The sequence below is a fragment of the Bubalus bubalis genome, chromosome 10 (assembly GCF_019923935.1).
Source record: "Bubalus bubalis isolate 160015118507 breed Murrah chromosome 10, NDDB_SH_1, whole genome shotgun sequence".
In the NCBI taxonomy this organism is placed as follows: domain Eukaryota; kingdom Metazoa; phylum Chordata; class Mammalia; order Artiodactyla; family Bovidae; genus Bubalus; species Bubalus bubalis.
The window spans coordinates 37,304,595-38,417,049 of record NC_059166.1 but is presented as its reverse complement, the minus strand read 5'-3'; the positions used below and the strand labels follow the sequence as shown (position 1 = coordinate 38,417,049).

At 37.2% G+C, this 1,112,455-nt stretch overlaps 2 protein-coding genes, 1 non-coding gene and 2 pseudogenes across 10 annotated transcripts; 2 read left to right on the top strand and 3 right to left on the bottom strand.

Annotated features, from left to right (window-relative positions):
* Positions 1-47,667: 47,667 nt before the first annotated feature.
* Positions 47,668-236,942, bottom strand: THEMIS (thymocyte selection associated). Of its 2 annotated transcripts, none has more exons than XM_006058845.4 (6): positions 236,707-236,942; positions 198,596-198,754; positions 175,374-175,832; positions 152,063-153,111; positions 59,341-59,476; positions 47,668-48,006 (listed from the first exon to the last, which is right to left on the bottom strand). In XM_006058845.4, exons 1-6 carry the CDS (start codon positions 236,795-236,797, stop codon positions 47,975-47,977), a joined length of 1,926 nt encoding a protein of 641 aa, XP_006058907.3. In that variant the 5' UTR covers positions 236,798-236,942; the 3' UTR covers positions 47,668-47,974. The 2 variants fall into 2 exon arrangements, with proteins under 2 accessions (XP_006058907.3, XP_006058908.2); XM_006058846.4 differs by lacking the exon at positions 47,668-48,006 and adding an exon at positions 54,870-57,096.
* An 80,614-nt stretch (positions 236,943-317,556) lies between these two features.
* On the bottom strand, positions 317,557-940,686 carry PTPRK (protein tyrosine phosphatase receptor type K). Of its 7 annotated transcripts, XM_045161947.1 has the most exons (33): positions 940,351-940,686; positions 795,784-795,906; positions 709,301-709,572; positions 611,367-611,448; positions 608,741-608,856; positions 586,545-586,719; positions 553,084-553,377; positions 443,357-443,659; positions 435,460-435,569; positions 434,034-434,235; positions 431,190-431,295; positions 423,618-423,891; positions 420,870-420,906; positions 363,267-363,405; positions 354,373-354,533; positions 352,594-352,629; positions 350,490-350,501; positions 347,994-348,178; positions 346,206-346,293; positions 345,016-345,092; positions 344,788-344,805; positions 342,275-342,311; positions 340,210-340,307; positions 339,671-339,787; positions 332,923-333,077; positions 330,722-330,857; positions 330,357-330,506; positions 329,303-329,476; positions 326,013-326,144; positions 325,745-325,870; positions 322,866-323,029; positions 322,209-322,344; positions 317,557-319,054 (listed from the first exon to the last, which is right to left on the bottom strand). In XM_045161947.1, the coding sequence occupies exons 1-33, from the start codon at positions 940,445-940,447 to the stop codon at positions 319,001-319,003; spliced, it is 4,386 nt and encodes a 1,461-aa protein (XP_045017882.1). In that variant the 5' UTR covers positions 940,448-940,686; the 3' UTR covers positions 317,557-319,000. The 7 variants fall into 7 exon arrangements, with proteins under 7 accessions (XP_045017882.1, XP_045017876.1, XP_045017877.1 ...); XM_045161941.1 differs by lacking the exons at positions 350,490-350,501; positions 352,594-352,629; XM_045161942.1 differs by lacking the exons at positions 350,490-350,501; positions 352,594-352,629 and having other exon boundaries at positions 363,267-363,402.
* LOC112587689 lies at positions 649,340-649,447 on the top strand. Its single transcript, XR_003112188.1, has one exon. It is a non-coding gene; the product is annotated as a U6 spliceosomal RNA (small nuclear RNA).
* An 85,137-nt stretch (positions 940,687-1,025,823) lies between the features above and the next one.
* LOC112587673 lies at positions 1,025,824-1,025,916 on the bottom strand (annotated as a pseudogene).
* Positions 1,025,917-1,077,316: 51,400 nt separating this feature from the next.
* LOC112582582 lies at positions 1,077,317-1,077,404 on the top strand (annotated as a pseudogene).
* Positions 1,077,405-1,112,455: the final 35,051 nt, after the last annotated feature.

Sequence of the window (1,112,455 nt, the reverse complement as noted above, 5' to 3'; positions counted from 1 at the left end):
TATTTGGTTATTAGTCACTTATCAGATACATGGTTGCAAATATTTTTTTCCCATTATGTACACCATCTTCTCACTTTGCTGATTGCTTCTGTTTTTTAGTTTGATGTTGTCTTGTTTGTTTATTTTGGGATTTGTTTCCTGTGCTTTTTGTATCATTTCAAAATAGTATTGACAAAACTCATAACGGTGTGCTTTGTTCCTATATTTTTTTTTAGAATTTTCTTCAAGGAGTTTCATGTTTTCAAGTACTGCATTTAAGTCTTTGATTCATTTTGAGTTAATTTTTATAAGTGTGTAAGATATGGGTCCAGTTTCATCCTTTCACTTATATTTATTCAATTATCGCAATACTATTTATTGAAGACATTGTCTTTTCTGCATTGAGTGTTCTTGGCTCCCTTGTCTGATCTTAGTTGAGTGACTATGCTTGGGTCTCTGAAGTGTAGGGATGGGCTTCAGCCTCATGTCCGTATTTTAGGATTCTCTCACTGCTGTCTTGTTCCTAAATAGATGTTAGCTGTTCTTGTGACAGAACTGCCTGTGTCCCCCTCTTGGTGATCTCACTCTTCAGTAGTTCCATTTCTATGTAAAAGATATCTCCCAAGTGACTCTAACTCCCACTCTGCCAAGAGGACAAAACCATATTTTTCCCCTTAGGACAGATTAGAAGATGAAACTTAAAGCTTCTCTATGATCCAGTACAGTTTGTAATGTACTTTTTTGTTGACTTGATAGCTTAGTGGTAGGGAGGGAAGAGAACTAGCATTTATTTACCTTTGATTACTTGTTAGGCTTTTTAAAATTATTATTTCATGTAATTTTACGATTATTCTATTATCACTATTTAAAAGATTCTTATCACTATTTTAAAGATTATAAAAACAGGGCCAAAAAAGATTTAGGCATATGGCTCGGTGCTTACATATGGATAGAAATTATGGTTGTGTCTAAAATGTAGAGCTTTGTGTAGCATACATGGAAAAGTCTTATCCTTCAGTCAGTACTGCTCTTGTATTGTCTAATGTATTTCAGGAATAAAACTTGAAAATTAAAAAAAAACTTTTACATTTAATTTAACATATACATTTTTACTTAACCTACAAAACAGTAACAAAAATTTTAAGCCTGTGTCATGCAATCAAAAATTTTCAGCATGCCAAAATTAGTAAAACATGACCAATATTGAGAGAAAGAGCAACAAATAAAAACAACACAGAATTGAAAATATATTAGAATTATCAAATAAGAACTGAAATTAAGAGAAATAAATTTTATTGAGTGTATAAAACCAGTCTAAGAAACTCAACAAAAAATAAAGACTATAACTGCCAATACACATTATAATCAAATTATAAATATCAAATTCAATCATAAAGAGAAAATTTTAAAATCAACCACTACTAAAAAGTCACTGGAAACAGTAAAAACAAGAGAGCAGCATCTGTAAATCACTTAAAAAAAAAAGAACCTGCTTCTATACTTACCAAAAAAGTTTTTCAAAAAATGAAAGCTACATAAAGACTTTTTAAAGCATACAAATTCTAAATCAATACATCATAGATACTCAGTACATGGAATTATTAATGGATGTTCTTCAAGTAGAATAAAGATGATACCAGAAGACTATCAGACACAATAACTACATGTATAAGTATATGAGATGTTTTTTCTTAATATTATTTAAGTCTCTAAGAGATTATTGACTTAAAAATAACAATTTCAATATCGCAGCATTTAAAACATGTGAAAGTAGAATCTATAACAATAAATGCATAAAAGGGAGAAATAGAAGTATGTCTATCATCCAGTCAAAGATTATAATACTTAAAGGAACAAGAAAGAATGCCCCATTTTGCCACATGGACCTGGGAATTCTAGCCAGGGTAATTAGGAAACAAATAAATAGATAAATAGTATCCAAATTGGAAAGGAAAAAATAAAATTATCTCCATTCTTTGATGATATAGTCTCATATGTGGAATAAGAGAAAGAATCCACAGATTTCCACAAAATAGCTGATAGAACTAATAAACAAGTTCAGCAAAGTCACAGGATATAAAATCAAGACACAAAAATGAGTTATATTTCTGTGCAGTTACAATAAGTAATCTGAAAAGAAAATTATTTACAATACTATCAAAAAGAAGAAAATATTATTGTGCTCAGTCACTTAGTCAAGTCTGACTCTTCGTGGCCCCATGGACTGTAGCCTGCCAGCCTTCTGTCCATGGAATTTTCCAGACAAGAATACTGGAGTAGGTGGCCTTTTCCACTCCAGGGGATCTTCCCAACCCAGGGATCAAACCCATGTCTCTTATATCTCCTCCCTTGGCAGGCAGGTTCTTTACCACAATACAACCTAAAGTAAACTGAAAGAAACTAAAGACATGTATACTGAAAACAATAAAAAGTGCCTGAAATAAAGAAGAGGCAAATAAATGGAAAAATACCTCTATTCATGAATTGGAAGACTTACTATTGTGAAGATGTCAAAACTATCCAAAATGATCTATAAAATCCCAATGGTGTTTAGTGCAAAAACAGAAAAATCCATCCTAAAATTCACTTGGAATCTGAAAGGACCTTGATTATCCAAAACAATTCAACAAAAGAACCAAGTTAGAGCCCTTATACTTCCTGGTTTCAAGCCTTATTATAAAGCTATAATAATCAAAACAGCATGACACTAATATAAAAGACAAATGGATGAATGGAACAAAATAAAAACCCCCAAATGAACACTTACATTTATGGTCAAATGATCTTCAGCAAGATTTCCAAGATTATTCAATGGGAAAAAGACACTATTTTCAAACCCTTGTACATGGAAAATTGGATACCCACATGCAAAGGAATAAAGGTGGATCCTCATACCATTTACAAAAAATAACTCAAAATGGAGCAATATCTAAAAGTAAGAGCTTAAAATAAAACTCTTAGAAGAAAACATTTGGCAAAACTTCATGACATTGTATTTTGCAATGATTTATTGGCTATGTGAGCTATTTTTAGTCACAACACTTCTGATACCAAATGTGTTGGGTTTTTTCCTCATACCAATCAATTCTTCAACTGGGTATTCTATAATGTAATTCAATTTTGACACTAACTACCCAGAGTTAACTTAAGACTCCACTAGTTTAAGAGCTCGGTCCCACAAAACTTCTCAGATCAGATGCCAGTCATAACATCAGGCCCCTAGGTTACTCACTCTTCTGTTTAACTTGATTATGAAGTTGGAGGTGTTTCCACAATCTACCTCTTTCAGGCCCAATAATTAGTTAGACTGGCTTGCAGAATTTGGGAAGGTACTTTATTTACTATTATAGGTTCGTTATAAAGAGTAAAATGGAAAGATACACAAAAGGCAGGGTGAGGGAAGTAGAGTTGCCATGTCCATTCTGTGCACATACGTTTCCCAGTACTTCTATGTTTTCACTGAGCTGGGAACTCATTTAGGACTTCTTGGGGGGATTTGAGTGCATAGAATTTATTGATGAAATTACTGTCCATTAGCAGTTAATTTAATCTCCCACCCTTGGAGGTTGTGGATAGGACTGAAAGTTCTCAGTTTCCAATCAGAACTTGGTCTTTCTGGTAACCATCCCCATCCTAAAGCTATCGAAGTCTCCAAGAAACATTGTATTAGAATGAAAGAGAATCTTATCATGTATCACTTAAGAAATTCCAAGGATTTTAGTGTCTTTATTTCAGAAACCAAGAATAAAGCCCAAGAATCTTCCTATGACATCATACTATGACATGAAACATAGAAACAAAATAAAAAATACTCAAATCAAACTCCTAGAGATAAAAACTACCATGTATGAGATGACAAATATACAACCAATTAGATAAACAACTGGTGATATCAACAACCACTAAGTGCTGAAAGAAGATTAGTAAACTTGAAGACATAACAAAAGAACTTACAAGAACAAAGAAAAAAATAATTAAAAAATGAACAAGACATCAGTGAGCTGTGGGTGAACTCCAATTACCATAAAATATATGTGATATTAGTCCCAGAAGAAGGGGCAAGATAAAATTATTTTAGAAATAGTGGCTGAAAGTTTTCTAAAGTGAACGTCGACATTCTAGGAATCTAGACTGGAATGGGTGAATTTAATTCAGATGACGATTACATCTACTCCTGTGGGCAGGAATCCCTTAGAAGAAATGGAGTAGCCATAATGGTCAACAAAAGAGTCCGAAATGCAGTACTTGGATGCAATCTCAAAAACGACAGAATGATCTCTGTTTGTTTCCAAGGCAAACCATTCATTATCACGGTAATCCAAGCCTATGCGCCAACCAGTAATGCTAAAGAAGCTGAAGTTGAACGGTTCTCTGAAGACCTACAAGACCTTTTAGAACTAACACCCAAAAAAGATGTCCTTTTCATTATAGGAGATTGGAATGCAAGAGTAGGAAGTCAAGAAACACCTGGAATAACAGGCAAATTTGGCCTTTGAATATGGAATGAAGCAGGGCAAAGGCTAATAGAGTTTTGCCGAGAGAACACACTGGTCATAGCAAACACCCTCTTCCAACAACACAAGAGAAGACTCTGCACATGGACATCACCAGATGGTTAACACTGAAATCAGATTGATTATATTCTTTGCAGCCAAAGATGGAGAAGCTCTATACAGTCAGCAAAAACAAGACTGGGAGCTGACTGTGGCTCAGATCATGAACTCCTTATTGCCAAATTCAGACTTAAATTGAATAAAGTGGGGAATGACCTAAATCAAATTCCTTATGTTTACACAGTGGAAGTGAGAAATAGATTTAAGGGACTAGATCTGATAGACAGAGTGCCTGATGAACTATGGACGGAGGTTCATGACATTGTACAGGACACAGGGATCAAGACCATCCCCATGGAAAAGAAACGCAAAGAAGCAAAATGGCTGCCTGGGGAGGCCTTTCAAATAGCTGTGAAAAGAAGGGAAGCAAAAAGCAAAGGAGAAAAGGAAAGATATAAATATCTGAATGCAGAGTTCCAAAGAATAGCAAGGAGAGATAAGAAAGGCTTCCTCAGCCGTCAATGCCAAGAAATAGAGGAAAACAACAGAGTGGGAAAGACTAGATATCTCTTCAAGAAAATTAGAGACACCAAGGGAACATTTCATGCAAAGATGGGCTCGATAAAGGACAGAAATAGTATGGACCTAACAGAAGCAGAAGATATTAAGAAGAGGTGGCAAGAATACACAGAAGAACCGTACAAAGATCTTCACAACCAAGATAATCACGATAGTGTGATCACTAACCTAGAGACAGACATCCTGGAATGTGAAGCCAAGAGGGCCTTAGAAAGCATCACTATGAACAAAGCTAGTGGAGGTGATGGAATTCCAGTGGAGCTATTTCAAATGCTGAAAGATGATGCTGTGAAAGTGCTGCACTCAATATGCCAGCAAATTTGGAAAACTCAGCAGTGGCCACAGGACTGGAAAAGGTCAGTTTTCATTCCAATCCCAAAGAAAGGCAATGCCAAAAATGCTCAAACTCCCGCATAATTGCACTCATCTCACATACTAGTAAAGTAATGCTCAAAATCCTCCAAGCCAGGCTTCAGCAGTACATGATCTGTGAACTTCCAGATGTTGAAGCTGGTTTTAGAAAAGGCAGAGGAACCAGAGATCAAATTGCTAACATCTGCTGGATCATGGAAAAAGCAAGAGAGTTCCAGAAAAACATCTATTTCTGCTTTATTGACTACGCCAAAGCCTTTGACTGTATGGTTCACAATAAACAGTGGAAAATTCTGAAAGAGATGGGCATACCAGACCATCTGACCTGCCTCTTGAGAAACCGATATGCAGGTCAGGAAGCAACAATTAGAACTGGACATGGAACAACAGACTGGTTCCAAATAGGAAAAGGAGTACGTCAAGGCTGTATATTGTCACCCTGCTTATTTAACTTCTCTGCAGAGTACATCATGAGAAACGCTAGGCTGGAGGAAGCACAAGCTGGAATCAAGGTTGCCAGGAGAAATATCAATAACCTCAGATATGCAAAGGACACCACCCTTATGGCAGAAAGTGAAGAGGAACTAAAAAGCCTCTTGATGAAGGTGAAAGTGGAGAGTGAAAGAGTTGGCTTAAAGCTCAACATTCAGAAAGCTAAGATCATGGCATCTGGTCTCATCACTTCATGGGAAATAGATGGGGAAAGAGTGGTAACAGTGTCAGACTTTATTTTTTGCAGCTCCAAAATCACTGCAGCTGGTGACTGCAGCCATGAAATTAAAAGACGCTTACTCCTTGGAAGGAAAGTTATGACCAGCATAGATAGCATATTAAAAAGCAGAGATATTACCTTGCCAACAAAGGTCCGTCTAGTCAAGGCTATAGTTTTTCCAGTGGTCATGTATGGATGTGAGAGTTGGACTGTGAAAAAAGCTGAGAGCCAAAGAATTGATGCTTTTGTACTATGGTGTTGGAGAAGACTCTTGAGAGTCCCTTGGACTGCAAGGAGATCCAGTCCATCCTAAAGGAGATCAGTCCTGGGTGTTCATTGGAAGGACTGATGCTGAAGCTGAAACTCCAATACTTTGGCCACCTCATGTGAAGAGTTGAGTCACTGAAAAAAACCCTGATGCTGGGAGAGATTGGGGGCAGGAGGAGAAGGCGATGACAGAGGATAAGATGGCTGGATGGCATCACCGACTTGATGAACATGAGTTTGAGTGAACTCCAGGTGTTGGTGATGGACAGGGAGGCCTGGCGTGCTGCGATTCATGGGGTTGCAAAGAGTCGGACACGACTGACCAACTGAACTGAACTGAACTGATAACTCATACATCCAACAAGATGAATGAACTCCATTTAAAATAACCGTGAAGAAAACTACACCAAGGCATATCATAATTTAAAAATCCAAAACCAGTGATTAAGGTAAAACCTTAATATCAGAGAGGCTTAAAAACATATTATGTAAAAAACAAAGATAAGCTGATTTCTTCTCATACACACACACATACACACAATGCAAGTAACATAGTGCAATACCTTTAAATAAAAAAATAACAAACTAGCGTAAATAAATAAATAATAACCAAAAATATTTTTTAAAGAAATAAAATAAAGGATCATTCAAACATATCCAAGCTAAAGAATTGGTCACCTGCAGAGCCACAGAACTGGAAATGTTAAAGGATGCTTAGGCAGAAGAAACAGCAAATCTTATGGAAACATAGATCTGCAGAAAGGAGAGAAGAACACAATAAATAGCAGTTGCATGGACAAACACACACGACTTTTTTCCTTAAAATGTAAAACCCTGAAAAGATAACCAGCTATTTGAACTAAAATGGTGAAAATGTACCATGAGGTTCATAACTCATACACAAGGTGAATATATTATGCCTAGAAGGGGAAAGTGGACATATATTAAGATGCTTATACTATACATGCCATGGTATAAAAATCACTGGGAAGCTGACTGGGATAAGTTAATTATGTATGTTATAACCCTGAAGCAATCACCAAAAGTATGAATCCAAGTCATTGATAATAAGCGATATATTTATTGAGCCTAAGACTCAATATTAGTCAAGATGTAAATTCTCCTAAATTTGAAACATAGATTCAGTCGATGCAGCCCACATTTGTCTCAAAACAAGCTTCTTGCAAATGTGGATGAGCCATGTTTACATTGCTCAAAATTTATATGGATTACAAAATTTATATGGAAAGGCAAAGGAACTCAAATAGTTAAAACAAATGCCCCCTGCGCCCCCCTAAAAAGAATGAAGTTGGAAGACTAGTTGATTTCAAGACATTATAAAGTCAGAGTAATCAAGACAGTATAGTATTAATGAAAGGATAGGTCAATGGAACAGGACAGAGAACTGAGAAACAGACGATACAAACACTGTCAGTTTATTTTTGACAAAGGTGCAAAGGCAGTTCAATTGGAATATTTTTAAGAAATGTTGCTTAGAGTAAATGGATATCCATATGCAAAAATGTAAATCCTGGGTTATGCCTCACAGTTTGTATAAAAATTAGCTCAAAATGGATTACTGACATACATATAAACTGCACAACTAAAACTTTCAGAAGAAAACACAGGGAAAAAATCTCCATGATCTTGATTTTAATGATGTTTTGAGATATAACACTGAAAGCACAACCTAAAAAAAAAAAAAAAAAAGCACATGTATGTAGATAGGTAGACAGAGATTTATCAAAATCAAATTTCTTGCTCAGCAAAAGACACTGTTAAGAGAATAAAAAGGAAAGTCACTAACAGAAAGTATCTGCAAATAACATAGCTACTGTAGGTCTTATATCTAGAATGCATAAGGAATTCGTAAAACTTAAGATTTAGAAAACAATACATCCAATTAAAAATGGGTAAAAGGGCTTCCCTGAGGGCTCAGGTGGTAAAGAATCTGCTTGCCAATGCAGGAGACCTGGGTTCAATCCATGGATCCAGAAGATCCCTGAAGAAGGAAATTGCAACCCACTCCAGTGTCGGGAGCCGTGTTAGGCATTAGTGACACAATGCAGGCACGGTCCCCAGCCCCCTCTCCTCATTCCGCAGGCACGGATCCCGGGATGAAGGAGTTAGGCCTTGTAATTCTGACTTGTCTTTTCCTCTCCTCAGCTGAGTTGACTGAAAAGGAATGTTAAGGTGCTTACTGTTCTTAAGAGGAGCATGAGAAGGCACAAAGCCTTCTGCAGTTGTGTTCAGAAAATAATTCATAAAGTTAATTATTGACATTTGTTCAAGGACTTTTACAAAAGAGTGTTCCAGGATGAGCACATAGGCCGTAGCTTGAGGCCATGGGAGGGATTGATATCTGAAGCCTATTTGTGAGGACAATGTTTATGGCAAAGGCGTTTACTGAATTTAGGGCTTTGAAATAATTAGAACAGTTAGAAGTTAAAGATTTAAGGAATGTTGTAAAGTTAGCATATTTTACTATAGCTTATAGAAGTTAGGAATTTTTAGAGACACTATAGCTAGAAGCCTTTTTAAGAGATAGTGAGCTCAGGATGTTAGGGGCAAACAAGACTTAGGAAGAGAAGTAGTAAACCGAGGAATGTAGCATAAGTTACAATGTAATCACAAGTTAACTATAGGACACATTAGAAGAGGTAGATAATAGATGATAAGGCTGATTCGGAGAGAATCACTGAAGCAGGAACTCTGTTTGAAGAGCAACAATGATTTATGGAGATAATAAATCTGGGAGAGGGGAAACGGAAAATGTTAAACCTCTGGCCTAATGTTTTTTGTAAAAGTATAAAAGACAATCTTAAACTTGGAATAAACAGGCAGTCCATAGAAAACTGAAAGGCTGTCTCATTGGCCAACACCGTCATCTCTTCAGGTTGAATCCCTGGCTCCTGGAGTTGGACTCCGGCACTCCAGTATTCTTGCCTGGAGGATTCCATGGACAGAGGAACCTGGGAGACCCTGGGGTCGCAAAGAGTCAGACATGATTGAGCGATTAACACACACAAAGGGTTTGAACAGATACCTCATCTGTTCAAACAAATCAAAAAGATATATGATTGACAAATAAACACATGAAAAGATGTTCAATATAATTCGTCACTAGGAAAATGTAAGTTAAAACCACAACAAAATACCAAAGCACACCTATTTCAATGGTTAATATTGAGGGGAAAAAAGCTGATATTAATAAATGCTGGCCAGATGGGCAGCAACAGAAACTCTCAGTTATTGCTAATGGACATGCAAAACAGTAGAGCTTTGTTGGAAAATAGTTTGTCTATTTCTTATAAAGTTAAACATAGGCTTACATATGACTCAAGTGATTTTTTTTTTTATCTAGATACTTCCCCAAGTGATTTGAAAATTTACTTAAAAAAAAAAAATCTTTCCTGTACATCAATTGTTATTGCTGTTGTTCAGTCGCTCAGTCATGTTCAACTCTTTGTGACTCCATGGACTGCAGCATGCCGGGCTTCCTTGTCCTTCACCATCTTCCAGAGCTTGCTCAAACTCATGTCCATTGAGTCAGTGATGCCAACCAACCATCTCATCTTCTGTCATCTCCTTCTTCTCCTGCCCTCAATCTTTCCCAGCACCAGGGTCTTTTCTAATGAGTTGGCTCTTTGCATCAGGTGGCCAAAATACTGGCATTTCAGCTTCAGTGTCAGGCCTTCTAATAATATTGAGGATTGATTTCCTTTAGGATCGACTGGTTTGATCTCCTTGCAGTCCAAGGGACTCGGAAGAGTCTTTTCCAACACCACAGTTCAAAAGCATCAATTCCTTGGTGTTCAGCCTTCTTTATGGTCCAACTTTCATATCCATACATGACTACTGAAAAAACCATAGCTTCGACTATACGGATCTTTGTACATCAATAGTAACTTTAATAGTTGCTAAAATAAAACTGGGCTTCACTGGTGACTCAGATAGTAAAGAGTCTGCCTGTGGTGTAGAAGACCCAGGTTTGATCCCTGGGTCAGAAAAATCCCCTGGAGTAGGGAAGGGCTACCCACTCCATTATTCGTGCCTGGAGAATCCCAAGGACAGAGCAGCCTGACACACAGGTGGGCTATGTCCATGGGGGTCACAAAGAGTCAGACACGACTGAGTAACTAACACATACACACAGTCAAAATAAACTAAAAATGGAAAACAATCCAGAAGTTGTTGCACAGGTGAATGGATAAACTAGAGTGCATAGTTTATCATAATGGAACTCTAGTCGATCATAAAAAGGAACAGATAATTGATTCAGGAAACAAAAAAGGGTCAAGTGCATTTGTTAAACAACAAAAATTCAAGAGCAACATGGGGTGTGATACTCTTCATAGGAAATTATGGAAAAGACAAAAATATGGGATGAAAACCACATCTGTCATTGCCGGTAACTGGATCTGGAGTAAAGGTTGAGTACCAAAGGGTAGTAGGAAGGGGTAAATATTTCCGTGACAGAATTGTTGTATGTGATACTACGGTGCTGGGGACACACGTGTGTGTGCTCAGCCATGTCTAACTCTTTGTAATCCTCTGGACTGTAGCCCACCAGGCTCCTCTGTCCATGGGATTTTCCAGGTAAGAATACTGAAGTGGGCTGCTGTGCCCTCCTCCAAGGGGTCTTCCCGACCCAAGGATCAAACCTGAATTTCCTGTGTCTCCTGAACTGCAGGCAGATTCTTTATCACTTGAGCCATTGGGGAATGTGCTAGGGATATGACTCTATGCATTTGTCAACATCCATAGATCTGTATGTGAGAAACAGTGGATTTCCCTGTGTGCAAATTCTATAACATTTTGATAGGATATACTATCAGATCAGATCAGTCACTCAGTCCTGTCCGACTCTTTGTGACCCCATGAATGGCAGCATGCCAGGCCTCCCTGTCCATCACCAACTCCCGGAGTTCACTGAGATTCACGTCCATCAAGTCAGTGATGCCATCCAGCCATCTCATCCTCTGTCATCCCCTTCTCCTCCTGCCCCCAATCCCTCCCAGCATCAGAGTCTTTTCCAATGAGTCAACTCTTCGCATGAGGTGGCCAAAGTACTGGAGTTTCAGCTTTAGCATCATTCCTTCCAAAGAAATCCCAGAGCTGATCTCCTTCAGAATGGACTGGTTGGATCTCCTTGCAGTCCAAGGGACTCTCAAGAGTCTTCTCCAACACCACTGTTCAAAAGCATCAATTCTTTGGCATTCAGCCTTCTTCACAGTCCAACTCTCATATCCATACATGACCACAGGAAAAACCATAGCCTTGACTAGACGGACCTTTGTTGGCAAAGTAATGTCTCTGCTTTTGAATATGCTATCTAGGTTGGTCATAAGTTTCCTTCCAAGGAGTAAGCGTCTTTTAATTTCATGGCTGCAGTCACCATCTGCAGTGATTTTGGAGCCCCCAAAAGTAAAGTCTGTCACTGTTTCCCCATCTATTTCCCATGAAGTGGTGGGACCAGATGCCATGATCTTCGTTTTCTAAATGTTGAGCTTTAAGCCAACTTTTTCACTCTCCACTTTCACTTTCATCAAGAAGCTTTTGAGTTCCTCTTGACTTACTGCCATAAGGGTGGTGTCATCTGCATATCTGAGGTTATTGATATTTCTCCCGGCAATCTTGATTCCAGCTTGTGTTTCTTCCAGTCCAGCGTTTCTCATGATTTACTCTGCATATAAGTTAAATAAACAGGGTGACAATATACAGCCTTGACGAACTCCTTTTCCTATTTGGAACCAGTCTGTTGTTCCATGTCCAGTTCTAACTGTTGCTTTCTGACCTGCATACAAATTTCTCAAGAGGCAGGTCAGGTGGTCTGATATTCCTAACTCTTTTAGAATTTTCCACAGTTTATTGTGATCCACACAGTCAAAGTCTTTGGCATAGTCAATAAAGCAGAAATAGATGTTTTTCTGGAACTCTCTTGCTTTTTCTATGATCCAGAGGATGTTGGCAATTTGATCTCTGGTTCCTCTGCCTTTTCTAAAACCAGCTTGAACATCAGGAAGTTCACGGTTCACATATTGCTGGAGCCTGGCTTGGAGAATTTTGAGCATTACTTTCCTAGCGTGTGAGATGAGTGCAATTGTGCGGTAGTTTGAGCATTCTTTGCCATTGCCTTTCTTTGGGATTGGAATGAAAACTGACCTTTTCCAGTCCTGTGGCCACTGCTGAGTTCTCCAAATTTGCTGGCATATTGAGTGCAGCACTTTCATAGCATCATCTTTCAGGATTTGGCATAGCTCCACTGGAATTCCATCACCTCCACTAGCTTTGTTCATAGTGATGCTTTCTAAGGCCCACTAGACTTCACATTCCAGGATGTCTGGCTCTAGGTCAGTGATCACACCATCGTGATTATCTGGATCGTGAAGATCTTTTTTGTACAATTCTTCTGTGTATTCTTGCCATCTCTTCTTAATATCTTCTGCTTCTGTTAGGTCCATAGCATTTCTGTCCTTTATCGAGCTCATCTTACATAAAATGTTCCTTTGGTATCTCTGATTTTCTTGAAGAGATCTCTAGTCTTTCCCATTCTCTTGTTTTCCTCTATTTCTTTGCATTGATTGCTGAAGAAGGCTTTCTTATCTCTTCTTGTTATTCTTTGGAACTCTGCATTCAGATGTTTATATCTTTCCTTTTCTCCTTTGCTTTTCGCTTCTCTTCTTTTCACAGCTGTTTGTAAGGCCTCCTCAGACAGCCATTTTGCTTTTTTCATTTCTTTTCCATGGGGATGGTCTTGATCCCTGTCTCCTGTACAATGTCATGAACCTCATTCCATAGTTCATCAGGCACTCTATCAGATCTAGGCCCTTAAATCTATTTCTCACTTCCACTGTATAATCACAAGGGATTTGATTTAGGTCATACCTGAATGGTCTAGAGGTTTTCCCTACTTTCTTCAATTTAAGTCTGAATTTGGCAATAAGGAGTTCATGGTCTGAGCCACAGTCCGCTCCTGGTCTTGTTTTTGCTGACTGTATAGAGCTTCTCCATCTTTGGCTGCAAAGAATATAATCAAGCTGATTTCGGTGTTGACCATCTGGTGATGTCCATGTATAGAGTCTTCTCTTGTGTTGTTGGAAGAGGGTGTTTGTTATAACCAGTGCATTTTCTTGGCAAAACTCTATTAGTCTTCGCCCTGCTTCATTCCGTATTCCAAGGCCAAATTTGCCTGTTACCCCAGGTGTTTCTTGACTTCCTCCTTTTGCATTCCAGTCCCCTATAATGAAAAGGACATCTTTTTGGGTGTTAGTTCTAAAAGGTCTTGTAGGATGTACTATAAGAAGATGAAATGTGGACTCTAACAAATCTATCTGTATGTCACAAACACTGAAAATGTGAGATTGAAAAGAGATTGTCTGAATAACTTTGTAAAACAATATTTTGCCTAAATGAGTAAAACTATAGAAAATAAGGCCTCCCCTGGGATACATATGACAAAAATGCTGAGGTCTTCAGTCAAGAGTTCACAATGTGAAAATCCTTCAAATTCTTTGGAGGAGACTGTGTGAATATCATTGGAGTCTAACACTAGGAGAATGTAGAAAAAAAAATGAAAGCACAGTGGAGTGTCTCACCAATTGCTAGTTGTCAAGAAATGATTGTTGATTTAGTAGACAGCTTTGATCATATAAGATTAGTGACATTAGCAAAAGACTTTTAAACTCGATGATAAACAACTCATATACATCAGATCTCTATTTCGGGAGGTCATTCTAAAATTTTGGAAAGTTCCACCACCTCAAAAGTATACAGTAAGTAATTTATTAAAATTTGCCAAAAATGAAAAGAAAGCCTATAGAAGTTTGAAGGATTGTGTTAATAGAAGATGAAATTGTACATAGAATAATTTTGAAAAAAGTAATCAGTATGTCTCCGGTTCTAAATAGGCCAGAGAGAAATGTCATACGCTTATAAACTGATCATTAAGGAAATAAGATTACATCAGAATATCCTAGCTTAATGATACTAGCCTGTGGGTTCAATTGTTTACTTGCCCAGGTTTTGTGTGCATGGGATTTGACTTCCTTTGGAGAGTCCTCTGCGGGGATAAAATTTCCCATCTTAAGAGCATGAATGTTTGCCTATCATAAATATATAAATCAGTCCTGTGTTTAAAATAAAGTTTTATTTTGTTTTGTTTGGCTGATTAATATGAACCAAGTACGTAAGTGCCATCAATGTTGGGCATAAAAACAAAGTAAACTTTTTGTTCATGAAAAGGAACAGCAGATCCTGGGCAAGGACTGAGGAAATTTTACCTGAGGACAAGGTCACTTCCTCTGTGGTCAAGGCCATTCCATCCATGGCTTCTTAAATGGTTCCATCTGTTCAATTTTCCAGTAATGGAATAAAAATTTATTGAGTGTCTATGAGCCAGGTATTGTGTAAGGGTCTAGGAACAAAAAATTGAAAAAGACATAGCTTGTTTGATGGTGGTGCTATGTCCAGTTGAAGAAAGTAGATAAATGAACAAGGCTCATGTTGTAAATGCTTACATACTTGTGAGTTTGGAGTCTTCTGAGAACAGAGTAAAAGCATTTTAGTAGGAAAGGAAAGGCAAGAACGAATTCCCAATTTTTAGCTACACAAACTTGAAAGGAAGGGGTCCTTGCTGAGGGTGCTGCTCTTGCCTAGGGTGGGATGCTAATGTCATGTGGTACAGAGGGAAGGAAAGGTGAGAGACTTCCAGAGAGATAGAGAGAAATCTCACACAAAGAAAAATGATCTATATCCATACGCAGCTAAGTACTCATGTAGTGGAAAATAAGCAGTTTCTGAGCCTAGCTCTTTTTTAAAATTGAAGTATAGTTGATTCACAATGTTTTGTTAATTATTTCTGTATAGCAATGTGATTCATTTATACATACACACACACACATATATATATATATTCTTTTGCATTTTGGTTTATCATTGAATATTGAATATGGTTCTTTCTGTGCTATACAGTAGGACCTTGTTGTTTATCCGTGCTATATGTAAAAGTGTGCATCTGCTAACTTCAAACTCCCGCTCCATCTCTCCCCCAAACACTTCCTTCCCCTTAGGCAACCACCAGTTTCTTCTCTATGTCTGTGATTCTGCTTCTATTTCATAGCTAGGTTCATTTGTGTGATACTTTAGATACCATGTATAAGTGATATTGTATGATATTTGGTTTTTTCTCATTTAACTTGGTATGATAATCTCTGGGTACATCCATGTTGCTTTAAATAGAATTATTTCATTCTTTTGTATGACTGAGTAGTATCCTATAGTATATATGTACCAAATCTTCTTTATCCATTCCTCTGTCAATTGACATTTGAGTTGTTTCCATGCATTGACTATTGTGAATAGTGCTTCTATGAACAGAGGGGTGCATATATCTTTTTGAATTGTAGCTTTGGCCCAGGAGCAGAACTGCTGGATTATATAGTGATTCTATTTTCAGTGTCCCGAGGAACCTCCATATTATTTTCCACACTGGATAAGCCTAGCTCTTAATCCCATTAAGGAGAAATGATCTGTTGTACATTAAATATTCATTTAATTTTCTATATATGCCACTATGAGGTAATTCAAGAGAGGGTTGCTTCAATATTGTGTTGAGTGGTGGGGGTTTTATAATATTCAAAAACAGAAATCACGGATAGAAAAGTCATTAATGGCATTTTTACTTCTAGTAAAAACATATAATATACGTATATATGTACATGGGTCTGCATTTATAGCTGTCATGTTTCAATGATTTTACTTAAATAAGTGGTGTGATTTGCTTCAACATTGACATACTAAAATGCATTTTTATTTTATATTTCTTTTGATTTCTTTTCCATGTTTCCTGAGTCTAGAGAGTAATTATCTCTCTATATAAAACATTTTTGCACTTTACTTTTTAAAAGGATTTATTTACTTATTTATTTTACTTTTCGGCTGTGATGGGTCTTCGTTGCTGGCATGTGGGCTTTCTGTAGTTGCAGCCGGTGGTGGCTACTCTTCATTGTTGTGTGCGGGCTTCTCAGTGTAGTGACTACCCTTCATTGTTGTGTGCGGGCTTCTCAGTGTAGTGACTACTCTTGTTGGGGAGCACAGGCTCTAGGTCTGCAGGCTTCAACAGTTGTAGCACATGAGCTCAGTGGTTAGGTTCCTGGGTTCTAAACCAGGGGCTCAGCTGTTGTGGGGCATGGGCTTAGCTGCTCCCTGGCATGTGGAATCTTCCTGGACCAGGGATCGAACTGGTGCCCTATACATTGCAAGGCTGATTCTTGGTCCAGGCTTCCATTGGATTACCAGGGAAGCTCCCTGTACTTTAAATATGACCTTAGTTTTCCAAAAGTATAATGACCTCATGTTTCAAAGGAAAAAATGTGCATACAACTCAGAATTGTATATTTTTATCATGTTGGAAAATGATGTCACTAAAGGCAATGCTTCTCATGATATTTCATTTGTTAGGAAACTACTCATTTATCAGGCTTAATTAGTAGTTTTCACAGTCATGTGACTTGACTTATAAGAGCAAATATCTGACTATTTCAATATCATTTCTTTAATAGTGTGTCCAACATTTTAAAATCCAGGAATTGCAGGTAGAGTCCTTTTCAAGGTGCATGCGTCTCTCTGATCCTTCTTCTGTCCTCACTTCTCTCTAACCTAGCCAGGAAAGGTTCTCTGATTTTAAAGGCTCATGTGGTTAGACTTGACCCACAAGAATAAGTCAGTATAATATACCCATCTGAATGTCTGTATACTTAATTCCATCTGCAACCTTAATTTCTGTATAATTTGAGGTGATATATCCACAGGTTTTATAGATTAGGGTGTGGCCCTCTTCCTGGACCCTAAAGCACAACCTCAGGTGTCTTGCTCAGGAGGCTACAAATATAAAAATGCCACCAATGACTTAAGGTATCTTTGATATTGAAATAGGTTTTTCATCAGAGAATTCTGATGCAGACCTTCTCTGCAAACTTCCCAAATGACTGGCCACAGTTGTCAGAGAAGAATAAGGGCCTCTTCTCTTCCACATTACAAAAATTACATGTTACTTCTTGTGGCGATCAAACCCAGAACTCTCCTAACAAGAAAATCAAGGAGATGTAGTTCCCATGCCAGTTTAAGGGATAAAGATGATGAATCAACAACATGCAACACATTTGTACAGTCCATGTATTTGTCAGTTCAACATATTTAACATCCTCCTATCCTTTCAAATACCTATAAAAACAGCTTCATGATCAAACATGATGGCAGCAACCCTCTTACAAAAGAATTGGGTTATTCCACTCTCCAGATGGTGGGAAATCCAAGTTTTGTCATTCAGTTTCTGTACCTGTCTATGGCTGGTTAAAGATCGCTCCCCTTCCAGTTCATTAAAATTCCTCCTTTGACATTCTGTGACACAACGACTAGTATTTCAGGTCAAACTTCCAAGAAATAATAGGAGATGGAACAGGGGAGAAACCAATTAAAATACAAAAATATATAAATAATCTAACAAGGAAAAATATGCCTAGTTTGTATAGTAGCATTATTGAAACTAGTCATGGGAAAGTTAAAATTTGCTTTTTCCATACTCATTCAAATTCTGGTCTTGGTTGTATAACTGGGGGAATATCTCAACCTTGTATTCTTGAAGTGTCTCTACTATAGTAGTATTGGCTTGCAGAACTCTCCTATTAATTATTGCCATTAGTTTAAAAAATACTAAAATGGTACCTGGAAAACAGACACATTTTTCCTCATTCCTTGTAGCAGCAATCTTAACTCCCCTTGATAATGAATATCAGTCACCTAGGAAATACAACAATACACCTTTTTTTTTGGTGATTAAGAAATATAAGAGTCCAAAATGACTGAATAGCAGTACTTCTTTTGGTTCAATAGAGCTTGAGGCCTACAACATTTAAATCAACAGAGCACAAAACTGAAGGCATGAGAAGAGAAAAATGTATGTGTGTAGCCCATTAGAGGAGACGTTAAGTGCTTAAGTTAAAAGTTAATCGCTTCCATTCTCTATCATTTGATTCACAGGCTGAGAATTCTGATGAGAGAAAAGTCACCGCTTAATAAAATTGATTTATATTATATTATGTGCTGCCTAGGATATCACCTTGGAGATAAGGTTTAAACAGGATATAAGCTCTTTTACAGTTATATCATGTTTGTTTCTTCTGGTGAAGACAGTGAATCCCTTGGATATTTACCAGTAAAAAAAAACACCTTTATCAGAAACAATGCAAAGTGAACTGTTATACCAATAATTAAGGCATTACACAAAACTACAAAGATGGTATTGGCAGAAGATTTTAACTGGGGAAAGCAAATGCACTTAACAGAATATGGTTCTATTTTCAATGAGTATAAACTCTTGCACCTTCTATGATGGAAGGAAGCTACTGCAATTCACCAGCTAGCAGGAAGCCTGGTGATACTATGAGGGTGTAGTACCCTGTTGGGGGCTTATAAATGTCTGTTTATTTTCTGGTTTAGCATTCAGCAGACCACCTTACCTGCCTCCTGAGAAATCTCTATGAAGGTCAAGAAGCAACAGTTAGAACCGGACATGGAACAACACACTGGTTCCAAAATGGGAAAGGAGTATGTCAAGGCTGTAAATTGTCACCCTGCTTATTTAACTTCTAAGTAGAGTACACCATGCGAAATGCTGGGCTGGATGAAGCACAATCTAGAACCAAAATTGCTGGGAGAAATATCAATAACCTCAAATACACAGATGATACCACCCTTATGGCAGAAAGTGAAGAGGATCTAAAGAGCCTCTTGATGAAAGGGAAAGAGCAGAATGAAAAACCTGGCTTAGAGCTCAACATTAAAAAAACTAAGATCATGGCATCTGTTCCCATCACTTCATGGCAAATAGATGGGGGAAACAATGGAAATAGTGACAGACTTTATTTTCTTGGGCTCCGAAACCACTGCCGATGATGATTGCAGCCATGAAATTAAAAGATGTGTGCTCCTTGGAAGAAAAGCTATCACCAACCTAGACAGCATATCAAGAAGCACAGATATTGCTTTGCTGACAAGTGTCCATATAGTCAGTGTTATGGTTTTTCCAGCAGTCATGTATGGATGTGAGCACTATGAAGAAAGCTGAGCACCGAAGAATTGATGCTTTTGAACTGTGGTATTGGAGAAGACTCTTGAGAGTCCCTTGGACTGATAGGAGATCCAACCATTCCATCTTAAAGGAAATCAGTCCTGAATATTCATTGGAAAGACTGATGCTGAAGCTGAAACCCCAATACTTTGGCTATCTGATGCAAAGAACCAACTCATTGGAAAAATACCCTAATGCTGGGAAAGACTGAAGGCAGGCTGAGCCAGGGATGACAAAGGATGAGATGGTTGGATGGCATAACTGACTCGCTGGACTTGATTTTGAGCAAGTTCTAGGAGTTGGTGAAGGACAGGGAGGCCTGGCATGCTGCAATCCATTGGGTTGCAAAGAGTCGGATACGACTCAGCAAATGAACTGAACTGATTCAGCAGAAGTAATATTCAGATCAGCTTTGGTTAGAGGAAAATTAAGTTGCTGAAATATTTGCATGATATCCCCCAAGTCATCTTCACCACTGATGTCCTTTTTAAGTCTCTGACTACTGACATTGAGGTAGTGTATATCTGTACCTATGGCCATCTAAGCAAAGTGAAGAAGCAGATGCATTATTTAAAGTTCTTCTCACTGGAATATTCCTCCGCTTCCATTTTCCATCAGGTCTGTACTTGAAGATTATGGGAGTCTATTTCCAGTTTTTGCCAGTATAACATGCAAAACTAACAGGTACGCAGCCAATGTGGAGAGATTTTTTCCCTTCCTCTTTCTACATCATCTGAAATGAGAGACTTTCCATGAGTTCAGAAGTGTGAACTGGAAGCAAAATAGCCATGTGGCAAGAATAGATGTTTCTAACTTCTTTCCCATGGTGACTTCCCATTATGACTAAATGACTTTAGAGGAAAAAGAGACAAATTATGATTATCACTAGAGTGACCCAGGTATATTTGCCAACAAGATGTACACATTCAATTTCATAGGAAAAATTTTCCCACTTCTTCTCACCTCATAACTAGCCATCTCCACTAATTCATCACTGACATTTCAATAGTGTGCCTCATTCAAACAACCTTGTTTCAAATAAGATTGAATTAAAAGTAATTCTGGTATTAATTTGCTGTGATTGCTCAGACTGATCATTTAATATATATATATATAAATCAGTTCATAGTCCCTTCTTGTATATGTATGTGTGTTTATATATTCCATATATATATATATATATATATAAAATCTGAAGGTAAATAAAGGATATAAAATAAATATAGTAAAACTTCCTGGACTGTGAATATTGTTTAATATATACCATGGTTTATACTGTTTTAATGTACATTCAATAATACCATATTCACTTTTTGCTACTATAAAGTGTTGCAAAAAATCATCTTTCATGTTTCATTTCTGTATACCAACAACAAAAGATCAGAAAGAGATATTAACAAAACAATCCCATTTACCATCACATTAAAAAGAGTAAAATACCAAGGAGGTTAAGGGCTTCCCTGGTGGCTCAATGGTAAAGAATCCACCTGCAATTCAGGAGGTACAGGAGACTTGGGTTTGATCTCTGGGTTGGGAAGATTCCCTGGAGGAGGGCATGACAACCCACTCCAGTATTCTTGCCTGAAAAATCCCATGGATGGGGTGCCAGACAACTACCATCCATGGGGTTGCAAAGAGTTCAACACAATTGAAGCGACTTAGCACACACACGTGTAGGGAGCAAAAGACTCATACTCTGAAAACTAGAAAACGTTGATTAAAGAAACTGAAGATGACACAAGCAGATGGAAAGATATATGGTGTTCTTAGATTAGAAGAGTCAATATTGTCAAAATGACAATACTATCCAAGGCAATCTAAAGATCCAAAGCAGTACCTGTGAAAATACTCAAGGCATTTTCCCACAGAACTAGAATAAATCCTAAAACATGTATGGAACCAAAAAAGACCTCAAATAACCAAAACAACCTTGAGAAAGAAGAACAATGTTGCCCCATTTTCAAAATACATGACAAAGCTACGGTTGTCAAAACAGTATGGCACTGGCCCCAAAACAGATACAGAGTTCATGAAACAGACTAGAACATCCACAAATAAATCCACACTCATATGTCACTTAATTTATGATAAAAGAGGCAAGAATATACAGTGGGGAAAGACAGATTCTTCAAAAAATGGTGTTTGAAAAACTGAAGGGCTACATGCAAAAGAATAAAACTCCACAAAAGTGTACACTATGTAACTATGTCAAAAATAAAAAGAAAGTTTATAATAGTTTGAATAGTTATGTTAACAGCACATGAAACTTTTTCTTAATAACTTCAGAGAGAATAAATACTCTGTCTTGTATTCCTAATAAGACCAGAGAAATGTAACAGTACTCCTATTAATCTATCTTCAAAGGCTTGATTCATCAGAATGACCCCAGCCCCTAAGCCCAAACAGTTAATGATTCAAGCCCTTAAACCCAAACAGTTGATTTCTCCAGTACAGATTTTATTGAGTAATCTGGCTTCTTCATTAGATTCCTCTGCAGGGCCATATGCCATGTGTTGAAAGCATGAATAAAGAAGATGTGGTACATATATACAAAGGAATATTACTTAGCATAATATTAGTAACAAAATTAGGTCATTTGTAGAGATGCAGTTGGACCTAGAGTCTGTCATACAGAGTAAAGTAAGTCAGAAAGAGAAAAACAAATATCATATATAAATGAAAATATGTGGAACCTAGAAAAATGGTACATATGAAACCATTTCCAGGGCAGGAATAGAGATGCAGATGTAGGAAATGGATATATGGACACGGGGGCAGGATGTGATAAATTGGGAGGTTGGGATTGACATATATATACTACCATGTATAAAATAGATAGCTAATGGGAACTTGCTATAAAGCACAGGGAGCTCAGCTTGGTGCTCTCTTATGATCACATGTGTGGGATGGAGTGGGGTGGGATGGAGATCTAAGAAGGAGGGGATATATGGACACATACAGCTGATTCACTTCATTGTATAGCAGAGACTAACATAGCATTGAAAAGCAATTATACTCCAATAAAAATAAAGTAGGAAAAAACCCCAACAAAACAAAGGAAGCAGGCGTTGTGCTAGACACTAGGACCATAATATTGAAAAAGACATTGTTCCTGATACTTGGAGCTCAGTCTGTAGAAATACTGATAAGTGGATAAATGACCATAGCTTATACAATGAAAGCTATCGTAAGTACAGAGTACCATGACAATGTAGAGGGCAACACAGCTGGAAAGGAGAGTCAGAGAGTATTTCTTATATTACAGTCATATGGTTTTGAAAGGACCCCATTCCTCACTTAGATGCTACTCTTCCCTAGGACAGGGAAATAATAGCATGTAGTGTGGGATGGGAGGAGAGAAAGAGGGAAGAGGGAAGATAAAGTAAAAGTCTTCTGGACAAATTACAGAGATATCAACCACAAGGAAAAAATGTCATATATCCATGTCTGGTTGACGATTTATATAGTTGAAAAATCTGTTTATAATTATTTGAGTCTAGGTCTTAATTCCATTAAATTTGTAAACAGTATGTTTTTGCATGTTTAATATTCACTTAAATATCATGAGGAAGTAACTCAAGGAAAAGTTGTTATAATACTTTGTTAGGTGATTAATAGTTTATCCTGGTGGAGAATGACATCATTAATGTGAAAACCATTCATGGTTTTTTTTATTCTTGCTTTAAAAACATACAGGTGAGTATAGACTTGTAACTGCTTTATTTAGGTTACTCCCCTTATAGGAATAATGTGATTGACCATTTACATATTAAAATTCATATTTCTTTAATATTAATTTACTTCAATTTCTCTTTCATGTTTCATTGGAGCATCCTGATATATTTTCATTAGTATATAGGTATGTTATACTTTCTGTAATTTTCAATTACTGGTTATATGATAGGTGTCATAAAGCATTTGATGTTAAAAGTGGGTCAGTCAGTCAGTTCAGTCATTGAGTCACGTCCGAGTCTTTGTGGCCCATTGGACTGCAGCATGCCAGGCCTCCCCGTCCATCACTAACTCTTGGAGATGACTCAACTCATGTCCATTGAGTGTTCGTGATGCCATCCAACCATCTCATCCTCTGTCGTCCCCTTCTTCTCCTGCCTTCAATCTTTTTCAGCATCAGGGTCTTTTCAAATGAGTCAGTTCTTCACATCAGGTGGCAAAAGTATTGGAGTTTCAGCTTCAGTATCAGTCCTTCCAATGAATATTCAGGACTGATTTCCTTTAGGATGAATTGGTTGGATCTCCTTGTTGTCCAAGGGACTCTCAAGAGTCTTCTCCAACACCACAGTTCAAAAGCATCAATTCTTTGGTGCTCAACTTTCTTTATGGTCCAGCTCTCACATCCATACATGACTACTGGAAAAACCATAGCTATGACTATTTGGATCTTCATTGGCAAAGTAATGTCTCTGCTTTTAATATGCCGTCTAGGTTGGTCATAGCTTTTCTTCCAAGGAGTAAGTGTCTTTAAATTTCATGGCTGCAGTCACCATCTGGAGTGATTTTGGAGCTCCAAAAAATAAAGTCTGCCATTGTTTCCACTGTTTCCCTATCTATTTGCCATGAAGTGATGGGACCAGTTGCCATGATCTTAGTTTTCTGAATGTTGAGCTTTTAAGTCAACTTTTTCACTCACCTCTTTCACTTTCATTGAGGCTCTTTAGTTCTTCTTCACTTTCTGCCATAAGGGTGGTGTCATCTGTAGGTGGTGTATCTGAGGTTATTGATATTTCTCCCAGCAATCTTGATTCCAGCTTGTGCTTCATCCACCCCAGTGTTTCTAATGATGTAGTCTACACAGAAGTTAAATAAGCAAGGTGACAATATACAGCCTTGACATACGCATTTCCCAAATTGGAACCAATGGTTCAAGTCTGATATAATTCTTTTTATAAAAGAAAAAAATAAGGTAGGAAGAAGTGTCCAAATTTTGTGGCTTTGACTTTGTGTAAGCATTTGTGAGGAAAGTGAAAAATAGCTAGGTGTTTCAGTCTGTAAACCTAGTGATCCTTGGTCTGCTCTGGCAAAATATTTGTATAAATTATTGCCAGGTATATAACAGACTAACTTTTCTTATTTAAAGAAAAGTTGCGACATTAGAAGAAATGACTAAAATTTTCAAAATTTTGGCATTTGTTAAATTCAAATTCCTACAAAAGAGAGGGATTTAAGCTGAATGTAGCCAATCTGTAAGCAGAGTTATAAGAGACTACCCCTCTTCTCCAGGAAGCACTCTCTGCCTTGAATTCATAATACACAGTGACCAAAACCCAGGTAATTTGGGACCTTTCCATGCATTCATTTTCAGAAGGAAAGTTTTAAATTAGACATGCTCTTTCTATTGCATATCATTTAGTAGGAACAGAGAAAAAGTGGTTTTTTTTTTTTTTTTCCATTTATCAGTAATTCTAACATGAAGAGTTCACCTGGATCAGATTGGCAGGACCACACAGCACTTAAAACTCTAAACACTGGTTAACCAGCAGGTACAAGGATTTAGATTGGCTTCGTTCGAAGAAGGAATTGGCAAGACTGTTAGACTTGTGGGGAAAGTACAGATGCCTCTATGAGAGTGATAGGAATACAGCTGGCAACCAAGACCACTAACTTTTCTCCATGTTCACTTTCTCCCTTCTCTTCCAGTAATACAACTCAATATTTTTTATAGATAATACTCACTGCATCGTTTGTCCTTCCATACACATACTTTGAACAAAGCCTCTATTTTTCAGCATCTCTGTTGACTAGATACAGCCCAGTGACGTGCCGAGTGGAATACGAGCAGATTCTACCTACACATGAGCAGACTCATGTGTAGAATTTTCAAACGTATCTTTCAAGATTTTAGGAACTTATCCTTCATTCCTGTCAACTGGAATGTAAACGTAAAATGAACGAAAGTCATCTTGTATCAGATGGATGGATTCTAGACTAAAGAGGTGAAGAGCAGATAAAAGAAACCTCATTTTTATTGCAAATATTACATACTGTGCACTCTGCCCCACCACCTAAAAAAACATGAGGACTATCTTACACCAACAATACCGACTGCTATGCTTTTCTTCCTTGGAACTTACTCTGAAACCATTCTGTATAATAAGCATACTATTGAATAGCACTTCACTTAACATCTTATTCTAAAATAGTATTAATTTGATCTTTATTTGATTCTAACAGGGTGTTTTCTTAAAATACATAACTGCCATTAAGTTTAAGATGTATGATTTAAACTGATTATCTCTAACATTTAACTGAGAGAAAAACTGTGCTGAATAAACACTAAGTTGAGAAAAGTTATATATTATTACTAGCACAAATATATGCTTTCATATAACAAAGTTACACATACATATACAAGAGAGTACTGTCCTCTAAAAATGTAGTCTACATGCTTGTGGCAGAATGTAGTCTGGAACGTGTGTCTGATTGACAGACGTCAATCAGAAATTAGTCAGCAAAACAGTAACCACTCTCGTTGCAGGCAGAAATATTAACACAACTTTGGTGACTGAAGTTAGGCCGAGAGGAGAAACCCCACGACCAAGGAGCAGTGGCTGCACAGGCACAGGAGGGCCAAGAGGAGCTACTCCACGTTAAAGGTCAGAAGGGGTGGCAGTGAGGAGAAACCCCTCGTCCAAGGTAAGAGAAACCCAAGTAAGACGATAGGTGTTGCGATGGCATCAGAGGGCAGACCCACTGAAACCATAATCACAGAAAGCTAGTCAATCTAATCACATGGACCACAGCCTTGTCTAACTCAATGAAACTAAGCCATGCCGTGTGGGGCCACCCAAGGGGGTGGGTCATAGTGGAGAGGTCTGACAGAATGTGGTCCAGTGGAGAAGAGAATGGCAAACCACTTCAGTATTCTTGCCTTGACAACCCCATGAACGGTATGAAAAGGCAAAATGATAGGATACTGAAAGACGAACTACCTAGGTCGGTAGGGGCCCAATATGCTATGGAAGATCAGTGGAGAAATAACTCCAGAAGGAATGAAGGGATGGAGCCAAAGCAAAAACAATACCCAGTTGTGGATGTGACTGGTGATGGAAGCAAGATCCAATGCTGTAAGAGCAATACTGCATCGATCAGATCAGTCGCTCAGTCATGTCCGACTCTTTGAGACCCCATGAATCGCAGCACACCAGGCCTCCGTGTCCATCACCAACTCCCGGAGTTCACTCAGACTCACATCCATCGAGTCAGTGATGCCATCCAGGCATCTCATCCTCTGTCATCCCCTTCTCCTCTTGCCCACAATCCCTCCCAGCATCAGTCTTTTCCAATGAGTCAACTCTTCCCATGAGGTGGCCAAAGTACTGGAGTTTCAGCTTCAACATCATTCCTTCCAAAGAAATCCCAGGGCTGATCTCCTTCAGAATGGACTGGTTGGATCTCCTTGCAGTCCAAGGGACTCTCAAGAGTCTTCTCCAACACCACAGTTCAAGAGCATCAATTCTTTGGCACTCAGACTTCTTCACAGTCCAACTCTCACATCCATACATGACCACAGGAAAAACCATAGCCTTGACTAGATGAACCTTTGTTGGCAAAGTAATGTCTCTGCTTTTGAATATGCTATCTAGGTTGGTCATAACTTTCCTTCCAAGGAGTAAGCGTCTTTTAATTTCATGGCTGCAGTCACCATCTGCAGTGATTTTGGAGCCCCCAAAAATAAAGTCTGACACTGTTCCTACTGTTTCCCCATCTATTTCCCATGAAATGATGAGACCAGATGCCATGATCTTAGTTGTCTGAATGTTGAGCTTTAAGCCAACTTTTTTACTCTCCTCTTTCACTTTCATCAAGAGGCTTTTGAGTTTCTCTTCACTTTCTGTCATAAGGGTGGTGTCATTTGCATATCTGAGGTTATTGATATTTCTCCAGGCAATCTTGATTCAAGCTTGTGTTTCTTCCAGTCCAGTGTTTCTCCTGATGTACTCTGCATATAAGTTAAACAGGGTGACAATATACAGCCTTGACGAACTCCTTTTCCTATTTGGAACCAGTCTGTTGTTCCATGTCCAGTTCTAACTGTTGCTTCCTGACCTGCATACAGATTTCTCAGGAGGCAGATCAGGTGGTCTGGTATTCCCAACTCTTGAAGAATTTTCCACAGTTTATTGTGATACATACAGTCAAAGGCTTCGGCATAGTCAATAAAGCAGAAATAGATGCTTTTCTGGAACTCTCTTGCTTTTTCCATGATCCAGAGGATGTTGGCAATTTGATCTCTGCTTCCTCTGCCTTTTCTAAAACCAGCTTGAACATCTGGAAGTTCAGGGTTCACATATTGCTGAAGCCTGGCTTGGAGAATTTTGAGCATTACTTTACTAGCGTGTGAGATGAGTGCAATTGTGCGGTAGTTTGAGCATTCTTTGGCATTGCCTTTCTTTGGGATTGGAATGAAAACTGACCTTTTCCAGTCCTGTGGCCACTGCTGAGTTTTCCAAATTTGCTGGCATATTGAGTGCGGCACTTTCACAGCATCATCTTTCAGGATTTGAAATAGCTCCACTGGAATTCCATCACCTCCACTAGCTTTGTTCATAGTGATGCTTTCTAAAGTCCACTTGACTTCACATTCCAGGATGTCTGGCTCTAGGTCAGTGATCACACCATCGTGATTATCTGGGTGGTGAAGATCTTTTTTGTACAGTTCTTCTGTGTATTCTTGCCATCTCTTCTTAATATCTTCTGCTTCTGTTAGGACCATATCATTTCTGTCCTGTTTCGAGCCCATCTTTGCATGAAATGTTCCTTTGGTATCTCTGATTTTCTTGAAGAGATCCCTAGTCTTTCCCATTCTGTTGTTTTCCTCTATTTCTTTGCATTGATCACTGAAGAAGGCTTTCTTATCTCTTCTTGCTATTCTTTGGAACTCTGCATTCAGATATTTACATAGGAACCTAGAATGTTAGGTCCACGAATCAAGGCAAATTGGAAGTGGTCAAACAGGAGATGGCAAGAATGAACGTCGACATTCTAGGAATCAGCAAACTAAAATGGACTGGAATGGGTGAATTTAAATAGATGACCATTATATCTACTATGGTGGGCAGGAATCCCTTAGAAGAAATGGAGTAGCCATCACAGTCAACTAAAGAGTCTGAAATGCAGTACTTGGATGCAATCTCACAAACGACAGAACATCTCTGTTCATTTCTAAGGCAAACCATTCAATATCACAGTAATCCAAGCCTATGCCTCAACCAGTAACACTGAAGAAGCTGAAGTTGAATGGTTCTATGAAGACCTACAAGACCTTTTAGAACTAACACCCCCAAAAGATGTCTTTTTCATTATAGGGGACTGGAATGCAAAAGGAGGAAGTCAAGAAACACCTAGAGCAACAGGCAAATTTGGCCTTGGAATCAATCCAGAATGAAGCAGGGCAAAGGGTAATAGAGTTTTGCCAAGAGAACTCACTGGTCATAGCAAACACCCTCTTCCAACAACACAACAGAAGACTCTACACGTGGACATCACCAGATGGTCAACACTGAAATCAGATTGATTATATTCTTTGCAGCCAAAGATGGAGAAGCTCTATACAGTCAGCAAAAACAAGACTGGGAGTTGACTGTGGCTCAGATCATGAACTTCTTATTGCCAAATTCAGACTTAAATTGAAGAAAGTAGGGAAAACTACTAGACCATTAAGGTATGACCTAAATCAAACCCCTTATGATTATACAGTTGAAGTGAGAAATAGATTTAAGGGACTAGATCTGATAGAGTGCCTGATGAACTATGGAATGAGGTTCATGACATTGTACAGGAGACAGGGATCAAGACCATCCCCATGAAAAGAAATGAAAAAAGCAAAATGGCTGTCTGGGGAGGCCTTTCAAATAGCTGTGAAAAGAAGAGAAGCAAAAAGCAAAGGAGAAAAGGAAAGATATAAGCATCTGAATGCAGAGTTCCAAAGAATAGCAAGAAGAGATAAGAAAGCCTTCCTCAGTGATCAATGCAAAGAAATAGAGGAAAACAACAGAATGGGAAAGACTAGGGATCTCTTCAAGAAAATCAGAGATACCAAGGGAACATTTCATGCAAAGATGGGCTCAGTAAAGGACAGAAATGGTATGGACCTAACAGAAGCAGAAGATATTAAGAAGAGGTGGCAAGAATACACAGAAGAACTGTACATCACTATGAACAAAGCTGGTGGAGGTGATGGAATTCCAGTGGAGCTATTCCAAATGCTGAAAGATGATGCTGTGAAAGTGCCGCACTCAATATGCCAGCAAATTTGGAAAACTCAGCAGTGGCCACAGGACTGGAAAAGGTCAGTTTTCATTCCAATCCCAAAGAAAGGCAATGCCAAAGAATGCTCAAACTACCAAACAATTGCACTCGTCTCACACGCTAGTAAAGTAATGCTCAAAATTCTGCAAGTCAGGCTTCAGCAGTATGTGAACCCTGAACTTCCAGATGCTCAAGCTGGTTTTAGAAAAGGCAGAGGAAGCAGAGATCAAATTGCCAACATCCTCTGGATCATGGAAAAAGCAAGAGAGTTCCAGAAAACATCTATTTCTGCTTTATTGACTATGCCAAAGCCTTTGACTGTGTGGATCACAATAAACTGGAAAATTCTTCAAGAGTTGGGAATACCAGACCACCTGGCCTGCCTTTTGAGAAACCTATTTGCAGGTCAGGAAGCAACAATTAGAACTGGACATGGAACAACAGACTGGTTCCAATTAGGAAAAGGACTATGTCAAGACTATATATGGTCACCCTGTTTATTTAACTTATATGTAGATTACATCATAAGAAACACTGGGCTGGAAGAAGCACAAGCTGGAATCAAGATTGCCGGGAGAAATATCAATAACCTCAGATATGCAGATGACACCACACTTATCGCAGAAAGTGAAGAGGAACTCAAAAGCCTCTTGATGAAAGTGAAAGAGGAGAGTGAAAAAGTTGGCTTAAAACTCAACGTTCAGAAAACGAAGATCATGGCATCTGGTCCCATCAATTCTTGGGAAATAGATGGGGAAACAGTGGAAACAGTGTCAGACTTTATTTTTGGGGGCTCCAAAATCACTGCAGATGGTGATTGCAGCCATGAAATTAAAAACCATGAAATTAAAGATGCTTACTCCTTGCTTTTGAACTGTGGTGTTGGAGAAGACTCTTGAAAGTCCCTTGGACTGCAAGGAGATCCAACCAGTCCATTCTAAAGGAGATCAGTCCTGGGTGTTCTTTGGAAGGAATAATGCTAAAGCTGAAATTCCAGTACTTTGGCCACCACATGCGAAGAGTTGACTCATTGGAAAAGACTCTGATGCTGGGAGGGATTGGGGGCAGGAGGAGAAGAGGATGACAGAGGATGAGATGGCTGGATGGCATCACTGACTAGATGGATGTGAGTTTGAGTGAACTCCGGGAGTTGGTGATGGACAGGGAGGCTTGGCGTGCTGCAATTCATGGGGTCTCAAAGAGTCGGACACGACTGAGCGAATGAACTGAACTGAACTGAGGTGACTGAAGAATTATTTTTAGGGCTGGAGGAACACAGCTCATGGAAAACTGTCACTTATTCCAGGAAATCACGAGGGTGAAAATATATAGTTCTATATTTTTAATATTCTCAGATACTTTCAGTTTTGAAGCAGGTTTTTCATAGGATAATTCCCAGTCTGTTATGCAACCTGCCTGAATATCTGCCTACATCTGTTAGAGAAGAATAAAGGCTGCTACTTCTTCTCTTCTTGAATTTTAACTATATTGGGGTATAAAAGGGCAATATATTGTTTTAAAAATAGGTAAGATATTTGGTATGCTGAACTTTACATTGTTCTAAGAATTGAGATTCCTATAATGAAAGTGTAGTATTGTCATAATAATTTTATTATAGTGTGATGTATCATGCTCAATTCTCTTCAACAAAGTATTGATGAATACTCATCTAGTCCTTTCTTTAGAAGCTAAATTAAAGATAAAACTACAACACCTTGAAGGATGGAGATGGAGGGATTTAGTTAACCGAAATTTCAAATTTATGAAAACTCTCTGTGTAGATATAACTGTGGAAGCAGTTTTTGCAGAGTTGATCAGAAACAATTTTGTGGTTCTTAAAATTGAACATTTGTTGGCCAAATGTAAGACTTATTGTAGAAAGCAGACATGGTTTAAATTTTATTATGGAAAACACAGGTTTATTACACTTTTATAAGCCAGTTTATTTTTTAGATGTTATTACATTAAATGCTGTATTTTTCCTCAGTTCTCATTCTAACAGAAAAACTAACGCATAAGTATATACTGCAACTCTGATTCTAGCCATTATGAATATGATACACTTTGAAAGCTCTTCAGTCCATTCCAGATGCATATCTAACACCGGGTGTGTGCTTGCTCAGTTGCTCAGCCATTTTTTACTCTGCAACTCCGCGGACTATAGCCCACCAGGATCCTCCCAATATTGCCTAAGCTTTTTCCTGCATTTTAAGCATGAAAGGCTTTACATATATTTAACAACCACAGAGTTCCTCCCTCATTTATAAGACTGTAAAATTACATGCATAAATAAAATCGATTTTTGGAGTGATTTTACTGTTGCTTAAATATTAATAAGATCCTTCCTCTTAGGTAGGTGTGAATGCACAGGCATCTTCCAGCAATTTTGTTGGCTTAGTGAAGAACTCATGGATTGAACAAGCATATGGCTTGTTCCTGAAAGTTGCTGGCGATATTTTAAATGATGAGTAATATTAGAGTCTTACTACTTCAAATCATCATTTCTACTTGATGTTAAAACACACTTTCAGTCTCGTATTTTTCCTCCAGAAATGCCATTAAATTTTCTATTTTATTAATATAATAATCACTGAGGAAACAAAGCCTGAAAATATTATATTGTGTTTATAAATTAAAATAATGTGTGAAAAAGAAGTCATGGACCCTCCCTCCCAAAGCAAAAAAATTGCAAGGACGTTTTCTAAAAGCTAACTTACTACCAATTTCTGCCTATAACTCTTAAAAATGTAATGGAAAGTAAATATCTTCATATCTGCATATTTGAACCACAGAACTACACATAATCAGAACACTCCTGAATAAAAGCAACTAGCAGTATGATATGACAAAGGAGGCAATGCATAAGAGCAAAACGAGGTTAACTAGACCATCACTGCCTAACATTCTGTATATAAACAGAACATAAAACCGCTTGTTAACATATAATACCAGAAATGTGTGCCATCAAAACTGAGTGTTCCAATTAAAAGAAGCAAATACATTTAAACAAGTAAATAAAATACAACAAAAGACTGAGTATTAATAAGTGACATAATCTAAAGCCATCAACTACCCAGAGTGAGAACAATGTATGTTAAGCATAGTGAATCCCTACATTCTTGCCTTTAGGACAGGCTCCTCTGTCCATGGGATCTTCTAGGCAAGAATATTGGAGTGGGTTGCCATGCCCTTCTCCAGGGGATCTTCTCAACCCAGAGATTGAACCTGTGTCTCTTATGTTTCCTTCACTGACAGGCTGGTTCTTTACCACTAATATCACCTGGGAAGCTTATTCTATAGGTTCTACAAATTCTCTGATTTTTACCTTATATAGTATGGCTAGACAAAGCATTATAAGTTCAGTCATAGATATAAGCCATTACAATGCATGATCAAAAAAGGAAGTGTGACTTCTAGATATTTCATCCAATGTTTCTGCAACAACACTTAACCAGACACCTTTACGGCTCTCCCATAACTGGCCTGACCTCTCTACGTGTCCTTTGCAACATGTCCTTTGACCGACCTGGAGGTAATATGTAGCCTCTCTATTCCTTTCCTGGGTTGCATTATTTCTGTTTTCTTCAGTGCTTTTGAACATTAAAAAAAAAAAAATTAAACATGAAAGCCTGCCAGATTAATGGAAACAATAATTTAAACTGCCTTACCAGAATTTTGCCTTTCCAGTTCTGTGGATTTCAAACATAACCAAAAATTCTTTCCCCAACTTCTAGTGTTCTGAACCTGCTTTAGCCCTTCTCCAGCTCCTATATTATGTTGAGAAAGAAACACTTTATAATAGAAAATTTGACAGTTACCCTTTCAGCCTAGCTCGATAATAAAAGTGTCTTGCTGAACCAAGTCATACCATAATTGAATCATTTGTACTCTTAACAGTAAAAATATCTAAATTAATGAGGGCATGGAAGGAGGCAGTTTATGCATTTTTAATTATGTTGAGAATAACTGTTTAGATATTATAACTAAGTTCTAGGTTTGAAAGGCATAAACTATCTCTTACCTTTTAGGACATGAAGACAAAAGATTGAGTGGAGAGTCAGAAGCATTTTATAAATAACTTGGACGTTCCAAATTTAGGTTTTTATAAGCTCCAATTTTACTGACAGCATGAATAAGATATTGTATTTGGAAAACAAAAAAATGGCTTAATTTATAAATTAGGCAACCAACACCATCTAGTGGTCATCCCTATGATGAACCATTCTCTTTATTTCCAATGTTAGAATTCAGTCACATGCCAAATTTTTTATCAGATATTTAAAATTAGGTTAAAGTAAAATAAACACAGAAAACAATATAAACTGAAATCTAAGCATTAGTTCTAAAGTTTACATAATATAAAAATGAAATGTACAATGTTATTCACAACTCTTCGGTTTATGAAAAATAGGATTTAATATGTTGAGCCTTAAACAGTGTTCAACTGCTTTACCCATAAGAAGGACAAAATTTCCCTATACACAAGATACAGGACTTAATTTTACCCACTTTATCCTTAAAAGTTAAATTGATATTTAAATTGATATTTAATTGATAGAACTGGCATAGATTTTGAACCAATATTTATTTTACTCAAATGTTTGAAATCAGATAAGAAAAACAGATTTTAGTCCTTGAATACACATATCATGGCAGTGAGGGCTGGTATACATGTAAAGAAATAATAGCTAATTGTTACTTGGGACAAAATAAAGCTTGCTTGTGTTTTTCTAAATTTTTCATGGCAAGTTTACAAATGAATAAACAAGAGTTGAATACAGACTAAAAAAAAAAACCTCGAAAATAGACAATTCCTTGGAGAAAATATTTGCAAATGATACAACTGACAAGGGCTTAATTTCCAAAACATACAAACAGATAATGCAGCTCAATATAAAAAATAATTGGCAGCAGATCTAAATAGACATTTCTTCAGAGAAGACATACAGATGGCTAAAAGGCACATGAAAAGATGCTCAACATTGCTAACTATTAGAGAAAAGCAAATTAAAACTACATAGAGGTATCACCTCATACCAGTCAGAATGGCTTTCTTCAAAAAGTCTACAAATAATAAATCCTGGAGAGAGTATTGAAAAAGGGAACCCACCTACGCTGTTGGTGGGAATGTAAGTTAGTGCTGCCACTATGGAGAACAGAATGGAGGTTCCTCAAAAACTAAAAGTAGAGTTACCGTATGATCCAGCAATCCCACTCCTGGGCATATATCCAGATAAAACTCTAATTTGAAAAGATACATACACCCCAAAATTCATTGTGAAACTACTTACAATAGCCAAGACAAGGGAACAGCCTGTGTCCATTAACAGATGAATGAGTAAAGAAGATGCAATACAATGGAATAGTAGTCATAAAAAGAATGAATAAGGTTATTTGCAGCAACGTGGATGGACCTAGAGATTATCATACTAAGTGAAGTTAGACAAAGAAAGACAAATACCATATGATATCACTTACATGAATCTAAAAAAATGATATAAATGTACTTATTTACAAAATAGAAATAGACTCACAGACATAGAAAATAAGCTTATGGTTACCAAAGAGGAAATGAGGGGAGGGATAAATTAGGAGCTTGGAATTAAGAGATAAATACTACTATAAATAAAATATATAAGCAATTAAGTCCTATCGTATATCACAGGGAACCATATTTAAAGTGGAGTAATAATTGATAATGGAAAGGAATCTGAAAAAATATATATACATATATATATATATATACACACAGACAGACATACGTACATACATACATATATGAATCACTTTGATGGCTCCTCTGTCCATGGGATTCTCCAGGCAAGAATACCAGAGTGGGTTGCCATTTTCTCCTCCAGGGGATATTCCCAACCCAGGGATTGAACCCTCATATCTTATGTTTCCTGCATTTGCAGGCGGGTCTTTACCACTAGCACCACCTGGGAAGTCCCTGGAAACCAACTATAATTCAATCTTAAAAAAGAAAATAGATTATTTCTAGTGGCATAATTCAAATGCTCAAAAATATTATTTCAAATAAAACAATAATATAATGTACAGTATGGATAGTGAAAACATCAACAATATTGCAATCTGAAAAAAAGAGGAAATAAATGGGGGAAAGAGATTGCTAAGTTATGCTCACATCAAGTGCCAGACACTGGGTGGTGCTCCATGAGCCTCTGTCATCAGACTTCATCTCCATGATAATTCAAGAGACAGATGTCATTTGCTGCCCCCTCCACCCTATTTTATGAATAAAGAGATGAAGTCCCATTTCTTTGATCACTCAACCAGTACATGACAAATCTAGGTTTGAATTCAGGTTAACTTGACTCCAAAATCAATGCTCTCAGTGCTTATCAAATCATTTATATATATATATATGTGCTAAATTTATACCCTGCCCAAAAAGCATTACATATGGTATTAGCATTTTATTTAAGTCTTCTAAATGTTTTGTAAGCCCTGGAAAAAATGGCTCCAGGGTCTGTCTTGAAAGATACCCCACTGGTCAAGTCTCACTTTTATTCATCAGTGAACAAAGTCTTTCATTTCACGCATTCATTTAACTATTATGTCCTCATGAGACTAGATAAAGTTTAAAAAAACAATCTATGTTGAAGACAGCATAGTAAACTGAATTTATACAGCATTAAATATTTATTCATTCAAAAATCATGTATTACATACGTGCAGTGTGCCAGTCCAAACACAAAGACAAATGACACAAACTGCCTGAATACCAGGAACTCGGTGAAAATACATGCAAACAAATATTCACAACACTGAATTCTGTCTTATGAACAATAGTAGTAGAGGAGAAGTGGGGATGGTGGTGTCTGCTTGAGTGAATCTTTCAGCATTCACAGAGGAAATGTTTGAACACTGCCATTCACTTGAGTTTATTGAGGTGCGATGGAAGATCATGCCAGTTAGGAAAAGGAGTCCATGTAAAGGCAAGAAAGAGATGGAAAGCAGTAGAGGGGCATGAGACACATTTAGAAAGAAATAATCAAGGGTAATGACCCCCCCTATGGCCTTAGAATAATGGGAAATATGCATCATCACCAGATTGCAGGAGAGTCTGGTGTGAGGAGAAGCTATTGATTCTTGCACATTAACTGGTCTAACCTGACAGGTTTTTCAAGAGGCAGGTCACATGGTCTGGTATTCCCATCTCTTTCAGAATTTTCCACAGTTTATTGTGATCCACACAGTCAAAAGCTTTGGCATAGTCAATAAAGCAGAAAGAAATGTTTTTCTGGAACTCTCTTGCTTTTTCCATGATCCAGCAGATGTTGGCAATTTGATCTCTGGTTCCTCTGCCTTTTCTAAAACCAGCTTGAACATCTGGAAGTTCATAGTTCACGTATTGCTGAAGCCTGGCTTGGAGAATTTTGAGCATTACTTTACTAGCGTGTGAGATAAGTGCAATTGTGCGATAGTTTGAGCATTCTTTGGCATTGCCTTTCTTTGGGATTGGAATGAGAACTGATCTTTTCAGTCCTGTGACCACTGCTGAGTTTTCCAAATTTGCTGGCATATTGAGTGCAGCACTTTCACAGCATCATCTTCTAGGATTTGAAATAGCTTAACTGGAATTCCATCAACTCCACTAGCTTTGTTCACAGTGATGCTTTCTAAGGCTCACTTGCCTTAATATTCCAGGATGTCTGGCTCTAGGTCCGTGATCACACCATCATGATTATCTTGGTCATGAAGATCTTTTTTTTGTACAGTTCTTCTGTGTATTCTTGCCAACTCTGCTTAATATCTTCTGCTTCTGGAAGCAACAGTTAGAACTGGACGTGGAAACAACAGACTGGTTCCAAATAGGAAAAGGAGTACGTCAAGACTATATATGGTCACCCTGTTTATTTAACTTCTATGCAGAGTACATCATGAGAAACGCTGGGCTGGAAGAAGCACAAGCTGGAATCAAGATTGCCAGGAGAAATATCAATAAACTCAGATATGCAGATGACACCACCCTTATGGCAGAAAGTGAAGAGGAACTCAAAAGCCTCTTGATGAAAGTGAAAGAGGAGAGTGAAAAAGTTGGCTTAAAGCTCAATATTCAGAAAACGAAGATGGCATCTGGTCCCATCACTTCATGGGAAATAGATGGGGAAACAGTGGAAACAGTGTCAGACTTTATTTTTCTGGGCTCCAAAATCACTGCAGATGGTGATTGCAGCCATGAAATTAAAAGACGCTTCCTCCTTGGAAGGAAAGTTATGACCAACCTAGATAGCATATTCAAAAGCAGAGACATTACTTTGCCAACAAAGGTCCATCTAGTCAAGGCTATAGTTTTTCCAGTGGTCATGTATGGATTTGAGAGATGTACTGTGAAGAAAGCTGAGCACTAAAGAATTGATGCTTTTGAACTGTGGTGTTGGAGAAGACTTCTTGAGAGTCCCTTGGACTGCAAGGCAATCCAACCAATCCATTCCAAAGGAGATCAGTTCTGGGTGTTCTTTGGAAGGAATGATGCTAAAGCTGAAACTCCAGTACTTTGGCCACCTCATGCGAAGAGTTGACTCATTGGAAAAGATTCTGATGCTGGAAGGGATTGGGGGCAGGGGGAGAAGGGGATGACAGAGGATGAGATGGCTGGATGGCATCACCGACTCGATGGATGTGAGTTTGAGTGAACGCCGGGAGTTGGTGATGGACAGGGATGCCTGGCGTGCTGCAATTCATGGGGTCACAAAGAGTTGGACAGGACTGAGTGACTGAACTGAACTGAAGTTTCTCTGCCTGACACCATTCCCAAAAGTCACTAATTATGTGCTTCTTATTTTAATAACAATTACTATATAATACAGTTGCAACATTTTCTCTTAGCAATTTTTAAAACTGTAATATATTTATTGCGAAAACATCAAACTATATCTCTATATTTTTGCCCTCACTCTGCTTTACACGGTAGTAAGTAGGTGACCATAAAAATGACTGTGCAAACTGACATTGTACAAAGTGCTCTTGAGAGTCAATGGGAGCTATTAAAACTGTTTCATGGTCTTTAAAAATTCTATCTAAACATTAAAGAATCATGTCTGCTATGTACATGTGTTAAGTCGCTTCAGTTGTGTCCGACTCTGGGACCCCATGGACTGTAGCCCACCAGGCTCCTCTGTCCATGTGATTCTCCAGGCAAGACTACTGGAGTCAGCTGCCATCCCCTCCTCCAGGGCATCTTTCTGATCCAGGGATCAAACCGGCATCTCTTAGGTCTCCTGCATTGGCAAGGGTGTTCTTTACCACTACGGCCATCTGGGAAGCCTCAAAACTGTCATTTATAAATGTACAAGCAAACAAAAAACAGTAAAACTAATATTTATCTAGTACACTATAATTTAAAACTGGAAACCATTGAGAACTGAGTGTCATGTCTCTTGGTAAAACACATCTGAAATAGTACAAACAGTCCCTGCCTTCTTCTTCTCATCATATATCTTACAATAAAGAGCAAGTATACCTCGGTGAATTGTCATACTTTTTTTCTAGGTTTGGATCAGCATCCAGCATTTTACTCTTTCAATGTTGTGAAATATCTCAGAAGGTCCCTGTAATATGAACATTTGTGCTGTCACCACCTTTTTGGAGGCCTCTTCATCCTCACACCCACGTTCTTCATTTATGCCTTCATCAGATTCCTCTATGGAGAAGGCAATGGCACCCCACTCCCATACTCTTGCCTGGAAAATCCCATGGACGGAGGAGCCTGGTGGGCTGCAGTCCATGGGGTCGCTAAGAGTCGGACACGACTGAGCGACTTCACTCTCACTTTTCACTTTCCTGCATTGGAGAAGGAAATGGCAACCCACTCCAGTGTTCTTGCCTGGAGAATCCCAGGGACAGGGGCGCCTCGTGGGCTAACGTCTATGGGGTCACACAGAGTCGGACACGACTGAAGTGACTTAGCAGCAGCAGATTCTTCTGACTGCGTAAAGTCTCTCAAACGGCAGCAGTGTCAACATTCTCCCAGTCAGCTGTTCTTCCACAACTCCATTCTTGTTTTGATTCCCCTTTCACTGTCCCTGTTATCACAGTTCATTGATTTGCTACATTTTCATTTTGGCTGGCCTTTTTGATACCCTCTTTGGATTATCCAATCGTGTAAAATGTCAGGGGACTTCCCTCGTGGTCCAGTGGTTAAGATACTGCCTGCCAATGCAGGGGACATGGGTTCAATTCCAAATCCAGGATTTGACTTCCAGTAGACCTTGAGCCTTATTATATATTCATTGTAATATATTAGCATATTCTAAATGACATACCCACAAGAGCCATGACTTCTTGGTCATTACCAACCCAAATGCAAACCACTGACTTCCTTCCATTAGCATAAAACAGGGTTGACATCTTGTAAATACAACATAAAAAGAATCATGTAGCATATACTATTCCTGTGTCTGAATTCTATCATTCAACATCATGGTTTTGAAATATATTCATTGTTGCATGTATCATCACACTCATGTTGCTGCATCACAGTTTAGTTGTCTGTTCTATGGCTCATGGCTATAGACCATGCTCGGCTTGAAGCTATTGTGAATACGGCTGCTACTAACATCTTTTTTACATGTCCTTTGCTAGGTTAATGTACTCAGTTTCTTTTTAATTAATTTAATTGGAGTTTGATTTACACCTAGGAGTGGAAATGCTGAGTCATAGAGTAGATATTTGTTTGTCTTTAGTATATACTGTAGTTTTCCAAAGTACATGTATCAGTTTAAACTCTCACCAGTGGGACTTCCCTGGTGGTCCAGTGGTTAAAGTTCCACCTTGCAATGCAGGGAACATGGGTTTAATGCTTGGTTGGGGAACTAAGATTCCCACATACCTCACAGCAACTAAGTGTGCATTCCACAACTAGAGAGCCCACATGCCTCATATGACACAGCAAAGATCTGGTATGCTACAACTAAGACCCGACACTGCCAAGTAAATAAATAAATATTAAAAAAGAAAAGCCTCCCACCAGCATATGTGCAACTGATTGCTCTACATGTTCTTCATACTTGTTTTTGTCACTAAAAGAAAATCTTAGACATCTGCTGAATTTGTAATGGTATATGTCATCATGGCTCTAATTTGCATTTTCCTAAAGATTGCCATTTCTGAGCACATTTACATATGCCCATTATAAATTTGGATATAATTGTTTATGAAATGCTCACTTAAGTCCTCTATCCTTTTTTAAAATTAAGCTATCAGCATTTTACCTAACGATTTGTGAAAGTGTTAATCACTCAGTTGTGCCCGACTCTTTGCAACACATGGACTGCAGCCATTCAATCTCCTGTGTCCATGGAATTCTCCAGGCAAGAATACTGGAGTGGGTAGACATTCCCTTCTCCAGGGGATCTTCCCAACCCAGGGATCGAACCCAGGTCTCCTGCAATGCCAGCAGATTCTTTACTGCTTGAGCACCTGGGAAGTTGGAGTTATTTTTATATTTTCTGGATAAAATTCTTTTGTCAGTTGTGTATATGGCAAATATTGTCTCCCATTCAGTGAATTCTCTTTTAATGTATCATTCTTTCTTGGTTCTCAGATCTTCATTTCTGGATTTATTTTCTTTCTTGAAGTACCTCCTTTATATAGTTTTGTTTTGAGAAGTCAACTGATTGTAAGCCTTCCCTGTTTTTTTTTACTTGTAAAAGTTTCTTTATTCCTACTTTTAAAAATTACTTTGTTTCATGGATGTTAAGAGTGTCTCCCCCAGAACCCTTGCTTCCAGCTTCTCTTTTGGTCTTGGTAAAGTTTATTGTTTGCCCAGCCTTAACTTGGTAGCCATCTTCTCAAATTTCACTTATATCATCTGTTGGGAAATTGGTTGTTTTGTCCTTCTTGAGATATTTTGTACTTTAATGAGAACTGGTTTTATCTACTAATTCCAGAGAGTTCTCTGTATCACCTCTTTGAATATTGCCTTACCTCAGCTGAGCGCCAGTCTCCCAATTTCTCTTGCTCTAACTCTAATTAAATAAGTCTTGTTGTTGTTTAGTCGCTAAGTTGTGTCCAACTCTTTTGAAACCCCATGGACTGTAGCCTGCCAGGCTCCTCTGTCCATGGGATTTTCAAGGGAAGAATATTGGAGTAGGTTGCCATTTCCTTCTCTATAATAAATATTATGCCTTCTAAAACTCACCTGAATGTCTTTTAATATCTCTTTTATACTTCATTTTGTCTTTTTTTGTTGCATTTTGGGTGATGACTTAATTACTACTATCCCTACAATCTTCTCTCCTGTTGCGCCTTAACTGTTTTTCTACTATTGTAAATGTTTATTTTATATTCTTACAAGGACAAGACCATTAGAATAAGTTTCCGTTTCAGACTGTCAACCAATATACAAGACACATTAGGCTTACCCAGCATCAAGTCTGCTTAGCTTAGTGAGGGGTAAAAAACACGATGCAGAGCAAGAGAATCCTTGGCAGTATCTCATGTGCGCCGTCATAGCACTGTGATCAAGAAATGACAAAACACATTAAGAGTGTGAGTCACATCAGTATAGGGAAGCTACAGAGACTAAAGACCCTCAGCTTGGTTACCTAAAGAGCATTCTTTGGTGTGGCTCCAGTACATTAAAGATAGAGTATGCTGCTGCTGCTGCTGCTGCTAAGTCGCTTCAGTCGTGTCCGACTCTGTGTGACCCCATAGACAGCAGCCCACCAGGCTCCACCGTCCCTGGGATTCTCCAGGCAAGAACACTGGAGTGGGTTGCCATTTCCTTCTCCAATGCATGCAAGTGAAAACTGAAAGTGAAGTCGCTCAGTCGTGTCCGACTCTTCATGACCCCATGGACTATAGCCTACCAGGCTCCCCATCCATGGGATTTTCCAGGCAAGAGTACTGGAGTGGGGTGACATTGCCTTCTCCAAAGATAGAGTATATAATATATATAATAAACAGAGTGTGTAATAAACTTCTACTTACCAAAAAAAAACTTAATAAAGTACACTTGATTCAGTCCAGACTTTAATGTATTTTAAATTTTTCACAATTTATAAAGTTATAAGTAAAACAATCCAGTAGATGTCAGTAAACACTGTTTGTAGTTGAATGAATTTCTTTCTTTTTCGGTTGTACAGTACAGTGGGTATTGAGTCTTTGTCAATATACTGTTTCCACAATACCTATAAAGAGTTTTAATTTTACACTTTTAATAAAATATTTGGGCTTCCCTGGTGGCTCAGTGTTAAAGAATCACCTATCAATGCAGGAACCACCGGAGATGCGGATTCGATCCCTGGGTCAGGATCCCATTCCAGTATTCTTGCCAGAAAAGTCCCAAGGACAGAGAGGCCCAGTGGGCTAAATGGGGTGGCAGAAGATTCAGACATCATTGAGTGACTGTGCGCACACACACATACATAATAAACAACTGTGGCAGTCATGGATATTGTGCTTAGATTTAAAAATAGTACAAGTCCTCTTAAAGTGAAAAAGTGAAAGTGAAGTTGCTCAGTTGATTCTGACTGTTCACGACCCCATGGACTGTAGTCTGCCAGGCTCCTCCATCCATGGGATTTCCCAGGCAAGAAGTTGCCATTTCATTCTCCAGGGGATCTTCCTGACCCAGGGATTGAACCCAGGTCTCCCTCACTGCAGGCAGATTCTTTACCATCTGATCCAGCAGGCAACTCCGCTCTGAGTAGGTCAAGTAATAAATAAAGTCTTCTAGGCCCATTCTCTCTCCCAGTGGGTACACTGATTCCACAGACCCTGTTAGCAGTCATTTCTTCATTTCTCAAGTTATAATCAAAACACATATACATAGTGGCTCCTAAAACCGCAGCAATGGTCCTTTGGACTGTGGAAAAGGGCTCATGGAGTAGAAAAAGCTGAACCGAATCCCTGAAAAATATCTTCACTTCTGGACAATATGGTAATCATAAAACAATATTGTATCTCAGTGTACTGGCAGAAGTCAATGCCACTCTCAGAGATTTCAGGATGATACATAGCATGTAAGATAGAAAAAAAATTATTTGGGAGAAAAAGAAAATGGGAAGGAGACAGGAAGAACCAGGTGGGGTTGGGTTTGGGGTTCCACTATGAGGCAGTGTGGTCAGGGCAGGCATTTGTATGATGAAACCTGAGGGAAGTGAGGGACTGACCTGTATGGCTATCTGAGCAAAGAGCTTTTCCTGATGGAAAGAAAGCAAAGGAAAAGGCCTGGAGGTAAGACTGCCCAGTCCTGTTGGATGAACGGTGAGGTGGCCAGCATGACTTGAGCACAGTGAATGAGAGGACAAGAGGTCAGAGAAGTAACAGGAACAGATTGTGTAGGGCTTTGCAAATCATTTCAGGAATTTTGGCTTTCACTCTGAGTGAGGTGGGAAGCGACTGTGGTGTGAAATAATATGTTCTAATGAGATCAGTCTTAGTACTGTGTTAAATGATGGTGATTGCAGCCATGAAATTAAAAGATGCTTACTCCTTGGAAGAAAAGTCATGACCAACCTAGATAGCATATTGAAAACCAGAGACATTACTTTGCCAACAAAGGTCCGTCTAGTCAAGGCTATGGTTTTTCCAGTGGTCATGTATGGATGTGAGAGTTGGACTGTGAAGAAAGCTGAGTGCCGAAGAATTGATGCTTTTGAACTGTGGTGTTGGAGAAGACTCTTGAGAGTCCCTTGGACTGCAAGGAGATCCAACCAGTCCATTCTAAAGGAGATAGTCCTGGGTGTTCTTTGGAAGGACTGATGCTAAAGCTGAAACTCCAGTACTTTGGCCACCTCATGCGAAGAGTTGACTCATTGGAAAAGACTCTGATGCTGGGAGGGATTGGGGGCAGGAGGAGAAGGGGATGACAGAGGATGAGATGGCTGGATGGCATCACTGACTCGATGGACATGGGTCTGAGTGAACTCCGGGAGTTGGTGATGGACAGGGAGGCCCGGCGTGCTGCAATTCACGAGGTTGCAAAGAGTCAGACATGACTGAGCAACTGAACTGAATTGAACTGAAACAGGAAAGGCGAGAATGGTTACAAGGTTACTGCAGAAACCCAAGAAAAGATGATTGAACCTGGGTGTCAGTGGTAGCAGTAGAAACAATAAAGTGTCAAACTACAAATTTTTGATCATAAAACAGTTTTCATTTTCTTGGGCTTGAGTTTCTAGTATTCCAGACTATTGGGATATATTTGGATTCTGACTTTCTTCCCAGGGGTTTTACATATCCTTTTCCTTTTAGAAGAAGGTTGTAACTTAAGCCTTTGGATAAACATTCAAAAGTCTCATTAATACTGACTTTGATCTTAAAACAAATACTTTTTATATTAAAGTCTTGGTTATAAAAACCAAACATGCCTCAAAGAACACCTTCCTTTCTTCATTTTGCACCCCCTTTCCATTCCCTTCCCCAAATTCTTTAATTCAGTTAACAAAAAGGCAGCATTGATTGTTGGAGGTCTTGGCATCTATCTATGCAGCCCCATCATGCTGTGAAATTTGATCATTGTGCTTAGTACTATGGGCTTCCCAGGTGGCTCAGCGATAAAGAATTGGCCTGCAATGCAAGAGCCGCAGGAGATGTGGGTTCTATCTCTGGGTGAAGATCCCTCGGATTAGGAAATGGCAACCCAGTCCAGTATTCTTGATGGGATAATCCTATGGACACAGAAACCTGTTGGGCAACAGTCTATGGGGTCTCAAAGAGTTAGACATGACTGAGCTCAGCCCTATAGGTCCTTGGTTGTGGGTGGCAGAGTGAGGAGTAAGTACCTCATTTCTCCTGGCTTCTTTAACACAGGTAAACATGTTTCAAGCATGTTTGTGTACTTGTGTCTGACTCTTTGTGACCCCATGGACTGTAGCCTGCCAGGCTCCTTTGTCCAGGGAATTTTCCTGGCCATGAATACTGAAGTAGGTTGCTGTTTCCTACTCCAGGGGATCTCCCTGACCCAGGGATGGAACCTGTATCTCTTGCATCTCCTGTGTTGGCCGGTGGTCTTTACCGCAGTGCCACCTGGGAAGTCAACACAGGTAAACTTTTCCTTGAAGAACTGATTTCAATCCTAGTTAAAGAATATTTTATTTGTTACAAGATGATAGTTATTAAACATGACAGAGAACATACACACATGCGAAACAAAATTTATTTTCAATCTTCCAAAATCTTCCATAGGTGATCATGAAGTATATTACATCTTTCAAATTCAAGAAAGCCAGAAACACAGTACATAAAAGGACTTGCATTATTAGAAATGTTATATATGATTTCCACTAGATAGCTCTTGATGATTTACAACTGAACTAAGACATGCATTCTCTTAAATTTCTAATCAAAGAATTATACTTACTAAAAGTACAGACTTGACTGTTCTCATATAACATATAAAAATATTAACCATTATTATTTGAAAATTAACAAACTGGCCTGTGAGTTTCAAGAGTTTGCCAAAGTTGTTGAGAAAGGATTCTTAGTGGACTTCAATAATCAAATGTGGGGACATAATCTTTTAAAAGTTTTTGTTTTTATAGGCACAAACAATGAAAATACTTAAAAGTGAAGCATCAGAAAAATTCAGAAATCATAAATAACAAATATTACCATATCTAATCATACCCAATAATCCTTAGGGTACTGGAAATCAGGATCCATTTCCACTTAAAAAGGAAGAAAAAAAAGGTACAGAGAAGCAAGTTAAGTCAGAATATAAGCATTTATGAAAGATTTCTCATTGTAATTTTTTTTCTGTTGAAAAGTTGTTTCATGATTTGTCCTCATAAACTAGTACTAAAAGAGTGAATAATTTCTAGACATAATATAAAATAATTAGGAGATATGAGATTACTTATATTTTTGTATACAGCATGACCTATGAAACAAGTCCAAAGTTGGCCATTAAATTCCTGTATAATACCTGTATGGCTTCCCAGGTGGCTCAGTGGTAAAGAATCTGCCTGCTAATGCAGGAGATGCAGGAGACACGGGTTTGATCCCTGGATCGGGAAGATCCACTGAAAGAGTAAATGGCAAACCACCCCAGGAAAATTCTTGCTTGGAAAATTCCATGGCAGAGGAGCCTGGCAGGCTATAGTCCATGGGGTCACAAGAATTGAACAAAACAGCACACATGCATAATTCCTGTATAATTCTCTGTCACGTCATTTTGTTAGAGGCAAAATAATGTTGTCCCTGTATACTTAATACATAAATGATATATAAATGAAATGGCTTCCATACAATCCTAATAAACATTTAACTAAAGGGTTATCTAGTGTACAGTACATAAATTAATAAAGCATATTATCAGGTCTTTGGTGATATTGCAGTAATGAACTCTGGTTATTAAGGCACAGGGGAAAAAGTTATGGGAACTTCCTGTAACTCACAGTGTTTTGACTGTCAAGTGTCAAACACATTTTTCACTATATGTTTCTAAAACTAAATGAAAATGTGAAGTTAAACTTATTTCCACAGCTCCAAGGGAATCACATAAGAAACCTGGTTATTTTATTTATTATTAAAATTTTTAAAAATTTATTTATTTTTAATTAATTTATTTATTTATTTTACTTTACAATATTGTATTGGTTTTGCCATATATTGACTTGAAACCTGGTTATTTTAGATCACTCTCATATAATTATTTTTTGTTATTTTTAACAATAATGATAACACTAAAAAATGGCAAAACAAATTCTAAGGAAAGTGAAGATATTTGGTGAGCTTTTATCCTATTTTAAAATTTTTCACTAAGAAACTAGAGTATAAAAGTAATTTTCAATTGCTTAATTGTCAGTAGTGGGAATAGAAACCACAAAAATAAAATGTGCACATTAAATAAACATGTCCCAAGAAACAATAAAAAAAAAATACATGTAGATTTTGGCACAACAGAATAGACTGTGAATTTTATATCCTAGGTTGCTCTTTAAGTTTTTTTTTTTTTTTATTGTTTTCATTTTTTTTTTAATTTTATTTTATTTTTAAATTTTACATAATTGCATTAGTTTTGTTGTCTTTGCCTTTGCAATGGCCCAGACTCCTTTCGGGGCTATTTTTTCAGCTAGAAGGCTAGGTTTGCTTTTACATTGCAACATTTATGTTCACTGCCCAAGTGGCTTCTGTCACATCTCATTATTTTTTATGTTCTTCAGTTTTGAAGATTTCTGTAAGAAAAAAAGATTAAGAGGGGTCCATCAGAAACATGTATTAGAAATAGTCAAGAAAGAAACTACTTGCTTTCAAGTACTGTTTGTAGGACACTTACCTGCCTGTAAGTTTTTTGAGAACTGAGAACAAAATAAGAACCAAAACAAAACAAACAAACAAAAACCCCAAACTCCAGGAACTAACGTTAACCCTTCAAAAACAAAGTAGATATTTCTGTGAGATAATACATTAAATTTGTTAAGTGTCTTTCAGTTTACAATGTGCTTTTCTTTGTGTTTTAGTTTATGCTTATAAAAACTCTTTTATCTGGTAATGTAAAGTAAAAACCTGACTCCAAGGTGAAGTTAAGAGACTTGCCTAGTAATCACACAGCTAGTAAGAGGCTAGAGTTTGATTGTGTTCTAAAAAATGTCCGATTGCAGACCTATCACCTCAGCTGTGACACAATGGCTATGCACTGGAGCCCAAATCTAGTGGAGGAGAAAAGGGTACCTATTATGTTAAATGAAAAAAGCCAACAGGTCTCAAGCAAAAGCTGTACAATCTCGAGTTTCTAATAAACATGTGCACAGACTTGACGTTAAGACATCATATACACCCATGGCTGATTCATGTCAACGTATGGCAAAAACCACTACAATATTGTAAAGTAACTAGCCTCCAATTAAAATAAATTAATTAATTTAAAAAAAAGGACATCACGTCACATTCTCAAGGAAAGTAAGCTACCCTGCACTCTGTCTGTGTTCAGAGAAAATGGACGCTTCTTTCCATTATGGCTTTGTGGAGCATGGGGCATAAAAAAAAAATTCTAATGGCATGAACTATAATGGTCAAACAGGACAGAAAACTGATCATTTCTTTCACTTGTGCACTCCTCATTGCTCTAGTGATCTAGTATTAAGTGCTTAGCCTCGTGGACCTGGAGAGGAACACTCTGAGGTTGTTGCCCCTGAGCATTCATTAGCCTATGACTTCCTCCCTACCTCCCTTCCTGCCTCCCTTCTCCTCTGCTTCCTTCCTTTCTTCCTCCCTTCCTTCTTGCTTCCTCTCTCCTCTCCTTCCTCTTCCTCTTCTTCCCTTCATTCCTTCTTTCTTCCTTCCTTTTCTGCTACACACTGGCTCTATAACCTTAAGGAAGTTACTTAACCTTTGTGTACCTTATTTCCTCATCTTTGAAAACAAGGTCGGGGGAAGGGACAATAATGCCTATCTTACAGGGTTATGACAAAGATCAAATGAGTCAATAAATGTAAAAGTTTTATATTTTGCAATAAAGAGGTTTACTGTTTCATCAACTGTTACCTAGTTTTACTATCTGTGTAAAATATAAGGACAAAACATAGAGTCTGTGATCTCTGAGGAGTTCACAGACTTACTGGGAAAAAAGAAAGGGGATGTCAAAGCAGAAAAAAGTGGAATTTCTCCACACATCATGCTAATTCCCCTAACGGCCTAAATTTATTTTCTTCCATCAACTCCCCCTCAGTGCTAAGTGAGGCTGGGGGCTGGAAGGTGGGGTCGGATGAGAGGAAGATCGTCTAGACCCCATGCTCTCTTTGATTTCACTCTCTCTCCTCATCATCCACCATCCCCAACTGCTGCCTTTAGATTTTTATGTCTTCCTTTTATCACAAACAGCAATAAAACTACATACTGTGGAATATACATTATAGATAAAAGAGCACAGGATTCTTAGGCAGTATGCCCAGATATAATCCCCACTTCCACCACAGACTATCTTTGTGACTTTATCTGCAAAAAGGGATAACAACCGAATTTCTCCCTGACAGCATAGCTTTTCCTAAGGGGAGAGGCTGGGGAGGGCAAATGAAACAGATACACTGCAGTACAGAGAAACAATCTGAAGAACTCGATCTGAATCCTGATTCTAAGATTTACTGGCTGTGTGTCTTGAGAAATCTCTGAATTCCATTTTCTTACAAGTGAGTAAGTTTTGGTAGCAATAACAGAATCATAGCATTGAGGAAACATCAAATGCAATAACGGACCTGCAAGTGTTTTGTAAAATGTAAAGTGCAACAGAAATATTACTCGCTATTACTATCTCATAGTCACACAAACCTGTAGCTTGAAAGTTCAATCTGTCATCTCGACAGTTATTAGTCTCACTTTCCCTTGTCAATAAATTGATTTAAGATAGTACAGAGTTAAGCAGAAAAATGGGAGGGGAGGAATTAAAATAATTAAATTATCTCAATGCAAAATAATAGGATTTCAACAATCTTAGTTTTGGAAGGGATCTTATAAGTTGCCTCTCTCTGCCTGAATTAGCCCCATCTTCCACCCAGGGTGGGGATCCCCTCAATGATGCCTGAGCTTTAAGGCCAGCTGAAGTTAAGACACAGCTGATTTCATGTTGAATAGAAACTTTATTCTTTATTGAATTAAGTTGCAAGAATTCTCAAAATGTGAAGGAACTAATTTTTCTGACAATTATTTAGGTTTTAAAATTCAAATTGATTTAAAACTATCAAACCTTTTGGCATTCATCGACCACTCCTTTGGAAAATGTCACCAAATTAATTTGGAGGTGATGTTTCTTACCTTGAATTGAATACTGGCTATTTTTGAAAATTCATAATTACTTAGATGATGATGTTAACTGAAGGCTGTGGAATCATGTACACTCAGTTCCTGGGAAACATCAGTTCAGTTCAGTTCACACTCAGTAGTGTCCGACTCTTTGTGACACCATGAACTGCAGCCCGCCAGGCCTCCCTGTCCATCACCAACTTTACATTCTCTTATAAAGCTGATTTTTCCCAAACAGTTAACTGAACCAAGGCTAGTCATGCCCTGAATTTTCCCTTTTGAAAACTTTGAGTGTCCTTTTCCTCAAACTGCTCAACCTTATGTTGAAAAGTAAAACTTGCAGTAACCACATCTACCTGCTCTAAGAAGCACTTTTTTGTGAAACTTTCTAGAATCTCTTCCAAACATCTTCAACTGAATTTTCACCCATGTACCCTTCCTCGACTTACTTTCCTTTAGCATCTTTTGTAACTAAGTTATTGGTTAAGAGGGAAAAAAGCAAATGATACAAATTTATTCTTCTCATCCGTGGTGGTTACAAGATATTATGTCAGTTTTCAAAGACCAGACTTATACTCCTGGCAATTGTTTTTGCATGTTTGATAGGTATCACGCATAATCTGTCAAACAGAATGGGAGTCTGGGCTTCATTTCTCTATTCAAGAAATATTTATTGAGAACTGGCAGTAAGCCAGGAACTCTTTTAAATCTAAGGACAGAGCAAATGGATAAAAATTCCTGTCCTCATGGAGCCCACATGCGGGGAAGATGGCCCATAATCAAAATAACGAAGCAAGGTGTGCAGCATGTGAGATGGCATAAAGGAGATCAGTAGACCCCGATGAAGAGATTACAATTTCAAATAAGGTGTTCGTGGAAGAAATTGCTGAGAAGGTAATGGCTAAGGAAAGACCTAAATGAGACAAAGATAAAAGACATGCAAATTTCTAGGGGAAAGACTATGCCACTTAGAGAAAATAGCCTGTGGTGTGTTGAGGATGGAGTGCTCCTAGCGTTTCTGAGAAGCAGCTGGGATGCCAAGGTAGACAGAAGTGGAGAGACCCCTGGAGGATTCTGAAGAAAAGAGTTACATGATCAGATTAAGGTTTTTAACACATTCACTCTGGCTGGCCTGTTGAGAATGGAGGATACTGAGGCAAGGGCAGAGGCAGATTGACTAGTTAGGAAGCTAATACAGGAAACCAGATGAAAGATGATGATGGTTTGGACAAAGCTGATGGCAGTGAACTAGGTTAAAAAAAAAAAAAAAGATAAATTCTAGACACTGTTTGAGGATAAAGCCAATAGGAATTGCTGATGGAGTAGGTGATGAGAAGGGGAGAAGAAGAGACAGGTTGTGCATAATTTTCCTACTGTATTACCTTTCAAAGTGTCGTCAGACCTCAGTATAACAATCACCTAAACACATGTTGAAATCAATTCAATTACTGTTCTTTCTTGAGAACTTCTGAATTAGACTTTCTAGAGCAGGGGTTAGCAAAGTTTCCTTCTAGAGGGCCAAATCGTAAAAATTTTAGGCTTTACATATGGTCTTGGTCAAAACTACTCAATTCTGCTGATACAGCACAAAAGCAGCTACAGACAATGTGCACATGAATAAGTGTGGCTCTGTTGCAGTAACACTTTATATAAAAATTGAAATTTGAATTTCAGATAATTTTCATGTGTCAGAAAATATCTGATAAATATTTTATTTTAAATATATATTTTATCTTAAATATCTTAAAGTATTTTTAAGTGGTTGAAAAATAAAAAAAAAAATATTCTTAGCTTGAGGGCAGTACAATAACAGGCAATGGGATGGATATAACCCACCAGAGGTTATCAACACTACTAGAGAGAGAAAATCCCAAGAATATGTATTTTTAACATGCTCATTAAATGACCATTTATGTACAAGAACTTAGAGACTCACTGAGACAAATTTTCAAAGTTATCTGTTCCTTTTTGCTTTGCTTAATTTATTGGCCAAATTAAAGATGGGCCTTGTGAATAAAATAAAAAACAGAATTGATTGAAATAATAGGTAAAAGAAAGTCCTTTGCCTATAAGAAAAAAAGGTTAGGAAAAAAAGGGAAAGGAAATTTAAAATGATAAGATTAGAAGTTATTAATAAGGAAAATTAGGAAATTGGGGAGAGGCTCAAAAGCTCATTATTTTTAAGAAAACTCTATAGTTTCAAAAAATGCATTTACCATTAAAAAGGATCAATTAATAATGTGCATATGACTCTATAAAGGTCAAAGGCAAAGATCAACATACAGATCCAATCTCTTGTTCTACCCGAGTTAAAATACTGTCACTAGTCATCAAGAAAAATATTATTTTGCCATGTGAAAGAATAGCACTTTTCTTTGCTCTGTGCACAGAGCTCCTGTCTGCTGTAGGAGCCCTGTATCAGGTCTCACTTATTATGAGTTTACACTGTGACATCTTTTTCTTATTTTATCACAGAAAAATGATACATTTGCTTTAATTGGTTTTCTTTCTAGTGTTATACACAAATTATAAAACCATGTGGGGGAAACAATAAAAAAGTGAATATACTTAAACAGATTTGTTAATTGTAATCATACTACTAAAAGAGTGATCATCCTGGACTTAAAGTAATTTATTTTGTTTCTTCATTTTGTATCTCTCAACTTTATCTCTACTTTGCTGCCACCGCCTTTGCTGACAATCTTCTTTGTCTCAAGACTTAATTCACCAAAATTTTGTTTCTGAGATGTAAGCAAGCAGAAATTGACAATTTTAGAGAAATAACTTTTAGTAAACTCAAACACAGTTTCCAACCTGAATAGATAGGTCTAAAACTATTAGCAAACACCTTTTAATTTTTTAAGAACTGATTTTTGGAAAAAAAAGTTTATAAGTATCTAGTGAGCATTATGAAAAGTGTGAGTGGTGATGAGAAGAGAAAGGAAATGAAGAGTAAAGTTTCAAACAGGCCATTTCAATAAGGTGTCTTCATCTCATATGCCTAACACCTAAAGCTGAAAGATATATTTCTTCAAATCTCTAATAGATTAACATGTGACATGGTTACTATTATGCCACACCAGTCAATATGCAGTAGATGCTAAATGAAGACTATGGTAATATGAATAATTTTCTAGTGTCTACTCTCTGCCAGTCTCTTTATATAATTTCATATGAGGCAGGAATTTTTATGTTTATTTTTCAGATAAAGAAACCAAATCCCAAAGAAATTCAACATTCTTTGAATTAGAATTCAGTCTTGGGTCTGTCTGGTGGCAAAGCCTACACATTTCCTCTATACCCCACCATCTCACAGAATGTTTCCCCAGTGGATAATGTTCCTACTGAGGCACAGTCTGAGAAGAGAATGAAGTGGAGAGAAAAGAAAACAAAAAGGTTGCGTTGCCTGGAGAACTGTTTTTCCCTTTCAATATGGTATATAGTTTTGCTTTTATAATTAACATTCTGCTGATGAGATCTCCCATTGGTGAAGGCTGACAAGTCAGATTTTCCATGAAGACCAAGCACTGCAGGAAATAAATTAATCTCTAGGGAAGAAGAGGGGCAAGGCTGTCAGTACTCACACAACTGCCTAATAGGAAATGATGTTTCAGAATTGTTCAAAGAAAGAAATGACTGTGGGTTCTCCTTCCAGGATATTCTTCAACATTTAAACCTTCCAAAAAGAGGGAAATATTAATAGGTTGCTATAAAAGGAAGAGCAGACTTATAATGTTTTACTTTAGGCTGTCAGTATTTCTAACCTGAAAACAGTATTCCCTGAAAATGTGAGAGAAATTCTACTGGTGTCATTATTTTGTTTATATTATGAAAAATCTGCACTGATGTTAAGTAGAAGGACAAAAGATATACCAGATTTTTGGATTACCAGTTTGAAATTATTCGATGTCTTAAACAATGATTTTCTAGTCTTTAGGAGTAAAAGTAATTATTGTGCTTAAAATTACATATTATCCAGAATAACAATGAATTATTGAAGTCTGCATTTAGTAAAACTGAAAAACAAGGATATATTTTATTATTTCTAAAGTGCCTACCTCTAAATAACATATATTCAGTCATTCAGTCAAGGTCTTTAAAATGGAACCCTCACCTTATTTAATTCTCAAATAGTTTTATAGAGAAGTTCCTATGTTTTGATTCCCAACATATAAGTAAAATCTGAAGTTTATTTTTTAAATTTTATTTTATTTTTAAACTTTACATAATTGTATTAGTTTTGCCAAATATCAAAATGAATCTGCCACAGGTAAAATCTGAAGTTTAGAGTAAACATTAACATTGAATTAAAGCTCAGTATAAAGAATTGTTTATCTTCTTATAAATTCATTCTTTCTTTCTACCTTCTGCCATGACCTTAATGAAAAGCTTTTCCATGAAACTTGTTTCCTCTTATCTGTTTAATTTACTGTAAGTATGTTTCTAGATGTGGTGAATTGTTTCTAAGAGAGTCTTAACTTAGAGATGTAAGTCTTAACTTATCATAGTGTCATGACTCTATGATATCAGAAAAGACCGTCTAATCACATGCTTTTAGAACTGAAAGGACATCAAAATTACCTGGGGCATCTCATATTTTGATGAGGAAAATATAATTCAGAAAAATGGAATGCCCTGTGAAAGGCTGTGCAGCTAATGTACAGCGCTGGGCCTAGACCTTACCATACCTGCATTTTGTTTTCTGGCCCAGGGATCTTCTCACTACTCAACAAGTCTAACTAATGGAGGGTGAGTCATGGCTTCGGTTTAATATAAAGATGTAGGGTTATTAGAATATAGTTGGAGCTTCAAAAGCAAGAAAATTTCATTAGAGAATGTTGATCAGAAGAGTATAAAATTTACTCAATAGAGAACATTTATGTAGGGTAAAACCAAATATATAAAAAGGAAAAAAGAAAACCGTCTTTCTGTTTAGCCAGTCAGATCACCAGAAGAAATCTCTGCAATTAAGGTGTGACCTACACAATAATCAGATCCTTCTCACAACTAAATGATAATCCTCTGGTACCAAACAACTTTGCCCTGGGATGAAGGAAGCCACTTGCCCACAGTCATGTCCCCTTTCCAAAGGCAGCCGAACCCAATGATGGACTGAAGCGGGGGCCCTGAAACCTGGCCCCCTTGTCCTAACACAGGACAACTCAGAAGAGCCACACCAGTTCCACAGTTCCCTGTGCCATTAGCTGAGGTCTTTCTTGTGACTCTATTATGATTTCACTTCTCTGTCTGTCCAGACCTGCTTTCATTCCTCAACTTATGTGTTGTTCCACAAAGCACTTCTCAATAAACTTTCCATATGCAAGTCTACCCTGGAAACTGGATGTGAAACAAGTAGCTCAAAACAAACACTTGCACTTAACACATGTCATCTCTTCAAAAATAGTGCTGTCACTGATTAACCATGGAAACTGTGCTCTTCTTGAGCTACTGCAGCAGAAGTAAGGAGGCGGAGGGGTCCTTTAGGGAGGCTCAAGGCTTCCATGTCTCTGTAGGATCGCATTGCTTCAAAGATTCAGAGGATTCATGACACATCTCCAAAAGATTTCTAATCACTTTTCATGTACATAAGATTCAAAGAGGCCGTGAAATTCCCAAGAGGATAGAGTTCTCAAAGGGAAATACAATGGACAGAAACTCGGAGACTATAAGAGACATATCAAGTGGTCAGAGACAGGAATTTGCAAAATATACAGTCAGGAGGCAAAATTTTCCTTAGCTGTCAACTCATAAATATGCAGACACTAATTATAATAGCCATAATTCAACTGGAGTGTATTATGTACTATACTAACTTGGGGCTCCTCAGGTGGTGCTAGTGGTAAAGAACCTGCCTGCCAATGCAAGAGACTTAAGAGATGTGAGTTCAGTCCCTGGGTTTGGAAGATCCCCTGGAGGAGAGTATGGCAATCCACTCCAGTATTCTTGCCTGGAGAATCCCACGGACAGAGGAGCCTGGCCAGCTACTGTCCATAGCATTGCAAATAGTCGGATACAACTGAAGCAGCTTAGCATGCAGACATACTAATTTTAACCAATTTTATCTAATGTTGTCATTGAAATAGCCTGTAGTATAGCACTATTATTATCCCAACTTTACAAATAAAGAGATAGAGATGTTAGCAAATTGTTTGTGGTACACAGCTGGTGAATGCAGTAGCCAACGTTTAACGTTTAATCTTAGGTTCAGAATCCAAAAGTTAACTACGTAATCATCCTACTTTCAGAGAACTGTTCTTTTGGTAATTTATGGACAAAACAATGTGCAGACTTAATAATGATGTTCCCTAAATAAGATATGGGCCTTGTCGAACAGCCAGAGCGAATCGAGGATCCAGAGAGGAAGGTCACCCTTGAGATCTGATGTGGTATTTTCATCAGCTTCTTAAGTGAAGAGGAGCTGGGACTGACAGCACCGATCCTTTGGCAGAATTTCTTGTGCTCCCAGGCGCAACAGAGCAAACTCTCATTACACAATGTGTTCAGCCATTTAGAGCGAATCTTCTAGTCGTCTGTAGTGAATTTCAAAATAAATAATTCCCTTCAGTATAATTATTAGATACAGATCTGAAATGGTTCCACTTCATCTAACTGAAAGAAGAAGGTCTGGGTGTCCAGAAGGAGCAAAACTGGAGAAGCAGCTCCCCTGTCTTAATAAGGTTTTGTTTGGTTTTGCTTTGTTTTCTCTGTGATACCCTGCAGAGACTCTAAAACTGCCATTCTCACCCGAAGAGAATTTAGAAAATGACTGACTTGTGTCTAAAATTTAAAAAGAGGAGAAAACTCAGAAGGAGTATGATTTGTCCATCCTGAACTATCAGGTAGTTAATGAATATTCACAGATGAGCTACTCATTCAAAGTACAGTAAATGTTAAGTATAGATCCAAAGGGGCTTCCCTGGTGGCTTAGGTGGTAAAGAATCTGTCTGCAATGCAGGACACCTGGGTTTGATACGTGTATTGGGAAGATCCCCTGGAGAAGGAGATGGCAATCCACTCCAGTATTCTTGCCTGGAGAATCCCATGGACAGAGAAGCCTGGTGGACTATAGTCCATGGGGTAGCAAGAGTTGGATATGTCTGAGCTATCAACACACACATAGATTAAAGAGCCTCTTTTTAATGAAGAAAATATATGAAGTTTCACAAAAGTGAATTTTGAAGAATTATATTTCTGCTTTACTTTTGTATTCTTATTATGGAACTGTCATACAATTATAATTCACAATGAAGATAGACTCTACAATTTATTGTAATTTCAAATGGGAAAGCAATTGCAAATATTGCCCAGACACATACTGTGTAGTTTTTAAATAAATTCTTGTTGAAATTAATGTAATAAAGCAGATTTCATTTTACTCTCTTGAGTAAAGTTAGTAAGTCTCACTTGCCTAGGACCATCACTTTAATTCCAGGTCCTCTTTTTTCTTAAACCATCACTAACAGGCAATAGGTTCAAAGCAGTTCCTGCCCTGGTCTGTATCATACTCTGCACTGATTCATTCACAGCACAAACCTGGAGCTCTCATATAGCATCCCAGGAAGATTCACATACAGGGGAAGATCAGATAATAAGTTTTCCAATGATTGAAACAAAAACTTTGATCTCAGCAATTGTGTTATCTTGTACTTTTTAGGATCCATAATCTTAAGGAAAACAGTTTCCAATGAATTAATAATAGCCTGAGACTCAGCACACTGCAGCCAATTTTCACTGCAGTAGTTGTTTCTTTTATAGTCACACTTGGTTAGTATTTGAAATTTGGAGGAATTGCAATATGCATGGTTTTCAAAGCCCTTTACAGAATTTCATTTTTATCATTCAGAAAGAGTCAATGAAAAGGTAATAAGAAAAGCTCTATGGGATATTTTTATAGGAGTGTCAGAAGCCAGTAAGTTAACTACATGAAAGAACCCAGATTGCACAGTCAGAGTTTGAGCAGAAGCACTTCAGAGACTTTATATCTAGTATTTTGACTTTTACATGCCCTTGGAGGAAAAAAGAGTGCTGGCTACAAAATCAAATAAGGAGGGAAAAAGAACAAACCATATGCTTAAGCATAATTACAGTTTCAATTTTTCTACAAATGAAATGTGAAGTTTCAAAGATAAAGTGTAATAGAAATTGAGCTTCTTTGGTGTGTTTAAAAATATTGCCAAGAAAGAAAATTCTCATTTCCCTTGCTAACTTATCCCAGATTTCCACAATATGGAAGTTAGTCTGGGTAACTTAATTGAATGCTATCAACTTCTTGACAAGTCCATTTGCTCTTGTTTTGCTTTTAGTAGAGATGAAAAATATCAGAACACTGTCTCTATAAACTAAACTATTATAATTCAAGTCTGCATTAGGCTACCCATCTGACACCTTCTAAAATTAAAAGCATCTCAATTATCTTGACCTCTTCTCAAGCTATTAATCGTTCTTGTTAAATCTAGCAAACATTTAGCAATATCATTGTCATGATAATACAAGCAGTATTAGAATAAAAACACTTCCTTGGGCATGAATATCTTAAATGAGAAGAAAAATCTAATAACAGCAAACAATGAACAGATCTTTTGTCAATGTGAGTGTTTAATATTAAGCTTCACTTAAAACTAAATTTCAGTGGGATTCACAGGTCAGGGCTGTTGCTTTGGCTGAGTCGTATATTCCAAACAAAATGGTAATAAGAATCTGTATATTTTGCTTTTGTCATAAAGGCAGTTAAAACCAGTATCACAGGATTAACCAACCGGTGGTTGCATCGGTACCTGTTACTGCAGTTGTCTCAGTCTTTCTCTTCTCTTTCTCCAGATCAGCCAAATCATTTTGACAACCAGCTGGTACTTTTGAGTCCAGACCAGCTTGATTTGAGTACAGTTTCTTGGATCTGTCTACGTGGACACTCTGAAATGACACAAACCAGAGTGATTGATTTTACAAGTAAATTATCAGTCCAAAATAAATGCTTCCCAGTGTTTGACAAGGATACTTATCATATGGCGAGTTATTTCTATATATCTGAAATCAAACAGTCCATATGTCAAAGTGGGTTACAGATTATATCTTCAACAATATACTTTGGTAATCTAGGTGTTGAATTTTTGAGGCAATCTAAGTGATTCAAGTAACAAGTCCTCTCAGACACAGAATATTATCTTCAAAACCCATTTGTGTACATTACTTTCTTATGAAGCTTATAAAATATTGTTTGCTTCATTTTTATTCTTAATGATTTAGTAATGCAGACTTTCATTATATGTTACATAATTATTTATTGTATTATGAAGAACAGGTTTCACTTCTGTATTATCTACACCTTTTATATTATAAAACTAATCACAATATTTACTTTAAAATAACCCACATTTTTATCAACATTATCCAAGTATGAAAAAGCTCCTCTAGTCAATTTTAGAATGGTAATTCATCATAACAATGAATTATTAAAGTAAAACATCAATGGACTCTAAAACACATCTCACATATAAGAAATGTCATAGTGTCTGATGCTGCCCTGACATACTGTATGCTTCAAAAGAATCATCAGAGAGGAGCAAGCACTAAATTGAATTTTCAATTTAAATAAGAAATTGAATTTTCAACACATTGCTCCTTACTGAAATTCAGATTAGAAGTTTTTCAGTTTGGATATGATTACAAAATATTCAGAGATTCATAGAGTCAAAAGTAGCCAATCAATTTTGGCCATCCACACTAGCCATTTTGGTTCACTAAAGAGTAGGATAATGAACAACTTTCCTTAGGTTCCTCTTATAGACTCTATACAGCATTAAACTCATTAAAACATCATTAAAAGCTTGAATCAAAGGCTTTTAAAGTTTGGGAAGAGCCAATAAGGAAATTAGGGTCCATCGTAATTAAACAATATACCCAGATTAACAGAATGAACAGTGCCAAGCCTCAGGGATATGTCTCCCAGCCCTTAGTCCAGTGCTCTTCCATCACTCATTGATCTATGTATTCACTCAATGGAGCAGTTGTACCAATGGCCCCAATTCTTGCTTCTCTCTGTATCCATGTCCTTCCTGTATGATTTTGCACTGCCTTCTTGCTCTGACTTTTGATTTGTCCATGTGACTTTTGCTAGACCAACAGGAAATTGACACATGTGACACACAGTTGAAAATGCTTGCACAATTGGTTTTACTCATTGGTGTCCTTCCCCTACATCATGAGAACATGCCCAGACTAGCCTTCTGCAGGTTGAACAGGACAGAAATTAGAGTCAGGTTACCCCAGTCATCCTGGTTGAGACAACTAATGGCTAGAAGAGTCTTAAATATTTGGTCAAACCCAACCAGATCAGCTAAAACTAACTTAGGTCAGCTGCATTCCAGAGCCTCATGAAAAATGTGTTTTTATCTGGATGCCACTAAGTTTTTCTGATGAATGAACAGCATTGCGTGACAATAGATAACTGGTACATCCAACAACCATTTATATTTAGTATCCCAGATACTGGGAACATTGGGAGAATATAAACATAAATATAAATAGTCTCAGACTCTAAGTTGTTCAACTATAATTTCTTAAACCAGTGGTCCCCAACTTTTTTGTCACCAGGGGCTGGTTTCATGGGAGACAATTTTTCCATGGACCAGGGTGAGGGGGAGTGGTTTCAGGATGATTCAAGTGCATTACTTTTATTGTGTACTTTATTTCTATTATTATTACATCAGCTCCACCTCAGATCATCAGACATTACATCCCGGAAGTCGGGGATCCATGTTTAGATCTTTGCCAACTATTTAGGCAGAGAATTAGAAGAGTACACTAGAAGAGTACAGAAGTCATTTCTTGATAATTCTCAGATTCCTTCTTTTTTTTTTTTTTTAAGAGCTCTGCTTTGTATTGAATGTGTTACTAAAGAGGTTTAGTCAAAAAGACCAAAGCTCTTGTCATCATCAGACTCTTCAGATTCTTCTATCTTTGCTTCTACTTCTTTCCCTCAGTAGGGGCAGCAGTGGTGGATGGGGCTGGACCTCCTTCTGGGTCTGGTCCACCAGGTCCTACATTGCAGATGAGGTTCCTGACGCTGACACTGGCCAAAGCCTTTGCCAAAAAGCCTGGCCAATGTAATGACAAAAGATGGAATCCTGATGGTACTATGCTGCAGCTAAGTCGCTTCAGTCATGTCCGACTCTGTGCGACCCCAGAGATGACAGCCCACCAGGCTCCCCCGTCCCTGGGATTCTCCAGGCAAGAACACTGGAGTGGGTTGCCATTTCCTTCTCCAATGCATGAAAATGAAAACTGAAAGTGAAGTCGCTCAGTCGTGTCCAACTCTTAGCGACCCCATGGACTGCAGCCTACCAGGTTCCTCCATCCATGGGATTTTCCAGGCAAGAGTACTGGAGTGGGGTGCCATTGCCTTCTCTGATAGTACAATGGGGACAACTCAAAAGATCAAAGCTTGGATATTGATATTTATTAACTAGAACTGTACTTGTTTATATTTATTAAGCCACTGTACTTGTTTATATTTGACTCATCCACAGCCCATAAAAGCTAAGTCCATCATTTGATACAAATTTTTAAAATTATTTTCAAGTGTGTAGTACCTCATAGCTTTGAAAAAAATATATTTTCCTGATTTTGAATTAGATACTTTGGAAAATATATTATTATCTCAAGTTATTAGATGAGTATTAAATCATGGTACTTAGTACTGAGAAGTATCAAGCAGTAAATTAGGTTCAAAAAGGAATGCAGTTTCCTGCTTTTTCATACCAAATTCAATTGATGACATTAAAACACTGAGGAGAAAATGTTAGAAAAGTTCATGCAAATTATGTAACTAATGTATATCCCAGACTTCAGAGAAGAATGAAGAATTTAAATAAAATTCTTAAACCTGAAAGCTTAACATGAAAGGCTGAGGAAAGAAAATGAATTCTTGATCAGAATGGTTCAATTATTACAAAAGCCTGGAGCTCCTTGGTGTAAACCTCTGGGCAGGTTGAACATTTTATATACCAGCATTTCAACAATTAAGAACCCCACTTTGCTAGAGACAGTACCCACATTTTGATCTCTTCTAGTGAAGCTCAGTGAAGCTTTCCAAACTCTTCTTTGCTTTAGTTACTACAGCCAAGCTCCTGTTCCCAGGTCTGAATGAAAAGGGAGGTACTCATCTCTTAAGGTAGTAACCCTGCCATGACGTCCTCTAGATCCTGTTCACTTAGCCCTTCCCTCCAGGTCCCTGAGTCTTCAAACCATCCCCAGGTATTGATTTTGTGCTACAGTAAAATTCTCATAATGCTCCATTTTTCAGTGCCAATTGCTCTTCACTGAGCACCAATTCCCCACCCCACCCCACCCACCACCCACCACCCACCCTCTACCTCTTGCTCTGCCCTGTGGCTTTCTCTCCTTCTTTCCTGTCTCTCAAGTTCTTCTACTGTGCCTTCAGAACTTTGCTCTATGGTTTTCAAATTTCACCACATACTTAACTTTCTTTCAGAACATGGTCTCTACCTTCCAACCTTGACTAAAATTCCATTCTTCACTAAGGACAGCACTTCCATTGCAAATGACAATGGCTGCTTCTTCCTCCATACCCTAGATACCCTCAGGTTGATGATGCTCTGCCCCCAGTGCTTATGTTAATTTGGTATGTAGAATATTTTAAATGAGTTTGTGTGTGTGTTAAGTCACTTCAGTTGTATCCGACTCTGTGAGACCCTATGGACTGTAGCCCATCCATGGGATTCTCTAGGCAAGAACACTGGAGTGGGTTGCTATGCCATCCCCTTAAATGAGTATAAGATTGAATAAATGGATGTCCTTACCTCCTTGCAAAAAAATCCCTGTTGCTCTGTTATTCCTGCCATCCAGCTATGCACTATCTCCTTTATTGTTGGTACTATCTGTCCACTAATCTCTAGTCACAGTTCATTCTTCATAAAAAGACTGGATTATTTCTCTTCAAGCCCCACAATCCCAAGTGATGCTCATACCTACACAAATATTCCTTTCAGCACCCTGACTGGATCTCCTTACTACAAACAAACTTTTCATTTCTCTTCCTTTGCCTTTCACTTCCAGAGTCACATCTGAAATCTGATATAACCTGAACATTTTCCACTTTCAAAATCACTAAATGTCCTCTTTTCTCCACTAATCTCCCATCCTCAAGTCCAGTGTCTCTCCCTACTCCTTCCAATGTTCTCATTTCCAAGAGTGCTTTTGTCCCCAGGACTATTTCTGGGTTTCACTGGGACCTCAGATCTGCTGATCCCTCTATTTTCTCTATGTCCAGTAGCCTTCTAGCTCTATGATACCACCCCTCTACCTTCTCGTCTTGTGACTCTATTTCATTCACCTAGAATGTTCTTCACAAATGCTTCCTCATTAATTTTACTAAGTCTGGAGTTCCTACACAGTTTTCAACACCATGTAGTCTTTAGCTAGCAACATTTTTTCCAAGTCTTTGAGAAACTTGTACTTCTACTGAAATGCAATTTTCACAAATACAATTAAACAACAGTTAGTTAGCTTCATGTTTAATTAATATCTATCTTCTGATTAAAATAGAAATCCACTGAAAATAAAGATGATGTCTATACTATTTTTAGTCCTTATTTTGGCATTTAAATATAGTATTGAATAACTGTAAATTAAACAAAAAATGCATGAATAAAATACAGACAATTTTTATGACTTTAAAAAAAAAGAGGCCAGCTTATCAATGGCCAAGACACAGTCACATGTTCACTTGTTAAGAGTGATAGCCACTCACTCTTAATAGTAAAACTTATATAGTTGAAAGGCACACATATTTTAACTTCTTTTATCCATCAAAAAAACACATCACAAACCCTGTGTTTTTAAATGAACTTACTGTTGCAATCATTGCAAACACTATGTCATGTAACATCTCATATATATCTCTGATTCACATTAGACAGTCACTACCTATGGAAATTATAAATCAAATAATGGGGATGTCAGGGAAAGTGAGAACCTGAGAACTGAGTATGTGTAAACAGTGGCCCCATATTCCCAAGGCATGAAATTGTGGCCTAACAATAATAGAAGAAATAAAATCCTCTGTTTGGCACTGCTGCAGTGATATCAAGCTTTCAACCTGAAGATCAAGTCCGAGAAAAATGAGAAAAATAAGATGTGTGCAAAGAATAGAGAGGAACGCAGATAAATCTGAACTGGCAGTCACTGGGCCTTTGTGACCACTCTATAATACTTCAAAAATAGATCCTGTTCATTTTGTGTAACTTCCATTTAACTTGTCATTAGAAATGAGTCATTAGCATCCTGTCTGCTAATATAAAATGACTATTAAATTATTTGTCATGTTATTCTTGGCTTGCAGTTTAAATACTGCTTTTAGTGTTCCTGCTGAAAGCAATGATCCAATTACAAGATATTGGATATTTTTCTCATGCACAAAGCAACAAGCAGATAAACACTGTCCCAAAAAAGTTAACCCAGATAGCCATGGAAAAAAAATTGAAAGACTTTTTCAAATCTATCTTTTGTCTCATATCTTAGGCCATGTTGTTGGGTAAAAATTACCCTTTTCCGAACAATTCATTGAGATTCCCAGTTTGTGATTATATTCACTTGTATCTTTTCTCCCCAAGGGCAAATAACGCTTGCTTTTCCTTGGAAAGCCACATAGGGACTTCTTGGCCCAGGAACTAAACATCATCCACTTTTAAAATAATGTGAAATATTCCAGTTAATGTACTTTACTTTTTATTTTGCAAAAAATCAATCACTCTCTTAACAGACTTAAAAAAGTGACCTCCTTCTCTGCTTATATAAATAACTTGTCTTTTACACTGCCTGTACTTTTTGATTTCAGGGTATTGAATTCAAGGGATAATTGAGAAGAAATTTCAAATGTGAAATATTCAGGGAAAAATTTCTTATGAACTTTATTGCTTGGAATTAAATTCTACTTAAAACAAAAAGGCAACAATAATTCGAGCTTATACATTAAAATAAACAAGCAAAGACCAAAATCTAATCACAAGAAATATAGGTTTGCTATGCACATTCAAATGATCACTCCAGGAGAACATGTAATCCTCTATGTAGTCTGTGTTCTGGTATGTGTGTGTTCTCTTTGGTTCATTTATGGTTGAATCACCATAAATAATGTAGAAGGTTATCAAGTGGTTTGGAAAAAGTAATAAATTTCTCATTGTGCACTATAAAGATTTAATTAAATGGAGACAAATGTTTGGTTTTTTTCCTGAGGAAAATATTTAAATAAGCAAGAATATCAACTGAAAAGTAATCTAAAGTTGATCATCCATATAGACAGTCCTCTGTTTCAGACAATAATTTGAGGTTTCATACAATCATCCATTTACACAAATTAACTGTCTTTTCTGCAAAGAAAACATTCTCTGTACCAATCGAAAGAGAATGCTTTTGAGCTTGCTCTGTCCGATTCCAAAGACAAACCATCTCTGAAACATTTTAAGTCCCTTCCAGCCTTAGGTTGTTTGCAAGGGGGTTGCCCAGGCCTGTGGTATGCATGCCCATTGGAAGCCCATTGGAAGCCCACCTTCTTTTCCATTCCCAGAGCTTCAGGCTATGGCCTCTCTGGCCTTTCTGAGAGCCTTTGCTGGCATCGCTCACCCTCCTCAGCCAGGGCTCTTCCCTCCTCTACCATTACACACCTTCTTTGCACCCTGGAATAACACTGGCCAGACTCTGAGCTGGCAGCTTACTGGGGGCCTCAGCAACAGTCCCAGGTGTATGCACACATGTGGCTTGACACTTAGATGCTATTGGGCCTAATTGTGGTTAACAGGTGGGACCAAGCCCTCTTATCCCAGCCTGCTCCAAGGACTGCCCAGAAGCTTAGACATTTGAAAGAGCTGGGGTTTTCTATTTGCCTTGTCCTTTCCCTTGGGTCAGAAGAGACAACTGGCCCATGGGAAATAAAGATGCCTGTATCTGCTTCCCTAGCTGCCCTGATAAGAGATGAGAGTCTTCCATCTCTGCCCTTCAGGGCCCTCCACTTCCAGCTGGACTTGATGGGGCCAGATCCAAAGGAGACTATCCCTCTTGGAACTACGATTAGAGATTTTATCATGCATCATATATCACAAATCACACCATGCTTTCTGGGAAAGAAACCCTTCAGTTATTACTAAGCCTACTTTAAACCTTTAAGCCTACTTTCAAAGATCTGTTTCCAGAACATATTACGTACCAAAGGAAGTTAATAAGTACTCATATATTGCATTGCATCGTTCTCTCTTTCCTCTGCTGAAAACTGGCAACTAGACAATTTTACATCTACAAATCCCACCATCTTAATTTGATGTTTATTTGACCACTGTCTTGGCAAAAAAAAAAAAAAAATCAAATCCTAGTTTATAGGTATAAGAAGAACTCAATATAATAATACACTTTGATTGAAAGAAATTTAAGAATTTTCCTCCAGAGTCTCAGGGCAGAGAACCTCTTCACACTGTTCTGTCAAGCTCAATTCAATCTACTTCTTGCCACTCTAATTTTCTATGAATTAAGCCAAAGATGAAATGGAAACTTGAGGTAATGCTTGACCAACATACCTTTATTTTAAAATAAGGTCAGAAGAGACAGCCACTCTGTACATTTGTTATTCTTAAGGAAATAAATGAGAAGTCTGGCTGCCCTCAAAAGATGTTAGACTTGTTAGATCATGGCTTACTTACAGTGTTGCTATTATGAACACAGGAATAGCTCTTTGTGTAGAAATATATTTTCTTCTTTTTCATTATTTGGCCCTCCTGAAAGTTTTAAGATCATTAATTCACATGGTTATTATAACTTTCATGGCTCCTATTTTAATTGGAAAATCCTAACTCTTAGACTTTGTAAGGGCAATCTGTGGCCAAAGGGCAGGAAAACTAATCTTAATTTGAATTAGAGAAACAGAAATTCTAGCAACATAAATTATGTGACACATTTTTGGTTTAGATTAGTTTTGGTGAAATTAGTTTTGAATCAGTGGACATACGAATAGCATTTGAAAAATGTCCAGCAGGGCAAGGCTTGCTGCAGATGGCAGATGGGAACTGCAGTCTACCATATAATAGTTCTGTATCTAGAAAAAGAATTTAAAATTCATTTCTTAAAAATTACATTTGAAACCATTTTAACCTTCTGGGTATTAAAATGCAGGCTTTCACATGGGTCTTTGAAAGGCATCCATGCTGGCAACTTGATTTAAAACATTGCTATACTATTAACTGAGCCATCAACAACTTTGATGAGTATGATTCATCTATTTCTTCAGGTATTTGCATTCTATGAAATGCTAAATGGCACTCTTGCCACTAAAGTGCTGCTAAAATGTAAAACTCTCCTGTTCTTGTGAAAGAGTGCCCAACACAGGATGTCATCCTCAAAGGCTGCTTCCCACCTCCTCACCTCAAGCCTGGCCACACTTCTGTCACACCCGTTCCCCATAAGGCTGCTTTCTGACCTCTTTCTGCTCATACACCCCATTCTCCATGCCCTTTATAAAGCATGCTCTCATACCACCATCCAACAACGTCTCTAAATTTCTTACACAATCTTGGCATGATCCCTCCATCATCTCTAGGATCCTCTCCCACTTTGCTCACAATGATTTTTTTAGCTCCTGTCCTGCTCTTTGCCATTCCTGTACCAAAATGACATCAAAGGACTTAACATTTCATGCCTCTGTAGCACTTTATTTTCTACTCATTTTTAAGTCTCTTGTAAGTACAAAGTACAGTTAGAACTTGGATCTCACTGTCCCTCAGAGTTTCTCCATCATCCAGGTCTTGGGTTCCAGCATTCTCCTCTGCACACACTCTTACTTAGCCCTGTTCTGCCCTCTCAGTCTTCAGTTCATTTTTTCCTTCTAGATTCCTCCTTATCTCACTTGTTTTCCCACCCAAGGGATCCTTGGAACCCACGTTAACAGTTTTCTCACTGTGGTTGTTAAGATTTTCATTTTCTATTCCACTCGTTTTGCTAATTCCTAGAAGTCACTTTTTGTTCTCTCACTTCCTGAAAGGTGGCTCATTGCTGTTAGTTGTTGTTGTTGTTGTTGTTGTTTAAGTCTTGTAACTTTCCCATTTGTCTCTGACATAAGTTCACGTTGCCTGGTGACATCGGGTCCTCAGTATTGCTCAGCAATCTGAGGCTCGCCACTTCAGTTCCTTGTGAGGCATGCATAGATGATGTTTCAAAATCTTCCCCTCCTTTATCAAGCTGAAGTTGCAACCTGGCATTCCTCAATCATATTTAATCAGTTAATTCAATGAGATCATGGCTATTTGAAATCAATTTCCACAGCTTTCCTTGTCTTTTTTCAGAAAGTCAGTTAATCTCTCTTCTTTCACATTGACTTGCAAAATGTCCTGTCCACTTTCTAAAGTATGTGCCTCTTTCTCTTTGACCCTGTTTCTCTGTGACCCTTTCTTTCCCACCTTTCCCTTGTCTCAATTACTATGCCCACTTCCACACTATTCTCTGACTCTGCCTCTTCACTGCTTTGTTCATTTTCTGCCAAACTTTAGCGAGAGTGGACTATTCTTATTGCTCCTTTTCCTTTTCTCCTACTCATGTATTAACTGATATTTACTGCATAGAATCTGGTTTCTGTGCCTGCCACTTGACTAAAAATATTTTCACCAATAACTTTCTAATCATCAGTCATAAATCCCATGGCCTTTCCTCAGACCTCATGGTTCCTGAGCTTTCTGCTGCACATAACTCTGTTACCAACCTCATCATTTTTTAAAAAATGTTTTCCCCTCAGTCTCCAGAAACACTGTACTCTCTTCTCTCTTGGATCCTCATTCACTCATCTCTTTCATCATCTTTTCTCTTTCCTGCCAACCTCTAAATCAGTGATCTCTAAACCATTCTGACTGCATGTTTTTAATAATAAAAAATTTAAGCATAAAACATAAATGTGATGCATGTGTTTTGTTGTTGTCGTCCAGTTGCTAAGTCATGCCTGACTCTATGTGGCCCTTGGGACTGCAGTCTGCCAGGCTCCTCTGTCCCTGGGATTCTCCAGGCAAAAATACTAGAGTGGGTTGCCATTTCCTTCTCCAGGGGATGCATACACAAATACACAAAATTTTACATATGTACTCTACTAATATATATGAATGTGTGTATATTTACTATACAACATACGATTATAAAAGAAAGTAGAAAATTTAATAAAGTGGAAGTAAAAATATTTTAAGCAAAATTTTATTTCATTTATTAGTAATACAGAGAAAAATGGAATAGTTGTCATTATTTTTAAAACGATTTAACACTTTGTGATACAGCAATTCAATTGTTTCCTTCATAATTAAGTTGATTTATATACTGAGTTTAAGTGGGTGTCACCAATGAAAAGTAGTGCTTCACAAAAATACTTTGATCTAAATGGAAAAAGTACATTGTTAATTGCTCTCACTAAATCATGATGCTTATATTTCAACAAAGTCTACTGATTTTGCAAAGATAATGTAGTACAAAGTAATGTAGTACAGCTAGTAATACCTTATCTTTCCTAACATACAACTGTTTTTTAAAACCCAAACAGATTTGAGTTGTCAATTAATTAAGATTTTAAATACTGTGTTCAAAACCCACTGAAATTCTTTGGAAGCATTTGTAAATGATTAAAAATTTTGTTTTTAAGTTTTTAAAGTTTGTAAGATGAGAGGTTTTATATGTTGTATGCTGTTTTCAGGAATTAAAGCTCATAGTATCAGAAATATTTTTAAACCACCCTTTAAAAAATGTTCCTTATATGTGATTCTTTAGTTATCTTTTGTCCTTTTTATTGAAAGGCTAGCTCAAATGTGTATGTATGTATTGCTCTAGGTTATAGACAACCAACAGGCAATTGGAATCCTGAATTAGGTAGGCAAATTTGAACACTTGACTTATTGTAAAATAAATCTTAATATTAATAAATCTTCAGTTTGGGAAAAAAATAACTTGCTGTCAGATAATTTATAAATAAATCTTTATATCGCACAAAAGAATGCCATAATCATTCCCCCCTCACAAAGTGTAGTGAGTTGAGGATCCAACTACATACTTTACTTTTGTTTCTATAAATTAACCATATCCAAAACATCCTGTAGAACTTTGTAAACTCCTGGCTACAATTTCTTTGCTATAGTAACTTCATATAATGACACTGGGAGTACATTTCATATGTGGATTCACCACTCTAATCCTCCTGTAGGATCACTTTAAAAATTCTAGATAAGGGAGCTCCTCTATCGACTAGCTGAACTTCATTCACCCATAAAGCAATGCTTTACTAAAGAAATCATTAAGGGAGAGAATCATGGCTTCTCCAGTGCATTAAACAATATTTCATGGGTTCCATTGTTGAGGCACAATCTAGCAAAACAAATGAACAAACATGTCAGGAAAAATTGAACTCTCACACAACTTTATAGAAAATCTCCCTCACTGAGTCATTTGTTTGAATAAATAATAATAATAATAGCTAACATTTATGTTGTGCTTACTAAGTTTCAGGCACCATATTTTATGCCTTTTACATATGCTAGCATATTAAAATCTTAAGCTTTTTTCTATACATCTTATAAGGTTATTTTCATAAAAAGAAATGGCTTTAATTTGTCACCCTATTGCTTCTTTGTGTTACATTAGCCATTTTTAGGAAGAACTAGTTTACACAATAATATGTAATTTTTTTCCTTACTACTATTAGAAAAACTCAAGTTAACATTAATTACAGTGACTTTTAAGTACAATGAAGTCCTAGATTTAGAATAACATAATTATAAACAGCACTGAAAAACTATGTCTTCATATTCTTATTGCTTAGTTTTAAAATATATTGTTAATCACTAAGGTTTCATTTTCTCAGTTCTTAATGTCATATAGCAAAGTATAAAATATGGTGAAATTTGCTGTCAGAGTGTTTGTAAACCCTTATTTCAACCTTTTTGATAATTTCAGCTTTTTGTCTGACATCTTGATGGGTTTGACTAGTTAATTTTTTTTTTCCTTTTAATGTGGCTGATGGAGAAATACTAGAAGTATAATAGAGTATTAATAGCAACTTAGTAACTCTCTCATGCCTCAACCCACTCACATTTTCAATTCCTCTTCCCCAAAGCTAACCACTACCTTGACTTCTGATAGCATAGTTCAGTTTTATTTTTTGTTTGGAAACTTTTCATATTTTGGATAACAGAGTATATTCTCTTTTGTGTCTGGATTCTTTCTTCTTATCCAAAAGTTCAGAAAGAATTCCATTGTACACATATACCAAAATTTATTAATATACTCTACTACTGAAGAAGACCTGAGTTGTTTCCAGGTTTTAGCTATTACAAATGACACTGCTATAAATATTCTAATGCATGTCTTTTTGTACACATGTATATACATTTATTTCTGGTGCACATATGCATACATTTCTGTAAGCTCAAAATTGTTAGGTCATAAGAGATGTATATGCCTAGCTTTAGTAGATCCTGCAAAACAATTTTTCAGACTATAGTCTCACAGAGTATGTGAGATTCAGTTTTTTCATATTCTTGCTAAGATTTGATACTGTCTGTCTTTTTATTTAACCACTCTATGAATCTATAGTGTTACCTCACTGTGGTTTTAATTTACATTTCCCAGGTGACTAGTGAGATTAACTATCTCTTCAGTGTTATATTGGTCACTGTGAAGCAACTGTTAGTACTTTGCGAGTAACAACCATTCAGTTGTTCTGCCCATTTTCTGTATTGTACTGTCTGTAATTTTGTCATTGGCTGGTAAGTTTTATATACTCTGAATACAAGTCTTTTTTTTAATATTCCTTATTTATTTTATAAATAGTCTTCCCTTCTCTGTACCTTATCTTTTCACTCTCTTAACAGTGTCCTTTGTAATATAATCTTTATTTTGTATTATGTGTGTGCTTAGTCACATCTGACTCTTTGCAACCACATGGACTGCAGCCCAACAGGCTCCTCTCTCCATGGATCTTTCCAGGCAATATACTGGAGCAGGTTGCCATCCCCTATTCCAGGGGATTTTCCTAGCTTAGGGATTGACCCTGCAGCACTTGCGTTTCCTGCATTGGCAGATGGATTCTTAAATCGACAGTTTTTTTCTGTAATAAAAAAGATTGTCCATTTTGTGAGATCTGATTTTATTTAAACTAGAAAACAAAGTTTTCAAACACCTTGATCAGGTTTATCAAGTCTGCAGCGCAGTGCAATTCCCTGAAATCCAGGGTGCCACCATGTACCTAGGCAGAGTCCCATCTCAGGGTATCCAGTCTCATAAATCAGAAGCAGGACCCAGTGACCCAGCACTGCTCTATAATTTGAGTTGACAATGATCATCAACAGCTGCCAACTTTATAAAAACAAACCAAAACCTACTATACAACAGAGGGAATTCTACTCAATGCTCTGTGGTGACCTAAATGGGAAGAAATCCAAAAAAGAGAGGCTATTTAAACATATAGCTGATTTGTTTTGCTATACAGTATAAACTAATAACAACATTGTAAAGCAAATATACTCTAATAAAAAAAAATTTTTTAATAAATAAAAACAAAAGACAACCAGATATTATGTACCTCCTGATAGAAATACTTTTATGGAGTACTCTTTATGGAGTAGTCCTTCCAAAAAATCAAATCTGAATCTTCCAAGCTTCAAGAGTCAATTGACTCAATGGACATGTATTTGAGCAAACTCTGGGAGATAAAAAAACATGTCAGAAGAACATCTTCAAAGGAAGCAAACTCACAGGCAAAGCAATCTTAGAATGCATGACATCTACAATATATTTCATTTAGATTATATGGCAGAAAGCAAAGAAGAACGAAAGAGTCTCTTGGTGAAAGTGAAAGAGCAGAGTGAAAAAGCTGGCTTAACACTCAACATACAAAAAACTAAAATCATGACATCTGGTCCCATCACTTCATGGCAAATGGATGGAGAAAAAGTGGAAACAGTGACAGATTTTATTTTCTTGGGCTCCAAAATCATTGCAGCCATGAAACTTAAAGATGCTTGCTCCTTGGAAGAAAAGCTATGACAGTGTATTAAAAACCTGGACAGTTTATTGAAAAGCAGAGACATCACTTTGCAGACAATGTTCCGTATACACAAAGCTATGGTTTTTCCAGTAGTCATATATGGATATGAGAGACAGATCATAAAGAAGGCTGAGCACCGAAGAATTGATGGGTTTGAACTGTGGTGCTGGAGCAGACTCTTGAGAGTCCCTTGGACAGCAAGGAGATCAAACCAGTCAGTCCTAAAGGAAAACAGCCCTGAATATTAGAAGGACTGATGCTGAAGCTGAAACTCCAAAACTTTGGCCTCCTGACGTGAAGAGCCGATTCATTGGAATAGAGCCTGATGCTGGAAAAGACTGAGGGCGGGAGGAGAAGAGGGTGCAGAGGATGAGATAGTTGGATGGCATCATTGACTCAATGGACATGTGTTTGAGCAAACTCTGGGAGATAATGAAGGTAGGGAAGCCTGGCATGCTGCAGTCCATGGGGTCACAGAGTCAGACTGAACAGCAACAACAAGATTATATGGCATGTGGTAGACCAAGGGAAAAACTGATACACAGAAATCCTATGTGAAGTACAAGAAATCTAAAAAGACAAGGTGTTTGGTAAACAACTAAAATATCACAGTTAATTTTAGTTTCTACACAATTGCTCTATTTAACTGGCAAAAGAAAAGCATTTCCACTCCTGAAACCACAGGGATATGATTGGTAAAATTTTTGCTGTAGAAAACTATAGAATTAATCCAGTTTCTCAAACAAACTGAGAAAAAACAGAAAGAAATCTATAGATTAAAAGAGACTTTAAAACAAGTCATTCAATTGTAATCTTTACATCTTATTTAGAAAAAACATTTAATAGACAGCCAGGCAAATTTGAATTCTACCTTGATAATAATATTTAGGCATTATTTCTAATGTTGTCAGGAATATAACAATATTGTTTAAGAATCTGTATCTTTTAGAGATACCCACTGAAATATTTGGTGCATAATGGCCTATGTGGGAAAATCTAAAAGAGTGTATATAGGGCCTTTCCCTGGCAGTTCAGTGGTTAAGACTTGGCCTTCTAATGCATGAGGAGTGGATTCAATCCCTAATCAGGAAGCTAAGATCCCACGTGCCTTGTGACCAAAAAACCAAAATAGGAAACAGAAACAGTATTGTAACCAATTAAATAAATACTTTAAAAATGGTTCACATTAAAAAAAAAAAACTGTAAAAAATAAAATAAAAGCGTGGATATATGTGTTATGTATAACTGATTCACTTTGATGTATACCTGAAGCTAACATAACGTTGTAAATCAACTATACTCCAATAAAAATTTGAAAAAAAAGCCTTAAAATTTTAGCTCTTAAGACAATAAAGTAAAACATCATTTCATTTTTGCTTTAAAAGTTAGGTTGTAAGCAAATAGCAGCAGTGAGGTTGTGACTGTATTTCAGTAGTAATTTTACATTCCCAGCAGATGGCAGTCTTCCCTGACTCTTTGCAGGTACCTTACAAAGTCTAGCTGTTCATTGCTTACAAAGCAGTGAGATTACATCCGTGTACTCAGATAGAATATTGGAAATCTGCCAGAACTCCATAGCTCCAGGATTAAATATCTCTTTGAAAAGAGACTTCCACGGCAGAGGTTTTTAGTTTTTCAAATGATATGTATGTCTCTGGGACAACGGCTATTTACATAAACTCTAGGTTTACACTGAGTTTCTCAGGATCACATTTGGCACCTTTTCTTGATGATCAGGATGCCAACAGGCTGGTAAATGCACCAGAGAAGGTTTCAGAGTATTGTGTTTCTCCAAGCAGAGCCAAGTAAGAAGAATTCAAATGCCACCCGTATCTCAAGTATTCTCATCTAATCTCAGCTCCTAGAGTGTTTACTTAAAACATTTTCATTTTCTTGGCAAAGAGCTACGTAAATACATTCAATTTTACCTCTTTTATACATATGTCCTTAAGATATTTTGACTAATGTGTTAGGTTTGAGAATTTTACTCTCCAACTACATGTGCATGAATAGATCATAAACTAATTCTAGAATAAAAGGCTTATCTCAATGATCAGTGACATTTGCAATTGAGAATTTATCTATCTTTGCAATGTTGGAGAGAATGTCACTGCATTTTCAAATTTAATTATTTTTTATTTTTGCCTATAACAAATTCATATCCCTGACAGGGATCAGTATTAGTAACTATTTATTCAATAGGGAAATTCACAAACCCCTCTATTTTATATAGGGGGAATAAATTAAGAATATTCTCACAGGGGCCTTGAGAAAAGAATCTTCTTAGTCAAGGGTGTGATGGTGACTGAGAGAGTAAATTGGAAGTCAGGCTCTGTACTTATCTTCTTGGCTCTTTCCTACTAACAGATAGCAGAACATATAATTTCAAAATATGACTACAGGAGTTTAGGGCATGCCACCTCAATACATGTTGCTTTAGTATATTGATTATTTTGAGCTGTAGGTACTTGGAAAATAGCAAATGCAGGGAGAGTCTGCCTCTGGACTCCCCTTATCTGATTAAAAGATAGATCTTCCAAAACTCAGTTGTCATAGATATCCTCCCTGGGGGTTTCAGGTTGAGATTGGTTGGCTCTTATCACAGAAAAGACCAGAAGTCAACACCACATTCAGACAGACTTTGTCACAAACTATCATAGCTCTTATCTTGTTTCTAAGGATCTCTTCTTCCCTCTCGATAAGGATGAAAGATCTTGATGAGGATGAAAGAGGAGAGTGAAAAAACTGGCTTAACACTGAACATTCAAAGAGAAAATAAAATCATGGCATCTGGTCCCATCACTTCATGGCAAATAGAAGAGGAAACAGTGGAAATAATAACAAACTTTATTTTCTTGAGCTACAAAATCACTAGGATGGTGACTGCAGCCATGAAATTAAAAAATGCTTGCTCCTTGGAAGAAAAGCTATGACAAACCTAGACAACATATTAAAAAGCAGAGACATCACTTTGCCAACAAAAGTCCATCTAATCAAAGCTATGGTTTTTCCAGTAGTTATGTATGGATGAGAGAGTTGAACCATAAAGAAGGCTGAGCACTGAAGAATTGATGCTTTCAAAGTGTGGTGATGGAGAAGACTCTTGAGAGTCCCTTGGACACAAGGAGAACAAACCAGGCAATCCTAAAGGAAATCAATCCTAAATATTCATTGGAAGGACTGATGCTGAAGTTGAAGCTCCAGTACTTTGGCCACCTGATGCAAAGAGCTGACTCATTGGAAAAGATCCTGATACTGGGAAAGACTGAGGACAGGAGGAGAAGGAGGCGACAGAGGATGAGATGAATGGATGGCATCACTGACTCAATGGACATGAGTTTGAGCAAACTCCAGGAGATAGTGAAGGATAGGGAAGCCTGGTGTGCTGCAGTTCATGGGGTCATAAAAGAGTTGAACACGACTTAGTGATAGAACAACAACAACATATTTCCTAAAAATCATTGATTCCCCTCTAAAGGGCCTATGTTCCCCTACCCTTTCCTGATTAAGATGGTATTTAAACTTAAATTCTAAAGCTATCTCTTTGGGATACTCAGTTACCCTAGGTGTTACCAGGGTTACTCTCATTTATACATGAGGTCTACATGTTAATAAACCTCTGCTTTCCTTTTGATAATCTGTCTTTTATTACAAGGGTCTCAACCAAGAACCCAGAAGGGTAGAAGGAAAAATAACTTCCCTGGTGGCTCAGAGGTTAAAGCATCTGCCTGCAATGCAGGAGACCTGGGTTCAATCCCTGGGTCGGGAAGATTCCCTGGAGAAGGAAATGGCAACCCACTCCAGTGTTCTTGCCTGGAGAATCCCATGGATGGAGGAGCCTGGTGGGCTACAGTCCATGGGGTCGCAAAGAGTCAGACACGACTGAGCAACTTCACTCTCTTCACTCACATTATTCACATCTACCAGAGAAAAGCTCAGCTATGGAACAAAGCTATGGGAAGTCCCACCCTGCCCCCAGATTCTCATTCTCTGCCTGTCACCCTACTTCACACAACAGTCTGCTGCACATCTAGAGAATACAAACTATTTTTCATATGCATAATATAAAGCAAGTGTTAGAATTCAGTATAAGTTAAAAAAAAAAAAACACCTCATTATCCAGAACTAAATTCACAGTCATTCACAGAGAATGGGGCTATAATCCAGTTGCCTAACAATGTAGCATATGTGGATACAATCATGCATAGGAAAGGAAAATTTTCTATGGATGGAGCATTGGGGACTGAATCACATAGGGAAACAAGGCAATGAGTGGAGGCTCTGGTATTGTTCATGAGAGTTGAAAACAGAGACATTTCTATTTTATTTCAACAGCAAAGAGTTTTAGGTTTACCATATAAAATTAGAGTTTTTGATTTAATTTCTCTGGTATTTAAAATTTAAATGCTATGCTATAGCCCAAAGGACAAACTCCAGACCACCTTCTGTGACCTTTAGGATTATTTCTTAGCTGCATTTAATACCTCCTCTTCTATGCTTTGCAATTACATGAGCAGGCCCTGACTTTGCTTTCTTTCAAGTCCACCCCACTACACAGTGCGCTCCTGGCAGTCTCTCTGCTTGTTCACCTTTGAAATTTCCAGTGGGTTCTTAATACCTGCGTGGTGGATTAGTTAATCAATTATTAACTCATGGTTGGCCTTCTGACTAGGCTATTTCTGTAAAATTTTAAAATGCCTGGGAAATAAATGCCTATCCATGGTTCTCTGGGAAGACTTGAGATACCTGGGTCTGATATTTATTCCTGCTGCAGCAAACTTCTACAAATTGGTTGGCTTAAACAGCAGAAATCCATTCTCTCAAAGTTCTGGAGGTCAGAAGTTTGAAATCAAGGTGTAAGCATGGCTCTGTTCACTTTGGAGGCTCTGGAGAAGAAGCATTTTTGACATCTTCTGGTGGCTGTTGACATTTCTTGGTGTTCCATGGCTCATGGCTGCTTCATTTCAGTATTGGCCTCATTGCCTTTTCCACTCTGGTTTTGTGTGCCTAAAATTTCTCACTTTTTGTCCCATAAGATGTATATGATGTCATTTATGGTTTACCTGTTAATCCATGATAGTCTTTTCCTCTCAAGATCCTTAACTTAATCACATCCTCGCCATATAAGGACATACTCATTCTTTTGTCATACAAGATAAGAGTTAGATTTTCATGTGACCAAGATGTAGACACTTTAAGGTACTCCATGTAGCCCACCACAACCTGAGAGCAAATAATTAACCATATGAGGATACAAAGTCCAAACTGAATTCAGAGTATCTATCACAAATGCAGTATTTTCTTGGCTAGACCTAACCTTAGATGTTTCTATAGCTCTGAAGAGGAACTCTTAGATATAACACCCAGATGAACTGCTATTGCTAAGTGAGCTGTAAATGAACTGACACCTCCCAAAGAACATGAGGATGCAGTGATTAAACTGAAGAAGACCCTGGTGATAAAAGAGTACCTCAGGAGACAGACCTGATCAATGCCTTTTTGTCCTGTTTATTGGACAGGCCAGTACTGTGAATATCTGGGGATGGAGACCTCAAATACACGCCATTCAAAGAGAAGTATTTGGGAGCTAGATAGTTCCCTGGTAGCTCAGACAGTAAAGCATTTGCCTACAATGTGGGAGATCTGGGTTCGATCCCTGGGTCAGGAAGAGCCTCTGGAGAAGGAAATGGCAACCCACTCCAGTACTTTTGCCTGGAAAATCCCATGGACAGAGGAGCCTGGTAGGCTATAGTTCACGGGGTCACAAAGAATCAGACACGAGCAACTTCAATTTCACTTTTTCACTTTCCAAAAGATGGATAAGAAGCCCAAGTTGAAAAACAAATTTTCATTTCCAAAGAACAAAGGACTTGAGAGAGCAAGAGTGAGCAAACTGTGGGGCAAAAATAAATGACAGTTACTACTTCCCTGGTGGCTCAGATGGTAAAGCATCTGCCTACAATGTGGGAGACCCAGATTCAATCCCTGGGTTGGAAAGATCTCCTGGAGAAGGAAATGACAACCCACTCCAGTACTTTTGCCTGGAAAATCCCATGGATGGAGGAGCCTGGTAGGCTACAGTCCATGGGGTCGCAAAGAGTCAGACATGACTGAGAAACTTCACTTCACTAATTCCAATTACTTCCAAGGGTTAAGAATAAAAAAAAAAAAAAAAAAGCACCAGTGTGAAGAAGACGGTGGTATGTAAAATATGGAGGGCCTGGGCAGCCTACTTAATGCTGTAAACCTAACAAGCTCTTTGGAACTAAAATGAGACTTTGTATAAATCTGCACTCTACCACTTTGCCATTATTCTTGTATGCTATGACTCTGTTATACTAATTATTAAAAGCTTACAGTAGCTTTAATATCATTGATTAAAGGGCTCACATTCAGTTGATATGCACTGGTACCAAGCAGACCAGAATCTCTTCTCAAATAAGGCATGGTTCTATGGTCAGCACCCATGTCTATTTTCTTCAGTATCATCTGATCATATGCATGGTCATGTCAGGACAGAGTTGGAAAAAGAATGACTGGAGAAGGGACACTTGGACCTTAGGACAGAGATTCTACCCCAGTTCCTCCAGGGAAAGGGATAGAAAAATTATTAGAACTTTGGCAGTAGGACCCTAATTGGGTTTTTCCCCCTATTTTATGGGTCTTTTCTGGGAAGCTGGGAATATCTTATCACAAAGAACACCTAAAATTATTTAAAATATCCATGAAATTAAGTGCTGGTAACTCAAACACCTTCAAAGCCCATGAAGTAGGGCTGAAAATGGAAAACAGAAAAAACAATAAGGACCATAATTGTGACTGACTTTGGGAGGTGGAGGGGGGAGTGTGGTTACCAGTTTTTGACCCTGTTTAATGACCGTATCTTGTCAGACAAATACTACAGAAGTTTGGAGCCCTCTAGAGTATTCGAACATTGCTAAAACTTTTTAATGGATATAAATTTCAAACTGTTCATAGTCATAGCCCAGTAGTTTTAAAAAAATTGAACAAAAGATTAAAAGGTGATTTTTAAAAAACTCAATTGCATGGCCAATCCAACTGATTTTCCACAAAGTGCCTCTTAATTGGCCTAAAACTTCTGAGTGGAATGTGAAATTGATGATTATATGCAAGGTCAGCTTCATTCTGCTATTGCTATATAAAGACATGAAGGCATAAACAACCTGATCAGTTTTTTTTTTCTTTTACTATTTAAAAAAAGAGATAGTATATGGTTACAAATGGCTGTGGAAAAAGGAGAAATTATTTACTGAAGCATCTGTGATGGACATAGCATCAGACCTCCAGAGAGCATTTATGAGTTACTAGGATTCCAAAATACAAACTATAAACTATTTCCTGCAATATTTTTTATGAAAAAAGAAATAAGAATTTAGTAGGCATTTTATGATATATATATGTATCTGTATATACATATATATTTTTTATATTACCAGCAAGTGTTCTAACTAAAAATCAAAAGCTTTTAAAAAATTTTGCCTTTGCAATCATGTTTGAAAATATTTTTACTTTCTTGTTCCCCTCATTGTATATATATATATATATATATATATATACATGTTTTCTTGCCCACATCTTAAAAGTTCTTAAATTTTATAGATACCATCTATGTGAAGCAATAAAACTCTACAAATACTGCAGTTCTATAGAAAAGTCAGCTTTAAATTTATAAATATACTATCTAACCTCACCACTTCTCAATAAGCATGTGGTTAATAAACACAGAACAGTGAAAGATAACAGTCCACAATACATGAATTATAAAAATATGAATAAGCTTACCAATTTCTTTAAACTTGTCTATTAAGTTTTCTAGTGTGTTTTCAGTATTAAGGGTCAGTAACCTATTCAAGCAAGAGAGCTTCAGAAAAACATCTATTTCTGCTTTATTGATTATGCCAAAGCCTTTGACTGTGTGGATCACAATAAACTGTGGAAAATTCTTTAAGAGATGGGACTACCAGACCACCTGACCTGCTTCTTGAGAAATCTGTATGTAGGTCAAGAAGCAACAGTTAGAACTGGACATGGAACAACAGACTGGTTCCAAATAGGAAAAGGAGTACATCAAGACTGTATATTGTCATCCTGCTTATTTAACTTCTATGCAGAGTACATCATGAGAAATACTCGGCTGGAGGAAACACACACTGGAATCAAGATTGCCGGGAGAAATATCAATAACCTCAGATATGAATATGACACCATCGTTATGGCAGAAATTGAAGAAGAACTAAAGAGCCTCTTGATGAAAGTGAAAGAGGAGAGTGAAAAATTTGGCTTAAAGCTCAACATTCAGAAAACTAAGATCATGGCATCCGGTCCCACCATTTCATGGCAAATAGATGGGGAAACAGTGGAAACAGTGTCAGACTGTATTTTTTTGGGCTCCAAAATCACTGCAAATGGTGACTGCAGCCATGAAATTAAAAGATGCTTACTCCTTGGACGGAAAGTTATGACCAACCTAGACAGCATACTAAAAAGGAGAGACATTACTTTGTCCACAAAGGTCTGTCTAGTCAAGGCTATGGTTTTTCCAGTTGTCATGTATAGATGTGAGAGTTGGACTATAAAGAAAGCTGAGCACCGAAGAATTGATGCTTTTGAACTGTGGTGTTGGAGAAGACTTGAGAGTCCCTTGGACTGCAAGGAGATCCAACCAGTACATCCTAAAGGAGATCAGTCCTGGGTATTCATTGGAAAGACTGATGTTGAAGCTGAAACTCCAGTACTTTGGCCACCCAGTGCGAACAGCTGACTCATTTGAAAAGACCTTGATGCTGGGAAAGATTGAGGGCAGGAGGAGAAGGGGACAACAGAGGATGAGATGGTTGGATGGCATCACCAACTCAATGGACATGGGTTTGCATAGACTCCGGCAGTTGGTGATGGACAGGGAGGACTGGCATGCTGTGGTTCACAGGGTTGCAAAGAGTCGGACATGACTGAGTGACTGAACTGAACTGAACCTATACCTTAATTTATATAAAATTATGTTTTTTTATTTCTTTTGGTATTTCTTCTGATTTTGAAAATAGCTCCTAAAATACCACTGTTTGCTGTTGTTTATCAAACTTCATTTGCAATATTATAGAATTAGAATTACTAAAGTTGGAAGAATCTGCCAGATATATTATGCTCTTTTTTCCGTAATAAAATAAAAATGCAAAATGGAGCATTGAGGAAGATAAGCCAACTAAAGATTTACAACATTTCTAGAATAAAATTTTAAGCCTTAAAGCAAACAAAAATCTAGAGACATAGCAGAAAGTATTCAGCTAGGAATTTAGAAATTGATTTTACAACCAGCTTCTTCAACTCCCTAAGTAACCTGTGGAAGTTGTTTGTGGTTACTCTGCTTTTCAGTTAATCCTTTGCTATGCCAACTCATTCTCAAAACAGACATGGTCATCTAATCAATACCTCAATCCACAAAATGGGAATAACAGTTACTGGTTGACCAAGATAATGGTCAAGGTTACACGAGGTGTTCAGGCTTGACAGAGCACAGAAGAAATCATTGGAACACAGGTACCTTCCCATTAGGTGACAGTTGATCCCCATGCAAATAATTAACACCAGTGAAAAAAGACAAAAGAAGTGGTTACTGTAGAATGAGTAAATGAAAACAATTTAAACCAGATCTTTGCAGAGCAGTCAATAGAATTACATGAAATTCAGGGGAGAAAAGGATATGGGTCATTGTGGGGAACAATATTGTGGTTCCTAAAGCAATTAAACACAGAATTACTATATGACCTGGCAATGTAACTTCTGGATATACATCCAAAAGCATAGAAAACAGGGACTCAGATGATTGTATATCAATATTCACAATAGGCAAAGATGAAAACAAACCACATGTCTACTGACAGAAGCATGGATAAACAAAATGTAAAATATTATTCAGCCTTAGAAAAGGAATTGTGACACATGCTATAACCTGAAGAAATTTTAAAGTTATTATGCTAAGTGAAATAAGCCAGACTCCAAAGAACAAATATAGTATGGTTTCACTTATATGAGTTACCTAGAGTAGTCAAAATCATGGAGATGAAAAGCAGAATGCTGTCTGCCAGTCAGTGGGGGTAATGGATCTCACTATGTAATGGGTACGAAGTTTCAATTGGGGAATATGAAAACGTTCCTGAAATGGACGGTGGTGACAGGTGTACAACAATATGAATGCACTTAATCTCACTGAATTGTATTCTTAAAAACCAATTGAAATGGTAAATTTACACCATGTATTTTTCATCACAATAAAAATGTTATTAAGAGTATTTCTCCCTGTTTAAAAATCATTTGTTGAAAAGGCTAACAAATAAAAGATCAAATTATTCTTACAATGAAATATAGCATGCAAAAAGATGATTCATAAACGAGAAAGTGGCTATTCTCTTGAGGAAGGTAAGCATCCAAATAAGTGGTCCACAGGAGACTGAAGGGCAAGAAGCACCACTTAGGTGACTGTCTTCTCTTGGCTAGTTTTGCTTTTTTTTTTTTTTTTGCAAGTTGTTCAGTTATATCTGACTTTGCAACCCCATGGACTATACAGTCCATGGAATTCTCCAGGCCAGAATACTGGAGTGGGTAGCCTTTCCCTTCTCCAGGGGATCTTCCCAACCCAGGGATAGAACCCAGGTCTCCTGCATTGCAGGTGGACTCTTTACCATCTGAGTCACAAGGGAAGCCCAAGAATACTGCCGACTGGAGTGGGTAGCCTATCCCTTCTTCAGCAGATCTTCCCGACCCAGGAATCAAACTGGGGTCTCCTGCATTGCAGGCAGATTCTTTACCAACTGGGCTATCAGGGAAGTCCTGATAGCTTTTGCATTAGAGTCTCTTAATTTCAAATTTGTCACTTGTGTGCTAATCTGGGTACCAAACACTCCAGATATGAAGTCTAAGCTTCAAGTTTTATCTTACCCAAAGGTAAATTCAATGCAAAAGTCAGGTTGACATTTAGAAATTAATGGATATGTATGGAATGAAGAAAAGAAGTTCATATTAGAAATATGCTTGGTGTTTAAGAGGAATTAAAGAATAAGATATCTGGGAAAAGAGCAGGACAAAATGGTAACGCTCAGAGGATAAGTTTTCTAGTCTTTAAATGTAATGCGGATAAAGTATAAAGGTTTCTTAAGTTAGACTCTATTAAGAAAAATGTCTACAAGTATTTTTTAGCTGCTATGTTATTAGCTTTGTGGGCAGAAGCTAAATTCAAACAATTCTGGACATCTTATTGTGCCCCAGGCTGCTTGACATATATGCAAGGATGAAGAAGATCATGATGAACTCAATTCCTTTCATAAACCTTAACCCAAATTTCTCAGGTACATAATGTATCACAAAAGCAAATCTTGTATTTAGAATAAGTTATGTTGAAAACATGAATAAGTATTGAAAAGCTACTCTATGTTTCTCGATATTATTATAGTCATTTCTGTGTTATGCCTATAGGTGTTTCCTTAGGTAAAAGAACAACAGCTCACTAGGTTTTACTTTCAACAATTTAATGTTACCTTTGGAAAACTGCTTTTGGCCATGAAAAAAAGACTAGATAGTAAAGATAAATAACTGAGATCTGTACATAAAACTTTTATTAAATCACTGAAATCGACCAACTTACCAAAATTTTATATCATATGCAATAATCAGAGTTGCCCCTAGAACAGACTTTTTACCGCCCACTCTCGGCAATTATTCTTCAATAAGTTACAGAAGCTGAAAATGTCCTTATTGGGTTTGCCAGAATCATCTGCTGACTTAGCTCAGGAAGTTAAAGAGTGGTTTATCCTTTGGAAATTTTCAGCAGAAACAAAATTTGTCTTTGGTAGTCTCTTTTTCCTCATTATCCCACCTTCCATTTCCCATCTCCCTTTAATATCCTTATATTACCCCAGATCCTTCATACTGTTTTAAATGTACAATGGAAAAGTATGAGAGAAAAGACTAATATAAAGAAAGAAAAAACACAGTGGAACTTATGCTAAAGTGGCTCCTGAGCTTCAGAGATGTTTAAACAAAATCCTCTCTTTAACTTCATAAAGCAATCAAAGCAAGGTGACGAAAAACAGAACTCTTAGACATATCTAAATTGAGAGAGCATAAATTATTCCCCAGCTCTTACAGAAAGTCACTTGGAAATATATATCAAGACTTTTAAACATTATTATACCCTTGACCAGTAATTCTACTTGTGAGAAAAAAGCCTAAGTAACTAATTTTAAATATAAACAGTTTTATAGAGAAATATTGAAAATGGTCATTAAAATGACAATTAAAATTCCAAAAAATACAGGATAACAGTAGGGAAACTGTGGTGAATTCACATAAAGTAGATATTTAAAGTCATTTAAAAAGACAACTTACAATATCTTTATGCTATAATTTTATACGGAAAATAACAAATAAAGATACAGGTGTGTTATACAATGTACCTGTACTACTGTGTCAAACTGTAAGTAGTTAAGGATATTATGTTATGTGAAATAATAGGATAGGAAAATACAAATATTATATGATCTCAGTTCTTAAAAACAAACAAAAAGCTCAGAGACACAGAGAACAAATTGTGGTTGCCAGAGGCTGGGGTTACAAGAGGGCAAAATGAGTGAAGGGGTCAAAAGGTATACATTTATAAGTATATAAATATGACATAGTTATGTAATAAGCAGCATGGTGACTATTGTTAACAATGCTGTTTCATGTTTGAAAGTTGATAAGGGGGTAAATCTTAAAAATTCTCATCACAAGAAAAAAAAATTTTTAACTATGTACTATAACAGATGTTAACTAGACTTACTGTGTTGATCATTTCACAAAGTATATAAATACAGAAATACAAAATTATTATGAAATAATATGTTATATGTCAATTATACATTTATTATTTTTTAAAAAAGAAACAAAGATGTTAATCATAGTTCTGTTACTACTACATAACATTGAGAAAGTCACACTTTCTCAGAAACTCCATGTTAACCTATAATAATATAATTATGAAATGCTTTGTGAAAATGAAAGTGTCAGTAGCTCAGTTGTGTCCAATTCTTTGCAAATGCATGGACTCTAGCCTTCCAGTGTCCTTTGTCCATGAAATTCTCCAGGCAAGAATACTAGAGTGGGTAGCCATTTCCTTCTTCAGGGCATCTTCTGAACCTAGGGATCAAATCCCAGTCTCTTACATTGCAGGTGGATTCTTTACTGTCTGAGCTATATTCATACTTCAAATTATTTCATAGTGAAAGCAGCCTAAATTGAAAGTCAGGAGATTAAATGTCATTCCCAGTTTGACTCCTAACTTTTTAATTGATTCTAGGCTAGGCAATGTATTAGGAATAGCATACCTACACATGAAATAGTAGCATAAGATGAACTTTAAGGTCTCACTCCATTTAACATTCCATGATTCTTTCAATATGGCCCCTATAACAATTTCATATGTCAGAATATTGCTATTAGCAAAAAATTTCCTCATATGTAAAGCCTGATCTAGCCCTAAGGATATTATGCCTCGTTGAGTTTAGAGCTCACTGCACGGTAAAAGCTATTTTCCTTTATCTGGAAAATCACGTAATTATTCAGTCTATGCCCCTCACAGTGTGAGCAACTTCTTTAGTTTCCATTGTTCAAATATGACAAGAGCATAAAGATAAGTAGTGATTATAAACTGACTGTAAGCAAAGCAAGTGAACTCGATATTTATTCAATTCCAGGATTGATGCTCTCTATGTCAAGTTAATGGGGAAGAAAAGTCTTCGTGAAACTACATATGAAGCATTGCACATCAGCAGCTTATTTTGAAAGAATATTTGAAACAGAAAAGAATGATTTATATTCATAAAAAGGCTGTATCACATTTTCAATTCTTTGGATTTTTGTTGCATGTCCAATATGCTTTTATAGGAAGTGGCATCTCAAATGTAGCAGTAAACCTACAGGTGAGTCTGAAGTAGATACCTTAGGACCAGAGATTTTTTTAGAGACTTTTTGAAAGGAGGTTAAGACTCCAATTAAGTAATCTTATTGTGTAAGATCCCGACAAAGCATTACCCGGCCATAAGGTTAAAAGTTCCTGGACCTTACTAGATTGAAGATGAGGTTTAAGCTGTAAAATAGGCCTTCTCCTCTGGACTTATAACTGAACTGGAAGTTTATTAGAGCATAATACATCATAGAGAATTGTAGCCGGCTCCAATGACCATAATAACCCCATGTCTCGAGTACTACAGAATATAGGGATAGATTCAGAATTTTGAGTGGATCAAAATATTAATTAAAAAGGCATTTTGTTGATCTTTTCTGGGATACTAATAAAAGCCATTCCTAACCTCTGCTCACTTCTTTATAAAATGGGAGCACTATCTCCCAGAGCACTTGGAAATGCTTGTAAAAAATGTTCTATACAAATAAAATGTCATTGTAATAATCATTGTTTATTATGGGAATATTATCACACTTCTTTCCAGGTCTCAGTCAACTAACTCTATGGGACCTGGGCTGTGATGAGAAAGCTGTCCTTGCAGGGCAGAGAAGGAATTATTGGTATCCTGTTCTAAGTAAAGCATATGCTGATCAACTGCAGTTGAAAAATAACTATCTCTTAAGTGAAAATTAAACAAGGACATCTCATCATTTATATATTATCTTTATGCATCAATTATAGTTTCTCCTCATAGCCTTGACCAGCATGGAAAGTTATCACTTCATATATATTTCAGTATTGAATTTGTTTATTTGATTTTATATATACCTCGTATATATATTTTTTGTATGGTCAACCCAAAAAAGAAAACACAAAACAACTCATTAAATATGGGCAAAAGCTTTTTTATGGCTAATCACAAATTCTAAATTAGAATGTTAATGCATCATTAATATAAGAGCTATCCTCTTAGTAAATGTTTGGATTTAGATACTCAAACAATAGAAAAAAAATATGGTAAAACTCGATCTTTTTATCTGATTTAAGGCAGGAAAAATCTGTTTGTTCCCAGACTGGATAATTACTTACACAATTTAAAGTTAATGGTTGAGATTTATGGGAAAGTTAAAATATGATATAAAAAAGCAACTTAATATTCATTTCATATTACTTAAATGCTTTACAAGGCATAGATTATACAAGCGGTCCTCAATTTACAAGGGACCATATTCCTACACTTGGATAAAGTTATTGAGAGAATTTTTCTATAAATTTTCTCAACCATATGTCTAAGCTTCTGGACTTTCTCATAACAGTTGTTTCAATGTAGTTTAACTTTAATACAAATAATATTTTCAAGCTGATTTAATATACAATTTTTATCATGAAACGTATATGAAGCTGCAACTCATGATGCCGTGGCCCAATGATGCTATTATGGACCTACATTCTTGCTTTGCTCCACTTTGTCATTCTTAGCGTGTCAATTGTCAACTTTTCAACTCTGGTCATAGCCACAAGATGACTGCTAGCAGCAACTCCAAAAAATGTTTCTTTGTTCACATCCACTCTAAGACAGAAACATCTCTACTCAACTAAGAATATACTTTCTCTCTTTGGTCTCAACTAGGCAATCTTGGATCCTGTGACCATCTCCAAACCAATCATGGTTGATAGGAAAATTGCATCAAGTGAATCATAAAATAACCTTGAAGACTGGAACAGAGGTTTTTGAAAAAGGGTTATATTAGGAAGAAGGAGGACAGCAGTGCATTCTGGGCATTTTGAATGCTGCTTTACAAATCTGGGAAAGACAGATTTCAGGCAATAAAATTGGATGAAGAAAGAGTGGTGATTTGTGGCAACTGTTCAAATTAGTGAATTGTTTATAAATTACCTACTGATAACCTGGGAAATTTTTATAATGTCCATAATGAAACATGCATGTAGGACTATGCTTCTAGAAAATATTGTAGCTAATTGGAAAAATCTCCCAAGAAATCAAGTTATCTTAAAACTTTATCACATTCATTATTTTCAAAAGACCTCCTCCTTAAAAAATTATGTGACATCTTGTTATTTTGGTAATAGATTCTTTAAGCAAAAGTCTTACTCTGCTGATGTGTGAGGCCTTTATCTTCTAAAACTGCAGGTATCTACAGGACACATTTCTTCCAAAAACACATAATGCTCCAAAACTATACCTGGCATTAGAATCATCATCACTAATTAGACACAGGCAAAGGAATCCAAGGATAAAGCATATGAGGGGCATTGACTCTCTAAATGAAAAAGACCTAAATACTATTTCAAATCCTAAAAGATGATGCTGTTAAAGTGCTACACTCAATATGCCAGCAAATTTGGAAAACTCAGCAGTGGCCACAGGGCTGGAAAAGGCCAGTTTTCATTCCAATCTCAAAGAAGGGCAATGCCAAAGAATGTTCAAACTATGGAACAATCGCACTCATTTCACATGCTAACAAAGTAACACTCAAAATTCTTCAAACTAGGCTTCAACAGTACGTGAACTGAGAACTTCAATGTGCAAGTTGGATTTAGAAAAGCAGAGGAACCAGAGATCAAATTGCCCATATTCTTGGATCATAGAAAAACCAAGGGAATTCCAGAAAAACATCTACTTCTGCTTCATTGATTATGCTAAAGCCTTTGGCTATGTTCAGTTCAGTTCAGTTGCACAGTCATGTCCGACTCTTTGTGATCCCATGGACTGCAGCATGCCAGGCCTCCCTGTCAATCATCAACTTCCTGAGTTTACCCAAACTTAAGTCCATTGAGTCGAACATGCCATCCAACCATCTCATCCTCTGTCATCCCCTTCTCCTCCTGCCTTCAATCTTTCCCAGCCTCAGGGTCTTTTCAAATGAGTCAAGTTTTCACATCAGGTAGCCAAAGGATTGGAGCTTCAGCTTCAACATCATTCCTTCCAATAAACACCCAGGACTGATCTCCTTGAGGATGGACTGGTTGGATCTCCTTGCAGTCCAAGGGACTCTCAAGAGTCTTCTCCAACACCACAGATCAAAAGCATCAATTCTTCTGCGCTCAGCTTTCTTTATAGTCTAACTCTCACGTCCATACATGACCACCGGAAAAACCATAGCCTTGACTAGATGGACCTTTGTTGGCAAAGTAATGTCTCTGCTTTTTAATATGCTGTCTAGGTTGATCATAACTTTCCTTCCAAGGAGTGAGCTCTTTTAATTTCATGGCTGCAATCAGCATCTGCAGTGATTTTCGAGCCCTCCAAAATAAAGTTTGCCACCGTTTCCACTGTTTCCCCATCTATTTCCCATGAAGTGATGGGACCAGATGCCATAATCTTCGTTTTCTGAATGTTGAGCTTTAAGCCAACTTTTTCACTCTCTTCTTTCACTTTTATCAAGAGGCTCTTTAGTTCTTCTTCACTTTTTGCTATAAGGGTGGTGTCATCTGCATATCTGAGGTTGTTGATATTTCTCCCTGCAATCTTGACTCCAGTTTGTGATTCTTCCAGCCCAGTGATTCTCATGATGTACTCTGCATATAAGTTAAATAAGCAGGGTGACAATATACAGCCTTGAGGTACTCTTTTTCCTATTTGGAACCAGTCTGTTGTTCCATGTCCAGTTCTAACTGTTGCTTCCTGACCATCATACAAATTTCTCAAGAGGCAGGACAGGTGGTCTGGTATTCCCATCTCTTGAAAAATTTTCCACACTTTTATTGTGGTCCACACCGTCAAAGGCTATGGTATAGCCAATAAAGGAGAAATAAATGTTTTTTTGGAACTCTCTAGTTTTCTTGATGATCTAGCAGATGTTGGCAATTTGATCTCTGGTTCCTCTGCCTTTTCTAAAAACAGCTTCAACATCAGGAAGTTCACAGTTCACGTATTGCTGAAGCCTGGCTTGGAGCATTTTGAGCATTACTATACTAGCATGTGAGATGAGTACAATTGTGCGGTAGTTTGAGCATTCTTTGGCATTGCCTTTCTTTGGGATTGGAATGAGAACTGATATTTTCCAGTCCTGTGCACATTGCTGAGTTTTCCAAATTTGCTGGCATATTGAGTGCAGCCTCATCCTTTAGATTTGAAAGAGGTCAACTGGAATTCCATCACCTCCACCAGCTTTGTTCACAGTGATGCTTCCTAAGGCCCACTTGACTTCACATTCCAGGATGTCCGGCTCTAGGTGAGTGATCACACCATCATGATTATCTGGGTCATGAAGATCTTTTTTGTACAGTTTTTCTGTGTATTCTGCCACCTCTTCTTAATATCTTCTGCTTCTGTTAGGTCCATGCCATTTCTGTCCTTTATCGAGCCTATCTTTCATGAAATGTTCCCTTGATATCTCTAATTTTCCTGAAGAGATCTCTAGTCTTTCCCATTCTGTTGTCTTGCTCTATTTCTTTGCAATGATCACTGAGGATGGCTTTCTTATTTCTCCTTGTTATTCTTTGGAAATCTGCATTGAAATGGGTATATCTTTCCTTTTCTCCTTTGCTTTTCATTTCTTTTCTTTTCACAGCTATTTGTAAGCCCTCCTCAGACAGCCATTTGCTTTCTTGCATTTCTTTTTCTTGGGGATGGTCTTGATCCCTGTCTCCTGTACAATGTCACAAACCTCCATCCATAGTTCATCAGGCACTCTGTCTATCAGATCTAGACCCTAAATCTATTTCTGATTTCTGACTTCCACTGTATAATCATAAGGGATTTGATTTAGGTCATACCTGAATGGTCTGAAGTTGAATGGTTCTAAGAAGACCTACAAGACCTTTTAGAACTAACACCAAAAAAGATGTACTTTTCATTATAGGGGATCGGAATACAAAAGTAGAAAGTCAAGAAACACCTGGAGTAACAGGCAAATTTGGCCTTGGAGTACGGAATGAAGCAGGGCAAAGGCTAATAGAGTTTTGCCAAGGGAATGCACTGGTCATAGAAAACACCCCTTCCAACAACACAAGAGGAGACTCTACACATGGATATCACCAGATGGCCAACACTAAAATCAGATTTATTATATTCTTTGCAGCCAAAGATAGAAAAACTGTATATAGTCAGTAAAAACAAGACCAGGAGCTGACTGTGACTCAGACCATGAACTCCTTATTGCCAAATTCAGACTTAAATTGAATAAAGTGGGAAAAACCACTAGACCATTCAGCTATGACCTAAACCAAATCCCTTAAGATTATACAGTGGAAGTGAGAAATAGATTTAAGGGAGTAGACTGATAGACAGAGTCCCTGATGAACTATGGACGGAGGTTGGTGACATTGAACAGGACCGGGAATCAAGACCATCCCCAAAAAGAGAAATGCAAAAAGGCAAAATGATGTCTGAGGTGGCCTTACAGATAGCTGTGAAAAGAGGGGAAGCAAAAGCAAAGGAGAAAAGGAAAGATATAAGCATCTGAATGCAGAGTTCCAAAGAATAGCAAGGAGAGATAAAAAAGCCTTCTTCAGAGATCAATGCAAAGAAATAGAGGAAGATAACAGAATGGGAAAGACTAGAGATCTCTTCAGGAAAATTAGAGATATCAAGGGAACATTTCATGAAAGATAGGCTCGATAAAGGACAGAAATGGCATGGACCTAACAGAAGCAGAAGATATTAAGAAGAGGTGGCAAGAATACACAGAAAAACTGTACAAAAAAGATCTTCACGACCCAGATAATCACGATGGTGTGATCACTCACCTAGAGCCGGACATCCTGGAATGTGAAGTCAAGTGGGCCTTAGGAAGCATCACTGTGAACAAAGCTGGTGGAGGTGATGGAATACCAGTTGAGCTATTTCAAATCCTGAGAGAGGACACTGTGAAAGTGCTGCACTCAATATGCCAGCAAATTTGGAAAACTCAGCAGTGTCCACAGGACTGGAAAAGGTCACTTCTCATTTCAACCCCAAAGAAAGTTAATGCCAAAGAATGCTCAAACTACCGCACAATTGCACTCATCTCACATGCTAGTAATGATCAAAAGTCTCCAAGCCAAGCTTCAGCAGTATGTGAACCGTGAACTTCCAGATGTTAAAGCTGGTTTTAGAAAAGGCAGAGGAACCAGAGACCAAATTGCCAACATCCGCTGAATCATCAAAAATGCAAGCGAGTTCCAGAAAAACATTTATTTCTGCTTTATTGGCTATACCATAGCCTTTGACTGTGTGGATCACAATAAACTGGGAAATTTTGAAAGAGATGGGAATACCAGACCACCTGACCTGCTTCTTGAGAAACCTGTATGCAGGTCAGGAAGCAACAGTTAGAACTGGACATGGAACAACAGACTGATTCCAAATAGGAAAAGGAGTACTTCAAGGCTGTGTATTGTCACCCTGCTTATTTAACTTATATGCATAGTACACTATGAGAAATGCTGGGCTGGATGAAGCTCAAGCTGGAATCAAGATTGCAGGGAGAAATATCAACAACCTCAGATATGCAGATGATACCACCCTTATGGCAGAAAGTGAAGAGGAACTAAAGAGCCTCTTGATGAAAGTGAAAGAGGAGAGTTAAAAAGCTGGCTTAAAACTGAACATTCAAAAAACAAAGATCATGGCACCCAGTCCCTTCACTTCATGGCAAATAGATGGGGGAAAAATTGAAACATTGAAAGACGTTATTTTCTTGGGCTCCAATATAACTGCAGATGGTGACTGGAGCCTGAAAATAAAAGACACTTATTCCTTGGAAGGAAAGTGATGACCAACCTAGACAGCATATTAAAAAGCAGAGACATTACATTGTCAACAAAAGTCCGTCTAGTCAAGGCTATGGTTTTTCCAGTAGTCATGTATGGATATGAGAGTTGGATCATAAAGAAGGCTGAGCACTGAAGAATTGATGTGTTTGAACTCTGGTGCTGGAGAAGACTCTTGAGAATCTCTTGAACTGCGAGGAGATCAAACCACTCAATCCTAAAGGAAATGAACCCTGAATATTCACTGGGAGGACTGACACTGAAGCTAAAGCTCCAATACTTTGACCACCTGATGCAAAGAGCCTAGTCATTGGAAAAGACCTTGATGTTGAGAAACATTGAGGGCAGTAGGAGAAGAGGGTGACAGAGGATGAGATGGTTGGATGGCATCATTGACTCAATGGGCATGAGTTTGAGCAAACTCCTGGAGATAGTGAAGGACAGGGAAGTCTGGTGTGCTGCAGTCCATGAAGTCACAAAGAGTCAGACACAACAGAGTGACTAAAGAACTACAAATACTTTTCAAAGCGTTAGTTGCTCAGTCGTGTCCGACTCTTTGTGACCCCATGAACAGTACCTTTGTCCATGGAATTCTCAAGGCAGGAATGCTGAAAGGGGTTGCCATTCCCTTCTCCAGGGGATCTTCCTGACCCAGGGATTGAACCTGATCTTCCACATTACAAGCAAATTCTTTACCATCAGAGTCACCAGGCTATCCTTTTCAAAGGAAATGTTATAAAAGACTGGTTAGTTCAACTTCCTAGTCTAAGCACGTTTTGGATTTATACTGAGATGTCAATGAACAAGAATTGTGAGGTTTTCAATAAAATGTTTAACACTTCATATTTTTATCCAAAATAAACATTTTTTTCCAACACCTTACAGAATGCTGGAAGAAACCATCTGGCATATCAAGATAACATTTTATAAGTTTTTTTTACTATCAACTTGCCATAACTTTTATTTTTATTTTTTTTTAATTTTATTTTATTTTTAAACTTTACATAATTGTATTAGTTTTGCCAAATATCAAAATGAATCCGCCACAGGTATACATGTGTTCCCCATCCTGAGCCATAACTTTTAAATATGTATTTGTATAAACATCCTCCACAATCAAAGCAGTAACATAAAATTTGCAATATTCTCATCCTACATATCATGATTTAGTAATCACATGTCATGATTTAGTAATCAGTAGTCAACATTATGGAGAAGGCAATGGCACCCCACTCCAGTACTCTTGCCTGGAAAATCCCATGGACGGAGGAGCCTGGCAGGCTGCAGTCCGTGGGGTCCTGAAGAGTTGGACACGACTGAGCGACTTCACTTTCAGTTTCCACTTTCATGCATTGGAGAAGGAAATGGCAACCCACTCCAGTGTTCTTGCCTGGAGAATCCCAGGGACGGGGGAGCCTGGTGGGCTGCCATCTATGGGGTCGCACAGAGTCAGACACGACTGAAGCGACTTAGCAGCAGCAGCAGCAGTCAACATTAATTCATCCAAGTATGGAAAAATATTCATGGCATGTAACTAGGAAATGTCATTAAATAATATTCCTTTTTGAAAAAGAAAGACTTTATCATCATTATCTTTAAAAAACTAGAAATTTCATTTCAACACTGTTCAGTGTAACCTTCTAAAAATCTATATGTAAAACTACCAATATGTAATAGGTACCAAGCAGCTACTAATTTGTATGACTTTATAAGAACAACTGTACAGAGTTGCTGTGTGGTTAAAAAGATGGCAACAAAAATCTCACTAACTTGTAGATCAATGCCTCGAATGCAACTATGAAATCTTGGACACATTTTACTATATCTAAGATTATTATGAATCAATTTCACATTTGTAGAAGCATAAAGAAAGAAGCACAAAAGATGGAAACTATTGTGTGACATTCTCTAACAGAATATCTCCATGAACAAATTCAATTTTATTCAACATGAATGCCCATTGCCTCTAATGGCTACTTTTGACAAAATGATAATAAAAACAATCAGATCAGAATGATCAGTATACAAAACATTTCAGAAAGCATTCTGGAACTTTTAAATGAGGCTTTTAGCTTTTTCCTCTGAGTCCTTTCATTGTCACTCAACTGCATCATCTAGAATTTTTCACTAATTATTAACTATTTACTAAAATGATAGCTACTTTATTTAGCTGAAGAAATACAGTGTAGAGTGATCGTGTATTTTGTAGTATTTTGATATGCTAGTCAAATTAATTCTAAAAGTGAGTTTCATCAGAGTGACTCACTGCTTAGTTTTTATGAGGGAGTGGTAATGTCACTTTGAACTCTGAAATGTGCCTGCTCTGCAGTCTAATTATTTATATCCTAATAGAAAATGCCATAACACTGGGTTTTTCTCCTATTAAGTGAACAGCATATAATGACTTTTCAATTGAGATTTTTCCTCATTAGAATGTTCCTACCAATTTGTGATTTTTTGGTGGCAAAAAATCATAACAAAATAGTGTCATGATCAAAAAATGGCCACTACTTTATTTAGAAAGAAAAGTAGGAAATAAAAAATATCTGTACAGCAAAGTCAAAAGAACATTCTTTTATATGGTAATAGAACTTTCCAATAGAACCTTCTGGAATGAGAGAAATATTCTATATCTGTGTTATCCATTACACTAGTCAGTGGCCACATGCAGTTATTTGAACACTTAAAATGTGGCTGCTGCTGCTGCTGCTAAGTCGCATCAGTCGTGTCTGACTCTGTGCGACCCCATAGATGGCAGCCCACCAGGCTCCCCTGTCCCTGGGATTCTCCAGGCAAGAACACTGGAGTGGGTTGCCATTTCCTTCTCCAATGCATGAAAGTGGAAACTGAAAGTGAAGTCGCTCAGTCGTGTCCAACTCTTAACGACCCCATAGATGGCAGCCCACCAGGCTCCTCTGTCCCTGGGATTCTCCAGGCAAGAATATCGAAGTGGGTTGCCGTTTCCTTCTCCTGAAATGTGACTAGTTGAACTAAGAAACTCTATTTTTATTTTAGTTAATTTAATTTTAAGTAGCCCCACATGGCTAGTGACCATATTAGTCATAAAGTAATATGTTACTTGTTTCTACAATTATAATTTGAGTTACTGATGATGTATTTAAACCTTAGGGAAATGTATATATTCTTGAATAGACAAAAATGTACTTAAAATGTAATAGTCTCTAAAGGCACTAATATGTTAAGGTGGTTTGTATGTAAAGAGAAATTAATTCACTTACATAGCTATGTAGGTGGATAATACAGAATAATATATATGAATAAACTGTATTAGCTTATAATTAATTAGTTTAGTATCAACAATCACCAACTCTTAGTGGGTTATAATATAGGTTTATTTATTATTCCTGTTATATGCTTGTCATAGTTCAGCTGTAGCTAAGATCTGAGATCAAATTGAAGAAGTGGCTACTATCTAGAACTTAATTCTTGAGAACAATGGTGGAACCAAGCACAGGATCTAAAGCTTCTTCTTGGAAGTGGCATGTGTCGTATGAGTCACATTTCATCAGCTAAGTCAAGACACATGGACCAGTTTGATATCAATGGTAACAAAAATATTATCTTTCTTCAAGAATAACCTAGCAAAGAAAAATCAGATAGATGAGAGCAGCATATATTTTTACAATAATACAACTTATTCTCCATAGATATATATAGATATAGCCACATATAGCACATATTTATACATACACAAATATATAGAGATATAGCCACAATCTATGCATTTATGTGTATGTATACACATATATATATACTTAGCCTCATTACAAAAAAGATATGCATCGATTATAATTATATATAAAACCAACAGATTACAAAAAATAAAGAATTGAGAACACAACAAAATTAGAATCAAAACGGAGAGTATACAAAAATCAAACCAAAGGTCCTTTACAGTTGAGAGAGCTGAATTGCAGACTTCCTAGTATGCCAAATGATGGCTACATTATCAATTCTAACACTTATATTAATTTTAAGAGGAAAATAAATCCATTTCTTAGAGAAATATGGCTTTTATTAGTAGAATTTATGAAAATTCTGTATGATAATGAAAAAACTTATTTCTTAATTACCTTGAAATAAATACATATTATAATATATATCACTATACTACATAAAGACCTCAATGCCTATCAGGCTTTCAATAGATGTTTGTTGAATTTTAAAAATAACAGGAATGTCAAGTTTCCTATAGCAGAAGCTCAAAAAGTCACTTAGAAGAAAGAGCTCAATAACGGAGAATATCTTTTACAAGAAGGCAAGTATATGGATAATTGTGTAATTTGATACAATAAAAAATTTGGAGTATATTGAAGAATGAATGGACTACAGATTATTTAGGTAAGCATTCTTGAAAGAAAGTATTCTTGGACCATTTCCATGAAAAATGAAACTGGCTCTTTATTGGGTAATGATCAAAATTATAATAAAAGATTATGAGACTTTTTAATCTGTTTAATATTTTTAAGCAGGTACGTAGGTAGTTGGTGCAATTCTATGCACAACTGAAGGACTTGTAATGCTTAACAAAAGAACTCAATTCTAGAGATTCAAGGAATATTGAAAAAGATACTAAAAGACTGAAGTCATAGTGTTATGTACAGAAAGTGGTTATATTTTCAGAATTTAGGAAGAGTGTCTTTATTTTAGTTAAAAAAAGGAGTTTAAGGGCATTTCACTCGTGGTCCATTGGTTGAGTTCACCTTCTGATGCAGAGGGTGCAGGTTCAATCCCACATGCCTCTTGGCCAAAAAAACAAAACATAAAACAGAAGTAATACTATAACAAATTCAACAAAGACATTAAAAATGGTCCACATTAAAAAAAATGCTAAAAAAAGGTGCTTAATATATAAGTATTACTGGACATAGTTTGATTAAATTAATTACAGTACTTTAAAATAAGGGAGTTTGATTACAAAGAAATTTCTGTTTATCATTATTAAATAGAAGACAGCATAGTACTCTCATAAATATTAATTGAATTATTCAATGAGTAATATTTATAAATAACCTTTGAGATTTGCTCAGTTATCAGACACACATAGACTGAAGATAATCAAAATTACATCTCCACCTATAATCTCTTCCCTCATCACTGAACTTAAATATATAATATATATTCAACTATCCTCCAGTGGGTATAGTTGCATGTGCAAGGCATTTTAAACTTATATCTAAAACTTAATTACTCCCCTTCTCTCAATCATGTTGGGCTTCAGAGGAAAAAAATCTGCCTGCAATTCAGGAGACACAGGAGACATGGGATTGATTGCTGGGACAGAAAGATCCCGTGGATGAAGAAATGGCAATCCACTCCAATATTCTTGCTGAGAAAATTCCATGGAGAGAGGAATATGGCAGACTACAGTCTATAGGGTCACAAAGAGTCAGACATGACTGAGTGATGGGCACATTCATTTATTCTCAATCATGATTCCTTACCAATCATCTCTATCTCAGTAAATGGCAAGTTATTTCTTCCAACTTTTCAGATTAACAACCTTGGTGTCCTCCTTGACTCTGTATCAGCTAAACTCAGTTCAGTCTCTCATTCGTGTCCGACTCTTTGTGATCCCATGGACTGCAGCATGCCAGGCTTCTCTGTCCATCACCAACTCCTGTAACTTGCTCAAACTCATGTCCATTGAATTGGTGATGCCATCCAACCATCTAATCCTCTGTAATCCCCTTCTCCTCCTGCCTTCAATCTTTCCCAGCATCAGGGTCTTTTCAAATAAGTCAGTTCTTCGCATCAGGTGGCCAAAGTATTGGAGCTTCAGGTTCAGCATCAGTCCTTCCAAAGAACACCCAGGACTGATCTCCTTCAGAATGGACTGGTTGGATCTCCTTGCAGTCCAAGGGACTCTCAAGAGTCTTCTCCAACACCACAGTTTCAAAAGCATCAATTCTTCAGTGCACAGCTTTTTTTATAGTCCAACTCCCACATCCATAAACGACTTCTGGAAAAACCATCCCTTTGACTATACAGACCTTTGTTGGCAGAGTAATGTCTCTGCTTCTTAATATACTGTCTAGGTTGGTCATAGCTTTTCTTCCAAGGAGCAAGTGTCTTTTAATTTCATGGCTACAGTCACCATCTGCAGTGATTTTTAGAGCCCCCCAAAATAGTCTTTTACTGTTTCCATTGTTTCCCCATCTATTTGCCATGAAGTGATGGGACCAGATGCCAATATCTTAGTTTTCTGAATGTTGAGTTTTAAGCCAGCTTTTTCACTCTCCTCTTTCACTTGCATCAAGAGGCTCTTTAGTTCTTCACTTTCTGTCATAAGGGAGGTATCATCTGTATATCTGAGGTTTTTGATATTTCTCCCTGCAATCTTGATTCCAGCTTGTGCTTCATCCAGCCTGGCATTTCTCATGATGTACTCTGCATAGAAGTCAAATAAGCAGAGTGACAATATACAGCCTTGATGTACTCCTTCCCCGATTTGGATTCAGTCTGTTGTTCCGTGTCCAGTTCTACCTGTTGCTTCTTGACCTGCATATAGATTTCTCAGGAGGCAGGCAATTGGTCTGGTGTTCCCATCTCTTGAAGAATTTTCCACAGTCACTTGTGATCCACACAGTCAAAGGCTTTGGCATAGTCAATAAAGCAGAAGTAGATGTTTTTCTGGAACTCTCTTCCTTTTTAGATGATCTAGCAGATGTTGGCAAATTGATCTCTGGTTCTTCTGCCTTTTCTAAAACCAGCTTGAAAATCTGGAAGTTCACGGATCATGTACTGCTGAAGCCTGGCTTGGAGAATTTTGAGCATTACTTTGCTAGCGAGTGAGATGAGTGCAATTGTGCAGTAATTTGAACATTCTTTGGCATTGCCCTTCTTTGGCATTGGAATGAAAACTGACCTTTTCCAGTCCTGTGGTCACTGTTGAGTTTTCCAAATTTGCTGGCATAATGAGTGTGGCACTTTCACAGCATTATCTTTCAGGATTTGAAACAGCTCAACTAGAATCCATCACCTCTACTAGCTTTGTTCACAGTGATGCTTCCTAAGGCCCACTTGACTTCACATTCCAGGATGTCTGGCTCTAGGTGAGTGATCACACCATCATGGTTATCTGTGTCATGAAGATCTTTTTTGTACAGTTCTGTGTATTCTTGCCACCTCTTCTTAATATCTTCTGCTTCTGTTAGTTCCATCCTGTTTCTGTCCTTTATTGAGCCCATCTGTGCATGAAATATTCCCTTGGTATCTCTAATTTTCTTGAAGAGGTCTCTAGTCTTTCCCATTCTATTGTTTTCCTCTATTTCTTTGCACTGATCACTGAGGAAGGCTTTCTTATCTTTCCTTGCTATTCTTTGGAACTCTGTCTCATATATCTATCAGTGAATTATGTATATGTACAACTGATTCACTTTGCTGTACAGTAGCAAGTAACACAACACTATAAAGCAGCTATACTCCAATAAAAAATTAATTCTAAAAATAAAATAAAATAATGCCCTTGGTAAGGATTCAGGAGACATACTACATGGTGGCTTTACTCAAAGGCAATGAGAACACTGATAATCACACTGTAACTTAGCAGCAGCTTGTGTATTTTCTCACTCTGCACATTCCCTAATTTAATTTCTGATAGCTATATTTCCTTACTTCTTACTTAATGCTTCCAGAAGTTGTTCCAACTCTGCTTTACCTGAAGAGATGAATATAAATGTTATTATTTGTTCTGCCCTCTCTTTTTCCTTCCACATTATAATAAAATTAGACCACCCTCAACTCCAGTAGGAGTTTATGCTTCATCTTGTTCTGACATCTCCATTTGTATGGGCCACCATGGGGGAAACCTCATTAACTTTGAATTTCAAAGCTTCTTGTAAACTACAAGTGTCCTATAAATCTAATCCTGCTACTGGAGACCCTAGCATTCTCAAGAGATACTCCCTGAGACTTGCAAGAATTTTCAAAGTCAAAAATACTATTCTAGTACATAATTTCTTCCTTAAAAATTCAGAAATACAGAGTGAAAAAGAAGGTAAGTGGTTTCTTCTAACTCTTAATGGTCCTACAAACACAAGGCCAAAATCATATATAAAGCTATTTGAGGAATAAGAATTGCTACTCTCTTAGGTCTCCTTACTACTCACCAATATCATCAGTTGGCTATATTCTGGAAATATATCACAAAGCAACAAAATTTTCACCATGTCATGAGTGTAGCTGTATAGAAGATGATGAAGAGAGAACAATAAAAGCCCAAGTTGAGGTGTATGGTGAAGCTAACTCCAGCACATTAGCTTCAAAGCATAAGAGATTCAATTTCATTTGTAAACTGCAAATTATTACATATTATTGTGTCTAAATATTGTGTAGATGTAAGACTTGCTGGGATGGAAAGGAGTTACAAGCCAAGAAGTAGTAGAGTACAAGCAATTATCTAAGTTCTGACTCTGCAGCTTAAAACAATCATTTATTGTTGCTGCTGTTGAGTTGCCAAGTCGTGTCCAACTCTGAGGCCCATGGACTGCAGCATGCCAGGCTCCCTCGTCCTTCACTATCTCCTAGAGTTTGCTCAAACTCATGTCCCATTGAGTTGGTGATGCCTTCCAACCATCTCATCCTTTGTTGTCCCCTTCTCCTTTTGCTTTCAATCGTTCCAAGCATCAGGGTCTTTTCAAATGAATCAGTTCTTTGCATCAGGTGGTCAAAATATTGGAACTTCAGCTTCAGCAACAGTCCTTCTAATGAATATTCAGGACTGATTTCTTTTAGAATGGACTGGTTGGATCTCCTTGCAATCCAAGGGACTCTCAAGAGTCTCCTCCAACACCACAGTTCAAAAGCATCAATTCTTCTGCACTTGCCTTTCTTTATTGTTCAATTTTCACATCCCCATACATGACTACCAGAAAAACCACAGCTTTGACTAGACAGACCTTTGTTGGCAATGTCTCTGCTTTTTAATATGCTGTCTAGATTTGTCATAGCTTTTCTTCCAAGGAGCAAGCGTCTTTTGTTTCATGGCTGCAGTCACCATGATCTTGGAGCTTAAGAAAACAAAGTCTGTCACTGTTGCCATTTTTTCCCCATCTATTTGCCATGAAGTGATGGGATCAGATGATATGATCTTAGTTTTCTGAATGTTGAGTTTTAAGCCAGCTTTTTCACTCTCTTCATTCAGTTCATCAAAAGGCTTTTTAGTTTCTCTTCACTTTCTGCTATAAGGGTGGTGTCATCTGCATATCTGAGGTTGTTGATATTTCTCCCAGCAATCTTGATTCCAGCTTGTGCTTCATCCAGCCTGGCATTTCTCATGATGTACTCTGCACATTAGCTAAATAAGCAGGGTGATAATATACAGCCTCGACATACTCCTTTCCTGATTTTGAACCAGATTGTTATTCCATGTCCTGTTCTAACTGCTGCTTCTTGACCTGCCCACAGATTTCTCAGGAAGCATGTAAGGTGGTCTGGTAGTCCCTTCTCTTTAAGAATTTTCCACAGTTTGAATGTTTATTTTCACGGAAGGAATGCTTAATTTATAAGTAAAAAATAGTAGCTCTTAATACATAGTTAGCCTCTTTTCTATTCTACTTCTAGAAATCAAAGAATTCCCTTCCTCAGCTAAGTAAAAATGTAAAATTTATTCAATAGGTCCAATAAATTCATGAGTTATTTATCAATGATTTATGATAGAATGTCATCTTCTTTCCTCTTACAATCTCTTTCTCTGAGCCATGCATACAGATAAACAATAGTTTAGTTCTGAGCTTAGCTGTTAAATGATTTCTCCATTCATACAGATTATAAGTTGGTAGAGGAATATGATGCTTCTTTTATTTAATTAAAGAAATGTACTTTCAAAGCTAAATAAATATTAACTAACATTATTTGTATTCCAGGGATTCATCTTCCATCCCTTCTAACTAACTTAAATGCCACACTGTGTTTCTGGGTTCGTTAACAACTCTAGGCACATTTCCCTCCATTTGCCTCTGTCAACCCAGCAAGCTGTTTCTTCTGACTTCAAAGTGTGAATGTTTTTGCTTCATCATCAAATTTGTCATTTGTAGTGAGACTTGGCTTACCTAAAAAGGAACCATACTTTCCAATAAAGACAAGAGAATAGGGATACTAATCACCACTTTCTTTTAAAATATGCATGCCTCTTTTCCTTCAAAAAGAAGAAAGATAAGGGGACTTTCTTTTCTTGAAAGAATAAAAGCTAAATGTGAAAGACAGCTTCAAACAGTATTAATTACATTTTAAAAATTCAGAATATTATAATTACACAATACAATTATAAGCTGAATTATTTATGCATTCAGACAATTATTCAGATTAGAATTTTAACAGTCTCAATAATATGTTTCTAAACAAAAGTTCCCGGGTTACTCATCATTTCTACACAGTTACCTAGGTAAAGCTCATTGTTGAATGTAGAAGTACCACTTTGGGTTCATTTGATTGGCTTTGCTGTCTGCTATCAGGTTCTAATAGTTTTTGCAGACCTGGTCTTAGTGATTGAAATCACTTAGTAGTGATTTAATTTGTTTTAAAATAGTTTACCTTGGTAAGACTATTGTGAATTAACCTTCATAAATAAATACACTTTGAGATATTTCAGTGTCAGTAAATCTCCATAAAGAATATTACTCTATAAAATACCAAAGTGACATGGTCATCAGTTTTCAGCAATTTAACTCAGAACGAAATGCTGTGATTGATAAAGACTTTTCTTTTTAAAATTTTTTTAATCTTATCCCTTAGCATAGGATCCAGAGAAGGCAATGGCACCCCACTCCAGTACTCTTGCCTGGAAAATCCCATGGATGGAGGAGCCTGGTAGGCTGCAGTCCATGGGGTCGCGAAGAGTTGCACACGACTGAGCGACTTCCCTTTCACTTTTCACTTTCATGCATTGGAGAAGGAAATGGCAACCCACTCCAGTGTTCTTGCCTGGAGAATCCCAGGGATGGGGGAGCCTGGTGGTTGCCATCTATGGGGTCACACAGAGTCAGACACGACTGAAGTGACTTAGCATAGCATAGCATAGGATCACGCTTTCTTGCTTATCGTATGGCTAATCTGGAAGAATCTTTTAACCTTAAACAACACAAAGTTGAGCTCAATCTAAAATCCAAGTATTACAATGTTTCAAACATATCCAAGACAACATTCATTTCTAATTTACTTTGCAGACCTTTCTTTACCAGGTGGCATTCTAAATTCTGGTCAATTTATGACTCTATAGGGACATGGAAACATTACTTATATTAAGAAGAATTATTTGAATTTCTAAAGCTACATTTCAAATGATAAATTTAATGAGGAAAGAAATAAACTTGAATAAAACTAATGCTTTTAAGGATTCCATTAAATTGGGTTAATCATTTAAGTTAACTGTCTTTACTTTGTTCTAATCAGTGATTTAAGATGCTGTTTTAAATTTTTTAGTTTATTTTATTATGAATACATTAAAATAGATATTCATTTCTGAAGACTTATGTGCTTGGCAGCATATGAAATATTTTCCTATAATATCTTCTTTGATCTCCCCCAGGAACTTACTAGATTCATTTTATAAGTAAGGAAAGAGAGGAACTGAGGTGAAGCAACATGTTCAGTATCACTCAGTCCATAAACTCAGGCTTTGTTGTCCACAGTCAATCATTCTTATTGTTCTGGATTACAAAGATTTTATCTATACCCCATTAGATAATGGAACTTAAAAATTACCTTTATATTACATAGCAATCACTAACCTCACTTTGAAAGCTGGAACTATGAAATTATTTGATTATATATGGTTTACCTAAGCACAATTTAAAACCAAAGATGAGATTCTTTCAAGTTGTACCTTAAATTTTTCCCATTCTTTTTATTTCTACATAAATACAAAATTAATATATGCATATCTCTTACCTCATTATTTTTCCCTCCTTTTTCCTCAGGGTCACTGTACTCAGCATAGCTTTGTTCATGTAATAATATATCTTGAATACTTTTATTTTATAATACATCTAAATCTGTCCCACTCTTAAAATGCAATTTGCAGCAACAAGGATGGTCCTAGAGATTATCGTACTAAGTGAAGTAAGCCAGACAGAGAAAGACAAATATATGATATCACTTATACATGGAAGCTGAAATGATAGAAACAAACTTATTAATACATACAAAAGAGAAGTACATCCACAGACATAGAAAACAAATTTGTGGTTACCATAGGGGGAAGGGGGAGAGAGGGATAAATTAAGAGTTTGGGATTAACATATACACACTACCATATATAAAATAGATTATCAAAAAGGAATTTATAGCACAAAGAACTATACTCAAAGTTTTTTTAATATCCTATAAGGGAAAAGAATCTGAAAAAATAGACACATACATATGTAAAAGTAATCATTTTGTTGTACACCTGTAAGTAACACAACATTGTAAATCAGCTATACTCTGGAGAAAAACGTGTAAAAAATTTTTAAATAAATAAATAAAATGCATTATGGATATTCTTAGATTATAGAATCTCTCCTATTAATAGATATTTATATTGCTTCCATATGTTCATTATTTGAATCAATGCGACAGTGGTTATGCTTTTGAATGCACCTATGGAGGCATTTTCTAGGTCACATAATGTTAACTGGAAATGCTAGGTCAAAAATATTCATACAGAGTATAAGGGAGCCTGTTAGCTCAAACTTTTTGATTATCTTATTACCTTTCTTTTCCCCTAGTGAATTCAAATATCTTATTTTAAAATTTGTATATTTGTGATTTTTAGTGGGATTAAGCAGTGTTTCACTTATTTCAAGTCATCTGGATTTCTATAAATTTTCTATTCATATCATCTGCCCACTTTTCAGAGAGAGTGTTCACCTGCTCACTAGGGATTTTTAAGGAAGAGTCCTTATTTTTGAACTAAAAAAAGTTTCTTTATAACTGAATTGTCTAAAGATTATGCTTTAGAGGTTATCCTCTGGAAAAAACTTGGATGTTATGGTTCATTTCTGTAAAGTCAGAATCATTCAAATATCTTCTTGTTTCTATAATTCCATTCTTCTCTTTAGTAAGAGAACTTGCCAGCAGATTATAATTGTTATGGCTTTTTCCTGGAAATAAGAGCAATAACTTTTAAATCTAATGTTATTATGATGTTTACACTCTCGGAGAAGTCTAAAAATGTAAAAAGTTCTACTGAATAATTTAGAAGTCCAACCTTTTCATTTAGTTGTAGCTCACTTAAGGGAGGAGGTTGGAAAATACTCCATAACTAAGAAATTTTTATTTTATAAAAATAAAATTTGTATATTAGAATTCTATTGGCTCTGCCAGTCATGAACTCTTAGCATAAAAATCAAGTCATGCTAAATCAAGATGATAGAACTAGATACATTCCAGAGTTCAATGTCTATGTGTGTATAAAGATATACTGATTCAAACTAAACACAAAAATTCTCTAAGTTACTTTTTTCATGGTTTTGAGGATGAAAAATGATTAAGAATCTAGAGGTAATCCCAAGATTTTGCTGATAAGAGAATAAAACTTTGGCCTGAAATGCAGTTCCTTTGGGAGTAAGGCAATGAATGTAGCTTTTTGTAATGGTCTCATATAATCAAACAATGTGGAAGCATTGAGACCTATCAAAATATTTTTGAAGTACCAGCTTATTAAAGAATCACTATTTCTGATTAACACACATACTCCAAATATATTTCAGCATGACTAGTATGCCAAGTTCTAAGCTAGAAACTTTCAAAAGAAAAATTTATATTTTTAGAACACGTTTGAGCCTCTTTATCCTATTTTCCATCATTAAAATGAAGACACTATTAAAAATACTCAGCAATTTCTTTAAAGTATTTTATGTATTTAAAAAATTATATTTTCCTATGACTGATAAGCAGATACAAATCTAAACTTCCACTAAAGGATTTTAAAAGATTTTTTTAATGACAACAGGAAAATTAAGAATATTTTCATCACATATGTGACATCTGGTATCTTCTTTACTGCCAAATCTATAAGTGGCTTAACTTTCATTTAACTTTGGAAAAAAAAAAACAAACTTCAGAAAGAATCTAAGCAACCAAAAGTATAGTAATTGATACAACAACAACTATACAAATAATAATAATACTATACAAATACTAATAATACTGGCTATGTAATTATATGTCAGAGAAAAAGAGTTAACCTTAACTCAATTTCAAAGTGAGGAAATCATAATTAGGCAATTCATTCATTTTTATTCTATATAATCTATTTTTAGTGACTTATGAGTGTCTCAGTTACCTAGCAATGAACTACAAATCACCCCCAGATTTAGTGGTTTAAAACAACACCATCTTATTATCTCCACCACTGTGTGAATCAACTGAGTTCAGCTCTATTAACGTCATCTGGGTCTACAACATCCAAGATGGTGCACTATGTGTCTGACACTTTGGTGGAAAATTCTGGGTTCTGCTGGGATGCCGTGATGATTTGAGTATACCAACAGGCTCTTCAATAAGAGTTTATTTTTGTACATGGCAGCTCAGGGCTCTCTTAGAATGTAAAGTAGAACCTACCAAGACTTCTTCAGATTTAAACCAAGAACTGGCTCAGTGACACATATATGACATTAAGTTGGAAAACCAGGAGGTGTGGCTCTTTGGGCGCTGTCTAGCTAAACAACTCCAGAGTATTGCTGTCTTGGCATTTATTTGGTTTAGCCAAGCACCCTGAAGACCTTAAACTAATACCAGCTCTTCATGTAAGAGTGTGTTCTAGATGATAGCCTGCAGAGTCACAAGTAAATATAAGTTCCTAATATGACTTCCCCAAAAGCCCTTGTGACAAAATCTCCTTTGTCTCCCAGGGTCTTCCCTTTACACACTCCACAGAGCTTACTAAAACCTCTTTTATGGTCTGAATTGATCAATCCAGGCTTAGGTCAGGAACTCCAAAGTACCCCATTGGGACCCCCAATAAAGGCATATGCCCCTATTCCTGCCAACTCTCTGTTGCATCCTTGACTTGGCTATGTGGACCTCCTAGGCTTGTCATGTACTTTCTCCAGGACCTGTGAGTACTCAATTTTCAGTCTTAATTCTCTTGCAGTCTTCTCCTGAATCTCAGCTCACTGACAAACTATGACTCTACCTAACAAATGTTTATTTGTATTACCTAAAGGAAATCAGTCCTGAATATTCATTGGAAGGACTGATGTTGAAACTCCAATACTTTGGCCACCTGATGTGAAGAACTACCTCTTTGGAAAAGACCCTGGTGCTGGGAAAGATTAGATGCAGGAGGAGAAGGGGATGACAGAGGATGAGATGGTTGGATGGCATCACCAACTCAATGGACATGAGTTTGAGTAAGTTCCGGGAGTTGGTGATGGACAGGGAGGCCTGGCGTGCTGCAGTCCATGGGGTTACAAAGGGTTGGACACAACTGAGCGACTGAACTGAACTGAACTGAAATTCACCTGCAATGTTATCCTTAGTTAGTCCTTCCTTTTCTTATAGGGAGGTTTTTTTTATTACTGATGCAATCTCCCTGTTATTTAGCTGTTCAGGCTTTCTATTTCTTTTGAATCCGTGTTAGTAGATTGTATGCTTCTAGCAATTTATCCATTTCCTATAAGTTGTCCAACTTGCTACCTCCCAATCGTTCACAATTATCCCTTATGATTTTTTATCTCAGTGTTCAGTTCAGTTCAGTTCAGTCGCTCAGTCATGTCCGACTCTTTGTGACCCCATGAATCAATCGCAGCATGCCAGGCCTCCCTGTCCATCACCAACTCCTGGAGTTTACTCAGACTCATGTCCATCGAGTCAGTGATGCCATCCAGCCATCTCATCCTCAGTTGTCCCCTTCTCCTCTTGCCCACAATCCCTCCCAGCATCAGTCTTTTCCAATGAGTCAACTCTTCGCATGAGGTAGCCAAAGTACTGGAGTTTCAGCGTCAGCATCATTCCTTCCAAAGAAATCCCAGAGCTGATCTCCTTCAGAATGGACTGTTTGGATCTCCTTGCAGTCCAAGGGACTCTCAAGAATCTTCTCCAACACCACAGTTCAAAAGCATCAGTTCTTTGGCGCTCAGCCTTCTTCACAGTCTAACTCTCACATCCATACATGACCACAGGAAAAACCATAGCCTTGACTAGATGGACCTTTGTTGGCAAAGTAATGTCTCTGCTTTTGAATACGCTATCTAGGTTGGTCATAACCTTCCTTCCAAGGAATAAGCGTCTTTTAATTTCATGGCTGCAGTCACCATCTGTAGTGATTTTGGAGCCCCCAAAAATAAAGTCTGCCACTGTTTCCCCATCTGTTTCCCATAAAGTGATGGGACCAGATGCCATGATCCTAGTTTTCTGAATGTTGAGCTTTAAGCCAACTTTTTCACTCTCCACTTTCACTTTCAGCAACAGGCTTTTTAGTTCCTCTTCACTTTCTGCCATAAGCGTGGTGTCATCTGCATATCTGAGGTTATTGCTATTTAGTGTAATTATTTGTTATATCTTCCCTTTTAATTCTGATTTTATTTGCACCATCATTGATTTATTCCTAATCTAGCTAAAGTTTCATCAATTTTGTTTTCTTTTCAATAATTCTTGTTTTTATTGCTTTTTGTATTATTTTCCAATTCTTTAATTAATTTCTGCTCTAATCTTCATTACTTCCTTCTTTATGCTAATTGTGGCTTAGTTGGTTATTTTTATATTTCTTGAGGTATAAAATTGAGTGGTTTATTTGAGATCTTCCTTGTTTGAGATCTACCTTGTATAGGTGTTTTTAAACTTCCTTCTTAGTATTGTTTTTGCTGTATCTCATTTTGGGGTGCTTTCATTTTTGTCTGTCTAAGATATTTTTTAATTTCTCTTTTTATTTATTTTTTGACACAATAATTGCTCGAATGTATTCTTTATTTTCCATTTATTCATGAGATTTTCCAATTTTCTTTTGCTATTGATTTCTAGTTAATTTCCATTGTGATCTGAAAATATAATTGAGATCATTTCACTCTTCTTGAATTTCTTAAGACTTACTTTATAACCTAACATGTGATCCTAGATGTTCCATGTGCACTTGAAAAGAATGTACAGTCAGCTTGCTGTTGGGTAGAAAGTTCTGTGTATGTTAGGTTTGTTTGGTATTTAATGTTGTTCAGGTCTTGGTTCCTTAGTGACTTTGTCTGAGTAATCTATCCATTGTTTAAAGTGAGTTATTTAAGTCTCCTATTATCATTTTATTGCTGTCTATTGCTACCCTCAGATCTGCTAATGTTTGCTTTACATATTTAAATGCTTTGATATTTGATGTATGTATATTGGTAATTGTTTTATCTTCCTTTTAATGGATCCTTTTATTATTATTTTTTAATGGATCCTTTTATTATTATGTAATTATCTTCTTGATCTCCTGCAGCAATTTTTACTTAATGTCTAATTTTGTGATATACAAGTTCAGATAAATATGTCTGTGCGATATAAGTATTTATCTCAGACAGTAAAGAATTTGCCTGCAATGCAGGAGACTTGGGTCTGATTCCTGGGTTGGGAAGATCCCCTGGAGGAGGACTTGGAAACCTATTCCAGTATTCTTGCCCGGAGAATCCCCACTGACAGAGGAGCCTGGCAGACTATAGTCCATGGGGTCACAAAAAGTCAGACACAACTGAGTGACTAAGCACAGCACAGATATAAGTATAGTCACTTCTGCTCTCTTTGGTTCCAGTTTGCGTGGAATATCTTTTTCCATCCCTTTATACAATGTGATCCTTTGATGGCTGTAAGGTTGCTTGTTTTCACAGATACTGTGTTTTGCAAGGCTACTAGTTTTTAAGTCTACTACAGAGGTAAGGGGGCTTCCCTAGTGGCTCAGACTAGGGAAAGCTCAGGTGGCTGAGCCATGGTGGCTCAGATTCAAGTAAATCTGATTTCAATGTGGGACACCAGGATTTGATCCCTGGGTTGGGAAGATACCCTGGAGAAGGGAATAGAAACCTATTCCAGAATTCTCGCCTGGAGTATTTCATGGACAGAGGAGCCAGGCAGACTACAGTCCATGGGGTCACAAAGAATAGGACATGACTGAGTGACCAACATATATACATACAGAGGTGAGAAGACAGAAAAGAGACTAAAGCTAGTTTGGGATGAGTTTTTGGTTATAACAACTGAAAGAGTCTAATTGTCATAGGGCTTACCTATGAAAGCATTTTCTTTCCAAAACATCAGATAGCAAAGGCAGTCACACTATCAACATATATATAAAATATTCATTGTATACATGAAAAGATTATATGAAGTTAAGTAAAAATGCTGATTCTTAAGAAATAAGTTCTTTTCAGAATGATTAGAAGATTTTATGTAAAGTATATTTATCTCTCTTAGATCTAATTTGATGTAATCTTTAATATATCAAAATATTCCAAATTATAATAATTGAAATATATCAGTTGAGTCTTAAAGAAGAAGAACAGCTGGTAAACCAACATAGACATCTTTGCTTGCTTATTCAAAAATCAGAACCTTGAGAACACTAACTAAAAAAATAAATCCCCAAAGAAAACCTGAAGTGAATATTTACATGAATATTATGCTCAATATATTTATAAAAGAGAGGGGAAATAATGATGATTTTTCATACCTAATTATTATTTTTAAATATTCCAAATTATCCATTTTGATTATGTACTAATCCCATTCACTGACAGGCTCAAGCTTGCTGACATTTAAGGCACTGGAATAGCCTCATCTTCTAACATCCACTCACCTTTGGGAGAAGATATCTTAAGGAAGCATCTTTGCTTGTTATTAAAATTTAAAATAATTCATAAAAACTTAATGACTTTGTAACTCTAGGTACCTCATAAAATATTATAAATTTTACATTTTCTTCCTGAGACAGTCCTTTCAAAAAGTGCAATTTTGTAAACGCATTTTAAAAAGTACATAAAAAAATATAACAGGCTTATTTTTCTGAAGTAACAAAAGTACCCTGTTTTAGTGTGATTTTTTTCAGCCTACATACTTGAACAGTAAGTATAAGCATAATATCTCCAACAGGTTGGCCATCTGGTATTGTTTCAAAAAGCTTTAGGGAATACTCAATGTAATGGAATATAAAACATTACCAACTGCTGTGATCTGAAACATTGTATAATATAATCTATAAATCCATCTACCCAGATAAATGAATTCAGAAAAAATAAAATGTGACTTACACTGTAAATATAAAACTAATTATTTTTAAAAGATAAGTTTGTTAATATCTGAGCTTACATATTTAAAATGAATGTAAATGATCATGTTGGCCAGGGTTTATTGGGTGTTATGTGCCAGGTACCATATTCAGTGATTTTCCTCAATGGACTTGTCTAATACTCACAACTTTTCTGAGGTATATTATTATCCTTGTTTTACAAATGTGAAAACTGAGAGGAATGATGTTAATTAATTTTCCCAAGATGAACAGTTGTGAATTGTGGACTAAGATCCTCGAAAATAGCAATGAACACTGGGAAAAATCATCAGAATCAACTTTCTAAAAACTCCAGAGATTAATTAAATATTTGCAAGAATCTGAGATCTTTTATTCAAGAAAAATGACTGAATCTTGAGGACAGTGTGCTTTGTAGGGACTTACTTGCTTTAGTCCTACTCTCTCTCTTGAAAACCAGCAGCCTTGCAATTACAGTAGCTGTGAAAACCAGTAACCCTGTAGCCATCAGAGAGGCATGCAGGGTTTTTAGTGCCTGAAAAAATTAAAAATAGAACTACATATGATCCATCAATGCCACTTTTAGGTATTTATCCAGAAGAATTGAAATTAAGATCTCAAAGTGACATACGCACTCTCATATCCATTTTAACACTATTCATATAGTCAAGAGGCAAAAACAAGCTAAATGTCCATTGATAGGTAAGTGGATAAGGAAAATATAGTATATATATACAGTGTAATACTGTTCAGCCTTTAAAAATAAGGAAATCCAATGAAATGTGACAACATGGATAGACCTGAAAGACATTATGCTTAGTTAAAAGTCAGGCACAAGGACATAATCCTCATTGTTCTATGTTTATGAAGTATCTGAAGTAATCAAATTCATAGAGTCAAAGAGTGGAATGGTGGTTGCTAGAAGGATGGGAAAATGGGAATAACTAATCAATGGACATAAATTTCAGTTAAGCCAGATTAATAAATTCTAGAGATCTGCTGTATGATATAGCACCTATGTTCAACAATATTGTATTATACACTTCAGTTCAGTTCAGTTCAGTTCAGTCTGTCAGTCACGTCCACCTCTTTGTGACCCCATGGACTGCAGCAGGCCAGGCCTCCCCTGTCCATCACCAACTCCTGGAGTTTACTCAAACTCATGTCCATTGAGTCAGTGATGCCATCCAATCATCTCATCCTCTGTTGTCCCCTTCTCCTCCCGCCTTCAATCCTTCCCACCATCAGGGTCTTTTCAGCGAGTCAGCTCTTTATATCAGGTGGCCAAAGTATTGGAGTTTCAGCTTCAACATCAGTCCTTCCAATGAACATTCAGGACTGATTTCCTTTAGATGGATTGGTTGGATCTCCTTGCAGTCCAAGGGACTCTCAAGAGTTTTCTCCAACATCACAGTTCAAAAGCATCAATTCTTTGCTGCTCAGCTTTCTTTATAGTCCAACTGTCACATCTATACATGACTACTGGAAAAACCATAGCCTTGACTAGATGAACCTTTGTTGACAAAGTAATGTCTCTGCTTTTTACTATGCTGTCTAGGTTGGTCATAACTTTTCTTCCAAGGAGTAAGTGTCTTTTCATTTCATGGCTGTAGTCACCATCTGCAGTGATTTGGAGCCCAAAAAAATAAAGTCTGCCACTGTTTCCACAGTTTCTCCATCTATTTGCCATGAAGTGATGGGACCAGATGCCATGATCTTTGTTTTCTGAATGTTGAGCTTTAAGCCAACTTTTTCACTTTCCTCTTTTACTTTTGTCAAGAGGCTCTTAGTTCTTCTTCACTTTCTGCCATAGGGTGGTGTCATCTGCATATCTGAGGTTATTGATATTTCTCCCAGCAGTCTTGATTCTAGCTTGTGTTTCATTCAGCCCAGCGTTTCTCATGATGTACTCTGCATATAAGTTAAACAAGCACAGTGACAATACACAGCCTTGATGTACTCCTTTTCCTATTTGGAACCAGTCTGTTGTTCCATGTCCAGTTCTGACTGTTGCTTCTTGGCCTGCATACAGATTTCTCAAGAGGCAGGTCAGGTGGTGTGGTATTCCCTTCTCTTTCAGAATTTTCCAGTTTATTGTGATTCACACAAAGATACATTTAAAATATGTTAATAGGCTAGCTTTCTTGTTAAGCGTTCTTTACACAATAAAACAATTGTTTTTAAAAGAAATAGCCTCATTTTTGAGCATTGACACTGTTACATCAATCTGGCAGCTCCCTGAAAAGCTCCTTTAGTTGGATTTTCCATTCCTTGACCTGACTCCACATACTTTCTGGGAATAGTCCTATATCTACGCCATTTATTGAAAATCATTCAGCAATTACTCATCACATCTTCCTAAAGCTGTGATACCAGCTGTGGCAGTCAAAATATAAAATATCAGGTTATCCTTTTCATATTCTAAATCTCCTAACTTTTTTGTTTCATTTACCCTCCGCCTTTCTCCATCACCCTTGCATGCAGAGACACAGGCAGACATGTGCGTGCACGCACACACCACACACACATACACAAATGTATACCACATCATCTTCTTGTTCCTTAACCAGAAAGCAGAAACCCTGTGTAGCTACTTATGCGAAGAAGAAAAAGAGATCACCAATCTGCTGAGTATGTCAACATGACATTCTGCAGCACTCATGTCACCATGTTCTCTATATGACATCATATTTAAACTTATGTTTCAGTGAAATTCAAAGTCATCATCTCAGCCAGGGAAGTGCTTTACCTATACATATCAACAATCCTGAAAGTGTGTGTGTGTGTGTGTGTGTGTGAAAAGATATTTATACACACATTATTTCATCTCTATTTTGAATGTATCATAGAGAACAAATGACAGAATATCTTGACAACTAATGTAACAAATAACTAATATCATTTAGCGCAGGCAGCTGCGACCGGCACACTTGGCGCGGCTGAGAGGAGCTACCCCAAGCCGAGGCCAGGAGCGGAGGCCGGGAGGAGCAAACCAACCTCCAAGGAGTGGTGGTTGCCCGGGCGCAGGAGGGCCTAGAGGAGCATTTCCACTTTCAAGGTCAGGAGGGGCGGTGGTGAGGAGATACCCCTCCAAGGTAGGGGTAAGGAGCAGCGGCTGCGCTTGGTAAGTAAGACAGTAGGTGTTGCAAGAGGGCATCAGAGGGCAGACAGACTGAAACCATACTCACAGAAAACTAGTCAATCTAATCACACTAGGACCACAGCCTTGTCTAACTCAATGAAGCTAAGCCATTCCCGTGGGGCCACCCAAGACTGGCGGGTCATGGTCTGAGAGAATGTGGTCCACTGGAGAAGGGAATGGCAAACCACTTTAGTATTCTTGCCTTGAGAACCCCATGAACAGTATGAAAAGGCAAAATGATAGGATACTGAAAGAGGAACTCCCCAGGCCAGTAGGTGCCCAATATGCTACTGGAGATCAATGGAGAAAGAACTCCAGAAAGAATGAAGGGATGGAACCAAATCAAAAACAATACCCAGTTGTGGATGTGACTGGTGATAGAAGCAAGGTCCGATGCTATAAAGAGCAATATTGCATAAGAACCTGGAATGTCAGGTCCATGAATCAAGGCAATTTGGAAGTGGTCAAACAAGAGATGGCAAGAGTGAACATCAGCATTCTAGAAATCAGTGAACTAAAATGGACTGGAATGGGTGAATTTAACTCAGATGACCATTATATCTACTACTGCAGGCAGGGATCCCACAGAAGAAATAGAGTAGCCATCATGGTCAACAAAAGAGTTCGAAATGCAGTACTTGGATGCAATCTCAAAAACGACAGAATGATCTCTGTTCGTTTCCAAGGCAAACCATTCAATGTCACAGTAATCCAAGTCTATGCCCCAACCAGTAACACTGAAGAAGCTGAAGTTGAACGGTTCTATGAAGACCTACAAGACCTTTTAGAACTAACACCCAAAAAAGATGTCCTTTTCATTATAGGGGACTGGAATGCAAAAGGAGAAAGTCAAGAAACACCTGGAGTAACAGGCAAATTTGGCCTTGGAAAACGGAATGAAGCAGGGCAGAGACTAAAAAGAGTTTTGCCGAGAAAATGCACTGGCCATAGAAAATACCCTCTTCCAACAACACAAGAGAAGACTCTACACATGGACATCACCAGATGGTCAACACCGAAATCAGATTGATTATATTCTTTGCAGCCAAAGATGGAGAAGCTCTATACAGTCAACAAAAACAAGACCAGGAGCTGACTGTGGCTCAGATCATGAACTCCTTATTGCCAAATTCAGACTTAAATTGAAGAAAGTAGGGAAAACCACTAGACCATTCAGGTATGACCTAAATCAAATCCCTTATGATTATATAGTGGAAGTGAGACATAGATTTAAGGGACTAGATCTGAAAGATAGAGTGCCTGATGAACTATGGAATGAGGTTCGTGACATTGTACAGGAGACAGGGATCAAGACAATCCCATGGGGAAAGGAATGCAAAAAAGCAAAATGGCTGTCTGGGGAGGGCTTACAAATAGCTGTGAAAAGAAGAGAAGCAAAAAGCAAAGGAGAAAAGGAAAGATATAAGCATCAAAATGCAGAGTTCCAAAGAATAGCAAGAAGAGATAAGAAAGCCTTCCTCAGGGATCAATGCAAAGAAATAGAGGAAAACAACAAAATGGGAAAGATTACAGATCTCTTCAAGAAAATTAGAGATACCAAGGGAACATTTCATGCAAAGATGGGCTCGATAAAGGACAGAAATGGTATGGACCTAACAGAAGCAGAATATATCAAGAAGAGGTGGCAAGAATACACAGAAGAACTATACAAAAAAAATCTTCATGACTCAGATAATGATGACTGTGTAATCACTCACCTAGAGCCAGACATCCTGGAATGTGAAGTCAAGTGGGCCTTAGAAAGCATCACTACGAACAAAGCTAGTGGAGGTGATGGAATTCCAGTTGAGCTCTTTCAAATCCTGAAAGATGATGCTGTTAAAGTGTTGCACTCAATATGCCAGCAAATTTGGAAAACTCAGCAGTGACTACAGGACTGGAAAAGATCAGTTTTCATTCCAATCTCAAAGAAAGGCAATGCCAAAGAATGCTAAAACTACCGCACAATTGCACTCATCTCACACGCTAGTAAAGTAATGCTCAAAATTCTCCAAGCCAGGCTTCAGCAATACATGAAATGTGAACTTCCAGGTGTTCAAGCTGGTTTTAGAAAAGGCAAAGGAACCAGAGACCAAATTGCCAATATATGCTGGATCATGGAAAAAGCAAGAGATATCCAGAAAAACATCTATTTCTGCTTTATTGACTATGCCAAAGCCTTTGACTGTGTGGATCACAATAAACTGTGGAAAATTCTGAAAGAGATGGGAATACCAGACCACCTGACCTGCCTCTTGAGAAATCTGTATGCAGGTCAGGAAGCAACAGTTAGAACTGGACATGGAACAACAGACTGGTTCCAAATAGGAAAAGGACGCCGTCAAGGCTATATATTGTCACCCTGCTTATTTAACTTACATGCAGGGTACATCATGAGAAACACTGGGCTGGAAGAAGCAAAAGCTGGAATCAAGATTGCCGGGAGAAATATCAATAACCTCAGATATGCAGATGACACCACACTTATGGCAGAAAGTGAAGAGGAACTCAAAAGCCTCTTGATGAAAGTGAAAGAGGACAGTGAAAAAGTTGGCTTAAAGCTCAACATTCAGAAAACAAAGATCATGGCATCTGGTCCCATCACTTCATGGGAAATAGATGAGGAAACAGTGGAAACAGTGGCAGACTTTATATTTTTGGGCTCCAAAATCACTGCAGATGGTGACCACAGCCATGAAATTAAAAGACGCTTACTCCTTGGAAGAAAAGTTATGACCCACCTAGATAGCATATTGAAAGGCAGACACATTACTTTGCCAACAAAGGTCCATCTAGTCAAGGCTATGGTTTTTCCTGTGGTCATGTATAGATGTGAGAGTTGGACTGTGAAGAAGGCTGAGCGCCAAAGAATTGATGCTTTTGAACTGTGGTGTTGGAGAAGACTCTTGAGAGTCCCTTGGACTGCAAGGAGATCCAGCCAGTCCATTCTGAAGGAGATCAGCCCTGGGATTTCTTTGAAGGGAATGATGCTGACGCTGAAACTCCAGTACTTTGGCCACCTCATGCAAAGAGTTGACTCATTGGAAAAGACTCTGATGCTGGGAGGGATTGGGGGCAGGAGGAGAAGGGGACGACAGAGGATGAGATGGCTGGATGGCATCACTGACTCGATGGATGTGAGTCTGAGTGAACTCCGGGAGTTGGTGATAGACAGCGAGGCCTGGCATGCTGGGATTCATGGGGTCGCAAAGAGTCAGACACTACTGAGCAACTGAACTGAGCTGAACTGAATATCACAAAACAAGTCCCATTTCTCAGTACAAACATCACTATGGCATGAGCCTCATGAAAGAATATATCAGTATTTAATCTGAAATTGTGAAGGATCTGAGACATTACTTAGAAGATGAGAAATCAGACTACCCAGGTGATAGATAGGTAGACAGGTAGATGGTAGGTAAATGGATAGGTAGGTAGGTAGATAGATGGATTGATTGTTCATTTGATAAATCAATCGATAGATATTCTAACAAGAAACACAAAGTCTACAGATCAGAACACAGTTTATCATTCACAGAGCATCTCATTACTGACAAGGTTATGGCAGCATGATATTACTCTACCCATACAGAGGGGTCGTTTCACAGACTCACAAAAGCATGACACTCAGCAGTTTGGCTGACACAGTGGCCCATCCTCCACTTTGAATAAGGAGAGACTTTTACTCTGGGATATATGCTAATATCTACAAGAGAAATAAGTCTCAAAATCCCTCTGAAGCAATATATTATTTCTATATTCCAGGACATGGTTGCTCTTTAGTCATCCTTTAACCAAGGACAATGGCCTTTCCTCAGAAAGTTTGGGCTCTGGGTTAACAGAACAACACTCACAGAGAATTGCCTTCCAGTAGTCAGATATAGGTGCTGAGGCTAAACAGTCTAGTGACCTTTCCTGATTTATTCTACAATTCTCTATTATTTAATAATGAAAGGTTGGAAGTCTAAAGGGGGAAAATTAAAATGGTTCTTCATCATTATTGACATGTTCATTAAAGAAATCAATGATATTTATAATTATTGCCTTTGAACTGTCTGAACTTTTTTAAAAGTTTTTTAAAAGTAATCATTTACTGGCAGTAACATGATACTAAAACATATTTTAGACTGCAGTATCCTAATTGAAAATAAGTTTTCTTAACATTTTATTCCTATATCTTTTCTTGAAAAGACACAACAAAAATAATAACTCCAGCCGAGATCCACCCTTTAAGTCACTAAATAGGCAATATATTTTTTGTATCTTATAAATTCTGCTCACACTAAGTTACCTCACTTAATCCTCATTATCCTCTACCTTGCCCTGAATATGACAAAGTATTACAGAAAGAAAATAGACTTCATTTTGATATAGCAAAATATTTTCAAATAAATTTCAAAAGTATAATAAAATGGTTGCAATATCTGGGTCACATTCTAGAAACAAAGTTTCAGTGTCTTGACAATTGCCAATGTTAATAATTTGTGACCCACTTAGGACCATAGTGATTCTTTTAAAGTGTTGAGTCATATCACACCACATCTCTGCTCTTTACCCTTCAGTGGTTCCCTATAGAAGTCGCAGAAGAATAAAGTCCTTTCAGTAGCCTGTAATAATCCACACGGCCTGACCATTCTAGGTTATGGTGGCTTTTTCTTCTTGTGTGTTGGTTTTGTTTTGCCTTATCTACATATCCCAACCAACTGATATACAGTTTGATAAACAATTGAGCATGATTAGCATCTACATGCTAAATAATGCTCAAAATTCTCCAAGCCAGGCTTTAGCAATACGTGAACTGTGAATTCCAGATGTTCAAGCTAGTTTCAGAAAAGGCAGAGGAACCCGAGATCAAATTGCTAACATCTGCTGGATCATCAAAAAGCAAGAGATATCCAGAAAAACATCTATTTCTGCTTTATTGACTATGCCAAAGCCTTTGACTGTGTGGATCACAATAAACTTTGGAAAATTCTGAAAGAGATGGGAATACCAGACAACTTGACTTGCCTCTTGAGAAACCTGTATGCAGGTCAGGAAGCAACAGTTAGAACTGGACATGGAACAACACACTGGTTTCAAATAGGAAAAGGAGTACGTCAAGGCTGTATACTGTCACCCTGCTTGTTTACCTTATATGCAGAGTACATCATGAGAAACGCTGGGCTGGAAGAAGCACAAGCTGGAATCAAGATTGCCGGGAGAAATATCAATAACCTCAGATATGCAGATGACACGACCCTTATGGCAGAAAGTGAAGAGGAACTAAAGAACCTCTTGATGAAAGTGAAAGAGGAGAGTGAAAAAGTTGGCTTAAAGCTCAACATTCAGAAAACAAAGATCATGGCATCTGGTCCCATCATTTCATGGCAAAGAGATGGGGAAACTGTGTAAACAATGGCAGACTTTATATTTTTGGGCTCCAAAATCACTGCAGATGGTGATTGCAGCCATGAAATTAAAAGATGCTTACTCCTTGGAAGGAAAGTTATGACTAACCTAGACAGCATATTAAAAAGCAGAGACATTACTTTGTCCACAAAGGTCTGTCTAGTCAAGGCTATGGTTTTTCCAGTAGTCATGCATGGATGTGAGAGTTGGACTATAAAGAAAGCTGAGCACTCAAGAATTGATGCTTTTGAACTGTGGTGTTGGAGAAAACTCTGAGAGTCCCTTGGACTGCAAGGAGATCCAACCAGATCCATCCTAAAGGAGGTCAGTCCTGTTTGTTCATTGAAAGGACTGATGTTGAAGCTGAAACTCCAATACTTTGGCCTCCTGATGTGCAGAGATGACTCATTTGAAAAGACCCTGATACTGAGAAAGATTGAGGGCAGAAAGAGAAAGGGGACAACAGAGGATGAGATGGATGGATGGCATCACCGACTCAACGGATATGGGTTTGGGTAGACTCCGGGAGTTAGTGATGGACAGGGAGGCCTGGCGTGCTGCAGTTCAGGGGGGTCACAAAAAGTCAGACATGACTGAGTGACTGAACTGGAACTAGCATGTAGTTTAGAAGTAAGTTCTAAAGTGATTTAGCTTTGCATTGAAACTACAGGAGTTCTGTGTATAATTCAATTTTTTTCCTATGAGAGATTTTTTTTAAGTGTCTTGAAAATTTGTTCTCTTGTTCAACTCCAGACAAAGACTTATTTAGCATCTTTTGAGGGTAGTCATACACACTTTGAAATATGGTATTTAGTGCACAGATTATTCCAGTCTAACAAAGGGGATATGTACATCAATATTAATTTTAGCAAGTAAGGTGGTAAAATAAAAAATAAAATTCTAAGGAATTCCAAGGGAACTATGGTCATGATAACTTCATTACTTGTTCCAAACTGGAAAATTCTCCTAAGTAAAGTGAGGAATACCCAGAAACTCAGATCTGCTCTATCCCAAAAGGAAGACAGAACAGAAACAGAGAGACATTAATTTTATAAAGTTCAAAGAAATGTTGGCAGCAATGCCAATAAACAGTCCAAGTGTATTAGTTTACCACAATTTTGTTCATCTGGTTAACACACAGAACTACAGAAACAGTACAGATCCAAAGAGGAAAATGGTTTACAACATCTCTCTGCAACAATATGTAACAACACCATTTTTATATAAAAATAAAAATGCATTTGCTTCTAAATTTACGTTACTAATGTACTTTATCACAAAATCTTCGACCTAATGGAAAAAACTGTATCTCAAATCATGAAATCTGCATATAAAACAGGAGAAATTGAGCTTTTAGGTGAGGCAATATTAATTCCTTGTGATATGTTCATTTTTAGACATGTGTTATTTGGGGGGATTTTGTCTTTATAACCCCCCTGTGATGAAGGTGCAATCACTCTGGCCAATGATGGAAACAATAAACATGGATTCCATACAAGGAACAACAGAGCAGAAAACTGATAGAGTCATTCATATACTACCTTTCCAGGAGGCATGTGGGATCCTAAGAATCTCAGGGGCTCTGCCAGCAGGAGAGCATGGAGAATATTCACCCTGATACTGACTGCAAACCTGGGAACCTTGAGCAAGTCTTCTTAGCTATAAAATAGTGATAATGATGCCCATAACACAAGGTTGTGTTATAGGGCTCAAATGAGATGGATTGCACAAAACCACTGTGTATTTTTAATTATAGCTGCTAGGAAAGACACAACTTGAAAATTTTGTAACATATTTATCGATAACCCAATGTTAGGAAAATTCTGAGAATCTTCATTTTGGTTTGTGTTTCTGGCTCTCTCAAAGTGCTCCTTATTTTGAACTATTCCCTGAAAAGCCTATGCTGCCAATCAAATCTGAATTACTGCTTACCTCTATAGACCACTCTCTTGAACACTGATTACCTTTTAACCATGACTCAAGATTTAGTTTTCATAATAGGAAATAACAGTTGTACAGAGTGGTCTGGCAGGGCTTTATAGAACAGCTTCAGTCAGGTTGACATTTGCTTTTATTAGCCATATTTCCTGTAGCTGCTCAGACAATGAGAAATCCACTTCTGTGAGTTGAACCAATTATAACTGAGAAAGTACACTTTTTTCCTGGCCTGGTCATGATGTTAAATGTTTGATCACAAAGGTCTTGTGCTTTTAGCTAAATAGGAGTAAATTTCTTTCCATTTGCAAGAACAAGCTATTTCTGCCTTTCATTCCATAGCCTCTTAGTATTTTAATTCTGGTCTCTCGGTGCCAAATAGAGTCACAAATGTAACACCCTTGAGATGGGGAAAACAATATTGTTATATTCCTTTGAAAACAAATTGAGTTAGCTTCTGGAAGGACTGGGCTGCCCCACTGCACAGAAACAAATGTATTGCATGATCTAGGTGAGAAGAGAAAGTTACAAATGACGGGTTTCAGTGGCAACATGGGGAAGGAATCGGTAGCTCTAGAAAGAAATTTCAAAAAAGGCATCAAATACAGGGAAATTTTAAGATGAAGACGATAAAAAGGTGATGGGGATATTTTTGCGTGCACATCTAATGGAATGACACAACCACAATAAAACAAGCTTTGGAACAGCAGGCTTGAAATAGGAAAGGGTGATTCAGAAAAGAGGCAGTTCCTGGGAAAGTCTTTCCAGAGAAGCATGAAAAGAGATAAGAGAAAATGGGCCAAATCCTATGAAGTGCAGAATTAAGAAGCCAAAACAGGCCACATTAAATCAAGCATTATAGATAAGGACTTTGCCCCAAAGTACCATAAGCTTATTTTTTGGATACTTCTGTTTCATCTCTTTAAAATTATTCAGCTATGGCTAAGCAACATGTTGATATTTCATGCAACTCAAATGAAGATATTTCCATTATTTTTAACTCTTTACTGACTTTCGTATAAATATGGGATCAGAGATTTGTAGAATACTTAGGTTCAAAGAAATAGTACTAATTATTAACTCCAACTTTATTTTATACTCAAGGATGCTAAAATTATCCCAGATTACATGCCAACTAGTCACAGAGCCAGGACAAGAATTATGTTCTCCAAGTTTCCAGATTTTTTTTCATTTTTTTAAATCATAGCTAAAATTAAAATTTCAATATTTTAAAAAGAGAACTACACCCATATAAAGTCCAAGGGACAGCAAAGAGATCAAACAGTCCATCCTAAAGGAAATCAGTCCTGAATGTTCCCTGAAAGGACTGATGCTGAAGCCGAAACTCCAATACTTTGGCCACTTGATGTGAAGAACTGACTCATGGGAAAAGACCCTGATGCTGGGAAAAATTGAAGGCGGGAGGAGAAGGGGATGACAGAGGATGAGATGGTTGGATGGCATCAGACTCAATGGACATAAGTTTGAGTAGGCTCTGGGAGTTGGTGATGGACAAGAATGCCTGGTGTGCTACAGTCCATGGGGTTGCAGAGTCGGACACGACTGAGCAACTGAACTGAACTGAACTGAAAGTCCAAGGGAAGAAAATTATGTTATTAAGAGAACCCAAGTAGAAATACGCTAAATTAAAAAAGTCAGCAGTAGAGAAGTTATAAAATGAAGATCCCTTATTGAAAGTAGAAGAAAAAATGCAATCCAGAAGAAATATTTTTAACTTTGCACTCAAAATACTTTTGGAACTTACCATTTCTTATTACCTCCATTGCTACCATCCTGGCTCAGGACAGTATATTGTGGGCAAGACCACCAGTTGGTTCCCCTGTTTTCCATCCTTACTCCTTTACTGTCTTAAAGCATCACAAAAGTCATAATGAGTTTAAGATGTAAGATGGTTTATCTCATTCCCCTACTGCTGGGAGCCAGCGAGAGGCACTCTGCCCATGGCAAAAGTCATGAGGAAGGAGGCTCGGCATACGCAAAGGCGGGATCGAGCCTCAGGAGTCCCCCTGGAAATTCTCGAGCATCTACCCTCAAAACCAGAGTCTGTCTACTTTCTGCTTTGTGCTCTCACCTACACCTCTGACTTTATGGGGGGCTGTCCCCCACTACCTCTCTCTGAAAAAAAAAAAAAAAAAAGAGTTAACTTACAGCTCCAGTTAATAATTCCTGGGTGTGATAGTGTTTCAACCTACAAACTCCTTTGGAAGTCATCTAGCCTGCCTGAATAGGTTTTTTCCGGCCACATGTGATTGCTCAGAGCCTCCCAACTGTGAGAGGCATGAGATGTTCTAAACTGTCTAAATACAGATTCCTTTGAGCAGTTAAAAGATTGATTAGAAATTGTATTGGTGAAGGGTTTTTCACTTGTTGGGCCAATGTTTGCTACTAAGTCTTCATATCCCTTACCTGCTGTGTCCCTGGCAGTGTATTGATTAATACAATTGGTGTAAGTAGTAGCTTTAATGTTTGTAACCTGGGACCCTTGAGTTAATTCTTTTTCTTGTTATAGCCCACCACACCTTTGCCCTGTAGGAATGCAACTTTATCTAATGCTTTTGGAGGGTGGCGCCTGACTAATCACCTTTAGAGAAAAATAAGTTTTCTGAAGAAAGGGTCTTAAAATGTTAACAGGCCTCCGGGCCAGAAGATGATGCAAATCACCTAAACTTTTGCATATGATAAGTTTGCAGGAAGAAAGCCTGGCTTACTGCATGACTATACCCCTTCCCCCATTATCCTCTATGCATAATTTAAGGTATAAAAACTACTTTGGAAAATGAAGTGCAGACCTTGTTCACCGAAGCTTGGTCTCCCCATGTCGTTCTTTCTCTCACCTTCTGGCTGAATTATTCAGCCTCTTTTCTCCACTAAATTTCCTCACTGAGCTATCCTTATTTAACCACTCTTTATATCTTTAATTAACATTTAAATAAGCTGTTGTTTCCTGATCGCTGATGCCGTCTCCCCTTCGAATTCCCTGGATCCACCGGGGCTGGACCCCGGCACCCTACTCAATCCTCCAGTTGTTTCACATCTCATGAAAAGTTAAGTGAAAATCACTACAATTACCTACAAAGAACTAACAAATGGCTTCCTCATTTCTTCTGATATCATCCCCTTTGTCTCCTTCACTCAATATATTCTAACTATTCTGGCTGTCCAGCTGACTTTCAAGCACATCAGGGACATTCCTGTCTCAGGATTTGTACCTTCTCTCTCCATGGCCTGGAACACTTCTCCCTGGTCTCTTCGTAGCTCCTCTTACCCACTCAAGTCTTTAGAAAAGCGCTGTCTTTTCAGTAAGGCATACTATGACCACCCTATTTAAAATTATTCTATTCCTCTCATACTCTTAATCTTTCTTATGGGGCTTCCTAGGTGGCACTAGTGATAAGAGATCTCCCTGCCAGGGCAGGAGACAGTGGATTTGATCCTGGGTCAGGAAGATCCCCTGGAGGAGGAAACCCACTCCTGAATTCTCACCTCAAAAATTTTATGGACAGAGGAGCCTGGCAGGCTACAGTTTATGGGGTGGCAAAGGGTCGAGTATGACTGAGCACACAAACACACACATCTTGCTTTATTCTTTTTTTTCGTAGCACTTACCATGCTCTAACATTCTATATCATTTACTCCTACCATAATATAATATTAAATGTGGTATCAAAACATTCACCAAGATGTTTTGCTACTGATTTATATGCAGTACTTAAAATAGTACTTAGAACATAACAATAAAGGAATGTTTTCTGATTGAGAGACTTGACTAAAAGAAGATCACCATGTTAAAAGACATACCCTCTAGTTTTACTCAAATGTGTGTGTTTGTGCTCAGTCACGTTCGACTCTTTGTGACTCCATGAACTATAGCCCACCAGGCTCCTCTGTCCATCAAATATTCCAGGCAAGAATACTGGAGTGTGTTGCCATTTCCTCTTCCAAGGGATCTTTCTGACCTAGTGATCAAACCCATGTTTCTTTTGTCTCCTTCATTGGCAGACCGATTTTTTTTCCACTTGCACCACCTGGGAAGCCCCACACAAATACATAAATCCTACACCAGAGAAAGTACCACAGTGCTGAATATTTCTAAATCTCAAGGAAGGGCCTCTAATATGATGACATATCACAACTGCATGAAAAATTGTTAGAAAGATACATGATTTTAATGAGAAGATTTAACTAAATGGAATATCAAATGATTTATCAAGTTGGGAAATCTATCAAAAAATTTATGTTCTCCCAAATTAATATTTAAGTTCAACATAATTTCAGTCAAAAGCCCCATCAGATGTTTATATAGAAATTAATATTGTTTTTAAAATCAATTTGAAAGAATAAGACAAGAACTTCAACAATTATTGATAAAAAGAAAAATATATGTCACTGTTAAGATGTAGTAGAATGGAATCTATAAAAATGGTTCTGAAGAATTTATTTACAGGGCAGCAATGGAGAAACAGACATAGACTTATGGATATGGGGAGAGGGGAGGAGAGGGTGAGATGTATGGAAAGAGTAACATGGAAATTTACATTACCATATGTAGAATAGATATCCAAAGGGAATTTGCTGTATGGCTCAGGAAACTCAAACAGGGGCTCAGTATCAACCTAGAGGGGTGGGATGGAGAGGCAGACGGGAGGGAGGTTCAAAAGGAAGGGGATATATGTATACCTATGGCTGATTCATGTTGAGGTTTGACAGAAAACAACAAAATTCTGTAAAGCAATTATCCTTTAACAAAAAAATTTTTTTTAAAAAAGATGTATTAGAAAATACTGCATTGTGAGTTACTGATTTTGCATTAAGACGACTCAGGTAAACCAAAGAAATAGAATTAAAAAATCGAGAAACTGCCTCCAATACAGACGGGTAAAGAATAGTCTAGCAAATATATAGTACTGAGAACTATATGGACCAGTTTTTATAAACTTTGATCCTCATCTTATGCAATGCACAAAATAAATTCCTCATGAAATAGAGAGTTAAATAAGAAAACAAATAAAGATACAGAATAAATTATAAGTGGATCTTACTTCAAGGCAGGTCAGGCCTTCCAAGCTTAAAACTACATAACTAAACTATGAGAATGAGCATTTTGAATTCATTAAATTAATAACTTAGTTCAATTATTTATTACTTAAATTCATAGTTTGTTTTTAATATCATTCTTTTTATTGTTGTTAAGCAACAACCAATATGAGACAATCTTGGATAGAAAAGCATTGATTTTATGTAATGATAAAACCTGAAGAGGGTTGCTGCTGCTGCTGCTGCTAAGTTGCTTCAGTCATGTCCAACTCTGTGCGACCCCATGGACTGCAGCCCACCAGGCTCCTCCGTCCATGGGATTTTCCAGGCAAGAGTATTGGAGTGGGGTGCCATTGCCTTCTCCGTGAAGAGGGTTAAGGGTCAAGAATTAATCATTAAACATGAGGATTTAGAACTTTCACTTCCTGTTCCCAGCTATTATTACTAGACCTTCAGCAAATTCATGTTTACCCAAGGGTGCACTGCTAGTGTTTCCTTGAAAAATTGAAGAGAACAAACTGAATTCATACACTGGGGTGGGGCACTAAAGATCAGAGCAATCTGATGCAACTGAAGTGAGATGAGCTAAAGTGGGTGTGAAAGTGTTAGGTCACTCAGTCATGTCCAACTCTTTGAAACCCCATGAACTGTAGCCCTCCAGGCTCCTCTGTCCATGGAATTCTCTAATGACTTAGGGTGACTGAAAACCAAACGTGATTTAAGAAAGAGTGAACAACAATAATAAAGAGGGTGGAAGAAAACTTTTGGAGATGATGAATGAGGTTTCTGACACAGACTGTGCTGATGCTTTCATGGGTGTACACTTATGACCAAACTCAGCAAACTATATATGTTCATTGTGTACAATTTTTTTTATATCAAAAAATATAAAACAAAATGGTAAAATACAAGAATAAAGAGTAACAAGCATGAAAGCAAAGAAAATTTAAAGGAGAAAACAAATACCTCAACATAAATTTTAGGAAATAAAAGGAGTGGGGCACTGGTATGACAAAAATTATATGAAACAGATAACATATTTACTTATATTTGGACATTAAAAAAACTTGATATTCAAAAGGAGGAGATAAATGCATTGCACATTTGCAAACATATATATTTGTACACGAGATATGCACACATGGTATGCAAACACACATACAGTTATAAACAATTTATTGAGCAAGTTGGATTTGATAGGATATGACCAGAACCAACTTCATGCTTGTTCTTTTATATCCCTTCATATCTCTGTGAACTAGTAGTTGTTCTAACTCTGCATAAAATCTTGGAGAAATCCCATACCTTTCAGTAATCAAATAATTCATAAAAATCCACATCTGTAGAATAACCACTAAACTCCAGGCCAGCTTAATATAAAAGCCAAACCTCAGGATCCTTTCCTAGTTTGAGGTTTTGTCCTGCAGTTGCCTGAAGCCCTCTTGACTTCGCACTCCAGGATGTCTGGCTCTAGGTGAGTGATCACACCATTGTGGTTATCTGGGTCAATAAAATCTTTTTTGTGTAGTTCTTCTGATATTCTTGCCACCTCTTCTTAATATCTTCTGCTTCTGTTGCATCCATATCGTTTCTGTTCTTTATTGAGCCCATCTTTGCATGAGATGTTCCCTTGGTTTCTCTAATTCTCTTGAATAGATCTCTAGTCTTTCCCATTTTATTGTTTTCCTCTATTTATTTGCACTTATCACTTAGGAAGGCTTTCTTATCTCTCCTTGCTATTCTTTGAACTCTGTACTCAGATGGATGTATCATTCTTTTTCTCCTTGGCCTTTTGCTTCTCTTCTTTTCTCAGCTATTTGCAAGGCTTCCTCAGACAACCATTTTGCCCTTTTGCATTTCTTTTTCTTGGGGATGGTTTTGATCACCAACTCCTGTACAGTGTTATGAACCTCCACCCATAGTTCTTCAGTAACTCTGTCTATCAGATCTAATCCCTTGAATCTATTTGTCACTTCCACTGAATAATTGTAAGGGATTGGATTTAGGTCATACATGAATGGTCTAGTGGTTTTCCCTACTTTATTCAATTTAAGTGTGAATTTTTCAATAAGGAGTTCATCATCTGAGGCACAATCAGCTCCTGGTCTTGTTTTGGCTGACTGTATAGAGCTTCTCCATCTTCAGCTGCAAAGAATATAATCAATCTGATTTTGGTGTTGACCATCTTGCGATGTCCATGTGGAGTCATTTCTTGTGTGGTTGGAAGAGGGTGTTTGCTATGACCAGTGCATTCTCTAGGCAAAACTGTTAGCCTTTGCTCTGCTTCATTTTGTACTCCAAGGTCAAACTTGCCCATTACTCCAGATATCTCTTGACTACCTACTTTTGCATTCCAGTCCCTATAATAAAAAGGACAGCTTTTTTTTTTTTTTTTTTTTTTTTGTGTTAGTTCTAGAAGGTCTTGTAGGTCTTCATAGAACCGTTCAGCTTCAGTGTCTTTGGCATTAGTGGTTGGGGCATAGACTTGGATTACTGTGATATAGAATGGTTTGCCTTGGAAATGAACAGAAATCATTCTGTCATTCTTGAGATTGCACCCAAGTTACTGTATTTTGGACTCTATTGTTGACTATGAGGACTACTCTATTCTTCTAAGGGACTCTTGCCCACAGTAGTAGATATAATGGTTATCTGAATTAAATTCACCCATTCCTGTCCATTTTAGCTCACTGATTCCTAAAATGTTGATGATCACACTTGCCATCTCCTTTTTGACCGCTTTCAATTTGCCTTGATTCACGGACCTAACATGCCAGGTTCCTATGCAATAGTGTTCTTTACAGCATTGGACTTTACTTCCATCACCAGTCACATCCACGACTGGGTGTTGTTTTCACTTTGGCTCAGTCTGTTCATTCTTTCTGGAATTATTTCTCCACTCTTCTCCAGTAGTATATTGGGCACCTACCGACCTGGGGGTTCATCTTTCAGTGTCATATCTTTTTGCCTTTTCATACTGTTCATGGGAGTCTCAAGGCAAGAATACTGAAGTGGTTTACCATTCTCATTTCCATTGGACCACATTTTGTCAGAACTCTCCACCATGACTCATCCATCTTGGGTGGCCCTACATGGTATGGCTCATAGTTTCATTGAGTTAGACAAGGCTGTGATCCATCTGATCAGTTTGGTTCATTTTCTGTGATTGTGGATTTAATTCTGCCTGCCTTCTGATGGATAAAAATAATAGGCTTGTGGAAGCTTCCTGATGGTTGAAAGTACCTGTGGGGGAATCTGGGTCTTGTTCTGTGTGTGGGGCCATGCTCAGTAAACCTTTAATCCAATTTTCTGTTGATGGGTGGGACAGTGTTCCCTCCAGTAATGGCGACCCCCTTTAAAAAGACTTATGCCAGCATGCTTGATCTCCCAGGACTGTTGTATTCAGTGCCCCTGATCCCGTGGAAGGCCACTGTTGATGCACGCCTCCACTGGAGACTCCTAGACATTCACAGGAAAATCTGGCTCAGTCTCTTGTGGGGTCACAGCTCCTTACTCCTGGGTCCTGATGTGCACAAGGTTTTGTTTGTGCCCTCCAAGAGTCTGTTTCCCCAGTCATGTGGAAATTCTGTAATCAAATCACACTGGACTTCAATGTAAAATTCCCTGGGGGTTTTCAGTACCTTTGGTGGATCACCAGGTTGGGAAATATGTTGTGGGTCCTAGAAATTTGGAAACAGTACAAGAACTTCTTTGGTATAATTGTTTTCCGGTTTGTAGGTCATCTGCTTGGTGGCTCAATGGTGGACCTTAGGAAGCAGCTCTATGACAAAGCCAGTGGAGGTGATGGAATGCCAGCTGAACTATTTTAAATCCTAAAAGATGATGCTGTTAAAGATGCTGCACTCAATATGCCAGCAAATTTGGAAAACTCAGCAGTGACCACAGGACTGGAAAATTTCAGTTTTCATTTCAATCCCAAAGAAAGGCAATGCCAAAGAATGTTCAAACTACTGCACAATTGCATTCATCACACATGCTAGCAAAGTAATGCTCAAAATTCTCGAAGCAAGGCTTCAATAGTTAGTGAACCAAGAATGTCCAGATGTTCAAGCTGGAGAAAAGGCAGAGGAACCAGAGATCAAACTAGCAACATCTCCTGGATCATAGAAAAACAAGAGAATTCCAGAAAAACATTTACCTCTGCTTCTTTACTATGCTAAAGACTTTGATTGTGTGGATCACAACAAACTGTGGAAAATTCTTAAAGTGATGGGAATACCAGACCACCTGACCTGCTTCCTGAGAAATCTGTATGCAGGTTAAGAAGCAATAGTTAGAATTGGACATGGAACAACAGACTGGTTCCAAATCCAGAAGGGAGTAAGTCAAGGCTGTATATCGTTACCTTGCTTATTTAACTTATATGCAGAATACATATGAGAAATGCCAGGCTGGATGAAGCACAACCTGGAATCAAGATTGCTGGGAGAAATATCAATAACCTCAGATATGCAGATGACACCACCCTTATGGCAGAAAGTGAAGAAGAACTAAAGAGCCTCTCAATGAAAGTGAAAGAGGAGAGTGAAAAAGTTGGCTTAAAACTCAACATTCAGAAAACTAAGATCTTGGCATCCATTCCCATCACTTCATGGCAAGTAGATGGGTAAACAATGGAACCAGTGAGAAACTATTTTCTTGGGCTCAAAAATCATTGCAGATGGTGACTGCAGCCATGAAATTAAAAGACACTCGCTCCTTGGAAGAAAAACTACAACAAACTTAGCCAGCATATTAAAAAGCAGAGATATTACTTTGCCAACAAAGGTCCATCTAGTCAAAGCTATGGTTTTTCCAGTAGTCATGTATGGGGATGTTAGAGTCGGACCGTAAAGATAGCTGAGCACCAAAGAATTGATGCTTTTGATCTGTGGTGTTGGAGAAGACTCTTGAGATTCCCTTGGACTGCAAGGAGATCAAACCAGTCAATCCTAAGGAAATCAATCCTGATTATTCATTGGAAGGACTGATGCTGAAGCTGAAGCTTCAATACTTTGGCCACCTTATGTGAAGAACTGACTCCTTGGAAAAGGATGTCCCAGTCCTGATGCTGGGAAAGATTGAGGGCATGAGGAGAAAGGGATGTCAGAGGATGAGATGGTTGGATGGCATCACCGACTCTATGGACATGAGTTTGAGCAAGCTCCAAGTGTTGGTGATGGACAGGGAAGTCTGGTGAGCTACAGTCCATGGGGTCGCAAAGAGTCAGACACGACTGAGCTACTGAACTGGACAGAGCTGAACTGAACTGCTAAAGCCCTATAAAGAAGCTTCCAAGTTTATAACAGAGAAACAGAAAGTATTGTTGACTTTTTAATTACTAACTCTCTGTGTCTCCTTCCCCTACCCACTAAATTTTCTTTTTCACTTTAGCAGAGGGTCCAGGGAGAAAAGGGGATAAGGAGAAGTATATACACTGTTTTGCATTGCTGATATCTCTGTAATTTAGATGTGGCAAAAGTTAAACACTGACCCATTCATTCATGGAATACTTCTGCATATTACTTAGAAACATCCTAATTACGAATGATATTGCAGTTTCCTTGCCAAAGGCTAGCCACTTACAACTATCGCCTTCAGCTCTTGGGCTTCAGAAAATTTACCGATTAGTCACGTTCCCTTCTCCTCCCTCAAGTTCATATCTTGTCTGCAGAGAACCCACATACACGCTGAGTCATTGACGGAAATGTAGTTTATTCCCAGTATCACTCACCCTAGGCAGAGAGCTTCTTCCATCATAACCTCCTACTTTTTGACTTTGTAGATATATGTCAAATACTAGTCCCTATGTTACTCAAACTCCCACAGCCCAATGCCATGATCTCCAAATGAATTACTTGAAAATCTCATCACAATACCTGAGGTGAGAAAGAAGAGCCCAACTACCTTTACTCATAATGTTGGAGGCAGAAAACTCAGAGGATGTGGTCAACTTTCAGAAAAATAAATCTCTCCTCCCCTTGCTAACTTCTCAATCTTCCTCTTTCTCGACCTGAAGTGAGATGAGGTGCTCCAGCACTTAAAAAACACTTGCTTCTGACTTCACTAGTATCAAGTTTCCTTTGGCTTCCAAGATACAGCACTGGCCATCTCTGTTGCCAAGCTTGCAGGACTTCATGTTCCAAGTCCTGCATATACAGTCTAGCAGCTCACTTTAAACTATGTAGGGTTCATTGGGTCACATTTAGTCTCAGGTTTGAAGCAATGCCCTGGTGTAATTTCAGGGCAATGAGTAAAATGTAATAATCTGTTAGACTATACACATGTGTACCTATGCATACATATGCACCTATATCTTTATATCACTTTATCACAGATAAATACAGATCCACACATATATGTGTGCCTGAGCCTATATGTATATTAATAATGGAAATACAGTATTTACCAGAAAAAAATTTAACGTGATAACTGGTGATTTTATTTTCTTCTTTTGTCCTTCTGCTTCCTAAAATGTCATGCCTTATTCTTAAAATCACTTAAAAAGTATATTTTTATATAAACATAGAACAGTGGATTTTATTTTAAAGGTATGATCATAGTTCAACAATAAAGTAATCACTGAAAAAGGATGAACAATCCAGAAGCAGACTTTAAAGAAATTTATTATGTGATAAAAAAGCTATAGAAAATGAAGAAGAATTTCTTAATGAATAGTATTTAGATATTTTGAAATCACCTTCATAATATCAGGTGAGTTCAATAATATATAACCTATGCACATACACATGTGTGCACACATACATGTATACATAGCACACATCTCTATGCATGCATATATGTGATTATAGATTTTAAGTGTATATGAAATCAATTTTTAAAAAAAATTAGAACTAAATGGGATTGATCAACATGTATTAGGTCACTGGAATGGGGATAAATTTAAAAGCAATACAAGTAGGCACAAATGAAATGAACCGGTTTGGGTGTATAAGAATTTAATACTTTCACATAGAAATACTAAGAACCACTAGTCTGGAAATACCCCAAATGTGACAAATTTGAAGACTGTTTTTAATATATGGCTTTCAAAGGAATTAATTTAGAGAAAAATAAAACAAAATGAAATAAGGTAAAGTTTCCTTTTTTTCTTTCTCCCTATCACAAACATTTATTGAGTGATTTCTCTATACCAGGAACTTTAATAACACTAAGGAAGTAAATACACATGTTCCCTAGCCTAAGGAATCATAAAGTCTAATTATCATGATAGAAAGGTAAAAACCATTATAACACTTTAAGTGCTGCAATAGTAGTTTCATAAGGCTTGTTACAGAAACCCATTTAGGAGTACCAAGCATAAGTGTGGGCTGAAGGTTGGGAGGTACAGGAGTGCAGGGAAACTTCCTTAGGACACGTGAAAACATAGAGTCGCTTACATGAAACATAAAAGATGGTTTAGAATTCTAGCTCTAACTCTTATTGGTAGCTCTCTTTCCTTGGGCAATTATTCTCTGAGTTTCAGTTTCCTTTCCTATAAATTGGAAATAATAGTAACATGCATGTGTGTGCTCAGTCACTCAGTCACGTCCAACTCTTTACAACCCCTATGGACTGTAGCCTGCTGGCTCCTCTGCCCCTGGGATGGATTGCCCAATACACTGGAGTGCGTTGCCAGTTCCTCCTCCAAGGGATTTTCCCATCCTAGGGATCGAACGCACGTCTCCTGTGACTCCCGCATTAGCAGGCAGATTCTTTATCACTGAGGCACCTGGAAAGCCTACTAACACTCATAGGGACACTAAAAGGATTTAATGAGAATTATTTAGTTATTTGAAATTTAGTAAGTCACCGGTGAACAGATAAAAATAACAAAATTCCTTTCAAAGATTGGGAACTGAGGAAAGAATCAAGTCTTTGCAAATTACACATTTAGTCTAGTTGAAGTATAAATGTGAAGAAAGATATGCAGAGAAGGAAGGCTTTAGAAATACATAAAGGACAGACGATAAAAAACAAATTCAAAGGAAAACTACATAGAATTTTTAGCAAGAGACTACACAGTAAGAGTTTCCTTTTACAATAGATCAATATGTCAGTGATGTGTAGAATGTATTTGAATATAGTGTGACCAGAAATAAAGGCTACACATTTATTGAAAAAGTTTGCATATAAATGGATGCACTTAATTCAAACTTGTGTTGTTCAAGAGTCAGCTGTAGTTAGAAGATGGTCTCAATAATCCATCCAAGAAATAATGACGACCTGAAGTGAGGAGGTATATATTCAAGAGATGTTAATAAATAGAATCTATAGAATTTAAAAATTAACAAATGGGAAGAGTAAAAAAATTAAAAAAAAAAACAAAAAACAGATTGTTCCTAGGTGCCTGGTTTAAGTTACTCAGTATACAGCATTTGGAAAGATAAGAAATACAGAAGAAAGATTAAAAGTGATTAATGTTTTTAAAGACAGTGGAGTAGTCCTTGTATTGTTCACTAGTATCAGATTTCCTTCTACATCCAGGCATAAAGGAAGGTTACACTTTCTCATCCCCAGTTATACAGGGACTACACTTTTCTTTGGCTAATTAAGTAAGTGTAGTGGATAGAGCTAGAGCTAGAGATCTATCATTACTGCATTATTTCCAGTTCACCAATCTCTATCCATACAATGACAACTCGCCATGTTCCAGAAAAGGGAGTTTGCGTTGACATAGGTCCTTAATACAGGATGCCATGCTTCAAAAAAATTCTCCTTTGACAACTTAAAATTCCATGAAATTTTAAGTTCCACACACATTGAGAACATTGATGAGTTCTATCATTTTTTGTGAGGAAAAATAAAAGCATCAGTTAGCCACAGCTTGAATTTTGATTCTAAAATCACAAGTATTCTCAGTGGCACTGAGTCCCTTTAAATATTATTCATTATATCTACCTGAAGGTCTATAATCGAGACTTTTGGTCTTGGAAAATTATACAAAGTTGAGCAGCCTTAATCACCTTAGAATTGAGGTAATAAATTTGAGACTACCTTTATTGGATTTTGTGAGAATTAGATGAGTTTACACAGGTAAGAAAGCTTAGAGTAGTGACTGATTCATTGTAAGCATTGAGTTAATAAAGTTCTCCAATTGCTTATTTTTAGGCTTTTTATGTACCTCTTTTTTCCCTTATATTTTGGATTTCTTCACAGAATTCCATCATTCTTTCTCATGAGCTACACACTGTCCAGTTTCATCTAATCCTCTCCCAGAACTTCATCTACTATTTATATTTTCTGACACTTGAATCATCAACTTCATCCTGGAATTCTTTCCCAAACTACAGACTGTTAACTTCTAACCAGACACCTCAGCTCAGACATCTCACAGATATTTCAAACTGAGCATACTTTAAAATAGACTCTTCCCTTTTTCCTTGCAAAACCATCCCTCCATGTCCTGTATTCTTGATTTAATGAGTTTCATCACCATCCATTCTGATGCTTATGTCAGAAGTCTGGATATTTTCCTTATACAGTGCCTTTTTACTCCCTACACTTCATCAGTCACACATCCTACAAATAGCATCACCTAAAATTGTTCTGAATATTTCTCTTTCAGTCACAGAGGCAATTATCTTCTCTCTCTTATATTAGTATTTTAAGCTTTCTAATTGGTATCCTTGCCTCTATTTGAATGGATTATCTGCTTTATAATTAGAGTATTTTTCTAAACTAGACAATTGAATAACTTTATGAGATGCAGTTTTTAAAATTATTTTTATTTTGTATTGTGGTATAGCTGATTAACAATGTTGTGATAGTTTCAGGTGAGCAGTGAAAAGATTCAGCCATATATATATATATACCTGTTGATGTTGTTACTCTTAGTTCAGTGGTTAAGACTCTATGCTTCCAAGGCAGAGAATGTGGGTTCAATCCCTGGTCAGGGAAATAAGATCCCATGTGCCATGCAGCCAACAAACAAACAGAAAACCCTCCTCACTTTATAAGTGTACAGTTCAATGAGTTTACTAAATTTATAGAGTTGTGCAACTATTGCCAAAATCCAGTTTTAGAACTTTTTCATCACCCAGAAAGTTACCTTATGCTATCTGCTTGCATTTCATTTCTACTCCTACCCACCACCCTAGGCACCATTTCTCTGTTTTCTGTCTCTATAAACTTGTCTTTTCTAGATGTTTTGTATCTAAAATAGAAATTTTATTGTTATTTCCCACCTGGGGAGCCTACAACAGCCTCCATTTATTTCTCTTTAGAAAATCCAAGTTCCTTAAAAAACAGAGCAGTTTAGAAAGAACAAGTCTTATTTTTTAGTGTGGAATACAACTGATTTTTTTTCTTCATTTTTTTGGTGTACTAAAACACTGAAGTATAGTATTTTTTTTTTAAGTTAGGAAGATAAGGAGAAAATGAGAAATTGTTTCAAATCCTAAGCTAAAAGTTGAAGCTGTGGGTTTAATGGGCACAAAAGGTTATTGTGAAAGGAGACTTGAAAATAACAAAATGAAGTACCTCTTGGAAAAACAAAACCAAAAAAAAAAAAAAAAAAGACTAAAGGTAGGAGAGATAAGGAATGGTGGCAAGGTTTGTAAGAACATGGGAACAATCCTTAGGAAATTCGGTAAGAAGAAAGGGGTCCACAATCATGTGGACCTGATGACAGAAATAGGCAAAGGGTAGGTCAAGTAACATGAAAACTGAGTTCTGACCTTTGGGAACATGCAGTGTGGTAGGAAATCTAATATGCTGATTCTGAGAAAGTCTCATTCCCCATCTGTGGGAGAGTGATACAGAAATGAACTGAACAACTTTGGAGCCCTGACCTAAGAAACTTGGTAATGATTCACCTTTTATATCCTAACCCTCTTTGGTCTTCTACCCTCATATTATTACACTGTGCTACAGACATTTTAAGCTTCTCCTAGATCCTGATATGAGGATCCAGGAGACAACTCAATGGACATGAGTTTGAGCAAATCCGGGATATAGTGAAGGACAAGGAAGCCTAGTATGCTGCAGTCCATGGGGTCGCAAAGAGTCTGATACACCTGAGTGACTGAACAACAACAGATCTTGATAAGGTTATATCTCCACACTATAGCCAACACAGGATTTTTCTTTTTTTTTTTTTTGGCTAAATCACTCTAAACAGCACTTGACATCTGACTGTTTCTACATGTCCAAACTTACATATTTCAACTGAGTCATTAAATATCCTTTCTGAGCTCAATCCCACATTTCATTGTGTGTATGTGCTCAGTTACTAAGTTGTGTCTGACTCTGACTCCATGGACTGCCCACCAGGCTCCTGTCCATGGGATTTTCCAGGCAAGAATACTGTAACGGGTTGCCATATCCTCCCAGGGGATCTTTCAGTCACAAGGATCGAACTCACATCTCCTCCGTCTCCTTCAATGGCAGGGGAATTCTTTACCACTGAGCCACCTGGGGAGCCCACATTTCGAGAGATTTTAATAAGTTGTCTTCCAAATCCCAATACTAACCTGGAAACAAGACTTTTCAATTTCCATACTGTAATTGTCTGTCTTCCTATGTCTAATCCATTGTACAGAAAGTCCACTGAGCACAGATACTATATTTCATTCACCTGATAGTCTCCATTGCTGATCATAGTAAATGGCACATAGCTAAGGTTTTATATCTATGGAACTAAAATAACTATAAACAATATAATAATTATAAAACACTGTATGCACAATGTACAATTAAAGTAATATTTAAAGAAATTCAAATCAATAGATTTTTAAATCTTTCTCCTCAATCTTTTATTGCAATTATATAGTTTTAGTTTTTCTCTATGCATCTGTAATATGCTCTGATTTTCCTTGACTTATTAAGAATATGTTCATTTTTTGAAATCCATAACTCATTAATCCTCACTAGTCTTCTTCTTTGTATAGGTCCATAGCTCTCTTAATGAATAAAAGGCTTCCTATTCTCTCTGGATCTGTGTTATCACCAACTTGATGGGAAATTTCAAAATTCCTAATTTGAGTCCTAGTCCTCATTCTAGTTCCTGAAATTTATTTCAGCTAAATCTGAATTGTCACCAAAGAACTTTCTGATTATGCCAGTAATGGCCTTAGGTCTTCCCTAAATTTCTAACATCTCAAATAGCTTAACGTATTCTCCAGCTTTTTCTCATTACTGGATCAGTAAAGAAAAATTCTGAGCATGGTAAACTCATATTTATAAGAATAAAATGCTAGAAGGAAGTGTCTTTCCTCATGTCACCACTTTCTTGTCCTTTGATGTTTTTAGAGGTACGTGAAAAGAGTATAATTGCTCCAGACTGGACACACTGGTAGAAGCTGGCATCTCTCAAAGAATGAACTTTCCTTAAAAAGCTGATATCCAAGCACATTTAAATAAATTTTAAAAAATAGGAGATCATTTCTAGTTTCTTTCTTTAATAAATCCATATATATGAGTGATTTTACTGGGAGCCATTTTATATGTATAAAATAAATTGTGAGTATCAGAAGGAACTTAAAGACTGAGCATGGATAGAGAAGAGAGTAAGAATTGAGTTCCAAGGCACTTGAACACTTAGATGTGAAGACCAGAGGAAGAACCAGCAAGGACCTCAAAAGAAAATTCGACCCCTGCAGCATAAGAAAACTGGTAGGGTATGCCTTTCCAGAAAATGAAGAAAGATTCCAAAAAGTAGGGGGTATTGAACTGTGACATTTACTGCTTAGTATGTAAATAATAAGAGCAGCAAAGATTGACCATAAAATTTGGCAACCTGAATACCACTTGGAACCACAACCATTACATACTTCTCAGTATCAATTACCTCCCCTGCAAAAAATATCAAGACTCATTTCATGAAAAAGTGTGAAGGACTAAATGAGAAAATACATGAAAGCACCTAGCATAATGCCAGCAATAGAGGTGTAAGCAGGAGGTTTTTTAAATTATTGATACAGACTGAGGTTGTCCATAACATAGACCGCCTGAATACAGTATGCTTGACAACCATGTGAGAGAATTTGGCTGAAGTGTCTAGCATGACTGGAAAAAGAAGAAATGATTATAGCTCAGAGAAGAAGCTGCAACCAGAGACAATGAGGAGAAAAATAGTGTGGTAGGGCAATTCCTATCCTTGGATAACAATTAAAGGAACACACTTCTCAAAGGATAAAACTTTGTGTTTTATCCTATCTCATAAATGGTGACTGCACACTTTTTAAACATTAGTTAATATTTGGAAAGCATTTGAAAACAACAACAAACTTCTCTTAAGGACAAATGGTATATAAAGTTCAGTGAGCTAAATAAGCATACTGTCACAAGTTAAAATTCCACTCTTATCTACTACACAATATATTGTATAACTCCATAATTTTACAATCAACCATTTTACATTTTGTATCTGCATAAATATCTATAGGTGGGCTTCCCTGGTGACTCAGTGGTAAGGAATCCATCTGCCAATGCAGGAGACATGGGTTTGATCCCTGGATCAGGAAGATTCCTTGGAGAAGGAAATCGCAACTCACTCCAGTATTCTTGCCCGAGAAATCCCAAGGAAAGAGGAGCCTGGAGGGCTATAGTCCATGGGGTCACAAAGAGTCAGACATGATTTAGCTACAAAACAATAACAACAAATAGCTATAGACTTATTATATAGTTCTTGTGGTCTTTGATATATAAAATTACTCCATTTGGCTAATTTTTAGTCAATGGCCTTCTAATTTTATAAGATTTCCCCTAATATTTTCCTCTTCTCATCAGATTTAAAATTAGTTATGTAATTGGTCATGGTAAACATCTTAATGGTGTGTCCTACAAGACAGCTAAAAGCAAATTGTGTTTTTAGAAGTATTTTTCATCATAATGATCATGACTATGACATCATGATCATATTGAAGTAGAGTCTGGATGAAGTATAATGTAAAAGAATTAATGCTGCAAAAGCCTGGTTGAAAGTCTGTCCTTAAATAATGCATTTGTATGAATCATTTCTTTCTCTATAAATTTTTAGAAAAATACTAATTCTTGGGAAGCCTATTTTTATGCATTCTTTCAGAACCATCTTATGCTCATTTTCTATCTTAACATTTACGCAGGAAATTTGGTTTGCAAAGCAAAGCATATGTCCTTATTTATGTAGGTCTTACATCAGCGATTAAAAGTAATGGTTGACTTGCAAAAAATGTATTTGCTCAAATATATAGCTTATGCTTTATCAATTTTTTCTAGGCAAGGTTTTTATTCTAAAATAAATTCAGAACTGATAAATACAGTAATGAAAAAAATCATATGAATCCATTTTGGAAATTGCAAAGTCATTTGGAACTTACCCTCTCTAGATTTCTCCACCTGCTCTTTGGATTTTTTTAAATTTTAGAAGAAAATGAATGTAGCAAACTCAAAAAGCAGCAGTTAACGATCTAGTGAGCCCACACATAACTCAATGATTCTAGGCACTAAACTCACTACAGAAATTATAGGAAGTTGGCAATTCAAATGCCTTCCCTTTATACAAACTGTGCACTGAACATTCCAAACTGCTGATTCTTCTCCTAAGGTTGCTCATTTCTAAATAGGGGTACCCAGGTTATCGACATTTAAGAAAGTGAAAAGCTTTTGTAAATGCCAAAAATCTAAAGTGAAACAATTTATTCCAAATTTCATTTAATCGTTTTGCAAATCTACTGGAAAAATAAATATTTTTTAATTTACATTTTTGTGGAACTTTAATACTAACACTGAAAATATAATGATCACCTATTTGGTGGTATTTTACTTCTTGACTCCACAGATGGGAGAGAGAAGCAAGGAACAGTACTAATCAATGTTTCTCATCAGCTCTTTCTCATTCACCCAGTGAGAGCATTCTCAGTTGGCAGAAAGCTCAAAGATGGCCAAATTTTTGGTTTGTTCAGGTATTTCTAAACAGGAGTGTACTTCAACCATCCTGGAATGCAAATAATGTTCTCTGGACAAAAACTCCTTAGAAAAAAATAGTATTTTACTATTAGTTTTACAGCTTGCTCATTTTTTGCTTCCAATTCCCTTAAATTGGACAATGTTTTCTAATGTCTTACTTTAACCAATTACTTTTTATTTAAAATTCACTTAAACCATTCTTTGGCTATTTGGCTAGAAGTATTCATGTGTCATAACTAGAGGAAAGTTTTAAAAGTTCTGATTACTCTCCCACGTCCAACAGCACAAAAAGTACTTATAAATATTCTGTGCTACCCATTGGGCACAGATTTCTACCTGCAAGGTTTCAGCTGGAAATTGGATTTGGCTCATTTTCAACCCAGCACTTCCTTTAGTCATTCTTTGCCTGATTTCCCCATCTTTTTCACTTTTTCCTACTATAGTTGGCTATTTACAGGCTAAACCCATTTACTAAACTACAAACTGCAGGGAACTCAAAAACCATCATGTACTAATCTGTATGTTATCTGGCCCTAATAAAAGCTCAAATATCTGCTAACATATGCTAAAACTGTATCTCACAGTTAAAATTTGTCTTTTTAAAGAAAGACCATAGATTCCCTTTATTTTCCTTGTTATTCAGATTTAAATCCCCAATTTCTTAAGTATGTCTATATTTCACATTTCTTGCTTTTGGTCTTTGAAAATGGCTGACACATTAATTTTCTCTATTCACAGCAAAATAGACTTAAAGCTTCTATGTTAGAACAAGAGGACACACTAAGGCATCAGTCTTCAGAAGTTCAGAGTTGGTTACAAATCCACTCTTAATGCTTTACACCACATCAGCTTAACAAAAACAAAAACAAATCACATCCTTTGTGACTAAATCCTACAGATGACAAATGAGTGGATGTCTCTAAAGATCTAGATTTAGCCTAAAAGTGTGGGTTTCTTTAACACTTTTCAGCCACTCTGTCACTCCAGATCAGAAATGAGTCTCTGTACCCAGCAGCAGCTGTTGAAGTGTTCTCTCTGCACCTCCCAGAAACGATTGCTTTCTTCTGCCTTTTTCAGCTCTCACTCTAATTCTGGTACAGGGTTTGTTTTCTGCTCAGTTCATAGTACCTTGCCATAACTGTCTCCCCTGCTCTTTGCCTTAATGTCTCCTATGGGTGTTCTTGTCCGACAGAAATCTAGACATTCCAGCAGCAAAGTGGACACTTGGGCATTAAATGGCCAAACAGAGTTAGTGAAATGCAAGATTTCTGGTCCCAGATGCAATCTCCAAAGGAGTGGAATATCTCATCTTTCAACCAAAGGTTTGTTTTTCTATCTGGTTATAGGCTTTTTCATCAGAATATAGAAGTTACATTTCTCCTATGTGGCACTCAGAAGTCATAGCCATATATATTCAGGACAGGCAAAAACCCCAGTGAGGATATGCTCTTTCAAACTATCTGAAACTACTTCTGACAGAGAAACTAACCATCAGAGAAGGAGAGTTTACTCCACAACACTCTTATTTAGAACAGAATTTTAGGCCCAGCTTAATTTATTTAATCGCTTTATAACATTTAATCACTTTATAACACTGTTTTCATCTGATTAAGTATCAGAATGCACAAATCTTAAAGACACTATTTTTAAATGGTATAAACCTAAGAGGAAATTGGAAAGGTTGCTTGGTGCATTCTTATCCTTTTTTTTTTTTTTCCAGACTCCAAACGTTATTCTTCCAAACACTGAACTACCACATTTAAAAAACAACAGCAGAATCTTCCAGTGTAACTTCATGGGCCTGGAGATGTGCTCTCATCTCTATTGAAATCCACCCCCCAACTCCTCTGCCCGGCTTACACCCAAACCACAATTCTCAAATTTCTACTACAATTTAGTGCTTTCTTAGTTAGGTATTAGAGAACAGTTGACAATCTCACCTTGGGAAAAAATTCTATAATATTCTAGCTCTTATAACCTATCCTAAGAGAGTCTTAATTTCTAAACTTCTTAGGTGGTGTGGAGTTCATAACTGACAATGGATACCTATCACAAGTGAATCTGATTAACACTGTGTATATTTAATTTCTTACTATTAGACAGCCTATACAACTATTCTATTATTAACAGTACAAGAAATGATCTTGTAAAGCTAAGGGCCAAGGGAAGGCAAAAGTAAACTGTACAATGAAGGATCTGATATTCTCCCCTTAATATGGTATTTTCATGAGTCATGTCAGTTTGAGTAGTTAAACTCCAAATAACCCTTACAAATTATCATCTGAATTTAAGGCACTATTCCGCATACAATCCAAAATCTTCGAGGCTTCCTTTCAATGGCTGCTTTCTGCCTACAAATATTTTTTTTTAAATCTTATTCAATCCCTTCAAAAGCATACATGGAAGAGCTTTAATGCAGATATCAGAAGAAATATGAAAGAAATATTTGAAAGGATGACATTGTGATAAAAAATGGTTGGTTGCAAGATTTTTCAAGTACATTATGAAGAAACTGACAGAGTTTCTGTTTCAATTCCAAAAATACTGAATAAAGTCCTATCTTCATGGTGAGAAAAAAAATGTTGAATATGAGGCAGTCAGTAGATCTGAAAACAGGTAAATTAGAGCATACTCTGGCATTTTAAACTGATTTCAGAGAAAATATAGCTCTTTATTGACCACACCAGAAATGATGAAACTAATCATGAAGAATTATAGATGCTCAATTCTGATGAACTTTCCATCAAGCAGGTATCTCTTGATAACACCACTGACCTAGGGTTTCCTAGCTTCTGCTGAACCCTTTTCAGGGCCAAGAAATAAGTTCTAACGTATTACACCAAGAATGTCCTTCCTTTCACTCTCAACCAATGTTGCAATGGAAAATAAGAATGCATGGTTGCTACAAAACAGCTCTTTCAAATATAAAATATAACATGATCTAGCACTAAGTCATTCAAGTTTAGACTGTCACTCAGTTTCCCTAATCATTCACAGAACAAAATGACTCGTGGACCTTTTAACATCTTAACAAATAAGTCTTAACATCTTAACAAGTTCAGTTAATCAACATTGTTTAGAAGTGTGACTCAGAACTAGACACACAGTCGATGTGGGGTCTGAAAATGTGGGGTCAGTCGTGTCCAACTCTTTGTGACCCCATGGACTGTAGCCTACGAGGCTCCTCCGTCCATGGGATTTTCCAGGCAAGAGTACTGGAGTGGGTTGCCATTGCCTTCTCCAGGGGATCTTCCCGACCCAGGGATCGAACCTGGGTCTCCTGCATTGCAGGCAGATGCTTTACCCTCTAAGCCACCAGGGAAGCCCCAAATAAACAGTTAGGAATTATTAATTTGATCTGGAATCCTACATGTATAAATTTAATCGAAGATAGCATTTGTTTTAGTTTGGCAGCTGGTGATAAAAGAAAATACATGCACTGATCTCTGTCCCTGGTTCTTGGCACAGAGCTCCTAAAGTCCTTGTAAATTCCTAGGGGAAAAGATACTAGGAACATCTTATTTTCTAATATTTGGTCTTTGATCCCAGCTCCTAACACAGAGTTTCTAAATCCCCTGGAATTTTCTGTGTGATAGTGAGAGAGTTAATTCTTAGGTAGGTTGATAAAGAGTCCCAGGCCCTCAAGGAGGAATGAGTCTGAGACCCTCGAGGAGTAGAAAGGGGTACACAGCTCTCAAGGAGGAGAAAAAGACAAACTTTTTTTTTTTCTACATTGGTTTGTCTTAGTCACATAAGACATTATTTTCTTTAAGCCCAGTTCAGTTCAGTTCAGTTGCTCAGTCATGTCCAACTCTTTGCGACCCCATAAATCGCAGCAAGCCAGGCCTCCCTGTCCATCACCAACTCCGGGAGTTTAACCAAACTCATGTCCATCGAGTTGGTGATGCCATCCAGCCATCTCATCCTCTGTTGTCCCCTTCTCCTCCTGCCCCCAATTCCTCCCAGCATCAGGGTCTTTTCCAATGAGTCAACTCTTCGCATAAGGTGGCCAAAGTATTGGAGTTTCAGCTTTAGCATCAGTCCTTCCAAAGAAATCCCAGGGCTGATCTCCTTCAGAATGGACTGGTTGGATCTCCTCGAAGTCCAAGGGACTCTCAAGAGTCTTCTCCAACACCACAGTTCAAAAGCATCAATTCTTCAGTGCTCAGCACTCTTTATAGTCCAACTCTCACATCCTTACATGACCACTGGAAAAACCATAGCCTTGACTAGACGAACCTTTGTTGGCAAAGTAATGTCTCTGCTTTTTAATATGTTGTCTAGGTTGGTCATAACTTTCCTTCCAAGGAGTAAGCGTCTTTTAATTTCATGGCTACAATCACCATCTGCAGTGATTTTGGAGCCCCCCAAAATAAAGTCTGCCACTCTTTCCACTGTTTCCCTATCTATTTGCCATGAAGTGATGGGACCAGATGCCACGATCTTCATTTTCTGAATGTTGAGCTTTAAGCCAACTTTTTCACTCTCCTCTTTCACTTTCATCAAGAGGCTTTTTAGTTCCTCTTCACTTTCTGGCATAAGGGTGGTGTCATCTGCATATCTGAGGTTATTGATAATTCTCCCAGCAATCTTGATTCCAGCTTGTGCTTCTTCCAGCCCAGCGTTTCTCATGATGTACTCTGTATAGAAGTTAAATAAGCAGGGTAACAATATACAGCCTTGACGTACTCCTTTTCCTATTTGGAACCAGTCTGTTGTTCCATGTCCAGTTCTAACTGTTGCTTCCTGACCTACATATAGGTTTCTCAAGAGGCAGGTCAGGTGGTCTGGTGTTCCCATCTCTTTCAGAATGCTCTGTACTAATGAGCTTACCTTGTGTCTCAGCTGGTAAAGAATCTGCCTGCAAGGCAGGAGTTCTGGGTTGATCCCTGGGTTGGGAAGATCTCCTGGAGAAGGGAATGGCTATACACTGTAGTATTCTGTCCTGGAGAATTCCATGAAGTCGCAAAGAGTTGGACATGACTGACTTTCACTTCACTTCTAATGATTATATAATAAAAATGTATATTGTTTCTCCTCCTTAACAAGAACCTTCTGACTAATCTTGTTACCTTGTAGGAGTGGGTCTGGTAAGACCTTTCTATTGTTAGTTCTAATCTTGTTAATGTAAGATCTATCTTGTGGGAATAGATCTAAAAGTATGTAAGGCCTTGCTAAGACTAGTGAGCGGGGCACTTTCTGTTCCCCTTCTGATGTCTATGTCAGAAGTGTTCTCTGTCCTTTTTCACTGTAATAAACTTCTGCCACACAAGAGCCTGAATGATCAAGCTTGGTCCCTGGTCCCAAAGCTAAATCTTCTTCTTTGGAGGTCATGAATTTCATATCTTTCACCAAAAGTTATCAATAGGGGTGCCTTTTGTTCTAATAAGGTGACTCTGGGTAGATTCTCAGATGGCTCTTGGATGGGGGCTGGTCACCAGAAACACCAAGCCATAATTAGAAGCTTGGAATTTTCAGGCCTAACCCCCATTCTCTGGAGGAGAGGGACTGGAAGAGGAGTTAGTAATTGTTCATGCTTACAAGAGGAAAAGTCCATAAAATTCCCAAAAGTACAGAGTTCAGAGAACTTTCAGTTTAGTGGACACATCCACACACCAGAAGGATAGTACTGTACACCCCAGAAATTCCTGACCCTTCCAGACCTTTATCTGACTGTTCATCAGTATCCTGTATCATATCCTTTAAGAAACATAGGAAGAGGACTGGAAGGTTTTCTAAGCAGTAACCTAGACACAACATTATCGCTTTATGTTTCTTTCCTAATAAAGCATATAGATCATTTTCGTTTGACATTCTTTCAAAGGGCATTAAAATTTTTTTTTAATTTTTTTTTTCTACAAATGCTTTCTTAGTAGTTTAGGGATTTTTGGTCTTTTCCCTCCTACTTGTAATAGGCACCTACTCTTTTATATCTCTAGACCTTCACATACTGCTCCCATATTTCTATTATTTGAGACAACTAGTTGTCATTCCCTTCCCCACCAATCCTGGCTGTAGTGGGGATGACCAATGAGTTGATTGAAACAGGAGATGGGCATGTGATCCAAACTCCTCCTTCTTTTAAAAATTGGAACCAAACAAAGAAATTACATTCTTATCTGGTGATGAAGCTACGAGATGCAGGAACTGTCACAAGTCCTGCCCAATGTTTGATGAAAACAAAGGCCCACTCTGGCTGTGTTCTACATCCTATCTCTAATCACCCCTGAATCCTAGTGTACCCTTAAGTTCTCCAAAGGTACATGAACTCATACATTCATTAAAAGGAAAAAGGAAGGGATAAACCATTTTGCCAGCAAAACAACACAGTTTAAAGGCTCAGTCCCACAGGACTGCTGCCCACTTCAGATGCCAGTTGCAAGTAGTAGGTCCCCAGGTTATTGATAGCTTCTGTCTGACGGTTACAAATCAGAGGTCCCAAGAAACCCATCCTTGGGTTTATTAATTTGCTCGAGTGGCTCACAGAACTCAGTGAAACCCCTATTTACTTTAACCAGTTAAGAAATTTTTGGAAGCTCTAGGGAAGAAAGCTCTCTTGTCTTTCTAGCTTCTAGAGACCATCCGCATTCCTTGCCTCAATGATTCCTGCCTCCATCTACCAAGGCAGAAATGCTCCGCCTCTCTAAAGTTCTTCTGTAGTCACATCTCTCTCTGACCCTGACCTCAAGTGAAAAAGATATTTTAAGGACTCTTGTGATTAACTTGGACCCACCTGAATGATCCAGGATAATCTCATCTCAATGTCCTTAATTTTAAGAACATGTGCCAAGTCTCTTTTGCTTTCCAATGTAGTGTATTCAACAGTTCTGAAGGCTTAGGCATAGACACAGGCATAGGCAGAGGCATAGAGGGTGAGAGGGTGGTGGTAGGAGGATGGGACTTTCTTCTGCTTCCCACTAAAAATGAGAACAGCATTCCATCTCTCACATCATTTGATTCAGTAATAAAAATATATTAAACAGGAGAAGCCAGACACCCTCCATGTTTAGCAGCCTGTTAATCAACATTATTTGGAAACAGTTTAATTTCAAAATGACTCCTTCAAAATTGATTTTCTGGAAAGGAAACTTCTGCTGGTTTTATCTTTTCCTGAAGATGAGTTTGAAGATCTTTATTGGATTTCCCCAGCAAACAATCAGAATGCAATCTTTGAAATGTAGAAGTAAAAGTATTTCCATACCCACATCCTTGAAGCCTGAGGCTGCTATCATTCCTGAGTTTAGAGAATAAACACAGCATCTCTCTTTGTTTTACTAATTGCTTTGTTTCCCCAAGCTGCCAGCTCAACATCTGCCAGGCCAGAATGCACTCTCCCCACACACCAGAGAACTAACTACTGCCGGCCAGATGAAGGACCTGAGCTCCCTGGTGTAGGGGTAAGTGATTTCCAGGCACTCAGCAGGTGGTTTCCAAGAGGCAAAAACTTTCAGAGAAAATGAAGCTGAAACCCCTCCCCTCCCAAAATCTTTAGAGTGGTTATGGAGTTGTTGGTTCTATAATGATCTCATACTGTCTGCAGTTTTATTGATTTTGTTTTTCAAAAGAACTGTTAAAGATGACAATTCTCAGACAGGCAGAATGTGGGCAGATGCCCATATTCTCACACAGTTCTGCCAAGACACTTTTGCATCTTTCTGCACATAAAACAAAATGAAGACATGTGTCATAGACGCCCGCTACTGGTACCCCACCCCCAGAAAAAGGGCGTTTATTGTGTGCTCATTTCCTGGATGTAAAATTAAAACAACTCCACCTGGAAAAAAATGAACAGCTCTTCCAAAATAAAAGAGATTTACTTCTGAGGCACCTTATAAACCATTCCTAATTAACAAAACCCATTGAAACAGCAATTTGGGTCATCATAATCAAGTGCCATCCCTGCTATTTTTAATTCTTAAACTTCTTGTCACATCTACTGGTGAAGCATCAAAATACAAAATGCTGTAACAGCTTATGCTCTGTTGATGTTCAATCATTACTGTGCATCAGAAAGGCTCATTTCAAATATGGCATGAAAGGAAGAGAAGTAAGCAAAAACCAGATTCAGAAAAGACTTGAAATAAACTACCTCCAGGAAAACGCTCAAGAGGAAAAAAGCAAAAGCATAGCCTTACCTTGGGAGACTTGGGCAGATCCACTGTCTTTTGTTTTGGTAGGCTTAGCGGAGTTAACTCTATTTTTTCCACTGAGGGATGTTTCGGAGGGCGAGGTGGGGGGTGCAAGAAGGACCTTTCATATCTCCGTATCAGGTAATACTGTTCTTCAGTGATCTCTTCGACCAGAGTACTGACTAGAAATGATCCTGTATCCCCAGAAAAATTACTAACTAACTGAACAGTCATATTCACGCGGCCAACAGGAATTTCCCAGCACTTCTTGGGGTTGGCAAAGTCACTTATGAGGAGATAAGAGTTAGTGATAGATTCCTCCAACTGTAGTCCTGGTGTAGCAGCCAAAATGTCTTTTTCAATAAAAAGATCTCTCACAGACACCTTCACGTTGAAGGGCAGGCGGAACTGTGCGCAAAGCTCGGAAATCTGGTAGAGTTTCTTATCGTGGATCACCTCTACAAAACCTCCGTCCATGTACAAAGGGAGCAGTGCTGCCTCACGGGAATTTCTGAGGATTTTTTCACAAGCCAGACCATCCATCGCTTTTTTAATTCCTTCACAGAGGACTTCAGTTGTCTGTGAGTGATGCACTAGAAACTCATCCCCGACAGAGACAGAGGACAGCTCCTCAAAGGGGGAATGAAAGGCTTTGGTAGCCACCACGTGCAGAGGCTCCTTTTCACTCTTTGCTATCTCGAGGTCATAGGCGGTTGGGAACTCTCGAGGTCGCCGCTTGAATTTGCCTTTATAGCTAGTGGGGATCAAGAAGTGTCTTTTAGAGGAATTGCTTCTAATTTCTGAAGCCAAGATCTTTGATGCCTGGCACTTTTTGTGGATCACAATGGTTTTCCCAGGCTGTAAAATGCTTATGGGTAGCTGGTTTCCTTGGGGTGCTTCTATGACTTCAGCTACTATGGGGAACTGTTTATTGGTCATTTCATAAAGATCTTGTGTAGATAACACCTGAAGAAACCAGTTGGCATCATAGCTGTCGGTAATGTCTTTGACTTCAACATCTAAACTGGGGAGGATACGGACTATATCCTTTCGGACTGAAAAAGAAAAGACATTTTTTGCATCAAAATGTTGCTCTGGAGTAGTATTAAAATCACTCCAGGAAACCCAAGGAAGAGGGGAAATATGTATACATGTGGCTGATTCACTTTGCTGTACAGCAGAAATTAACACACACTTGTAAAGCAACTGTACTCTAAATAAATATTCTAGGGAAATGGCATCCCACTCCAGTACTCTTGCCTGGAAAATCCCATGGATGGAGGAGCCTGGCAGACTTCAGTCCATGGGGTCACAAAGAGCTGGATACAAATGAGTGACTTCACTTCAAAGAAAGTTAAAAAACTCAGTCCAGGTAACACAAATAAATTTATTAGAAAATCTCAGATTCTTATGATATAACATTGCTTATACATGACTTTCCCTTTTTTATATTTAAAAATGAAATAGACTGTAAATAAAACCAATATCCATAAATCTGCCTAGTTTTAGAAATGGACATTAACTAGTATCTTGGAGCCCTACAAAAGTCACCAAAATCATATCCTCACTTTAACCTAAGAGTAGTCATTCCTCTGATTTTGGTGTTAACTATTCCACTCGGTTTTGTGTGTGTGTGTGTGTGGTTTTATCATACATAACATACATGAATGTATGTACATGTGTTTAAACGTATGTGTGTTTTTTCAGAAAATTTATTATATCATTTTAGGTCATGTTTTTGTGGTCCAGATAGCGTATGTAAAATCATCTTAGAGGAAAGTTCGGGTATTTTATGTAAGATTCTTCCTGCATAAGTCTCAAGACATACATTCTATACACAAAATTCTATCCTATGGGGTATAACTGTTTTGCAAAACATGGGATATAAAGTACTCAGGATTAATTAATATGTGGAAATGGATACCAAAGGGCAGTCTTTTTCCAACGTGAAAACTATTCCTTTCTTTGCTGTTGCTACCTTAACACTTAGATAGAAAAGGAGTAGTACAGAATGTTACAGTCAAAAGACCACTCAGAAATTCTAGGTTTGCTGGCAGAGTGCTTACCAGTGTATTCTCTGCCAATGTGTCACTGGGAATAATGAATCTCTTTATTTTTCCCAAGAGCCCACTGTCTCTGAAGTCTTTCTTTGAGACTACAGAAAGACTTAAAATATTGTCCTGAAATCATCTGCTCTCCATATACTGTTCCACACAGTATCCTTACAGATGGTCTTGCATCAAAAAAATAAAGTTTTACATTAATATTAAAAGGATTTTATAATGGTTTGTATTTTCTTGAAAATTTCCCAACAGTGTTTTGTAGCCTTTTCTATGATCTACCATTGTTTTCCAGTATATCTAGCCACCTTCTGTCAATATTCTTTCTTCCCTGTATGCTTTTGTAATTGCATAATTTGGAATATTTGGAAGACAGAATTTTTCTCTTATAAAACATTACCTATATTAATATGTTTTGTATACTGTTTATGCCTCATCTGAAAACTCTAATTTGTGTCATATTACTTGTACATGCTGCATAAGAGAATTCCTAAAAACACACAGTATGACATTGTATTATTTTATTTTCTTCAACATAAAAAAGAAAAAGAATCAATGGTTGTCTATAAGTTGAAGATCAGTAAAAACTGTGAAGATTTCCCATTAAAAAAAGAAAAGGGGAGAAAGGTTAAAAAAAAAATGTTTATCAGTTCATTTTATAAAATTTGGTAAACTCAAACTTTTGAAATTGTTGCCATAGGTTTCCCTGAAACCCAAGGTAATTTTAGAAACTTTAAAATCACACTTATTTCAATTGAAATGAACAGTGTTTAAGAATTATACTAGATGGGTTCATAGACTCACGTTATTTCTCAAGTTGAGGGCACAGCTTGACACTGGTAGAATAGATGCCACTAAGGAGTTTCTGAGGATTCTAAATTGAACATAAAGACCGTAATACAAGCTAGATCACAATCTGCATTTGGGCACAATGAGTACGGTGGGGAAAGAACTGTGTTAATACTTTCAGTTCAGTTCAGTCACTCAGTCGTGTCCGACTCTGCGACCCCATGAATTGCAGCACGCCAGGCCTCCCTGTCCATCACCAACTCCCAGAGTTCACTCAAACTCATGTCCATCGAGTTGGTGATGCCATCCAGCCTTCTCATCCTCTGTCGCCCCCTTCTCCTCCTGCCCCCAATCCCTCCCAGCATCAGAGTCTTACTTTAGGATGATTTTATTGCCAAAGAAAGCCTATGGGCCAGTCTACCTAACTTCTGTTCAATTTTTATGTATCCAATTCCTGACCTATATTCAACGCTTCTGTACCAAATCCACTGAAGATATGCTAGCTTATCTGATCCTACTTGTAATACCAGCAGCATTTGATAGAGTAGATTTGACTCTTTGCTATATAATTTTCTCACTTATTTCCTTCTTATAATTCTTCTCAACTTTTTTGCTGGTTCCTTCTCCTGTACACACCACCCACTCCCCCCCCCCCCCCACCCACACACATACCTTTTAATGCTTCTTGGTTCTGCTCCTTTCTTTGTCCACACTCACACCCACATGATCTTACACAGTTTCACATCTGTCTTTAAGTCTCATCTGTATGCTGATGATTCTCCAATGTGTATCTCTAGCCATATAATTCTGCACTCCAAATATCTACTTAAGATCTCCACTTGGATGTCTAAAAGATGTCTCAAAACTAACAAGTTTAAAATGAAATTCTGATCTTCCAACCCAAACCTAATCTATCTGTTGCTCATTCTTCTAAGAAAACTCCTCTCATGCTTTAGGCAGAGTGAGGAGAAAAGTAACCATTTTGAAATACATCCAGATCATTCACTTCTTAAAAAACAGGCCTGAGCTAAGAAAATCTGTTTTGCTATGGCCCAGCCAACTTGGGTTTTACAGAGTTTAACTGATGTGAGAAGGGAATTACTAAACTCCAGTCCTCAATGACCATTCTATCTCACTAAAGAGATGTGAGGAAAAAAGCTGAGAAACAAGATCAGTAAAAGACTGAGACTTAATTACAGGATTATAGAATGCTTCTGCTCCCCTGCACTTCACCAACCATATCAAGGAGACATATATAACAGCAGAAGATTACAATGGAAAGAATGGCATTTATGACCCTATTTAAGTAGGGGTCTCGAGAAAGACAACAGGGGAAATAATAAACTAGAACACTACATAAAATGTGTTTCTGACTCCTACAGGTACAGTAACCAACAAACACAGCCTAATTCCTATTTTAAAAGCTCACACTTAGGACCTATTACCTCAATTTCTTTTATCCTATACACCATGCTTAGCTTTCAACAAAAATTTCCAAGGTATGTTAAAAGGCAAACAACAGCCTGCATACACAAAGCAAGCATCAATACTAGACTCAGATATGGAAGAGATTTTGGAATTATCAGATTGGCAATTTAAATATAATTACTATACTAAGGGCTCTAATGGAAGAAAATATAAGAAAAGACAGCTAATGTAAGCAAAGAGATGGAAACTCTTGGAAATAACCACAAAGAAATGCTAGAAATTAAAAACACGGGAAAAGAATTAAAGAATAACTTTGATGTGTTCATTAATAAACTATATATGGCTAAGGAAAGAATCAGTGAGTCTGAAGTTCTCAATAAAAACTTCCCAAACTGAAAAGAAAAAGAATGTAAAAAACAACTGAGAATTTCAAAGACCAGTAGGACAATTCCAAAGGTGTAATACAGACATCAGAGGAATGCCAGAAGGAAAAAAGGAGAGAAAAGGCACAATCATGACGTTATAATGGCTGGGAATTTTCCAAAATTAATGAAGTTAGTAAACACAAAACATTGACACCTAAACATATCATTTTCAAACTACAGAAAATCAAAGAAAAGAGAAAACTTAAAGAAGCCAAAAGGAAAAACAAACAAACCATTTGACCTTTGCATGAAAGAAGCTAAGAACTACACTGGACTTCTCTTCAGAAACCGTGAAAGCGGAAAGATAGTAAACAGCATATTAAAGTATTGAAAGAGGCAAAAAATACCAACCTAGAATTTTGTATGTGGAAAAATTATCCTTCAAAAGTCAAGGTGGAAGAAGATGCTATCTCAAAATATCTCTTTGGTTTAAGGATTATTTTGAGCTAAATGTACTTTAATAGTAGATTCAACAACATGCTAATCTCCCCTTTCTTCCTGAAAACAGGAGATTAAAAACTCCATGCTAAAGATGTCCTCCATACCAGAAGAAAGAAAACATTTTAACAGGGAGTCAAAGCCAAGATAATTCTGGACAAACAGACCTTGTCAAAAGAATTTTTATCTTCCTTTACCCTCTCCTCATAGTATACTTTTCCATAAAAGTCTCAGTTGTTCAACCCAATTTAAAAGCTGCAGGTTTCACCATTTCTTTGGGTCTTCATTTTCTTATGAAGGCTCCCACGTCAAACTTATGCAAATTTGTATGTTTTTCTCCTGTTAATCTAAGATCAGTTTAATCTTCAGGTCCAGCCAAAATACTCTAAGAGGGTAAAGGTGAAATTTTACCTTCCCTACAAAAGTGAAGGAGAGATAAAGACTTTCTCAGACAAACAAAAATGATAAACTATGTCAACAGTAGACTTGACTTGCAAGGAACATAAAAGAAGTTCTTCAGAGAAAAGAAAATTACTTGTAGACTTTCGGATCGCAGCCATTCTGACTGGCGTGAAATGGTACCTCATTGTGGTTTTGATTTGCATTTCTCTGATGAGTGATGTTGAGCATCTTTTCATGTGTTTGTTAGCCATCTGTATGTCTTCTTTGGAGAAATGTCTATTTAGTTCTTTGGCCCATTTTTTGATTGGGTCATTTATTTTTCTGGAATTGAGCTGCAGGAGTTGCTTGTATATTTTTGAGATTAGTTGTTTGTCAGTTGCTTCATTTGCTATTATTTTCTCCCATTCTGAAGGCTGTCTTTTCACCTTGCTTATAGTTTCCTTTGTTGTGCAGAAGCTTTTAAGTTTAATTAGGTCCTATTTGTTTACTTTTGCTTTTATTTCCAATATTCTGGGAGGTGGGTCATAGAGGATCCTGCTGTGATGTATGTCGGAGAGTGTTTTGCCTATGTTCTCCTCTAGGAGTTTTATAGTTTCTGGTCTTACGTTTAGATCTTTAATCCATTTTGAGTTTATTTTTGTGTATGGTGTTAGAAAGTGCTCTAGTTTCATTCTTTTACAAGTGGTTGACCAGTTTTCCCAGCACCACTTATTAAAGAGATTGTCTTTCCTCCATTGTATATTCTTGCCTCCTTTGTCAAAGATAAGGTGTCCATAGGTGCGTGGATTTATCTCTGGGCTTTCTATTTTGTTACAAGCAGTAAATGCTGGAGAGGGTGTGGAGAAAAGGGAATCCTCTTACACTGTTGGTTGGAATGCAAACTAGTACAGCCACTATGGAGGACAGTGTGGAGATTGCTTAAAAAACTGGAAATAGAACTGCCTTATGACCCAGCAATCCCACTGCTGGGCATACACACTGAGGAAACCAGAAGGGAAAGAGACACGTGTACCCCAATGTTCATCGCAGCACTGTTTATAATAGCCAGGACATGGAAGCAACCTAGATGTCCATCAGCAGATGAATGGATAAGAAAGCTGTGGTACATATACACAATGGAGTATTATTCAGCCATTAAAAAGAATACATTTGAATCAGTTCTAATGAGGTGGATGAAACTGGAGCCTATTATATAGAGTGAAGTAAGCCAGAAAGAAAAACACCAATACAGTATACTAACACACGTATATGTAATTTAGAAAGATGGTAACGATAACCCTGTATGCGAGACAGCAAAAGAGACACAGATGTATAGAACAGTCTTTTGGACTCTGTGGGAGAGGGAGAGGTGACGATGATTTGGGAGAATGGCATTGAAACATGTATAATATCATATAAGAAACGAATCGCCAGTCCAGGTTCGATGCAGGATACAGGATGCTTGGGGCTGGTGCACTGGGATGACCCAGAGGGATGGTACAGGGAAGGAGGTGGGAGGGGAGTTCAGGATGGGGAGCACCTGTACACCCATGGCAGATTCATGTTGATGTACGGCAAAACCAATACAATATTGTAAAGTAATTAGCCTCCAATTAAATTAAATAAATTTAAATTAAAAAAAGAAAATTACATGTCAGAAACTCAGATCTACATGAAGAAAGAAGAGTATTAGAGAAGAAATAAATGAAAGCAAAATAAAATGTTTTATTTTTCTTATTTTTAATTGATAGAACAGATAGTTTGTTCAAAATAAAAACTGCAACAACATATTGGATGATTACAGCACATTGATAATGAAATAAATGACAGCATCGTGTAAAGGGACAAGGAAGAGTAAGTGGGCGTACACTGTTATTTGTTACCTGCACTTGTCATGAAATGGTATAGTGTTAGTTGCAAGTAGACTTAGACTATACGTGCACATTTCAAACTCTAAGGTAATGACTAAAAATATTTTTGAAGTAAAGCTGATATGCTGACGAAGAAAGAAAATGGAATCATGTAACAAGGCTCAATTAAAACTACAGTAGACCGAAAAAGAGTGGAATAACACATCTAGTTTTTTTGGATGGGGCCAAAGATAGATATTAGAAAAGATGTGGCCACAGCATCAGTCTTTAAGGATGGGGAGAAATTACAAGCCAAGAGAGGATAGGAGAAGGAACATCCTAAGAAAACCACAATTATAGATAAGGAAGCAGACTAAAAGGATATGGTCAGTGATCAACATGTAATCCAGTCTCAGGATTTTAAATGGGAGCAGGGAGTTTGGAGAAGAGAACTGTTGAAAGTAAGACTATGTCTGAAGATGGATCTGTCCCTGGAATATTTGAGATTAATAATGACCAAATTAAATAGAATTCTGGCAGATTAATTTGACAGTATGTTTGGAAGAGAAGCTTTGTCTAACTCTACTAAGTGCCATGAAGCCCACAGATAATCACAATACTGACAACTCACTCCATCTAATTGCTGTTGCATCAACTTCAAATTTTATATATTTCACCATTTTGTTAGATAATACATTAAAACAAAATCTTTGTTATTGTTTATAATATTGTCTTTACTCTTGCATGTTTTAAGTTCTCCACTGTTGTTCAGTCACTAAGTCGAGTCCAACTCTTTGTGACCGCATGGACTGCAACACAACAAGCTTCTCTGTCTTTCACTATTTCCTGGAGTTTGCTCAAATTCATGTCCATTGTGTCAATGATGCCATCCAAGCACCTCACCATGAAGGGATGGGACCAGATGCCATGATCTTCATTTTTTGAATGTTGAGTTTTAAACCAGCTTTTTCACTCTCCTCTTTCACTTTCAAGAGGCTCTTTAGATCATCTTCACTTTCTGCCATTTCTGCCATGTTCTGTGTATTTGAGGTTATTAATATTTCTCCTGGCAATCTCGATTCTAGATTGTGCTTCATCCAGCCCAGCATTTCACACGATGTACTCTGCATATAAGTTAAATAAGCAGGGTGACAATATACAGCCTTGGCGTACTCCAATTTAGAACAAGTCTGTTGTTCCATGCCCGGTTCTAACTGTTGCTTCTTGACCTGCATACAGATTTCACAGGAGGCACGTAAGGTGGTCTGGTATTCCCATCTCTTGAAGAATTTTCCACAGTTTGTTGTGATCTACACAGTCAAAGGCTTTGGCATGATCAATAAAGCAGAAGTAGATGTTTTTCTGGAATTCCCTTGCTTTTTCTATGATCCAACAGAATGTTGGCGATTTGATCTCTGGTTCCTCTGCCTTTTCTAAATCCAGCTTGTACATCTGGAAATTCTCAGTTCATGTATTGCTGAAGCCTAACTCGAAGGATTTTGAGCATTATCTTGGTAGCATGTGAAATGAGTGCAATTGTACAGTAGCTTGAGCATACTTTGGCATTGTCCTTCTTTGGGATTGGAATAAAAACTGACGTTTTTCAATCCTGTGCCTCTTGCTGAGTTTTCCAAATTTGCTGACATATTGAGTGCAACACTTTAACAGCATCATCTTTTAGGATTTTAAAAGTTCTCCATAGCCAAAAGTTAAAATAATAACATATATTTTTAAGTTTCCTAGAATTTGGATATGACATACTTAAGTTTTCAAACTGAAATACTTTCATGACAAATTTTATTATATCTAAGTATGTGTCCAAGAGAAAGATAAATCAACATTTCTGCTGTTTTTCTTACAAAATAGATGGTTATATGCTGTTGCAAAATATTTTTTAAAAAATAAGAGGGGAGATATCACATTACAATCTTTATTAGCTTTAGACTACCACTGCTTACATTTGGTATATATAATTCCAGTGTGTGTGTGTGTGTGTGTGTATGTATGTATTATATATCTTTAAACAAGCACTTTTAACTTATAACTGGAAAAATGTAATACTCTCTGTCATCACCAAAAATGAAAATGGTTACAGTGAGGGAACTAAACTAGAAAATTTCCCAAAAAAGTTATCTTCACAAAAAACTGATAAAGAGATAAGAATGCACCAACCCAGAGCATGAGAGGCATTCCTGAAAGTGTTTATTACAAATTTTCCAGTTTCAAATTAATCTGAAGTAAAAACAATATATATTCACACAACCTTAATTAACACTTTCCAAATTTTCTTCCTGGGTAAACATGAATTATTGGGTACATTTCTGGTTTTCCAAAGGGAGCTATTAAGAAAAAAACTTCCATTCCATTTTCTCTAAGAAAGGTAGCATTGGTTTCCTCCCTCTGCTTCTGAGTCATTTCATTAAATTCTGTCTTTCTGCCTGTTCTCTCAGGGAAAGTCCCTTTTACAGTTAGGGCTAATGTTAATCATAATGTGATGCTTTTCTGCATTTCCCACTGCAACAACTCTTTTACCTAAGTACAAATTTGGGGGACCACACTAAAAATGATCTTTAAAGAGAAAATACAGGTATCTATTTAAGCTTGACTAATATTAGACAATGTGCGAATCCTTGGACAGCTAATATTCTAGAATACTCTTGGTCTCAACTCAGCATTCAAGGACCCATCCTTTGCAATTAGACCTGAATTAGCAGTACATGGTTAGAAATCTACTGAGACAATCTTATTCAAGTCTGGAAGGCAAGATGGTTGTTTTGACATATTTTTATCTTAAATTTTGTAAATTTTAGCCTGCAGTTTTTCTCAATTTTTAGTTTCTCCTATATTATTATGGTTAAATAGTCTATGTATTTTTGGGAAATTTTCACTTTCTAAGTTTGATTTTTTTGTTGTTATTTACTTTAAGACCACACTTATATTTCTCTAAAGTCCTTTCATAAATTTTGTCTCCAACTCTCATTTATTCAGTGAATTGGTTGCATTTTTGCATCACAGCCTACTCTTTATTATGCAATGATTATTAGATGCGCTAATAATTTCTGAGCTTGCCTCAATATAGACATTTAAATTAAAATTTGATTTATCATTCATCTATTTGATCTCAATTTCCTTTATATTCTGTGACTTAATTTTTTCCCAATTATTCGGTTTCATTTCAACTTAAGAGAAGCTATACAATGAATTTCCGTTTTGTTGGGTGTCCTCCTCTGGTTCTACTTCTGTTTATATTTACAAACAGATATAGTTCCTTTTGGATCACTCTCCAACATTTGTAGCAGGAAAAATATTATCATAACTGCCTTTGAGAAATCTTGCATTTGATATGGCTTTATCTTGTAACACTACTCTGTCTTTTACATTTTCATTTAACTCATAAAAGCTAAGAAAAGTGAAGAGCCATTTTCTTATATTTAATGATACAATTAACATATTTTCTTCATTTGATATGTCAACTTGCCTGGCCTGTTGTAGCCAGTTATTTAATCAAACACTGATCTAGCTGTTGTCATGAAGGTATTTTGTAGATGTGGTTGTCATCCAAATCACTTGACTTTAAGTAAAGGATGTTGCTCTCAATATGTGGATGAGCCTCATCCAATCAGCTGAAAAACAAAGGTTTCCCAGAGAAAAAACTCTGCCTCAAGAATGCAGCATAAACTGCTTATGTTTCCAGGTTGCCAGCCTGTCTGATTGACATAGAACTTATTAGCCACTGCCCTCCACCCCATAATTACATTAGCCAAGACCTTAAAATTAATTAAATATTTAAATAGCATATAACTATACATATACATATAATTATATATAATATATAATATTGATTTATATAAAATTGTATACTGTTTCTCTGGAGAACCCTAACTGATGAAATGTTAATTATTGGTAGTTTAAGAATAAATAAACATGTGTGTGTGTATATATATATATATATACACACACACACACACACAAATGCAGTAAAAACTGTACTTTCCTCTGCTTGCTGTTTGATGTTTATATTAGTAGTAAGATTTCTGCCTAAAGGAAGTCAGTGAAATGGAAGCTGGCTAGAGTATTCATGGGTTTTAGAGATCATGTTTTGTCACAATATTTTCATGGACACATCAGGAAAAACATCACTAATAAAAACTGAACTTGTTAAATGACTATGTGTGCATACTAAATTGCTTCAGTCATGTCCAACTCTTTGCGACACTATGGACTCTAGCCCACCAGACTACTCTATCCATGGGATTTCCCAGGCAAGAATACTTGAGTGGGTTGCCATGCCCTCTTTCAGGGGATCTTCCTCACCCAGGGATTGAACCCATGCTTCTTGAAGCTCCTGAATTGCAGGCAGATTCTTTACTGCTGAGTCACCTGGGAAGCCTATTATATGACTATAAAAGGAGAATGAATATTCACTTCATGGCACCAAAGTTAGTATCATTTATAGTTATATAACTGATATATAACTGACACTAACTTTGGTGCCATGAAGTGAATATTCATTCTCCTTAGCTATTAAGTTCATAAATATGTCATTGTAACAAATCAAATCTGGATATGGTAGGTGAGAAAATCCTCTTCTACCTAAACAGGATCTTTATACTGTACAATATACATAGACAGAAACAATTATTTTAGTTGCTTCATTCATTCGTTCAAGTATTTAATTTATTGAATAATAATCATTTACTTTATTGGGGCTTTCCTGGTAGCTCAATGGTAAAGAATCTGCCTGCCCATGCAGGAAATGCAGGAGATGCGGGTTCGATCCCCGGGTTGGGAAGATCCACTGAAGGAGGAAATGGCAACCCACTCCAGTATTCTTGCCTGGGAAATCTCATGGACAGAGGAGCCTGGTGAGCTACAGTCCATGGGGTCGAAAAAGAGTTGGACACGATATAGCAATGAAATAACTATCTCTAGCATCGAGAAGATAAATACATAAGATTTTGACTAAGAAAGTTTAAAAAATTACTAAAAATTAAAAGACGCTTACTCCTTGGAAGAAAAGTTATAATCAATCTGCTGCTGCTGCTGCTAAGTCTCTTCAGTCGTGTCTGACTCTGTGCGACCCCATAGACAACTGCCCACCAGGCTCTGCCGTCCCTGGGATTCTCTAGGCAAGAATACTGGAATGGGTTGCCATTTCCTCCTCCAACACATGAAAGTGAAAGGTGAAAGTCAAGTCGCTCAGTTGTGTCTGACTCTTAGCGACCCCATGGACTGCAGCCCACCAGGCTCCTCCATCCATGGGATTCTCCAGGCAAGAGTACTACAGTGGGGTGCCATTGCCTAGACAGCATATTAAAAAGCAGGGACAATTTTGTTCACAAAGGTCCATCTAGTCAAGGCTATGGTTTTTCCAGTGGTCATGTATAGATGTGAGAGTTGGACTGTGAAGAAGTCTGAGCACTGAAGCATGGATGCTTTTGAACTGTGGTGTTGGAGAAGACTCTTGAGAGTCCCTTGGACTGCAAGGAGATCCAACCAGTCCATCCTAAAGGAGATCATTCCTGGGTGTTCATTGGAGGGATTGATGTTGAAGCTGAAACTCCAATTCTTTGGCCACCTGATGTGAAGAGCTGACTTATTTGAAAAGATCCTGATGCTGGGAAAGATTGAGGGCAGGAGAAGAAGGGGATGACAGAGGATGAGATGGTTGGATGGCATCACCGACTCGATGGACATGGGTTTGGGTCAACTCCGGGAGTTGGTGATGGACAGGGAGGCCTGGTGTGCTGTGGTTCATGGGGTCGCAAAGAGTCGGACATGACTGAGCGACTGAACTGATCTGAACTGAACTCCTTGGAAGGAAAGTTATGACCAACCTGGACAGCATATTAAAAAGCAGAGAAATTACCTTGTCAACAAAGGTCTGTCTAGTCAAGGCTATGGTTTTTCCAGTAATTATGTATGGATGGGAGAGTTGGACTATAAAGAAAGCTGAGCGCAGAAGAACTGATACTTGAACAGGAGTTGGACATGAGTTTGAGTAGACTCCGAGAGTTGGTGGTGGACAGGAAGGCCTGGTGTGCTGCAGTCCATGGGGTCGCAAAGAGTCAGGCACTGAGTAACTGAACTGAATTGATGTACCTAAGGAGTAGACTCCAATGAAAAGTCAGCCTTTTGTGCCCCACATGACACTCCAAAGGCTTTTGAATTGATGGCATGCTGCTGCTGCTGCTAAGTCGCTTCAGTTGTGTCTGACTCTGTGCCACCCCATAGACAACAGCCCACCAGGCTCCCCCGTCCCTGGGATTCTCCAGGCAAGAACACTGGAGTGGGTTGCTATTTCCTTTTCCAATGCATGAAAGTGAAAAGTGAAAGGGAAGTCGCTCAGTCATGTCCGACTCTTCGCGACCCCATGGACTGCAGCCTATCAGGCTCCTCCGTCCATGGGATTTTCCAGGCAAGAGTACTGGAGTGGGGTGCCATTGCCTTCTCCGGAATTGATGGCATAAGGCCCCTCTGAAGGTGGAAAAGGTAGAGAACAAAAGAAGGCGATTATGTGAAGGTTTGAAGCGTGATTAAATAGAGATCTTCAATTCTAATTTGGGGAAGATGGCTGACAACCCCTCCAACCTGTCTCACTGCAGCAAACAATACAGGGTCCCAGAATCTGGAAAGCGAGCATAGGTGAGCAGGGAAGTGTAGGATCGAAAGCAAAAAAGGAAGTCTCAATCTCTGAAGGAACGGTGAAACCCTCAGCAACTTCCCCACTCAATTACAATAGTTTCATAAGCCCCACACGGTATCAAGAACATTCTTTTCAGATGAAACTGAACAAGTCCTGGAGGAAAGACTCACAGGATCTGAATTTAAGGAATTCTCCAATGAAAAAAACAAAAAAAAAATTAAACTTTAAATTCAAAGCAAAGAGCTTGTATATAAACAGTACCTCCCTTGTAAATTAAATTAAAAATTTATCTCACATGCAAATAGGAACAAATGGCAAATAATTACTAAGCATTTGAGAAAAACATTTAACAAGAATGACAGACTAAAACTAAAAAAAGACTGGAAGAGGCAGATAAAATGCAAGGAAATGCAGAAAACTTTAAGAAATAGTATTTTCTTAGTGAGATAAGATATTGCGTCTTTAAAACAAGAATATGGTAACAGTTAAAAAATGATGTAAGAAATAACTCTTAGAAATTAAAAATATGACAGCTTAGATTAAAAATTCATTAAAACAGTTGGAAATGTAGTTAAGAAATTTTCCCTGAAGAAACCAAAGACAAAAAACACAAGGAAAATAGTTCTATATCGGTATGGGAGCTTCAACATGAGATTAGAAGTTACAGAATGAAAAAAGAGAAAAAATAGTTGAAAGGCAATTACCAGAGAATTTATCCCAGAAATGAAGCACTTGAATTTCCAACTTGAAAACTTCCCTCACAATGAAAGAACAGACCTACCACAAAGTCCATTGCTGTGCAGTTTCTGAATACTATGGATAATCTCTCAAAGGCAAAACTGGAAGGTGGATGATAAGGGAGCAAAGCTTTCAAAATTCTGAGAAGTAGTTTTCAACTGGGAATTCTAGAAATAATCAGACTATACATCTTATTTGAGTATAAAATAAAGATATTTTCAAACAAGCAGGTCTTGTAATCAACTAATTAATATCCTCTGCACCTTTCTTCGGAGAAGGCAATGGCACCCTACTCCAGCACTCTTGCCTGGAAAATCCCATGGATGGAGGAGCCTGGACGGCTGCAGTCCATGGGATCGCTGAGGGTTGGACACGACTGAGCGACTTCCCTTTCACTTTTCACTTTCATGCATTGGAGAAGGAAATGGCAACCCACTCCAGTGTTCTTGCCTGGAGAATCCCAGGGACAGGGGAGCCTGGTGGGCTGCCATCTCTGGGGTCGCACAGAGTCGGACATGACTGAAGTGACTTAGCAGCAGCACCTTTCTTAGGAAACAAGTAGAGTATGGGCTCCACAAAACTAAAGAAAACCAGAAAAGAATGTTATATGAGTTCAGAAATTGCTAGTAAACACAGAAGCAATTTGAAGATAACCACCAGGATGGTGTTAAATCGAAGTTCCAGTACAACACTGTTAGGGACTAAATGTTTGTGTCCCCCAGTATTCATATGTTGAAAGCGACAATGTAGGGATACAGAAGGTGGCACCTTTGGGAGGTGATTAGAATTTAACAAAGTCATAAGGATAGATAAAATCATGGAGCCCTCATAAATGAGATTAGAGCCCTTATGAAAGTCACCAGAGGGTTTTCCTAGGTGGTGCAGTGATAAAGAACCCACCTTCAATGCAATACATGCAGGAGACATGGGTTCGATCCCTGGGTAGGTAAGATGCCCTGGAGGAAGAAATGGTAACCCACTCCAGTATCCTTGCCTAGAAAATACCATGGACAGAGGAGCCTGGCTGGCTACAGTCCATGGGGTCGCAAAGAGACATGACCAAGCAACTGAAGCTGCAAAAGTCGCTAGAGGGAGACTTCCACAGGGGTCCACTGGTAAAGACTCTGTGCTTCCACTGTAAGGGGCATGGATTCGATCCCTGGTGGGGGAAGTTCCACATGCCACGTGGTGCAGTCAAAAGAAAATAAAAGAAATGTCACCAGAGAGTTTCCTTTCCCTCTCTGCTCTGAACTGTGTGAGGATACTGTCAGCATGCAACCTGCAAGAGTTTCCTCATCAGAATTCGACTGTGCTGGCAACCTAATCTCAGACTTTCAGCCTCCAGAACGGTAAGAAACAAATGCCTGTTGCTTATAAGCCCCCCAGTTTACAGTATTTTTTAATTATAGCATCCCAACCTAAGCCAAGCACCTATGCATTAGTTCTAGAGATCCACAGATACAGATTGGAGCGTGAGGTTGGAGAGTTCCAGGAGGATTAAAAATAAAAGATTTAGATCTCCTGACAGTTTGGGCTCTGGAAAATTGTAGAGAATAGTTGTTTTTTGTTTTTTTTAACAAAGATGTTGGAACATACTTCAAGTCTCATAAGAGTACTGAGGAAAACTAAGCAATGAAATAGTAAGGTCATTATTACAAAAAAATAAAGTTATAGAGAAGTGGAATTATGGTCGTTATCTACCACCTGATCCAGCAATGAATTGTCACAGAAATGAAACTACTTAACCATTACTTATCATAAACTGAGAGAAAGGAGAAAGAGAAGAGAAAGTAGGAATATAAGACCATTAAATCTTCATATCACAAGTGAAAGTTTATGTCTAAAATTGATCACTTGAAAAATAGCAATATCATATATTATTTGGAAATGTGAATGGCAATACAAGAAAGCAGGAGCAAAATATTTAAAGGAGTTACTTCAGAGTAGCAGAATGTAGGGGAAATTTGGGAATGATCAAGAACATGGGTTTGCTGATAACTTTGTCTTTTTACCACTATGTTTCTGACTTTGATAAAAATGGAATTTTTTTAAATAAATGAGAGAAAGAGTAAGTCTCAGAATACTAAAAGGTTGAGGCATTTTTTTCTTCATCTGTCACCTATTATACAATATTCAGATACTGCCTTCCTGATAACACCATTTTGCTTGTATGATTTCAGCCCTCTGTTCATAAATGAACTAATATATCATATATTTGAGTGGAAACCTTTCCCCAGATTTTGAAAGGCACTAAGGTTTCTCTTAAAGCAAAATGCAACTTTCTAACTTGTAAAATTTCCATTAGTAAAGAAACAACTATCAATCAATACATCAAAACATAACTTCACTAAAAAGTTTTAACGATCAAGATTTCTAGTTTTTTGAAGCAATTTTAAATGGCCACTTCCATTTTTCATTTGGAAATATTATTCATTCCATCTGTTATACTAGTATGAATTCTATCTTCCTGTTAAAGGCACAAACTGATTTTGCTATGACTTATATGAAACCTGTAGTTAGAGGTCTTAGGTGGTTATTTATACCTCTTTCCCAAAGAGATTTAGTTTTTTAAAAAATCGTTAAATGTATGGTAAGAGTTAGAGAGGTTTGGCCTATAATGGAAGTACGACCAAGAATTTCCAGAAACAAATATTTCATTTAAACACTTTCGGCTACTTTTCTTTTTTTAGTGAAGTCTAAATTTTCCCATTAATGACGTTAAAAACTAGCACTTGGAGTAGAATATCTTACATTTCTCTTTTCTCTATTTACTTACTATGTTCTCTTTTCAACAAATCAATAATTTCATAGCTTCCTATAGTTCTTAATATTTTTCATTTTGCTTTTTGCTGTAAGGTTTCTCTAAGGTTCCCTGTTCCTAACTCAGATCTATTCTTTTTCTTGTCACTTCAGAAAAGGATTCAAGAGGAGTTTGAACTATGCTGGACACTCAACGCCATTGAAAAATAACTTAGCAGACCACATGCCTGTGACTTCAAGGCAAGCTTAACTCTTAAATATAAAAAAAAAAAAAAAAAAGTAAAACAAGACCACAGTTGATTAAAAAACAGTCTAAATAATTATGTATAAAAAGAAACAGAATTACAGACGTAGAAAACAAACTTATGGTTACTAAGGGGTAAGAAGGAGGAGGGATAAATTGGAAGATCAAGACTGACATACACACACAACTAGATATAAAATAGATAACTAATAAGGACCCACTGTATAGTACAAGGACCTCTACTCAATACTCTGTAATAGAAAATGGTCTGAAAAAGAGTGGATATATGTATAACTGATTCACTTTGCTGTATACCTGAAACGAACATAACATTATAAATCAATTGTACTCCAATAAAATTTTTAAAAGTAAATTGAAAATAAAATTTAAAGTCTACATTTTATCTTTAGAAGAAAAATGCCCATAATAACAATTTTTAAAATTGGACTTTTTGTGTTGAACACCCAGTATCCATTTTCAGGAAATACTCTGCAGTCAGTATACAGATTAAACAGTCTCATACAGAATCCTGAAATTTCTATACAATAAGAGCTAATTCTTAAAATAATCCCTAAAAATTAAAGATCCAAAATAATTAAAATCAAAATCCAATTTTAATATTAATAAAGAATAGAAATTGGATTAAAACCTTTTGGGAAGGATTTTATTTCATCCAAAGGCAATTTCTTCTGGGACCTTAGTTATTAGCATGAAATCATATTTAAGTCCATCTAAACAATTCAGTTGTCAATGTTAATATTTACTAAACAGCACCACTATTCAGCCAGCAAATCAAGCCAGAAGCTAGGCAATGAGATTAACTTCTTTCCACTTCCAACAGACCTTGAGCTCTGGTTGAATGTTCTTCTGAAATACCCATTAAGAACAACTGTCCCTCTTAGGTTACCACTATATTAGTACTCTGCCATAGAACAAGCGGCCTCACTACACTTCTATCTTGTTTATCCAGCTAGAAAATCTCTCTTAATTTGCCCTTTGGACAAACTTAATCCCTATTTAATCCCTTATTTAATCCATATATTTCAAGACCCACCATGCCTGATTCTACTCCTCCATTGCATGTTTTGATGACTGTCTCAACCTGCCTTCTCTTCTCTTTTCTCATGCCAGCTGCACTAGAACCACAATCTCTTGCTTATCTCCTTTCCTGTAAGTTGCATCTGCTTCCTCCAACGTTGTCCTCTCTTTCTCTACCTGCCCATCTCCTAGTCAGCCTTCAGATCTCAGTTTACATGTCATTTCCTCAGTGAAGGCTTTTGTGATACCTAACATAAATTCATTAAATGTTGTAGCTATCTTGTTCATATATTTAGGTTCTGGGTTCACCTTCATTTGCATCTGTATTATAGGAGCTGCCAATGGTTTTAGAAAAACAACCAATTTTAAAATGAGAAAATGCTACCCATTATTTATGAATATTGAGGAAAATCCAATTACCAATTTTGATTGTACATTTTGTGAAAGCTGCCAGAACACTAATGTAAGGACTAAAGTTTACTGTGATCTCAATTTTTTGTCATATTGACCAGTTATTGACAAGAGTTAGAATCCAGGACATCTGACTGAAAATACAGAACTCTTTGCTCCATACTTGCCCTGCTTATGTGCCATAATCTTAAAAAGTCAAGGTGTTAATTTCTTTAGGATTACAAGGCTCTATACAGCTATTCCTATTTTAAAATGCAAAAATCTTATGAAGATTATGCCATTTGCAGCAACATGAATGGACCTAGAGATTGTCACATTGAGAGAAGTAGGTCAGACAGAGAAGGAAAAGTATTTATGACATCCCTTATATGCAGAATCTAAAAAGAAATTATACAAATGAACTTATTTACAAAACAGACTCACAGACTTAGTGAATGAGAACTTACAGTTGCCAGGGGGAAAGGATCAGGGGAAGGGATAGATAGGGAGTTTGGGCTAAATGTATGCTATGCTAAGTCACTTCAGTCAGTTCCGACTCTGTGCGACCCCATAGACGGCAGCCCACCGGGCTCCCCCGTCCCTGGGATTCTCCAGGCAAGAACACTGAAGTGGGCTGCCATTTCCTTCTCCAATGCATGAAAGTGAAAAGTGAAAGTGAAGTCGCTCAGTAGTGTCTGACTCTTAGCGACCCCATGGACTGCAGCCTAACAGGCTCCTCCATCCATGGGATTTTCCAAGCAAGAGTACTGGAGTGGGGTGCCATTGCCTTCTCCGAAATGTATACACACTGCTATATTTAAAATGGATAACCAACAAGGACCTACTGTATAACACAGGGAACTCTGCTCAATGTTATGTGGCAGCCTGGATGGGAGAGGAGTTTGGAGAATATATATATACACACACACACACACATACATATATAGTTGAGCCCTTTTGCTGTCAATCTGAAACTACCACAATATTGTTAATCAGCTATGCTCCAACATAAAATAAAAAGCTAAAAAATGCAATTTTAAAAATCTTATGAAGATTACATACAAAAATACATTCACATGGGAAGAGGGAAAGGGGAGTGGCAGGATAAGGATATGGGATTAAGATATACAAACAACTATATATAAAATAGATAAGCAACAAAGATATATTGTACAGCACAGGGAACTACAGCCTTAATTTTGTAATAACTCTAAAGGTGGTATAATCTATAAAATGCTGAATCACTACGCTGTACACCTAAAGCTAACATTATCAAATATATTTCAATATTTAACCCACACTTTTGTGTGAATTAATTTGTCACATTATTTTCCCTTAAGTCAGAGGAACTCTCAGCTGATAGGAAGATTTATAACCAATAATGGATGGCTAAAAAGAAAGAAAAAAGGCTCTCATAAAATAAGAGTAAGGGACACATTAAGGTAACTTTGCATCCTTATCACTTTTGACCATCTCCATACAAGAAAGCTATGTAAAATCCTAAAAGATGATGCTGTTAAAGTGCTGCACTCAATATGCCAGCAAATTTGGAAAACTCAGCAGTGGCCACAGAACTGGAAGAGGCCAGTTTTCATTTCAATCCCAAAGAGAGGCAATGCCAAAGAATGTTCAAACTACCGTACAGTTGCACTCATTTCACATGCTAGCAAGGTAACGCTCAAAATCCTTCAAACTAGGCTTCAACAGTGTGTGAACTGAGAACTTCCAGATGTATAAGCTGAATTTAGAAAAGGTGGAGGAACCAGAAATCAAATTGCCAACATCCATTGGATCATATAAAAAACAACAGAATTCCAAAAAATTATCTACTTATGCTTCACTGACCATGGTAAAGTCTTTGTGTGGATCACAACTGGAAAATTCTTAAAGAGATGAGGATACCAGACCACCTTACCTGTGTCCTGTGAAACCTATATGTAGACAAGAAGCAACAGTTAGAACTGCTCATGGAACAATGGACTAGTTTAAAATTGGGAAAAGAGTATGTCAAGGCTGTATATTGTCACCCTGCTTTTTAAAGTTATATGCAGAGTACATAATGCAAAATGCCAAGCTGGATGAATCACAAGCTGGAATCAAGATTGCCAGGAGAAATATCAACAACCTCAGATATACATAGGATACCACTCTAAAGGCAGAAAATGAAGAGAAACTAAAGAACCTCTTGATAAGGGTGAAAGAGCAAAGTGAAAAAGCTGGCTTAAAACTCAACATTCAAAAAACTAAGATCATGGCATTCAATCCCATCACTTCATGGCACACAGATGGGGAAAAGTGTGAACAGTGACAGATTTTATTTTCTTGGGTTCCAAAATCACTGTGCACAGTGACTGCAGACATGCAATTAAAAGATGTTTGCTCCTTGGAAGGAAAGCTATGACAAACCTAGACAGCATATTAAAAAGTAGAGACATCATTTTGCCAACAAAGGTTCATACAGTCAACACTATGCTTTTTCCAGTAGTCATGTATGGATGTGAGAGTTGGACTATAAAGAAAGCTGAGCACCGAAGAATAGGTGCTTTTGAACTGTGGTGTTGTAGAAGACTCTTGAGGGTCCCTTGGACACCCAGGAGGCCCAAGCAGTCAATACTAAAGGAAATCAACCCTAAATATTCATTAGAAGGACTGGTGCTGAAGCTCCAATATTTTAGTCACTGATATGAAGAGTTGACTCATTGGAAAAGCCCCTGATGCTGGGAAAGACTGAAGGTAGGAGAAGGGGGCAAGAGAGAATGAGATGGTTGGAAGGCATCACTGACTCCGTGACATGAGTTTGGGAAAACTCTGGGAGATATTGAGGGACAGGGAAGCCTGGTGTGCTGCAGTTCACAGGGTCACAAAAAGTCAGACACAACTTAGCGACTGAACAACAACAACAACAACAATAACAATATAAGAAAGCTTATTTCTAACCAACTATGTTGTGTTCTAAAATGTAACTCTTTTTTTTTTACCGTGTTTAACTGGCAGTGATAAAAATAAATCAATATTTTAATCTGTCTGTACCGCACAATTACAGCATTTTACATTTGGATCAGTTCAGTTCAGTCACTCAGTCATGTCCGACTCTTTGCGACCCCATGAATTGCAGCACTCCAGGCCTCCCTGTCCATCACCAACTCCCGGAGTTCACCCAGACTCATGGCCATCGAGTCAGTGATGCCATCCAGCCATCTCATCCTCTGTCGTCCCCTTCTCCCCCTGCCCCCAATCCCTCCTAGCATCGGGGTCTTTTCCAATGAGTCAACTCTTCACATGAGGTGGCCAAAGTATTGGAGTTTCAGCCTCAGCATCAGTTCTTTCAATGAACACCCAGGACTGGTCTCCTTTAGGATGGACTGGTTGGATCTCCTTGCAGTCCAAGGGACTCTCAAGAGTCTTCTCCAACACCACAGTTCAAAAGCATCCATTCTTCAGCGCTCACCTTTCTTCACAGTCCAACTCTCACGTCCATACATGACCACTGGAAAAACCATAGCCTTGACTAGACAGACCTTTGTGAACAAAGTTGTCTCTGCTTTTTAATATGCTGTCTAGGTTGGTCATAACTTTCCTTCCAAGGAGCAAGAGTCTTTTAATTTCATGGCTGCCATCACCATCTGCAGTGATTTTGGAGCCCCACCAAAATAAAATCTGACACTGTTTGCACTGCTTCCCCATCTATTTCCCATGAAGTGATGGGACCGGATGCCATGATCTTAGTTTTCTGAATGTTGAGCTTTAAGCCAACTTTTTCACTCTCCTCTTTTGCAAGAGGCTTTTTAGTTCCTCTTCACTTTCTGCCATAAGGGTGGTGTCATCTGCATATCTGAGGTTACTGATATTTCTCCTGGCAATCTTGATTCCAGCTTGTGCTTCTTCCAGCCCAGTGTTTCTCCTGATGTATATTTGGATAGCATTACACAATTTAAAATATTCATTTAAATGCATTATTGAATTTAATTCTTGAAACAAACACATGGCTTGCTTATTTACGGATGAGAATCTAACTCTCAATGGGCTTAATGGATAAGTAGGGACAGAGTTTCATTCTTTAGACTAAAATCTTCCTCTTTCCCAAACCCTACAAACTTGCCCATAAAGCATCATTCTCAGTAGATACTTACATTTCATCACAGCTTGAATTTCATAAACAGGCTTGAGAATCACAGAGCCATAAAAGCCTCTAGGGAATGGATTTGTTGAGTCCCACTTAGCTGAAAAACCTGTAAGTATCACAGTTCGTGTTCTGTTCTTGGGGATCTTCCATTGGATAATTTCCTTTAGGGTATAAATATGTTCATCTTCACACTCATAGAACTCTCCTTCTTGTGACAAAGGCAAAGTAAATGAGTGATTTTGATGATTCCTCAGCACACTACAGTTTACCATTATTTCTCCATTGATCTCTTCCACTGAGTTGAGCATGATTCGCTCACCTTTCTTTATGATGAGATTCTCTAGTTTTATATCCTTCTGATGATAGAAGCAAGGATGATTCAGTCTACTTGGTCTAATATGGTTGGCTTTTGTAATCTCTTCCATAGTGAGGTATGGAGTTGTATCAGCCACAATCTTAAAAAGACCTGAGAACAGAATTCTGTGAATTAAAAAGAGTTCTTAACAATGAAAGTTCTCATAAGTAAATCACAGTGAGAGAATTATAAAGCAAGTAAAACATAGCATTTAAAAGTAATGTACCTTTTTTGAAAGATTAGAGATATTTGTTTTAACCCTGAATTCTTCTAGGGTATATCTTAATGTATTATCTGTAGGCTGGATTGTCAGATCCAGACAGGTCTCATAGATGGAAACAAGGGGAAAATATCTTGAAATAGGAAAGACCCACTTCTTGAAAATTAAATCTGCATGAAATACTGGCTCTCTCCTAACTACATGTGTGATCTTAAGCGAGGCACTTAATCTCTCAAGATCACATTTTTAACTTTTAAAATGAAAGGTCTAGATTAGATGACTATTTCCATATATATTCTCTGGAAACACCAAAATTAAAAGATATTCCAGTAGGAAACTGTTTCATGGTCAAGTTAACACTTGCAAAGCTATTACCTGGAACTTGACCATGCTGATGAGTGTATAACATCATGAATGAACTTAATGACACTAAATTGTACACTTTAAAGTGGTAAATTTGATGCTATGCATATTTTACCATACCAAAAAGTATCTACCTTTTTCCAAGTAATTTAAAATTTCTCAGAAACTTTAGATGCACTATGACTCATAAGAGAGGAATATAACATGAAGAATTTCCCAAATTTCTTTCATCATAAAACTCTTAGGGAAACATTCATTAATAAATTACAAAGCAGTATATCATATACATTAGTTACCCACATAACTCTCATTGGGAAATGCCAGGTTAGGAAGTTGTTCTGGATTGAAATCTCTTGATTATATATCATTCGTTCTTTCTGTTACTGCTCTAATTTTTTCATAGTTTCACTATTTAGAATTTTTTCTTCCAGTACTATTGGGACAGTCAAGTAACACAGCTTTTTATGTTTGCAAGTTTAAATTTAATTCTTCTCTTTCAATTATTTTGCATTTATTTCATAGGCACATCTGTTTTGTAACACTACCAGAAATTTATTTATTCAATAAATTTCATTAAATTCCAAAGAAAGTAAGGACAAAGGAAAAATTAGGTAACTGCTTGCTTAACTCCAAAGTAAATTAAGAAAATATTACATAATAGCACCCACTTAGAAGGCAGCATCTAAAGAACCCTAGAAAAATGATATAGCTTAGAAAAGTTATTTAGTCACTTAGTCAAAAATACAGTCCAATTAAATTTATCTTTATATCAAATTATTATTAACCAGATTAAAATGTTTTTTACATGTATTTTGGGTTAGGGTACAAAGATTTATGTTGCTATTTTACTCAAAGAAAAAAAATACAGGATTTTGATTGTTTTTAAATATAAATGTTCTGAAAAAGTATGTGATGCAGTCCTAAGACTGAGGAAGACAGCATGTGCAATATGTCCTGAAAACTTTTATAGATCAAATAGTGTTCATCCTCTGCATGGTGTGTTTGAAGACAGTAAGGGAAAAAACATTTACTTTGAAGGAGCTTCTTATTTTGTTATGTCTTGTATCAGGGAAAATCCAATAAAACAGTACTCTTGAATTCCCCACAGTAACTGAGTTTGTGTGTGTGTGTGTGTGCACCCGTGTGCAAGTGTATGTGCATGTTTAGTCTCATTTGTCTCCATGGGAAGATTTATTTCTAAGTGTCCACAGGCATTATAAGGGTATAAAAAATTTAGCAGTTTTTCTGAAATAAGTTTAAATAATAGCTACCTAGAATCTCATAAGCGTAGAGAAATATAGTTTTATTTCTATCCTAGGTATATTGATGACATAAGTCACATAAGAATTAATTCAGCATCTTCTTTCCTGGGGAATTGGGTTCACCTAAGGTAATAACAGACCCAAAATGTTATGAAGTAGAAAAGCCTGAAACCCTAGGGCCACTATTATTTCAAGTTAATCACACATTTCAGAGCTGTCTTGTTGGATGTCTCTATTGCAAGAAAAATCTATCTAAGAAATCTGTGTGTTTTTCCTTAGAAGATGATTAAGGACACAGTTTAGCATACTAAATGGCAGAGTATAGTAAAAATATTTTATTAACTTGTTTATTTATATATTATTGAAGCCAGTCCAAGAGTCTCTCCTTATAAACATCCATTCAGTATCATATAAACTAGTTTCAAGTATATAGAAATATATATCTATACACATACATATGAAAGTGAAAGTGAAAGTCACTCAGTTGTGCCAACTGTTTGCCACCCCATGGACTGACTATACAGGCCATGAAATTCTCCAGGCCAGAATACTGGAGTGGGTAGCCTTTCTCTTCTCCAGGGCATCGTTCCAACCCAGGGATTGAACCCAGGTCTCCCACATTGTAGGCAGATTCTTTACCAGCTGAGCCACAAAGGAAGCCCAAGAATACTGGAGTGGGTAGCCTATCCCTTCTCCAGTGGATCTTCCCAGCCCAGGAATTGAACCGGGGTCGTCCTGCATTGCAGGCAGATTCTTTACCAACTGAGTTATGAGGGAAGCCCTACACATACATATATATACGAATTATATAATACTGGAACTATAATTTCATAATAAACTAAAGCAATACAGTTTTATAGTGGAGAAAATACAATCTATTATTTTTTCAAAACAAAACAAAACATATTTCAGGAGCTGCATGATAATTAGAGTGATAATAAAATAAGACAATATATAATCTTAACACTTTAAGTTAAAAAGCAGAAAGAAAATAGATTTCTATTCCAAATTTGATTGTCATCTATTAAAATGGATGGGCTTCCCAGGTGGCACTACTGGTAAAGAACTCACTTGCCAGTGCAGGAGACACAAGAGACATGAGTTCAATTCCTGGGTTGGAAAGATCCTTCGGAGGAGGGGAAGGCAATCCACTCCAGTGTTCTTGCCTGGAGAATTCCCATGGATAGAGGAGCCTGGTAGGCTACAGTCCATAGGGTTGCAAAGAGTTGTACACTACTGAATCAGTTTAGCACACATGCAAAAAGGATACTACTCTTATTTTTACTTAGGAGAAATTGCTCATATGGAGTGTGTCTCTTGAGAAACAAAAATTATAAGGAAATGAAACGAGTTGCCAGTCCAGGTTCAATGCACGATACTGGACGCTTGGGGCTAGTGCACTGGGACGACCCAGAGGGATGGTATGGGGAGGGAGGAGGGAGGAGGGTTCAGGGTGGAGAACACATGTATACCTGTGGCAGATTCATTTTGATATTTGGCAAAACTAATACAATTATGTAAAGTTTAAAAATAAAATAAAATTAAAAAAAAAAAAGAAAGAAATGTAATCAGCTGATCTGTTGAAAATTGGTCAATAAGTTAATTTAGTCTTTAGGATCTTAATCCTGAATCTTAGGCTTTGGAGAAGTTTATATTTTTATCTAATTCTTAATGATCTGCAATCATTATTATTAATAGTAACAACTGAAATTTGCTTAAAAAGTAACAAATTTGAACAATTTTTTTCATATACATCATTTATAATCTTTTAAGAACAGTAAAATAAATACTACCAAGGAATATAAAAAGTCATGATTTTCTCAGTCATGGCTATAGAATCTCAACTCAGACCTTTGAAATCCAAATGTCATAATCTTACCTACACACCAGGCTACCTCTCTTTTGCACAAATGACTTACAAGGATACTGTCTATGAAAACATATTTATTCCAGTTCACAAAAAAATGTATGTGATCTTACAGGTAGGCCCTTGCTTTCCACTGATCAGCCTTTCTAGACCCTCCAATATGAAAAGAGCTAAAATAAATTCCTGGTTCACTGTGCAGAATTTACACTCATCAGACTTTTTCCTACTTTTTCCTTTACCTCATCAATTCTCATACAACTAGGGAGAAATTTTTTAAAACACAAAATTTCCAACTGTATACTAGAATACTATTTATATTCCAATTGTATATTCACATAAGATCACTGTGAAGAGTTCACAATCTTTTTTCCTCATCTAATCTCTAGCTCAGATAAGCTGATGACACCACCCTTATGGCAGAAAGTGAAGAACTAAAGAGCCTCTTGATGAAAGTGAAAGAGGAGAGTGAAAAAGTTGGCTTGGAGCTCAACATTCAGAAAGCCAGAATCATGGCTTCTGATCCCATCACTTCATAGCAAATAAATGGGCAAACAGTGGAAAGAGTGACAGAGTTTATTTTGGGGGGCTCCAAAAGCCCTGCTTTTGGTGACTGCAGCCATGAAATTACAAGACGCTTGCTCCTTGAAGAAAGGCTATGACCAACCTAGACATCATATTAAGAAGCAGAGACATTACTTTGCCAGCAAAGGTCTATCTAGTCAAAGGTATGGTTTTTCCAGTAGTCATGTACAGATGTGAGAGTTGGACTATAAAGAAAGCTGAGCACTGAAGAACTGATGCTTTTGAACTGTAGTGTTAGAGAAGACTCTTGAAAGTCCCTTGGACAGCAAGGAGATCCAACCAGTCCATCCTAAAGGAAACCAGTCCTGAATATTCATTGGTAAGACTGATGTTGAAGCTGAAACTCCAATACTTTGGCCACCTAATGAGAAGACCTGACTCATTTGAAAAGACCCTGATACTGGGAAAGATTGAAGGCAGGAGAAGAAGGGGTAACAGAGGATGAGATGGTTGGATGGCATCACCAACTCAATGGACATGAGCTTGCGTAAACTCCAGGAATTGGTGATGGACAGGGAAGCCTGGCGTGCTGCAGTCCATGGGGTTGCAAAGAGTCAGACACGACTGAGGGACTGAACTGAAATGAACTGAACTGAATCTCTAGCTTGTTTTCACAGTTCCAACCAAACATATCCCTCCAGCTCTGAGAAAAGGAATCGTAGAGTGAACTTTATGAACTAATTCTCATTTTCCTCTCATACCTTCAAAATTAGGATATTGATAGATTAGCAGCTTAGAATGTGCTGGAAATTTCCCTCATGATAGAATTCAATTTTCTGAATAATAATATGAAGTAGCTAGAAATAAAAAACATACACTTCACATATCAGCACAGGAAAGTCTAAAGAGATACCATAAATTCTCTATCATCTCACAGCACGTAAAATACACAGAAGGATCCTGTGTCTCTAAAGCTCAAGGGCTTAATCACAAGGTTACACATTTAAACCTTTCATTATTATTTGGAGCCATAAATTGTTTGTCTAGCTTTTCACTCTCCTTTTGGGTGCAGAAATTCTTAGAACTTCTTAAAACAAGCAAGATGAGAAAGTGAACTTCACTGATATTTAAGACATTGATTGGCTCTAGTCTCATCTCTTCATATATCAGGTGGCCACATGCCTGTAGGTGCAGGCACGTGGGAGTCCAGGGAACTGAACAAGCTGACGGGTTGACAGCACTGCCTATTAGCTCATGTGCTCTGAGTGTGCAGCAGATCACCTGGCCATATGTTAAGTGGGTTTCCAATATATTATCACAGTTTTTAAATAAAATAAATCTCACCAAATGGATAAACGACTTCACACACTTCTTGCAAAAAAATTGTGTATTGAAAATAAAAACTAATACAACAACAAACAAGGAGCAAACAATGATGACGCTGACATTTCTACTCTCACTCAAGTTTGTCTTTAGCCATATTATGAAATAAAACAATGACACTCTAGTCTAATAAAATATGAAAGGTGGCTGAAACGTCTTTAACACTTTAAAGCTGTCAAAATGTAGATTTATATCCATTATCATCATAGAGAAATTAGCCTTTGAAATATACGTTGCTGCTGCTGCTGCTGCTGCTAAGTCGCTTCAGTCGTGTCTGACTCTGTGCGACCCCATAGACGGCAGCCCACCAGGCTCCCCCGTCCCTGGGATTCTCCAGGCAAGAACACTGGAGTGGGTTGCCATTTCCTTCTCCAATGCGTGAAAGTGAAGTCACTCAGTCGTGTCCGACTCTTAGCGATCCTATGGACTGCAGCCCACCAGGCTCCTCTGTCCATGGGATTTTCCAGGCAAGAGTACTGGAGTGGGGTGCCATTGCCTTCTCCAGAGATATAGGTTAACAATACATAAAATGTACATGCAAGCACATAATTTTAAATAAATACATATATATTTGAGATACTGCTCAAAAATTTCCAATGGACTGATCTATGTGAAGAACATTTAGAGACAAATCAAAAGTGTTTGTTGTACAAAGATATGATGTACTTTTTGTCTTGTGTCTTGTCTCTGCCAGTAAAGCAAACTGTATTTCACTTATTTTTGTGAGGGTATGCCTCTGCCTCTTAAAATGGCACTTTGTCCTGCAATCAAATTCTTAAGGATCCCTGTTATTTTATACTTGCTTGTGTAAGTTTTTTATTCTGCCTTTTCCTATTATTTTGTTATATTCCCAAGGTAATTCTTAAGTCAGGATACCCTACAAAAACTATCTTCTTCAATACTACCCCAAATCTGGTATTTTGACTAGAAATTTTAGTTCAATTATCTCTACTTAATTTCAGATTTATTGAGATGCATGAAATACCCTATCAAAGCAAAAAACCCCACAAAATTCTTGGGCAAAGTAATGAAATGTAATAATATTAACACCCAAGCTGTAAAAAACTTTTTCAGATTTCTCAATTAAAGGATTATTGAAAATCATCAACTGATAAGTGATTCTAACAATCTTGACAGAAGTCTCTAAGAGTAGCAAACAAGGAACGCATGGAAAGTCAAAGTTCGTAAGAAAATTTTGCATAGGAATTTAATGGGGTATTTAGGAGGGGAGAAGACATATCTAGATGGTGACCAAGTCTGTTAAATGTTAAATGCTAAGTGAGGATGTAGAATTCCTATGTTTGAATGTATTTACATGTATAATGAAATCAGAATTATCTATAATAGCTATTAATGGTTTTTAATAGTTCTTTTACTTGGGGGTAAAAAATAATAAATCATAAAATCTTTTGATTCATTTTTACCTCAATGGTTCAAACACTGCATGAAAAAAACTCTTATTTTCCCACTAAGTCCTTAAAAGGTTTGACTATGCATATCTAACACATTTGAGATATTTAGCAAATAACTCATGTAAATAATACTAGATTCTAAAATCAAATGATATAATTTTATATCTATGCCTAAAACTCTGTTATATCATGACTTTATTAATAAAAGTACCATATATCCTTGTTCATGTTAAAACTTTGTCTCTACTAAGCAGTGAGAATGAGTAATAGACCTAGGATGAAGTGAGAAGATGTGAGAAATTTTTCTTTTCATGAATCTTGACAAGAGCACAGTTCTCTGGACTCTTGCAGTTCTGCAGAGCACTGCCCCTTTTATTATAAGAATACACACACAAAGAGGCATCAGGACTGGAAAGAACCCCCGTAGACAATTAGTCCCCTCAAATCTCTCATAAGGCTTTATTAGGAGGATAGTCGAAATATTACAGATTTACTATTTCTGGCCCTTGGTGATTTCAGGCACTAGAATTTTCAGGGCCAGCAACATACTACTATTCCAACAGTAAAGTAAAGTAGTCAGAGTAGGAATTTTTGATCACACAGAGTTTAATTTTGACCTCAGTCCTTCCCCCACTGTGTAAAGTTGAGAACTTAGATTCTCAAGTTATAATTTCCTTTTCTATAAAATGGAGAATATTGTATCATCCTCCTCATAAAGTCATTCTGATGATTAAATGAGTCAATACATGTAACACATTTAGATAGCACATAATACATAGCAAGCACCAAAAAAGGAAAAAACAAAAAAATAATAGCTATTCTTTCACCTCATTTTCTTTCACTCTGGAGTTCTAAGCCATTTAGGATGGTTATAACATCAGAGAGACTAACACTTACAGGGCTAAAGACTACACACTAGATATTTCAGTTTGGGTCAAATTAGATGAGAAAAAATATGCAGAATCCACAATTCAGTAGTAAGTGACACAGGCTGAGCAAAACTAATTCCCAGCAACCATTGTAGATTATGCCAGAGTGTTTATTTATGGAAAAGAGCCTCAGGTGACTTCTTTAGCTGGACTGCCTTTGGGGAAATAGTTCCAGGTGGCTTTGAGGAGTCTGTCTGACTCCGCGCTTCGATTAATTTGCTTAGAATTTAACCATCATAATATTATGCTCATAATAAGCTGATTATAGGGAGATGTAAGCACATTTTACATGCAAATATTGTGCTGGTTGTAGCTATTCACAAGGTATACATTATACACAGTTGCTGAAGTTCTATTGAACAAAAGAAGCAGCAAAATGCCAAAGCATTTTTGAAAATGTGTTTTATTCATGGCTCTGAAGGGTAGTTGAAGCCAATTGAGGGAGGAGTATACCCTCCCTCTATTTTAATGATCTTAATTTTGCTAATGGAAAGAGTTTGGGAGCCATGTGGTGCTGATTGCGTTCTTCAGTATTGATGTTGCTTGCAAATTAAATGTACCTAAGTAGCCACCTGTTTATGCTTATGATTATGTAAAGGCCCATATGTTTCCCTCTCTACACATGGGAGGTAAATATTGAAAAAATTATTCTGGTGTGAAGGGTGAAAACAGCAGCAATTCTTCTATAACTGTCAACATATGCTGTGGTGTTTCCTTTAATGTTGTGCTTTTTCTGACATATTTGCTGATTTTTACCATGCAGTGTTCAAAAAAATCTGTTATCCATGGTTATACAAAACAATTAAAAATCAGTTTACATTAAATTCAAATTAGGAAGAGATATAGTTTTCCAATGTAACCATAAGTTCTAAATGGATTTCAGAGCTTATGATTTAAATAGATTTTGATTTGCACAATAAAGAAAACCAAACTTTTTTTCTAAATTCACCAGCATGTATAAAGGAATATTTTCTTCCTAAGCACATCCTCTTGATCCCATATTAGTAGGCAACCAAAAAACTAACTCAAATAATATAAATTTGAAAATCCCACATGAAATTGGCAATGGCTCTTCAGTTGGGAATCCCACCATAATTCCCACTGGATTGGCTCTGAAAAATTTTCCTGAACCTCATACAAAAGATCTGACCTGGTACCTGGTCAGCAACAGCTCATGAGCAGTTTTTGAGATGAGCCTTGTTAGAGCATTGGGAGATCTGGCAGGGTTTAACACCTTTGAAACTAGTTCAGACTATTCAGAGTTTGGCCCTGACAATAATTTGCAAAAGAGATCAGAGAGACTGGATTTGCTGTTGATGATCACTTTAGACACTGCAGATAAACAAACTGGAGCTCCATATGTTTTATATCTGACTGAGAGGGATTTAAATGTCGATTGTCTAGTAGCCTAGATATGACCATCTCTAACTTCCCAATAAAGTAATGCAAAAAGGCACAGAGTATGTTAGAAAAAAGATGAAAATTAACCTCATCATCAAAAACTAAGTGTAACAGACCAACTCCCCTACTTCAAAAAAAGCAGTCAGATTGGGCCTCTTATTATTTTCTGCTGCTGCTGCTGCTAAGTCACTTCAGCAGTGTCCAACTCTTAGCGACCCCAGGGACTGCAGCATACCAGGCTCCTCCATCCATGGGATTTTCCAGGCAAGAGTACTGGAGTGGGGTGCCATTGCCTTCTCCGCTTATTAGCTTCTCAGTTCAGTTTAGCCGCTCAGTCGTATCTGACTCTTTGCAACCCCATGAATCGCAGTACGCCAGGCCTCTCTGTCCATCACCAACTCCCAGAGTTCACACAAACTCACGTCCATCGAGTCGGTGATGCCATCCAGCCATCTCATCCTCTGTCATCCTCTTCTCCTCCTGCCCCCAATCCCTCCCAGCATCAGAGTCTTTTCCACTGAGTCAACTCTTCGCATGAGGTGGCCAAAGTACTGGAGTTTCAGCTGTAGTATCATTCCTTCTAAAGAACACCCAGGACTGATCTCCTTTAGAATGGACTGGTTGGATCTTCTTGCAGTCCAAGGGACTCTCAAGAGTCTTCTCCAATACCACAGTTCAAAAGCATCAATTCTTCGGCTCAGTGGAATGTAATTGGCAGAAGTTTTATTGAATGTGATTTGGCAATATGCATCAAAACTTTAAAAACATTTTTACTTTTGAAGTCATAATTTTATGTATATGAAATCATAATAATCACAAGTGCAGACAAAACTTTAGCTAGAAGACTGTTCTAATGAAATTGCATAAATGATCATGTTTGGAATGGATTTATTATGGTATAGCCACATGATGGACCATTATATAGAAAATAAAAATTATGTTTTGAAGAATATTTAATGACATTGGCAAGTCCTCACAAATATGTTTATTTTTCATATGAAAACACATGTCTATATGTGTATAGGTGTATAATGCACTTGTAAACAATGGAAGGGATGCACTAAATATTAATGCTAAATAGCTCTAGTGATGAGACTATAGCTCCCTGAATTTTCTTCCATTTTCTACATTTACTTCTTTGCGTTTTCTTCCATTTTCTAAGTTTCTACAAGATATATGTGGCATCTGCAAAGTTATAAGAAATCAATACATTTTATAACTTTAAAAAGTTGTATTTCTTATGGTTGGATGGCATGACCAACACAATGGACATGGGTTTGGGTGGACTCCGGGAGTTGGTGATGGACAGGGAGGCCTGGCATGCTGTGGTTCATGGGGTCGCACAGAGTCGGACATGACTGAGCGACTGAACTGAACTGAACTGAACTGATTCCTTATGTTCCTACAAATACTCTCATGAAATTTATAGCAGCTTTAGTTATAGTTGTCAAAACTTAAAAGCAACTAAGATGTCCTTCAGTAAGTGAATGGATATATAAACTATGGTACAACCAGACAATGTAACATTATTCAGTGCTAAAGAGAAATGAGCTATAAAGACACAAAAAGACATAGAGGAACCTCAAATGCATATTACTAAGTGAAAGTAACCAATCTGAAAAGACTACATAGTCTATTATTTCAACTGTATGATATTTTGGAAAAGGCAAAACTATGGTGTAGTGTAGTGGTGAAGTGTAGTGGTGAAGAATCTACCTGCCCACAATGCAGGAGACACAAGAGATGCGGGTTTAATTTCTGGATCCAGAAGATGTCTTAGAGTAGGAAATGGCAACCCACTCCAGTATTCTTGCCTGGGAAATCCCGTGGACAGAAGAGCCTGGCAGGTCATAGTCCATGAGGTCAAAAAGAGTCAGACACAACTGAGTAGACACACACACACACACACACACACACACACACACACACAGACACCATTCTGTTTTTTGACTTTCATTTGGGCTTCCCAGGTTGTGCAGTGATAAAGAATCCACCTGCCAATGCAGGAGATGCAAAAGATGTGAATTAAATCCCTGGATTGGGAAGATCGTCTGGAGTAGGAAATGGCAGCCCACCCCAGTATTTTTGCCTAGAAAACTCCATGGATAGACGATCCTGATGGGCCTTAGTCCCTGGGGTTGCAAAGAGTAGGACATGACTGAGTGACTGAGAGCACAGCGCACATGGAAACAGTGAAAAAAACCAATGGTTGCCAGAGGTTTGGGGGAAGAGATGAAGAGACCAGACACAGAGGATCGTTAGGGCAGTGAAAACACTCTAATATGATTACATAATGGTGAATACATATCATTTTTTTAAGCCCATAGGACACACAGCACCAAGAGTAAAGCACAATGTAAACCATGAACCTCAATGATTGTGATGTGTCAAGTATGATGTGCCAATTGTAACCAGTGTACCACTCTGGGAGGAGATCGAGGAGGCTAGGTCTATGCAGAGGCAGGGTGTATGTGAGACATCTCTGTACTTCATGTCAAGTGTGTTATGAAAACCTAAAATTGCTCTAAAAAATAAAATATTAAAAATCTTTTCTTCCAATGACAGAAACTCTAAATCTCTGATATATAACTAAATATAAGTACAACAATGTTCTTTAGCAACATCCACTTCAAGAAATGAAGCCCTGAGTAGACAATTTGGGTGGACAGTCTGGTTCCTCTCATGAGAGTCCATGTTGGTACTGCTGAGGCAACACCATAAGGAGCTTTGAAGGAATTGCTCATGAAAAAGAAGGAGATGGTAAGAGCAAAAAGTGATGACATAGATTTTTAGAAGAAGTGCTTACAATATTAATATTATGAGAACTTATAGAATAGAGCCAGTTGTAAAAGAGTCTATTTCAAAATCATCTTTCTGACAGAATTCCAGTCTAATTCTAAGAGGTACACAGCTGGGCAAAGAGAACATTTTGAGCTAGAACTGCTGGTCTATTTGTCTTTCAGATAATATATACTTTAGTTATTCAAAGACCAAAGATGAGGAAAAGAAATCTGTTCATGTACTACAGAGAAGAAAACACAAGAAAAAAAAATGGAGCTAAAAATTATTCTAAAAGTCTTAATTTTTGAGCATTTAGATGACTTCACATTTTCTTGTGTGGTATAAGAAGAATACCCCTTTCCTGACCAGTCTAGGAAAATATTTCGTATAAGAGACAGAGATGAATCTATTTTGCTTAAGTGAGCACAGAGGGGAAGAAATGTCTTAAGAGAAGTTGACCCAGAAAACCTGGAAGAATGGCCCATGATTCCTGGAATAGAAAATAGTCCAGAAATCGAGGAGCCCTAAGTAGGGCTTTTCTGAATCACGTGTCATCATAACATCCAGATGGAAAAATAACAGCAAATTCTGGTGTATAGATTGCTTCTTTTAATGTAAGTCATTAAAAAATGAAGACAAGCTGTTACTTATGTATTATAAAGCTATCAAGTATATTTTAAATATTTTCGCACAATTTTCCTATCAGGTCCCTTTATAAAGTGATATTATAGTAAAAAATTATAGCTACAATCATAAAATGGCTAAACATAAAAGATTTAGTCATTCTAATGGTACATGAAACATAATAAATCACCACTGAATGTAGTGTTACGTTTTCTATCAATTAAGTATATATTTTCCCAAATAAAACAACGAGAAATTCATTTTGAAAAATGTTAATGTATTAGGTGTTTTAGTACCCATGCATAAAGGAGCAAGTTTCATAAATTTTAATCATTTAACCTTAATCAATTTCTTGAAGAAATACTTTATTATTCATCCAATTTTGTCACTGATTATTACTACTTTCCTATAATTTTCACATTTATAATTAAAATGATTTTAGAAAGAGTTTTACTGTTAAGTGATATAGATATGTTGCAGGATAATTCTCCATAGCATTTCACATGCCTCAGAAACTGGAGGTAAAAGATTTGTTTCCTGACCAGTATGGAAATAGTAGAAAGTATCTCCCTCCTGAGAGACATTCTAGGATCCTAAAGTCTCCCTCCTCTTTCCCAGGATATTTTCTTACATTCCAGGTAATAAAGGCAGCATTTTCTTCAAGGGCAAAGAATGGCAGGTTGGGAAGCACCCATTACACTTTGGAGATTTCCTGAACTCAATATTTCTCCACTGTGGATTAGACATCCACCTGGCTCAGTCCCATCTTACCTGTGGGAGATGGGACTCAAGGGGACCCACTAAAGCATGATGCTCATGCTGTCAGCTGTGCCATGAGAAATTAACTGCTGCATTCATGTGGGCTTATTGTTTCATGACTGATCTAATTTATGAAGCGTGGCAAGTCAGCTTGGCAGCTACAAGGCTACTTAAAGATGGCTTGACCTCTTGACAAATGAAATCCATTTATCCACTTATCTGGTAGCAATTAATTTATGTAGGAAGCACTGCCTAAAGTTTGTCTTTAAAGCATGATTCAAGTCCATTAAACATATGAAAGACATTTTATAGTTAATGAATTTCCAACATTCATTTAAAAATTCCTATTTTATGTTATTTAAGAGTAGCATTAATTTAGAAACATTACAAGGCTTACTGCATATAACAGAAAAGTTAGAAAGAATGCCATGTATCTGGGGGATTTGTAGATCTTCATAATTTTTTGTTTGTTTAATTTTTGTTCTTTTTTGTGTTTTCTTAATTTTTTATTTTGTTTGCAGATCCCCATTATAACACTGATGCTGGTTGACAAAAAGACCACCTTACTCTTTTCTATGATTAAGAAAGAAGTGCTCCAGAGCACAGACTCTGGAATGGTTTGGATCTATACTGTAGCTCTCCAATACAGTACCACAGCTGGAGCACTGCATTGAGCATTTGAAATATGGCCAGACTTGATATGTGCCATAAATGGAAAATCCATACTTGGTTTTAATGTATTAAAAATTCATGCTTGACATGAAAATAATGTAAAATATCTCAATAATTTTATACCGATTAGATATTAAAAGAATAATATTTTAGATGAAAGTGAAAGTGTATTAGTCTCTCAGCCATGTCCAACTCTTTGTGACCCCATAGATTGCAGCCTGCCAGGCTCTTCTGTCCATGGAATTCTGCAGGCAAGAATACTGGAGTGGATAGCCATTCCCTTCTCTGGGAGATCTTCCTGACCCAGGGATTGAACCCAAGACTCCTGCATTGCAGGCAGATGCTTTATCATCTGAGCCACCAGGGATGCCCCAATATTTTAGACACATAGTTTTAAATAAAATATATTTGTAAAATTGATTCACTTTTTTTTAACTTTTAAAAATATTTGTGTTTGGTAACCTCCAAGATAGGTCCCAGTGATTCCCACCCTACCTCCTGGTTGTCACATCTTTGTGCAGTCCCCACCCAGATCACCAGCATTCATCTGTGTGATCAAAAAATATAGCAGAAATGATGATATGTCACTTCTGAGATTAGGTTATAGAAGACTCTGATTTCCATTGGGGGCTTGCTTAGATCACTTAGGAGAAACCCAAGAGTAGAAGAAATGAAGCTTTCTCAGATAGCCACATAAATGTTTGATGAATAAACATATTAAATGTCTACTGGACAGTGCTAGTGTAGAGTTAGGGGCTTCTCTGGTGGCTCAGCGGTAAAGAATCTGCCTGCAATGCAGGAGACCCCCTACAATGCAGAACACACAGGTTCAATTGCTGGGTCAGGACGATCCCCTGGAGAAGGAAAAGGCAACCCACTCCAGTGTTCTTGCCTGGGAAATCAGAGAAGCCTGGAGGGCTACAGTCTGTGGGGTCACAAGAGTAAGTTACGACTTAGCAATAAACCACCACCACCAAGGGAGATTTAACATAACCACTTACTTAACTATGTGATCTTGGGTAAGTTACTTGGCTTTTCTGTAACTCTGTTTCCTCATATGCAAAATGTGAATTCAGTTAGTAATCCATATATACCCTGTTTATTTAACTTATATGCAGAGTACATCATGAGAAACGCTGGACTGGAAGAAACACAAACTGGAATCAAGATTGCCGGGAGAAATATCAATCACCTCAGATATGCAGATGACACCACCTTTATGGCAGAAAGTGAAGAGGAACTCAAAAGCCTCTTGATGAGGGTGAAAGTGGAGAGTGAAAAAGTTGGCTTAAAGCTCAATATTCAGAAAATGAAGATCATGGCATCCGGTCCCACCACTTCATGGGAAATAGATGGGGAAACAGTGGAGACACTGTCAGACTTTATTTTTCTGGGCTCCAAAATCACTGCAGATGGTGACTGCAGCCATGAAATTAAAAGATGCTTACTCCTTGGAAGGAAAGTTATGACCAACCTAGATAGCATATTCAAAAGCAGAGACATTACTTTGCCAACAAAGTTTCATCTAGTCAAGGATATGGTTTTTCCTGTGGTCATGTATGGATGTGAGAGTTGGACTGTGAAGAAGGCTGAGCGCCAAAGAATTGATGCTTTTGAACTGTGGTGTTGGAGAAGACTCTTGAGAGTCCCTTGGACTGCAAGGAGATCCAACCAGTCCATTCTGAAGGAGATAAGCCCTGGGATTTCTTTGGAAGGAATGATGCTGAGGCTGAAACTCCAGTACTTTGGCCACCTCATGCGAAGAGTTGACTCGTTGGAAAAGACTCTGATGCTGGGAGGGATTGGGAGCAGGAGGAGAAGGGGACGACAGAGGATGAGATGGCTGGATGGCATCACTGACTCAGCATGGACGTGAGTCTGGGTGAACACCGGGAGTTGGTGATGGACAGGGAGGCCTGGCGTGCTGCGATTCATGGGGTCGCAAAGAGTCGGACAGGACTGAGCGACTGATCTGATCTGATCTGATATACATAAAAGTGTTTAGAACAGTTTTACATGTATAAGTATTTAGAACAGTGTCTGACACATCATTGGGATTCTCATTTGAGACTGTGATGTGGGCAGGATAGAGTGTAGGGTAGCAGAGAATGTTCCATATCTAAGTTCTACTACCACACTTCCCACACACCTACACAACAGTATTCTTCCACAATAATAAAATTCATAAAATATGATCTAAAAATTAAAACAGAAAAATGTCTTCAATCTAACCATGTAATTTTAATGGTGAATCTACAGATGCAACCACAGCCTTTCTTGAACATACAGTTTAGAGATATTATGTAAGTTTGATGCTTGGAAATAAACTTTGACCATCAGAAAAAAAAAGTATACTGAAACTTAGGATACTTCTTATGTCTAAAGAGAAAGCATTTATTGCACATGCTTAATAACACTATGAAGGAGAAACAAATATTTCCAAGAAGTAATCTAGATTGGAACTTTACTATAACCCAAACTTTACATGATTTACTGGTGTATGTGGAGAATGCAATCAACTACCAAATATCAGAATGTATTTTTGTTGTATTTGGCAAGAATGACATGTTTTCTATCTCATAAAAGAACTTAACCAAGTGGGCTGTCTTAATAAAAAAACAAATTATGCTTCTAATACAATATGTTTATTTCCATAAACAGTTGAAGTGATTGCTTTTTATTTTTTACTATATTGAAGATTTTTTAGGTAACATAATAAATATATCTAGAAACATAACATTGATATGTGATGCAATCAGCTATGTATATTGCAAGCTTAATTTCTCACATTTTAGCAAAAAATCAGCTTACAGTTTGTTCCCTTAAAGAGTCCTTGACAACTCACTACAAAGCTTTTCTTTCTTAATTGTTGCTTGAGTTTTCATTTGCTGGAGTTGCATCTATACAGCTATATTTACTGATTAAAAGCTATATATCTTTCTTCAGTAGGTGTCTTTATTTGCAAAGAAAGGGTACCATGCATATCATTGTCAATGTTATGGCCATCTTCATCAAAACTTTTGAATTATCAACAAGAAATTAAGAATCTACATTTGTATACTTTACTTCAATACAGAAGAGTGGATGATGTCAAAGGGATGGTGGAATAAGGGCCTTTGAAAATTGTCTCCTCCATAAAAGCAATAGAGAAACTGGTTAAAAAAAAATCACCAGGATTAATTTTTTCAGAACTCTGGAAATTAATCAAAGAATTACAGCAATCTGGAGAAAATTTATTAATGGAAAAATATTAAGAGCTGAATCTTTTTAAGAACAGCAAACTTTGTGGCATTTTAACTTGCTTGTATTCCCACTCTTCCTAACCCTCTTCAACTTCATAGTAGCTTGAAAACCAACAACCTACGATCATAGCAAAGCCAGCAGTCATAAGATGGGGCAGAAGCTGGAGTTCCTTCAAATCTCATTCTCAAAAATACTTATTATTTGACATGTCTGGTGACTCCGTGGAAGATTCTGTTTGTAATGCCTCTATTTGGTCTATTTTGAGTTCGGTGAGGGGGAAAAGACTTTTCCTCAGGGCATTTGTCAAAAACAATGAGAGGCAATTATTTAATTTTTGTGGTGTGTAACAGTTGGGGAGGGGGAAGGTTAACCAAAAAGCCTAAAATGAAAAGCTCAGGAATGAGATGTCCATAAGGACGCTGAGAAGTTCCAACACATTCCTGGAAATCTAGAGGACCACATAAATGTATATGACCCTGCACATGCCCAAAACGTGTGCATGCTCAAGAAAGACCGAGAAGTCCATAAACTCTCAATTCTGGTTGTCTTTGAAGCTTTATATGAGCAGGAAATAAAAGTTAAGCAAGAGTTTTCAACTGCTTGGTTGAGTGCTTGAATGCATCTCCAAGTAAACACAGAATCTCTTCAAAGACTGGGAAACTTCTTGGTTCCAGTTGTTTAAGGAAATCTCTGTACACACTTTCATTGCCCTCCAAGCAACGACTTCTATAGCAGAGACTTTAATGGCTGTATGTAACAGAGAATGAAAACTTTGCAGACTTAATTCAGAAGAATCACTAAACAATCAGCAATAAGAAGACCCGAGGAGGGAAGAGAATTCAACTTCTAGAGTTGATACATTATATTGTTGAAAATATGCAATTTTCGACATTAAATTGCAAGACAGGCAAAAGAATAAGAATGTCTGGCTCATAAGCAAGGGGAAAAATTCAATCAACAGAAACTGTTTCTGAGGAAGCCCAGACACTAGAATTCCTGGAGAAAGAATTCAAACAGCTATGTTAAATATATTCAAAGAAACGAAAGAAACTGTGTCTACAGAATGAAAAGGAAGTATGAAATCAAGTCTTAGCAAATAGAAAATATAAGTCAAATTTGAAAGTAGGTCAACTGAGATTATACATTCTAAGAAACAAAAAGTATGAAGAAACAAACAGAGCTTCAAAGGCCTGTGATACACCATCAAGCATATCAATATGTGAAAAATGAATATCTCAGAAGAAAGAGAAAAAAGTGTAGAAAGAATATTTGAGGAAATGATGGCAAAAACTTCCAAAATTTGATGAAAAACATTAATCTACACTTTAAGAAACTCAACATATTCCAGGTAGAATAAACTCAGAGATCCATGGCTAGACACATCATAATTAAACTGTTGAAAAGTAAAAACAAATAGAGAATTTGGTGGGGGTGGAGGAGAAAAGAAAAGATTCATCATGTACAAGGGTTTCTCATAAAATTAAAAGCTAATTTCTACTAGAAACCATGGAGGACAGAAATCACTGGGATGACATACTTAAAGTGCTGAAAGAAAAGGACTATCAACCAAAAATTCTCTGTCCAGAAAAAAAAAAATCCTGTAAAAATAAAGAAAATATTAAGACATTTCCAGATAAACAAAAATTGAGAGAATTTATCACTACCAAACCTTCCATACAAGAAAACACTCAAGGGGGTACTTCAGGCTGACATGAGAGGACACAAATCAGTGACTCTATTGTATGTGAAGAAATGAGAGTTATCAATAAAGGTAACTACAAAAGCAAAAGACATTTAAATGAATGCTTTGCTTTCATTTTTTATCTCCTAGCTTATTTAAAAAAAAGCTGCATAAAAAGTCACAATCTGTGCTGATGGGCACACAATGTATAAAGATATGATTTTTATAATAATAAAAACACCATCATGGCAAATAGATGGGGAAACAGTGGAAACAATGGCTGACTTTATTTGGGGGGGCTCCAAATTCACTGTAAATGGTGATTGCAGTCATGAAATTAAAAGACTCTTGCTCCCCTTGGAAGGAAAGTTATGACCAACCTAGACAGCATAGTAAAAAGCAGAGGCATTACTTTGCCAACAAAGGTCCATCTAGTCAAGGCTATGGTTTTTCCAGTAGTCATTTATGGATGTGAGAATTGGACCATAAAGAAAGCTGAGTGCTGCAGAATTGATGCTTTTGATCTGTGGTGTTGGAGAAGACTCTGAGAGTCCTTTGGACTGCAAGGAGATCCAACTAGTCCATCCTAAAGGAGATCAGTCCTGGGTGTTCATTGGAAGCACTGATGTTGAAGCTGAAACTCCAATACTTTGGCCACCTGATACGAAGAGCTGACTCATTTGAAAAGATCCTGATGCTGGGAAAGATTGAGGGTAGGAGGAGAAGTGGCCGACAGAAGATGAGATGGTTGGATGGCATCACCGACTCAATGGGTAGACTCCAGGAGTTGGTGATGGACAGGGAGGCCCGGAGTGCTGCAGTTCATGGGGTTGCAAAAAGCTGGACATGACTGAGCAACTGAACTAAACTGAACTGAACCAAAGAGTAAGAAACAGAGCTATATGGGAGCCAAATTTTTTATACCATTGAAATTAGATTGGCTAATCCAAACTAGATTGCTAAAAATTAAGACATTAATTGTAATCCCCAGACTAATACTGAAAAAATCACTAAATATACACACATATAATTAGATATTTTTTTAAAAAGCACCAGACTTCTGGTTTCTAGTCTGGCATACAAGGAATTTGGAAGATATCCCTCTGTCCAAAAGAAAAGTGAAATCTGAACAAACTGAAAAAATCAGTGACTATTCTTAGGTACATTAAAGAAGTGAGATCAGAGGACAAAGTACTGCCTCCACAACTGGAGAGACAGACAGGCAAGTACAGAGAATCACAATTTACTAGAGAAGAAACTACTACAAAAACCAGTACCAGCGTAGACAAATCTGAACTGCAATCAACAAATTGCTGGAGGCTTAAAGTGGACAAGTATGAGAGTAAAAAACCTTCAGGGAGATCTAGTCATAGGGAGGGACCACAATTTTTTAAGTTCTACCACCAAAAACTCAACCTAGCTCTCACAGTAAATATCAAAGAAAAATCCCCTCATGCTTCTCATAGAGGGAAGGTAGAAAAACCCATTTTGAAACAGGCCAGAGCATTCTATTCTTAATCTGTGCTTTATTAAGACTCACTGACCTGGAGGGATGAAAATACACAGCTAACACCCACTCTAGCTTTCAACTTCGGGAAAATACACAAGAAAGCCCACTCGCACCTTTCCACTTGGGGAAAGGGAAATACCCAGCTTTAGCCTGCACTGGTTTTCCACGAAGGAGAAGGGAAATACCCAACTCCAACCCAACTAAGGATGTGGGGAAGGGGACCAAGAAGCACTCGTGAAGTTCACAATTCAGAGACACAAGTTCACAAAAATACTATAACATAATCATAGGACTAGAGAATGTTTCTACCCCTGCCACACCTTACTGGCATATTGCATGCGTGCATGCCAAGTCTTTTCAGTTGTATCCAACTCTGCGACACTATGGACTGTAGTCTGCCAGTCTTCTCTGTCCATGGGATTCTCCAGGCAAGAATACTGCAGTGGGTTGCCATGACCTCCTCCAGTGGTCTTCCCAACCCAGAGATCGAACTTGTGTCTCTGATGTCTCCTGTATGGGTTTTATTCTCAGGCAGAGTTCACCAAACTATAGTTCACAGGTCAAAATCTGCCAACCCCCTGATTTAGAAATAAATTTCTATGGAACCACAACCACCACTGGCTTAAGTAGTGTCTGTAGCTTCTTTCATGTAACAACATCAGAGTGGAGCAGTTGTTATGAAGACTATTTGGCAAGTGAAGTCTTAAATATTTACCCTCTGGTCCTTTACAAAAAAAGCCTGCCAACTCTGGTCTAAAGAATAAGACAAAAAGGAGTACGTCAAGGCTGTATATTGTCACCCTGCTTATTTAACATATATGCAGAGTACATCATGACAAACACTGGGCTGGAAGAAGCACAAGCTGGAATCAAGATTGCAGGGAGAAATATCAATAACCTCAGATATGCAGGTGACACCACCCTTATGGCAGAAAGTGAAGAGGAACTAAAAAGCCTCTTAATGAAAGTGAAAGAGGAGAGTGAAAAAGTTGGCTTAAAGCTCAACATTCAGAAAACGAAGATCATGGCATCTGGTCCCATCACCTCATGGGAAATAGATGGGTAAACAGTGGAAATAGTGTCAGACTTTATTTTTGGGGGCTCCAAAATCACTGCAGATGGTGACTACAGCCATGAAATTAAAAGACACTTACTCCTTGGAAGGAAAGTTATGACCAACCTAGATAGCATATTGAAAAGCAGAGACATTAATTTGCCAACAAAGATCTGTCTAGTCAAGGATATGATTTTTCCAGTGGTCATGTATGGATGGGAGAGTTGGACTGTGAAGAAAGCTGAGCACCGAAGAATTGATGCTTTTGAACTGTGGTGTTGGAGAAGACTCTTGAGAGTCCCTTGGACTGCAAGGAGATCCAACTAGTCCTTTCTGAAGGAGATCAGCCCTGAGTGTTCTTTGGAAGGACTGATGCTAAAGTTGAAACTCCAGTACTTTGTCCACCTCATGTGAAGAGTTGACTCATTGGAAAAGACTCTGATGCTGGGAGGGATTGGGGGCAGGGGGAGAAGGGGACGACAGAGGATGAGATGGCTGGATGGCATCACCGACTCAATGAACGTGAGTTTGAGTGAACTCTGGGAGATGGTGATGGACAGAGAGGCCTTGTGTGCTGTGATTCATGGGGTTGTAAAGAGTCGGACAGGACTGAGTGACTGAACTGAACTGAATGTGTATAGTATGGTGCCCAAGATACTATGGTAACATAAAAGAGTGATATCTAGATTGAATTACAAAGTCAGCAAAAGTTTTCTAGGAGGCATAATATCTAAGCTAATTTTTGAAGGCAGAGTTATCTAGACAAAGAAGAGAAGCCAAACTTGTCAGTAAGGCCAGAAAATGAAGTTTAGCAGTGATCCAGGGAGCTAGGAATAAAGAGTGCAACTAAGATTAAGAAAGATTAATTAGTTCTACATAAATTATGAAAATATATCTGTAATTTCTTCATTCCCACTATCTAGCTCAACTAATGGTGCATATAGTTGAACTCACGAATATCTCTTAGCAGAAAATATTAATTCCTAAGTAAAACATGTTTACTGAAAAGGCGAGAAAATATTTGCCTTCTATTAATCCTTAAAAATCACTGAACTATAAGACTTGAGGTTTTCACCCACTACCCTAGAATAAAACAAAAAATACCATTTTTTCATTGTTTTCAGTTGTAGAGATTATATAACATTTAACAATACAGTTTTTACAAATGAGAAATGGTTGCAAAATATGTACCTGGAAAATTCATAGGCAGTTCAAATGATTGAGGAGACACACAGCCTTCAACGTGCTCACAAATTTCAGCCATGATTTTCTTAATTTTGAGGTCAGTAATTTTAATCACTTCTCCTGTTGACAAACAGCATTCATTTCCAAACATTTCATAAATAGATCCTGAAAAGAGGATGAAAAAAAGAATTCAATAATGAAGACCAAAGTAGGAATCAAAAGCCTCATATGAAGCGTTTTTATTCAGTTCTTCTCTTAGACACCTGCTAACCAGGAATTTAATCAAGTGTGGCAAAATGTATAACAAGTGCTAGGAAAAAGATTAGATTTTTCACTTCATCCACTGGCAAAGTGTAAACAATCTTATTTTTGCTATTATTGTAAATTGAATTTATGGTTTCTTCAGTACCCCTAGCTCAACTTTCCAATGTCAAGTTCAGCCATGTCTTCCCTGCTGGAATTTATGATATTTTTTTGCTAGGTCACAGAGTGAAACCCACATGAGTCAATAAGGATCTAAGTAAATACTGCAAACAAGGTTGTAATACAATCTAATCTCCAAAGACATAGGGCTTGTATACCTGGGTTTCATATTAAGAGCATTACATCTATTTGTAATACCTAGTTCTTTTCATCATCATGAATATAACATTTTGCCCACTTTTTCTCTTGTTTTTGACAAGCTGGAAACAATTCTCAATATCTGATGGCAATAGAGGGCAGACCAATCCAGGCAAGCTGAAAAGCTTCATTTTAGTTCAGGATTTCAGTCTTCTTCCTAAGAAACCTTTTACCATAGATGTCAAACCTAAATTTTTCATCTATTTAATTTTTCTTTTATATCTCCTGATGGAGAAACATTGAACAGTGAAATAAGTAAAAGATGAGCAACAGGAAACAGGAGAAGCAAAAGTTCTGGATAACCTACCCTCACTGAACAGGAAACAACCCCCAAACTACATCTCTGTGATACTGTCACTTTACAATAAAACAGGAAACTAGAGGTTGATATAAATAAACATTGCAGAACTGTGGGATTTTAAAATATATCAATTTCCTTTCCTCCAATATGATTTAAATCCTCTTTACCACACTAAAACACGAACAATAAGAGCATAAGATTTTAGGTTAGTTGGTTGGTTTTCTGAATTTTTCTCTGCTGAGACCCTTTCTCACAGATATAGCAGGTATCTAAAACATTTTTATAGCATTAATGGTTATTATGAAAGCTATTAAACCCAGCATTTAATCTAGGTCTATCCTGTAGCTCAAACTGTAAAGAATTTGCCTGCAATGCAGGACACCCAGGTTCAATCCCTGGGTCAGGAAGATCCTCTGCAGAAGGAAATGGCATCTAATCTAGCTTTAAACAATTCTGATTGTATCAGTCTCAACAGGGAGCAGGGGACATATGCAAATCAGAATGATTTGAGGAGGTTTTACACAATTCATGAGGTTCTCGGAGCAAGTATTCTGGGGTGGTTTGCCATTCCCTCCTCCAGTGGATCACATTTTGTCAGAACTCTCTACTATGACCCGGTCCATCTTGGGTGGCCTTACACAGCATGACTCATGTGTGCAATGGATGCAATAGACATAAACTTGGGCAATGGACACTAATGCAATGGACATGAACTTGGGCAAACTTCGGGAGATGGTGAGGGACGGAGAGGCCTGGTGTGCTACAGTCCATGGGGTGGCAAAGAGAAGGACACAACTGGGCAACTGAACAACAACATGGAGGTTTCAACAAAGGGGTGATTTACACACAGGCACAGCCAGTTCTAGAAAACACAAGAACATAAATGTCCTGATCTCACTCTTCCTCCACTGGATCATAAGCCAGTGCACCCCAGTTCAGCCAGAAGCTAGAGGACAATGGAGCTGCTGACTCCACAGGAGTCAGCCTTCCAGGCAGAGTGGAAATGAAATCTAGCACACCAATCTTATTGCCCAAAAATGAGGGTCATTTTTGCAGACAAGCTAGTGTATGCACTCCTCGTATCCTTCTAAAACTCGCTTCTTTTCTCACATTATTCCCTTAACTACAAACACATATGTTCATTACTTTTCATTAACTTCAATACGTTGTGTTGTTGGCCATCTCAAATCCCTCATGGAACACACTGGGATATTAAATAATAATAATAAATCCACAGTGACATTTTCTTCCAGTGAGCTCAGAATAGTTATTTGCTGATTCTCATTTGGCAATTAATCTCACAGTAGCATTTTACTTTTACAGTATTATCTCATCCTGTACTTAACTTTTTATGACTTTAGTTTCTATTACTCCCAATTTAATTTTAAGCTTCACGAAAAAAATGCTGCATTATATTATTGTATATCTACCAACACATCAACCTCCCTTCCTCATTTATTGAGCAATCTTTAATGAACACTTACTATGTGTCAGACATTGTAATTGGCAGTAATCTAATTGACATTGTAATTAGAGATATAGAGGCTTCCCAGGTGGCTCAGGGGTAAAGAGCTCCTCTGCCAATGCAGGAGCTGCAGGAGACGTGAGTTTGATCCCTGAGTCAGAAAGCTCCGCTGGAGGAAGAAATGGCAAGCCACTCCAGTATTCTTGCTGGAATAATGCCATGGACAGAGGAGACTGGTGGCTTACAGTCCATAGGGTCACAAAGAGTCAAACACGGCTGAAGTAACTGAGCACACATACATGCATTAGAGGTCCAATGCATATGTTTTCTCCATAGAAGCACTGTTTTGAAGGTAAGAGACAAGTAAGCAAACAATTGCAGCAGATTATGAGAATGCTATAATACAGAAAATACAGGGCATTGTGGGAGTAAATTGGCAGCATTTAACTAAGCAATTACATGGTAGAGAGATTAGAGAAAGAATTATGGAGGAGACCACAGCCTAGCTGAGTTTTAAAGGAAACCTCACAAGATGTTAGGGCAGGAGAGGATATAGTATTTGAAAAGGCAGTGAAGTGTGAAAGAGTCTGATACATTCTGGAAACTTCACATAATATTTTATGTCTCAAATATAAGTAAGAAGTGGGAATTGGTAAGAAAGGAGACTGGAGAATTAGAGGGAATCCAGATCATGCAGTGTGTTTATAAAATTACCAATAAACAACAACAACAAAACAATTAAAGTCTGAAGCAACCTCAGAGTCAGAGAATTTACATTTTCAGTTATCAGGGTGCAGGAACTAATACCAATTTAATGAGAGGTCATACATATCTAGGCACTTGCTATCCAAAGTGTGGACTGCTGCATCACCTGGGAGCTTGTTAGGATCTTAGCCAGACCCCAGACCTGCTGAATCAGAACCTGCATTTTTAACAAGATCCCCAGATGATTCATAAGTACATTAAGGTCTGGAAAGCACTGGTCTAGACAACAAATGTATATCTGAAATAGGCTCTGTTCTGAGATTGTAGCAAGACTCAGCAGAGAGAAGGACATGTCAGGTAGAGGAAGCATTCAGCGTCACTGAGGCAGAGGATGTGTCAGTGGGGATATGGAAAGGGGAGGATTTAAAATAGCAAAGTGACATGGTAAGATTTTTGTCACATGAAATAGAATATAATTTGATCTTTCCCATTTCAGCAGAAGTCTGGCTTAATTTCAACGCAATGACTGTCTAATTGCAGATGTAATGTATAGCAAACTGACTCACTTGGAATGTCATCTCTTTTGCAAAGGTTCCACCAGAATTCAAAATTAAAAGATGAGTTTATGTGAGATTACATATCAACTCACAGGGGACAGAAGTCAAAATTCTAAGAGGAAATTCCATGAGTTTTTGTCACCATATAAAAACCTTTTGCCACTTCAGGTCTCTTTCTAATCATCCCCCTTCTTTCGAAAAAAGAAAATCCCCCCCCCCCTTTTTTTTTCAGTCATACAAGGAAAAGAACCTCATGAGAATGTTAATCTTTAATACTTGTATTTAATTCTTTGTGACTTGCAATTTTCTCTAAGTAAGAAAGCTATGAACTCATTTTTAATAAAGAGAGAAGTCAGTGATACCCAACTCTAGAAAGTTATGTCCATGATAGGTGACAGGAAATACAGCAAATCACAAACTCCTGAAACTTGAAGAGTTCTTGTACATTGTTATCATTATTATGTCTCTTAAAATACATTTTTCCTCAGTGAAAATATAAAATGGTTAATTTAAAAAACAGCCAACACTCATAATCTCAGAACAAGCACATTATAATATGCCTAATTGCCTTAAAAAATTGCTGAGATGTGTGTCTGAATAATGTGTTGTGTGTATATAGATATAAAAATAGTTTTCATTTCATTTTTAACCACAAGACATGCATTTTCAATATGCAAATCTTGAATCTATTAAATCTTTACAGACTGATTCTTTCCAAGTCAGAGCATATGTATTCAGGATAATGCCAAACATCAGAGAAAGCTGGAACAAAGCAGACTGTTTTCAGTGATCAAACATTGCCCCTGAAGGCTGTAATGAAAGAGTCATGTGCATTTGAAATCACCTGTTCTGTAATGCTACTTTGCTCAATAAAAATGACACATTAATATCCTTTTATGAGTCCATCCCTTATTTGACAATCCACATAAGCAATGCTGGGATCACACAGGGAAAAAAAAAAAAATTGGTTCCAAAGCTTTTCTTCCTTTTCTTTTACAAAGTTGAAAATGTGTGGCAGTCAGGAAAGAGGAAACTTGTTAGAGGCCTTTTTTCCCTTTACTCAGCCTGTAATTCTTTCCTCCATTCCCCTTGCCATCACTTCTAAGCCCTGCCATGCCAACCACTCATTCCATCATCAGTCTGTCTAAGTTCAACCAACCCTAAAAATTTAGCTCATGTTCATTGTCTTCTTCAAAGCCTTCCTTTATTTCCACCTAAGAATTAATTCTTTTCTCTGCTTTAATAGTACTTTGCATGTTAGTTCAGTTCAGTCACTCAGTCGTGTCTGACTCTTTGCGACTCCATAAACCGCAGCAGGACAGGCCTCCCTGTCCATCACCAAATCCCAGAATCCATCCAAACCCATGTCCATTGAGTTAGTGATGCCATCCAACCATCTCATCCTCTGTCGACCCCTTCTCCTTCTGTCCTCAATCTTTCCCAGCCATCAGGGTCCTTTCAAATGAGTCAGCTCTTCACATCAGGTGGCCAAAGTATTGGAGTTTCAGCTTCAACATCAGTCCTTCCACTGAACACCCAGGACTGATCTCCTTTTGGATGAACTGGCTGGATCTCCTTGCAGTCCAAGGGACTCTCAAGAGTCTTCTCCAACACCACAGTTTAAAAGCATCGATTCTTTGGCCCTCAACTTTCTTTATAGTCCAACTCTCACATCCATACATGACCACTGGAAAAACCATAGCCTTGACTAGATGGACCTTTGTAGACAAATTAATGTCTCTGCTTTTTAATATGCTGTCTAGGTTGGTCATAACTTTCCTTCCAAGGAGTAAGCGTCTTTTAATTTCATGGCTGCAATTACCATCTGCAGTGATTTTGGAGCCCAGAAAAATAAAGTCAGCCACTGTGTCCTCTGTTTCCCCATCTATTTGCCATGAAGTGATGGGACCAGAGGCCATGATCTTAGTTTTCTAAATGTTGAGCTTTAAGCCAACTTTTTCACTCTCCTCTTTCACTTTCATCAAGAGGCTCTTTAGTTCCTCTTCACTTTCTGCCATAAGGGTGGTGTCATCTGCATATCTGAGGTTATTGATATTTCTCCTGGTAATCTTGATCCCAGCTTGTGCTTCCTCCAGCCCAGCGTTTCTCATGGTGTACTCTGCATAGAAGTTAAATAAGCAGGGTGACATGTATCTCCATTATAACTGCTGTGTGATCATTATCACAGTCTGCAGTTGTGGTATTATTTTCTGACCACTGATATATATATATATATATATATATATATATATATATATATACATTAGAATTTTCTATGCTTTCCTAAAGAAAAAACATCATCTTAACTATATTTATACCCCTCCCCACATGTGCACAGATAATTGCACCTCTTTTGTTGATTAGTATTTAGATCCTTAGTGAATGTTAAATTATAACTTAGCTTTACTGTAAAATGACAACAAGTTACTGGGAATAGAGTACAAGTCTTTCTCCATCAACAGTTTAAAACATAGTTAACCCAAGGCTGTATGCAGGTCAGGAAGCAACATTTAGAACCGGACATGGAACAACAGACTAGTTACAAATAGGAAAAGGAGTACGTCAAGGCTGTATATAGTCACCCTGCTTATTTAACTTCTATGCAGAGCACACCATGAGAAACACTGGACTGGAAGAAGCACAAGCTGGAATCAAGATTGCCCGGAGAAATATCAATAACCTCAGATATGCAGATGACACCACCCTATGGCAGAAAGAGAAGAGGAATTCAAAAGAAAGTGGAGAGTGAAAAAGTTGGCTTAAAGCTCAACATTCAGAAAATGAAGATCATGGCATCTGGTCCCATCACTTCATGGGAAATAGATGGGGAAACAGTGGAAACAGTGTCAGACTTTATTTTTTTGGGCTCCAAAATCACTGCAGATGGTGACTGCAGCCATGAAATTAAAAGACGCTTACTCCTTGGAAGGAAAGTTATGACCAACCTAGATAGCATATTCAAAAGCAGAGACATTACTTTGCCAACAAAGGTCCATCTAGTCAAGGCTATGGTTTTTCCTGTGGTCATGTATGGATGTGAGAGTTGGACTGTGAAGAAGGCTGAGCACTGAAGAACTGATGCTTTTGAACTGTGGTGTTGGAGAAGACTCTTGAGAGTCCCTTGGACTGCGAGGAGATCCAACCAGTCCATTCTGAAGGAGATCAGCCCTGGGATTTCTTTGGAGGGAATGATGCTGAAGCTGAAACTCCAGTACTTTGGCCACCTCATGTGAAGAGTTGACTCATTGGAAAAGACTCTGATGCTGGGAGGGATTGGGGGCAGGAGGAGAAGGGGACGACAGAGGATGAGATGGCTGGATGGCATCACTGACTCGATGGACGTGAGTCTGAGTGAACTCCGGGAGTTGGTGATGGACAGGGAGGCCTGGTGTGCTGCGATTCATGGGGTTGCGAAGAGTCGGACATGACTGAGCGACTGAACTGAACTGAACAGAACCCAAGGCTTTGGCATGGATTATATCTCTAATAACAAATGTACGAGTATATGTGAGATTAGCTGTTCACCTTGTGAATTCCCTAGACAAGGAATATTAAGAGCAAGTAATTCTATAATATGAATCTCTGGGGCTAAATTTTCTGTTTTTCCATTATGCTTATCATTTTTATATTGCTGGACTTGAGGATGAGGTTCATAAAATGATCTAAGTTTGATTTAATTTACTCTGTAAAGTCAGACTGATATCGTATGACACTATCTATAGATTAGGCTTGTTAGTAGAGATTTATCATTGCTACTCATAAACAGTTGTGATTATTCTTTGTTATTATTCTTACATAGCCAGTCTTCCATAAACAGAACTGTCTCCATCCCCCGTATGGCATAGACAAAGTCATTCCTACCCACGACATGAAGAATATATCTAAAAATAGATGAATATGATATACAAATGTAGTTTGCAAATAAGTAAGCATAAAACAGCAAGCTTGCAGCTTTGCTAGGGATGGATTCTACCAGCTGGATATCAGGTATATCTGAGAGGTGTACCACTGAGAGGTATATCTGAATATTAATAGGAAATGATCTTTCAAGGTCATAGAGACTCTCATTCCTTCTGCCAAACTATCATTAGGAGGAGGGCAAAACAGTGGCACCAAGTATTAAAGCAAATAATGACCAATACCAAAGAGAGCTAAGGTATAATCTCTCTTACTTCTACCAATATGGGTTTTTTTTCTGGTGAATATCAGGTTTAAGTGTTAACTGAGAAATCAAGTTTAAAGACAGAAATACGCTAGAAACTATAGTGAATGTTGGTGAGTCTTAAAAAGTCTGAACATGGAAGCAATGAAAGCCACAATAGGTTGAAAATGATGGAATCCAAGAGTCAATAAAGCAGATTAAAATCATAGTGAGGCCAGAAAATATCTAACTTTTCAATTACTCTGAGTAAAATATGCAGTATTTAGACAATCAGGTTTTAGTAGTTGATGGAGAAAGATTCACAGTGTCATGCACCAGCTAAAAATTTAAAGTTTGTTTAATGGTAGAATCAATTTAGCAGATTAAATGAAATTGTGCTTAGAGGGTTTGTAAGTTGGTGTAACCACTTACACCATGATGAAGTCATCATCATGGCTCTTTGTGGCAACAAGTATCAGAACAAGGGGACTCAGGGTGTATGAAATGAATATCCCTCCTACATAGCTATGAAACATTTCCCTATGATGATGGAGCAAATCAGTGGTTTGTATCTCCCAATATTATTATTGACCAAATATTCCCCTGGCTTTACCCAGATTTTAATGCTCAAAATTACATCATATGTAATGTCATAATCATATGTTCATATAATTATATGAACAATGTTGCATTCAGAGTTGGTTTATTATCCTAGGAATGACTTGATTTCAAGTACATTTTATATACTTCAATACATTTGCCTATGTATCACATCCTAAATGTTAAATAAAGCTGCTGTAGTCCTCCATAGCCATTTAAAATCATAAACTTGTTCTCCATATCCCATATCCATATTGATTAATGAATATCAATACATGGGTTGAATTGTTTATACATGGGTTCCAATGTACTATAATGTGTTTACTCCATGTGTACAAGATAAAACTTCACTATATTATAAATTTACCCTAAGTTCATGAGCACTGAATACTTCATTAACTATTTTGCTTACAAAATATGAATTTTGAAATTAATTTATATCCATGGAATTAAATAATAAAGATATATATACTTGAATTTAAATGCCTTTATTTTTATTTTTATAATAATTCATTTGTATTAAATTACCCATTTATAATGGATTGGGCAAAGAAAATAAACTGGACCTTCACTACAGGTAGTTTGAGAAGCACTTCTCTAAACTGTTAAGTACAAATATGACCACAGTCAGTCTGTGCAGGGAACCAGGATGTAGTCTCAGGGAGTTAGAGCTAGAGAAAAATCTGAATATACTAGAAAAGGGAAAGTTATGTAATATACAAAATCAGTATTATTAACTCATCTATCTCAATATCACCAGTGGCCTGAGTGCCCTGACTAAAAGACACAAGAATTTTAATCAACTTGACAGTAATAGTTCTAATTGCAAACTATTACACTGGCATTCTGATTTGTACATTATACTCTTCTGAGTTGTATGAGACAGTGCTTGAACCTAATTGAACCTGGACGCTTTGAACTGCTGCATCTACACAGCTAAGGAACAAAGCCAGGAGCACGTGAAATCCCCTAAGAGATGAATTTTGTGAGTTCTATCTAGCCAGTGTGCCAGGTATTCTCAATGAGAGAAATGGCAAATATCTAAACTATATTCTTCCATTCTCCCTTCCCATCAATAATCATCCATGGCACATTTCCAGCTGAATCAAGATGAGGCCTAATAATCCGCCTCAACATAAACTTCCAAGTGACTATCCATCAATTGAAGATGGCATGCCAGGTATAAATTATTCTGAGCCCAGTCCTGTACTCTGACTTTTCTTGCTTTCTTTAAGCCCCTTTGGGAGATGTTTATTTTTTAAGATTTTAGTTGTCCGTTTTGGCTAATTTACTCTCAAAGGCTTAGTTAAAAGAAATCTGGCAGAATACAGACTCTTCATCCATCATTTTTTTTTTCAGGTGGCTGCCTGAATTAAGGCATAAAACATCTAACTTGATAATAATCACAACTATATATAGCCCAATGGCAGCCAGAGGATGACTTTCAATTTCATTTTTATTTCTCAGCCAAGTGCCATTATTTCTAATGATCTCTTGAATCACTAGTCTTAGTGTCAGGAGCTTAAATACCATCACATCCTACTAATATATTAAAATGACTGAGTTTCTATACAATATCTCTACCAACTGGTTGTCTAAACTATATTTGAATACTTTCAATGGTGGAATTCCAATTATTTTAGTGTGACACACTTGGTGTGCATGCATGCTTTTGAGAAATTCTTATTGTTAAAAGCTCTGCATTTTAAGTGTAATATGTGTTCCTATAGGGTATAGAGACACTGAGAACTATGCTTATCCTTGGAATCATACAGAAAACAGTTATTTAATTCTCATATATAGCAGCCTTAAAATGTCTGAAGATAGCCATAACCCATTGTTCTTTAAAACAAATCAATCTGTCCAATGATGGAAATATGTTCAGGGCCACTGCTTACAGCATAGGTTGCCCATTATAAAAGTACCTGAAGCACAACTTACTTGGATGTCAATGGCATTTGTGCAGTTCTGTAACAAGGCATCATGCCCCTCAAAAACACACATGCCACTGACTGTTCCAGAAAAGGTTTGATAGTGCCTGTGGGGATGTTCTAAGGTGGCTGCTTCAGCACCTACCACCATGTTTGAATTTCAACTAGTGAGAAAGAGAGATGAAGAGAAGGAAACATTCTTTTTGTTTCAGTGGCATGCAATAGAAATTTCAAATGTCAACTACTGTCTCGGTCCATTAGCTAAAACATAATCAAGTGGCTACTTTAAGCTTCAAGAGACGGGTATCTTTAACCAGGCAGCTGTGTTCACAGCTGAAATCTCTGTTACCATAGAAGACCGAGAGAACAGATACAGTTACTGGGACAGTTAATAGTCTCTCAAATGGTAAGGAAAATTTATGCATATTTCAGGATTTAAATTAGGCTTCGTGTGCCTATAAAATTTACATTGTCTTATGAAGAAAAAATGTACATTTTTATTTGAAACACAAAAGATAGGTTTGTTGCTGGCATTGAGACTGAAGGATAAAATTTCAGGGTTGAACTTTATCTCTATTAAGAGATACAACTGTTGAATACACACATGCACAACTTCCTCTCTGTACTCATTCTTAGGCATTTAACTAGGTAAAAATCACAGATAAAAATGCCTTCTCTAGAGTCAGTGTCAAAAGTAGAACCTACATTTGATAAATATGTGACTTCAGGCAATATCTTCTGTAAAATGGGCTAGTACCTCAATTTATTTATCTTTAAAATGAGAATAGCGATTTAACCTCAAATAGTTGCTTTGAGGATCAAAATAGAAAATCAATTTTTAAGCGTACAACCCAGAATCTGGCACCTATTTAGGGCTCAATAGACTGAGTGACTGAACTGAACTGAACTGAAACATTAGCCATCATTGGTGTCATTATTATGATTTCATATGATGTTAAGACAAAATAACTCAATATAATGTTATACTATTGTAAACTGGTGTGATTTTCTTGGTTAAGATGAAAGATGAATGACTTCCTGTAGATAGGGATGGGGGTTCTCCTGAATAAAAAAAATGTTATTTTCTTGTCATTCTAAAAAGAGAAAATTACGGAAGTGAAAACAGAAACTTGAAAAGATGGACTTGGGCTGGGAATCAAGAAGCATACATCAAAGGTAAATTTTTTTCCCACCCTGTACCAAGGAACCTTCAGTTCAGTTCAGTCGCTCAGTCGTGTCCGACTCTTTGCGACCCCATGAATCGCAGCATGCCAGGCCTCCCTGTCCATCACCAACTCCCAGAGTTCACCCAGACTCACTTTCATCGAGTCAGTGATGCCATCCAGCCATCTCATCCTCTGTCGTCCCCTTCTCCTCCTGCCCCCAATCCTTCCCAGCATCAGTCTTTTCCAATGAGTCAACTCTTCGCATGAAGTGGCCAAAGTACTGGAGTTTCAGCTTTAGCATCATTCCCTCCAAAGAAATCCCAGGGCTGATTTCCTTCAGAATGGACTGGTTGGATCTCCTTGCAGTCCAAGGGACTCTCAAGAGTCTTCTCCAACACCACAGTTCAAAACCATCAATTGTTTGGCACTCAGCCTTCTTCACAGTCCAACTCTCACATCCATACATTACCACAGGAAAAACCATAGCCTTGACTAGACGGACCTTTGTTGACAAAGTAATGTCTCTGCTTTTGAATATGCTATCTAGGTTGGTCATAACTTTCCTTCCAAGGAGTAAGCGTCTTAGTTTGCCACAAATGGGTTACAAGTATACCAGCATATTGAAATTCGTCTTCCTTGAGGTGATCAACTAAGATAGGTCTGGGACGACTAGTGGCTTCGGCTGGTGGCTCTGGTTGAAAGTTACCTTGTCTGTTTACCCCATCCAAACAAATACAGTTGACTCTTGAACATTGCTGGGGTTTGGGGTGCCACCTTCCAGGTGGCTGAAAATCTGCCTATACTATACAGTCAGCCCTCTGTATCTGTGGTTCCACATTAATCTAATCAACAAATTAACTGAATACATGCTATGTGCCAAGCAAAATAACTATGATAAGTACTACTGATATAATGGTGAACAAATGTTGTATGACCTTAACCTTCATGAAATATTTAATATACTGAAATAAAAGGCATTAATCAAAGAACCATACAAATATATGATTATAAAAAGATAATTACTATGAAAAAAAACAACATGTACTAGGAGAAAGGGCCTGGGTTTGGGCTCTATGAATAGGACATCTGTATTAAATTTATAAGACCACTTAACAAATATTTATTGAGTCCTAGGAGTATTTATCTCAAGTTTAAAGTCTTATTAAAAGGTGCTTCAGCTGAGACTTCTGTTTCTGGAAAGATGAAGTAGACATACATTTTCCTAATCTCATATATTCCAGACTTGCAACTAAAGATGCTGGCAACCTAGAAATGCCAATGTGTACAGACAAAAAAAAACTCCAATAAATTCTGTTCTCTCTAGCCAAAAAGTCAGGAAAGGAACAGCCTAGTAAAACAGAAAGCTTTTTGACAATGATCACTCTACTCAAGCCAAACACCACAGAAAAATGGTTAGTTTCACAACCACCTACACCAGAAAAGGCTGGGTAGAGTTATTAGAATTGCACCCTCAATGAGTGTAGTAAGACGCTCACCCACCCTTTGCTGAGGTGGTGTCAGAAAAGGCAGAATTGAGAGATGGGACTTACATCTTTGTAAGACAGTAATAAATTCCCATTTTCTTTCAGGGAAACCAAGTGAGGAGTCTAGACTTCCAACTCCTCCCCCTTGCAGTGAGGTCAGAGGATGTCAGTGAAATATCAGGATTTTCCTCTACTGCCCAATGTAATTAGGCACCCCCTCACCACAAGAGACCATTACTCACAAGAGTAATGAGGCAGTATTATCCCTCCTATCAAGAGTGGTATCAGTGAAAACCTCATGAGGAGTCAGTAGTCCCACTATAACCAGCAGTAAGAAGGAGCCCTTCTCTTTTGGGTGTCAAAAGAGGCTGAAAGGAGAACCTGGGCTTCTAACCCCACCTAGCAATAATGAGGCAATGTATCTCATCCCCTGTTGGAGAAATAAAAATCAGAATCCAAACAGAAAACTAAATATATAACAGACTTAAGCTTTGACATAACAATAGTTACATTAAATGTAAACAGTCTAAATACATCAATTAAAAGAGTTTGACAGACTGGAGTAAAAAAAAAAAAATGACCCAAAAATATGCTATCTACAAAATACTTAAAATATAACAGTATAGACAGGCTGAAAGAAAATGGATGGAAAAGATATATCATGCAAAAATGTATCAAAGGAAAGCAGGAGGAGCTATATTAACATCAAATACAGTAAACTTCAGATTGAAGAAAATTGCTAAGGACAGGGATATATACTACATAATGATTAAAGGGTCAATATACCAAGAAAATACAGCAATCTTAAATATGTATATATCAAACAATGGAGCTACAAAATATGTCAACAAAAACTGATTCAACTGAAAGGAGAAATAGACAAATCCACAATTATAGTTGGAGACTTCAACATCCATCACTCCACAACTGACAAAACATTAGATAGATTATCAGTAAGGATATAGAAGATTGCTTTCAAGTGCCCATCCATTCTGAGATATTCTGAACCATGAAACAAACCTCAACAAATTTAAAGAACTGAATCATAGTATTCTCTGATTACAATGAATTAAACTAAAAATGAATAACAGAAAGATAACAAAAATTCTCCAAACACTTAAAAACCTAATGCCATACCTCCAAATAATCTGTAGGCCTAAAGAAAATTGCAACAATTGCAACCACAAATTTTGACAAGGATAAGGAAGTACAGAGGGGAAAATATATATTACTAAATGATGATATTAAAAAAGAGAAAAATCTCAAGTAAATATTCTAAGCCTTTTCATTAAGAACTTGGAAAGAAAATAATATATAGAGAAAAATCAATGAAAGATGATTCCTTGAAAAGATCAGTAAAGATTACAACCATTAGAAACTCTGAAAAAGAAAGAAGATACATTTCAAATAAGATGAGTAAATGAGAAAATAATCACTGCAGACCCTCCAGATGGCAAAAAGGAAAAAAGAGAATCCTACAAACAACTTAACCTACATAATTCAACAACTAAGGTGAAATGAACCAGTTCCTCAAAAACCACAATATACCACAACTCACCCAAAACAAAATAAATAATTGTTTCAGTTCTTTATTCTGCTAATTGATTAGTAATTACCAAGTCCTGTAAAAGAAAACTCCAGCCCCTGGTTGTTTCACTACAGAATTCTATCAAATTTAAAAGGAAGTATTTTCACCAATTCTATACAATCTCTTTCAGAAAGGAGAAGAGAGAATATGTACCAATTTATTTTACAATCTAATACTACCAAAATCAGACAGACATCACAAGAAACAAAACTGCAGACCAATACTTATACCAATATAGACAAAAAATCATTCACAAAATTTTAGCTAATAGAATACAGCAATATATTTAAAAACTATATATCATAACTAAGTGTGGTTAATCCCAAAGATACAAGGTTTGTTCATATATTCAAAACTAATCAGTGCAATCCTCTATATTAAATTAGGCTAGAGAAGGAAAACCATATGACCATATAAATTGATGTAGAGAAAGCATTTGACAAAATTTAACACACATTCAAAATAATTTTAATAAAAAGAACTCTATGTAAAAGCCAATGTGAAAAAAATGAAAAGACAAGCTACAGATTAGAAGAAAATATTTCCAATCCATGTATATAGAATTTACAGAGAATTAAATCAAATAGTAAAAAATCAAACAATTCCATTAGAAAATGGGCAAAAGACATGAGCAATCATTTCATTGAGAAAGAAACACAGGTGGCAGATGAGCACATTGTTAGCCATTACTGAGTGCAAATTAAAAGCACAATGAGAATCACTACATACTTCTCAAAATAGCTAAAACAAAAAAAGTCACAACAACAAATTCTGGTGAGGATGCAGAAAAGCTGAAATACTTGTACATTGTTGGAAGAGAATGTAAAATGGTAGAGTCACAGGAAAACACAGTTTGGCAGTTTCTTAAAAATATAACTTAACATGCAACTACCAGTATTTCACTCTTGGGCATTAATCCCAGAGAAATAAAAAAATTATTTTCACATAAAATCCTGTCTACAAATGTTTGCAGCAGCTTTTTTTAGAATAGCCCCAAACTGGACACATACCAAATATCCTTTAACATGTGAATAGCTAAATAAATTGTGGTACATCCCTACTATGGATACCCCTCAGCAGGAAAAAAAGAACTATTAATTCATCCAAAAATCTGTATTAATCTTCAGAGAATTATGCTGAGTGAAAAGGTCAATTCCAAAAGGTTATATGCTGCATGTTTCTCTTTACATAACACTTTTGAAATGAAAAAATTATCAAAATGCTGAACAGAATAATGGTTAAAAGGGGTGAAGTAGGAGATGGGGAGAGTGGGAAGGAAGTCGGTGTGGCTATAAAAAGGCCACATGAGCGACATGAGGCCAGAAATGCTCTGCACCTTCACTGTATCAATGCCAATATCCTGGCTGACATGCACCTTAGTTTTGTAACACGTTACAACCGTTAGAAACTAGATGAAGGTTACATGGGATTTCTCTGTATTATTACTGCAATTTCACAGGCCCATAGTCATCTCAAGTAAAGGGTTTAATTTAAACATGTGTGTGTGTGTGTGTGCACGTGTGTGTGTGTGTGTCATGCCTGTGGTGCAGTGCAACTTTTCACATCAGTGACAGACTAAGAAAGCCTCAGTCAAGCACGTGAACATAGGAAGACCAAGCGAAGCAGTAGAAGGAGTCTGAGGAGAATGAATAACCCCTAACTGCAGTAAGTCCTTAGGAGAGTCATGATAACAGCAATAGAGGCTGTGGTTTACATTGATACTGGAAAAAATGTGAGTTTCTTCCTACCTTTGGGACACCCAGAGGGTCCCAGAGGGACTTTAGAGCAGCAGCAGTTTGTCCATTCAAACTTTCTGCAAAAATGGACATATAATTTGAGCTGCCCAGTACTGCAGCTAACAGCCACAAAGGGCTCAGGAGCACTTCAAATGTAACCAATGTAACTGAGGAACCCAATTTAAAAACGTATTCAATTTAAATTGCCACAGAATGGCTAGTGGCCACTGTATTGAACAGTAGCACCTTTTGGAAGGCAAAAAAAAAAGCTTATATGAGAGCCTAGGTTCTGCTACTGGTAAAGTGCTTCAGAACTTGGGTAATTTGGGTCTTCTCGTATCACCTTGATTGTCCTCTTATGCTAATAAAATCAGCCACAAACAACTTAAAGTATAGTCTCTTACATATGTAGTAGGTGATGTATGATTATGGCCAAATGGGGTCGATCTGGAAGGCTAGTTATTAATATTAAGGAATAGGCATTCCATCCTGAACCCAGGATGGGGAACACATGTATACCTGTGGCGGATTCATTTTGATATTTGGCAAAACTAATACAATTATGTAAAGTTTAAAAATAAAATAAAATTTAAAAAAAAAAGGAATAGGCATTCCAGAAAGTTAAAATAGCACTTTTCAGATTTAAAGAAATTAATACATATTAAAGAATTATATGGCATCTAGTGTCTTTTCGGAGAAGGCAATAGCACCCCACTCCAGTACTCTTGCCTGGAAAATCCCATGGACGGAGGAGCCTGGTAGGCTGCAGTCCATGGGGTGGCACAGAGTTGGACACGACTGAGTGACTTCACTTTCAGTGTCCTTTCAAGATGATCTGATTACAAAATACAAATCAGTTGAAGAGAACGTATGAAGAGTGGATTTGAACTGTAGGCAATATATTGACTGCTATGTTTCTAAGAAAGTTCTCCTAAGGGCTGCTTGCTTTTAGGAGCAAGAGCAAGACAGGAGAGGCAAGGAGAAGTTACCAGGTGCCATTAAGTATTCGGTGAGGAGAGCCAGAATAGACTGGTGGCCACAAATACTGAAATGGCCCTCCACAAACTGGTGAAACAAAAACAGAACAATGTGGCCAAAGTGACTTCCGGACCACGATGCTGGGGCACTAAGAGAAAGCTGGTGTATTAAAATGTGGAAAAACTGGAAAGGAAACACCATGCTCAGTTCCTAATATATTTTTCTGCCATCAAATGGTCATACTTAAGTAGCAATAGTCCTCTCTAGTTCCTCTTGAACAACTGCTTGGCAGCAGGCTGCACCAGAATTAACTGGAGAACACTTTAAAATAAAGATTCTAGGGCTTACTCCAAAAATTCTAAATCAGATTTTCCAGGGTAGAATCCAGGAAGATGTTTTTGTTTTTTTAAAGTTCCCTAGTATATTCCAAAGTTTACTTAGGTTTGAGAGATACTGTTACAAATCATGAAAAAAAAGTAAAAGAAAATCAGTACATACATCAACCTGGGAAATGATACAAATTTGGGAGTTAGTTAAAACTACAAGAATGAAAACAAGACACAAGGAACTCTGGATAGATCTCCTCCACTGAGAGCAAGAATAGAGTATCTAGGACACGTGCAAAGACAAATATTTAGTGTTATTACTTAATATACTTCAAAATCACTGCAGATGGTGACTGCAGCCATGAAATTAAAAGACGCTTACTCCTAGGGGGGCTGGCCTTCCGGGAAAAGGGCTCACAGGAGAGAAGGTCACAAGTAGGTAAGGCCGTATGTGACTTTTTGGGGCTCTGTAGTGAGTTGTCAGAGAAGGCAATGGCACCCCACTCCAGTACTTTTGCCTGGAAAATCCCATGGGCGGAGGAGCCTGGTAGGCTGCAGTCCATGAGGTCGCTAAGAGTCGGACACGACTGAGTGACTTCACTTTCACTTTTCACTTTCATGAATTGGAGAAGGAAATGGCAACCCACTCCAGTGTTCTTGCCTGGAGAATCCCAGGGACTGGGGAGCCTGGTGGGCTGCCGTCTATGGGGTCGCACAGAGTCAGACACAACTGAAGCGACTTAGCAGTAGCAGCAGCAACTCCTTGGAAGGCAAGTTATGACCAACCTAGATAGCATATTGAAAAGCAGAGACATTACTTTGCCAACAAAGGTCTGTCTAGTCAAGGCTATGGTTTTTCCTGTGGTCATGTATGGATGTGAGAGTTGGACTGTGAAGAAGGCTGAGTGCCAAGCAATTGATGCTTTTGAACTGTGGTGTTAGAGAAGACTCTTGAGAGTCCCTTGGACTGCAAGGAGATCCAACCAGTCCATTCTGAAGGAGATAAGCCCTGGATTTCTTTGGAGGGAATGATGCTAAAGCTGAAACTCCAGTACTTTGGGCACCTCATGCAAAGAGTTGACTCATTGGAAAAGACTCTGATGCTGGGAGGGATTGGGGGCAAGAGGAGAAGGGGATGACAGAGGATGAGATGGCTGGATGGCATCACTGACTTGATGGACGTGAGTCTGGGTGAACTCCGGGAGTTGGTGATGGACAGGGAGCTGCGATTCATGGGGTCGCAAAGAGTCGGACACGACTGAGTGACTGGACTGAACTGAACTGAACTGAATATACTTCAGCACAGACAATGAGATACACACATATGTGTCCAATATGTTTAACTTATAGTCCTGGGTAAGGGATAAAAAATGTCTGTATTTGAAATACACTAATCAGAAATATAGAATCCAAGTATAAACTAGTTAACCCCCTCCAAAATTAATCAGAAGCTCATATTCTCAAAACAACTCCCACAAGTGTCATCTACATTTATCTCCTATTAACACAGTTTTTTTTAAATTAGAATAATGGATATTAGTATTAAGATGGCTTTATTGGTAGTGAAAGTGTTAGTCACTCAGTTTGTGTTTGACTCTTTGCCACTCCATGGACTATAGCCCACCAGGCTCCCCTATCCATGGAATTCTCTAGGCAAGAATACTGGAGTGGTAGCCATTTCCTTCTCCAGGGAATCTTCCTGACCCAGGGATTGAACCCAGGTATCCTGCATTGCAGGTAGATGCTTTATCATCTGAGCCAAAAATGAGTGGTGTTCAAAATTAGTTTCAAATGTAACACAGACACTTCTCTTCTTGCTAAGGGGTAGAATTAAGTGAGCCCAATATAGGTCCTGGGCTTCACAATCCTGGTTTGGCAAAGCAACTTTGTCATCTAACCAGAAAGATAGCTGGAATATTGCTGCAGAAGTCTCTAATGAGCCTTTCATGGAAGGTGCTGTCAGAGTATTTAAAAAGACAAATAGTTTAGACTACATCAAGCTGACAGACAGGTCATATAAGTATTTTGACATCTGTTTGCAAATAAAAATTCTACATTTGATAAAATTTCATGAGACCATATGCTTCTAAGGACTGAAGGCTACCAACATACAAAAAAATAACCTAGTAAAGGTGAATGATGACATCAATTCTTAGTCAGTTTGAAACTAGTCATTTTCTCCAGGAAGTTTGGCATGGCCTTTTTTTTTATCAGTTATTCTTAATAAATGAGATTCCCAGGTGGTGCATTGGTAACCTGCCAATGAAGGAGACACAGGTTCGATTCTTGGGTCAGGAAGATCCCCTGTAGGAGGAAATGGCAACCCACTCTAGCATTCTTGCCTGGGAAATCTCATGCACATAGGAGCCTGGCAGGCTACAGTCCATGGGGTGGCAAAGAGTCAGATGTGACTGAGTAACCGAGCACACACACTCTTAATAAATAGAATGAAATTAATAACACCATGGGCTTATTTCAACAAATGAGAGCTGCTAAATTTTGCTGAGCATTGAGCTTGTGGGTTTTTAAAACATGATACTGCCTTGAATAATTCTGTTTTCTTTTCAAAAGAAATCTGAGTTAGAAAACCAACTAGCATGGAGCCCAACAGTAAAAATACAATGTTGCAGGTCACCTGTCAGGTGAATGGCATCTATCAGTAGACAATATCACTGCCAAATTTTTAATGACAACTGATAAACAAAAGGCTTATTGTTCCAAGTAAGAAGAGAATGTTCTTAACAGCAGAAATCAAAAATTCCATACTTACTTCTATCTTCAGTGGTTTAAAGCACTCACTTAAAGTGTGTTGCCATAAGAAGTAGTTTACTCAATGTACTATTTTAAAAAATCTTCACAATAATGTTATTTCTATACAAAAAGGTTTCCTTAGGTATATTACCAGAAAATTCCAATGTTCTAATCAGCAGTTGATCAAAACTCCATCATATACCAATCCAGGAGTGGCCACATAATTGTAAGCATTTGTTAGTGTAGCGATGGACAGGACACACTTCTGTAGCTGTTATGTCTGACTTCATGAGGAGTCTTCTTAGGGAGATCTATGGTGATTTAATGAGCTTTGTTACTGCAAATTCAGCATATTGCCAGGTATTACCAGTCATTCAGAGTATTAGCTGAATAAATGGATATTCTTGGAGATTTATTTAATCATTTATTTGTTTTCCTTTGTTAAATATCATTAAGAAAGATAATTGTTGATCCTGTTATTGGAAAAAGAAAGTTTTCTTCCTCTCTTCATTAATAATCGGTGAATGGAAGTCTTGCACAAAGACTTTGTGGACAAGTCTTTCCCTCTAAAAGGAGGAGGTTAGTTTTGTTGATTTGGAATACTGTCTTATTCTAAAAAGTGTAGATTTACTAGAAATGAAGAAAATAACTTTTGTTTGTTTTAAATGGACAAATTCCAAGAAGACAGGATTAAGCGAGATTAAAAAAAAAAAAAAAAAGGATCCTTGGGGCTGTCAGCAGCTGCTTCTGCTGTCGCGACTCTGACGCAGAGAGAGACCAGACCGAGGCCACTGGAGCGGGGCGGCAGCATCGCAACCGCACAGCCTGCGGCTGCCTTTTCAAACCGGGAGCTGCCCTGTTTCCTACCCGACGCCTCTGCTAAGCTTGTATTTCAGGATTTACAACCCTCCCTCTCCAGGCCGGCTCTACCTCGCCATTTTTTCCTATCAACAGGAGCTGAGCGTGCATTAACCCTTCTCCGGCAGCCCTGATTTACACCCACCCCAGTGCCAGCTCACAGCCCGGGTCACTAGGGTCACAGACACCTCCTGATCTTGATTTTTTTTTTAAGCATGCAATGCATGTACAGTCGACCTGGAATTTTTTCAGGTGTCACCTCTATTATTATCCTCTTTATTATCTGTCCTTTCTTTGAGTGAAAATCTTGATCGCAGTGTTTTATTTTATACGCCCGCCGCTCTTCCTGTTTTACTACAGCGCAAGACTGCTATTCCAAGTATACTGCTGTCCAAGAGTATCAGTAAATGTATTCAGTCTCATCTGACTGAAGTGCAAAGGAGAATGGAAGGGAGGCAGGCAGGGAGGGAAAGTGGAGGAAGGTCCAGCCTGTGTCTGTTCTAAAACAAGTTCAAATTTTCATTACTGTCAAGTTTCTATAATCTCTCTGAACATTCTAAATGATTGTTTTTTTCCTTAAACTACTGGAATAAATACATACACTATATTTAAATTGGAATATATTTAAATCAGTAACTATGTTAGTAATATTCAAAATCAGAGTGGCCTCTGATAATGAACAGTTAATTAAAAACTCAAGATCTGATTTCACAAGTTCTGGGAAAAAATATTTTAAATATGTTTTAGGCTTTTCCTGATGTCAATAAAGAAGTAAAAAAAAAAAAGCCTTTTGGTCTGTGGTTAGAATTTATACATCGTTCATGGGGCAGGTGTTCTTTCCTTAACTGACATTAAGTGCTGAATCACTAAGCCCAACCCTTCTAACCTACAGTAAAACGGAAAATCAGAAAATTAATTTCATTACATAGATTAGTGAAAACCTTCCCCATTTCCTAATAAATTATTTTTCATTAAAATAACAAAATTTTCAAATAATGTCCTTGCCATTTAAAAATATTTCATGTGAAAAATTTTGTTTCATTTAAGTAAATTTCATCTTATGGCTTTTGCTAAAATCTGCTTTAAAAAGGTACAATGGTTTCAAATATTTATTAGAAGTAGAACAAAGTAGATGCCCCAACTAAAGTGCAATTTAAAAAATTCGGACCTTAAATATTGCATCAAAGATAGACATTTCTAAAAATGATTTTTTAGAATTTTTAACACCTTACTTGAAATTACCTTTTCTCCCATTCTCAGTGCTTACTCTCCAGTTATTTAGCAGGGCCTAAAAAATTTGCTGGTATCATAGTATACAAAAGTATGAACTACTACACATAAGGCCAAAGCTTTTTCATTTTCTTTAGAAAATGTTTTTCAATGTTTAATAATTGGCGAATAATTTGTACTTATTCAAAGGAATTTGGTAATTAATAACCCTAAACAAATCATCCATTTCACAGTATTTGAAAACCTAGAAGCCAATAAGAAACACAATTTTTACTTAATTTATTGCTTAGTCACTTATTTATACTTATAAAATGAAGGAAGCATATGAATAATCTCTATATGAGTATATGTGAAAACATATGCTAGCTTTCCATTTTTTTTTCATCTTTATATTGCATAGTCAAGCTTGACATTTAACAAATAAGTTGAATTTTTAAAGCATGAATATTCTACAATAGATGTGAACAGTGTGTATCATTGTATAAAAATGCCCTCATTTTGGAACATTTCCACTTAAGTTAAACACAAAAATCTTCCTGGCAGTTATTTTCCTCTATAGCTTTTGAAAATAAAACAACTGATATTACTCTTACCTGAGCTTCTTTTGCTTGTTTTTAATGTTCCTACTTTAGGTCTTTTTCCTAAAATAAGTTCTGCTTGAGCTAAGTTTTAGGAAAAAAATGTGTTCCATTCAAGTACAAACACAAAAATGCCACACACTTTACAAATTCTTTTATATTTTCAAATATTTTGATTTTATTTTTTAAAATGCAATGTTTAATTACACTAAAAGGGTAACTCATTGATCTGTAGCGTATGGCCTAGAACCAATCTAAGAGTCAAGATATACAGTAGCTGAAGTGTTAAGCCTTAGATAAAATATGATTCCAAGGTTTTTATAGGAAAACATTTAACATCATTTCAAATAATATTGTTCTTAATAAATGTAAATTTTGTGTATTACCAAATCAACATTTTTCAAATAAAATTGAATGTTTAGGCTTGCCAAATTCTATTCTGATAGTCATTTTAGTGTCCAACTATATGACACTGACACAAATAGACCAAATTTATATTTGTTTAATTAATCCTATTATCAATTTCAAATATTGGGATATAATAAGTTTTACTGAATTGTAAAGCTTAGATATTGAAAGTGTTCAACTTTCACTGTGTGCAAACTTAGGTCTTCCTGAATCAAGAGCAGTTTTAAACCTGTGAAGCTCAACAGAATATGTTGTAAATATTTAGAAAATTCTACTTTAGAAATGTAATGTTCATCTTTAATACATTATTATGAATATAAAAGCTCATGTAGAGAAATACTGGTGCTCTGTTTTCATTTAACAGAAATTATTTTTTAAATATGTGACAGGACATATTTCATTAGCCTTTACACAATTTTATTTCTCTTAAGTCTGTATGAACCAATATCAATATTGTGAACTCATATTAAAAAGTGAAAAAAAAATTTTCTTTTGCCCTAATATTTAAAATTTATGAAATATGATTAAACACAAGTTGAATACAATGCTATAATTTTCAAATTTTCCCTGATTTTACTACCATATCTCTAGCTGATTAAATTAAACCTTAAAAAAGTTAAAGTCAATTAGCCATAAAAGAATTATGTAAGTATTAAAATAGGCACAATTTTTTGTCATATGAACTCATACATGTGTCAAATTAATAAAAGTCATGTTCATATAGTTCATAATTCACTGTGTATCATTATTCAATGCATTTAACCAATTCAAGTTAATTTTTAACATCATACTTATTGAAATTGTAATCAGTAGTAGAATATGCATGCTTGTGCATACTAAATCACTTCAGTCATGTCTGAATCTTTGTGATCCCATGAACAGTAGCCCTCTAGGCTCCTCTGACCATGGGATTCTCCAGGTAAGAATACTGGAGTGAGATGCCCTGGAAGGGTATCTTTCCAACCCAGGGATCAAACCCACATCTCTTGTCTCCCCACAGATAGCCAGGTTCTTTACCACTGAGCCACCAAAAAAGCCCTAAAAGACAAAACAAATGTGTATCTAATACAAGCTATTTCTTATGTTTGTTTGTAACCCAATTGTATAGTCAAACAGTAAATAGTTATAAAATTTCTAAAAATGTTGATGATTTTATAAAGATAGGATTCACTATAGAATTTCATAAATTCTTCAGGTAGGAAGAGCAAGAATAAACTTCACAAGTTTTATCTCTGGGGCAAATAGGCAAATAGGTGACTTGAAAATGGAAATAATAATAATAATTTCAGCAGTTAACACCAAGGATTAAATGTACTTATAAATATAAAAAATTTAATAAGATTAAATATATATGCATACATGTACTACATTTGTGTATAGATGAGAATAAAATATTATTTAATTATATGTGTTGTATTAGATATATTCACATATATTTATGCATAGACATACATATGCAAAATACATTTATACACTCATTACATATGCTTACACACCCAAATCTATATACAAAGATACCCATCCCATAATAATCCTTCAGTATATACAGCTATCATAGTCACTAATCTATCATAAATTATGTGCTAATAGCAAATGTTATATCTGACGCTTTCATTCTAATGCTTTATGTTCATTTATTTTGATTGACAAACTAGCCCACTTTCTCCTATTTCTCCATCAACAGAGACTTTTTTCCTTTATTCTTTGTCAGCTTGACCAACTCCTCCTCTATCAATACTTTCCACGTTGTTCTTTGAGATCCACATATTTCTGACCTGACGCATGCACTACAGGGCAATCCTGAAATAACAAGGCTTCTTTCACCCACTTACAATTCTGCTATATTAAATCTCGTAAGCCTACTACTCTTTTTACTTCGGACATACATCTTTGGTGGGCTAACATTCATCTGCATCTGAATGTCCTACAGGAGCTCTTGTTCATTGGAATGTAACTGAATCATGCCTCCATCTCCAAAACAACTGCTGCTCTTGCGGCAAGTCTTTCAAGTAATATTTTTATCACCCACCACGTTCCCTTAGTCCAGAAACCTCTGATCGGTCATCAACTCCTCCCTCTTGCTTACAGCTCATAAACTGTGAAGTTCAGAATGTTTGACCCAAAAAGACCACAGATCCTGTCTTTTCTATTTGTAGCTGCTGTTAGCTCCTTGCTGTTTGTCTCATATTTATCTAGTAAACCTCTACTGGAATAGATGTCTAATCTACTCATCTGAGGGTTGTTTGTTTTTTTTTTCTGCCTTAAAATCTCAGAAATTCTTTAGCTTTTTCTATAATTTTCAAATTTACAATCAACATGATTTACTTTTATAATCAGATATAAAAATAATATCCTTTTATAAGTTACTATTGATTATAGCATAAATTCAATATCCTTACTATAGCTCAGAAGCCACTTAAGATATGACCACAAATAACCTGATCACCTATTATTCTCTGAGCTCTTCTTCGATCATATTTTGAATTTTCAAACTTGTATAATGATCTAAAGATTTTTTTCTCATTCTGAAATTTTCTTATTTGCTTGCTCATTTTCAATATAGGCTGCAGAAAAATATCATCACCTCTTGGTAAGTTTTTTGTGTGGTAAATTCTCAGTGTTCTCAAAACAGTTCATTAAAATACATTTCACAATATAGCACATGTACTGATTTTTTTTAAATCCATCTTCTTTTACTGGCCTAAAGAGTCCTTAAGGACAAGAATCATACTCTATTCATTTTGTAGAAGGAAGGATAGAGAGAAGAAATGCAGGGAGGCAGATACAACTTAAGGACTAATTTCCATAATTTTAACATATTTTGGCAGGAAAAAGAAATATGATATTTAATATATTCAAAACACAATATTTAAAAATCTTATCTCCTCTAAATCTTACTTTCCCCAAGAGGGAAAACATTTTAATGGTATTTAAAAATTGCTATAAAAAACACTTTTGAACATTATATTTATGGGCTTATTTAAGCAAAACTATGCTCTCACTTCTGCAAATGTATGTGTGCTTTCATCAATATTCATTTTGGTAAACAGAAGAAATGGCTAATAGAATCTATATTCAAAGTGATGAGGAGAGTCCTTGCATTGTACCTCCAATCAGTACCTCCAACTTCCCAATTCTAAAAGTAAAATTCTTATAATATTCAAAAGGACTGCATATGGTTCTGCACTATTTCCCCTCTGATATCATTTCTGTTCACTCTCCTCCTCCTTCTGGCCTTAGTGGTTTCTCACTTTTTCTGAAATACACCAGCATACTCTCACCATAATACTTGGCTAAAGATATTCTCGCAACTTGGAAAGCCATTCACCAGATATCAGTTTGGTTAACTCCCTCACCTCTCTCAGCTAGTGAGAGCTTGTTGTACCTGAGTCATTCCCAGCATGTTTCATAGCTGTGTAGATAGTTGATTAATTCTTAAGTTACTTGGAATTAAGGCTTTAGAAAATTCTAGCTATTTCAAATGGATCTTAGACCTAGAGATAAGAGGTAAAACTTGTGTATAAAAAAATACAACTGTGCAGTAGTGGGTTAACTATTACGTAGGGTGCTCAAACCCTGCACATATCAAAGAAAGGACTACCCCTTAACTGGTTCTGGAGAGAAAACATCTGAGCCCTTGGAATATCCTGTCAGATAAGAGTGCTTTTGTATATCTGGGATCTTGGGCCACACCAGGTAGTTTATGCTAACAATATAATTTATGGTGAATGCCCTTTACGCTTCATTTGGGGTCCTGGACCATACCACACCACTTGATCTCTAGAGGGTCTGGAGACCCAGTATTTGAGGTCAGTCACACAAATCCTTAATGCTTGTGTAATTGCCCCAGTAAAAACCTTGTATACAAAGGCACAGATGAGCTTCCCTAATTGGAAATAATTTGTCCTTATTGTGACATATCACTGCTAGGAGAATTAAACATTATTCATGTATCTTCACTGGGAGAGGATAACTGGCAATTTGCTTTCTCATAGACCCTATTGTATATATGCCTTTTTCTTTACTGGCTTTAATTTTTCTTTGTTCCCTGTGGTAAACCATAACTCAGTTTAACAGCTTCTCTGAGTTCTGTATTTCTAGAAAATCAGCAAGACCAGGAGTGATCTGGTGGACCACCAACGCAAAATAGGAGGAAATTCTTGTAACTTTGGGTTAGGTAACGACAAAAAAATGTATGACACATCTTGACTATATAAATTTAAAATCTTTTTGTTTCAAAAGATATTATGGAAATGAAGACAAGCCATAGAACCGAAGAAAACATTTTCAATTATATATCTGAAAATATTTGCAAATCAAATATCCAAAATACAGAGATAAGTCTTACAGCTCAATAACAAGAGGACAAAGGCCAAAAAAATTGAAGAGATGTTATTTCAAAAAAAGGCAAATAAATTGCTACTAAGCACAGGCAAAAATGTTCAACATCACTTGTCATTAAGGAAATGAAATTAAAACTACAGTGAGATACCATTGATTATAAAACAAAAGATACACAAGCAAGAATTTGTAGAAACTGGAGTCCAAATTCATTGTAAATGGGAAATTAAAATGGTACATTATTTCATATTATCTCCAAAAGGGAGATAATACAAATGGCCTTTGGTGTTGAATAAACAAAATGTGGTATATCCATACACAAAAAAATATTTAGCAACAAAAAACACACCAGAATAGTAATATATGCTACAACATAGATGAACCTTGAAAGCATTAAGCTAAGTAAAAGGTTAGTTTCAAAACAGTACATACTGTATGATTTATTTCATATGAAATGCATAGGAAAGGCAAATTTATAGACAGAAAGGAGAGCAGTGGTTGCTTGGGGCTGGAAATGTAAGCAATAATGATTGACAAATAGCTCAAGGGACTTCTTTGGGGTGATGGAAATGGTCTAACATTGGTGGTGGTTGCACAACTCTATAAATTTACTAAAAATCATTGAATTGTATACCTGTAAGGGATGAATTTTATGGTTTAAAAAATTAATATCTCATTTAAACTGTAAGAAAAATCTAATGGGAAAAGATAGAAAAATAAACAATAAATAACCTACATGATATATGAGAAGAAGATAGTGTTTTGATTCCAAAACAATGAAGAATTTAATAGTGAGTACAGGAAATATAGGGAAGAGGGAACAAAAATTTTGCAGTAATAAATAGGGTGGTCAGATGAGCCTCACAAGTTGACATCTAGTTGAAGAGCTTGCAAACTCAAGGAAAAAGTGGGAGCAAAGTTTTAAGGCAGGAGCATATCCCAAGTTTGAGTAACAATAAGGAGTTCAATGGGGTTAGAAGGAAAAGATTTGTAAGCAATAAAGTCAGATCAATAGTGAGAGTAAAAAGAGAAAAATAAAAGCCTATTACCCATTGGAAGGTCCTTATTTTGAAAAAAATTGGAAATCCATTGGAGATTTTTTAACAGAGAAGCAGCATAATCTGACATACCACTTACAAGCATGACTCTGGATGCTATGAGACTAAACTTCAAGAGTGAAAGAGAAGTAGGGAGACCAATTAGGTGGCTATTTTGATAATCCTGGCAATATGTTATGATGATTTGAACCCACCAAGGGGGTAGATAGAGGTCACAGTGAGTGGTGATATTCTGGATAAAGCGTGGGGGAGAAATTGGCATAAATTTTTCTCCTTTTAAAAGTTAATTCATACTTTTGTAAAAATTAGAAGTTAATACATCAAAATGTTAATCATATTTCTTTATATTTGATGAAATTATTGAATATTTATGCTTCTATATTTTCCAATTTTCTAGCCATGTGCACATATTATTTCTATAGAGAAAAAACCATTTTTTCAACATCCAGTTAATTGAGCAAGATCATAATACAAACAAACTTTGTTTTTGCCAAAATTTTAAGTCAACATCAAACTGGCTACATATATGAAGTAATCAGTGATAAATGGTAATATTAGCAATATGCAGAATAGTCAAGCAACAAATATTTCCTGAATACACAGAGGTGAACTCACTTTTACATAAATATGTGGTAACATTATTATCAACTAACTTTCCTGGGATTGTGTAACTCTCTCCAGAGTTTGTCTAATATCTAGTTTTTTTTTAGTTGGTAATAAATGCAGTTCTAGTTTAATGAATATAACTTGTATCGGTAAGGAAAGTATTATGTTGAAATAGAGCTTCCCAGGTGGCTCAGTGGTAAAGAATCCATCTACCAATTCAGGAGACACCCGAAATGTGAGTTTGATACCTGAGTAAGGAAGATTCCTTGGAGGAGGAAATGGCAACCCGCTCCAGTATTCTTGCAAAGAAAATCCCATGGACAGAGGAGATTGGTGCGCTACAGGCCGTAGGGTCACAAAGATTTGGACATGAATGAGCATGCTCGTGTCTGCACATGCATGTGAGCACGTGTACACACACACACACATATGCTGAGATAACAAACAACTTCAAATTCTCAGAGATTTAAATAATAAAGGTATATTTTTCATTTCACTATGCATCCAATTCAAATGAGTGAGGGCAGGGTCTCTAATAATTATAGTTATTTAGAGATCCAGACTGTTGAAGGCTTCATTTTGACATGATCTACCAGGATAAAATATGTTAAATTATGAACTGGTTCTTAAAGCATCTGTTCAAAATGATGCACCTTACTTCTGCTCTCATTACATTGGCTAATGCAAGTCCCATGTCCTATGGTCACAAAAGAGTTAGGAAGTCCAATTCTATGATGTACTCAAAATTCAAAGAGAAAAATCTATGATAATTACTTTTATGAGAAGGGAGATAAAAGAAGAAATATTAGAGCTTCAATTTGTATTAATTTTTATATAAAAATAAAATTAAACTATATTAATATTTACTCTAAAGATTTTCTAAAATTTAATTTTAAACTCTATTAGTATTTAATTATAAAAAATTTAATTTATTCCTATACCAGATGGTCACATAAACATGTATAGTTCACAACATATTGAGACAGTTTCAGAATTCCAAAAATATGAATTAAAACAATTGTCTTCATTCATTCATTTTCTTGCAATACTTCCATATAATGGATTTTATACAGATCAAGTTAAGAATTATTATAATCCATTTTCCACTGTCCACAAAATAGACGATAACTTTGTAAGATGCCTACAGAGACATTTCAGAATTGAAAATTGTAGAATCTATCAAGAAGAGAATGACAGTGGCACTTCTATTCTTAGTATGAACTTGTCATCAGCTACGTACAACTGGTGTCTAAAGAAACCGCCAAAATCAGATTTATGAAGAAAATTATTTCACATATGGATTGATGGCCACCAACATTAATGATAAATCTTCCTTGAATGTATATTTTATATGTTGTGTACATGCTGTATACTGGACCTTTACAAGGTATCTTTAAGGGCTATTATTTAAAATGAGCACTTAAATAAATATATTACAGCTATGTCTTTGAATCACCCTATCACATGGTATTGAATCAACATTTTTCTAAATACTGAAGTATTCAATAATGGAAATATTTAATACTTTCAATAATGTTCAATAATAGTTAATATAACAATTTAACTTTTATGAGAGAAAAATTAAATTATTAATAAAAATTTTAATTGTTTAAAACATTATTAATTTCATCTCTATCCTCTTACAATTTTTAATACTGTGTATGCTTTAGAATTACCATAAATAACAATAAAAATTTGATATTTTAAGGTATGTGTTCATTTTTTTTTATTTTTAGACTACAAGGTTTTTGATTGAATAAAGTCCTGATCAATTAGCTCATGGATGGGACATTCCAGTCATTATTTCAATGTGTGGTCAAAATTTATTTTTTTCAATTGTCTACTTGAAATTTCCATTTGGGTGAATAACAGATTTAACATGTCTAAAACAGAGCTTTTGCTTTCTCCATCAAACCTCTACCCTGCCAAGGTCTTCACAACTCTGTCAAAGGTGCAAACATCTATCTAATGGTTTAGGTCAAAGTCCTCCCATGCATCATTTAGTCTTCTCCTATCTCACACCCTTATCAAATCTATCAACAAGTCCTGACATTTCTACCTCCAAAGTATGCACTAAATTGGTCATTTCTCTTCCAACTGCATCAAGGTAACATGAACTCTCTTCTGGATTATCACACAGTCCTAAAGTGTATTAACCCAGTTTTGCCCCGCAAAAGCCTGTGCAGTCCCACCTAAAATGGTGATCAAGTCCTGTCAATCTCCTGCTGCGAATTGGTCATTACCAGTTATAAAATCTAAACGCCTTGAAATGCTCTTGCCCATTCCTTGAATCTCCTTCTCATATGACTTTCCTCTCTTTTTTGTCTTATACGTTTGAGGTACAAGGATATTTTTCTCTTCTTCAAACAGACTAAGCCCCTTTTGGTCTAGCCGTTCACTCTGTTTGGAACACTCACCTCCAGGATATTTTCTTGTCTGATTCCTTCTCAGCATTCAGGTCTCTGCTACTAAGCCAGCTCTTTAGAGAAAACTTCACTGATCATTTTATCTTACTGGTCCCCACTCACTTCCCCAGCCCCACTCTGTAGCAAATTATGTATTACATGGCTTTTAAGGCCTACAAAATTTGCGCATCCCTATGTCCTCAGCCTCATTTCCACTAAGTTTCTCCTCAGTTGCTCTGCTTTATCCTCACTTGTCTCCTTTTTGCTTCTTAATTAGATGAAGAGATCTGTTATACGGTTTACACTTGCTCTGTCCTCAGCAGAAATGTTCTTCCAGAAATATGCGAGACTCATTTCCTCAGTTTATTCTGGCCTCTGTTCAAATATCATCTCCGCAAAGCTAACTGCCCTGATTGCCCTAGCAAAAGATCATCTCCTTCCCCTATTGCTTTGCTCTCTACTTATTTAGTTCTTCATGGTACTTGTGTATATATCAAATCTATCGGTCATTTGTTCCAGCCACTGGAATATAAGTCCCAATAGGGTAGAGGCTTCCCCACTCTCTTCCATGATTCTAGCCTTTTGAACAATGCCTATAATGTGTTATTGTATTTTATATAAGCTAGTCCATGCTGAGACTCACTTGATGTTTCACGTTTCATGTCATAAAGGAAGCCTGAATCAATTTCAAAGAAACAGTAATATAATACAATATAGACTACTGTTCTCTAACAACATACAATAAAACTAGTAATTAAAAGCAAAGAACAGCTAAAGACAATTTTATATTATCAGAAAATAAATAGCCATTTGATTTAAAAGGAAAAACATGTACTCAGAACTGAGTAAAAGTGAAAATATTACAAGGCAAAATGTATGGGAAAGAAAGAAGTATTTAGAGAAAAATATAGGTTTAAGCGTACATACCAAGAAGCAAGAAATGCTTTTAAAATGACTGTGATTTATACCAGGAAGCCAGAAAAGGAGCAAGAGAGCAAAGGACATGAGAAAATAATAGAGTCAGAAATCAAGGAGAGAAGCAAAACAACAGAGGATTTTACCAAACCAAATTCTGAATTCCCACCCGAAAATTTCACATCCAGTTATTCTTATAAGAGAATTCTACCAAATTAAAGAGTTTAAGGCCCATTTCTCTCTTTTCAAATACCTCAAGAAAAAGAAAACAACAAAATCTATGTAGTTAATTTTAGAAAGCTAGTGTTATCTTGACTCTAAAATTATAATTTCCACACAGCTCATTTCAGCTGTGATCAAACGCAAAAATCTTTAAATATATCAAACTCCTACTTTGTATTTCAAATGTTAGTAAATATTATTATAAATACTATATTAAAAGATTCTTCAATTTGAAAAATCTTTTAAAGGTAATTTCATTAGCAGACCAAAGAAACCAAACCACCTAGAAAGCAAGAAATAGACAGGAACTTCCTTAATTTAGTGATGACTAAATACTTTGGCCACCTCATGCGAAGAGTTGACTCATTGGAAAAGATTCTGACGCTGGGAGGGATTGGGGGCAGGAGGAGAAAGGGATGACAGAGGATGAGATGGCGGGATGGCGTCGCTGACTTGATGGACGTGAGTCTGAGTGAACTCCGGGAGTTGGTGATGGACAGGGAGGCCTGGCGTGCTGCAATTCATGGGGTTGCAAAGAGTTGGACACGACTGAGAGACTGAACTAAACTGAACTGAAACACCAGTTCTAGAATATTGTACTTAATGAAGGAATTTTAAACACATTTTCTTTATAATTCAGAATTCTCATTTTTTAACACAGTACTGGAGGCTCTGGACTATACTATCAAGATAAGGAAAAATGAACAGTTGCAAAACATATTAGGGAAGAGACACAACTCAATGTTTTCTAATGATATCAATATTTAGGAAAATCAGAGAAATAAAAAATAAATTGTTAGAATTAAAAAGTTCATCAGTATCATAGTAATATGTACTTACATTTCCACTTTAGTAGTAATCAGTGAGAACAGAGGAAATATGGTATCAGTCAATATAGCAATATAACACGTGCATGTGTCTGCATTCTAGGAACTAGCTTTAGAATACACAGGATCTCTACGGAGACATTTTTTTTAAATTCTGATACATGATCAGAAAGATGAATTTTTGGTTTGTTTGTTTTTTAATGAGAGATAAACTATGCTAATGGATGGAAAGACCTTACTATTTAAAAAATTGAAGTCATAATGAAAAAACATATCTACATTAGAAATCCCAGCTCAGAATGGCTTTTTTGAAATTTTACTAAATATTTAAATAAGAAATTACATCTAATTTATATAATATCTTTAGAAGAAGAAAAAAAGACTCTACCCAAGAAATTCTATAAGCTCAACATAACTCAATACAAAAACCTTGGTAGGATGTCATACAAGATTAAAATTATAAGCCAATTTCATACCCTAAAAGAAATACAAAAGTTCTTTAAAACTAATAAACCGAATTAAATGATATATAACCAAACTTATCTTATTCCACAAATAAATGACTTAAGATTTTTTTAAAAATCAATGTAAAAAAATCATATTATCATCACAAAAGTTATTTAAAAGTTATGACTTAAAAAAACTAGTAGAAAACTAGAAACTTCTTTAAATTAAAGCAAACATTATATTTAATGATAAATTATTAAAACTTTCTCTCTATGGTTGTGAGGTGAGTGAAACGATTAAATAATGAGTAAATCATTACTCTTATTTGATATTATACTATTGATAGAAACACTAGCTAATACTTAACTGAAGGAAAATAGAGTACAATCATTGGAAAGAATAAGAACCTATCAACATTTACAGAAAATGTAAATATGTATATAACAAATATAAAATAATATAAAGATATATTCTTAGAATTCAAACACACAAAGAAAAAATGAAAACTTCAAAAGATACCACTTATAATGGAATTTTAAAAATCAATCAGGTAACTAAGAATAAATCTGAAATAGAAGTGTAAGAACTTCACAAATAAAAATTATTAAATGTTATTGACAGAAGTGAAAAGATATCTATTCATATAACTAGACAGATAAACTAGGTTAATGGTTCAGAAGAAGACTTCATTTAAAAATCATGTCAATCCTTTATAAACCAATGAACTGCTAATAAAAAATTGGGAGAACTAGTTTCACAATACTAGTTCTCAAATTTGGCTTCATTTTTAATCATCAGGGAGATTTTTAAAAACCTGATACCTTATCACTTACAAATGAAATCCTAGTCTTTTCAGGAGAGAACCAGACTCTGAAAGTTGCTAAGAAAGTAAATTTTAAAAGTTCCCATCACAAGAAGAGAAAAACTGTAATTATGTGTGGTAATAAATGTTAACTTGATTTATAGTGGTGATCTTTTTGCTATATGTACAAATAATGAATCATAATTTTGTACACTTGAAAATATATGATATTATATCTAAATTAATCTCAATTATCTTAAAAAGACTGATATCAAGTGTTATCAAGACTATGGATTAATTAGAACTCTCATGTTGTGCTGGTAGGAAGGTAAAGTAGTATAACTACTTAAGAAACTTGTTTTCCATTACCTACCCAAACTAAACATATGCATCCTGTGAGATGTGGCAATTCCACTCCTTTATATACACAATTGAATATTATACACGTGTGAACACACATAAATGTTTATGACAACGTTAACAGACATCTTCAAACTGGAAATAATTCAAATGCCTATTAGTAGTGGAATAGATAAATAAATTGCAATATATTCATCTACTGGAATATTACACACACTGGAATGAATAGCCTATATAGAACAGCATAGATTAATTTTACGAAGATAATGTTGAACATATATGCCAAACATAAAAGGATACTATTATAATGTTTCATTAATATACAGTTCATAAATGGGCAAAAGTCTGATAAGGGTTACTTCTTGGGAAAATGGTAGATAATGACTGAGAAAGAGCACAAGATGTAACTTCCAAAATACTTGTAATTTTCTATTTCTTGACCATGATGGTGGTTACATGAATATACTTAATTTGTGAAAATTCATCAAGATGTATGCTTTTTTCTCTTAAGTGAAGTATAACATAATAGTAAAGTATTAAAGGATGAAGATAGTCTGAACACATGGACACAGTCTGTTCTTTTGCAAGATTTAAAGCAAAAATTTCAATTCTTCCCAAGTTAATCTATAAAATCAACATACTCTAATACAAATTCCAGTTGGATTTTTAAAGTAATCAATTGATTTATTTAAAGACATGTTTGAAAGGACTGTGAATAGCTACAAAAGGAGCAAAGAGATTGGTTTATATATGAACTATGCTTATGCCAAAGCCATAGTTACAAAAACAATGCTTGAATACAATTGAGAAAACACAGACTAATGAACAGAAGAGATATTTAAGAGACAAACCAACCCAGTTATGAGCATATAACTTAAAGACAACAACACAAATCAGAGGGGAAATGATAGCTAGCTTAGTAAATGGTGCTGGAAAATTGCTGTTACTATATGGAAAAAAAACTAAAATTGGATTCCTCTGCACTTCATGGCATAGTTAAAATTTAAATATGAGATATAAAGCTGTAAAGTTGATTTAAAATAACATAGGAAAATATCTTTGTAAATGAAACATGAGGAAGAACTTCCTAATGCGAAATCTTAAAAGCACAAACCATGAGACCAAAAAAGTGACTTGGGGACAGCTTAGGGACAAAGATAGATTTCACAATAGTATATATATGGAAAAATATGGTCTGCTTCAAAGTAATCAATTTACAAATGAATTAAACAAAATGGTCTATACTAAAACTGATGGCTGCCTACACCAATTCATTGCCTGTGCATGCATGCTCAGTCGCTCAGTCATATCCGACTCTTTGTGACCCCATGGACTGTAGTCCACCAGGTTTCTCTGTCCATGGGTAAGCATACTGGAGGGGGCTGCCATTTCCTATTCCAGGGGATCTTCCTGACTCAGTCATCAAACCCTGTCTGCCGCATCTCCTACACTGCAGGTGGATTCTTTACCACTGTGCCACCTGGGAAGCCCACATTCACTCATTCTATTCTGTTATAAATCATACAGTCTTAGTAAAAGTCACTCTGTACTACCTCAAGAGGTTAACTTAATCACTCCTATAAAGTGATTTTTGTTTTATTTATTTACTTTTGGCTGCGCTGGGTCTTCATTGCTGCCTGCGGGATTTCTCTAGTTACGGTGAGTGGGTGCTACTCTCTAGAAGCGGAGCAAGAGCTTCTCATTGTGGTGGCTTCTCGTTGTGGAGCACGGGCTCGCGAGCACTCTGGCGTCAGTAGCTGCAGCTCCCAGGCTCTCGAGCACAGACTCACAGGTGTGCACGTGTGTGTTTGTGTGTGTGTGAACTGGGTCTGACATTCATCAAACTTTTTTTATTTCATAATATCTAAAGAATTATTTTGTCTATAAATGGGAAAGATTTGCCTACCAACAGTTTTTTATCTTCCCGGTACTTTTTCTGGACTTAATTGTACTACTGGCTCAATTCTACCACCCTTGGAACCAGAAATATATATTTCCCCAGAAAATGACTCTGTCTTACATATTTCAAACCACTGCTTAAAGAAATTGAGGGTATGTATTGTATATGTTGTAAGTCTTAATGCTTTTTCTGAAGTAATACAGTTACACCAAAGCACACTAACTTATTCAACAGTCTTAGTTGAGCTCTGACTTTAGAACTCTGACATAGGTTCTATAAAAATTATCTTGTATTTAGTAAATGTGAACTTCTATACCTTTAAATATGAATGCCATTATTAAAGAAATTAGAAATTAGACCACTACAGAAAGAAGGAGAGAAGCATTGATATAAGTAACATTTAGAAGTGGTTAGGATTTTGGTGAAATTTTCTTTCTAAATGCTGTGCTTTTAATAGCTCCAAAAAACTATATTTTATGTTCTAGAAACATAGATACAGATAACTTTTCACTTGAATTACAATCAATTTCAAAGGAAAGACAGGAATAATTCATGTTGAACTATTTAAAGCCCTACAAAAAGTTCAAGAAGCTTCACTCAATTCCTAGCCCCTATCCACACCAGAGTCTTATCCAGTTTCTCCCTTCTTCAACACTATTAAGTCTCAACAATTTCTCAATTACTTTCTCTGATAATGACCTTTCCTTTAAGAGAACTCATATATTCTGTTTAAAAATTTGCACTAGAATTCCTAACAGTATATTCTTTATAAGCATCTTCTAGCCAATCAAGAGATAGGAAGGTGCTTACCTTCAAAATAGAAGCCTGACTGGATTTCTAGGACCCTGGGGAGGGTCCTGAGGTCAAGGGAGTGGATGAATTCTTCCAGGGACAATGCCATTGCTTTGGTTTGGATCTTGTGCAGACTTGGTACTTACAGAAGCTTTTGGCTTCTGAGTGTCACTTGTCTGCAGCTACAGTCCCAGCTCATCATTCCTTTATCAGAGTGTCACACCGGAGCCTGCTTGGGGTGGAGTAACTCTATGTGGGGAGGGGAGTGAGAAGGGAGGAAAGAGGCAGGCAGGAGACAAAGGGTGTTACAGCTCTTTTTAGTTCTCATTGTGGCTTCATTTCCTTCTAACACTGAAGTAGAACAGGATGGAGGTGTGGTGAGCATGTCTGAACAGACACTGCCAAAAGAATGAGAACTGGCAAGTAGCTGTGTTCATCTGCTGCTGGTCCAGGTGTGCATCTTCAGCAGGGGCCAGGCTGTCTGAGGTCAGAGTTGTTAGTGGCTTGTCAACCAGGAAAGAACAGAAATTCAGGACTAGAGTATAATCTTTAAAAGGGCACTGTATCAATTCTTTATCTCTTCACTTCACTTCTAAAGTTTGGCTCAGTGCCTTATTTGCATATTCTCAGTGCTTTTATACAAAATTAGGTTACAAAGTGCTTTGTGTCAGCTCTTTTCAGAAATCTGATACTCTGGAGGGGGAGGATCAGAAACCCCTTTTTATTTTTCCACATTAAAAATTTTGCTGAATATTAAAGGAGAGTGGGGGAGGGGTACACTATGCAAAGTGATACAGTAAATCAATATGAATTTTCTAGTCACCACACTATAGTGAAAGTATCTAAATCTGTTGTTAGGAAATCTGAATTTCCTGGGGTTAGTTCTGCCTTTGACTTACCAGTGACATCAGCCTTATGTTCTCTGTCCCTGATTTGTCTCATTTATTTAATAGAGAAAACATTAGAGCCTAATAAAGTGTACAGATTTCTTACAAGGCCAAAATTCTACAACTCTGATCGTGGGGTCCAATTTGAAATGGCGAGGGTTGGGAATGACCAAAGTCAAAGGAAGCAAAAGAAGCCTCATTAAAAACAAATTTCTAAAAAATCTTCTTCCTTCCTAGCCTTTGTATTTGAGTGAGACAATATTTTAGAGTATACAATTCAAGGTGACGTTTTCCAAGTCTCTATAAAGGTGACTAAAAGAAGACTGGTTGATACAAACACAGCGAAAGAAACTAAGAAGCTGCATATTATACTTATAAATTGGACTCCATGTTCCCTGTCTAGAAATTGTTTTAGCCTTAAGCTGCAAAGAGCATAGCCAGACAGAGAGGGTCAGGTTGCGTTCATTATGTAAATAACCTAAGAAAATAAAAACAAGGCCTTATAAAACTCTTTTAACTCTTAAAATCATACTTGATATTTGCAATAGTCTGCCTGGCTTCAATTCTTTCTTTACAAAACTAAATTTTATAAGGTCATGTCAATAGTTTTTTCACCTGTAGCTTCTAAGTACTTTTTCATTTGCAGTTGTTGTTGTTGTTTTTTGCTCAAGATCCTCCTAAATTTGATCAGTCTGCCTTCTGCACCCCTTTTCCCAAGCTTAGGCCCTTCAATAGACTGCAAACACTGTTTACAGCTTGCTTCTCACATGGTTGAGTATCTGGAAAAGGCTGCTGTGGACTGCTCTTTGAAAATCATGTATCAGTTAGAAGTGGTACTATAGCAAATCTCGTTTGATATCTAACTTAAACTGGACTTCACTTGATTTTTTAAAAAATTTTCCCACATCAACTTTTTATCCTACTAGTCAACGAAGCCATTTCAAAGTATTATCAATCTTTTACAATAGTCTTTGCTTCTCCTGCTTTTGCTCTAGGAACAGATGAACCTCCTTTTCTGTTACATTCTCCTTCTTTTATATTCTCAGTCTTAGTTAATGATACTACCGCTGTCTCAGTTTATCAAGCCCGAAGGCTGCATCCTGAGAGATGCCATGTCCCACCTCCAAATCCCTCAAGCACTATAGGCAGCAATAATCAATATCACTCACCTTGTTCTTGCTCTATATTCTCCACTACTACACCTTTAGTTCAGATCATTATCACTTCTGACACTTTAGGCAAAGAAATCCTGACATAAACAGCTGAGATAAAATTGACTATAAATAAGAATATTAAGAGAGTATTGAACCACCAGGTAGTAAAACAAATGCTTAAAGTTTAATAACTGAAACAGTAGATTACAGGTGTAATAAGAGCCTGATCAATGAGAATTCAGAAAAAAATCAAAGCATTGCCAAGTAAAGATGGTGCTTCATTACCCAGTTCTACAAGAACTGAGTCATTAGCCACCTTGGTTGCTGATATTCAACACATCCTGAAAGTTTAGGACAGAGATCAGGAATAAGGCACTCTGTGCTCTGGGAAAACTGGTAGAACAGGCCTTCAGATAATTAGATACTCTCTGGAGAAAATTTTAAGAACTCATTGTCTTGCATCTTCTCATTCATAGAAAAGCACTAAAATCATTAACTGAGATGCCTATTCTTCATGACTAGCAGCAACCCTCCACTGAGATGTGTGCTTGATTGCACATACCCCTTCTCCAAAATCTACCCCCACAACCACTTCTCCAAAATCTCCACCCCACACCTCTTCTGATCAATTCTTCAGAGTTCTCTGAAAGGCTTCTCCTGGGTTACAGTTCTCAGTAAGTGCTCAAATAAAACTGAAACCCACAGCTCTCACATTTTGCATTTTTATTTTAGTCAACAGTATAAATAATAATTCTATATGAAAAAGATGAAATTTTAAAGCAGTAGGGGAAAAGTCCTTCAACAAATAATTTTAAATAATTTTTAAATAAAAATTTCTCAAAATTCCATGCAACAAAATTAATTGCAAGGAAAGTGTTTCCCTGGTGGCTCAGTGGTAAAGAATCCTTCTGCCAGTGCAAGAGACATGGGCTCAATCTCTGGGTCTGAAAGATCTCCTGGAGAAGGAAATGGCAATCTACTCTATTCTTTCCTGGGAAATCCCATGCACAGAGGAGCTTGACAGGCTACAGTCCATGGGGTTGCAAGAATCAGGCACAACTTAGTGACTAAACAGTAGCAAACCAAGAAGGAAAATGTCTGAAGAAGGTAAGGAGAGAATTATTTCTTAGCATCAATGGAAGTCTTAAAGGAAAAGACTAATAAATTTGACAACAGACATATGAAACACTTCTATAAATAAAAAATGAGCTTTAAAAAATAGAAAAAATATTTTACATAAAGAATTAATGTCCTGGATCTATGAAGATCACTTATTATTCACACAAAATAAGAATATTTAAGGACTTCTGCTTCTGGCTGAGTTTGGAGTTGACCAACTCTTCTACCTAGGACAACTTGAGAAATGGATAGTTTTTCAAAATCTGTTTTAAGGAACAGGAGAGTCATCAGGGCAGTTGGGACTTAAGAGTCAAGATCTTGAAAGGCAGGGAAATACAAAGTGAGGGAAATCCAGTATTCTACACTTCTTTTCCCCTCAAGCCATTTGTGGATTAATAGTCAGCACCAAGAGAGACTGAAAAGCAAAGAAAATGTGCTAGTAAATGAGGAAAGAAACAGGGCTGAGTCTTAGCAGTTGCACATAACTAGGGAGACAAAAATTGGAACTTGGGGCTAGCAAGGCATCTGTGCGTGCTAAGTCACTTCAGTCCTATCCGACTCTTTGTGACCTCAAGGACTGTAGTCCTCCAGGTTCCTCTCTCTATGGGATTCTCCAGGCAAGAATGTTGGAGTTGGTTGCCATGCCCTCCTCCAGGGGATCTTCCCAACTTAGGGATCAAACCCATGTCTCCTTCATGGTCTGCAGTGCAGATGGATTCTTTACCACTGAGCCACTGGGGAAGCTCAGCAAGGTAGCCAGGGAAACTCAAAGAAATGAGTTGTTCAGCGCCATGTTTCCCCTTCAAGCTATGGTCTATTCAAAAGCAGCACACGGTTGACTGTCTGAGAGAGTAGTTAGAAAGCTTCTTCTGTAAGAAGCTGCAGAAGCCAGAAGTGCTTTTCAGAATCTCATAGAGACGGGAAAGCAGGGCCTGCCAAGGAGGAGGAAGGAGCTCTAGTAAATATCCCTTGCCTTCAGAAGGACCCCTGAAGACTGCTCCCTAAAAGACAGTGTTGACTGTAAACAAAATAGGCCTCACAAAAATTGAAGATCAGACTAAATTTCATTCAATCCCTGACTGGATTAAGGTAAACTGCCCATTTTAGTTTCATATGAAAGCTTTCTTAGGAGAAAAACAACCAGAACTCCAGAATTTCTTAAATTTTTTCAAGATAACATCTAGGGAAGGAGAGAAAGAAGGGAAGAAGGAAAGTGAAGGAAGGAAGGAGAGAGAAAATAAGGATGCCAGAAAACAGGACAAAGCAAAAAAAGAAGAGGCCATTAAAACAAACCCATGGGAGTCTTAGATATAGGAATTATTGGGTGTACAATTTTAAATAATTTCTGTTAATATGTTCAAAACTTTAAGATAAGAAGGAGAATTTCTGAAGATAATTGCCATTTATAAAAGCTATTCAATGAACATTCTAGAGTTAAAAATGCAATATAACTAAAATTAAGAATTCAACAGTGATTTAACAGCAGTGTGGACATATAGTAAGAGAAAATTGTTGAACTGGAAATAGGGGGTGTAGAAAATATCTACACTATCTTTGGTGAAGATCGCTCAGTCGTGTCCGACTTTTTGAGACCCCCATGGACTGTAGTCTACCAGGTTCCTCTGTCCATGGGATTTTCCAGGCAATAGTACTGGAGCAGATTGCAATTCAGAGAGATATAAAAAAGGAACTATTAAGAATAGGATATAAGGGACAGTTCAGCCATATTGAAAAGGTTTTTACTTATGTGTAAACTGAGTTAATATGTGAACTGTGAACTTCCCGATGTTCAAGCTGGTTTTAGAAAAGGCAGAAGAACCAAAGATCAAATTGCCAATATCTGCTGGATCATGGAAAAAGCAAGAGAGTTCCAGAAAAACATCTATTTCTGCTTTATCGGCTATGCCAAAGCCTTTGACTGTGTGGATCACAATAAACTGTGGAAAATTCTGAAAGAGATGGGAATACCAGAACACCTGATCTGCCTCTTGAGAAATTTGTATGCAGATCAGGAAGCAACAGTTAGAACTGGACAAGGAACAACAGACAGGTTCCAAATAGGAAAAGGAGTTCGTCAAGGCTGTATATTGTCACCCTGCTTATTTAACTTCTATGCAGAGTACATAATGAGAAACGCTGGGCTGGAAGAAGCACAAGCTGGAATCAAGATTGCCGGGAGAAATATCAATAACCTCAGATATGCAGATGACACCACCCTTATGCCAGAAAGTGAAGAGGAACTAAAAAGCCTCTTGATGAAAGTGAAAGTGGAGAGTGAAAAAGTTGGCTTAAAGCTCAACATTCAGAAAACGAAGATCATGGCATCCGGTCCCATCACTTCATGGGAAATAGATGGGGAAACAGTGGAAATAGTGTCAGACTTTATTTTTCTGGGCTCCAGAATCACTACAGATGGTGACTGCAGCCATGAAATTAAAAGACGCTTACTCCTTGGAAGGAAAGTTATGACCAACCTAGATAGCATATTCAAAAGCAGAGACATTACTTTGTCAACAAAGGTCCGTCTAGTCAAGGCTATGGTTTTTCCTGTGGTCATGTATGGATGTGAGAGTTGAACTGTGAAGAAGGCTGAGCGCCGAAGAATTGATGCTTTTGAACTGTGGTGTTGGAGAAGACTCTTGAGAGTCCCTTGGACTGCAAGGAGATCCAACCAGTCCATTCTGAAGGAGATAAGCCCTGGGATTTCTTTGGAGGGAATGATGCTAAAGCTGAAACTCCAGTACTTTGGCCACCTCATGTGAAGAGTTGACTCATTGGAAAAGACTCTGATGCTGGGAGGGATTGGGGGCAGGAGGAGAAGGGGACGACAGAGGATGAGATGGCTGGATGGCATCACTGACTCGATGGACGTGAGTCTGAGTGAAATCCAGGAGTTGGTGATGGACAGGGAAGCCTGGCGTGCTTCGATTCATGGGGTCGCAAAGAGTCGGACACGACTGAGCGACTGATCTGATCTGATCTGAAACTGAGTCATAACATAAAAGAAGAAAGAGAATAGAGAGAAAAGCAACATTTCAAGAAACAGTGGTTGAAGATTCTCCAAAGCTAAAAAAGACTTTGATACTTAAAGAATTGCCAAGAATACCAAAGAGGATAAATACAAAGAAAAACATACCAAAGAACAACATATTAAAACATTTAAAAACCAAAGCAGAGAGAATATCTTAAATGCAATACATGGGGAAAAAATCATCATCTTCAGAGTATTAGCAGTAAGACAAAAACTGACTTATTAACAAAAACCAATAAAGCCAGAATACACAGAACCATTAAAATCCTGAGAAAATAACTACCAATTTAAAATTCCACTTCCAGAGAAAATAATCTACAAAAGTTAAAGGAAATATTTTCAGACAAAAAAAAAAAGTTTGTCTTTAGTATACCTGCACTAAAACAAATACTAAAGGGTGCTTTTCAGACAAAAAAAAAATGATCTCAGACCAAAAACCAAAAATACAAGGAGGAATGAAGAGGGCAAATACATGGGTTAACTGAATAAATGTTGACTGTACGAAACAATAATTTTAATGATTTAAAAATTTTAAATATATGCAAACTATTTATAGCTAAACGATAATACAAAAAAAAAGGATAATACTAATACTAGTATCTAAAGATACTAGTAAATGAATTTAAATGTTCCAAGTTTCTGGCCTTCTAGAGAAGTTGTAAAAGTACTTGTTAGCATTGGACTGAAATAAGGATGTGTGTTATAACTTCTAGGAAAACCACTAAAACACAATAAGTGGAATAATCAAATTATTTTTTTATTAACCTAGAAAAAAAGGCAAGGAAGGAAACAAAAAGAACCCTAAAATAGTTGGCAAATAATAAGATAGTAGCAATAAACTCAACTATATTGTTTATTGAATTAATTTGAATTAATAAAAAATTAAATATTAGCTAATAATCTGAGTAATAAACTAATATTGGCAAAATGTATTTTGAAAATATATATTACTTAAAAAAATATACTTTAAGTACACAGAAAATCTAAAGCCAAAGGGGTGGAAAAATCTACAAGACAATATTAAATGAAAGAAAGCTCAGGAAACTACACCTATATCAGATAATGTAGATTTAAGCACAAAAACCATTATTAGACATAAAAAGTACTTAATAATGAAAAAGTGATCAACTCACAAGGAAGATGTCAGCCCTAAATCTGTAATGAACCCAATAACACAGCTCCAAAGTAGCTAAAGAAAAATTAACTAAATGATGACAAAGAATCCACCCTCAGAGTAAGAAACATTTACACATACGTTCAACAGCTGTTAGAATCACCAAATATTTAACTCATGAAATCCACATTGCTGATGATACTTACTCACATATACTGAAAACTGATGTGATCTATCCTGAAATATAACTTTATATTTAAATCAGTTTGATCTAGTATAATCAGATACAACCAAAGATTTATTTGTACCATCCACTGAAGCACTTACTATTTTTAATGGCCAAAAATGGGAGAAAAAAAAATAACGGAGAAGTATTCTGTTGACAGAATGCTGGATTTGTTTACTATGAGGTAAGTGTATCATGGGCCATGGCAACCCATTGCCCATTCCATAAGGAATTTTAGCCAAGTTTCTGATGGAAAAATGGTCTTCTACCAGAAGCCCAAGCCTCAGAACAGTAATGCACAAGGTCAGAATTGTTCATTTTCCTACTGAAGAAAATTCTAATGTCTCTTGCCCAATCCTCCCCCTAGCAACAGAAGAATAATTTTATACTAATCTTTAGCCCTTTTTTCTCCAATTATTTAGTTTGTTTTCTCTAGGGCATCACAGGACATGGAAATGCAGGGACTAAAACCATTCCCCACAGCAATCCTGTGGAAACAATAGCAGAAGTCACCCAGGGGCCCCTTTAATGAGACAGGTAAGAGCTCTGGGACCACAATTAGGTAGGGCCTATGAGCAGTGGAAACAGTGTCAGACTTTATTTTGGGGGGGGGGCTCCAAAATCACTACAGATGGTGACTGCAGCCATGAAATTAAAAGACACTTACACCTTGGAAAAAAAGTTATGACCAACCTAGATAGCATATTCAAAAGCAGAGACATTACTTGGCCAACAAAGGTCCGTCTAGTCAAGGCTATGGTTTTTCCCGTGGTCATGTATGGATGTGAGAGTTGGACTGTGAAGAAGGCTGAGTGCCGAAGAATTGATGCTTTTGAACTGTGGTGTTGGAGAAGACTCTTGAGAGTCCCTTGAACTGCAAGGAGATCCAACCAGTCCATTCTGAAGGAGATCAGCCCTGAGATTCTTTGGAAGGAATGATGCTAAAGCTGAAACTCCAGTACTTTGGCCACCTCATGGGAAGAGCTGACTCATTGGAAAAGACTCCGATGCTGGGAGGGATTGGGGGCAGGAAGAGAAGGGGACAACAGGATGAGATGGCTGGATGGCATCACTGACTCCATGGACGTGAGTCTGAGTGAACTCCGGGAGTTGGTGATGGACAGGGAGGCCTGGTGCGCTGCAGTTCATGGGGTCGAAAAGAGTCGGACACGACTGAGCAACCGAACTGAACTCAACTGATGAGCCCTTTGTCAGCCTGAAGAAATTATGAAAGACAGACAGCCCTTGATCTTCCCAATAAAGATTTTTTTCGTTTACATCTCTCAGGGGGGCATTTGAGGCAGGAGGTAGATGCCCCCCACACCCCAGGGTAAAGTGATTGGAGATTCATTCCATGTGGACTGAAACTCGAAGACAAGAACAGCAGGACAATTAAGGCAGGAGTCTGGGCCCTGCGCAGACCACTATTTCTCATTCTCAAAGTCAAGAGACCTCCCTGACTACACATGCGCAGAGAGGCTCCATGCAGTTCAAAGGGGGAGTGATGTCAAGGAATGCTCTACCCATAAGCCTTTTGGGTAGAATCCATCTTTGCTAAGAGTTGTGTGAGCACACATGAGAGAACCCTGAGATGTACCAAATATGGACTGTGAACCAGGCAAATGAAAATGATTGGCCAAAGGAAACTTGGAAGAAATGCTCCATGAAAGCAATTCAAACCACCACAAGTGCGTGCTCAGAGACTGTCTCTCCGAGTCTCCCTGTGTGTCTATCACATGTACTGTTCTCTTTTTCCTCCTAATAAATACTTTACTTGCTTCAGTAAAAAAAAAAAAAAAAGAATGGAGAAATATTTACATCAATTATCCACATGATTACACTATGCCACTACAAAAAATTTTTTCAAAGAAAACTCTGTTATGAAAAATGCTAACTATATTAAAAATTGAGGAGAGAGGAGAGCAGCATAGAAAAAATATAGATTAGGTACCACATTTTATATTCCTAATGTGTATGAGTGTGTGTTTTTATTTTAATTTTTAGAGTGTGTGTTTTTAGAAGAAAAAAAATTAAAGATCAAAGTCAATGAACGACAAAAGATGTTTTTCCTCTTGACAGATTTTTTTTTTTAATTCTGTGGTTTTTATCACCTTCTTTGCACAGTTTTCACCGAAGCCACATATTGCCCTGTTCCTCTTTATTATATCCTGTGGATTTTTTTTTTTATTCCTTATCTTACCTTCATATTCACAGTTATGCCCTTTTCCTAAATACTCTTTTTTGGCTTTCCTCATTTTTCTATTTTTCTACCTTCCACATCTTGGTGTTTTGCTCTCACTCAGAACATCTGTCTTGAGTATTCAAATGCAAATTTTAAGTGTTACATCTCCAGCCAGTTTTTGTCAGGAAAGAAAGTAAGCCCAAAGGTACTGGTTTTTCAATATTTTCAAGAAAAATTTAAGATAATGCTTTTTTTGTGTGAAATACCTTTATATATCTGCAACTAATATTCATTTTTAAAAATGATGGCCACATTATTTTTATGAATTACCTGATCTATACTAAATATCCTCAGAAAAGGTAATGCTAGCCAAAAATAAATAGATCAAAGGGTTTCCCATTATGACCTTTGATGCTTTGATCTGTACTGGTATAGTAATGGCTTCTAAATTTGTGTCTCTGTCCTCAAATTCTGAGATTCAGATCTATATAAAACATTTTGGATAATTTTCAAACCTTAAATTAAACATGCCCCAAATTGAATGTTTTTGCTGTCCCCATTTCCACCCCACCCCCATTCACAATCTGTCTCCTCTTTCTATATTTTCTATCTCAGTAAATAACACCACCCTCCATCCAACTCTCCAAGCCAAAATCCTAGGTCTTATTAGTAATACTTTCCTCTCTGCCATCCGCTCAACCAAATGATTACTGAGGGAATCCAGGTCTACTGTTGGGACATTTCTCAAGTCTGCTACCTCTCCCCAAGCTTACTGAGCCTATGTGATGAAGGCCACCACCAACCCCCTCCAATATTAAGGTAAAAGCTCTCAGACTATCAAATGTTTAAAACCTCCTTCCTCACTGTTAGTGTAGTGTTAGTCGCTTAGTCATGTCTGACTCTTTGGGATCCCATGGACTGTGACTCCATTCGACTAATATGAGCTTTCCAGGTGGCACAGTACTAAAGAATCTGCCTGCCAAGCAGGACCCAGGGGTTCAATCCCTGGGTCAGGAAGATCCTCTGGAAAAGGGAATGTTAACCCAACTCCAGCATTCTTGCCTAGAGAATTCCATGGACAGAGGAGTTTGGTGGGCTACAGTCCATGGAGTCGCAAAGAGTCAGACATGAGTGTGTGACTAACACACACACACACACAGTCATTCTAACGTATGAATCTGACTAGGTCATTCTCCTTATTAAAACTCTTTTGGAAGCTTAGTCTGTAGTGGTTATTATCTCCCCTGCAATAAATAAATTGCAAGCTATAGGAACTCATACAGTTTGTTCCACAGGACATGTGGCCAAAACTGACCCCTTTATAGACAAAGCATCCTGTGCTTGGTTTTGGTCCTTTACTTTTAGGAAAAGAACGAATAAATACTTGTGACTGAAAGCTTTTGTCCTTGGGTAAGGCCTCCCTGGTGGCTAATTAGTAAAGAATCGCTTAGTCAGAAAGATCCCCTGGAGAAGGAACTGGCAACTCACTCCAGTATTCTTGCCTGGGAAATCCCGTAGACAGAGGAGTCTGGTAGGCTATGGTCCATGGGGTCGCAAAAGAGTTGGGCATAATTTAGTAACTAAACAACAACAACAATAAGCAGAAATGTCTAATGGCATTTCTCCTAGAAAGATTCATTTCATTTATTCCTACTTTTTAAGGAAACTCCATACTGTTTCCTTTGAAATTCCACTCCAAACTCCATAGTGGTTGTATCAATTTACAATCCCACCAACAGTGCAAAAGGGTTCCCTTTTTTCAAAACCCTCTCCAGCATTTATTATTTTTAGATTGTTTTAATAATGGCCATTTCTGACTGGTGTGACATGATATCTCATTGTAGTTTTGATCTGCATTTCTCTAATAAAGAGTGATGTTGAGCACCTTTTCATGTGTTTATTAGCCATCTGTATGTCATCTTTGGAGAAATGTCTGTTTAGGTCTTTATTCCACTTTTTGAATGGTTTGTTTGTTTTTCTGGTATTGATTTGTATAAGCCACTTGTATATTTTTGAAATTAATCCTTTGTCAGTTGTTTCATTTGCCATTATTTTTTCCCATTCTGAGGGTTGTCTTTTTACCTTGTCTATAGTTTCCTTTGCTGTGCAAAAGCTTTTACATTTAATTAATTGTTTATTTTTGCTTTTATTTCCATTACTCTAGGAGGTAAGTCATAGAGGTTCTTGTTGTAATTTATGTCATAGAGTGTTCTGCCTATGTTTTCCTCTAAGAGTTTTATAGTTTCTGGTCTTATGTTTAGATCTTTAATCCATTTTGAGTTTATTTTTATGTATGGTGTTAGGAAGTGTTTTAATTTCATTCTTTTACACAGGGGCTTCCCTGGTGGCTCAGATGGTAAAGAATCTGCCTGCAATACAGGAGACCTGGATTCAATCCCTGGGTTTGGAATATCTCCTGGAGAAGGAAATAGCAACCCACTCCAATATTCTGGCCTGGGGAATCCCATGGACAGAGGAGCCTGGCTGGCTACACTCTCTGGAGCTGTAAAGAGTTGGACACAACTGAGTGCCTAACACTTTCACTTTCATGGTGTTAGGAAGTGTTCTAATTCCATTCTTTTATATGTAGCTGTCCAGTTTTCCCTGAAGCATTAACTGAAGAGACTATCTTTGCCCCCATTATATATCCTTGCCTTCTTTGTAAAAAAATAAGGTACTTTTAGGTGCATGGGTTTATCTCTGGGCTTTGTATCTTGTTCCATTGGCCATATTTCTGTTTTTGTGCCAGTACCATACTGTCTTGATGACTATAGCTTTGCAGTATAATCTAAAGTCAGGAAGTTTAATTCCTCCAACTCCATTCTTCTTTGTCAAGATTGCTTTGACTATTCAGAGTCTTTTGTGTTTCCATATGAATTGTGAGATTTTTTTTTTTGTCCTGCTGCTAAGAGTCGAACACGACTGAACAACTTCACCTTCACTTTTCATTTTCATGCATTGGAGAAGGAAATGGCAACCCACTCCAGTGTTCTTGCCTGGAGAATCCCAGGGACGGCAGAGCCTTGTAGGCTGCCGTCTATGGGGTCACACAGAGTCGGACACGACTAAAGCAACTTAGCAGAAGCAGCAGCAGCACTGAATCTGTAGATTATATTTGGTAGTATAGTCAGTTTCACAATATTGATTCTTCCAACCCAGGAACATCTGGGATGGAATATCTCTGCATTTGTTCGTGTAGTCTTTGAAATCACCATATGACCCAGCAATCCCACTACTAAACATATAGCCTGAGGAAACCAAATTTGAAAAAGACACATGTAACCCAATGTTATTGAAGCTCTATTTATAATAGCTAGGATATGGAAGCAACCTAGATGGGGAAACAGTGGGAACAGTGGCTGACTTTATTTTTCTGGGCTCCAAAATCACTGCAGATGGTGATTGCAACCATGAAATTAAAAGATGCTTACTCCTTGGAAGGAAAGTTATGACCAACCTAGAGAGCATATTAAAAAGCAGAGACATTACTTTGCCAACAAAGGTCCATCTAGTCAAGGCTATGGTTTTTCCAGTGGTCATGTATGGATGTGAGAGTTGGACTATAAAGAAAGCTGAGCGCAGAAGAATTGATGCTTTTGAACTGTGGTGTTGGAGAAGACTCTTGAGAGTTCCTTGGACTGCAAGGAGATTCAACCAGTCCATCTTAAAGGAGATCAGTCCTGGGTGTTCATTGGAAGGACTGATGTTGAAGCTGAAACTCCAATACTTTGGCCATCTGATGCAAAGAGCTGACTCATTTGAAAAGACCCTGATGCTGGGAAAGATTGAGGGCAGGAGGAGAAGGGAATGACAGAGGATGAGATGGTTGGATGGCATCACCGACTCAATGGACATGGGTTTGGTTAGACTCCAGGAGTTGGTGATGGATAGGGAGGCCTGGCGTGCTGCGGTTCATGGGGTCACAAAGAGTCAGACACAACTGAGCAACTGAACTGAACTGAGCTGAACTGAGATGTTCATTGACAGATGTGGAACATCTATAGAGTAGAATATTACTCAGCCATTAAAAGGAATGCATTCGAGTCAACCCTAATGAAGTGGATGAACTTGAGCCTATTATACAAAGTGAAGTAAGTCAGAAAGAGAAAAACAAATATCGTGTACTAACATATATATATGTAATCTATAAAGATGGTACTGATTAACCTATTTGCAGAGCAACAATGGAGACACAGACACAGAGAACAGACTTACAGACATGGCTGGTGGAGTTGGGGAGGAAGGAGAGGGTGGAATGTATAGAGAGAGTAATATGGAAACACACATTACCGGATGTAAAATAGATAGCCAATGAGAATTTTCTGTATGACTCAGGGAATTCAAACCAGGGCTTGGTAACAACCTAGAGGGGTGGGATGGGGAGGGAGGTGGGAAGGATGTTCAAGTGGGAGGGGACATGGGTAAACCTATGGCTGATTCACGTTCATGTTTGGTAGAAAGCAACACAACACTGTAAAGCAATTATCCTTCAATTAAAAAGAAATAAAATTTAAAAAGATGCATTTCCCATCACTATAATAATTCAAATATGCTTCAAAAGTTCCTTTTGAAAAAAATCTGTTTCTGTTGAGAAAACTCTCTGAGCTCGCTGCACAATGTTTTTACTAAAGAACAGGGATGGACCTGCCCATCAATAAACCTCAAAGTTGATACTAGAGTTATAATTGTAGCTCCCCTCAGAGCTCAGATGGTAAAGAATCTGTCTGCAATGAAGGACACCTGGGTTCAGTCCCTGAGTCAGGAAGATCTTCTGGAGAAGGGAAGGGCAACCCGCTCCAATATTCTTGTATGGAGAATTCCATGGACAGAGGAGCCTGGTGGGCTACAACCTATGTGGTCGCAAAGAGTCAGACACCACTGAACAACTAACACACACAGGTATAACTAGTGTAATCACTGCCAATGATTTCTGCCCTAAGAAAGCAATATTGGCTAAAAGAGAAAAAAAAGAAAAGAAAAGTAATGGAAAAAAACAAAAAATGCTAAAAATAGGCTTTGTATAAAATGTCCATTCCTTTGCTAATCTCTGTGTATCTACTTTGTTGAAATTTGAGCAGAACTACTTGAATACTAAAAAACAAACAAAATCCCCTCACTACATAAACTACAAAGCAGGGATTTAAAACCAGTATTTTAATATCTGAATATGACAATATTCCTTTGAGTGAAAACTAAACCTTAGAGAATATTTTCACTGGTAGCTAAATCTCTTCATTTTATAAAGCTTTCTCTTTATTGTTTATTTTGAAAAATAAAAAATTTGGTCTTGCCTAGAAAAGAGGAATCACTCCCTGATTTTTGCTCAAAATGTGGAATTTATTAGTTCAAGTCACTGATGAGGTAAGAAGTAATTCTACCTACCAATAGCTGTTTCTGGAGAGCTACACAATATTATCAGGGCATCAGGCTCAGTTTTCTGCTGCATGGATTGCACTTCAGGGACATCATGTGGTTGTGTTGACCCCTAGCATCTCAAGAACTTCATAGGTCCAAGTGCAATGGGAAGAAACTATAATCATCCCTCAGTATTAGCAGGGGATTGGTTCCAGAAGCCCCACCTGCCATACCCAAATCGGATGTTCAGATCTCTTATATAAATGGCATAATACAATGAATATAAGCGGCCCTCCATAACTGCAAATTTCTCATTCACAGATTCAACCAACTGTGGATGACAGACCTGTGGATATAGAGGACTGAATGTATCTTCTCTTTATATCAGGAAAAGTCCCAGGATAAGTTTTGATTAATTCAACTTGATTTGCATGTCTATCTCTCAGCCAATTATTGCGACTGAGAAAATGGAATATGCTAGTACCCAGATCTGGCTCACGTGCTTCACTTCAGATTTTATTAGGCAGTTGCCCCAGGTAAATCACAAACACCAAGCTGGGAGATAAGACTCAAAGGAAAATCAGTGTGCTATTACCAAAAATAGGAGAAATCAATATTTGATGGGCAAAATCATAGATGTCTATCATAAGTGTTACCAGTGCCGTAAATGGATCCCTGTCTGCAGTATTGTGAGCACCTTGCTCTTCCATCTCCAATTGGAGATGTAATTATGTACATTTTTAATTTAGAGGAATAAGTATGAATTATTTTAATCATTGAGAAAGAAAATTAAAATCTGCTATGAAACAACCTATTTGTCTTGTCAAAATCCACATGGGTATCTTTAAAACTGCACATCTTTAAAAGGACTGCTAAATTAAAATCTTTCACTTTCCCCAGTGACTATGACACAGCCTTCATTGTGGCCCCACTTTCAAAGAAGCTTATGCCTCCAAGCATTTTTATCCTCTTTTTGGATGAAGTTCAAGGTAGAGCTGACAGTTCTTCCTGAGTAGGTTTATCATTCTGGTCATCCTGTTTTCTATCCTTATGCTTAATTGTTTTTTCAGCAAACATTTGTTGACCCTTCCTCTGTGCCTGTGGTTACATAAGGCACTGAGAATATAAATAAGCCCTTAAATTACATTTTAGCAGATCATGCACACAATTTAAAAATCACAAGCCAGTGTATAAAGTTGTAATAAGCTCTGGAAGCTCTCTATAGGGATGAGCAGACTACTTTATGGGAATGCCTAGGAGGGATACCAAATCCAAGAGACCTGAAGATTTAAGACGGTTTCTCTAGGGAGAGTGTTCCTGAGCTTAAGCAGCAGTTAGGTAGCTAAACCTGCTCACCTTGAGAAGGATTTATTCACAAGGATGGATTTCTTTGCACGGGGTTCTGCCTGTTGCCAGACAGTGCAGAGAAGGTACAAAGTGAAAAACTAATCTTGGGAAGAGGAATGATGTGGATGTTGGCATCATCCTATGAATTCTGTGCTGCCATTTTGCCTTGCCATTGACCTCAATCCCTCTCCTCAGAGCCATAATGACTAATAAAAAAATACAATCCCTTCACTAATAAAAGAGACTCCATTTCCTCTCTCCAAATGGTACAAGGTTCTATGCTATAACTCTAACATTATTTTAAAACTTAACTGCAATATGCTTGTAGAAAGGATTTTCACACTTTTAACAGTAATTCTCTCTTTTTCACCAATTTCTTATATCTGATAGACCATCAAGGATGTCATTCATATTTTAGTGTGGTAATACAGTCTCTGAGAAACAGTTCAGTCCTAAACATTAATAAAAATCAAATTTTAAAAATAATTTTTGAAACAAACACTGATAGGTTGCCAACCTCTTTAAAATGTCAGGACTTTTTAAAATTCAGACCTAAAATTAAAGAATGTACTAAAATATCATTGTATGGTAAAAATAAAATAAATTATCAAAATAAAATATTAAAATACACATTAAATGTAAATTATTTAGTTTGGCAAATTTAACTTATTTATTTGTTTAACCCAAGTCATTTTTTTGAGTACAAACTGTTCACTTCACTGAAATTATTCTTTATAAACAACTTCTTTTTTGTGCCTTGAGCTACAGGATTAATGTTGGGAGGTAAGCGGTGACCACAACTGTCCTATCAATAGCAGATTGATTATGGGGAATGTAATAAAAATAACAAAAACATACAAACATAAAATAACAACCACTACTAAAACTATATTCTTTTTTGCATATATGTATGCTGAAGAGAGAATGATCCAGGATTCCTATTTTCTAAAGTATTTTAAAAACTGAAGAACTTAACTTTCTCCCTTGACAGATAAGCAATACATAACTGAGATCTCTGTGCTTCTCAAAGTCCCTCTATTTTGTAAAGTAAGCACATGATACACAATTTGACTGGAATCATTTTCAAAGTTGGAAAAGTTATAAATTTTAGTGACAAGAAAACCCAGGGCAGAAACTCCTTATGGAAAGAAACAAATTTGTTTAGAAACTATGTTCCTTCATCTCACTCCACCAAGTAAAAATCTCAAAAAAAGACTGAAAGGGTAGTAACAGGAGAGGTTTGCAGATTCACTTTCTACAAAAAGAATGACTTTAAATTTCATTACTTTCTAGTGCATCCAATTTCTTTAAGAATTTATTTTGTATACATGGAATAGCTAAGAATAAATGAAGTAAAAGGCTAGTTATAGATGATGATTCTTCACAAAGATTTATAGTTATAGTTCAAATTACCTTCTTGGTGAGTATGTTTTCCAATTAAACTCTAAGAGCATTGCAACCAGCCTCATCATTTTGTGAGCTTATTGTTTTAGAAGACATATTTATTTCATTCTCAGGAATCATGAATATACCTTCAAGAGTTTGTTATCAGGGAAGATAACTCTTGACATCATAAATAGCAACAACCACATTATATAAGTATTTGTTTTCTGATGGTATGTATTCAAAAGTAATGTAATATTGTTAATCTATTTCCTGCAACACTATTCCTAGAGCAAAGGTGTCTGAACAGAATGAGGTGTGGGGAGCCAGTTCCTACTATCAGCATGCTGCAAAGAAGATCATTAGAGGACTTCACATTCAAAATGGAGCTTATAAAGGAGAGCGACAATCTTTTTTCTTTTTATATTTAAGTAATTAATTTTAGAATAGGTTGTAGATTTACAAAAAGCTGCAAAGTTAGTACAGAGGTTTCCTGTACGCTCCACACCCATTTCCCCTACTGCTAACATTTTACATTGCTGTGGTCCTTTTGTCACAAGTCAGAAACCAATATTGAAATTAACTAAACTCAGTACTTAATTAGAATTTTATTACATTTTACTAACATCCTTTTCCTGTTCCAGAATCCTATCCAAGATACCTACTCACATTTAGTTGCCATGATTCCCTAGGCTGCTTAAGCTGTGACAATTTCTCAGACATTCCTTGTTTTTGATGACCTTGCAATTTGAGGAGTACTGGTCAGGTATTTCGCAAGTGTCCCTCCATTAGGGTTTGCCTGATGTTTTTCTCATTGTTAGACTGAGGTTATAAGCTTGGGGAGAAAGACGAAATACTGTTCCCATTTCACCATGTCAAGGATTTATGCTGTTAATATGACATGTCACTGATGATGATAACTTTCATCATCTTAAGGTAAGAGTGTTTACCAAAGTGTTCTCCAAAGCCAATTTACATTTCCTTTCCCTTCATACTATTCTCTTTCAGATCGGATCAGATCAGTCGCTCAGTCGTGTCTGACTCTTTGCGACCCCACGAATCGAAGCACGCCAGGCCTCCCTGTCCATCACCAACTCCTGGAGTTCACCCAGACTCACGTCCATCGAGTCAGTGATGCCATCCAGCCATCTCATCCTCTGTCATCCCCTTCTCCTCCTGCCCCCAATCCCTCCCAGCATCAGAGTCTTTTCCAATGAGTCAACTCTTTGCATGAAGTGGCCCAAGTACTGGAGTTTCAGCTTTAGCATCATTCCCTCCAAAGAAATCCCAGGGCTGATCTCCTTCAGAATGGACTGGTTGGATCTCCTTGCAGTTCAAGGGACTCTCAAGAGTCTTCTCCAACACCACAGTTCAAAAGCATCAATTCTTCAGCGCTCAGCTTTCTTCACAGTCCAACTGTCACATCCATGCATGACCACAGGAAAAACCATAGCCTTGACTCGACGAACCTTTGTTGGCAAAGTAATGTCTCTGCTTTTGAACATGCTATCTAGGTTGGTCATAAGTTTCCTTCCAAGGAGTAAGTGTCTTTTAATTTCATGGCTGCAGTCACTATCTGTAGTGATCTTGGAGCCCAGAAAAATAAAGTCTGACACTGTTTCCACTGTTTCCCCATCTATTTCCCATGAAGTGATGGGACCAGATGCCATGATCTTCGTTTTCTGAATGTTGAGCTTTAAGCCAACTTTTTCACTCTCCACTTTCACTTTCATCAAGAGGCTTTTTAGTTCCTCTTCACTTTCTGCCATAAGGGTGGTGTCATCTGCATATCTGAGGTTATTGATATTTCTCCCTGCAATCTTGATTCCAGCTTGTGTTTCTTCCAGTCCAGCGTTTCTCATGATGTACTCTGCATATAAGCTATTCTCTTTGGAAGCAAGTAATTAGCATACTCTACTCTTAAGGGTAAATAAGACTCTATTGCTGGGATAGATTGAAGGCAGAAGGAGAAGGGTATAACAAAGGATGAGATGGTTGGATGGCATCACTGACTTGATAGACATGAGTTTGAGCAAGCTCTGGGAGCTGGTGATGATGGACAGGGAAGCCTGGCGTGCTGCAGTCCATGGGGTCGCAAAGAGTCAGACACAACTGAGTGACTGAATTGAACCCGTAAGGGGTGGGAATTTATGTTCTAGCTCCTTGAGGGGGAAGTAGCTACATAAATACTTTGTAATTCTGCTAAATGAGAGATCTGTGTCTTCTCTCTCATTTATTGATTCACTCATGTATTTAAATCAGTATGGATTTATGGATATTTATTTTAAGCTTCTGGTTATGCTCTAACACCACTCTGTTTTATAAATTTTGTAGCTCAAATTGTTTCAGCTTTGACCATTGTATAAATACATATCTATAAATATTTCTATATATCTACATTAAGCTAGACATGAGTTCAATCTGATATCTCTAACTCTAAACCAGTACTTCTAGTTTATTCTAAACTTCTCTCCTTGCTCATTTGTAACTTTCCACTCCTAATAGGAGAAATCTGCCTCCCACTACCTGCCATCCAATTAGTTCCTTGTTCAATCCCAGTATATGTGTACAGAGGCTTCAGACACATTAATCCATGCACAGAACCACTTAGTGTTCTAGGAACACGCTGTTAATCTAACAGGAAAAAGATCGTTATCGTGTGCTTTTCTCAGCAGCCTGGCTGGATTATGCATTCATCCCTGAACAACCTCAACAGCCAGGTGGTTGTAATGCTCTGACTGCCTAGGTTAGGTTGGAGGCCTATTCTGACACAACACAAAACACCTCAGTAGAGAGTGAAGTAGGAAGTGATTCAGAGAAAGGCAAAGAGATGCTGGGTAAAAAACAAAAACAAAAAACAAAAAACAATAATGTCTCTTACACTCATCTTTTAAGGTTTATCTCTAATTCCTTTAGCTCTATGAGCCTTTTCTGATCATTCAATCATTTTCAAAATTCTCCTTTCATAGGAGTCTCATTAGCTGAACATCTCTTATTAAGTGGTTTTGCATGCTTTTTTCTGTTTCTGGATTATTAATTTGCATCCAATTCAGCTGCATGTGCTTCGTTGTTCCAAGAAGTGTGCTTAAAAATATTTTCTAAAAGAATAAATGCACAACTTTCACATATATGTATTGACTGAATTAACAAAACTGAAGCAGGTTAAGTTCTAGTACACCCTCCTCTTCTTTTCCTCAGGATGACAGAGTAAGGTCATGACCACACCTGGCCACAGGCCAATGCTAGGACGTCTGTATCATCAAAAGACTCTCAATTGTCAACTAAGTAGGACTAGAAATTCAGGCTTTGAATCCCCAATGCGTTATTTCATCTGCCTTTGAAGCAAATATCAACCTCATTAAGAGGCTAAACATGTTTGTTCTGAATAAGACTTTGTAGCTCATACCCTAGAATTCAGTCACATGGACCATATTCCAAGACTACCAGCTTTGAATAGGTGGTGGCAATCAAGGATTGCATGTTTCCTAGGACCTAATCTGGATGAAGTATTGCTCTCATATCCCTTACTGAACAGTAGATGTTAAGTCTTATACTATTATTTCTATAAGAATATAACTGTGAAGATACTAAGAAAAACTTACATTCCTTTTTCTTGTCACTTTGGAAATCCCTATGGCATGAATCCCTTATGCTATATATCATTTTATATAAGGACATAATTTTAAAAGTGAAAGGATCCTTGGCACAGCCAAGTCAGGGCATAATTGCATAATCTCTAGAAAGTTCTATGTGGTTTGATAAGCCATTTACAGAGAAAATTCTAAGTACTATATTTTATAAATGCCATTGCTTTGGTTATCAGTGGAGAAGGCAATGGCACCCCCACTCCAGTACTCTTGCCTGGAAAATCCCATGGATGGAGGAGTCTGTGGGCTGCAGTCCATGGGGTCTCTAAGAGTCGGGCATGACTGAGTGACTTCACTTTCACTTTTCACTTTCATGCACTGGAGAAGGAAATGGTAATCCACTCCAATGTTCTTGCCTGGAGAATCCCAGGGATGGGGGATCCTGGTGGGCTGACGTCTATGGGGTCACACAGAGTCGGAAACGACTGAAGTTGACTTAGCAGCAGTAGCAGCAATTGGTTATCAGAAGAACCGACTTGAAACTTAGCTTGACTTTACCTAACCAGTGAACTCAAAGAGATGCTAATTGTTAGTCTTGAAACATTTTCAGAATCAACTCCATATTATATTTTTTCAGCTTTAATGAAGTATAATCAAGAAATAAAAAAGTACAGTGTACAATAGGATGTTTGATAAATGTATGCACTGTGAAATGACTACTATAGTCATTACCATAATCACAGACATATCTATCACCTCAAATAGTTACGTTTTAAATTTTTTTTTGTGGTGAGAACACTTGAGATCTACTGTCTTGGCAAATTTCAAGTATACATTATTATTAAATGTAATTACCATTCTGTACATTAGACCTCTAGAACTTACTCATACTATAAGGGAAAGTTTGCACCATTTGCTTAATATCCCCCATTATTCCCACCCTTGAACTTCTAACCATCATTTTATTCTCTGTTATGATGATTCTGATTTTCTTTGTTTTTTATTCCATATATGAGATTACATGATATTTTTATATCTGTGTCTGACTTATTTAATGTCCTCCAGATCCATCCATTTTATCACTAATGGCAAGATTTCCTTATTTTTTTAAGGCTGAATCATATTCCACTATCTATAGCACATTTTCTTTATCCACACATCCACTAAGCTACACTTATGCTGATTCCATATCTTTTCTACCGTGAATAATGCTGGAAGCACACATACATCTTCAAAATCCTGTTTCCATTTCCTCTGGCTATATACCCAATCCTCTGGGATTGCTGGATCATGTGATAGTTCTATTTTTAAGTTTTTTGAGGAACCTCAAAATATTGATTTTCAGTTCAGTTCAGTCGCTCAGTCGTGTCTGACTCTTTGTGACCCCATGAATCGCAGCACGCCAGACCTCCCTGTCCCTCACCAACTCCCGGAGTTCACTCAGACTTACGTCCATCGAGTCAGTGATGCCATCCAGCCATCTCATCCTCTGTCGTCCCCTTCTCCTCCTGCCCCCAATCCCTCCCAGCATCAGAGTCTTTTCCAATGAGTCAATTCTTCGCATGAGGTGGCCAAAGTACTGGAGTTTCAGCTTTAGCATCATTCCTTCCAAAGAACACCCAGGGCTGATCTCCTTTAGAATGGACTGGTTGGATCTCCTTGCAGTCCAAGGGACTCTAAACAGTCTTCTCCAACACCACAGTTCAAAAGCATCAATTCTTCGGTTCTCAGCTTTCTTCACAGTCCAACTCTCACATCCATACATGACCACAGGAAAAACCATAGCCTTGCCTAGACAGACCTTTGTTAGCAAATTATGTCTCTGCTTTTGAATATGCTATCTAGGTTGGTCATAACTTTCCTTCCAAGGAGTAAGCGTCTTTTAATTTCATGGCTGCAGTCACCATCTGCAGTGATTTTGGAGCCCAAAAAAATAAAGTCTGACATTGTTTCCATTGTTTTCCTCATCTATTTCCCATGAAGTGATGGGACTGGATGCATGATCTTCGTTTTCTGAATGTTGAGCTTTAGCCAACTATTTCACTCTCCTCTTTCACTTTCAATAAGAGGCTTTTTAGTTCCTCTTCACTTTCTGCCATAAGGGTGGTGTCATCTGCATATCTGAGGTTATTGATATTTCTCCCGGCAATCTTGATTCCAGCTTGTGCTTCTTCCAGCCCAGCATTTCTCATTATGTATTCTGCACATAAGTTAAATAAGCGGGGTGACAATATATAGCCTTGACGTATTCCTTTTCCTATTTGGAACCAGTCTGTTGTTCCATGTCCAGTTCTAACTGTTGCTTCCTAAACTGCATACAGAGGCAGGTCAGGTGGTCTGGTACTCCCATCTCTCCCAACTGTGGAAGAATTTTCCACAGTTTGTTGTGATCCACACAGTCAAAGGCTTTGGCATAGTTAATAAAGCAGAAATAGATGTTTTTCTGGAACTCTCTTGCTTTTTCCATGATCCAGCAGATGTTGGCAATTTGATCTCTGGTTTCTCTGCCTTTTGTAAAACTAGCTTGAACATCTGAAAGTTCACAGTTAACATACTGCTGAAGCCTGGTTTGGAGAATTTTGAGCATTACTTTACTAGCGTGTGAGATGAGTGCAATTGTGCAGTAGTAAACATTCTTTGGCATTTCCTTTCTTTGGGATTGGAATTAAAACTGACCTTTTCCAGTCCTGTGGCCACTGCTGAGTTTTCCAAATTTGCTGGCATATTGAGTGCAGCACTTTCACAGCATCATCTTTCAGGATTTGAAAGAGCTCAACTGGAATTCCATCACCTCCACTAGCTTTGTTCGTAGTGATGCTTTCTAAGGCCCACTTGACTTCACATTCCAGGTTGTCTGGCTCTAGGTGAGTGATCACACCATCATGATTATCTGGGTTGTGAAGATCTTTTTTGTACAGTTCTTCTGTGTATTCTTGCAACCTCTTCTTAGTATCTTCTGCTTCTGTTAGGTCCATATCATTTCTGTCCTTTATCGAGTTTGAATCATAGGGCATTTCTGATAGGTTTCCTCTGGTCAGTCATCTTGTTTGCCTGGCTCTCAGTCCATATTTGGTTTGTCTCAGGGTTCTCCCTGTGTGCATGCACATCTCTTAGCCAAGATGAAGTCTAGTGAAAAGGTCTATAGGTAGGCTGACATTGCCTATTATGGGGTAGTGGCCCCTCCTTCTTTGACCCTAGAGGAGGCTTTCTGTGCATGCATAGTTGGGAAGGTCTCCTTGACCTCAAGAATGAGAAATACATGGTCTCTTTATCTCTCATTTCTTATACTGGCAGGGCTCAGCTCCTCCTCTTTCCTGCTATTATCTTCATGCTGGAGTATCTGTTCACAGGGCTTAAACCCAGCTGCTCAGTCTGGAGCCCATCTATCTCCTGCCTCATATACTCAACAGGACTTGTTATCTTTTGACTTTTTGATAATTACTCTTGTTGTTGTTCAGTCACCAAGTCCTGTCCGACTCTTTGCAACCCCATGGACTGTAGCATGCCAAATTTCCCTGTCCTTCACCATCTCCCAGAGCTTGCTCAAACACCGTCCATTGAGTTGGTGTTGCCATCCAACCATCTTATTCTTTGTCACTCCCTTCTCCTACTGCCCTCAATCTTTCCCAGCATCAGGGTCTTTTCCAGTGAGTAAGTTCTTTGCATCAGGTGGCCAAAGTATTGGAACTTCAGCTTCAGCATCAGTTCTTCTAGTGGATATTCAGGGTTGATTTCCTTTAGGATTGACTTGTTTGATCTCCTTTCTGCACAAGGGACTCTCTCCAAACCACATTTCAAAAGCATTAATTCTCTGGGGTTCAGCCTACTTCATGGTCCAGCTCTCACATCTGTACATGACTACTGGAAAAACCACAGCTTTGACTATATGAACTTTTGCAGGCAAAGTTATCTCTTTGTTAATACACTGTCAGGATTTGTCATTGCTTTTCTTCCAAGGAGCAAGCATCTTCTAAGCTGCAGTCACCATCCACAGTGATTTAAATTCTGTCACTGTTTCCATTGTTTTCCCGTCTATTTGCCATGAAGTGATGGGACCAGATGCCATGATCTTTGTTTTTTGAGTGTTGAGCTTTAAGCCAGCTTTTTCATTTTCTTTTTTCTTCATCAAGAAGCTCTTTGGTTCCTCTTCACTTTCTGCCTTTAGTGTGCTATCATCTGCATATCTAAGGTTGTTGATATTTCTCCAGACAATCTTGATTCCAGATTATGATTAATCCATCCCAGCACTTTGCATGATGTATTCGCATATACTTTAAATAAGCAGGGTAACAATATACAGCCTTGACGAAGTTCTTTCTCAGTTTTGAATCAGACTATTGTTCCATGTTTGGTTCTAACTGCTGCTTCTTGACCTGCATATAGGTTTCTCAGGAGGCAGGTAAGGTGGTCTGGCATCCCCATCTCTTTAAGAGTTTTCCACAGTTAACTGTGATCCACACAATTAAAGGCTTCAGCATAGTCAATGAAGCAGAAGTAGATGCTTTTCTGGAATTCTTTTACTTTTTCTATTATATAGCATATGTTGGCAATTTAATCTCTGGTTCCTCTGCCTTTTCTAAATCCAGCTTGAACATGTAGAAGTTCACAGTTCATGTACTGCTGAACCCTAGCTTTAAGAATTTTGAACATAATTTTGTTGACATGTGAAATGAGTGCAATTGTATAGTAATTTGAACATTCTTTTTTTTTTAGGATATGGAATTTATTTTATTTTAGTTTAGTTTTAGTTTTTCAGTAGTTCTTTTTTTAAAATTTTAATTTAATTTAATTTTTTAACTTTACAATATTGTATTGGTTTTGCCATATATCAAAATGAATCTGCCACAGGTATACATGTGTTCCCCATCCTGAACCCTCCTCTCTCCTCCCTCCCCATACCATCCCTCTGGGTCATCCCAGTGTACCAGCCCCAAGCATCCTGTATCCTGCATCAAACCTGGACTGGCAACTCATTTCAAATATGATATTATACATGTTTCAATACATGTTTCAGCCATTCTCCCAAATCATCCCACTCTCTCCCTCTTCCACAGAGTCCAAAAGACTGTTGTTCTATACATCAGTGTCTCTTTTGCTGTCTCGTATACAGGGTTATTGTTAACATCTTTCTAAATTCCATATATATGTGTTAGTATACTGTATTGGTGTTTTTCTTTCTGGCATACTTCACTCTGTATAATAGGCTCCAGTTTCATCCACCTCATTAGAACTGATTCAAATGTATTCTTTTTAATGGCTGAGTAATACTCCATTGTGTATATGTACCACAGCTTGCTTATCCATTCATCTGCTGATGGACATCTAGGTTGCTTCCATGTCCTGGCTATTATAAACAGTGCTGCGATGAACATTGGGGTACACGTGTCTCTTTCCCTTCTGGTTTCCTCAGTGTGTATGCCCAGCAGTGGGATTGCTGGGTCATAAGGCAGTTCTATTTCCAGTTTTTTAAGGAATCTCCACACTGTTCTCCATAGTGGCTGTACTAGTTTGCATTCCCACCAACAGTGTAAGAGGGTTCCCTTTTCTCCACACCCTCTCCAGCATTTATTGCTTGTAGACTTTTGGATCGCAGCCATTCTGACTGGCGTGAAATGGTACCTCATAGTGGTTTTGATTTGCGTTTCTCTGATAATGAGTGATGTTGAGCATCTTTTCATGTGTTTGTTAGCCATCTGTATGTCTTCTTTGGAGAAATGTCTATTTAGTTCTTTGGCCCATTTTTTGATTGGGTCATTTATTTTTCTGGAAATGAGCTGTAGGAGTTTCTTGTATATTTTTGAGATTAGTTCTTTGTCAGTTGCTTCATTTGCTATTATTTTCTCCCGTTCTGAAGGCTGTCTTTTCACCTTGCTTATAGTTTCTGTTGTTGTGAAGAAGCTTTTAAGTTTAATTAGGTCCCATTTGTTTATTTTTGCTTTTATTTCCAATATTCTGGGAGGTGGGTCATAGAGGATCCTGCTGTAATGTATGTCGGAGAGTGTTTGGCCTATGTTCTCCTCTAGGAGTTTTATAGTTTCTGGTCTTAAGTTTAGATCTTTAATCCATTTTGAGTTTGTTTTTGTGTATGTTGTTAGAAAGTGTTCTAGTTTCATTCTTTTACAAGTGGTTGACCAGTTTTCCCAGCACCACTTGTTAAAGAGATTGTCTTTAATCCATTGTATATTCTTGCCTCCTTTGTCAAAGATAAGGTGTCCATATGTGCATGGATTTATCTCTGGGCTTTCTATTTTGTTCCTTTGTTCTATATTTCTGTCTTTGTGCCAGTACCATACTGTCTTGAACATTCTTTAGCATTGCTTTTCTTTGGGATTAGAATGAAAACTGCCCTTTGCCAGTCTTGTGGTCACTCCTGAGTTTTCCAAATTTGCTGGCATTCTGAGTGCAGCACTTTCATAGCATCATCTTCTAAGATTTGAAACGGCTCAGGTGGAATTCCATCACCTCCACTAGCTTTGTTTGTAGTAATGCTTCCTAAGGCCCACTTGACTTCACAATCCAAGATGTCTGGCTCTAAGTGAGTGACCCCATCACTGTGGTTAACTGGGTCATTAAGAGCTTTTTTGTAGAGTTCTTCTGTGTATCCTTGCTGCCACCTCTTCTTAATATCTTCTGCTTCTGTTAAGTCCTTGCCATTTTTGTCCTTCATTGTACCTGTCTTTGTATGAAATGTTCCCATGGTAACTTCAATTTTCTTAAAGAGGACTCTAGTCTTTCCCATTGCATTGCTTTTCTCTATTTCTTTGCATTGCTCACTCAAAAAAAGCTTTCTTATCTCTCCTTGCTATTCTTTGGAACTCTGCACTGAGTTTGGTATATCTTTTCCTTTCTACTGATTGCCTTTTGCTTCTCTTCTTTTCTCAGCTACTTGCAAGGCCTTCTCAGACAGCCATTTTACCTTGTTGCATTTCTTTTCTTGGGGATGGTTTTGGTCACTGCCTCCTGTACAGTGTTACAACCTCCTTCCATACTTCTTCAGACACTTTTATCAGATCTAATCCCTTGACTCTATTTGTTACTTCCTCTGTATAATCATAAGAGATTTGATTTATGTCTTATCTGAATGGCTTAGTGGTTTTCCCTACTTTATTCAATTTAAGTCTGCATTTTGCAATAAGGAGCTCAAGATATGAGCCACAGTCAGCTCCAGGTCTTGTTTTTTCTGACTGAATAGAGCTTCTCCCATCTTTCCCTGTAAAAAATATAATCAATCTGTTTTCAGTATTGACCATCTGGTGATGTCCATGTGTAGAGTCATCTTTTGGGTTTTTGTTTGAAGTGGGTGTTTGCTATAACCAGTGTGTTCTCTTGGCAAAACTGTTAGCCTTTGCCCTGCTTCATTTTATACTCTAAAGCCAAACTTGCCTGTTATTCTGGGTTATTTCTTGACTTCCTACTTTTGCATTCCAATCCCCTGTGATGAAAAGGACAACTTTTTGGGGTGTTAGTTCTAGATGGTCTTATAGGTCTTCACAGAACCATTCAACTTTGGCTTTTTTGGCATTGGTGGTTGAGGCATAGACTTGGATTACTGTGATATGAATAGTTTGCCTCAGAAATGAAGAGAGATCATTCTGTCATTTTTGAGACTGCATCCAAGTCCTGAATTTCAAACTCTTATGTTGACTATGAAGGCTTCTCCATTTCTTCTAAAGGATTCTTGCCCACAGTAATAAGTATAATGGTCATCTCAATTAAATTTAACCATTTCCTTCCATTTTAGTTCACTGATTCCTAAAAATGTCAATGTTTACTCTTGCCATCTCCTGTTTGACTACATCCAATTTACCTTGATTCATGGACCTAACATTCCAGGTTTCTATGCAATATTGCTATTTACAGCATCAGACTTTACTTTCACCACCAGACACATCCACAACTGGGCATAGTTTCCGCTTTGACAGCCTCCTCATTCTTTTTGGCAGCTATTTCTCCACTTTTTCCCAAGAGTATATTGGAAATCTACAGACTTGGAAGGCTCAGGGATTCCCAGTTCCTTTGCTGAATCCCCATATTGAGAAGTCTGATGTGGAGTCTAGAACCTTTGAAACAGTGTGTGAACTTTTCTGGTATGACTGTTCTCTAGTTTGTGGGTCACCTGCCCAGCAGCTCTGTGGTAAGCTACAGGATCTATGGTGGGGCTAAATCGTGACCTCCTCTAAGAGGATTTATGCCAACACACCACACCTTCCAGGACTACTGTTGCCAGTGCCCCATCCCCACAGCAGGTCACTGCTGACCCATGTCTCTGCAGGAGACAAACACTCACAGGCAGGTCTGGCTCAGCCTCTTTTGGGGTCACTGCTCCTTTCCCCTGGGTCCCAGTGCACACAAGGTTTTGTTTGTGCCACCCCAAGTCTCTGTTTCCCCCAGTCCTGTGGAAGTTCTGTAATCAAATACTGCTGACCTTCAAAGTCAGGTTCCCTGGGGATTCCCAGCCCCTTTGCTGGATCCCCAGGTTGGGAAGTCTGATGTGGGGCCTAGTAGTAGTTGTTCTAAGGTTGAAGTGATATCTCATTGTGGTCTTAATTTTCATTTTTTGGTGATAGTGATGTTCAGTATCTTTTCATATACTTGCTGTCCATTTGTATGTCTTCTTGGGAAAAATGACTGTTTAGATTATTTGCCCATTTTAAAAATTGGGTTATTTGGTTTTGCTTTAGTTATGTGTTATCTGAGTTGCCTTAAATATTTTGGATACTAACCCCTTCTCCTATAGACATTTTGCAAGTATTTTCTCCAATTCCATAGGCTGCATTTTCATTTTTGTTGATGGTTTCTTTTGCAGCAAGGAAACATTTTAGTTTAATGTAGTCAGTCCCCTTGTTTATTTTTTGCTTGTGTTGCCCATGATTTTAGTATCAGATCAAAAAAAAAAAATAAAATCATTGACAAGACCAATATCAAGGAGTCTTTTCCTGATGTTTCCTTCTTTTAGGCCTTATATGTTTATAATTTTATTTATTTATTTTTGGCTATGCTGGGTCTTCACTGCTGTGCAGGCTTTTCTCTAGTTGTGGCAAGCAGAGGCTACTCTTCATTGCGGTGACAGGCTTCTCATTGTGGTGGGTTGTCTTGTTGCAGAGTGTGGGCTCTAGGGCACTGGCTTCAGTTGCAGCATGTGGGCTCAGTAGTTGTGGTTCCTGGGCTGTAGAGTCCAGGCTCAACAGTGGTGGTGCACATGCTCTGTGGCATGTGGGATTTTCTTGGACTAGGGATTGAGCCCATGTCTCCTGCATTGGCAGGGGGAATCATCACCACTGAGCCATTAGGGAAGCCCTAGGCCTTATGTTTAAATCTTTAACTCATTTTGTGCTTGAGGGTTTTTTGTGTTTTTTGTGGTGTTTGTTTTTTTTTTTTTTTTTTGGTAAGTTAAGGGTCCGATCACTCTTCCCAACAGCATTTACTGACAAAAGACTGTCCTTTCTCCATTGTGCATTCATGGCTCCTCTGCCACAAACTGTATATGTGTGGGTTAATTTCTGGGTTCTCTATTCTGTTCCATTGTTCTGGGCCTGTTTATTTTACACAAGCACCAACCATACTGTTTTGATTATTATATCTTTATAATATCATTTTAAATCAGGAAGTGTAATGTTTCCAGCTTTGTTCCTGTTCAGGATTGCTTTTGCTATTTGGGATGTTTTGTATTCCCATACAAATTTTAAGATTGTTTTTACTAGTTCTGTAAAAAAATGCCACAGTAGAGGTTGTATGGGGATTGCATTTTATTTGCAGACTGCTTTGGGTAGGAGACAGTTTAACAATATTAATTCTCCAGTCCATGAACACAAGATATCTCTCCATTTATGTGTGTCTTCAAGTTTCTTTCATCAATATTTCATAGTGTTCAGTGTACAAATCTTTCAATCCCTTGGCTAATTTTTTTCCCTCAATATTCTACTCTCAACTCTAAACTATTTTAATTATTTTTCGCTTACTGAAGTCCTAATATAACTACATTACTGATGGATCCATCTTTTCTATTTATAGAAAATGTACTTTTAATTTTTATAAGATTTTTTTCCCCTGTGGACCATTTTTAAAGTCTTTATTAAAGTTGTCACAATATTGCTTCTGGTTTATGTTCTGGTTTTTTTTTATTTTCTTTCTTTTTTGCAGAAAGGCCTGTGGGATCTTAGCTCCCTCACCAGAGACCAAACGTACACTCTCTGTATTGGAAGGTGAAGTCGCAGTCACTGGACTTCCAGGAAAGTTGCTAGAAAATGTGGCTTTAGAAGAATCACAGAAAATCCTTTTAAAGCTTTTGTTGGGATGTTGAATGTGTTTACTGTACCTCCCACTTAGGAACAAACAAAACTGAAAGCAACCATAAGAAACACAGTGATGATGGCAATATTGATAGCTCATGGTGAACGATACTGGATTCTGGATCTCTGAAGACTCAGCTTCAGGATCGGGGACTAGGCTTGATCACTCAGAGCTTTTGTGTGGCAGTTTTATTACAGTGAAAAAGACAAAGCTTCTGACATTGACATCCGAAGGGGAACAGAGAGTGCCCCACTCCTTAGTCTAATCAAGGCCTTATATACTTTGACCAGACCCACTCCTACAATATACATTTAAATTAACAAGATTAGAACTAACAATAGAAAGGTCTTACCAGACCCTCTCCCACAACATATGCCTTAATAACAAGATTAGTCAGAGGTTCTTATTAAGAAGGAGAAATAAGCTCTTGAGCAAGATATATTGTTATTATATAATCATTAGTACCTACAATCATTAGCAAAAGGAAAAGATATATCTATTTGAATGCAGAGTTCCAAAGAATGGCAAGGAGAGATAAGAAAGCCTTCCTCAGTGATCAATGCAAAGAAATAGAGGAAAACAATAGAATGGGAAAGACTAGAGAGCTCTTCAAGAAAATTAGAGACACCAAGAGAACATTTCATGCAAAGATGGGCACAATAAAGGACAGATATGGTATGGACCTAACAGAAGCAGATGATATTAGTAAGAGGTGGCAAGAATACACAGAAGAACTATACAAAAAAGCTCTTTATGACCCAGATAACCATGATGATATGATCATTCACCTAGAGCCAGACATTCTGCAATGTGAAGTCAAGTGGGCCTTAGGAAGCATCACTATGAACAAAGCTAGCAGAAGTGATGGAATTCCAGCTGAGCTATTTCAAATCCTAAAAGATGATGCTGTGAAACTGTTGCACTCAATATGCCAGCAAACTTGGAAAACTCAGCAATGGCCATGGGACTGGAAAAGGTCAGTTTTCATTCCAATCCCAAAGAAGGGCAATGCCAGAGAATGTTCAAGTTACCACACAATTGCACTCATCTCATACACTAGTAAAGTAATGCTCAAAATTCTCTAAGCCAGGCTTCAACGATATGTGAACTGTGAACTTCCATATGTTCAAGTTGGATTTAGAAAAGGCAGAGGAACCAGAGATCAAATTGCCAATATCTGTTGGATCATAGGAAAAGAAAATTCCAGAAAAACATCTACTTCTGCTTTATTGACTATGCCAAGCCTTTAACTGTGTAGATCACAACAGACTGTGAAAAATTCCTAAAGAGATGAGAATACCAGACTGCCTTACCTGCCTCTGGAGAAATCTGTAGGCAGGTCAAGAAACAACAGTTAGAACCAGACATGGAACAACAGGCTGGCTCCAAATTGGGAAGGAGTACATCAAGGCTGTATATTGTCACCTTGCTTATTTAATGTATATGCAGAGGACATCATGGGAAATGCTGGGCTGGGTGAAGCACAGGCTGCAATCAAGATTGCTGGGAGAAATATCAATAACCTCAGTTATGCAGATGACACCACCCTTATGGCAGAAAGTGAAGAGGAACTAAAAAGCCTCTTGATAAAAGTGAAAGTGGAGAGTGAAAAAGTTGGCTTAAAGCTCAACATTCAGAAAACGAAGATCATGGCATCCGGTCCCATCACTTCATGGGAAATAGATGGGGAAACAGTGGAAACAGTGTCAGACTTTATTTTTCTGGGCTCCAAAATCACTACAGATGGTGACTGCAGCCATGAAATTAAAAGACACTTACTCCTTGGAAGGAAACTTATGACCAACCTAGATACTATATTCAAAAGCAGAGACATTACTTTGCCAACAAAGGTTCGTCTAGTTAAGGCTATGGTTTTTCCTGTGGTCATGTATGGATGTGAGAGTTGGACTGTGAAGAAAGCTGAGTGCCAAAGAATTGATGCTTTTGAACTGTGGTGTTGGAGAAGACTCTTGAGAGTCCCTTGGACTGCAAGGAGGTGCAACCAGTCCATTCTGAAGGAGATCAGCCCTGGGATTTCTTTGGAAGGACTGATGCTAAAGCTGAAACCCCAATACTTTGGCCACCTCATGTGAAGAGTTGACTCATTGGAAAAGACTCTGATGCTGGGAGGGATTGGGGGCAGGGGGAGAAGGGGACGACAGAGGATGAGATAGCTGGATGGCATCACTGACTCGATGGACGTGAGTCTGAGTGAACTCCGAGAGTTGGTGATGGACAGGGAGGCCTGGCGTGCTGCAATTCATGGGGTCGCAAAGAGTCGGACATGACTGAGCGACTGATCTGATCTGATCTGATGGCAGAAAGCAAAGAACTAAAGAGACTCTTGGTAAAAGTGAAAGAGGAGAGTGGAAAAACTGGCTTAAGGCTCAAGATTCAGAAACTAAGATCATGGCATCCAGTCCTATCACTTCATGGCAAACAGATGGGGAAACAATGGAAACAGTGGCTGACTTTATTTTTCTGGGCTCCAAAATCACTGCAGATGGTGACTGCAGCCATGAAATTAAAAGTCACTTGCTCCTTGAAAGAAAAGCTATGACCAACCCAGACAACATGTTACAAAGCAGACATTATTTTGCCAACAAAAGTCCATCAAGTCAAAACTATGGTTTTTCCAGTAGTCATATATGGATGTTGGACTATAAAGAAAGCTGAGTGCCAAAGAACTGATGCTTTTGATCTGTGGTGTTGGAGAAGACTCCTGAGAGTCCCTTGGACTGCAAGGAGGTCAAACCAGTCTATCCTAAAGGAAGTCAGTCCTGAATAGTCATTGGAGAGACTGATGTTGAAGCTGAAACTCCAATAATTTGGCCACCTGATGCAAAGAACTGACTCATTGTATCATACTCTGATGCTTGAAAAGTTTGAAGGCAGGAGGAGAAGGGACAACAGATGGTTAGATGGCATCTCCAACTCGATAGACATGAGTCTGAGCAAGCTCTGGGCATTGGTGATGGACAGGGAAGCCTGGCATGCAGCAGTCCTTGGGGTCACAAAGATTCAGACATGACCCAGCAACTGAAATGAATCAATAGTACAGAGCTTAAGGATAAACATACCCTTGAGCAGGACAAGTTGTTTTGTTGTGTAATCATTAGCTCTGGGCTTAAAGAAAAAAAACAAAAAACCGTTTTATGTGACTAAGATGCAGGAAAGTAAAAACGTTTGTCCCTTTCTCCTCAAGAGCCCTGTACCCCTTTCTCCTCCTTGAGGGCCTTAGACTCCTTATCAACCTACCTAAGAATTAACTCTCTCAATATGTTATCTATTTGTTGTTTGGTACAGTTAGGGTAAATAATAGATCTGTGAATATCAGCTAAAATTAGAGCCTCCAACCACCTTCTTCCAAGTTCACAGCTTATAACTGACAGCTGAGAGAGTTCCAGATTCTACACTTTAAAAAATTCACAATTTCCTTCACAAGTCGTATTTTCTGGCCTATCTCTAGAAAACAGGCCTTGGACTCTGATTTGCTTATGCTTACTAATAAAAACCAGGACAGAGAAAGATAAAGTAGTCCTCCTGTGGGCAGGAGAGAGAGAGAGAAAGATTAAACCATACAAGAACCTTTATCCCAGTTTCACCAGAAAAGGAGTTTTTCCTATGGAAGGAGCAAGTAAGGAAGATTAATAGTAAAACTGTTTTCCAGCATTTAAAATAGATTGCAGAGGTTCTTAATTTTATGGAAATAAAAGTCAGAAAATTAGCTTTATATTTGTTTAAAAATTATTTCATACTTTGAAACCTTAAGAAAGTGTTAGAAAGAATTTCTATTTTTTTAACATTACAATTAAATTGTTTTATTGGAAAAAAAAAAAACCTAGGGGAAAAGTCAGAAAGATGACCAAAGTTGAACTATATCCTCTCTGTGGGAAACTTAAATGTTGAGAACAATATGATAAAGAAAGTAAGAAAAATAAAATAAATAAAGTACTTTCATTTCAGTGGTTAGCAATGCTAAGACAAGATAATTACTTCCTGCTGCATTGTTAAGATTCTAAATCTGATCATTTCACCTCCCAGCAGTCAGTGAACTCTCTTATGCTTAAAATAAATTTGCTTTCTACTTAAACCATATTCAATTTCTGTTGCTTATAGCCAAGGACCTTAAATAACATACTATCAGGCAATTGTTTCAGATTGCCCTAGCCATATTTGTACTGTAAGATCACTTTCTGGACTATAGTTGACTGAGAAGGGACTTGAGACGAGCAAGGGCAATCAGATTCTTTTCCCCAGAATTTTAGAATTTGGACTAACAACATGCTAAAAATTGTGAATTAAGTGTCATTAAAGACAAAAATTTTTCAGAGCTAGTCACAAACTCCTGCTTCTGAGATCTGCTTTTCCTGGTTTCCACATTTGAAATGGTTTAACATTTCCTTTGATTCTATGAGGTACCATAAAATTCTTCTAACACATTTCTCCTTTCTGCTGAAGTTAGCATGACTCAGCTTATCTCACTGATATCTGAGAGAACACAAACTACTATGTTGTTAAAACTCCTCACTGTATAGTTCAGTGGTGTTTTTTAAGAATCATGTGTGACTTGACTAAACTGAGAAGTCATTATCCATTGGCCATTTTGCTAGTTGGGTCCTAATGGCAATATAGACAGTGCCTCATCATTAATTCCAAACTGGCACTTAACACTCCAAAGGACAGACTCCCACCATTAAAAATAAATGAATAAACCTATAACACATACTCTATAATCAGCATTTTAATGCTAAAGAAAGAGAAGGATTATTAACCTGAACATAATGGTAATTTTTTTTTTTTTTAAAGAAATTCTCATGTAAACTATGCCTGGATACTTGAATTGGCTACTTGAAGGAAGAAAATCCTGAGACTATATATTTATAACTTGTGATAACTACAGCCCTCAAAAGTCTTATGCAGAAGGTATTATTCTGCAAAGAGCTGTACACTTGATCACAAAAGGCTGATGCTAAGCATTATTATCTATATAAAGGCACTGGAGCAGCCCAGGTCTTCTCCTTTACTACAAGGAGAAGGGTGTCATAAAGGGACCCACACACACCAGCAAAAGAGACCAACATAAACATAAACCTTGTAAAGGTAAATATAAACCTGGAGTCCTCATAATGCTTGATTTGTGAACCTGGTGTATCTAGAAAGCAGGGTTGAGCTCTTAAATCTTGGTGTGATTTTTAAACTCAGACTGGACCAGACTCAGTATTTCCTGCTGTGTTAGCTGACAGTAACAGCGGCCAATTCCAGTTAGATTAATCTGAAGAGTAAAATTATTACAAACGTTCAGAATTGTTTAAAGGCAAGCTTACAGCTGGGGATCAGGTAAAAACTGGAACCACAAAGCAAAAAGCCATCTGGAACTTAAAGTGTTCTCCCTCCATCTTTCATTTTTATTTTCTCTGCATGTCACAAAAAGAGTCTAAGTAACCCTCCCATGTTCACTCAGCTAGTTGGTAATAGAGGTGGTACCCAAATTGAAATCTTTGATTTCTGGTTTTGAGCAATTTTCTACTTCACTTTACCCTCTGTTTTAAAGGCAACTATAATCAGCTATGTACATCTAACACCTTTCATATTTTACAATTAGTAAACTACACTGAATGGATACATATCAAATGAAGTTAAACAGCTGCATGGAGGTCCACATATTTCCTTCCTCTCTCCTCTCTGCCTCTCTTCCAACACAGAATGATAGGTGGTGTCATTGACCATGAAGTCATATTGTTTCTGTTCTGCACCTCACCAGACAGATCCTAGGCAAGTCATTTAAACTCTCCAACTCTTGGCTTTCTCATCTTTAAAACAATGTAACCGTATCACCCACGGTGTATTACCATAAAAGGGAAAGGACCCACTGCACATTCCCACAATGCACCACGCACATAGTGAACCTTTCTATGGTACTAGAACTTTTAGTATCTCTTTTCCCACGTCAATCCCCCAGACAGCGCTGCCATCTCATCTCCATTTCTAAACACAAACACCATGGCCTTTAGCATTCTCAAAGCAGAAGTATTTGTATCAATGAAAACAAATTTTTAATGTTCTTATGGAGGAAGAAATGAAATAAACAGATGAAGTGACACTCGTGTGTGACCTAAGCCACGTGTCAAAGTCTGGTTTCCCAAAGAGAATGGCCAGGAGAAATTTCCAGTATTTCTGGGCAACTGTGAAAACTTGATTTACACAGATACAACAGCACCTGCTGAATTAACCTGTGATATTTGTCAAAACCTACCTCTGCCTAAAACTTTCTCCTCCTGGCATGCTAAGGGACAGATGTATTAAACATTTACTGAGACACTTCAAGGTAGTCTCAGGTCACAGGAAGTGTTGTGAGATTTATTTGGCATACTTTAAGTGCACATAACACAGTGGGAGATACACAGGGAATGTACCTGAGGCTCTTTTTTTTTTTTTTTAATCAGCTTCCTCTTTACTTTTACACTATAATTTATTTTTAAAGAAGCATCATAGTTTTCTGGGTGCCATAATAAAATCTAAAATAAATGTTTTTGCCCAGATAAGCACTATTAAAAGGAAAGGATACTGAATTCATTTAAATACATTTGCAAAAGATTGATTTTCCCAAGGGAGTGAACATGGTCTATTTTTTTAATTATTCTTGAAGTTTAGCCTATCAACTGACAATTTCCTACAGAAAGGAAGCAAAACAGCCTGGCTTTCCTGACAGCAAAGAGCTATAATAATACTAGAATGAAAACGGATTTGTCACTTACCTTATCTGTTCTAATGTCTGAGTTACTAGGAGTCAGAAATGAAATAACCCCCACTCTAGCAAACACAGTTGCTAAGAATATATTAAGCTGAAAGTTAAATTCAAAGTCAACTTCTTCCAGTTTTTGAAGATTAATATATGCAGTCTTAACTCTAAGCAACAGGTATGATGAGTTATACAAAATTAGAGAAAATATAGTCACATTTGCTTCATTTTGCTAACTACTTTTCTACTCTTCTCAAAAGTCCAGCATCAGCCATCATAGCTGCTAACAGCAGGGTGTCTGGGTGATCCATAGTGAAAGTCCTCAGTTGTGTCTGACTCCTGGGAGCCCATGGACTGTAGGCCTCCAGTTTCCTCTGTCCATGGAATTCTCCAGGCAAGAATACTGGAGTGGGTAACCATTCCCTTCTCCAGGGGATCTTCCAACCCAGGGATCAAACCCGGGTCTCTAACATTGCAGGCAGCTTCTTTACTGTCTAAGTCACCTGGGAAACCCGGGTGATACATAAGCACCTGGTTAAGCCCTCCACAACAAGCCCCAAATCTTTCTGTTTTAGCATGGGTCCTCTTTAGAAGTTGTGATTTTTTTTCCCTTATCACTGAACTTGGTTCAGGTCATCATGAACTGGCCCTCTGCCAAAAGCAATGATGTCTCTTGAAGAGTGGTGATCCTTATGTAACATTGTGAAGGTACTTAATGCACAGAATTGTGAAACGTGCACTTAAAAATTATTTAAAATGGTAAATGTTGTGTTGTATACATTTTAATAAAAAAAAATAATTATCTATAACTTTTATTTCTAGGCAGCAGAAGAGGCTTGCTTCCCAGAGGTTCCTGGCCTTCTTTTTCCAATAGGTCCACCACCTCTGTATCATTGCATGCCAAAGGCAGAGGCTTTTTGTAGTAATCACAGGTATATGAAATAAATTGTGCTTTTTCACCTTTTCTCTTCTCCTTCAAAAGACAGAATGTAATTTCCCTATGAATGTACAGGGTCCCTCTTGAAACAAACTGAATATGGGAGGTACCATGCTGTATAAATTGTGAGGATAGATGGCTAAATGCATTTCACCTTCTTTCCTGCTTGCTCAGACTCTCACGCTGGCTCCCTTAACTACCACAAAGGTAGCCCAACTACCCTGAGGCCAGTATGCTGTAAGAAAGCCCAAAATAACCCACACAGGGAGACCAACAGAGAAGCCCTAAGATCACAGGAAGACAGAGATGCAGCCCTCAGCTTCTCCAGCCCCAGTCACTGACTGCTCCTGCATGAGGCTCAGAACCGAAATGATTGTTGTTGACTTTGACCCATAAATTGTAATGCAGCAATAGAGAACTAGAACAGAATTCAATACCTTAAAGTCAGTATCATAATAAAAACTAAAAATATGTGAAGCTTGATTTAAAACCAGGCAAAAGCTGGAAGGGCCTTGAAAAGACTATCTAGGAAAGCCTAAGAGGCATGGAGAAAAAATTAGTGAAGTTTTAAAAGACCTCAAGGAAACTGTCTTGAGGTACTGTAGTAAAATGCACACAACATAACATTGACTATTTTTAACCATTTTAAAGTGCACACTTCACAATGCTGTGCATTGAGTATCTTCACAATGTGATATGGCAATCAACACTCTTCAGGAGAAATCATTGCTTTTGGCAGAGGACTAGTGGAAGCTTGAAGGAAAGTATGGAAAATATTAGAAGATTAAGGAAAGGAGATCCTTTTATATAGTAATAGAAAATTGAACAAAGCTGTCATCTGAAGTAACATGGAAAATAGAAAATGTACCTGGTGAACTTGGTGATAGAGCTAAGGAAATGTATAGGCAGAGCGTTGAGAGAGCTGCCTGGTTTCTTTGAGCTGCCTATGGTAAAATGAGAGAAGAGATGAACTAAAATGCAATTATTCAGGTTTTGAATGGGATTTGAAGAGTGTGCAAAGGCCCTTGAAACAGTTTTTTCAGCTAGCAAAAGCCTCCCAAACGAAGAAAGGGTCTCAAGCCAAAGATCAAATCCAAAATGTGACTAAGGATTATCAGAAAAACCTAAGGCAGGGCTTCGTGCCACCTTTCAGACAGACAAAAAGGCAAAAAAGACCTTAAAGCAATGCCTTTCAGTTAAACAAAAGGGTTTCTGTGAACCTTAAGAGAACCTTAAGAACCTTAGCAACCTCAGAGGTACAGTGAAAGTAGAAAGGGCGTACCTTGAAGATATCTGTGGGTGTGGCTTTTGTCTAATGAATTAAATCAGATTAATACACAAGAAGCCTATAATATTTTTAAAAAACTATATTTGAGAGTATTAAAAATTAAAAGAGGGCTTTGCGTTTCAATTTTCAAAGACTGAAAGCAAGATGAGAAAACTAATCAAATGCAAATACAGACTCATCTGATATTTCCTACCTACAGTCACTTCCTGTATTCTATTTCCAATCTTACAATCACTTCTCCAAGAAAACTTAATTCCATTTATTGGAGGATGGTACTAGAAGCCAAGATCTGAGTACTTGGTGTACTCATTGCCTCTGAGATGTCACTGTTTCTAGGTTTTCTCAAATAACAGAACAAAGAAATATATCTATATGTATAGAATCTTGCATATATATGCATATTTATAAATATTTCTCTCTATATATTTGTATTTACATTAAGCTAAACATGAGTTCACAGTGATCTCTTTAATGCTAATTTATTACTACATGGATCATTCTTGCTTCCTCCCTTTGCTTATTTCTAAACTCCGACAGCAACAGCGAGAGAGTGATTTTTATAACCACCATCCATTTAGTTTTTTTCCCACGGGGGTATGGGTTACAATTCTAACACTGCTATACATGTATACTGGTATTGAATAATTAAGTAAATGGATGACTAATGTTAGGGTTGAAGCAGGAACTATACAGGATGAGCCTGGAGTATTTCACTGTGCCAGAAAGGAACAAAACACACACATACACAGTCTGATAGAGAATTTCAAAGGCATATAACTGAAAGAATCTCAATGGCCAAATCTATAAGCAAACTAATAAAGAATATTGCATTACAACCCGAAGTAAAAAATAAGTATTCACGAGTTCATACTGATATAACGGGCTTCCCTTTTGGCTCAGCTGGTAGAGAATCCGTCTGCAATGTGGGAGACCTGGGTTTGATCCCTGGGTTGGGAAGGTCCCCTGGAGAAGGGAAAGGCTACCCACTCCAGCATTCTGGCCTGGAGAATCCCATGGACTGAACAGTCTATGGGGTTGCAAAGAGTCAGACATTACTGAGAGACTTTCACTGATAAAAACAAACACTTGAATAAATAAACAAATGAAAGAAAACACAAATATGCAGAATAATTCCAAAAAAATTTATACAGATATTCTCCACTCTTCTACCCCAGGAGGTTAAGCATAATTCCCCAAATTTTGTGTCATGTATATAATGACTTCCTTCCAAAAAGTATACTTTGGAAAGGGAAAAGTCAACTGTACAGTTGAGAAATGTAACAAACACTACCTTTACTTGGTAATCAAATTCAATATCAACAGTGATGTCATGTTGATCACATGTACCTTTCATATGATGCAACACTAATAGCACTTCACCTTAGGAGTTTTCCTTCCCCAAACCTATAGCTCTAGTCTAACAATGAGAAGAACGTCAGACAAACCACAGTTGAAGGACATTCTACAAGATATCTGACCAATATCCCTCAAAATTGTCAAGGTAATTAAAAACAGGGTAAGTCTAATAAACTGTCACAGCTAAGAGGAGCTGAAGAAGATGTCACAAGTAAATGTAATATAGTATCCTTGATGGCATTCTGGCACAGTAAAGTAACATTCAGTTCAGTTCAGTTCAGTTGCTCAGTGGTGTCCGACCCTTTGCAACCCCATGAACCAAGGCATGTCAGGCCTCTCTGTCTATCACCAACTCCCGGAGTCTACCCAAACTCATGTCCATCGAGCTGGTGATGCCATCCAACCTCTCATCCCCTTCTCCTCCTGCCCTCAATCCCTCCCAGCATCAGGGTCCTTTCAAATGAGTCAGCTCTTCGCATCAGGTGGCCAAAGTATTGGAGTTTCAGCTTCAACATCAGTCCTTCAGTGAATACCCAGGACTGATCTCCTTTAGGATGGACTGGTTGGATCTCCTCGAAGTCCAAGGGACTCTCAAGAATCTTCTCCAACAACACAGTTCAAAAGCATCAATTCTTCAGCGCTCAGCTTTGTTCACAGTCCAACTCTCACATCCATACATGACCACTGGAAAAACCATAGCCTTGACTAGACGGACCTTTGTTGGCCTATCTTTGCTTTTTAATATGCTGTCTAGGTTGGTCATAACTTTCCTTTCAAGGAGTAAGCGTCTTTTAATTTCATGGCTGCAATCACCATCTGCAGTGATTTTGGAGCCCCCAAAAATAAAGTCTGACGCTGTTTCCCCATCTATTTACCATGAAGTGATGGGACCAGATGCCGTGATCTTAGTTTTCTGAATGTTGAGTTTTAAGCCAACTTTTTCACTTTCCTCTTTCACTTTCATCAAGAGGCTCTTTAGTTCCTCTTCACTTTCTGCCATAAGGGTGGTGACATCTGCATATCTGAGGTTATTGATATTTCTCCCGACAATCTTGATTACAGCTTGTGCTTCCTCCAGCCCAGCATTTCTCATGATGTACTCTGCATATAAGTTAAATAAAGTAACATTAGAAAACTAATAAAATCTGAATAATGTCGAGTTTAGTTAACAATTGTGTATCTGTATTGATTTGTTAATTGTGACAAATGAACGTAAGATGCAAGATGTTAATAACAGAGGAAATTGAACATACATAACAATTTTCCTTATAATTTCTTTACAACAATCTTGATAATTTTTCTGTAAATCTAAAACTATTCTAAAATAAAAGGTTTATTTAAAAGAAAACGAAATAAAGAAGAAACTGGATCATCCTTAGGGCATGACAGGGTTGCTACACCAATACAGGATTACCTACTGCCGGATTTTTATTGCACAGAGAAAATTTCCATGTTGCTAAATTTCTCTTGAAGTTTTGAAATTTTTCAAATTTTCAAATCTTTCCAATCAGAACAAGGAAATGAAAGCAAGTATACTGGATCTTTGAGGTGTACAATAAGAATGACAGAACTGAGAAAAGAAAGATGCATAGAAAGAATTAAGTTCTTTCTGAAACACAGCTATTATTTTAAAAAGAGCCCAGATTTTAATGTCATAATTGTGTGATTAACTACACTTTTTTAACTGAAAGAATGATCCATCTTCCCCAATTGAAGAAAGATCTCTAATTGTTGTTGGTGGGTTATAATATGGGAAACAAAAGGATGTTTAAAAGCAACAACAGCAATATGCTGAGTAGACTCTAAAAACAACCCAAGGTAGCAAAGTTTGGTGGGGACCAGTGGGAATAACAAAGTTGACAGGAGTATTCAGAAAGTGATTTTTAAGATATGGTGTCTTAGAAGGAGAGTTGTATATAAAATGTCATGTCACCTCAGTCAAGATCCCTGGTGTCACCTGTGATTCTCAGAGGATTATTCGTGTCTGGCTGGCAAAGGGGGTGGTATATCTAGTGGTTCCTTTGAGATTTTGCATATTTCTAGGCAGAGGACACAGAGGTCCAGTTCAGGAGTGAGTCTCAGGAGACTCCTCAGAAAGAGTCTAGGCCCCTTTGGTTAACTGAGGAGTTTGACTAGTTACTGTCTAAGGTCAAGGATGCCATATCCATATTATCAATTCAACAGGCAGTGAGGAAGTGCATTTAGGTTAGAAACTCAGATATTCACATCTAAGGAGAAGCAGCATTAACAAAATAGAAATATAATGAGATCAGAAATAAAAAGCAGAATGTGGTAACCAAGTAAAGCCCACAACCCCAGCAATGAAGGTACCATGAAGTGGGAGGGGGAGACTGTGATTTTTTGTTCTGTGGCTATTAAGAAGAAACTCTCCAAAAAAAAAAAAAATCAGTGATAAAAGGATGTATTATCTGTTTGCTTCTGGTTATAAGTCACTCTCTAGAAGCCCCTGAAGGTCACATCTTCATCATTTCCCACAGAGTTTTAACAGGGTGGGTATGGAGGTAAAATTTTGGTCCCCAACTTTGGCACTCGAGGAACTAAAGGGGTGTTAGATGCAAACTTTCATTTTATTTCCTTTTTCAGAATACTCCACATCTCATTTCATAAATTAAAAACTGCCATGATATATTTAATTGTAATTTCCTCCTCGGCCTATGTAAAGTTCAATCTGAAACAGTTTCAGAGTGTTTCATTTTAATGACTGAAATGTGTATTCAATTCCTATAAAAATCCAAAGCTCCATTCCAAATGCAGTTGACATTCTCTAGCACATCATTTAAATTTCTCCTAGTAATTTTCTGCCTTCTGTGAGACAGTGATATTACATTGCCTCAAGGCATTTTGCATATTTTGCTGATTTTAACTTTTAAAGTCCTGGTGGTTTTTACTCTCTCATTATGTCCCTGTTCATGTCCCATATTTTTCTCTGCTCTTCTAGGAAGCAGTGAGGAAGTTGAAATAATTTGTGTGAGTATAAAGAGCAATTTCTAAGTGATGGGGACAGAAGAGGGTTTGAGACAGAAGCATGGATGAAGACATCAGGAGTTAAGGAAGTTTGTTCTGGTTATGATGGCTATGAAATGACTGGATTCTTCTGCCTACTACGTCAGTCAGTTAGTTCAGTCGCTCAGTCATGTTCGACTCTTTATGACCCCATGAATTGCGGCATGCCGGGCCTCCCTGTCCATCACCAACTCCCAGAGTTCACACAAACCCACATCCATTGAGTCAGTGATGCTATCCAGCCATCTCATGCTCTGTCATCCCCTTCTCCTCCTGCCCCCAATCCCTCCCAGCATCAGTCTTTTCCAATGAGTCAACTCTTCACATGAGGTGGCCAAAGTACTGGAGTTTCAGCTTTAGCATCATTCCTTCCAAAGAACACCCAGGACTAACCTCCTTTAGGATGGACTGATTGGATCTCCTTGCAGTCCAAGGGACTCTCAAGAGTCTTCTCCAACACCACAGTTCAAAAGCATCAATTCTTCTGCACTCAGCTTTCTTCACAGTCCAACTCTCACATCCATACATGACTACTGGAAAAAACCATAGCCTTGACTAGACAGACCTTTGTTGGCAAAGTAATGTCTCTGCTTTTGAATATGCTATCTGCGTTGCGTAGAAGACTGCAAAATAAAATAGAAGCTAAGGTCTAGAATCACTTTCAGCATTTAGAAAAAAAAAATGATAAAACCACTACATTATTTGAGATTTCTTACACAAAAGAATAAGAAAGCCATGGGGGGGAAAAGGCAGAGTACTCCAAGTCTCTGAATTTTCAAGTGTCAACTCTGTTAAGTGGAGAAGAAACACTTAAATGAAAACAGGAGAGAAGAATAAGCCAACCTGATCAAAAGGCAATGCCAAGAGCCATTATATCTAATAAAATTTTTCAAACACCTCTGTTCTGCTGTAATAGCATGAAAAGGAAAAACCTGTGGCTTATCTAATTAGCATATGTGTGTATATGTGCTTAGTCACTCAGTTGTGTCCAACTCTTTGCAAAGCCATGGACTGTAACCCACCAGGCTCCTCTGTCCATGGGACTTTTTCAAGGCAACTGGAGTGGGTTGTCATTTCCACCTCCAGGGGATCTTGCCGACCTAGGGAGTGAAAACATGTCTCCTGCCCTGAAGATGGATTCTTTAGTATTAAGCAATTGTGTGTGTGTGTGTGTGTGCATGTGCATGCACACACGCACACACTCAGTCATGTCCGACTCTGCGACCCCATGGACTGTAACTTGCCAGGCTCCTCTGTCCATGCAATTTTACAGGCAAGAATACTGGCGTGGGTTGTCATTCCTCCTCCAGGGAATCTTCCCAACCCAGGGATTGAACCCACATCTCTTGCGTCTCCTGCATTGGCAGGCATATTCTTTACCACTGAGCCACCTGGGAAGCTCATATTGAATAATTAGGAAGCATCTAGTTAACATATATATGTGCCTTCCCCAGTGGCTCAATGGTAAAGAATCTGTCTGCAATGCAGGAGACACAGGTTTGAACCCTGGGTCCAGAAGATCCCCTGGAGGAGGAAATGGCAACCCACTCAAATATTCTTGCCTGGAAATCCCATGGACAGAGGAGCCTGGTGGGCTATAGTCCATGGGGTCATAAAAGAGTTGGACACCACTTAGCAACTCAACAACAATCTGTCTTTATTGGGTTTTCCTGGCACCCCACTCCAGTACTCTTGCCTGGAAAATCCCATGGATGGAGGAGCCTGGTAGGCTGCAGTCCATGGGGTCGCTAAGAGCCGGACACGACTGAGCGACTTCACTTTCACTTTTCACTTTCATGCACTGGAGAAGAAAATGGCAACCCACTCCAGTGTTCTTGCCTGGAGAATCCCAGGGACAGGGGAGCCTGGTGGGCTGGCATCTATGGGGTCGCACAGAGTCGGACATGACTGAAGTGACTTAGCAGCAGTAGCAGCAGACAGTAAAGAATCTGCCTGCAATGCAGGAGACCGGGGTTCGATCCCTGGGTTCGGAAGATCCTCTGGAGAAGAGAACAGGTACGCATTCCAGTATTTTTGTCTGGAGAATTCCATGGATAGAGGAACCTGGTGGGCTACAGTCCATGGGGTAGAAACGAGTTGGACATGACTGACTAATACACACACACAATGAACAGATACATGTATTATATATTTTACCAATATAACTTCCATTGCAATATCAAGAACATGACACATAGTCCCAAGTACTTGTAAACTTTAGTATTCTTCATAAATATTTTTAATCTTTACCCCTCACTTCTTATCTATGTGCTTTCTTTGGCCTAGATATTTTCCATTTATCCATCCACTGATCCATCTATCCAACACCTACAGAGAAACGCCAGTGTGGTAGATTAAAGATGGTCACACATTCTTTGACATTTCTCAAATTGAGATAAGGGGTGGAGGGGTCTAGTTCTCTTCCTTTTGAATCTAGATGGGCTCTGCAAAAGCTTTAACTAATTAGAATTGGCCAAGCAGAATGAATGCTGTTCCTTTTTGAGACAGGCCTTAAAAAACTGGGAGATTTTACTACTCATTTTTTGAAATCCCTGTTCTGGGGAAAAGTCAGTTACCTTGTGAGAGGTTGAATGCCCCCGAATCTACCACAGTATAAAAAAGCCCAGGCTAACCACACACAGAAGCCATGTGAAAAGATGGCGAATCAGCCCAAGTGACAGACATGTGTTTGATGACTCCAGCCACAAGCCATCAGACTGTAACCACAAGAATGACCCTAAGAAACAATCAGCCACTGAGCTGTCAACTCAGACAAGATAAAAGATATTGTTATTTTAACCAAGTTTTGGAATGGAATATTACATAGCAACAGATAGCCAGAATAACTATATCCAATGTAAAATGCTGGGAGGATACGGGGAAAAGTAAAACAAGAATCCCTTTCTCTAGAGAAAAGTAGAACACTTTTAATTAACATTATGAGAAGTAGTTTAAAAGTGACTAATTATATAGGAACATAGAGGAATGAATGATTAATTATAGCCCAGGTCAGGTTTTCTAAATGCTCATTGTCGAAGAAAAAAGACAGGTGAGTTGCACTATGTGAATTATTTAAATTATCAGTTTCCTTATTTATAAATTTTCAGTTCGGTACAGTTCAGTTCAGTCACTCAATCGTGTCTGACTCTTTGCGACTCCATGGACTGCAGCATGCCAGGCCTCCCTGTCCATCACCAATCTTATCAGGATTAAATAGGTTAATCATATAAAATGCTTAGAATATGGTCTGGCCCATGGTAAATGATCAGTATGTATTAGCTTTTATTGTTATTACTATCAGCAGCATCAGCAATAGCAGCAGTAGTAATGGCAAGCATCTGCATCTCAAGATGTAACTGCTGCTGCTGCTAAGTTGCTTCAGTCGTGTCCGACTCTGTGCGACCCCATAGACTGCAGCCCACCAGGCCCCCGCCGTCCCTGGGATTCTCCAGGCAAGAACACTGGAGTGGGTTGCCATTTCCTTCTCCAGTGCATGAAAGTGAAAAGTGAAAGTGAAGTTGCTCGGTTGTGTCCAACCCTCAGCGACCCCATGGACCGCAGCCTTCCAGGCTCCTCCATCCATGGGATTTTCCAGGCAAGAGTACTGGAGTGGGGTGCCATTGCCTTCTCCAAGATGTAACTGAAAGACTAGTAACTGCCAAGTTAGTTCTGCTTGCCTGTGGTGGTAAAGGAGTCCAGAATTATGCTATTGCTTATCACAGTAAAGTTCTTTTGATCATCTTTGATCTTCAAGTGTCAAGTTGCAAGCTGCTTGCAATACCTGCTGCAAATACTGCTGCAAGTCACACTAGTCTGTCTAAAATTATTCTTTCTAAATGGTGTATAGAGGAAAGACACTGTGGCATAATGTTTAATCCTGTTTTGAACATACACTGGCTGTATGACTTCCTGTGCTTCATTTGTCTTATCTTTGAAATAAAAATAATTGTTTATCTACCTCAAGAACTTACAGTGAAGATGAAATGCTTTAATACATGTGTTGTCTTTAGCAGGTAGTGTTGAATAAATGTTAGTTACTATTATTATTTGATTTAGGTCATACCTGAATGGTCTAGTGGTTTTCCCTACTTTCTTCAGTTTAAATCTGAATTTGGCAATAAGGAGTTCATGATCTGAGCCACAGTCAGCTCCCAGTCTTGTTTTAGCTGACTGTATAGAGCTTCTCCATCTTTGGCTGCAAAGAATATAATCAATCTGATTTCAGTGTTGACCATCTGGTAATGTCCATGTGTAGAGTCTTCTGTTGTGTTGTTGGAAGAGGGTGTTTGCTATGACCACTACATTCTCTTGGCAAAACTATTAGCCTTTGCCCTGCTTCATTCCATACTCCAAGGCCAAATTTGCCTGTTATTCCAGGTGTTTCTTGACTTCCTACTTTTGCATTCCAGTCCCCTATAATGAGAAGGACATCTTTTTGGGGTGTTAGTTCTAAAAGGCCTTGTAGGTCTTCATAGAACTGTTCAACTTCAGCTTCTTCAGTGTTACTGGTTGGGGCATAGGTTTGGATTACCGTAATATTGAATGGTTTGCCTTGGAAATGAACAGAGATCATTCTGTCGTTTTTGAGATTGCATCCAAGTACTGCATTTTGGACTCTTTTGTTGAGCATGATGGCTACTTCATTTCTTCTAAGGGATTCCTGCCCACAGTAGTAGATATAATGGTCATCTGACTTAAATTCACCCATTCCAGTCCATTTTAGTTCGCTGATTCCTATAATGTCGACGTTCACTCTTACCATCCCCTGTTTGAGCACTTCCAATTTGCCTTGATTCATGGACCTTACATTCCAGGTTCCTATGCAATATTGCTCTTTACAGCATTGGACCTTGCTTCTAATACCAGTCACGTCCACAACTGGGTATTGTTTTTGCTTTGGCTTCATTCTTTCTGGAGTTATTTCTCCACTGATCTCCAGTAGCATATTGGGCAGTTACCGACCTGGGGAGTTCCTCTTTCAGTATCCTATCATTGTGCCTTTTCATACTGTTCATGGGGTTCTCAAGGCAAGAATACTGAAGTAGTTTGCCATTCCCTTCTCCAGTGGACTACATTCTGTCAGACCTCTCCACCATGACCCATCCGTCTTGGGTGGCTCTACATGGCATGGCTTAGTTTCATTGAGTTAGACAAGGCTGTGGTCCGTGTGATCAGATTGGCTAGTTTTCTGTAATTATGGTTTCAGATGTTCAAGCTGGTTTTAGAAAAGGCAGAGGAACCAGAGGTCAAATTGTCAACATCCGCTGGATCATGGAAAAAGCAAGAGAGTTCCAGAAAAACATCTATTTCTGCTTTATTGACTCTGCCAAAGCCTTTGACTGTGTGGATCACAATAAATTGTGGAAAATTCTGAAAGAGATGGAAATATCAGACCACATGACCTGCCTCTTGAGAAATCTGTATGCAGGGCAGGAAGCAACAGTTAGAACTGGACATGAAACAACAGACTGGTTCCAAATAGGAAAAGGAGTACGTCAAGGCTGTATATTGTCACCCTGCTTACTTAACTTATATACGGAGTACATCATGAGAAATGCTGGGCTGGAGGAAGCACATGCTGGAATCAAGATTGCTGGGAGAAATATCAATAACCTCAGATATGCACATGACACCACCCTACAGCAGAAAGTGAAGAGGAACTAAAAAGCCTCTTGTTGAAAGTGAAAGAGGAGAGTGAAATAGTTGCCTAAAGCTCAACATTCAGAAAATGAAGATCATGGCATCTGGTCCCATCACTTCATGGGAAATAAATGGGGAAACAGTGGAAACAGTGTCAGACTTTATTTTTTTGGGCTCCAAAATCACTGCAGATGGTGACTGCAGCCATGAAATTAAAAGACGCTTACTCCTTGGAAGGAAAGTTATGGCCAATGTGGACAGCATAATAAAAAGCAGAGACATTACTTTGCCAACAAAGGTCCATCTAGTCAAGGCTATGGTTTTTCCAGTGGTCACGTATGCATGTGAGAGTTGGACTGTGAAGAAAGCTGAGTGCTGAAGAATTGATGCTTTTGAACTGTGGTGTTGGAGAAGACTCTTTAGAGTCCCTTGGACTGCAAGGAGATTCAACCAGTCCATCCTAAAGGAGATCAGTCCTGGGTGTTCATTGAAGGACTGATGTTGAAGCTGAAACTCCAATACTTTGGGCACCTCATGTGAATAGTTGACTCATTGGAAAAGACCCTGATGCTGGGAGGGATTGAGGGCAGGAGGAGAAGGGGACAACAGAGGATGAGATGGCTTGATGCCATCACCGACTCAATGGACATGAGTTTGGGTAAACTCCAGAAGTTGTTGATGGACAGGGAGGCCTGGCGTGCTGCGATTCATGGAGTAGCAATGAGTCAGACACGACTGAGCAACTGAACTGAACTATTATGATTATTACTGTTATTACTTCCATTGACAAGTACAAATAATATAATCTCCACTACATACTAGGCATTTTTATATATTATTAATGAGCCATTCATCAACATTTGATCATAACTGTTACCATGACTATGATAAAACTGAGGTTCAATAACATTAATATTTGGAAAAATAAAAAACCAAAAGAACAAAAATAATTCAATATTTGTCTTTCAACATTTTCTTGCTCCTCATTATTTATCTTAATTTTGTCTTGTTGACTCACTACTTTCTTGAGTGTTGGGGCCCTGAGGCACCTACTTTACTGTTTCTTGCTATTTTAAGAAAAACCCAGATTTCTGATAATAACCAGAAATCACAGTGGATTATTTTCTTCTTTTGCCATCAATTCTTAACAAAAATAGAGTACATTTCATAAAATGACAGTATGAACCACTCATTTCAACCCTCTCAGAAATACATTTAGTGGTATGTTTGTGGATGGCAAAATAATGTCAATGTTTTTATCCATCTGCGTTTCTATCTAATTGTAGATCAACATAGGGTATTTGATGTATACTGTGGATTATAAGAGCTGTCCTCAACACTTCTGAAAATGGGTTATATCAAAAGCTTTAAGCATGAATTCATGACACTCTATTTAGAATTAGAAATCCACAAATTTCAGAGTAGCTTATTCTATATTGAGTCTCCTGTGGAAGAGACCTTGTGTTCAGAGACTATGCTGGCTAAAATTTTCTCCCTTAAAAAATAAGCAAACAAACAAAACAGTAAAAGTCATTTTTTGTTTCAGAGAAACCCTTGCAAGTGTTTCTAAGAACAGATAAATAAGATTTCATCAAATAGGACTTCTATTTCTACCTCTGTTTATGATGTATGATATATACATACAAAAATATATGTACATATTCATACTAAGACTCTTGCATGTCCCTTGGACTGCAAGGAGATCCAACCAGTCCATCCTAAAGGAGACCAGTCTTGTGTGTTCATTGGCAGGACTGATGCTGAGGCTGAAACTCCAATACTTTGGCCACCTCATGTGAAGAGTCGACTTATTGGAAAAGACCCTGATGCTGGGAGGGATTGGGGGCAGGAGGAGAAGGGGATGACAGAGGATGAGGTGCCTGAATGGCATCACCAACTGGATAGACATGAGTTTGGGTAAACTCCGAGAGTTGATGATGGAGAGGGAGGCCTGGCGTGCTGCAATTCATGGGATCGCAAAGAGTCGGACACGACTGAGTGACTGAACTGAACTGATATAATTTTGACAGTGTTGGAGTACTGGTGAAGCACAAAACTTAAGAAGTCAAGTTCTACTGCCACTACATAAGCAGTCCAACTGCACTGAGGACACCATGCTGAAAGAAGCCCAAACTAGACCACATGTAGAATCCAGGTGGAGATACTCAAAACTACCTGAAAAGAGAGGCCCCAACATTCCATGAAGAGCCTGTCCCCAGCTGCTCCAGCATCCACTGTCTCAGCTCCACATCACTGACTGCAACATCATGGAATACCCTGAGCTGAATCTCTCCAAATTTTTTACTCACAGAAACTGTGATCAATAACAAAATAAAGATTGTTGTTTCAAGCCACAGAAAGAAAGACAATAAAAGGAGAGATGGAAAACATACTTTCTTCAGGAAATCTGCCAATTTATGGAGCACAGTGAGAGACCAAGATTCTGGATAATGGGTCTAGTCAGGAGGCAACTGCAAAAAGGCAAGGAACCCACAGAAAACTTGTGAAAATATCAAGGTGCTGAAGAGATAAAACTCGAGAGTTCAAGACTGCCACACAGCAATGTTCAAAATTAACAGATAGGTTTTATATTTTATCAGCTACTCTCCTCACATCACATCCACAAAAATGGCTATATTAAAAAAGACTGATCATAACAAGTATTGGTAAACATGTGGAGTGACTCAAACGCTCAGAGGTTTAAAGTGTTATAGCCACCTGCACATCTATTTGGCACTCAATATCCACTAGTAACAAATGTATATATTCTACTCTTAGATATAAACTTGGGTATACATTTAACAGAAATAACTATATACGCTCATGAAAAAAGGCAAGTACACTAGTGCATAGCAGCACTATACTTAATAGAGTAAAACAAGAAACAATTCAAATGTTCAACAAGGCAGAATGAATGAATGAATGCAGTAATTAGAGTGATGAACTACTTCTACATGCAATTGCACAATTTAATCTTACAAACATTATATTGATTGAAATAAAGCCAAACACAAATAATTTGTTCTTTTTTTATTCCATTTATATAAAGTTTTAAAATGGGCAAAATTAATCTATGCTATGAGAAGTTAGGATAATGATTACTTTGTGAGCACAGTGACTGCAAGTTGTTATTAGTGGGGTCTGGGATGCTGCCAATATTGTATTTCTTGATCAGGTGCTGGTTACATGGGTATTTTTTCTTGTTGGAAATGTATTGAGCTGTATAATTATGATGTGTACATATCTCTATATAAGCTAAGCTTATCAGTCGTGTCTGACTCTTTTTGACCCCATGGACTGTAGCCTTCCAGGCTCCTCTGTCCATGGGATTTTCCAGGTAAAAGAATACTGGAGTGGGTTGCCACTGTCTTCTCCAGGGGATCTTCCTGACAAAGGGATCAAACCCACGTTTCCTGCACTGGCAGACAGATTGTTTACCACTGCACCACCTAAGAAACCATATAAGCTTTACCTTAATAATTCTTCTTTATTTTTTTTAATAAGCTCTTGCCCCTATGTTTTCATGGGTTTCTGGGACCCATCCAGGCTTTTAGTGAAGAGCTATGAATTATTCCATCTTGCCTCTAGCAGGGGGAGGAAAAGTAACCATTCTGAAATACATCCAGAGCATTCTCTGTTACAAAGGCCTACTGTCCAAGGGAAAAGACTCTACCAGCACCTTAGTCTATGTAAAGGGAAGGGCCTTCACCCAACTTCAGTTCCCTCTAGCCTTCCTGTTTCACCTAAAAGGGAAAGAAGAAAGCAAAGAAAAATGAAAGTCAAAAATTGGGGACATAGGTATTTTAAATGACTTTACATCATAAAATTATAGATTACTTTTCCTCTGCCACACCTTTCTATCACACCAACAGGACTCCAGTGGAATAGCAATGAAAACAATGATAATAATGAAAGAGCTTCAATATGCAGACTTTATCTAAGGAGGAGTTCTTAGGGAAACTTCCAAAAAGAGGGAGACAAAAGCTAGGACACTTCAGGAATCTAAAGCCAGTGGCACCTATGGCTAGAGCAAACATTAAACACAGCTCGGCTTCGAGCCAGAGGAACACAGAACGTCACACTACAGCCTGTGTACAATTGCCATTATTTCATGCCTGACCTTAAACAAACAAACAAAAAAATCACAAGGAAAGCTAAAGGAAAGGAAAAGGAAGATTTTCAGGTTGGACCAATATATATTTTTCATGTATATTTTTAATATAAACTATCTCCTGAAGAACTGAATTAATCTACTCAATTCCAGGTAATATTTTTCTTCATTGGGCATAAGACTTAATTACCCCTTTGAGTTGTAAATAATATCAAACTTTTGGAGATTGTTGAACACGTGTATACCTGTGGCGGATTCATTTTGATATTTGGCAAAACTAATACAATTTGTAAAGTTTAAAAATAAAATAAAATTTAAAAAAAAAACAAATTTTCTGCCAACATACTGAAGTAAGTGAATAAATAAACACTTCATAAACATTTATTTATAGAGAAATAAAGATACCAGACTGTAAGATTGACTAAATTCTTACCCTGTACTAAGAGCTGTGCTAGGCCCTTGCGAGCATCCCATCCAGCACCACGTGAGGTCAGTGCGAGGTCACTGTGGGGTCAGCGGGCCAGGAACGCGGCAGCCCTGGTGGTGCAGGCACAGAGGTACACACAGACTTCAAACCTGTACAAGGACATGCTTCTTAAGGGCCACTACTGCATCCTGATCCTGTATTTCTAGACATTGTCAGAAGAGGACTGTCTTCTTGGAGCGGTCAAAAACCTGGTTTACCAGTAACTCCAGGAGAATGAGTCTGCCCCAAATCACCACAACCATGGGTCTAAACATCGGCTATGTGACTGCGAGAAAGGCTTGCCTCGTGCTCCAGAGGAGGCAGGAATAACTGCAGTATTTGTGGGACAAGGCCAAGCAGAGGCCCGCGGCTCCTGTACATTATGGAGTCCATAGAGAAGAGAGGCTGTCCGAGGAGAGACACAGCCAGGAGGGACAGTCCGAGTCCAAGCACTGGAGAAGATGGTCTTGAGTGAGGCGCTGAATGATGTCCCCATCCTGATTCCGGCCAGCAGGCAGGATGTATCGATTTGTCTAACTGCAACATCTAGACTGCATTCAGACTGCATCTCCAAATTCTGCAAGCATGACAGCTCCATACCCACCCACTCGGCCCTCAGTGGGCAAAGGCTGAGGGAAGGCATCTAGTGGACAGTGAAGTGTGTCGTGCCGAACATGCGCAGGCCACCCAGGCTGCCAGAGATCATACAGGCACAGCCACACCCGCTGGTGCAGGCCACTGCTCATCCCTGAGTTCAGGAAGGGCTCCTGCCGACACAGTGCAGCCCAGGCAGGGGCTGGGTTTGCTGGGTTTGTTTGCCGTTTTGTTTTTACATCTGCTTTGTTTAAAAGAAAAAGAAACAAAATACAAAAAACTGTGCTAAATATCTGTAGATTTTACATGGATTACCTATTTAAGTTTCACAACAACTCTCTTTGTAGGCACTATTATCCCTTTTGAAAACGATAAAGCTAAAGAACAAAGAGATGAATCATCCAGCATACCCCTGAGTCTGAACATTTTTTTTAGGTCTTCTAGGTCTTCTAAACACCTAACTTGTAAAACAGAAATGATAGGGACCCGCTTAGCCTAAAGAAGAGTTAATTATTAATACACATGTCTGAGGGACCTTTTGAAGATATGCCAAACAATCCTACCATCATCAGACTGTCACACATGTCCAGAGTATATAACGGAAAGACTGAAAGCTTGGAAAGGGTTTTCTGGAAGTAAAGCAGTTGTCATTTCAGAGAGTCATTATTCAGTTCAGTTCAGTCGTTCAGTCATGTCCAACCCTATGACCCCATGGACTGCAGCATGCCAGGCTTCCCTGTCCATCACCAACTCCAGGAGCTTACTCAAACTCATGTCCATTGAGTGGGTGATGCCATCCAACCATCTCATCCTCTGTCATTCTCTTCTCCTCCCGCCATCCATCTTTCCCAGCATTAGGGTCTTTTCCAAAGAGTCAGTTCTTCCCATCAGGTGGCCAAACTATTGGAGTTTCAGCTTCAGCATCAGTCCTTCCAATGAATATTTATGATTGATTTCCTTTAGGATGGACTGGTTTGATCTCCTTGCTGTCCAAGGGACTCTCAAGAGTCTTTTCCAATACCACAGTTCAAAACCATCAATTCTTCAGTGCTAAGCTTTCTTTATAGTCCAGCTCTCACATCCATACACGACTACTGCAAAAACCATAGCTTTGACTAGACAGACCTTTGTTGTCAAATAATGTCTCTGCTTTTTAATATGCTGTCCAAATTGGTCATAGCTTTTCTTCCAAGGAATAGTCAAAGGCTTTGGCGTAGTCAATAAAGCAGAAGTAGATGTTTTTCTGGAACTTATTGGTTTTTCCATGATCCAATGGGTGTTGGCAATTTGATCTCTCATTCCTCGGCCTTTTCTAGATCTAGCTTGAATATCTGGAAGTTCACGGTTCACATACTGTTGAAGCCTGGCTTGGAGAATTTTGACCATTACTTTGCTAGCATATGAAAGTGAAGTCTCTCGTCATATCCGATTCTTTGTGACCCCATGCACTGTAGCCCACCAGGCTCCTCCATCCATGGGATTCTCCAGGCAAGAGTACTGGAGTGGGTTGCCATTTCCTTCTCCAGGGGATCTTCCCGACCCAGGGATCGAACCCAGGTCTCCTGCATTGTAGGCAGACACTTTACCATCTGAGCCACCAGGGAAGTCCTTGCTAGCACGTGAGATGAGTGCAATTGTGTGGTAGTTTGAACATTCCTTGGCATTGCCTTTCTTTGGGATTGGAATGAAAACTGACCTTTTCCAGTCCTGTGCACACTGCTGAAGTTTTTCCAAATTTGCTGGCATACTGAATGCAGCACGTTCACAGCATCATCTTTTAGGATTTGAAGTAGCTCAATTGGCATTCCATCACCTCCACTAGCTTTGTTCACAGTGATGCTTCCTAAGGCCCGCTTGACTTCGCATTACAGGGTATCTGGCTCTAGATGAGTGATCATACCATTGTGGTTATCTAGGTCCTGAAGATCTTTTTGTAGAGTTCTTCTGTGTATTCTTGCCACCTCTTCCTAATATCATCTTCTGTTAGGTGCCTAACATTTCTGTCCTTTATTGTGCCCATTGTTGCATGAAATGTTCCCTTGGTATCTCTAATTTTCTTGAAGAGCTCTCTAGTCTTTCCCATTCTACTCCATTTCCTCTATATCTTTGCCTTGATCATTGAGGAAGGCTTTCTTATCTCTCCTTCCTATTCTTTGGTACTCTGCATACAAATGGGTGTATCTTTCCTTTTCTCCTTGGCCTTTTGCTTCTCTTCTTTTCTCAGCTATTTGTAAGGCCTCCTCAGACAACCATTTTGCCTTTCTTTTGCATTTCTTTTTCTTGGGGATGGTCTTGATCACTGCCTCCTGTACAATGTCAGAAACCTCTGTCTATAGTTCTTCAGACTTTCTGTCTATCAGAAATAATCCCTTGAATCTCTCTGTTACTTCCACTGTATAATCATTAAGGGATTTGATTTAGGTCATACCTGGATGGTCTAATGGTTTTCCCTATTTCCTCAATCTAAGTCTGAATATTGCAAAAGGAGTTCATGATCTGAGCCAAAGTCAGCTCCCAGTCTTGTTTTGGCTAACACTATAGAGGTTCTCCATCTGCAAAGAATATAATCAATCTGATTTCAGTATTGACCATCTGATGATGTCCAGGTGTAGAGTCTTCTCTCGTGTTGTTGAAAGAGGGTGTTTTCTATGACCAGGGTGTTCTCTTGGGTTAGCTTTTGCCCTACTTCATTTTGTACTCCAAGGCCAAATTTATCTCTTCTCCAAGTATCTCTTGACTTCCTACTTTTGCATTCCAATCCCCTATAATGAAAAGGCACCTTTTTTGGTTGCTAGTCTAGACAGTCTTGTAGGTCTTCATAGAACCATTCAACTTCAGCATCTTTAGCATTATTGCTTAGGGCATGGACTTGGATTACTGTGATATTGAATGGTTTGCCTTGGAAATGAACAGAAATCATTCTGTCATTTTTGAGACTGCACCCAAGTACTGCATTTCAGACTCTTTTGTTGACTATGAGGGCTACTCCATTTCTTCTAAGGGATTCTTGCCCTCAGTAGTAGATATAATGGTCATCTGAATTAAATTCATCCATTCCAGTCCATTTTAGTTCACTAATATAAACATTCCTAAAATGTCGATGTTCACTCTTGCCATCTCCTCTTTGACCACTTCCAACTCACCTTGATTCATGGACCTAACATTCCAGGTTCCTATGCAATATTGTTTTTTACAGTATTGGACGTTGGTTCCATCACCAGTCACATCCACAACTGGGAGTTGTTTTTGTTTTGTTTCTGTCTCTTCATTATTTTTAGAGTTATTTCTCCACTCTTCTCCATTAGTATATTGGGGACCTACCGACCTGGGGAGTTCATCTTTCAGTCTCCTATCTTTTTGCCTTTTCATATTGTTCCTGGGGTTCTCCAGGCAAGGATACTGAAGTGGTTTGCCATTCCCTTCTCCAGTGGACCATGTTTTGTCAGAACTCTCCACCATGACCCATCCATCTTGGGTAGTCCTGCACAGCATGGCTCATAGTTTCATTGAGTTAGACAAAGCTGTGGTCCATGTGATCAGTATGATTAATTTTCTGTGATTGTGGTTTTCGTTCTCTCTTCCCTCTGATGGACAAGGACAAAAAGTTTAAGGGAACTTCCTGATGGGAGAGACTGACTGAAGGAGAATCTAGGTCTTTTTCTGATGGGCAGGGCCATGCTCAGTAAATCTTTAATCCAAATTTCTATTGATGAATGGGGCTGTGTTCCCTCCCTGTTGTTTGACCTGAGGCCCAACTATGTTGGAGGTAATGAAGATAATCCTTCAAAAGGCATTGCCACATTCAGTGCCTCTGACCCTACAGCAGGCCACTGCTGACCCATGCCTCTGCCAGAGACTCCTGGACACTCACTGGCAAGTCTGGGTCAGTCTCTTGTTGGGTCACTGCTCCTTACTCCTGGGTCCTGGTGTGTACAAGCTTTTGTTTGTGCCCTCCAAGAGTCTGTTTCCCCAGTCCTGTGTAAGTTCTGGCATCTCTATGGTGGGGTTAATGGCAACCTCCTCCAAGAGGGCTTATGCCATACCCAGATGTGCTGCACCCAGAACCCCTTCCCCTATGGACAGGCCACTGCTGACCCATACCTCTGCAGGAGACACTCAAACACTCAAAGGCAGGTCTGGCTCAGTCTCTGTGGGTCTCCTATTGTGTACAGGTTTTGTTTGATCCCTCCAAGCATCTCTGGCAGGTATGGTGTTTAATTTTTAATGTGATTTTGTTATTATTAGTCATTATCAATAGTCATTATTAGATTGAAGAAAAGGACTGTGGCTTTTCCTATACGCCTTTATCCTTTTCACATGTTCCTTCCACACAAAAGCTATTCTCCCCAAGAAAAGAATCCAAAGATGATTATCTCACTCCCATATTTGCTGAGCTTCAGAAACTTATAGACCTTTGAGCTCACTGAACCAAGGTGGAGTGCAGTGAGAGAACACTCAATAGCTTCACCTGTGTCCTCTGGAGTTCAGGAGCATTCATGGACATAGAATTAGATATCTTCCTCTTATCTGGATAAGGCTGAAGCTAACTGAAGCAGCCCCTTTTGCAGGGCCTGAAGGCAGGGAGCCATAAGCAGCCAAAACTCCCAATAGTTCGGTGTGACAGAGCCAGGATGAATCCATGTTGAAGTTCCTCGTTTATGAAGATGGACTGCTGGTGGTAGAAGCTCAAAAGTGATAGACTGTGGAATAAACCTACCAAACATACACGCACATACATACAAAAGGAAGTAGAGGAATAAATAAATAGATCCCCCACTAATTCGAGTCCACAAACTCCAGGTCAGCATGAGTTAGGACAGGGAAGGAAGCTGTTTTTAAAAACTGGATTAAGATGTTAGTCATGTTGTAGTCTGTCATGGAATTTATAACACATAAACTTCTTTCAATTGAAAGTTGTATAGGAGCTATGATATCTGTCTGCTCTAGATATCATCAAGGGATGAAGAAGGGTACATCAAAGCAAACAGGTTGAAAGCAGTAGTGAAGAAAAATTAAACTTTCCTGTTTGTACCCTACCAAGATTGGATTATTCTGTAAAAAAGTAATATTGATAACCCTTATACTTTAGCCTTAATATATCCAAAAATAAATAATTAAAAGGAATATAGCATAATCTTAATTATCTCTAAAAAATATGGCATAACCTGGGCTAGGAATCCATTCTTAGTTTGGCACCAAGGGTCTAGATTTGTAGTGTTAGTCTTGGCATAAATGGATTATTTTTTGACACAGATTCCACAATTAATCTCAGTGAACCAGTTTGCATTTGCTCCAGAAGCTAATGTGGAATCTGAAATATACAATAAAGACCAACACAACACAACAAAGACTTTCTGCTAAGAGACAATAAATTATCAAGATTATGTGTGAAGGGATAGCAAAACAAATGCTTAGGTGACAAAATAATAACCATGGTCATTGTTGGAGTAATGTCAGTCACTATACAAAGTACTTCTTAACCCATGACATAGGTTCATTATCATCCCCATACATTTAAATATGAGAAAACTGAGGCATAGAGAGATTTAAAAACTCATTTGTCATCCAGCTGTTAGGTAGCAGACAAGACTTGAAACCAAACGTTTTGGATAGAGTCTATGTTTCTTCTAATTTTTATGTAAAAGAGATGTCTCAAGTGGCAAAGCAGAACTAGTCAAAATTCTTTAAAAGTACTTATGAAATTAAAAGAGAGGTCCCCTGTGTTTCCCTAAGAACCAGGACTACTAGTGTCAGAGGTGTCGGTTTTGAAAATTTTCCTCTGCCCAAAGTTGATTGTAGCATTATTATAAATTTCTCTGTGCTTGTCTTTTCTTGGTCTTCAAACTCAGTATAGTGGGCAGGGATTTCTTTAAAGTCAAATTTAGCTGGAGGGAAAATATTAATCATTAAAGGTGGATGGGCCCCAAAGGCTTACTGCCTCTGTTCTTTTATCTTTCCACTTACTTCTTGTAATACAAATATTACAAGATTACACATTTCTGCATATTTTTTCTTTTTAAAAAGCCCAAATATATATTGGTTTCATACTTTTGATTATTACTTTAGTAAAACTTCAGTTGAAATAAATGTTAAAGGCTCAAAACTAGTGCATTCATTCTCTTAGCTACCAGGAGTGTTGCTGCCAGTGACTCTTAATTGAGTTCATCTCTGGAAATTATCCTCAGTTGAAAGAAGTAGCCTCAGTCAATATTAAAACACTTCTTTGAGGCCAGCTGGAACTTAATGGGTAGTCAGAGTTATGGTACAAAGTTCTTGATCTTCTTGACTCAGTTGAGACAATTCTGAAAGACAATCTCAGTTTCAGAAATCTCTATAGGATCAGGTGAGGCCTCTGTTGCAACTAATCACAGTTCAATTTCATCCTCTGCCCTATTTTGCCTTCCTCATTGCTCACCTTTGTTGTTCCCCAGTAAAGGCACTCCTTGATAAACCTGCATGCAAATCCTGGTGTCTTAGAGTTTGCTTACTGGGGAATTTGACCTAAGAAATTTGGTGCTAGAAGCATGCCTAGGAAGCAAACTCAGTAATGTGATTTTGGAGCCAGATCCACAGCTGGCCATCTGGCAATAAGGACCTCATCATTTGCTGTGCAATTCTTAGAATTTTCACCAATATTGAGTTGTAATGAGATATTGGTGAACTAGAGCAGACCACCATGTCTGCACCTACTACTGTTGCACAAGTACTCTTCTCTCATCAACTAGCAATAGCTAAGGGAGAAGTGACCAGTTAAAATTGGGAGAGAAAAGGCCAAGTTAAATTCATGAACTGGTTGACTCAGTATATGGGTATAGGCTGGAAATAAACTGCTATTTCACTATAACCCTGCTTAGTGGTGGTCTTGAAAGAAAGTAGTTAGAGAAAGCTATAGCACTTAATCAAGTTTTGAGCAGTGCTCCTGGTCATTGATATTTTATGGAAAGAAAATAGTCATGTATGGATATATTAATACACTGATTCATGGACAGTGATGAATGGCTTGGCTATTTCTTTGGGGTCCTGGTATGAGAAAAGTTGGAAGATTTCAGGTAAGGAAATTTGGAAAAGATGTATTGGCAACATATATCAGAGAGGATATGGAGTATGAAGATCCTTGTATTGTATGCTAATACCAGAGAATATCCATGCAACGAAGTGGACAGAATACAACAGCTAACTGATGCTTACACAGCCTGTGTCTTTAGCCACTGGCAAATGTCTAATTTGACAGCAACTGAGACCAGTGCTGAGCCTCCAATATGGTACAATCCCTTGAGGAGATGAACTAGTCATTTGGCGGCAAGTTGAGTACATTGGATTCCTTATACACTGCAAAAACCAGTGATTTATGTTGACTGGAACCAACAGTTATTCTGGGTATGGTTTACCTTTATTGATTTCAGGACCTCAACTATTACCACTATCGAATTATAGAGTTTTGATCGACCAACATGGGATTCCTCAAAACAACAAACAAAGCCAGAGAAACTATTTTAAAGCAAAAGTGATTCAGCCATGAGCACATGCTCATGGGTTCCATTGGGCCTGTTACATTCTGTATTACCCAAAAACTACCAACTTGGTGGGGGTGATGGAAGGTGCAGATGAGACGCCAGCTTGGATAATGGAGCACCATCCTTGGTGATATAAAACACACCCCAAATCAACATCTGTTACATTGTTCTGGGTCAACAATATATACTCACATGGGCACAAGAACTAAGGGGTGCAAATAAGAGTGGTTCTAGTGATCATCAGTCTCAGTGACCTACTTGTAGTTTTGCTTCCTACACCTTTAACTCTAGGCTCCGTCGCTCTAGATATTCTGGTTTCCAAACAGAGAACCCCTCTGTCAGAAGACACAGTAGGAGTCCCACCAAATTTTAAGTCAAAATTGATTCCTGGACACTTCAAACTTCTTGTACCCAGAATTCAGCAGGTAAGCAATGTTAGCACCATCATGGCAGGTATAATTGATTTTGATATTCCTGGGGAGGCAAGGCTGCTGGTATACAACAGGGACAGGGAAGAGTTCATTTGGCACCCAGTTGGTCCACTGGGTCATCTGTTGGTTCTCCTATATCCATTATTGAGAGTAAGTAGTCAAGAACAGCAGCTATTTCTTGGGAAATGCACAGGACTAGGGAGGAGAAGGGGACGGCAGAGGATGAGATGGCTGGATGGCATCACTGACTCGATGGACGTGAGTCTGAGTGAACTCTGGGAGTTGGTGAGGGACAGGGAGGCCTGGCATGCTGTGATTCATGGGGTCGCAAAGAGTCGGACACGACTGAGCAATTGATCTGATCTGATCTGAGGGACTTTCATCCCTTATGGGTAAGAGTCTGCATCCCTCAAACACATAAGCCATCAAGACCTACAGAGAGCTCATCAAGGATGAGGCAAATCTAAAATAAGTAGTAGAGGAGGAAGGTCATGTGTATCCCTGAAATTAGCTGCAGCAGTGGGGTCTTCAGTTTGTACTGTTAACTGTCCTCATGCATGTTTTTTTTTTTTTTTTTTTTTTTTTCTGGTAATAGAGACCAACAAGAATCTTGGAAGAGCTGATTTCAGATGGGAGAAATCATGTGAAGTCAATGGATCTAACAGACACCAGGGGTGAACTGTAATAAATGCTATGGTGTACCTCGCAGGTCCCTCCTTGGAGCCCATGTGCCTATACCCCAGCTGCCAGAGGTGTTGACTATTGATGGCTCTCAGCTGAGCCCTTCTCTAAGAATTACACTTGGTTTGTGGAAGCTTCCTCTTCCAGGGTTATGTGCCTTCCCTCTGGGTAGACTGCCACCAGTGATCGGTTGATACGCAGATAGGAAAACTGACCTCTGCCTCAGTGGGGGTGACCTGCAACTCTGAAGATCCATCCCAGCTCTGTTGCTGCTGTATCATTATTAAACTTTTCCCTCTGCCCAATCCTGTGTTCCTCACCCCTCTCATGTGCTGTTCTCAAAACCACTTCCAAATAAACTGCTTGCTTGCATGCCAGTCTCCAATTCAGGGTCTCTTGTCAGGGAAACTGATCTGCAACATTTCCTAACTCTGTTAAAATGATAATTGTTTTGTCTTAGCTAGCTGTTGTAAATGTGCACAAAATTATGTTGTTGAAGTCATTCTTTCTAAACAAGAAATGATAATTTTAAATATATACTTAAGTGATTCTTTCATGTCTTTCAAAGACCTGCATGTCAAATTTCAGTTAGCATCCTTTCCTTGTCTTCTTTGTGAGATAAGATTGCCAGAGCTGGGTACTGAAAACACAGCCTAGGAGTTCACATACTCATCGATTATTAAAAAGTGTAGTAATCTATTTCCTTTATGTCTACAGCCCTGGCATAAGGAACACCCTGCTCCCTGCAGCGGATCTTTTTAAAAATATAAAACAATGTAAAGTCTTTACCAAAGCCACCAATTTCCTGTATCTTTAAGCCTCTTTGTCTCATTTTAAGAACCACAAAAACAGTCATTAACAAAGCCAACAGTATTTCTCAACCTAAATTTGAATTTGATGTTTCAGTTTAAGTTTACTACAAAAACCATCTCCAGAAATGTGGTTATGGTTGCCTGAATAACGTTTGATTGACAACAAAATAAAATCCAAACTCTTGCCATGTTAGGTTCTCTACTTTGTCTTTAAATTAATCCCCACTCAACTCTATTCCAGCTACACTGGCTAATATACAACTCACTAACCTTTCTTGTCCTATTTTAAATGCCCTCCTCTCTTCTACCCACCGGTCCATCCCTTCTCTCATGTCCTTGCTTCCATAAAGTTTTTATGATCTACAGAAGTCATGAAAATATTTCCCATAGCTCATGGGAGAAAGACCCTAATCCTTAACACAGCCTAAAAGCTTCTGCATTCTATGGCCTCTCTCTCTCTTCCTTGCTTTATCTTGCATGTTGCTCTGGAGATTTCATCCCAAGGGCATATCCCCCTTTATAGCACCATATTCTTCTTCCTGAGGGTTATTCACACACCAGTCCCATTTCTATGCTATGCCCTTATAGCTCAGTCAGTAAAGAATCTGACTGCAATGCAGAAGACCCGGGTTCCATTCCTGGGTCAGGAAGATCCCCTGGAGAAGGAAATGGCAACCCACTCCAGTATTCTTGCCTGGAGAATCCCATGGACAAAGGAGCCTGGCAGACTACAGTCCATGGAGTCGCAAGAGTCAGACACCACTTAGCGACTTAACCTCTACCTCTACCCATTCCTATAACACTTCCTCTGGCCTGAAAATTTCAGCTCTTTGCCTGGTTAATTCTTATTCTTTCAGATCTAAGATGAGCCTTCACTTCCTCAGGTCAACTTTACCTGATTTCTCAGAGTAGGTAAGAACGCCTTTATTTCATTTTCTCACAGGACATGCCATTTCAGTTATGGCAGCAGCTATGTGCTAGTGATCAGTGATCAATGCAAAGAAATAGAGGAAAACAACAGAATGGGAAAGACTAGAGATCTCTTCAAGAAAATTAGAGATACCAAAGGAACATTTCATGCAAAGATGGGCACAATAAAGGACAGAAATGGTATGGACCTAACAGAAGCAGAAGATATTAAGAAAAGGTGGCAAGAATACACAGAAGAACTATACAGAAAAGATCTTCACAACCCAGATAATCACGATGGTGTGATCACTCACATTCCAGCATGCTGGAATGTGAAGTCAAGTGGGCCTTAGGAAGCATCACTATGAAGGAAGCTAGTGGGGGTGATGGAATTACAGTTGAGCTATTTCAAATCCTAAAAGATGATGCTGTGAAAGTGCTGCACTCAATATGCCAGCAAATTTGGAAAAACTCAGCAGTGTGCACAAGGCTGGAAAAGGTCCATTTTCATTCTAATCCCAAAGAAAGGCAATGCCAAGCAATGTTCAAACATGGCAAATAGATGGGAAAACAGTGAGAGACTTTATTTTTCTGGGCTCCAAAATCATTGCAGATGGTGACTGCAGCCATGAAATTAAAAGACGCCTGCCACTTGGTCATAGGTTGCTCCTATGACCAACCTAGACAACATATTAAAAAGCAGAGACATTACTTTGCCAACAAAGATCCATCTAGTCAAAACTATGGTTTTTCCTGTAGTCACGTATGGATGTGAGAGTTGGATTATAAAGAAAGCTGAGTGCTGAAGAATTGATGCTTTTGACTGTGGTGTAGAAGAAGACTCTTGAGAGTCCTTTGGACAGCAAGGAGATCAAACCAGTCCATCCTAAAGGAAATCAGTCCTAAATATTCATTGGAAGAATTGATGCTGAAGCTGAAACTCCAATACTTTGGCCACCTGATGCAAAGAACTGACTCATTTGAAAATACCAAGATGCTGGGAAAGATTGAAGGTGGGAGGAGAAGGGGATGACAGAGGATGAGATGGTTGGATGGCATCACCAACTCAGTGTACTTGAGTTTGGCTAAACTCCAGGAGTTGGTGATAGACAGGGATACCTGATGTGCTGCAGTCCATGGGGTCACAACGAGTTGGACACAACTGAGCGACTGAACTGACCTGAACTGATGTGCTAGTTACTTTCTTTCATTCAGTGATTCTGTGCTTTTCTTTTTGGGTCCGTAGAGGTTTGCACAGAAGACCAGAAATAATAATGTAGGTATTTCTAGGAATAAGGAATTCAACAGGAGAATGCAAAGCCCACACAAGACTTTGGAAGAGTGGAAAGAGTGAAACCTAGGGAAAATGCCATTTGAAATCAAGACATGATAAAGTACAGGAGTCACTTGGGATCTCTGTTCGACTTTTGTGGCTAATTCACAAGAGAAAGCCTAGAAACTGCTGGTGGCACCTATCAGCTGTTTGCCACAGCTCGTGAAGTTCCCTTACCTCTTGGAGGAGAAAACTGCCTTCCACTTCTTTTCTTATTTCTGAATCTCCCATGAGAACCTCCCATTAGTGGAATCTAATCTACTAGGAATTTGGGACAGTATAGTTTCCAGGCTTCCAGATCAGGATCAACACAATTTTTCTATCACGGACCAGATGGTGAATATTTTAGGCTTTGTCATCGTAGTGTGAAAAGTAAGTATATACATAGAGACACTGAAATTTGAATCTCAGATAGTGTTTACATGTTATAAGCTCGTGTTTTTCTTTTGATTTTTTTCCCCCAAACCATTTACAGTTGTAAAAACCATTCTCAGCTCTGAGCGGTATGAAGCAGGTGGAAGGCTGAATTTAGGCTAGAGGTAGTTGTTTGCCAACCTTTATCATAGACCCTGCAAAGCCGGAAGGCTACATATGGTGCTGATATGCCAACGGACAATCTGGTCACTATCTAATAAGACCACAAGGATTTTAGGATCTCAATATGGCCAGAAAAGTTAATGAAGAGAAAGTAAACAGTAGCAGCACATGTCAGGGAGTGCTGGGCCATCACTACTGAAATTTATTTGTGGTTTCCTGACTTGCTCAGGCTCAGTCTTACACATACATGCATACCAATCATATTTCATGGGGGAATGAATGCTGTTGCGTGCATCCAACTTCCTAATGTCTTCAGTTGATGGTAGACATTCTTATAGTCCATTCTTAGAGTCATGTGGTATTTCATACCATATTGGGTTGTTCCTTTTCTGTTAGGGCTTGGTAGCAAACACAAAGCAAATCTGCTACTGGAAAATAGTGGTTGGCAAGAAGAGGAAATAGTCTTCTTTCCAAAACCACAGGAATCTGCTTTGTGACGTTACTATTGCTGGCACATACTTCATTCAGTTCCTCTGTATATTTTGTCAAGTACCACTCAATCTGTTGGGTCACAGGTCTAAGTGACAGGTCACCTGTGCAAAAGCCTGGACCTACTGCAGATCTTCTCTTGCTCCACATATCTCTTTAAACAGGAAGCCTTATGGGTTACCTAGTAGATGGATCAGAGCCATATACCCAAATATAAAGCCTTAGGTAAACTAAGTCCTCGGGCTCCTGCTGTGGGCTCTGCAAAGTGAAGCAACTTGTCTCTCATTTAAGAAGGAGTGTATTGGTGTTTTTGTACCATTGTCCTACTAGGAACTTCATAACATCAGAGGTCTGGGAGCCTTTTACATGGGTTCTGCCCTCCCTCAACTGTGCTGTCTTCCTAAGGCATCTGTTTGTTAGTTTCTTCCTGGTGCCCCAACATGATATTCTGTTGCATGTCAAGGTAATCAAGGTCACCCCCTCCGCCAACCCAGACCAGAATATCAGCTATTCAAAACCCTTGTCTGTAACAATGAGGAAAAGAGCTTACACTAGAATGTAAATCAAGGTGCTGCTCCCTTATGAAAAAAAAGTCTTGCTAAAAAACATTGTCAGCTGAACAGAACAATGTACTTAATGCCATAGTTCACATTCTGGCACAAGCTTCCTAATTCATTGGGGACAAGGAAGAAACAGGGGCCAGAAACCAGTTCACAAATGACACTGGGTGAGGATCACTGCTCTAGTCTAGACTATAATATGACAGAGATCAGACAGTGCTTTGATAAAAGACAGCAAAGGTGCACTGCTGAACTGCTGGGCAAGGGTGAGATGGTTCAGGTTTTACTAACTGATGAAAACGAAAAGAAAAGCATTTGCTGGGGCAGGAGGCACATACCACTTGCCAGAGGCAGATTTATTTTAGTAAAGATACCAGCTATTGCTTGCCTCAGATTACCAAGGGCCCATTTCCCATCAGCAAAGAGATCATCCATACACTCCTCAGATGTATAAATAACCTAAACCTTAATCCAATTTGATGGACCGGGTGTTAGGACAACTTCTGGAATCAGTTAGTGTATCGGTCAAGATTTTGACAATAGATGACGGTACTCAAACCAGTAAATTGAGGGATTAGAAAAATATATTATTTACAAATTTAGCAAGTTTGAGGGACCAATAAAGATTGCTTAAACACTCAGGAAGTGGCAAGGAGTGACAGTCATTTTCAGCCGAGAGCCAAAGGATGAAGCTGTGTTATTGGAATTTGGGGAGCTAAAGTCAGAGCTGAAAGACTGGTGAGGAATGCAGCCACTATAAAAAATGTGGTCCAGCAGGGGGAAAGCACCACCACCATGTCTTCCTGCCAGCTGACCTCCCATTGGTGCCTGGCCTTGGCCACACCCAGCGCTAAGTCAGACAGCCAGGGAGTACCAGTGATGCAACCCTAGGGGTCAGCCTCCTAGTACACACAGCCAGGCAGAGAAGGGCAGGGGATGACTCTGAAAAGACCAGTAGAGAAAGCTACACACTCTTGAAAGGAGACTAGGGGATAACATACAGTCCTCCACGAGAGAAAATTTTGATAAAGTAAGTTATATCTCTACAATTAAATACCATATAAAATTTTAAAAACTGGACTTGCTTTCCAAAGTAACTAAATTCAAAAATATAACAAGTGAAAAACAGGAAGCAGCAGCAGGATACCCACACTGTAACATTTATATAACATTTAAAATCCAATAAAACCATATTTTATGGATGCATAAATATGGAGAAAGGGGATACTCTAGCAGTAACCATGGGGGATGCAGTTCTGTATATATCACTGTTAGGGGATGACTGTTTCTGAAAATATCTTCATTCTCTCCTCGCACTTGCGGAGTCTGGCTGGATGTCTTGTCTAATGCTGTGTGCTGTGGCTTGAACTGTGTCCTCCAAAAGACACGTTGAAGTCCTACCCTCCAGTATCTCAGAATATGAACTTATTAGGAAATAGGGTCATTGCAGATGCAATTAGTGACGTTAGAATGAGGCCATAATGTATAGGGTGGGCCCTTAATCCAACAGGACTGGTATCATAAGAGGAGAAGAGACACAGGAGAAACACCATGTGAAGATGAACATAGAGATTATAAAGTCATGGAATTGCAGGACAAAGAATGTTAAGGATTGCTGGTAACCCACCAGAAGCTAGAATACCTAGAGAATTCTCCCCATAGACTGTAGATGCCAAAGAGCATGTGACCGGGCCTGCGCCTAGATTTCAGACTTCTAGCTTCCAGAACTAAAACAATAAATTTCTGTTGTTCTAAGCTACCTGGTTTGTAGTAATTTACTACAGAAGCCCTAAGAATCTAGTACCACTTCAGGATTCTTACCCAGAGTAAGTACCATGCTTCTAGACTGTGAGTTCCCAATAGGTTCAAGTGGCAATGACATCTTTCAATCAAGGGCAGTCTGTTTTTCTCCTGCCCTGATACAATTTAGGCTCCAATGGGGTCCTGATACAATGTAGACACAGTGGTGTCCAAGAGCCCACAGTCAGTCCTGTGACTTCGGTTTGGGGCTAGCCCATCTTCCCTGACACCGGAGGTTACACAGTTCAGCCCCTCACTGCTGCAGGGTTCCATATGCTTTTGAAGAAAGCCTCCACACTCTGATTGCTGAGATTTCATTTCCAGTTTTTATAGTAGGCTCTATGTTTTTAGGTTTATATGTCACTGTCATTTTTGTGTTTGGACTAGAATGGAGAAAGATTTTGCTTATATTTCATCAGTGATAGTGAACTGGATGGATTGCCATAATCTCCTTAGACTCAGATTTATTTTTTGTTTCTCATGCTCCAGAGTCAAATGACTCGCTAAACAGCTCATTGAATTCATGAATACTATATATGAATTGCCAAAGTACTTAGGGGAAAGAACTACCAGTGTACTCAAAGGAAAATCCTGGAAGATTCCCAGAAGCAGATGTCTGTGGGTTTCATTTATTTGTCTGCTTTTTTTTTTTTTTTTAATCAAAAACACTGTATGGTGTTGTGAGGAAAACAGAAGAAAAAAGAGGCTTAGATTCTAAGTCTGGCTTGAATTACATCTAATAAACATTTATTGAAATCTACCATGTATGATACAATGTGTTAAGGCCTGAATTTTACATTGCCAGGGTGGAGAGAGTGAAGGGCCAAAATGAGTAACATATTCAAACTCTTGGCTCTGGTGTACTAAACCCACATGCCGTGGACCACTCTTGCTAATTTCACATTGTACTACTTTGCCCGGGGGGCGCTAATCTCACTGGCCCCTTTCTCTTTCTTGTACACATTCAGCTTCTTCTTATTCTGGGGCCGTGGACTGAAAGAATTCTCTCTTATCTGCAGCTTTAGCTAAATTTGTTGAAAAATCATCCATTGTAATCCTCTACAGAGCACATATCAATAGGCATTTGTTTTTACTGTTTATTTGCTTTCTATATTTTGTCTTTTCTATCTAATTTCACTCTTTTGGGCATGATTCTGGACAAGCTCAAGATGTGGATTAAAATCCGGTTTTGTATTCTCTTTCTTTTTGATGCTATTACCAATGCAACAATACGAAAAGAACTGGGTTAGAAATGGGTACTTTCTACATTCGAAGAAGAGATTATGGGCTCAGGAATTAGTGACTACCTAATATTTTCTGCTAGATTTAATAAATGGGGAGATGCCTTTGGATTATTTGCCACTGAGGAGTGGTTAAAACATTTTATTATTGTAGTTTGGATCACGGGTAGGTGATGTGTGTGCTGTGGCATATCTTTGGTCAGAAGAGTAATCTCTCTTGTTGAATCTCATCTTTTAGGGAAGCTTAAAGTCTTTTCAGAACTGAAGTACAATATGACATCCAGTGATACAATGCACCAATCTTATTCAGACTTGTCCAGTTTTGCATTTACTTATTTGTGTGTGTGTGTGTGTATTTAATTCTTTGCAGTTTTGTTTCATTGTGTAGGTTCATGCATACACCACTACAGACAAGATACTCAATGGTTCCATCACCACAAGGATCCTTTATGTTTCTCTTTTATAGCTACACTCACCTCTCATTCACCCACCAACCCACGTTCCTAATCCCTGGCAACAACTTAACTATTCTCCATTGCTAAAATTCTGTCATTAAGTTATATAAAGGGTCAAAGAGCATATGCCTTATTAGGATTTGCTTTTTTCACTTAGTATAATTCCCTAGAGATTCTATTAAGTCATTGCCCAAATCAATAGTTATTTTACTATGGAACACAACTCAGCAATTTTGCTGAGTTGTGTTCCATAGTACGGATGTACCGCAGTTTGTTTAACCATTTACCTGGTGTAGGACCTTAGGCTCTTACCAGTTTTGGGTTTTTTCAAGTAAAGTTGCTATGAAAACGCAAGTGCAGATTTTTGTGTGAACATTAAGTTTTCACTTGGGGAGGGATAAATGCCTAGAACACAATTTCTGGGTTGTATGTTATAGTATGCTAAGTTTTATAAGAATCTGTCAGGCTCTCATAGAATGGCCCTGCCATCTGTCATGCTCACAGAATGGCCCTGCTATTCTGCCAGCAATGTATACTGGTCCAGTTTCTCTGCATCCTCACCAGCATTGATGTTTGGTGTTGTCATTTTTATCTTAGCCATTCAGATGCATGTGTAGTAGTTCTCATTAGCATACTCATTTTCCTAACGGACACCAATGCTGAACATTTTTTCAATAAGCTTGTCACATCCTCTTCAGTGAGATGTCTGTTTTTGTCTTAGGCACATTTTCTATTTTTTTTTTTTTTTTTTTTTGCTGTTAAGTTTTGAGAGTTCTTTATGTATTCTAGATGCTGGTCTTTTTATTGGATATATAATTTGTAAATATTTTTTTCTAATCTTGTCTTTCATCCTCTTCACTTGGGTTTTCATAGAGCAAAAGACTTTAATCGTGATGAGGTCCAGATTAGCAATTTTTAGTTTTAAGGGATCATGCTTTGGTGGCTAAATCTAAATCTGTTTACGCCTAAATCCAGAAATCCTTCTGTTTTTTTCTAAAACTAATACTGCACTCTTCTGATTAATATAGTAATATGGAAGCCTCAATACTGGATGGAGTGATTCCCCTCATTTTTTATTCTTAGTTAAAATTATTTTAGTTAGGGCCTATGCCTTTGCATATGAATTTTACAATAAGCTTGTCTATACCTAAAAAAATTCTTATTGTTATTTTTATAGAAATTATACTGAACCTATAGATCAGTTGGAAAGAACTGGCATTTTTACTATCTTGAATCTTCTAATCCCTAAAACTATATATATCTCCATTTGTCTAGGTATACTTTGATTCCTTTTATCAGAATTTTGTAATTTTCAGCAGGTAAATCCTGTACATGTGTGGATAAGTATATATCTAAGTATTTCATTTTATTAGCAGTTTTAAATGACACTGTGTTTTTCAGTTCATCACATTTATTTTTAACGTATAGGAATGCAATCAACATTTTTGTGTTGATTTTTATCATGTGAACTTATTTAATTCACTTATTTTTGTTAGGACTTTTTATAGGTTCTTTGGGATTTTCTACATAGATAATCATGCCATCTGCAAACAGGAAAAGTTTTATACTTAAAATTTGTATAACTTTTGTTTTTCTTGCTTTATTGAAAACTGGAAATTCCAGTACATGTTGAATAAAGTAGTGAGAGAGGACATCTTTGCTTGTCCCTCAGATGAGGGAGAAAGCATTCAGTTATAGACCATTTAGTATGAAGTTAACCAGTTTTTTTTAGATCGAGTTTAGAGAATTTTATTAAGTTGGGGAAGTTCTGCACTAGAGAGATTTTAATCATGAATAAGTGGTGGATATTATTAAATGCTTTTTCTAAGTATAATCACATGCTTTTGTTTTTCTTTAGTTTGTTGATATATGATTGATTGATTGATTGATTTTTAAATGTTGAACCAGCCTTACATACATGGAAATCATCCCACTTGGTTATGTACATAATTTCTTTATACTATGTTGGATTCAGTTTGCTAATATTTATTGAATATTTTTTTGTAAAATTCATGAGCTATATTGTCTGTAATTTAACATTTTTGTATTGTCTTTTTCAAGTTTGGTATGTTAGAACTTAAATCTTATTTTCTCTGGTTCTTACCACAGTTTTTCTTTTCTTAATTCCTTGTGTTGTTTAAACAGGTTTTAAGATTTCATCTTCATTTGTTTATAGTGCTTTTGAGTGTATCTCTTGGTGTAGTTTTCCCAGTGGTTTCTCTGGGTGTACCAGTATGTGACTTATTATAAACTAATGGTATCATTATTTTACCACTTTCAGTAAAGTATGGAAATCTTACTTTTATTTATATTCCTTTTTTTTCCCACTTTAAAATATTATTTTCTTGAGTGTCAGATGGCATTGTAATTTTTGTTTCAATCATCAAATATAATTTATAAAACATATGCATGAGGAAAGGGATATTCTATTGTATGTGCACCTAATTCTTCTCTTGCATTGTCCTTTCTACCTTCTTGATGCTGGAAATTTCCTTTTTTATTATTTCTTTTTTTGTTTGAAGAGTTTCCTTTAATCATTCTTTAAGGGAGAAGGAAATGGCAACCCACTCCAGTGTTCTTGCCTGGAGAATCCCAGGGATGGGGGAGCCTGGTGGGCTGCCGTTTATAGGGTCGCAGAGTTGGACACGACTGAAGTGACTTAGCAGTGACTTAGCAATAACAAAGGTAATGAAGACCAATGATGGGCAAACTTAAAATATTTTTCATCTTATCCTTTACTAATACACATGACTCCTATAGGTTTTAATTTCTTAAATTCAGCAATAAGCGTTTTGGATTTGATCATCTGTAATACCTCTTGAACTTCACGATTTCATGAAGATTTCTTATGTGAAGTTATTCAGTGACCACATTTGAACACTCTGGCAATACAGAATTTAACACTGGAAAGCAAGTGATTAACAAATACTTTATCATGCCAAGATTATAACATGAAGGTGAAGAGAAATCAATTCCAGTCTGTTGACTGTGCTTCAGATAATTCGATTTATGGAACTGGAGTTCAGGTCCCCACTGTGGGCTGGCAGGAGCCCATACTGTTTTGCACCTGCCATGGGAGTCAGCGTGTACCGTCACAGTCTGGAGGGTGGCGCTTCCACAGATGGTTGACCGCACTTCTGACTAAGGTCAGGCCATCCCACGGCTCACAGAACAGGGCTCCCCTTTCGAGCTTTCAATATTATTATTTCCAGAAGAATTATCTTCTAGTCATCATTTTTGGGCTTTCTGTTAGGTGAAATGTGTGAATTACTCTCTGAAATATGTTCGTCTGAATTTAGTCCAGGTAGAAGGGACCAGAGACACTGACATTCATTTTTTCTTTTTCATCTTTAGAGTCAAGACTCAACTACAGATGTTTTTAAAACAGAAAAATATGTGAGAAAATAAGGTAAATGGAAACCAAGAACAAGGATGAAAAATAGTTCTGATAGCTACTTAAAGACAACCAAAACTCATGTTTCTTTAAAATACATTAAAAAAAAATTCAAAGTAAAACAATAGCTATTCTACAGTGGAAGTCACAACAGACAACCAGAGGAAACCTCCTGACAAATTTTGTTTTTTACAGAGTTGGGCTAGAGGCATATTTTTGTTTTTGAATTTAATTGGTTGCTAATATTCAAAAATTTTAAGCATCCACATAAAGGTTTAGAGTTCCACACCCTCTTGAGAGATGAGACACTGTAGGGCCCATATCCCCATGCAGCAAACTGCTAGAAGATGAATGCCCTTCTCTTTGGGCATTATTTGTCCAGGTCCACTTTCACGTCCAAGTGGGAGTCGGCCTCCTCACATCGCTCCCTCTGGTCCCCATGTCAAGCAACAATTTATCATCAGTTTCATGGTATTGTGCTTCTTGTAGCAGAGCTGAAGATGGCAGAATATGTACTATCCATTTTGCAACTGAAAGGAAGGAAATGCAAAATGAACAGAAGGAATATGTGTTTTAATAAAAAAATGGAGGCAGATATATTTTTGTAGAGATGAAAACAATCCCTACAAAAATGCATACGATAAAGACTTCTTCTGTAATAATACAACTGCAATGATATACCTGGCCTATTTATCTCACTCAGAGTACCCTGCTGGCTCTGCAGAAATCGCCTCTTTCTCAAAAATAATGAGTGGGGGCCGTAATGATCTTGTTTTCTCTACTTTTCCAGTTTGATTTTTCTCTTAGACTATGCAACGCAGTGGGAGTGCATGGCCTTTGTTCATCTGTGTGTTCTAACATCTATTTAAGAGAATAACTCACTGGTGATTCAATTTAGATATGTTTGCTTTTCATATTCTGCATCTACTTAGATTGCATCTGAGTACTGAGGGTTTGTATATTTTTATGCTGCTTTTTTAACATTTATTTTTAATTGGAGGATAATTGCTTTACAATGTTGTGTTGGTTTGTCGTACGTTAATCAGCCATGTGTGTGTCAGTCCCTCAGCCGTATCCGACTCTTGCGACCTCATGGACTGTAGCCCACCAGGCTCCTCTGTCCAAGGGATTCTCCAGGCAACAGTACTGGAGAGGGTTGCCATTTCCTTCTCCAGGGGATCTTCCTGACCCAGGGATCGAACCCACATTTCCTGTGTTGTAGGTGGATTATTTACTGTCTGAGCCACCAGGGAAGTCCCCTCAGTTTTCAGATATTATAAAAATTCTGTTGTCTTTAGGGAGGAAACTAATCAGCCATAAGTATCCATATATCCCCTCCCTCCCACTCCCTTCCCTCCCCACCCCCTCCAGGTCATCACAGAGTACCAGTCTGAGCTTCCTGTGTTATACAGCAGCTTCCCATTAGCTATCTATTTCACACATGGTCTAACCAACTGAGCTAACCAGCAATGAGGCTGACACATACACATTGCCATGCGTAAAACAGATAGCTAATGGGAAGCTGCTCTATAACACAGGGAGCTCATACTGGTACTCTGTGACGACCTGCAGGGGTGGGGAGGGAAGGAAGCTGTTTACACATGGTAATGTGTATGTGTCAATGCTACTCTCTCAATTGGCCCCACCGTCTCCTTTCCCGACTGTGTTCACAAATCCATTCTCTATGTCTGTGTCTCTATCCTTGCCCTGCAAATCAGTTCCTCAGTACCATTTTTCTAGATAACATATAGATGCGTTAATACACAATATTTACAGGCTTATAAGTTCATCCATACTGAGGGTTTGTATTTTTGTCCTAAATGCTATATATCCCCTATCTGATTTAAGACTGATAAAACATATAAGACTAAGTCGAAATGAACACGACATCAGCCCAAATCAGCACACAAGTTTCTGGGTTAGATTTCAAGTATTGTAACTGCCTTTCTACAATTGGCAAGGGCATGATAAAGAGATGGTCTCTGTCATAAAATCTCCCTACCACTCCCTCCCCGAGCAGATCTTAACATTAAAGAAAGCTTGCTGATATTCCATAGTGACTTTATGTTGCTTCAACAGTTTAGAAATCAGTTCCAATGCTTTTTGTTCAGAATTTGATAACAACAGTATCTCTATGGTGTTTGTTATCTTCCAGGTTAGCATTTCAGTTCACTTTGGAAAAAGCTGGAAGTTCAGAAGTGTCATACACCTACCATATTTCCATTGATTTTTGGATAATTTATATTCTAGAAGACACTTATGGCTTACTTAAAGCAGATTTCAAGACAGAGCTTTCCTTTTTAGCTTCAGAGAGATAATCTAATACTCTGCAGACCGCTTGAATAGAGCAGAGCTGTGAACAAATTAAGATAATATCTCTCCCACTCCAAGCCTCCCTAAGCTGTGGGAAGACTTTCTGAAATAATAGGTAAGTAGAAATCGTAACAGGAGGCCCAGTCAGCTATCTTCTATCTTCACTTATGACAGTGTTGATAAAAATAGCTTATCACCCTTACATTAAATAGGGGTGTTTCCTAAAACACTGAATTTAGGAAGGTTGTGGCATGTCTGCCTATGGAAATATCTTAGAGAGTAAATACTCTACATATTACACAAGGTATGGGAAAGTATATTAATTTCTGGCTATTTTGGTGTAAAAATGCTTACTCGAGTGCATAGAAATAAACTATACGTATATAATTGTCACTCCCCTATGAAAAGTGAAGTGAAAGTGAAGTCGCTCAGTCGTGTCCGACCCTCAGCGATCCCATGGACTGCAGCCCACCAGGCTCCTCCGTCCATGGGATTTTCCGGGCAAGAGTACTGGAGTGGGGTGCCATTGCCTTCTCCGCCCCTATGAAAGTTAGGCATATATCAAGAATTGTCTTGCAAAGCTAACAGACTATCTCCTATCTGTAGCTGGGCTACAGATATTTCTCTCTTGCATTTTAACATTTGTAGGTGTCTAGTAAGGTTTTTAGATCCTGAGAACCCTAGGTACACCATTTTCTGACAACAGAGCAGAGTTGAGAGGGAGCAACTGTTGATGTCTGACTTCTAAGCTTATTATGTAAGGACCTGGAACCCAAGAGATCTCCAGGTGAATAGTAAATGAGCTCGTCAGTAGAGAGGTAAACATGTCTCTTCTCTCTCTTGCTCCAGATAGAAATACCTTCTTTTTTGTGTATCTCCCAATGTTAGAGACCATTTGTTTGCAAAAGAGCAACACATTCATGCAAAATCCTTTTCTTTAAAGACTAAATATTAGAAAAAAGGCTAGGCAGCTCAGACAAGAAGGTGAAAACTTATTTTTAAGGTTAGAACTCAAATTCTCAGTTGCTGTGTGTCCCTGCCCACCTACTTCCAACATTTCCCTAGTGATAATACATAGGAAAGGGATCTATAAAATTTCATATCATGACAGCCATTTAAGAAGTAACTGACATGGACATAGGAGGCCTTTAATTGTGAAAAGCATGGTCACTTTTTAAGAATTCTACCAAGACATCTCCTGCTTAGAAGGACACAGCTGAGTGGCACATGGCCATGCATGGGACTCCACAGGGAACTCCACAATAGTATAAAGTATCAATTTTTGAATACGAGTATTAAAAAAAAAAAAAAAACGATTTAATGTCCCATCCTTCTCCCCAATCCAAGTGTCTCTGGATGAACTGGCCTCTGTGGTGGTGCCTGTACAGAGCAAGCATGACATTTTTATTTCCTGTTGGAGACAAAAAGGACTCCTTTTGTTCTTTGCTTGAATTTTGGAGGCCACACAGACCTCTGAGCTTTGTGGTCAGTAGTATTCTTGGTGACTTTGGTTAGGTGTGAGTTTAATCCTGTGACTAGAAAGGAAATCAGGGTCATGTAGCAAAGCAGAATCCTTCAATTAACATCATGAACGTTACTGGGAAACCCAATCTTGGGTGAGTTTGTAATTTTTTTGTTAAATGCATCTGTGTTTAAATGAAAATTAGTCTCCCTAGGAAAAGATGAGTTCCCTTATCTAAATTCTTACTAATGAACGTCACAAATGTTTTAATAATGTACACAGCAAATGGAAGATGGCCATAATGATAATGCTTTATGAGAAAATCAATTAATGAGGAACAGTAAGAATGAAGTGCCAAATTTTCCTTGCCATGCCATCGGGGAAGCAATGTGTTCAGTGGAAGAGAGTAATTTATCAGACTCAGATTTTTTCTTTTTTCTTTGGCTGTGCTGGGTCTTCATTGCTGCACGGGCTTTTCTCTGGTTGTGGTGAGTGGGGACTATTCTCTAGTTGCGATGTGTGGGCTTCTCACTGCAGTGGATTCTCTTGTTTTGGAGCATGGGCTCTATGGTGCATGGGCTCAGTAGTTGTGGCTCCCAGGCTCTAGAGTACAGGCTCAACAGGCTTAGTTGCTAAGTGACACGTGGGATCTTACTGGATCAGGGATCAAACCCATGTCTCCTGCACTGGCAGGTGGATTCCTTACCACTGAGTCATTAGGGAAGCCTCAGACTCAGATTTACATCTGTTGACAAAACATTTACCCTCTCAGCTTCAATTTTATCACTGGTAAAATTGGGATGACAATTACTATTTGTGTTATATAGAGAAATAAGGGAATTTACATTACATAAAATGGTAGTGACATATAAATATAGCAACTTAAAAAAAATTGGTATTAATTCCCTGGCCTTTTTTTCTCTCCACTCATTTGGAATTTTGGAAATTCAAGTTAAAGAGTAAAAATGAAAGAAATTTGTATCTGGACATCAGTTTTATTTTTAATAGATTTCATGTTGTCTACTTCTGTTACTGAGAATAGGGTATTTATTTGGGAGTGAAGGCATGAAAATTAGGGGGAGAAAATGATGTGTAAACAATAACTGCTGTAATTATAAAAGTTTTATTTCACTCTTACTTTAATTAAATCTTCATAAGCACCATGTCATGAACTGGCAATCTAAAAAGAGGATACTAGAATGCTTTAGTCAATAACAAACTGCAAGCTGATGATGTGAAATTACAGCTACACGGAGCAAGTGTACAAGATCACATTTAAAAAGGTTCACTTGAGAATCCCATGATGATGCACAAAATAGGAATCTGGCATCGATTCGTTCACACTTTGCTCAGAACTCAAAGCTTGTGCATGTAAACATCAAAAGAAACACTGGATCACCTTGACAGTTTACAGTTTGCTAACACTTGACTGTAGAAGCATAAATGTTGCAGTTTTGATTTTTTGACCAGTGCCTGGTCATAGGCTGAAAAGACCAATCCCTTTAAAATTTAAATGATGCTTAAAGGTGATGTTCAACATTACACAAGTCATCAGCAAGGCCTTTGAATGTGTGCAGTTCTCATAATGATTACCAAACCATACTGACCTACGGAAATCATGAAAAATTATATATTTTCAGCAAAATGTTTTAATTTGGTCCTACATTAAAAGACCCAAATGCCAAGGTGTTTTACATAAATTTAATTCACAAGCATGTACACAAGAGAATCACTTTAAAGAACATTGCTTCCTGATTTATGAATTAAAAAGTTTATCCTCTACTTACACTAAACATACAAAAAATAATCTACAAAAATTGTTTACAATTGATTTTAGTGAAAGAAAAACCTTTCTTCAAAAAAAAAAAAAAAGATTGTGTGGTGGTAGTATTTTAGCCATCAAAAAAGGAATGTAAGTAACCAATAAATATAATGTGCTTTCTCCATATAGACATATTTACACTTGAGTCTTTGGCTTATGGTTTTTTTTTTTTTTTTAAGAAAGAACTTTAAATGATCCATCCATCATTGCACATGAAAAGAAAATAAGCCAGTTATATATATTTATATAGAGATCTGCTACACTTGAAACATATAAAAAATGAATTTTCCTATGAATTTGCACAGCTTTTCTTTCTTCTTCCTTGAAAGTTTTAACATCTTTTATCTGAAAAAGGGAGAAAAATGCCACAAAGAAAGTATTAATTCATGCAACACGTGGTGGCTGCTGTACCAAAACCAGGAGAGAAAACGCTGCCTATTCACTGTACAAACACTGATAAGTTTTCATGTGAATCTGCTGCTTGTGAAATATAATTTATGTGGCATGAAATGTTGATGCTCTCATACAGTAATAGAAACTAATTGAGTGAGTCCTTTTTATTAAGATACACAACTTCATAAGAAAAATACTTTTACCTCTCAAATGTAAAAGTCTCCCGCCCCCACCCCCCCACATTAAAATCTTTCTGCACAGGTGTGACAGGAACAACAGCTGCTGGCTCAGCAGATGAATGGGTTCTGTTGGGATGCACTCTGAAGTCTCCAACTAAGATGACTCCAGGTACTCCAAAGCCACGTCGTAGCAGAAACGGTACTGCTCCTGAAAGATGTTAAAACAAAAAGGTGGACTGAAGTCAAGAAAAAGGCAAAGAATGGAGAACACATTCAATTTAGATTATTCAAGAATTACGAACTTTTTTTTCCATAGACAAGTTTAACATCAAGGCATATACTATTTTACATTTGAGTCTAATGATTGCTGTTTAAGAAAAAGGAAGTTGATGTAAAAATATATGTTGTCTTTGCCTCATATTCTGTATCAAATTAAAAAAAAATCAGTATTGCTTATTTGATTATAACAGTAATACCTGATCAGTACAGAAAAATTTCCAAGATAGAAAGATTACGAATCAGAAAAAGTTTCTATAAATCTGTTATCAGAAATAACTGTTTTAAAATACTACCTTAGCTTTAGACCATTTTTATGCATGCTTGAAATAGTATTTTAGAATAAATACAATTGCATACCTATATTTGAGGATATGATTTTATATTTTATTTTCTGTTGTTTAGCATTGTTATATATTTTTTCTCATGTTATTTAACACCTCTTTTAATATACATAAAAGTCCAATATATGGATTGACTATAAGATGACATTTATTTTTTATTAATTTTAAATAATCCTAGAGTGAACATGCAAGTAATTTTTCTCCACACTTTATGTAGTTTCCTTAGTGGTATAAATAAGCCAGTTATTTCGAACTGCCATTCCACAATTCCAAATTCTTAATTTCTTCTTCCAGTTTTATTGAGATGTAATTGATATACAGCACTGTTTATGTTTAAGGTGTACAGCATAATGATTTGACTTACATATGTGAATATCTAAATTCTTAATTTTTGACATAGTTTTTGTTCCATCAGAGTATTTAATTAAAAGTTTCAAAAATGGTTAGTGGTTCCTAACTTTTTCTGAGCCTACTTTTATCAGAAAAATTGTTTCTGCTGCCTTTATTTAAGATAACTTGGCTGACAATAAAACTTTTTTGAGTTAAAACTGCTTTTCTTCTCAGTCCATCTATATGCTGCTCTGTTATGACGAATTTAGAAAAATTCAGAGACTGCATTACAAATTATGACTTGTAACATGTAGTAAAATCTTCTCAATTCAGTCCAAGTGGGTAAAATTTAGACTGAATTAGAAAACAATCTAAAACTCATGCTATTTCAAAAGAGAACTTTCGGGTATCTTGAGCAATAAAAGAGGGAAGTAAAAATTTTCCCCAAGCAATCCTACCCTAATTATCAATCCTACCCTAATTATCAAGTAGGTGTGATTTAAATTAGCCTACCACTGTGGCAAGTACACCTCAAGAACCAAAAAGTGCTTGTGAACAGTTACATCTCTTTAATCAGTCTCTAGCAAACTGGTTTACATTCTGTATTTTCTTAGCAAACTCGTCAGTTCAATTCAGCATCACAAGGAACTAATCATTAACCTTGATTAAAAACAAATCAAAGGACTGGGTGTTTAGACAAGATTCATGGGACACGAGTGTAAAGGTAAATAGTAACTCTTAAGAAGGTTCTGGGAAAAAAAAAAAAAAAGAAGGTTCTGGGAGAAGGAAATGGCACCCCACTCCAGTACTCTTGCCTGGAAAATCCCATGGATGGAGAAGCCTGGTAGGTTGCAGTCCATGGGGTCGCTAAGAGTCAGACATGACTGAGCGACTTCACTTTCCCTTTTCACTTTCATGCATTGGAGAAGGAAATGGCAACCCACTCCAGTGTTCTTGCCTGGAGAATCCCAGGGACGGGGGAGCCTGGTGGGCTGCCATCCATGGGGTCACACAGAGGCAGACACGACTGAAGTGACTTAGCAGCAAGAAGGTTCTAGAATGGCAGAGTTTAATCATAGGCTTTTTTTTTTTTTAAAGGAACAGTAAGAAATCAGTTAAATTTGGAAGTATAATTTGAATTCTGAGGCCAGAAGTGATCTTACTGATGATTTTAGGAAGACTTGATCTGAGAGACAGAGGCATACTTATATGAAAAAATATTCAGATGGCAGAGAGTTTAAAGACCTAACCATTTTGTAAACAGACCTCAGAGTTTTACCTAAAAATCCCTCAAATCTATCCGCCTTCCTCCATCTCCATTGCCAACACCCCGGTCAAAGCCAATACCATCTTATTGGGACACCAGCAATACCTAAGGTATGAGCTGGAAGAGAGGGGCTTTGAAGACTTGTCGAAGGGGAAGTAGTCTGTGACTGCTCTTAAAAATGAAACCGTATAAATGTAACTCTTCAGATTTTGTCTCAGGAAGCAACGCACCTCTTGTGTGAACAATCCATGAGCAGGAAGTGGTGAAAATACTTTAAAGGTTTATTGAATTTCTCATTTTAGTTATCTGATCATCTTGATAAATGTAGGGCAAGAAACAATGATGTCTTGGTTTTTCTGGTTTACTTCTCTGTGAGCATTAACTACACAGCTGCTCCTGACCTATTCCCACCATTCACATATGTATAACCCACAGACATCGCTTTAGACGTTGAACGTGCTAAAAGTTTAACTTGCTTTCTTCCTCTGCACATAGCTTCAAACAGATGAGTTCCTACATACACATATTAACACCTCCCTGCTCTTATTTTGTAATCTGAATTCTGATTTTATGAGCCATGGCTAATTCAAGTAATATCACATGACTACAATCTAAAATTGGTAAAAGGTGAAAACTATCAATGGCTATAGTTTAAAAAAATATAATTTGACCAGAAAGGAGGAATTATAGATAATGACTAAAATAAATTGCATTTGCCCTTTAAAAACACTGGGTGTCTAAAGCGCTAGATACAATCTAGAAGTATATCCCTCAAAATGTTTTACCAGTTAACTCAATATGCTTTAAGAAATACCAAGAATAAAACCGAGATAACAGGATTTCTCTTATTATAGAACCATTTATCAAAGTTTACTGTAACAAATATTTATTGCTCAAAATAAAAAAAACCTGTACATTTTCCAAATTAAATGAAATTAGTTTTCATTATTAGCAGTTTATACAATATGTGACTAAGCTTATGGGTGTAGGAGTTACTTGGCAATTCATCAGTTAGAGCAGGAAGTTCCCCACAAAGACTCATTTACACATTTCATTCCCTGTGAATGAAGTCATATCAATTGACAAGTAGGTATATGACTGATTAACCTCTACCCCCCACTTCAGCATCCAAGACTGTGACTCACCGGGGCTTCCACCATGTTTGGCTTGCTGTTCCTTAGTGTCTTGACTGCATGGAACACGTCAACAACATTTTGGCGTTTCACCATTTCAACAACAATGCCTATAGCACAGAACATGCCGCTTCGCCCACCACCATTTCTGTAAGCAAAGACAACAAAGGTGTGTTTTAGATGGACGTTTTTGGTGACCATAGGTCACACAATCATACATGTTTTGGAAAAGAAAATATTATGATTTTAATTTTCCCCCTTGTGTTTTAATTTTGCTCCACCTGTGTACGTGTTTGTGTGGAGGGCAGAGAGGAAGATACTTGAGGATGGTATTAACAGCTTATGCTTAGGGCAGGGACACGCTATAGGCATAGATTGCTGCAAGCTAGATACTTTGAGATTTTTATATATTTGTACATAGTGTAAATCAGAAAAGTTACTCAGAGTAGTGTTCAAGAGTTTATATGATAACTATATAAAATCAGTTTGAAAAATACAAAAGTTGTAGTAGTGAATTATAGAATTGTGAAACAGGAAGATTGTTTTAGAAGAATATCTAGTTGAGATCTGTAAGACGGGAGTTACTCTTTAGCAGAGAAAAAAAAGAAGGCTAATGACGGAACAAGCACCAAGGCCGCCTGAATGGCCCAGCCAAGACGCCATACTCACAGGCAGTGGATGATCGTCCGGCCCTCCCCTTCCTCACATTCCTCCTGCCATTTTTCCACCTGCAGTATCAGCTTCAAAAATGACCGTTTGGAGCCAGGCACTTCTCGATGAGAAGCCCAGCCTAGATATTGAAACTGCTGCACCATCAGATAACCTTCTTGTGGCTGTTGAGGGAAAAAATATTTCTATGTAAATAAGTTAGGGCTAGAATTTTTACTAGAAAGTAAAAGGTTCATGGCTTCCCAGGTGGGTCAGTCATAAAGAATCCACCTTCCAATGCAGAAGATGCTGGTTTGATCCCTGGGTCAGGAAGATGCCTGGAGGAGGAAATGGCAATTCACTCCAGTCTGGCAGACACAGAGTCAGACACGACTTAGAGACTGAGAGTGCAAACAAGTTTCATACCAATTTACACTATGACATAAATGACACATTAGACTGAATCTAGTTAATGCAAGTCCAAAATATGTACATGCCAGGGCACGAAGATTCTAAATTACATGAGAATTATCTTCATATAAGATTCTCCCTGACACTCCATATCAATAATCAATTACTATGATTATACTTAAATAACTTTCAAATTCATCTTTTTTTTATTGCCACTGATATCATTGTATTCTCAAATCACAAATCATAATAATTACTTCCTAGTTGATCTCCTTGAACAAACTTTGATATCCTTTCAAACCATTCTTATTGTAGACATCATGATTTAAACGCAAATATGATCATGTCACTTCTTGATTTAATATCTTCCAAATGATCTTAGCATAAAACCCAAACTGCTGCCATCATTTAAAAATACCTATATGATAAGGCTCCACCTCTTCCTTCAATTTCCCTTTATTCTAATAACCTAGTCAAGGTCGAGACACATTTGCCTTCTCTTAATCTATTTACCAAGTCATTTCTTATCTTGGGAACTTTGCATATACGGAACCCTTTGCCTTTCTCAGTCCCAAACAGAGTGATCAACTTGCTTTAGGTTTGCCTTGGACTTTTCTGGTCTTTGTGCTTAAATTCATGTATTCTAGGAAACCTTTCTGTCCTGTGTAAACCAAGGTAGCTGGTTATCCCATGCCCAAATAGCTCCTACTAATTTTTCAAATTTTGTCTTAAATATCATGGCCTCAAAGAAGTCTTCTCTGATCATCCAGCTTTGTTAGATTACCCAAAGCCTCTGTTTTTTGTACTTTTTCTCTATAAAAATTTCATTTATTTGTAGATAAATGATTGTACAAGTTGTTTAACGTTTATCTTCCCTGATAAAATTTAAATTCTTTAAGGACAAGAAAATCTCTTTTTCCCTTAAAATCTCTTATCACTAGAACCTAGCAAAAATACTTTCCAAGTAATAGTATTGTTGAATAAATGAATCAAGACATTAAACCCTCAAGTGAAAATACAGGGAAGAATTTGTATGTACAAGTGAGCCATATCATAAGGCATCAGACCTGAAACTCCACATGGCAAGGTTCATACATCCTTTGGTGGGATAAGGAACTACGGAGTTTAGCACCCAACCTCTAGTTGGCGTGTACTAAATATATGCTGAGGTGAATGATATTAAATAATGATAATAGGAAAAGAAAGAAAAATCACACACTAATAAGTACTTGAATACCAAATATAGATGAAAATAAATATGCTGACCCCCCAAAAAAAGTAAAACAAATTTCAGTTCCTGTTCCTAGAGTATTTTTCATATAAACAGTTCGATTAACAGATAGGTTCTACTTTCTTAGTTTAGTAGCTACAGTTTCTCAGCTAAAATATAAATAGAACCATAATGTAACAGATGTGCAGACATAATGAGATTCTTTAAATTAAAACATCTAAGATATGCATGCGTATTATGACATGATTGAAGCTATCCTTTTCTTCCCCCATTGAAATGAACAATAGAACTGGATATGATTTTATTCTCTACTTATACACATATAGACATTAATCAGAAGCACATATAGTCATTTTGATGTGAGGAACACTGTAACGTGACAATTTTAATTACACACTTAAAATAATACACGTACATAGAACTGCTGCTCTAGAAAAGAGTAATCTTGGTCTTTAAAAAGAGAGATAATTCCATAATTCCATGGGAGGTACTACTGATTTCTTTTCAAATTCTCCTTGCTATGTGGTTACATAATCTAGACAGATTTTATTAGTACTTTTTGGTTTTTTGAAGGAGAGACCCCAGGCAGTTTGTCACTGATGGCAAAACACAGGAAATGTCAAGTAAAGAAAGGTTCCCAAAGGACAGTTGCTACTTTGCTGCTGGGAAAAGGCAAGGGCTAGCAGCACTGCATCAAGCTACATATCTGGGCAGAGCCAGAGGCTGAGCCATTCAGAGCGATGAAACTGTAGATGAGTTGTAGGAGGAGAGTCAGGGACATATGTGATTTAAGCAGAACTGGAATAGTGACACAGACCCCTTCTATAATGGCTGATCCAACATGTCACTTGCTCCTGTCATCAATATTATATTCCTGTTTTTCAATTGCATACCTCTTCTGGGCTGGATATCAATGCTAATAAGACTTGAAGTTAACGTTGAGATAAATCTACATATACTCAGAGGCCAGGCCCAGACAATCAAACTCAACTGAAGCAGGGAATCTGCATTTTGATTTCCACATAGAATACAATAGGCTAGTAACTGACCCAGAAACCTAGCTTCCAGCATTTCTGATTTCCTGTCTTTAGAATGCATTTTTATTGCCGTTCTAAATCATAAGATGATTAGTAGCTTTGGGATTGATTATATAATTTCTATTAATTTTACTCTCTCTTTTGTCTGAATGGAAACGTACCACATTATGTTTGTAATCACTTGTTCTCGATCAATTCAGTTAAAAGCATTAATGACTTACTCTTGTTAGATTGCATATCCTAAAAATCCGGTTTATTACATCACAATCCATTGAACAAGACATACATTCCACTTGGATAGGACCATATCGTAGCGTCCCTTCTTCTGGCCAGTACTGAGGGCAGCCCTAGATGTGAATATTTTTGAAAGAAAAAGAAAATGAGCCTTATTTTTTTTCTAATTAGGATAGCATAAAGCAGATGTTAGCATTTTATTACTACTTTATTAAGTCGTGTGTAAGTATACAAAAGAAACCCATAACCACTAACCTGGGACAAGTCGACTTCATTTAACATCACAATGGAGGTACAGCCATAATCATACACTAATCTCCAGAAATCTTTCACAGTGTTTGGCAGAGGGTATTGTGTGACGATGAAAGCAGCTGGTTGCCTGTAGCTCTGTGAAAAAAACAAGGTAGATAGGGAAAAAGAATAATTTAGAATGAATAATCAGTTGTACAAGCAGATTCAATACACTTCAAGGTAGGGCTGGGAAAACTCAACATCTTCATATGGAGATGAAGTCAGCTTGCTGCTCCAGCCCTGGAATAATAGATTTGGACCATTGCAACATACTGCAACTAGTAAGTAGTCAGTCTGATAGTATGCCTTTGATGCTTCAGCAGCAATTCAAGCCAAGAATTAATTTTGTTGACAAAAGTAAATATATGACAAATACCAAAAAAAGAAAAAAAACAACCAAAAACTTCTTGAGGCTAAGATCCTTTGTGAGGTACCTGTTGGGCTGTTTCAGTCTTCCAAAGTCTAAGAGGCTAAAGACATAAAATTTCTGTGTGTGTGTCTGTCTACGAATATATGTCTATCAGCTATCAACTATTATAGAACTGTCTGGCTCTTCTCCACTCCAAATAAGAAAAACCACATGTGCTTCAAACTCATGTGCTTTTATATTGATATTATCAACACATCTTGTAGGCAATCCACATCCCATAGTTTTCTGGGAATTTCGAATGTATATCAATGATCAGAATGATAGTTTCAATCATTTAAGTGAGGGTGGGATGATTTGAGAGAATAGCATTGAGACATGTATATTATCATATGTAAAACAGATTGCCAGTCCAGGTTCAATGCATGAGACTGGGTGCTCAGAGCTGGTGCACTGGGATGACCCTAAAGGATGGGATGGGGAGGGAGGTGGGAGGCGGGTTGAGGATGGGGAACACATGTACACCCATGGCTGATTTTTGTCAATGTATGGCAAAACCACTACAATATTGTAAAGTAATTAGTCTCCAATTAAAATAAATAAATTAAAAAAAAAAAGATTTTTCAAGTGCCACAGAGTAAAACTAATGCATTCCCTGGCCCCAGGTAAGAGGGAATGACTCCTTATTGACCCAAGGCCCCCTGATTGGGACACAATGCATTCTCTCTTCCCAGAAAGAGGATAGATTGATCTGGCCAGATAATCTGTCATTCTACAGACTAATGATCTACACTGAAACAGAAATATATATTTCTATGTAATAAACTAAGGATTTGTAAAAATATAACTAGACAGCTGCCTGAGATAGATGTCTTTAATGCTGATAAAAATTGTCAGTGATCTGCTAACTCAGTTGTATCATATTACTCTTTAAGTCCTTCAGGTGTCTCAACACTAGTGTAGAAACTGACCTTTGAGCTTCATAGATCCTATCACCATTTGGGAAATGCTGCTAACCATAGCATTTCACTCCATGGATGACTGCAGAATAAATCTGGGGAGACAGTAATTCACCAACAGCTTCTACTTGACCTTAAGACCTCAAAAAGTCACACCTGTAGCTGGGGTGAGTGCCCTCCTAAGGAAGATATGAAGGCTTATGAGAAAGGATCAGAAGAAAGAAATAAACTTTCCTTCCAATTAAATGTCTGCTCCATAGGAAAGTAAGTCAAGGGAGATGAAAAGCCTTTTATTCCTTTTTTGAGTCATAGGGGTGGGGAGACAGAAGAAGAGAAGACAATATGAGAGAAGACTGAAGATTTCCTATTTCTTTCCTCTCTAAGTGCAAGAGTACATCTAAGGCTTTGATATTACATGATTCTTGGCCATACCTCATAATCTTCACAGGCATGATGAAGGGTGTATGACATTTACAATAGGGTAGAGAGGAAGGGAAGGTGGGAGTGTTGAACAATGAGCCCCGTTCTTATAAGCCAAACCAAACCTAACTTTTCTGTAGTCCCAACCACACTACCAAATCCACAGGGCAGTTTCGACTATAAAATATATGTGTTGAATCACAGTGAGTTAAACAGAAGATAGGAACACATAGAATACAAGGTTCTGTCTTCATACTGACCAGAAAACCACCTGGAAATTAAAAAATTTGAAAGAGATGTCAAAGACAAAAAAACACCTCAATATCTTTCTTAATGTTATTTTCTTTTTCTCACCCTTTTTCATTCTAAACATAGACTGACTCAAAAAAAAAAGGTCTGTGTGTTTTCTCTATATTTAGTATGTTTGACTTTGCAGATGATTAAAATGGCAAGAAAAAGTATAATGAGGATCTAGTGTGACTTCAGGGGACAAGAGTAATAACTAGGCAAGACTCTGGTCACAACAAGAGTAGTAGCTTTCCACTTGAGCTTACCTTTAAACTATTCTGTTCTGTAGAATAAAGAAGAGCAAAGTAACTGGGTGAAAATTAGAAGTGGCACATAGGCTTTGACAAGCCTCTACTACCAGAAACTAATTTTGCAGAACTCAGTAGGAGCAATAACTTAGAAAGCTTCATTATTCATCACCCAAGAATGAACCCTGACTCTGGTTTCTCCTTATTACGGCTCCGTAGTCTAAAGGGCAAAAACTAGAGATGCCTATGAAGGAAGGTGATAAACCAAAAGGATGCTGAACTTAAAACCCTTCTTGCTTCTTCCCAAGGTAAGCAAAACAAGATGGAAAAAGACTACTTTAAAATTCCATTTCCATATTGGTGTGTCTTTGGGATGCTGACAAGTGAGTACATGCTGTACCATCTACAATACAAAGACTGGAGTAGGGCAAGAGAGTTCTTTTCATGATGATTGATGTGTTAACATGGTATCTTCCATGCCTTTGCTTATATCTTATTACTTAATAATAAATGAAACAAGTTAGCTATAAATTATTGGAATAATTATTAGTTAGCTATAAATTATTGGTGTCAGAGATGAAAGTTTCCAAATTAACACAATTTCAATAGAATATGACATTCTGTGATTTAAAAAATTCATTCCTAACTATATTCAAACTAGATAAGCATGACTCTCTTTCCTGAAAATAACCAGGATGAAAACTATCACCTGCAGATATTTCTAGTACAAAAATTTTATAACAATTGAAAATCAACTGTCAAACTTAGAGTCAAGCCTAAAATTTATAGTGCCTAAGAACCACTGTAAGGGAAATTCAAAATCATTGTCCAAAAAATTTTGTATTACAATGAATGTTTCTACTTTTCCTTTTTAGGCCATTTAAATTTTCTTGAAAAGAGAACCTAGCCAGTGTTCATCAATTTTGCAGCTTTTCATTACATTTTACACTAACAAAGAGAGCAGTCTCTTACATCCATAAGAGCAGCATTGATGTAGTTACTACTCTCCCCATCAATTGTAATTAAAAAAGGCAGACATCTGTCAGGTGGCAGCATGTCCATAAAACGGTTCTTGTCATGGTTCCTTGGCAGGCATGCTATACTGCAGTCCTCAGCTTGTAGTCGAGGGGTGACTGAATTCAAGGTCTGGAAAGAAAAGGGAACCCAGGTTAAAAGAAAGTGACCCATTTCATAGCATAACACAGATCTATCAGGCATTTAGGAGGCCAAGTAGAAAGAAAAGGATTTGTGCAAGTCAATGACATTTGCCATGATGACAGGCTGACAGACTTCGTAGATGAAGCTACTAAAGCCTGAGAAGTGACAATGAAACAATATACACATTGTTCAACGTGCCTCTCTTTGAAAGGGAAAGGGATGCTAAACAACACAGCAACCTGCGAAAGGTATTGTCTAACCAAAGAAAATGCAGTCAGAGCAGCCCATGATGATGCCCCATCATCAAACTTTTAATTTGTAATAACATTTTAATGTTCCAGATTTGAGGACATGCTATGGCCAAGAGCACTGGGCAAAGAATCAAAGTGTTAGGTTTTTAGAGTTATTCTTGATTTTATAGTCAACAGTTTTGGGGATGTTTTAAGGGCAGTGAAAACATTTGGGATTATTTAGAGATGATGTTTCACACAAACTTCAGCTATTATTATTAACGTGCTTGAGTGACATAGAAGGTCAAAATCCATAAGACTTCATTTTAAAAAAGATTGTAAAGATACACAAATTATCACTAAATTTGACTTTTATGGTACCTTTTCCCCATACTTTTCCCTGAGCCTGAATTCATTCGTCCTTCAAAATACAGCAGATATGATATGAGCTCATTAATACAAAAGTTGACTCAATAACTTTGTATAACTATATAATGAAAGAGACACGTATTATATTATACTTAAAATAGGGTCAAAGGTTATAAATTTGACTTGAAAGACCTTCCTTGGAAGAATTAGGAATGTCCAGGACAATTGTAATAAGTTACTCACAAAAAGGCTCTAGAAATAACAAATACCTGGAATTCATCTTTGAGATGTGAAGAGTTTGTCTGGGAGTCTATTCTAATCATATCAAAATATGCAGCTTTAAATTCACAGACAGGTATGGCAGTTTCTCCACATAAGCAGGCCTCTAAAATGGCATCATGAATAAAAATGTACTGTTCCTATCAAAAGAAAGAAAATTTTCATGTTTTAATACAAGTTTTCTGTCATCAAAGAATTTTCTTTATATAAAAATATTAATAAAAATACCAGTATTTTTTCTATGACTTGATGAGCTACTATTGATTCTATGGGACAAATACCTACTATTTAGTTTGATAAATGTTGGAAAGCAAACCAAGAAAGACCACCCGAGGTTAATCAACAATCAACACACCTCTGTCTGGACCATATTGATACGACGAGATCTTAAGGCTTTGACACAATTGTAGATGTCAACAACACCCTCTCTTTCAGCCATGTCCAGCATGATGTCAATCACAATGTAACAACCAGTTCGTCCAGCACCAGCACTGAAAAATAAGCAGATCTAAAGAACTGCAGGAAGCATGTCTATACAAATTGAAAGACCCATCCGATTTTCAAATAAGTGGAATCAAATTGATTCAACAAAGTACAAGACATAATTTGTATGTACTGTGTAAATGCTTGTTAATGAACAAATAGCTTCAATGTAGAGAACCTACTTTGGTGTACACTGAGGACTGGAACAAATTAAAAAATATAAACTTTGTAAATCAAATTGTGTTTTGAAAATCATGTATATATGGCACTGAAGTTTCATAGCTCTTATACACAGTCTTCATTTTACAAAAATTTCAAGCTCATAGAATTGATCAAGGAGTGGATTTATGCTTTAAAATTTCACCTGAGATAGAAAGACTCATACTGATGTCGTTGTGGGCGCTCTAGCAAAATGCAGCGGTGCTATCTTAGGAAGACAGATTCTGGTCAAGGCAAAAGAACATTAATCTAAAACCTTTAAATGGAAAATCTGAGGAGTCACATTTCAGGGGAAGTGTTAATAGTGAGGGTGGGGATGAAAATGTTCGTTATTACTGGGGAGGAGACCAACAGTAGAAAGAATATTTACATGGTGATCCAAAGAAAAAAGAAAATGAATTGTTAAGTATGAAATATAATTCTTAACAGGTCACAAAGATAGTACTATCTTCCTGTATTTAATTCAGTAGTCGAATCATAATATACTGTTGATTATTTTACCCATTGGGAAGATTTCTTCAGTTTTATACATATAAGTCAATGGAGCAAAAAGGTATAGTTTGGATTTTTATGGAAAAATCACTTTGTAGTCAGCTCCCTCTCTTCCGTAAGTTCAGATGCCCAAGTGGAAGTAGAAAATGACACGTGTTTCGAGAGCATATCTGAGACTGTTGGAGCACTACTGAAGCAGGCAATTCACAGGAAAGCAAACCTCTATGATAAGTCAAGACACTACGTAATTGGAAACCCATTTATCTCATTTTCTAAATGCATAGATAGACTATTAACATTATTTCTTTGAAGTCTGGATTTGGTCATTTCTCTTAAACTTAATTGTTCTTTAAGAAATTTAAGTCAAAGGTATTGTGGCTATCTCTGTTTCTTTTTCTTGCCTACTATCTTCTCAGTCACTGTTCCCAGGGTTTGAGACAGGAAAGTAATTGAAGAGTACATCAGATTTGTTGAGGAGGATTGAATTGTAGATTTTTTTTTTCAAGGTACACAGTATCTGATCCTAATCAGACGCCTTATTTTTATTTCATTCTCTGTTGTTTTATTTTTCCCCTTTCATATGTGGTCATTTAAATACTGAATAGGCTGGACTTTCAGGGAAAGAAAAATGCTTAAGCACAACCTATTATGTACCTTGGAAGGGATAGTATTTGAGAATGGTGTGCAGCATTTAGGAAAAGCTTTTCAGATTCAGTATATATTTTTCTATTCATATCTCAAAATGAGGCCATGTAATTTGCTTTTAGTGTCTCTGGGTACTTGTTTTAAGATAAGTTTCTAATCAAAAGTAAGTCTGGATAATATTCACATTTTTCTGGCGTATATATGCTGGATTTTACTAATGTAGTTTTCAAGGTCCTCTGAGGGATGGCTTTTAAAAAAATTCTTGAAGTAGATGTTTTACAGCACAAATTCTTGTAATTTAGGCCATTTAATAACTTTGTATGCCTCAATTTAGTTCTAAAAGCTGGGATTCTATTAGGAATTTACTACATTGGCAAGAACTCTCTGGCTTTACCTACTATTCCATACTATATAGGCTTTGCAAAAGTGATTAAAAAAAACCACAACACATATGCAGATGTTGCCACTCAAAGGCAGAGTTTCTACATTCGCAATTATGGACAATACTACACACATTAAGATGAATGCATTTATTTCTGAAGTTTCTTTTATATCCTCCTTAGAAGCTAACTTTTATTTTATTGCTGTTTTACCTTATCTGTTATACTTGCAAACTGGAACCGTAAGCATGCACTAGTTTTTGTGTTTACAAGCCTTGTTTGGATACTTTAAAAAAGCTGGCTGCACAAAGTCAATGTCAATCGGACCACCACTCACCTGCAATGCACAACGATGGGACCAGCGCTGGGAGGGTTGGAGAATTTGACCCGCCGGATGAAGGACAGGAGGCCTGTAGCATGGTAGGGCACTCCATGGTCAGGCCAGCCAGTGAAATGGAACTGTTTAACTTCACGGATCTCATTGTATCCCCGCTGTGCAAAGACATAAAGAAGTGTTTTCAAGGACCAAAATAGAGCCATTAAAGACAACTATGGGTACTAGACCTGACTAAAAATGAAAAAACATAAGAAATTTATAAAAAATACTGCTTTTGCTGAAAAAGGATGCTGACATGGCCTAGGAGCTTACCTTTATTTTCAGACAACTGCCAAAGAAAGAAAATAAGAAGTCTTGCTCAGTTCTGTAAGTCTGGGTAAATTTTATTTACCCTGACAGTCTGTTCCTTATTTGGAATGACAACACATAAAATGATTAGGGGAAAAGGAAGAAACGGGAAGTTAAAATGCTGCCCTGTTGACCCAACGCACTGAGTTCTCAAGTGGTGTATAAAAGCAACTTTCTGCTTTGCTTATCCATGTTGAAAATGGTTTTGAAGCATGGCATGTAGGGATTTTCCAGAACAGTGCTACTCTAGATGGGTTTGTAAAAATATACAGACAGCTAAACTGTTCTTTGGCCAGACTATTTTCTTAACTCTGTGAAATAAATCAGCACACAAAGGATTATTTATAGCAACAAAAATACAAACTGAAAGAAGCAAACGTCCATTGCTGTGCCTTTCTCCTATTGGGTTAATTTTTAGAGAAACATTTAAATGCGCATTTCAAACTTTTCCCTTCCTTTTTGTTAAAAAAAGCCCATAGATTGTAGGAACAGCACTTAGAGAATTCAGATGAGATGCTGCAGAGTTTATTTTTAAGAATCCACATTTGTGACCCCCCAAGCCCCACTATAGTCTATATATTTACAACTCTACTGTGAACTCTGTGAAATCTCAATCTCACTTGTTCCTCAGAAAAGGTAGAAAAAATTACATGAAATAAATTAACTAAATGAGAAATTTTATCTTTAGATTCTATCCTAAATATCACCAAAGCCTTGGAAGCCAGTGATCACATCTTATAATCCTTTTTCTTGTCTGTTCCAAGTACAAAACCCCACACAAAGCAGGGCTCAACAAATAAGTATAACAGTAACAATGATAAACATCACTATGGAATCATACAAATAAAATCACTTTCTTAAGTACTTTTGAAGTCAACTTTACTAAGGAAGGCCATACATTGTTCAAAGATCATCTCTTCAGCATTGATCCTTTTGCTAGAGTTGTTGTAAGGGCCTTGCTCTCTTTAGACGCTTTTAATATCTGGCAGTGCATGTTTTCTTATTGTTCATTTTACTTAAACTTTCCTGAGTAATTTTCAAATATATGGTTTTTAAAAAAATTATTCTTTTCCAGTGTTTTTTATATGAGGAAAATAAGTTAAAAATAAACCCTAGTTTTTCCTGTGGTCATGTATGGATGTGAGAGTTGGACTGTGAAGAAGGCTGAGCGCCGAAGAATTGATGCTTTTGAACTGTGGTGTTGGAGAAGACTCTTGAGAGTCCCTTGGACTGCAAGGAGATCCAACCAGTCCATTCCAAAGGAGATCAGCCCTGGGTGTTCTTTGGAAGGAATGATGCTAAAGCTGAAACTCCAGTACTTTGTCCACCTCATGCGAAGAGTTGACTCATTGGAAAAGACCCTGATGCTGGGAGGGACTGGGGGCAGGAGGAGAAGGGGACAACAGAGGATGAGATGGCTGGATGGCATCACTGACTCGATGGATGTGAGTCTGAGTGAACTCCGGGAGTTGGTGATGGACAGGGAGGCCTGGCGTGCTGTGATTCATGGGGTCGCAAAGAGTCGGACACGACTGAGCGACTGATCTGATCTGAATGTTATAATTAGTATTGTATCAACTCCATAAGGAGGTATTAATGCCAAGTATTCCCATTCTGGGACATGGGGCATGTCTCCATTTATTCATATCTTTGTGTCCTTCAACACATTTGTAATGGTTTTATTCACTTAGGACCTGTATTTTTCTTGCTAAATATATTTCTAGATACTTCAGAGGGCTTCTCAAGTTTCTCAGTGGTGAAGAATCTGCCTGCAATACAGGAGATGTAGGTTCAATCCCTGTGTTGGAATGCTCCCCTGTAGAAGGAAATGGCAACCCACTCCAGTATTCTTGCCTCAAGAATTCCATGGACAGAGGAACCTGGTGGGCTACAGTCGATGAGGTCACAAAGAAGGACAACAACAAGAACAGATACTTAAGAATTTTTGTTATTATGAAAGAGATTTTTTTAAATCTATATCTTTATTAATAATATAATGAAATATATCTTGAATTAGTCACAACTAATTTTGATTTTCTTTTTTTTTTATTTTCTTTTTTTAAATTTTCTAACTAGCTTTTTTTGTATAAAATCATTACACCTTAAAATAATTTCACCCTTTTTAATAGTTTTGCCATTTATTCCTTTTGTTGTCTTATTTAATTTCCTAGAGCTTCCAAAAATGTTAGACACTAGTGAGCATGATTATCCACATTGCATCTCTGATTATATTAATAACTGTAATGCCTCTAGTTTTTCACTCCTTAATATGTGTGCTACTGCTTATTGTTGAAACAGCTTTATCATGTTTAGGGAGTCTCCTTATTCTTTCTAATATAATTAGAGTATTACTATAAATGTCTTTTAAAAAATTAAGTGTATTACAATATGTATTAATGAAATCACAGGATTTTGTTCCTTTAATGCACTGAGATAATGAAATATTCTTCTAGATTTCCTACCACAGTTGTAAAATCCTTGAATTTTCAAAAGAATAATCATGATAAATCACTTAATTCACTCCTGGATTCACATTTTCAGTATATCCTGAATTAAACTGGTCTGCAATGTATGTATGTGTGCATACTTGAGAAAGAGAAACAGGCAGAGATCTAAAAAGAGAGACAGAGAAGAGCTTGAGAGAGTCCTATCTTTATGTGGTTCTTTTATCATAGTTCTGCTTGCTTCTAAAATATATTTAGTTGGTTTTAATGGTTTTTCTACGGCCTAAATAGTTTGATTAACTTAGGCATTAGCTATTCATTAGTTATTCTTTAGAGGTTAAAGACACCTCAATTATGAAACCATAATGCAATTTTAATGGCAAATTTCAACACTCTTATTTTCTTTTACCAGCTGTTCAGATCCCGAACTCTCCTTGGATTAAATACTGGAAATTATTATTTGCTAGAATTTCATTGTATCTAGACTAAGCTCTGTCTCTAAGTTCACACATAATATAACTTTCTTAATAGCAGCTATAGCTAGAGTTCTGTCTCTTTTGTGTTACCCAGTGTCACATATTTTGATTGCTCTTCATTTGGAATTGACAAGTGGTTTAGTTACTTTATTGATCTTTTCAAGGAAATAAATTTTTGATTAAATTTATTCTTTTTTGTCAGTGTCTCATTTTTATATTGGAGAAGGCAATGGCACCCTACTCCAGTACTCTTGCCTGGAAAATCCCATCGACGGAGGAGCCTGGTAGGCTGCAGTCCATGGGGTCACTACGATTGGGACACGACTGAGTGACTTCACTTTCACTTTTCACTTTCATGCATTGGAGAAGGAAATGGAAACCCACTCCAGTATTCTTGCCTGGAGAATCCCAGGGACAGGGGAGCCTGGTGGGCTGCCGTCTATGGGGTTGCACAGAGTTGAAGACGACTTAAGTGACTTAGCAGCAGCAGCAGCTTTTTATATTTATTTTTCCCTTTGTTTTACTGACTTTTTTCTTGGTTTTCTAGTTTAACTGTTTTTTAAAAGATTTTAGACTATCTTTCAAAATAGAAATCACTTTTGATTATATATTTTTCTCCTAACTTGTAGAATATTTTGATATACAATTATTTATCTTCATAATATAATTTTAGTTCTGAGGCAATTGTTGTTCAGTCACTCAGTCGTGTCTGACTCTTTGCGACCCCATGGACTGAAACATGCCAGGCTTCCCTGTCCTTCACCATCTCCCGGAGCCTGCTCAAACTCAAGTCCATTGAGTCAGTGATGCTATCCAACCATCTCATCCTCTGTCGTAGCCTTCTCCTCCTGCCTTCAATTTTTCCCAGCATCAGGGTCTTTTCTAATGAGTCGGCTCTTCGCATCAGGAGGCAATAGTTCATTCAAAGATTATTCACAAGAGGCCTTCGGTGATTTCTGAGCCTAATTCAGGGAGTCGCTGGTCAGTGATTTGGATTTTGGAAACATTTTGAATTTTTATTATGTATTTAAGTTTGCTTTATAACTAAGTTTGTGATTGATTTCTTTTTAACTTTTTATTTTATATTGGAATATAGCCAATGAGGGGCTTCCCAGGTAGCGCTAGTGGTAAAGAACCTGTCTGCCAATGCAGGAGACATAAGAGAGGTGGGATCAATCCCTGGGTGGGGAAGACCTCCTGAAGGAGGGCACGGCAACCCACTTCATTTTGTTGCCTGGAGAATCCCATGAACAGAAGAGGCTGGCAGGCTACAGCCCATATGGCCACAGAGACTCGGACACCACTGAAGTGACTTAGCATGCACGCAGAGCCGATGAACAATGTTATGATAGTTCCAGGTGGACAGCAAAGGCATGATTGACTTTTCATAAAACTTAAATGAAGTTATAAGAAGAATGTATATTCCAAATTCTTTCGATGATAATGGAATCTAGCTATTCATTAAATCATGTTTGATGGTTCTTTTCTTGAAATCTACATCTTTGCTTATTTATTTTGCTTGATTTGTCTAAGAAATTTTCAAACATACTTTATAAATGTTATAATAATAATTATATTGCTCTGTATACTGGTAATTTTCCACTTAATCTTTCCCCTAATTATTTTTTATGTTTGTAAAATTACTTTTAAATATCATTTATAAAGAGTGGTATTTCTAGATCATAGATTATAACTTTATTGTGGACATTTATGGCTATGTAAAATATCTACGACTTTATATGAAGTCATTGTGAAGTGAAAGTGAAAGTCGCTCATTTGTGTCTGACTTTTGCGACCCCGTGGACTATACAGTCCATGGAATTCTCCAGGCCAGAATACTGGAGTGGGTAGCCTTTCCCTTCTCCAGGAGATCTTCCCAACCCAGGAATGGAACCCGGGTCTCCCTCATTGCAGTTGGATTCTTTACCAACTGAACAATTAGGGAAGCCCATGAAGTCAATTGTAGTTTAAATAAATTTCTTAGGATAGGTGCATGGGAGGTAAAATCAGTGGTCAAACGATATCAATATTTTAAAATTCTGTAGATACATTGCTTTATTGATTTACAGAGAGCTTGTGTGCATGTGTGCTAAGTTGCTTCAGTTGTGTCCAACTCTGTGCGACCCTATGGACTGTAGCCTGCCAGGCTCCTCTGTTCATGGGATTTTCCAGGAAGGAATACTGGCATGGGTATTGCCACGCCTTTCTCTAGGGGATCTTCCCGACCCAGGGATTGAACACATGTCCCTTATGTCTCCTGTATTGGCAGGCATGTTCTTTACCACTAGCGCCACATGGAAAGCCAGAGGATTTATGGCAATTTAAATATGATCAGCAACACATGAAAATATGTCTCATCATACTCTTAAAATCAATCAGGATTATTATTCTTTTTCTAAAAGTGCTTGCTGATTTGAAAGTAAAAAATGGTATATCAGCACATGAGGTTAAACATTTTCAATAGGCATGTTAGCAGTTGCTTTTTTGTGGGGCAGAGATTCTAGTATTTCCTTTATATTTATATTAAAGCTATGAGTTAAGAATATTAAATAATCACAATTTCTTTGTTGTGTGTGCATCTTTTAATTAATTTTTTTTGATACAGATAATTTTATACTTTTGTGTGGTCAAATTTATTAAACTTTTCTGTAACAATGTATGTTATTGCTTTTATGTCTTACTTTAGTCCTCTCACACTGCCCACACTAGCTTTAGTCTTTCTGAACCTGTTTAAAAAAAAAGTCAGATTATGTTACTCCTGAGCTCAAACCCTCCAACGGCTGGCTACTTTTACCTTTCATACAAACTAAAATCATTATAGTGGCTCACAAGACCTCACTTATGTGGCTCTGTGATTTCTTTGACTTTAAATCACATTTCTTTTCCTTTCACTTACCTATCTCTCAATACCCTAGACTCCAGTATATTTCTCACTGCAACAGGAATATCATGCCTCTAGGTCTATGAAATCACTGTTACCTCCATCAGGAATATTCTGCCAGGGACAACCCCGCTGGGATATAATCCTTCCATGGGATATAGTCATATTACTCTCTCCCTCACTTCCTTCAAGCCTTTACTCACATGTTAGTTTTTCAACTACTCTTTTCCCAATCATTCTTTTAAAACTGTAAACTATTCCTTCCTCTACCTAAGCAATGTTCCCTATTTCCATTCCCAACATTATTTTTATACACGGTACTTTTCAAAATATATGAAGTATTTATTTATTAATTTTTATTGCCTTTCTCCCTGCAATAGATTATAAGCTCCACAAAAGAAAGGGTTTAATATGTGTCTCAAGGTTCAGAAACATGCCTGGTACATGTTATGCTCTCAAATGAATACTTGTGAAATGAATAAATAAATAGATGGATTTTATAGCATCCTTAAAACAGCTCTTGACAGGGATTTTAAGAAAAAAAAAAAAAAAGAAACAGTTTCAATATACTTAATTTTGTAGAATGTTAGGGTACTTACCCTTTCCAGGGTGAATGTCCTAACTACATATTCGGCAAGTGGCTCCATTTCTACACAAGTTACTTTGAAGTCACCATAAACTTCAGTATCATCAGGCCAATACTTATAGCATTTAACCTAAATGACAAAAAGTATATATAGGTCAACCTGATGATTTAATTTCACATTAACCAAGATCATTTAATTTCAGTGACAACTCTTCAGGTCATAGTTAAAAGACAGTTTAAAAATCCGTAAATAATAAAAAAAATCCATAAATAAAAGAATCTGTAACACAATAGATAGAAAGATTTTGTGTAATCTCATAAAAACATACAAGCCTGACAATGCAACTAGATTCTAACATAAAATCAAAGCTTATTTACTTTTCTAAATGAGAAATCAAATAATTTTTTAGCAATCAAAGACTCACTTAGGAGCACTTAGTTGAAATGCTATGCCTAAGAAAGTTTTTCAAACAACTGAATGGTATTCTATTCTAAGTGTGTTTGCTGTTCAACTTATATTTTATAACACACAGGGTGATTTTTGCCTCTTACCCGGCCAACTTCAACTAAATTGGTGACCATCACAATGCATGCAGACTGCTCTTGCCAGATCATTCTCCAGAAATCATACACTGTTTCATGAACTGGGCCTATAAAAAATGAATTTGAATAGTATGTTATCAGAGAAATTTTGTAGTTAAAAAGAAGTGTAGATAAGAAAAAGGACAATATAAACTAAATGAACCAAAGTAGACAACATAAAGGCCTAGCACAAAATGTCACTAAAAGTACTTCAATTCAATTCATATCTAATTTACACTAAAGGCAAAAAAATAGGTATATACAAGTTTGTTTGCTTCAGTTTGCCTTCTGTGTTTTCAAATTCAGAAGACACCACTAGTTTTTAGGGTACTTATATCTGTCTCTGTTGTTGTTTTATAGGCCACTCAGTCATGTCCAACTCTTTGCAACCCCATGGACTATAGCCCACTAGGCTCTTCTGACCATGGGATTTCCCAGGCAAGAATACTGAAGTGGGTTGCCATTTCTTCTCCAGGGGATCTTCCTGACCCAGTGATCAAACTTGTGTCTCTTGCATTAGCAGGCAGATTCTTTATTCACTGAGCCACCAGGGAAGCAGGGGCTATATCAGTCTCTGCTGCTGCTGCTGCTGCTAAGTCGCTTCAGTCGTGTCCGACTCTGTGCGACCCCATAGACGGCAGCCCACCAGGCTCCCCTGTCCTTGGGATTCTCCAGGCAAGAACACTGGAGCGGGTTGCCATTTCCTTCTCCAATGCATGAAAGTGAAAAGTGAAAGTGAAGTCGCTCAGTCGCGTCTGACTCTAGCAACCCCATGGACTGCAGCCCACCAGGCTCCTCCATCCATGGGATTTTCCAGGCAAAAGTACTGGAGTGGGGTGCCATTGCCTTCTCCATATCTGTCTCTAAGTTACTTTAATTCATCTTCATGTAAATGGGAAAATAGGAAGTCTTATGCCACCATCAACCAAACAGCACACATTACTAATTAAATATACACACATCATTTATAAACAGTGCAAGTTTAGGGGTTAATGAAGAACTATCAGATATATAAAGTGAAGTCGCACAGTCGTGTCTGACTCTTTGCGACCCCATGGACTGCAGCCTACCAGGCTCCTACGTCCATGGGATTTTCCAGGCAAGAGTACTGGAGTGGGGTGCCATCGCCTTCTCCGATCAGATATATAAGGACATATTCTAATTTATGGTATCATCTCTGAGCTGCAAAAGCATCTACTGGGCTAAACTTTACCCTATAGCATGAAACAAGAATATCATTCACCATGGATGATCTTTCTAACTTTAAAGAGTTTATAATTAATTAAACTCAGTAACTCCAAAGATATGTGAAAATAACCTCTGTAAAAACAGCAAATTAACTTTTGTTTTACTTTCCTTTTTTATAAAAGAAGATGTGCAGTTTTCTTATCTGATGGTCAGTGGTCAGTTTGGGGAGATAACTAGAGGTGGTCTTGGTATGGTCGTTAGGATACTTTTATGCTCCAGTGTGCCACTCTAACAAGATTTCTTCACTTTCTTCTACTTTTCCACGAAGAATGAACTCAACTAAGTTCCCTTCAGCCCTTTGCTATGTCTTAGTCTTGACTTGAAAAAAAAAATTGTTGCAAGACAGTCCAACATCTCATTATAGCAATGTTGGCCTTGGGTACTATTACATGCCAGGCCAACAAACTCTGTTGCAAGGAAACAGGCACCTTATATAAGATGAGATCTCAGTTGCTTTCATCAAAAATAAGTAATTTCTCTGCCCAGCACTGTTTTACTAGTGCTCTGGGACATCCAGCTACCAAGAACCAAATCTCAAAGACTACCAGCAGGTTCTGTTTTACTTTTAATTAAAAAAGTAAACCAAGGTTTAATTTGTATACATGTTAAAGAGATAAAACAATCTGTATTATACAGATGAATAAAGAACAGTGTTAACTGGAAGAGCTGATTTTTTTTTTAAACTCAGATCAAATTGCAAGAAAACATCATATGGATGAATTAAGCAAGTTTGATTACTCTATTATCATTTGGTTATTCTACTCGATTTAAAAAGGCAAAGTTTTACCTTGAGTTGCAATGTAGTGGCTTGGTCTCTGGTAGCCCTAAAATAGGAGAACAAAGTGGTCATCATTTTATATCAGTGTCAGAAATAAATGAATGAAGGCATAAAAGATGAAGACAACCACCTGTTAAGATTAAGTTATAGTAAAAAGTCCAGAAATGAGTAGTGAACTCATAGTTCACTTCTCAAACCTAGGTTATCTGAAAGGTAAAAATAAAACAAAAATTAAATATTTTAAGGGGTCTGATTAGAATAAATATTGCACAATTGAGTTTTGCTTGCTGGAAAATAACTATAGATTTTGTTTGGTTTCACTACAATGTTTATGCCTTCATGTTAATCTTTAGTTTCATTCCTGGCAAAACTGTGTCCAAAAATATTAATTCTTATTTTATCATCCAAAAGTACAACACACTGCATTACAAATGGACAACGACATATTAGAACCATAAAAAAATAACAGAACATTCCAATGTTAGAGCTGGACAATGCATGTGTGCATCAAGTCAAAGTCCTGCTGAGATTTTTTTTTAGAGAATATTTCTATTTGATAATATGTTCAGGAATCTGCCAAAACTATTTTGTATGTGCTGATAATATTAATTTACACACACATAATTATAGGTACACACATATATAGGGAAAAAAATCTTTTAAAAAAATGCATCTTATCCTGAACAAAACGTTTAGTACTTTTTTCTTTCTTTTTATAGTGTGCCAAGAGTTTTATATAGTTAAGCACTTGATATTGTTCCATAAAGAAATTACTCCAAATAAAAGATAAGATGTCAGTTGCTTTCAATTGATTTAAATTTCAATAGATCATTAGTAGCAAAAATGTTAATAGGGTTAAGCTTTGTCTTTGTTGTGGCTTCAGCAAAGGGCTTTAGTAAAAGCCTGAGTTAGCAGACCATCTGGTCCTATCCAAAACATCTGTAAGACATTTGGTGCATACCAAAAATTGTTGATATTTACAGGACTCTCGGTTGTGCCCAAAGTGTCCATAAGACATTTGGTCCATGCCAAAAGGTCCTTAAAAATTGTTCCTATCCAAAATGTCCATGAGCATACTTGGTCCATGCCAAATGGTACTGGATGGCACCAAATATCAAGGACTTCTGGCATAGACCAAATGTCTTCATGGACATTTTGGAAAGGAGCAAATATCAAGGATGTTTTGGTATGGACCAAATGTCTTAACGGATGTTTTGGATAGGACCAAATGTCCTGCCAGGGTCTTGGCAGAAAACCAAGGTTAAACTAAATAGGTAAGAACAAGTACGAATTTGTCAGAGAACTGTTGATATTTTTATTCTAGAGAGTAGACTGTTTAGTTTTCCATATTGAATGAAAGTAAAATAATGATCAAAAATTTAACCAATATACTCAAAGACTATAGTTAATAAAATTCATTAATTCAAATATATAAATAATGACAAGTCACAAAATAACTATAAAACATGAACTTAATAAATGTGATAAAATTATTTCTTATTTATAGAAATTATAAAAAGTTAGATCCTAATCATACATATATTTTTCATATCTATAAATGTATCATATATTCTGCAATTGTTGATATTTCTATCTTTTACTTTACAAGTAATGCAAATTTAGAATTAATTCATTTCAGTATCCCTGAACTATTTTTTTAAATAGTGAAGTTTAATGAATGCTTAATATGTGCTAGGCATTGTGCTAAATGATCAACATGAATTACTTCATTTAATTCTCACAATAAAATGATGAGGTTAGTGGTATTGTTATTATCCCCATTGTAAAGATGAGGAAAGTGAGGGACAGAGGGATGAATTAATTCTTGCAATTTCCAGTGTGATTTTGAACCAAGAAATATGAACAGAGCCTGTCCTTGGATGTACTATACTGCATCCTTAATATTTTATTTTATTTGATAATTACTTGCATTAAACAAAGGATTTGCATGTACATATGTCTTAACCAACACTGAACAGTGGAATGTATATCAAAACAAACTTTCATTTTTATGATTCAATATATATGTGTGATATGTGTATTTTATAAATGCAATTTTGTAATTATTTTGCCTAAGTAATTTTAATACTTTACAAACCAATACCACACACCACAAAATAGTCTCCCTACCCATTTTTAACATCAGAAGTCAAATGTAAAAAGGTAAAATTTCAGAAACACTAATACACATCATACTATCCAGCTTCTCACATATGTTTAGGGAAGGGTAGGATAAAAGCCAGAAACAGAAACCATCAACAAATAAAACTCGAGTACATAATAAATTGTCAAAAGCTAAAAATGATCCTGCTTTTCTAAACATAGAAAAGGGAGGGAGGTAAAATAGATCTTTACACATGTAAAGGAGTTACAGAAAAATGGACATAGATATACTGTATGAGGCTAGTTAGGTGAAGCATGCAGAGAGAACTAGTATTAAGCATTAGGAAAAACTGTAAGTAAGAGTAGTTACATTAAGTATTTATAATAGGGTGCTGTTATTTACATATAGTGGTACTTACATCCCTGTACAGCCAAATCTACAGCCCAAACCAAAGTCAGGTGTGAAAGAAAGCACAACAACGTCAGTAAGTACTAGGACGCAGAACAAAGAAAAGTGTACAGTTTGTTCTTTATTTTAAAAAGCTAGCAATCACTTTATAGGTAATAACAAGGAAAAGATTTATATATATACATATATATATATATAAGCCAATAAATTGGGCATACTGCAGGATAAAAATACTTACATCTATATAGTTGGCATTAATGTAATCTGAAGAAGGATCGTCCTCAACAGGTTGCAAAATTACTCTGGAGTGATCATCTGAGATTTTTAAAGGATAAAATAAAAGCTATTAAATTTCCCCCCTGTTTTGAGACAATGACCCTAGTAGAAACTTAAAATAATTCAGTGGTTAACAACAGATTATCCATAATATACTTTCAAGATTTCATTGAATACCAGTCATTTGAAAAAATGCAAGAACTTTAATGAACTCATTACTTATTTTGATGATAATATTCTGTTAAGAAAGCTTCAATGACTAGCATCTTCATAGTTAGGAAATTTTTAGTAGACATGATAGAAATGTCTGATAAATCATCATTTGAGTTATAAATTTTTCTGAATTACTAAACTTGCCTTAACTCCTAATTTTGCTTGTTAGGCATGATTTTAAATGGGTGGGATCTTTTCTCCCTGTACTTTACAGCAAATGGGCCACAGAATTAGGGAGTGAATTTCGAAACCCTACTCTCAACTTCTTATTTTGTGAGAGTTATGGTTACTCTCACAAAGGTTAAACTCTGATGTATTCAAAAGAGAGTGTTAAATAATTTAAATTGAGAATAAAGTAGTCTAAGTAAAATCAGCAGCTAGTTACAAGCTAAACTATCTGTCACTTTTCTTACTGCTCCTACGGTTTCATATGAATAAAATCAATTTATTTATCTCATGAATACACCTTGAAGACTTAATCAGGAGGAAGTCCCTAATGATAAATAACTTGGACCAAATGGGATTCAGGTACTGGCTCCAAGAAAGGAAACAAGGTATATGGAAGGAATAACACTCCCACCTTGAATGTGTTTGGTGGAAGAGTTATAGTAATTTAGCATGAAAAAAATCCTTCACATTCATTATCCTAATATTTTCAGTTGTTAATGACACCTCCAGACATTTATGTGCAAACATAAAATCCAGCAGCACATTATCACAAGATGAAGAATCTGAGTCAATTAATGAGAATGATGACAATTTCAGAATTGCTGCCAATATCCAATGCTGTTATAATATTAAATAGGTTACTTTATAAACAGATTGCCATCCTCTGCGATTTTTTTTAAAGTTTAAAACCATAGAAGGAGTAATTGAAAATTTACTCTTTATCTTCTACACCTGGTTTTTACATTTATCAAGACTCATAAGAGAACTTACATGCTATAATGTTTCCATATCTGTTTTTTGTTCTATTTTGATCTTTTTTAGCTACATCCCAAGATGCTGACTGTCCTTCAAAGAAGCTCTAGAAAAAAGCACAATTAACAAGCATACTGAATTTAATTCCTTTCCTTGAATCAAGTCTGTCTGTTTTAAAGACTAAAATAGTAAAAGCCACTTTCTCAGGGAGGAAGGGAGTCCTACAGCAGTAAACAAGATCAATTTTCAGACCTCAAAGCTTGTTTGTTGGACTCCTACTTGTTCATCTTGGATTGGACTGAGTTCAAATTGAGGACAAGAAACAACTTTAGGAGGAAAAAAGTAGGGGGGCGGGGAGCCTTGAAAGTATTTCAAATTTAACATCACTGCAGCTTTGTGAGATGGAAGTAGAGAAAGCATCAGAGACTTCAAAACTACTTTTAATGAGCATCTTTCAAAAATATGCTTCCTTTAGCATTTCTAACAGGACAAAGAAAACCTGTTTTCTCCCATAATTATTCATTAAATCATGTGCAATACATCACATTTTAGTTTCTTTGAATGAAGATCATGAAAAGGACTCAGTCTCCACAACAAGAGACCATATGAAAATTAAAAAGAGTCACCATCTCCAAGAATCTTGGAACAGATGAATTTGTTGATTGGTTTGATTACTGTATGCAGCAATTTAAAATATGGGTATAGATATCTTTTTGCAGAAAAACTTAAAAACTTTGCTCAGCACAAGAAAGGGGGTCTTCAAAGAGCCAATGGTCTTTGAAGTGAGGTACACAGGAATACACATGCAAGGAACAACAACAACAAAATAGTTCTAACAGAATATTGTAATTCCTTGTGCTATTTTGTTACCACAGCATAGTGTTTCCAGCCTATATCTAAAACCGACATTCAAAATTCAAAAATAATTTCATTCACTCCCAAACTAAGGCATAACAAGTAATCTGTAAATAAAAGGCAATGTTTAGAAGATTCCTTATGAAGTTAAAGGTATTATATTTTAGGTGGTCTTTCAAAGTAAAGTACTCCTTTGCTTCTTTCATTTTAACTGTGTGTGTTTGGTGGTGGAGGTACTTCTACACCCCAGAGTGACATTTCTCTTAAGTGAAAAGTAGCAAAAGAACTATTTCCTTTTTGCTATATTATGTACATTGGGATGTTTAGTTAAATAACTTCCTCTGTAGTATAATCTTGCTGTTTTAGTTTGGGTAGGAAGGGAAAATAAGGATGAAAGAATTTCCCACATCCTTTTTTGGGCTGCTTTTTGTTGTCTGAATTTGCAGTACTCTGTTTTTCTTCCCAGCCACCCTCAACCTATAATCCTCAAAACAAAACTCAGAGTGACAAGTAACACATTTAACACCCATAGCTTGATCTTATTTTCAACAGAGGGTCAACACGCAAAGAGGCAGACAAGTATCCACTGCTTAGATCATTCAAATGGCAGAAACTGCAAAGGTACACCAGGACTCAAGATACTCTGCTATGGATTTTTGAGTGGGGAAAACATAAGATCTAACAAACTGGTCTCTAAGTAGCATAGTAAAATAAATTATGGAATCCAACACTTTTATTAAAATGAATTTTGACCCAGCTATACCCCCAGGAAGTACCCTTTTTTCAATCCATCTACATCCTTCTCAAATGACCACTTGATTGTTCATTGACAAAGGATTAGAGGGTCTACAGAGTATTCCAGTGTTGCTATGTAAATGGGAGGAAAAGCTGCTAAATTCTGTTGAGTATCATGGTTAGAAATAAGATTCAACATAGTATTGAAACTTTCACCTCATATTCCTCTTTGAACCCATAGCTGTCTGATGTCTTCATGAGATTAATGTGCTGCAGTAAGTCGGCTACCCTGATGGCTGGGTGCAGCTGTCCCGTCTGGTAAGGGGATTCTGTCCCCTCACACAGGTAGCGAGGTACATCAAGAAGACGACTGGATTCTGCTGTAGCACTGTGGTTCTCATCTGCCATGTTTCAGATTCCAGAAGATTAAAAAAAAGACAAAGTTACCTTGTTTAATATGTATCTATGCAAAGCAGATTTTAAGATCTTATGATCTTTCTGATAATAGGAGGAAGAAAGAAATATAGTACAGACCTCGGGCAGCATCCCTATAAAGACAAAGCCTTTTACTTCAGCTCCAGGTAGGAGGTCAGGGCATATTATTAATATGTGTATATAAGCAAGACAACAGATGCTGTGAGACGTAGAGAAACAGCTGATCCACTTTAAAGAAGTATAAGTGGGAGATTTTGCTGAGTTTTGACTTTTTTCTTGTATCTGCAGTCATAGTAGTATATTGTGGGACCAGAAGATCAAGTTGTCAATTGGAGAGGTGTTTACATTGTTGATTAAATTGAACAAATTCTTTCCCACCCATATCCCAACCTCCCTATATAGGCAACCCATTCCCACTGTAGTCCTACTATGCCCTTCCACCTGGGACTTTTTACCATGAAATACTCCAGACCTATAAACTTGAACATTTTACAGAATCAGCCCATGGCCAACTACGTCTGCCACCCAGGTTACATGTGCATTTACACTTCATCTCTACTCCTTTGGTTTATTATTATTGCTGTTTTTTATTGCTGATACATTTTGACTCTTCTGGTTACTGTGTACAAGAAACCTTGGTTTGTCTCTGGGACAAAATATTTAGATACTTTTTCTGGAATTCCTCCATGGCCCATCTTGGCTGAGTTACACAGCGCCTGCTTTACATTCCCATGGCCTTCTGTTCTCCTACATTCATTTCACTTACAATCTATTTTAATCATTTATTTCTTGATCTCTTTTTCTAACTAAACTGTAAATGCTTAGCATGTAGAGACAAGAGTCATATTTTTCTTTTTATTCTTAATGCCTGGTAAAAGCAGTCACTCAATAAATATTTCAATATTTCAATGAATCAATTAGTTACAAATCCATTAAATCCCTCACCACCCACATTTAAGTGCAGGCCCCATCCCAACTGTGTTGTTAGCTTAAAATGAAAAGAAACTCTTAAGTCTCTGTCATAAGAAGGAAGAAAAGAACAAGAACATTTTACCTCTGAAAAATAAATATTATTTTAATGACCATAGTGCTAATCATTACAACGAGAAGAAGCATGCTTATAATGATCACATTTAAACTTACCATCTTTAAAAAAGACAAATGTTTTAAGGGGTGTTACTTTGGCAAACATTATACTGCCATACTCATTAACAGAAGAGAAAGTAAACTCTTAGGGGAACTTTTGTTTTAATGATACTGCATACTGTAGAGAACGATATTTAGTTAACAGTTAAACATATTTCAAGTGCTGGTACATTTGCCTGTTCTATCACCAACTCTACAAATAGGATATGGCAAAAAATGAATTGTTGTCCCCATGATAAACATTTTTTCTTCCTGGAGAAGGAAAAAAAAAAAAAGAAAAAGAACCCCACAATCAGATTTGTGTGCTTCTATAATTTAGCTTGATTGCATTTACTTTATTTTCTCTTACTAGGCTGAATGTAGTTTTTTCTTTTGCATTTACTTCTAAAACTCCACACTGAATTAAAAAAAAAAAATTCTGTTGGATTCTGTTGTGACCTAAAAATACCCAAAAGAATTGATGCTTTTTACTCTAGTTTCCCACCCCTCTACACACAAACATTTGCTAGCAACCATGATTCATGAGCGTTTACTATTTTTTCTATGAGATGACACTCAATTGGTCTACCTTTGCTAAAATACTGCAATCAATAGACTGACATAAAGAAATATACATCTCCCCTGTAAAATTAAATCCAGAAGCCACTGATTGGGGCACTATCACAGAATATACAGCTTAGGATAAGAAGTAAAGAGAACAGAATGTCAGGAAGGCAAAATGCAATCACCCAAGCTGGAATAAAGGTAGTCAGTGCTCTGTGAAGCAGACCCGAGCTCACATTGTACTTGCTGGAGCAGTGGAATATTTACATTTGTCAAAGGCTCAGTAAGAAACAGAGGATTCATCCGTATTCCAGATCTTACACGATTACATCTCAGTATGAGGTAGACAGTGCCTTTTGCTTTGCATTAGGCTTTAATACAGTAGTACAATGAGCAGTATTTTTTAAAAATAATTACACATGAATTATTAATATCTATACATTTCTACCTCACCTCATTGAATTACCTAACAATGCGACTAGAAGCAAGAGTACATGTACTAATTATTATCCTTACTACACATTTAAGAATAACTTTAAATATTTCTTTGATGGAAAGGTCTTCTAGAGTTCTTTGCAATACACTTACCAGTAATAGGGACTTTAACCCAATGCAGCAGTAAAACACAAAAAAACAAAAATATGAATCAATACAAAAGTTTCTGACTTCTTTTTAACTCAGTAAGCAGATATTAATATCAAGCAATATTTGAAGTGATTTCAAAAATTGCTTTATAAATACAAAATCAACTGGATGTAAAACAACTATAAACACGGTGATTCCAAGAATGATGAAAAATGCAACAAATCATTTCTAAATTTGGTATGATTAACAAGCTATTTAGCTTTCAAAGAAGAAATATAAAAAATATCAACCAGCTTGACTTACAAAATGAAATAAAATGCACAATGAGTTTTTAAATGAATAGATTTATAACTCTATTGTGTTAACTCTAGCCTTCCTTAAAAATAAATATCCTCTTTCATGGGAAAATTATTACAATAATATTTTAAACTTTATATATTATCTCATTTTCTCTTTACTAAGCTCTGTGGAGAAGGTATGGTAAGAATTATTATATCATTTTATTGAAGAGGAATCAAAGACATTTTTCATGAATATTTTCGTGAGTTCATATTTGTGAGTTCACAGGAGGACTGAGACTTATTAGACCCAATTTTACATGTCTTTGAATATTACCATAATGAAATTTTAACAGGTAACTATCTTTTTCCTTGAATTTTTAATAACTTCATTGAATTTAACTTATGAGCTTGATGCTGACCTCATTCTACAGTGCTCAACAGAAGATGACATTTTCAGAGGAATTTGATGCCTCTCAAAGACCATAATTCCTGGCTCCTCCCTATATGATCAGGCCATCCTTTGGGGCAAATTCCCCAGCTCACTTCCCTGACCTTATTGGTGGGAATATCAAAGGGAGAGCGCAGTCAGAGACAGAAAACACTGACTTACAGATTCTTTTAGAATATACCCTTGTATTTTAAAATTTTAACTTTTAATAACTATTTTAGTCAAAAAGGTATATTTTACTTAACTGAGTTGTATTGTTATAACATATTTTGAAAATATAATTAAACATTGAATACGTTGATAATAAAAATATGTGTAAACTGATGTCTTATGTTCAAAGAAATTTAAATATAAAGCATGAGAACTGGGAATTTTAAAAGTACATTTATCTGGCAATTTCTACATTTCTCTGATTAAATCTTAAATATTAGAAGCACGGGGGACAAACTGATAAGACGACTCGTGAACGTACAAGCCAGCTGGTCATGAATCATTGCTGTGTAATTAGTCAAGGGATAGAGTACAAATCAAAATGAAACCCATTGTATTCTTAAATACATTGTTAAAGATTTATTTAATTTTACAGCTGAAAAGGTCTTATTTATTACTAGCAATACTAGCTGTCTTAGATGTTATACCCTGGTAGTGTTGGTTGCTCAGTCGTGGCCAACTCTTTGCGACTCCACGGACTGTAGGCCACCAGGCTTCTCTGTTCATGAAATTCTCCAACCAAGAATTCTGGAGTGGGTTGCCATTTCCTTCTCCAGTGTGGTGATAAATCTTGGCTTAATGTAAATTTTTTGACAGATAACACTTATCATGTAAAGTGCATATAGAATGCAAAACTCCATTATTAATACTGTAGCAATTTTACCTGCATTTATAAATTCTTAACTAAGACAAAACTAAAGCAAATGCACAAATGCCAAATGTTTACTTGGAAATGTATTCTTTTGTTGTTATAAAATTAGGAGGATTTAGAAAAATCCCTTTAAATCAGGTATATTTTATATATATACACTAGCGATTCTGGTAGCTCTGGCCCCTGAAATGTGTACATTTGGATTCATTCTACTAACTTGCATATATAAACATAAGTTATATATTCATATTAAGGGTCCTTGTACTCCAAACACTCCAAACCCCTAACAGAACCAAGAATTAAAGGATAAGTTGTTTTAAAAAAAGTATACCCAACTAATTTGAAATGCACTAGATCTAATTGGGTTGATCACAATTGCTCTCTTTGATAAAATCAGGACTACATTTTCAAAATCAAACTGCTTCCTGCCCTGTAAATACTGTGTAGACAAAGCTGTAACCCATGCAAGGAGGTGGGATCCATGCAAAAAAAGATGACAAAGAATTAGGGCCTCACCTAACACAGCAGTCGGCACAAGTGGATCATTGGGCACTGCAGGAAAACAAAGCTCATGAAGGAATATATTGCCCTAAAGTTGTATTTCATAGTCTTTTTTCCTTAAAATAGATTTATCATTTCTTAAGAAATATAAATATTAAACTTTCTTTATTACTATAACCTGCAAAGGGACCATTCTCTTTCTCAACTTGGGTTACCTCAAAATACCAGGAAAGGTACATCTATAATTATAGTTCAGTAGTCAGTCCAATTTTAAAAACCAAGAAGATTCAACTTCAATTTATAAAGATTATAAAATTAGGGGGGAAAATGCATTTAGATCTATCCAGTGAGAGGTACTTAGGTAATTATATTCATTCCACTTTAGCTAACTTTGGAAAATAGATTTAATCCTTTCTCCAAGTTCATAAGTGTATATTTTTAGATACACTTCTAAATTCAAACTTCATAATAAGGTATACAGGCATTAGATAGAAAAGCTTTGGAAACAAAAATTCTTTCAAATCTTTAATTGATTAATTTTAAATCAAGTGGTTAGAGAAATGATACATCTATACTTTTAGCAAAACTTTCAATAGCAACATTTTATGTTTTTCTCTATTATTTATCTTACAGTGAAAAAAAAATAGAACAGATCAGAAAGTCCTTATCACTATGAAAATTAAATTCCAAAATGACTCATTGTAATATCCTTAACTACTAATGTGATATAGGTACATATCAGGGAAAATCATGGCCAATAATTTTTAAAAAGTTTGCACCAAGCTGAACATTTCAGAAAAAACATCCCCTTTTGAAAAGCCATAAATGCATAAACCTGCAAATACTTTATTTTCTCAGTCTTACCACTACATATTTTTATAATCTGTATCAAAAATAACACTTCTATTGTTTACTTCTTTCCTTATACAATTTTTCCCAAACTGGGATTTGTGGCAAATGCCTCTGTGAACACAAGGCCAAGGATAAACACAATTTGCTTTCCTCAAGTACCAATTTCACTTATTTATTTGAAGAGACAGTCAGGTAATTGAACTTAATTTTAAGTAACAAAATAAACACAGTGCTACAGAATGGGATAAACAAAATTCTAGAGAATTTGAAGATAAACAATAATACTGATCATGGGGCATTAAACAATACTTCAGAGGAACTGTTTTAAAAGATATGCCTCCACAGATAAACATTTGCAATTCTTAACATAGATGAGTGAATAGATGGATTTCACCATTCCCTGTCAATCCCTCAGTGCAAGTAAATTTTTGGATTTCACACCAGATACTTAACAGTATGTAGATTTCTTTTTTCTCTGGTTAACTTTTTATTACTGAAACTCTTGAGGCATCTATAGAATAATTAAATAGAATGACTTTTCCCATGCCAATAATTCCCAGAAAGAATTATGATATCTCATACCTCAAAAGACTTATGCTTACACAATGGAAGATTCAAATACAAAACAATTATAAATTCTGACATGAGCTAATTTTATGTAGGCAATCTATTTTAACTTAAAGCAATACAATTTGGTCTGAGTGGTGTATGAATGTCTCTTATAGTGATAAAATTCATACAGTTTGAAGTTAAACTAAATCAAATATCAAGACTGAAGCCTTCTGATAAACTCTGTTTATTCCATATCACTTTTTCTATTTCCAGTTTCTTCTTCCACTCTCTGTCTTATTTCTCCTCACTATTCAAAAGCTAATGTGTTGAATTCGAGAGAAATTAAATAGCTTTAAAAGTCATTGATCAAAATTTTGGTAAAGAACTTACATCTTGGACTAAAATTATGTTGGTCCATGAAGGTGATGGAAAGAGGGTCTTCTGCGTGCAGAGTGCTCTGATCAGCATAACTTCGATCCATAGCATTTACCATGTGTGTCATTTCCTGCCGGGTGTTCCCCATAGCATCTTTGCGTTTCTTAGCAAGCTTGCTGCCAAGACAAATACGAAAGGGAAACCTTAGTGTGTGGCTTGAAGGAGAACTGACACCAGCAGTAAGTAGTTCAGGAAAGCCCAAGGGTAAAGATATAGATTTGGTTTAGAAACTCTAAGAATATGTCATAATTTCAGGAATTAAGTTTGACATCCAAACAATATTTGTTGATTGCTATAAAACTGTTTTATTTGTCATATGGATATTTTAACATTCAAGCTGTCAACCCAAATGTCTCATCACTTCTTGTATTTTATCATTACAATAAATTATCATAAAGCATAACTATACTTTATTAAAACAGTAAGTAAATGCTTCCTTAGTAGTGTTGTTCAAAGAAAAGTTAATGCTAAATTTTGGTTTTCCTTCTGGGTGATTAACACGCTTGATCAAAATTTCAGAAGATGTTCTGTGGAAATAACATGACTACTTTTTCAAGTTTATTTTATTACAGTTATCCAGTTAAAATAGACAAACTCTATTCTTCACTCTTTGTCATTTTGTTCAGTAAAAGTGCAATGTGTAGAATTAACATTTTTAAATATATTTATATAACATTAATCCAAACCTAATCAGGAAATTTGTAGAATCAACTGCAGCTTGATACAAGGCAAACATTCAGGAATATATGGGGAAATTATGTACTTTATAAGAAAAGTACTTTGAGAAAAGTTTGGAAAATGCTGTGTAGAGGTATTATGCAAATGATCATAATATTGAATAATAAACATGGTCAGATCCTAAAAATATGTTTCGGAACCCCATGGCAGAGTGCCATCTACAGAATGGCCTTAAAGATGCAGTTAAACAAATGACACGGGAGATTTGGAAATGAGCAGAGTTAGACTTTTGAGCTCCTCAGACGCTGATATCTTTATCTTACATACCAAGGACGTGAAATACAATCTGGTTCGTTGTGAATGTTACACATGAAACATGCAATTAAAAAACTATTTAAGGTATATAAAATTCATCTCATATTAATACAAAGAAAGGGACTCTCAACGCCTATAGTTTGCCAGCTTATGTTCTAAGTTTATGGCAGCAGTTTAGAGGCCTTGGAAATATATTTTAGTTATTTTAAGAGTACCATTTCTCAGCTGGATTATTAACTAGGGTAAATTTTTCTGATTCTCATTAGTATCTGTACTAGAATAAATATACTGATATACTACACATATGTTTTAAAAAAGTTGTTTATTTAGTAGTTGTGTTTATGTCCAAAAGCTTTTCCTTTAGAAAATTAATCTATTAATTTGATAGCTACTCATGTGTAGGACATTTTTCTCTGAGAATTATAGTCCTTAGCCTCAAGCACACATACCCAACAATATCCAATATATTGACATAGCATATATGACACGTAAGATAGTCATAAACTAAGCTTTAGAGATGGAAATGGCATACGTTTTAGAAATAATAACAATGATAAGGATAGTACTATCAATAATAAAACAATGACAAAAGTATAACAAAAACTACCACCACCACTACCACGACCACTACATCGTCACAACCACCGTCACCACCACCATTATTTAGCAGCAATATTTGCTCTGTTCATTGAAAGATCTCTTACCTCTTTTTTCTAGGCTAGTGGGCAAAAGCTCTGTAAAACTCCTAACAGGTTTTAGACAGGGAATATAAAAGTGTTGCTTCCCATAGTGAGACAGCACAAAGAAGGGTGGGGATTGTGGGGAATTGGAGAGCACTTTAGGGGGCAAATTACCTAAGTGAACATTGGCACTTGATCCCAGAGTAGTTTCTAATTTTAAAATTATTTTTAAAGAGAAGTCACGAATCTAAATATGTATATTTTCTTATTCTTTCAAGTGGTCCTATTTTTTGGAAGAGTGTATGTGAAATTAAAAGATGCTTACTCCTTGGAAGGAAAGTTATGACCAACGTAGATAGCATATTCAAAAGCAGAGACATTAGTTTGCCAACAAAGGTCCATCTAGTCAAGGCTGTGGTTTTTCCTGTGGTCATGTATGGATGTGAGAGTTGGACTGTAAAGAAGGCTGAGCGCCGAAAAATTGATGCTTTTGAACTGAGCATCAGTTATGTTGGAGAAGACTCTTGAGAGTCCCTTGGACTGCAAGAAGATCCAACCAGTCCATTCTGAAGGAGATCAGCCCTGGGTGTTCTTTGGAAGGAATGATGCTAAAGCTGAAACTCCAGTACTTTGGCCACCTCATGCGAAGAATTGACTCATTGGAAAAGACTCTGATGCTGGGAGGGATTGGGGGCAAGAGGAAAAGGGGATGACAGAGGATGAGATGGCTGGATGGCATCACTGACTCGATGGACGTGAGTTTGAGTGAACTCCAGGAGTTGGTGATAGACAGGGAGGCCTGGCGTGCTGCGATTCATGGGGTCGCAAAGAGTCAGACACGACTAAGCGACTGAACTGAACTCAACTGATGGGACAAATTATACATAACTAGGTCATAGGTTATTCTACAGCCTTCACTTTTCAAACTTACCTCCTAGGATAGTTCCAAACTTGCCTATAGGCTATTTGTTCTTCAGCCTACATTGTTCTTTTACGTCTAATATCTGGTTAACTTCCAATTCTGTCTTGCCTCATCAGGGAGACTTCTCTAACTGAGCATATACAACCTTTCTCAGACTAGGTTTCTGTGGTAGGTATTTTTAAAGCACCATGTTTTCTGCCTATAATAATACTTATCACATTATCATTGCAAGGATCCTTTTGTTTTTCCCACTGTGTGTTCCATGAAGGGAAGAACCCTCTGTATAGCCCTAGCACTCAGAGCAGTGTCCGGCACATAGCACACACTCACTAAATACTCGTTTGAATGGATGAATTAGGTCTCTTATATGCTCGGCACTTGTCATTTGTTAACTCAATTAATTCTCAAATCAATGAACTGAAGAAGGCATGAGATTTCTAATTGTATAGATGAGTTCACTGAGGCTTAGACAAGTTAAATAACTTGCCCAAAGTTATTAATCTAATATGCAGTAAAGATTGACCTGGTTCCAAGGGCTAAGCCCTTATACTATATCCAGTTACTTTTTTTTAATTGTCACATTACCATGTGTATTATAATATGAAGCAGTCACTGCTCTAAGAGTTAAACATTAGTTGTTATAAATTTGAGAAGAATGTGGATGTAGCACAAATGCTTTGCCATTTTAAAGTTTAAAAAAGAGTTGAAGAAATAGCTTTCAGTCTTTGTTTCTTTGATAAGAAGAAAGGATAAATTAATTCCTCAAAAATTCTGAGAGATTGACGTGGCTAAAAATAAGACAACTTGAAATTTGGATTAAAAACAATGTAAAAATTTGAAGACAGATAGATTGAAGCAAATGGTAAAGACGTTTAAATTTTGAGGCTTTACCTTAAAATATATAATTTAAACATTTTATGATAGAGAAAAAATAAGAAGTAATGAACTTGTCAAATGCATGACAGGTAAAAGTTTTCATAGCAATGAAGGACTTTTACTTTTCAGATTCACAAACCTTTGTTAGTAGATAGATTATGAGAGAATATATATAAAACCTTTGTTGATATCTGCCAACCATGTATTGTCAGCTCTTTTTTATACCTTAATCCTCACAACAACCCTGTGAGGTAGGCTTTAATTCAGGTTATTACAAAAGAAATAAATATTATCACCAGAGTTAAGTACTTTGATCAAGAACTGACAGTTACTATGACGATGCCAATGAATTTTTAGTTCAAAGATTACATCTGGTTTTCTTTTAAATTTTACTATAATTTATTTCTACATTTCTTTTAAAAACTGTCTAATTTAGATTTGCTTCACTAGATCTGTTTAAGCAGCTTTTGAAAACATAAGTCCGTTAAACTTTTTTCTAATTATGATTGATAATGCCAGGAACCCTAAGTACTTCAGTAATAGTATCAAAGCCTAGTACATAGTCTAGAATACAGAAATGCCACACGTCTATAAAAAGGCAATCTAATCCTAATATTATAGATAAATGGATGACTAATGGTAACCTTATTGATGTTCTCATAATTAAATATTTATTGATTCCTGCATGTTTGATATTTTGTCTCCATTGAGAAACCAGCATATATAATGTATGTTTCAGGACAGTTAAGCAGATCATTTTGCAACTACTTGAGTTTGACAGATGTGCAAATGACTTTCATTATCAAAGCAGCCAACAGCATAAACTTCTGCAGGTGGATATATGGGTGGGCTATAAAGAGGAAAAGTGCTTCATCATTGTATGAAACGGTACATTTAATTACCTTTGGCTTCATCAAACATGATTTAACAAGGATATTATGATCCATCACAATAAGCTAGGAGCACTGTTACTTTACACCTGCTTATTTTATCAGATTTTGAAAAGCCAAATGTTTATAATATTTAAACTGTTGGCAGAATTCTGTTATAGTCATTGAGACTCTCACCAAATCTTTCTGCAAAGCTAACTTAAATTTACTTAGTGAAGTAAATACTGTGGGATATGTGCACCAAATACTTAATCAAAATCCTTGACTCTCAAAATTTGGTGGATCAAATATTGATCAAGCAATGACCAAGAACACTCTGTTGTATCATTCCTTTGGACTGAATGTATATGCTGGAATTTAAGGTAATAAGCTGAGAATGATTATTGAAACAGACTGGACAACACTCTCCTTCCTCATCAAGAGTAGCATTTCATATTTAAGCATAGGAGAGCTAAAACTTTGGAGCACAAAAAAGGATATTTAACACCTATTATGTTTTGTTTAGGTTGACAGCCTTTCTTTCTTTTTTCGTCTTGGTTTTACAAAATCATTTTCCTATTTAAGTCATAATAAATAAACTCTAAATTTCTTCTCTAAAAAGATTTTTTTATTTATCACTGCCACATTATAATTTTTATCCATTCGTTTTCACCAGAGCATACTGATTGCCTACATAGCTAAACCAAAGGTGTTCTGAAGTCACAACCCATCCCGGATTCCTGGAAATGTGGAGAGAAGTTATCACAGTCAGACCTGACCTGATTTGCATTCTGTGAAGGCATTTTGAATGTTGTTCTATGAATATATCAGTTGGGTCATTTTTTCAGATATAACAGTGTGGCTCAGACGGTAAAGAATCCGCCTGCAATGGGGGAGACTTGGGTTTGAGCCCTGGGTTGGGAAGATGCCCTGGAAGAGGGCAAGGCAACCCACTCCAGTATTCTTGCCTGGAGAATCCCTATGGACAGATGAGCCTGGCGGACTACAGTCCATGGGGTTGCAAAGAGTCGGACACGACTGAGCAACTAAAGCACACACATGTAAAAATAGGTATTAGTGAATTGCAACCACTATCTCTACCGGATGAGCGAGATATCATATTGATAATGTACAGGTTTTACTTAAGTATGTAAATGATACTTTGGGCTATAGACTATGACTACTTATGGAAAATCGTAAATAAAAATTAAAAGTAGCTGAACATACAGAAATACAATATCCCTTTTTAAAAATAACCTATTAATAAAATAGGTTAATAAGTAAACTTTATAGCTTTAGAGTCCAGAAAAATATGTTTTTTGCAGTCATCAAAATTGCAAACATTCTGTTTTTTGGTTTGTTGTTTTTTTTGAAAAGGGATACTGCATCTTTAACACATGTAAAGTCGTATATCACCCATTTTCTACTTACAGGTAGTAGGAGTAAGAATAGTAGCTCCTCCTGGCAAGCAAATCACAGACAGTGGAAAAAGAGAAGCAATGGTGAATGAAAAGCGTGACTCTGTCACATTCAATAAAGCAGAAAAATGTGCGTTAAAAAGTAAAATAAAATAAAATAAAATTCATGTTTTTTTTTTGTTTGGATTTCAATTTGCTCATGCATTGGTTAGATATCTTTCGCCATGCAATTAAACAGACAGATACGCAATAGAAAATAAAATTTAAAATACATAATTTGGAAAAAATAACATGCTGACTTTTCTATAGCCAAAAAAATTGAAAAATTAAATGGATTGTGTATTTTTAACATGCAGTTAAGCATAATATCATCCATTACCATCTAAATGTCATGACAGATGGAATAGCTGTGTATAGAACTTCTACACTAAATTGACTACTTTTCTTTAAATACAAAACATAAAGATCTATTAGGTTAATATAGAATATATGCAGAATGACACATTAATTTCTATAAATAAGTCATTATATTTTATTAATATACAGGTACATACATATATTATGTGAATATACATATGCACCATATACTATATATGCACAAAGGCATTTCTACAGCAGATGTATGTGACCATGATATCATATACATTTACTGTACTGAAACATAATTTCAAATTTATGTTTGGAATTATTAATGTATTCATGCTGCAAATTTAAAATAATACATAACCAATGAAAAAATGGCATACATTTGGAAATAATTCAACAGTGATTAAATTAAAATGACTTTGCGTTTTGAAAGATGCAATATCCCTTTTCTTAGCCTAAAAACTTACTTTATATATACCCTTCACTGCAGAATTTTACTAAATTCCAAACCATTTCTTTATACAACAACCAAAAATACACAGAAATTTTTTTCAACATGAGAAATATACCTACATATATTACTCCTAGTAAGAGATAAAGTCTCTTGAAATTAACAATTTCCCATAAAAGTAAAGATAATGCAAGGCTAAAATGATTTACTTTTCCATTATTTTTATTATAAATTTGTATATTAGCATATCATATAGGGAGACTACATGATATACTAAAATTGTTAACTTTGATCCTATCTAACATTGTTATAATACCTATACTTTGTGTATGTATAACAAACATATTTATGATTAAATCATACACAATATATGTGTGATATACTACATACAACTAAAAGTTATTATGAGGTTTCTTAGATACGTAAGGGATTCTTGGTTATATTATATAGAAGATAATATACCTAAGCATGTAACTTTATCTACCTATAAACTTGCAACTTCTCTAGTCCTAGAGGTAGTGATGAGGAAGAGAAAATAAAAAAAAACAAAAACCCTAGCATACTTTTTAGTAGAAGACAATCAATTAAAGCATAATTATGAAAACTCAAACATTAAACATTTTAATAGAGAGGCTCATTTATCCAACCATTTAAAATATGAACCAGGAAAAGAATCTGATGCATTAGGCAGCTTTAGAGAGTTGTCAGAGCATTTTAACCACACCAAAAAATCATGCTTCGAGATTGTTTTGATGTACTTTAAAAAATTTATGTTTCATTTTTGGTTATTTTTGAAACAAACAGCCACAGATTAGAAAGGCTACCACAACAAATAAGTGTTTTCAAATAATTAACCCATAAAACCAGTATTAACCCAATTTTAACGAAGACAAAACCAGAGGCCATTTTCATGTTTTCATATCCAACCTGAAGTAGCTGAAATACTTTTAACTCTAAAGCAAAGTTAACTCTCTAAATATAGAGAGTTTAGTTTAACTCTCCAAATATAAATTTAAACTAAGTAGAAACATAAGATCTGAAAGTTGTAGTCAATGGTTTTATTGATCTTGATTGGCAAATTTATTAGTAAAATGTTTAAACCTTCCTGTCTCAAATATGATATAATTTCCAACCACAGAGGTAGACAACAGCAAAAAGAGAAAGCACTATTGGGGAAAGCACGTATGTAGCTAATTTAACACAAAACACTATAATGCATACCTAATGTTTCTAATGCAGATGTGTCTTCTCCAACATATATATCTCCAGGGGGTAATTGTAAAGAGGCAATACATTAAAATAAACTCTTATGGAATCATTAAACATGTAGTATGAGTCATCTATATTATTAATGATTTATTTTGAGTACAAAATAACAATCAAAATAGTATATTATATGATTTACTATAAAGTAAGCAACATCTTTTATTATATTCAATATAATTAATGAATGAGAAATACATCTATACACCAATATTTTAGAACTATACTCAGCAAAGGTTTTTTAGTAATCCTTCCAGATTGTAATATTATTTAAAACATATGATTGGAAGGATTGGAGAGTTCCATTCATTTCTAAAGCAATGCCTTACAGATAATGATATTTTATAGAATAAGAAAAAATTCAAATTATAAAAACTGTATTCTTTGAAATGCTTTCTGGTAGATGTATACCTTAATCTACCAAATATAATTCAATTTAAATTCCTGTAGGTCCTAATATCTTCATATAATTCCAGAAGATGGTGATATTGGTTGATATAGTATAAAACACTAATGCTCAATTTAAAAATTTGGTTCTTCATATTAAAGTGCTAAAGTATTTAGTCAGTGAATATTAATATACAACTTCATAAAATAATGTTTATATTTCTCATATCTTATTTGTAGTCAACATTTAGAAAAACAGTAAAAGTGCAAAATAATTCATAGACCAAATATCATAATAAACTTATTTTGCCATGTGTAATAAAAAAAACTTCAAAACATAAGATACATTAATATCTCAAGCATTTGAGGAACTTAATTCATACATTGATTTCAAGGTTAAATTGACAAAAGCATATTTTATATCCAAAATTAAAATGCAAATAACCAATTAGAATTTATTTTCCAAGCAGGAGAAATATACTTAGATGCTGGCAATATTGTTAAAATTCAATTATGTTGTTTATTCTCATTTAAAAAGAGCTCAGGGAAACAAAGAAGTGTCTGAAAACTAGTAACTGTGACATAAACAGTGAATGAGTGGGACAGAACAAAATCAGGTCTTACCTCTTTTTTACAATTAATATGACTACTAGGAGCAGGAGGATGAACACCAAAATCCCAGCACTAATTCCTGCGATTTTCACTACTCTGTCAGTCTGCTTGGCTGGGTCTGGAATCACTTCTGGTTCTTCTGTTGCTGCTGCTAAATGAATCAAAAAAATAAATTACTGAAAGCAGCTAATTATCACAGAAAGGAAAATTTTTCCCAGCTAAAGATTACTACAGAAAGACAATTTATTTTATTTGAATAAAAGTAACTGCAAAATATAAATATGGTAGCATGCTAAACTCCAACATGAGAGATTTAAGGTTAAGGGAAGTGTTTTTTGAAAAGGGATGTTGTTAACATAAAAAAAATAAAAGGAATGATGAACTATTTTTCTTCAAGTGTCCTTAAAAGTAAGGACACAGGATTTTTAGCCATGAGTATAGTGGAAAGAGATGCGGTTGGATTTAGAGATTCATTCTTTTACCACTTCATTCAACAATTACTTCTCTGCTCAGCTGCAAGGTGCCATGCATGACCCATTAAGGTAGTGTCCATGGCATTTATCTGGGACACAAAGGGTTACAGTGTAAGTGCTGGAGGTGTGAGTTTATGATATGATTTAAAAGATTTGAAATAAATCGCTGGTTTGGAGGAAGACAAGAATAACCAACGGAAAACAAATTTGTCAAGGAATATTTCACATCCTCTTAACAAATAAAATCCAGAATACAAACTTGAAAAACAGAACATTGAGAAAATGAAAGTTTTTTTTTAATTCTTTGTATCTCCTCACTTTCTTTCTCAAAGCAACCACCGTTCCCCACATACAAAAACAATTAATATTACAAATCTTAAACAATCTACAAGCTCCAGTAAGCCTCTGAAGACATTTTTCTTTTATTTGCCTTGAAAACCAGCAAGGAAAACATTATTATCTACATTTTACAGATTAAAAAAAAAACCTGAGGCTTAGAGATACGGAATAAATTGTAAATTCCTCAAGAACAGAGACAAAATCTAATACATCTTCTAAAGCAGCATTTCTCAATGTTTCCAGGTCCATGGCCCCTTCTTGCTAAGAATCAATGTGACAAGAGAACAGGTGATTCTTAGAATTACGCACATTTAGGAAACTGCCTTAAAGCAGTGTCAAGAGATGATGGCTGAATGAACAAACAAGGGGATCCCTAAATCTGATCTCAGACCTTTCTAGTGGATAATTAAATTCCCTTTTAACAAGTATCCATTTTTCTATATTCAATCCTTTCTTCTTTAGCTTTTCTCTCGGCTTCTACTTCCAACCTCTTCTTTCTCTACAAACCCACACATTTAAATATCTGCTCCAGTGTTTCAACTAGACATAGTCTCCTCCCAAAGGGGACTGACACAGGTTAACTTTTAATTTATCCAAGGAGTAAATGAAAAAGAACAAATAAATCCAGTATCAGTATCATTTCATAAAATGGCAATTTAAAGGTAAATCAGTAGGAAACATAGTTTGAAGAAAAGTGTTACAGAGAACACAGTTAACTCTCCAAAGTAAATCACTATAACCATCTTAACATATTATTTCGATTGGATAGGATAAAATTCCCCATGGACCAATATCTGATAATTATAATTCTCAAGAAAGAAAAGCAAGCCTTCAGTTGTTTCTTCATTAAGCAAGGGAGTTATCCTTTCTGACGACACTTGCCATATATCCAGCCTTCAGGGAATTTCCAATCTCAACTAGAGGTTCAGTTCAGTTCATTCGCTCAGTCGCTTCTGACTCTGAGACCCCCTCGGACTGCAGCACGCCACACTTCCCTGTCCATCATCAACTCCCACAGCTTGCTCAAACTCATGCCCATCGATTCAGTGATGCCATCCAACCATCTCATCCTCTGTCATCCCCTTCTCCTGCCTTCAATCTTTCACAGCATCAGGGGCTTTTCCAGTGAGTCAATACTTTGCATTAGGTGGCCAAAGTATGGAGTTTCAGCTTCAGCATCAGTCTTTTCAATGAATATTCAGGACTGATTTCCTTCCAGGATTGACTGGTTTGATCTTCATGCAGTCCAAGGGACTCTAAAGAGTCTTCTGCAATACGACAGTTTAAAAGCATAAGTTCTTCGGTGCTCAGCTTTCTTTATAGTCCAACTTTCACATCCATACATGACTGTTAGAAAAACCATAGCTTTGACTAGTGGACTTTTGTCGGCAAAGTAATGTCTCTGCTTTTAAACATGCTATCTAGATTGGCCATAGCTTTTTTTTTCCCCAAGGAGCAAGCATCTTTTAATTTCATGGCTGCAGTCACCATCTGCAGTGATTTTGGAGCCTAAGAAAATAAAGACTGTCACTGTTTCCATTGTTTTCCCATCTATTAGCTATGAAGTGATGGGAATGGATGCCATCTTAGTTTTTTGAATGTTGAGTTTTAAGCCTGCTTTTTCACTCTCCTCTTTCACTTTCATCAAGAGGTTCGTCAGTTCCTTTTAGCTTTCTGTCCTAAGGGTGGTGTCATTCGCGTATCTGAGGTTATTGATATTTCTCCTGGCATTCTGGATTCCAGCTTGTGCTTCATCAAGCCCGGCACTTCGCACGATATACTCTGCTTATAAGATAAATAACCAAGGTGACAATATACAGCTTTGATGTACTCCTTTCCCAATTTGGAGCCAGTCCTTTGTTCCATGTCTGGTTCTAATTGTTGCTTCTTGACCTGCACACATATTTCTCAGGAGGCAGGTAAGGTGGTCTGGTATTCCCATCTGTTGAAGAATTTTCCACAGTTTGTTGTGATCCACACAGTCAAAGGACTTGGTGTAGTCAATAAAGCAGAAGTAGATGTTTTTCTGCAACTCTTGCTTTTTCTATGATCCAACGAATGTTGGTAATTTGATGTCTGGTTCCCCTGCCTTTTCTAAAACCAGCTTGAACATCTGGAAGTTCATGGTTCACGTATTGCTGAAGTCTGGCTTGGAGAATTTTAAACATTACTTTACTAGCGTGTGAGATGAGTGCAATTGTGCAGCAGTTTGAACATTGTTTGGCATTGCCTTTCTTTGGGATTGGAATGAAAACTGACCTTTTCTAGTCCTGTGGTCACTCCTGAGTTTTCCAAATGTGCTGGCATATGTGCAAAGTGCAACACTTTCACAGCATCATCTTTTAGGATTTGAAATAGCTCAACTGGAATTCTATCACCTCCCCTACCTTTGTTCGTAGTGATGCTTCCTAAGGCCACTTGACTTTGCATTCCAGGATGTCCAGCTCTAGGTGAGTGATCACACCATCGTGATTATCTGGGTTGTGAAGATCTTTTTTGTACAGTTCTTCTGTGTATTCTTGCCATTTCTTCTTAATATCTTCTGCTTCTGTTAGGTCCATACCATTTCTGTCTTATTGTGCTCATCTTTGCATGAAATGTTTCCTTGGTATCTCTAATTTTCTTGAAGGATCTCTAGTCTTTCCCATTCTACTGTTTTCCTCTCTTTGTATTGATCACTGAGGAAGGCTTTCTTATCTCTCCTTGCTATTCTTTGTAACTCCGCATTCAAATAGGTATATCTTTCCTTTTCTCCTTTGCCTTTCACTTCTCTTCTTTTCTCAGCTATTTGTAAGGTCTTCTCAGACAACCATTTTGCCTTTCTGCATTTCTTTTTCTTGGGGATGGTCTTGATCACTGTTTCCTGCACAATGTCACAAACTTCTGTCCATAGTTCTTCAGGCACTCTGTCTATCAGATTTAATCCCTTGAATCTATCTGTCACTTCCAGTGTATAATCGTTTAGGGATTTGATTTAGGTCATACCTGAATGGTCTAGTGATTTTCCCTACTTCAGTTTAAGTCTGAATTTTGCAATAAGGAATTCAGGATCTGAGCCACAGTCAGCTCCAGGTCTTGTTTTTTGCTGACTCTACAGAGCTTCTCCATCTTCAGCTGCAAAGAATATAATCAATCTGATTTCATTATTGGCCATTTGGTGATGTCCATGTGTAAAGTCATCTCTTGTGTTGTTGGAAGAGGGTGTTTGCTATGACCAGTGTGTTCTCTTGGTAAAACTCTGTTAGCCTTTTCTCTGCTTCACTTTGTACTCCAAGGCCAAACTTGCCTGTTACTCCAGGTATCTCTTGACTTCCTACCTTTGCATTACAGTCCCCTATGATGAAAAGGACATCCTTTTTGGTGTTAATTTTACAAGGTCTTGTAGGTTATCACAGAATTGTTCAACTTCAGCTTCTTCAACATTAGCGGTTGGGGCATATACTTGGATTACTGTGATATTGAATGGTTTGCCTTGGAAATGAACAGAAATCATTCTGTCATTTTTGAGATTGCACCCAAGTACTGCATTTCAGACTCTTTTGTTGACTATGAGGGCTACTCCATTTCTTCTAAGGGATTCTTGCCCTCAGTAGTAGATATAATGGTCATCTGAATAAATTCACCCATTCCAGTCCATTTTAGTTCACTGATTCCTAAAATGTCGATGTTCACTCTTGCCATCTCCTGTTTGACCACTTCCAATTTGCCTTGATTCATGGACCTAACATTTAGGTTCCTATGCAATATTGTTCTTTACAGCATCAGACTTTCCTTCCATCACCAGTCATATCCACAACTGGGCGTTGTTTTTGCTTTGTTTCTGTCTCTTCATTCTTACTAGAGTTATTTCTCCACTCTTCTCCAGTAGCATAATGGGGACCTACTGATCTGGGGAGTTCATCTTTCAGTGTCCTATCTTTTTGCCTTTTCATACTGTTCCTGGGGTTCTCAAGGCAAGAATACTGAAGTGGCTTGCCATTCCCTTCTCCAGTGGACCATGTTTTGTCAGAACTCTCCACCATGACCCATCAGTCTTGGTTGGCCCTATACTGCCTGGCTCATAGTTTCATTGAGTGAGACAAGGCTGTGGTCCATGTGATCAGTTTGATTAGTTTTCTCTGACTGTGGTTTTCATTCTGTCTGTCTTTTGATGGATAAGGATAAGAGGCTTATGGAAGATTCCTGATGGGAAACTGACTGTGTGGGAAACTGGGTCTTGTTCTGATGTGTGGGGCCATGCTCAGGTAATCTTTAATCTAATTTTCTGTTGATGGTTGGGGCTGTGTTCCCTCCCTGTTGTTTGACTTGAGGCCAAACTGTCGACCCTCGCCTCCTGGAGACCCACAGGCAAGTCTGACTCAGATTGAATTTCTTACCACATTTCAAACTACATGTTAAGGTTCATCAATTCATCAAAACATGCATTAAATATATTGGAGATCTCTTCTTTCCCAACAGCCACGTTAGGAATGCACATGTATGTCACTGTGCATGTTTATGTAACTATATTTACATATTTATCTATGTATACATAGATATTCAATAAAAGCAGGGGGAGTATATTTCAAAGTTGGATATAAAACTAAAAGGAATATATTTATTGTTTGCAATTGTCAAATTGGATTGGCTTGACACAGTTACTGCTTGAGATAGGGAGACAGAATGTTTGATGTAGAAATCTCTAAAAGAAACTTTCGGGCATGCAACAAATCATCATGATTCACAATTTAAAGCTTACTCTAATAAGGTTCTATGTTACACATGCCTTTCAGCTGCTGCTGCTGCTGCTGCTAAGTCACTTCAGTCGTGTCCGACTCTGTGCGACCCCATAGACGGAGCCCACCAGGCTCCCCTGTCCCTGGGATTCTCCAGGCAAGAACACTGGAGTGGGTTGCCATTTCCTTCTCCAATGCATGAAAGTGAGAAGTGAGACTGAAATCTGTCAGTCGTGTCTGACTCTTAGCGACCCCATGGACTGCAGCCTACCAGGCTCCTCCGTCCATGGGATTTTCCAGGCAAGAGTACTGGAGTGGGGTACCATTGCCTTCTCCGACACATGCCTTTCAGAGGGTAAGCATAATTCCTTTGTGATTTTCTGCCCTAACTCCCAGAATTAATCTTTTTGCAATGCTTTGGAAGATTATTTCTTGTTTAATGAGGTAAATCTATTTTTAATATAGCTTTTTAATTCAATTAAACAAATGCTATTAGGAGATAAACTTACAAGGATATTATGCTCTAAGTAGCACATGTTATATTTCATAAGAATCTTCAGAACTACTAGGATCAGCCAAAGGTAGACAACTCTCACCATATACACAGTATGAACAGCCAGCCTTAATACTAACTGCGATTAGTAATTATATAACAAAAGTGACATGCAGGTGATGGCTAAACAATTTCAAATACAGAAGATTGAGAAGTTTTAGAAGTTTCATTTAATAACACTGATTTTCTCATGAGTTAATCTAAACATATTTCCAGAAATAAAAAGTCAAATCTAAAAGTAAACTTCTGACCAAAGATACTGAAACCCTGCAGGTGTATTCAGGGTGCAAAGTAGTGAAACATTTATAATTTATTATGTAAAACAGTGTTACTACTTTAAAGTCATAGAATATATGTCCTTATAAAACACTGGACTTCAATTAATATTTACCAAGTAGCTAAGGAAAAAAAAACAAAAACAAAGCTTCTTCATCTGAGTTGGGTAAGACAGCTTGTTTGTCATGATTACAAGTCTTGTGCAAAAGAGTTGTTTGTCAATGCTTCAGTTCAGTTCAGTTGAGTCGCTCAGTCGTGTCCGACTCTGCAACCCCATGAATCGCAGCACGCCAGGCCTCCCTGTCCATCACCAACTCCCAGAGTTCACCCAAACTCATGTCCTTCGAGTCGGTGATGCCATCCAGCCATCTCATCCTCTGTCGTCCCCTTCTCCTCCTGCCCCCAATCCTTCCTAGGATCAGGGTCTTTTCCAGTGAGTCAATTCTTCGCATGAGGTGGTGGCCAAAGTATTGGAGTTTCATCTTCAGCATCAGTCCTTCCAGTGAACACCCAGGACTGATCTCCTTTAGGATGGACTGGTTGGATCTCCTTGCAGTCCAAGGGACTCTTAAGAGTCTTCTCCAATACCACAGTTCAAAAGCACCAATTCTTCAGCACTCAGCTTTCTTCACAGTCCAACTCTCACATCCATACGTGACCACTGGAAAAACCATAGCCTTGACTAGACAGACCTTTGTTGGCAAACTAATGTCTCTGCTTTTGAATATGCTATCTAGGTTGGTCATAACTTTCCTTCCAAGGAGTAAGCGTCTTTTAATTTCATGGCTGCAATCACTATCTGCAGTGATTTTGGAGCCACCCAAAAATAAAGTCTGACACTGTTTCAATGCTTCAAATCAGTATAAATCTTCAGTGGAGAAGGCTAATCAAATTCTTCAGGAAGATACGACTTGGTGATTGTTTTCCATTGATTGTGAATCCTCCTCAAAGTCTTTAGTTATGACTTATTATTACCAACAGCATTTTTTATTAAATGTCTGCATAAATTTATTACATTAGATACCTTAATGACATGCATTTCTCCAAGTTTTTGCCCTACTAAACCAAGGAACATAAATATTCTATTTAAAATCATTCAAGCTTAGAAGATTCATTAATGGAAACACAAGCAGTAGCCCCTAAGTGAGCATTTTCTATTTTCTTCAAAGAGAGCAAAAAGCTGTTACAGTGACTGCACCCCTGAGCCCCGTTTATAATTTATGCACATGCACAAAGGCAATGTGGAGCACCTTTTTCAGAAATGCTTTCCTTTGCCATAAATCTTTACCTTTTTTATCTGCCAAAGAATATTCCAAAAGTCCCCAGAGTTCTGAAGCCAAGAGCAGCATAATTCTTTGGACAGCAGGAAAATAACTAAGGCAGTATTTTATGTTTATGGAACAAATTTATGAGATGCATTTTTTGGGGGCAAAAATAGTTGAAGTAACTTTACTTAGGTAAAAAACATACAAATACCTAAAAAATACATAAATTTAATTAAGAAAATTACACAATAGCTGCAATCATACAAGTACAATCCATCTTCACGATGGATATTAAAGAGAGAAGCCTCTAAGTACAATATATTAGGTGATCTCATAGTGTCTTTAGAGACATCATCATACTGCAAATCCTCCAGGTATTTCAATAATGCTTTCTCTCCTCTTCAGTTATAATTCTGGAAAATTGTTCATACTTACTTCCCAGTTATTACTTATAACCAGGCTGATGTCCCCCAATGGCACCAATCCACCATCACCAACGTCTCTAATGACTGACTAGTTACTGAGTTCAGTGTATACTTATTTCATGCAACCTCTTGATAGCATCTGACACTGCTGTCTACTCTATTTTCCTGAAACATTCCTTCCTGGGGCTTCCATTATTTGATCATCTCCCAATTTTGCTATGATGCAGGCTTTTTCTTTCCAAATCTCCATTGTGAGTCCCTCCCTCATTTCCTTTATTTTTTTATTTTATTTTTTTAATGGGTTATGGTTTTTTTTTTTAATTTAATTTTATTTTTAAACTTTACATAATTGTATTAGTTTTGAGTTCCTCAGTGATGACCTGGAACCTCCTGACACAGGTTTCCATACTTTTGGCTTGGTGATTTCATCTGCTTCTATCACTTCAGTTGCTATCCCTGCTGATCACTCTCAGATCAATATACAGTAGCTGCCTCCTTCCAATTCAGTTTCATTTTCTACTGTTTTAGTTACCTATAGCACACTGTCATCCAAAAATATTAAATGGGAAATTCCAGAAATAAATGATTGATAAGTTTTAACTTGCACACTGAGTAGCATGATGAAATTTTGCACCATCCCAATCCATCCCACTCAGAAACCCTAACCATCACATCCTCAGCTCCTGACATTCAACCATCAGCTTCATCATGGCTGCATGACTCAGGATCATCCTAAGCAGATGATCCTCCTTCCGACACATCACTAGAAGGTCAATAGTAGCCTAATGCTAAGACACAATGTTTATGTCATTTATCTTGCCTCATCTTATCAAGCAGGCATCTTATCACCTCACATCATTGCAAGAAGGGTATATGCCATAAGATATTTTGAGAGAGAGATATATACCACATTCACATATCTCTAACCAAGGACTCCAATCTGAGTTCCTGACCCATGTAGTCATTGGATTCTTTTATATGTCTGCCTTCAATGTAGGAAAGTCACTTTCAACACACCATATCCAAATCTGAACTCATAATCTTACCCTTACATCAGTTCCTCCCTAGTGTATCTACACTTTCAGAAGACACAACTTTCTACACAGCGTTCAAACAGAAAGCTGAGCATCATTTTTGAATGTTCCTCTCTCTCCTTATATCTAGGATTAACATATAATTTATCATTCAATTGGAATGCATTTGAAAGTGAAGGGGGATACTCAATAATTATGACAGAACAAAAGGCAAAAACTAGAATTGTCCTGGGCAAACTGGCATGCATGATCTCTTGACATTTTTTCCCCTCATATAATTAATTGCAAAGTACTACTACTTAAGTATTTCCTGTCTCGGGTGCTCAGGGCCTGTGCACTGGGATGATCCTGAGGGATGGGATGGGGTGGGAGGTGGGAAGGGGGTTCAGGATGGGGGACACATGTACACCCATAGCTGATTCATGTCAATGTATGGCAAAAACCGCCACAATATTGTAATTAGCCTCCAATTAAAATAAATAAATAAAAAAAAGTATCTCCTGTCTCTACTTTTTCTATCTCCACTGCTACTGCTGCTGCTAAGTCACTTCAGTCATGTCCGACTACTACTTAACTCTAGTCAACATCACCCTTTACCCAGATTACACAGAAGCCACATGTTTTATCTCCCTGACTGCTGCTGCTGCTGCTGCTAAGTCACTTCAGTCATGTCTGACTTTGTGCGACCCCATAGACGGCAGCCCACCAGGCTTCCCCGTCCCTGGGATTCTCCAGGCAAGAACACTGGAGTGGGTTGCCATTTCCTTCTCCATTTCCTTCTTCCTTTCTTCCATGAAAGTGAAAAGTGAAAGTGAAGTCGCTCAGTTGTGTCTGACTCTTTGCGACCCCATGGACTGCAGCCTACTAGGCTCCTCCATCCATGGGATTTTCCAGGCAAGAGTAATGGAGTGGGGTGCCATTGCCTTCTCTGCTCCCTGACTGTATTCTCTGCCTAATCCACATCAAAACTCACATTGCAGCACAAAGTCTTTCTAAGACTTCAACTGTATCATGTCACTCCTCTAACTAGAACTCTCCAAGGCTTCCCATTGTGGTTAAGTCCATGAACGCAGGGACCATATATTATTTTGCTTACTACCATATTTCTAATAGGACCTGGAAGGGTGTAATAGTACAAAATATTGGCAGAATAAAACTAAACTTGCCTATGGTTGATTATAATGATACAAAGAAAATCAGTTGTCTTAAAAAAACACAAGGATATATATGACCAGGCATATATGTTGGTTTTTTTTTGGGGGGGTGGTTTTTGAGTATTGACATAAGATGAACTTCTTATATAGTTTTTAGGAATAGTAAGTGACATAATGTGGCTTCCCAGGTGTGCTAGTGGTAAAGAATTCACTTGCCAGTACAGAAGACACAAGAGATGCAGGTTTGATCCCCGGGTTAGGAAGATCTCCTGAAGTAGGAAATGGCAACCCACTCCAGTATTCTTGCTTGGAAAATTCCATGGCCAGAGAAGCCTGGTGGTCTACAGTCCATGGTGTCGCAGAGTTGGATGTGACTGAGCACACACACACACAAATTGTAATGATGGGGAAAGTTTTTTTTATAAACTGAAGCATGTGTAGTGGAAGGTAGAAGTATTAATACATTCTGCTGCTCTGGATGGAGACAGCCTAGATATTAGCCCTTTGGGTCTCTCATATAAAAATTAAAAGTTATGAATAGGGGAACTGATATTACTGAAAAACAGTTTTTAAAAAATCTTAGCAGTCTATTGTATAAATATATAATGATGAGTTTTGTAAAGTACATGTTATTAATTAAATAGTCTGCCACAGTGGACGGCTAAGCCTTAAGGGCATCTTGAATCATGCATTATTTAACTCAGTGATCCTTTGAAGTCACTTGCTTAATCATGTCATATGATTTTATGAAACTTGTCTAGTCTTAGATTATTGAATAAAAAACAGGGTCTATCAGAGTTTTATATTGGTGAAAAGTGAAAATAGCTATGTGTCACACCTTTTTTAAAAAATGAAAACAAGAATATAGTTTTGTTTTTGCTTAATAAAGATATGGACATTATCTCAAAATTTCTAATGTGGAAAATAACAGTGAAGAAGTCTATGGAGGCTTTAAACAACTATGATATGGAAGTATAGATTAATATTACAAATATTTTAAATTAATTTCACACTGCTTAAGGCATCTTTTTGAAGTCTTAGAGTCTCTAAATTTGTTTTTAAACCCATAGTTCAAAATGTTACATAAAATCCTGAAGAAATAATAGAAATAATTTTTGTAAAAGCAAAAGAAATAAGTAATACATTTCAGAAATGTACTTAGGGGTCAAAAACTACATAAAATATTATTTTTCACTTCATAGTATTCAATGAAGGGCAAATTTAATTTTACCTATGGATTTTTCATTAAGCATCCCATTTCAATTTAATCAATTGGGTAAAATACAAATTTAGGTGTTCTCTTACTTCTTAAACACAACTGAGTCTGTCTACTATGTTACCTCTGAAATCTGTCATTAATTCTTGATTGCATCTTCTCACTAACTCAGATCAAGACCCAGTCATCTTGCTTTTTCACTAAGCCTTTCTGCTTCCCATGTAGGCCTCCTCAGATTTATCCTCTACATTGCCACCAAAATGAGTTTTTGAAAATGCAAAGGTGATTAAATGAGTTCTTTAACTGCTTTCTATTCAAGAGGAATGGCAGAAGTTCTTGGTATGACATATAAGGCCTTTCAAAATGAAGCTCTAATCAACCTTTTTGATTTCATCTGCTGACAATCATTTTAGGGTATCTTAAACCAGAATCAATTAAAAGCTTCAGCCATTCCTCAAATACTCAAAATACTCCTTGATCTTATTCCAGGGGTTGGCAAAATGTGGCCCCATAGATTGCATCCAGCAGATTTTGACTGTAACTATTACATGGTTGCAAATATTCAACTTTATAAGATAATGCCAAATTGTTACCAATTTAACATACTCACAGCAGCAACTTAGCATGCATTTATTGGAGGAGGAAATGGCAACCCACTCCAGTATTCTTGCCTGAAGAATCCCAGGGACAGAGGAGCCTGGTGGGCTGCTGTCTGTGGGGTCACACAGAGTCAGACACGACTGATGTGACTTAGCAGCAGCAGCAGCATATCCCTGTTTAAATTACACCTTAACACTTTGCATTATCAGAATTTTGTAATTTTTGCCAATTTAGGGCTAGAAAATGATATTTATTATGCCTTTGATTACTAAAATCATCTTTGAGATACTTATTTGAAGTATTTATACCTATTTCTTTTCTGAAATGCTTGGTGTACAACTTTGACCCATTTATTTTTTCCATTTGGTTTTCATCTTTTTCTTATTGATTTACAGTAATATTTTATGTGTGTACACCAATTCTTTGCTAGTTATATGTGCTGCAAATACCTTCCATTGGGTGATGTTTCTTTTACTTTATATACAGAATATCTTGATACAGCAGTTTTTAATTTTAATGAAGTCAAATATTCTAATCACTTATTTGAATTAATAAAAACAATGTCTTTTTTTCTCTGAAAGTTTTAAAACTGTACACTTAATATTTAACCCTGGATCTATATGGAATTGTTTCCTGAGTATAATATACAGTAGGAAGGTATTTCAGTCCCCTCCACCTTACATAAACATCCAGTTTCTGTGGACAACTTTTCAATTGATCCAGTAATCTACAAAACCACTTATGTCTTATATCTAAATTACGTAAATGCAGGAATTCAGTTTACAGATTTTTCCATTATTTCCCAAAAGGAAATACTCTGTGCTGATATAACATCACTTTAGGTTACTATAGCTCTATAATATGTTATAATATATCATGGGCATGTTTCCATGTGTAGTCCTCTCCTTCTGAAGTATCTTGGCTGGTCTTTATATTTTGCTATGGATAACTTCTTCAGATTAAAGTTTGGCTGATAAATGATCCCCTCACTTCTGTCAATACTGCTGTCAAAGTAATCCAGCCAAAGAGTTATTTCTAAATTTCAAAACTGTGGAAAAGTTCCATTTGATCTTTTTGCAAATGGTTCTTTGTTTAGTTACTCTTGATAGCATCTTGCTAATCTTTGTGGTTTGCACTTTCTGTTTCTTTAAATATTTTGTACAGAGCTCTTAGTTCTTTTGTATTTTGTACCCAACAACCCAATCCCTGCAGTCCTTTGAGAATTAAGATCTGCTTTTTTTTTTTTTTTTCTGTACTTCACAGTGATCACTTTCATGAATGATTGGTGACCTTTGCTTGTGAGTTAATTGCTTTAGGTTAGTCTGTGAGAATGCTTCAGACCTAGATTGATCATGCCTTCACCTAAAAAAGAGAACCTGCATCAGCTTCTGCCAGTAATCATGAGGTGACACAGGACATGGACTGCCTCTGCATCCCTTAAGAGTATCAGCTCCATATTTTTATAACAAAGATATTGATCTGGGTTTCAGTCCCAGCTCTGCTGCTCACCAGCTGGGTAAACTTGAAGAAGTTATTTAACCACAGCTTTCCTCAGTTTTCTTATTAGTAAAAAAAGAAATGATATAGATACCTAGGTTCCAGGTTGAAGGAAAGATACATCTGCTAAAATACATAAAGTCCTCAGGACAAATCTTGGTATATAAGGTCTCAGTAAGTGTAATAACCCTATAAAACAGAATTAAATTCAGATAACTCTGTTTACAAATCTAGATTTTTGAACCACAGCTAGTATGTGTTCAAATAAAGAGCATCAAATCAAGAGAATTCTAATTACAAACATTAAAAAAAAAGAGTAAAGTTGGAGAAATAAATATACCAATAAGTTGGCAGTCAGATAAAATTCTTTCTAGAAAAAGCAGTCATGAGGAGATACATGGATGAATGGAATCTTATATCCATGAAGAAGGAATGTGTTTCCTTCCTTTAATAAATAATTAACTGTTGTTCCTGACATGTTCCTGAAACAATTCCAGGCTCTGAAGATTCATCCGGCTTCTTTGGTGGCCCAGTGGTAAAGAATCTGCCTGCAATGCAGGAGATGCACAGGAGACACGGGTTTGATCCCTGAGTCGAGAAGATCCCCTGGAGAAGGAAATGGCAACCGACTCCAGTATTCTTGCTTGGAAAATCCCATGGACAGAGGAGCCTGTCAGGTTATAGTCCATGGGGTCACAGAGTCAGACATGACAGGACACACACACAAACATTCATCACTGAATAAGACAGATAATATGTCTGCCCTCATGCAACTTACATTCATGTTGTGAAGATGTAAGATATAAGTAAATAAACATCATCCGATAGTGAGAAGTTCTACACTGAGAATCGAAATAGGGGGTGAGACAGAAGACCACAGTGATCTCTTTAGATTCAAAGGTGAAGGAAGATTTCTCTGAACAACCTAGAGGTAGACAGCATGGTGGCTTTTCACTGAGAAAAGGACAAGTGTATCATATCAGTAGCAAAATGTATCAAATGCCTTATCTAGAAAGTGAAAGTGTTAGTCACTCCGTCATGTCTGACTCTGTGATCCCTTAGATTGTAGCCCACCAGGCTCCTCTGTTCATGGTATTCTCCAAACAAGAATGCTGGAATAGGTTGCCATTTCCTTCTCCAGGGCATCTTCCTGACCCAATGATTGAAACTGAGATTCCTGAATAACAGGCAGATTCTTTACCATCTGAATCACCAGGGAAGCCCTGCCTTGTCTATCAACTGGGTAATAAATGGGGTTCAGAAATTATAGAGCTGTCTACTTGATTTAAAAAAAGGGTTTTCTTTAAACCTCAAGTAATAAAGCTGATCAGGGAATAACAACAGAGTGAATTAAAAATTACTTACTTGGGGAAGTAAAAAAATAAGAAGGCAAATAATATAATGCTATGGCCCTGGGGAATAATAAGAAAGACCACATTTATACCAAAAGTACAGGAAGTGGAAAGTCGAGTGTAAAATAAGGAACTACATTTTCTGCATACTGATTATTACATGTGGGACATTCAAGCAGTAGTGCCCTATTAAGAGTAAAATAGAGTGAGCTAAGTATTACTGAGAAATAAGAAAAATACATTAAAAGACAATGCCGGATCATGTATCCACACACAGTGTTTACAGCAAAGTAGGCTAGAGAACTAAAATCTGAACCTTAATGTGAAATGTTTACGAAGTGATAACGTGGATATCTGGAGTTGTTGGGGGAAATCGCTTCATGATAATGTCAGTGATTTTTTTTTCCTTCTGTAAAGTACAAGATCAGGAAAGTCTCTTCTTCAGGGGAAAAAAATGGAATATTAAAATCCAGGCATTACATTTAATTAAAAGGCAAATGCACTTGACATTTTTGTTGGCACAGAACTCAAAATGCCAGATCTGGGCCAGTCATCCAAATATGCCAGTTACAACACAAACAGGGCACACACACACACACGAATGTAATATAATTTAAAATAATAGAGAAAGAAGTAGAAACCAAACAAAACCTTTATTAGTGCTCAAATTATAAAGATGTGACATAACCCCAAATAAATATGACCTACTTTTAACCTATTTCCACTTTCCTTATTTGTAAAATGGGTTAAGATTAGCTGCTTTCGGCTGCTTTTACTTATGAATTCTACTTTCATTTTCAGCAGGTCATTTTCCACCAAGGCTTGGAAAATTCATTAATCTGGCATATCTCAGAAGAACACACAACATGCTTTAAATCATATTAATAGAGGTTGCAGTGCAATTTTCTCAGGTGTTTATTTACTAAATTAGAGACTGCCTTAATATTGCACAGAGGAGCCAGATTAAAAAGTGATTTTATTTGAGTTCCAGCTATTCCAAGATAATTTAGTATAAAATCTAAATTATTAATAAATGTTTTAGAACTTGAGATTGGTTTTAATCCTAAAATATCTTTTGGCTGTGAGTGAACAGATAGGAGCCACATGTTTAAATGGTTCTTGATCATTGAAAATTACCTAAGCACTGGCTATATTTCACAATTTCTACGAAATATCTCAAAATATCTAGCAAACACTTACATTCAAGATACTTAATTGACTACATTTAGTCCACTTCTAGATAGTAAAGATTTTTTTTTTTTACACTCAAAGCCCTTTCCTTGTTTAAATAGGACCATTTCAATAGCAAACTTCTGTCACTTCAGTGAGGCTTTCCTCTGTTCTTCAGTCTCACCTGCTTCTGAATTTCTACACACTTACAGGCTGTTTCTTACCTGTACTGTAAGTCACAGCCTAATGGAAGTATGGTGGAGTTTGAGGAGGAGTGATATTAATATTTGTAGAAGGAAATAACAACACACTCAAGTATTCTTGGTTGGGAAATCCCATGGACAGAGATGTCTGTTGGGCTACAGTCCATGGGGTCGCAAAGTGTTGGACACGACTGAGCAGCTAAACAACAGGTTAAATTCACCAATTATATGAACTTGGGGAGGTTAGATATCTTCTGTGGATATCAATTTCTTTTATGAAACAGGGCAATAATATTTTTATACATGTGCTGTGCTGTGCTTAGTCACATCCAACTCTTTCTGACCCCGTGGTCTGTAGCCTGCTAGGCTCTTCTGTCCATGGGGAATCTCCAGGTAACAATACTGGAGTGGGTTGCCATTCCCTCCTCCAGGGATCTTCTAAACCTAGGGATCAAACCCAGGTCTCCTGCACTGCAGGTGGATTCTTTACCATCTGAGCCAGCAAGGAAGCCCAGTACTGGAGTGCATAGTCTATCCCTTCTCTAGGGGAATTTCCCAACCCAGGAATCGAACCAGGGTGTCCAGCATTGCAGGTGGATTCTTTACCAGCTGGGCTACCAGGGAAGCCTATTTTCATACATATTAAAGAGTAAATGTGGTCGTGTATGGATGTGAGAGTTGGACTGTGAAGAAAGCTGACTGCCGAAGAATTGATGCTTTTGAACTGTGGTGTTGCAGAAGACTCTTGAGAGTCCCTTGGACTGCAAGGAGGTCCAATCAGTCCATCCTAAAGGAGATCAGTCCTGGGTGTTCACTGGAAGGACTGATACTAAAGCTGAAACTCCAATACTTTGGCCACCTGATGCGAAGAGTTGACTCATTTGAAAAGACCCTGATGCTGGGAGGAATTGGGGCAGGAGGAGAAGGGGACGACAGAGGATGAGATGGCTGGATGGTATCACCGACTCGATGGACGTGAGTTTGAGTGAACTTCGGGAATTGGTGATGAACAGGGAGGCCTGGTGTGCTGCGATTCATGGGGTTGCAAAGAGTCGGACACGACTGAGGGACTGAACTGCACTGAAAGAGTAAATGAGATAACCTTAAAGACGGCTCATTAAGGTTTGTTTCCTATGTGTGTTTCCTAGGTGTGTGTATCTTTTCTTCTTTGTGGGCATACATCAGCATCTCCCTCTCTCGCAAACTGCAGAGATTCAGGAAATGCTTGATCTCCAAATCCCTCACATGTGTCACAGATTTAACCACCAACAATCTACAGGACATTGCTTGTGAGATAGAGTTTTATAGTGTAAATGCAAATAGCCTACTTAACTTTTTGCCCACTATTTTTAAAGGTATGTGCTTGGTAAAAACTCGTTCTCAGAAGAACGCCCATCGGTGGTGCCCTCAGCTTTCCCATACTCTGAGCAATATCCTTTTCTCCTTTATCTCCACTTTATTTTCCACGGTGATTAACTTTTAAACCACTGAGAGTTTTTTGTTTGTTTGTTTTATCTTTTCACTTTTTCGACATCCCAATTTTTGGTCCATTACTTTTCTTCCCTTACATTCTAATTCTCAGAGCCCTCAAACAAGTGGCCTCATTTTCCTTCGACCTTTAGTATATTTGCTTTTTCAGTGACCTCCAAGCTCACGGAATCCACTACTCACATACTTTTTCCACTTACTGTTTTGAATTCCTTAGAGCTGGTTTCTAAAAGCACCTCATTCCAAGTGAGTCCTGCTACAGTCAGGGACTCCTGGCTTACGGAGAAAAAGAAAAACGTTCATTTATTCTGAAGAGATCTCTGAGGCCATGTGCCCCAGTATCACCAGAACCCACATTAGGTTCCCAGTCCTCAATACTCCCTGGCAGAACTGCTGGTCTTGGATGACACTGATCAACTCTTCTTCCATTAATCTCAAGGTGAACTTACTCTTTCCCATGGGCTTTGCTAAGCCTTAGACTTTATAAACATATTATTTTTCAGTCCTCACAAACTAACACATTATCATGTTTTGGAGATATAGAAAACCAAACATTTCAAAGGACAACTGTGCTCTTCTACAAAGTGTATACATACTTGGTAGATTATGTGCTAGATCCTGCCTAATCTTGACTGCTGGAGAGCACTACATAAACCAACATGCGCTGACACAGAGATTACAAATCTACATCATAAAATCCCACCCTCAATACATTTTTCTTCTTTAAGACTACTGAACTTTTCTGACCTGTAGAGAACTGAGTAGTGGGATCAGCAGAAGCCAGGAAAAGGCCAACACAGGTAAAGCAAAGACTAAAATCTGGATAATCAAGCATAATTTGAGAAACTGTGATCCTCAAAGATAGTCAATAAGTTATTAACATCATGTGCATATTAATTACCCCAAGATTCTTAACTGAAGATTGATTTCTAATTGCTTTGACCAAAAAAAAAAAAAAATGGTGATATTACAAGTGAAGTGTCAGGTAAACAGGCTCCACCCTGTTTTTCTTGTTGGTTTTTGCAACATAATAATTCCTTCTATTTTGCAAGAATAAAGATAAGTCTCTATTCTAATTCTTTTATTTCCTCCTTTCAACTTTTCTTTCTTTCATTTCCCTACATTAGGTTCATTTGGCTTGCTTCCCATCTCCTTTCCAGATTCATACTGGACCTGTGAGTTGTCTCCAACAACCGAGTCTTGAGTCTGCAGGAAACAAGAGCAGGATACGTGCGAGTGCCTCAAAGAAGCTCTACACTCTCACCTGCACACTGTGCTGCATCAGTGATTTCCAAGCTGCATTTACAGGGGGTGAGCTGGCAAAAGTCACCCACGACTCTTTCATCAGAAGTGAACTCAGAGTCAAAAGGATTTCAATTCAAATCCACACAAGAAAGCTGGTCCTGTTCCTTTCTGGTGGCAAAATGAATGAGCCTTGACAAGGAATGTAAATACTCTTGTGAACAGGCAGTTCTCAGGTAGTGCAAATTTTTTGCACAATTATAGACGCCCATGGACAGTGGGAATGGGTAGATCTGATTTTACTAAATGGTGAGCCCCAAAACATTCTGATAGGAGATAAACTGTCCTGGGTTTCAACCATGCTGTATTCAAAGAAAGAATATTCTTTTCTTTCCAAGGTGTCCTTACATCACAAGGGATTTCATAAAAGGAACCAATTATGACACAACTCTCCCGGGAAAGGAAATCCTTCTAGTCATGATATTATGCTGCTGCTGCTGCTAAGTCGCTTTAGTCGTGTCCGACTCTGTCGGACCTTGTTTTCCAGTCACATTTTAAAGGAGCCCACCAGGCTCCCCTGTCCCTGGGATTCTCCAGGCAAGAATACTGGAGTGGGTTGCCATTTCTTTCTCCAATGCAAGACAGTGAAAAGTGAAAGTGAAGTCACTCAGTCATGTCTGACTCTTAGCGACCCCATGGACTGCAGTCTACCAGGCTCCTCCGTCCATGGGATTTTCCAGGCAAGAGTACTGGAGTGGGGTACCATTGCCTTCTCTGCATGATATTATAATCCACCTCAATTTACCCTCTCAGTTTCTCTAATCTCACACACCTGAAGAAGCAGAATATCTGACTGATGACTTAGGGCTCCTGTTTGTAGAATGAAAGGATGTCAAGTGTAATATATTCTTTTGAGAGTACATTTTATGGCTTCTGAAAGAAGGAGTGAGAGTCTGCAGACTCTCAGGATAGCTTTAAGAAGGAAGAAATAGGGAAGGAAGGAAGAGGAGTGTCCTTAACGAAATCTCTTATGGAAGGCCTAAGATTAGAAGCATGCATCTCACTGATGGTAAAGGAACTAAGTATACTTAGGTCAGATAAAATTCCTCTATCTATCCCTTCTTCACCATTACAGTCTTCCTTCTGGACAGGACCCTGGCTAACCATGCTGCTATTTGAATCATTTAATCTGGTGGAACAAAACGGGGTGGGTACATGGGTGAGAAGGGATGTGCCTGACTTACTCTGGAAAGCCAGCTGGTTTTTAAAATTGGTCAGCAAACTATGACCTTATAAATCTTCTTGTTTTCCAGTCACATTTTAAAGGAAAAATACAAGATTAATAATTCCCTATTATGTTTGCAATACAATAAATGTATAAATTTAGTATCAAATTTAAAATGTGTTATTTTCATAAGATACAAAACTAGAACCACATTTTAACTAATTTCTGAAAACTACTAGAATTTGTCAGAGAATTTACAGGGAATTTTATGCAGAACATCTTGGTAACAGTAAGCATATTTGACTGCATAGCTAAGTGAAGGGACTCCTGGACAGGAACAGACAGGGTGCCCAGCTATTGGTGCCTTGGTGTTGCAACCAAGAACTGAGAGGAAGGTGGGAGTTTCTGAGACATCAGTGGTTACCGCTCACTTGGGAATCTTTATTACCTAAACGTGTATTTAGGTGAATCTAGTACCCCCTCTTTAGAGAGGATCAGACAACCTCAGACCCACTCATCTGTTCTGAATTCCTTCCCTACTAATTTCTTACTGGTTTCATATCTCTGGAGAACTCTGAGTAATATGCTACCAGTCATACTATTTCCAGCACTGAATTTGCCCCTAATGTGTTTGAATGTTCTATTGCTCCGGTTTCCTATTAAGACTCTGCTGGGAAATATTCTTTTTGAAAAATATGATAAAAATAAAGAAACAATCACTTCTCAGGTAGTATATTTTAAAAGAGAACCACTTAATCTCTTATTTTTGCCATTAGAGATCATCTCTTCAGGAATCAGATAATTCACAGATTTTGGTTTCTATCTACCCATATTTTTCTTTGCAAAATAGGCATTTAAACGTTCACTTGCAGTTCAAAGCTACATAAATATTCCAACTCATAACAGTAACTCAATCTTTTAAGTATATGACATTTCAACCCATATGAACATGTGAAAATATTTCCTTGTAAGTGCTGTATAAACATCTGGATAAATCTTATCCTATTGTATCACCATGTACTTTAGAACTGAAAGTCTATTCTAAGCACATGACCACAACCACCTGCAATGTAACAGATGATGTTCTCAATATAAGATTATGTTGCTATGGCATCAGTAAACCACAATTTTATAAGCCCTCTTGTCCACCTTGAACATTTTTAAGAGAAAAGAAAGTGTTAATAATTTCTATTATATAAGTTTGCACTGACCAAAGATATAAATTCAGTAGCGGGAGTAGAAATTAATAATTTAATAGTTTTGTAGTATATAAAAGTAGAGCTTTGTTTGGACTAATCTCTGATAATTCCCAGAATTTACCAGTATACTTTGAAGTATTACTAGTACATTTTTGCAGTTCACTAACATGTACCAATAAAAGGAATATGAGAGAACAAAATGTAACAGCAATATTTACCTTTTCACACTAGTACAAGGTGCTAGTTTATTTCGCAGTATACTAAGTCCACATATATCTGTGACATATGTGGAATAAATTCTACAAAGCTAGAGGAATTTACAGCCCCTTTAGATTATCTCAAGCTATTTCCAAATCCCCAATAAACTGAAACAGAGTTTTGTATTCTGCGTATGTGAACTTGGCTGACAACAAAGATTTGCATAAGACATTCTATCCCCATGAGGCCGAGTTTTTTTTTTTTTTTCCATTAGTTTCTATGAATTCATATTCCAAAGTCTCTGATGTAGACAGATTGTTTCCCCCAACTTTTACAATATCAAAGGTATCTAAGCTGAACCTCAAAGGAGACAAGACATTCTTATAAATCTTTTGCAAAACTGTTGTACCCTATAGAGAAAACATAAACACACTTAAATAAAGATGAAAATCAAAGGTTTGTAGTTTAGAAAATCCCTGATTATATCCTGAAGTAAGATAAAATGCTGACCAAACAGCCACATCTAAGAGAAAAGTTCATAATTTCCCATCTACATACCTATTTCCAACTGCTGCTATACCACAGACTTGGTGTCTTAAGACAACACCCATTCATTCTCTCATAGGTCTGGGGCCCGGAAGTACAAAAGCAGTATAACTGGGTCAAAATCAAAGTATTGGCCTGGCTATGATCTCTTCAAAGGCTCTAGGGGAGAAGAGGTTCCTTATCTCTTCCAACTTTGCTGACAGTTAGCATCACATCACTTCCAATCTCAGCCTGTGTGGTCACACTGTCTTCTTTTCTGTATGTTAAGTCTTTACTTTCCCTCCTTCTTATAATAGACACCCAGTTAATATAGATAATCTCCTCCTGTTCAGAGGCTTAACTTATTCAAATCTTCAGATATTCTTTTTGCTTATGAGGTAACATTTATAGGTTTCAGAGATAAAAACTTGATATTTTTAGGTGGCTATTCAGCTTAGCTCAGTGGGTGAAGAATCCACCTGCAATGCAGGAGACACGAGAGACGCAAGTTCGATCCCTGGGTCGGGAAAATCCCCTGGAGAAGTGCATGGCAACTCACTCCAGTATTCTTGCCTGGAGAATCCTGTGGACAGAGGAGCCTGGCAGGCTATGGTTCATAAGTTTGCAAAGAGTCGGACACAACAGAAGTGACTGAGCACACATGGTTCAGCCTAATAAAATCAATATGCTTTCCAATGTATTTTAAACAGTATTTTTCAAGACACACGTGTTAAGTAATCAAGAGAATCCCATGGGAAAGAAATTAAAGTAATAATGCTGAATCGAAGGGAACCGAGAAGACAGAGATGATCATTTGCCACCTTTGACAGTTCCTGTCGCAGGTCTGCTTCTCTTAATTCCCATTGTTAGTTATTTGTTTTAATTGCTAACAGAACCTCTCTTCATTGGAAACATATTCACATACATAGTACCTAAGGAGATAAGGGCCTGCAATGTGCTTCAAAACTTTATTATTCTATATGCATATGAACCAAAATCATCTTTCCTTTAAATCAGGTAAGATAACACAATCCAGTCATAATAGCTATTTCTCAACAGATGAAAGGCTATATTTGGAAAAAATCTGAGAATCATTCATGTACTCCAACCTTATTTTCCCAAAGTCCTTAACATAATGAAAGGAATCCAATACCTCACTCCCTCATGCTCCTGATATGTTCCAAACATACACATTTCCAGCTGCTGTCCTGCCTTGTCCTTTTGTTACAAGGCCTTTGTTCCTTCAGTGTCTACCTCCAATCCATGTTTCTATAATGCTTTCACCACTTGCCTGGCAACAAAGTAACACTTCATGTATGAAAATCTCATGATCTTTTAAAAATATCTTCTTGAAATTAGAATCTCATAGTCTTTTTTTAAACGGTCTTGATTATTATTTGTTTCGTATTTAGTTAAATATATGAGTGTTTTCCCCATTACACTATAAGCTCTGTAAAGGCAAGGAAGGACTGTCTTATTCAGGACTAATGTTCTCTCACCTGTTCCCCATCTCTCCCCATCCACATCTTGCTAGAGAGACTTTCATAGTGCTGAGGTTCTGTAATTGTTCAACTGACTAAGCTTGTTCTCTTTAGGTAAAGTAGTTCTGACTATATGACTTTGCTTCCCCAGTCAAATTACAAAGGAGAAAGATTACCTCTTCTTAGTAAAAAGGATAGTTACAATGATACTGTTAGTTAGCATTATATATATATATATAATATTTACATATAGTTCTTAAGGGTTTGAATGACTAAAGAGGGCAAGCTTTATACTGGAAATTGGTTATTTTAAAATAACTACCCAGAATAAAAATTATCATTTCAAAGAAGAGAAATAACTGTTAAAAGTAGTCCATTATAGTCTTTCAAATGATATAATTTCTTTCAAATATATGATTTCTCTGGGAAAACAACAGTCTTTTAAAGTGCATATTCAAATAATACATACTCTTAAAATAGCACACCGTTTTAAAAGTTTCAAAATATAAAAGATCATAGATAAATTTATGTTATCCAAACCAAGCAGTGTGGCATCTTTATTTACTCAACAAATACCTACATGGTTTTACATGCCAGGCACTGGGTAGTTGTTGGGGATGTAGCAGCCTGTAAGAACCCAGCTTTTTAGCTTAAAGGACAAAGGAGTACACAACGAACTGTGATCAATCTTCTGACATAAAAAACAGCATATCATAAGAACACTCTAATCTAGTTTGGGGAATAAGGAAAGGATAATTATACTGAGGCCTCAGGGTACGTGCCAGTGAGACAAAGATGATACTGCAGTCATAGGGCTGCAGCTCTGAAGAGGGCCTGACATAGGAGAAACAGGTTCTCAAGGCATCCTCGTGTAGAATCGCAGTGTGGCACAGTATAGTGATTGCAGCTGTACTGAAATCTTCTAGCAAGAGTATGGGGAAGGCGGCCCAGGTCCAAGCCCTGAGTAGTGATTAAAAATGAAGGTAACATGTTGGGTAAGCATTTCGGGCAGGTTCAAAGGCCTTCTTGCAACAAGAAATTTAAGACAGCTTAGTGTGGCTAATTAGTAGGAAGTCACACAGGCCACAGTTTAACACTAGGTTACAACCAGATAATGCATGGCTTTGTAGGGCAGATTAAAGGCTTTAACCTTTATTTTAACAGCATTTGGAAACCAAAACAAGTATTTTAAAGTGTCATAAACAGATCTGTATTTTTCCATGCTCTCTCTGCCTATCACATGAAGAGTCAGTAGGAAGAAGGCAATGGCATATTGGAAGGATCAGCTGTAGTGATACTACAGTGCTTCAAGCAAGAGATGCAAGTGGCTTTGACTGAACTAGCAGCAGTGGACCTGGGGAAGAAAAGCAGACAGATTCAAGAAGTGGAGGTAGTGGACTAATTGTGTTTGGTAATTGGCTGGATAGGGGATGTTAGGAAGAGAAAAAACCAAGTATCTGAGTCACTCAGTGGACAGTAGTGGTAGAAACTGAAATAAAGAACACTGGAATAGGGACAGATTTTAGTGGGGCGTGGGGCAGAATCAGGTTAGTTTTGACCTTGAGTCTACGTGCCAGCGAGAAAGATATGACAGCTACAGGGCTGTAATTCAGAAGAGATATCTAAGAGATACAGGTCTGAAAGCCATCTTAAAACTGAGCATGATTGCAGCTATGGTAAAGTCTTGTACAGTGAATACAAGTAAGAAGAGAAGGCAGGCCATTATTCAAGCCCCAAGAAACACCAAAAAAGGAGGAAAAGCTAAAAAAACATGCTAAGAAATTGTGGATGAAAAAAAATAGAAAACCTAACCAACCACGATAGTTGGTTATTATGGAAGAAGCCAAGGAAAGCAAAACTCTTGGCTTAGTCCTGTTCTAAGTTTGGATAAACAGGGGAAGTATTTACTCAAAGGTTATTTTTAATTGTTATTTTTCAGTCTGAGAACTAGAAGGTAAGGGACATGTTTATTTGGCTTATTTGGACATTTTCAAAATGTAAAAAAGACTTAATTCCTTTGTTAATAGAAATAATATATATATATTATTTTAAATGTCATGCACTGAATAAAGAGTTACTAAGTATGATATATCTAAAGCCTATAATCCACTTACAGATAGCAACTAGAAATTGACAAGGAGCATTTTGGGGGAAAAGTTGATAAAGCAGTTGATAATTTATCAATAGTTCTCTGAAAGTTTATGGTCCATGAAACTTTCATCTACATATGTGGTTGTGTATTATAATGATGAAAATCATATTATGTATAGTTTGCATTTTTAAGAGATCTCTATCTAAATATCTTAGAATAACTTTACAGACTTGTTTTGCTGTTATTAGAATAGCCAAAGAATCAAATATGACATCATTTTACACATCAAAAAGGCAGCAGGAAAAATCGCCATGTACTCTGGGCAAGTCATTCTGTTTTGCTGAGACCCAGTTTTCTCAACTTGGGATAAATCCTCTCCAGGTTTGTTTTGAAGATCACTGAATATACATTTAGATCACTGAATATATATCTGGAAGTGCTTTGCATGTAGATGAAACTTATATTAAGTATTAATATTATGGAGTAAAAAAGATACTGACATGCAGTTGCAACACATAATACAGTTTGGTAAGATTATATAATTTTGAAAAAATATTGTCAGCATTTTTTTACATAGAATGTCTCATGCAAACCTTTTAAAAACTATTTTTAGAATGAAGCAGGGATTCAGTAGTAGATGAGGAAGGTATTAATCATCTTATATTGCTTCCCTTCCCACTGCAATAAATAGAACATATCCTCACAGTGAAACTGTGGCTTACCCAACACTCTAAACATCGCCCCATTTCATTCATTCAGTTTGTATTTGTTAATTCATTTAATAAATATTTTTGGGTACCTGCTGTAACAGCCGCTGAGGGCAAACTCAGGGTGACTGAAGCTCTGCTCTCATGGAGCCTGCAGTCCAGAAGAGGAGGTAGACATTACACAAAAAATTGTAACTGAGTTCAGTGCCACAAAGGAACAAATGATTCACTTCTTTTCCAGCCTTGACATATATTTCACGGCACCCAGAGAGCTCTGGATTCTTGAGGGTTCTCACCACTTGTTTCATAATTTACACCAATCACTTGTGTGGTCCCACTAATGCACACAGCTAATACATACTTTCACTTAAGACAGAAGAAAATATTGAACTATCATCATGTGATGACTAAAGCATTTTCACTTATTCATTGTTTCTTGGAATAATGCCTACATCATTTTTCTTAGAAGCAGATTCTAAGAAAATCTAAGATTTTCTAAGAAAATCATGATTCCCCATAGACAGAACTGTTTGTCCATGTAGCAAATAGGTAATTATTGTCTGACTGTTCATTAGTTCATTCACTGAAGAAATATGTACATTGGGTAAAAATGTAGGTCAAATGGCATAGTTGGCCACATGAAAATGAGTAAGAAAGCACCTGCCTTCAATGTGTCTTCCAGGATATTGTGTGCCCAAAAGTAATAGAGACCTTTAAAACAATTTTTTTTAGCAACTTCCTCTGTTGAATGAATGATTAATTAAGAGCTTCATAAATGCTAAGTTCTTTTAATATATTATTTCAACTAACTTTCATAAGAACCTACAAGGCTGGTAAGGCAGGTATTTGTATCTTTATTTACAGATGAGGATAAGTCACAGAGGATAGCATCACCTCTTCCCTGGTCCATCTGGTAGTGCTTCCCTTACTGAAGTTTCTGATTCCAAGTTCTACTTATCTTGATCTATCTCCAGCATTCACGTGTGGCTTTTCTAAAACCCAAATATGATCCTACTATTGGCCTGTTTAATATCTTACAAAACTTTCAGGGAAAATGAAAATGATAATGTAATTTAAAGTAAATAACAGTATTTAGCCACCTAAAAGGAAAATATATCATAACGGGAGAAACTCATGATTCAACAATAAGTAAAAGTAATGAGAAATCACAACTGCTACAATTTTGGAAAATATGTAAGCATTTAATCAGAGAAAGGAAACAAGCAAAAATGATAATAGTTGTTTAAGGATATTGTTTCAAGACATTTTTTATTAATAAGCTGTTTTAATAATTTTTAAAGCAGAGGAGAAAATGAAACCCTGAAGAATTATTGATAGCTGACCCCCACTCTCAAGATTAAGTTTAATCCTGACTCTTAAAGGACTATGGAAGAGTATAATCCTTTCATAACTCTGCATCAACATACCTTTTAGCCTAATTTCTCTACATATTCCTCCCTAAACATTTCATTAACTTTGCTTATACTGGTCCCTATTTTAGAAAAGGTCTCTGGTCTTTCAACCAGCTGAAGTGCCATTTTGCACAGCACTCTGCTTTTTGTCTTGGCAAATTCTGTCATAATTATTAGCTCATTTGTCAGGCTCTCTCCCTATTCACAATCCATTGAGAGTATGAGCCACATCTTATTTTATTTTTCAATGTGGCAGAGAGTAGGTGTGCAACATAATTATGTAAATTAAATATTCTTATATACTTCCATAAGTGAGAACCTTTGCTCTTTGACATGATGTCTAATAGTTTCTGATGGCAGATGAGGATGGTAACTGGATTTCACTTTGACATTATCGTTCTGCTCCCCTATTCTGCCAACTTCCTAAATCTTTAGTGAGCTAAGATTTCCAACTTAAAATAAGGTTAGAATTGTGTAAGACTACTTGTGACTTCAACTATCCATATTTCACCATGAGAACGTGGCCAGCAGAGGGTCAATTTTTTAAATTTTGCCCACTCTTCAAAATACTCGTGAGCATTGTGTTCCAGAAGTGCTGATACTGAAAAGAAAGGATAAAGAAAACAGGATTTATGCTCTCCAGTGTATCACTTGCACTATGTTAGGTTCCCGAGAAGCAGAGCCTGGGACAAGGATTGGGCACATGTGACTGAAGTGAGTGCTTTCAGGAGAAAAGGAGAAGAAAGCAGGATCAGACAGGGAAAGAAGCTGGGTAAGACTGTGGTCTCAGCCGGAGTCTAACTTTAGCCTGCTCCCATGGGGGAGAGGGGTGAGGAGCGTGAACTGCCCCTAAAGTTGACTTCACCTTGAAATGAGGGAGCTGGCTTCTCTACCTCCATGTCAGTTAGTTGCTGCCAATAGGCTGCCAGAGTTGAGAGGTGAGCACATAAAGCCCTTGGAAATGCAAGTGCTTTGGAACCAGAAATGATTTTGAGGGCAGAGGGGAGTTGTGAGCCACAGGCAGCTAACACTCACAGAAACTGGGGAATGGGTCCACAGGCTTGGTGAAAGACAAAGTGCTGAAAGGGACAAGAGTCACAAAAAAGTACAACCTTCAAATGAGAGCATAACCGGCTCTTTACAACACAGACTATAAAGCAGCAAGACACATTTTGAATGATACACATCTTAAGATTCCTTAGTTAGCCAGTAGTGTTTCCAGCTCAGCCAGAAGCTGTTCATATTTATCTGTATATCCTGACGTTATCTGTAGACGGTCCTTAAAACCTGATTCTTCCCTTAGGTGATTGTGTCATGTGAGACATGGATGTTTCTTAGCTCCTGTTTTTAGCTGTGCATCTTGAAATTGCTTCCTTGGATTATTTTAATCTTATCAAAGCCTTCATATGTGTGACTCAGACGAGAAAGGAAAGTTTCTTCATTTCCACAGAATCAGTCCTGCATGGTTGATCAGATAGTGGCTAAAATTATTCGCTTAAAAGCAGCTCATTCTCTGCACAAAGCATGTGCACATCAGGTCTGCTTCCTATTTCCAGAACTCAGAGATCAATTCAAGAAGAATTTCAAACTGACATGAAAGGAGTTCTCTTCAAAAGCTGAAAATGTCATTTGTTATAGGCTGTACTAAAGTTTTTGCATGGAAATTGTTATAAACACCTGAACACTGCATGATTGAATGGCTGAATTTCAGCAGTCATTTTTCTCCCCTAACAAATATTTACTGGACACTCATTAGGTAAAGAAAGACACTAAAGATAGGTCTGGCAGATGAAATGAAAGTTCAGATTTGGAACTTATATTATACACTGCCAAATCATTAAAACTTTTAATAGCAAGGAATTTAAAACAAAAATTAAAAATAAAAAAAAATTGAAAATCCGATGTAGAAACCCAAGAAAGGAAATAAATGAGAGAGCAGACACGGTAGCTGAAGTAGTGATAAGGAAGCTAAGCTTTGAATGCTCTTTAACTTCATCTTGCCCCACATCCTTAAAAACCACTCATCTAACTGAGTTTAAAGTTTAGGTAATGCTGTTGACTGGTGATTTGGCTAGAGCCACACAACTTGATTTGTTAAACTCGGATTGCCTGATTCCAAAGCCTGGTGAATTTTTTTTTTCACATTACAGCTTAAAGATATGGCTTTTGTCTCCTGAAACTTTGCCACTTGTCTGGAAATAAAATGCACAAAAAAATAATACAAGTTGTGTGACGATAACACTATTCAAATGCTGCAGAATAAATGGTGGAACTTCAGAAGAGGAGAGATGTGAAACTGAACTCTCCTGAGTCACTCTCAGAAAAAAACTAATGAAGTAACTTCAGTGTCAGTATAAAATTTCTGAATGTTCTATGTAAGACTAGACTGTGGTAATTACCTTTTTTGTGGGGGGTTTTGCAAGGAGGAGACAGATAATGAGAAAAAGCCAAGTAATCAAACCTTCAATTTCATTTTTAAAAATCACCAATGCTTCTGTTCTCCAATAACCCATTCCCCTAAATGTTTCTGGAATCAGAAACATTGAGCCTTTCTTTCTTTTCTCATTTTCCTTATCTTTTCCTTTGTATTTCAGTTTGTAGATTTTGAACTAAGATAGCTTGTGCTGGTGCATGCTAAGTCGCTTCAGTTACATCCAATTCTTAGGACCCTGCAGAATATAGCCCAACACCCTCCTCTGTCTATGGGATTTCCTAGGCAAGAATACTGGAGTGGGCTGCCATTTCCCTCTCCAGGGGATCTTCCAGACCCAGGGATCAACTCCTGTGTTTGATCCTGCGGCTCCTGCATTGCTGGTGGATTCTTTACCACTGAGCCATATGCGAAGCTCTTTAAGATAGCTTAAGAAACACTGAAATTCAAAGTGACTAAGAGATGTATCACCCACTTACTTTCTTTCTCCATAAGAAAAGCACCTGACCTGTTGGTCTAGTGACCTGTTTGAATCAAAGCACTCGAGGTCAGGCCCTGTCTTTGGCTGCACCTTTCCCCTGGAGAAGGAACTGTCAACCCACTCCAGTATTCTTGCCTGGAGAATCTCATGGACAGAGGGGCCTGGTGGTCTAAAGTCCATGGGGTCGCAAAGAGTGGGACAACTGAGCAATTAACACACAAGGACCTTTAGGGTCAGGTGTGACAAGCTAGCAAGCTGCACTGCTTCAGCCTCCAGCAGGGGGCAGTCTAGCAGCAGTCACAAGAGCAGAAGTTCAAGTGTTTCTTGCTTGTTTTGCCTGTTCTTATCTGAAAATCCTATCTGCTTTTGACCTCTGACCTGTTCCTAATTACCAGTTTCTGCAGAAGACAGACTTTGGTGGCTTCCTCTGGCTGCTGCCTCTCACCTCCAGCATGTAAACTTGCATCAGCGACTCAATGGACATGAGTTTGAGCAAATTCCAGGAAATAATGAAGGGCAGGGAAGCCTGGTGTGCTGCAGTCCACGGGATTTTAAAGAGTCTGACACGGTTTAGCAACTGAACAACAACAACAAACAGGAGTTTCACTATTTTGTTAAAAGTTTGTAAAGGTCACTGCTCCAACAGCTTCATCAAGTCATACTTCTAGGACAGTAATTCTAAACTCTGACTATAATACATGAAATTTTCAACGAAATATAAAGGCCATTATTGTCTTACTTGCCTATAAACTGATTATAATTAAACTTAAAAAATCAAGCATCAAATACAAACAGTCAAACTATCAGGGTGAAAACATTCACCTCTTTAAGAGGATGAATAGATGCAGTAATTCTGGTTTCCAAGAGTTGGAAGGTTATGTAGGATCTACAGTTTTTTTTTAAATTTTAAATCAGTCCCATGGAGAAAGAAGTCAATCACTCCTGGTGCAGACGTAGGTCTGGCTGCTGAAGGAATGTTGTCGGCAGCGAGGTTCACCATGTGAGAAGCAAAAGCACAGCCAGGATGGAATTTCTGCACTTGACAACAGGTCTTATTCGGGTTGATAAGTATTTTTTTAAAGATTGATTTTGGTAACCCAGAGGTGTACCTTGAACCAGTTCTAGACTATGTTTCTTCCCAGAAAGAAAGCACCTGAGTTTTTCTGTCTGAACAACTGATGGGAATGTGGGTGGAGACAATATGGGGCTTTTGAGAAGCGGAGGAAGTAGGAGGTATGAAGAAGTTATGAAAAGACAGAACATATTTCCAGTATTTCTAAATTGTTTCCAGTTGTTTGCATAACTTGATTAGTAGCACAGAAAAGAACTATTGAGTTTGGTACAGGATGGAAGCATAGATGCCAGAGCTGTGCTTAGTTTTAAAGTGGGTTTTGGTGGGAATGTCTGGAGATACTGAGGTATACTGGCTAAACTGTGGTAGAAAATAGCAATTATTGAAGTCAGACTTAGAGCATGAAAATCCAGCTGGCAAGTCTTTCCAAAACGTTTAGGACTGTATTCAAACTTCATGAGATCATAGCTATGTTCCCAATTTTCACCTTGCCAGATTTCTGAGGATTTTAGAATAGAACAGCATATGTGTGCTATTACTGCATTAAGCTAAATTTTTGTTTTATTTTACTGACACACAGAGTTAGAAGTTAAATGAAATGGTGGCTATACATTTAATGAAAGATTTTGTATTGTAAAGTAACACTGGTGAGTAAAGGTCAATTTCACAAGTCATGAAGAATATTATACACAACATTGGATCTGAGTAGGGCCCTAAAAATGCCAACAAGAACTTGAACCCCTCAGCTATCACATGTCTTCACAGAAAAAGAAATACTCTTTCACACATATGACCTGTTTCTTGAATCCAGGTACGTTCTCCAATACAAGCTATGCCCTGATCAAAATGTAGACATGGTAAGTAAATCATTTTCAAAATTATGTTATCCATACTATTTTTTTTTATATACAAAGCTGCTGCTGCTGCTAAGTCGCTTCAGTCATGTTCGACTCAGTGCGACCCCAGAGACGGCAGCTCACCAGGCTCCCCCATCCCTGGGATTCTCCAGGCAAGAACACTGGAGTGGGTTGCCATTTCCTTCTCCAATGCATGAAAGTGAAAAGTGAAAGTGAAGTCACTCAGTCGTGTCTGACTCTTAGCGACCCCATGGACTGCAGCCCACCAGGCTCCTCCGTCCATGGGATTTTCCAGGCAAGAGTACTGGAGAGGGGTGCCATTGACTTCTCCGATATACAAAGGGTAGTGCATTTAAAAAAAAACACAGAACTATAGACATTGTTAGAGCAATTAAAGTCTAAATGCGCCTCACTATAGAGAAAAGCAGCTAAGGAAGGAAGCTAATCCACTTCTCCTTAGGTTTTCAGAAAATAATCCAACAACAAAGCTATGACATGCATTCAAAATGATGGGGCCTGTTTGTGATCAGCAGTATTTCAACCAAGGTGTTTGGTACAAGTTCCCTTTGGTAAAGGAGAAGAATCATTAAAATTTTCACTGAATAAATATATTTACTTGTTTAGATTTTATATTTGCATGTTTAACAAACATGTTCTATTCATTCACTCACTCATTCGTTCAGGGAGCTGGTGCAAAAATAATAAATATTCAGGATACTATAAAGTAAATAAGGTGATACAGAGATTGATAACAAAGAAGACAAAGGATCTGAGTTTTGTGAAAACTATACGCTCCATAGATTTTAAAACAGACCATCAAAAAAGGTTTTAACATTTTGAAATGTTAACAGTTTCAGCATTTAAAACCGTTAAAGTTTTACACTTTACAATTCCTCTTTGGAGAGTAGAGTAGTTGTGTCAGATGTTATTTTTATTTTGTTTTTAATCTGAAGAAAAGGGACTGGGAAATCAAAAGTAGATGGGCAAGATATGTTGAAACATGAACTGGAGTTATGTAAAGTACTAAGTCCTTAATATTTGTGGATTCATTTGAGTAAAATGAACTTGAAGTGTTATACAGTGAAAAATTTAGTGAAGAAGCACGTATGTGAAGGAAATTGTTTCATGGCTATAAAAAGTTGTGTTTCATGGATGTATGAGCTGTGTGACAAAGAAATAGTAGCAAGGAGAAAGATGAAAGTGAAATAGACATGATTTTGAAACTAGTTAATGTTTGTGTTGGTCAAAAAATTTGGGGAGTTCTCATTTTTTTTTTTTTTGCCCTGTAAAATGCTATCTTGCCACTCATAGGACATTACTTATTAAAAACAATCATATTAATTCTCTTTTCATGAAACATTATCAAATCCTTCAGTAAGTGGTTTCTGCCAATTCATCTTGACCCATGATGGCAACACAGTGATCATACTAGGAAATTCAGATTTTCAATTTATGATATACCACTTGAAGATATATTTACTAAAATATATCAGGCCCATGTGTGGCATGTCTGGGTTCTATTTCAGTGACTCGAAAAAGAAAATACGCTATGATTCTATGCTCACAGAAGCTTCACAACATAGCCTTCCTTGGAGCAAACAAATAGAAACACACATCAAAAATATGCACTGAAGGTTATGTTCTATAACTGGTTCTCAATAGGGCAGCTAGTGACTTCTGGAAGCATCTAGGAAATGTGTAGAGACATTTGAGTCTCCCAATGATTAGAGCCGAGGATCTATAAAATTTATTTGGGGGAGGGCAGGGTGGTCTGCATTAATACATGTTGTATTCTGTGATTCTAAGAATAGCAATAAGCATCAGTATTCGGTGTGTCTGTTAAATGGTTGAGTTCAGTCATTTAGGTAATGAAGTACATTTTATTTTATTTCCTTTAGCTCTTTTATATATTAGGGTTGGGGACTTTAAAGAATTATGTATGTTGGTACACTAAATAGATTTTGTTTCATGACAGTAAAGGTTTTACAAAATAGTTGTTATTTTGAGGACTAGTTATTGTTTCGAAGACTATGTTTAGGAACCTCTGCTCCATAAAAATTCCTCAAAATATGAACAAAAAGAGTCCCTGCCAATCAAGGCACAGGGAATGCAAGAGACAGAGGATAACAAGTCCACAAAACCATTGAGTTTTATAAGATCTTATTTTTTGTAGTGGCCACATCATAGTCCTGGGAGCAGCTCTGTTCAGGAGATCTTTGGAGACATTTAATCTTTCAGATAACCAAACTCTAAGACAGTAACAGTTGTATAAAGAACACTAACTTTATAGGTTAAGAAATGACTTTATGCTCAGTCGTTCAGTTGTGTCTGACTCTTTTCTACCCCATGGACTGTAGCCCATCAGGCTCCTCGGTCCATGCAGTTTTCCAGGCAAGGATACTGGAGTGGGCTGCCATTTCCTACTCCAGGGCATCTTCTCGACCCAGGGACTGAACCTACGTCTTCTGTGTCTCCTGCACTGGCAGGTGGAGTCTTTGCCACTGTGCCACCTGGAAAGCCCTAAGAAAGGATTATCAAAAAAACAAAAAAATTTAAGAGCAGAAATTATAGTTACAAGCCAAAACAAAAGAGAAGATAAATAGCCTTCATCAATGGAAAATGGCAAGAAAATGAATGTAGAAAAGTAGCATGTGAGTGCCTACTGATCAATAAACATATTTTATTCATCCTTGTTCTCCTGAGATGGTTTATACTTAATATACAGGATGACAAGTTCTTAATAACATATTGAAATAAATTTTGGAAATAAAGAATTAACAAAATGGCAAAGAAAAGCACCTCATGAAATTATAAAGTTTCCTTAAAAGGGACTGCTAATCATCTGTGTGTTTTTTTTTTTTTTAACCCCTAAATAAATGACCCGATTTCTTTTAGTCTTCTTCCTAACCCATTCTTTCTGGAAGTGAGTCTTGTTCACAGTGCCTCTTCCCTCACCCTTTTATTCTGAACTAATCAGATTTTTCTCAGTAAGTAGACCTGTGTATTTGATGACTCGACCTAGGTGTCTGATGCTGATAGATCCTCTTTGAGAGAAACAAGAGACATTATATACTAAGTCCTTTAAGTCATCCCAGATAAAGACTGAATTAATTTACATCTCAGGGGAAATTTGAAACTGCAGTCTCCTATCCTGAGGTCCCTTTACTTCCTGCAGAAAAGTTAATTTAGGTCATTCTCCAATACCCTGCATGATGAGCAGCTGTTATTGTGAATGAATCCAAATAAAAGCATGACAAAATATGGGGCAAGTCAGACCTTTGAGAGTTCTCCAATGGAGTCTCCTAGACCCTGGCCTATCAAGGCTTAAGAAGGTATATTTAAAAAACACATTTAAGTCTAGTATAATCAGGATTTCACTACATATTTATTTCATTGATGTCTTTATGTAAAGAAAATTAGAGAAGGCAGTCATGTTTAAGACATCTACAAAGATTTTTTAGCATGATTTTGGTAAATAAATAATCTTGTGATCATGGCAATAGAGTAAGGACATGAGCACCTCATAGGTCAGTTCTAAAACTGAATTCCTCGGAAACTAAAGCAGAAGTAATCCACAGTTCAGCAAGGGGAAATATTCTTCTATTTTCTCCACACTATATTGCTCTAGATGACTGTATATATCATGTTGAAATTTGTCTTTATTTATTAAGACTCTTAAAACAATTATTATATTGAGAGTAATACTTTAATTTTTGTTTTACAATAAATGTCCGTGTGGTCTTAACACTGATTCCCCAATCCATATATTCTTTATCAACAAACAGGATATATAGCTTAGAAGTTTCACAGCAATGTTTCAAAGACATTATTATATTGAACACTGAAGAAGATTTCTATCAAAACATCTGGTAAACAGAAGTCAAACTGAACTTAGCTGGTGATGTGCATATTGTTTTAACTTTTTTCTTCTGCCTGGGTTATATATCTCTTTTAAAGGAGAAATTTAAAATAAGAACGTACTTTATGTATTTTTGTGATTATTGTGACATTTGTCTTGTTGTCATTCTGCAAAGTATTGTGTGACTTTCAAATACTCAAAACTGGATTTAAAAAGATTTCTTAGGAGTGAATTTAAAAACATTCTGCACATTTGCTTCTGCCAACAGTCTTACCTGATGAACCCCAACTTATTCTTGTGGCTCCTCATAATTTCCTCTACTTTGGTTATTTTTTGACACGCCTTATTTGCTTTTAAAGAATAAAAAGTGTAGTTTTCACAACTTCTACAAATATTGCCTAAGTCAATGAAAGAATGTCTGAAGAACTTGGAAATCAGACTATCGATGATTAATAAAAGCATATCATAAATCAAGACAATCTCAAATCTACTGTAGCTTGGGAAATGTGACAAAATCACTATGCACTTGAAATATTCTGAAGTATTTCCAGGCTTTCCCAAAGTAGTAGACTTCAAAATAAGAGTTTGGAATATTTGTTAACTTCTTTCATTCATCAACTTGAAACAAAATGCATCACATAAATTGAATAGTTAACTGTGTTCATGTGGTCATGTCTTCATTCTTCACTGGATGATTTTAAAAAAACAATCAGTGGTATCATTATGTGGATCTCTTATTATAATACAATAAAACATTGTCCATTAGATAACCTCAGATACGCAGATGACACCACCCTTATGGCAGAAAGTGAAGAGGAACTAAAGAGCCTCTTGATGAAAGTGAAAGAGGAGAGTGAAAAAGTTGGCTTAATACTCAACATCCAGAAAACGAAGATCATGGCATCCAGTCCCATCACTTCGTGGCAAATAGACGGGGAAACAATGGAAATGGTGACAGACTTTATTTTTGGGGGCTCCAAAATCACTGCACATAGTGACTGCAGCCATGAAATTAAAAGATGCTTGCTCCTTGGAAGAAAAGCTATGACCAACCTAGACAGCATATTAAAAAGCAGAGATATTACTTTGCCAACAAAGGTCTGTCTAGTCAAAGCTATGGTTTTTTCCAGTAGTCATGTATGGATGTGAGAGTTGGACTATAAACAAAGCTGAGTGCCAAAGAATTGAAACTTTTGAACTGTGGTGTTGGAGAAGGCTCTTGAGAGTCCCTTGGACTGCAAGGAGATCCAACCAGTCCATCCTAAAGGAAATCAGTCCTGAATATTCACTGAAAGAACTGATGCTGAAGCTGAAACTCCAATACTTTGGCCACCTGATGCGAAGAACTGACTCATTTGGAAAGACCCTGATGCTGGGAAAGATTGAGGGGAGGAGGAGAAGGGGACAACAGAGGATGAGATGGTTGGATGGCATCAACTATGCGATGGACATGAGTTTGAGTAGGCTTCAGGAGTTGGTGATGGACAGGGAGGCCTGGCCTGCTGCAGTCCATGGAGTCGCAAAAAGTTGGACAGGACTGAGTGATTGAACTGAACTGATTAGATAAGCAAAATCTTAAAGACTGGTTTCAGTTAGTAGTGATAAAGGTATAGAGAAAGCAGGATTCTAGTATACTGTTTGAAATATAAATTTGTATAATTCTTTTTGAGTGTAATTTGGCTGTAATATTTTAACATATATATGTATATATTAATATTTAATATAGTAAATATATTTAAAATATTAAAATATATATTAAATATTTAAATATACTGTATAATATATATGTATAAAACTTATAAATACCACTTTTAGGAATTTGTCCTATGACAGACAATGTTTAATTCATAATTGCATGCAACACAAGGCTTTTCAGTTCAGTTCAGTTGCTCAGTCATGCCTGACTCTGTGACCCCATGGACTGCAGCATGCTAGGCTTCCCTGTCCCTCACCAACTCCCAGAGTCTACTCAAACTCATGTCCATTGCTTTGGTGATGCCATGTTGGTGATGCCTGTCTCTCAAAAGGTGAAGAATTAAAAATACATTCACACAATGAAATATCTGTATTTTCTAACTTGAAAATATGTCCAAGATATTTGAAGTTAAAAAATGTAAGCTTCAGATCACTATCTAGGATGATGGCATTTAAAAAATCTATATCTAGGTCAAATATAGAGAAATATAGGTATGCCTCTATGACCATAAATAAGTCTGGAAAAAAATCCCCACATTAGGTAAATATGTACAATTTTGTGTCTAAAACACACAAATTAGATTGGTGATTTGTTTTCTAAAATCTGAACAGAAACACCTCCATAGTTTTCAGATGGGAGGATATTTGTTTAAAGGGAAGTTATGAGCTAAATCCAGATTATAGCAACTATATAACATAGACTGTAAGTATCCTACCAAAATGAAAAGGGGAGGATTTTATTTCCAAGAACAGATGTTGGTAGAGTTGAGGAATCTCCATGAGGAAGATAATAGCTCATGATTTAAGACAGATGTGGCCAATGACTATTTGTACCCCAAATCTGCTCTGCATAGTAACTGCATACAGGTGTCCTGCCCTGCATCCCATGCCTGGCTCCCTTGAAGTTCAACATCTGGCTTAGTGTCTGACAAGAAAGTAGGCAGACAATAAACACAATGCAGATGGATGACCAAATTGTCAGTGTTTAACAGCTGGTGGAACAGGTAGCTGTAGGGAAGTAAGCAATGGACAAAGATGTAATCAAGGGATGAGTACTGTTCACAATGATGATGTAAAACAATTTTTCTTTTTTAAATCACAGATTAACAAAGTAGTTGATAACATGATCACTTCTAAAAATTGATATGGTGGAAGCCTAGCATGTGTGTGAAGTCACTGCAGTCGTGCCCTACTCTTTGTGACACTATGAACCACAGACTGCTGGGCTCCTCTCTCCACGGGATTCTCCAGGCAAGAAGACTGGAGTGGATTGCCATGCCCTCCTCCTGCTCTCCTGCATTGGCAGGTGGATTCTTTATTGTTAACACCACCTGGGAAGCCCAGTAGCCAGCCTTGAGAAAAACTGAATTATGTGAGGTGAAGTGTTAGCTACATATTTCTTAGGACCTTTAGTTTTCTTTCTTCATTTCTTCACAAAAAAAACAAAAAACAAAAAACTTTCTTACTTGCTCTTATCTTTAGTGCACTGTCAGATCACCACCAATGAACCACATTTACTTCAAACTATCTTCCCTACTGGCTGAACATGTCGGCAGAATACCTGGCCAATACAAAGCAACTTTTTATAAAGAAGTCAGAACTGAGATGAGGGTTAACAGGGAGAGCAGAGGAAAGCTTTACCAATACAGTGAAACCCTACCTCAAAGGCACAACCCAGGTGAATTTTCAGCTGGGAAGATAGCAGCAAAGAGACCAAGAGAGCAGGAGGTATCAAGAACTGATGGTTTCCTTAAAGGCAAAGACTGGGACTTTAAGAGGCACAGGTGTTATAAATATGGTAGTGAAAGCGTGAAAGTGTTAGTCGCTCAGCAGCGTCCAACTCTCTAAGACCCCATGGACTGTAGCCTGCCAGGCTCCTCTATCCATAGAATTCTCCAGGCAAGAATATCAGAGTGGGTAGCCATTCCCTTCTCCAGGGGATCTGCCTGACCCAGGGATTGAACAAGGGTCTCCTGCATTACAGGCAGATTCTTTACCACCTGAGCCACCAGGGAAGCCCCCTACATATAAACAATTTTGTCCCAAGAGTATGTTCCTAAGTCCAATTTATTCCTAAGTCCAACAAAGTCAGCCTAGGTGCTCAAACAACACAATCGGCTATATAGTACTGTACTGTAAAGGTTTCAATACTTTTCACACAAAACAAAAGTATGTAAAAAACAAACACATACAAAAAATAAAGAAAACACTAAATCTTAAAGTACCTTGAAAAGTATAGTCAGCCAGTCAGTTCAGTCACTCAGTCGTGTCCGACTCTTTGCGACCCCATGAATTGCAGCACGCCAGGCCTCCCTGTTGGGGCTGGTAGCAGTTCCAGCAATATCACCACTGCTTTTATGCTTGTTTCTAGACATCGTGCTGCTGCTGCTGCTAAGTCACGTCAGTTGTGTCCGACTCTGTGCGACCCCATAGACGGCAGCCCATCAGGCTTCCCTGTCCCTGGGATTCTCCAGGCAAGAATACTGGAGTGGGTTGCCATTTCCTTCTCCAATGCTCATAAGTGAAAAGTCAAAGTGAAGTCGTTCAGTTGTGCCCGACTCTTAGCGACTCATGGACTGCAGCCTACCAGGCTCTTCCGTCCATGGGATTTTCCAGGCAAGAGTACTGGAGTGGGGTGCCATTGCCTTCTCCATCTAGACATCTTAGGATTGAAATAAACATACTGTACTACTGTACTCTTTACAGTATTGTACAAAAAGTACACAAAAGCACAACTGCTTGTAGAGGATGCACACACATGATGTACGTCAGACATGTGAACTACACGTACAGGACTGGATATGCAAACATATGTTCAGGTCTTTGAAAGTTTGCAAGTTGAAGGTTTGCATATAGGGAACTTATGTAACAGCAACGGACAGCAACGAAAACACTGTCCTTTTGAATTTACAATATGGAAGGCAAGTCTGCACACACAAACATCTATCACCAAGAGGTTTAAAAGGACAATCTGTATATTTCATGAAAGGTCAGTGATACTTAAATTGTAAAATTCCTTCTGCTACCACCAGGGTTATGCAAAATGTGGTGACAATCACTTTGTCACCTTCACCATGGTATTTGCAACTGTGAATTTCTGCATTTCCTAAAACAAGCACTTGGAGATGGTAACCTCTTTCCCAGTAAATTCAGCAGGAGCTCTAAGAATAAAGAATAGAAAGTGAAAAGTGAAGTCGCTCAGTCGTGTCCGACTCTTTGTGACCCCATGGACTGTAGCCTTCCAGGCTCCTCCATCCATGGGATTTTCCAGGCAAAAGTGCTGGAGTGGGTTGCCATTTCCTTCTCCAGGGGATCTTCCCGACCCAGGGATCGAACCCGGGTCTCCTGCACTGCAGGCAGATGCTTTACCATCTGAGTAAGAATTAAACAAGATTGCAAACTTTAAAGTTTGGTTGAAACTCATAAAAAACAGCAGGAGACAAATCTAGAACTGTTTATATGTCTTGGTGATAACATTCATTTTCTGTCTTTAAAATGAAAACATAATAAACTATACGTACTCAAGCATGTGGCATTTTTTATATCTCAGATTTGCAGAATCTGAGAAATTTTTATTTTTGAAAGAAATTAGGATTTTACCATGATTTTTATAAGAATAATTAGTGCTACATAATTTACTTGAGAAAACTGATCAAAAAATACACACTTTACTAATCTAAAAGTTTTAAATACATAAAACAAATTAAAAATGTAATTCACTAACTTTTCCTCCCATCAATCACACACAGTGGTCACTGCTCATTCAACAAAGATCCAATTAACTTTTGACTCTTATGCCGTTTATTAAATCAGAGAGAGAATCTTTAATCCACATTTCATTAAAAAATGAATAGAATGCATAATTTCAGACACTAAACTGATAGAGGATAAAGGATACTTTGTCTATTATGGGGTAATAATCATAAACCAATGCTCTATAACACTCTGCAAATGTGTTTCAATGAGGCCAAACTGGATTTTAATCTTTTATTCCTACAATAGGATAAATACAGAAAAAAAAGAGAGGCAGAGTTCATGTTACCATAACACTGCAATAAAAATAATGCAATCCTTTTGATGTGGGGATTCACTCTAAAGACCTGTTTTTAATTGCCAGGAATAAAAATAATTTAATTTTCTATCATTCAGCATTTGCCTTTTTCAACAAAGGATTAAAATAGGGAATCAGTACTGCCTTGCTTTGTTTGCAAATATTTTCTCCCATTCTGAGGGCTATCTTTTTGTCTTGTTTATGGTTTCCTTTGCTGTGCAAAATCTTTCAAGTTTAATAAGGTCCCATTTGTTTACTTTTGTTTTATTTTCATTACTCTAGAAGATTATGAAAAGGAGGAGATGGGTCAAAAAAGATCTTGTGGTTAATGTCAGAGTGTTCTTCTATGCTTTCCTCTAAGAGGTTTATAGTGTTCAGCCTTACATGTCGGTCCATTTTGTGGTTTTTTTAATGTGTGTATGGTGCTAGGGAATGTTCACTCCTAATTTCATTCTTTTCACACGGAGCTGTCCAGTTTTCCCAGCGCCACTCCCTAAAGAGACTGTTTATTCACCATTGTATGTTCTAGCCTCTGGATTAGATTAGGTGACCACAGCTGCACGAGTTTATCTCTGGGCTGTCTACCCTATTCTATCAATCTATATTTCTGTTTTTGTGCCAGTACTATGCTGTCTCGATCACTGTAGCTTTGCAATATAGTCTGAAGTCAAGGAGCCTGATTTCCTCCAGCTCCATTTTTCTTTTGCAAGATTGCTTTAGCTATGTGGGGGTCTTTTGAGTTTCCATACAAATGATACATTTAAGTGTTATAATTCTGTGAAAATGCTCTTGGTGATTTGATAAGGAGTACCTTGAATCTGTAGACTGCTTTGGGGAGTATAATTATTTTCACAATATTGCTTTTTCCAATCCAAGGACATGGTATATCTCTCCATGTGTTTGCATCATCTTTGATTTCTTTCATCAGTATCTTATAGTTTTCTGAGTACAGATCCTTTGCCTCTCTAGGTAGGTTTATTCCTAGGTATTCTTTTTGTTGCAATGGTAAATCAGATAGCTTCCTTAATTTCTCTGATTTTTCATTGTTCAGGAGTATAAAGAAATGCAGGAGATTTCTGTGTATTAATTTTATAACCTGAAACTTCACCAATTCATTGATGAGCTGCAGTAGTTTTTCTGATGGTATTTTTAGGATTTTCTATGTGTAATGTCATTTGCAAACAGTTTCAATTTTACTTCTTTTCTTTAATTTGGATTCCTTTCATTTCTTTTTCTTCTCTGATTGCCAGGGCTAGAATTTCCAAAACTATGATGAATAAAAGTGGTAAGAGTAGACATCCTTGTCTTATTCCTGACCTGAGAGGAAATGCTTTCAGTTTTTCACCACTGAGAATGTTGTTTGTTGTGGGTCTGTCGTGTACAAGTTTTATTATGTTGATGTAGGGTCCCTCTATGCCCACTTCCTGAGTTTTTACCATAAATGAGTGCTGAATTTTGTCAAAAGCTTTTTCTGTGTCTATTGAGATTATCATATTCATTCTTCAGTTTGTTAATATGGTGTATCACATTGATTGATTTGTGTAAAGAATCCTTGCATCCCTGGGTTAAATCCCACTTGATTGTGGTGTATTGTCCTTTTAATGTGTGTGTTCCTTTAATGAATTCTGTCTATTAGTATTTTGTTGAGGGTTTTTGTGTCTATGTTCATCAGTGATAATGGCCTTAAATTTTCTTTTCTGTGCGAGATATCTTTGCGTGGTTTTGGTATTAGAATGATGGTGGACTCATAGAATGAGTTTGGGAGTATTCCTCCCTCTGCAATTTTTGGGAAGATTTTGAGAAAGATAGGTTGTAGCTCTTCTCTAAATGTTTGATAGAATTCACCAGTGAAGCCATCTGGTCCTGGACTTTTTGTTTGCCAGAAAATTTTTAATCAGTTTCAATTTCATTATTTATGATGGGTTTGTTCATATTTTCATGTTTCTTCCTGGTTCAGTCTTGGAAGGTTGCACTTTCCTAAAAATGTGTCCATTATTCTAGGTTGGTCATTTTGGGGGGCATGTAGTCTCTTATGGTCTTTTGTATTTGTTGGTGATCTCTGGAGCTTGTGTGGACAGAGGATTCCTTGGCTTAGAAGTGGACAAGCATGCTTAAATGGGTGCCCCTCCTAGTGCCCATGGAGCCATGAGGCTGGCTGGTAGGGAAGGAGGTTGCTGTGGAGGCACCCCCCTTGCATGCCACTCAGCAATAGTATCTTGCTTCTATGGTGACCCAGAGAAGTGCTTCTATAGCTTCTTCTAGAAAAGTCAGAAATGTTTTTGTAGCTTCTTCTGAAAACATTCCCAGTTGTGGAACTCCTTACTCCTATCCCTTCATACTGTCTTTTCACAGCCAGCAGTTGTCCCCTCCCTGGGTCCTTTCTTCAAACACCACTTTCCATCACTCAGCCCCTGTCCGCACCAGGAGACACAGGACTCAGGCTGGGGTATGCAGGCAGCAGCACAGATCATGGGCACAGTTCTTACTGTGTCCTGCCTTTTACAGACCAGTTGCAGCATTTCTCACCAATCCTCTTTCTGCCCTAGCTTATTTCCCCACTGTGAATGGGCTTTTCTGAGTGTGGGAACCTCTCTTCACTTTCAGTTCCTCTCCAGGGGTGCTGGTACCTTCCTGTTTCCTCTTTTTGTTTTTTCTTTCTTTCATCCTACCTGGTTGCATGGGGATTCTTCTTGTTCTTTTAGGTGTCTGATCTTCTGCTAGTGTTTAGCAGGTGTTCTGTGATAACTGTTTCGTTTGTAGATGTATTCTCGATGTAGTTGTGAGGAGATGTAAATTCCATGTCCTCTTATTCTGTCATCTTGACTCTTCCCCAATATTCATATTTCTACTGACAGTCTGTTAAAGGCAATCCAAGCTTTTCCTGTCTTGCTCCTCAAAATTTTTCCAAACATCTGCTCAATTCCAAAGTCAGGTCCATATTTTTCGGTAATTGTTTCAGTAAGATTCATCTTCCAGGTACCAAAATTGTATTAGTTACTTTTTATGCTGTAACAAATTGCCATACATTTGTATGCTTAAAAAGCACAAATTTATTATCTATGGTTCTAGCAGTCAGAAGTCCTAAATGAATCTTGTGTGCTAAGTCACTTCAATCATGTCCAGTTCGTTGTGACCCTATGTACTATAGCCTGCCGGCTTATCTGTCCATGGGATTCTCCAGGCAAGAATACTGGATGGGGTTGCCATGCCCTCCTCCAAGGGATCTTCCTGACCCAGGAATCAAACCCACCTATCTTATGTCTCCAGGATTGGCAGATGAGTTCTTTACCACTACTGCTACTTGGGAAGCCCATAAATGAATCTTATAATACTGAAATTAAGATTTGGCAGGCCTGTGTTCCTTCTGGAGGTTCAAAGGGGAAAATTGTTTTTCTTGCTTCTTCTAGTTTCCTGAGGCCACCTGCATTCCTTGGCTTATGTTAATAGTCTACATATAACAAAGTTGTGTATGCTAGCATTATTTTCAATTAAAAAAAATAGTTTATTAAAAAATAGAGTAAATGCTTTTCAAATTTCTATAATGTCTACTAATATTCTTAATAGACAATTGCTAAAATTATAATAAATAAATATATATAATAAGTAAATAAAGTTCAATTGGCTTCTTAGATTAAAAATCATCACTGGCCAGAAACTTCCCATCAGTAACTTTGCAGTTTTTGAAAGCTTCCCATTACTTTAGAATACTTATAGAGCATACATACTTACACTACATACACAATTTTTTTCTATTTTTTGTAGTCTTCACTTTTTAAACCTATTTTTCTCCTAAAGAATAAAGGTGAAAATTAATATTTGAAATAGTGATATTAGTCACTCAAGCAAAATTTTTCTTTTTACATTTTTTTTCCCATTCTAATAGTGTAGCATAATTTAGATGGAAGGGAAGCAAAAACTGACACGACTACCAAGAGGACAAAGTTTTTATTCATAAAGAAATAAAATACTTCAAATTATGTCTAAAGTATGTTAATAAAATAAAAACGTAGTAAAAAAAATGACCGATACATCTTAAAGGCACTGAAAAGTGGAATAATTCTAGAAAACAACAACATTCATTCCAAAAAGATTGCATTTGTATTAAATATCAGGCATGGACTTCACAAATATAACCAGATACCGGGCTTACCCTCATAAACCTTACAGTCGATCTAGACAGGTCTTTATCCTAAGAGATTTCTGAATAATATATAATTTGGAGAATCATTAGCCTTTAACTTCACTGTAGAAATATTACATTTTTATTCTACTATAGTTTTTTGAAAGCAAAGGGATATTTTAGTTTTCCAAATAAGTTGAAAAAATCTACTAGCTGCTAATTTTTAGTAACTTGCTCTATATTAAAAGAAAAAATTTACAATGATAAGGTCTTTGACAGAGCACAAGGAAATACTGCTGCCTAACAGAAGTTAGTTTCAAGCTATGAACCACTGATTTAAGCTTTATTAAAAGTGTACTTGTTCCCTGCTTGGTTTCACATAGATATAATTTCATTTTCCTCAGGCTATAGTCTATTACTAATATACTTTCTTGCAATTCCCTCCCTTCTGAGTTGAAGAAAAATGAAACCTCAAATTAGACTAATTTTTGAAAACGAGGACAGACATACAATTGGCTGGAAAAATGATGCACAGTTTTTCTCCCTTGCAAGAGAAAGGAGTATGAGTACCAGCAGGAGTACTTAGGCATTCAGAGGAAGAACAATAAAATTATTCTCACTGATTACAAATTTTCAGAAGAGCTGGCAGCTTTCTCAAAGATAATTCAATCCTAGGGACCAATAAAAGCCCGACCCCATCCAGAATTTCTTACTAGCCAAACTGAACTATCACAGTTGATCTTAGATTCATCAGTATGTGCTCAGTTGCTCAGTTATGTTTGACTCTTTATGGCCTCCTGAACTGTAGACTGCCAGACTCCTCTGTCCATGGAATTTTCCAGGCAAGAATACTGGAGTGGAGTGCCATTTCCTACTCCAGGGGTCATCCCAACCCAGGGATCGAACCCACATCCCTTACAACTTCTGCACTGGAAGGTAGATTCTTCACATGAGCACCACCAGGGAAGCCCCTCCATCAGTATAAAAAGCAGTGTAAGCAGATCTGAAAATTTCTTTCTGATGCTTTACCATTTCCTTCCACATATACCTGGAAAAATATAAAGCATCTTTGCACAATTTAAGAAACTAGGGTTAAGATTTTAGAGCCTGAGACCCAATTAAATATATTTTTTTCTTCAGACCTCACTCCTACTTTCAAATCCCCCTTTGTTGCAGTTGTAAAAATAGCACAAGAGTGCAATTTAAGAGCCAAGATTGTTGAGATGTACTCAAGTTCATCTGTGATAAATATGGTGGGAATGAATTCTGTCAAAAAGATTCCACACACATGGTACAACCAAATGGAGCTTCTATGGTATTACTGTAACTTCTTGACAGACTTAGAGTTCTTTTTCTTCTCATGCTTGTTATTTCTGAATGCCTGATCACTTAAAAAAGAACTTTTACCCATCTGCACACTCAGAGAAAAGGGCACCAATGAAAAATTTGACAAAAGCAGCATAAGACAAAATAAAAACTATAAAGCAAATTCTTTTTTTAAAAAACTAATCTTATCCAGTAATTAGAGGAAAGATAGCAAAGGAGGGAAGAAAGAATAAAGTAAATAAAATATCACCAGAATTTATGTTTTGTCATATATTATTAATAAAATTTATCCACACCTATACCTTTGTGACAAGTAAATTTTTCTTAATATTGGAATGCACACTTAAAATGTACGCTAGCACTGAAGTCACATTATTTTGAGGGATTGGCAAAGATCTATATCATCATTGTTTAACATAAGTAATACTCTGAATTAATAATGATCTGATTTAGACCATTCCTGGGATGGGAACTTACAAGAGCTAAATGAACACCTTTCGCAATTACAGGTCAACCTTGGGTTTATCAAAAGAATAAGTAAGCTGATACTAAATAAATGGGTGAATGGATATATGAATAATTCAGTGGTTGGAATTCTCTTCCCATGGCTTCTTGGAGAACCATGTTGGTTCTTCCTTCCCAGCTCTCAGGGACTTAGGATAAATCCTATCAAAGTACCTACATCCAAGAGGCAAATGGATTCCTGATATTCTATAAAGAAAGCTGAGTGCCAAAGATTTGATGCTTTTGAACTGTGGTGTTGGAGAAGACTCTTGAGAGTCCCTTGGACTGCAAGAGATCCAACCAGTCCATCCTAAAGGAGATCAGTCCTGGGTATTCATTGAAGGGACTGATGCTGAAGCTGAAACTCCAATACTTTAGTCACCTGATGTGAAGAACTGACTCATTTGAAAAGACCCTGATGCTGGGAAAGATTGAAGGCAGGAGGAGAAGGGGACAATAGAGGATGAGATGGTTGGATGGCATCACCGACTCAATGGAAATGAGTTTGAGTAAACTCCGGGAGTTGGTGATGGATAGGGAGGCCTGGCGTGCTTCAGTCCATGGGGTGCAAAGAGTTGGACATGACTGAGTGACTGAACTGAACTAAACTGATACTCTAGACTGATACCTAATAAGAGATTCCATATTTTCAAATGTCAATTTTATTTTTCACTACTATTCCTAAGGGAAAATAAAAACCAAACATCAGTTTAGATAATACCTGCTGCAGGTAACAGATTACCCACCACTAGTGGTTTTGATAATAAGGACATTTATTTGTTTCACATTTAAATATACAGTTTAAGGAGTTCCAGCAATGGTTTGCTCTGCTCAGAGTTGTTAGGTCTCTGAGTTGGCTTGTTTTCTTTGCTATTCTCCTCTTGTTAAGCCAATTTGGCTCTCCACTTTTTAAATATCAAATCCTTACAACATAATGCTCATGATAAGATGGATGAGTTGGTGTTTGTCTTTGCCATCTCTCCTTCTAAAATTCAGGAAGAAAACATTTTCTTAGAAGCCCAGAGATTGATCTCAAAGTGTGATCATCTGAGTAGTAGTAGAATCAGTGTCAGCATAAGCCTGTGAGAAATGCACATTCTTGGGCCTCTCTCCAGGCCTACTAATTCAGAAACTCTGGAGCTGATGCCCAACAATCCATTTTTCGAAGCCCTCCAGGTTGTTCTGACTAAGCTAAAGTATGTTGTTGTTGTTGTTGTTCAGTGCTCATTCATGTCCGACTCTTTGAGACCCTATAGACTGCAGCATGTCAGGCTTCCCTGTCCTTCACCACCTCCCAGAGCTTGCTCAAACTCATGTCCATTGAGTTGGTGATACCTTCCAACTGTCTCTGTCATCCCCTTCTCCTCCTGCCTTCAATCTTTCCCAGCAACAGGATCTTTTCTAATGAGGTGGTTCTTCGCATCAGGTGGACAAAGTATGGGAGTTTCAGCATCAGTCCTTCCAATGAATATTCAGGACTGATTTCCTTTAGGATGGGCTGGTTTGATCTGCTTGCAGTCCAAGGGACTCTTAAGAGTCTTCTCCAACACCACAGTTCAAAAGCATCAATTCTTTGGTGCTCAGCCTTCTTTATGGTCCAACTCTCACCTCCATACATGACTACTGGAAAAACCATAGCTTTGATTATATGGACCTTTGTTGGCAATCACTAATTAGGACCAGTCTGACTCATCCCCTGAGGCTGAGGCCACCTTCCCTCTGCTGTGAGGACTCTCCCCTGCATGGGTTCCTCCCTTATTTCCTTCACCTTAACAGAGTGTCTTTCTCTGATGTTGTTGTTGTTCAGTCTCTCAGTTGTGTCCGATTCTTTGACACCCCATGGACTACAGGGCACGAGGCTTCACTGTCCTTCACCATCTCCCAGAGCTTGCTTAAACTCATGTCCATTGAGTTGGTGATACCATCCAATCACCTCTTCCTCTGTTGTCCCTCTTTCTCTGATAAACGTACACAAAATAGCAATGCCCTAGACACACGTTTCCTCATCCCCTACCCTCACCATATCACATATGTGTTTCTGTCTGGTGTGTTTCCCTCTACTGGAATTTAAGTTCACAGAAGGTAGGACTTTGTCTATATTTATTCACTGCTCTGTCCCCAGAACCTAGAAATTTTGGTGTATAACAGGTATTAGATAAATGCTAGATATATGGCTGGCATATTGACATCCAAATGAAATTGGAATAAGTCAAAGAATGGTTAATGGGTAGACAAACAGCATTTGCCAAAGCAAACTACTTACAAATGGAGATCTGGAATAAAATCATTTCTGACTGGAAAACTTGTGTTTGTTATAACGTAAAAAAATAGCTGTATTTCAGTAACTTAAGAAAAGAAACTCCTTTCTCACCTTAAATGCTCTGTTTCAATAAATTTACTTATACTACACATTTCTGTTTTATCAGATTTGATACTTTTTATTGGAATGGACAGATTTAATCAACATAGAAACCACCATAAAATTAAAAATTTAAGTTGCCAGTTTTCTTCTAGAAAACCAGAAATTCATCTGAGGGAAAACTGAACAAAATATAGGTTCAAAGTGTAAATTAAATTACTTATATAAACAGATGATAATACTTTCAATTTCATATACTATTGGTCTTATTTCTTAGTTTTATTCTAGGGAATTATTTGATATCTTGATTACTCATCAATGCTTGCTTGCCTGTAGAATAATTTTATGTAATGAGTACATGGTTGCATAAATGATTATTTCACATTGAGAACATTTTAAATGATATAATATTCTAGTGTTAGTTTAACACAGATAAACATATTTCCAGAGAAGTACTTTTTAAAATCCATTGAGTGATTTTTATTATAATTTGTATATTATTTTCACATTTAAATCTGACTATTAAAATATCACTCACTGCATAATTTCCTTGAGAAAAAAAATAAAATTATCATGGTATATATTCTTTGTGGTACCATGGCACCAGATTCTTAGCTGCTAATTTAAAAACAATTTTGTGGGTGTATACCAATTTAGACCATTGTATGTAATTGTAAGTAAAATGACAGAAAGCAAACCGATAGTAGCCTAAAACAGTGATGTTTCAGTGATCCGAGAGACTTGTGCCTAGACATGCTGAGTATTCAGGTTGCACAATGCTCTTCACTGGACAAGTGACTTTTTAAGGTTGCCTCCTTTTCTTAATGTACCACAGGAACCTTTCCTGAGACTTATTCTCCTTTTTGCTTTTCAAAGATAACACTGGACTAAATTCCTTTTTGTATGTTCATAGTTTTGGCTTTGGATATGCTATTTTATAAACAGTTTATGACTTTCATGATTTCTAGTGCAATTTATATTAAATGCTTCCACTCCATTCCTGACACATACTATCTCAATGACTTCTTAATATAAATGTGAGTCAGAGAGCAGGATCAATGATCCCAACATCAATGACCCTAACTCTCAGAACACTTCTTTTGTCTCATAATATATATTCATATCACTATTTATTTTAGAAATTATGACATTGATTATACATGTTTTCTCTACCAGTCAAATAAATACCTGTTTTCTCTTTACGTGTTGCCTTCAGATGTTACTTCCGAGAAAGCAGGAAACACAGGATGATTTTTTGATAATTTTCAAAGGTTAAAATATTTTCAAAATGATCATGCTGTTCAAGTGTATGGGCTAGTTGCTCTTGGCTTTTATTTATTTATTTTTTCTACTTTGCTCTAAATATAAATTTATTTATTTTAATTGGAGGTTAATTACTTTACAATATTGTATTGGTTTTGCCATACATCAACATGAATCCGCCACAGGTATACACGTGTTCCCCATCCTGAACCCCCCTCCCACCTCCCTCCCTGTACCATCCCTCTGGGTCGTCCCAGTGCACCAGCCCCAAGCATCCAGTATCATGCATCAAACCTGGACTGGCAATTCATTTCATATGTGATATTATACAAGTTTCAATGCCATTCTCCCAAATCATCCCACACTCTCCTCTCCCACAGAGTCCAAAAGATTGTTCTATACATCTGTGTCTCTTTTGCTGTCTCGCATACAGGGTTATCGTTACCATCTTTCTAACTTCCATATATATGCGTTAGTATACTGTATTGGTGTTTTTCTTTCTGGCTTTCTTCACTCTGTATAATCGGCTCTGGTTTCATCCACCTCATTAGAACTGATTCAAATGTATTCTTTTTAATGGCTGAGTAATACTCCATTGTGTATATGTACCACAGCTTGCTTATCCATTCATCTGTTGATGGACATCTAGGTTGCTTCTATGTCCTGGCTATTATAAACAGTGCTGTGATGAACACTGGGGTACATGTGTCTCTTTCAATTCTGGTGTCCTCGGTGTGTATGCCCAGCAGTGGGATTGCTGGGTCATAAGGCAGTTCTATTTCCAGTTTTTTAAGGAATCTCCACACTGTTCTCCATAGTGGCTGTACTAGTTTGCATTCCCGCCAACAGTGTAAGAGGGTTCCCTTTTCTCCACACCCTATCCAGCATTTATTGCTTATAGACTTTTGAATCACAGCCATTCTGACTGGCATGAAATGATAACTCATTGTGGTTTTGATTTGCATTTCTCTGATAATGAGTTATGTTGAGCATCTTTTCATGTGTTTGTTAGCCATGTGTATGTCTTCTTTGGAGAAATATCTATTTGGTTCTTTGGCCCATTTTTTGATTGGGTCGTTTATTTTTCTGGAATTGAGCTGCAGGAGTTGCTTGTATATTTTTGAGATTAGTTCTTTGTCTGTTGCTTCATTTGCTATTATTTTCTCCCATTCTGAAGGCTGTCTTTTCACCTTGCTTATAGTTTCCTTTGTGGTGCAGAAGCTTTTAAGTTTAATTAGGTCCCATTTGTTTATTTTTGCTTTTATTTCCAGTATTCTGGGATGTGGGTCATAGAGGATCCTGCTGTGATGTATGTCGGAGAGTGTTTTGCCTATGTTCTCCTCTAGGAGTTTTATAGTTTCTGGACTTATGTTTAGATCTTTAATCCATTTTGAGTTTAATTCTGTGTATGGTGTTAGAAAGCGTTCTAGTTTCATTCTTTTACAGGTGGTTGACCAGTTTTCCCAGCACCACTTGTTAAAGAGATTGTCCTTAATCCATTGTATATTCTTGCCTCCTTTGTCAAAGATAAGGTGTCCATAGGTGCGTGGCTCTTGGCTTTTAAATTCTTTCACATTTCGCAAAAGAATTTTCAGTGCCCTAAGTCAGTATAGTGCATGCTATTTTAAGTATATAGTTTAATAGGTTTTTGCATATATATACTAGATACCTGTGAAATATCCAATCATCCCTTGCCCAGAAGGTTCCTTCATCCCTCCCTAATCAATATGGTTATGTCATTTAGTAAGCATATCTTCAAAATGCCCTGCAGGAAAAGTTTTAGTTTTCATACTGAAAAATTTTATATACCATAGCTGACTATATTTGTATGTTGTGAAACTCTGCAGGGCAGGAATAGAGACACAGACATAGAGAACAGACTTATGGACACAGCAGGGGAAGGAGAGAGTGGAACAAACTGAGAAAGCAGCATTGAAACATATATATTATCACATGCAAAATAGATAGCTAGTGGGAAGTGGCTGGATAACACAGGGAGATCAACCTGGTAATCTGTGACAATCTAGAGGGTTGGGATGAGTTGGAGGGTGACAGGGAGATTCAAGAGGAAGGGGACACATGTATATTTATGGCTGATTCACATGGTTTTATGGCAGAAACCAATACAACGTTGTAAAGCAATTATTCTCTAATAATAATAAAAACATAGTCAGGTAAGTTAATTTTACCTTAATAGTGTGTTTTCTTTCCATGTAAAAAATGCTAAATGAATATAGTAATTATGGTGATGATAATATATCAGTTAACTCTTAACTCATAGTTACAGTAGGTGCGATTTAGGCATTTCATATATACACACTACTTTAATCTTCACAATAATAGTAAGGGGTAAACATCCTGGAATGTGAAGTCAAGTGGGCCTTAGAAAGCATCACTATGAACAAAGTTAGCAGAGGTGATGGAATTCCAGTTGAGCTCTTTCAAATCCTGAAAGATGATGCTATGAAAGTGCTGCACTCAATATGCCAGCAAATTTGGAAAACTCAGCAGTGGCCACAGGATTGGAAAAGGTCAGTTTTCATTCCAATCACAAAGAAAGGCAACGCCAAAGAATGCTCAAACTACCGCACATTTGCACTCATCTCACATGCTAGTAAAGTAATGCTCAAAATTCTCCAAGCCAGGCTTCAGTAATATGTGAACCGTTAAAGTCCAGATGTTTAAGCTGGATTTAGAAAAGGAAGAGGAGCCAGAGATCAAATTGCCAACATCCTCTGGATCATGGAAAAAGCAAGAGAGTTCCAGAAAAACATCTATTTCTGCTTTATTGACTATGCCAAAGCCTTTGACGGTGTGGATCACAATAAACTGTGGAAAATTCTGAAAGAGATGGGAATACCAGACCACCTGACCTATATGCAGATCAGGAAGCAACAGTTAGTACTGGACATGGAACTACAGACTTCCAAATAGGAAAAGGAGTACGTCAAGGCTGCATATTGTCACCCTGCTTATTTACCTTATATGCAGAGTACATCATGAGAAATGCGGGGCTGGAAGAAGCACAAGCTGGAATCAAGATTGCTGGGAGAAATATCAATAACCTCAGATATGCAGATGACACCACCCTTATGGCAGAAAGTGAAGAGGAATTAAAAAGCTTCTTGATGAAAGTGAAAGAGGAGAGTGAAAAACTTGGCTTAAAGCTCAACATTCAGAAAACGAAGATCATGGCATCTGGTCCCATCACTTCATGGGAAACAGATGGGGAAACAGTGTCAGACTTTATTTTTCTGGGCTCCAAAATCACTGCAGATGGTGACTGCAGCCATGAAGTTAAAAGACACTTACTCCTTGGAAGGAAAGGTATGACCAACCTAGATAGCATATTCAAAAGCAGAGGCATTACTTTGCCAACAAAGGTCCGTCTAGTCAAGGCTATGGTTTTTCCAATGGTTATGTATGGATGTGAGAGTTGGACTGTGAAGAAAGCTGAGCACCGAAGAATTGATGCTTTTGAACTGTGGTGTTAGAGAAGACTCTTGAGAGTCCCTTGGACTGCAAGGAGATCCAACCAGTCCATCCTAAAGGAGACTAGTCCTGGGTGTTCATTGGAAGGACTTATGCTGAGGCTGAAACCCCAATACTTTGGCCACCTCATGTGAAGAGCTGACTCACTGGAAAAGACCCTGATGCTGGGAGGGATAGGGGGCAGGAGGAGAAGGGAACGACGGAGGATGAGATGGCTGGATGGCATCACCGACTGGATGCACATGAGTTTGGGTGAACTTCGGAGCTGGTGATGGACAGGGAGGCTTGGCATGCTGTGATTCATGGGGTAGGAAAGAGTCGGACATGACTGAGCAACTCAGCTAAACTGAGGTACTCTAAGATTCTTATTTTTAGAATGAGAATTTTATTTTATTTTGTTCAACTTAAAAGAACAGTAAGAAGGGGCAAAGGCCAGATTTCTTTCACTCAAGAAACAACACTGTCAACCTAAGACCCAGAGCACAGCAGGGTTGGATTTCTAGGCATAGAAGAAATTCCTATAAATGGACTATATCTTATTACCTCTGAGTCTGTGGCAAATATTCTATGCCACATGGTAAATCTGATTTCCAAAATTTCAATTCTCCTGAAGTCAAAATATCATATGCTATTGGTCATCATAATTTTATTTGTAAGAGTGAGGGACAAAATAACACTTAAGCGTATATAAATCCAAATAGCTGAGCAAGAAAACTTAAAATTTTAGAATCATTTATGGCTCAGATGGTAAAGAATCAGCCTGCAATGTAGGAGATGGAAGTTCAATCCCTGGGTCAGGAAAATCCCCTGGAAAATGGAATGGCTATCCACTCTAGTATTCTTACCTGGAAAATCCCATGGACAAAGGAGGCTGATGGGCTGCAACCCATAGGGCTGCAGAGTCGGACAGAGTGACTAACACTAATATGCATATTTAAAAAACTTCCTGAAGGCTGATATGAGACCATTTTACATTTCTGATTTTGTTTTAAATCTGAAAAACTTAGGAGTTAAATGCCTTCTGCTATTATATTCTAAAAATTTCAATTTTAACTCTTGATACATATGCCAAGTTTTTAAAATAAAATGCCTATACACTTCATGCATCTATGTATGCATTCTCTTTTCCTTCATTTAAGTTTGCTTTATTTTTAAAAATATCATGAGGAATCCTAGTATTTGAATTGAAAAGTGTATATTACTTTCTCTTCTGTGAAGCTTTTTTATTACTCCTCATGAGTCAAGGGAAAAGTCTTTTGTTATTGCCTTTACAAATCAAGAGTATAAAACAAACGCTTAATTGAGCAGATTGATGATTAGATGGAGAAAAATGATGAAAGGAAAGATGCCAGCACAAACAGAATATGGCCATTCATTTTTTCCTCTAAATGTATCAACTACTGCTATGAATGGGGACCTAATACTAATTCTGGCAGCAAACCACCCAGAGACTCAACCCTCTGCGGAGCCCTATGTCTGTGTGCAGACAGCTTTTTCTCATTTCTCTTGCTAGAATACACCAAGTAACTCTCTTTCCCTGTTGGCACAGTTACATAACTCTTAAATAAAGGATTATAAACATAGTGGAATACAGGAGACTTTCTCCCACTCTGAACTCTAAATACTCATTCAAAGATGAAAATGCTCTCTCTTAAAGAAACAACACAACTAAACTATAATATGCAATGTCAGGAGAAATAGCCCTGGCTGTTCCCAGACCTAATTTCTTGGCAATAGTTGGATTAAAAAAATTTTTTTAAATAAAAAAGGAAAGAATCTTCAATCCACCTATTCTACTGATATGGACCTGTTTCCATCCTTACCGTTACATATGCCTAGACTAGCTCAGTCTTTTGTGTTTAATTGTCTACAACCAAAAGTAACAGAGGTTGTTAAATAAGACATTTGCTGTTTTGAGCAGATATTGCTGAGGTTTTAATCAGCAGCTAATCAGCAGCACAAGACCTCTCAGACACTAAAATGGCAGAAACAAACCCTTCTGAAGTTCTCTAAATCCTTCTTATTGTCATAACAGGATTCCTCCAGTCAAGTACCAGGGGATAAAAAGTAGCACACCATTACTTGTTAAAGACACCCAAGTGAGTCAAAAACCTTGGCTGACAGTTTACCTGGGCCCAACTACAAATACTCTGTAATAGAAGTGCCACATTTAATTAGCCCTGAAGCAGGGAACAAAGCTCTTTCATTTTAGAAAGTTGGCAAATGGAATTTGAAAAAAAAAAAAAAAAAAGCAAACCTCTTACCTTTGGTAGCAATTCGTACACACTGGGTTTTAGTTTCCTGACGGAATAAAAAAAAGTCAGTTATGAAAAAATGAAAATAGTCAGTTATAGGTAATGTTTCCTATTTCATAAACTACAACTAGTATGAAGATTAATCTGGGGTTATAAAGTAGGTTTCCAAGGAATAGAATCACAGCATTAAAGACACTATTTTTTAGATGTTTTCACAGAGATTTCTAAAAAATGTAAAATAACTTTAAAACACTAGTATTTTCTAAAGACTTAGGTATCTCTGTTTACCTTGTAATGAAACAAGATATCTTGCTGGGACAAACAATCCAGCATTCTATTTGAATTTATTGTACTTTTTGAATGATCATAAAGAAAAATGTATTTGCAAAGCTAATACAAATCAGACCCAAATATAAATTTCTTGCTCATTTCATACCTGTAGATTCAGACCAAAGCTGAATACTAGACAGTTTCGCTTTGATTCTGGCACAACTAAGGAGCTAAATGATGAAAGTCATAAAATCGCATCACAGTTGCAGTATGTTTCATCTGCTCTTTTTTCTTTTTTTATTTAGCTGTTAGGGGTTAAATATTTCTTGGTGGGATTATTTTTCTTCCTCTTGCTAGACAGATGAGATCAGGAAGTTGAAGGAGAAATGGGAAAGGACAAGACATTTCAGAATTTAAAAAATCTTTTCTCTTCCTTTTGTTTTTAAATGTTGTGGAGTGGTACTAGGAGGGTGAAACACACTTCAAGGTCTGCAGTTTGCTCCTCCAAAATTTAGTTCATTCAGTTTATATCTTTGAATATATATCCTTGAATCCAAGAGGTTGGATAGGATGTTAAAGGCGGTGAACACGACAGAGGCTATTTGTTTTCAAGATGTGTATGTAACTCCATCTTGAGTAGTTTTATAGATAGATAAACCAAGACTTTATATATTTTCCTCTGAAGCATTTGTTATTTTTAAATTAAAGTAAAGCATTGAGGGGAAAAATTAATAATTAAAAATAAAAATCTGCAGTTTTATTATTTAACTGTGACCTGAAGCCTTCACAGTACACTCCAAGAGACTGTTTCACAGTACCATAAAGGCTCAAAGGAATTTTGATTTCTTAAAAGCAATTGCTGTTAACTCCATCAGGATTACCGGTCTCTGTTGGTAGGAGCCATGTCAATTTTAATACTTTTTTTCCAAGATAATTGTGAAACATACTACTGCTATTCTGTACTTTGGTTAAACCACATGTAGATATATTAACAATTAGAAGAGAAAATTCATATCAAAGCTTTTAAAGAGTGCCAGAGAAAATTCTTTATAAGTAACAGACATTCATTAACACTTCTCTCATACCACAGACCAAGTTACAAAAGTTAATTTGGAATCTCTCACCTCTCTAAAGATGAATACCCAAACACAGAACTATGCTACTTTATACCCAGAATGGAATAAAACTTCTGTGGTTGTCTCATATTTGAGCAGCCCCATCATGGCAGTGGTACGGAATGATGTGTGGGTGGAAAGTAGGCAGCTGACTCCTACTTATATAAAAATAAACTAGAAGATGAGAAGAGCATTTTTAATCATGAGCAGCCTCTGGCTTTGAAGTACATCTTAGAAGATGCTGGGACATTTTCCTTTCCTTATACTGTAATCCAACCATACAAGTAAGCACAAAGATTAAGTTTTCATTCAAAAGCAGCCAGTCAATACCCTAAGTTCTCACGATCCCTTACAGAAATGCAAATAGATTACTACGTCGTGCAATGAAATGATTCCAGGATATAATAGGACTGCTGCAATTGGATATTCCACATCATCTCCCAGGTACCCGTCTCAGGGACTCAATTCCTCAAACCCAACAATTTCCTATATAGCTACCAAGTACATAAAATTGTCATTCTTCTATTGAATTTTAAGCTGTAAGGTTTCCATTCTCAATTTTTTTTCTATACCTCCCTGCAAAAAAAAAATTAAATAAAATATGCTTTAAGAAAGAAAATCTTTCAGGAGAACAGCATGAGACATGAAAGCCCAGGTTATTTCCCTACATATGGAACCGCTGGTAGTTTCTAACTTCCTGTTGTGTTTCCCTCTTCAATATTCATTTGGGAGCCGTGGCAGTGTTCAAAAACAACTGTGTCCAAAATGGGAAAAGGAGGGGCAGCCAGGGAACGGAAAACAGACTTCTCTAACCACACAGCATCCCGCCATCGCCAGGCTGCCTTCTGTTTAGGTTCTGTCAGATATACCACAGGCGCCCTATTACTTTGTAATCAGAGGATTGTTACCAGTTATTTACTATTTGGCTTGTACCCCCTGAAAACTTTATAAAGGTTTATTAGCCTGCTGTGGAACACGCATTCTGTTTATCCTGCAGTAAATTTAATCTCCTGAAGTGTGCCACTATTGAGCAAAAAAGACCAATGCCCTATGTTTACAGGGGCTGGAGGCCTGGCAATAGTACACCCATCTTTTCAAATCATTTTATTCACAATTGCTCTTGTGGGCTTTCCTGAAGAGGGCTCAAAGAGAAGCAGTTACTAGGAAACAGGAATCCTGTGCAATATAACTGGCATGGAGCCCCGCCCCTACAGTAGGCCCCAAACCGTGCATGCTGCTAGGAACAGAAACAACACCCCCTACACACTGAATTTTTTTTTCTTCCCCTGACAAATGTTACTGAGTATTTATAAAATTTGACTGTGGCTAATCCTCAGGGCAGTGAAAAAGCAAAATCTTGGAGGACGCTCACCTTCTCCACACTACTCATGGCTTGGAAATAGATGTTGTATCCTTTGCGTGGAGCCAAAGGGGGGTTCCAAAAGCCCTGATAGGTTCTGTTATCGCCCACTGTGAATGGGGCAGGTTCCGGAAGATTCCCTGGGGGCAGTTCGGCAGCAAAGTAGTATGGTGCACCCCCACTCATGGCATTTTGGTACGTGACAGGAACCTGGTAGCATTCCATGGCTCCGGTTTCTCTCTTGGTTCGGTGGGGATGCAGTTCCTCCACAACAATCTGATAGGCACTTTTTGGAAAAAGAAAAGGAAACACAAAGCACACAATTAGAGATTCTAGATACTGAGCTTTCTCAAAAAAAGGAATGGGGTGTTTAATATCAACATGCAATGTTTCAGTCTTCAAAGTCAGTCTTAACCTCCTGTATTCTGATTTTCAAGCTCTTTTGCAGTAAAATAGCATTTCACATGGATTCTGCTTCCCCCAACCCCAATATAATCACTAAGGACCTGAAAAAAAAAAAAGAAAAGAAAAATCACCATAGAACTCTGCACATTTTTAAATGTTGAGAGATGAGATCCCTTAATAAGGAACCTGACATTAACCAGAGACATATCATACATTAAGTTTTTTGTCTGATATTTTAAAATGTTTAAAGTTAACATTTTCCTTTGAAATCATAGTGTGGAAGGCCTCGCTCCAAGGCTCAACAGAGTGACTGCCTCAGGGCGGGGCTTGAAGCACCAGCTTGTGGTTGTCATCACGCTAGAGACAGGATGTGCTGACAGGCTTCTCCACCTCTTGACCTTGCCATGGCATCAACACTGGCTCAGAGCTATGCAGATCTAAAGCACAAGTGACATGCTGCAATACGGGCACAGATGGACAGAAATCTGTCCTCGCCACTGAAATAGACTGCCTCCTTCTTCTAGAGTTGTTAATAATAAAATGTTACAAATTGTAGAAACAGATGGTATTTGGCCTATTAAATCTCAAACCTAAAGCTTCTAATACCTTTCTTAAAAGTCTTAAAACTTTTCTCTAATAGCTAGTCTTTTACAGAGGAAAGGAGAGAAAATAATTGAACTTTAAAGTAAATATCTACCTCACCACTAATTAAAATTTTAATTCTATTTCTGAAACTGGTATATTAATAATTTTCTCTGTAGGACATTCTTTAGGAAAATATACATTTTTTAGGTAATGTACAAAATTTGAAGGTAATGTACATCTGAGAAAATGGACATTATTAATATATTGTTTTATTGTATATTACATATATATATAATAAATTTGTAAAAAATATGTAATTTAAATTCCTGACAATATGTAATTTAAATTCCTGACAATGAAAGTACTATGGTCACATATAAATTAAAAATAAATCAGCTGTGTGTAGGGCTGTATGTTTGAATCTTGAGTTTCCAGGCAAATTAGATCATTCTATATAGAGAAAATAGTTGCTATTCAATGAATCGCCAGCAGTAATAGAACATTTTCTTTAATGAACTTCCAAAAAATAAAGGAGAGAGAAAGAGAGAGATAAAAGTTGCATCTAAGACAATAAACATTAAATTCTATGCTAGTTTAGAATTAAGTATAAAAGTTTAACTTAATACACACTCCGTCATACTTACAAACAGGAAAGTTGCACAGATTAAGAGAAAGGAGATTTGTATATATTAAAGATTTTCTTTTCCTCCTAATTATTTAAGTTCCCATTTTCCATTAAAACTGTGCTAAGAAATAGGCAGGTTGGTATCAATCTCCTTTCCTTTAGAAATAGGACAGAAATGGTACTAATGTCAGAAATTGAGATTTGAGAAAGTAACTAAGGCAGAATTCTATGTTATTTGAAATTATTTCCGTATACCTCTGCCAAGTTGGGTCTCTAAGCTCCAAGGAATGCTATTGACAAGATACATGCTCTCTGAGGGGTATGTGGAGCAGGCACTTGTCAATTTTAAAATACGGGGAAACATAAGCATAGCCCTTGGAGAGCGAGAGAGAGAAGATCATAGCTGACATATGTTATGTTAAGCAAGCCTAGTCTTTTCTTTTTCTGCTTATTTTCAATTTAGAATCCATATTTGTATGTTATACATCTGTATATCCTATGAATACACTCATATATACGGATAAACTTGCATATGCACACTACTCGAATAAATCTAACCTTATATTCTTGTCCTAATGGACAATATTGATAATTACCCAACCTTGTTAATCTTTAACTTAATCTTTAAAAATAAATTCCTTGGTAATTAGCCCACATCTCTAGAAAAATCCAGAACATCTAGTGAACATTCAGTCTTAACTAATTCTATTAAACTGACACAGGTTGTACAATCCAAATTAAAGAACTTCACAAACGACAGCTTGTCTCTTCAGATCTATTAAGAACAAAAGCAAACTGCTGATGTTGGAGAGGAATAAGAGAAGACAAGTCTGCTCTTTGGGAAAGATCTCATTGAACTTGAGATGGAGCTCCAAACTAAAATTATAAAGTACATTTTTAAAATAAATTTTCTTATCTTCCTTGTTCAATTTGTCTGAGTAGGCTGTTCTTTAACCATATACTCCTCATTTTTCTAAAGTTGTTTTTTCCCTGATACTTATTTATCACTACAAATTAATTAAAGGGCAGAAAGTAAGAAATAAGAAATCAAATTAAAAGTTATTTGACTGATTACATGAAATTGGCCTATGCTCTTTCATTCTTGTGGTGTCTAATTACCTAATGGTACTTAAGTCTAGCTAGATCTAAATATTACTTGAGTTTAGTACTCTGGCAATTTTAAATATTCCAAAGCCACATGAATAATTTTATTCACTCTTCCTATATTTCATATTTCCCCATTCTTCTTAATTACATTTTAAAAATATTTCTATAATTAGGTTAAAGTCAATATATTGACATCATGAATCTTTACTCAACACTCAAAATATGATTTCTTTATGGTAAAAAACTAAGGATGATTTCATTATACTATACTTTAATTTGATTAAACATCGGTATGGCATCATTTTTAGTTTTTTAGGAGGCTAAATAATGACTTCTTTCATACAACTTCCCTTCAGCTGTAAGACTTTATAGGGATTTTTGCCATTAACTCAAAGCAATTATATGATAGACATGGTAGATATTCTTCCTGATTTAACGCTTAAAAATGTTGGATATGAACGCAAAGTCACCTTTGCCTTCCATGGATTTTTTTTTTAACCCATTAGTAAGTAAACCCTCTGTGATTCTGATTTAAGTTTTAGCTTGTATGATTTCTAGGTGATACCAAGTCACAAAGTATACAATGTATACTTCCTCATTTTTTAATTGAAAATGTCTCCTTAAAGCTTTGGGAGAAATTCCCTAGCTCCAATATTTTACAATTCCTCTAACCAACAAACCTCCCAGATCTCATAGCCACCATCATTCCTATTGACTGCCCCAGTGCCAACATTCTGATAATCCACAGAGTAAAGAGTAAAGGCTTTTTTTTTTTTTAGAGTAAAGGCTTAATTACCATATTTTAAACTAATTTTTATTGGAGTATAGTCGCTTTACATAATTATCATTTTGATGTCCATTACATTTCCTGCTCCCCATCTCTTCACTTCTTAACCATGCAAAGCAGATCTCTCACGACTTTCCTATTTCTGTAAGAGGAACTACTAGTTTAAGAATCAACAAAGCTCAAAACGTTGGCATTAATGTTAACAAATTTTATTTTAAATCATGTTCTAGCTCCCTTGCAATATACGATTTCTTCTCCTCTCAATTGCTTCCATCATTAGGGAAGTATTGATAAATTTATGATCATGTTACTGGCCTAGTTTCCTTGCCTTCCTTTCTCCATCATGTAATCTAGGCACCCACCTATCTAGCCACCCATTCAGTCAGTTATTTTTTGAATATTCTCTATACACCATGAGCGTCCATGGAGAAGGCAAAAGAGAATTATTTTCAATACTGCTGATATTTTGCTCAAACACCACTTTGAACATTAACTACACTTCTCTAACATTCCATTTTGTCAAAATTATGTGATGCTCTCCCACTGTCAAAATCTGTACTCATTATACTGGGGTTAATACCTTACCACATTCTTATATCTACATCTTGCTCTCACTACCTTCAAATACACATTATCCAATTCAAACTTGTGTCACCATAGTTACCTAAACATTTGCAAAATAAACATTAAGTTAAAACAACATCTATTTGATTTTATTTGGACCATAAGACCTGTGTACTCATAAAATGGGGGAAAAGTGCTATTTCCATCTTTGCTTAAATTTCAAAGCATTTTTATCTGGAATTCAAATAAGTTTTCTTGTGTGACACTGGTGAGAAAATTCAGGTGCAATTATTTAATCTCTTTAAAATTCTGGGATGAAATGAAATATTCTGCAGATGAATGAAGAGGGTAGTCATAATGTTTCAACTTGTGCATATGTGACCAAATGACCCAGGGAGTAACTCTAATATATAAGGTTTGAACTCCAGCTAAACCCAGTTCTGTATTTTGATCTGTATTCCTGTTAAGCTATCTTGAGTGCTAAGCCACTTCAGTTCTGTCTGACTCTTTGTGACCCCATGGACTGTAGCCTGCCAGGCTCCTCTGTCCATGACTCTCCAGGCAAGGATACTGCAGTGGGTTGCCATGCCCTCCTCCAGAGGATCTTCCTGACCCAGGGATCAAATCCACATCTCTTATGCCCCCTGCACTGGCAGGCGGGATTTTTACCACTGGCACCACCTGGGAAGCCCATTAAGCTATCACTGAGCAGCAGATAATTTCTTTTTCTAATATAATTGTGGGGAAAATGATGGTTTGGATGGCATTTCATGACTATGTCCTAATTATCTAACTTAAAATATATGGTACTTAATGTTCTAAAATGCAAGAATAGGTTTAACCTACAAAATAAACATTTAGTTATACCTTAGAATAGATAGTTTCTTGCCAGCTTAAAACTGGCTGAGCTTATATTTGGAAAAAGGTGTGATAAAACACACATTCATTTATTACATCTTACAACAAACTGAATTCAGCACTGAGGGACTCTTCTCTTGTGCTTCTGTAACATTTCACTGCTATTTTCATTATTTGAAAACACAGCTACATTGGGTCAGTCTTTTAATAACTGGGACATTCTATGAATTCTAATTTATAATTATATCTACTCAGGTTAAAATCTGAATTCATTTCAGAAATATATAAAATGCTTTAGAAAAAATTAAATTGTGCATTCTAGGGAAATGATTCCAAATGTTGGTAATATTAATTTTTAATCATGGTAATGATTGTCAAGTAATGACAGTTTTAAGGCTAGATCTCAAAAAGTTGGTGAGGAGATTCAAAGGACTAGTTAAGTCAAGCAGCAACTTTCAAGCTTTAGAATGATTGTGCTTGTCGTTCATTTGTGTCCGAATTTTTGTGACCCAGTGGACTGTAGACCACCAGGCTCCTCTGTCCATGGGATTCTCTAGGCAAAAATACTGGAGTGGGTGGCCATTCTCTTCTCCAGGGGATTTTCCCAACCCAGTGACTGAACCTAGGTCTCCTGCATTGCAGGCAAATTCTTTACTGTCTCAGCCACCAGGGAAGCCCATTAGAATAATTATATATTCAAAAATTAATTTTGTCAAAGAATCACACTTGTTAGAACTGCACTATACAAATTTTACTTTAGTGTATGGACACACTCTTAATGAATACTGAAGAACAAAGTGGTTGGTGATACTAAGTTCTGCATTATTTAGGACAAGACTTTTCTCTGGGGTATACATTATTTGTTCACAAATATAATGTACATATAATGGTAAGTAAATGCAAATAAAGTCAAAGAAAGACTTGTGACTTAGAAACATATTATCAATAATATATTCACAAATTCAACAAAGTTCTTGAGCACCAACTATGAGCAAAGGATTTATAAGGATGAAGATCTCTCTCATTGCAGACACAGATTGTCCATGACAAATCTGGGCAAAGGTCTGTGCTCTGTTGCGATTGTTTTACTTTGGTTTACAATGCTTAGCACAGTGCCTTGCACATAATACATGGTCAATTAATATTTGTATAATAATTTGATTAAATTAATAAAGAGCTTAGGCTACATTATGTGGCACTATTGTATAATAATAATAATATACTGTGTGTGTAACTTACATTAAGTAGAGCTGAGTTCACTCAAATACAACTCTAAAGAGATAAATCCAAGTACCTGGCAGCTCATTTAAACAACAGTAGTATAACTGAACAAGTATAAAGTAAATTTTATCACAGGTAGAAGATGTGAATAACTCTGATTACTTGTCAATAGTAAAATATGTTGAATGCAGACATTTTCTCTTTCTTCTTTGGATCAGAAATCAGAGTTCCTCACAGATCACTCATTCATGAAGAGTATTATAGACTTTGCATTTTCAAGTATCCAGTGCCTCACAAGTGTTTCTATTACAAATGTATCCGATCATCTCTTTTTTCTCTGCTGTGGTATTACTGTGACTTTTAGCCAGACATGAGGTAAGAGTTTCCTTTATGGACTCAGGTTCCTTTATCAATATATTTTTTTTTAATTAACAAAAATATTTCTTCCTTTCCAGTGATACAGGATTATTTACATGGTTAATATGTGCCCATAAGGTCAAGCGTGTCATATAATGCACAGAACAAAGATTAATTTTTTATGACTATGTAAACAACTTGAGATGACTCAATTATGATATACCTGCAATGATTTCTGTGCCTTGATTTATTTCTCCAGAAAAGGATATAAACAAAAGTACCCAACAAATCTACAAGTTTCAAATGGAAACCTACTAAAGTTTTGTACATTTATCTAATTACAAATACACAGGAATTAAAATCATTAAAATAATTTCACTCAATCCATGAAACTAACATGGCTCATAATTTCTTCAAGATGAGGATAATATGTGGGAGGTTTTAATACTAGATAGTTAAGTTAAATGGCAAATTGAATTTTAATATTTACTATGAAATTTCTGATAAGCAACAATTTAGGAATTAAAAGGTTACATAAGCCACGTTCATTTTAACTATTCTCCTTTTATTTCCTCAAAGCTTCCTATTTTTCAATCATATTTATGAAAATATATTATTATTATGTAATCTATATTGTTATTCAATCAATAATTTCACTCATGTGGAATTATTCATAACAGATTTAATACAATGGACAGGGGTTATTTTCTCATTCTATTCTTGACAAATACCTTCAAAGCTTGTATACCACAGATACCAACAGAGGAAGGGAAATGAAATGGGGCTAGAGAAAGAAAAAATTCAAAGAACAACACTCTTAAACAGTACAGAGAGGTGAATGGTTCAGTTCATGAATATCTCAAAATCCCCTTAGAATTTTACTCTTAAAAATCTCTTCATAGGTTTGACCAAAAGAAAAAACAAACACAAACAAAACAAAAATAAAACCATTCTGATACTAGCTGTCAAATGAATGTCTCTTAAAGATGAACCACTATATTGGCTGCTGAATGGCTGTGAGAAAACATCTGTTCTCCTGGTTATTTTCCCTGTGACTATGGTTTTCCCCTCTTACCTGATAGGTGCACCTTTCGCCTGTGCTGGCCTCAACAAGACTGTTATCGTGGTGGCAGTTTCATTGAGAGAGGCATCAACTCCTTCATAGTCAGGTAAAGTTGGAGCTGATAAATGATCAATGAGGGGAAAAGTTTCAATCAATAAACAAGAATACATCATAGTTCAAATTGAATAAATGATCCTAATCCAGCCAGTCCATCCTAAAGGAAATCAGTCCTGAATTTTCATTGGAAGGACTGATGCTGAAGCTGAAGCTCCAATACTTTGGGCACCTGATGCGAAGAGCTGACTCATTTGAAAAGACCCTGATGCTGGGAAAGATTGAAGGTGGGAGAAGAAGGGGATGACAGAGGATGAGATGGTTGGATGGCATCACCAACTCAATGGGCATGAGTTTGAGTAAATTCCAGAAGTTAGTCATGGACAGGGAGGCCTGGTGTGCTGCAGTCTATGGGGTCACAAAGAGTCGGACAGGCGACTGAGAGACTGAACTGAATGAAGGAAAAAATCAATTCAATGCTTAAAATTAAACTGTACCTTAACAAATGCCACTGAATGTTAACTTTGAGAACCTAAAGCAGCAGAAGATAAGAAGACTTGTTAAATTTTAAATTATAATCTGGCAACTTGTGACACACACTCCAAACATTTTATGAAGATGTTTTCATTTCTAGGTTCCTGAGATCTTGAAACCAGCATTGATGGGATGGGAGGAAGGTGTTAATAGCATAGACTCTGGGGAGTTCTGGTTATGGAGTTGCACATGGAGATGTGGAGACAGAAATGGCAGGAACTTAGGTAAAAGGCTGCCTGGGGAGGTGGTGCTGCTTCGATCTAAAGGTTGTGGAATGACCTATCATTGATCTTGATCACTTTCACCATTGTGGTCACAATAGAGACATATCTAGAAAGTATGCTGAACGGAAATGAGCACTTCAGCTGTTAATTACCAAGAATTAGTGCCCTCGTTGCCAGATTCTTAAAAAGAAGAAATCTAAATTTTTTCAAAATATTTGATAATTTTGGGGGGTAAGGAGGCTTCCTAATCCTGAACTGGGTGAATAACTTTAAATGGCTTTTGATCATTTCCATGCAGAAAGACGTTTAAGGGAGGATATGACCAGTGAAATATGTACATTACCAGAAAAACTATGAACAAATGGTATCTAATAAAAAGTTTAAAGTATTGCATTCACTCATTGAACATTTACTGAATACTTACTATGTGTCAAACTTTACAAGAAGTGCTATAAATATAGAAGTAAATGAAGCATGGTTTTTGACATTTATAGAGTTAAAAGTAGGGATTCAGATTTATCAAGAGTGACAGTCTTGTAAACACCAAAAAATTATAGTAGAATTTAGGTGACCAAAATAGGAGACAGTTAATTAGACAGTGGTTCTCAGACTAGGGAGATCAGAAACTTCTGGAGAGCTCTTAAAATAAAAATGCAGAATGCTGTCCCATTTGTCTACAGTTTCTGATTCAGAAAGTCTGGGGAGGGACCTGATAATGTACATTTCTAGGACATTTTAATTTGAAGTTGATGCTGGGGGACCACACTCTTCTAAACTAGTGCTGGGAACCTGGAAGATAAAACAGAGAGGACTTCACTATTTAGGCAATGCTTGAGCTGAATATTAAAAGAAGAGTAAAAGCTCATCAGAAAGAGAGAACATGGGAAAAATATACCAGAGATAAAAAAACAGAATATATGAAGATACCATTATATGAAAGGACACAGACAATACAATAGTTTGCTGTGACTGGAACTTTGGATTTATGGATAGGAGTGAAAGTGAAGTCGCTCAGTCGTGTCCGACTCTTTGCGACCCCGTGGACTGTAGCCCACCAGGCTCCTCTGTCCATGGGATTCTCCAGGCAAGAATACTGGAGTGGGTGCCATCGCCTTCTCCAGGGCATCTTCCCAACCCAGGGATTGAACCCGGGTCTCCTGCATTGCAGGCAGACACTTTACCCTCTGAGCCACCAGGGAAGCCCATGGATAGGAGAAAAGGATGAAAAGGGCCATAAAATGAAGTGCCACAAATGCTAATCATGTAAAAATATCCTAGTAGGCATAATACAGTAAATATTATATATTAGATTTTGAAAAAAAATTAAGAAAGAAATAAATGTTGTACAGAGATCAATAGAAAAACAAAAAAAAACACAGGAGCAAGATAAGTCTAAAGGCAAGAGTGCTACTTAGAAAGATATGTCAATGATAGCTTTAAATACAATCCAGATGGAAAGGTAGAAATGGTGACATGAGAAAGAGGCAAGTTATCTGGGAGTTATTTAGGAAGTAGAATAAACAGATTAAATAAGTACAAATGTATATGAGTATTATTACATATGTATGTATATCATATGTGTACTATACATACACACACATATGCATAAATCATACTGAGAAGCATCATGCCTCCAATACCTCAATTCCACTTTAAATTGTTTTTAAATTGCTAAAGGATAGAATTACTGGACTCAAGGGATAAATCACGATAAATTACCTTAAAAGTTCAAGTACACCTGGGAACCACACTAACCGTAAATTTCATTAGCTTTAGCTTGATTATTATGTGTTCCCAAGATATAGTGATTGTAACCAAGTTTTAAAGTTCAAACCAAATATCCATGTACTGAATTGTTTTGCTCCGTAGAATTATAATAAAAATGAACATGGAAGAACAAAAAGAATTTATAAATTTTTGATTTCAATCATGACTAACTATATTAAAGATTCAAAAAATGACGTGAATTACACTCAGTGTATTTGTGATTCTTTAGGATATGCTATTACAAACCAATTCTGTTTGCACTTTATTCATTTCATACCTGAGATATTGGTGGTCACATTGATGGCTGTGGCTGGTCCAAAACCTTTGACAGTACTGGCTCTTATGAAAAACTGGTAGGTGGTTCCGGGATGCAGATGCATGAAGACATGGTGTGTACTGTTCCATAAATTGGATACAGTCTGGGGAGGTCCAGCCACAGGAACTGCAGGATCAAATGATCTTATGCTGCTGTAACTGACCTGTTTTAAGAAATATTATTTCCTATTACATATCCAATACATATCATAATACATTCTTAAAAAAAAGCCCTTTAAATAAGATAGCACTCAAGGGCATCTGTGTGGAGTGAATCACATTTTTTTCCCCTTCTTTTCTTTCTCATTTTGATATGGTTATTTCACTGTTATTCTGTATCTATTATCTGTTTGTCTGTCCATCTCTATCTATTTATCTATAGATAAACCTAGAGTTATCTGACTGGATCAATATACATCTATTTTCTTCCATCAAAAGATAAATCAATATAATTAAATATGAATGTTGTTGTTGTTTTAGTCACTAAGTCGTGTCTGACTATTTTGTGACCCCATGGACTGAAGCCCATCAGGATCCTCTGTCCACAGGATTTCCCAAGCAAGAATACCACAGTGGGTTGCTATTTCTTTCTCCAGGGGATCTTCCTGACCCAGGGATTGAACCCGTGTCTCCTGAATTGGCAGGCGGATTCTTTACCACTGAGCCACCAGGGAAGCCATAAATATGAATACATATTTATATAAAATCTTATGGTCATATATAATGTAATGCATGTGAAACACAGAAATTCCCACCAAAACTGAATCAAGAAAAATACTTTCAACAGACCAATCACTAAAAGTGAAAAAAAAACAAAATTCTCCATTTTCATAATGCACTCTGTTGCCAGTAAAACGTATTTTATACTGGAAACAACACTGAATACCCAAGAACAGAACCACATATCTGTGCAATTAAAAGGACATTTTATTTTCAGCTTTTCACGTGTACAAATAAGGTAATGATTTATATTCAAAGTTGAGATGAAGCTCTGGAATAGAGAGGTTTATGATATATTTTGCTTTTCAGGTATTTTCCCCTACCCTAAAAACAACTTCATTCACTGGTTTTCCCTAACTCAGAGTATGAAATATGTTTCTTAATTTTGTAAAAATTTATTCTTTTTACAACCACCAGTAAGTCTGTTGGCAAATTCCATCCTACTTCTTTAAAACAATATTTACTTAAGAATTTGAAAAGTCTAGGTACCATATAATATTCGTTTTGATACTTAATTTAGAGGAATTTATAAATTAAAACAAAGAAGAACTAATAGTGATTTTAATCCTCTAATTCTCATTTACATCTTTTCCATTATTTCTCTGTAACATTTTCTTTGATTCTCCCCTTCAATGCACATTTCATTAAACTTCCTATTCTCCCAGTACCTCATATTGAGTGATGATTCCATTTGGATCCAAAGGTTCTTTCCAGTTCAGGAAAATCTTATTTTCAAAAGAGGTTCCTTGAAGAGAATTGACTGGTACAGGGCCAGGCACTACATATAAATACATTATTGGTTATAAGGATCCTTATATCAGAAACAGAAAAAAGTAAACATGTAAGCTGGATAAACAGGTTAAAAGTAAATAAAATAAATAAAAATGTGTCCCTAAGAAAATAAGCTGTATGACAAGCTTTTACTATGTGGGAATACATATAAATTTAAAATAAATCTCTAAGCTTCTAATGCAGATTATGTACAACTGCAAAGTTATTTTTATTCAACAGAATTTTCTATCACCTCAGAGAGCTAAATAGTGTAGTCTAGTTCTCTCTGTTGTATCCCTCTAATAATGTGAAGGCTCATTTGTAATTTGTTTCAAGAACAGAGCTTGCCCTGAAAGATTTCCCTGAATGATTTTTTGAAGATTATTATAAGCCCCTAAAGTATCTCTATAAACAATGTTCATAAAATAATAAATAATAATAATAATTAATGCTCTTTAGACTCAAAAGCCAAACCATACGGTACTGAATTAACATGCTCATTAATAGTCAGTCTTTCATAGCTACACTTATTACATTTCTATAATTTTAAAAAAAGAGCATTATTGCAATGTATAAAAAACGCTTTTAGATGAATAGGTTCAAAATCGTTGCTTCAGTCTTTTAAATGAAATTCCTTTTTCAAAGCAAAGAATCAAACCACTTTATAACATCAGACTTCTTTAGAACTCAACAATCAGCATAACTAGTTTTGAAGTGTCCCCAGGTATGACAAGACTTGAGAAACCATTCCAGTCCTTATTTGCAAATGTCATATAACTGACAATACCCGGTGGCAACAATGAATGATATGTCAGCTTCTATTGACAGAATACAGAATCCTTTCCTATTGTGTTTTTCATTTTATATATTTTATTTAAAGATTTAGTTGCTATTTATTTACATAAATATCCAGCATTTTTGTTCCCTTAATGTTTAAAAATATATCCTATCCATCCTACTTTGCTTGAAAGTATGCTTTCTCTTAAAAATATCAACCCAGTTTTTTAATTAATATTTTTCCTTAATCTAATGTTTCAGTGAAACGTTACACATGAAACTTCACACATGACATTATCTAGAAATGTAGTTTCAGAGTCTACAGCAATTTTGTGAGGATGGAAATAAATTAAAAATCACTGGATCAAAGGAAATGCATTGCAATGTGGCCAGCAGCATCAAGAAATTCTGAATGATATGTCAAAAGAGTAAGATTTATTTCAATCCAGAAGGAGACAATGAATGATGTTATGACCTCTGGGACAGCCAACATAATTTGGCACATTAATAATGAATTCATGAAGGAAAAAACCCACAGTAAACAGAAAAGATGCCAGGACTAAACTCTACAAGATATGTTTATGCATCTAATAACCGAGGGCTTGGGGGAAAGTTAACCAAAGGCATCCACTCCTATTCACTCCCAGGTCCACAGTACTGGCACATGCTATGCAGTTATCAAGGTACAGGGGCTGTGATGGGCCCTGTGTGTAATCTGTGGTATCTGCTGAGGCTACCAAGGGCATCAGTTTGTTTTGCAAGAGAATATCTATTGTTTCTATTCCACCCAAATGAAATAAGCTTACAACTGTAACTTAAGGGAAAGCTTTTATTCACCTTTTCCCACCTCTCATAGAGGGTGGCTATTGGGAGGAGGTGGAGGGAAAGCCCCAGTTCGTGAGTAAATGTTTATTTGATGGTATTATAATTACTATAGGCATTCACCAAACATGATTTGACAACAACAACAAAAAAACGAAATGGCATGGATGTGTCAAATTGTTCACAAATAGGGATCATTTTAAATGTTAGTAAATTCTGCATTGAACAGAGAACAGTAGAATTAGAAAGTAGCCTTCCCAGAATTGGTGTATTTTTCTGCTCTTCTTATACATGTACTACTCTGTCAACGGGATTCACTTCATACATTTACGGAAAAGTTTGTGAGAAGATGATTACTGATAGCGTTCTAATTACTGCCCTTGTACTGGGGCCAGTATGGTGAATGAGAGCAAGAATTACACGGAGGGGAACACACACACATGAAACGTGCAGGGAAAGGAGTGTGGGCACAGAGTATGTTCAATAATTTCTACATTTGAAGGAAGATAGTTCTACATACAAAAAACATCTATATGTACACATGATCTGTGCAAATACAACATGAAGCTACTAAGACCATCACCACTGCAGGCTTTATATTGCAGGAAATGTCACCTCACATTTCCACAGCAACAACTTTTAATGGAGACAGAATGCTGACTTTTATTTCCCTGCTTGTAATTTATTTCGGAGCTGTTTCAGCTAAAAAATTTTTTTTCACATAAGAAAATCCTTAAAAATGTAATTCTCAAAGTGGAAGAGAGGAGAATGAAATGTGAGTGGGGTAGGATAATATTAAATAAGCATAACAGCCTTCAAAATATAGTAAATACACATTTAAAGAAAGCTTTCTATTAGCCAAAACATATTCCCAAACCAGGTTTTCCTGCAGGGTTAACCTAAAAATATTGATTTTTATGAATGCAAGAATAAAAAATGAAAACAAAATCTCATACAAAAAATTCTACCTATGCATTAAAAAATGCATGCAATAAATTAGATATAAATTCTACTTTAGGGTTCTGGTGGGAAATCATTCTAGCTTTGCTCTCATGATTTATGGATGTCCCCAGAATTCTATTCATGAAATTATATTCTTTAACTAGATGACTGAAAATTTATTATTTTTCTATGTATATGGGGCAGCAATAATTTAGTAAGACTGACTTAATTTGATCATCACAATCCATCCATCTTCCAACAATAGATTATGATTTAGATATTCTGTGCCCCCAATTCAGAAACATTGACACACATCAAATACCCTATGTAGAAACTGGAGTTCTGATCTGAAGACTGAATTATTTGCAAATACTTCATAGAAAGCTTGAACTTCATTTAGTCTTACATATAAAGCAAAACTTAAAAAAAAAAAAAAAAACCTTTATAGCAGAAGGAATTACTTTGCAACTCTACTACCATAAATAATAATATACACTCAATATCATTACAAATAATAAAAACATTCTTCAAAAGAGGTTAAATGGAGGGTAAAAAATAATATTGAAATTAGGCTAAATAGCTCCATTTTACTTTTACAAAATTTTTTTTAGATAAAATAAATAGAATAGTCATGAGTTTGATCAACTTTAGGATATAACTTAAATTTCCATGGCAATTCACTTCCTAACTAGTAATCTAGTCATATATGTATAAAAAAATAAATTAAAAATTTTAATGCAATATGAAAAAGGAATATAATAAGCCTGACAGCATTTTTTGGTTTCTGGAAAGAAAAGCAGACTAAAAACTCAAACCAAATAATACCATCAAAATAAGTTATATTTTTAGAGAATGACTAAGTGAAGTGTCAGTTGCTTAGTCATGTCCAACTCTTTGCGACCCCATGGACTGATTGTAGCCCACAAGGGTCCTCTGTCCATGGAATTCTCCAGGCAAGAATACTGGAGTGGGCTGCTATTTCATTCTCCAGGGGATCTTCCCCACTCAGGGATCTAACCCAGGTTTCCTGCTTCTCAGGCAGATTCCTTACTCTCTGAACAACCAGGGAAGTCCCTATGACTGACAAAAGAAGCATAAAACTTGTATAACGGAGACTTAATATCAATTAAGAAAATACATTTTTTTCACTTTTAAGTGTAGGCAATAAAACATGTGAGTACATTCTTTTTACTAAACTCACAAGTTATAAAATGTATAGTCTACAATGAATAGGTGAGACCTAATCAAACTTAAAATCTTTTGTATAGCAAAGGAAACCATCGGCAAAACTAATTGATAGCTTGGAGAATGGACAAAAGTATTTGCAAACAATGCAAATGGCAAGGGGTTAATGTCCAAATATACAAACAGCCTGTACAACTGAATGTCAAAAAAACCAAACAACCCAATCAAGAAATGGGCAGAAGATCTAAACAGACATTCTGCTGAAGAAGACATACAGATGACCAACTGGCACCTGACATGATGCTCAACATCCTAATTATAAGAGAAATGCAAATCAAACCCAAAATGATGTATCACCTCACATGTGTCAGAATGGCCATCAGCAAAAAGTTTACAAATACTAAATCTTGGAAAGGATGTGAAGAAAAGGGAATCCTCACACACTGTTGGTGGGAATGTAAACTGGTGTAGCCACTATGGAGAACAATATGGAGGTTCCTTAAAAAACTAAAAATAGAATAATCACATGATCCAGCAATCTCACTTCTGGGTATATATCCAGAAAAGACAAAACTCTAATTCAGAGATACATGGATCCTAAGGTTCATAGCAGCACTATTTACAGTAGCCAAGACATGGAAACAAACTCAAGTACCCTTCAACAGACAACTGGCTTAAGGAAAGTGAATGAGTGCTCAGTCGTGTCTGACTCTTTGTGATCCCAGGGACTGTAGCCCACCAGGCTCCTCTGTCCATGGAATTCTCCAGGCAAGAATATTGGAGTGGGTAGACATTCTCTTCTCAAAGGGATCTTCCTGACCCAGAGATTGAACCTGCATCTCCTGCGGCTCTTCCATTTGCAGGTGAATTATTTACCACTGATTCGTCTGACTTAAGCAGGTGTGGTATAAATATACACATACACACGTAAATATACGTACAATGAAACATTACTCAATCATAAAAAGAATGAAATATTGTCATTTACAGCAACATGGATGGATCTATAGAATACTTCAATTAGTGAAGTCAGACACAGAAAGACATATACTATATGGTATCACTTACATGTGGAATCTAAGAACAGCACAAATGAATCTATATACAAACAGAAAGAGACTTAGTTATTAAAGGGGAGATGGAGGGAGGGAGAGACAAAGTAAGACTATGGGATTAATGGGTACAGACTACTATACATAAAATAGATAAGCAGCAAGAATCTACTGCATAGCACAGGGAATTATATTCAGTATTTTACAATGAACTGGCTCCAAATTGGGAAATGAAAATGTTAAGGCTGTATATTGTCACCCTGCTTATTTAAATTATATGCAGAGTGCATCATGTGAAAAACTGGGCTGGATGAAGCACAAGCTAGAATCAAGTTTGCAGGGAGAAATATCAATAACCTCAGATATGCAGATGGTACCACCTTTATGGCAGAAAGCAAAGAGGAACTAAAGCGCCTCTTGATGAAAGTGAAAGAGGAGAGTGAAAAACTTGGCTTCAAACTCAACATTCAAAAAATGAACATCATGGAATCTGTCCCATCACTTTGTGGCATATAGATAGGGAAACAATGGAAACAATGACAGACTATTTTCTTGGGCTCCAAAATCACCACAGATGGTGACTGCAACCATGAAATTAAAAGACACTTGCTCCTTGGAAGGAAAGTTATGACCAACCTAGACAGCATATTAAAAGCAGAGATATTACTTTGCCAACAAAAGACCGTCTAGTCAAAGCTATGGTTTTTCCAGTAGTCATGTATGGATGTGAGAGTTGGGCCATAAAGAAAGCTGAGTGCCGAAGAACTGATGCTTTTAAACTGTGGTGTTGGAGAAGACTCTTGAGAGTCCCTCGGAAAGCAAGGATATCCAACCAGTCAGTCGTAAAGGAAAATCAGTCCTGGATATTCATTGGAAGGACTGATGCTGAAGCTGAAACTCCAATACTTTGGCCACGTGATATGAAGAACGGACTCTTTGGAAAAGACCCTGATGCTGGGAAAGATTGAAGGCAGGAGGAGAAGGGGATGACAGAGGATGAGATGGTAGGATGACATCACCAACTCAATGGACATGAGTTTGAGCAAGCTCCTGGAATTAGTGATGGACAGGAAAACGTGGCGTGCTGTAGTCCATGGGATCACAAAGAGCTGGACATGACTGAGCGACTGAACTGATCTTTAACTATGCTCTAGGGCATCTTCCTGAGCCAGGCAATGAACCCTGGTCTGCACATTGCAGGCACATTTTTTACCATCTGAGTTATCAGGGAAGCTACCAAATAAAATATAATGGAATATAATGTTAAAAAACAATCTGAATCACATTGCTGTACACCTGAAACTAACAAAATATGGTAAACAAACTTTACTTAATCTCTAGTGTAATCAGACATAGTATTATTGCACTTTATGAAATGAGATAGACATTTTTTCAGAGCTTTTGAATCCATGCTTAGACTTCCCATTTTGATACTCTACCTATGAAACAGCTACACTCAACCATTCTTTCTTTCATAAGCATATGTGTTGTATGTGTGTTGTGGGGGAGGCAATACAAATGTTTATATGTTAGAATAGGGTTTGTTCTTTATAATATAGTTAAGTTTTGATTAAGTGCAAGTTCAAACATGAATCTGTGAATTATTTCAGGTGAATCTGTTCTACTATTTCAAAAATGACAAAAGTACATTTATCATGAATAAGTCTTTGAAATTTTAGGAATATGTATAATTTTAGGACAAGATTGTTTCCTTGAAAATCTGAGTGAGCTAAATGAAGTTTAAAGGCTTTTGCTTCCCTTTATTTCAACAAAAACAGCAAAACAATACAAGATCATTTTCATTTTTCAGAGTGAAAATGTTTAAAGTGATAAGGAGAATTTCTAGAAACTTTGGTATTATTGACCTCTTTTACGGCAATCTCATACTTGCAGGCATCAAAATATACATCTGAGACTAAAGTTCAGAATCTGGGGAAATTGGGAACACTAGGGTATGAAATACATCCTGTTTTCTGAAACCTAAATAAAAATGTAGCCATCCTAACAAGCTATTCAAGGAACATTTTAGAACAGGATGGACCCTTAGAGATCATCTAATTTAAACTTTTCATATAGAGCTGAGAAGTAGAGAATTAGAGGGGTGAAAGGACTTACTAAGGTTGCAGGTGTTATTTGAACCAGGACTGAAAGCTCACGTTCCTGACTCCCAGTTCAGGTTTGCCTCAATTCACTATATAGCATGCTTTTTTCCTTCTTGCATACTTTCATTCATAAAAGGAAGGTTTGAAAATGAAATGTCTTACTTTGGAAACATACAGTGTTATTATTATATTACTTTTGTCTAAGATACATTTTTTAAAATAGAAAATTGTATTCATATTCACATTAATGACATGCTATAAGTGTGTATAATTCATAATATTAATATAAATGTTTCTTCCTAGTATTTAATAATTTAGAAGTAATAACACAGAAGTTGGGCAAATTATAATTCAATTACTTGGGTGGTAATAAATAAAAGATGATAGCTTACCAATATCTGATACAGACCTTTATTCAGACTTAAAAATATAAACTTTAACTTTCTTTTATATTTACAATAAAACTATCTAAAAATGAATATAACAGGTAAACAATATTGCTTTCAAATCTAAAGGAAATAAAAACTATTACTATTGGTCTGTAAAATGCAAAAAACTAAATTTTTAGTTAAGTGCATTTCCCCAATAGGTAATCGATATGGTGCCACAAACAACAAAAATTATTTTTGAAAATTTAATATAATCTATATTTAGACTTTTAGTACAGTTGCCAATTTTCTAACACCGTATAAAGACAAAACAGTAAAGGAAGAGTTCATCTAGTATTTGATGCTACTGTGAAGAATATTAAGGTTTTTGTTTAAGACCAACTATTTTCAAAGTTAACCCTGTTAAGAGTATTTAGCAGATTTTAGGATCCACTTCAATTTTGGGAACTCCAGGCAAAACTGTAAGAGCGTGCATAATCCTGTGATATAATCTCCCCTTTAAAAAGTAAAGAAGTATAACCATACCATCCTCATCAGTTTGAATAATCGTCTCTTCACTCTCCTTCCTGCCTTCTGGATTTGTTAGGATCATCTTGAGGCTGACATTTGTATAAGGTGGCAGATGGTTCACAACATGCTGAGGGGCTTTGGGGTCCATGTCCAAACAGTCTGCCTTGCTCTCATTGTGACCACGGAAGTAATGGTAGCAGATAGTGACATTAAAAGTGTGGCACCGAGTGATGTTGTAACCCAAGGACTCCCAGTCCACAGCGATGCGTCTTGCCTGTATTTCAGCAATCTTTAAAGTCTTTGGGGTTCGCATAGGTTCTGAAAAATAAATCAGATATGCAGATAGCTGTCAGCTTTACCATGAATCATCTTGAAAAAGTATAACACTGCACATAACACAACATGTGTGAACCTAGGAAAATTGGAAAGTCATTGTTTATTGTTTCTTTATTTACTCATGATCTTATTTTATTTGGGGGGCCACACCATGTGGCACATGGAATCTTAGGTCCCCAGCCAAGGGTTGAACCTGTTGAACCTGTAACCCCTGCAGTGGAAGAGCAGAGTTTTAACTTTGACCACCGGGGAAGTTCCTCATGATTTTGTTCTTGAAGGTTTCATTCAGGGGTTATGATTTACCAATGCAAAAAGAAAGAGAAAAAAATGTAAAAGGTCCATAGTCCATAGTTCTCAGGAACATGGTAGAAAAATAAAAACCTGAAAATGTGGCCATGACACTTTTATAGTTGTTTCTATTGTTACTGCCCTATTCCCCATCTTTTGTCATTATTGAGCAAGTGAATTAGCTAATACATCATAATGGATAAGAGTCAACATGTTCTGCTCTATGATTTATCATGTCACCAAGCTATGCTGTATACTAATTAGTCTAATTGTATCACTAAACTACCATTTACAAAAATGACGCAGATATTAATTAACATTTATTATTTCAGTAATGATGTTGTTCATCAAAGCAGAAAAATATCTGAGAAAAATTGCAAGAACACATGTGGATCTTCACACTGTCATCTATCCTTTTTGATCTCTTTTTGTCTTTCTCTAGGAAACACTCAGGTTTGACAATCCATAGAGTGTCACCCAAACCAAACTGGGAGGTGAATTTCCATTCAACTGGAAAATTCTGGCAGAACTAAACACTCTGAAGACTTGAGTCCATCCATCACTGCTTCCCAAGTGTATACTTTTCTCATGCAAGACTAACTTTAATCGTCTAACTTAATGAAAATAATTGCTCTATGAAAGTCATGGCCATGGCAAAGTCTACATACTAAACAAACAAATACACAGCAAAACTTTAATACATTGATTTGACAAAGAGATCAAAGTCAAGGCGAAGGTCAAGGCTTTGTTGGTGCCTCTGTTAACTCATTAGGGATTGTTAGTGCTCTTGCAAAATAGAAATGAGTAGGAAAAAAGCAAAGAAAAATAACAAAAAATCCAAAAAGTCCAACATGAGTGTTTTTATAAATTTTCATTTTTTAAGATTAAAATCTTAGTTGTGTAAAAATAATCAGCATAGTGCACAGATGGCAAGCCTAAATTACACTCTGGTGGCCATTTAATTTAAAACCATAAGACCATATATATATATATATATATATACACACACACATATATACATATAAACTTTTGATAGAATCCAAAGTTTAGGATTTAAATTCCGTCTGCTGATCTTCTGACTGTTTACAATATCCAGTCTCCCTATTTTATCACTTTTGCTTCAGTGTTTCTCTTTAGCATGTTAAATAGGCTAGAACAAAGATGTGGTTTTCAATCATTAAAAAAAAAAGTCTCTTTATACATCTACCTCTATGTTAATGTTTTTCCTGCCAGGCGCAAGAGTGAGCTGATGACACTTTCATTTCCATCTAGTTAGACTGAAAACACAGTCTTTGGCACCACTGTCCACAAACTGGCCAGGCACTCATACATAGGATCATCCAAAATTCCCCAGATAAATTGTGATATTGTTGTAACAATCACATGAAACTGAGTGACCCTGTTGCAGTTAGTCCATAGTTTTTTTGAAAAGTACACAGAATGAAAAGTAAGATTTTTCCAGAAAATACCTGGCATATATAATGAAAATATCTCATACAGCAATAAGAGATAATACCAATAAGTATTTATTTCTCAGTTTTAAGTTTTTAGGTCTAGTAGCTATATACTTTTTTCATATACCCCTCATTTTGAATCTGACTTTTTACCCTTTACAAATTTCTCTTTCTCCAAGTGATCACTACTGTCACACATCTTTTCATTTTATTTCACTATTCAATTTGCCCTTACCCTGCATTCCAATACAAGTTTAAAACACTAAGAAAAGCATAAGAGAAGTTGAAGAAGATACAAATGAAGGATATTCAATGCTCATGGATTGGAAAAATCAATATTGCTAAAATGGCCATACTACCAAAGTGATCTACCAAGTCAATTTTCACCTCTATCAAAATTCCAATGGCATTTTTTTTCAAGAAAATAAAACAAATAATACTAAAATTTGTATGGGGCCACACACACAAACCCAAATAGCCAAAGCAATCTTGAGAAAGAACAAAGCTGGAGGCAACATGATCCCTGATTTCAAACTATATTACAAAGTTATAACAATTAAAACAGTATGATACTTGTATTAAAACAGAAACATAAATCAAATAAACACAATAGAGAGCATAGAAATAAATGCATACATATCTGGTCAACTAACTTATGACAAAGGAGTCAAGAATATACAATGGAGAAAGAACTATCTCTTCATTAAATGGTGTTGGGAAAATTAGACAGTCATATGCAAAAGAATGAAACACGACCACTCTTTTATGCCATATTCAAAAATTAATCAAAATGAACTAAATATCTGAAAGTAAGACCTGAAACCATAAAACTTTTAGGAAAAAATCACAGGCAGTAAGCTTTTTGACACAGGTTCTGGGCAATGCTTTTTTTGAATCTGACACCAAAAACAAAGGCAACAAAAGCAAAAAAGAAAAAAAAAAAGTGAGACTACATCAAACATAAAAAACTGAAAAAGTAACCCCCTCAGGGGGAGAAATTATTTGCAAATCATATATCTGATGAGTAGTTAACATCCAAAATACATAAATAACTCCTATAATTCAAAAGATTAAAAAAATGATTAAAAAATAGCCAGAACATCCAAATAGATATTTTCCAAAGAAGACATTCAGATGGTCAACATGTTCATGAAACAATGTTCAATATCATTAATCATCAGGGAGATACAAACCAAAAGTACAATAAGATATCACCTCATATGTATCAGAATGGCTGTTATCAGAAAGACAAGAAATAGGAAGTGTTGCTGAGGATGTTGAGAAAAGGGATGCACTGTGCACTGTTGGGAGTGTAAATTGGTGCAGCCACTATAGAAATTATAGCATTAAAGTTCCTCAAACAATTAAAAATAGAACTACCAAATGATCTAGCAATTCCAATTCTGGGTATGTACCTGAAGAAAATAAAAACATTAACTCAAAAAGATATATGCATCCCCATGTTCAGCACAGCTATCTTACAAGGAAACAACTCAAGTATCCATCAAGGGATGAATATATAAAGAAAATATATATTTATGTATATATATGCAAATATGCATATGTATAATAGAACACTATTAAGCCACGAAAAAGAACGAAACCTTGGCTTTTGCAACAACATGGATAGATTTCCAGGGTATTATGCTAAGTGAGATAAATCAGATAGCGAAAAACAAATACCACACAATGTCTCTAACACGTGGGGTCTTAAAAACAAAAACAAAAAATAACTCCCCCAAAAGATCATAGATTAGTTACAGACAACAGATTGACATTTGCCAAAAGCAGTGGATGAGGTGTCAGAGAAATGAGTTAAAGGGGTATAAATATATTAAAAAAATACAATGAAATAAAACTTTAAAAGGAATCTGTTTTACAGATGTATGACACAACTTCTTTGGTAGGAGAGGAAGAAATTTTTACCTAACTAACTTTGGCAATGAGTAGAAACTATAAGGCCAATAAACGCCACCCTCCCCCAAAACAAAGAACAAAAAACAAAAAAAGCAGATAATCATAGGAATGGTTTACAGGTTACACAAGACTTTAGGGTGTAGTCATCATAGAGAGACCATGTTTCTGAACAGCAAATTTAGATGCATATATGCATCCTTTTTAAAAAAGAAAGAAAGAATAAAGTGTATATATGAGTATGAAAAAAGTAGACATGCAAAATGGTAAAAAAAAAAAAAGCTACTTAATACGTCATAGACTAAAATTTTCCTGTTATATTACTGACTACATATTAACATTTTTTCCCCAAGATAATCATAAAATAATTTTAAAAATTAATTTCTCTATTTATAAACTTAAATATTTACAAAAATAAATAGAAATTTTCCTCTCCTAACTAATCTCATTATATCCAATTTCTTTTGCCTTCTGGCTTCCCTTATTCAACCACTTTATGGAGTACTGAAAATAGGAAATGTACTTGCTATTCGAGGTCTGCTCAGCTGCTGCAACTAGCTGACTGCCTATTAGAACTGCTTCACATTCTGAAGAGCCCTAGAGCAAGTCAGAGTTTGCAGGAGCCTGGCATTTCTCTAGGCATGGAAGAGCAAGAAGAGATGCAAATGTGTGCACACTGAAGGACTCACTGTCAAAAGCAGAAATAACTCACTCCTCCCCACATTTTATTCTATTTCAATTTTTAATTTTTAAAATAAAAGTACATCCAGATAATCTTAAAGACATAACTTTACATACTCAATTATTCATTTTTAAGAATTGAACAAAGACATATTTATTATGTAATATGTAAAACAATACAGAGTTCACTATGAGAATTTTGTTTTGGTGTACTTAAATGCTGCTTACCTTGACACTAATATAAATTAGATTTTAAAACTATAATTCAAAATCTGGAAAAGGTAGGTTAATAAATCCTATACATATGTGCAAAAACCACAATCATAATACCAGTAGGGAATACTTTATTAGCTGGTATAAAAAGTGAAAATTTGTGAAAAGAAATACCTTTCTAATAAGCAAAGAATCTTTCTACACAGTCAATATGGTATTTAAAATCTGTATTTTCCACAAGGACTTGAATAAATGCTGCAAAACAAATTGTTACTACTAACATAGTGACTTAAAATGTAATTTTACTCTAACCCAGGGCAATATTCAGAAACCCACATACAACAAAGTAAACACACACACACAACATACTGAAGCACATCTCAAGTCAAAACTCAATTATTTTGAGCTCTAAGGCATCTGCAATAACTCAGAGGAAGTCACTCTCTAACTAAACTTTTTCTTAATTGACATGTTCTTTATTTTTTCCAGTTTTTACTGAAGTTGGACATTCTGAGCTATATTTACATACATGTTATATACATGCTCATGTGTGTACATTTATGTATACATACACATATACATATATTAACACATGCACATACATACACACATAAAACAGGCACTCTGCCATGCAACAACTCTGAAGTCTGTTAACTCTGACATGGTTTGACAACCATGTGTACATAGGTTTTTTTAAAACATCAGAATATAAACAATAGAGATGTGATAATGTTCTACTACTATGAAATCTATTCAAAGTAAATTCTATCAGAGAATTTGACAATAAAATTACATAAATTTCTCACCCTGATCCATTATTCTTATGGCTTATCAATAATAGCATTTTATTTCTGAGATATGAATGCATAAATAAAAATTTTAACCTTTAAAATTGAAATAATTAATTTTTATAGAATAAATGGAAGCAGGATATTGCTCAGGACTCACTATGTTACATAAAGCTGAGCATAAGTGCTTTTTAAAGGATTAAGTAATTTAAAGAAATGAGCTTGTGTGGTGAATGGCATGTAGAGACATTACAGTAGCTAGTATTTATAACAATCATCACTGGTCACCACAATGATGATAAAACAATGGGGATCCCACTTATTAATGCATTATCTGTTCAGTGTTTTGAAATTTACTAAATGTTCTTTCTTCTTTCCAATTTTAAACTTTCTACTTTCAAATTTCTATTATGTATTCCATACATGTTCTCTCTCTCTCATTTTCCTTTTCTAGCAAAATGAAATTTGGGAAAGAAGGATTTGATAAAAGTTGTGGAGCAAAATTTTGGCAGAAACTTAGGAAGAAATATAGAAAGGTAGTAATCTTCAGGAAGCAAAGGATCATATTAAAATATTTGACCAAGCCATCCATCTATTATGAAACAAAAAATGGGTTGCCTACTATGTAAGTATATGATACAAGACACTGTGGAGGATTCTGAAGCGAATAAAACAATTATAGACTTCAAGGAGCCTAACATTTATTTAGTAAAGGTGATAAACTAAGAAAAAAGATAAAGAGTTAAAACAATATGATAGAAATGTGTGTGAATGGAATAAGATACTATAGGAATTTAAGAAAGAAAAACCTTCCACCTGTCAAATGGAAGAGACATTTGGATTAGGTCTCAATGAATAATGCAAGAAGATCTACAGACTAGTTTGGATAAATAATACAAATGAAGAGGAAATAAGATGCATAAATATGTAGAGGAAACTGGAAAAATATGCAATCCCATTTGGTTGCTATACAAGTTATCTAATAGGAGATTATATAGGAAATATTTATTGAAAAAAGATTAGAAAAATTTTGAATGTCATGACAAAAAGTAACCTCATCTATACCTAATAGAGAGTAACAGAGCAGGAAATTAACACAGTGAATTAATTGCTTTAGAAAAATAAAGTTGGAGGTTGGGTCAACGGTGCCGTCAATGGAAGTGGAGAAATCCAAACACTGCAATGTGTTCGTGGAGAGTAAGAGGCCAGGAAGTGTGACTTCAGAAGACTATAGTTTTCTTTATCTTTTCTGCCAAATGTTGATCAGCTAGGGTTACCAGCTTTTCCCATTCCACTTCCCTTGTATTGTTCACCTATTTCCTAGTTGCTACAGTGAGAAAGGTGACATGAAATCAAGAAGAAATAAACAGATATAGCAGAAAAGTGGCATATCAAATCTATGACCAGTAATGTACAATTAGCAGATAAAGAAGGAAGTATACCATCACTGCCCTTACTTAAATTCTAAACAGATCGAGCACGGGATTTGTCTGTAATAGTTTTTGTGGCAAATATTTAATACAATTTGATAGGACAAAATGAAAACCTACTTAATAACTCTCTAAACATTAAAAAAAATTAAGACATGGGTCGACAGAGCGTGCTTATTTTGAGTCACTTCTCAACAGCAAGTGGTTCTGTAAAGTGCCTCTTATTCTTCACAGAACAAACGACCCTCATTTGAGGACATGTATTCGTCCAACAGCCCCTAAGTTGAGCCATTAAGCATTTCCACCCAGTGCCAAGAAGTAAAAGCCAGGGATGGTTAATAAGTGGTTCTAGATAACAGAGAAAAGGAAATTCAAATTGTGGTATTTGCTGAACAGCATGTGACACGACAGGTCAATATCCAGGTGCTTCTGTAGTGATAATCTCTGGTTATTCTGAAAGAGTTGTGAAAACAAAAGCTTTAACAAATACAAGAGAATCGAGGGCAGGGATCACATTTCCTTAGAATCAGTTTTTAGTGATAAAACTTATTATCCAGCTGTCAGTCAGAAAGAAATAGAAGCTATCCCAAAGCTCATGCGAAGAAGGAAAGGAAGATCTTGTCGAAGATGTCACAAACTAAGAACGCTGAAGCATGACAGGGAGCTCCGTGTTCCTGGCTGCTTTTTCCTGAGAAAGCTTCTAAGCTGACTGCAAAGTACAATTTCCATTCCATTTATCAAAACAAATAAAAGAGAAGTGAATTTCTTGACTGCCAGAGAAAATATTTGTTAGTGTAAAAAATAATTGAGATGAAATGTGTGAACAAAGGTGACTTTTTTTTTAAAAAAAAAAAAAAAGGAAGGAAACATTGGCATACCATGGGGGAGGAAAATGCTTAAGTGCTCTGGAAGACACGGTCTTTACTTTCTCCATTTGATGCTTTGTATTTTTATTCTTTTCCTCATGGTAATGACTGAGAATAATCAAGGTTTTACACTGCACATCTTTTCAATCTTATAGCATCATTAGTCTTGCCAAAAAGATTTCATCTCTGCTCCCACGGGTCAAATTGAGTTAATGATAAGTTGGTGAGATGACTTGATTAGTACTGTAACATGAGGGAGCCTCAGGTCCAGGAATAATCACAAACCAACTGTCAGCTCTTTTGGCTTTCTGGCTGTGTTGTTGAAATGACATGCTTGGACTCAGGGGATATAGAATGACAGGGGGTGCATGGTTTACTCAGCTCTCCTACAGAGTCACAGAAATACTTACCCAGTACCATCAGAATAATACTAAGCACAGCATCAAATTAAACCAAAATATGTCTTCACTGCTCTCAAGAGCCTGACAGAAGCTCATCAGATAATTCTAGCAACATTTGCATCCTCTCTACAATAATGATAAGGAAATTGTTTGATTTTCAAAAATACATACTCACAAAGAGACAAAGAAAAAGACAAAAATAACTACTTTTTCCAAAAGTTAAATCCTAATGTTTGTCTTATTAAATCTAATTCTCAAAATATGGGGACTTGAAAATTTGGGGACTCTTTAATATTTTTCACTTACTTAAATTTTTATCAAATAATTTTAGACTGTGTTGGAAGAGACATGTAACTACAATCAGTGAACCCACTTTAATTCATCTCTGATATTGCATATTCTGCTTATGTGTTATACTTTAAACAACACTTAAGACATAAAACATAAAGCACATATACGTGGATAATACATGAAATAGAAAAAGAAAAGGCATTTTAAAATATTTATTGAAGAAAAAAAGAACAATTTCCTACCATAATATAAACTTTATTTTTCATAAAAATGTTTACCAAACACATTTTTCAGACACAAAATATAGTGATTGCATATTATCTTAAAAAATTATTATGTAAAACACTACTTCATAACATACAGTGTATAAAACAAGATGACTAGAGAGGTACTGCATATAGCTATGACAAAACAGGGAACCAGCCTGGCGCTCTGTGATGACCTACAGGAGTGGGATGGAGGGAGGGGAGGGAGGCCCAAGTGGGAAGCGTTGTATGTATAATTATGGCTGATTTGTGCCATTGTACAGCAGAAACCAACACAACACTATAAAGCAACCCCCCCCAGTTAAAAATTAATTTAAAATAAATAAACAAAGTGAGAAAAAGACAAACAAAACTTTAGAGGGAATTTTCAGTGCTTTCTCCACTCCTAAAAAGAAGATAAGTGACCTCTTCCATTGAACTAAAAGATGTAAATATTTTGTATACCAAGCAAAGTGGTTGGTCCCATAGTACATGCTTGGAACATTTATTTTCTGAAAAATAAAGCAACTAATTTTAATATGTTTTGTGTTCAAGAGCTAATGAAAATAGAACTTAAGAACTCAATTCTGTGCGTGATGTCTCCAATTCTTCACCTCTCCTTGTATCCATACTGTTGACCATGTGACTTTACAACTCTTAGCACCAAAGAAGTGGAGTCTATTTCCCCACCTTTGATTTGGTACTTGCCTCGTGACTTGCTTTGGTCAACAGAATGAGGCAAAAGTGGTGTTGTGCTGATTTTCAGCCTATATCTCAAGGAGTCCTGTGAGCTCCACCATCACTTCTGGACTAAGAGATGCATATGGAGCACAGCTGAGTTAGTCACCTCATTGTACAAGCAAAGGTTGTCTAGATCAGCCAATAGCCAGTCCACCAGCAGATCTGTGAGCCAGACATGATCATCAGAGGCTTTCTGCCAATGATGAGATTTTGTGGCTAATCATCGCTCAGCATTTTGATACAAGCTCTACCCTTAATCTCTATTGCTGTTTAATCACTAAGTTGTGTCGAACTCTGAGACACCATGAACTGCAGCAAGCCAGGCTTCCCTGTCTTTCACTATTTCCTGGAGTTTGCTCAAATTCATGGCCATTGAGTCAGTGATGCTATCCAACCATTTCGTCCTCTGCTGCGCTCTTCTCCTTTTGCCTTCAATCTTTCCCAGCATCAGGGTCTCCAATGAGACGTCTCTTTGCATCAGGTGACCAGAGTATTGGATCTTCAGCTAATCTCATGTGGTAAATTACCTTAACATTTGTGTGAAGATTACATTAGTGATCCCTGCATAGAACAGTACTTAACAAATTTTATTTCTCTAAAACTGAATTGTGCTGAGCCACTATGTACTTATTTATATTCTTTTTCTTTTGAAATAAACATTTATTAAGGGCTTGACATGTGCCAGATATTGTGGCAGTATGATATATGACGTAAAAAAGACTTTAAATGAATTTATTTTTGTCTTTATTTCCTGTATGCTCTTTGAGAGTAGGTTCATTTCTTCACTATGCTCTCACAGATACTAATTTATTTAACATAGGCCTAATAAGTCTATGAGACATAAGACATGCAATACTTTATTCTAAGCGATAATAAAATTAAGAGTCATTTTCTAGCACCCTAATCCCTCACTGAGACATAAAACTAAATATTTTAACTTTTACATCAATATGTTTATAGGTAGATATAAAGTGAATCAGGAATATAGTCTAAATTTCCTTACTTTTGAGTGGATAGGTCTAACAGAAAAAAATACATTTATATATATTTTTACCCTTGTGGTTCAGCTGGAAAAGCATCTGCCCACAATGCGGGAGTCCCAGGTTCACTCCCTGGGTCAGGAAGATCCCCTGGAGAAGGAAATGGCAACCCACTTCAGTATTCTTGCCTGGAAAATTCCATGGATGGAGAAGCCTGGTAGGCTACAGTCCATGGGATACCGAAGAGTCGGACACGACTGAACGACTTCACTTTCTTTCACATTATCCAAATCCCTCTAACACTGCTTTGTCTGATGCATGAGACAGGGTGCTCAGGGCTGGTGCACTGGGATGACCCAAAGGGATGGGATGGGGAGGGAGGTGGGAGGGGGTTCAGGATGGGGAACACATGTACACCCATGGCTGATTCGTGTCAATGTATGGCAAAAACCACTACAATATTGTAAAGAAATTAGCCTCCAATTAAGATAAATAAATTAAAAAAAGAAATAGTACATGTTTTCCTCAAATACATAACTCCAACAGTAGTAAATGAAAAGTTAAGAGGGCTCATTTTAAGTGAAGCTATCTTATGACATGAAGTCCTTTAAGCCCCCTAAAATAAACTACAACAATTACAGTATAATGATATTCCAAGTATGTATGGCTCATTTCACTCCTTACAAAAATCAGAATTTTAATATATTAACTTAGATCCTGCTCTCAGTCCTTCTGAAAACTTACAAAACAGACTAATTTGCTTTGGATCACATTTCTGAAGAAAGACAAGAAAATTTCTAAATGATAAGAGAAAAAAACGATAGTAATACAAATTTTGAAAGAGATAGTAGCTATTGACATACTGGAACACATCATTTAATTTAATAAAATGCAAGTGTCTGGTAACATGCTTGCTTCAGGGGAACAAAAAGACAGATAAGGACTGTAGGGGTGATAATTATTAGTCCATTTCCTTTTCTGAAGCCACCACTTATTCTATGCTTTCATGCATGATTAACAGCTTGCAGATCCTTCACATGTAATCAATAGTTGTGAAGTTTTATATTAGGTTTAGAGATTAGGAAGCCTTGATTATAAATTTTATTGATTTGTACAGCTTAGCTGTAGAAATCCCTGTACATTTTCCAGAGATTAAATTAAAAGGAGATATATGGTTGACACATACTAGAAATGCCAGTGTGATGATAAGATGTGACCTCTTTATGCGTATTCCTCCAGATGAAAAAAATCCATCCAGTACACTAAAACATGAATCAGCATGTCAACAAGCATCAAGTTGAGATAGTGAACACAGTGAAAATGTGACAAAAAGAATTACAAAACCACAAGGAAACCTGCCTCACACTATAATAATTACAGGAGACTTGAAAGAATTAATTGCTTCAGCTCATTTGTAACTTAGGAAATTGACAGAGATAAGAATAATGAACTCCTTAACTCACACTTGGGAAAATCTGAGCCTATATTAAAATGGAAGATTCTTTTTTAAGATAAAGGAACGAGGACAAACTTAATTACTAGAAAAATAAATACAATCATTTTAAAGTTAGCAAATAACCTAGTGAATATAAAATTCATAACCAAATCTGCTTTATGAATATTCCTGTTTCAAAAACTCTTAAGGAACTGCGCTATATTTTATGTCCATGTTTTAAGGTCTGAATATTCCTACCTTAAAATCTTTTAAGAAACTGTGTGTACTGCCCCAGGCTGTGAAATATACTTGTATAACAGAAATACCTTCTATACAAACCTTTTTTTCTCCTTTTAGATAGAAATGTCTACTTTTTCAGCAGTTCTGTGAATTGAATTAAGAGCAGAATGACTGTTAAAAAAAAAAAGAAAAGAAACTCTGTGTTCAGGTTTCCTATATTAATATGGAAACTTGAAATCAGAAAATATACCCATTATAGAAATAAATAGTACATATAAAACAGGCCTTGAAGAAACAATGCTAACTAAATAAATGTTAGAATAATCCATTGGCTAATACATTTGCCATATAGAGCCAACTTTTATAACACAGCATAAACTCCAGAGCTAACTCCTACTAGGATAATTAATTTTAACAAATATCTAGCAGATAATACAAATGGGCCAGACTAGTTCTTTAGGATAAAAAAATAAATAAATAAGACACGACTCCCTTTCCCTGTACAACTCACAGTGTGGAGAGGTACAAGTCCACACACAGGTAAGCTGTATCTTACTGTGATACAAATAACACTATTGGGCCGAAGAGGCGGATGAAACTGTACAACTTCAATGGTAGGAACAATAAGCTGTTTCACCATAGTAGTAATGATCAAGCTCCGTTTGGATGATTAGATGTTTTCACAGTGAAGGGAGTGGATATGAAGGGCCTTCAGAAACAAACAAACAATACCAGGGTTGCAGAGAACCCTGGTTGCCATTTTGGACAGGGAAGAACTCTAGCCACACTTTCAGTATTTTTCTATCAGTGTATTCATCCATGTAGGGAGGAGCAAAATATATATTGGAAAGGCAAACACTTCTGAATATAATCTCCAGCTGGTTCTCTCCCAGAACTCTGGATTCATATATCCAATTGCCCTCCAGTCATCTCAACTGAGTGGGCTAAAGGGCATCTCAAACAAAATCTGCAAAACTAAGCTACTGCTATTCTTCAGCCTATTTATCATTAAATAATTTTGAAAGTCTTTCCCATCTCCGTAAAATAACTCCACATTCTAGGTATCCAGGTCAAAAACTTTAGAGTCATCCTAAGGACTTTGTTCACCTCACACTATACATGCATTTGATCAACAATTTTACCCATCCTCTCTACAATGTATGTTTAGCTTCTGACCACTTATCACTACTTCTAGCACTGCTACTTCTTTGATCTTAGCCACTATCACCCCAGGACTGCCATTAGTGAAACTGAACTCAGACTACACTGGAATGAACATCTGCTTCTACTTTTGCTCCTCTTAGCTGTCAGAAGGACCCCTAAAAACCCTCCAGTGATGCCCACCTAAGTCAGAGGAAGAGTGAAATTCAGTCATCACAATGGGCTTCTAGGTACAGCGTGTTCTCCTACCCACCCCATCCCCACCCTTGCTCGCTGTCTGGCCTCATCTTCCTCTACTCTGTCTAATCTACACATTGTTGTTTAGCTGTTAGGCAGTGTCTGACTCTTTTGTGACCTCATCGACTGTATCCCACCAGGCTCCTCAATTCATGGGACTTTCCAGGCAAGAATACTAGAATGGGTTGCCATCTCCTCCTCTGGGAGATCTTCCTGACCCAGGGATTGAACCCGTGTTTCCTGCAACCACTGAGCAACCTGGGATACCCAATCTGCATATCAGATGCCACTTAAGTATTCAGGGCACACTTTTGCCTCTGGCAGGGCCTTTGCACTCCCTCTACCTTTTGCCTAGAATATCCTCCCAGATAGCCATTTTTCTTACTCCATCTGCTGCTACAGGGCTTTAATCAAATGTCATATGTTACTGAAACTTTCCGTATTAATATTATTTAAAATCTATTGTTTGTTTACTGCTTCATTTTTCTCCCTAACACTTACTGTCATCTAATATCATCTATATTTTATTTTATTATTTCCTGTTTCAATACTACAATGCTTGGTGCATAATCATTTTTCAATAAATATTTAGCTTGATGATTGAATGAGTGAATGAATGATGAACTAATGGATCTTTCTATCTTCTGCAGTCAGTAAGTTCCTAGCACATAATAAATGAGCTACAAATTTTGGCTGATTGAAGGTAACTTTTAATAACAGAAAAGTCACCATTAAAATTCTACCTTTAAATTTATTTATAAAATGAAATTTAAACTACTGACCACATGTATCCTCTAGAAATAGCCTTAACATGTTTTCATGCTTAAGAAGCAAAGACAAGATTCAATTTGAATGATAAAAATGTGAAATTACTGGGAGAATTCAAGTGACAGGAGGGGAAAAGGTTACTGTAGACCTTTGAAACACTAAGGTGGATGGTGTTAGGAAGTGTTCTAATTTCATTATTTTACATGTAGCTGTCAGTTTAACCAGCACCACTTATTGAAGAGACTATATTCGCCAAAGATAAACTCAAAATGGATTAAAGACCTAAATATAAGACCAGAAACTATAAAACTCTTACAGGAAAACATAGAGGAACCCTCAATGATATAAATCAAAGTAAGATCCTTTATGACCCACCACCTAGAGTAATGGACGTAAACAGACATTTCTCCAATGAAGACATACAGATGGCTAACAAACACATGAAAAGATGCTAAACATCACTCATTATTAAAGAAATGAAAATCAAAACAACAACGAGATATCACCTCACACCAGTCAGAAAAGCCATCATCAAAAAGTCTATAAACAGTAAATACTGGATAAGATTGGTAGAAAAGGGATCCCTGTTGCACTCTTTGTGGGAATGAAAATTGATACAGCTACTTTGGAAGATGGTAGGGAGATTCTTTAATAAAACCACTATATGACCCGGCAATCCCACTCCAAGGCATATTCCCCGAGGAAACCAAAATTGAAAAAGACACATGTACCTCAATTTCCTTGCAGCATTATTTACAATAAATTTTATAGATTTAAAAAAAAATCAAAATTTTTTTAGATGTCCATTGACAGATGAGTGGATAAAGGAGCTGTGGTACATATATACAATGTAATATTACTCAGCCATAAAAGGGAACACATTTGAGTCAGTTCTAATGAGGTGGATGGACCTAGAGCCTTATTATAGAGAGTAAAAGTACATCATGAGAAACGCTGGACTGGAAGAAACACAAGCTGGAATCAAGATTGCCAGGAGAAACATCAATAACCTCAGATATGCAGATGACACCACCCTTATGGGAGAAAGTGAAGAAGAACTAAAAAGCCTCTTGATGAAAGTGCAAGTGGAGAGTGAAAAAGTTGGCTTAAAGCTTAACATTCAGAAAATGAAGATCATGGCATCTGGTCCCATCACTTCACGGGAAATAGATGGGGAAACAGTGGAAACAGTGTCAGACTATTTTTTGGGGCTCCAAAATCACTGCAGATGGTGACTGCAGCCATGAAATTAAAAGACGCTTACTCCATGGAAGGAAGTTATGACCAACCTAGATAGCATATTAAAAAGCAGAGACATTACTTTGCTAACAAAGGTCCATCTAGTCAAGGCTATGGTTTTTCCTGTGGTCATGTATGGATGTTAGAGTTGGACTGTGAAGAAGGCTGAGCGCCAAAGAATTGACGCTTTTGAACTGTGGTGTTGGAGAAGACTCTTGAGAGTCCCTTGGACTGCAAGGAGATCCAACCAGTCCATTCTGAAGGAGATCAGCCCTGGGATTTCTTTGGAAGGAATGATGCTAAGGCTGAAACTCCAGTACTTTGGCCACCTCATGCGAAAAGTTGACTCACTGGAAAAGACTCTGATGCTGGGAGGGATTGGGGGCAGGAGGAGAAGGGGACGACAGAGGATGAGATGGCTGGATGGCATCACTGACTCGATGGACGTGAGTCTCAGTGAACTCCGGGAGTTGGTGATGGACAGGGAGGCCTGGCGTGCTGCGATTCATGGGGTCGCAAAGAGTCGGACACGACTGAGCGACTGAACTGAACTGAACTGAAAGTAAGTCAGAAGGAGAAAGATAAATATTGTACACTAATGCATATATATGGAATCTAGAAAGATGGTACCAATGAAATTATTTCCAGGGCAGGAATAGAGAAACAGACATAGAGAACAGACTTATGGACATGGTTTGGGAGAGGAGGAAGGAGAAGGTGAGATGTATGAAGAGAGCAACATGGAAACTTATATTACCATATGTAAAAGCCAGCCAATGGAATTTGCTGTATGATTCAGGAACTCAAACAGGGGTCTGTAATAAACTAGAAGGGTAGGATGGGCAGGGAGATGGGAGAGAGGTTCACGAGGGAGGGGGCATATGTATATGTATGGCTGATTCACTACGATATTTGGCAGAAAACAACACAATTCTGTAAAGCAATTATCCTTCAATTTAAAAAATTAAATAAAAAAAAAACTAAGGTGGAATATCTTTGACAGAAGGAGGTGTTCATTTAATGTCAGAAACTTGAAAAGTACTTTAACATTTTATTTATAATGAATATCAGGCTGGTTTAGTGATATTCATTTTGAACTGCTTTTTATTGTTATTGATCTTTCAAGTATTTTTCTTATTTTCTCCACTAGGGAGCAAGTTTCTCTAGGGCAAGGGACAGATTTACCACTTCACTTATTTCTTATTCAGTGCTAAGCATAGAATAAGAAAGTGATGAATATATTAACTTTAAGGAAATTTACCCAAAAAGAGATGTTATGAAATCTAAGAGATCTGAACATTACATATGAAAATAAACCTCATCAAGACAGAAAAAAAAATTCTTGAAGTTAATGGATATTATTTTCAAAACCTAAGAATAAGAAGAATAAACTTTTGGTATCTTACATTATCTGATATTTCAGCTTAAAAATTAGATGTTCTCTATAAATTGAGCTTAATTCATAAATAATTGCCTTTGTTTTAGATTCCACTGTAGAACAGCTGCTGTCATTGAACACATATTAAACATCTCTTTTATTTGCATAGAGACCTAAAGAATTAGTCCTATAATTAGAGCCTGCAGCAGAAGTGTTTACCATGAGTTTACTGTCAGTCATGTGCTCTGATTTCTGGGGCCAAGTTCCTTTGGGCACTGCTTATATTTATACTAGTCTGTTTATTTTAGCGACCTAAAACAAACTTCACAACCCTATTCCCTAGCCTCTATGTGTTTTTACTTGTGGTACATTTCTTAATTTATTGAATGTAGACACATTAGGAGAGCAGAGATGTCAGCTCATGGATAGACCATACATGTGTAAGAAATAGATTAAAGGGAATGGATTGTGGAATTGGACTTTTGGTTACTACAGTGCTTACTTAACATCCATATGCATCATTCTCAAATCCACAAAACGGGAAAAAAATAGTACCTACCTCAGACAACAGTAAGTAGTACGAATAAAATAAGATGCTATATATAAAGTACTTAAGAAAATACCTGGCACATTTTATAAATAAAATGTGGCTATTAATTTTATTGTAATTTTATACTGATGATCTATCTAAAACATTATCACTTGTAAGAATAAAATCCTAGAGAAGTTTGGGAAGAAGTCTCTACCCCTACCCACCCCTACCCCACTGTAGGGCAAGGAACATGGTAAACACTTCTGGATCACCTGTCATCTATGGCTACTTATTCGTCTTTCATTCTCCAAGCAGAAGGTAAAAGCATTCACTTATAATTTTCAAAATGTCAACTAAATAAACTTTTTAAAATGATTTCTGGATTACATGGCCCATTTTCAGGTTCTTGGAGAATATGCATGTAAAGTATTAAGTAACATATCAATGAGAAATAAAAACAGTCCTAAAATCTAACAGGAATCTAACAGAGACCTCTACAAAAGGATAGATAATGCTGCTGAACAGAAACTGAATCCTTTGAGCCTACCCACTCATTTCTTACATGTAAATACAAACTCTTTTTCTCTATAAGTGAGGTTTACAATAAATCATTAAACATTAGAATTGAAAATTTAAAGAATTCTTGTTTTGAATGCAAAGCCATAGGGAGAGTTGTTTAAGAGGTTTTGTTGTTTATTTATCTATCTGAATGGTTGGGTAGGGACATTTCCATAAAGCAAATGTCATGATCAACCTTTAGCTATTTATAATACTCTAATAAACAGTAATGCTTTCTTGGAACACTTTAGCATGCCTTTTTGTATAAGTAAAAAAAAAAAAAAAAGACTTGGCAAACCCAAACTATCAGAGCAACTAACAAAAGGTACATTACTATGAATTCTTTAAAACTGGATTTAACTTAAAGAATATCCGGGTGATTAATTTTTGGATTCTTCTGAAATTATAATAACTTACTTGAATACAGGACAATATATCTAGTTCTCTACTAATACATTCCCATGATTAAACCATATAAAAATTCAAATAATTATATTTCAACAACTAAGGTTATGGAACTTCACTAGCATGTATGATTTCTCTCTCTTTTTAAAAATTACATCAAAAGGGAAAGGCCTTAAGAAAACCACTAAAATGTTATACTCAACAACTGAGGTTTGGCAATTCCATCTCACTCTCCTTTTTTTCTTTTATATACATTGAGAATGCATTTTTGTGTGCATTTTCTGAAGTAAAGCATAATGCATTTCCCTGGCTCATCATGGAATGAAGTACATCAGAAATATATATTTTAGACATTTTGAAACATTTTTCCTAAAATAGTCCCAGTTTGATTATTATAACCATTTAGGGAATCTTTTTCAAAAAATGTCATCCATATTTTCCAGATATCCTATACACTCTATATTGAAAATATTAACTAAAACAATTATTCAAGCTCATCATTCTGGCTGTTACTCTCCTAGTGAAGTTAATACTCTCTAATTTCAATATTTGTTGGCCTTTTAGAATGTCCTCTCTCTTCCAAGGGAACATTTTGTGAAGACATGAGTTATGCCATATTTCTTTGACTCCATCAAGGATTAGAACACAATGTCACATAGTAAAGGCTTCTTTAAAATTTAACCCATTGAATGAAACAACGAAAAACTTGCAGTAATTAACACATTAAATCTGTTATATTTAAAGACAACCATCTCATCTTTTTGACTGATGTCCCTCGAGTGAGCAAAAGCATGTAACAGAACATCTAGCCCAAAGTGAAAGTGAAAGTGAAGTCGCTCAGTTGTGTCTGACTCTTTGTGACCCCATGGACTGTGCCTGCCAGGCTCCTCCATCCATGGGATTTTCCAGGCAAGAATACTGGATTGGCTGCCATTTTCTTCTCCAGGGGATCTTCCTGACCTGGGGACCGAACCTGGGTCTCCCACACTGCAGGCAGACTCTTCACTGGTAGTTTGAGCCACCGGGGAAGCCCACAGTAGTATAATGCAAAAAGTGATAGGGAAATAAATGGTATTTATTCAACACCTTTAAGCTTTATGTTCAAGTAAATATATGTATATATATATAATTTTAAATAAAATAATCATTAGTTTTGTTATCAAAGACTGAAGCAAAAAAGAAAACAACTGTTAATAGTATATCAAATTGCCTTATATTACATACATATTATTTCATCATGTTTCTTTTGAAAATGTGAGGAAAATATCTGTATTGAAGAATAATACTTGTGACAATTGGAAAAAGAAAGGCTTTCAAGTTTCTCCAATAGAATGTGTGGTCTCCTCAGTGAGGCTCTGCATCATGGAGTAAGGATTCACATTGAGAGGCATAATTGAGATGGCATTTCCTACTGAGCAAGACAGCAGTCCCCTTATTGGACACAGGCCAAAGACCCTGCAGCAAGAGGCCTCTACTTTCTCTTTGACACAATCGTATTTCTTTTCACTTGTCAACCATCTCATCCCTGCAATTTTCTTTTAAATTTACATGAAGTTGAAAATGATCTCTCAACTGCTTCATTATGTCACCAGGCCATGTCAAAACCATACCAAAGCCCTAAACAGCAAAAACACACATCAGTCAAAATTAGTTATTCCTGAGTACATTCTTAAAAGCCGCTGCTGCTAAGTCACTTCAGTCGTGTCCGACTCTGTGTGACCCCATAGACAGCAACCCACCAGGCTCCCCCATCCCTGGGATTCTCCAGGCAAGAACACTGGAGTGGGTTGCCATTTCCTTCTCCAATGCGTGAAAGCAAAAAGTGAAAGTGAAGTCGCTCAGTCGTGTCCAACTCTTAGCGACCCCACGGACTGCAGCGCACCAGGCTCCTCCGTCCATGGGATATTCTAGGCAAGAGTACTGGAGTGGGGTGCCATTGCCTTCTCCATCTTAAAAGCTAGTGTTGTTTAAATGCCAATAATAGATTGTTCAAAAGTATAAGAAATTTATTGCTTCAAGATATTGATGACACATATCCGACTTTTGAATTTATGTAGTGGTTTCACTTTGCCAACAAAGGTCCGTTTAGTCAGGCTATGGTTTTTCCAGTAGTCATGCATGAATGTGAGAACTGGACTTGAGTGCCGAAGAACTGATGCTTTTGAACTGTGGTGTTGGAGAAGACTCTTGAGAGTCCCTTGGAATGCAAGGAGATCCAACAAGTCCATCCTAAAGGAAATCAGTCCTGACTATTCATTGGAAGGACTGATGCTGAAGCTGAAACCCCAATACTTTGGCTACCTGATGCGAAGAACTGACTCATTGGAAAAGACCCTGAGGCTGGGAAAGATTGAAGGCGGGAGGAGAAGGGGACAACAGAAGGTGAGATAGTTGGATGGCATCACCGAATCTATGGAAATGATTTTGAACAAACTCCAGGAGATAGTGAAGGACAGGGAAGCCTAGCATGCTGCAGTCCATGGGGTTGCAAAGAGTCAGACAGGACTTAGCGACCGAACAACAAAGCAATTAAACACTGTCAGTAAAAACCCACTAAAGTGACAAAAGAAGCAAAACAAAAATTAAAATTTTTGATGTGGCTATAGAGCACAGAAAAAGTTAAAAAGTGGACGCATCTAAGCATTAAATACCTGCTGCATGCCACGGAAAAGCTTTAAGTTAAAAAAAAATCATTTAATGCTCACAATACTCTGAAAGGTAGGAATTTTCCTCTCAAATTTTATAAAACATGAAATTGAGACTAGAAGTGAGTTGAGTAACTTATTGATGGTTCAGCCAGAATTCAAATCTAATTATGGCAAACTCAAGAACAATACTAACAGTGTACATACTGTTAGAAACAGTGAATTTGTATTAAGGAATCCAGAAAATATAAATAATAATATGTAGAAAGTTTTCCATAGAAAGGGATTACAATTTACTGCAACATTACTAAAATGTAAAATACCTACTAAGCCCCAGTAGTTACATTTAATTTATACTGTTGTGACCACAGCTCTTTAAATAACATCAGAGTGGCTAAACACAAATGAATAGTAAAACTAGCCTCCTAAATTAGATTATCCTTTCCATCCTTGCTCTTTTTCACATGTCAAAAGTTTGAAATGTAAGATTAATTATGATTTTTAGTGTAACTCACTTATATTCTTATTAATTGTTACATTATTAATGGCACACATCTGCCATAAAAGATTGTTGGACCAGTTCTCTCATCTAATTTATTTTCAAGCTGTGTGTGCTATTATTCACACATGTTAAATTTGTTATTAAATTGTTATTTTTTTTTAATGGCAACAATTAAAAAGTATTAATGTTTCAGAAGTGGTTTATCAAAACCCCAAAACAGTAATGAGCAACATATCCAGGTCCTTAACATAAAGAATGAACAAGATTCAAGCATCAAAATGTAATGTAAATCTTTTTGTGCTAGGACACAGATGTTAAAAAGCCCCCCAAAAGGGAAGGACAACTTAAGTTCTTGAAACTTGCATTGTCTTATGTTAGTGATCCATTCATCTCTAGATCCCATTATACTGTCTATAATAAAATACTGTCAAATAGATCTTTGGACAGCATTTTTAAAACAAAATCAATAAACTCCATATTAAATCAAACAAGATTTTATAGAATAAGAGCAAAATAATGCTTTCCATGACAAAGTAGACAACTTAGTCAGCAAACATGGTTCCTTTCAATCGCTCAGTTGTGTCCGATACTTTGCGACCGCATGGACTGTAGCCTACCATGCTCCTCCACCCATGGGATTTTCCAGGCAAGAGTACTGGAGTGGGTTGCCATTTCCTTCTCCAGAGGATCTTCCCGACTCAGGGATTGAACGTGGGTCTCCCACATTGTAGGCAGGCGCTTTACCAATCTGAGCCACCAGGCAAAATAAGGGACCAAAAGAGACTTCAAAGTCACACTAATTCTGGGAGTTTCACAAAGCCACTGAGACAATGAAAGATATATATTATACACTCAAAAGTCAGAAAAAACTATTGACAGAATGTCTACACTAGTAAATATTGTTGTTGCTGCTGCTGCTGCTAAGTCGCCTCAGTCGTGTCAGACTTTGTGCGACCCCATAGACGGCAGCCCACCAGGCTCCCCCAGTCCCTGGGATTCTCCAGGCAAGAACACTGCAGTGGGTTGCCATTTCCTTCTCCAATGCATGGACGTGAAAAGTGAAAGTGAAGTCACTCAGTCGTGTCCGACTCTTCGCGACCCCATGGGCTGCAGCCTACAACACTGCATAATGTCATGGAGGAACTATATGATGTGAAAGAGCAATGCTTGTCTCTTGGAAGTAGTAGTAGACATTCCATTCAACAGTTGAACAAATCACTGATGTGTGGAGGATGTACTCTTGATGGCTGTGTGGAATAAACTTCAGAGCACAATGTTCCATAAATTTGGGTACCAGTTGCCCCCCCCATCCAACCAGGACTACACACAGATGCAGGAACAAGGCAGTGAATTAAACACTGGTAGAACACAGCCAAGTAAGCAGAGGGGAAAGTTGGCACTTTGAATAGGGAATTAAATAAAACTCATATATCAGTACAGGTATTTTATTGATTGAGAACAGTCAAGAGTGAAGCATAATGCTATCAGATCTTGATTCAGTGTTTAAGGAAATAATAAAATGGGGAACATATTCAGTTTGATTTTCTGTGTACTGAATGAAGAAATGGGCAGTGAATACAAAACTGTTCTGCCATACTGTTGTATCCTATCAGTGGAAAAGAAGCTCACACAGGTTGTCAAAACAAAGGATGCAATAAACACATTTTTTTCCTCCACTGATCATGCTATTAAAGACCATTTCAATGATTTTAAGTGGCAAGCCAAAAGGGCCCAATTTTGACAACATATTGAATTTATTAAATAGTCTAAATCTATCATATCAGAGACAAAATATCACCATATTTAATACTGAGGATCAGAAAGACTTATTAAAATGACTGAGTAGCAAAACAACAATACAACTGCTGCAACTTTAATCTAGTTCAATACATAATTCTTTTTAAATATTTTTAGAGACAGAGGAGACAGAGGTTGGTGCTCTTTTGGTATATATATTTTAAAATATATATAATGCTACAACAAAACATGAAAAAATTGCTAGTACTGAATACAACAAAGGAGTATATTAAAACCAGTGTATCATTATATCATTAAAACACTTTTTAAAATTTATTAATTAATTTGGAGGATAATTACTTAACAATATTGTGATGGCTTTTGCCATACATCAACATGAATTAGCCACAGGTATACATGTGACTGCCACATCCTAAACCCCTCTCCCCCATCCCTTCTCACCCTATCCCTTGCTTGTTTAACTGTCTTGCTTCTATCAACCTAAGACTCACACAATTTGTTAAAAAGTATTTTCCAACAAAATATCTATTCACCATCTCTGGCTCCATGCTAGCTCTAAACATCCAGAACTGACAGACTAAAGACTTGGTAGAGATCATTTCCATTGATCTATAATACCTAGATAGTATATTCAAAAGCAGAGACATTACTTTGCCAACAAAAGTTCGTCTAGGCAAGGCTATGGTTTTTCCTGTGGTCATGTATGGATGTGAGAGTTGGACTGTGAAGAAGGCTGAGCGCCGAAGAATTGATGCTTTTGAACTGTGGTGCTGGAGAAGACTCTTGAGAGCCCCTTGGACTGCAAGGAGATCCAACCAGTCCATTCTGAAGGAGATCAGCCCTGGGATTTCTTTGGAAGGAATGATGCTAAAGCTGAAACTCCAGTACTTTGGCTACCTCATGCGAAGAGTTGACTCATTGGAAAAGACTCTGATGCTGGGAGGGATTGGGGGCAGGAGGAGAAGGGGATGACAGAGGATGAGATGGCTGGATGGCATCACTGACTCGATGGATGTGAGTCTGAGTGAACTCCGGGAGTTGGTGATGGACAGGGAGGCCTGGTGTGCTGCGATTCATGGGGTCGCAAAGAGTCGGACACAACTGGGCGACTGATCTGATCTGATCTGATAATTAAGAGTTACACTTACTAACTTAGAGAAAATAAAGAAGAGAGAAAATACAGAGTGGATTTAGAACTTAAGATGTTTCTCAGAATATTCATCTTAAAACTACATACAAGTAACAAGCAACGTTGCAATTAATGATATTTTTTAATATGAAACAAGTATCACTAAATTATAATAAAGTTGTATTTAAAAAATTACCTGTATTTTCTAAATTGCATTAAACTTCCAGATGCCATCTGTGGGCTTCCATTGTAGCAAAGCTGGCAAAGAATCCACCTGCAATGTGAGACCTGGGTTCGATTCCTGGGTTGGGAAGATCCCCTGGGGAAGGGAAAGGCTACCCACTCCAGTATTCTGGCCTGGAGAATTCCATGGACTGTACAGTCCATGGGGTTGCAAGGAGCTGGAGATGACTGAGTGACTTTCACTCACCCACTCATGCCATCTATAGATACCAAAGTTGTCAGTAACACTGACCTAGTGGGTAAATTTGAAATTCCTTGGCAAAGTATACAATACTTTTGTAGATTCAGGCTCCATGTACCTCTTCACTGTCTTCCCACCACTTTCTTCGTCTGAATGTTGCTGGAATACCAAGCTATCTGCAGTTCATATCACATGCATCTTTCTTACCTCCATAATTCTGTTGTTGCTGTGTCCCTCAGCATACTCCCCTCTCTGACTGCCCCTCTGTCATTCAAAACCCACCTGCCTAACTACTCCCCGCCATTTTTCAATATCACCTAGCTCAATATTAGGTATCTTATTTTTATATGAGCTTAGATGTTCTCTAGGAAAATCTTCCCTAATCCCACATTGCCTTCTTCCTCAGTTAGCTGCATTTATAATGCATTGTGACACTGATATCATGAAACGTACACTCTTAAATGATCAGTGTGCATATTTATCTCAACTACTAAAGTGTATACAACTCTAATTTCTTCTTTATTTTTACATTTTCAGAATCTAATGAATATCTAATACACAGTAGGTATATCAAACAATGACTTACAATTGAATGCTTAGTTTTACCCGTAAAATAGAGGTGAGGGTAATGGTGAAGGTTTCATAGCTTCAATAAATGTGTGCCTCTATTCGCTACTATCCGTGATTGAGCAAGGTGAAGAAAATCTTGGTGAACCAGATGGATGGTTATAATGAGTTACAGATGTGATTAACCAAAAATGTACTTTTATAAATTGACTTTAACTTAATATTCAAACTTTTTAATACAACAATTTAACTTCTATTTTTTAAATGACACCAAGCCCTGGCTTTTTGCACTTGGCTTGGACTCAATTCAATGAAGAGAATCATGAAAAAAATACAAAATAATTGCATTTAAGACTGTGTACGTGCATGCTAAGTTGCCTCAGTCATGTTCAACTCTTTGCAACCCTATGGATTGTAGCCTGCCAGGCTCCTCTGTCCATGGAATTCTCCAGGCAAGAATACTGGAGTGGGTTGTCATGCTCTCCTCCAGGGGATCTTCCCTGGAGGGATGATGGAATGGAACCAGCATCTCTTATGTCTCTTGCATTGGCAGGCAAGTTCTTTACCACTAGCGCCATTTGAAGCATATAATTTTCCTAGATGAAGACTCATTAAAAAGAAATCCAAGGTATTGAAGAGTTGCTGCCAAGTCGCTTCAGTCGTGTCCAACTCTGTGCAACCCCATGGACTGCAGTCTACCAGGCTTCTCCGTCCATGGGATTCTCCAGGCAAGCACACTGGAGTGGGTTGCCATTTCCTTCTCCAATGCATGAAAGTGGAAAGTGAAAGTGAAGTCACTCAGTCGTGTCTGACTCTTAGCGACCCCATGGACTGCAGCCTACTGGGCTCCTCCATCCATGGGATTTTCCAGGCAAGAGTACTGGAGTGGGGTGCCATTGCCTTCTCCAATTGAAGAGTTAGTACTTTTTAAATTAACATGAGATCTTGACATTTAATTTTATGATGGAAAGAACATATTTTAGTAAATTACAATGAATTTTGATTGGCTTAACAAAGGGAGAGCATTTGTTTATGAAAACTGTGGTATACTAGAAGCATGTGATAGAGTAAATATAAAGATAAGTATATCACAGATTGCAACCCACTCCGGTACTCTTGCCTGGAAAATTTCATGGATGGAGAAGCCTGGTAGGCTATAGTCCATGGGCTCGCAAAGAGTTGGACACGACTGAGTGATGACTATCTATCTATCTATCTGTCTATATCACAGATTCAAAGCTCTGGGGTGTGAGAGTTCTTGACAGGTTATCTGGACTGGCAATTGCCTTGCCTTGGCAAGATCATTTTCAAAACACAGCAGAGAAATGCTTCTGTGTACTTAAAAAGTACCTCCAGGGGAAGAGGAGTCATAACCTCCTTTAATAATTCACTAAGCTTTTTTTTAAAAACAAGGTACCTAATTGCAGTTTAGCACACTGAGTTCAAAGTCCATATTCATTAGCTTTCACTTTAGTGGTGAATTAAAGTAGTTTAATTCACTGAGTAAATGCAGTCTGATTTCTTACAAGCAACTTAAACTCATGTCAGTAACTGAACTCATCATTTTTTTTCCCTACTTCTCTTTCCAAACTGGTTCCTCTTCCTATATCGCCCACCATTTTGCTCAAACCCAAGAGTCATTCTGTATAAACTAATTTTTCCTATCTTCCATACATTCACATCAAATCAAGTTTCAGATCTTACTATTTGTTACTCTAAAATTCATCCCTTTGTTATTACTTCCAGATATCACTTAAAATGAAAGAGCCTCCTAATTAATCTCCTTACCTCCAGGTCTGCCTTCTTTTGTTTATAATCACAATTATACTTTTAGTTTATAGTCATACAATGATGGATACAAAACGTTTCTATGGCATTGCTTTGATTAACTACACCCAGATACAATACATATTATGTACACAGAGTTAGGAGAAATATAGAAAAAAATTACAAAGGGTCATTAACTATTCTCTCTGCACACACAATAACAGATATGCATATATATGTGCACATAAAAACACATACATACTGTATGATATATATATATATGTATATATATATATATATATATATTAATGGCTTCCCTGGTGGCTCAGATAGTATATGCCTGCAACGCAGGAGACCTGAGTTTGGTCCCTGGGTCAGGGAGATCTCCTGAAGACAGAATGGGCAACCCACTCCAGTATTTTTACCTGGAGAATCCCATGGACAGAGGAGCCCAGTGGGCTACAGGCCATGGGGTCACAAAGTGTCAGACACAACTGAGTGACTAACACATATATCCTAATGGTAAGAAATATTGTTTAATTAAATTTGTGATTTCTGTTTTAAAGAAAAACAGCAAAAAAAAAAAAAAAAAAGAAAAACAGCAAGAAATTATGACAACATACAATAAAGGAGCTTCAGTTGATAATAAAGCACCAAGAAAGCTCCCCTGAAGAAGAGAGATGTCAGTAACATCCTCCGGGGGCAGGAGAATTGATTAATCAGAGTTGTAGGAGGGGTATTCCATCCAGGCTGCTCAGCTTGAAGGCACAGAGGCAGAGCACAGGGCAGACTAGAGAAGCCATGGAAATAAAGGCAGGTGTGGTGACAATCAAGATACAGGAGTGGAAAGTACAGGTGATGAGGCTTATGAAGGAGGTGGTGCCCATGTCAAGTTGTGGCCCAGATAAAAAGAATACAGTCTTTATGTTTTCCTGCAATCACCAGTCTGTTTGTGCATGTGCCCTAACTCTGGGATTGAAAAAAACAAATGAAAATACTGTTCTCAGGAGTAATATTCCTAATATGTAATGCCACCATGTCAGTCTTCTCCTCCCTGTCACATTCAGGATAATGACAAACAGCTCTGAAAGCACACACATACTCTGCTTTCTAGGCATGTTCTGACTTTGGGCCTGCACCCCTCACCAAACCCACAGTCATGCTAGACTCCAGCCAACCTGAATGGCTCAGTGACTGAACACAATCACATCCTCTCTCTGTCTCTGAGTCAAACACACTTGCCTCCCAAGATCCTCTGGCTCATACATGTAGGACAATCAGAACTAAGGTCCCAGTAAGTTCTCCAGGCAATGTAACCTCTGTCCTGTGCTCAGGGGCTCAGTTGTGAACAACTCTATGTGACCCCATGGACTCATGTATAAATTAGGATTCTCCACCATGCCTCTATTTTCCCATGTGTGTTTCCCTGGCACAATTCAAAATATGCTTAGGTTAAAATGTGCAGAATGCCTATATATATATATATATATATGCATATATACACACATACATGTATGCACACACATATATGCATATACATATATACATATGTATGCATACAGCTACAAGAAAATTATTTTATCAAGAAAAATTGATTATAAAAATACTCATGGAAGTATCTGGTAAATAACAAAACCACTTAAGATTAATTAAAAGAGTGAAAGCAAAATTTCATACTACAATTCTATGGAAGGTTTTCTCTGCTAGTAAAATGAGACTACTAATACCTATCTTACAAGAGCTCTCAAGGCTGACATGGTTATGACATTAAACAATATATATGGAAAAGGATTTGAGGTTAAAATTAAAAATCTGAATACTCACATGCTTTTATACTGAAGAAGTCTTACCTTAAAAACTACTGTTAACATATTTGCAAGTCACAGCTTGTCTCACTCTCTGTACAGTTTATCTCAACGATCTGTTGCTTTTCACATCATTTTTTCTATTTTTGTTATGTTTTTAAGAGAATCTATGATGCTTTTAATTCTATCCTTGATACTTGATGTCTTAATCTGTCATCTTCTACCTACAGTATCTGTTAACTAGTGACAGATGATTAAGATTAAGAGGAATATAGAACTATCTAAATATAGATTTAGAATCCATAACCTCTTATAAGTTTTACATATGTCTTATTTTGCCTTATTCAATTTATAATTAATTAATGTTTTCTTTACTTAATCTTAGAAATGTAGTAGCAATATTATCTGATCTCTATGTAAAACATCAAGCTAACTGATTTATGTAAAGGTATAAAGGTGATGCTACAAGAAGATGTTACCCTATTAATCATTATATCTGGGAACAGGTAATATACAGCATAAACAAAGAGAAACAGGTAAGTGTGGCAGAAAGCAAAGCTGTTTTGAAGAACAATTCTGAATTCCAGAATTATGGGTGACAGTATTTGTGATCTACTAAAGTTCCTCCTGGAAGACAGTTCTATAAAATGCAGTTTGAAAACCAATTTTCCGTACTAAGCTTTGTGTGATTGTAACTTGGGATAACGATCACTATATATTCAATTACAATTGAGCAAAAACAAATTGATTAGGTAATACTTATGAAATGAGTATAATATTCTTAGTTGTGCAGACCTTCACACTTTAGAAGGAAGAATCTCAAATTAATGTGTGACTGCACTGTCTATAGAAATTGGCCATTTCCTAAAGATGACATTTTATAATATTATACTTACCTTCTGGAGCTTTTTGTATTTTAAATCTCCAGTCTAATTTATTTTGATCCATTAAGATCTTCACAGCTTCTTTTGTAATGTTGTCTAGTTTGGGGGATATAAGTATCTATATTCTTGTTCTAAAGTTCTAATGATCCTCCTGTTTCCATAATTAAGCTACTTATTTGTGATTCAGTAAATATGATCAGAGCCAGAAAACACAAATTCCACAAGAAGGCTGCCTCAGAGCAGAAAGTGATCCAGGTACCATCCAAAGGTTTTCTCATTACAGCATTCACATGCAAAGAAAAATGGTGCTAATAACTAAAAATCATAGTGACCTATTGTTTAAAATAATTTATTCTTCCATCCATCAGATTTTACAATAAAATCTGACTGTGTTGAGCAAATACCATGGCACTGATGTTAGCTGCTGCTGCTGCTGCTGCTGCTAAGTCGCTTCAGTCGTGTCCGACTCTGTGCAACCCCATAGACGGCAGCGCACCAGGCTCCCCCGTCCCTGGGATTCTCCAGGCAAGAACACTGCAGTGGGTTGCCATTTCCTCCTCCAATGCATGAAAGTGAAAAGTGAAAGTGAAGGTGCTCAGTCGTGTCCGACTCCCAGCGACCCCATGGACTGCAGCCTACCAGGCCCCTCTGTGCATGGGATTTTCCAGGAAAGAGTACTGGAGTAGAGTGCCATTGCCTTCTATCTAGTCCCAATTCTCAAATTAGTAAAAACAAGCAGTTGGCTCTAAGTATAGTTTTGGTTTATAAATATATATATATATATATATATATATATATGTATGTGTTATTTTTCCTTGCTTTATTTCCCTCTAATACGGAAACCTTTTTTGATGAATAGGGAAAACAGAATTCAGAAAAGCAAGAAGAAAACTGAACTACACATCACTTCTACTAGGTTAACAGTAAAGCTTGAAAAAGCTACCCCCATCACTTTCCTTTGAGTGATTAACATGCATATATAAGGATAGCCAAATCACTCTTTTGACTATTATGTTTATAATGAACGATTAATTTTTTAAATGTACTTTTTCTATTAGCAATGTTTTTCATCTTTCCCTGTTTTTACTATAATAAATAAAATCATGACATTAGCAAAACTTTTCCATCTTGTCTTCTAAATCATTAATAGATTTAATACCATCAGTACTAAAATTGATCCTGAGGGCACCCACTATTAACCTCTTTCCACTTGAGAACCCAGCCATTTATTTCTGGTCTTGCTTTCTATCAACTATACAATTTTAAATATGAGAAGGAAGTTTCCTTGTTAATCCTTAGTCATCAGCTTTCCTTAGCTTTGTCTTGTAAAGAACATTTTCAGAAGTTCAGAACCACACAAGCATCTCCCACACATAATTTTGTCAGTGTGCTTCATTTCTTGGATTTCTCTCAGGTAAGGCTGGGAAGATCCCTTGGAGGGGAACAACTACCTACTCCAGTATTCTGGCCTGGAGAATTCCAGGGACTGTATAGTACATGGGGTTGCAAAGAGTCTGAAACGACTGAGTGACTTTCACGTTTCAAGGGTCTATTTAGTCTTGAACAAAACAGTCAGAAACATTTAAATACTCTAACAGTATAAATCAGCTGCTTTGAAAAAGTCAGGCAAAAAAATTAAAGTGACAGGAGTAAATTTAAATATCATCCATCTGTTAGACTCATACATAATCCATTAATTAAATGAAATCTAAAATGTAGTAAAGCATACTTATTTGGGCTTGATTCTCTTTAGTAATAAAAACATATTTTAAAAAATTTTATCATGAAAACATAACTAAACAAAAAAAAATGGCAAGCTGAGGATATGTTAAAAACATATACTTGTTGATTGTTATTCCTTCCAATTTTCAAAGATCAAAATGGCATTCTATTTTAGTTGAATTGTTACTTAAGTATCAACTTTATTCTCCAAATGAAGAATACGGTCTCTTAAAATATAAAAGTCTTCTTGCTAAAAATATTTCACAAACTTCTATATATATTTTAAAAATTTAGAACTATATAATAGTGGCTTGAAAATATTTTCTCAAAGGATTTATTTCTAATAGTGCTGGTGACTTTGGCAATTATTTCCAGAAATAAGCTAAAGCTGTCTATGAGAAGATAATAGCTAGAAAAGTGAATTTGCTAAAAAAATCAAATGGACTTTATCCCAAAAGATAAATCCCTCAGTTTTATATGTTTCTCAATCATGTTTTTTGCCTGTTTTCATATGAATTTTGCAATGCTGTGGCCTTAAGTATAATGGAAAATCAGTAACTATAATGTTTATTAGAAAAGCTTCTGATGTATTTTTCACAGACATTTTCAACTCAGAAACTTCTGAGCTGTTTCCAACCTAAAACAAAAGTGTCACCAAAGATAAATCTTTATTTCAATTTCAGATTATTTATCTTGAATACAGTAATTCCACTGTGTTTGAAATCTGTCAAAAAGACACTAGATGCACATTGCCATGTAGGTGGAGTGACAATTTTTTCATGCTAATGTATTACAAAACTGATAACCTAGACACTAGGTGCGTGTGCTAATGAATGTATTTTATATATTTGCTTTTAAAAAGGTTTACTTATTGACTATTTAATATGAATCAAGGCAGAAAAGTATGATATCTTTAACTGTACAAGAAAGAGGAGAAATTTAAAGTATCAGGTTTGTTGAGAAGTCAAAATCTGTTTTTCAATTTAATTTTTTTTGAAAGATTTCAACCAATACTTGATTTCAACTGTTATAATAGGAAATACAATGGTAAAGGAAAATCATGAAGTATTTCAATAAAATAACATTTATATTACTGAAAAATCAAACTTTTCATTGTGAGAATATAGCACAATAAACACTTTCCCCCATAATAATCTACCTCTGTACATGAGATGAACAACTTAACTTTAAAAATATGTTATCAAAAAAATACATTTTACAGTAGCAAATTAATTAAAAGACTATTTCCCCCTAATTTTTACAGAAAAAAATTTCATTCTATTTTTCTTCTACAGAATTTAAAGAGAAGAAATACAATAAAAAAGTTTATTTAGGATGTTTTATCAACCAATCAAAATATTTATTGAGTAACAACTATCATTCAGCAATAAAAAAGATAACTGAGATGAGCTGTATTTATGTTCAAGGACTTTACAAAATAGTGGTCAAAACTATTACTTGGTAAAACAATAAAACCAACAATTAAAAAAGCAAAACTTGAAAAAATAAATGACAGTAATATAAATAAGCAGTAAATGCTGCTGATGAGTATAGGTCAAATTCAGAGATTCAGTGTTGACTAAACTGTAGAATTGAAGTAGGAAGTGTCCAAATTTTAATCAGACACTATCATTCCTGGTAGCCAGTGAGATTCATTTAACACCTCCTTGGGCGGAGAGCTGCAACTGATAAAAATGTTGAATAGAAGTATCAAATATTTATTCTTCACAATACAAAAATAAAATAAAAATGACAATGCTAGATCGACCTAACGAGTATGCATGTGCTTGTCTTCATTTTCACAATATCTGGTCAAAATGATTAGAACATTAACAGCATTAAAAATCATATTTCCATTCTAGCATAATACTTTTAAGTATTTAATGAAATATATATAAATATCTACACAGAACCTTCTTTTGAAAATAGTATATTTGCATATGAAACTCAGCTAAATTTTTAAAACTCAAAGGAATAATTCATAACAGCTGCTTCCTTTTCCCTAAATGATTGCCATGTAGACTCTGTACCTTCCAAATGTTGAGTGAATTTTAAATGTCTTTTAATGCTCAGGTTTTTTCTTTTTTCCCACCCCAGCAATCAACATTAAGATTACATCACACCTGCTCTCCTGTTTAAGTTTCACTTTTTTCCTGAACTTAGCACTAGATTGCAAGAACTGCATTTAGCTTTCTGATACATGTCTAAAAAAATGAGCCAAAAGAATTTTTACTAATTTGTGGCCATCAGTCATTTAACTGTGCCTCTCTAGTGTTTCGAGATGTCTCATTCCATGATAGAAGGGCAGTTAACACCTGTAAGGTAATTATATCTACCAAATGCTGTTGGCCAGGAATATGAATATATAATTGTCCTACCATCTGTTAATTGTTCTATTTGAATTACTTATTTCTTCATATACATATACTTGGCATGTACCTACTTTTACTAGCCTCTAGAAAGAGGCTTATAGTAGAGTTTATGTCTTTACATCATTAAGATGGAATTTTTAAGTTATGGGGTGAGGACACAAATTAAATAAATAAATAAACATATAAGTGTGGATGTACAAGGAAAAAGAAAATTATACTAGTGAGAGGGAAATCCAAATAAGAGAGTAAGTCATTTTCACCAGAAAATATGAATTTAGTAGGGAAGAGTTGACTGGAAAATTGCTAGATAACTGAGATGAAATCCTACATAAAATCATATAAATTCACAAAAAGCACTTTTGATCGCTGTCACGAGGAAATTCCAGAAAAAGAGATTGATAAATTTTATATCAAGCAGCGGAAAAAACATTCAAAGCCCTCCAGGCTTTAAGACAAACTGGAATCCTCATGTTCCACAGAGGGATTCAGAACTTGTATAAATATTTAATATACATTGTATTGGCAGTATTTTAACTGCAATAAATGTTATTAACACAGGGCTGAATTTATTAACTGTGGGACTTAAGGCAAGTTTCTTCTTTTCTCAGTGCCCCATTTTCATCATTTATAGATCAAGAATAAGTGAAGTATGAAGCTTAAGAGAGATACCTGTGTACAGCAATCACATTCAGTGCCTAGCAAACAGCTAGAGCTCAAAAATGATTACTTACTATTTTTGTAACTATCATTTAAAAACAGTTCTGATCATTTTCACTGAACAACATAAATTTAAGATCCAGCTGTCTGTGTGTGGTCTGACAGCTAGTCCCTTTTATTGCCAAGCAGTATTCCATTGCATGGACGTACCACTGTCTCTTTATTTATTCACATTTTGAAGGGAATTTTGGTTGTTTCCAATTTTGTGTGATTAGCAATACAGGTATTATAAACATTTGCATGTAATTTTTCGTGCAGGTGTAAGCTTTTGAATCAAATAAGTAACAGCATAAATGCTGGATAGCATGGTAAGACTGTGTCTAGCTTTGTAAAAAAAGCCAAACTGTCTTCCAAAGTACCAATGTACCAACTTGAATTCTCAATAGAAATGAATGAAACTTCTACTGTTCCACATCCTTGCTAGCAATTGGTACTTTCATTTTTTAGTGGATATTAGCCATTTTAATAGGTGAGTAGTGGTATCTCACTGTTGAATTAGTTGTTGAAAAGGATTATGTCTTCTCTACTGAATTGTCTCAGGAAGCAGTTGATGGTACTGGGAGGGTCTATTTCTGGATTCTCTATTTTATTTTACTAATCTATGTATCTATTCTTCCTCTAATACAACATAGTCTTGACTACTATATCTTAAAAATAATTCTTGAAGTTGGATAGTATTAGTCCTCTAACTTTCTTTAACTTTTTCAGAACTATGCTGACTTTTTGAGGTCTTCTGCCTTTCTAAATTGGAGAAGGCAATGGCACCCCACTCCAGTACTCTTGCCTGGAAAATCCCATGGACAGAGGAGTCTAGTAGGCTGCAGTCCATGGGGTTGCTAAGAGTCGTGTCACTTTCCCTTTTCCCTTTCATGAATTGGAGAAGGAAATGACAACCACTCCAGTGTTTTTGCCTGGAGAATCCCAGGGACGGAGGAGCCTGGTGGGCTGCCATCTGTTGGGTCGCACAGAGTCGGACATGACTGAAGCGACCTAGCAGTAGCAGCAGCCTTTCTAAACTTTAATATCAGTTTATCAGCATCTAAAAAATAACTTGCAGAGATTTAGATTGCAGAGATTTAGATTGGGATTGTGCTGAACCAATAAATCAGGTTAGGAAGAACTGACATCTTAACAATATTGAATCTTCTATTCCATACACATAGAATGTCTCTACATTTATTCACATTCTTAAAAACTTCTTTTATTAGTGCTTTGTAGTTCTTCAAATGCAGATGCTGTATATGTTATATTAGATTTATATATCTAAGAGTATCATTTGGGGAGGGTGCTTTTTGAACTTGAAATTCCAATTACTTATAGATGCTATAGAAAAAAGCAATATTCACTTTGTATCACATGAAATTTTATGCTTGCTATTATCTTCATGAGATTTTTAGTAGGTTATTTAGGCTTTCAGACACAAACAATTATATTATCTTTGAGTAAGCACAGTGTTCTTTCTTCCTTTAAAATCTGCTTATAGGTTTTCACATTTTCTTGCTTTACTGCAATAACTAGGACCTCTAGTACAGCATTCCTCCATTACTCAGAACCAGTCCCTGCCATCAGGACGCTTCCACAAGCCTCTTATCCTCATCCATCAGAGGGGAGACAATGAAATCCACAGTCACAGAAAACTAACCAAACTGATCACATGAATCACAGCCTTGTCTAACTCAATGAAACTATAAGCCATGCCATGTAGGGCCACCCAAGAGAGACAGGTCATGGTGGAGACTTCTGACAAAATGTGGTCCACTGGAGAAAGGAATGGAAAACCACTTCAGCATTCTTGCATTGAGAACCCCATGAAGAGTATAAAAAGGCAAGACCATATGACACAGACAGATGAACTCCCCACATCTGTAGTAAAGCCCAATACTGTAAAGATCAATATTGAATAGGAACCTGGAAATGTTAGGTCTATGAATCAAGATAAATTGGAAGTGGTCAAACAGGAGATGGCAAGAGTGAACATCAACATTTTAGAAATCAGTGAATTAAAATGGACTGGAATGGCAAACTGAATTCAGATCACCATTATATCTACTACTGGGCAGGAATCCCTTAGAAGAAATGGAGTAGCCCTCACAGTCAACAAAAGAGTTCAAAATGCAGTACTTGGGTGCAGTCTCAAAAACAACAGAATGATTTCAGTTTCTTTCTAAGGTAATCCATTCAATATCACAGCAATCCAAGTCTATGCCCCAATCAATAATGCTGAAGAAGCTGAAGTTGAAGGGTTATATGAAGACGCACAAGACCTTCTAGAACTAACACCCTCAAATATGTTATTTTCATCATAGGTGACAGGAATGCAAAAGTAGGAAGTCAAGAGATACCTGGAGTATCTTCAAGGCAAGTTTGGCCTTGGGGTACAAAGTAAAAGCAAGGCAAAGGCTACCAGAGTTTTGCTGAGAACGCACTGTTCATGGCAAGCACCCTCTTCCAACAATACAAGAGACAACTCTACACATGGACATCACCAGATGGTCAATACACGAAATCATATAGATCATATTCTTTGCAGCCAAAGATGGAGAAGGTCTATAAAGTCAATAAAAACAAGACAGGGAGCTGACTGTGGCTCAGATCATAAACTCCTTATTGCCAAATTCAGACTCAAATTGAAGAAAGTAGGGGAAACCACTAGTACATTCAGGTATGAAATAAATCAAATCCCTTAAAATTATACAGTGGAAGTGACAGATTCAAGGTATTAGATTTGATAGAGTGCCTGAAGAACTATGGACAAAGGTTTACAACACTGTACAGGAGGTGGTGATCAAAACCATCCCCTAGAAAAAGAAATGCAAAAACGCAAAATGGTTGTTTGAGGAGGGCTTACAATAGCTGACAAAAGAAGAGAAGCTAAAGGCAAAGGAGAAAAGATATACTCATCTGAATGCACAGTTCCAAAGAATACCAAAGAGAGATTAAAAAAAAAAAAAAAAAAAAAACCTTCCTCAGTGATCAATGCAAAGAAATAGAGGAAAACAATAGAATGGGAAACACTAGAGATCTCTTCAAGAAAATTAGAGATACCAAGGGAACATTTCATGTAATATGGGCACAATAAAAGACAGAAATGGTATGGACCTAACAGAATCAGAAGATATTAGGAACAGGTGTCAAGAATACACAGAAGACCTATACAAAAAAGATCTTAGTGACCCGGATAACCATGATGATAATATCACTCACCTAGAGCCAGATGAGTGTGAAGTCAAGTGGGCCTTAGGAAGCACCACTACAAACAAAGCTAGGGGAGGTGATGGAATTCCAGCTGAGCTATTTCAAATCCTAAAAGATGATGATGTATAAAAGCAGTATTTCCAAAATTATCACTCAGAAGCAGAAGTTCATCTAACATGGAAAATTGTACGATAATTTCCTGTCATCTGGTTTCACTACTTGTGGCAATAACAAGCATATGACACTTCAGTGTGTAGAATGCAGTGAAATCTGCAAAACTATTTCATGGAGAAATAAAATTACATCATTACCATGGGACAAAACAAAGCTCTGAGTTTGTTTTAGCATATATTCTATAATGCCATGTTACAAAAAACCAAGAGAATTTATGTCTGACATTAAACATGTACTTAGTTTTAAAAACAGTGGCTCCTTCCCTGGTGGCTTAGAGGGTAAAGTGTCTGCCTGCAATGCAGGAGACCCGGGTTCAATCCCTGGGTCAGGAAGATACCTGGGAGAAGGAAATGGCAACCCATTCCAGTACTTTTGCCTGGAAAATCCCATGGACGGAGGAGCCTCGTAGGCTACAGTCCATGGGGTCACAAAGAGTCGGACACGAATGAGTGACAATACATTGATTACTTACTGTATTAATTTCTAGGACTGTTATAACAAATTACCACTAAATGGATAGCTTAAAAGAACAGAAATGTACATTTTTGTAGTAATGGCTAGAAATCTGAAATCAAAGTGTCCGAGTTGGTTTCTTCTAAAGCCTCTGAAAATGAAACTGTTCTGTGCCTTTCTCTTAATTTCTGGCAGCTGCCAGCAATCCTTGGTGAGTTTACCTCGGTTTGTGCCAGCATAATGCCAATCTCTGTCTCTACTTTCACATGGCCTTCTTGCCTGTTTCTGCTCTCCTCCTACACGTATATCAGTGATTGGATTGAGGCTCTACTTTAATTCAGCATGACCTCATCTTAATTAATATTCAAAGATACTATTTCCAAATAAGGTCACAGTCACTGGTAATAGGAATTAGGACTTCAACCTATCTTATGAAGGGACACAATTGAACCCTTTATAACCTACTATCTGCCAAGCAAAAGGCTAATGATTTAACAGATATTAGTTCTTTTCTCACGACTATTATGATAAAACAGCACTGTGTGTGTATTAGTCTCTCAGTCGTGTATGAGTCTTTGTGACCCCAAGGACTTTAGCCCACCAGGTTCCTCTGTCCATGGAATTCTCCAGGCAAGAATACTGGAGTGGGTTGACATTTCCTTCCCCAAAATCGCCTTAGGATTATGAAATAGTACTAGGAACACGATATTTTCAATAAAGGAACTGAGGTATAGAGAGGTCTACTCATTTGTCCAGGGCCACATTCTCCAGCACCTTGGAGAATGCTATGGGATTGGTGAGAGCAAGCACAGTGGCAGCTAGAACAAAAGTGAAGGTTGAACTACATATAGGCAGCCCTGATGTGCTGTCCTGCTAAGAGCATGCTATTTAGTAAGGATAGCTTCTTTCCAAACACTGTGAGATAATGGCCTAAAACTTGTATTTCATATTCATGAATGGAGTTTAAATAAATTACAGCAGGGACTTTCAGAATTTCTTGTTACCAAAGAAACCAAAGCTCACTGTTGGTCAAGAGGCATGTTGTTAATCAACAACTGGAAATGAGAGGAATAATTACTTTTTAATTTTTGCTGCTGAGGAGATCTTTTTAGATAAATATCTCAACTAGGATATAGAGGCAATGTTTTGGCTTAGGATTTTATTCAGCTGAACAAACTCACTTTCTTGATGCAGGGTCAAAATGCTACCTGCATGGAATATGTCTTTGATGAAACTAAAACTTGCTGTTCAGACTCAACATACAAAGTAAGATAAAAATGACTTTGCAAACTTGTACTGAATATCTGATTCAGTAGGACCTTGATGTAACTGAGACTGTTTTTAAATAGTACTCCACAGCATTTCAGTTTGCTTCACCCAAACTGAACTCTTTGCTGAACACTGTGAACAGCAGTTGAATGCTAGTGACTTTGCACTAAAATAACAACCTCCAATTATTCTTTTAAGTCTCTGGTTCAACTTTATAAGAGATTATCCTGAGATTCAAAGCAAACTACTAAAATGCACTTTTTTTTCAGTTATGTGAATTATCCACATGAACTGAGATATTCCTGACACCATGAAACCAAAACAAAGTGCAGAAATCAACTAGATGTTGAGGCCAGTAAGACAGCAGATCTCATCTTAAAACAACAGAGTTCAATTTTTGTTTTTATCAAAATATTCTTGGTTTATAAATTTATACATTTTGAAATAAATATATATTTACACAAGTATCTGTTGGGCTTTTACATTGATTTAATTTTTTTAATGACTTTCAGTGATAAAGAGGATTGATGCTTTTGAACTGTGGTGTTGGAGAAGACTCTTTGTTTTGTTTTGTTTTGTTTTGTTTTATATTATTTTTAAATTTTACATAACTGTATTAGTTTTGAGTCCCTTGGACTGCAAGGAAATCCAACCAGTCCATCTGAAAGGAAATCAGTCCTGAATATTCATTGGAAGGACTGATGCTGAAGCTGAAACTCCAATACTTTGGCCACCTGATGCGAAGAACTGACTCATCTGAAAAGACCCTGATGCTGGGCAAGACTGAAGGCAGGAGGAGAAGGGGATGACAGGATGAGATGGTTGGATGGCATCACTGACTCAATGGACATGAGTTTGAGTAAACTCCAGGAGTTGGCAATGGACAGGAAGGCCTGGTGTGCTGCAGTCTATGGGGTCACAAAGAGTTGGACACAACTGAGTGACTGAACTGAACTGAACTGATAAAGAGGAACTTACTATCTGTGGACCAAAATCCTTAGTTTTCAAAGTAAGCCAAAAAGGTGATCTCTTCATTCTTCTGTCTTCATCTTTAGACACTCACTCCATTGTCCAGGCACACAGCTTATGCAAGTGCTGGCACCTTCTTTCAAATTGGAGGGTCTTCCCCTTTTCTTTTTCTCAAGTTCTCAAGTTACCAAAAGCACTCCTATCGTTCAAGGCCCTGCTGAAAAGTTCCCTTCTCAACAGACACAGGCCTAGCCATCATTTCCTTTCCTAGAACTCTCATAGCACCTGGAACAAATGTTTCACATCCTCATGGTAAAGTCCTTAAAAGCATCTGTATGATACTGTATCTCAAATGAAGGTGTATGTGTACATAAGAGATAGGAGAAACCACAAGTTAACAATGGCCAACATTCCCTGGATTCCAAAAACTTAGGGAAGAAATTATGCTAAAATGCTAGAAGAAAAATAGAAAATTCACATGAATTTTTAAAGGACAGTCAAAACTTTCAAGGGAATTGTCCTATCGGAGATGAAGGAGTCAGGTTTTTCCAGAAGTTGTGGTTCACTGACCGCCTTTAATGCCAGAGTTCTTCGATGGAAAAGTAGGATGACTGAATTACTTTTGTACATCTGCAAGCTAATGTAAAGTACCAAAAAGATGTTCTTGGAATGCATGAGAAATGAAAACTAAATAAGCCACAGAAATGACACAAACTTAATACTTCAATACTCCATCCAAGTACTGCAACAAGAGTTCTTTCTATCAAAGGTGTAACTAGTGTCCATTTTGAAAAGTGAGGTAAAAGTGAACTGATTCTAGCAGGAAATACTCCCACTAGCTGCATAGATTTATGATTTGTAGAGCCAAAGATATTGACTGAATACAGGTCTTCATTCTTGCTTTGAAAATATACAATTTGCCTTAACTTGATTTATCCTTTACCTGTTTAAGTTGGCTTATGACTTTTCCTACATCTATTTATTTCTTGTAATTCTGATTATTCCACACCTTGCTCAATGTCTCCACAAATAATTTCTCCATACCTGTCAGAGTAATCCTTTTTATCATAGATATTCAAGATATAATATTCACCAGTATTATACATACATGTTTTCAGTAATAAATTGGCTTGTACAAAAAACTAAAAAAGCTTTTCTAATCAAACTAGAATCCACTGCTTCAATGTAATACTGCTAGTTACTTTTTTTCATTCAATCACTGATTAGTTTTAATCACCAGGAATTAAGTGTTTGTCTAAATGAAGTTGATGCTCTCAGATTCTTCTCTTCCTTTCTGTGATACTCATACAAGAGGCAGTTTCACAGTACCTTAAATAGAGAAATTACTCAATAAATGTTTGCTAAATTGAACTGAAGGGAATAAGAAATGCCATCACTCTTCTGAGGCACAAGAGTCAAGGCAGAAGTGAGGTGATCTATCGCAGCTAACAAAATCAGTGCATGCACATAAATGTAAAAACATAATGGCATATTCAACCCATTTACAAGTTGAACATCATTACCTTCAGAACAATCTCAAACTAATAGTATTTAGAAAAAATTAAGGTAGTGCATTTTATTAGGCATGTCCCTACTCCCATTTTGTATACATTTTATTGTCATTTCATGACTAGATGTGTCGTCATGTCAGTTGCGAACATTAATCTTGCTTAGGCTTAAAGGAAAGAAAAATTCCACCCAAGGAAAGCAATGAAGCATCTCTCTATATCTTTTATGTTTAAAGGCTTTCTGAGTGTCATCAGATAATGTCACATTCAGACAATCATCTTGCCAGCTCAGAATGCACAACTCGGCTTCTATTGTTGAGTGAGAAGATTTAAGAGAATAAAGAAAGAGTTATGATATGGTATATTTTGTCAAAATCATGGAATATTTTTTGATGACAATAATGCAGAAATTAAATAACTGCTTGGATCAAAAGATTAAGGCAACTTAATGTGGAATACAATTTGTTCTATTTATTTTCGCTGTAGTTTTCTAACTCACTCATTTAAATTCGATTTCCTCACAGAGCTAGAATACCATATTTATTTTCTGCAAAAATTACATTATTTCCAAGGATGTGCTCTCAACAGTAAATCTTGCAATGCACTGACTGACATGCTTTCAAAACAAGAACAATAGAACAAAAACAAGGGGCCCACTTTCTTGCCAGGACACATTTGAACGTCGTGACATACGCTGGTGTCCCATCTCAGTGAGGTGCACCATTCTCCACTAGTTACCAGTGGGAGACCTAAAAACCTGGCTCACCTTATCTGCCTATCCCTGCCTCTTCAAGTCCTGGCTATTCTTTTCTGTCTTTTGAATCTGCGCAATTCTCTTATCTACACATTAATCCAGATAGTGAGGAAAAAACAGGCATCATGGGATAAAAGTTTTTAAAATGTGTTTTCTAATTTAAGAAATGCTAAATATCAAAATGAATCCATTTTGATATTTAGCATTTCTTAAATTAGAAAACACATTTTAAAAACTTTTATCCCATGAAACAGTTATGTAAAGTTTAAAATAAAATAAAAAAAAAAAAAGAAATGCTAGGTTAAACAAATTAAATCGGTTATTTACTGTAAATCTTGTTGAGCACTGAACATGTTTACTGTCATTTTAACTTACTACGTCAAAATTATGAAAATTCATTTGGCGATTAAATGCTTGGGGACTGTTTGAAGACTAAACTGTATATCCACAAACAAAAGGATGGCATTGGTATGCAAAATACATGAAAAAGGGGAGATTTCACCTCTAATTTAGAAACTCAAGATTCTGGAAACAGACTAACTAATAAGGAAACAATCCATATGAAACACAAACAAGTGAATAATTGAATTACATTTTAAGGAAGCTGGTTTGAAAGCTACAAGGTTCTGGGGTGAGTCTTCTACTCCAGAATTATGTAATCTGCTGTTGCATGAAAGAGCAATTATTGTTTTCTGTTTATAATTTCAATCCAATTCATATTCTCATGGGAATATAAATGCCTATTGTCTGCTCCTCTTTCCAAACACCTTGTGCACTAAGTTTTTTTTTTTTTTTCATTCTTTCTTTAAGAGAAGACAATTGAGGGGAGGGTATAACACTGAAAAGAAAAATCAATTCCCTAAGAGGCAGTAAAAAGTATAACTGAAATAACATACTATAGATTGTGCAGGGACAGAGTTTTGAGCATTCAATTCATGCAGTGGTTTTCTTTCAAAGTCACTGGAAGATAGAGCAGCAATTGTGACTTTGGCAGTCTTCCAAATCTCAGTTGTGTGTTGCTTGAAAAACTGCTTCTTGGTGGCAAAACATGGGTGATCAGGTGGGGACTGAAGAGAGGACACATGACCTAATAAAAATCTATGGGGAGCCACGTCAGGTGAGAGACCACCACTAAGCACACTCTAGTCTGCATCTGCTTGTGAGAGGATGACAGGTGTGCATTTGGACACGGGTAGACTATTAACTACTGCTCAACAGTAAAATTAGCTCTTCTCTGTTCCCAGGCATCTCAGCATCTCAGTACAGAAGAGATATCCAATTTCACTGCTGTTTGGGCTGAAAACCTTCCAGTGCCCCTCGAGCCAGAAGTAAAATTAGGACATCTGCCGAATAAAATGCCCTCCTTCAGGTCAAGTGAAGTTTTATAATGGTCCTTCTTTTTGTCTTTTAATGAGACTAAGTTTTAAAAGGGATATCTCTAAACTACCATCTCACAGTTTATAAGAAAGCATGACTAACTCTTCTAGAATTTTTTTCACTATTTTTATTTAATAATGTTAAGTTATAAACAACTAATGCTATGATAATGTGATTCAAAATTTGTAAATTGTCATTAGCTTTTTTAAAAAAAATTAGCTCTGATATCTACACTGAAGAAAAATATGATACTGGTTAATAATCTGCATACAAAATATTTAAATAATTATTCCCACAGTTGTCCTCAAAGGACAAGTATCTATAAACAAGTATCTATAAACCATCGTGCTACAAGTATTTTTCAGACAAGTATCTATAAACCATCGTGCTACAAAATGGGCTTCTCTGGTGGTGCTAATGGTAAAGAACCCACCTGCCAATGCAGGAGACAGAAGACGTGTGTTCAATCCCTGGGTGAGGAAGATCCCCTGGAGAAGGAAATGGCTACCCATGTCAGTATTCTTGCCTGGAGAATTCCATGGACAGAGGAGCCTGGTGGGCTACAATCCTTAGGGTCGCAAAGGGTCAAACACAATTGAAGCGACTTAGCACACATGCACACACATACTACAAAATGTTCTACATCTACAACTGAAGCAATGAGACGAAGCACACACTAGAAATATAAGATAAAAGATCAAAAATAGAAATTGCTACAGGTTGTACAATTAAAACAAGAACCAGTGTCATCAGTTATAGTTACTTCCCTGATTCTGGAGAAAATCACTAGTATCAATCTTTACCATAGATTTTTCCAGAATCACAACAGATGAGGCAATTACTACATGGACAGTGACATGAGTTAAGATCATAGCACATTTGCTTTTCATTTTTATATGGCTATCATATTCATTCTATCTTCCACAAAAATGTTCCCACCACATACAACCTAGGTTCTCCCTATGCTGCTGCAAGTCTAACTGATGAACTAGCAAATACTAATAGCTATTGCAGCTATTTTCACATCATTTTGTAAAGCCTGATGACACATAAACTAGAGAATAATGATTTTCCCATGAGCCAGATCTGAACAGCTGGATGTCAACATCTTTCATTCCAGTTAAGGGATCAACTCTACAGAGAGACACTCAAAAGCTACTGAAACTGTCAGAGATTGACTCACATTATCATATCAGTTACAAAATGAAGTAGAACAGAAACCTATCTAACAAGGTTTCAACGGTCAAAAATTCAATCTTAAGGAAGAGAGGAATATGCTGAAGATTTTAGCTCAGATTACTTATGTAGGAACAGATTAAAAACAGCTTTTTGTTGTTTAGTTGCTCAGTTGTGTCTGATTCTTTTGCAACCCCATGGACTGTAGCCCACCAGGCTCCTCTGTCTATTGAATCTTCCGGGCAAGTTTACTGGAGTGGGCTGCCATTTCCTCCTCCAGGGCATCTTCCCAATCTAAGGACTGAACCTGGATCTCCGCATCTCCTGCACTACAGGTGGATTCTTGACCACTGAGCCACTGGGGAAACCCTAAAACCAGCTACTTAATATCAAATGTTTGAAATGAACATTTAGAAATTAGCATGTAATTTACAAACTAGTTTGATACCCCTTGCTCTATATAATAACTTTCCTTTGGACAATATGACTAGAACTATGTGATTTTTAAAATATGACCCTGACAATCCATCTCTGAGAACTCTTCCACTTTAAAATTTGTATCATTCTGAGATCTAACAAAGATATCAGAACCAAAACATATTTTTGTATATGACACACACAGATGATGACTAAACTTAAGAATATTAGGAATCTTGATATTTCTCATTTGCCTGGACAAAATTTTAAAAACAAAACATGGCATGACTTTGGACTTTTATTTTTTACTTTGAAATATCCTTTTGAAGGGATTCTGTATGATTATATATATATATATATACACAACTGATGAAAAAATTTTATCTGAGATAACATTTGTAAACTTCTTTTGGAGGATAAAAAAGATAAGAGTTTATACTTTGAGGAAATGCATATCACAATGTAAAAACTCAAATTGGATATCTTAATGAGTATGCTGTTAAAGGGCAATGCCGCAAGCAAGGATAAAACAGTAATACTTTCATCACCATCTGTACAGAATAATGACTAAAGGAAAATCTTCAAAGTAAAAAATAATACATTGGCTGCTGTGGATCTCAAACACTTATAGTAAACTCTATGTTCTCTATTTTCCAGAATGGTCCCAATGCAAAATATTCTAGCTTTTCTAAGTATAAATCACTAGAATTGTATAAAATTCCAAATGTTTTAAGATTCAAACACTGCCCCCTGCAACCAAATTGGAAAAAGGTTTAGCAAACCATGAGTTGTAATTTTTTTTAAACTGTGAATGGTTCCAATTACAATATTATCACAATACTCATTAGTAAATCTATTTACTACTGATTAGCAGAGTAAACTGTATTTGTGGTTATGCAGATATTTCCATTCCTGCAGCCAAATGCATCTCTAAGATGCCAAAACAAACATACATACATATTTATAGCTTCTCTAAGTGAAGAGGAACTGAAGAGCCTCTTGATTAGGTTGAAAGAGACAGTGAAAAAGCTGACTTAAAATTCAATATTCAAAATGGTAAGATCATGGCATGTGGTTCAATCACTTTATAGCTAGTAGAAGGGGTAAAAGTGGAAACAATGGCAGATTTTATTTTCTTGGTCTCCAAAATTACTGTGGACACTGATTGTAGCCATGAAATTAAAAGCACTTGCTCCTTAAAAGAAAAGCTATGACAAAACCAAACAGCATATTAAAAAGCAGAGACATCATTTTGCCAACTAAGGTCCGTATAGTCAAAGGTATGGTTTTTGTAGTAGTCATGTACAGATGTGAGAGTTGGAAGAATAAGGAAGCCATAAAGAATGTTGAGCACTAAAGAATGGATGTTTTCAAACTGGTGCTTGAGAAGACTCATGAGAGTCCCTTGGACCACATGGAGATCAACCAGTCAATCTTAAAGGAGATCAATCCTGAATATTCATTGGAGGGACTGATGCTGAAACTGAAAATACTGTAGCCACCTGATGTGAAGAGCTGACTCAATGGAAAAGACCCTGATGCTTGGAAAGACCTAAGGTAGGAGGAGAAAGGGGGTGACAAAGGATGATATGGTTGAATGGCATCACTGACTCAATGAATATGAGTTTGAGCAAACTAAAGGAGACAGTGAAGGGCAGAGAAGCCTGGCATGCTGCAGTACACGGGGTCACAGAGTTGGACATGACATTGACTGATGTCAATATGCATGTATAACGTGAAAAATATTCTTGAGTTCTAGTTGCTCTCATCTCAGAGGTCTTACTTTTTAAAAGTTGTACTAAGAATACAATATATATGTTCTGAAGTTTTTTTTGTTTTTTTTTTTTTACAATATTATCAACATTATGCTCTCTTCCTCCAGTATAAGTGTGGTATTCTTCATTCATCAAATCTGCGAACCTTTCCTAGTCACCTGTGCTGGTTAATGTTAAGTATCAACCTAGCTATACTGCCCTGGTGCAATGTTGTGTAGCAAACACCACTCTTGATGTTGCTGTAAAGGAAGATGTTTAGATGCAATTAACATTTAATCAGTAGACTTTGGGCAAAGCAGATTAACCTTCATTATATGGGTGGGTGCCATCCAATCAGCTGAAGACCCTAAGAGAAATGACAACTAACTTCCAAACAATTCTGCTCCCAGACAGCCTCTGGACTCAACACGGCAACATTGTCTCCTGCCACTCTTTTAGCCTTTAAGTCTGTCCTGTGAATTCTGCACTTACAAGCCTTCAATAGCTCCATGAGTCAACTCCTTTAAAAAAATCTCTTTTCTTTCTATCCACTCCTCTTCACTAACTCAAATTGTTCTGTTTCTCTAGGGAACCCTGACTAAAATATCACCACGTTTTTTAATTTTCTTCTTTATTTAGCCTTCAAGATGAGGAGCAAGGTCTAACCATGATTGATATGTATTCACAAAGCCCATGCAGTCTCCTCTTCTCACCCTCACTGTTTGTGGAAACTACTGTTGAACTCTGTTTCTTAACAAGTTGGAGGGCTATTGATGAAGAGTTGGAGTTCTTGGTTTCGTGAAGGCACATGCTAGGGTCTACCTTTCACTATGGCTTAGGCTTCCCTAGGTGGAAGCCATTGCTATGGCTTAGCTACCCGCTGCTCCATAACAAAAAGGCCCTGTTGACTCTTTGTATTACACGGTCATGTGAAGCCAGGGTTTCTCAGAACTGTTTTTCAGTGCTGTTGAGATTCTGCCTAGGAAGTGACTCTGAATGATGTGATGCCCATCTGACTGCTACAATCCTAATACACTTTCAAAGTGGACACTAGTGGAATCACACGAGGCTCTGCACCAGCCACTTTCTTTTAGGAGCAAGGCCTTTTTAGTGAACTTTGCATCTAGGATATTGCTGTGATTCCAGAGTCTTTCTGTTCTGCTAATTTTCAAGTGCCTGTGTATTGCAGTAGTGAAATCAAGTCTATCGATGTGCTCTGTGTCTGCCCCTGAGTGGTACTCTCACATAAAGAAGTTGGCCACTGTTACTGAGCGCTCAAGAAAGAATAGCATCTGGTAGAGTTTTGAGAGGTAATCAGATACCTGAATAAACATGGAGTTATGGGCTGAATTTCCCCTCCTTCCCCTCAAACTTGTATTTAAACCACAGTATTTCAGAATGTGATGGTATTTGGAGAAATGGCCTTAAAGAGGTGACCATGTTAAGAATGAGTCTCTAACGGTGAGCCCTGGGTTTAATAAGGAAAGGAAATTTGGACACACAGAGAGACATCAGGGATGCAAGTGCACAAAGGAAAGACCATGTAAGGACACAGCTAGAAGGCTGCCATCTGAAGCCAACGAGAGAGGCCTTGGGAAGAATAACTCACTCACACCTTGATCTTCAAATTTCTAGCCTACAGAACTGTAAGAAGGTAAGTTTATGTTGTCTAAAACACGAAGTCTCTGGTATTTTGTTATGGCAGCCTTGGCAGACACATACATATGGCATCAGGAAATGAGGAAATAGTAGAACACCGGAGAAAGGCATTACAGATAGCACTTCCAGTTCTTCTTGGCTTTACCTATCAAACATGCACCCCAAGTTCCTCAGATCTGGGATCCAAATGTGCAAAGGAAAACTAAATTTTCTTTGAAATGTGCAAAAACTGAAATGTCAAACTAATTGAATATCATGGTCCCTTCAAGCTCTTTATTCATGCAAGTTGCATGAGGGTGTATTTTCTAAACTTCTGTTTAATAAAAAATGTCTTTTTGTGTCCTTCTCATATGAATGTTAATTGGACTGCTATAAAATTCTTGACTCACTACTTTTCCTCAAACCACTAAATACGGTTGTATTTTCTTCAGGTATTTACTTCTAAATACCCAATTCTGTAGTGTTTTTATTAAAAATGAAGTTCCTATGCTACTTTTTTGTTGGTGTATTTTTGGACAAGCCTGGAGCTAGACTGAACTTGGGATGATAACTAACAAAAACAATGCATCCTTGGAGAGGGAGAGGGTAGGGAGAATTGGGAGAATGGCATTGAAACATGTATAATATCATGTATGAAACGAGTTGCCAGTCCACGTTCGATGCACGATACTGGATGCTTGGGCCTGGTGCACTGGGACGGCCCAGAGGGAGGGTATGGGGAGGGAGGAGGGAGGAGGGTTCAGGATGGGGAACACAGATATACCTGTGGTGGATTCATTTCGATATTTGGCAAAACTAATACAATATTGTAAAGTTCAAAAATAAAAAACAAAAAAAACAAAAAACAAAAAAAACAATGCATCCTTTGCTCTTTGCTGCATTGTGACAGCTGATCCCACGACTAATTGATGTACATGGTTCCTTTTCAAGTTCTAGAATCTAGCAGACTATCTCTGGCAAAGCTCCACATCCCTGAGCTGGATCTTATTCTTCTCCCATTCCCAGAAGTCTAACATTCAGAATAACTGGAATAACCCAAAAATGAGAAGCTCCAGCACAAACTGTTACCTAAGATTGTTCTCTTTCACTTTTAGTGTCCAACTTGCAGGCACTGTACTCTGCAAGGTGCGAAATGTAATCACATATTCTCTCTGCTCTATTTCTCTTTGATACTCTCAGTTACTTTCTTGCATGGATTTTTAAACCAATAAGTGGGGATACTTGAAGATGGGGATTACTTTGAAAGGCAAAATTTCTACAATATAGGACTAGTTGACCAGCTTTTCACATTGAGAAAAACTTTTAAGTCAGATTCAATATAGTTTTTACTTTCTGCTTCAAGGAAGCTTACTTAGCTTTATTCAGAAGAATAGCACATGCAACCCATTGGCTACATTTAAAAATATAGTTCCAACAACAGAGCTATGGATAAGTGTATGACAAAGCAAGTAGAGTAACATGGTAGTAACACAATGGAGGTGGTTAGTACACAGGTATTCACTATAATATTACTTCAGCTGCTGTATTTTTGAAGTTGTCTGAAACTAAATACAGGGAAAAAATCCAGAATTCCTCCCAAATTCCAGAAGCAAGTTGGCCTTCAGTCTGTTTTCTATATTGTGAACTGTCACCTTTCTCTGGGTCCTTATAGTCAACTTGGTGGGAAGTTTAGAGTTGTTATGTCCAGGGTTGGTAGCCAAACACCATTTAACATAGAAATCTCAATATCTCTTAAGAGTAACAAATATCTATTTGCTGAACCCAAACAGTATCCAAGATATTCTTTTTGAAGCAAAGGGAGGCTCACAATCTAATGAAGAACAGCCAAAGCAATTATGCTAAATGTCCCCAGAAGCTAAAATAATATAGCAATGCAATATTTAGTAGGTCATATGAAAGTTTCCAAGCAGTGAATGCAAAGATTATATATCTCTTGTGAATTATTTCTAAAAATATCAAGTATTAATCAAGAAAAACAAAGGAGGATCATCTCACAGAATTGGTATCTCCCCCTTCAGCTTTTTCTTGCCCAGTTGAAACATAAACACCTGCTACAAATTCATTAAGCAACAAGTATTTCATTTTCAACATATATAGCTTTATAAAAACAAAGGCTTATTATTATCAAGGGCAGATGTCTTTCTGGATCTGGGCCAAATTACTTTTCTTTGAAACAGCTAATATATACTCAGTCCTCAAATTAAAAATGGAAATCACCTACATTTTGATTTTTAGATGTTAGGAAATATGAAAGAGATGTTTAGTATGTACTATCCTCATAAATACCAGACTGGTTAGAATAATTTTATCCTGCCCACTAGAGATTGTTTTTTGCCCAAATTCAGATGAATATAAAATAGGTATGCAAACCATGTGTGTATATGTGTGTGTGTGTGTGTGTGTGTTAGTCACTCAGTCATATCCGACTCTTTGTGACCCCATGGACTGTAGCCCACCAAGATCCTCTGTCCCTGGAGTTCTCCAGGCAAGAATACAGGAGTGGGTTGCCATTTCCTTCTTCAAAGGATCTTCCCGACTGAGAGATTGAACTTGGATCTCTTGCACTGCAGACAGATGCCTGAGCAGTGATCAGCAAGGATGAAGAAACCACATGAAACCTCATTTTCTTGTATGTTTCCATAATTTCACTTCATATTCAAAATGATTAGATGCTTTCTCTATATCTTAGAGACAATTGCCCAACTGACTTATCTAAAACTTCTTAAATTCTTTTTGATGCTTTTGCCATTTTGACTTTTTTTATTTGAAAGTACTAGTTTTGATTATTTTTACCTTTCTTTCAATTAAGAGAAATCATCCTCATTTTTCTTTATTATCATTTTATTTGCTAATCAATTTCATTTTTATACTGAAACAATAATTCTCCCCACCCATTATTCAGGAGTTCAGGAAATTAGACACTCTGTCCTTGCAGCACCTGCGATCCTGAGCTTTTCAGATCCTCTGTTTAGTTTTCAGCGTGGAAGCATAATGGGAGATAAAGTAAGGGTCTTGCACAAGGGAGACTTAATGGACATATTCTATAATCACCTGAGTGCTTTCTCTGCAGACAGTCTTCCTCATCACAGCAGCGATGTGGGAAATACAAAAGAAATGACAGGGTTTTTGTCTCCCCAAGAGACTTCAATCAAATGGAACACATGCAGGGATATTTACCAGTGAAAGTTCCAAGAAAGGGAGAGTCACGTGAGCTGGAACAGCCTGGAGAAAACAGCATGAACCAACCTTGTGGTCAGAGGACAGGGCAGAAGGAAGAAAATGTATCCAGTGGGAATTTAGGCTCTGGTCAGGGACCCGTGGGAGGTAAAATTACATGGAGAACAGACACATTATTGAGAATCTTAAATACTGGGTGAAGAATTTGGACTTCCTGCAAAGAGTGCTAAGCCTTTGCAAGTTGAGAGCATGGAAATCAAGTATGACAATTAAAAAAAAAGTGTAAGAAAAAAAATCTGTTGGTGTATAGAATAGATTGAATAGGAAAGCCTGGGTAAAGATAGTTCATCTTGGAAGCAGCTACCCTGATCCCCATGTGAAGTCATGACAGCTCAAATACCTTTATAGTTATCACAGATATTTTATCAATAAAATGTCACAAAAAAGACATATCACTAACATGCGAAAATTGGAATTTCATGAAACTATGGTTTAAAGAGCTCCTATCTTCTTTTTGCTCTCAAAGGTCTCTATTGAGAGCATTGCAGTTAGGAAAATGGGTTTTTACACTAATACTTTGGGGGAGTCTTTCTGAATGATTATTAGGATTCCTTTTGAACACAAACTTAATGCAGTCAATAAATCTCTCTCTTCTCCTATCCATTTCTGCTCTGTTTCTCTTGTTTTAGCATTGCTCCTAATATCAGATCAGATCAGATCAGATCAGTCGCTCAGTCGTGTCCGACTCTCTGCGACCCCATGAATCGCAGCACACCAGGCCTCCCTGATGGCCATCACCATCTCCCGGAGTTCACTCAGACTCACGTCCATCGAGTCAGTGATGCCATCCAGCCATCTCATCCTCTGTTGTCCCCTTCTCCTCTTGCCCCCAATCCCTCCCAGCATCAGAGTCTTTTCCAATGAGTCAACTCTTCGCATGAGGTGCCCAAAGTACTGGAGTTTCAGCTTTAGCATCATTCCTTCCAAAGAACACCCAGGGCTGATCTCCTTTAGAATGGACTGGTTGGATCTCCTTGCAGTCCAAGGGACGCTCAAGAGTCTTCTCCAACACCACAGATCAAAAGCATCAATTCTTCGGTGCTCAGCCTTCTTCACAGTCCAACTCTCACATCCATACATGACCACAGGAAAAACCATAGCCTTGACTAGATGAACCTTTGTTGGCAAAGTAATGTCTCTGCTTTTGAAGGTCATTCTTCACTGACAGTTTCTGGAGTTCAGAATCAACATCCAGGACCTCTGGGTCAACTACAGAGTACTAAAGAATTAGTAAACTGCTTTAGTTCTCCAAATTCAACTGATGTCAGATACCAATCTCTTAGTTTTAATTCCACACTTTAGGACACAGTGATTTTGCTTTTTCTTTAAGCTCCAATAAATAACTGAGTAATTAAAATTAAGATTGAGAGAAGAGAAAGCAGAACTCCAACAAATGCTGTAAACAACCTGACTACTCAGACACCATCATCCTACCATCTCCTTTTCTGCAGTGAAGGAAAACATTCTCTCATTTCATATTCAAAATGCTATTGTACCCTTTTCTTCCATCCAAATGCACACGTTGCTTCCTGGCTCTTCAACACTGGCAGTATGTAAATTCATTGCATACCTGGTAATCTGGACGTATATGAGTAACATCTCTAACAGCTAAAATATTGTTCACACCACTCTGAAGAAGAACCCTAAATATAAGACATCATTTAGAACCAGACAAACAAAATAAGGAGAATTATAATGCTAGAGGGATGACATATAATTTGTACAAGAGGCCTCTGAAATTGGCAAATTAAAAAAAATATATATAAGCATATTTACCTTTAATTTTAAATACTAACTTTAAAATAAATAACTCAAGGTATAAATGTCAAGAGCTTGCCTATGAAATCCCTAATTTACCAGTCCCATCCCCAGCCTGAATTGTGGCTATGGCGTCTTTTGGCTTCATGATGCTTACAATAAGCATCATTTGAATACACTGACTACTGTGTCTTATACAAGTAATTTTTCAGTGATTTGTGGGGAAAAATGATTTTTTTTCCAAAACAACTAAATTGATTATTTGAGGTACTGAATATACTCTCAAGAAGTACTATGACTAGAATTTAGGATGTTCATTTTACAGGTAAACATTTTCAAAAGGAAAAAACAGATACAAATGAAGTAGGTAGATATATATAATTAGTCTTACAGGTTTAATTTTTTCTTGGCTTCTGCATTTCAAAGTACATTAAAATTCACCCAAAAGCTCAGTTTTCATTTTAAACAAAATAATTTTGTATTTGCAGAAACGATCTATACTCCTTAAATATGAAGATTAGTTATATAAAAAAGACACAGCATTTTGTTTTTACCACATAGCAGAAGACTGCATTCAGAAGCAAGGATCATAAAAGAGAATTGTTCCCATGGCTTGAAGCCTGTTTTGGTGTCTGTCACTTTTTTCCAGTAAGCCTGTTAACTTGCATTTTCACTCTCAATGCATTTTGATCACCTATCAAACATAACTTGACTTCTTGATTGGTGAGAAAATTTAATCACATGAATGCTTGGTTCTTGATGAAATTAAACTGCAAAGAAAGAGCTATATTATTTTATTTCATGCAATATTTTATTAAATAGCATGTCAGTTTATTGTACCATAAAGGAACTTTGAAAATATATAATTAACACTTTACTCTGTTACAGTAGTACAAATTTGTTTATGGTTCAAGGGAGCAACCTTGAGAAAGAAACTTAAACTTCCCATGTATACTATTGACTAATATTGCCATATCTCTAAAGATAAAATAATATTCTTCTATATATGTTGATAAAAAGGTATATATTGAAAAAACATTGGACAGATTCTTAATATTCAACTACTACCAGAAAAATTCCAAAGAGCATATTAAATAATAAGCTCTCCTAAAATAAAATAATGTGAGATGATTCTAAAATACTTTTAGTGCTTAACATATACTTCAGAAAAATAAAAGCATGCCTAAAACAAACAAACAAAAAAAACTCCTCTACTAAAATCCCATGGAGTTTTGAAATATGGACTCTTGGAATAGCTAAAAGCAATATGAGAAAGATACTGATATGAGTACAAACCTAAGGAACAGCCTTTGACTACCTTTTAAAAAAGCTTTTTAAAAAAAGGTTTCCCAGGTGGCTCAGGCAGTAAAGCATCTGCCTGCAGTGCAGAAGACCTGGGTTCGATCCTTGGGTTGGTAAGATCCCCTGGAGAAGGAAATGGCAACCCACTCCAGTACTCTTGCCTGGAAAATTCCATGGACTGAGGAGCCTGGTAGGCTACAGTCCATGGGATTGCAAAGAGTTGGACACGACTGAGCGACTTCACTACTACTACTACTACCTTTTAAAAAGCTTCCTTATGTACTAAAACAACAGTATTAATTCAACTTTGGCTGCAAAAAATTTTATATTTGCTTTGATTATAAAATTGTTACCACCAACCTTGGCCTTGGGTTTTTGATACTTTGGCCTTTTTTTATGTACTTGGATTTGTTTAAACCTTAATTCATACAGAAGCCAGAAGGAAAACATTTCAGTGTTTTCCAGCTTTACCTTTACTTTTATAAGACTGCTCATTTTTTAAGTAGAAGGTACAATATACTGTACATCCAAATTGAGGTCAATTTCTTCTTCCAAGAATCAAATTCTTTCTGATAGCAAATAACCAGCTCTTCTCCTTAAATACCCCAAAGAAATACTACCATATATGTGTGCATATAGTTATGCATTACTGTGTGTATATAAACATATAAGTGTGTATATATATACAAATGTATATATGTGTGCAAATATATATATATATATATAAAACCATATAGATATAATAGAATCACTGTAAATGAGAATAATGAACTTGTTTTCGATTCTTTAGTTATCATTCCAGAACCAGAGAGCTGACAAAGCTCAGAACACAGGCTCAACAAGCAACATAAATTCATTCATTTTACTTTAAAATTCAAATTGAGAGCCTGCAGAGAAGCTGATAAGCTGTCTAGTAGAGTATAAAGTCTACCATGGGCCTTAAGATCTTGCACAGGTGGATTATGTGTAATGAAGTAAAAGGAGTAAATATCATCTAAGGTGAACAAATCCTCCACAACTCTCATCCAGGCAAGTCAAACATGGGGAGTACATTGAAAGTTATGAATATAACATTCCATTGGAAGTTATGAATATAAATACCACCACACATATATTAATATATTGCTTTCACAGACATATGTCTTCTAAATAAAAGTATATTTCTTATAGAGATGGTAACATAGAGAAAACTGTTGAAGATTTTTTTTTAGAGCAGTGGACTCAAGAAGAAAATACCAGTAAATCTTAACTTTCAATAAATAATAAGGTCTAATAAAGCACAAATGCTCTTCTATTCATGCAATATCTCATCATCTAAGTATCATGATATTATACATATAAATGCACATTTCACACACATGAAGACATTGGCATTATCATATATTAAGCCACAGCAAAATACAATTTGGTACATTGCTTTTAAATATAATTCTATATTATTGCAATATAACTCTCCAAGATATTTAGAGTCTCTGATCTAATAAAATACTGACTTATTCTTACATGCTTTTCAAAACCTATCCACATTAATGATGACTCAAAACGTTCAATATTATTTTTCCAAAGTTGATTGGTCCTAAAATGTATTAACCACCCCCTCCCGCTTTCTCTCCTATCATGCAGATCCCTCCACTATAAATGCCTCCTCTCCAGCTCCCAGACACAGCAAAGCTAAAGGAAAAAGCAAGAGGTTGGTATTAAACTGTATGATAGCAGACACAAAGATTATAACTCAACTCCTCAGCCTCTCTCCCTTTCTTTCAGTATATCGACTTATACCAAAGAATTAAGTTAACCTCTCACAAGACACAGAAATGGAAGGGAACTATACACCGAATTAAAAGAAGCATTTGCTGAAAACGTTTTTAATGATTTGATTTGAAACACTGAATGTAATTGGAACACATGTGTTCCATGGAACAATCTTGTTCCAAATGTCATTGGAACAAGAACAATATTCTTTTTCACAGTGACAACTTCATGTAAACCATGGTAGTGTAATGCTATGTTGTCCTACATGAGACTGAAAAATAAGTTTCTCCATTAGTATCTTAGCATATTACCATAATCACTGTTACCTCTTTTCCACTTCAATTATTACCAATAGTTGCAACATTTCCAAAACACCAGTTTTGACATCCCTCTCACTGACTAACGATTCTCAGCTTTCAGGTCATGCTCTCTAATACACCCTGCTTACAGGATTTTTTTGACTTTACTAGGACTTCCAGTCCAAGCCATCATCATACTCTTGTGACCTCTAGCCCCTCCTTGCTCAGCTTGGATTCCAATCACATCATTATAATCACATCCTTCCATAAATTCTCAACTATTTTGTTGCTCTTAATATTTTCCTGGAGAAATACTAAGTCACAGTTAAATTCCATTCTCTGCCTATTCTGCACTTTTAATGAAGTAGCTGAAACTTGCTCAAGAATAAAATTTAAAAACAAACAAACAAACTGCATAACCATGATGCCTGGTTTCACATGCAATTTTTGACCACAAACCTGAGGTGGGTCCTCAGCACAGCCAGCCAACTATTCTATTTCCCAATTTACTCACCTCCCTGGGAGGACTATTTCATATCTCTCTCCTCACATCTTTTCTATCCCCACTCTCACTCTTAACTGCCTAGCTTGGTTTTTTTCACTCAGGAGAATCTCTTCATTGTCCTATAGAAGTTCAGTGATACAAGGTCCTCCCTCCTTAAATCAAGGTCCTTTCTCTTGCCTCTAACACAGTACTTCTTAAATGATCTCAGAGGTAGGACCAGCCCCTATACCCCAATCTAATGGGAACCTAAACTTCTATGAAATACAATAAAATAAATGACTAACACTGCAATAAAAAAGCAAACACATGTACCATATACCAAATACTAGACTCAGCACACATAATTACCATATCAAATTGCTAAAAAAGTTTACTCTCAAGTTCTGTCTTATCTTGTACATTGGTGATAAATAGCTTATTTCAGGCACCAGCCGCATGTTCACACTTTTGAGTACCACTAACCTTTTGAGCCCTAGATCTGGTTGTTTCCCTTGTTGAAACATTCTTCCCCAGAAAGCCACATGGCTTGCTCTTCATCTTATATACTTTAGCTCTGATGTCACCATCTCTGAGAGAACTTTCCTGACCATTTCATGTTATCTATCAAAATAAAACCTTGCCAACACTTTCTATCCCCTTGCATTATTTTTCTCCCTAGCCTTTATATTTTACTTAGCATTCCTACACGATTATTCTTTTATTGTTTCTTCTCTCAATACAAGTTCAGTTCCACGAAGTCTATGATTTTATTTTCTGAGTTCCCAGCATTTAAATTCTACCTGGCACATAATAGGTATTCAATGGCATTGAATTAATGTATGCATTTTACCAGATATATAACCAAGATAACTGGCATGGAACTCTCACAAGTATTTGGATAATGGTGGAAGGTTTCTGTGGTTTTATAAACAGAGATGTGCAGTTTCTCTCACAATTATACATTTTAACCAAAATAAAGTATAGTTGATTTACAATATTGTGTTAATTTCAGATGTACAGCACACTGATTCAGCTATTTGCTTTACTGATTATATTCCATTAAAAGTTATTAAAATATATTGAATATAACTCCCAAGCTAGGTGAAAGTGAAAGTTGCCCAGTCATATCTGACTCTTTGTGACCTCATGGACTGTAGCCCACCAGGCTCCCCTGCCCATGGGATTTCCAAGGCAAGAATACTAGAGTGGTTTGCCATTTCCTTCTCCAGTAACTCCCAATAGTATAAAATAAATCCTTGCTACTATTCTAATTTATGCATAATATTTAGTTAGTACCTGTTACTGCTATACCCTGAGATTGTCCCTCCATTGCTCCTTTGGATAACCATGAGATTGTTTTGTATGTCTGTAACTCTGTTTCTGTTTTGTTAATAGACTTGTTTGTATTATTTTTAGATTCCACATATAAGCGATATTGTAAGATATTTTACTTTGTCTGACTTATTCACTAAATAATGTAAATATAAAAGTAATGTAAATGGCAACATTTCATTCTTTTTGTGTCTGAGTTATATTCCATTATACACATGCGCGCGTGCACACACACACACACACACAGACCACATCTTCTTAAGCCAATTATCCTCTGTTGATGGGCACTTGGGTTGCTTCCATATCTTGGCTATTATAAATATTGCTGCTATGAACACTGGGATGCATGTATCTTTTCAAATTATACTTTTAATGCTTCTTTATCATGTGTTCCGAAGTTAGGGAAAAAACAGAAGGTGTGAGCTCCATCTCTCAGAAAAGGCAGTACTGTGGTGTCAGTAATGAAGTTTTAACTGTTAGACATGTTGTTTAAATTTATTTCACAAAAGCTATGCAAAAACAAGTGTCTACAATTACTTTAAGATATTTGGAATGCAATCACCTGTAACAAGCTTTTATACAGAAGAATCACCTAATGAAATGAAATCATGAGCAATTAAATCACATTGACTTTCAAGAAAACTAGAAGTCAATTCATCAGATTATTGCTCCTTTACTTATGAAGGAACCTGTGTCTCTGACTTTGGTTCAAAGCTGATTTTACTGTGCACACATGACACTGAATAACAAACATACTTAGGTGAGATTTGAAATATTTTCAGAAATTAAAAGTCATACAATTCTTATTTTGGAGGTAAAGAAGCAAGAGTTAAAAATCTATTTTATTTAAAAGCATTAAACATGATCAAAAGATTACCCTTTTTAAAAAAATAATAAAGATAAATTATTTCAGATTATACTGGCACCATGTATAAATTTCCTTTAACATTAGATACATAATGTATTCTATTACCTTTCAATCTAGATATCTTATAGTTAGCAAATTAAAATTCTTTCCTATTTAAAATAATTAATTGTAACTCTTTGGTAACAAGTTAATTATTTTTTAACCAAATAAGTATTATAAATAGAGACTCAATATGTTATGTTCCTAGCACTGGAAGCCTGTGCCTTTGGGAAGACAAGTTTTCTTGGAAATGCTTTCACTGATTTGGTTTGATGAGTGTTCCATCTTCTCATAAACCCAGCCTTGGCTGCAGCTGGGTCAGGTGTGGTACCTTGACCCTTCCACACATAGTTATGGATGCAAGGGTGGCCCCCTAGTTCAGCTACTTCCACTAAGAAAGAGGTTAGAGGCTGACTCGCTTTCTGTTTGTGGGTCTATGAGAATGGAGACGGTAAAACTACTGACACTGAAATGTGACTGCAAAGGGGACATGAAGAAAATTTTAGGAGTAATGGAAATGTTTTATAACTTGATTATGTGGTTTCTGATATCTCACACGCCTGTGTGTTGGAAGGGTAAATTTTAATCTATTTAAATTGTACCTCAATTAACTTGATTTAAAATTTTAAAATTCCAAAGTACTGCTTTACATAATTTGTTTGTTGGAGTCTGTTCTACCATGTGGTTTTAATATACAGACCAAGTCAGCAAAATGATATTTTTTCTGCAGCCTATCCTACAAATACGATATAAAAGGCCATGACAAGGTATTAAAATTAATACTTTAATATCATTCTGTGGAACAGTGTATAATGCTCGACAATTGTATACCTCATTTACACAATCTATAAGCATCATATAATCACTTTAATTTGGAACATGTTTTAATACAAATGAATAGCTTGAAAAAATAGGCAATTGAGAACTAAAGCGGGAACATTTCTCCTATTCCAATATAATTAGCTCATTCTTCTACCTCAGTCTGCTCTCCTGTTATCTTCTGAGGTATTGCTTCATATAAAAAGACTATTGCTTCTATTTAACTATTTGTTTAAGTAGCAAATATACTGGTTTTCACCACATTTATTAATATAAAACTATGCTGTATAGAACATTCACACATGATTTATGCAAATAGATATAGGAAACATTTATTAATACAAACGACAACATTTAGAAATACTTAAACCTTCTAGTAAAGTAATAATCTACTTAAGGCAAAACAGCTAACACTTTTCTATAGTTTTTGTACTTAAAATTATAAGAAACCAGGGGCGCTTTGTTTTCAGAGAAACCACTCATCCTTCTGGCACTGAACAGCAAAGCCTTAATTCTTTTTCCAGGATAGTCTTTCAGATGTTCATCATTCAAGCGGGTATACTAGTTCCTCTCTTCCAGGAGAGAGCTATTTCCAAGTGCCTATACATTTCGTAGATTCTTAAGACTGTACATTTGACAAAAACATAATATCATTAGAGATAAACACCAAACCTTAAAAAGAAAATGGATGCACAAAATAAAAGTCAATAGTTTTTGATGTTCAAACAGAGAAATCTTCATTGGCGGTGAGGGTTCAACACAGAGCACTACAGTGTTGTTTTAAAGCCTGTCTCATACAAATGAATGAGTGTATGCCCTGGTTCAACAACAGTTCATATGAAAATAATATAAGATAAAAAACAAACTAAAACCTGAGAAATGAGACAGTGTTCCGCATAAGAAAATATATGATGGACCAAAACGAAGAATGTAAGTTTATAGTTGTCCTTCCTCCCTACATCCACTCAGGTGAAGACTGTTTGGCCTGCTCAATTTATCCCCAATTCACTGCTCCTACAGTGTATGAAGTTTTCCTTGTGATGGAGAAGGTTAAAGGTCATTGATCTAATAATTATATGATGGAGAGAAACAAGAAAAAAAACACATAGGAATTTGAATTGATTGCTCATCAGTCTGCCAAGCATTGCAATGTAATCTCTGTGACCAGAAAAAGGAAGAGAAAAGCTCATTGCAGGAGGCATGTTTAAAGATGGCGGAGGAATAGGACTGGGAGACCACTTTCTCCCCCACTTATTCATCAAAAGATCATCTGAATGCTGAGCAACTTCTACAAAACAACTTCTGAATGCTGGCGGAGGACACCAGGCACCCAGAAAGGCAGCCCATTCTCTTCAAAAGAAGGTAGGACAAAACATAAAAGACAAAAAGAGAGACAAAAGAGTTAGGGATGGAAACCTGTCCTGGTGAGGGAGTCCTGAAGGAGAAATTTCCGAACAATAGGAAACCCTCTCACAGGCAGGTCTATGGGGAGTTTTGGAATCTGAGAGGGCAACATAACTGGGAGAAAAAAAGAAAAATAAAAACCACAGGATATGCTCCTAACCACAACTGCCAGCAGAGAAGTAGTTGAGATGATCACGGCTGCCACGAGCAAGTGGAAGCTGGACAGGGAGGCGCGGACTGCATCGCTGGTGCTTAGAAGGATCAGGCCTGAATGCCCTAAGGACAATCTGAGGGAGCTAACAGGAGGTAGGAACCCAAACTGTGGGATTGCCAGAGAGAGACAAAAAACAGAGAACTTTCCCGCGGAAGGCTCTAATGTGCAGCCTGGCCCACTCACAAAACAAAGGACTGAGTGAATACCAAAGGAGAGCTAGCTGGCTGCATACAGGCCCCTCCACCCCACCGGAGGCAGAGAGGCAGGCATGTGACAGCCAGAGCCGGAAGGCAAGGCACAATCTCAGCCCCAGAAACAGGCATCCTCCACCAAACTGTGAGCAGGCTCCCAGTTGCTAACCACGTCTTCCTGGGATCCTGGACGGTTGACATCTTCCAGGGGGGTCGCAGCCTGAGATCAGCTCCCCAGAGGAGACACACGGGACAGCTGAGATGGTGCTCTCACGGCACACCTGAGAAACTGAGCAGCTGGGACTGGGGAGGTGATTAAGACACATGGCCCACCTGGGACAGTGCGCTTGCCAAGCACCTGGTCAATTGAGCTGCTTGGACCTGGGAAAGGCACAAAACACATGAGCTGAACCTGAGTGGCTTAGACCTGGGAAGTGCACGAAACACAGACCCCACTTTGGATGGTGCTCCTGCAGAGCACCCTGGAGCCAGAAGGCACACACCACGAGCTGGAGCAAACCCAGCTTGGTCCGTACACTGCGAGCACTCCCCACATACGCCAGTGACATTTGTTTGCAGTGTTCCTCCCTCCCCACAACACAACTGAACAAGTGAGCCTAAATAAGTGACTAGCTTCGCCCCCTTGTGTCAGGGCAGAAATTAGATACCAAAGATACTTGCAAACAGAGGAAGCCAAAATAAAGAAGAGGGAAACGCTCTGGAAGTGACAGGTGCAACAGATTAAAACTCTGTAGTTAACACTGACTAAGCATTCAAGGGGGCTTATAGACCTTGAGAACAAGTACAAGCTGGAACAAGGAACTATCTGAAACTGAACTGACCCCACACTGCCCACAACAGTTCCAGAGACATTCCAAGATATATTTTTACTATTACCACTTTTTAAATTTTAAAATTTAAGTTATTACTCCTTTAAGTTTCATTTTTATAACCTACTATTACCTTGCAAAAAAGACCCTATTTTTAAAGCAAATTTCATATATATATTTATAATTTTGTGATTTTGTTTTATATTTTTAATATTGTATTTGTGACAGTCTAACCTCTACTCTAGATTTTTAATCTTTGCTTTTTGGTATTTGTTATCAGTTTTGTACCTTTAAGGATCTAATCTTCAGTACCCATTTTCACTTAAGGGTGTGATTACTGGCTTGATCACTCTCTCCTTCTTTGACTCTCCATTCTCTCCCCCAGGTCACCTCTATCTCCTCCCTCTGCCCTTCTCTTCTCTATTTAAATTTGTGAATCTCTCTGGGTGTTCTGGGCTGTGGAAAACACTTAGGGAACTGATATACTGGCTAGATTGGTCTCTCCCATTTTGACTCCCATATTCTCCTCCTGGTCAATCTCAATCTCCCTCCTCCCTCTTCTCTTCTCCATGTAACTCTGTGAACCTCTCTGGATGTCCCTTGCTGTGGAGAATTGTTTCACCATTAACCTAGATGTTTCATCATTCATGCTGTGTGGATGGAGAAGTCTTGAGGCTACTGTAAGAATCAGACTGAAAACCAGATGCAGGAGGCTTAATTCCAGAACTTGAGAACATCAGAGAACTCCTGATTCCAGGGAACATTAATAGACAAGAGCTCATCCAAAAGCCTCCATACCTACACTGAAACTAAGCTCCACCCAAGAGCCAACAAGTTCCAGAGCAAGACCATCAGGCTAACTCTCCAGCAAAGCAGGAACACAGCTCTGAACATTAAAAGACAGGCTGCCCAAACCCATAGACACCCCACAACTCACTACTGGAAACTTCATTGCACTTCAGAGAGAAGAGATTCAGCACCAATAACCACAACATAGACACAAGCTCCCCTAATAAGGAAACCTTGACAAGCCTCTAGTCCAACCCCACCCACAGGGAGCAGGCTCCCTAATAAAGAGGAACCACAAACTTCAAGGCTACAGAAAGGGCACCCCAAACACAGCAATCTAAACACAATGAAAAGGCAGAGAAATATTCAGCAGGTAAAGGAACAAGATAAATAACAACCCAACCAAACAAAAGAGGAAGAGATATGGAGTCTACATGAAAAAAATTCAGAATAATGATAGTAAAGATGATCCAAAATCTTGAAAACAAAATGGAGTTACAGATAAATAGACTACAGACAAGGATTCAGAAGATTCAAGAATGTTTAACAAGGACCTGGAATAAATCAAGAAGAGTCAATCAATAATGAATAATGCAATAACTGAGATCAAAAATACTCTGGAGGGAACCAACAGTAGAAGAACTGAGGCAGAAGATAGGATAAGTGAGGTGTAAGATAGAATGGTGAAAACAAATGAAGAAGAGAGGAAAAAAGAGAAAAGAATTAAAAGAAATGAGGACAACATCAGAGACCTCTGGGACAATGTTAAACACCCCAACATTCAAATCACAGGAGTCCCAGAAGAAGAAGACGAAAAGAAAGGCCATGAGAAAATACTTGAGGAGATGATGGCTGAAAACTTCCCTAAAATGTGGAAGGAAATAGCCACCCAAGTCCAAGAAACCCAGAGAGTCCCAAACAGGATAAACCCAAGGTGAAACACCTCAAGACACACATTAATCAAATTAACAAAGATCAAACACAAAGAGCAAATATTAAAAGCAGCAAGGAAAAGTAACAAATACCACACAAGGGGATCCCCATAAGGATAACAGTTGATCTTTCAATAAAAACTCTTCAGGCCAGAAGGGAATGGCAGAACATACTTACAGTGATGAAAGAGAAAAAATGTACAGCCGAGATTACTATAAGAGCAAGGATCTCATTCAAATATGAAGAAGAAATCAGAAGCTTTACAGACAAGAAAAACCTGGGAGAATTCAGTACCACCAAACCAGCTCTTTAACACATGCCAAAGGATCTTCTCTAGAAAGGAAACACAGAAAAGGTTTAGAAACTCAAACCCAAAACAACAAAATAAATGGCAACAGGATCATACTTATCAATAATTACCTTAAATGTAAATGGGTTGAATGCCCCAACCAAAAGACAAAGACTGGATGAAAGGATACAAAAACAAGACCCCTTACATTTTGTCTACAAGAGACCCACCTCAAACCAAGGGACACATACAGACTGAAAGTGAAGGGCTACAAAAAGATATTTCATGCAAATGGAGACCAAAAGAAAGCAGGAGTAGCAATACTCACATCAGATAAAATAGACTTTGAATAAAGGCTGTGAAAAGAGACAAAGAATGACACTAAATAATGATCAAAGGATCAATCCAATAAGAAGATATAAAAATTATAAATATATATGCACCCAACATAGGAGCACCTCAATATATAAGGCAAATGCTAACAAGTATGAATGGGGAAATTAACAGTAACACAGTAATAGTGGGAGACTTTAATACCCCACTCACACCTTTGGATAGATCAACCAAACAGAAAATTAGCAAGGAAACACAAACTTTAAATGATACAATCGACCAGTTAGACCTAATTGATATAGATAGGACATTTCACCCCAAAACAAAGAATTTCATCTTTTTCTCAAGTGCACATGGAACACTCTCCAAGATAGATTACATCCTGGGCCATAAATATAGCCTTGGTATATTCAAAAAAATTGAAATCTTTTCTGATCACAATGCGATAAGATTAGATGTCAACTGCAGGAAAAAAAAAAACTATTTAAAATACAAACATATGGAGGCCAAACAACACATTTCTGAATAACCAACAAATCACAGAAGAAATAAAAAGGAAATCAAAATATGCATAGAAATGAATGAAAATGAAAACACAATAATGCAAAATCTATGGGATTCAGTAAAAAGCAGTGCTAAGGGGAAGGTTCATAGCAATACTAACTTACCTCAAGAAACAAGACAAAAATCAAATAAATAATCTAATTTTACACCTAAAAGAACTTGAAAAGAAGAAATGAAGAACCCCAGGGTTAGTAGAAGGAAAGAAATCATAAAAATCAGAGGAGAAATAATTGAAAAAGAAACAAGGGGACTATAACAAAAATCAACAAAACTAAAAGCTGGTTCTTTGAGAAGATAAATAAAATAGACAAACCATTAGTCAAACTCATCAAGATAAAAAGGGAGAAGAGTCAAATCAACAAAATTAGAAATTAAAATGGAGAGATCACAACAGACAACACAAAAATACAAAGGATCATAAGAGACTATTATCAGCAATGATATGCCAATGAAATGGACAACTTGGAAGAAATGGATGAATTCTTAGAAAAGTATAACCTTCCAAAACTGAATCAGGAAGAAACAGAAAATCTTTACAGACCCATCACAAGCATGGAAATCAAAACTGTAATAAAAAATCTTCCAACAAACAAAAGCCCTGGACAAGATGGCTTCACAAGTGAATTCCACCAAAAATTTAGAGAAGAGATAACACCTGTCCTACTCAAACTCTTCCAGAAAATTGCAGAGGAAGGTAAATTCCCAAACACATCTATGAGGCTACCATCACCCTAATACCAAATCAGACAAAGATGCCATCAAAAAAAAAAACCTACAGGCCAATATCATTGATGAACATAGATGCAAAAATCCTTAACAAAATTCTAGCAATCAGAATCGAACAACATATTAAAAAGATCATATATCATGACCAAGTTGCCTTTATCCCAGGGATGCAAGGATTCTTCAATATTTTCAATTCAATCAATGTGATACACCATATTAACAAAGTGAAAGATAAAACCCATATGATTATCTCAATAAATGCAGAGAAAGCCTTTGACAAAATTCAACACCCATTTATGATAAAAACCCTCCAGAAAGCAGGCATAGAAGGAACATACCTCAACATAATAAAAGCCATATATGATAAACCCACAGCAAACATTATCCTCAATGACGAAAAATTGAGAGCTTTCCCCTCAAGTCAGGAACAAGATAAGGGTGCCCACTTTCCAAAACTACTCAAGATAGTTTTGGAAGTTTTAGGCACAGCAATCAGAGAAGAAAAAGAAATAAAAGGAATCCAGATTGGAAAAGAAGTAAAACTCTCACTGTGTGCAAATGACATGATCTTCTACATAGAAAACCCTAAAGACACCACTGGAAAATTACTACAGCTAATCAATTAATATAGTAAAGTTTCAGGATATAAAATTAATACACAGAAATCTCTTGCATTCCTATATATTAACGATGAAAAAACAGAGAGAGAAATTAAGGAAACAATCCCATTCACCACTGCGAAGAAAAGAATAAAATACTTAGGAATAAATCTACCTAAAGAAACAAAAAACCTATATATAGAAAACTAAAATGTCAAAGATGACAGAAATAGATGGAGAAATATACCATGTTCATGGATTGGAAGAATAAATATAGTGAAAATGAGTATACAACCCAAAGCAATCTATAGATTCAATGCAATTCCTATCAAGCTACCAATGGTATTTTTCACAGAACTAAAACAAATAATTTCACAATTTGTATGGAAATACAAAAAACCTCGAATATCCAAAGCAAACTTGAGAAAGAAGAAAGGAACTGGAGGAATAAACCTACCTGATTTCAGACTATATTACAAAGCTACTGTCTTGATGAAAGACAGAAATATAGATCAAAGAAGCAAAACAGAAAGCCCAGAGATAAACCCACACACCTATGGACACCTTACCTTTGACAAAGGAGTCAAAATATACAATGGAGAAAAGACAGTCTCTATAACAAGTGGTGCTGGGAAAACCAGTCAACCACCTGTAAAACAATGAAACTAGAACACTTTCTAACACCATACACAAAAATAAACTCAAAATGGATTAAAGATCTAAATGTAAGACCAGAAACTATAAAACTCCTAGAGGAAAACATAGGCAAAATACTCTCTGACACAAATCACAGCAGGATCCTCTATGACCCAACTCCCAGGGTAATGGAAAGAAAAGCAATAATAAACAAATGGGACATAATTAAACTTAAAAGCTTTTGCACAACAAAGGAAACTATAAGCAAGGTGAAAAGACAACCTTCAGAATGGGAGAAAATAATAGCAAACGAAGCAACTGACAAAGAATTAATCTCAAAAATATACAAGCAGCCCATGCAGCTCATGCAGCTCAATTCCAGAAAAAATAATCGACCCAATCAAAAAATGGGCCAAAGAACTAAACAGACATTTCTCCAAAGAAGACATACAGATGGCTAACAAACTCTTGAAAAGATGCTCAATATCACTCATTATCAGAAAAATGCTCAATATCACTCATTATCAGAAAAATGCAAATCAAAAGCACAATGAGGTACCATCTCATGCTGGTTAGAATGGCTGCTATCCAGAAGTCTACAAACAATAAATGCTGGAAAGGGTGTGGAGAACAGGGAACCCTCTTACACTGTTGGGGGAATGCAAACTAGTACAGCCACTATGCAGAACAGTGTGCAGATTCCTTAAAAAACTGGAAATAGAATGGCCGTACGACCCAGCAATCCCACTGCTGGGCATACACACTGAGGAAACCAGAATTGAAAGAGACACGTGTACTTCAATGTTCATCACAGCGCTGTTTACAATAGCTAGGACATGGAAGCAACCTAGATGTCCATCGGCAGATGAATGGATAAGAAAGTTGTGGTACACATACACAATGCAATGTTACTCAGCTATTAAAAGGAACACATTTGAGTCAGTTCTAATGAGGTGGATGAAACTGGAGCCTATTATACTGAGTGAAGTAAGAGAAACACCAATATATATACAGAAAGAGAAACACCAATACAGTATATTAACACATATATATGGAATTTAGAAATTGGTAAGAATGAACCTATATGTGAGACAGCAAAAGAGACACAGATATAAAGAACAGACTTTTGGACTCTGTGGGAGAAGGCGAGGGTGGGGTGATTTGAGAGAACAGCATTGAAACATGTATATTATCATATGTGAAATAGATCACCTGTCCAAGTTTGATGCATGAAACAGGGCACTCAAAGCTAGTGCACTGGGACAACCCCACCAGTGTCTATTTTAAGGAGGACTTCGAGCAACTTGTTCAAACATCTGCAGAACATAATGGAAGAATAATTTAGGGTGTTGTGAGTGCCAGAAGGGTGAATGAGAACACATTTTCTTAAGTAGGTAGGTACTGTCTAAAAATAAAAGGGTGCTTTGTGAGGTAGAAAATCCTGATAATTTAAAAATATTCATTCAGAAATTTCATTACCATATATTATTATGTATAGCTATACTATACAAAAGATTATGCAAGGCATATGGAATTAAAGTTAATAACAATAACAAAAAAATTCTTCCTTCAAAGAATTTCTACTCCAGAAATGATCTAGAAGGTACTGGTAATTCCTGTGTTGGATAATACAGGTGGCTACACTCCCTTAGTAGGGAGAATATATATATACACAAATGTTCCTCTATGATCTGTTCTGGATCAAATGTTTAATGATAACCATTAGCATTTTGTTATTCATTTCCTGAGAAGACCTGATATTCCTTAACAGGTTTTCAATATATTATTATCACTTCTTCAGTGTACCCATCAGAGTAAAAACCAAGAATTGACAGATTATGGAAAAAAAAGTGCATTAGCTTTCCATTTCCTATCTTTGCAAAACTTCCAAAACATTTTAGTTATGAAAAAAATGCTTTAAAGTTTTGATTAAAAGTGTTTTAGCTACACTGATTTACTTAGAACAATCACTAGTGTGTAAGAAATTTATTTGCATGTTAATTAACTTTAGGGGAACGAGACCTGGTTTACTCTAAGATTATATAATGTCTTTCCAGAAAAAGAACAAAGCCAAAGTTTGGGGAAATGACAGAATTTAATTACCTGTTTCCATGATTCCAAGAGGAATTTGTCTACCATATCTTACATAAATGACTGATGCATTTTAATCAAAGGGAACCACAAATTGAATCAGCCTGCTTCATATTATGGTGTAGGCTGTCACTGAATATCAAACACAATCTTTATGACATAGCATAGCTAATAAAATAATAATACACTGATGACAATACTAACATGAAAATAGAATAAATATAAGAAATGTGCTATAATGATGTTAAAGATTTATCTGACTTAAGAACAATGTTTTAAATTTTTAATAGTGTTTATATTGCAGTAACAATACAGTGTTGTACACATGCAGCAGATAGTTTTGGAACATTAAGAGCATGAAGTTCAGTCTCAATCTAGGATCCGCTGTGTGACATTTGCCTAATCCAAGGTTACAGCTTCACTTATTTTAAGTGGAGTTAAGGATATGTACGTCCTTGGTAGCTGTGAGAATTAAAATAGAGCATGCAGATATCTGGTGAAAATTCTAGCACTTTGTAAATCTCAATAAGGAGGAGAGGGGCAAAATCTCAGTAAATAGAAGATTATACAGTGTTGGGAGCATAACTAACTTCCTATTTTGTGATATTGAAGCCCATTTTTATTATGCTCATCATTCCTCTCTCTCTCCTTCATTCTGGCAAAACTAAATCAGCTTTGGATTTGTGTGCAAATAAATGACAGGTAAGAGAAGAAATACTCATTGCTAAATGCTTTTAAAACAGATCACTTTCAGGTAATTGTAGATGTTTGCTTTATGAAATGGTGTCTGGGAGTTATGACATGCCAGGATTTCATAAAAATTACAGGATCTTCCTCAGTAACCACAACCTTAAGTGATTCTTATCATTCCACTAGGTGAAAGAGCCAGAAAGCATGCTCCTGTGCTAGAAGCAAGATGTAGTCTTACAACATTCATTAGTTGTTTACATTTAGGTTACAGGGCATGCCAGAAAGTTCACTGCATTTGGCTGTAATTTTTGCTACCATCACTGTGACAGCAAGCCAAAAAATAAAGCCCCTAGGGTTGGGATGAAAATGAGGTAACAGATCTATAATTACTGTACTAAGCCTGGCACTGCTTTTTAAAGTTTTTAATATCATATAAAAGCATTTCTGAATTTATTCTTTTGACTTACACAAATACATACCAGGCAATAGGCCAAACAAACTGAGTGTTCAACAGAAAACACTCAGTCTCTGGTCTCTGGATGTGAGCAAGGAGCTAGTAAACCATTCAGTGTTTGTGAAGCAAACAACCCAAAACAATTGAATTGGTATATGCCCTATATTCTAGGTTCACTGGACTGGGAAACGGCTGTACTTCGCACTCCCCAATCCCTTTCTCGGGGAATGTGACACCCCCTCTGACCCCTGAAGCCTTGCTCATTTTTCCAGAGGCATCCCAACTGTCACTCCTTCTGTTAGCTTTCCCTGGAACTTTCAAACAGTTGACTGCTATCAAAGCTTTGAAAATGTGCCCCGTTATCATATAACATAAACATCTGTTTATGTGTCACTTTCTTCCTTCCTTGATCTCACAGTTTTACTGAGGAGTCACAAGTTTATAAACATACAAATATTGGAGAAAGGAAATACAGGCTATTTTAAAAAGGGGGCAAATTCAATGTCAAGCCCAGACTGTGTCTATATGATCTGGGAGAAAAGACAAACTTCCTGTTTATTCATTACTACATGAGAACAATAACATCAACTTTTCAGGTTTTCACTGGAGATGAGATATAAGGTAGGTCATGTGATTAGCACAGTATTTGGGAGAAAGAAGTACGTTAAAATGTCTGTTATTATTATATTGTCAATAGCTCAAATAAAGAATATCATGTGACAAGTGTTTTGGTAGTAGAAAAACAAAATGCTAAAGTAATACAAGGTAAAAAAAGTAATTTTGATTAAGATATGAGAAGTATGAAGCATATCATTTAGGAGTTCAATAAATATTTGTTATATTGACTTGAATTTCATGATCTGTTGGAAATTGAGCTGGGAACTAAAGGACAGATAAAATTTTGAAAAGCTAAAATAGGGAGGAAGATATTTTTTCCCAGTCTTATGAATTTCAGTTTTATTTCTGTACATTTGCCTGGTATTCTGACGATAACAATTCAAGAATATCTGATATGCTTACTCGACTATTTCATTTTATGGAAAAAAATAGCAACAGAGGAAAGGGATGAGACAACAAATTAAGGCATTTTTAAAGAAAGTGTTTCATTCTAATCTTTAGCTATAGGCATCACTTTAATAGGTTATTTTGTTATATTAGCTATGAGAAGGAAGCATAAATGGTTAAAGAACCCAGAGAGAGATCAACACTCATCTAATAAGCTAATCTCGAACAAGTAGTAGAAAAGACAGTAAGTTCCTCATAGAGGAAATGTAAATCAAATTTTAAAATATGTATATATTCAGATGTAGCAAAAATGTATGCAAGTGATATGCATATTCTATAAGTTTATGCTTATATTTTACACAAAATTTTTTTCTGTACACATTATATAAGTGGATTGACTTGTTTGCTATTAGAAAGTTATTACAAACTTTTAAAAGAGAAGCTTCAATAGAATATTCAAATAAACTAAATAACAGACGATTAATGTGTGAGTAAATACTATAGGGACAGAAAGTATAATATTCTTTTGAGAACTTTATTAGTGAAGGGAAAAGAGACCACTAGGTCAAAATGAAAAGTGAAAGTGAAAGTCACTCAGTCGTGTCCAACTCTTTGCAACCCCATGGACTATAGAGCCCATGGAATTCTCCACGCCAGAATACTGGAGTGGGTAGCCTTTCCCTTCTCCAGGGGATCTTAACAGTGTCTTTTCTTTGATAAAGACACTTAATTGAACAGCCAAAGCAATCTTGAGAAAGAAGAATGGAACTGGAGGAATCAATCTGCCTGACTTCAGGCTCTACTACAAAGCCACAGTCATCAAGAAGTATGGTACTGGCACAAAGAGAGAAACATAGATCAATGGAATAAAATAGAAAGCCCAGAGATAAACCCACGCACCTATGGACACCTTATCTTTGACAAAGGAGGCAAGAATATACAATGGAGAAAAGAGAATCTCTTTAACAGGTGGTGCTGGGAAAACTGGTCAACCACTTGTAAAAGAATGAAACTAGAACACTTTCTAACACCATACACAAAAATAAACTCAAAATGGATTAAAGATCTAAACGTAATACCAGAAACTATAAAACTCTTAGAGGAAAACATAGGCAAAACACTCTCCGACATACATCACAGCAGGATCCTCTATGACCCACCTCCCAGAATATTGGAAATAAAAGCAAAAATAAACAAGTGGGATCTAATTAAAATTAAAAGCTTCTGCACAACAAAAGAAACTATAAGCAAGGTGAAAAGACAGCCTTCAGAATGGGAGAAAATAATAGCAAATGAAGCAACAAACAACTAATCTCAAAAATATACAAGCAACTCCTGAAGCTCAATTCCAGAAAAATAAACGACCCAATCAAAAAATGGGCCAAAGAACTAAACAGACATTTCTCCAAAGAAGACATACAGATGGCTAACAAACTCTTGAAAAGATGCTCAACATCACTCATTATCAGAGAAATGCCAATCAAAACCACTATGAGGTACCATTTCACACCAGTCAGAATGGCTGCGATCCAAAAGTCTACAAGCAATAAATGCTGGAGAAGATGTGGAGAAAAGGGAACCTTCTTACACTGTTGGTGGGAATGCAAACTAATACAGCCACTATGGAGAAGAGTGTGGAGATTCCTTAAAAAACTGGAAATAGAACTGCCATACGACCCAGCAATCCCACTGCTGGGCATACACACTGAGGAAACCAGAATTGAAAGAGACACATGTACCCCAGTGTTCATCGCAGCACTGTATATAATAGCCAGGACATGGAAGCAACCTAGATGTCCATCAGCAGATGAATGGATAAGAAAGCTGTGGTACATATACACAATGGAGTATTACTCAGCCATTAAAAAGAATACATTTGAATCAGTTCTAATGAGGTGGATGAAACTGGAGCCTATTATACAGAGCGAAGTAAGCCAGAAAGAAAAACACCAATACAGTATACTTCTGCATATATATGGAATTTAGAAAGATGGTAACGACAACCCTGTATGCAAGACAGCAAAACAGACACAGATGTATAGAACAGTCTTTTGGACTCTGTGGGAGAGGGAGGGTGGGATGATTTGGGAGAATGGCATTAAAACATGTATAATATCATATAAGAAATGAATCGCCAGTCCAGGTTCGATGCGGGATACAGGAAGCTTGGGGCTGGTGCACTGGGATGACCCAGAGGGATGGTATAGGGAGGGAGGTGGGAGGGGGGTTCAGGATGGGGAACACATGTAAACCCGTGGCAGATGCATGTTGATGTATAGCAAAACCAATACAAATTTGTAAAGTAAAAAAAAGAAAAAAAAAAAGACCCTTAAGAATATGAATATTTGTAGGCTGTTTGAAAGAATCAAAGTAACGAATGAAGAGAAAGACATAAGACAAAGTACTTGAAGGAAAGAGTTTCTGGAAAGATACAACAAGCTAAGATTAAGTGCACTTGGAAAAGGGTTATCATACTTGAAAAAGACATAGGATGAACTTGCCATCAGATTGGGAGGAAGGCAGGAAGTAGCAAATTCTGGAAAACTGGTTGTGTTCAGAAAAGAAGAGGAAGAAAGAATAATCAACTCTGCATTTTCCAAGTCTCCCATAAATGTGTTATCATACTTTAAAAAAAATTTTAAAACAAATAAAAAAATTTTAAAAAATTGTAGAGTCAAGAGCTGATGGCTTTGATTTTTCTCACTAAAACTGAAGGTAAGATTTTCAAATGAGAGTTAAGAGTAGTTAGGTGTTTGAAAGAAAGAGACATTATTAGGGTCAGCAACTGCTTTCAGAAATGAGTTGAATAGAGACGAATGAAAGTACTGATGGTAAACTGGGCGAGTACTAAAACCAGTCAGTACAGTGAAAAGACATCTCATCACCTGGCACCATGAAGGGGGAGCCATGAACGTTACTCAACCTAGCCCAGGGTGAGTAAAGTGGTAAAATAAATAAGGAACAGAATCTGAGGGGTGTGTTTGTGTTTGGGGTGGAGGCGGGGCAGGTTGTGAATGAGCTGAGAGAGAATGAGGAATTGGAGTTTATAATGAGACTAGAAAAAAATAGAATGAGAGCAGTGCAGACGAAGACGTTGAATAGGTTTAAGTATAATGCTAGAAATCAAAGGGTCTGAGAAATGCAAGATGGTGACTGCGGCTATGAAATTAAAAGTTGCTCCTTGGAAGAAAAGCTATGACCAACCTAGACATCATATTAAAAAGCAGAGACATTACTTTGCTGACAAAGGTCGGTCTAGTCAAAGCTATGGTTTTTCCATTATTCATGTATGGATATGAGAGTTGGACTATAAAGAAAGCTGAGCACCATAGAATTGATGTTTTTGAACTGCAGGGTTGGAGAAAATTCTTGATAGTCCCTTAGTGTGCAAGGAGATCCAACCAATCCATCCTTAAAGAAATCAGTCCTCAATATTCATTGGAAGGACTGATGCTGAAGCTGAAACTTCAATACTTTGGCCACCTGATGAGAAGAACTGACTCCTTGGAAAAGACCCTGATACTGGGGAAGATTGAAAGCAGAAGGAGAAGGGGATGACAGAGGATGAGATGGTTGGATGGCATCACCGACTCAATGGACATGAGTTTGAGCAAGCTCCGGGAGTTGGTTTTAGATAGGAAAGCCTGGGGTGCTGCAGTCCATGGGGTTGCAAAGGGTTGGACACGACTGAGCAAGTGAACTGAACTGAACTGAGAAATGCAAGCATGGATTCATTTAAAAAGAAAATAAGAAATGAGTTACCTACCTTATTAAGGCACCTATGGGGTGGTAGAATGAAATATGGAGAAAGCATGACCTAGATGGCAAAGTGGTGATCAAAAACAAAAAGGCCTGCTGAGAGCTGGAGGATCATGACAGAAGAGAGTAGCATTTATAAGTTGTGATGTACATAGAGCGAGCAAGTCATGAAAGAGAGAAGGTGATAGAATTATCAGGCATCACCTGAGTCTGAGGGGAAGAACTTAGTAAACTACCTGAGACAGGCCAGGACTCAAACACATCTGAATATTGACCCTCAGAACACCAACTGCTCTTGTTAAAATTAAACAACTCAAGCTAGAATTGGTCACGTGGCTTCCACCTCTCTAAAACTGAATACAATACGAAATATGGCACAGAAATAGGACAGTTTTTCCTTCAAGGAGCACAGAATGTGTTTTGGGAATAATAAAATAAAATTCAGTAAGAAATTAGTTGATTAACAAAACAGAACATAAATAACTGGTGCATATTATATGTGAAATCAAATGAAAAGAAGATCATAGACATGAGAAAAACACAATTGAAATCAAATCAAAAGAAGATCATAGACATGAGAAAAACATAACTGCATTGAGTTAAAATGGCAAAAGTGAAAAAAGGCAAGATGGTGAAGACCAATAAAATGGGACAATTTTCTCAGTAAGGTACACAGCACAATGTGCTGTGCTGCTGAGACATGGTTGAGAAAGCTATTAGTACACAGTATAAGAAAAGTAATTACATCTATTTAATCATGTTCATCTTTCTCTAGCATGTGGGTTTTCCTATTTGTTAGAGCATATTATATATTTACTATCAGAAGAAAGAAAATGTTTTTTCCAGAATTTGATTTAAATTACTTGGGTGTAACACTGTATTACCAGAAGGTGACTGAAGCACTCAAACTACAACTAGCATTACATTTTTACCACAGTTCTATAGATTGAAATCCATCTTTCAGGCGACAATGACTATGTAAGTAAAAACACTGCACTCCCCTTTAAGAATCAGCCAGTTTAGAAGGAATTTAAGATAAAGGCATTACATCAGTTTTCTGACAGACAATGACAACATTCTATCTGCCATGCCCACTAAGTGAAAAATACAAAATTCAGCAAGACCTTGTTAATCATTTCATTTGATGGAAATGTATTCATTCAATATTCCTATGGAAAAAAATGGCCTTTTCTTCTAAATATTAAAATAGCCATAAAGGGTTTATGACAACCAATATAAAGGGGTAGTTAGGGCCTCAATTTATCAAAATAACCTTCACTTTCCCTGGTCCCTGGAAAAAAAGTAAAACACCATAAATACTATCAATAATGATGATGGAAGATTAGGAATTTGGAAGCATGTATTCTTTAGCTAAGAAGTGATTTATGACTGTAACGGGCCATGAGTATGACAGAAAAATTCCATAAGAAGGAAAGAGAAAAAGCTAAAACAGGATTATCTGCTTAGATTGAACAAATGAGTCACAACTGTTCTGTATAATTTAGTGATTCCATTTACATGCCATATCTTTTATAAGCATTTGCTACTAAATAACCAATATATGAATAACAAATAATTTAATTGAGGTACTGTATAATGACACACATAATTCATAATAAATGACTGTTAAATTGCAAAAATGTATGTATTTAAGACTATGGTATTAGAATATTAACAGAAAAAATATTAGTTATAAAAAGGATAAAACAATCAAAACTTATTTTATTGATCATTCTATTATTAGCATGTCTAAAAGATTCCTGTATCCATAAGTGACATAACTGACCTTAATAATATAATAAGACTATAGTGAAATAACACATTTTTAAAAAGAATGCCTACATTTAACAATACATGTATCTATGCAAAAAAGTGATAATTTACTTGGTTAATGAAAAGAAGCTTAATAAATTCTGAAAAGGCATAAATTACACCATCTAATTGTCTGACCACAATGTAGTACACCTAATTAAAACTAACTGGATATTTGAAAAAATGATTCACCTAAGGAATTACTTCATCAAAGAGGAAATAAAAATGCAATTAGAGTAATTTCAAAAATAATGAAAATGATAACCCAATTTCCAGGCACTATAAATTTGCATAACTTGTTACTTGGGTAGTGATACAAGATGAAAATAAAATTAGATGCCAGAAGTTACATTTCATTTTTGTTTATTATGAAAAATTTCAAACATATGGCAAAGTAGAATAATGTAACAAGCTGTCATGTCCCTGGCTTCAATAATTATTAGTTGATGTATTCAAATCTTGTTCAGTGTTTGGTCATCTAAGTATTTTTTGTAAGCTGTCACAAAATTGCAAGGCCTAGCATAAACTCATATATTATGAATTTTAAAGGAAAATGAAACACCAAATGTGGAATTGCAAGAAAAGTAAACTAAGTCATATTTATTAATATGTTTTAATATTTATTAAAACAGAGTATTAAAAACTTAGTTAATATCCATTAGCAACAAAATTAAATACAACAAAAAATAGTTATCATTTCAAGGATACAAATGATTAGAATTTTTAGGACCCACCTCTAAACTGTTCTTAAATAATTGTTTGCTTATGTGCAAGCGTCCCTGTCTGTACACATGCATGCACCTATGCATGTACATATATCAGAGAAGCACTATAGCATCATTGTTACAAAGAACTGTTGGAGCCAGTCTGCCATGGTTTAAATTCTAGTTCCTTCTTTTAATAACTGTGTGACTAAAAAGAACTCAACTACTTCTTCTTTGTTTTAGTTTATTTGCCTTTAAAATGGGAATAATACCTCACCCTGATATTGTGAGAATTTACATGAGTTAACATAGGCCTGTAATTGTTAACCCAAACTCTGAACTATGATGAAACAATTTATAGTTTTTTGATCATCCCCCTTGATTTTTCTGCAGTGGTATTAATGTGTGTGATCACAGAATGTTGCTCTAGTGCCCACTGGAGAGTTACTATGCTTTCATGTCTGAGCATAGACTATGGATTTTCAGTCTCCTTAAACCCTTTGTACATTATCGCGTCCTTGCGACACCATCGATCATTTTTTCTTTTTAAATGGGAAAGGTACTTTAAGGTGTTTCAGGATTATCTCACTTCTTAAAACACACAAATTATGTTCTTTTTTATAGTATATTCTTTATTATCATTTTTGATATATATATTTATTATATTAATTGGTGGAAACCCCATGGACAGGGAAGACTGGCAGTCTACAGTCCATAGGGTTGCAGAGTCAGACATGACTGACTGAGCACACAGCACATATGTAAAATAAATGTACAAAGTACATCACAGTTGACTAAATGAAAAAGCACTACAAATCATAATACTTTTCTAATATCAGTGACTAGATTTCAGATTGTTATGCAATTCGTGAATGGTCAAAAACATTCCACAATCACTTAAATACCTAATTTTCTCATCCAAAGGCATTAAATATAAATACCCAAGGAAAATAAAATTTAAAGCATCCATGGTAAAATGAAAACACTTCAGTGAATGGCCTCTCCCTTTAGCTCTTATTGACTGAGCTGAGTTCACCTTGGGACGTGAACACATTTAACTGTAGAGAGACAAGGCTACTGAGGGAAGCCTGAGTGCTTTATCCACAACACACTGACATTTCAACATAAATCACCAGGAGTTAAATTACAGACGTCTACATAAACTTCCCAGTTTCAGATTCCCATTTTTCACTCTTATTCTTCATCTAAATCCACATCAAGCACTAGTGCTCTCAAATAACTGACTTTAAAAAGAATTATTGGAAGATAATTGCTTTACAATATTGTGCTGGTTTCTGCTATGGTGGTGGTGGTGGTTTAGTTGCTAAGTTATGTCCAACTCTTGCGATCCCATGGACTGTAGCTCACCAGGCTCGTCTGTCATCAACAAAAATCAGCCACAATTACCTGACTTTTTAAGTAACTCAAAACATATCTGCAGTGGACACTTCATATTTCTCTCTCTTCTTCTAAGACCTTTATCAAACAGTCATTAATCTTAGGTTTTTTTCCCCCTTTCTCTCAATCTGGACTGGAAACCTGTTTAATTCTTCTATTTCATTCACTTAGATATATACTATCCTTCTTTTCTATGTGTAGCTGGAAAATGTCATGGTTGGCAAAAGTCTCCCCTCCCAGGTGATAATTTCTGAAGTTTCTTTGAACTTCTCAGGATTTTATTCTCATGTATATTAATACATGAAAATCATTTCCAGGGCCAAATGTACAGCTCTCAGTGTATTATATGGCATTCTTTTCAATTTCTAAACATCAATGAGGTCAAACTTACTTTTTAGGTGACAGATAACACTACTGAAATGGCCCCCATGGATCTGAAGGGTTGTAAAATTCAGTATCGAACAAAAATCTTTCATAAAAAAAAGAAATTGATACTATCATAAAAGGAAGAGATTTTTAAGCCTAAATTTTCATCTATGTGAATAATTGCATATAGACTTTACCTCCAAAAAGGTATGAAAATGTTTCAGGATTCAACTTTTCACTTTTTTGATCCAATGAGGTAGACCAAAGTCCCTGAATACAGACTTTCACAGACTACATTTGGAAGATCCAAATAACTTCCATCCTCTTCCACTTCCTTGCCCAGTATAATAAGCTACCAGAGAGGCTTACTCCTAACTGCTATATTCCTGCAGAACATGATAAAGCTGGCTGTGTTCAGTTAGTACACTTCCTTAGCCAGTGGTGTGAGCTAATTTTATATTTAAGGTATAAAACTAAAATTGTGTAAAACCCATTATTTGAATTCTTTATAAAACAATCATACTCCAATATGGTTTCTGAAAGAAATCACAATGAAAAGCAAAGTTCACATATACACTTTCTAATGCACCAATTTATAACTCTTGAATTTAAAGGAAAATGAAGATGAACATAAAATGATGTTCATCATCTTTAAAAGTTTGTTGGTGCCAATAAAGTCTATTTTTCCCCCCTGACAATCTCCTTATGAACCTGTTGTGAAGACAGAAAAATAAATGTAAGGTATTAATCATTTCTATGGGAATAGATTGTGATGTCAAAACAAGGAAAAATACAGATTTATAGTAAGAATGGGATATCTGTAGATAAGCACAAAATTTGGAGTAAGGTCTACAGAATAGACAAAACCAGCCAGATTGCATTTACTTATATCTTGTTTTTTTTTTTCCCCAGTAGCACAAATTATATATTGTTAAGTATCACGTTTCACTTATGCTCTGATGTTTATACAATTATTTAAATTATTATTCTTACTTCAAGACACTGAAAAGCTCATTTAAACTGAAAAACATAAGGATTACTAAAGGTTTTCCCTAGTGGCTCAGATGGCAAAGAATCCTCCTGCTGTGCAGGAGACCCAGGGCCATCACTGGGTTGGGAAAATTCCCTGAAGAAGGGAATGGCAACCTACTCTAGTATTCTTACCTGGAGAATACCACGGACAGAGGAGCCTGGTGGGCTATAGTCTGTAGAGTTGCAAAGAGTCAGAAATGACTCAGCAACTAACACACGCACAAGGATTACTGCCAATTTATTATTACTCATTATTCAACAAATAAACATGTCATAACTTTTGAGTAAAAGAATTGTACACTTATACAATCCAAAAGGTAGAGTAATAGAGATACATTGCCTTCATTTTGAAGAGCAGAAACTCACCTCCAAGTGGGTGAAAACTGATTCTTGGAGCAGATAAAAAAGATATATTTAGATATAAATATATATATATATATATATAAGATACATATTTATACAGTACATAAACAGGTATACAGTGTATTTGCGGAATTATGAAATGGCTCTAAGTGGAGTAGGTCACAATGAGAAAGTTGTTGGGCAACATTGATTATTCCCCCAGTAACTAAGGAAAGGAGTCAGTAACACGATATAAAGTGCAGGAATCACAAATCCACAGAAATCTGACTCAAAGTGGGAAGAAGTGTGGGCTCTCATACTGAGGAAAAAGTTGAGTAAGAAAACTCTGGATTAAAGTTATAGATCAAGTTTTCATTAGAGGCTGTGTCTTGCTCACATTGTTACCCTTTGTTGAACAGAACGCAATAATGTAAATGAATACTTAGCACAGTGTCTAATGCACTGAAAAGAATCAATATGACACTTTTAAATATTAATAAATACATAGTTTAACAAATTTATATTGACCACGTGAAACACTGAGGTGATTTATTAGTCTCCAAAAGCCTAGAAAATGACATAAGAAGATGGTTTTAAAAGAAAATAGTTTGAATATAAAATAGTCCCTCAGCAGAGTGATCAAATGCAGAAATGAGTTATTGAAGGAAGCTTTAGAACCTCTATTTCTAAAAAATTTTAGGTAACTACACCTCCATCTGCTCAAGATGATTTATACATTCATGAGCCTTAAGCAAAGGGGCTAGACCAGATGGTCTTGAATTCTCTTCCACATCTATTATTTTCAGGCCTCAAATAGTTTGTGTTACACATGCTACTTTAAAGCTATATATAATGGATACAATGGGTAGGACAAAACTCTAGCCCATGTTCTAAAAAACACAGTAGCTTATGTTTTGACAATTTGTTTTGTCTATAAAATTCTGTCAAAAGTAACAAATGATGATTGCATTCATAATTAACAATTCCAGGGATTTCTTGAGTATACAACAGAAGAAAACAATATTTGATTAGTGCATTACTGAAAGTTCATGTTCTAGTAGCCCTATGTGAATTGTCAGTGTATATTCCATAGCTCGTTATGATTTATCTTCATCAGCCATAGGCCAAAATTACCAGAGTCCAATTACTTTGCTTCCTAGATTCAAGAGAGAGGAAGAGAAATTATGTCAGTCTACCACAGGAGATGGCTTAAAATGCCTGAGGTAAAGAAAGTAATCTACTGTTCTCTGACATTCACTGCCTGAAAGTCATTCACATTAACAACCATTCAAACTTGTTTAGTGCAAGCCAATTGCTTCTATTTCCCTCTTGTCAGTTACATTAGCTTCAATTCAAATTTAACTCTTACAAAATTAAAAAAATAAAACTCTCAAAAAGCTTGACAAGGGCATATATGAGACCTGACAGAACATAATGCTTCTAAATTTACTAACTTTAACATAATAATCTTCAAATTTTTATTTTCACAAAGAACTCTTTACCCTTTAGTAGTACGCTCATTTTCATTCTCTTATTTTTTGCCCTGAACCAAGGTGTGATGATGGGCAAATAAATGTTTATCAAGATTAAAAAAAAAAATCCTTCATTTATACTAAGTACAGCATCAGCAGAAAAAAACAAATGTCGCTAATTTCAAGCAAGACTGTCATTATTTACCATTACAAGATAGAGATCAAGTTGCATTTCAAATTGCATCATATAATCCAATATTCTTTCACTAAGAACTATTATATAACAGACCATTAACTTCCAGACAATTTAGAGCTCACAAGGTTAACATCAGCACTACAAAAAGGAAATGGGGATGACATTTAAATAACAGTAAGTGAAAATATTCTATTTTACAACATAATGGAGATATTAGGTTTGCTGTTTATCTGTTATGCAGGATTGTACGACTTTGATGTTTCATAAGCCTTTTCACTAAAATTTAATATTATTTAAAACACAGATTTTACATGTGAATAAAAATGTATGATATATAACACAATTACCAATCAAATGAATCTCAACTTTGTTTGTTTCTAATTTTACTCATTTTATCTTCAGTATGTTTGTGAGTTTGTAAAAGAGAGAAAAGGGAGAAAAGATAATGGTCTAGATCTACTTAAGCTTTACCAAGTCTATCTGTGGTAGAAAAATTGGAATGTGGGCACAGCTAACACACTCACTAAAACTGTCTTAAACTTGTTACATATAAAGAGTCTGAGGTAAAAGCAACAGATCCAATTATATTTAGAAATAATTAATTGTCAAATCCTGAGTGAAGGCTACATTTCAATTAAAAATAAGCCAAATACGTTAGTATATATTCAGTAAGTCAAAGAAAGTCTTTCCTGCCAGTTAACTCTATCTGAGTGAGGTCCATTAATTTTCAAAATTGAGCAGTGAAACAACTTACAGAAAGCTGCAAATATTAACAAGATCTGCACGGTGTCCTCAGATATGGTGATCAAGACCTCAAAAAAAATATTATGTGGACATCAGGAATGACATGCCTTTCTGGCTTCTTTTCTATGTGACTAGCACACCTTTAGATGTTCTTATTACTTTATCACTGTATCAGTAATTCTTAGAATCATTTTAAACATCAAAATAAAATATAAGACTATTAAGGAACAGACCCATGATGTTTCTATGCCATCACTTATTAAAGCTAAATCCTTTTAACAAGAAATTTTTAAAGTACAGTTATCATCATGCTTTTTCTCCACTGTGATGTTTAAAATTTCTTTGGGCTGGAACAAACATAAATAAGTTACCAATTTGTCTTTTCCCTATTAACTGGGGGTGGATTTATGCCATAAAAATAAAACAATGTGACAAACAGCTTGATAAAAAAAATATTTCTCACTTTCCCTTAGAACTTTATGCTTGATGGAAGAGAAAAAGAAGAGATGCTGTCATATGTCCAAAAAAAGAAAAAAGGTTGAAAGCAAACTGAGCTAGCTAACGACTTTTAGCAAAGGTTCTTACACAATTTTTATGCCATGACTCCCTTTGGCAGCCTACTAAAGTCCAGTCTTCTTATAAGAAGTTGTTTAACAAATGCATAAAATACAGAGTTGCACTGGAAATGAGTTAGAATGAATAACAGGTATCACATTATCTTTTAAACATGCAATATAGTAGTAAATATGTTTATTTAGTAATGCTTTAAATAGAGACAGGCCTATAAAATACTGTAATTTAAAAGTAGTGGTAAGAGTAAGTGATATTTTAAGCTATCTACAACATCTGTAACAGTGATATAAAAATACCTGTGAAGTCTGTTAGAAACAAAGTCATCAATGTTACTAATATGATCACAGGTTATAGTGTTTATTCACAAGTAAAGGAAATACTCAATTAGAGTTGAAAATTAGAGGAAATAAGATGTAATTTTTTTTCATGTATAAATTCTCCCATGGTGAGTTCAAATCTAAAATAATAAGGTTAAGAACCCCTGTTTCAAAGGGAAACTTTCCAGTCTCCTCCATCATCTTCCCTTACAGCCCCCTCTCATCAGACACACAAATCCTTCATCAATATCTCCAACCATTATCTTTAGAGGACACTCCATGACCAACTCTATACACCTCCCAGTAGTGGCCATCACTGAAGCTACTTCATGGCACATCTGATACCTAAATATATAGACGTGCATGCGTGCGTGCTAAGTCACTTCAGACACATCCAACTCTTTGTGACTTTATGGACTATAGCCCGCCAGGACCCTCTGTTCATGGGACACTCCAGGCAAGAATATTAAGAATACTGGATTGGGTTGCCCTCCTGTAGGGGATGTTCCCGGCCCAGCAATTGAATTCACGCCTCTTATGTCTCCTGTCTGGGCAGGTGAGTTCTGTATCTCTAGCACCACCTGGGAAACCCAATATATAGATATCCAGATATTTGAAAAAGAGCATTAATGATGATCAGAAACAGAGGTAATGCTCTGAGACAACTGTTTAAATTCAGAGGTATAGCTCTCATCATGAACAAACTATGGCATCTGTTCTAGAATAAAGCATGATCCTATAATCTTAGTCATTACCAGTTATGACCCTATGTTTATCTCTCAGTTGCTTTCTCCACAAAAGAAAATCTTTACCCACTGGTTGTAATGGATTATTAATAGCTTTAAAGTTTAACTGAGTTTTATATATGATATTACATGAAATTGGCTGACTAGTATATTATGGTTTATTCTGGTGAAACTACAAATCTCCAGCACCTCTAATTTATGATAAAAATATGAGTCAGCTTTGAAACCATTAATATAGTTAATATCTGTATCCTACAAAGTTATTAGATACAGAACTAGATATGTTAATTTCTGCATTCTAATCATTAGCTGGAATGAACTAGTTTGCTGATGTGCATTTAATAGATACTAGTTTAAAAAAGCATAAAATACTGATAAAGTTGGGAATGGTAGAAGACTAACAACATTTAGCAAATCACTGAAGGTGGGAGAAAGGCCAGAAAAAATGAACATCTGAAAAAAGGCAGACAATATACATAAAAATGAAATTAGCTGATGAGAAACAGGAAAACATTCAAGTGTTTTCCATATTTTCAAAAATACTTTGGAGAATAAAAATGTTCTAATTGTAAATATTTAAAGTTCAAAGAAGGGGCTATAAAAGAAAAGGAGGTGAAAATTAAGTTGCCACAATTCACCAAGAAGGAAATACAAATGACCAAGTAAGAAGAAGTTCAAGCTTGGGGTAATTAGGTAATTAATCAAAATATGTAAATATAAATAAAAAACTTAAATTTCTGTTTTCCACTCAGGCTGCCAAAAGTTAAAGCCTGATGATATCAAATACTAGAGAAGATACATAGAAGCTGGGACTTAATTGACAGTGAAAGCATTACCAAATATAGTACTTTGGAATGCAATTTCACAATTTCTTATAAAAGCGAATATGGACATACCATATGACATTAGCATTCCAATTTTAGTAATATACTATAGGAAAACTTCTATATTCTTAAAGATGACATATACAAAAAATATCCATTACAGCATTGCTTATAATTGAAAAGAACCCGGAAATAATTTAAATGATCATCTGTGGAAGAATGATACTAAATGACAAATCACAGAGTGGAATAATTTTTCAGCCATGAGCTACTAAATTGGATTAATGTGACTCTGCAGGCGCCTGTCAGTCACCCAGTCATGTCCACGCATTGCGACCCCCTGGATTGTAGGCCACTAGGTTCTGCTGCCAATGGAATTTTCCAGGCAAGAATACTGGCAGGGGTTGCCATTTCCTTACTCACAGGATCTTCCAACCCAGGGTTCGAACCTGTGTCTCCAGTGCCTCCTGTATTGGTAGGCAGGTTCTTTACTACTCTGCCACCTGGGCTCTATGGATAATAATAAAAACTTAAGAGAAACTAAGACAAAAGATGATTTTATATATTTGTTCATATAATTAATATATGCAAAAAAAAACCCTTAAAATACCACATTCTCCAAAACAATCTACTGGGAAAATTCCACTCAAAAGTGATATATCAAATGAAAAAGGAGTAGATAACTCATGGTAAAATGACTGGTTTTAAACACTTAGATGTGGAAGTAGTATGAAAGAGCAGTAAGAATTATGACTACAAAATGCAATACAAACGTTGCATAATATCACAAAGTAAAATAACAATGTTTATAAGATGTTATTATTAATTAGTGCCAGTAAGCTCGGATATTCATGTTTATAGCAAAAAGTCAAGTTGCCATCCAATACTGAATTTCCAAAAACGATTCTGATGACTTAATATTTACTGTAATCCATTTTCTTACTTTCTGGATCTTTAAAACATACTTGACCTCATTGACTAGATTTGTTTTCCCCACATAATAACAAACATAACACTCATTCAAATCTCACAGGTGTGGTTCTACATGTTTTCATGGATATCGTGTAAATTCTATGTGTGCAAGCTTATTTTTAGAACTGCTATAGATAAAATGACCCAGGACTTTTTGGTGCATTACATTAAACAAACCTTACATGAAGAAAAAAGTCAAAGAAAGAACAGAAAGAAATAAACACTTGTGATGGGAAAATTTTACCTAGCTGTCAGTCATTATTTTAGTTTTGCCTAGTTTCCTATTTTAATATATATAATTAACTATTTATTGTTAAGAACTAGTACATATGGAACACACTTTACAAATTATTTTATCCAACCATTAAGCCTTCCTCTATCTTTTTCCTCTTTACACAAATATACATACATACACACACATGCACATAGAAAGTGATGCATAAAATGAAATTCACCAAAAGTTAATAATTGATATCTTTTTCCTACATAACATAACATTTAGGTGATTTTGTTTTCTTTTTTTTTTTGCACATGATTTCAACCTTTCAAACTATGATAGAAATTCAATAGAAAAATAAACTAGGAAATACTAACCTTATTTTTTAAATATCTATATAAATTAATACAAAGCAGACCCAAAATGCACACACGACTAGGCAAGTAAATAACTGAGACTCAGAACTACTAGTTAGATGATTTTTACATTTTTTTGCATTGCTTTCACTAAGACAAACTCTCAAAAATATCTCCAGTTTCATAAAATAAGCAATAAAATTTATTATAAACTCATATGGTACTATATGAATAAATATTCAAGTATTAAAAATTAATGAAACTAAAACCTAATTTATCATCTTTGTAAAAGTTTGTGAAATAGAACAATTATACTTTAAGAGGTAACAGATGATAGAAAAGCAAAACACCTATGAGAAAATGGTTTAAAACTATTTAATATAGCATTGGATATTTATCAAAATTCTGTGTGACAGATGAATTTCTAAGTTAGTTCTCCATTATATGAGTATTTTTTCTATACTGTGATGAGGAGAAAGTTACTAAAATTCTGACCGGCAAGTTTTCCTGTGGCTTTAATATCAACTGCTCATAGGAGACATAGCTTTTAGAAAATCAATTTACTCATAGCCTCAAGACAAAATAATTTGGTAGCAACAAGAGGAAAGAGATACTCAAAAGGATTGCCTGCAGGATATGCATTAAAGACAGTCCTCTAGACAGATTCCATTTTATCCTTAAATCAAGGCTGAGCTCCTGAGAAGCTAATTTTTTTTTTCTTATCTTCAAAATTAAGACAAGGTATATTTTTCTGAAGCAACTAACTTATTTTATCTTATGAAACCTATGACTTCTATGGATAAGACTATGTTATCCTGGAGTTGGAAGTATCCAGATTCGCATTCCAACTCAACAAATTAATAGCTGTGTGACCTGAGACAAAACTCTTAAATTCTCTGAGACTCCTTTCTGGCAAAGGTAAAACTTAACAAACCACCACTTTGTAGTGTACTGCAATAATTAAATAACACAATTATGAGTCAAATACTGAGAACAGTTCTTAGAATGTTATAAGTGATTGATAAATGGGATTTTTATTATAAATAATACCATAGTTGACTTTACTTTTACTACTAATAAATTCAGAACCAAATATGGCCTCCCTAATAACACCAGATTCTATGACATAATGTTTATTTACTTTTATTACCCCCTAAATCTTTCTGTTCTTCTCCCCTAGTATCCTTTATCCCCCAAGTTACTTATCAATTTTTGTTGTTCTATTCAATCTTGTATGTTCCAGTAAACCATCTCATATTGTTTTTGAAGATAAGAAGGATATAAATAACACATATAATCATATGTAGATATATAAATAATAAAATACTCTTTCAATAATGTTTTATATACTCTAAAATCAGTCTAGTGTTTACCATGAGACATACAGCCTGTGCTCTGTGTATAACACTACAAGCATAATATTACACATAATAATATAAGTAATATATATATGTATTTATTAATAAATATAAGTTCAAACTTTATAAATGAATATCTGTTCAAACTTCATCACAACACAATTTGTGAGAAAGCAAAATGACAGAATTAAGTACAAAGGAAGGAAAAAAAATTCAATTTTTATACTTCAGTTAAGTTCAGTCACTCAGTCATGTCTGACTCTACGACCCCACAGATTGCAGCACACCAAGCCTCCCTGTCTGTCACCAATTCCCAGAGTTGACTCAAACTCACGTCCATTGAGTCAGTGATGTCATCCAACCATCTCATCCTCTGTCATCCCCTTCTCCTCCCACCCTGAATCTTTCCCAGTATCAGGATCTCTTCTAATGAGTCAGTTCTTTCCATCAAGTGGCCAAAGTATTGGAGTTTCAGCTTCAACATCAGTCCTTCCAATGAATATTCAGGACTGATTTCCTTTAGGATGGTCTGGTTGGATCTCCTTGCAGTCCAAGGGACTCTCAAGAGTCTTGTCCAACACCACAGTTCAAAACCATCAATTCTTTGGTGCTAAGCTTTCTTTATAGTCCAACTCTCACACCCATACATGACTACTGGAAAAACCATAGCCTTGACTAGGCGGACCTTTGCTGACAAAGTAATGTCTCTGCTTTTTAATATGCTGTCTAGGTTGGTCATAACTGTTCTTCCAAGAAGTAAGCGTCTTTTAATTTCATGGCTGCAGTCACCATTTGCGGTGATTTTGAAGTCCCCCAAAATAAAATCTGTCACTGTTTCCACTGTTTCACCATCTATTTCCCAAGAAGTGATGGGACCAGATGCCATGATCTTAGTCTTCTGAAAGTTGAGTTTTAAGCCAACTTTTTTGTGCTCCTCTTTCACTTTCAAGAGGCTCTTTAGTTCTTCGCTTCTGCCATAAGCATGGTGTCATCTGCATATCTGAGGTTATTGATATTTCTCCCAGCAATCTTGATTCCAGCTGTGCTTCTTCCAGCCCAGGGTTTCCCATGACTGCATATAAGTTAAATAAGCAGGGTGACAATATACAGCCTTGACGTTCTCCTTTACCGATTTGGAACCAGTCTGTTGTTCTGTGTCCAGTCCTAACGATTGCTTGCTGACCTGAATACAGGTTTCTCAATAGGCAGGTCAGGTGGTCTGGTATTCCCATTTCTTTAAGAATTTTCCAGAGTTTGTTGTGGTCCACACAGTCAAAGGCTTTGGCATTTTCAATAAAGTAGAAGTAGATGTTTTTCTGGAACTCTCTTGCTTTTTTGATGATCCAACAAGATGTTGGTAACTTGATCTTTGGTTCCTCTGCCTTTTCTAAAACCAGCTTGAACATCTGGAATTTCACATACTGTTCACGTATGGTTCACATACTGTTGAAGCCTGGCTTGGAGAATTATGAGCATTACTTTGCTAGCATGTGAGATGAGTGCAATTAGTGGTAGTTTGAGCATTCTTTGGCATTGCTTTTCTTTGGGTTTGAAATGAAAACTGACCTTTTCCAGTCTTGTGGCCACTGCTGAGTTTTCCAAAGTTGCTGGCAGATTGAGTGCAGCACTTTCACAGCATCATCTTTTAGGATTTGAAGTAACTCAACTGGAATTCCATCACCTCCACTAGCTTTGTTCGTAGTGATGCTTCCTAAGGCCCACTTGACTTTGCATTACATTAATATAGTTTTTGATAGCAAGCACTCCATCAAATTAAATAAATCTTAAACACAGAAGTTTAAATTTAGAACAATACCAAAAATTTTTCCCCAAAACTTAATTATGGGTCACAAAGAGTTGGACACAACTGAGTGACTTCGCTTTCACTTTACTATGAAAAAAGAGTGTGATCATTAATTTCTAAATTACATAAAAATCACATATAAAATTATTTTTCTAATTGTTATTCTTGTTATGCATTTAGTCAATATAGGCTACCTCACTGTGAAAGAATGACAAGGAGACTAAAGACAAGGATATTTCCTTTGCAATTTTGTATGTTTCTAAAATAGTTTAGAAAAACTATTGATTTTAGTCAACATTTTGAAAGGTAATATGTTTAAACTTTCCTAACTCAGTACTTTATTTAAAATGCAAACATATCTTACCTGGTATATTAAGTAACCAGAGCAATGACCTCTTTTTCAGGAGTGCCATTTTGGGAGTTAGCACTGAGAATTCGTGTGTCATTTTTTAAAGTAATAATGTAATAAACCTTTCATTTTCTCTCTGTGAGAGATACAGATGAGGCAACTAAAGAAGAAAAAAAGTAAGAAAACTATTTCTAAACCAGGCATGATTGCAAAGGACATTTTAGGAGTATAAAACTTGTAATATAAAATCATCAAAGCAAAAAGGCTTTGTTTTTTGTACATACATCACACCCACTCAAAGACCATAAAGGACTCTAAGAGGCTAAGGTTATAGAAGCTATACAATAGGTCTTTTTAGATATAGAGCCGTAGTAAGAAAGCAAAACTTCTGTGAATCCCTTTGATTGTATACAGTTGCATGTGGACACAGATGTACACACACAATGGACAAAATATATAAACAAAGAAGCAAATTACACACATTCATTCAACATTCACAAAACTAAAAAAGCAACATCCAGTCCCATCAAGTCAAGGCAAATAGAAGGGGGAAAGTGAAAGCTGTGACAGATTTTATTTTCTTGGGTCCAAAATCACTGCAGACGGTGACTGCAGCCATGATATTAAAAGATGCTTGCTCCTTGGAAGAAAAGCTATGACAAATCTAGACAGCATATTAAAAAGCAGAAATATCACTTTGCCAACAAAGATCCATATAGTCAAAGTTATGGTTTTTCCAGTAGTCATGTATGGATATGAGAGTTGGACCATAAAGAAGGCTGAGTGCTGAAGAATTGATGCTTTTGAACTGTGACACTGGAGAAGACTCTTGAGAGTCCCTTTGACAACAAGGAGATCAAACCAGTCAATCCTAAACGAAATCAACCCTGAATTTTCTTTGGCAGGACTCATGCTGAAGCTGAAGCTCCAATACTTTGCCACCTGATATGAAGAGACAACTTATTGGAAAAGACCCTGATGCTGGGAAAGATTGAGGGCAGGAGAAGAAGGGAACAACAGAGGATAAGATGGTCGGATGGCATTACTGACTCTGTGGATGTAAGTCTGAGCAAACATGGGAGATAATGAAAGACAGGGAAGCCTGGTGTACTGCAGCTCATGAGGTCTAAAAGAGTTGGATAGGACTTAGGAACTGAACAACATATAGCCATGAAGAGTTTCCTTCAATTTCACTATGATGCTTTCTGGATATAATGATATAGCTTACAAAGGAACAAGGAAGTAGAATGAATTTGAACTCTGGGCAATAGTGAGGGTAGGCTGCAGTGGGGAGAGAAGCAAAGGGAAACAGAATAAAAAAGTAATACTTTTACTTAAATTTTACTTTCCTCAATACAGTTAGTCCAAAGTCACTTTAGGCAGACTGTCACAACCTATATATACATCAACTGGGCCTGAGTGATGAAAATTTTCCAAGCTAGAGGTGATGCAGTATTTGTCAAAAAGATTGAACAGCACTTTTATATTAGTACAAGGAATGACAGTGCATGATTATTGCCACAAGCATGAGGTTGTTTAGGGGATAATGTGAGCACCTTAACAGTAGGTAGTAATGGGAAATGTCTATCTCTTCTTCTTTCCTTTCAAGGTAGGTACATGCCTTGTTACACTGCCAAACCGTTTCTCACTCCAACTCCTTAAATATCACCTGTCCAAGCTGAGGATCTATTTTTTTTTTTAATTTTATTTTTAAACTTTACAAAATTGTATTAGTTATGCCAAATATCATAATGAATCCGCCACAGGTATACATGTGTTCCCCATCCTGAACCCTCATCCCTCCTCCCTCCCCATACCATCCCTCTGGGTCGTCCCAGTGCACATGTAAAATATCATGTATGAAACGAGTTGCCAGTCCAGGTTCGATGCACGATACTGGATGCTTGGGGCTAGTGCACTAGTGAGGATCTATTTTTAACTGAACACATATGCACTATTCACTGCTAAAAACCTTAATACAATAAGTGCCTTACTAGTCCCATGAAAACGAAAATACTGTGTACTGTTTGTAATATGGGAGCATCGTGTCTGTTCCACTGTTCTGCTGCATGCAGGCTTGTATTCATTTCTCTATTATCCAGGCTTTTGATGACAGGTATACTAAAAGGCTGTGATTATACTGTATTAAGAAAAAGAATATTTCTAACTCCCAAATGTTTCATCAGATCAATTCTTGATTCTAAATTTAAAATAGTAGTAATATTACCCACTTTCTAATTTTATTGTTACAAGTATATGTATATATGTTTCTGTCAAAATATATTTCTAGAAGTTTAATAGATTTCCAACTTTGAAACTTTTTCTCAGAGTCAATTTCATAGTAGAGGTGATACCAACTTATCTTCTTAAAAGATAATAAAAGAATTATTAATCAACTTTAGAATGTATTTTGAGAATCCTTTCACTGAAATTGTAATTCATGTGAAATCCTTTCACATAAATAATTAGAGCAAACAGAGCTTTAAGAAAGGCTTACTGATTATTCACAAAATTATAAAATATTGTAACAGAGAAAAAGTGATCAGCTTAAAAAAAAAAAGTAGAAATCCAATTAACTTAGCCCATATAATTAGCATTATATTCAAAGACTAAGGAACAGTTTAAGGGATAAATCACTAAAAATTCTACATTTTTGTCTTAATAATAGGTAACTGTAAAGTCATTTCCTTAAGAAGATATTTGTACTGCTGTTTTATAATACAATCTCAGTCTTGCTGACCTACTTTTTAGATTATAAGAACATTCCACTAAAATCTGACAAAGAAACACTTACTTTCTGCTCTTTGCTGAAATAAATAGGTACTTTATTTCATCTGTTCTGGTGAAATCCTTGAAAAGTCTAGTTATTTAAATCTGTACTACAGAGGTTTCTGAACTGAGTTTTTAAAGAATCAGAATAATTATTTTAGTTGATTCTCAAAGCACTCAGGCACAGACTTCGATACAAAATTGAAAAAAGTTAAGTTGTTATAGCTCAAAGTTCTAATAGAGTATCAGTGTTTACATAACTATTTAGCCATACTAGAAACCCAAAGAATGACCATGCACCCTCTGAGACTAATCCTTCCCACATATATTCATGACCCTCTCCTGTCAAGATGTGGAGATACCTGATGGGCATACCTTCTGCATAAAAGCATCATGAATCTTTGAGATGAGGTATCAAAGGAGGTAAGAGAGCAGATGAGAAAGGAGACAAAAGTGCACAGAACAGATCCTTGGCAAGTTCACCAAGGATCAGCCGACAAAAACCAACATGAAACCACATTTTTATTCTGTCTTTAGCATAATGCTCTAAGCTAACCATTATGGGGAACACTTAAAAAAGCAACTATGGAATTCACAATTCGACAAACTAACCAGTCTTTTTAAAGTATATACTGATCAAGTTTAATGCATTTGTAAATAAAAAATAATCACTTTATATGTTTTTATTGGTTCTACATAAAAATCATTTAACAGCTTCAGTAATCCAAAAAGATACTAAGTTATCCAGTATAATTCAACTCCCTGAAAAAGAGTATGGTTTTTTAAAAATGGTTGAACAAAATTTACTTGAATGTTTAATTCAAGGAAAGCATACCCATGACTCCAAAATCACGAAATGAAATGGTGATGATGCCCAATCTATAAATCCTGTTCTTTATCCTCTCTACTGAACTGTGGACCCATGACTATACCTAAAGAGAGCAACCTCCCTTCTAACACTTTTCCAAAGTTTTACCTCATCAAGTTAAAACTTGTCACTATACCTTAATTTTTCAAGCCAGAATTCCTTCCAATGTCTCAAAATTCTACAGATTGCATCCCTCAATCTCTTTCAACTCTGCCTCAGTACTGGAATCCTTATTTGTACTGTTTCAGTTCAAGCACTGATCAATTTTTGCCTAGAATGATATTGCTGCTGCTGCTGCTAAGTCGCTTCAGTTGTGTCCGACTCTGTGCGACCCCATAGACGGCAGCCCACCAGGCTCCCCCGTCCCTGGGATTCTCCAGGCAAGAACACTGGAGTGGGTTGCCATTTCCTTCTGAAACCTCTAAATGTCCTGAAATTTCCTTTCAATCCTTTTCCCAAACTACCACTAGAGAAATATTTCTAAAAGCCAAACCATTCCATTTTAATAAAAACATTCAAACTAACCAATCTTTAAAATCACTCCCTTGAGCAAAATATTCTAATATATTAAAATAATGTTATAAGGTTAAGATGGACAAAGAAAAAGTTGGAAAGGTGAATAGATGTGTGAGATAGCAAATACAATGAAAGAAAACGTAGTGGTGGATATATGGGTATTCAGTTCATAATTCTTTCAGATAGTCTACATGTTTATAAGCATTTTAAATCTCAGAAAAAATGTATTTTAATGTAATGGCTTGTTAAGTAAAAAAGGCTAATATTTACTGTGGGCTGCTGCATCTGTGCTAAGGAAACACTTTACACACATTATCTCTAGCAGTGTGCTGGAAAATGTCTAACATTTTCAACATGATTTTGGCTCTCTAGAAAGCAGAGGAGATGGTGAGGGACAAAGCCCTGATCTGTGGCGTTTGTGAGTCTCCACGCTCAAATATTCCAACTATAGTTTTAAGCTTCTCAACACAGAACCATAAGAGAGGAGCATTAGTGTGTTATTATATCTCCAACATACAGATAAAATAGACATCAATTTCTCAAGAATACAGATAATAATTCAACATGTTAAAATAATTAGGAAGCTTTGAGTATGTATTACTTTTATTTAAAGGATAATTGATATATCTGTAAAAGTTTGTATGATTTATTTTTTAATAATAATTTTAAAACCACTGGCAAAATTCCTGAAAATTTAACAATCATTTCTCAATTTTAACACTTGGTTGATTATCTCACAAATGACAAGTTGGGCAGGTACAATTATACATCATTATTTTTATACATGACAATATGCAATATTGGAGAGACTATTACTTGCCCATCAGTAAATATTAGAGCCAGCATTCAATCTAGATTTTACTGACTCACAAATCTCAATTGATATTTGCTAATTCTCATGATCTGCTGCCTCATGAAATTCTACTCCTACTTCAAGGCTCCTTTATGCTTCCATAGACTAAAAGCATATCTCCCATGCCACTTATTTGTCTAATTATATACCCATAAGCCAATCTGATAACCTCTCTAGGCAGCTCAGCAAAGAAATGCATTCAAGGCAGCCGGGATCTGAATCTAAGACTTCACACTAGTGCATCATGCATAGTAAGTACTCAATGCATGGGAATTACTATGAACATGATTCCCCAGATTTTGAGTGGCTACAGAGCAGAATTTTCATTTTAGAATGACCAGCAGTTAAGGTATTGTTCGACCTGTAGGAGACACTCATGCAAATGAAGACAAGAAATGCAATCTGAATGAGAGTCTTGGTTTTCTTATCTAATAATAGTAAAATATTGGTCAGATCACCTCACTGAGTCCCAGTGCCCAGAACAGTGATAAATGGGGGACATGGGCTTGATTAATTATAAGTAATTTCTTGTGCTAAAATGGCATGCATGCCCTTGCTGATCCAGTAAAGTGCATTAATACAGTACTTACAGAGAAATTGAAGAGTATGTGTCAAGAACTTTTCAATCATATAGAAAAAAGCAAATGCATAATCCTCATTGTAACATTCACAATAGCCAATCACTGGTGTCAGCCTAAGCTTTCTTTCACTAATAGGATGGTTAAATATATTCTAGCACATATATCCAATAGAATATTAAGCAATCATTAAAGATGATGGTTAGAATGTCCTGTAGAAACAAGGAAATCAGTTAATGTCATGGTAAATAAAATATAAACAGAATGTAAAATAAATTGTATATATCTTAACATTTATATCTTAAAGAAAAAGCATGAGCATAGAGAAAAGTAATACTGTATTGACAAAAATGACAAAAATGTATAAACACTGTGGCCTCAAAAAGGGATATATGTATACTTATAGGTGATTCACAGTGTCGTACACCAGAAACCAAAACAACATTGAAAGCAATTATCCTCCAATTTAAAAAATGCTATGATAAACCATAATGGAAAAGAAAATTTTAAAAAGAATGTATACATAAAGTATGGGCTTCCCAGGTGGAGCTAGAGGTAAAGAACCTGCCTGCAAATGCAGAACACACAAGAGACGTGGGTTCCATCCCTGGTCAGGAAGATTCCCTGGAGGAGGGCATGGCAACCCACTCCAGTATTCTTGCCTGAAGAATTCCATGGACAGAGGAGCCTGGCAGGCTACAGTCCATGGGGTTGCAAAGAGCTGGACACTACTGAAGCGACTTAGAATGTACACATGTATAATGTATAACTGAAACACTTTGGTGTTTAACGCAACAAGAGTTAACAACATTGTAAAATAACTATACTTCAATAGCAATAAATAAGAAAAAGAGTGCTTTTAAAGAAAATTCTATTTGTGAAATTTAGTGGAATGCTTTCTTATGTATAATTTATAAAAACTATTTTAGTGGGTAAATTCTAATGAAGTCTTCACAAAATCTGGGACGTTAGTAAAGAACCTCCAAAAATCTTAAGCTTAGGGATAGTTAGTGCTCCCTTGTCACATTTTCTGCTTCTAAGCAGAGCAAAGTTGGTTATATTAGAGAGCAGACACGTGCAGAGTGTACACACATACCTATGATGCAGAACTCACCAGAGGAGAGAATGGAGAAACACAAAAGGGAACTTGGGAACAATAATTCTGCTTTTTAGTATCACTTAGTTATATAATTTCTAAAGATGGCACCCAAATTGTTGAAATTGACTGTAAAAATGTTAAAAGAAAATCTAAACTGGTTCCTTTCAGCTGAGAAAATCAAGTATTAATTTAATTCAATGAGCTGACCTTTTGTAAAAGTAACTGCTTCATTGCTGGAGCTTAGCCTTACAAAAATGAGTTTCTCCTTTGGTGAACAGTAAACCAGAAATAAAAAGGAGGCAGAAATTAAAGAATTAATCTGATCCAGAGAGAAAGATTCAGAGAAGAACTTTTCTCCCTGTTGCTTTTAAAAATAAGCAGAGTTCTATATTCTACTGATGTATTTTATGTGATGTAGAAATACAGAGGAAAAAATTTATTTAAGAAAATTACATAGAATGATGAGTCAGTTTCTACATTGTCACTTGTTATAAGAAGTCAACTAAATTACCTGTTAATTTTTCTTTTAAAAGTAAGATAGGTGAGAAAAGTTGCCATCTCTTCACTACTTTAAGCCCAGCTCTTTCACAGTGTTGGTAGGAGTTCAAAATTTAATGACTAAATCAAGGAAAACACAATTGTTAGCCCAAACCATCAGAGAATCTATGCTAATAATCTGATGTATATTAATTTGTGTATAAAAATATCATGGCCTACAGCGATATAATTTCATGATAATGCATGGTGAGGGAACAGCTATTGCTATTTTCATATTGTAGTTCTTTAACTACTAGATAGAGCTCCAATATCTGTCCAAAGTTCACAAATTCATCAATATGCCAATTTGTTTTTAAGTTACATTAAGTTTTTCCAAATGCTTTAAAATGCCACATATAAAGGTGATAAAATGAATAATACTTTAGAATTATATTGGTTAGTATTGGAGAAATTAAACATCTAAAATATATTCTTAAACTTCTTTTAGTGTTATAATTTACTGGATGGCAAATAGAGTTGCAAATTCATAAAAGCATATAAACAAACTTTGCAAAGATTACTGCCATGTATACTACAAAACTAGATATCCATACCTCTATTTACCTGTAAGATATATCTTAGGGAAGAAAAAAGTCTAGCAAAACGATATGACTTCCAATAAATGTTACCTGAATTTTGAGCAAGCATCTACGCATACGGTGCTATTAAGAAATCCTTAATAATTGGCACACTAGTTATTTCACTTTCCTCTATATTTACTTTTAAAAGAGGAGTCTATTTTATGTGTGTGTGTGTGTGTGTCTGTGTGTCTGTGTGTCTGTGTGTGTTAAAATAAAGCTATGTGTTTTGTATTATAAATACAAAAGTATTATAGAATCACATGTAACATTAGTACAAAAATATGATGTTCATATATTTTAACAGTACCTTCTTAAAAATAAAGTATCAGGTAAAATAAACTTTTTTTGCTTGATTATTATTCTTTACTCATGAACGACTACATAGTGGTGGGAAAGAGTAACAAAGCCAGAGAATAAAAGATAAGCTATTTAAATTCAAACTTGGCTCATATTATTTGGCTGAGACAATTAAAATGGACATCACTCAATGATTTCTAGGCCATATCATATGCAGTGACAGCTGAATTTGCACATATCTTGCTTAGGATGACATGAAAGGCATGAATTTCTGCCCTTTGAAGTTCATTTTTTATTGGATTCACATAGTATAATGTTACGTACAATATTTGAGATTAAAATTCACTCATTATCTTTCCTTTTATTATGCTTTTTTTCTCCTCTGTATGCATGCATGTCTGTGTGTTCAGTCACTTCAGTCCTGTCCATCTCTTTGTGACCCTATGGATTGTAGCCCACCAGACTCCTCAGTCCATGGGATTCTCTAGGCAAGAACCTCCATGGGATTTTCCCAACCCAGGGATCGAATCTGCTTCTCCTGAGTCTCCTGTATTACAGGCAGATTCTTTACTGCTGACCACTGGGGAAGCCTGTGGTTTATACACAGGTTGGTGGAAATAGAAAAGGATGGAAAAAATCACCCTTATAGCAATTATTAGCTATAAGGTCGTATCTTGTATGAAGACATTTAAGATCAAAATGTGAAATTCTAAGATGATAATATCATCTTCAGATTTTCTTAAGAGTAAAGTTAAATTAAGAAAATAATGAGATACACCTTTACAAAGTAATTTTTTCCATTTGTGATATTATATAGAATGACCAACACTCTTCAAAAATGGTAATTAAAACTAGAATGATTCAAAATAAGTGAATTCCCAAAACAATAATCTGTACTCCTCCCCATCAAACGTTCCCAAGGAAAATGGGGCTGCAATATTTTTTGCCAAATCCTGATTTTAAAAATTTTACTTTTTATTCCAAAGGGAAAAAAAAGTATAATTCAAAGGAGGAATTAAACAGACAGTGACAACTGAAGACAGAGAAAGAAAATCAAGTTAAAAAGGAATAAAATCAAGAACCATTCTACACACCAGTGTAACCACACTGGCACCACTGAAGACCAACATGATCCACAGTTTCTTAACTCTACCTGCACGGGTTTCTTCTTCAGACGTTCTTACCTTATTATCATTTGACACTATTAATACATTTTTATTTCTATTTCTACTTCCTAATATCAACTAAAAGACCTAGGACCAGAGGGGATATCCAGGATATTTAATAGAACTGATGCTGTTACTCAAATCATTTCCACTTGTCAGGTTTATTGCATAATTCAATAAAAACAAATGAAGTCAATAAAGAGTACTCAATGACACTGTTGACAGACTCAGCATGTAGTAAAGTACTGTGGATAAACTAAAAGAGGTCATTTTTACTGGTTACCAAATGCTTTCTAGCAGCCAAATAAGTCAAAAGAAGACAATTTCAAGCTGCAAGCAACCCAACTCTATTTAGTTAATGACACAGCTAGAAGAAAATGTGCCATGAAGTGTATGTATAGTTAATGGTAGATCCCATGCCTGAGAAAAACCAAGATGGGCAGTGGAAAAGAGCATTTCATATTTGTTCAACTTTCATCAGTTTTAGGCTGGGGGTTCCCAGCATTATAGACCATTAGCAGAGTTAACAGAAGGTGATGATATTATGTTAATCTCTCTCTCCCTGGAAATTTAACATTTCTATAATCCATGAAACACAGAGAATCAAAAGCAACTACACAACAAATACTTTGACAACATGAATTAGGAACGTGAATTATATTTTCAATATAATACCTCCATCTGTGCATATAGTTCCTATGTGTTAATAGAATAGGAAAAAGAGAAGGCATATTGTCCTTATGGTGATTACTGGCCTAACATTGTTTTATGCATTATTTCACAGTTAAGGAATTAGGGATAAGGCTTAGAGAAGTGTTAATCCAGCTGTGTTTAGAAAACAGTGATAGTGTTTTCAAACTTATTGCCTGAGAACAATTGTTTTGGGGTCAAAGATTAATCTTCTCATCTCTGGAGTTCCAAAGTGATTTGTATTTTTATTATATCACTTAGTATGCTTGCAGTTGAGCTATTCCAAATCCTGAAAGATGATGCTGTGAAAGTGCTGCACTCGATATGCCAGCAAATTTGGAAAACTCAGCAGTGGCCACAGGACTGGAAAAGGTCAGTTTTCATTCCAATCCCAAAGAAAGGCAATGCCAAAGAATGCTCAAACTACCGCACAATTGCACTCATCTCACACTCTAGTAAAGTAATGCTCAAAACTCTCCAAGCCAGGCTTCAGCAATATGTGAACCGTGAACTTCCTGATGTTCAAGCTGGTTTTAGAAAAGGCAGAGGAACCAGAGATCAAATTGCCAACATCCGCTGGATCATGGAAAAAGCAAGAGAGTTCCAGAAAAGCATCTATTTCTGTTTTATTGACTATGCCAAAGCCTTTGACTGTGTGGATCACAATAAACTGTAGAAAATTCTTCAAGAGATGGGAATACCAGACCACCTGATCTGCCTCTTGAGAAATTTGTATGCAGGTCAGGAAGCAACAGTTAGAACTGGACATGGAACAACAGACTGGTTCCAAATAGGAAAAGGAGTTCGTCAAGGCTGTATATTGTCACCCTGTTTATTTAACTTATATGCAGAGTACATCATGAGAAACCCTGGGCTGGAAGAAGCACAAGCTGGAATCAAGATTGCTGGGAAAAATATCAATAACCTCAGATATGCAGATGACACCACCCTTATGGCAGAAAGTGAAGAGGAACTCCAGGCAAGAACACTGGAGTGGGTTGCCATTTCCTTCTCCAAAGCATGAAAGTGAAAAGTAAAAGTGAAGTCGCTCAGTCGTGCCAGACTCTTAGTGACCCCATGGACTGCAGCCTACCAGGCTCCTCTGTCCATGGGATTTTCCAGGCAAGAGTACTGGACTGGGTTGCCACTGCCTTCTCCAGCTTCTGCTGCTAAGTAACTTCAATCATGTCTGACTCTGTGTGAGCCCATAGACGGCAGCCCACCAGGCTCCCCCGTCCCTGGGATTCTCCAGGCAAGAACACTGGAGTGGGTTGCTATTTCCTTCTCCAATGCATGAAAGTGAAAAGTGAAAGTGAGGTCGCTCAGTTGTGTCCGACTCTTTGTGATCCCACAGACTGTAACCTACCAGGCTCCTCTGCCCATGGGATTTTCTAGGCAAGAGTACTGGAGTGGTTGGCCCGCATACTTGAAATTTAAATCAAACAATTAAAGTAAGCTAGTTTTTAAAATCCCTTTAATGAAAAGAACTTTCTTGATTATTAGAAATGACAATATTTTCTAGGAGTTTATAGATTTTTCATTTCTGATCTAAAATAAGAGAGACATGCTGCAGAGCAGATTACAGTCAGTATAATTAAAATTATAAGCATGTGTTCATTGCTGTTTCTACTCCCAGTCTTTCCTAAGCTCTAACTCCTCTTCCACAGAGATGAAAAGATCTTTCTAAAAGCAAATCCAGTCGTGTCAGTCTGCTTCTTAAAAACAACAGAAGAGCAGTCTGGGTTATGTTAACCCTGGCCACATCCCACCCAGAGCTTCAATTCTACCACAGCTCAGAGTCAGCCAATGCTCCATCTATTTTCAGAACCCCCCAAAACTCAGCAATGTTTATAACTGGGATAAACATGTGATTCCCCCATTTTTTTGGTCTATTTTCTGTTGTTTCTGCTTTAAAAACTCATAGTCAATTTTAAGATCCAGCTTAAAAGCCATCCTTTCCTGGTGACAGCTTCTCTAAAACACTTTCTTGAAAAGGAAGAAGAAATTCTTCCTCTAAACTCCTTTCACTTTGCATTTTACTCTTTGTTTATGAGGCTGTCCCTTGTGACTACTAGGAACTGAAGTGCAAGGAACTGCTTGTATAGCTTAGAAGACTTAGTATATAACCCAGTGTTGTTAACAAACAAAAAAGCCAACAGAATTTTCTCTGAATAGATAAATGTCTTTCAAACAAATATTCCCTATAGAATCTGAAAACCAGTATCACTTATTACTCACTAAGAGAGAAAAAAAAAATTTTTTAAGGGTTTTACCCTTTTAGATTTTTAAACAAATGGAAGAAATGTTGTTTTCTATTACTTTTCTTATGGCTTTTTATCTTTGTATTATTTGACTTCAATAATAACCTTTTAAAATTCAAAAATAATAAAGAATTCATATAAAGATCATATATAAGAAATCAATAAATTTCAAAAAATTTTAAAACAAACCCTGATAAAAATCTTTAATTGAAATAAAATAGTATGGCATCCTTACACTGATAAACCATACCAATTTTTACAGAGTTGTTTATTTAATTTAGTTTTTGTTTAACTGCAAGGCTGAGGTTCAGTGATGAATAGCTGTGACTGGTAACTATCTTTGACCACAATAAAAATCAACATATGGTTCCATTTTGCTGATGATACCACAGCCAAAAGGCCAAAATTTAATTCCATACTTTGCTGTTTCTGGTGTATGCCTGAGTATTGTTTTGTTTTCTTCCATTTTGGACTTAGGAGAGAAAAAGCAGTTTGAGTAAATGCTTACATTTAAAATACGACACACTCTTTTTTCACTGCTTCATAGATCTACATGTTTCAAAGAAAACTGCCAAGAGCACTGAACTTCAATATAAGAGTAGAGAGTAGCTTTCCCAACTGTGTAAATATATTACGTTATGGACACCCTGAACTCTTGACCTTCCCTATAAAGGAGATGCTTCTAAAATGTCAGTTAATCATAAAGCAGTGCCACAATAGGTTACCCAGAAGCAGAAGGCAATTTAAAAGAGCAATTTTAACATGCAATTGCCAAAACATGCAATGCAGACAATTTCTGATGATGGCATATTTTATTTCCATTTAATAAGAGAAAGAGAAAACTGTATTTTCTCAGCTTCTATACCAGATGGCATACCCAGGGGAAATAGACACACTGAAAAAACAAGTGTGCTTTCTTTGATTGTTCAATGGAGTTTTTGAATTACTTCCCATTTAAGACAACTTCACATTTATACATTTTTTAAAATGTATAAAATGCTTGAAAAAGCATTATGTGAATAATAACATGGGTCAGGCTGTAAGCTAACAGTGAAGTAATCATACCCTCAGGCACAAAGAGAAGCATGAGGTAAGCAGAGCTGGCTAAGCCACCAGAGGCTGTAATTACCACCTCTCCTAACTTGAGTGACCCTGAAGCAGGTAATCGTACTTACCAAATGATTTTAACGTACTTCAGAAGGAAAACAAAGAAATGCTTTGGCAACTAGGCAGAACATTTTCAGAAAAGGATAGAGTAAAACATATTTTACACTTCTTTACCTGTGTAAAATATTTCAAAGAGTGTATACTTGAGTGTTAAGCACACTAATCAATTGTGCTTTCAATAAAACTGAAATTGCAGATATTAAGCTATGTTTTCTCAAGGAATAATTCAGCCATGCAGATTCTATTTTATAAAAATGTACATCCCTCCCAGATACCATACTTTCATATATCCATGCTACATTCTTCTGAAGGGGGGAAAAATGCCCATAGTAGGAGCAAGAGGGGAAAGAATTCAGTTTTTCAAGTACCAGAAAATAGGTATGAGCCCTGGTTGCCCAGTTGGCTGAAGGTTAGACAAATCATTGCTTTTTACTTTGTTTTTCCTAAGTCTTACATTCACCAGCTACAAAACTGGGATAATAATATCCAAGTAATTATAAGGCAACATCAGTCAATACTGAATTATGAAAATCTACACTTCATAAATAAAACCAACTCATTAACTTGCTGTAAAATAATTTATTGACAGATTTCTGCCAAGAAAAAAAAAATTACTATTGCCAGAAGTAAAATTTAAAAGGCTTCACTACATTAAAATGGAGTTTTTAAGATAGTAAATATAAACTAATTACTCTCTGATAGGTATCTAGTAGTCAAGGATTGTTCCTCTGTGATAAACCAAAGTAAAAAAATAAGAATTTCTGAGAGGCAGGAAGTCATCATCACCCTATTTGTTACTTATAAAAAATTCATGTGAAATTGATATAAGACACACACATAGAGCTAAAAAAATTTATACTTATCTTCAAGGCTTCTTGGTGGTCTAACAGGTAGAATGCATTAAAATAGCTATTTCAAAACAAAAGTATGCAACCAGATGATACTAATGGTAAAACATTACCCTACAACATGGCATTCGACTAGTATTTCTTAAAATGGAATGGTTTACAGAAACAATATTCAGAGTTTACACAATTTAATGGAATTAGATGAGAACCTCTCCAAAAGTTATCTTTGTCATCTCAAAGGGATTATTTTCCCAGATTATGACGAATTTTGTACTAAATATCAGAGAATATCATAGTCAGCATAAGTTGTGTTCTGTTCTGTTGCTACAAAACACCAGACTGAGGCCAGTGATGATACTCATGCTGGTAGGGTCTGAAGGCTCTTAAACTTGGGGAAAGAACTCTTGAAGAGGGGAAGTAGATGGACATCATAATTTTAACCTATACTGACTGTATTTAGATATGTGATGTTCATCAGTTATACCCAACTTCTGCTTTTCAGAGATTTAAAAGCTAATAGAACATCTAATTCCATAAGTTTTCCCTCTTTTGCTAATAAGAGAGCATGATTAGTAGACATTCCTATAAAACAGTAACCATAGTTTCTCTCCAGTCTACAATGTACTTGAAAATCTAGTCTATAAGATTTTTTACCATAAAACCTACATCAAACACACCTATGAGAACATTAGTAAATTAATAAAGATATGTGACAAAGACTCACCACATGTGAAAGATAGTTTCAAAAACAAACTTTTTTATGGTTGGAAGTAAAACTGCAAATGAATGAGCTTCATACCATTTTATGCCACAGAACCCACAAATTAAATGTTTTTCACATATCAAAAATAGACCAATATAATTTAAAAATGTCAAGACATTTATAAATTTGAAAGCAGCTATGAGCGTAAGTTATTTTTACTCTGTCCCCTCCCACAGAGATAAGGTTATTCTCAAAGTAAAATACCTCAAAGCACTTTACAGTCATATTTTTACTTATTTCAGCTCAATAGGCATTCTGAACATAAGCATTTAACAGGGATAAATCAATGTTACTCAAAATGTTGTTTCCATCCACTTAATACAGCATAACTAGCCCCAAAACACAATTTCATTTATTTTCAATTTCCATTGGCCTTCAGACCAATGACCAATTTCAAATAATTTCTAGTTTAAAAATTACATTATATTAACAATCCATTGTGTGGTACTGCTAATTTTTAAGGATCTATTTTGGTAAAAAATAAGGCAGATGAGATATTTAAAAGAAAGAAGTCTGGGCCCAGAAATCAAGAGGAAGCTCACTTGAATAGTAAATTAACATTTATTACTTTTGTTTGTATATACCTTGTAAGGATTAAATGTAAAGGGAGAGAAAGGTAATTTTATCAGAAAATATGTGTGGATAATTTCTCCAATAAAACAGACCCCACCATTCCTCATTTTATGTTACCACTTGATATTAATTTTGGAAGAGTGAGTCACTTCTCAGTTTCCATATTGCTTCCTTTTTAAATTATTTCTCTGACTAGTTGAGGTTGTAGAGTCAACTTGCTTTTCCCCACAGGAAATTCATCTACTACAATAAGAATAATTTGTCACATTACTTAAAATGAAAAGAGTTAGCTGTACTGAAAATGTGAAAAGCAAATTGTGTGATTTAGGCTGAGCCTCAGAGACTTACCTAATGTCTTCAGGATTAAACTATTTTCCAACCACAGGATAAACATATGACACAATCAGCAAATTAGAAAACTCTCTATTGTCTAAATCTGAGACTAAAAATTCAGCAGTGAAGCTTCCTACTAGTGAGCATCTTTAAATATTTATATAGGAAATATGTAAATATGAATATATAAAATGAGTCAGAATAAAATATTTTTAGGGATGGCAATACATTAGGTAATTGCATGAATTTTACTTTAATGTTAGATCAGTACTCTTGGTGGGTAGCCTCAGAATATTGTAACTGTTAAACAGATGTCAAAGAAACAAAAGACACATTACAGGCATTTACATTTTCATAGATCCCTATGGTCTTAGTTTTCAATTTTCAGAATCTAAATCTTTAAATGTTCAAGACATACAGACCTATGAATTAACTCTGCAGGTGTTTCAATATAATGATTAACATAAAAAAAATCTCTTTCAACTAAATTAAAAAATTAAACTATTTTCAACAATAAAACAATAAAATAAATAGTATAATAAAAGTGCAGTCAATAAATTAGACAATAAAACTTTCCAGTGGATTTAATAAATAGCTAATGATTTTTCTCATTATAATAATACGTTGCAATAAGGAACAGGATGCATGTTTATACAGTACTTTTTATTTCACTTTTCATTATTTCTTAGTGTTTTCTCCATATGCTATTATTTTCGCCACTCTGTTTTAGGCATGAGGAAGACAATACAAGCTTTAAAGACTTAAGAAAAGCCCCTGTATTTTACAGCTGGGTTTCAAGCTGCTGCGTTAATCCCCAACAAAATTTTCTGAATAGACTTTATTCAGGATTGACTCAAAGTAACTTTTCTTATGCGTATTATCAGATACAGCCTCTGCACTGACCATAACAAAATTATCAAGAAAGACAATTTGCACATAGTAGAAAGGTACTCAATACTTGCTTAAACTGTGAAGGTTTTCTTTCTCAATAATGCATTCACTGGCATCAGTCAGAGATTTTGGGCTAAATACAAGAAAGCTGAGCAAAATTACCATGCAAGAAAAGACTGTAGATTCATAACAGTAATAATAAAGAAACATTCACACTGCCCTTAAATCAGTCAAATTTATGACATAATTAAGGCTACAATTTACCAATACTCTGGAAATCTTAGAATAATATGACTAATTATGTAACAAATAATTAGAATTTTTAATATTGGAAGAATATTATGTCTTATGCTAGATTCCTTCACTAGGCCGAGTAGCCTGCTCTTCAGTCTTACCTGCACATTTGGTTCTGGTGATTAGTGGAGGTCCTGGAAGCCCCGTTCCACCTTCACCTGGTCTTGTAAGTAGAACACGGATCTCATATTCGGTATCTGGATCCAAATGCCATAATTTATAAGTTGGCGCATTGACTGCATGGGTTTCTGTCCAGGAACCTGATGTCATTCGGTACTCCACTTCTTTCAGAATAATAGGACCATCGCCAATGATGGAGTTGGCATTTAGCTGAATCAGCAAGTATGTAGGCCCAACGCCTAGTAGCTGGGGAGGAGCAATGGGTCTCGGTGGTTCTAGGAGAGACGGATGAACAATCTTATTAGCTAAAAACCCAAAAGACTATAATGCATGGATATACTTATATCTCTTGAATTCTAAAGGTTTAAGGACTATTCTATTTAGGAGTTCATAATAAATATTTAAAAGAAAACTGGGAATGAGTGGTCTGGAAACTTTACTTTTAAAGAGCAAATACTTTCAAGATGGGATATGACCCTTTTACCACGTTTTTTTTTTTTTTAATTAAAAACATGCCTCTCCAGGAGATAAATTTGTTAAGACACAGTAACCAAGGGAAATAAAAAGAAAATATTTAGAGATAGATAGCTCTGATTAACTACTAAACACAGTACACATTAACATTCTTGAGGAACTAGGATCTTGACAAATCTCCAAATTAATGAATACTGCTATAACTAATTATTTTGTTCATAAAATATGTCCAAGTCATGTTTTTGTTCCTGCTGTTTTTTGTTGTTTTTTTTTCTTTAACTTCTGCAGACTTCTTGCAGATGAAATGAAAAGAAGGCATAGCAACGTTGAACTCAGGAGCTGGTGCCAAGTGATGACTTGTTTCCATATATCTATCTCTCAATATAATAAACTGAAATTGACAGTGAGGCAAAATCACAAATCATTACATATCACTGGCCTTTGGGAGGAGCATGTGATAAAGCAATGCATCAAATATTAAACTCAAATGTCAAAGGTACACTGCAATTTAATCTTGAATACCTTAGAAAGAAACTTTGGGAAACAATGTATCAATTGTTGAACTTATGAATATAATAAATAATGAATTAGGGAACTATTTCCCCTGAACAACAATACAGGTGAAATTTGATACTGAACTTTATGAAAGATCCCATAGCTTTAGCTCTGTCCATATGAATTCTAATTAGTACACTGCAATCAGGTGGAAGCTTCTTTAAGTCTCAGAAAGAACTTTTCTTGGAGATCCAAAAGACTTTAAGGGAAAGTGTTGATCTATTGTTTCAAATGTGTTTTTTTTTAAAAGTTAAAGCAAATTATATGAAGAAAAGCTATTAAATGCAACCACACAATCCTCTTGGAGTCCACCCCTTCATCTCAAGGAGAAGACGCAGATAGAAACAAGAAAATACAGCTGATATTTTTTTAAACTGGATTTCCTATTTTAATGGCAATGAATGCTTATAATACAACACTGGGAAAAAAAAAATAAAAAAAATAAAAACGTATACTTCTGGTACAGATTTCCAGTTGTAGCCCAGAATTTGCTTTTAAACTCCAATGTGTAGTTTCCACTTTATGAACCCTTGTCTTAAAAACATCCCTAACATGAGGAATAAATCAAGCTGGACTAAATCTCTATACAGGTTAATTTTCAAGAATCTTCCTCCAAAATTCATATGACAAATATTTATTGAGTAATTACTAACTGCAAAGCTATTCTACACATTGGGTATTCATATAACATGGCAAGGGAGAAATAATAAATCAGCAAATTCATCATTTTAAATTGAGAGTTATGTAGAAAATAGATACTGAGATTAAAAATATCAGATGTTGGAGGGAGAGGTACCTAGTGAGTAACACTAGTTTTTTTTTTCTGCCCAAATGACTTGAAGAATATAAATTCAATCACATCAAGAATCATCATTTACACAACAGCTTTCAAACTAGTTATAAGTAAAATCATATAAACTTGTGCTTCACTACTGCTCCTGTTTAAAGTGAAAATAAAGCTCAGATTAAGATTATTTATATTCTATATAAACTAGTATTGTAGTGTAGTCACTTAGTCATGTCTGACTCTTTGCAATCCCATGGACTGTAGCCTGCCAGGCTCCTCTGTCCATGGAATTTTCCAGGCAAGAATACTGGAACGGGTTGCCATTCTCTTCTCCAGGGGATCTTCCCAACCCAGGAATTGAACCTGGCTCTCCTGCCTCGCAAGAAGATGCTTTACCGTCTGAGCCACCTGGGACCATGAGCTTTGTAAACTGCTTACATTTAAAATTATTACTATTTCTTATAGAAAGGTAGTGCTTAACACCTGATTTATAAATTTTAAGTACAAAATCTCTAATGGTTTGAAAATTCTTTTCAACAGCATATATTCAAAATTGGGTATAGGGTGAACTAATATTTACAAATTCACAGTTCATTGAGAAGCTACAGAAGAAAAAGTCTAAATAATACCAAAATAGTTTAGAATTTTCATGTATCAGCTAAACAAAATAAAGCTGGACAATTCATACCATGAAATTTCAGCAACTAGTCTAACAACTTTTATATTTCAAGTTTATAAAAGTTTTGGTAGACAAAGAGAGAGTTGATATATTTTCTAAATCTTAAACTAAAATGAAACTGAATAGAGAAATGAATGTAATAGAAAAAATGCAAATATCTTACCAGACTATCTAAATGTTGCACATATTTTAAGAAGCAGTCTGTATTTTGCGAATAAACTGAGCTGCCTCATATCTGTAATGTTTGTTTTCATTCCAGATGGCTCATGTACTGGCTAATTTAAGTAGGAAATGATACTAAATTCACAGCTTGCTGGGATTCTAACCCAGAGCAGCAATGCCTCACTGATATCACAGCTGAACGATAACGTGCAGAGGTCTGATATTTTACATGATGGAATAATTTGCCAAATGAATCATACATAACAAACATTGGGATTAATCTATAAATTTATGGGTAGGGTGAAACCTGACCTAATAAGTGTACATTGAATATAAAACCTCAACCATCACAACTCTGCATATTATTGTCATGGAAATAAAGGAGAAAACAAAAGAGGAGAAAAGAAGAGGAAAGCTACAACAAAACATATATTAGAAACAAGTGAAAAAGTAAAGCATAATGTTTCTTCTATCATTTCTACCTTTAAAGAAATGACATGTTCAGGAAAATGAAATTTAAAGTCAAGAGATCTAGTTTTTAAAATGCATACACTATTAGCTGAGTAGACCTGCACATGTTATTATTATAATTTCCTCATTGGCACACTAGGCATAATTTTAAGAATTTTAAAAGACTTTACATTTCTAAGGCATGTCAACAAGCCCTATATTTGACGCTGTTTTGCTTTGTTTTGTTTCTGCCAAGGAGTATATAAATTTTAAACCTGAAAATTAATATTCAACACTAGTGTTTTGTGTACATAAAGAACTGAGTTTGATGTAATCAGGTTCTTGGACCAAAGAGGCCAATAATTCACTCTGATCAGTGTTACATCTCACTTACTATGGTCAAGTCAAGAAAAGGGCAGTCCAGTAATCAAAGCACTAGCTCAAATTTGGAACTGTGGCAATATTCAGAGAGGCTTAAAAACATATACACTGATTAAGAGCATGATTATAAGTGAAACCTAACATTAATGAGACTAATATACCAATACATATTAAATTTTATGTTGGAGGTAAAAAGTTGCCTCATATTAGCATATGCATTTTGGGTTTAGCCCCTTGAGAACAAGGAGGCTTATTTATAAAATCTCTATTCATTTCAATAAATTATGCATGAATTTTAATCAGTTAGCAAATGAACAAGTAATTGTTCTGCAGAACAATATTAATATTCTTCATAACTTAATACACTATCAGACCCAGAGGTGCGGTGTGAATAAATCCCAATTGTACACTAGGTATCAAGTGAAGCGTGCAATCCCCAAAATACAAGATGAACTTTGCTGATGTTACCAATTAACTTTCAATTAATGACTTATATTCATTATTCTAGAGTTAAACCTATTATAAAATTGCAATTATACATTCAAATTGCTTTATTTGTTTTCTTATTTCAAATAATTTTTAAAAGTGTCTTGGAATCAAAGTAACTCATTATGAAAGAATATTCTCATTCAATTATTCCTATTACAATGCTATTTACAAACAGACATGTCACTTATCAACACTGAGTTAATAAAATGCAAAATCAGAAGTTGAAGCTATGAAGCCAGAAAAAGTCACTCAACAAAGTAAATATCAAAGCAAATGACACTTCTACATTTGTCCTTTCAAATAAATACATTAAATACCTCTCAATCCTATATCCTTCCACATTGTTTTGTTTACTTGTCAGAGAAGGCTTGATAAAAAGTATCTTGAGATAAGCCTTCTCATTATAGAAGCAGGCAATAAAAATGCCTTTGTCTCTTAAGACTGTTGTAACAAATTACCACAAAAGTGTGGGTTTAAAATAACTGAAATTTATTCTCTCATGATTCTGGAAGCCAAGTGTTCCAAATCAGAATCACTGGGTCAGAATTAAGGTGGTACCAGGACATACTTCCTCCAAAGGCTCTAGGGCAGAATCAGTACCTTGCCTTTTCTAGTATCTCCTAGCAGCTGGTATCCGGTGGCTTGTGGCTACATTACTCCAGTCTCTATTTCACAGTTCACACTGCCTTTTCCTCTTCTCTCTGTAGCCAAATCCCTCCAATCCTCTACTTATAAGGGGTTCCCCAGGCAAGAATAATGGATTGGGTTGCCATTCCCTTCTCCAGGCAATCTTCCTGACCCAGGAATCGAACCCAGGTCTCCTGCATTGCAGGCAGATTCATTACCGTCTGAGCCTCCAGGGAAGGTATTTGTGATTATATCCACATGCAGAGTCCACATGAATAATACAAAATACTATCTCCATCTCAAGACTTTTGCTTAAACACACCCCCAAAGACAGTTTATCCAGATACGGTAATAGTCGTTGTTCAGTCGCTCAGTTGTGTCCGACTCTTTGGACTGCAGCACATCAGGCTTCCCTGTCCTTCACCATCTCCCAGAGTTTGCTCAAAGTAGTCATGGGTTCCAGAGATTAGGATCTTAGATTTTTGGTATCATTTTCAGCCTATCACAGACATGGATTATGAACTCATTCGTACTCCTGGGAGATGTCACAACTCTACCTTTATTCTAGTTGGTAGGAAGCTAGCAAAATAATTCTCCTAGGATATTTCCTAGCTATGTTCAGAACAGTCAAAATTATTTTTAAGAGGCAATAATTTATCCACATTGCTTTTTCCTTGCTATTTATTTTTTAAAGGAAATGAAAATATAGAGGATGAAAATTATTACTGGAAATGGCTACAAGAGTCAATGTTCCCTTTCTATGTCTAAATTCCTATAAAAATACAATTAGAATATTTGCCTTGGAGTTATTTATTTGCTATCATTTGTTTACTTAAATGAACGATCAATTCAAATCAATATTATTCTACTCCTTTATCATTCCTCTTATTAAAATTTTGACCCAGTTATAGTTTAAAAAGAAAACTTTACTAGTTCATGCTTCATTTTGTCTAATTTTCTTCCACATCACCTATTAAATGCTCAAGTAAATGGAAAAGAACATTAACGACAAACGCAGGAGGAATAACATCAATATACAAAATAACTCAAGCTTTTATTTATCAGCTACCCTATGACAGTTTTAAATGATCTTAAATTATGCCTCAAAAGGATAACAATATAATTTAATGGTATTGACTGTTTCAAGAAATTTGAAATAACACTGATGAACAGAAGATGGCCTTTCCTTCCATAAGAAATGGAAAGCAGGTTACAGATAATAAAAGCATTGCTAGGGGGCATTTGATATCACATAAATGGCAACATAATTCGTCTCATTGTCTCCTAAGATATAAAAACATGAATTAAACAGTTGAAAGTGTTTTGATGTATAATATGGAACAAAGTTTCTCATGCAGTCACATTTTATAAACTGTAATGCAAATATATTTATGAGAAGATTAATAGTTCTTTCATGATATTCACTCTTATCACTGATACCTCAGATTTCCAATCCTAACGAATTCCTTAGGCAGCTGAATACCTCTCGATTCACTCTTTGGACTACTATCTCATGATATTTGCCCATATCAATTATGTAGTCAGTAAATTCTATGAATCATTTTTCAGATAAAGCACCATTTTAATTATGTTGACATATTTGTGCATTGAGAAAGTAAAAAAATTTTATTCAATATATTAAAATCCTTTTAAATCCAACAATCTAATGATAGATGTTTTCTTCAAATCCTATCATTCAGGTGGCTCATAAGCTTAAACTAGTCAAATAAAGTTAATGCTCAGACATCACAAAGTTTGGATGCTGCTAAATATGAGGTTCCTATGCCAGCATCTAGACCACGTATCAATCAAAATAGGTTGTTGTCACCTATTATCATCTCCATGGAAATTACACATATGATAGGAAAGGAGTACATCAAGGCTGTATGTTGTCATCATGCTTATTTAACTTATATGCAGAGTACATCCTGAGAAACGTGGGCTGGAGGAAGCACAAGCTGGAATCAAGATTGTGGGGAGAAATATCAATAACCTCAGATATGCAGATGACACCACCCTTATGGCAGAAAGTGAAGAGGAACTAAAAAGCCTCTTGATGAAAGTGAAAGTGGAGAGTGAAAAAGTTGGCTTAAAGCTCAACATTCAGAAAACGAAGATCATGGCATCCAGTCCCATCACTTCATGGCAAACGGATGGGGAAACAGTGGAAACAGTGGCTGACTTTATTTTTCTGGGCTCCAAAATCACTGCAGATAGTGATTGCAGCCATGAAATAAAAAGACGCTTACTCCTTGGAAGGAAAGTTATGACCAACCTAGATAGCATATTAAAAAGCAGAGACATTACTTTGCCAATAAGGGTCCCTCAGGTCAAGGCTGTGGTTTTTCCAGTAGTCATGTATGGATGTGAGAGTTGGACTATAAAGAAAGCTGAGCACCGAAGAATTGATGCTTTTGAACTGTGGTGTTGGAGAAGACTCTTGAGAGTCCCTTGGACCACAAGGAGATCCAGCCAGTCCATCCTAAAGGAAATCAGTCCTGAATATTCACTGGAAGGACTGATGTTGAACCTGAAATTCCAATACTTAGGCCACCTGATGTGAAGAGCTGACTCATTAGAAAAGACCCTGATGCTGGGAAAGATTGAGAGCAGGAGGAGCAGGGGACGACAGAGGATGAGATGGTTGGATGGCATCACCGACTCAATGGACATTGGTTTGGGTAGACTCCGGGAGTTGGTGATGGACAGGGAGGCCTGGTGTGCTGCGATTCATGGGGTCGCAAAGAGTCGGACACGACTGACAACTGAACTGAACTGAACTGAGGCTATGGAAAGAGTGTGTGCTGTGTCCCACTGCCCACCCTTATAAAATTTCACATACACAAAAAATCCTGAGAAGTGTGAAATAAACACCCATGATTTCACAGCTATAAGTAGGCAGTAATATTTTAGAATGAAAAAAATGCAATTGAACAAAAAAGCCCTTTTTTAATGATATATATATATTTATTTATTTTTACTATGTATTTTTAAATCATCATTACTTACATCTATCTAAACAAAACTTTCTTCATTCTCCCCCAGCGGTTTTTCACTAATAGTAATTGTTCTAATGATTGAGGAGTGTTACTTGCTTTGAATTGGCTAGAGCCAAGATTACTTCAGAGAAGGCAATGGCACCCCACTCCAGCACTCTTGCCTGGAAAATCCCATGGACAGAGGATCTTGGTAGGTTGCAGTCCATGGGGTCGCGAAGAGTTGTACACGACTGCACGACTTCACTTTCACTTTTCACTTTCATGTATTGGAGAAGGAAATGGCAACCCACTCCAGTGTTCTTGCCTGGAGAATCCCAGGGATGGGGGAGCCTGGCGGGCTGCCGTCTATGGGGTCACACAGAGTCGGACACGACTGAAGCGACTTAGCAGCAGCAGCAGCAAGATTACTTGATCATGAAATTCATAGGATAGTCCCACAAAATGAAAAATCCTCCAGTCCAAAATACTATAGACTCCCCTAGAGAAACACTACAATGTGAAAAATAATTCCCCCTCACAAATCCAGGGGTTATACTTACCTAAAATTACATCATTTATATTTACATTGTTTCGTTTCTGGTGGTTCAGATGGTAAAGAATCCGCCTGAAATGCAGGAGAACCGGGTTCATTCTCTGGGTTGGGAAGAGCCCCTGGAGAAGGAACCCCACTCCAGTGTTCTTGCCTGGAGAATACCATAGATAGAGGAGCCTAGTGGGCTACGGGGTCATGAAGAGTGGGACATGACTGAGTGACTAAGCACACACACACATTTACATTTCTCAAAAGAGTACTGGAGCAGTATTTTGAAGAGGGTGCAAACACTAAACGTGATCATTTATTCACACAGGCTTGACCATCGTCAATGAGGCACAGTTAAATGGGCGTGTGAGTATGCAACTTACTCATCAACAACCGAACTGACATTTTTGGAAAGCCATATATCAAGAAGTAAAAATGTGTTAACAGACTAAAGTAATCCCACTTCTGGAAAATTAATGGAAAGAGACAATTAAACCTATATCTAAAGAGCAAAAAATTAAGCAATCAAAATTTTCTACAATAGGTAAATGATGACACAAATTATGGTATTTCAGTAGCCTTCCATCATATACTTCAAGAACACAAGTTGTGAAGATTATACAACAAATGTCAGGTGACATTTGAATGTTTAGTTTATTTAAGCTTTCATTTTAAAAGGTAAAAACTATATCCCTATTAATTAAAGAAAGAGACAGAGAAAAGAAAACCACTAACCACTACTATCATAAGGAAATATACCAAATAGCAAATCACAGTGATTAGGGAACTATGAGACCACAGATGATCTTGCTCTTTCTTTTTTCTCTATTTTCCAATAAATTTTGTAACATGTTCATCAAACTTTTTCACCCTTACATTCCCAGTCTCTGTTGCAGTGCCTAAGTTCAGTAATTCACTACAGAATGAGTGGTTGACTTAAGAACACCTTGAAAAAAAAGTCATCCATATCACTGTAAGAAAAAATTATCCATATAAATTCTGTCTATTCCATACCAGAAGACACAGACTGCCACTTCAGTGTCAGAACCATAATTTGGAGTTGGCAATAGTAAAACTTTGTGTGTTTATTTATAAATTTGCTTAATTTATTTTTGGATAATGAAATGAAGTCCTCAAAACCTAAGATTTACCACCTTGAGCTCTGAACCATGTAGCTAGCCAATTGCTCTGACAATGATACATGACACCTACAAAATGTTACTATTTAATTAAAGGAGTTTGTTGACTGGAACAAAAGAACACTTTCTAGGCAATTGCTTAGTGACCAAGTGGCATCAAATGGTTTATCCACCTTGTAAAAAAAAAAAAAAGGCATAGCTGCAAACCTATATACTAATTCCTTTTTGTCTTTTTTTTTTAATTTAATTTTATTTTTAAACTTTACATAATTGTATTAGTTTTGCCAAATATCAAAATGAATCCGCCACAGGTATACATGTGTTCCCCATCCTGAACCCTCCTCCCTCCTCCCTCCCCATACCATCCCTTCCTTTTGGTCTTTTAGTCAAATCAAGTAAACTTTTAAAAAAGATTTTCCATGTGAAGAAAAAATTCATATGTATATATATAAATTTGAATATAAAATACTTTATCAAATATACAGTTGTACTAATAATACCAGAATGTATACCAATAACTTGAGTTTCTTGAGCAAAAATTTAATTCAGGGTAGGAAAACATTTTGATACTAAATATGCCACTCCTCACATGAAAGTTATTTTGTCTTTCAATCCCTATGTGATTTTGCATTCATTTTTTTTTAACTGCAAGGTCTGTGGAATTATAGTATTTAATCTCAGTGACATGGCTCTTTCCTGCTGCCTAAAGTGCTGAAATAAGAAGAATCATTTCAGCAGCAAAACTGCAAATTTTGCATACTGAATTTCATATCCTGTATATTACCATGGCATTTTATTCATCTAGATTTGAAAACACTGCTGATAACTTTATTACCTGCTTGACCTAAAATGGCACAGTGGCAACACCCTGTTTGAGATCTGCCAGCAGAAACTAAAAAGAAAGTTAGGTTCATATTTAGGGTATAAGAAAAGGTGAATGGATTTTTAAAAGTAAAGTTTATTTGCTTTTTAGCCTATGTAACCTGAAACCGTGAAATAACTATAATTTTTATTTCCTTTTGTCCACAAACTATAATTAATATCTATGCAATGAATTGGTTCAGAATTATGAATTACTGCAATAATTCAACAACTTTACAAAAGATTCCATCAGTACCACAATCTGTATGGCATGGGAACAAGCCACATATGTTATGATGAAAATTATAGATCCATTTGATTGAGTCATAAACTAATACAGAATACTTCTCTTATGGCCATTTAATCTCTCATTTCAGCCTGATCAGAGCTCAAACTGTTCATGTGTTTCAGGGAAAGAACATCCAGCTGATTCCAAGAATAACAATCAGGTCAGTAGTAAAACTGGGAGAGTCTTCAACTCTTTGGCTCCCTCAAGTCTAGGGTCGTAAACAGGTAATCACATCACCATCAGTCAGCTTTACGAGGTAAGACAATAAAAAAATATATGGTAGGAGAAAGGAGGGGAACTGTGTTTAGCAATGATAATATACGTATGTCCCAGTAACACGTTATATATGCCTAGGATTCAAACAGGCCAAAGAATTTGGAGTAACGCCATTTATATTCCAAATCTAGAATATTAAATATTTTTAATCTTGTGAATCTAATAAAAATTTTAAAACTTATGAAATTAGAATATTCCAATATTTAATTATAACCAAACAACAAATGTAAGTTGGCCATCTTGATCCTTGGATTTAAATATTCTGTTGTGTTGACTAACTGTAATATAACACATAATAAGTATATGCTTCTTATGTTCTCATGAACTTTGTGATTATTTCAAGACAATTCAAAATGATGCATGAATTTTTTATGCATATGTAGCCAGCAACAGATGTCTTTTTTCATGTAATGACTTAGTCAAGTAAAAAAATCAGAGATACCATTCAGTCCCTTCACTCAATGACTGTAAAATCTGACTTTATTTACCCTTATTAATATTTACCCATTATTTCCACATGACTCTGGAAGGTACAGTGTGCCATTTTTCAGCCAGGCATATTCCAGTGTACATGTGATATAGTCACTTTATGAAAAACAATTTGTGATGACATAGTAAAAAAATTAAATAAGACTTCAGTGCTATAGACAGTTCCTCTAGATAATAGGCTTTATGAATTCACTACTAGCTCCAGCATAGTCATAATTTTAGGATGCTTTTCAGTTCAAAAAGCATAAACTGTCAGAGACTTTCAAAGTCTTCACACCAAAGAAACTGTCATTCATTAGCTAACACAGACTCAAGTCAATTTTGTAGTGTAAAGATTCCCAGTATACATTCATTTAAAAGGACAAATGATGCAAATTAGCAATTATGGAACATTTCTTCAATTTTGATGTTAAACAAAACAAAAACCAATTATGTGTCCTATGGAGGTAGATGCCCTTGGTTAAATGAGAAGAAAGCAAAGCTTTAACATGATGCGGTCAGTGACTTCAGATGGACTATCCCTGATGTCAACTAGGATAAGGGTCAGGGGATTTGAAAAGGGGACCAAAGGCCAGATTTCTGAACCTAGTCTCTGAACTAAGAAAAGTAGGTTTTATAGGTAACTCGAGTGTATAGGTATAATGATGAACAGAAGGGAGTGCCATAAAAATAGAGCCATCAATGTGATCACCATCCTTATTAACACATGGACTTTTAAATAAATATTTTAATCATCCAGTGCTATTAACATTCCTTAAGGGGCCCAATACCCCATCTCCATCAGTCAAAGTGCCATCAAAAATAAAATTACCACACCTACTTTTATAAACAGATGGAAATAGGGGGCAGACAAGAATAATTACAGATCTATGTGATAAAGTAAGGAGATAATGACACTTTAAAGACTAGTGTGACAGCTCAGCCAGCAAGAGACCTTTAATTTCCATTCATTCAACCACCCCTACTTCCACACCATAATGGGGGTGTGTAGACATCCAGAATACCAAAATAAAGTATATTGTCTCAACATGAAGTATTAGAAGGCAGTCCAAGTTGTAAACCATCAGTGCAGAGCTAGAGAAAGTTTCTAAGAGTAAAATAAAGGGTGTTAAGTCCATAACTAATGCAGTAGCGTTGGGCTCTTCTTCCACGGCCACTGCTACTGACGAGAAACCTCCCTTTTCTACTTTGATAAATATCATGCCTTTTACAAACAAGGGCATGAAATGGCAACTGACCCAAACTGTTCATATATTCTTTCTGTGAACTTCAAATTCCCCACCCTTTTGCAATGTTAGCCAGATCAACTGAAAACTTGCTAGGGGGAAGAAAACAAACATAAGTAAAATGTGCAAACATTTTCATAGGCACCAAAGAATCTTATAAACAGTACCTCTATCAGTGAAAATATGATTAAAAATGGGTAAGGAGGCCTTCTATTTTCAGTATTATAAAAAGAAGGAAAAACTACCACGCTTCTTTGGCATGCATTTTTGTAAAATGTTACACTTATAAAAGCTGATACTGCTGAGAGATCTTCCTGTTGCACCCAAAGTATACCATTTCTTATCCCAAAGCTGCAATACACTTATATTTTTAAATGTATGTCTATGTACATGTTCAAGTTTAAAATTAAGAATTTGACACTGGACAAAGGTTAAGAAAGATATTCATGAATCACAGAGCTATAGATGTATTACTCCTGTAAGGCATTAAGATACATTTACAATGTAAAGGAACTAATTTGTGCCTGTATATGTTTATCTTGTTTCAAAAGTTATTTTATTTTTTTATTTTTTTTAAAGTTATTTTAATACATAAATCCAAACTATGTTAAATGAATCCTTTATTGATGATAAATGTACTTTCTCTTCTTAATAAAATAATGTTAATTAAATGATGAGAAAGGGGTCAAAGGTAAAGTCTATGTGCTCTAAACCATGGTACCCAACTGGGGGATATTCACATTACAGACAGAATGGCTAGGGTGGGGGAAACTAGACAGCTTTTGTTATTATCATGGTATTATAGACAACACAAGGAAAATGAAAAAAGGTATAAAATAATACAGACACTGTAGTGGTTTGAAAACATGGGCATGAATTTTTTGTGAGTGTTCCTATTGAGAGCTTGAGTCCATGTTCCAGCCTCTTGAATCTGGGAGACCTTAGACCTGCCTAAATATATACAGCCCAGAGAAGTGGTGGAATGATGCTAGGTCACAGAAGACCATGCACTTCCCCTCTGTTCAGTGGAAGCTGGATCATCTGCCCTTGGAGCCCTGAGCCACCAGGGCTCGGTTCAGTTAGCAGGTGGAGTTATCCTAGTCCAGGCGTCAGACATGTGCATGCTGAAGTTTCCAGATGATTCTCACCTCCAGGAGTTTGAATTAACTTCAGCTAGTCAACCAGTCCATTCTGAAGGATTGGATTTCTTTGGAAGGAATGATGCTAAAGCTGAAACTCCAGTACTTTGGCCACCTCATGCAAAGAGTTGACTCATTGGAAAAGTCTCTGATGCTGGGAGGGATTGGGGGCAGGAGTAGAAGGGGACGACAGAGGATGTGATGGCTGGATGGCATCACTGACTCGATGGATGTGAGTCTCAGTGAACTCCGGGAGTTGGTGATGGACAAGGAGGCCTGGTGTGCTGCCATTCATGGGGTCGCAAAGAGTCGGACATGACTGAGCAACTGAACTGAACTGACTGAGTCAATTTGAGTGTTTCTGACTGAGGATACAAAATTCCTGGGACAGGAAAAACTCATCCCTTCTATGCATTTCTGAATTATTGGTTCCTAGAAGTTGTGAGCATTATAGGTCAGTTGCTGTTTTATGCCTGTAAGTTTAGAGGTATTTCATTTTGCAGCAGTTAATAAATGGAAAATTATGTCTTATTAACAAGATTGAAAGAAAATCTTCATGAAACCTTGATGAAAGTTGCAAACATCTGTGCATAAAAATACTGCTCTACCATGATCGGTCTCCTGCTTACCTGTCCAGTCTCACATCTTACCACTCTTCAATACCAATCACCTGTTCATATATAATAATTTGTATTTTCTATGGGAATTCTTTCTTTTATCTTCATCCACCTTCATCCTTTATAGGCTGCTTATAGTGCTCTTTTACCATTTATAGACTTAGCAAAACCATTGATCTTCAAATCCCAGCTCCTTTATCACTGCCTCTGAGAAGCCTTCCTAAGCACACCCTCTCTAACCTAAAATAAATGTACCTTTTCCTATAGAAGATTTATCCATATATTTTTTTCTCTGTCTCTTTAGTTATTGAGCTCCTAAAAGACACACATTTTATTTGTCTCTAAGTTTGTGACTTCCGACTTCAATACTTAGCACATTAGGCAATCAAATGATGATTGTTTAAAGAATGCATTTATGAACAAATGAAAAGAATGAACATAAGAAGGTAATTTAAGGTAGGATAATACATACTGTTGGTGAGGATATGGAAAACTAGAACCTTAAAACTGAATGGTGGAATATAAATTGATGCAATAAATTCAAAAAGCTGCCATACTTACTTAAGCTGAACATAAGCATATGCTATTACCTAGCATTTCCACTTCCAAGTAGATGTTCCCCCAAAACTCAAATGCCTACAATCAGTAAACTGGAAAAATTGTGGCAATCTCATCAGTTAGAATATTTTACAACAATGATGTCAAATGATGTACAGATACATGCAAAACTACGAATGAATTTCACAAAGTTTGAGAAAGAAGCCAGATGAAAGAGCATAAACTACAGAATTCCATTTACTTAAGCTATTTATTACTGTTAGAAGCCAGGAACAATGGGTTAGTGACTACAGGGGAGTGATGGGGACTTCTGGGGTGCTTGGTAATTTTGTATTTTTTCATTGTTGACTGTATATATTTTCAGTTTCTGAAAATTCATCAAGCTATACATTTATCAAGCTATATATTTAATGCATACTTTTCTGCATATCTACACTATGTTTAAATAAGAAATTTTAAAAATAAGGAAAGGATGGTTCTATACTAATTAGTCCCTGACTCTTGCTCAGAAATGCCCCCTACACACATAAAAGCCAATACAATACAGTTAGAATCTCATCTTGAGTTTGAAATTTAAAGTCAGTATTTATGGCAAAAATCTAATTAGGTCAAAATTTCTCTATAAAATTGTTAAATCAGTCACAAAGTGAAGTGAAGTCACTCAGTCGTGTCCAACTCTGCGACCTCATGGACTGTAGCCTACCAGGCTCCTCTGTCCATGGGATTTTCCAGGCAATAATACTGGAGTGGATTACCATTTCCTTCTCCAAGGGATCTTCCCAACCCAGGGATCAAACCCAGATCTCCCACATTGTAGACAGACACTTTACCGTCTGAGCCACCAGGAAGTCCAACTAGTTCATATATATTTTTTTTTCTTATATACATCATTGTATCAGCTTTTTTGACTTGCAAAAAGTGAAAATCTCCGAATTCAAAAGAAACAAGAGGTATGTTTATCTGCAAGTTTGGGCATTAAAATCTTTCTGTCTTTGAGTAAATCTCTGCATCTCAGAGGGAACAGTTGAGTTCTATAGTCACCTATGTATAATAAATATATTGATATTATGAAGTATCTACATCATATACAAGCATCAAGTGATTTTTTTTCTGCTTCACAAATATATGTTCTTGAAAATTACTTATTTGAATACATCTATATATGATACACTACTCTTACACAGTTCATATATTTCCCATTTGTTGTTGTGCAATCTCTCAGTAGCGTGTGAGTTTTTGCAAACCCATAGACAGTAGCACGCCAGGCTTCCCTGTCCTTCACTATTTCCTGAAGTTTGCTCAAACTTATTTCCCTTGAGTTGATGATCCCATCCAACCACCTCATAATCTGTTAACCACTTCTCCTGCCCTCAGTCTTCCGCAGCATAAAGGCCTTTTCCCTGAGTCAGCGCTTCACATCAGGTGACAAAAGGACAGGCGCTTCAGCATCAGTCCTTCCAATAACATTCAGGGCTGGTCTCCTTCAGAATGGACTGGTTGGATCTCCTTGCAGTCCAAGGGACTCTCAAGAGTCTTCTCCAGCACCACAGTTCAAAAGCAAAAATTCTTTGGTGCTCAGCCTTCTTTATGGTCCAACTCTCACATCTGTACATGACCACTGGAAAGATCATACATAGCTTTGACTATACGGACCTTGGTCCACAAAGTGATGTTGCTGTTTTTTAATACACTGTCTAGGTTTATCATAGTTTTTCCTCCAGGAAGCAAGTGTCTTTTAATTTCATGGCTGCAGTTACCATCTGCAGTGATTTTGGAGCCCATGAAAATAGTCTGTCACTGCTTCTACTGTTTCCCCATCTATTTGCTAGGAAATGATGGGACTGGATGCCATGATCTTAGTTTTAAGTTGAGTTTTAAGTCAGCTTTGTCACTCTCCTCTTTTACTTTCATCAAGAGGCTCTTGTTCTTCACTTTCTGCCATCAGGGTGTGTCATTGGCATATCTGAGGCTTCTGATACTTCTCCCAGCAATCTTGATTCCTGCTTGAGTTTCACCCAGCCCAGCATTTTGCATTTTGTACTCCATATATTAGTTAAATAAGCAAGGTAACAATATACAGCTTTGACGTACTCCTTTCCCAATTTGGAGCCAGTCCACTGTTTCATGTCCGGTTCTAACTGTTGCTTCTTGACCTGCATACAGGTTTCTCAGGATGCAGGTAAAGTGGTCTGGTATTTCCATGTCTTTGAGAGTTTTCCAGTTTATTGTGATCTATACAGTCCAAGGTTTTAGCGTAGTCAATGAAGCAGAGCTAGATGTTTACATTTCCCATAACATCTCTCTATTGAAATTCTCTACTGAAATGTTAAATAATTATTTAACATTATTCTGGAATCATGTCAATTTAAGTTCAATAATGTCAACATTATTTGAACTTTGATTGGACTGCCTCTGTTTGTTCACAGAAAAAACTCTGTGAGCCCATCTCATAGCATCTCTCTGGATTTCTACTCAGCAAACACAGAAATAGAGCTACCCCGCAAATGAATAATTTGAAGAGAATGTGACTCATGATTTGACTTTCAACGTGAAGAGTTACTCGGAGCATGTCCCTACCTTGAATACAAAAATAGAGTAAGTGGAGGAGAAAACTTCCTCTAGAGCATATATTAAAACTTTTCTAAATCCTGCTTCAAGAAGCTGAAAATAAGACAATAATGGTAGTCTATAAAGAAAGAAGTTAAAAAAAAAAAAAAGCCAGTCTTCAGATTTTCATCTGATTTTATCAAAGGTGACTGGATCAAACAAAAATCCACCTTGCTGAGTACCATCCAGGAAGCTGCCTAGAGTTTTTAATATTCTAGTGAAATTAAGGATAAGAGCTGATGGACTTTGTTTTATTACCAAGCACTATGCCCTCAAACAGAAGACAGGCTATTGAATTCTGAATAATGTACTTTTTCCACAATCAAGGAACTTTTGAAATCCAGAGAATCTTATCAGAGTCATAAAATATTTCCAAAATCTTCATAAAGCTACAGAGTCAATTCATAATTCTTGGTTTAAAATCCAAGAAGAATGTTCAGGAAAGAAGGGAGGAAGAATGCAGAAGGATTATCAGGATAGTTAGGTTTCTTAGCTTTTCACAGACCACAGATGTACAGGATTCTGCCTAGATTCTAAAAAAGCCATCCAAGACTTGCTGGAATCTAGGTTGAGTGAGCATGTTGGCTTCTTGGACAATTATTGAAAGAAACTAGAAATGAGAAAGGAATTTTAGTATTATCATGCACAGAGAATAAGTATAATAATATGTTATAATTTAAAGACTAGATATCCATGCAGCTACTATAAAAACAGAATTATAAGACCCTAAAGATCATGTATCTTAGTTATTTTTATTAGCAAAAATTACAATGATCAGCCAATGTAACTGTTCAAAAATGTCAATCAAATCAATGAATTGGAGTTTTTAATGTTTATAATAAAATAATATTTGTTATTTAAAGTGAATTGAAGAGAGGTGAGAAAGAATATAAGTCTGATGATACTTGAAATAAGTTCTCTTTTATTTTATTATTTCAGAGAAATTCTTTCATAAGAATCAAAGAAACTACACACATTCATCAAGAAGATATACTTCTAGCACTCCACAGAAAGAAATGTGCTGCTAATAACAAAAGATATTCACAAAAATACTGTCAATTATATCTTGCAATATTCCTATATTGTTCAATCAAGGCATTGGTAACAACAGAACATTTTCAGTTTCAAAAGATTATCAGTCTCAGCTGCTTAAATCCATTGTAGATAAACAGTATAATACTGAATACTTCAAGTTATAGGCAAAGAAAGCAAAAACAGAGAAAATTTAAAGCGTTAGAGAATTTTTTATACAATTGTGATAAACTTCTTATAATTATCTTATGAATAGTTTCATGGAACATCACAGGCTCAAGATGATGAAAGGTCACTAACATAGGGCCAAACACATTTTTATGAGATAAATTCAATTATAATTGCTGTGACTATTCCAGCCACAATTTAGACATAGAATCCAATTATCCATTTCATTTTCATTTATACCTCATGGGCTAGATCATTTATCATGTTTCATGATAATGATCAGAAGACACATGGAAAGTGATTTCTGGAGGTAACAAATTACCTACCGTATTAGCATAGCTTATAAGATCCTGTCAACAACTACTATGCATAAATATGAGGTAATTAAATTTACAATGTGCAGGAGTGTTTGATATGCTGCTTGCTTCCTTCACAGCTGCCAAAAATCTAGGTTGCTAAATGCAGCAAAACCGTTTGGTTGCAAATCAGGAATCATTATGCCCCAGAACTCCAACAGGTAGCTGGTATGCTGTGGCTCCAGAGGCTGAGATGCATCTTTCATCATCTGGTATTATTACTTCTTACCACCAACCCATCAATCATTACTGTGCAGACAGCTTGAAACGATAGTCCTGGACCCTCACATTACTGCTCCTTGAACTCTGTCTCATCCATCTTTGGCATCATTCCTGATTCACAGCTAAGTACCCTCTCCCAGCTGCAAAACCAAGTGTGAACCTGTAATGCCTTTAACCTATAGTGCCTCTCTAATAGTAATTGATTTCCCTTTATTACAGAGCCACTGTTCAGAAAAGAAAACCCATGCTTGCTGATGCTGAAAGATGATTTTGAAAAGATCCAAGTTACGGAATTCCAGTAATTGCAGGAAAATACATTATTTTGTTTTCTTTTGCAAGTTAGCCTTCAGAATTGTATTAGTATTTCCACTTGAATATTTATTCATAACACTCAGAAACACAAACTTAGATATAGAAAGATAAAAGATACCTCTGAGTGCAAAGTACATGAGCAAGAAAGAAATGATAGCCTATGATATGTCCACAAATACAATACTTTAATATGAAAACTAGTAATCAGAGTTCCAAATAAACTTTACAGTAAAAATCAGAACTTTAAGGTACTTGGTAGGTTGAAACTGCAAGATCTGTTTTCAAACTTGACCCAATGCAAATAAAAGGGATTAAAAGTTAGATGCAAGAATATCTGTGAAAACTGCCTTTTAAATTAAGTCTCTCACCAACACATTTTTTCCTTCTTCACTGATTGCTAAGAGAACCTTCAAAAATGATATCAGCTACATAGTGGTTGGTGTACAATAAACTATCAAGACTAAAGGGTTTTAATTCCACTCTATCTGAATGCTGTTATAAAAGTTTAATAAATCAAAATGATCAAAATGTTCCCAGTGGCAGATTGGGATTCAGTTTCCAATTCAAATTCTCTTTAATATATGGCTCCTCTGACATCTTGCATTTCCACCATCCATGTTGAATCCCAAACAGCTCGCTTTTCATCATTGTGATGTATCAACCAGTCTGGTCATGGCAACTACTTTTTAACAACCCTGCACAACACAAAGAAATGTCAAACTTGGTGGGGGTTTTAACATAGAACAATTAATGGCAGGTGGGAACTCTTTATCCTTTAGTAAATATTTTTAAATGACCTGATGCAGTGAGTGTCATTCTTTGAGGACTGAGAAATGCTGTTGAACAGGAGCCTTAGAAAGAAAAACCGCCTTCCTTTCAACGCTTTAAAAAATTGATGTAAGAAAAAAACATATCTAGGAGCATTATTATCAGGAGCACTCAAATTCTGAAGAGCAGAAAAAGTGGAAAAGTCTTTGGAGAGCTTGCTTTATTTCTATGAAGTACAAAGTACAGGAAGATTTTCACTTAACAGATTTTCACTTAACTCAAACCCCAAAAAAGCAATCTACATGAAGCAGCAGGGAGAAAATATTTACACATGCTATATCTCACATGTGTTTATTTCGTATATGAATAATGTCAAGAGTAAAGAAAGACATTATATTTAACCATGTCAGGACTCTCTTTCCAAATTTAATTGCATAATCTATTTTTATCCTAAGTTTAGCAACATGAAAAATTCTAATAATATTGGCTAAGGACTCTGAAATGCAAGCTTCCAAAATAATTTCTATCACTAGAATTTCTCTACACTAAGTGTCTATTTAATTTATCTTGTGTTGAATCTCTGTTAATAACCTTCAACTAGCTGAAGCCTTTCCCATATGCCCAAAGATTTAAAACTTGTCTCTCCAGTGACCCAAGCAAGAATTTACAACTAAAATGACTACCTATGCTATCAAGTAAGTTCTACAAGCATTCCAAACTTTTGTCCATAATACTATATTTCACCTAGTATCCCAGGCTGACTATTCCATCTTTGGTCATTTCACAATATTCTTAACAGTATTTCCACCATAATCTCTCAACTTTGACTTGTCCTTTCCAACACAACCCTCCCTAAGGATGTCTTACCATCTCAAGTGTTTAAGATTTTTAGGGCCCCCTAAACTTACTCCCTGAAAACTCATTATTCTCCAAATCATCTCTCATCCGAGTTTTCTGAATCAGATATGAAGACATGAGTAACCTACTGCAAAACTCCCAAAAGTTCCCAGGTCAAATGATATAATTATTCATATTCCTTAGGCATTCAAATTGCTCCACAGTTAGGCCTCAAAGTACAATTTCAGGGTCACATCAGGCTTCCCTGTGAAACACTGTGTCGTGGTCTATATGTAACAGTAGCCCTCAGGAACATATCTTTTCCTATATCACACCCTCTGCTTGAAATGCCCATATTTATTTTCAACTATCCAAATCCTACCCATCCATCACTGGTAAGATGGATGTCTGCCTCTTCCACAGCTCATTCCTCAACTGGTAAAGTCAAGAATGAGGCTGCCTCCTCTGTCCTACACATTAAGACCATGCCATTCATATGGCACTTTACAATCTATGCTGTTTTTGTTTCTTGAACAATTACTTGATTATATCAGCTGGGTATTGGCCATGGTCCTGGCTATAGAAATAGAATAGTAAACAAGCAACAGGAAGAGTCCTTAACTTAGTTAATTGAGAGGTGGAGGCAGATGTTAGGAATGCAATAATATATTGAAAAAATGTGAAGATGCACTGTGGACAGAAAATGCCTAGGCCCTAAGGTTGAAGAGAGCATGATCAAGTGAAAGCAAGTCAGTGCTGCTAGAGTTTGATGAGTAAAGGAGAATCTGGACTGGGGAGGTGGGCAGAGCCAGATGACAATGGGTCTTGGAGACTGCGATGAGACATCTGGACTAATACTGCCTAACCAAGAAGCCATCAGAATCAGAAGAGCAGTCAGTCTGTCAGCTATTGTGTGAAGACGGACACAGAGGAGGCAAGTACTGATGGAGGGAGACCAGTGAGCACTCTTTACAAAGTATAGTAAAAAGCTCACAGATACAGAGAGCAACTGGTGATTACCCAAGAGCTCAGTTAGTAAAAAGTCTGCCTGCAATGCAGGAGACCCCAGTTCAATTCCTGGGTCAGGAAGATCTGCTGGAGAAGGGATAGGCTACCACTCCAGTATTCTTGGGCATCCCTTCTGGCTCAGCTGATAAAGAATCCGCCTGCAGTGAGGGAGACCTGGGTTCAGTCCCTGGGTTGGGAAGATCCCCTGGAGAAGGGAAAGGCTACCCAACTCCAGTATTCAGGCCTAGAGAATTCCATGGACTATATGTATACTCAGAGGGGTCACAAAGAGCAACTTTCACTTTCACTTTCAGTGAATACCAGTCCGGAGATGGGAGGGGGAAGGGGCAAGACAGGCATATGGGATTAAGAGATACAAACTATTATGTATAAAATAAGTAACAAAGATATATTGTACTACACAGGTAAATAAAGCCATTATTTTGTAATAACTTTAAATGGAGTATAATCGATAAAAGTATTGAATCATTATGTTGTACACCTGAAACTAATATAATATTATAAATCAATTAAACCTCAATAAAAATAGTCTCAGCACATAGAAATTTTTTTCTTAATTTAAAAAAAGTAAAAAGTACAGTAAAAATACAATGGTAATAGGGATGAAAGCAATGGCACTGAAGGCAAAGAAAGTTCTGAGCACCCAAGGATACGTAATAAAATTCAGAAAATGAAAGAAACAGCCTATTAACATATGTATTTCTAGCTGCTATATTTCACCCAACAGTGTGAGTATATTTCAGACCACTGTCTTGTACAAATATTTGTTCTGCACATACTAATAGTAGGTGTTACATAAAGATCTTTTGAAAACTTAGAGCTAAATAACTCTGGAGAAAAAATATTATAAAACAAAATCAATGAATCTTCTTTTGTACTAGAAAATAACTATTATTTGACTTTTAAGTATTTGGGGGAAAAACTGAAAGAAAACTGAATAAAGATAAGAATGTGAAAGTATGCATTTATTTGAGGGGAAAAAAAGAAAATCCAGGTGGAGGAAATAACAACCATAATAGTATAATGGCAGGAGTATGCTTGCTGTGGATTAAGGAGGTGAGTGATAGAAAAGAAATTTTGAGTGGTACTCAGAGCATTTTTCATTTAAATTCTTTGGACCAGAAAAGCACTGTGATTTTTCTTTTTCACTAATGTGAAGGAAATTCACTGGAGGGGGTAGCAGGTAAAATAAGAACAGTAATGGTTCCTTCCATATGCATATGAAGATGATAGGAAATCCAAGTGGCAATTAGGAAAATGTAAATAACCATGTGGGTAAAATTTCTTCCTAACAGAGGTACAGGTAATTATTCATTTGTTGTTTCTTTGTTGTTTTAACACAAGGACAGATTCTGTGCCATCACAACTAAATCTAATTCTGAATTGCACAACACTACAGAAAAGACAACAAAATATGTTCTTAGTTGAGGGCTCAGAAGGCAGAAAACAAAGCAAAACAAAGTTACCTTCTAAATGATATCCTAAAGTTAAATACTGCCCTGCCCTACAACCCATGAGAGATAAGACCACCTCTGTAGGCCATAATTTCTCTAAAACGAACATCAGAGCTAAGTGAAAGCTGGATAAGGAGAGGTTGTAATGGATTTATGCACTGAGAAGAGCTGCTCATACTTTGCCACAATTATTTAATCTCTGTCTAGTCCTCAGCCTCCAAATCGTCATGTTCAACATGAAAATGTTATAATTTTTTTTCTTTTTATAAAAACTAGTTAACTATGAACTAAACACAATCCATGCACAGGATTAAGAGAATATAAATGTTTATCTGTACTTATTTGTGTTGACCTTTGACTGTTTTTATTTCTTACTAGTCCAAATGTTTCTCAGGAAAGGAAATAACATGATTTATATTAACCCAAATGGAAAGTTCTTTCTACGGTAAAAATATGATAAACTTTGCTGAATAAGTTGGTTTTGACTGATTTACCTGATATTTACTTCCACTTAACATTGCATCAGTGGTTTCTGTTTCTGTGTATTTCCTAGTTTGTGCTTAGAAAGTCAGGTTCCTGATGCCATTTCACTAGTAAGCAGAATGTGGATTAACTAGTTTTTAAAAAGATATGAACATCTAACTTGAAAATAGTTTATGTTAACTGAAAAAAAGCTTAACACTGAAACACCTGTCAATCATACACTGGTTGGGAAGTCTGCTATTACCGACTCTAGAAGATGAAGTGGTGGAAAAGTGGAAGAAATTCAAGATCTACAATTAATGGGGTCCAGTCCAACCACACCACTTATGCCACCATCAGCACACACATACCACTGAAAACTATGAATTCTCTCTCTGCTTTGATGATTTACTCCAGTCTATCAGCTATAGAGCTTCAGTTTCACATTTGATAAGACTCTCATAGTACAAATTATATACCACATTATAGACCAAAAGAGTGCTTAGTAAGTTTGCTAAATATCCATTGGTATATTTTCTACTTATTGGAGGATATTATTTTCCCCTCTATAAATTAAAAATCTGATCAAAATCAAAGTCAAAACTCTGTGCCCAAATATTCAAGAATTCAACAATCTCCTATACAATTAATTAAATTATAAATTGCTTGAGAGCTGAGATTATGTCTGAGGTTTCTTTGTAATTTCCTGATGCCCATTATAACCAATTTAGTGAAAGTGAAGTGCCAGTGAAAGTCGCTCAATCATATCCGACTCTTTGCGACCCCATGGACTATATATACAGTCCATGGAATTCTCTAGGCCAGAATACTGAAGTGGGTAGCTCCAGGGAACTACCAGGGTTCGAACCCAGGTCTACTGCATTGCAGGCAGATTCTTTACCAGCTGAGCCAAAAGAGAAGCCCAAGAATAGTGAAGTGGGTAGCCTATCCTTTCTCCTGTGGATCTTCCTGACCCAGAAATCGAACCGGGGTCTCTTACACTACAGGTGGATTCTTTACCAACTCAGCTATGAGGGAAGCCCCTTACCATTTTAAGTACTCAATAAAGGCTGTTAGTTGATTTTTCAATGAAGTTACAAATTGACTTCATTGCCTCCTTTTTGGTTTGGGCTAAGAGAAAGAAAAAGAATGAGCATGGAGGGGAATATAAATTACAAAATCGGGGAAGTTGACATAGATCCTTCAGAAGAAATATTTATCATGAACTCCAAGAAAATAGAATTGAGAGGCTCAGAAGAAAAGTGTAGACCTATCATCAGTGCTCTGAAATCAAATTCCCTAGGGTTCAACAGGGGGCTTCCCTGATGACTCAGATGGAAAAGAATCTGCCTGCAATGCAGGAGACCTGGGTTCAGTCCCTGGGTTGGGAAGATCCTCTGGAGAAGGGCATGGCAACCCACTCCAGTATTCTTGCCTAGAGAAGCCCCACAGACAGAGGAGCTTGGTGGGCTACAGTCCATGGGTCTGCAAAGAGTCAGACATGAACGAGCAGCTAAGGACACTGAGTTCAACAGAAAGAATTATTTGGCATGCAGATCATTCTGTGTCCTCTTTGATCCTTCTTAAATTCATAAGAAGAAAGCTCCAACAAAAGCAAAGTCCTCAAAGACACATTCCAAAAAAAACCATGATCAGTGCCTCAACTGCTAAACATTAGATAGAGCTCTACATGAGATTCACCTATGCAAATACACTCAGAAATTCTTTCAGAAAGAACTCTCATTGCATTTTCATTTTTAAAACAAACAAGAAAATAAATAGCATGAAAATCACTGCTCTAGTGAGACAACTGCTGTACTCTATCACTTTCATCAAAGAGCATAAGGGAACACAAAAGAGGAGAAAATTAATAGGAAAAATTATTTGGAATTATGGAGCACAATAGTGGATAGAACAGTGTTTCAGTAATAAAATAAAGGACATCCAGTATCTTTTTGCTCATTTAGAGTTTAAAAATGTACCAGACATCTTGTACATTGAATGGAATCACCTGAATTACAAGCAGCTCCTATGGATGAGAGGAGACTCCAAATGTTCCTTTTATCTTACTCAAGGGTACCAATATAGCATTTTTACATATGCCACATTTGTGGTCTCCTCCAAATTTGACACATTTGGTATCCCTTGACTGACTGCAGGTATTTTCCTAACGTAGGGGCAGTTGGGGGAAATTTGTATGTGGTTTATACTTGTGTTCTTATACTTCAGATTTTGTAAAACAAATGCTTAAATTGAATTCTCCAAGATAACTCTAAATTTGCTGTCAAGTTGACCAGTTTTTACAAGAGAAGCAAAGAAAAGGGATTTTTAAGTCACTGTTAGAAAAAGAATCTATACATGAATTCAAGAATCAGCTGGAACGAAAACCAGCTGTGCTATGAAAACTAGCTAACAATCAATAAATAGTGTGTGGTATTAAAGAGAATGCTAAAGGACGCAAGCTAGAAATTTCATGGCTTTTCAACCACCAGTTAACAAGAGTATTAGAATGTGTGTTTTGCACTTCTCAAGTGCCCTTGTTTCTATTATAAAAACACTAAAATGAGAGAGTCAGATATGATTTTTAACTGATAGATACAAAAGACTACAGCAAGTTAGTTACATCAAGATTGTTTTTCAAGTGAGAAAAAATTCATGCTAAACAAAAAGTCACCCTCCTAGTTCATATAAAACTGGTTCAGATACAACAAAAAACAAACAGCCATCATCTTTTCCTCTATCCCAGTAATCTTCCCTCCATAGTAATCTTCCTATTCCCAGTAATCCCAGGTAAGGGAAGGATGTAGTTCATCATTCATTCCTTATATCTTTAAGAGTCAGCCCCACTGCTCTGACTTCAGCTACATTTTATTTATGAATTTTTAGAATAGTATCAGTTGTATTTATGTAAAAAATATGCCAAATGCTGTAGCAAACAAAGATGGACTGCTGCTGCTACTGCTAAGTCACTTCAGTCATGTCTGACATTGTGTGACCCCATAGACGGCAGCCCACCAGGCTCCCCCGTCTCTGGGATTCTCCAGGCAAGAACACTGGAGTGGGTTGCCATTTCCTTTTCCAATGCGTGAAAGTGAAAAATGAAAGTGAGGTCGCTCAGTCGTGTCCAACTCTTAACAACGGACTAGATAGACTCTAATGGAATATAAACTACATATGATTACAATAAGGGTAGAATCTGAAAGGTTCAAATGCAAACTTAGTGTTAGTTGGGACAGCTTTCCTTCACAGGTATAGTGGGTATGTTGTACAATACCTACAAGCAACTCCATTAACAGTGCATCATTCCCCACAAAGTCCCACTTTGTACTGTTACCTGACTTATTACGATAACGCCCTTCTCCTACATTACCAAGTTCCAAACTCTGCATGTCCTTCAAGGTAAAGTTGTACCTTTTGTCAAAAACATCCTCAGTTCCTCTTTTATGTGAGTAGACTCCCTCTGAATAACAATGATATGCTCTGCAGTCCCACTTACAAAAGTCCTCTACTGGCCATTCCAGTTGTCTCTCCATATGCAGTCATGCAATTTTTGATATGTCAGAGGTGGTAACCTTTCTATCCCCATGTGGATGAGACCAAAGAAGTGTATAGCCATATGGCTATCCTGTGACCATCAAGGGATCTTGACTTAGCCAAAACTATGAACTTTGGAGGGAAGAACTGGAAAGAACCTGGATCTTTCATGACTAAATGAACCAACCCTGAAGCCTATCTCTGCACCTTTCAGTTATAAAAGTCAGCAAATACACTTATCCTTAATTTGTATTGTTCTGCAAAGGCAAATACCAACAATAATCCAAAGTCCTTATGATTCTAACACTGAAATTTGCTTTACAGGGCCACCTCCACTGGTACATGTGTTGACATTCACTTCATTTTACAGCTAGAGGTCAGTGGTATTCATTAGGAATAGATAACTAAATTAATTGAATATGTATGTTCAGAGAATTTTGATAATGGAGATTACACACCACTGAAATGTTGTCTGCTACTACTGCTAAGTCGCTTCAGTCGTGTCCGACTCTGTGCGACCCCATAGACGGCAGCCCACCAGGCTCCCGTCCCTGGAATTCTCCAGGCAACAATACTGGAGTGGGTTGCCATTTTCTTCTCCAGTGCATGAAAGTGGAAAGTGAAAGCGAAGTCGCTCAGTCAAGTCCGACTCTTCGCGATCCCATGGACTGTAGCCTACCAGGCTCCTCCATCCACGGGATTTCCCAGGCAAGAGTACTGGAGTGGGGTGCCATTGCCTTCTGAAATGTAGTCTAAGCAACAACAAAGACAAAGAAAAGACTATGCCTTTCACATTAAAGAACTTCAAAAATGTAATTAAGAGTTTCACAGAAGGAATAATAAAAAAGCATAGTTAGCAAATGGGAATAGAAATTGAGTGTCAGTTGTAGCAATTAGAATTTTATAAAAGTTTATTGTGGGTCAGTTGGCTAGAAACTTAGTTGCATCTTTGATTCAGCCAGGTGGAAAAGAAGGGAGATCAAGAAGAGAATCTACTTTATGTCTAAGGAGGCCTTACAAATAGCTGAGAAAGGAAGAGAAGCTAAAGGCAAGGCTAAAAGGAAAGATATACCCATTTGACGGAGAAGGCAATGGCACCCCACTCCAGTACTCTTGCCTGGAAAATCCCATGGATGGAGGAGCCCAGTAGGGTGCAGTCCATGGGGTCGGTAAGAGTCGGACACGACTGAGCGATTTCACTTTCACTTTCTACTTTCCACTTTCACTTTTCACTTTCATGGATTGGAGAAGGAAATGGAAACCCACTCCAGTGTTCTTGCCTGGAGAATCCCAGGGATGGGGGAGCCTGGTGGGCCGCTGTCTATGGGGTCGCACAGAGTCGGACATGACTGAAGCAACTTAGCAGCAGCAGCAGCAGTACATTGTCACCCTGCATATTTAACTTATATGCAGAACACATTATGTGAAATGCCAGGCTGGATGAAGCACAAACTGGAATCAACATGCTGGGAAAAATATCAATAACCTCAGATATGCAGATGATACCACCCTTATGGCAAAAGGCAAAGAAGAACTAAAGAGCCTCTTAATGAAAGTGAAAGAGGAGAGTGAAAAACTTGACTTAAAAGTCAACATTCAGAAAACTAAGATCATGGCATCAGGTCCCATCACTTCATGGCAAATAGATGGGGAAACAGTGGAAACAGTGTCAGACTTTTATTTGGGGGGGCTCCAATATCACTGCAGATGGTGACTGCAGCCATGAAATTAAAAGATGCTTGCTCCTTGTAAGAAAAGCTATGACCAACCTAGACAGCATATTAAAAAGCAGAGACATTACTTTGCCAACAAAGGTCTGTCTAGTCAAAGCTACGGTTTTTCCAGTAGTCATGTAGGGATGTGAGAGTTGGACTATAAAGAAAGCTGAGTGCCGAAGAATTGATGTTTTTGAACTGTGGTGTTGGAGAGCCCCTTGGACTGCAAGGAGATCCAACCAGTCCATCCTAAATCAGTCCTGAATATTCACTGGAAGGACTGATGCTAAAGCTGAAACTCAAATACTTTGGCCACCTGATGCGAAGAGCCCACTCATTAGAAAAGACCCTTATGCTGGGAAAGATTGAAGGCAGAAGGAGAAGGGAACAACAGAGGATAAAATAGTTTGATGGCATCACCGACTCGATGGACATGAGTTTGAGTAAGTTCCAGGAGTTGCTTATGGATAGAGGGGACTGGCATGCTGCAGTCCACGGGGTCGCAAAGAGTTGGACACAACTGAGCAACCAAACTGAATTGAACTGAGCATTCCATTGTGTATATGTACCACATGGCAGAAACCAACACAGTTTTGTAAAGCAATTATCTTTCAATTAAAATTTTTTTAAAAGAATGAGAATCTATAATATAACAGACTACAGGTGGTGCTTTTCATCTGAAGTTTATAAACACATTTCAATGTGTATCTCACATTTTTTATACTTCTATCTTGTAGAAACACTGAGCAAAACATCTGCTCTTCATTTCATCTCTGTAAAAACTTCTTTGTCAATAAAGATTGGCTTCCACAACCAAAAATGTTATCATTACTCAAAATGATCTGGAAGCAAAGCTAAAATCATGATAAAGTCTATTTCAGCATTTTTTTTTCTTCCTCTGGCTGTGGGAACACAGAGATCAATACTCTTCAACATGAGAATTCTGCAGTGAAATTTTCATTTGTAACAAACAGCAACCAAAAAGCCTTAAGCATGCCCTGTCACTTTCAGTTTAGGAGAAAACACACTAATAAACTCTTACCCTTGGGTCATCTTTGACAACAGGCAATATTATGCCAGATCTTATTAAAGACTATTCGTATCACTGCCCCCAAAATTTCCTTTAAAATTACCATCTTTTGTATCCATGTAACAGGATGTCAGCTTTGAAAGTGCCAATGAGAGACAAGACTTGTCACCATAGTTAATTCTCAGCACTATTTCAACACCAGGAGAGCTGACCCCAAAGGGTGTATTTTGTGGTTACCAATATTTATTTGGTGCTTACTGAACAAACAAGAGAATGTATTGTTTCATATTAGTTTTCAAATCAAACTGCAAGCAAAGTATCACCTGTAAGTGTTAAATATACATCAAAGTAAAATACATGAAAAAGAAAAAGAATGGTGCCAAAACTATCAAAATATATTTCTAAAATGTAAACAGATTCTGGATAGTACATTCACAGCACCATCATGTCTTTACCCAACAAGTACAATATAAAGTGTAAAACAAAATATAGGTTACATGGCAGGAACATCATAAAAAAACAAAAAGGAAAAAAGGGGAAAGAAAAATAGCTAAGATTTTCTATGAAATTCAGAGTTTCCTTTTATAAATGTTATTGAAATAATTAGTTACTTCTCAAGTAGCACTCCTAGATTAGCCATAATATAGATTCTCTAAGCAAAGAAAAGCAAGCTCTGATAAAATCTACTTTTCAATTCAGATAAATAAGGAAGATCTAATAATCCAAAATAAATCTCTTTTAAAACAAACAGGCACTAAATGGCTATCTGAAAGAAGGAAATTTACATTTAAAGGGAGCAACTAGCTAAGGCTTCAACTCTGCCTTTTATAACTGTTGAATACATCAGGGGCCACTTCAAAAATTTTTATATCTATAGATCTATATTTATGCCTCTCTCTCTTTATATATATATATGGGTCTGGATGATCCATATATATATATGGGTCAGGATGATACCCTGGAATAGGAAATTGTACCGTACTCCAGTATTCTTGCCTGGAAAATTTCATGGGCAGAGGATCCTGGAGGGCTACAGTCCCTGGAGCCACAAAGACTCAGACACAACTGAGCAACTGAGCACACACACACACACACACACATATATATAAAACGGTAGGTTAGTCAAAAGCACTCTAGTTGCATTATTAAAAGCTACTGTCTCCTTCAGCGGCTGCACATCATGAATGCACATACAGCCCTGTGGAGATACAGCGAGCATGATGACTCAAAAGCACACCCACCTTCTTGTATCCATAGCATATTAATTACTCTGAAGATTACCCAAGGACACCTTCAGGCTTTTCAAAGGTACCGTCAGGCTCAGGTGAGAAAGATGCAGGCAAAGGGCTCACCAAAGATGAATATACAAACATATATGAATATATGTTAAATTGTTTACCTAAACACTGGAGTTAAATATTACCATATTATCTTGTTAGTCAATGACCTGGGGCTGTGATTTCATGAACTAAAGCATGTGCTATATAAGCTGACTCTGGAGCTATAAGCAAAGTTTTATTTATAATAGTTCTATTCAATTTACAAAGATAAACTTCTCTTTTTTAATGAGCTACAGAATCTCTCAAGACAAAAACATTACAAGCAGCTAATAGCATTATTTAATAATGTTAATGTGAGATAAAGCTTTGGTGGAAAAGAATGAGCCCAGTTCCAGGAGTTAAGAAACATGGAATTAAATTCTGGCTCAGCCAGTTATTAGATCTTTGTGGCCTTGGGCAATTATCAAATAGTCTGAATTTCAATTTTCTTCTGAAAGTACTAAAGGTTAAAGTATTAAAATCAAGTAAATCTAACAATGAAATAATACATGTAAAAGACATTTGATGTTAAGCATTATAAAATGTATTAACTTGAATGTGGATTATCTCATTTTCTCCTTCTAGCCTCTAAGCATTGACACTTGCCCTTGCTCTCTGCTTGCTGATCCTTCTTTTTCTTACCTCTGCCCCTCAAAACTACAACCTTCATCTGAGCAACTTTTTCTCAACTTTCAGATTCTATCTCAAAGAAAGTCAATGACAAAGGCCTTCCCTGACACCTCTGACAAATCTCAGTCCAGATGAAATGTTTTTGTTAAAATCTGCCAAACTTCTCCTTGAAGAGACATATGGTTTATAATTATTTTCATTTGTTATTATAAACAACTGATGCATGATAGTCTATTCATAAAAGTTGCTTTTCCTCTAAATTTTCACATGGCTGACGTCCTCATTTTTGAAGGATTCAGCTCAGTTGTCATGTGCACAAAGAGGCCTTCCAGATCATCTTAATTAAGCCATCAATCCCCCTCATTATGTGTATTTATTTTTATTCATAACTCATCCCTTGATGTGATACTACAAATTTTATATATGATGTGCCTATTATACCTCAGTGTTAAGCTACATAGGGAACAGAAAGTGAAGTTGCTCAGTCATGTCCAACTCTTTGCGACCCCATGGACTATAGCCTGCCAGGCTCCTCCATCCATGGGATTTTCCAGGCAAGAATTACTGTAGTTGGTTGCCATTTCCTTCTCCAGGGGATCTACCTGACCCAGGGATCAAACCTGGGTCTCCCGCACTGCAGGCAGGATCTTTACCATCTGAGCCACCAGGGAAGCCCTACATACATAGGGGAGGGTCTTTGTATTTTACTAACCATTGTATCTCCACAACCTAGAAGAGTGAATTATATAGGGACTCAGTCAATTTTCAGTGAATGTAATATACATTGTACTTGTACTTCTACAAGTATAAGTACTATACTTATATTTACTTATACTATACTTATACAAGTACTATACTTATACTTGTACTTGTACTTATACATGCACTTGTACTTGTTTTTCCAGTATCCACTAAAGAAAAGTACCAATGTATCATAATCCCTCACCAATTCCTCTGGTAGCTTTAAATTGATGGCAAAATAAAGTATTTTATGTATGTTTAGCCCTGTTGGAGTATTAAATAGATTCCTTTTGATAAAAATCACTTACTGAAAACTTGTCTGACACACCATAAAACAACAATCTTAATTTGACCTTAAGATATTTTCAGAACTTTTATAATGATATGGTTTTTGCAGTAATTTGAGATAAAGAGCACTAGATTTAAAAATCAATCCAAATATCTACAAAAGTCGCTTTTGTTCTAATGAAGCCATGCAATTTCATGAAGTGAAAGCAATTTTACTTTACCTCTTACAATAAGTTGAGCAAAATTGGACACACCAGAACCTCGTTCTGACTGAGTTACACAGCGATACAAATCCTGATCAGTTTTTGTCACTTCTTGCAATCTAAAGGAAGCAGCAAATCTTCTGTGATTGATGTTCTTAGTCTGAGCCACAGGTATATCTTCACCATTTCGTCTCTGTAAACAAAAAACAATCTTTTATAAAACAGGGTTTTAACATTTCCAGAAATTTAAAGCATCTTGGCAAACAACATCTGTGATAACTTACTATTTGTTAAAATTAGGAGGAAAATATTCGTGTAGCCCCACAAATTTTCACTATTCCCTTTCAATCAGAAAAAGGATGTAAGTTAATATTGGTTTCCCTTAAGGGGTGTAGTGCTAAACTATAATAGTAATCTCAGTTTTCCATAAAATTTCTATTAGCCCAGAGTATATGAATTAGCAGGACAGATAATGGCTTCTTGGCAAATAATTCACTGCCATCTCCCTTCTCCCAGGTTTTATATATGTAAAGTCTTCTTTTAGCCCTTATACTGCACTGCATGTGCTTATTAGATTTGTCCCTTTCAGGAGACTGAGACCATGGTCAATGCATCTCAGTATTCTAAATGCATAGCATGTGATCATGACAGGATGACTACAAAATACTAATGAATAATTTACAGTCAAGCCAAAATCTGTACTCTTTGCAAACTTTTATCTCTTTGGCATTAATGACAGCCAATTTATACCATTTAAAGAAGTAATCAAAGGAACCTAAAAGTTAAAAGCATATCTGTCAACTTTCAAAATGAACTATTGGAAAATATATTTATAATATCAGGATGCCTCACACAAGACCATAAAAAATGTGGTTGACAAATTCAACTACAATAAAATTGCTAACTTCTATATATTGAAAGATATCATATATAAAGTGAAAAAAGCAAGCCACAAACCATGATAAGATTATTTGTCATGAAAATAACCATCAAAGATAAATAGTCAGGTTATATAAAATTCTTCTACAGTTCAATAAGGAAAAAGACAAATAATCCTGTCAACAAATGGAGAGGCTATAAAGAGAGAAAATGTGTACGTATAATAACCATGAAAAGAGATCCTCAGCCCAAATTTAAAAATTCTTTATATCATAGATAGCACAAAGGGCAAAGAAAAGCCACAACTATGAAAGATAAATGGTCATCATCCTCATTCTCACGTCTGGTAGGTAAAATGCTAAGTATTCCTGGTATCCCAATACATTATTTGATGTATCATCTCATCAAACAGTGTAAAACAGACCAGTAAAATTACCTATGGAAATGTAAATGGTTACAGTCATGTTAGAAAATTATTTGCTACTATCTAGTAAAGCTGAAGATGCAGAAAACATAGAACACGATAGTTCCATTTTTACATTTGTCACCCTTTCATGTGTGATCACAGATATGTACAAGAATGCTCAACTCAGAATGATTTGTAATAGTTAAGTATGGGAAAGATCCCATAAAATATACCTGAGTAGTGGATAAATGAACTGAGACTTATCCAATCAGTAAAATTCAACATGGCAGTTAAACTAAGCAAACTAAAACCAGTACAGTCCTGGTGAATGTAGAACATCTCCTATATTCCTCTGAAACATATGTTTAAATCTTAGGGAAAAAGTTGTTTAGAAAAATTAAGACAAAAAAGCAGAGTGTCAGTTTCTATTAAATTAGAGTGTTGGGCATGTTAGTGGTTAATTTTTGCTTTTTTTATAGATTTTTTTGAATGTTTGAAATACTGTGCATTTTAAACTAGTAAATAATAAAGGAATTAATTACTTTAATAAGTTTTAAAATGTTAAAATCTACTGTATCTTTAAGACCCTTCTCTATATCTGAAATGATATATACATGCACATTATCTTGTATATATGCATGTGTCTATATACTTATATATCAGATCAGATCAGTCGCTCAGTCGTGTCCGACTCTTTGCAACCCCATGAATCACAGCACGCCAGGCCTCCCTGTCCATCTCCAACTCCCGGAGTTCACTCAGACTCACGTCATCGAGTCAGTGATGCCATCCAGCCATCTCATCCTCTGTCGTCCCCTTCTCCTCCTGCCCCCAATCCCTCCCAGCATCAGAGTCTTTTTCAACGAGTCAACTCTTTGCATCAGGTGGCCAAAGTACTGGAGTTTCAGCTTCAGCATCATTCCTTCCAAAGAAATCCCAGGGCTGATCTCCTTCAGAATGGACTGGTTGGATCGCCTTGCAGTCCAACAGACTCTCAAGAGTCTTCTCCAACCCCACAATTCAAAAGCATCAACTCTTCCGCCTTCAGCCTTCTTCACAGTCCAACTCTCACATCCATACATGACCACAGGAAAAACCATAGCCTTGACTAGACGGACTTTTGTTGGCAAAGTAATGCCTCTGCTTTTGAATATGCTATCTAGGTTGGTCATAACTTTCCTTCCAAGGAGTAAGCATCTTTTAATTTCATGGCTGCAATCACCATCTGCAGTGATTTTGGAGCCCAGAAAAATAAAGTCGGACACTGTTTCCACTGTTTCCCCATCTATTTGCCATGAAGTAATGGGAGCAGATGCCATGATCTTTGTTTTCTGAATGTTGAGCTTTAAGCCAACTTTTTCACTCTCCTCTTTCACTTTCATCAAGAGGCTTTTGAGTTCCTCTTCACTTTCTGCCGTAAGGGTGGTGTCATCTGCATATCTGAGGTTATTGATATTTCTCCAGGCAATCTTGATTCCAGCTTGTATTTCTTCCAGTCCAGCATTTCTCATGATGTACTCTGCATATAAGTTAAATAAACAGGGTGACAATATACAGCCTTGACGTACTCCTTTTCCTATTTGAAACCAATCTGTTGTTCTATGTCCAGTACTAACTGTTGCTTCCTGACCTGCATATAGATTTCTAAAGAGGCAGATCAGGTGGTCTGGTATTCCCATCTCTTGAAGAATTTTCCACAGTTTATTGTGATCCACACAGTCAAAGGCTTTGGCATAGTCAGTAAAGCAGAAATAGAGTTTTTTTTGGAACTCTCTTGCTTTTTCCATGATCCAGCAGATGTTGGCAAAATGATCTCTGGTTCCTCTGCCTTTTCTAAAACCAGCTTGAACATCAGGAAGTTCCCAGTTCACATATTGCTGAAGCCTGGCTTGGAGAATTTTGAGCATTACTTTACTAGCGTGTGAGATGAGAGCAATTGTGCGGTAGTGTGAGCAGTCTTTGGCATTGCCTTTCTTTGAGATTGGAATAAAAACTGACCTTTTCCAGTCCTGTGGCCACTGCTGAGTTCTCCAAATTTGCTGGCATATTGAGTGCAGCACTTTCACAGCATCATCTTTCAGGATTTGGAATAACTCAACTGGAATTCCATCACCTCCACTAGCTTTGCTCCTAGTAATGCTTTCTAAGGCCCACTTGACTTCACATTCCAGGATGTCTGGCTCTAGGTCAGTGATCACATCATTATGATTATCTGTGTCGTGAAGATCTTTTTTGTACAGTTCTTCTGTGTATTCTTGCCATCTCTTCTTAATATCTTCTGCTTCTATTAGGTCCATACCATTTCTGTCCTTTATCAAGCCCATCTTTGCATGAAATGTTCCTTTGGTATCTCTGATTTTCTTGAAGAGATCACTAGTCTTTCCCATTCTGTTGTTTTCCTCTATTTCTTTGCATTGATCGCTGAAGAAGGCTTTCTTATCTCTTCTTGCTGTTCTTCGGAACTCTGCATTCAGATGTTTGTATCTTTCCTTTTCTCCTTTGCTTTTCACTTCTCTTCTTTTCACAGCTATTTGTAAGGCCTCCCCAGACAGCCATTTTGCTTTTTTGCATTTCTTTTCCATGGGGATGTTCTTGATCCCTGTCTCCTGTACAATGTCACAAACCTCAGTCCATAGCTCATCAGGCACTCTATCTATCAGATCTAGGCCCTTAAATCTATTTCTCACTTCCACTGTATAATCATAAGGGATTTGATTTAGGTCATACCTGAATGGTCTAGTGGTTTTCCCTACTTTCTTCAATTTAAATCTGAATTTGGCAATAAGAAGTTTATTATCTCAGCCACAGTCAGCTCCTGGTCTTGTTTTTGCTGACTGTATAGAGCTTCTCCATCTTTGGCTGCAAAGAATATAATCAATCTGATTTCGGTGTTGACCATCTGGTGAGGTCCACGTATAGAGTCTTCTCTTGTGTTGTTGGAAGAGGGTGTTTGTTATGACCAGTACATTTTCTTGGCAAAACTCTATTAGTCTTTGCCCTGCTTCATTCTGTATTCCAAGGCCAAATTTGCCTGTTACTCCGGGTGTTTCTTGACTTCCTACTTTTGCATTCCAGTCCCCTATAATGAAAAGGAAATCTTTTTTGGTCATTAGTTCTAAAAGGTCTTGTAGGTCTTCACAGAACCGTTCAACTTTAGCTTCTTCAGCATTACTGGTTGGAGTGTAGACTTGGATTACTGTGATATTGAATGGTTCGCCTTGGAAACAAACAGAGATCATTCTGTCATTTTTGAGACTGCATCCAAGTACTGCATTTTGGACTCTTTTGTTGACCATGATGGCTACTCCATTTCTTCTGAGGGATTCCTGCCTGCAGTAGTAGATATAACGGTCATCTGTATTAAATTCACCCATTCCAGTCCATTTCAGTTCACTGATTCCTAGAATGTCGACATTCACTCTTGCCATCTCTTGTTTGACCACTTCCAATTTGCCTTGATTCATGGACCTGACATTCCATATAAGTATTTGCCTTGATCCATGGACCTGACATATATATATGTATATATATATGTATATATACTTATATATACCTGCAGATAAAAAGTCCCAAATTTAACATTGGCATTTTTCATTCATTGAGTGTTTTGTTAATTCTTTGTTCCTAACCCACAAAGAGTAAGAGCAGCTTATACTCACCAGCCCTAAAATATAAATTCATAAAACGCAGTCTGAATTCTCTTTCCCTATCAATCACATAACAAACAAAAAAACTTTATGCATGTAAATCTCAACCTGCATTTTTTTCAGTTATCACATTATTTAATATTAATTTTCCAATGAGAAGGCAGACCATGACTCAGCACTCATACAGCTACATGCCCTCACCTCATCTCCCCTAATTTACATCTCCAGTGGTGCTCTCCATCTTCCACCACCTTTCTTACTACCATTTATAGTTCTCAGTTCTTCCTTTGGCAACACCAATCAACTCCCGCTTCCTACGTTGCCTTCTAAATTATTTTACTCGTGCACAAACACACTCACATCTTTTAGCACTTTCAAGATGGATTTCAAAATCCATCTTCTTCTGTGATGAGTTTATAAGTATACCCTTAATGTTTTACTCTCAATAATGATTATTTCATCTTTCCATCTTCACTGTCATTCATCTCACAGTAACACTTTCCTCCAAACTTTTCCCAAAGGAAGGCACAGTGTCTTCTACTTTACCCTCTATCCCAGTTTCTCACTTGTATATCGCTCTTTCACAATCCCACTCAAACAACCTCTTCTGGAATTCCCAGCTTCTGCAATGACTTCCAATCAATTATCTACCAGGTCAAATTATCCTGTCCACCACAGTTCTGTGAATACTCTCATGATCCCAAAATTCACGTAGGCCTCCGCAATGCTCAACACCTTCACTACTACCTGGTTCCTGTGCTAAAACAGCTTTCTCAATCCGAATTACGGTTGCTGCTGAGATTGTCTCCTAGTCCTTCAGTCTTTTGTATTGTTAGTGAGACCTCACTTTCTGACCCTAATTTACTTTATAAGCAGCGATTTCAGAAATTTTCACTAGCCTGGAAGAATTCCAAATGTTTAAAAACTTTCCACTGTTTATGTACTGCCAACATAGGATCTACTCTATTTCTCTGCAACAGTTACAAGACCACTACTGACTTCTGCTGGAATCAGTCATTTGCTCTTGTGAAAAATCTGAATTACCCAACAATGGACACCAGCAACTCTTAGGTATTCCCAGATGAGGCCCATAATGACATGAGCTATGAAGACAAACAATGTCCTCTCAGCCTCAAGCTCACATTTCATCAATTTAAACATACTCTTCTACCTGCCATCCCCACGGAAAATGTCATGAATAGGGTCTCAGGAACTCAGAGATTATCATAAAAATGTAACCCGCATTTCTACCTTGAATCAATTCTATAATATATTCTATATCTGGATGCCCTTTTACCTTTTTGTGTACTGAAATCATCCTGAAGGTAGGGTTTCAAATCTTTTTTTTTTAGGGTTTCAAATCTTGCATTTTTTTCTTCCACAGCATCATATTATGCAATATATTATTATTTTGTGGAAAAAGTTCTTTGTTAAAATGTACTAAATTCATACACATGATATTTTTAAAGGTAAGAGTCATGTAAAACTTCCTGAGGCTTTCATAAGTTATTATAGCAAAATATATAATAATCATTAATTAAAATAAATACTAAAGGGAAGCTACAGAAATATAGAACCTCAAGGACATCTAGAGATCATTTATACAAAGTTCTTTCTGAGCTAAACCACAACTTAGAGTTGCTGAGGGCTCTACTTAAGGCAATCCCATCCGGAGATCACTAAGTTGATTACACTGTGTTTTTACGTGTTTTTTTATTATGCTAATAAAGTGATAACATGTATAGGCTTATATAGGATACATATTGTTGATGTAATTAATGAGTATAGTACACTTAGGTGCTAATTATCTCTCAAAATAACAATAAAATAATTGTAGTCATAATTTCAGATTTTTCTTCAAAAATCACTTAATAAGCCCCTCCATGTCCCTCATGTTATATTAGCTGTTATCCTGATTCTATCACTGTTCTCTATTTCAAATTTTATGTGATAGTCATTTTAATTTGTAGATTATAAAATCAAAATCCAGAAAGATTAGAAATGTGCTATATATATATAGCCTGTTAGTAGCAGGATTAAAACTCAAAACTAGGTTTAAAGACACAAAATTTAGTAATATTTCCTCTAAAATAAACCAGAGCTGTTTTTACTTCATTTGTATCACAGGTCCAGTCAAATGAGTTGATTATTTGTTGTTAAGTCTTGATCAATGCATTATATCAGTGAGAAAATGTAGACTACTACACTGCTGCTGCTGCTGCTAAGTCGCTCAGTCGTGTCTGACTCTGTGCGACCAGAGACGGCAGCCACCAGGCTCCCCCGTCCCTGGGATTCTCCAGGCAAGAACACTGCAGTGGGTTGCCATTGCCTTCTCCAATGCATGAAAGTGAAAAGTGAAAGGGAAGTTGCTCAGTCGTGTCCGACTCTTAGCGACCCCATGGACTGCAGCCTACCAGGCTCCTCTGTCCATGGGATTTTCCAGGCAAGAGTACTGGAGTGGGGTGCCACTGCCTTCTCTGACAGTCTACTACACTAGACATAGCTTAATGTACTTTATTTGCTTCAAGTAATGCATTTTATTTACTTCAAGTAATGCATTAAAGTTAAAAGTAGCAGTTTATGACATTTACATTTCAGAATTCAAAAATAATGATAACTTTTTATTTTATAATCCAAAATAATAGATCTTTGCCTGCCTACAAGGTATCAATTTAGCAGAGTAGGCAGGGCTATGAAAGACAGAAAGAAGAAGTAATGGTAATTTTATCCCTATGCAGCAGTGTTCACGTATAGTTTTCTGCCTTTATATTCTTCAGTTCCAGGCTCTTTATTCTGCTTGGAGATTTTTATGTGATTTCTCCATTGCAAAATCCCCAACTCTGAGAAATACTAAGAACCACAAAATTATATTATCCAAGGATTATAACCTAGCACTTTGCTGTCTTCATTCCTCTTCTCTCCCCCACCCACCCCAGATCCTTGTCATGCTTTCTTATTTATTTTGTCTCTAGTATAGGCTGCTGAGACTCATCACTTACCAAGTAACTCTAGGCAAGTCACTGGAATTGCTGACTATTATCACTCCTCTAATTAAACTAAGTAAGCTTCATCATGAAGGGTGCATGCAGTATTTATTTGTCAAGTTCAGTTCCCAGCATAAAGTAGTGTAGTGGTAATAGTGGTTATTTCCCAGTATTATTATTGCATTAGCATTAGGATCACCTGTCAGATTATTACAAATGCAAAGTTTAGAGAGATCACTTTAGATCTACTGAATCAAAATCTATATTTTTACAAGATCCATAGGTTATGAATCAAGATATTTCAGCTTGAGACAATTGGTCAAAAACAATCATGGAGGTCCAGTTCCCATGAACAGTTGACAGGTCTAAAAATGGGTGTGATCCTGGCCAATGAGAAATAATAGGAATAAGCCATGTTATTTCCAGAAAGATATCCTCATTTCTAGAGAAAGCACAATGGTTCCTCTTCTTTTTCTCAATGTTATGAATAAAATGATGAGGATGTCACATTAAGGAGAAACACAGACTCAGGTTCTTGATTATGTATCTAAATGGTGCCCAAAGCTTCTCACCCAAGTCTGCCCACTCTCACCCCATGGGTGTACTACCATTTAATAAATCCTCACTTTATTCTCTTGAGAAAAATTTTAAAAATCTAAAAATGAAATGATGTCAACAGTTCTTATAGCCCCCCTATTTCTGGATTTCCTGTTAATGATATAACACATTTGGTTCTCTGTTATTTTCAGCTTGAAATCCTAAAAGTTAATATGCTATGGTTAAAATATGGAATAGTTTATTTCAGTCTCTCTTTTCAAAACTTGAGGAATAATTAATCCGATTTAATTTTAAATTAAATAATGTGGTACATAGAACACTTGTAGAAATTATTTCACTCTACTGACATGAAGAAAAATTAAATTACATTTATTGCTTTCTTTTTCACTACCTTTCATAATGATATGTGTCTCCTCCATCCTCTTAAGAGCTGGAAAAAGGGCAAGTGATTGTTTTTCTATGTTTTGCATTTAAATTCCTATAGAATAATATTTAGGGGACTGCATATAATTTTTCAGTACCAGTGCTCTTTACAAAACTAATCTCAGTTTAAATTTGCCCACTAAAATTAAGGTTGATGTGAATCAGTGAATCATATAACAATCCAGCCAAGGACCTGAGGATTTCTTCCTGGGACTTGTCTGCCATATGAATTTTTTTTTTTTCTTTCTCATAGATATCATAGAGATAAAGCTATCATTATCAGCATTATTATTGAACAATTAAATTAAATAATTTTAGAAACATGAAAGAGTATCACGGCAAACAAAGATTTAGACATTTATAAATTTAAAAAATTAGAAAAAAATTGTTACCATTTTGAGAAAAGCACTCATTTATATCCATTACAAATCATACTGACTTCAATAGATTAAGGAAATAATGAATAAGGAAATAATGTTCCTTTAGGAGAAATTACACTAAAATTATAATCCTAAATTCACCACCCATTTACTATATGGCAATGAAAAGACTGAACAAGGTAAATGATATTTGACACAGGAAAAAAGGGTGCAAATGTTGTAATTCTGACATAAAGCAGGAAATGTGCTGGAGAATCAGGATCATTAGCCAAGCTTAACAAAAAATAAAGTCAGTTATCAAACACGAAAATGAATTTTAACCTAAGAAGCAAAGGCATCTTTGCGATGTGAGGACAAGGTGATAAATATGAGGAACCACACAAAGAGGTCATGAGTAAATAGACAGAACTATAGGAGATGACTCCTATGGTCTAGTCTTGAAATGACTACTTATTAGCTTCACAATTTCTCATTACTTCTCAAGTCTCTGCCTTTTCATCTAAAAATGGGGACATCAATTTTGTAAAGGTTTATTCAACAGAGATACTGAGAATATTAGGTGAGATAACTGTGTAAAAGTTCTAACTGCAAATTCTAATAATAGCAATATTATGAAGATAAAACAATATCTAAGTGAATAATATATTTGATAATTGTGATGCTCTTTTAATGTATCAACCTGACAAGGCTATAGTCCCAAGTTATTCAATCAAAACATTAACTATTTGTCTCTACTAAGGTATTTTGTAGATGGGATTAAAGTCCATAACCAACCAACATTAGGCAAGTGAGAATATCCTAGTAGATCAGAGGCCTCCCTGAAGTAGAAGAAATTCCACCCATGAATAGCAACTTTAGTCTGTGGCTGAGTATTCCAGTCTGCCCTCTCCAAGTGCTTGACTTATAGACTTTAACCTGCCTACCCAGGTTCCACAATCACATAAAACAATTCCTTGCAACAATAAAGCTATCAAAGACTACTGAAGGCATATCAAAAGGATTCAGGAGCCAACCACCAGCAAAAAGTGGTATGATTTGAGTTTAAAAAAACAGTAGCAATTGCAGTGCATTGAAGTCCATTAAATATGTATAAATCCATGAGTTCATGATAATAAAAGGAAAAAAGAAGAATCTGTCATCTTTTGATGATGATAGGAACCAACCAATTATACTGAAAACCAATAATTAAAGAAAGAGTTGAGAAGCTACCATCCCTTTCTTTAAATGAACTGTGTCATTGTGTAGTCAAATAGTAGATGATGAGAAGCATGTCTTCATTAATTAAGCAAAACACAAAAGAAATAATAAAACCAGAATATCATAACTGACAACCTCCAGGAATGAATATAGGCATTAAGCACCAATTGGTATCAGGATTAAAAAAAAAAAAAGAAATGAGACGTTTTGTGCCTCTGGTAATCACACTATGTACCACCTCTAGTACTGCCAGAGAATCAAACCTGAATCTAGATCTGGCTGCCAATTTTCAGGAAATTCAAAGGAACATGAACTGAAGAGGACATTTGTATGCAATCAGTAGAATGCAGACTGTGTGAAAACTACAAGTCAAATGGCCTGGGTTGCTCAACAGATAAATTGTGAAGGAAAAAAGGGCACAGGAAAAATACAGAGATTAACAGGACTTTAAAAGATATATTTTTAAAAATAGACAAGACTAATCTATAGCATCTAAGGAGAGTATATATATGACAAAAACCATAAGAAAAACAAAGGCTAAAAGTCATGATAATTACTATTTATAGGGGTAGGGAGATGACTCAGTTGTGTCTGAGATGGAGAACTTGAAAAGAGCCTCTAGGACGGCTGGTAGTCTTTTTCATGATCTGTGTGGTGGGTATCTTATAAAACTTCATTGAGTCATAGTTTTCACTTCTTGTGAGGTTTTCTCTATGTTTTATTCTAAAATAAAATGATTTTATAAATATTAGATATTTAAATCAGACTGCTTTTCATTAAGAAGAGACCCAGCCCACTGCCAGAGCCCCCATATTGTAACACTGGTCACAGGAGCTCAGTTAAAAGTTGTAAAGTGCTTGACATGACACACCTGAAAAACACACTGAAAGGACACTTCTGCCAACAGTAGGAGAGTGTGTTACTCTTGTACAGAAAGAGCAGTCAATTGTTATCTATCGATATTGATAAGAAGAAATCCTTGAGCTTCTACACTGCCAGGCTTTTACAGATAAGTTTGAGGAAGAAAGAAAACAAACAATATTCCACACATTATTCATTTATAGTCAATTATGTAATCTGCAGACAACAAATTCAGAGTTTATGAATAATCAAAGAAAGAAAAGAATGCGTTATATCTTTGAGGCATTGAACTTTTGATGGTAGAAAGCCACACAAAGCCAACCAAAATGACCTCAGGAATATTTAGCAATTCTAAAAATTAAATATGATTACACTTTCTGATGGTCTTTGTTACATACATATATACACCCAAAATGGAAAGGGTAAAAGATAAACATAATCCATGATACTTGGTCAGTGATTTTACTTCAAGACCAATGATTATAATTCTTTACACGAAGTCAAGAGGGAAGATATAACTCCATGAACTCAAATAAATCAATGTCCTGAGGAAAAACAGGACTGACAAGAATCGTAGGTATTAGCTACCAAATAGATCATGGTCTTTTAAGTGGAGTAGAATTAATTGTAAATCAAATTGGAGAAGGAAATGGCAACCCACTCCAGTATTCTTATCTGGAGAATTCCATGGACAGAGGAGCCTAGCAGGGTACAGTCCATGGGGTCGCAAAGAGTCAGACATGACTGAGTGACTAACACTTCACTTCAATACTTAAATAGGATAAACAGAGAAAATTAGAATTAAGCAGCAGGCTAGTGATCATCTATCAGTTTACAAGGAGTCAGGAAAGTACAATAGACATGTCTGATACTCTTCTCTGATGCTAGTCCTGCTCTGTGAGCCACAGGATACAGAAGGCAAGGTGGGTAGCACCAACAGCCTTTTCATAGATGAACTCTCCTAAGTGAAATCAGGAACACCCAGAGATTTAATTTGGCCACAAGCTTCAAACTGTCTTGGTAAGGTTTTTTAAGGCTAGAAAGAGTGAAAAGGAATGAAAACGTTTCCCCATTTTTCACTTCTATTTAGGAAAACTCACATGCAATTATCAAGGTAGAAGGGGAAACAAGTAAATGATTGGATCGAACAGGCAAATTAATTCCCAGACAGAAAATGAGAAAACAAATTCACAGACTGTCAAAAATAAATGCTTAAGGCAATTTAAAAACCTTTATTGCTCTATAATATTCTGGCAATCTGTCTTTATTATTTCACTCACATCCTCCCAAACTCTTTCACCTGGTATCAACCTGATCCAAACTCAACAGTCTTCTTTCATGGGTCCTTCTCCTTCCCTCCTCACATTTTTTTTTCAAAATTCAATGGCACAGTCCAATCCTAGGCTCTCACTACGTGATATCTGTACTGCCAGCAGGAGTTTCTTTCTTGCTTTTGTCCCCATCATAGCCTTGTCCCATCTCTTCCATAAACTATATTTATCTCTAGTTCCCATTGTGAACCTTCCACTGTAAGAAGATTCATCTCTTCATGTTTCCACCCAACACACACACACACACTAAACTGCAGTGATGAGCATGCCCACTTAATCCTTGCTTATCCATGTCCTGTATGTCTTTCAATGTGTGTGTGCTCCGTTGCTCAGTCCTGTTTCCAATCCCATTGACTATAACCCGCCAGGCTCCTATGTCCATGGGATTTTTCCAGACAAGAAAACTAGAATGGGTTGCCATTTCCCCCTCCAGGGATCTTCCTGACACAGGGATTGAAACTGCATCTCCTGCATTTGCCCTTTAAAGACTCAGTGGGGACTTCTCTGGTGGTCTGGTGCCTAATTCTCTGTGCTCCCAATGCAGGGGGCCCAGGTTCGATCCCCAGCCAGGGAACTAGATCCCACATACTACAACTAAGATCCAGTGCAGCCAAATAAAAATAATTATAAAAAAAAAAGAGACTCAGTGAAATTTTCCTTAATGATTTCATTAAACTTACTCCAATCTTTGGAGTGCTCTCTCAACTCTGAAATAGCACAGGACTTAGATTCCATATGATCTCTTACTCAGTTATACCAGTACCTCTCAGGGCTGAAAGGATCTTTAAAAAGTATTCAGAATCATGCTTAAATGTCCTCGACATCTCTAGCAAATGCTTATCCAGATTATGCTTGGCTACTTTCACTAATTGTTAATTTTACTGCCTCCTAGAGTAGCTCATTCTAGGTTTCAACAGCCCTGCAATTACAACGGTCTTCCTTATAATCAGCTTATATCTCTCACCAAATAGCTTGAAACCACTGGTTATTACTGTACTTTAGTATCTATAAAAAAAACAAATTAAATGCCTCTTCTGTGTCCCTAGTATTCTACTATTTGAAGAAATGTTTCCATTCTCCCAGTCTCAAGATAACAATGTACCTTTAGCAATTCTGACATAATTTCTCTGACTTTACTAATGGTTCTGGTAATTATATACTGCTTTTTGTTATTCTAATATTTTCAGATATGTGTCAGCCACAGGGCCAATGATCTATAAAATGTTAGAACCTTCACCAAGATAATGTCAGAACTATCACCAAATCCAGACATTAGTACAATTTCACTATATTTCATTCCTTTCTCCCCCTATCCCCATGGTACCCAATGTGAATTAATCACATGTTAAATATTTAATCAGTTTGGCTTTGAAATAGTCCTTTCAAATTCCTTCTCAATTAATTGCCCACTATAAACTGTATGTTTCTAGGAATAGATTAATTTCTTCCAAGATTTTCCATTTATTATGACAAATGAAAAATTACCAGATTTTTTTTCCCAGAAAGAGTTTCAGGGATAGTAAAATTCCATTGTAAATTAAGCATGATACAGGCACTTTATATCACAGTATAAATAGACATATATTTATACTATAAGGAAATATTATAGCATGGCAGCATCAAGAAGAGCTTTGTAAGCAACAATCAAGTTGGCATTTGAAACATCATAGTGATATATTTCACCAGATAAAATTTCTGTACTTTCAAATTATTCATTTTTTTAAATCACTCTTCTGATTTCCAGTGCTATGTGACGATGTTCACATGTCACATAGGAACAAGACTACATTTGCCTGGACAGATAAAACACTATGTGGCCAGAAGTTTCACAGCAACCATTTTCAATGAACCTCAGCTGACAACAGTTGGTACGGCAAAAGGTTAGCCTCTCGCTGGTTGTTTTTTAGAGCAATTTGCATCTCATTGTACTAATTCTACTCTCAATCTATTGCTTAAATTATCCATTGCTGCAGAAGGAATGACATTTCCTTTGGCTGAGAAACTAGCTGTATCACACTACATTAGCAGTGATGAGCCTCACCAAGGGCAAAGAGATGGCTGGCTTGCCTGTTTTGGCAGCCCCACTCAGAAGGCACACTGCCAGCACCTGGGGAGATTACTGACAGATTGGCCCAACTGCCACTGCTTTCATGGCAGTCTGCATAGGATTACCAGTCACACGTTAAACAGCCCCATCTCAATTCACCAAAACAAATGGTGCCACCAAATCTCCCCACACAATTCCCTGCTTTCAGTAACTTTGCTGGTGAATTTTCTCTGTCCAACCAAACGATGCATGCCCACCAAGCTCTGTAATGATGGATGGAGTCATTAGCATTTTAGTTTCTACACTGAACCTGAGGCCAAAGCATATGGCCTGACAGATGTTCCAGCAATGGGCTCTATTTGATTTGCCATGTAGGTGTCCACTTACACTGGACTTTCAAGAAAGAATACTAATTTATAAGTTACAGTCCAACCCCTGTTTCAACTCTTTCACATCCTTGAATGTTATAATAACACTCAGAACATGCTTTAGTCTATACTTTGGTTTACAGTGACAATTAAAAATTACCTTTGAACTTAATCAAATGGTTTCAAATGGACAAAATGGACACAAATGCAGGTAAGGTTTGTAGGCTATTGTCATCTACAGCTTGATTAGTACTGCCAGTGATTTGGTTATTAGATAAAATGTTTCATATACTCATTTTTGCTCATTCATGCCTTATTAAGGTAAACTACATACAGTGAACTGGTTAAACCTTAAGTTTTGACAAATGTATATGCACCCATAGACACAAAACCCCAACAAAGCTATATGACACTTACATTATCTCAAAAAGTTTTAGTGCTCATTCCCAGTTGATCCTCACCCTCTACAGTCAAATACTGTTCTGACTTCTATCATGATAGATTAACATCGTCTATTCTGAAACTTCATATAAATAAAGACATACATGACTTGCAGTCTTGTGTGTCTCTTGTCTTTCTGAAAACATAACATTGCTCAGCTTCATATACACTGGTGCATATATCGGTGGTGTACTCTTTCTCATTGATGAGTAGCATGAATGAACCAGAAATCGTTCATTCATTCTCCAGTTCATGAGCATTTGGGTTCTTCACATTACTGGTTATATAATGAATAAAGCTGTTATACATGTTCTTCCACAAATCTTTTTGTGAACGTGTGCTTTTATTTCTCTTATGTAAATACTTGGAACTACTGTGTCATGTTATTATTTCCTTACATATTCACGTTTTCCTGCCATCGCTTTATCTATTTATTATCTATGTTATTGGATTGTAATAAAATAAAAAGGACATGACTATAATTTTTAACCGATGAAAACATATAACCTATTTTTGTAGCTTTCCTGTGAAAAAATTATCTGATGCCTCTCAGGAATATAACCACCCATTTTTATTATTTTATTTTATTGTACATTAAAATTTCACTTGTGATCTTGTTTCTCATAATCTGGATTTTACTATAAGCCTTTAGTGACGATCCACAAATTCTTTACCACTTGGGGTTTCTCAGGAACACAAAATACGCATAGTTCTAAAACTTGTTGCACACATTAAAAACAGCTATTGATATGGGGAAAACTGCAAGTTATAAGCTGTAAAGAAAGTGGTGTTCATATCTAGAATGAAAGCAACTTCACTGAGCTTTACAAAAGAAAAGGAATTTGAAAGTTCTCTAGGAGCAACTAAAGATTTTATCCTAATTCCCTTATCCAATATCAATGAACTGCATAACATACTTTTAAAAATGATGTTCTATACAGCCTCATGTTTCACCAGATTTATAGCTTGCTGACACTCAGTGGACTTTCAAAAACATTCATCCATATTGCTTCATGCATCAGTAGTTCAGTCAGCATGTACAAGGAGGGTAATTTGGCTTATATATCTTGTCATTGTTTTCTAAATTGCTGGAGTGAATGACCTACTTCTAAGACTAATATTATAGCTGAGACAGTGCAGGAAAGAACCACATTAAAGACACAGCAAAACCACTATGATATGCCTTATGGATTATCCCAGATTATCTCAGGTAACTCATTGCATCTGCTTTTTTGTGCTCCATTTTTTACCTAATTGGTATGTCATTTTAAACAATAAAATGACTGAAATAGCAATTGTAAGCTAATTTTAAAAATAAAAATAAAATATGAGATCTACAGGATTAAAAAATGGAGAGAAGTTATTCTCTAAATGTATTTGTATACATAAGTGAAAGTGAAGTCACTCAGTCATGTCCGACTCCTTGCAACCCCATGGACTGTAGCCTACCAGGTTACTCCGTCCATGGAATTTTCCAGGCAAAAATACTGGCGTGGGTTGCCATTTCCTTCTCCAGGAGATCTTCCCAACCTAGGGATTGAACCTGGGTCTCCTGCATTGCAGGCAGATGCTTTACCGTCTGAGCTACCAGGAAAGTAAAGAAAGTGAAGTCACTCAGTCGTGTCCAACTCTTTGGGACCCCATGTATTGTAGCCTACAAGGCTCCTCCGTCCATAGAATTTTCCAGATAAGAATACTGGAGTGGGTTGCCATTTCCTTCTCCAGGAGATCTTCCTGACCCAGGGATTGAATCCGGGCCTCCTGCATTGTAGGCAGACACTTTACCGTCTGAGCCACCAAGGGAAGTCCTTGTATACATAAAACTACCTTAAATATCGCATCAATGCTATTACCTTCCAGCGCCACCAAGGTTGGAATTCTCTTTGACTGCAATGGAAAGAGGAAAGAGAAACGAGGAGTGTTTATAAATCATCACTTGACTTCCTCATAGAGTTACGGTGGCCTTCTGAACTCAGAATCAGATTTGGAGTTCTTGAAAGGCACAACCAATCTGGTAACATGGACCACAGCCTTGTCTAACTCAACAAAACTATGAGCCATGCCGTGTAGGGCCACCCAAGATGGATGGGTCATGGTGGAGAGTTTTGACAAAACGTGGTCCACTGGAGAAGGGAATGGCAAACCACTTCAGTATTCTTGCCGTAAGAACCTCATGAACAGTATGGAAAAGCAAAAAGATAGGACCATGAAAGATGAACTCCCCAGGTCAGTAGGTGCCGAATATGCTACTGGATATCAGTGGAGAAATAACTCCAGAAAGAACGAAGAGATGGAGCCAAAGCAAAAACAACACCCAGTTGTGGATATGACTGGTGATGGGAGCAAAGTTCGATGCTATAAAGAGCAATACTGCATAGGAACCTGAAATTTTAGGTCTATGAATAAAGGTAAATTGGAAGAGGTCAAACAGGAGATGGAAAGAGTGAAATCAACACTTTAGGAATCAGCAAACTAAAATGGACTGGAATGGGTGAACTTAACTCAGATGACCATTATATCCATTATTGTGGGCAAGAATCCCTTAGAAGAAATGGAGTAGCCATCATAGTCAACAAAAGAGTCCGAAATGCAGTATTTGGATGCAATCTCATAAATGATAGAATGATTGCTGTTCGTTTACAGGGCAAACCATTCAATATCACAGTAATCCAAGTCTATGCCCCAACCAGTACTGCTGAAGCTGAAGTTGAACGGTTCTATGAAGACCTACAAAACCTTTTAGAACTAAATCAAAAAAGATATCCTTTTCATATAGGGGATTGGAATGCAAAAGTAGGAAGTCAAGAAACACCTGGAGTAACAGGCACATTTGGCCTTGGAGTACAGAATGAAGGAGGGCAAAGACTAATAGAGATTTGCCAAGAGAATGCACTGGTCATGGCAAACACCCTCTTCCAACAACACAAGAGAAGACTCTACACATGGACCTCACCAGATGGTCAATACTGAAATCAGATTGATTATATTCTTTGCAGCCAAAGATGGAGAAGCATTATACAGTCAGCAAAAACAAGACCAGGAGCTGACTGTGGCTCAGATTATGAACTCCTTATTGCCAAATTCAGACTTAAATTGAAGAAAGTGGTGATAACCACTAGACCATTCAGGTATGACCTAAATCAAATCCCTTGTATTTATACAGTGAAAGTAACAAATAAGATTCAAGAGATTAGCTCTGATAGAGTGCCTAAAGAAATATGAACAGAGGTTCGTGACATTGTACAGGAGGCAGTGATAAAGACGATCCCCGTGAAAAACAAATGCAAAAAAACCAAAACGGTTGTCTGAGGAGGCCTTACAAATAGCTATGAAAAGACGAGAAGGGAAAGGCAAAGGAGAAAAGGAAAGATATACCCATTTGAACGCAGAGTTGCAAAGAATAGCAAGAACTGAACTGAACTGAACTGATCATGTATTCATGGCAGTTGTTGTGTATCATTTTTCATTTAAAAGTAGAAAATTGGAAGCTTTTCTAGTTTTTGTTCTTTTACCCCATATTCAAACATTTAACAATTGCAGCTCAATATATTATATGGTATGGGCTTTCTAGGCAGTGCAGTGGAGGCTGTGCTAAGAATCTGCCTGCCAATGTGAGAGATGCAAGAGACATGGGTTCCATCCCTGGGTCGGGAAGATCCCTTGGAGTAGAAGATGGCAACCCACTTCAGTGTTCTTGCCAGGAAATTTCCATGGACAGAGGAACCTGGCAGGCTACAGTCTAGGGGTCACAAAGAGTCAGACATACTGAGCAACGGAGCAGGCACACACGTTACATAATATAGATGATTTGGAGGACACAATAAGTTGATGGCTGACTTTTTTTACACCTGACCATGACAGTATACTATAGCTACTCCATTATTCCATTAATTTGCAACAGAATGCAAAGGCCTTTCTTCTGAGTCGTTTCCGACATTCATAGCAGTCAGCAAAGACTCTAAGCAGCAGTTGTTCTCACAGTGATATTTAACTTAAGGCACGGTTTTTTCCCCATGGAGAGAGAAATGGCAACCCACTCCAGTACTCTTGCCTGGAAAATTCCATGGACGGAGGAGCCTCCTAGGCTACAATTCATGCGGTCACAAAGAGTCAGACACAACTGAGCAACTTCCATTTTACTTCCACTGTTTTCCCCATACAAAACTAATAACTTGAAAATTTTACATTGCTTCTTCAAACAACAACAGAAAAACAAATGATCAAGACCATGTTTCAGACCATCAAAAATAATATAAAGACCTGGTTTTCATCTTATAGCTGGAAGTGATTTTGATCTCTATCCACATCTCCTTTTATAGATAACTGAGGCCGGGAAGAGTTTAATGAATTCTCTAAGCACACCTGATTACCTGGGTTATAAGAATTAAAGAGTTAGAATTAAGAACTGGGCCTCCCGACCTTAAAAAGTTTTTCTACACCAAGCAAAAATAACTTGACATCTGTTTCTATGTGTTGGGTTGTAGATTCACTGTGGAATCAAGTTTCTTCCTCCTTTATTATGTTTCTACTACTTTCGCAAAAGATGGATCATTTTTAAAAAATCATTGGCCACTTTTTGATGCACTTACTCTATACAGATATCAATTATATGTACATATCTACAATTTTATCTCTACAGTTCAATCTTGTTTATTTGAAAACATTCCTAAACTAGGCAATTCATAATTTTCAATATATCTTAAATACAGAGAATGATTTGAGAGAATAAGTTAAGGTAATTTAACTGGTCTATTATTGAAAAAGGCAGAAAAGCTTTTTCATGAATAAGTATATAAACTACTGTAGAATTGGGCAACGTCAAAATAGACAAGAAATACATAAATTCACCTTGGAAAATGTAAACAGAAAGAAGAGAAAAGAGAAAGTCGAACAGAAATCAAACAGAGTATTTTTATCTTTCATCTTTATTTGAAAAAGGACAAGAAGAAAATTTATTAACACTATAACGAAATGAGTCAATCTAAAAAAAATAATAAATGAGAAGTATTTTAACTGCAACCCACTCAGACCAGGAGGGCCAGAAAGTCTTTGTTGCCACAAGGCAACTGGTACGAAGTATACAGAACCCTTTTTATTTCAATGTCACATTAAATCCTAGAGCATAAAACCAGGGGCAGACTACAGAGTTTCTAGTTATCCAAGACAAGAATATACAGATCACAATTAAAATCAAATGCCAAGAATACTCCTAACTAAATGAAAAACAATTAGCGAAATAATTAGAAAATATATCTAAACACATTCTTAACACTATTTAGGCTGAGAGAGAAAGTAAGAAGGATTGTGATTTGATGTTTAGATAATAAAACAGGTTGCACATTATATAGTACACTCTACAGGAAGAATTATCTTATACTTCAGTATCTGTGGGGGAAATTAGCATAATCACAAGGTTAAAAAAAAGGAGAGACTTTATTTCCTTTACACATATTCAGGATGCTATCCTAATACCCACATATCAAATAAATGACAAAAGTGATAATTAGATTTATATGAAATACATCTGTTATTAACATTACAGTGGATGTGGGAATTGAATGAAAAAACACATTTATAACACCCAGTACAACACCAGGCATTATACTAGGTATGATTTTAATAATTATTTCTTATAATCATTACTCCAACCTCCCGCAACCCTCAACACTAATGTTACCTCAACACCAATGATGACCCTCAACACTAATGTTACCTCTCTAAAGGTATCATGAAATAAAGCCTGATGTCTATGTTCAACAAATTAAGCTAATGATTTCCCTTTTTGGTCTCTACTGACATTCTCAGGAATTTAAAATTCTAACTAATTAAATCCCTTTCCTCATTCTGATGCAAATAGAATTGAATAATAATAACAATAATAAAGGTTCTCAGAGGAAATTACTTACATTCTAGCTTCAAATATTTAGATCAACAATCATCAGTCCTGAGTCCAGCCTCAAGGCTTTAGAGCTGCTCTTAGCTCCTCCCACCAATCTCTGCCCCAGGATTGACAGATAACTCTCTGAAGGCATGGCACATTCCTTAGTCACTGTTTTCTCACAGATTCTTTTAAAGTTCTTTATATGCACCATTTACATTTCCCCAACATGTATGCTAAACTGCAATTCACTATATACCATTTACTGCAAATTTAATATGTGCATGGCAAACATCTTGTCCTCAGGTCTGTGATTAACCCCTACACAAAAAAATCCTGAAAATAATTTAGTTGGCTCTCTTCCAATTCACATTTCCAGAAACATTCCCAAAGGTTTTATAAAACACTTTTGAAAAAATTTATCAGAGTATGACAGTTCCTACTTAAGGACTATGCTCTTGTAAGCTGAGCATTCAAAATATTAAATATTAAATTTTAGTTTTTTTCCCCTATTTTTGCATGAATCTAGAAAAATTATTTTTACAGTTTGGACATAACATTAGAGAATCATTAGGTTTCACAAGGAACTAACCCAAACACTTATTAATTATACACTGTTATTCATATTCCAAAAATGGATCTGAAATTAATCTGTAGCCAATTAAACCTACAGAAAAGACAACCTGTCCCACCCATATACTCACTACACTCCATCCTCCTGTGCCCACCACACACATACAAGGAAAAATAATTTGTGATTTTTTTTTTTTTTAATCAAGTGTACTCTTTAGCTCAGCTGCCAGTGTGGCCTTACCTGCAGCCATAACTTGTTATGCACAGCATCTCTCCCTGTAGCAATACACTGAAAAGTAGCATTCTGCCCTGCATTGACCTCTACGTCCCCCAGACGGAGGAAATGAGGAGATTTATCTGTGAAGGCAAGAAAAAATTATTTTCTTTCACATGAAGAAAACACGCCTTGTTATTTTTTCCCAACAGAATAATGTTGTTAATACTTTTAAAGCTTTGGCCAAGACTAATGTCATATGGAAGTTTTCTCAGTGCTGAAAGACACTGCTGCATCTCTCAGTGTCAGTTCTCTTTAGCTCAGTAGCTTTATTGCGTATTTCACCATAATTGATAGAGCAATTCTATACAGAATGAGCACCCAACAATTACTGCTTGAGGACCCCGGCAGATGGTTGCATACAGTTGACAATAAAAGTTACGTATCAAAGCAAGCAAAAGAGATCAAATAGGCACAAAGCATGGCATAATAGAAAGATATAGTGAAAACATAGAATGATAGCTCAAAACTGGACATATACATGGCCATTGAACTATTAAATCACACTTGAAGCGCTTAACGCTTTCTTTCCCTTTTTTAAAACTTTCAATAACTGCTGCATAATCCTCTGGTACTTCAAAGAACAAGGGACTGTTCTTCCTTCTCTCAAACAGAGTATTAATTTAACTGTTGTTAAATCCACTTCCTATTGCTTTATAGTCCTAAGAAAATTACCTGAAAGAAATATTAGACCAACAAAACACTAATGACTGCAATCAAAATATACATGAGTTACATGACTGTCAAACAAGCATTCTCTTATAATTACCTTTTAAAGCTGAAGTTATGTATGTTTTCAACTGAAAGGAACTATAAACAGGAAAAGCTAATCCTCAGTGAGTAAAGACAGAGCATGGAAGACCATATCACAATGAAACTACTGTTGTGCTCAATTTAAATATTTTTTTAAAATTTGGTTAACTCGTGAAAGTCGTTCTTCAATATCTTCTTTCAAAAGACATGTAAATGAACAATAGATGGAAACATTGTTCTCATATATGAATGGACTGAAAGAGTTTAGTAAGCCAACTTGAACTTTGAGTGAGATAATTTTGTTTCCCTTTTTCTTAGATTACATCAGATGTATTTGACTACATGTATTTCTTAGGATACACCACAATCATTTGACTCTTGCCTGCTTCATCTTTCCCTAGGGCCTCATCTCAGTAGGTGCTTCAGAAAAGCAATGCTTGCACTAGAACACAAGCTAGAACAGTGTTCATGACTTGGGAACAAAAGACCAGCAGCATTAGTATCTCCTGAGAACAATGAAAACCAGAGGAGGGCCCAGGCAACCTATGATTTTTGCCACATCCTGCTGGTGATTCTGATGCACACCAGAGTTTGTCAACCAGTTAGCAGGAGTATGAGCCCTGGCCTCTGGCAATGGCAGCCTTTATGCATGCTGCTTACAAATTATTAGAGAATTTCCACCAGGAGGATTACTGAACAGATCACCTAGAATTCATAGGCCCTAAAAAATGCTGCTGTTGGGAGATATAGCTGAAGTATGAACTGCTTTATGCCTGGCTCTACTGAATGTGTGCAATAATTGTCTTTCAAGGTATGTGATGTAAACACAAATTTAGTTCCCCCATCTGAAGACCAACTAATGTGCACCTAAGGACACATCAAATGATGTGTAACTAAATTCAGTTTCTTGTTTTGTATGCTTTCTATTGTCTTGTTGTTTATTATGAATTAGCCAGATACTTACTATGACATGAAAAAATTAGTCCTAAATTAAGAATAAGATGAATTAATTCATTTTCTTCATTTCATTCCAAATTTCAACTTAGATCACATAAGTTAATAAAGATTCTTTTTTATTTTCTTTTCACTGAACTCTGATTTGTTATTCTTTGTTTTCCTAGGCAATTTAATAAAGTCAAAAGATGGAATGAGTCCCTTGATTTTTATTTTCTTCTGTCAAAAATAACATCAACTACATAAATTGAAGATCTAATCAGCTTTGTTAGGAGATTCATGAATGAGGCAACATTCTATCTATCAACTGGAAGACAGATCCAAGGGGTTATACAAATGGAAAGTTTTTACAAGAGGGTGGGACAAGGGAGCTATTAACAGAAAGAAAAGAAATTATTATTTATTTTTCTTCTTGAAGAAGAAAAGGAACAGCAAGAGTTTGATGATTCAGATCACCTCTTCTTCCTCTGGGGCATAGAGAAGGATCACAGGACAATTTTCTTACTGGTGCTTGACCATAAAATCAAGACAAGTCAATTAGGATTAAGTTTTTGGAAGAGGCTGAAACTGTAATTAGATCAGGTATAAATTTAGGTTTGGTATCATGGAATTTTAGCATGAGTGATACCATTTTGAGACTGTGGTTCTCTTTGGAACATTAATTGAACAATTAAAAGAATCTTTTAACATGTGCACAAGTCTGAAAAACATTTGGTTCAAAAACTCTAGAAATACCTCAGTGATCTTTTTAAACTGAACAGAAAACTAGGAATAACAACAACAAAAGAGACAGCAATGACCAAGTGATAAACAATCAACAGTCACTACCAATATAAGACAAGTCTTGAAAGGAGGTAGAAAAATACAATTCTTAATCACAACCTACCACAAGGATAACTCAGGACTTGGATGTCATCAATGGCAATATAACCACTTCTCCCTCCTGAGACTTCAGCTTCAAATATTACCTGTCAGGAAGAAACAGAAAACATTTACAACAATCGTTTTTAAGGAATTTTCACAGTGAAGGAAGAATAGCTGTAACACACTTAAGAAAATTAAAATTTAATTTTTGTGCTTTAATAAAAATTAAAATGGTGTCTGTACAGGAAAACAAAATATTTTTTGAAGAACAATTAAATTATTGAGGTCAGTAACTCTCAATTTTTTTTAAGCAAATATCATTGATTTCCTGAATGGGCAATATATAGGCAGATATAAAAAATCCATTATCCCTAAATTTTCCCTTACTGACTTTTTCCATTTTTTTTAATTTATTTCACATACATTGAGCATCAACTTGAAGCAGTATGCTAAACCAGCTAAGACATCAACTGATCTAAGCTTTTAAATACAGTAGCTGAATTTTCAACAAAGAGGTCATTAGATAGAAATTATGCCAGGTAAGAGCAACCACATAAAATAGAAACCAAATGAACATAATCTGTATGGCTAGTAAAACTCAAGACAGAAGAAATGAAATCAGAGAACTAGGCATGGAAGACTTTGAATACCACGGGAGTGAAGACTAGGAGTATATCCTGTAAATGGTTAATCAATTTTAAAATATATATATGTATGTATTAATAAACATTTTAATAAATGTATTTTTAAAAATCAGTGTTCAAATATAAGCTCATGTTATAGAATGTTGTTATAGTCAACAATAGAACTTACTTAATAGACTTTCCCTTCACCTTAATAATGTGTGCTGTTACTTTTCAAGAGAAAATAGATTTAGTATGCCATGTTTCAACATTTTATTTTATGATGGGCTCCTTTATTTATGGAGATATATGGGTCATCATAGAAGTATTTTGCAAAATATTTTAGGAAACACATTGGAAATTGATGTTTAAAATAGGAATAAAATACAATCAAATTTGTCTACTAGAAATATATTTGGCAGAAGGCAATGGTACCCCATTCCAATACTCTTGCCTGGCAAATCCCATGGACGGAAGAGCCTGGTAGGCTGCAGTCCATGGGGTCCCTAAGAGTCAGACACAACTGAGTGACTTCACTTTCACTTTCCACTTTCATGCATTGGAGAAGGAAATGGCAACCCACTCCAGTGTTCTTGCCTGGAGAATCCCATGGACGGAGAAGCCTGGTAGGCTGCAGTCCGTGGGGTCGCACAGAGTCGGACACGACTGAAGCGACTTGGCAGAAATATATTTGTTTCAAAGTTGAAGGATGGCCCCAAAGAAAGACTAGAAACCAAAAGATTCTAGTAGCAGTGAAAAATAGAAAGATGAGATGAAAAAGGAAAGATAAAGAAATAATGCTAAGGAAATATTAAAAAAAAGAAAATATTGATTCATTAGTTGTAGAGAAATAATAGGACAATTCTGATTTCTGGCTTGGGTCCCTAGGGACTGTACTGCACTATATTGTCTATTGACAAGAAGGAGGAAATTTTCCCTTCTATCCTTCCTGAGCTGTTGTGTCTGGACTAATAATAAAATGGGCACAAGACCGATTAACAAGAGAAAAAGATCAAACTTTAATCGTGTACAGGGAGACCTCGTAGAAATGGGACCTAAGAAATGGCCAAAGCAGGGAGCTTTTATGCTTTCTAGACAAAGACACACTAAATTTGTGGGGAAGTGACAGGGCAATGAAACTTTGTGCTCAATTAATGAAGAACCTAAACAGAGTTTGGACCTGGGGCAGTAAATTAGAGAAGTAACATGTTTGTTCACACAGGTTTTTCAGCTTCAAATTCTCTACCTCCAGTGTTAAGGGTGTCTTTCTATACCCAGAGGCAGGGGGTACAGCTTTCACATGAGAGACTCACTCTCTGCTTTCAGGGAGATGGAAAGGACGGTCAGAGTAGCCCTCTTGCATTGGCCATTGCTAAGTAACTTCAATTCAAAATAATCAGTATATCATTAAGGCATAATTGGGGCAGCCTACCCCATATCCCAACATTATCAGGATCCCTAGCTAGAACATGTGATGCAGAAAAAGGTACAAGTTTGAGGAAGAAGATAACTAAGTACATTGCAGACATAATAGATTCGCTAAGCCTAAAATGCATATGGAGTAAATGCTTAGGCGATAACTACAGATATATCTCAGAGTGAAGAAATAGGTTTAGAATAAAGCTATAGATTTGAAAGTCATCATCATGGCAGTGAGTAAGCTACAGATTTGAAAGTTAAAGGTGAGTAATATGGCATAGGAAGATAAAGAGGAGTAAACCACTGAAACGGAAGGCAAGACGACAGCCAGCAGAAGTAAGGTCAGCAAAGTACAGTTCAGACCTCACGGTCGAGGAAGGAAGAGAAGGATCAGGAGGTTTCAGGCAGGTCAACACTCCCACCAAAAGGATTAAAAAAGGCAAAATAAATTATAATAACTATAATTTTAAAACATCAGATATCTGCATAGACAACAGCATCTAAAGGGGCACAAATGTTGAAGTACAGGATCTCTCCAATGTGATCCCAGGATTCTCATTTCTCATGGGAATATTTGCCAATTCTGGAATCAGGCTGTGGTTCTAGGACAGACTTAGGAACTCTATGGGAGAAAGTGAAAACATGGAAGCTTGCAGTAACAGCACAAAAAGAGAACAATAAACTAGAAATTTGAGAGTCTGAATAAAACAGATGTAGGCTTTCCAGGTGGCAGTAGTGGGAAAGAATCCTTCTGCCACTGCAAGAGACTTGGGAGATGTGGGTTCGATCCCTGAATAGGGAAGATTCCCAGGAGAAGGGCATGCAACCCACCCAGTATTCTTGCCTGGAGAACCCCATGAACAGGGGAGGCTGGCTGGCTACAGTCAATAGTGCCACAAAGAGTCGGACAAGACTGAAGAGACTTAGCATGCAAGCACAGGTCATGGCAAAAAGCATGAAACACAGGAGAGAGCTCAAGGAAAACTAAAAAAGAATCAATTAAAGCTAGCCATTAGGAGTCTTCTGGTAATGTTTGAGACAGATAGTATTACTGAAGTGGAGGGGAATTTTTATTGAGTACTTACTATACTCAATAGATAAGCCTTAGATAATCATGATGGTGTGATTACTGACCTAGAGCCAGACATCCTGGAATGTGAAGTCAAGTGGTCCTTAGAAAGCATCACTACGAACAAAGCTAGTGGAGGTGATGGAATTCCAGCTGAGCTATTTCAAATCCTGAAAGATGATGCTGTGAAAGTGCTGAACTCAATATGCCAGCAAATTTGGAAAACTCAGCAGTGGCCGCAGGACTGGAAAAGGTCAGTTTTCATTCCAATCCCAAAGAAAGGCAAGGCCAAAGAATGCTCAAACTACCGCACAATTGCACTCATCCCACACGCTAGTAAAGTAATGCTCAAAATTCTCCAAGCCAGGCTTCAGCAATACATGAACCATGAACTTCCAGATGTTCAAGCTGGTTTTAGAAAAGGCAGAGGAACCAGAGATCAAATTGCCAACATCCTCTGGATCATGGAAAAAGCAAAAGAGTTCCAGAAAAGCATCTATTTCTGCTTTATTGACTAAGCCAAAGCCTTTGACTGTGCGGATCACAATAAACTGTGGAAAATTCTGAAAGAGATGGGAATACCAGACCACCTGACCTGCCTCTTGAGAAACTGATATGCAGGTCAGGAAGCAACAGTTAGAACTGAACATGGAATAACAGACTGGTTCCAAATAGGAAAAGGAGTTCGTCAAGGCTGTATATTGTCACCCTATTTATTTAACTTCTATGCAGAGTACATCATGAGAAATGCTGGGTTGGAAGAAGCACAAGCTGGAATCAAGATTGCCAGGAGAAATATTAATAACCTCAGATATGCAGATGACACCACCCTTATGGCAGAAAGTGAGGAGGAACTAAAAAGCCTCTTGATGAAAGTGAAAGAGGGGAGTGAAAAAGTTGGCTTAAAACTCAACATTCAGAAAACGAAGATCATGGCATCTGTTCCCATCACTTCATGGCAAATAGATGGGGAAACAGTGGAAACAGTGTCAGACTCTATTTTTGGGGGCTCCAAAATCACTGCAGATGGTGATTGCAGCCATGAAATAAAAAGACGCTTACTCCTTGGAAGGAAAGTTATGACCAACCTTGACAGCATATTAAAAAGCAGAGACATTACTTTGCCAGCAAAGGTCCGTCTAGTCAAGGCTATGGTTTTTCCTGTGGTCATGTATGGATGTGAGAGTTGGACTGTGAAGAAAGCTGAGCACCAAAGAATTGATGCTTTTTAAACTGTGGTGTTGGAGAAGACTCTTGAGAGTTCCTTGGACTGTGAGGAGATCCAGCCAGTCCATCCTAAAGGAGATCAGTCCTGGGTGTTCTTTGGAAGGAATGATGCTAAAGCTGAAACTCCAGTACTTTGGCCACCTCATGCGAAGAGTTGACTCATTGGAAAAGACTCTGATGCTGGGAGGGATTGGGGGCAGGAGGAGAAGGGGATGACAGAGGATGAGATGGCTGGATGGCATCACTGACTCGATGGACTTGAGTTTGAGTGAACCCCGGGAGTTGGTGACGGACAGGGAGGCCTGGCGTGCTGCGATTCATGGGGTCGCAAAGAGTCGGACATAACTGAGTGACTGAACTGAACTGAACTAAACTATACTCAAGAGACTATTCAAACTGAGCATGTTCATTCATGCTCACATCTACTTTGGTTTCCCTCTTCTCTCTTTACGTCTCTGCACACATACAAATATTCTCTTAATTAGAATCACACGAGGTAGATATTACTTTTATCCTCATTTTAAAGAAAAGTTAAGTGGCTGCACCAAAGTCTAACAACAAGTCTTAGAGCCAAGAATGAACCCAAGCCAACCTCCAGGTTCTGATCTACCAACTTCACTATATTTCCTTTCAAGTCAGAGACACAAACACAGTAGAACATTCCTTTAAATAAGCTTTAACTTTCCTTTAAAAGTCTAATATGTTAAATTTATAAAGTGTCATTTTAAATAGCAAACTAATCAGGTATTATACTGACTAAATAGCAGTATCATGAGCATGACACCCTTTCCATTCTCATACCATACCAATATCCACCCCAAAGCCAATGACAGTGTGACAGCAGGCTGCATGGATAATTCACCCCCTCTTCAATCACTCCCACCATAAACTGGCTCCTATGCTAATTCTCTTCTACACCAAGTCTGCACTGTATGACTATTAATTTCCCTGGAATAAGCTGAAGTTGTGAAGTCAAAGAGATTTCTGTGGGAAGACAATTGCTTCATGATGAAAGAAGGGCTAATCTATAAAGACAGAAATATATGTGAGTGCATGTGTGAGTGTGTGTGTGTACACAATCTGCATTTCCTCTGAAGGTTTTGATACAACTGTTATGTCATTTTCTAAATATTAGAACAAAGACTTAGCAAGAAACAGAAGAGAGAATCAGAAACTTTAAAGTATAATTTGAAGCAGTTGTGGTACAGGTCACATTCTCGGGGATGAGAAAATTTGTTATTGACACCCACTTTTCCTGTATACAAATCACTGAGCAAATCACATAACGTTTTAGAGCCAAGTCTCATTTGGAGATAATGCAGCTTTCATTATAAAGTTCCGTGAAGCTTAAATAGTAACATCTGTAAAAGTACTATATAAATGAAAAGGTAAGATGATAAACATTGTTAATAAATGACATTTGTATAAGTGTATCCCAGGAAAACAAGCTTTATTTGCTTGAATGGTTGATGATAGTTTAAGGAAAGGGAAGGAAGGAAGGCATAGAAAGAAAAAATGAGAAAATTATTTCTGGAAAAAAATACATTGTTATGAATAGACTATGCAGCTGAATAATCAGTTCATTATTTCAGTTTTGTTACAATTAGCATTAATTAAATTATTCCAATTCTAGGCTTATCTTAGTTTTACTTTCTTGAATTGTTTTACTTCCTTTGCTTCATGTAGGAGATAAGTTTAAACATGTTTACTACATCCCTGAAGAAAAGTTTCTTATCTGTTCATTTAAATTGGGCTTTATTCTGGACAATAAATTTAGGCCTTGATTTAAAAGGGAGTGAAAGAATTGGTTCTTTAGTAAAGAAAAAGAAAAAAAAATGTTTCTCTTTTCAGTGACCTCATTTCCCCTGCTAAGTGTTGTCTCTGCCTCATTAACGAGACCAAGAGAAAATTTCTAAGAGCAGATTCCTTTATTGCTAAAGATCTAATCAGCTTTATCACTTCAGCAGAGCCCTTACCTTGTAAGGCTCTCCTGTCCACTCAAGGAAAACCAATCTCAATAGCTTAATTACGCAAAACTTGCTTGGGCTAATGTTCAGGTCAGAGCTAATGCTTGGTGTCAAGTAGTCAACGAGGGCTTCCCAGGAGAAGAGAGCAAGGGAAGCCATACCCTATGTCAACTTGAATCCATCCAAGAGGCCAACCTGAGAACAGAATGGAAGGGCTCCGCTTTTCATGCTATTTCCACTCCATTCCATTACCTGAAATACTGAAGGGGATGATTCTAATCAAAATTTTGCTACTCTAGCAACATTCTTGGATTATTAACTAAATAAGTGAAGTCAAGTCGAACTGAAGGAGGGGAGAAAATGAAAGAACAAGAATGACATTATCCTTTGGCAAACAATTAATACAGAAGAAATGCCGCATATAAGGGGAAGCTAAACTCCAAGTAAGGAGCCTGGGCTCTAGCTGTTGGTCTGCTATCACATGGAACCCATGCAATTTATTTAACTGTGTCTTCACAGCCTCACATCGACAACACTGGCCTTGTCCATATTGAAGTTTCTTATGAATATTGAATGGTTTATGTGAAATGATTAAATGATATATATATATAATGATTAAATGATATACGAAATGCCATGTAAGACAAGGTATTATGGATTCGAGAAATCTAACCCTAAATTGAACTTAATTTTCTTTCAATATATCACAGTGTTAAACTGTACCATTTTTCTAGATTCCACATATATGCATTAATGCATTAATCTTTGCTCTTCTCTTTCTGACTTGGGCTTCCCAGGTGACTCAGATGGTAAAGTATCTGCCTGTGATGCGGGAGACCCAGGCTTTATCCCTGGGTTGGGAAGATCTCCTGGAGAAAGGAATGGCAACCCACTCCAGTATTCTTGCCTCTAGAATCCTATAGTCAGAGAAGCCTGGTGGGCTACAGTCCATAGGATCACAAGAGTTGGACACAACTGAGTGATTAACACTTTCATTTTCTTTCTGACTTACTTCACCCTGTTTGATAGACTCCAGGTACATCCACATCTCTATAAATGACCCAATTTCATTTATTTTTATGGCTGAGTAATATTCTGTTATATACATGTAGCACATCTTCTTTATCCATTGATCTGTTGATGGACATTTAGGGTGTTTTCATGTGACAGGGATAGAAACGCAGATGTAGAGAACAGATATGTGGACACAGGGGCAAGGAGACGGTGTGATGAACTGGGAGGTTGGGTTTGACATAATACACTATCATGTATAAAACAGACTGCTAGAGAAAACCTGCTATATAGCACAGGGCACTCAACGTGGTGCTCTGCGATGAACTAGAAGGCTGGGATGGTGGGGGAGGAAAGAGGGAGAGGATATATGTGTACATATAGCTGATTCAGTTCATTTCACAGCAGAAACCAACACAACACTGAAAAGCAGTTATACTCCAGTGTCTTTTTAAAGTGTGGGCTCCAAAGTCAGATACATTTCATTCATATTCTTTAAGTATTAACTTTGCCTTATCGAAAAATATATGTAAAGCTACTGTGTAACTTCAACTGATATACAATCTAAAGCTATGTTTCTTTTCTTTCAAAACTGTGACTATCCACCTCAGGGTTAAAGGAGGATTAAATGAGCTAACACACCTGAACCATTTAGCAACAGTTCCTGGCACAGGGTCAGCGTTCTAGGTTAAGGAGCACCACCGCCATGATGGGAAAAAACATCTGTAAAGAACACATGTACTAAAATGAAATTTCTTCTCATTATCTCCTCTCTTTTCAAAAAACTTAACTCCCTGTCATGTATTTGGGAGGAAAAAAAAAAAAAAAAAACCCTTAGAATAAACTAGTATTGTATTCCCATCAGTTCAGTTCAGTTCAGTCGCTCAGTCGTGTCTGACTCTTTGCGACCCCATGAGTTGCAGCACACCCATAAACCTTCTCAAATATGTTTTCTGTGATTTGAATTTTTAAACATTGATTATAGTTAATGTAAAGTTTAAAGTAAATTACCCACTCACCTTCAAAGAATAAATGTACCAGAAACAAAACTTAAAGAAATAGAAATAGGTTGATTTCTATATGTCCCTGTCCAAATTTGGATAATGAATAAAATAGTCATTTTAGTCAAGATGACCAAGGCTTCAGGTCTATCTGTATCAGTGCTAGTAAACCATATACATCTACATCTCTGATATGTATATGTGATATGTATATGATATGTATATGTATATGTGAGGCCTCAAAAGTCAGAAGCTGTGCTTGACTCAACTTTATGTCCAAAAAGCTTATTTACAGTATCTGGCACATAACAGACATTCACAAATGCTAGCTGAATAACAACAGTAACAAATTATATATAGACAGTGGCTCACACAGTAAAGAATCTGCCTGCAATGCTAGAGACCTGGGTTGGATCCCTGGGTTGGGAAGATTCCCTGGAGGAGGGCACGGCAACCCACTTCAGTACTCTTGCCAGGAGAATTCCATGGACAGAGGGGCCTGGCAGACTACAGTCCATGGGGTCACAAAGAGTCGGACACAACTAAGCAATAAACACAGCATATACATACACACAATGTAAGAAATACATGAACAAAAGTATGTTAACATCATTAAATATAATTGACTTCTCTTTTTTCTCATGTGAAGTCTAAGCATTGGATTCTCAAGGATCCATTTCAGGCTACCTTCTCCATTTTTGCCTTATAGTTCACCCTGATAGGACAAAGGAAGATAAGCCTATAAAAATGAAAGAGGAAATTGAGGAAAAAATAAAATGCATAAAAATATAAAAGGGAAATGGTATGACAAAAGCCAATAAGACAATATTCGAAGGGTGCACTGGGACGACCCAGAGGGATGGAATGGGAAGGGAGGAGGGAGGAGGGTTCAGGATGGGGAACACATGTATACCTGTGGCAGATTCAGTTTGATATTTGGCAAAACTAATACAATTATGTAAAGTTTAAAAATAAAATAAAATTTAAAAAAATAATAATAATAAAAAAAAATAAAATAAAATTTGGCCACCTCAAAAAAAAAAAAAAAGAAGGGGAGATTTCAGGACCAAATGCTGATCAAGCACTAAGACAGAGATTAAAAATACCTTCATGCATATTTTATAACTAGAAGCTTGTACACTATGACCAACATGTTCCCATTTCACCCAAACACAGGACTCTGATGTCCACCATTCGAGTCTCTGTTTCTGTCTTTCTTTTTTCAAGATTCCACATATAAATGATGTCTTACCAGAGAACACAAATATCTGCTTACAAGATGAATAAACTCCGTGGATCTAATGTGTAGAATGGTTATTGTTCAGTCGCTCAGTCATGTCTGACTCTTTATAACCCCATGGACTGCAGCACACCAGGCTTCCCTGTCCTTCACTATCTCCTGGAGCTTGCTCAAACCATTGTCCATAGAGTCGATCATACCATACGACCATCTCGTCCTCTGTCATCCCCTTCTTCTACTGCCTTCAATGGTTCCCAGCATCACAGTCTTTTCTAATAAGTCGGCTCTTCACATCAGGTGGCCAAAGTGTTGGAATTTCAGCTTAAGCATTAATCCTTCCAATGAATATTTAAGGTTGATTTCATTCAGGACTGACTGGCTTCATCTCCTTGCAGTCCAAGGGACTCTCAAGAGTCTTCTCCAATACCACAGTTCAAAAACATCAATTCTTTGGCACTCAATTTTCTTAATGGTCCAACTCTCACATCCATACATGACTACTGGAAAAACCATAACCTTGACTATATGGATATTTGTTGGCAAAGTAATGTCACTGCTTATTAATATGCTATTTAAGTTGGTCATAGTTTTTCTTCCAAGGAACAAGCAACTTTTAATTTCATGGTTGCAGTCACCATCTGCAGTGATTTTGGAGCCCAAGAAAATAAAGTCAGCCACTGTTTCCCCATCTATTTGCCGTGTAGTGATAGGACCAGATGCTATGATCTTAGTTTTCTGAATGTTGAGTTTTAAGCCAGGTTTTCACTCTCCTTTCTCATTCTCATTTCAAATCTTGAAAGATGATGCTATGAAAGTGCTGCACTCAATATGCCAGCAAATTTGGAAAACTCAGCAGTGGCCACAGGACTGGAAAAGGTCAATTTTCATTCCAATCCCAAAGAAAGGCAATGAGGCAGAAGATATTAAGAAGAGATGGCAAGAATACACAGAAGAACTGTACAAAAAAGATCTTCACGACCCAGATAATCACGATGGTGTGATCACTGACCAAGAGCCAGACATCCTGGAATGTGAAGTCAAGTGGGCCTTAGAAAGCATCACTACGAACAAAGCTAGTGGAGGTGATGGAATTCCAGTTGAGCTATTCCAAATCCTGAAAGATGATGCTGTGAAAGTGCTGCACTCAATATGCCAGCAAATTTGGAAAACTCAGCAGTGGCCACAGGACTGGAAAAGGTCAGTTTTCATTCCAATCCCAAAGAAAGGCAAGGCCAAAGAATGCTCAAACTACCGCACAATTGCACTCATCTCACACGCTAGTAAAGTAATGCTCAAAATTCTCCAAGCCAGGCTTCAGCAATACGTGAACCATGAACTTCCTGATGTTCAAGCTGGTTTTAGAAAAGGCAGAGGAACCAGAGATCAAATTGCCAACATCCAATGGATCATGGAAAAAGCAAGAGAGTTCCAGAAAAGCATCTATTTCGGCTTTATTGACTAAGCCAAAGCCTTTGACTGTGCGGATCACAATAAACTGTGGGAAATTCTGAAAGAGATGGGAATACCAGACCACCTGACCTGCCTCTTGAGAAATCTGTATGCAGGTCAAGAAGCAACAGGTACAACTGGACATGGAACAACAGACTGGTTCCAAATAGGGAAAGGAGTATGTCAAGGCTATATATTGTCACCCTGCTTATTTAACTTTTATGCAGAGTACATCATGAGAAACGCTGGACTGGAAGAAGCACAAGCTGGAATCAAGATTTCTGGGAGAAATATCAATAACCTCAGATACGCAGATGACACCACCCTTATGGCAGAAAGTGAAGAGGAACTAAAAAGCCTCTTGATGAAAGTGAAAGTGGAGAGGGAAAAAGTTGGCTTAAAGCTCAACATTCAGGAAACGAAGATCATGGTATCCAGTCCCATCACCTCATGGGAAATAGATGGGGAAACAGTGGAAACAGTGTCAGACTTTATTTTTCTGGGCTCCAAAATCACTGTAGATGGTGACTGCAGCCATGAAATTAAAAGATGCTTACTCCTTGGAAGGAAAGTTATGACCAACCTAGATAGCATATTCAAAAGCAGAGACATTACTTTGCCAACAAAGGTCTGTCTAGTCAAGGTTATGGTTTTTCCTGTGGTCATGTATGGATGTGAGAGTTGGACTGTGAAGAAGGCTGAGCGCCGAAGAATTGATGCTTTTGAACTGTGGTGTTGGAGAAGACTCTGGAGAGTCCCTTGGACTGTGAGGAGATCCAACCAGTCCATTCTGAAGGAGATCAGCCCTGGGATTTCTTTGAAAGGAATGATGCTGAAGCTGAAACTCGAGTACTTTGGCCACCTCATGCGAAGAGTTGACTCATTGGAAAAGACTGATGCTGGGAGGGATTGGGGGCAGGAGGAGAAGGGGACGAGAGAGGATGAGATGGCTGGATGGCATCACTGACTCGATGGACGTGAGTCTCAGTGAACTCCGAGAGTTGGTGATGGACAGGGAGGCCTGGCGTGCTGGGATTCATGGGGTCGCAAAGAGTGGGACATGACTGAGCGATTGAACTGAACTAAACTGAACTTTCACTCTCCTCTTTCACTTTCATCAAGAGGATCTTTAGTTCCTCTTTGCTTTCTGCCATAAGGGTGGTGTCATTTGCATATCTGAGGTTATTGATATTTCCCCCAGCAGTCTTGATTCTAGCTTGTGCTTCATCCAGCCTGTCATTTCACATGATGTACTCTTCATATAAGTTAAATAAACAGGGTGACAATGTACAGCCTTGACGTACTCCTTTCCCAATTTTGAACCAGTCCATTGTTTCATGCCTGGTTCTAATTGTTGCTTCTTGACCTGCATACAGGAGGCAGGTTAAGTATAGCATGGTGACTATACTTAATGCTGCTGTACCACATATTTGAAAGTTGCTAAGACAGTATATCTTAAACGATCCCACCACAAAAAAGAAATGGAAATTATGTGACATGCTGGTGTTAGCTAATGCTGTAGTGGTAATCACTCTGCAATGCATCCTTGTATCAAATCAAAACACTATACATCTTAAACATACATAATGTTACATGTCAATTATATCTCAATAAACCTGGAACAAAATCACTTCTTACAGGTAATGTTGAGATTAAGAGTGATCAAAGGAAGAACCATCTGTATGAAGTAACAGAAATGGGACAATGGAAACCTATTGGACAATGATGAACAGAGCAGGGGAGCGGAGATGTCTATAATTCTCTTACAGGTAGTTTCCCTGAATTTCTGGAGAAATCTAACCAAGAATGGAAGAAGATGTAGGGTCAAGGGAAGTGTTCAACTTTTTATTATCATTTTTAGGACAGAAAACACTTAGCGATTTAGAAGTTGATGAGGATAATTCAACTTGATAGGGTAAGTCTGAGCATACATGAGAGAAATGATAACTGTTAGTATGAGATAGGATAGCACAGGATCCAAATTCCAGGTCAGTGGAGACACTCCATTTACAAGATGAGGAAAGATGGAAAAACAATACGAGTAAATCTGTAGAATTGGTAGATAGGGGAGTTTCTGTTGCATGGTCTCGGTTTTCTCAGCTACAAGGGATGGGTAGGAGAGTAGGAGGGTAGGAGGAACGGCTAGAGTTTTGAGAGAATCAAATGGAGCAGAATGGAGAGGAGAGGAGAAAGGGAATTGAAAAGAAAAATGTGATAGGATATCCAGAAGTATTGTGGGCCCATTTGAAGCTGGTGACTGAGAATTTCTACTGATCCTGATCTACCATGGAGCATGGTTCTATTGAAAGTAGAATTTGCTTGATCTTAAGCCCATAAAAAGTAGACAGAAAGAAAAAAAAAAGGAATCCAGGAGTTTATGAAAATAGAAAATGTGACAAAAAGATTACAAAAATATAAAGTTTTGATACAATAAGCAAGTTGATGAATTAGCAAAAGACAGATGGTTTGATGGACAAGTGCTCCCCATGAGGCTGATGGATGACTTTGGTACAATTAATCAAGTAGAAAGAAATGAATTTATGTTACGGTCAGAAAGTGAGATGCTTACATGTAAAGTCAGAACACTGTGAGATATTACAAGATGTGTTTAACGAGCAGTGGATTAAAACAAGGTAAGTGATTTTCACAGATGGGTAAAATATGGAAGGTGATTTTTATAGATGAAGAGATGAAGGAACTACCAAGGGGCTTCCCTCAATGATCCTGAAGCCATCAGGACAATGGTGGGCCCTGGAAGTGAAGAAAGCAAGTCTCACACCAGTACTAAAGTTCAGGATGGATAGAAGAAAGTGACTTCACTCAGGAGGATGATGTCATGGTTGAAAGGAAAGAATTCAAAGGGACAATGGTGATTCCTACCCACTAACCTGATTCTAAGCTGCAGGGTATTAATATCTGCCCTTTTAGAGGCTGTTTGGGAAGACATATCCTCAGTGTGGGCTTCCAAGGTGGCTCAGTGGGTAAAGAACACATCTGCAATATGGGAGACACACAAGACGTGGGTTCGATCCCTGGGTCTGGGAGATCCCCTGGAGGAGGGCATGGCAACTCACTCCAGTATTCTTGCCTAGAGAATCCCATGGACAGATGAATCTGGTGGGCTACAGTCCATGGGGTCGCAAAGAGACGGACACGACTGAAGCGACTGAGCACACACACATCCTAAGTGCGGAGCTACAACAGACCATGATTATTATAACATAATTAATTATCTAAATAAATTTTCAAGGTTTATCTTCCCTACTAAAATATAAGCTCATTGAGGGCAGTGACTTGGTTATTCCCCACAGCATCAGTGAAACACAAGAATCCTGTTGACAATTGGGACTTGGAAAGAGTTCCAACATGTTACAGAAAACAACCATGTATTAGATTATTCTAGTTAGTAAGTTTTGCCTTCAGGGGAATTATGGGGGTAAGGTATTTAATTCAGTTTTACCTAACTTATAAAATTTTGTTGACATAATAAAATGATTCTCCCTTGAGAAAGTTCCAGATAATTTTCCCAAGCTAATTTAGAAACCATGAAAACATAATTACTTCCTTTGAATAGTTAAATAATGCTGTGAGGAATAAATTTCTGCTTACAGGCCCCAGAAGATCTTATACTGAATAAACCAAATAACTATGTGGCAACTTTAAAATATAGAATCCAGTTTCTTTTCAAGTGTAAAAATATTGTATTTCTGTTCATAGTTAAAAATTAATATGCATGTAACTGGCAGGTGATAACAGAAGCCCAGTGTACAAAAGCAGTCACCCACAATAGCTCTTTTCACAGAGCTATTGTCAGTCTGGGGTTCTGCTCTCTCAATAAAGTTTCGCTGCAAGTATAGAATTAGGAGCTTCACCCTGTTAGACCCCTGCAGGCCAGGCTGGCGTGCCTATTGAGTCATGTAATAGTTGGTTTCTAAGAGCCTAACATGTGAAAATGTCTTTAGTAAAGGCCTGGAGGCTTTCTGAAACGAATGCATTCTTAACAGTCCTTGACATTGGTTGCTTACTTGTTTATTTAACTCCTGAAAAAGAAATACCTACAATTGCAAAAGGTACCTAGATAAACTATTTAAGCAAAAGATATACTGGTATATTCTTTGGTTTTAAAGCTGCTTGAGAGAGCAATTAGAGGATTCTAATACAATGCCTACTAAATATGGAAGGCACTTAAGACATATGTTGTTGTTTAGTTGCTAAGTCATGTTCAATTCTTTTGCAATTGATTCTTCATCTAAAACCATTTCACATTTCATATTTTAGCTATCCTTAGCACCTTCACGACTTAAAAGTATGCGAAAACTCAAAATCAGTCAGTTATTTTCCTTAAGATATCCTGAGATTAAATATGGCCTGTTTCTCTGGAGGACCAGTCTTGTCAAGACTGAACATTAGGAATTTGTTTTCTTTATATATATATATATATATATATATATATATTTATTTATTTATTTTAATTGGAAGTTAATTACTTTAAAATATTGTATTGGTTTTGCCATACATCAACATGAATCCGCCACAGGTATACACGTGTTCCCCATCCTGAACCCCCCTCCCTCCTCCCTCCCTGTACCATCAAGTGAGACAGCAAAAGAGACACAGATGTATAGAACAGTCTTTTGGACTCTGTGGGAGAGGGAGAGGGTGGGATGATTTGGGAAAATGGCATTAAAACATGTATATTATCATATGTGAAACGAATCGCCAGTCCAGGTTCGATGCATGATACAGGAATTCGTTTTCTAAAGACAGTAATGAGAGTTCCAGAGATCCTAAAACCTACACTATTACCTGAATACATGCAGGGTTTTTGTATAGTTACAAGGTCAATCATGCAACAGAAACACACACAGACGGACACACTCACACACATGAAGGTGCATGCGCAAAACCCTATCTATCCACACACAGTTATAATAATATGTGACTTAAGTAGATTTTTGAATGCAAATTCTGTGTATAGTGTAGCCAAGTATTCTTGAATAAAACTCAATGTTACCAAAAAACCCTGGGATTTAAATTGCCTAAGTGATGAGAGGAACTGCTACATTATCTAACATGGAAGACAACAGTAGGTATAATAAGACTGCACTTGCATCAAAAAAACTACAACATCCATCCAAATGCAGCCCTTGCCAGGGTGGTATTGTATTTGCCTGATAAACAACAGGACATCAATCAAAGCACAAGCCAGTGTCCAAGCAATAGTAAAACTCCAGGACCACAGATCAAAAAGAGAAAATAAAACAGAAAAGATTTCACTCCACAGAAGACTGTACAAAATAAAAGGCCAAAGAAGGCTGTCTGAGAAGTCTACACACTAAAATGAATATGCAAGCAAAGTACATTCCGATGTTTCAAATTAGCCCAAGGAGTTGGCTTATCTCTAACATAATCGCCAAAAGTATCTCAAAGATCTAAGTATAGGACCTAATAAGAATAATTTTTAGAGCTCAAGCCAGAATGTTTAAGCTCATAATAATAGTCCATTAGTTATTTCAATTAATTATCATTCCTTAAAAATATACTTGTAAGAAACTGTCACTGGTCTTTTTAACTGGAATAGATATTGATGTAGATTCATATGCATAAAAAAGTGCATGACTCCATAATGTAGTTAAGAGATACCCAGAAAAATTCCATCTCTGAAAATAGATAAACTTAAAACTTGAATCAAGAATAAATAATATTTACAAAATAAATGCAAGGGGAATTTTTGTGTTATCTGCATATTCTCTATATTATTAAGATGCATTTGGGGAGGAGGAAGGCATATATTGCTTTCTCAATAAGGTTTTGATATGTCTCTTATGATAATGAAAATACACACCACAGAGATAAGGGCACACTAGTGTCAGGCAGAGCCTGAACTCAGAGTCAGAGACCTCAACTCAAATCCTGTGCTGACCTCAAGGGGTCACTGTGAGGATTCAAAGAGATTATATGGGCCCAACATGCTTCCACTGCAAAACCAATGCAATATTGTAAGGTAATTAGCCTCCAATTAAAATGAATAAATTTATATTAAAAAAAAAAGAGATTATATGTATTTAGAAGATTCTCCATAAATATTCACCCTTTCCTGTTGTGCTCCAGGGACTGATTCAATACAGGCACTGTTTTAAGACCCCAGTCTTTCAGAAACCAGGCGACAAGGTAAACCTCAAGTGGCATGGATGCTGCTGACCATGAGGTAACTCTAAACTCTTTAGTACCACAGCAACACACCCACTACCTTACCCATTCCTAATCTCTAATGCAAAAAAAAAAAAAAAAATAGTTTTGAACAATACTACACCAACATCACTAAGGTACCCTTACCTAACCCTTTTCATCTCAATTTGGGGTCTTCTATGGTAAAGCCCACTGAGACTAGAAACCACAGTATAATGTGTCCAACTCCCTTCATTCTTTAGAATCCCCAGTTCCAAAATAAGCAGACAGACTAGACATAATACTATAATATGTCTTTAAATATGTATTCAGAAATAAATTGAAATAGGACCCACTTGTTCATGGCACAGCCTAATTTATGTTAGAGTAAGAATTTAGCAAAAGAGAGAAAAAGTCAAAAAAATGATGAGAAGAGGGAAATTAAACAAAGTTAACTGAAATAATCCAAGATCTAAAAATGCCATTCATCACATTTTTAATCTTATGGGTCTGTCCTTAAATACATAAGCAAGCAACTTACATCATAAAGATTTAGTATAAAACTGAAAGTGGAGAAGCAAAGGGTAGCAAATTCATCAGCAAAATGTCATCTCTGTATCTTTACTATCATAGCTCCACCATCTGGGTTATATTTTATGGTTAGTTGTCGGAGCCAAAAATAAAAGATGACTGGTTAAGGTTGCTATTTCTATCAACATGACACTGAATTACAGTACTATTTTTCCTTGCTTCTAGGATGTGCCATTTGTCTTCTTACAATCCACAGGCAGAACCTTTTAAATTTTAGCACCAACAGTCCAATCTCACACATAGCAGATCACTTCACTTGCACAACTATATCTGAAAATAAAGTGCTCTCAAACTAACACAGTAAATCTGTTTCTCACCAAACTTAACTGACTCTCAAGAACTCTAATCTATACTCATGGAACTCAATTAAGAAAATTAAAATGAGCAGAGCAACGTATGTGCACTATCACATTAAAAAATATATACAAAATTAACATACAAAATCTGTCTATGTCATGCACTTATATCAAAGAGAAAAGCAAGCTTTAAGTGAACCAGGTAATTAAATGCCATTCCACAGATCAGTCAACATCAGGGCAAGGTTCAACTGGATGCTAAATTTGAGCCCTCACATCACAGATGCAAACATATTAATAAGTAATTATTTTGTTAAGACCACATGTAAAAAGAGAACTCTTTATTTTCATCATATTGGCTTAAGAATTAAGCAATTTCAAAGGTACTATATGTTACCATTTCCTCTTAAAAAAATAGCTTCAGATCAGGGTAGAGAGAGATTTTTATACAATTAGTGTAACCAACCTGTGCACTTAGTTGAATGCAGGGATAAATAACTCCATGAATTTTTTCCCATTTTATTTTACATTTAAATTTACAAGAACAGTGATATCTTTGACTCCAAAGATGAAAGAGTACAGATATACCTAGCTATTATATAATTTAAGATATTAGTGGAAAACTTTAGAAGAAATCCTAGCACCACAATAATGCTAGATATCTCAGCATTGCTGAAAAATGGGTGCACACACACAAGAGTGCACACACATTCAATTAGTTATTTGCAGAATATCAACTAAAATATTCAGTGACATAGTTAATAAAAACAGTGTCATACATCAGGGAAGCACACAGTCATACCTTAAGATTCCTTCTTGATAAAATTGTAAGACAAAAAGCTGTTATCTAGAATATTCAGAGGTCTGAAGTTAACAAGAACTGAAGTCTGAAATCTCAGTCAAAAAAGAAGGAAAATGGACATCCTTTTCTATATAATACAATCAATATTATTTTTGAAGAACATTCATAACTGCTCTGGGTATCTGGCGATCAATAAAAAATGGGTTGTCTGAGGCACAGAATTTTAGAAATTACAATATTGATGAGAAAGAAATCCTTGGAACTCTATGTACAATTACAAAAGCCTAAAACTATATAAAAATGTGATTGATTCATAAACCATTTTTGTTACCTACAGCAGACAAAAAGAATGGAATAAAATTGGTCTTCAAAGATAGACAGTGAGCGATAAGCTCTATCTTTACTGAGAATGGGGAATGAAAAAGGAGGAAAAGCCTTAGTTTATTGGCAGGATTTGGTTATAGGTAAGGGAATATGACAGACACTATAATGGCAAAGTATGCTCTTTAATGAACAGCATAAACAATAGGAAACAACTAGAGTGATTTAGATGACTTGAATCACCTAAATTTGAGTCACTCAAATGAATCTAAAGTAGATTAGAAATTACTGAAAAGCAAAGGCCTTTTCCAGAGACATCAGAAAATACTTAACCTACTGAAACTTTGCACTGGTTGTGCATAATGACATTAATATATCAGTAAATCATATTGAAGATTGAAAAATACCTTAGAAAGACCAAGTCAACAATTGACATGCGGTTCTGGCACCAGAAGCATCAACAACATCTGCAGACCTGATAGAAATGCAAAACTCTCAGATACTGATGCAGGATAAAATCTGAGAACCACTCATCTAAACTGATCTACCTTGGTTTAGAGATAAAGAAACAGCTAGAAGTCTTTATCTTGGTCCTACAATTACTAATGGAAGAGTTCATTCTAAAAACTAGCCTCCTTGGGGGAGGAGCCAAGATGGCGGAGGAGTAGGACAGGGAGAACACTTTCTCCCCCACAAATACATCAAAAGAGCATTTAAACGTCGAGTAAATTCCACAAAACAACTTCTGAATGCCGGCAGAGGACATCAGGCACCCAGAAAAGCAACCCAACTCTTCGAAAGGAGGTAGGAAAAAATATAAAAGACAAAAAAAGAGACAAAAGAGGGAGGGACGGAGTTCCGTCCCGGGAAGGGAGTCTTAAAAAGAGAGAAGTTTCCAAACACCAGGAAACCTTCTCACTGCCGAATCTGTGCCGAGCTTTGGAAGCACAGAGGGCAACATAAAAGGGAGAAAATAAATAAATAAACAATTAAAAATCGCAGATTGTGAGCCCTATGGTAACTCCCCCAGCGGAGAAGCAGCGCAGACGCCTGGGCACGCCATTAGCAAGTGGGGGCTGGGCAGGGAAGCGCGACGCGGGCTGTGTCCCTTAGAGTAAGAATCGGGCCCAAATGTCCTGAGCGCTATCTGAGCGAAATAATTTGGGCTAGCAAACCAGACTGTGGGATATCTACCACGCGAAAAGCCAGCCCTAACCTAAGACACCGCCAGGCCCGCGCACAGAACAAAGGACTGAACAGAGATAGCCGGCTGCAGAGCTTCCCCCTCCGGTGACAGGAAGCCAGAGCCAGAAGGGGGCAATCGCAGCCCCAGAGAGACACTATCTATAAAACTGTAAGCAGGCTTCTTTGCTAACTAAAACTTCTTGGGGGTCTGGACTGTCAACATCTGCCTGAGAAGGTGCGCCGGTTTTACACCCAGATAACCGAGTGGCGGGGAGGCGATAGGTCGCAGCATTGGCGCCCGCCAAACACCTCATTACCTGAGCTGCTCGGATCTGGGAAGAACACAAAACGCAGGCCCAACCGAGTCTGCGCCTCTGAGGACTACCCGAGTGCCTGAACCTGAGCGGCTTGGACCTGGGAGCTCAGCCCAGGGCCGGCCTCTGATTGTTCCTGGCAGAACAACCTAGAGCCCAAGCAGTGTGGGCAGGAAGGATTCACGCGCCGTGAGCGGGGGCAGACCCAGTGTGCTGAGGCACTGCAAGCGCACGCCAGTGTTATCTGTTTGCAGCATCCCTCCCTCCCTCCCCACAGCGCCACTGAACAAGTGAGCCTAAAAAAAAAAAAAAAAAAATAGTGTCCTCAACCGTCCCCTTTGTGTCAGGGCGGGAACCAGACACTGAAGAGACCAGCAAACAGAAGAAGCTATAACAGAGGGAAACGCCTTGGAAGCTACAGGCCATAGATTAAAACCCTGTGGTTACTACGGACTACATAGGAAGGGGCATATAGATCTTGAGAAATGTAAGTCGGACCAAGGAACTAGCCAAAAATGAACTGAACCCACAATACTCACAACAAAACCAGAGAAAGACCTAGATATATTTTTACTATTTTTACGATCAATCTTTTTTTTTTTTAATTTTTTTAAAAAAAATTTTAAGTCCTCTATTGTCCTTTAATTTTTCACTTTTATAACTATTACTTTGCAAAAAAAAAAAAAGACCCTATTTTTTTTTCTTCCTCAGCAAACTTCATATATATATTTTATAATTTTTTGACCGTGTTTTGTTTTGTTTCTTTTTCTTCTTTTCTTTAACATTGTATTTTTGAAATTCCAAACTCTACTCTAGATTTTTAATTTTAGCCTTTTGGTATATGTTATCAATTTTGTACCTATAGTTTTTTTCATAATTTCTGTGACTTTTTTTTGTTCCTCTGTTTCTTTCTCTTCTTCTTTTATATAACATCGTATATCTGCAATTCCAAACTCTACTCAAGATTTTTAATTTATACTTTTTGGTATTTGATATCAATTTTGTACCTGTATTTTCTTTATAATTTTTGCGACATTGTTTTTGTTGGTTTGTTTGTTTTCTCTCTTTATTTTTCTTCTTCTTTTTTTTAATATTGTATTTTTGAAATTCCAAACTCTACTCTAGATATTTAACTTTTGCTTTTTGGTATTAGTTATCAATTTTGTACCTGTAGTTTCTTTAGAATTTTCGCGACCTTGTTTGTTTTTCTTTGTTCGTTTTTTATCTCTTTCTTTTCCTTATTCTTTTCTTTAACATCGTATTTTTGAAATTCCAAACTCTACTCTAGATTTTTAATTTTAGCCTTTTGCTATATGTTATCAATTTTGTACCTATAGTTTTTTTTTTATAATTTCTGTGACTTTTTTTTTCTTTTTTTCCCTCTGTTTCTTTCTCTTCTTCTTTTATATAACATCGTATATCTGCAATTCCAAACTCTACTCAAGATTTTTAATTGATGCTTTTTGGTATTTGATATCAATTTTGTACCTGTATTTTCTTTATAATTTTTGCGACATTGTTTTTGTTGGTTTGTTTGTTTTCTCTCTTTATTTTTCTTCTTCTTTTTTTTAACATTGTATTTTGAAATTCCAAACTCTACTCTAGATATTTAATTTTTGCTTTTTGGTATTAGTTATCAATTTTGTACCTGTAGTTTCTTTATAATTTTTGCGACCTTGTTTGTTTTTCTTTGTTCGTTTTTTCTCTCTTTCTTTTCCTTCTTCTTTTCATTAACATCGCATTTTTGAAATTCCAAACTCTACTCTAGATTTTTAATTTTTGCTTTTATGTATTTGTTACCAATTTTGTACCTTTAAGAACCCAATCTTCAGGACCCATTTTTCACTAGGGTATGAGATTACTGGCTTGACTACTCTCTCTCCATTTGGACTCTCCGTTTTCTCCACCAGGTCGCCTGTATCTCCTCCCTAACCCCTCTCTACTCTACCCAACTCTGTGAATTTCTGTGTGTTTCAGACGGTGGAGAACACTTAAGGAACTGATTACTGGCTGGATCTGTCTCCCTCCTTTTCATTTCCCCCTTTTATCCTTCTGGGCACCTCTGTCTCCTGCCTCCTTCTTCTCTTCTCTGTATAACTCCGTGAACATCTCTGAGCAGTCCCGTTGTGGAGTGCACATAAGGAAGTGACTACTGGCTAGCCCACTCTCTCCACTATTGATTCCACCTCATCTCATTTGGGTCACCTCTAACTCCCTCCTCCCTCTTCTCTTCTCCATGTAACGCTGTGAACTTCTCTGAGTGACCCTCACAGGAGAGAAACTTTTCATCTTTAACGTAGATGTTTTATCAATGGTGCTGTATAGAAGGAGAAGTTTTGAAACTACTGTAAAAATAAGACCGATAACTGGAAGTAGGAGGCTTAAGTCCAAACCCTGACTCCAGGGAACTCCTGACTCCAAGGAACATTAATTGACAGGAGCTCATCAAACGCCTCCATACCGAAACTGAAACCAAGCACCACACAAGGGCCAACAAGTTCCAGGGCAAGACATACCAAGCAAATTCTCCAGCAACAAAGGAACACAGCCCTGAACTTCAAGATACAGGCTGCCCAAAGTCACCCCAAAACCATAGACATCTCATAACTCATTACTGGACATTTCATTACAGCTCCATCCACCAGAACATCGACACAAGCTTCCCTAACCAGGAAACCTTGACAAGCCACCTGTACAAACCCACACACAGCGAGGAAAAGCCACAATAAAGAGAACTCCACAAACTGCCAGAATACAGAAAGGACACCCCAAACTCAGCAATTTAAACAAGATGAAGAGACAGAGGAATACCCAGCAGATAAAGGAACAGGATAAATGCCCACCAAACCAAACAAAAGAGGAAGAGATAGGGAATCTACCTGATAAAGAATTCCGAATAATGATAGTGAAATTGATCCAAAATCTTGAAATTAAAATGGAATCACAGATAAATAGCCTGGAGGCAAGGATTGAGAAGATGCAAGAAAGGTTTAACAAGGACGTAGAAGAAATAAAAAAGAGTCAATATATAATGAATAATGCAATAAGTGAAATTAAAAACACTCTGGAGGCAACAAATAGTAGAATAACAGAGGCAGAAGATAGGATTAGTGAATTAGAAGATAGAATGGTAGAAATAAATGAATCAGAGAGGACAAAAGAAAAACGAATTAAAAGAAATGAGGACAATCTCAGAGACCTCCAGGACAATATTAAACACTACAACATTCGAGTCATAGGGGTCCCAGAAGAAGAAGACAAAAAGAAAGACCATGAGAAAATACTTGAGGAGATAATAGTTGAAAACGTCCCTAAAATGGGGAAGGAAATAATCACCCAAGTCCAAGAAACCCAGAGAGTCCCAAACAGGATAAACCCAAGGCGAAACACCCCAAGACACATATTAATCAAATTAACAAAGATCAAACACAAAGAACAAATATTAAAAGCAGCAAGGGAAAAACAACAAATAACACACAAGGGAATACCCATAAGGATAACAGCTGATCTTTCAATAGAAACTCTTCAAGCCAGGAGGGAATGGCAAGACATACTTAAAATGATGAAAGAAAATAACCTACAGCCCAGATTATTCTACCCAGCAAGGATCTCATTCAAGTATGAAGGAGAAATCAAAAGCTTTTCAGACAAGCAAAAGCTGAGAGAATTCTGCACCACCAAACCAGCTCTCCAAAAAATACTAAAGGATATTCTCTAGACAGGAAACACAAAAATGGTGTATAAATTCGAACCCAAAACAATAAAGTAAATGGCAACAGGATCATACTTATCAGTAATTACCTTAAACGTAAATGGGTTGAATGTCCCAACCAAAACACAAAGACTGGCTGAATGGATACAAAAACAAGACCCCTACATATGTTGTCTACAAGAGACCCACCTCAAAACAGGGGACACATACAGACTGAAAGTGAAGGGGTGGGAAAAGATTTTCCATGCAAATAGGAACCAAAAGAAAGCAGGAGTAGCAATACTCATATCAGATAAATTAGACTTTAAAACAAAGACTGTGAAAAGAGACAAAGATGGTCACTACATAATGATCAAAGGATCAATCCAAGAAGAAGATATAACAATTATAAATATATATGCACCCAACATGGGAGCACCGCAGTATGTAAGACAAATGCTAACAAGTATGAAAAGAGAAATTAATAATAACACAATAATAGTGGGAGACTTTAATACCCCACTCACACCTATGGATAGATCAACTAAACAGAAAATTAACAAGGAAACACAAACTTTAAAGGATACAATAGACCAGTTAGACCTAATTAATATCTATAGGACATTTCATCCCAAAACAATGAATTTCACCTTTTTCTCAAGTGCACATGGAACCTTCTCCAGGATAGATCACATCCTGGGCCATAAAGCTAGCCTTGGTAAATTCAAAAAAATAGAAATCATTCCAAGTATCTTTTCTGACCACAATGCAGTAAGATTAGATCTCAATTACAAGATAAAAATTATTAAAAATTCCAACATATGGAGGCTGAACAACACGCTGCTGAATAACCAACAAATCACAGAAGAAATCAAAAAAGAAATCAAAATTTGCATAGAAACGAATGAAAATCAAAACACAACAACCCAAAACCTGTGGGACACGGTAAAAGCAGTCCTAAGGGGAACGTTCATAGCAATACAGGCACAGCTCAAGAAACAAGAAAAAAGTCAAATAAATAACCTAACTCTACACCTAAATCAACTAGAAAAGGAAGAAATGAAGAACCCCAGGGCTAGTAGAAGGAAAGAAATCTTAAAACTTAGAGCAGAAATAAATGCAAAAGAAACAAAAGAGATCATAGCAAAAATCAACAAAACCAAAAGCTGGTTTTTTGAAAGGATAAATAAAATTGACAAACCATTAGCCAGACTCATCAAGAAACAAAGGGATATTTGGCAAATCTAATACAGTTATGTAAAGTTTAAAAATAAAATTAAAAAAAAAAAAAAATCTACAAGTGAAAATCCCAATAAAGCCAGGAAGATTTAGTACACTATCTAATCTAGACTATTATGACTGCAATATTCACATATAATAAACTTTCATTTATAAAATAGAAAAAAAAAAGAAAAAGAAACAAAGGGAGAAAAATCAAATGAATAAAATTAGAAATGAAAATGGAGAGATCACAACAGACAACACAGAAATACAAAGGATCATAAGAGAGTACTATCAACAATTATATGCCAATAAAATGGACAACGTGGAAGAAATGGACAAATTCTTAGAAAAGTACAACTTTCCAAAACTCGACCAGGAAGAAATAGAAAATCTTAACAGACCCATCACAAGCACGGAAATTGAAACTGTAATCAAAAATCTTCCAGCAAACAAAAGCCCAGGTCCAGATGGCTTCACAGCTGAATTCTACCAAAAATTTAGAGAAGAGCTAACACCTATCCTGCTCAAACTCTTCCAGAAAATTGCAGAGGATGGTAAACTTCCAAACTCATTCTATGAGGCCACCATCACCCTAATACCAAAACCTGACAAAGATCCCACAAAAAAAGAAAACTGCAGGCCAATATCACTGATGAACATAGATGCAAAAATCCTTAACAAAATTCTAGCAATCAGAATCCAACAACACATTAAAAAGATCATACACCATGACCAAGTGGGCTTTATCCCAGGGATGCAAGGATTCTTCAATATCCGCAAATCAATCAATGTAATACACCACATTAACAAATTGAAAAATAAAAACCATATGATTATCTCAATAGATGCAGAGAAAGCCTTTGACAAAATTCAACATCCATTTATGATCAAAACTCTCCAGAAAACAGGAATAGAAGGAACATACCTCAACATAATCAAAGCTATATATGACAAACCCACAGCAAACATTATCCTCAATGGTGAAAAATTGAAAGCATTTCCTCTAAAGTCAGGAACAAGACAAGGGTGCCCACTTTCACCATTACTATTCAACATAGTTTTGGAAGTTTTGGCCACAGCAATCAGAGCAGAAAAAGAAATAAAAGGAATCCAAATTGGGAAAGAAGAAGTAAAGCTCTCACTGTTGGCAGATGACATGATCATCTACATAGAAAACCCTAAAGACTCCACCAGAAAATTACTAGAACTAATCAATGACTATAGTAAAATTGCAGGATATAAAATCAACACACAGAAATCCCTTGCATTCCTATACACTAATAATAAGAAAACAGAAAGAGAAATTAAGGAAACAATTCCATTCACCATTGCAATGGAAAGAATAAAATACTTAGGAATATATCTACCTAAAGAAACTAAAGACCTATATGTAGAAAACTATAAAACACTGGTGAAAGAAATCAAAGAGGACACTAACAGATGGAGAAATATACCATGTTCATGGATTGGAAGAATCAATATAGTGAAAATGAGTATACTACCCAAAGCAATCTATAGATTCAATGCAATCCCTATCAAGCTACCAACAGCATTCTTCACAGAGCTAGAACAAATAATTTCACAATTTGTATGGAAATACAAAAAACCTCGAATAGCCAAAGCCATCTTGAGAAAGAAGAATGGAACTGGAGGAATCAACCTACCTGACTTCAGGCTCTACTACAAAGCCACAGTTATCAAGACAGTATGGTACTGGCACAAAGACAGAAATATAGATCAATGGAACAAAATAGAAAGCCCAGAGATAAATCCACGCACATATGGACACCTTATCTTTGACAAAGGAGGCAAGAATATACAATGGATTAAAGACAATCTCTTTAACAAGTGGTGCTGGGAAATCTGGTCAACCACTTGTAAAAGAATGAAACTAGAACACTTTCTAACACCATACACAAAAATAAACTCAAAATGGATTAAAGATCTCAATGTAACACCATAAACTACAAAACTCCTGGAGGAGAACATAGGCAAAACACTCTCCGACATACATCACAGCAGGATCCTCTATGACCCACCTCCCAGAATATTGGATATAAAAGCAAAAATAAACAAATGGGACCTAATTAACCTTAAAAGCTTCTGCACATCAAAGGAAACTATTAGCAAGGTGAAAAGACAGCCTTCAGAATGGGAGAAGATAATAGCAAATGAAGCAACTGACAAACAACTAATCTCGAGAATATACAAGCAACTCCTACAGCTCAACTCCAGAAAAATAAATGACCCAATCAAAAAATGGGCCAAAGAACTAAATAGACATTTCTCCAAAGAAGACATCCAGATGGCTAACAAACACATGAAAAGATGCTCAACATCACTCATTATCAGAGAAATGCCAATCAAAACCACTATGAGGTACCATTTCACACCAGTCAGAATGGCTGCGATCCAAAAGTCTACAAGTAATAAATGCTGGAGAGGGTGTGGAGAAAAGGGAACCCTCTTACACTGTTGGCGGGAATGCAAACTAGTACAGCCACTATAGAGAACAGTGTGGAGATTCCTTAAAAAACTGGAAATAGAACTGCCTTATGATCCAGCAATCCCACTGCTGGGCATACACACTGAGGAAACCAGAAGGGAAAGAGACACGTGTACCCCAATGTTCATCGCAGCACTGTTTATAATAGCCAGGACATGGAAGCAACCTAGATGTCCATCAGCAGATGAATGGATAAGAAAGCTGTGGTACATATACACAATGGAGTATTATTCAGCCATTAAAAAGAATACATTTGAATCAGTTCTAATGAGGTGGATGAAACTGGAGCCTATTATACAGAGTGAAGTAAGCCAGAAAGAAAAACACCAATACAGTGTACTAATGCATATATAAGGAATTTAAAAAGATGGTAACAATAACCCTGTGTACGAGACAGCAAAAGAGACACTGATGTATAGAACAGTCTTATGGACTCTGTGAGAGAGGGAGAGGGTGGGAAGATTTGGGAGAATGGCATTGAAACACATAAAATATCATGTATGAAACGAGTTGCCAGTCCAGGTTCGATGCACGATACTGGATGCTTGGGGCTGGTGCACTGGGACGACCCAGAGGGATGGAATGGGGAGGGAGGAGGGAGGAGGGTTCAGGATGGGGAACACATGTATACCTGTGGCGGATTCATTTTGATATTTGGCAAAACTAATACAATTATGTAAAGTTTAAAAATAAAATAAAATTTAAAAAAAAAAAAAAAAAAACTAGTCTCCTTGCTTCAGCATTGTTCTTTTTGCATGGAAAATCAATTCATGGTTAGAGTCATTGATTTTCTTTTTTTCAGACAACCCACTACACTTAGAATATATGAATGCTATGTGAACTGACTCACCTTGCTGTCCACCTGAAACACTGTAAGTCAACTATACTTCAATAATATATATATTAAGAAAAGTACTAATTTTGTAAAGTTTAAACAACTGGCTACTCATTTATGCATCCAAAAATGTAGTGCATAGTATTTGATAGTCGCTAGAAAGAAAGAAGTACCTAATTTTTAAACACTGACCTCAAAAGAGTCACAACGTGGCAGAAAGAGATGGACATGTTAAGAATTAAATGTAGGGGCTTCCCCGGTGGCCACCTGGTAAAGAATCTGGCAACATAGGAGACGTGGGTTAGATCCCTGATTCGGGAAGATCCCACATGCCACAGAGCAACTTAAACCCATGCGCCACAACTATTGAGCCTGTGCTCTAGAGCCCATGTGCCACAAGTACTGAAACCTGTGCGCCCTAGAGCCCGTGCTCTGCGACAAGAGAATCCACTGCAATGAGAAGAACCCTGAGCACCACAACCAGAGAGTGAGCAGCCCCTACTCACCGCAACTAGAGAAAAGCCTGCACAGCAACGATAACTCAGCACAGCTAAAAATAAATAATAAAAATTTTAAAAAGAAATGTGGCATTGTCAAAAAGAACAGCAGAGTTAGAGATCTAAGAGTTCAGAGGAAGGAGAGAATTCCTCCACCTGGAGGAAGAGCAAGAGACTTCAGAAAATCTATCTGAGAGATTCTCTGGTCAGAGGGATCATCTGTATCCCCCGAGCTCTTAGTGAGCACACACTAACATACCAGCCCCTGGGGCTGTAAAGATGGATAAAAGACAGAGCCACAACTTCTAGGAAGAAAAGATCTATGACTTATGCAGAACAATGACATACAACAAGAGAAAGATTGATGAATTATTTTCTATATGGGAAAGCAATGATTCAAACAGGAAATGATTTCAGGGTAGTTTTAAAACATAAAATGAAGAAGAAATAAAGTATCAGAGTAAACAAAGATCACTTGCAAAAATAGGAACTTCCTGATGTACTGGCCTAAGCAATCTATAGAACTTTTAGGGATACTTAACAAGATGCGGAGAAGGCAATGGCACCCCACTGGAGTAGTCTTGCCTGGAAAATCCCGTGGGCAGAGGAGCCTGGTAGGCTATAGTCCATAGGGTCGCAAAGAGTCCGACACGACTGAGCGACTTCACTTTCACTTTTCACTTCCGTGCATTGGAGAAGGAAATGGCAACCCACTCCAGTGTTCTTGCCTGGAGAATCCCAGGGACGGGGGAGCCTGGTGGGCTGCCATCTATGGGGTCTCACAGAGTCGGACACGACTGAAGCGACTTAGCAGCAGTAGCAGCAGCAGGAAGCAAAGGGCTTCCCACGTGGCTCAGCTGGTAGAATTCACCTGGAATGCAGGCGACCCCTGGGTTGGTAAGATCCCCTGGAGAAGGGATAGGCTACCCACTCCAGTATTCTTGGGTTTCCCTGGTGGCTCAGAGGGTAAAGTATCTACCTACAATGCAGGAGACCTGGGTTCAATCCTTGAGTTGGGAAGATCCCCTGCAGGAGGGCATGGCAACACACTCCAGTATTCTTGCCTGGAGAATTCCCATGGACAGAGGAGCCTGGCAGGCTACAGTCCAAGGGGTCAAAAAGAGTCAGATATTACTGAGCGACTAAGTGCAGCACAGCACACAGGAAGAAAAGAAGGGTTTCCCAGGTGGCTCAGAAATAAAGAATCCACCTGCCCGTGCAGGAGACACGAGTTCAATCCCTGGGTTGGGAAGATTTCCTGGAGAGGAGAATTCCATGAACAGAGGAGCCTGGAGGGCTACAGTCCATGGCATCGCAAAGAGTCAGACATGACTGAGCACACACCCAGGAAGATGAGAACAAGGAGATGAGGCTGGGAAATAGGAGGCCATGACCTTACCTTGCAGAAACATTTATGCCAGAAGCAGGAGTCTGCCCTTTAGCCTAACAGTATCATACCTTTGAAGAGTCTTACAAATGAGATGATGTGATTGATCTGTACCTAAAAAAGGACACTGGTAACAACCACCAGAATGAAGGCTTGCAATCTTACCAGAAAGAACAAAATATCTAAAATTACACTTAAACATGTTTGGATATTACTCAGCAAATCAAGAAATACCTATTGTACACATGTAAAATGATGTGAGAAAATTTTATCCCTACATTCATATACATATTTATGAAGACAGCAAGTATATATTTTTATATCTTCAGGAAAATGTTTGTGTGTGTGTGTGTGTGTGTGTGTGTGGTTTGTCCGTTTTTTGGTTAATCCAAAATTTTACTACCAAAGCATCAGTGTTTAAGGTAAATTATCATAGAGAAGAGAATTTACTTAAATTTAATATGAGACTGAAAATAATGTCATAACACTGTCTTTACTCTGAGACTTATAAAATTGGAAGTGAATTTATTGTAAGTACAATTTATTGCATTAGTAATAGTAAGTACATTTATTGCATTGCTGTAATAAATTGCAAATTTTTATTTATTTTGATCTATATTAAATTCAGTTTTCATAGACAGGAGATGGGTGAAAATTCATCTTTAATTTTTCCTATACTATATGTCATCAAAAAACCAACAGCTTACTAAACTAATTTGAACTTCAGACTCAAAAATCAGAGAGGTCTCTGATTTTTAAATAGGCCTAAAATTTACTAGTGATAAGTCTGATAGAAATAAAAAATGTCAGACTGTATTTTTTTAATTGAAAAATCAATTAGGACCACTAACAACTACTTAAGTACAATATTTTGAAGAGATATGTTTGGGGGAATTTATAGGAAATAACATCATTTGCTTTTTACTTAAACTATAGATACATTCATTTAAAAAATGAGTTTACTTATATCTATACTATTTGTACCTATTTTCTTCCTTAAAAAGATAAAGGAAACCTCTTAAAATTTCTATAATAAGACCACTACATAAAGTTAAATTAAGCAAGGTAATAATTAAAGCTTTCATATGATTCTGTTTAAAAGATCAAAATATTTTACACATGCAATGATACCACAGAGTTAATCATGCATGATTTAATTGGTTAATAGATTAATGAGGTCTTGATTTCATATTTTCTTTCACCTCTTCTTGAAGTACCCATGCTAATACAAGAGCTAACTGCTCAGAGAAATCCAAGGAAATGGGAAAAAGGAAGTAAAGGAGATAACTATGGTATTAAAATACTGATTTCCATGTTTATGCCCTTTTTAGCATAGCATATGCATTTGAACATTATGTAACTATCTACTGAACGCATAAAGTGTACAAAAGGTGAACAACATAAAAAAAGCTGGTGCTTTCATTAAAAAAAATACTAATACAGAAGAAAGACAATAAATGAATATATTGTATGGTGACAACGTGCTGAGGAGGCACATAGTAAAAGAAAAAGAGTAAGACACAGGATCAGGGGAAATCTCTGAGAAGGTAAAATCAGGACTGTAACTTCATAGAAAAAAGTCTTAAAGTATACAGACCCAATCAGCAGTAGTTACCTTGAGGGAGGGGTTGGGTGGAGAGTTTCACTTTTTACTTTTTCAACTTTTGGTATTTGAACTTTTAGAATTGGTTTTACTGATGTAACTTAGAAACTCTTTCTTAGGCCAAAGATTATATTATTATTCTCTGAACTACATTTTTCATGACATTGGCTTCCTCAAAAATATATTTTAAAATCCATTTTTTAAAAAAGAGATTGGATTTTATTTTAAATGTAGTAGAACAGGCTTAGCAGAGGAAAGACATAATCTGAATTATGATCTAAAGAAACTTGTGGTGACAAATGTGAGGAGAAGTGGTTTGTGAGAGAGAAAGAGCCAGAAGCAGAAGCATTATTAAGGGGATCACTGCAGTTACTCAAGGAAAGGGTGACGATGGTATTAACTATGGGGATGGCTGAGGAAATGGAAAAAATGGCCCTTATCTTTGCCACCTTCAATGTCCCTAGCACAGCAAGTGGCATGAAGTATGCCTTCCATACACAGATTTTCAGGTAAGAAAAATAGAAATGAGAGAGTTAGGGAGGCCAGCCAGGCATAGGGCTGTAATGTATCACTTCTCTAATTTGAATTAGAGAAATAGGAATATTTTCCTTGTAAATACTTGTGTAACATCCATTTCTGAAAGCAGTTTAGTAATCTCCTAAGCAATTAAAGATTTATATAACCACAATTTTAAAAATCACCAACTCAATGAACATTGAGTTTGAGCAAGCTCTGGAAGATGGTGATGGACAGGGAAGCCTGGCGTGCTGCAGTCCGTGGAGTTCCACAGTCAGACACGAATGAATGACTGATCTGAATTTTAAAAATATACTCTGAACAAAACTCTTTCTCATTTCAACTCCACTATTATTCTGTCACTTGTACACACTGCCGTATTTAAAATGGATAACCAACAAGAACCTACTATACAGCACTAGGAACTCAGCTCAGTACTCTGTAACAGCATAACTGGGGAAAGACTTTGAAAAAGAATAGATACATGTATAACTGAATCTCTTTATTGTACACCTGAAACTAACACAACATTGTTAGTCAATTATACTCAAATATAAAAACATTGAAAAAAATAAAGTATGCTGTCACAGAAATTTCAAGTAAATTAGACGATATTACAAAAAAAAAAAAAAATCAAATGTAGTAACAAGTTCTCTAAGGACCCTTAAGAAACATTCCTTTAACAGCTTAACATTTAATTGTGTAGTTCCTCTTTAAAATCTGGGGAAAAATTTAACCAAAGAAATTACAAAACTGATTTGCATTCTCTTAGCTTTTCCACTTCTCTCTTTAGTTACAGGCTGAGGGATCTAATCAGTTTTCACCCTGAGCCTGTTTAGCCATAATTTCTTTTTTACCTGACTTGATCTGTCACTTGATCCAGCTCTGAACTTCATTTTCTATTTCACTTGTATAAATATAAGTCCTACCTTATCTTTACTTTTCACTCTATATCAAACCCAATGCTTAAAATTAGAAATTGAAAACAAAACCTCAATTTCTGTTCCAACATATTAGATGACGCACTGTTTTATATCCTGTTGCTCACATGATCAAAGATATAAAAAGAGAAATCAATATTCACAAAGACTTTTCAATGGGTTGTATGGATTTGAAATTTGAAGATAATGTTTCTAAAGGAGAAAAGTAATGTTACAAATAATAAGTAACAGTCAATTTTACAAGCTAGCCCTTAAATTATTTTACTCCATTATATAGGTAAAACACCATGCAATCTTTTGTTATTGTTGTTGAGTTGCCAAGTCATGTCAGACTCTTTGCGATCTCATGAACTACAGCATACCAGGCTTCCCTGTCCTTCAGATCTCCTGGACTTTGCTAAAATTCATGTTCACTGAGTCAGTGATGCCATCCAACCATCTCATCTTCTGTCACCCTCTTCTCCTCCTGCCTTTATCATAGGCTTATTATTATAGATTCTTTATAAGGTACATTTTATCTTGACTTTTGAATTAGCAAAATGTTTACAATACAATCTAGCCACATGTCTACAGCTATTAAAGGATGGGTACCATACAGGGAGATCCAGAGTCTAGAGCAACACCATCCGACAGAGCTCTGTTCCACATGGAAACTTATATCTATTCATCCTACATAGTGGCCCAGCAACATGTGGGCATTCAGCACTTGAAATGTGTGACGGAGAAAATGTATTTTTCTTTTTTAAACAAAGAAGTATTTGTTTTAATTTTTACTTTCCAGTTTTACTGAGATATAAGTGATATACAGTACTGTATAAGTTTAAGGTGTAAGGCATAATGACTCAAATAAATCATGAAATGATTACCACAGTAAGTCTGCTGAACATCCATCATTCCTTATAGATAAAGAAAAAAATATTTTTCCTTGTGATGACAACTCTTAGGATTTACTCTCTTAATAGCTTTCATATATTACTTACAACAATGATAACTCATTTATCACAGTTTACACTGCATCCCTAGTCCTTATTTACCTTATTTTTGTTATTTACTAGAAGTCTGTACCTTTGGACCACCTTCATTCAATTTCCCTTCCCCACCCCACCCCCACCTCTGGTAATCACAAAATGATCCCTTTTTCTACAAGATTGTTTATTTTTTTTTGAAGTACTATTGACCCACAGCACTAATTCCCGAAGCATAACAAAGTGATTCAATATGTCTATACATTACAAAGTGATCACCAAGGTAAATCTAGTTACCATTTGTCACCATACAAAAATATTACATTCTCATTAACTATATTTCCTACTCTGTATATTTCGTAAGTTTGTACACCTTAGTCTTCCTCACCTATTTCTCTCATCCCTCCAACCCCTTCTGGCAGCTACTTTTATGTTCTCTGTATCTATGACTGTATTTATCTTGATTGTATTTGTTCATTTATTTTGCTTTTCAGAGTCCATATGTAAGTGAACATGGCATTTGTCTATTTTTAACTTATTACACTTAGCATAATACTCTTTAGGTCCACCCATGCTGTCACAAATGGTAAGCTATCTTTCTTTTTTATGGCTAAGTAATAGTTAATTGTCTATCTATACCATAGTTTCTTTATCCATTCATCCAGCAATGGGCACTTAGGCTGCCATTTAACTTGGATTAAATTTAAATAATTACATCTACCTAGTCACTATCTCATTGGACAGCAGAGCTCTGAAATATGCATTTCAATAAATCTGGAGACTAGCATTTAGGAGGCATATTAATGATAGTGAAATCAAAAGTAAAAAAGATACAAATGGACGGTCAGAGTAAATTTTCATATAAAAGCAGTACAAATTCCATAAGAATCAAGAATGTAGGCTCTACTCTTAAGGAAAGCATGGAGTTGGGCCCTTACATGGTGGACTAATTATTTCATGGCACTAACAATCAAGAGTAACATGGTTAAACCTAAGCTCCCACACCAGTAGTTACTCAGCCTAAGAAAAGCCTCTCTATGTGTACAAATGACAAAACCAGTCAAGGTGCTTTATCTGGATCATGCCATACTATGGGGTTTGCTATCAGAGTTGAATATTACTTTCGAGGTTCAGATATTATCCCATTTTTATGAAGACAAACTAAGGAGCAAGGGTGAAAGTTATACTACAATGCAAAATTGTTGATACACCAATTTTATGTCCAGTTTCCATGCTTTCCCCCAGGTTCATGTGAGACAAACTCAAGATTAAATTCTTGAAACCAAGTAAGTTCATGCAGTAAAAATGTATTATAAATTATATCCCCTTTAAAGGGGATTTTATCTTAAGGGAATCAGATTTAGAGTCTAAGTCTTAAGCTAAAATACAGATGTCAATCATCAATATCAATGTCTTAACAATCCTAAATTTTTGAACCCTTTTTTATAGCAGTGAATACTTTGAGAAACATTAAATATCCATGTACAAAGAGAATACTAACTTCCCAAGGAAAAGAAATGATAGTGTTTGAGTTTTCCTTTAAAAAAGATAAAACTATTCCTGTTTATTGGCTATGAGGGTGGTATGCCAGAGAAGAAAACAGAAACAGATACTTTACCCCAAATCATCTAAACTGTCAGTTGCTTTAGATAATCAGTTTAAGAGCAGGCCTATGATAGGAATATCCACGTTTTACTTTTATTATTTTGCATGTCAATAGGAAACATCAACATCAAAAGTCTATTTTGTGAAATAACAAAAAAATACAAAATACTTTGGCTCATTTAGTCTTTTTACAATAGGAGATTAACTGGTACTTCTTTGTTTTGCATGAAGTTGTAACTGTCCTAAGCCAAAGGCAAAAAATGTCCTAAAGTACACAGCATTCTAGATAATTCATAAACAATTACAGCCTATCTTCCTTCAGGGTTTGCTGAGCAGTGGTAGGTCCAGCTTTATATGGCCCACTACCCTGACCCCCAGCTGATCTCACAAGGGAGAGTAATGCACTATAGTCCGTAATGGGCACTCCTACCTCTGTGAGGCAGGAGAAGCGGGGGCTTACTCCATGGGAACTTTTCCAAGGCCAAATAGAAAGAAGGTTCTAGAAGAATCACTCATCAGTACTGGGAGTACCTGTTAGAAGGCAAATGGCTCCAAGGGTGGCTGGGGGGAGGTTAATGCTTTATGAAGAAGCTGTCAGAAGAATTTGGAAAAAATCACCTAAGAATGAAGAGGAGACTGTTAGTGGAGAGACACTCACTGTGGTGGTAACAGAAGGGACCAGAAAGAACCATAATTTGGTGATCCCAGTAGTATGTTGGTAAATTTTCCACAACTTACTGGGAAAGCAGGAAAGACGACAGATTCTGGTTTGTGACACGTATTCAGTGGTGAAAATACTCCCACCATGGCCAATCTCAAGCTACAAATGCTAAGTTACTGAATGCAGAGTGGGACGAGACATGAGGCAGCATATTATCATATATATGGTATTTTGTACCATAAAAAGATAAACATCAAGAGCACAGACAATAAAATGAAGCAAGTTAATTAGGAAGTGATTAGTTTTAACTATTTATAATTTTCTTTTTTAACATAATTCACTTATATAACACAATTAGTAATGGTTACTTTAACAGCAAGATCACAAAATTTCTGAATATTTAACAATCAGCCTATGTGAGCCAGTACAAGGCAGTTTTTGCACAGCTATAAAAGAAACAAACTCAGAGTAAAATCAGGGGTTGCTCCTGACAGCTAACACAGGTCCAACTAAGGAAAATTTGTGTCTACTTCCAACCATGTACTGACAAGAAGACAAAAGAAACAGTTAACTGTGTACTGACTTCTCTCCTTTGAAAGCTCAACTGCAAGTCCAGGTGAGAATGAGTGGAGGGGAGGCAAAATTTGAGCACGCACACTTAAACTGGACTGACCAGGATTTTAATAACTGAAAATGATCACAAATTATGAAATCTGTCCAACATGTTGTGAAGAATCAGGGAAGAGTGAGTTAAAGTATAAATGAAAATAATGGTTGGTGGTTTCCTGAAACTTCTCTTCCATCTGGACAAACATGCTGAAGGTGGCACTATTTGGAATACCAAGCTAGTTATCCACTGCTAACAAGAAAACCAAGATTTAGTGCTCACTTGGGCAGCACATAAACTAAAACTGGAACAATACAGAAGCTAGCATGGCCCCTGCACAAGGATGACTGCCATGCAAATTCATGAAGCATTCCATATTTTTCAGACATTTCTCCAAAGACATACAGATGACTAACAAACACATGAAAAATGCTCAACATCACTCTTTATTAGAGAAATGCAAATCAAAGCCACAATGAGGTACCATCTCTCATTGATCAGAATGACTGCCATCAAGAAGTCTACAACAATAAACACTGGAGACAGTGTAAAGAAAAGAGAAACCTCTAATACCATTGGTGGGAATGCAAACTAGTACAGTCACTGGAGAACAGGGGGAGATACCTTAAAAAACTGGAAATAGAACTGCCATACAACCCAGCAATCCCATTGCTGTCCACATTGAGGAAACAAAACTAAAAGAGACCTATGTACCTCAACGTTCATTTCAGCACTGTTCACAATAGCTAGGACATGGAAGCAACCTAGATGTCCAATTCAGTTCAGTTCAGTCGCTCAGGCATGTCCGACTCTGCAACCCTATGGACAGAAGCATGCCAGGCCTCCTTGTCCATAACCAGCTCCTGGAGTTTACTCAAACTGATGTCCATTGAGTCGGTGATGCCATCCAACCATCTCATTCTCTGTCATCCCCTTCGCCTCCTGCCTTCAATCCTTCCCAGCATCAGGGTCTTTTCCAATAAGTAAGTTCTTTGCATCATGTGGCCAAAGTATTGGAGTTTCAGGTTCAACATCAGTCCTTCCAATGAATATTTAGGCCTGATCTCCTTTAGGCTGGACTGGCTGGATTATCCTTGTGGTCCAAAGGACGCTCAAGAGTCTTTTCCAACACCACAGTTCAAAAGCATCAATTCTTCGGTGCTCAGCTGTTTATATAGTCCAACTCTCACACCCATACATGACCACTGGAAAAACCAAGCCTTGACCTGAGGGACCTTTATTGGCAAAGTAATGTCTCCACTTTTTAATATGTTGTCTAGGTTGGTCATAACTATTCTTCCAAGGAGCAAGAGTCTTTTAATATCATGGCTGCAGTCACCATTTGCAGTGATTTTGGAGCCCCAAAAAATGAAGTCTGCCACTGTGTCCACTGTTTCCCCATCTATTTCCCATGAAGTGATGGGACCGGATGCCATGATCTTCATTTCCTGAATGTTGAGCTTTAGGCCAACTTTTTCACTCTCCTCTTTCACTTTCATCAAGAGGCTCTTTAGTTCTTCTTCGCTTTGTGCCATAAGGGTGGTGTCATCTGCATATTTGAGGTTATTGATATTTCTCCCAGCAATCTTGATTCCAGCTTGTGCTTCTTCCAGCACAGCATTTCTCATGATGTACTCTGCATAGAAGTTAAATAAGCAGGGTGACAATATATAGCCGTGACTTAACTCCTTTCCCAATTTGGAACCAGTCTGTTGTTCCATGTCCAGTTCTAACTGTTGCTTCCTGACCTGCATACAGATTTCTCAAGAGGCAGGTAAGGTGGTCTGGTATTCCCATCTCTTTCAGAATTTCCCACAGTTTATTGTGATCCACACAGTCAAAGGCTTTGGCATAGTCAATAAAGCAGAAATAGATGCTTTTCTGGAACTCTCTTGCTTTTCCATGATCCAGCATATGTTGGCAATTTGATCTCTGGTTCCTCTGCCTTTTCTAAAACCAGCTTGAATATCTGGAAGCTCACCGTTCACATATTGCTGAAGCCTGGCTTGGAGAATTTTGAGCATTACTTTACTAGCATGTGAGATGAGTGCAATTGTGCGGTAGTTTGAGCATTTTTGGCATTGCCTTTCTTTGGGACTGGAATGAAAACTGACCTTTTCCAGTCCTGTGGCCACTGCTGAGTTTTCCAAATTTGCTGGCATATTGAGTGCAGCACTTTCACAGCACCATCTTTCAGGATTTGAAAGAGCTCAACTGGAATTCAATCACCTCCACTAGCTTTGTTCGTAGTGCTGCTTTCTAAGGCCCACTTGACTTCACATTCCAGGATGTCTGGCTCTAGGTCAGTGATCACACCATTGTGATTATCTGGGTCGTGAAGATCTTTTTTGTACAGTTCTTCTGTGTATTCTTGCCATCTCTTCTTAATATCTTCTGCTTCTGTTAGGTCCATACCATTTCTGTCCTTTATCGAGCCCATCGTTGCATGAAATGTTCCCTTGGTATCTCTAATTTTCTTGAAGAGATCTCTAGTCTTTCCCATTCTGTTGTTTTCCTCTGTTCTTTGCATTGATCGCTGAGGAAGGCTTTCTTATCTCTCCTTGCTATTCTTTGGAACTCTGCATTCAGATGCTTATATCTTTCCTTTTCTCCTTTGCTTTTTGCTTCTCTTCTTTTCACAGCTATTTGTAAGGCCTCCCCAGACAGCCATTTTGCTTTTTTGCATTTCTTTTCCATGGGGATGGTCTTGATCCCTGTCTCCTGTACAATGTCATGAACCTCATTCCATAGTTCATCAGGCACTCTATCTATCAGATCTAGGCCCTTAAATCTATTTCTCACTTCAACTGTATAATCAAGGGGTTTGATTTAGGTCAAACCTGAATGGTCTAGTGGTTTTCCCTACTTTCTTCAATTTAAGTCTGAATTTGGCAATAAGGAGTTCATGATCTGAGCCACAGTCAGCTCCTGTGGCTCATTTCATGGTGGAGCATTCTGACAAAATGTGGTCCACTGGAGAAGTGAATGGCAAACCACTTCAGTATTCTTGTGTTGAGAACCCCATAAACAGTATGAAAAGGCAAAAAGATAGGACACTGAAAGATGAACTCCCCAGGTCAGTAGGTGCCCAATATGCTACTGGACATCAGTGGAGAAATAACTCCAGAAAGAATGAAGAGATGGAGCCAAAGCAACACCCAGTTGTGAATGCGACTGGGGGGTTTCAGGACGGGAAGACACATGCGCACCCATGGCTGATTCATGTTGATGTGTGGCAAAAAACACCACAATATTGTAAAGTAATTAGCCTCCAATTACAATAAATAAAGTTAATTTTAAAAAACCAAGATTAAAGAAATAATCTTTCCTTTATAGAAAAACAACCTGGTATTTTAAACAATGATATCATATAAATGGTGATATACGCTGTCCTGCTCTTTCCTTAAGGGCATCTTTTCTCTACCACAGATTAACAGCAAACTTGAAGGGTTATAAAGTGCACTAAATTTGCAAGTCATCATTGTTAAGAACCATAACGTAGAGTACCTCAATGCACTTTCTTTTATTTGTTCCACACAAAAGAGCTGCAAGGTAGGTAGCACAGTTATTAATAGTCATATCTTGAAGCTGAGAAAAATTAAATAATGTGCTTGCCTAACAGTCAAAACTTGAATACACTCAAAAGGTCTACACAGTTATATATGAGCTAAAGAACACTGGTTTCAGAAATCAGACTCAGGATCTAATCCTGAGTATGCCACTGACAGGTGATATGGGGTCACTCTCTGGGTCATAATGTTTTCTCCTATAAAATTAAATCATCGAACTGTAATATCTGTAACGTCTCTCTAGAATTATGATTCTGTTTCACCAGGAGGGAAGGCAACATGTCTGGAAGACCAGGGTAGTGATTACACAACTAAGAACAAAATGATACTAAAGGGAAGAATTCAGGCCAGGCATACAGAGTGCAAGAAATAAATAATCTTGTACTAAACCAGGTGTCAACACAGAAGCTTTTATATGCTTCCTTCAAACAATGCTTCCAAGCATTTCCAAGTTTGTTTAACCAACAGGGCTTGCCTGTGGATTTAAGTGAAAACATGAAATTAAAGTGGCATATGAAGGTATACAGAAGACTGTAATTGAGGTTGGGGGCAGAATTGCTAAGCAGTTCACCTGAAAATTAGATCTCACTCTGTTCTAGAGATTATCAAATAGCAAAATGAAACATTTTATAATTTATTATAAGATTGGCTATTATGTTATTAATATTATAAAAGTACAGCTAATTAAATGATACTTTTGATATACAGGTTTTCAGGAACAAGCAGAAACAAAATATCCACAGATTAATGCATACCCAGAAAGTAACAAATCAATATCAGTGATGAGTCTTTACAAAGTAAATGGTAAAAGGAAGAAAGTCTCTGATTCATCTACATGCCATAAATGCATCTTTGAACAGGCAAAACTGTGATGCATTTCTAAAACCAATTTATAAGAATGGAAGTTACTTAGGTCAGTCAATAAAGTATGAAATATTTTATGTTCTCTCTCTCCCTTATTCTTCTATAATTGATTTCTGGACCAAAACCTATTAACTGCTGTATTATTTAAAACTTATGCCTTTCAAAGGAGCAAAGATCTCTCTCCTTTATTTATATTTGTTTTTCACATCCATAATAAAAACAGAAAATAAAAACATGTGGCCAGATATATGTAAAACATGCAAACCCAAGAAAGCCATGACTAGGTTTATAATTCAGCCTTGACCCACCTAAGCTGGGGTTCTGGGTCATGATTTTACTATGTGAGAATTCATGAACTTCTCATATGCCTTCTTCATTCTCTCAAACACAGAGCTGATTTGAAGGGGATCTCATGATAACATGTGAACTATTCTAACATGGAATAGGCATTCATTACATTCTTTACTTCTGATTAGAGTCCAGTTAAGAAAGGTCATGGCTTCAGTGAGGCTTCCTACAGCTCTCAGGAAAGACCTCCAATATGTTGACAAGAAACATTTACAATGACCTTTCAGGATTTCAGGAATCTCTTGATCAATTCATGTTATCCACAGGGATAGAACAATGCCTGGGTGTCTTTATTTTTGTCTCTATACAAAGCTGTTAACCACTACATCAGACCCACCTAACCATCCAAAACACATAGTCCAACCAAAGTTACGAACATGATGGCAAACACGAGACAGAATTTAGAAAGATGGTAACAATAACCCTGTGTACGAGACAGCAAAAGAGACACCGATGTATAGAACAGTCTTATGGACTCTGTGGGAGAGGGAGAGGGTGGGAAGATTTGGGAGAATGGCATTGAAACATGTAAAATATCATGTATGAAATGAGTTGCCAGTCCAGGTTCGATGCACGATACTGGAGGCTTGGGGCTGGTGCACTGGGACGACCCAGAGGGATGGAATGGGGAGGGAGGAGGGAGGAGGGTTCAGGATGGGGAACACATGTATACCTGTGGCGGATTCATTTTGATATTTGGCAAATCTAATACAGTTATGTTAAGTTTAAAAATAAAATAAAATTTAAAAAAAAAAAAAAAAAAAAGAAAAACAAAGAACTAGTATTCACTGAACACTTATTTGCCAGACAGTACCTTAGGCACTTTTGAACAAATTTGAGGTCTAGACACAATAAATAAGTTGTATAAGCAAAGAGAAAGCAAGTGATTCAGCTGGGATTTTACTCTAACTGGATTTAATCCCAAAGTCCATGCTCATTAAAACTGTATAACTCTTCCTCCAACACATAGCTACTACCTACAAGTCACAAAACATCTTCCCCTGAAAAGTTTGTACTGAACAGTTGACCAAACAACCCACAAGACTCCACAGTTAGTAGCAAAAACATATAAAACTCCCTTGTCTGTGGTCTTGGAACCATGTCTATGTACAGACTCTGAAACATTAAGTAAAATATTCATTTCTTGCTTAAATATCCTAAGGATGGTGCAAATATACACACACAAGAGTGTACATCAAAGCTGTCAACAGCAATAGTATATAAGTTAAAAATTGAGATTTATGAAAATAGATCTGGTAAGTCTAACTAGAAACGAGCTTAAATAAATAAATAAATTAAATAAATAAAAGAGCTTAAATAGATCTATTTTCAGACTACTTGGGTTAATGGACCATTCTGATTTTCTTGTGATTATAAGGAAATGTACAATTCGGCTGAAATATACACTGAACCATCATAAAACTATCAGCATCGTGTTTTAGCACCTTAGAAAATTTCTATTATTCCTCTTTCAGTCTAATAGAGTAACAGGAAAAATGAGATAGTAGTGGCAGGGAAGACTGGAATGAAGTACTCAGTTGCTATGAAATAATCACTGTGTCAAAGGAATGGATACATTTGTTTGTACCTTTCCAGTCTTATGCCCAGAGGTGTGTGATTATCTAATAATCATTGCTGTTCCCCAGAGAAACATGTTTTGCTTCATGCTACAATTTTTTAAAAATGAAAAACGTATTGCTAGAGGTGCCCGTTAAATTGATGATGATGACTTAAATTAACCCACATTTGTCACTAAATTTCAAGGGTCATCCATTATTGAACACAAAAAGACATATTTCTTACATGAGAGGAAGCAAAAAACACAAAGAAAGTGAGAGAATCATTAATTAAAGTTTATATAAGACAGAGAACTATTAGAAATACTTGATTTCAGTCTTCCTGGGAATCAGGGTCCATATACAGAAAGGCAAAGCATCAAAGACATGCAAAGAATAAAGCAGTTTACTTGTGTTTGCCAACTGCATTACTGATAGAAACTATCGTTATTCTGTAATAACCACTGTGCCCCAGTGAACAGTAAAATTATTTTTAACAATTCATTTGTTTTACAATCTCCAAAACATAATGGCTCTAGTTAAATTACTGTAGTACAATAATATGATCATCTACCCCTAAATCAGTCCTTTATCTGGAGTCCTAAGTCCTCTTTAAATATAAAGGTCATCTAAAGCAAAATATTTTCAGTATATTTAATCTATTCTTACTATTTCATTTTTTTGCTACCTATGTATTTTCTAAAGACAAAATAAGATAATTCAAATGTTTATTAATGACTCAAAAAACAAAAGTAAAAGATTTAATGTACTGCCTTGAGAGATACTTTTCAGATTTTTTTCCTTACCTTGACAGGAAAGAGAGAACTGTATGTTAACATTCCTGAGGGAAATAGTCATTAGTATTTTCATTTTCTTTCCACCAATAAAATATAAATATGAAGTCACTGAAGATGACTTGTGACTGTTCATCTTTCATCTTCTTCAGTCATTTTTTGTACTTCTACACTCATGAAAATCATATGTACAAGCTATCTCTCTGATGTTACAGACAGAAAAAAAGAGACCACATCAATCAGTAATTTCATTGTCAAGTTAGAACCAGACAGGAGTACAATGTGGTAAAAGTATCTTAAGCTCACAAGCTCAGGGTTAATTAGTTCCAGAAAAGTTCCAGAGGGCAGGGATTTATTCCCTTTGATAAAACAAAGGAAGTTTAGTAAAATGCCCTCTAATATTCAACTCTAAAATCCCGGAGTTTGTCACTTTTATTTCAAAAAAAAAGAAAATTGGAATATTGCTGTCCTGCAAAAATTTGTAACTAGTCCATTCATTAAATTCATTAATTTCTTCATTATTAGAATAAGAATGAAATTGACTAATTGTAAGCCAACAGCTACAAGTAAATGCTGTAAACCTGTCACTGAAAATACATGAAAACTAAATTTCTAAATTACATGTATAAAAAGTATTATGTGATATTTTAACTACTAAAACTAAGAATGTTCTGAATAGGTAAATATCTGTGAAACAAAAATCATTAGATAGCATAAATAAAAAATATATAAGTACTTAAATTGAGTTAAGGGTTCAAGCAGCAATTCCTAATTTTAGCAACTAATTCTGTGCCCAGCAATGAGCAAGACAATAGGGGGAAGACAGGTTACAGTAGAAAACATGAATCCTGTGCTCAGCAGAAGAAAAAATAATTTGAAAATTATCTATCTATAACATCAGGCAATACAGCAGGACATTTGGCTACAAACCTAAAATAAAGACAATCCCACCAATCAAGGAAATGACAAACCACTCAAGTATTCTTGCCTGGAGAATTACATGGCCAGAGGAGCCTGGCGGGCTACAGCGCATGGGGTCGCTAACAATCAGACACTACGGAGCCACTGTCACTCATTCACTCAACAATCAAGAAGCCAGAGACAGGGTGAAACACAAAAAGAGAAGAAGGTACAAAGAGAAGGTACAAAAAGAAGGTGCAGGGAGAAGGTACAAAAAGACATTATGTGGGTTATGTAGATGTAGCTACATAGATATGTTGAAACACAGAGGTGAGGCTGGAGTGGTTCAAAAGAAGGTGACAAAGGGTATGATTCAGTTCAGTTCAGTTCAGTTCAGTCGCTCAGTCGTGTCCGACTCTGCGACCCCATGAATCGCAGCATGCCAGGCCTCCCTGTCCATCACCAACTCCCGGAGTTCACCGAGACTCACATCCATCGAGTCAGTGATGCCATCCAGCCATCTCATCCTTTGTTGTCCCCTTCTCCCCCTGCCCCCAATCCCTCCCAGCATCAGAGTCTTTTCCAATGAGTCAACTCTTCACATGAGGTGGCCAAAGTACTGGAGTTTCAGCTTCAGCATCATTCCTTCCAAAGAAATCCCAGGGCTGATGTCCTTCAGAATGGACTGGTTGGATCTCCTCGCAGTTCAAGGGACTCTCAAGAGTCTTCTCCAACACCACAGTTCAAAAGCAAAGGGTATGATTAGAGGGGCCAGAAAAACAGGCATACAGTTTTGATTCTTCAAAGCCAGTTTGCAGGATGCCCTAATGTGGATATTGATACCGGATAGGCCAGTTAATCAAGAGAATGACATATAGAAATCTAGGTAATGGTGGGAATAAAGAATGTAACCCAGACATGAAACATGACAAAGACAATGCAATTCAAAAACTGATTCTATCATGAAAAATTGAAGAGTAGTTTGGGTTATAATAAAGTTGAGTCAGTTTCAACTGCAACATTTCCAACTAGAGAAATTATGAGAATGATGTGGTACTGATATAAACACAAAAATTGGACACAGTAGGAGTATCAAGAGTAAATATAAACAGTTAAGACCTAAACTATTGATAACTGAAAGTATAAAGAAGCCAGCTACAGCTATGCAAAATCTTTCTTTATTTACATTTCTTTTACCACCTGCATAAGTCCTAGGGATAAGAATGGGCAGATAAAAAAAAAAAAAAAGAATGGGCAGATGTTAAATTTGGGATTGTTGTTTTTTAAGTATCTTAAAATCATTGATGTAGCAACTAAAAGGCAATATATTCCCCAAAAGTAACTCCTCCAGTATAATGAATGTGATGCAGTTTTTCTATGCAATAAGGCAAAATCAATTTAGCATCCTCGGTGGCAACAAGAAAAGTCTTTAAATAAATTAACTTTCCCTTCCACTGAATCTACTTTCTAGTCAATTATCTTTAACCCATAGCAGGCAGCCTTTACTTTTGGCCCATGATGGGTTTCCCAGAAACCACATCTTACAGATAGCTGTAAAGAGCATTAGGCTTTCCCATAGGAATGATGCTGTAAGTTGGGTAGTTTCTGACACCAACAAATCATGATGATGTCAATCATACATTATGAAAAAAAAAAATGCAAACTTATTAATGTATAAATATAATCATTTTAGGACTACCTGGGTAGCTCAGTGGTAAAGAATCTGCCTGCAATGCAGGAGACCCTGGTTAGATTTCTGGGTTAGGAAGTTCCCCTGGACAAGGGACAGGCTACCCACCCCAGTATTCTTGGGCTTCCCTGGAGAATCAGACAGTAAAGAATCCAATGCAGGAGACCTAGGTTTGATCTCTGGGCTGGGAAGATCCCCTGGAACAGGGCATAGCAACCCACTCCAGTAGTCTTGCCTGGAGAATCCCCATGGACAGAAAAGTCTGGTGGGTTACAGTCCATGGAGTTGCAAAGAGTCAGACATGACTGAGCAACTAAGCACAGCACAAAGCATAATCCTTTTAAATAGTAAAATTATATTCCAAGTCATCTAAAATTTCAGTACTGAGGAAACCTTAGAAAATGTCTAAATTGCAACATCATATTTTTCTCAGATTAAAAAAAAGAGACACATATAGGTTAAACTGGATTCAAAAGATTTCAGTATTAGAACTTTGAGTTCAACTGGCTCAAAGATCAATATACTTAACATTCATTCCCCTACTTTACAAAACTATATGCAACGAGCATAAGTAATTAGTAAACACTAATAGAAGAGCCAACGTGCTACAAACTAAACACATTTCCACATCAGAGAGGCATTCTGCACATTTCCACATATGGTACAGATGCCAGAAAACTCAAAAACATCATATATATACAAGTCTCTATGGAATGTATAATATGAGCACCCAGGAGTCTTAACTTTTAGAATGTGCTTTTGAAGAGCAGTTAAAGAGTATTTAGACAGTACACATTTATTTAAAATGCTACTAAGGAAATTTTTAATTTATTTCTGCACTCAAAAAATAGAAGTAAAACCATCCCAGGAAGCATTCTGTTTAAATGTAGCCATTGTCATACAGATGGCTTTGTCATATAAAACAAATTTGTCATACAAAAAAAATCTTGTCATGCAGGAATCACTGAACCAGTCAGTCATCAAAGAAACCAGCTCTTGCTTTGTTTTTTGTTGTTGTTCAGTCGCTAAGTCATGTCCAACTCTTTGCGACCCCATGGACTGCAGCACACCAGCCTTTCCTGTCTTTCATTATCTCCCAGACTTATGTCCATTGAGTCAGTGATGCTATCCAGCCATTTCATTTTCTGTCACCCTCTTCTCCTCCTGCTCTCAATCTTTCCCAGCATCAGGATCTTTTCTAATAGGCTGGTTCTTTGCATCAGGTGGCCCTTGTCAACTTGTGGCAAGGAAGACATCCTTCATTCAAATCCTTATCATCAAGGACAGCCTTGAAGGAAATTATAAAGAAAACACATACACACACACAAGGCTGCCTTAGTGTTATAGTCTATGGAGGAAGAGAACAGAAACTGCAACCTTTTGCCTTGATAACAGTGAGAGAAAGACAAATTAAAAAAAAAAAAAAAAAAAACTCATCTGAAGTTAATCCAAGGTAACTGAGATGGCTGGCAGAGGACCAGGTGCCAAAGAAGCCACAGCAGTTGCCAAGTTAAAACCAAACGAAACATGGTACCCTATTGCCTTAGAGTCAGAGCAGTGATTACTAGTTAAGTGCTTTAAACTTTGACAGCGATGGAGAGGGTGCCCGACCAGGTGTCCTCACTGTAGACATGGTCCTCCTGGTACTTAAACAAATCATGATGAAAGCACCACAGGGAGGTTGAAAACAGATGATTTCATTCACCCCCACCCTGTTATCAGCTTTATAATAGCCATAGCTGAAAGGTGGCTGATAAAACTAAATGTAGTAATCTCCCCTGCTAGGCTTTGATCTGGTTTTCTGGCAGAAGCACCTATTATCTACTCAAAACAAAAAAAGAAAGGTCTGATCAGGTGCAAATCTCTATTGGCACCTTGGCCTAAGCTCTGAAGCCCCCCTCCTCGATCAAAGTCTAAGGATTCAAAAAACACTAGCACACCATGTTCTCAACTTTGAAGAAATCATTACACATAGTCGGTGAACTGTGATTATAATATCTCTGGTTCTCTTCCAAGACTATTATTATATAATCTCTGGCCAATGCTGTGTGCTTTTAGCAAACTTCACAAGTTTATTCATTCTATTTGGGAAAGATGGAACAAATGCACTTAAAATTAATATCAAACTGAGAGGTTTAATTGGAAGTTTATTAGGGAAATAAGTATTGGAATATTAACAGCACCCTTAATTATATTAACAATTCAGTCTTCTAAAACAAGAACTCTAAAATCAATCATAAAGTTTTGCATATGTTGATTATAAGGGACTTAACCACACATGGATTAATCATGAAAATATAAGTTAAAAATAATAAACAATGGAATTTTAGTATGACATTAAAGAATATATCAAGTATTTCAGAAAGCAGTAGTATTTCATCTTTGTGAAGTCCCAAATCTCACTGTTTAAAAATCATACATTCTCTACCTTAATGAAGTATGTAAAATTAAGTTTACAAGCAGCAGAAGATCAAAATTGGACAACTTAGTTATACAAAGAACCCAGATTTTAAACCTGAGTCTTCACAACTCCTTCAAATTTACAATCTAACATGCAATGTCTTCAGCTATAATCACTTTTAATATTGAACTCTAGACCAAAGGATGTCTGTGTGAAATGGAAAAACAGTCATGTATTTCTGATACAAGACTATCTAGAATCATCTCCCTTGAATACACTCATGGAATACCCAGTTAAGAAGAATTCTAGTAAGGATACATGAAATATTAATCAATGTAAAAGAAGCAATTTACTACTATAATGTCTCAAGAGTCCTACAATAGTATGAACTTTACAAGCTTTCTTCTCACCATCAAAATGAATAACAATAATGCAGTGAATAAAATTTAAAACTATTATTATAAACTTATATTCTCTTTCTCAAATATATATATATGTATATGTATATATACATATATATATATATACATACACACACATACACAGATAAGCCACGGTTCCTTTTTAAATTATTAGTGAACATAGTTTATTGAATATATTACAGTAAGAGTAAAAACAACATAAACCACTAAAAATCAAACTCCTATTTTGTAAAAGGCAAATGTTTAACTTTTCATGTCATTCGCTCAGTTGTGTCCAACTCTTCGCAAAGCCATGGACTGCAGCATGCCAGATTTCCCTGTCCATCACCAACTCCCAGAGCTTACTCAAACTCATGTCCATCGAGTCGGTGATGTCATCCAACCATCTCATTCTCTGCTGTCCCCTTCTCTTCCTGCCTTCAGTCTTTCTCAGCATCAGGGTCTTTTCCAGTCAGTTCTTTGCATCAGGTGGCCAAAATACTGGGAGTTTCAGCATCAGCATCAGTCCTTCCAATGAATATTCATGACTGATTTCCTTTAGGATTGACTGGTTGGATCTCCTCACAGTCCAAGGGACTCTCAAGAGTCTTTTCCAACACCACAATTCAAAATCATCAATTCTTCGGTGTTCAGCTTTCTTTACAGTCCAACTCTCACATCCACACATGACTACTGGAAAAACCATAGTTTTGACTAGATGGACCTTTGTCAGCAAAGTAACGTCTATGCTTTTTAATATGCTGTCCAGGTTGGTCATAGCTTTTCTTCCAAGGAGCAAGTGTATTTTAATTTCATGGCTGCAGTTATCATCTGCAGTGATTTCAGAGCCCAAGAAAATAGTCTGTCACTTTCCACTGTTTTCTAATCTATTTGCCATAAAGGGATGAGACTGGATGCCATGATCTTAGTCTTTTAAATGTTGAGTTTTAAGCCAGCTTTTTCACTTTCCTCTTTTACTTTCAAGAAGCTCTTTAGTTCTTCACTTACTGCCATAGGGTGGTGTCATCTGCATATCTGAGGTTATTGATATTTCTCCCAGCAATCTTTATTCTAGCTTGTACTTCATCCATCCTGGCATTTCACATAATGCATTCTCCATGACGTTTAAATTTCACATGATGTACTCTGCTTGATGTTTAAATTCTACCTTTACAATACAATTATAGGCTTCCCTGGTGGCTCAGGTGGTAAAGCGTCTGCCTGCAGTGCGAGATACCCAGGTTCGATCCCTGGGTTGGGAAGATCCCCTGGAGAAGGAAATCGCAACCCACTCCGGTACTCTTGCCTGGAAAATTCCATGGACTGAGAGGCTCCTCAGAGCCTGGTAGGCTCCAGTCCATGGGGTCGCTAAGAGTAGGACACAACTAAGCGACTTCACTTTACTTTACTTTACAATACAATTATAATTTTTAAAATGTTGGCCAATAGAATAGACCCACTATTTCAAATAATAATGACCTACAATCTCAAATAAATAAGATGTTTTAAATTGCATTGCCAAATTGTTACTGTTTTATTTTCCTAAAAGAAGTGCATTCCTAGGACACCAGAGGGTATATTCTCCCTGCCTAGGCTTTGTCTCTGATAAATGAAACATCTTTCATCTCCTAAAGAAACTGTCATTTTACAAAAATCAGAAAACTACAATTATAATCAAATACTTGGTTAAGTAAATTATTACTATGACCCTATAAAGACATCTCAGTAATTATTAAAAACATAACTTGAAAATTCTTGATCATTTTCAAATTTACTATCCAGCCATAGTTAACTGCTTACTGGGGCTTACAATTCCCCTAAATAAATTTAAAATTATATCTGTCCCATTGGCAGATAGGTCTGCAGAGGAAATCACTGGCATTCACACTCAAATAAAAAGCCCAGGTTGTTCCACTGGTCACCACAGAAATAGACTAGAAAGCATTTTATTCTGGGTCCAAACAGATGATTCAGAAATACCTTCTAAAAGTCACAAGTAGCTTGTCTCACCATTAAGTTTGTAGGCCAGCTCATGGAAAGAGTAGTAAGTGAAATAGCCTGATTTCACTTAGATAAAGTAAATATCTGTCTGTACCATTTTCAATTATCATGAAAAAAGTTAAAAGGCAAATTTCTGGTTTAAGCTAACCAATAAAAGCAGGATGAGTGAACTTGGCCCTTTTGTTGATGCTGAGGTCTGATAACTAAAATTATTCAACAGAATTACATTTGAAAGCACGTTGGAATACTATCAATTCATTTACACCATAAGCTCTCTTATGCTCCTGTTTCCCCAATGAAGAATAAGTAAATCTGTGTGACTGCAATACATCAGACACTAGTGTGAACACTTACCATCTACATTACTATGTGTTTCAATAGCGTGTGCAGTACATGACACTGCTTCATTTTATTTTCTAACAACACACTTAAGATGCAGGTATTAAATCTATTTTGGAGGTTAAGATACTAAGCTTCACAAATGTTGACTAATTTCACGTGCTGTGCTGTGCTATGCTTCGTCAGTCAGTCGTCTCTGACTCTTTGTGACCCCACAGACTGTAGCCCGCCAGGCTCCTCTGTCCATGGGGATTCTCTAGGCAAGAATATTAGAGTGGAAAAAAAAAAAAAAAAAAAAGAATGCTAGAGTGGGTTGCCGTGCCCTCCCACAGGGGATCTTCCCAACCCAGAGATCAAACTCAGGACTAATTTCATAGAGCTCAGTAGATGAACTCAAATGGTTCTGAAGCCTGTGCTCTTACTTTGCATGCAACACTGCAAGAATTGTTTCTATATATATTTCTGTTTACTTTTTTCAATGTGAAGCAGAATGCTCATAGCCCTGAGATGGTTTACTCTATATTTTATTTATCTGTGGAATTTTTGTGTCTTTGTTTATAACCAACAGTTAAGTTCCATAATGTTACCTAAAAAGGGTAAAGAAGGGTTCAAGTACCTATAGCCCCCATCTGTGTGTATTTGTTTGTAAAGAGAAAAAAACTAATAAATTGATAAGTGAGGGCAGTGCATTAATTTTAGGAATGGTTACAATAGTGAGAGACTGAAAGGAGAAAAATACTAAACCAGGAGTTGACATTTCTGATGGTAATCACAGGGAATAAGGATTAGATTACCCAACTCTACTATGGCAGGAGGTAAGCATGGTTCAATGAGTAGACTTTACATGGGGATTTAATATCCGAATGTTCTGGAATGAAAATAAACCACAACAATGGGAGACATGACACAATACAAAGGGCACTTATTAGTGAAAGTTAGGACTTTAAATCCCACTGTCACTAATTCATTGTACAATATCACAAATGTGGCAAATTTAGGCCCCAAATTGTTCTCACCTATAAAACGAGAAAGCTCGCTGGACAAAATGCTTTCTAAGGTATCCTTAAGTATTAATTTTTCATTGGGCTAAAAAGACAACTTGCTACATCTGACATATTATAAGCAATGCTCCAGGTTCTTTCCAGATTAAGTATTGTATTTTTCTTTGCACATGATATATTTTTCTTTGTTCTTTCGGACAAACCAAAACCAACCAAGCTTCCAAAATGGGGGTATTATATATAAGCAATGTCTACTTTGTAGAATTTAACCAGTGTAATGATACATGTAAACCTTTAAAACTATATTAAATATTCAATTAGCATCAATTAAATATTAAATAATTAAATATTAAAATAATTTGTTATTATGAGATACTACATCTTAATTACAAATGCCAATGTACTAAATTATTGAATACACAAGTGCATAAGATTCTGCTCAAGGCAACATATGTAAAGTTTTATGATATCTGTGAGTAATTTAAACACACATTTACTCATGTCTACTAACAGCATTTACCAGTACATCTTATTTAAAGCAGCAAAAATACTGTATTTAAACACAGAAGTTCAAGAGAAGTTCAAAAAGAAAACAAATTTATTTCTTTCATAACTATTCTTTTCCACTTACAGATGTTTTATATGTATTTATTTAGATCTGTCTCCTTTCTTTTCTAGAAAAGACTAAAAGCAGCTGAAAGGATACATTAGCCACAAGAATATTCTACAAGTGTAAAATCAGAGGGAAAGAGAAAAATGAGAATAAAGACATCAGTTAGAGCCAGAAATAAAGCTCATATATTTTTACCATGAAATTTATATACTTCATATTAGAGAGCCATAAATTGGTTCTAAGCTTTCTAGCAATAAATGCAACATGCAGTTCCCAGTGTAATTTAATTCAATAAAACAATTTCTTTGGGAGAAAAACTGATGTGTTCCTGTGCTAGTCTCTGAAGATCTGGTTTGAATTGGAGATAGATTTTAGATAATATGGGAACCTAGAGATAAAAAGGATCAGTTACCTTTTAAGCAATCTTCCTCAAATATTATTTCTCCAAATCATGGGCTCCAATGAGTTCAAGACTGTTCACTTCCTGAAAAGGACTATTCAACAATGCCATTTAAATGCACACACACACATGTTTCAACAACTCTAAATTTTAAGAAATTGTGTATAAGGAGCCTATATACTTTAATAAGAATTAAGGACTATTGCCTTAAAAAGATCTGACCATGTCCACTTGGGTACCCCTTCGTTGCAGAGGGCAATAATACCACAGGAATAGAGATTTCTTTAGAAAAGTTTTTTTTTAAATCTTCTCTAACTGAAAGACAGTGCATGATCTGCTGCCTGGCAAGTCTATTTCTTACAGTATGGCACAAGAGTGTGAACCTGAAAGAAAAGTTTCACTAAGGTGAAAACAGCTGTCTGCTTCAGTTGATTGAGGGGGAAAATAAGTAACTCAGTAAAGGAAACATAGGAAGTTTACCTTGGAGCTAAGTTTAAGAAATACTACCTGTGAAGTCTAATCCAAGGTCACTTGCATGAGCCCTTCAAATGAAAGTCAGTCTCAGTACATTGACAAAAGAAAATAACACATTAACAGTAGGAGCAGCTGTCAATGCATGCCACTTTCAGATTGAGATAACAAAATGATGAAAAACTAAATAAGAAAATAGTTATCGTTTGTCCTCTATTAGAGAACAGGCTTGCAAGAGCTCTGTCAAAACACTGCAAATCAATTTAAAAAGAAAAGTGGTCAGAACAATCATATTTTACCCTAATGAAATGTGTGACCAGCTCTCTCAAAACAATATTCCTGCTGACCCTGACTAGCAATAGTAATACAGAGACTGATTCTGAAATGAGATCAATAACTAGGGTGGAAAGTTGATGTTGAGCTTTGGCAGCTAGCTCATAACTTACTTCTGGCCAAAGGAGTGAAGGTTGAGGAAAGAACAGACATTAGTTTCTGTGTGGTTAGAATAACACTCTACCATGATTTATGAAATGACCTCAGTCAATAGCTTAGGCTTAAATTAATAGCAATCTTGAATTAATTCCAGCCCCCTAGTCCAAACAAATATACCCTTAAGTTATGGAGAAAAGTTGGAGAAGTATATGATTTCCTTTCTAGTACTTAAAACTATTCGTTGAATGAACAGCTGAATGATCCCATGTGCTATTTGCTGACACTGAGAATAATAAAAATGAGCGTAATACACGAACACAAGGACAAACACAGTCCCATTACTTTACAAACTTAACAAATTAAGTTAAAAAGTCCTCCAAATCAATGCCTCTAAGTCCTCAGTAAAATTCTATTACTATTTAAATGAATATTTTCTGAGTAATTCCAAAGAAAAGCTAGAAGTACAAGAATAATAGATAGAGGAAATGATGCAGTTCATAATTTGTCCATAATTAATTAAAGTATTTTTTGTAAAATCTATTGTACTACCTTTATGGGCAATGTGCAGAATTGAGGGATAGATAATAACATAATGATGTCACTTTCTGACTAGTCTCACCTCTATACTGGAAAAAGAGGTGATAAATGCATTGCTATCAAGCAGAAAGAAGCCATCCTGCACAAAGCCACAGAGCTCAGTCTTGAGCTTTAGTCTATTTATTATTATTATCAAACACTTGAAAGAGAACATCACTGGCTAATACTTACCAAACATACACAAGATTGCAGACAGTATCTAATACACTGGCTGAGAAAAATATGGGGGAAAAAATTCTTTACAGGCTGTGATAATGAGATACATCTAACATAATAATAATAACATCTAATAATACATCAAAACGTATTAGAGACAATGTACTATCCTTGGTTCCAATACAAACCTCAAACCTCCTGATTTCTCAGGTCAGTGCTCCTGTTACACCCCAACATACTCTACAGAAAAAAGCATGGAGACTTCTAATCAGCAACAAGAATAATCCAGGAAGGGGGCCAGGGCCAGGAGGCCAGGGAAGGGAACAGAATCAGACTGGTTTGTCCTGGTCTTCAATCTACAAAATGCTGTGTTTACCTTTCCCACAAAGTCATTAATCACCCTGAGATATGTCCTAAGCACTTATTTAGACTAGAAGTAGCTCACACTGTGAGCCATTATATGTTGACTATAACAGAACTCAGAGCTGGAAATCACACCAGTCCCTGGAGGAGCAATTCTCCCAAATTTCTACTGAGGACAGATTTATAAAAGCTGCCTGGAAAAACCGCTTCGTGCTTAAGTCTGTTCTTTGAATGTGTTATAGCCTGATTCCAATTAACAACGACCAAAAAAAAAAAATAATAATAATAATGTAAATCAGACCCTACATTAAGAAAAATTAAAAAAAAAAAAGAATTGACTTGTGATGTTTGAAAAATATAAAAGCAACAGGCACTCCAGCACTAGACAACTTTAATTAAAAATACAAAGTAAATGGACTCATTCCCCAAAGAATGGTTTTCCTTAGCAGACTACAGAATTGCTTATCAGGCAAATCTGTTATAGCAACAGCCACTTCAATAGGGATCAATGCAGTTGGAAGCCAAGTAGATATACTTTAGCAGTAAACCAAAAAGCTATTTGGGTTTTTTTCCCTTTCTTTAATTGAAAACAATGGAAGAAAGTACTCTCATCAAGTTTCTTCTGAAACATTTCAGATAGTTAGGCGTGAAAAGGAATGCAAAAATGCATCACCAAAGTGACTACTAAAATGTTATTTATTTTATTTTAAGAATAGTTATATTTGGCAAAACTAATACAGTTATGTAAAGTTTAAACATAAAATAAAATTTAAAAAAAAATTAAAAAAAAAAAGAATAGTTATATATGATTTCTACTACACATTTCCCTCCCAAATTTTACTCAGTGGTTGGCGGAAAAAATTCATGGTAAACGCTAATGCTTTTATTATTAACCAGTTCTCAAATTCCATCACCAGTCATCTCTAAGCATCTCACTATCAATATACTTGTAAATAATAGTTACCTGCAGACTAGAAAAAGCAGTGATGAGGCAGTAAAGTGTCTGTTAATTACTGACTTACTAGAAGAGACTCAGAGAGAGAGTCAGAGACATACAGAAAAGGAGACATAGAGACAGAGACAGAGTCAGAAACAGAGAAACAGACACAGAGAGAAAGAAAAGTTTTTGTTGTTTACCTTTATTAGCAGGAGTAACATTTTAAAAATCATGGATTTATGAAAATATCAAGGTTTAAAAAAAAAAAATCACCCACATCTACATTTCTGAAATCAGTCTCCTCTGGCCAGTGTTCCTCTGGGTTTACAGGACTGGGGCCAAGACGCTGCAGATCCATCCCCAGAGGTCTGGCAGCTGTCACAGCGATAGGACAATAGCAGCTTCTCAGTGTCAGTGAGCACGTTTTAAAGCACTTTTATATCTAACCTTAGTGGTCATCACTACCCTTCTCCTCTTTATGCATGGATTACCAAGAAATGTTACCAAAGAAAATAAAATAATGCTACCTAATAAAACAGAAGTTTAAAAAATAACTTTTGGTGACAATATTTTTAGAAAGCAATTTAATAGTAATGCAGCTCATGAGTCATCTTTTTTGAGGTCAAATGTCATCTTGAGGGAATTAAGGTATAAGGACATAAAATAAAATATGATAAAATTAAAACTATATATGCAAAATTTACGGCTTCCCTGGTGACTCAGCTGGTAAAGAATCTGCCTGCAATGCAGGAGACCTGGGTTTGATCCCTGGGTCAGGAAGATTCTCTGGAGAACGGAATGGCTGTCCGCTCCACCATTCTTGCCTGGAGAATCCCATGGACAGAGGAGCCTGACAGGCTACAGACCATGAGGTCACAAAAAGTTGGACACAACTGAGTGATTAACACTTCACTTCACTTACACAAACCTTAAGAGGAAAAAAATACAAAATCAACTGAATTACTAAGTTAACTATAACATTTTCTCAAATATAATTTCTAGTCTTAAATTATAATCACACACACACACAAAGTCAAAATGAAATGGGAAAACTTTATTATAGTAAAACATCTAGACTTTTAAACTGAAAATGAAAGCTTATTTATACTATGATTACAACTATAAAACATACTTAGAAAAATCTAGAAAATGCTAATATAGTCATCATAGTTATGTTAGATGTTTAGGACTTTACAGTAATTTCAAAATCTATTTTTCATACTTTTTATAGCAAATTACTTGAATGCTTCTTTTCAAAAAAAATTGCTACTTAAGCAAATCAAACTTTTAAGAAAAAATTTATAATAATGATTTCATACTTTGAAACTTTAACACAATTAGAGTTGGCAAGAGAAATCTACACTTGCAAATATTCAGCCAAATTTTACGGCACAACACAGCAATTATTTCTCTGCATCAACACAAAAAGACAGTTTGACATCGTGCTGACCCCACTAACTGGATCCACTCTGCAGAACCCTGCAGAGCTGGTCAGGGATCAAATGGCCATCCAAAGTCAAGGCAGCTGCGGAGGTTGGGGCCATGTAGGGAGTTGGGGGAATGACCTGAGAACAGGCCTGTCCAGGCCAAGGTTCTCCAAACAAGGCACAGACAGGAGGTCAGGATTGAGCTTTAGGGTCTAATGGCAAAGAAAACAATCTTTAGTCTTCTGTCTGTTCAGAAATAATCTGTATGTTAGGCACACAAAGAAGATAACCTCCACTACCCACCCCCTAACCATTCCCTCGAAATGCATGTGAATCAGAGTTCTGGAGCCCAAAAGGAAGGCTCTCTGAGGCTAAATGGTTGACAAGTTAGTTTTCCTTTAATTTCACTTTTACTACCTCACTCTCCCTCTTACCAGCCGCTAAGAAGTCCCTTATGCTTGGCACTTGAGGTCCAGAATCAGGACTTTATATGATATTATTGTTAGAATTCTATTTCCCATAAGTCCTTCCCATGAAGGAGTACTTGCCTTAAATAGCAGCAATAAGAGAACACCTCCCATCTACCCAGAGCCCATATGCATGCATGCACGTTGTGTGCTAAGTTGCTTCAGTCGCATCCAACTCTTTGTTACTCTACGGATTGTAGCCCACCAGGCTCCTCTGTCCATGGGATTCTCCAGGCAAGATACTGGAATGGTTTGCCTTTCCTTCCTCCAGGGGATCTTCCCAACCCAGGGATCGAACCTTATGTCTCCTGTATAGGCAGGTGGGCCCTTTATCACTAGCGCCACCTGGGAAGCCCAGAGTCCATATGTCTACACATTAAAACAACCTTTATCTGCACTTGTCATCCTTTGGATTCCAAGCCCACCATACATCCCTCTTTATTGTAATCCTGATAGAACACAGAGAGGTTCAGAGTAGCAGCCATGTGCTGACACAGACCCAATGTTCTTTCAACTCCTAAGCTTCTCTGATACACTCAAGAATCTCCACCAGAATTAATCTTCTATCGTTATGTGTATAGATAGAATGGGAATCTAAGACTGGAACTTTCTTACTTGTTCAACAGTTGCAGGAAGTAGGAGGAGTGGGAAGAGAAAGGTAGAATGCATAAATTGAGCAAAAAGAGAAAGAGACAGGAAAACCTCCCTTGCCAGTTTTCCCTTTCTATGTCACTTACTATCTCCCAGAGAATCCATATGATAAAGTAGGGGAAATATTAAGGCACCTTAGGACTAGATCTTGCTTTCAACTAAGAAACATAGTGAAGCTTCTTCACTTAAGTCAGAAATTCTTTAGCATAATTACGTTTCAAAAAAAAAAAGTAATCCAGATGAGCCACATCAAGCTCTACCAAAGCATAAATTCCTGCCTTGGTTTCAACAAACATTATCAGGATATCAACAGAGAAATACTAATTATATAAGTCAATTAAGCTATATGCATATGAGTCACACACATGGTCAAGGAGCTTGGTGTAATTTTTGAATCATGCTATCAAGAATCAGAGCTTTTCAGTTGTTGGATTCCCAGTTCTGTCGCTCTCTGCTCCCACCCCACATGGCTCCCTAAGAAGCAAGATAAAGGAAACAAACCTATCCAAAAGACGTTCAGTGTGTGGATATGAAATAATTCTTTAAACGCCAGAAGTTAATAAAGCATGCTTCACAATTGTAATTTTATGCCACAGGCATGTTCATATTTTTTATGAGGGACTGGATTTACATCAATCTCAACAAATTTATGTACTCACTGTATAAACATTTTAACATAATAAGAATCTTCTGTCATAACAGAGAGACAACGTGGTCCAGTGAATCATATGCTGAATACCCTTATCCAGCCCTATCTACCTCACAGGTATTCTGTAAAGTTTAATTAGTAGAGCCCTCCAGAAAACACTATGAGTTCTTTTCCAAAAGTACCTTACAACGTTCTGTATTCACTATATTTTTGCTGTTGTTTAGTTGCTGAGTTGTGTCCGACTCTTGCAACCCCATGGACTCTAGCTGGCCAAGTTTTTCTGTTCATGGGATTTCCCAAGCAAGAATACTGGAGTGGGTTGCCACCTTCTCCAGGGGATCTTCCTGATCCAGGGATCAAACCTGTGTCTTCTACATTGGCAAGTGGATTTTTTTACCAATGAGCCACCAGGGAAGCCATATTCACTATACCAGAAAAGAAAAACGAGGCAATAATACAGCTATGACAATAAAAAGAAAAGGCAGTTGGGATCAAAATGAATAAGATAACTGCTGAAAGAGATTAGAGGCAAAATTAACATAATAAATACGAGTATACTAGTCCTACAAGTAAGTACATCAAAGGCTGGTACTTATTACATGGGCATTTCAGTAAGCAAGCCCACCATAAGCGGTTAGCTAAAACAAGCCACACTTACCCTGGACAAAGCGCCCCATTCTTTGCGGAAGGCAAGAACAGCCAGAACCCAGCTTTGCATTCACCCCTAGGCTCCCTCCTGACCTGCCCTTGCTACAGAGTCCTGAGTGCACAGATGTCCTTCAAAGACCATTTCCTCCCAGGGAGCCCCCATCAATTTAGAAAATGACAAGGATGACAAGGAACCAAAACGGAGAAGCCCTGCAGTAAAGCCCAGTCTAGTCAGCAAACAGGAGTCGGAAACAGTAACCTAGAAGTAAAACTTGCTCAGGAAAGAAAAATACAATGAGTACCTGCTTGATTTATGAGATGAGTTTCACAACTGTGTAACCATGTAAAAGTTTTATATGCAAATCATTATTATTATAAATTCATAAACATTGCCTAGTAGGTGAAATAATTTTCAGTGTTCTACTCCATAAATTTATCATTCCTAAATGATCATTTTCTGATACAGTAATATAGACAGAAAAACAATAGAAATGGAAACAATATGCACATTTACACTAAAATTAAAATTAATAACATTTATTAGGAAAGTAACTAGCTATAGAAATAATTAAACTGCTCTTGAAGGAAACAACAAAGCAGCAACTCATTAATCTAAGGATTCACTCATTTTGTTGTATAGTATAAACAGTTCCTAACAATATTTCTCATATCCACCCTTAGTTTCTCTTTCACACTGCATTCCACTCTGTAGGCCATTAGCACTCTATACCTGGACTACTTCAACAGCCCACTTACAAGTATAACTGACTCTGTAAAGCTGCCAGTGACATGCGTTGTGTGTTAGTCACTCAGTCATGCCTGACTCTTCGTGACCCCATGGACTACAGCCCACCAGGCTCTTCTGTCCATAAGATTTTCCAGGCAAGGATACTGGATTGGATCGCCATTTCCTTCTCCAGGGGATCTTCCCGAAATGGCAAAAACTTAAACTGTCCTAAAGCAAGGCTCTGAAGCTATTCATCACAGGTAAATTCATCACTTCAGAGTAGTTTTCTATTTTTTTCCTGAATGCAGCTCAAACTTTTTAGTCTGGCATTCACAGGTCTTCACAGTCTGGTTCCATTGTGAAGCCATTCTTGCTCTCTGTTCCAAAACCAATCCTAAAGTCTATTAGTTTGGACTTCTCCAATTCATTGAAAAAAACCATTTCTCAACTCCCAAACAGTTTTAAATGTCATTCCCTGTTTCCAGGAGTAAATCCTAACCATTCAAATGCCTCCTTAAAATCTTTAGTATTTGTTCTTCTTGTTATTGTTTAATCACTAAGTCCTGTCTAACTCTTTGGCAACCCCATGGACTATAGCCCACCAGGCATTTCTGTCCATGGGATTTCTCATGGGTTGCCATTTCTTCCTCTAGAGCATCTTCCTAACCCAGGGATCAAACCCACATCTCCTACATTGGCAGGCGGATTCTTTACCACTGAACCACCAGGGAAATCTTTTCTACATCATGTTGATTAGATGCCCACCTCCATACTCAGCTTCCTCAACTCACAGTCACAGTACATAACACATACTAATCACATGATACTTTTCATATACTGATGTGACCATCAATACTGACGATCAATACTGATCCACATTTGTTCTGAAATGACAGAAACTCTGTCTTCTACAACTCTGGGCCTCATATGGCCCCTGCTTAAAATGTGCACTCAATGAATGGTATAGAATGTTACAATGGACATTTCTACTTTTCAACAAGACTCTTGAAGATTTTTATCAATTTTATTCGAGTTTGGGAGGACCAAAACCGAATGCCCTACATTTAAAAGTCAGCACGATATTTATAGTAGAGATGCATTTACAGAACATTTTATAAAGTACATGAAGTTTTATAATTATTGTTCATAATAACATACAAAGTAGGTCAGAAGCATCATCTTCCCTTCAAAGTTCACAAACGTAGACTGCAACTAATATTTCCATAAGGCTCTGCCATACAATTGTATAACTTCAGGCCATTGTGATTCTGCTTGGCTGTTAAGTAAAATGTGGGGTTTGTTGTGGATTTTTTTTAAATCTCAGTTTGTTTCTGGTTAAATGGATGCCACCAATTAAGAGAGCATGGAAAAGTCCATTAAATATCTTATTAAATCCCAAGTTATGGGCCAGGCACTGTGCTTTGCCATGAATACATAAAGTTGAATATTCTTATGTTTTTCTAGGTTTACATACCAATATTCTGTACTCATACACAATATGAAGAGGAAGACAACTCTTTTTTCTACCAGAATTTTACAAGAACAGCTAAAAAGTGATTTCTGCCAGCCCTGTGCAAATGTTGTAGTGAAGCACATCGTTGTCCTGAAGCCACACTGGTTACTGTCTGAGATTCTCAGCCACTTCTAACATCAAAATGTCATAAATCAAGGCAAGAACACTAATGCTGTTCCTTACAGTCCTGGTAAGGACACCAGAGGGTCCCTGTTAGTTTCAGAGTTCTACTCGATGACTCCATTCCCTCTCCCTAATTCCCCCAAATGCTCTTCCATCTGCCCTCTGGAAGACCCCTGCCACTGCAAAATTCCCCTTTGAGTGGGACCCAATCAACAAGCTCTGAATGCTGCTGGCTGTCTCTACCCACCCCAAGGTGAAACTAGAGTCTAGTCAGCCTCTATTATGAACATTCTCTTCCACAGAAGAGTGTGGGGCTATGCCTTTTTCCTCTACTGCTTTTAAGTTTTTCTCTTTATCACTGGTATTCAGTTACTTCATTATGATTGTACCTTGGTGTGGTTTAATTTCCATTCATTCTGTTTGGAATTCATTGTCCTCTTGGATCTGTGGGTTTATGGTTTTCAACAAATTTAGAAAATATTGAGCCATTATTTTTATAAATATTTTTCTGTTTCCTTCTCTTGTACTGTGGGACCCCAATTACACATTAGACTCTTTGATACTGACCCACAGCTCACTGAGATTCTGTTCTTTTTTCACATTTTTTTCTCTTTTTGTTTCAGTTTTGATACTTTCTATGGCTATGACTTCATAGCAATAGGAATATCCCTAGAAGCTCCATTTGGATCAATTTTGTATCTTCCATTTCTTTCCTTCTCATGCTTAAAATTTTCTTTTGTCTCTTCAGCATATGGCACATAAGGATATAATAGTTGTTTAACAACTTTGTTTGCAAATTTCATCATCTGTGTCTTTCCAGGGTGTGTTTCTTTGATTATTTTTTCCAACTACTACTTATAGTTCATCATTTCCTGCCTCTTTGCATGCAAGATAATTTTTTTTATTGAATGCTAAACATTGTTATGACCAACCTAGATAGCATATTCAAAAGCAGAGACATTACTTTGCCAACAAAGGTCCGTCTAATCAAGGCTATGGTTTTTCCAGTGGTCCTGTATGGATGTGAGAGTTGGACTAAGCTGAGCTCCGAAGAATTGATGCTTTTGAATTGTGGTGTTGGAGAAGACTCTTGTGAGCCCCTTGGACTGCAAGGAGATCCAACCAGTCCACTCTAAAGGAGATCAGTCCTGGGTGTTCATTGGAAGGACTGATGCTGAGGCTGAAACTCCAATACTTTGGCCACCCCATGTGAAGAGATGATTCATTGGAAAAGACCCTGATGCTGGGAGGGATTGGGGGCAGGAAGAGAAAGGGACGACAGAGGATGAGATGGCTGGATGGCATCACTGACTCGATGGAAGTGAGTTTGAGTGAACTCCGGGAGTTTGTGATGGACAGGGAGGCCTGGCGTGCTGCAATTCATGGGTTGCAAAGAGTCAGACAGGACTGAGCAACTGAACTGAACTGAAGCATTGTAGGTTTTATGTTGTTTGGTGCTGGATTTTGTTGTATCTCTTTAAAGAGTCTTGACCTTTTGCCGCGGTGGGGAGGGGGCGGGTGTCGCACACCATTATATATGTTTCAATATAACCCTCTGAAGTGTTGTTTTTAAGCCTTGGCCTTTAAAATAAGGCCAGTTTACTCATTCAGTAAGACAATGTCATTCTGAGAACTCTAGGTGGAGCATTAGGTAATACTCTATGTATAATGAAGGCTGTCCACCCTGACTGGTGGAAATGCAAATCAGCCTGAACTCTGGGTGAATTCTGAGAATTGTTTGTCCTGCTGCTTTCCAGGGATTCTTTATCCTGCCTCTTGCAGTTTCACTGGTGTATATGCAAGTATCTTTCTGCAAATCTTTGGAGCTCTCTATTTGTGCATCTTTCTCTACACTTCCCTGCCCTACAAATTCTCACCACTTCAGTCCCTCAACTCTGATCTCAGTTTCCTGAAAGAATAGAGATCTCAGTGAAAGTGCTGGATTCTGGTTAGGTCCCCTCCCTGTGCCAGGCTTGGATACTACTTCCAGGTTATAAACTGGGACAATCAGAAGATCATCTCACTTGTTTCTCATCTCTTAGAGATTACAATACTGTATTGCCTGATGTCCAAGGCCTAAAAACCTGCCCAGGAGAACAACTCCTACAACAGTTAATCTTTCATGGACAAAAGCAGAATTTCTCCCAAGGATGATAATTTAAAATTCCTCCTCCTCTTCTGCTTTTGCACCTTAGAGAATGCTCCATTGAGCCAACACTTTATCACAGAGGATAATCTAATTTCTCTCTTACTTGCAACTTTGATTCCTTTGCACTGTCTATTCTTCAGACTCACATATACAGTAAGCCTCAAACTTTATCAAAGCCTCAAACTTTATCAATAAATAAAAAAATTAAAGAAATCAGACACCACTTCCTTTAACTTATTGCCAAGCTATAAATTTCTGTGCATACCAATATTGCTACTGCTTTCCATCATTCTTGAACGAGGAGTTCACCTCACCTTTTCATGGCCAACTGACTGCTTTTACTGCTTGCCTTCCTGGAATCTCATTTCATCTGTCATCAATTTCTTCTGTGTCTTCTGCTCGTTTCTTAGCCTTTTATAAATATACTCAAGTAGTTCCTCTCATTTTTAAGAACCCTTCACTGGATCATGATTATGCCATGGCTACTGTCCAAATCTACTCTTCTCATCCAAATTTCTACTGTCTACTTACTTCCTGTATTTTATAATATCGAAGTAACTTACAAATCCACTGAGATATGGCTTCTTCCCTCAAAACTCTATCAGAGCCTTTTTCATTGAAACAGGCTAATTATTAGACACAAAAGTCATTCTTCAGGTGCCTGGCTTGCTTCTTGACAGTAAACTGCGTTGGCTCTACTAGTTCAGTGAAAGTTTCTAGTTTACTGTATACTCACTGGCCATTCTAATTTTGGGGCTCATTTTATTTATTTCATAATCATCAATGTTACTCGAGACTTATTTCTTGGCCTTCCCCAATACCTTTCACTATGCACACACACACACACACACACACACACACATACACTTTCTAGGTCAGGTTCTTCACTTTTCTTCTTCCTTTTCATCAATATGTTGCCCTTTGTCCATTTTCCATCTTAAATGATCCACTCTTTCTCCCATCAAATGTATGCCCACCATTGCTATAACCTACACCAGTGCTTCTCAGAGTGGGATCCCTGAATAATTTGTTTTGAACCACCCAAAATAAATGCTATAAATGAGAATTTCTAGACTCTACTGAAGATCTAGTGAGTCATACTCTCTGCACAGTGGGATCCTTTGGGCCTGGATTTTTAAGAAGCATATCAAATCATTCTTAGGCCCTTGAACATTTACAAACTACCAGTGTAGACCCTAAATTCTAGAGATTCTTGTGGATATCAGACTTCTGGGAGCTGTGCCTCACTAAGATCTATCAATCAACATTAATTTTACAACAAATATAACTCATTAGCAATGAATTAATGTCTATTTTAAGGGACAGTCTTTTAGGAAACGAGCCACAAATTGAATTTATAAAATCCAACTCCATTCTAAGTTTATTAAAAAAGTATTGAGAAAATTTGACTTAAGGAGTTTAAGTCACTCAAAAGTTCAAAGTATTTCAACAGTATATTTGATTCTCTGTTATTGTCTAATCAATGAAATGACCTTAAATTTCTTTAAAAGAATATTAATTTAAAAAGAACACTTGATTCTATACAGCTAAACTTTTTTAACAACTTTGAAGTTTTTAAGGAGATGTTTCTGACGTCTTTTTTCTCCCTTAAAATATCAGTCTCTACCACACAGATAAACACAGAAAATTTGACCTGTGCCATCATAATATACTTTATGGAGATGAAATAAGTTTCAGAAACTTATTATAGGGTTCTACAGCGAAGTAAATCTAAGAGTAAACATGCCACAAATTGCTAGGTATTTTATAGTACTATAATTCAAGGACAATTTCAAGGATGTGTCAAACAACATTATTAATTTAACATTTTATTTTTCATGCATAAATGTCATGTTGCAAAATAATAGCACTATGTTTATTAACTTCAAGACAGTATTATTAAAAAGGTACTTGATTTGTGAAGCAGTAACACAATTAGATGGAGAACCATTCAGTTTTATGATTTTCACAATTGAAAAACTGCCTGCTTAACTGACTGAAAAAAAGATGGGAAATAAGGAAAAAATCCACATGAATCCTACTCAGATAGACTTCCTTGGCTATTTTTTTATATCTAAGCTCTAATTTTTTATATCTACTCAGTGGTTATAATTTGCTTCACTTCAAATACAATGTTTTAGAGACCATATTTGCATTCTGGGATTTTTAAAAAATGCTTATACATTTCCATTAAAAATTAACACTTTCTACCACTACCCAAGTCTTATCAGTATTTAAAGAGCTAACAACCAAAGCAAAAGAGAAAACACAGAGATACACTTAATTGAACACAGGAAGAAAGCCAAATAAACCACACTTCCTTCACAGTTATTTCTAGAACAGTGGTTCTCAAAGGACAGTGGTTCCACACCAACAGCATTCAATACCCCCTGGGACACTGGAAATTTAATCTCTCTAGTCCTAAAGAGCCTGCTCTGTGGATTGGGCCCAAAAATCTAAGTTTACCAAGCCTTTCAGGTATTCTGACACCTGCTCAAGTTTGAAAACACTGATGTAGTTTCATGGAATGGAAGAATTAGGATATAGGATAGAGAATTAGAGGGTGTTTTAAAGGATTCTACATATAAGCAATTTAATTTTTTTAAGCTTTCAAAATTTCTAACTTATTTAAGCCTCTCAGTAGGCTTAGTAGTTGGACTTCCTTGGTGGCTCAGATGGTAAAGAATCTGCCCACAGTGTGGGAAACCCCAGTTCAGTCCCCGTCGAGAAGATCCCATGGAGAAGGGAATGGCACCCCACTCCAATATTCTCGCCTAGAGAATCCCAAGGACAGAGGAGCCTGGCAGGCTACAGTCCATGGGGTCACAACGAGTTGGGCACGACTGAGCGACTAAGACTTTCACTTTCATATGCTTATTGGTATGAAGACAACACATCTGAAACTTCTGATCACCAGAGAAAACCTATAAAGATTGATTTCTGAAATACAGAATAAGAAGTGGGAGCATAATAGGAAAGGCAATGCAGGAAGAAAGAAGTAACAGCAGATACCACTTATTGAATGCTAACCACTATATACCAGTCATTAGATAAGGCACTTCAGAGAAGGCAATGGCACCCCACTCCAGTACTCTTGCCTGGAAAATCCCATGGATGGAGGAGCCTGGTAGGCTGCAGCCCATGGGGTGGCTGAGGGTCGGACACGACTGAGTGACTTCCCTTTCACTTTTCACTTTCATGCATTGGAGAAGGAAATGGCAACCCACTCCAGTATTCTTGCCTGGAGAATCCCAGGGACGGGGGAGCCTGATGGGCTGCCGTCTACGGGGTCACACACTTCAGTTGGATACGACTGAAGCGACTTAGCAGCAGCAGCAGCAGCAGCAAAAGCACTTAGTACAATTTATTGTCTTCATTGTTAATCTTCACAACAGTCTCATTTACAAGTGAAGGAATTAAAAATAAAAGATGAGTATTGTAGACAGAATAATGGCCCCAGAAAATATCCACATGCTAATCCCCAAAAACTGTGCTTATGATGTTGTATGGCAAAGAGGAATTAAAGTTGCAGATATAATTAAGCTTGCAAAGGGACTTAAGGGGTTTCTAATCAGCTGGCCTTAAGATGGGGAAAGTACCCTGGATTACTCAGGTAGGCCCAATATAATCATAAGGAGTTCTCAGAAGTGGAAGAGGGAGATGAAAGTGAGAGGCATGTAACTTCAGAAGAAATCTGAGGGATGCCATGTTGAAGGGTTCAACCTGCTGCTATAGTTTCTGAAGAGGTAAATGACAAAGGGCTAAGAATGTATGTGGGTAGCCTCTTGAAGCTAGAAAAGCCAAGGAACTACTCCCTCCAAGAACTTCTGGAAAGAAACACACTGCTACACATATCTTGATTTTAGCCCACTGAGACCACATCATACTTCTGACCCACAAAACTGTAAGATTATGCACTTGGGAGTTTTAAGTCACTAAATTTGTTGCTGATCTGTTATGGCAGCAAGAGAAAACTAAAACAGTAAACAACATATTCAAAGCCACATCACTTGGAAGAGGCTGAGCTACGGAATTTGAACTCAGAGACGCTCCATACAGTCATCTTATTTTACCATCAATATCTGTTGATAGCCAGCATTTATTAACAACAGCTCCTACATCATACAGATACTTCTAATGCTGCTCTGGTTACAATTATCAATCTCTTCAGGAGTACTATACTCTTTCCCAGTCGGGATCACCCATCAGGGGTCCTTTCCCTGAATCAACTTGCATATGTGTTGTGACTGACTGACACAGTGTTTTATTAAAAGAATATTCTCCCTAGTTCTCTGGTTCTTTCAATTTTCTTGCAACTGGTCCAGTTCACACAACTTGGCCCTGATAGTCATTTGTTTTTACTTCTCTTGTTATAGATAAAGAACAAGGTCCTCTCACCGGAACTTTTAATTCCTTTCACTACTTAGGTAAAATCTATGATTTTAGAAGTTCATGCCACTGCAATATAGCATGAGAGAGAAATAAAATACACCATTGTTAGTGAGGAAAACAACCATATGGCATTCTTAGTAGAGGATAGCATTGACTACTAACAAGATACTACAAAATTTTGAATTAAAAAGTTGGTCAGGTGTCCATAACAATCAGTACTATATATTTTATGAACCTACAAGAAGTAGTTGAGTATATATAAAGAAATACATTAATATACACTATAGTATTTATTTCATTTTTCTTATAAGTAAAATAAATATTCACAATAAAAATAAAGCAAATACTAGTAACACATATATAAATAAGTTTTTATATAATTGTGTGTTGACTTCATGATTGTAATCCATACATTTCTCATAAGAATTATGCCATATGTTTCAAACATAAATCCTTTAATATGACATTTGTTTCCAGTATCCCCAAAAGACAGGAAACTAAAGTAACAGTACTGAGTTATTCATATTTTTATTTCAACATCTAAAAGAATGCCTAGCTGTCAGAAGGAATTCCAGAAACCTTTATTAAAGAAAAAAAAAAAAGTCTTGGTGGTTAAAGAATAGCAATTGGAGTGAGACAGTTTGGGGTTTAATATATAAGTGAAATTTTCTACCATTGTGACCCTGGTTAAATAAAATTCACCAAGTTTTTAGTTTCTTCCTTTATAAATGGACATGATATTTCACTTCATCCAGTTGCGAATGTCAAAATAGATGACGCAAGTAAAGACAGCAGTATAAAGCAACTAAAGGTAACTTGTGGTTACAAAAATGATTCTGTCTTCCAGACTGTCTTAAGCTATTCTTTGTTTCACCTGGCTGAGATTTCTAAAACCTTACCAGAAATAGCAAACATCATTTACCAGCCTGTGTATGACAGAATTAAAGTAGCCAATAAAATTTAGAGGAAGTAAAACTCAGACCTCTTCCACAGCAATATAATAGATCAAAATGTTTCTCCAGAAATTATCTGAGTTACAGGTTGTTTGGTCAGCTAAAATTAAATAACAATAATAATTAAACCATCTGAGAAAAGAGGAGTGACTGATTATAGAATTTGATTCATTTCTGCAATCCTTCTGTGACTGAGTAGCACAGAAAACTTAAGTGCAAAAAGTACATAACAGAAGATAGACTCAGTTCTCCGCCTGCATTTGACACTCTGAGTGCTATTAAGACAATTTGCTAAAGTTTTAGGACAAGAAATGATGCTAAATACATTTCATCTCTGTCATTTTGGTAAACAGACAGTATATTTGAACTTGAGGTAAACTTGCAGTAACCAACAAAACTTTTAGCTAAAAATCACACAGGCTAGGAGCCTAATTTTTGCTTATCCACTGTGATGGCTAAAATGTAGAGTTTACATAATACTTGTATGATATATATCCTGCCTCTGCTTTATCTTAGATTTAATTTTTATTAAATAACTTATGACTGTAGAAATTATTATAATCCTGCAAATGTGAAAATATGACAGAGGGCTGACCAACTCAAAAAGAAATCATATACCTCTGAGAATAAAGCCAGAGCATTAATGTAATGTAATGAAAAAAAATACATTTGGGCAAATTATAGCATGGAACAGGAAGTATATAATATCCTACATAAGCAGGTATATAACTGAATATGTGATTTTATTATACTATATGGAAATCCTTAGGTTATGAATATTGAATTTTCCTTCACAAATTAACCACATCATGATTAGCTTGCAGTTGAGAAATAGAATATACAATAAATTATGTGCCACCATATGAATATTCTAAACTACTGTCCTTCAAATTTAAAATAATTTAATAGAGACTTATGGCACTGATTTGTTTTCACTAATTAAAAGCCTTGACCATCCAAGAAATATGAGATAATTCAAAAATATAAAATGTAAAACACCATTAATGTAATTAACCATTCAGTTTAGCACAGTCATTTATATAAGACAATTAGGAGGTTTCTGTAAACCTCCTTTCATGTGTCAGGGTAAATAAAGAGGATATAGAAGATTTTATGTGGGAAGGACAGAGGAGGAAAGAAGGAATGGAAGCTATATTAAAGTACACAGATACGTGTTGCTATACTAAAACACACAGATAAATGCTAAGAGTACAATACACAGTGTGCACAAATTTCTAAGATTCAATAAGTCTGGATTAGGTCTGCTACTTAAAGAAACAGGCTGCTTTAAGGCTCACCAAAGAAAACCCCTTCCAACTTCTTCCACCAAAACTGGTTAATGATTGTAGGACAGGAGAAGTTTAGGTAAGATAGGCATTAAATTCAAGAAGAACCACTTCAGGGCAGTGCTGCAAAAGGTTCTCATTCTGTGTCCTGGCTTGATCTAGATCACTAGAGAGTAGAATTCAGAGTCTCAGCCCTCACCCTATATTGATGAAATCAGAGCCTCTAGCGGCGATGTAAAGGCAAAAATTATGTTTTCTTCATTTTAGAAGAAACTTTTATTCTACAATTCACATCGAACTATAATAAATACAGTTTACAGAATTCTGTCTTAATATACATAGTCTTTAAAAAGAAGCATCACTGCTGCTATATTCTTTGATAATTGGAATGCTTTGTTTTTACTGCTGGAAAACTATTATTATTTTATTCTTTTAGGATAAGGATATGATCTCAATGATCTAGCTAACCTAAAATAGATACACAAAATGTAAAATCATTTACATTTATTGTCTTGCTTACATAGGGTAGGTTACTTTGTAACACATTCAGAAACATCTACTAAGAACAGCAGATCTTAGGGAGCCTTTCATTCATTTAAATTCCTACCAGTAAATTAACAATTGTGAACAAGCAAAAAAAAAAAAAAAAAAAAAAAGGCAAACTAAATAAACCAAAGGAGGAAAAAAGAAACATTTTTATAAGATGCTGGGGGTGGGGGGGTGGGGAGGAATATTCTCTGCCCCAGACCTGTTTACCCTCCTTTTGCTTTATTCACTCTACTTACTCAAAACCTGTATTAAGAAATGAAAAGTAAAGTCTTTCATATTAAAGTCAATAAACCCCTTTTATCTTCTTTGAGATTTGTGCATAATTTGATATTATCTTTACCCTCCTTGAATGTTCTCTGCCCTCCAATTTCCTCTCACTCAGTTTCATGGTTTTCTCTTCTTTGTATTTCCTTCTTTCTCCTTTTCAGACTTGACTTGCTGGACTCGTCTACAGATTAACATTGTCTATGAAACTCTCTTCACACTCAATTTATTCATCCTGGGTAATACTAGCTTCCTCTGATTTTTATCTGCATCTTCATGCTGATGACTTCCAAATCTGTTTTCTAGTTAAAATCTTTCTCCTGACTTTTTAAAAATATCCCTAAAAAAGGTGAAAGTGAAAGTGTTAGTCACTCAGTCCTGTTTGACTCTTTGCAACCCCCTGGACTGTAGCCCAACAGGCTCCTCTGTCCATGGGGATTCTCCAGGCAAGAATACTGGAGTCATTCCCTTCTCCAGAGGATTTTCCCAACCCAGGGAATGAACCCAGGTTTCCTGCATTGCAGGCAGATTCTTTACAGTCTGAGCCACCAGGAAGCCCAGGATAAACTATGAGTCAGCTTCACACAGATGACTCATAGCCAACTAAATGAGCATCATCCAGATCCGCAACCCCCAGGAGAGACACACACACACACACACACACACACACACACAAATACACTGTTGTGCTTCCTCTGAAATAACCAATATCAAAATAAATCGCATCACACTCCACTATGCTTGCACAATTAGAAATCACGGTATCACCTCTGCCTTCTTTCTCTAATCTAACATGCAAAAACAAACTTTAACTCCTAACAATTCCATCTCCGAACCATTTCTAGAAAATTAATTAATTTCACTCAAGTCTGCACTATCAGTCTCATCCTATTTCCATTTCTATCTCTGACCTAAACTACTAAGAGAGTCTTCTAAATTAGTAAGCTAATTCCAATACCCCATCAGTTCTGCTCCAACCAGATCTTTCAAAGTTAGTCCCCGTTTTTATCCACTGAACTCTGTGTACATGAGACTATTTCACTATGAACCCCTATTACTGCTCTTCCTTTAAGGACTTAAAACAGCTGTCAGTCTATAGGAAGATGTTCTTGGTTGGTGGAGGGGGATATGGGTGAAGGTGTGCCTATGGCTGAAGAGGGAGATAGGAATAAATACTTAGAGATCATATCCATAAGTGTAATTGCCCTATTATATTTTTCATTAATTCTCTTCCATGCCACTGTCTGGGTGTTTAAATATGGGTAGAATACCATTCAATGTTCACTCATATTATTCTGTTATAAATCATGTAGTCTTTAAGTAAAAGTGACTCTGTACTACTTCAAGAGGTTAACATAATCTCTCCTATAAACTGATTTTCTTTTTAAGCTGGAAGACTTAAGTTAAAGTTGTGGAATGAAGACTCATTATTTAATTTTATTCCATTAAAATAAATTGTTGAACCAAATTTCTCTTTCTAAAATGGAGAGTTTTTCTTTAAAATGCTTGGACTACTTTAACACAGAATTTAAAGAGCAAAAGATTTCCACTGTTATTACAGTTCCAGGAGTCGATTATCTCAATTACAACACTCACTTAACAATTATTTGAAGTCTTAATACCTGTTGAAATAATAGAGGCGTTTACAGTCAAAAAACAAAAGCTGCACTGTGGTCAGAATAAAACAGATCATGGAAGATCCTATCACAGCCCATGACTCATGCAATTCTAGAGCATAAAAACTACTATGAAGCGTGTTCCATATTTTGCTGGTAGTTTACTTAAAAAACAGTAAGAGAGCCCCACTGGTGCTTTTGCTCTTCAGTAGTAAATGAGGTGAGGTAAGAGCTCTTTCCACATAATCATGCCAAGCACAACCAAAGTATAATACTAAGAACAAGGACCACAGCTTCTTCATGGAAAAAAAAATTAGGATAATACTCAGGGTAATATATTCTTTAATTTATGTCAATGCTAAAGATAGCAGCATTCAACACCAGGGAAACAAAACATTACAGATATTTTAACTTGTTTAACTATCTGTGATATATTGTATGCTGCTGCTGCTGCTAAGTCACTCCAGTCGTGTCCGACTCTTGTGCGACCCCAAAGACGGCAGCCCACCAGCCTCCCTAGTCCCTGGGATTCTCCAGGCAAGAACACTGGAGTTGGTTGCCATTTCCTTCTCCAATGCATGAAAGTGAAAAGTGAAAGTGAAGTCGCTCAGTCGTGTCCGACCCTCAGCTACCCCATGGACTGCAGCCTACCAGGCTCCTCCGTCCATGGGATTTTCCAGGCAAGAGTACTGGAGTGGGGTGCCATTGCCTTTTCTGGATATATTGTATACAACCAGTAATTTCAAGGGATACAAATGATAAAAATACACAAAACAATCTTTCACTTTAAAGGGAAGAAGGTATGTGATTGTAAAATACTTTAAATGATTAGTTATCTTGAAACTGTTTGAACAGAAAGGAAGTCCTGGCCCACCTGGACACTTTTCTCTTTATGGCACAGAGATCAGGCAGCCTCAATGAGTTTCCAAAATCAGGGGCTTGGATAAAATAATCATTAAAGCCTTTCAGCTGAAAACATGTGTAACTCTACCAATTACTAAGTTTAAAAGCCATCTTTATGTCTATTTGTGACAGTGCATTTTAAAAAACCATTTCAAGATTCATTTGCTCAAGAGAATTGAGAAGAACATTAAATTCCCAGAGAATTCATTTTAACACACAATCAGTATGTGTTCCCAGGTCCTTCTAGGATGATAGTAACAGGCTGACAATCTAAAAAGGAAAAAGGTAAGAAACATGCTTTATAAAACAAAACTTACAAGAAATGAAACATTCTATTCATAGCAGTTTAAAGATTGATTGGATATCACAGCATTGTATCCATCTTGCTATTTCTGTATTTCTTCTCTTAAATGAAAATGTTCCTGAACATAAAAATAGTTCTTTATTCTACCTTGACTTCTAAGCATTTTCTTCCTGATTGCTTTAGAGGAGAGTTAACTGTTTGCAAGTTTGAAAAAAGAAAGATTAATATGCTTTTCAGTACATTTTTAAGAACCACAGATCCACCGTTTCATTGATTTATCACTGTCATTTCGGTGCAGAACAATTAACAGCTGAAATAAAACGGACTAATGGAGAGACTTGAACAGACTTTCCTTTTTCTTTTTTCCTATCTTGCATGAATCACCCAAAATACTAGATTCACTATTATTCTACATTATTAGTAATTTAGAGGATTTAAAGTTTCCTTTTCTCCTCTATCTGGCTTAAATAGTTAGTTTAGGCATTTTTCACTAGTAGGTAGATTGTTTATAGGGCTTCCCTGTTCACTAGTACTTAAGACTGCTTTTAAGGCGTCCCTGGTAGCTCAGCTGGTAAAGAATCCACTTGCAATGCAAGAGACGTGGGTTTGATCCTTGGGTTGGGAAGATCCCCTGGAGAAGGCAACAGCTACCCACTCCATAATTGTGGCCTGGAGAATTCAAGTAAAGAGCCTCTTGAAAAAAGTGAAAGAGGAGAGTGGAAAAGTTGGCTTAAAACTCAACATTCAGAAAACTAAGATCATGGCATCCAGTCCCATCACTTCATGGCAAATAGACGGGGAAACAGTGGAAACAGTGGCTGAATTTATTTTCTTGGGCTTCAAAATCACTGCAGATGGTGACTGCAGCCATGAAATTAAAAGACACTTACTCCTTGGAAGAAAAGCTATGACCAACCTAGACAGCATATTAAAAAGCAGAGACATTACTTTGTCAACAAAGGTCCAAATTTGCCTGTTACTCCAGGTGTTTCTTGACTTCTTACTTTTGCATTCCAATCCCCTTTAATTAAAAGGATATATTTTGGGGGTATTAGTTCTAAAACATCTTATAGGTCTTCATAGAATCGTTTAACTTCAGCTACTTTAGCGTTACTGGTTGGGGCGTAGACTTTGATTACCGTGACACTGAATGGTTTGCCTTGGAAACGAACAGAGATCATTCTGTCATTTTTAAGGTTGCATCCAAGTACTGCATTTTGGACTGTTTTGTTGACTCTGATGGCTACTCCTTTTCTTCTAAGGGACTCTTGCCCACAGTAGTAGATATAATGGTCATCTGAGTTAAATTCACCCAATTTTTATATTTTATTATATTCCCTTTAGCACCATCATAGTACGTTACATTACAGATAATTAATAAATATTGGTTGGTTAATTAGTCGAAGGATACTAATTTTGCAATGCACTTGCATTTAGATTGTCTTGGGTGAGTTTTTATTTATTTTTTTTTAACTTTACAATATTGTATTGGTTTTGCCATACATCAACATGAATCCACCACAGGTTACACATGTCCCCCATCCTGAACCCCCCTCCAACCTTCCTCCCCATACCATCCCTCTGGGTCATCCCAGTGCACCAGCCCCGAACATCCTGCATCATGCATCAAACCTGGACTGGCGATTCGTTTCACGTATGATAATATACATGTTTCAATGCCATTCTCCCAAATCATCCCACCCTCGCCCTCTCCCACAGAGTCCAAAAGACTGTTCTATACAGGACAGTCTGTGTCTGTGTCTCTTTTGCTGTCTCACATATCGGGTTATCATTACCATCTTTCTAAATTCCATATATATGCGTTAGTATACTGGGCTCCATAAAGGACAGAAATGGTATGGGCCTAACAGAAGCAGAAGATATTAAGAAGAGTTGACAAGAATACCCAGAAGAACTGTAGGAAAAAGATCTTCACGACTCACCATGGTGTGATCACTGACCTAGAGCTAGACATTCTGGAATGTGAAGTCAAGTGGGCCTTAGAAAGCATCACTACAAACAAAGCTAGTGGAGGTGATGGAATTCCAGTTGAGCTCTTTCAAATCCTGAAAGATGATGCTGTGAAAGTGCTGCACTCAATATGCCAGCAAATTTGGAAAACTCAGCAGTGGCCACAGGACTGGAAAAGGTCAGTTTTCATTCCAATCCCAAAGAAAGGCAATGCCAAAGAATGCTCAAACTACCGCACAATTGCACTCATTTCACACACTAGTAAAGTAATGCTCAAAATTCTCCAAGCCAGGCTTCAGCAATATGTGAACCATGAACTTCCAGATGTTCAAGCTGGTTTTAGCAAAGGCAGAGGAACCAGAGATCAAATTGCCAGTATCTGCTGGATCATGGAAAAAGCATGAGAGTTCCAGAAAAACACCTATTTCTGTTTCATTGACTATGCCAAAGCGTTTGACTGTGTGGATCATAATAAACTGTGGAAAATTCTGAAAGAGATGGGAATACCAGACCACCTGACCTGCCTCTTGAGAAATCTGTATGCAGGTCAGGAAGCAACAGTTAGAACTGGACATGGAACAACAGACTGATTCCAAATAGGAAAAGGAGTGCATCAAGGCTGTATATTATCACCCTGCTTATTTAACTTATATGCAGAGTACATCATGAGAAACGCTGGACTGGAAGAAACACAAGCTGGAATCAAGATTGCCGGGAGAAATATTAATAACCTCAGATATGCAGATGATACCACCTTTATGGCAGAAAGTGAAGAGGAACTAAAAAGCCTCTTGATGAAAGTGAAAGTGGAGAGTGAAAAAGTTGGCTTAAAGCTCAACAGTCAGAAAACAAAGATCATGGCATCCAGTCCCATCACTTCATGGGAAATAGATGGGGAAACAGTGGAAACAGTGTCAGACTTTATTTTGGGGGGCTCCAAAATCACTGCAGATAGTGACTGCAGCCATGAAATTAAAAGACGCTTACTCTTTGGAAGGAAAGTTATGACCAACCTAGATAACATATTCAAAAGCAGAGACATTACTTTGCCAAGAAAGGTCCATCTAGGGAAGGCTATGGTTTTTCCTGTGGTCATGTATGGATGTGAGAGTTGGACTGTGAAGAAGGCTGAGCGCTGAAGAATTGATGCTTTTGAACTGTGGTGTTGGAGAAGACTCTTGAGAGTCCCTTGGACTGCAAGGAGATCCAACCAGTCCATTCTGAAGGAGATCAGCCCTGGGATTTCTTTGGAAGGAATGATGCTGAAGCTGAAATTCCAGTACTTTGGCCACCTCATGCAAAAAGTTGACTCATTGGAAAAGACTCTGATGCTGGGAGGGATTGGGGGCAGGATGAGGAGGGGACGACAGAGGATGAGATGGCTGGATGGCATCACTGACTGGATGGACGTGAGTCTGAGTGAACTCCGGGAGTTGGTGATGGACTGGACAGGGAGGCCTGGTGTGCTGCGATTCATGGGGTCGCAAAGAGTTGGACATGACTGAGCGACTGAACTGAACTGAACTGATACTGTGTTGGTGTTTTTCTTTCTGGCTTACTTCACTCTGTATTATAGGCTCCAGTTTCATCCACCTCATTAGAACTGATTCAAATGTATTCTTTCTAATAGCTGAGTAATACACCATTGTGTATATGTACCACAGGTTTCTTATCCATTCATCTGCTGATGGACATCTAGGTTGCTTCCATGTTCTGGCTATTATAAACAGTGCTGCGATGAACACTGGAGTACACGTGTCTCTTTCAATTCTGCTTTCCTCGGTGTGTATGCCCAGCAGTGGGATTGCTGGGTCGTATGGCAGTTCTATTTCCAGTTTTTTAAGGTTGGGTGAGTTTTTAAAATTTGATTTGGGGAGTTGGATTTAAAAATTTTTTAATCAAATAAATTTTATTTAAGAAAAGGACAGATTCTATGTTTTTCTGAGATCTCCAGTTTTTTTCAGTCTCCATAAAGAGGCCTTATAAGCAAAGCTGACGGCAGAGAAGGGTGGGAAAATCCAGAGTCCAGGATGAGTCAGGTGTCTTTGGGAAAGATCCAAACAGTAGGGAAATCTCAGAGACCAGATGTGGAAGCACAGGTCCATTAGCGAGGATCTCAAACCCTATCCAAAGCAACAAGAAACCAGGATGCGGGGGCTGCTCAGAAAAACAGCTTGAAACTTCTCGCACTGCAAGTACTGCCAGAAGCTATAATTAACTTCTCATGGTCCTAACCACTTTGCATTGCTGAAGGAGAGAACCTTGATAACAGTTAAGAATTAAAGCAATTTTATGTGGTCAGGTTGTAATTAAAAAGTCCAAGTGTCACTCTTAATGCATGTGATTCCCTCCAAATTAAAAATTCATAATTTTAAAAAACTTCTCAAAGTTAACCAACATCATTTTTATGGAAAATTTTTCCATTTTCAAATAGGCTGATACCAGTTCACCTCCTCCAGGCAATGTCAGCACAAATTATGGTTTAAATAATCTCCCTATCTTCTGTCTTTTTAGCAAAGGAAATGAAAAAATAAAATGTTGCAGCCTCTGCTTCTACAAACCAATGCCATACATTTATATGACAGCTAAACAGAGACCCAAAAGTACTGGACAAGGAAAAATGCTTTTTTTCCTTCCCCCTTTTTTTTTAAAGTTAAGTGAGATATACCGTGTTTTGACTTAAGAAGCACTGTCTTTTATCAAGTTAGTTATATTCTCTATAGGGTTTTACTTGAAGAACAGAGGACATGGGTTGTGCCCGTCCTGATTCCCAGTTATCCCACAAGGTAAGCTGATGGATACAAACTCTCACTGGTGTAGAGATGATTTGTGAGGAAGGTTTATGTAACTGAACTGAGCAGACTGTTTCTGCAATGTGAGCTCTCTCTGAACTAGAGTGGGGTTCCAGCCTGAAATTCAATTCAGGGCATGAACTCTTGACAAGGTAGCCCACTGAATTTAAGGTAGTACAGTGATAACTAAGAAGCAGTGGATAACTTTGCCTCCTGTATTATTTTCCTGACTTTCTTCCAAACAGAACCCTGACCAAACAACATCCAAAAACAAACTCATGTAAAACTTCTGGGCTTTATAACTCAAGTCCATCAGTGGGCTCCAAACAGAGAAGCAAATAGCGAAAAAAAAAAAAAAAAAAAGAAAGAAAGAAAGGCAGAAAGGACCTTTTACTGCAGCACAAAGGCAGCACACTGGCAATTCTCAGAGGCAAGCAACCCAGCAAAAGGAACTCTCAACATGAACAAGGAGCTTCCTGTTGCCAATCAATACGGCACTCCTGGTTGTATAGTGAGTGAATGCCATTTACTAACTGGGCTGCATTAAAACCAGCAGACCCATTTGTGAACAGCAATCTACTTTATTTTCCAGGAGATCTTGGGGCATAGCATACCCTTTTATGGCACAAGGAAACTTAACTTTGTTGGCATATTTGACACAGAACTTGTCCAACTTGAAACCACTGGTACATAAAGCAAATAAAGGATTAGAAGCCACCCAGGTGTAGGAGATTAAGGATTTAATGGGCAGATGGAGGAGAAGAGCATCACCTGGACAGCCTTCATCCTTTATAATAAAAGAAAGTTCCCCGACGATCTCAGTGGAAAGAATAAGCTTAAATGAACAAAATTTAGCAATTCTGTTGACAAAGGCAGAATCCCTGAATAGACTTTTTTTTAAAAAAATGTGAGTTTGTCTGCAAAACCTGATTACCTTTCATAATAAATAAATCTCTACCTAGCAGAAAGGGAACTAAATAACAAAAATATCCCTTGCCCCCCACAGGTTTTCATCCAAAAACACTGAATGTCACAACTTTAAGAGTCTCGTTTGAACAGATGGAGCTTGAAGAATAGCAATATGGGTATTACCAGCAAACGCTGAGTTGAGGTATACCTTTGATCTGCTGAGTTCAGCCTTCAAAAGAATGACTTTCAAAAATCATCACTGTTATCACACTGCTCCACTGATTAACTCTTCTGAGCGGTTCACAAACATTTAGGAATCAGATTAACAAATCTCATGACCTGGATTTGGAAACTTCTAAATAACAAAGTCCAACCAACTCAATGTCATCTTTCATTCCTCTTCATGTCAAAACCCTCCACTTCAGCAGATGAATGTGGCTGTCCCCTCACACAATATGATCATTCCCATTTCGGACTGCTGGGGGCACTATCTATGCCTCATCTGGGGAAACAAACTCCTTTTCACTCCTGCTATGCATACCCAGATGCCACTCCATTTTTTCTGACCACAGAGCCTGTGTATTGCTCCCCTATTGGAGCTCATACGAGAGCCAATACTGAGGTTTATCTCCCTCAGAAGACTTTTGTTTCTTCCTGTTGTTTTATTGGGCTTCCCTGGTGGCTTAGATGGTGAAGAAACTGCCTGCAGTGCAGGAGACCTAGGTTCGATCCCTAGGTCAGGAAGATCCTCTGGAGAAGGGAATTGCTGCCCACTCCAGTATTATGGCATTTGCAAATATATGCAAAATCAGAGAAAAATGTATAACAGAACCCCATTTAATCATGAGATAAATGTACAACAGAACTCCATTTAAGCATCACCTACCACCAAAACTTGTCAGCACATAACCAGTTTCCTGAGTGGACTTTATATTCCCTAAAAAAAGGTATGAAATTATTTCCATACTTGTTTTATTTCAGAGCCTGCTGCTGCTGCTACTAAGTCGCTTCAGTTGTGTCCGACTCTGTGCGACCCCATAGACAGCAGCTCACCAGGCTCCCCCGTCCCTGGGATTCTCCAGGCAAGAACACTGGAGTGGGTTGTCATTTCCTTTTCCAATCCATGAAAGTGAAAAGTGAAAGTGAAGTTGCTCAGTTGTGTCCAACTCTTAGCGACGCCGTGGACTGCAGCCTACCAGGCTCCTCTGTCCATGGGATTTTCCAGGCAAGAGTACTGGAGTGGGGTGCCATTGCCTTATCCGATTTCAGAGCCTAGATTAGTGCAAAGCATGCAATAACAACAAAATAAACATTTGCTTGTAGAAATGAAATCCAGTCCACCAAAGTTCTAGACTGGCCCTTTAAGTGTTCAGCTTACTTCAGCCAATCAATTCTTAATAGACAAACCATAAAATCATTCAATGTTTCTAAAGAAATATTAGCAAATAATAAGAAGAAAAAACTTCCTGAAATGGTATATGGAAGTGAAATAATTATAACCTTACTCTTATACCATCACTTAATATATAATCAGAAAATCAAATTGTCCTTTGAGACCAAGGCTGAAAAATCATTATCAACAAAGACACACCCTGACACACTAGAAAGGAACTAGAATTTACCTCTAGGAAATCCAACGCAATCCTAGCTAGCAACATGACCTTAAACAAGTCAATTATCCTTTCTCAGTCCTCATCTCTAAAATAAAAGTAGTTCTACTTTTCTTAATGACCTTTCAATGCTACTGAGCAGATAACTTTTTTAAATCGTCAAACTGCCTTCAAAATACAAAGCACAATGTAAATATTACACTGTCTTTATGGCAAACCCAGTCCCTTTTCAAAGAGGTTCTATAATTCACAAGGGGCACAAAATACAAGACTCTCTGAAACATTACAAGCTATATATCTAAATAGCAATGGAAGCAATACAGATAACGAGGAGAAATGAAGTGGCAAAGCACAGCCTTCATGGTGGAAGTGAGCATAAAGTTGGATCTAAAAGCAAAAACAGTACTTAGACAAGAGAAAGGAAAAATCAAAGGCATTTTAGAAGATATATATTTTGGGCTTCCCTAGTAGCTCAGCTGCTAAAGAATCCACCTGAAATGTGGGAGACCTGGGTTCAATCCCTGGGAAGATCTCCTGGCGAAGGAAACGGTTACCCACTACAGTATTCTGGCCTGGAGAATTCCATGGGCTGTACAGTCTATGGAGTCACAAAGAGTGAGACACAACTGAGTGACTTTCACGTTCACATATAATATACAATGTCATCCCAGGGGGCGCTAGTGGTAAAGAAACCATCTGCCAACTCAGGAGACATAAGAGATGCCAGTTTGACCCCTGAGTTAGGAAGAGCAGGTTTCATCCCTGAGTTGGGAAGATCCCCTAGAGAAGAAAATGTCAACCCACTTCAGTATTCTTGCCTGGAGAATCCCATGGACAGAAGAGCCTGGAGGGCTATATTCCATAGGATTGCAGCGAGTTGGACATGACTGAAGCTATTTAGCATGATAATATATAACACATATATTTATATATACAACATATAATTATAAATAAGCATATATATAATATTATATGTAAGGTATACATATTCTATATAGGTATTTATTATATATATTAAGATATAGAAAAGCATTATATATATGTGTGTATGTGTATATATAATGTTTAAATTCACACAAAGTGCCCAAATTGAATAAAGAACAACTAAAGCATGTTTCAGACTAAAGCAGAAGGTGTGTGTAAAAAATAATTAGTAGAGAGATTGAAGTAACTGCCTGAGGCTAAATTATGAAGCACCTCAAATGAAGGCTAAACATTTTGACTTTAAAGGAAACACTGACGAAATCTGAGAAGGTCAATATCACCAAAATAGCATCTGTCCAAATGTAACTGATTTATAACAGAATTTAAGGCAAGGGAAAACAGTCAGGGAACCATTATCAAGATGATATGCAAGCAGGGCTGTGACTAGAGAGCAAGCAGTGAAAAAGACTAAAGAAGAATATAAATCTGGTAGATGTACAAGATAAGACCAAAAATGAGTAAACAGAATCCCTTGACAAAAATCTTCTAAAAGTGTTCAAACTGTTTCTTGGATGGCAGAGCTCCACATAACTAAAATTAGATGCATCTCATTCTAGAAGAGGTCTCCCTTGACCACTGCTCCAACTGTCCCCTCATCCGTGTCACCTTCTGCACAGAAGTTGAGGCAGTTAGATGGCATTATCAACTCAATGGACATGAACTTGAGCAAATTCTGGGAGACAGCGAAGGTCAGGGAAGCCTGGCCTGCTGCAGTCCATGGGGTGGCAAAGAGTCGGATACAACTTAGTGACTGAACAGTAACAACCACCTGTCCTCTGTCCAACGACGATGCCAATCTCCCCAAATTTAGGGCCTTTATTTGCTGCTTGCTCTGTTTTTGCAGCATTTCCCTGGTCTTTGCAAGCCTGGGTCCCTTCTGCCATTCAGATCTCCAGGTGAAACTCACTTTCTCCAATGGTTGTTCCTGAACTACCTGCTCCAAGATGTTTTCTAGAACTCCAGCTCTCACATTATTGTATTGTAATTATCTTTGTAGCACTTACTCCATTTGACATTTTGCTCATTTACTTATTCATCTCTTTTCCTCCCTCCGACCACTAGAGTAGAATTCCTGGGCAAACAGGAACCTTGACACTTATTCAGAACTATATATTCCCTGCAGCCAGAAGAGTGCTTGGCAGAGATTAGATTGCTTGATAAATACTTGTGGAAGAGATAAATTAATGAGTCATTCACAGTGACCTACAGAGAGAAAGACAATGTTGTTGCTGCTATTCTGGGACACTTAACCTTCTTCAGGGTTAGATATGCCACTTCCCTAACATGCTGTAAGAGAATCCCAAATCTTTCCAATTCCATCTTTGTCTCTGCTGGTTTTAGTTGGTGTCTTTCATTTGTAAATAAGAGCTTTAAACAGAATACTTTGAGGCTTTCATTACCTCATAAAACATGCATAATTAGTAGACTAGCTATTGCCCCATATCTTAGCGACTAAAATTCAAAAGATCACACAAAGTAGTCACTCGGTGAACAAGAACCTAATGATCAATTGACCTGGGATTCAACAAAGACTGAAAAACTTCTACTTTAAAACTTTACCCAATATATAAAATGTCCTCACCTTTATTCTCTACCAAGATAAAAAAAAAAAAAAGAGAGAGAAAGACCATCTCCTTCTAATTCTCATGCATCATGTCACAATATTTAACATAATAGACATACTCAAAAAATAGTTACTTGTTTAAGTGTTTAATGTTTTGCTTACAACCTCTCCCCTCCCCAAAACAAGGCGGTAGATAACAAGAGAGAAAAACATAAAAGAAAATGAACAGCAACCAAAACAAAACAGGGGAGAAATGCACTCCATGGACCTAAATGGACCTAAACTGGATTCACCTCTTCATATGTTTAACTAGTTGAAGCTCACAGCCAAACCAGAAGTGTCTTAATAAATATTAACCCAGAGAATCGCTATATCTATTTCCAAGTATTATATTTGTGCTGTTGTTGCAAAACTCCAGGATCTAAAAATGTTTAAGTTTGAACCAATCTTTGATTGAATTTTCAGCTCTTTATTACTTTATTGAATCATTACCTGGTATAAATTTATGACTATACATCTTATTTTCAAACATAAAATGAGAATTGATTTACTGCTTTGAGAAACCTGAAAAGAATGATTTTTTAAAAGATCATTCAAAGAATATTAGGAATCTAAATCTCATCAGGGAATTCCAGTGGTGTGTGCAATGGTTATTTATATAACTAAATGCAGAAATAACATGTAGTAGCTAGTTTTATAATGACAGCTTTAAAAATTCCTTTTGAAAATCAAGACAGCTAAAATGAACCACAAATTGTCTATGAGATTACATAAGTGGATGTTTTAATTTACAAAGTCCAAAGTTTATTTTCCTTTAATTTCCCACTTGTATTACTAACAACAGAATAATTATTCTATACATTATCAAAAGGAATAGTAAAATAGATAGAAACTACAAATATGTCTGACATTTCCTTTGTATTTTCTACCAACTACATTCATTCAATTGAAAAGCTTATACTAAAAGACATAATTACAACCCTTCCTTTTTCCATTATATTCTAAGAATGGAAACTGAAATCACCACACCAAAAAAATTAAATTTTAGATAAAAACATACTGTCACCCAATTTAGTTTTGTTTTTCCCTTGATGAGGCAATATTTTGTTACATACCACATGCAGTCTAAAATAAAGAAAAATCAGTCTTTGACAAGAAAATGGACAGAGGAGGCACAGAAATTAAAGTTGTACAGAAACTCAAAAGCCTATGGAAACAACCACCAATTCTAATTAACCATCAAAGTAAGCAGACAATATAACTGAGGAGGAACTGATTTTAACCTGTTATCTATAATTTTCTTACTGATATGATATTGTAATTATAAATGGTATAGCATTGTCAGACTAAATGGATTAGAAGGAAATGATTCTTGCATCTTGTATTTTTGTGTTTGCCTAGGGATTCTGTCCCAGTTCAGTTCAGTCGCTCAGTTGTGTCCGACTCTTTTCAACCCCATGCACTGCAGCACGCCGGACCTCCCTGTCCATCACCAATTCCCGGAGTTTACTCAAACTCATGTCCAGTGAGTTGGTGATGCCATCCAACAATCTCATCCTCTGTCGTCCCCTTCTCCTCCCACCTTCAATCATCCCCAGAATCAGGATCTTTTCTAATGAGTCAGTTCTTTGCATAAGGTGGCCAAACTACTGGAGTTTCAGCTTCAGCATCAGTCCTTCCAATGAATACTCAGGACTGATCTCCTTTAGGATGGACTGGTTGGATCTCCTTGCAGCCCAAGGGACTCTCAAGAGTCTTCTCCAACACCACAGTTCAAAAGCATCAAATCTTGAGTGCTCAGTTTTCTTTATAGTCCAACTCTCACATCCATACATGACTACTGGAAAAACCATAGCTTTGACTAGACAGACCTTTGTTGGCAAAGTAACATCTCTCCTTTTTAATATGCTGTTTAGATGGGCATAACTTTTCTTCCAAGGAGCAAGCATCTTTTAATTTCATGGCTGCAGTCACCATCTGCAGTGATTTTGGAGCCCCCCAAAATAAAATCTGTCACTGTTTCCACTGTTTCCCCATCTGTTTGCCAGAAAGTGATGGGACCAGATATCATGATCTTAGTTTTCTGAATGTTGAGTTTTAAGCCTACTCTTTCACTCCCCTCTTTCACTTTCATCAAGAGGCTCTTTAGTTCTTCTTCGCTTTCTGCCATAAGGGTGGTGTCATCTGCATATCTGAGGTTATTGATATTTCTCCTGGCAACGTTCATTCTAGCTTGTGCTTCATCCAGCCCAGTGTTTCTCATGATACTGAGAACACTGCATATAAGTTAAATAAGCAGGGTGACAATATATAGCCTTGACTTTCTCCTTTTCCTATTTAGAACGAGTCTGTTGTTCCATGTCCAGTTCTAACTGTTGCTTCCTGACCTGCATACAGATTTCTCAAGAGGCAGGTCAGGTGGTCTGGTATTCCCATCTCTTCAAAAATTTTCCACAGTTTGATGTGATCCACAGAGTCAAGGCTTTAGTATAATCAATAATGCAGAAATAGATGTTTTTCTGGAACTCTCTTGTTTTTTTGATGATCCAGTGGATGTTGGAAATTTGATCTCTGGCTCCTCTGCCTTTTCTAAAACCAACTTGAACATCTGGAAGTTCACGGTTCACATATTGCTGAAGCCTGGCTTGGAGAATTTTGAGCATTACTTTACCAGCCCGTGCAGCTGCTGCTGCCTCTGAGATGAGTGCAATTGTGTGGTACTTTGAGCATTCTTTGGCATTGCCTTTCTTTGGGACTGGAATGAAAATTGACCTTTTCCAGTCCTGTGGCCACTGCTGAGCTTTCCAAATTTGCTGGCATATTGAGTGCAGCACTTTCACAGCATCATCTTTTAGGATTCGAAATAGCTCAACTGGAATTCCGTCACCTCCACTAGCTTTGTTCGTAGTGATGCTTCCTAAGACCACTTGACTTCACATTCCAGGATGTCTGGCTCTAGGTGAGTGATCACCATCGTGATTATCTGGGTCGTAAGATCTTTTTTGTACAGTTCTTCTGTGTATTCTTGCCATCTCTTCTTAATATCTTCTGCTTCTGTTGGGTCCATACCATTTCTGTCCTTTATTGTGCCCATATTTGCATGAAATGTTCCCTTGGTATCTCTAATTTTCTGGAAGAGATCTCTAGTCTTTCCCATTCTACTGTTTTCCTCTATTTCTTTGCATTGATCAGTGAGGAAGGCTTTCTTATCTCTCCTTGCCATTCTTTGGAACTCTGCATTCAAATGGGTGTATCTTTCCTTTTCTCCTTTGCCTTTCACTTCCCTTCTTTTCTCAGCTATTTGTAAGGCCTCCTCAGACAACCATTTTGCCTTTCTGCATTTCTTTTTCTTGGGGATGATCTTGATCACTGCTTCCTACACAATGTCACGAACCTCTGTTCTTAGTTCTTCAGGCATTCTATCAGACCTAATCCCTTGAATCAATTTCTCACTTCCACTGTATAATCGTAAAAGATTTGAATTAGGTCATACCTGAATGATCTAGTGGTTTTTCCTACTTTCTTCAATTTAAGTCTGAATTTGGCAATACGGAGTTCATGATCTGAGCCATAGTCAGCTCCAGGTCTTGTTTTTGCTGACTGTATAGAGCTTCTCCATCTTTGGCTGCAAAGAATATAATCAATCTGCCCCAGTAGGATATATACTTTTGTTCATCTTGGTAAATGAAGATCAGCCCATTTGTGGGTACTCAGTTGCCAATTCTTTGTGACCCTATCAACAGCAGCCCACCAGGCTCCTCTGTCCATGGGATTCTCCAGGCAAGAATATTGGAGTGGATGAATAAAGAGGCATGGAAAACAAGGAATCAGAACTGCATTAATCTGGAATCAACAAGCTGACCTGAACACAAGTGAGTGAGCAAGAGAAATATGGGCATCTATTCCACTCTTTGGAACATCTGTCTTCCTCAGTCCCCTTGGATGAAATAAACTCTGAAGAAAAGTCATCAACTGAACAATACTGCCTAATTCTGCTTACTGCTCATTATTTTTCCAATCTTAAATGGGAAGTGCATTAATTCATGGAGATATTTCTCAAAAAATTAGTGAAGAGATACTTGGCAGTTCCTGTTATACTAAATGAAAACAAGTATAATATAGTAGAATAACAAGAGACTTCTGTCATATACTTGCAATAGTAATTGTGTTACTAGGACTCTTTTCTTAATTTGTTTACACACTGTAACTTTCATCAATGAATCAAAGCAAACAGAGTCCAAAGGGAAAGTAAAGCAGGTGTTTTATAATAAAGGCAAATCACTGACACAACCAGAGAGAAGTCACCCTGGCAGGATGATAATTTTAAAGAAAAACAATGACAATAATAATGTGGAAGTTTTGTCAAATCTATTGGGAGTACTTTCAGTGAAACAAACAGGGAGTCACTAAGAGTAAAAATGAGCAGCATAAAGCTGTTTTGTTAACAGCCCATCAAACAGAAGGTATGGTGCTACTGTAAAAATGAGCCAGAATGCCCATGTTAGGCAAATACTGTTACCAGAACTTAAACAAGCCTAGTAAGTTATGATTAACTTCAGATGTCAGTGATATGCCTGAAGTCTAAATTTTTTAAAGCAAAATTAAACTACTAAAGAGGAAAAGGGGAATACTTTTGACCACTTCATAATCAGCAACTGAGTCCATGCATGAAGATAATAAACATTCACTTAACACTTGATCAAGTATTAAAACAAGGTAAAGGTGACATATGGAAGTATCCAGCTCAGTGTTTTATACATAGTAGAAACTCAACAAATTATCCCTCCTTCCTTTCTTTCTATTCCTTTCAATCATTGACTCATTCTATCATAGTCCTATTTACATTTTCAGGTATATAGCTTTGTCTTCTCTCTGCAACTGGACTGAAAAATATTAACTGCTTCACTCATAGATAGATACAAATACTTTCAAGTTTGCCATATATCTCACTTGTGCTATCTACAAACAATGTGTTGAGAGGTGGGATTGTCTGAAAGTTCAAGAAAGATATGACATGATATAATAGGATGTCTTAAACTGCATGGGAGAATACTCAACTAAAAATTGCTATAATACTATTTTTATTGCTGTTGTTGTTATCTGAGAGTAGGACCCTGGATCCTTCCATACTTTCTTCTGCTACCCTCAATTTGTTATCTTCTTTCTCTGAGTTACAAAATAATTGCAGTAGGGCCAAGCATCATGTTTTCATGCAACAACATGGATCTCTTTTTAATCAGCGAATAACATCTTTCCCAGAAGTCTCCCAGCTGACTTTCCATCATAACTCATTGGCTAGTGCTGTGCCACTCCTATCTGCAAAGTAAGTTGGGGAAAGTGAGGAGAATGACTACTGAATAGAAAAATTCATAATATCTGCAATACTGTCATATAAAATAATGAGCCAGAGTCATTTATAATGGCTGTAAATGATGACGTTACACCTGTAAGATATACCTAGTGTTATGGACTGAATTGTGTCCCCTACAACACCTCTCCAAATTCATATGCTGAAATCCTAACTGCCAATGTGATTGTATTTGGAGACTGTGCCTTTAGGGGGTAATTAAGAACCCAGGTAGTGCTAGTGGTAAAGAACCTGCCCTCCAATGCAGGAGGCATCTGAGGTTCGATCCTTGGGTGGGGAAGATCCCCTTGAGAAGGGAGTGGCAACCCACTCTACTATTCTTGCCTGGAGAATCCCATGGACAGAGGAGCCTGGCAGGCTATAGTCCATAGGGTCACAAGAGTAGGACATGACTGAAATGACTTAGCATGAGCTCAGAAGAGTGGGACCCTAATCCGATGGGCCTGGTGCCTATAGGAGAAGAGGACGAGACACCAGAGCATTCTCTCTTTATTATGTGAGGTCACAGGGAGAAGGTAGGCATCTGCAAGCCAAGAAGAGAGCTCTCCCCAGGAAACAAATAGATCAGCACTTTGATCTTTGGCCTTCACACCATAAGAGAAATAAATTTCTGTTGTTTAAGTCACTTGGTCTGTAGTATTTTCTTATGGTGCCTCAAGCAGACTAGGAAAGAAAATCCATCTAGGAAAGAAAAATATTGCTAACCTCCTTTCTTCCATGGTGCTCTACAAGGTTGGATAAAGACCAATAAAAATTGGAAGCATCCCAAGAGTTATGGCACAGGAGTGCTATCCTCTTTTCCTCATGCTTTGCATGGATGGTTCATGAGCATGCTTTTATTTCAGCCCCTCTCCTTCAAGAGTAATCTTTTAGAGACTTTTTATTTATGTAAACAGTCATTTGGTTTAAGTCCCAGTCTTCTTGGATCCAAAGCAGCAGTATCTCTGGAGTGCAACAAACATTCCACTGCCAAAATATCAGTGCAATACATGTTAACATAAATCTTTAAAATGGAAACAAAAATAAAAGACCCCATGCTTGTCCAGTTCTTACAGGTTTTTTTTGTTTTTTTGTTTTTTTTTTTAAACCAGTGGAAAATGTTAAGAAGAAAATGGCTTGCAAAAGTTCAGTGTTTATTTCTCAGTGAATTAGGGGGTGAGGAAAAAAAAGGCACATTCTGCTGTATTATCACTTTCCAATTTCAGGCCAAACCCCTGTAGTTTTCATCATGCATCATTTTTGTGATTAATGATGTGCACCCAGTTAATGGAAAACAGCAGATTAGGTTTCCACTAATAGTTTTGGAAGTTATGTCTGCCTGCCTCATTTGGTAACAACCTCACTGTTCAGTAAGAAACTAATGGGTTTAATCCCAAAGCAGAATTTAGTTTTACACATTCAAGACAGGTCAGATTTCCAGAGTGGAGAAAATTATATTCTTAGAGGTGTGCTATTCTTCAGTTCAGATTCAACACTAAGATAATACCTCATGATATTTGGGTTGTTTTTTGTTTTCTTTATTTTTGCTTCTGTTTAGCGAGCAATTTAAAAATTTACAGTACTTACTTAAGGTCGATAAAAATAGGAGGAAATAGCAACTTGTAACCATGGCAAAAAAAATGCATGTAATATGATACTTTCTGTAATTAGTACACTAAGCTAAAAAGACATCTATTGTTCTGAAGACACAGGTGAGAAATAATTCCTTATGTATTATTGTATCACTGCAACCCTTATGTCAGAAATTAAATTCACATTTGCTCGTCCTGTTTTACTATAGACAGTGCTGGTTAACCAAAATAGATACGCTAGAAAGCAAACTAATCAATGAACAGAGAAATCAAGAGGCAAGAATTCTAGTTCCGTTTCTGTCTCAAATTACTTTGGAAACAATTCTTTTGTTTTCATTTTTCCCCACCTCATTTTATATCTATCCCTCTTAAGTCATTTAATAATTGCTATTAAATATATATTGTTTCAAAGTTTTATCTATGCATATCTCACATGCCCATCTGGACGAGGCTCCTTAAAGGCAGACCCCACCTCTGATTAACATTTTTATCTTTACATTTATTTATCTTTACATTTTTAAAGGGCCAAGCTAGACTGTAAGCGTCAGGAAAAGAAGGATTTTACCTGTGTATCTCCAGAAGTTAGCATGATGTGTTAATAATGTGTAAAAAAATTAGACATTTTAATAAATTAAAAACCAGAAAAAAAGAGAGTGGGGTGGAGAGAGGAGGTGTAACACAAAGGACTTTTCGGGCAGTGAAAATACTCTGATTCTATAATGATGAATACATGTCATTATATATTTGTCTAAAGTCTTAGAATATATAACACCAAGAGTGAATCCTAAAATTAACTACAGACTTTGAGTGATTGTGCTGTGCTGTGCTATGTGGCTTCAGTCATGTCTGACCCTTTGAGACCCTATGGACTGTAGCTCCTCTGTCCATGGGATTCTCCAGGCAAGAATACTGGAATAGATTGCCATGCCCTCCTCCAGGAGATCTTCCGAACCCAGGGATTGAACCTGAGTCTCTTATGCTTCCTGCATTGGCAGGCAGGTTCTTTCCTTCTAGCGTCACTGGGGAAGGCCCTTGAGTGACTATGATGTGTCAATACAGGTTCATCTATCATAACCAACACAGGTTCATCAATCACACCTCTCTTGTAGGAGTTGATAATGGGGGAGGCTATGCATGTGTGGGAACCAGGGATACATAAGGATGTCTCTATACCTTCCTCTCAAATTGGCTATGAACCTAAATCTGCTATTTAAAAAATATATAGTATGTTTCACAATTAAAGAAAAATGCTGAGCAGTTATTAAATCCAATAGAGTTCACGTTATTTTTTACTTATTCAACATAATGTTAACCTAATTTATGATAAACACCCACTGTAAGAGTAGTTTACTAGTATAAACACCTACGATAGAGTGTTCTAAACACTCTGTAGAAAACCCAGTGAGACAGGTACTGTTGTGATCCTCATGTTTCAGATGAGGAAACTACAGTCAAAGAGATTAAAGAACAGCCCCAAGGCTGTACATCTGCTAAATAGGAGAGTCAAGATTCACCTAGGAAGTGCTGGCCCCAGAGTCCATGGGCCCTTATCCTAATCTTCCAGGTAACCAAAATTCATTATTCAAAGAATCACTTTTGCCTTTATTTCACAATTTCATGTACTTTTTTTCAAATCTGAGGTTTCTTGAGGTTGAAAACTAGTAATCAAATTACCACATCAATCTTCTCTTTAGGCATCTGATAAGATGGAATCTGTGGGAAGGGAAAACCATACCAAAGATATATTGTATCTTTTTCAGATATTTAGTTCAACAGAAAAATGGAAAAGAGGACTGGCTTGTAAGGACCATTGTTTTCACTTCCAGGATTGTGATTTTTTATACAAAGGTTATCCCATACTATTAATAATTAAAAGTAGTAGTATTCTCATCCTATTTTTGATTGCTTCTGTTGTTATTATTAAAGTTGGGTGAGAAGGGGTTGTACAAGATGGGTGGTCAGATACAGAATGGTTCAAGCAAAGAAAGATAGGCATCTTCACCAGACAAACAAAAGAAAAGGCAGTTAGAAAAATGAGAAAGTTAAAACAAACAAACAAAAAAGGTTAAAGAAGTCCAGAGAGTGTAAGATCTCCGGAGAAGAGAAGTTGAGAAAATTGTGGAACCAAGGAGATCAATTTCTAAGAATATCACAATTCTACTTAACCTAGAGTCTGGAAAAATTAAAAATAAATGGTATTTTTTTAAGAATAAAGAGTAGACTTGTAAAATGGCACATTGCAATGGCTATATTTTAATTTTAAAAATACATAAAGTTTCTGCATTAAACAATAGTCAAAAGTTTTTCATGTTATTTCCTAATAGCAAAAATCCTACATAAATATAGTTGTTTCTAATAACTGATATACAGATACTACTAGTATCTGAATGACAAAAATTGATGAAAACATCAATCAAGTAATTTATTGAGCACTAAACACATGAATAAAAAATATTCTACTCTGTTATTTTCTCTCATTGATTGTTAAGTTTTGCAGGTTAAGGAAAAGGATGTGGAAGTAATCACGTAAGAAATCATCTCTTGCTCAAATTTTAGTCTGCAACAAAGAGACATTTACCCACAGGTTCTATGTATTTAGCAATCATTTTCTCAAAGAGATCCGCAAAAAGATCTCACTGGCCAGGTTGAAACTTGCACAGGTTCCTTTTGCACAGTTTTATTGAAAGTACCGCAGGTACAAGTAACCTAGGCAGCTCTGTCATGAAAAATGAGACTGAACAAAGAAACATTCATCCAGTTCTTGGTATTATAACTCAACATTAAAAGTAACATTACAGAAATCTGCACCATAAGGAAATGTTATGGGGGGAGGGGCTGAGGGAAGGAGGGATGGACTGGGAGTTTGGAATTAGCAAATGCAAACTATTACAAATAGAATGGATAAACAACAAGGTCCTACTGTGGAACTATATTCAGTAAAGTGTGACAAACCATGATGGACATGAATATTAAAAAGATAAATATATATGTATAACTGAATCATTTTGCTGTACTGCAGAAATTAACATAACATTGTAAATCAACTATATTTCAATTAAAAATAACAAAATAAAATACAAATTACAAGTTGGTAAAAAAAAAAAGAGAGAGAGAAAGAAAATGTTATATCAATGATTCAAAGATAGATCTTACCAAAAAATAGGAGAAAGCATAATGTATGCTATTTCTAAGTTACAAAAGATCAGCAGTATGATACCACAGATACATTATTTGTTGAATTTACCAAAATCTACCTCTATGGGTTTTTATTTCCAAAGATATAACTAACAATTTCATTCTTTTGAACTGTCTATGCAGGTAGCAAACAAAAATCAGGGTTGAATATAAGCAACTGGACTCTAGAATCCAAATTTTTAATATTTCTGCTAGATTTGTTATCTGAGCTTTAACTTATTTTAAGGAGGCTGAATTCATTGGCAGCTTTATTTTGCTAAATCAGAGCTTTTTCTTTTCAGTGTTGTGTTAAGCTCCAGTCACAGATTATAAAGAAATTAGTATAAAGACAATGTGCTGTGAGGTTGATCCAGCAATGACAGCCATCAGCCCACTGTTGTCAGAGATGAGCCCATTAATCTTGCTTCAGTGCTCTTAGCATTAGTTTTACACAGCTCCATCCACTCACCTACCACATACGCAGCCCTCCCAGAGCTGTGCGCCCTGAAGAAGCAGATGGCTCTCCAGGATTGCTGAGAAACATCCTTCTGCTCAGGAATAATGGAATCAGCTAGCACCTAATAAGAATCCACTGAAATCTTCATAGACACATAACCCTAAACGGAGAACCTTACCTTTACAACTATAACTATGAAGTAAGAGACTTTTAATAAAACAAACAAAAAATCAATTCAAAAACAAAGCAATTAAAACAATGGATTGATTCCCTCGCCCCTCTTCCCAGGAATAAAGAAAAGCTTAACATGCTTTTTTTAAAAGCAGAAATAAAACTGTTATTACCTTATAAATTATTCACCGATGATAATAAAAATATACTTTTACATAACCCATCTCTGTTAAGCTCTATAATAAGATACAAATAGGCAAATCTTTTAAAAGTTTAAATTCCAAGATCTAGCACAGAAGTGAATTTTCAGGAGAGGTAACTTTCTGTTACCAGGTACTGAACCTCACATGAAGATTACTTAACAACTTTCCAAACTGGTAAATGGACTTTTTTGGTTAAACCATATAAACCCAGTCACACAACTCACAATGTAGGTACTGACACTATTCATTGTTTACTCATAATTTCATCAAGCATTTGTGGGGAGTGGAATCCAAAGGCCATGTTTAGTTGGTCCAACATATGGACCACATTTTTTGTTGGTTGTTTTTTTTTAATGGTTGGGCTGGAAAAGCCCTGATAGGTCATGTACAGAGAGACTTTCGAGTCATAATGAATAATTAGACAGTCAGGTGGCAATGGGATAGAATGAAGCAGTCACTTAGTCACTAGAATGAAGACTCTAAACTCTTACTGAAATCCTTTAGTTTTACCTTGAAGCCAGAACTCAAATTCTAGGTGAGGTTTTGTTTGCTTTTTTTTTAACTTTATGTAACTGACAAAATATTTTAAAATTATTGAAGATGCCTCTCCTTAGATAACATATTTCATGAAGCCCTATTTTATGTTTATTTTTTGAATATTATTTTCAGGAAGTTATTAAACCAATCCAGTCTAAACATTATGCTCAACTCAATAGGACTATTTCTTCCAGAACAGAGATACAGAAATATGTCTGTCAGTAAGCAGCTCTTCACCAAACAACCAACAAACTTTGTACCTAAACTACCTTTTTCCATATGTTGAAATATCTTCTGTACTTTGAAGATTTTGTGCCAATGTACTTAAACATTTTCTCCAGAACAGTGGTGGAGGAGGACTAAAGAAATCACCTCTCATCCCTATGGGGCTAGTATTTACCTCTAAGTATTATATACACAGTGAGATCCAAGGACATCAAATCATGAACTAGAAAAGAACAGATGATTACCTGATATTCATTGGGCCAAAAGGTGCTCACTGCTAGCTCAGCCCGAAGCCAATCTCTACCCGTGAATCCAGTCACATTCCAAATTGGATTGGCAAGAGGTCCTTTATTCACCCTAACCAGTATGTTCAAAGTGCCAGGATTCAGCCCTTTCTGGCTGTATAACAGGTAACTGAAGTCAATACAATGAGTGTCGTTCTCCTTCATTGTAGGCAGCTGGAGTCTGGCTTTTTCTCCAGGGTCATGATCTGAAGAGTCCACTATCATATAGGAACCTGAAATGATACCACGTAAAATAAGACCAAATAGATATATAAGCAAAAGGGAAAATATAATAACAGAAATAAAGCTAAAAATGATACCAACCTATTCTGAGTATTAAATTTAATTTAAAAAGACTATGTCTTCCAGAACAGAGATATAGAAAGACATCAAACAAGTGAATAGATGAACTGAATTCATAGTGGGTAACAGACATTGTTCAAAGTACACAACATGTACAAATTAATATACTCTCCACAACAATCTGTTATTATTCCTATTTTACAGATTAGGAAACTGAGGCACAATTTGTAACTTAAAGTCAAACAGATCATGCAGAGCTGGGTTCAATCCAGATTCCCACCCTAAATTATCTCTACTCTTGCTAAACAAAGGTCTTTTAGCAAACAATCAAAGAAATGTATTATTGGCCTGATTTACAGAGGGAGTGTATTATTCTTTCCCCATTCATAATTTTAACTCAGAGAGAGGCTACGAGTACAGATCAGAATCAATTTCTGATCTCAGATTCCAAGATCATCATGTAAGCAAGTTGTGTGACCTTTTGCAGCGTACTAAGAATTCTGGACTTGCTCAAGGAATAAAGGATACTTTGCAATGTAAGTGTGAGGACTGAAGTGTAAAATGCCAAAATTTCTAGAACTGAGAATCTGACACAAAGCAGATTCACCTACTTGGAGCCTCTTCCGCTAAGTTGACAGCTAATCACCACTTATATTGTCCTTGAATCTGCAATAGTCTCTATGGTCTTATAGAGCTTCCAGATACCTGGTTTGAAATCACTAATTTACTCCACTACCTTTGGCTTAATAAATATTCATTTGGAAATCTAACAGGAGGAGGAAAAGAAGATAAAGAATCTCAACCTCCCAGTTCCTCATATTTCCACCCTCAAACACACACTCTTTGTGTGGCAAGCAAAGTCATACAGAGCTAAGTGTAAAAATGGGATTTGAACATTAACTGCTGATATTAGTCCAAGGAGCTTTAAAAAAAAACAACTACCAGTTTTTCTCATGTCCCTGTGGATGTTAACAAAGTCATATATTACAAAAATGTAAATATTTACATTTCAAGTAATGATACCCATTTATCACACTTAAGGTAGAACACAAATTTTATTGTAAAATATTTTTCCCTAGGGTGTAATTTTAACACTCCCCCCCCACAAAATGTATTATATGTAGTGTTACAGAACCCACAAGGGTTACACTTTGACCTCTCTTCTTGACAAACCTGAGGAATTAATCAACCCTCTGTGTCTCCTCCTTAAATCATAGTAACTGTTTCCGTGGCACACTAACCACTCATTGACTACCCGTCAACCCAGTTCAGTTAACCCTCAATGTACAAGTTCAAATCATAGCACATAGGAGGGCTTCAACTATTTTAAGAAACCAGAATTTCAAGATTTCAAGTCTGACCAATTCCTGGTCAATGGGTATTATATGGTTCAGAACTTTTGTGAAGATTTCAAGTGATAACACTGTTAGTTATTTAAGCCAAAGACAGAATAAGCTTACTATAGTGATCATCATTGACATTACTTTCCCTTTATTTTTCTCAGTTCTCTTTTCTTGTAACCCCCCGCTCCCGATTTTCACAGATTGCACATTCATAGAATAAACTATCCTTGTATGTTTTGAAGAAATTATGTCCTTTTCTTTCAAATAAGATATTCTGGATCCCAAACCAATTTATAGATGCAGGATGCTTCTGTTCTTGGTTATACTCACATTCTACAGTCCATGGCTGAACTACAAAGATGTCTTTCAAATTCACCACAGCAGAACAGATCAATTATGGCTTTTAAGAAGGACCAGATCTGAGATCTTAGATAAGTGACTCAGTGTTACTGGGCCTCAGCTTCTTCACAAACGTAGTGACCTATTTCTCCATGGCTATCAGTATTTTTTCAGTGACACATTATGGCATTAGTGGATTTAAATTATTTTTACAACTCTGCATCAATTATGACTTCTGTCAATTTTCAAATAGTGCTCTCTAAATGACTTATAGGCTTTCAAATAATTATTTTCTTCCATTATGAAATAAACTTTGAAATAAAATGTTTTGTCTCACATTTTATTTATATAGTATGATATTTACCATTAAGACCATTTAGCCATTTTCAGCCAGTTGCACTTTTAAGCTACAATAATTTTCTTATTAAGAAAATGGGATAAGCAAAGTATATTAATTTGTAGGAATTCCAATTTGATCATTAGAAGTCACAAAATAAAACCTTGCCAAATTGTTTCAGCATTTCAAGGACATTCAATGCAGGCTAAATAAAGTTTTAGAAGTGTTGATATTTCATTTTTATAAAATGTTTCTGCTAAATGAACTTCTTTCACTGTAGCCTGACTATTGCTACATTTTCGGAGTGCTATGGAGTATCATGCATTTATTTCACAGTTCCAAAAAGGAAGAAACAAGCAGTAGCATCAAAAAGCCATCTAAATCCTTCTGCCATCTGACTTCATATTAGTGGCAATTTGCCCTGTAGGCACCATGGAGGTAGCTGCCTGTTTAACCCAAGATTCCCTTCCATCATCCCAAACACAGAGAACACTATGCTGTTCTTATCAACTTCTAAAAATTACTTCCACAGTCTCCCAGAATAACTGGCTACCAAGACATAGAATCAACAAAGTCTGCACTTCCTCATTCTTCACGTTATAATTTAAGTGTATTTACTATTGTTTAGTTATCAGCTAACTAATCCCTCAGATTTCTAATGAGTTTAGTTCTATTCAGCTGTAATTTAGCTATCTCAAGGCTTAATAATGAAACATCTGTGTGCACATAGATATAATGTACTAATTTTAATAAACGTGACTTCTTTAGTGTGGCCTTACAGTCTCTTGAGCAACAGAGTTCTCAAATATATCATTTAAGACAGAGAAAGAAAACATAAATGCTTATAATTAAAACTTCTAAAAAGTAAAAGCTTTCTGGAAAGCAAGTTGCCAATGAGAATCAAAAATCTTTCAAAAGTTATATGCCTTCTGCTCTGGCAATTCCAAATCTAGGAAGGCACACTAGATAATCATGTGTATGTACAAAGATAAAGGCTTAAAAAAAAATTCTCATTTTCCTCATTAAAATAAGGGGAAAAAAAGTATTTAAAATTCCAGTAATAGGCAATTTGTAAAATTATGATGAAAGTTTGATGAACACTTATGCAGTCATTAAAAATTATATTATTAAAAACATTCAATGGAAAATACAATATGTTAGGTAAAATAAACAGGTTATAAAATATACTCACTTATGAAAATATATATTTATATTAAATAAAAACATTGGTATAAGTGAGTGGGTGTATTCATATATGAACACATAAACATGTAGATACAATTGAAAGAAAACAAAAATGCATACAAAATGTCAACTGTATTATCGGGGCAGGGGGGTGCTGTACTTTGTCTTCTGTTTTATTTTCGTTCACACATATTCACTGAATGTTCTACGGTAGGCATGCAATCGATTTGTACTTTAAAGCAAGAAAGACTACATGAATGCCATCTTACATGAGGACCATCAAATGGATAATGATACTTAGGAAATAAACACAGAATTTGTTTTGTTTTCTTTTTTTGCCTTTTAAAAATTAATCCTATTTGTATCCCACAGATTAACAGCTTCTTGGCTTTCAAAAAAAAACAATACAAAAACTAGGACCTTCTTATTTACTTCAATTCATTAAAAAGAGAGGCTGCAAGTACTTAGCAGCTTTCACTTAGAAAGCCAAAGAAAACAAATTCCATATTAATAAACACCACAGTCCAAAATCTAGATAAACAATGTCCTGCGAATTTTCTGTATTAATGAAAATTTTATCTTTATGCTATACTTCTAGGAAAAAAACATAGTAACAGAGAAAATAGGATTAACTGCTAAGAAAATAATGAATGATAAATAGATTTCTACACTTCATCCTAAACTTCCTTCCTTTATATATATATATATATATATATATATATCTCTTTCTGAACACTAACAATATTTTCATTGTCACATCTTATTCAAAATCCATTGTATTTTCCCTGTAAAGTAAGCAGAGAGAAATTTCCACTTCTCTGCTTAGTACTAACCACGTTCCATGATCTTACCCAAAGTACTACATCTACATTACCTTTCACTACTTCTCTTCACAAACCAGCTTCACCAACCTGACAGAGCACTCACTGTTCTCCCCACATATCACGCCAGTTTCCTTCTCCAGAATGGGTTCAATCTCTTATAAGAAAGCCTCCCCTCATCTTAGCCCCTAGGCAATTATTACACTATTCTTCTTCAGTCCCAGCCCACCCTGACCTTTCCCTGCCTTTGATATACAGTTTCAGCCTTTCGTGTTCTATCTCTTAATTATACACTGCCTTTACACAAATCTTAAATAATTTACATAGGAACATGTATATCTTGCAAAAGAGTAATAATATTCTCTTAGGAAGTACATGATTCATTCAAGAGTCCAATCAAAAGAGAAAAGCCATGCAAAAAAATGTAACAGCAAAGTACAATATAAAGAATTATTAACTATAAGAGGGTGATGTTGTTGATCAGTTGCTCAGTCATATCCGTCTCTTTGCGACCCCATGAATTGCAGTATACCAGGTTTCCTTGTCCTTTACTATCTTCTGGAGTTTGCTCAAACTCATGTCCATTGAGTCGACGATGCCATCCAATCATTTCATCCAAGAGTATAGAGATTTTAAAGGTATAAAGAGAACCCTAAAGGATAACCGCAATAACCAAGGAACAAAAATGTGGAACAGGGAGAGAGACTGCTGAAAATCAGACTCGCTTAGAAGATGTGGTTGCAGCCCCCTGGGTGGTGAAGACTTGGCTGAGTCACTCAGGCTAGAGCTGTTCCACACCTGCCGCCAAGCAGGAAACACTTGCAGGTTTGGGGTGAGCTGTGTAAATGCTGGGGACAGCCACAGAAAGGTGGTCACCAGGCCAGCACTGGGGCTGCAAGATCTCTGAGACACTGCAAGCACTGGGAAACTTTTAGCCCTGTGGGACCATCAAGAAGAAACTAAAATAGAAACACAGCTCAAGCAAGAGTTAAAAGCTCCTTTCCACTGAAATGCCCCCTTGGGGCCCTCTACTGACAAAGATAACACTGTGCTAGTTTCAAAGGAGAAATGCTTAAAGAGTCAAGCTGCGCTCTTACAGAACAGATAATAAAGGACAGTTTAGCACTGCTCAGCAATGAACTGACACAACATCTGGCAAGGACCTAGCATATAGAAATTCAGTGAATACTAGTTGGTTGGTTAGTTGAATGACTGAATGAATGAGGAGACAAAGAGACTAGCTCTTAAAATATAACTGTTGAGAGTGTACCAACTCTACTTATATGTGAGATAAATTATCAGAAAACCTCAGAACAACAACAAAAATAAAGCAAACAACTGGAACTGATTTATATTGCTTCCAAACAGAATCATTTGATGAAAAGAATATATAATGTTTGGAAGTACACACTTAACATTTTGATCAGAGTCACTCGACTATATATATAAAACCTTCTATTAGAGCAATGGTTCTCAAACATGTTAGTCTTAGGATCTCTTTTCCATTCTTAAAAATATTGAGAATATCAAAGAGCCTTTGTTCCTGTGAATTCTATCAATATTGACCATAGTAGAAATTCAAACTAAGAAATTTCAAAAAAAAATTGTTAATTCAGTTAATATTAACAATAATAAATCCATTATATATTAACCCAAATAAAATATTTTTATGAAAAATTACATTTTGGTAAAAAATGGTATAAAAGGAGGCATATTTTTGCAAATCTCTTTAATGTATGACTTAACAGAAGATATCTTCTTCATTCAATCTGTTGTAGTATCAAATATCATGTCGCCTCTGAGAAATTATACCATACACTCATGAGAAAATGAGAAGAAAAACAGGGTCATTATGACAGTAGTTTTGACCTCACAGATGCTCTGACATGGTCTTGGGGACCCACAGCAGTCCCTGGAGTACATGTGAAGAATCACTATATTTTAACATGCATAATTCTTTTCAACTCCATGCTTATAATGAGAACCTTATCAGCGTACATATTTATACTGAATCTACTCATTCAGTTGCTGCATGGTATATAGACGTTCTTTACGAAACAAAAGTCTTTACTGAGATGTTGGATGTCTGGAGAATAAAAATTGAAAAAATTGAATATTTTTACACCAGTATAAATATAAAGGGTGTGTTAATCAAGGTTCATGAGAGAAAGAAATAGATACACACACACGCACACACACAAAAAGGTTTATTGGAAAGAACTGGCTCATGTGATTACAGAGGCTGAGAAGAACAGACCCAGGAAGAGCCAACTGTATAGTTCTAGCCCAAGTCCAAAGTCTAAGTAATGTTCTATCTTAATAAGAAAAGCATGTTTGTGTGTTCTGAAGACCATTTTGAAGAGTTATCAAAAGCTACCAAAGCACCAACACACTGTGCAAAACAGTTAGTTCTTGGCAGTGAGTGAGGTTTTCCCAGTAGAAACAAAAAACATGCCAGAAACCGTTGATGTGAAAAAACTAAAAACGCTGAACACTAATACAGTTTCGTGCCCAGCCAGCTTCAGAAGCCATAATCAGGACCACAAGAAAGAGAACAGTGACAACCGAAATCACAATTTGGCTCCCAATCCATCAAGGATGATTTTTTTTTTCTTTGTTGTTTAAGATTAATATCCCTAAGCATTTATGTTGCCATTACTAAACTGAAGGCAATGTCTTGCTTTTCACAATTTTTTTCAGCTTCTCATTTCCTTTCATCAAGCTTCTTCTCCTCATCCCATTTTGCTTCATCTGATTAGGTGGCAACATAATATAGCAAGTTACTAAAACTAAGAACCTAGAAAGCAGGTCGATCTTTCCCTCACTTTCCTCTTGTACATCACTAACAATCTGTATTGCCTCCAAACTGTCTCCTCAATCCATCCAACATTTCTTCGCCTTAGCTGGTTCATCCAGCTCCCATCATTTCTCAGGAGCACAACTAGAATAGACTCCTAACAGGCTTCATGAATTCTACATTAGCAGTCCTACAACAGTTTTCTACAGGCAGCCAGATTTTCCCAAAACAATTCATCTTTTCTCATCTCCACACTGTAGTGAGAATTAAACCCAAACTCTTCACTCTAACCTATCAGCTTCAGTACAACCTGACCCCTGCCTTCCTCTCTCACATTATCTCTTACCTTCTCATCCTCAGCATGCTCCAGCTACAGTGGACTTCTGCTTTTTAAAAATCCAAGTTTACGTCTGTTATCAGTGTTTTTACACCAGGTTTTCCTCTGCCTGGAATAATCTCTCCTCAGCTGGCTTATTTTTATCGTTCAGGTCTCAGCTCAAATACCACCTATCAGTGAAGCATTCCCTGGTCTGTTAATAAAGTAGTTCCTTCCAAGATTCCTTCTAACATGCCATTCTTTGTTATTGCCTTCATAGCCCTTGCCATTTACCGAATCCACTTTATCTGATTGAAAAACTCCACACACACATTAAAATCAAACTTTATCTTGTTCATTCAAAACTCTAGAATAATGTCAGGAGCCTTCAGCACGGAGTGGAAAATTTATGACATCTGGCAACAGCCTATTTGTGCTTTCTACTCACATGTCTGCAGCACTTCCATAATGCTCTCTTACGTACCAAATGTACCATATCGATCAGAGCACCCCTCCAGCTCTCATGCAGTCTTTTCAAGATCAGAAACCTCTTTTTCCTCCTAGCACTTAACAGAGGAATTCTGCACAGGTAAAGTCTTAGTGAACTCAACTAAAGCAAAAAAAAGAAGAAGAAGAAGAAGAAGGGGGAAGAAAGCAAGCAAAAAGATGAAAAATTTCAAAAGTTATAGCACTACTGTTTTTCCAAAGACAAGAAGGGAGAAAAACAGTAAATCTGAAATAACTTTAAACAATGTTCTTAAAAACAAAACAATGTTTTCAATACTGACACTTCCCTCCAGAGATCCCATGATTTTGGTAAGGTTGATGGATGTGCCCTCACTTTTGTTGCAGTCTGTTATTATTTTCTTCAAACATCTATCTAACTTCTATTATTTCTTTTTTTTTAACTTTTTATTTTGTATTGATACATAGTCAATTAACAATGTTGTGATAGTTTCAGGTGAACAGTGAAGAGACTCAGACATACATATACATGTATCCATTCTCTCCAAAATCCCCTTCCTTACATGGTGCCATATAACACTGAGCAGAGTTCCATGAACTATACAGTAGAACTTTGCTGGTTATCCATTTTAAATACAGTAGAGTGTACATGTCGATCCCGATATCCCTAACTATTCCTTCCCCCCATTCTATTACTTAAGATAATGTCTTCCACTAAGTTTGTTTCTAAAAGTCAGAATGAGGCACACATTTTTAAAAATTACATTTGTCCCCCAAGCTCCAACACAAAAGAACTGAACTTGCAACTTCACAGGATTCTAGTCCAACAACTTTGTGTGTGTGTGTGCTTAGTCGCTCTGTCACGTCCAACTCTTTGCGAACCCATAGACTGTGCCCATCAGGCTCCTCTGTCCATGGGGATTCTCCAGGCAAGAATACTGGCATGGGTTGCCATGCCCTCCTGCAGGGGATCCTCCCAGCCCAGTGATCAAACCCAGGCCTCCCATATTGCAGGCAGATTCTTTACCATCTGAGCCACCAGGAAAGCTCTGTCTGTTTCATTGTCTGAACTTTTTTATCCACATTATGCAGGAATAAAATTTCTCTTAATTCCTGAGTAAGGGCTTTGTGTTTGTTCTAGGTAGCTATCTTACATTTGAAAATAAAATGTATTTTATCTTCAAGAACAGCATCTAACGTGTTTCTAAAACACAGAATTGTACGAAGATTTCAGATGAAATGAGCACAACATTTTTCCTTCTTGGGACACTAGTCACCTCAGGAAGTTTACCTGCTACACATTAAGATCTAGAAACTGGGCCAAACACTGTACTACAGTTTTATCTCCTTCCCCTACTACATCTTAGAAAGCAAAAGCATGAACCCAACTAGCTCTTTGACCACCTGAATTTTAGTTTTCACCTCTATTATACAGAAAATCTGTGCAACCTACTATTAAAAGTGTGAATTAATTACCACCTACCCCACCTTAAAGGCAGGCAAATTTTACAACCTGCTGTACTTTTCTCATCAGGATTTTTTAGGATGCCAGTTTCCCCTACCCACTATCACCCATCTCTTCAACTCTCTAGCTTGGGCAAATGATTAAACCTTTCTCTGTCTTGGTTTCTTTGTCTTGAAATGCCTAAAGCCCTTAGGGTACGCTGTCAGGACCAAATGAGACTGTGTCTATGATGTACTAAACCACACTGATTAGGCAGATCCTTAATATGTGTTCCTTCAGTCATATTCATTCCTTTCTCTGTTAAATAGTTCAGAAAATGTATGAAAGAACATTTTCAAAGGTTAAAAATGAGATAATGCTAATGAGTAGTAAACTTAAAAACTTCCAATACAGAGACAGCCAAACCTTTCTCCACCCTTCCCTTCACAACTCTACCTAACCCTTTTTATCCCCTGTGAATCAACCCTCCTTCCCAGCTCTCACCTTCCTATTTCTTTCTAATCTCCCCCTTTCGCTCTTATTATCTTTAAAATCTGGTAAATATACACAGGAAACACATATACACACCTAACCTTAGCAACAGTTATAAAAGGATAAATAAGTTCAAGATTTCTTGTAACAAGATTGGGTTTCCCAGGTAGCACAATGGTAGGGAATTTGCCCACCAGTGCAGGAGACTCAGGAGACAGGTTCAAATCCTAGGTCAGGAAGATTCCCCTGGAGAAGGGAATGGCAAGCCACTCCAATATTCTTGCCTGGAGAATTCCAAGGACAGAGGAGCCTGGCGGGCTGCAGTTCCTGGGGTCGCAAACTGCTGAACACAACTGAGCACGCACACACACATGTTGGAAGATTTCTCCAATTTCTGAAATTCTGGCACTCCTGCCATGGCTCTCCAAGCTGTGGAGCTTCTGTATATTATGTGGTACTGAAATGTTTTGAGAAGTAGCTGCTAAAATGAAAAGCAACTTCAGAGAGAATGAATACAGTTGAATTTACCCCAAAAGGCAAGAGAGTCTTTATTCTAGAGCCAATTTTGTCATCATCACTTGCCTTCTCAAAGGAAATGAGACTAGAAAGAACACTGAAAGGTATGAGAAGGTAGAAGTGTCTGGAAACTGCCTAAATATATTATCAATTTCAGCCTGTTGTCTGGATATACCTTAATTCTACTAATAATGAAAGACCAGAACTTAAGGTCAGTCCAGAATGAGTGTGCAGTATTTATTTATTTCCATATAAATGGATATACCCAAAGACAAAGTACTTTCCTCAGTAGTCACTGTGTGCCTAAAGGGTACCAAAAATCTATTTAAAAATTTTAATACACCATATATCAGGAGAACAAGGCTTTATTTTGACTCAAAATTAGTAATGAGTCAACAACTACTCCTGAATAAGCAAATGGCAAAAGATGATCAATTAGAGAAGAACTCAGGTTGAGTGAGATTTCTCAGCTGAGTTCTCAGGTTCAAGGATAATCAGTCTACAAGAGTTCCAAGTTGCTGCCTTTATTAAATTCTAAAGTTCTAAATTTCCCTGGTAGCTCAGTTGGTAAAGAATCCACCTGCAATGCAGGATTTCGAGTTCAATTCTAGGGGATAGGCTACCCACTCCGGTGTTCTTGGGCTTCCATGGTGGCTCAGGTGGTAAAGAATCTGCCTGCAATGCGGGAGACCTGGGTTCGATCCCTGGGTTGGGAAGATCCCCTGGCGAAGGGACTAGCTACCCACTCCAGTATTCTGGCCTGGAGAATTCCATGGCCTGAATAGTCGTAGGGTCACAAAGAGTTGGACATGACTGAGCGACTTTCACTTTCAAAGTGAAATCACAATAGGAGACAGTTTATAAAAGATTTGAAAAAACGGAATAAGATTTATTCTACTCTCATCCCAAGGAAATCATGTTCCTATCTATGAAATGGCAAAAAAAGAAAAAAAGTCATACTCTGAAGTCAAAGACCTGATTCTGCAGCCTGGCGCTGATACCACCCACTTCAAACCATCCACCTCTCCTCTACCACTTAACTGATGAAAATCAGTCCCAGAAAAAGTAAATGTCATAGATATAATAAATTACTATTTGAGAGGATTGTTATAGGGATTACAGAAATGGGAACTAAGTAAAAATGTATTTTAACTTTTTTACTTACAAAATATTATTTAAACCAAAAATCTATCTGCTTGTTTTTGAAAACAGTGCCTACCTAATAATACAAACAAAGTGATGAGGGGAGAGGGTGGGGCAAAAGAGAATGAGAACACAAAACATGAGAGAAAAATGAGAAATTGAGTATGGAGAAATAGAGGGTCGAAGCAAGATGAAAAAAAAAGAGAGGAAAGAAATGCCTCCACTTTAAATGCAAAATTTGGAAAGACAAAAGAAAAGAGGGAAACACACGGTGGAAAATAAAATGTGATTATGTTTATTTTCTGTCTCCCAGGTATCTTCATAAACCATCCAAATATGACAAAAGAAACCAAAGTCCTAGGAAACATAAAAGCAAAAGAGAATGATATCTTCACTTCAAATGTTAAGATTGTTGCTTTTGGCCATAAGATGATTAATCTTCTATAATTCAAGGACATGATATAATTTTTTAAAAAAAATCCAAGACCCCTTAGAAGTCTTCTGAGCCTACATTAATTTTGATAGCTCTAGTGGAATTAGTGGTTCCCAATACTAGAATAAAGCATAATAATGTTTTCTAAAATAAGCTAATCCATCTCTCCAATGCTGCCAATTCAGCTGTTATTTAAAAACAATGAAACACAAAAACAGAAGGAAAAAAAAAAAGGAAGAAGAAGAAAGAAAAGAAACCCCCAAAACATACCTGGTCAATTGTGAACTACCATATCGACCACTGGTGAGGAAAGAGAGTGTGCAAATACTCCTCTGACTGTGGACAATTTATTCAACTTCCTCTTAGCAAATACAATCATCCAAGGCTATTCCTCCAAGAAAACATTCCTTTTAAATATATACAGAAAAAGTGCATGATGCAAGTGCGCACATGGCCTCCATTCCAACAGGGCTCTTGCTGTCCAGAGAGCAGCTAAGGATTGAACTTTGTTTTCATGAATGCTAACTTAAGGTTCAATGCATGAACACAAACATTGAGAAATTGTTGCATTTCTGTTCCCACACTAACTTTGTAAAGCTTCCCTCTGGGATGTACTGTAGAAGCTAAAATAGAAAATAGTTTCAGCCAAAAAACAAGTAGCAGTGGGAACTCTGACCAACAATCAAGTACAGGGGTTTCCCAACCCATAACCCCCTCCCTACAAAAGGGAGAATATGGAGAAGGGAAGAGGGAACTTTGAGTAACTTCAAATTTTTGACTCTCCCTATTATTGAGATGTACTTAAGGATTTCAGTAACATTCATAAGTGTAAACACCTTAAGCACCCATTATAGGATCAAGTTTTTCTCCCTTGGGAATAACCAGAAGCAGGGTTATGTCTCCAACAATTTTTTCCTTCTAACTATAATATTATCAAATATCTCCCTAAGAACTGTTTACCTAACTTTTTTAAAAAAGGAATTGCTTTGTAAGTAGTCCTACAAGTAGTGACTAAACTCTACAAGTACCATGAACTGGAAGTGACCACTCTAATCATGGTGATACATACACATCCACTAAAGGCAACCAAGTGTATGCACAGACACAGATAATACCATGCATTTTACCTGGTACCCAGAGTCCTCATGAGTATAGTTCATATAAACATTGCAATGTGTTGTTTGCAATGAATCATCAGCATGAACTCATAGTTCACAATTCATAATGATAGACATGTATTTTTTGCCTTGTTTTACCCCTCCTTTTTGCTTGAAAGACTTGTGGTCTCCTTTTCTCCCCTGAAAGTCTAATTTCTACCTTCTCTAGGAAATTCCTATGATTGATCATATACCTTTTTAGGTGAGTTACAAATTTTACATTTCCTACCTTCGAGTTTGTAGGGCATAGAATCTTCCAAGCTCAAAAAAGGAAACGTCTTAGGGGCTACTGCTATGATTAGGCATAGTGATCTACACAGAGCAGATAGCACATTTAATGGAATTGATGGTGAAGGCTAAGTGGAAAGTTACTAACGGAACTATGTAAAACAGTTAAAATATCTTATTTAATTCATCCAACATTCTAGTGAGAAACATATCAAATATGTAAGTGTTTAATATGATACGGAAGAATGTGGGGTTTAAAAAAAGTAGCTTGCTCAGAAGTCAATCCAAATCTAATACTAAATCCATCTTCTTTAGTCTATATATTATACTGCCATCAAAGTGGATAAGAAATTCAGTTTACAAAGGTAACACATAACTTAAATTTTTTAATTGCTTGGAGAAAATGGGGGAGATGAAGCAGAGATGAAGGATGTGAACAGACCAAGATGGCCTTGTAAACAAAATAAGGACCTTTGCCTTTATCATCACCGTTTATAGAAAGACACAGAAAACCATTAAGCTGGGGGAAGCAGAAACTGCTGTCCTAAATCAGATTTAAACTTTGGAAAATCACTTTGCCTGCCGTGTGTAGACCAGTTAGGAAATAGTAACAGCATTCTCATAGAGAATTCTGTATTTAATTATGATAGCAGATGACAAAGATGATATGAAGCAATCATCTAAAACCTACACAAGAGGTAAAAAAATCAACGAGAACTGATGTGAATGAGAAACAGAAGTGAAGAATAGACAGGGGTCCAGAATGTACCACTATGTTTCTTGCTCATATACCCAAATAGACAGTGGCACAATTTCCTGAGTCTTGGCACACTGGACAGAGATCAGTTTGGGAGGAAAGTTCAGTTCAAGTTTTTTATTGTAAACAACAGAAGCTACTACATCATTTTCAACAAAAAAGAAACATACTTAAAAAGAAAACTAGAAAGCCCAAACAATAACCAAAATATTAATGGAGACCCATCACTGAATACAAACACTCCTCCCAGAACCCAGGCTGAGTCCTATATTTCGCTGACCATGGATGTCTATGCTTCAGCTCTTTGCAGAAGGAAACCCTCATGATGTCTTTTTTCTGCAGCCAATAGCTTCCTAATCAAACTTCGTTTAAGTGGTCTGAGGTGGAGATTTGGTCACCTATTAATATCCTGGCTACAAGGATGGCTTAAAGGTGTTGGACTTCTTTCTGAAGTCATGAGAACTTGTAAGGTAAGAAATTCACCAAATATAGGAAAGACTGCCAAAAAGAATAATAAATATCACCTAAGGAAGAAGGGGCATTAATTTTATTGAAACATACCACAGAACACGTCAAGTAGGCTATTGGATGTATGATTCTGTATCTTAGAGAAAAGAGCTTAGCTTATTATAAACACATTTGTGAATCATCTCCACATACATTTTACAGATGGTGATTGCAGCCATGAAATTAAAAGACGCTTACTCCTTGGAAGGAAAGTTATGACCAACCTAGATAGCATATTCAAGAGCAGAGACATTATTTTGCCAACAAAAGTCCGTCTAGTCAAGGCTATGGTTTTTCCAGTGGTCATGTATGGATGTGAGAGTTGGACTGTGAAGAAAACTGAGCGCTGAAGAATTGGTGCTTTTGAACTGTGGTATTGGAGAAGACTCTTGAGAGTCCCTTGAACTGCAAGGAGATCCAACCAGTCCATTCTGAAGATCAGCCCTGGGATTTCTTTGGAAGGAATGATGCTAAAGCTGAAACTCCAGTACTTTGGCCACCTCAATGGAAGAGTTGACTCATTGGAAAAGACTCTGATGCTGGGAGGGATTGGGGGCAGGAGGAGAAGGGGACGACAGAGGATGAGATGGCTGGATGGCATCACTGACTCGATGCACATGAGTTTGGGTAAACTCCGGGAGTTGGTGATGGACAGGGAGGCCTGGCGTGCTGTGATTCACGGGGTCGCAAAGAGTCGGACACGACTGAGCAACTGAACTGAACTGAAGCAAATTCCATAACCTTACTGTGTTTTTTGCTTTTCATAAACTTTTCAACAAAATCTCAAATATTTTATAAATATGGTACTACAGATTAAATTTAATCAAGTTAATGTCACTCCATATATTATTATGGAACATGGAACACAACAATCTAACTGCAAACCATTCTATCCCTAATACTGACAGAAATACTTCCAAAGAAATTCACTCTAAACTTTTAACTTACATGGCTATCTCTGATAACTCCAAATGTTTTTACTATCTTTTACTGAAGTATTATTTCAATAGCAATTAATAATTTGGGTGATTTCCAAGACCTCACAACAGACTCTGTCTACAGCTGGCTGAAAGCTACTTAATCTTGCACTCATAAGCACACATGACTAGTTTGGGTATCTCGAGTATATTCACCTCTTGACCTTCACGAAGCACATCTCCGAATCCAAACAGTTGTCTCCTGATTTATTTTTTTCAAATACAAAACCAAAATTCCCGGTTGAGTATGCTGTATATTTATCCTGAGCAGCATTCAATTTAAAAGACAATGTGTTCTGGGGAAGAAAAAATTGAGAAGATACTGAAAACAGACAAATGTATCAGAGAGGAAAAATTGGAACTAATGGTGATTGAAACACTAGTGTGACTATTTTCTCCACAGTAGTTTTGGCCTAAAATTGCTTCCTGGAACCCAGAAAAGCACGTAAGTGTCCTTGTATACCTGAAAACATGAAAATAAATAAATAAATGAAACTCAAACAACTTCATGGATAAACTAGCTGCAGTGACATTTTCTGAATGAAGAAATTCACTCTGATATCAATCTTGGGCTTGGGTTGGGTTGGCGGGGAGGTTCAGGACTTCCCTCTATAGGGGGCACTAAGTCCAACCACAGGGTCTCTGATTCTCCTTTTACAGATAGAAATGACTTCATGATCAAGTTCTTTAAGGTAGTAATGGAAAGAGTGGTTCCACCTACCTTTCCAGTTGCCCAGCATCATATGTAGGATGAAATCCAAAAATCAAAATTACTACCCCAACAATACAAAATCCAAAATTTTGCCATCCAATAGAAAATGAGATAAAAAGGGTGATGGTGAGAGATGTCGACTGTTCAGAAGGTGAGCAAAGGAGAGATACAGATGCCTGAGGAATCTAATTCTCAGACCAACTAAATAGATTCGTTTGGATGACCTACAAGAAGGGTAAAAAGTCTCCAGTGGCTAGAATTTCCTCCTAAAATAAGGCATTTCGACTAAGCATAAACTATTTCTTGGTTCTCTAGCAAACCAGTAAAAATAGCTAAGAGTTCATTGGTCTGAACTGTCAGAGTAAACCCATATGGCTCATAACATAAACATGGCAACCAGATAGGGTTTCAAGACTTACTCTGTTGATAAACATTTGTTTCAAGCACCAGTCTCAGTATGTCAGTCACACAAGGAATCCCCTCATTCTAGCAGACCCAGCAATGAGTAAGCATTATGACTTTTACTTTAATCAACTTAAATGTGCAAGAAAGCATGGTTTAAGTCCCTATGGGCAGCAAACAGTTTAGAAATAACTTGATTCAGTGTTTCTTAAACCCGAGAAAATACTAATCTTTAAAAAGGAAAACTTTCTCATGGACCTCAGTGTTAATTTACATTATGCACAGATAATCTCTGAGTATTAACTTATTATAACAAGAGTTTATCATACTCTTATCCACACAAATGTAAAAATCAGTAAAACTTAAATTAATACTAATTTAATGTCATAAATTATGTTTTGTAGAATCAACACTGCAAATATTATGTAGTGAACACTACGTGAAAACATATATACTGTACTGTATAATTATATTTCACTTTGGATTTGATTCTTATTTTGATTTTGATCAAAATGAAACATCATTTGAGTCAGTATTAATACATCATTGTTATTTTTCTTTGATAGTGATTTTTAGCCACTGATTCTTGCTTTTGTTGGACCAATAATTTAAGTGTGTCCCAAAATACAATAATAGGAAAAACTTAAAGTTGTTTATAAGCATTTCTTTTCTGATTATTTACTATATTTACTGTTAATGACTTTTTTCAAGCTAATAAAATGTTCAGTTTACTATAATTTCTCAATCTTATACATTTATTTTCTGCCACACAGTAGCTAAAAGTTTCCATCACTTTTCCCTATGTGAACTGCAGTTAAAACCTTCATTTGCGCCCTAAACCAAGATGCAAATTTGTACTTTCCTTTAACAAAGCTACAACATGAACACAAATGCAAATAATGCCTTTGAATTATTTCTTAATCACCCATATTATCTTAAATGTGTATAGTATTAATTTCAGTCTCAAAAAACATAGAAATTTTTAAACTTTCATAGGACTCAGAGAAAGTACCTATAGACTATAGGTTGAGAAGCAATGCCTAGCTCATTTAATAATACTCACCCTCAAAGAAGACTTATCATTTATAATACAGACAGCTACACAGTGAGAAAACAAGTAGAAGCACACTGGAGCAAAATTGTGTACAAACCTAAATTCATTTTCTTGGAGGAAAATACTTTCTTTTTCCAAAGAAAAACATTTTACTCAGAGTCATGTCCGTAGAATGAGAACCATCACTTTATGTTATATGGCTTCCTCTTTGCCTTCAGCCTTAGAATCTAATACTAGGGAGGGCTTTGCTTTCTGCGAAAGTAGTTAAAACTAAACAACTAATTATGTATTTCCTTTTCAAGTTGGTGCCAGGAAGCTTGCATATAATTTGAAGTTCAACTAGAATGGTAATATAGGCCTCAGTGACTAGGAAATCTAGATTTATTGGTTGTGAACTTGATTTTATAATCATATTTGCATTCCTAGGTAGAGAAAAGACTCTCCTTAGTTATCTTCACCAATTGAGTATCTTAGAAGTGAAAAAGGTAAAAGTGTTAGTTTCTCAGTCCTGTCCAATTCATGGCGATGTCCTAGACTGTAGCCCACCAGGCCCCTCTGTCCATGGAATTCTCCAGGCAAGAATACTGGAGTGGGTACCCATTTTCATCTCCAGGGGATCTTTCCAAGCCAGGGATCTTAGAGGTAAGTCTAATTATCTACGTAACAGTGAAAGTTATATGAAAGTATAAATTAAATAATGAATGATGAGTAAATGAAGATAGTTCTGACTTGTTACTAAGGTAAAGTTTTCCATTCATGCCTAAAGCACTTTGCCAGAAGCCCCAAAACCAAATCTATATAAAATTGTGAATGGAGAAGATAGTCAATTCTGATTGCCTACAAAACTAATCTAAGAAGTATAACCACTGACTGGCCACTTATCTCAATATTAAAATTTAGTGCAGTTACATCAAGAAAAAAAAAAAAAGCCATCATGTAGTTTTATCTCTTTCCCAACATCATCTCTGCATCCTTGAGTAGCAACTTGCTGACTGTAGAAGAGGGTATTATCAATTGTATTAAAATGTATTATAAACTATAAATGCATTCCCACTTAAAGCAGAAAATTCAAATTGAGAACAAAATTTAAATGGGAAAACCACAGGAAAAAGTTGTTATAATTTCAAAGAAAACTTTAAAAAAATCATCTTTTTAACAAGTTCATTCTAGCAAATTTTCAAACAAGAAGTCTCTTAATTAGAAGAAATCTTCCCTATCTTCAAAGGCACAGCTAACAAAACATACATCAATCATCATTTTTTGATTGGTAAAAATTCAAAAATACTCCTTTTAAACTCAGAAATGCAGGAAAATGTCCCCTATCTTTCTAAAGAATATTGTTTTGGATATCTGAACAATACAGTAACACAGATGATGTATGTCTAGATAAAACATTTTTTTTAATCAATAGATATTATCATTAATGAAAAGAATACAAGGTTTTCTAACATTTAAATAATACAATACAATAAAGAAATAGAAGATGACCTAATTTACACAAAAAGGTATTTCATATAGGCTACTTCTATAGTATGATAAAACTTTTATTAACAAATCCTTTGAAATAAAAATTTTAAATAGAAATTCAGCTGTTACATGCTTTATCCAAAAACATTTCATAAATTATGTGAAAGAGTTGTTTGCATTTTTAGCTGCTTAACAAAATACATAAGGACAAAGTTATTATTTCTCCCAAGTTTAGTTGAAATAAACAGGACAGATTAAGCAACATCTGCAATGTTGTCTATATTTTTACGCATACAGTTAAAAGAATGAATTCTGAAGTGAGATCAAACTTGGTTCAAATCCTGGCTCTATGGCTTGAAAGTTAAGTGATTTTCACAACTCGCTTCCCCTTATAGAGAACTGGGCTTATTATCTGCAAAACAGGGATAACACCACCTGAATTATAGCAATTTTGGGACTCATACATGGAACAGATTTATCCCTTTAAATGTTTCAGATATTGCATAGAAATATCTGAAAAACCAACAAATTTCTATGCTTTGGCCTCTTATATCAAAAATACTTCATCATTCTTCTTACCACTCCTCCCCAAAAAGCTCAAATCCCTCACACTGATTCTTTGTTGTAAACAAGTCAACAATTATATTCTGATCAACAGTACCAGGGGGAATATTTCTCTTATGTCATCACCCTTTTTGCATCCACTGATGCTGCTCCCTCTCTCAGAAACCCTCACATCACCACTCAGCCTAAGAAATCACCACATCTCTCAAAATTAAACTCAACCTACATCGGGTTCCTTATCCTGAATTTTCTACCAACGGGAGATTTGTGTTTACCAAAATATTGTAAAACACTAGGTGATACACCACAGTGCAGAAGATATGCAGTCAGCCTCAGCAAAATAAAACTATTATTGTCAGTCTTTCTTCCACTCTCTTCAACCATCCCTCATTTCTAAGGAGGACTTTTGTTTATATTCCTCAGTTTTTGTCATACCCCTGTGGACAAGGAGAATAGAAGGGAAATTTTTTTAATTAATCTAGAGAAACTATCGGAGAAGGCAATGGCACCCCACTCCAGTACTCTTGCCTGGAAAATCCCATGGACGGAGGAGCCTGGTAGGCTGCAGTCCATGGGGTCGCTGAGGGTCAGACACAACTGAGTGACTTCACTTTCACTTTTCCCTTTCATGCATTGGAGAAGGAAATGGCAACCCACTCCAGTGTTCTTGCCTGGAGAATCCCAGGGACGGGGGAGCTTGGTGGGCTGCCATCTATGGAGTCGCACAGAGTCGGACACAACTGAAGTGACTCAGCAGCAGCAGCAGAGAAACTATATTTTTTATTTAATAAAGGACAGAAAGTTATCTGGGCAACAGAAAACAATGACCCTGAATGTAGAAGAATGGGGGTTAAAAGGTAGGTTTCTAAATATAAAGCCAATATAAATAATATATTTTTCAGAGATAAACAAAATTAGAGCCAAAATTAGTGATGGGGACCTTTGAGGAGCCATATAAAGAGATAGTTTTAAAAGCAATTTTTCCACTTATCATGATATACATCATACACACAAACATTGAAACATACACACACACATACACTCACACATAAATCTGCAGGAGTCTTCAGTGAAGGCATGCATACTATTTTAAATGTTTTTTGATATTGAATATATGCTTCTCTTTGATGTAAAACCAAAGGGAATTGAGCCTTCAGGTATGGACAAGAAGATGCATTTTAGTTCCCATTATATACATGAAACACTGAACCTTGAGACAAGCACAAAGGAAATATCAAGTGAATGGTAGCTGGTTTCATCCTGTTGTCTATTCTTTAATTATTCTGTGTGTGTCCACCATCTCCTCAAGAAGACAAGCCATCTTGCTGATGACAATATTCCATACTGCTTCAAACCACAGCATCCAGCACTGTACTAAAGAAGGGGTCAGGAATCAATAAGTATCGGCTAATTGAATCACTGACATTTGAGAAAATCCCAACATCTGAGACACAAATAATTAAGTTATGATGTGAAGCTCAGCTTCAGGAGAAACAAGAATGTTTTCCAATTTATTTCTCCTCCAACACTATCTAGGATTTCTCTTCAGTACATAACTCAGACTGGAGAGATAATATATGTGCTAATCACCACGCAGGGGAAGAATACACTATCTGCATTTGTATCCCTTCTCACTGATACATCTTATTACCATGAAGGTGTTTAATACAACCTTGTCTGCTATACCAAATGCTCTGAGATAATGAATCTCAATGTATAAGCTTTATTTCCATTAGAATTATATATATCAAATCCTCAAAATAGAAGCACTCAATTTTAACTACAAAGGAAAGTGGTTGGTGTTCTTTTTTTAATCTTACTTTACCTATTTTTTTTAAAGTTACATTTTAAAAGGATACATAAATCAGGCAATAAATGTTTTATTTATCTACCTTTGTCTTTCTAGTGAATAGCAGTAAAAATGTACTTTCACCTTAGTATACACCTGCTGTCTCAAAAATATCCCAATGAATAACAACCCGAAGCAGAAAAGAAAAGGGAGAGAGGAGGGTGCTGATATTGCCCTGTCAGGCTGCTGAGTGGCCACAGCCTCACAAAGCTCTGAGGTTTTAGGAACTTTAGAGATCATTTCATTTCGTCATGTGTTTTATACATTAAAAGTCTGAAAAACACTGAATTTGAAAGATGTACCTAAATGACAAATATTTTAAATAATCAAGGAAGCAAAGGAAAACAAAAAGATGAACACTGAGGAGCAGTCTTTTTATTTTTGCCTGACAGCGAGTAATCCTGTTATTAAAAAAAAATTGGAGGTTTTAGCCAATTTTCTGATACATCCTACAGTATAATAAAAACATCAATTAATTTCCTGAGTATAATGATCTTATTAACAGATAGTCTGCTGTAAAGTCCCAATCTAAAACATTTCATAAATTACATAAATAGAATTTTTTCTTTTTAGCTGCCTGACAAATTAATATAGGGCAGATTCTAGTTTTCAATAAGCAGACAGACCTTAGGGAAAGATAAAACACTTATAAAGCTTACAGTGATTCCCAACAATTCGGATGGGGTCAGTCCAACTCACTTCAATACATGTCAGTATGTGATCTTCAGTACATTATTTTCTCTTTTCTAAAACACAGGTCCTTTACCTATCCGATAAGGATAACATACCCAGCCTCACAGGTCTGGCATGCAGAATATGGGGAAGTATCAACAAGGCACTCGGTATGAGGCTTGGCATATAGCAGATCTATGACAAATGAGAACCGCATACTTGCTACCCTATTAATAATAGCAAAGGAATGAAAAAAATATGAATTTGCATGCATCAAAAGTCTAACCTTAAGTGATAATACTTTGACTCTCAAGCACATTAAACAGTAAATGAGGCTTCCTAACAAATGACAATTACAATGTCACTATTACAATCTCACTAGAAACAATAATATAAATTACTCTTTTAATCTCTGATCTGTCACTGTGAAAAAAAAGTCTTAGTCACACTTATCAGCAAGCTTGGTGGGACAGCGGGAATAATGGGGAGGAGAGGTGAGAAGACAGATCATTTATATCACAGTGGCTTTGTTTGGTGACTCAGGGGAATTCTGACATTTTCTCCTTGAGATAATGAGAATATCATCAATACATTGTTTATACCTTCTGCCTTGTCAAAATGGCACCTTAAAAATGTTGCTAATCCAAGCAACTGAAAGATGGACTAATTCATTGCAAAGCCAATATCTACCATTCTGAGGTATCTCTAAATTTATAGAACTGGAATTAAATCTATAGTCAAGAAAAGTCAATGTAAAACATTGAGATTATTTTTCATTTGTCTGCTTATATGTTTTTAAGAAGCACAAGCATAGAGTGTGTGCATGCCCCATCGTGTTGGACTCTTTGTGACCTCAAAGACTGTAGCCCACGAGGCTCCTCTTTCCATGGGATTTTCCAGGCAAGAATACTGGAGTGGGTTGCCATTTTCTCCTCCAGGGAATCTTCCCAACCTAGGGATTGAAGCAGTGTCTCTTACATCTCCTGCATTTGCAGATGGATTCTTTACCACTGGTGTCATCTGGAAAGTCCAAGAAGTCCACCCTATATCACAGAACTTTAGGTTTTTCATTAAATCCGTAAGTCTCTATATGAATATGCATGTGAGATGGAAGGGGCGGCAGATGCATATAAAGGTAAAACAATCTCACACCTCATACATGTTTTAATTACTGTTCTTGCACAAAATATGTAAGTATATGTACACTATATTTAACCAGGACAAATTCAGATAGTAAATTCCATTTTCTGAAAACAAACACTTTAAGAAATCTAAAAGTTTCCTACATTTATGTATTAACAACACTTCAATTTCTACATTTTCATTGAAATTTAAAAGTGCAGCCGAGCATTGAAACATAATATTCTATGACTTAAGAACATGGTGGTTTTCCTGGTGGCTCAGAGGGTAAAGCGTCTGCCTGCAATGCAGGAGGCCTGGGTTCGATCCCTGGATTGGGAAGATCCCCTGGAGAAGGAAATGGCAACCCACTCCAGTACTCTTGCCTGAAAAATCCCATGGACAGAGGTGCCTGATAGGCTACAGTCCATGGGGTTGCAAAGAGTTGGACATGACTGAGCAACTCACACACACACACACACACATACACATTAAGACAAGGCTCATGACTGAGCAACTTCATTTTACTTTTTAGAAACATGAAATAGCTGTTATCATTTTTGCTCAAAAAGTTTATTAAAAATACTTGAAATCTTCCTTTGTCAGAAATACAGTACCCATAGAAATTTGATTATGTCAATAACCCAAACATAACAAAAAATATTAGGCTGACCAAAAAAGTTCATTCGGATTTTTCCATAAGATAGTATGGAAATGAACTTTTTGCCCTACCCATAGACATGGGCTTTCCAGGTGGCTCAGATGGTAAAGAATCTGCCTACACTGCGGGAGACCCAGGTTCAATTCCTGAGTAAGATCCCCTGGAAAAGAGAATGACAACCCACTCCAGTATTCTTGCCCGGAGAATTCCATGGGCAGAGGAGCCTGGCAGGCTACAGTCCATGGGGTTGCAAAGAGTTGGACATGACTAAGCAACTCATACACACACACATTAAGACAAGGCTCTCAACAGAGGCCATCTAGTATAGATTTCACACAAACACAAATGCTTTGGTTAAAAAAAAAAAAGGCTGTGATGAACAGTAATAATCAAAAGTCACTATAGCAGTATTAGGATAAAAATATCAAATTAAGCTATATTATTTCTAAATATATATCCAATTAACTCATTTTGTGAATCCATGGACTGTATAGTCCATGGAATTCTTCAGGCCAGAATACTGGAGTGGGTAGCCTTTCCCTTCTCCAGGGGATCTTCCCAACCCAGGGATCGAACCCAGGTCTCCCGCACTGCAGGCGGATTCTTTACCAGCTGAGCCACAAGGGAAGCCCATATAAAATAGAATGCACTACTAACTAATACATCTAATTAAAGAAAACCCTAAGTACAAACTATGCCAAAAATGAGTTATTTAGTCAAATACTGATGAAGACTTCTAGAGTTTTTAATTCCAAACCTACCATCTGTATGCCAGTAAAAATTACCCTACACTTTCAAATAAAATGGTTGTTCAATATATTGAAATGCTTCTTACATCAAAGTGTTACTCAGTCATGTCTGACTCTTTGCAATCCCCATGGACTATAGACCACCAGGCTCCTCTGTCCATGGGATTTCCCAGGCAAGAATAATGGAATGGGTTGTCATTTCCTTCTCCAGGAGGAAGAACATATCAAAAGGATAATGGAGTGGGCTGTGTTGCCTCCTCCAGGAGGAAGAACATATCAAAACCCCTCCCTTAAATCTTTAAATATGTTTGCAGTTAAGACTTATGTTTATTGTATTTTATTCATAGTAAGTATTACAGCCATAACAATTTATAAAAATTTTCTATCAGATTTACAATCCAAATATCTATTTTTCAATTGAAATACTTCAATCTATTTTTTAAAAATATACAATCACTTCTTATTTTTTTCTTTCTTGCATTATATGAGAAGTTTTACAGAAATATAATCCTAGCAGTCAAATTGAAGAGAATTAGTTTTCAGTTAGTTATTAAGTATTTTTAGCTATGCCTTTAATAAGTCATGTATGAAAACTTGGAAGGTCTGTAATTTGTTTAACTTCTAAATTGGAGGTGGAGCAAATCAAACATCCTGTTGAGCACTGATAAGAAAAATAATCACCAATTTGGCTACCAATGAATAAAAATATGTGGCACCACAGCATAGGAATGACTGTGTCCTTATTAAATAAAAAAGTAAATGAAAACCCAACTATCTAAAAATGCTAGTAATTGCTGTGGGCTTTTGCAAACAGAGATTTCCATACCATACCCACCCTCCCTTATACTACACAAGAAGGCAATTACAGGTAAAAAAAGAAATGATGGTAAATGAGAAATCATGAAAAGAAATATGAATATGGTATAATAGAAAATTCTTATGAGAGTCCCAAAGAACTCAAGAGCAAAATCCAGAGAAAGGATATAAAAAAAAAAAAACACAAAACATTTCACAGTCAACCAAGGGCAATGGGAAGTACTCCAGCAAAACTTAAAACATGTGATCTCACTATTCTTCATACCTCTTAGGCTCTTTCACTTAGTCAAATGTAAGCAGGAAACAAAATTAGAAATAAATTTGCTCATGAGTATTCCCCAGTGGAATTGTTTCCCAAGAATTAAATCCCTAGGACAGTGGTTTATAATTGAATGAACGATTGAAGACGAATGAGAGATTTTATCAACAGGAAAAAACAGAAATTCATTCTAGGTTTATCCTTTCATGATCTCTGCCTTCTTATCTTCATTTTATTGTACCAAATATAAATAAATGAATAAATGAAACGCGGTGAGAGGCCCACTGAGACAATTTAGGTGAAGAGCTTCTGCTGTTTTACTGCCTTAGTAAACAACAAATAAGCATATTTTCAGAAGCTGATTCTGCTAAGAGAGAAAGGTAACACAACTCTAGTTTCACACTACTCAACAAAAGTCAGTGCACATCATAGGCTTTAGTTGTAAAATACATGCAGAATTTTGATGAAAAGACATAGGTGTTATAGCCTGCTTTGTTTTATTTGAGCAATAATAAAATTTTATACATTTGAAACCTACTTGAGGTTTGGGCTAGGTTTCCAACAATGAAAACTCCAGTAACGACAGACCCGAGGTGATCATTTAAGTCTTCCTCCAAATGAAAACACAGGGTGAAACGTGTACTATAAATAATTGTGCCCAGGTAACTAGTATAAACCAGGACCATCCCAGGAAAATCAGGACAAATGGGAAATCTACCCACCAGTTCCAGAACAAGAAGCAGAATTTTCTTTGTGGCCAGTACTGAGAGAAAACCATGTACCAAGTCCATGTAAGTGACTTACATGCATGCAATTGATAGCGATGTCAGAAAGTAAGAACTAAGAACTCCAGGCAGCAGCAGAAGAGCCAGAAATAACAGGCCAGAATGAACAGCTAGATGATCAAAGACACTAAATTTTTACTGATTCTAAGGGGCTAGCTCACAGTCAAGTAAGAAGGTACTGAAGGTACCAATAGGAGTCAGATATAAAAATGTTCTTAAACTTCAAAAGCTTCAGTCTGTTGTAAAAAAAAGAGTCAGCAGATATTACAGGTGTTGGGACTGCAAAGGGGGGCAGTGGGCAGGATAAGAACTTAGATAAAATTTAAGGACAGTTAGATTTATCCACAGTATCAAAATGCTCTTAAAGAAAAAGAGGACACACGGTAAGGATGAGTACCCAGAAGTATTCATCCATTAAACTAACATTGATAAAATCCAGAAGCGCATATTCTGGATCAAAGTTTTCAAAGGATACACAGTATCCAGAGAACTGTTTTCTGCAGTCAGTAGAGTATTTTATGAACATTTAAGTCAACTTTTTTAAAAGAAGAAACTAATATAAAAATTGAGATTTCTACCTTCTCTGGAATAACTGAAAGAAATACAAACACTGTGCCTATATTTCAGCATGGCAAAAAAAAAAAAAGAAAAATCCTGTGGGATTGAAATTTTCTTTAATAGTTAAACTTAAAATAGAAAAAAAAATTATCACTAAGCTCTTATTACCTATTGGCCTAGCAGATCTTTGAATTTCCAAACCACACTAACTCCTTAGGAGCCAGAAAGATAGTTTTTATCCCCGGTTAATGCAGTATTCTTTTGCTCCTATTTTCTAACCTAAAATTTTTAAAAAATAAAGAAAGATAGTTTCACCTCTATTTTTTCAATTTTAGAGACCAAAAGCCTCTTGACGAAGGTGAAAGAGGAGAGTGAAAAAGTTGCCTTAAAACTCAACATTCAGAAAACGAAGATCATGGCATCTGGTCCCATCACTTCATGGGAAATAGATGGGGAAACAGTGGAAACACTGTCAGACTTTATTTTGGGGGGCTCCAAAATCACAGCAGATGGTGACCGCAGCCATGAAATTAAAAGACGCTTACTGCTTGGAAGAAAAGTTATGACCAACCTAGATAGCATATTCAAAAGCAGAGACATTACTTGGCCAACAAAGGTCCGTCTAGTCAAGGCTATGGTTTTTCCTGTGGTCATGTATGGATGTGAGAGTTGGACTGTGAAGAAGGCTGAGCACCGAAGAATTGATGCTTTTGAACTGTGGTGTTGGAGAAGACTCTTGAGAGTCCCTTGGACTGCAAGGAGATCCAACCAGTCCATTCTGAAGGAGATCAGCCCTGGGATTTCTTTGGAAGGAATGATGCTGAAGCTGAAACTCCAGTACTTTGGCCACCTCATGCAAAGAGTTGACTCACTGGAAAAGACTCTGATGCTGGGAGGGATTGGGGGCAGGAGGAGAAGGGGACGACAGAGGATGAGATGGCTGGATGGCATCACTGACTCGATGGACGTGAGTCTCAGTGAACTCCGGGAGTTGGTGATGGACAGGGAGGCCTGGCGTGCTGTGATTCACGGGGTCGCAAGGAGTCGGGCACGACTGAGTGACTGAACTGAACTGATGTAAACACAAAAATGTGTGATGCTTTGCTAGGTATTGAATTACACCACTGAGGCAAATCCTAAAATCAGCAAGGATTCTAAAAATGTTTGAAAAATGACATATTCAATTTCAAAATAGTAATTTCTACCACATCCTACTAGAAGAAGTCCAGTGGCCTGAAGAATGAGGAATCTGATCAAGAGTAAGGATCTCAGAACATGAAGGAAATAAAAGATAACACCATTATGTCAAAATGAGTGGTGACTTGATATAAAATGAAAACATCTGCAAATCCAAACACAACAATATTCCTATTTTATGTAAGGGGATTGGTGAGTTTTATACCACAGAAAATGAAATGCAAATTTAAACACAACATGTTCACACAGACAGGATAGAGAAAACTCAGTATAATCCCTTACAGATCTGAAAGATTTGAAAAATAACTGTTAAGTGTGTTGGAAATAAACCTCAAAAATAAAAAATATCTCTGAGGACAGATCATCAGCTTTTCACATAATTTTCAAAAGTCAAATTGAATAAATAAAATTTCTCAAATTTTGCTTTCTCATCTAGTTCTTACTAAAAATATATCCCAGGGTTTAAAATTTTCCTTCTCTAAATCAGAATTTACCAATCTAAATTTCCAGAGCCCTGACAGTAAGGATTTTTGAATATGTTCTCAGGGAGATTTTTTATAAAAATGAAATCATGCAGTGAAACTTACACAAAACAAGTAAAAGCTAAAATGTCATGATTGAAATGATAAGGGGCCTCTCTGCCATGCACTCTGGCCTACAAGGGACACTACTTGAGATTTGAAAAATGCAGTCAAGATATGATGAGATAGGAAAGGAGAATCAGATGATGCTCTAGAGTCTGGACCATCCATCTCAATTTTAAACAGAATAGCTCAACTTATGTTCACTTATACATTTTGATATTGGGGCTTTAAGTTAGTATATAATTATTTAAATTATTCTGCAAATAAAAATCACCCACTAAACACATATACATCAAAACATTTACATTTGAATGTAAAATGTTTCTTTAAAGTATTAAATATTCTAGCTGTATTGTCCTACAATTCATTTTCCATACTGTGGTCAAAGCGATCTCTGTGAATCTGTTTTAACTAGGTCTCTCCCATGACCACAGTACAAAGACCATGTGTTTTAACACATATTAACGATATTTTTCTGACCCTGTCTCCTCCTTTCTTTGCAGGTTCTCTCCATCCCTCCTTGCATCATGTTTCAGTCATACTGAACGTTTTATTTCCTCTAAACTGCCATGTCTCATAACTCTAACTGTTTGCATATAAAGTTGTCTCTGCCTGAAAGGTAGCCTTTCCACCTATCTCTGCCTGGCTACCTTCTATTCATATACAGATATTGAATGAGCCAACACATTCTCAAAGGCTGTGAGCTTCTACAGCATCCTGCATATCCTTCCTAAAAAAGCACATATCAGTCATAATTCTAAAGATAGTCCTCACTTTGCTTAGCAGTGTGGGGCTATAAAACTGAGCATGCAAAAAGACAAGACGCGAAAAGACGAACTCCCCAGGTTGGTAGGTACACAATATGCTACTGGAGATCAGTGGAGAAATAACTCCAGAAAGAATGAAGGGATGGAGCCAAAGCCAAACAACACCCAGTTGTGGATGGGACTGGTGATAGAAGCAAGGTTCAACGCATAGGAACCTGGAATGTGCATAGGAACCTGGAATGTTAAGTCCACGAATCAAGGCAAATTGGAAGTGGTCAAACAGGAGCTGACAAGAATGAACAATGACATTCTAGGAATCAGCGAACTAAAATGGACTGGAATCGGTAAATTTAACTGAGATGACCATTATGTCTACTACTGTGGGCAGGAATCCCTTAGAAGAAATGGAGTAGACATCATAGTCAACAAAAGAGTCCAAAATGCAGGACTTGGATGCAATCTCAAAAAAGACAGAATGATCTCTGTTTGCTTCCAAGGCAAACCATTCAATATCACAGAAATCCAAGTCTATGCCCCGACCAGTAACACTGAAGAGGCTGAAGTTGAACAGTCCTATGAAGACCTATAAGACCTTCTAGAACTAACACCCAAAAAAGATGTCCTTTTCATTATAGGGGACTGGAATGCAGAAGTAGAAAACCAAGAAACACCTGGAGTAACAGGCAAATTTGGCCTTGGAATATAGAATGAAGCAGGGCAAAGGCTAATAGAGTTCTGCCAACAAAACGCATTAGTCTTTGCAAACACCCTCTTCCAACAACACAAGAGAGAACTCTACACATGAACATCATCAGATGGTCGACACCTAAATCAGACTGAATATATTCTTTGCAGCCAAGGATGGAGAAGCTCTATACAGTCAGCAAAAATAAGGCCGGGAGCTGACTGTGGCTCAGATCATGAAATCTTTATTGCCAAATTCAGATTGAAATTGAAAAAGCAGAGAAAACCACTAGACCATTCAGGTATGACCTAAATCAAATCCCTTATGACTATACAGTGGAAGTGAGAAATAGATTTAAGGGACTAGATCTGAGAGACAGAGTGCCTGATGAACTATGGACGGAGGTTCATGACATTGTAAAGAAAACAGGAATCAAGTCCATCCCCAAGAAAAAGAAATGCTAAAAAGCAAAACGGCTGTCTGAGGAGGCCTTACAAATAGCTGTGAAAAGAAGAGAAGCGAAGAGCAAAGGGGAAAAGAAAGATATGCCCATTTGAGTGCAGAGTTCCAATGTATAGCAAGGAGAGATAAGAAAGCCTTCCTCAGCGATCAGTGAAAAGAAATAGGGGAAAACAATAGAATGGGAAAGACTAGAGATCTCTTCAAGAAAATTAGACATACCAAGGGAACATTTTATGCAAAGATGGGCTCAATAAAGGACGGAAATGGTATGGACCTAACAGAAGCAGAAGATATTAAGAAGAGGTGGCAAGAATACAAGGAAGAACTGTACAAAAAATTCTTCACGACCCAGATAATCACGATGGTGTGATCACTGACCTAGAGCCAGACATCCTGGAATGTGAAGTCAAGTGGGCCTTAAGAAGCATCACTACGAACAAAGCTAGTGGAAGTAATGGAATTCCAGTGGAGCTATTTCAAATCCTGGAAGATGATGCTGTGAAAGTGCTGCACTCAATATGCCAGCAAATTTGGAAAACTCAGCAGTGGCCACAGGACTGGAAAAGGTCAGTGTTCATTCCAATCCCTAAGAAAGGCAATAACAAAGAATGCTCAAACTACCACACAATTGCACTCATCTCACATGCTAGTAAAGTAATGCTCAAAATTCTCCAAGCCAGGCTTCAGCAATATGTGAAACATGAACTTCCAGATGTTCAAGCTGGTTTTAGCAAAGGCAGAGGAACCAGAGATCAAATTGCCAACATATGCTGGATCATCAAAAAGCAAGAGAGTTCCAGAAAAACATCTATTTCTGCTCTATTGACTATGCCAAAGCCTTTGACTGTGTGGATCACAATAAGCTGTGGAAAATTCTGAAAGAGATGGGAACACTAGACCACCTGATCTGCCTCCTGAGAAATATGTATGCAGGTCAGGAAGCAACAGGTACAACTGGACATGGAACAACAGACTGGTTCCAAATAGGAAAAGGAGTACGTCAAGGCTGTATATTGTCACCCTGCTTATTTAACTTATATGCAGAGTACATCATGAGAAACACTGGGCTGAAGGAAGCACAAGCTGGAATCAAGATTGCTGGGAGAAATATCAATAACCTCAGATATGAGGTGACACCATCCTTATGGCAGAAAGTGAAGAAGAACTAAGAGCCATTTGATGAAAGTGAAAGAGGAGAGGGGAAAAGTTGGCTTAAAGCTCAACATTCACAAAACTAAGATCATGGCCTCTGGTCCCATCACTTCATGGCAAATAGATGGGGAAACAGTGGAAACAGTTGCTGACTTTATTTTTCACTGCAGATGGTGACTGCAGCCATGAAATTAAAAAACACTCCTTGGAAGGAATGTTATGACCAACCTAGATAACATATTCAAAAGCAGAGATATTACTTTGCCAACAAAGGTCTATCTAGTCAAGGCTATGGTTTTTCCAGTGGTCATGTATGGATGAGAGAGTTGGACTATAAAGAAAGCTGAGTGCTGAAGATTTGATGCTTTTGAACTATGGTGTTGGAGAAGACTCTTGAGAGTCCCTTGGACTGCAAGGAGATCCAACCAGTCGATTCTAAAGGAGATTAGTCCTGGGTATTCATTGGTAGGACTGATGTTGAAGCTGAAACTCCAATACTTTGGCCACCTGATGGGAAGAGCTGACTCACTGAAAAGACCCTGATGCTGGGAAAGATTGAGGGCAGGAGGAGAAGGGGACGACAGAGGATGAGATGGTTGGAAGGCATCCCCTACTCAATGGACATGGGTTTGAGTGGACTCCGGGAGTTGGTGATGGACAGGGAGGCCTGGCATGCTGCAGTTCATAGGTTGCAAAGAGTCGGACATGACTGAGCAACTGAACTGAAGTGAACTGAACCTAAATATGTCCAAATAGATCCTTATCATCAACAAGGAAATTTGTTTGTTCAGAGGTTCTTAAAAACTTTTGTCAAAACTCGGTTCTTATTTTCAGTCATAAATTTACAGCCAAATTTAAAAAGTAAAACTAATAATTACTTAGTACACTCAAATATAAAATACTAAATTTTGTTGAGAAAATTTGTAAAGGACATCAAAAACAACACTTAAAAAAGAATCCAATTTAAAAAGGGGAAAGAGACACCCCACTGAAGACATTTTAGAGACAGCAAATAAACACATGAAAAATATTCTTATCAACCATCAGAGAAATGCAAATTTAAACCACAATGAGATCAGTAAATAACAATCAGAATGACTAAAATTAAAAAATAGTGCTAACACCCAGTGCTGGAGAGGATGCTAAGAAATATCAACTCTTGTGTACTACTGGTGGGAATATAAAATTTCTCAGATACTTTGTAAAACAGATCGACCATTTTTTACAAAACTGAACATGCATCCACCATGCTATCCAGCAACTGCACTCAAGTATTTATATTAAAAAAACAGAAATTTACACTTATACAAAATCACGTAGAGAAGTGTTTTTAGTGGCTTTAATCATAACAGTCAAATAGCAAACAACAACAATGTCTTGCAGTGAGAGAATGGTTAAAGAAACACTGGCACAGAAATACTATGGAATTCTACTCATCAATAAAAAGAAACTACAGACACACTCAGTCATATGCATGGATCTCAAGGAAATTATGCAAAGTGAAATAAAGTTTACCTCAAAAATACATAGTACACACACACACACACAATAACTACACACATACATATGCAATAACATTCTAGAAATGGCAAAATTAGTGAAGCCAAATGATTAGCAGTTTCCAGTGGGTACTGACGAAGGGTCAGGGAGAAGTAGATACGACTATAAAAGGGTGGCCTGTAGGATCCTTGTTATGACAAAACTGTTCAATTTCTCTTGACCATGGTGATGGTTATATGAATATACACATGATAAAATTGCACAGAAGTTCATACAGACACACACATGAACATACACACACACACATATATATAAGTTCATATAAGTTCATTTTATACCGGTGAAATCTGAATAAGGTCAGATTGTGTCAACGTAATTTTTCAGGTTGTGCTACTATACCATAGACACAAACAATGTAAGAGGGTATCATCAAGATGAAATGAATGAAAAACACAAAAGAGCTCTATTATTTCTTGAAATTTCCCAAGAATCTACAATCATCTCAAAATTAAAACTGAACTATAAAACTATTAAAAGTAGTTTAAACAGCGCTTGTTTTTCTTCATAAATCTTACAGATGGAGCTGCTGCTGCTAGGTCGCCTCAGTCGTGTCCGACTCTGTGTGACGCCATAGATGGCAGCCCACCAGGCTCCCCTGTCCCTAGGATTCTCAAGGCAAGAACACTGGAGTTGCCATTTCCTTCTCCAATGCATGAGAGTGAAAAGTGAAAGTGAAGTCGCTCAGTCGTGTCCGACTCTTAGTGACCCCACGGACTGCAGCCCACCAGGGTCCTCTGTCCATGGAATTCTCCAGGCAAGAACACTGGAGTGGGTTACCATTTCCTTTTCGAGGCGATCTTCCTGACCCAGGGATAGAACCCAGGTCTCCTTCACTGCAGGCGGATGCTTTATCGTCTGAGCTACTAGAGAAGCCCAAGAATACTGGAGTGGGTAGCCTGTCCCTTCTTCAGCAGAGCTTTCCAACCCAGGAATCAAACCGGGGTCTCCTGCATTGCAGGCAGATTCTTTACCAGCTGAGCTACCAGGAGAAGCCCTAAAATGATTAGATTTGTATATTAATAACTTTTCATTTTTTGTTTGTTTTCACAATGTATGATTGACATCATCATAATTTGTTGGTGTCAGAAACTGGTAGCTTAGCTGGTAAAGAATCCACCTGCAGTGTCAGTGAAATAACTGCAAGAATTCCTTTAATCTGAGTATTTTGCTGGTATCACATCTGGGACATCTTTTCCTTTATTGTCACAATCTCTTTTCTCATTTATGACAAAATATTCTCCTTCAGCCACATATCTGGTCTCCTAAAGAGCCGGAAGGTCAACATTTCCAGGGTCAGCAATTTTTTCTATTAACTCCATTTAGTTTCGATTCAAACTTTACTTTCAGCACTATCACTTTCTATTTCTTCACTGCGCTTTCATCTTTGCCAGACAATTTACTCTTAAATAACCCACTTATATAAAATGTCATGTAGGTTGGCCAGAGGGAGACACGGAGACAACCTAACTTATGTACTTGCCGTGAACTTGAACCAAAACAAATGAGCAGCAATGGCTCACCAACAAATTTTGAAAGAAGGGAAAAGATTGTCACTGATCATGATACACATATGTTACTCACATAGTGATTTGTGGGCTGACCACCTAAGTAAAGTTTGTGTTTTATGCAATTACAATTAATAAACCGGAGTAACAAATTTGACCATGCGGCCAGTGGACTGCTGAACAGTTGTACAAGAAAAGACTGCCTGAACTTATTCCAACTAGTATGTGATCCTCTACTTCTCTAGGCATTCTTGCCAAAAAATTCTTCATCCTTTTTCCCTCCTTAACTAGTTATTGAGAGAGACTGTGACACATGTTCCCAATAAATGTGAATTCTCAAGATAAAAAAAACATAAGCATGAAAAGGAACCACAAAACACAGTCATAATGATATTAATAACCATGTTTATACTGAACTCTAGTGAAAGAACACTACCCACATGCTGGAGTTTAAAATCATCTCATGATGATCTACTGTTAATAAAGTAAGAGACAAAAAACCTCCCAGAAATAATTTGTACATGATTTGGTGAAGTCTGGTTTGGTTTTTGTCTTATTTTAATTTTACCCTTCTTTACCCAGCAATTTCCATGCTAAAATGCTGGTTTTCATGTCTTGAATAAACACTCACTGACTAACAATAAGCCATCTCAAAAGTGTGCTGCAGGGTGGCAAAAGAACCTTATCCCAGAATGTAAAATCTGCTAAAAATGCCCACTTAATTACCATGTTCATTGATTAAATCCAGAAAGTACTTCATTTTTTTAGAAGGGAATAGCATCCCAAATATAAAAAGATTCATCTTATACTCTTGTAAACTTTGCATTTAATCTCCAAATATTTCATATTTAGAATGATCTGTATTATAACCATTTGCTGCATACATCTTACAAAAGTAATACACATTATGAAAAAATGCAAAAAAATTTAAAATTAAAAGCACTCATAACCATACCACCCAGAGATAATCACTGTTTACTTACATTTTAACTTATTTGTTTTTTCTATATATGGAAATGGTTTTCCTCTGAACAAAATGAGATTCCTAGGATACTCATTCTTATAGAGTGCACTTCTTTACATAATATATTTTGGATATGTTATGGTTTTTTTTCAGTTTTCTTTTACTACCTAACACAGGAATCAATATAAACAGCAACCAGAATGACTACCATCATTAGAAAGAGCAGGGCAATGTGTTAAGCGCTTCATAAATTTTAACTCATTCCATGTGCAGGTAGTATTATTGTTCGTGTTTCATATGAAACATGAATCCTAGACAGTTAAACTAACAAAAGACTACATAGCTGATGTATACGATGGAGCTCAGATTCAAGCCCAAACTATTTTCATCTGAACTGCCCTTTAATCACATGCTTTCAGTCTCTAATGGTGAGCCCTTACCCAGTCAAGGTCAGTCTGAATTAATTAAGTCCAAATTATAGCATGTTTTAAAACAAGTATAGCTATTTCACTGGCAAATATTTAATAGAAATTAAGCATAGCAGACATTTTAATGAGTTTAACACTTTACTGGAGGGAACAAAAAAATACTTTTTCCTTATAGTAACAACTAACTCTGTTAATGAAATTCTTAAAGGTATATTGACTTCATTATTGTACACTGCTTAAACATTCTCTCTTTAGCAGCGTTTACCCTGGAAATGTTATGTTGTGAAATGAGTTTTCTTACACCTACACTCAGAACAATTGAGTTCAGTAAATTACGTTGTGTACAAAAGTGAAACAGTATAAGCTGAAGCTGCTAAGCAAACCATTTTACCAAAGACTACAGAAAAGTACATTTATATCCATGATGTCCAAATTATTTGAAATTTAAAATAGCAGAATTGAAATACTTAAAATGGGACAATGTCAGTCTTATATTTTCTCATTCCAATTTTATCCAAGAAAGATTTTCTAATGCCTTTCATAAGGCACAATCCACACATATTTATATAGGGCCTAGGGGGCCAGGAGGAGAAGGGGACGACAGAGCATGAGATGGCTGGATGGCATCACCGACTCGATAGACATGAGTTTGAGTGAACTCCGGGAGTTGGTGATGGACAGGGAGGCCTGGCGTGCTGTGATTCATGGGGTCGCAAAGAGTCGGACACTAATGAGCGACTGAACTGAACTGAACTGAGTGTATGCAGAGCAGCCTCTCTCCACCAGTAATAAGGTGTGAGTGTGTATGTGTACGTATCATATTGTAAAATTATAACAACTGGAAAAGAAAGAAAAAGAATGTAAGGAAATTTTAAAAACATATTTTAACCTAAGTTCCCAATTTTTATACACATAAACATTTTTTTCTTATGTAATTTCATAATGTGGGTGAGACTATTGCTGATTTTTTCCCTAGTCACTCTCAAACCATCTGCTCTCAAGATGATAAAAATTGGTGAGTCAACTAAAAGGCACATAGCTTGGGGCAAAGTCAATACAGGAGAATCAGTCCACACAATGTGTTTAACTGAGCCAAAGGGAGAAATACCTAACCCACAGGTGTTACTCATACTGCTCAAGGCTAAGCCTTCTCTCCAGGTGCAGGACCTCACTTCCTTCCCCATTCTCTCCTCCAACAGTTCTACCCATTCTCTCTTCTATCTTTAGTCTATCCTTCTCCACCAATTAGCCCCTGTATACAACCTCCTCCATTTTCACAACAGCCCCTCATTTCAGTCCAGATTCCTCTCTATCTCCTGTTTTTCTCCCAGTTTCCACCTAAGCTTATTGAAGGCACATGTTCACTTGCACAGTGAGCACACTTCACCACAACCTTGCTTTTTTGTCTGCTTCTCTGGGTGAAACTAGTTCCACCATGGTCACTGAGTCCTTAATAATGAATCTATTGGAGGTCCCCAGGTGGTGCTCTTGGTAAAGAACCAGCTTGCCAATGCAGGAGACATAAGAGATGAGGGTTCAATCCCTGGGTGGGAAGATCTTCTGGAGGAGAGTAAAGCAACCCACGGCAGTATTCTTGCCAAGAGAATCCCATGGACAGAGGAGCCTGGCGGGCTGCAGTCTATAGGACTGCACAGAGATAGACACGACTGAAGCGATTTAGCATGCATATAGGGTGTTTCTCATTTTTGTACATCTTTCCATAGAAACAGGAGGAATTTACCTTCTTCTGTTATTAAAATTCTTGTACTTCTGACACAACTATTGCTATTTTTCCTGTTACCTCTCTGATGATCCTCCTCAATTTCCTTAAGGCTGCTCCTTTCTCTGCTGATCCCTCAATTAAAGATTTTCATCTGAGTGTCTTTTATTCACAATAGAAATTGCAATGTTTCATGGTCAATCTTCCACACAAACATGGCTTCAGCCATCAATTTGTGCTGATGATACCTGAATCCATATTTCTACTTCAGATCACTTTACAAAGTCATATGCACAATGTAAGTCTAGAAATATTTCAGTTGGTTTTGTGTCACAAAGATAATAACCAAGATCAGAGTTGAAATTATAAACTATGACTTCTGACTCCACTTTAGCCTCATGCATTTTCTAACATGGTACATAGTTTTTCTGAATCCAAAAGGGAAGAAATGCTAAACTTCAAAGAAAGAATAAAAGAAATGTGAATTTCAGTACTTCACATAAGAGTAGTATTTCATGGTGAAGCTGGGACTTGGAAAATTTCTAGACACAATTTACAAATGAGATGGAGCCCAGAAGTGTTGAGAGAGAGGTAGGGTACAAGGATCCATCCCTCATAACCTAAGAACTGAGACATTTTTCATCTTCCATATTTTCTTTTCCTTTATCTGCAATTATAGAATAAAACAATGCAAGGCAGCATCTCTCATGCTATTGAATCTGGACTCTAAATGTGTTCATTCTGTAGTTGTTACTTAGAAACTATTTAACCAGCCATGGATCAGAGTTCATATTTTAGTATTCTCATTTGATATCACAATATTAAGCAGTAGAAAAAAGGCAAAATAGAGATCACGGACCTCTGATCTCTAACTGCCCTTTACGAAGAGTATAACATGATCTAAGGAGTCACTTCCCCTAGAAGGCAGGGAAGGCAGGAGTAGGAAAGGAGCAAGGAGAGACGGAAATCTCCTACAGCCTATGTGGGGAGCCTCAGCAGGCAGACACCCAGCCCCGCCATGTGTGGTAAGAATTCAGCATCTCTGGACACTGTCACAGGACACGCTGTTCCCAGCCGGGGCCTACTTATATTTACAGAAGAGCTTTCTGTAACCAGAAAAAGAGAGCAGCACCACCCAAATGATGATAAATATGCATCCTTAGATAATTATAAAGATTCATAATTATCATTCATAATTATAATTACAAATTATAAATATTCAAGAGCAACTGTCTTTATTTTTCAAAATGAGAGAAAAATGATACAATATTTCCATTCAAGTACTTTACTATAATTAACTTATTATTGATCATATTATACTGGTAATACATCTTATACTGAAATTATACTTTATGTCTGTCTGCCTAACTTGATTATAAATCTCTATTATCAGTGCATTTTTTTTTTTAGAAATTTAAGATGCAGCATCACATTTAGGGATATATAAAGTACTTATGCTGAAGCTGAAATGCCAATACTTTGCCCCCCTCATGCGAAGAGTTGACTCATTGGAAAAGACCCTAATCCTGGGAGAGATTGGGGGCAGGAGGAGAAGGGGACGACAGAGGATGAGATGGCTGGATGGCATCACCGACTTGATGGACATGAGTTTGAGTGAACTCCAGGAGTTGGTGATGGACAGGGAGGCCTGGCATGCTGTGATTCATGGGGTCGCAAAGAGTCGGACACGACTGAGCGACTGAACTTAACTGAACTGAAAGTGTTTATAAGTTTTAATAATAACTAGTAGTGATGTTATATAGCCATACAATCATCTTTCTTTGCCATGCCTACACTCATGAAATTTCTGTGAAATACATGAATGATAATAGGAAATGTCACTTATGTGTGTGTGTTCAGTCACATCCGACTCTTTACGAATCCATGGACTGTAGCCTGCCAGGCTCCTCTGTCCATGGAATTTTCCAGGCAAGGATACTGGAGTGGGTTGCCATTTCCTTCTCCAGGGATCTTCCCGACCCAGGGATCAAACCCTGAGTCTCCTGCATTGGCAGATATATTCTTTACCACTTGAGCCACCTGGAAGCCCCTCATAGAGAACCAGCCCACTCAAAGAGCCTGCATCAATTAAGAATCTATTTCAGACTTGTAAACTTTTCTGAAAGTTAAATTCAGTGTGTTTTTATAACCTTAAATATTCAAATACATCAAAAGAGGTTTACTTGTTCAGAAGTTAAGTCGTAAGAGCAGCCAGTGATAATCTAAGCAGCTGTAACAAAGCAGAGACTGAATTTCACTTGATCCATGATAATCTCGGTTTACTATAATGGTCCTTAGCCCTGAAAGGGCAGATTCAGGCCAGAACCTACAATCCTATTCAGACACCATCAGTGGAGAGGGCTTCTCTCATACATCTCTATGCAACTTGTTCCTTCCTCTTCCTGCACCATACCTCGAGGCTTCTGTGGCACCTGAAGACTTCAATACCTGTGATCTCTTCAGAATAACCCAGGTGTGAGCAGTTGAATGAAAACACTGCTCCAACCACAAAGAAATGTTAGTAGAAGGGGTTGTACATCCCTAAGTTTCAGCCACAGCAGAAGAATAAGAAAAAGATGAAAGAAGTAACCTCGAGCACAGCTCTGGGGCATTTTCCAAAGACTGGGAGGTTTACTCTACCAGAGATTCTCACCGGACAGTGGACTAACTCAAAGGCACTAAACTGTCCTTAGTAGCAGATTATCTGGAAGTGAGATTCAGTCTGCTGTTTCAAAGTAAACAATAATCTTGATAAATCATGCAAATAGAACTCTTGTTCATTTGAATGACAAAAATATCCAGTGCATCATCTCAGCACATGGGTAGGCAGAAAGATAATACGAAGTGAGGTGCTTGTTTCAATTTTTAAGTAGCTGCAGGTAGAAGCTAGAAAGCAGTAATAAATCTCTGATGGGAAGAGCAGTTCCTGAAAATATAATTGACTGCTCAGATCTGAAGGCAGGAGAAAAGTGGGAAGAGTGATACACATATGGATAAAAGTCTTGGTGTGTTAGTCGCTCAGTCATGTCTGACTCTTTGCAAACCCCATGGACTGTAGCCCACCAGGGCTACCAGATTTCCACCAGGAATCTCAGTCCACTGAATTCTCTAGGCAAGAATACTGGAGTGGGTAGCCATTTCCTTTTCCAGGCGATCTTCCTGACCCAGGGAGCGAACCCAGATCTCCTGCATTGCAGGCAGATTCTTTACCATCTGAGTCACCATGATTTCCATCATGTGGGCTAGTTAGGAAGGATGTGTGATGCACACAACACACTATCTACCTTTGCCTCACTAACTTACAGCCTTCCCATGGTATCGGCACTCAAGTGTGGCTTAGGATTCTAACTGGAGGGCAACCACCCAACACAATGGTTGTGCTCATCAATAAGCACAATTTCTGAAGTTTGGGCCCAGAAGTCTCCCTTTTAAAATAAGCACCCAAAAAAATTCTGATGTAGGGGACCCTTGGGTCACACTTTGAAAAAGAACAACATGATTTCCCAGCACTCTGTACCTGCTCCATCCCTGGCAGTCCAAGCAAACAAATGGTGAATAACTTATGGGAAGCTTTATATAACACTAGAAAAATCACTGCCTTGCTGAACCTCAGGTGCTTTATCAAGTAGGAAACAGTTAATTTTAAGAAATTGTTTCCATTTTCCAGTTTGATTGCCACATGATATTCTTTCATTTATTTTATGCTTGCATTTTGTGCCTCATGGATTACTATATTGTATTTTGTGCACAATATTAAATATTTAAGAATCATGCATTTCAATAGACTGCAAAAATTCTTGTTTTAAATTTGTAATAGTACTTATACTCTATAAATTTGTTAATGTTTTCATTTTATTTGATTTAAAAAGCATATTTTCTATCTTTGAGTAAATCTAATATTATTCTCTATATAATAGTTAGTGTAATGCAATTTTCCCTAAAGAATACAATTTTTATAGCATTTATTATCCATCCAAAAGCAAAAACGTGTATGTGTGGAAGTCAACAAAAATATGTGAAGCAGATCTGTGACTGTCTGCCTACTACCCAACTCATGAGTGAGGAATTAGCCATAGGCTACACAGTAATACTTCAATAGATTGCTCAACTAGAATTATCATTTAGTCTAGACTCAAGAGAAGTCTAGACTCAAGAGAAGGCTGGTGTCTTTCACAGACATTTTCTATTGTTGTGGTTAAATTCACTGCTTCCTGAGTGCTTCAAAGTAAGGGAAAGCCTTCTTCATTAACATGCATTTATTCAAAATAAACAGAAATGTCTTATTTCCCTTCAAATATAAGCATGTCTATAGTCATGCATATATTCCTGCTTATAACCATGCTTATCACCTTATTGCTCAAGGTTAGATCCTACAAAGTTTTTACAATAGAAAAGTTATTTGAGATATGCATGATCTTTTAAGAATAAAAATGTTTAAAAGAACATCTCTTAAAATTCCAATGATTTTAACATAAATCTAACGAAGTTTTAAAAAAATAAACTCCTCTTATTTCCCAGGTCTTGTTCACTTTACTATCAGAAAAACAAGCAACAGTAATTGATCTCCTAATATGTATAAGACCAGACTGTTAAGCCCAGTTCAGTTCAGTTCAGTTCAGTCACTCAGTCGTGTCTGACTCTTTCCGACCCCATGGACTGCAGCATGCCAGGCCTCCCTGTCCATCACCAACTCCTGGAGTCTACTCAAACTCATGTCCACTGAGTTGGTGATGCCATCCAACCATCTCATCCTCAGCCATCCCCTTCTTCTCCAGCCTTCAATCTTTCCCAGCATCAGGGTCTTTTCCAATGAGTCAGCTCTTCACATCAGATGGCCAGAGTATTGGAGTTTCAGGTTCAACATCAGTCCTACCAATGAACACCCAGGACTGGCCTCTTTTAGGATGGACTGGTTGGATCCCTTACTGTCCAAGGAACTCTCAAGAGTCTTCTCCAACACCACAGTTCAAAAGCATCAATTCGTAGGTGCTCAGCTTTCTTTATAGTCCAACTCTTACATCCATACATGACCACTGGAAAAACCATAGCCTTGACTAGACAGAACTTTATTGGCTAAGTAATGTCTCTGCTTCTTAATATGCTGTCTAGGCTGGTCATAACTTTCCTGCCAAGGAGTAAGGTCTTCTAATTTTATGGCTGCAATCACCATCTGCAGTGATTTTGGAGCCCGAAAAAATAAAGTCAGACACTGTTTCCCCATCTATTTGCCATGAAGTGACGCAACTGGATGACGTGATCTTAGTTTTCTGAATGTTGAGCTTTAAGCCAACATTTTTCACTCTCCTCTTTTACTTTCATCAAGAGGCTCTTTAGTTCTTCTTCACTTTGTGCAATAAGGGTAGTGTCATCTGCATAGCCCTGCCATATATTATTTCATTTAACCCTCACTTAATCTTTGTATTCAAGATGAGGAAGCAATGCCTTAAAATCAAGAGCCAGTAAGCGGTATAGACAAGACTCCAAAATTTTGACCTATTCAACACCATCTTCTTGAAATTTCATCAATCAGAGAACATTGAGACATGATGACAGCTCCTGTTACATAATGTCAATGTGAATCACTAATTAGCATTTGAGAAACACATCAAGTATTAACCTAATATGGATGTTAAGTATGAAGCCAGTTACTCACCTCCGAATTTATTCTATCTTCTATTTCCCTTGGCAGAAATCCTAGACTACTTCTCCAAAACGTTCATAATCTCTTGGATCGCATGTGATTCTCTTAATGTTGACCTAAGCATCAATAAAACTTCAGTGTGCTTCTCTATGCTTTTAGACAAACATTGATGAAACTAACATCTTAGAAACCAAGCTGGGTTGGATAGCAATGTATGACCAAAATTAGCCTGAGCTTGTTTTTAATATAACATTTCTGTACTCAATATTTTTTAGTCTCAGACATATCAGTTCAGTTCAGTCACTCAGTCGTGTCCGACTCTTTGTGACCCCGTGAATCGCAACACGCCAGGCCTCCCTGTCCATCACCAACTCCAGGAGTTCACTCAGACTCACGTCCATCAAGTCAGTGATGCCATCCAGCCATCTCATCCTCTGTCGTCCCCTTCTCCTCCTGCCCCCAATCCCTCCCAGCATCAGAGTCTTTTCCAATGAGTCAACTCTTCACATGAGGTAGCCAAAGTACTGGAGTTTCAGCTTCAGCATCATTCCTTCTAAAGAAATCCCAGGCCTGATCTCCTACAGAATGGACTGGTTGGATCTCCTTGCAGTCCAAAGGACTCTCAAGAGTCTTCTCAAACACCACAGTTCAAAAGCATCAATTCTTAGGCACTCAGCTTTCTTCACAGTCCAACTCTCACATCCATACATGACCACTGGAAAAACCATAGCCTTGACTAGATGGACCTTTGTTGGCAAAGTAATGTCTCTGCTTTTCAATATGCTATCTAGGTTGGTCATAACTTTTCTTCCAAGGAGTAAGCATCTTTTAATTTCATGGCTGCAGTCACCATCTGCAGTGATTTTGGAGCCCAGAAAAATAAAGTCTGACACTATTTCCACTGTTTCCCCATCTGCCATGAAGTGATGGGACCAGATGCCATGATCTTCATTTTCTGAATGTTGAGCTTTAAGCCAACTTTTTCAGTCTCCTCTTTCACTTTCATCAAGAGGCTTTTGAGTTCCTCTTCACTTTCTGCCATAAGGGTGGTGTCATCTGCATATCTGAGGTTACTGATATTTCTCTCAGCAATCTTGATTCCAGCTTGTGCTTCTTCCAGCCCAGCGTTTCTCATGATGTACTCTGCATAGAAGTTAAATAAGCAGGGTAACAATATACAGCCTTGACATACTCCTTTTCCTATTTGGAACCAGTCTGTTGTTCCATGTCCAGTTCTAACTGTTGCTTCCTGACCTGCATATAGGTTTCTCAAGAGGCAGGTCAGGTGGTCTGGTATTCCCATCTCTTTCAGAATTTTTCACAGTTTATTGTGATCCACACAGTCAAAGGCTTTGGCATAGTCAATAAAGCAGAAATAGATGTTTTTCTGGAATTCTCTCAGATATATAAATACGGACAATTCAAAGTTCTGAATAACATGTGTCTACTCAGAGCTCTGAGTAACATGAAATACTTTATTTCACAATTCTAAATTATACAATTTTAATAAATATGCAAGGCTTTCAATATTTTGCTAGAATGAACAAATTTGCAAGATAAATATACAACAGCCTTTAAACTTTTTTAGAAATATTGAAAATGGAACTAGAACATACACTACCCCTATTATTTCTTTCCTACACTTAAGAATTCAGAGCATATTAAGTACCATTAACTACTTGAAATGAACATAGCCAAATGTCAAGTATATAAATCTATAAGGACTAGCTCTCCAGTTACTTAGAATGCTTTATAACTAACACAGTTTATAAGGATTCCAGAATTTATTTCAACAATACAATTTTTAATTCTACATATAGGTAGTTGTGGACAAAACATACACATAAAATTACTATCTCAAGAGAGAAAAATATTTACCTATGAGAAAGTCTGTTCTCCCATTTTGTGCCTAGGAATGGTTATCAGTCTTCCTCCATGAAACTAAACTTCTATTTCCATTTAAAAACAAAATAAATAACAACAACAAAAAAAAAAAACAGGGTCTAGCTACTATCCACTATTTTGTTTTAATTTTTCATAACACAGAGTTTATTCTACAAGAGCCACTAAGCACAGTGAATTATGCTTTAAGTATAATTTTCAATAAATATGGAACATTTTTCATATTTAAATAGCATTAAATTGTTTAATTCATCTAAATAAAGAAAATTTTGCCAAATAAATGCCCTGCAAATAACAAATTTTATAGTTCTCAGCTTATTCCCACCCACTCATACATTATCTCGACATTTTAACACAGTAAGATATAAACCAGATTTTATTAAAATAAATCCATCTCTCATATTTTAGAGCACAGGACAGAATCTTATGTGCACATAATTTGTAAACTTGAGAATATAGATATAATCAGGTCCTTTTAAGTATATACTATTCTGAAAAGAATTTATAAACACCATTGAAATTATACTCAGTCACTTATTAAATGCAACTCCAATTCCTCATTAACCTCTGAGAAGAATTAAGGAAAAGAATGTGCAATTTTTGCTAAAGAATAATGGCAGTCTTGGTTTCTACATATAAAAGACAGATTAAGAACCCCTGAATTACCAAGCCTACTGAAATGAATTTTAAATGTTGAATTAAAAATTTAAAACAGCCAATATCAAACAAAATTACATTTATAAATAGAGGTAGAAACCATACTTAATGCCAGAATTGCAAAGAGAAAAATTACAGAGTATAAATATATAAACATATATATGTGTGTATAAATATACATAAACATATATGTGTGTGCAAATTTTTATTCAAAGAATACCAGAGGTAAAGACTATAATTTTAATGTACACAGTAAATGTACATATACTTTCCCCTCAAACAGAGATGACAGTGTAAATTGGAAAGTGAACTATCATGAAATAGGCATCATAAATCAAAGACAACTGGTACCAAAAAGAGAAGCCAAGATAGAAAGGAGAAGAATCACTGCAAATCCACTATTAAAAGTCAAATTTGTTTTAGTTAATACAACTATATTGACTTAAAAAGATGCAGGCAACCTGCTTCTGTGGCATCTTTGTCACAGCAGTGATGAGCAGCAAGCATTCCATCTGCTGTCCACATTTTCCCACCCTACTTGCAGCTAGAAGATGTAATGTGACTTTTCTGATCAATGAAAAAAGCAGCTGAAAGGATATTTTTCTAGTCACTGTCTTCTCTTATCACTGAGATACAGAAAGTTCAGTGATCCAAATGGTGTAACTACAAAAAATGCAGAGCCTCAGTCAGAATGGGTCTCTTGGGTATCAATACAAAGTTCCCAATGAACTGTTATAGACATGTAATTTATAAGAAATAAACTATAACATAATCTAGTCTAGCTCAACAAAAAGACCCTCCAAAATCAAAAAGATAGAAACAATGGACTGTTCTCAACTGCTTGGTATAATAGTAACTGCATCCATTCCTATCTGCACATCTGGAGGCCTCCATCAGGTCCCTCCCTATACTGGGATTCATAAATTCCAGTCTCACTAGAAATAGGCATAAACACTGCATCTTCTTTACATGGGGATCAGTTTCCTGACCACTCATTTCTATTACTTTTACAACTGATGCTTGGTCAATCATGGTGAAGTACAAATATTCACAATACAATTCAACGTGAAAGTCACTCAGTTGTGTCTGAATCTTTGCAACCCCAAGAACTATACAGTCCATGTAATTCTCCTGGCCAGAATACTAGAGTGGGCAGCCTTTCCCTTCTCCATGGGATATAATTCAAACAGTTCCAGAAAACTTATCAAGGAGGATGTTCCCCTTTGGTAAATCTGGAGAATTTCCTATGTGTTTCCTTTAGGCCCAGAATTTAAGTTTGTAAATGCTACTTTTCAAAAACCAACACCCTACCAACGATACCCCCATACTCACACTCTTGGTTCATTACCTTATCAAATTTGCAGCATTTCAGAAATAGAAGGAAATTATTTACCCGTTCCCCCTTCCATTACAAAAATAAGGAAACCAAAGCCCTGAGCAAGTAATTAACAGAACAAAAATGTAAACATTTTGGTGTTTCTGTAATCTCCAAATTAGATATCTAGCAATTTATGCAATAAATAGATCATATTCAAATTTTATCATTGCATTATTATATAGTTATAGTAACTCAAATGTGGAAACTTATTTTGTACTGTTATACAATAAAAGTCTAACAGATTGTGATATGGAGTTCAAGGCTTAATTTTCTTAAACATTCTCAATACTAAGTTTCATATTTTTATATATTTCTTAGAAGCAATGGCATTCAAACAATTACATTTTACTTCTTGTCCTATTATGGGGGGAAAATGATCCATACATAAACTTGCCAGACAGTTACAGAAGTCTGCGTTACTTTTACTAAATTCAACAAATATTGTGCAGTAAAATACTGAATGACTATAAAAACATATCATTAGAAACACATAACAGATTGTCGCCTGCATGAAAACAGGTTCAATTTATTCTCACAAACATCTCACAAATCTTGATAGCTATTGAAAACATTCGAAAAAGAAAAGTGGAAGCATTATTAGGCTGTTCAATAGTCAATAATGATCACTGACTTCTTCAAAACAAATTAAACAAACAATACTTCCTGAGCAACAATGCCTAGATCATTTACTGTAAAGTATATGGATAAGAATTAGTTATCTCACTTATTCAATTCACCTATGTAAATACAGTTTACACATCCACATTTTCATTTAAATGCATAATGAATAGTCACATCATTTCTACCACATACTGGCTTTCCTTTTAGGGTGACCCATAGGCTTTTTAATGTCTTTAATATTCTGAATCCATTTTTTTTTAAAAACTTTCATTTTCCTGTTGTCTCATATATCCAAGTCCGAGTTTATTAAACGGTACTGCTGTGATGGAATCAATGACTTCATCTTTTCCTAGTCATCGTGTGATTATAATGAACTACATTTCTGTATTGCTAGTGGCCAATTTGAGAACAGGTTATTATAAACACACTGTATCTGCATATATCTGCATTAAATATATTTCAAAAATGACAAACAATGTCTAATAAATAATGTGATTCAAACCTATCTCCAATTTCCTGGAAGTCTTGTAGAACCTAGTACAACAGGCTACAGGAAGTAAACACAGATGTGAATAAAATCTTGTAGGCATCATGGGCATAATTCAAGCTCTAATCTGGGTATAATCCAGAAGCTCAATTTTATTTTTTCTAACAATTGTATCTAAATCTCCAGAGCCTGAAACAATCAAAGATACTCAGTTTAAAAGTCATTTCTGAGTTAAAAGTTTAAGGGTCTAATGTGTTATTTGAGGCTTTATTTCACTTGAATAGAAGTAGAGGTGAAAGGAAAATTTAGGTATTATCTAAGAACAAATTTATTGGCAAAATGAAAATATTTTCAGAGGATTAAAATTTAGATGATGAAAGTTCTTCCAAAGTCTTAAACTGACCTGAAGTGGAAATGGCTTTTATTCTGGTCAGTGACCATTGACGCTCATGTGTACGAGCCCTTCAATGGTACATAACCACTAGTGTGGTGGGCCTACTTCATCTACTAAGAGTGTTTTGGCACTCTGGGACTGTGATTATGTGTTTGTTACATAACCTGACAATATCAGTCTTTTAGAACAGAGAGAACAGACCCCTTTCCTAGCTCCAAGGTTGGGTATTCTCCAAGACAATAGTTCTGTATGTTTAAGTTAAATCAAGAACAAGGAAAACCTGATAAGATTGGTTTAAACCCTAATCAGGTTTTGGTATCCAAATTCCAAGCTATCCATAAGTACTCTAAAAGAAACTATCAGTAGTTTTACAGCTGTGATACCTGTCACCATATCTCAAGCCACAGAAAGTAGTGCTTTCCAAGTTTCTGAATCTTTTTGCCAAACATTATGGGGAGAACTAAGCCAGGAGATTTCCTCTGTGATTGAATCAGTCAGAAGATTGGAGTTATTTGAGTAGTAGACAGATAAGCCCTTCCACAGAGTACACCTGATCAACTGGCCCTTTACCATTAGAAAAACTTGTCAGTATAGAGGTCAAAGACCCACTTCCCTGCTGGCCCAGATGGAAAGAGTCTGCCTGCAATGCAGGAGACCCAGGTTCGATCCCTGGGTCAGAAAAAACCCCTGGAGAAGGAAATGGCAACCCACTCCAGTTTTCTTACCTGGAAAATCCCATGGACAGAGGAGCCTGGCGGGCTGCAGTCCATGGGATAACAAAGAGTTGGACATGACTGAGCAACTAACACACAAAGAGGTCAAACAAAGAAGCCTAAGATAAGCGCAGAAAGGAAATGAATCCTAGATGCTTCTATGTAGTTTACGACTCTGACCAGTTCTTTGTGTGTGTGACTGAAGTTGCTTCAGTCATGTTTGACTCTTTGTGACCCCATGGATCATAGCCCGCCAGGCTCCTCTCTCCATGGGATTCTCTAGGCATGAATACTGGAGTGGGTTTCCATGCCCCTCTTCAGGATATCTTCCCCACCCAGGAACTGAACATGTGTCTCACTTTTCCTGCATTGGCAGGCAGGTTATTTACCACTAGCACCACCTCGCTAGCTGGTAAATTACAGATGTTGGGGCACTTTTTTGGAAAAGTCTGTAAAAAAGAAAGCTTGAATCACTTGGGCAAAAACACTGTAGCTATCCAAAGCAGTTCTAAGAAACCCAACAGATTTAGTTAAAACACTCAAACCTTAAACCAAAGGATTTACACAAATTATGTCACACACCTCTTCTGCTGTGGTATATTGAAGTTCTTATAATGGCTCTGTTTCTTGATTTCAAGTATTAAATAAAAACTGCTGCTCCTTTCCATAATAATGCAAATATTTCTGTTCACTAAGCATCTATATGGGCTTCCCTGGTGGCTCGGTGGTAAAGAATCCACCTGCCAATTCAGGAGACACGAGTTTGATCCCTGCATCAGGAAGAGCCCCTGGAGAAGGAAATGGCAACCCATTCCCATATTCTTGTCTGGAGAATTCCATTGACAGAGGAGCCCGGTGGGTCGCAAAAGAGTCAGACATGACTTAGCAACTAAAACAACAACAAGCATCTGTATATATACGCCAAGTACCAGACTAAGGGGTTTGCATATATCAAACCTGGACAATGTCCCTACAATGTGGACATTATTTTATCAACCTGATGACTGAGTAAATAAAGGCCAAAAGAAATATAGAGTAACTTAATAACAATAGGAGATAAAGTTGAGAAATCAAGCAAGTCTTTCCAACCCCAGAGCTTTTGTGTCCACAATGCCTTGCACCTTTACAGCAATAATAATATACCATGACAATATGGAGGCAGCTCATGTGCATGCTTAAATTATATCAAATCAATTTCAAGAACCAGAAAAAAGAGTGAATTAGAATCACCATAATCTAAAAGCAGTTTGCCTGCTTTTAGACTCAATGAACATGCATGAGAGACAACAAACATGGACCTGCTATTCCTTCATCTTGTCATTTCTTTCCTCCAGCTCACAGTATCAGCTTCTTTAGATGCAGAGCATGACTCCACTGTCAGATGATACCTGTCTTCACAGAAGCAGACTTCTAACTCCAAGGCAACTATTCATCTGATGCTCAACTGTTCAACACTAGTCACGTTGGGGATGGGTGCATGGAGGACAGGAGCTGTGTGGTACCTACTAAATGGGATTTCCAGGACTTCTCCGGATGTCCAGCTGTGGAACAAGTGCAGAAGACCCCACACTTTAAGATCCTACATATCCTGGTGTGGCCAAGAAAAGAGAGAGTACCTTGGTTGTTGTTATGTGCCATCTCCCTCAGGATCTAAACTCCACAGGAGCAAAATAGTTTGCTTTCTTGTCCACTTTTCTAATCCCATGTCTGATACACAGCAGGCCCTAAATAAATATTTGTTGATGTGATGTATGGTTAAATTAAATGCAATTCTACTGTATGTGGTAGTCTTGCTGTTTTTCCAGCATTGCCAATAAGCAGTACTGAATTATCCAGAGCCCTTCTATCATTGATTCTATCCAGTTTGACAACATTAACTTAAAGAAAGATTATCAAGATATCACAGGATTCTAGAAATTTTAGAGCTCGGTAATACACTCATGAGAATACCCACTTGGGCACAAAACAGTTAACTTCTCAAAGCCAAATCCTGGTGAATTCAGAGATCCTCTTAGTGTATCCAACATTCTCACCCTGAGATATATTGCAATGCTTCTAAAAAACCAACACTCTTGCCATATCCCTGAAGTTAAATTTAATTCTTCTCAGGTGGAACAAGCACAGGTATTTTTCTAAGCTTCCTCAGAGTCTAAGTAGGCAAGTTTGATTACCACTGCCCTTTGCTGAATCTCTGAGTCATATTGACAGAGGCCCATATTAAAACAAATGATAATAGTAAGTATGGCAATAAAGGGTGTCTCTCCTTAGAGTTTGTTTCATATATAAATCAGACCTGTAACTTGGGCCTCATTAATACTAGAGCTCTACATCAAATACAGGTCTCTTAGAACATAATAACAGCACTAAAATGGAAACCATTAACTACTATAAAAAATACAAGGTAATGCCCTACTTGAGACTTGGAGAGAGCCTTTGCAAAAAAAAGATTCTAACTGAGTTACAATGTGAGTTCAATTTTATAAAGCAATTAAAATAAAGTGAATCCAGCAACTAATTTTTAAGATTTTACTCTCTAATGCGCATCTATAGCCTTCCCCACTTCCACAATCAAAAATAATGAAAAATGCACAGATGTCATCTCATTCTAGAATTGTTGAGTTTATTTTATAAGTCATTGGTATTAAATCTACAAATGTCAGGAAATTGTAAAATCAATTTCACTGAAATTCAGACATGGAAAAGGAAGGGTGTTGAGGATAAGCAGGGAAATAGGAAGCAGAGACTGAAGGAGAGAATTACTGAATTTAGAGTGACAGCAAAGAAAATACATTGAAGTGGAATCTGGAACGAAAAGAAAAAGGCAGGGCCATGATCCACACTTACTCTAAACAAACAAAACAAAATCAATTAGTGTTAGAGCAATTCCAATAGAGGGAGAGAGGGACCTTAATAATTAACTCCTGCTAAAAAAAATTAAAACAAAAACGCAGGCAAATCTGTGACAAGGCCAATGAGCAAGATCCTGTCTGTACCAGTTGCTTCCTCTGACTAGTTGTAGCTTCCTTTGAGTATTCCTAATTTTCCCCCATGAAGCTTTATCTTTATTTTCAAGTTACTTCCAATTTATTTTTAACACAAAGTGCGTGCTACTGACCCACGATTCCTAGTAACTGGAATGAGGAGCACTGAGTCAGAAGTCCTTTTCTTTAACTCTTTAGAGTCACAGGAACAAAGTGAGGTACCAGCCATACCTATTATAACCTAACTTTAAGTAGCTCTTTGCTCTTCACCAAGCAAGTATGGCAAATTCTCCTGGACTAAAATTATCATATCTGTAAAGTAAGGAAGTTGAGCTAGGTTTCTAAAGCACTCCCTAGTCCAAAGTACTATATAAGATTACAGACTACAAGAATGCTATTTAAAATTCAGATACCAGAAAATCTTTCCATTATTCAGAGAATATATAAAAATAAAACTCTTCACTTCTTTCCAAAAGAACAAAAATCACCAAAGAGCTAAACTGAACAGTTGGCTTAATTCACTTTCTTTAAAAGAGCCTTGACTTTGCATGCAATTTAAATTCCACCACCACTTTGCAAGTCAAGCTTTCAGCCTTTAAGATATAGCAGGCATTTCACCAAGGGAAAAAAAAGTTGTCGTGAAACTACATTTATATACTGATTTTTGCCTCCTCACTGTCCCACCACTCTTAACTGAAGTTTCACTGAATCATTTCCTACTTATATATCCCTGAAGAGATGCAGTTTTCAGAAGTGCAATAATAATGATTTTATAAAGTAGGATCTTTCCAAAGTACAGTTTAACTTCAAAGAGCTCTGAAGAGAAAATGAAAGGTTCTGTATGTAAATAAGGTTCAAAGATTGAGCATTCTAAGTAAAACCTCAGTAGAAAGCACACTATGGATAAACATCTATAAGATATTCAAAATACATCAGGCCCTGATCTGATAAGTCTAGATTTAATTTTGCCTTTCACCTTGTAAAATAAAATGCTATAGGTGAAAACTATTCTTTATCCTTAAATTCTTGACATGGAGGTAGATATTTAAAAGAAATTTAGTTGTACTGCATGTCCAAATAATTACATTTAGTAGATTAAATTTAATAGAAATTACCTTCTTCCAAGCTCAACATACATTTTTTGAGAACTGTACAGATTGTGAAAATTTATTAAATTTTTTAAAAAGCTTTAGAAATTCTTAAAAATGTTTTTAAGTTATAGCTCTTCTCTTGCATTTCAGTGCACACCTAGTGTGGCCTATGCCATAGAGATACGGGTGTCATGTTTCTGAAATCTGCTCCAGAATTGTGCACTTGGTTCCACTAAGGGAAGATAAATACTAAACAAAAAGTAGGGAACATGAGTCCCTTTCCTTTAAAGCCAACAGTTTGGTAAACAGACAAACCATTCAAAATCAGAAACAACAAAGACTGAGAGTAAAACAAAAGCACATAAGAGACTGAAAAACTGAAGACAAAGCACACTTTAATCATGAAGGAAATTAACAGTGAAGGCAAATAAAGTTTAGAGCTCTTGTTCAAATAAAAAATCCCTCCTAACTCAGTTTGTCTCCCCCCTACGCACACACATACACTTTATGTCTTAAGGTATGTTTATAAAATTATATCATTCATATTTATGGCCTAAATAAATATTTGCTGACTATTTCCATGTAGAAGATTTGAAACGAGATCTTAGACAAGCTATAATAATAAATAAAAAATGGAAACAACATTAGGGCTTAGAATCTATCAGGAAGGACATGTAGTTTAGCCTCTTGCACATAGCAGATGCAAAATAAATATCTTCCTAAATAAACATTAAAAAAAAAAAAAAGAAAACAAGCATCAATGGTAACAGTTTGAGCTCATATTGCAGTACTTGCCCTCCCACTTACAGAGCTTAATGTACTAAATAAATATCATTATCCAACAGGGCATTCCTGTTATTGATGTGGCTGGAAAGTATTATTCATTCTTTACCCAAATGAGGAAACAGTTTTGGAAAGTTAAATTAGTTGCTCACAGCTACAGAATTAACAGTTAAGTGGGGAATGGAATTCACGGTTCCCTAAGCTATTGCTCCAGATATTTTTTTTTTTCATTTTCTAAATAAAATATTTCTCTTTTATAGGTCTTAGGGGTCTTACGTAGTTTTTTCATAATAATATTATTCATGAAGCAGTGCCTTTTTAACATCAAGATAATTAATCATATCAAGTTTGCATTTTTCTACTTTAAAACCTATTTAAATGGACATTTTTTTTTTTCTGATGAAAATTTCCCACTCAAGAAAACTCAAGTTTTAAATTCAAGATTATCACCTGAAAATAAGTCAGGTGAAAAAAAGACAAATGTGGTACAATTTCACTCATGTAATATATATATTAAAAAAAAAAAAACCTAATAAACAACAAAATAAATGAACAAACCAAACACATAGATACAAAGAATAGAGTAGTAGTTACCAGAGGGGAAGGTGGTGTGATGTCGGCAAAGGGGATCAACTGATTGGTGACAAATGAAAACTAAATTTTTGGTAGTGAGCGCAGTGTAGGGTACACAGAAGTAGAAATACTATGTACACGTGAAGCTTACATAATCTTACAACTCCATGTTATCTCTATTTTAAAAATAAAAATAAATTAACAATAGAAAAAAGGTTGGGTGCCTTCCCAGGTGGTGCTAGTAGTAAAGAATCTGCCTGTCGATGCAGGAGACATAAGAGATATGGGTTCCATCCCTGGGTCAGGAAGATCCCCTGGAGGAGAGCACGTCAACCCACCCCAATATTCTTGCCTGAAGAATCCCACGGACAAGGGTGTCTAGCAGGCTACAGTCTATAGGGCTGCAAAGAGTCAGAGAGGACTGAAGCAACTCAGTATGCAGTAGAAAAATAAATAAAAAATGCAATCAGTAGATGGTTTATTAATTTGCCTATCACATTTCCAAAGCATAAACAATGATCTGTATTTAAAAAAATCTGGTAAAAAAATAAAATTTCACCTAAACATTTCAAATTTCTATACAAAAAGTACCACCCAGAAAATCATCATTGTGTAAACCAGTTTCAGACGTGTGTTACTATATTTAAAAAATAAAAGAATCCACTGAATCATTAAAGTGAACTTTTAACTTACTACCTTAAGGATAAAAAGATTATCTTCATGATTTATTACCAAAACATCACTATTAAAGTCTGTATACCTTGAAAATAATTTTAAGTATTTGGTTCAAGGCAATCACAGCAACACTACTAAATACACATGATGTTTTCCCATTCTGCCCTTTGTTAGCATGGGCAATAACTTTATAATGTCTCATGGCTATTGTTTCAATATAACTGAATTCTTAGAAGATTTCATTTGCCTCAAAACATTTCAAAAGCACAATATGAACAACTCAATTATAATCAGACAACTCAGTGAATTGAAACTGAATAAACATAAATACTGGGATTTGTCTATGAATTATACCATGTTCTTCCACACTCTGCCGCTCCCACTGCCCCCACCAACAACAGACTTAAGAAACACTTGATTTCTCTTTGATTTTTCCCCCTCTCCATTATTATCCTGCCAATTCATTCTATTAGTTACCTCTGTTTAATCAGTTTGGACTCTCTCTGTACTGTAATGTGGAGTTGGTAAAATAAATGGCTACTTCTATATCAATCACATGAAATAGCACTCTTATTGCAAAGCATTCTAAACCACATTGCATAGCTTCTTAGCCCATGTTAATTTTATACAGTCTCATAAAAATATTTTAATGCAATCTATTTACATTTTGACTACTGTTGTAATTTTGTTATTACTCTTATAGATCTGAATGGTAGTTACTGTAACAACTTGTAACATTTCCAAATCCTCCACAATCTGCCACTGTCCTTCTCCCACCCCATCAGCATACCTCCACCCTAGCTCATCTCTTTGCTAGCCAACCTCCTCCCATCCAAAAGGGCAAAATGGGATACCTGGAACACTGTAACCACTAACTCAAATTTTGCTTCCCTGAATAACAAGTAAATGTGTATTTAATCCCAAGAAGACAGGCCATTTCAGATTTCACTCTTCATCCCAAATTCTCAGCTCTTTGATAAAACTGTTTAAGCTATGAGTTAATGGAATTTTATTGTGAGGAAAGATGCTTACAGATTACACACAACTGTATAGAATGAACACTGTCCCAGTTATCTTAGGTTTACCCCTTTTATTTTGGGACTATCCAATTAGCACGCCTTTCTCTAGGACAAATTAACTGGTCTACATAGTCTTAAGCCCCATTTCTCTTATTCTATGCACAAGTTATGACCACAGAACTTTTAAACTGCCAAATAAGGTTTTCTAGGAATATCCCTGCTACCAGGTGCTTACATCATAATAAAGGAATGGACTTCAGAGGCAAGGTACAAGAATACTAGGTAATGAATGGTGATAAACACAAATTAGAAATAAAGAAGTAAAACAGAGGAGGAGTCTATAGAGAAGATTTTTCAATGCTTTGGATGTGGTTCATACACAGATCCACAGCATCATGCAAAAACAAGAGAATTAAGCAATATTAGGTTTCAATTCATTCCCACATTAAATATATCCAGGAAAGCCAAGAGAAAAATGACAGAGGTACAGTAAGTTCACTGCATACATTGTTCATTTACTCCTCGAATTTCCAAACAAGAGTAAGCCAGAGACCTAAAGAGAAATAAAGGCTATCTGGAGTTGGTCCTTTTTAGTTGACTTTAAGTTACTGAAGATAGATAATGATAATTAGGACAGACAATTTTAGTTAGGCTGTATTTTAAGTGCTCACACATGATGGATACAAATAACTACTCCATGGGACATAGATACACCCTTACCCTGCTCTCAAAGGAGTGTATCTAACTTCTTGGTATTTCACAAAGACACTTCTAAGAAATCAATGTCATAAATTGTTCCAACTGCCCCCTTGCAAAATTCTGAATAGAATATGGAATGGGAAAATGAACAGAAAAGACCGGTACATATGTATATATGACTTTGGTATGTAACATAGTCCCATGTGAATGCACCATACACGGTAAACATTGGAAAGTAAAAGAAGCAATTTCAAGACAGGAAATGGTAATCTAAGATTGGAAATATCCCAATATGTATATTTTTAACTGTTTTTTCATTGTTGTTGTTCTGTAATTTTTCTAAATTTTACATATTAATTTATTTTTGTCTCTGCTGGGTCTTTGTTGCTGCACAGCCTTGCTCTAGCTGTGGAGAATGGTGCACAGGCTTCTCATTGCCATGGCTTCTCCTGTTGGGGCGCACAGGCTCTTAGGGCACACAGGCCTCACAGCTGAGGTGCGTGGGCTCAGCAGTTGCGGTTCCCTGACCCCAGAGCACAGGCTCAATAGCTGTGGCGCACGGGTTTAGTTGCTCCGTGGCCTCTGGAATCTTCCTAGAACAGGGGTCAAACCTGTGTCTCCTGCATTGGCAGGCAGACTCTTTACCACTGAGCCACCAGGGAAGCCTTCCAGTATATTTTTAGTTAGTATTTCGAAGTAAAAGAAAAGTACACAATAGCACACCAAAAGTTCTGCTTAAAAATTGTGTACTAAAATTGCTAGTCAACCAACTCAACTTGTTCCTAGTGTTCACATGTTATTTTCAGAATATTTCATCCAATGACATTACGCTTAAATACAATTTCAAGGCTTAGGCCTTAAACTTCATTCCCTGACTTTATGCCATACACCTCTACGTCAATTCACATTTTGCTGTGCAGCACATATATATCAATCAAGCACTGACTCCATATTTAATACATCTATAAATAAAACAGGATAAAGCACTGTAACACAAAATGCTGGAAATGGTTTACACAAAACATACACAGATAAACATGTTCTTTTCTTCCATTACTTAAAGTTTAATGCTTGATGTTATACATTGGAACCTCCTGGGAGACTTGAAATAAGTATCTATGCCCTGGCCTGAAATCAAACCAATTATAACAAGAGCTTCTGAGGATATGGCAATGGTCCTTTATAAAGAATCCCCATTTATTCTAAAATGTAGACAGTTTTAAAAACATGAATTCAATAATTGTTTTAAAGCATTCCCTAAATGTTACTTGAAATTATCTTCTCTTCTAGACCTAGTATCCTAATATTCCATTATGCTAATAATAATACAGCATTGGGGCTTCCCAGGTGGCTCAGTGGTAAAGAACCACTGAGTGGTAAAGAGGTAAAGTGGTAAAGAGTGGTAAAGTGGTAAAGTGTTTGCCAACAGAGGAGACACGGTTGTTCCTTGGGTTGGGAAAATCCCCTGGAGGAGGAAATGGCAACCCATTTTAGTATTCTTGCTTGGGAAATCCCATGGACAGAGGAGCATGGAAGGCTACAGTCCACAGGGTTGCAAAGAGTTGGACATGACTAAGCAACTGAGCACAGTACAAATTATTAAAGCAATTATATAATAAATGCATGTTGAAGAACAATGATCAAGAATGTGGGGTTTTCACCATTCCGTTCTTCCTGTGTTAGTGGTCACTCCAAGTTCATTTATGAGACAATGCTTGTGCGGACTTATGGGTATCCCTTGGTCTCAGCACAAAAACTATCTCTTCAGTAGCAAAAATATTTCTACTGCATGTATGATTATCTTTTATCATATTTCAATTAATTGTATTTCATTATTTTACCTGCTACATAAAAAAGACAGAAATAGCCACAGAAACAAAAATGTCCCTATCTTCCAATTTTCCAGGACCTCTCCAGTGTACATTTTAATATTAATTTCACACCTTGCTTCATATCATTTTCCTTCTTTTATTGATAAAGATAGAACAGCAGACATATTTTTATAATTCTCTTCCACTCCAAATTCACTTGCATCATTCTCAGTAATTGTTGCTGTATTTGTCAATAAGGGGCATATTCCTCTGATGGCACAGGCTACTACTGCTCAGTTCCCTTTGCATATTTCTTCTCATCTTTGATGCGTACTCACTGGAGTAATTCTTGGTGCAGTCCTTGGAGCCCTTCTGTTCCCTAATCATACCTACTATTGTGAGCTCATCTGGTTTTCATGGTTTCAAGTTATCATCTACATTCTGAAGACTCTAGAAGTATATACTCTTCTCCCCTAAATAACAGAGTTGGAAAACATGTAGGTATTTCAAATTCAACATCTCTTAAACCTAACTTGTGTACTTCTCCAAGTATCTGCCCTGCCCACATTCATCATCATCTCAGTTCATCCTTCAAAGTACTCAGGCCAAAACACTTTTTATTCACACTTGACACCACAAATCCAATCTGTCACCCAGTTCCACTAACCCTAATGTTTAAATACCTCCTTTGACCATACCCTAGTCCGAAGTCACAATCTTCTCTCACTTAGATTATCACAACAGGCTCCTAACTGGTCTCTCTGTTTCTACTCTTGCTCCATCCCAGTGTCCACTCTTCACATCATTTAGTCAGTTTGACTCCATCAAGACACAAGTTAAATCACATCATTCCACTTAAAACCTTGCAAAGTCCTCTTGATGGCTTATACAATCACCATTTCTGCTGCGACTTCATCTTCTGCTACACTCCTTCACACTCAGTTTTCTTAAGACCAAATGTGGACACGCTTCTCCTTCAGACTTCCCACTGGCTGATCCCTCTGCCTGGAATGCTTTTTCCCTGGATATCTGCATGGCTTTCTCTGTCACAGTCTCTTAAGTCCTCTCCATAGCACTCAGAGCACTGTATATTTTACTTCTAACTTTTTATTATCGTTCTTCTCATCAAAACATAAGCTCCTTGATGGTAAAGAAATTTCATCTGTTTTGTTCATGAATTTAACCCAAGTGCCAGGAAGAATATCTGGCACACATTAGTGACTATTTGTAAAGTGAATGAATGAACAAGCTGGTAAGTAAAAGACGGTCACTAGAACTGGCTGCACTACCTTCATCATGGTTCTTTAGTGTTACCTAAAACCTTGAGGAAAGTCAAAGGGGATCTGAAAGTGATCAACTTCATAAAGCAAGAGGAAGCCAAAAAAGTAGAATCAAAGCGATTTACTAGACAAAGAAAATATACTTAGCTCCAAAATAAATGGGAAAAATGTCCTAATTAACATGGAAGGTCAAGTAAAATGAGAACTACACGAAATTTTCATTCACTCTACTGACTTTAATCAACTTCAGAACCATTATAAGCATATAAATCAAGTTGCATTTTAAATACATTAAAACTTTTCCTTTCTTAATGTGAAAAAGAAGACTTGTTCTTTGCTCTGTCTAACTCCAATACAGTCAAGAAATATGTTTTAGATTTAATCTGTGGATATAGTATGTTTTGAGGATCTGGGGCTTCACAAATATTTACAGAAATACAACAAATTAACTACACATATTGAAGTAAAAGTTAAATTTTCAATAAGTATGAACTGTAAGTTACATTCATTTATATATAGATAAATTATTACATTTACACAGTAGAGAATACATATAGTAAAGTAAGGTAAACAAAACACAAGCTGCACTGCACTTCTGGACTAGACTGAGTAATTCCCACTGAACCACCCTTCTCAAAGATAACAATTATAAACTATAAAATTTGGGGTATTTATTGCAACATTAAGTATAATAAAAAAAAGAAGGAAAAATATATATGCCTAGTATTGTGGAACTATTTTAAAATGTATATCACTTTCACATGATAAAGAATCTTTGTATGTTACCCATCCCCAAAATCTCTTGCAACATGAGGACATACAGATAATATATTAGGTAAGCAAAAAAAAAAGTGCTTCCCTTATAGCTCAGTCAGTAAAGAATCTGCCTGCAGTGCAGGAAACCCAGGGGTTCTGATCCATGGGTCGGGAAGATTCCCTGGAGAAGGAAATGGCAACCCACTCCAGTATCCTTGCCTGGAAAATCCCATGGACTGAGGACGGAGGAGCCTGCAGTCCATGGGGTCACAAAGAGTCGGGCACAACTGAGTGACTAACACTTAACCAAAACAAAGAATCTTTTATCCTATGCAGTCATTACTTCATCATGTAAACATACATACACATACACAGAGATGAACACACAAAGACTATACTAACACAACGTTGTTTAGCCACTAAGTCATGTCCAATGTTTTGCAACCCCAACCAGGTGCTAGTGGTAAAGAACCTGCCTGCCAATGCAGGACAGGAGATCTAAGACACAAGGATTAGATCCCTAGGTCAGGAAGATTCCCTGGAGAAGGAAATGGCAACCCACTCCAGTGTTCTTGCCTGGAGAATCCCAGGGACGGAGGAGCCTGGTGGGCTGCCATCTATGGGGTCGCACAGAGTCAGACACGACTGAAGGGACTTAGCAGCAGCAGCAGCAGCTACCTACATATAACTATCTTTTACCTTTACCTCCATTCCAGTACTGTCGTTACATTATGTAAAGTTCAAATAAGATTGAAAATAACAAAATAAAACAATGACCCATTTGTTATAACTAAAATGACCTTAGAAACTAAACTGCAAGAATCTATTTTAACTACTGAATATTTATCACAGTAAAGTACAACTGTAGGCACTATTAGGAAAAGAAAGTAAAATATAGTACCTAATTATTGGCCACTTGCCTCAGTTCCATGAAATTCTTCTAATAGATTCTATAGTTTCTGACTAAAGCTCTACCCTGTTCTTCTCGGAACTCAGTCAACTCTTATTTCAGCCAGTTTATTTCCACACACTCCAGAGTACCAGGTTCTTGCTTCCCACTCTCTCTTTATACTCTGCCATTGTTACTTACAGTCATAGGATAAAATACCATGAATCAATTACATGATGTGTGATGCACTTCTATGAACCATACATATAATTCTCTCTCTTTTGAAGTACTGGCTACTGAAATGACATGGAATAACTAGAGACACAAGGCCAATCCATGTCATTACCAACATGATACCCTAGGTACTTGTTGGGATTATTAAAATCTATATTCACTGTTTCCAAAGTATGTTCACAACCATGTATTATATTGTTCCTTACATTAGCATTTGGGAAATAAAGGGCAACTATTACTGTCCTGATTTTATATTTAAAGATAGGACCTTTTGTCCAAATCAAGTGGATTTATTTCCAAGTCATAAGTGTTAGAATCTAGAGCCTACATCTTCCAAAACAACAAGCTCATAGTAAAGAAATGCTTTGATCATTTCCTTTCTCTCATAAGGCATTGGTTATATTTCCTCATACCATTAAATCTTTTACAGTTTGAAGATATTTGCAGATTCCTAAAGGTCCATCTAGCTAAGGCTGTGGTTTTTCCAGTGGTCATGTATGGATGTGAAAGTTGGACTGTGAGAAAACTGAACGCCGAAGAATTGATGCTTTTGAACTGTGGTGTTGGAGAAGACTCTTGAGAGTCCCTTGGACTGCAAGGAGATCCAACCAGTCCATTCTGAAGGAGATCAGCCCTGGGATTTCTTTGGAAAGAATGATGCTAAAGCTGAAACTCCAGTACTTTGGCCACCTCATGCAAAGAGCTGACTCATTGGAAAAGATTCTGATGCTGGGAGGGATTGGGGGCAGGAGGAGAAGGGGATGACAGAGGATGAGATGGCTGGATGGCATCACTGACTTGATGGACATGAGTCTGAGTGAACTCCGGGAGTTGGTGATAGACAGGGAGGCCTGGCGTGCTGCAATTCATGGGGTCGCAAAGAGTTGAACATGACTGAGTGACTGAACTGAAGGTCATTTGGTTCTCTCTAAACATCTGTTTCTGCTTTATTGACTATGCCAAAGCCTTTGACTGTGTGGATCACAATAAACTGGAAAATTCTGAAAGAGATGGGAATTCCAGACCACCTGACCTGCCTCTTAAGAAACCTATATGCAGGTCAGGAAGCAACAGTTAGAACTGGACATGGAAAAACAGACTGGTTCCAAATTGGAAAAGGAGTCCGTCAAGGCTGTATACTGTCACCCTGCTGATTTAACTCATATGCAGAGTACATCATGAGAAACACTGGACTGGAAGAAGCACAAGCTGGAATCAAGATTGCCGGGAGAAATATCAATAACCTCAGATATGCAGATGACACCACCCTTATGGCAGAAAGTGAAGAGGAACTAAAAAGCCTCTTGATGAAAGTGAAAGAGGAGAGTGAAAAAGTTGGCTTAAAGCTCAACATTCAGAAAACGAAGATCATGGCATCTGGTCCCGTCACTTCATGGGAAATAGATGGGGAAATAGTGGAAACGTGTCAGACTTTATTTTGGGAGGCTCCAAAATCACTGCAGATGGTGGTTGCAGCCATGAAATTAAAAGACACTTACTCCTTGGAAGGAAAGTTATGTCCAACCTAGATAGCATATTCAAAAGCAGAGATATTACTTTGCCAACAAAGGTCCATTTAGTCAAGGCTATGGTTTTTCCAGTAGTCATATATGGATGTGAGAGTTGGACTATGAAGAAAGCTGAGCACCGAAGAATTGATGCTTTTGAATTGTGGTGTTGGAGAAGACTCTTGAGAGTCCCTTGGACTGCAAGGAGATCCAAACAGTCCATCCTAAAGGAGATCAGTCCTGGGTGTTCATTGGAAGGACTGATGCTGAGGCTGAAGTGCCAATACTTTGGCCACCTCATGTGAAGAGTTGACTCATTGGAAAAGACCCTGATGCTGGGAGGGATTGGGAACAGGAGGAGAAGGGGATGACAGAGGATGAGATGGCTGGATGGCATCACTGACTCCGATGCACATGAGTTTGGGTGAACTCCAGGAGTTGGTGATGAACAGGGAGGGCATGCTGCGATTCATGGGGTCGCAAAGAGTTGGACATGACTGAGCGACTGAACTGAACTGAACTGAACAACTAACTTGAGTTAGCTAACTCAAGGAGAAAAAGTTTTGAGTCTAAGGTAAGTGAATCCATGGTGTTCACTTCATAAAATGGAGAGTAAATCCCCTCAGTCTTTATTTTTCTGTTTAATAATGTTTTGTTCTTATTTATTCTGCTTGCTTTTACTTATAGTTTTACCTGGAACAATCAACAGTGAGTTGCAAAAAGTAGAGAACACACTGAAGCAATTTATCTAAGCTGTCCCACAAACACGTACTTGGAAGACAAAGTAAGGAAGGGGCTTTCTAACTCATGTTCATCCAGTTATAAAGTCCTGAAAATAAGGCTTCAGTCTCAATACTGTGTGGCAAGAAGAACATCAAAAAATGGGTTCATCTAGCAACAAAATTAACATTACCTTCTTAACAGTAAGAAAGTTTCACAGAAAAATCCTTTGAAAATAAAGAATTTTTAAATCCTTTAAACTCTAGATATGACTCCCTTTGAAGCTGTTGAGATAAAATTAAAAGGACATAGGGGAGACTTTGTAGAAAGACATCATCTTTGATTGAGTAAGTACAAAATAACAGACCAGGAGATGAGCAAAGTGCGAGTTCTGTTCCCCATTAAAAACTCAAATTTCCCCTTACAGAACTGTCGAATTTTGGACTCTAAAGAATTCTGTGCTCTTCTGTGTGATTTTGTCTGATATTCAGCATCTAATATTTCCCTGGAAACTTTACATTCATACCTACACACAGACACAAACACCACATATACAATATGACATTTCGAAAGGTTCATATCTCCCATGAAAATTCATTATTAACACAATATGTAGATGTGATATATAAACAGCAGAGGAATTGAACTTACCTTTCTCTCATTTTTCAAAAAAGGAAACCAAGATATCAAAACAGCCAACAAAATCTATTTACTCATTAGAACAAGAACTTACAACTAACAACCTGGGCATATCTCCAGTCTCTGATAAAAAATTAAAATTTGTCCTAAATATGTAGATGCTACATAAGTATGTACACAAGATTTACTTTAAGCTATAAAACCAAAAATCAGTTTGCATGATAGAAAATTCAGATTTCAAAAATAATAACAATAAACCATATCAGACAGTTTCAGAGGCAATTTTTCAATTCTAGATATTTACGAGTGTTTGCTTGATGATATCTGTATACTAACAGACACAGCTTTGGTAGAATAAGGCATTTTTAAAAAAATGTTTCCAGTTTCTCAATATTTCAAATGCTGTTACACATCTTCTTTCTATGTCTTTATGATGTCAGAGGCTGCAGCTGCTTTCAACACTAAATAAAATTCAAAGTTACATGATGTATTTCATTTTTAAAGTGTTAAAATAAGAATAATCACAGAACACTTCAGTAAGCCAAATAGAAAAATAATTATGTAGAAAGTCTTAATAAACTGAGAAAAAATAAACCTTTCCCCAAATTCTTCCATATCTTAAATAACCTATCCTAGTTAATAATATTTGAGATGTTCAAGTTGACCCACAATACTGTTCTATGGAAATCATTTTCAGATATCATTATGTGTCATAGTGCAAAGCACCTACATTCAGTGAACAGTTATGTAGGAAAGGTAATTTTCTGAATTGGACATAAAATAATTCCTAATGAGCTGCTGAAAAAGTATAATGGGGAAAGGCAATTTATTCCTTCCTAAAAAAAAGGTAAGTGAAAGAAATTCAAATCAATTTCTTACAGATTAATGAGATTACTAACCAGCCATGTCACCTTGGGCCAGAGGGAAGAGGAGAGATAATATTTAATAAGTATCAACTACATGCTAGATACTATCAAATGCTGCAGAAACATTTCCTTTCATTGGAACAGAAAAACTGAGGGAGGGGAGTAGGGATGGAGAGAGAGAGAGTTTTATTATTCCAAATGAGAAAATGGAAGCTCAAAAAGGTTCTGTATCATGACAAAATAGCAAGCAATAAAAGCTGTATCTGAATTCACGTGACTCTAATTTCTGTGTCAGTTCACCTATTCCTACAGTATTCTATTTGTAAAATAAGAAGTTGGTCTAGAGATAATCTATGAAGTCTCTTTTGGATTAAATGGAAACTCATTTTGATGAACTAAGGGTACTAGCCTGGTGCTACTACCCAAACAGTTTTTACAATAACTGAATTTGGGGGTTTCAAGTGTCAAAATACAAGAAAAATTGAGCACAAAGGGAAAATGCCTTTTATGGTATACTAGCATTATTATATTATTACAGTATAGTATTATAGCAGAAGCACATATAGTCAAGTGTACAAAAAAGGGTAGTGAATATTTAAAAGCAGCATATAAAAATTATAAATCATTTTGTTGACAACTCATTTCTCTTTATTTATTCCACTCAAACAATTTCTTGGGGCCTGTAGGTATCCACTTTCTAAACTCAGATATCGAGCATTTGAAATTCCAAACAACATCTAGATCACTGCCATTGGTTCAGTAAAAAAATTGCTCAGCCTGCAACAAGAGTGAAACATGAAAGCTGTCCTATTTTTTTAAACGGATTTCAGTACAAATGGTTTCTATAAAACACTGTGACTAGAGAGAAACCTGGACTTTATGATGAGGAATGTGACATACAAGAGCAATAGTCCTCTCTTCCCACTGGCTTATTGTCTTCATTGATTTTAGTTTTGAGTAAAAGAGAACAGAAGAAATAGTCACCTCTACCAAGCTAAGGAGTCCCTGTCTCGATTTCACTGGCAATGAATCTACCTGAGTAATTAAAAAAAAAAAAAATTAAAAAGCAGTGCCTATGACATCAAGCAAGGTTTTGTTGTCACATTTATACTCTCAGTAGCCAAATTAAACAATAAAACATAATATGAAACATCATCTTCTAAAACTGAGTCCCCTGGACTGCAAGGAGATCAAATCAGTCAATCCTAAAGAAAACCATTAACCCTGAATATACATTACATGGACTGAGGATGAAGATGAAGCTCCAATACTTTGACAACCTGAACAGAAGTACCAAATCACTGGAAAAGACAGTGATGCTGGGAAAGATTGAAGGCAGGAGGAGAAGGGGAAGACAGAGAATGAGATGGTTGAATGGCATCACCAACTCAATACACACGAGTTTGAGCAAGCTCCAGGAGATGGTGAAGGACAAGGAAGCCTGGCATACTGTAGTCCATAGGGTCACAAGGAGTAAAACATGACTGAGCAACTGAACTAAACTGAGCCAAGTTAAATAATAAAACAATATGAAATACCATCTTTCAAAACTGCTGCAAAGATCTAAAACTCCAAAACTTTCACATAGCATACACATAACACAATAAAATATTATTATAGTGTTAACCATGAGAAAATAGTACAAAAATGACTAGATAAGTACCAAAGATCATTTCTCCATATAGAAAAAGGAGGAAACACAACAGGGTTGGAAAACCACTCAGACCCAGACCCACTCCATTCATCTACATAGAAATATTTTAAGAGGCCAGTTGAGCAGTAGAATATATTAAAGCACCCCCTTTTCTCTTTTTTATCAGTATTATCAACCTTTCTATTTATTCAGGAAAAAATAATTTTAATTTTGAGATAATAATACGCTTTCAAGAAAAAAAGTTGAGAAAAGTTCATTCACATTGAGTCATTCATTCAACAATTACTTATTGCGGGTCTACGAACCAAACACGGTGCATGAAAGTTAATGGTAGTATTTTTTTCACTTTATTCTTAACTTTAAGCATCAGTCTCTTTATTTTCAAGAACTATATCACTTTATGAACACTACCATATCCTTTAGCATCATTTTAGATATCAGTGTTTTAAGCTACAAAACTGAAAATCAAAATCAGCAATAGGGTTACATTCACAAGTCTTTTACAGTTTAAACAGGTTTTTACTTTCTAAAAATTCTGCTACTTCTTAGCCCTCTATGGAACAGAGTAAAACACTAGAACCAGGAGACAAATTGGATACCAAATGTTATCTGTAGCTAATACTGAATTTATTTCTTAAACATTTCAGAGAAGAATCATATATTTGTTGAAGCAGCTACTAATTTAGAAAGTAAACTCATACCCTTACAAGCTTACTCTTTACCAACAACTGAATCAAGAATTTCAAATTAACATTTTTTCTTTTTAAAAAATTATACCTTTGTCTTAACAAAGAAGCAGATACAGGGAACAGGATAGTGGTCACCAGATGGGAAGAGCCTGGGGGTCAGGGGTCACGAAATGGATAAAGGGGATCAACTGTACAGAGACAGATAGAAAATAAATGTTTGGTGGTGAGCACACGCTAGTGTAAATAGAAGTAGAAATATAATGGTGTACACATGAAACATATAATGTTATCAATTAATTTTATCTCAATAAAAAATAAATTAAAAAAAAAAAAATCCTTTGTCCTGACAACTAGCTTCAGGTGAACTTCTGACGCATTCCATCCACAGGTGTTCCCACAAAAGGTTTCCCTTGTTAACATTTTTTTCAGTAGCATAATTTTTGTTTTAATATCCAACTTAATAAAGATATCTCTCAAAACAAAGGTTTTTTGCCATTATTTTTTCCTTAAAAAAATATTTTTACTTATGTCACACACACACACAAAGAAAACCAATATAGCATGTAAATAAAACTAAGAAAAAAGCAGAGACATTACTTTGCCAAAAAAGGTCCATCTAGTCAAAGCTATGGTTTTTCCAGTAGTCATGTATGGATGTGAGAGTTGGACTATAAAGAAAGCTGAGTGTCGAAGAATTGATGCTTTTGAACTGTGGTGTTGGAGAAGACTCTTGAGAGTCCCTTGGACTGTAAGGAGATCAAACCAGTCAATCCTAAAGGAAATCAGTCCTGAATATTCACTGGAAGGACTGATGTTGAAGCTGAAGTTCCAATACTTTGGCCACCTAATGCGAAGAACCGACGCACTGGAAAAGCCCGTGATGCTGGGGAAGATTGAAGGCAGGAGGAGAAGGGGACGACAGAGTATGAGACGGTTGGATGTCATCATGGCATCACCAACATTGGTGATGGACAGGGAATCCTGGCATGCTGCAGTACGTGGGGTCGCAAAGGTTCGGACACGACTAAGAGGCTGAACTGAACTGAACTGACTGAAACATCAGAATTGTGTGACTATTTTGAAAAGTTCAGTGTGACTACAGTGGTATGTGTGCAGATATAATGAATACAAAGCAATCTATTCCATACAAAGAAACTCTAATATATTTAATTATTTGAATCATATTAATTGTTTGGATGAGGAAAAAAATTTCAAGCATTGTCAGTTGTTCAGTTCAGTTCAGTCGATCGGTCGTGTCTGACTCTTTGCGACCCCAGACTGCAGCATGCCAGGCCTCCCTGTCCATCACCAACTCCCGAAGCTTGCTCAAACTCATGTCCATCGAGTCAGTAATGCCATCCAAACATCTCCATCAAGCATTATACCACCTACTTTGATAACTTATTACATTTGCTGTCTTTTCATTATGTTTTAATTAACAGATCAGGCATTTTGGTTAGCAATGTGACACATTAAAATTTTTCTCATTTAAAATAATAGGAAATTGACTTCTTGTTATATAGCAATCTCACATAGAATATCTGCTTTTCTGAAACAGACTTTTGACATTAAGTGGAGTTGCCCATGAACAAAGGGATGACCAATTATGTACCAGGGAAAAGACAGTAATTTTGTCTTCAAGGAAAAAATAAGTATGATTATTTCAGAACTTTGAAACAAAGTAGTCCAGGTAAAACTTCAGTGGACATAAGAAAATGTAACAAGCTTGCAGAGAAAAATTTATTTTGGATATTTTTAAAGTATAATACCTGCAAAGGAGTACGTCAAGGCTGTATATTGTCACCCTGCTGATTTAACTTATATGCAGAGTACATCATGAGAAATGCTGGGCTGGAAGAAGCACAAGCTGGAATCAAGATTGCTGGGAGAAATATCAACAACCTCAGATATGCAGATGACACCACCCTTATGGCATAAAGTGAAGAGGAACTAAAAAGCCTCCTGATGAGAGTGGAAGAGGAGAGTGGAAAAGTTGGCTTAAAGCTCAACATTCAGAAAACTAAGATCATGGCATCTGGTTCCATCACTTCATGGGAAATAGATGGAGAAACAGTGGAAACAGTGTCATTTTGGGGGGCTCCAAAATCACTGCAGATGGTGATTGCAGCCATGAAATTAAAAGACGCTTACTCCTTGGAAGGAAAGTTATGTCCAACCTAGATAGCATATTGAAAAGCAGAGACATTACTTTGCCAACAAAGGTCCATCTAGTCAAGGCTATGGTTTTTCCAGTGGTCATGTACGGATGTGGAGTTGGACTGTGAAGAAAGCTGAGCGACAAAGAATTGATGCTTTTGAACTGTGGTGTTGGAGAAGACTCCTGAGAGTCCCTTGGACTGCAAGGAGATCCAACCAGTCCATCCTAAAGGAGATCAGTCCTGGGTGTTCTTTGGAAGGACTGATTTTGAAGCTGAAACTCCAATACTTTGTCCCCCTCATGCGAAAAGTTGACTCATTGGAAAAGACCCTGATGCTGGGAGGGATTGTGGGCAGGAGGAAAAGGAGATGAAGGAGGATGAGATGGTTGGATGGCATCACCAACTCGATGCACATGAGTTTGGGTGAACTCCAGGAGTTGGTGATAGACAGGGAGGCCTGGCGTGCTGTGATTCATGGGGTCACAAAGAGTCAGACATGACTGAGCAACTGAACTGAACTGAACTGAATACCTGCAAATAATGAGTCCCAAAAAGAAGCAATAAACTGTGTTGAAAACTTTGACTCAATTTTGATAGGCTTTTTTGTGATTTTTTCCTTCGCTTTTACTGCCAAATATCACATGAATGCCAAGCTGGAAGTACGTTTTCCTTCTATTAAAAAACAAATTGATCTTAGCAGTTTCAATCTCCTCTTAACAACAGGTTGTAAAATTATTCCTAACTTTCTGTGTAATTTAGCAGAGATTTTGTATCTCTACAGGTAATTTCTTTGGTGCATTAAACTGATTTTATTATGGTTTTGATATTAAAAACAAACACAACTTCATAGAATCTATTTTTAAATACTAAATATTAATAGAAATCAATATAAATATGATGGTAATAAATATTAATATAAGTAATATTAAAATATTGATATTATCCCTTGTTCTCAGTCACCTATGCTGCTATCTTAGTTAAGTGCTGTGCTTAGTCAGTCGGTCGTGTCCAACTCTTTGCAATCCCATGGACTGTAGCCTCTGTACATGCAGATTCTCCAGGTAAGAATACTGGAGTGGGTTGCCATGCCCTCCTCCAGGGGATCGTCCCTACCCAAGGATCAAACCCAGGTCTCCTGCATTGCAAGCAGATTCTTTACCTTCTGAGCCACTAGGGAAGCCCTAGTTAAGTGACTAATCTGCAGTAATTCTTTAGATTCTGCCTGCATGCTAAGACTCTGAATTCAGAAAAATAAAAATTTCAAAAAACCTTTGCTCATAAACTGTGAAGTTTCCTAAAGGGCTTTGTGCTATGCCAAATGGCTTCAGCTGTGTCCAACTCTTTGCAATTCTATGAACCATAGCCCACCAGGCTTCTCTGTCCCAGGGATTCTGCTGGCAAGGCTACTGGAGTGGGTTGCCGTGCCCTCCTCCAGGGGATCTTCCCAACCCAGGGATCGAACCTGCATCTCCAAAGTCTCCCACGTTGGTAGGCAGGCTCTTTACTGCTCTGCCAAAAGGATTTTGCACAAACACAAAGATTTGTTTCCTTAATTTGTGAGACCATAGAAACTAAAAATAATTGTTTGGCATGCTCCATACATTTTAGCTATTTTTTCTGTTATTATTTTTAACAAGAATTACCTTTGGAGAGTATGTTCATAATGGGGAATTGGTTAAAAAAAAAAAAGTCAAAAAAAACTAGGCAAAAGAATGACTACATATCCTTCACTCAAGGAGCAGCTAATTTTTTAACTGTATGTACTTTTGTCCAATTCACTATTCATTATTGATTAAGACATTTTATAAATTTGTGAGAGAAGATGTTAACTTGCAGAAAGCTCATGGCAATACAAATGAGATTTAAAAGAGCAAATAAATTTTGTCTAGTAGAGTGGCATATGATTTCTGTTTGGTAGTAAAGATAACCTCAAAGGTTTCAGATGTATTACCCTGTTAGACATTAACTTATTTAGTATAAAATTAGGAATCTTACTACAGCACTCTTTTCATGCCTATAAATGCTTCCCTTGTTCCTATAATCTTTTGAACAAGCCTTACCATCCTCCTGGCTTCTACATTAATCAATTAAATATATCTTTAGCATATGTTCATCTACATTATAACTTTCGACTTTTGAGTTTTTATAAAGTATATTAACTTATTTCTTCTATGTCATAAGAAAACAAGAGAGAATATAAAATCCCTCAATAGTAATAATTGCAGGTCCGACTCTTTGTGACCCCATGGACTAGTCCATGGAATTCTTCACGCCAGACTACTGGAGTGGGTAGCCTTTCCCTTCTCCAGGGGACCTTCCCAACCCAGGGATCCAACCCAGGTCTCCCGCATTGCAGGTGGATTCTTTACCAGCTAAGCCACAAGTGAAGCCCAGATAACTGAAATAGGGCAGGAAGATTTTCCACTTCTCAAGTTACAGATACAGTAAATGCTTTGAAATCAAGGAAAAACTGACACTAGGCTCGCAATGCATTAGAGAATATCATGTTGCTATGATAATTGCTTTATTTGTCCACTCTTCTAAATCTCACAGCTTCTGAATTCTACTACCTATATTCCTTTCCTACTATATCTGCATCAAATAGTTCTGTAATGGCATTGTTGTTACCTACCCAGTATCCTCCCCATCTTTATTCCATTACAACCTGTCTAGCAACAAGATCCAGAGAAGGCAATGGCACCCCACTCCAGTACTCTTGCCTGGAAAATCCCATGGATGGAGAAGTCTGGTGGGCTGCAGTCCATGGGGTCACTAAGAGTCGGACACGACTGAGCGACTTCCCTTTCACTTTTCACTTTCATGCATTGGAGAAGGAAATGGCAACCCACTCCAGTGTTCTTGTCTGGAGAATCCCAGGGACGGGGGAGCCTGGTGGGCTGCCGTCTCTGGGGTTGCACAGAGTCGGACACAACTGAGTGACTTAGCAGCAGCAGCAACAAGATCAGAAGAAGCTGGCACTAACTTCAACCTCTGCTCCAATTGGGGGAGGAGTACAGGCTTGAAAGTATCACCCAATCATGTTTTACTCTGCTCACTACTGGTTGGTTTAGACATAGGTATGGGACATGATTTTGGCCAATTAGACAAGAAGATAAATCTGTTGATGGGCATCTCAGAAAAGTTCTTTATGCTGATTAAAAAACAAAGAAACAGACATAATGAAGAGACAACCTCTTTTTTCAGTGTCTGAAATTAATACCTAGAATAGCTACAGATCTTATACCCATGAGGGGAGCAAGCCTGAGGTTAAAATATAACCTTAAGAGTAGAGGAACTGAGAGACAAAAGAACCTGGAACCTCAAGGACATCACTTAAGTAGCAATCCTGGTCTTCCTCATGTGTGAAAGCAGCTTTCTTTATTTATGATTCAAAGACATTTTGACTTGGGCTCTCTACCATCTGGAGCTGGAGAAAACATGAGAGAGAAGCTTTGCCATACTTTCAAGTCAGCCCTGAAGCTTTTTTTCTTCTGTAGTCTCTAAAGGAAGGATCTGTACTCCAGTTTGTTTACAGAGAGGTCAAAAATGAGATCTTTATGCTATATCTGTTTATACTTGAATTCCCAATCTTGAGTTTCCCAAGACATGAAACCTCTGAAAATTTACTTGGCCTTGCTGAACCTCAGTTCCCTCATCTAAAAGATGTGTTAATACATACCTAGAAAGGCTTTTATGGAATTTAAGTGAAATGACATGTAAAAATGCCTAAGTGGTCAGAAGAGCATTTTTTTTTTTTTAATTATCCATTAAGTCTACCCTAGCTTGGATAAAAACCATGCACTCAAAATATAATTTTTAAATAGCCATATTTGCCATTCCACTTTTCTATTTAATCCACCAACTATTTCAGAACTAGGGGAGGAAGAGAGGAACAGAAATATCTAATTTACTTGATAAAATTTGTAGAATTGTCCTACTTTAGTCCATAAACTACAAGAAGCAAGTCAGTGTATCTTTTTAATCTACATCCCCAGGTGAAGATTTCATGATGCTGCTGGCATTTATAAGTTGTCACGTGCTCTTAATGTATAAAACATCTCACTTCTATTATAACAAGGGAATAATAATTTAATTATTATAATAACTAAATCATCAATAATTTCCTCTTTCAAGGAGGGGGAAAAGGTCTGTCAACATACTCTCGACATATACAAGGTTGAAAACTGACAATCTTCGAAGATATTCAAGGCATCTTTTTAACATAATGATAAATATATACGCATAGCTCTGTATTTTTTACAACATTAACTATAGGAGAAAATTAACATCACATATCTTTAAATAACCTCTAATTTAATCACTTAGATTTCATTGCTTTTTTGTGTGTAATTTGTTTCCCCTGGCATTCTAATGTTTGAAGACAAAGCTTTGAAGCTGAGAATGTCTAAAAGAGTTCTTTAGCCATCATGAGGCAAGTTTATTTTTGGAGAGGGACTTATAAGGTCATAACTGTACTTTCAGTCTTTCTCCCCTCCAAGGAAAAGTAATTTTGTTTCCTTAGACCATGTATTGATTTTAAGGCACATGTTAAATATGACTGGATAGTCTTTGAAATTACTCTGTATTCGTACCCCTAATTCATTTAGGAGATTGGAAGTTCTCTAACACTGACACCAATATTAATTTCTTTTCTTTTCTTTTTTTTAAATACTGACCGGTTTTCTCCCCCTGAGATATACAGAGACATATCTAACTTAGATACATCACGTACCTGAAATAACAGGAAAATATTCCTGTCTCAGCATGCCACTTCTGTCCACTGTAATTTAGACATTCTTCACGCTGCATTTATGTTCACAAGGGTAACAGTACTTACATTAAAAACCTGCCCTCATGAAGTAGCTCACCCTTCACAGGGTCCATTACAGCCTTTCACTCTCTGACCCTGCACTGCCTCCGATTCCTACTGTTTTTAATAAGCAACTCAAATGTGGTAAACTATCTTCTCTGTGCTGAGGGCAAAAGCACCAACAGACACATGATAATATGGTTTGGAAGAGCATGTTGAAATAAGCCCATAATTCAGGTCCGAAAATATCCTACTGCAAACAATGTCTTAAAACTATTTTCAAACCCTAATTTTTAGTCTGAGTTCTTTAGTCCAAAATTTTTCCTTCTACCATAAATGCTCTAATGAGACAGCAGATAATATATATGTTTCCAAGGTTTTGCTTAGACAGCCATGCAGCAAGTGTTCATCAAATAACTAAAAATAACATACAGGTAAGTCAAAGAAAGGTCAGCTCCTCTTACTAGTGGGTGAGAACACCAGGAGTAAACCCCAAAGCTCCACTGCAATTCCAAACAACAGCAAGTCCCAGACCCCACTTCATGTGACGATTAAGAGACAATCATTTCAAGCTTTTAAATTTTGGAAAAAAACAGGACCTAGACGAAGTTGTAGGAAAACATTGTGGAATAAACCTAATACATAGCTCCTTTTATAGGGGATTTAAAGATGCAAGACTAAGTGAAGAAAATACATCAGCTACACCACAATTTATCAAGAAGGATAGCACTGTAGCAAGAATAATTGTGATATCAGACAGATAGACCCAACTTCAGATTTGATCCCTAAGCAGCTTTAAGCAAGTTATTCACTCCACTTATCTCTAAACTGTCACTAATTTTGCAGGGTCCACATGAGGATTAAAAATATATATCATGTCCCTGGTATAGTAGGAACCCAGTAAACTACCAATAAGTCATAGCCAACGGGAGCAGGCTTATCTGAAGTGCTGAATGTACATTTGACTATTGTTTTAAAGCTGTCCTTTGGAATGTTACTTCCGTAAGTATTTCTTGGAGAAGCCATTTTGATGGAACTGGTGGTGGGGAAAGGGGTAGGGTAGGGATGTTAGGGAGTACAAAGCAAGCAAGTTCTGGGACCAGTGGCTCTTAGTTATCAGTTTTACATATTTGAGTGCTGAGAAGTACTGCTTTCAAAAAGAGAACTCTACTATTTTTTTTAAAATCTAATTATCAAATGATTTTGATGCATAGCCTTCCAGTTTTAAACTGAGGGTTTTAGGCTCTGTCCCCTTCTTAGACTCTATTGCCTGTATTCAATACTTACAGTATTTCCATCTGTTTTAATGAACTAACGTTAAGTTATTCTCTTATCCTTTCCTTCTCTCTCCTTGCCACCCTTCCCTTCTTCTCTCCACTATAACCCATCTCTCAAGTGGTGCTTAAGACAACTGCAAGGTCCACAACACAGTATCTTTGCTAGTATTAACAGACAATAATAACTAGATGGCAAACAGAATAAACCAACATTTTGGCCTGATTTGCTTTATCCTCTAACATAAACAAAACTGCCTGTAACACTTAACCAACATTACATGCACATAACTTTATTCTACCACTTTCTGCCATATTTTGACTCTGACAGATTTGATATCAAATAATTCTGTTAACTCAGATATGTGAGAATTTAGCAATTATGATCTTGTAGAAACACATGCCTTATTATCAACTGTCGTAAGAGGGCGATTGCAAGGCTACCCACTCATTTTAATGAGAGATTAAGGTTCCCAATGAGACAGACTATCGACTAGAAACAGTAAGACAACACAAAAACTCCCTTGAAATTTCTTAGATATATTAAAATGTGATATACTGAATAACTAATATTATTTAGTAAGTTGTGAGTAAGTCTTTACCTAGAAAACTAAGGGACTATTGCTATATAGAAAAATCTAGCTGAAATTGTGTTACTTAACAAATATTATTATTTAAATATAATATTTCATTTGTTTTTCACTATATGATACAATGTCAGAAGAAAACCAGGCACAAAATCATGAGACCTATGCATGCTCACTATTGAATACAAAAAACATTTAGTCTCTTCAAATAAATATGTGAAGAAAACAAAACTTATTTTAACAACCCGGCTAATTATTTGTATTTATAAACTCTTGGATAAAAGAAATTAAAAAAAAAGGATACACTGTTCCAAAAAGAATAAATGAATTTACAGGCACATTTATTAGTATTGTTCAGTATTCATTCTTCTCTGTGTAATGCCATTTGCTCTCTAAATTTCAGTCTGAGGATTTGACAAGGGGGCAGAATTGATACTTAGTTGGGCTTTTAAACTATTGAATCACAACCTCACTAAGCTTTATAACCTATGAGGAATGGTTTCTTTCTTCAACCTTCAGATTAATTTATTAACAAAGGGCTTTTATTTTTGTGATAGACAGACATAAACAGATACTTAGATAGACAGAATGTGTGCATTTTACAGAAGGGACTCTGCATAGTGATTTACATTATCACAGGGGAAAAGTACTAGACTGAAGGTAGAATACAGCATAGCATAATTTTAAACTGTCAGATGAGTACTCTAGAGACTCTAAACTAAAATTCAATTAGTCATTTTACAAAACCTGTTAAAAGGAAAAAGGAGTCATAATTACAGATGAAGATAAATTTATTGAGATGTCAATCACAATGTCTATGCTCGGATCTAGGTCAGAACATGTAGCAAAATGGTCTAGTGAATTCGTTTCATGATGTCATAAGTAGACAGGAACATCTGACAAGATCAAGAATACAGATGTATTTGAGATCGAAGAACAATTTCTACTTCCCTGCAACACCTCTCATTCTTTATGGATTTGATTTTTATAGCCTAGATTTTTAAGGAGTAGAAGATTGGAATTAATTTGACTAGTAAAAGACAAAAGAAAAAGAGAGAGATCCTTAAAATGAGCTCTTTCTTGGTAGTATTAATAATATTTAAAATTAAAACCAAAATAAATAGATGAAATCATTTATGAAAGCAAAAGCTAAATATTATTAAGAATATGAAGATCTTCTAATTACCTTAAAATCTGAACTGAATGTAATGATTGAGAAGTAAGGTATTTTTAATTCAATTAATTTTAAAGCAAGAGGGAGACGTTTTTTGTTTAATACTTGACCAAAATATTTTAAACCACATTATATAAGTTGACATTTTCCCTAAGTAAAATGAAATAGTGTCTTGGAAAACCAAAGATGAAAAATATGATTTATGTTCATGAGGACATTATAGTTTGGTGGAGAAAAGGAGATATTTTAAAGTATTATAACAGCCTGCAATTGAAGCATGTACCAGGTACAGTGGACAGCATATCTGAAAGTGAGGACAGAAGAAATATATAAAAACTCCATGCCAGCCAGGAGAATCTTCCCAAAGCAGATAGAACTTGAGCAGACATAGTAAGAATGGGTAGGAGTCTGATGAATAGATAAACAGAGAATTGCCTAAACAGAGGAAAGGAAACATATTAATACAAAGGCTCAGAGACGTCAAAGAGCATATTATCTTTGAATGTGGGAGAAGGGATAAAGGTTGGTGAGGGAAAAAAAAGGAGTTTGAACCCATTTGAGGTATCCTATTATATATTTTCATTCTAATCTGTAACATCTTTTAATTCTTTGTCTAGTTTCCCCAAAGTATCCTTGTGAGCTGTGATTTTATTTATTCTACTTCTTGGCATTTTCTATTAACATATAAGACATATAGAGAAAAGAACACAACTCATAATTATACACTTCAATGATTTTTCAATTTCAGCTTATCTGTGAATAAACCATCTAGATCAAGAAAGATTGTGTTACCAGTATCCAGAAATCCCCTTCCTGTCACCTTCCAAGCACTAACCACTCCCCACCCCTCCAGGTGCTTCTGTAGGTAAATAATATCCTGACTTCTAATATCATCAATTTGTTTTGCCTGTTTTTGAAATTTACATAAATGAAAGTACATACCCTTTTGTGTTTAGTTTCTTTTCCTCAAGATTATGTGTGTAAAATTCATTCCTATCATATATAAACAGTTTGTTCATTTACATTGCAACATTATGTGGATTTATCAGGATTTTATTCATTGCACTGTTGACAGACATTTGAATTGTTTTCAGTTTCGGACTATTTTGGATACTAATGCTGTAAGTGCTCTTGTACACGTTATTTAGAAAACGTGTACTCAGTCCTGCTGGGCTGCTACTCCATAATGGGTCTTCCGGGAAATTAGGCTGTACAAAATGGTTATACAGATTGATACCTGACCAAAGTTCAGTATATGAAGACTTTCACTTGTGCCATACTCTCACCAGCACTTGAAATTTTAATTTTCATCTTCTTGCTCCATGTGTTGTAGCTTCTTCGTGTTGTGGCTTTAATTTGTATTCCTTTGATGTAAGAGTTGAGCAGGTACTCTCATTTTCACATGATTTTTGGCCATTAGGATATACTCATTCTTTTGCATGCTATGTTAAATGTCCTACACTGGCCTTTCAATCACCATCATTATCAGCTGACAAAGGCAGCTTTGCTGAAGAACACTTTAAGCAATAATTAACAGCATTATGTCTTCAAACAAAAAGAAGTAATTTTCTTTTCTACTCATCTTCATTCTTTTAGTATCTAATCTATTTATTCTCTCTTATCTCTTCCCTGCTACCTTTTTAGGACAAAAAGATCAACAAAAAGATGCCAATTAACAATGTCCAAGTATTGTAAAGAGAGTCCAATAACAAGATTGTTGACAAGGGATTAATTTCCAAAATATGCAAACAACTCATGCAGCTCAATATTTAAAAAACAAATGATCCAATACAAAAAAAAAACAAATGGCCAGAAGATCTAAATAGACATTTCTCCAAAGAAGACATACAGATGACTAAAAAGCACATGAAAAGATTCTCAACATCAATAATTAGTGGAGAAATTAAAATCAAAACTGCAAAAAGGTATTACCTCACACCAGTCAGAATGGCCATCGTCAATAAATCTACACGCAATAAATGATGGAGAGGGTGTGAAAAGAAGGGAACCCTCCTACACTGTTGGTGGGAATGTAAATTGGTATAGTCACTATGGAGAATGATATGGAAGTTCCTTAAAAAAAACAAACAGAAAATAAAGCTACTATATGATCCAGCAATCCCACTCTTTGGCATATACCTTGAGAAAATAATAATTTAGAAAGATACACACACCACAATGCTCACTGCAGTACTACTTGCAATAGCCAGGACACGGAAATAACCTAAATGCCCGTCAGTCAACAGAGGAATGGATGAAGAAGATGTGGTACATATTCCATGGAATATTTTTCAGTGAATAAAAACAAAATAGTGTCATTTGCAGCACAATGGATGGACCTAGATAGGGATTATCATACAGAGTGAAGAATTCAGACAGAGAAAGACAAATATAATATTGTTCATATCTGAAACCTAAAAAAGGGTACAAATAAACATGTATCAAAACAGAAAAAGAGTTACAGATGTAGAAAACAAAGAGGGTAAGAGAGGGAGGGATAAACTGGGAGACTGGGGTTGATATACACACATTATATTTATAAAATAGTTGTATAGCGCAGGGAACTCTTATCAATACTCTGTTATGGTCTATGTGGGAAAAGAATCTAAAAAAGACTGAATATATGTATATGTATGCATGCGTGCATGCTAAATACCATTGTTTCAGTGGTATACAGCTCTTTGGGACCCTACTGACTGTAGTCCACCAGGCTCCTCTGTCCATGGGATTCTCCAGACAATACTGGAGTGGGTTACCATGCCCTCTTCCGGGGATCTTTTTGACCTAGGAATCGAACCCACATCTCTTTTTACATCTTCTGCAATGACAGGCAAGTTCTTTAGCACTAGCACTACCTGGGAAGCCATATGTACATGTATATGTATATGTGAATGTAAATGTATATACACTGAGTTGGACAAAAAGTTCATTTGGATTTTTCTGTAGCATGCACATTCAGTTGCTAAGACATGTCTGACTCTTTACAGCCCTCCAGGCTCCCCTGTCCATGGAATTTTCCAAGCAAGAATACTGGAGTGGGTTGCCATTTCCTCCTCCAGGGGATCTTGCCAACCCAGGGATGTCTCCTGCATTGGCAAGTGGATTCTTCACCACTGCGCCAACTAGGCATCTTACAGAAACACTCAAAAACTAACTTTTTGGCCAATCCAGAATATGTATAACTGATTCACTTTGCTATATACCTGAAACTAACTCAACATTGGAAATCAACTGTACTCTATTTTTTTTTTTAATGTTTTAAACAGTTCCAAAGGGGAAAAAAAAAGTTTGCATCAGAGACTCAGCCTTACTTTTGGGCTGCTATATGTTTGAGTTTTCTCATTTTTAATAAGTGAGAAAAATAAACATGTCTATTTTAAAATAAATGGATCATTTATAAAATTTTAATAGGCTAAATCTAAGTATCTCCTTTTTTCCAAATTATGAATAATGTTCAGTGAGTATTTTAAAGGAATATCAGATGGAAAATGAAAAAAAAGTAGTGTAGATGATAAAAAGAGAACAGAAAAAGAACAGATACATAGATACTTTCTTTCAACATCTACAAAAACCAAATACAAATTGCATTTGCAAAAATAAAATGGCCATGACCTTTTTCCCTCCTCTGCATGATTAATTACTTAATGTCCTATTAATTGAAAGATGTGGCTGAATTTCAAACACTTTCATTTTCTGTGCATATCATCCTGTACTGTAACCACCGATTAAGCTGCTCATCAAAGGTGAACCAACAAGGTCATCTGAGCAGTAACTCTTCAGCTATTCATTACCCATCTTCAATGGTAATTAACAATGGTAACATTTCCATAAATCAACATCTTTCTGATTGTTCTCTGATGATAAACAGTCAAAATATGTGCATCCCAGCCCACCCCTTCTACTTTTATATAAAAATTCAGTCTAAATATATCTCAGAGAAAGCACAGATAAAATATTACAGAAGTTTCTTTAACTAAAATGTACCAGGAAAATAAGGTTATGTACCTTTGAGGGAAAATACAAACCTACAATACACAACTAAATGAGTCTAGAACAAATAACCCAATCAAAAAATGGGCAGAGGATCTAAATAGACATTTCTCCAACAAAGACAAACTGTCAAAAAGCACCTGAAAAAATGCTCAACATCACTAATTATAGAAATGCAAATCAAAACTACTGTGAGTTATCACCTCACACCAGTCAGAATGGCTATCATCAAAAAGTCCACAAACAAATACTAGAGAAAGTTTAGAGAAAAGGGAACCCTCATACACTAATGCAAACTGGTACAGCCACTATGGAGAACAGTACGGAGGTTCTTTAAAAAACTAAAAAGAGAACCACCATTTGATCCAGCAATCCCACTCCTGGAAATACATCCTGGTAAAACCATAATTCGAAAAGATACACACAACCCCAGTGTTCACTGCAGCATTATTTACAATAGCCAAGCTAAATTTTCATCAAGAGATAAACAGGTAAAGAAGATGTGGTATATATGTACAGTGGAATAGTACTTAACCATAAAAATGAAGTAATGCCATTTGCAACAACATAAATGGACCTAGAGGTTATCATACTAAGTGAAGTAAGACAGAGAAAGACAAATAACATATGATGTCACTTATATGTGGAATATAAAGAACAACGTTGCAAATGAACTTATTTACAAAACAAAAACAGACTCACAGCCTCAGAAAACAAACTTGCTGTTACAAAAGGGTAAAGTGTGTGTGGGGGTGGGGGCAGTAAATTAGGAGCTTGGGATTAACATATATATATATATTACTAAATATAAAATAGATCATTAACAAAGACCTACTCTTCAGTACAGGGAACTCTACTCAGTATTCTGTTATAACTTACATGGAAAAAGAATCTAAATAAGAATAGATATTTGTGTATGTACAACTAAATCACTTTGTTGTACACCTGAAATTAACTCAATATTGTGTATCAACTATATTTCAATGTAAAATTAAAATTAAAAAAAATAAAAAGTAAATTTTAAGCATAGCTTGGATGGATTTTCATGAAGTGAACATGCTACCCAGGTCATACATAGAATATTAGCAGCAACCTAAGAAGACTCTTTTAAACCTCCTTATAGTCATTAACTACACCAAATAAAACATTATCATGGCTTCTATTTTATTGTTTTACCTGTTTTTTTTAATATTTAAATAAAGGAAATCATAAAGAATGCAAAAATAAATAAATAAGTCTGCTGACAACATAAGGGTCAAATATGAGAAGAAAAGGGTACTAGTCGCCTAGTACCAATTTATTCCTCTGGAAATTATGGCTCAGCTCAGCTACAGCAGTATCCATTTGTCTACCCACCCATGAAAAGTGACAATTTAGAGTAGAAAGCAGATTTAATTCACACTACTCTCAAAGAGTACACCATGGGGTGAAACAGTAAGAAAAATTGAAGTGTATAATATTATGATTAAAACACTGAAACTGTATTTTAAAATTTAAATTACTACTAAGAGGCAAATATCTCATCAAACACATATGATAATATACTATAATAAAATGATGATGTATTATTGCACAGTATATTAATATATTACATTATTAAATATCAGTATATTGTATATTATATATGTGATTATACATAATTATATTCCATATTTTATTTCTAAGTAATAGGAAGGTAATTTACTCTCTTTAGTAAAGTATTTTAAAATTTCTATTTGCAGTTTCAATTTTTCAATTTAATAATATACACACAGAGGTTGACATTAATTCCAAACTAGTCTGGAAATGAAGACACAAATATTAGCCTGCTAGTATATAAAATCAGAGACGGCGATGGCACCCCACTCCAGTACTCTTGCCTGGAAAATCCCATGGACAGAGGAGCCTGGTAGGCTGCAGTCCATGGGATCGCTAAGAGTCAGACACGACTGAGTGACTTCACTTTCCCTTTTCATTTTCATGCATTGGAGAAGGAAATGGCAACCCACTCTGGTGTTCTTGCCTGGAGAATCCCAGGGACGGGGGAGCCTGGTGGGCTGCCGTCTATGGGGTCGCACAGAGTCGGACACGACTGAAGCGACTTAGCAGCAGCAGCAGTGTATAAAATGGTATGTATATGTTAAGATCCTATGTTATTAATTATTAAGGGAAAACACAATTTGAACTGGCTTAAACAATAAGAAGATGTTCTATTTCACAAAACCAAAATGCAAAGGATGTAACAGGATCAAGGTAAAGAAAGCAGGATTCAGCCTTATTTTTCTACAGTCAACTCACAAAAGTCCTCTCCATCTCCATCTCTGTCTAGCCTGTCTCTCCTGAGAGCCAATGGCATGAGATAAGCTCTCTCCCTGCCATGAAACAAGAAAGTTTCTCTTCAGTCTGGTTGTTGCTGTTGTTTAGTCGCCAAGTTGCGTCCAACTCTTTGTGACCCCATGACTGCAGCACACCAGGCCTCTCTGTCCCTCACCATCTCTCGGAGTTTGCCCACATTCACAGCCATTGCCTCGGTGATGCCATCCTGCCACCTCATCCTCTGACACCCTCTTCTCCTTCTGCTCTCAATCTTTCCCAGCATCAGGGACTTTTCCAATGAGTTAGCTGTTCTCATCAGGTGACCAAAACATTGGAGTTTCAGCTTCAGCATCAGTCTTTCCAATGAATATTTAGAACCGATTTCCTTTAGGATGGACCGGTTGGACCTCCTTGGTGTCCAAGGGACTCTCAGGAGTCTTCTCCAGCATCACAGTTCAAAGGCAACAATTCTTTGGTACTCTGCCTACTCTATGGTCCAGCTCTCACAACCAACCACTGGGAAAGCCTTGACTATATGGACCTTTGTTGGTAGAGTGATGTCTCTGCTTCTCAACATGCTGTCTACGTTTGTCTAGGTTCCTGCCAAGAAGCAGCTGTCTTCTGACTTCATGGCTCCGGTCACCATCTGCAGTGATTTTAGACCCCAGGAAGAGGAAATTTGTCACTACTTCCACCTTTTCCCCTTCTATTTGCCATGAAGTAATGGGGCCGGATGCCATGATCTTAGTTGTTTAACATTTAGTTTTTAAGCCAGCTTTTCCACTCTCCTCCTTCACCCTCATCAAGACGTTCTTTAGTTCTTCTTTGCTTTCTGCCATTAAAGTGGTCTGATTACATCAAATCTCATGATTTAATAGAAGAGGTAGTAAGTGAGCTGATCTCACAATGCAGACAGTTTTGAAAGGATTTTGGATGTTCTTTTTATTTTTTATGCTTGGTTTTATTTCCATTTTGCTTTTTTATTAAACAGGAAAACAAGCACTAATACTTACCTTTTTTCAGGGTCAGAGATAACGAAGATTACAGTGAATTTTCTTGAGGTGCAAAGGATTAGATAAAGTTATTCAAGAAAAGGCAAAGAATCCATTGAGGGTCTTTGATGGGGTCAAGTAGTTTGACCACAGTAGTTTGTTATAACAAATTATTATATTATAACCTAATATAAGAAAATGCTACATATTCCAAAGGGCTTTTCCAACCTCAGTAAATAGAATGACTCTTACCTTGAGGCATCTCTGGTGGCAGATAATGAGGTTCTTGAGCACTAACATGTACCCATTCAAAGTCATCATATAAATCCTGGTGGTAATCACAAGCTCCAGGACCATCATCAAAAGTACAGCCACCTGAAAGGGGAAAAGAAGAATTACTGTTATATTCTAAACAGTAGATGTGCTGGAAAACACATTAGATTGCAATGTACATTGTGGTACTCATAAATTTAATAGTAAACAGTATTTCTATCTATTACTACTTTCATTAAATGTCCACATACATTGAAACTTCTATCAGTATCTTGTTTGAGTAAGAGATTGATTTGAGCCTCAGAAGTAAGGCTGAGGCACAGATTTTTAAATATGAATAATAGAAGATACATTTAACTATATAAACCACCAGGAATCTAAATAATTTTTAACAGCTTTATCGAGGGGAAGGGAAGGAAGGAAAAGAGTGAAAATTGTCTTTATAAGGCAAGTTCCCCAGGGACTGTAGCCTGACAGACTCCTTTGTCTATGGAATTTTTGAGGCAAGAATACTGGAGTGAGTTGCCTCCAGTACACATTTCCTTCTTCAGGGGATCTTCTCCACCCAGGGATCGAACCCAGGTCTCCTGTGGCTCCTGCACTGGCAGGCAGATTCTTTATCACCTGAGCTACCTGGGAAGTCCCACAATATCTAAGTTTTACCAAATTTCTTGCTTTAAAAGAACACTTTGAAATGTAGTCATAATAGCAAACGAAATACTTAAACTTTTATAAGGTCTAAAGTGCTTGTGGTCAGTGAAACACGCTTCCATACTTTATTTAGATTACTTTCATACACAATTATGACACAAAAGTGGGGAAAAACTGAATGAAGCATAAACCTGATCAGATTAGCCTACCATCCCTCTCAGCACCTTCACTTTATTTAATAACCTCTTTTTTAAAAAATGGAGGTGGCCTTTCCCCTTTACATCAGTCATTTTTACTGGCTTTATTTTCTGGGGTAATTTTATGGCAGAAGAAGAATAATTACTTTTGCATCTCAGACTGCATATACAGGCAGACACAACTCAACATATTTCACTTATTCAATTCATGAAAATCAGAACTGGCCTATATATCTAATCTTGAATGAAAATGGATTAGAACTAATGAAAATCCAGCAGTGGATTTAATGAGAAAAACCAATAACCTGTCTCCTTTCAAGTAGCTTTTTTTGTTTAGTTTCCATGGGGATCCTTGTGAAGAAACTCTGAATTCTCTGACTAAAAGCAGGCTAGGGGGGCCGTTAAACTTTAGGCCTATAAATTCTCAATAAATGAAGAATTCATTTCCCTCATCAAAAGTTTATCAATTTGAGAATAAAAGTTATATTTCTCACCAATGACAGAGACAAGCCAGTGTTATAGGCAAAAAACGCAAAATCAGAAATGTTCAGATCACATTATGGCCTGAGCAATCTTTATCAAAAGTGGAATATGACTTGGGTATCCCCAAATCACTCTTATGACCACATCAATCCTTTACAATAACAAAATTTCAGCAGGTTGAAGTCTTAACACTGTCATTTAAATATGCCTAAAATAGCCTTTATATAAATGCTGTCATGAAAAATGATGTACTTTTTAATTTAAAATTAATCCGTGAAAAGAGGTTGTTAGGAAATGAATCTTTCCATAGCAATGGGAAAGTTTGTCTCAAAATATAATTTGCTATCATGACCCTAAAATGACTTATTGCTTTGTAACACATACCTTCAGGGCCTTCACTGCCCATTATAATAGTATGAGTGACTTCCATATATAAATTTAAACTACCAGTGGAACCTACATTGGCACATTTAGAAGACAAATGGCCTTAATTGCTGTCCTTCATGGCCATTGTTAATTTTAGCCTCCAGGATTCTTATTAGCAATAACAACTAAGTGTAGCTATACAAAATAAGTGGGTCAATCCTTGTTATTTGTTGCACATCACTGCCATATTAGTCAAGAATCTTAGGAAAAGTTCCTGGTCCATCTGACTTGGGTGATAAAAGAATTTTTTTTAAGATAATTTTTTATTTTGTAATTTACAATAAGTTCTAATCTAAGAAGTACAATATATCTATGCATTACATAGGTAGCATAGGAATTAATCTTTGGTAAAAGATGTTTATTGGAGAAGGAAATGGCAACCCACTCCAATGTTCTTGCCTGGAGAATCCTAGGGACGGGGGAGTCTGGTGGGTTGCCGTCTCTGGGGTTGCACAGAGTTGGACACGACTGAAGCTATTTAGCAGCAACTTAGCAGCAGCAAAAGATGTTTATGAATCTTTTTGTAAAGAATTTTGAAGTTCAAGGTTAAAAACTAATACAGTATACTGGACTAGATGATAAGAAATACCAAAAATACTATTCCTGGCCTGATGAATGGAATGGACAGACACGAGTGGGAAAGTGTATATATATATAAAATACAGTATGTTACAAGGGATCATGGGTTTCCCTGGTGGCCCAGTGGTAAAGAATCCATCTGTCAATACAGGAGATGCAGGTTCTATTCCTGGGTGGGGAAGATCCCCTGGAGAACGCAGTGGCAACCCACTCCAGAATTCTTAACTGGGAATTCCCATGGACAGAGGAGACTAGCAGGCTAAAGTCCATGGGGTCACAAAAGAGTTGGCCATGACAGCAACTAAAGAACAACAACAAGGGATCATAATAGTATGACCAAAGCCACAAAGAACACAAATGACAAATGAATTGGCTGCCTATACCTGAGTTGGCTTCGGAAGGCTTCATGGAGTTAGGCCTATAAAAATGAGTAAGGATGTGCCAGGCCAGAATGCAATTAGAGAAAAAGCAAAAGCAAGGGCATAACAAATCTAAAGGAACAGGAGATGCTGAAGAATCTCAATTCTGTGTAATGAGAATGAAAAGCAATCAGGGACAAAAAACTAAATATGAGATTTTCAGACACCGTAAAACATTTAGGGTTTAGTCTATCATCGTATGAAATCATTAAAGGGTTTCATCCAGGAGTATGATCCAGTTCAAGGCACATTAATAATAATGATAACAAAAGTAACACTCCAGAAGCTATGTGAAGTTTAAAGAGTAATGGGGGAAAATGTCTGTAGATAACTTGGTTCAACCTTACAACAGACAGCACTTAATATAACTAGAGCTAACTTTGCATAACCTTAGTTTACCTTTAAGGCTCACTAGACTAAAAACAAAGTCTTCTTTAATACATCATCTTCTACACACATGTCCCTCTGTTTAAGACATTTTTATATATAGTATTATGACCTATTTAAAAAAGAGATCTTAGCAAGGCTCTAATTCATAAATAAAACCTAACGTACAAACTCAAAGCTCCACTGAGCTAGACAAAAGGAGGTAACACTGAAATGATGTTCAAGAAATTTACTTAGGCAGAGAGGATGAAAAATGAGCAAGAAAACACCTTACATTTTCAGTTTTTGTGTTTGCTGCTGGTGACAGGACTGCGAGTAGAAGCAAAACCATTTCAGAGAAATGACAACCGCAAGTTCCTCGACCCTTGGAGGAAAATTACTTCTGAAGAGCCATTTCACAGATTGCTAATTCCTCTATGCCAGTCAGCCAGCTAAGGTACAGATCTGTCACACAATGGCCTGCTTCCATTGGCACAACCCATTTGTGGGGCATTGCAAGCTGTTCATCTGAAAATTAAAATCAAGCTAATCTAGACTTGCCTAAATTTCTTTCCATTCCCACTGAAAGGATGTGTACTAACATTAAATACAAAAATATAAAAAATTAAAATATTCCTCTCTCGAAAATTATATTGCCTAAACATCTAGAATTTAGAGAGATTCTTGAGTGTTTATTTAAACAGATGGTGATGGCTCTATGAGGCAGTATGGAAACAGAGACCCTTCCTGTGAAATCGTAAAAGAATCAAAGTGTGTGTGCTAAGTCGCTTCAGTCATGTCCGACTCTGTGTGACCCTATGGACTGCAGCCTGCCAAGCTTCTCTGTCCATGGGATTCTCCAAGCAAGAACACTGGAGTGGGTTGCCATGTCCTCCTCCAGGGGATCTTCCTGACTCCAGGATTGAACCCGCATCTCCTACGTTTCCTGCATTGGCTGGCAGGTTATTTACCACTAGTGCCACCTGGGAAGCCTACAAGTATGAGTATTAAAGTCAAATACTTTCTGATATCAAAACTTTCCATAAAACTCAGGGTCAGGTTAATTTAGAACCAAGTTGGGTTGGAGAAAAATAAAAAGTCAGTAGTCCCCCAGACAACTCTGAACATTTTATGGAGGACATTTTTTCAAAGCATCTATGAAGTCTTAATTTTCTGACTGAAGTAAATAGCAAGAAACATATAGAATTATATTTCATGGTTCTTTACTATTTGTAAAGAAAAAGCCTCATTTAGCTAAAGATAGAGGCCATTTTAATTTTTATTTTCTTAAGTTGGAATACACAGGGTTCTGAAAAGATAAAAAGTTCTAGACAAAATATGTTGGCAAAATGCAATATTATAAATACTGTTGTTTATGACCCTCAAAAATGGACAAATTAATATTTTCCAATTGTGAATTAAACTGTGATACACAAATTTGCTCATGTAAGTGACCATCAACTTTGAAATAATCAACCCTCCATTAAGAAATAATCTTTCCTCCAAAGAAAGGGTAATATGTGTCACATTAGGTCACATGCAATACTAAATCAAACTAACTTTGAATAGATGATCTGTATCTATGCTAATCAAAACCATAATATATTTTTACCGGTATAAGCCCCAAAATGCATTACAAAGAAGTCAATATGTTTCACAGAAAAAAAAATTCAGAAGAACAGAAAAGTAACTTGTTACTGAATATCTTAAATGTAATTCCACTTATAATCTGAGGCAACATTGTCTATTTCCAGAAAAACAGATTATTGGAAAAGTATAAAAATTGATGCTTTTAAATAAAGTTCATATTTCCTCTGAAACCTACTGGGATATCTTAATAGATTGTTTTCCCGTTCAACTTCTTGGAATATTGAAGGTACAAAATAAGAATCAACACATCATAATCAGTGTTTAGGAAGTTTATCTCCAATCTAAGGGTAAGCAATGCTTGTTCTCAATTTAAGTACAGAAATTCAAATAGGAAAAAAAAATCCAAATAGATGAAAAGGATGAATATCTTTGAGCTCATAAGTATGAGTCACTTAAACTTAACACGTTGCTCTGGTTCAATAACAAAGAGGATCTAAAGACAATTTATGAAAAAAAGGTTAAAGGTAATAACTTCAGATCCAGAAAAAAATATATTTTGCCCTGCTAGTAGTTAATTAGTATAAGAAAATATTATTTCAGCCTAGCTCCTCCATAAAGGAAAAGGAACTTGAAATACATTTATGGAAATTCAAACCCATCATTTATTGATAGATATAAATGACTCTTAATGATGAGTCAAGAGCTCATTTCAAACACACCCATAAATTATCTAATACCACTTCAAGCCAAGAATACATGTATAATATATATAATCCAAGATTATTTAGCTAGTAAGACTTATATTCAAATTGTCTATGTTTTGAAGCAAATGCTATACTACTAGCTGAATAATCTTCCTTTAATAAGACTAAATTAACCAGAATAGAAAAATAAGTCCAATTTTACTTCCCTCCATCTTTGCAGAGAAGCAATATTAAAATCTCCTCAAAAAAAAATAAATAAATAAAATCTCCTCAACTTCAAGGCTTCCCAGGTGGCACAGTGGTAAAGAATCTACCTGCCAAGGCAGGAGACTCAAGAGACACAGGTTCCACTCCTGGGTCAGGAAGATCCCCTGGAGAAGGAAACGGCAACCCACTGCAATAGTCTTGCCTGAAAAAGTCCCAAGGTCAGAGGACCCTGGCGGGCTACACTCTATATGATGTCGCAAAAAGCTGGACATGACTGAGTGACTGAACACACACACACGAGGAATTTAACAAATTGGCATATACTGTCATGATGCGGTAGAAGAAAGACAGCATTTCTAGATGAAGCATGCAGAGATGGCTGAGCACATACACAGCTTTGCTATCTGATTTCTTTGAGTTTCAATTTCCTTCCCAATAAAATCAAGATAATAATAGTTACAGTACAGTTGTATGAGGATTAGTGATAATACACGTAAACCCCCTAACATTCAACAAGTTTTTTAACAGCACCCTTATTTTTTTATGTTCCATTCTTAACAATGTATTCTGTATATACACTATACAGAGGCAAACTCCTGCACATACATATTAAACAGCAGAAGAAAGAATCTTATGGTTTCTACACAGTTTACCCAGAAAGACTACAGAGAGTCCCCATAAAGAAAATATTATATTACCATAACCAGTTTTCTCTGAATATTCATCAGATATGTTTTCAGTAAGGAAATAACCTTCCTTTAGATTAAGGCAGCAAACTTCGTCTATCAAAAGCCAATTAATAAATATTTTAGGTTATGCAGGCCATATCATTTCTGTCACAACTACATAACTGTTGTCACTGCAGCAAAAAGTAGCCACAGAGACTACCTAACAAATGGGTACAGCTGTATTCAAACAAAACTTTTATTACAAAAACAGACGGCAGGACTTCCCTGATGGTCCAGGAAAGACTCTATGCTTCCACTGCAGGGGGCACAGGTTCAACCCATGGCAGGGGAACTAAGAATATACATGCCACAAGAAGCAGCCAAAAAAAATTTTTTTTCTCAATTAAAAAAAAAAAGGTATAAAAACAGTTGGCATGCTGGATTTGGCCTGCAGGCCATAGTTCATCAACACCTGGATTAGATCACTCTGATCTTAAATATTCTTGAAAATTACAGGTAGTACACAGTCTGGTTTAAAGCTTTCAACCAAAGATCTTTGATTTCTCCTCCAAAGACCTGCTCACTTCCATATGACCTGATTTTCTTTCCCTTATACCAAGTAGGCAGCAGCCAAGAAACTGAAGCTGGAAATGGGGTCTGAATGACAGTACTATGTCTAAAAGCAAATCAGACTGTCTGGCTGGACAGTGGTTCAAATCAGAAAGTGAGAATATGCAAGAGCTGAAAACACTCTCAAGGTCCTTTCTGGGCTTCAAGGTTTTAAGATGACAAAAGGAAATGTATTTTACATTATGACCCATCATATTCATGCATACCTGCATGCAAATATTTAAACACATAATGTGTGTGAACCCAAATACATTTATTCACTCAATCATTTGTTATCTCCTCCTATGGATCACTGGGCTGGTGCTTTTTCTATAAATGAAATAAAATTAAAAGTAATTGTGTGAATCAAGGAAATAGATAAAAGAAAACAGGATTCCAATGCTCTGTCTCAAACATACCCAAGCACAAGTCCATTGTGGAAGGGTACCCAGAAGTCAGATGTGCATAATCCAAGTCTTCATTCCTAATTTTCAGGTCTCAGGTACAAGTTGAAGTTCCAAAAATAAGCCTTGGAGACCTGGGCAGCCCTGACAGTACATATGTGACTTCGTCCAACCTCATTATGGAACTAATGGATGATTACATGCCAAACAGCCATAGAAATGATTTCACAGATGAAAAGAGCTTTATTAAAATGTAAAAGGAACATATTAATGAAAAGTACCTCTTAGTAGAGAAAAATAAAATTGCCCAGGGTTACAAAGCAAGTAAATATCAGAGTCAGGATGTGAACCCAGGTACTATACAGGTTCTTTACTCTCAACCATGAAAATAAATGGCTTCTCAAAATCAAGAGTCGTTAGATATTTTCAGCACAACCTCAAGCCATTACTCAACAAAGAGAGCAGCACCTACCCTTCCTACCCATGTAATGGTGTGGCGGTGCTGCAACCTTTATGGATAAAATGTAGTAAACTTTGAACCACGTTACATATCAAAGTCTCTTAGGCTTGATGCTAGCAATAGGAAAGATTCCTTACTAGTGTTAGTTGCTCAGTGGTGTCCTCTGTCCATGGAATTCTCCAGGCAAGAATACTGGAGTGGGTAGCCTTTCCCTTCTCCAGGGGATCTTCCCAGCCCAGAGATTGAACCTAGGTCTCCCACATTGCAGGTGGATTCGTTACCAGCTGAGCCACAAGAGAAGCCCAACAATACTGGAGTGAGCAGCCTATGCCTTCCCCAGTGGATCTTTCTGACCCAGGAATTGAACCGAGGTCTCCTGCACTGCAGGCAGATTGTTTACCAACTGAGCTATCAGAGAAGTCTGATTAACTAGTAACTTCAGCAAAGAATTTTATTTCAATACGGCGACTGACGCCTGAGAAAGTGTATGATACTATCCTATCACTCTCGCTTGGCAACCTTCATTTTCACCTCATCTTCCCTAAAATATGTATAAACAAGTGACTTTTCTTCTTTAAAAACATTAAAATAAATCAAAAGCAATTTGTTCTGGCAATTTTTGCAGTAGCCCTTATAGGAATTCTAGGGTAAGAAACCAGGTGTTTTTGCAAAACATATTAATGTATTTACCTAAGTTTCTTCTCCTATTTTTTATCCAGTAAAAATTTTTCTCTCCTAGTAAAATCTCATCTTTTTTGTTTAGTGTTAGATACACAATCTAGACAAACTCAGTGAACAAAGTAATAGAGAGTAAATGTACTGAAAAATACAATTCACAACTGAAGCCACAGTTACACTTTGGTAAAATTGGAAACCATCCAAGCTCACATTTAAACATTTCTTTGTTTTGTTTCTCATGGAGGGATTCCTGGTAGGCTACACTTCACCCATATCAGACACATTCTGGCTTATTTCAGCAGTGGCTCCTGACTCAGCTCAAGCATGATGGGTGATGGATCATTTTTCATTTATGAAGGGAGTTCTGCAAAATGCTGAAGCCATGTAAAATGGAACTCCATAACCCAACCTTCTAGAGGACGAGCAAAGATCTGCCTTATGGCCTTGAATTAAATTTTTTTATCATATTGGCAAAGGAATCTTAAATATTCTCAGTTGAAGAAGTTTAACAATTCAGTTGTGTAAGGCAGAAATAAACTTTGAAGAAAAGATAACCAACTAATTTAGTAATTAAAATGCATCCTGAAAGTAAAAAGAAAACTTTCTCTTTTTCATTAATACGAAGCCCTTTAACTACTGAAATATTTCTAGACTTGGTGTACTAGAGAAGTTGTACAAGTGAATGTTGGATTTTCCACCATTCTTAAAACATTCTAAGGAGCAAAGACTTATGGTTCTTTCTGCCATTTCCTTTATTTAGAATTTAAAAAAGCTGGATATCATCATTTCAGTCAGTATGTTAATTACTGATTTCCAATGTATTAACCAGTTCTCTCATTCTAAGCATCATATAAACAGTCAGTCTGGCCTTTTACCAGGTTCCCAGCAAATAAGCCACTCACCCAAACACAAGCAATCTTTATATTAATACTGAGTGATGTTAAGAGACCTTGTCAGAGATCTCTGCCCCTTTCCCATAAAGGAAGCAATCTGGGCTTTAACCAATGTTTTGCTGAGACTTTCACTAGCCTTTAAATATATCAACTTCTGACCAAGTCAGTGTTGAGGCCTGTATTACAATGAATTTCTCTGCTCAAATTTTCTTTATCAGGACAGTGCATACGGTAACCATTTAGAGGAATCACCACATAAAGTAAAGATTTCTCAACCAGCAAAAACCAATGCTCAACACAGACATTTAAGCGACGTGTAAGTCAATTGTCACTCTAACCTAAAGAAGACAGTCATAATTGGGAGAACGATGAATAAGGTTTTTATACAGGGCTTTACCAAGTGAGATTCAGGCCTGCCTATATCCTTATTCTCTCATTTCAATTGAAAAAAAAAAAAAGCCAGTTTGGCTTCTACTTCCACCTACTACATAGAAATACTGTGCCAATTAATTCTGAAAATCTCTCCACAATATCCTGTGACTAGTAAATCCACATGCTATACACATTTAAGGCATCATTAAGTTAGGGTTTCAGTAAGGAAAACATCTGAGATTCCTGTTATTATTTTATATTTACAGGATACTTTTAAAGTAACATGACCAAAATTTGAAGGATTAGAAAACAGACAAGCTTACAACAATATCCTATCATTCCTGGGCCTTTGTAAAAAAAGATAAAGCAGCTTATATGATAAAAAAAAATTTCCATTATATGTCAAAAATTCATACCACCACTGATTCTACTCCCTAGTAGAACTTCTAAAATGTAAACTACCACAATTCAACCATTCTTATATAATAAAAATATTTTAAAGATGTTGACTCTGCCTATATTAGAATTTCAGATGAAATTCAAAAATATAAAAAAATCCTTCAGTACAGAAAGGACCTGGAAGAATAATTTCATACAGGGAAGTTAACTTTTGTTGCAGACTCCATTTGTATTAGGGGCTCTTGGCTTCCAAGAATAGTAGGTATAAAAATACCTACAGACCTGAAATATCCTTGTCTCATCAAATTCACATGATTGACTGAAGCATTATATCTCATTTACTTAACATATTTAATTTTCCCTCCAGTTTTTGCTCTATAATGTAATGACCAACTTTAAACTGTAAATGACCACTGAACTATACAGTTTACAGATAAAAGGCAAACACACTTCTTCATAATGAACCATAAAAAATCTGGAAAATTTTTATTTTCAAATATGAGGGGGTGAAGAGCTGGCATACAGATCTGAATAATAGATTAAAAGCAGTGACAGTATGGAGATAGCATCTGAAGTCTGGTATCTGCTGTGCAGGAGGACAGTTTTACTGCCTCACTTCTCACCTCAAGCCGTAGCTTGTATTTTGAAATTGTCAAAGCTCTAAAAACAGATAAAATAAAAGACATTAGTACAATGTAAAGCTGACAAGGGCATGGTTATCCTAGCAAATAATTCATAAAAACAAATTGCGCCTAATCAATGTCTCAGTAAACTTAAGAAAAGTTTACCATCCTCACTATTCGAGTAAAGGCAAATTGCAACAAAACTAAGAATTTTTTCTCCATATCATTTGCAAAATCTTCAAGGATTAATAATACTTGGTGGTGGTGGTTTAGTTGCTAAGTCATGTCCAATTCTTGCTACCCCATGGATTGTAGCCCCACCAGGCTCCTCTGTTGTTGACATTACATGGGTTAAAAACAGGAGGGCAAATGGCACTGTTTTGGTGGGGGAAGGGGGGTGCAATTTGGTTTTTAATCACTTGCCTTTCAATTCAGCAATAACACTTCTTGAAATCTACCCTACAAAAATATTCACATATGTGCAGTCCTCCTGAGTTCTATAATATCAAAACAAGCTAGAGCAACCAACTTCCAAAAGAGTGAAACAAATTATGTATGGGTCTTTTCAATAACATCCAAAGACAATAAAGATTACCTTCAAATTTGGAGGGCATTTACAGAAAAATTATTCACAACTAAAACCAGAAACTTTTCACTAATGAGCACTAGTAAGGTATTTTATTACTTAATTTACATGAAAATCATAAATGTTCAATACTATCAACTTATGAAGATAAAGACAAAGTACGTTTTAAGAGGCAATACAGAATCTAGCAATTATTTGGCAAATGTTAAGACAATAAAAAGATTCAAAGATAGAGGTAAAAAAAAAAAATGTTGAATCAGTGGACAAATGGAAAGAAGAACTGGGGTCACAGGCAATGAAGGATATAAAAGTATCCTGCCATAACCACCAGTTCTTTCAACTGGCTATTTATCCAGATTGGGAAAACAAAGAAAAACTGCTTATAAGAAGAAACAGTTTATGATAAACCATTCAGGATAAGATTGATTGCAGCAATAGCATTGTAAGGCAGTCCAAAATAAAATTATCTAAAAGAATAGCTTTGAGTATAACTTCCTAGTATTCTCCTGACATCTAATAATAAAACATAGTTCCTTTCCACTTATCACTTTAGTAAGTTCAGGCCTCACCTGAAGGTACAACCAGTTTGCAAAACAGATTACACGTAATAGAGAGCTAAACATGTCAAAAGCATTTTTGATGCTACTTTATCTTCAAAGGATGGGTTGATAACTTTGTCAGAGAATGCAGACATATAAGTATTTCCATATGAAGTGCTCGGATTATGATTATAACTATCTGGCTACTACTTTTAATATTATATTCTTCTAATAATCTGATATTAGTAAAATAAAATCTATTTCAAGAAACAGCATTTTTAACTAGTGGAATATAATCCAATCAACTAGTGAAATCACATGATAACCGTATTAGAAGAAATAGGAAAAAATCTTCCAACTTCAAGTACCTTTCAAACCCTTGCTCTTATCTCTCAATTTTGTGTTTAATTTTAGTCTACAAGTTAGATGTTAACATGTATTCTAGTTAAACCAAGATGATGCATGGAGGAAGTAGAGCTGGAGGAACTGAGGCATGACAATCATGGTTTAGAGCAAGCAATCAGCTGATACTCCAAGTAGGTGTATTTGACTACAATTCTTTCAGGAAATGCTCCATAGAGTGAGTTATAACAGGGAGAAGGGCTGTTGGGCTGCAGACACTGTGTGACAGAGACTCAGAGGAATGAAAGCATCTCTTGGGGAAGAAACAGAAGCAACTTGGGGGAGCAGTGGACGTGAGGGAGCTGTACTAAAGACTAAGAGCTTGAAAGTCCAAAGGAAGAGCTGAGGGGTGCAGTGGCAGAGACCACTAAGGTGAGGCCTACATGGATATAATAGTGGAATCTGTACCCTACTCAATCTAAGTGGCAGTCATATCAAGTGGCCAACCATTCATGATACCATGTATCATATGAGGTTGTACCACTGTAAGAATTGCCCAGATATAAACACAGGAGGTTTTAACACAAGTAAGAAGCATTCAGATTCTTGATCAACAAGTTTTAACCTCTAACCTGTTAACTGCGACATCTAAAGGGAAATGTATGAGACTAGGAACCTTCTCCTTGCTGTGATTATATCTATAACCAAGAATTCCCCCACAAGATGAGCATAATCCATTTATAAGATTCTGCATCCCGTCCTTACCCTCCCTTCAGTAGTCCATAAAAGGGATTGCCTAGGTTGCATACTGCAATGTGCTTTTCATGTATTTGAAGCATCTTGTAAACACAGAACAAAACACTTGTTTTTGCTGTGGAGATATTGGCTATAACACAGCCATGTTTTCAAGAAAAATTATTTCTACCAAAACATTAAAAGTCATTAAAAGCTAGTGACTTGGCATGTGGCCTTGCCCCAGGCTGCAGCAATGTCTACAAAATGCAGTCTTGAACTGGATATCTTTGATTTCTTTAAAGACCACAAAAGCTCAATGAGTGAAAGACTATTGAATCTGACCCAATGGCATTAATTACACCTCCAAGGGTGAAGTGAGAATTGTGTGAGTCAAAGAATAAAATTTTATAGTACTATAAAACACTGATGTAGAAGTCGCAGGGGAAGGGAACTGCAGAGTAAGTAATTGAAGGCAGGAGAGCTGACTTCCTGCCCAATCACTAACTTGGCTGAGACTTCAGTGGTAAAACTTTCTTCCCAGACTTAAATTTATAATCACAATAACAACCACAGCCTCCAAAGAAAACCAATGAACACACTCCTCTTCTCAAACATTTAAGACACAAAGTAAATCTCTCTAAGGACCCAGGATGTCAGGCATATCTTTTTTCCCCTCAAAGCTCAATGTTACCATGGAGAAAAGTCAGACCTAAACCAGTCAACATGATTGTATACATTATACACCAGAATATATAAACATGTATTTTCTTACAGAGAAAGGAGGAGACTGTTCAAGTTTCCACTCCAAAATTGAGAGCAGCTTTATTTCAGTCCTATGACCAAAACTATTCTCTACATGTTGATAACTTCAAGCAGATATAAGTAACAGGAAATTACTATATGCACAATTTGATATGCATTTTTGCAATTGCAATCTTTAGATGCATTAGAATTCACAAACTCAGAAAGGCTTTATGGATCTCAGAAGGGATTAATGAAAATATTTGCTAGGAATACAAAGCGTAAAGCAAACAGTTATTGTTAACATGAAATAAAATATTTAACACAGTTCACAGCACATGGGTGCATGCATGTTAAGTCACTACAGTTATGTCTGACTCTGTGACCCAGGGGACTGTAGCCCACCAGGCTCCTTTGTCCATGGGACTCTCTAGGCAAGAATACTGGAGTGGGTTGCCATGCCCTCCTTGAGGGGTTCTTCCCAACCAGGGACAGAACCTGTGTCTCCTGCATTGCAGGTAGATTCTTTGCCACTGAGCCACCAGGGAAGCCTTCACAACACATAGTAAGCACTAATACACATCAGATTTTTGTCTTTTGTTTTTTTTTTTTTAATTAAAAATTCACACGTATTCCTACCAACCAGAAAGAATCAGTGCAAACATTTTGGTGTATATTTCTTTCTAGGCTTTCCCACATTATATTTTCTTATTACATATTGCTAAGATTTGGGGCTCCAAAATCACTGCAGATGGTGATTGCAGCCATGAAATTAAAAGACTCTTACTCCTTGGAAAGAAAGTTATGACCAATCTAGATAGCATATTCAAAAGCAGAGACATTACTCTGCCAACAAAGGTCCGTCTAGTCAAGGCTATGGTTTTTTCAGTGGTCATGTATGGATGTGAGAGTTGAACTGTGAAGAAAGCTGAGCACCAAAGAATTGATGCTTTTGAACTGTGGTGTTGGAGAAGACTCTTGAGAGTCCCTTGGACTGCAAGGAGATCCACCCAGTCCATTCTAAAGGATATCAGTCCTGGGTGTTCTTTGGAAGGAATGATGCTAAAGCTGAAACTACAGTACTTTGGCCACATCATGGGAAGAGCTGACTCATTGGAAAAGACTCTGACGCTGGGAGCGATTGGGGACAGGAGGAGAAGGGGACGACAGAGGATGAGATTGCTGGATGGCATCACCGACTCGATGGACATGAGTTTGAGTGATCTCCGGGAGTTGGCGATGGACAGGGAGGCCTGGCGTGCTGCAATTCATGGGGTCGCAAAGAGTTGGACATGACTGAGCGACTGAACTGAACTGAAGGTTTAGGATAGCTACTAGTTTCCTAAAATTTATAGTACCCGGCCATTTTGCTAATGCTGTAAATAAAATAAAGTTATGATTCATGGTACAAGGGCTTCAAAGTATCATTGTTGAGCAGTCGCTCAGTTGTGTCTGACTCTTTTTGACTCCATGGACTGCAACACGCCAGGCTTCCCTGTTCTTCACTATCTCCCAGAGTTTACTCAAATTCATGTCCATTGTGTTGGTGATGCTATCTAAGTTGCATCCAACTCTTTCATCCCATGGACTATGGTCTGTAGCCCTCCAGGCTCCTCTGTCTGTGGGATTTCCCAGACAAGAATACTGGAGTGGGTTGCCATTTCCTTTTCCAGGGGATCTTCCTGACCCAGGGATCGAATCAGGGTCTCTTGCATTACAGGCAGATTCTATACCAACTGAGCCACCAAGGAAGCCAAAGCCTACATTCATAATGTCTATATAATGCTACATTTGTTCTCCTTTGTGTGTAAGTGTATGTATAATTATGTATGTAAGTGTATGTATAATTATTAAACTCACAGGAATTTCTAAAACAATATTTATAATGGCAATGGTGAACAAATGTTGATTTGTTACTGCTCTTCCTCTAGCTAGAGTGTTAACTTTTTTGGTAGATTAGTATCTCCCTGTACTCATCTTCAATGCTATTTTCATAAGGGGATATTCTTTAGGTACAGGGTAAAAGTAGCAGCAGCAGAAGTATAAAAGTGTCAGGAGTAGTAAAAGAAAGAGATGTGACGATCGTAGAGATGAAACTGCAGGAACAGCAATACAGTAATTGCAGCTAACAATGGCTGAGTGGTTACTGTGGGTGAGGTACTGTTCTCAACGCTTTACATGAAATAAATCATTTAATCCTCCTAGTAACCTAAAAAAAGTGGATACTACCAATACTTCCATTTTATTCTTGCCTAGAGAGTTCCATGGACAGACCATGGGGTTGCAAAGAGTTGGACACAACTGAGCAACTAAAAAAAAAAAAAAAATTACTTCCATTTTAAAGATGAAGAAATTAACATAAGCTTAGTTTATCTGAGCTTAAGCAATTTGTTCAAGGTCACATTGCCAGTAAGGCACCAATCCAGAATCCAAATCCAAGCAAAGTTGGCATTTCTGAGCTTTCCTCAAAGGGATGGGAATAAGCTTTTCAAAGGAAAGAGTGGCATTCAACTTGAGAAAAGCCAACAAGCAAGCAAGGTATTACCAGGTGAAAATGCAAACTAAAGGAGCAGCCATAAGCCATGAGCCAGCTACCACAGGCATTCCTACAAGCACAGGAAAGATCTCTGGAGAAATGAGATACATTTTTGCACAAACTATGACCAATTACAAGAGGTCCCTTAGGAAAAGCAGATTTCATGTTCCAAACACTCCCATTTATTCAAGTAATGGCTTCCTCTCAGCCTAAGAATCACATAGACTTCTGAAACTAGTGAATTTTAAGTAAGATATTGGCGCAAGTTCTCTTTCATCTCTTTCTTGATTTCTTCCCTTGGAGATGGGAACAGAGGCATCGTCTGATTTTAGCAGCTGTGACTCAGCTGTCTACTCTCCATGCCCGCACCAGGAATTTGGAAGTCCCTTCAGAGATGCCATTTACAAGTGAGAAATTGTTGGGAGAGCAAGGATACGTGCCTCTTTCAGTTAGCATCTCTTTTGTGTAATAAATATTTTTAACCCAGTTTATTTCGGCATCTACAACCCATGTATTTCCTCCATAGTAGAGGGCATTTAATTTACTAGAACCAACTATTTGAGGATGGTGACTGTATTTAAGCCTGCCTACATACCACTGAAGCAGGACAAGGCAGTGACATTCTAACCTGACTCCTAATAGAGCTCAAAGCAATCCCATAAAGACAGACAAACTAAATATCAGAGTTACCTGCCAAGTATCTATCAGCATGGAGTGCTGCTCAGACCAGTGTATTTAAAAAAACATTAATTCGCCCCTTGGCTCAATGAAGTCCTCCCTAGTTTTCTAGGAAAATGCAGGGATCCACTTTAAATGTTCATTTATTTAAAATGAAAAAATTTGAGCATCTATGGAGTTGCAATAGACCCTCAAGCCCATTGAGCACAATTCTCCACCCAGTACAGGAATGTCCTCTAGAGTCTCAGGACAGTTGGCCTCAGCATATGCTTGGATATTTTCACACCCTTCATCTCAAGACAGGACCTCTGTGGTATCAACAGTATTGCGTTAAGATGGCTTTGAACTCACTTGACAATTCAGATGGAATGATATGACACATTTGAGGAATTTCATCTTCCCAAAGACTACACCCTATTATGTGTAACAGAACCATTAGACTTCAGAATTGGAAAAGACTTTAAGGATCATTTAAGCATAGGTTACTTTTTGTTTAACCTAGACTACAATTTAGTGAGGGTAGGACGTCTATATGTGGATACAAGTGAAGCTGAGCCTTTAATGATCACTGTATGAGGGCTGCCCTACTGAACCAACTTGCCAAAACAAAGCTTCATTTCTGTTGACTTTTTCATATTCAAACTTATGTTTATTTCCTAATTTTTCTCTTTCTATCCTATTGAATTGACCTTAAAACCCTGATCCAAAAAAAAAATAAAAAGACTAATAAAAGTCAATAGGTCCTAAAGGAAGCAGAGAGTACTGAGATTCTGGTGACCTGTGGGTCTTAACTTCGGAAAAAAAAGAAACTAGATCCATTCAGCCTTTAAAAGAAACTGCACGTGGAGAAAAACATTCTATTTAATATTTCCCAAATTCTAAGGAACAAGCCTATCTGTACTAAATATATTTGTAATATTATATGAAACGAAAGCTCACAGAAAAACACTCCGTTTTCTCCAAGTATATAAATATAAGAAAGAAAAGGAGTATCAATATTTTAATTGAATCGGACCCCTATCTCTAGGTAGGAAAGGTCACTCAGCTTCCTTTTACACTGGGGACTCTCTAAGGTTAATTGACTTTCCCAGACTCAGTAAATGATGAAAGAGAGTCTCTATCCTAGGTCCCCTTTCTCCTTGTGAAGCAGTTCTTTTTTCTCTATTACATACCATCCTCCTGCAATGTTTATTATTCAGCTTGCCTTCATCAGCCAATTTAACTTTCTAATTTTTTTTTCTTAGCTAGTGTGCACAAATGAAATTTCCTCAGAGTAAAAGATTTTTTAGATAGCAACATTGTATATCATTCACCTAATTTTAAAAAAATGAATCAAAAAAGAAGTTGGATTGCTTTGCTTTCCTACAACTCATTTTCAAAACTTCCTCTTCTAGAGAATGGTTCTTCATTGCTCTGTCCAGCTGACCTAATGTAATAAAGTAATCTGCAAGCATTTCTAAACGTGGCTTAGAAAATGAAAAACAAAACTGCTCTAAAAAGGATCACATTTTGCAAAAAGAAAGAAACCTAAGTATTTTTTGTAAATTCACATATTATGTGTCAAATCCTGTAAGTAGCACTACTCTAAAATTTACAGGTTTTTAATTTTATATTATTTAATTTAATATTTACAAACATTAACTTACATTTTTTCATTTAATATGAATATTTAATGTCATTTAATATTTAAAAATAGAGTCAATGAAAATGTTCTCTTTTTTAGAAGAGAAAACTGAATGGAACCAGTTTCTTTTTTTTCCCAAGTAGTGACCCAAGGGCATTAGAATCTCAGTTACTGTGGTTTCTGCTTCCTTTAGGGACCTATTAACTTTTAGCCATTTTTCTTCTCTCTTTTTTTTTTTTTCCAGTAATGCATTTTATTTTTTATTTTTTTATATTTTAATTTTATTTTATATTTAAACTTTACAAAATTGTCTTAGTTTCTCTCTTTTTTTTTTTTTTTTTTCAGTTTTCTTAGTTCAGAAAACTTAGATACAGAACAATTCAATTTGGCCAAGGTCATATAACTAATAATTGGTAAATTAAAACCTGTTTCTCTTTCATTCAAAAGCTTGTATATCCTTCAATCCATGTGAAAAACAAAAGCAACTGGAGTCCTGACGACATACAGCAGAATGAGGAAACCGCAAGAACTGTTCATAAGCACACAGTTGGGCTTAGGTGTTACTAAAGCAGGTAATCTGGCTTTTTCTTTGATAACATTTCTTTAACTTCTGCTCACTTGCTCACATGATTCAAGGGTCAGCATAACCTGGAAGAGCTATTCTCTGCATGTCATCTTCCAAATCTCCTCAACAACCTTAGAATTCTCCAAGGCCAAGGCTGCTATGTGAAAAATGAAAGGAGATTTTTCTCTAAGAATTTTTCTTTTCAATCTTGAGAAAAACCTGGATGAGGCATCATATAAAAAAATTGTGCTTAATGCCCAAGGGCATAAGACAATTACCACAATTTAAAAAAGTTTTTCCTTTTAATAAATAATGGTTTACTATTTTAATAAACACAAAAAACTGCATTCGTATTTCAGTAGTAAAAAAAAAAAAAAAAAAAGGCTCCATTTGATATGTACAGTAGTGAAGGGAGGAAAAAAGAAAAACACATTCTTTTCACAAATCACTCTCACAAATCACTTTGGCAGCGATGACTCTTGAGGATAATTTCCAGTTGTCAAGTCCCCTTCTCTTCTGAGAGAACAGACTTGAGCTGAGGAGTTGCACCTGAGCCCAAGAGGCAGCAGGAGAGCCTTGTAGAAAATAACATTATAAAAAATGAAGCAAAATCCAACAATTGTTACAATTACAATAACATTAAGTCTCCACCTATAAGAAACTCGACTTTATTCCCTCAATCACAGTAGACTGAATATAGCTAGGTATAAGAAACATAGGAAGGCTTTAATAAAAACTGTTGAAAATAATTAAAAATATAAAATGAAAAACTTTATTATTATATGTATGATTTTTAAAAAGCTTGGCTATGTTAAGTCTGTGATGACTGGAATTAAATATTTGGAGCTGATAATGTCTTAGGTGATATCAGAGCTCAATGAATCCAGTCACCAGTAAATAATTAAAATCAATAAACACTGATTTCAGTACCAGTAGTACCAGTACTGCACTAGATAATGGACATACAGAAACAAAAAAGTGGCTGCCATAAAGGGAGCTGGAGAAATAAGTAAGCAATTAGTGTATGAGAAATACACAGTTTGTGTATAGCAAGTAGACAAATGATTAATAAACACTATACTCTGGAAGGTAGTTAACAAAGACTTCCCAGAAAATCTGACATATGAACTAAGTTTTGAAGATAGAATGAAGACCACCACACAAAGAAAACAGCAGGTACACAAACAAGAATGACTAAAATTGGATTAACTTCATTTTCGGGGAGTCTCGGGTTTAAAGAAGGATCTTAAGAGAATAGCTGGAGAGGTCAACAGTGCTCAGTAACAACTGGCATTGTATGTCATGCCAAGTATCCCAAGACCTACCTTACAGGTGAGGGATACCAATGAAATTTGTTTTAGAAAGACCAGGTTAGCAGAACTGCAATGGACAGATTGTAGAGGGCCACCCACAAAGGAGAAAGACAGTATGTGAGGAAGTGATTGCAATAGCCTGCGTGACAGTGGTGAAGGTCTGAACCAAACGAGGTTTAAAACCAGATCTACCATTACTACAGTGGTATACAGATGTTTCTTTTTTGCAAGTGATTGGGGAAAATAAAACTATAAATGGTCCGTCTAGTCAAGGCTATGGTTTCCTGTGGTCATGTATGGATGTGAGAGCTGGACTGTGAAGAAGGCTGAGCGCCGAAGAATTGATGTTTTTGAACTGTGGTGTTGGAGAAGACTCGAGAGTCCCTTGGACTGCAAGGAGATCCAACCAGTCCATTCTGAAGGAGATCAGCCCTGGGATTTCTTTGAAAGGACTGATGCTAAAGCTGAAACTCTGGCCACCTCATGCGAAGAGTTGACTCATTGGAAAAGACTCTGATGCTGGGAGGGATTGGGGGCGGGAGGACAAGGGGACGACAGAGGATGAGATGGCTGGATGGCATCACTGACTTGATGGACGTGAGTCTGAGTGAACTCCAGGAGTTGGTGATGGACAGAGAGGCCTGGCGTGCTGCGATTCATGGGGTCGCGAAGAGTCAGACACGACTGAGCGACTGAACTGAACTGAACTGATTTTTCAATTAACAAGTTTACAGATTCAATATAGCTTGGCTTTCCTTTAGAATTAAAAGGCAAGGAGGATGCATGGATACACAAAAAACATACCTACTATGCATGCATAAAGACATGCATGTAAAAAAAGATGGAAAGGATAGGTTCCCCCAAACTTGTAATATTTCTTTCAGACTAGTGGGGTTACAAGCTTTCTATTTTTTAAATTCCTTAGTATGAACTCCTATGTCTTAAAGATTTTATATATTTATTTTTTTCACTCTCTAAGCTAATTTTAAAAAATTTAAAACAAATGAGAATGTTGTCATCATTCAACAGATATTTACTAAGGACAAATCACATATTTACTTATGTCATATATGGATATAAATCCTGTGAAGCAGAAAACTTTATTTAAATTTTATATTTTCCTCTTATTTTTGTATATACTCTGATTATGCAATGGACAAGTAATTCTATTTTCCCCCCTTGGGTTAATGTTTATATTTCCAGAAAACAAACTAGTTAGGTTTAAGAAGTGGTCCAAGATTAAAGATGTGGCAGTTGTGAGAGGTAAGAGAGCCTGCTGCTGCTGCTGCTAAATCACTTCAGTGGTGTCCGACTCTGTGTGACCCCACAGACAGCAGCCCACCAGGCTCCTCCATCCCTGGGATTCTCGAGGCAAGAACACTGGAGTGCGTTGCCATTTCCTTCTCCAATGCATGAAAGTGAAAAGTGAAAGTGAAGTCGCTCAGTCGTGTCCGACTCTTCACAACCCCATGGACTGCAGCCTACCAAGCTCCTCCGTCCATGGGATTTTCCAGGCAAGAGTACTGGAGTGGGGTGCCATTGCCTTCTCTGAAGAGAGCCTAGGAGTTAACATTTCAAGATAATATGAGCCATTTCGAAGGTCTTATATAGGAGGATAATAAAGGGTTAACTCTAATTTCTAAATTGCTCTATGGATAACAGTTCTCCCTGAACCTCTCACAAGGATAGGCTATTAAATATCCAAAGCACCTCCAAAGAGAAGTTTATATACTGTTTATACATAGAAAACACATAATGGTGAATAATGCAAACTCAAAAAACAATAATATTATAATGGAAAACATGGGAGTCATTTAATAATGCTAACAGGCACAGATCACTGTAATACAAGAAAACTAATTTGTGGGTGTACCATTAGATGTTGTTTCTGGACTTATCACTATTATAAATCACTCCAACTTCATTTCTTCACTTAACAAACAAATATTTAATAATTAGGCAACAACACTGGATATTTCTTTTATCACAGTAGTATTTTTGTCACCCAGTCCCTCTTCCTTAATTTTCTCATTCCTAATAATAGTGTCATGAAGTCAGAGTTCACCTGTCCTCCCTGAGGAACAAACTGCATTCCACAGTAACTCTCATTGATCTGAGGTGTGAAAAAGCCAAGAAGAACATGGCCTTTTCATCTCTAATTCCCAGAGACATGCTGAGCAATTCTTCTCAGTCTAAGATAATGTACTGCATTACTTTCTACCCATATCCAGGGGATGAAAATGGAAGTAAAAGGAGATCAGGTGCAAGTGAGTATGCTTTTTAATTAAGGTTTTTATTGAAAAACACACAAGATAGATGCTAACATTCCAGAAGACACTGTATCTTGCCAGAAAAAAATAATTAAAATGCATTTTACCAATACTACATTTAATGAATTCTAGTTATTATGAAGTAACGACCATTTAAAACTGATTAGGTGCCACTTTCTTAACATAGTTCCTTCAAACTCTCCCTCCTCAAAATTCCAAACATTCCAAAGTTTTTTCCATTCAGAACAAATGTGGCTTGAACCAAAGACCACAGTCCTTATGAGATGTTTTCTGCAAGTCCTAAAGGATGCACTACAAGCACGTGTCTGCAGCTCCCATGTCTTGCAAACCTGTCACTTCGGAACCAGCCTGTCTCCTCCTCGTTACCAGAACCCTACTAAAGACCAGCAGCAGGTTCTGGTATACAGCAGTGATTCAGTTATGCATATACATATATGTTTATATTCTTTTCCAAATTCTTTTGCTTTTGGCTGCACCACACGGCTTGCTGGATCTCAATTCCCCCACAAGCAACTGAACAGCACTGAGAGCCCAGAAGCCTAACCACTAGCCCATCAGAGAATGGCCCCCTTCCTCTTGTGGTAACCCAGGAGGTTGGCTTCAGTAGATGCTTAGTAAAGAAGCCCAATGAATACAGCAAAGGAATGATTATACACTGAACATGTATGTATAAGATCTATTTTGTCATGAGTTTATGCCAATACTTTTCCAAATACTGTTCATGCATACTCAGTCTACTTTGCCTATTATTTAAAATACCACTGTTCATTCTCCCTGAAAAAAGAAAGGGCTTTATTTGGCTATAAAGTCTACAGAGAAATAGTCATCCTAAATGATGAAATCAAATTGAAAGATAAAAATATAAACTGTCTCAATCAATGACGCTGGAATCCTGAAGATGGTCTTTTTTCCTACACAGAGTGAAAGTAATCATTAACATAAATACAAAGCTTAAATCTGCACAAATTTGCCTGAAAGTCTTCCTAGTAAAAAGCTAAAATGTATTATTTTTTTTTCTTCTTTGATCTGTGAATCAATTGTTGTTTTAAATCAATAACTGTTTAATTACCACCTAAGAAATCCAAGACCCTGGGGCTTCCCAGGTGGCTCAGTGGTAAAGAATCTGCCTTGCAATGCAAGAGAAGCTGGAGACTCAGGTTCAATCCCTGGGTTGAGAAGACCCACTGGAGGAGGAAATGCCAACCCACTCCATATTCTTACCTGGAGAATCCCATGAACAGAGGAGCCTGGAGGGCTACAGTCCATAGGGTCACAAAAAACAGTCGGACACAACTGAGGGACTAAGCAAGCACGCAAACAGAAGACCCTACACTATGAAGTCTTACTTTGGTGAATGAGACCTTGCACATACCTACAGAGAGAGTTACATGGAGAAGGCTGGTCAAGAACATAAAACAACAACACAAAGTGATCTGTGGTAATTACAACAGAAAGTACAAGCAGAATTATGTAGTGCTCAGAAGAAAGCAGAGACACTTTCATATTTGCCACTTACAGTCAGGATTTTATGGAAATGGCAGCACCAAGACTAAGCCATGAAAAGATCAGCCAACTAGCACTGAAGTAGCACATTCAGACTATGAACAGCATAGGACAGAAAGCCACAGTGTGTGTGTATCTGAACCAGATGAAGACAGAGATGAGATGGCTGTTCTTAGTATAAATCATGTTCAACTCTAGGGAAACTGATAAAATCTAGTGTGGTATTTGGAAGAGACTGTCTGTGCCCAGGTGAGAAAACCTACCTTCCTGCCTCAATGGCCCGTCTGCCTCTCAGACATCAGCTTCCAGTTGCTCATATACACACATTCATTCACTGTCAGATCATTTTAAACCAATATTCAGGTAATCCATTAAGTTTATTTTTCCCCACTTGTCATCGTTAAACAAAGAAAATTTACTGTACGTTTAGTACATTAACTGGTAAAGAAAACTATTAAAATACTTTGTATTGAAAATGATAAAAGCAAGAAAGTGTTCTTTGGAGGGGATCTCACCACATAAAATAAAATTGGAAAATACAATTTTTGAGTTTATTAGTTTGTAAAGGTGGGAACAAATGAGGGTATAGAAACAGAAGAGGGGGGCTGGTTGTCAGAAATCATCCCATTAGTATTGAAAAAGAACGCTGGTGTTTATGGTAGAAGATATGAGTCTTTTATCCCATCCGGATGAAAGGATTTAAAAAAAAAAAAGATTCTCTCTTTTTTAGTGGAAATAGAGTGGGGGGGCGGGGGTGGGTGGGGAGAAGTGTTTATTGTTTGATTGAGTTTTTTCATCTTTTTTTTTTTTTCAATCAAACAGAACACTCTTCTGAGAGATTCAAAACTTGTTGAATAGGATGAATGAGATTTTTTACAAAGCACTCAAGACTATCTTCTCGAATACTCACACTTCCAGATTTACAATCCATTTCAGGAAGGAAGGACTCCTTAACTAAACCAGGGAGCACCTCTTTGCTTCCCATTTCACACAATAAACCCCAAATGAGTTGCTAAATAGTGGAATTAATCAGCACTGTTGTTTGCTTTCAACTGGAATCACAAAGATCTTCATTAAAAAAAAAAAAAAGGCACAGTAAGAGGATAATTATAATAACAGAATGATCAGTAGATAATATTTCAAGTCCCACAATAAAACTGAGAAGCTAAAATTCTGTTCTTAAAATCCTTCTGATACAAAAATGGGCCTGGGTTTGGTTACTGTTTTGGCAGGCTTGCAAGAACACCTTACTGTTGTAAACTAACAATTCATGATTCATGAGGCGAGATCCATTTAAAGAAAAAACACACATTGCTAAGCAACATACAAAGTCTCACCCACTTTAGAGCCCAAGCCAGAAACTAGGAGCCAACAGAGCTGCTTTGTAACTCTATTCCAAGAACCCTTTGCCTGCAACCCCTTTTTCATGTTGTAGACCTTCTAAGCGTATTGATAAAAGATAAAGTTTAATTTTTCATGATGCATTCTTTTTCCCCATTCATACATTTTTAATGCTATTTAAGGTATGACTTTAATGTTGTAGTTCTTGCGTGTGTCCATGCATGTGTGTGTGTATAAATTGATGTCAATACCTTATAATCATTCTAAAATAAAAATTTATTCCTCTCCACTTTCTAGATCTGAAGTACCACAAAACTGTCTTACACTCTGAAAAATAAAACATGTGTCACTAGGATAATTCATACAGATACAATTACTGGTAATTTTTTTAAGGAAACTTCAAATCAAGTAACACATGCAAATCATTATTTTTGGCATTGCCACACATGGGATTTTTGCACAGCATCTATCTGAAGGTTCTACAGCGGCCTTACTCCTAATCAACACAGTTATTCAGGAAACTGCAGTGTCCGTTCCTCTAACCATTCCCTTACCATAGTGAATTGGCACCACAGTGGAACCAAACACAACACATCAGATTTTTCTGCCTAGAATTTTGGACCTGGTTCCCTGGTGGGTCAGTCAGTAAAGAATTCATCTGCAAGGCAGGAGACTGAAATGCATGAGAATGTAGGTTCAATCCCTGGAAGATCCCCTGGAGAAGGAAATGGCAACCGTCTCCAGTATTCTCGCCTAGAGAATTCCACGGACACGGGAGCCTGGCAGGCTGCAGTCCAGCCAGTCACTAGAGTCATACACAACTTAGTGACGTAAACCACCACCAAGACTCACTCCACAGATGGAAATTAGGATATAAAATTTGAGAATTCTCAATAGTCGTACTATTGTGTGGGGGGAAAAAAGAAGTGTTCCTCAAAGAAAGAAAAATGAAGCCAAAACACAGTGACATAGAGAAGTGAAATGAAGATAGCACCCTAAGGGTTTCTGTGTCCCTGTTCTACTTGTTCCAGAGGTCAGACTGCATTCTTGACCACCCCATGACTTGTTTATTATTCAGTTTATCCTTGGACATCATTAAATTCCCATGTAAGTTTCTAACACATTCCTTTCCTCCTCTGTCAGACCTTTGCCTAAAAGCGAAAGATTCTTAACTAACAAATTATTGGTCCCATTCATTATAGCATGGGTGAATGCTTTTTTCCCAAAGATCTCAAAATAGTTTATAACATATCACAGATGTTTTTAGAAAAAATAAACTTGAGCATTTCTGATCTGTAGAAATGTTAGAAAACAGAGGCTAAAAGCTTTAAGTGACTAACGTAATAACCTGGGAAATCAGTGGTAAAATAAATACTGTGTGGTAAAATAAAATACTGTGCTAAAATAAAAATTCTCAAAATTACTCTTATGTGTTCCCTAATCTATGTGGCCAAACAGTCATCTTAAAACAAGTTCAGCTTTCTCTGGCAGTTAAAAACCCTTTGATGTGTAAAGCTGGGTGTGTTCTTTTCTGAGCACCTAAGATCAAATTAAAATATCTGGCTGAAAAACTTTGGGAAGTCCAGCTCTTCTGATTTATAAAAAGAAAACTGAGTTTTTTCTCTTTTTTTTTTTTTTTAAATGAGGATGTGATCACTGGTTAGTAATAACAGCTGTGTGGCTAACGATAAATAAAAACTATTTTCAGTTCTTCTCATGACCTAGGAATACCATCAACCTAAAAATTTTAAAAGGCAAAAGAAAAGTTTAACATTTTATAAAGTGACTAAACTCTAATGAATCATTATGGACAACTTCTGGGACTTTAATAGTTTCTGTTGTAGTTTCATTGAGATGTCAGGGACAGCAGAGAAGGAGAAAGAAAAAATATAACCATGAGTTTCACAATATTAACATTTATGCCAGTATATAGAGTCAAATGATATATTTCAGAGCAATTTAAGTATTATGTATTGAACAAACCTTATGTCTTTTCATAATAATTTACTGGATCAATATTTCTATTTGAGATGGGATGGTCAGTGTTTTCAATAAACATTTCTTGAGTTCTTCAGACTAGAATGTAGGGCAGTGAACATAGATTTTAGTTTATTTAAATCTTAAGGAACAATAAGACATTAAATTACTCTTCAGAGAACTACAGAAAATAAAATGTGGAATAAATTTTCATTTTTATAGCAAGAAAGTAAAGATCTTCAGAAAGGAAAGAATGACTGCTGAAAAATCATTTTGAGACAGGAAGTTTAAGCCTGCTTATCTTGTCAAGTTAAAATCCATAAGAATTAAGATAAGGTCTATGGCTCTCAAAAATGCAGCATTTGACCTCAAGGTACACTTCTCACAGTGCCTGAATAAAATAGGGCTTGTTGTTCAGTTGCTAAGTCTTCTCCAACTCTTTGTGAATCAAAGGACTGCAGCACACAGGGCTTCCCTGCCCTTCACAATCTCCTGGAGTTTGCTCAAACTCAAGTCCATTGAGTTGCTGATGGCATCCAACCATCTCATCCTCTTTCCTCCTCTTCTCCCCCTGCCCTCAATCTTTTCCAGCACAAGGGTCTTTTCCAATGAGTCAGCTGTTCATATCAGGTGGCCAAAGTGTTGGAGATTCGGCTTCAGTGTTGTCCTTCCAATGAATATTCGGGGTTGATAGGGCTTAGAAAGTATATAAGGAACTGATACCTGTGGCAGTTCAGAAGGATTCCTTCTTTTAAAGTCCTGAAAGAATCCTGGTTATGATGCCCAGTCCCTTCTTCTCTCTCAATCAAATCTGCATTTCTTTAGGCCTAAACCACTGGAGTACTCTTCTGGTGTCCTCTCTCTTCCAAAAAGGAATAGAGAACATTGAAACTGAGCAGGACCCTGTGGGGTTCCTAAATACAAATCCTTTCTGTGTTCCCTATTTCTTGTCTGTAGGAAATAGGCTTCATTTAGCCTACCAGACCTTTCCTGAGTTGCAAAGGGCAGATTCAAACAGCTACTAATGAGGGAAAGCAGGGAAAACAAACACAAGGGAGGAGTAATCCAGAAACAAGGAGGAGTAAATCAAGGCAAGTTTGTCCTCGGCGGACAAAACGAACCAGAGAAAAGGCTAACACAGTTTTGCCAAGAGAATGCACTGTTCATAGCAGACACCCTCTTCCAACAACACAAGAGACGACGCTACACATGGACATCACCGGATGGTCAACACTGAAATCAGACTGATTATATTCTTTCCAGCCAAAGATGGAGATGCCATATAGAGTCAGTGAAAACAAGACCAGGAGCTGACTGTGGGTCAGATCATGAACTACTTATTGTCAAATTCATTCTTAAATTGAACAAAGTAGGGAAAACCACCAGACCATTCCGCTATGACCTAAATCAAATCCCTTATGATTATACAGTGGAAATGAAAAATAGGAATTAGATCTGATAGACAGAGTGCCTAAAGAACTATGGACAGAGATTCATGACATTATACAGAAGGCAGTGATCAAGACCATCCCCAAGAAAAAGAAATGCAAAAAGGCAAAATGGTTGTCTGAGGAGGCCTTTACAAATAGCTGAGAAAAGAAGAGAAACTAAAAGCAAAGGAGAAAATGAAAGATATACCCATCTGAATGTAGAGTTTCAAAGAATAGCGAGGAGAGATGAAAGCTTCCTCAGTGATCAATGCAAAGAAATAAAGGAAAACAACAGAATGGGAAAGACTAGAGATCTCTTCAAGAAAATGAGAGATACCAAGGGAACATTTCATGCAAACATGGGCACAATAAAGGAGAGAAATGGTATGGACCTAACAAAAGCAGAAGATAACAAAGAAGAGGTGGCAAGAATACACAGAAGAAATATACAAAAAAGATCTTCATGACCCAGATAACCATGATGGTGTGATCACGCAACTAGAGCCAGACATCTTGAAATGCAAAGTCAAGTGGGCCTCCACTACAAACAAAGCTAGTGGAGGTGATGGAATTCCAGTTGGGATTATAAGATGATGCTGTGAAAGTGCTGTACTCAATATGCCAGCAAATTTGGAAAACTCAGCAGTGGCCACGGGACTGGAAAATGTCAGTTTTCATTCCAATCCCAAAGAAAGACAATGCCAAAGAATGTTCAAACTACCACACAATTGCACTCATCTCTAAAATACTTTACTTCTACATGCTAGCAAAGTAATGCTCGAAATTCTCCAAGCCAGCCTTCAACAGTACATGAATCATGAATTCCCAGATGTTCAAGCTGGGTTTAGAAAAGGCAGAGGAACCAGAGATCAAATTGCCAACATCCACTGGATCATCGAAAAAGCAAGAGAGTTCCAGAAAAACATCTATTTCTGCTTTATTGACTACGCCAAAGCCTTTGACTGGGTGGATCATAACAAACTGTGGAAAATTCTTAAAGAGATGGGAATACCAGATCACCTGACCTGCCTCCTGAGAAATCTGCATGCAGGTCAAGAAGTATCAGTTAGAACTAGACATGAAAAATGGACTAGTTTCAAATTGGGAAAGGAGTACAATAGGCTGTATATTGTCACCTTGCTTATGTAACTTATATACAGAGTACATCATGCTTAATGCCAGGCAGAATGAAGCACAAGCTGGAATCAAGATTGCCAGGGGAAATATCAACAACCTCAGATATGCAGCTGACACCACCCTTATGGCAGAAAGCAAAGAGGAACTAAAGAACCCTTTGATGAAAGTGAAAGAGGAGAGTGAAAAAGTTCACTTAAAACTCAGCATTCAAAAAATCAAGATCATGGCATCTGGACCCATCACTTCATGGCAAATAGATGGGGAAACAATGGAAACAAGGAGAGACTTTATTTTGGGGGCTCTAATATCACTGCAGATAGTGACTACAGCCATGAAAATTAAAAGACGCTTGCTCCTTGGAAGAAAAGCTATGACCAACCTAGAAAGTAAAGTTGAAAGTTTAGTCACTCAGTCGTGTCCGACTCTTTGCGACCCCATGGACTATAGCCTACCAGGCTCCTCCGTCCATGGGATTTTCCAGGCAAGAGTACTGAAATGGGTTGCCATTTCCTTCTCCAGAGGATCTTCCGGACCCAGGGATCAAACCCAGGTCTCCCACATTGTAGGCAGACGCTTTACTGTCTGAGCCATGACCAACCTAGACAGCATATTAAAAAGCAGAGACATTGCTTTGCCAACAAAGATCCATCTAGTAAAAGCTATGGTTTTTCCAGTAGTCACGTATGGATGTAAGAGTTAGACTATAAAGAAAGCTGAGCGCCAAAGAATTGATGCTTTTGACTGTGGTATTGGAGAAGACTCTTGAGAGGCCCTTGGACAGTAAGGAGATCAAACCAGTCAATCCTAAAAGAAATCAGTCCTGAATATGCATTGGAAGAACTGATGCTGAAGCTGAAGCTCCAATTCTTTGGCTACCTGATGCGAAGAACTGGCTCATTGGAAAAGACCGTGATGCTGGGAAAGACTGAAGGCAGGAGAAGAAGGGGATGACAGAGGATGAGATGGTTGGATGGCATCACCAATTCGATGGACATGAGTTTGAGCAAGCTCCGGGAGTTGGTGATGGACAGGAAGCCTGGCGTGCTGCTATTTATGGGGTTGCAAAGAGTCAGACAGGACTGAGTGACTGAACTGAACTGACTGAACTAAGAAACAATAGTGCAGCCTTGGGGCAGGGTCCTGATTCCCCCTGAAGTAATATAAATAGCAATAGTTTTTAGCCCTTCTGCAGAACTAAAAGCTCCCACCCAGGTTGTTCATTGTAGTTCAGTTGCTAAGTTGTGTCTGACCCCATGAACTGTAGCACACCAGGCTTCCCTGTCCTTCACTATCTCCCAGAGTTTCCTCAAACTCATGTCCACTGTGGCCCAAATGGTAAAGAATCTGCAATGCGGGAGACCAGGCTTCGATTCTTGGGTCAGGAAGGTCCCCTGAAGAAGGAAATGGCAACCCACTCTGGTTTTCTTGCCAGGGAATTCCATGGACAGAGGAGCCTGGAGGGCTACAGTCCATGAGGTCTCAAAGGGTCGGAGCGACTAACACACATATGTCTACTGAGTTGATAACGGCATCTAATCATCTCATCCTCTTTTGCCCCCTTCCCTTCTTGCCCTCAGTCTGTCCCAGCATCAGGGTCTTAGATGATGGCAACTTCAGGTTGAGGGCAAGATTCCAGAAGCATCCCCTGCTATCTTACCACCAACCAACCAGAACAAAGCCATACACCCTACAGCCTTCACCTCAAATTTTGCCTATAAAAATTTTTCTTCTCAAAAAAAAAAAAAGTTTGGGAAAAATTCGGGAAGTTCAGAACTTTTGAACATGAGTCACTTGTTCTCCTTGCTTGGCCCCACAATAAACCTTTCCCTGCTCCACACTCTGACATTTTGCTTTATTTGGTTTCACTGTGCATTGGGTACATGAAATCAGTTCAATAACAATTTCACCATGGAAACCTCTTTGTGCATGTTATCTCTTCTGACTAGTATTCTTGGAGAAATAAACTCTAACGCACTACTTCCCATATATAATCCTCTGATTTCAGTCTCTAGTCCTTGCACATTCCAGGCCCTTCATCAAGGATGCATTTCCCCTTCATGGCTTCCAATGTATACCGGTATTTATCAGTTCCAAATCCAGTTCAAACACCAGCTTATTTTAAAGCTCTTCTTGAGGTCTCTACCTGGAAGAAATACATCCCAAAACACTGATTCTACTCTTCTTTCATTATACCACCTTATACTTTCTATTAAAGCTATTTTTCTAGTATTTTATTCAATCATTATAATCCCTTTGAAAGCAGCATCTGGGCCTTATTCACCTTCTTATTCTTTTCAGCACCCAACAGTGGGTTTTAATTATTTCTTAAGTGAAAAATTCAAATGTAGCCTAATCCTTATAACTTCTTATAACTCCCTATGACCCCTATCACACACCATGCTCCTACAAGAGCTTTCTGCTTTGAGAAAATGAATAGAGTCAGCACGTTCAATACTCACTTTTTATTTAAAATTATATAGGAATGAAATCTAACACTTTCAAAAGAAACAGCTATAGTTTTAAAGTTTTACTGAACATTTTGTCACTACATCTTGTCATCTGTAACTAAAAAGGCCTTCCCCCACAGGGGAAGGAGGTGAAAACAAAAGAAAACTTTTGTTCCTGCATAAGATAACCTTCTAAAGCCATTTTTCTTGATTTAACTGAAATTAAATACACAGTGTTCCTATTTCAAATTAGAACTGTCAAGGAAATTTTTTTCTTTTTTTTAATAAACTGAAAACACTCTGAAGACTTCAGAGCTTTGAGATGTTTAGGTATTCATTAATTTCAACCTTCCATAGGGTGTCTTCCACTTAGCGAGCATTGTAACTGTTGAAGCACAAGTTCTCTTTTCAAAACATAAAACATAAATAAATTGAAGGACTATGACCATCCTCTACTGCATTTTCCCATGATGTATTCAATCCTAAAGGAAATCAGTCCTGAATATTCACTGGTAGTGATTTAGTCATTAAGTCATGTACAACTCTTGTGACCCCATGGACTGTAGCCTGCCAGGATCTTCTGTCCATGGGATTCTCCAGGCAAGAATACTGGAGTGGTTTGCCATTTCCTTCTCCGGGGATCTTCCCAACCCAGGAATCGAACCTGGGTCTCCTGCATTGCAGGTAGATTCTTTACAGACTGAGCTACCAGGGAGGCCCTTGGAAGGACTATGCTGAAACTGAAGCTCCAATCCTTTGGCTGCCTGATGCGAAGAACTCACTCATTGGAAAAGACCCTGATGCTGGGAAAGATTGAAGGCAGGAGGAGAAGGGGATGACAGAGGATGAGATGGTTGGATGGCATCACCAACTCAATGCACATGAGTTTGAGCAAGCTCTGGGAGTTGATGATGAACAGGGAAGCCTGGCATGCTACGGTCCATGGGGTCACAGTCGGACACGACTGAGCAACTGAACTCAACTGATGATGTGTTGTAATGTGCATCAGTACTGAACAGGCACACATTAAAGATACAGAACTAGCAGTGATTGTATTAATAATAACAGTTACTGCCACTCACAATGTGCCAGAGAATGCTTATGTGTTTCACATGCATTGTCTCGTTTAATCCTTGTCACAACTCTATGAAGAAAGCATTTTCATTATCTTCACAAATAACAAAATCTAGGAAGGTTTTACATAATTCAGTCAAGTTCAAACAGCTTGGATACTAAGGACAGTTCCAGGACTTTAATCCAGGTAATCTGACTCTAGAACCCAAACTCTTAGCCACCATCCTCTCCCACCTGCTTTCTATAAAGTACACAAGAAATGCTCTGCAATTACATTCACGGTTGCAGAGCCACTCCTCTCAGCCAGCACACTTCCTGCCATTACTGACAGTGGAAAGGTACATCAAGATCCTGGAAAATAATCGCTGTACTCAATCCTAGACAAGTGAAATGTGTTCGCCAGAAAGAAGACAATGTAAAAATACTAAGACGCTTTTCAAAACTTTCATGATGTCATTAATTTACTTAAAGATTACTTAAATTGATTTAATTAATTTATTAATTACCTCTGTGTTCCTCAAAGTAAAATTTTAAAACTTTTGTCAGTTCCTAGATGACTGCTGCTGCTGCTAAATCACTTCAGTCGTGTCCGACTCTGTGCGACCCCATAGACGGCAGCCCACCAGGCTCCCCTGTCCCTGGAATTCTCCAGGCAAGAACACTGGAGTGGATTGCCATTTCCTTCTCCAATGCATGAAAGTGAAAAGTGAAAGTGAAGTCGCTCAGTTGTGTCCAACTTTTAGTGACCCCATGGACTGCAGCCCACCAGGCTCCTCCACCCATGGGATTTTCCAGGCAAGAGTACTGGAGTGGGTTGCCATTGCCTTCTCCGTCCTAGATGACTGTCACATCAGAATTAGTCCTTTCTCCTTAACCTCTCCCTTCACCAACCTCCCCACTTCCAGTACCACCACTATCAGCTAGCAAGACAAGAGACAATCATTTAGCACTGTCCTATCCATATACAGTGATATAAGAAATCATGTAAGAATCTATAGACAATGTGAACTGATGAATCTTCTTTCTAAGGATTCCCTTGCTCAGGGCTCATACTGAGTTGATTCATCCACTGAAGCTGCTCGGAATTCTACAGCAGGACTACCCTATCACTGAGCATCGTACCCCTAAGCTAAGGGGAAGCCATTCTAGCACTCAAAAGATGCAGATCATTAGTAGACTACTAGAAAGATCGTGGGCCCAATTATCTATACAAACTTCCAGTTTGTTCTGTAAATATTTATTAAATGCCAGGCACTGTTTTGAGCAGTTGGAATGCAACAACACAATGAAGTATTCAGAATCTACACTCTACAAGCAATGGCAGATAAATTTGAGAATGTAAGGCAGAACAGTGGGTATGCATGCTCCCATCAGAGGAACTGGAATGACCGGATGAAGGATTCCAGTGTAAAGACCTGCAGCAAAGAGTCATTCCAGGTAGAGCAAATGCAAATATCAAGTTCAAAATGCCTGAGGTAGAAGCAACCTTTTGGGAACCACCAGGTGGTCCACGAGGTATCAAACCTATGGCTTCAAATAGACTACTATTTTATTCCAAGCACCTGAGCCAATTACCAATGTAGTTCAGCTGGTAAAGAATCCACCTGTAATGCCAGAGACCCCAGTTTGATTCCTAGATCGGGAAGATCCCCTGGAGAAGGGATAGGCTACCCACTCCAGTATTCTTGGGCTTACCTGGTGGCTCAGATGGTAAAGAATCCACCTGCAATGTAGGAGACCTGGGTTCAATACTGGGGTTGGGAAGATCCCTTGGAGAAGGGAACAGCTACCCACTCCAGTATTCTGGCCTGGAGAACTTCATGGACAGAGGAGCCTGGCAGGCTATAGTCCATGGGGTAGCAAAGAGTTGTACACGATTGAGCAACTTTCACTTTCTTCAAAACTTCCTAGGGTTCCTGATAAAAATATTCATATTCCTTGATACTGTCCTATTAATTAAAAAGTAGTAATATGGAAATAGGGCATTAAACTTCCCTTTTTAACAGCAAGGGTTAGACTATAATGAAAGAAAGGTAACCGTACCACTTCCAAAGTGATATCAAACTAATGCTTGGTAACTAAAAGCAAATCTCCATCCAATTCATCTATAGAATATACTCCTTACAATGCATTTCAATGCAATCTAGTGGTGAGAAACAGGGGCAGAAGAGTGTTTTAAAGAAATAGGCATCACTGTAAGTCAATGTAAGTGCACACATGTAAATGTTTATATATAGTATAGGCTCTCCCAGAGGTTTGCCTTAGTGATTGAGAATATAAATTTACTCTACACAATGCATTGTGTATTATTATGAATGAGTTATTTTGAAAGACTTAAAGTAATAGAGATCAAATACAAGTGAGAATATCCACTATCATGAGATATGTCTACATAACTTTCAATGCTATATAAATTTCATTTTAAATTATGGGTGTTATTTTCATTTTTTAATTCACTCCCAAGGTATTTTAGTCATGCTACTGCTGCTAAGTCACTTCAGTCGTGTCTGACTCTGTGTGACCCCAGAGAAGGCAGCCCACCAGCTCTGCCGTCCCTGGGCTTCTCCAGGCAAGAACACTGGAGTGGGCTGCCATTTCCTTTTCCAATGCATGAAAGTGAAAAGTGAAAGGGAAGTCACTCAGTCATGTCCGACTCTTAGCGACCCCATGGACTGCAGCCTACCAGACTTCTCCATCCATGGGATTTTCCAGGCAAGAGTACTGGAGTGGGGTGCCATTGCCTTCTCCGATTTTAGTCATAAAGGATCAGAATTCAAATCACAGTAGTTTGTAAGAGATTTTGCATCTGATTGTAATGATGAAAATGTTACTTGTAGGAAGAATGGAGTCTCCATGATAAACGAGTATGAAATTGGGTATGTTTTTATAATATGAGCAACTTAAGTGAAGAAACTTAGATTTGAAAATAGTAGACTCTACAATTCAAGCTTAGCAATGATTTAAGAAGGGAAAAAAAAAAAAAACCTGCAAAAAAAAAATCTCAGGAGACAGCTTAATACAGCTTTGATATGAGATGAAAGAGGAGAAAGTCTAGTTCTGTACTTGTCAGCCATGCAGTTCCCTCACTGAAGGTAAAAGATGTAAAATAAAGATAGTACCTCCTCTCTTCCAAGATTATCTGAAATATTACATGGCACTGAATTTTCAAGTAAGTAATGAAGAGCTTACCATACACTAGGCAATCAATGCATGTGAGTTCCTTCCCAAATCACCCTCCTTCAAACCCTGTTATATTTTATTATAATCAACAAGCATGTATTGAGTGCCTATTTTATCAAGGAGTATTTTAAAACCTTGTGATGTAATGCTAACTAAAACATGTTACACGCCTTTAATGATAGTAAAAAAGACAGAAAGAACACAATAGCCAATGTAGCATATTAGATACTATTATGAGAGTGTAACAAAACAGGCACAAAATTAATTCTGTTGAAAAAAGGATGGGAAACCACAAAGAGGTGACTTTTAGATTTGACCTTGAAATATATGCAGAAATTTGCCATGGGAAAAAGACAAGAAAGGCCACAGTGGGAAAAAGCTGATATTAATTCAGTAAATATTGATTAAACAGCCTAGAGTGTACCAGGCCCTGGACTGGCACCAAGGATGCTGAAGCAGAGGTCTGGATATGTGAACATACATGGCATCTTCCAGAAAGAGCAAGTACATACTGGGCACTCCCTCTCCAATGTCTATCACACACTCCCAGACAAAAATAAATATTAATAAACATGGTAATTTTAAAAAATATTATTCACTATTATGCAAATATTCAAATTTTGTATTATGTTAGAGATGCTCTTTAGAGAGGTTCTTTATAAATTTTAAATAAATACGTTGTGTTGTGTTAAATAAGTATGTTTATTTAAATTTGTTTGTGTTGTCTTAAAACACAAATGTCTATTATATCTTAAACATATTTTGAAAAAAATACAAACTATCGGTATCTTACGAGCAGTCTTATAAGCAGTCTGAAAAATGATTCATTTAATAAATAACTAAGATTCTAATCTCTCTGCTCAACTAGTGGTCAGGTCTGATGATATCAGAATAAAATCATTTTTTTAAATATGCTTTCAAATGTATCAGATGCTACAAATAACGTCAAGAGCGTATCAACTAAAACGCAATCCTCACTGTGAACTGGAAAAGTTCAAGACATGCTCTTGTTAAACCAATAGTCTAGCATCCTACTGGACATAATTGCTTGTTTTCCTTTCTTTTTTTTTTTAATGAAGCAAGTATCTCTTATAAAACCTCATTTAAGTGCACAGTAAAACTTAACATGAGCTCTCCTTTTAAATCACAGATACTCAACAGTAAAACTGCTTCCTTGTAAAGCCAAGGGACATACTCAAATGAATAAGACTTGGCCTAAGGACAGGTTAGGGGCTTCCAAGGAGGCGCAACACTAAAGAATCCGTCTGCAATGCAGGAGCCACAGGAGACACGGGTTCAATGCCTGGAGGAGGGCAGGGCAACCCACTCCAGTATTCTTGCCTGGGATAGAGGAGCCTGTTGGGTTACTGTCCTTGGGGTTTCAAAGAGTCAGACATGACTGAAGCAACTGAGCACAAGCAAGGACAGGGTACCCATGGTAGCCTGGCATTTTCAAGAAAAAAATTATTGTTTTACACCACCAATCTTTGTAGAAATAGTAGGAAAATGTACTATGCATTTTCTTACCTTCGATACAAGGAAGGACAAGACACTGCTCCACAAGGAAGGACGAGAAACACTGCTCCCTCATTTACAAAGCAGGTAAATTGTGATAACATTATTGCATGCATACCCTGGTATATCTTAAATAGGATTCAGTCTTACAGGGAAAAATAGGCTGCTGACATAAACTCAACCTTTTAGGAATTCCTACAGTAATATCCGGGATATACAGGATATTACTACTGTAACAACCAGGAGATGGTGAAGGACAGGGAAGACTGGAGTGCTGCAGTCCATGGAGTCGCAGAGTCAGACATGCCTGAGCAACTGAACAACTGTAATATGTAAAATCAAAATACATTTGCAAACACAATAAGGTAATTGAGAGCAGTTCTCAGAGACAAAGGGCTAAACTAATGCTAGTTATTATTATTGTGGAACTATAGTTATATAGCAAAAAGCCATAATTTAACATGGTCTATATAAAACTGTAGGACCATTTTGAGGGAGGGAACCTCGGCTGATTCATGTTGATGTTTGACAGAAAACAACAAAATTTTGTAGAGAAATTATCCTTCAGTTAAAAAATAAATAAATTTTTTTAGAAATAGTGACTAGAGAAAAACTGTAGAACCATTTAGATCCATTACAAACAACAAGATTATTAGCTCTCATCTGAACCATACAAAAACATGCTTACGTCCCTATTTCCCTCCCAAGATGAAGTTATTTAAGGTGGTCATCAAGATTTCCAAAGTCTAATATTCTCTCAAAGGGCTTGGTTAAGTCATGTAACCAAAAGTATGAAACATGAGATTAGTCTCAACCGATGTTAATTCTAGCATACAGGTATGTTGTGTCCAAAAATACACACACACACACACACACACACACACATATTTAAAGCAATGTGCTTTACTCAACTTAACTTTCATATTTTTACTATAAATTTTTACTTAGCATTTGTCTTGTTACTTTAAATTTTCTTTCCTTAATAAATGTATTCATTTAACTGATTTTATAGTTTTATTTATTCTGAGTTTACTATTTTAACTAATTTATCTTTCATTCTTTAATTATTCAATTTCTATAGCATTTTCTAACCTTTCCTTTTTTTTTCTTTTTTTAAGACATTCGTAAAGAAACTTCCACCCTCTTTTGAACAGATAGGAAGGCACTAGAGCAGAGCAGATAATGTCACAGGAACACAATTCAGAAAGTCATAACAGAGAAGACAGAAGGACAGCTTTCTTTTGAGTTCTGTACAGAGCCACCCAGGTCCCAAGGAAGAGATCTCCCAGATGGTCCTGGAGAATGTGATCCCAACCATCATTAGCCAGTAGTGCCTGACATGTGTATTTTTTTAATCCAGTTAAACAACAGTCTAGGAATCACACAAATAAAATCACTCCTTCAGGAGGATGACAAACTAGCCTACAAAACAACCCAGATGAATTGAAGCGACAATACTGTTTTGTCTCTGGGACAGTTCACAACATCTCTGAGAAGGCAGATAGATGTACTAAAACCCAGTCTCTGAACACAATTACAAGATGTGGCTTTTTCTCCTGAGTAAAGCAGCCAGGATAGACAAGAAAGCATACAGGTTAAGAAGGGTGTTTTACTTAGTTCAAAACTACTCATACTAGCCTGTAAGGAGATACTTCTGAATCTGGAAAGATGTATAATATAGTAGAACAAATTTGTAAACAAGAGTAGGGTAGATTTACCACTTAATAGCTATGTGACCCTGAGCAAACCGCTTCACTTGCTGAAATCTCAATTTATTTACTTGCTATATGAATCAGGTATAGAACTTAACATGTATATATATACACACATACATATACACATATGTGTGTGTATATATATATATATATGAAAGCATTGTGTTAAGTGAGATTGTGCACATGCAGTATGATTGACACTTCAAAAACTCAGGAAATGTTATCTAGTTTATTTTTTTAAAAATCAACGTACCAGAATTCCTCTTATGCTGTGCCATTCCATGCACAGGCACTCAGTCGTGTGACTCCGCGACCCATGGACTATCGCCTGCCAGGCTCCTCTGTCCAAAGAGATTGTCCAGGCAAGAATACTGGAGTGGGTTGCCATGTCCTCCTCCAAGGCATCGTCCCAACTTAGGGATCGAACCCAGGGCTCCCACATTCCAGGCAGATTCTTCACCATCTGAGCCACCATGAAAGCCCCCTCTTATGCAAGCTCATTCCAAAAAAAAACTTGAATAAACAGAATTACTTCACTTCAAGAAAGGAATTTAAATATTCCTCATGTGTAAACCTCATGTGTCTTTTTTATAATTTTTTAAATGCCTATGGCTGAAATTGTGTCAAATAGGTTCCTCAGTTGTTTAAAACAATTCCAAAGTTTAAAACTTTCAAAAATTGAGCATGCAATAGCCATCATGACAGGGGTCTAATATTTTGAGTCCCACAAAATGTTTAAATAGCTTCTCTTAAAAATCAACGGGACTAAAAACCAACTGAAGGTAGAATGTACATCTATCATCAATAATGATAACTAACTTAATTTTCCTGGTGTGGGAATGATCTCAACATAACTAGCCAACGGTTTAGGTCTGATTTTATTACAGCACCCAGGAATAAGCTGGGCAAAGACCAAGAATCATACAGAACAGCCTGGGTCAGCTGATGAAAGTAGAGGAAAATGATAGTTTTCTCTCTTGCTAGTAGGTGATTTTAAAGCACTTCCTTGTCTGTTACTTGAAAGAGAGATGCTGACCCAAACAATCATTAGAGATTATTCTCAAGGTACAAATCACAAAGAGCTGATGGACCAAGGGCAGGAGAGCAATCATGATTTTTTTGTGAAGAAGTAGTAAACCCCTTTCGTATTGGAATATCGCTTGGCCATTTTGTGAAGCTGGACCAAATATTGCCAGAAGACTCAGTACTGAGAAACTAGGGAAAACAACCTACGTTTCCAGTCATCCGATTGAGCTCTCACATAAGCCGAACCAGAAATAAAATATTTTGGCATTAGGACTGAATGTAGTTTAAGAAGAGAAGCCAACTAATTGGCTTGTCAGAAAAAAAAAAGACAATATACTGACACTAATTCTATCAACTGAAATTATTTACAGTACATAAATGAAAGGGCACAGTGGCAGCTAAATAATAAAAGCAAACAATCAATAATGTTTTTGCATAAAAGGATATGCTGAGAACTTCACATACATCATTTTTTTTTTTTAGCCTCAAAACAAGCCTGTAAGATAGGTATTATTTTTCTCCATTTTATAGAAAGCAAGGGCACAGAGTACCAGCTAACTTGTTCAAGACCACCAGATAGGAACAGGAATCAAAAATCCAGGCATGGCACTCCACAGCCTTAACTGTTATGCTATGTTGCTTTTGTGAATGATTTTCCTAAAATTTAGTTGGCCAAAAAGTGGTGAGAAAAGAATGGAAATAAAGAAACCCTTGCTAGAAAGAAACTGAATGAGGTAAAATTAAATGAGAAGCAGGTGGGGAAATAACGAAGGTCCACCCAAAGCAACAGTACAGGCAGTGCTCTTCCCAATTGGGTGGTGCTGCATCCTTGTAGAACAAGCGCCCTAAGGAGAGCCAATGAGTGGAACTTAAAAAAATCCCACCATTGGCCAGGAGGTGTCGCTATTCCTAGAAGTGCGGGGTTCAAAGGAATGTATTAATAATATGTTGGGGCTGATTTACTGTATAAACCATGTCACCTCACGGGACTTGAAAGACAGGCTTGTCTCTGGGTGACCCCCACTGACACTCCAACCTCTGCATAGGAGTGAAAGAATAAACGAAGATTTAGCAGGCCACTTTTAACTGGCTGCCAATCCCTGGCTCTTCACTACCTACTCTTACACACACATTAACAGTCTCAATCAAAATGATTCTTCTCCTCTTAAGTTTCTTCTTTGAAATGCCATTGCCAGAAGGGATTTCTCTAAGAAGAATGTGCTGTATCACAGGGCACAGAGAAGTTGGAATTAAGGAAACAGCTGGCTGCCTGCCACGGGCAGGAACAGAGAACACAGAACCAGTCAGCATTTGTCTCTCTACCTCTATCCAGCTAACTACTACTAGCTGTCTCCATCTGCCTTTATCTTACCTCCTTTGATTTGGGGATCAAGTCAGAGAGCTGTTGCCCCGCCTCAGATGCAATGCATTATCAATTTACAAAGATATATAAACAGTGAATGAAGGCTGCCCCAGGTACCAAATTAGCCTGAGAAAAGTCTGAAGAAAAAGGACACATTGAAACAGGAAGGGAGCAGGGCAAAACCTTTAAAAGAATGACATAGCCCGAAGACATGACATAAACTGATTAAACCAAACAGGTCCAAAATAGCAGAGGAGGGGACTTCCACTAGACCTTGAGACCAAGTAAAAGCTCACTGCTACACATCAGAGAGCTAAACGACACCCCTACAGGCCCCATTACAGCTCCAAAGCCGACCATAAAGGTCAAAAAGTGGACAGTGGCCAAATTCCTGAAAATGTCAACCCCTTCCCCAAAATAGCTGGAATACCCTTCCCACTCATTACCCTAGGAAATTCACTTAAGTTCAGTCTCTCAGTAATGTCCAACTCTTTGTGACCCCATGGACTGCAGCATGCCAGACTTCCCTGTCCCTCACCAACTCTGGAGCTTTCTCAAACTCATGTCCATCAAGTTGGTGATGCCATCCAACCATCTCATCCTCTGTTGTCCCCTTCCCCTCCTGCCTTCAATCTTTCCCAGGAACAGGGTCTTTTCAAATAAGTTAGTTCTTCCAATCAGGTGGCCAAAGTATTGGAGTTTCAGCTTCTGCATCAGTCCTTCCAATGAACATTCACGACTGATTTCCTTCAGGATGGACTGGTTCTATCTCACTGAAGTCTAAGAGACTCTCAAGAGTCTTCTCCAACACCACAGTTCAAAAGCATCAATTCCTCAGCACTCAGGTTTCTTCATAGTACATCTCTCGCATCCACAAATGACTACTTGAAAAACCATAGCTTTGACTAGACAGACCTTTGTTGGCCGAGTAATGTCTCTGATTTTTAATATGCTGTCTAGGTTGGTCATAACTTATTTTCCAAGGAGCAAGCATCTTTTAATTTCATGGCTGCAGTCACCATCTGCAGTGATTTGGAAGCCCAAAAAAATAAAGTCTCTCACTGCTTCCATTGTTTCCCCATCTATTTGCCATGAACTGATGGGACCAGGTGCCATGATGTTAGTTTTCTGAATGTTGAGTTTTAAGCCAATTTTTTCACTCTCCTCTTTCACTTTCATCAAGAAGCTCTTTAGTTCTTCCCTTTCTGCCATAAGGGTGGTGTCATCTGCATATCTGAGGTGATTGATATTTCTCCCAGCAATCTTGATTCCAGCTTGTGTTTCATCCAGCCAAGCATTTCTCATGATGTACTCTGCATATAAGTTAAATAAGCAGGGTGACAATATACAGCCTTGACGTACTGCTTTCCCAATTTGGAACCAGTCTGTCGTTCCACATCCAGTTCTAACTGTTGCTTCCTGATCTGCATACAGATTTCTCAATAGGCAGGTCAGGTGGTCTGGTATTCCCATCTCTTGAAGAATTTTCCACAGTTTGTGGTGATCCACATTGTCAGTGTCTTTGGCATAGTCAATACAGCAGAAATAGATGTTTTTCTGGAACTCTCTTGCTTTTTCCATGAACCAATAGATGTTGGCAATTTGATCTCTGGTTCCTCTGCCTTTTCTAAATCCAGCTTGAACATCTGGAGGTTCATGGTTCATGTACTGTTGAAGGCTGGCTTGGAGAATTTTGAGCATTACTTTACTAGCGTGTGAGATGAGTGCAATTGTGTGGTAGTTCAAGTATTCTTTGGCATTGCCTTTCTTTGGGATTGGAATGAAAACTGACCTTTTCCAGTCCTGTGGCCACTGCTGAGTCTAAATTTGCTGGCATATTGAGTGCAGCACTTTAACAGTATCATCTTTTAGGATTTGAAATAGCTCAACTGGAATTCCATAACCTCCATTAACTTTGTTCATAGTGATGCTTCCTAAGGCCCACTTGACTTCGTATTCCAGGATGTCTGGCTCTAGGTGAGTGACTACACCATCATGGTTATCTGGGTCATGAAGATCTTTTTTGTATAGTTCTTCTATGTATTGTTGAAATTACTCACCCTTATAAAATTTACTGACAACCCCGTATCCTGCTGCCTCTTGCCTTCCAAGGTGGCCCACACTCTGTCTACGGAGTGTGTATCTCTCTGAATAAAGCTTTCGCTTTACTGTGGCTTGCTCTTGAATTTTTTCCCGCAAGAAACTAAGAACCCACTCTCGGTGGCCATCCCAGAGACTTACCTGATACATGGGATATGAACATCCTCTCCCACCCTGCTCTCTTTCCTGCAACTTACGGCTCTAAAACTGAAATGTGAGCAAATTACCAAATACAAGTACCATCTCAAGCTCTTAGTGATCAACCAGCTGCTTTTGAATTAATAATTAAATAATGGCTAGCATTTACAGAGCTCCTACTTTATGCTGGGTATACAATAAACACCTCCAAAAGAAAAATAACTTAAATATGGCTGTATAATTAGGAAGCTATGGGTCAGTATTCCAATCAGATCTCCAAATCTTAAGTTCTTTGCAGTATACAATTGATGCCATGCAGAGCCCTGTGGGGCTCCTGGGCACATGGCCTTCCTGTGCCCTGCATTTCTTTACTTATAAGAAACTGCCTTCATTCACCTCAATGACCTTCCCTAAATTCCAATGGGCAGATTCAAGCAAGTGTTAATTACGAAAGGGAGAGGATGTGAGACCAGGAAGAAACAGTGAACAGCAGCCTTGGGGCATCAATGGATGAACACAACAATATCTTTGATTTGTTTTGCAGATACTGTAAGCCCCTCCAGGTGGAAGAAGTTATGGAATGCTGTCCACAAGCTAGTAGATCCCAGGCTAGTTAAACCTGAAGCTTGATAGTGCTGACTCCTACTTACCTCACCACCAACCCATCAGAAGAATGTCCACGAGCTGATCATGCCCTCTTTTACTATAAAACTTGTCACTATCTTCCCCAAGTTGGGACACTTGGTTTCAAGGGCATCAGCCCACTGTGTCCCCCTTTGCCTGACAAAGCAATAAAAATATCCTTTTCTACCTCATCCAAAACCCTGTTTCCAAGTTTTGATTCAGCACCAGTGTACAGAGAAGCTGAGCTTTCAGCATCACAATGACATGTTTATACTACATGGGGCACACTGAGATTTGCTTACAAAATTCTTAGCAGCAATCAAGGAATTATTTTTAATTTTAATTCTTATTTTAAAAATAAGAAATATTTCTTAAGAGACCAAGACTCCAATAAATGGTGGTAAAGTTCTTTACTAAACATGAATTGACTAAGAGAGAAACAACAGTTGAGCAATTATGTATCTTTCCACTATCCTCCTACTTCACAATATTTTACAATTAAATTGCCAAAGGGCATGGGGAGGCGGTTATGAAGGAACAAAGTAGATAAACATCTTTTTCTATAAAACTACAAATTAAACAGCACCAAAACTCTGATTAACCAGTGAATTCCCAGAGCCATGATAAATTCTGCCCATGGCAAGTAGTCAGTATATTTTTTAATAAAAAATTAAGAAAAATGAAAAACTGTTCACAGTGATATAATTTAAAACCATCAGCCTTAGTACTTAGGGCTAATTCAACCTTGAAAGAATTATAATAGGTTTACAATAATAGATTCTCCTTAACATCTTTTGATTTCTAGTATGATTTCAGGATTTTAAAAAAAATCTATGCTTTAGGGTAAAGAGAAAGTATGAAAAAAAAAGCCAAACAGCAAAGAGTAAAGTACACACTGAATGACAGGGTCTAGGAGCGTGCAAATGATTACATGCTGTTCCTAATTAGTCTTACAAATGTTTGAGTATTAGTCTGTTGAAAGTAAAAACCCATTGCAACCAGACTCTAAACATTAAGGTTCCCAGAGTAGATAATTAAATATATTTGGCCTGTAATATACCTCAACCATGTGCTAATTCAAAGCTTTGCTTTAAACTGTGGTTCTGAATCTGATTTAAATTCTGATTCACATGAGAAGCAGAAGAAAGAATAAGAAAAATGTCCCCATTCTATCTTTTGCTTTGCTTGGAGTTAGCTGGCTGTAGGCAAATTTTCAAAGTAATTTAAACTAGCCTTTGGCATCCTTTTACCTCCATTTCCTTGCAAACCTCCTACTACCTAATTTCAGATATCCCAAGGGCTCCAAGACATCCCCACTGTAGGGAATGGGTAATGTCCTGCTTCTCTGAGGACTGAATGGTAGGCAACTGCCATATTCCTTCTTCCTTCTGATTCAAAACTTCTCCCTCACCTTAGGGCAACTCATTTCACCTAAGTGTTAAGAAGGAAACACTGTAATAGAATTAACTCATCCCAAAGTATTGGAGCTTTAGCATCAGTCCTTCCAATGAATATTCAGGGTTGATATCCTTTAGGATTGGTTTGATCTCCTTGCAGTCCAAGAGACTCTCAAGATATTCACTTAAAACAGAGGACACTACCAATACTTCGGCCACCTGATGTGAAGATCCGCCTCATTGGAAAAGATGCTGATGCTGGGAAAGATTGAAGGCAAAAAAGGAGAAAAGGGCAGCAGAGGATGAGATGGTTAGATAGCATCACCCACTCAGTGGACATGAACTTGAGCAAACTCCAGAAGACAATGGAAGTCAGGGAAGCCTGGTATTCTGCAGTCCATGGGGTTGCAAACAGTGGGACACGACTTAGCAACTGAACAAAAAACAATAAAATAGAGGATACATATGCATGTTCCAAAATTATTTTTAAATTTTGAATATAGTGAAAATTTCCTCTTTCACAGGTAACTGCAATCATTTACTTATGGAGTCTTCCTAAAAAAACAATTTTTATATGTATGTATGTGTGTATGAAAGCAAATGGGAATACACTTTGTTTTCTCTCTAATAGAAATGCCAACAAACTATACATGGTGTCAGGCACCTTTTAAAAAAATTATCTTTAATAAAACGTCTTGAACACCTTTCTATATTAATATATAATGGACTGCCTCATTATTTCATTTTTTTAACAATTGGGAAATATTCCCACTGTATGAATGGACTATAATTGAATCAAGCAGCTCACTATTGTTAGACATTTAGCTGCTTTTCAGTCTTTCATTATTAAAACATACTGCAATGAACACCTTGTACATACATAATTTTAATAAATTCTCAGGGGAGCTGTTGTTGGATATACCCATCTGTATCGGGGGCTTCCCAGATGGCACAGTGGTAAAGAATCCACCCACCAATGCAAGAGACACAAGAGACTCAGGTTCAATCTCTGGGTCAGGAAGATCCTCATGAGTAGGAAACAGCAACTCACTTCAATATTTTTGCCTGGAAAATTCCATGGACAGAGGAGCCTGGCAGGCTATAGTCCACGGGGTCACAAAGAGTTGGATAGGCCTGGGCGACTGAAAACACACACACATGACACATCTGTATTTGATGGGCATAGCGAAATTATCCTCCATGGTATATGTTCCAACTCGCAAACCAAACAACCACATGTAAGGAAACGTATGCTTCCAAAACTTTTGCTAACAAAGCAAAGGACATCTGCCAATCTGATGGGTGAAAAAAGTAGCATCTCTCTATACTTTTAATTTGCATTTCTTTATTAAAAGGGTAACTAAACATCTTTTCATTTATTTAAAATTTGTATTTCTTTTTCAAAAAAGAGTTTATTCACATCCTACCTACAATAGGAATTTTGGGTAGCCACTTAAACCCCTGAAAGCATCTGATGTTTTTTAAAGGAGAGAATCACCCACATTAGTCCTTAAGTGGTGCATTTCAGAAAACATGAAAGAATGAAATAAACTTCAGCAGTGCAGGGAGAACATGTCACTGGGCAGAAGTATCAACAAAGAGCTAAGTCAGCTGACCTCGATGTTCTGAAGTGCTCTTTCATGAATAAGAAAACCAAAGATTAGAAAATTAATTCAACTGATAAAAAGTACTTATTTTCATACTGTTCATACTGTTCCATACTGTTCATCCAAGTCTATGCCCCGACCAGTAACGCTGAAGAAGCTGAAGTTGAATGGTTCTATGAAAAACTACAAGACCTTTTAGAACTAACACCAAAAAAAGATGTCCTTTTCATTATAGGGGACTGAAATGCAAAAGTAGAAAACCAAGAAACACCTGGAGTAACAGGCAAATTTGGCCTTGGAGCACAGAATGAAGCAGGGCAAAGGCTAATAGAGTTTTTCCAATAGAATGCACTGGTCATCACAAACACCCTCTTCCAACAACACAAGAGAAGACTCTACACATAGATATCACCAGATGGTCAACACCGAAATCAGATTGATTATATTCATTGCAGCCACAGTCAGCAAAAACAAGACCGAGAGCTGACTGTGGCTCAGATCATGAACTCCTTATTGCCCAATTCAGACTTAAATTGAAGAATGTGGAGAAAACCACTACACCATTCAGGTATGACCTAAATCAAATCCCTTATGACTATACAGTGGAAGTGAGAAATAGATTTAAGGGACTAGATCTGATAGACAGAGTGCCTGATGAACTATGGAATGAGGCTCGTGACATAGAACAAGAGACAAGGACCAAAACCATCCCCATGGAAAAGAAATGCAAAAAAGCAAAAGGCTGTCTGAGGAAGCCTTGCAAATGGCTGTAAAAAGAAGAGAAGCGAAAAGCAAAGGAGAAAAGGAAAGATATACTTATTTGAAGGCAGAGTTCCAAAGAATAGCAAGGAGAGATAAGAAAGCCTTCCTCACCGATCAATGCAAAGAAATAGAGGAAAATAAGAGAATGGGAAAGTCTAGAGATCTCTTCAAGAAAATTAGAGGTACCAAGGGAAAATTTCATGCAAAGATGGGCTCAATAAAGGACAGAAATGGTATGGACCTAACAGAAGCAGAAGACATTAAGAAGAGATGGCAAGAATACACAAAAGAACTGTACATAAAAGATCTTCATGACCCAGATTATTACAACTGTGTGATTACTCACCTAGAGCCAGACATCCTGGAATGTGAAGTCAAGTGGGCCTTAGGGAGCATCACTACGAACAAAGCTAGTGGATGTGATGGAATTCCAGTTGAGCTATTTCAAATCCTGAAAGATGATGCTGTGAAAGTGCTGCATTCAATATGCCAGCAAATCTGGAAAACTCAGCAGTGGCAACAAGACTGGAAAAGGTCAGTTTTCATTCCAATCCCAAATAAAGGCAATGCCAAAGAATGCTCAAACTTCCACACAATTGCACTCATCTCACATGCTAGCAAAGTAATGCACAAAATTCTCCAAGCCAGGCTTCAGCAATACATGAACTGTGAACTTCCAGATGTTCAAGCTGGTTTTAGAAAAGGCAGAGGAACCAGAGACCAAATTGCCAACATCCGCTGGATCATGGAAAAAGCAAGAGAGTTCCAGAAAAACATCTATTTCTGCTTTATTGACTATGCCAAAGCCTTTGACTGTATGGATCACAATAAACTGTGGAAAATTCTGAAAGAGATGGGAATACCAGACCACCTAACCTGCCTTTTAAGAAACCTGTATGCAGGTCAGGAAGCAACAGAACTTGATGTGGAACAACAGACTGGTTCCAAATAGGAAAAAGAGTTCGTCAAGGCTGTATATTGTCACCCTGCTGATTTAACTTATATGCAGAGTACATCATGAGAAATGCTGGACTGGAAGGAAGAAGCACAAGCTGGAATCAAGATTGCCGGGAGAAATATCAATATCCTCAGATATGCAGATGACACCACCCTTAAGGCAGAAAGTGAAGAGGAACTAAAAAGCCTCTTGATGAAAGTAAAAGAGGAGAGTGAAAAAGTTGGCTTAAAGCTCAACATTCAGAAAACTAAGATCATGGCATCTGGTCCCATCACTTCATGGGAAACAGTGGCTGACTTTTATTTTGGGGGGCTCCAAAATCACTGCAGATGGTGATTACAGCCATGAAATTAAAAGACGCTTACTCTTTGGAAGGAAAGTTATGACCAACCTAGACAGCATATTAAAAAGCAGAGACATTACTTTGCCAACAAAGGTCTGTCTAGTCAAGGCTGTGGTTTTTCCAGTGGTCATGTATGGATGTGTGAGTTGGACTGTGAAGAAAGGTGAGCACTGAAGAATTGATGCTTTTGAACTGTGGTGTTGGAGAAGACTCTTGAGAGTTCCTTGGACTGCAAGAACATCCAACCAGTCCATCCTAAAGGAGATCAGTCCCAGGTGTTCACTGGAAGGACTGATGCAGAAGCTGAAACTCCAATACTTTGGCCACCTGATGCAAAGAGATGACTCATTTGAAAAGACTCTGATGCTGGGAAAGATTGAGGGCAGGAGGAGAAGGGGAGACAGAGGATGAGATGGTTGGATGACATCACTGACTCAATGGACATGCGTTTGGGTAAACTCCAGGAGTTGGTGATGGACAGAGAGGCCTGGCATGCTGGGGTTCATGGAGTCACAAAGAGTCGGACACAACAGAGTGATTGAAGTGAATTGAACTGAACTTGTTTTCATGCCAGGAAGGAACGGAGTTCACACTCAAGGGTCCTTTCAAAGACCATTGTTGGCCTCCCTACGTTAAGACCTTACCTATCTCCTCTAGACAACCCAGAAAAGCATTAATCTATGTTAACTTAGGAATCGGAACTATGTTCCATGAAAAAAGACAAAATAATTAATGTATAATATAATCAGTTTCTCCCCAGAAAAGGTTAACAAGATAGATTCACTAATATTGATCTCCTAAAAGGTAATCACAGATTAGCAATTTAAGTAGACATGTATAGGGGGGTTACACGTGAAAGCTAGGCAGCTAGTTTTATTCACTATTACAGTAATAAGAAAAGGTTAAGAAAGCACAAATGATCTGCATCAGCACCCTAAAGAGAAACCAGCAGAAAAAAAATCTAGTAACTCAGTTCAAAAGGTACTACAGCCTCCACTAACACTCAGTAGCTACTCACATCCAAATAACAAGCATAACTAACCCTTCATTCCTCAGATTTCCATATCCAGATCAACCAAAGAATAACCAAAAGTCAAATCTCAGGTTCTGAAACGTTATTTGGACAAATAGCAAAAAAGACAAAGATGAATACTAATAGACATGTCCTCAAAATACTTTACGATACTACTATGCTGTTGACTAGCTTCCCTGGTAGCTCAGATGGTGAAGAATCCACCTGCAGTGCAGGAGACTTGGGTCCAATCCCTGGGTCAGGAAGATCCCTTGGAGAAGGAAATGGCAAACCACTCCAGTATTCCTGCCTGGAGAATCCCACAGACGGAGAAGCCTGGCAAACTACAGTCCATGGAGTCACAAATAGTCCGACACAACTGAGCAACTAACATGCTATTTACAATTCTGAATAGAGATGCAGATTTGTAAAAGGCAAAAGTTAGTTCTGGAACCATAAATAAATTAAGCAGGTGGATTTCCCTCACTAAATCCTCTTTCCTGACAGATAAAATCCTTCTACCCTTACTGCCACAGTCACCTCACTTTTCGGTATACTGTCTACCCCCTTTTGTACTATATGACTTTTGTAACTCTCTCTTCCATTATTTTATCTCGGTTGTTTAATCTCTCGTTCCTTTAACATTGGTGGGACCACAGTGTGCAAGGAATATAGTTTAACAACCTACCTCCCTCCTTTTCTGAGGCCTCCCAAATCACCTCAATTAAACAACATTTCAAGTAAATAAACATTTGCTTGTTATCAAACGCAGCTTCATAACAAGCCCTTCGGCCTCCTGCCCACAACCACATGGCCACCCATAAGTCTCTTCCTTGTAGAAAACAGGGCCAACAGTGCCCATAAAACACGCCTGGCTGTTTCTAACCCCAGATACGTGCACCCTACCAACCACGTATATCATTTCTCCTCTGCAATGATGAGATTTCAAGCAATAAAAGTGTGTCTTCATACATAGCAAAAAAATGCATTTGAACAAAAACTGTGCCAAAATGGTAGGGCCATCTCTTACTATACACAGTACAGAATAACTGAAGATAGTCACAGGCACATAAAGGGTTACCAAAGAGCACTAATTTATTCATTGATTGACTTTTGCATTTTCATGGCTCTAATTAGTAAAGCCAGTACATTAACACAGTGTCTAAGAAGTAACGATCAGGAGCTTAATGACTAATTGAGAAGAAAACTCAAGATTTATTGTAAAAGCAATTCAAATTCTGATAGTATTGGTAAATAGCACACAAATGTATATTTTTTGCAGAATTCTAAAGCTCGAAACTTCAGAAGTCGGTTACAATTTTAAAATACAGATGGCAAATCAAATTATAATAACATCATAACATAGCAAGAAAAGCTACATCTCACAAAGGAAAAATATAAGAAACAAATAGAGGGACTTCTCTGGTGATCCAGTGGCTAAGACTCGATCCCTGATCAGGTAACTAGTGCCACAACTAAGAGTTTGCACGCTACAACTAAAGAACCTGAGCGCCACAGCTAAGACCTGTGCAGCAAAGTAAGTAAACAGTTTTAAAAAGAAGCAAATAAATTAATTTCTTTAAAATGGTGGCAGAGCAAAACATTTTGGTCATTCTAAAAAAAAAAAAAACCGATGATTTATATTTTGTACTTTGTATTTTAATAAGTTCAGTCTAAGTCATGGATAAACACCACAGTTGAGTTAAACATGGACAGTATGAATCCCCAAGGACATTAAACTAAAATTTAAATTTGAAGAGATAATGGCCTTCCCAGTTTGGGTTAAGCAGATGTGGCCAGGAAAGCAGGAGAATAAAAAGAGAATGAGATCATGAAAAACTCAGAAAAGAGCTTTCAAAAGAGCTTGTTGATAAAAGAGTATTACCCAAGTATTGTCTACTCAAAGAAGAACAGAATTTCCTCCAAAGCCAGGACTTTCACATACCACTTAAATGGGCATTTAATTATTGGCAGAAAAAACAAGAACTTGAACTTCAATTTTACATGTGTAAAGAATATTCTGCTGGACTGCTAAGAAAATTTATATATATTTATATATATATATATATATATATATATATATATGTATATGTGCTTAGTCACTTCAATCATGTCTGACTCTTTGCAAGCCTATGGACTGTAGCCCACCAGGCTCCCCTGTCCGTGGGATTCTCCAGGCAAGGATACTAGAGTGGGCAGCCATGCCCTCCTCTGGGAGATTTTCCCAACACAGCGATGGAACCCGCATCTCCTGCTTTGCAGGCAGATTCTTTACCGCTGAGCCATCAGGCAAGCCCATATATATACATGTGTGTGTATATGTGTATATATTATATATATAAAATATATATACACACAAGAGTTGGACATGACAGTGACTAAACCATCACCACCACATACATATATATACATATATATGACTTATGTGTGTATATATATATATATATGTATATACAATGTATATATAATTTCTGGCACATACTGACGCTCAAAAATAAAAGCTCTTTTCTAATAAAAACTGAAAGGCTAAGAATAAAAATGCATTAAATGAATATTGATATATTTACATTATACATTTTTTTTTTCCTAATGTGGCCAACTTGTAGAAACCAAACACAACAGGTATATAACATTTACATATCCTGATTTTTAAAAATGTTTTGAAATTTTTGGCTTTGCCTTAGGAATATATACTGATGTTTATATTATCATGCAACTCCCTAGTGAGAAAATCATATTAATAATAAGATTGTCTAATTTGAGAGAGTTCCCCAAATAATAATTGTTAGACAGGTAATACACTGTCCACAAATGCAGAATGCTTTGCCTCTCTTCCTCCATGTTTCGAAATTGAACAGCAGTTGACCTTGGAATAGCTGCCAGAAACCTCCACGTGAAGATTGGCCTAACAGATCCCATCTTGTCTAGGTTAAGACTGGGCACATTTCCCTTACTTAGAATCCTAGGCTGGCCTCTCACCAAAAAGACATGTTAACTAAAGGATCAGAACAGAAAACAAAACAAAAAAGCCCCACAGATATAAGTAATGCTGATGAACTCATGTATGACTTTGCAACCTGTAACTTCTCAATAATGTCCTGAGTTATCTGGCTGGATAAGAGATTTTCAAATAAACAAGAGAAAATGGGTAAAAAACCTCTTACAGAAAACTCCCTCAATTAGCAATCACCTTCATTTAGCAGCAGCACCTCCACTATGCCAGCTGCAGGGGAAATTAATTAAATTTAATAGAAGCCACGGGGGAAGTAATTAAATTTAATAGAAGTCATGGATTCCAAATGAAGATAAACTGTATTTGTAATCAGACCTACTGTGTCACTTATTCATTTCCCGGTTTAAAAACGCTTGAGCCAAACCACCTTCCACAGGAACACTAAGTTACCTGGAATCACTCCCTCATTTTCACTTCAAAATGTAAAATGATTGATGCAGTATGCTATAGAAAGCATCCCTAATTTTTTTGAAGCTTTTTTTTTTTCAAAATAAAAAAATTTGCACCACCATAACATGTCAATTATGTGTAAATGAGCAGATCGGAATTACACAGAAGCCATAGCGCAGACAAGAAGTAATGAAAGGTTGGCATGTTTGCTTTGGGAAGGAAAACTAGCTGCCCATTCATCTAAATGCAGTTATGTTTCAATTTAACTAAATTACAAGGTTTGAAATTAGCAATGCTTCAAGCGCTCCGGGCTACCGCTCCCACCAGAACACTTCATCTTTAATACCTGCTCTGGCTTGCAAATAAAACTAAGGAAAACAGTAGGGGGAAATGCTCAAAACATCTTTTTAACAAAGGTCTTTTCTAACAACTACAATCTTATGGTTTTTTACCCCTCAGAAAATCTAAAGCTTAAATGAGACAAAGCTAAGTAATAATCAATCCTCTTTTTTTTTTTTTAACTGTGTGTTCTATGCCTAGTTATTTAAATATTTATCTTTCTTATGATGATAAAGTGTAAGCTCCTTAAGGACAAATATAATTTCAGTTTCGAGTTTCTTACCTCTAAAACACAGCACAGCACTGTGTACACAGTGTGGGATTAGAAAATATTTATTATCCCACTTTAAAGGAAAAGAGTTGGACAGCATTACTTTCTACGAAATCAGTATCAACACTAGCTTAAGTAGGCAAGCTTCTCCTGGTTAGGAGCACAGGGCTAGGCAAGAAAGCCAAGATTTCCACCTAATTGGGGAAATAAGAAAGTTTATTTTTTGAGTTTTTTTGAGGTCTAACTCCCATGAGATTTGTTAAAGCAGTTTAAGACAAAATAACAATGGCTGACATAAAATAAGCATCTACCATATGCCGGGCACCATGCTAAGCACTGTATACAGATTATTTCATTAAATGCTCACCAAAACCCAAATAGATGCTTCATAAGTTTTTGTGGACTAAACTAAGAACTATTCATTTTTTAATAACTTTGGTTCCAGAGACCTAGAGAATCAATATATGATTGCTATTTATAAGGATTACATCATTTGAGTACATATAATTGCAGTTGGTCACTTGTTCTACACAGACTTTTCTGGTCTTTTCATTTCACATACTGTCTTCTCCATAAGGCTTTCCTGGTAGCTCAGCGGTAAAGAATCCACCAGCCAATGCAGAAGCCCCAGCTTCGACCCCTGGGTTGACACAATCCCCTGGAAAAAGAAATGGCAACCCATTCCAGTATTTTTGCCGGGAGAATTCCATGGACAGAGGAGCCTGGTGGGCTACAGTCCATGGGGACAGAGTTAGGCACAACAGAGTGACTAAACAACAAGAACTTCTCCATAAAACTAAGCTTTTACTGAACCCCCTGTATCTATTCCTATTGTAGAGTTCATAACACTTTTCTCACTTACATTCCCTACTGTCTCCCTCTGCTAGACTATAAAGACCTTACCCTGTTACTCTTTTATCTTTAGCCCCAGCGCAGAGCATGGCATATTTGAGGCACTAAATAATGATTGGAAATAAATTATTTATGTGTGCAGCTCTTTAAGGTCCTAGCTCTTTGCCATCAGGAATCAAAGGTGTTTCACTCTGTATGTTTGGAGTGGGGTAGGGGCAAGAAATTACAAATATCATTTACAATCTAAACTGTAATCATTAACCTAGCCCACAAAAATATTAACCAAGACAACATTTAAAAGTGGTCCCCTAACAAAAGATTTAGCCATGTGTTAAGTGGCAAAGATCACATCAACTCCTCGTGCATTCCTTTCTGACAGCCTTCCAGGTTTAAAAATTGTGTTTAAATGTACTGAGTAACTTTTAAAAATAAACATGCACATAAATCAAGAGAGGGTTCACAAAATCTCATACAGCACATAGTTGAAAACAGGTTCCTATACAACACTTAATAAATTATTCCTTTATCTACATAACTTTATATTATGAAAACACAGACCTATACCTATATTTCATTATTTCATTAGAATTTACTATTTTGGTCATTCCTGGTGTTTGATTATCAACCTATGGAAACTGTTTTAAGTTTTCATAAAACTTGAAAAGAAAATGCATTTTAAGCATTATCACTGTTAGAAGGACACTTCTCTCATTGTTTGAGCTAATACTTTAGTGTTGCTTTTATTTCCCACAGGGGAAGAAACATGAAAGAAAAGGAGGGGGGGAGGGCGGAAACAGAAAATACTAGAAAGATTTATATACTCTGGTCTCTGCTCCCAGGTTAAAATATATAGGTTTTTCCCTCATGGTACAATTTTTTAAATTGACTGTTAACCAAAATTAGGAATAAATATTTAATACTTTTGTGTAGATTAGACCCTATGTGAATGCAATAACTGAAGAAAAAAACACATTTACCCTTAACTTATTTTTGTCCATATACTTACTGTGTGAAATCTATCTGTAGGAGAATAAAACTCAAATCAAAAACTCTGTAAGCAGAGGAACAATTAATACATTGACAGTAAATAAGTATGCCACACGTTCAAACAGTATTTGGTTCTCAGGATACATATATAGTTGTAATGATAAGCGAGATCACTATTAAGAAATACACTGTGAGGCATTATTGTACTTGATTTACTTGAAAATTAAAAACAAATTATCCTCTTCTCAGTAATAGCAATTTAATTTTTTCAAGCTGTTATTGAACCAATTAAACAAAACCATTTATTCTAATACATGGAAGAAATTCTACTTGTGATAGTATCAAGATAAGTTTTTTTTTACATAAAGAACAATTACTTTACATCTACATGACAACCACTCCCCTAAACCAATGCTACACAAAGTATGAGTTCCCTAGGATCCTTATAGGAATCATGATGTCAAAACTGTTTTCATAATGATACTAAGACACTATTATCTTTCTCACTGATGGTGCAAAAGCAATGTTGAGTCAAGCTGTGAATGTCATTAGCATAAATCAAAACAGAGACACCAAATTTTACTAGCAGACATTCAGAGACATGCAATTGCAATAAATAAAGTGCAGTTTCACTTAAGAAGGTCTTTAATAAACCAGTAAAATTTATTAATTTTTAAAATCACAATCCTTGAGTACATGCCATTTTAATATCCTATACAATAAAGGAAGGAAAAATGGATAAAGCATTTCCACTGCATATCAAAATACAATGGGATAACTGTCTCAAACAAAAAGCACTTATGAGACTGAGATATGCGGTGAACTAGCCACTCTTTTCACAAAACACTGTGTTTTACTTGAATGAATGATTGAAGACAACCTATTCAGAATTGGGTATGACTGACATTTTGGGGAGGAAAGAGCAAGTGAACCTGTCACTTGAAGGAAAATAACTGACAGTGTCTGTTGCCAATGATAAAAATTGATAAAAATTGAAATTTTAAGTGAAAATTAGTATCTTGAAATGGAGAAGGCACTGGCGACCCACTCCAGGACCTTGCCTGGAAACTTCCATGGATGGAGGAGCCTGGTAGGCTACATTCCATGGGATTGCTAAGAGTCGGACATGACTGAGCGACTTCACTTTCATTTTCAATTTCATGCATTGGAGAAGGAAATGGCAACCCACTCCAGTGTTCTTGCCTGGAGAATCCCAGGGACAGGGGAGCCTGGTGGGCTGCCGTCTATGGGGTCGCACAGAATCGGACACGACTGACATGACTTAGCAGTAGCAGTAGCAGTATCTTGAAAATTTAATCCACCAGCCTGAGCCTGAGAGCTTTCCAACACTTAAAACATATTCTGACATTAAGAAATGTTATTGCTTGACTAATCACTTAATAAAATATGTCCACATCCAGATCTGCTTAACTTAGAGAACTGATATTACCCAATTGGTTAATACATGATGCTATAAAATCATGCATAGGTAAAAATCTATACAAAGAGCAAAACATATTTTACTGTAACAAGGTACAAAATGTTCAATGTAGATGTTTCAATTCTTCATTGAAACTAACTTTTAAGAAATTACAATCTGTAGCATATTAGTGCAGTATCAAAGAACATCCTCTATTAAAATACACCTCACTTTTATCTCATATATTACACCAAAAGAACATATTACAAAAGACAATGAAAAAGCAGATATAAAAACCTAGCTGTCTTCTAATGAACTAGAAAATCAAAGCGAATCATAAAAGATGTACATAAATGCCAGTCTTCTCATTAAATTTTTTGTTCTGCAAATGCAGGGGTTTTTTTCCCACAGAAGTATGTTTTATGTTAACAAGTAATGAACTTTTTAATTATTATTTTTTAAACTTCTCAGTTTTCTTACATGGTAGATGGGATATATCAGTAAATATAACCCACATAAAGTTCTTTTGTGTTCTCAATAATTTTAATAATCATAAAGGGACCCTTACGGGTCCAAAAAGTTTAAGAACCACTGACCTGAATTAAAGGCTCATCATCTACTGTAACATGATTCTCAATAGGATTTTTACCAAACTCTTAATAAAATTAAGATATATTCTTAATTATGTGTCCTAATTGCAGCCATGAAATTAAAAGACGCTTACTCCTTGGAAGGAAAGTTATGACCAACCTAGATAGCATATTCAAAAGCAGAGACATTACTTTGCCAACAAAGGTCCATCTAGTCAAGGCTATGGTTTTTCCAGTGGTCATGTATAGATGTGAGAGTTGGACTGTGAAGAAAGTTGAGCGCCAAAGAATTGATGCTTTTGAACTGTGGTGTTGGAGAAGACTCTTGAGAGTCCCTTGGACTGCAAGGAGATCCAACCAGTCCATTCTGAAGGAGATCAGCCCTGGGTGTTCATTGGAAGGACTGATGCTAAAGCTGAAACTCCAGTACTTTGGCCACCTCATGCGAAGAGTTGACTCGTTGGAAAAGACCCTGATGCTGGGAGGGATTGGGGGCAGGAGGAGAAGGGGATGACAGAGGATGAGATGGCTGGATGGCATCACTGACTCAATGGACATGAGTCTGAGTGAACTCCGGGAGTTGGTGATGGACAGGGAGGCCTGGCGTGCTCCTATTCATGGGGTCGCAAAGAGTCAGACACAACTGAGCGACTGAACTGATTGAACTGATGCACACTTAACAGAGCCTACAAATGCCAAGCACTATGTTAATTCCTCAGGATAAAGAAGAAAGTGCTTAGTTCTTGTTCTCAAGTTGCTTACAGTCTCACAAGGAGATGTCCTAATGATCCCAGGACTATTTGAGGACAGGACGCGTGGCAGCGTGAACACTCTCAAAGTTAGCATCAGTGTTTGGTCAGTTCAGAATGCTCATTACCAGTTCACGCTGCCACTATCAAGTCTGGGCTTATCATATTTCCTGTGTTTGTTTGGGTCTCCCATCACTTTTTCTGGATTTTCTAACTCTCACATAAAAGCCCCTCTGCCTTTTAAATAAGAAAGGCCATCCATCTGAGTTTTCCATTTTTTCACTTTAAGTATATTCAAGTATGTTTGATATAACCTTAAAATCACATTTTCCCCCAAGTTAATGTGTTGCTGGTTATTCACTGTGTCTTTACTACCAAAGTATTGTAGGGATTCACTGTATTCTCTTTATGAGCTTCCATATTTTAAAAATTTTAGATAAGGTAAAATTATGTACCTCTGAAACCTAAGCTTTAATCACTGGAGAATATAATAATACGAGCATATTTTCTTAAGTTTAAATTGTACATCTATAATGAAGCAAGCCACAAAAGGATAAAATACAACAAGATTTCTTTTGAGGGCCCATTTCCAATCCTGGGTTTGATCCCTGGGTTGGAAAGATCCCCTGAAGAAGGGAAAGACTACCCACTCCAGTATTCTGGCCTGTAGAATTCCATGGACTATATAGTCTATGGGGTTGCAGAGTCAGACATGACCAAGCAACTTTCACTTTCCAAATAATGAGCAAAACATACTGAAAAACCACAGCAAAATTGTGAACTGGTCGTGATTAGTGAACATCTTATTCCTTCACTGTTTAACACTAGGAAGTAAGTAAAAAAATGAAAACAGATTAAAGAGATATGACCAAGTTCTGACATTGAGAAAGTTAATTCATGGTGTTCGTTGCTAGCTAAGTCTCTTGTATTGACTGAGATACAACTTTAAAAAGCTTCTGGAGAAAGTTATATGCTATTCTCCAAGGCACTCTTTAATTTCTATTAACTTTTCCACTACCTCATAGGCAAAAGGTGGTTAAGAATAAACACTGTGAGGAGCCTTGGTTCAAAGTTTGCTGTGTGACACTTAAGTTCCTTAAGCCTATTTCCTCAGGCATACAGAATAGCGAAAACAACTAACCTGTGGACTTCATGATTGAATGCTATCACAAAGTTAAGTAACCACATTTTAACCATTCAAAAAATGCTATATAATATAATGGTCTAATAAAAATTCTAACCATCACAAATAACAATAAATTTAACCATTTTATTTACAGATTCTATTGCAGAATCTGAAGATTAAAAACCCAGAGTCATTCCACTTCTTTGCTCCACAATAAAAGTAGAAAAACATTTCACACAAAGGATGGGATGGGATTAAACACGTCTCACTCTGAGAGAAGCAGAGAACTGGGATTTACTGCACAGTCTCTGGGTCTCCCAACTGTTTGCACCCAGCAGCCCCTGCCCCACCCTTTACTTATTCCATGACTTTAGACAAGCAGATAAAATCTCAGCTTCTGGTTCCTCTTCCATTGCATGAAGTATTAGATTTTCTATACGGTGTTAGGATTTAAATGGACTCATGACTATAATAGGGCTAAGCACAAAACTGAGCATAGAATAAGCCTTGAAGAAATGTTAGTACAGTGTATTATTTTTAGGTTGCCTTTAGAGTGCTTCCTGTATGACACATTTACTTTAGTTTTTAATTTAACAAAGATAAACAAGTACCTCCCAGAACACGCCTAAATAAATTGCTTTGAATGAAATCCATATGCTGCAATAAAGTTTGGCAGAAGAATATATCAGTAGTAAAAACAATAGTTACCTTGTAATTTTGCTTTTATAATAAGCAATAAAACTTTGGTATTTGAGCTATGTCCAAGCTCTAGATTAGTGCTTCTCAACCCTGGTTGCACATAAGAATCATCGGGAGAAAGTTTTTTAAAATACAATGCACACTGAGAATCCAACTTAGTACGCCACTAACTGATGCATAAGGAAGAGAACTGTGCCACCTTCCCATTATGAACTGTATTTCAAGGAAACCAAACAGCCCTAGCAGGTTAAAAACATTGTTTCTATAGAAAATAATTCTAGATTATACATTGACAAGGAACAATATAGTAAGGAAGTCTCCATTTTATGTCTATCTTCATTAGAATGAAGATAGATATAAGCTCCTGACTCTAGTTGATTACTAAGGGACATGATTTTGTCCCATACCAACTAGGCACAGCACTGTCCTTACAATGATTTTGGTTTCTTTGTTCAAAATAAACAGTGCCAATTCTATTACTTAAAATCTTCAGAGCTCTGAATACAAGTAGACTATACAGGACAGAAGACGGATCTACCTTATTCTTATCCTAAAGCACTACAATAGTCAATTACAGGACTATTTCAAATTAGTTCTAGATAGATATTCCAAATAACAAAACACTAGAAAACAAATTCAATCAATAACTTAACCACATTGTAAATGATCTGATCCAATGAGAATAAATTTGAATTGTAATAAGAATTTAATGAAAATTTTAAATGACCACCAAAAAAATAAAAAAGCTGAAAAATCTGCTTAACACAAACACATTCTTTGCATATTTCGTAAATATAAATCAGGATTGACGGATAGATGGAAAGGGGAGAAAAGCAAGGAAAGAAGGAAGGGCAGGTAAAGAAAGAGGAGGGAAAAACACAAATTCAGGTGCTGTTAAACAAACTTTGATGATAATTCAAAAATGATTGTCTAAACAGTATATATTTGTGTGTTGGTAATATTAATAAAATGCCTCAAATGACACAGGTTCCAACCAGGCACTGGCTAACCAGCCATGTTGTCCTGAAGAAACCATCTCTGTTCTCCTTTCACATCAAACTGACTAGTCTAAAAAATAAGGGTTCTTGTGAGTATTAAACATAATGCTACATATGAAAGCCTTTTACAAAGAACTGATCTCTCTGTAGAAAATATTAGTGTAATTTAAAAGGCAATTAATAGCATAAAGAAGATTGAAGATAAGAGTACTAATGTAAAATGAACTATTCTAGTAACTCAGAAGCTTAGTTTTCTCAGCTCCTAATTGACAAGCTAATTATAGGTATCAGAAAAATAATAAAACTTAATTTCTACAAAATTATTTTACAATTTAGACTTTGTTAATTCAGACAGGTGCTGCCCACAATTCTTAAATTAGTAAGTTTTTACTGCAATGCTATTAAGCTGCGTGGAAAAAAAATTAAATGATCCCAAAATGGGTATATTTGCTCATTTGAAATCTCATTAAAATTCTTATCATTAAGTACACTCATTTTCTTTTCAGCCTCATGCCAATTCTCTGCTTCTGTGACCTTGAAAGCAGGGATACTGCAGACAGGAAACTACCATTCCCACTCAGGCTGTGACTATAGTGAGACTTTCTCAGATTTGGAAACAAACTCACCTTCCAATACTGAAAACAATAAAAATTAGAATGCAACACTGTGCTTTGCTTGCGTGCTCAGTCGTGTCTTACTCTTTGTGACCCCGTGGACTGCAGCCCACCAGGCTCCTCTGCGGAGTGGACTGCCATTTCCTGCTTCAGGGGATCTTCCCGACCCAGGACCTGAACCTGCAACTCTTGTGGCTCCTGCATTAGCAGACAGATTCTTTACCACTTGAGTGACCTGGAAAGCCCCATATCCACATTTAAAAAAAAATCTATCCGTCTGGATATGAGCCCAATTGCAAGTGTCCTGATTCCAGAATCAGATTCAAGTCCCAGCTTGTCCACTTATTCCAGGATGTAGTTTGAGGCAAGTTACTGCACATTTCTCTACCTCTTTTCCCCACTCTGTCACATAGGAAAGCAAGAGTAGTTATCGCCCAGGTTATTAAAATAATTTGAACATGATCATGTAATAAAGAACTCAGCACAACAACGGGTACAAAGTAACCTTTGACATACAAGGGCCATCATCGTCACAGAGCCCCAGAGTGTATTCTCTGGGAAATGAGAACATGATACACAAGTGAAGTATTGCAAGTTTACTCATACTCTATTGTCTGAAGCAATAATTAGAGAAAGGGCGAAAATGTGCAAGTCATTTTAGGGGAAGAGAACAACATAATTGCTGGTTGTCGTATGAGTCAGGCTTCTCCACAGAAACAGAACCAAGAGGGATACATATTGTAATTTATATATTACATATGTGTAACTAATAACATATATATATATATGTGTGTGTGTATATACATATACATACATACTTATTACAGTAATTGGCTCACAAGATTATGGAGGCCAAGAAGTCCCATGATGTGCTGTCTGCAAGCTGGAAAAGCAGCAAAGCCAGTGGTACAATTCAGTTTGAGTTTAAAGGCCTGAGAATCAGGAGGCCAAGGCTGTAAGTACTGAGGCCAGGCAAGCACGCAACCATTGGCTCAGTTGGCATAGCGCGACCGTTGATGCAGCGCGAGTTAGAAGCCCTGCTCCACCAACAGTGAGCCTTGAGGTGGTCCTCGAGGCCTAGAGAGCGATGAGAGGCAGATCTCAGCTTCTCCCCAAGGCCCTCTAAGACCTCTAGCCTGGGGCCGGCAGGTGACCTGGGGGCCCAGGGACAAGTGTGTTCCCAGAGCACCAGAGCCCTCGTCATGGCTGCCCACTGTAGGGTCCAGGCCTCAAAACAGCAGTGAACTTCTCCCCATCCCCACCTCGGAGATTACCAGCAGCAGCAGTCTCCATGGGTCGCCGTCCACAGAGGCTTCAGCAACTGGAGTACATGGACACTGCCATTAAGGTAAGAGCTTCAGCCAGCTTCAGCCTCCCCATTCCCATCTCAAAACCTGTACAGTTTAGATCAGTCGTCTACCCCTAAGAGGTGGCCAGAGGTCAGGGATAAGTGCCAAGGACACTGCATATCATTTTTTCAGGTCCACCTCTGTGGTTGGGCTGTTCTCAAAAAGGGATAATTATTGTGAGCTGGGAATTCACCTGGTTGGTACTTGTGAGAACATGCATTCCTATTGATCCTATACAATTATTCTCTCTAGGTTAAATGAAGGGCCTGAGGGCCAGCTGGATCCTGGGCACCTGGCTCCCTCCGCTGTCATCAAGTTGCAGGACTGGTTCACCTGCTGCTGCTGCGTCGCTTCAGTCGTGTCCAACTCTGTGCGACCCCATAGACGGCAGCCCACCAGGCTTCCCATCCCTGGGATTCTCCAGGCAAGAACACTGGAGTGGGTTGCCATTTCCTTCTCCAATGCATGAAAGTTAAAAGTGAAAGTGAAGTCGCTCAGTCGTGTCCGACTCTAGCAACACCATGGACTGCAGCCTACCAGGCTCCTCCGTCCATGAGATTTTCTAGGCAAAAGTACTGGAGTAGGGTGGGTTCACATAGAAACCATCTAATCTATAATGTTATCTCTTTAACTGACTTTTATTAAAAGAAATTAATAGATAGAATCAGGAAATTATCTCCAAGCATACATTATGAGTCAGTTTCTTTTCAGTTTACTTATAATGAATCAGTCTCCTAAAAACAGATTAAACCAAAATTTTAAACCTGCAAAACACAAGATGTGGCATAGAGTGACACTGCCAAGGTTCGGAGAATCTGTAATACCCTGACAATCCATGAGATCACATGTATTTTTCGACAAAGTGCCCACTATGTGCCAGACACTGAGAGGATAAAGACATGGTGTCTGCCTTCACTATATAGTCAGAGAGGGCAGAAGCCCTCATGAGCTTGAATACGAACTTAAAAATTATACACCAAGGGCTATGCAACAGGGTCAGAAATAACTTAGATTCAATACAGAAGTTTCTTCATAGGAATCAAACCTAACTGTTTCCCCTGAGCATTAGCAATAAAGAACTCATAACTGGAATAAATAGTAAAATACTAAATATTCTTCACTGGAGCACAAAACGAGACAAGAAGGAAGGCAAAGCACCACAAAATCTTTAAAAGCTATGCCATCTGTACAGTGTGCGTGATCACCTATCGTCATGATATCCTCAGTCAAAAACAGAGGATATCATTTAAGGCGGAGCTACCATATACTGATAGTTTATATATACTACTTAACTAAAAGCAAGATGGTTCCGGACCTTTACTATTCTGGGTGCCACAGACAACTGCCTAAGTTTCTATTTTTCTAAGTTTTTGAGTAAACAATAAATCAGATGCAAACTCTTACTTGCAAATGTCAGACAGTAAATGCCTTTCCTCATGGCTTTGTATACACAGAAAGATAGAAGAGTATTCATATACTTTGGGTATACTCTTATACTTTTCTCTTTAAAAGTACACTTACATTTTTTAAAGGCTTAAAATTATTTCCCAAAGATATTTAATCTTCTTTCTTAAAGACCTGTGCTTCAATAAGAACTCCCAATCCATCCCTGTAATCCAAATTACATTTGGTCCTGCAGTGAAGTCAAATGTGAGATCCTGACATCAATTTGTTGCCATGGAAATAATTGAGATGTCAATGTTTCTGCATTATGATTGTACCATAGGAGCAGATGGGCTGACAAAGGAAAAAAAAAATATCTTTCCAAATATCTCTCTAATAATTAACCAAAGTATCTGATATTATCTTAAATTTACATTATTAAAAAATTTGAGTAAAATCAATTGGAACAAAATACAACCAGTGTCAACTTCTAAATTTTTATTGAGGAAAACATGTTCACATTATACAGACAGAAGGGCTTGCCATAGCCCTTTTATCCATTTGAGTGTATTTTCTTGCTTATTGTATCATTTTTGTATTGCATAAAAATATATATAGTTTGGAATAGATGACATTTGACAAAAGCAAACTATTTCACATAGAAAAGCAATGACACTATTAGATGATGAAGAGACACACAGTCCTTGAACTACTTTCCACTATCTTATTGAAAATATTTTCCTTCTGAGGAATATTGAACTTGGATAAGTAACTCATAGAACTAATCATTTACAATATACTTTTGCTATAAAAATATCTGTCAGGTCCTCTATTTGCCTCTAACCTATGAACACGTTCCAGAAAATTGGCTATTTGAGTACAAAGACCAAATTCTTTTCTGAATCCTCCGCAGTACTTAGCCATATCTCCTGGACTAAGCTGAATTCACTTACAGAGAATTATTCCTAAATGTAACAAGAGTTAGTATACTTAAATAAAACAGGCTGAGAGTTTATATATATGTATATGAATGCCTAAACCATGAAGTATGAAAGCGTCACTGTCCTTATCTTTATAAGATATTGTCATTTGGAACCTCTTAACTCTACCACCCACAGTGAGCCCTTTTTATCCAAACATGAAAACGCTGCTCTTCCCATTGTGGGCTAATTACACCATCTGTTTAGCCACAGGACTATTAATGTTAACTCCTTAACATTTCCACATGCACTGCCCTCAAATACCTTGTACCGTCAAATGTACAAGCGGTCGATAAGGCCAAAAAACCTGATTCCTATTCTCAACTTTCTCTACTGGGGTAACACTATACTTTCCATACGGGTAGATTTCCAGCTATCTTACCTGAATCTGATGGTGTGAGTTGTAAAGGTACACGACAACAACAAAATCAGTCCCTTTCCCTCACCAAAACTAAAAATTGGAAACGATGTAAATGTTTTGGGGAACAGATGGAAACAAAGCCAGGAAAGGGAGATGAGGAGTAACTCATCTGACAGGCAGGGCTTATCCTTGAAATTAAGCCAACCGGTTTTTCATCTTCATTATAAAATAAAAACAAAATAAAGTTAATAAAAAGCTATAAATCTTCTCACAGATTAGGGATATGTAGCAAAACACATGCAAGATAGATAAACTCTACACTAAGAAATGTAAAATACAACCTCAGAAAAGATCATACACTAGATATCTCAAGGGTGACTAGAAATAAATGGTTATCTCATTTAAACTGTTCACAATAAAAAAAAATACCACTTGAAAGAACAAGACCATTTTTAAATGTAATTCTTTGTTAAACATATGAAAAAGATCCATTATATTCTTCTTCTTCTACCTGTTCCCTACACCCATCTTTATTACCAATAAAAAGGCAAACACAGATTGATCAATAACTATTCTCATGGTCATTAAATAATAAAAAAAATTCCTTTGATTACTAAAACCAATTGAATTTTGAAAATACATGTGTTTGTCTTAAAATTATATGCAGATAAAAAATTTACCCTCATAGTTTGAAAACTGGAACATTTAAAGATGGGTGTGTGTGTGTGTGTGTGTGTGTGTGTGTGTGTGTGTGTGTCTATGTTTATCACTCAGTCGTGTCCAACTTTTTGCCACTCCATGGACTGAAGCCTGTAAGGCTTCTCTATCCATGGAATTTTCCAGGCAAGAATACTGGAGTAGGTAGCCATTTCCTTCTCCAAAGAATCTTCCCAACTCAGAGATCAAACCCAGGTCTCCCAAATTGCAGGCTGTCTTTACAGTCTGAGCCCCAGGGAAGCCCTTAAAGATGGGTGTTGCTCTTCAGTCACAGAACCATCCAACTCTTTGCAAACCCATGGACTGCAGCAACACTAGGCCTCCCTGTCCCTCACCATCTCTCCGAGTTTGCCCAAATTCATGTCCATTGCCTCGGTGATGCCACCCAGCCATCTCATCCTCTGGCACCTTCTTCTCCTTCTGCCCTCAATCTTTCCAGCATCAGGGACTTTTCCAATGAGTCAACTGTTCACATCAGATGACCAAAATACAGGAGCTTCAGCTTAGGCATCAGTCCTTCCAGTGAGTATTCAAGGTCAATTTCCTTTAAAATTGACTGGTTTGATCTCCTCACCGTCCAAAGGACTCTCAAAAGTCTTCTCCAGCACCACAGGTCAAAGGCATCAATTCTTTGGTGCTCTGCCTTCTTTACGGTCCAGCTCTCACAATCATCTGTGACCACTGGGAAGACCATAACCTTCAATATGCAGACGTTTGTCAGCAGAGTGAGTGATGTCTCTGCTTTTCAACATGATGTCTAGGTTTGTCATAGCTTTCCTGCCAAGAAGTAATCGTCTTCTGATTTCATGGCTTCAGTAACCATCCACAGTGATTTGAGAGCCCAAGAACAGGAAATCTGTCACTGCTTCCACCTTTTCCCTTATGTTTGCAATGAAGTAATAGGGCTGGGGCCATGATCTTACTTTTCTGAATGTTGAGTTTTAAGCCAGCTTTTTCACTCTCCTTTGCTCTCATCAAGAGGTTCTTTAGATCCTCTTCACTTTCTGTCATTATAATGGTATCATCTGCATCCCTGAGGTTGTTGATGTTTCTCCCGCCTATCTTGATTCCAGCTTCTAACTCATCCAACCCAGCAGTTCTCATGATGTGCTCAGCGTGTTAGTTAAATAAATAAGGTGACCACACACAGCCCTGTCATACTCCTTTCTCAATCCTGAGAACCAATCTGTTGTTCCATACAGGGTTCTAACTGTTGCTTGTTGACTCACACACAGGTTTCTCAGGAGACAGGTAAGATGGTCTGATATTTCCATCTCTTTAAGAGCTTTCTAAAGTTTGTTATGATCCACACAGTCAAAGGCTTTAGCATGCTGGATAAAACAGAAGTGGATGTTTTTCTGGAATTCCCTTGCGAATTCCAAGGGAATTCTCTCTATGATCCAGCGAACACTGGCAATTTGATTTCTGGTTCCTCTGCCTTTTCTAAACCCAGCTTGGATGTCTGGAAGTTCTTGCTTTGCGTAATTGAAGCCTAGCATGCAATATTTTAAGCATGACCTTACTAGCATGGAAGATGAGTGCAACTGTTTGATGGTTTAGTACTGCCCTTCTTGGAAACTGGAATGAAGACTGATCTTTTCCAATACTGTGGCCACTGCTGGGTCTTCCAGATTTGCTGACATATTGAGTGTAACACTTTGATGGCATCATCTTTTAGGGTTTTGAATGGGAATTTTTAGGATTTTAAAGATGGGTGAAAGTGTTAGTCACTCAATCGTGTAACCCCAAGAACTGCAGCCCACCAGGCTCCTCTGTCCATGGGATTTTCCAGGCAAGGATTCTAGAGTGGTTTGCCATTTCCTTCTCCAGGGAATCTTCCTGACCCAGGGATCGAACCCAGGTCTCCTGCACTGCAGGCAGATTCTTTACTGACTGAGCTACCAGAGAAGCCCCTGTAAAGATGGGTACTATGCATTAAATTTACCTAGCGTATATTAGAAAGGAAGAAAGGGGATACTAGGTGTGGTGGGATCTTTGGTTGACTTCTCATCTGGAAAATCATCAATTGTATGTTCCTCAGAGTTCTAATTTCCAATAAATCAAAACCTCCTTGTCAGTAGATTCTCACACTAAGTAATATTCACAGTTTCTAAAAAAGTCAGGTACCAAGATGTGCCAGAGTGTCCCTTATAGCTCAGTGGGTAAAGAATCCGCCTGCAATGCAGGAGACCCTGGTTTGATTCCTGGGTTAGGAAGATCCACTGGAGAAGGGATAGGCTACCCACTCCAGTATTCTGGCCTGGAGAATTCCATAGACTGTATAGTCCATAGGGTCGTAAAGAGTCAGACAGACTGAACGACTTTCACTTTCACTTTTCATGATGTGGCAAAGTTTACCATCCATTGTTACAATGGGAAAAAAGAACAAAGGAAAAGAAGCTCACAACCCTCAGGGCATCTTCTTCCACCTCACCATGTTCCACCTTAGAGCCAAATGATATAAGCCATTCCCCATGTGAGTTCTCTGAAAAGATGACTTTGAAACCTTTGTACCCAGAGCTGCTATTAAAAGACTACCTGAAACTCACAGGAACAACAAAGTCATCTGAACCAGTGAGGAAGCAATGGCCCCCAAAGCAAAGTCCACCCTCTATGGACTAAAAGAAGCTGCTAGCACAGGCATACCTCAGAGAAATACCACGAGTTCGGTCCCAGAACACTGCGATAAAGTATTGCAGTGTTTACTGCAATAAAGCAAGTCACACAATTTTTTTGGTTTCGCAGTACATATAAATGTTATGTTACACCAAACTGTAGTCAATTATTAAGAATGCAATATGTCTAAAATATATATATCTTAATTTAAAATACTTGTCTGCTAAAAAAATCCTAACCAATATCTAAGTCTCCAGCATGCATAATAATATCAGAGATTAACAATCATGGAGCACATAACAGATATAATCACAATGAAAAACTTTGAAATATTGTAAAAATTACCAAAATCAACACAGAGACTCAAAGTAGCATCTGTCAAAATGTATATTAGTTTTATAAATGTTTATTTACATATATCCAGAGTAGGAAACGGGAGCCCCCTCCAGTATTCTTGCCTGGAGAATTCCATGGACAGAGGAGCCTGGCAGGTTATGGTCCATGGGGTCACAAAGAGTTGGACATGGCTGAGCACACACACAGACTTAGGTATTTCCTTTGAAGGTTAGAAAAGCAAGCACCTCAAAATGGAGGACAGATTAAAATAGTGAACATTTATAGATGTAAATATAAAAATAATATTTCCATAAGCTTTTATAATTTGCAGCCATCTTTAAATGAAAATGGTGAAAGAAAAATTAAGCTGGAAAAAAATAAAATGAAGCTTGAAAGAAATTGTTTAAAAATACATTTTGACACTAATCCTTTTTTTTTAATAATGGACTGATTTAATCAAAATGTTTCTCTTCACAGATGCATGTATTGTCCAGAATTTTTAGAAAAAATACATATTTATCCACTTGTAATATAAATAGATATGTATAACCATCTTGGAAGAAATGATTTTTTTCTCTTTTGTTATTCTGTTTTTATACATAAGAAATCCAGAAGTCCTAATGAAAAGCCACAATTTATCAGATGTTGGAACATCATGGAGGTGTAAAGGAATAAATAAAAGCTATAAAAAGGCATTAAAATGACACTTAAATACATTTGCCTCACAAGTCCCCCTAGGGGAAATAGCATTAAAATATGTTCTGAACACACATCAATCTGAAAAAGGGATTGTAAGCGCTTACAAAAGTTCCAACACATATTGACCTATGTTTTCCTTTGTTAAAACAAAAGTACCTAACCACTACTACTAACATTAACAAAGACACTTAATTTCTAGGAAGGCTAAACTGATTTGTAAAGAATAGGCAAACTTGCCCTAAGAGGCACAAAAAGGAAAGCAGAGCACCAAAAAGACTAACTGAATGACACTTGGATGTGATGAGCATGATCTGGTATTATTTTAACAGCTTTGAAATTAAAGTGTTAGTCGCTCAGTCGTGTCCAACTCTTTGCAATCCCATGAACAGTAGCCTGCCAGGCTCCTCTGTCCGTGGGATTTTCAAGGCAAGAATACTGGAGTGGGTTGCTATTTCCTTCTCCAGAGGATCGTCCCAACCCAAGTATTGAATCCAGGTTTCCTGCACTGCAAGCAGATTCTTTATCTTCTGAGCCACCAGGGAAGCCCACTGATACATAATTCACATACCACAAAATTCACTCTGTTAAAGTGGTTTTTGGTATATTCAGTGTTGCTCGAATATCACCATTATTTTACAGCTCTTCTCTCTTAAAAACCTACTACCTATCAGTAGTCATTCCTCACAACCCCTTCCCCCCTACCTTAGGTAAACACTGATATATTTTGTCTCTAGACAGCTTTTACACACTGCATATAAGGGAATTCATTTAGTGCATGTTCTATTCTGACTGGCTTCTTTCACTTAGCATAATTATTTTTGAGGTCCATCCATGTGGTAGCATGTGTTAATACTCCATGGCTTGTTGTTGCTAAATATGTAATCTCATGTTTATTTTTAAAGACAGTTTCAGGAGAGTAAACATTTTTTCTAATTTCTGACCTCTAAAAATTTTGGGAAGGGGCAATGAGGATAAAACACGAAGGAAGTTGTTCAAGGAGGACAAGTAAAAAAATCAATAAAAGGATCTAGAGAAGCACATTCCAAAAGAAATATAATTACACCGATAAACATAACTCTAAATTTCCTAGTTAGCTGCATTTAATAAAGTAAAAATCAGATGACATTAATTTTGATAATATTTAATGCAATATATCCAAAATATTATCACTTCAATATGTGATCAACATAAAAATGCACATATTTTTCATTCTTTTCTTCATAACATATCCATTATGCAACTTACATGTATCTCAGATCTCAATTTAGACTAGCCACATTTTAAGGGCTAAACGTAACATTTAGCTAGTTGGCTACCATTTGGACAGGACAGATTTAGAGAGTAACAGGAGAGGGACATTAGAAACAAAAGAGAATAGTTAGAATGAGAAATGAAGAATGCATAATGAAAACAGGGGAAGAATGGAAGACTATCAAAAGAAAACACAGCATATTTTAATTCTAAACGAAACATTTTTTGAGTCCCACATCTATGGTACTTACCACCGTGTATGACACATGGGAGGATTAACTGAGTAACTGGCTTACTGGGGAGAAAGTACAATACATGCCTGTCCTCAATAAAATATCACCACAAAAGAGGGAGAAACATTCTTAAAACTCTAAAAAGTGATGCCCCTATGTGGCAAATAGAGTAATTGGAAATGGTTGCTAACAAGTCACTTCAGTCGTGTTCGACTTTTTGTGACCCTATGGACTGTAGTCCGCCAGGCTCCTCTGTCCATGATTCTCCAGGCAAGAATACTAGAGTGGGCTGTCATTTCCTTCTCCAGAGATCTTCCCAACCCAAGGATCGAATCCCCATCTTGTAATGTCTCCTGCATTGGCAGGCGGGTTCTTTATCACAAGTACCACCTGGGAAGCCCCAGGAAATGGTTTAGAGGTGATGGAACTTATTCACAACCGGGAGAACCCAGCAGTGCTCTTCCATGTTTGCCCTAGCCTCACTCTGTGCTCTTTCACACTTGAATTGACGGTATCAAAACAGTCAAAATGAATAGTTAGTGTACTCACCACCCAGTAACCTGTGTTTCTGAGGGTTAATAACCAGTTTAAGATCTGGAGCTCTGCTTACTTACATACGTTTCATGTCCGTGATACACATTCACTTCTTCAAATCACGAAAGCCTCAATTTACCTGCAAACTATACCTTCACACCATACCTAGCCAACATCCACCAGCCACTCTAAGAATTCTTATTGGTATGTAGTTCTACATCACTGGGCTTCCCTGGTGGCTCAAATGGTAAAGAATCCACCTGCAGTGCAGGAGACCTGGGTTGGATCCCTAGGTTGGGAAGATTCCCTGGAGAAGGAAATGACAATCCACTCTAGTAGTCTTGCCTGGAGAATTCCATGAACAGAGGAGCCTGGCGGGCTACAGTCCAGGGGGTCACAAAGAGTCGGACACAACTGAGCGACTAATACACACTTTTTAAATAGTTTTATATAAAACAAATTTTCACATTAATGTTAAATAATGTCCCTTTTTAGATAACTACAACATAAAATTAAGGTAGCTAATAAAAGCAAAATTTGAAGCATTTTAATTCAAATTTTATTATAATTCCCATAAGATAATTCAGTCTTCTCTATAATAAAGTGAAACTTTACTTTTAAATAAAAGATTTCACCTTTAAATTCCATGACAAACTTAGAGGAAAAACTACATAGCTGGCTAGTATGCAAGCACCTATTTATTATTGCATAATATTTTAGGCAAAAAGCCAAATTACAATCAACACAAAAGCTTTTTGCATCTTTATTTAGATAAACAATTGTTTCAATGGTGAAATCATTTGAAAAATCACATATTAAGTCAAAGGGTACATTTAACCTCTAGAGAGGAAATGGCAACTCTAGTACTCTTGCCTTGAAAATCCCATGGACAGAGGAGCTTGGTGCAGGCTACTATCCATGGGGTCGCAAAGAGTCGGGCACGACTGAGCGACTTCACTTAGATAAGAAAATGCTAAGTCATAAAATAGATAAATATTGGCATAGCGTGTCTGCTAAGTCACTTCTATCATGTTCGACTTTTTGAGAACCTATGGACCATAGCCCACCAGGCTCCTTTGTCCATGGCATTCTCCAGGCAAGAATACTGTAGTGGGTTGCCATGCCCAGTTTTTAAGAGAGGCGTGCATTAATAGCCCAAAATGTCCGTTTCTGTGATCTGCCTTAGCAGACATTAAAGAAAGCTAAAAGTTGATTTGTATAAAATCAACAAAGCATATCTCTGAAAGCAAAAAAAGAAAAAGCTATACTGAGAATTTACAATAAACATCAATTTTTTTAATTTAGAAATAAAGTCACTGAGATTTTTTGTGTTTTTTTTTAGATAAAAATAAAACAACAAACACATTACTGTTCTACAGGAGTGGGAATAACAGAGGTCACACATGTTATAGATGGAAAAATTAAATCAAATTTATTCTTTCTCTTGGGTTTCATTTTAATGTTGAAAAGAGGTTTGAGAATTTGCCATGGACAGCCCTTCACTACTCTTATGTATCAAAAGGCCTTGTCCAAAGCAAACATGATCGTCAGTAAAACAAATAAAACTTATATTGTCCAACAAAAGCAATATGGTAACTTAAGTGAACTGAGGGTAAAAGAATGGTTGAAATACACAGTGGGAGCCAGAAAAAGGTAACGAATGATTGTGCTCAACTTAAAAATAAGTCACCCAACACTGTCATGAACTGCAATCATGATTTTAAAAAAGATCTTGAAGAAGACTTATTATTAAACAATTACTAACAAGCAGCTTATTTTTCAAAAAAGAATAAATTGTACAATATTTGAAATTAATTTTGAAAATCCATATTTTAAATTCAAATTCCTTTTGTTACTATTGTGAGAGTACAGATAGCTCAATTTCAAGTCTTTTTTTAATGAAACATAAATGAAAAGACTAGCAGCATGCCCTGTGGAAAGACAACTACTATCATAAAATATTTGGGTTCTAAGAACAATGAAATCATTCCTATACCATGTTTCAAAAAAACTAATCATTTTGAAAATGTTTCATCTCATTTCTAATCTTGTAACACTATCAGTAAATTGCAAAGGTGAAGTTTGTTTCTGGGCTTTAGTTCACTATTAACAGTTATCAGGGCCAACTATATAATTTGATCAAAGCAAAATGAAAACGCAGGATCCTTGTTCAAAACTCAGGAAACATTGCTTTTACCTTTCTTTCAGTTCACTTCAGTTGCTCAGTCATGTCTGACTCTTTGCAACCCCAAGAACCAAAGCATGCCAGGCCTCCCTGTCCATCACCAATTCCCGGAGTCCACCCAAACCCATGTCCATTGAGTTGGTGATGCCATCCAACCATCTCATCCTCTGTCAACCCCTTCTCCTCCTGCCCTCAATCTTTCCCAGCATCAGGGTCTTTTCAAGTGAATCAGCTCTTCACATCAGGTAGCCAAAGTGTTGGAGTTTCAGCTTCAAAATCAGTCCTTCCAATGAACACCCAGGACTGATCTCCTTTAGGATGAACTGGTTGGATCTCCTTGCAGTCTCCAAGGGACTCTCAAGAGTCTTCTCCAACACCACAGTTCAAAAGCATCAATTCTTCAGCGCTCAGCCTTCTTCACAGTCCAACTCTCACATCCATATATGACCACTGGAAAAACCATAGCCTTGACTACATGGACCTTTGTTGGCAAAGTAATGTCTCTGCTTTTCAATATGCTATCTAGGTTGGCCATAACTTTCCTTCCAAAGAGTAAGCGTCTTTTAATTTCATGGCTGCAATCACCATCTGCAGTGATTTTGGAGCCCAGAAAAATAAAGTTTGACACTGTTTCCCCATCTATTTGCCATGAAGTGATGGGACCAGATGCCATGATCTTAGTTTTCTGAATGTTGAGCTTTAAGCCAACTTTTTCACTCTCCACTTTCACCTTCATCAAGAGGCTTTTTAGTTCCTCTTCACTTTCTGCCATAAGGGTGGTATCATCTGCATATCTGAGGTTATTGATATTTCTCCCAGCAATCTTGATTCCAGCTTGTGCTTCATCCAGCCCAGCATTTCTCATGATGTACTCTGCATATAAGTTGAATAAGCAGGGTGACAATATACAGCCTTGACGTACTCCTTTTCCTATTTGGAACCAGTCCATTGTTCCATGTCCAGTTCTAACTGTTGTTTCCTGACCTGCATACAGGTTTCTCAAGAGGCAGGTCAGGTGGTCTGGTATTCCCATCTCTCTCAGAATTTTCACAGTTTATTGTGATCCACACAGTCAAAGGCTTTGGCATAGTCAATAAAGCAGAAATAGATGTTTTTCTGGAACTCTCTTGCTTTTTCCATGATCCAGCAGACGTTGGTAATTTGATCTCTGGTTCCTCTGCCTTTTCTAAAACCACCTTGAACATCTGGAAGTTCACGGTTCATGTATTGCTGAAGCCTGGCTTGGGGAATTTTGAGCATTATTTTACTAGCATGTGAGATGAGTGCAATTGTGCAGTAGTTCAAGCATTCTTTGGCACTGCCTTTGGGATTGGAATGAAAGCTGACCTTTTCCAGTCCTGTGGCCACTGCTGAGTTTTCCAGATTTGCTGGCATATTGAGTGCAGCACTTTCACAGCATCATCTTTCAGGATTTGAAATAGCTCAACTGGAATTCCATCACTTCCACTAGTTTTGTTCGTAGTGATGCTCCCTAAGGCCCACTTGACTTCACATTCCAGGATGTCTGGCTCAAGGTGAGTGATCACCATCGTGATTATCTGGGTCATGAAGATCTTATTTGTACAGTTCTTCTGTGTATTCTTGCCACGTCTTCTTAAAATCTTCTGCTTCTGTTAGGTCCCTACCATTTCTGTCCTTTATTGAGCCCATCTTTGCATGAAATGTTTGCTTAGTATCTCTAATTATCTTGAAGAGACCTCTAGTCTTTCCCATTCTATTGTTTTCCTCTATTTCTTTGCATTGATCATTGAGGAAGGCTTTCTTATCTCTCTTGCTATTCTTTGGAACTCTGCATTCAAACGGGTATGTCTTTCCTTTACTCCTTTGCTTTTCGCGTCTCTTCTTTTCACAGCTATTTGTAAGGCCTCCTCAGACAGCCATTTTGCTTTTTTGCATTTCTTTTTCTTGAAGATGGTCTTGACTCCTATCTCCTGTACAGTGTCACGAACCTCCGTCCATAGTTCATCAGGTACTCTGTCTATCAGATCTAGTCCCTTAAATCTATTTCTCACTTCCACTGTATAATCATAAGGGATTTGATTTAGGTCATATCTGAATGGTTAGTGGTTTTCTTCACTTTCTTAAATTTCAGTCTGAATTTTGCAATAAGGAGTTCATGATCTGAAGCACAGAGAAGGCAATGGCAACCCACTGCAGTACTCTTGCCTGGAAAATCCATGGACAGAGGAGCCTGATAGGCTGCAGTCCATGGGGTCACTAAGAGTCGGACATGACTGAGCGACTTCATTTTCACTTTTTACTTTCATGCATTGGAGAAGGAAATGGCAACCCACTCCAGTGTTCTTGCCTGGAGAATCCCAGGGACGGGGAAGCCTGGTGGGTTGCCGTCTATGGGGTCGCACAGAGTCAGACACGACCGGGGAAGCCTGGTGGGTTGCCGTCTATGGGATCGCACAGAGTCAGACACGACCGAAGCGACTTAGCAGCAGCAGATCTGAACCACCGTCAGCTCCCGGTCTTGTTTTTGCTGACTGTATAGAGCTTCTCCATCTTTGGCTCATCTTTGATCATTTGACAAAATGATCTCTGTTCGTTTCCAAGGCAAACCATTCCACATCACAGTAATCCAAGTCTATGCCCCAACCAGTAATGCTGAAGAAGCTGAAGTTGAACAGTTCTATGAAGACCTACAAGACCTTCTAGAACTAACACCCAAAAAAGATGGCCTTTTCATTATAGGGGACTGGAATGCAAAAGTAGAAAATCAAGAAACACCTGGAGTAACAGGCAAATTTGGCCTTGGAGTACAGAATGAAGCAGGGCAAAGGCTAATAGAGTTCTGCCAAGAGAATGCACTGGTCATAGAAAACACCCTCTTCCAACAATGCAAGAGAAGACTCTACACATGGACATCACCAGATAGTCAACACCTTTCTTTCACAGTGTCCAATTCATCATAATATATTTTATTTGCTATTTAATGTTAAGCTCTCTTAGACATATAAATACTCATGGGGTGATTACAACCTCTCAAAAGTGTCTGGGCCCCTTTACTGCAACTCAATAAGCAGGAAGAACACACTGAGATTTAACTCTCCCCACACCAGCACCCAAGCTCCCTTCTAGGGACAGAGGGTGAAGCCCACTGGACTGGGTGGCGGTGGAACAGGTGGCCAAGAACCCATCTCAAAGCGGCAAGAGGCAATGGGAGGTGGACCACATGTGAGCTGAGGGCCCAAGTCTTAATTTCCTGCTCCATTTTTCCATGGGGTTCCATTTACAAAACTCAAAGATAAAATTAATACAAATTTCAAGACAGCAATCACAGGGCATTAAACCCCAAGCGTGTATTCCCTTCTGAATTTGAGGCTCCATGTGACTGTACAACTTGCCTGCCCATGCAGTAAGCCCTGACAATTGTGATTCAGAGTAAGTGAAAAAATTACTGAGCTCGTCTTTGTGGTAGGTTACTGTCACTTTACTTGATTCAATCTGTCTTCATAATAACTACTTCCAAGTCTTTATCAATGCTAAAATTACAAACAGGAGAAACCTCACAAGAAGAAAAATACACTGGATATTCAATATCGTACCTATTAATTCATGTGTCAGACAATTCATACAAATTGCAGTGCAAGTTAGTCTTGACATTAAAGAAGACAATAGTATGAGCAAGAGTGGCAAGTATACCAACAGGTTTTTTTTTTAATCTAAAGAATAAAACAATTACAGTTGAAAAGTTTCCTACGCATAATGTACAAGACTCCTATTGGCCCTAGGGTAACAACTGGCAGTAGCTCCATTTCAAGCCTTTGAAATGCATAAAATGACTAGAAATTTTTAAATTTTTGAAAATCTTTGAAATGCAAAGTGACTAAAAACATGGGAAAGAATTAGGTTCCTTCCTAATAACCAGGAAGGGGAACAATAGTTACATAGTCATGTATATAGACATTTTAAAAATAAATTGTTTTTCACTGGGGATAGGAAAACACTATTAATGATTTTGCAAGTACAGAGTAAAGGAAATATGGATCATTCTAACAAACAAACAATTGAATATGAGATATAAAAGGTAGGGTATACTTAAAGCAATACAAACAGTACTTTCTTTGAGCCAAAGTATTTAATATACAAAAAATTTAAGTAAGACTAAGAGAATAAAATTACACAAACGAAACATGCTCTCAATGTTGGCAGACTAAAGTTGAGAATGAATTAAGATTCCTGAGAGGTACTAAAAATAACAAAAGAAGCTTTTACTATTTTATTTTGGATTTTAGATAAGAGGAACAAAGAAAAGCTGTGTTCATAGCAGGGCAGTGTATTGTTAACAATGGCAAATCCTATTCTGGTTCTGAGAGGGTAAAGTAAATGAAGAAGGGAGAGAAAGAAGAAGAAAGAAAGCCCTGCATACAGATGAGAACTCTATAAAACAGCAAATGACCACTTCTGGAAAGTTTAAGTATCCATTCCAAGAAGAATTATGACCCACCATAAGAAACCTTGCCGGTTCATACCACTGATTACACTTTGACTAAAAGTCACAGGTAACTTTCACATCACCCATGCAATGCACATTTTTCAGCCTTCACTCTTCTTGATGTTTCAGCAGAATTTAATACTGATAACCTCTCCATTCTCTTCACATTTTTGCTTTCCATGATGTGTAGCTAATATTTCTTCCATCTTTTCTGGCCACTCCTAAGTTTCCTTTGCAGATTCATTGTCCTCTCATTGGCTATTAAATGTTGGAATCTCTTACCAGTAAAATCTTCAATTACAAGCTAAGCAGATGTCTCATAAAGTTCTCTAACCCAAACATTCCCTTTGCACTCTAGACCTATATATCCAACGGCCTAATTGATCACTCAACTTGTTTGTCACAAAGGCATTTGTAACATATCTGTATCTAAGCTTATGATCTACATCCCCCCTCACCATCAAATGTGGTCCACTTCCAGGGCTCCCTCTCTCAGCAAATAATATTCCTATCATTTAGATTTACCAAAAAAAAAAAAAAAAAAAAAGGATACAATCATAACTCCACCTTCTCTCTCATCTCCCATCCAATCCATCATCAAATCTTGAGATTTCTACCTTCTTAACTTTCTTTCAAATCCATCCACTTCTTTCCAAATTCTAAGAAAACCAAGTTATCAACTTCTCTCACCTAACTACAAAGGTCTCAACTCCTTTTATGATGCCATTCCTACTTGTTTCCATTCTAGTTTCTACACTGCAGCCAAAATGATCTTCTGAAACAGAAATGCAATTTTATCACCACCATTACCACCCCTTCTTACATCCCTTGAATGACTTCCTGTTGTCTGTCCCTAACCTCAGCATCACGTTCCTCTCCATCTTCATCTCACTCAACACTCTTCCACTCTGTACTCTTATGGTTTCCAGCATCTTTAGTCACACGGTCTTTGTAGAGCAGAGACTGAAAGTTGCTCAGTTGTGTCCAACTCTTTGTGAATCCATGGACGGTAGTGCACCAGGCTCCTCTGTCCATTGAATTCTCCAGGCCAGAATATCGGAGTGGGTGGCCATTCCCTTCTCCAGGGGATCTTCCCAACAGAGGTATCTAACCCAGGCTTCGCACATTGCAGGTGAATTCTTTATTGTCTAAGCCACCAAGGAAGCCCTGGTGGCTTGGCAAATGTAGTTCCCTCAGATTGAACTCTGTGCCCTCCTCTAATTCATTGCTTTATTAATTGCTATTTGTCCCTCAAATCAAAATTCACTTTTTTGGGAGAAGCTTTCCAAGATACTCATAGCAGCGTGTAATTTAGTTAATATTTATCTTCCTCATGAGACTATAATCTCCACGAGGTCAAGGGCTAAATTTGCTTATATTCAGTATCCTCTGTTGACCACCCAGCATGCTACGTGTGCATGCTCAGTCGCTTCAGTCGTGTCCAACTCTTTGTGACTCTATGGACTGCAGTCTGTCAGGCTCCTCTGTCCATGGGATTCTCCAGGCAAGAATACTGGAGTGGATTGCCATGCCCTCCTCCAGGGGATCTTCCTGACCCAGGAATCAAATCCAAGTCTCCTGCATCGCAGGTGGATCCTTTACTGCTGAGCCATCAGGGAACGCCACCACCTCGCATTGCTGTTGTTCAGTTGCTCAGTCATGTCCGACTCTTTGTGACCCCATGGACTGCAACATGCCAGGCTTCCCTGTCCTCCACCATCTTCCAGAGCATGTTCAAACTCATTTCCATTGAGTCAGTGATGCCATCTAGCATACCAGACAATTAGTAGACATTCAAGTTCTCATCAAACAAAGACTGTTCTAATCTGAGAAATCTTACCTGACAACAAAGAAGACAAGTCTTTTTTATTGGTGACTGAGTCATCAGTACTAACTAATTTGGAATTCACTGTTTCTCCAAATATTAAAAAGCTGATATTTCTCTGTTTTTACAAATATATACATAAAGCACACACAATCTTGAACAAATTTCATTCTGGCAACATCACACATATCTTGAATTCCAAGCTTTTAGTTAACTACACTCTTCAGCAGGAGTTTATTAGGACCCTCATTTAACTGCCTGTCAATAGCACCACTGGATATTTCTTATTATATAAAGTTTATTTTCAGATAATGTAATTTGTCTCTATTTAGACTGACATTCTTTTCAGTGCTCAAGTGTATAATACTGTTGAATCTATATCTCTGACCATAAAATTTTATGACTACAAAATTATCATGGAGATAGATTTAAAAAAAAGGATTTCCTAACAAACCCACCAGTAATTCCATGATTTCCATGGACAGCATCTAAACCTCTGCCTTGGCCATTCATTTATAGTTATGTCCACTCCTACCCCCCATAAAGACACAGACTGTTACTAGTACTATTTTCTCCTATCTCCCACCTAATTAGTGTTTTTTCATTTTCCTTTAATCATAGATTTGCAATTCTTCTATCTCAATCAGAAATAATTTTCTAAAACCTCTGTACCAAACAGAAACACTGCCTCAAGCTAGAGAAATTCAATATATACAACTTTTCCCCCCTAAAAAGAGTAATGTATCTGATTTCATCAACACAACATAAGTTCCTTTCTCATGGAAGCTCCCTATGATAAATAAATCTCACAAGCTTGAAACAAGGTAGTTTGTTGATAGCAATGATAAATGTACTTTTCAGAGTTGTAGAAAAATAAGATCACAATATCCATGGCAAGATTAACAAAACCAGACCAGTATCTAACCTTGAAAAAAATAGAACTGACCACTATAAATGAGTGCTTTCCTCCATTTATTTTATCTAGCTAGAAAGCATATATTAAGCCATCTATCAAGAAACAAAAGGTTATCTTTGTGGTTAGCTGTATATATATGCTAAGGGAAGTTGTTGTTATAAATTATTAAGCTAAGAATGTGCACAAGGAGAGCATGCCTGAGTTGCTCAACTTCCAATAACTTGAAAATACCTCCAAAATAATTTATATCCTCACCCAGAGAGCCACTTCAAACCCAATAAAACAAAACACTGGCCATTTCTTATACTGTTGTTATTTATTAACATCCTATAGTACCTTTAAGGAAATGCCCTAACATAAGGGTTAAGGATATTTCTTCCATATGGAAGAAATCGGAACATTAAACAATCAAATAAGTCTATATCTGTGCCTCCAAACAAATGTGTTTCTAGTCTCATTTTTATTTTAACACAAATACTTAGACTAGCACTTGTGATGGAATAATCACAACCCAGCCCAGAAGTGTCTATATCCTAAGATAGCAGCCAGACAATATAATCTCTGGAAACTGTGACTATGTTAGATTATGTGACAAACTGGGCTTAAGGTTGCAGATGGAATTAAGGCTGTTATCAGCTGGCTTTGAGTGGAGGAGATTATCCTGAATTACCTGGTAAACCCAATGTAATCATGAGTATCTTTAAACATGGAAGAGGAAGCAGAAGAGAACCTGAGAGATAGCACTGTGACAAGGGTGTGGCCTGACCATGCTGACTTTAAAAACAGAGAAAGGGAACCAGGAGCCACAGAAGATAGGTGCCCTCCAGAAGCAGGAAAAGGTAAGGAAATGGATCCACTCTAAAGCTTCCAGAAGAAATCAGGACCTGCCTTGATTGTAGCCCAGTGAGATCCCTCTGCCCTCTAACTTCTAAAAATATAAATTAATAAATTTTTTCATCTTTAAGCTACTGACTTTGTTGCAATCTGTTGCAACAGCCATAAAAAACTAATACAATAAAAACTTTGCAGCTAACAAAATATTTTATAAAATCTCTTATTCCTAAGCATAATGGTAAACTAATCATCCCATACAGTTAAGAAAAAAAGCAAAACTCATGATCTACTTCAGTTCATTTCAGTTCAGTTCAGTTGCTCAGTCGTGTCAGACTCTTTGCGACCACATGAATCGCAGCACGCCAGGCCTCCCTGTCCATCACCAATTCCCGGAGTTCACTCAGACTCACGTCCATCGAGTCAGTGATGCCATCCAGCCATATCATCCTCTGTTGTCCCCTTCTCCTCTTGCCCCCAATCCCTCCCAGCATCAGAGTCTTTTCCAATGAGTCAACTCTTCACATGAGGTGGCCAAATTACTGGAGTTTCAGCTTTAGCAGCATTCCTTCCAAAGAAATCCCAGAGCTGATCTCCTTCAGAATGGACTGGTTGGATCTCCTTGCAGTCCAAGGGACTCTCAAGAGTCTTCTCCAACACCACAGTTCAAAAGCATCAATTCTTCAGTGCTCAGCTTTCTTCACAGTCCAACTCACACATCCATACATGACTACTGGAAAAACCATAGCCTTGACTAGATGGACCTTTGTTGGCAAAGTAATGTCTCTGCTTTTGAATATGCTATCTAGGTTGGTCATAACTTTCCTTCCAAGGAGTAAGCGTCTTTTAATTTCATGGCTGCAGTCACCATCTGCAGTGATTTTGGAGCCCAAAAAAATAAAATCTGACACTGTTTCCCCATCTATTTCCCAGGAAGTGATGGGACCAGGTGCCATGCTCTTCGTTTTCTGAATGTTGAGTTTTAAGCCAACTTTTTCACTCTCCTCTTTCACCTTTATCAAGAGGCTTTTGAGTTCCTCTTCACTTTCTGCCATAAGGGTGGTGTCATCTGCATATCTGAGGTTATTGATATTTCTCCCGGCAATCTACTTCAGTGATCTACTTCAGACCTCACTAAAACAGTTAAGTTACTTCTCCTTGGGCCTCAGTTTCCTTATTTTTGTATAATGGAGTTTATTGAACTGTTCTAAGATTCCTTTGGGGCTTCATTGGTGGTTCAGATAGCAAAGAACCTGCCTGCAAAGCAAGAGACATAGGTTTGATCCCTGGGTCAGGAAGATCCCCCAGAAAAGGAAAGGCAACCCACTCCAGTATTCTTGCCTGGAGAATTCCATGGACAAAGGAGCCTGTCGGGCTGCAGTCCATGTGGTTGCAAAGAGTAGGACCCAACTAAACAACTAAGATTCCTCTGAGCTCTAAAGTTGTTTCTCTGTTTCATGAATGCTAATTACGAATTGCTGTTTGAGCTTTGCTTTCTTTTCTATGAAATCATTTTGTTAATCTATAATGAGCTTTTTTTAGGGCTTCCCTTGTGGCTCAATGGTAAAAACTCCACCTGCCAGTGTAGGAGATAACAGGTTCAATCCCTGGGTCAGAAAGATCTCCTGAAGAAGGAAATGGCAACCCGCTCCAGTATTCTTGCCTGGGAAATCTCATGGACAGAGGAACCTAGTGGGCTACCGTCTAAGGGGTCGCAAAGAGTCAGACAAGACTGAGCGACTAACACTATGTCTCTTTTAAATTGGAAAGTCAAAATATCCTATTGTCAGAATACATGATAATGCCTTCAACAAATACCACTGAAGCACATTTAAAAATAAATTTTATGCAACAGTGTTCTCTCGGCTTGAATGAGTTTAGTATGCCTGAGAGTAACTGACAATTGAAACCAGTAGATAAAAACATTCAGAGCACATATATGCAACATTTTCCCAAACACTATCACACTGCTGCTGTTACTGCTGTTTAGCCACTCAGTCATGTTTGACTCTTTTGTGACCCCATGGACTATAGCCCACCAGGCTCCTCTTTCCATGGGATTCTCTAGGCAAGAATACTGGAGTGGGTTGCCATTTCCATCTCCAGGGGATCCTCCCAACACAGGGATCAAACCTGCGGTCTCCTGCTTGGAAGACAAGAGCCACCTGGGAAGCCCAACCACTATCATAAATATGCCTAAAAAGCATCTGCAGAATATTCAGTTTTCTAGTTAACTATGTGATTTTATGTGTGTGTAAAATTTTACTGAACAAATTGAAGTGTTTGATTTTCAATACGTTTAGAAGCAAAAACTGGAGCAGGAAATGAATAGATAAAAATGAGTTGGGCAGAGAAGTTTAGATATTATGAAATATAAGTAGAAAAGGATGGGACAATCTTGTTCCAGAAGAAAAATAATGATGATTGGGGTGGGGCGGGGGGAGTCAAACTCATGGAACCAGAGAATAGGAGTGGTCTCCAGGAACTGGTGGGGGTCGTGGGGAGGGTGGAAATGGGGAGGTGCTGGTCAAAGCGTACACACTTTCAGTTATAAGATGAATACGTTTTATGGATTTAATGTACAACACGGTGATGATGTAGAATTGCTGTACAATACTGAATTGTACACTTGAAATTTGCCAAGGGAGAAGATCTTAAGTGTTATCACCACACACACACTAAACATGGTAACTTATGTGAGATGGTGAATATATTAGTTGATTATGGTTCTCATTTCACAATGTGTACATATATTAAGTCATCACATCACATATCTTTAACATATAAAATACTTTTTTATATGCAACAAAAAAGGAAAAACAGCTATCAAGAAGAGTTTGGGGCAAGGTGCAAATGGGACAATAGAGACGTGATAGGGAGTATGCTGCTGCTGCTGCTGCTGCTGCAAGTCGCTTCAGTTGATAGGGAGTATATCAGTGGGGAAAAGAGAGGTCTTAAAGGGGAACAAAAGGATCAAAGGATTCCCTGGTGGCTCACATGGTAGAGTCTGCCTGCCATGCAGGAAACCTGGGTTCAATCCCTGAGTGGGGAAGATCCCCTTGAGAAAGAAATGGCAACCCACTCCAGTCTTCTTGCCTGGAAAAGCCCATGGGAAGAGCCTGGCGGGCTACCGTCCATGGGGTTGTAAAGAGTCGGACACGACTGAGCGACTTCACTTTCAAAGGGAAACAGTCACAAGTGAAAAATGGAAATCAGAAATGCACATAATACATATAAAACAACCTCCAAAATACAAACACACACACACCAAAAGCAGGCCAATCAATAAAGAGACAGTGGCCTGACTGTGAAATGGACCAAGCTAATGGACTCACAGTTGAGCCACATTCCTTCCTATTTTTATTCACAAGCTAGAGGTCCAGCGGATATCTTCGAATGCATGTGAGGTTAATATTGGATATTTTCACTGCAGTTTGGGGGCTGGGTTTCAAAGGCTCTGAACATAGTTGTATTGATGATGTTTCTCTACAACAATTTTAACAGAGTTAATGTATAAGAACATATCAGAAGCAAATTATGAGAGGGGAGGTGAAAAGTAGAAGAATACGACTAAAAAACAGACCAATAACTGAAACACAAGGGCTGAAGAGAGATGTACAGAGAGCAGGAAAGAGACACAGAAACTGGGAGGAGGAGAAGGAAAGCAGACAAAAGCAGAAGCTACCCTTCCACATCTTGCTTTCTCCACAAGGCTTGGTCCCTCAAGAGAACATAAAAGCCCTGTGAAATCAGGAGGTTCTGCTGAGCCTTTGTTCTTAATTCCATTCTTTCCCGCCCCCACCCCCTTCATGAATTCTGCCTTTGATTTGAATAGTCCCCTAGAAGCCTGGTTTTGTAGCTTCTGTTTATTCACATGGCTCTGCATGTCACAGATGGTGCAACACAGCCAAACACACTGGAAGTGGGTGTACGTACACGTGTGTGTTGACTGTTACTTTTGTTTTTTGTTTCCTTACCTCCTTTCAATATCTGGAACTTTGTTAATTTGCTTTTATATTTTTATTTTGAAATAATTTCAAACTTACATAAATGTTGCAAATATAATACAAAGAACTCCTGCACATTCTTTATTAATCAAATCCACCAATTTTCAACGTTTTTTGTCACATTTGTTTCTTTCCCTTTCCACAATATTTATTCTATGTAACTCTATACAATTTAGTTACATTTCCTAAACAATAGCAGTTGGTTGCACATAGCATGCACTTTACTTGTCAGTATTTCCATGGTGTGTATTTCCAAACCACAGGAATACTCTTATAACCACAATACTATTACCACATTCAGAAACTTGAAAATTGATACAATATGATTACATAATATAGAGTTCAGCAAATTCTTGGGCTGAACCTGACCCACAAGTGATTTTATAAATAAAATTTTACTGGAATTGAGCCATGCTCATTTTCTGTTTTGTCCATGGCAACAAAGCGAACAACAGCAGAGTTAGGTAGTTGTTTCAAAAGAGATACTATGGCCCACAAAGCCTAAAAATTTTACTATTGGGTCCCTTAAGTGAAAGTGGAGAGTGAAAAAGTTGGCTTAAAGCTCAACATTCAGAAAACGAAGATCATGGCATCTGGTCCCATCACTTCATGGGAAATAGATGGGGAAACAGTGGAAACAGTGTCAGACTTTATTTTTTGGGGCTCCAAAATCACTGCAGATGGTGATTGCAGCCATGAAATTAAAAGACGCTTACTCCTTGGAAGGAAAGTTATGACCAACCTAGATAGCATATTCAAAAGCAGAGACATTACTTTGCCAACAAAGGTCCAGCTAGTCAAGGCTATGTTTTTTCCAATGGTCATGTATGGATGTGTGAGTTGGACTGTGAAGAAGGCTGAGCGCCAAAGAATTGATGCTTTTGAACTGTGGTGTTGGAGAAGACTCTTGAGAGTCCCTTGGACTGCAAGGAGATCCAACCAGTCCATTCTGAAGGAGATCAGCCCTGGGATTTCTTTGGAAGGAATGATGCTAAAGCTGAAACTCCAGTAATTTGGCCACCTCATGTGAAGAGTTGACTCATTGGAAAAGACTCCGATGCTGGGAGGGATTGGGGGCAGGAGGAGAAGGGGACGACAGAGGATGATATGGCTGGATGGCATCACTGACTCGATGGACGTGAGTCTGAGTGAACTCCAGGAGTTGGTGATGGACAGGGAGGCCTGGTGTGCTGCGATTCATGTGGTCGCAAAGAGTCAGACACGACTGAGCAACTGAACTGAACTACAGGATAAAAGGTTTTTCTGATCCCTGATATAATTCATGGTTCATGTTCCACTGTCAGTTGTCTCAATAACATTTTTTCACCTATATTTCCCAGTCTTGGAGTCAACCCAGGATCATGCATTTAATTTTCACATCTCTCAGACTTCTTTAATCCAAAACAATTTCTCAGTTTTTTTTTGTATTTCATGACATTTTCATTTTGAAGAAGTCAAGCCATGTGTTTTTTGTTTTTTTTTTTTAAGAATATTCCTCTATTTGGGTTTATTTGATGTTTCGTCATGATCAGATTCAGGTAACGTACTCATAATCAGAACAAAACAAAAATAATTTTGTTTTTCTTATCATATTATACCCAGATGCACATGATATCTTTGTGCCCCAACTTAATGATCTTTAAGTCTGTTTCTCCATTATACAAGTACTCTTTTTTTGCCCTTACAGTTAGTAAAAATCTGTAGAGTGATGCTTTAAGACCAGGTAAATAGTCTACTCTCCATCAAAATGGTTCTGCCCCCAATTTAACATCCACTAATGATTCTTTCCCAAGTCAATGTTTACTATGATGGATACAAATGGTAATTTCATAATCTGTTTATATATCACAGAATCCATGATGGTATCAGTTTATGATCAGAAATCAAGATGTTCAGAAATATTAAATGACTCATCTGTTGCTAGTTATTTTTCAAGGAGCTCTTGGAGAATTTTAGAACTTCTAAAACTCTTAATATTTGATGGTCCTAAAATCTCTCAAGCTCCAGAACACCAACTCAAGCAAATGTTCTCAAGATTCAAATAATTAGAATCCCTTGCTCATCAGCACACAAAACCTATCTTGTGAAGCTCTCATTTACGTTATACAAAACCTATCCTATGAAGTTACCAGTTACATTTAAAAGCCGTATTTTTTAACTTTCACTGTTTTTGCTCAAAAATGAACACTCATTTCTACAGTGTGTGTGTGTGTTATTCACTCTGTTGTGTCTGACTCTTTGAGACCCCGTGGACTGTAGCTCACCAAGCTCCTCTGTCCATGGGATTCTCCAGGCAAGAATACTGGAGTGGGCTGCCATTCCCTTCTCCAGGGGATCTTCCTGACCCAGGGATCAAACCCACGTCTCTTGCTTGGCAGGCAGATTCTTTGCTGTCTCTCACTATGCAGTTCAAAGTAGAAAACAGACATTCAAGACAAAATAACACAAAAACAAAGCCTCACATTTTGTACAATCTCAATTGTGAGCTTGTGTATAAATCATTCCTTTTCACTTAACCTACCAGGGCCACATGGTTCAATAATCATCTTGGGCTTGAGGAATTAGGATACAAAGTTTAGAAACTATACTAGTTTATGAAGCCTGCCCTAACAAAATACCACAGACTAGGTGACTGGAAATACATATATATATATTTTTCTTACAATTCTGGGGTTAGAAGTCCAAGATCCAGGTGTTGGCAGATCTGGTTTCTTAAAAGGCCTCTCTCTCTGGCTTACACATGGGCAGATTCTCACCGTGTCCTTGCATGGACTTCCCTCTATACTTGACTGTGCCCTAATTTCTTCATTTTCTTTTTCCTTTCCTAACCTCTTCTTATGAGGACACCAGTTGCACTGGATTAGGGCCCATTCATAATCTCATTTTACATTAGTGTCTCTTTAAAGGCAGTATCTCCAAATACAGTCATGTTCTGAGATACTGAGAGTTAGGACTTTAACACATGAATTTTGAGGGGACACAATTCAGCCATAACAGAGACCAACAATGAGGTTCTATTTAAGATATCTGATATTCTAGGTGACACTAAACCATATCTATTTATAATATACTTGGGTCTTCAAATTCAAAATGGGACCATGATGGAAAAAAAAAAAAAAAAAACCTGAAAGTATTGTGGGAGGAAGCTGAATAATTATTTAAAGGAGGTGACACAGGGAGAAATGCTGGCCCTCATCAAATAGATGAAGGATTCGCATATGGAAGATAGACTAGACATTGACCTGTTTGGAGTCATTCACAGAAGTTTAAACTATGACCAAGAAATAATACATTTTTCAATGGAAAAAATAGTCTTTCTAACTTATCTGACACTAGAAGGAAAAATCAATGACCTCAGAAGACTGAATAAATGCTTAGAATAAACTGCAAATTGAAAGAATGAGAAGCAGTTGGTAAAATGAGGCTATTTGTATTTGTATATTCCTTTTCTCAAATCAAACTTTAAGATGAAAAGTTTTCAATGGCTCTGTCTATCAAAATTTAAGTTTTCTGAACTTCTGCAACAACTGAAAACTCATGATTGCCTCAGGCTGGAGCAAGAAGTGAAGAATCTTTATACCAAGGCTCAGTGTCATTATATTTCTCTCTGGAGCAACATGTATACCCCAAACTGTCAACTACACAAAGACAGAAAGAGACACTGCCCTCCAAAAAAATAAAGAGATGAATGAGTATTGTAAGTACACTTAAAAATGCCTATGAGCTCAACTAAAATTTAAGCCATACAATGAACGTGATATTTTAAGAACTATTAAGATTTATGATACACCAGTTCTCAGACCAAGAACTATTATCTTTCCACATTAATTTTATATGGTAAAATTTTAAACAATCGCTTTTTTAGGAAGTGAGTGGCAAGGCAGGCCACACACACACAGTATAGAAGATATAAAATGAGTATGACCTCTCTCCATCCACTCTGGGTTTCAAACCCTGCCTTTATGAGAAGTTAAGAAGTTTGAAGCATCATAGCATAGTTTTTACAGACAGGCTCCCTGGGCCAGATTCAGGCCCTGTCATTATCAGCTACGTGACCTTGGGCCAGACACTTTAACTCTGTGTGTCTGTTTCCTTATTTGTAAAATGGAGATAATAAGGGTTAGCAAAGTACCTCATTTACTTGCTGTGAGGATTATACAAGATAATATATTTAAAGAGTGCCTCATACACTGAAATCATTTAAGACGTAAAGCTATATTCCTTTGGCCACAGGGAAGCAGTGAACATTTAAGAAAGAACCCACATGATCAGATTTTTGTGTCAGACAAATCACTTTCAGAGTGCAGTGAAAGATGGATTGGTTAGAGCAGGTCATTTATACAGCCAAGGCATGAGAGCAGATAAGGAGCCTATTGCAATAGTCCAAAAGAGACACTCTGAGGGCTTTAGCTAAAGCAACTGGAATAGCCAGGAGGTACAGGTATGGGAAATTTTTAAGAGACAGTAGAGATTTGGGTGTTAGGAAGGAATGAGAATCATCTGGGTAACTGGAACTCTGAAGGACTGGTATGAAGCATGTGTGAGCAAATGACACAGCTGCTTATAAAAATGTTGAGATTAAGATACACTCCTGGGCACCCCTGTGGTTACTGCCTTAAATAGATGTAAAGCACAGAGGTAAGGACTGAGCTGGAACACCATTTTGAGTAAAGAGTCAACCATATTTCACTGATGGCAAAAACAGCTTAAATTTCTTTTGGAGGAAACAGATGGCACTTCCAAATAAAAGAGAGGGTTTACAGCCACATGCTAGTACCATGTTCAGTATCTCTGGAGGGTATTTCATACTTACACTAATGCCATTTCATCAACATTACATCAATTATTCAAAATTAGCGCTGGTTGTGACAGACAGATCAAAAGATTAGAAAGGATGTTTTCCCAACATAGGTTTTTCTGTTACATTTTATTCATTATTTTATTCTGCAATTCCCCAAAGAGGGCAATTAGCAGACCTAATTCTGCTGCCCATGATCTACTTCTTTCCATAACAATCCTTGTGTTCACCAGCACCCTTTCCTCTCATAGTAAGAAGAAATTTTGTTTGTATTGGGGTCATGTAAACAGACCCTCAAAAACATCTCACATAGTACCTGACTATGAATATGTCCAGTACATCCTGTGCATTGGAGAGCATCCGTTCTGTCTGAGGTCAACTCACTAAAACTATATAAGCAGCATTGTCGTGTAGGTGTTAATCTTTAGATAAATAACACGCTAGAAAATCATAAAGCTATTTTAATAAAGCAGGTTTCGTTTCACAAGTGTATAAAATATGTAGATTTAGTTTTATTTCAACACTCTCTTTACTATGACTTGGTAGACCTCTAAAAATAATTGTTTTCACCCATGGCTAAAAAAACATAACTTCATTTTGATTCGATTCAACAAATTACTGAGTATTTTTGAGGTTTATGTTTTATTTCTTATTTAAGTCCTAGAAATCTGCAATTAATTACTGAGGAATTTAGACCATGTGATATTAAAGTCTAGATAATGATAAATGTAAATAAATATAGGTTCTTTCTAAACTGCTTTTCAAAAAAAATCCATCTTGAAATTTTAAAAACAATCAAATTTTACTATCAATAAGTTGTTAGTTACCACTCTTACATAAAAAGGAATGCCTACATATGTTTGATTTTCCAAATATTTAATAAAGAGGCAATAAAAAGTTAAAACGTGATTTTAAGAAGCAGAACAGTTAAGAATGCCACACAGAATAAAAATATTTAACCACTTTGATGTGAAATTACCTTGAATTAAATATTTGAAAAAGTCACACACTTATTGCCAAATAAAGCAAGCCAAGTTTAATTCAGGAAGCTAAAAAATTCTGTTAAAAAAAAAAAAATACACACAGTTGCATTTAGGAATCTCTTGCAGATATCTTGTACCAGAGAGGGGGAAAAAAGGTAGCACCATTACTTTCACAGTTATAGTCAACATTTACCATAAACTGCCATCTCTTTTTTGTAACCTATACATTAAAGTCTAAAAGCTAAACTTCAAGAGAAGTAACTACCATAAATCAACTAATATTATTTAAAAGCACTAAAGAAAAGAACACACTTACCTAGTGCTTTCTAAAATACCCAGAAAAGAACAATTCTTTTGTGTAAAAAAGCAGCTGATATTTGTGATGTAAACTTGGCACATACAAAACATATTGAAATATACCAGTTAAACAGTGGCATTTTTTTCCAATGAAGAATAGAGCAAAGTTGATGATAATAAAGTTCCTATTCAAAAGCCACCTTCATGTCACAGGTCTGAGAAGAGGCGGAGCTCAACTCTGAGGCATTAACAGCTTCACGCCCTGGTGTCCTTCTCCATATGCCACTGTCACTACCATTAAATCAGAGAAAGAACGAGGCACTACATGTAGAGGGATGTGTTGATGCTATTTAAATAAAGTAATTGAAAGAAGAGGCAAGGCATTCTTCTCGACTTGAATTAATGAACATAGGAAATCTCTGGAGAGACTGTTTTGATATTAATCCTCAATGAAAAAAAGAACAAAACAAAGACCAAAGAATTTAAGAACTGGCACAATTCTGCTGTGGTTCATGGATTCCTTCCCACCTTCCCCACATCTCTCCTCCCCACACTTTATTCTCTGATAGCAAAATCAGCGTACACATAAGAACCTCACTTTTTCCCTCCTCGCTGGATCCAGCCCAGAACCATTATTATGTCTGAGCCTTGGTGGCTGCAATGGGATGCATCCACACACCAGAGACAGATGCTTGCAGTGGTTTATTCTCCCTCCCTGTGAACTGTCCCCTACCTGAAGTACTGCTTGGTACTTTTACTTACTAATGCTGGAACAGCTCTCACATGCTGTTGGTCACCTATCTCCTCTGGAAAGTGGAATACACGTTTTCAGGGAAACCTAACATGACCTTTATCCTGACAAAGGCAAACAGAATAATACTGCAAAATAAGAATGTGCATATAGGCCATTTTGTGTTTTTATGATGCTTTTGCCGCTTCTAGAAGAGACATGACCTCAAATTCATGTGGGGCACTGCTTTGTTTGTCAACAAAAGGAAAGATAATCATGCCTTAGGTTTATGTTACTTAGCAGAACATTTTCATAGTTCTGCCACATCAAAGAAAAGAAGTATAGCTAGGAAAAAAAAAAGTAGTAAAAAAATATTGTAAAAGTTTTGCTAATTTGCAAGCAAATTAAGAAGTGCATTCAGTTGTAGAATGAGATATACTGTTCAGAATAAAATTCCTAGTATACAAAAGTCAGCAGACTTTCCTCTCCCTGGACTAAGCAAGTTGAGTATTCAGCTCCCCGTCACCCCCACTTTCAGCATCCTGCCAGCTTTATCTTCCTCGCCCAAGATAGAAGGATTCCCATTCCTTTCAAAAGAGCTACAGAGAAAGCCACGAGTTCTCAGTGGGTAGAAGGGAAGGGACTGAGGCAGGGGTACAGCCTCCTAAGCAAACACTGACTATACCAGACTGGACGTGGTATTGTTTTAGCTGAAAAAAAAAATACTGCTCAGGGACTAGCCCATCTGAGATCCAGGGGACCTCTGGTCCTGCCGCAATGTTAGTGGTGTACTCAATAGTCCAGATGTTCACCAGTGCTTTACCTCCCCGGCCTCAATAAAATGTACAGTTCCAGTGTCAAGTTACTGAAACTAACTATATGTCTCAGATTAAAAAAAAAAAAAAAAATCCGCACTTGACTTCTGATATGATCACAACAATGAAAATTAGCTGGGGAGCGGGAGTAAGAGAGTAATCTTTGCCATCCTCAGTAGATGTTACCGAAAGTTCTACTTCAAGTTCTTATTTACAAACTAAACAGCATCATAAAGTCCTATACTGACTCAATCCCACTGTCCAAATTCCACTGTAACAAAATCCATTTGAACTCACACACAGTGTTTACAGATGAGGCGTGATCAAACAATGCTAGTCCATGGCCTCTTTGTAGTAAACAGATTGGGAAGGGGTATATTTTTAATCTCAGTAGTTAAGGAAGTGGAGATGTCACACAGAGGCTTTCTATCTTGCTACAAGGGACATGCTTTGTTTGGGTAAAGGGTAGTGCAGCTTAGGTAAGATTTGAAAAAAGCATTAGAAGGGATTGTTAATTGCTCACTGAAGACAGACTTCAGGGTGGGGGAGGATATTTTTCTTCTCTCTTGGCACACTAAATTGAGTGTCTTGAATTTTACTTCATACTGTTTATTTTCCTGCTTAGAATTTCTATATTCTGTCCTGTGGTTAAAATAGGGGATGTATTATAATTTTTACTTCTTCCAAAAAATTCTTTCTTATACTTTGCTGTTATTGTTCAGTTGCTAAGTCATGTCCAACTCTGCGACCCCATGGACTGCAGCACGCCCAGCTCCCTTGTCCTCCACTATCTCCCAGCGTTTGCTCAGATTTTGTGTCCATTGAGTTAGTGATGCTATCTAGCCATGTCATCCTCTGCCACCCCCATAGCCTGGAAATAGTACAAGGAGACTACTTCAGGTCACCTATTATCACAGGCTTTCTTGATCTCTTGGGTCTCCTTGGCCCCCATTTCTCTAATTTGTTACCCGCCTTAACTTTCACACACTGGCTGTAAATTACACAAAGAATTTTCCATCACTCTCCCTCCAACCTTAGGTCCCTACTCTTTTTTCCTTCCCATTCCTTCCTCAAGGAGCTCGTTCACTTTTAGTTCTGAAGAGTCCGTGGCTGACACCCAGGAGCCACCACCACACCTGACTGCTCCCATTCCTCTTTCACTGAGGTACTTCCAAATGCCTGCAGGGCATCTCACTCAGACGTCAACTACAATTTGACATGTGAAAACCTGAGCTCGTCTTCTTCCCCCAACAATAAGCAAGTGTTCGCACATTTCCCTTAACTGTCAGCAGGGTTCATTCAGTGTTCATAGTCCTCCCAATCCCCTAGGCTCCAAAATGTAGTTATTTTTGTCTCTTTCCCTCTTCTTCTTCCTCAAACTTCAAGCTGTCTGCAAACTCTGTCATTTCTACCACGACCATATCTCCCTGATCTCTCCTTTCTTCATCCTGAAATGTCATTTTAGCCCAAGCCCCTACTCCTCACATGTGAATTAATGATTATGTCTCTAGTTCCTCCATACACCTTCAGTCCCTTCTTATAACTGAATTGTCAGAATGACCTTTACCAAGTACCAAGGACACCTGACCTATGTCAGGTGATCTATGATCATATCTATGATCTATATCAGGCTAACACACTTATTTTCCTGATGAAAAACAAAGGCTCAAATTGGTGAAGTAACTTCCTGTGTTTACATATCTAGTTGGGAGATGGAGCAGAAGCTACAGAACACAGGGTTCACGACTTCTAGTCCAATGTTCTACCCTCTGTACCAGGACGCTTCCCCAAATCACATCAATCACCAAGGCCAAGGTCAACTCTGAGTCTTAATGCATCACACTATACAAGGCCTAAAACCTTACAGGGGTCGATGTTAGCCCTTAATAATATTTCCACTACTTCTCCAAACTCACTTCTCATTACTCACCATTATATCCCTCTTCTCTAAGTCACTCTTTTACTCATGTTCATCAACAAAATGTTTAACCCCCATTGCTGGGTCAGTACATACAATACACTGGAAAGACAATCCTCTATTTTTTACTCATTGTTGAGTCCTGACAACAGTTTGAATACAGACATGGGACTCAAACAGGCTTGCATTTCCAATTCCAATTTCAAAGAGCAAAATTATTTAAAACTCCTAATTACACTTTATCTTCTGAAGTAATTTTGAAAATGCATTTTATCACCTCATATGTAACGTATTCTTCAACTTTGTTCTACCATAAAAACTAAATATATAACCAATTACTAAAATTCAATTAACTGGTCACTCACCTCACCTCATATACTAATGATTTTGTCAAGATTTAGAACATGAGATCCTTTATCTTTTTAACGTTTTGCAATTTTGCATACCAAATACTTTGTATTTATACTGCTTTATAGTGTTGGAGCTTCCCTGGCGGCTCAGATGGTAAAAGCGTCTGCTTCCAATGCGGGAGATCGGGGTTCAATCCCTGAGTGGTGAAGATCCCCTGGAGGAGGATATGGCAACCCACTCCAGGACTCTTGCCTGGAAAATTCCATGTATGGAGGAGCCTTGTAGGAGGAACCCCATGGGGTTCCAAAAAGTCAGACACAACTGAGTGACTTCACTTTATAGTGTTGGATGCTTACAAGCTGATGCTAGGAAAGCTTGAGGACAGAAGGAGAAGAAGGCGTCAGAGGATGAGATGGTTGGATTGCATCACCAATGCAATGGACATGAACTTGAGCAAACTTTGGGAGATGGTGAAGGAAGGGAGGCCAGGCGTGCTGCAGTCCATGGGGTCACAAAAGTCAGACATGACTAGGCGACTGAACAACAACATACTTAGAAGCTACAACAATGTAAAGTCTTTTCTGCCAAAAGACTAACTAATCCAGATCTTGAGAGAGTGTGCGAATGGTGATTCACTTCTTGAGTATTTTCCTATTTCCCCATGCAACATCTGCAACATGGTACTGCAAAAATTGTGGTATCAAGGCTCCCTTTATTAAGAAACACTTTCATACCTTTTTCTCTTCCAGTTCTAAATCTATTTCCTTTTTTCTTGATCAGATTCACATATCATTCCTCAGTTTCCTCATATTTTGATCACATTACATCCCTTCCACTCATTTGTTTTAAACTGCTAACGTTGTTAACTTCGTGTGAGCTTGTCTTCAGTTTCTACCAAGAATTTTTTGAATATAATTTCAAGAGTCTCCAACAAGATTTACAAAACTAAAAGGTCTTACAGGTCTTTTACCTCTTCCAGAACTATACAACATACTATTTCCCAGAACACAAATGCTCATTAAAGGCTTGTTAACTAACTCAAGACTGCTTCTAAAATGGACCATCTGGCTGCTGTGCATTTTCTTCTCAGAATATAATTTTATTCTAATCTAATCAAAACATAAAATATATAAATAAGTGAATGAATATATAAATCCTGCTGCACGGATCCCACGCATTTAATACAAATTAGCAGTTTACAGGGTTTCTTTTGTGCTGTTGTTTGCTTGTTTTTAACCCTCACTCCTAGTGACAGTAAGCATGTTCTTGCTGTATTCAAGCAAGAAAGAGTGACTGAAGAGTCCAAATAAGACCTAGACAACGCTGAACAATATTCTCCATCCCTCCAAAGAGGTGAAGTACCAAGAGAAATAGCTAGAGCTATAAAGCCTATCCTCACCAAAATGTGAAGTCAAAAACATTCTTTGTGGTCTGGCTCTATCTATCTCCTCTCCTCATTTACATTATACCTCACTGTGTTTGTTTTCAGCCTCAATGTATGGCTTAAACTACTCTAATGGGAATAGAACAAAAGAAAATCTTGACTGTGAATGACGCATGATCATACAGTAAGAAACAGGAGGAGGTGGAAAAAGAAAAAGGACTATAAATAGAGACCTGTTTAAAACAAGATGTATATAGCAGAAGAGACAAATGGAAACACACACCAGAAGATAAGCTCCACAGAAACCCTAAACATGTACTGGCAATGTGGACATTTTCAGATACTGAGTGGTTACATTATGGTGATAAAGAACAGCCAAGTCACGAAAAAGCCACTGATGTGCCCCTTCATTTAGTCAGTCAGTGAACAGTTTCTGCTTCCAATGGACAAACACAAATAAAAAAAGCAAGGTACGAGAAAATACAGAGAATTCCCTACTGTTTGCAATCAACAAGACACCGATTGTTCTTGGTTGAATGGCTTATTCTGGGAATCCTTCTGACAGAGGGATCTGATAGCATCTGTCTCTTACAAGTCAGGGCATTAAGCCAATGAACAGTTCTCATTATCCCAGACAACAACAAATGAAGTCAGAGCAAGGAGGAACCAGGTGGTATCCTGCTCATAAAAGCCCTTGATGCGCCGACACTACCCGGTTTTCCTAACTGAGCCAAGTTAGGACGAACTTCCTTAGATGCAGGATTCTTGATAAAATAAAACTTTATGAATCTGAATATCTAATTATTTAGTATTTAGACATGGGCTCTGAGGAGTGCAGTAATACCACCAACATTAGGCCCAGTAATTTTTCTATTTATTCATTTTTAAATGCTTGAATAATACATTACATTATCAAGGCCTCGAAGAGAGGGATTTTTTCCTGCCAACACATTTTATCCTATTGACTCATTTACATCTATTTTCCGCTACTCTGACTGTTTAAAAGCAAAAAAAAAAAAAAAGAAAGCCTTTCATGAAAGAAATATAATTCAAAAATAACAATTCTGATTTTTTATTTCCTTTTCTTCTCATCTTCTTTTCCTCATATATTATGAATAAGAATAGTTTAAGTGTAGTAATATCGAGACTGGCTCTCTTTCTGAGTAACTATTTACTTATAAAGATGAACAAGGGGAGAAAAAACAACACAGAAATGTAAATCTAATGTGGAAAAGGAAACCACACATTTCCCTATTGTACAATGCTGTGCATTCAATGTTACTTTGCATGCAATTGTGGCTATCACTTGATGTGTCTGTGCTAAGTCACTTCAGTCGTGTCCAAATCTGTGTGACCCTATGGACTGCAGCCTGCCAGGCTCCTCTGTCCATGGGATTCTCCAGGCAAGAATACTGGAGTGGGTTGCCGTGCTATGAAGTCTTAAATAAAACTTCTATACTCTTATCATCAGATAGTGCCTACAAATAGTTGAGAATTATACTCTAATTAAACTGAAACTCTAATTAAAAGTACTAGTCTAATGCAATATGAAATGTCCTTGATTATCACAGGCCAATTATGTCTCAGTTTGCTATTGTCCTCTGGTGTGTATAGATTTTATCTTTTTATGAAAATAATGGAACAGTTTTGGTAATGACATCCTGGGCAGGATGTCCTGGTAATTTCCAGAGTCAGTCATTTCCTTTTCAATGTATTTTCTCCTCTTCATGGTTTTGTTATATAGCCCCAATGTCCCTTGATTCCTCAGAAACATCCCCTGACTACTGACCAAAGTGTTCTTCAAATACTGGAATTAATGATACACATGTTACAATGATCATGTTTATCAAACAAATACAAAAAAGAAAAAGTTGTTTTTTGGTTTTTTTTTCATGTGGCATTCATGGGCTTATCCATAACTCTTGGTCTTAAATTATTTCCAAGACAGTATAAAACAGGTTAAATAAGCAGTAATCTTTTATCAAAGCTAAATTTTCCCAAGAATAGTGGGTTTCAGTTCCACTAATTCTTCTTTCTACAACTTTTTATAGAAGCCTTAATAGTAAATGCTTCTTCAGTCATGTCCGATTCTTTGCAACCCCCATGGAATATAGCCCGCCAGGCTACTCTGTCCATGAGATTCTCCAGGCAGGAACACTGGAGTGGGTTGCCATGCCCTCCTCCAGGGGATCTTCCCCACCCAGGGATTGAACCCGCGTCTCCTACATGTCCTGCATTGCAGGTAGATTCTTCACCCACTGAGCCACCTAAGAAGCCCTAAGAGTAAATGCTTAGAAACATTTTGACACTCCTAAGAGTAAAACTGAAATCTAAATCTTCTCAAAAAGTAATGTTTTACAGGTTATCTTAAATTCTGTTTATATTGTTAACTATATCTTCAAGTGAATTATTAACCATCAATCAACATCTGTCTCCAAGTTTTAACAAGTTAAACTATCTAATACCAGCTTCAACAAATTTGAGTAAAACTGAATCTGTGATGCTATTTTCATTGTTGTGAAGCCAGCTATCAAATGATAATACTCACACTATTTGTTCCCAGAGTCAAAAGTAAACTAGGGAAGAAAACGTTTCCTGAGTAATGCTTTGTAAACTTTTAAAATGCAAATAAGACATTTGTTAATGACTTTTTTGTTAAAGCTCTATTGAAAAATCAAAATGTTAAGAAAATATTGTTATGCTTCAGAAATGTAGAGGGGCAGTAGGAAATCATCCCCATCTATATTTTGTCTTTGAATACTGTCCTCAAAAATAAATTTATTAAGTAGAGTTTGTTCAAATAAAATCACATTTTAAAAGTCAATTGTTCCTTTCTTTCAGAAGATGTAAATCAAATTCACAACCCTAACTGCCATAATATCAAAACACATACAAACCCCATAAAAATTAAATTTCCATTTTAACTAGCCCGCAATCTCAACAGGATGCTCATAGGATTCAAAGCATTAGAGTGAAGTCTCTGAACCTACATTAAAAATGGTCTACATACAATAATGATCTACACATAACAATCTCAATCATGTGAAGTTTTAATGCTACCCACAAATATATACAAGCTATATAATTACAGCTCAACTATATCATTAAGAAAATTATCAGAAGTACCTAGTATTTTTTTTTTATTGCTTTGTTGCAATCAACCCATGATCACATTTTAAAAAACAACTTAAGTAGTAACATTCTAAGTACAGAACAACTGTTTATAATACCACATACTACTATTTGTTGTCAGGTTCTATGCAAGTAACTAGTGCTTGTGGTATTAAATCTTCACTCAGTTAGGCTGCCATCAAATTTCTAACAATTCCCTTTATTGGGGGGAAAAATAGAGAGGGGAAAGCTTGCTTAACAGCCAATACTAACATAATCGTATAAGATCTGTATCATTGAAATGCTTTATCTAACAAATTATTCATTGAAAATGACAAAGATACTTAACAATACTGTCTTGAACACTGGAAATATGCTAAGGAAGTAGATCTCAGGTGCACTCATGACACACACACACACAAATGTAATTATTGAGGAAATGACATGTTAAAATTAGTTGAACTGTAGTAATCGTTTCACTATGTATATGCTTATCAAATCATGTTGTACACCTTAAATACAAAGTCCCATTCGTGGAGAAGAGACACAGAGAAAACTTGTGTTGCCATAATAAAAAGAAGTGAAACAAAGAAGCAAAAGGCAACAAAAGGAAAGAGAATCATTTGAGCTACAATTGCTTTCACAGTGAGGGATGCTAGTGAACAAAGGGAGATCCCAGGTGGCAGTTGGGGAGCAATCTTCCACCAGCACCAAAATTAGAAGCAATCACCACAGAGAGGATGTAGAAGCAGAGGAGGAAAGTTGACAGGATCCAAGAAGAAACAGAATGGTGCTCCTGCTGGAAACATATTATTAAAGAATAAGTTAACAATAATCAGAAAAGCAGTCATGGAAAATACTTTCTAAGAATGAAGACTAATACCAGTTTTCCTCAAGGGTTGAACATACTTTAAAGAAAATCTAGGTAACAGTTTTTCATTTACTCTTTATAACAGAGGCATAAACGGGTATTTTTAATCTTCATATTGAACCAAGAAGAAGTCAAACAATGGTTGGACTAAAGTAACTTAGCAACTGGCAGAGGATCTGTATTCAGTTTTATTTGAGCACCAAAAAGGTTCCCTTGTAGCTCAGTTGGGAAAGAATCTGCCTGCACTGCAGGAGATGACCTGGGTTCGATTCCTGAGTTGGGAAGATATCCTGGAGAAGGAAATGGCAACCCACTCCAGTATTCTTGCCTGGAAAATCCAATGGACAGGCTACAGTCCATGGGGTCCCAAGAGTTGGACACGACTTAGCAACTAGACCACCACCATCAAATTTCATGTTCTTTCATTATTCTGATTTCTATGAGGAAAAAAAAAAAGCAAGTACCAGACTTTCCAGGTAGAGACTGCTTCCAGTGCAGGGGCACTGGTTTAGTCCCTCGTTCGGAAGTTCCACATATGGTGCAGTGTGGTTAAAAAATAAATATCATTAAGTGCCTGCATCCCAACTCTGACACTGCTGTACCACACATTTGATTTTTCTCTCTAAAGTCAACATTTCTTTGGGAACAACGCACACCTAATGTGAGTAACTGGACTCTGTCAGACGATTAGAATTTTAAGCAATCTAAAAATTTAATACTTGCCTCATAATCTATATTCTCTTTGTCAATAATCTTTATCCTCCAAGTAACTGTGAACCAGGTATACCCAAAAAAGGGAAAGGAGCTATGTAAGGATAGCTCAGAAAGAGAAAAGATACTCCCAGGAATAATGAAACCAGTTATAAGCCCACAAAGACAAATACCCTAGAGTAGGCAAATTCTACTGATTTCAAGGGAAGCATAAATTTTTTATAATTATCTTACATCCTAAGTGCCAGAAACCATGCTAAGTACTCCACATGTATTACATCATTCCAAGATAGCTAACAATGTTAGCCCCATCTAGATTAATGAATTGATAATTTAATATTTGCTCAAGGTGATTCACTTAATAAGTGAAGGAGATGAAATATGAGTGGCAATGGGAAGACTGAATACACTAAATGTCAGATAGGAATGTATTCCAATAATAATGAGTAAATTAATAAAGGATTGAAATAGGGTGAAAGTATTAAAAATTATGAGAGAGATCCTAGAGTCTAAACAAAAACTACTTAGGATTCAATAAGCAATTAAATACAGAATATATTATTAAAATGTGTTAATTTTTTTAAATTATAATAAAGCTGGTACTGCTACTACTAAGTCACTTCAGTCGTGTCCGACTCTGTGCAACCTCATAGACGGCAGCCCACCAGGCTCCCCCGTCCCTGGGATTCTCCAGGCAAGAACACTGGAGTGGGTTGCCATTTCCTTCTCCAATGCATGAAAGTGAAAAGTGAAAGTGAAGTCGCTCAGTCGTGTCCGACTCTGTGCGACCCCATGGACTGCCACCTACCAGGCTCCTCCATCCATGGGATTTTCCAGGCAAGAGTGCTGGAGTGGGGTGCCATTGCCTTCTCCGAAAGCTGGTACAGTTGTAGGTAAATAATGTAAACATCTACTGCTGTCAATACAAATGTAGAATATTCATTCAGGAATCCAAAATGAAGTTAAGCATTAAAATAGTTTCATCTTTTTTTCAAGAATCAAGCTTTTAGAAGTTAACCCAGAGAACACTAGTAAAAATGCACAAAGTTCCTTGTAATTTTTAATTGCAAAGAAAAAAATATTTAAGGTGTGAAAAAAATAAATACTTAACCTGGGTTAAATGACAAGGTATAGTACGAATTAATATAGCATACATGTTTTTCTGACAAAAACAAAGAAAATTTTTAAGAAAAATGTGTTATTACACATATTAATTGGATAAAAGCTTGAATCAAAACTATGTGTGCTATGCTTATAACTATTGAAAATAACCTATGAATTAAAAAAGAGATAAAATATGAACACAGAAGAAAACTATTTGAGTTTGGTTGTGATAGAAATTGAACCCAAATTAGTTTAGGCAAAAGGAGAAATGTATTGACTTGTGGAAGCAGAGGAAATGTTGAATGATATACCATAGGATATGCAAGGGAAGAGCTAGTTCTCATAAACAGTTGAGTTAAAAAAACAAAATTCAGCTGAGTAAATTTTGGAGATCTTATCGACTTTATTCAATAGTTCACCAGTCAAGCAGCACCCAATCTAGCAGACAGATAACAGTTCTAAGGAACTGTACAAAATGAAAGACATTTATAGTTCCTAGCAGAAACAAGGAACACTAGGCCAAAAAGAAAGAATGGTTACTGCACTGTTACTTTCCTTAGGCTCTATCAGACAGACTACCTAATTAGAGCTGATCAGGTGATTCCTGATAGACTAGTTTAATTCCACTTTGGGGAGATAAAACTGTAATTAAATCTTGGTTTGGTGACCTGAGGCTTAGAATAAGCAACTCCATTCTGGGCCTGTTGGGCCTTAGTTTTAATAATTGGAACCAGGGATTTTCAACATGGTGGGAAATGTTCAGTTGCTCTCTCAGTTCAGTTCTGTTTTCTCCACAAGGCAGGAAAGATGGGTGCCATGGGTTCTCACTCTTTAAATCTTACAAATTTCAGCAGCTGTTAGCTTTATTGTCTCACTTCAAGAAATTCTAGGGTAGGACTCTTACTTCCCTAGGGTGTCTTAGTTACCCACCTTTGAATAAAGGACGCCTTAACTAAAAGTTCCTCCAAGACTACATATTAACATAATATGGAGGTATACTTTCACAATCCAAAGTCTGGATGCTGCTGACAGAACGGGGAATGGTCTACATCTATACCATCCTGAACACGCCTAACCGCGTCTGATTTCAGAAGCTAAGCAGGGTCAGGCCTGCTTAATATTATACTTGGAAGTGAGAATGGGGAATAGATAGATGCAGGACATTCACAAACCACAGTTGCCTACTCTAGGATTCAAAAGAACATTTTGGAACCTAAACAATAGCAGATAATTATCCTTGAAACAAGGGTTTCATCTCACCTTGCAAATTGAGCACTGTGATATTGTCATTTATAACACGGAATATATATTGGTCTTCATCCTTCTTTCTAGCACAAGCTCCTAAAACCCTTGGCATTTTCTAAGTGAACAGAGCAATAAAGGTCTTGATATTCATAACAAATACCTTTCAACCACACCTGAGTTTATGCAAAGAAGATGACCTTTGAAAAGCAGGAGAGGGACACAGAAGGAGGGGGGCTGATTGCCACGGGAACCAATCACAAGACAGGCAAGTTGGAACTTTCAGTCCCTCAAAACACACACACCTCCTGGGAGAGAAGAGAGGCTGGAGGTTGACTTGATTGCCAAGGGCCAATGATTTAATCAATCTTATCCCTGTGGTGATGTAGTTCAGTGGTAAAGAATCTGACTGCCAATGCAGGAAACGCAGGTTCGATCCCAGGGTAGGAAGATCCCCTGGAGGAGGAAATGGAAACCCACTCCAGTATTCTAACCAGAACAATCCCATGAACAGAGGAGCCTGGTAGGCTACAGTCCATGTGGTCGCAAAGAGTCAGACATGATTGAGCATACACGCTCCTTTAATGACGCTTTCATAAAACCCAAAAAGAACGGGTTTCACAGATCTTTTGGTTTGGTGAACACATGAAGATTGGGAGAGAGTGGGGTGCCTGGAAATGGCATGGAAGCCCTGAGCCCTTTCCCTATACCTTCCCATGTTCATCTATTCCACTTGGCTATTTCTGAATTATATCCTTTTATAATAAACCAGTGATTTACTACGTAAAATGTTTCTCTGAGTTCTGTGAGCCACTCTAGCATATTAACTGAAACCAAGGAGGATGTGGAAACCAGCAATCTACAGTCTATCAGAAACAGAGGTGACACCCTGGACTTGAAATTGGCATCTGAAGGAAGAGGAACAGCCTTACAGCACTGAGCCTTTAAACTGTGGTGCTTAGTTGCTCAGTTGTGTCCAACACTTTGTGACCCACTGGACTGCAGCCCACCAGACTTTTCCATCTATGGGATTTTTCAAGCAAGAATACTGGAGTGGGTTGCCTTTTCCTTCTCCTGGGGATCTTCCCAACCCAGGGGTCAAATCTTCGTCTTCTGTGTCTCCCGCATTGCAGGTGGATTCTTTACACACTGAGCCAGAGTCTGATGTCATCTCCCAGGTAAACAGTGTAAGAACTGAATAAACTCCTTGGTGGTGTTGAAAAAAAAAAATGTGCATTGGAATTGGTGTTAATATTAGAGTCATGTTAGATAATTCCATGTTAAAACTGCTTGAATGCAGAGGGAAAAAAAATCCTATTTACAGAGTTAGTTTTGCCAGTAGATAACCCAGATTTAGCATTTCTGGGAGTGAGTATTGTGGGAATATGGTTCATGAAGAAAATCATTATATTTATATTGTTATAGTGGTATTGAAGTTTTTCAATAAATAAATGTCAATTAATTCTTTAAAATCTGATTAAAATTCTTAAAAGTGAGTTTCATCTACAATGAAAAATGCAGTAATTACTTTCTTTTATCTGCCACTGGCAAATAAAATCCCCACGTTTACAGACATAAACAAAATTTACACTAAGATATAAAATCATTGACCTCTAATGGGAAGGAAAAAAAACTCTGCTGTTTCTTTTTCTCATAAATTATATCCTTTTATTTTTATTGTGACTAGGCTTGAGAAAAGACTGCACTTTAAAAAAAAAAGAACAATTCTCTAATATACTTTCCACAAATCATAAGCATAGTGTTTTGAAAATATTTCCACAGCAACCAATTTCAGTGACATAAAACTGAGGGCACATTCAGGTATTAAATAAGGTAACTATATAATAAAGTCAAATGTCTTATTTTAAAAATAAAATATATTTTCTATTGAAATTATAAATAGAAATACAGAGATAACAAAGTGATTCTATGATAGAAAAAAATACATCATAAATCATTCTAAGGCAATTTATGTTTAAAATTTCACACTTAGAGTAAAGCACAATACCTCTTCTTGTTTCTTCTAATCTATCATAACAAAAAGTGAAGTGATATGAAGATAGTTTCAGAAATTAAACTCTGTTTATCATGTAATAGTCAATCATATAAAAGTAAGTAAAATATAAAATCTAAACATTAATCACTATGGTGTAATTTTATTATTCTCATCTATGTCTAAATTATATGGATATGAAAGGCCCTTGACAAAGTACACAAAGTAGTCTTCCTTTAATTACATCTTAAAAGGAGAATCAGGACAAGAATTCAAGTATTCATTTATTAATTTTGCTTTCCTATACAACCTACACATTTGCAAATTCATAGGAAATGGTTAATAATCTCAGAAATAAACTGATTATTTCCCAGACCAATCCCAAGGTAGCTTTGTATATGGTTCATTCTATATGTATTTTCAGACAAGATCCCACAACATACCCTCAGTGGTCACTGCATTTTTATAATGGCACTATTTATTTATGTTTAATGAGACATTAGCATCTACCAAAAACACTATCATATTTTAAAGACCATTTTAAAACATGCAACATGTTAACATATGCTTACTTTTGTTTACTTTAAACAAAAGTACTTTAAATACTTCAAAATATTTTTATTTTAAACATACTTTAAAATAATTAAAAGGTGCTCAATTAATCAGTTAGACCAGTCTTGGGTATTAACATGGACACTTTAATTCAAACAAATTCTCCTCTAATTTCTCCCATTCCCTCTTGTCCTTGGAAAGAAATTCCTTTCCAAAAGATGGCAAGGATATAGTATGAAGACATCCTGTAATAGAAACAATGAGACTAATGCTGGGGGGAGGAAATGAAGGTGAGCTTTGCTATCATTTGAAAAGTTAATGCATGACGAGAAAAATGTCAACAGTATTGCTGACCCTGCTCATTCTGAACCATGAAATTGCTTGAGCCACACAAATTACTAACCATGATAAAAGTAAGGGATTCTGCAGATCTATCATTCCTGTACAGTACGGCCCAAAGCAAACATGCCATGGATACTGTGCACTAGAAAGCAAAGAGCTAGGCAGAGGAAAGGAGGGAAGGGAAAACGCCAGAGGCAGGATGGAGTCACACAAGCCAGGCCCAGGCAGTGGGAGGCTCTGTCTGCTTGAGAACCAGTACAGCATAGTGGTTAACCACACTGATTAAATAATCACACTTCCCATGAACCCTGACTAGGTAATTTTCTAGCTGTATGACCTTGAGTCAGTTGTTTAATTTATCTGTGCCTCTATTTCTTCATATGCAAAAATCTGTGTGTTAACATGTAAGGGCCACCATTACAATACACCACATACTAGATGACCTAAACAACATATTTATCTTCTTGAAGTTCTGGAAGCTGGAAGTCCAAGATCAGAGTGATAGCAAGGTTCTCCTGAGGTGTCACCCCTTGGTTGGCGGATGGCTGCCTTCTCCTGTGTCCTCAAGTGGCTTTTTCTGTGTGCGTCCGCATCCCTGGTGTCTTTCTCTTCTTGTAAGGACACCAGTCCTATTGGATTAGGGCCCCATCCTTATGACCTCTTTTATCTTTAATCAGCTCATTAAAGGTTCTACCTTCAAATATGGTCAAATTAAGGGTTAGGACTTCAACATGAATGGGGGAGGGCGACCAGGATTCACTTCTTAAGAGTGTATAACAATAATACCTTCCTCATATGATGTGGAGAAGGAAATGGCACCCCACTCCAGTACTCTTGCCTGGAAAATCCCATGGACGGAGGAGCCTGATAGGCTACAGTCCATGGGGTCGCGAAGAGTTGGATATGACTGAGTGACTTTGCTTTCACTTTTCACTTTCATGCGTTGGAGAAGGAAATGGCAACCCACTCCAGTGTTCTTGCCTGGAGAATCCCAGGGATGGGGGAGCCTGGTGGGCTGCCATCTGTGGGGTCGCACAGAGTTGGACACAACTGAAGTGATTTAGCAGCATATGATGCAGTGAAGATAAAATGTGTTAGCTTATATAAAATATCTGGCAAATGGGGAAGTGGTATGTACATACTTAAATATTAGGCTGCCGCTGCTGCTGCTAAGTCGCTTCAGTCATGTCCGACTCTGTGCGACCCCACAGATGGCAGCCCACCAGGCTCCCCTGTCCCTGGGATTCTCCAGGCAAGAATACTGGAGTGGGTTGCCATTTCCTTCTCCAATGCATGAAAGTGAAAAGTGAAAGTGAAGTCGCTCAGTTGTGTCCGACTCCTAGCGACCCCATGGACTGCAGTCCACCAGACCCCTCCGTCCATGGGATTTTCCAGGCAAGGGTACTAGAGTGGGTTGCCATTGCCTTCTCCGAAATATTAAGCTAATATCTATCAAATTAACATTTCTAACAAGTACCCACAAAGCATAGCATCAGGCGCATGAAAACAGACATCTATTTGTAATCTGTATTTAAAATAATCTTGTATGGGTACAGTGATATATTTGAGGAAAATGTAGGACACATCTTGCTGAAAACATTTATCTCAATTCAAAACCAGGGTGATTAATATAGAAATGTTAGTAGTTCCTAACCAGGAGCAAAATGAGAGCAAAGCCAACATATAGGTTTGATTTTCTCATATTCCCAGTGGGACACAATGGATTTTTGTGTCTCAGGATTATGTGCTGATAAAGAATACGGAAAGAAAGTTTATGAGGAAGCACACAAAGCAGCCTGGCTCCCATGTAACCACACTTGACAACTGTAATGTAGTTTGGATTATACCAATAATTTCCAATTATTTTGCCTGCATTTGATTCTTGAGCTGGAAAACAGTGATGAGAACATCAGATTAATTTAGACAGACTCAAGTACTCATGTGAACACTGAAACGTACCACCAACTTATACATTAGGCTTATATTAATATATAATTCATTATCTTATTACTTTCTCAATTGCCCTTCATCCTGGCCAGGGCTCTGTCTACCACAAACATGATGAATATGGAAGAGAATGGCTGATAGCAGAAAGGACAAGGGTAGCCAAAATTATCACGCACAAAGGATGACAAAAGCTAACTAAAGCCTAAGTGCCGGGAGCATAACTGACTAAAAGCCTAAGCATTGAGCATCAAGACAGGATGAGTTCTAGGTGATAAAGCGTCCCCTGTGAATTGACTCACAATGTTCCCAATTTTTTAAATGAATTTAACATAGTCATTTTATTGCAGGAGTCTGATCCTATCGCTCCCCTGCCTAAAATCCTTCAATGCATGAGGTTGTCTCCAATACCCCTTGGAACAAGACCCAAGAGTTTTCTGACTCACTGTAGCCCCCATAAACTGCCACATTCATCTCTGTCTTCAAAACACCAGATGCAGTTCTTACTGCTTTATCTCTGGCCTCTTCACAGGCTACTCCCTGTGCCTAGAAAATCCTACTTGGCTCTGTCTTATCCTTCTAATTCCTGCACATCTTTAGATCTCAAAACTGCTATCACTTACTAGGTAAACTCCATCCATCCATCCACTCCTCAATAGAGTCATTTGTCTCTTCAGTATGTTCTCACAATGCCAAGACCTAACACGATAATCAAATTTATCAAACTGGTACACTGTAAATATTTAAGCCACTCCCCTGCTCTTCATCTGGAAATTCCAAGAGTAAGACTTAACACAACTGTTCCCTCATCTGTGACACATTTCTCGACTTTTCCAGGGAAAGCCAGTTTCTCTCCAATCTGGCCTCTCTCAGCATTTCATTCCTAAAAGGGTTAGTATATTTCTCTACATGTCTATTTCCTTCAACAGACTGAAGTTCCTGGAGGACAGAGTCTAAATAGACCCCAAAACAGTGCCTAGCATATACTCATGGTTTAACATGTTTCCTGTTAATGGTGAAGGGATAAGGAGTAGATACTAGAACAGGTTATTCATTAATTTGCTTGAGTTTTTGTAGACTAGATTTTATGTTGAATTTCATCATGACCAGTTTGTTAAAAGCATACAATAATCTTATTATGTGCCTTCCCTCGTGTCTCTGGGGTAAAGAATCTGCCTACCAATGCAGGAGACCCGGGTCCTGGGTCAGGAGATCCCCTAGAGAAAGAAAGGGCAACCCACTCCAGTATTCTTGTCTGGGAAATCCCATGGACAAAGGAGTCTGGCGAGCTATAGTTCATGGGGTCACAAAGAGTTGGACACAACTTAGCAACTAAACAACAACAACAAAATAATTTAATTATATGAGATTTTGTGTTAAATATAAAACAAGCTGCATTCTAGTAAGTTTTGACAGAGATTTCCCCTTCAAAACACATCCTTTACTGTTCATATTATTACTCTGCAGACAAGACTCGGGAAGTTTTCTGACAAGCCAAAATTACAGTGTGTAAATAAGGAACAGCTTTGAAACCACTGCCCAACAGCTGGAGGACTCAGCAGGCACCCAGAGTAAGAAAACACTTTTGTTTCCTGGGGGGTAAAAGGTTAGCGCCAAATACAATGGTACAACAGAAACAACAAAACAAGAAAAAACGTTTACAGGATTTATCTTGACTCTTTGGGAAAGAAAATAAAATATTACAAGCCTTCAATCGAAGCGGCACCATGCCGTCATGCAATCCAAAAGCATTTTAAAGTCTGCCCATGATGTTTTCTAGTAAACATTTCCGAAAGAACCTGAAACTTGATTTACGTGTGTGAAAGGGAATTAGAGTCTACCTCCTACACTTTACAATTCACATTAAAGCTGTTATAATGCCCTGAAAGTATGTGGGGAAAAATAAGAGTTGAACTCCTATTTTTCTGACTTTAGTAAGCAGCCAAATGGTACTATATATTTATTTATATAACAAAATCTTTGCTATTGCCTCCCCTCAAAAAAAAAAAAACCAATTCTCAGTTCTCAGCCTTCTAGTATGTGTGCATTTTCTAAGACAACTCATTAGAGGAAACAATTTTTTTTTTTTAAGTTTTCTTCCTTTTCCATATCTTATTATATACCAACTCCATGCAATCTAAAAGAAATTGTGTATGTGTGGATGGGTTGGGGCATACATAGACATCTCTATGTGTTTGCATATGCTCTAAGAAAGAGAAAGGTAACAAAGGAAGAACTTCAGAAAGAGTCAAGGTTATCTCTCAAGGAAGCTAAAGTATAAAGGAGAGAGAATCAACATCTCCCCATGCAGGGGTAAGGAACCAGCTGTTTGGAACTGAAAGGGGTAATTTTTAATGACTAAGTTTTCAACATACACACATGCACATATACTAACACATATACCTTAAACCATAGTAGAAAGGGAAACAATATTGAAAAGAATATGCAGTCATGATGCATAAAACAGAATTATGCCGGGGGAAAGTAACATGCAAATTTGTTTTTAAATTTTCTGGGAGGCAAAGATCCAAAATATCCAACTTTAAAGTTTACTGTCTTGGTAAATGTTACAGTTCAAATCAGGTGCTTGGGCACCATCTCTCATCCTTCCCTCTACTGCTGCTGCTGCTAAGTCGCTTCAGTCGTGTCTGACTCTGTGCGACCCCATAGACGGCAGCCCACGAGGCTCCCCCGTCCCTGGGATTCTCCAGGCAAGAACACTGGAGTGGGTTGCCATTTCCTTCTCCAATGCATGAAAGTGAAAAGTGAAAGTGAAGCCACTCAGTCGTGCCCGACTCTTAGCGACCCCATGGACTAGAGCCTACCAGGCTCCTCCATCCATGGGATTTTCCAGGCAAGAGTACTAGAGTGGGGTGCCATTGCCTTCTCTATCCTTCCCTCTAAGTCCCCACAAATCTATCAGTAAATGTTAACTGTTCCTACCTATCTATTCTCCCACCATACCTACAACTAGACCACTATCATTCCTGAGATTACAAGAATTTCCTCCTAACTTGTCTCCCCCAAATCCGTTTGTCCTATCCAAACCATTTTTCACACCTGTGCTCACAACGATCCTTATAAAATGAAAATCTGATCATGTCTTTCTCCCACTTTGGTTTCCCTTTTTCCTTACAAGAAAATCCTCACAACTTCTTAGAGCCAAGCTCCTCTTTACAGTCTCCCCTCCAACCATAGTGGGCTTCTGTCAGCTGCTGCAAAATGCCATCTTCTCTCCAGTCTCCATGACTTCATGCAGACTGTGCTCTGTACTTGGTATCTTTCATCCAGCTTTCTTCAAGTCAAGAATTCCTGTTCACTATTGGGTTCTCAATGACTCCAAGGCAAGGGCAGTATTCCTGAGAGAACTTCTCCTTATATTTCTCCCTACAATTCTTTACAGCAGTGGTCCCAAATGTTTTTTTGGTACCAGGGACCAGTTTCATGGAGGACTTATTTTTCCACAGACTGAGGGGCGTGGTGTGGCGGTGTGGGGGGTGGGAGGAGAAGAGGGATGGTTGAGATGGTCTCAGGATGATTCAAGTACATTACACTTATTGTTCACTTTATTTCTGTTACTATTACATCAGGTCCACCTCAGATCATCAGGCATTAGATCCAGGAAGCTGGGAACCCCTGCTTTATAGAACTTAACAACCTTATGGTTACTTAACAATTTATAAGTCTGTTTAACATCAGTCTACCCTAGACTATAAGGACCGTGATGAAAGGTCCATGATGTAAAGGACCATGTCCTCAGTCCCTAAAACATGCCACAGTAAAAATGTTCAATGTCTATTTAAAGATTCATGGAGAGTCCTCCAAAAGCTTGGGAGAAATAGGCCTAATAAGGAAGTCTCATCTTAGATTCCAGTAATATTGATGGCTGGAAAAACAAAAACATTTTCTTAAGTCCTCAGGATGAAAAGTAGGTCAGACAGAGAGGAAGCTAGTCATAAAATCCTATCCAGTAGTGAAGTAGAAAACAAGGAATATTGTAAGTCTTCCTATGATTGTTATATACTTCATCTAGTAAGAAATTTATCATATACTTTGCTTGACAGTTTCTAACTAAATGCTATACACATAATTAGTACTTAATAAATTACTATTCTTAATATAAAATATCAAAGTCAAAATGAAATATATTTGGGGTTTTGAGACCAAGTCCAGATTTAATCCTTACATAGCCTTGTCCTATAAGATCCTATTGCTGCTGCTGCTACTGCTACTGCTAAGTCTCTTCAGTCGTGTCCGACTCTGTGCGACCCCATAGACGGCAGCCCACCAGGCTCCCCCGTCCCTGGGATTCTCCAGGCAAGAACACTGGAGTGGGTTGCCATTTCCTTCTCCAATGCATGAAAATGAAAAGTGAAAGGGAAGTCGCTCAGTCGTGTCTGACTCTTCGCGACCCCAAGAACTGCAGCCCACCAGGCTCCTCTGTCCATGGGATTTTCCAGGCAAGAGTACTGGAGTGGGGTGCCGTTGCCTTCTCCAGAAGATCCTAAAGCAGCAATATTTGAAATAATGTCATTTTCTTTAGCTTGACCACTAGTAACACTTACACAGCCTTTAAAATTATTATTATCCTATGAAATTCAAAATCTTCTAAACAAATAAACACTGTATAAACTAACTCTGTTTTTAAATAAATGTTACGCAAGGTAGGATAATGAGCTAATGATAATGTAACATATTTTCAGCTGTGGCTAGTGGAATTGCTCTCATATTATTAAAAAAAATTCTTTATAAATGGAGAAGATAGTTCCCCTCAGAAATTTTTACTCAGAATATGTTTATAATGCTTGGCATCACAGTAAACTAAAGAAGGGCAGCATGACTTGAATCAGTAAAACATTAAAGGTAACAAATATTAGATTACTTATAAACTAAAAAGGATAATATCCCAAAAGGGTAACAAAATAACCCTATGCTATATCCCTCCCACACACACAACAGCATGGGACTAATCACTTATAAAATTGCCTTATAGTAATTGTCAAAATTGGAGATGACTATTCTAGCTATCAGCAGTCAAGTAAATTTTCACCTCAGAGGTACCAAATAAACATGTAAGTGCTAATCAATAACAGGACATTAATCTTAATAGCTTTAAGCTGCCAGGGAAGGAGTTAAAGTGAATGCCTTTTTAAATATTTTTTAACTTAATAATCCCTGGCTATACATCGAAAAAATAAAACTTTTACCACAAAGTAGACGGAAATAAAATTGCTCTAAATACTTGAGATTTTTATCTTGCTTTGAAACAAGTAAATGTAAAATTTCACACTTAACCAAGTAACATAAAAAATGAGAGTCAAAGGCTTAAATCCTATGGCTTTCTTGTTTTAACTGAATCCTTCCATTTCCTGTCCTTTATTTCTCATTATCCCATCACTCTTATTACACATTCTCTCGCAGGATGAATTCATGCATATTTTGATGAGCCCTCTTCTATTAGTTTAAACCCAAAGCTTAAATGATGGTCACTTATCATAAGACTTTTTTCCCCTCCCTTTCTATCAGATCTAACTCAATCCTCCCTTTCTATCAGTTCAGTTCAGTTCAGACGCACCCGACTTTTTGCAGCCCCACGGACTGCATGCAGCACGCCAGGCTTCCCTGTCTATCACCAACTCCCGGAGTTTGCTCAAACTCATATCCATCGAGTCAGAGATGCCATCCAATCATCTCATCCTCTGTCGTCCCCGTCTCCTCCTGCCTTCGATCTTTCCCAGCATCAGGGTCTTTTCCAGTGAGTCAGTTCTTAGTATCAGGTGGCCAAAGTATTGGAGCTTCAGCTTCTTTCAGATCTAACTAACTCAAGAGTAAAATCTCAGCAACTGGATGTGGTGTGAGGGGACTTTGTGAATAATCATTTTAAAATATGAATTGCTGAATACTTCAGAAAAAAATTTGGTGACTTCTCTGGCGTTCCAGTGGTTAAGCTCTGCGCTCTCAATACAGGGGGTGTGGGTTCAATTCCTGGTTGGGGAACTAAGATCCCAAATGACCTATGGCACAGCCAAAAGAAAAAAAAGAAACTTTTCTTTAGACTTTGAAGTATTTTTTATAACAGTGTTTTTTAACATGTTGACTAGCCTAAGTTCTCTAGAGGATTTTTGTCATGAATAGGTATGGGTACTTGTCTATTAGCATACTGTTTATAGCTGAAGTGTGAGAAAGTAAAACAATTAGTTATCTTAGGAACTGTAAATAAATCCCCTGCAACTGCAGTTATCCTATTTCCTTAAAATTTTCTTTTTCTCAATTTGTAAAAAGATAAATCATAGCCACACTTACATTCGAAGGATCCCAACTTCCAATTTAAGGACAGTTCTGGAAGGCTTGCCCCTCCCTTCAGGAGCCCAGGAATGTACATTTAGGGTATTTCTTTGAGAAAGCTCAGCACTTGGAGTATGGGGGCTCCTCCTGTGCACTTAAACTAACACCTCCCTCCAACCCACTCAGGAGATGTTTACTCAGTTCAATAAACAACACTTGGCAAAGAGCCATCCTCTGGCTAATTTGCATCCCAATATCCTCCTATTCTTTTAGTTAATACTAGACTAAGGGACTGCAGAGAAGAGAAGCATGAATGCTCCTCTGTCCAGATATCTGCCGGTTCCTCCAAACACTGAGAAATCTGTTTAAGGACGATAATGTACATAAGTCTAAGGCTCTGAATGTATACTGTTATGAGGTTATTCCATACTGATGTGTAAAATGTCAAATATGTAAGTTTTTATCATTATATCCTAAAATTAGGCCACAAGGTAAATACAAAGTAAAAAAGAACCCCCCTGCTAATGCAGGTGACTCAGGTTCAATCCCTGGGAAGGGAAGGTCCCCTAGAGAAGGAAATGGCAACCCACTCCAATATCCTTGCCTGGAGAATCCCATGGACAGAGGAGCCTGACAGGCTACAGTCGTTGGGGTCACAAGAGTCAGACGCAACTTAGCAACTAAACAACAAAAATATACATCTTAATAAGAAGTTTGATCAGAGGGCCACATAGATAGGAAGACAGAAGACTTGGAGGAGAGAGTGAGAAAAAGAAAAAGAGTGAAAAAGAAAGAGATGGAGACAGAAGGAGGGGAGACAGGCAGGAGACAACTAGCTACTTTACTGGCTACTTTTATTTATTAAAACACCTCCACTCAAAAGTTTTACTATCAATTAGAGGTTTTACATTTGCTTTCTGTTCCATTGCTGTTGTATTTCTATAGGTCGTAGACATCTTTCTTTTAGAACTTTTTAGATCTTCCACTGACTATCACCCATTGGTATTTAAAACTTTTGTTGAAAATCAAGTTTTATTTGCACAGTGTTATTTTTCCTTTAAAACCAAGATGCAGGCTTATTTGAAGACAAATGTGGATAATGAGCTTGTATAGGTATGTCCAAAGTTTATTTGCCTTCTGTTGTTTTATATAGAGTAATGCCAAAATAGGAAAAGAAACGGTAAATAAACATCATAGCTACTTTATTCACAACATCTTGTCAAAAAACTATAAAAAGTACTCAACAGGAATGATCTCAACTCGAAACAATGAATTGTAGACTACTTTAAAAGGCACTCAAATCCAATCATCTCTAGTCAAACCTGGCAGTCAAATAAGCGTTTGAAGAGCCAGAGAGCAAGTTACCGAAGTAATAATAATACCTTATTTTGTAGCTCCTTTAAGGTTAAAAAAGCATATTTATATAAATTACCTTATTTGACACTTTCAACCCTTAAAGAGTTACGGTGGCAGTGGTGGCATTATTCCCAAAGGGAGGACAAGGGAAGAGGCCCAGGTAAGTTAAATCAGTAATTTACCAAATTAAGCAAAACCTGTGCTCTTGCAATCAACTAGAAGTGCTAGAACATAACAGCTAAAGAATGACCCTGGAGTTTATAAACGCTTGACCTCAGACGCATCACAGACTTTGCATTACTTCACAGGATTGTAGTGAGCATTATATGAAAAAAATGTAGAGGCTTTCCCAATTTTTTTGGTCTCTCATATTATACACAGAAACATAAAGATAAATAAATCTATTTAATTAAAACCAAAGTTTCATGAAACAATACTTCCTCTATGAGATGCATGCTTATTTTTACTATAGTTGTTATATTCGCTTCTACTTTATTTTGTAAGACACTGGTTGCTACCAACTGCATTGAATTTGGTACTTACAAAATGAGCGGTTACGTGCATTTTGAAACTACTGAGCTGAGGCTTATAATAAAGTTCTTAGCTCAGAGCTAGACCCAGTAAACACTAAAATATTAGTTATTGAAAATAATACTTCCTATAAATGTCATCCTAGGTTAATGGACCTAAAACATTAAAACGGCTCTTTTTTTTGCCCTCGAAATCAAAATCTAGACTGGACCCATAAACAGCCCGGAGAAATACACAGCAAAGGCTTCAGTTACTGACACAGAATCAGGTAAATTCCTGATGCTCAGATAAAAATTGTTGCGTCACGTCATCAGGCTTCATTGAAAAAGTGGCTAAATACAGGGAGAAATGAATTACAGATCTTTATCAGGCCCTGCTGCATAAACAGTGTTGAGATATAAAATAACAAAGTGGAAGTTGTCTCTCAAAAACAGATGCTGTGAAATGAGTTGTCCCAAGTTATACAGTCATGTGGTTAACTCAGAATTAGGAGGCGAGGGAGTCTTTAATTTTAATCACCATGAATCACCGTGACCACTAGTGGTAAGCTTTCCAACCTTCTGAATTGCAATATATCTAGCATAATTAAATCTTTGATTATACAGCTAAGTCAGTCATCTTTGTGAATAACAATTAATTGTTAGAGTATTCTAGGCATAAAGATAAGAGATTGAGTTTAAAGTCTACTAATCCCAGGTCATACAGCATAAATTGATTTTATAAAGTAAATCCCTGAGAGTTTATATTAACATATGCCTCTTTTCTATGACCCTGTAAGTGCAAAAAGCAAAGTTTCAGTTATGTACTATAGGCATAACTTATTTTACTACACTTTACTGTACTTGTCAGATATTGAGTTTTTTTTACAACCTAAAGGTTTCTGACAATGCTGTATTGAGCAAATCTTTCAGCGCCATTTTCCAACAGTATTTACTTACTTCATGCCATTGTGTCACATTTTGGTAATTCTCATAATATTTCCAATTTTTTTTCATTATTATTATATGTATGATGATCTGGGATCAGTGATCTTTGATGTTACTACTACATCACTGAAGCTCACCGAAGGTTCAGAAGATGATCAGAATTTTTTAGCAATCAAATATTTGTTAATTAAGGTATGTACACTGTTTTTTTAGACATGCTGCTACTGCACTCTTAATAGACTCCAGTATAGTATAAACATAACTTTTATATGCATTGAGCAACAAAAAAATTCATGTGATTCTCTATTTCACTGTTGAGTTTATTGCAGACATTTGGAAGCAAATGGATAGTATCTGAGGTATACCTGTACACATTTATAATACTGAATAATATTTGTCTCTTTTTTCTCACTTTGTTTTTTCAAGAATGAGAGACTACTAATTGAGAAGAATTAAAATTTGTATTTTTTTCTGAACAGACTGGAAGAATTTTGTTATTAGTTTCAAATTGTTAAGTTTGGAATGCTTCCAAGTTCTTGAAATTGTCCTATAGGAGGGAAGATAGATTTTCCCCAGATATGAGATGAAAGATTTTAGATAAGATGTACAGAGAGAAATCAATTTTGCCAAAATAAGTCACTTGGGCACTGTTGGTACTTTGCTATATATTACAAAACTCAATCAAAACTCACACACATACAAACATACACAGTGTCCCACCAAAATAAAAAAAAATATATATATATATATATATACACAATATATTCACGATCTGCCAATGTCATAAAAAATACCTTGCAATGTACTCTCAAGTATGCATATCTTACTTTTAAACACTAAATTCATTGTGGGCAGAGCCTAACAAAAGCAGACAGGAATGCGCAGGAATTTTCATTTAGCAGGATTAATCTAGGGGACATTTTTTAGAACATGGAATATTCTTGCTTATAGAAATAAATATAAAAGAGCATGTGTTAAAACATTTCATTTGTGTGACACTGGTAGAAATTAATTTAATGAAAAAATGTTTATATCAAAGAACCAGAAAAGTAACTTAAGCTAAACTATATAATTCAATAAGAAATAATAATAACAAAAGATCATTAAACCGAGACCTCAAATAAATTAACAGATATATATTTTATATAAAAAGATAGATTTTGTAGATGTTAATTTTATATACATTAAAAAAACTTTACCAAAGCAACAATGTACAGCAGAATGTGATACAAATCCATTCACTGTCCCTGATATTTATTCTCCAAATATTTCTGAGTAACACAATTGCTGGAGAGGCCACAAGCAGTGTGTTATTACCAGGATTATATAATAATTTTCAAGCCATAGTGGCTGGAAACCCACTACCTACTGTGTAATATTCTGGAAAAGATTGTGCTTAGCATGAAAATGTACATAATTCAAAGGCATTGAAAAGCTCACTCTTTAAGTAGATTAGCAGGGCTCTAATAGTTTCTGCACTTTCGCTTTTCACCTTCATGCATTGGAGAAGGAAATGGCAACCCACTCCAGTGTTCTTGCCTGGAGAATCCCAGGGACGGGGGAGCCTGGTGGGCTGCCGTCTATGGGGTCGCACAGAGTCGGACACGACTGAAGCGACTTAGCAGCAGCAGCAGCAACAGTCTCTTAAGAAGAGTCTGAACTGACACCAACACCTACCACTAAAGATGTGTACCCTGGACAGTAAGGGAACTTGAGTTAAGCAGAAACACAGTCTTCTCAGGACTCTTCCTGAAATTAGGCTCCACAGTGGACATTCCAAAGCCTCTGACATCAGCATTTTATATTCAGGAACCTAAACCGTGTTGATAACCAAATCCTCACTAAAAGGGTTTCGAGATGGACTAGTCTTTCTCACACTAAATTCTAGTTTGGGAAAGAGAAAAACAAATATCACATATTAACGCATATATATGGAATATAGACAAATGATACTGATGAACCTGTGTGCAGGGCAGAAATAGAGATGCATGTAGAGAACAGACTTGTGGGCACAGCAGGGGAAGAAGGGTGTGAGATGAACTGGGAGAGTAGCACAGACATATATACATTACCATGTGTTAAACAGCCAGCTAGCGGGAAGCCGCTATGTAACACAGGGAACTCAGCCCGGTGCTCTGTGATGACCTAGAGGGGTGGGATCGGGGGTGGGAGGGAGGCTCAAGAAGGAGGGGATACATGTATTCTTGCCTGGAAAATTCCATGGACAGGGGAGCCTGGCTGGTTACAGTCCATGGGGTCACAAAGAGTCAGACATGACTGAGTGTCTAACACTTTCACATGGCTGATTCATGACATTGTACAACAGAAACCAACACAACATCATTAAGCAATTATCCACCAATTTAAAAAAAATTTTTAAATAAAATGAAAAATGGAATTATGTTGTTTGGAAAGAGTGTTCTATAAAGGCCCCATAATTAAAGTGGAGTCACTCACTGTGTCCCTCACACCCATATCCAAGATTATAACACACTGAGTAGTATGCTGGAGCAAGCCCATACCAGTACTTAGCAGTTAAATTTTTCAGCAAGTTTGCAAGCCAATTGTTCCTTACAGCCATTTAAAATGAAATCATAAAAACTTACATTTGAATAAATTATATTTAAAACAGAAGTATTAAAACTTTTCACCTCCTAATTATTTTACTATACTTTACTATTAATACCATATTTATCTTTTAAGGGTATTTCTTTCTCCTGTATCTGTATGGTGCAAATACTATTCAGTGCTATGCTCCCATGCACCTCTTCCCAACTCTGTGTCTGTAATATCATATTAGTATTTGAAATCAGCCATAGTGGGGACTATATACAAGGTGGAAACCAGCAAATGCTAGAATTGTAACTTTGGTGGGTTCTTTTCTTTTTTGGGAGTGGGGGAAGTTCATGGTTAAACATTTACAATCAACACCACTACTTCCTCATTTTTCCATGAGCACTGTGTGCTCATTTTAGGGAATTTTGCCATGGTTGTCATTCTGATCCAGAAAGATCTAACTAATTACCCCAAGAGTAAGTGACTGTCCTTTCCCCTTGTCCATCTCTCACTGTATCCCCTACTCTGAATCATATCTTAAGGGCTTCCCGGTAACTCATCTGGTAAAGAATCCACCTGCAATGCAGGAGACCCTAGTTCAATTCCTGGATCAGGAAGATCCTTTAGAGAAGGGACAGGCTACCCACTCCAGTATTCTTCGGTTTCCCTGGTGGCTCAACTGGTAAAGAATCCACCTGCAATATGGAGACCTGGGTTCAATCCCTGGGTTGGGAAGATCTCCTGGAGAAGGGAAAGGCTCTCACTCCAGTATTCTGACCTGGAGAATTCCATGGACTGTATAGTCCATGGGGTTGAAAAGAGTCGGACACAACTGAGTAACTTTCACTTTCACTTCTCTAGATCCTTGTGTAGTCAGCTTTTTCATCTTTTTGCTCTCTGGGTTAAAAACACTGACTGACACAAAACGGACAGGTACTAAATGCTTGGTGAACTTAACCAAATTAACAGGAAAGAACTGATACAAGTTCTGCCCATAGACATCTTGGTGAATGAAGAGGCCCCTTGCTCACCGGCTCTAACAGGGATCTTAATCAAGCATATGAATGCACACAGAAATGCTGCCTGCCCCAACAAGGTACTGCTGAAAGTAAAGGGCTAATAATTTAGACTGGTATCTCCTATTTTAACAACCTCAAAAGGATATTATCTTTGTCATGCTGTCATTAAAGTTTAAGTCTCTTGCCATAATGTACAGAATAGATATATCCTTTTTGACACTGCTCACATAAAAGACAACGCTTGGTAGGGCTGTAATCCCAACAATAGATGAGGATGTCAACAACTATAAGTCTCCTCCTCAAAGGAAACTCCTCACTGCTTTCAAGGAATTAGCACCTGAAAAAATAAACACTGATATGACATCCTGCCACTCGCTTCTCTCCTCCTCTTTACTTGACTATATTTGAAAGCAACATGAGACACTCAATAAAATTACGTATTTTTCTAAAACGTGGTGGCAACCACAGAAGCTTGTGGTGTAATTATGAATGAGTGATGGGGTTGGATAGAGTGCTTCTATCTACTACTGTCCAGACTCCAAGCCGTGAGTAAACTGCCCAGAGAAGAGGGAAGATCTTAAATAGATACTCCAGTGAACAACATGTACTTGTGGGAAATCCAAAGCACCGCCCTATGTACTTTTCTTCACTAAGAAGTGAACAACAGCCCTCCAAGCAATTCCCAGGCCTCCGCTCAGTTTAGTTCAGTCGCTCAGTCCTGTCCAACACTTTGTGACCCCATGGACTGCAGCACGCCAGACTTCCCTGTCCATCATCAACTCCCAGAGCTTCCTCAAACTCATGTCCATCGAGTCAGTGATGCCATCCAACCATCTCATCCTCTGTCATCCCCTTCTCCTCCTGACTTCAATCTTTCCCAGTATCAGGGTCTTTTCCAGCGAGTGAGTTCTTCGCATCAGGTGGCCAAAGTATTGGAGTTCCAGCTTTAGCATCAGTCCTTCCAATGAATATTAAGAACTGAATTCCTTTAGGATTGACTGGTTGGGTCTCCTTGCAGTCAAAGGGACTCTCAAGAGTCTTCTCCAACACCACAGTTCAAAAGTGTCAATTCTTCAGCATCAGCTTTCTTTATAGTCTAACTCTCACCATCAATTCTTCAGCGCTCAGCTTTCTTTAAAGGCCAACTCTCACATGATACATGATTACTGGAAAAACCAAAGCTTTGACTAGACAGACTTTGGTCAGCAAACAGACTGGTTCCAAATCGGGAAAGGAGTACATCAAGGCTGTATATTGTCACCTTGCTTATTTAACTTATATGCAGACTACATCATGAGAAATGCTGGGCTGAATGAAGCACAAGCTAGAATCAAGACTGCTGGGAGAAATATCAATAACCTCAGATATACAGATGACACCACCCTTATGGCAGAAAGTGAAGAAGAACTAAAGAGCCTCTTGATGAAAGTGAAAGAGGAGAGTGAAAAATTGGCTTAAAACTCAACATTCAGAAAACTAAGATCATGTCACCCAGTCCCATCACTTCATGGCAAATAAATGGGGAAACAATGAGAGACTTTATTTTGGGGGGCTCCAAAGTCACTGCAGATAGTGACTGCAGCCATGAAATTACAAGACGTTTGCTCCTTGGAAGAAAAGCTATGACCAACCTAGACAGCATATTTAAAAGCAGGCCTACCCTAGGATCTGTATTCCTGATAAGAATTGACTAGGAAAGGACACAATCTACACTCAGAATCCAAGAGACTTTGCCTTAAGAGCAAGGAGTCAGAGCACCTGGTTCTTCAGGAAGTATCTGCACCTGGTTATGGGTTTGTCCGTCTCCCTCAGGCAAGAAGACTGGAAGCCGCAGTTGCAACCACACTAGCTAAAACTTAGAGTTCCCGTATACATTTAAGTATATGGTCTATTATACATAGTTCTGCCATTCTCAAGTATTAATCTTTTTCTGACTGAATATCCCTTATATGTTTGTTGTGAAATATATAAGGGTCAATCTGCTTTCCAAATAACCCAGTCATGATTTTGGAGCAGAGGGCAGTCAAGGTACACATCCCCTGTTTTGAATGGATCTGTATTTAAGATTGCATGTGCTATAAAAGCTTGTTTTCTAAAGTTCCCTTTTATTAAGACATGAACCTGGTCAAACAGTGCAGCAAAATGACAACATCTCAAAAAACTTATTTTGTAAATGGAGAGGAGCTTATGAAGACACGTGCTGCCACCAGAATCACAAAGACCCATGTCAGTAGAAGCATCCAGTCAGGACAAAATAACTGCTTTTTTTTTTTTTTTTTTTTTTCCATTTGAAGCAATTTACTTTATTTTTTTTTAATTTTATTTTATTTTTAAACTTTACATAATTGTATTAGTTTTGCCAAATATCAAAATGAATCCGCCACAGGTAGACATGTATAGTTATATGAACACTTATTTCTGCAAGCTTCAACCCTGCAGTACAAACAGCTTCTCTGAGAGTTGACAAGAATGTTTAATTATATCTGTAGAACAAATATTTTCACAGGTATAACCCATGGAAAAGGGATGTTTATTTCAGTTAAAGCTAGAATAAGGTGAAAGAGAACGAGATCCAAACCTTAAACTGGACGTGAAATCCCTGCTCAAGTTTAGAAGGTTTTCCTTTGCACTGACTAGCCAAAGGGCAATTCGCAAGTGAGCTAACAGTTGAGAAAATTTCAAGGAGCCCCATGCTCTGTACAACAGGACTCAAAGGCCTTAACCCTGTTGACAAAGGCTTGAAAAAGCCTAGGGGTTTAAATAGATTTGAAACTACCTAGGCAAAGGAGAACTAAACATCAACAAAAAGAAAACAAAAAATGTTATCTAAAATTCATAGGTAAATCACTATTCTAAGTGGCAGCAATGCATTTACTTAACATGCATCAAATGCAGATGAAGCAGTACAGATTTCCTTTTCTATATCCTTTAGGCAGAAAACATTCTTTAGGAGTCAAGGAGCCTCCCTAGCGCTCTTTAATTCTAATGATCTCATTTCCATATCTGAGTGCTACTCCAAGACAAGATATTACCAAGTCTCACTGGATTGGACACTTATTGAGGGTATAGATCACATTCTCCAACTTTCTGGTCAATTCTCACTTTAATCTCATTCTCAGATTAGAGTTTTCATATTTTAACTGAGATTAAATCTCTCTAGGAGTTACGCTGTTTCACCAATGCCCCCAAATTCCCCAACTCCTCCAAGTTCCCTCAGTGAGTTCAGTTGCTCAGTCAGGTCTGACTCATTGTGACCCCATGGACTACAGCACGCCAGGCTTCCCTGTCCATCACCAACTCCTGGAGCTTGCTCAAATTCATGTCCATTCAGTCCATGATGCCATCCAACCATCTTGTCCTCTGTCGTCCCCTTCTCCTCCTGCTTCAATCTTCCCCAGCATCAGGGTCTTTTCCAGTAAGTCAGTTCTTTGCATCAGGTGGCCAAAGAATAGATACTTCAGCTTCAGCATCAGTCCTTCCAATGAAATATACAGGACTGAATTCCTTTAGGATGGACTGGTTGGATCTCCTTGCAGTCCAAGGGACTCTCAAGAGTCTTCTCCAATACCACAGTTCAAAACCATCAATTCTTCGGGGCTCAGCTTTTTTTATAGTCCAACTCTCTCATCCATACTTGACTACTGGAAAAACCATAGTTTTGACTAGACGGACCTTGGTTAGCAAAATAATGTCTCTGCTTTTTAATATGCTATCTAGGTTGGTCATAGCTTTTCTTCCAAGGAGCAAGCGCCTTTTAATTTCATGGATGCAGTCACCATCTGCAGTGATTTTAGAGCCAAGGAAAACAAAGTCTGTTACTGTTTCCATTGTTTCACCATCTATTTGCCATGAAGTAATGAGACCAGATGCCATACTCTTCATTTTTTGAATGTTGAGTTTTAAGCCAGCCTTTTCACTCTCCTCTTTCACTTTCATCAAGAGGCTCTTTAGTTCCTCTTCACTTTCTGCCATAAGGGTGGTATCACCTACATATTGAGGTTATTGATATTTCTCCTGGCAATCTTGATTCCAGCTTGTGCTTCATCCAGCTCAGCATTTTGCATGATGTACTTTGCACGTAAGTTAAATAAACAAGGTGATAATATACAGCCTTCATGTACTCCTTTCCCAATCTGGAACCAATCTGTTGTTCCAAGCCCAGTTCTAACTGTTGCTTCTTGACCTGCATACAGATTTCTCAGGAGGCAGGTAAGGTGATCTGGTTTTCCCATCTCTTTAGGAACTATTCCACAGTTTGTTTCCAAGCTCCCTAAAAAATGTTAAATGCATTTTCCACAGATTGTTTTAGGTGTTTTATACCAAAAACTAAATCCTTTTCACACATTCACTCTAGCTCCCGTCTCCCCCCTCACTTTCATAGTGTTTTGGGTTTTGTTTTTGTCATTCATCCTAAGATTCTGATTCTTAGGAATCAATGTATCTTTCCTCTTGTTTTCATAAACACTGAATTATATTCTTTGTAGTGCTTGCCGTGGTCTTTGTTAATCAGCAGACATGCTGATCTATTTTAGGCATTCTATTATTTACTCTCTGCTCGTTTTATTTTGAAGTAAAAGATAATGCAGTTAGAAATTTTAAAAGATAACAGCACGGGTCAGGATATTCTGCAAACATTGTTTAATTCAGTTCCGTAATAATGCTGATGATGGCTTCTCGCCTTCTGAGTTGGCCCACACACTCTCTCTGTGGAGTGTGCTTCCCTCCCCAGGCCCTTTGCCTCCTGAGACAGACCACATTCTGTCTATGGAGTGCGTACCTCTCTAAATAAGACCACTTCTTACCTATCACTTTGTCTCTGACTGAATTCTGTGACAAGACATCAAGAACTTGTGCTTCATTAAGTCCTGAGAGCTGAAACTAAGGCCCAACCCAAGATGGAGGATGGTAACTTAAGGCTGAGCACAAGATTCCTGGAACACTGCCCTCTGACCTCATCACAAGCCAATCAAAGGACAGTCACACACCCAAATTACACCTACAAAAACTTCTCCCTAAAAAGCATTGGGGAGTTTGGGGTCTTGGGGTATAAGCTACCCGTTCCTCTTGCTTGGCCCTGAAATAATATTTCTCTGCTCCAAAAAAAAAACTGATGATGATGATGACAATAATAAAAGCTAAGGTGAATTTTTTTTTTTTTTTAGTATGCCAGACACTCTTTTAAGCTCTTTAACTTAATATTCCTCAAAAGAAACACCCAAGATAGTTATTTGAATCATCCCACCAGATGGGGAAACTGAAGGAATGTGGTTGGGCCATCAAGAAAGTGTTAGAACCAGTATTGACACTCAGGCAATCAGTTTCCAAAGTGGATAACCTTAAATATTATGCTATATAGTCAATGAATATCCTTTGCTTAAATATGAAATGGGCATAAAATGTTAGTGACTTGACTTAAACAGTTTCCTAAATTTCTGTTTTTGAAGCTTGGGTCTTTGTAACTTGGCAATTTTGACTTTGCTTCAAAAAAGTTTACACACCTCTAAAATTACTTTTCTGCTTAATTCTCTCACTACAAGTGCTGTGTACCCTGTTTAACAGATATTTTTGGAATCTCCATTTTCTAGTAGGGCAATAGGTATATTGAAACAACAAAACTGTTGCTCCCCTTCAAAATGATTGACCCAAGAGCCGGGAATAGAATTTGCTCTGCTTACAGGATGCAGGTGTGGGGCAGTTTGGGTGATGGTCAAGGTCCACCCCCATTCCTGGCTCCCTCTCCAGATCCCCTACCTGGTGGCTGCCCACTACTCAAGACAAAGAGCTCCACTGAAGCAGCAGAGAGGAGGCAGATTAGACTCGGCACCAAGAGCCGTTGATAAGCAGCTGCAGGTTGCGGCCAATACAAATCTGTGACCAAAAACCAGAGCCTCTGCACACGATGCTGAGGTTGCGCAGGCATATTTCCATACACTGTCCTCTATGAGGACATCTCCCAACCCTCTGCTTCCGAAAGCAAAAAAGTGAGCTTCCAAAAAATAAACATGCTCCCTCCTCTACCCAACTTGTTTACACTTCCAATTACTCAACTTCTGGGAATTTCCACTTGGTGGGATATTACTATCACTGTGGAATATCTCTGCATAGTTCTTCTTTGGTAGGCTTCTTCCTAGTCTTTTGTGTGTACACTCAAGGATATGGAAAGACTGCTGACACACTGCATTGTGGACCCACAAACTGTAAGAGGCAGGCTTCGGCTTCGAGACTTGCCAAGCCACAGGGGTAAAGTCAGTCACAAAACAGACATGGCTTCACCCCTAAGTTGCTAAATGTGGAGCTATGCAAAGACTGCTGCTCCTTAATTGTCATAATAGTCATATCTGTGCCCACCAGTGTACCCAGCCTCTGCCATGGCACGAACACATAGTAGATGCTCAAAGAACTGTGGAGTGGTTAAGTAAATACATCGATGCAAACCTGAAAATCATGCTCTCACCAATTAGGCCAGCCAGCTCAGAGAGCAAGAATATTTTTTCTCTCTTCATAAAAAATGTTCAAAAAGAAAAACTATACACAAAACTTGCCATATAAGAGAACAATCCTTAAAACATACGTTCAAAAATTATCAGTAAAAATATTTTATAATCACACAATCTGTATTAGGGTAATGATAGTGCAGGGTGAAGAATCTGCCTGCAATGCAGGAGATGCAAGACACACAGGTTCAATCCATGGGCTGGGAAGATTCTTTGGAGGAGGAAATGGCAACCCACTCCAGTATTCTTGCCTGGAAAATTCCATGGACAGAGCAGCCTGGCAGACTACAGCCCATGGGGTCACAAAGAGTAGTATGCAGCTGAGTGACTGAATGCACACACACACACAATCTTTATTAACATATCTAATGGGAAAAAATGTCTTTTGGAGCATTAGAGAGTAATTTGTATATATATATGTGAAAATAAATTTGGCGGCTAAGTTTCATGATATGTAACAAAATTGCTCATTCACAAGAACCTTACAGACTCTTCTTTTCCATACCACTTTGTCCAAGATAAAACTTAGATATGCAAACAACTTAGATGGCAACCCATAACTTAGATATACAAATATACAAAGTTTTCATCTCGTTATTGTTTTCATTTCCATTTTCACCATGTATTCTATGCCTTCAACAACAATAATATCTTCATTACCCAAGTTTATATTCCCCCCCAAAAAAAATTTATGGTACTTTCTAATCAGAAAAGTACTTTCACATATATTATTCATTTTACCTTTAAAAGTGTCCTACTGAGTAACTAGAGAAGTTAATAAAATCACTTTATTGTAATATTCCAATTTTAGTGATAAGGAAGTTAAGGTCAAACTGAAAGGAATTACTCCAAACCTCAAAGCCAGAAAGTGACAGAGCTAAGAGTGGAATACAGTCTTACAGAAATCAGTTCTCTGTGTACTAAAATTTTCTGTACAGAAACCTCCAAGAACCCAAAGCATCCTGTTCTTTCTGAAGTAGATCACTGCTAAATCTTTCACCCCTTATACCTCCTAAGTACTTAAATGTCAGTTTAGATGAAGAGGCAAAAATGGGTCAAGACTATACAGCAATCTGCTTCAAACAACCAGGCTGTCAGGCAAAGTGTTACTTCACCATACAAGAGTCACAGTTATCACATCTGATGAAGATATCGGATCAGATCAGATCAAATCAGTCGCTCAGTCGTGTCCGACTCTTTGCGACCCCATGAATCGCAGCATGCCAGGCCTCCCTGTCCATCACCAACTCCCAGAGTTCACTCAGACTCACATCCATCAAGTCAGTGATGCCATCCAGCCATCTCATCCTCTGTCGTCCCCTTCTCCTCCTGCCCCCAATCCCTCCCAGCATCAGAGTCTTTTCCAATGAGTCAACTCTTCGCATGAGGTGGCCAAAGTACTGGAGTTTCAGCTTTAGCATCATTCCTTCCAAAGAACACCCAGGACTGATCTCCTTCAGAATGGACTGGTTGGATCTCCTTGCAATCCAAGGAACTCTCAAGAATCTTCTCCAACACCACAGTTCAAAAGCATCAATTCTTCGGCGCTCAGCCTTCTTCACAGTCCAACTCTCACATCCATACATGACCACTGGAAAAACCATAGCCTTGACTAGACGAACCTTTGTTGGCAAAGTAATGTCTCTGCTTTTGAATATGCTATCTAGGTTGGTCATAACTTTCCTTCCAAGGAGTAAGCGTCTTTTAATTTCATGGCTGCAGTCACCATCTGTAGTGATTTTGAAGCCCAAAAAAATAAAGTCTGACACTGTTTCCACTGTTTCCCCATCTATTTCCCATGAAGTGGTGGGACCGGATGCCATGATCTTCGTTTTCTGAATGTTGAGCTTTAAGCCAACTTTTTCACTCTCTTTCTCACTCACTCACCAACTTTCACTTTCATCAAGAGGCTTTTGAGTTCCTCTTCACTTTCGGCCATAAGGGTGGTGTCATCTGCATATCTGAGGTTATTGATATTTCTCCCAGCAATCTTGATTCCAGCTTGTGTTTCTTCCAGTCCAGCGTTTCTCATGATGTACTCTGCATATAAGTTAAATAAACAGGGTGACAATATACAGCCTTGACGAACTCCTTTTCCTATTTGGAACCGGTCTGTTGTTCCATGTCCAGTTCTAACTGTTGCTTCCTGACCTGCATACAAATTTCTTAAGAGGCAGGATCAGGTGGTCTGGTATTCCCATCTCTTTCAGAATTTTCCACAGTTTATTGTGATCCACACAGTTAAAGGCTTTGGCATAATCAATAAAGCAGAAATAGATGTTTTTCTGGAACTCTCTTGTTTTTTCCATGATCCAGCAGATGTTGGCTTCAGCGATCAATGCAAAGAAACAGAGGAAAACAACAGAATGGGAAAAACTAGGGATCTCTTCAGGAAAATCAGAGATACCAAAGGAACATTTCATGCAAAGATGAGCTTGATAAAGGACAGAAATGGTATAGACCTAACAGAAGCAGAAGATATTAAGAAGAGATGGCAAGAATACACAGAAGAACTGTACAAAAAAGATCTTCACGACCCAGATAATCACGATGGTGTGATCACTGACCTAGAGCCAGACATCCTGGAATGGGAAGTCAAGTGGGCCTTAGAAAGCATCACTACAAACAAAGCTAGTGGAGGTGATGGAATTCCAGTTGAGCTATTCCAAATCCTGAAAGATGATGAAGATATACTCAGGGGTAAAAACGAGTCATGAAGCAAGCAGCCAATGGACAGGGAAGAAAATAACAATTCATTAAGTTCTTTAAGATAAGACAAAGGAGTGTGAAGGTAGACCTCCAGTGACAGAAGGAAGCATGCTGAACACACAGCAGTCAATACACTTCCTCCACAAGCACCGCCTTCACCCCTAAGTGCCAGGCCAGCTGCCCTGGCCAGAGAAGAGAGGGCACACTGCTCTAAACTGGCACAGTCACATTTGGGCCCCTGATCCTCACTCAGGGCCAGCTTTACTTGACTCAAAACTTAACTCAAAATTCTGTCAAATTTTAATGTGGACCTATTCAATACTAATGCAAAGAGAATACAATCGTGAAAATAATAATATGCATGCTTTAAAGTAGGGCTTACTACAGCTCAACTCCAGAAAAATAAATGACCCAATCAAAAAATTGGCCAAAGAACTAAATAGACATTTCTCCAAAGAAGACATACAGATGGCTAACAAACACATGAAAAGATGCTCAACATCACTCATTATAAGAGAAATGCAAATCAAAACCACTATGAGATACCATTTCACACCCGTCAGAATGGCTGAGATCCAAAAGTCTACAAGTAATAAATGCTGGAGAGGGTGTGGAGAAAAGGGAACCCTCTTACACTGTTGGTGGGAATGCAAACTAGTACAGCCACTATGGAGAACAGTGTGGAGATTCCTTAAAAACTGGAAATAGAACTGCCTTATGATCCAGCAATCCCACTGCTGGGCATACACACTGAGGAAACCAGAAGGGAAAGAGACACGTGTACCCCAATGTTCATCGCAGCACTGTTTATAATAGCCAGGACATGGAAGCAACCTAGATGTCCATCAGCAGATGAATGGATAAGAAAGCTGTGGTACATATACACAATGGAGTATTACTCAGCCATTAAAAAGAATACATTTGAATCCGTTCTAATGAGGTGGATGAAACTGGAGCCTATTATACAGAGTGAAGTAAGCCAGAAAGAGAAACACCAATACAGTATACTAACGCATATATATGGAATTTAGAAAGATGGTAACAATAACCCTGTGTACGAGACAGCAAAAGAGACACTGATGTATAGAACAGTCTTATGGACTCTGTTGGAGAGGGAGAGGATGGAAAGATTTGGGAGAATGGCATTGAAACATGTATAATATCATGTATGAAACGAGTTGCCAGTCCAGGTTCGATGCACGATACTGGATGCTTGGGGCTAGTGCACTGGGAAGACCCAGAGGGATGGAATGGGGAGGGAGGAGGGAGGAGGGTTCAGGATGGGGAACACATGTATACCTGTGGCGGATTCATTTTGATATTTGGCAAAACTAATACAATTTTGTAAAATTTAAAAATTAAAATTAAAATATATAAAAAATAAAAAATAAAAAACCAACCAACCACTGTAAAAAATAAATAAATAAATAAAGTAGGGCTTAAAGACCAAAAAGAAAAAATCCCTAAATGATGAACAGCTAGCTGATTTGCAACACACAAATCTGCTAGAAGCAGACTGCCTCTCTCTTCTCTTCCTGACCTATTCCCTTCCCCTTAGAGGCTAAGGTTTAGGCCACCATGGCTCCCTGATGTTACCACCTAGGAGTCCAGACCAGGGAGCTCCAACTGTCTTTTCCCCAGCACCTCCTTTCACCCCGCTCAGAAGGATTACAAATACACACACCGTACAGGCACACCCCTCTCCCCTTTCACTGCTCACAGCTTACGTAATTCTATCTCAAGCAACCACTCTGCAGTTTGGCTGCTTTTCCAGAACCTATTCCTCGATTTGTTGACAACTCATGGTTCGATCCACAGTCTCCCATGACCTGGTTGGGGGATCTAGAGCTGAGTCCAGAATCCTAGTAAACTAAGCCAATCTACATACTTCCCCTCGGGAGCTGGACATAGGATTGACTGAAGCCCATTCCAGTGACCCTCAGAGCCCCTTCAGAGACCCAGCACATAGTTCACACAATCCTAACGGACCAGAATCTGGGAGCTGCTGAAGCCACCACCTCGCCTCTACAGGGAGCCTAAGACCAAAGTTCTAGAACACCCCAAAACTACATTGAGTAGACAGAGAAGGATCATATCCCAAAACAATTATATCAACTCCTAAGTAAAGCTCCACCTGAACTGTCAGGAGAGACAATAAAATCCCCTTTTGTTGCAAGCAGTCTAGGTTGCATTTTCTACCACTGACTATTACATCTGTGTATATATTCAATAATGAATCTTGGCTCTTCTAGTCCTCACAGTGTCACCCAAGGCAAGTTAATACTTAATCTCTCTAGGCTGAAGTTTGCAAAACAGAGATGACTCCAATCTTAAAGGATTACAGTGAGGATTTTAAATTATGTAAAATACTGACCATAAGGCCTAGCAGGCTGCAGGCACTCAGTAGATGGAAGTTCCTATTGTTGTTTTTTTTTTTTCTATTTTTGTTTTGGCAACTGCTTTTGTTCTCTCCTCTCCAGTGAATGAGGGAATAAATGGACCTAATTTTTGCTGACAAGAATAAAAGTAGAACGAGTATGAACAGCAAGCTCTAGACTTTGGTGTACAACTAGAAAAGGTAACAAATCAGAGACTTCAGACTAAAATTCTTCAAGATGCATGCGAGTACTTGTCAGAGTTTCTCTCCATCATCAAGCTCTCCTCTAATCCTGATCCGTTCAGAATTAAACCTTTTCCATAGAACACTAGTGTCTAAGTCCAATAAATGTGGCAATCACTGATTTGTAGTTTATACATTAATCTAGCAACTATATTTTGTGTATTTAAAACAATAAAGGTTAAGCAAACTTTCACTTACAGTATCAAACATGTAGAGAATTCTGCTGAATACTGAGCCAAACCCCACCTCCTGATATCACAATACAACCAACTATCATGGGTTAACATTAATTTATATCTCTTGTTTTGCATTAGTTTCTGCCATAACCACGTCATTATGCCAGTATTTTCTGAGTCACTTGTGAATGGCAAAAACAAATAGAGCAGTTGTGATTTAATCAGAGACTTCACTGTTCAAACAGCCAGCAAAAGTAGACACATTTAGAATAGTAACTGGATAACAAAACACACTTACAGGCTTATTAATAAGAAGGCAATTAGGTCTTCTGGGAAAATTCATTTTCTCAAAGAATGCTAAAGCAAGCTATAAAATGCAAGTAAAATTGTGTTTTGACATGAATAGCGTACACTGTCTATTACATCAATTTTTCTCTGGAGAAAACTGACAAGAATCTCTGTTCTTAAATATGAGCACAAAAGATAGTAAAAAGAATATCAGTGATAGTTAATGCATTCTACCTAACTCCTATTCATTAAATTTGACTATCCTATAAATGAGCTCCTTATTACAAAGATCCTTAAATTACACTTAGAAGAAAAAGAGAAATATAAAACAAGAAACTGCAGCCACTGGTTAAAAAAAAAAAAAAAAAGAGGGAATACTGTCTTCTATATCAATATGTCAATGTGTAATGTAAAAATGATTGGCATATATCATGCTTGGTTCCTCAGATAATATGTTTACCCTCAAATATTATATAATATATTCATAATCAAACCTATTTAAGTCTTATTTTTATTCTCTTATGGAATATTTCTTTCAAAATTGTCTGAGTATTCTTTAAAAAAAAAAAAAAAAAAAAAACCTGAATAGTTTCGTTGTTTTGATGTGTCTGGGTGATAAATTATAATTAAGTAATACTGATCAGAAATATAATTCCAGGGAAATTTATTTCATGTTGTAATTAATCCTTTCACAGTACTCTTACAATTCTACAGTGAGGTGCATGTGGTACATCTTTTCAAGCTGAGCTTTCTTTGTCTTAGAGCAGGGTTTCTCAAAAATTAACTGTTCAAGCAAATCACCTGGGGATTTTGTTAAAATGCAGATTCTCAATTGGTAGGTCTGCCGTGGGCTCTGTTATGTGATCACAAAATCATTGCAAGTTCCCAGGTGATGCTGATGCTGCCAGTTCATGGACCATAATTCAGGTAGCTATATTCTAGAGCATCTTGCCACTGACAAATCCAATGACCATGAAGCAATCAGCCATCATTCCTTAAATGGGCAGTGAGGACGTTAGAAAGTCTTCCTCTCTCTACTCTTGAATTTGTCAAATGACCTAAGTCGAGTCATATCAAGAAGCTGTGGCCACTCGGCCACTTAAGCAGCTGCCACGTCACCCTACCACCCGACAAGGATTAGGGGAATTTTTGCAGCTCATCAGCTGCTGCCCTGGACTGGGTTTGGAGAATCAGCCTGCAAGCAGCTGGTTAAGAAGCAGGCTGCATAGGCCAAGAGTTTATATAAATAGACACCAATCTGGAGTTAGGCTTCTTAGTTTCTCCTTTAAAGTATGGTATAGGGCAGTCTTGGAGAAGGCAATGGCAACCTACTCCAGTACTCTTGTCTGGCAAATCCCATGGACAGAGGAGCCTGGTAGGCTGCAGTCCATGGGGTCGCTAGGAGTTGGACACGACTGAGCGACTTCACTTTCACTTTTCACTTTAATGCATTGGAGAAGGAAATGGCAACCCACTCCAGTGTTCTTGCCTGGAGAATCCCAGGGACGGGGGAGCCTCGTGGGCTGCCGTCTATGGGGTCGCACAGAGTCAGACATGACTAAAGCGACTTAGCAGCAGCAGCAGCATAGGGCAGTCTATTCTATATTACATAGTTCCTATATTTTCCATTTCAGTTTCTTCATCTACGCAATAGACAAAATAGTTCTCTACACTCAATAATCTAGGGCTCCCCAGGTGGTTCAGTGGTAAAGAATCCACCTACCAATGCAGGAGACATCAGATTGATCTCTGGTCCAGAAAGAACCTGGGCTTCCCTCATAACTTAGCTGGTAAAGAATCCACCTGCAATTCAGGGAGACCCTGGTTTGATTCCTGGGTCAGGAGGATCCGCTGGAAGGGATAGGCTACCCACTCCAGTATTCTTAGCCTTCCCTTGTGGTTCAGCTGGTGAAGACTCTGCCTGCGATGTGGGAGACCTGGGTTTGATCTCTGGGTTGGGAACATCCCCTGGAGAAGGGAAAGGCTACCCACTCCAGTATTCTGGCCTAGAGAATTTCATGGACTCTATAGTCCACGAGGTCGCAAAGAATCTGACACGACTGAGCAACTTTCACTTTCACTTCACTTTCCAAAAAGATCTCACAAGCAACTAAGCCCGGGCACCACAACTATTGAGCCTTTGCTGTAGAGTCCAGGAGCCAGCAACTACTGAGCCCGTGTGCCACTTATGAGTCAGGGCTCCCGTGCTCCACAAAAAGAGAAGCCACTGCAATGAGAAACCCATGAACCCCAAAAGCCCTTGCACAGCAACAAAGACCCAGCAAGCCATAAATGAAATAAATAAAAACAAATCACTCTTTTTAAAAATACTCTATCTAAAATATAAGTATAGGAATTTGATCCCAACTGTAGATACCCTTGGTTTCCTTCTCACTTGAACCTTGGGACAATGATGTTCTATCATTGTTAAGATATGTGTGTGTATGTATGAACATATATACATAAGAACATATTTACATCTTTCAACTTTCTCAACAAAATAAATGCACAGGGTAATTCTAAACACTATTTTATTTGGATTTATTTCTATCTGGGTTCTTTTGAAAATAACTCCTAGAATGAAACCTGTAAAAGGATTTAGTCAGCACTGCTCTGTTCATCATTTTTATTAACAGAGCTCTGTCTACGATCATATAAAGTAGAAACATGGATTATTTCATTCAAGACCACTTAATTTGCTCCTAAACAACTGCAAGTGACACGATAAGCCACGTGTAATTTTGATGGATTAGCAACATACAGAAGAGAATGCCAGAAAATTCAACCAGAGTTAAGTAGGGAAATGGCAATGTTCCACAATAGGATCAATGTGATTCTTACATCCCAAGCCCAGTGTTTCCCAGAAGCTCAACAAATCTGCAAAACCTCACAAAACTTTTTTAATTATGTAAGGTCAAGTTTTTATTACTAAAATACTAACAACAAATCAAAAGAATCTCCATAAGAATATTTACAGAAAAATAAACATACCTCTCCCAACAGAATTTCATGGAACTAACAAAACTTTTCATGTGAAACTATGTTTGTTTAAGAGCATTTTTCATAAAAACACATTTCCACTAAGATGAAATTTGAACCTTGTAAATTATCTACCTCTACATTTCTCATTGATATCACACGTCCAAACATAACTTTTAAAGTTTTCCAAAGCCTAGATACATGTCACTTATCTCAAAATAATAGGCAATATGGTACTCAAATATTTTCTATCCCCATATACAAAAAGGAACTCAAAGTCTCTCTTTCTTCTAGAGACATACAAGCACAAATACTCTGCAACATTAAAAGATTATTTCATGGATTTACAAGCTTATTTCTACCTTCAACTGAAATAAAAATTAGCCTGATTGATGTACTTACTTTGATATCAAATACTCATTTAAGATATCATGAATTGATAAAATACCATTATTCAGAACTATGACAAACAACATGAGTTCTGATGGGGAAAAAAAAAAAAACCTCGTTCACAAGCAATTACAACTTTTTAGGCAAAAAGAAATACCATTTGATAAAGGGACACAAAACAGACACATGATCAAAGGGTAAAGTCTGAGAGGAATACACAGGGGGAAGTTTTCATATCCACAGAATAAGAAATGAATGTGTTTGGACAAAGGCAAAGGCTGATTCCAATAAACAAATAAAAAAATAGGGCTTTTTTTCCCTTTAGAAAATTAAATGAAAGATTAACACGCGCACACAAGATCCCAGTGTTCTTTGCTTTGTCTTTAAGAACAATCTGTAAACTCCTTTGATGATTTCCTGCTCTCAGTCTTCCAGTATTCCTCTTCCTGCCCTCGGTGAAGAACAAGGAAGGGAAATAAGAAGCGCGCAGGCAGAGGAGGACAGCATTTTCCATGCCTCAGAGAAGCAGATCCATATTTAGCATGACTTACACTGTCTGTATCACCACCTTGAGCAGACCTAGAACACAGCACTTCAGAAGCATTAGAAGGCAACAACCTAGTTTCTCTATATAGGGCCATACCACATAAATCAAATGTTTGTTAAAGGCCATAAAAACATGTAGTAAACCATCACGGCCTGAAATATAAGATCAGGTAGGAGGACTGGTGTTTGCTCCGGGTAATGGTTGAGTCATAGTTCCAGTTTTTAAGAACACGATCAGCACCAAAAGATACGTGGTGAAAACAAAAAGGCTGTGATTTTGTAGATGTGCATGTGGGCTTTGTTGTTGCTAGAGGGGAGGGGGAAGAAGCGTGGGAGAGGGGTAGAGTGGCAGAGGGGTTGATTTATTTTTCAAATTCATATTTATGAATATAAAGAGAAGAGCTGTCAGGAGCACATATGCCAAAGCCCAAACAGCAGCCAGACCTGCCTCTTCCCGTCTGGACTGGCCAGACACAAAACAACATCTTGCAATCTAGGCAAAATCAACAGAATCAGATATATGGAGACTAGTGAAAGAAAAACCAGTCCCAGAAATGTATGGTTACATATTATTAATAGTTTAGAACTTGCAGTTTTAATAATTGAGGGATCGAGATTCTGGCCAATCAAAACCAGAAAACTGACAGGCAACCCTTTAAAAAGCTGTCTCTAATGGATCTTGCCAGTACAGATATTAAGTATAAGAGAAATTTAACTCACATATGGAACAGCAAGGAATGAGACACTGAGAAAGTGGCTCTGCTTAGATGAGTTGCAAGGTTCTAAGGAATCAAGTGAGTAAACACTTACAGTGTGACATGCCAGGAACTATATCCAAGGCAGGCTCTGGAGTTGCATTTCCAGGCTCACATCACACTAGAGAGACAACAGTCCCTCTCTAGGTCACTGATAAGACTGCATCTAAAAAGCTGCATTTTTCTCCCACTGAGATGAACAGGCTGAATAGCCAATAGGTAAACAGATAGTTAAAGAAACTGACTAAAAATAAATTTCTTCTATAGTTGGAATACTATGAATGTTAATAGTGGCTCTTCTACAGGTTCAACTCAAGTAAGGATTTACAGGAAGAAAGTTCAAAATAAATAAATAAAAGATAATTTCTCTCACTGTGCTGATAAAATTATGGTCTGGCCAATCTGGGATGTTTATATTCAACAACAATTAAAATGAATGACTGGCCGAGTGAAACACACAAATACACACACACACACACACACACACACACACACACACACACCATCCTGAACTTACAGGAGAGAATGTGGGAGCAAGAAAAGATTGAAGTCAAGGCAGTTAGCTACCTTAATATATGATGATTACACCCTAGATAGCTACATGAAGCTTGACAATGTACAGGGCCAGCTCACATAAATTATTTCACCCCATCCTCGTAAAAACCATGTGGAAAGGTCAGAACAGGTATCATTATCCCCATTTTGCAGATGAGAAAGCTGAGTCTCCAGTTACCTCATCTGTGACTGGTTTTGTCAGCCATCTGAGTCCTAATACAGAAAACGTTCTTACATTGTGATATCAAGAGATAACACCTATACACTCAATGAATAAACTTCAGTACATTTTTGTGCTTCCATGCCTCAATTTCCCCAGATATAACACAGATATGACACATTTTTAGGTGCTGTTTTAAGTGAGTGATCAAATTGAAAGAACACAAGTTGAGATTTACAGGAAGCTCTAGAAATTTAGATTTTCAAGAGGGTCACCACGTAGCATTTTTACACCTTAACTTCAAAAGCTAAGGGAAAAGTCACAAATGATGAAAACACTCCTAAAATTGTGGCCTAAACAAAGCAGACCAGATTGAGCACACGATATATCAAAGATCTAAGGGTCTGTAGTCTTTCAAATTTTGCTTTTGAAGCTTATCACTACATTAGGAACCACATGATAATATCTAAAAGTGAAAACTGGCCTAAATAGTGTGATTTTTAAAATATATTTAACAGGAGAGTTTACAATTCTGAACATGTATTTGTTTTACACTTTCAAAGCATTTAAATTTCTGGAATGAAATAAAAGTTCATCATTTAAAGTAGAAAGTAAGAAAAAAATGCAACAAAGAATACACTTCCAATCTCTGACTCTGTTTTTGCAACAAATCTGATTGCCATAAAATCTGATGACAGTGGAATAACAAATGACTTAGGAGAGGCAGAAAATAGAAATTTTTTAAAAAAACAAATTTTTAATTTATGGAGAAAGGCAGATCCACAATCTGAACTCTGGGAATAAAAGGCATTCTTTTCTGGGCATATAGACAAATCCTGAATGGCAAAATTTTGAGATATAGTCCTGCCAGAATTGCATTTACTAGGCTTGCACATTCTTTTACTTAAATATAAAGTCAAATGTTTTGCTTTGTCAATAAAGAAAAGCCAGGCTTATTTAAATTACTTAGAACTGGACGTCTAAGAACACAACTGTTCATTAGAGATACCTGAACTCCAAGGATCAGAAAAGCTCATCTATACATTCTGCTGGAGGAAATCTAATGTTTATTTGGTCAGTAAAGAGTAAATAACATATGAAAGGAGAAAAAGGGAAAGTTTCTTCACTGATAAAAACATATCCATCAGCTGTTCAAACATTAATAGTTGCAAATTTGGAATACGTGTAAGTTTCATCATGCAACTGGTAGAATTCCAACTTTCAATTAACAAACTACATGCCTTTTCAAGGGTAAGCTCTGCGTGCACTGACAAACACTGTGCAGAAATCAATACCCACTTCCAACTTGCCTACATACAACGTCTTACATCAAGCACGCTTCCAATACTAACCACCACTACCTGTCAGAGACGCTTGCACTAATGCTTACTCCAGAAAGAATTAAAATTAAGCTATCGGTTCACTCATTGCACAGAGCTGTAGTCCTCTGCAAACATCACCTGTATACATAACTTTCCCTGTACTCCCTGCGTTTCATAATCTGCCTGAGTACACATCACATGCTGCCATCTGAATCTGTTGTCCAACTCCTTTTATAGAGTTCTAAAAGGGGGCGGGAAGGGCGAAAGAGGACGCAAGGGAAATAAACATTACTCCGGAAACCAACAATCTGAGTTTATTTCCAGGAAACCAGGCAGCCATAACAACGAGAGAAACCGACAGTGCAAAGTTCGTCCGTTCTCCGCGTCCCATGGCCTCAGCCAGGAGCTCGGCTGCCGCTTCCCGCGTCTTCTGCAGCTTCCCTCGGCCACCTCTGCGTCTCCATCTGCCCTGAGAACCAAGGCAGCAGACGCGCTCGCCAGCCAAGGTGAGCAGGGTGGACAGGCCAGAAAAGTTGTCTGGACCGGCGGGAGGCAGACGATCGCCCGGGAACCTGCTCCCCAGCGTCCACCTGGTGAAAAACTTCAGAGCCCCCAGAGGAGAGAACGAAAGAAACCACCGACAGGAAGGATGACAAAACTGGCAGGAAACGGAGGACGAGACTGGGCGAAATGGGGTTTCACGGACTTGTGGAAGTGGTTTTACCAGAACCCACTAGAACCCCAAAGGGCTAACTGGCGAGACCTCACTGCATGCCTCCTTTGGGGTTCTCTTGGTGGCGGGCGGCAGTCGTTCACAGCCCCCAGCAGGCAGGCCGGCTTCGGGAGGAGCTACGCCAGCTTCGCGGTGGCTCTGCGGGAGGAACCGGCTCCCACCCCGCGCGGGTCAGGCTTCCCCGACCCGGCGCCCAAACCTCGCTGCCCAGAACAGCTCGGTGTGGCTCCTCAGAATCGTGTTTCAAAACATCCTACAGGCTCTGCCAGCACACACACGGAACCTGCTCCGCGCGGTGCCCTAACCCACGGGGCGAGCCCAAAGAGCAGCCCCGCGCTAGAGAACGAGAAAAGGACTGGGGGAGGGACGGGGAAGTAGTTAGACAATAGTCAGGGGAGGTTATTCCCGGGACAAAAAGCACCTGGCAAAGCGCGCCGAGGTCGGTCCCTTCGAGTCTCCACCTTTCTGACAATGGCTTCCCGAGGGGAAAAAAAAAAACATTTTTTTTAATGTTCTAACGGCAGAGAGCTACAAGCCCGCACCAAGAGCAACAGAGTAGCCGTCCCCAGGGTCGTTTACTACTTTTTCTTTCTCTCTTCCCCGGCGCGGTGCAGTCAGCGCGACACGCCGAGGCTCCGCGTTTCCCAAGAAAAGCACTGCCGCCCGCACTCCCGCACCGCCCGGCCCGCCTGCGCCCGGAGCGAGCCTCGGCCGGGAACAATGGGGCGTAACGAGGAAAGTTACCTGAGCCACGGCGCCCACTCGGGCGCCCCGCGTCCCACCTGGCACAAAGTCGGGGGACCTCTCTCCGTCTGCCCTTTCCCCCCGCCCCCCAGACCTCTGCCCACCGGTCCTGGAGAGGAATCCGATCCCTCCCCGGGCAAGCCTCAGGTCGGGGGCACTCATCGGGGCTCCGGACGCCCCCTCGGCCACTCACCTGCGGAGAACTGGCCTTGGGCCGACCCCAGGAGCGGCCAGGGAGGGAGAAGCAAGAGCGCCACAAAAGCGGGCAGCGCCGCCGCCGCCGTATCCATGTCGACTTTGGGATAAGTTTCAAGCCGCTCTGCAAAGAGCTGCCGGGAGGCTCGCAGCGAAACCCACCGCTGAGGGGCCAGCCGGGCCTGGCAGGGTAAGCGCCGGGAGTGGACAGCCGCGCGCCCGCACTTTTTCCTGCTCGGCGGGAGCCAAACTACCTCTGGGGCGCCAGCGTCGCCCGCGTCGCCGGCCGGTCGCGGGGGCTGCGCTCCATGCTCGGCAGAGGCTGCTCCTGTTAGTCAAGAGTTACTTTGCTCGGGGAGGGACGGGGGCGGAGCCGGGGGTGACGTCGCCCCGCGGGCTCCGGGAGCTTCTGAGGAATGCAGGCTCGGGCGCAGCGCCGCCGCCGCCTCCTGCCGGAGAGACACGCGCCAACCCCGGCCGCGCGCCCCGCGCTCCGCGCCGCCTTTGTTCGCAGCCTGAGCCCGGCAGCCGGCCGCCGCTCACGGGTAGCTGGCGGGAAAGGGGACCCGAGCCGTTGGCTGCCCTGTTACAGAAATTGCAGTTTGAGAAGCGGGAGTTGGGTAAGCAGTGTGGCCGAGCCCCAGGGGGCGATCGCAGAGACACCTCCGTCGCCCACGCAGAGGCGTCTCGGGGTTCTGTCCCCAAGACAGAGGTCCCAGCGGAGCGGTGGCCGGCAAGAAGGACCAGTGTAGAAGCGCCCAGAGGAAACACCCACCTGCATCGCAAACCCTGTTCCCTATTGATGTCATAAGGAATAAGACACCCCACCCCCGTAGAAAACTTATTGTTCCTTCCTCATATAAAAATAAAACTTGAACCAAAATAAACGTTCAGTAACTTTCCAGTGTGAACAGCTGGCATGTCTTTTTTTCTGGTTTATCATTTGCCGAATAATTTACTCTCTGCTTCACTGACTTTGCTTGTACTTCTGAAACCTTCAGCCTCTTTCCACTTCTTCCCTCTGGAAGAACCTAAGAACTGCAAGGCTTATTATCCTTGCCTTTCACAGGGTCTGCTGGAGTGGGAAATGGTTTCTGTTTTGTTTTTAATATCTAAGAACTGTTTAAGACGTTAATTATTTCGCAAAAGAACTTAATGGGGACAATGAAAACAGCAACGAAAGATTTCGTAGGCAGGAAAATAATGCTATGACAGTAAAGTATTTTACAGTTTGCTTCTTCTTCAGCAGCTTGAAGTGGTTTCACCATATGCCACACTTACTTGCTTCTATGAAAAGACTGTATAGAGTATACTTTATTCATTTTTGTAAAATAGCAAATAAAATAGATCTGGTCACAATTGAAGAAACAATTTTTATTCAGAATTTTGATGTCATATATACAATTCCTAGAACAATTGAATCTGTTGATTGACATCTGTCAGTTACTTAGACATCTTTAGCTTTTGTAAATCAAGACAGTGTGACATTCAATTTAATATAACATTCACACAATTTGCCAGGACACATATTCCTTTATTCAGATTAAGTATATGCAATTAAAGACCCCATTCTTCCCAGGTGGTGCAGTGGTAAAGAATCCTCCTTTCCAATGTGAGAGACTCAAGAGACACAGCTTCCAACCCTGTGTTGGAAAGAGTCCCAGAAGGAGGAAATGGCAACCTGTTCCAGTATTCTTACCTGGAAAATTCCATGGACAAAGAAGCCTGGCGGGCTACAGGGATTGCAGAGTCAGACAGGACTGAGCATGCCCGCTTCTCTCTTTTCTTCTATTAAAGACCAAACTTATGATAGAGCTCATTTTATATACATATAAAGCAAGGAAAATATATTAGCAAGAAAAATAACTTCTTTAAAAATTTGATACGGATTGATGCTTGATTAAACATAATTGGGCATTTTATAGCTAGCTTCTTGGCACGTTGACCCTTGTCAATTCAATTCAGCATTAAGTTCATTCTTCTTTAGGGTACAATGTGTAATCTTTTAAGTCATCAACCTATAACTCCTAGCACATCAATGTTCCTATTACTTTGATTGAAGAATATTCCTGAATATTAGATAACAAAAAACTGAAGGACATATATTTTTCTTTTAAGGACTTAGCAGAACTTTGTAAAACTTAGCAGCAATGTGTCTCAGGAAAAACAAATGTCCCAGCATCACCACCATCCATATACTAATTAATCTCTTCTTCTATTCCTGAAAGAAAGATGAAGGAAGTTCATGACTCAATAGGTTTGTTTAAACACAGAGAAAGCTTGTTTAAAAATTGACATACAGTGCCAGGGCAAAGTGCACATAGTTCTAGCTTGCCCACTCCTTGAGTCAACTAATAGAGCATTCATCTCACTTTCTCCATCTTAGAAGTAATAACAGTAACAGGTCATGTTTACAGAGTGCTTGTAATGTACTAGGCACTGGTTTAAGACATATAATATCTCACTGAGACATTAAGATATACAAAGTCTACTTGAGTTCAGACAATAATCCTATGCATGCATGCATGCTCAGTGCTCATTCATGTCCAACTCTTTTGGCCCCATGGACTGTATCCTGCCAGGCTCCTCTGCCCATGGAATTTTTCAAGCAAGAATACTGGAGTAGGTTGCCATTTCCCACTCCAGGGGATCTTCTCGACCCAAGTCTTGAACCCGTGTCTTCTGTGTCTCCTGCATTGGCAGGTGAATTATTTACCACTAGAGTGACTTCAGTTTCACTTTTCACTTTATGGCAACCCACTCTAGTGTTTTTGCCTGGAGAATCCCAGGGACAGGGGAGCCTCATGGGCTGCCGTCTCTGGGGTCGCACAGAGTTGGACACAACTGAAGCGACTTAGCAGCAGCAGCAGCAGCAGCAGCAGCAGCAGCAGCACCACTGAAATGAGGAAACAAAGTTAGAGATTAAGTAATTTGTCCAACAGTACATACATGAGTAAGAAGTGGGCAAGGGAAAACAAAGACAGAGAAGGAAATCCCCAAATAGAATCAGCAAACTAGCAAGGATGCCTCTCACTAAAAACCAAAGAAATGCAATAAGACTTGTGGGCAAATAATCAGTACTTTTGTCCTTAGTTGTCACTAATGCTGGCCACAATACCTAATGCTGTCTACAGTATATTGAAACAATTTGAGTAAAAGATATGTGTACCTTTCACACATTACTCAGCAAATATTAGGAATTTACTAGGTCTTTGTTCATTTGAAAGAATGGGTGAATATGGCCATCAAACAATAAAAGTGTAAACTTGGTATAACAGGAAAAAAAAAAAAGATGGTCAACATGTCCAAAAACTAAAATGTTCATATTCTTTAATCTACTAGCTATTCTAAATAATCCAAAATATGGTAAATGTTATAGACACAGTTATTTATCATTTACAAAAGAGAAAACTAGAAATAATACAAAAGTGGTGGGCTTCCGTCATAGCTCAGTTGGTAAAGAATCTGCCCTAAAAATAAAGAATCTGCCTGAATGCAGGGGACCGCAGTTCGATTCCTGGGTTGGGAAGATCTGCTGGAGAAGGGATAGGCTACCCACTCCAGTATTCTTGAGCTTCCCTGTGACTCAGCTAGTAAAGAATCCGCCTGCAACGCGGGAGACCTGGGTTTGATCCCTGGGTTGGAAACATTCCCTAGAGAAGGGAAAGGCTACCCACTCCAGTATTCTGGCCTGGAGAATTCCGTCCATGGGTCTCAAAGAGTCAGCCACGACTGAGCAACTTTCACCTTCACTTTCCCCAACCATAGGCAGATAAGTATTATCTGGATTGAATATTTCACAGCCTTTAGAAATGAATTTTTTTTTCTTTTTTTTTTTTAAAGAGTAAGTTGCAAAGTGGAAAAATGTTTCTGATAAAATATTAAGTAAAAAAGATCAGAAGACAATACAGATATATCTTCCGTTTGGGGAGATGAAAATGTTCTGGAGATGAACGGTGGCAATCGGTGCACAACAGTGTAAAAAGTACAGAATGCCATGGAACTGCGCACTTAACAATGGCTGAAGTGATCATTTTTATGTTGTACATGTTTTACTGTATGTAAATAATCAGAAGACAAAGTCAACATATACAGATTACAACTAAGGGGAGGGGGAGGCTGAAAAAAACCCAAAAACTATAATGCTGATATAATTAGAAGTAAATGTAGGATAATGAAATTTTATGACTTCCCTACTTTCCAACCCTTTTTGATATATGGTTTTAGTGTGTCCTTTTAAAAAAGATAGGTTTGCATTCTGATTGCAGATTTGCCACACAGTAACAGTATGCTGAAGCTGGAACTCCAGTACTTTGGCCACCTCATGCAAAGAGTTGACTCATTGGAAAGACTCTGATGCTGGGAGGGATTGGGGGCAGGAGGAGAAGGGGACGACAGAGGATGAGATGGCTGGATGGCATCACTGACTCGATGGATGTGAGTCTCAGTGAACTCCGGGAGTTGGTGATGGACAGGGAGGCCTGGCATGCTGCAATTCATGGGGTCACAAAGAGTCGGACACGACTGAGTGACGGAACTGAACTGAACTCAACAGTAATCATGAATTTAGATCTATACTTGCCAAAATGTTTTCTGTAGAATCTCAGTTCTATCAAAATTTAGCAAGTATAATTGGAAAATAAGCATCTCCAGATCAAATAAGCTTGGAGAACTCTAGATTGAGCAAAGTTAAACAGATTCCTTTACTAGAGCTAGATTTTCTCTTGTAGAATTTTTCCACAGTTACCAGGATGCTATTGGACAAAATGCATCTGCTAGAGGGAGGAAGAGAATACATTGTTTCTCAAAGTTTTTGACTATATAACTCTAAAAGAGAAGTGTTTCTCAGGACTAGGCTTCCAAGGAACAAAATTTGGGAAGCACTGCTTTAAGTACCTTTTAACGGCTGAGGCTATGGCACCCCACTCGAGTACTCTTGCCTGGAAACTCCCATGGGCAGAGAAGCCTGGTAGGCTGCAGTCCATGGGGTCGCGAAGAGTAGGACACGACTGAGTGACTTCACTTTCACTTTTCACTTTCCTGCATTGGAGAAGGCAATGGCAACCCACTCCAGTGTTCTTGCCTGGAGAATCCCAGGGACGGGGGAGCCTGGTAGGCTGCCGTCTATGGGGTCACACAGAGTCGGACACAACTGAAGCGACTTAGCAGCAGCAGCAGCAGCTAATCAATCAGATTTTTCAGAGGACTGAATGAAATACAGTGTATTTTAATGTATATAAATTGTTTAGGTATAAAATTATTTATAGGAATGGATATGAAGGGCCCAGATGATATTAAATGCTGAGTAAATGTTCTTTTCTTTCTCTTGTTTCACTTAAGGATTATGGACAAACCTATACCCAGAAGAAGCAAGGTTTTATTTACCCAATGACAGATCACAAGTGTACCCACAGCATGCATTGATAAGCAATTAGATAATATTCTGTTCATTAATAACAATTGATTGCTTATATGATTCTTTCTGTTTGTAATGCCTATTCACATGATCTCAACCTATCCTCACTCCAACCCTGTTAAGCAGGTAGAGCAGGTAGCATTATTAATTTCACTTAACTAATAAGGAAAACCAAAGTTTAGAGGGATTAAAATACTTGGCCAGTTTGACGCTGGTCAGTAGCAAAGCCGTCACACTGACCTGCGTATTCTAATTCTGAATCTTATTTTCCCTCCACCCTCCTCCATGCCTGTGTACCTAATTCTCATCTCTAAAAATGGTCATTTGAATCAGGTGCCAAAATTCTCAATAACAATTCATCAGATAGAGCTTCTTAGGCTGCTGGATGAAAATACGCTTCTATTTCCTCTTTGAATGGTGGTGGTGGGGATGGGTGGGTACTAGAAACACTTCCTTACAGTCACAGCCTTGCATGGGTATGTATGCTATCAGTGGAGTCCTCCAGGAAGGGAGGGGAGGGGAATTTCTGACAATAAAGCCCTTCAAGAGAACAGAGACTTCCAGGAAAAAAAAGTGTCTGTTATGCCTTTGAAAGATATTGTTCTGGGTGAGTGTTGGAGACTATAGAGCAAAGCCCTGTGATCCCAGGATTAGTGCTGGGACCTAGCCAGTTACTATTGAGATCTTGACACCAGAGGATCCAGAAACAAATGGAATTGTGATTGCTATGTGCCTGTCTCTATGGAAATTCTCCTCTCTGTATGTTTTTTTGGTAATTTGGGATCAAATGGAAAGAAATGCACTGTACTCAAACCCAGAGTTATTTTGGAAGTCCCTTGAACCTTTTGAAATACCCATAACTGAGGATTAGTTCAGGAAACACTAGTCAAAATACTGCATGTTCCAAAGGTTTTCAGAGAAGGCAATGGCAACCCACTCCAGTACTCTTGCCTGGAAAATCCCATGGATGGAGGAGCCTGGTAGGCTGCAGTCCATGAGGTCGCGAAGAATTGGACACGACTGGGCGACTTCACTTTCACTTTTCACTTTCCTGCATTGGAGAAGGCAATGGCAACCCACTCCAGTGTTCTTGCCTGGAGAATCCCAGGGATGGGGGAGCCTGGTGGGCTGCCCTCTATGGGGTCGCACAGAATCAGACACGAAGCGACTTAGCAGCAGCAGCAGTAGAGAGCTCAGTGTTGCCAGTTTGGAAGAACCATTTGCCTACAGCTGGATATAATTAACAAGCATGGGTCAAAAAGGAAGCCAATCATACAAGTGTGAATTGGATTGAGGTGGAGGGATGGGGGGTATTTCCCGGTTCCATCCCTGGGTCGGGAAGATCCCTGGAGAAGGGCACAGCAACCCACTCTGGTATGCTTGCCTGGAGAAACTTACAGTCCGAGAAGCCAGGTTGGGTACAGTCCATGGGGTTGCAAAAAAAAATCAGACACAACTGAGCAACTTGGCATGCACGTAGAGGGATGGTATGGTGACGGTCACTTCCAGAGCTGGTGTATTCTGACTTCAATGTCTCTTCCCATTTTCAAAAAGCCTAGACTAATTGACAGAGAAGGCAATGGCAACCCACTCTAATACTCTTGCCTGGAAAATCCTATGGGCGGAGGGGCCTGGTGGACTGCAGTCCATGGGGTTGCTAGGAGTCGGACACAACTGAGCGACTTCACTTTCACTTTTCACTTTCATGCATTGGAGGAAGAAATGGCAACCCACTCCAGTGTTCTTGCCTGGAGAATCCCAGGGACGGGGGAGCCTGGTGGGCTGCCGCCTATGGGGTCTCACAGAGTCGGACACAACTGAAGCAACTTAGCAACAGCAGCAGCAGCAGACAACTAAACGATATTAATAAAAGATTGAACTCTGAGGGGAAAAAATGTTTGGTCTTCTTGATACCCTATGTGTTTAATAAATTACCTTTTCTGGGATACTATATGGTGTCTTATTCACCCTTTATCTAGTAAGTAATTTCCATGCCAAAAAAAGTATTTATTTTCCTCATGGCTCACTATAAAAAAAAAGAAAAAAAAAGACATACAGGGCACTAGCTGTATAGAATCTGTTTGAATCCTGTTTGAATGATTATGGTGTGAAAGAACAAATTATCCTGGGGTATTTGTTTGTTTGCTTGTTTTTTATTTTAGTAAAATCCAGGAAAGACAATAACTCTTCAAACTAATCAAATACATCCTGTATTCCATAATACATTTTGCAGGGTTAAAAGCTTATATGCAAAGTTTCAGCCTGGGGAGAATTAATACAGATGAACGAGAAATTCTCTAATGATCATGTTCTTTCCTTCCTCCCACTCACTTTGGAGGGGCTGGCTTCACATATGGAACCCTGCGGATCTTGCCATCTTTTGTCTCTGCTTATTCTGGTCTTGAGACAGAATGCAATAGAAATCTGAACACAAAATGTGGTGCTTCCAAAGCTCTGGAGATTTTTCTAATCCTCCAAATGTTCTCCAATAAAATCCTCCCTTTACGCTGTTGGCACTGCCACTAAATTCATAACCAGGGGAAGCCTGACAAGAAAATGAACCACTGAAACCTACACACAAACATAGGGGCTCATTTTAGTGCTGAAATCCTCTTTAACCAAAGCAAAGAATTCATTTTGTCATTTGCAAGCATTTATTAAGTGTGCAATGCAAAGAAATAGAGGAAAACAATAGAAAGGAAAAGACTAGAGATCTCTTCAAGAAAATCAGAGATACCAAGGGAACATTTCATGCAAAGATGGGCTCAATAAAGGATGGAAATGGTATGGACCTAACAGAAGCAGAAGATATTAAGAAGAGGTGGCAAGAATACACAGAAGAACTACACAAAAAAGATCTTCTTGACCCAGATAACCATGATGGTGTGATCACTCACCTAGAGCCAGACATCCTAGAATGCGAAATCAAGTGGGCCTTAGGAAGCATCATTAGGAACAAAGCTAGTGGAGGTGATGGAATTCCTGTTGAGCTATTTCAAATCCTGAAAGATGATGCTGAGAAAGTGCTACACTCAATATGCCAGCAAATTTGGAAAACTCAGCAGTGGCCACAGGACTAGAAAAGGTCAGTTTTCATTCCAATCCCAATGAAAGGCAATGCCAAAGAATGTTCAAACTACTGCACAATTGCACTCATCTCACACGCTAGTAACATGTCAAAATCCTCCGAGCAAGGCTTCAATAGAACACGAACCATGAACATCCAGATGTTCAAGCTGGATTTAGAAAAGGCAGAGGAACCAGAGATCAAATTTCCAACATCCACTGTATCACTGAAAATGCATTAGAGTTCCAGAAAAACATCTACTTCTGCCTTATTGACTACAAAGCCTTTGACTGTGTGGATCACAACAAACTGTAGGAAATTCCAAAAGAGATGGGAATACCAGACCACCTGACCTGCCTCCTGAGAAATCTGTGTGCAGGTCAAGAAACAACAGTTAGAACTGGTCACGGAACAACAGACCGGTTCCAAATCGGGAAAGGAGTACATCAAGGCTGTATATTGTCACCCTGCTTATTTAACTTATATGCATAGTACATCATGTGAAATGCCGGGCTGGAGGAAGCACAAGCTAGAATCAAGATTGCTAGGAGAAATATCAATAACCTCAGATATGCAGATGACACCACCCTTATGGCAGAAAATGAAGAAGAACTAAAGAGCCTCTTGATGAAAGTGAAAGAGGGGAGTGCAAAAGCTGGCTTAAAACTCAACATTCAGAAAACTAAGATCATGGCATCCAGTCCCATCACTTCATGGCAAATAGACGGGGAAATGATGGAAACAGTGAGAGACTTTATGTTTTGGGGCTACAAAATCACTGCAGATGGTGACTGCAGCCATGAAATTAAAAGATGCTTGCTCCTTGGAAGAAAAGTTATGACTAACCTAGACAGCATATTCAAAAGCAGAGACATTACTTTCCCAACAAAAGTCTGTCTAGTCAAAGCTATGGTTTTCCAGTGGTCATGTATGGATGTGAGAGTTGGACTATAAAGAAAGCTGATGCTGAAGAATTGATGCTTTTGAACTGTGGTGTTGGAGAAGACTCTTGAGAGTCCCTTGGACTGCAAGGAGATCCAACCAGTCAATCTTAAAGGAAATCAGTCCTGAATATTCATTGGAAGGACTGATGTTGAAGCTGAAACTCCAATACTTTGGCCACCTGATGTGAAGAACTGACTCATTGGAAAAGACCCTGATGCTGGGACAGACTGAAGGCAGGAGAAGGAGACAACAGGGGATGAGATGGTTGGATGGCATCACCGACTCGATGGACATGAGTTTGAACTAGCTCTGCGAGTTGATGATGGACAGGGAAGCCTGGTGTGCTGCAGTCATGGGGTCACAAAGAGTCAGACACAACTGAGAGACTGAACTGAACTGATTAAGTGCACAACACAGTGCTAGTTACTCTACAGGGATACAGAGGAATTAGCCATTTACATTTGAGATTAACAAACCAAAAAAATAGAGAAAGAGAGAGGTGGAAAAAAAGCCATATGCGTGTGGATGTGTGTGTGTAATACATAATATACATAAAATGTGAAGAAACAGAAAGCAAAGTATTAGGTCCTGATGAAATGCACTTGGAGAGAAAAGCTTTCAGGGATGACTAGTTTTAACCTATATTTGAAGAAAATGATAGTTGTGCATGGGGGAAAAAAGGCATGAGATATAAACTATTATTTTGTGCTTGAACTTCCTTGAACAGGCTTTCTGTGAAGTAGTTTGCTAAGATGTTCCTCTCACTAACTGCAATACCTGTTTTATCCTGGAAATAAGTTCTCATTTCATTGTTGAATGTTTTCAAATCACCTGAGAAGACTTGTTGGAGGACATATAAAATAATTTTATGTTGTAACATTTATATGCTTCTAAATCTTCACAACTGCCTAAATTAAATAAATGCAAAGAAGAGTTCATTAAGAAATAGGCATGCAAACGCAGTGGAGTATTAAAATCACATGTAATTTCTTTGGGGCCATGATAAAATAGTCAATTAGCTCTTTACTTGTTGACAAATACTGTTTGTATAAAGCAATGGGCCACTCATCTCAGCAGAAAGTCAAAAGATGACAAACTACAATTGTTTGGGAAAAGAATCAGAGGCTGAGTTGATCAAAGCCTAGTTTTATTTCAGTTTCTGCATAATGGAAAATTGTCACTTAACTAATTTCTACAAACTTTAGAGAAAGCTGGTTGCCAGTGGAAATGTGCAAAAAACGAAACCCAAGTCTCCTGCATTGCAGGCAGATTCTTTACCATCTGAGCTGCCAGAGAAGCCCCAGAAATAATTAAAGTGAAAGTGAAAATCACTCAGTCGTGTCTGACTCTTTGTAACCCCATGGACTACACAGTGCATGGAATTCTCCAGGCCAGAATACTGGAGTGGGTAGCCATTCCTTCTCCAGGGTATCTTTCCAACCCAGAGATGGAACCCAGGTCTCCAGCATTGCAGGTGAATTCTTTACTAACTGAGCTACTAGGGAAGCCCCCAGAAATAATACTAGCTAGCTGAAGAAACACTTTGTGTGAGTTCATAAGTGGAATAATGACAAGCTCACTCCCCTCCCAAAAAATCCCTGGACCCTGTGAATACATGAAGGCATTCCCTTACATAGCCAAACGTGAAGTCGCTCAGTCGTGTCCGACTCTTTGCAGCCCCATGGACTGTAGTCTACCAGGCTCCTCCATCCATGGGATTTTCCAGGCAAGAGTACTGGAGTGGGTTGCCATTTCCTTCTCCAGGGAATCTTCCTGACCCAGGGATTGAACCCGGGTCTCGTGCATTGTAGGCAGACACTTTACCGTCTGAGCCACTAGGAAGTCCTACATAGCCAAAGAGATGTTATAGATGTGATTAAGTTAAGGGTCTTGAGAAGGCAATATTATCCTGGAATATTTTTTTGTGTGTGTTAGTCATTCAGTCATGCCAACCTCTTTGTGATCCTATGGACTGTAGCCTGCCAGGCTCCTCTGTTCAAGGGATTCTCTATGAAAGAATACTGGAGTGGGTTTCCATTTCCTACTCCAGGGGATCTTCTCTATCCAGGGATTGAACCAGGGTCTCCTGCATTGCGGGTAGATTCTGAGCCACCAGGGAAGCCCAGAATATCTGGATAGGCTCAAAGTAATTCACAGGATCCTTATAAAACAGAAGCAGTAAAGTAAGAGAGAAAAGATGGAGAAATGGAAGCAGGGATGAGAGAGGAGAGAAAATGCTACACTACTATATTTGAAGACAGAGAAGGAGACCAGGAACCAAGGGATGAAAGTAGTTTCCAGAAGCTGGGAAAGTCAAATGAATGGATTCTCCTCTAGAGCCTCCACATGGGATGCAGCCCTACTGATACCTTCATTTTCGTCTACTCAAGTCCACTTCTCTGACCTCCAGAACTGTAAGATAACAAATTTGTATAATTTTTAGCTACTAAGTTTGTAATAATTTGTTATAGCATGGCTCAGTTCAGTTCAATTCAGTAGCTCTGTCGTGTCTGACTCCTTGCGACTCCATGGACTGCAGCACACCAGGCCTTCCTGTCCATCACCAACCAACTCCCAGAGTTTACTCAAACTCATGTCCATCAAGTCGGTGATGCCATCCAACCATCTCATCCTCTGTTGTCCCCTTCTCCTCCTGCCCTCAATCTTTCCCAACATCAGGGTCTTTTCCAATGAGTCAGTTCTTCACATCAGGTGGCCAAAGTATTGGAGTTTCAGCTTCAGCATCAGTCCTTCCAATGAATAGTCAGGACTGATTTCCTTTAGGATTGACTGGTTGGATTTCCTTGCAATCCAAGGGACTCTCAAGAGTCTTCTCCAAAACCACAGTTCAAAAGCGTCAATTCTTTGGCACTCAGCTTTCTTTATGGTCCAACTTTCACATCCATACATGACCACTGGAGAAACTGTTGCTTTGACTAGATAGACCTTTGTCAGTAAAGTAATGTCTCTGCTTTTTAATATGCTGTCTAGGTTTCTCATAGCTTTTCTTCCAAGGAGCAAGCGCCTTTTAATTTCATGGCTGCAGTCACCATCTGCAGTGATTTTGGAGCCCAAGAAAATAAAATCTCTCACTATTTCCATTATTTCCCATCTAGTTGTCGTGAAGTGATGGGACCAGATGTTATGATCTTCATTTTTTGAATACTGAGTTTTAGGCCAGTTTCTTCACTCTCCTCTTTCATTTTCATCAAGAGGCTCTTTAGTTACTCTTCACTTTCTGCCATAAGAGTGGTATCATCTGCATATCTGAGGTTATTTCTCTCGGCAATCTTGATTCCAGCTTGTGCTTCATCCAGCCCAGCTTTTCACATGATGTACCCTGCATATCAGTTAAATAAGCAAGGTGACAATATACAGCCTTGACGTACTCTTTTCCCAATTTGAAACCAATCTGTTGTTCCATATCCGGTTCTAACTATTACTTCTTGATCTGCATACAGATTTCTCAGCATAGATGGAAACCTTAATACACATGGGTTATCCCAATTGATCCTTTAAGTTATTATGCCCAAGGTACAAACTCAAATAAAAAATAAGAAAACTGATGCTCAAGTATATCAAGCAATTTGTTTAAATAAGTGGTGAGTTAAAGCACAAATCCAGGCACTCTGGCCCCAGTCTCCAGAGTTAAAGAAATAAGCCATTTCAAAGCATTTGTTTTGACCGCTCTGAGTTCTCCTCACACCTGTCAGAATGCCTTTTATCAAAAAGACATGAAATAGGGCTTCCCTTGTGGCTCAGTGGTAAAGAGTCCGCCTGCCAATGGAGCAAATATAGATTCAATCCCCAATCTGGGAAAATCCACATGCCACAGAGCCACTAAGCTCATGCACCACAACCACTGAATCTCGTGAACCCTAGAGCTTGTGCTCCACACAAAGAGAAAGCACTGCAACGAGAAGCCTGCACACTGCAGCTACAGAGGAGCAACTAGAGAAAAGTCCAAGCAGCAGCGAAGGCCCGGTTCAGCCAAAAATGAGTAAATAATAAAAAAAAAAAAAAAATGTAAAAAATGGCAGGAAATAACAAATGTCAGTGAGGATGTTAAGAAAAGGGAACCCTTATATACTGTTTGTGGGAATGTAAATGGTGCAGCCGCTATAGAGAATAATGGCAGTTCCTCCAAAAAATCAGAAATAGAACTACCAGACAATCCAGCAAATCCGCTCCTAGATATTTTTCTAAAGAAATCAAAAACTTTAATTCAAAAAGATAGTGCACTCCATGCTCATTGTAGCATTATTTACAGTAACCAAGATATGGAAGCACCTCAGCGGGCATCAACAGTTGAATTCAATAAAGAAGATGCAATATATATATATACACACACACAGTGGAATATTAAATACAATGGAATATTACTCAGCCATAAAAAGAATGAAATCCTGCCTTCTGTGATGACATGGATAGACATAGATGATGTTATGCTAAGTGAGCTAAGTCAGACAAAGAAAGACAAATACTATATGATTTGACTTTTATGTGTAGAGTCTAAAAAAAGAAATGAACAAACAACAAAACAGAAGCAATCTCATAGCTATAAAGAACAAACAGGTAGTTGCCAGAAGAGGCAGGAGTGTAGGATGAGAGACATAAATGAGAGAAATTAAGAGGTACAAACTTCTAGTTACAAAATAAATGAATCATGGGATGAAATATATAGCGTGGGGAATATAGTCAATAATAATGTAATATCTTTATATGGTGACAGATGGTAACTAGAATTGTCACGGTGATCATTTTTAAATGTATAGAAACATTAAATCACGCTCCATTGTGCACTAGGAGCTAACATAGTGTTGTAGATCAATTACACTTCAAAACAAACAAACTCATAGAAAAAGAGATCATACTTGTGATTACAAGAGGAGGATCACAGGGAGTTGGATGAACGTGGTCAAAAGGTACAAACTTTTAGATATAAGATAAATCAATACTAGGGATGTAATAAGCAACATGATTAATATAATTAACACTGCTGTAAGTTACATATGAAAGTAATTAAGAGAGTAACTCCTCAGTTCTCATCACAAGGAAAAAATATTTTTCTTTTTTTATTTGTATCTATATAAGATGATGTTCAGTTCAGTCGCTCAGTCATGTCTGACTCTTTGGGACCCCGTGAACTGCAGCACGCCAGGCCTCTCTGTCCATCACTAACTCCCAGAGTCCACCCAAACCCATGTCCCTTGAGTTGATGATGCCATGGAACCGTCTCATCCTCTGTCGTCCCCTTCTCCTCCTGCCCTCAATCTTTCTCAGCATCAGGGTCTTTTCAAATGAGTCAGCTCTTCCCATCAGGTGGCCAAAGTATTGGAGTTTCAGCTTTAGCATCATTCCTTCCAAAGAAATCCCAGGGCTAATCTCCTTTAGGATGGACTGGTTGGATCTCCTTGCAGTCCAAGGGACTCTCAAGAGTCTTCTCCAACACCATGGATGTTCACTAAACTTATTATGGTAATCCTATGACATATATAACTCAAATCATTATACTGTGGACCTTAAATTTATACAATGCTATATGTCAATTATATTCAATAAAACTGGAAAAAATAAAATAAACTTCCTCCAAATTAAAAAAACCTTCTGATTTGGAATGACAAAAATATATTGAATTACCACACAAAGATTCACTTGTGATAGAAATTTTATAAAATTTTTAAAATATACTTGTAATTTTCTGTATTTACAATGAATACACTTGTTAACCTGTTACAAATCATTTACTGTAAATGCTAGCAATCACATTGTTTTTTGGTATAACTATATTCTTCAGTCAGAGGAACACACAAACTAGGAAACAGCCTTTATCATAGCTATCTTGAAGATTAACCGTCATTTCCATTTGGTATATTTCCTGTGGTAACTTTCACTGTCCTGTCTTCTATGGATTATAAACTATTGAAATGGCTGAGAATATATTTCCTCTATTTTCCAGAAGGCCCACAGACCATGACATCATATCCACTTATTTGAATCTTTTTTATGTGAATCAGTTGGTCATTAACTCTGGGGATCATTGCCTTCTTAGAAACCAAATTTTTGCTTCATTGGTGCATAGGCTGTCACTCTAATTTAACGGAAGTCAAACAATACACACATCAACAATGACTGTGTGTTGTTTATCATTTTATCTCCACCCATGAAATAATTAATCTCATAGTTGTTCAATTGATGACAGTTGAGGAAAAAATGAATGGATGGATGGAGTTGAGGAATGAATGAATGGATGAATGAAAAGACCTTTCAAGGTCAAATAGCTTTATAGTCTGTCAGGAAAAGATGTAGAATTCTGAGATAATGAGAGAACAAACCCCTGGAGAGAAGTTTAAGAACAACAAAACAGAGTAAGAAAATCTAGACTCGTACAGACATTGGAGTTTAAAAGTATTACTCTGATGCAAGATATTGAAGCCCATTTTTTCCCTTTATTTCATTTCTAATACATTTTTTATAATCACAATACTGATCAAGAATGCAGACTTAATTAGTTTACTTCTTTTTATGTTCTTCCTACTAATGAAATATTTTCTTCTGTGCATAATAAATAGATATCAATCTCACTTACTTACACCCAGAGATATTGAAGTTTTAGGTTTACAACTCATCATATGATACTCAAAGCTCAGTTACTATTGCAGCAATGAGAGCTGTTATTCTAAATCCAAGGTGTCCTGGGTAAAGTGAGATTGCCCTCTAAAATAGTTGGTTGCACTAAGTCGTGTCTGACTCTGTGTGACCCTATGGACTGTAGCCCACCAGGCTCCTCTGTCCATGGAATTCTCCAGGCAAGAATACTGGAGTGGGTTGCTATGCCCTCCTCCAGAGGATCTTCCACTGAGGGACTGAACTCGTGTCTCTTATGTCTCCTGCATTGTCAGGTGGATTCTTTACCACTAATGCCACATGGGAAGCTTAGAGCTGTTTAATTCATCTTAGACCTGAGTGTTTGAGGATTTCCTCCCTTTCTAGATAGCATCAAGAAGGGAAAGCTAAGTTGATAACCTCATATTCAGAATGTTGTCTTTCCATTGTAAAATACCTCAGTAAATAAATTGCAGTCAGGTTGACAGCATAGGACCTGGTTACTGGCTTACACCCTTAAATAGGGTGATGTGACTCAGACACCTCTCCTGCAAGTCTGTCCCACACAACTTGATTATTTTCTTCATTTATTTAATAAATATTCACTGTGTGCGTCATGGTGCTGGGCACAATTCTCCTTAAGCAAATGGGGCAAAGTAGGCAAAAATCTCTGTGTTTATATTCTAGCAGAGGGAGATGGATGGTAAACAAGCAAAACATATAGATGGCCAAGAGATAACTGCCATCATTATAGTTTATATTGTAATCTCTCAAAAATATAACAAAATAAATCATTTTATTGTATTTTGCATTTGAAACCAAGATTGTGTTCAATTCATTTTGGGAATAGTGTTACCGAAATTAAAATTTTGACTCAGTATAAGAAAAGATTGTCTGATAGATAAAAAATGTTTTCTTTGAAACTTGTCTACTTATATTTTATAAATAATTGTGTAACTCTCTGGGTTTCCCTTTTTATTTTGGATGCTGGGAAACTCTGCTAAATTTGTGGTCTTTATTTAACAGTTATGTACATTTTACTGGTCTTCGTAGTTATATACTCAATTTCCAGTGGTATCATTGTATTACTCTACCCTGGTTTTCCTTTTTCCTTGATTCATTTACTTATTTATATTTTAATGTATTGGTTTCATTTTTGTAAACCAAGAGTTAAGTCTCCCAATAAATGAACAAAACTGTCCCAGGAGAATGGGTACTCAAGCTTTGTAGATTCATAAAATAGGTTAAGAGGTTCTATTCCCTGCTTCTTAAAACTTTTTAGATGAAAAATGCAAAGTTGCAGAAAGCTAAAATGCCTTAAGATTTACTAGTACATACTCAAGCATGTGCTAATTAACCATTTATCAGGGTGAATGTTTCCAGGGATTACCATTGAAAAGTACCAGGCTGCTGCTGCTGCTGCTGCTAAGTCGTTTCAGTCGTGTCCGACTCTGTGCAACCCCATAGATGGCAGCCCATCAGGCTTCGCCTTCCCTAGGATTCTCCAGGCAAAACCACTGGAGTGGATTGCCATTTCCTTCTCCAATGGATGAGAGTGAAAAGTGAAAGTGAAGTCACTCAGTCCTGTCTGACTCTTTGCGCCTTCATGGACTGCAGCCTACCAGGCTCGTCTGTCCATGGGACTTTCCAGGCAAGAGTATTGAAGTGGGTTGCCATTGTCTTCTCCGGAAAAGTACCATGCATTACCATAAAAGCTATTGGTTAAAATCTGGTCTAAGTTTGAAAGTGAAAGTGAAGTCGCTCAGTCGTGTCCGACCCTTAGCGACCCCATGGACTGCAGCCTACCAGGCTCCTCCATCCATGGGATTTTCCAGGCAAGAGTACTGGAGTGGGTTGCCATTGCCTTCTCCTAGAGGAGCCTGGTGGGCCGCAGTCCATGGGGTCGCTAAGAGTCGGACGAGACTCAGCGACTTCACTTTCACTTTCACGCGTTGGAGAAGGAAATGACAACCCACTCCAGTGTTCTTGCCTGGAGAATCCCAGGGACTGGGGAGCCTGGTGGGCTGCCGTCTATGGGGTCGCACAGAGTCGGACACGACAGAAGCGACTTAGCAGCAGTAGCAGCAGCGGCAGTGGCTCAGACGGTAAAGCGTCTGTCTGCAATACAGAAGACCCGGGTTCGATCCCTGGATTGGGAAGATCCCCTGGATAAGAAAATGGCAGCCCACTCCAATATTCTTGCCTGGAAAATCCCATGGACCGCGGAGCCTGGTAGGCTGCGGTCCATGGGGTCGCAAAGAGTTGGACATGACTGAGCAACTTCACAAAGAGTTGGTCTAAGTTTATTCATCTCTAAATCACAGAATTCTAGTAGCTTTAAGTTTCTATCTCCTCTACGTGACATTCTGCCAGTTATCCTTGGATAATGGTGAGAGAAAGCGATAAGGATGACCCAACCAGGTCTTCCAAATTTTTGATAGAACAATCAAGAAAATAAATCTTGGTACAGAATCTATAAATCTTAGAAAATAGACATGTTGAAGAGACAAGGTAAGACATTATAAATGCCTTTAATTTCAGCCTATTCCTGCCTTAGAAAGTACATGATTCAGATACAAAGGTATGATTTCTCAGTGAAGAAAAATTACACCTGAGTTGGCAAGTGAAATAGATGGGGAAACAGAGGAAACAGTGTCAAACTTTATTTTTTGCAACTCCAAAATCACTGCAGATGGTGATTGCAGCCATGAAATTAAAAGACACTTACTCCTTAGAAGGAAACTTATGACCAACCTAGATAGCATATTGAAAAGCAGAGACATTTCTTTGACAATAAAGGTCTGTCTAGTCAAGACTATGGTTTTTCCAGTAGTCATGTATGGATGTGAGAGTTGGACTGTGAAGAAAGCTGAGCGCCAAAGAATTGATGCTTTTGTCTTGGAGAAGACTCTTGAGAGTCCCTTGGACTGCGTGGAGATCCAACCAGTCCATTCTAAAGGAGATCAGTCCTGGGTGTTCTTCAGAAGGAGTGATGCTAAAGCTGAAACTCCAGTACTTTGGCCACCTCATGCGAAGAGTTGACTCATTGGAAAAGACTGATGCTGGGAGGGATTAGGGGCAGGAGAAGGGGATGGCTGGATGGCATCACCGACTTGATGGACATGAGTTTGAGTGAACTCCGGGAGTTGGTCATGGACAGGGAGGCCTGGTGTGCTGCGATTCATGGGGTTGCAAAGAGTCAGACACAACTGAGTGAATGAACTGAACTGAACTGAACTAAGAGCTATCACAGAGCTATTTTGTCCAGTAGTAATATGGCTGCTGATCAGTTTATTAAGGAGCCCAGGGGAAGATTAGTTATTTAGCAGTAGAATAAATTGAAAATTTGGCCTTAACTATTTCAGTACAGGGGCTTCTCAGATGGCCCTAGTGTTAAAGAACCTACCTAACAATGGAGGAGACATTAAGAGACATGGGTTTAATCCCTGGGTCAGGAAGATCCCCTGGAGGAGGGCATGGCAATCCACTCCAGTATTCTTGCCTGGAGAATCTCATGGACAGAGGAGCTTGGCAGGCTACAGTCCATGGGGTTGCAAAGAGTCGGACACAACTGGAGTGACTTAGCATGCACACACACATTTCAATACAAATTGAGACACCAGGCTGCAAAACTCTTAGTAGTAATCACAGAAAATACAATTGAATTTGAAACTAATTTTGCAATTGGTCCATCAACTCCATCTCCTTTTTTCTTCCTTTTGATCTTCAACCTCCATTTTGCCAATTCCAGCTCATCCAGTTACCTCCACTCCCCAACAGCGACCCGTTCACCCCATATACCCACAATCAGTACTTTACTAACAGGGCAATTCCTCTCTGCAGCTTTCCCTCCCTCCTTCCCTCTCCCTTTCTTCCTATATCTAATGCTCTATACTGGACATTGAGGGGTAAGGAGATAACGCACAGGGTCCCATACCTCCAAGAACTTGTTATCATCTAATGATAAGTGTGGGCATGTGAAGGATGATATGCGAGAAAGAATGAGGAGTAAAGGCAAAAATGAGAGGCACAATTGAGGTTTAAAAAAAGCCCACTGTGAAAACATAGAGAAGCAATTAATTTCTGTCATTTTCCAGACAAAATATCTTCTCTCAGCTTATTCCCCTCCCATATGGTTCTCTCACTTTTAATGGGGACAATTTGGGATCTGGGTTGTCAGTTTCTGCTACTGAAATGTTTAACTGGAGGATGAAATTTATTCCGATGTCAACATAGAAGAGGGTGTATTTAATTTAATATAGTGAAAGAGCAGTTTGGTCACCAAACCTCTATGAGGAACATAGGTTTCTGTGGTCCACTTCTGCTCTAAGACCTGCAATACCAGTTGTTGGAGGAGTGTGTTCTCATTTCTTCCTCTCCTTCCAACTTTCCAGTGCCTTGCTAGGATTTCCCAGTGTTTTGCTCCAGTAGATTCTTGTACCAGACTATTCTAGTCACTGTGTACTTCAAGTACAATCTATGTAACAGGCAACCTGGTTGCCGATATGTTACAAATTTACAGGAACTCTCCAGAGTCACTTTGTCTAAAACGCCCTCATTTTATGGTATCTTATCAAGCATTCAGATGTTTCTGTGAGGGTAGAGTGGAAGATCTATCAGTCATTCACACCTCATTTTGAATTATTTTTATAATATCCTTGTCCCCTAAACATGTAGCAGTCACGTGCTACCTCAGTGAGACTAATTCACTTATTCAGGCACTATTTATTTAGCAACCTATTTCAGGTTAACTTGTTACAAAAATGGAGAAGACTTGTCTGACTCATATGCCAGTTGGGGAAAGAAATGCACCACAATTTTAATAAACGAAAACTGTATGGAAAAACACAATGCTCCTTTAGGAACTGGGTGTAGGCTTGAGAGACAGGAACACAGATTTGAGGTAAATATTGAAGTTTAAGTTGGAGTTAACAAGTAACCGGAGGTAGGGAAGGTGGGAAAAAACTGGAATCCTTTTAAATATTTTGAAATGGGGAGGTTTTGAGTGAAGGCCAGGATAGACACTTCTAGCAACCAGGAATAATGTAAGACAGTGGAGAGGGGAGAAGAGGTAGATTCACAACCGGGGAGAAACTGCTAAAAGGGAGATGGGGATTGGGGTAGATCATAAGACAGTCTGTAACTATTTTAGACTTTTGCTATTAAGAGTTAGTTTTAAGAGGCAAAGAAACAGGCAGTTGGGATTCTACTAGTAGGGCAATTTGAATTCAAATATGAATTATGGAACTGACAGTCATGAATCATCAACATTCCTTTTAATCAACACTTCTCCCTGTCACCTTGGATATGCATTATTTTGTTACACAGAAATGTGTTGAAAAGCACACGAGTCCAGGTTCTGTCATTAACTAACTGCTTGCAAGTACTCTAAACTTCCAGGAATCCATTTTTTCATATTTCACAGGAAAGTACAAGGAAAGATGATCCTAAAGATCAATTTTAGTTTTAAAGGCTATGATTATTTTTAGGTCTTGGAAGAACTGTATTTTCTATTTGTTGTTGCTGTTAGCACTACCTAAATAGATATATCCTCTTCCTACTAGGATCATAAGCATTACCAGAACATTAGCACCAAAAAACTCAGGGGGGTTACTATTTTAAGTTTTAAAATACTTATCTCCTCATTATAAAAATAATACACATTGATTACAGAAAAATTAGAAAGAAGAAAACTGTAAAACATTACAATCCCTACCCAAGTAGACACAGCCACGCTTGATACTTGGCGTATAACCTTATTAAGAATACTGTTATTTCATGTGAGCCTGTATTAAATTAACAATGAATCATTCTCTACTAGAAAAAGCTGTTTGGTTCATCTAGAGCTGAGAGTTTTACACAAATAACTATTGAACATTTCATGGGGTTCAGCAAATCCACGCAGATTTCATTCTCCCTAGAAAGTGAATCAATCTACATTCAGTAAAAACGAATAGAATTACAACTCCATACAAATGTCTTCCCTATGATTTCAGATTAATGCTTCTTTAAGTGCTTTGAAGGAGCACATTCAAACATTAATAGGAGGTGTAATTTATGGGACATGTACCATGTGTCCAGCAGTGTACAATGTACTTTCTATGGGCTATCTTTAAATCTCACAAAATGCAGTAGGGCAGGTCTTTTGATTCCAGTTTTGCCGATAAGATTACAGAGACTTGGGGGAGGTTAATTGTCTTTGTAATGATCATATTGCAGTAAAGAGCTGAGCCAAGATTTGAACCCCAAACTCTCTCGTGCCAAATGCCATCTTCTAACCCTTCTTACCACAACACCATCATTTATCAAACTCTTTTCCAAATGATAACGAGTGTCTGGTGAGATAATGAGTGTTCCATGAAAACAGGCTTTGTTGCCAACTATGCTTGAAAAACATCACACTGCAGGCAAGAAACTTATTTAACTTCATGCTCAGTTCCTTATTATTTGAACACTACACATGTTTTTCACTAACAGACCTTCAGCCACATCACCCTAGAGACCCAGGCAAGTAATAATGAATGAGGAAACCCAGCCTTTTCCCTATTCAGTACAATTTAAACAACCACTGCCTCTTAGGAACATTTTATCTAGGTTCAGGGAAACGTTGAATAATAAAATATAAAAGTATCAAAAGTTATTTTCTTTCCAGTCTCAAGTACAAACAGAAACTGATTTAGTAAAGTGAATGACCCCTGATCTATAATGCCCCTTGCGTTGACCACCCTTCCAATACCATGCAAGGCCCCTAATAAGGTATTCATACAAGCATAAGCTTTTTGTAAAATTTGTGGGAAAAAAGACATTATATGTGCAATTGGTTATGATTTTGTGTCTTTCCTCTTCATCTTTTCCTGTGCCATGTTTTGTTCTACTAAGAGATACTAGGTAGTGGTTAAGTTTTTGGTATTCAGTTAAGTAGATGCATCGGAAACACAATGGATTGTCTAATGCATTGATTATCACCTGGGGATAGTTTTGCCCATCAAGAGATATTCAGCAATGTCTGGAAACATTTTTGGGTGTCACAACTGGGGTGGAAGGTGGAAATGTTACTGGCATAGAGAGGCCAGGGAGGCTGCCAAACACTGGAATTCAAAGAATGCCCCTCCCTCCCACCAACAAAGATTTATTGGGCCCAAAATGTCAGTAGCGCCAGGCTGAGAAATCCTGGTTTAGTGAAATACATTTTTGTGGTTAGTAATCACATTCATGGTAAGTTATTCCTGGTTGTCCAGGTGTAGAAATGACCTCCATGGATGTACTGTGCTGACTCCCCAATATCATGACATGAAGATGGAAGAGTAAAAACTGTATATGACCTGCTCTACAGTAATCGACACTAAAGTATATAGGTAGATTGTGGAGGAGAATAAACTTCTGAAATTTGTGAAACCATAAGCTAGTGAGATAATTTTTCCAAATATAAAACACTTGAAAGTAATGGGAGGCTGCCTACAAAAAACAGAAATCCTCTTCTGGAGGAAACATACTAAATAACACAGCATATACAATTGTAAATACACCATATATTTTTCTCTCCTTGATGAGAATTACGAAAAAGGGAATTTATAGAACTCTTCACACTGAATGTAGGGCAGACACCTAAAGTAGCTCTACAAATATCATGTATGTCTGCTTTTTTAAAGTCACCTATTTTGTGCATCCCAACATAGGGGCGTCTTGGCATGACAATACCAACCATAAGTTGTGAGGCTCAAGTAAAGCTTTCTAAACCAACGTTAATTTAAAATTCATTTGTTCTACAATACTAGAAGATAGAGTAAATTATCTTTTTATTTCATTTAATTAAAACATAGAAATTATCACATAAAGAAAAAAATATTATACAGGTATGATGGGCAGTTAATTATTATAATTAATTAGCAACATTAATAATTCTTGAATTTTGTGATCTTTGTCAGTTTGTTAAAAATACACTATTATTGTGCTTTTTTTATCATCTTAAATCTAATTAAATTTTACTTGTAATTTTTTTTCTTAAGCAGGGTCCACAAAATTGTATTAAACTTCAGGTCTCACAGAATCTGCATATTTTACTGTATATACATTTTATTTTGATATAAAATACTAAATTGGTATTTCTTTTATTCCTTTAAAGACAATGTTTGCTTCTGGTTCATGGCTCATTGCAAAAAGCAGTCCTTCTGAGAAGTTCATTTTTTTCCTTCTCCTGCTCTGTCTTACTAGGACTGAAATATTCTCTTCCATTTCCCTTACTTAATGGAAAATGAAGATGCAAGGAAAAAATCCCATTTCCTCTGTGAAACCTGCTGCCCTAAAGTCACAAACATAATTTATGGATTCTAACCATGCTCGCATTCCTTGCCATGCCAATAAAGTTTATTGAAATTGGAAATGGAATTATAAAGCTTAAACCAAAAGAACCAGTCCAGAGGTCGGAAAAAAATATATATGTACAATATACCCAAATAAGAATGTTGTTTTAACTTGGCCAAACTGTAATGCAAGTTTATCAAAAGCCAGACTCTTTTATTTTTTTAATCCAATCTAATCATGTTAACATTGAGGAAATTTTTCATTTTTATTTAATATTTTATGACCTAAAACTTGTCATTCCAAGGGGGGAAAAAAAAAACCTTTTTGCCTCGTGGTTCAGAGTTCTAGGGCTTTAAGATTTAGAGAGAATATGGCCAAAAATATCTATGATAAAGCTAAAATTACTAGTCAAGGTGAACATTATAAAAATGTAAGTAAAAATGAATTTAAAAGTGATATGAGTACATTGAATTGGTTGAAACATAAAGTCCCACAGAGAAGTATTTGTGTATTGCTGCAGGAAATCTACATTAAAGCACATTATTTCATGCAGAGAGAATCTTACTGAAATTATAAAGTACTCCTATGGCAAAAAGGAAAGAACAACCCACTGCTTTATAGCAGCAGTCAGAGTAACAGCACACATCTCAAAATAAATCCCTCACACTTTCAGAGAAATAACTCCTGCTAATCAAATGTCTCAAAACATCTGGGTACTACTTGAAGTTTCCTGAACATTCTGGACAAAGAGACAGAAATGTAGGTTGCAAGAAGTCATAATAATATTTCAGAGATGCTGTTTTTGAAGCATGTCTAATTTCCTTCCATCTAAAATGCCCCAGTCTAATAGAGAGATAACAAGGATGACAGGCATTGAGAGCCCCAGAGTGCAGATTAGGGAATATTTGAAGCTAAAAACAAGTAGTAGCCTGGGTATGTGGGGATAATAGCACAAATTAAGCACTTGAGCTCCTGATTCAATTTCTTACACTCTCTGTGTAACTCCAAAGTGATTCGATAGGCTTGTTGCCAGAAACTTTGGGGGAGAACCTGTATGGTTTGATGTTTTAGTGGGAGAATTTAACTGAGATTTCTACTAAGCTCCTAGCATCAGGAAAATATTTACATGGCTCTGTAGATTAAACCTTTTTCAGACTGAGGACAAAAGGAAGTACTAGTCTGATATTAAGAAAAGGCTAACAATCCAGAAACAGAAAAACTGGTAACAATTGTGACTTGGATAAATCTCTTAATCTATAAAATATACAATAGTATATATATGAGGGTGTTATGATGAAGGTTAAATAATACTAACATTTGTGACATGACTTCTCATGAGGCCTGCAACAGAATGGTTTTCTTGTTGTTTAAATAGTTATCCTTTTCTTCTTTCATCTAGTCTCAACTAGGCTTAAATGACCATGCCTAATACAAAGCTATTTCTACTATATTTTGAAATTAATTACAATAATTTTTTATATGGCTTAACATTCTGGAATTTAAGGGAGAAGGTGTTAAAAAAATGAAAAGACGTACTCATTAGATGATTTACAGAGTAACAGTAGAGTTTATATTTGCTTAGGAGTAGGAATGGGCACCGGAGAAGGCAATGGTACCCCACTCCAGTACTCTTGCCTGGAAAATCCCGTGGATGGAGGAGCCTGGTGGGCTATAGTCCATGGGGTAACAAAGAGTCGGACACGTCTGAGCGACTTCACTTTCACTTTTCACTTTCATGCATTGGAGAAGGAAATGGCAACCCACTCCAGTGTTCTTGCCTGGAGAATCCCAGGGACGGGGGAGCCTGGTGGGCTGCCATCTATGGGGTCGCACAGAGTCAGAACGACTGAAGCGACTTAGCAGTAGCAGCAGGAATGGGCACATGGCATTTAATAGTATCAACTTCATAAGTACTCAGGCTACTTTGTGCACCCAATTTCTTTTCAACTTATCAAAGTCCAATTTAATTTGAATAAAAATCAAGTTTCTAAAAAGCAATATTGCATACAAAAACCATGCTGAAATTAACTGCATATTTTAATTTAAGCAGGAAACTTGAGCTAACAATTTCTACCATCATACACGAAATATCTAATACATTATTCACCAGAATGAAATATACCTTCTCCCTCCCTCCCTTTCTTCCTTTTTTCTCTTATTCCTTTCCTACATTTTATATGTGAAAGACGTCACTGTGATAATCTTATCTATAAGGTTGTTCTACACAGACTTAATGATAGTATCATAATGATGTTCCAATGTAATAGGAACATAAATTGCTATCTTTAATGTAAGTATATATAAGAGTATACCTTAAGTATGCTATCTTAAATATGTATATTGTAATTTCTATGGTTCTGACTACCACACCATCATTCATAATCCTTGAGTTTTTTCCTCTAAAAACAACATTGACTGCATGATCCATAGCTACATTTCACAGAAAATGCACAGCTATTTTGTTAAAATTCCAGAAAAATGAATTGAAATACAGTAATTGAAATCTACCAGCCATATATCTATTTTATCAGTGCTTTGAAGTTTAATGGGAATCTGTTAAAATGTGTGCATATGCTTTATTTTTCATATTGAAGGCTTTCTTCTCCTGTTTAATGCCACCGTTTTCTTTCCTTCTTCTCAACATATTGGAATTACAGGTCCATCATGCTTTTCCTGCAAATCTGAAATCCAAAATAATCTGAATACCAAAAGATGCTTTGAAACTCACATGATGGCAGAACCTAGCTGAACACGAGGTAATTTATGATCTCTATTTTACACACTTATCAATGTTAACACATTTCCCTGCAACAATAGCATTTGATTACAGTTCTTCTACAGATGACCTATAGAAGTATGTGATATATGGTGTGTGTATGACATCGCTGTTTTAAAATTCTGAAACTTCTTAACTTTGATACATAGCTTGCTCCATGAATTTCAGGAAAGACATTGTAGATGTGAATTTCCTTTAGAATTGCTCTTGTTATATTGACTCTCAACTTTTCTCCTTTATTTTTATTTTGTAAAAATTCAATAAACTTGGATTAAACTAAAGGTCAGCTGTGTTTAAAAATTGATCAGGGGTTAATAATTCAGAGCCTCTTTTGTGAGCTATTAAAAGTGGAATTGAAATGATTTCTATTAGAAAACAGGGGAGAACACTAGATGTTATCGGGGTATCCATTTGAAAACCAACAAACAAAATGATATGATTCCTTATCATGATGGGAGATAGAATGCTAAATTCTAGGTAAAATTATTTAAACGTAGAAATTTAATTTTATCAACACATCTCAAAAAGTGATGCCTGACACTGTATACTAACTGTTAAGAGTCCCATGATTATCTGCTATAATCCAACTATTTGCAAAGTTTTTGATAGATGGCCCTTGGTGCTCTGCCACCTTGCTCTGTGAATCATGTAACTGTTTACTGTACTGGTCCATTTCATTTCCACTTAGTACCATATTTCATATATACCCAGAATATTTATATTTCCTTTTTTGATGATGAAAGAAAACATTTTATGTTTTCTATATATGGGAACTCTGAACTCAAGTTATTAATGCAAAAAGATAGGTATTTTTGCCTATGTTAGCTCTTTCTCTTCCTTTCTTCCTTCTTTCCTTCTCTCTGTCCCTTATTCCTTTCCTCCTTTCTTCCCTGCTTCCCTCTTACTTGCCCTTTCTTCCCCTAAATGAATATTATCTTTAAGAAATCTGATGCAGCAGAAAGCCCTTCTCTTGAAATACAGAGCTATCTAGAATGGTGAATCCTTTCCAGATAATTTTCAATTTATTTTGCCCAAATCCATCAGAGGAATCACTATCTATGACAGTTATAACCTTGAGAAATGTATTTCTTAAATAATAAGACTTGGAAGTTGAAATTACTCCTTGATTCCTGGGCTGCAGAATAGATGTGTTAGCAAGCATGACTACACATGAATCTCCTTGTATACTCCATCAGAGATGTTGGGTGACCAGCTGCAATGTCAATGAGCAGTAATATTTTGAAAGAAATCTTTATTTCTGAGCAGTAGGTTTCAACAGTGAGCTTAAGATATTCAGTAAATCATGTTATCAACAGAAGTACTGTCATCTAGGCTTTGCTGTTCCATTTATAGAGCACAGGCAGATTAGATTGAACATAATCCTTAAGGGGTCCAGGATTTTTGAAACTGTAAATGAGCATTGGATTCAACTTCAAAGTTAACAACTACATCACTCCTCCAACAAGAGAATCAACCTGTCTTTTGAAGCTTTGAAGCCAGACACTGACTTCTCTTCTCTAGCTATAGAAGTCCTAGCTGGCGTCTTTTTTTCCAATAGAAGGCTATTTAATATACACTGAAAATCTGTTCTTTAGTATAGCCACCTTTATTATCTTAGGTACATTCTCTGAATAACTTGCTGTGGTTTCTGCATTAGTACCTGCTGCTTGACCTGGCACTTTTATGGAGATGTCTCCTTTCCTTAAACCTCATGAATCAACCTATGCTAGTTTCAAACTTTTCGTTCACAGCTTCCTCCCTCTCCTAGTCTTCACAGCATTGAAAAGAGTCAGGAACTTGCTCTGGATGACATTTTGGTTTAAGGTAATGTTGTGGCTGGTGAGATAAGGCTGTTTCACTTTCTGATCATTTGTGTGTTCACTGGAGTAGCACTTCTCATTTACGTCAAGACCTCTTTCTTTGTGTTCACAACTTGGCTAATTGCTTGGCACAAAATGCCTACCTTGTTCAGCCTACCTTGGCTTTAACATGCCTTCCTCACTAAGCTTAATCATTTTTAGCTTAAGGTTTAAAATGAGAGATATATGACTCTTCCTTTTACTTGAACATTTAAGAGGCCATTTTAGGGTCATGAAAGATTTAATTTCACTACTGTTTGTCGTAAAGCTCAACATTCAGAAAACGAAGATCACGGCATCCTGTCCCATCACTTCATGGGAAATAGATGGGGAAACAGTGGAAACAGTGGCAGACTTTACTTTTCTGGGCTCCAAAATCACTACAGATGGTGACTGCAGCCATGAAATTAAAAGACGCTTACTCCTTGGAAGGAAAGTTATGACCAACCTAGATAGCATATTCAAAAGCAGAGACATTACTTTGCCAACAAAGATTCGTCTAGTCAAGGCTATGGTTTTTCCTGTGGTCATGTATGGATGTGAGAGTTGGACTGTGAAGAAGGCTGAGCACTGAAGAATTGATGCTTTTGAACTGTGGTGTTGGAGAAGACTCTTGAGAGTCCCTTGGACTGCATGGAGATCCAACCAGTCCATTCTGAAGGAGATCAGCCCTGGGATTTTTTTGGAAGGAATGATGCTAACGCTGAAACTCCAGTACTTTGGCCACCTCATGCAAAGAGTTGATGCATTGGAAAAGACTCTGATGCTGGGAGGGATTGGGGGCAAGAGGAGAAGGGGACGACAGAGGATGAGATGGCTGGATGGCATCACTGACTCGATGGACATGAGTCTGAGTGAACTCCAGGAGTTGGTGATGGACAGGGAGGCCTGGGGTGCTGCGATTCATGGGGTTGCAGAGCCGGACACTGAGCGACTGATCTGATCTGATCTGATGGTTTGTCTTAGGCAATAGGGAGACCCAAGGAGAGAGAGAGTGATGAGGGGACAGCTGGTTCTGGAAGCAGTCAGGACAGACACATTTATCAGTTGTTTGCTGTTCACAAAGAACCCTCTTGTTAAGGCAGGAAACATATGAGACATGGGTTCAATCCCTGGGTTGAAAAGATCCCCTGGAGAAGGAAATGGCAACCCATTCCAGTATTCTTGCCTGGAAAATCCCATGGACAGAGGAGCCTGGCGGGCTACAGTCCATGGGGTTGCTAAGAGTCGGACATGACTAAAGCGACTTAGCACGAGCACACATGGGTGCAGTTGATGGTACCCCAGAAACAATTACAGTAATAACATCAAAGATCCCTGTTACCATAACAAATATAATAATAGTGAAAAAGTTTGAAATATTGTGAGAATTATGCACCGAGAAGTGAGTAAATGAGTGTTGGGAAAATGATGCCTATGAACTTGCTTTGACACTGGATTGCCACAAACATGCAATTTGTTAAAAAACAAAAAAGAAAAAAACACCTCAGTATCCATGAAGCACAATAATGCAGAGTGCAATAAAATGAGCTATGCCTATATTCAGCATTTAGTCTTTCATTTAATCTATTTCTTTTGTGAGTACAATGCCTCAGTATCCCTGATTAAACCTCAGGCCCTCTGCTGGAGTGGGAAGCTGATCTGAGGGTCCATGGATCCAGAGCACACCTCTGCCTGAACCAGTTCTGAGAGCTTCTGTCCGAAGATTTTCTGGGATTCTGAGGGAGTGAATCTGCTAGCTAATCTTCAAAATTCTCCTTTGCAGGCCTAGATTTCATCGTCATTTAGCTCTGCCAATTTGATTATTCTCACCTGCTTTTTATTTTCAAAAATGTGTCCCCATCTTTGACTTGCTATTGTCTTCTTTCTAATTCTCTTTGTTCTTGCAGTTTAATTCGTTTATTAGCATTACAATTCCATGACTTCCATTCCTTTCATTTCTAGAGGGAGTGGAAATAAACACAAGAGTTCAATCTATGGTGCTTTAATGAAGTCTGTTTCCTAAAATTACTGCAAGAAATATGATTCAATTTTAAAGTTAAAAATGTTACTTTAAAATGAATGTTGAATTTGACAGATGAGGCCACTTCCATACTTCTATATGATTCTTTCATTAAGTATGAATCAAACAGAGTCAGTTTCATAATGTTTGCATCCCATATATTAAACACAGCTCTATCAAGTATATTTTTACAGTTCTATTTTCATTTTTAGATTGAGATTTGAGACTCAATTTGCTGAACAATTTCTGATAGATATAGTACCACGGGAAGTAGGATGGGTGTACACACTGAAGAACTGTCAGCACACTATAAACGAAATCTTCAAGGCTAGATTCAGGGAATTTTGTCTAACGAGAATTTTTTATTTTATTTTATTTTTATTATTTATTTATTGTTGTGCTAGGTCTTTGTTGCTGTGTGCGGGCTTTCTCTAGTTGCAGGGAGCGGGAGCTTCTCCCTAGTTGCAGGGCACAGGCTTCTCATTGGGGTGGCTTCTGTTTGTTGCGGAGCACAGGTTCTAGGCACACAGACTTCAGCAGTTGTGGCTAATGGGCTTTAGTTGTCTGTTGAGTTGCACGTGGAATCTTCCTGACCATGGATCGAACCAGTGTCCCCTGCACTGGCGGGTGGATTCTTATGCACTGTGCCACCAAGGAAGCCCAATATCATTTTGAAAGTCCAAATTGTGGTAAATTTATAAAAGAAACAATTTATTAACAACGTTTGAAATATCAGAATGCCAGATAATTGATAGCACTTTCAGAAAGCATGTGAATTGAAATAAAAAATAGTAATAAAACCTTCCTTGACTTATATAGACTATTATTGATTTGTTGGCTTGGGTTGATTTTCACAGCTGTTTCCTACAAAATTTGAGAATAGCAATTAAGTTTAACTAGTGTCATCTGATGTGTAAATACCTACCTTATATGTGTATTTGTCAGTTTATACCTCTTTATGGACCATAATACAGTACTCGCAGAGGAGAGCTTTATCTTTTCTGCTCTATAATTGTTTTCATTTCCATTAAAAGAGAAAGACGCAAATAACAGAGAGAATGAAAGCACGCAATCTATGTTATGTCAGTAAATCCTTTATGTGTATTACAACCTCACCTAACCTTGCAGTTCCCCTGACAGAATACGTAGGAAGGCCTATCTCCAGCTGCTGTTTTTGCTGATGAGAAGCCAGTGTCTTTACAGATACATCTTAGAAAGAAAGAGAGAGAGATGGGAATGCAATAGAACTCTGCTCTTAAAAGAAGTTGTTCAAAAAAGTAACTGATTTTATATTTACTAGATCACAACACAAGGATGATTTCAAATGATATTCATTAAGAATAAAAGAGAATTTGATCTGATTTTTAAGTATTGGATCATATCTAATAAATAATGCCTGAACTGGCCATCAGCTGCCACTCAGGACCTTGGAGCTTCATCTTGTTCTGATTTTTTTTCATTAAAAAAAATTTCAAATTTTAAACTTTGAACATTTAAAAAATTTGTTTGGAGTCCAATTTATTTTCATACATCAATACTCATGAGCTACACTCTGAAGATTTGTTACACCACAATGGATAGAGAAGCAATCAATATGTAAATATTACTTATTTTCAGGCATAACTTTATTGTAGGTAAGTAATATGACAAAGGAGTAGCAGCAATGTTGTAAATATAAATTCTGTAGTCTAAAATTTCAGTAATTCCCTTTCCTGTTTTAAGCTATCACAAAATAGCGAAATATTCAAATAATTTCCATAATTTCTGTATCTCACACTATCCTCCTTTCAAAGAATTTCTTCATTATATATAGAGGTTGTTGGTCTGGATGACTATTCATGTTTGTGAACATACTGTTGGCATTAATGGCCTTAATAATGATCAGTCTGATATTAAAATTTTCTAATTTCAAGCTTGGGATTTCAGAAATACTGATCGTTTGCTTATTATTATATTCTCTAGGAGTTTACAGCCATGATATAACCTGTTATCAAATCTATTATCCAGTAAATAGAAATTTCAGAAGGTCAACAAAGAAGGAAAACAAAATAACAAAACTCTTCTTTCTCTCTCTTATTCCTGTCTTTCCTCCCCCTCCCTTCCATCTTACTTCCTCTTTTTTTTTTTTTCTTTTATAATAGTAAACATAGCAAATTGAGTTCACAGTTTTTGAGATTGGACAATGTTTCTTATTCATCACTTTTTAAGCTAAATTATACATCTGTTCTTTAAAGCATCAAATTGTTACAAAAGTGTGTAGGAAAAATAAAACTGCCTTTGAGGTGGGTGATACATTTTTTTTGTGTTCTTGAATATAGGTGTAAATTGAAATGGAATAAAACAAGCAAGAGCAAACAGGGTAAGAATTAAAAACACTTTATCTTTGTTATTTCATTTCCTTTAATACAGAGTGCAGGCAATACTTTACAACAGGGTTAATACACTCTCTTCAAACATGCTATTATTCTTTCACAAGAACACAATAACTTTATTAGTTATGCTGTCTGCAATCTTTCCAAAGTGACAAGAATGTGTGGGTATGTTAATCACAGACAATTCCTGGTGCCCTCTATTGGAATATTTTCAGTGTGCACCAACAATAGCAGCAAGAACCATACAGCTGTGGGTAATTTTAATGGTGGAAGTTTTAATTTTAATTAGTATAATTAACTGTAACAAACAAAAAATAGAGGTTCACTCTTTCTGCTCAGTAGTTATTGAATATTCAGATCTTACATCTGCTCTCCATTCAAGTGAAGCCTGAGTCACCTTACTTTGTTTTAAAGTAGTCCTAGTTTATTTTGTAGGAGAAGGCAATGGCACCCCACTCCAGTACTCTTGCCTGGAAAATCCCATGGACAGGGGAGCCTGGTAGGCTGCAGCCCATGGGGTCGCGAAGAGTTGGACACGACTGAGCGACTTCCCTTTCACTTTTCACTTTCAAGCATTGGAGAAGGAAATGGCAACCCACTCCAGTGTTCTTGCCTGGAGAATCCCAGGAACAGGGGAGCCTGGTGGGCTGCCGTCTATGGGGTCGCACAGAGTCGGACACGACTGAAGGGACTTAGCAGCAGCAGCAGCAGTTTATTTTGTATGAAGACAGTTTCTCAGTTTACTCCTGGATATTTTAGCACAGTTTGATTTATTTTTAAAAGGATTTTGTGTTTCTAAAGAATGTATTAAAAATGAAAGCAAAAGTATTACTTGACCAACATATAAAATATCCAATAACATGTCATTACCAAAACTTTCATTTCAACCTGTTTTCACAGATGAGAACAGAAAATCCTTTCTCATTGGCAATTTTCTTAAGACCCATACCACCAATTTAACTAATGGTAAACAGCATTTTATGTGTAGAAATTAAAATCAAATCAAGTGAATTAAACATCTCCAGTATATATAGCATCATATTAGATAATTCATCAATATGATTTCACATGCGGAAACATAAGGAAAGGCATCTGGTATGCAGTGCATTGTGTCAACAAAGAACATGTGGGGAAGTCTTAACCCTTACTTGGAAATACGATCTTTGCATAAGTAATCAAGCTAAGACGAGGTGATACTGGATTTAAGTGGACCATAATCCAATGCCTGGGTTCCTTACAAGAAGAGAAAAAGAGACACAGACGCACACACGGAAAGAACGCCATGTGAACACAGGCAGAGATTAGAGCTATTCTGCCACAAGCCAAGGAACCCAAGGATCGCCAGCTACCACCAGGCAAGGAAGGATCCTCTGCTAAAGCATTCAGAGAGAGTATGGCTTTGCTGACATCTTGATTTCAGACTTTACGGCTTCAGAACTGTGAGATAACACATTTTTACTGTCTTGAGTCACAGAGTTTATGGCACTTTCTTACAGCAGCCCTGGGAAACTAACACAATATCCTCCAGATAACTGAGATAACTCCTAATCAAGGAGATTCTACTATTAGGGCCCTTCAAACCTTAATCATACCACATGATTTGGCTGGAAGTGCAGGCATTGCCAAAGGACAGTTTGCAGGAGAGATGACACATCATAAACTGCTTTTGTAAACAATTACAAGAGGAAAATACCTACATCTAACTGATGAAGTCAACAAGCTATACTCTACTAATAGAACACATTTGGATGTTCTTCAGATACTGACATTCTAAAAAGGAAAAAATAGTGTGTGCACCATCTCTTTATCAACAACTTAACATAGTTTATTTTCTCTTTTAAACATATTTTTTGAGTGACTATCACAGAGAAAAATTTTCAAATAAAAACAGACCAATAAGTGAAAATTTCAAATAATTTTAAAACTGGAAGTCTTCGCACTGACCCAGTCAACTTACTCTTCTGTTGGCCTCTTCCCTAGTCCTTTTCTTTCTGTATTTTGGGCCTGGCTTATTATGATCTACTATCAACTTTCAATATTACTTGTAAATACTGCTGCTGCTAAGTCGCTTCAGTCATGTCCGACTCTGTGCGACCCCATAGACAGCAGCCCCCCGTCCCTGGGATTCTCCAGGCAAGAATACTGGAGTGGGTTGCCATTTCCTTCTCCATTGCATCAAAGTGAAAAGTTAAAGTGAAGTCGCTCAGTTGTGTCCAACTCATAGCGACCCCATGAACTGCAGCCCACCAGGCTCCTCCAACCATGGGATTTTCCAGGCTAGAGTACTGGAGTAGGGTGCCATTGCCTTCTCTGACTTGCAAATACGAGGAATCCCCTAATACTGAGAAAACAAAACAGATGATCCAGAGAAGATAATTACTAGATTGAGAGAATAGAAGAAAAATATAGAAACATAACTTTAACAGATGGACTGAACACAAAATCACTAAAAGATGGCACATTATATTGAGAGTAAATAAATACTGAAAAGGAAGTAGGAGAAAGGAAGAATCAGAAACAGTACACTGTAAAAACAAAAAAGCTTGAAACAATATTAGAGATAGAAAAAAATAACCTAAACTGCATTTGAGGGCAACATTTTAGAATAGTATATAAGATTACCTCTTCATAAATAACCAGAGATCAAATTGCCAACATTCACTGGATCATTGAAAAAGCAAGAGAGTTCCAGAAAAACATCTATTTCCCCTTTATTGACTATGCCAAAGCCTTTGACTGTGTGGATCACAATAAACTGTGGAAAATTCTGAAAGAGATGGGAATACCAGACCACCTGACCTGCCTCTTGAGAAACCTGTATGCAGGTCAGGAAGCAACAGTTAGAACTGGACATGGAACAACAGACTGGTTCCAAATAGGAAAAGGAGTACATCAAGGCTGTATATTGTCACCCTGCTTATTTAACTTATATGCAGAGTACATCATGAGAAACACTGGGCTGGAAGAAGCACAAGCTAGAATCAAGATTGCTAGGAGAAATATCAATAACCTCAGATATGCAGATGACACCACCCTTATGGCAGAAAGTGAAGAACAACTAAAGAGCCTCTTGATAAAAGTGAAAGAGGAGAGTGAAAAAGTTGGCTTAAAGCTCAACATTCAGAAAACGAAGATCATGGCATCCAGTCCCATCACTTTATGGCAAATAGATGGGGAAACAGTGGAAACAGTGGCTGACTTTATTTTGGGGGGCTCCAAAATCACTGCAGATGGTGACTGCAGCCATGAAACTAAAAGACCCTTACTCCTTGGAAGGAAAGTTATGACCAACCTCAGTTCAATTCAGTCATTCAGTCTTGTCTGACTCTTTGCGACCCCATGAATTGCAGCATGCCAGGCCTCCCTGTCCATCACCAACTCCCGGAGTTCACTCAGACTCACGTCCATCAAGTCAGTGATGCCATCCAGCTATCTCATCCTCTGTCATCCCCTTCTCCTCCTGCCCCCAATCCCTCCCAGCATCAGAGTCTTTTCCAATGAGTCTACTCTTCGCATGAGGTGGCCAAAGTATTCGAGTTTCAGCTTTAGCATCACTCCTTCCAAAGAACACCCAGGACTGATCTCCTTTAGGATGGACTGGGTGGATCTCCTTGCAGTCCAAGGGACTCTCAAGAGTCTTCTCCAACACCACAGTTCAAAAGCATCAATTCTTTGGCACTCAGCTTTCTTCACAGTCCAACCCTCACATCCATACATGACCACTGGAAAAACCATAGCCTTGACTAGACGGACCTTTGTTGGCAAAGTAATGTCTCTGCTTTTGAATATGCTATCTAGGTTGGTCATAACTTTCCTTCCAAGGAGTAAGCGTCTTTTAATTTCATGGCTGCAGTCACCATCTGCAGTGATTTTGGAGCCCAAAAAAATAAAGTCTGATGCTGTTTCCACTGTTTCCCCATCTATTTGCCATGAAGTGATGGGACCAGATGCCATGACCAACCTAGATAGCATATTAAAAAACAGAGACATTACTTTGCGTTCAAAAGTCCATCTAGTCAAGGCTGTGGTTTTTCCAGTAGTCATGTATGGATGTGAGAGTTGGACCATAAAGAAATCTGAGAGCCGAAGAATTGATGCTTTTGGACTGTGGTGTTGGAGAAGACTCTTGTGAGTCCCTTGGACTGCAAGGAGATACAACCAGTCCATCCTAAAGGAAATCAGTCCTGGGTGTTCATTGGAAGGACTGTAGTTGAAGCTGAAACTCCAATATTTTGGCCACCAGATGCGAAGAGCTGACTCATTTGAAAAGACCATGAATTTGGGAAAGATTGAAGGCTGGAGGAGAAGGGGACAACAGAGGATGAGATGGTTAGATGGCATCACTAACTCAATTGACATGAGTTTGGGTAAACTCCGGGAGTTGATGATGGACAGGGAGGCCTGGCGTGCTGCGGTTCATGGGGTCACAAAGAGTCGGATATGACTGAACAACTGAACTGAACTGAACTTAATATCTTTACAAAATGATAGTTTGATTCAAAACAACTACTAAATAATCATGTAAATACAGCTTATTTTTGATCGGATATGTGATAAGAGAGGTTTGTAATAGATTTCCCAGAACCATGAAGAGAATAGATATCTGGAGGTCACAACACTCTTCTTGAATTTGTGTTCTGCATTCTTGTCCAATAATTGCAGGACTGGTTCAGTTCAGTTCAGTTCAGTTGCTCAGTCCTGTCTGACTCTTTGCAACCCCATGGACTGTAGGACGCTAGGCCTCCCTGTCCATCACCAACTCTGGGAGCCTGCTGAAACTCATGTACATTGAGTCAGTGATGCCATGCAACCACCTCATCCTTTGGTGTCCCCTTCTCCTGCTGTCATTTTTGAGATTGCATCCAAGTACTGCATTTCGGACTCTTTTGTTGACCATGATGGCTACTCCATTTCTTCTAAGGGATTCTTGCCCACAGTAGTTGATATAATGGTCATCTGAATTAAATTCCCCCATTCTGGTCCATTTTAGCTCACTGATTCCTAAAATGTCGACGTTCAGTCTTGCCATCTCCTTTTTGACCACTTTTAATTTACCCTGATTCATGGACCTAACCTTCCAGGTTCCTATGCAATATTGTTCTTACAGCATCGGAGTTTCATCACCAGTCACATCCACAACTAGGAATTGTTTTTGCTTTGGCTCAGCCTCTTTATTCTTTCTGGAGCTATTTCTCTACTGTTCTACAGTAGCATAGTGGGCACCTAGCGACCTGAGGAGTTCATCTTTCAGTATCTTCTCTTTTTGCTTTTTTGTACTGTTCATGGGGTTCTCTGTTCTCTGTTGCCATAGTGTTCAAAGCAAGAATACTGAAGTGGTTTGCCGTTCCTCCTCCAGTGGACCATGTTTTGTCAGAACTCTCCACCATGACCCATCTGTCTTGGGTGGCCCTACATGGCATGGCTCATAGTCACATTGAGCTAGACAAAGCTGTGATCCATGTAATCAGTTTGATTAAATTTCTGTAATTGTGGTTTTCATTCTGTGGAACTGGTAGGTTCACTGTATTCTTTTAGATGTTAATAGGAGCGTCTATGATATTTAATTAGTGTTTATAAAATACTTTATTTTCACAAAATGGGATGTAAAATATTATCAGAGATCTGTGTATGCACTGTGTGAGAGACAGTATCTGCCAATAAAGAATACAACAGCTTTTTTCAGAAAGACTTCTCTGTTCAGATTGCATTCACATTCAGTTACTCTTATGATGAGAAGAAGTTCATCTGCTGCTGTGAATAGATAAGAGACACAAAGTATGTAAAAAGACAATGGAGTGCGAGAAATAGTTTACAATTTATCAAGATTTGCCATAAGTTATTAAGAAATATATATCATTGTAAGGTTATACTATCCTAGATGCCTTTCTGCTACCTATGCTTTTTTCTCCTTTATTCCAATTATATTGCATTTTACCCACTTTGACTGCTATCTTAGCCTTCAAAATCATTTAATTTTTAAAGCACTATTAACTTTGAAAATGTAGATTTTCACCACCCACATTAATCTGTACTACCACATTTCTCTTTTTAAGTCATTTTTTCCTTCTGTTGCCTAAAATCCTGCCCATTTTGTTAAAATTTTCCCCACTACTTATAATTCCATCAAGACAAATATGGGCATGAAGGATGATGACTATTAAGTTTAATTCAAATTTCTTTAATTTCCTTTAGACTTTGGGGATATAAAATATTTCTTTGGGAGGGCATGGCAAATGTATATTTCTTTATAGAATACATGCCCAAAAAATGTGTATCTAAGGGCCTAGGGGAGACCTGCAGTCTTGACATCTCGGACTTCTCTCAGTCATTTTTTTTAAACAACCAGTGCTACCTGTCTTCTTCTACTTGTCTGAAAGGATTTGTACAAGTGTTTTCTGTTTAAATGCAAAACACCTTAATCTATTATCAACTAACATTTTAATGGCAATTATCCATGCTTATCCAATGGCAGACCCTGGGGAAGAGAGATAAGGCCTTCAGAAGGCAAAGAACATGGGAGGTTAATTAGATGGACTGAAAAGGAAGATTAACACATGAGAAACTGGGAACAAACCACCTTGTCATTTTGATGGTCTTGCTAACCACAGGTGCTCTGATTGTCTCAGTGTCCAAGACTTTGCCATAATTATTGAATATTCAACAGTTAGTTCTCATCCGTTTCTGTAATTTAGTTTCTCTATATTAGATTTGAGAGCACAGGTAGGTTGCCCTCTTCAATATCCTCCCAGGTATACTTTTTCTCTGACACCCTTGAGAGCTTTTTTTTTGTTCTGCAGTCAGATATAATAAACAAATTTGCTAATTGGAAACATGATATGAAACACTTATAAACACTTGTGTTTTCCTTTTGTGTTTTAATGCAGTTTGACTTCTCTTATCTAAAAGATTTTTCTTCGAGTTCAGTTATTATCTCTGCAGCACAACCTCAGTTCTGTTGTTTCACTTAATAACTTTAACACGGTGACTTTAATTTTACCAAAGTGCCTTTGGTTACTTGTTTTCTTCTTACTGTATTTTGTAGCTTTTTTTTTTGCCCCTGCTTTTACACCAACATCTCCCCAATCCTGCTCCTACCCCAACCCAATCCCTGATCAGTTCAGTTCAGTTCAGTTCGGTCGCTCAGTCGTATCCAACTCTTTGCAACCCCATGAATCACAGCACGACAGGCCTCCATGTCCATCACCAACTCCCGGAGTTCACTCAGACTCACATCCATCGAGTCAGTGATGCCATCTAGCCATCTCATCCTCTGTCGTCCCCTTCTCCTCCTGCCCCCAATCCCTCCCAGCATCAGTCTTTTCCAATGAGTCAACTCTTTGCATGAGGTGGCCAAAGTACTGGAGCTTCAGCTTTAGCATCATTCCCTCCAAAGAAATTCCAGGGCTGATTGCCTTCAGAATGGACTGGTTGGATCTCCTTGCAATCCCTGATAATCACCATTAAATTATCTGTTTTTATGAGTTCAGCTTTACATGTAACTGATCATACAATATTTTTCTCTGACTTATTTAGCATAATGCCTTCAAGATCCAAATGGTAGCATTACTTCTTTCTCATGGCTGAATAATATTTCATTGTATGTATTTACCACTTTTTATCCATTCACCTGTTGATTGACACAGGTTGTTTCCATATCTTACGAATAATACCTTGTGAGTAATGCTACAAAATTTTTTGTGTTTAATTTTTTTTCTTCTCCTCACTAACTCCCTCCTCTTTATATCTTTCTGTAAGGTGTTCAAAGCTATCTCAATCAATCAACGACCAAGCCATTTCTCATTCATGTTCTTCTCTCTTTCTTAAGCTCTCTATAATCTACTCTACTCTGCTTTTCTCTATCCTGCACTTAGTCTTAACCCTTTGCCCTCTATTTGTCAGAGGCTTCCTCTTCTTTGCACTGACATCCATGACCTCCTCTCTTTAACTTTTCTTGCCTTTTGCTTTTTTTTTTTTTTTTCTAATTTATGTCCCACATTCCCATTGATTTTATTCTCTCATAAACTGCCACATTTGTTAAATTCACTTCTATATTAGCAAGGTATATCTTTTACACGTGAACCAGTGAACCAGTGAAGTTGCTCAGTTTTGTCTGACTCTTTGCAACCCCATGGACTGTAGCCCACCAGGCTCCTCCATCCATGGAATTTTCCAGGCAAGAATACTGGAGTGGGCTGCCATTTCCTTCTCCAGAGGGTCTTCCCGACCCAGGGATCGAACCCAGGTCTCCCACATTGCAGGCAGACACTTTATCTTCTGAGCCACCAGGGAAGCAACACCCTTCAAATTCCTCTGCCACACCCTAATCTTTCCTTTAAATATGCTTATTACTGGTTTTGATAATTAATGCTATGTGAGGGTATTTTTAAAATATGATCACTCCCAAAAAGAACTGGCATAAATCTACAACTATAAAGTATAAAATTAGAAGAACAATTGAAAAGTGGTTGTACATGTGCACCAAACCCTGCTCACTTGATCACAGCTAACATCAGAGAGACCCATTGTTGAAGCTGAAAGTGACAGGAATTTGAGCAGCTTAATTACATGAATAAGACAAAGTCTTGCTTATTTATATAAATTCAACAAGTATTTGTTGAAGTTTTACTATATACCTGAGTATTCTGTGACATGATATGAAAAAATACAGATGAGTTTGAGAAACTATGCATATTCTACAGAAATGAACAATTTAGTAGCTCTGTCTTTGGACCTCTCATATTACTGTGCTTTCTCTGTGCTTAAAAAAAATGACTGGGAGTTCCCTGGTGGCTGAAGGGTTAGGATTTGGGCTTTCACTGCCATAGCCTGGGGTTCAGTTCCTTATCAGGGAACTGAGATCCTGCAAGTCGCACAGCATGGCCAAAAAAACAAAACAAGAATGAACCACATAGAGAAAAAATAATAATGAAAAAAAGGAATTATTACCTAAATCAGGGATTATGTCTGGGCTACAGAATTCTTGTTCTGGCTATATCACACTATTCCGCAGGACCTATTGACTATTTCTTCAAAATTTTCTCATCTATTTGCCTATTATTCCCTCATTATTACTTTAATTTGCTACTTTAATAAATAACTAATTATATTAGCCCCCTCTAACTGGTCTTCCTGCTGCTTTTGTTCTTCTCTCTGTCTCTGTCCCTGTCTATTTCTCTTTATTTCCAAACATCCATCTGTCTAAATCCATCTGTCTACCTACCTATTTATTATCTACTGTTTGCCATACTCTTGACTAAACCCTGGTGTAGTCAAGGCACAAAGTGATGCCTCCTTTAAGGAACTGATAGCCTGGTCTACTTCACTACTGTTCAGTTAAGCTTTGTATTCTCCTTTCTTAAAAACAAACAAACACACAAAAAAAACCTTAACATATTCCAGTGACTTTTAGGATAAGGTTCAGATTTTTCAGGGCTTGTAGGACTCTTCACATTTTGGCACAATATATTATTATGACAAACCTAGACAGTGTATTAAAAAGCAGAGACATCAGTTTGCTGACAAAGATCCATAATAGTCAAAGATATGGTTTTTCCAGTAGTCGTGCACGGATGGGAGAGTTGGACCATAAAGAAGGCTGACTACTAAAGAATTGATGCTTTCGAACTGTGGTGTTGAAGACTCTTTAGAGTCCCTTGGACTGCAAGATCAAATCAGTCAGTCCTAAAGGAAATCAACCCTCAATATTCTTTGGAAGGACTGACGCTGAAGCTGAAGTGCCAGTCCTGGTGCAAAGAGCTGACTCACTGGAAAAGACCTTGTTGCTAGGAAAGATTGAAGGCAAAAGAAGAAGGGGGTGGCAGAGGGTGAGATGGTTAGATAGCATCCCTGACTTGGTGGACATGAATTTGAGCAAACTCTAGGAGATGCTGAAGGACAGAGGAGCCTGTTGTGCTATAGTCCATGGGTTTGCAAAGAGTCAAACACAAATGTAGTGACTGAAAAACAACATACGATTATTATTTGGAGGGAAAAACAGGAGCCAGAGATGATTGATGTCCTGCAATGTGCAGGGCAGGTATATATAACAAGGAATTATATAACAAGAAATCTGGCATGATGTTCACATGCCCACAAGATGTTCAAAACGTCATCTGAACCCAGAGTCTAACTCTGTTTTTTCATTATGTACAAAGCTTTTATTTCATTTAATTTTTTGAAATGGTTTTAATATATACTGATTTTGATGCTAATTTCAGCCAAGATACTGAATTAGCCCAACTGCTAGAATCCTCTTTTACTTTCAACCTTCAGCAACCAGAACAGGAAAATGAAGAGCACTGCGAGAGAAATCTGGGTTATCACCTCTCTGTTCTTTCAGCAATTGGTATGTATGCATACTCATGTTGGGATAGCATAGTTTTGTTTTTGCTCCTCTGTCCCCCATTATCTTGGTGCAATTAACACCTGCTCCAAATCCCTGGTGGCTCAGTGGGTAAAGTGTCAGCCTACAATGCGGGAGACCCGGGTTCGATCCCTGGGTTGGGAAGATCCCCTGGAGAAGGAAATGGCAACCCACTCCAGTACACTTGCCTGGAAAATCCCATGGACTGAGAAGCCTGGTACGCTACAGTCCATGGGGTCGCAAAGAGTCAGACATGACTGAGCGACTTTCCCTTCCCTTCCCTTCCCTTCCAAATCCCTGCTCAGAACTCTTGTCCGAATATCTCAAGGGTCAAATTTGAGCTATAAAACAAACAGCTAATTCTTTGTAAGAATCTAAGAAAAATAGGTGGAGACAATCTGTCTTCAGGCAATTGTGTCTCCACTCCATTCTCCAAGTTCTTGGGAGAGTGGTACTCAGCTTTTATCTGCACAATGGAATTATCTATGGAACTTTAAGAGATACTAATGCCTAGGTCCCACCCCCAACAGCTTCAGATTTTATTGGTGTAGGGTGTGGCCCAGTGATTTAAGTGGTTCTCTATACAGTTCAGTACTAAAGAATTATAATACAAGGAATATCTCCTTCTAATGCTGATACTGCCAAAGGTGGTGAAAGGTGAAGCATGGATCTGAGATTTTTTGGAATAGGAGAGATTTTTCTGGTATTTGGAGCTCTTCAGCTTAGGAGTCACCAACCCCACCTGACATGTACTACCTGACTCATTGAGCCAGCACATTGGGCAATACACTACTTGAGAGCATGGATGATACTTCCAGAACAGTGGTTCCCAAATTTGTTGCATGTTGAAATCACCTGGAGATGTTAAAGAATACTAACACGTGGTTCCCTTTCCTAGAATGCTGATCTAATTGCTATGAAGTGGGACTCGACTTTGGGAGTTCTAAAAATCCACAGGTGATTTTCAGTCAGTTCAGTTCAGTCCAGTCGCTCAGTTGTGTCTGACTCTTTGCGACCCCATGAATTGCAGCACGCCAGGCCTCCATGTTCATCACCAACTCCCGGAGTTCACTCAGACTCACATCCATCGAGTCAGTGATGCCATCCAGCCATCTCATCCTCTGTCGTCCCCTTCTCCTCCTGCCCCCAATCCCTCCCAGCATCAGAGTCTTTTCCAATGAGTCAACTCTTTGCATGAGGTGGCCAAAATATTGGAGTTTCAGCTTTACCATCAGTCCTTCCAATGAATACCCAGGACTGATCTCCTTTAGAATGGACTGGTTGGATCTCCTTGCAGTCCAAGGGACTCTCAAGAGTCTTCTCCAACACCACAGTTCAAAAGTGTCAATTCTTTGGCGCTCAGCCTTCTTCACAGTCCAACTCTCACATCCATACATGACCACTGGAAAAACCATAGCCTTGACTAGACGGACCTTTGTTGGCAAAATAATGTCTCTGCTTTTAATATGCTGTCTAGGTTGGACCTTGACAGGTGATTTTAATGGGCAGCAAACCTTAGGAACTAGCTCTGGTGAAAAAGAGCTCACAGAACAATATAGCAGGACACTTGAGGAGCACAGCCATTACAAAAGGAATTTCTGGATTACAGATAGCCATAGAAACAGATTGTGAATTTAAAATTATGGAAGCTATAATAAAAAAAAAAAGCCAAAATAGATAGATAAGAATGTGGCTAGCCAAATTCACACACATATGTATATAAAGATTTCCAGGGCAGAACACTAACAAAGACTCTAAAACTAGATTGATATCAGATTGGTCAATAAACATGTATAAGAAGATAATAAATGGGTATTTTACAAGTACTAAAGAAAAATAATTTAAAGAGTTTTCAAATATGCCAGCATAATAATAAAAAAATTCGAAGACACAGAAAGCCTCAAGAGAATTGTTATGCAATGACTCACAGAGACTACAGTTTTAAATAAAATAAAATTAGAGAAAAATCCAACACTTGCTGCAGAAGATACATGAATTAAAGGTGACCGACTTGGTGAAGTTTGTTCTTATTGTAGCCATTTAAGACCAAATAAAAAGAAGAAATACATCCACAATAATCCAGAATAAAAAAATCTTGAAAAAATTATATGATGTGAACTGTTGTGAGGAAAGGAGTACATCAAGGCTACATATTGTCACCTTGCTTATTTAACTTCTATGCAGAGTACATCATGTGAAATGCCAGGCTGGATGAAGCACAAGCTGGAATCAAGATTGCTGGGAGAAATATCAGTAACCTCAGATATGCAGATGACACCACCCTTATGGCAGAAAGTGAAGAGGAACTAAAAAGGCTCTTGATGAAAGTGAAAGAGGAAGAGTGGAAAAAGTTGGCTTAAAGCGCAACATTCAGAAAACGAAGATCATGGCATCTGGTCCAGATCACTTCATGGCAAATAGATGGGGAAACAGTGGAAACAGTGTCAGACTTTATTTTTGGGCTCCAAAATCACTGCAGATGGTGACTGCAGCCATGAAACTAAAAGACGCTTACTCCTTGGAAGGAAAGTTATGACCAACCTAGACAGCATATTAAAAAGCAGAGACATTACTTTGTCAACAAAAGTCTGTCTAGTCAAAGCTATGGTTTTTCCAGTAGTCATGTGTGGATGTGATAGTTGGACTATAAAGAAAGCTGAGTGCTGAAGAATTGATGCTTTTGAACTGTGGTGTTGAAGACTCTTGAGAGTCCCTTGGACTGCAAGGAGATCAAACCAGTCATCCTAAAGGAAATCAGTCCTGAATATTCATTTGAAGGACTGATGCTGAAGCTGAAACTCCAATACTTTGGCCACCTGATGTGAAGAACTGACTCATTTGAAAAGACTCTGATGCTGGGAAAGATTGAAGGCAGGAGGAAAAGGGGACAACAGAGGATGAGATGGCTGGATGGCATCACTGACTCAATGCACATGAGTTTGAGTAAGCTCCAGGAGTTGGTGATGGACAGGGAGGCCTGGCATGCTGCCGTCCAGGAGGTCACAAAGAGTTGGACACGACTGAGCAACCAAACTGAACTGAATTGCTGTGAAGGAGAATTAAAGAATCCTAAGAATTTGTTAATTTCTTGTCTTCTTTAGGAAAACTTTTTGTTAAAGAGAGAAAGCATTACAAAGAAACTAACCAAAAATAAATTAAGGTTGGTGAAACATTCATACATATGAGCAATAATGATGACTGTAAATAGATTAGACCTGTGAATTTAAACTCCAATTTTAAAACTGAATATGTGAAAAATCCATATAGATAGATATAGATGTAGTTTAAAAGACACATTGACTTTACTTGTGGCCAAGTTAGAAAAAGAAAAATAAAATCTACCCTTCAATCTGAAACAACTAAAACTCTGGACACATTAGGAAATGACAGTTTTCAAGACATTGCCCTCAAATACAAAGAACAGTGATCTCTGGCAGACAGGAAAGTAATGAGGTGAGCCCTCTGATTGTGCCAACCTTGAGAGAATATCCAGACCATATGGAGGGTAAACTCAGGTGGAGATCAGTGGACTTCCTAATTTGAGGAAGCTGAGCTAAGAATCCGAGAAAAGAAAGTGAAAGTCACATAGTCATGTCTGACTATTTGCGACCCCAAGGAATTCTCCAGGCCAGAATACTAGAGTGGGTAACCTTTCCCTTCTCCAGGGGATCTTCCCAACCCAGGGATAGAACCCAGGTCTCCTGCATTGTAGGCGGATTCTTTACCAACTGGGCTCCCAGGGAAGCCCCAACATTCCGACAAGAAAGTAATTTAAGTTCACATGGCAGGTAGAGTACCAAAAAAGAGATAGCTACATAAAAATAAAATTCTGGACAACCACTGAGAATCACCCACTTACAGTCAGCAAAATACTGATCAGCACATGCATTTGAGAAAACAACCTTAATAGTAACTGAGGGGAAAAGAATACCCAAAATAATAAAAGAGAACAGTTAGAATGGGAAGTAATGACTGTACATATCAGCCAAGCTAGAAAACTACACAATTCACAGGGCCCTGGGTAGTAGGGTCTAGTCATGGCACTAGGAATATTTAACTAAAATACACACGACTATAGTCTTGCATAAACAAATCTTAAAAGCTAGACTCGAAAGGATCAGATTACATTATCTCAGAAAAAGCTCAAAATATTTTTATAATACAAAATATCCAGCACTGTACAAGGTAAAATATTTATTGCCTGATGTCTAATAAAATTTTTATAGACACAAATAGAGTAGAAGAAACAACCCATCATAAGGGGAAAAATCAGCCAATCAAAATGAGCCAGTGAGAAAAGATAAATATGTTATAATTAGCAGACAAGGATATTTAAATCCTTTAATATAACTCTATATAAATACTTGTAACTCTATATGTTAAAGTAGCTAGGAGAAAGATTGAACATGTGTGTGTGTGCTCAGTGGCTCAGTCATGTCCAACTCTTTGTGACCCCATGGAAACTGTAGCCCACCAGGCTCCTCTGTCCATGGAATTTTTCAGACAAGAATACTGTAGCTGGTTGCCATTTTCTACTCCAGGGAGTCTTCCTGACCCAAGGATTGAACCTGCATCTATTGTGTCTCTTGTGTTGGTGGGCAGATTCTTTCCACTGAGCCACATGGGAAGCCCAAAATTTAAGGTAATAGTAAGAACATTGGAAGATATAACAGAGAACCAAATAGAATTTCTAAGAATGAAAACTACAAAGTCAGAGATTTAAAAATATATATTTACTAAATGATATTAATAGGAGACTATAGATGTGAGAGTTGGACTGTGAAGAAGGCTGAGCACCGAAGAATTGATGCTTTTGAACTGTGATGTTGGAGAAGACTCTTGAGAGTCCCTTGGACTGCAAGGAGATCCAACCAGTCCATTCTGAAGGAGATCAGTCCTGGGTATTCATTGGAAGGACTGATGCTAAAGCTGAAACTCCAATACTTTGGCCACCTCATGGGAAGAGTTGACTCATTGGAAAAGACTCTGATGCTGGGAGGGATTGGGGGCAGGAGGAGAAGGGGACGACAGAGGATGAGATGGCTAGATGGCATCACTGACTCGATGGACATGAGTCTGAGTGAACGCCGAGAGTTGGTGATGGACAGGGAGGCCTGTCATGCTGCGATTCATGGGGTTGCAAAGAGTCGGACATGACTGAGCGACTGAACTGAACTGAACTGAAGCACTACAGAGGAAAAGATGATTGAATCTATAGATACAAGAATATAACATCAAAAATGAAAAAAAGTAGCAAAAAGACTTAAAAAGAAAACAAATGGAGAATCATCTAGCTCTGGGACAATTTCAAGTGGCCTAATGTACACATATTTGAAGTCTCCAGAGGAGGAGAGGCAGAAAAAATATTTAAAGAAATAATGACTAAAATTTTTTCCAAATTTGATGAAAATTATAACCATACAGGTCAAAAAAATTGTGTTTGAGGGAACACAGTTTAGCCCATAACATTTACAATCTGCATATTTTAAATTATTCTATCATCTAATAGTAAGACATTTATTGTAGAAAAGCACAAGAAAATTATTTACATAATTTTGGGTTGTTATTCAGACTTTGATACTGTTCCTGGAGGACAGATGGACAGCTTCTCTATAGACTTTGTTTTATAAAGTTTTCTTGTTTACTTCTTCCCAATTCATCCTTTATTTCCCCAAACCATTAGACGGATATACTTCAAATTTTAAGTACCAGAGCCTAATATATGCCTTGACAGGTAGTATGCTACCAGGAAGTGAGGTGGACTTTCTGATATCTGTGTATCATCCCATGCTATAAAATAAAAAAAAAATATTTTCACGCTATAAAGCATAGTTTCTTTGTGAGAGTATGATATATCCCCCTTTTTCTTCTCCCTTATAAAAGTTTGTAATTTTTCATTATTTATCATCCTTATTTCAATTAAGGTTATGTCCCCCTTTCTCATATAAGATTGGCATGTTTACTTGTTGTATTATATAATTTTCTATTGCTGTTGTAACAGATTACCACAAACTTGGTGGCTTGAAACAAGAAAAGATTGCTTATCTTGTGGTTCTGTAAGTTAGACATCTGACACAGTTCTCTCTGGGCTAAATTCAGGTTTTTGACAGGATGGTGGTGTTTTCTGGAGGCTGCGGTGGTGAATCATTTCCTTGCTTTTTCCAGCTTTTGAAGGTTGCCAGCACTCCTTTACTCCTCCGTCTTCGCAGCTAGTGAAGGTGAGCCCTGTCCATCTCATATCACTCTGACCTTGATTTTGTCTCCACATCTCTTCTGACTTTGACTCTGTTCTATTTTTAAGGGCCCTCATGTTACCCAAACAAGCCAGGATAATCTGCCTATTAGAAATCTGTAGTCCACCTTCATTTCTCTTTGCCATATGCCTTAATATATATATATTTACATGTTTCAGGGAAGACGTGGGCATTATTCCACTTAACATACTTTTTTGTAAAACCAGTTTTGTTTTTTTCTAGCATCTATGCATATTTGTCCTCCTTCATTTTCTTATAGTTACACAAAATGAGTTCATCTCACTCTGCTTATCAAAATTATATCTAATTCATTTCACATGCTGCTACTGTTGCTAAGTCACTTCAGTCGTGTCCAACTCTTTGCGACCCCATAGATGGCAGCCCACCAGGCTCCGCCGTCCCTGGGATTCTCCAGGCAAGAACACCGGAGTGGGTTGCCATTTCGTAGGTGCAAGCATCTATCAATTTCAATATGTCTTTTGGTGTGCTAGTTCCTAAGTCCCTACCTGTTGAAATACAGTCTTTTTTTCTTCCTTTTTTTGCTGTGCCATGCAGTTTGTTGGAGTTTAGTTCTCTGACCGGGGATCAAAGTCAGCTCTTGGTAGTGAAAGCTTAGTTAGCCACTGGACTTCCAAGGAATTCCTGAAATACAAATTCTTTTCTTTAGATGAGTTTATAATTTAGTGTTCAAGTATTCTTTCTTTCCGTTTTGAATGATGTGTGTTAGTAGGTTACAAAATCTATAACTTTATTTCAGGATCATAAAAAGATTATAACAAAATAATTACAATAAAAAGGGAGGGCTGTATATCACAAGACTGAGAGTCACTGTGTTAAAAGTAGGAAGTTGACTCCTTGAACAATAAACTGAAACCTTTTTTTGGAAGTGCTCTATCCAAAAAAACCATACTAACACCACCCACTCCCAACACACACCTTCAAATACTTTGGATATTTAGGCAGGTCTAGAGCCACTGTCAATGGAAATATTGACCTTGGTATGTCATCTATTTTAGTTATATAAAGAGCTTCTTGTAGACCTGTGACTAGAGTATGAAATAGAGTTTGTATAATACATTTTGCTAAAGGTTTTACAAAGCAATAGAAGATTAAAAAATTAAACAATTTAAACCAAAAAAGGTCTAGTTTAAAAAAAATTTTAGGTAAAAATTAAAATGTATAGATTTTATGTTGGCTACCAAATGTAAAGTGCACACATTTTCAAAGTTAGAATAAATATTGTATTGTTCTTTGTGACATTTTTAATTCAGAAGGCAATGGCACCCCACTCCAGTACTCTTGCCTGGAGAATCCCATGGGCAGAGGAGCCTGGTAGGCTGCAGTCCATGGGGTCGCTAAGAGTCAGACATGACTGAGCGACTTCACTTTCACTTTTTACTTTCATGCATTGGAGAAGGAAATGGCAACCTACTCCAGTGTTCTTGCCTGGAGAATCCCAGGGATGGGGGAGCCTGGTGGGCTGCCGTCTATGGGGTCACACAGAGTCGGACATGACTAAAGTGACTTAGCTTAGCTTATATGATTTATAAAGTATAAATCACTTTTATGATTTATAAATGAATTTATAATTCATTACCAGAAGATTCCTTACTTCTATGGGGAAAGTAAGAAAGTAAGAAAGTTTATACACAAATATATACCAAAGTAGAACATTTTAGGTTTTTAAAAAAATTGACCATATTTTTCAATTGAATAAATCTCATCTTTGATGTTTCAAGGCAAACATGAGCCTCCAGCAAATTTGTTTGTCTTTCTTCACAAAGACAGTAGAATGACTCAGTATTCTGCTTTAGATTTTTTTCTCCTGACCTTTCCTTTTCTCTAGCTCTGTAGTGATGGGCAGAGATAACCTTATCCATCTCACAGCCGTTTCACAGCTGATTCCTTCCAGGGCTGAGCTAGAGAAAGAAGACATCACTGTATCCAGAAGAAGTTGAATAAAATAAGTTGTGGAAATCCTATCCCTTGACTGTCTTAAGGGAGAAGTATCCTTAATGATTTCCTCCTAGAGGCATGTGTGTACCTCCTAACCAAACTGTGGTCGGTAGATAGTGGTCTTATGCCTCCATGAAACTGCCAATCAACAACTCAAAATTGCCTCCACTTGTCATGAGTGAAAATATAATTCCCGATAAGTGCCTGATTGGGTATACCCATTCACCTATCTGCTTGCCCCTTTTCTAATTTAGGCAATAACAACAGATTACTCTTCTGAATTCTTTTTTGTTAGATATGGTACTATTTAGTCATAATATTTCATTTAATGCTCACAAATCCATGTGGTTATAACTAAAAATAAGGAAAAAGAAAGATATTTAGGGGAGGAATTGCACTCATCTCACACGCTAGTAAAGTAATGCTTAAAATTCGCCAAGCCAGTCTTCAGCAATATGTGAACCGTGAACTTCCTGATGTTCAAGCTGGTTTTAGAAAAGGCAGAGGAACCAGAGATCAAATTGCCAACATCCACTGGATCATGGAAAAAGCAAGAGAGTTCTAGAAAAGCATCTATTTCTGCTTTATTGACTATGCCAAAGCCTTTGACTGTGTGGATCACAATAAACTGTGGAAAATTCTGAGAGATGGGAATACCAGACCACCTGATCTGCCTCTTGAGAAATTGTATGCAGGTCAGGAAGCAACAGTTAGAACTGTACATGGAACAACAGACTGGTTCCAAATAGGAAAAGGAGTATGTCAAGGCTATATATTGTCACCCTGCTTATTTAACTTATATGCAGAGTACATCATGAGAAACGCTGGACTGGAAGAAACACAAGCTGGAATCAAGATTGCTGGGAGAAATATCAATAACCTCAGATATGCAGATGACACCACCCTTATGGCAGAAAGTGAAGAGGAACTAAAAAGCCTCTTGATGAAGGTGAAAGTGGAGAGTAAAAGGGTTGGCTTAAAGCTCAACATTCAGAAAACGAAGATCATGGCATCTGGTCCCACCACTTCATGGGAAATAGATGGGGAAACAGTGGAAACAGTGGCAGACTTTATTTTTCTGGGCTTCAAAATCACTGCAGATGGTGACTGCAGCCATGAAATTAAAAGACGCTTACTCCTTGGAAGGAAAGTTATGATCAACCTAGATAGCATATTCAAAAGCAGAGACATTACTTTGCCAACAAAGGTTCGTCTAGTCAAGGCTGTGGCTTTTCCAGTGGTCATGTATGGATGTGAGAGTTGGACTGTGAAGAAGGCTGAGCACCGAAGAATTGATGCTTTTCAACTGTGGTGTTGGAGAAGACTCTTGAGAGTCCCTTGGACTGCGAGGAGATCCAACCAGTCCATTCTGAAGGAGATCAGCCCTGGGATTTCTTTGGAAGGAATGATGCTATAGCTGAAACTCCAGTACTTTGGACACCTCATGCGAAGAGTTGATTCATTGGAAAAGACTCTGATGCTGGGAGGGATTGGGGGCAGGAGGAGAAGGGGATGACAGAGGATGAGATGGCTGGATGGCATCACTGACTCAATGGACGTGAGTTTGAGTGAACTCCGGGAGTTGGTGATGGACAGGGAGGCCTGGCGTGCTGTGATTCATGGGGTCGCAAAGAGTCGGACACGACTGAGCGACTGATCTGATCTGATTAACTCTTAGGGTTTTTTTTTTCCTGGTGGCTCAGTGGTAAAGAATCTACCTGCCAATGCAGAAAATGCATGAGATGTCGGTTTGATCCCTGGGTTGGGAAGATCCCCCACCTGGAGAAGGAAATGGCAACCCACTCCAGTATTCTTGCCAGGGAAATCCCATCGATAGAGGAGTCTGGAGGGCTACAGTCCATGGGTCGCAAATAGTCGGACATGACTTAGCGACTAAACAACAACAACAAATTAACTCTTAAGATTATGCATTAAATAAATATCAAGGACAATAAACTAAATATGGTTAACACCAGGTTGCACAATTCATTAATTCATTCAGCAAAGTATCTGAGTATTTAGTATCTGTCAAGCAGAGAGCTAGGTTTTGATAATGCAATGATCTATAAGACAGAGAAAGTACTTGTCATTTGGGAACATAAATTCCCCTAGAGGAAATAGATATAAGTAAGAAAATAGATTAAATATTAATAATTTGTAAGAATTCTGATGGAGAAAGCCTGTAAGGAACCCAGTAGGGAAGAAAAGCGTCTCTGAGTAGGGACCAGTTAAACTAAATCTTTAGAAAGACAAAGGATGGGACAGGGAGAAAAACACAGCCTCCCAAGCCTGCACACAAGCCAACATGAAGGATGAACTGCTTGGGGTTTGGGTAAGATTGGAAAGGTCATACAAGTAAAGCATTTTTTGGTGTGTAATTTGGCAATATCTGTCCACATTTTTAAAGCATTTTTAATTTGCTTGAATGTAGCACTTTCTTTTCTCATAGCCTTATAAAAATATCCTAGCGTGTATGAACTGAGCTATACAAAATCAGGTAAATCTTTCCCTTTTGTAAGGGAAAGGAGGATATGGAATCTCAGGTTGTTGTTGCTCTTTTTTTCTGTTTATATCCTCTGGGCTATAAGTTATAACACTCCATTTCGGATTTTTTCCCTACTCCACGGGCAGTCACCGATAGAGATCTTTCCTGGAATAGTAACAGGAAAATAATGTACAACAAAGCTGACATGCCACATGCTGGGCTGTATTGCAGATGCAATCATAACTTTTAATAAAAAAAAAAAAAGTTTATTTTGGTAAAATACTATCTTTCCAGGTGTCCTAACAGATACCAGTGAGAAATGTCCTTTGAGGACAGGATGGTGGTGGGAAGCCATCCCAAATTCCTGGGGCATGCCCTTAGGGCAGAAGCACAGAGCATTTACATTGTGTAGTCCTGAGATTGCCACTCTACCAGTAAAACCTGCTCTGTAGGACTGCACCAGACTGGATTTTTATCTGTGCTTTTGTTTCCCTGCAAATCACTTTTGAGTTTGCTTCTCAAGTCTGGAAGCAGCAGGCATGTAATTTTGGCAGAACTTTTCTCAGTGAGTTTCTAGTTGTTTCATTGTTTACTTAGAGTGTGGGGGTGGGTAATAATGAAGAAATTGGTACCAAGGGTTAAGACTGGGCAAATTTCCTCTGGCTGCTCTGTCAGCTCTCCACATTCTAGGCTGCACAGAGAGGTAAGCCAATTATCGAGGTAGTTTAGACAAAAAGGTAAAAATAAAGAGATGATTAAGTGCTTCCTCTACTTCCTGCTGTGTCACTGAGGTAACAACCGCAATGCTCTGCTTTAGTCTGGCTACGGAAACCTGAACCTCTGGTGGCTCAAGGTGACTGTGTTGCAAGAGTAGACCCCATCCAGCTGAGGAGGCTGTGACTTCTCTTTGTGTAGCATAAAGAATACATAGGGCTTCCCTGGTGGCTCAGACAGTAAAGAATCTGCCTTCAATGAAGGGGACCTGGCCTTGATCCCTGGGTTTAAACAAACTGTGGGAGATAGTGAAGAACAGGGAAGCCTGGAGTGCTGCACTTCATGAGGTCTCAAAGATTTGGACATGACTTAGCAACTGAACGACAACAAAGAATGTATAAGGTTAACTAGGACATGTAGATAGACATGTTCTAATTCCTGATTCTAAACTTACCACCTATGACTGTTTCTTTTGCTTTTGTGTGCTCTCAAATCTCTAGCGTAATTTGGCATCAATATATTCACTTGTTAAACCTTCTCCATGTTTATTTAGATCATGTGATCACTTAGAATAAATCACGACATGTATTTATGTTTAGCTCCTTCCTCCTTCCCTTCTTTTTTCCTTTCATCCTTCTACATTAAAAAAAATTTACTTTTTTTTTATTACTTTTTTGGGGGTTGTGCTCAGTCTTCCTTTGCTGTGCGCAGGTTTTGTCTAGTTGCAGTGAGTGGGGCTACTCTTTCCTGTGGTGCAGAGGCTTCTCATTGTGGAGGCTTCTCTTGTTGTGGAACATTGTTCTAGGCACACAGGCTTCAGTTGTTGTGGCTCACGGTCTCTAGAGCTGGGCTCAGTGGTTGTGGTACATGGACTTTAGTTGGTCCACAGCATGTAGAATATTCCTGGATAGGCCATCAAACCCATGTCTCCTGCATCAGCAGATGGGTTCTTATCCACTGTACCACCAGGGAAGTCCCATCCTTCTATATTTAATCTGTGTATATAATATCCTGGGTACTGTGCTATATGGGCTTCCTGGATGGTACAGTGGTAAAGAATCTGCCTGCCATCCAGGAGATGATGGTTAGATCCTTGGGTGGGGAAGATCCCCTGGAAAAGGAAGTGGCAACCCACTCCAGTATTCTTTTGGGAAATCCCAAGGACAGAGGAGCCTGGCAGGCTACAGTCCATGGGGTCACAGAAGAGTCATACTCGACTTAGTGACTAAACAATAATAACAATAGCTGTTGGTGAGACAGACAAGTAAATTAATAATTAAAATATACTGCAGATGAATATTTGGATAGAAATATACATTGGAAGCTGCCAGAAAGTAATGCAGGAAAACAATATTGTACTCTGACTAGTACACTTACACACACATAAAAATACACAAAAGCAAACAAAAATCTAATAGTAAATAGCAAAGCTATCCGGAAAGGAAAATGCAGAATATCAACCTGGATGTATATTAATATGAATTAGTTGTTTTAAATTTTACAGAAAATAAGCCTGATATATATTTATCAATTGTCTAGGAAAATAGGTTGAATGAATAAAATAATTTAAACAAAAAAGAGGTTAAATTTTTCTTTTCTTTCACTGAGCTACAAAGTTCATTATAATATGGGTCATATTTATTCTTTCTTTGAACTATCTACAATTCACAACACATAGTAGATGCTTAATTAAAATGTTTGGAGGGAAAAAAGTAAATACCATAACTTTAAAAAGTAGTGATTCTTTGTTATTGTGGGATACATTTATGAAACATACATTTCCCTGTACTGGAAAGGACAACACTAAATGTGATATCACTCCTTTGAGAATTCAGCCACTATTATGAGCAGTAATTACTTAATTTAGCTTTAGGTGTACATGCAGATAGTAATATAGGGTGTAGGGAGAAAAGGATATCAATTTGAAGACGTACATCACATTTTCTTTCTTGAAAAGATGCCTAGATTGCCAAATGCTTGCTTATAGTTTATTTTCATTGATCTGTTTTCTTCCTCGCAAATGTGGAAGAAAACCAATATATTTATTGGCCCCCAGGAGAATGTAATATGACTATTCTTTCCCAATGTAAATCATGGAATAAAAGTACACAGTCCTCTCTTAAATAATTTCCTTACCCTCCAAAAGAAAATTCTTCTTTCTCATTGTTAGTTGGTGTCTTGTGTTGTGGTGGTGGTTTAATTGCAAGTTGTGTCCAACGTTTTGAGATCCCAAGGACTATAGACTGCCAGGCCTTTCTATCTATGAAATTTTTCAGGCAAGAATACTGGAATGGGTTGCCATTTCCTCCTCCAGTGGATCTCCCCAACCCAGGAACGGAACCCAAATTTCCTGCTTTGGCATGTGGATTCTTTAGTGCTGAGTCATCAGGGAAGCTTGCACTTCATTTCTTAGTAGCACAATAATCATAATCTCCTTTTTTCAACCTGTCCCTATTAACATAGAAACTTCACCATATATTTTTCTATATATTTATGTTAATATTTATTGAATAAGTATTTACTGAGCACCTGTATCAGGCAGTGTTCTAGGAGTTCAAGATACATCAAGGAACAAAACAGAATCACTAACTTCATGGAGTTTATAATCTAATATTTTAAACTAAACTGTCTCTCTGTTTTAAGAATTCACATTAGTGTAACTGGGACAAGAATACCTATCCATTTAAAATTTTATAATATTTTACAGTTGACAATGCTCTTTTAGAGAGAGTACAATTTCATTTGAATTCTGCAGATATGATGGGAAGATAGGTGTTATTATTGTTTTTCTGCAATGTATAGATGCAAAACTTGGGCTCTTAGGCAGAATAAATTACTTCTCAAGGTCACACAGGTATAAGTAGCTGAAGTGCTTGAATACAGACAATTAAATATTCCAAAACTGCTTCAGTACTCTAAAATTTAGAAAATATTTTTATATTTATTATTTAATTTGTTCTTCACAATGATCTTTGTGGTACTTACTGATCCTTCTCTAATTTTAGTTCCTGATTGTGTGGAATTGTCAGGTTATCTGTTCAAGGTCATCTAGCTGGTAATGGCAGAACTGGGAATCCAACCATGTTCATTGAAGAAAATCATCTCTGTATGCTAGACACCAGACAAATATTTTCTTTAATCTCTCTATATTCTTTTAGGTAAACAGCGTCCTACAAATTAATCATAAATATGATAGAAATTTTTGAATGCTTTATAAATTAATATCCCATGAAATTAAATTTTCTTATAACACTACATCTTCTGAATAACACCCAGGTATACCTTTTGAATAATGAGGTGACTGTGGCAGGCAGCAAAATCACAAAACTATTACACTAAACATTCTGTTTTTCAGAGTATATTGTACAATTTTCTCAGGTGAACCTATCATTCAGACAAGGTTTTTAAAAAAGTACATTGCAGCTGACAAAAATAATGTTAAAACAACCAGAAAAAAAACAAAGCAAAACTCTGGCCACCCATCCATTAATACATACCTTGTAAATATAGACCTAGAAATGTACATTACATCTGATGGATAGAACTTCCAATAGTGCAGGTTTTAGTACATAAAAATCAGCAGGATTGGTACATGTAAAAGCTGGTAAGGTATCCTTTTTCTTCTTAAACTCAAGCAGTTTGAGATGATTACTGCTTGGTGAGCAGGAGTAAAATGGACCACAATTTCACCAGCTTTGTAGAAGTGTTCCAGGAGACTGTGTTTATAAATGAATCCTAAAAGGCTACACAATCTTCCTGCAGCTTCATTGTCTGATGACTTACTTTCCATGGACAAACTCAGTCCTTAGGTCTCATGTCACACTGGGTGTGTATGTACTCAGTCATGTCAAATGCTAACATTGCTGGTCATGTGGAACATAAAGAACTTCTGCCTTTTTGCTAATAGGAAACTTTGTATTTCTATGGTTTCTATGGAACTAATTGTTATCTTTTTTGTATATGCCTGAATGTTGCCCTGGATATTATTATGATTTCCTTTGCCAGTAGGCACCCCTTGCCCAATACTGTTTAGAAGACTCTCAAAATGAAAACTCCTCTAGTATAGCCATGCCCTCAGGGCACCTATGGTCAACAGAGCTCAGATTGCCCTCCTCCATGAAGAGCTTAAAGAATTTGGTGAAATATATGGTTTTATATTTTGTTTTAAGAGGCTATTGAGGTATTTAGGGTAAGGGAAAAATAGGAAACCATCATATGTTAGGCACCTAATATCTAGAAGGCATTTGGGCTTCCCAGGTGGCACAGTGGTAGAGAATCTGCCTGCCAATGCAGAAGATGCCTGAGACGCAAGAGACTCAGGTTTAATCCTTGGGTTGGGAAGATCCTCTGGCGGAGGAAACGGCAACCCGTTCCAGTATTCTTGCCTGGAAAATCTCATGGACAGAGGAGCCTGGTGGGCTACAGTTCATGGGGTCGCAAAGAATCGGACATGACTGAGTGACTGAGCACGCACGCACACACATCTATCAGGCACTGTGAGATGCTTTTCACATGCTGTCCTATTTGATTTTTCACACCAGAAAAGTTCCTCTATGAATTACATGTTATCCCTATTTTACAGATGATAAATCTAGTACTCAAGAACGTTAAATAGCTTGTCCAAAGTTGAATAGCAGAGGTAGGATTTCAACAGATGTTCTTACCCCTAAAGTTTCTTTCTAATTACTATTGGGTTTACTGGGCTTAATCTGTCCTTAGGCCAAGTGAAAGTGGTCTCTCGTCTGATAGGCAAACTGTCAAATTAAATTTATTTTTCTCGACTCCTTGGATCGCTCACTCTTCGTGGCTCTGTTTTTATTTTCTGTTGGTAAAAATGGAACATATTTAGGCAGAAGTAAATTTGGGTTAAGGTGAAATTTTGTAAGTTGAGTGAAAGTAAGACAGTTTGAATTGGCTCACTCTGCTCAAAACACTATAATCGGTAGTCTATTCAGTCCAGATATCTATATGTGACAATAGCTTGGTATATTGTCAGTAGTCTCTACTTCAGACTTTGTAAAGTTGACAAAAATAATTATTAAGAATGACTAACTGCACTCATGAATGGAAACTACATTCCTTTTCTGGATAGATAATCTAAGTTTAGCTAGGGTGGCCATGGAAATAGCTTATACATTTAACTCTTCTAGATGATGCTTTCTTTTCTTTGATCCTTTTGGGGAATTCTCCAGGCTCTACTACCTGCAATTGAAATTTTTTCCCTCAGAATTCTTACTAATAAGATCTTGATCCTTGAATGTATAAATAGCCAAATTTCACTTTAAGTAGAATGTTTATCAGTACATTTTTATGGAGAATTTGCATCCTTCCAATATGCTAACTGCTTGGTTTACTCAGTAACTCTAGTCTTTTCTTACTATTGTCTGTACCTCTTTAGGTAGGAGTCTTTTTTATTTTTCTTTTGATTTGTTTTATTTTTGGTTAAAGTACAGTACACCTAACTTAAACTGGCTTAAAGATTAAAAGTAGTTACTTCACTTTATTATGAAAGTGAAGAGTTTATTATGAGAGTTTTAGCAGTAGTCTGGGCTTCAGGTTTTGTTCAGTGAGGAGTCTAGCCCTATTTTTCTGTAATTCTCCTGGCTCTGGTCCCCCACAGTTTCAGCTTCGCCCTCAGTCTGTCCTGCCTTATGGTTATAAAGTGGCTGCCAGTAGCTTCTGGAGTGACCTGTTTCTTAATTCAGGTTTGGAGAAAAGCAAACGTTGCTTCCCAAACTGCTGAATTGAAGTTCTAAATTTTTCTCTGCATCAATCGTGGATGCCCAGGAGGAATGAGTTTAACCTAAATGACTTATTCTAAGCGAGGCTCATTGGTGGAGGGGGCCAGCTGCATGGATTCTATACAATGGAGAATGACAAATACTTGTAGGTTGTAATCAAAATGCCCATCATAATATATGAACTTAAACATTAAATTTATCTTTATTCTTCTTAACAAGGAAAGTTGTTGTTCTCTAGTCACTAAGTTGTGTCTGACTCTTTGGGACACCATGGACTGTAACCTGTCACGTTCCCCTGTCCATGGGATTTCCCAGGCAAGAATACTGGAGTGGGTTGTGATTTCCTTTTCCAGGGGACCTTCCTGACCCAAGGATCGAACCTGTGTCTTCTGCTTGGCAGGTGGATTCTTTACCACTGATCTATGTGGGAAGCCAAGGAAAGTTAGAGGAAGGTTATTGGGATCTTATTGATGAGAAAGTCACATTTTTAATAGTAACCACGATGTAAAGAGATTTTTCTCCTTTAGGTAAATACTGAGACACAATATTGTCAACCGTTTTCAGTGATAGGATGCTCTAATCAAGTGTTTCCAAAGCATGGCCTAGAGGAGGCCAGTAGCATCAGCATCTCCTGGGACTTTTTAGAAATGGAAATACTGAAACAAAACCTCTGGGGGTGGGAAAATCTGAGTTTTAGCAAACACTGTAGTTGATTCCCAGGTGTCACCAGTGGTAAAGAACCCACCTGCCTATGCAGGAGACGGACATAAGAGATGTGGGTTTGATCCCTGGGTGGGAAGATTACCTGGAGGAGGAAATGGCAGCCCACTTCACTATTCTTGCCTGGAGAATCCCATGGACAGAAGAGCCTGCAGGCTACAGTCCATAAGGTTGCAAAGAGTCGGACACTACTGAAGCAGTTTAGCATTCCTGTGCTTGCATAAAATAGAAAACACAGCTGATTCAGATTATTTTAGAGTTTGAGAACCACTGTCCTGGTCTAGACCTTCTAGAACTAACACCCCAAAAAGATGTCCTTTTCATTACAGGGGACTGGAATTCAAAATTGGGAAGTCAAGAAACATCTGGAATAACAGGCACATTTGGCCATGGAGTACAGAATGAAGCAGGGCAAAGGCAAAACAGAGTTTGGTCAAGAGAATGCACTGGTCATAGCGAACACTCTTGTCCAACAATACAAGAGAAGACACTACACATGAACATCACCAGATGGCCAATACCAAATCAGATTGATTATATTCTTTGCAGCCAAAGACGGAAAACTCTATATAGTCAGCAAAAATAAGACCGGGAGCTGACTGTGGCTCAGATCGTGAACTCCTTATTGCCAAATTCAGACTTAAATTGAAGAAAGCAGGGAAAACCACTAGACCATTCAGGTATGACCTAAATCAAATCCCTTATGATTTTACAGTGGAAGTGAGAAATAGATTCAAGGGATTAGATCTGATAGACAGAGTATGTGACAAACTATGGATGGAGGTTCATGACATTATACAGGAGACAGGGATCAAGACCATCCCCAAGAAAAAGAAATGCAAAAAAGCAAAATGGTTGTCTGAGGAGGCCTTACAAATAGCTGTGAAAAGAAGAGAAGTGAAAGCAAAGGAGAAAAGGAAAGATATAAGTATCTGAATGCAGAGTTTCAAAGAATAGCACGGAGAGATAAGAAAGCCTTCCTTACTTATAAGTGCAAAGAAATAGAGGAAAACAATAGAATGGGAAAGACTAGAGATCTCTTCAAGAAAATTAGAGATACCAAGGCAACATTTCATGCAAAGATGGGCACGATAAAGGACAGAAATGGTATGGACCTAACAGAAGCAGAAGAGGTGGCAAGAATACACAGAACTATATAAAAAAGATGTTCACGACTCAGATAATCATGATGGTATGATCACTCACCTAGAGCCAGACATCTTGGAATGTGAGTCAAGTGGGCCTTAGGAAGCATCACTACAAACAAAGCTAGTAGAGGTGATGGAATTCCAGTTGAGCTATTTCAAATCCTGAAAGATGATGCTGTGAAAATGCTGCACTCAATATGCCAGCAAATTTGGAAAACTCAGCAGTGGCCACAGGACTGGAAAAGGTCAATTTTCATTCCAATCCCAAAGAAAGGCAATGCTAAAGAATGCTCAAACTACCGCACAATTGCACTCATCTCACACGCTAGTAAAGTAATGCTCAAAATTCTCCAAGCCAGGCTTCAACAGTATGTGAACCATGAACTTCCAGATGTTCAAGTTGGTTTTAGAAAAGGCAGAGGAACCAGAGATCAAATTGCCAACATCTGTTGGATTATGAAAAAAGCAAGACACTTACAGAAAAAAATTCTATATCTGCATTATTGACTATGCCAAAGCCTTTGACTGTGTGGATCACCACAACCTGTGGAAAACTCTTCAAGAGATGGGAATAGCAGACCACCTCTTGAGAAATCTGTATGCAGGTCAGGAAGCAACAGTTAGAACTGGACATGGAACAACAGACTGGTTCCAAATAGGAAAAGGAGTACGTCAAGGCTGTATATTGTCATCCTCCTTATTTAACTTATATGCAGAGTACATCATGAGAAACGCTGTGCTGGAAGAAGCCCAAGCTGGAATCAAGATTGCTGGGAGAAATATCAATAACCTCAGATATGCAGATGACACCACCCTTATGGCAAAAAGTGAAGAGGAACTAAAAAGCTTCTTGATGAAAGTGAAAGTGAAGAGTGAAAAAGTTGGCTTAAAGCTCAACATTCAGAAAACGAAGATCATGGCATCTGGTCCCATCACTTCATGGGAAATAAATGGGGAAACAGTGGAAACAGTGTCAGACTTTATTTTTTGGGGGCTCCAAAATCACTGCAGATGGTGATTGCAGCTGTGAAATTAAAAGACGCTTACTCCTTGGAAGGAAAGTTATGACCAACCTAGATAGCATATTCGAAAGCAGAGACATTACTTTGCCAACAAAGGTTCGTCTAGTCAAGGCTGTGGTTTTTCCAGTGGTCATGTATGGATGTGAGAGTTGGATTGTGAAGAAAGCTGAGCGCTGAAGAATTGATGCTTTTGAACTGTTGGTGTTGGAGAAGACTCTTGAGAGTCCCTTGGACTGCAAGGAGTTCCAACCAGTCCATCCTAAAGGAGATCAGTCCTGGGTGTTCATTGGAAGGACTGATGCTAAAGCTGAAGCTCCAATACTTTGGCCACCTGATGCAAAGAACTGACTCACTTGAAAAGACCCTGATGCTGAGAAAGACTGAAGGCGGGAGGAGAAGGGGACAACAGAGGATAAGATGGTTGGATGGCGTCATTGACTCAATGAACATGAGTTTGAGTAATCTCCTGGAGTTGGTGATGGAGAGGGAGGGTTGGCATGCTGCAGTCCATGGGGTCGCAAAGAGTTGGACATGACTGAGCGACTAACCTGAACTGAACTGAGACCTGGTGTAACAATTCCTTTAACTGACACTATCCTCTGGTTTTCCTGTGTACTTGATAGGATCATTTCCTTTCATTTAATTGCAATTTGAGATCTGAGTATACCAGGCAATTGAGCCCCAGATAAATTTTCTTCTTGTGTTTTTAATCAATTTAAAAATTGTTTTTAATCAAGGAATACAAAAAAGTGCTTGATAATTATAGTCATCCCTTGTATGAAGGAGGATGATCTTTAGTAATTAGCTATGTATATGGTATATGGGGTGAAAACAATTGGCTCAAATGATGTTGCACAGAAATGACTCTTTGAACTTCATCCCATCCCTTATCCCTTTATCCAGTGATAAAGTGCTCTGAAAGTTTGATTTCTGGAGTAGTGAAAGCTCAGTGAGAAAATAATAGCTGCTGAAATCCCTTTAAAGAATTTAGCAATGAAAGGTGAGTTGTCCGAAGTGCATTTATCCTGAACAAAAGTACAGTGAAGCTGCTAATTTTTATCTTTGTAATTACTCATAGCTATTATTTTGCTGTCTGCCTACCCTGAACGTTTTCTACATCAGTGTTATCTGCCTTAGATTACGATCTGTCTTGACCCAGAGTCTCTTTCCTAAATTGCTCCGTGCAATTAAGTGCTTTGTGGTTATGATAAAAAGCATCATTTTAACTGTTAGACTAGAGATCTACATACAAAGCTATATCCCATAGAAAGTAGCTTCTGTCAGAGAGCAACAGCTGGGTACAAACTGTATAAGGGCAGGACAGACAATTACTCACTTTAGAACTCATGCATATCTTTTGACAAGGAGCACCAGGCGTGTGTGTGTGTGTGTGTGTGTGTGTATTAGAGCAAGGGCTCAGTAGTTGTGGTGCAGGGGCTTAGTTGCCTCATGGCATGTGGAATACTCCTAGACCAGGGATCGAACCCATGTCCCCTGCATTGGCAGGCAGATTCTTATCTACTGTACCATCAGGGCAGTGTCCAATCACTTCTTAATCTATAACAAAGAGAACAGAAATTAAATCATGTATAAAAGTATATATATATATACACACAGCAGTTATAAAAATACCAATTAATAAATTTGTTAACTGGGAACATTTAAAGGCTTTGTTGATCTCCTATGGTTTGACTTCTTAAATCTGTAGTCTATTTCTTTCACTAGTGACTAAGTAAGTGGTAAGGCACTAACATGTATAAATATAATTTTAAAATATCAGACTATACTTTGTACAATGAAAAAGTCCCAGGCCATAGTCTCAAATAAATTTCAGTAACATTTGCTTAATGTCTGCTACTTCATTAGATACAAGGTCCTACAAAATGAGCAATATACTCTTCTCCAAAATTAAAGGGTTTAAAAAAAAAAAGGTAGCCAGGACATGGAAGCAACCTAGATGTCCATCAGCAGATGAATGGATAAGAAAGCTGTGGTATGTATACACAATGGAGTATTACTCAGCCATTAAAAACAATACATTTGAATCAGTTCTAATGAGGTGGATGAAACTGGAGCCTATTATACAGAGTGAAGTAAGCCAGAAAGAAAAACACCAATACAGTATACTAACACATATACATGGATTTAGAAAGATGGTAACGAAAACCCTGTATGCGAGACAGCAAAAGAGACACAGATGTATAGAACAGTCTTCTGGACTCTGTGAGAGAGGGAGGAGGGGGATGATTTGGGAGAATGGCATTAAAACATGTATAATATCATATAAGAAACGAATCGCCAGTCCAGGTTCGATGCAGGATACAGGAAGCTTGGGGCTGATGCACTGGGATGACCCAGAGGGATGGTGTGGGGAGGGAGGTGTGAAGGGGGTTCAGGATGGGGAACACGTGTACACCCGTGGCAGATGCATGTTGATGTATGGCAAAACCAATACAATATTGTACAGTAAAAAAATAATAATAATAAAACATAAAAAAAAGTTGTTTATAGCAACTAAAAAAAAAAAGGTAAAGGATTTGCAAAGATGTTCACATTAGAAAAAAAGAATATGATTAGTTCAATGGGTCAGTTTCCAGAAATACAAATTTGTGACTCCTTTAAACAGCCTATAAATCTCCCTGAAGAAATATGAAAGTTATTCAACTTGTCTATTTGTAAAATTTTTTTCTTAACTTAGTTTTCAGTCTTCTATTTGCCACCAAATACCAGATGGGTGTAAAGTAAGAAATGTGAAAAAATCAGAAACAGCTATCAATCATGCATGTGAATAATGAAGTACCCCCCTAAATTCTTGATGAATAAACATCTTGAATACCAAATAGATTTTCAGGGGACATATAAAGCGACAAGCATTTCTAAAGTCCATTTTCAAATTCCAAGTTATTCTTTCAAAATCCTTAAGTCTTCAATAGAAAGTACATTTTTAAATTTAAAAAACCCTAAAGTTTGAAAATAAAAGGTTATATTTTAGGGGCTTGGTAAGGAAATAACCCATTAAAAACAGCTTTTAAACATATAAACAGCTGGAAAAAAAAGATAATGGAAATGTTCTGACATCTTATCATTATTTAGTGATATCTCACACTTGACAAATCTTTGTTTCCTAGTTCTGACTTGTTCACTAACTCAAAGTTTGACCTTGATCAGATCATTTCCTCTCTCAGGGCTTTGTATCTCCTATGTCAAAGGAAGATGCTTGTCTGTGAAATCTTTTCTTTTTTTTTTTTGTAAAACCTTTAAAGCCTTTAGAGTTCTAAAATATTATTAAATTATTTAGATACCATGGTATGATTTTGAAAAGTTATTTAATTGTTTACAGAAAAATATTTTGAAGGCCCACTAAAGTAGTATGTTGAGAGAGTCTAAAAAAATCACTTAAATGTAATATTGCTGTACAATTTTACAAGACAACTTGTACTGGAGAGGGGTACAAGTTCTTGCTTACAATTTATCAAGTACTGATGGAGAAAAGAGCATAAGAATGTCTATTGCAAAAGTACAGACAATTAGATATAGTTTGTCTTAATAGATCTGTAGATAACATGGACCATTACCTACATATTACTTGTTAAAATTTAATGTCCTCTAGGGCTTAAGTAATTGTACTGAACTCCTCATTTGTGTATGTGTGTTTATCTTGATCAAAGCTTACTTCAAAGATCAGGGAGTTTGGGGTTATTAGATGCAAACATAAATAGAATGGATCAACAGCAAGGTCCTACTGTATAGCACAGGGAACTACACTTAATATTCAGGATAAGTAATAATGGAAATGAACATTAAAAAAGAATATATATGTGTGTAACTGAATCACTGCTATACAGCAGAAATTAACATAGCATCAACTATATTTCAATTAAAAAAATAAAGAATGGATGATATTAACAAAAAATAAAATATGAAATTAAAAAAAAAGGAAAGCAAAGATCAATGGCCCTGAGTTAATCAGGGAAAGGTCAAAGCTCATAAATCAGTCTTACACATGTTAACTAAAACCTCAGAACTAGGGGGATCTCTCATTAGACCTTCAATTGAAAGAGGGAGAGAGAGTGAAACCACAGGGCAGGCATTTTTCTACCATTGTTTGCTTTAGTGAATGTTGGACTAGAAAACCCCTAACTGAACATAAAAACATTGAAAACAGATATTTTTCATGTTTGTTTTTGTGTTGCCTGCCATCCTGACAACTAAGGGGAAAATAATGCATTTGTAGGAGTAGGTAATCTTTGTGTCTCTGAGTTTCTTATCCCTGAAATAATTGGCAGTGTGAATCTGAAAAGCAGACACAGAAAGTCATCCTTGGTCTGATGACTTTTTTGGGCTTTTCGTGTTTTCATTTCGTTGCTATTTTTTCTGATATCAAATATTAGCTTGGTGCTAAAAATCAAGCGGAGAAAATGCAAGCAGAAAAATGAGAAAAGTCAGCTCATTACTTCTCTTCTTTGTATGATGGGGCTCATGTGATTGGTACGTTAGACTTTGTAGTGTCATTTCATTCCTTTCTCTGTAGACATCAATACTAGGAAATAAAAAGCAAAGTTCTAAAGTGAGAGGAAAAGGACCAATTATATGTATGCACATGGTTTACGAGGCTTTTCAAGCTATTGATCTTCAGGTAAATGTCTAGGCTGAAGTAGATTTAAATGTGTAGGTGTCTGGGCTGTATTTTTACATTTATCATAATTAATATCTAAAAAAGGAAGGAAAAGACAAATTGTCACTCTTATTATTTCCTCCAATTGCCTCTGCAAAACTAGGAAAGACAGGGGATTGCTTTCTATCTACTTGAAATAGACATTTAAAGTACAGTGAATTAAAAAAAAAATCTTTGGACCTTTTTCTTAAAGTTTCCTTCAGTGAAATTGATAGGAATCAAAAATTTATATTAAAAAAAATGGCAGGGCCATTGCTCCTAGCAGAGTTATCTGAATGATTTGCTAGGTCAAGCAATCTGTCAACTATCTTCCTCTAGATCAGAGGATTAGTATATCAGGCCAGATTCTTATCCTGTATAACACTGAGCAAAGTTATTTTTGGAATCTGACACAGTATATGATTTGACACTCTTAATGGGGATATCTAAGACTTGACTTCCAAAAACTGAATGGATTTTAGAGTAGAACCTAATTCCTATGGTAAAGTACAGCTGTAAAGACTAAAATGCAGTTTGAATACATCCAGACTGAATCTTCAATGCTTTCTCCATTAAATAAAGAGATTGCAAATTAAAAGTACTCAAAAATTGCAGTTGACATTCAGAAACTCATTAGCTTCATTCTTTTCCAAAATCACCATAGCAATTACTCTAAACTTTAATTGGCCAAAATTGTTCATCATTGAAACACAGATTTTTAAGAGACAATTTTTTTTTTCTGCCTTGGACTTAACTTTTTTTAGAATTTTAAATCCATTCCTCTACCAGTTCCTAAAATGATTGAGCACATTTGTATTTTGTCTTTCCAGGGAAGGCATTCTTTTTCCTGAACTCTCTTATGCTGGCTTCTTATGCTTGGTCAGATGCTGTGAGCATCTTGTGCCAATCAGCTATAGATTCCATGCCAATCTACATTTCACAAGGAAAAAAATGGAAAAACTTGTACATAGGGATCCAAGTTATATTTAGAGATCTCAACTAGGATTTGGTCAATTCTTAACTATTTCTTTGTGACATTATCTTTATATTTTCTTCTCAATTTAACTTCAGTTTATGATACTGCTTTATTGTTTAAATATTTATTACCTTAAAATTACCCATTACAACATAATACATTCAAACTTATATTCCTTCCTTCATGCTGCTGCTGCTGCTGCTAAGCCACTTCAGTTGTGTCCGACTCTGTGCGACCCCATACACTGCAGCCCACCAGGCTCCTCTGTCCCTGGGATTCTCCAGGCAGGAATACTGGAGTGGGTTGCCATTTCCTTCTCCAATGCATGCATGGATGCTAAGTCGCTTCAGTCATGTTCAACTCTGTGTGACCCCATGGCAGCAGCCCACCGGGCTCCGCTGTCCACAGGATTCTCCAGGCAAGAATACTGCAGTGGGTTGCCATATTCTTCCTTCATATGTTCAGTTAATTAGTTATTTTTTCATTCAGCTACTCCCAGTGCTGACACAGTGCTAGAAACAAAAGGGAAAGAGGTGTGTTCTAGGATCTAAAACTACTGGTAAAGGCCAGATAAACAAACAAGTGCATTTAAACGTTAAGAGAACAAGGGCACGAGGATATGCAGGGCACCCTGGAGGCCCAAAGGAAGGTATGGTTTTTACCATCTGGGAGAGAGGAGATGAAACAGAAGCCTTGTGGGTGCAGAAGATGCATGACCTGAATGTTCAAAGGTGTTTTTCCAGATGGTCAATGGATGAAGGTACTGTCCCTCCAAAGGAGAACCACAGACAAAACAGGCTGGGAAAACAGCAGGGTGAATTCAGGAAACAAGGAGCTCAGCCTGGCTAAAGCAGAATGAGACACAAGGCACAAGTCAAACCCCATTTAATGGATGATACCAAGACAGAGTATGGCCTTCAAACAGCAAAAGAGGGTCAGGGGAAGAGCCAGCAAAGTAGCAAGAAAAAGACAAAAGAATATGACACTTTTTTTTTTTTCCTTTTACAGCGAACACACCAGATACTGGAAGAAATAGAGATGAAACATTTCAGAATCTGGCTTTTGCTTCTGGTTAACAAAATCTTTACTACAGTGAAATAAAAACAGAAGTATGGAAGAGATGGAGAGAAGTTGCTTTCCTTTATGGAATGACAAGAAGCGTAGACTACAGAATTCTCAGAATATGAGGACCCAAGTATATTCTTAACTCCATCTCTTTCACCAGTGTTCAGTAAATACACAGCTAAATATACAATTATATTCTGTTAGTTTCTGTAAAAGTCATATGACAAAAGCAAAACTATAAACCTATGATTGAGAAAAAAATTATATAATTGGAACTACAAACTCTATATTTGTAGAAATAATATATACAACAGCAATAACTAAAAGGACAGGAATAGATAAAAGGAATTCATTTTGCAAAGTTCTTAGATTTCATTTAAAATGCTATAAAATTAACTCTAAGTGGATCATGGTAAATTAATAAGGCATGTTGTAATCCCATAAACATTCATTAAAAATAATGTAAAAATGTACATTTGAAAAGCCAACAGACACATTTAAAAGAAAAAAGTCAGGTTAATTTCAAAAAAGGAAAGCAAGAAAGAAGACAGGAACAAATATGTAGATGAGAGAAATAGAAAACAAATAGAAAGTTATAGTTTCAGTTTGGTTAAAAAAATTTTTTTTTAAATCCAGATGAAGAATATCTGTCTTTTAATAGGAATAAAACATGTATTTACATAATAACATAATTTGTGGGTTGAGATGGCAAATTCTGTTTTATCCATGAGGGAGAAACTGGTATAGGACATGACCTTCCAAACAATTAGAAAACTGGACCAAATATATGAAACAATTATTTTCAGACACTGGCCAACAGATAGCAGAGCACTGTAGTTCCTTAACAAATGAGTTAAGTCCTACCTGTCACAGGCAAAATAAGCACATAATAAGATGATTGCTTTTCAGACACATGCAAGTCAGAAAGTAATGAAACAGTATTCTTAAAATGCTAAAAGAATTTTTACATCCAACAAAATATTTTCCAAAAACAGCAGGCAAATAAAGGCTTTAAATGTAAAGATTTTTGAGATATAATCGGCATATAACAGTATATTAGTTTATTGTGTGCAATATGATTCAATATTTGCATATAGCAGAATGATAAGGACAATAAGTCTAGTTAACATCTGTCACCATACATAGTTATAATTTTTTTGTTGTGATGAGAACTTCTAAGATTTACTCTCAATTCAGTTGCTCAGTCATGTCCCACTCTTTGTGACCCCCTGGACTGCAGCAAGCCAGGCTTCCCTGTCCATCACCAACTCCTGGAGCTTGCTCAAACTCATGTCCATCAAGTCAGTGATGCCATCCAACCATCTCACCCTCTGTCATCCCCTTCTCCTTCTGCCTTCAATCTTTCCCAGCATCAGGGTCTTTTCTAATGAGTCAGTTCTTCGCATTAGGTGGCTGAAATATTGGAGCTTCAGCTTCAGCAGCAGTCCTTCCAATGAATAGTGAGTGAAGTTGCTCAGTCGTGTCTGACTCTTTGTGACCCCGTGGACTGTAGCCCACCAGGCTCCTCCGTCCATGGGATTCTCCAGGCAAGAATACTGGAGTGGGTTGCCATTTCCTTCTCCAATGAATATTCAGGACTACTTTCCTTTAGGATTGACTGGTTTACTCTCTTGGTAACTTTCAAATATGCAATATAGTATTATTAATTATAGTCACCATGCTGTACATCATAGCTGTTGCTGCTGCTAAATCGCTTCAGTCATGTCTGACTCTGTGCGACCCCATAGATGGCAGCCCACCAGGCTCCCCCGTCCCTGGGATTCTCCAGGCAAGAACACTGGAGTGGGTTGCCATTTCCTTCTCCAATGAATATTCAGGAGTAATTTCTTTTAGGATTGACTGGTTTACTCTCGTAGTAACTTTCAAATATGCAATATAGTATTATTAATTATAGTCACCATGCTGTACATTATAGCCACAGGACTCATTTATTTTATAACTGAAAGTCTGTAACTTTTGATCCTCTTCATCCATTTTACCCACCTCCCCACTTGCCCACTTCCAGTTTCTGGCATCTACCAGTCGGTTCTCTGTATTTATGATCTCTGTTTTGTCTTTTATTTTTTAATTCCACATATAAGTGAGACCATATAGCATTTTCCTTCCTCTGTCTGACATTTTACTTGGGCTAATGCCCTTAAGGTCCATGCATGCTGTTGCAAATGGCAAGATTTCATTCTTTTTTAAGGCTGAATAATATTTCATGGTATGTATATATCACATTTTCTTTATCTGTTCATCCATTGACAGACAATTAGATTTGCTTCCAGGTCTTGGCTGCAATTAATATAGAAGTGCATTTTTTTTTCAGATTTTTGTTTTCTTTGGATAAATACCCAAGTATGAAATTGCTGGATGATATGGTAGTTCTTTTTTTACATTTTTGAGGAACACCCATACTGTTTTCCATACTGACTGCACCAATTTATATTTCCACCAGTAGTGTACAAGGCTTCCCTTTTCTCCACAACCTTGGCAACACTTGTTATTTTTTGTTGTTTTTTTTTTTAAATTCTAACAGGTGTGAGAAGATATCTCACTGTGGTTTTGATTTTCATTTCCCTGATGATTAGTGATTTTAAGCATTTTTTTCATGCACCTGTTGGCTATCTGTACATGTTCTTTGCAAAAAAATGTATGTTCCGATAGTCTGCCCATTTTTAATCTAATTAATGGTATTTTGATACTTATTTGAATGAGTTCTTTATATATTTTGGCTATTACCTCCTTATCAGATGTATGATTTGTAATTATTTTCTCCCATTCAGTAGGCTGCCTTTTCGTTTTGTGGCAGAGGCTTTTTAGTTAGTTGTAGTCCTACTTGTTTACTTTTGCTTTTGTTGCAAGACTTCTTTAGAGAAACAAAAGCTGGAAGAATTGCGAGCAGATATTAACTACAAAAAATATTAAAGTTCTTAGGTTGAAGGTATATGTTCCGTGAGGGAAAACTATATGTATAAAAAGGACTCAAAAGTGCCAGAAGTGGTAAATTAGTAGTAAATATAAAATATTTTCTTCTTTTTAAATAATAAAATATACATAACATAAAATTTACCATTTTAATATTTAAGTGTACAGATCAGTGGTATTAAGTACATTCACACTATGTACTCACACTAAGTGCATTCACATGACCACCATCCATCTCCAGAACTTTTTCAACTTCCATAAAATTCTTTTTGTTTTGTTTTTTACATGTTTATTTTTTAAAAATACTTTTTATTTTACTTTATTTTATTTTATTTAACTTTACAATATTGTATTGGTTTTGCCATATATTAAAATGAATCTGCCACAGGTATACATATGTTCCCCATCCTGAACCCTCCTCCCTCTTTTTGTTTTGTTTTGTTTATTTTTTACATGTTTAAATGATATTATACTATTTAAAGCAAAAATAATGACAATGTATTTTGTGACTGATGACATATATAGAAGTAAAATATATGATAAGAGTGGGTCGCAAAGAGTCGGACACGACTGAGTGACTGATCTGATCTGATCTGATCTGACCAAGTGCAGGAGATATAAGTTTATACTGTAATGTCCTCACATTATACATGAAGAGGTATATCAAGAATAAATAACTTAAATAATTTAATAATTTTAAAAGCAAATTGTGAAAAGTTGAGAGGCATATTGTAACTTCTAGAGAAGTCACTAAAAATATAAAACAGGGGCTTTTCTGGTGGGTCCAGTGGTTAAGAATCCACATGCCAATGCAGGGGATATGGGTTTGATCCCTGGTCCAGGAAGACCCCATACGCCATGGCCATGGAGCAAGTAAGCCTGGGCACCACAACCACTCAGCCAGCAGTTTGGAGCCTGTGAGCCACAAGTACTGAGGCCAAGTACTGCAACTACTGAAGCCCACATGCCTAGAAGCCTGTGCTCCTCAACAAGAGAAGCCACAGCAATGAGAAACCTGAACACCTCAACTAGAGAGTAGTCTCACCTCCCCACAACTAGAGAAAGCCCTCAAGCAGCAATGAAGGCCCAGTAGGGCCAAAAATAAATAAATAAATAGTAATTATATATACATATATATATATAACAAATAGATATTGCTAATAAACCAACAGTGGAGAAAAAAATTGAATGCTACAAGATAATTATATGATCCAAAAGAAGCAAAAGAGGGAAAAAGTCAAGAAAGAAATGGGACAAACAGAAACCAATAGTAAGTTTGTAGGCTTAACTGCAACCCTATCAATAATTATATCAATTCAAATGATTTAAATGTACCAATTAAGAGGCAAAGACTGTCAGAACAGATAAAGAAGTCCTCAATTACATGTCTACATGAGATATATATTTAATATAATGACATGGGCTTAAAGGTTTAAAAGTTAAAAATGGATAGAGATGTATCATGCATTACAAAGCTGTTATGATTCACTGAGAGAGATATAGCATCACTTATGTTATAGTCTTGCCAAGAATGCATCCCCTGAATTTAATCACAAGACAAACCCAATCAGAGGGTCATCTGTCCCACAAAATAGCTGACCCATCCTCTTCAAAAGTGTCAAAGTTATAAAAGCCTAGCAAAAACTGAGAATTGGCCCAGACTAAGAGAGAGTAATGCTGGGCTAGAAGAAGCAACAGGCTGGAATCAAGATTGCCAGGAGAAATATCAATAACCTCAGATATGCAGATGACACTACCCTTATGGCAGAAAGTGAAGAGGAACTAAAAAGCCTCTTGATGAAAGTGAAAAAGGAGAGTGAAAAAATTGGCTTAAAGCTCTACATTCAGAAAACTAAGATCATGGCACCTGATCCCATCACTTCATGGCAGATAGATGGGGAAACAGTGGAAACAGTGTCAGACTTTATTTTGGGGGGCTCCAAAATCACTGCAGATAGTGATTGCAGCCAGGAAATTAAAAGATGCTTACTCCTTGGAAGGAAAGTTATGACTAACCTAGATAGCGTATTAAAAAGCAGAGACATTACTTTGCCAACAAAGGTCCGTCTAGTCAAGGCTATGGTTTTTCCAGTGGTCATGTATGGATGTGAGAGTTGGACTGTGAAGAAAGCTGAGTGCCAAAGAATTGATGGTTTTGAACTGTGGTGTTGGAGAAGACTCTTGAGAGACCCTTGGACTGCAAGGAGATCCAACCAGTCCATCCTAAAGGAGATCAGTCCTGGGTGTTCATTGGAAGGACTGATGCTAAAGCTGAAACTCCAATACTTTGGCCACCTCAAGCGAAGAGTTGACTCATTGGAAAAGACCCTGATGCTGGGAGGGATTGGGGGCTGGAGGAGAAAGGGACAACAGAGGATGAGATGGTTGGATGGCATCACTGACTCAATGGACATGAGTTTGAGTAGACTCTGGGAGTTGGTGATGGACAGGGAGGCCTGGCGTGCTGCTATTCATGGGGTCGCAAAGAGTTGGACATGACTGAGCAACTGAATTGAACTGAATTGAGCTGAAGGGAGAGTACAGAGCCCTGTAAGAGGTGATTCTGAGCTGGATTCTTTAAATATTAATAAACATTATTGGGACAATTGCAAACTTTAATAGGGTCCAAAGAAGTGGCCTAAAGAGTTAAACCAGTTAGCTGATAATGTTGCATCAGTGTTTACTTTCTGATCTTGATGACTGCATTTTTTTTTTTTTTAATGTAGGAGCATGTTGAATGTCTTTGTAGGAGATACATGATTAAGTATTCAGGCCATTGAGGCTTCAGATTGGCAATATATTTTCACATGGAACAGGAAAGAAATTCTTTGTGCTACTTATTCACCTCTCCTATATTTGAGAATTTTTTTGGAGTTTAAAATTGACTATAAAAAATGGACAATAATTGCAATAACATTGAACTTCTCAATAGATGCTAGAGATAGAGGGGTAGTGGCTTCAAAATTATGAGGGAAATTGTTTTTCAACAAAGAATTCAACACCCAAACCATCTATTAATCAAGCATGAGGGTAGAAGAGCAACATTTTCAGATACACAAGAACTTAGAAAGCTCTGTCAGAACTTAAGAACCTACTCTATTAAAATAAGGGAAGAAAAAAATACATCCATTGGTGAAGAGATGTATTAAAATGGTAGCATTCAGGTAGCCTAAAGTGTTAAAAGAGGGGGCCAAGAATAGTCAAATCAACAGGTGGACAGTAGGAGGTATGGAAATTACTATTCTTCATTTAAAAATGGGTACATGCATTATTTTAATGATGATGTTAAAGAATTATATTCATTAAAATAAGTAAAATGTGAGAAAGTGAGTGAATGAGTAAAGACAGTATGTAAAGGCTATCCTTAACAATAAAAGGATGGAGAATGCAGGAAACAGCTAGAGAAGGAACACAGGTTTGAGACATTTTTTTTCCTTCTAAATTAAGAGAAATAAGCATGATTTTATAATCTGAAGGAAAACCAGAAAAGTGGGTGATCAAATAAAAAGTTCTAGAAGAAGTGCTTTTTCAATTATGCTGGTAGAAAGTACATGATATGCCATGTAGATAGAAATAATTTGTAGTCTTGTGTGCCATAGAGAGCCCCACTTTTCCCCATACAGATCATCTGTTAAGGAAAAATGGGACCCATAGAATAAAGAGGATTTCGAAGCTTGGTTTAGATCTGAAGTCATATTTGTGGCTCATAGTTGAGGGAGCTGAAAGAGTAACACATTGGATTGCTGAGCAGCATTGGATGGTCCAGTTGAAAAGACAAACACACATTTTCAATAGCACTAGCTGCATAATTGTATACTTCTTTTTCCTCAAGTGTTATCACAGTTGTGGGTATAGGGATTTGAGACTTCACTAATGGATACCAAGTGATAACCAAGAGGGTTGTCTAAACTTTTCCAGGAGAAAAGGAAGTGAAACTATATGGGGATGATAGGCAGAATTAAGAGGGAGGGATTAAAAAACTGGAGGTCAAGTGCACTGAAATAGTAGTCAGAGTGAGCTTATAGGAGCCCCAAACTAGGATGTTGTGAAATCATATGCCAGGCATGAATGGGTTTAGTGAGAGGGAGACTTGGGATTGGTTCTGATGGTTTTAAAAATTTGCCATCCCAAGGAAGCTCTTTGGTGGAAAAGAAATCAATAAAATAACCAGGGTTCATTGTGTAGAAGGAAGAAAAGCAGCAAGTGGTGCCCTGGGAACGTGAAGTTTCTTCAGTTGTTTTCAGGAAGTCAGGCTGACTTAGGGTCTCTTCGCTGTGTCCTTTCGATCTCGGGGCTGACATTTCTTGGATGAATCAAACTTCCACTGCATTAAACTATCTGTGAGTGATAAACCACCTACTATGAAGTTGGCCTTTTCTAGTTTTCTATCTTGGCACCAAATTTAACAACTTAGTCCTTTCTAGCAAGGTTGTTTTTTTATTTATGCTTTCAATTTCTTCTGCGTTTCAGTTATAGTTGTCTTGGCACACAGTCCCAGCTGCAGACAGCTTTTATTTTTAGATTTCTTTATTCAGAAAGAGTAGTCCCTGTTTAGGGATTTCACTGTCATTCTAAGCTTGCCACTGAACTACGACCCTGCAGCTTTCTTCAAATTCAAGTCACTGGGGAAACCTTTTGAAATGCTGAGAAGACAAGACAACATTTTGTACAAGGGAGAAAAGGCAACCAAAAAGAGATTCCAGAATTGAGCAGATACCACAAAAAGGACAGGAAAGTGAAGACAGTGATAGGAGCCAAAGGACAAAAGACAATACATCAAATCCTTAATAAGCCAGTCAGCCAATAGCATCAAGACCAAGGGCATAATTTGTAGCTAGAGGTTTGCAAACAGGGAAGGAACTTCTTGCTTCATATATCCCTAAAGTACCACCCAAGGTACTATAGGTCATAAAAATACTTCCTATTGTTGAAATAAGGAAGTCACTTCCTGGTTCACAATGTTAGTGAACTGGTTAGGTTTTGAGGACTCTCCTTGAAACTCATTCAGGTATAGATTTTCAAAGAATTTATTACTTGAATTCAATAACCTTATGTGGAACCTATATTTTAAAAAAGGAATAACAGAGTTAAGTACTATGTGCCTAGATAGTGAAAATACATTTATCTAAGCATTGGCATTTTATAAAGGATATGTTCAAATCATTTTCCCCAATATCTAGCAGTCCTAGATATGATGCATGAAAGATGAACAAATATCCTGTAAAGTATTGAGTTGACCAAAAAGTTCATTGGGATTTTCCATAAGATTATGATAAACCTTAATGAACATTTTGGTTAAGCCCATGCTACTGCTAAGTCACTTCAGTTGTGTCTGACTCTGTAAGACCCCATAGACGGCAGACCACCAGGCTCCCCCATCCCTGGGATTCTCCAGGCAAGAACGCTGGCGTGGGTTGCCATTTCCTTCTCCAATGCATGAAAGTGAAAAGTGAAAGTGAAGCCGCTCAGTCGTATCCGACTCTTAGTGACCACATGGACTGCAGCCTACCAGGCTCCTCTGTTCATGGGATTTTCCAGGCAAGAGTACTGGAGTGGGGTGCCATTGCCTTCTCCATGGCTAACCCTATAATTATAATTAAATGTAAAGGTACAATTAAGGGCATGAAAGACGTGCCTTTAAACATGAGTGTCAGGAGCAATACATTCTTCAAATGATGTCCCACATTTGCCACATTTTGGTCTGTTTGAAGAGCCTAGAAGTGATGATGGTTGGAAGAGGATGTAGAAGGAAAGTACAGGGCAATTGCAAAGTTGCAGAAGGAAAGTACTGGAAAGCATTAAAATTCTGTGGCTCCCAAATAAGGCCCTTCGTATCTCAGAAGGTTTTAAGAATGATTTTTCAGTCATTTATTTCTTAAAAATGAATATTTTAGTCTAAACACTTCAGTCACTTGAGGTACACCTAGGAAACACTGGAAGACCATTAACCATTTAAACTAACTCTGATGTAGCAGCTCCTGCCCCCACTTACAGTTTCTCTTATGGTTATTGCTTCTGCTCTCCCCATATGTGGGTCTCCACGCAAGCTCATTCATTCTCAGCAGGATGGGAGGGAACCTGACAAGCAGGGGCAGGAAAGCAGGCAGCCTGGGCTCAGGGGTCCTGGCTTCATGTCCTATGAGTCTGGCTTTGCCTCTACATTGCTCTGGCTTACCTGGCAATTTCAGATAGCCTGCCTCTTTGGTCACACATTTTACTTTTACCCCTTCTTTTTCTGCTGATCATCTGGAAGCTGTTTGTTGGGGCCTCTAAAACTCCTGGCTTGCTCTGAGTGCTAATACTTACGTTTGTCCTCTTGACTCTCTTTATTTTATTTGTTTCCCTAATGTTTTAAAACATACTTTTCCCCAGTTTTAGGGTTTCTTCTGATCTCCACTGTGCCCTGTCCTACATAATCTGCTGTAATTAGTGTTGCCTGAAAGAAGCTAATCAACCAATACTTGAAATTCATAAAAACTTTGAAGTGAGCAAAAAAACTGTCATTTGTTTTTCAATATATTCCCTTAGATTTGACTATCAACTTTCAGAGTCAAAAAGGTGGCAATCAGCAGCCATAAGTGACAAATAACTTCTGGGGGCTGAGCGAAGATCATGGGTCAGGCCCTCAGCTCTCCTGTGTCATAACTTTGATCAGGATAACAACAACAATGATGACGAAACAACAGTAGTAATAATAATTGTTTCCCCTTATTCTTAGCATAAAGTCTCGTAAACAGAAACTGCTCAATATGTACTATTACGGTGATGGATATAAGTGTGTAATGATCGCCAGGATTTAGATTGACTTTTAGAGGGACTTTCTGTAGCAGGTGCCTGGCTCCCCAAAACCTGTCACATCTATGGCATTCTCTCTTACCTTAGCAGAGCTTCTCAGTATTATTACTGCCCTGTTTTCTAGAATGTCCACATCTACTCTTCTAGCTTTGTGGAAACATTTTCCCTCCCAACACACTCTCTCCCAACTCCCTCCCAAGAGTCAACCAGGCTGACACGTTTCACCTGGCATGCTGGTCCCTGTCTAGTCAGATGCTTTCTGTCCTGTGACACACTTACCAGAGGTGTGTCTCTCATCAGGTGACCTTAGGAATTACTTGGAAAGATTCCCTCCTGAATATGACTCAACCCCTCTGGCTCAGCCAGTCATACCTCATCACCAACAACAATCAGGAAACAAAGTCGGTATGGAAATGGCACCTCGTTTACTCTCTGGATCTTTTCCTCGTTGTGAGAAGCCTCATAGTCCGTAGGTTAGGATGATTTATGTTGCTCTGTCCCTATAGTTCTTCCTTGGCTCTCATATAGCACTTGCTGCTTGTGACTGTAATTGGTTGTTTTCAGCATGTCTCTCTTTCAAAACTCTAAGCTTTATGAAAACAACGAAAAAGGACATACCTCCTGATTATGGCTTTATTTCAACTTCCCAGCCCAAGAATTAGCAGTATCACAGAGGGGTTAAGAGCTTATGATCTGGAGCCTGGCTGCTTGGCTCAATTTATGATTCCACCTCTACCATCTGTGTCAATTTTGATGAGTTACTTAAATTATTTGTATTTTAGTTTACTTGCTTGAAAGATAGGTTTTAATAATAATGTTTACCTCTTAGAGAAGATTAAATACGTTACTAAGGATAAAGGACTTAAAATGGTGCTTGGCACAGAGCAAACAGCTATTAAAGTAGGATCTCAATAAATATTTGATGGATTAATAAATGTCACAGTAGGTCCAGCATCAGCATTCTGTAGACGTTATTTAAACAATCTGAATAGTCCAGCTGCCTTGAGAGTGTCTTGATTTTTTTCACACATGTTTTTCATTTACTGCCTCTCAGGCTTTACTGTATTTGTGTCAAATCTGCTTGTCTAAACATTTCAAAAAGCAAAACCGTGCTACACAGTTTAAAAAACTGTCATAATTTAGCTCTATGGATTTCTAAAACTTCATATACAAACTGCTTAACTGCCTCACCGGAGGTTTTATGGGCTAATCAAATCCACTCATGAATAGATATGTAGTAATGTGGTGTGTGGTACATAAAGAAGGATGCTAGATTAATGTTTGTGTGTGCACAAGTATTTGTGTCTATTTGCATGTGTGCGTGCGCATTGGGAGTGGGGCTTACGATGCCAAAGATGAGTAAGATGAAGTTTTTGCTCTATGGAATCTTAAAATTTGATAAAGGAAATAACCATGCAAATGACTGAGTCAGTCCCCAGGTCCGGTCCTCTAGGAGCCTGTGAAAATCTACATCCTGCTCTGAAAAACTTGTGTCTGTAATTCTACTCAGGCTGGCATCTGAGGTAGAGGGTAGACTCCCAGTGTTCCACGTTCTTTGTTTGTACAACGCCCCACATCTCTGCACACAGAAATAAAGTGCTATTAGCTCAATGTGAAAAGCACTTTTCCCCTGAAAGGAACAAAAGTTTTGCAAAGCTATAGAAAAAGGTAAGTTTTTCAGGAGAAAGATTTTTTTCCTAAAAGGACCTCCTAAGGAACATTTTAAAGTATTTAAACAAGCAAACAAACAAACTGCGACGACCGAGTGGAGTTTAAGTCTGTGCCCCTTCTATATTCTCTCATCCTGTTTCTTCTGACCTTCAGTGAATCACTTCTTTGGGTTATTTATTTCCACCCCCACTTGGTTGTAGTACTAAAAGAATTCTCAGAGGGGAGACTATAGAAGCCTGTCAGCAGCAGGGTCCATTCTGGCAGGAAAACTATTCTATAAAAGAAAAAGAAATGGATTTCCTTTCGCTGTAGTTCAATATTTTATTCCTCTACACACTGGCTAAATTCCTCTATCTTATTTCCTCACTAATGTCAGGGTTGGGTTGCCCCACTGTCAGACAGCTCTCTTCATTATGATTATCAGTGTTAATGTCATGTCATTAATTCTCATGGGTGTGAGGAGGCCTCATACTGAATGAATGGGGAAGGTCACCATGGAAACATTTGTCTCCAAAGCTGACTCACTGCAACCCCCATAACTGCTCAACCACATCCTGTCTGCCATCTGAATTGCACTGGATGAAGCCACAAATTTGGCATCTGCTATAGAATCATATTCTTTCTAAAAGCTCTTAAAAATCTATGCCAAGGAAACATTCCTCAGACTCAGGGTAAAAATACCATTGCAGATGTGTCTAAGTGGGTGATGCCATGCAATTACTTGTTAACACCTTTTAATAAACAGACACAGTAAACATTACCTGCAGTTTTCCAGCTCCCACTTAGAGCATGGTGTTGTAGCCTCCGGAAGTGCCAAGGTAGGAAATGAACAAAACGCTAGCATTTTCATCTTTCAGAAAGGATTCTCCTCTGGGCTGTTGTGCTCTATCAACCTGTATCACAGTGAACTAGAGGGGAATAAAAAGGCCTTTGCTGAGGTGTTGTTTTGTTTGGTTGTTTCAATGTAAAAAAAAAAAAAAAAACTTAGCAAGATAACCCATGTCGAAAAAATTACATTTGAGAACTGCAGATTTCTCATTTAGCTTTATCATAGAAAGGTAGGATATCAGCACTTCCTAGATGGGAAATCAGATTTATGCTGGGAAAGATCAGACGTAAATAAAATCACACGAGAACTATAGTGTACATTCCAGCCACCTCAGCACAGTTCAGTGGAACAATCTGTCTAGTTCTATGTTCAGAGCTGGCTGTGATTATTCAAACCTAGGCCCAAGCAGAAGGCACAAGCATGGGAGTGAAAAAGGGAATGGTCTATTTCCCAAGCTGTGCACCATCCTTGGGTCTTCATAGAGGGAGGTGGGTCCTCATTTATTGTTTATACATTGGATCCCAGATGGAAGTCTTAAACTTGACTGAGAATAGTAGATGTTTATATAGTACTTGCTTAAACATATGCCAAGCTGCACATGGATCACTTCTTTTAATTCTGTATATTATCACATGCTGCTGCTAAGTCACTTTAGTCATGTCCAACTCTGTGCGACCCCATAGACGGCAGCCCACCAGGCTCCCCCGTCCCTGGGATTCTCCAGGCAAGAATACTGGAGTGGGTTGCCATTTCCTTCTCCAATGTATTAAAGTGAAAAGTGAAAGTGAAGTCACTCAGTCGTGTCTGACTCTTAGCGACCCCATGGACTGCAGCCTACCAGGCTCCTCCATCCATGGGATTTTCCAGGCGAGAGTACTGGAGTGGGGTGCCATTGCCTTCTCCATTATCACATGAGGTAGGTATATTCTTTACTTCATGCAACAAATTAGTGATTTCCCCATGGTCACATAGTTCTTCAGTGATTGTATTGAGACATAAGCCCAGACAGTCAGCTTCTAGAGTTCATTTATTTAACCATCAAGCCATATATTTGACTCTTATAGAGTCATATTTATTCATTCTTTTCCTCTCTTTTTCTCCTTTTCCTCTCCTTTCTCTTTCTTCCCACTTTCCATCGTTCCCTTTCTCTCCCCCTTCTCTTCCCTTTCCACATCTGTTTATCTCTTACCTCCTTCCTGTCACTCACCCCCATCTGCCTCCCATCTCTCCCTTCACACCTGCTTCTATTATAAAAATTTTTCCTGAAAAGTTTGAGATGTCTTAAATTCACACAGTGAATTCTGCCTCTTTGTTTACATTGAAGTGTTCCCTTTTTATGGAATTTGCTTCAGCTTTTCTTTTTAACTTTCTTATTGAAGTATACCAGATATAGGGTGCTATGGCTTGAATGGTGCCCCCCACCCCTCACAATCATACCTTAATCCCCAATGTGACTGTATTTGGAGACAGTGCTTTTCAAAAAGGCAATTAAAGTTAAATGAAGTCCTAAGGGTGGAATCCTTTTCCAGTATGACTGCCCTCTTTATATAAGAAGATAAAGAGATACCAGCATGGGTATGCATAGAAAAAATGAAAACATATAAGGAAACAGGAGGAAGATGGCCATCTGCAAGCTAAAAAGAGAGGCCTTAGGAGAACATTGCTGGCACCTTGATTTTGGACTTCTGGCCTCCAAAACTGAAAAAAAAAAAAAATAGATTCAGTTGTTGAAGCCACCCAGTCTGTGGTATTCTGAGGTGTCAGTCCTAATAGACTAACATATATGGAGAACTCCTTAAATCTTAATAGATTTGATAGCTTGATAGATGTTCTCATTTTTAAATATTTATAAAATCAGTACAGATCAAGAAATAGAACATTTCAAGTACTCAAGGAAGCTCTCTCAGGCTCCTTCTACTCATTTTAGCCACTTGTTCCTATATTTTCACATCTTCCTGCCTGCGGAGAAGATACACTTCAGTCCAGTGCTGTCACGAGGGAGGGCTCTGCTTCTGCAGGTGCCCACCATGCCAGGGCTTGGGTGAGTGCCTCAGTTTTGAGGTCAGGGTCAGCAAGGCACTTGACTCGAGACCTAAAGCAACATTACCCAAGCTGCTTCACAAATGATAAAGATGATGTTATAATTATTATCTGATTTCTGTATCTATTTCTCAGTTTCCAAATTAGGGAGGGAAAAGGGAACCACAGTTTTTCAAAATGAAACACCTTGGTACTTGGTTGGGTCCAAGGTTGGCATGTTTAAAAATGCTTTACTATAGTTCATCATGAAGTATTTCAGACATTCAAAAAACATAGATACTAATATAACACACCTACCACCTGATTGCAATCAGTGAGTAAGTTTACTCAACTGTTTGGCTTCCTAGGCAGTGCTAGGAAAAACAGTGGTAAAGAACTCCCCACCAATACAGGAGACATAAGCGATGTGGGTTCCAACCCTGGGTCAGGAAGATCCTCTGGAGGAGGGCATGGCAACCCACTTCAGTATTCATGTCTGGAGAATCCCATGGACAGAGAAGCCTGGTGGGCCACAGTCCATGGGGTCACAAAGAGTTCATAGGGTCATAAAAGGCAGCAACATAAATACCACCTGATTTCAATCAATCAGCAAGCTTACTGTACTGTTTACACTTGAAAAAATTTTAAACTATTCTAGTAAATTCCAGAATTTTTTATATTATTTTAAAGGTTCTGGATCTTGCAGACAAAGAATTCCTCTAAAACAAAACACAAAACATCCATAATAGCCAGTCCCCTTCACCATTTTTTCTAACTTACTAGATCACTGGTTTATCAGTGATTATCACTGCTCTACATGTGCAAGAAAAGTTCTTTAGTAACAAACTGTAGAAATGATCCCTGTGAGTGTAGTCTTGCCAATCCCATTTTTAGCTCCTGTATTGCCCAATATGTAGCATACCATCTGTTAATCTAATGAAATGCCTCAAGGCTCAAATTGTAAATTTTGAAACTTTTAACTTCTTTTGATATGTGATTGAAGATCCCATTCTAATTTGGATTAGATGCTGGATGAAGTTTAAGCAGATTTAGGACTGGGCTGCATGACTAACATCATTCATCTCAATTCCCAGCTTCTAGGCAAGAACGGTTTTGGAATCCATTTACTTACCTTTCACTCCAATCATACTTACGGGAGGGACACCAAACAGTTACAGAAAATCTGAGCAGATATGAGAAAGGAGGAGCAGTGTAAACTCTTCAAAGAATTGCTAGATGGGTTTGCTGCTGTCACTTCAGTCGTGTCCGACTCTGTGCGACCCCATAGACGGCAGCCCACCAGGCTCTGCCGTCCCTGGGATTCTCCAGGCAAGAACACTGGAGTGGGTTGCCATTTCCTTCTCCAATGCATGAAAGTGAAAAGTTAAAGTGAAGTCGCTTGGTCGTGTCTGACCCTCAGCGACCCCATGGACTGCAGTCTACCAGCTCCTCCATCTATGGGATTTTCCAGGCAAGAGTACTGGAGTGGGGTGCCATTGCCTTCTCCGAGATGGGTTTAGAGATGCCAAAGCTATTACTGGTGGATAGCCAGTATGAAGAGTCCTATGTCCTTAGAGAACATGTTTAAAAAATGAGTAGATGGAGACTTGAAGGAGAGATAGACAAATTGAACCATGTTAAATATAAGCCAGGCAGAAGATTAAATTCAGGCAAGGGTTTGTTATTGTTTTGTGATATTATCCACTCTAGGGTGATGAAGGTACCTTTGGAACATAAAGAACTCACTGACTTCATGTAGTTACCCCAGAGATATACAGTATAGTTTGAAAAACAAATGAAACAAATGGCTGGACTTGAGGAGGGAGGCACGGGCGAGAAGCTGAGAGGTCAAGAATATGAAAAGGAAATCAGTCCCCGAAAGCCTATACATGGTGAGAGACCTACATAAAATAAAGAGACTAATTTATGAAACAAATTAAATGGTTAAAAGGTGCATGTTTTGATTATCTTGTGTGATCATCTAACTTTCTGAACTGATCAACACGAATGTAAGTCCACAAGCATTTCAGTAATAAAGAAATCCCAGGCCACAACTGCTGAAGAAACTTGAAACCCATCCAGGTATCTGAGTGAGATGCTTCTGCCAGGACTCAGGAGTAATTGTGGAGGAGCACTAACTGTTAGAGCTTCCCAGGTGGTGCTAGTGGTAAAGATCTCACTTCCCAATGCTAGGAGACACAAGAGATGGGGTTTGATCCCTGGGTCAGGAAGATTCTTGCCTGGAGAATCGCATGGACAGAGGAGCCTGGAGGGCTACAGCCCATAGGGTTGCAAAAAGTTGGAAACAACCGAGGTGACTTAGCACGCATGTACACACAGTGACTGTTAACAATGCTTGGTAATCTATGATTGATTCATATTTGCAGCAGTATAAACCATGGGTCTACCTAACCTATGTTACCAAACGTATCTATTTCTCCATGGTTAGTTAGTTGGGCTTTTTCAATTGAAAATGAAGTGAAAATGACACTTCAATTGAAAGTGTCAAATCCAAGCTAAGTAGTAAAAGAAAAACATATGGCCTTATAAATATTACAGAAGCTCCTAGTTTAGACATGCTGGATATATGTGCATATTATAATATCAGAAAGGGATAGTTCTCTTTCTCCCCATCTCTCTCTCATGTCTGTTTTCCTCATGTTGATGCTTAACAGGTTTCTCTACCTAGCAAAAAAAAAAAAAAAAAAAAAAAAAGAATCTTTGTAACCTTAAAGGTAAACTCCAAATCTGTATCATTCTTGGAACTCTGGATCTGAGACAGTAGAATATGATCTTTTTTCCACATTCTTACCAATCTTCAAAAAGACACTGCTTAATCTTGCTTGAAAAGGTCTTCAAATGGGGCCAACCTCTCTATTTAGGCATATGTGATATACTGATTGGTCAACTTTGGTTCATCCAGTTATGGGCCAAGTTGTGTTTTCCCCAGATTCATATACTGAAGTGCTAACCCCCAGTAACTCAGAATGTTACTGTATTCTTGGAATTGTTCTTCAAGGATGTATTTAAATGACTGCAAATCGTGACTGCAGTCATGAAATTAAAAGACACTTGCTCCTTGGAAAGAAAGCTATGACAAACCTAGACAGTATATTAAAAAGCAGAGACACCACTTTGCCAACAAACGTGCATATATTTAAAGCTATGGTTTTTCCAGTAGTCATGTATGGATGTGAGAGTTGGATCATAAAGAAGGCTAAGCACCGAAGGATTGATGCTTTTGAATCTCAGTGCTGGAGAAGACTCTGGAGAATTCCTTGGACTGCAAGGAGATCAAACCAATCAGCCCTAAAGGAAATCAACCCTGAATGTTCACTGGAAGGACTGATACTGAAATTGAAGCTCCAGTTCTTTTGCCATCTGATGCAAAGAGCTAATTCATTGGAAAAGACCCTGATGCTGGAAAACACTGAAGGCAAAAGGAGAAGGATCCGATGGTTAGATAGCATCACTGACTCAATGGATATGAATCTGAACAAACTCCAGGACATAGTGAAGGACAGAGGAGACTGGCATGCTGCAGTCCATGGGGTCATAAAGAGTCAGACATGACTTAGTTACTGAACAACAACAAAATTAAAATGAGGTCATTAGGGTGGGCCTTAATCCAAAATGGCCATGTTTCTTTATAAGAGGAAATTGAGATGTAGATGTGTACAGAGAGGAAGACCATATAAAGGTATAGGGAGAAGATGGCCACCTACAAGCCAGAGAATAAGACCTCAGAAGAAATCAACCTTATTGACACTTTGATCCTGGACTTCTAGCCTTTGAAACTGTGATAAAATAAATTTCTACTGTTTAAGCCATCTAGTCTTTGGTACTTTGTCTTGGCCACCATAGTAAACTAAAACACATTTCTAGTCCTATAGTACCCAACCACTAACTGTAGAATGGGAGACAGGCAAGCCACAGGAGGAAAGGAGAGTTTTCATGACTTGAAGGAGAGAGTGGTGCTGCACATATCACAATTATTAAAGTTTCCACAGACAGAGAGTAAACGACCTGCCTTGGTCAAAGGGTCATGATTTCATAGAACCATTGTGAAAGGAGAGTTTATTATAACTGATTTCTTATCTAAACTTTTCAAAACATTCTGAACCTCAGCTTCAATCATCACAATTTTGCATATGTTGGAATAGCAGCAGAGGTTAGTATTTACAAGACAAGAGAGTGCCACACAAAGTGGCAGATAGTGTTAATTGGAGGGGTGTAGTCAGAAAAAGCCACATTCTTAAATATTGCTGGTAGGCTGGGTATAAAGAATCTACCAGTTTTCTCACCTAGAATATCACTCAAGGCATACATTAAAGAAAGCAGTTTCACTCTTGTAGATTGCATGGGAATCTACAGTGGACAGAGAAAGTGAGGAATGCCTTTTCCTTTGTTTTCTTTTTTTTTTTTTTTAAGTCTTTTGTCTGACAGTGATAGCTAGATGTATTTTCTAGGAGGGCTGCTTTTCTATTATCAGAATTAAAGTGTTATTGACTAACTTGAAAGAAGTTTGAGTAGGAGATACCACAAACAGAATGGACAGAAACAATGGATGGAGCCTGATTCTAGCCCGCTAAAATTGAGAAGAAGAAGAAAAAAAAATGTACTCGGTAAACCTCTTAATGCATTAATTTAAAATATTTGGGGCATTTGAGTTTCCCTCTGAAAAAAATGAAAAAGTGTTGGGTCTCACTGCTAAAGCCATTTCCACCAGACAGATAAATAAGTACCTGCTGCGAGGGCATTTGTGTTGCTCTGAAATCTTGAAACAGATATGGAAAGAAAAAGAATCGAGTGAAAAGGCATCACTCACATGGAGTGATGGCAGGAGTGGGCCCTGAAATCTGTCAGGTGGGACAACATGGGTCTGGACAGTCTGGCGAGACGTGGCGAGGAAGACGCGAGAGCTCCTGGCTGCGGTCGGTTGGCTCGCTGGACTAGGGCGCCAGGGAAGAGGAACTGGAAGGCTGCTTATAACCCATTTTGGAAATTATCTGAGGCTGGGACGCCTTCTTTCAGGTCTTTGTGCTTGCGTGTTTCCGCCGAGACTTACCTGGGGCAGCTGTCTGCCTGCAGGGTCGCCCTGGGTCAGATACCCATGCGCGGCCGGGCCACAGGTGTGAACCTCAGGTCGGTGGTGAAGTGGAAGGACTCACCCACGGGGCCTTCACGACAAACGGGCGTGCTGGCCACCGCGCCTCTTCTACTACGTGGCCCTGCTTCCTGTTTAGGACCCTTCAGGTGCCACCTGGCGGTTGGGGCAGACACGGACTTCCACAAGGAGCTGGGCTCCGCGGGCGGGGCAGGAGGCCAACGTGCTGTAGAGACAGCGTGGGGCGTGCGGACGCTCCGGCTGGATCCGCGCAGTGCCCCACCCCCTGGGTCGAGGCGCAGAGCCCTTCATGTGCTCCTTGTCTAGTGGTCCTGCTCGGTGGCTCCTGGAGACCAACCGCCATGCTGCTCTGTTCCCCTTGAGGTACTGCGCGTCCTTGGTGATGTTGGGGAGGGTGATGGGGCGGGTGCTGGTGGACCCAAACCCTGCATCCTTCCAGCCTTGGTCAGGTCCCATTCATGTTTATTAGCTGGGTTTAGAGCCTCAGTACTTGAGCTCTTGGCGAGCGGACACCTCGCCCTTGTCAGTGTCCTCAACCGAGTATTTAAGGAAGGACCGTGCCTTCATGTACAGACAGTTCTGCTTGTTTGGGGACTCCACTGATGGTATCCTGGGTACTAGCTGACTGGTGGGATTTTTGTTGGTACTGGCTTCCAGGTGGCGCTAGTGGTAAAGAACCCTGCCTGCCATTGCGGGAGACCTAAGACATGCAGGTTCCATCCCTGGGTTGGGAAGATCCCCTGGAGGGGAGCATACCACTCCAGGGTTCTTGCCTGGAGAATCTCATGGAGAGAGGAGCCTGGCAGGCTACAGTCCATGGAATTGCAAAGAGTTGGACAGAACTGAAGTGACTTGAAGCACACTGCATAATTGATACTAACAATATCTTGTTAATTTCTGTTGTTCAGCAAAGTGTTTCCGTTATACATATATATTCTTTTTCATTATGGTTTATCACAGTATATTGCATATACTTCCCTGTGCTATATAGTAGGACCTTGTTATTTATCCATTCTGTGTATAATAGTTTGCAGCTGCTGATCCCAAACTCCCAATCCTTCCATTTCCCTAGGCCCCCTCCCCCTTGAAAACCACAAGTCTGTTCTGAGCCTGTTTCTATTTGCTAGATAAGTTCATTTGTATTATGTTTGAGATTCCACATGTAAGTGATAGCATATGACGTTTGTATTTCTCTTTCTGATTTATTTCACTTAGTATGATAATCTCTACATCCATCCATGTTGCTGCAAATGGCATTATATTATTCTTTTTATGGTTGAGTAATATTCCATTGTGTATATGTACCACATCGTCTTTATCCATTCATCTGTCAACAGACGCTTACCTTGTTTCCGGTCTTGGCTATTATAAATAGCGCTGCTGTGAACATAGGGGTGCATGTATCGTATCTTGTTGTTTTATAGTCTTGTCTGGATATATCCCAGGAGTGGGACTGTGGGATCACATGTCAACTCTGTTTTTAGTTTTTTTGAGGAACTTCTTTACTTTTTGAGGAATTTCATAGTGATTGAACCAATCTGCATTTTGAGTGGGATTTTTTGATAGAAAGGCAGGTATTGCTCTCCTCTTGGTCCTTCAGGCAGATCTCCAAGTGCAACTCACTGGCCACTTTCAAAGATGTTCTATCCCTGCTCCACCATGGTGTATTTCACCATGACTGAGCAAATTGTAATCACCCAGAATGTGAATTTTTTTTTTATTTTTATTTTATTACAAAAATTTTGTTTAATGTAGACCATTTTTAAAGTCTTTATTGAATTTGTTACAGTATTTTCATCTGTTTTATGTTTTGTTTTTTTGGCAGCGATGCGTGTGGGATCTTAGCTTCCTGACCAGGAATCAAACCCGCATCTGCTACATTGGAAGGCAATCTTAACCACTGGACCACCAGGGAGGTCCCCAGAATGTGAATTATAAGACTTGCTAGTGTTGAGGTGAATGTCCTATATCCAAGAGCTCAAAGAGTTTAAAATTAATTTCCTTAATTCATCCTACCCATTCTCAAATACATTTCTGTTCTTGCATTCCTCCTCCTAGTTACCCAGTCTCCAAATGAGAAGACTGAAAATCATTTTATACTTCTCTTTTCATCCTAGCCTATTCCTTTTATCTTTCCTGCCACGTCCCATTCATCAGACACAAAGTCCTTTTGATTCTTCCCCTAAATATGTCTTGAGTCTGTCTTTTTTCTTAATCAAGTTTCTTGTTATCTCCATTGAACTGGAAGCCATTTTTTTTATGTGCATGAGGCTTTTCCTCTATGCTTTTCCTTATTTCACATCCTAAAAGCATATGAAGTTAAATATGCAGGATGTTTTGTGAAGATGAACTAAGTAATTTGGCCCCTGATTTTCCAGTTTCATGTCCTGGTACCTTTTCCTCCTACACGGCACCCACTCAGTATAGCCTACTCTTCCATCAATTATCCAGATGATTCCATGTTTCTTTGCCTTTACGTAAGCTGTTACCTCTGCCTCACATGTTCTTAGCAATTCATTGTTTACCTGGAAAGTGGATAGCAGAACAGTTAGTAGCAGAATTAACATCCCTGTGAAATTTCCTTTTACTCCCCAGCTTGTGTGCAGACTTTGCTGGAGAATAACAACCACATTTCTTTTTCTTTCTGGCATGCAAGGAAACTGCTCAGCCTCAGTTGTTTGAAATGGAAACTGAATTCGCTATGGAAAGAAAATGGAAACAGTGTGTACTCTTAAGCTTCATTCTAAATTCCTCCCAGTTGACATCCTTCACATTGTTTTCCATTTTCAGATGTGGCTGGTTTAAAGAACCCCTCAAAGATATCTTGCCTTCCCAGGTGGCTCAGTGGTAAAGAATCCGCCTGCCAATGTAGGAGATACAGGAGAGGCAGGCTCCATCCCTGGCTTGAGAAGATCCCCTGGAGAAGGATATGGCAACCCACTCCAGTATTCTTGCCTGGAAAATACCATGAACAGAGGAGCCTGGCACGCTACAATGCCTGGGGTCACAGAGAGTTAGACGTGACTGAGCACGCACGAATGCAAAGGAGAAATGTGGAGAGTGGCTCACAAAAAACACCCTCATAATTATAACTAACTAGGTTTTGGTTTTTTTTTTTTTTTGCACATGAAATCCTCTAATTGGAAAACATATTGGATGTAAGCAGTCATATTTTTACCCAGTTACCACAGCCAATTCCTTTTGTTTGGGATAACAAGTGATATTGGTCATATTTTCAAATTCAAATGTAGTTTTCAAAAGTGTAATTTGTTATTTGTATTCCCATGAGTAGCAAGTACAGTGGTGGTTTGTGCAAATTAATGCTCACAGTAGGAGTGTTTTAATACTACTCCATAATAACAGTATGCAATTTGAAAGGTAATTCTATTATGGCAAGTTTCCTGGGAAAAACAAATGGCCTGATTGTTATAAAATTTGGCTTCATTGTTAGAAATTACAAGTTTGTTGAATAATAAATACTGCAGTCACTAGGCCTCTAAAACTGAAGTTTTGAAATGGTGGTAAGAAGAGGTAGTTTCATATAATTCTTTTCATTACCTGTCTCTTCTTTTTTTTCAAATTACCAAACCACGGATTGAAAGTAAGAGAGTCGTGATGGGAGCAAAAGGGTAATTGTTGTTCAAGTCAAAATAATAGCTCTTTTAGTTCTAAGTTTTTTTCTTCATTCCAGGGCAAATAAGATATTTTCAAGCCATTTTAATTATAATAAGTGATTGTTAAAATCATAGAGAATAGAAAATGCCTTTATTATTCATGATTATTCTAGAAAATAATAAGTACAAATAGATCTAGGAAGTACTGATTACTAAATTCCAATATAAGGACACATGAATATTATTGTTATATAGAACCTTATTTTATATTTTGTCTTCAGAATAAAATCTTATTAATTTGAATTGACAAACTTTTAAAATTTGTGATAAATTAAGCATTTTATTCTAAACTTTGTTTTGTCTATTTTAAAATATTGATGGTAAAAAATGAAAGTTTAGAAGATTTTGTTACTTACAAAAAAGAAAAAAAAGGCCTAATTCTGTTTATAGAGTTAACGATAATTACATTGGAATCATGGCTGTTTACCAAGGTGTATATAATACGATCTTGATTCATCAGTAATTGAGTTTATGTTACTATATATCTTTGGGGTGGATGCAACTATATTTCTTGTAACATATCATAGAATCTTTGTGTTTTGCATTTGTTCGTATAATATTTCTTCACAGGAATAAGCAGGTAGAGTTTAAAAGACTGACACTGCATTTTTGCTGTTGGGTAAAAAAATGTCTCTCTAAGTTAATGTGCAAAGATTAAAAACATGAGATTCTAGGAAGATGGTAAACTAAATTGGGTCTTCTTACTTTTCACTACCTACCTACTCCATCCAAACTGTCTTTCCTGACTCAAATGGCTGCTGGAATGGCTGGGTGGAAATGAAGCCTTCATTTCTCCCACTCGGATGGGCTAAGTGGCCCAGCACCACTAAAAGGAGCCTTGGGCTACATTGTTAATCACCATAATCTGTAGAGATCTTGGCCCTTTAGAATTAGTGGAAACCCAGTGGAAGATCACCATATTTGTAGGCGTTGTTTCCATTAGTTTCCAAAGGGGAAATAACATTTTCCAAAGAGGAAATCATAAAACAAAAGAGAATTGGACCATTCTCAGATGTCTTTCATGTACCCAAGTCTGGTAGAGAATGACAGGTGCAAGACTTCCTATACTGCTGTTGCGCCTCCAATATATGTATCACTTTCACCACTTTGGTACTATGCTTTAAGTGCCACTGAGCAGGAAAAATGAAACAAAGCCAAAAACATGTAAAGGAGTCCAGCAACTAGAGAGGAAGATGGGTCAGAACAAACAAGACACAAGTCAGGCAGAATTGAACTTCTGGATGAGATAGATAATAATTTGAACTGAAATCTAGGGTTCTAAGGAGATTCAGATACTTTTCAAGAAGTCTTTTGAAGCTAAAACAAAGAAACAAACAAAAATAAAATCTATTGTTTCCCTTCAAAAAAGAAAAAAGATTTTCTAATTGAAGAATTTACCAGAAGAATTGAAGGTAACGGAGACTGTGATGTGTTCCGCACAACCTGGCACTTCTTTGTCCTGGCCACGTAGGTGGATTACATTCCCCAGCCCTTTTCACCCTAATGAATACCCTCACTAATAGAGCTCTTGCTAATGGACTGTCTCTAGAAGTGATGTGCACCAGCTCCAGAACTGACAGACTTCTAGTGGTGATGTCTATTCTCTCTCCATTTGCTGGCTGAATGGAGACGTCTAAGGTGACTTGGGAAACCTTATGTTGAAGATAACAAGTTTCTGCCGAACAAGCTTGATTGAGCAGAGCAGACTCCCCCTAACTTTTACCGCTTAGTTTATGGGATCAAAAAATACACTACAGTGCTTCTGTCACGGCTCAGTGGTAAAGAATCTGCCTGCCAATGCAGGAGACACAGGTTCGATCCCTGATCTGGAAAGATCCTATATGCCGTGGAGCAGCTAAGCCTGAGCGCCACAACTACTGAACCTGTGCTCTGGAACCTGGGAGCTGCAGTTTCTGAAGCCCGAGCACCCTAGAGCCTGTGCCTCACAAGAGAAGCCACTGCAATGAGAAGCCCGAACACCACCACTACAGAGTAGCTGCAGGTTGCTGCAACTAGAGAAAAGCCCACGCAGCAACGAAGAGCCAGCATAACCATAAATAAATAAAATAAAAAAGAAATACACTGCAATTGTGTTAAGCAACTGAGTTTATACTTATGCCTTAAGCATAACCTTAATGAATATGTTGACCTGAAAATTAGTGGCTTGAAAGATCAAAGGAAAGAAATATCTCAATGCACACATTATAAAAATAGATTTATGGAAATTTTAGGACTTTGGAAGGTGACTAATATGTGAAAAAATGGAGTTCTGGAAGGAGAAAAAAGAACAGATAAATGATTAAACCAACAATAAAAAACTTCCTAGAGATGAAGAGAGACTCAAGAGAATTTAATGATGTTCAAGTAGAATTGAGGAGAAAATACATACACCTAAGGATTTCATGGTAGAATGTTTTTTAAAAGATCCTCATAAACTTTTATCCAAAAAATATTCTTACAAGGAAAGAGAAATCTGTCAATGGATTTCTCATCTATAAAAGGTAATATAGAAGAGAGTGGAGTAACATCTTGAAAGGAGAAAGTCTTCAAGCCAGGAATCTTAACATGCTCACAAAAGATACTCATATTTCAGAATGTAGGAAAGATATTTATGATTATGCAAATGGTAGAGTATATGCTACATTAGAAGAAAAGAACTGAGAAAGCAACATATTCAAACCACAAGTAAAATAGAAGAGACACCCTGACATAGAGAGGAGAAAAGGATTTGGAGCTAAATCTCTGTGGATGATAATATCCTACTGCTTGGACTGTTAATGTAGTGTTAATTATGGAGTCTTGAAAATAAAGGGATATATGAAGACTGAATATTAGCCTACAACCTAAAGTACACTGTTTGAGCAAAACCTGAGAGTTTATAGTGGATAAGAGGAAGAAAAGTAAAAGCATTTAAATAGTTTTATCTGTGGGCATATAAAAGAGAGAAAATTGCCCTCCCATTTTTATTAGGTTACAATCTTTTTATTAATGTGTCACTGACAAAATTTTTCAGTGTCATACGTCCAACTCCAGTTTTTCTACAAGCCTTTCAATTGCATGATTTTGCAAAAGACAGTCATTTTTAGAAATTAATATGTTGAGTTAAAGAATTGACTGCATTTTACATTTTCTTTCCTTCTTTTCTCTTTTCCTTATTTCAACTGGCTAGAGGCTTATGATTCATTTCATTATTTATTTACATTAATTGGTATATTCTATATTTTCCCACTTTTAATAGTTACATTAATGAGGCTCTTAATCAGATACATATCTTTCTTACCTCTCTACTATTAAAAATTAGATGGCAAGCCTTCTCTTGACAGAGATGCTCTTATTCAATCTTCCTTTCTCATCTTTACTTCCTTTCTTTAAAAAAATTATTTATTTATTTTTGGTTACAGTGGGTCTTCATTGCTGCTTGGGCTTTTCTCGAGTTGTGGAGAGCTGGGGCTACTCTCTAGTTTCAGTGTGTGGGCTTCTCGTTGCAGTGGCTTGTCTTGTTGTGGAGCACAGGCCCGAGGAGCACAGGCTTCAGGAGTTGTGGCACATGGGCTTAGTTGCTCTGCAGCGTGTAGGATCTTCCCAGACCAGGGATCGAACCTGTGTCCCTTGCATTGGCAGGCAGATTCTTATCCACTGTACCACCAGGGAAGTCCTTAGTTTTACTTCCTTTAATTTACCACCCCTCCACCCCCACCGCCCCACCACAATAGGTACAAACCACTACGAGCTGCAGTGTTTAGTGAATGAAGTCTTAGTATATAAATTGTACTTTCTGTTTGTGAGAAAGGTTGTTCTCAATTGTTATGCTATTTGGTCTTTAATTCATATACTCAACAATCTTTCAGTTTTTTCTATTTCTTTAGACTTTGTTTATATTTTATTTTCACAGCATTTGAAGCCATTCCCAGCATAGACTTTATTTTTGCTAAATTGTCTCTGATGATCCACAATGTGGATTCCCTTATGCTTCTTGCTTGGGAGACACATGTTTTCCCTTATTTCCTTCAGAAAACTTGATTTTGAGATTTTCTACAATATTTAAACCTTTTCTTTTATAGACTCTACTTACAGGTTTTTGAACGTGGCTGCTTAGCCATCTTTGGAATGTTAAAAGAGTATTTTTTAATGTGGAGAAGTTCTTAATTCAAAAGAATAGAAAGTCAGAACCATGTAGGATAATACATACTGTGGACTGAGGTAGCCAACATATGTCCCAGTTGTTAGCATGGTGTGTTTGTGTGTTAGTTATATGGCTCGTTCAGCCAGTACAGTAGTCTGCCTTTACTTACGATTTTTGAAAATATTTATGAATAATTCATAATCAGACAAAATTTATTTATTTATTTAGCTGCTTCCAGTGTTCCTTGTGGCACGTGGGCTCTTCATTGCGGCACGTGGGCTTCTCTATTTGCCGTGTGTGGGCTCTAGAGCATACAGGCTCAGTAACTGCGACATGAGGGCTTCAGTTCAGTTCAGTTCAGTTCGGTCGCTCAGTCGTGTCCGACTCTTTGCAACCCCATGAATCGCAGCACGACAGGCCTCCCTGTCCATCACCAACTCCCGGAGTTCACTCAAACTCACGTCCGTCGAGTCAGTGATACCATCCAGCCATCTCATCCTCTGTCGTCCCCTTCTCCTCCTGCCCCCAATGCCTCCCAGCGTCAGAGTCTTTTCCAATGAGTCAACTCTTCGCATGAGGTGGCCAAAGTACTGGAGTTTCAACTTGAGCATCATTCCTTCCAAAGAAATCCCAGGGCTAATCTCCTTTAGGATGGACTGGTTGGATCTCCTTGCAGTCCAAGGGACTCTCAAGAGTCTTCTCCAACACCACAGTTCAAAAGCATCAATTCTTCGGTGCTCAGCTTTCTTTACAGTCCAACTCTCACATCCATACATGACGACTGGAAAAGCCATAGCCTTGACTAGATGGACCTTTGTTGGCAATGTCTCTGCTTTTCAATATGCTATCTAGGCTGCTTAGTAGCATAAAATCTATTTTATGTCCAAATTTTTCCCTAATATATCAGTCATGTTGGAACAAATTCCTGTTTTAAAATAAGCACTGTCGCAGAACTGATGTAACATAAGGAATGAAATGTTATATCTGTCATTACATTAAATGTTAATTGAAATCTCCCTTTATAAAAAAAGAGATCATCAAATTGAAGTAAAAAAAGCACAGCCATATACTGACATTACAGGAAACACATTATAGCAAATATATGAGCAGAGGGAAACAAGGTAAATCTAAATAAAATATAGCATGAATAACATTAATTATATTAGAGAAGTTGAAATTCAAAGATAATGACTAATCGGGATAAAGAGTGATTATATAATAACAAAATTTCTATTATGAAGGAGATATGCTGATTATAAACTTTTGTGTACCAAACATACAACTCAATATATAAGCTAAAATCTATTAGAAAATAAAATCTATTAGAATTTACATTTACAATGAAACTTTAGTATGCCATTTTCAATTTCGAATAGATTTGGTAGGGGAAAAAGTTGTTTTGAAAAAAACAGTGTATGTGTATTCAAATTGATCTAGAATATTTTCTCTACCTAAGGGATATAAAAATGTAATACACACAGAAATATACATGTAAATGATCATAAGTATTACATTTTTATATCCCTTAGGTAGAGAAAATATTCTAGATCAATTTGAAATTTTAACATATATGTTGAAAAATGAATTCAATATTAGAAAAAGAATCTTACAACTGATCAAATAATTAATACACTATGATAAAGATTTTATTTTAGGAATGGATGATGATTCAATTTCAGGAAATCTACCATCAGAATTTACTACATGATTTATTATAAAACAAAGAGAGTAAATTTATGAATTTCTAACAAAACTTTTTAAACAAGCCAGAAAAGACTACATTAAGCTTTAAAAGTTCCTTTACCAAAAACACAAATGGACTCTATTTCTTTTCTAAATAATGAAATACTAAATATCTCTAAAAAAAAAATCATTGAGGCTATGTTTCTAATTGAAAAACTGGACAAAGGACATGAATAGGCAATTCATAGGACAGCAAATCTTAAAGGTCAACAAAGAAAAATGAAATGATGAGACTCACTAAAAGTCAGGGAAATGCAAACTAAATTAACAATAAGATGTCATTATGGCCTAATTATATCAGCCAAAATAAAAGAGACTGAAATCTTCCTACTGCTTACAGTGATATAAAGAAAACTGTATTTTCAAAAATTGCTAGTAGATATATGAATTACTGATTTTTGGGGGTTAGGACAGTTATTATAATAAAAAAGGAAAAATACCTCACATACCCGTTGATCTATCAATCCCATTCTGGTTATTTAAACCAGAGAGTTAAAGTATACATATATAAGGATGTTTAATTAAGCAAAAAAAAATTGGGAGGAAAATGAATATCCATTCTAATGGTTGAACTGTGCTAGCTGCATATAATGCAGTTATAAAAATGTATTAGAGCTATATCAAGATACTTTGCAGAATTTTCATGAGGTAGTTTTGGGTGAAAAGGAAAAATGTATATAATACACTTTTTTGTTTTCCTTTCTCTTGCTTGGTTTTAACAAAGTGGGAAGCATGGATGCTAGGCGAGAAACTGGGAAGTTTTATTGAGTACCTTCTCTTTTAGACAAGAGTTAACATTTCACTGTTGGAAGCTCGCAAATCTGTCAAGGAGGTATTATTAGCTCCATCCTACAGATGGAGGTATGGAGATTCAAAAAGTTTAAATACTTTGTTCAAGGTAAAAAAAGACCCACTTAGTTGCAAAGCTAAGATATACACCGCAAAGTTCTGTTCCCAAAACTTTTGATTACAGTTTCAATAAAGTCAGAGGAGAGTTAAATTATGTGCTCTTTGAAAGTTGTATGCATAGGCATGTACTTGGGGAGTGTTTGGAAAGATAATTCTCTTGAAGTTTCTTCTTATATCTTAAATATTTGGATGAATTTTTATTTCATTCCTTACATGTTAATTAGAATATAAGAACTGGAGGTTTAAAATTTAAATACAAAGAAGAATATTAAATGCAACAAATAACATACAAGGGAATATCCTTAAAGTTATCAGCTGATTATTCAGTAGAGACTCTGCAGGCTGTAAGGGAGTGGCATGATTAAAGTAACGAAAGCAAAAAGCTTACAACTAAGAATACTCTCCTCAGCAAGGCTCTCATTCAGATTTGATAGAGAAATCAAAAGCTTTATAGACAAGCAAGTGCTAAGAGAATTCGGCACCACCAAGGCAGCTTTATAGTAAACACTGAAGGAACTTCTCTTAGGCATAATTAGGAAGCTCATAATATCAGGAAATGGAGTGGTGGCAAACTTGTGCTGTGCGTATCTAGTAACCACATATATGCATCCACTGTATTTCTTTTATGACATTATTTCAAATGAATTTTTTATATATCACATGTCAAATTATGTAGTTTTATCACATATATATTTCATTTTTAGTGACACATGACAGTTTTATAATATCCTCACATTAATAGAGAAGGTATTTCTTCCTTAAAAAATAAAAATAAAAGCAGAAAGCAACCGAGAATTTTGAGATTCAGTCTTGTCCAAGGTCACATGTGTGCGTGAATGCTAAGTTGCTTCAGCTATGTCAGACTCTTTGAGACCCTATGTTCTGTAACCTACCACGTTCCTCTGTCCATGGAATTCTCTAGGCAAGAGTATTGGAGTGAATTGCCATGCCCTCCTCCAGGGGATCTTCCTGACCCAGAGATTGAACCTGCATCTCTTGCATCTCCTGCATTGGCAGGGGGGTTCTTTCCCACTCGCACCACCTGAGAAGCCCTGTCCAAGGTCACGTAAGTCCATCCAAAGTTTGAACCAGTCACAGATGTGCTCTTTGGTGCTCTCCACTCTGATTTCAAAGTAGAGGCTCTTTTTCACTTCCCCTATTTTAGTTTTAGAGTTCTGGCAGAATGGAAGAAGCATAAAGAAAATGGTTCATTGCTTCCTCTGGTATACAGTTTATCTTGTGAGAATTTATGGTAGGTAGTACTTGAGAACAGCAGTATAGTGCCTGCATGGCAATTCTTGCAGCATCTCTACTGTCATATGTCATCCCATTTTCTTGTTTGCCACATTGTAAATCAGCTATATTTGCAAATAGCCACTCATGCAGGGAAGTAACACTTTACACTGGTTAGTATGGTACTCTCCAATTTTGAATGTGGTTTAGTAAGCTGTATCTGCTAAATATATTGCATTTTTATCATTGTCATCTCCAAACCACAATATTAACTCTCATAAGTAACAGTCTCAAAACTCTTTGAGCGAACAAGTGATGCTATTGTGGTACCTACCATTGTGTTAAACAGGATGTATATAGGTAATTAATAATTTTTAGGATATCTAAATAGGTAGAAAACCTTCACCCTGAGTTGGGAAATATAAATAAATAAAAATGATGTAATGTGGTGAGACACAGCAGAGAAGTATCCTTGGCAGAAAGAAGAATAAGTACAAAACACAAACTGGGAGCTCCTTCAGGAGAAGTTTTGAGCTGATCCAAAAGAGTATAAAGTATGAATGCCCAGGGTAAGGCTCTGCAAAAAGCAGGGACTGTGTATGTGTTTGTGATTTTCAAAGCCAGAAGTAGCTTGTGCCCATGGCTGTGACATCTTCTGGTAGGTGAGAAGCCGCACGAGTCAGGAGGGAGCATTGGATCAGCCCGCAGTGTCCCAGTTCTGGCTAATGAGCTGGTCAGGCCTGTTGCAGGCTACTGGGAAGCTGCAGTCAGCCTAGTCAAGGTCCTGGGGAGGCACTATGGAGGTCGTTCGATCTGAAAGACTTGAACTGGCTCAAAGTCAAGTAGGTCAGACAGGGTTGGGCAGAGGCAGGCATGACAAAAGCTCCAAAAACTTGTGCCACTTGAGAGGGGATGCCTGACCTCTAAGATCTTTTTGACTAAGGGCTGCTCTGGTTTTCTTTGCCTTTCCTACTTTCCTATGAAGCAGTATTCTCATGTCTGAATTTTTCAAAAAATTGGAAAAAGCCCTGTTACCTGGAAGTAATACCATAATCTTTGGTCCCCCAGGAAAATTCTTTGTGTCCCAAATTAGAACATGTTATTGATCTTTGCCCTCAGTGGTAAAATCATTCCTTGGTGCTAGGAAAGGTGGAGTGGAGTTTGTGTTAGTGAAAGGGGGATCTTAAAGCCAAGGATGCATCTGTACTTAAGCAGTAAAACCCTAACCTGAGAGATTCGTAAACTCTGCAGCTTTCCTTACTTTGTCCTTGACTTTGTCAGCTCCTTTCTTTAAAACAGATGATGCGGGGCAGACTGATAAGATAGGTTCCCCTGAGTATATCCATCCTCTCTTCAACCTGACTATGGTTGACAGTTTATGTAACACAACTCTGAATAGGTGGAACTGAAAGTTGTCAAATTAATAGTTTTTACAGAATTTGTTGCATATGCAAAACCAGTCAGACTCAGGTTTTTTAACAGTGGATATTGATTTACAGTTTCTGATGCTTTAAATACCATCCTGGTATGTCTGAATCTTACCTTGGCATAGAAGTGTGATAGTGTGAGTGCTGGGCCATTTTTAATGCATAGTAATGAAGTGTCTCTCACAAGATAACTTCATTATTATCCTACAGGATAGCCATGAGATTTTTTAAAAACTATTTTTCTTTTCTCTCCTGTCAACTCTAAGGAAAAGGAGTCTTAGCTAACTTTTCACATTTACCTTAATTTCTGGACAACTCCATCAAAACTTTGGCATTTGGACTAGGCCCAAAAGCTCCTTATAAGGCCAGTCACTGACCAAAAGATCTCTTTCTTACATTTACAAAATAGATAATAAGCTTATGATAATTATTACTCCAAGAAATTGCACAACCTGAAAATATATATGAAATTTAAAGGCATGTACTTAAAATATTAAAAAAATTTAGATACATCTGAGGAATATCCCTGCCACTTGAAAATATTTCTCAGACATCTTCGTGTTTCAGGAGTGAAAGCTTTGGTCAGTGGACAGCTACTAGACAATTTCTGAGCAGAGAAGAAAGACTAAGAGGAATTAAAAGAGATCCTTCTGTCACTTCTTCATATCTTCATTATCCTATATATTTTTTCCTTATGATGCTTGTTAAGAATTATATGTATTTAAGTGAGTAATGCTTGTTTCCTCAGATAGAATATAAAATCTTACATAAAGGCAGGAACCTCATCTTGAATCCTCCATGTACTGTGAATGATACACAGAGCCTGTGCAAGGTGAGAACTTAATATATTTTTTTGTGAAAGAATAAGTGAATGGAAGAATGAATAATTCAAGTGGATAACTAGAGGGTTAGACAATGAAGGAAATAAGTCAGGGATACCACAGAAGGTTAGCAGAGTTGATCTTGAATGATACAGGAAAGGTGCTATGCTCTGTCCCCTGATTTATAGCATCTTGGGTACCAGTGGCCTGAATGTCCAGGTCTTGGCCATGGCCAGGGAGCATTGTGAGACCTTGGAGATGACTCTTTTCTCTGATTGTGTTGGTGGCAGTAAAGCTGTTGTCTTAACCTGGATTCTGATCACACACTGTGTATACAGTAATTGTGTAACAGGCCAGGTGAGCTGTAAACAAATGCTGTTTTCATTTCTTCAACTCCCTGTGCAATTATTTAGCTTAAGATGATAAACAACTTTGGCAGGCAGTCAGATGTTTTAAACATACTTTCACAGTGGTCAGGAATACATCATTATTGTGATTCCTCAAATTTAACTGTTAATTTTCTGTTCAGTTTATGTTCAACTGTTAATTGTATGTTCAATTGGAACAAATCAGAGCTGACCTGTCTAACTAGTTGGTTGCATAATAATTAATACACATAATAATAAAGACATTAATGGATCATTTTAGCTAATAATAGCAAGTTTATCTTCCTTAATTGGGCTACTTTTCTCCAAAAATGATTTGCAATACAATTTATTCAGGCTAGTTTGCAGTCGCCGAATTTCCTTATGTTCTGTCTACTAGAAGCAATTTGTCTTCTTTTGTTAATAGGCTTATAAATTTGAGTTTTAAAGCCAATTAAAGAGAAAATCACCAAATGAACTAAACCTAATTTATTTGACTAACTGGCTAGCTTTTACTTTTTCAGAATTAAAAAATATGGAATTTTATGTCTTATTTTATCTTTAATGACTTTCATCGAGTATTTTAGACTTCAGTTTCTCTGTTACATAATATGTAGAATGCAATTAGTCATATAGTGATTATTCTCTTAATATTAAGTATTACATTATAAGCTAAAGGATTGCAAATATGAATTATTCAAAACAAATCTGTTAAGGTATTTGTTTACTGTTTCTTGTTACCAGAACACTAAAAAAGTCTCAGTGGTTTCAGAAAACACTTATTAAATAGTAGGTTAGATATTGGGGATATAGGGATGAAAAATGTAATCTTTGTTCTCAAGAAGCTCACTGTGTAGAAGGCAATATAGATAAAAAAGCAAGCATTTTATTATAGTGTGATGAGTAATATAACAGAGGAATTCACACAATATTTAAAGATAAGAGCAGAGAGAGGCATTTTTTTTTTAATACTGGAAATAATTTATTTTGTTGTCAAAGATGTTCTAAAGGTAGTTTTACTTGATGGGTTTCTTGAAGAAAAGAAGATACTAGCCAGAAGGAAATATGTGTGTATGTGTGTGCATGCCTATAGGATGAGTATTTTAAATAGAGAAAATATCATGTGCAAAGATATGAGGACATAAAATAACCTTTTATCACCTGTAGCTCTGTGCAGTATTATGTTTAGTGATCACTGATGAGAAGCTGGGGGAGATCAACAGGAGCCAGATCATCGAGAGCCTTATAAAACATGCTAAACAAATGGCTTTTTATTCTAAAGATAATATGGACCCACTAAAGAATCTTATGCAATATAGTTTTTTCCCTTCTTTCTTTTTAAAATACACACCCTTTTTCAATATACATAGAAATAATGTGGTTTTCTTTAAAAGATCTTAAGTTCAACATAAAATTTATTACTCTCCAGTAAAATTTTCCAAATTACTTTATCAGTAATATAATTTGTTTAATTAAAGAAGAGTCTCTTCTTTCACCCTACTCCTTCCCTAACATTTATATAAGCTTTTAGTTGCTCAGTTAAGAATAACAACTTTGGATCAGTATGAAATGGGAATAGAAGAGTTTCAGAATAAACTTGGGAGACTTGTTAAGAGGCTGTTGGGGATTGATTGCAAGGAAGAGGTGATGAGTGTCTGAGCTAAAGTAGCAGTGGTAGGAACTGAGAGAATGGGGTTGGTGAAAGAGCTATTAAGAAGGTTAGATCATTAGGACAGGATGAAAAATTAAATACTGGATGGAAATGATAGAATGGTTAAAGTTGATTGCTCAGTTTCTGGCTCATCCTAATAGTTAGGTAATGATCCACATCAGAGGGTTTTGACAGAATGGGTATATAAGGGAAAATGGTAAGTTCAACTGGGGATCTATTGCTTTAGAGATGAATGATGTATAATAAACATATGGATATATGGGTTGGAGCTTAGGATAGAGATCTGAGAGACAAATATAGATTTGAAACTCATTGCTGAACAGATGGTAGTTGAAATCACAAGATTGATTAAGATGTTTCATAACAAAGGGTTAATAGGAATCAGAAGTGTATAAATGAAGGAAATTTGGGTAAAAACTGTATTTACAGGGAAGAGGAGGACAATATAGCTTAAGGAAAGCTAAGAAAGAGTACCATAGAAGAATAAATCCAAGATCTAAGAATCTTGGAAGATGATGGAGGAAATAATTTCAAGGTAGAGGAAATAGTCACCATGTCAAAAGTGGCTGAGAGGTCAAGTAAGACCTACAAGTGTTCATTCAGTTTAAAAGTTGAAAAGTCAGGGGTGGCTGTTGTCTTGTTTGTGAAAATTCAGGTGACATTTTAAGGATTTTCGTTAAGCAAAAGGATTTCTCTTGGAAGGATAAAAACAAATCAAATCAATCAAAACCCACTCTAATACCATGAAAGTAATTACTTAGTTTTCTAAATGTTACAGACTCTTTGGTCATTTGGTTTAAGAAAAAAAGGAGAGGAGTTGTATTTGCTGCTTTGACATCCTTAATAATTCAGAGAATTGTTGATTTTAGTAAATCCATATAATCAAAATGACAAAATTGGCCTCTCAGATTCTGTTTCTTTTCATGGTATTAGTCTGTCTTTCTTTTATTAATTTAAATAGTAATTCTGAATGTTATTTTCTAGACCAGCATTAATGGTTCTAATTCATAAGGTAGGTATAATGTGAAATTTTTTCTAGCTGTACTGAGAAATAATTGATGTATAACATCGTGTAAGTTTAAGGTGTACAGCATGATAATTCATCTCACATAGTTACGTTTTATTGTGGGTGTGATGAGAAGTTTTAAGATACTCTCTGAGTAACTTTCAAGTGTATAATATGGCATTATTAACTATAGTCACCATGCCATACATTAGATCACCAGAACTTATTCACTGATAACTGGAAATTTTTATCCTTTTTCTACCTTCACTTTCACCTTCATTTTCAACTCTTGCAGCCACCATTTTTTTTTTTTAAGATTCCACATGTAAGTGAGCTCATACAATATTTATCTTTCTCTGACTTCTAGAATGAAGCATAATGCTCATAGTTTCCATCTATGTTGTTGCAAATGGTGGGATTTTTTTCTTTGGATGATTAATATTCATTTTACATAAAATTGAGCCTTGAACAAGCTAGGGGTTAAGGATGCTGATTCTCCAGGCACTTGGCACTGTGTGTCCCTAGTGCTGCATCTTTGAATTCAACCAGTTGTAGATTGTGTAGAACTATAGTATGTATTTATTGAAAAAATTTGCATATACATGGACCTGCACAGTTGAAACCTATGTTGTTCAAGGCTCAGCTGTAATTACTGTATTTTCTTTATCCACTCATCCATCTATAGTTACTTAGGTTGTTTCCTTGACTATTGTAAACAATGCTTCAGTGAACACAGGAACGCATATATCTCTTGGAGAGAGTTATTTCATTGTGTTTGGATGTACCCAGAAGTGAAATTGCTGGATCATATGGTAGTTCTATTTTTAATTTTTTGAGGCAACAAATGCCTCAATACCATTTTACACAGTGGCTATACCAATTTATATTCCCATCAAAGGGGACAAGGATTTCCTTTTCTCTATGTCCTCACCAGTATTTATCTTCTATCTTTTTAATAGTAGCCGTTCTAACAGATCATTGTATATATATAGTGCAAAATTTAACATTGACATTGGAAGAATTTAAGACAGTATTTAATTTTTTTTTTAATCCATAGAATCTCTCAAGAAGAGTGACTTTCCCAAGTTAATAAATATACTAAAAGCACCAAGGAAAATTTATGCCCCGAGATGGATTGCTTTCTAGCTGATTCAGGTTTTCCAGTTTAACCCTTAAATATGGGAAACACTGTGTAAGAAGTTTTATTTGGTGACAATGAAGACTGGAGAGAGGAGAGAATACAAATACTTAATTGTATTACTTAACAGTACTGTTGTAAACAGCAGGTCAATTTCTATTTCAAAGAGAGTGATAAAAGCTCAATATAGCCTTAAGCAGTACAGGAGAGCAGAGAAAGTACTGAACTGGATGCCAAAGATCAAATGCTATGAGAAAGAACTGGTGAAAAATGGCAGCAGGAATAACATTTTGGGCCTAGGGAAGGCTGGAATATTTCTTTTATTTTTTTTCTCATTTTGCATCTTCTAATTATGTTTAATTTCAATATCTCTCATGACATTTGAAATCAATGTCAAAAAGAACATTGGTATACAGTTTATAATACAAATCTCAGTAAATATTAAAGAATATGGTTAATAATTTTTTCAGGTAGATAATTGATAAGAAATATTTTTCAGGAGGCTAGTTAAACTTCAGGTACCCAGGTGTTGGGGAAAGAGCCTCAGGCCTGCTCAGGAGATGGTCACACTGCAGTCCACGTGCGTTTTATACTTGGTGACACGTGTGGACACACACAGGACAAAGCGGTGCCACCAAGGCTGGGATATTTCCAAAAGACTGTTCACTTCCTGAAACAGGAGTGTGTGAATTGTGTTTTCCTAGATACACAGGACCTGCAATATAGGTAGTTAAGAATTTCAGAGACATTAGATTGATTTTTTATTTCATTCAAAGTCAATGCAAATGTTTTTCAATAAATAGAAAATCTCTGCAATTAAAAGAAAAGTTCTATAAAATATAATACTTCCTAAGTCAAGGTCCCCTTAGGGAATATATGGTTGTGTTCTTACTTCCACAGTTGTTCACAGAAAGGGACAAAGACAAGACTGTTCAAAAGAATTTCTATTCTCTTAATAAATTTAGCAGAGCTAGTTGGAACTCTTGGCCTTCAGAACATCCACAGAGCTGCAGTGTCCTCTAATCCAATTTGTGAGAAGAGGTCCTGATCGTAGTGTGATTCCTTTTTATTCTTGCATTCCCTATCAGTGCTAACTCTGAGTCATTATTTTGACTTTTTAAAATATATCTTCATTTCTTAAGAATTAGAAAATAAAGAAAAGCTTGAAGAATAAAATATAAATTGGTCTTGTGACTTTCCTGGTGAAGGATCTGCCTGCAATGCAGGAGACCCAGGTTCGATCCCTGGGTGGGGAAGATCCTCTGGAAAAGGAAATGGCAACCCACTCCAGTATTCCTGCCTGGAAAATCCTGGACAGAGGAGCCTGGCAGGCTACCATCCACGGTGTCTCAAAGAGTCGGACCCAACTTAGGGACTAAACTGCTACCCCTACTCGAGGCTTCCCAGATGGCACTAGTGGTAAAGAACCCACCTGCCAATGCAGGAGACATAAGAGATGTGGGTTGGATCCCTGGGTTGGGAAAATACCCTGGAGAAGGGCATGACAACCCACTCCAGTATTGTTGCCTGGAGAATCCCATGGACAGAGGAACCTGGTGGGCAGCAGTTTATAGGGCTGCACAGAGTCAGACACCACTGAAGCAATTTAGCAGGCACACAATTGACTACACATCTCAGTTGGTCTCCTTGCCTCATTGCTTCCTTCGCTCTTTTGTAATCTATCTGCCACAATAAAGCTCCCTTTTTTTGAGCCATGTCACTTTTCCAAAATCTTAAATTTGCTCTGAAATCAAATATACTGAAGGTGGAATCACATATTGTTGTTGTTGTTCAGTTACTAAGTTGTGTCAGACTCTGTGACCTGATGGGCTACAGCATTCCAGGCTCCCCTGTCCTTCACTATCTCCCAGAGTTGGCTCAAATTAATGTTCATTAAGCTAGTGATGATGTCTAACCATTTCATCCTCTGCCACCCTCTTCTCTTGCCTTCAATCTTTCCCAGCCTCAGGGTCTTTTCCAGTGATTCAGCTCTTCGCATCACATGGCCAAAGTATCAGAGCTTCAGCTCCAGCATCGGTCCTTCCAATGAATATTCAGGGTTGATTTCCTCTAGGATTGACTGATTTGATCTCCTTGCTGTCCAAAGAAGTCTCAAGAGCCTTCTCCAGCACAACAATTTCAAAAGCATCAGTTCTTCCATACTCAGCCTTCTTTATTATGGCCCACCTCTCACATCTGTACATGACTACTGGAAAAGCCACAGCTTTGACTATACGGACCTTTGTTGGCAAAGTGATACTTCTGCTTTTTAATACACTGTCTAGGTTTATCTTAGCTTTCCTCCCAAGAAGGAAGCATCTTTATTTCTGCAGTGCCTGCAGTCACCATCCAAAGTGATTTTGGAGCCCAAGAAAATAAAATGTCTCTGTTTTCACTTTTTTTCCCATCTATTTGCCATGAAGTGATGGGACTGGATGCCATCATCTTAGTTTCTTGAATACTGAGTTTTAAGCCAGCTTTTTCACTCTCCTTTTTCACCCTGATCAAGAGGCTATTTAGTTCCTCTTCGCTTTCTGCCATTAGAGTAGTATCATCTGCACATCTGAGATTATTGATATTTCTTCTGGCAATCTCAGTTCCAGCTTGTGATACATCCAGTCTGACATTTCTCATGATGTACTCTGCATAGAAGTTAAATAAGCAAAGTGACAATATACAGCCTGATGTACTCCTTTCCCAATTTGGAACTAGTTGATTGTTCCAAGTCTGCTTCTAACTGTTGTTTCTTAACTTGTTTACAGGTTTCTCAGGAGATAGGTAAGGTGGTCTGGCATTCTCATCTCTTTAAGAATTTTCCACAATTTGTTGTAATCCACACAGTCAAAGTGTTTAGCATAGTCAATGAAGCAGAAGTAGATGTTTTTCTGGAATTCCTTTGAAGTATTTTGACCCTCAAATTCCCTGGTTTTAATGTGGTCTTAAAGATATGGAGAAACTTGGTATTTGCTCTTTGAAAATAAAAAATATGAATGAAAGAGTTTCAAAATAATTTAGAGGGTAAACTAGATAGTTAAAAAACTGATAAATATGTAATAGGGAGACAGAAAGAGAGAAACCATAAAGTTTGAGTTTGTGCATTTGGTTGTCCTTCATGTTAGATTATCTTCATGCTAATTATTCTTTGTGCATATCTAAAGTTCTTCTTAAATTGTACATAAGAATACTTTTTGAGTTCTATTGGTTGCTTACCACATAGTTATAAAAATATTTCTAATTACTTTCAGGACTGCTGAAAATGGAGTTCTGAGTATATTCTCTTGTGATAGCTGGACCGGTCAGAATTTTTGTGAGATTAATATTCAGCATAAGAAAATTTGGCTCTTCTTGCTTGAAGAGCAAATTTAACCAAGGTCCGGTTTAGAAAATTCCAAACCAAACCATCGACACACAGAGAAGATCCTGGAACAACAAAATAAAGCAATCCATTTGAACACCAGACCAGCACAGTGATTGTGCCTGGAGTTCACAGTCCAACAAACAACTAGTAAGGTTGTATCACAAAGTCAAAATCAGCAATAAAAGAAAACAAATCCAGGTGACTACGCCAAGGTCAAGTATGATAGTGGTCATAAGCAGCATAAATGATGGCCCCAAAGTTTGAGGGCCGATTGGCCAGAAACATGTGAGTAGGGGACTTAAGCACAAGTTGTTGCATGTGGTATATTACTTCAATCCCCTTTCCTTCTTCCCTCCATCCCTTCCTTCCCTCCTTTTTCCTTAACTTCTTCTCTCTTTCCCTTTCTTTTACAAAAATCATCTCTACTATGTGTCCTGTGATAAGCACTTATAGTGATGAATAGGATGTGTGTTGTTTTTTTTTTTTTTTTTGCCTAAAGAAAGTTCTCAGACCATGTGTGTTGGGATCATAGGTTAATATTTGTCTTTACTTAATTTATCTTGGGGCTTCCCTGGTGGCTCAGTGGTAGAGAATCCACCTGCCAATGCAGGAGACACGGATTTGATCCCTGGCCTGGGAAGATCCCCTGGAGAAGGAAATGACAACCCACTCCAGGGCTCTTGCCCGGAGAACCCCATGGAGCCTGGCGTGATACAGTCCATGGTATCTCAAAGAGTTGGACACAACCTAGCAACTGAACAACAACAACAGCAACTCTATCTTGAGTACTCACCATTTGCAGTATTTCAGTTGTCACAAACTAAAATATGAATCTGACACTGAACACATGGGTCAAGCTGTATAGAATTATGTCCTAATGGGAAGAAACCCCACTCTTGACCTCAGAAGTGAATTGACTATTCTAATCGATGTTATGTGTGTAGCTCATGATGTTATACAGTAAAATTCGCTTGGAATAGTGGTGCTAAGAGACTTGGATAATAGCCATATATAGACTTAGTAATAAAGCAAGAGGAATTCATGGTGAACCTTTAAGGGAGAGGACATGATTTTTCTTGTAGTACAGCTGAATCGTTGCTATTATTAAGAAACATTAGGGTGGAATTTTATAGAATTACACAAAGCATATTGAACTATTATAATAGTATGAAGTATGATACTATACTCATACTTTGAGAGAATATATGCTTAGGCTTAAAATATATTGTATTTCAAGTTGAACTTCATGACAGCTGAATAAGGGATATGATACTGCCTTTTAATGAGCTAATTCCTTCCCAATTTTAAGAGTGACAAAAGGTCAGCCCTTTCAGATTGCATAGCACACACTTGTAAGAAACCTTTATAAATCATCCCTATGTTCAAGTGCAAGGCAACTATAATACAACTCTATGCATTAAACCAAAAGTGCCTTTCAAAATAGGAGAGAAAGAAGCAAATGCTCACAGTAACAGTATGCTGAGTGCCTTATGGAATAGAAAAATAACATTGGTAATTTCTTATTGGCAAGGTTTGGATAAAGTAGAAATTTATTCATTGAAGGATACCAGCCACGTAGAACGTTTCTCATTTGGATGTGAATATATGTGCCATCTGTTCAGTTCTGGGTATCAGGTCAGTTTGCCTTATCCCCAAATTCAGAAAATGTAAACTACACACAGCGTGGCACTCTGTGTGCCATGGGCTTCCCAGGTGGCTCAGATGGTAAAATATCTGCCTGCAATGTGGGAGACCCCGGTTCTATCCCTGAATTAGGGCAATCCCCTGGAGATGGGAACAGCAACCCACTCTGGTATTCTTGCCTGGAGAATCCCATGGACAGAGGAGCCTGGTGGGCTACAGTCCATGGGATTCCGAAGAGTTGGACATGACAGAGCGACTAAGACTTTCACACAGCGTGGCACTAAAGGCTGTGGTTTAGAGAGGGGTTGCCTGAACTTTGGAACATTTCTGAATTTTCAGTGCAGAGAGATGAGAAATCACACGTGCCCCACCTGAAACTAGTACAGAACCTGGGTAGGTTCGTAGTTGGTGGTGTTGGGTGATCAGAACTTGGGATCTACCCTCAAGTGTCAAAGGAGATTCAGAGATATTTTTTTCAACCTTTAAACTTTCTATTTCATATTGGAGTGTGGCTGATTAACAATGTTATGATGGTTTCAGGTGAACGGTGAAGGGCCTCAGCCAGACATATGCATGGATCCATTCTCCCCTCAACCCCTCTCCCATCCAGGCTGGCATATAACATTGAGTAGAGTTTCTTGTAAGGATATTTTTCTAACAAAATTCTAGTTAAAGGGGGATGACAATAAGAATATAAATAAAATATAATATTTTTTGAATGGCAAGTTATTAAAAATTAGCATTAATTAGTACTTTATGCCAGGGACTATACTAAGTCATTGATATATATGGTTTTATTACTGTGTGTCAGGAGTCTTCAAAGTGTTAATTTTCTTGATCTGGTATTTCTACATCTAGGTTCTTATACAGTAGTAATAATCAATGATCTGTGTAAAGAATTATGCACTAAGATGTTTTCTGAAGCATTTTTTAAAAGATAGCATAGAAGCTAAACCAGATGTCCAACAATGAGGAATACTTAGGTGAAGTTACATGATGGGGTATTATGCACTCATTGGAATAATGTTTGCAAAGAATACTCATAAAATTGGAAAATGATCTTCATGCAATATTAAGGGAAAAACCAAAATAAGAGGCAAAATAATATATATATATAATAACTTTAATATTACAATAAATATGTATTTTTATAAAAAGGGATTACAGCAAATATATGGAATTTAGAAAGATGGTAATGATAACCCTGTGTGCGAGACAGCAAAAGAGACACTGATGTATAGAACAGTCTTTTGGACTCTGTGGGAGAGGGAGAGGGGGGGATGATTTGGGAGAATGGCATTGAAACCTGTATAATATCATATAAGAAACGAATTGCCAGTCCACGTTCAATGCAGGATATAGGATGCTTAGGGCTGGTGCACTGGGATGACCCAGAGGGATGGTATGGGGAGGGAGGTGGGAGGGGGTTTCAGGATGGGGAACATGTGTACACCCGTGGTGGATTCATGTTGATGTATGGCAAAACCAATACAATATTGTAAAGTAATTAGCCTCCAATTAAAATAAATAAATTTAAATTTAAAGTAAATAAAAGTTAAAAAAAGAAAAATAGCTCTACAAATATATAAACAATGGCAATATTAGTTGTTTATTGTCTCCCTATGAATTTTCTAATTCATCAATCTAAATAAAGTCTGCTGTATTTAAAAAAATTAATTATGGTTTTATCTGGGTGATGGGAATTATGAATAATTTTTGTCTTTTAAAATGCATATCTGCACTTTTCAAATTTTCTGCGTGCTTACATTAAGTTTATAATTAGAAAAACAAGCTTAGAAAAGTTTCTGACAATATAATTCCTGGTTTCTCTACAGGAAGATTCCTTTCATCTCATTCCCTCCCCAGCTACCTTGTCAGTGGGATCTCCTACTCAGATTACAGTTCCTTGGACTAACTTTTGGATCTCTAGGTATTTTCTTCTGACCTTTGAGTGCTTAGCTTTTCTCTGTTTTAAGAAACCACTCCCCATAGCAGGCTGTTGATTATGGCACCTCCCTTAAATGAAAGGATCTCCAGCTTGAAATGTTAAACTATACCATTCTACCTTTAGTTATTCACTGACATGCTGGCAGGCTTCAAGCCTTATTGAAGGTACTCTGTTAGAACTTCTAGGGCATATACTGAATGTCTCAAAAAGTACTTGAAATTTTGGTATGTTAGTGGGGAATATTTTACAGTCCTCAGAGACTTGGCCATCCTTTTCTACACACCTGCCTGCCTAGTTTGAAGATTACTGGTAAGTCTTTGTGATTCCTGGGTAAAACTAAGGAACTTTGGGATTAAAAGTCAGTGGCTGTCATAGACCTTGGAACATTATGGGGAATAAAGAAATAAGTGACAAAAAGGAATACAGAGAGAGTTAAAGGTAACCTTTAATATAATAACTATTTTATTAATCAATTTAATAAACATTATTTTTCAGAGACTAAAGATAGCAAAGACATTTGAAGGAGGTAAAGAAATCATTCTGACATAGTTTAGGGACATGTGGCCCATCTTGGAACAAATATTAAAGGTTGATAAGGAAAATTAAAAGAATAATATATGTTGATATTATATAAATGAAGATTGACATACTTGATATTAACTCTTCAACAAGATAAATTATGAACATTTCTTCCTAGGATCCAAAGAAGTAAAATTAGTTATGGCCCAGGCCCGCTGGCAGATATCATTGAAATGTATGAAATCCTAATCTCTCAGACTTATAAATGTTACTTTGGAAAGAAAAGTCTTTGCAGATGTGACTAAATTAAGGATAGTGAGAGAAGGAGATTCCTGTGGCTTGTCCTCCAGGCTCTAAATACTATCACAAGTGTTCTTATAAGACAGAGACAGAGGGAGACTCTACCTCGACTTGAAGTGAAAGAGAAGGTAAGGTAACTGTGGAGGCAAAGATTGGAGTGATGTGTACACAAGCCAAGAAAATGCTTGGAGCCACAGTAGGTGGAAAAAGCAAGGAAAGATACTCTCCTAGAACTTTCCAAGGGAATAAAGTTCTGCTGACACTTTGAGTTTGAACTTCTAGCCTTCAGACCTGGATGAGAGTAAATTCCTATTGTTTTAGTCCACTAAATTTGTGGTAATTTCTTATTGCACAAGGGATTCCCTTGTGGCTCAGTTGTAAAGAATCTGCCTGCAATGTGGGAGACCTGGGTTCAATCCCTGGGTTGGGAAGATCCCCTGGAGAAGGGAAAGGCTACCCACTCCAGTATTGTGGCCTAGAGAATTCCCATGGGCTATACAGTCCGTAGATCGCAAAGGGTCAGACACGACTGAGCAACTTTCACTTCACTTCACTTCATTTCACTACTGCAACCCAACAAATGAATGGTGGTGTAGGTTTAGTCACTAAGTCATGTCCGACTCTTGCGACCCCATGGACTGTAGCCCAGCAGGCTCCTCTGTCCATGGGATTTTCCTTGCAAGAAAATACTGGAGTGGGTTGCCATTTCCATCTCCAGGAGATCTTCTCAACTCAGGGATTGAACTCTGTCTTCTGCATTGCAGGTGGATTCTTTACCATTGAGCCATCAGGGAAGCCCAAGAAGTGAATACATTAACTAAAATAACTCATACCTTGGAGAACATCCTCTTTGCAATTGGTTGGGGAGAAATGAGATTCTAAATGTGCTTTTAATATGGTGAAAGGTAAAATTTGAAAAGCAGGTGGACAGTGTGGGAGGTGTCTAGCAGTACAGTGGCAGCAATCACGTTTGTTGTAAGAGAATTGGAGTGTGAAACAAGGGGAGAATAAGAGGGAAAAGGTCTCTTTTCTGAGTGCAAGAAGTATTAAATCTAACCACTTAGATGGGATGAAGTTGTTTTAGTTACAATACTGGATAAGTATTCTCATCCAGTACTGCATGGTGACAGATACTCTGCATTTAAAAAAATCCAAGTCCTGGATTATCCTTCAAAAATTGCATGATGTAACTAGGATCTTTCCTATAGTTTTTCAGTAAGGAAAGCAATAGAAGGAAAATTGCCCGAGTCATTTTTTCTGGACCTGAAGAACAGTTCCTTTTGAATAAATGGCTTAAATTACTGGTCAAAAAAAAAAAAAAAAAAGCAAAAACAACTGCTGCTTCAAAACTCAGATAGATCCAATCCAAAGCATTCTTTCCTCAGAATGACCTTGTGGATGCCAGACCTAGTAAATTTACATTTGACAGACAAAGGTTTTTCATGTCACACAAAGGCAACATTATAATCTAGCTGTCAAGCTTTAGCTCCACTGATGCACAGAGATGTGGGACAGATGAAGATAATTCAGGGAATCCAGCTGTAGCCCCAGTCTCAGGGAACCTTCCTTCAGTTAGTTGAAATCCCAAACGCTTATCACAAAAACAAGAGAAATTTGATAACGACCTGGCAGTGGCAGCCAGACTTATTCTTGCTAGAACAAGAGAGTGATAGTTAGAGATTGACATACCCTTAAAACGATCAAAAGGGAAATGCAAAGGTTTTCTTTTCAGAGTTCAAGTCACACTGAGTTTGGTCAGATAGTGTGAGAGGCCCAGTCAAGTCACTTGTTAGAGTATGTAAAATAAAGTTGGGAAAGAAAGGAAAAAATTGAAAAGAATGGGTATTTAGTTACTGGGAGGACCAATGAAATCAGTCTCCCCTGAGTGTAAAAGGAGGAAGGGAGGAGGATACTCTGCTAAGTATTTAAAATGTGTGTACGGAGGATTATTTCTAGAAGACACTTAGTGGATATTTGCCAAAGATAATAGAGCTAATTCTGTTATGTCATTATCACAAAATATTGGATTAAAAAATCTGTAGTAATGTTTGTTTACAAAAGTACTACATATTATTTAAGAAGGAAAGCAAGCAAGAGTTGTCATAAAGGCAGACATTCCCATGGATGTCCTTTCCTCAGCCACAGTTAAGAGTTAACTTGTACAAAAATGTAGAATATAGATCTGATAAATTTGTTAGATGTCATTCAGTTCAGTTGCCTTACTTTAGGGTGGAGGAAAATGAGGCACAAACAAAGCTATTGAGTTGACATTTGCACAGCTGTTAATAATTAGAAAAAGGTCTTGGTTTGCTCTTACATCACCTATAGATGATTTTATTAATCTGAATTTTCTGTTAAACTACTAGGTAAACACATCCTAGATCTTCTTAGTTTGCTATTAGGTTGATTCAAACAAAGTAAGGAAGGAAATTTTAAAATAGCTGAAGACAGCGAAAGAGAGGAAATTATATGGAGAAGGTAGCATAAGACTAAATTATCAGCCTCAATAAATTGAAGAGGGTTGCATTCTAGTTTTTAAACTTGAGGAAAAAACATGATTACAATATAGTATTTATAATCTCTGGAACTTTGTTTAATACAGGAGTATATATTTTTAGCTCTTTCTCTACGAAATCAACCTCCAGTTTCTGAATCATTTTAGCCAGTTTCTACATCCTCCTAATCTATCCTTTGTAGCACCCCTAAATCTGCTTATTTTATGGCAAATAATATAAAAGAATTTTTGAATTTTCTCTGAGATATCTGAAATTTCACTGAATGCTAAGGTTTTGCCTCTAAAAGAATCATTATGAAAGCCTCTTTATTTCTATATCTTATAAAAAACATATTTAATAGTTAACCTTCTTTAAGAAGTTTCTTTTCAAAAAATCCCAGTAAATTGACCAAAATAATTTAATGTATTCTTAACCAGTACTAACTACCATTTCTTTCTTAAAGATCTCCATTTCCCCCCATGAGTTTATGCTATTTTAGTCTTTCAGATAGTGAGTAGGATGAACAGAGAAATGGTCAGCATATGTTTTTTTCTCCCTATTTGCACCTAGTACATTTATCAAAGTGTCCTAAGATACATGTATGATATACGTGTATACAAGAATATGTATATTCTTGTATAAGAATTCTTGATAATATGTATACCAATATACAAGAATATGTATATTCAAATTCTCTACATGTGTTTATATATGTATATCGCATTGATAAATATAGGATTCACAATTTTTTGAATAGGAAAAGAGCTTGGATTTTGAGCTTCATAAATTTGGTATCAAATTTTGGCTTTTTTAGTTGCTGGCTGTGTGATCTTGGGCAAGTTGCTTAACTTCTGAACCTTGCTTTCCTTATATATATAAAAGGAAGATAATACTGACTATCTTAAAGTGTTATCACCAGGATTAAATAAGATAAAGAAATATAGGGCCTGGTACAATGCCTGGCATCTAGTAAGTATCAACAAATGGCAACTATTTTCATTTTCTCAGAAATAACATTATATTGTCAGAGGATTAAACAGTATTGCCTAAAAATAATTAACTCTTGTCTTTTCTGTACCAATTTCTGTCCTTTAGAAATTGCTGCTTATTTGATCATTTATAGATTGTATCTTTATTCAGTCTTTCCTAAATTTACATTTTCTCCGCTGCTCCATCTCTGACCGCCGTAGCTGCTCTGCTGTTATCACTTTCTGGCTCTTGTCCTGTTCACGCATTGTTTCAGATTGGATTGTAACATGTTCTAGGACCATTTCAGGTATCCTGCCCTGTGAGCAATGGCCTTAGAATCAACTTCTTTCACAATTGGTTGTCACTTGTTACAGTTTTATCAGTTTACCATTTTGGTAAGCATTTTGCTTAGTTGACTGTAGATTTGGTTGTCATGCTTCCAGAGTGCCTGAAGTTCAGAACTTTTTACTGGACACTTTCTCTTGTCACTGAATGCTAAGAGGAACATGTCAACAGTGAAACGTATCTAGGTAATATGATATGATATTACTGATAGATTTAGGTGTCACATTATAGAGTAGACAGTAGTGTTGCTTGATAGAATGTTGTTTGACTTTGTGCCAAAAGCTCATTGGGTTCACTGTAGCTGTCTAGCTCTTTGAATGTCAGTATGTCATTTGCTAGCATGCTATAAATGTAGCAAGAGGCAAGGATTATTTTTAGTTGGAAAAGTTTTATTTAGTTCTTATAGGCTAAATAGATATTTAATGAATAACTTCTTTAATTTAGCCTTGTTCTTAACACATGAAAGAGGAATAAATATGCAGTGATTTGAATGATGAGTTCTCTGTAACAATGAAATATTTAAATGCTCTTTACCAGCAGCATTAATCGACCATTATGTTTCTTTTGACAACCACAAGTATTTTCTATTAAGTGAGAGTAATCTTTTTTAAGCTAAATGTAACAATCACAAACAGAGAGAGCTTTCAATTTGAACTTTTAATACTTAGAAGTGAGCCTTTGTTCAGATTAACTGCTGCATGCAAAAGAATCTCCTCTGAATCATCATTAGTTTTATGATTAATTTTGAAACAAAACCCCCAGTTTTAGTCACTGACATGAAATGTTTCTTGGAGCAGGAAACTGGAATTTGTTTTCCTTGAGCACTTACTCATTCATCATTTGATGCCCTCTGGTACTAAACGCCATATTTTCAATGATCTAAAATGTTGTGTAATTTATAAAATATTTCAATTCTATTGTTACATTAAATGTGATATATTATATTGTATATGTATAGTAATATGACCTCACCTCTAATAAATTTACTGAGATTAACTTAAATCTGGGTGAGAGATTTGCCTTGAAGGATTATCCTGCCTAGAGAGTAAGAGTCAAAAAGATGCTTCATTCTTTTGACTAAAGCTTTGTGTTCACAGTTATGCAGTGAACTACGTTTCCTCCTTTTCCTATCAAAAAATGCATAACTGCAAAAAAATTTACTATAAAAAATTTCTTATAGTAAATGAAGATAACAATAGCCCTTCTAGTTCCCATACAAGTAGCCCTTAAGCTAGACTATTGTGTAGCAAAATCCTCTGATCTATGACTTCATCAGAACTGATATCATAGTTAAAAAAAAAATATTCTCAATTACTTTTTGGCCATCTCAAACTTGTGGTATTTTCCTGGATTCAAAGGTTTAAAAAGCAGAAACCTCTCTGATTATTCAATAGGAAGGGGTTTGACACAACAGTTACGGACAGAACCATAGTTATGGCTGGTAAGTGAGGGTAGTGAAGCCAAGTCTGTGGCCAGTAGAACTAGAGAGGATTTTCAAGAGTTCATCTGACCACTGTGAATCTTAAGAGCCTGTAAGCAGTGGCTACTAATGTTCCTGTTGCTTGAGGCACCCCAAGTGGATGATTTTTAAGCTCTCATCATAGAATCCCGGGCCTACCTATGTATATTTCTATAAGGGCTGCCAGGAAATAATGCTTTTTTCTTTACTATCTTCTGCATGTAATGCTTGTTTGCCCTTTGCAGACTAACTTGGAACCATCTAGCTAAAGGAGGTCTGGGAAATGGAGTTTCAAGTTCTTCTCCTTTAAGCAGTTAAAAGTTAAAATTATGTCTTAGTTGGGGTGCTATTGCAAAAATACCTTAGACTTGGTGACTTAAAATATTTATTTCTCATAGTTTTGGAGGCTGGGAACTCCAGGATTAAGGTGCTGGCAGATCCAGTGTCTGGTGAGGGAGCTCTTCCTGGTTTTCAGATGGCCATCTGCATACGCTGTCCCCACATGGCAATGAGAGCGATCTCATGTGTCTCTTTAGTCCCATGAGGGCAGGGCCCTCATGACCTAATCCAACCGTGATTATTTCCCAAAGGACCCATCTCCAAACACCATCACATCGTTGATTAGGGCTTCACACACAAATTTCAGGTGCACGTACTCAGTCCAGAGCAAGGGAGAACCAGAGTGGTGCCAAGTTGAACACAGTCTGGCATAGTTTGCACTTTGTCAATGCAAAGTCTACATATGCCTTTCTACTCATATTTTCATTTCAAAAACAACAACCATTCAACTTCATGCTTCTACATAATACTATAACTCTGCTTTATATAGCCACAGATACATCTGGCCTTATATAGCTCACCCTTTCCCCAAAAAGGTAATTCCTTTTGGGGGACATAATTCCATGAATCGCTATCTATCTGTAGGTGATATACATTCCTTTCTAATTGAATTTATTTCTCTTTTGATAGCTTATAACTTATAGACTAAGCTGTAAGGTTAATCTCTACTAATACACTTTATATTAAATAGAAGAAAAGGAAGGTTGGTAAACAAACTGACTGATATATGCAAATATGTATACCATAAATCAGAAAAGGAAATGGGCTTAGCTTATTCTACCTGCCTCATTTTAACAAGTAAATAAGAGGGCATAGTCAGTGTTTATAATTTCCTTCACTTACTATCCATTCCATTTGCCTTCAGTTAGCACCTTAGCTGGTTATGGTTCTTTACCTGATGGAGTGATGTAACTCTTCATTTTTAAGTGTACATATGTGTGCTAACTAAGATACAATCCGGAAAATCCCCTGAATCTTCTCTGCCTTGATTATGTAGCTGTAACTATCAGGATCCATTACTCTGGTGAGTGTAGTAAACCCTTCTTTGCCTGTTGGCTTTGTGACATGAAGAGTTCAGGTATAAACTTTAAGTTCAGTGGAATCATGGTTAGGTCTACTAGGGCAACATTTATTCTTCAGGAATTAAGTCCTCTAAACCTGTAAAGCTTCGTGGCGGTGCCCAGGCTTCTCTAGTTGCAGCATGTGGGCTTCTCTTGTTTTGGACTGTGGCCTCATTAGTTGCCCTGTGGCATGTGTGATCTTACTTCCCTGACCAGGAATCAAAACTGCATCCCCTGCATTGCAAGCATATTTACTGGACCACCAGAGAAGTCCTGACATAGTTCTTTTATGCCTCTTGTATCTCCTTTTCATTTCAAGCTCAAGGGTCTAATCTTAAAGGTTAGTTAAAAAATTTGTTCATGAATAACATATATTGTTGCCTCTTTAAATTATAAAAAATTAAATTTCCTAGTGAGAATTCATTTATCATCACATACTTCTACATTTCTATAGTTTAAAAGTGGATATGATTATTGCTCACAGAAATTTTTAATTTATAAAAAGAATCATAAAATATGTTTAGCTGAATGAACATTTACAGTGTACTGACTGTTGTTATCTAATGTCACTGTGTTATTTTGAAAAAGGATCTTGTAAATATCAGTATTTTCCTATTAAGCCTAAGTTTAAAAAATGCTATGGGTAGTAAATAATATTTAAATACCACTCAGTATGTGGTAAGCAGAAAAATTACCTCCCCCCACATGACAGTCACCTGCTGATCTGATTGGGTCCCTAAGAATAACAGTGAGAGGAAACACTCCGATGCCCAATTTTTAGTTCCTTAATCAGTGTCTTCTGGTTCTAGCACAGTGTTGTTTGCTGATTAAAAACATACACAAAATATTGTAGGATAGCATCTAGCTGAACAGGGTATTATTACTTGTCCTTACTAGGGTATTCCACTTGTATCAGGCAAGGAAATGTGATGTGGCATATCATAAAACCAATAAATTCCATGGGTGTGAAGCTTTTCCTCATTTTTTGCTGGCAAATGTTTTCTTTGACTAAAAGCAGTTTTGTGGCTATCATGGTTGAAAGTCAGGAATTTCATTAACCTGTGAGTCCTGGTGCTTACCAAATAGTGCAGACAGGGAAGGTGCAGCCATATCTATTGTGTTTATTCTCATGACATGTTGCTTCCTCCTCTATGACGGGGTGGCCATCCTGGCTAGCTAATCTCCTTGGGTACAGTGCCACAAAAGAGGATTAACATCAGATTCAGCTGATGGCATGTTAGGTATTTAGCAATAATAACAGTCAGAATTATTCTTGTTGAAGGGAAGACTATGGTTTTTAACCCACGCATAGTCTCTATCACTGATGCCTTGAATACTTTGCTCATGAGCCCATTGGTCCAGCGGGGAGTGGCTGGGGAGAGAGGGTGGCTCATATCCACAGAAAGTGTTCTTTTCTCCACTTTATTACTGGGGACATTCTTTGCAGTTGGTGCCTGTTTGTGAACATTTATTTGGGCACAAATAATTTAAAACTCTTACTCATTCCCTTACCAGTTCTTATTCAGATCTTACAATAAATGCTTTATTTTTTTCAAAATCCTAGCAACAGGTAACCTGTTATTCATTTTTCATGGTTTAAGCCAACCATTTCTTTGAAGAAGAAGTAAACAATTGAATACATTTACTTACTTACACAAATGTATTCATTTCTGGATAATTTGATGCATAATTTGATGAATTTTGGAAACTGTGTATACTGTAACCTCTATAAAACCACAAATATAGAATATTTCCTTCACCCCAAAAGTATTCTTGTGACTCTTTGCAGTCAAAACTTCCACTTAACCTCCCTTCCAAACAAACACTGTAATTTGCATTAGTTTGGGCTCTTCTAGAATTTCATATAAGTAGAATCAAGCAGTATATAGTCTTTTATATAACTTTTCATTTAACTTTTATATTTGTATTTATTTATAATATATGTTTATATAAATATAATATATGTATATATTATATGTATATTTATATATATTTATATTGCATTTTTATATAACTTTTTCATTTAACTGTCTAATATATTTTTTCTTTTTTTAATTGAAATACAGTTGACATGAAATATTATATTAGTTTCAGGTATAAAACACAGTGATCTGACATTTATATATATAACTCTCTAATTTTTCTGAGATCTGTTAATGTTGCTGCATGTTTCAATGGTTCATTCTGTTTCACAGTGTTCATTGTGTGACTATACCAGAATTTGTTTCAGTTCAGTTCAGTTCAGTCGCTCAGTCGTGTCTGACTCTTTGTGACCCCATGAATCGCAGCACGCCAGGCCTCCCTGTCCATCACCAACTCCCGGAGTTCACCCAAACTCATGTACATCAAGTTGGTGATGCCATCCAGCCATTTCATCCTTTGTCGTCCCCTTCTCCTCCTGCCCCCAATCCCTCCCAGCATCAGAGTCTTTTCCAATGAGTCAACTCTTTGCATGAGGTGGCCAAAGTATTGGAGTTTCAGCCTCAGCATCAGTCCTTCCAATAAATACCCAGGACTGGTCTCCTTTAGGATGGACTGGTTGGATCTTTTTGCAGTCCAAGGGACTCTCAAGAGTCTTCTCCATCACCAGTTCAAAAGCATCAATTCTTCAGCGCTCAGCTTTCTTCACAGTCCAACTCTCACATCCATACATGACCACTGGAAAAACCATAGCCTTGACTAGACAGACCTTTGTTGGCAAAGTAATCTTTCTGGTTTTTAATATGCTATCTAGGTTAGTCATAACTTTCTTTCCAAGGAGTAAGCGTCTTTTAATTTCATGGCTGCAGTCACCATCTGCAGTGATTTTGGAGCCCAAAAAATTAAAGTCTGACACTGTTTCCCCATCTATTTTGAATTTGTTTACCCATAACCAATTTGTTTACCCATCACCTGGATCAAGATGGACATTCATGGGATTTTAGGTTTGGCCCAAAGTTAAAATTGAAAAGTAGGGGAGCCACTTGAATAGATAAGATGCAATCAGGATGCTGTAGAATGGACATCTTGCTTCACTGTATCTCTGTAACCTTCAGAGAGAGATGAACAGATGAAGTTAGTACTCAGCAGGAAGCAGTGGGGAGGAGAAAGGTTCCAGGTTTTTGATGTCTTCCACTTTTCTTGTCCCACTGTTTCTCTAAAATCAGCCTACATTCCTGTCCTTAGGCACTAATGAAATATATCTATATCCTTATAATAAATTCCTTCTTTTTTTTGTTTAATCAGGCTAAATTTAGTTTTAATGCATATAAGGCTACAGTTTCAACTTATAAAATATTCAACTTTTTTTTTTTGTAATGTTTTGGTACAAACTATCAGATATGTTATCCAACATCTACCCTAAACTGAATAAACTTTATACCATCTTCTGGGCAGCAGATGAAAGGTAGTTTGCAGAAGAAAGATGCCAAGGTCAAGTCGGAGGCTGGTAATGCAGATTTATATCAAATTCCATTTCTAAGAAGATTAGACTTCATCTAGATTTAAAAAATTCTTTGTGGGAAGTTTAAGCACCAGTATCCAGAGATGGAGATGGGACACATTCAGGATAGCAGGTGATAGAAGAAGGCCGGCAGAAGCATTACAACAGTGAGGTAATCCATGCAGAATTAATCTAAGATGAATCTCAAGGAAAAGGAGTTATTCATTAATTTTTTCACAGGACAGCTATAGCCGCAGAAGGCACTGGACACCTAGCAGAAACCAAGGCAGACATCACCCTTTCCATATGGAACTTATATTCTTTGGGGAGGGAAGAAAAAAACATTAAGTAATTACACATTTACTTCATTGTTACTGTGAGTGCTACTCAGGAGAACCATTAAGAGAAGGGACTTCACCGAGTCTGGACACATGAACTAATTCTTTAAGGAGCTGAAATAAACTGTTTCTGCATATATTTTCTGAGCCAGGTATTAAACTGGCAGACTTGTTCCAATAGGCCCATGGAATGAAGAAAAATCAGTTTATAATTACTTGTAATAAAAAAGTGGATAAATGTAAAAGTGCATGGGTTTAAATTTCCGAGTTTGTTTTTTTTTTTTTATGCCTTTGACATTAATTTTCTTCCTGAAATAAGTGTTAGTCTTGTGACTTAAAATGCAGAGCATAATACACATTGTCTAGCTTTGTCAGCGGGATGCAGTGAATGCGAAGAATTATCCTACCTAAGAAATCTACTACTGTAAGTGGAAAGGCTTTAACTATCAAATCAACTTTACATTGGTTATATATATTTCCTTATTCTGTGTCAGTGAGACTTATTTTCTTTCTTCCACCCAACTGACATTGCTCAGACCTTTCTCCAAACCTTCAGTCACTGGGAGAAGAAAGAAGGTAGGAAAATTTACCAGATTTAGCATGAATTTTGTGCCAGATTGTGTAGGAGGTGCTTGGCCATTTCTGGCTGTTTCCTTTGCCCTTGAAAACCTATTCTTTTGCTGATCAGTCTAATCATATCTAATTCTCTAATAGAACAGACCTTTTTCACCAAGCCTATGGACACATTTGGTGTTTGTATATAGGCTTCAGAGGGTCAATGAAAGCTTAGAATTGTATTTCAGAGTCAGGGTTGGGCAAGAGAAGTGAGTCCATAATATTTACCAGCTTTAAGGGAAAACAATGAGTCAAAATTGTTAAGTAGCTGATCAAAAATCCTGCTTAGTCCCTGACACCTAGTCCACATTGATCTCACTCTGGAAGTAGTTTTGAAAGACTTAACGTACTTAAATATAAACTGATTCACAAGCCACTTACTGGTTTGAGAAATGATGGCTTATCTTACAGATCAGATAGACAATTCCAGGATGCATTATTCTTTTCTTTTTTTTTTTTTTGCTGGGTCTTCGTCCCAGCACGCAGCTCTTCGTGGCAGTGCCCAGGCTTCTCTAGTTGCAGCATGTGGGCTTCTCTTGTTTTGGACCGTGGCCTCATTGTTGCCCTGTGGCATGTGTGATCTTACTTCTCTGACCAGGAATCAAACCTGCGTCCCCTGCATTGCAAGTATATTTACTGGACCACCAGAGAAGTCCTGACATAGTTCTTTTATGCCTCTGGTATCTCCTTTTCATTTCAAGCTCAAGGGTCTAATCTTAAAGGTTAGTTAAAAAATTTGTTCATGAATAACATATATTGTTGCCTCTTTAAATTATAAAAAATTAAATTTCCCAGTGAGAATTCATTTATCATCACATACTTCTATATTTCTATAGTTTAAAAGTGGATATGATTATTGCTCACAGAAATTTTTAATTTATAAAAAGAATCATAAAATATCTTTAGCTGAATGAACATTTACAGTGTACTGACTTTGTTGTTATCTAATGTCACTGTGTTATTTTGAAAAGGGATCTTGTAAATATCAGTCTTTTCCTATTAAGCCTAAGTTTAAAAAATGCTATGGGTAGTAAATAATATTTAAATACCACTCAGTATGTGGTAAGCAGAAAAATTACCTCCCCCCACATGACAGTCACCTGCTGATCCTCAAATCTATGAATAAATTGTTGGCATAATTATTTCATGGCCAGGGGGAAAGAGGTTGCAAATAGAATCAAGGCTGCAAATCAGCTGAGTTTAGAATAAGGAAATTATCTTGTATTTTCAGGATAGGTACAAAGTAACCATAAAGACCCTTAAATATGGAAGAGGAAAGCAGAAGGATTAGAGTCAGAGTGATTTGATGTGAGAAACTCGCCAGACTATTCCTGGCTCTGAACGTGAAAGAGGGCCATGGGCCAAGGAATGCAGGCAGCCTCCAGAAGCTGGCAAAGCTAGAAAACAGATTCTCCCCTAGAGCCTCAGATGTAATGCAGCCTTGCTGACACCTAGATTTCAGGCTACTGAGATCCATTTCAAACTCCTGACCTCCAGAACTCTAAGATAATAAATCAGCATGACTTAAGTCACTAAATTTATGGTAATTTGTTGCAGTGATTGTTAACAGTAAACTTAATATACACTATCAGGTAGAAGTAATAACATTGGGTTACATTATTTTTCACATACTGTGCACAAACTAGTTGGTTAAATACTCTATATTCTTTTTTTTTTTTTTTAGTTCTCACACAACCTTATGAATTAGACTTTCATAGCAGAAGGCTAAGGGCAGTTTTGAATCAAGCTCTGTCTTACTCCAGAGCCTATAGTCATAACCACTGTACTATAGTCTCCTCTTTTATAAATCATTGAATGAATAATTGAGATAGGCAACACTAAGCTAGGTACACATGGAACATAAATGAAGTGCTCAGGAAATGCTTATGAACAATTCATATTAAAATTATAAATTGCATTTTCTATTAGAACCCAATTCTTAATTTTCTAAAGGGCAGCATTTTGGTCATTAGAAATATTCAGGAGGCTGGAGTTATTCTACCTCCCTAAATAGAGGTATCAGTGGCTGGAGCAACTTAGAGCTTGGCTTTTTATATTTTAGCTGTTTATTACATCTGTCTTTTGAGAGCTACTCAAGCCTTTGAGAGTTCATTTGTTAGACTTACGAGAATGAGAAGATATATGAACCTCCTTGCATACCCTGGTGAATCATCTTAATCTGGTGTTTCCCTCAAGGTGTTCCAAACAGACATTTTTTTATAGGATGAGAAAGTAAAAGCATACTGAATCTAAGGCCAAGTTATAGATCCCCTAAAGAGAGGTAAGCATCATATAAAACAAGTGATCCATTTTTTCTTCAACTTTCCAAACTTGCTTTTAACCATTTGCTCAAAATGTTTTCTTTCTTGCTCTATAAGTACATTAAGTATAGTGCCTGATTCTCCCTATGATATTTGCTTTCCATTAACTTTCTATTGATTTTTGGTTATGTGTATACAGTACTACACCATCATCAACTGCACATAGCAGACTTAAAGAAGTTCTGAACTATGTTTTATCTTGGCTACAGAGCACCACAACATGAATATTATCTGTGGCCTCTTAAAAATTGTGACAAACAGGGTCAAGTCTAACCAAGTGGTAAGGTATATAAATTACAGTGGGTAGAAATTTGGCTTCTGGGGATGAAGGATGTTCAAGTAGAAAGGACAGATTAGAATGGATAAAGATAAGTTTTTGAAAATATAGCATTACAGAAAGTGAAGCAAAGTATAAATCATTATGAAAAGAAAGGGAGGAGTGTTAAGGAAGAAATATAGCAGCTGAGATGATGCTTAAAAGGGGATGCAGTTTTTGAGACAAGTGAAATTTTAACAGTTATGTTAACAATATTATTAGAATAGCTTCTCACACTTTAAAAGCATTCAAACTTTATTGTTTTGCTTTAGAATCTCAAACACAGTAGCAAGACTTTGAAATCATAGAGGCTTGGATATATATTGGGCAAAATAATTTCTTTATTAGTCTCCATTATGTCACTTGTAAAATGGAGGTAATAAATATTAATGCACACAGTCATTGGATGGCTTTTCCACTAGTAAAGAAACTAGTCAAGTACTTGTGTAGCTTTTATATTTTTTGCATAATATAAATAACCCAATTTGTTATTGTTCAGTTGCTAAGTTGTGTCCAACTCTTTGCAACTGCATGAGCTACAGCACACCAGGCTTCCCTGTGCTTTACTATCTCCTGAAGTTTGCTCAGACTCATGTCCATTGAGTTAGTGAATAACACAATACTGTATCCGTGTTTGTATTGAATCTGATTGAAATGAAAAAGTAAATGTACAGAAAAGATTAGCCACAAATAAACTGGGTTTAAATAATCAAGTAAAAAGCACATATGCTTTAACTTCTTTCCATTATTTTAAAAGTTTTGATTGAGGTCCCCAGGGCTGATTACATGTTTATCTCCATTAATAGGCATTAATAGGACAGAAGAAATAAAGAAGCTAAGGAGATTGGTGGCAAAGATAGGATTTTTTTTTTAAAGCAGTTGTGTTGCGGAAATGATCTCAAATTAAAAGATTGTAGTGAGATTCATTTATATTATTATCTGAGCTGAAACTGAAATTGAGGGTTTTTTTTTCCTTCCTGTATCAAACTAGTAACAATTTATTCTCTTGAATTTTGAGATTGTATTCCACTTTCAAGTGGTATATTTAGAACTGGAACTAAGTTAAATTTCTTGTAAGAAAAATTTTATCACATTTCCAAAAAACGTTTACATAAAGACCTGTATCGCATGAGCAACATTTAAACAATATTCATCTAGAGGAACACAATGTTTCCCCTAGAACTTCTTTCTTATGAGGAGACGGGAATGCTGCTGCTGCTGCTGCCGCTAAGTCACTTCAGTCGTGTCCGACTCTGTGCGACCCCATAAATGGCAGCCCACCAGGCTCCCCTGTCCCTGGGATTCTCCAGGCGAGAACATTGGAGTGGGTTGCCATTTCCTTCTCCAATGCATGAAAGTGAGAAGTGAAAGTGAAGTCACTCAGTCATGTCCGACTCTTCGCGACCCCATGGACTGCAGCCTACCAGGCTCCTCCATCCACGTGATTTTCCAGGCTAGAGTGCTGGAGTGGGGTGCCATTGCCTTCTCTGAAGAAGGGAATAAAGAAACGTATATTTTGGAGGAAAGATAAACTGCCTGTTATGTTTTAGCTTTATGCCTTCTTTTTATGTATCACTGTACAAATAAGAATTTTCTAATTATCTTTCACTAGTTCATTACTGGAAACATTGTTTTGTTATTTTTCTTTTTACCATATTTTGTTAAAGTGTTCAAGATTCTAAAGCAAGGAGTTTACATACAGAATATTGTATATTGATTTGGGCTTTTGTTTTTTCTCTCCATCAGAAAGTTCTTATAAATATATCAAGTGCAGGGAATAACATTCTGACATTTTTCTCCATTGCTTTTGCTAAGTTGAGGTGAATGGGTTACTGGAATATAATGACAAATGACTTTTTCTTGCAGAATGACTTCTTTGACCATTAACTAATTTGTAAATTTTCATAGCTCAACTACAAACTTCAACCAAATTAAGCATTCCTTCCACAATTATAAAAAGAAAGGAAAAAGAATGCCTACTGAGAGCCTACTTCTCTGTTCTCACCCTCTCCCAGAATTACTCTCCTGATTGGGTGTCTAGATAAATTAAATAGCTGTAGTGTTAGGCTCCTTCTGGACCATGGTTCAGTCTTGCAGGTTACCATCTTGGAAGAGAATGGATTTACCAGCACCTGTGGTAGTCCTCTTATGTAATCAGGGTTTGAAAGAAAGTGAAAGTGAAGTCGCTCAGTCGTGTCCTTTGCGACCCCAAGGACTATAGCCTACCAGGCTCCTCTGTCCATGGGATTTTCCAGGCAAGAGTACTGGAGTGGGTTGCCATTTCCTTCTCCAGGAGATCTTCCCAACCGAGGGATTGAACCTGGGTCTCCCGCATTGTAGGCAGACGCTTTACCGTCTAAGCCACCAGGGAAGTCAATCAGGGTTTAGATCTTTTAAAAGAAACTCCCTTTAATAATGCTTCTCCATGCAGCCTCTCCTGATGATTGCCTTCACCTAATATCATTACATCAGAGAAGGCCATGGAGGTATTGGGGTGAATTTTGTGTCACTGAGAAATTTTAAGTTGGAAGATTCAGAAAGAATAGGGAGAAAGTTAATTGCATCATCAATGTTCAATGAAAAAGTTTCAAAAGTTAGACTCCATTTTCCTTTATGGTAAAAAGGAAATGACACAGAGACTTGGTGTCAGAGAAGGATGTTCTGGCTATTGACCCAGAGGGTAGCACTGTATCATGCAGTCATTACCACAGCAGGTCTGTTCATTTCAGGCAAGGGTGTCTGATTCATCACACATCAAGAACAGATTAGTGTCAAGCAGTGAGCCCATACTGAAACACACATCCAACACACATCAAACACACATCTTCAAGTACACAGAACAATTGTTCTCATCAAGTGTACTCATCAAGTGTTCTGCCTATGTTTTTCTTTAAGAGTTTTCTAGTTTCTGGTCTTACATTTAGGTCTTTAATCCATTTTGAGTTTATCTTTGTGAATGGTGTTAGGAAGTGCTCTAATTTCATTCTTTTGCACATAGCTGTCCAGTTTTCCCAGCACCACTGACTGAAGAAGCTGTCTTTGCCCCATTGTATATTCTTGCCTCCTTTGTCAAAAATAAGGTACCCATAGGTGTGTGGGTTTATTTCTGGGGTTTCTATTTTGTTCCGTAGGTCTGTATTTATGTTTTTATGCCAGTACCATACTATCTTGATGACTGTAGCTGTGTAGTATTGTGTGAAGTCAGGAAGGTTGATTCTTCCAGCTCCATTCTTCTTTCTCAAGACTGCTTTTATGCCTCTTTTCTAATTCTTCCTTTTTGCTTGTGCTAAGTCACTTCAGTTGTGTCCAACTCTTTGTGACCCCATGGACTGTAGCCCATCAGGCCTCTCTGTCCCTGGGAATTCTCTAGTCAAGAATACTGGAGTGGGTTGCCTTGCCCTTCTCCAGTGGATCTTCCTGATCCAGGGATCAAACCCGTTTCCTTAATCCCTTTAATTGACAGTTTACTCAGATGTCTGACTTGACATTATTTTTACCTTTTCCCTGAAGTTTTTCCCATCAACTGACTTATTTTATTTTCAAAAACTGCAGCTCAATCCCCATATCCATCTTGGACTCTCTGGATACCATATCCCAGTGTGGTATGGGAAATTTAAGAACTTACTTGACTTGGACAAGAGAGTGAGTTATGTAGTATGATATTCAATGGCCTCTGACAAGGAGAATCTGATGCACCCATCTGCACAATAGGGATATTTCTACTTGAATTGGGCAGGTCACATCTTTGAGCCATCATTTTCTTCCTGAACAATACCTAGATGAACACTGCCAGTATTTGTCTCCGAGACACTTCATTTTCTAGCATTACATTCCAAATTATCTTCACTTATGATGGCCCATCTTTTGATATATTAATACTTTCAGTAAGAGAAGAAGAAGAAGAGTTAGTAGGTCAGTCATGTCCAATGCTTTGAGACCCCATGTACTGTAGCCAGCCAGGCTCCTCTGTCCATGGGATTCTCCAGGCAAGAATACTGGAGTGGCTTGCCACTTCCTTCTCCAGGGGACCTTTTCAACCCAGGTGTCAAACCTGAGTCTCTTATGTCTCTTGCATTGCAGGAGGATTCTTTACCATCTGAGTTACCAGGGGAGTGGTACTTTCAACAAGATGCCTATCAAAACTGGCCAACTTTGGAGTTACTCTCCTTTTAGTTTCCTTTGCAGTTGAATCAGTTATGAATTGGCTTATAGTTATTCTCAGGTGGCATTTTTCCTCTTATTTTTAATATCTTGCTGAGATACCTCACTATATCATTGCCCATATATGGGCCCATAATTTGCCCATATATCATCCACGATATTTATATTACATACTGGTAATTGAATTGTTTTCCATATATAGAAAACACTGTCATTTGCTAAACAAATGATTGAGATTCTACACTATGACAAACACTGAAATCATATATTAATGCATTCATTTATTTATTAATTTGTTTAAGGAAAATTATATTCATTGAGCATATATACTACTAAATATGTTGGGAACTATGTCCAAAGCTCAGTATTCCACAGTGAACAAGTTGGACACGGTGTCTACCCTCAAAGTATTTACATAACAGTTGGGAAGTCAAATGAATAGTAATCACAATATTGCTCATTAGAAATAATGTAGGGGAAGTAATACGGTCTTATGGGAGCACTGATGCATATAGTAGCTTTTATATTATAAAATTAAGGGGCAATATAATTTGAACAAAGCTTACAAAGTGGCTCAAGCATATGAAGTAGGAAATTAAAATGTTAGCTAATAGTAAATAAAATAAATCATTTAAATCATTTGATGACAGTTGCTGGGCTGGGAATTTTTTACCAAGTTCTTTTGAATAAAAGGAGAGGAAAAACCCTTAATCTTGGCTTGTTTTCTAGGAAAATCAAAATCCAACAGCAATCTGAGAAATAGAAAATTAGTCTAGAATGAGGCTAAAAATTATTTTTAATATTGATAAGTAAAAGTTAAAATTAACAAATTTGGCAAAAAGATGAATATAAAAATTATAGGGGAAAAAGGAAGTCTAGATCTTAATGAAACAGTTTTAAAGGATTAGAAAGCCATTTATGTTAGAAAACCATACAAAAGTTTAAAAGCTTATAATGTCTAGATCCCTAAAGAAATAAGGATACCACCATACAGATTTTATGGAGCATTTTATTTTTGCAATACTTGATAGTGAACATTATTTTTTTTCCTCAAAGAGAGTCTACCATATAACAACTAGTAAAATAGCAAGAACAACAGGTAAAATTGGATAAAACACTCCATCTTCTAGCAGTCCAGGATTTTACCCTGTAATTTGTCTTTAAGTTTTTTACTTAGCCTGTTCCTGAATGTCTTATATAACAATTGGTTTGTAGGTGTTCCCATCATTGAGTAGTTTGACTGTCAGTGAATTATAGCCTGGGAAGCCATATAGAGAGTCTATTTTCCTGACTCCAGGCCCAATAGCATTCAAACTAACCTAAAACATTTCTCTTTTGGTTCTTAAAAATCTTCTGTGAAGGAGAGGCGATAACCTTTCCTTTGTAAGCTCTGTAGAAAGCATCTGATTGGCAGGCTATTTTTAGATACGTTTTCAAAGATTATGCTTTTTCTAAGTCTCTTTTAATATATTGCTAGCATAGGATGTCAACAGCCCATATTATTATCATGTCATTCTAGTATTTTAACTAATAGACCCCGGGAGGAAGAGAATGTGTTTATTCTTTTGAAATGTTGTATATATTTTCTTTCTTAATTTTATCTAAAGTATACGCTTGTATACCCAGATCTATATAGTCTACATAGCACTCCTTTTGGCTTTAGACAAAGCTTAGAAGAAATAATGAAGGAGAATATTTTGAATGATAGTAGAATGAAGGTTGGATGAAAACTGTGGGCTGAGTGAGAAAGGGTTTAAGTGGGAGTTGCAGGGCTAATGGATGCTAATCACTTGTTCTTGCTAAACTAAGAAGTGAATAAGAGAAAGACAGCCCCACTGAAAAGTCATGGTCTGTAATATCCAAAGTTGAGTCCTCTCCCTGGAGGGGAATCTTTTTATGAGATCCTGGGATATTATAATACTATTCTGGTAGTTTAAAGAAAAAGAAATAAATTCATAACTCTAGACATTAGTTATATTAGATGATACATACTATTTGTAACACTAGGACAGACAGTATCTTATTTTCCTTATTAATTTTCAAGTTGTTGCATCATGTTTCTCTTCTCAGGATTTAGCATGAAGGCCTTTTCTGTACTGGCAAATAAAATGTCAAGGTGAGAAGGCTGTAAGTCATTTGACAATAGGGAAATTGTTGAGTTTTAACTTGGTAGCAGATTTAATTTTATTATTTTTAGAAAGCTTAAAAAATATGTATCACATAAACTGCACAAATCACAAGCGAAAAGCTTGATGAATTCCTACTAAGTGAACATACTGGTGTAACAACCACCCAAATCAAGAAACACAGCATGCCTGGTACCCCAAACTCCTCTGTTCAGTCACTATGTACCTTCTTTCTCACCAAAGCTAACTGCCATCCTGACTTTTACACATCCTGATTATAGATTAGTTGCTGGCAGAGATTTAAAACAACAGAATGGCCTACTGAAATGTGAGAGAAGTTCCATAGATGGATTTAAACCTAAAACTGCACGGATATATTTTTTTAAAACAGTACCTGTTTTTCCTGTCACCCACACAGGAACTCACCCATCCCTACTCTGCATTCCCTCTGGAGCATTTTTATATTAAATTTTCAGTCTTGCAGTTGGATGGTGTAAGACACTTTGTCATGAAAGCTATACAACATTGTATAAGGTTGCCATTGGGGAGTCTGGGTCAAGTAAGCACTTGCAGCAGCCATTGAGAGAAACGGCTAGGGTGAAGGCATCCTTTTCCTTTCCTCTTCCCTCTTGCCTCACTCATAACTTATATGGATTCCTCTTTTAACAAAAGAAAAAGGGTAAAGAAATATGTCTTTTAAAGGGCTTTATTTTTAAACTCTGCTTAATCTCTTTTAAGTTTGACTTTAAGGGATACAGATCTCTGTTGACACTTTCTCCTTGCCTTCTGGGGCTCAGAAATGGGCACCAGTAAGCAGATTAAGATATGGTTCAGGAGCACCAGCCAGTGGGTGCTCTGTACAGATGGGCTAAGAGAAGAGAAATGACTTGCTTTGGAAAAGTAATGGCCATTCCAATGTACTGCTGGGTTTCAGAATCTGATATTCTGTAGCCAGATAAACTGATCTGTTGGTTATTTGCCAAAGGGAATACTGAATGTTTAACAGAGCCTACTATTATATATGCAGTTTTGCCCTTTCCAAACTAATAGATGTTACTCATCATGCTGGGATAGCAGAGAGATTTGACTTTTAGAAGCACAGAGAAATGATTTGGCCTAAAACTAGAGATGCTGGATTATACAGTTACTCATGGCATTAAGCAAATTTAGAATTTTTAAAATGTGCATTGAAGACTATTTTATTCTTTTCAATGAAAAATAATCTCATGAACACTGACAGTGAAAATCTATGGATTTTGCAATTTTCAGAACAGTTACTTCAACTGCTATTTAGGTGATATTTATTGCTTTTTGGTCTTTTGGCTAAAATCAAATATAGTATCTTTTCTTATCAGTTTAACAAAAGGTGTATTATGCTATATAAACCCTCAAAATATTTTTATGTAGTAGTACCATGGTCTATAATGTAGAAGAGCTCATTTAAAGATATCCATGCATCATATTAAATTAGCTTCTTATCATCTTATATATTGTAAGTATTTCTTCTTCCAATAAGTAATAATTGAGAAATAATGAGAACTATGGAGAGAGTGATTTTAAGAGTTTAACAAAGAAAGTCTCTACCCTTAGAAACTTGTGGTTTTCTTGAAGATAGGAATTCTGAGTCTGTGTGTTTTAGCTTAGTGTCATCCTTGCCTGAAATGGCGTGTGGAAAACAACAAACAATGGGAAGGAGCAGAGTGTATTTGAGGGAGCAGACAAGTCAGTCCAGTTGAGTGCTGTGTGTGTGTTTATGAATCTGGTGTAAAATAAAGTAGGAGTCATTAAAATTGGATATATTGTAGGTAGTCTTGCATAGTAACAGACACAGTTTTGTGCAATGAATGTTGAATGACTGAATGAAAAAGAATCTTGAATACCTAATAGAAGATTTGAATCTTCATGCTGTAGGTCCCAAGAAGATATCATGAGTGTAAATTGTTTCCCACTCTGTGATCAGAAATGCTAGAGTTCTTTTGATATAGCAAAGTTGCAAGTTCTTGGATGAGAACTAAAACAACTTTTTAGCCTTAAAGAGAAAATCCTACTCAATATTGTACATATTTAAGTTTATGTGAAGTTGCCCACAGGCAGTGGAAAAGTGAAAGTGAAAGTTGCTCAGTCATGTGAAACTCTTTGCAACCCCATGGGCTATATACTCCATGGAATTCTCCAGGCCAAAATATTGGAGTGGGTAGCCTTTCCGTTCTCCAGGGGATCTTTCCAACCCAGGGATCCAACCCAGATCTCCCACACTGTAGGCAGATTCTTTACCAGCTGAGCCACAAGGGAAGCCCAAGAATACTGGAGTGGGTAGCCTATCCCTTCTCCAGCGGATCTTCTCGACCCAGGAATTGAATAGGGGTCTCCTGCATTGCAGGTGGATTCTTTACCAACTGAGCTATCAGGGAAGCCCAGGCAGTGGAAGGAGTTAGTCAAATAAATGATAAAGAAATTTCAAAACATCTTGTATTTGGAAATAAACTTGGTAGTTCGGTATCCTATGAACTGTAACCAATCCATCTTTCCCAAAGCCTAATAGCAATTTTTTTTTCTGTAACATTAAAGACTTCAAATTATATCAGCAAATGTTATGACAATATTAACTTTTGCTAGAGTGATAAACCCAAAATTCCATCTAAGAATATACATGCAAATGTATACACCAAAATAATATATATAGCTATATATATAAATGCTATGCATACACATGTATTAACTAGATTTTTAAAAATCCCATGAGATGAAATTTTGAAAACTTAAAAATTACGTCATTAGAGTTTTTTTCTTTTTTAAAAATTCAATTTATTTAAACTAAAAATAATTTCAAAAATAGGTCACCCATTTCTTCTATCCCCAACAATCCGAGTTTCTGATAGGAATCCAGATTTTTAAAGTATTTCCTTGAAGTCAGATCTATGATTCTTAAAATATAAACCAATTTATTTTATTTAGTTTCTTTTGATTTATTTTTATTTTTATTTTATCTTTAGTAATGACTTCTAACAAAATGATCCACTTGGTTGTGCTCGTGGCAGAGCTGATGTCAGCATATTACTAACCACCTGTAGATGACATACCTTGCTTATCCAGTCCTGCCACTACATTTTTCTCATCAACACTGTTACCAAACATGAGATGGTCAACATGAGTGATTTGTTTTCCAGTCATTATCATCTGCATAATTTAGTTATCCCCTAGGTATCATCTTTGTAAATACTGTAGGGTTCTATAGAGTAGGCAGATGCTATATTGGGAAACATTCACCTGTCTTACTCAAGAACCTAATACAAGAGAATTTAGATATTTCTGTGGCCAGCATGACATTTTGCTCACAAGTTTCCAGCATAATATAAAACTTAAAATAAGTGAGAAAAATAGAGCTTTCAGAATATTTTCAGCTTATTTTCAGTCATCACATGAGAGAGTCTAATCATCATTTCATTTGGCATCTTTGGATTATTTTAATGGATTATGTCCCAGATGGGTATTAGCATATTGGTAGGGCATGGTCAATTTTTTTATTTTTTTAAAAGCAACAGCTACTGGATTGGCTTGAACTGTTTCCTTAAAATGGCAGATTAGTTTTATGAGCAGTGTTTTTAATACAGCTTCACAGCAAAGCAGATTTGTGTAATTTGACCACCTGTTATAAACATCAATTTTAATCAATCACATATATCTTTGCCAATATAGTATATCAGTGGTAAAATGTTTGAATATTTTGAAATAAATTTCATGATAAAATTCAGCAGCCATCTGGAATTATAATATAGTTTTTCTCTAAATGATTTGCAAGGAATAAATTTGCAATGTTGTATGTAGAGAATATATACATATAAGTGCACATCTATTTTGTCCTTGTCTATAATGCTGTTTGTGAGGACATTTTATTGTGAATAATATAGAAAATTTGCCTACTTAACAAGGCCTGTAAAGCTCCATGGACCGAAAGATGCTTGAGCTCTGCTGTTCCAGCCTGTGTGCTTAGATAATGATCCATCTGCTCTACCCAAGGTCTCAGTGATTATGATCCAATCTTCATAGCTTTTCAGTCACTGTAAAATTATTGCAAAACACAGAATCTGCTTTCTGCTATTTATTTCAAGTGATGTTGCTTTAATTATGTAACCCCATCCAAATATAATTTATGGGAAAAGTATGTATTTATCCTGCACATAAAAGTTAGATTTGCCCACCCCCAGTTCTCTACAGTAGAAACTTCCTAAATTGTTCAGGAAAGACATATTAAAAGAATTTGTGTAAAGATTATATTTCCATCTGGATCTGTGAAACCAAAAATATTGAATATTTAAATTAGTAGTAGTTTTTCTGGAATACTTCAGTCCACTTTTTTCAGGGACATGGCTTATTTTGCATCTGCTTACCCTAGTCTTTTATCTTAGTACTCCTTTTATTACTCAATTTAAAGTGCCACTTGTGGAATTTTTCCCTGGAATAATAAGTATTTCTTACACTAATAACATATTTTATTAGTTTTATGGCTTTTCTTGCCTTTTATTCAAAATCATAGATTTTGAAAAAAGACTGAATTCAAAATTCAAAATGTAAAATCTAAGCAAAAGTATATTTAAAAAGAGACTTCAGATTGTCAATGAAAGACTCATTATTAACCCTTAAGCTTTTAAAAAGTCATTAGAGATGACATGTTATACTTTTAAATTCTGTGACATTACTGTCAATACATGGAATTTGAAAGCCCTTTTTTATAGATATTAACATTGAACATGTAAGAAAACTAAGGCATATAATTACTCTTGTGCTTTTTTTTTCATTTCGTTTAAAAATAAATTATTTTATATATTTGAAGGATATCCATAGGTTATCACTTCATATAAAGAGAAGTGTAAGTTTTTTATTACTTGTTCATTTAACAAAACACATGTAAAGGACTGAATACTTAACTACATAATCTAATATAAAAACCCAGTAAGATAACAGGCTGACTCTAGATGCCAAACTGTTGTCAGTATACCAAAATACCTCTCATGTAAGCAAATATTCATGGCCTAACTTCATATGTGATATAATAATTATGAATAAATATCTGGAAAATAGAGGAGAAAGCAACCTCCTCTTCCTTCAATAGTAGGTAATGATTTCACAGAGGAGATAACATTTATAGTGGGCACTGACAAATGCATAAGACTTTGTGAGATATGAAAATGGTATGAAAGAATATAGTGAATTAGAGAAGGCTGAGTGATTGAGGCTCATAGAGTTGGGTAACAGAACAGGATGGAGAAGCAGGATAAAGGACTAGAACCTCTCTAAGGTCAAATTATTAAGAATATTGTTGGATTGATAAAGAATTATTCTGTAAGCATGGACAGCGCCATTTTAAAGCACAGGATTGACATTAATGGGTAGGTTTTGGTAAAAAAAAAAAAACATTAAAAAGTGACACTTGTGGAGGTAGTATTATACCAAACAGGAACAGATGCAGTGGAGCCAATTATGCAGAAATGATAGTGATACATGTTGCTAGAGAGGTCCATCAGGCTGACAAGTTAACTCCATTGTAGCCCTCAAAACTATTTTTTAAAACAATAGTATCTGTTTCCTTTATCAATATTTTGCAGTTATCCAAGAGTACAAGGTACTGATCTGTCTTTTGTCTCCTTTACTTGACTCTCCTTCAAACGCAGATATAATGTAAACTGTTAGGTAAATGTCTAATAGGGTTCTGGCTAATGAGAGAAGTAGAAAGTATGTGAATAAGGAACATAACAGAAGATAATTCTTGTATAGTTGAAAGTTGATAAGATGTCATGGGTTTTAAAAAGTAGGAACTCTTGCTGTGAAAATGATTATTGTTATTGCTATATATACTAAAAAAAATTCTACTCTCTTTTTTGTGCTGTTCAAAATCCTTACTGTAATGGGTTATGAAATGGGATTCATGTGCCTGTGATTACTTGTCCATATCAAGTATTATTTCATGGCTTTGACTTCATTTCACATGTCAGGTCAATCAAAACAAGCCTCTACATTTTATCTAGCCTAATTATACTATCAACAATTAGATGTTTTATAATAGTAAAGCATACTAATTGTTTGCTTGAAGTGTCCTTAGCTGCCCTTCTAGCATATAAAGTGTTGTTCACTTTAGCAAATATGTAAAGAAATAGATTAAATTTTGAGCAAAGCAATTTATTTCCTTACTTAGTGCAAGACTAGTACTAATGATTCTTCTAACAATTGTCATAAAGATGATTCATATTTTTCTTTGTGGCTTTATAAATGTACCATCTAGCATAAGATAGAAGATTCTACTTTAATTGCTAACATTTATCTTTTTGCTTCTCATTTTCCCCCTGGAATAACATTTTTAGGAATGATAAAAAATAAATCCTTACTTAAAAGATTGGGCTTTAAAAATGAATCCAAGGTTATTAGATAAAGTCTTATGGGTGGGGCTGCTGGTATATATATTATCCTAGTTTATATTATTTTGGTCTGCTATGCCCTAGATATAATTAAGTAGTTAATTGTTATAATTGTCTTTTGGAAGCTAAAGTTTAGATTAAAAAATGTAAAGGCACAAGAAATTTGCTTTAAAATTATGAGAGCTGGACCATAAATAAGGCTGAGTACTGAAGAAATGATGCTTTTGAATTGTGGTGTTGAAGAAGACTATTGAATATCCTTTGGACTGCAAGATCAGACCAGTCAATCCTGAAGGAAATCAATCCTGAATATTTATTGGAAGGACTGATGCTGAAGTTGAAGCTCCAATACTTTGGCTACCTGATGTGAAGAGCTGGCTGATTCACTAGAAAAGACCCTGATGCTGGGAAAGATTGAAGGCGGGAGGAGAAGGGGACCACAGAGGATAAGATGTTTGGATGGCATCACCGACTCAATGGACATGAGTTTGAGCAAGCTCTGGGAGATGGTGATGGACAGGGAAGCCTGATGTGCTGCAGTCCATGAGGTCACAAAGAACTGGACATGACTGAGTGACTGAATAACCACCTTAGGGCTTCCCAGGTGGTGCTAGTGGTAAAGAGCCCACCAGCCAATGAAGGAGACATGAGAGATGTGGGTTCAGTCCCTGGGTTTGGAAGATCCTCTAGAGGAGGGCATGGCAACCCACTCCAGTATTCTTGTCTGAAGATTCCCACGGACAGAGGAGCTTGGTAGGCTACAGTCCATGTGGTTTCAGAGAGTCGGACATTACTGAAGCAACTTAGTGAAACAATACCTTAAATAAGTAATTCATGTTATTTGCCATTTCTTGCCCTCAGCCTACTCCCACTTTCATTATTACTTCTTCCTCCTAACTTCTTTTCCTTCCACAAATGTATATGGAGAGCTCACTGAGTGAGTATAGAATGTGTTAGTATAATGACAAAAATGTTGCCATAAAAACAAATGCAGGTACTTCTTAGATTAAAAGTTCAATTCAGTTCAGTTGCTCAGTTGTGTCCAACTATTTGCGACCCCATGGTCTGCAGCACACCAGGCCTTCCTGTCCATTACCAACTCCTGGAGTTTACTCAAATTCATGTCCATTGAGTCAGTGATGCCATTCAACCATCTCATCCTCTGTGGTCCCCTCTCCTCCCACCTTCAGTCTTTCCCAGCATCAGGGTCTTTTCAAATGAGTCAGTTCTTTGCATCACGAGGTCAAAGTATTAGAGCTTCAGCTTCAGCATCAGTCCTTCGGGTGAATATTCAGGACTGATTTCCTTTAGGATGGACGGGTTGGATCTCCTCATTGTCCAAGGGACTCTCAAGAGTCTTCTCCAACACCACAGTTCAAAAGCATCAAGTCTTCAGTGCTTAGCTTTCTTTATAGTCCAATTCTCACATCCATACATGACTACTGGAAAACCCATAGCTTTGACTAGATGGACCTTTGTTGGCAAAGTATTTAATATCTCTGATTTTTAATATGCTGTCTAGGTTAAAAATACTGTTATGATTAGTCTCAAGCAATATTTGAAGGAGAAAAGAGCCATACTTTTTGAAGGGATGATATCATGAGTGAGCAGTGACTATATCAGGGAAAAATTGGCTCTTTAGGATCAAGTCCAAAGTCCAGTTATGTAGAAGAAACCTATAGCCACTGTCCTCTAGTAGCCATGAGGTCATGTTCTGCCTAGCAGGGGGAGGGTCTGTTAGATGAAGAATCAGGTAAGGTAACTGCAAACAAATTACAGCTTCACATGGTCTTTTAGCAGAACCTGATGAGGGAAAGGTGCATGGTGCAGAAAAAGCAAGGACTGAAGGAGGAAGATGGTACAAGTAAGTGGCTTGTGCTGTCAAGGAAAACAAATTCACTATAAGAGAAAGCAAATCCTTTGTTTTCATTGGTTAGCATTGTACCATGGTGGAGATGGCTGAAAAGAGTGGGCCCTTGTCAAGAGTATTCATTTAAACTGATTGGCTAGCTGTTTCTTTTTTTTTTTTTTTCTCCTTTTTTCTCAAGGAAGGAATATGGCAAGTGTAGAATAAAAATGTTTGTATAAGGAGAATATTTCAGAGACCATAATGATTAAGAACATGCATTTTGAAGTCAGGCTGCCTGGATTCAAATTGTAGCTTCATTACTTACAAATTATGTGGCTTTGGGCAAATTATTTAACTTCTTTGTACTTTATCTTTAAAATGATGAAAACAGTAGTACACACCTCATAGAAGTGTAATGAGGATTAATTGAAATGATACTTGTATTAAGATAATAACTGGCCAAAGTAAGTAGTTGTTAAAATACATTTTATTATGTTATTTTATGAAATTAAAATAAATGTATTAAATCTAATAAAGGCTGTGTGCATGAGTAGCTCATAACAAGTTATAAGTACTACCATTATAGGGGGAAAAAGGCAAATACGAAGTAATTAGGGTTCGAACTAGAAGTGTGATCTATCTGTTTACAAGAACAATCCATTTGGATTGTTTAAAAGATGGAACAATCTTGTTTTGGATTATTTATAAGAACAATCCATTTCTTGCCCAGACATGCCAAGTTAGCCTGGATGTATTGTGAGCTTAGTCATGTAACCATTAAAGACAATCTAAGATTTCAAATTCTTACTTGAAGAGACAAGAGCTGTTGAGACTCCCAAATCCACTCCTGAGTTAGCAAAATTTGGATCAAAATTCTCTCTCCGTGGGACTTAATTTTGTCTTCAGATTTAGAAACTTCAGGGCTTCTGATAAAAATATACCACACAGTCTACATGGGTCTGCAGACTGAACAAACAGGCCAAACACAAAGGCTGAAAGGATTTTAGAGCTGATTAAGAGGCTGTTTATTATACCAGTCTTGTGCATTAATGAATAGCTGGTTTTTGTGATTTGCATGTTTTTTGTTTTTGTTTTTGTGGGTAGCACCTGGGACTTTCTGACATTTGAAAGTCTTGTTCCATCTTTGAATGCATGTGATACCCATTTAGAGAGTCCTAAAAATGTGAAGATATTTGCAGAAGCTGGAGAACAATGAGAATTAGGCATGATTACCTGTACTACCGAAAGGTTGACTCATATTTTCACTTATTCTAGAGGGAGAGTTTTATTGCATGAAAAAAACGTGAATTTCTCTCTGTGTCACTTTGTTCAGTGTGTGGAGAGCAAAGGATTATTCTTTACAGTATGTTTTCTAGTAATTTGTCCAAGCTAATTTTGCATTCCAGAGTCATATATTGCTCTTGGGTGTTTTCCCTCCACATTTCCCCCTGGTGGATTATTTATACTTTTAACAAAATGATGAATGGTATTTTGTATATTCGAAATGTGTTTATTTCCTCTGGAGAATCTGAGTGAAACAAGTACATTCTTGCAGAAGAAGCCTAATATGGTTACCTATTCCTTTGAAATTGGCTTTATCTTTGATTGTAAAAATTCTCTGTAAATTGAATGCTGTATATTAAAAAGCTACAGTATTTCATGTTTTTAATAGAGATAAGATTGTAGAAACAAGTTATAATAGAGAAGGGATTTTAGTTTCTTCTAAAGAAGAGTATTTCATAACATAAAATAACTCCATTTAGAGATTTGAAAATATATTTTCTCTGCATGTTTCTATGAAACTTTTAAAGGCATGTAATTATTTTTCTCCTTCCTGGAGATACTTTCTCTCCCTCTGAGTCTCTTCTCTGGCCTCTATCACATTTTTGCACTTTGGCACTTAAACATTTGAATACAATTTTGATTTAAGGGAGGTATCCAATTGTTTTCACAGTATATTATAGTTATAAAATACATTATGAAATATATATATGATGGTTGATTTTGGAGTAGAAAGTATAGGGCAAAGTGAATGTATGGGGCAACAAAGGCACAAAATTCTCTGGAAAATTGCTTTTTTTTCTTCCTATGTTATCGAAGTGTGATAAAAATTATATTTAGGCTTTTGGAATTTCTCAAATTGGAATGTTATTAAATAATTTTGGAGAGTTTTTTTAAAACTCTAGTTATGAGTACATGCATTAACAATTTTGCAATAGGCAGCATGAGTAGAAAATTTATACAATCTTAATTGTCATTAATTTTTATTACAATTGTTTATAAAATGGACTTCAATAAAACAGAGATTTGACGACCCAGAAGGAGGGTATGGGGAGGGAGGTGGAGGAGGGTTCAGGATGGGGAACACAGGTATACCTGTGGTGGATTCATTTCGATATTTGGCAAAACTAATACAATATTGTAAAGTTTAAAAAAAAAAAAAAGAATACCCTTATGTAACTGACCAATTAAAAGAGGTACAACAATGAGAATAAAAAAAAAAAATTTAGCTCTAATTAAGACACTATGGACGGAGAAGGCAATGGCACCCCACTCCAGTACTCTTGCCTGGAAAATCCCATGGACGGAGAAGCCTGGAAGGCTGTGGTCCATGGGGTCGCTGAGGGTCAGGCGTGACTGAGCGGCTTCACTTTCACTTTCCACTTTCATGTATTGGAGAAGGAAATGGCAACCCACTCCAGTGTTCTTGCCTGGAGAATCCCAGGGATGGGGGAGCCTGGTGGGCTGTCTGTCGTCTCTAGGGTCACACAGAGTCAGACATAACTGAAGCGACTTAGCAGCAGCAGCAGCAAGACACTGTGGAACTTATATAAGAGTATATATGCATTTACCCATTCATGGACCACAGTCTTGTCATGGTGAAGGGGCTCACATAACTCAATGAAGCTATGAGCCATGCCATGCAGGGCCACCTAAGACAGATGGGTCATAGTGAAGGGTTCTGACAAAAGTATGGTCTGCTGGAGGAGGGAATGGCAAACCAATCCAGTATTCTTGCCTCAAGAACCCCATGAACAGAATGGAAGGCAAAAAGATATGACACTGGGAAGATGAGCCCACAGGTCAGAAGGTGTCCAATATGCTACTGGGGAGGGGCAGAGGGCAGTTATTCAATAGCTCCAGAAAGAATGAAGCCACTGGGCCAAAGTGGAAATGATGCTCAGTTGTAGATATGTCTGGTGATGAAAGTAAAGTCAGATGCTATAGAAAACAATATTGCATTGTTGTTCAGACATTCAGTCATGTCTGACTCTTTGCAACCCCATGAATGGCAGTATACCATTCCTGGTATGCTGGTATGCCTCCTGGTCCTTCACTATCTCCCAGAGTTTACTCAAATGCCGGGAGCCGGCATATTGCATATTGAGTGCATATTGCATATTGAGTGCAGCACTTTCCACAGCATCATCTTTCAGGATCTGGAATAGCTCAACTGGAATTCTATCACTGCCGGGAGCCAGCGTGAGGAACTCCGCCCATGACAAAGGTCATGAGGAAGGAGGCTCGGCATACGCAAAGGCGGGATCGAGCCTCAGGAGTCCCCCTGGAAATTCTCGAGCATCTACCCCCCAAAACCAGAGTCTGCCTACTTTCTGCTTTGTGCTTTCACCTACACCTCTGACTTTACAGGGGGCTGTCCCCCACTACCTCTCTCTGAAAAAAAGAGTTAGCTTACAGCTCCAGTTAATAATTCCTGGGTGTGACAGTGTTTCAACCTACAAACTCCTTTGGAAATCCTCTAGCCTGCCTGAATGGGTTTTTCCGGCCACATGTGATTGTTCAGAGCCTCCCAACTGTGAGAGGCAGGAGATGTTCTAAACTGCCTAAACACAGATTCCTTTGAGTAGTTAGAAGATTGATTAGAAATTGTATTGGTGAAGGGTTTTTCACTTGTTGGGCCAATGTTTGCTGCTAAGTCTCCATACTCCTTACCTACTGTGTCCCTGGCAGTGTATTGATTGATATAATGGGTGTATAGAAATGTAAAATGCAGCTTTGTCCAATGCTTTTTGGAAGGCTGGCGCCTGACTTTGGAATAATCACCTTTAGAGAAAGATAAGTTTCTTAAAATGTTAACAGGCCTCCTGGCCAGAAGATGATGTCTATCACCTGAACTTTTGCATATGATAAGTTTGCAGGAAGAAAGCCTGGCTTGCTGCATGACTCTACCCCTTCCCCCATTATCCTCTATGCATAACTTAAGGTATAAAAACTACTTTGGAAAATAAAGTGCGGGCCTTGTTCACTGAAACTTGGTCTCCCCATGTCATTCTTCCCTTTAAATTCCAGCTGAGTGTCCATCTGGAGCGCGGATGTCCTCTGCGACCATTTATTTGCCTGGGCTTCTAAGACCCACTCGAGAAGGTGTCTAAGGTGGGGCACCTTCCGCTATTCGAGAGGGCGCCTGCGGCCTCCGTGGTCAGAGCTAACCTGGTGTCACGGGTTATATTGATTTTCCGCGTAAACCAAGCCACTCAGCTTCTTTTCTCCACTGAATTTTCCTACTGAGCTATCCTTATTTCAGCCGCTTTTCTCCACTGAATTTCCTCACTGAGCTATCCTCATTTTATTACTCTTTATATCTTTGATGAATAAATAATTAAATAGGTCGCCGACGCCGTCCCCGCTTCGAATACCCTGGATCAGCCGGGGCTGGACCCCGGCACTCAAACACATGTCTGTTGAGTTGGTGATACTGTCCAACCATCTTGGCCCCTTCTCCTTCTGCTCTCAATCTTTCCCAGCATCAAGGTCCAGTGAGTTGGCTCTTCGCATCAGGGAGCCAAAGTATTGGAGCTTCAGTTTCAGCATCAGTCCTTCCAATGAATATTCAGGGTTGATTTCCTTTAGAATTGACTGGTTTTATCTCCTTGATCTCCAAGGGAGTTTCAAGAGCCTTCTCCAGTACCACAGTTCGAAAGCATCAATTTTTCAGCTCTCAGCCTTCTTTATGGTACAGTTTTCACATCTATACATGATTACTGGAAAAGCCCATAACTTTGACTAGTTGGACTTTTGTTGGCAAAGTGATGTCTCTGCTTTTTAATATACTGTCTAGGTTTGTCATAGCTTTCCTTCCAAGAAGCAATCATCTTTTAATTTCATGTCTGCAGTCACAGCCATGATTTTGTAGCCCAAGCAAATAGTCTGTCACTGTTTCCATTTTTCCCCCATCTATTTGCCATGACATGATGGGATCAGATGCCATGATCTTAGTCTTTTGAAAGTGGTAAAAGTATTGTATAGGAAACCTAAAAGACTTCCTAGAACTAACACCAAAAAAAAAAAAAAAATGTCCTTTTCATCACAAGGGATTGGAATGTAAAAGTAGGAAGTCAAGAGATACCTGGAGTAACAGGCAAATTTAGCCTTGGAGTACAAAATGAAGCAGGGTCAAGGCTAACAGAGTTCTGTCAGGAGAACACATTGGTCATAGCAAATACCTTCTTCCAGCAATACAAGAGACGACTCTACACATGGACATGACCAGATGGTCATTACTGAAATCAGATTGATTATATTCTTTGTAGCCAAATATGGAGAAGCTCTATACAGTAAGCAAAAACAAGACCTAGAGCTGACTGTGGCTCAGATCATGAACTTCTTAGTGCAAAATTCAGGCCTAAATTGAAGAAACTAGGGAAAACCACTAGACCATTCAGGTATGACCTAAATCAAATCCCTTATGATTATACAGTGGTGGTGATAAATAGATTCAGGAGATTACATCTGGCAGATAGAGTGCCTAAAGAACAATGGATAAGGATTTATAACATTGTATAGGAGGCAGTGACCAGAACTATCCCAAAGAAAAAGAAATGCAAGAAGGCAAAGTGGTTGTCTGGGGAGGCTTTACAAGTAGTTAAGCAAAAGGCAAAGGAGAAAGGGAAAGACATACCCAACTGAAAGCAGAGTTCCAGAGAGGAGCAAGGAGAGATAAGAAGGCTTTCTTTAATGAATGGTGTGATGAAACAGAGGAAAAAAATAGAATGGGGAAGACTAGATATCTCTACAAGAAAATTGGAGATATGAAGAGAACATTTCATGCAAAGATGGGCATGATAAAGGACAAAACCGATAAGGACCTAACAGAAGCAGAAGAGATTTAGATTAAGTGGCAAGAATACACAGAAGAACTGTACAAAAATGGTCTCAGTGACCCGAATAACCAGGATGGTGTGATCACTCATCTAGAGCCAGACATCTTGGAGTGTGAAGTCAAGTGGGCCTTAGGAAGCATTACTACAAACTAAGCTAGTGGAGGTGATGAAATTCAAGCTGAGCTATTTCAAATTCTGAAAGATGATGTGGTTAAAGTGCTACACTCAATATGTTAGCAAATTTGGAAAACTCAGCAGTGGCCACAGGACTGGAAAATGTCAGTTTTTATTCCAGTCCCAAAGTAGGGCTATGCTGAAGAATGTTCAAACTAGTATACAATTGTGCTCATTTCACATCCTAGCAAGGTTATGCTCAAAATCTTTCAAGCTAGGCTTCAACAGTACATGAACTGAGAACTTGCAGATGTACAAGCTGGGTTTTGAAAAGGCAGAGATCAAATTCCCAACACTTATGGATCACAGAGAAAGCAAGGGGATTCCAGAAAAACATCTACTGTTTCATTGACTACACTAAAGCCTTTGACTGTGTGGATTACAGCAAACTGTGGGAAATTTTTAAAGGGATGGGAATGCCATACCATCTCACCTTGCTCCTGAGAAACCTGTGTGTGGGTTGAGAAGCAACAGTTAGAACCAAACATGGAACAATGGACTGGCTCAGAATTGAGAAAGGAGTACGTCAAGGCTGTATATGTCACTCAACTTATTTATCTTCTGCAGAGTAAATCATGCAAAATGTCAGGCTGCATGAATTACCAGTTGGAATTAAGATTTCCAGGAGAAATATCAGTAACCTCAGATGTGCAGATGACAGCACTCTAGTGGCAGAAACTAAAGAGAAACTAAAGAGTCTCTTGATGAGGGAGAAAGAGAGTGAAAAAGCTGGCTTAAACTCAATATTCAAAAAGCTAAGATCACCACATCCGGTCCCATAATTTCATGGCAAATAGAAGGAGAAAAATGGAAGCAGTGGCATATTTTCTTTTCTTGGGCTCCAAAATCACTATGGATGGTGACTGCAGTCAGGAAATTAAAAGACGCTTGCTCCTTGGAGGGAAAGCTGTGGTGAACCTAGACAGGGGATTAAAAAGCAGAGACGTTAGTTAGCTGACAAAGGTCCATCCGGTCAAAGCTATGGTTTTTCTAGTCATCATGTATGGATGTGAGAGTTGGACCATAAAGAAGACTCAGCACCAAAAAATTTATGCTTTTGAATTGTGGTATTGGAGTAGACTCTTGAGAGTCCCTTGGACAACAAGGAGATCAAACCTGTCAACCCTAAAGGAATCCAATCCTGAATATTCATTGGAAGGACTGATGCTGAAGTTGAAGCTCCAATACTTGGTCTACTTGATATGAAGGTCTGACTCATCAGAAAAGATCCTGATGCTGGGATGACTGAAGGTAAAAGGAGAAGGAGTGGTAGAGGATGAGATGGACATTACCAACTCAATGGACATGAATCTGAGCAAACTCTGGGAGATAGTGAAGGACAGGGTACCCTGGCTTACTGTAGTGCATGAGATCACAGAGATCACATGACTTATTGATTGAACAACAACAGCAAATACACATTTATAACATTGTTTATAGTTTTCAAGGAACTTCGCATGTAGCTCAGTGGTAAAGAATCTGCCTGCCAATTCAGGATACACTGGAGATATGGGTTTGATCCCTGGGTTGGGAAGATCCCCTAGAGTAAAATAAATGGCAACTGGCTCCAGTAATTTTTGCCTATAAAATTCCATGAACAGAAGAGCCTATTGGTTTGTAGTGCATTGGGTCACGGAGAGTTGGACATGACTGAGTGACTGAACACACACACACACACACACACACACACACACATTCTCTTCAGGTTTTTATAACTTGGTTGGAGAGAAAAATATTGATACCTAAAGATATAAGCTAGCTTGTGAGTGGCACAGGACCACCAAAAGCATTTTTGATTCCTTATGAGAGGATGTATATATTCATATACATGTGTGGAAGTATATATTCATAGTTTTCTGAAGAAAGTATTTGTACATTCTATTAGTTTCTCCTCAAACTTCTAAAACCATAATTACTTTCATTGTTGGGGACTTGTTGGAATAATCAGGGGTGATGTTTTGGAGGAAGTAAGATAAACTTAGCACCTAAAAGTTGTGTAAGATGTCTGTGGGTGGGGACACATATGTATAAAAGGAGAGCATTCTATGAGAGATCAAGAGTACAAGTGATGATACAAGGCAGGAAAATGTAAAGCAAATTTATTCAGAAATGATGAGTAGGCAGCCACATTGAATTAGAGCTGAATTAAGTTAAGCCAAATTATAGAAGTCTTTTGATTCCAACTAAGATATTATTGGTAGAATGGGATCTTCAAATAATTTTGAAAGTTAAAGTTGATTGTGGTGTATAAAACAGACTGGGAAGTGAAAACAGATGAAGTTGGTTTTAGTTTTCTTGCATATATTAGTTTATGTAAAATTTAATAGGAATAAGAACAAGAAGAAATTAGGATGAGAGAAAATAAAAACAGACCTGGAAAGGTCTTTTAAGCCGTATGTGCATGGATATAGGAGCTATAAATACATTCATTCACCCCCGCAGAAATGACTGAGTGCCTCTGGTATGAACCAGCACTGTTCCAGAAATTTGAAACACATCAGTGAAAAAAGCATAGTTACCGCTGCTGAGATGTTTACATTTTAGGGGATAATACAGAAATCCTAAGTGAATGGGACAGTTATGGCATCAAAAAGTGCTAGTTGTGAAAGGGGAAACGTTACAAATCAGTGGAGGTATTTCTAAGTTTTTGTGCTAAAATAGTACACAAGAAATTTGCTCCTTGGAATTTGAAAGAGACAATATTACATGTCATTACTATTCTATTTGAACTAAAGAATAAAGTAACTGAAGAATATTTAAATTAAACATTTCAGAACCATCTTATACTTTAGCTGAAAGTTCTACAATGAGCTGACAGAAATGGAAAAAGAAAAGAAAAAAAAAAGAAAGAAGGAAAAAGAATTGGAAAAATCTGAAGTACTTTGGATAGCTGGAGAGAAGCATTGAATTGACTGGGTATTAAACATAGTATAAAACAAAAAATCTTCAACATATGGCAGTTTACATTCCTGTTTGTAATAGTGAGATTTAAGTCTGAGAATGTATTTCCTTCGAGAGTATTGCTGTCAGTGAGGCTGACTACTTATAGTCTAAGAAAGGATTGACAGTAAGTTATACAATTCACACAGGACCTCGGCATTATAATGATAGTAGAAAATTTCTTTGGTTGTTTTAGATTTATGCGAAATTCAAAATTTTAATTTAACAAGTATTTAATAAGTACTTTCTATGTTCAAGGTACTGCAAAAGGTAATAGAGTTTTAAAAAAATGAATAAAATAGAGAATTTGTCTTCAATAAATTTGCCACCTAAATAGGGAAACAAGCATGTTAAAAGTTCAAACAAACCATAACAAAATTATAGCAAAACATGATTAAAGGAGCTTGGTAAAAGGATGTCTAATTCTACTTGAGGTTATCTGTCAAGCTATGCCCAAAGAGTGAATCTCAAGATGTCTCAAAGGTTGACCAATTGAGAAAGGATATTTTTCTGTCATAGGAAACTTTACAGGCAATTGCACTGAAGAGGCATAAAGATGAGCATGCTCAAGAAATGGAAAACTGAATGGTAGAATATTGGCGGAGTTGTCAGAAGGCATGACATGACCCCGCACTGTGCCAAAGGCTAGCTGCTGAAAGGCCTTGCCCACTAGCACATATTCGAGCATTCTGTTGAGTCCTCTGAACCCTATAATGTGAGAAGAAATAATGCTGTCATTATAATCCCTAAATATACATTTATGTCAAGTAATAACACAAATATGTGAAGTGAAGTAGGATGGTGTAGTCTAATGTATAGCAAGTGGTCATTTTTGCAGGGTGAACCTAAATTCTCTGGGGTGAAGGAGAATCAGACCATAAATAGATAGGGTAAGTTTAATGAACTTCTAAAAGGCAATCTTCATCTAGTCAGACTGTAGAAGAGAGTCACAAAAAGAATAATTCTAATTTATTAACTTAGCTAATAAATATAACACTGTGGGATATGACAGTCTTGAGGAGTTTGTGTTTCCACAAACATCATGATCTTTGAGTCCGAAGAACTAAAGTAATAGAACCTGCTGAATGATGTTGTGGTTACTTCCTGCCCCCTAGGTATCTTTAGTGAATTATATTGGTGATCTTCAAAGATTAGGAAGGTTAATGGACAATTGCATTTCTTAATGTGTCTGTAAGTGAACTGAATGTTAGCCTATTTATAAGACATGCCACAAAGTGGTCCAGTGGAAACTCTTTAAATTGGTGCTACAAACTTGGGGTTGTGAAAAATAAAACAAGTAAGGCATCTTAAGCATACAGTAAAAGTAAAAGAAAAAGAAGTGCATGAGCAGAACAAAGAGATAGCGTTAGAAACCATGACAGATAGTGTCAGTTGGGGGCCTACATGCAAACATTCACTGATTTTGTTCATGTTCTGCCCAGGGGTGTTGAGTATCAAGAGAATTTGGCTTCCTCCCCAACTCCAAGGGTGAAGCTTGATTAGTCCAAGCCAATTATGGTAATTCCATACCCTGCCAAGTGATTCATTCTGGCCAGGGCATGTGACAGAATTTTGGCAAGTGATATGTAAAGGGAAATCAGTTGGACAGCTTTAGGGACACTTTTAGCCATTCCTATTTAGAGATGTGAAGAAGAAAATATGTCCTCTGTTCCTTCTGGCTTTGGAATATTGTTGTGTAAGGATGCAATGTTTGAAGCTACTGCAACCATCTCATTATCAGGAGGAGACAAGCGTAAGGACATATGTCTACATTCAGATGATGGCAGTAGGGAAGAGATGGAAAGAACCTGAGTTGTTCATGATATAATGGACTGACAAGATTAACCAACTAACCATTCCTACCCTGCTATATCTATTAACTCTCTATATGACATAACAAATGTCTTTATTGAAGCCAGTTTTGTTTTAGTGACTTTTCTCTTTCTTGCAGCCAAAAGCATTGCTGGGACAGAAAAACTTCTCCTCTTCCCTCTTAGAATCAAAGTTTAAGAGTCTGCAAATTAAATTGACAAAAAACAGATCAATGGGAGAAAGAAATATATTTCTTTATTGATATTAATATTTTATGTGTATGCAGCCCACATAGATAAAAAAAAAGAAAGCATAAAGAGAAAGTTAGGTTCAGGGCATATATACCATTTTAACAAAGGAAAAGGGAGTTTGGACTATAGGGGGTAGTAAATTATGGGAAGATGACTAGAAAATGTATAGTAGATAAGGGTTATTGAGTGTGGTTTGTTCTGCAAATAATTGTTTTCCTCTTTGTGGAGAGAGGAACACAGTTACAAATGGAAATTTATGCTTTGTTTTAGGAAAAAGGGGGAAGTGCAGAGAGTTCTACTTTTATCTGCTGCTTCTCTATTGCCTTCAGCTCAAAATAGTTCTTATGCCAAATGACATATGTTGAAGTGGCATATTCTATTCCCCTTTGACATTCTACATGATATAGCAATATTTCATGTTATGACTGAATGTTGTGTTCCCCCAGCATTCATGTGTTGAAACCCTGCCCCCTAAATGATGTTTTAGGAGGTATGGATTTGGGGAGATATTTAGGAGCTGATGAGGTCATGAGGGTAGAGCTATCATGAGTGGGATTAGTTCTAACTCCCATTAGATAGAGTCAAAGGAGAGCTTGCTTTCCCTCTCTGTTCTCTGCTGTGTGATGATATAAGAAGATGACAGTGTGCAACCCAGGAGGGGCCTCTCTGCAGAACTCAGTCATGCTGGCACCCTCATCTTGGACTTCCCATCTCCATAACTGTAAGAAATAAAGTTTTGTTGTTTATAAGACACTTAACTTACGGTCTCTTGTTGTAGTGGCCAGAGCTAACTAAGACATCCATTCTTATCTTCCCAGAGTCTTTTGTTCAAGCTGATGTGTTCTCTAGAGGCTAAAGCAGATTGGAAAGGGTTTGTTTTTATGTTAGATGTATTTATAAATTATAATTTTTATGTTATATTAAAACCAAATCTTAAGCATCATTAAGGCAAAACTGGAGATAATAAATGTGTTGAGAAATAAATAAAATTAAAATGATTTACAAAAATTCTGCAGGCAGGTTTTCAACTGAGGCTTTCATAGTTTACAATTAAGACACTTTTCTTATTTTGGGGATTACTAAAAGCAAAAATAGAAAGACCAAAAGCAAGTGATTAAGAACTAGAAATAGATCAGGCAGATAGCTATTTTTCAGGTATGAAAATAAATGCAGTTCTGTAGGAAACTTAAGGAAATAGTTGAGCTCTCTCCCATTCTCTCTTGTGCTCACACATGTCTGACTCTTTGCAACCCCCATAGGCAGTAGCCTGCCAGGCTCCTTCTGTCCATGGAATTTTCCAGGCAAGAATACTGGAGTAGGTTGCCATTTCCTACTCCAGGGGATCTTTCTGACCTAGGGATCATCCACACCAGTGTCCCCCGCATCTCCTGCATTGGCAGGCCGGTTCTTTACTACTGTGCCACCTGGGATGACCTTTAGCTGTCCCTTACAAAGGCATATAAGTGAAACAAAAATTAATCCTTAAATAAAGGTTATGAATAAGGAGATTCAGAGATTTGAATCATTATGATCAATAAATTGTCTCTGTGTCACTGTGGATATCATTTGGGTAGGGATCTGAATGACATTTATTAATAACCTCTTGGTTGTATGAAGTTGAATTTCATTGAAACTGGGCTCTAATTTTGTGAAATATCTGACTTAGCATTTTTTCTTTATGAAGATATTTTAATTAGTGTTTTTGAAGGTTGAGTGGATAGTTTCATCGTTTAAAAGTAGTGACTTTTTTTCACAGACTTCAGCTCTATGTCATATATTACTGACCTTTAAAATGTCTCTGAATTATGGCTGGTTTCCTTTCTTAAATTGGGAGAACTTTATTCCTGATTGAGACACAAGAACTGAAAATGTCACTTCTCCCTTTAGGTGTGAGATGTGCAGGAAATCTTTTAGAAATGTTTAGTTTTCTAGTTTGGCGAAGTGCAGCTTCTAATTGTACAGAATGTTAGGTCAGTATTATTATTATTTTTTTAACCATTGGCATTCCTCACATTCAAGGGTAAGGGCTTGATGCTCATGTAAAAACAAGAAACAGAACCCACAAAAAATCACCACCTGTTTTAGAGAATTTGGTCCCCAACTGAGAGCAATTACTGGCAATATTAACATATTAGCAAGAAATGTCAGAATTCAAATGGCCAGTCTGAGTGTTCAGTTTTTACCTGTTCTCTGATACTGGCTTAAGAAGGTTGTCTTTTAAAAGAAAAAGGTGATATAACATGGATTGTCAGGCAGCCATTCATGGTTCCTATAATATGTGTCATGGCTCTGGACCAAGAAAGAATTATTTACTCACTTGGAAAATGTTGCATGTCCTGAAATTCATCAAGGGCTTACTGCATGGGTGACTTGTCTCTAATAAATGATCATGGCACTTAAAAAATCATACTAGCAAACTTCCTAGACTGCATGGAGAAAAATTAAATTTTCGCAACCACTTATTGGCTACCACAGCAGGACAGAGATCTGTCCTAGGTCTTGATGGTCATAGATAATTAAGAATCTGCAATCTAGCAGAAGGAAATGCAGAGATAACCAAGTGTAACAGAGAGCTGCAAGTGATATAGTTGAAGTACAATTAAATGAAGGCACAAAGATTAGGTACCATTAAGAAAAGAAAATCATCCATCCATTCCTGCAATAAGAATCGATTGAATATCTCGAATGTGCCGGGGACCATGATTTGTGTGAGAGTTATGATGAACAAAAAGAGACTTATGGAGCTTATTCTTGGAATAAGATATTAATTAAAATATCTCACTAATATTTAATGACAAACTAGGTTAAATATGTGTTGAAATGTACACCTCAATATGGGGTAGGGTAAATATAGGACAGAGAATTTAACTTCTTTTCTCAATGAGCTGGAAATTGTGAAGTATGTTTTGCACTTAGATTTAGCTGCGTGACCTTTTGATACTTTGTTTTCTTCATCTTCAAAACCAGGAGAAGTTATGCCTTATCTCACAGAACAGATCCCCACTTTGCCAACAAAGGTCTGTCTAGTCAAAGCTATGGTTTTTCCAGTAGTCATGTTTGGATGTGAGAGTTGGACTATAAAGAAAGCTGAGCACTGAAGAATTGATGCTTTTGAACTGTGGTGTTGGAGAAGACTCTTGAGAGTCCCTTGGACAGCTAGGGGATCAAACCAGTCAGTCCTAAAGGAAATCAGTCCTGATTATTCATTGGAAGGACTGATGCTGAAGCTGAAGCTCCAATACTTTGGCCACCTGATACAAAGAACTGACTCATGGGAAAAGACCCTCATGCTGGGAAAGATTGAAGATGGAAGAAGAAGGGGACAACAGAGGATAAGATGGTTGGATGGCATCACCAACTCGATGGACATGAGTTTGATTCAAGCTCCAAGAGTTGGTGATAGACAGGGAAGCCTGGCGTGCTGCAGTCCATGGGGTCGCAAAGAGTTGGACATGACTGAGTGACTGAACTGAACTGAACTGAAGAAATCAATATAAATGAAAGAGCCTTGAAAAATAAAAAAGCGTTATATAGATTTAAGTTGCACAGTGTTATAGGAAAATAGTTAAAAGTACTAGGTCCAGGAACATCCTTTGCAGAACAAAATTGTTATACAGATTTAATTATGGTAAGGTCAATACTTTGGTTATTATTGCAAGTATGTCACAAAAGCATTTTATAGTAGATATTTTTTGATTTTTAGTACAGATCAGTAGAATAGTAGATATAGAAACAGACTGCAGAATTTCATAAGAAGTCATAGGCAAGAAGACACAATGTAGGACCAGAAGTGGAAGTCCTGATTCAGTTCCTTTCATAGAAGCACAAGTCAGTGGAAATAGTCCCCTTTTTAAGTTCTAATCTGTTTTTTCAGAGAAATTATTTCCCCTATCTCCCTTCCTCAGGTTTCCCCTGCCCTTTTGGACAGCAAGATCATCTCTCCAGTGGGTAATGATGACTTCTCTAAGAGTCAGATAGGTTGAAAAGCCCCTAAGGCCTATGTCTGAGATCCTTGTTGATTTAGATTTTGTTCCTTCTTACTTTTTAAAATAGGTGATTCTATGTTGTTATCTACTCCTTCATGCTTTTCCTCATATTTTCCTAGTTTATATTCTGCATGCATTATTCTTCTAAATTTAAAGATTAAATTCTATAGCTCTTATATTTCCTTTGTATAAACCCAGATGGTGCAGTGGTAAAGAATCTGCCTGCAATGCAGGAGACGCAAGAGACTCAGGTTCAATCTTGAGGTCAGGAAGATCCTCTGGAGATCAGATCAGATCAGATCAGTCGCTCAGTCATGTCCGACTCTTTGCGACCCCATGAATTGCAGCACGCCAGGCCTCCCTGTCCATCACCAACCCCCGGAGTTCACTGAGACTCACATCCATCGAGTCAGTGATGCCATCCAGCCATCTCATCCTCTGTTGTCCCCTTCTCCTCCTGCCCCCAATCCCTCTCAGCATCAGAGTCTTTTCCAACGAGTCAACTCTTCGCATGAGGTGGCCAAAGTACTTGGCAACCCACTCCAGTATTCTTGCCCGGAGAATCCCATGGACAAGGGATCTTGGTGGGTTACAGTCCATGGGGTCGTAAAAGAGTTGGACATGACTGAACAAACACACAAACACATTTCCTTTAACCTAGCTCCATGGCACACTAAAACACGACTGGATATTGCATATTTCCGAGTTTTTCCAAGTAGTCAAAAGAGGTACCTGACAGCAGAAGCATAAGAGAAGCATAAGAGAATCAAGAGAAGAGGTAGCTCATGACTTTTTATCATTTCTCAAGCCTCTCAAAATTATCATCTATTTCAGGAAGAAAAAATTTTTTTGCAGCTCCCTGTTATCTTCCTCTATGTCTGATCAGCAAGGGCTCTGATATTCTAGGTTTTTAAGAAACATATCATATAGAATTGGTAGGTTCTTTTGCTGCAATTGCCAACCATGGTATTTATTCCCTACCTGCAGATCACTCTCTTCAGGTCAAAAGTCATTGTATTATAAACATCTAAATTGGTTCCTTAATATTTGTATATATTTTTTGTTAGCAGTACCACATCTCCTGAGAAGCAACACTTAGAGTCTATGGATATAAGGGTAATTTGGCATTGATACCTGTCAGTCCATTTATCACTAAGGAAGATCTGGTGAATTCATTTTCTAGTTATCTGCTTTCTCCTCTGCTGCTCCTTTTGTATAAGAATACCAAACTGCAGTCTTGGATAGTTTAAAGATTCCTTCCAAGATAGAGAAAGGTTTCCATCAAAGGTGTGAAAATTAAGTACATAAATGTAACATTAACTTCTGTGCAGTTTCCAACATATAAAACATAATTGGACATAAAGAACACTTTTGTACCCTTCTGTAGAACAGCACTTTGAATTCATGAACATTTCATCAGACATTTAATGACAGTTCATTCTGTGCCAGGCACTCTTTGTAAGGTGGGAGTTCAGGCTGGGGACTGGGGATGAGGACATGAAAATGAATACAAATGCAAACATTCACAAAAAAAGCACTTTGAGTCCTTTTCAATTCTTTATAATCTGAATCTATTTCTATTTAAGTATGAAAAAAAATTTTAAATCTTTTTGTGAGGTGGGGGCAAGTTGTCTGTTATCAAATAAGTCAGATTATTTTCTCCTTTGTACTTGCAACAAGCTTCTTCCATAGTTGATGTCGTTATACTCCACATGGTTTCCTGATGGTTTCCCATCTGAGATAACCCTGTCTCTTTTCTGTTGTCATGACCATTTTTTTCTGTTCAGAGAAAATTGAAAGAAAGTAGCATAGGATAAACCTGTATTATTTTGTGCTCTTTGCTGCATCTCATAATTTTTTTCTGTCTCTTTTCTGCACTACTTAAAAAAAAAACTTTAGTCCGTAATTTTCTTTTTCTTTTGAATACCTTCCCCCCTTTCTTCTCTTTTGTCTTGTCATCATTAACAGTACCGGTTTTTACTGAAGTTCTTCTAAAACTACTTTCAAAGGGGTCCTATAAAAGTTTCTCTTCATTCTTCTCATCATACATCTTCCTTATGACTTTAATGTGACCTCTGCTCAAACAACTAGAATTAATATCATCATTATTTCTGCACAGATTACACAGCATGAGAAAGACTCTGTCCTTGTACTTTGTCATCTAAAAACATTTACATATATTGCAATTCATGTTTTAAGTGTTCAGTAGCTGTAGATGGAGCCTTACCTCAGCCTCGTTGCTTATTTACTCAAATTCTGTCTTATTTGGGTAGAGAATCTTTCTTGTGACTTCTTTCAGGTGTGGAGGCATTGGAAGGCTAAATATTCACGTGTCATCAGAGAACAAAATGAGTGTTGACTTTTGGATTTCAGAGGAGGACACTTTATTTTTAGTGAAAAGTGAGGGTGCCAATTAGGATTTAAATGTGTTGATTCATTTTCACAAATACATATGTAGAAGAAAGCTCAAAAATGAAAACTTCTGTGAAAGTGACCATATGATAAATCTTGGCACCTATTACAAGATGTAAGGCAACCAGATATTAAAGGGAAAAAATTTTAAAAAAAGCTGAATTTAGCACTATTGGAAATTCTGCACTGGGAATGGGAAATATTAAATGAATAGAGGATCACTTTAACTACTCCATCTCCAAACTCACTACTTTAAAAGTATTTCTATGCTAGTATTATATATATATATTGCTAGTCTTGATAAAATGACACCAATGTACAGTTTTTACTTCAACTTTATCAATACTGTCATCATCACTGTCAGCTTCATTAACATTGGTGATAGTGAAAAATCGCTCAGACTCTTTGCACCCCATGGACTCTACAGTCCATGGAATTCTCCAGGCCAGACTACTGGAGTGGGTAGCCTTTCCCTTCTCTAGGGGATCTTCCCAACCCAGGGATCCAACCCAGGTCTCCCACATTGCAGGTGGATTCTTTACCAGCTAAGCTGCAAGGGAAGCCCAAGAATACTGGAGTGGGTAGCATATCCCTTCTCCAGCAAATCTTCCACCACTCAGGAATCAAACTAGAGTCTCCTGCATTGCAGGTGGATTCTTTACCAACTGAGCTATCACGGAAGCCCAATATACTGAAGTTTTCTAAAAACTTTTGAAGGGGTCCTATTATATTTGTAAAAGTTTCTCTTCATTCCTCTCATCATACATCTTCCATGTGACTTTAATCATTAACATTATCATCATTATAATGGAACACTTATTCTGTACAAAGTAAGATGCTCTGTGTTTGTGCTAAAACAGAGATTAAACAACAGCTGTGATCATAGAGACAATGGGTATACATAGCATTGAAAGAATGCTAATCAAAATCATTAGACTTATTTGAAGAGTTTCCAGAATTTGCCCTAATTGATTGTGATTTTTCTCCTTCATGCTATTATATATAATTCCTCTTTCATAATTTGATTAACCTTGGATTTTAATCTGTCTGGTTGATATCAAGAAAACCTACCATTTTAAACACAATTCATCCACATAACAGAGCTAATCTGGTATGAACTGTATTTGATTCACTAGAAAATATAATAAACCCTTAAAATTATTGATACCTGTTTGTGTTAATCAGTATAATTAATGCTTTATGGAATAAATAATGGCAAATCTCATAATTTTAACAGGAAGTCTGATAGGGGTTTGTGTAGTAATTTTTCCTGGATTGTTTATCTCTAAAATATGATTTACACCTGTAGACATCTTCAGATCTTTAGCTCTGCCATCTTGGATTCCATCACACATGTCTCAGATATAGGAGAAAGAATGAACTATCAGAGGGGATCTTTTAAGAATATATCACTTCTTTCAGTATTCCATTGGCCTTAATTTAGTCATATGGTTTTAATTTATAGTAAAGGAGACTGGTAAATATAGTCTTCTTCTTTACACCCCTTGCATCCCCCTGCAAACAAATAGAATAGGGGTTTGGTGAGATGAGAGCAGAGCAGTGTGTCTGTCACACTGTAGAAAAGTCGAGTAGAAACGACAGTTATTGTTTAGTCACTAAGTTGTGTCCAACTCTTTTGCAACCCCATGGATTAGCCTGCTAGGCTCCTCTGTCCATGTGGTTTCCCAGGCAAGAATACTGGAGTGGGTTGCCATTTCCTCCTCCAGGGTATCTTCCCAACCCAGGAATCAAACCCGTGTCTCCTGCATTCTCAGATGGATCCTTTGCTACTGAGCCACCAGGGAAGTCCCCCAGAAAAGACAGTAGTCATTTGGAAATTAAGAACTTTAGAGACAGAACTGAATAATAAATAGAACTTTGAAAACAATGACAATTACATAGAATTGATAAGTTAGGTACTAGATAATGAAAGCCGTTACTCAAAGAAAAGAATATAGCTGATGATTTTAAAAGTATTTAAAGAATGCTTTTAAAAATGAGGGACAAAGAGGGAACACTGTTGTATCATGGATTTTTAATTGCCTCCTAATGTCCATTTCTTCTTCTTTTATGACAGAATTCTGATTTTCTCACCAGCTAAAAGAGTGTTTCCTATCTTATTGTTGGGTTTGATCATGTGACTGACTTCTTTTCATTCATATAAGTGGAAATTTTTGTGGGATTTATGCAGTCTTCTTTAAAAAGAGGAAATATGCTCTTTGTCTTCCTCTCCTTTTTTTTCCAACCATGATTGACCTTTAGAATGGGAAGCACAAGTCTCTGAAATCTCTTGACTGCCTTACCCCAAAATTATTTTACACAAGAGAGAATTATACTATGGTTTTGTTTAAGACATTAGTAATTTTTGTTTTCTGTCTTATGCAGCTGTTCAAATCCTAAATCGTATATGAAGGGATACCCACATTGAACACAAATAACTCCAGAGCCCAATGAACCTAGATTTGATACTTTATATTTCTCATTCTTTCCAGATAGACATCAGAGTTTCATGATAGCAAAAGCACCAAAAAAAAAAAAAAATCAATAAAATTTGTAACCTCTGACTTTTTGTCATTCTCAAACTACTCAAAATTATAATCTATTTTAGCAAGAAAAAAAAAGGCTAGAGCTCTTGGTTATTTTCCTTTCTGCAAAGCAAGTAACCTCTTTGACTTTCTAAATGTTTAAGGAAACAATATTTTAGAAAATAACCATGCAAATAAACAGAAAGTACTCCACTTTTAGATCTTTATATGAAATATATATATACTGTGGAAGGTGAAGTAGAGTATGTAATCATAAAGAAATTTTAATTGAGTTTGATAAACCAGTTTTTCCTATAAGTTGATATATATACAGCATCTGGGAATTTTAGAGGGCACTGGAATCAGTGAACAATAAGTAACATGGTTTTACAAAGGATAAATTATGTTAAGAATGATAGCTTCCTGTCAAATTACAAACTTTGAGAATAGAAGACAGTAGATGTAATATGTAGCTTCTGGAATTTAATAAACCATTAAAAGTATCTGAAGAAATATATGAAAAATTAATTTTAATTGGCACTGTGTCATTATGGCTGAGATATGAGTGGCATTGAATGAATAGAAAACTGTCTGATGATAAATACATGGTAAGATTAATGGCATTGCATTAAATTTTGGCAGAGCTCTCCAGAAATAAGTCTGTGCTATGATGTTCTCCTTTTCTTTCTTCTCTTTCTCTCTCTTTTCTGTCTATGTCAAATCTTTCTCACTATATTTTTATTAGTCTTCTGAAAGGATCATATTATATAGTATTCTAACCAGTGAATAAATAAATATATGTTATATGTTAGACTGTTGTACTCCCTAAGAATTTTAAAAATCTTATTTATTTATTCTTATTGGATGATAATTACTTTACAATATTGTGATGGCCTCTGGTGTGTATAAACATGAATTGGCCATAGACATACATGTGTTCCCTCCCTCCTGAACCCCCATCTCACCCTTCTCCCCACCCCATCACTCCAGGTGGTCTAAGAGCACCAGCTTTGGGTTCCCTGTGTCATACATCAGGCTCCCACTGGCTGTCTATTTTATATACAGTCATGTATATGTTTCAGTGCCATTCTCTCACATCATCTCACCCTGTCCTTCTCCCAATGTGTCCAAAAGTCTGTTCTTTATGTCTGCGTCTTCTTTGCTGCCCTGCATGTAGGATTGTTGGTATTATCTTTCTAGATTTCATATATATGCATTAGTATATGATACTTGTCTTTCTCTTTCTGACTTACTTCACTCTGTATAAAAGGCTTTAGGTTCATCCACCTCACTTAATGGACTCAACTGTGTTCCTTTTTATAGCTGAGTAATATTCCATTGTGTATATGTACCACAACTTCCTTATCCATTCATCTGCTGATAGACATCTAGGTTTCTTCCATGTCCTAGCTATTGTAAATAGTGCTGCAATCAACATTGGGATACATGTATCTTTTTCAATTCTGGTTTGCTCAGAGTACATGCCCAGTGGTACAATTGCTGGGTTGTATGGTAGTTTTATTCCTAGTTTTCTAAGGAATCTCCATACTGTTCTCTATAGTGGTTGTATCAGTTTGCATTTCTACCAACAATGTAAGAGGGTTCTCTTTTTTCCACACCCTCGCAGCATTTATTGTTTGTAGACTTTATAATGATGGTCATTTTGACCTGTGTGATATGAGGTGATACTTCATTGTACTTTTGATTTGTATTGTTCTAATAATGAGCCATGGTGATCATCTTTTCATGTACTTATTAGCTATCTGTATGTATTCTTGGGATAAATGTCTGTTTAGGTCTTTTCCCATTTTTTAATTGGGTTGTTTGTTTTTCTGATATTGAGCTGCATAAGTTGCTTGTATATTTTGTAGATTAATTCTTTGTCAGTTGTTTCATTTGCTATTATTTTCCCCCATTCTGAAGGTTGTCTTTTCACCTTGCTTATAGTTTCCTTCCTTTTGCTAAAACTTTTTAGTTTAAATAGTTCCCATTTGTTTATTTTTGTTTTTATTTGCACTACTCTAAGAGGTGGATCATAGAAGATCTTGCTGTGATTTATGTCAGAAAGTGTTCTGCCTATGTTTTTTTCTAAGTTTTATAGTTTCTGACCTACATAGTTTCTTTAAAGACCTATGTTTAGATCTTTAATCCATTTTGAGTTTATTTTTGTGGATAGTGTTAAGAAGTGTTCTAATTTCATTCTTTTACATGTGGTTGACCAGTTTTCCCAACCAATACCACTTGTTGAAGAGACTGTCTCTTCTCCTTTGTACATTTTTGTCTTCTTTGTCAAAGATAAAGTGTCCATAGTTGCGTGGATTTTTCTCTGGGCTTTCTGTCTTGTTCCATTGGTCTATATTTCTGTTTTTGTACCAGTGCCATACTGTCTTGATGACTGTAGCTTTGTAATATAGTCTGAAGTCAGGAAGGATGATTCTTCCAATTCCATATTTCTTTCTCAAGATTGCTTGGTTCTTTGGGGTCTTTTGTGTTTCCATAAAAATTGTAAAATTATTTGTTTTAATTCTGTGAAAAATACCATTGGTTGTTAATAGGAATTGCATTGAATCTGTAGATTGATTTAGGTAGTATAACCATTTTCACCACATTGATTCTGCCAATCCAAGAACATGGTATATCTCTCCATCTGTTTGTGTTTTCTTTGATTTCTTTCATCAGTATCTTAGTTTTCTGCATACAAGTCTTTTGTCTCTTTAGGTAAATTTATTCTTAAGTATTTTATTCATTTTGTCGCAATGGTGAATGGGATTGATTCCTTAATTTCTCTCTCTTATTTTTCATTATTGGCATATATAGTAATGCAAGGTATTTCTGTATATCAGTTTTATATCCTACAACTTTATTGTATTCATTGATTAGCTTTAGTAATTTTCTGGTGACATCTTTAGGGTTTTCTATGTAGAGAATCTGTCATCTGCAAACAGTGAACATTTTTTTCTTTTCCAATTTGGATTCATTTGATTTCTATATCTTCTCTGATTGGTGTGGCTAGGACTTCCAAAACCATGTTGCATAATAGTGGTGAGAGTGGGCACCCTTTCTTGTTCCTGATTTTAGAGGAAATGCTTTCAGTTTTTCACCATATATGGCCTTTATTATGCTGAAGTATGTTCCTTCTATGCCTACTTTCTGGAAAGTTTTTATTGCAAATGAATGTTGAATTTTGTCAAAGGCTTTCTTTGCATCTATTAAAATGATCATATGGTTTTTATCTTTCAATTTGTTAATATGCTGTATCACATCGATTGATTTGTGTATATTGAAGAATCCTTGCATCGCTGGGATAAAACTGGCATGATCATAATATATAACCTTTTTAATATGTTGTTGGATTCTGTTTGCTAGAATTTTGTTGAGGATTTTTGCATTTATATTCATCAGTGATATTGACCTATTATTTTCTTTTTTTGTGTGTGGCATTTTAATCTGACTTTAGTATCAGGGTGATCCTGGCCACATAGAATGGGTTTGGGAATTTTCCTTCCTCTGCAATTTTCTGGAAGAGTTTAAACAGGGTAGGTGTTAGCTCTTTAAACTTTTGGTGGAATTCACCTCTGAAACTATCTGCCCCTGGGCTCTTGTTGGAAGATTTTTTTTTTAATTTTAATTTTTTAAAACCAAAAACATTTTGTATTGGAGTGTAGCAGATTAGCAATGTTGTGGTAGTTTCAGGTGAGCAGTGAAGGGACTCAGCCATACATATGCATGGATCCATTCTCCCACAAACCCCATCCCATCCAGGCTGGCACATAAAATTGAGCAGAGTTCCATGTGCTATACCAGAGGTCTTTGTTGTTTATCCACTTTAAATATAGCAGTATAGCAGTGTGACATGACCTTCCCAAAATCCCTAACTATGCCTTCCCTCTGGCAACCATAAGTTTGTTTTCTAAGTCTGTGAGTTTATTTCTATTTTGTAAGTAAGTTCATTTGTATCATTTCTTTTTAGATTCCACATATAAGGGGTATAATATGATATTTTTCTCCTTCTCTGTCTGACTTAATTCACTTAGCACGACACCCTCTAGGCCCATCCATGTTGCTGCAAATGACATTATTTCATTATTTTTAATGTCTGAGTATTATTCCATTGTGTGTATGTACCAATATTTTCTATCCATTCCTTGGGATAAAGAAATGGATAAAGAAAATGGATAAAAACAATAATTTTTTTATTTATAAAAATTATTATATAAATCCACATGTTATAGGCATACTGTGAGAATTAAATATGATGCATGTAAAAATGATTAACAGGTGCATCTTACAGAGTAGTATGTAGTCAGTGAAGACATTCTTTCTGTCCTTTTTCTTATGTTCATCCATCATTCCATGGCTCCCTTTTTGCCTTCATCTCTTCAAAATAATGTTTGTACTTTAATAAAGACAACCATAATCTAATCTAAGGTTTAACCTTAATATACCTCTTAAGTCATATTTTGCCAAATTTTTATTCAATCACTGGAGACTCAAATAACTTCTGCAAGAAAACAAAGGAGCAAATGAAATATTTATGACTGTATTTTTTAGAATTTATTTATTTTAATTGGAGGCTAATTACTTTACAATATTGTGGTGGTTTTTGCCATACATGCACATGAATCAGCCATGGGTGTACACCCATGTGTTCCCCATCCTGAACCTCCCTCCCACCTCCCTCCCCATCCCATCCCTCAGGGTCATCCCAATGCACCAGCCCTCAGCACCCTGTCTCATGCATTGAACCTGGACTGGCGATCTGTTTCACATATGATAATATACATGTTTCAATGCTATTCTCTCAAATCATCCCTCCCTCGCCTTCTCCCACAGAGTCCAAAAGTCTGTTCTTTACATCTGTGTCTCTTTCACTGTCTGACTGTATTTTTATACTCGGATATTCCATTTGAATTTAGGAGCAATGTTAGCATTGACTGCTTTCTGTTTCCTCTCAGGGGCATTTTCTTATTCTTTTGATTTCTCTCACCCACACATTCTGATTAATGTCATGGTGACAAGCATGTAGATACCAAAAAATGTATACACAGTAAGAAAAATGCTGTTTCAGGGCAACATTTTCAATGGCTGTTTTTTCAGGGGTTAACCATATTTCTGTCCTGCTGGAGTTCCAGACTTCCATGATATGAGTTGAGTCATTCTACTGCTGCTGCTGCTGCTAAGTCGCTTCAGTCGTGTCCAACTCTGTGCGACCCCAGGGACGGCAGCTAAAAGTGGCAGCATAATAGCACTGACAGTGATTGCTCCTAGAATCTCTCCTTTCTGCTGCTATAGAAACTCCTAATACTTCTCTATCATGTTCCTTCTTCTCCCTCACTTCCTTTACACTGAGTAGACAACCTTTATTTGAAATGTTAAGCACTGACACATTTCCTCTCACCATCCGCTCTCTTGGCTTCCTTCCTTTCTTAAATGCTTCCTGTATTGCAATCCTAAACTATTAAGCAGCTAATGGATACAACTGTAAAACTGGTAAATGTTTGTATTTTCTTAAGAAGTGAAGTTATAGGTTGACCTCTTGTGTAGAAATTAATACTGCTCAGCAGAAGACAAGGTATGATTGTAGAAAGTGGGTGTTTAGTGAGAAGTTGCTACTTAAGTGACCACTTTGGAAAAGAAGCACAGAAATGGTCAACAGTGTCAAGGAAAGAAATATTTATAGTGGGCAGATATAGATGTCATTTTGAATACCTGTATTATGAGTAAGTGGTGCACATACAAAGACACATCCATACTCTATGGAATGAAGAGGACAAGCAGTTTGTTTCTCCAAATCTGTGAACATACCCTATAATTCATGGGAAACTGCAAATTCACAAACACAAAATTGACAGAAATATGCAAAACTTTCCAACAGTTTATTTCCAAGTACATTATAAAATACGACAACGTAGTAAATTTCATGTCATTTATCTCCCAAGGGACGTGCTAGGTTTGTAAATCCTGGAATATGATCAGACTATGTTTTGAACTGTATTATCTGTTTGAGCTAGAATTTTTTAAAGACTACATATTTTCTTGAAGAAAATGTTCATCCAGTTACTAATAGTGATGCTGAAGGAATGGAAATGTTATTTCTGGAAATCACTTACCACTTTTTAAAGTTTTATAGTTCAAACTGGAACACTGAAAATTGAAGTTTGATTTAATATTTAGTGGAAGAGGAGAGTTTATTATTTATATCTCTGATATTAAAAATTATTTGAGATTTCTGTTACCAAACTTCATAAAATGTATTTTGTAAAGATCATTCTTAAATCACATTTTTAAAGTAAAAAAAGATGTGCTGAAAAGAGTTACTTATTTAACACTGTACCTGACCTAAATAAGTTGGAGAAAGTTCTTAAACAATTTTGTTTCATTTTCCCATCAATAAAGAGAGAGATAATAATACTTAATTATTCATTGCATAGGAGTCTTACAGTAATTAATGTCTTAAAGCACTTTGAAGATGAAAACAACTTTATAGGCCTCATTATTAAAGGTAAATTTTTATGGTAAATATCAGCCAATGAAAACCACACATTTGGTCTACTTAATTTCTTTTTAAATGCTTAATTTGGACCCCTATGTTAATTAGGAATCTTAAAAAAGAAATAACGCTTATAACAAGCATCTGAAATCCTGCACTGAATTTTGATGTTTGAAATCATGGATAGTTAGTTTTTCTAAATTTTGTTTTCCTCATGGTCATAAGCCTGTTTCATACCCTAGGAAGTGAGTAAATACTGCTCCTAACTCCTTATTATGAAAAGAAATTTTCCATGTTAGAGCCTCAAAGATTTACCTTTCTCTAAAGCCCTTTACTCAATTGCAAAGAGAAACTGACTATCTGATGGTAACTCTGCATATAGTAAAAACAAAACCATTCATTTAAAAATATTTATTGAATTTATACTACAAAAGATAAATTGTATTGAAAAATATAGAAATGTTCTCATTCTCATAGCAATTACATTTAATAGAAGAATTCAGGCAAACCAATTCAAGGTGGAAAGTGATAGGGTCTCTGGATAAGATTAAAAGTCATTATTACAATGGCTGAGGAAAGGGAGATACATAGTTTCAGGAAATATAAAATTTCTGTAAAGGTGGCATCTTAGAAGTGGCTTTATTGGGAAAAAAAAGGGAGAAATGGTATTGTAAAACAGTGGTTCAATGAGGGACAATCCCACTTTCGTACCTCCTCCTCCCACCCCAGGGTTACATTTAGTAATATCTGGAGGCATTTTTGATTTTTGGTTGTCACAACTTGGGAAGTGCTACTGACACCTAGTGGGATGCTGCTAAACATCCTATAATGTACAGGACAGTCCCCTCCAAAATAATAATAACAATCAGATCTTATTGTCAAGAATCAGGTTTGAGAAATTCTGTTCTTGAAGAGAACACAAGGCTATCAAAGTTACCAGATGGAAAAAAAAATAGGATACTTGGAATTAGTTTGACAAGAGTAGAGAAATAGAGGTAGGTAATAATGAAATTATTGGGCTTCTCCAGTGGCTCAGTTGGTAAAGAATCTGCCAGCAATGCTGGAGACCTGGGTTCGATCCCTGGGTAGGGAAGATGCCCTGGAGAAGGAAATGGCAACCCACTCCAGTACTCTTGCTTGGAGAATTTCATAGATAGAGGAGTCGGGCAGGATACAGTCCCTGGGATCACAAAGAGCTGGACACGACTGAGCGATTAACTTTCATTTTAGTTTCAATATTGAAATAGTTATTAATACAATATCATTTGTATGGTGATGGTTAGTAGACTTATTGTGATGATCATTTCATAATGTATTTGATTATCAAATTAATGTGTTGTACACCTGAAACTAACATAATATTGTATATCAACTGTACTTGAGTTAAATAAATTTAAAAGGAAAATGTTACTAGGCAAGCCTTGAGTATTAGGTTAGACTATAGAGTTGATTCATTCTTTTCATTCATTTA

Excerpts from the sequence above, each read along its gene's own strand:
- PTPRK (XM_045161947.1), bottom strand. The coding sequence starts at position 940,447 with ATGGATACGGCGGCGGCGGCGCTGCCCGCTTTTGTGGCGCTCTTGCTT. Across the intron at positions 346,294-347,993 it reads GGTTCAAAGAGGAATATGAG|AGCTTCTTTGAAGGACAGTC; the intron begins GTGAAAGTTTCA and ends GCTTTTTTCTAG. Across the intron at positions 329,477-330,356 it reads ATCTCAAAGATGAATTCCAG|ACCTTGAATTCAGTCACCCC; the intron begins GTATTTGTTATT and ends TTTTCTTTCCAG.
- THEMIS (XM_006058845.4), bottom strand. The coding sequence starts at position 236,797 with ATGGCATTGTCCCTGGAAGAATTCATCCACTCCCTTGACCTCAGGACC. Across the intron at positions 175,833-198,595 it reads ACTGCCTATGAATTTTCCAG|GTCTTTTTAAGATTGTGGCT; the intron begins GTACATATTTTG and ends TTCTGTTCTCAG. Across the intron at positions 48,007-59,340 it reads TGAGACAACTGCAGTAACAG|AAATCTTCAAAACTGAAGAA; the intron begins GTACCGATGCAA and ends TTTTTCTTACAG.